General features: G+C 34.9%; 25 protein-coding genes and 4 long non-coding RNA genes across 43 annotated transcripts; 9 read left to right on the top strand and 20 right to left on the bottom strand.

Moving 5' to 3' along the window:
* Window positions 1–8,240: 8,240 nt before the first annotated feature.
* Window positions 8,241–12,795, top strand: LOC128546710 (uncharacterized). The gene is made up of 3 exons (XM_053517974.1): window positions 8,241–9,050; window positions 9,730–10,595; window positions 12,718–12,795. The coding sequence occupies exons 1-3, from the start codon at window positions 8,858–8,860 to the stop codon at window positions 12,793–12,795; spliced, it is 1,137 nt and encodes a 378-aa protein (XP_053373949.1). The 5' UTR covers window positions 8,241–8,857.
* Window positions 12,796–97,365: 84,570 nt separating this feature from the next.
* On the bottom strand, window positions 97,366–105,999 carry LOC123533029 (cobalamin binding intrinsic factor-like). Its single transcript, XM_053518660.1, has 4 exons — window positions 105,838–105,999; window positions 101,820–101,993; window positions 99,497–99,621; window positions 97,366–97,852 (listed from the first exon to the last, which is right to left on the bottom strand). Exons 1-4 carry the CDS (start codon window positions 105,894–105,896, stop codon window positions 97,773–97,775), a joined length of 438 nt encoding a protein of 145 aa, XP_053374635.1. The 5' UTR covers window positions 105,897–105,999; the 3' UTR covers window positions 97,366–97,772.
* Window positions 106,000–128,488: 22,489 nt separating this feature from the next.
* Window positions 128,489–129,617, bottom strand: LOC123554388 (uncharacterized). Its single transcript, XM_053517973.1, has 2 exons — window positions 129,492–129,617; window positions 128,489–128,632 (listed from the first exon to the last, which is right to left on the bottom strand). The coding sequence occupies exons 1-2, from the start codon at window positions 129,615–129,617 to the stop codon at window positions 128,489–128,491; spliced, it is 270 nt and encodes an 89-aa protein (XP_053373948.1).
* A 32,995-nt stretch (window positions 129,618–162,612) lies between these two features.
* Window positions 162,613–171,097, top strand: LOC123532643 (uncharacterized). Its single transcript, XR_008366276.1, has 3 exons — window positions 162,613–163,115; window positions 164,133–164,276; window positions 168,395–171,097. It is a non-coding gene; the product is annotated as an uncharacterized LOC123532643 (long non-coding RNA).
* Window positions 171,098–183,071: 11,974 nt separating this feature from the next.
* On the bottom strand, window positions 183,072–190,099 carry LOC123531306 (sarcoplasmic calcium-binding protein-like). Its single transcript, XM_045312143.2, has 3 exons — window positions 189,941–190,099; window positions 188,900–189,006; window positions 183,072–186,886 (listed from the first exon to the last, which is right to left on the bottom strand). Exons 2-3 carry the CDS (start codon window positions 188,998–189,000, stop codon window positions 186,445–186,447), a joined length of 543 nt encoding a protein of 180 aa, XP_045168078.2. The 5' UTR covers window positions 189,001–189,006; window positions 189,941–190,099; the 3' UTR covers window positions 183,072–186,444.
* Window positions 190,100–195,419: 5,320 nt separating this feature from the next.
* On the bottom strand, window positions 195,420–222,080 carry LOC123532165 (zinc finger protein 37-like). Of its 2 annotated transcripts, none has more exons than XM_053518657.1 (5): window positions 221,842–222,080; window positions 216,576–217,581; window positions 212,744–213,595; window positions 211,546–211,606; window positions 195,420–209,454 (listed from the first exon to the last, which is right to left on the bottom strand). In XM_053518657.1, exons 2-5 carry the CDS (start codon window positions 216,597–216,599, stop codon window positions 207,338–207,340), a joined length of 3,054 nt encoding a protein of 1,017 aa, XP_053374632.1. In that variant the 5' UTR covers window positions 216,600–217,581; window positions 221,842–222,080; the 3' UTR covers window positions 195,420–207,337. The 2 variants fall into 2 exon arrangements, with proteins under 2 accessions (XP_053374632.1, XP_053374633.1); XM_053518658.1 differs by having other exon boundaries at window positions 216,576–216,731.
* A 9,591-nt stretch (window positions 222,081–231,671) lies between these two features.
* On the top strand, window positions 231,672–238,642 carry LOC123533482 (uncharacterized). Its single transcript, XM_053518250.1, has 3 exons — window positions 231,672–231,906; window positions 235,032–235,187; window positions 235,816–238,642. The coding sequence occupies exons 1-3, from the start codon at window positions 231,841–231,843 to the stop codon at window positions 236,209–236,211; spliced, it is 618 nt and encodes a 205-aa protein (XP_053374225.1). The 5' UTR covers window positions 231,672–231,840; the 3' UTR covers window positions 236,212–238,642.
* A 5,602-nt stretch (window positions 238,643–244,244) lies between these two features.
* LOC123530778 (bifunctional 3'-5' exonuclease/ATP-dependent helicase WRN-like) lies at window positions 244,245–352,429 on the top strand. 3 transcript variants are annotated; one of them, XM_053518655.1, is made up of 27 exons: window positions 244,245–244,317; window positions 264,448–264,730; window positions 267,871–268,362; window positions 268,885–269,013; window positions 279,047–279,128; window positions 280,863–280,938; window positions 281,843–281,910; window positions 284,061–284,169; window positions 287,754–287,828; window positions 289,746–289,935; window positions 290,800–290,906; window positions 291,486–291,646; window positions 293,853–294,017; window positions 294,919–295,027; window positions 303,283–303,384; window positions 307,629–307,709; window positions 310,411–310,540; window positions 311,322–311,428; window positions 318,668–318,807; window positions 326,052–326,139; window positions 332,696–332,870; window positions 337,007–337,119; window positions 345,260–345,416; window positions 346,030–346,119; window positions 349,235–349,397; window positions 350,100–350,287; window positions 351,851–352,429. In XM_053518655.1, the coding sequence occupies exons 2-27, from the start codon at window positions 264,524–264,526 to the stop codon at window positions 352,055–352,057; spliced, it is 3,711 nt and encodes a 1,236-aa protein (XP_053374630.1). In that variant the 5' UTR covers window positions 244,245–244,317; window positions 264,448–264,523; the 3' UTR covers window positions 352,058–352,429. The 3 variants fall into 3 exon arrangements, with proteins under 3 accessions (XP_053374630.1, XP_053374631.1, XP_053374629.1); XM_053518656.1 differs by having other exon boundaries at window positions 244,261–244,367; XM_053518654.1 differs by lacking the exon at window positions 244,245–244,317 and adding an exon at window positions 261,346–261,525.
* A 9,901-nt stretch (window positions 352,430–362,330) lies between these two features.
* On the bottom strand, window positions 362,331–459,171 carry LOC123530777 (myosin light chain kinase, smooth muscle-like). 5 transcript variants are annotated; one of them, XM_053518648.1, is made up of 10 exons: window positions 459,065–459,171; window positions 452,129–452,174; window positions 422,235–422,455; window positions 393,866–394,005; window positions 385,574–385,737; window positions 376,390–376,513; window positions 368,662–368,822; window positions 366,577–366,820; window positions 365,575–365,838; window positions 362,331–364,635 (listed from the first exon to the last, which is right to left on the bottom strand). In XM_053518648.1, the coding sequence occupies exons 4-10, from the start codon at window positions 393,939–393,941 to the stop codon at window positions 364,274–364,276; spliced, it is 1,395 nt and encodes a 464-aa protein (XP_053374623.1). In that variant the 5' UTR covers window positions 393,942–394,005; window positions 422,235–422,455; window positions 452,129–452,174; window positions 459,065–459,171; the 3' UTR covers window positions 362,331–364,273. The 5 variants fall into 5 exon arrangements, with proteins under 5 accessions (XP_053374623.1, XP_053374627.1, XP_053374624.1 ...); XM_053518652.1 differs by lacking the exons at window positions 452,129–452,174; window positions 459,065–459,171 and adding an exon at window positions 438,574–438,794; XM_053518649.1 differs by lacking the exons at window positions 422,235–422,455; window positions 452,129–452,174; window positions 459,065–459,171 and adding an exon at window positions 419,665–419,936.
* Window positions 459,172–467,912: 8,741 nt separating this feature from the next.
* On the bottom strand, window positions 467,913–468,482 carry LOC128546709 (uncharacterized). Its single transcript, XM_053517972.1, has one exon. It carries the CDS (start codon window positions 468,480–468,482, stop codon window positions 467,913–467,915), a length of 570 nt encoding a protein of 189 aa, XP_053373947.1.
* A 4,412-nt stretch (window positions 468,483–472,894) lies between these two features.
* Window positions 472,895–476,130, top strand: LOC128547045 (uncharacterized). Its single transcript, XR_008366275.1, has 2 exons — window positions 472,895–473,581; window positions 474,028–476,130. It is a non-coding gene; the product is annotated as an uncharacterized LOC128547045 (long non-coding RNA).
* Window positions 476,131–482,033: 5,903 nt separating this feature from the next.
* On the bottom strand, window positions 482,034–513,144 carry LOC123531514 (dentin sialophosphoprotein-like). Of its 2 annotated transcripts, none has more exons than XM_045312555.2 (10): window positions 513,085–513,144; window positions 510,824–511,031; window positions 510,392–510,437; window positions 504,473–507,329; window positions 502,861–502,920; window positions 499,501–499,645; window positions 497,212–497,270; window positions 495,483–495,515; window positions 494,744–495,236; window positions 482,034–485,813 (listed from the first exon to the last, which is right to left on the bottom strand). In XM_045312555.2, the coding sequence occupies exons 1-10, from the start codon at window positions 513,115–513,117 to the stop codon at window positions 485,266–485,268; spliced, it is 4,482 nt and encodes a 1,493-aa protein (XP_045168490.2). In that variant the 5' UTR covers window positions 513,118–513,144; the 3' UTR covers window positions 482,034–485,265. The 2 variants fall into 2 exon arrangements, with proteins under 2 accessions (XP_045168490.2, XP_045168492.2); XM_045312557.2 differs by having other exon boundaries at window positions 494,813–495,236.
* On the bottom strand, window positions 513,132–610,798 carry LOC123531513 (uncharacterized). 3 transcript variants are annotated; one of them, XM_053518646.1, is made up of 33 exons: window positions 610,740–610,798; window positions 602,353–603,780; window positions 601,354–601,381; window positions 600,526–600,590; window positions 598,793–598,878; window positions 597,172–597,314; window positions 594,424–594,579; window positions 592,844–593,026; window positions 591,022–591,608; window positions 590,165–590,357; window positions 588,483–588,848; window positions 587,670–587,806; window positions 586,564–586,737; window positions 585,385–585,553; window positions 583,520–584,443; window positions 581,435–581,574; window positions 577,070–577,243; window positions 553,619–553,937; window positions 551,330–551,484; window positions 548,814–548,979; window positions 543,461–543,697; window positions 540,507–540,652; window positions 539,330–539,501; window positions 526,729–526,917; window positions 524,661–524,812; window positions 522,520–523,030; window positions 519,829–520,125; window positions 517,480–517,734; window positions 516,115–516,510; window positions 515,796–515,840; window positions 515,020–515,124; window positions 513,442–513,537; window positions 513,132–513,226 (listed from the first exon to the last, which is right to left on the bottom strand). In XM_053518646.1, exons 2-33 carry the CDS (start codon window positions 603,676–603,678, stop codon window positions 513,147–513,149), a joined length of 8,172 nt encoding a protein of 2,723 aa, XP_053374621.1. In that variant the 5' UTR covers window positions 603,679–603,780; window positions 610,740–610,798; the 3' UTR covers window positions 513,132–513,146. The 3 variants fall into 3 exon arrangements, with proteins under 3 accessions (XP_053374621.1, XP_053374622.1, XP_045168489.2); XM_053518647.1 differs by lacking the exons at window positions 513,132–513,226; window positions 513,442–513,537; window positions 515,020–515,124; ... (5 more) ...; window positions 524,661–524,812; window positions 526,729–526,917 and adding an exon at window positions 533,442–536,367; XM_045312554.2 differs by lacking the exons at window positions 513,132–513,226; window positions 513,442–513,537; window positions 515,020–515,124; ... (11 more) ...; window positions 551,330–551,484; window positions 553,619–553,937 and adding an exon at window positions 563,779–569,768.
* Window positions 610,799–618,124: 7,326 nt separating this feature from the next.
* Window positions 618,125–655,308, bottom strand: LOC123531357 (sarcoplasmic calcium-binding protein-like). 2 transcript variants are annotated; one of them, XM_053518645.1, is made up of 3 exons: window positions 655,169–655,308; window positions 647,770–647,879; window positions 618,125–619,371 (listed from the first exon to the last, which is right to left on the bottom strand). In XM_053518645.1, the coding sequence occupies exons 2-3, from the start codon at window positions 647,868–647,870 to the stop codon at window positions 618,933–618,935; spliced, it is 540 nt and encodes a 179-aa protein (XP_053374620.1). In that variant the 5' UTR covers window positions 647,871–647,879; window positions 655,169–655,308; the 3' UTR covers window positions 618,125–618,932. The 2 variants fall into 2 exon arrangements, with proteins under 2 accessions (XP_053374620.1, XP_045168152.2); XM_045312217.2 differs by lacking the exons at window positions 647,770–647,879; window positions 655,169–655,308 and adding exons at window positions 620,666–620,776; window positions 621,647–621,797.
* Window positions 655,309–658,442: 3,134 nt separating this feature from the next.
* On the bottom strand, window positions 658,443–783,391 carry LOC123531356 (sarcoplasmic calcium-binding protein-like). The gene is made up of 3 exons (XM_053518643.1): window positions 783,388–783,391; window positions 660,019–660,131; window positions 658,443–659,182 (listed from the first exon to the last, which is right to left on the bottom strand). Exons 2-3 carry the CDS (start codon window positions 660,117–660,119, stop codon window positions 658,744–658,746), a joined length of 540 nt encoding a protein of 179 aa, XP_053374618.1. The 5' UTR covers window positions 660,120–660,131; window positions 783,388–783,391; the 3' UTR covers window positions 658,443–658,743.
* LOC123532303 (sarcoplasmic calcium-binding protein-like) lies at window positions 663,195–665,914 on the bottom strand. Its single transcript, XM_045313707.2, has 3 exons — window positions 665,699–665,914; window positions 664,735–664,844; window positions 663,195–663,868 (listed from the first exon to the last, which is right to left on the bottom strand). Exons 2-3 carry the CDS (start codon window positions 664,833–664,835, stop codon window positions 663,430–663,432), a joined length of 540 nt encoding a protein of 179 aa, XP_045169642.2. The 5' UTR covers window positions 664,836–664,844; window positions 665,699–665,914; the 3' UTR covers window positions 663,195–663,429.
* LOC123531732 (sarcoplasmic calcium-binding protein-like) lies at window positions 693,269–703,557 on the bottom strand. Of its 2 annotated transcripts, XM_045312951.2 has the most exons (4): window positions 703,529–703,557; window positions 695,470–695,557; window positions 694,599–694,708; window positions 693,269–693,744 (listed from the first exon to the last, which is right to left on the bottom strand). In XM_045312951.2, the coding sequence occupies exons 3-4, from the start codon at window positions 694,697–694,699 to the stop codon at window positions 693,297–693,299; spliced, it is 549 nt and encodes a 182-aa protein (XP_045168886.2). In that variant the 5' UTR covers window positions 694,700–694,708; window positions 695,470–695,557; window positions 703,529–703,557; the 3' UTR covers window positions 693,269–693,296. The 2 variants fall into 2 exon arrangements, with proteins under 2 accessions (XP_045168886.2, XP_053374617.1); XM_053518642.1 differs by lacking the exons at window positions 694,599–694,708; window positions 695,470–695,557; window positions 703,529–703,557 and adding exons at window positions 694,506–694,578; window positions 694,852–695,032.
* LOC123531903 (sarcoplasmic calcium-binding protein-like) lies at window positions 699,268–703,951 on the bottom strand. The gene is made up of 3 exons (XM_045313203.2): window positions 703,909–703,951; window positions 703,323–703,431; window positions 699,268–700,172 (listed from the first exon to the last, which is right to left on the bottom strand). Exons 1-3 carry the CDS (start codon window positions 703,934–703,936, stop codon window positions 699,734–699,736), a joined length of 576 nt encoding a protein of 191 aa, XP_045169138.2. The 5' UTR covers window positions 703,937–703,951; the 3' UTR covers window positions 699,268–699,733.
* LOC123530774 (uncharacterized) lies at window positions 738,459–765,435 on the top strand. Its single transcript, XM_053518641.1, has 8 exons — window positions 738,459–738,572; window positions 738,779–738,975; window positions 739,685–739,764; window positions 757,472–757,598; window positions 758,890–759,042; window positions 759,655–759,811; window positions 762,007–762,189; window positions 765,118–765,435. The coding sequence occupies exons 1-8, from the start codon at window positions 738,468–738,470 to the stop codon at window positions 765,205–765,207; spliced, it is 1,092 nt and encodes a 363-aa protein (XP_053374616.1). The 5' UTR covers window positions 738,459–738,467; the 3' UTR covers window positions 765,208–765,435.
* Window positions 783,392–796,514: 13,123 nt separating the features above from the next.
* LOC123528086 (uncharacterized) lies at window positions 796,515–802,654 on the top strand. Its single transcript, XM_053517971.1, has 3 exons — window positions 796,515–796,932; window positions 797,434–797,877; window positions 800,657–802,654. The coding sequence occupies exons 1-3, from the start codon at window positions 796,515–796,517 to the stop codon at window positions 801,667–801,669; spliced, it is 1,875 nt and encodes a 624-aa protein (XP_053373946.1). The 3' UTR covers window positions 801,670–802,654.
* Window positions 802,655–833,846: 31,192 nt separating this feature from the next.
* LOC128547044 (uncharacterized) lies at window positions 833,847–836,172 on the bottom strand. Of its 2 annotated transcripts, XR_008366274.1 has the most exons (3): window positions 835,982–836,172; window positions 835,254–835,387; window positions 833,847–834,601 (listed from the first exon to the last, which is right to left on the bottom strand). It is a non-coding gene; the product is annotated as an uncharacterized LOC128547044 (long non-coding RNA). The 2 variants fall into 2 exon arrangements; XR_008366273.1 differs by having other exon boundaries at window positions 835,254–836,172.
* A 48,365-nt stretch (window positions 836,173–884,537) lies between these two features.
* Window positions 884,538–885,636, top strand: LOC123528194 (uncharacterized). Its single transcript, XR_006681918.2, has 3 exons — window positions 884,538–884,661; window positions 885,102–885,208; window positions 885,613–885,636. It is a non-coding gene; the product is annotated as an uncharacterized LOC123528194 (long non-coding RNA).
* Window positions 885,637–921,561: 35,925 nt separating this feature from the next.
* LOC123526481 (uncharacterized) lies at window positions 921,562–928,695 on the bottom strand. Its single transcript, XM_045305648.2, has 3 exons — window positions 928,416–928,695; window positions 925,950–926,056; window positions 921,562–923,914 (listed from the first exon to the last, which is right to left on the bottom strand). Exons 1-3 carry the CDS (start codon window positions 928,474–928,476, stop codon window positions 923,660–923,662), a joined length of 423 nt encoding a protein of 140 aa, XP_045161583.1. The 5' UTR covers window positions 928,477–928,695; the 3' UTR covers window positions 921,562–923,659.
* Window positions 928,696–956,058: 27,363 nt separating this feature from the next.
* On the bottom strand, window positions 956,059–958,789 carry LOC128547043 (uncharacterized). The gene is made up of 2 exons (XM_053518640.1): window positions 958,621–958,789; window positions 956,059–957,364 (listed from the first exon to the last, which is right to left on the bottom strand). Exons 1-2 carry the CDS (start codon window positions 958,621–958,623, stop codon window positions 956,972–956,974), a joined length of 396 nt encoding a protein of 131 aa, XP_053374615.1. The 5' UTR covers window positions 958,624–958,789; the 3' UTR covers window positions 956,059–956,971.
* A 26,519-nt stretch (window positions 958,790–985,308) lies between these two features.
* On the bottom strand, window positions 985,309–991,976 carry LOC128547042 (uncharacterized). The gene is made up of 2 exons (XM_053518639.1): window positions 991,726–991,976; window positions 985,309–985,875 (listed from the first exon to the last, which is right to left on the bottom strand). The coding sequence occupies exons 1-2, from the start codon at window positions 991,726–991,728 to the stop codon at window positions 985,378–985,380; spliced, it is 501 nt and encodes a 166-aa protein (XP_053374614.1). The 5' UTR covers window positions 991,729–991,976; the 3' UTR covers window positions 985,309–985,377.
* Window positions 991,977–1,001,787: 9,811 nt separating this feature from the next.
* On the bottom strand, window positions 1,001,788–1,013,081 carry LOC128547041 (uncharacterized). Its single transcript, XM_053518637.1, has 2 exons — window positions 1,012,674–1,013,081; window positions 1,001,788–1,005,999 (listed from the first exon to the last, which is right to left on the bottom strand). Exon 2 carries the CDS (start codon window positions 1,004,170–1,004,172, stop codon window positions 1,003,267–1,003,269), a length of 906 nt encoding a protein of 301 aa, XP_053374612.1. The 5' UTR covers window positions 1,004,173–1,005,999; window positions 1,012,674–1,013,081; the 3' UTR covers window positions 1,001,788–1,003,266.
* A 4,149-nt stretch (window positions 1,013,082–1,017,230) lies between these two features.
* On the bottom strand, window positions 1,017,231–1,049,271 carry LOC123526801 (dnaJ homolog subfamily C member 1-like). 2 transcript variants are annotated; one of them, XM_053518636.1, is made up of 11 exons: window positions 1,049,112–1,049,271; window positions 1,039,875–1,039,976; window positions 1,036,053–1,036,099; window positions 1,035,359–1,035,530; window positions 1,032,348–1,032,639; window positions 1,030,509–1,030,648; window positions 1,027,814–1,027,933; window positions 1,026,909–1,026,972; window positions 1,021,280–1,021,749; window positions 1,019,617–1,019,712; window positions 1,017,231–1,019,188 (listed from the first exon to the last, which is right to left on the bottom strand). In XM_053518636.1, the coding sequence occupies exons 1-10, from the start codon at window positions 1,049,268–1,049,270 to the stop codon at window positions 1,019,635–1,019,637; spliced, it is 1,644 nt and encodes a 547-aa protein (XP_053374611.1). In that variant the 5' UTR covers window position 1,049,271; the 3' UTR covers window positions 1,017,231–1,019,188; window positions 1,019,617–1,019,634. The 2 variants fall into 2 exon arrangements, with proteins under 2 accessions (XP_053374611.1, XP_053374610.1); XM_053518635.1 differs by having other exon boundaries at window positions 1,017,231–1,019,712.
* A 34,328-nt stretch (window positions 1,049,272–1,083,599) lies between these two features.
* Window positions 1,083,600–1,087,662, top strand: LOC128547040 (heat shock 70 kDa protein 12A-like). The gene is made up of 5 exons (XM_053518634.1): window positions 1,083,600–1,083,765; window positions 1,084,347–1,084,673; window positions 1,084,966–1,085,187; window positions 1,085,557–1,085,713; window positions 1,085,849–1,087,662. The coding sequence occupies exons 1-5, from the start codon at window positions 1,083,763–1,083,765 to the stop codon at window positions 1,086,901–1,086,903; spliced, it is 1,764 nt and encodes a 587-aa protein (XP_053374609.1). The 5' UTR covers window positions 1,083,600–1,083,762; the 3' UTR covers window positions 1,086,904–1,087,662.
* A 13,204-nt stretch (window positions 1,087,663–1,100,866) lies between these two features.
* LOC128546708 (3-keto-steroid reductase/17-beta-hydroxysteroid dehydrogenase 7-like) lies at window positions 1,100,867–1,127,794 on the bottom strand. Its single transcript, XM_053517970.1, has 8 exons — window positions 1,127,643–1,127,794; window positions 1,118,681–1,118,888; window positions 1,113,450–1,113,565; window positions 1,112,835–1,112,910; window positions 1,108,851–1,108,955; window positions 1,108,415–1,108,471; window positions 1,107,393–1,107,491; window positions 1,100,867–1,103,429 (listed from the first exon to the last, which is right to left on the bottom strand). Exons 1-8 carry the CDS (start codon window positions 1,127,678–1,127,680, stop codon window positions 1,103,274–1,103,276), a joined length of 855 nt encoding a protein of 284 aa, XP_053373945.1. The 5' UTR covers window positions 1,127,681–1,127,794; the 3' UTR covers window positions 1,100,867–1,103,273.
* Between the last annotated feature and the right edge of the window lie 9,737 nt (window positions 1,127,795–1,137,531).

Genomic DNA, 1,137,531 nt, shown 5'->3' with positions numbered 1-1,137,531 from the left:
TTGAGTGGAATTAGTTAAGAAATGGTCATACCAAATCTGGTAAAGATCCATCAGTCGGCCCCTAAGCAAAGTTATTTAAACATACTTTGAAAGAGGACTAGGATGTTACAGACAGCATTTGGAGCAATTATATGTATGATAGACGCCCGACCTATTGTAACAAGAGCTCCGCCAAGCGGGCCAATATACGCCTGAAGTTTTAGATCAAAGGAGAGGGGTTGGGTCTCTAGGTGGGGTGTTTGACGGTTTAGTAAGGATACTAAGGCACAAGAAAGTAAAAGTAAAATTAAAATAAACAAGACTACTGCCGAGCAATTAATGTCCCCTACCGGAATAAGATTTTGTTGCTATTGCACCCACAATTTTATATGTAGCAACAAAAAATTAAATGGCCTGCATCTACTCCATTTTGCACTTTGGGTTTTAAAAATATTCCAACCAAATAAAAGGACCTGCGTATTCTCCAAATTTCCTGCCATCTATACACAATATTTTATAAATAAATCTCTTGTACTTTTTAAGTTATAGTAAGATCAGCCTTTTATAACTGAAGGACACACAGACGAACCGGCAGACAAACAGACAAAAAGAAACAAATGCATAAAATAAAATGAAGTTATATTTTCCATATTTTCTTCGATCTATGAACAATGTTTCAAGGAAAAATCACTCATTTAAAAATAATGGCAGAATCCACCTTTTGTTACTGACAGACAGACTGACAGACAGACAGACGAACGGATAAACAGGTTGAATGAATAAATAATAGCCTGCATATTCTCTATAATGCCTTGTATCCATGAATCAAATTTTATGAAAATATCTCCTGTACTTTTTAAGTTATCAAAGGATCCATTTTTATGTCATATTTTTTAACTATTTGTTTTCATAGCAACCAGAATTCTATACATAGAAAACAAAGAATGTACATGATCTCCTCATTGTACTTTATCATCATACAAAGTTTCATCAAACTATCTCAAATTCTTTTCAAGTTATTGCAGGATCCATATTTTGCCATTTTATGTCATAATTTTTAACTGTTTTTGCCATAGCAACCAGAATTTTTGACGTAGAAACAAAATAAAAGGACGTGCATATTGTCCTTATTGTACTTATCATCGTATCAAATTCATTTAAATATCTTAAATACTTTTCAAGTTTTCGCAGGATCCAGACTTTGCCATTTTATGTCATATTTTTAGGCTGGGCTTCTCTGATTTCCCTTCTTTTAGAACGGTGTTCATGTACTTTTAACTCGTGTATGCTTTTCGTATGATTCATTCTATATCTATTTTATTTATCCAATCGTGAACGTTTATTTGCAACACGTGACCGTAAAATATATTACCGTATTGGACGCACGTGCGTACAAAAAGCCTGTATTTTTTCCGTATTTGGACAGTTCAACAGTCCCATGTTAAACATACGATAAAGCCCGAATGTAAATCGGGTGAAGTAAGTTTGACTAAAATAAAATAGATATAGAATAAAAAGATTATTTAACATTGTACTGTACTATACGAGATACATTTTGACGTTTGACGATCCGCCAGGCGAGTCCAATATGGTTTTCCCAGCTGGGTACTCGTCTAAATATATCTCCGTATTGTACAGAACAATGTTAAATAACCTAATAGTATTGTACGGTCACGTCTTGAAAACAAACGTTCACGATTAGATAATAAAATAGATATAGAACATCTAATATATCTATATGATATTTAAGCATGCAGATTTGCAAATACTCTCTAAAGGCATTCAATGTTGTCGCAGTTTTTTTTACAAAAAAATATACGAGGATTTAATTTGGTAAATCAAACCCTTTGGCATGTTTATGTTTTATAAGCTGACTTTGTTGTATAAAAGATTTATTTACATGTTGCTAGTGTTAGTACATATTCTCTTGAGGAAGTTTGCAATTTCTTTAGTAAAACATGCTTATGAAACTTAACCCTTTGTCACCGCGGGCTGCATAAAATCACATGCCAGGCGTAATGCCACTGTGACACTATTTAGCAAAATCTCAAAAGGTATAAGTTTATTTTCACTGTTTCAGAATGTAAATTGACATTGTATAATTGATATTTCATCATTTTATATTTATAAAGTAAGCATAATATTTCTTTATATTTTAGGATTTCTATAACAGTTCAAATGTTGAGGGATACCAGGTAGAAAGTTTCAAACTTCAAATTATTACTGAGAGGTATAGCTCGAAAGACATAACTGGTAGGCGTTAAAAATCTAACGTTTTGATTATTGTTTGTAATCTTTTGGAAATTCAAACACTTTCTCTTGTATTTCCCAGCAAACAAAAGACGTCTTCTTTTTGGTTGTTTTATGGTCACGACGTGTGTGACAAGGAAAAGACGTCTTTATTTGCTTGTTTTATGGTCCCGACGTCTGTGACCAGAAAAAGACGTCTTTATCTGGTTGTTTTATGGTCACGACATCTGTGACCGGAAAAAGACGATTTTTTATGCCGTTTTACCTACAAAATAAAGACGTCTTTTAAAAGACGTTTTAAAGCCGTCATAAAAACATATCTGTCTATGAGAAAATGCAAGTTTTCGTTCTTCTTAGCTGCAATAACATTTACAACATAAACTGTGCTATTAGACATACCGGCATGTTGGATCGAAAGTTCGATAATTTCCTTACTTCATAATAGAACGGACAGGTATAGCATTTTTATTGTATTTTCAAAATACAATGTATTTACTAGGGTTACAAAATTCATGAAAATGGACTAAAACTAGTAAATGATATTTTTTGCACTTCCGAAAATATTCCTAATTCTTACTAAAATTGGGCTGTTGTCTAGCTATTTTCAAAATTGTGTAATTACTTTTAATAATAATATTCATACATTTTAAAATATTCAGGAAAGCGATAGTATAATGATTAAACTGGAATTCATTGGGAACATTTATAATACATGATTGTAACCATGGTAACTAGGGGTCCGTCTCTCTCTACAGTCATCTACAGTCTATATATTAGTCACGCCAATGGTTTACACACTATTCAGTTAATTTGATAGAGATTTAAGCTGCAAGACAGATCATGTACAGAAGGATGATGCAAAAAAAGTGAGTACAATACTTTAAACATTATTATAACATAATAATTATATTCATCGATAATATTATATTTAAAAGACTGATGTATTTATAAAATATCTATTTTAACATCATTAGCTTTTGTTTTTAAATCTTCATTTTTTAAAAAAATATCTCATACTTACAAAGTCAGAGAGGATATCTTAATCAGAAAATGTTGATAATAGTTTAAATACTTCCATTAACTGTTTTATCAGTACTTTATTTACCAAAACTGTTTTCGCAGTTTTATTTTATTAACGGGAAAATGATTAATGATAATTATAAAACACTCGAATTTAATATATTTCATATGATGCCAGATCCTGTGGTTTTGCCGTGATGAAGACTTTGAGAACTTAAACCCCAGTCACACATACGGCGCGGATAGCTACGTACGTCTAGCCACGGATCGAAACGTAGTAATCCGTATCGATCCGTACCTGAGACGTACCTCAAAGTAGTAATCCGTATCAATCCGTACCAACACTTGGTCAAAACGTATTTAAGACTTATCCCAAACTTGCAAGTTTCTCCAACTTTTGAACATGCACAAAAGTTTGAGCGATCCGTAGCCATTTGAGCGTGACTTTAAAGTTTAGTCCAACTTGGTTGAAACTTATTCATCCGTAGTTAAACGTACTAAAACGTAGTTATCCGTACTGAAACGTACCTTGCCGTAGTTTGACATGATGTTTTTAAAACTTGGAATGTAAACGCTGGCCACACGTGGCCTATTTATATGAAACTTACCGACCCGTGACTAAACCTTAATGCGAACGTAATCATGCATACTGATCCGTAGCTGAACGTAGTTATCCGAGGCTGCTTAAGCTTTGTTCAACGTAGTTCACCGCAGACCCGTCCACGCGCTGGCCAAGTTGCCAGGCGCAGTAAAACGTAGTTCATCGTAGTACGCCGTACTTGGATTACCTATTGGACTTACTATGTTACTTAGATAAAATACGATCACATATCTATAAAATAAAGATCAGAAAATGTGCTAGATAAGCAAAAAAAATCAATGCCTAAAATATTAGTTCTTTATACTTGGATTATGGTTGGAATTCACATTTCAAAAAGATAATGTCTTATTTTTTCTTTCATAAAGACATCATAATAATGCATGACAACGATGTCTTTTAAGAGACGTCATAAAGACGTCTCTAAAAGACGTGATCGCACCTTTCAGAAACAACCGGAAAAAGACGGAAAAAGAAGTCTCCAAAAAGGCGTAAAAAAGACGTCTCCAAAAAAAGACGTCTTTAAGACGTCTCTAAAAGACATGAACGCACCTTTCAAAAACAACCAAAAAGACGTCATAAAGACGTCTCAAAAAGACGTCATAACAACCAAAAAAGACGTCTTTTGTTTGCTGGGTTAAGATGAAAGGTTATACTAATCTTCAGTTACCATAGGTCTGATTATGTCTTTTGTATTGTGACAGGGTTTAATATGCATCGGTGTGGTAAATTATATTATTACTGCTTCATGAGTGCATCTGTAGAAACAATGCCATTAAATATTAGATATGTTCTCGGTTTAAATATCGATACATTTTGTTCAACGGTAGACTGAATTGATCGTACAGTTTGATGACTGAAGTTCAAGCTTGGCTTAAAGCAATGGTACATTATTTTATTAGAACTGCCTCGTTCAAATGATTAGGTTAATTTAGAGAAATTGGGACTATGGATAACAATAAACTTGTTTAACTACCCTCGTCCCCTTTACCCAACTGCTTTGGGTATTTCAAATGCGTTGATTTTATTTTCAATTTACTTTTTTCTATACCAATTTCTACGACTTATATTTTGCTTATTATTTCCTTGATGTTACCTATCCTCACGTCTTGAACATATTTTAACAATACGTTTTTATAAGACGCATCTTGTTAAATATCTTTCTAAAATTGAAATTTAGTAGTCTCTGGTATTGAAATTAATTAAATATTGTCTTGTGCAATTAAATGAAGCGCTTGATTTAACTGGAGCGCTCATATTTATTATAAAATATACAAAACTTTAATGACTTGTCAGATGAAGCCAGATTTAGCTTTTGTTAAGAAACAGAGAAGGAGAGGCACTCATTAGTGCCAAAAAGACAAATAGATATGTACTAAGTAACATGTTTAAGAACTGTATCTCTGATGAACTAGAGAATATATGAGCCGTGCCATGAGAAAACCAACATAGTGGGTTTGCGACCAGCATGGATCCAGACCAGCCTGCGCATCCGCGCAGTCTGGTCAGGATCCATGCTGTTCGCTAACAGTTTCTCCGATTCCAGTAGGCTTTAAAAGCGAACAGCATGGATCCTGACCAGACTGCGAGGATGTGCAGGCTGGTCTGGATCCATGCTGGTCGCAAACCCACTATGTTGGTTTTCTCATTATTTAAACCATTATCTAAACCCTCATATGATTGGCGCGAAAGCTGACTTCTCAGATTATCTTAGTGAGTTATTACGAAATGAATAAAACAACAGCAAAGCGACCAGAGAAGTTTAAGAAGCTGAACTGTGAACAGTTTTAACAACCTATAAAATATATATTTCGTGTAGTAAATGTGTGCTCAAAGTATGTTTATTTGGAAAGGGGTGAAATGGGGTTTTGCGGTATGTTTATTGCGATGGGGCGGGGTTAAGATGATAGGGACGGGGAGGAGGGATATGTGTGTTGTGAGAGCGGCGGGGATGAGGGATGGTGGTGGATGGAGTGATATGTGTATTGGGTTGGGTGATGGGAGCGGAGTTTGGGGATGGGGTCGGGTGGAGTGATGTGTTCATACGATAGAGGTGGATCGAGGTTAAGAGGTTCAACGAATGTATTTTACATTCACTTATTTCAGGTCTAGATGTATACCGGTTGCCACGAACGATCATTTTACCCTCTACTTGTTATAGCTCTTGATTGTTATGATAATCTACTAACGTCACATCGTTTTATGAAAATTGTGCCTTGTGATGCTGGATGATAAAACGTTTGCTAGTTGGCTTTGTTGTTTTAAGGTTGTGGGCCTGTATTGAGACTCGGCAATTTCGTTTTGATTATGTATTTTGTTAGGCGATTTGGCATTCGTCGTAAGTATAGCTCGACGCGCACATGGCACTGCGTCAAAACCGGAAAATTCCAATAGAGAATAGAGACTACGTAATTTACCGATTGTAAATACGTACCCACTTCTTTAAAAAATGAAAAATTAAAATAAATCAATATAAAGAAAAGCAAAAAAGGAGTAACTCTGTGGCTATATAGTTTGCATATAAAATATATGCGGAACACGCTATGACAACAATTGTACGATTTCAAACATACATATCTATATATAGAAAATTAACATCTAGAATTACACAGCTATCAGATATAGGTTTAATACCATAATATGAAATTAGACAAAGCCTCAAAGCGAGTTCAATAAAATCAGGTTTAGCTAAAACGTATATTTCAAAGAACCTATTTACTACAAGAGAGAAAGTGAAAATTCGCCAGAACCTATTCACTTGAAAATAGCAAGTTTACATTTAGTGTCATCATACCTTTAGAGCGAAAATCATACTTCACAAAATTTTCGAGAAGGCGGTGTTACGGTGACGACATTTCCTATTTGCCAGTACTCGTACTGGCTTTATGATTATTAATGACAATATTTAGATACTTACCCAAGCCCTCTTTACAGAAGGGAAACAATCTGTTTATAGAGTAAAATTGTTGAGTGAACACCATTTTTTAATCATAATTCTGTCCATATTATATCAGTGCAACGGAAAAGTAAGTTATCTATGTTACCTGCTATAGATCTTCTGGATATGATAATATAGGCATGCATCTAACAGTCCTGAAATTGTTTTCTATGATTTTCTCTTATTTCTAGATATTTTCCCTATACTTTGACGCATATATATATGGGTAGCAGAGATCGTTTTCTTTCTAGCAATAGCTTTCTCAACATAATAGTTTACCTTGTGAAATTCTGCGGGTTTTAACATTTCTTAAATAATCGTCTGTTTGTTGACAAATGTCACCACAAAAATGTCACACTTTCCCCTAGGGCATTAAGTAATTTGATCTTTACATATTTTTCTTTTGAAAGTGCTGACATTTACAATAACTATGCATGATTTACTTGGTGTCTAGAGGTAAAACGTGCATGGTTTGAATGAGATACTTGGACTAGTATTGCATTTAAGAGGTTAAACCGCTTGAACATGCGAAACATAAATGTCAACAAGAACGTCGGTAATAACAACAATTCAGTTCATTAAACTTGTCGCTGAACATCGTTGCCACACAATTTTTATGTCGCCCAAAATAGATGCCAAAATTGCCTACCCTCTGCACTTTGCTAGCTTAAAAACATTCAGCTTCAGAGATGTTATATGCTGTCTTGGATCTCTCAGCTGAACCGAATCCCGTATTGAAATCTAACCAGAAATCGTGTTTAACCAATTTTTCTTTTGATCTGACATAAAATGAACCACGCAACATATGTCTGTTTGAAAATGAGATATAGATCTACATCGACGTTTCAAATGAGTAATGCTACCGGCAATATTTTGCCCACCATTGCAGTTGTCGTGTGATAGAGCTTTTTCATTTTAAAAACAAAAAGGCAGTATAGGATCGTCATCTATCTAACTTTTTGTGAATTTAAACTGTCTAAGGTATGTTTTCATGAACTTTGTTAAAAATGCTTCATCAGTCAACTAAATTCATTAAATATAAAAAAATGTTGATACTGATATTCAAAATTAACCATGTGCTACGAACTTTGCATGATGTCGTCAGTTTCTCACGAGAATCAGTGCGCAGATGTTGTTAGGTAAACAAATGGGCAGGGTTACGCCATAACTTAATAGACGCGACCATCAGAATATAAAGATAGCGTGAGTTAAGTTATGGTAGCCGGAACTACATTTGGTCCATCTAAAAAATGAAACAATTAAAAAGCTTGAATATTGGCAAAGATACTGAGTTAGTTAAAAGGCCATTGATATTATGTATTTTACAATAAAAATGTCTTTAACCACGAAAAAGATAATTTTTGAACCGGTAGGTCTGCTTTTACTTACCGCAGCTATAACACAACACGTTAAATTTTACGGTCTTGGGATTAGAAACTGCCAAAGTATGTCCACTTTTCTTATTAATACATTAAATCCGGCATCAAAGTATTAATCCTTAATATACTAGGGAATCTTTACTCACTCTAGGCGACAAAAAATGTTCGATGTTGACACCAGCGTGTCATGTCGATGACAGTATGCCGGTATCAGTGTGTGTACACGCACCTAACTAATTTAGAGCCGCGTGTTTTATTCGTGGTTGTTGATTTCTTACGTAGTTTTAATGGCCCGAGAATTGAAAAATGCAAACAAACTAAAGTTCATACTTAAGTACCATAAAGAAATTAAGAACCACTACACTCAAAAGAAAACGTTTCTTTTTTCAGTGAAAAACACATACTGGGAATGCACATGCCTGCTTCTATATTAACGTGAAGAAAAGCAAACTAGTCAATAGGTTTATCTACTACATGTATATACTTATTTGGCGTCGAGTAGGCGATAAAATCATTAGAAATCTTTTAAATGTGTTAAACCGTATTTTAAATGCCTCATATAAGACTACATGTACTTCATTCAATTACACAGGAGCAATTTATAAATGTATGAATATCATTACTCAACATATCATATGCGTTGTTTTGTAATTCTTTGAATTCTTTTCTTTTCCTTTTCTCTTGCAGATAACAATGGTTGGTCTGCTATATTTGCTTGTCTGTTTGCTTCTCGAAAACGGTTATGCTGAAAATGGTTCGTCAATTCTATTACGTTTACCGGATATTCTGCAACATATGTGTCCCGGTGCAAAGGTTTGCCGTGAGAACCAAACACTTCAAGCGCCAATGGAAGTATCTGAGCCAGGTTTTGAGTCATGCTGTGCCGGTAGGTTTTTCTAACAACAGACTAGGTAATAAAGACTTGTGGAAAAAAGCGATCATTTGACTCTCACAAAGATCTTATCGCATGTTCATCAAAGTCAATTATTTGGCTCACCCAAATGTTGGTGCATAAACATACATTAAGGTAGTGTATCCGTAATGACATTCGGCAATCTCCGTGTGATTACGTATTATCGTAAGGCAGTTCGGCATTCTTCGGACGTGGATATAGCTCAATGCGCACGTGACCTTGCATAAAAACCGGAGAATGCCGAAGCCACATACGAATAGAACGTACTTTGCTGACTGTCAGTACGGGTCCACTACCTTAAACAGACAAAATAACCAAAGTGGTCACAGATTATATTATATTAAAGACTGTCTTCTCCGAAACGAGAATCACTATCAATGATGTTATTGACACAAAATAGTTTAGTATCCATTAGCGCGTTATTTACTTTATGTATTTATCCATTTATTAATTATTCATGTATTTACTTTAAATCGCACCTTATACACTAATGAACACATGGTGATTTTACGATACTGAAAAGTCCATATTGCTTATTTAAAACTATCGCCTTAAAATCTCATTATGATATATAAAACATTAACAATGTTAACAGCCTTTGCCTAGATCGGAAGTAAATGCAATAGTTCTTTTTTGTTTTCTATACTTGTAGATTGTTCATGTAGTTTTGACTGTGCTGAAACCGAGAATTGCTGTTTTCCGTCACAACAGCCTCAAAGAAATGCAAGTGGTAATCAAAACGACATATTGCAGACGACAGAGCGGAGTTGTCTTTTCCTTACTACTGTACCTCCACCACCGGAAGACTATGCGTTTTTTCAGGCATACAACATGATTTCGATTGTTTCAGAACCTGATTCATCTGCTAATAGTACAATGCAATCAAACATATCTTGCGGGGATCAACGCGTTGCTCCCTGGGATAGTTTGTATCCCGTATACTCTAAAAGAAACAATCTTCTATACAAGAATGCAATCTGTGCCACTAAAAATGGTGCTATGGACGTCACTCCTTTCGATGCATTTCTTGTTTGTAAAGAAATAGATCAGCTTGTTTCAGATGCAAGCAATTTTGTTCAATTGTTAGATTCAACTTCGAACTCAGTCCCTAGAGATTGCAGCGTTGACTTTACCTACCGAGGTGACATCAATGACCTGAAGTCTCATAAATGCTATAAGGAGCTCGTTAATGTATGTCTTGCTTCAAAATCATTTCATTTAACTTATGATATAGGGTTTTCTAAGGAAGAAGTAATTAGCGCATGCACAAGTGGGCTGGTGTCGCCATATAGAAAGGCAAAGATGTATGCAAACATTTTTTGCTACATTTGTAATGCTGAACCCTTTATTAAAGATATAAGTTGTAAAAAGATTACCTTTGAACGTGGACACGGTTCAAATGGGTTTACAGGGCTTATTGACACTAACTTCATTACTAATGATCGCGAGGATATGTTAGCGAAGGCAAAAAAAGTACCAAAGGCTTGTGAAATTAACGACGTAAGTATTTCAAGTACTGTGATTTCTTCCCTTATAATGATGTCCTTTCATCATAAAATTACCCTATTCATTTTTGTTAGATATAATTCAAAATTTGAAAAATTCTATACTAGGTTTTAAGTTGCATCTCATTCTTATGCAACAGACCATTGGAGAAGTTAAATGTGCAACAGACCATTGGAGAAGTTAAATGTTAAAATAGGTGGCTTGTTGGTCAGTTGTCAGACCTATTGTTCGAGATCGAAATGACCGAGTAGTTTTGACTATTGACCGGCAAGCTATACAGTAAGTGTTTATTACATAACACCAACAATATTTTTTACACTTTTTTTCTTTAAGTTTTGACTTCAGTCAAGAAAAATTAGAGTTAAACTTAAGACTGGTCATTGTCACAAACTATTGATTGGTGATTTATGTAAACTTCCTTTTTTATTTTAGAACGGCAGCTGCCGGCCGATCTATTGTCCGTCTGGGCAATTGTACGATCAAACCGGTAGATGCATCTACCCGAACAAACGTTGGTTGAACCAGGAATATACTGTATATATCAACCTGACAACGAAAAATTTCATTCATATAGCTGAGCTAATGCCATTCAATCGCTTTTTGACAGACATATCAATTCTAAAGTCTCCTTGGCCGAAACTTTGGTCTATTCAATCAGTTTTCTATGACACAATGGATCTTGGTAGTAACTTCACACATTTCCTTGTCAAAATAATAAACAAAAAGTCACCTGTTCGTCCGAAAGTGCTAATCCAAACCGTAAAGGAAATGATCAGGCAAGAATGGGTATTAAATGTCATGAATGCAACGTATATACTGAAGTCAGATTTTATGGCGTTTTCAACCATTTATGTACATGATGATGACATTCTATTTAATAACCAGTCTAAAAGCATTCTTTATACAAGATACCGCGAGGTTTACCGAAGTTTTTACCCTGTAGGAAATATACATATGATCACGAATCTTTATTTGTGTTATCAAGTTGAGTTATCTCCCTCGGAATTTATTCTGAGTAGATACGAAAACATTCTTTATAGAAACATTTCGAGACAGTATCTGTTTAACCTACAGTTTACGTTGATATGGAGGAACGCGGTCACAGGCGCAAGAGTATGTATCGAAGATTCAGGACTATATCAAGAAAACCAGTTTGCTCTTTCAGATGCGAGATCACTTTGCGAAACAAGTTTTGTTTTGATGACGGTCTCTGCAGCGTTGGTTTGGAATTCTAAACGAACAGGATATAATTTATATGATATTTTGAAGTGATGCGATGTTTGTGAACAGATGTTTTCAGATACATTGATGGCTTTTCTCTTCATTTGATATTAATTGCACATGACAGATGAAAACGAACGTTGTGTAATTAAGACTTTTATGAAAACGTATGAAAAAATGAACCAGACAATGGCCATTAACCCTTTCCATGCTGGACAGAATTGGTTTTGCTTTTGCGACCAGTGTAGATCCTGATCAGCCTGTATATCTATGCTGTCTGATCATGATCTGCGCTGTTCGCTATTCAGCCAGTATCATTTTTTTGATAAGCAGCCCTTTTAACAATTAATGTTACTGTCCAAATTGAAAGATGGACAGGTTCATTATAAAAATTTATCATGGTAAGGGTTAATACCAACGATAACAGCACATAAGTAAGGTAAGACAGAGTAGTGGTTTGTATCACATTTGTTAGTTTAAGAAAATATTTCCCTCAATGAAATAGATAACTGCTAAAGGACACAGGTCCCTATTGCAAATATCATGTCGAATTTTGTCGTCGATGCCAAAACTTTGACTTGCATGGAGCTTCTTTTCAACCGGCGAAAACGTCACTGAGGCTGTGTGTCAACGGGCTCGACATAGTTATCCTTTTAGATCAAAAATCGAGTTTCTTTGTAAAAGCGTATTATCTATCAATACAGAATTTGATATTATAATATGTGTAAATTTCTATATAGTTCATTATACTTGTAAATTAAATCTTCATGTTTAAATTTAGTTTACAATTAGATATTCATATGTTCATTTTGGTTTTCCTTTGATGCTTTAATCAAAACATTAAACATTAAGAATATTTTGCCCATTCGAAATGACATCTGTGTTTTGTAGCATCACTATATTGTAACTACAGATCAGTGAGCAGTCCTCACCGTACGGTGAACACTACTCAGTGGGCAGTACTCACTGTATCGTGAATACTAATCAGTGAGCATTACTCACGGTAATGTTAACACTACTTATGAGCAGTTCTTACGGCGCCGTGAACACTATGCAATGAGCAGTAGTAGTATTAAATATGGGGGTTTTGGCATTTTAACCTCATTTGACCTTTTGGCCCTCGGTCCGAACTGACCAATGCCGGACAATTTAAAATACTTTAAAACCCACAGGTTTTAACTTTACTTTCATTTTCTCATATTTTCAGAAAACCTGGTTATAAATAACTGACATATTTTCTGAAAATGTTATATTGGAATTTACGTTGTATTTTCTGAAAATGGCTATGTGGGAAACCACAAATTCAACCAGTCAAAAGCCTGCCATTTTTCTGCCAAGTTGGCAGCAAACTGTCATTTGCTTTTACTTTGGCCGAATCTTTGGCCGAATCTTTGGCAGAACTTTGGCAAAACTTTGGCAGATTATTTTTATTAATAAAATGTAAAGGTGGGTCTATGGTCTTTGATCTTATTTTCAATTAGTAAGTACATTATTAGGGTACACACAGTAATTAAAACTTTAATTAAGCTTTTAATTAAGCTTTTAATTAAGCTTTTAATCCAAAAGTCTGTTTCTATCATAGGATACAGGTTCATCTGATATGTAGAATCTGATGTAACTACCCATCAAAAGCATAAATGTTAATTCTGTAGATGCTGAATCGTCATAAGGGTGAATATCAAACATTGTTCCTTGTTTTAGATAAATTTTAATTTTTTTCTTATACATAGATATTAACTTATCAGTGTCAAAGTCCTCAGCTGCCTCAGCTGTTATATTTACATTATCAAATATATCAAAAAATAAAACATCATCCTGAGGCCTATTATTTCGCCACCTAAATATAAAATTTGATATTGGGCTTTTAGTCGGTTTATACGGTTCACCCGGGGAGCTCGCACCCTTTAATAAAATCTTAATATCTATTATATAAGTTCCGGTTTTTCTAATCGCAAACACACCACTCAAAAGCATATCTAATACATCTATTTTATATTCTTGGTTTGTGTTTAAAAAATCTTTATAATCTACGGTAATTCCAGGTCTTATTTCAAATATATTTAAATAGTTCAGATCGGCCATATTTTTATATGTTGAATGTATCCAGGCACCACGACGGTCAAAATACTTTTTCATTTGTATGTAATCAAAAGTATGATTATAATAGTATTCAAAGAGAAACACTTCATGTTTTACTTCCTCTACCCTTTTTTCTATTTTCCTGTCTTTCTTTTTAAGTTTAAGAATTATTTCAGCTAAATCATCAACTCGTTTTGTTGTAGCAACTTCAGAAGCAGATAAATTGTCAACAACACCTTTTGTTCTAGCTAATTGTGTTTCTTGTTTTAAGAAAACATTTTTTAATTTTGTAATTTCTTCAGCATTAGTGGTAATTTCTTCAACATTAGCGGTTATTGCTTTAGTATTAGCAGTAATTACTTGAGTATTAGCAGTGATTGATTCTCCTTGTTTATCTGATATTTTAACTACAGAGTCCAAATCATTTATTATTTTTTTAATTTGATCATTAATTATCTTAATTGCTTCTTCTTGTTTAGCTGATATTTCAACTACAGAGTCCAAATCATTTATTATTTTTTTAATTTGATCATTAAATTCATTAATATCTTCTTGTAATTTTTTTGTAATATTACTTAATTCTGCATATTTTAAATTATGACGGTTGTCAACAATACTAATCCAATTTCGAATTTGTTTTTTAAAGTCATCTATTTTAGAATTAATTTCTTTTTTAAAGTCATCTAATGCTGTGTCATGATCATCACCTCTTTGTGAAGCTGCCTTTTCCAATTCAGATTTATATTCTGCAAATTTATTTGAAAATGTATCGAGTAAATCTTGATTCCCTTTTGCCATTTCAGTATTTAGTTTATTTATTTCTGTTCTGATTTCTAACTGATACATATTTTGTAACTTTTTCTCAGCTTCAATAATCTTGTCTTTTAGTTCTTCATGTTTAATCATACTATCTTTTAATTCTTGAACTTGAGTGTATAACTTTTCAAAATTGCTTCTAAATACTTTTTTTATATTGTCATCTGTCAAATCAGATTTCTCTTCAAGTTCTTTAATAGAATCAGTCATAGTTTTCATTTCTTCTTCAATTTTACCTTGTAATTGATTAATTAATAATGAATTCTTTTTAAAATCTTTTGTTAATTCTTCAATATTCTTTACTTCTACTTCTAGTGTTTGTTTTATACTTTTGACATCTTCAAGTTTATAGTCATCTATTACACTTTGAATTTTTTTATACACAAACCGTCTTGAAACTGCATCGTTGGGTTTATCTGGATTTCCTAGGTTGATTATTTCATTACCTCCCATATCTAATGCTCTATTCATTGTGTTATCAAGTTCCTTATTTCTATGAAGATACGATTCCGTTTCCTTTTTAAGCTTTTTGAATTGCTTTTTAGTAGCATAATCACTTAAATCAATATCAAATTTAACTTTACTTATACTGTCAGGTTCACTTATTTGTTTTACATCATTAAAAACTCCCATTATATATTACCAGTAAAGTTTTTTCTTAAAAACTTCCTTGGTTTGTCAATATATAAGAAATCATATTTTTGATTTGTTGCATTAGCAAAAGTATCACGATCTATATTTTGTTCATCACAAATCCTATTATTTTCCATTTTACCTGGACTTTCAAACAAAAATATAATGTGAACAGTTAATTCGAATATCTTTTGGTGTTTTATAGTAAGACTGACTTAAATAAATAACACAACAGTTTTTGTGACGTCCTTGAATAAAGTATTTTGTTATTTCATTTTGAACTTTTTTATCTTCACATACAAAATCATCAAATATTACTACTTTTTGTTTTTCTGATTCAAGATTCTCACAAGGTTCAATTTGGTCGGGATCAGCTGAATATTCAAGTATTTCATTTGGATCTACTTTAATTTTTTTTGCAATTTGATTTAAGTTGTTAATTAAATCTTGATATTTAGATTGTTCTAGGTTTTTAGCATACAAGTATAATTTATCATAATATATAAGAGGTTTTCGAAGTATATGCATTAATGTATTTGTTTTTCCAGATCCTGACGATCCACATATTAACATTCTAAAACATGAATCTGGCATAAAAGGATAAAATTGTTTAAAGTTATTGGATTTATCACTTTTTGTATCATAATTTGGAATTTCCATTTATATAATAATACATTATTTTACATTATTTTACATTATCTTACATTATTATATAAATGCAATCAAAACTTAATGAAATAAGAATAAGAAAAAAATTAGTTGGACAAAAGATGAGAGATCTTAGAGAAGAAATAATGAGAGAAAAAATAAGAAAAGCTACAAATCGGGATATGTATACTGAAATTTATAAGCCAATTACTGAAAAAATAGAAAGTCAAAAAGAACAATTATCAAGTCAGTTAAAAGCATTACCTGGAATAAAACAACAATTAGCGTTACTTCCAGAACAGTTTGCTGATAAGATACATGAAATAGAAAATCTAGAAATGGTGGAAGAGCCATCGGAAAAACCAACACGATTATTACCGCCGGAAGATAATATGGGTTTGGAAGAGCTATTCCGAGAACCAACACGATTATTACCGCCGAAAGATCATATGGTTTCGGATGATGAAGATGATGAGCTTGAAGACACCAAAAAACCTCCCGAAGAATTAACAGAAGAATTTATAGCAAATTTAGATATAAATATCGATAAAGATATAATATCAGAATATGGATTGCCTACATTAACAGAGTTAGTAATAAACAAAAATAAAGATGATTGGATAAAAACAAGAAAAGAGGTTACCGAAAAATTAAAGGTCTTTACTCGTGATATAAATAAATATAGTAAAGAAAAACCAGGTGAAATAATTGAATTTACAAATGCAGAACCTACGGCTGCAGGTGAGTATGTTTCGGAGTTAGAATTACATAGAGAAAATCTTAAAAGATACAATGAACGCTTATTAAAAATTATTAAAGACTCAAAGGTATTTGGAAAGGGAATAAGATATCATAACCCATATAAAGTTTTACCAAATGGACAATATGGTAATTTAATTATTAACTTAAATAAACTTTATGGTCAAAACAAATTAATTGCTAAGGATAGAATAACTGGAAAAGAAGTCATTAACACTAAAGTAGATGATGATTTAATTGATTTAATTAATAAAAGATATAACAATAAGAAAAAGCATTCAAATCATTCAATAAAAATATTTAAAGAATTAACAGAAAAGTCAGGATTACCTATCAATAAAAGATCTATGAAATTTAAAAAAGTAATTAGGGGACAAGGTTATGACGTTTGTCCATGTAATCCAAAAGAATTGGTTAATGACTTGGAGTTAATTTGTGGTTCAATTAATGCTGGAAATAATAATGAAGAACTAAAAAATGAAGGTATTAGAATAATTGATGAACTATTAAAAATGAATTCTCTTTTACCAGAACAACATGAAATGTTTTATAAAAAATATTTTTCTTGAATTTAAACTTTTAATTATATATAAATGGAACAAAAAATAGTATTAAGTTCTGAAACAGTTAAAGATAATAAAAATACTCCGAGTGATTTTACAATCAGATTTAGTCGTTCTTTAATTTTAGATAAAAATAAAACTTACGTTGTTGGTTTGGATAGTATTAACACTATGACCTACTCTTGGCATAATATTAGTGATGAATATGACAATAAAAGAATTCGTTATCATAATGGTAAGGATTGGAAAGATATTGTATTTACAAATGGTTCTTACAGTTACACAGATATTAATAATTATATTAGGGAAACATTAATAAGTAATGATGATTATGAATTTGATAAATCAGAAATTGCTCCAATAAATTTGGAATTTGATTTAAGTAGTTTTAAGATTTTGATTTCAATTACAGATAATTTTAAGTTGGATTTGGAAATATCAAATTTTCATACATTGCTTGGATTTGAGAAAAAAAATTAGACAAAACTGAATGGGGAACTAAAACACCAAATATAACTAACTCTGTGGATACAATTTACATTCATTGTGATCTTATTGATAATTCACTTGTTGATGGTAATTTCAGTGATATTATCTATGCTTTAAGTACTGCAGATTTAACAAGAGCTTATTCATTTACAAAAGAACCACAAAGAGTTGGATATTCTGAAATTAATAAATATATTATAAATTCAATTAGAATATATATTACAGATGTATTTGGTAGAATAATTAATTTTAATGAGGTTGAAACAAGTTTTACACTAATTTTAAAAGAAATTTGAAATTATAAATTTTAGTTTTATATAATGTACAAAAAAGTTTATGACAAAAATAAAGGAATATTTATTTATGTTGATGCTCACACGGGAAAAGAAAATATACACGGAACAGGTATCTTTGACACTTTAACGAAATTGCTTTCAAGCGGAGTTGCATCTTCAATTAGCACAGCTGGAAAAAAAGCTTTGGAAACAGCAGGAAAAGCAGCACTTGAAAGTGGAACAAAAAAGGTTGGAACAGAAGTTGGAAATTTAGCTGCAGCAAAGCTTGTTGAAAAATTTAAAAAGAAACCTGCTCCGGCAGTTGGTAATTTAATTGCTAAGGAATTACAAGAAAAGAATAACAGTAAAAATAATAATAAAAATAATAAAAATAATAATAAAAATAATAATGATAATGAGGAGGATATTCATATGAGAATAAATAGAATATTGTCAGGATCTGGGACTTTAGCTCGTGCTGGAACTTCAGCTCAACAAAAACGTATTAACAGATTAATTTATAAAAAATAAAATAATATATAATATATACATGTTTAGAACAAAAGAATATTGTGAAAGATATGAATTAACTCCTATTCAATTAGATACAGCATTAATATCTGTCTTGGGAAATAATGTTAAACAACAAAAAAACGGATATCACTTTACAATTAATGATAGAAGTTCATATTTTGATTGGTTAATGCTTATTTTGAAGTAAGTTTTAAAGTAAATAAGCTTGCTAATGGTAATAATTATGCTGATGGAGATCAAATTACTTTAATTAATAATGCAGCTTCTTTAATTGATCAGTTAGTGGTTAAACAAAATGGAAAAATTGTATATGATTGTAATAATTTATACAAAGTAATAAATGTAAAGAGTTTGGTTGAATTGTCTGAAGATTATGCAAAATCAACTGGAACAAATGAGTTTATTTATTTAGATACTAACGCTGGCACTGAACTCAGACCTGCCCAAGCTGCATATAATAGTGGTTTCGCTATTAGAAAGGTATTAATCCAAGGTGGTAAAGAAGTAAATGCTAAGATTCCATTAAATAATTATTCATTTTTTCAGGGTTTAGAAACTAATATTTTACCTCCAAGTCAAATTCAAATAACACTGCAGCTGACAGATGATGATGAATTAATTTTTAGAGCTAATGCTGCTGATCCAGGTAGGGTAATTGTAACAAAATTAATTCTATGGGTTCCACGTTTAATTTTTAATGAATTTGGGTTTGATCTAATTACTACTGAAAGATTTACAAAAGCAAGATGGTCATACCTTAGGGAAATGATGACGCAATCAACTGATACACAACAAAATAATATAACTTTTAGAATAACAGCTGGTGTAATAAAACCACAACATGTATTTGTTTATTTACAACGACCAGATAAAAGTAATTCACAAGAACATAACCCACATTTATTAGATACATTTCAAATTAATGCAGATAATGATAATTGCATTTTGAGCTCCTGTCGTCTTGAAGTTGGTAATGGTGTTTTTTATCCAGAAACAGAATACACAAGTATATCAAGAATATATGATGATGTAATTAATTATTATTATAAACAAAATAATAAGACTACTGGAAGTCTGCTAAATAGATCAAATTTTAAAAGTTTGTTTGGATTTATTCATTTTAACTTGGAATATAAAAAGGAAGTAACTACAGAAGATCCTAAGCATATAACATTAACAGCTAAATTAAATATTCCACCAACAACCAATATTCGTGTTTACGCAATTGTATTATATGAAGAAACAGTTGAAATAAATACTATTGGAAATGAACTTGTTATTGTTTAAATAAAATAAATATAAATTAAAATAAATATAAAGTATATAATGTCATCAAATTATATTGAATATAAAGTTAACCTTACAGATGGACAAAAGAAAAATTTAGCCCGAGCCTACAACAACAAAACTCCATATAATTTTAGATTAAAACATGAACAATTACATGGAAACTTCCCTTTACTATTAACAAAAACACAAATTAATCAAATTAAAAAAGCTGTTGCAAATAATAAGGGATTAGAAATTACAATTTCAAAAAGCCAAATGTCCAGTCAAGGTCAAAATGGTGGATTTTTAGGAGCTTTGGCTGGTTTGTTAGGAAAAACAATTCTTCCAATGGCAGCAAAAATAGCTCCAAAAGTATTAGCCCCTCTAGGCATTGGTGCTTTGTCTGGACTGGCCAGTACTGGTGTTAGTAAAATACTTGGAAATGGTATGATCGGAACCAATGGGTCCTCTCTTCTCCCAGGGGGAAGAATTTCAGTAGCTAATGATAAGAGAAATATGATATCACCATATCTTACACCTAATCAAAGAAAACAATTAGTAGGATCTGGAGTGATTAAATTAACACAAAAACAAAAACAAGACGGTGGGTTTTTAGGTATGTTGGCTGCTAGTCTAGGAATACCTTTGATTACATCTTTGTTAAGTGGAAAAGGACTACAGATTGATTCTCAACGGAGACCTTACAGACGAATTCCTATAGTAAAAAAAAATAAAATTTATAAACAAACCAATATCTAACTTTGAAATTGAACAATGGGTAAAACAATTAAAAATTAAACACTTTAGGGGTGTGTTTAGTAGAAATAATTTATTAAAATTAAGAATAAATGATGAGTGTGGAATAATCAATTTAGATGACTCTGTTGGACCTGGAACACATTGGGTTTGTTATTTAAATAATATGTACTTTGACCCATTTGGACTTCCTCCACCAAAAGAAGTTTTTAAGTATATACCAAATGTAAAATACAACAATGTTCAATATCAAGACAAAACAAGTATGCTTTGCGGATATTATTGTTTATTTTTCATTAAAATGTTACAAGATAAAGTACCGTTGTATGATTTATTGTATAAAATACTAAAAATTAATAATGTAAAACAAAATGAACAAACTATTATAAATTATTTTAATAAAAAAGGACATGTAAATTTTCTTCCGGGTTTTAATTAGAACTTATTAAAACTATGTTTTTATTTAACTGGAATAATTAATATAATGGGAATATTCAATAATATAAATGAAAAAGTAAATAAAATAGAAAGGCAATTAATAAGAAAACCTCCATTGTTTTTAACAAGTTATACCCAAGATACCGATGGTGGATTATTTCAATGGAAAACTGTAAATGCTAGTCCTGGTTTAGTTCAAAAAGGTAATAATGTAAGAATTAATTTTAATTGCATTTTAATTATTCTTGTTGATGCAATTAAATTAGATAAAGGAGAAGCTAAATTACAAATAAAAAATAAAGAAAACGTAATTCTTCAAAGTTATAATGTAAAAAATAACAGAAAAAATGAATCTATTTCTATTAATTATGCAAATGAATTGAAAATAAATGATGTTATCTATATTAATTTTTTAAACGTTATGAATATTCAGTTAACAATTTATGGTTCTATAATTTAAGTTTTAATTTAAGAGTTAATTTAAGTTTTAATTTAAGTTTTAATTTAAGAGTAAGCTAATGTATCAATACCATTATCAAGAATATATCTTTTATCGTCATAACATGATAAAGATGTTTTATTTATAACATAACTGGAAAGATTGTGTTTATCAGAACGAATAACTTTAAAGGTGTGATTACTTTGGGTTGAATTAAACAAAGTATCTTTGTAATTTTTATGAACTATTGTTTTCTTAACAACAAGTTTTTTAATTCCTTTACATTTTTTAATATTAACTTCGTTTTCTAATAAATAAGAATACATTTTACTTCTTAATCCAACAAATTCAACAATGGGAATGCCAGCAGCGTCATCTTTAAATTTTCCAATTACTTTTTTATTATTATCAAAATAAAATTTTGAATTACTATCGTAATCACTATTATCAAATAAATCTTTGTCCTTATAAAAGTCTTTATATGCATCTTTGGTTTTAATTTCATAACATAATGAATCAGTGTCAGTAAACAATAATTTACAATTACCCTCGTACTTTTCCTTAATGTAATTATAATGAAAATCATACATTAAATATTTTGATAAATCTAGAATGCACATTCCAACATAACAAGGTCTGTTTAATAACAAACTTTCTTTTATTCTATGAATTCCAAAAAGGTTAGAGTTAAACATCGTTGAACTAACAAATGAAGGTTTGGCTATGTATTTTAATAAAATATTTTCATCATGTGTTAATTTAATATTAACCCTCTTACGTAAATTCTCCATCGTCTTACCGAATACAGAATTGTTCATTAACTTAAAAAAGTCCTTTTCAAATGAATTTTTTGCTTTAGATCTTTTTTGAGTATTAAAATCAATATACTTTTTTAACCAAGGACTTTCGTCAAAAGTTAATATTTTATGTATTTTTGTTACTTTTAACCCTAATTGTGTATATAGTTCAAGATTTTTATAATGAACTACATAATTTTGTTTTTTCATTAAAGTTGGAACCAACTTCTTTACATTACTTTTTCCTATTTCAAATTCTGTTTTAATATTTTTACTATAATCAGAAAGCCATTGATCTGGTATAATAATTTTTTCAGGAGCTAAAGGGTAATCATTGTGGGTTTTATGTAATTCTTTTGGATATTCAAGATCACATTCAACTATAAAGTTAGTTTTACCTTTTGCAATTAATTTCTTAAATTGTTTTTCGGATATAAATTTAAAGTTTCCAGAGGGTAAAGGTTGACACATAGCCCAACCGTAAAGGTTATTGGCGTCAAGGTACATAATGTATTTGCTTTCTTCTTTTGAATTATAATCCTTCATATATTTATTGTTTGCTTTACTGTATCTGTTTGAAATATAACTTATTCCTCCTCTCAGTCCCTTTTCAATAAAAAGATACATATCAATATCAGTTATTAAATCTAACTTAATTCCAGTCATTTTTAACATTGCATCCCAAGCTAAACCAGGACTACTAAAATAATGACAAGGATCTAATTTGTAGTACTCTAAACATAGTTTTCTAAAATTTTCAAATACATCAGCTAAAAGTAATACGTCAGTTTTTAAATATAGATCATGATATTCTCCCATTGTTTTAATTTTAAATTTATTCCAAATATTTTTAGCATGTTCGTATTCATTATCAGAAATATTAGTTTCATTTAAAATTGAATAAAAATCTTCTTTAGAAGGTAATTTTGTTTCTTTGAATTTTTTAAATGAATCCATGTAATCATATGGATAAACACCTTTTGTTTTTAATAAATTAATGCTTTCACAATTAAATTCTTGAGATAAATATTTAAATTCTGGAATATTTTTTACTAGGTTATCCAATGATTGAGACATAAATTGAAATGAATCAACAAAGACCAAGTCAGAAATCATAAATGCCATATATCTTTCCATATTGTTAGGAATAACATTAATTTCTTTTTTAAATTTTCCTATTTGTTGCATAATAAAATGACCGTCATAACCTCTTAAATTATGAAAAATAACAGGAATTTTATGTGTTAGTTTAAAATTAATATTACATTCTGAGTGAGCACTTCCTCTGAATTTTCCTGTTATATGACAGTGATCTCGGACAGGATTTTCATTTTCCTTATATTCTTTTTCACAGATATGACAAAACTTTTGTTTTTTAAATTCGGTTGAATCATTTTTAGACATTCTTAGTTCTTTGTTAAAATGTTCTTTAAATATTTCTTTACAATATTCCTCTTCCTCAAGCATTTTTTCAATAAACTTGTAAACTGCATTAGGGCCTCTATAAATCTGGGTTGGTTTAGTATATTTATCGTCATAACAACAAACAACTTTATAGCCGTAACCACAATCTATATGATTTTGATATGGTTCAGTAAATGAAGATTCAGTTGATGGTAAAGCAGTTAAAACTTTTTTAGTTATTGATTCAAAATCAGCATAAATTACAAAAGGTACTGCTAAACCTTTATGATAATTTTTAAATTGTACTTTACTTCCCTCTTTTGGCATTTTTACACCTTGGATACCATTAATAGCTAAACAATTTGGTATGTGTTCATTTAATATTCTTTCTTGTGAAAAATGTTGCAGACAGCTTTTACAGAAGTGTTTTTTTTCTTTATGTTTGGTTTTATTAAACATTAATCTATTAAAGTCTTTTATCCAAACATAATGTTGGACTACAGTTCTTGAGGGCTTACAGTCATCATCAGTTATTTTATCATTTATTTTATCATTAGTAATTAGCAACAGGTCACAGTGTTCTTCGTATTGATATTTTGATATGTACAATGGATAAATACTATTTTCTTCATAACCAAATATATTAAATGATATTTCATTTAAAACTTCTATTTTAGGTATTTGATTTAATGTAACAGGAAACTTTATTCCAGTATAATCAAGATCGTTTATATGTTTTTTATATTTTGAAATATTTTGAGGATTTTTTTCAACAGGAAATTTGTAAGCTAATGACACCATCTAAAACATTCATTATCATCATTCTTTATATTTATTAATCCTTTCATTGGATGTTGTAATGGTTTTGGTAATTCTAAATAACTTGAAGCAGCCAATGGACTATACTTATATCTATTTATATAATGAGCATCAACTGACTCTATTCTCCAGCCACTTCCTTCAGAAATCCAATTACCAATTCTATTTATTATTTCATCAAAAGCTTGATGTAAAGTTTTTTTTATTTCGTTTGTGTTAATAATTTCTAAAGCCTTTGATTGAAAATAAGCTGATTTATATATTGTATCAGTTTTATCCATTTTTGCAAAAGTTATTTTTAAAACAACGTTTATTTTTATACCTTTTAAAGTTTTAAGTTCAGATTTAAGTATTTCATAAGAGTCGTTTATAGTTAAATATAATTGATTCTTTGGATCTTGTCTATATGTAATTTTAATTTCAAATTTCTTATAATATTGTTTTGAAGATCTCTCGATTTCCATCTATATATTATATTTAGAAAAAAAAATCTTCAAGCAAAAAAAGGATTAAAAAAATAATTAAAAAAAGTAATAAAATAAAATAAATAAAGTTTTAAATTATCTTTAAGAAGAATTAAAATATTTAAACTTATATCTTTTTCCATTAACTTTTGATATTCCACCTTTTACTCGGTTTGTCCCTTCACAACACATTTTTATTAACCCATCATTAATACCAAATTCTTTAGATGCTTTGTAAGTGCTTCTATATATTTTTTCTTCATTAGTATCACAGTCGGTTACAATAACATTTTTAGGATTGTTTCGATAATTATTTGGTCTGGGACAATCACATAATCTTTCATCATTTTCTTCTTCAGTTAATAGACAACCACAGTCCCATTCAAATAAAGTTCTTTTACGAAGATAAGGATCTATAACATTTTGTAATTTATCAATGACGTGGTTTTTATATTCATCGCTAACTATTTGATCAAGTTTTGATTTAATAACATTTCTTCTTTTAAGAACTTTCTTATATGAATTTTCATCTGGATTCATTATTTCTCCTAAAGTGCTAGATAATTTTGGCATAATCATTCTATCTACCTTTCTATTAACCATCTATATATAATATATTATAGAAAAAAATCTTTAAAAACACACGTAAAATTTAATACAGCTCTTCTTCTTTTTACTTTTATATCCGTTAAGTTTAAATTCCTTCATATGCATTTCAAAAGGTGTTGAATAATTTTTTTCTTTCTGCATTTCTAATAGTATTGTAAAAATATCCTGAATAACTTAATTTGGATCTTCTTTATTTACTTTTCCAATCCGTGCTTTTGTTATAAGTTGTTTTATCTTATGATGATGTGATTTTAAAATAAATTTCTTGTCGTCAAGTTTTAGTCTGTTAGTAAATATGGTAATTACTGATGGAACAGCGCCAGCAACTGCTACAAATATAGGAATAGCTGGAACAAGTACTAATGCAGCTGAGCAACCAAAAATACCTGCTGTAATATATAATCCAGTATTTACTCTCCCACAAAATTTATAACTTTTTCTGTAAGCAGCAGCTAGTTTAGTTAAGTGAATAATTAATTGATCTATTGTTTCTATTCCATTATTATTAGAAATAAGATTTTTATTACTCATTTATATAATTAAACTTTTTATTTCTAAATTAAATTTGTTCAAGATCGCTAAACGGAACCCAACTATTAAATTTTTCGCTATAACCCTTCCATTTTACTAAAGCTTGTTTTTTCTTATAGTCTCGTCTAATAACTTTTTCAATTCTAAAAACTTCTTGTGTAGTAGGTAAAAGTTCTTGTTCATAAAATGAACCTTGAACTATTTCATCATTTAAATCTTTAATAGTGTATGTTCTGGGATTTGTATTATTAATTTTATAAATTATAAATATTTCCTCTGTCCAGTTTGGTGTATATCCTTTTTCAAAATGTCTTTTAAGTTTACTTAAGCGAACTCGATCACCAATTTTAAATTTTGCTTTGCTCTTTGGTATCTTTAAATCACCGTATAAATTAAAGTAAACAGTACCTTTATTTAAGTTTTTACTAGCTTCGGGTGGTGTCATTTTTATACTAGAATGTTTTGTTTTGTTATATTTATCAACCATATCCTGCAAATTATTTAAATAAGTATAAGTATTATTTGCTGTAAAATATTTCCACATTATTCTTTTTAAACTTCTATTAAATCTTTCTATTACTACAGCCTTTCCTTCATTAAATGTATGATACATATTAATTTTATTTTTATTCAAAAATGATTCAAACTTTTTATTATAAAATTCTTTTCCTTCATCTACCCATAAATTTACTGGTAATCGTCCTTCAGAAATTATTTTTTCAAATGCTTCAGTAACAGATTCTCCAGTTTTATTCTTTAATGGAATAACCCAAGCATATTTACTAAATATATCAATAACGGTTAACAAGTACTTTACTCCTTTATTATATTTTGAAAAAGCTTGCATGTCAACTAAATCAGCTGACCAAGTATCATCAATATCATTAACTATCACTCTTCGTTTCCTAAATTTTCTTTTAATTGGTTTGTGTAATTCTTCTGCTAATTCATCGCTCCAGCGGTAGCTTGGTGCAGTGATTCCGGGGGTATACTCTACCCCCTTTTCCCGTTTTTTGACTTTCGTTTTTGTCCCAACCCAAGTGTGTATTTCGTTTTAATTATAGGTTTCACAACTAAATGTTTTGCAATCTTTTCTCCAAATGTTTTTGATTTAGTTTTATTTAAATTGGAAAGCATTTGTTTATCACATGTACCCTTTTTTACATCACTGTCATAGCAAAAATCATGGTCCATACATACTGCATCCAGTTCATTGACAGGGGGCCCATTATCTAGGGGATTTCCTGGCCCACAATAATTATATCCTGGAAGTGTTAAACCTTTCTTAGGTAATAAAGGTAACATTGCTTTGTGAATATCTAAATTACCCCCTGTACTTTTAACAAACTTTGATTTCATTTTTCCACAAGATGCGCAGGTAGCCATTAACATTCTTTTCCCATTTTTTGCTGTAACATAGTGAGGATTTATATTATCAGTAAATTTTCTTTCTTTCAAACAATATATTTTATTCTGTAAACTCATCTATATCAAATGTATTTAAAATTATTTAAAGACTAATAATGTACTTACTAATTCAAAATAAGATCAAAGACCATAGACCCACCTTTACATTTTATTAATAAAAATAATCTGCCAAAGTTTTGCCAAAGTTCTGCCAAAGATTCGGCCAAAGATTCGGCCAAAGTAAAAGCAAATGACAGTTTGCTGCCAACTTGGCAGAAAAATGGCAGGCTTTTGATTGGTTGAATTTGTGGTTTCCCACATAGCCATTTTCAGAAAATACAACGTAAATTCCAATATAACATTTTCAGAAAATATGTCAGTTATTTATAACCAGGTTTTCTGAAAATATGAGAAAATGAAAGTAAAGTTAAAACCTGTGGGTTTTAAAGTATTTTAAATTGTCCGGCATTGGTCAGTTCGGACCGAGGGCCAAAAGGTCAAATGAGGTTAAAATGCCAAAACCCCCATATTTAATACTACTAGCAGTTCTCACAGAACCTTGGACACTTCTCAATGAGCAGTACTCACGGTAATGTGAACACTACTCGCGGCGTCGTGAACAGTACTCAGTGGGCAGTACTTACAGAACTTGAGTACTACTCAATGGGCAGTACTATATTTCAAGTTATGCAAAATAAGATATTCTTGCATGCCGGACAGGATTTTCCCGTGCTTTTCTGGTGCTAGAAAAACTCGTCTTACATCCATGGGTATAAGATGACTCACGTGCTGTAACTAATGAATGAATGCGTAAATTCATATGCTACTATAACAAAAAAAGCGCCTTAAAAAACACCTTTGTTTTTCTTTATATCTTCTACAAATTGAAGAATAAGGCATGCAAGAAAAATAATTAATCACTGGCAGCGGGCAAAGGTGGGAATATCCGGCACGAGGGTAACTGATTAGCCTCGTTACCGCCGTAAACAGTTACCCTCTGGCCGGATATTCCCTATAAGAATCTTTCACTGGTTGCGGGTAAAGATGGGAATTTCCGAGTGCCATAACTGATTAACTAAAGGAAAATTGACCAATTAAAAAAAATGACAGGCATCATCAAAGTATGTTGAATCATATTTATTTAAAGTTTCATGAAATTCTACCAGCTTGTTACTGAGAAATTGCTGCAGACGTGGATTTTTCATTAAATCAAGGGCAATAACTCTAAGAAAACACTTGACGGGTATCATCGCAGTATGTTGATGCATGTTTATTTCAAGTTTTATGAAATTCTACATGATAGTTACTGAGAAATGGCTTCGGACGGACATTTTTGGGCATTTTTCATTAAATCAAGGGCAATAACTCTTAGGAAAATTGACCAATAAAAATTCTTAACGGGCATCATTGCAGTATGTTGGTTCATGTTTATTTCAAGTTTCGTGAAATTCTACCTGCTAGTTACTAAGATATGGCTGCGGACGGATCTTTAGGGGCTATTTTCCACATAAATTAGGTTGTTTTCTTCTAATTTCATATAAAACATGGACGGAATGAAGCTCATAGACCCCAGGACGTTGGCCCGGACACACAGACGCACGGACGGACAACGCCATTTCAAAACCCCACTCCCGATTTCATCGGCGGGGGATAATAAATAATTACGTAGAACATAATTACAAACAAAAGGTGTCAATACAAAGATCTTCTGTGAATGACTGTGCTATTAACGATAAAAAAGAGGAAAGGGACAACAACATTAAGCCATTCATAATGACTGTTTTATTTTGCAGCGTAACAAATTCATGCATGTCCACACAAATAAAAGTATCTATTATCAATAAAAAATTTATGAATAGAAAGTTGTGTTACAAAAGGAACCAAACTTTGATGCAATGTTACTTCCCTCTGTCGGTACAGTTTGACAATATTCCTTCGCGGAGGTTGCAAAAGTAACTAGAATGGTGTGGCACAAGTCCACTTCATGTTGGTGATGTATACCAAGTTTCAATTCAGTTGAGTTGAAACTGTAGGTCTTAAGTTCACAATGTAATGAATTATTTCGGGGTCCAAAAGGGCAACAACTCCAGAAAAAATAGGCTTAAACGTCCCGATACAATGCTCATGTCCTCTTCATGTTGATGATGTAAACAGAGCTTTATATGAATTTGATGGCAACTATATGGTTTAGGTTCTGCGACACCAGAGACATAGAAGGAGTTAAATTAAAACTATACCAATTGGGATAGGTACGCCCTAAAAGTTTTCAAAACGTAGTAAGATGTTTTCATTAACCGAATTTAAAGGGAGCTTCTATATATAACACTGGTTTTTAAGTAGTTATGACCTTGACTACCATTTGAATTTAGCATGTGTCACATCGAATGATTACATTCAATGACTGTGCCAAGTAATTTGAAAATCCACTCAATTACGGGAAAGTAAGTGACAATGAGAAAAGCATTACTTGCATCTCACTGTCCACCACATGTTTCTTATCATGTTACTTATCAACAAAAGTACATGATAACCAATAGCACATTTACATTGAAAACACCATGAAACGTCTGCTATAAAACAAGTACGAAAAATTTATACTTTTTCAACAAAACTAGATTGTTTAGTTACAATTATTATGCAGAACTATACTGAGAGAATCGAAAAAAAGTATTGTGCCAGTAGATAATTAATCAAAATGTCCGTTTCTAAACTTCCATATACACAATGTCATTAACAATTGTGAGGTTTCAAAGTAATTTGTAAATTGATATAAAGCAGGTTCTTCATGCATGACAAATATTTCTATTTCCCTAATTCTTTATATTTATTCTCTATTTCTCCTAATTTTGTGTCTGGAAATATGATTACACATTTTATAGTGTGACAATTTCTATGTAGAATTATGCTCAAAAATGTGAAATAAATGTTGCAGTATTGACACATATTTTCCAGAAGAGTACACCTTTCTCAACTTCCATATGCATAATGCCATTAACAATTGTGAGATTTCGATGTATTTTGTAAGTTAATCTAAGGCAGGTTCTTCCTGCGTGATGCATATTTTCCCCCATAATCATTGATATTTCACTTTCCCTGATTCTCTAAATTTGTGTCTGGAAATATGATTGTACATTCTGTATGATCCATCAAACATTTCAATATTTGTTGACCAGTGATGCAAGCACTTGTTGCCCCTTGATAGAGCATCTGAAATGAGAAATTGTAGTCATTTTTACACTAGTATAAATTTTAAAGGTTTCATTTGTTTATTAAAACCACAAATTCAAGAACACAAAATGTGAAATGTTATATCTTAGAATTATAAAAGTATCAGTCAGACAGATAGTATTAAGAAAAATGCCATGAATTTATCAAGAAGTGGTAAAACAGTACCACACACAAGTAATAAAGACTTAGACCTATGAATTTTAACAGATGATATATATTTGTCTATATGTTTTAATAATCTTCAATCATTTTCAACTAACACTAGGCACATGATCACTTCATGCTGATAATGTGCACTAAGAGTCTTTTGAATTGTTTCAAACTGTGAGTATACAAAGTGAAAGTGTATTTTTGATATTTTAAAGTAAAGGACATAACTCAAGAAAAAGTAACCTGAAATGGAAGTTTGACAATGTGTGCAAATATTTAGAAAGGAATCATCGGATATAAAATTCACGATAGTATGTGTATGTCTGCTGTTTTGCCATGAAGTATACCATGATCCATTTGAATCTGATGGAATCTGCAGAAAGAGTTTAAATACACATGTCAACTTCATGCTGAAGTTGTGTACCAAGTTTCATTTGAACTGGATGGAAAATGTAGATGTTTAGTATATATACACGAAAGAATTTAATAAAAGCAGCCCTAAAATATCCTGTACCTTTTTGATGTCTACTGTTCAAGATCTAGCCAAAGCAACATAAGACTGCATTGTGCGTTTTTATTCACCATATTATACTGTAACTGAAATAAAAGACCAACATGTTTTATGAAGAGGGATTCTGGTCGTCTTCTTCCATAGTTTCAAATTATGTAAACTATGATGACAGTAATACGCGCATGCATATGTTATATTTTCTACCCAGGACATAAGTTTAAATGGTTGTGACTGGTCAAATCGTTTCAAAGTCTTGAAATAAAGACGACTAATTATCAACCTTGTTTTGAACTCGTTGCAAAATAATTGATTTATATATATAAACTTGCACTTACAATCGTTCGTACCAGAGCAACTCGACCTGTCAAAATACGTGTATGTAAACAAATAGGAGGCCTTTTGACAGCACAGTCATGTAAACATCCGGAGAGAATGGTCCAAATTTCTTCCACTTACTTCCATATGAGATACTATCATGAATTATATTCATACATGTATGCATAATATATCACATGTAGATTTAAGCCTAAATTTAACGTTTGTGAATCCTGTCCTTTAACTTGCGCCGAAAATTATTTAATCCATAAGGCGATGTGCTCAAGCCTGATCACTTTGCTACGCACAAACACATTTTTGTGTAAAAAAATGATGAATTTACATTTTATTTCGTCAATTACCTTGTGACCGCAACCGTTTCTAAAAATAAAATTGACACATCTGACTTTTTTGTAATGATATTATGGATATTTGTCATATATACACATGTTTATCTGAAATCAATAGTGAAATGATGATGTCTGTATGAAAAAAAAGAGAAAATAAAAATTATCTGAAATGATTGACCATAACAGGCCTTTTCATTACATCTATTTAAATTTGATTGCTCGCAGGAAGTAGATATTTTTCTAGGTAAGTTTTCGTCACAGTTTTAGTCAGAATACTGTTTGCGTGTAGCAGCTGTCGATTTTGAAAAAAAAAACATGACCTCTTAAAAAGAAATTTTCTGTCTTCTGTCCGGATTTTCTGGTAAAAGTTAGGATTTATTTTTCAAGATATTTACTTCAAAAGAGAGATTAATTATTTTCAACAGGCGTTTCGTTCATCAAAATGTATGACTCTTCAGTAAAATTTCGCAGAATGGTTGTAAAGACGAGCACTAAAATGTCGATATTTTGACTATAGAATGTACCGTAAGTGCCACTAACCGATTATCAACTAACATAATCGTTAAGTTTATCATGTTCAAATGCATTTTCTGATCATTAATCAGTTGTTGTTATATTTTATTAATGTAATGATTATAATATAAATTATAATATAATATATACTTTCATTTCAAAGAAATACTTTTAAATGTTGATTAAGGAGATAGTATACTTTGTTACTAGGGTAGATTGAAATTAATTGAACCATGGCAATTTACTTATTTCGTGTAGTTAATGTTTTAGCTGATCCTTTATCTCTGTCCCTTCAAGTACAATTTATATCCAGGTTTGAAGTACAGGCCCTCGAAAGAAATATTACATTGAAAGAAGAAAGAACATACGGATATCTAACTCTTTACGGTGCATTTCGGTTTCTCTGTTATCTGTAGAAGTCTGCGTAGTTGATTATTTTATTATTATGCGCATTAGCTTTCTAATATATGCTTAAAATGTATATGTCGGAGTGCTCGTTTATCCATGGTTACGCCTTTTCTCTCATTTATAAACAACTATTTATGATAACAGTTTTTTTGCGGCTACAGCACCATTGTGTTTATGACCAAAATGAAATATTAAGGTAATATCATAAGCAAAATACCAAACACTTCACATGGTACCCCATTTATCTTAAATTTTAATGTAACCATGGCAATATAGATGTTTAGATTGTCTTTTATGCATCATACTTTAGTAGAAAAGTTTAAGTAAATTAATTTTGTCGTTCAATGCCCACGACACACAGACTCACAAGCACACACACAAGCTGGAAAAAACAAGAATCGGCCACCGCCTAAGGATTCCGACAGCCAAAATTAAAGTGAGCAAAATACCTTACTCGTAGTAAAAGGTGAGGAGTTGCAAAGCAAGGAAGCGCAAACACAAGGGGAAAGGAGAAAGGATCGGAATGGGCGATACGGGGGTGCGGAGAAAGAAACGCTAACAAGACAACATACGCCACACAAAATGCAAGACGGACAGAAAACAAGTTGAAAATAGGGACATCGCCTTAGAACGATACGATCAGTAAGCTATATAAAGAAACTGAAGCTTTAAACGCGTTTAGGGCATGCCAACCTTACACTACAAGTTAGACCACACAATGTAAATAAACCCATTCCTCGCTGAGAAAGGCTCTAACATTAGTGAAAAAATACCAGACGAGTAAAACATGAAGTTATGGTAAACCTAAGGTATAACATGTCTGAAGTCAGAGCATCAAAAGCCTAACTTGGTAGGGTGAGATATTACATTCTATTACTGATTATGCATGGCGCCTAATTTACCTAGTGATAGGGTCCCATTCAAAGCTGTGCTGTCTTCATACCCTATATTTTAAGGACAGGTAGGTAATTATTCACTTTATTGTTTAAATTTATACCGACTTCTGTAATAAAATTACACTAAAATTATGTTAAAACCACTAAACGTTCCCCCCTTATATGCTAAATGAGATACCTGCAAACATACAACAACAAAAAAACTTAACACAAAATTGCTAAATCAGGATAGGGGCACACTATTTTTGAAAAAAGAACATAATCATAAAACCGATGTACAGCATGTTGTATCATCACATTGAAAAAGTATGTGAAGTTTTAAAGTTCCATTTCATTCTTATAGTGGTCATATGAAAGTTTAATGAAAATTGTTAAGCTGACGAGGCTGCATAACTCTTGTTACAAAGCAAACAAAGTTATGAAACCTGCACATTGCATGTTAGATCATCACAGTAGCCCCCATCACACTAAACTAGTTCTCAAAACATCCCAACCCGTCCTAAAATATTGTAAAACGAGCTGCGATCTGGCTAGAACGTTTGTACTTTGGCCGGAACATATCCATAGTGCGATCGTAGTTAGTTCATAAACAGTTCTCGATACGTCCATTTCGTCTTTATCCCGTCTAAAGTCCGTTTATAGTCAGTTCAGTTCGGAAAAAATTGCCCGTTCACCTCATGTGGACACCGTTTGTAGGCAGTCCAAGTCCGTCTGTAGTCAGATTAAAGAAGTTCGTAACTAGCCCTACATCGTTCCGAGTACGTCAAAATACGTCCTAACTAGTTGTTAACTCGACCAACTTGTTCGCAGACGGTTTAACTCGTTCTGAGTACGTGCTCATCTCTCCCTTGTAGTTCAGAACGTAAATCGCATTCACCTTCTGGCCCGACGGCTATTAAAAGCCATCGCGTTTCGCCCAGTTCTCATTCTCGTTTGTCTCTTCAACCTCTCAAGACACACAAAAATTCACAGCAATAGGCAAGTATCAAAGTGACTCCAAAGAAAAGTGAAGTTAAAACAGTAAAAGACCAATGTCTCACGGAAGCCGATACATAGTCACCTGAGTCAGCCCCTGAACGTGAAAGTCGTAATTTATTCCCTGCACCTTCTGGTGACTCTGTCTCCAAGTCCGAAGATGAAGGTAGACAGAGTAAGAAACAAAAGAAGAAAAAAGCAAAAACATAAACTTGGCTTAACCTTATGCCTAAATGTTAAACCTGTACGGCAACGTCATGTATTTATACCCTAACTTGTATAATTGTACTGAGACGAGATCGACATTGTAGGAACCGTGAATAAACGTAATAAACGTACTAAAAACGTGCGGAACGTACTGAGAACGTATTGCAAACTCTTAGAACAGTTTAGAAACGTATTGCAAACTTAGTATTTCATTTAGGTCGTATTCAGACGGAATAACGACGCACTCAGGATGTAATGCGGTCGAGTTTAGTCATTCTGTGTACGGGTTAAACGAGCTACAAACGGATCCGCACGGTGTTCAAACGTACTGAAATTGACACCCGATCGCATTACGTCATACCACGTCTCTGGTACGGTCGAAGTACGGCGATTCAGTTCTTAGTACGTCCATCTCGTTTTAAGTACGTTGTCAGTCCGTCTAACTGTAGGACGGAATGATCGGCAAAGATTTTTGAGTAGGATCAAAGTTCTGGAGCACCATTCCCGTTCAACCCCGTCTGAGCCAGTCCATAAAGTTCTTAGACAGACTGTAGAACGTCGCTACTACGTCTGTTCTGTTACCCGTTCGGCTACATTTTCTAGAACGTAGTGAAAACGAGCTTGGTGTGATGGGGTATAACATATTTGTTTAGTTTTAATCCGATCCAACTATTGGTTATTGAGATACCTGTGTACATACCAAAACGTTACCAAAATTGCTATATCGAAGCAGAGACATAACTTTGTTTTAAAGTTATAGAACCTGTGCATTGCATGTCAGATCATCACAGTGAAAATATTTGTTTAATTTTAATCCGATCCATCTATTGGTTATTGAGATACCTGTGTACATACCAAAACGTTACCAAAATTGCTATATCAAAGCAAAGGCATAACTTTGTTTTAAAGTTATGGAACCTGTGCATTGCATGTCAGATCATTACAATGAAGAAATAGGTCCAGTAAATTCTCTACAATGTTTACTAATAAAACAGCTGACTAAAGACAGTAGTAACATTTCGTTGGCGACTGAAAGATATAAGTACATTATTATTCATGACTATTGCCACCTTTTATCTCCAATCAGATAAATACAATCAAGGCATTCCGGAAGGCGAAAAGACGACGTTTAGCGGAGCAACGTTCCTCGGGGCGACATTTGACGGGACGAAGTTTGGCGGGGTAACGTTCAGCGGGGAAAACGTTTGTCGGAGCAAAAGCCGACGGGGCGATTTTTTCGGGGGAGCGGCATTTGGCTGGGCAACGTTCGGCCCGCCGACATTCAGTCACAAAAATACTCATACTGGTAAAAGTAGTGATTTTATATATTGAGTAAATATTTTGTTTAAGATTTCAGAAGTGTAGATATTGATTTTTTCAGTGCTACATGATTATATATCACAACTCAATACATGGAAGGACTCCGGGCACTATTATATGCTTCTAGCCTACATTTTGAATGCAAAATTCTCATTAAGTATTTAAACAATATCCAAATTGTTTCGAATCACATATAAACCAATGTGTTAGTTAAAATATTGCAACAGAAACTGTTTTGTATCCATTGTTATCAAGATGGGTTTTTTTTATTTGATCTCGGCCTTGGTATATTTTTAAAAAAAATAAAATGAAATGTTTAAAAATATGATGTCATCACTTTACGGAAGTTTCATGTTATGAATTCCATTTGAAAAAAACGTAGCAAATTTGATTTAAAGAAAAATAACATTTTAAGATTAAAATCCTATAAGTAAATAAAAAGAGCACGATTATTCCAGTACATGTACATGTCTGTATAGCTCTGTTATAAGTAATGTAAGGTATGTGTGTGCTGTAATACATTAATACTAAGAAAAGGCAGTCTCCTCATCAAGGCCGTAGGGTTCTCGTTGGGGATAAGTACCAGTGGCACAGACAATATTTAGCTGAAACATGTAATAGAAAATGTATCCTTGTGGGGCTTGCCTAATGAAGTTGACACATAACTTTCATGGCATCACACTGAATGTGAAACCGTCACTGATATGACCTGCCAAGAAGTTACTGTTCTTGACCTATGCACAACAGGCATATCAATGCCAAGCGTTATTTCTGATGGATAGACTAAAGTCAGGATCAGATCAACTGCTGTGCACATGTTGCTTCTTTGTTGTGGTGTTTTCGCCTAGTCCGCCACAAGAACAATATTCAGTTCAGTTTTCACAAAAGGAAGAACATGAAGTAATGAGTGCTTGTGACATTTAGTATGTGTCTAAAAGAAATAAACATAAACACACAGAAATAAGGATGAAAAAAGTAAAGAAATGAAAAATATACATAAAAAATAAATAAAACAAAAATGAAAAAAAAGGAAAACAAATAACGTCCTCGTCGCTAGTGGCGTGCGCGTCGTGAGGAGGGTATGCAGTAGATTGTCTGGTGTGTTGCTAGTATTTTACTACTGCAACAAACAACCAGGATAAGTCAAATTCAATGAAAATTCAACCCAACGAATAATAGTTATTTCACAGTATTTGCTTCTCTCACTACTATAACATACCTATGTGCACACTTTACCAACATTTGTATGTTATTTGAGTTACAAACTGATGTAACAATATGTGACTATCAAATTATTTAAAATGAATATAAAAAGTATTTGTTAGTTTACATTTAGGAACACCCTGTAGTTATATTTTTGTTTAAAAGTACTGTTCCCCCCTTGCATCAACACAATAGTTACAGAAAATATGTATAATTAATATCTACATATGCTGGCCAAATATGGTTTTGATGCACGTGGGGAAATGTTGTATAAAGAAAAATAGCTTTTACCTGTATATAACAGGGTACATGTACGTGATTCTATTTAGAGCAAAAATCACCGTTTTACAAAACAAATATTGAAAAGTTGACTTAAAGAAAAAAAGCTCAAGTATGTATTTTGATGGTATTTGCAACATGTATTGCTGAGTGTTTTCTGTTGTTTTTTTTTTCACTCTTGGGGTAGGCAAATTCATATAGAAGGTGTCCGAAGTCCTTGGATTATACATTAAAGGCGCTCGCGATATTTTTTTCGGACGGATCGATATTTACCCCAACACCGTGCCAATTTGGTTGCGTTTCTAATCGATGTAGCTCATTGCAGAATTGGAGCGGTCTTCTGCGCATGCCCGGAAGTGATTATCTAATGTCATGTACGGCAAAAATGCGCAAATTATTGTATGTTCGCACGCATTTAGTGTATGATTTGTATAATATACTGACTAGAGGTTAGGGTAAGACCACCATGGTTACAAGATATATACATTTAAAGTACTTTTAGTTCAAATTGCTTCAATCCGGCATATACTGGAGTATGTAATTTATACCGGCGTTCCAACTCTGCATTGAGTCACAGCTGTTTCTAATCCCGTACCGTACCCATACCGTATTCGTAAACTATAGGTTTTGTTCGGAGAAAGGCGGAAACTTTCATCGTTCTATGACATCAAAATACTTCAGAAACACCTTAAAATCCGCTTATTAAGAAATCTGCCGTTTGATAATTTGATATATCTCTAAGTCATTTGCTCAAACACTGAAAGAGTATTTCGTACCAACCTGCGTTGTACAAATGCCCGCCACACCCCACCTCGTTGTAATTTGATTTAAGTGAAACCTAATAAGGTGACATATCAATTTTCTTTTTGTTTTAGGGTTTTAGATTAGGTAGACATAACCAAAGGTATGAGCAGAGTTTGATTTAAAATTGACAAAAATATGCAAAAATAGCCCTTGGGTCTGCTGAACAAGTATTCCTTTCTTTGCAATATCATTTTCTTTTGATTTCTCTGAGTTTCAAATACATATATTGTTTTCCCTTATAAAAATGCTTAGATATCAAATTTATGCTGGTTATTGTACTATACTGAAATATATTTTAGGTGTATAGAAATTTTGAAAAATGTTAAAAATAGCACCATATCTAGGGGCAAATTAAATTGAAACAAAGCTGGTGACCTAGTATTTTTATTTCATTTTTCAATACATCATAACACGATCTTTTAATACAAAACATTTCATCAAAATCTATTATTGAGAAAAAATTACGAAACTGTAGCGAGCCTCTTTAAGATGTGTATTAGAAACGCCAAAAATATATTTTGAAAAATCGCCTTACAAGGGTCGCGTATACTTTTATGGGTAAGCTTTATTCTAGAAGAAGCCTCACTGATACTAAACGTGTAATTTTTTCTTTAAACTGATATATACCATAATTATGTCTGTGACTGAACGAGTAATATCTGAAATGCTGTACCAACGGGAATAATTCAGGAACTCATTTCATTACACTAGTTTTCTTAGACAGAAATCTTCAGGTAGAAATGAATACAAGCAGTAGAGATTTGGAATAGCCAGAACTGACTCAAAATAGCTTAGTTCGTGGAGATCAGAATGTTTTTGTACAATCTGTATTTAACAAGACTTAAAGCAATATTGATGATCCTAAATTTTTATTTTGTTGTGTTTAACGTCACACCGACACAATTATAGGTCATATGGCGAATTTATAGCTTTGATGGTGGTGGAAGACCCCAGGTGCCCCTCCGTGCATTATTTCATCACGAGGGGACACCTGGGTAGAAACACCGACCTTCTGTAAGCCAGCTGGATGACATCCTCACATGAAGAATTAAACGCCCCGGGTGAGGCTCAAACCCATATCGGTGAAAGGCTAGTGATCTGAGGTCTTAACCACTCGGAAAAGGAAGCCCCCGATCCTATATGTATCTGTACATAGTCATATATGGTAACATTAACTTAGCAAACCAAACGTCTTTGACAATATCTTTCCTATTACTAATCGTACATTTCTTTTAAAATGTTTCATTTATTTTGTAAATAACATATTAAAATTTAATAAAATCGAAGGACGCTATGGTATTATTACAATCATATATCAACATATCCCTAAATTTTAAAAGGTAAAAAAACTGCAAATAGATAAATAATGAACGAATTTTGTTATATTGCAGGTAAATCATGACAAAAAATAACAAAATAACATATTTTGGGAACAATGATATTTGATCTAAATTAGAAAAACGTCAATATAAACATATCTGTATCCTCAAGATGATATTTGCTCGTTTTATAAAACATTACTTGAATATGCATTTTTGTGACTTTTTAAAATGGGTGGAGGTTGTAACATGAATTTCTGTAGTTGCACCGATCGATTTTGTTGTAATTATTATATGTTGTCAACATATATAACATGTTTCTAAATATTTGAGAAATTTGTTGAGTATTCTATAAGAAATATGATAGATATGCCAAGAATACCCAGGGTTCGTTTGAAGTTTTAAGGGTCAATTTGGCTTTTCACAAGCCAAAGTATGATGGGTGTAAACTTTGTTCACAATTCCAAAGCTCTAGTGTAAATGAAACAAAAAGAGCATAATTATTTGCATAACAACCTTCTGTAAAGTAAGACATTGGCTGGAGAGATATAGGCTGACGACAGGAATGACAATGTAAAACTCACCAAGAATAAGAAATTGCTTGTTTTGACTAACAGACGATTTTTGTAACACCACACCGTAATGAGTTTTACTGTCAGTTTGTCGCAAAGTGTATGAAATAACACGGTATGTCATTGACAGGAGTTATGTTTTCTGCTTTCTTTAGCACAAGGTACAGTCTGACAGAGATCAGAACCATACTGTAGTGTATGTTTATCACTATCATCAATTAAAGGCAAAACAATGCAAACATAATATGTTACTGTACTCGTACAAAACTCTGGAGGACAGAACAGAAACCGCTATTGTGGACAATATTAAACAATGCAACTCAAATCACCACAACATAAAATTTTAACGTACATGCTACAATGCACGCAAGAAGGCGACAATCCATTTATGCAACTTCGAAATAAGTCTTCGTCATCTTATCGGCAGAGAATGTACACTGGCATTAGGGAAGCACCTTCTAAACTTCTAAAACTCTAATTAGCATGAAGGTAATTTACACTGTAGCCGAAAACGAAATGAGACATTTTTGGAAGTTGAAACAAATTAGTCGTGCAGTTTTCGTCCATGTTATAGACGCAATGTTTGATGTCGTTAAAACATATGGGTGGGATAAATTCATGAAGGACATAAACATTCAAGCGTGAAACAGATGCGTTAGAACATTTAATATATATATTTCACTCTACAGTTGTTGCATATGATTTAGATAAATAGTATTAACTATAATATGTTGGGTCATGTCTTGTCTGTCAAATATAATACATCATATTTTCTTATATACATGTATATGTACTGTACAATGTTCAATGCATCTGTATCGAGAGTGATTCAGTAAATTTTTTCACTATTGGTCTTTCATAAAAATTATTGTACATAACAACACAAGAGTTTCATGTACTTGATAATGGATGTTTACTCGTATAAAAGTGAGATATGCTGTTTCATAAATAGCTAATACTATGAAAAATCTGGGTTTGATATTTTCAGCCACATTTACGCATACATAACAAACATTGGCTGAATAAGTCATTGTAAAAAATGACAAAGAAGGTTTACAGTGACATTTTCTTCGATTCTAGTGACCCCGTTATATAAATTCATTGCAACGAGAGGTTAAACTCCTTAAAATGCAAGTTCCAAAAAAGTACTCACAGCTGTCCAAAATTCTATCAAAATTCGCCGAAGTTAAGGTTTGACTGGCAAAATGCTAATTCGTGACAACGCCTACGCATGCAGAAGTCAAATAGTTAGGTCTTTCTTGGAACAAGAATAGCTCATTCCGAATGAACAACCACATTATTCCCCTGACCAAAGTTCCTGTGTTTTGCTATTTCCCTTGCTGAAGAAAAGGTATGACTGCTTTGCAGCATATAGGTCATAGATAACAAGACTTTAAAAGTTTAGTCCTGTGCAGGGAGAACAATTTGAAACATTATTAATCTGTTTGATAATACAAGCATACGCAGACCAGTGATTATTTAACAATCATCATACTATATACGTAATATAGTGGCTAGTTTTAAAATATTTGTTTTATTGCTATGGTGTAATAAGGCATTACGTTTTGAACATGCCTATATACATCAACACTGCTTGCTCCATGTAGTAGATCAAAGATATCTTGTTAACAATAACCACCTCAACACTTTCGCGGAAGAACGGCTCCTCAAGCTGGTTGTTAATAGTATATGTAAATGTCTCGTTACTGTGAAGGAAAAGACATAACTTAGCAGTTGGAGTCTCGATGGACGAAAAAGGTGTAACTGAATATGACATGTCAGACGTAGCAATATTAAATATATTCCGTATAGTTTTATACTAAATATAAAAAATAAAAATACTTATTATTTCCGAAAAATGCATGTATGTGATTATAAAATGCAGTTGTACTGATTGGTTTATACAATAAATATGAATGCTCCCTTACAGAGTCCATATAAAAGGCAGGCGTATGTCCTATGACATATTGTTCGTCCGTACGCCGTACCTGTGGTAAATGATTCACGTCGCTGTCAGTCCTTATTTTTCTTGCACTGAACGTTACAGTAGATACAAGGATGAATATCCAACAGGGACAGCAACGTTCTAAAAACGCAGCCTCCCCAAACGTAATCCATGCGCACACGACCAACATACACACTAGACTAGTGATGTTCCGATTATCGCTGACAATCGATTGTCGATCGTTTAAGGAGCCAAAGTCGCCGACATCGATTAAGAACTTGCATAATCAATTATTTGACGCTTATGCGAGTTTAAAACCGAATTAGGAGTTACGCGTGTTTTGTATTACCAGTGTATAAGGTAATTGCTAGTAAAAGTTATGATCATGATAAATTGTCATAAAGCTGCCATTACGTTGTTGTTATTTTTAAAACATTTCATTTATAATTAGCTCTCTCACTCTGGTTTGAGGCATATTGAATATGAAATTGTAACAGTGAATTCCGATAGTCACAGTTATTTATTTACTCAAGCAGTAAAACAAATTCAACAATTAATGAGCACAATCCTTGTCTTAAATACTGAAGAAAATACTACGTTTTATAATATTAGTTTATTCATTAGTCCTGAGAAGATAAGAATTTGATAAAAGCTTACGATTATGCCAGATAACGGCATACATACTGCTATTTATTATTTACTGAATTTGCAATAGCATTTTTCCCCATGATTGAAAAAATATGAATACTTCTGTTTCCTGGCACTTACAATATATTTAAAATGATAAGGAAAATGCGAGAGCAAACTTTTGAAATCATCTCCCATTATTAAAATAAAATATAGTCTCCTCTTTGTAAATACCATTCTCTGCTTCCCTAATGATTACCGGATCCATAGCCACTGCCTTAAAGCTACCCACCTTGATATGTCCAGAAATTACCCAACCCAAATCAATACCCCATAAATAGGATCTATCTGTTGAGATAAAATTTCTGAAGATATCTTGAAAAATTGTATTATTTCATAAGGCGAGATATTTTTCTGGATCAGTTTTAGAAAATGTTGTCTCAAATGACGAGTGTCACCTTCTTTTTATCACATTATATTCAGTGGTTTTATAAAGAAAAAACATCTTTCCTTTTGAGCTTATATTTTGCGAGATCATTTCTTGTTTTTACTCATGTGTAAGTTAGGAAATTGTTAATGTAGACAAGAAAAGGTATGTGATCAATTGATATTCTCATGCATAATGCTAAATGGAAAAGAAGCTGGCAGAAATTCTTTTTTAAAAATCTTGAATTTTCCTCTCACTCTTTCGAGCAAATGGGTCCACCAAGTCGTACATTGAACTTATACATCTACTTTCATGTTTAAATGAAAACAACCAGTGAGACAGGAACCAACGTGTGTCCTCTTCCAGCCACAAAGATGTGTTCAGTGCAATTCTTTGTCATTAATGTAAACACTTCTGTACAGTTTGACGAGGGACTGCCGTTTTTGTAGAATTTCCATCAAAAATGGTAAAATATTATACAAGGCGACCCCCGGGCACGTTTGCATCAAATCGTAAGTATGACACTGTCAAGCAAAAACTATTTCTTAGTAATCGGTGAATTTTAATTGCAGGCATATAAGATAATCAACCAAAAAGTGATTCCAACGCAATGGCGGTGGGTACAATTGCAACGCGTTGCGGTGGATCGTGTTTCTTTAATGTTGGTGATGGACTTTTAACTTAACTAAACAGCACTTCTCCAGGGAGTTTCAATGGAGTATATCCATGAAATCACTTTGACATTAGACAGCAATAGAAACCGAATATTTAGAAATAATATACTATTGATTTGCACTTCCGTTTTGATGAATACATACGCGAAAAGTAAGTTTAATGCTTTGAACCATAATTTACTGCCAAGAAATATCACCATGTTCTTTCGTACCAAATGCACTTCAATTATGATTGCTTGTATGAAAGCATGAAAGATTTCTTTTAGTTCATTTTCCCTAAATATATACAAATTACCAACTGACAATATCGATTGTTTAGTTAAATGCTGACCACATGCGACGTTTACATCATATAACATACTAACTTGACTAATGTACAATGCATTTACTAATGGGCAGCATACCATAACAAAATGCCATTGAGCAGCTGCGTTATATGACTTAAGACTTTTTACAAGTAGGCCGATTCATCTCTACTTATGCAATACCCTTTTCTGTTTTCAACATTGATATTTTTGTTTTAACATTTTTCTTTTCTGAGGTTTACCTCGGGATTTCAAAATGTCAAGAAAAAAGTTTAGATTTTTTGTTTCAACATTGAAACATAAACGGATAAACAGAGTACAACTAACTAACAAAAGACAAACAGAAAGCAATGCTATAACAAATAATAAACAATAACTTCATTCACCTAAAAACTGTCACATCGCTAATTAAATATAAGAGACATTGTACTCCTTGTCCTAGTGCCAAGAAGACGACAAAAAAAAAAAACAACTGATGCATACACTGTCAAAATATAAAGAAAGATTTGATAATTCGGGAAATAAGAAAAGTTTAGGGGAAACATCGGCAGATGAAAAGGTGTTCTTAAGAATAGGATCTGATAAAGAAGTTCTTAGAAAATCTTCTGAGGCGAGAATTATTTTTTTCACTATGTTTCTAAACCTTATAAAAAAGACAAAATATCCCTTACATAAGATCGCTCTCCTTTTCATCTCGTGTAAGGTAGAAAAATTGTACCACGTTACCGTCTTCAGCAAAAGAAGCAGTGTGATGTTATATAAGGGATAATTGTCTTTTTTACTTAGTTGCCTGTACTCCGTTTATTTTTCAATGTTGAAATAAAAAAACAACTTTTTTCTTGGCATTTTGTAATCCTGTGTAAGAAAACAAAAGAAAAAGATAATGTAGAAGTATGGATAAATTGGCCTACTTGTAAAAAGTCTTAACTCATATAACGCAGCTGCTCAATGGCATTTTGTTATGGTATGCTGCCCATTAGTAAATGCATTGTACATTAGTCAAGTTAGTATGTTATATGATGTAAACGTCGCATGTGGTCAGCATTTAACTAAACAATCGATATTGACAAGACAAGACTTTCGGTCAAGTAAACATGTCGGTAATCTTTTGAGCTGGTAGAAAATGTAGTGTTTTGTTGGATAAGTTTCATATTCCTGGATAGGAATAATCATGTTAAAGCTATAAAGCAATACAATGTTGGACTTTCAATGATTGGATACGAAAATTAATTGATAGAAGGTAAAACTTGACATTTTATTGACATTTCATTGTTGAACAAAGGAAATATTGTTTCGCGCCAGATCTCAAATGCCGAACAAAAGGAGACGCCAACGCAGTAAATCTTCTCCTTCACAAAACATTAGTACAAAAAAAGCACAGATCAGTATTAGAAAGTGATGCAGACAGTGACTGTAGTTTGTATTTTGATCCAGTTGAAGACTTAATTAGTGATAGTGAAGATAAAATCATCCCCCAACATCATACACCCGCTACGTCCAAAATGGGTCTATCTGATGAAGATCTTAAAAAGTTGGCAACTTTGATCAGCAAGGAAATAAAACAAGACTTAATCAATGAAATCAAGTCAGAAATAAAAACAATAGTGCACGCTGAAACGAATCATTTAAGGGAGGAAATATCAATGCTGAAAAATGAGAATGTCCAGCTAAAAAACTCTCTGAAATCCACAATGTTAGAAGTTGATGAATTAGATCAGTACGGGAGACGCATGTGTCTTGACATTTTTGGTATCCCTGGAGACACAGGAAAGTGGGATGAGGATATTGAGACCAAGGTTCTCAATCACGCCAAAGCCAGAAAAATCGAGTTGTCCCCGAATGATATCGACCGATGTCATCGCCTTGGCCTTCCTAGAGGAAGTACAAACAGAAAAGTGATCATTAAATTCACAAATTCAAAAGCCAGACAGCGCATATACTCTGCCAGGAAGGCGTTCGGTGATGGAATATTTATTCAAGACAATCTGACCAAATACCGAGAGAAACTCGCATACGAAGCCAGGCAATTAGTGCGGGCCAAGAAACTGAACAAAACTTGGATCGCAGGCTGCAAGGTCTATGGATCGAAAACTGAAAAAAACGAACTTGACGGCACCGAAATAGTTCAAAAAGTGTGGATAAAAGACATGGACGTAATAGACAGCTTAAACTCTGAGTAAAAACTGTAATGATTTACTGTTAGTGTAACAATCCTAGTGCTGTGACTAGTATTTTCTCTGTGCGGTACGTTATACATGTTGACCATAACATCCATGATTACATTTTTATTTACCGCAGACATAATGATACTTCTATTATTAACGAATTTCTTGTATTTATTCAATCAATTGTCAATCAATTACTACGGTAAATATCGGTAAATGATCAAGTTGACCGTCACTCTCTACCATACGGACTTGAATTTATTGGGAGTTCTCTCCCTTGCTATGTATATGCATCGTCCGTGAAAGCATTTAATTGTTTTTCCTGTATATAGTCCATCCATGTGCTAGTTATCTTTTTTACACATTTTATCCATAAATGTGTAGAAAAATATACAACTGTCAAGTTATTGCCTAATATTAACACTGTATTATAGGGCTTACACTGTATTATAATGCTAACACTGTTTTATAATGCTTTTTCACTTTGAAGTTATTTTCTTAGGGGCATATTCAAAAAACAAAACCCATAAACGATCTGCGTTTTTTATTATCTACTTAGTGCAAAATAGTACGTTACGGTAATTATAAGCTACCGCTCACTTATAATTACGGAGTTTCATCAATAAAGGGAAGATAGCGAACCTTCTTATTACCACTGGAAAATATACGAGTTCTTTCCCTTGTTATGTATATCTGACAACCCGCGCTCTGTATAATATAGTCAAAGTATATTTGAATAGCTCCTTAATATAGTGACTCACAAGCGCCCGTTTATCTATACAATCAAGTTCTGATGTATTTAAATCAGTATTAGAATTTTTACACATTCTAGCTATATAAATTGTGTATGGTTTATAATTACACAACTGTTTAAGTAAACACCTAACACTGATGCTTAGTTGTTTTCCATGGGCATTTTTCCAGACTTAAATCTGTTAATGCTTTCCTGAGTGGAGTCTCAAACATTCTAGTCTTATTTGTTTTAGTAATGAAATTACAAAACTTATGAAAATAGTTCACTAAGCAACTGGTTAAAATTATACTACAAATAAATTCAAGTGAAGTTAAGTTTTTCACTGTAGATATTTAATATGATGCACTTATTATTTACTATAAACAAGTATATAGTCTGAAGTGTGATTACCAGGTATGATGCATTTAATATATTAATTTTCTTTAAATAAGTACATAGTTTAAAGTGTGTTTACCATAATTATGTTTCCCATGTTTGTATAATTATGTTTCCCTTGTTTGTAATCTGTTGCAAAATTTCAAGATTTAAGACTTGCATCTTACAGGTAGTCAGTCTACTGCATTGTTTTTTTTTCTTTTGTGTGTTGTTGTTTTTCTTTTTTGTTTTCTTTCTCACTGTACTACAATTGCAAAATTTAAAATGTTTTTGCCATAACTTAAGTCTATCATTTCTATTATGAAGTAGCATATTTTTAAATATAGTTAGTTGCTAAAATTCCTATTCAGTCTATCCAGGAAATGATCTTTCATATTTTCATTTTTTCTTCGAAAATGTTCATACTTGGCATTTCTTTATGCTTTGTTTTCTTACTGTTTAGTTTGTTCATTGTTTGTCTCCAACTGCCAAATAGTTCCCATTTCTGCCAGTTCCCTGGGGTATTACCCATCCCATTTAATACAAAAGCCCGTTGTTCATTCTCCATAATTATTGACTTAAAACTTTTACCTAATAGGTAATGACATAGCTTCATGGAGAGTGACAATAGGGCTTTATTACAATGGTAGACAGAGAGTTTCTAAATCTTATTGTTTTGTTTCATATCCAATCCTTATTGTGACCAGTTATTTCATGTGGATGAAAAATAAGCTGGTTAAATATGTTAATAACTTTACTACAGAGATTGTCTATCATATTCAGTGTGATTTGTTTTTAGCTATTGTTCTGTATAGCTCCATAAATCTTTATGAAATTTTTTTACCAAAACAGCAAATTTATGAATGTTCAATCAACAAATTCACATATTGACTTATTGCCTAGTTGTTTTTGTTACATGGTTTTACTCAGATTAATACTATTGTCAGGTGATATTGAGCTTAATCCAGGCCCTGTAAATGATACGGATCATTGCCTTTCAATATTGCATCAATATATCCGCAGTATAAGAAACAAAATTAACTACATCAAAGAAAATTTTATGGATTATGACATTCTATGTTTCACTGAAACACACTTAACTACTGAAGTAAATAATAGTATATTGTCTCTGGATGGTTTTGATTATTTATTCAGGAAGGATAACACAGCACATTCAGGTGGATTTCTTGTTTATGCTTCATCTCATTTAAGACCCCAAAGATTATTAGACTTGGAGAATTTCCTCCCAGAATCAGTATGGATTGAAATTAAAGATAAAAGTAGATCTTTTTTTATATGTACAGTCTATAGACCACCCCACTATACTGTAGACTTCTGGGACAAACTAAATATTTGTATTGAAAAGGCTTCAGAGAAAATAAATAACATAATATTAGTCGGAGATATAAATGAGGACCAACTTAACTCACTTAATAGAAAATTTAAAGATACTCTTAATCTGAATAATATGAGAAATATTATAGAAGAACCAACTCGTGTAAGTGACTATTCAAGTACATTAATTGATCCTATTGCCATTTCAAACAACATTATCACATATGAATCTGGTATTTTTGAAACAGACCGACTTATAAGTGATCACTATGCCACATATGCTCATATAAAAATTAATTTTAAATTTAGTGCTCCTTTTAAGCGGCGTGTTTGGAACTATAAAAATGCAGATTGTGATAAACTAAACCATACTATAAGATTAACAGACTGGTCATTTCCTTTAAATGATTCAATTGATGAAGCTTTCTCATCTTTTGTCAGTAAATTTCTTGACATGGCTAAATCATGTATTCCAACCTATTTTGTAACAGTACGTCCCTGTGATAAGCCATGGTACAACTCCGAAATCCGCAGAACATCAAGAAAACGCGATAGACTTAAACAAAAGGCTGTGCAATCAAATAATATTTCAGATTGGAATAACTTCAAACGAGTTAGAAATAAAGTAAATAATATGAAAAAGCATGCCCAAGAAATATTTTTTTAATAACATTGAGTTTTCACTACATGATTTAAATAATACAAATCCTTCACAGCATTGGAAACTGGTAAAATTGTTTATTAAAGAAAATTCGACCAAATGCGACAAAATACCACCACTTAAGAAAGAATGAAGATACCTCTTATTCTGTTTCTGATGGAGAAATAGCCAATACCTTAAACAATTATTTTGTTTCAATATCTACAATTAATGACTCTCAGTCTGAACTTCCAGATTTTGTTTCAAAAACTGATGCCTCTATTAACAATATAAATATCACAGAACAAGAAATTTCTGATGTTCTCTCCAACTTAGTAATTAAAAAGGCAAGTGGACCTGATGAAATAAGCCATCGTATGCTGAAAGAAACTGCTAAAACATTATGTCAGCCTCTTTGCATTATTTTCAACAGGTCAATGCAAGAAACCTCATATCCAAGTAGTCTAAAACTAGCTAATGTAATGCCGTTGTTTAAAAAGGGTGACAAAGACATTCCATCCAACTACAGACCAATTTCATTAATCAGTTGTCTTGGTAAGACCATGGAAAGAGTAATCTTCAAACACTTATACAATTATTTTCATTCAAATAACCTCATTTACAAAAATCAGTCAGGTTTTCTTCCTGGTCATTCAACTGTATATCAACTAATTGATATATATCATCAAATTTGTAAAGCATTTGATGAGAAAAAATCACTTGTATTGCCTTTTGTGATATATCAAAAGCATTTGACAGGGTTTGGCATTCTGGTCTTTTACACAAATTAAGACAATACGGTGTTACAGGCAAACTTAACAAATGGATTGAAAATTATCTTAGTAACAGAATGCAAAGAGTATTTGTAGGATCTTCATTTTCTGAAACAAAATATATAAATGCCGGCGTTCCTCAAGGCTCTATGCTTGGCCCTCTCTTATTTCTAATATATGTTAATGACATAGCTGATTCTTTAATAAGTACTGCACGACTTTTTGCTGATGACAGCAGCCTTGCAGTATCATCTTTCGATACAAACACAATTGAAGAAACGCTTAATTTAGACCTTCAAAAAATTAATGAATGGTCAAAACAATGGTTGGTAAATTTTAATCCGCTAAAAACAGAGGTTGTTACGTTTTCCTTGGCTGATAGATCACTCCCAAAATTAGTCTTTAATAACACTAATCTGTCTCCTGTCCAGCATCATAAGCACCTAGGGGTAACGTTAAGTAATGATGGCTCTTGGCATGAACATATATCTAACATAACGTCTTCAGCATCGAAAGTCCTAGGTTCAATGCAAATGTTAAAATTCAAATTAAAACGTGCTACACTTAATCAAATATATATTTCCTATCTAAGACCTATTTTAGAATACGCATCCGTGGTTTGGGATAGCTGTACTGTTTTTGAAAAAGAATCCTTAGAAAAAATGCAATATGAAGCTGCAAAGGTAGTAACTGGTCTTACACGTTCTGTTTCAATCAATAGATTGTTAAATGAAATTGGCTGGGTGTCTCTTTCAGACAGACGTAAAATGCAAAAACTCATATTAGTATACAAAACTATGGTTAATGAAACTAATCCTTATAACCTGAGAAACAATTCAAACTTTTCATCAATTCAAAGACGGACAGAAATTTACTCCAGATCAGTGATACCCTCTTCTATTAAACTATGGAATGAACTAGATCAAAATACTAAAGATTCACCTACACTTTCAAACTTCAAATCATCATTAAGGGACCATTTTAAATCACCGGATGTACTAAAATATTTTATAAGTGGTGAAAGAACCTCTTCAGTTTACCATGCTCGAATCAGAAACCAATGCAGCAATTTAAATGCAGGCTTGTTTAAAAATCACTTAAGACAAAACCCTACATGTGACTGCGGTAGTGGTGTTGAAGATGCTGAACATTATTTTTTTAGGTGTAAACAATTTACATTACAGAGGCGTAATTTATTCTTAGCAACTAGAATCTTTCCTCCTTTGAGCTCAGATAAGCTACTGTTTGGAAACGAACAATTAACCGATGCTGAAAACGAATTCATTTTTAAAGAGACCCAAAAATTCATCAAACACACCGAAAGATTCAAATTCTAAAGCTATTAAACTTAACAGTTATCAATCATCAAGTTGTAGCCAGACCAGGACTCGAACCTGAGACCTTCCTATAACTTTGCTGTGACAAAGTCTAGGCTGCTCTTCCATCTGAGCTACCTGGCTAACTTGCAGCTATCAGTTGATAAATTACTAACTCAATTTTTTAGCAAATCCTTGTTTATAAACATAAATGCAATGTCTGCTTAAAATAAATATATTGTTTTTGTACACACATCTAAACTTAACCATGAATATGAAAGTTATCATTTTTGATGTACATTTAGCTTGACGGTACTTTTCTATGTCCTGAAAGTCTAAAATCAGATGACTTGAGATTGTAAATAAGTAAATTAACTGAAAATTTCCCACTTACCTTCGAAATCTTTCGAAATAATTAATGTAATCCAAACAAGAAAACAAGGAAGTTACATGTACACGTGTTACCGTAAACCAGTTTATGTCGTTAAAAGAGTACGAATGTGTACCTTAAAATTATCGTTATCGTCTCGAGTTTATTGAACTCTGTCACCAATAAACGCTTAACCAGGGTTCGGCAGTATTAAGGGGGCATTTGACAAACAGACAATCTAATCCTCTTTTTTTTCTTTTCCTACTCTCATTTTTCAAAATTAATTTATCTTGTCTTTACGTAGTTATACATTTTCTACGCTGTAATAAATCTACCATACAATAATTGCAAGACAAGTATCGGAACAGATATATATGTGAAATTGTGACGTTTTGGGGGGGGGGGGGGGGGGGGCTGTCGCTAATGTTGTTAAAACTTGTAGCCCGACCCATTTGCACTATATATATATATGTATACATATGTATTGTTTTTATTCATGTCTGTAATAGTTGCAATAAAATATTATTAAACTAATGCCGTTATGTTATGATATGCTGCGTATTAGTAAATGTATTATACATTAGTCAAGTCGGTATCTTATATGATGTAAAAGTCGCATGTGGTCACCATTTAATCAAACAATCGATATTGTCTGTTGATATTTGTATATATTTAGGGAAAATGAAGTAAAAGAAATCGTTCATGCATTCATATAAACATTCATAATTGAAGTGTGTTTGGTACGAAAGAACATGGTGATATTTCTTGGCAGTAGATTATGGTTCAAAACATTAAACTTACTTTTCGCGTATGTATTTATCAAAACGGAAGTGCAAATCAATAGTATATCATTATTAAACATTCGGTTTCTATTGCTGTCTAATGTCAAAGTGATTTCATGTATCTACCCCAATCAAAATCTTGAGAAAAGCGCTGTTTAGTTAAGTTAAATGTCCAAAACGAACATTAAAGAAACAAGATCCACCGCAACGCGTTGTAATTGTACCCAATGCCACTGCGTTGTAATCACATTTTTGTTGATTACCTTATATGCCTGCAATTAAAATTCACCGATTACTAAGATATAGTTTTTGCTTGACAGTGTCATACTTACGATTTGATGCAAACGTGCTCAGGAGTCGCTTTGTACAATGTTTCACCATTTTTGATGGACATTCTACAAAAACGGCAGTCCCTTGTCAAACTGTACAGAAGTGTTTACATTAATGACAAAGAATTGCACTGAAAAAGTGTTTGTGGTAAGAAGAGTACACACGTGGGCTCCTGTCTCACTGGTTGTTTCCATTCAAACGTGAAGAAATATTGGACAACTCATTAGAAAACTTACCGTAATGTAGTCAGCCGGCCATATTTATCCACCGCTTCTGCGACGAATCCTCCACCGCCGCGGCGTTGGAACCACCGCTTCTGCGAAAGCTATGGCCAGTGTGACAATGTCCCAGCATGTAAATGGCGAACGAAAAACGAAACTTGACAACTTATTACTTAAACTAGGTGTTGGGTAATCTCTTCCATTCATATCAGCCTCAGCAGCAACTCGTACTTAAAGACTTTGTTGGAGAACTATGTCCAAGATTTGTACTTTTGTGTTAAGAAAGAAATTATTAAATAATGACACATATGTGAACACATAAAAGTTTTTCTAATTTCATGCAAATGACAAAATACTAGAGAAAACAGAAAGCTGAGAAAACGTTTTATCGTTTAGCACAGTTTTTGTAGAAGTAGAAGAACCAATAGATAGTATTAGATACTGAAAAGACTTATTCCCTCTAACTAGTATGTTTGAAACATGTCTCGTAACTCTGTTTATTAGGCCCTACCGATAAAACATTGGAGAGGACTAATGCCCTCCGTCCGTCTGTCAGTCTGTCTCTTCGCCCGCAAATCTGGATTTTGGGAAAACTCAAAAAGTATTCAAGCCAGATTCCCAAATCTTGGTTTGTATATAGAAGGCAATATGTAGGTTATGCTCATACATGGTTTACGCTTGAAGGTCAAAGGTCAAGGTCACTATTGAAGGTCAAGCAAAAATTGTTCCTGCTCCAGAACTTTTATATGCGTTGATGGATTATCCAATTGCTACACACAATTGTTCCCTATGCTGAGACAGTGTGTCAACGCATGATCTATGCTTGTCGTATAAAGGTCAAGGTCACTGTTCAAGGCCAAGAAAAAAATTCTTTCTGCCCCATAACTTTTAATTGCATGGAAGGGTTTGTTTAGTACTACACAGAAATGTGTGTGTGCGCGCGTGCTTGCGTGTATGTGTGTGTTCGGGTTTAATGTCTTTTTCGACAATTTTTCAGTCCTATAAACGACGGTGTGAGCCCAATGCCCAACTTTATCGACACAGAAATGTTCCCTATAATTTGTTATACTCTGTAGCGCATAATGACTTATGCCACTGCAATACTCGGTCACTTGTTTTAATTATGTCTTTGTGTTTATAAAACTGTTTGGCTAAGAAAGATGTTAATAATTCCAACCCCCTTTTTCTTTAAACCACCAGAGCTATTGCCTTGAAACCTAAATATTTTTTCACTTTATTCACTACAAGTTATCTAAACCATGAGACTGCACTTTGTAATTTCAGTGAAGTTTGACAGTATATTGCTTTTTTTCAAAACTAGTCAAAACTTCTTATGAGACCGCAGCTGCTGTTTCAATTCACATGTAATATTTTCTTCTTTACATTCAGATAAACTATGCCCTGCAAAACTACTGCTGAAAAGGCTCAGTCTTAAAAGTCAAGAAATGCATTAGGCAGTACAGAAGGATGTAAGAAATGCTTGCGCGAGTCTGACACATGATGGGTGGACCAGTATAAACACACAAAGCTTTGGTACTGTAACAGCAAATGTGATCACTGATTTTTCAAGTGTTTCAAAGTGCCGTACTGGAGACCCAAAAAATCGGTCAGCACACGTCTGAAAACATCTCAAAAAATCTTCTAGAAACTATTAATCTATGGAACATAAGAGATGTCACATATGTGACAACTGATAATGCGGCCAGTGAGCAGAAAGCAATAAAAATGTTAAACATTTAAATTTTTTGGATGTTACGGTATGGAAGCTTGTAATGCATCGAATGAATTTAGTGGTTAAGAAATCATAAGAAGTTAAAGAGGTATCAGACATCCTGAAAAGGGGAAGAAAATTAGTAACTCTCTTTCACCAGTCCTCATCTGCAACTGATTTACTGATGCATAAAAAGGGCTGTAACTTCACACACAAATTACATCACTCCTGCTTGATTGGTATTAGCAATTTAGGAGTAATGTAATTTGTGTGTAGTTATAGTCCTTGTATGCAATGAGTTAAAAAGGTATAAGATAGCTAGTCAAGTGAGCCCTTGGTTCTAGTTTGATTAATTTTAGTGTCGAAGTAATTGACCGATTATTTTCCGATTAATCGCTCGGAAGGCCTTCCGATTATATCCGATTAATCGATTATCCTTATGCTGTTGTGCTGTCCGATTATCACCACTAATACACACACATACACACCATGTAAACATACAAGGAAAAAACAAACAAATAAAGAAACAAAGTGGGGCGCCGCCTTGAAATGGGCAGTGACAAAACCACCACTGTGGAACTTAAACCAGTTTATGATGCACCAAACCTCACTCTTACTCCTACCATGTTCCAGAGTCACAGGACAGTGTAAATAAATGTTATCCCCGCCAGGTGAAACCCTAACATACTCAAAGGCAATAGAAGGCATATCCTTTGTACGTTTGGAGACTATTGAAGGCAATATTCGCTAAAAATGAGTTATTTTTTGGTCAGCTTCGTCCGTTCGTACTATCCCAGGATTACTTATTTTGACTATTTTCCCCAAATCATTTTGTTAATTGATTATAAGAATATTTCACTAGGAATAAGGTATCTGGATTTATTTTCAAAATAGTGGAATAGAATGTTGATGGATAAAACACCCAAAAAAACCCAGCTCTTCTAATCCGTCGGAAAATTGCTATGAGAACTACTTTACAAGCATTCTTGAAATACGTTGTGGCATTTTCAAGGGCTCAAAGATCACTTTCGTAATTAACGACATTTATTCGACCTTGGCATATACTGTACATGGAAATGTAGGCAGAAGACCTAGCTACAATTGAAGACCAAGATGCTTGGAATACCTGTTGAAAATGTGATGATGTAGTGTTTGAATTAAGAATATAGCCCAATTTTGAATAGAAATGGAGTATTTTTGGCCTGGTTCCCCTTTGATCAGGACTTTTATCAATATTTCCATAGACCTGTAGGTACAGGTCCTGGCCACACTTTGATACTATGATCGGATACGAACCTAGGACAGTTTTAGAGGTCAGGGAAGTTTAAAAGTTGAGGCACGATAGGTTGATTTTAAGTGATCGGATTTCGATAAACATTTGTAAGGTCACTATGCTAAGTTTTGGTCATCGATCAAGTCCCTACATGAAAGTCATCTACATATTGCATATATTGAAGTATAGATTGATTTTACCCATTAAATGATTTTAAAGCGTCGGACTCCTGACCTGGATGTCCCAGGTTCGAATCGCCAAGAGAACAGAATTTCACCACAGTATACTGTTTCTTTCACAACGACAAGAGCTGGTCATCGAGCGCCGTTCATACACAAGTTGTGTGAGAACTTGTTCTGCAAAAGACGCGAAATAAATAGGTTTAAATTATATGTAGTAGACTACTTGTCCTCTCTAGTCTAGTCCGATTCAAGAACCTGCAGGGATTGTTCCAACTGTTGTATGTATATTTAAGCTTATATATAGCAAACACGTTTAGTATTTAGTTAAAAAGTCTTCTCGAAAGAGCATCAGTCGGCACAGTGCATAAATTTTGTATGAAAGATTTCATTGATCTGCTTCTGCTTTTATATACAACCTTCCTAATGCACCGAGAGCAATGATAGTTCTAGTGGACTAGGGAAGATTGTGATATTCTTTCCGATTTCTGGATTGTACTGTGTCAGCTTTGGACAGTTTATGCCATAAATCTGCTCCATAAAAATTATTGAAAGTGATATGTTTTAACCAAAGTTGCTAGGGTTAGAGGATTTATATCACTTACACTAATTCCAAGCGCTAGTACAGAGAAGAGTGACGACTGATGCTAGGGCTAGAGGATTTCTATCATCTGTAGTTTCTTCCAGTGCTAGTGATTAGAGGATTTATATTACCTATACTCTTCAAGGGCTAGTGCATAACAAGTGATGACTGATGCCAACGTTAGAGGATTTAAATCAGCTGTACTGGGGCCTCCATGGTCGAGTGGTTAAGGTCGCTGACTTCAAATCACTTGCCCCTCACCGATGTGGGTTCGAGCCTCACTCGGGGCGTTGAAGTCTTCATGTGAGGAAGCCATCTAGCTGGCTTACGGAAGGCCGGTGGTTCAACCCAGGTGCCGCTCGTGATGAAATAATGCACGGAGGGGCACCTGTGGTCCTCCTCCACCATCAAAGCTGGAAAGTCACCATATGACCTATAATTGTGTCGATGCGACGTTAAACCAAACAAATATATCACATGTACTAGAGAGAAGAATGACGACTAGCATCCATGAACACGTAGATGATTGCATTTGTAGCAGTTAACGACTTGTGGAGGTATTCCGACGTCTGTGAGTTATTCCAATGTTGCATTGTCACTATAATAGCACTGTGACTGTGAAAAGCACCTACAGTACATAGTAAAGTAGTGTAGACACTTTAATTATTCTTAGTATATGATAAAACAGCTTCTTGTAGACTGAATGACGCTGTTATTGGCGCTTAATGTGTTTGATACGTATTTTGCTAAGTATTTGGACTTGACTTGAAGAATGGTTGTAGGCTTCAGTTTTCTATTCTTATGAATTGGAATGACTTTTCCACTTTTGAATGCTTCCGGATCGTAACTACTTTCAACCATCATATTAAAAAGTTTTAAGCAGATAAACAGTTAAGATATGATCTCCATGAATTATATGTTAAGATGAAATTAATTTTAACCTTGGGCCTCCGCTGCCGAGCGGTTAAGACTGCTGCTTCGAATCACTTGCCAATTCCCGATGTTGGCTCGAAATCCCGCTTGGATATGTAGAAGTCTTCATGCATGAATGACATCAAGCTTGCTTACGAAAGTTTTGTGGTTCTACCTAAGTGCCCGCATTTCCCTGAAACATCGCTCGGTGGGCACCTAGTAGCTTCCTTCATCACCAAAGGCATAGAAAGTATCATCATAGACATGGAAATAAAATCTTGAAGGTAGATCCATCGGAAGCACCGAGAACAATGCAAACAGTGAAAATTGCAGACTCAGTTTTATTGAGTCTGTTCATGAGCAGTAATGGAATATGCAACACTGCCCACGCCCCATATCACCGGCTTAAGCAGTATTCAGGCTTCAAATCTAAATGAGTTGAAATCAATGTTCCCGAATGACCAGAAAATATAACGACAAAAAGTCTGGTTTGGTTTTATTTGGTTTTTGGAACATGCATATGGCATTCCCTGTTTGATAATTATCCTTGATTTTTGAATGTGTATCTCCAAAAATATTTAGGGACACAGTAAGCCACCTTGGAAGTTAACTGATCTCCCTCAAACCAATTGTAGAGATTCCCCATAAGAAGTAATTCCACATCTCAAACAGGATTTTGAACTCATAGCTGTGAGACGTATGTAATCCGATGTCACTGATATGGACCACTCGACCAGGTTATATATATTTCCTAGACATCTTAATTTAAACATTTTGGTACGCCTATATTTTATATAACAAGTTTTGGAATGTTAACATATAAAACCCAGTTCTGTTACAGTAGTTTTTGTAGTTGTATATACGAGTAATATACGAAATATTTTTATTGCACTTTCCAAAATTTTATAAACATCAGAAATTAATAACGAACGATTATCTTTGACTTTAATGTTTTTAACTTGATGCGGATAACATTAGATTTAATTCAAATGAGTTACATAAGCAACCGATCAGACGACATGTATATTGGCAAATTTGATTTAACCAACGTAAACTTAATGTTGGGCCCAAGTGAAAGTTATTAATTATTAAAATGATGAGAAATTTTATATCCATTTCAAGAATGACCTAAAATCTCGTAAATGTGTGATGAATTTCCTAAGCCAACAAAACAACAAGGAAGAATATCCAACAGGGAAAGCCACGTTCCAAAAACGCAGCCTCCCCAAAGGTACACACGAACAACACTCGTACACCACACACACACACACACACACACACACACACATACACACACAATAAACACACAAGGACAAAACAAACAAATACAGGAACACGATGGGGCACCCGCCTTGGAACGGTCAGTGGCAAAACCACAACTGGGGAGTTTAAACCGGTTTATGGTGCACCTAACCTCACTCTTACCCCCACCATGTTCCAAAGTCACAAGACAGTGTAAATAAAAGTAATCCCCGCCAGGTGAAGCCATAACATACATAGAGCCAATAGAAGGCTTGTAATGTAAAACACAAAAATATGCTCTTGTATATATATATATATATATAAATGCAATCCTTAAGAACCTAAAACGCATGTACTCAATACTAATCACAGAGTCCGCAACCTGTTCCGCCAGACACAATCAAAGAGGAAAGCGTAGCATCCAACTGTAAAAGGGCTGAACACCAAACATGCGGTGTGTCTCAACACTTGGGTCATAACCTCTTTTCATAAAACGTTTAATCACTTTACTAAATACAATTGGAAAATTGCCATGACCCAAAATCTTACGAAGTTTGTAAACCACATCCCCATAAAAAGCGGGTTTTGATATACCTTCTCGCAGAAGTGTCTTTAAATTGCTATTGTATTTTAAAATCAAATCTGAATTACGATAGTAAAATTTGGAAAAGTATTTACATAATTTATAATACCGATAGCCCTGTTGAAGAACTTTATTTGTAATATATAAGTTACGTTCATTGAAATCCTCAACATGACTACACGCTCTTGCAAACCGAATTTACTGAGAAATATATACCCCATAAGATGTAGCCTTGGGTACGTCCCCATCCAAATGGGGGGAATTTACAATACTGAAATTAAAATCATCCCTCTTGTCATAAATTTTGGTATGTATAAAATTGTCGTAAATAGAAAGATGTAAATCTAGAAATGAAGCAGTATTATCCGAGTTGTTAGTTTTATTTAACTGCAGCTCCCTGGGATAAACGGATCTGTTTACATTCAGACAGTCCTGAATAAACTTGAAGTTTTGCAGATACAATTCATAGAACGTGACAACTGTTCCACAAACAAATTAAGCCATCGAATTCATGATAACATTAAATGATATATACAATTCATATCAGTTGTACAGCTAGCTATCTTTGCTTTGATTTTTGCTTCCAATGGATCTTTATACACATTTTATTAAATATCACAACAACAATCTTTAAGTGCCGTGTGGCGGCTGTAAGAAGTCTCCCCGTACTTGGATTCAGTGTTGTTATATTTTCTGGTCCATTCAACATATGTGAAATAGAGTTCCGATTTAGCCAGTGCGAGGTGGGCGTGAGAGGTGTTTTACATTGAACAGACTCAATCAAATCGAGTCTGCTATTATTTTTCTTGGTTGCATTTTTTGCTACCAAAGGATCTTTTTACAGATTTTACTTATACATATGCATATTATTAAAATTAAGTAATGCCTCTATCATTTTCCGTAGGATATGTAACAACTGAAAACCATTGTTTTAATGCTTAACAATAACATAACTGTGCTGCTACATCGCTGTTAAACAAACATTATTTCTCGCCTAAACGATCTATATAGTAAATGAACAGTAATTTCTGAAATTATTCAGACTGCTATGCATAAGAGCATGACCGTAGAACTGTACTATGCCATTTGTCTATGTGTCATATATTTATTTTATGTTCTTTCAGCTATTTCAATGCATCAGATTACTACTTCTTGTGAAAGTTTAATAGCAAGCATATCTTGCCTCTGATTTTTTAATTTTGTCTCAGTTTAATTGTTGTTTGTATTTTCTATGCTCAGTACTTATACCTGTAAGCATTTTTTAAACAACAGGTGATGCAAACCAATTTAAGATATTCTCGAAATTTTTAAGACCGTTTTATGGTGTTGGATACTGCAGTACATGTAGTTAGATCATGCTTATTTTAAATGAAATATTAAGGTGTATTAAATGGCCCATCTGAACTTTTGTGTATTATCATAAGCTTTTAGAAAACTAACTGCGACCTGAGCGAACATAAGATAATACGAATATAGTTTGTTCTAACTTTAACTGAAGTCATCTATTGTCTTTGGAAGTTAGGCTAGGTAAAGAGTTTGTAGGACATGGCAACAAAAGAAATAGTTATCACAAAAGAAGCGAATACAATTATTGTTGAAATTGAGGCAAGGTCATTTACGTGCTTTACAAAGCAGGTTCGTAAAATTCATTTACTTGTTTGATACATTATCGAGAATTTTCACAAAAAATAGCACATTCGGATTTATTTCCAATTATAAAGTAGAAATAGTCCAAAAATAAGTATGTCTAGAGGCGGTAAAGGAACCAGCACAGGGACCTTTCTGGTCTAGTCGCGTAATGGCAAACAAGTTATAGGAGATTATTTTCTCACTGGATGGATAAAATGTTATAAGTAATATACAGTTTTGGTTATGTGCAGTTCATCTGACATGTTGCTAGAACATTGTACTTGTTAAAGTTAAGCTCAATATCAGTATTAGTAGTGCATATGAGAAGATACATGACCCTTACTGTTCTTGTTACTTTATGTCAGTTTATCAAATTGAGGTAAGGATTTATATTCAGAAATGTGCCATGCTGTTCGTGACAGCTCAGTAAACATTTGCCATTTTATATGTAACATAAAGGGAATAGTAGAATTTAGTAGAAAACAAATACAATCAGGTATATTTTTTATATTGTCCAAGATAAGATTATCATTACCCATAACACAAAAACTGGAAATCTTACATCCACGTTCAGCTGATACAAACAAACATCATAAAGTTTGATTAATATCCTCATAAAGATTTGTATTCAAACTCCGGGAAATAACTTGCGCATGATACAACTGATATAATCAATGACAAACTGAAGAGTAATACAACTGCACTTATATTTTGTAAATGCTTCTCACAATCTGTTTTAACAAATTAATTCCGATATATCATTATTGAGTCCATGATCACATTAAATCAAAATCTAGGATTTGCATCATTACTGTGTTTTAGGGACGTAGCTTTCCCTGTTGAATATCCATCCTTCTATTAATATTAATAACGTTACCCTAACACCCGACCCTTTTATCTACCTCTTACGGGCCTTAATATAATTGAAACATGTTTAAATACATGTTTTTTTTCGCTGATGGTCTTAAATAAATTCTGGAGAAATCTACAAAAGGTGCATATTGAAATAAAACAAACAAAAACAATCTTATACGCTCATGTTTTAAAACGCAGAATTAATTCAGTTAAGTCTCATTTAGTGGCATCCATTGTGTGAAGTTAAACAGTATTTTGTCACTAGCTGCTGGTATGTATGTACTCACACCTGTAAAGTTGGAAAATATATCATTTATTCTACTTTAATATGACATGTACAAATGATATCTAAGTATAAGGTCAACTCATTTGCAAGTTACTCATGCACAGCTGAAGGAGCAGATAATTCTATCGAAGGATATATACGATTACATAATTTAAATACTGATGATTTTAAAAAGACTGTAGCATTGCGTAGTTCAAAGGGATATCTGAGGCTGCAAACATATACACTGATCTTATTTTTTATCTATAAAAGAAAGCCGTGCGACGTGACGGGCGTTTCTATTTTTATTACCCCTCATGCCCTCATGAAGACACAATTAAAGTCTACTTTTTTGTTTGCTTGGATGCGTTTATGCTTCCCTCCCAAAGGATCTTCTCTTTTAGACATATTTATATATCGTCATTAATGCAAATTTGATACATGTTTTCTTGCATAAATAACCTGTGATTATACCTCATGGTAATACTTTAACATATCTTTCCGTTATTAGCTTATACAAAATTCTACCTTTCTTTTACATCATATCAGTTTACATGATTATATTTGATACAAACAAATGATACTTTTACTGCGTTGAAATGTTGAGAATGCTAGCCAAGGACAACAACTTTAAACGCATTCCAGGGACTACATAATTACACACGAGCAAGAGATTACACATTTAAGCGACTACACCTTTAAGCGCAAGCCAGGGTCTACACCATTAAACAGAAGCTAGGGAATACACCGTTTAACGCGAGTCAAGAGCTATACCATTAAACACGAGCAAGGGAATGCACCATTTTATGAGTTATACCATTAAACACGAGCTAGTGAATACACCGTTTAACGCGAGCAGGGAGTTGTACCATTAAACACGAGCCATGGAATACACCATTTAACGGGAGAAAGGAGCTACACCATTAAACACGAGCTGGGGAATACATCGTTTAACACGAGCAAGGAGCTTCACCATTACATGGGAGCTTAAACTACACCATTTAACACGGAATAGTAAGACTATGAATAAAAACATATTCGGAAATTGTTATAACTAATAAAAAACGTTTTCACCTATCTTTGTTAAAAGTACTCATATCCTTGTTCGCGTTAATTTGTTCCAGCTACACGCGACGTTATATATCTAGATTTTCGTAATTAAAATCAAAACATAATTAACTTTGTAACTAAACTACCCTTTAGATACATGAAATAAAAACTGATGTTTGTTTTTGTGAAGTAGCAATGTCTTTTCTTTCACTTTAGTCAATGCTACGGAGCATGAGTTGTGATGCAATAGCATTACGTCCCATGAACATACTCAATCAAACTGAGTCTAGTATTATTTTGCTTGGATTCGTTCATTTCTCCTAAAGGATCTTCTTAAGATTCTTAAGAATATGATTAAGCTGAAACAAACCCGGTTTCATGCATTCATATATTATTCTATTGCGCTGTACACATGAAAGAAATAACGCCTGGTGTCCGCGAGCTGAAATAAATTTCTGTCTTTTACATATGATCATCTATCTTTCATAGAAAATGAAACAAAGGCAAACGTTACTGAAATTTTAGGTGAAACTTAATTACAGTGTAAAAACGGATGCCAAAATATGACGTTGTGTTTCTACACATGCACAATTCGTGATCAACATAGGGGCAACCTACAAGGCTGATAGTAATCTTCGTGATACATGATTGACAAGTACATCCCTTACTACTTGGTAACAAGTTATTTGTCAGCTGTTATCTTTTAAGACCGGACGGAATGCAAATACTCAATCTTACCTTCAACTAGGGGTCCAGAGGAGTTTAATAACCCCCAGTAGGTTTTGTTGAATGTAAAGCTCCCGGCTAAGTTGTTAACCACATCAATAAAGAATCCGTACGGTGAGGAGAATATTGCTCTGAAACTAGAGAAAAGAGGAAAAGAGAGAATATTACAATTTTAGATACACTGACCAGCAGATCAATCCACAACAAAGAAAAAAGAAGAAAAAAAGATCTCAGGACATTATTGTTTTATTTCTTAAAATGTTTTTGAACTTAGTTACTGACAGATTACATGTTATGGAAACGGATGAGAATTAGTACCAACGACAGACTGCCTTAATTAAAGAGCTGTATATAAAAGTCCGTTAAGTATTGGTCAAAATGGTAGGAAATAGTTCACTGCCAAGGCAACCCTGGTTCGATTTCCGACATTAGCATTAAGGTACTTCAGAAACAAAAACCCATGTTGTCATGTTCATCATATTACCAAACATCAAATTTTAAAAAAATATAATTATTTTTACCTAAAATCTGGGGTACAATCACCTAACTTGGAAAATGGTTTGTTTGAATACCTTTGATTTGTGCGTTTGTTTCTGAACAAAACCATGAAACTAAAGTTTAATATACCGATGACTTTGTCTTAGAACGAAGTATACAACCAAAACTATCTAGTTTATGTCCTCTTTTAAGACTGATTAATAAAATTTACGCTTAAAAGTATACTTTATAATGCTTCAAACGATTGTTGTGATCGTCCTTTGATGACATGACTCACCTTTAGATTAATATAAATACTAGTATTACACGGAGAAATTGTGTCCGAACTTTCGCAACAACATTCTTTTCGTATCTTTGGGCGGCCGTTAGGTCTCCCTATACATGGATTCAGTGTTAATATATATTCTGCTCTTTTCAGAGCATGAAGTCTATTCAATATCTATGACATAGAATTCCGCTTAAGTCGGTGCTTGGTGGAGGGGGCGGCATGAGGGGTGTTGCACTTTCCATTACATCTCATAAACAGACATTATTAAACCGACTCTGCTATTACTTTGCTTGGTTGCATTCTATGTTTCCAAAGCATTTTCTTGTTGATTTTATTACTCAGATTTAGGTGCTACAATTAGGTATATTTATGGGTGTGTCCGAGATAAAGTTGTCGTTAAACATAATGATTGGACATATTACATATATGTTCAATGTACATAAACTAACATCATTAAAATAATTTAATATGTTTTCAAATTCGGCCTAAATAACTTGCGCATAGACATCGACTGTAGAATTGGCAAGGTACTCCAAACAACTTAAGGGGAAAGGTGACAGTTGTGTGGGTTTTTTATATAGGCAAAGAAGGAAAAAAAATAACTAGCGGAGATAATTGCCCTTGAAAATGACCTAAAAGGGCAAAAAACTCGCATTCAGGGGCAGATAACTCAAAAAGTAGCACAGGGACCCCCAATTTTTTTTGCATACATTTGTTTCTTATATGATGCTCTATGCTCATACAAAGTTTAAGAAAAAATTATCTCCGCTAGTTAAAATGTTTCCTTCTTTGCCTATATAAAAACCCCACACAACTGTCCTATTTCCCCTTTATGCAAACTGCGATAAAATACATATATACACTATCAGTAATGTATAATACGTTTGACATGAAAAGAATTCCATCTGATTTTGGCAGGGTGTACATCTTGTACATTCTTGCATACCAGACTGAGGTAGCTATTTATAAATGATGTTGTATCAAAGGAGGTAAACACTGTGTTGAACAAATGGAGATTTGATAGTAAGCAAACCGAGCCTGCAACATTTTCGTTTTTGTTGTGTTGAGCGACCTGTGGAGTTTCCACGTTTTCTATTTGATAGATTCTGTAAATAAATCTATTGTAAATGATGAATTTATTATTATTCGTTATGATTATTCTATCACTTTGAAACAAAATGCTCTATACTTAGCATGGAGATTTGATAAAATATCAATGGAAATTCTAAAAACTGTTTGTTCTGTATCATTCTTTCAAATACTTTAAATATTTGATTTGAAAAAGGAATTATTCTATCTGGCTGGGGCAAAATTATTATTAGTCCCATTCTAAAATCTATGACTGTAGAACCAAGGTATCCACTCTTTTATAGAGGTACCCGGTATATTTCTTTCTTGTACAACCTATAACATTTATTATTCTATCTTAAATGACCGTCTGTCAAAATGGGCAGAAAATAAGGATATAATAGAGGACGAACAAAATGGTTTCCGGAAAATCAGAAGTACCATAGACCATGTTTCAACATTAAGTAATATGAATGATACAAGGACGAAAATAAAAATGTATACGTTTTGCGCATTCATCGATTTTCAGAAAGCGTACGATTTTATTGATTTAACAATTCTCTGAAAGAAACTGTGTTATTTAGGGATTTATGGCAATATGTTCCAAGCAATGAAGTCTTTGTATCACTCTGTCTCATCTTGTTAAAGATTGAATGGAATTTACACAAAATGGCTTGATGTACACTGTGGACTACGTCAAGGTTGTTCCCTATCGCCTCCGCTTTTTTAATATTTTCACAAATGATCTATTTGTACAAGTGAAATCTATTGGTAAAGGAATTGATATTGACAGTGAACAGATTAATATTTTAATATTTTGCTATATTCAGAGGATGTTGTATTGATTGCTGAAAATGAGCATGATTTGCAATCCATGTTGGGGATATTATCTAAATGGTGTAAGTTAAATTCAGTGTCAGTTAATCCTCGGAAAAGTTATACCGTTTACTTCACGACAGGTCTGCTTTTAGTTTTTCATGCTTTGACAATGAGCTGAAACGTGTGGGTCAATATACTTACATACGTATTCTGCTTGATGAACTTTTGGATTTTAATCAAGTGTATAGCTCAAAGAGCAAGCAGGGCGTTGAGTTTGTTGACTGCCAAATCTAAAGCTATGGGGTCCATGCCATGTCACGTTTTTCTTTAGTTATATGACATTTATTTCCTACGAAAGCGCCATTTAGCGTAATAAGTCATTTTCGTACTTTTATTCTGTACAAAATCGGGCTCTGCGACATGTTATTGGTGTCGGTAAATACACGCCTATTACAGTTGTTTATGGAGAAATAGCATTACATCCTACACGTGTTAAATAGTGGAAATTTGTCCGTCAGCAGTGGCGCAGGTTTATGAAAATGGATATGACAAGACTTGTCACAGGATGCAAAACTATGAGTGAAAATAGATCTAAAAACTGGCAATTTGAGTTTACCCAATATTGAAAAATTAGGATCAGCTGAACATTACAGTCAGTGTGAAAAACGTTCGTTTTAATATGTTGTGATAAAGTTATTGAAAGGAGTTGAGTAGCATAACCTGTTGAATAGGATACAAATTTGAATGGTAGAGCAGGAAACAAGTTAAGATCTTACAAATTGATGAAGTAGGACTTTTTAAATGAAAATTACTTGAAAATATTTCTTTAACACTTACAGCCTTTTGCTAAATTTAGATGTGGGGTTGCACCTCTGAAACTTGAAACTGGTCATTATGAGAACCTTCCCAATGAGGATAGAACTAGCCCAGTTTGTAGGAAATCTGTTGAAAATGAGGTACATGTAATACTTTATTGTAACGCTTATGAAAATTTAGGACAGCCATTGATGGCTAATGCTTCTGAGATAAACCCCCTTTTAGTACAGTCACAGAAAATGAAAAAACAATGTTGTTTTTTCTCCAACGATGATATTGTCAAGGTCACTGCAAAAATCTGTTATAGTATGCTGCAATTAAGGTCCAACATTTTGTATCCATACGTATTTAACGTGTTTATCAATGGCATTACATGTAGTATTCTGTTCTTTTTGTTATGTTTCAATGGTAGTTTTATTAAGTATTCTGTAGCAACTGCTTATTATATATATATATGTTTTTCAAAACTTGCCCACATGCTTATTTATCTTCTTTTTTTTGGTGAAAATTTGCATATATTTCATTCATAGATTCGTCTTTTAAAGGGAATTCCTATAGTTTTTTATGCGCATCTTTCTGCGCAGCCGACACTTTCTACGGAAAACTGAACTGAAGTCAACATTTGTTGAAACATGTTACAGACAATCTTAAATATGAGGAATTTTGAATGAAATAACATTTTTGATAAGTTATATCAGTAATCAAATGTTGATACTGGTTTATGTTATATTGACAAGTATCATGCCTGACAGGTATCTTGCTATTTTTGTGGTTGTGTTTTCACATCGCATTTTAGTACAAAAACAGTGTTGTTCATATAATGTAAGATAATTGACTTAGTACTGATAAGACAGTATCACCTTTCAGATTATTTAGTATCCAATTATAGAAAGAATAAAGAATTTTTAAAACTTTTTTTTTAACTTTTAGCAGACATACATGTAATCAATTTGGCCAGGTTCGTGCCTTTTCCGTCCGAACAGGTGTTGTATTCTAGCGGTCTTAACATAAAATTTAGCCTGGTGACCCATACATTTTTAGCCATTTTTATGCTCACAATACAATTATCTATACACAAGAAGAAAAAGAAAAAATTCTATGAAAGAGTTTTTTCAAAATAAAAAAAAAATATTCTTCACTATGGGTATTTTTCATTGAAAAAAGTTCACAAAAGTAAATATGAAACAAATTTTTTTTTCATTTGTACCCATTATTGTAAGGATAGAGTATTACAAATATGACTATGATATCAAATAAGTATATAATAAAATCTGTAAAAAGAAAAAACCGTATTGTGCTGCCTGGATGTATATTTTGGTTGGTATTTATAACAAGAGCGCCGCCAAGCGGGGCAATATACGCCCAAAGGCTTACATCATAGGATGGGAGAACTTGACTGTTGAAGCCCCAAAGGACTGGAACAACAAAAGGAAAACTTCAAAAAAAAAATCTAAGTCCACAAAAAAAAATTCAAAGTCTACAAAAAAATCCTTATCAGGTATAGGTATGTAAAAATACACCTTAAAATTGGAGGTACCATCCATGTTGTACCACAGAAAAGTGGTCTCGGTTTTTCCCTACGGCCAATAATAAAAAAGTTTCAAAATAAGCTATTTATAGTAACATAAAAGGGAAGTAATTCAAAAAAAATTTATTGTAAGTACAAAAAAAGATATCTGCCAAATAAAAACAAGAGCACTGCAATGCAGAGCAATATACACAAAGCAAAGTCATATATGACCTTTGACCCTTAAGTGTGACCTTGACCTTGAAGCGAGTCATCCGGTACATGCGCTCTGCACATCGTTGCAATGTGGTGAACATTTATGCCAAGTTTCTTTGAAATCCTTCCAGCAGTTCAAGAGTTACAGAGCGGACACGAAACAAACTGATATGACTTTTGACCCCTAAGTGTGACCTTGACCTTGAAGCAAGTCATCCGGAACATGCGCTCTGCACGTCGTCTTGGTGTGGTGAACATTTGTGTCAAGTTTCCTTGAAATCCTTCAAGGGGTTCAAGAGTTACAGAGCGGACACGAAATTGCTAACGGACAGACGGACAGACGGACGGACGGACACCAGCGTCATAACATAATACGTCCCTTCGGGCGTATAAAAAAGCAGAAAATTATGAAAATGTTGAAAAATCGCTGGCAGTTTCAGCAACAGTGGGTGTGTTCAAAACAATTTTTCACAAAAAACAAGCCTGGTGACCTATTGTTTTTATTTGTTCATTGTTTTCAGTACAAATTTTCCTATCATATGTATGAATTTAAAAAAATTCTATGAAAGGATAAAAACTATAGGAATTCTCTTTAAATGCTTGTATCCGATGATATTGTCAGCCCAAGGATAACTGTGTATGACCTTGTCAATGTGCACGAATTTGCCAAATTTAACGACATTTATGGCACGTACTAATTGATATTGACTGAACGTCTGAACAAAACGGTTGTTTTTGTGGAAATTTGGATTTTACCGCCAAATCCACATTATTTGAAATGCGCACTTTTCTTTGCTGCTAAAATATGAGGTATCACTAGATAAGCAAGTGTTTTAGTCCTGATTCTGTTTGTGTTCCTTCAGATGTATATTCATATAATAATCTTACAGTAATAAAAAAAATTAAATGCATGGTAATGTAAAAATAACAAAAGTATGGTATATGCCTTTTCGAAGAAAGTATATAAACATATTTATCAGTAATGCTTCAAGCATGAGATAATTTATGTCAAAATGTTTTTGTTTTTATTTATACTAGTTCCGAAGGTAGTGCAGTATTCTGCGCGATGCGAATGTCCTCCATGATGATATGACAAAATGCAATATGTCGTTTGCCGCTGCACTCTCCCCCCCCCCCCCCCCCCCCCCCCCCCCCCCCCCCCCCCCACACACACACACAAAACCTTTATTCATGTTGCGAAGAACATGTTGTTTTTTTTGCAAAAGTCAGAAATACTGGTTAGGTTAACGGACTGCCGTTACGTAATTTTTAGAATTATCTTGTACAACAAACAAAATTTTAATCTGGTATCCCAACTTCGTATTTTGAGTATCATAAGTAAAATCTATTTATAGTTTGAAAGAAAATAACGATTTTCGGTTGCTATTTATGATAAAACCATAGATTTAGAAAATATTTCCTTTCGGTGAATTTACTTTTTTTACAAAATGACCTGGATAATCTATTCCTAGTAAAAAAACACAAAAATAAAAATTTCTGATAGTTTATACTTTAATTTGGCACGATCTTCAAGTTATTGTCAAACTTTGGGACACGAAACATACATTGAGCTGACAGTGGCACAAAAGAAATATATTATATTAGCTATTAAAACGTATTTTAATTAAATTTAGTTTTAATACTCGATGCCGATACTTGTAATCCTTTTATGAATATGTGTCGGCCATAAACATTCGTTAGTAGAGCTTGGTTGCTTAAAATGCATAAGTTAAATAAGATTTTAAACCATTAGCAAGAGATATAGCTTGTTAAAAGGTTCAAACAACGCTGATCTGAGGTCAGATCTTCGCAAAATACTCGTCATCCGCAAGCAGTAAACTTTTTAAAATTTATGATTCATTCTTCTACTTGACTATACAAAAACTGACAAGATTATCCTTTGCGGATATCGTTTATTTCATGATTTTATAAGGAAAATCACTTTTTCTGGCGTTATACAGGTTTTCCCGAACAATTGACGTCATAAGTGACGTCACAACGTTCTTTCCGCCACGTCGTTCAATAAACGACTGTAGGTTTATTAGCCTTACCTGTTAATCAAAACATTACATTTAATTTTTTCAATTATATTTAGGCCATTATGTATAGTAAAGCGTACCAAGCCATTTACGTGAATGTGCCACTGCCACTGCTGCTAACACCCCTGGTACACATAACGACCGAATATCTGACCAAACTATACGCAATCGTTTGCGCGAGAGTGGTCTACAGGCACGTCGTCCTTACGTTGGCTATGTTATGACGCGACGTCACCGCGTAAATCTTGTTAATCGGGCACGTACACACCATCGCTGGTTAAAGCAAAATTGGAAAAGCGTTCTTTTCTCCGACGAGTCGTGATTTTCCATGCATCGAGGTGATGGCAGGGTTCGAGTATACCGTAAAAGAAATGAACGTTATGCCCGACTGCTGTGTACTTGAACGAGATCGTTTTGGGGTGGAGGTTTCGTCTTGGTCTGGACAGGCATTGCGCATGGTTATCGCACACCTCTCGTCGTGATCGATGGGAATTTGAATGCCCAACGCTACCGAGATGAGATTCTTGCGAGGCACGTCATCCCACTGTTCCCGCCAAAAGCCTAGATCTGAGTCCCATCGAACACCTGTGGAATAATTTGGACTAGCGTGTTAGGCGTCGCCCAAGCAGGCAGTCCTCGATGCTCAAGGTGGTCATACACGGTATTAATGTGTGATTTTGGTGTACGACCCCTACCACATTTAATCAACCATTTCATCAGTCTTCCGTAAACGTAGAGCGATAAAATGTTCCACACAAATTTACATTGAAATACTCTTGCAATACATATAAAAATAATTTAACCCTTATTTTCATATTTACGTATATCTGCACTTAAACACAGCGGAAGTTACTTATTTTGTTCAGTATAGAAATGCGCACCTGAGCGACAATGATTTTATTCAAGGGCAGATCACTGGGTCACTGTTGTAGATATATTATTTCGGTTCTAACACGGTATCAAGGATTGATATCTACATCTTTGAACATTTTCAATAGATGTTTGCCTGTTTTGTGTGCTTTTCTTTTTCGACGAGCCGCTATGGCGTTTGGCGCTGTGGTGTGGTAATTGTGACGTACAGATTATGTGCGTGATGCATAACAGCACACAGTTTCCATCTTTGGATGAAAGGGAAATAACCTGGGCCGTGTTAGAATACAATAGCAAGAATAGATGTGGAATAAGCGTTAGAATAATGGTAACTTAAGTTAGTTCTTAATAAATTTGATTTGATAAAATAACTGATTTTTATACTTGTCATTTTAGTACCTAAGTGCACATTTTTGGCCTAGATTTATCTCCACATCTAATGGAAAGAATATTTTTAGACTTATAGCTAACATGTTATATAGTCAGGTTAGCATCAACTTTAACTTTTTACTGTGCAGAATGTTTTCATGTTTTACTTAACAGTCTCTTATAATTCAATATAATAATGGCATTGCACTTTTTATTAATTTTAATATTTGTATCTATGTCTCCCCGTACATTCAATCAGCGTTGTTATATTTCGATCTTCTCAGATCGTTCAGCACGACTTTTATGTCGTGTTATTGGTACTGTTTAGTTTCTCAGCTTGAACATTTCGGCCTGGGTAGTTCCAATATTCCCACTTTCATAGCTTTGGGTATTGTACAATCACCCATTGGATATGGTGCCTGCTTTTTAATTTTGTCTTTTGGCAGTTCCTGTGATATGCAGGCTCCATAACCTCAGATCCTCTTTCTAAATTTCAGTTTGTTTAGATTTTTACCGATTGTTTTCTCGTTTAGCGCAAACCCATTATTTAAACTGGAGACCATACGCCGCTTTTCATGGAATTACATGCTAGTGTTTCATTTAAAGTTCCATGTGCACCGCCGTATGAACACATCTGCGGATGTCTCTAAATTGTTTTCATTGTACTTGTAGCATGTGTAAATGTTGAATTCTGCTCAATCCGTGGCTAGAAGGCGTGAACGGTAGCATCCATTTCCACTACCGTCCATGAACAGGCTCAATCAAACCGAGCCTGCAACATTTTCGTTTTTGTCGGGTTGAGCGACCTGTGGAGTTTCCACTTTTTCTATTTTAATATATGCACATTGATGAGACTCAAATAATCTATAACCTTTAGACACCAAAACGGATACACTTGATAAATCTATGATAAACGTAAGACATAGACATTTGCACATATATTTTGTAAATATATTTTGTAAATGATTTTGCTTCAAAATATGTGATTTTTCTATTCATACGGGCGCCACGCGTGAGCTAAATCTGTTCCAGTTTGCCGACCGGGAGTATTAATATGACCTATACAATAAAAGGTTGTAACCCGACTATTTTGAGACACACCGAGTGTTTTGTGTTCAACCCTTTCACAGTAACTCTTTGATTGTGTCCAGAACAAGTGGAAGGCCTAAGATAGGCAGTTGTGCAAGTCCAACGGGACTCAGTTGCTTTCATACACTATATGTATTTAAAAAGGTATTGTCAGTAGGTTTATTTTAAAATACAAAGGGGGATAATGCGAACATATTAAACATAGAGCCAAGGCCTTAGTGCTTTGCACTTTCTGTCATTGTCAAATCTTTTATAAGTTTCTTTGATTGTTACAATGTTCTCCCGGAAAATGGGTGAAGGATTGACGCACAGGTGGACGGACGGACTCATTACTTTATCCTGATTCCTGCTATCAATACAATGCAAAGAGAATTTATATTGATCGTTTTTTATTTTCTAAACATTACACTGATAAAAACCAACACAATGTGCCTAAGAACATGCACATTTAATCATTGTTTTAACACAAACTCTGAAATCAAGGTTTATTACAATTAGAAAATAGTTCCTTTATCGGCAATCTTCATAAAATTTCAATTGTTGAATTTAAATTAGTTAATCTGATAAAAAAAAAGATATACTGAACAACACATCTAATTTTTAACTTAATTCAAACTTAAGTTTAACTACAAATAAGATTTTTTAGAAGATAGTCTTTAATAAAGTCTTAAGAAATATATAGATAGGTAAATAACAAAGCAAACAAGAAACTTATCACACACACATAAAACGCAGAGTGAAAATCAGAAAAGTATTTTATTTAAGGTCTTGCTCTTGAGTGAAGTTAAACAGTATTTTGTCACCGGGTGCTGGTATGTAATAACTCCCACCTGTAATTTTGAAAAATATATATCATTTATTCTAATTATAACATGCGCATCAATATTTTAGTACAAGATCATGTCATCTGTTAGCAATTCATGCATGGCTGGAGGAAAAAGTACTCTTATCAACGAATATATGATTGCATACGCAGTGTATTGCTGATTTAAAAAAAAAGATGCGACAACTGTAGCATAATATATCTTTCAACATTTTTCTATTTCTCATATATATCTGTTTTATAGTTCAGCTCGTGTCTTTTATTTTATTTCAGTCTGATATAACGTCCAACTCAGCCACGTCTGAAAACAGGCGTATTCATTAGTGATTCACATGAGTACATAAATTATAGGCCTAAACTACAAGAGTATAAGAAACGAAAGAAATATGTTAATTTGCTACAGGTAATATATTTAGCTCGTAAACAGAAACGTTCTTTAGCATGTTCTGCATAAAACCTATAGAAAACCCGCTATTGCAAACTATGCATGAATATAAGCCATTTTGCACAGTGTAAAGTCGTGCTTGATTTGTCCGCAAAACTCTATCCCAGGTGCATGAAAGAACAGGCACACGAGAAAAGACATAAATCGATTTGTCCTCAAACATATTGTGCTTTCAAATATTGTAATTTGATGTTAGATTCTTGTAAAAATACAAAAAAATGCGCTTATAAACTAAGAATTATACCGAGACGGTGTGCTCCCCATTAACTGTTATTCGGTACCGCTACATGACGGGGAATGAAATGCGCCAAAAGTGAAGTAATAAAGATGTGACGTCACAAATGGAGAAAAACAATTCGATTTTATAGGTCAGTGGGTGACTTTCTTTAGGTACTGCGAAGTGCTGATGACATGACATAAAGCACAAAAACAAGCAGAAGAAGAAATTTGCAATTGAGAAATATTTTTCTTTACGCTATTAAATCATCACTGTGCTAGCAATCATATCTGAAAGACTGAATACCTAAATTACGCCATTTTGAATAGCCGTTGCTTGTGACTCTGTGCACGGACCGTCAGGGGAGGTTACTAGAGTAACGAATTTGGCCTATCTCTTTTGGTGCAAAAATACAACGTACCAAGAACTTGAATAGTTCAACCGGACAACTGTGGCCGCAAACATATGCATGCATCTCAAATGTCTACCCATAACGAAAGTCGTGCGGCTTAAGGGGATTGAACTTTCATTACCTCATGAAGGCTCAAACAGAGTTAAATACTTTATACAAATTGGTACCTGTCCTTGAAATCATATCAGTATATATATATGATACACACGAATGAATTGAGACATTTTTACTACAGTGAGAGGAAAAAATATTAGATCTTTTCATTGCCTTATTCAAGCATAACGGTGCAATATCAGTGTTTCAAAGTCAAACAATAACGATTATCAAACATTAATTTCACTGGTGCGCAATTACACCAATAAACGCGGAAGAATATAGCTATAAGACTATGAATCATGCAACACTTGGAAATTGCTAGAAGTGTTTTCACATCTTTGTTTTGATTAACCAATGATATTATACTTGTTCTCATTTTCGAAGAATTATCTTTTTTTAGCTGCACATGACGTTACATTATATATTTAGATTTCGCTACTGGTCTTTAAATTACTACATAATTGATTTTGTAACTTTAGTGAAATCCAATACGTGCAGTAAAATGTGGTTTGTAATTATGAAAAGTGTAATTAACTGTGTTCTTCCATTCAATGTTTTTACGTAAAAGAGTTCCACTTAAGCCGATACTACAGAGCTTGAGGGGTGAAGCTCATTACATTGCCACTTATGAACAAACGCAATAAAACTTAGTCAATTGTTTTGCTTGGGTGCGTTCTATTCTTCTATCTTCTTATAGACTTAATTCTACCGAAACAAACAAATATTTTTCTATGTATTTCATCAGGTGATACAATGCATCATAAAGAATGGCATGCATAGAAATAAAAGAGAACGTCTGATGGTCACGATATGAAGTAAATTTATATGTTTAACATAGTATCAAATTATTTTCTATCTTTCACCAAAATAATTCAGCGTTTCGGAGGTTTAAAAGGAAACTAAATTACACAATAAAACGGATAAGAAAACAGTGCTGTTTTAATTCTACATATTTGCATGCAGTTATCCTCAATTTTGCAGTTTTCAAGGCTTACAGAAACCATTCAGTACATCGATGCACAAATCTTGTCTGTGACTACTTGGATGCAAGTCATTTCGTCAGACCAGATGGACATGCACTACATCTACCGAAAAGCAAATACTTATTATTAAAGGGACCAGAAGAATTTGAAATCTGCCAGAAGGTTTTGTTGACTTTAGAGTCTTCGGTCAAATCACGAATCGTATGAACATAGTACCCGTGCGGTGATGTGAAACTTGCTCTGAAACTGGAGAAATTAGGAAGTATTTCAATATTAGCAGCTTGCCTGTATTAATTAGTATTAACAAACTATACAAACGTAACCTTCTATACTTGATTTTGGTACCTTCAGTTCATTGTTATGATTTGATCTAAGATAACAATGAGATGTTTGGTTGTGGATAAATTTTAGAGTAAGATAGTCAGGCGATTCATATTTATTGATTTATATACTAGGATAGCTTACTTGTATTTTATTCTGTCAGAAGATGGCTCCCATTTCAGTTCAAGAAATAATTCTGATGACGGAGCATTGTAAAATAATGTTCGTGAATGTAAGCTTAGTATAGATATTGTTTTATTCGTAAGAGAAGATATAAATTGGTGTTACATTTTTACAGGGTTTGTTTAACTTGACATTTCCAGTTTAGATGTTCATCAACTACATGAATTTCTAATAATTTCTCATAGGATGAGTACGATAGTGGTTGACCTTGCATTTGTATATTGTTAGATTTTGTATGCTCTTTTATTTTGTTGTTGTAGCTGACCTTGTAATGACTATCGTCAAGATAAAACAGGACCAAAGGCATTCATTCGTCATTTTTAAACAAGAGACAAAGCTTAAACGCATCATTAACCGCAAAATCCATCACATATATTTGAGAGAGGTGTATAAAGAAAATTTAACGAAATTAAACAAATTTATAACTAGATCAAATAAAAATATATTTGCTGTATCTTTGATAACCAAAAAAATAAAAGTAATTTGTCTACAACAATGCTTTTATTTATCAATCTTTCTTTAACACTATGATATCTGCTGCTGGTCTCCGTCATAAACTTGTACCCTTTTTTTTCCATGTATGCCTTTAATGCATACTTTCCACCAGTCCATTTATCATATTCAATATACATCATTCTTATATCAACTTTGCTCCAAGGTATGCTGTCAAGCACGCGTTTCTCGGCTTTTTCAACGTCCAAACTAAAGTAATCAATTTTGGTTTGATTTAACGACATAAGAATAGAGTACAATGGAAAACACTGGATTTCCACATAACGTCTTGTGCAACTCCTTCCCTTATACGACGTTGATTGATTTCCATCTGAAATATTTCTCCACCAAGAATCCTCTAAAAAGATCATCTATATAAAAGAACAGATTTATTTTGATCACGTAACAATTTGACATATGCTCGTAGTTTTGGCAAAGGCTTTTAGTCCTACTTAGAAATTCTTGAACGTTCTCTGTAATGATCATCTTTTGTCAATTCAATGAATGTTTATGACATTGTTATATTATATCATATAATACTTCTTCAAAACTGATGTTTTTCTTTTATTGCTTTAATCACCTTTTAATTAGGACTTTTAATTTATTAAATAAACCGAACCTACTGCAGGAAGAAAATGGTATCTTGAACGAAATTTTCAAAACTTCCGTCGTTGTTCACCGAAAAAGGCCGAAAGGGGGGTGGGAAACCACTCTGGTACAATCATATATTCCGTTGCATTTTTTAGTTTTGCTAAACATTTGACTGCCACAGTTGGAGGTGGTTCGATCCAGTTATTCTTCCTTGACCAACTTACTCTAGAAGTGTCGCAACTCTCTATGCCGATGACCCAATATTTTGAGTTAAAGCTTACACATTTTATGTTTTAATGTGCCGCAAATCCGTATTTTGCCCCCAAGCACAATTTAAATACTCAAAAACATGTTTGCTAATACACCAGTCGTCGACATCTGAGCACCAACTAAATGTATCTACTTGAACGTTTTTATCCTGTGGGGTCTATTCTAGACAAAGAGGGGCCAGTAGGTCAAAGGTCAAGGTCACAGTGACCCGGAACAGTTAAACCGTTTCCGGATGATAACTCAGTAACGCTTAGGCCTAGGATCATGAAAGTTGACAGAAAGGTTGGTCATGACCATCAGATGACTCCTACTGAGTTTGAGGTAAGTAGGACCACGGTCAAGGTTACATTGTGACCCAGAACAGTTAAACGGTATCCGAGCGATAACTTGAGAACGCTTTGGCCTAGGATCGTGAAAGTTAATAGGGAGGTTAGTCATGACCAACAAATGACCCCTATGGAGTCAGTAGTATTTAAACCGTTTCCGGATGATAAAACTGATAAAACGCTTAGGCCTAGGATCATGAAAGTTTATAGGGAGGTTGGTCATGACCAGTAAATAATCCCTATTGATTTTGAGGTCAGTAAATAAAAGGTTAAGGTCACAGTGACCCAGAACATTTAAACCGTTTCCGGACGGTAACTTGAGAACGCTTGGGCCTAAGGTTACCCAACATATTATAGAGGTCGACCATAACCAGCAGATGACCTCTATTGATTTTGAGGTCAGTAGGCCAAATGTCAAAGTCATATTGACCCAGAACAGTAGAACTATTTTTGCCAATTAACTAGGGAATGCTTTGGTCTTAATATCACATTTGATACGGAGGTCACTTATGACTGGTAAATGACCCATAATTATTGTCACCTTGTGCAGTTACTGAATGCATCAAGGGGGCATTTCGTGTTCTACGAGCTCTTGTTTTATCTTGGAACTGAAACCACTTACTCGTATTCAGAGAAGTTGTCGACTGCGTCAGAAGTAGGAACAAAACTACAGTTCATCTCCGAGATCTTAGAACTAGACAAAAATGTCCAAAACTGTGTGTCTTTTGAACAGGTTTGTTGTTAATGGAGACATACTCTGGATCTATTCTAGATGAGTTCGCTTGCGGAAACGGTCTTCTACCGTTTTCATTTTTGACTAAAATAGAACTACTGATCTGATCGATGAAAGATCTGGATGGAATTTCTACATATTCACCGTAACCGGAACTCATCGAATAATATTGCATGATCGACTACATTGGGACGCCAACGTTTACCTTTATCGTTAAAAGATCGTTCGTGTCTGCACCAGAATTGCAATTCCTCAAAAGTGACCTTGGTTGGAGCTTCCCAACTGGCCCTGCTGATAATGCATTTCTCTAAATACCTGGTCTCAAGACATTCAAGTTTTCCAAGCCCGCTTTGTAAAGAAATGATCATTCCGACCACTGATGCAAGGCATTTCACTTTTATCAAGTCTAGTTGTCTTTTTGAATCTGTAAAAAAAACAGAATCTATAGCAATTTCTAACCGGTCTATCCGTCAAGTGGATATACCTAAGATTTTGCTTTTGAAATCTAACAGGTGCCCTTACCAGGTTGATAGCTGTGATTGTAATCAGTTACATTTCTCTTCTGCTAGCAAAAGAACTGAACTCACAAACGCATTAGAAAGATTCCACTGCATTTCTGAGCTTTGACTAAATCTATGTCTCCGTCTATACAATCGTCTAAGAAGGTGACGACCTTATAACCTGAAGAACGCCAATACGTTACAAGAAATTTTAGATTTTTAATAAACATATTCCCTGCTGCGGTGATACTAAATGCAAGAAAACGTTATATTTTTCCTCACTGCTTTTTGTTCAAAACAAAACCAAAAATGACCTATGTTCAGTGGAAATGTCTATTTTTCAAATCGAAAATAAATACGAATGAAGAATTATCAAACAAACTTTCTGCGACACTAATGTCCTCAAACTTTTGATTTTGAATATATGCAAATAAAGATTTATATGCCTGCAGTCTAGGACCAATCTTAGTTTGCCTGTCCGATTGTAAACTACGTCAGTGGACCTATCACTTTCGGTTTTTATTATCTCCCGCTATTATGCCCTTATCTAACAATGACTGTATTTCTTTCTGTGCGAACAATGGATTGTCCCTGGTGGACTTTCTTAAATGAACCGCTTTGAACGGTAACATGTACCCGTTTTCCACAACGTGAAAAATATATTAGCTATCAGAAGATTCCCTCGACTTCCTTGTTTTGCTAAACGACTGACTAGAGAAATTACCTTTGCTTCTCGTTTGACCTGGTCGATCCTGACTAGCAGTACTTACATTTGAATCAACACCATTTTCATTTTCTAAATTGTGATAAATAGCTTGTAGCAAAGTTACTGACACTGGCCGAAAAGCTCAGAATTAAACAATCTACTTATCTTATTATCGGAAACAGAAGTGATAGTTCCACACTTGGCCACCCAAATTTCACTCTTTCCGCCACTGGCACCAGATCAGAAAGAAAATCCCTCCGTACGTGTTATACCCTACCCCTAGGTATTCTATAAGAACCATGGTCATGAACGGGAAAGTGCACTAACCCGTTTCAATCGTACATTTCTCAACTTAAACGCGCAGTTCGGTGAATGGTTACCTAGTATATTGAACAAGCGATAATTTATCTTCCATCGTGCACCAGTCACATTGTCCCAATATTCCATATTGCTGAGATTATCAACATATTTTATGCTTTCGTCAACGTTACAGAAAAAACTTGCTTGAACTTCCCTAATGAACATCCGGTCTAGAGGTCACGGCAGTACGCACATGTTTGGCGAAACGTAAACAAACAAAAACAGATTTTAAAAAAATCACAATTTTACACTAAAACTCGAAATGATGAATGAAATTCATCTTGTATATGATCTTTAATTTGAAATCGTACATTGGTCTGCATCTGTTCTGTATATTTGATTCATTTTGCACATTTTGCTGCATTTTCACATTTTAGCGAACACGTGTAGTAAAATGACGATTGACATACATTTTCACAACAGCCAATCAGAATGGTTTGTAATCTAGAACGGAACTTCACCAGGGAAGTTCAAGCAAGTTTTTTGTGTAATGTTGAAATTACTATAAACTACGCGTTGTTTTTCTAAGATAAGATGTATTGAAAAAATGTGACCGGTACACAATGGAAGATAAATTACCACTTGTTTGATATCCATAGTACACATTTACCCCACTGCGTGTTTTATGTATGAAATGCGCGATTGAAACGGGTTAGTATATTTTCCCGTTCACGACCATGGTTCTTATAGAATACCTAGGGGTAGGGTATAACACGTACGGAGGGATTTTCTTTCTGATCTGGTGCCAGTGCTTTCCGCATAAGAAACATAGACCAAAACGCTGACGTTGACCAGTTTGGCTAGCTGAACCCTGGAAACGGGTGAGAGTTGCTGCAGATACCCGTGGCTCCACTAACCGCAGGAAAGAATTGAAACGACTTCGCCCGCGTTTCAACCTGTCAGAACGTGCTTTCCTTGACGCTCGAGCCTCGGCATTGTAGATTATTTTCCCCTCGTCGATGTCGTCGGAAATAGGATTTTGTTCATACTCCGACACGAGTCTCCAACAGAGATCCGACGAATCAGCCAACTGAATTATTTGTTGTCGATTTTTCATCACGTCTCGAGCTAAAAAAAACATCATATATAAACATGTGCGCAAGTTTGCAGAAACATGCGAATATGGTAAAATAGGCCGTGCGTTTAACTATCGATACGCTAACAGGCTTATTGAATGTTCACCTGTTATTTATCTATTTATTTTATGAATGAAAAATTTACTTTCAATTTATTATTCTTTAGATTTTTCTATCATTCCAGCTTCCAAGTGAACTTCAACCTCCTCTAGCTTTGAACTGGACAATTGTGTATAAACTGTTGAATTTAGGAATAACGTTTGAGCCAGAAATATGTTTCGAGCACTTATCTGAATGATGACAGTTCCTATCTCCTTCAATAGCTCGGCGATGTTTTCTTTGATTTTCTCTGTGAAAGCTATCTCCATCCTTTCGTCCATTTTGAAGTTGGGAAAATACGTGTGGCTGTATAAAAGTCAAGCCTAGAACTGAATCACACAGCTATGACCGTGCAATTGCCCGCCTTACATCACCTGACGTTCCGCGTCACTGCATCGCACAAAATATAACCGCGATTTTGTGCTTCGCCCCTGTTAATACATTCGTTCTGAATTATACTGCGTAACGCTCAGAACAAGCAATTTTATGTATAACAACAATTTACGCCAAGGAGGGCTGTAAAACTCAACAGGAAATAGAAGTTGCTTATTTTGACTTGCAGAAGACTTTCGTTAACAGAACACATTAATGTTTCCTACTACCAAATTGTCGCAAAATGTCTAAATTAATATCATTGAAAAGAAAAATGGTTTCTGGTGGCTTTTTTTGGCACAGGATCAAACCAAAGTGCATTGTGTGTTTATCACCACTGTCAGTTGAAGGCAAACAAAGCAGTCTAAAGTAATACAGTACTCGTAAAACTGTGGATGACAGAACAGAAACCGCTTTTTTTGACAATGTTAAGCCACGCAACTCAAATCACTGCAACATAAATATCTTAAATGGGAGTACTAAAACTAATATGCTACAATCTAAGCATGCAAACAATTGAAAATCCATCTATGCAACTTCGAAATAAGTCTTCGTCATTTCATCGGTAACAGAGAAAAACCTACCAATAAGATCTATAAAAAGATCTTTTGGAAGCAAAGAATTCAAATAGTGCCAAACAATAGCAGACTCGGTTTGATTGAGTATCACGGAGTCCATACAATATATTTGTAATAGAATTCCGTTTAAGCCGATGCAATGAGGCGTGAGGGCTGCTGCATTTCCATTATCTCTTATGAATATATATGATAACCTAACAGTTAATGCATTTCAAATAGGATCCTGCAAATTCGCCACATTTTTCTGTTAACTAAGACATAAAGGTAACTTACACGGTAACCAAAAATGAAATGAACAAATTACTCACGGTTGAAACAAACAATACAGTCGTGCTGTTTCCCTTCCAGCTGGACGCAAAAAGGTTTTGATACTGACTGTATACATGTAATGGTGGGATAATTTTAAGAAGGACATGAGCATTAAAACGTGGAAAATATGCGACAGGAACAGAAATATATTTCAAACTACGGTATTGTACGAACTATGATATATTTGGCCAAGTATTAATTATGAAAAAATCTATACATTTTAATGTATATACTTTGTGTTATTTAACATATATGTGACATATACCAAGGTAATTAAATAAATTCTGCAACAAATGATCTTCATTGCATGTAACATCGCAGAAGATTTATTTACTTGATATTAGACGCTTGCGTAATACACCTGTAAAATATCGGTTTAAGCCAGCTACTGTCGGCCGAGTTATCCAATGTTGAATCATACAAACTCATATACAGTGGCAATATTTCAGTGCTATAATGAAACGTAAAGACAAAATAGAAATCAGAGCTTACGTTAAAGCCTAAGTTTCTTTGAGAGATATTTCTGAAATCTGTGGTATCCATAGAAGTTCTGTAGTGATTTAAAATACAGTATTTTATTTGTTTTAAAAATTTCGAATGGGTCAAAATAATTTTCAAAGCAGTGACAGTCCAGACAGGCCTGTTGTTGCAGCATACTGTTTTCAAAACAGCTCACACTGTAGGTATTTCGGAAGAGACAGTCCATTATATTCTGGTTAACTAAGGTTTGTAATTGATGGGTCTGCAAATGTTTGACATCAGACCAAATGTACATGCGTTTAGATCTTAAAACAATATGCTGAAAACAAATGTATTCCAGAGGAAATGTCTGAGCCTCACCGACTCATAAATAACAATCAATGGCCGAGTAAAAGTTAGGCAAGAACGGTCATTGCAAAAATGACAACAAGTGCCAAGAAGGAATTAAATGCCATTTTCTTCTGTCACAATGGCCTATTGTATAAGTGCCTTGCTGAAAAAAGTACAGTACTAACTGCTGTCAAAACATTCAATCAACAATAACGCTTAAGTAAAGGTTTGGACTGCAAAATGCGTATTCATGACAAGTTCGCCCGTAAAACTCAAACAGTACGGTCTTTCTTAAAACAAGAAAAGGTTAGTCAGGTTGAGCCCCTAACTTATTCATAAGTATCTGTGACTTTTTCATATTGCACTTGTTAAAAAATGCTCACAGGTAAATGCTATGCAACAAGAAATGCCCTTTTCAATTTCTAAACAGCAAACAAAGGGGAGACTACTCTGCAGCATTTAGTCAAGCTCAGAAGTTTCTTCCTGTGAAGGGAGAATAGTTTGAAAGGATGATGTGATAACTGTTTTCATCTGATTGATAATTTAGGCATACAAAGACTAGTGACAGAATTTATGGAACACCCCTCGTACTATATTCAATATAATGGTTGTTTTTGACATTTGTCTTATATTTGCATGGTGTAATATTAAGGCATTACCTCTTAAACCTGTCTGTATACATCTACACTGCTTGCTCCATGTAGTGAATCAAAGGTTTCTGGTTAACAATATCCATTTCAACAATTTCGCGGAAGAACGGCTCCTCAAGCTGGTTGTTAATAGCATATGTAAATGTCTCATTTCTTGGAGAAAAAGACATAATTGTCTCTACCAGTTTGTATTAAAAGAGATTAAAAAGGCGTAACTGGATATAGCATGTCCAATTTTGCAATATAAGATCTATTTGATACAGTTATTCAATCGTTACTATATGTAAAAACAAAATATTTTTTTCCATAATTGAGAAGTATTTATTATTTCCGTAAAATGCTATATATTCTCTCTGACAGTTAATTGGATCCCGAAGATACAATTAATTTCATTTAGATAGTATGCTTTAAGTGATATAAATAAGTTCAGAACAGTTGTGTTATATTGACATGTAGTAATATTTAGGCGTAACCTTTTAAAAACTGTCTGTTTACTTCAAAGCTGCGTATGAATGCAAATATATTTATTCGCTTAGTATTAAGGACGTAAGATCATTTTTTTCTACAACTAAGAATTTTTTCATACTCTGTCATTTTTTTTCAGAACATATGTTTCTAAGACAATCAAGAGCAAAAAAGCACATGTCATACTCGTTTTTTCTAATAGGGCATTTTTTTCTTCTTTCATTGCTAAAGAATTTCTAAAATTCGGTAAAATTGAAAAAAGGGGGTACTTTATAAAACATAATATCCCACTTAATATTATTTCAGGTTTTACAGGTTACTACGAATATATGGTAATATCAGTATTATGTAAGTATAAATTATACAAACAAATATCTTTCATTTTTTACAAGTTGACATAATTTACCCCACCAACTTTTACAATAGAAAAAAACGTATCTAAATCTTTAAAATCAAATATATAGTTAAAAGGTTAAAAGTATTTTGTTGTTGCAATGACACGCACAAATGTTTCAAAATGGAAGAACACAGTTGAGGTCACCGTGCTACCTAGATCAATATTTAGAAAAAAATCTTTAAAAAATTGTGAATTTTGATATTTTTAGCTCTTTTTGTTTCTATTTATACTTACTAGATAATAAAAAGTGCTATGATAAAAACTTGCATTGCAGTTGTAGCTTATCATTATATATATATATCAGTCAGAATAATATCAGAAGCAAACCTGATCTACTTCAATAGATATTTAAAGTGTCCGACCCCTACCCCAGTTTTGCATTTTACATCAGATTACGGCAGATGCCGGCCAAAAGTAAACTTTGTATGCCTTTTTCGCAATAAGTAGAATCTGTTTGATGGTACATTATCAGCCATATTTTGATGATTAAGCTTTTTTTCGGCATTAATTTTGTTAGGAAGAACTATTCAAAGAAGCATTTTCCAAAATGGCCTGTATCCTCAAATCATCGCTCCAATATACTTAAATGAAAATATATACAGAAATATATATTATGTATTAGCATTATGAAATACAGTTTTTAAAGAAAGTTTCATTGGTCCGTATAATTAATTTTACTACTCCATTGCCGAATCAATATGAATATAAATGACAGACGAGTCTGTATGACTGCCGTATCTGTATGAAATAATGCACACCACTGTCAGGTCTTTTTTTCCTAGAATTGAAAGTCAGTGTAGAGGTCATGTCTTTGTACTTATGGAGTCTATTAAAAGTGTTTCATCTGTCCGTGCTATCTGAAAACTTGCGATAAGGATTGTATAACGGTCCTTTTGGCTATTTTCCTCAAAACATCTCAATAACTTCAATTAATAATAGATATCACTAGGAATAAGATATCACGCCATATTAAAAAATAGCTTAACAAAGGGGTCATACAAAACTAGCTTTTCTTATCCATCAGCCGTTATGTCAGGCGATTTTAAAAACACAATTTTGGTTTAAAAATTAATTTTCTGAGCAGGATTGGATTTGTTGGCAGCCACTCTTAAAGCATATTGCAATGAAAGTTTTTCTCAGCGTGAGTAAAGAGAGAGTTCGTTTGCTTCAGCATATAAGCTTTCAACTGGCAATGTTCCAAATGCACCAAGAGCAATACGAAGACCTTGATTATGGATGGTATCTAACATTTGTAAATAAGATCTTCTTGCTGAACCATAAACAATACAACCGTAATCTAGCTTAGATCTAATTAAAGCCCTATAAAGTCTTAATAAAACCTTGCGATTGGCTCCCCAATCAGTATTTTAAATTACCTTTAAAAGATTCAATGACTTCAGACAATGACTTCAGACATTTGGCTTTCAAGTATTTTATATGCGGCACAAAGGAAAGCAAATCAAACCGTTTGGATTTCGCATAAAATCTTCTATGAATGAAACTGACTTTAAATTCGATGGTATAAAAGAAAATTTAATTCCATATACACCACCATGGACTCTTCATGCCCCTACAGTTCTTTTCGATTTGAATACTGCCTTTAGAAAGTCTGAAACAGACCCTGAAATATTCAAGTCCAAATATCATGAAATCAAGTCAACTTACAAGGACTATTTTGCAATTTACACAGACGGTTCAAAAGATGAATCGAAGGTTGGCTGTGCTACTGTCAGTCTCCTTCATCAGTCAAAATTACGTTTGCCAAAAAATGCAACAATATTTTTAGCCGAGGCCAAAGCTATTGATTTAGCTCTTAATTTTATATCAAAAAATAATGAAGAAAAATGTATTATCTTTTCCGACGCGCTTTCTGTTTTACAGTCAATTCATAACCGAAATATGGAAAATCCATTCATTCAAAATATTCTTCTCAGGGTTCATGAATTATCTTTTAAAAAGTCTATCATATTTTGTTGGTTTCCCAGTCATGTTGGTGTATATTGAAACGAGGATGCTGATATTGCAGCAAAGAAATCCCTTTCATTATCACAATCTAATTTGAAATAACCACATACCGATTTAGGCCCAATATAAACAAATACATTTTATCTAAATGGCAATTGTCATGGAACAATTCTTCATTCAATTAACTTTATTATTTCAAACCTACTCTAGGGGAATAGCACCAAGGGAACAGATCTGCTCGCAGTGAGGAAGTTGTTCTTTCTCGCTGTCTAATAGGTCATACCCGTTTGACTCATTCTTATCTTTTGAATAAAAAAGACCAATCCGAATGTTTACCATGCCAAACACCGCTAACTATTAAACATATTTCAATCGACTGTATGGACTTTGCTACACAACGCAGTACATATTATTCAATCTTTGAAAGAATTATTTGAGTTTTTAAAGCAAATAGGAATTTTTCAAAAAATGTAACATTTCATATTTTTAGTTACATCTTCTCCAATATTATTATGTTTGCAGCTGATATTTTAATACATACGTATATACATGTTTACTTAACTGATTTAAGATATGCTTTTCATTTTGACTTATGCTTTACATTATGCAGTGTGCTTTACATTTTTACATGGATGCTTTTATGTATGTTTTACATTTTTTACATCAATGTAATGTTTATGCTTTACAGTTGGAGTTTGCAATATGATTTCTTCTCGGCGATATATGACCATTTTGTGTCGATTCGCCGAAAAACCCAACTCACCCCCCCCCCCCCCCCACCACCCACACACACACACACCTTATGACATGTTTCGGTTCATACGTATAACCTACGATATTTATTTGACATTGGCATATGTTTTACATGGAAGTGAATGTAGAAGCCTGTGCTACAATTTAAGCTTACGATCGGATGCGTGGGATAGTTGTTGAGAAGAGGGTAGGCCATAGAATGTGCTGGGGGTTTGAACAAAGATAAGTTCATTATTTTGAATATGCCTACAACGTTTTGGCCTGGTTCGATACCCTATGATCAGGACATTTACAAATATTTACGTACCCCTATTAGTAAAGGTCCTTGCTACAGATTAAGACTAAGATCAGGTACGTACCTAGGGTAGTTCATAAGTTGAGGTCTGAGAATAGTGATTTTTAGTGAATTTCGGTATACACTTGTAAAGACTATACTACGTTTCAGCCCTCTATCAAGCCCCTACATGAAACGCATTAACATGTTGTATGTATTGATGCGTATGTTGATTGTATTTCTTTTCAGTGTGGACTAACCAATATAACGCTATTTGTTATATATTGTAGGCAGGAACACTGGTGCAGATTTAGAGCGTCGGACTCTATATCTGGATGTTGCGGAGTCGAATCAAGTTGAGACCACAACTTGTCCGCAGTATTCTCTTTTCCTCACCACGACACAAGAATTGGTCGTCAACGAGCGATGTCCATGCATAATTTGTGTAAGAACTATCTCTGTAAACAATGTGAAATGAATATGTTCAAATTATATATTTCAGAGTTATGTCCCTTCTAAACTAGATCGATCCAAGGAAAAGCAAAGATTGCTCCAATCGAGTTGTTGAATTTAGCTAAGAGTAATAAGATATTTAGGTTTATTTAAAGTCGTAAATGGTAACCGATATGGCGACTCTTTCAGAACGGTGTTAGTAATATATATGGTTACAAAAAATGTATTCTCAAATGCGAACAGTGAAATTATCCATGCTATAAGGATGTACTGACACTTTGTAAGATGCTTATCATGTAATAAGAGTGTAACTGAACACGTAAACAGACATATATTAGCAAAGTGTGATGCATACTGAAATGAAAGGACAATACTTATACAGTAAATCCATACAGATTGCATTTTCGATGTTTGCGATTTCTTTCTCAATAAAGTCTAGAAGTAATTCACCAACTATCAATGCGACCTAAGAATAGCCTTATCTCAATCTAATGGTAAAGGGAGATTTTTCTCAGATGTTTAATGTTCTGTCACTTGTTGTTGTGTTTTTTTAAGTGTTTTATTTTGGTACTTTACATTTGTATTTGTCTGGAAAATTTGCGTATTTCATATTGTATTGTTAACAATTAATTCTAACTCGACCAGCGAATAACCTACATATATGTAAATCAAATCTATCTCGGGTTATTCTGCAATAAACAAATCACGAGCAATGACGTCATCCGATCCAGGTGCGTAGCACGGTCGTAAAAGTAGTTACCATTTTCTCTTACAAAGTTGATACTAGTATGTCGTATTAGAATCGAAATAACAAGTTCCAAAGTGTGATTTTTCGTAAAATAACCCGTGTTTTAAGTTCTTATGCGAAACAATATATCACTCAGGCCGTAAAAACTAAATGTTATTCTATGATTAACCACACTTGGGAACTTTTTATTTCTTAAATAAATTTGCTCATTGTTGATTGTTGTAGCCTTTCATAGCAAACACGTTTAGCCTATAGTTGAAATTTTTCGCGAAAGTATAATAGTCGAAAAAGTGCATAAATTTTGCAAGAATGTTAGTTTTATCGGTTCATTTCTGCTTCGATTATAGAAAACCATTCTGATGTAATTAAAGCCATGGCCGGGTTTAGCTAACTGCGGGAGATATAATATTTACTACGCAATATTTTTTCCAATCTTTGGATTATTACTATGTCAGCTTTGAACATATTATGCCATTTCCTGACCCAAAGAAGATTGAAAATATACGTTTCTGACCAATTATGCTACGGTTAGAAGATTTGTCTATGCTACTTTCAGTTGCTAGTTCAGAGAAGAGTGACGATTGTCCTTTACGAAGAAGTAGATCGAATAATTTATCTCTATTTGAATCTTTTCCATCTAGATAATATATCATAAGCACACATTAAAATAAACATCATTAACATGAAATACATTGCCATGCAAGCTAGAAATCATAAAAGACTGTGCATATTGCACCTCAGGTAATACCGGTATCGCACAAATATCGACCGGATAAAACAATGGAGTATGCAAATGTATTTGTGGCAGTTAATGTACGTGTTTGATTGAATTACAAGATTTTCTTACAAGATTGTCAAATAAAATCACATGATTTTCGGTCAAATATCATTATAAAGCAATTCTTAAGTTAAATTCATTGACCCATATACTTGAATAACTGGGAAAACATCTAATATCAAACTGTTTTCCGCGACACAACAAATTTTACATAAATTGATCATAAGGGGCAGAAATATAACTTTAATGCAGATTTTCAATACAATACCACAGTGACTGTGTCTTGCATTTTAAAAATACATTCTGTACCTAGGAAAGTGATTTAGACATTGGAATTACTATTTGTGTATGATGATACATCTTCTTGTAGACTAAATGACGTTGTCACCGGCTCATATTGTTTCCAATTCGCATTCTGCTAGGTAGTTGGACATATCAGCTATTTAAAAACATTTTAAACAACTGGGAGAAAAGTTTTTGGTTCCGTCATAAGTTTTCTACTTTTAAGAGTTTGAATAATTACTCATGTTGTGTTTGCGTCTAGAGCTTTAGGCAAGTACACAGCTAAGATATTACCTCCATGAGTTATATACAAAGATGTAACTGAGTTTAAAACGGGGCTATTGTGGCCAAGTGGTTAAAGTCACAAATTTAGAATCACTTGCCTCTCCTCGATAGATGATTGAAACCACGCACAGAAATGTAGACAATCTTCATGCGGGTATGACATTCAGCTGGCTTACGGACGGTCGGTTGTTCTACCTAGATGTCAGCTCTGAAACAATGCTCGGAGATTAACTGGTGCCTTCTATCAAAAGCAAAAAATCATACCAGGTTCCGCAGTTTCATTAAACTCATTACAGTATTTTCTATTTATAATGTGATATTTATAGTATATTTTTATATTATGTACACCTTTGATCAACTTATGAAGACAGTATGAAAAACAGTTTACAACGACCATTTGGTTCTTAAACACCACATGTTCTATGTTTCTAAACAATGGGTTGACAGAAATGATTTCAACAATTTATCGTGACATTGAAATATGGTGTTCAGGTGGACTATTAAGTGTGGCTTTGCAATATTCATCCACAATACATTGTTTGTCTTTGAAATGTATGGCACACATTTATAGGAACCTACTTGTAAAAGATGCTTTTATCTGTATAGTACTGTAAATAAAAAGTAAATACTGTATGAGTAGATAAATTCAAGTCTGTAGCAATTTATAACAAAATACTTGTACGTACAGTGGTAGTCAACTAGTAAATATGTAATTCAAATTAGTTGGGATTTAGCTGAACTGTACACCATAAAATATCAGCACAAAATTATATCAACTGGTGAATCATATCGTTCTCAGCCACTGTAAGCACTCGCCCAATAAAATCATTAACCGACAATCCGCCCACTGTAAGCACTCGCCCAATAAAATCATTAACCGACAATCCGCCCACTGTAAGCACTCGCCCAATAAAATCATTAACCGACAACCCACCCACTGTAAGCACTCGCCCAATAAAATCATTAACCGACAATCCGCATACTGGAGCGAATTATTACACGATATTTCTCTTTAGGTTTTTTTTTTTTAATAAATTGTATTTTGTAAAGGATATGCTACAGCTTGTAGTAATATAAGAAGAATCATATATGTTTATCTGGAAAAAGAAATATGTTGACGCTTACGGAACCGGGGCCTTTTATATCTTTAGTAGAAATTTTTTATGCACGATGTGTACTCTTCATTTAGCAGGGATGAAAGTCACACAGACAAAATGTAGGTATATAACGACTTTACATATTTAATGGTTGAAGAATACTACCGGTATCGCTCCGAAGATTATCATGGGACATGGTCAGCCACCTAGAAAGATCACTGACCTTAGGCTAACCTATTGCATTGATACCGGTACCTCAAATAATTCCACATCCAAATCAGGATTTTGAATTCATAGCTGTGAGACTCTATGATTGGATGTCAGTGATTTGGATCACTCGACCAATTTCAAAGACATAAGACATCTTTATTTAAACCTTTTGATGCACCTGTATTTTATATAACAAGTTTTGAAATGTTAACACATGAAAACAGTTCAAATGCAGTATTTTTGTAATTGTAATAAAGGAGTCAAATATGAACCATTTCACTGCATTTTCCGACATTTTGATATAAAAGCTGAAATAAATAACGAACGGTTATCTTTGACTCTTGGTCTTTTTAACTTTACTTAACATGGAGAACATTAAATTTAATTCAATTTAATTCAAATAAGTCACTTAAGCAGCCAGCTGGACGACATTATATTTGCAAATTTATACAACGTATACTTGCTGTTGGGCCCAGGATAAATGTATTATTAATGCTATAATGAAATATATTACATCCATTCCCAAATTTGTTCGATTATCACGTGTGAAAATGTGCGATAAATATCCTTATAACAAAATCTGCAGCCAACAAAATGAATTTGTTTGCATTCAAACTGGAGAAAATAAAGTGATATAAAGTTGCAGATGCAATTCTTAATATATGCCAGCTGTTGCGCAAACAAATATTGGGATTGCAACAACTGATACAATTGTTTCGAAAGCTACAAGTTAATATTGATGTATTACTACATCGCTGTTTAATAAACATTGTTTCTCGCCTGAACAATCTAAGCAGTATATCAACTGCAATTTCTAAATTCCTGTGTAAAGGTGTACGTCTTTAACTTCCTGTCTATGTGTATATCTATTTCATGTTCTTGCAGCTATTTCAATAAATCAGATTACTACTTCTAGTGCACGTTTAATAACAAATTTCATACCACCTAATATTGCCTCATTTTAATTGATGTTTTTATCTATTTTGTTTAAATAAAACATATATAATTATATAAACAAATTTAAAACAACATGACATTGTTATGAAAAACCTCTTGCTAGCAGATATTCCCGAAATTGTAAAGTCCGTTTAGCGGTTTTGAATGCTGTAGGACACAGACTCCGAACCTGTACATTTTAAATAAAATGCAAAACTGTTTTAAATGACCCACCTGAACTTATATAAATTAAAAACGTCATTGATCATCGCGTGCAAATCAATAAGAATAAAGTATATTATCACTTAGATCGAAGCCACATTGTAAGTCTAGATAAGGACTTTGTGGGATATGGTAATACTTGAATAGTTATTACGAGAGAAGCGAACACAGTATCTGGAACCGATGCCAGATTCTACTTACTTTACTAGTTAGGATCTTCATATTCATTACTCGTTCTACACTATTGAATTTTGAAACTGAAGAAGCACATTTACTTTCTAAACTTATAGGAAGTCCAAATATAAGTATGCCCAAAGGAGATAACGGCCATCTGGTCAAGTCGCGTAATGGCGAACAGGTTATAGGAGAAAATTGTTCACTTGAGATGAACACATAATTATGCGTAAGAGCAAGTCTTTTTTAAAGATCACTGCTAATTTGGTTGAAAGTGTAAGAGAGGAGTGTATGTTTGATGAAGTTAAAATCATTTTCAGTATGAGTAGTTATACCAAATCACATGTTTTTAAATATATATCTATAGTGACCCGCTACATGACCGCTACTGTTCTAGTCACATTTTGTCAGTTTAAAGATTGTTCTTCAAAATGAGGTAAGGCATTATACTAAAACGATCTAGCTACATGTATGTGTGACAGCTCTGTGAACATCGTCAGTTTCATTTAGATTATAAATGAAATAGTATTAGCTTAAGCCGATGCTACTCTTTCCATTAAAAAGTGCTACAAAGAAAGGTATTCGTTTGATTTTATCTTTACTATTGTCTGTTAAATATGGCATGCAAGAAAAAGGTTTATGAAAATGGATATGACAAGACTTTGAAGATTTCCAATAGATCTTTGCCTGTTTTGTGTGCTTTTCTTTTCCGACGAGCCGCTATGGCGTTTGGCGCTGTGGCGTGGAAATTGTAACGTACATGCTATGTGCATCTTCTTTGGTTGAAGGGAAAATAAACTGGGCCGTGTTAGAATATGATAGCAATAATAGATGTGGAATAAATGTTAGAATAATGTAACTTAAGATGTTAGATCACTAATAGTAATGTTTTCAAAATGACCTTTGCTTGGTATATTCTGAAAGGTAATCGTGTTTTGCACTATTTTGCAATTTTTAAACAACTTTTACCGTGCCGTTTTTTTATAAATTATGTATAACTTATGGTATCTCCTCAAGCTCAAGTAGAGACAAATTTCAAAGTGGTGGCCACTATCCAAAACGTTTGCAGAGAACTGATTTTACCATTAATTTTAATAAAAGAAACATCAAATTATTGGTAAACAATTATAAAACACAAAATAAAAATGTAAATATCATTTTTTCTATGGTGCCTCAAGTAAACGGATTTAATGAGACATAATTCATACTTCAACATTGAAAAAATAAGGTCGAATGCTGTGTTTCTGTTTTGAATTTTGCTTACTGCATTTAAAAATAACCTTAGGGTAGACGTAAAACCTACCTAAATGTCTTCCACAATATATAATCTAAGAGTGAAAGCAAAATAGAGAACTTTCACCGCATGTAACTCAATATTTTTAAAGATGTGTAACTCTACCCCTTCTGTTTAAGTAGTAAATTCACTTTTAACACCAAGAAATCGCTTATAAGATTCATCTTTTTCCATTTTTGTACAAGAAATCAATAATAAGTCTTGAAAGAAGTAAAAACCTACTAGAAAAAAAGGAAAATAAGAAAAAAAAATTTGGTCCCAGTAGGGCTTGAACCTACGCACCCCTAAGAATTGCAGTAAAAGTAGGTTTATGGTAGGAATTGAATACTCTTCAAAAAGGAGGTTCTCTATTAGTGATCTAATACCTTAAGTTAGGTCTTAATAAATTTGATTTGATAAAAGAACTGATTTTTATACTTTTGGTACCAAAGTGCACATTTTGTGCCTAGATTTATCCCCACATCTAACGGGAAAAAATAGATTTACAGCTAACATGTTAAATAGTCAGGATAGCAACAACTTTCAACTTTTTAATGTGCAGATATGATAATGAAATTTTAGAAATATGTAACAGTGTTTTCATGTTTAAAAATTTACTTAATAGGCTCTTATAATTCAATATAATAATGGCAATATAATAATGGCATTGTACTTTTTATGAAGTTTATATTAATTTTGTATGTATGTTAATTTTTGCAGAATGATGGGACTCAAATGATTTATAAACTTTAGACACCAAAACGGACACAAATGATACAATCTATGGTAAACGTAGGACACAGACATTTGCACATATATTTTGTAAATGATTCTGCTTCAAAATATGTGATTTTTCTATTCATACGGTCGCTACGCGTCAGTTAAGTCTGTTTATTTGCCCAAAAATGTTCCAGTTTGGCGGTCGGGAGTATTAATATTACCTATATAATAAAAGGTTGTAACCCGACTATTTTGAGGCACACCGAGTGTTTTGTGTTCAATCCTTCACAGTAACTCTTCGATTGTGTCCAGAACAAGTGGAAGGCCTAAGATAGGCAGTTGCTTTCATACACTACGAAAGGTTTCCATCTGTATTTAAAATGTATTGTCAGTACGTTTATTTCAAAATACAAAGGGAGATAATGCGAACATATTAAACATAAAGTCATGGACCTAGTACTTTGCACTTTCTCTCAATGTCATCTATTCATATCTTTTGTAAGTTTCTTTTATTGTTTTAATGTACTCCCGAAAAATGTGTAAAGGACTGACACACAGGTGAACGGACGGACTGCATTAATTTATCCCGCTTCCTATTAGACATTTCTAACGTAAACGTAAATCGGAAACGGATTACTGAATCCGTAAATGTTATTTGCAAATAATGGTCTAAGGGAGATACTATTGCATTACTATTGGATGAAATTGTCTCCCATAGACCACAAATTAGCCTAAAATTTTACGGATTCAGTATTCCGTTTCGTAATTACGTTTACGTTAGAAAGGTCTACTATCAATACAATACTAAGGGAATTGATACTGATCGTTTTTATTGACCAAACATTACACTGCCAAAGACAAACACAATGTACCTACGAACATACACATTTAATCATTGTTTTAATACAAACTCTTAGATGAAATCAAAGTGGATTTGTTTGCAATTAGAAAATATTTTCCTTTACCGGAAATCTTCATAAAATTTTTATTATTAAATTTAAATTAGTTAATCTGATAAAAAAATATATACTGAATAACACACCTGAATGTTAAATCGTACATTTTTAAATAAATCAAAACTTACGTTTAACTTCAAATAAGATTTTTTTTAAGAAGAGAGTCTTTAATAAAGTCTTAATAGATATATGAATAGGTACACAAGAAAGCAAACAAGAACCTTATCACACACTCCTGTTTTCAAACAGAAAAGTTTTTATTATTCAATTTCTTCCACAGTGACCTCCTTGAGTGAAGTTAAACAGTATTTTGTCGCCGGGTACTGGTTTGTAGGAACTCACACCTGTAATATTGAAAAATATACATCATTTATTATTATTATAACATGCGCATCAATGTTTTAGTACAAGATCATGTAATCTGTTAGCATCCATGTAGAAATCTATGGCTGGAGGAAAAAGTACTCTTATCAACGAATATATGATTGCATACGCAGTGTATTTCTGATTGTTTAAATGCGACAACTGAAGCATTATATATCTTTCAACATTTCTATTTCTCATATATAGATTCTATATCTATATAGTCCAACTCGTGACTTTCATTATTTCATTTCGGTCTGATACAACGTCAAACTCGGCCACATCTGTAAACAGGCGTATTCATTAGTGATTCATTTCAGAACATAAAGTATAGCCTAGCCTTAAACTCAAGAGTAAATGAAAGAAATATGTTGATTTGCTACAGTTAATATATTTATCTCGTAAACAGAAACATTGTTTAGCGTGTTCTGCATAAAAACTATAGAAAACCGCTTTTGCAAAAAATGCATGAATAGAAGACATTTTTTCACAGTGTAAAGTCGTGCTCGATTTGTCTGCAAAACTCTATCCCAGGTGTTCAAGAAAGAACAAGCAGACGAGAAAATATATAAAACAATGTGTCCTCAAACATGTTTTGCATTCAAATATTGTAATTTGATGTTAGATCCTTGTCAAAATACAACATGCGTTTATACACTAGAGTTATACCGAGACCGTGTGCTCCCCATTAAATGTTACTCGGTACCGCTACTTGACGGGGTAGGAACAGCACCAAAAGTGACGTAATAAAAATGTGACTTCCTCAATGGAGAAAAACAAATCGATTTTACAGGCCAGTGGGTGACTTTCTTTAGGTATTGCGATTTTGAATAGCCGTTGGTTGTGACTCTGAGGACGGACCGTCAGGGGAGGTTACTAGAGTAACGAAAATCTCTTTTGGTGCAAAAATACAATGTACAGAGAACTTGAATAGTTAAACGGGACAACTGCGGCCAGAAATATATGCCTGGATATCAAATGTCTATTCATAAAAGAAAGTCGTTCGGCTTAAGGGGCTTTCACTTTTCATTACTTCATGAAGACTCAAACCGAGTTAAATACTTTATACAAATTGGTACCTTTCCTTGAAATCATTCAGTTTATATATATTTGATACAAACGAATGAACAGAAACGTATTCGCTGCAGTGAAAGGAAGATAAATTATATTACTTCTTGAAGCATAACGGTGCAGTGACTCCGTGTTTCAAACTTAAACAGCTAAGATCATCAAAAAAATAATTTCATTGGTGCGGAGTTTCACCAATAAACGCGGAAAAATAAAGCTATAAGACTACGAGTCGTGAAACACTCGGAAATTGCTGAAAAAGTTTTCACATCTTTGTTTCAAATTAATTTCTATCTTTCACCGAAATAAGTAAGCGCTTCAGGGGTTTTAAAGGAAACTAAATTACACAATAAAACGGATACGAAAACAGTGACTTTTTAATTCTACATACATGTATTTGCATGCTGTTATCCTCAATGGTGCAACCTTCAAGGCTTTCCGAAATCATTCGGTACGCCGACGCACAAATTATAATTATTTTTACTAACTATATTTGGATGCAAGTCATTTTGTCAGACTAGCTGGACATGCACTACATCAACCAAAAAAATTCTTACCGACATCTAAGGGACCAGAAGAATTTGAAATCTGCCAGTAGGTTTTGTTGACTTTATAGGCTTCGGTCAATAGATGAATCGTATCAACATAGTACCCGTACGGTGATGTAAAATTTGCTCTGAAACTGGAGAAACGAGTGGGTATTTCAATATAAACAGCTCGTCTGTACTAATTAGTATTAACAAACTATACAAAAATAACCGAATTTATACTAGTATTAACTGATTCAAGTAGAAGATAAGAAAATGTTACCATATATTTTCAAACAGGTTAAGTACAGATTTATATATCAACAACACAGCACGACTTAAATGTCATTATCAAGAACACATCAGGACTGGGCATTTAAGGCAGCTATGTCATTATCAAGAGCAGTTAAAAAGCATTGACATCGTCACACGTTAACTTGGCGTCATTTAAGCGTAAGCCTGTTTTAACAGAAACAAGCATATCAGAATGATCAATATTTTGCGGCTTTTATGTACAGTAATATTGAAATGGTATGCGGAATGTAAGAAAATTGATGATGGTCACTGATGTTATTGAGAATATAGCTTGGTGAAAGGTTACTTCTTACGGCCATTGCAAATAAAAATTGGGCAGTTTCATTTGTAATACATGTTTTTCTGCTTCCATTGATAATTTGATAGTTATATAATAAAACTATGCATTGAAAAAATGCGTAACCACAGAAACACGAGCCCCGCGACATACACATTTTAGCATATTATTAGAAAGCTAACACGCATAATAATAAATATTACGCAGACTTCTACGGATAACAATGAAACTGAAATACACTGAAAAGTTTTGAATATCCGTATTTTCCTTCTTTTTCAAAATAAAATTCTTTTGGAGAGTGATGCACTTTAAACCTGGGAAAAACTGTACTTGCAGGTGCATAGATAATAGAATTTGATATTGTACATAGCAGCTAAAACATTAAGGTACAGGAAATACAATAAATTGCTACAGTTCGACTGATTTGAATTTACCCTGGTAAAACCACAGTCACACATACGGCGCGGATAGCTACGTCTAGCCACGGATAGAAACGTAGTAATCCGTATCGTCGATCCGTACCTGAGCCATACCTCAAAGTAGTAATCCGTATCAATCCGTACCAACAGTTCTTCAAAACGTATTCAAGACTTATCCCAAACTTGCAAGTTTCTCCAACTTTTGAACATGCACAAAAGTTTGATCTATCCGTAGCCATTTGAACGTAACTTTTGTCCAACTTGGTTGAAACTTATTCATCCTTAGTTAAACGTACTAAAAGGTAGTTATCCGTACTGAAACGTACCTCGCCGTAACTGACCGTAGTTTTCCGAGGCTGCCCGTACTTAAACGTAGTTCAACGTAGTTCACCGCAGACCCATCCACGCACTGGTTAAGTTGCAGTGAAACGTAGTTCAACGTATTACACCGAACCTACCCGTACTTATTCGCGTCCTGTATTTTTTCCCCCGTTTCTCACCTTTTTTCCCGTACTAAGATGTACGTACTACTCCGTACTTATCCGTGTCCGCCCACCACAGACCAATCCCATCCGCATCGTACATCAACGCACGGATATATCCGTATGTGTGATTGCAGCTTTACAAGGTATACACTAATGTTATACGCTGCAGTTTTATTTATCCCGTTTTCTAAAATTCTGTATGCTACTTATGCTAGATCACGATATTTGTCCAAAAGAAAAACGTTTAACGTTATTTAGCCTTCGAGTGGTTTGTCATCTAATTCATCACGGTTTAGAGTTCAGATGCGCTGGAATTGAACGTCCGAATGGTTTAATATCCAAGCGTCTGAACGATGAACCGTCGTAAATTAGACGACAAACCACATTGAAATATTTTGATAACAATTATTCTGGGATTTATTTATCCGGGTAGTAATTATCGAACGTCTTGCATCAAAGTGACGTCATTGACGTTATTATGTTCTTTTATAGTTCCGCACGTCTATCGCAGAATATACAGAGCTATAACTTTTTTGTTAAACTGGCAGACTAATCGAGCCATGTAAGAATATTATTTCTCAGATGTATTCTAACTAATTTTTTTCGTTGGACAACGTAGATTCCTCATAAATTACAATGATTCCAATAAAAAGATTCGTGATTTTACGTTATTCGAATTTTTTTTATTAAACAACAGACTCAAAAAGCAATCTTGTGTATCCAGTATATAGATGTTGTTTACTGAAAGAAGACATGCCAGTAGAAGCAGAATATATCGTCACCTGAGCACAAAAATTGACATATCATGATCATCTTTTTTGCTGAGGTGACGATATGTATGAAGTGTGAAAAATTACTTTATAAAACCCTCTGGGTTTATCAATACGGCCTCTTCCATGTATCTGATCATTCGCACGAAAGGATAGACCCTCAGATTGATGCTGGACCTGAAGTATGGTTTTTGTAGTTGATTGTTGATGGTATACTGGAAGAATTTTCTGCAGCGTTTACCTTCTTTGCACTGATCGTCTCTGAAAAGTAATATGAATATGTAGAGAACCATGCAATGTATAGACACAGGTCTTCTTTATTGTTCCAACACGATTCACAGCATCCGCCGCAAATGGTATATAAGCATGTAGCAAACAACCTATCTATAATTCCAAGATAATACTTAGCTGTTACATTTTACCCCCACGATTGTATCATATGTGATTCTATCTCACTTCTAATATATACGAACTGTTCCATTGCCAAACGGTAGGCAAACAACATTTTAAATTATTACTCATATATTGATAAAATGTCGTTTTGACCTATGTGCTGAACACGTTACGATGTCTAGAAAATTCCTACAGAGCGAACTCTCCGGACATGTTTTGATCTCTTCGAAAATCCTACAGAGCGAACTTGCTCAGTTATGATTCAACAGTAAGGTCATAAAAATATGCCGTCTTAAAACTGTTGCATCATACACAAGATAACACTGCCCAGATCAAATAACAAAATCTCTGCAACTTATATTTATTTGAAAACACAAAAGTTTGCGACTTGTTAGAATACTGCTTTAAAATACGTCTAAGGTGCTAATCTTTCCAACCGGGGTGTAAACACTACAGTGCACGGAACTGACGGAACTGACTTTTATTATGATCACGTGATCAAGATTCTCAGGTGACTTTTAAGCCGGATCCAAACAATAACTTTTACTTAAGTTTACCTGGGATGATTGCTGTTTTTGATTTGAAGCCTTAAGAAATAGTGAAAGCCAGTCTACAGAGACAAACTGAAAACCTGTATGTGAGATTTTTAAAACACTTATTCCAGATGCCCTAAATTATGTTATCTAGCAGCAAGTACGATGTATGATTAATGCTCCTTCTTGAGGGGGACTTTAATTGATGGCAATAGTCTTGTTAATAAATGTTTTACATACATCTGCAGTCAAATAACGCAAAGCATATACTCCATTTAAACGACTGTGGTTCATTTGCCACCCGGTGAATGACTACTAATTTACTTTTCCGGTCGTGGGTTAATATCCCACCAGATCCACTTTTCTTTTTCTTCTGCTATTACACATTTTAACATTTTTGAATAATTTTGTTTCAGACACGTTAAGCGTCTTTATTTTTACGAACACATAAGTATAATGAACACGGGAAGCATTTATAATTTTTCAAACAATCAACACGGTATACTATTCCTTCACTGAAACGAGTCAAATGCAGGCTGTACATTTTTTCTAATACAGAAGTTTAGACACTTTCATTAAGAATGACTGTAAATGAGTATTGCATTTTCCATTACTGCTCATGAACAGACTCAATCAAACCGAGTCTGCAATTTTCACTGTTTGCCTTGTTTTCGGTGCTTCCGGGGGATCTACTTTTCAGATTTTATTTACTTCACAACAGCGGGTGTTAAGTGCTGTGTGGCGGCCGTAAAAGGTCGCCCCGACTTCATCTCAGTGTTGTTATATTTTCTGGTCCTTCGGGATCATTGATTTCAACTCATTTAGATTTGAAGATTGAATACTGCTTAAGCCGGTGCTAGGGGGCGTGGGCAGTGTTGCATTTTCCATTACTGCTCATGAACAGACTCAATCAAACCGAGTCTGCAATTTTCACTGTTTGCCTTGTTTTCGGTGCTTCCGAGGGATCTACTTTTCAGATTTTATTTACTTCACAACAGCGGGTGTTAAGTGCTGTGTGGCGGCCGTAAAAAGTCGCCCCGACTTCATCTCAGTGTTGTTATATTTTCTGGTCCTTCGGGATCATTGATTTCAACTCATTTAGATTTGAAGATTGAATACTGCTTAAGCCGGTGCTAGGGGGTGTGGGCAGTGTTGCATTTTCCATTACTGCTCATGAACAGACTCAATCAAACCGAGTCTGCAATTTTCACTGTTTGCCTTGTTTTCGGTGCTTCCGAGGGATCTACTTTTCAGATTTTATTTACTTCACAACAGCGGGTGTTAAGTGCTGTGTGGCGGCCGTAAAAAGTCGCCCCGACTTCATCTCAGTGTTGTTATATTTTCTGGTCCTTCGGGATCATTGATTTCAACTCATTTAGATTTGAAGATTGAATACTGCTTAAGCCGGTGCTAGGGGGCGTGGGCAGTGTTGCATTTTCCATTACTGCTCATGAACAGACTCAATCAAACCGAGTCTGCAATTTTCACTGTTTGCCTTGTTTTCGGTGCTTCCGAGGGATCTACTTTTCAGATTTTATATTACAATGGAAATGCATGTAGTCATTATACATGAATCATTTTTATTTTCGAAACTAAGGGTATAGATGATAAATGGACTACACCTGTAATTTGTCTCTGTGAAAATTACTTAAATTTTGAAAATGTTTGTGTCTGTACACACGCTATCAATAAAAGCAGTTTCTTTATAATCTGAATATTGCAAGTTATAGATGTATAATCTAAACAACTCACGTCTCTACTTTTAAAAAAGACATGCAAAAATATGTATGAAATGTCTTCACTGCGGCATAATACAAACATAATGTTTTGAAATCTTCAAACCGAGCTTGCAAAATGTTCATTTTTTGTCGTGTTGGGCGACATGTGGTTTCCCCCTTTTTTCTGTTTATGTTTGACTGAATGTATCATACGGTATCGTAAAAAAATAGCCCGTTTTCATCAAAATTTAAAGTCTAAAAACTCAGACTTTAAGCTGCTAAAATTACTTTTCGTTCATTCCTAATACTGTATATTCTTTACGAAAATTAAAAAAAAATGGCTAAAATATAGCATGACCTATAGCAGAACTGAGCCTGAATTTTAGAGACATAAAGTCTACGTCGAATTTTATTCTTTAAATGTTAAAGAATATTGGCCCAAATAAACAAAGAAAAAAATGTTTTCAATATTAACATATGTTCAAAACATTAAATCGATTAATACTTAATACAGCTCGAGCCTATGAGTGCATGATTCGTTCAGTTTAAACTAAGATAAAATAAATGCATTTGTGCACTATCTTGCAACTTTCCAGCTTAGAGGGAAAAACACCGGGACAATCCAATTGTCAATTGCATAGCTACATAACGTGAGCTATTCCTTCATCCTTAGTGAGGTTTCAAACTCATAGCTAACAACGGCAAGTAAATCGAAATTTCCGCCTCTCGGCCACGTTGACTCTTGTACTTTTATAAGGTATATAATACTTAACGTAAAATAATGTAAAGGCATATACTTTCAAATGGATAATTAATTTGTATATAATAGATTTTGAAGTAAAAACTTTGAAAACACTTCTATGAAATCGAGGAAGGGGATGAATGCTGAGAGTTTTCTGGGGTCTGACTGTATTTGTTATTTATTAAGAAATTACGTCCTGACTACTTAATTACTTTGAAACTGGCACAAAGTCATTTATTTTTTACATTAATATGTGAACAATTCAAAACCACTTGACAATATTAAATTGTTTCACATCCTCTAAAAACACCACTCACATACGAATGCAAAATGGACATGTAGGAACATTTAAAGCATCAGGATATGCAAAACACTTAGATCCTACCTTTTGAAAAGGATCATGTGCTTTAAATGGTCTGCAGAAGCTTTTTTATATAAAAAATATTAGAAACGAGCAGAAGTTATTTATACTTAAATCGATGGCAGATTATAATATTTTATTTGAAACGAAGGATTGATTAGTATTTGCAGTAAATGGAATATATTGGAATAAGTATTGCGAGCAAAGCAAACAAACTGTTACGATATCATTGCTGATTTGAAGCCAAATTATTTACTTCTAAACTTTAAAACTGGGATTAGAGAACTAATTTACTTCGTCTACTGTATTAAGTTTACAAAATTTCAGACGGTAAACAAATACAAACAGGTCTACTTACTGTGTCCAAGATACAGTTACCATTAAGCATAACACAATGACCAGTAGTTTTGTATCCATGTTCAGTATTTAAAATTACTTCTTTGCTTGCTAACAAAATCACAAAGTTTGATTACATATTTCCGTGACAATCTCCATTCAAAGTCCAGAAATATGCATTCAAAGTCCAGAAATATTGGTGTAAACATGATAACGGATGTAATTTTAACTTGTTTACGCTCGGGCAAACAATGACAAACATAAGTGTCATGCAATTAGATTATTTTACATGTACATTATAAACGGATACTGATCCACAATACGTGACAACAATTTAATTGTTTTTGAATTCATAATCACATTAAAGATCTAGGATTTATATTTTCTCTACTGTACAGCTTTTGACTGGTTCTCTGTACAATATTTTGTTATTTAAATTATGTGTTGTATAGGTGTTATGTGTTTTATTTATAAAATAAGGTGTGAACCCCTCACTTCAGACAGTTTCCTAACACTACTTGAGTAATATGTTACGGCTATCAGGTTTAATGCTGGATAAACAGAACATTAGTTCCATATAAGGTCAGTGCATTTAGATAACATTCGTGTTACTGAAATCTGTCAAACTGAATACGTTTCCGCGTTTTTTGTGTTTTTTTATCTTTTTTTATCATTTTATTTTCATTTTCTGAAATAAGACAGCGGGGCAAAGCTCAGAAACGGCCGGTGGCAAAAAAGAAAACAATTTGGAGCTCAAGCCAGTACATGGTGGGTACCTTACAAAGTCTTTTTATCCAACCTTTGAAGACTAGAAGACTATAACGTAGAATAATAACTCAGCCTACGAACGAAGAAAACGTTTGTCGTACTGACGAAATCGGTGTTTAGTGCTCAGATATCATCCAACCAGTTACCAAAGTTTCAAAGAACTGGTTTTAGATTTTATCATTTTAATCATACTTGGTTCGTTCGATTCTCTTAATTGCTAATTACAGCTTATAGAGCTATCTCCATCCAAAATCACATTTTTACTAATGAAAACGTAGAATCTTTGTTTTATTATAAATATAGAATCAAGGGCCGCACAGTGAGACATCGTAACAACTCAGTCTGTCGTAGAGTTGTTGTCACATGTTATTGAGGAGATACGATTTACGTTGGAACGTACCTTTCCCTCGGCTAAATAGGATGACGTCAAGAAATGGTTGAATTGGTTTGATATCATTAAAATATGGTAATTTGATAACGATTAATCTTCACTATATAAGTATGAAGAAATACGCTTTTATGCATGTAACCTTTTCTTTGTGTTTTACCTGATTTAGTTTACAAGAGTCACAGGTTCATGAGGTTTCGGTTAAAGAATTCATAGGCAGTTTTCTTCTGACAGATTTGGGTCTTCCAATATTCAAACCCTGCTCAGAATAATACAAAGCATGCTATTTGTCATTTCAGACCCTAACGGGGACCTGTTATTGGGATAAAAAATGCCCCCGCCCCCCATCAACCCATCAACTTCTTCCATCAACCCATCAACACCCTATTGGATTCAGTGTTAATATATTTTCTGCTCCTTTGAAATCATATATCTATTTAATATCTATGACATAGTTTACCGCTTAAGTCGGTGCTTGGGGAAGGGGGTCGCGTTAGGGGTGTTGCACTTTCCATTACATCTCATAAACAGACATTATCAAACCAAGTCTGCTATTAATTTGCTTGGTTGCATTCTATGTTTCCAAAGGATCTTTTTGTTGATTTTATCACTTAGATTTAGGTGCTTCAATTAGGTGAATCTATGGGCGAGTCCGAGATAAAGTTGTCTTAAACATAATGATGGGACATCTTACATCTGTGTTTAGTGTACATAAACAAACATCATTAAAATCCTTAAATATTCCAAATAACGGTTTGTTTTCAAATTCGGCCTAAATAACTTGCGCATAGACGGATGAAAGTACTCCATAACAAGTTAATGCAAATAACGATAACATACATACATATATACATACATACATATATACATACACCATCAATAATGTATAATAAGTTTAACATCTGGTTTTTGCAGGGTGTACATGTTTTACATACCAGACTGAGGTTTCCAATGATTTCACGGTTGTTGGAAAACTTTATCTTACACCCCGGGTGTAAGATGCCTCTCGTGCTTTAAATGACGTAAGAAGAACTACACCTATGTAGCAGTTTTATGCAGTAATTTATATTTTATTCTTTTAAACGAAATAAAAATCAGATACCTTTATATTTTATTTCTCGATTCGAAAAAGACGTTATTTTATGAAAAATACCTCACACTGCGCTGCAAATGATAAAACAAAACTGGAACTAAACATTGTCTTTGAAACGTCATGACGTCCTTCCTGTTTACGGACGTTGATTTCCCGCGTTTTGTATAAATACAGTACTGTAAGAAAAAAGGTGCTACAAAGAAAGGTATTCGTTTGACTTTATCTTTACTGTTGTTTGTTAAATATGGCATGCAAGAAAAAGGTTTATGAAAATGGATATGACAAGACTTTGAATAAATCCTACTAGGACTGAACTGTTTTGATATTTGTCGTCTGGCCTGTTTCGTCGGGCCCTTAAGGGTGTTTCTCTTGTTGCTCTGTCTTCTGAAAAGGCATTGAGTACATACGTTTTTGGTTCTTAAGGTTTGCTTTTTATATATTTATACACGAGCATTTTTGTGTTTTACATGCCATGCCTTTTTGTTTCCTTTACGTGTGTAAGAGATTCACCTGGAGGGGATTACTTTTATTTACACTGTCCCGTGTCTTTGGAACATGGTGGGGATAAGAGTGAGGTTGGGTGCGCACCATAAACCGGTTTAAGCTCCCCAGTGGTGTTTTTGCCACTGACCGTTCCAAGGCGGTGCCCCACTGTGTTCCTTTGTTTGTTCGTTTTGTCCTATGTGTTGGCTTTGTGTGTGTGTGTGTGTGTGTTCCTTTGTTTGTTCGTTTTGTCCTAATGTGTTGGCTGTGTGTGTGTGTGTGTGTGTGTGTGTGGTGCACGCGTCTGCGTGCTGTGGGTTTCGTTTTGAGGAGGCTGCGTTTTTGGTGCGTGGCATTCCCTGTTTGATATTTGTCTTTGTTTTTTGAAGATTTCCAATAGATGTTTGCCTGTTTTGTGTGCTTTTCTTTTCCGACGAGCCGCTATGGCGTTTGGCGCTGTGGCGTGGAAATTGTGACGTACATGCTATGTGCATCTTCTTTGGTTGAAGGGAAAATAAACTGGGCCGTGTTAGAATATGATAGCAATAATAGATGTGGAATAAATGTTAGAATAATGTAACTTAAGTTAGTTCTTAATAAATTTGATTTGATAAAAGAACTGATTTCTATACTTTTAGTACCAAAGTGCCTAGATTTATCCCTACATCTAACAGGAAAAAATAGACTTACAGCTAACATGTTATATAGTCAGGTTAGCAACAACTTTCAACTTTTTAATGTGCAGATATGATGCTGAAATTTTAGAAATATGTAACAGTGTTTTCATGTTTTACTTATAGTCTCTTATAATTCAATATAATAATGGCAATATAATAATGGCATTGTACTTTTTATGAATTTTATATTAATTTTGTATGTATGTTAATTTTTGCTGAATGATGGGACTCAAATGATTTATAAACTTTAGACACCAAAACGGATACAAATGAAACAATCTATGGTAAACGTAGGACACAGACATTTGCACATATATTTTGTAAATGATTCTGCTTCAAAATATGTGATTTTTCTATTCATACGGTCGCTACGCGTCAGTTAAAATCTGTTTATTTGCCCAAAACTGTTCCAGTTTTGCGGTCGGAAGTATTAATATTACCTATATAATTAAAGGTTGTAACCCGACTATCTTGAGACACACCGAGTGTTTTGTGTTCAATCCTTTCACAGTAACTCTTCGATTGTGTCCGGAACAAGTGGAAGGCCTAAGGTAGGCAGTTGCTTTCATACACTACGAAAGGTTTCCGTCTGTATTTAAAATGTATTGTCAGTACGTTTATTTGAAAAAACAAAGGGAGATAATGCGAACATATTAAACATAAAGTCATGGACCTAGTACTTTGCACTTTCTCTCAATGTCATCTATTCATATCTTTTAGAGGTTTCTTTTATTGTTTTAATGTTCTCCAGAAAAATGTGTAAAGGATTGACACACAGGTGAACGGACGGACTGTATTAATTTATCCCGCGTCCTACTATCAATACAATACTAAGGGAATTTATACTGATCGTTTTTATTGACTAAACATTACACTGATAAAAAACAAACACAATGTACCTACGAACATGCACATTTAATCATTGTTTTAATACAAACTCTTAGATGAAATTAAAGTGGATTTGTTTGCAATTAGAAAATATTTTCCTTTACCGGCAATTTTCATTAAACATTTTTTGTTGAATTTAAAATAAGTTAATCTGATAAAAAAAAATATACTGAATAACACACCTGAATGTTATAACGTACATTTTTAAATAAATCAAAACTTACGTTTAACTTCAAATAAGATTTTTTTTAAGAAGAGAGTCTTTAATAAAGTCTTAATAGATATATGAATAGGTACACAAGAAAGCAAACAAGAATCTTATCACACACTCCTGTTTTCAAACAGACAAGTTTTTATTATTCAATTTCTTTGAAATTCACAGTCACCTTGAGTGAAGTTAAACAGTATTTTGTCGCCGGGTACTGGTATGTAGGAACTCACACCTGTAATATTGAAAAATATATATCATTTATTATTATTATAACATGCGCATCAATGTTTTAGTACAAGATCATGTAATCTGTTAGCATCCATGTAGAAATCTATGGCTGGAGGAAAAAGTACTCTTATCAACGAATATATGATTGCATACGCAGTGTATTTCTGATTGTTTAAATGCGACAACTGAAGCATTATATATCTTTCAACATTTTTTCTATTTCTCATATATAGATTCTATATCTAGTCCAACTCGTGACTTTCATTATTTCATTTCGGTCTGATACAACGTCAAACTCGGCCACATCTGTAAACAGGCGTATTCATTATTGATTCATTTCAGAACATAAAGTATAGCCTAGCCTTAAACTCAAGAGTAAACGAAAGAAATATGTTGATTTGCTACAGTTAATATATTTATCTCGTAAACAGAAACTTTCTTTAGCATGTTCTGCATAACATATGCATGAATAGAAGACATTTTTCACAGTGTAAAGTCGTGCTCGATTTGTCTGCTAACTCTCTAATGTATTCATGAAAGAACAAGCAGACGAGAAAATATATAAAATGATGTGTCCTCAAACATGTTTTGCATTCAAATATTGTAATTTGATGTTAGATCCTTGTAAAAAAATACAAAAACATGCGCTTATACACTTAGAGTTATACCGAGACGGTGTGCTCCCCATTAACTGTTACTCGGTACCGTTACATGACGGGAAATGAAATGCGCCAAAAGTGACGTAATAAAAATGTGACTTCCTCAATAGAGAAAAGCAAATCGATTTTACAGGTCAGTGGGTGACTTTCTTTGGGTATTGCGGTTTTGAATAGCCGTTGGTTGTGACTCTGAGGACGGACCGTCAGGGGAGGTTTTACTAGAGTAACGATATTGGCCGGTCTCTTTTGGTGCAAAAATACAATATAAAAAGAACTTGGAATAGTTTAACGGGACAACGGCAACAAATATATGCATGGATATCAAATGTCTCTTCATAAAAGAAAGTCGTTCGGCTTTTAAAAGGGGCTTTCACTTTTCATTACCTCATGAAGACTCAAACCGAGTTAAATACTTTATACAAGTTGGTACCGTTCCTTGAAATCACATCAGTTTATATATATTTGATACAAACGAACGAACAGAGACTTTTTCGAGTCAGTGAAATGAAGAGAAATTATATTAGATCTTTTCTGATACTTATTGAAGCATAACGCTGCAGTAAAACCTGAAAATCTCAGTGTTTCAAACTCAAACAGCAAAGAGTATCAAAAAACTAATTTCACTGGTGAGCAGTTACACCAATAAACGCGGAAAAATAAAGCTATAAGACTACAAGTCGTGAAACACTCGGAAATTGCTAGAAGAGTTTTCACATCTTTGTTTTGATTAACCAATGATATTATACTTATACTCATTTTCGAAGAATTATCTTTTTCTAGCTGCACATGACGTTACATTATATATTTAGATTTCGCTACGGGTCTTTAAATTACTAGGCCTACATTATTATTATTTATTATTATTATTATTATTTACTATCTTCTTATAGATTTAATTCTACCGAAAACAACAAAATTTTAATGTTCTTTCTATGTATGTCATCAGATGATACATGTATTCCAAAGAATGGCGTGCACATGAATAAAGGATAACGTCTGATGGTCACGATGTGAAGTGAATTTCTATCTTTAACCAAAGACGTATAAAACTTATTTTTATAGCTCTTTGCTTTAACATAATACTAAATTAATTTCTATCTTTCACCGAAATAACTAAGCGTTTCAGGGGTTTTAAAGGAAACTAAATTACACAGTAAAACGGATACGAGAACAGTGACTTTTTAATTCTATATATTTGCATGCAGTTATCCTCAATGGTGCAACCTTCAAGGCTTTCAGAAATCATTCGGTACGCCACTGCACATATCATTTTTAGCTCGACTATTCAAAGAATAGGGGAGCTCTCCTACTCGCCCCGGCGTCGGCGTTAGCGTTATCGTGAGTGTCACACAAATGTTAAAGTTTGCGTACCACCTCAAATATTTTCAAAGTCCATTGAGATATTGCTTTCATATTTTGCATACTTGTTTACCATCATGACCCCAGTCTGTAAAAAGGAGGAGGCAACCCTATCATGCATTTTGACTGAATTATGGCCCCTTTTCGACTTAGAATATGCTTATTGTAATGTTAAAGTTTTACTCTTAGCTTATATTATACTATCAAGCATTGAGAATAGTCGAGCGCGCTGTCAACTGACAGCTCTTGATTTACTAACTACTTGGATGCAATTCATTTCGTCAGACCAGCTGGACATGCACTACATCTACCAAATAAATTCTTACCGACTTCTAAGGGACCAGAAGAATTTGAAATCTGCCAGTAGGTTTTGTTGACTTGATAGGTTGCTGTCAATAGATGAATCGTATCAACTAAGTACCCGTACGGTGATGTAAAAGTTGCCCTGAAACTGGAGAAACGAGGAAGTATTTCAATATTAACAGCTTGTCTGTATTAGTATTAACCCTTTCGCTGCCACACTATAATTTCAAAATTGCCAACGACGTTCACGACGTCATCTAAATAAAACCGTCACTTTTCGAACGTTGACGTTTGTAATATTAGCGCGACGTTTCGTTAATTGAGCAGTAATTGGGAGTTTGTAAATATGCAAAAGAAGGCGCGTGTTTTAGATATTATAGTTTACTGAACTTTTTATTATTTTTATAAAATACAAGTGCTTGATTCTCATTCAAAACATATGGTCAGAGTTAGTTTATACTTATTTTATTATAGCTCGATTGTGATGAAAGGTTCAAGCTTATTTGAATCACTTTTGACTCCGTACTAACCAGTACTAACGCTCCCCTTTATACAATCAGAATTAAAAATAGCCAATATAAAATTTACATTATCATTGAAACATGTGAGGTTTTACTTTATAGCGGTGATGTATATGTCGCCAGATATACAAACATACGTAACAATAAACAGAGAAGGGAATTTTTGCATTCCACATCTCGAGCAACTTTTTGTAAAAACGTTTATTTATTCATCATGTTTAGATAACGTCTTGATTTGATAATATGAAAAACGGATGAATACGGATGAACGGAAGCCATACTCAGCATAATCAGTGATGTTTTCTTCATCGCTGTAAACATACAGTTTATGTATGTACATAGTTTTTCTGTCATGCCTTCAAATCTCATTTAATTGGTTGATACATAGTGATAAAATTCTATGCCAGAACTGCTGATACAGGAACGGACGGCAGTGTCATTGACGCAACCGCAACTTTGCCATAAAATTACGGTATGAACTGCGAGTGAAAACGAATTCGGTGCCCTAACATATATGTAAAAACGTAAACAAATACGCTTGCAAAAGTAGTATGTTATCATTATTAGTTTTGGATTATAATATGAAATTTAAAACATATATTTAATAGCCTAAAGTAAAATTGTGGCTTTACGTATGAAGGTTGCATACATTCATTTTATTTAAAAGTATGATTCAAATACATTCAAAAACGGAAGCAGTTTATCTATACATGTATAAAATTTGTTATGCTACAAAGCACAAAACAAAGGCAAAAGTACACAGGTTGGGCGAATAAGTTCTCATATATACATTTATTTTGGCCCTACCAAAACGAAAGATATATTTTTTTTCTATTGCAACTTTGCATATGTAGTTAACTAGGATTACCTGAAACGGGAAAGAGAAATGATAAATACCACAATGCCCTGCATTGCATACTAGTACTCTATAAGCATTGTAATAATCTTCGCGTCAAATAAACTGAATTCGGTACTGTTATGATAAAAAGACGCTAAATTTGATTTTGCAGCCGTGAAAATATGCCCGTGTTTACTGGTTCATATTAAGCTTTTATGGAAGTTGTCTCCTTAATTATTTTTTTCTGAATAAGATCGGGACTATGAAAGTCAATAGATTAATGATGTTGTTGATTCGCGCTCAAGTAAATATCCAGACGGCGACAGTGTGTTCCTGCGGTACGAAATAGTAAACCTCGACGTATCTGTGGTAGTGTGCTTTTTTCCCCACAAACTGTGCACAAGAACCATGTTCAGCGTCGTCATTAGACCCTACGCCTCGGGCAAACGGTGACTCCTTCCTGTTTCCCTTCCTTTCAAGCATTTCCTCAACCTGATTCACAAATTGCTGTCTGGTTGAAAGATGTTCACAAGAAAGCAAATTGACCACTCCTTCAATGAGTTTTAATGGATGGTCGTTATTATGTTTATATGAAATGTAAGCGTTAATAGTAAATCTCTGAACAAGATAAAAAAAAATAACTTTTTCCTCATTTTCGATGTGTTTTGATGATCAAAAGTAAAAGTTAATTAAAAGCTTATCTTTGACGTTCACATCACCCATGTATTTATTATATTTGGTTACGATATTGTGTTTCTCGTTTCTACTTAGACTGGCCCCCGTCCCTAGGTTTGTTCTTATTTACATATCATTTAGATGGAAGTAACACAAGAATGTTGTTTCTACATTGATATTTTTTAATGCCCCTGGTTCCAATCATAGGTGTATGGTTCAGCCCTCAGATAAAATTGTGCTATTTTAGAGTCTTAAAATTTCTAATAAAATGTGTCCTGTATTTATTGAAAAAATAGCCATGCAGCCAGGGAGCCAGGCTAGTTATTACTGGGAAAGTATTCTACAACTTAGGCCTATAGACCGTAGCGGAGAATGCTGGATCCATCCGTAGCGGAGAATGCTGGATCTGTTCGTAGCGGAGGATGCTGGATCTATCAGTAGCGGAGAATGCTGGATCTGTCCGTAGCGGAGGATGCTGGATCTATCCGTAGCGGAGAATGTTGGATCTTTCCGTAGCGGAGAATGCTGGATCTGTCCGTAGCAGTAGCTGCTGGATCTATCCGTAGCGGAAAATGCTGGATCTATCCGTTGCGGAGAATGCTGGATCTGTCCGTAGCGGAAACTGCTGGATCTGTCCATAGCGGAGGATGCTGGATCTATCCGTAGCGGAGAATGCTGGATCTGTCCGTAGTGAAGGATGCTGGATCTATCCGTAGTGGAGAATGCTGGATCTGTCCGTAGCGGAGGATGCTGGACCTGTCCGTAGCGGAGGATGCTGGGACGTATTCATTGAGGTCCACACCACCCACGTATTTACCGTACTTTGGGATTTTCGTGTCGGCAAATTTTGGCCCTTTTAACACAAAATGTAGTGGTTTTATTTTGGCGTGTGTATTTTTTGCCATCTTGCATACATGTAGGTGGCGAAAATTTGCCCAAACATTTCATCAAAATCCAACAACATTACCGGTATTTTTTAACAGTATCCATGGGAGGATACTTTTCTGTGATTATCCAACAACACAAACTGCGTACATGTGACTTTATTATATCTGGTATATACATACTGAAATTTGTTGCAAATTGTATTAAAATATAAAAGCAATAAAATTCGTTAAATGTTCCTGAACGTCTAAAAAATTTATTTGCCCTACCGTCTCTCAATTTAAAGACATACAAGCACCAAAAGAGGTGCTTATCAAAGTATGGTGTCAAATTTTGGACATAGGTATATTTTTGAGTGTTGTATTTTCGCCACTTCATATGGGTGGCGAAATAGGCGAAAAATTAACCATGACGAAAATATCCCAAAGTACGGTATTATATTTGGTAACAATCTTATGTTTCTGGTTATTATCTAAGCTGGCAGCGTGGAAAGTACTCAACGTTTTTACTCTTTTTTAAATTGTAGCTGTACGCTTTTGATTGCATTTGACATCATGTATTTGATGTAATGCTCCGGTCAAAAATATTTTCAAAAACTAAGAGGCTAATCTATAGCGGATGTGAAAAACAAACTGTCAAAATATACATAATAAAAACTGTTAAACAAGGTGTCTTGTTCAACGGGTTACAAAATGTAGATTATTTCAAAATGTTTTGGATTATGGTGCGGGTAAACACATTTCTAAACCACTAAGTACTCTGTATATCTCGTTTACGCCGGTACTGTTCATCCTGGGCTTATTGATCAGACCCATGTTCCACGGAAAATAAATACTTTCGGTTCATTTATTATTAGTTTTCAGTGAACTTTGAATAGTGCCTCGGTGCTTGAGCCTCGGTATGTGTACGAATGAACTGTTCCACATACTAGTATAGGCTGTATGCTATCATAAGCGTCCAAAAGCTTATTTTATTAGACAATAAACATTTTAAAACCGTCTGCCCTATATATGTGTCGTCTTTTTAATCATTGTGCAAACTAACAACCAATTTTATCAAAATTTGATATATATTTTGATATACAACGAGTAATTGTGTGTGAGTTGGAAATGATTTCTTATTTTTATGTGGTGTTAGAAAATTATTGAAATATTTTGTTTGCCTACATTTCAAAGTTTAAAGTCCCATCATTTATACTCTAATCATGATTGAAATGTAACTTTAATTTAGTGGTCGGCGGAACTTAAACAGAAACTGTACATAAGAACTCATTTATTATCTGCTAAAACTGCCATTCCTTATTCAACGAGATTTTCGATGTTTCAAAGTTCGATATTTATAAGTTAAAGAAGAGTGAATTCGGGGTAGGGTGCAGGCTGAACTTTGGAAACATAAACGTGGAAGTAATGGTTCAGGTGGTACCGTATAAACATACATATTTTTATGTCATCAACATAATATCAATTTGTTACTTGTTCGTCTTTGTCAGAATTTTTATAATCATGTTAATTGTGAACATCAACGTCAAATAAACGTATGCTTGGCATAACGTTCTGGCATATGTTTTGGGCCACTCTCATCAGCAGCATTGATGTTACTATTTCGTTCCGGCGGAAAACACTTCCATTCATATGTTCACCATTTTGAAAAATGTTACGCTGATGATATTATACATGTCCAGGTGTGTAACGTCTTTCCACGTACATTTCAATTATCATAAATGTTCCTTTTTCCAAATACTGTCGTCGTATGGAACAAGCTCTGATCTGAAACAGTTCTGCCCACGCTTCAATATTTCAAGCAGCCAGTAAACCAACATACATGTAGTTTGTTGTAACAAAGTGTATTATTAACCTAATTTTACTGGATGGAAAAAAATATGAAATAACTAACATGCAAGTAAAATGCTTTAAGACAGCAAAAGAAACGTTCTCACATGTGTTATATAATTGTAGGGTAGAAAACATACCACAGTTATACAAACTTCACCGTCTATTTTCAATGAAGGCGCAAATCCCATTCAGAACTAAGGACAAATAAATTGTTTCGTACAATATATATCATACAAATTACATACGTTAACCATTATGCATTTCACTCAAGACAGTATAAACAAAGGCTCTATGTGCCAAAAATTTCGTTTTCACGCAATTTTTATAGGTATACAGTATCAGATAAATCTACATAGACAAGTTCAATTATCAACGTAATTGAATATTTACGGCGCGAAATTTCACGTAGTCGACGTCACAGCGGAAATGACGTCAATAAATGTGCAAAATAACAACTATTTACATTTCATCAAATCTTCTTTTTAGCATTAAAATACTGAAATAAACGTTCTACATCGATCCCAAATTGAGCGGGTTTCGGGCCACAAAAGTGGCCCTCTGGCAATTTTGGTACATTAGTCGGGCCACAAAAGTGGCCCTCTGGCAGTCTTAGGGTTAAGTAAACATACTATTCAAAAATAACGGACGTATTCAGTATTAAATGATTCAAGTAGAATATAAGAAAATGTTACCATATATATTCAAACAAGTTCAGTACTGATTTATATATCAACAACACAGCACGACCTAAGTGTCATTATCAAGAGCACAGCAGGACTGGACATTTAAGGAAGCTATGCCATATCATGAGCAATAAAAAATCAACAATATTGAACATAGCACTACACTGCCAGAGGGCCACTTTTGTGGCCAGACTAATGCACTAAATTGCCAGTGGCCCGAAACCTGCTCAATTTAGGATCGATTTGGTACGTTTAATTCAGTCTTTTATTGCTAAACCTAAGGTTTGATGAAATGTAAATAGTTGTTATTTTGTACACTTATTGACGTCATATCCACCGTGACGTCGTATACGTGCAATAACGCGCCGTAAATTTTTAATTACGTTGATAATTGAACTTGTTTGTGTAGTTTAATCTGATACTGTATTTCTATAAAAAAAAATGCATGAAAACGAAACTTTTGGTACACTTGGCCCTTGTTTATTGGTCTTTCATGAATTACAAAATGGTTAACGTATGTTATTTTATTAGATATATAGTACGAAACGATCGATTTACTTTCCGTTCTGAATGAGTTTGTGCAGTTTAATTGAATCTGGACATTGAAGTTCGTATAAATATGGTATATTTCTACCCTACAATTGTATATCACATGTGTGAACGTTTCATTTCCTCAGTCTAAAAGCATTTTACTTGTATGTTAGTTGTCTCGTAATTTTCTCTATCAAAATGAACTTATTCCGATTTCTATCCATCTTCGATTACTGTTTAACTTCTCTTTCGGTTGTTATTAACAGACGCACTGTCAGTGAAAGAGAACAATTTTTACCAAAGTTTTGGCAGTGACATATCTAAGTGAGATTGAAAATAGGTAGAAAGTTAGATATTTAGAAGAGCTTGATAATACTCTTGTTACAACAAACTGCATGTATGCTATCATGACTTTATGTTATGTTTATACCCCCTGAACCATTACTTCCATGTTTATGTTTTCAAAGTTCAAAGTGGAATCTCCTATTACGTTTTATAGCCAGTTCCACGATTTACAGCGCATGAGGTGTGCGTGTGTGTGTGTGTTACTTAGTAACATCGAAAACTCTTTAAATAAGGAATTACAGCTTTAAATAGAAGATAATTAATGAGTTCTAACGTACAATATAAATTAGCGGAAGATAAACTTTGAAATGTAGGCAAACACAATGTCTTAACGACTTATATTTAAAACCACATAATAACAAATTATTTCCTAAACACACACATTTACTTGTTGTGTATCAAATTATACTGAATTTTTATTAAAATGGTTGTGGGTTTGCGCAATGATAAAAAACGACACATATATCAAGCAGACGGTTTTAAAATGCATATTGTCTAATGTAATATACTTTTTTGAACGCTTGTGATAACATACTGTCTATACTAGTATGCTTCACAATTCGTACGCATGCCCAGGCTCCAGCACAGAGGCGCTATTCAAAAGTTCATTGGTAGACATAAATTATAATAAATGGACTGAAAGTATTTATTTCCGTGGTACAAGGGACTGAAAATATGCCAAGAATGAACAGTACTGGCGTATACGAGATAGCCTTTAGAAATACATTTGTCCGCACCATAATTCAAAACGATTTGAAATATCTACATTTTGTAACAGTTGAACCAGACACTTTATTATAATAAACAGTTTTAATCATGTATATTGTGACAGTTTTTTAACTTCCATTAGATTAGCCCGTGAAATTTTCAAAATATTTTTGTCGGGAACATTACGTCAAATAGACTGGCTCCCGTCCCTATGTTTGTTCTTATTTACATATATACAAGTTTATTCATTAAGAGGGAAGTAACTCCAGCAGGGTGTTTCTACATTGGCATTTTTTTATTGCCCCTGGCTCCGAACATAGGGACTGGTGAAAGTTGGCTTACAGTGTCACAGTGAGACAAATTCCCATTAATTTCTTTTAGTGATAATCAGCTTCTATCACTGTGACATGTTATCTAAGGGTTTCATGTGCTAGCCACCATTTAATGAGCCGAAGCTAATTTACCGATTTATGGCCTGCCCTCAGCTTATAATGGCTTATCAGGCAACAGGAATGTGCTTTCATACAAAAGGGATGCATATTAATTAACAGAGGATTTGTGATGTATTTTCAAGAATTAGATCATTCTACACCTTTAATATAGACATGGGTGAAGCTATACTTAAAGGTCTAAAAAAGTTAAAATAATTATGAACAAATAAGACCAAACCAAGAGCGTGTTGTAAAAAAGGGTATTTAAGGATGTACGAGCGAATTTTTTCTAACGTTAAGAATTTTTTTATACTCTGTGAGCTTGAAGAACATAAGTTTCTAAGACAAACAAGAGCAGAAAAAACATAGGTCACCGAACTCGTTTTTGTTTTATAGGGCATTATCTTCACCCACTGTTGAAGCATTTCTGGAATTTTGTAAAAATGCAAAAGGGGGTACTTTGTAAAAAATCATAAAATATCCCACTTAATGTTATAGGTATGTTAGGTCTTTAATGTTAATATGAATACAAGGTGACGTAAGTATAATATAAGCATACATGTCACTATCAAATGTCTTTTATTTTCTCGTGTTCACATAGTTACCCCACCCACTTTTTTTACAATGGGAAAATTGTTTTTAAATATACAAAAAAAATTCTGACGTTAAGATTTCCAAAATATTTTGCTGTTTTAAAGATACCGAAAAATGCTTCAAAATGGAAAGAAAAAAAAATGGGGTCACCGTACATCTAAGAGATTTATTTAGAAAAAAACGGTAAAAAATTGTTGAATTTTGGTATTTTTAGTTATTTTTGTTTTAATTTATACTTCCTAATAATATACAGTGTTACCTCGTAAAATTTTACTCCATTTGTAGATTGCCATTTAATATATCAGTCAGAAAAATTTCAAAACCATACCTGATGTAATTCAATAGATATTTGAAATAACCGAACCCCTACCCCATTTTTCAAAATGGCAGAACTCTTGAGAAGACATGCAGATGATGGATCATATATTTTATGGAGTTATGATATATTTGGGCTTTCTATACATGAAAATCAATTAAATTTAACATGAGATAGTAAAATAATTATGGGACAATGGAATTATTTGCATTTTAACGGCATTTGTTTGCACCCTCACACCTTCATTTCGAAAAAGAATATCATGTAAGACAGTTATCAAGGAGAACAAAAATGTCTATTTCAGTTTGAAATAGTTTTATTCAATATTACTTGTTTGTTTTGAATACATACATGTACATACATTCTAATATTTACAATGACAGTTATACAGTTTTCCTCTTAATATGTTCTAAATTAACATTTACTCCACCCACTTATTTTAATGTAAATGCTAGAAAAGAATTGTATAAAAATTCTGAACTGCAGATCTTTATCAAACGTGTTCAAATTATCAAAATGAAACAGTTATTTCAATCTACAGTAAAAATGATACATTTACCAATAAAATTGGCCAGTTTAGAAGACATTTTAATATAAATGTAATACATAAACAACATTGTTCTTAGACTAATAAAAGTATAATTTACTGTTTACAACAAGAAAAGAACATGGTAATACACTGAAACATAGAGCAGTAGCATCAACCAGTAATACTCCTTTCTCATTTATTATATGTGTATTACAAAGTTTCACCACCTGTGCATTTCAAAGATATTAGAAAAACACCCTGGTCACAGAAATGTTCACGTGAGATCACATGCATGCGACAAAGATTGTATTAATAACTAGAACGTGTTTTTGTCACAAGAACATAGTCTCTTACCTATGTATTCCTTTAGCTCTGTTGGCCAATTTGTGCAGGGAAGTGGAACTTGCAAGCGACAGGAACAACTCAGGTTGGAACTGATCACTTCTCTGAAGTTTCATTGAAATCTGTCCAGCAGTCTGACTTGTGAAAGCCGGACAAGATTTTTCTATTTTTATCTCTAGTGGCCATTTTGTGCAAAGAAGCAGAACTTGCCAGCAACAGGCACAACAAGGGTTGGTACTGATCATTCCTATGAAGTTTCATCAAAATCCAGCCAGCAGTTTGGCCTCTGAAAGCCAGACAAGATTTTTCTATCTTTTACTCTGGTAGCCATTTTGTGCATGAAGTGGTACATGTCGGGGATATGCACAACTGGGCTTGGTACTGATCACTTCTGTGAAGTTTCATTGAAATCTGTCCAGCAGTTTGACTTGTGAAAGCTGGACAAGATTTTTCTATTTTTAGCTGCTGTGGCCATTTTGTGCATGAAGTGGAACTTGCCAGTGACAGGCACAACTAGGGTCGGTACTGATCACTCCTGGGAAGTTTCGTCAAAATCCAGCCAGCAGTTTCGCATGTGAAAGCTGGACAAGATTTTTCTATCTTTTACTCTGGTGGCCATTTTGTGCATGAAGTGGTACATGTCGGGGATATGCACAACTAGGCTTGGTACTGATCATTTCTGTGCAGTTTCATTGAAATCTGTCCAGAAGTTTGACTTGTGAAAGTCGGACAAAATTTTTCTATTTTTAGCTCAGGTGGCCACTTTGTGCAGGGAAGCGGAACTTGCCAGCGACAGGCACAACTAGGGTTGGTACTGATCACTTTAAAGTTTCGTCTGTGAAATCAGAAAAGCTTAATGCAGACAAACAGACAGGCAGGCGGATAGATGGTGAAGGCAAAAACAATATGTTTCCTCCATCTATGTGGGAGACATAATGAGGAGTCTACTCCAAAGCACTCTGAAAATGTGGTGAATTTTCTAGGAATATAATTAGTTTAACCAAAAAGTCAGTCTGTATTTATGTGCATATTTCAGCATTGCGTTACTATCAAAACAGACTAATTAACATTCGAAATGGTGATAACTTTGAGTACTCGCTTTCATATTTAGACCATTTCCTAACAAATGCAGGTTTTGATTCCAAATTCTGTAAGTAAAGTTGTTTTCAAGATTTTTGCCATAAAGAACAATCATTAAAACAAAATCAGCAAGGTACAATAGATAAATAAATCTATAATATACAAGAGTCTTGTCAAAAGTTAATTGTTGAATTTTTCATTGTCACATCAACAAGCTAAAACCAAAATAGCACTGTTGCGCATGTGATAAAGAAAATAAGGATTTCTAGCATTAGATATCAAAACCTTTGGACATGTGTATATTTTTTTCAAGCTAAACTTACTGGAAATTTGCATCAGTAATTTTTTTGAGGTATAAATCAAAGATCACATGGAAAGAGATTAGAAACTATTGTCTCACGGGGACTCCTCTGCCCTTAAACAATGCTGCTAAAAGCTACAACGTTCAAAGTACTGGCTACAGATTTTTGAAAGAATTTTATGAAAATTTGACCCAATTTCAGCTATTTACTACAATTTGGCAGTTTCTCTAAAATAAGTGGCTACAACTTCCTAAGGCCCAGATGAGGTCCTGTGTCTAAATTTAGATATAATGTTTACTGCGGGAGCAAAAACAAAAATAACATCAATAAATACTATTTTTTCAAAGAAGCAAATTGAACTAGCTGAAAACTGTTTTTTTATAGATCTTATAATCAACAATTGAATTGAAATAAGCTATGCAATATCCCCTTCTAGAAGATGGCTATTCATCTCCAATGCGGTAATCCAAATGATCTGATATCTTTGAATAATGTTTATACAATAATGAACTACATATACAACACATTAAAATGTACAATGTTTTTTTCATATAAAAAAATCTGACCATTAATCTGAATATGTAACATTTCTTTTCTAAACTTTTCTGTTGAACAGTTACAAAAACGTTTTTGAAGAAAGTACATAAAGAAAAAGGAAGTTCACCTGAAATATTTTAAAGAGAAGCCGGAAAAATTCAATACTGACTTAGCCTCCAAGTGTGAATGTGACCTTTGACCTGTAAGTTTTGGTGCCAGGTAATATCAGGAAGCATGGACTGAACAGAAAACAACATATAAAACTTTAACCTACAAATTTAGACCTTATAAAATAGTGTCCATAAACTAGAAATAGATTTCAATTTTGTTGATATTAGTACATTTATTAAACAATAAATATATGCTGGACTTCATTTACCTAAAAAGTTATGAACTGTACGTCATGTGGCAATTTCACATTGATAATTTTCGCAAAAGATAATTTACAAAAAATGAGACTATACTGTATTATTACAGCAAAACAGTGTAAACACTGTAAGCATGACTTATCAAGGACTAAAATGGTCACCACACTATACGTGAGTTATCACCCAGACCACCTAGCTAACAATTTTAAGAGTTGCCCCGTAGGTCAGCTAATGCTCGACTATTTCAAAATTATTGTCCCAGAAGCAGAAAATATCACCCTAAATGTTGTAATATCTATAGATTTCAATCCAGATCTGCATAAGTTTTGGAGATAGAAACTTGCATGCAAAACTTTAACCAGAAATTTAGTTTTCAAAGAGACATTATTTGACAAAAAATGCATATCAAAAATATCACCCAAAAGCACACAATATAGTTTAAATTTAATACTGCAAAAAATTTTTTGTTCGCAGATAGTAACTTGCACATAAAAATTTTTAACTGGAATTCTAATATCCCTTGTCTCTGTTAAAACACTCTTACGCAAACGCTAGATTGACTTCACATTAATGTGAAGTGATGTCGAAGTTTTTACTGTGATCTTTTTTTCATTTATAGCACAAATGATAAGGGATATTATAATAATAAATATGAATGCACTTGAATGAAACTGAACTTGAAACTAAACAATTTAAAAAGTATTTGTTTTTGTCTTAATTCAGACTAAGTACTGAAATATGTACCAAAAACAATAAGTACATGTTAACTGCCTGTCTAATATAACCCTTATTCAGTTACAGAGTCTTCTGTTTTAATTATGATCGATATAAATTTAAGCAACTGATTCAGAAATTTTTCTTTGACTTTGTGACTCTAACCAAGTTATTTACAATTTTCAGAAAAATATTTCTAATGCCATACTTCCATGTCTCTGAAAAACAATAACTAAATCACCATAGATAGACCACTTCCAGCAATTTTTCTAGCAGTTCCTGAACTGACAACCTTTTATTTAAACCATTGGTGCAATGAGGCTTGGTTTTTATTGACATTACATTTGTACTTGTACACTTGCATACAATACGAACAAGTGAAAGCAGCTGCTGGTTGGTTCAGTTTGAAATAAATACAAGAACATAGCTTTTGTAGAATATCTACATCACCCAAATGCATTGTGTGCATTATAATCACACTTCAAAAAGTGTGATACAAAATAAACCTGATTGTTTTTCTAACTCAGGAAAATTTCTTTTAAATAAAAGGTAAGTATCAACAAAACCTAACCCCTTTTTGTCTGAAACAGTTGAAAAAGACCAAAAGCAATCAAAGCATTAGTCAACACTTGAACGTCAAAATTTTTTGCAGTTGTGTGCAATAATACATTGTTTTCACTTTGATTAATGAAAGTGATGAATTCATGCAATGCTGTTCTTATATTTTTTGATGAACGGGCTCTGAATTGACATACATCATTCTCCCTCTTCAGTAATGCCTGTAATCTGTGAAGCCTTTTCAGACATCTGAGTCTTTGGTATTACAAGACAGCAAAATGTTCATCATTCTTTGGCAGCTATTTGAACAATGGGGGATACTGCGTGCTGAAAACAGATAAATACATGAAAACTTGTTTTCCCTGATATCAACACATAAAATTGTAACTTTTAAATTAATCTGTGTCCTAAATCTTAGAGTTATAATTTATTAGGTAATTTTTTGCCAGTAGCAATACAAGTACTGAAGCATCAAATATGTATTGTTGGGAAATTGATATGACTTAATCATGATAATCATGTTACACAGGGCAACAACCAGTGAACGGGTTATTGAAAAACAATCGACTGCAATTCTTGGAAGTTTTATTTTAAGTTTTATGTGAGCTATTTACATTCACCTTATCAAATACAAGTGATTTTAGAACCCCGATGCAATTTTCCTTTTTTCATGTAATATCAATGTCAATAGCATTTGTAAGCCATTCGAAAGGAAATTTCATGAGGCACCATGTATAACTAATGTTTAATATGAAAATTTATGAAACATATAACATGGAAAATATATAATGCAGTCTTTACATGGACTTTCTATGAAATTCTCATATATCTTACCAAGGGCCCTGTTTGTCTCAAATCAAAATATATTGGGTATGTGTACCAAAGGTGGACTTATCACCTGCCAAAACAGTTCCATATGGAATTTCCCTCTTGTCACATTCTGAAATAATAGTTTACTTATTTTCTTTTCTTGTTTTTTAATATCAATCAACAAAGCACAGGGCATCTCAAAGAAAATAATGCCTGTATGCTTTACTTTTGATCTCTGAGTGTAAACCTTCAAGCGAGCCAACCGAAACATGAGCTTTGGAAATCCCCTCTATGTAGTTAACATTTGTGCTAAATACTTTAAAATCATTAAAGCAGTTTACCTTAGAAATTTACAGAAGGGACACGAAACTTGTGACTCATATTTTGGAATGTTAATAAGGCTTTTCTATGATTTGGCATAGGGGTTTGTACAGTATTTAAATTTTTATCATATTTTATAAATATTAGGAGAGAGAAGATGGAAAAACCCACCGGCACTAACTAAACTGGAAATAATGTAACCAACCTTTCAGTTCAATGTCTGTGTCATAACTTGGCCCTTCTCTTACTTCAGTGTCACTCTCTTCATGGACCTAAATTCAATAATATCTATCAATTTCAACAATAAAATTAAGCATGTCTGGTAACACTGCATGCCAACAAGTCATGTTTGGGTAATATATAAAGTATCTGTTAATATTACTGCGAAAACTATAATATTGTAACCAACTACTTATTACTATGCATGCTTCCATAGAGAAAAAAACAAACAAACAACAGCCCTTCTTTTGTTTAAAAATTTTTCAAAACAAAGGGCCAAGATGACCCTAGGTCTTTCACCTGAGAAACACACCAAACAGTGTAAACTGTTTGGCCAAGTGACTCATGGAGCAAATATTCCGACCAATTTTAATTAAAATTGGGAAACCAAAATTCTTGAGGTAAACAAGTAATCTTTTTGATTTGATCTAGTGACCTAATTTTTGACCCCACACGACCCAGATTCGTGTTTATACCAGAATTCCATAATAACAAACATTTTGACAAAGTTTCAGGAAGAACTGAGCAAACAAGTGACCTCTACACTGTATTCAAGGTTTTCCTCTGATTTGACCTAGCGATCAGTTTTTGGCCCCATGTGACCCAAATTCGAAACCCATCCAAGACTTTAAGCTTGAATAAAAACGTTTTGACCTAATTTCATAAGATATGGTAATTACATGGCCTCTAAAATGTTATCAAGCTTTCCTTTGATTTGACGGATGACCTAGTTTTGACACAACATAACCCAGACTAAAAACCTGACCTAGAAGTCTTCAAGAGAAACATTGTGATCAAATAATTGAACTTGGCCTAGATTTCATCAAGGCAATCTTTCGGACCAAAATTCATTGAGATCAATTGAAAACAAAGAGCTGCTTTTGAAAAAAGCAAATGACTCTCACAACTGCCTAATCATCTAAATAGAAAGTCAGTCTTTATATACTGTTTACTCACTACATTCAAGGACCGAACTCCAAAATGCCTGGACCGATTTGGCTGATTATTTGACTTGTCCAAGGTCTTATGGTCAAACACATTTTGTTCAAGTTTCGTGAAGATCGAATGAGAAATGTGCGACTTAAGAGTGCGGACAAGAGTAAAAAGGCTGATTTTTCAGTAATTCAAGGGCCGTAATTCCAAAATGCCTGGATCGATTTGTCTAGTTATCAAACTTGGCCGACGTCTTATGGTCAAACACTTTTTGTTAAAGTTGGTGAAGATTGAAAGAGAAATATTTGACTGAGAATGCGGCCCTAGAGTAAAAAGCCTAACTTCTGAAAAATTCAAGGGCCATAACCCAATATGCCTGACCGATTGACTATTATCGAACTGACGGGCATATAAGATCATTAAACATATTGTTGCTCTGATAGGAAAATAAGTCTTACACTGACAGGCATGTAAGATCATTATACACTTTGCTTGAAATTCTAACTTTTTATGTGTTTTGATTTTGGCTATAAGTTAAATGAAATTAACCTTTTTGTTTGAGTAAGAGTCTTCGTCGTTTGGCTTGATGTGTAATAGAAATAGCTTTCCTTTTACGTGCGATCATGTCCCTGTAGGTTACAAGTTTTAATGTGGGTGCTCCAGGCGATACTCCTAGTTTGCGATTAACCTGCATGAATAAAAACCAAATAATAGTTTTTAATCATGTGTTTGACTAAATTTGTATAAATTTATATCAATTTAACAATTTGATAAATATTAAACTAAACAATATATGACACTGGGAAAAAGAAATTATCCATTGACCACATGCAATTTTAACAACTTTAGTACCTATTACACACTGCAACTATTAATATGGAACCATTAATAATTACCTAACACTAGTAACTCATACCGGAAATACATGGAGAAGAAAATTGATACCTTCAAACTACTTTATATTTAATTGTTCACAAACAAGAAAGCACTAACACATTTAAACCTTGAAACTCATTGAACACTGAAATATTCAAAACTGTCCTAAAATTATGCTGTAAACTTATATCATCTGACTCAGCTATACAGACCACTATAGTATGTGGTCTTGAGTGGTACAAATTACGCATATAGGTTAAATAGTTCTTCAGTTATCAATTGGAAACAGACAGATGCAATGACAGACAGAAAGTTTGAATACTTGTAGGTGAGGAGAATGAGGGGGTAACATAAACAGACCTATCAATTATAAATAATCTGCAATCTCTATTCACATTAACGTATAAACATATAGCTTCACAAGAAGTAGGTTAAGTACATATTGTGAAATTAAGATTTATTTTATGCTAACTGAACTGCATAACACAAACTGTGCACAAGTGTTATACACTGCTAAACAACTTGTAACCACCTCAATAGCTTCGACAGATAAATGTGTATAAACAAAACAACTTGTAACAAACTGTGATAAAAAATACGTAAATAAACCAGAATTTATTAATTCATCTTACATTATTACATATTTCTGTCCACGTTCTTTTGCACTACACCTCTGAAGCTCTGAAATTTAAGGTTTTGCAAGCCAAAAAATGCAGTGACTTAGGTGCCTTTGAAGCAATTGTCTTGTTGAGACTTTCATTGGTTAAAGTGCTACCCAAATTACATAAGAGATTCATGTTTTAAATAGGAGTCAAAGACTTCCTTGATATCGAACTGCAACTGACCATCTGTAAGTGCCTTACCATAAGGCAGCGACGAATAAGGCTTGTCTGGCTTTATTTTCTTCTCACACCATGACTGGCAAAATGAATGGTCTCCAAAAGGATGACTACTTATGGCTTGGAGACCTTCAATCATTCCTTGCTCGTTATTATGATTTTGGCTGAGAACATAACTGAACAGCTTAATTATATATTTTACAACTTGGTTTGACATTGACTTATGTTTTCTTTGAAGTCCGTATAGGAGAGAACTTACATTCTTTCTTATATGATTTTTGTCTGACCTTTTTCTTACTGAGGAATCTACTTTTGATCGTACATTACTAATTGTGGCAGTATCATTATCACCAACAATTGCTCGTGTTTTTATTCCCCTTGGTCTGGAAGATTTGACCATTTTCAACAACCATGTCCGACTCCAAAAGCTTTGGCAGAACCTGCCCAATTTAAACGCCTGAAAACATGCTCACCGGGACACTGTCCTTTCACTTCCACTGGCTTCACAAATCCTGCAGCCTTTAGAACGCACAGCAAACCAAAAACCCTTTCCCCAGTTTTGCATCCGATCATTGTGCAATGCCCTAAAGACATAATAGAAAATAAGGGCTGTATGAAATATTTCTATCAATGAAATTATCAGTGTTATAAAATCAAATTAAAAAACCCTTGACTATTCAAAAACCTTGTCAACCAAATGAAATAAGTGGAAGAAAGAGGCATAATGGCCCTATATCGCCACCTGTTATCATTGCATTTTAAGGATAAGAAGGTAAAACAAAGCGCCGCCAAGTGGGACAATAAACGCCCGAAGGCTTACATCATAGGAGGGAGCAAAATTTTAAGAACTTTACGTTGTGGGCCCCAAAGGACTGGAACAACAAAAGGAAAACTTCAAAAAACAAATCTAATTTCCACAAAAAAAATATTCAAACCTACAAAAAATCCTTATCAGGTATGGGTTTTTGTAAAAATACACCTTAAAATTGGAGGTCCCAAATCCATGTTGTACCACAGAAAAGTGGTCTCGGTTTTTTTCCCAAACGGCCAATAATAAAAAAGTTTAAAAATAATCTATTATAGTAACATAAAAGGGAAGTAATTCAAAAAAAAATTATTGTAAGTACAAAAAGTGATCTGCCAAATAAAAACAAGAGCACAGCAAATGGAGAGCCATACACACAAAGCAAAGTCATATTGACCTTTGACCCTTAAGTGTGACCTTGACTTTGAAGCGAGTCATCCGAACATGCGCCCCTGCACATCGTCACAATGTGGTGAACTTTTTCTGCCAATTTTTCTTTGAAATCCTTCCGGCAGTTCAAGAGTTACAGACGGACACGAAACAAACTGATATGACTTTTGACCCCTAAGTGTGACCTTGACCTTGAAGCAAGTCACCCGGGAACATGCCCTGCACATCGTCTTGGTGTGGTGAACATTTGTGTCAAGTTCTTTGAAACCCTTTCAAGGGTTCAAGAGTTACAGAGGGGACACGAAACAAACTGATATGACCTTTGACTCCTAAGTGTGACCTTGCCCTTTGAAGCGAGACATCCAAAACATGCGCTCTGCACATCGTCTTGTGTGGTAAACATTTGTGTAAAGTTTCCTTGAAATCCTTAAAGGGGGTTTCAAGAGTTACAGAGGGGACACGAAATTGCTAACGGACGGACGGACGGACGGACACCAGCGCCATAACATAATACGTCCCTTCGGACGTATAAAAATCTTATTTTTGCACACCGGACTGGCGTTTCCGGTGATTTTACCCATGCCTGCAAAACCCATCTGGCACCCCCCATGCCAGATGACTCTCGTGCTGTTAATGACAACTCGTGGTTCATGCACTGATAAATATATTGTTATGTAAAAACACGAAAAAAGCAGGTACCGTGATAGTTTCTCTCCGTTCCTTATAGCATATTTTTTTCGATTCAAAATACGTTTGTTTACCGTAAGAACATAACGTTACGCTAACAAACGATAAAACTAAAGTGGAACTTTGTTATTGTGCGTAACACAAAACATCATGATGTCACTTCTGCTTACGACGTTAATTTCCCGCGCCCCTACTATAAGAAAGAGTGCTACAAAGAAAGTATTTCTATCTGTTTTTTGTAAAATATGGTATGCAAGAAAAATAATCTGCAAGAATAAAATAACTTACTAAATAAGCTATTTATAGTAACATAAAAGGCAAGTAATTAAAAAACTAAAAATGTGTCCATGGGACACAGTTGCCCCCACTACATGACAAAGGACACAGATCAACTTTGGGAAAACAATATGTTGCTATTTTTAAAAAAAAAAATGCAAAAAAATAACCATATATAATGTACATATATGCTTTCTTGAGATTTTTAGATACCTGTCCATGGTGACTCTAGGTCAAATACTTTTGGAGCTACACACGACACAACATTAAAAAACCAATTTTTAACTAAGTCAGGGTCATATTCCTACCTGACCGAATAACCGGACGCGAAAACCCCCGGGGCACAACTACACATGCTGACCAACATTTCCCGTAAAGTTTTGTGACCTACATCAAATGCTTTTGGGCTACGCGCGACACAACACTAAAATGAGCAATTTTTACCAAGTCAGGGGGCCCTAACTCCTACATGACTGAAAGAATCCGATGCGAAACCCTAGGTGCACAACTACACATGCTGACCAACATTTCTGTAAAAATTTTGTGACTCACGTCAAATACTTTTGGAGCTAGGCGTGACAAAACATTTAAAAAGACCAATTTTTACAAGTCAGGCCATTACTCCTACACGACTGAATGAATCTGGATGCAAAACCCAGGTGCACAACTACACATGCTGACCACTATCGGGCAGACAAGGTCAAAATAGCTAATTCTGGCCCTTTCAGGAACCATCACTTTGGAACTTTATAATCGAAAACATAAAATGAAGCTGTTTTTGTGCAAAATGGTCAAAATAGCCAATTCCCGGCCCTTTCAGGGCCATTACTCCGGAATTCATAAAGGAAATATGGCCAGTTCAAGAAAGGAACCAAGATCTCCAGGTGATACAAGTTATGTGCAAGTTTGGTAAAAATCAAATCATAAATAACACTTGTATTGTGCAGACAAGGTCAAAACAGCTAATTTTTGGCCCTTTTAGGGCCATAATTCTGGGAACCCATAATGGATCTGGCCATTCAATAAAAAACCAAGATCTTATGGTGATACAAGTTGTGTGCAAGTTTGGTTAAAATAAAATCATAAATGAAACCACTATCGTGCAGACAAGAAATTGTTGACAGATGGACTGATGACGGGTGACACAAAAGCTCACCTTGTCCCCTATGTGACAGGTGAGATAAAAATGAATAACAAGTTGTAGAACCTGTAATAAACCATAGCCATTTGATAGAGGGTGTAACGATATGCTAGTCCACAATACAATACATATCGTGAAACAGATGCAACGATACAGTACATATCCTGATACACATTTCGCATTCAAGTGACAAAATGAAAAAGAAAAAAATAAGTCCCAAATCACATAAGGAGCATTTGTGTGAAATTATTTCAAAATCAGACCATCGGTTTAGGAGGAGATGTTGTTTGAAGATTTATTTATTTCCAGCTCTTAAGGTCCCATGCGCAACCATGCGGAAGTCTTTAATTCTTGGTAGAAGACCATCAAAGAAACCCTTCATGCCAAGTTTTCATCAAAATCCATTCCTTTTGTTTTCGAGATGTCTTGTAAGTTATGGTCCGGATGGAAGACGCACTCACAGACGGATGCCCGCATGCACACACAACGAAAGTGGCGACTATAAGTGCTCACCACAAGCAGACTCGACAAAAAATAAAAAAAACATCTGGGTACTTTTTTTTTACTAACCTGATAAACTGTCAAATGCTCTTCCACAACCCTTTTCTGCCAGCCACCATCAAAACTTACTTCAACTTTCTTAAAAACAAAATGTTCATGTAGTATAACTTACAGGTTTTTTTTTTTTAAACTAATTTGGGAACATAGCCTAAACCCCCAAAATTGGGAAATTTTGACGCGTAAATGTTCCAAATTGGGAAATATTTAGTCCCATAAAGGATATAGTAAGGAAAGTGTTAAGCACTTTCTCATACACTTGTTTCACATTGTACAACCTCTTTAACATACTTCCATAAAAATTGTCCATAATTGGTCAATGTTTGTGCAATTTTGATGAAATTTTTTTTCAGAAAGTAGATTGGGAATTTTTGCACCATTTTGGGAAAAATACATACTTTTTGGCATTGGGAATAAGCAAAATAACGGCATAAAAACGGCCGAAAAAAAACCTGTCTTACATCTATTACAGTAATTACATTAATAATATGTGTTTTTGATATATCGTGCAACCTAATAATTCACAAAAAAATATACTACAAAGTATCAAAGTTTTCGAAGTTTGACAAAAATCAGATCTCAAAACAAAGCCATAAATACCCATCACTGTCTTTCTCTCTTCTAAGCTTCTGTAGTGACTCCAATGCAACTTCCTCTATGGCCTTCCCGGACTCTTTCAATCTGTGGATATATTCATTATTGAAACATGCAAATGCACATACTTCTGATTTATTTATTATTTATTTACTAAATGATTTTTTCCCCTTTTTATTTATGGAAAAATGCATCTGAATGTTATGGTCTTAATTTGAAATGGGACTTTAATCTTTAACTTTTATTTCACCAATTTTTAAAATGTATAAAAATACAATTGTTTTTATATGCAAATATTTTAGTTTTATTCCATCACATCATCAGGGATAAAAACTAGCTATTTTTGCTTAGGGGCCCAGACTGTCAAAAATAAATGTTTAACATTAGGTATATGGGCATTTTATCCAACAATTTAGGGGCCCAGCCCAAAAAGAAGGGGGCATAGGCTACTGGGCCCCTGCTAATTTATATCCCAGCATCATTACTTAAATATGTACATGACACAAACTGTGACAAAACAATTAAAACATGAAAGAAACAGTGCCAACATTTCAGGTAATTAGTTCCTAAAAGAAATATGAAATATTCTACCTGCGACCTGCAAGTGAATGAGTAACATTTGAAATTCAAACATCCCAATATACTATTGAGCTGAGTCCACTCCGGTACCTGATTTCACAGAGCTGAAAAAAAAAAAAACATGAACTTTCACATTTTTTGTAAACTAAAACTATATATGGGTAGTGATAATTATATTTAAAAATATGTAAAGATGAGTGAAGGCAGACTCAAAATAATATGACCATGCCATGAGAAAACCGACATAGTGCATTTGAGACCAGCATGGATCCAGCAGTCTGGTCAGGATCCATACTGTTACATATTATATTTAAAAATATGTTAAAGATGAGTGAAGGCAGACTCAAAATAATATGAGCTGCGCCATGAGAAAACCGACATAGTGCATTTGAGACCAGCATGGGTCCAGCAGTCTGGTCAGAATCCATACGTTACAAACATTATACTTAAAAATATGTTTAAAAATGAGTGAAGGCAGACTCAAAATAATATGAGCCGTGCCATGAGAAAACCGACATAGTGCATTTGAGACCAGCATGGATCCAGCAGTCTGGTCAGGATCATAAATGTTTTGCTTTCAAAGTCTATTGCAATTAGAGAAACTGTTTGCGAAGAGCATGGCTTCTGACCAGACTGCATGGATGCGCAGGCTTGTCTGGATCCATGCTGGTAGCAAAGCCACTATCTTGTTTTTCTCATGGTGTGGCTCATATATATGTATATTACATGTATTTTATTCAGTGATACATATTTATTTACACATGCGCAAAACTCAAAACAGCATACATAATTTATTTATTTGACACAGACATTAAAGTTCACTTTGAAAGCAAACTATTTTTTGAAGTCAAGTGTAAAATATAAAACATATGATATATGCACTGGGTGTAAATAGGTATATTCTTTCAAGGTTTCAATTTAAAGTAATCAATCAAAGTTCATGTTGGAAAGCCAGATTGAACATGTCTCCCAATAAACCACCTGCTATATTTTTAACCTGTTTTTAACCAACCTTATTTCTTTGTTTTTAAACCTCTTTATGTTCACATTCTTACTAATATTCTTTTGTTGGTTGACGCGTGCAAGGTCTACTGCCTCGCGAGGGGTTTGACTTAAACGGAAGATAAATAAATAAATATGAACAGGTGCGTAAGAAAACTGTGTTCTAAAAAACACTTTGGCAGTAGTAAAAACCAAACCCCACGTACCGTATCGGCCATATGGTCTGATGCACAGACACTACATGTCAGACACACAATGCTAGCCAATTTTTGACAGAGAGATTCGACTGTCTGAATGAATTCCACATAAATTTGCTACTTTCCATAAATAAATTAATCAACAGATGCCGAGAAAAACTTACAGCTAAGCTATGTGTCTTGTAATGTAATGGGTAGAACAGTATGTGTAGGAAAGGCGTCCAGTTACACCCCTCCCCCACAAAAAAAAAAAAGGTAACTATATTAATATTAAAAAAAATTACCTGTTGCGAGTTTAGTATTCATATCAAACGTATTTCCTCGTTTTTTTCCTGTTGTTACAGACGATATTTTATTGCATATCTGACAATATATTTCCAACACAGCGCCAAGTCCAAAAGATCTTTTTTTCACACAGTTGTGCAAATACAACTGCTGCCCGACAATTGGTACAATGTCCCCAAAGCATTGGCCAGGTGCCCCCAACTCCACGATAGTTCTGCCCTGAGTCCCCTCACATGTAGATATTTAATCTTCGTGACTAAGGTCGTTTAAATTAGGTAATGAAAAACTGTCGGAATTTAAACAGTAGTCCCTGATCTTTGTTGACAGTGCAAACAATATCGGAATGTCCCGAATGACTGTGTGAAGTTTTCGATTCTGGCTGACTTACATTCAAACTGACTTTGACGTAAACTTGGACTTTATAAATTTTTCCAAATTTTCCACGTTCCATTATTTACAACCTTACGATTTATGCTCATTCATTCCATTTTTTGGGAGGACGACAGCCGACTGACAATCCAAACGACATGCGAAAACTTTCAGAACCGGGGATTGTCGTCAAATAATTGCAGTCAGAAAGTCCCTTTTAGCCCTTTGCATAGCGTGAAATTAATGAAAATGACTAAAATTTTTGGTATAACAATATCATATACCACAAATAAAATTCTTTTTGAAGAAGAAATTTTTACACTATAATTTTACGACATTTAAACCCCGTTTAAAGTTTCTTTCGCACATGCGCAGAAAAACGCTCGTACATCCTTAAAAGGAAATGTTGTTTTATTCTGGCAGTGGCCCCATTTGCATTTGATTTTTTCCGTAATGACAGCACACAAGGTACCATCATTGTTGTGTCATCTCTTGTGGCTCTGTGAAATTAAAAAAGGAGGTATAAAGGCAGTGTATTTACAGGATATATACAAAGGAAAAAAATGAAGTAAAATATATATAACAGTTACATGAATGCAAAGCCGATATAATTTTTGCTAGTCCAGAGTCACTGATCTGTCAAAGAACAGGGCCCTTAAAGCAATGTTCAGGGATGAAGCAAACTTCACAAAGAAGTTTGAATGAAATTATTTTTATCTTTTTATCACAAGTTTAGCTAAATGAATAAATAATGGAAAAATGATAGTCAAAAGAAACATCAAAGAACATTTTAATTGTACTCTGTAGAAATTATACAATATGAATGACAGCAGTATATTAAAACAATTTAATATTTAACAAAATAGGTCTTACATATAAACAGTATATCATAATAATTATCTTGCTAAATACCTATACAAAAAGCTTACATGATGATACAAATCAACACCCCTAAAGTAATTTTGTTGGATTTCAAGGATCCAATTACTGTAAAAATACAGGCTAACTGAGAAAAGTTTTGATGGCATGAGAAAATATAATGTCTGATGATTTGATGGTTTGTTTTATTTGCAAAAGTCTCATATCTGATATACCTGCAAAAGTGTTGTGATTTGGTATAATAGTATTATACCATCATGTATGGTTCAGCCATCAGATAAAATGTGCTATTTTAGAGGCTTAAGATTTTCTAATATTGCTTGCAGTATTTATATAAAAAATAACCATGCAGCCGGGGAGCCAGGCTATACGTCAAATAGCATGATGCCAAATAAAATCAAAAGCGTAGAGCTACAAAAGAAAGGATCACAATTTACGAGAAATGTCGCACGACATTCAAGATGAATATTATTTTAATAAACACGTTCAAAGGCGCTTTACATTTAGCAAACGCACAGGGCGCGAAATTCATCCTCTTCTAGTACAGACACAGAGCGATCTGACAAGTGGGACAGAGTGAGATAAAGCCCCCCAGAACAGACATAGAGAACAGAGGGAGATACAGGTCTGTCCGGCTAACTTAGCCTAGCTCTTTGCGAATAGACAGTCTGGTTCTTTAACTTGCCCGGTGTATAGCACCGATACACGCGAAGCCATCTTTCCTGGGAAGAACCAGTACATGCCTCTTAGTCAGGTGGGAGACACTCAAGAGCATTTCAGATGTTTCCAGTTCCTGGACCTGGATTCGAACCCCGGACGAAAGAGTGGTCAATTTGCTTTCTAGTCAACATCTGTGAACCAGGCCGGAGCGTTGAAATGCTTGAAGAGAGGTTAACAGGAAAAGGCAACCGTTTGCCGGGAAACGTAGGGTCGAACAACGGCGCCGCACATGGTTTCTTGTGCACAGTTGCAGAAAAATCTCACCGCCCTAGATGCGTGGAGGCTTACTATTTCTTACCACAGCAACACACTGTCACCGGCTGCATATGTACTTGCACGCGAATCAACAACATCATTAATCTATTAACTTTCCTAGTTCCGACCTTACTTAGAAAATAATAATTCAAGAAGACAAATTCCATAAATGCTTAAATATGAACAGTAAATCGGACATATTTTCACGACCCAAATCCAGATTTTAGCTTAACAGTAGTTTTAAAACGATGCGAAGCTTAGAGTACAGTATGCACTACAAGGCAAATTTTAGTATGTCTCCCTTTTCCCCTCTTAGGTAATCCTAAATTACTCCATAAATTACATAAATTAAACCAAATTTGCAAAAGAAAATTTATATCTTTCGTTTTGGGAGGGCCGAAATGAATCGTATATTATAAGCACTTATTCGTCCAACCTTTTAAGATTTTGTACTGTTGCATTTGTTTTGTGCTTTGTATATAGCAATAAAGAAATACACTTGAAACAAAAGATATTTCAATTTCCTAGTCTTTTTCTTATATATTAGTTGTTCATCGAACTGTGATGCGGTGTTGTCAACTTAAGAATGCCCTGCACCTTTTTTATACATGTAAGATAAACTGTTTCTCTTTTTTTTAAAAGTAATTTTCATATACTTGAACCGAAATGTACATTAAAAAAATAAAATGCAACCATTTTCGTAAAGCCACCATTTTGCTTAACAAGAGTCCCTTTAAAAAATGTTTTTGTTTACGTACGGCACCGAAATACCTTTTCAATGGCATTCCCCAAACCGTAATTTTTAAGGCAACGTTGCGGTTGCGTCAACGGCACTGCCGTCCGTTCCTAGTATCAGTAGTTCTGGCATAGAATTTTTAATCAGCCAAGTGAATGAAATTTGAAGGTATGGCAGAAAAACTTTGTACATGTATAAACTGAATTATTGTGTGTACTCGTTTACACTGACGATGAAAACATCACTATGATGAGTATGGCTTCCGTTCCAGGGTTCATGCATTGAGTTTTCTTATTTTTCTTGTTTTTTCTTCTCTCTTTTTTCTCTTTTTCCCCCTTTTTTTCCTTTGTACTCTTAACATGTGTAAATGTCGAGTTCTGCTCAACCCCGGGTTAGAGGGCGTGGACGATACCATGCATTTCCACTGCTGTCCATGAACAGGCCATGCAACCAACATTATCGTTTTTGTTGTGTTGAACGACCTGTTTCCACTTTTTCTATTTAATTTTTTTTCTATTTCACTCATGATTTTGATGGTTTACTATGTCAATAACCGTCTTTCATATTATTAAAGCAAGACGTTTATAAACATGAAGAATAATTAAGCGATTTTAACAAAGTTGCTCGAGATGTTGAATGTAAAAAATTCACTTCCCTTTTTATTGTTAAATGTACACGTATATTTGTATATCCATCACTGCTATTATTAAACTAAAACTTCACGTGTTTCAAAGATGATGTAAATTTTATATTGGCTATTAAGATTTATTGCTTCATAACTCTGACGGTGGGGGGTGGGGGGCTTATAGACTAATGGTGTAAGTGCCGGCTGCTCAACCTGGGGATAGTCAGTCTGAGTCACACGGGTTACGACCATGCCTTCTTATATGGCACCAGTACTGGTTATTCAAGGAATTGGACCCAAAAGTGATTCAAATAAGCTTGAAACTTTCATCCAAATCGGGCTAAAATAAAATTTCTATAAACTCGCCCTGACCATCCTAAAATTAAAAAAAAAGAGAATGATGTACTTGTTTTTCAAAAGAATGATAAAAAAGTTCAGTAAAATATCATATCTAAAACACGCGTTTTTATATATTTACAGACTCCAAATTACTACTCAATTAACGCCACGTCGCGCTAATAATTATTAGAAACGTCAACGTGAACGTCGTTGGCAATTTTGAATTTATAGTGTGGCAGCGAAAGGGTTAAGGAGGTAGTATACCTTAATATTTGTATGTGCGCATGCCCAACCGAAAGCTAACGTGAGGATTTACGACAACGTTTACGACAAAGTAAATGTGTTTGCATTCTTCTGAAACAAAATCATTAACCTGCTTAATGGTTTTTAATGAATAAAGCTTTCCTCAGAAACGTTACAAAACAGTGTTGTCTTAAAATGACGTCATCGACGTCCTGACATTACGTGTCAGTTACCGCGCAAAATTAATAGCTTTTATTTTGAAAGTACGTAATTCTAAGCATATTTTTTGATTTGAACTATTTTTAAACAGCCATCACAAATATTTTATGAGCCTTTCGCTGTGTTTAAACGTTATAATTGCACGGAAAGAGGTTATACGTCCGCGGAATAACTTCACGAGGGCGTAGCCCGAGTTAATTATTATGGCGATGTATAATCGATTCTGAGTGTATTAATTTAGGTAAAACACGATTTTGCTATACATTATTCCGATTCTAATATGCCCTTATTCTAAAACAGTGGATAAAATATAGTTGCGCTCTTTCTTGGTCACAACAAAAACATTGACATCATCACACGTAAAGGAGGTAGGTTACCTTAATAGTTGTATGTGCGCTTCCCCAACCGGAACCTAACGTGACGATTTACGACGACGTTTACGACAAACTAAATGTGTTTGTATATCTATTCTTCTGAAAACAAATCATGAACCTGTCTCCGATCTGATGCTTTATGGTTTTATAATGCAGAAATAATGAATAAATTGCAGCAGAAACGCTTCAAAACAATGTTGCCTTAAAATGACGTCATGACGTCATGACGTGACGTGTCAGTTACCGCGCAAAATGAATAGCTTTAATTTTGAAAGTACGTAATTCTGTGCATTTTCTTTATTTGAACTATTTTTAAACAGCCATTATTTGTTGAAATATCTTTTATGAGTCCTTTACTCTAAATAATAATCAATACTTTGCTTCTTTTATGTAGTTATATTGAAATGTTGTGCGGAATGTAAGAAAATGGATGATAGTAACCAATATTATTTGAAATATAGTTTGGTGAAAGGTTACTTGTTACGGCCATTTTCAATAAAAAACTGGCAGTTAGATTTATAATACCTTTTTTCAGTTTCCGTTGATAATTTCTTACTTATATACTAAAACTAAGCTCTGGTTCAAATTTCAGAAGAAAATTGTGGTTTCTTGAATTAAATTGATGTTACCATGGAAATGAAGCCCGTGACCTATATATCTAACTAAAATACACTGAAAAGTGTTAAATATCCGTATTTTCCTTCTTCTTTCAATATAAAATACCTGTGGAGGGCTATGTTCTTCAAACCTGGATAAAAATTGAAGTTGAAGGGACAGAGATAAACCAAATTGAGATTGTAGCAGTTAAAACATCATATTACACGAAATACAAAACATTGCTGCGGTTCAACTAATTTGAATTTACCCTGGTAACAAGGTAACCTCCTTAACGTGACGTCATTTAGCGTAAGCGGGTTTTAACAGAAACAAGCATATCAGAATGATAAATATTTTGCGGCTTTTATGTAGTAATATTGAAATGTTATGCGGAATGTAAGAAAATGGATGATAACTGTTGTTATTGAGAATATAGCTTGGTGAAAGGCTACTTCTTATGGCCATTTGCAAATAAAAATTGGGCAGTTTGATTTGTAGCCTAATACATATTCTTCCGTTTCCATTGATAATTTAGTAGTTATATAATAAAACTATGCATTGAGAAAATGCGTTACCATAGAAACACGAGCCCCGCGACATATACATTTTAGCATTATATTAGAAAACTAACACGCATACCAATAAAATTATTAACTACGCAGACTTCTACGGATAACAGTGTAACCAAATTACACTGAAAAGTGTTTACTTCTTCTTTCAATATAAAGTACAATGTACTTCAAACCTGGAAAAAAAACTGTACTTGAAGGGGCAGAGATAACAGAATTTGATATTGTACATAGCAGCTAAAACATTAAGGTACACGAAATACAATAAATTGCGGGTTCAATTAATTTGAATTTACCCTGGTAACAAAGTTTACTCGTACTACCTCCTTAAGTCGACTATTGTAAAATTACATGTACAATATACGTTAAACTTATGTTATACTCTGCAGTTTTATTTATCCCGTTTTCTTAAATTCTGTACACTACTTGTGCTTGATTCACGAGATTTGTCCAAAAAGAAAAACGTTTTACGTTATTTAGCAAATATTGTAAGGCTTTGAGTGGTTTGTCATCTAATTTATCACGGTTCAAAGTTCCGATGCGCAGGAATTGAATGCCCGAGTGGTTTAGTATCCAAGCATCTGAACGATGAACCGTTGTAAATTAGACGACAAACCACAAGAAGGCCTTGATTGTTTTCGTTCTTACATGGTTATTGAAATATTGTGATAAAAATATTCTGGGCTTTATTTTTCCGGGTAGTAATGAACCGAATGTCTTGCATCAAAATGACGTCATAATTGACGTCATTATGTTCTGTTACAGTTCCGCGCGTCAACCATTGTTTATCGCAGAATATGCAGAGCTTAAACTTCTTTGTTTAACTGGCAGACTAATCGAGCCATGTAAGAATATCATTTCTCATGTGTATTCAAACTATTTTTTTTCGTTTGTGTGTGTTCGGGATTAACGTCTTTTTCAACATTTTTTCAGTCATATAAACGACGGTTCGTTGGACAACGTAGATTCAACATAAATTACAATGATGCCAATAAAAAGGGGTTTCTTAGGGGTTATTTTTAAACAACAGACTTAAAACACAGTCATTTGTATCTGGTACATGTATATAGATGTTGCTTGCTGAAAGAAGACATGCCGGGGGAAACAGACTATATCGTCACCTGAGCACACGATTGACATATCGCCTGTTTTGCTGAGGTGACGATATGTATGAAGTGTGAAAAATTACTTTATAAAACCCTCTGGGTCTATCATTACGGCCTCTTCCATGTATCTGATCATTCGCACCAAAGGAATGATGATCCTCAGATTGATGCTGGACCTGAAGTATGGTTTTTGTAGTTGATTGTTGATGGTATACTGGAAGAATTTTCTGCAGCGTTTACCTTCTTCGCACTGATCGTCTCTGAAAAGTAAGATGAATATGTAGAGGACGATGCCTCAATGTATAGACACATGTCTGCTTTATTGTTCTAACACGATCTGCAGCATCCACTGCAAATGCTATATAAGCATATAGCAAACAACCCATCTATGATTCCAAGATAATACTTAGCTGTTATATATGGTGGCTGATTTCGTGTGTTCGTGCTGGCGAGGCGAAATGTTGAAGTAACGAAAACACGAAAGGTCGAAATAACGCTTATTTGTCGTGTGTTCGCCTTTCGATTTTCGAGGCGAATACACAAAGTAACGAAACATTGAAGGCGAAATAACGAAATTTCAGATGCGAACACACGAACTTTTATATTAATCACTTTTCGTATCGGCGGGTATTAAAACTTCGTTATTTCACCTTCAATGTTTCGTTGCTTCGTGCATTCGAAGGCGAAATGCGAACACACGAAAACTGAGTTGTTTTCGACCTTTCATTACTTCGACCCGCCGACACGAACACACGACAAAATGTTTCGTGGAGGGTCTGCCTTAATACACTATGATAATGGCGCAAAATGGGGCGTAATGTATATATGAATTTAATACCAGAACTGAAATACTTGAAGAGTGACATGTTTTATTGCATATGAAACGTTTTTTTATCATAAATTGAGAAGATTTTTTTGTATAACGTGTTAAACACATTATCTCGATAGCATTCAAAGTTCAGGTCAGCGTAATGATATGCACCGACTGACAAAAGCTTAATGTATATATAAATTTAACACTAGTGATAAAATATCTACTTATGGAATATAAATCATTATCTTGCGTTTTAGGACAAATATAATTTTTTAAATGGTAAAGCACATTATTTAAATAGCATATTCATTTCAGCAGCATATGTGTAATTGTTATGCGCATGCCTACCGGAAGGCGAATACACGAAAGTACAAAATTGCACATTTGTCGTGTGTTCGTGTCGGCGAATCTAAGTAACAAAAGGTCGAAAGGTCGGAAACTGCTTATTTCTCATGTGTTCGCCTTTCGAATTTCGAGGCGAATACACGAAGACACGACAAAAGAAGGGCGACAACACGAAGTTTTGATACCCGCCGACACGAAAAGTGATTAATACAAAACTTCGTGTGTTCGCCTCTGAAATTTCGTTATTTCGCCTTCAATGTTTCGTAACTTCGTGTATTCGCCTCGAATGTCGTAAAGCGAACACACGACAAATAAGCAGTTTTCGACCTTTCGTGTTTTCGTGTCTTCGACATTTCGACCCGCCGACACGAACAAATATGCATTATTTCGACCTTTCGTGTTTTCGTTACTTCAACATTTCGCTCGCCTCGCCGACACGAACACACGAAATGGCAGAAATCAGCCACCATAGTTACAGTTTAACCCTATGCTGGTAACATGTACATGTGATTCTATCTCCCTTCTAATATATACGAACTGTTCCACTGCCAAACGGTAGGCAAACAACATTTTAAATTATTACTCATAACGTATTGACAAAATGTCGTTTTGACCTATGTGCTGAAACATTATGTCTACAAAATTCCTACAGAGCGAACTCCCTCAGCTATGATTAAGCAGTGACGTCATAAAAGTTGTATTGACCTATGTACCGGACATGTTTCAATCTCTTCGAAAGTTCTTCAGAGCGAACTTGCTTAGTTATGATTCAACAGTACGGTCATAAAAATAAGCCGTCATAAAGATGTTGCATCATACACACGTTAAGATAACACTGCCCAGATCAAAGAACGAAATCTCTGCAACTTATATTTCTTTGAAAACACAGAAGTTTGCGTGTTGTTAGAATACTGCTTTAAAATACTTCTACAATGCTAAGCTTTCCGACCGGGGTGTAAACAGCAGGGGTGTACCTGGATGAGTTTGAACTGTTCGCCAGATATACGAGCAGCATAAAGCCAAAGTATAGGGTAGGTGAGAGAGAGAGTCTCGACTGGATTTGGTTTACAATGGTATTCTAGTTTTTGTTGTTATCGTTTTTGAAATCATCGTAATTTCATGCATGACTTTTGCATCCGCATTTTGACAGGTTTTTGATAAATGCGTCTACCCATACATTGCGAATGTGTCAGGTTTTATCAAATAATCATTGATATATCTTTCTCACGTGAAAGTAAACATTTTCTAGAAAACGTAAACAACATCTAATTTTTGCAAACGAAAATTAAAACTACGTAAATTGTTTGTGTATATCCTGATCTGGATGTAGATTGATAGATTGAATTGCATTAAAACTGCGTAAATTGTTTGTGTATATCCTGATCTGGATGTAGATTGATAGATTGAATTGCACATCGATACTGACGTTAAATGTTGTATTAAGCGCAAGCATTTTTTTACTTGTGACCTCGGATGACTGAAGCATTTTTGTTCTCCGTTTGCATGCATGAACACTAATGTTTTCATTGGGGCCTCTATGTCCGAGTGGTTAAGGTCGCTAACATTGAACCACTTGCACCTCACCGATGTTGGTTCGAGCCTCACTCGTGGCGTTGAATTTTTCGTAAGAAGAAACCATCCAGCTCGTTTACGGAAGGTCATTGCTTCTACCCGGGTGTCCGCCCGTAATAAAGTAATTCAAAGAGGAGCACGTGGGGAAAACAAACTAAATGAAATACTGTCAATAGGACCAGCTTTGATCAATAAAATTGTTTCTTTGTAAACAATATATGATATAAAATGAAGAGAAATATCGAATGTGTTACCACTGCCCGTTCCTGGGCGGTGCCAACAGTGTTCTTTTTGTCATCGTTGTCTGTTTGTGTGTGTCTATGTTTCTATTTAAGGCGGGCCTATTTGGTGATGTGTGGCTCTGGCTGTATTTGCCGTGCCTTATGCTTGCAAGGAATTTATTCTTACATTTTCCATGATAATTACAGGAACAAATAAATCTATTTCAAAAACGAATTTGATAAATCTCATGCAGATGATATTGTTAAACGAAGAACTTGAAATAGCCGCCTAACTCACTTTAGGCTTTACATTTTATTGCTTTTTTTTTCATTTTCCTAGTTTTTGAATTTAATTGTAAGCACAGGCGTATCGGCGTATGCCCAGGTACGCCCCTGAGTTACAGTGCACGGAACTGACTTTTACTATGATCACGTGATCAAGATTCTCAGATGACTTTTTTAGCCGGATCCAAACACTAACTTTTACTTAAGTTACCTAGGATGATTGCTGTTTTTGATTTAAGATCCTTAAGCCTTAAGAAATAGTGAAAGCCAATCTACAGAGACAAACTGACAACCTGTATGTGAGATTTTTAAAACACTTATTCCAGATGCCCTAAATTATGTTATCTAGCAGCAAGTACGATGTATGATTAATGCTTCTTCTTGAAGGGGACTTTAATTGATGGCAATAGTCTTGTTGTTCCTTCTCATGAGAAGGAACACTTATGGTGAACATGTCACACTTGACTGAGCAGGTAATGAATACAATGGTATTATCAAAGGCATCCGAATTCCAGTAGTCGCCGCCATTTTGTACTCATGCATATTCATTAGAAATAGTCTCTTCGCCAATGTGTTTTTACGCATCTTTAAGTCAACCTTTAGTGAAATACAACTACGTAATAAACAGACCTCCAAAACAATCATTTAGTTTAAACTATCTAACTCCTAAATCTTACATGTCATATTGTAGAATCGAGATTAACTAAATGAATATTCATCATCTAAAAATAGATTCCCGCCCAAAAATATCGTCTACTCTTATTTTTCTCGGTTGCATTCTTTGCTGCTTCCAGAGGTTCTTTTTACGATTTTATTTCATATCAACTTTATTACTTTGACATTTTATGTATAACCATCAAAACATACTGTACTAATAAAGTTATTCGAGATTTTTTACTTGTCTGTGAATGCTATTGCACGATACGTACCATTAACGGATAACAACATTTCAATTACTTCCCTTGTTTTTATCTAGAACTGTATAATGCATTTCTTCACTTTATATACTGAGCTATAAATATTTCAAACTTTGTAATTTCATGCTTTTTGATTAATTGTTTTCTAATTTTTAACTTGTGAACTTTTTTACGCACTTTTTTCAAATCCATCAGTTTGTTGGTGCCGACTTATATAAAAGCCCCTTTTCTGCTGGTTTAGTGGTTCTAGAGCTGTATCCATTCATGCAATGTAATTACTGGCATATGGCAGATCATTTCTTCCATTGTATTGCTAATTAAAACAGGGAAACATACGACTTAATTCTGATCTGTGCCACTAGCACAGCTGTCGACATTGATTCCCGAAATTTTGACAGAGATATGGTATTTATTATTGTCCGGTAGGATCGCTCATCAAAAGGTGCTTTTTTTTTTTTTTTTTTTATAAGTTAAATAAATGTTTGTGAGAAATAACTTTAAGTATTCTTATAATGAATAGATAAGAATGCACGTAAACTAGCAAAACACATAGTTCATAATTATTTTATTAAAGATCCCTTAAAAAGAATATTTAATATGCGCTAGAAGGAACCTTTTGGTAAGCTAAATCTTGTAAATAAATGTTTTACATAAATCTGCAGACAAATAACGCAAATCATATCTCCATTGAAACGACTGTGATTCATTTGCCACCCAGTCTAGTAGTTAAGGTGAATGACTACTAATTTACTTTTCCGGTAGTGGGTTAATATCCCACCAGAACCACTTTTCTTTTTACCTTTTCTTCTGTTATTACACATTTTAACATTTTTGATTAAGTTTGTTTCAGACACGTTAAGCGTCTTTATTTTTACGAACACAAGAATAATGAACACGGGAAACATTTATGATTTTTCGAAAAATCAACACGGTTTACTACTCCTTTCACTGAAACAAGTCAAATGCAGGCTGTACATGTTTTCTAATACAGAAGTTTAGACACTTTCATTAAAATTGACTGAAATATTCAAACCGAGCCTGCAAGATGCTCATTTTTTGTCGTGTTAGGCGACATGTGTTTTTCCACTTTTTTCTATTTTATGTTTAATTGACCATCTTCATATGCTTCTTTTTGAAATGTATCATACAGTATCGTAAACATTAGCTGAGCTGTGGTACAAAATAGCCCGTTTTCATCAAAATTTTAAAGTCTAAAAACTCAGACTTTAACTTTAAATTGCTTAAATTTATTTTCGTTCATTCCTAATATATTCCTAACGAAATTAAATTTAAAAACTGCTGAAGTATAGCATAACCTATAGCAGAACTGGGCTTGAATTTTAAGAGATATAAAGTCTACGTCTGAATTTTATTCTTTAAATGTTAAAGAATATTGCCAAAATAAACAAACAAAAAATGTTTGCAATATTTACATATGTTCAAATCATTAAATTGATTAATACTTTAGATAACAGTTCGAGCCTATCGTATGAATGCATGATTCGTTCAGTTTAAACTAAGATAAAATAGATGCATTTGTGCACTTTAAAATTGTGTGTTTTTACACCAACCCAATTTAGGGCATCTGGCAACTTTCCAGCTTAGAGGAAAAAACACCGAGACAATCCATTTGCCAGTTGTATAGCTACATAACGTTAGCTATTCCTTCGTCCTTAGTGGGGTTTCAAACCCATAGCGGAGAAGAGAAAGTATATCGAAGTTTCCGCCTCTCGGCGACAATGACCCTTGTACTTTTATAAGGTAGATAATACTTAACGTAAAATAAATTAAAGGCATATACCTTCAAATGGATACAGAATTTATATAAAATAGATTTTGAAGTAAAAACTATGAAAACACTTTTTAAAATGGTCACAAGTATAAAAAGGGGCAGCCACTATGAAATCGAGGGAGGGGATGGATGCTGAGAGGTTTTTTTGTGTCTGGATGTTATTTATTAAGAAACTGCGTCCTGACTATTTAATTACTTTGAAACTGGCACCGGGTCATTTATTTTTTACATTAATATGTGAACAATTCAAAACCACTTTCCAATATTATATTGTTTCACATCTTCTGTAAACATAACTCACATACGAATACTAATGGACATGTAGGAACATTTGAAACATCAGGATATGCAAACACTAACTGGTAGATACTTTAGACCCTATCTTTTGAAAAGGCTCATGTGCTTGCCTGCTGGCGGCAAGTGATTCTACCTTTGCGACCAGTGCAGACCAGTGCACTGTTCGCTATTCAGTCGGTAAATTTTCAGTGAACACCCCTTTGAATAATAGGTGGTATGGCCCAAATTGAATAATGGACCAGTTCATTTTAGAAATTCAGCAGGGTAAGGGTTAAATGGTCTACAGAAGCTTTTGTATATCAAAAATTATTAGAAACGAACAGAAGTTATCTATACTTAAATCGATGGCAGATTATAATATTTTCTATGAAACAAAGGCCTGATTAGGAATTGCAGTAAATGGAATATACTGGAATAGGTATTACGAGCGAAGAAAACAGAACTGTTACGATATCATTGCTGATTAGAAGCCAAATTATTTACTGTTAGACTTTAAAACTCGGATCAGAGTACTCATTTACTTCGTCTACTGTATTAAGTTTCAAAATTTCAAACCGAAAGCAGTCCATGGTAAACAAATACAAACAGGTCTACTTACTGTGTCCAAGATAAAGTTACCATTAAGCATAACACAATGACCAGTAATTTGTATCCATGTTCAGTATTTAAAATTACTTGCTTATTTGCTAACAAAATCATAAAATTTGATTAAATATTTCCGTGACAATGTGCATTCAAGTCCGGAAATGTTGATGTAAACATGATAACGGATGTAATTTTAACTTGTATACGCTCGGGCGATCAATGACAAACATAGGTGTCATGCATTTAGATCATTGTACATGTACATTATTCACGGATATTGATCAACAATACGTGACAACAATTTAATTGTTATTGAATTCATAATCACATTAAAGATCTAGGGTTTATATTGTCTCTACAGCTTTTGACTGGTTCTTTGTACATAATTTTGTTATTTGAATTATGTGTTGTATATCCTTTCCATACTAACGTATTAGCGTCTGATGGCCCTTTCACGCTGCCATAGAATCAACATTTATTTTGAAAATATTTCTGAAATGTCTAGGTCTGCAGCTCTCAAATGCGGAAATATCTTACATCCGAGGCATATACTGACACTTTCAGGCAACATCAAAAACGACCTTTTGAGCGATTTGACGAAGTTACAAAAATCTCTATGTACCCTTGCTCCGTTACGGACCTCTGTGGGATTTGTGTTTACTCCGAGTTCAAATATGTTTTCGTAGATGAAAAGCTGACATGTCGTGCTAAAGCCCAGGTATTTTCAAATCGTTAGAAAATGCTGAAAATTGACTCACCATTAGCAAACAAAAAGAAAGAAGTCCACGCGCATACATTTTGACGGGGTGACCCCTCTGTGTGACCCCTGACTATCGACCAATGCAAAGGCCTTTCGTTTTCTAGTTTAGCATGAGGTCGAGTGACCTAATTTTCAGTGTTGTCAAAAACATACATATGCCTGGCGAGATTGCATAAAAATGTGACCGGTGTCCTAAGGATATGTGTTATATGTTTTATTTTGTGTCAGAATGTAGCTGGCTTCTTCGTTACTTAAATGCATTTATAAGAAAACACTTTCTAATGTTTGAAGCAGTACATGTTTTTAACTTTCGGTTTTAAACTTAAATCCTACAGAAACTTTTTGATGATGAATATGTAGTCAGTTATGGGATTACACACAGAAAAGTGGTCTTCAAAAATAACATATGAGATTGTAGAGATTTCAATTAACATCTAACATGTCACTTGACTATTATTGTCGATCACTTGACGTATGGTCTACTTTTATCTTAAGCATCAATGTTCGCTAAACCACTCTCCACATATTACCATCTCCCTCAATAAGCGCCTGGGGGAGTCAAAATTAAGCTCGTTTGATTTCTGACCAAATCAATACATAAACATTTATAGAATAAGTTGTGAACCCCTCACATGAGACAGTTTCTTAACACTACTTGAGAAATATGTTACGGCTATCAGTTTTACTGCTGGATAAACAGAACATTAGTTCCATATAAGGTCAGTGCATTTAGATAACATTTGTGCTACTGAAATCTGTCAAACTGAACACGTTTCCGCGTTTTTTTCATATCTTTTTTATCATTTTATTTTCATTTTCTGAAACAAGACAGTGGGGCAACGCTCAGAAACGGCCAGTGGCAAAAAGAAAACAATTTGGAGCTCCAGCCAGTACATGATGGGTACCTTACAAAGTCTTTTTATCAAACACAGACTAGAAGACTATAACGTAGAATAATAACTCAGCCTGCGAAGAAAACATTTGTCGTACTAATGAAATTTGTGTTTCATGCTCAGACATCATCCAAGCAGTTACCAAAGTTTCCGAGAACTGGTTTTAGATTTTATAATTTATCATACTTGGTTCGTTCGATTCTCTAAATTGCTAACTTATAGTTTATAGAGCTATCTCCATCCATCCCCTTTTTACTAATGAAAACGTAGAATCTTTGTTTTATTACACATTCTAAATATAGAATCAAGGGTCGAACGGAAAGACACCGTAACAAATCAGTCTGTCGTCGAGTTGTTGTCACATGTTATTGAGGAGACACGATTTACGTTGGAACGTACCTTTTCCCCGGCTAAATAGGATGACGTCAATAAAATGGTTTAAATGGTTTAATATCATTAAATATGGATACAATTTGATAACATTAATCTTCTCTATATAGGTATGAAGAAATACGCTTTGATGCATGTCACCTTTTTCTTTGTGTTTTACCTGATTTAGTTTACGAGAGTCACAGGTTTTGGTTAAGGAATTCATAGGTAATTTTTTCTGACAGATTTGGGTCTTCCAATATTCAAACCCTGCTTAGAATCTTAGAATAATACAAAGCATGTTATTTGTCATTTCACACCCTAACAGAGACTTGTCATTGGGATAAAAAATGCAGTGAAAAAATGCAGGATTTCTATCGTAGCGATTCAATCACCTACACCCCCCCCCCCCCCCCCCCCCCCCCAACCACAAAACACACAGACACTTTTGTATTTTGCATAATTACAATGTACTTGTTGTTGGATTTTTACAGCTATCCGTCTACTATAGAAAAATAAACTTCTACTGTCTTCGCTTTTTCCTATTTTCCTCGAAATCAAAATGACAATAGCAATTGCTAGTAAAATACCTATTTCTTCTGATAATTGTTAAAAACTACATTTTGCGATCTCTTTTAGATATGTAGAATATCTTTGGCAGTTTTTGGAATATGTAATAAAACTGTCTGAGGTTTATAAATTGCACGTTAAATTTAGTAAAGAAAGTAAATATTTTAATTTTATGATATATGTATCCAATTACATATGACGGACAACACTTTACTCTATGCAGAATAATGTTATTCTAGTTTTGGCCCAAGAAATGGCAATTTATTGCATTACATGGATATGTTGTTGATCCCAAATCTGGTATGTTACTTTGCAAATGGGAAAGAACTCTGGGTTGACAAATGAAAAAAACAATTATCAGAAGAAATAGGTAATTCCGTGTGGCGGCCGTAAAATGTCTCCCGTACTTTCAGAGCTGTTATATTTCGATCTCTAAAGATCGTTCAGCACAACATTTATGTTGTGTTAGTGTACTGTTTTATTTTTTCAGCTTGGACATTTCGGCTTGGGTGGTTCCAATACTCCCGCTTTAAAAGTTTTGGATATTGTTAAACCACCCCTTGGATATGGTGCCTGCTTTTTAATTTTGTATTTTGGCAGTTTCTGTGATATGCAGGCTCCATAACCACAGATCCCCTCTCTAAATTCCAATTTATTAAGTTCTGCCCATTGTTTTCTCGTTTAGGGCAAAGCCATTATTTTATCTTGGGACCATACGCCGCTTTTCATGGAATTGCACTCTGTGCATCATTGAAGGTTCCATGTTCACCGCCGTATGAATAAATCTGCGGATGTCTCTAAATTATATCCTAGTACTTATAACATGTGTAAATGAGTTCTGCTCAACCCGGGTCTAGAGGGCGTGGACGGTAGCTTGCATTCCCACTACTGTCCATGAACAGGCTCAATTAAACCGAGCCTGCAACATTTTCGTTTGTGTCGTGTTGGACGACCTGTGGTTTTCCACCTTTTTATTTTTATTAGCAATTGCTAATTTGTGTTTTCTTTTCGAGGAAAAGGAGCAAGCAAAGAAGGTAGAAGTTTATTTTTTCTTGCTTTGACTCTCAAAACGAGAAACTTAAAATAGAAAATACAACTCTTTTTCGCATTAACAATAAATAACCAGTGAAAGAAAATAAAAGAAAATCACACCCAGAGTGAGTGAATAACTGTAATAACACGGCACATGAATAATTAAATAATGTACGTGGTTGAAAATGTTGTTATGAAATATTTGATATTCAACAATGCATGCACAACTCCAGATCATACTGATGTGACTTGAATAAGTGCTGTAAAACATTTAATAAAACACTGAATCGTTACGATAAAAATCTTGTTGTTTTTTTTTTTTTTAAATTTGCAGCTTTAATCCCAATAATTAAATGTTCCGACAAGTCCCGGTTAGGGTCCGAAATGATAACTAACGTGCTTTTGTATTATTCTAAGCAGGGATTTGAACATTGGAAGACCCCAGACTGTTGGAAAACAAATTGCGTATTATGAATTCCTCAACCCAACCAATTTCGTATATTAAATCAGGTAAAACACAAAGAAAAAGGTGACATGCATCAAAGCGTTTTTTTTTTCTTACCTATATCGTGAAGATTAATGTATTTCAACCATTTTACTGACGTCATCCTATTCAGGCCGGGAAAATGTACGTTCCAAAGTAAATCGTGTTTCCTCAATAACATGTGACAACAACTCAACGGCAGACTCAATTGTTACTGTGTTACGTTATAGTCCGTCTGTTCTATTCTGTTCTAGGGATAGGCAGGGCGTCAGTGATTTTGGAGCAAAGGTATGATACTAGATCTACAGAACCGATGTGTGGTCGGTACCGTAAAACCAAGTTATGTACGGTTTTTTTGAAAACTGTTTACAAAACAACATTGAATAGAAATGTTGCATTTGTGGTATTTTTACTCAAGAGGAGAAACATTGTGTTCAGATGTACAAAAGAAGAAATCAGAGCTAGATATGAGGACAATGACTTCTGAATGGACTTGGCAATTGTTCATTCCCTACCATACCTATGCTGTATTAAGTTTAAGTATTAAGTTTACAAAAATTCAAACCGAAAAACAGCCCATGGTAAACAAATACAATCAGGTCTAATCAAGTCTACTTACTGTGTCCAAACCCGTCTGCTTAGCTCAATAGGGAGAGCGCCGATCTACGGATCACGGAGTCGTGAGTTCGATTCCCGGGCGGGCCTTATGTTTTCTGTGACGATTTGATAAAATACATTGTGCCTGAAATCATTCGTCCTCCACCTCTGATTCATATGGGGAAGTTGACAGATACTTGCGGAGAACAGGTTTGTAATGGTACAGAATTCAGGAACACTGGTTAGATTAATTGCCCGCCGTTACATAACCGAAAAACTGTTAAAAACGGTGATAGACTCAAAACAAACTAACAAACTTACTGTGTCCAACATAAAGTAATCACCAGGCATAACACAATGACCAGTAATTTTGTATCCATGTTCAATATTTAGAATGACTAGCTTGCTAACAAAATCATAAAGTTTGATTAAATATTGACGTGACGCATTGAAAGTCCGGAAATGTTGGTGTAAACATGATAACGGATGTACTTAAGTGGTATGCAATTAGACCACTAGTCCACAACCCGTGACATCAATTTAATTGTTATTGAATTCATAATCACATAAAAGATCTAGGATTTATATTGTCTCTACAGCTTTTGACTGGTTCTTTGTAATAATTTTGTTATTTGAATTATGTGTTATATACGATACTATATTACAGTACTTGTACTTTCTCTTTTTTTAAATTTTATTTAGGGTATAAATAATTTGACCTTATGTTTCGATGAATCTTCCTAAGCTAAATATTGTTTAATGTAAATCGTCTGTAGGATAGCTAGTCTTGTATTTTTATTTTCGACATGGCTTGGCATCCATATTGTTAGCACAAAATATAATGTACTATGTATTTTATGTACAATTGTATTTATATAGCTAATGTGGTGTTGTGTTGTTGTTGTCTTTTTATGTAGTTGTTTCTGTCCAAATTGGTTTCAAATGTGTTACATAATAACGACTTAAACTGATTTAGAAACTACTTTTTTTGTAATTGGCTTACCAGCCTCGTTTTTATACTGCTTTCTGGCAAACATTAAACGTAAAGGTGAAATGTTGACATTCTAAAATCGATGTAAGGTTAATATATTTGAAATGCATTCTTCTATGACATTATTTGGTAACTTCTTTCTATTTTTACCGGCCTTCTCCGGGTGAATACATGTACTTACCTCATCTAATAGGGTTTCATTTAAACGCAATGTCAGTTTTGCTAGTTGTATATGTTATATGTGTCATTGTATATTTCTTTTGTACACTGTCCGCTGTTGTATTTGTGACTATGTATGTCATCATGGGCTTTTTAGCCTATTTGATTTGAAATAAAATGTATGTCTGTCTGTCTGTGTTATGTGTTTTATTGTAAGTCAGAATGTAGCTGGCTTCTTCGTTACTTAAATACATTTATAAAAAAGCACTTTCTAATGTATGAAGCAATACTTTCGGTTTTAAACTTAAATCCTACAGAAACTTTCTGATGATGAATATGTTGTCAGTTATGGGGTTATACACAGAAAAGGGGTCTTCAAAAATACCATATGAGATTGTAGAGATTTCAAGTAACCTCTAATATGTCACTTGACTATTATTGTGGGTCACTTGACGTATGGTCTACTTTTTGGATATTTTAAAGGTGGTCAATCACATTTGAGCAACATTTTCTGACATTTTTCAGTGTTCATATATTCTCTTATAGATTTAGATCCCTATTGGAAATGTATGATTTATGAATTTTTATGAAATTTTGTAATTATCTCCCTTTAATTCAAGTGTTTAAAAATTGGATTATTTCTTATAATTTCAATATAATTTCTAGTTTTACATTTGGAATATTTTAATTACCTGAAACAAAAGGCAAATTTTGAAAATAGGTGTAGCTTCGGAATTAATTTATTTTAAATCTATCTTGGTTGCGCAACCAAGATCGACAAAGGGAGGTGATAATAATTTTATATACTTGCATTTCTAATGAATTTTTGCAAAGTATGTTCTTGTCAATGCAAATCTTTGATAACTCTAACACAGTAGTGCTTATATTCATAAATTCCTTAAACAAAATATGTTTATTATTTATACATATGCTAAAATAACGCTATCTTGGTTGGGCAACCAGGATAGGAAAATCAAAGTTTAAAAATACCTTCAGTGAAAATATGATGTGTATTAAGAACTAGATGAACACAAATAAGTGTAAATGATAAGTTGATAAAGTTTCAAAAAAAACAATTGGTTGACCAAAATCTGATTAACCACCTTTAAGCATCAATGTTTGCTACAAAATTAATATTCTCTACATATTACCATCTTCTCCAATAAGCGTCGGGGGAGTCAAAATTAAGATCATTTGATTTCTGACCAAATCAATACATAAACATTTATAAAATAAGTTGTAAACCCCTCACTTCAGACAGTTTCATAACACTACTTGAGAAATCAGGTTTACTGCTGGATAAACAGAACATTAGTTCCATATAAAAACAAAGAAAAATATCAAACAGGGAATGCCACGCACCAAAAGCGCAGCCTCCTCAAAAGGTCACTGCATTTAGATAACATTTGTGTTACTGAAATCTGTCAAGCTGAACACGTTTCCGCGTTTTTCATATTTTTTATCATTTTATCTTCTGATTTTATTCTCTGATATATATATATGACAGTTGGGCACCGCTCAGAGACGGCCAGTGGCAAAATAGAAAACACTTTGGAGCTCCAGCCAGTACATGGTGGGTACCTTTAATACCAAGAATTTTTATCTAACCTTTTACGACTATAACGTAGAATAACAGCTCAGCCTGCGAACGAAGAAAACGTTTGTCGTGCTGATGAAATTGGTGTTTCGTGCTCAGACATCATCCAAGCAGTTATCTAAGTTTCCAAGAACTGGTTTTAGTGTATATAGTTTTAATCATACTTGGTTCGTTCATTCTCTAAATTGCTAATGTAGTTCATACAGCTATCTCTTTAAGCTTGGTCAGAAGCAAGGTAAAGAGGTCAAGCTCCTCGATGTATGAGTGACCTATTAGGCCTCTTTTATTGGATACGTAGTAAATCATTTTCGGTATCCTAATATTAATAAAACAGAATTTAGTACATGATGTGCGGTATGCTAATCATTGATTTATAACCATAATCATAATTTAAAGGTAAATTGCTTGATAATTTTCCTTGCTCATGGCACGTACAAGAAATAAAGTCAAAAGACCGGCAAAGATATCACAGTTTCTTCTAAACTAAAGGCGACTGGTGGATATTGCATATATGTTCTGGCATTCAAATGAAGTACGAGCGAATTAGTTGCATGGGTTATAATCTAAATTTACCTAAATAATTTATCTATTGTTTTTACTGGAATGTATTTTGGAAATATCAGGTAGCTGATACATGTTCTGCGAAGACAGTGTTTTCTGATCTATACTAGTATCTAAGTATAAAATCAATTTATTTGTAAAGAAAATTCATTTATTTTACCTATATGAACATTGAAGACTATACATTGTTGACCTAGATAGAAAAATGAAACTGATTAAACAAAGATTACTTGGAGATTTCGGTTCTGGTAATAAGTACACCTGAGGAACCGTTTTCTCGATACATGTACATGCATGAAGAATACGTACAAAAAGTCACGCTCGTAATGATGTGAAGGATATGGAATTGAGGTACAAATACTTTTGGAGAACGAAAGTTTGTATGGAATACCCAAGCAATACGAGTATATGAACTTTGATCGACAGCACTGGACCCGACGTTCCAGTTATCAAAATGCTTTCAAATTCGTATCAGCGCTCACCGTACTAAAATTAACAACAGTCTTCGGATGTAAATTCCTTCAGAGGTAATTACCCTTGGTTAGCAAACACAACAGAATATTCTCTAGAAGTGTAAAAATTATACATAGGTGTAACCGGTAATGACAACAGACTACAATGCAACGGAGGAAAAGAACTCTATTTGCTTTTGTACATATAGACTTCAAAGAAATTCAATTGTCATTCCTAATATGACCCGTTATTCCTTACATACCCAGTCATACCTTACACAACTAGTAACTCCTCACAAGACGAGCCATCTCATGTATGACAAATTAATTTTGCATAAACAGAATTGCTTATAAAGACATGTTTCATAAATGAGTAATATTTGGACAAATGAAAGATCTTTATCGCGTGAAATTATACATTTCTGGAAACAGCTGAATACCTAGAACCTACATACGTTAATATATTTCATTATTTAGTTTCAGAGTTTTTCTGTTCGAACGTGTAATTAATACAACGAATTCAGTTTTTTTTAGAAATAATAATTCTTCCAACGAATGGATGTGCATCTTTGGTACTAAGGTAATCATGTGTGAGGAATTCGCTCATACATTTCGTACAAGCAAAATGTGTGAAAACAACGGAACGCGAAGTATATGATAACAGTTTAATTATTACAATCTTTGGAATTAATTCCTTTGAATTGAAGAGATACTGTTACCTTCTCATGAAAATGGACGCAGTAACTGAGCGTAAATACTTCACATATCAGAAACCATAAACCCTGAAAACGCTGTTTTGCACAAACCATCGATTACATCACCTCTTTTATCCACACCCGAGATCACTGATTCAGCTCAAATACCCATTCCTTAGCAACAGACTGAAAATCAATGTCACCATGTGCACCAACGTACGCTTTATCAATTTCCTGTCTGTCTTTTACTATTATATCTAAATATTTGCACCTAAGTGAAATATGCATAGCCCCCGTCGTGGAAACCGACAGCCGCATTAGCTAAAAGAAATCTAAACAATTCGAGATAGAATTGAAAATAGAGCCAGCTGGAAGGTCGAAATTCAAATATTTCAAACTAGTATGAATGTTTTATCTTTTTGGCTCTAAATTCAATACGTATGTCAGAATACGAGTTATATGACCCAGGGAAGTGTCTACGCCTTTAGTGTCTTGAACAATGAAATGGGTCCAATCGCTAAGGTGACTATGTCTTAGACTAGCTGACAAACGATGTAGAATGTCCTTAGTTAAAACGTAGAGCTGGTGAGACCAAATATCTCGTATATAAAATTTTCCTCTGGCTACCTTGCCTAAATGATTCGTATACCAATGATTCTTAAATGATTTCTATTAGGAGCTAAATAATTTCAGGGAGCAGGCAAATCACTAAATGTTTCAAACTAACAAACTTGAATTAATGATAATCAGCTCAAACTCCTATAAGCTGGAGATACTATACTTGTCTGGTCTTTTTGTCGAACTTCCCGTCAGACAATGTCTTTCAACAACAACGTACGAGTCCTATCGCATAGATGCTCAGCCTATGTCCTCTTAATAGAAGCTGCAATTCAATATGTTTGCCCTGACTCAGCTTTCCGATGCTCAGCCTATATTTGCTATCGTTTATAGCATTCAACTACCCTTAAGGTAAAACTCCTATGCGCTGGCCCTATAGCTTAAAACCTTGTTGAAATTCTGCAACTCTTCTTTAGTCTATGAACTTCAAACGTCTTCTCTTTAATAATTTATCCGCCCTGTCTGTGTAGTTGCAATAACTTCCTTATCAAGGTACTGGGATGAATCCTCGATGTGTCTTCTTCTATCGCTGGATACAGAATGAATTCTCTGTCATCCATCTACCTATTTATACTGGGCAGAAGTGAGCTTTGATTGGTGATATTTATAGAACTTGTTTCTGATTGGTCCAAATTAGTACATAGTATTTTACAACGGGTACTTGCTTTAACAAATATTTGGTTCCCTTTAACTATTGTATATAACATAATGTGTGATGCTGGGATCCAGCTATCAACATAATTAACCCAAATCGTCTATAAATGACCAAAATCCTGTTATTTACAGCAATTCAACTATAATTACCCCGCCCGCTTAGCTCAGTAGGTAAGAGTGTTGGTCTACGGATCGCGGGGTCGTGAGTTCGATCCTCGGGCGGGGCGTATGTTCTCCGTGACTATTTGATAAACGACCTTGTATCTGAAATCATTAGTCCTCCACCTCTGATTCATGTGGGGAAGTTGGCAGTTACTTGCGGAGAACAGGTTTGTACTGCCCGCCGTTACATGACTGAAATACTGTTGAAAAACGGCGTTAAACCCAAAACAAACAAACAAATCAACTATAATTATAGCAATGAACCAATGAAAAAGGAGTCAAGCATTATCTGTGTTTATTTGTTAAATTAGTAATATATCAAATATACAAATTATTCTGACAACGTACACTCGATATTCAAACTGAAAATTTGTATTTTGATTTTCCAGCTGGTTCGACACGCAGTGCTAGATTTTTGAAATGTAGAGCTGGCTTGAGATTAAATTCAACGCAAGATCTAAATTAAGTTGTTTCAAAAGTTCGTTTCACATTCAATCCTAGCTTTAAATTTGATTGCTTTTAGATTCGAGCAGGCTTGAAATATAATACCAGAAGTAATATATTTAGCTTCTTATAAACTTGAATTTCGGTATATCCGATATAGTACGATTTTTAAACTTTGAATTATGATCTTGAGCAGATCCCAGTTTCAGTACTAAGATGAATTTCAGCTTTTTGAAATTTGAAGTACAATTTTCCAGCTGGCTTGACATTCAATTCTAGCACGATATTCGACTTTCAGTATCTGAACAGGCTATTAATTCAATATCTCGGCTTTTGGAATTTTATGAATTTCAGTCATTGAGCTTGCTCAAATTTGAAAACTATTTTAAAATTTGACATTTCAAAAAACTGAATTTCGATATTTCGGGGTAGTTTGGGATCGAAATTTGGCAAGTTATAAAGTTGAATTTCGATCTTCAAGCTGGCATAAGATTCTAATCTACTAGTTGGAAATTGAAAGTGTCACGGCTAACAACTTGATAATAAATGTGCAACCACAATGATTTCACACAAAACTATTTAAAACTATATAACATTAAAGAAAGTACACAAATGTATTATAATAGCGAGCTTCTTTCTGATCGCAAGATAATAGAAATCATTCCTGCAAAGTGATTATTCCATTTCATAGTAATGTGTTTGTTGAGAATACCGTTATACAGGTATTCTTATTAATCCATCAATTAACATTAGGTTCCGATTGGTGTATCAATTTTTTTTTAATTTGTTGATAACTGCTCTCATTTATCTTTGCAAGCACTGTAAATAAGCCTTTTTTGGTATTTGTTTCATCCATATGATCAAAACTATTAATATAACGGTACATCTGCGAAGAAGGGATCACCTGTTTGACGCCGTCCGCAAATAACGCACTAGCCCGAAAACTGCCGACAAGTCTGACCAAATTTATTATCAGCTTTTGCGGTGACTTTCACGATAGGTCTAATTTTCCCATAGATTTAAATCTTTGAGTCTCTTCAATGTAGATAAAAAATCATCAGATTTTAATCTTTGAGTCTCTTCAATGTAGATCAAAAATCATCTATACACATACAGTAAACATCCTTAAATACATTGCCATTCAATCTAAATATAAGAGACAATATACAATGCACAACAAATACTATTCATCTGTAAGCTTACACAAATATTTACACAATAAAACCAAGGAGTAACGAAGAAAATTCTAGGTTAATTAATAAGCAAGAAATTAAAGAAAACATGTTTTTCTCACGAAGTGCACATAAAATGCTCCTAAACAATTAGTCATGTCTAATAGATGTCGTATTATGGTAAACTTACTGACATAGGGTGTAACTTGAGTGACATTTTATCTATATTTTAAGAGAAATATTTGTATTTTTTATTACTTGTGGTTTGTACCAGAATTCATTAATTTTGCTTACGTAAATGATGCATTTGACCAATCTGTATAAATATGGAGACAAATTCTGTATTGTTGGAAAAAAACTGAAAGGGACTAAACTGAAAAGGACGCACACTCACACAGCAACCACGTGGTGGCTTGGAAGACGGTCAGGGCAAAGGCCTTGAGCTGTGCACAGCCTGAGAAGGAACGGAATTATGAAATGCTTAAAGGCTTATTTGTGCTACATAGAATTTTGTTAGCTCTGTCATTTAGAAGTTTTACTACTGTTTACAGAAAATAATCTAGATAGAAACGAAACAGTGTATTAAGTTTTTTATCCGGCGGATTTGGAGCGCTACGCTACAATGAACTGATTAGCAGCTACTTCTTGTGATGGTGTAAAATAAGATTATAAACACATGGTTTAAATAATGATTATACATTTTTAACACATATAAATGGTTAGTGAAAAGTACAATTAGTTTATTTAGATCTGGCAAGTGAAAAAGTTTTGTCTAACAGAAACAGCTTTCTGCATCAGAATTAAACGTAAATCGGAGTACATAACACAGTCCGACAAAACATGACTCTCGGTTTCTACTGCATTACAAAATGGGTATGTACGATCACGGACTTGTATTCTCGTATCTGCCTGTCTCTATTCTAACGCCACAACGAAATTTACTCAATGCTGCCCTATGAGAAGAGGGGAGAATAAGCTTACAATATTTCTCAACAATAAAATCAGTTTTAAAAGTACTATACGTTCTAAGCGTGTTTTTCCTCACTTGCACTGTCAATTCTACAAATAGAATTGTTTCCAATCTACTACATATTTATTCATAAAATTGTTAGTATCCTGTTTCATAACAAAATGTTTTGATGCACGATTTTCAATGGGAACACAATTCGCTAAATTGCATTAGGTGGCAGGGGAGCGGGTTTTTTTTTTTTTTTTTTTTTTTTTTTTTATAGATTTTAAGCAAGTCCACGATTCGCAACTGTTTTTCTTTATATGTTCTTTCTAAGTTATCAGTACAAAAAAGCAGTACTTCTGCTTTATATTGTGATATGGCACTAAGGTAGGCTTCAAAATGAAATCATTAGTTTTGACCCATGTGGTCACCTTTAAAATGAGTAGACATTACAGCCTACCTCTTAAAATCAAGAAAATTTGAGCGTGTTTACCTTACTTCCAACACATGCCATACACTCGTTTATGTACTTTTATACAATTACACCAGGTTTTCATATAAATCAACCCTCAGGTTGCAAAGCCCTGCTAAGCAAAGTGTCTGTCAACCACTAAGTTTCAGGAGAAAAAGCAGGTCAAAGACACTGTCAGTTTTGCTGTAGAAAACAACCGATTCGTTCAAATCTGCCTCCAGAAATAATGACTCAAAAGTTATGGATCTGAGTGTAGCCAAATATTCGCATCTGCTATTTATAGCTACATGCATGTACACATTGATTTCTTTTAGAGTAAACTTTCAATAATTAAAACATTACTATAAGTACACTTTGATCAAAGCTACCCTAATAATTAAAAAAAATTCGACCGGGGCCATAATTCGAAACTGCTTCCCTGCCACCTTGAATTAACTTTTGCTTAACTACAAAATACCATTTTTAGAAGAACCAGTCTGTCTTAAGAGAACTGAGCCTAACACATGAAGTGACAGATGAGTAGAGTGATATTACGCCTTTAAAATTTTACCAGAAATGCCCGAATCGCCAAGCCTTTTTCCAAAGCCTTTCGGAAATCGATAAATGCTGCGTAAGTTGACTTTTTAAACTTTTTCCTAGTCTCAATTATACTTGTGAGCGTAGAAATTTGATCTAGAGTACTACGCTTCTTTCTATTATTAGCTCGAGCAAGGTCCAAATTCGATGCGAACTCGAAATTCTTCTTTTTGAAATTTTGAATTTCGATCCTCAAGCTGTTTAAAATTGACTATTGACTGTAAACAAAATCATCTTATGGAGCGTCATCTAATTTCTAAATCCGTACATGTGTGTGAGAAGAAATAAGGAACTTAAATTCCGTAAGAATTGACGGAAATATACGAGAATGTTCGAGTCTTTCCGATAACGAAAAAAAAAACCTATACTCATCTTCGAATTGCTTAAAAAAGACCATTTTCTTCTTCAACTAGAAAAGTGAAGTTAATATAAAACAATAGCTAAATGAATATAGATTACTAAGCCGTTTGCAACGGTCTTCAAGGGCAAATAAGAATCTATTTATTCTTTGTCAAACAGAAGAAATTTCAGCAAATTATCCATATTTTACTATGTATCTAACTGTAGACAGACAGACATAAAGTATATGCAAAAAAGACCGTTTTCTTTTAAATTTATTTTAAAAATAAAATATTCATAAGAAAGACAATGAATTGAATATTATCACATCGTTTGCAAAGCTAAAATACCTATAATATTTTTTCCATAAATTTAAATAAAGTAAAGGACTCCTTCTTTGCGCTATATAAAATAATTTCACTCGTGCGAAAAATCGATGGGTCTAATTCTCCCATATGAAGAAATGCCTGTACCGTTGGTACTTTGAGCTCATTTTACAATAATACTGATAATGTGTTAATATTAAAAACGGCATTGGTTGGTAGCTTAAGGGTTATTTTAACGAAAACTTTCGTTTTTTAACACTGTCATCGATATTATTATTTTTATAAAAGTGGGGGCCATCTGCCTATATAAATCCTACGTACTCCAAATTGTTCCATAACTTTAAAGTGGTTTAATATCAAGTCTAGACAATGAAAATCATTTTGGACATATATCATTAAAGACCCACCACAACCTAGTGACATACTTTTCTGTCCCGTATGAACTGCGTGAAAATCATTCTGATAATATTGGTATAATACTGTTATTCTTTAAGATGATAGGTAGACAATTAAGGCTTTGTCTGAATTAATGTATGTTAACAACTTAATCTGCAAACTTCTTCAGTCAATCTTTTTCTGTATAGTTCTTAAAACATAGTAGATAGATAACTGCCCTACACTGTAGAAACGAAGTGTGGTCTAAACTCAGCTGAATACATCAAGTACTGTGTATACTACTGTATTATTTTAATAATACATTTAGACATTCAACACATTGTGTCCTGGCCTTATATATGTTATTTCTCTTTTTGTGCAAGTCATGTATAATTACCATCATGGAAATACAAAAGAATACCGTTCTTATGTGGCGCGTCTTTAAGTTACTGCAGCAGATCTATAAAGGCTCTAAGTACTACATTTTAATAAATACATCATATATAGATGTGAATTGATCTGTATGATTTTTCCCATCTGACAACAATAGTTTAAGAAGAATTATACTGCAAACAATATCACTCAGCAACAACATATGCAGAAAGGGAGACAACTATAGTGTACTATATTTTTAGGCAGATAAATTATTCTAACATGTGTGCTGTCTGCCGGGAAATTGTCTTATTTGATAAAATCCCTGTTGAACAGTCCGTCGTCGGAAATCTTATGTATTCGTCCTTCAGAGAAAATAAAACGTAATAGTCCGGGACACATGTACAGTGGCAATGTCGACACCAAATGTGTCCCATATTAACTGTAGAAAGCACCCAGATGCAAAAAATCTGAGTGTCATCAGTATTTGCTTTCGTGCAGTCCACAGGTGCTAGACACATAATCAAATATTTTACTCAATAGGCCGATATATGTATGTAAAGATATCTTCATATACATATATATATAGAAATTTCAAAAATGTACAATGGACAAAAGACATCGAGGGAGCGGTAGAAGTTACGTTTAGTGTATATATAATGAGCTGTAAAACAATTCGTATATTAGTAGGCGAACTTAATACTTCATCTGCTAAGAAGTTGAAACAAATCGAGGAAGTAAAAACAAAAAGGTTATTTCCTGTAAAATAACTTCCGTGTTCTTTTCTAATATACGAAATAATGGAGAAAGTTAAAAACAGTTTGTGTCCTGTTATAAAATTTTAATGTTCTTCCTTTTCAGAAATACAAAATAATAAAAGTGAACCCAAATTCTAAGTGAATTTGTGTTTGGTATTTCCCAGAAAAATATCGAGCCATCTAAGGTTCATAGATAAGTATTGTAACCCAATAAAGTAATGTTTAAAGCATTTGTTTGTTTCAGAACAGAGAAAAATGAATTTATGTCCTCTAAAATTCACCTTGACTTTCCATACGAAGACAGTATTTTCCCTAACTGTATTTTGCTTTCGTTCAACAATTGATTAAAACTTTAGTGTATCAAGAACTTTATAAAACCAGACTAGCTCTCAGGTAATGAACCTTTACTTTGATTTATTATATATGTCCTTAACTCCTTTATAACAATACTAGTTGTTTATTGAACCTGATGCAACTTGTAGATTGATTCCACTTTCTACGTACAGGATTCGAATTTAAACTGTGAACATCAAAGCAATTCAGTTTGAAAATGGAAAAACTAATAGCCCTAAATGTATTTCACATATACTAAGACTGTATTGTTATTTATTTATTCTTTCATATTAATCGTGATTTTCAACGCTCGCCGATACTTAAAAATAGTATATAGCGGAACCATAACTTAAAATATCGAAACAGAGCCTTGAGGTTCTACGCTTGCTGAATAATTTCACGAGTGCGTAGCCTGAGTGAATTATACTCGCGGCGTATATAACAATTCGCATTGTTGAGATATGTTAAAACACTGTTCTGCAATAAATCAATTTAATATTATGGCCCTTTTTCGACCTGGCAAATTCGGTTAAAGTTTTTCTTGCAACCAAGTATCAAGCTGAATCTCAGTAACAACTACATGTGTATTGGATTGAAACTTCAATCAATACTTCCCTGTCGTCAGTTCTACTGAAAGTTTTTTTGTCTGCATTTAGTGTAAATCATGGGCCCTTTTTCGTCTTGGAATATTCGCTTAAAATTCTGTGTGCAACCAAGTATCAAACTGTATCTCGGTAATAATTGAAACTTCACGCAAGACATCGTTCTCACCAAACATACTTACATACCCAAGTTGGATAACTTGAAATTAATTCAGATTATAGACCTTATTGACTAAGAAAATTCAGTTGATTTAGTAAAATTTTAAATGTTATAAATTGTTATAAAATATCTCAGTTACGTACGTCTTGCCAAATTATGGCCCTTGTTCAACTTAGAAAATGTCAACAACAACAAACGAGTCTGGTGGTGTCTGATGTACTTGTTTAGATATTTATTAATGGTATATGCCTTTAGTTGCAATCACTTTACACTTTGAAAAGAAATTTTGTGTACTTATAAAAAATGAGACATGCTGATGCTGTGAAATAATTTATTTCGAAGGCACAAAAGTTCCTGCTTCCGGCAAATTGGCTATTTCATCGTGACATGAATTCGTGAATTTGATTTTGCTTTGAAGAAGAAGAAGAGAGAAAAACTATTGGGATTTTTGTCTGTATCTTTTGTATTAAATTTTGTGGATTGAGACCACCACAAAATCCACAAATATTAGTCCCCACGAATAATTATTAATGATTTTACACTATTTCCTAACTGGCGTATTTCTTTTCAAAACATACACAAAAATGTAATATTGACCGTTGAGACTGTTGTTATAAAACAATTTTTTTTTTTTTTTTGAGCAGCTTCGTATAATCATAATGTGGAAAAAATAATTAACACGTGATAATTATTTTTATTCCTACTGTATGTATTGTAATGTTTACATTGTACGTGCATATTTTTTCTATTACGTTATCAAACTACATTTTAATATCATTTTTATGCAAAGCGATCAGAAAGAAGAATTACTTAACTTGCTGTTACAGACTTTTCGTTATGCGTTCTTTAAATAATGGACATAAATTACTCTTTGTTTTTTATTGCAGGTGTTATCACGGATAGACTACCAAACGTGTTACGTGATTTTTCCCTCCGCCTCTCACGTGTGCTGGATGATATAGGAGTGAATGAGAGGACAGTTATGATGAGGAGAAGGACGGGACTTATCGAAGAAAGTATATATACACTGGGAGATTATGTCATCAGAAATGGCGTTTATACAGTCTTTAATTTTGGTAGTCAAACAGAGGGAACTGTTACATTAGGACTTAATTCTGATACGGATACATTAACATGCCTAAATAAATACAATGTAATACAAGACTGGTGTCAATGTGAGCAAGGTAATAAAAATATTGATTTTTCGGGACAATGTAGCACCAGGTTATTGTAGACCAGTTGTTACGGTCAGATATTCATGTAGCAAGGGAAGATTTATCGAGTGATGACTATGAATATGATGGTGAAGGACGAGTGCTGATGAAAAATGCAGGGTTTAATTCTCGTCTACGACATGGTCCTTGATACAAACACTGATTATGTGACTGGCCTCCCTTGTAGGAGCTGGCCAACAGAAGCTTTATCATGGGTAACAAGAACTACAGCAGAGCAATAGCCAGGTAGGACTCTCCAGTCTTTTGCAGAAAACAGTGGATGTTTTGTCGTGCCTATTGGACACTGCTTGATGAAACCGAAAGACTAGAGTGGCGAATATCTACATCTTTAACAGAACGTTGTTTGATGTTCAACATGAATATTACGCAGATCAGATGTTACGTTGTTCTGAAAATGATAATGAAAACATTTCTAAATGAAACTGTCACTAGCTACCAATGTAAAACTGTTTTAATGTACAAAACCAGAAATATGGAGGGAGGAAAATCTATTTTCTTGTATCATAATGTGTTTCCGGCTTCTGCAATTATGTGTATTAAAAAAATAATTGTCCGCATTATTTTATGCCAGAAAATAATTTACTGACTGGGCGATTGGATCTCAAAACGAGACACTATATAGCACTTGTGATAGGAAATATAATTGACAGCTATTGTATAGCGATTTTAGGCATAAAGTTGGATAATATGGGTAAAGTGTGTATGACATATACGATGACCGAAAAGGGTGACACAGCGGCCGACTATGACAACAGAAAACGAGTCTTGACAAATTATTTCTGCCCTAAAGTTTACACACAAATGGAAATCTATAAATTCCGCTCATACAAACAGACAGGAACTGAATCACTCGATGATTTTGTGACCGAATTGAGAACCCTGTGAAAGAACTGCGGGTTTGCAGACAACAAATTCGGGAATCTTGCAGCAGGTAATACAAAACTGCAAGTCTAACAGATTAAGGCGTAGGGCTTTAAGAGAACCAGACCAGACATTATATGACATACTTACTTAGCTGGAGCTTTCTGATGACCAGGCAAATACATTTGTATAATTGAAAAAGATCAAGTCTAAGAAGTACACAGACTTAATAACTCAGACAGAACATGAGGCGCGTTTCGTGGATGAAACTAGAGGCAGAGGCCAGTACTCACAAAGCCCAGTTGAACTGACAGATAGAACAGTGAAATGTAGAAATTGTGGCGGTAACTTTCCACACAAAACCCAATGCCCAGCTAAAGGACAGACCTGCCACTTTTGTCGGATAACAAACCATTTTATGAATATGTGTCGTAAACGGAAAGAAAATATTCTCGCAATAAAACAATCTCAAGCATCAGAAGGCGTTTATACAGAAGATCAGCCCCAAGATTTAAAATCCAAATATGACAGCTAGGGTGAAAAATACGCAAATCAAGTAAGAAGAAAAGATGAAAGATCCCCAAAGTGCAACATTAAGCTTAACGATACGGACATGAAAGTGTTAATAGACACTGGTGCAACAGTTAACGTACTTGATGAAAGTGCTTATAGAAAGTTAGGAAGTCCAAGGCTGTCAACAAACAACATGCCAAAACTTCACCCTTATGGTGGATGTATGCCATTACAGTTGTTCGTGGGGCATGTCAAATAACTGCGGAGAAAAACAATATAATAACATTAGCAAAATTCTATATTGTTAAAGGAGATCATGGAACGTTAATCTGATATGAAACTTCCCTTGAGCTGAAAGCTATCGAGATTATTCACAGACTGGACAAAAATGAAGACAACTTGGGTGAAAAATATTCCGGAATCAAGAAAAACAGAGCAGTTAACTTACACATTAACAAGGAAGTAAAGTAAGTAGCGCAAAGAAATCGCAGGACCCCTTTTCATTTCAGAAGTAAGGTAGAAAAAGAACTTGACAAGCTAATGGATCAAGACATCTTTGAAAAGGTCATTAATGAACCAACGTCCTGGATATCACCAATTGTGACCCCATCCAAGAAGAACCGAGATAAAATACGGTTGTGTGTTGATATGAGAGAGGCGAATAAAGCAAATGAAAGAGAAAGACACCTTATGCCAACAATTGATAAAATTCTGAATGATTTAAATGGATCGAAAATCTTCAGTAGGCTCGATCTCCGGTCTGGATATCACCAGCTTGTCTTACATCCGGAATCCAGATATATAACGACTTTTAATACGCATAAAGGAATATAAAGGCATATCGTCGGCAAGTGAACTATTTAACGAAACAATAAAACAGGTCATTCAAGGCATTGCTGGTGCAAAAGAATTATTTCTGACGACATTAATGTATGTAGTAAAACACAAAAGGAGCATGACAAAGCGCTTGATGGAGTATTTAAAAGTCTTCATGATAACGGTCTCACCTTGAACAGACAAAAAAAGTGTTCCATTACATTCTTTGGTGTGGTATTCAGCGGAGATAGAATTTCCCCAGATCCAGAGAAGGTAAAAGCTATACATGAAATGGAACCACCTAAAACAGTACCCGAACTTAGAAGTTTTCTAAGGATGACAAGCTACTGCTCAAGGTTTATAAAGGAAAATGAAACTAAAAAAGAACCTCTAAGAAATTTAACAAAGAAAGATTAAGAGTGGGAATGTGGAAAAGAACAGGAAGAAGCGTACACAGTGCTAAAAAAGAACTCTCTAGCAACACGGCCATGTGCAGCCCCGTAGCCAGAGGTAAAAAAATAGGGAGGCATTTGGTAGGGGGCCTGGGGGCATGTTCCCCTGGATTTTTTTTCGAGGGTGCCATTTCGTGCGTTTTTCTGCATTTCAAACATGTTTTTGTTACTTTTAAGATACCGATTTCGGAAAAAATAAATGACGTTAAAAAGATTCGCGTAGTTAATATAGATCTACAGAAAAACAAGAGTTTTGAAATAGTCAACGTATTTGCGATTATTGTCACTCTAAAACGCTAATTTAAAGGCATATGGTCATGTTTGCTTGGTTCTTACATCTTCAGTTGAGTAAAAGTATATATGTTCATGTATAAACTTTTTAGCATGGCTGACGTGAAACGAAAGTTTGAAAGAAGCAACACAGTTTATGCATATACAAATACAATACAGAAACGTAATACAAAATTAATGTACTTAGTACATAATATATTTTATCAATCTTCTTAAAATAATATTACATTTTTGAAATTCAGCACTTGGATAAATAGTGCGTATCACATGTCAGATCTAAAAGATCAAATGTTGTCATAAAGTTATACTTATAAGTTAATGAAAATCTAAAATGTCACACATTTATATAAAAAAAAGTATAAACGGGAAGATTCTATACTTACGAACAATTAATAAGTGTATCTGATATAAGTTCTTAACTTTTAAGTGACCATATATTTTTGACAGAAATCTTATAACAAAGTTTTGAAATGCTGTACGTAGATCTATAATCGTGACTTTTTAGAAATGATATGTTCAAAGGCGTGTTAAGAACAAAACCTCATGATTGCAAGACTTCAATCTGTTGTAGTTGTAATGTCAAAATGAATCAATTTAGAAAATATATCAACATTCAATCAGATAAGCGCCACGTTTTATTTAGGTATGCATAACATAAAACTTCTTTCGCAAGAACATGAACCAACTGACAGCGACAGTGTAAGCTGGAATATAAACTAACGGGCGCATAGGTTGATCGAAAACTATGCTATATAGCATGGCCGTAGCGACTATTGAGACAACCGAGGCACTTGCACTTGCCTCGGTCATGTTTCTGCCTCATTTGCCTCGGTAGTTTTTTTTTCATTATCTTTAGTCTGCCTCAGCTGTATGAATTACCAGGCTTTCCGGTAGTGTCTAATCTAGGTTTAGTAATATGTGTCACATCCGATATAGCTCCCTTAGGATATAGCTTCTCGGGGAGCTATATTCGGGGCACCTTTTCGTATATATCTCCGTATATAGCTCCCTTGCTTAAACTGGAGCTATAAACGGAACACCTGTAGCTTTGCTCCGTATAATTATAGCTCCTCGGGGTTTTCATGCAACATGGACCACGTGGCTTATTTAGGACATTTCGTTATGTCGCATTTTTAAAGACCAGATAGTGTCAAGGGGGCCTCCGCGGCCGAGTGGTTAAGGTCGCTGACTTCAAATCACTTGCCCCTCATCGATGTGGGTTCGAGCCTCATTCGGGGCGTTGAATTCTTTATGTGAGGAAGCCATCCAGCTGGCTTACGGAAGGTCAGTGGTTCTACCCAGGTGCCTGCTCGTGATGAAATAATGCACGGGCACCTGGGGTCTTCCTCCACCATTAAAGCTGGAAAAACGCCATATGACCTATCATGTGTCGGTGCGACGTTACATCCAACAAAAGATAGTGTCAAATATTTCAAACATGATGCCTTAATTCTGATGCAAGGGTCATAACTAGTACTAAACCACTATTTGCCAGTCAACATTTCTGGACAGTCTTGGAAATAACTTTGGGGCAACTACCTTATTTCGTCAAGTCCGACAAAATAAACTAAAATCTTCAGGTACACCTAATTAACATTTGTTCCAAATTTGATAATTCTGTCACATACTACAGAAGATGAGTGTCTCTCACAGTATGATCAAGTATGTATTTGGACTCCAGGTTATATTTGCTAGACCAGATACAAAATTTTAAACCCATGTTTCTAACTTAAGGTATCCGATCCACAAATAGGTAAATTTTGATGCCTGGTGACCCCATGTTTTTTTGGTATCAGTTGAAAGAGTTGTGTCTGCTGAACAATATTTAGTAAATAAGATGACCATAAATAATATGCAAGAATCATTTCAGACGTGTTTTGTGACTGAAAAAAGATAAATCTAACACTGTTAATAACTGGATTTCTGTTGAAGTATCACTGAAAACTATAAAGTAAAAAAAAAAAATTTCTGTAACACATTTTTGTCATGTAATATATATTTTCTTTTTCAGTAGACAATACACTTTCAGATGATACCAAAAATATATGGGCTTACCAGGCATCAATATTTGATATATTTTAATAGCACTGTTATATAGAACTTGCTTATTTGTGGATCGGATACCTTAAATGGCCAGTTATTATTTTCTTGTACAAGTTGGCGATTCTTTGTCTAACTATATCCGTTTTCGGGACTGTGTACCTACGCACTCTCGCTCTCTAGCTCATACGTATGAATGCCACGATAAATAAAATTTATAAATCCCCACCTGTCTCCCTAGTGGTGTAGAAAATCGTATATCAAAATGACACTCTGCCAGATATTCATGTTTTTTATTACTCAAACAGTACTGTTATACTGTTATAGTATTTTAATTTTTCCATGTATAAGGAGTCATATTCGGGTTTGTCGTATACAGCTCCTCTGTCCCAAGGAGCTATATACGAAAACGTGTGCCGAATACAGCTCCCCGGGAAGCTATATCCGAAGGGAGCTATATGGGGTGTGACATATACGTCTTCAATTTTCATTTTCGAATAGGTATGTTATATGACAACAGCGTAAAAACACGATACGACGTTATAATCATGTGGTATTTGTGAGATATTTCAGTATCATACTTCAGTTGGTGCGCGCATTTCAGATATCTTAATGCAAGTGGTCTCATATTATAGACATAGTACCCAAATTTAAAATCATGAAAAGCAATTGAAAATTTCATGTTTGTTGCTTATATATAATATGCAAGACCAAAAAATCTTGAACTGATCATTTTGAGCATGTTGCTTTAATGCTTTTTAATTTCCATGTAGCCGCTCCTGCAGATAGTCCTGCCTATCAAGCTATTGATAATTATTGCGGGAATAACTTCTCTCAATGACGGAAAATTGTAAGATACATGCATATAAAATGTTGTTGTAAGTCTAATAAAATAAATTCAGATCGACTATTTATCTGAAATTTAGATATAATGTTATTCGAACCATATCATATATCATATATAAAAATAAGAAAAACTGTTCAATATTTACCATGAAAATTAACATTACATTGAAATGACTTTTCACTAAGCTGTGACATACAGATGTATGGATGAATGCAAGGTAGGATTATTATCTGTGTCATTGAGTGTTGTGGTCTCTCAAGCATGTCTGACTGTACTTAAAATTAAAAATCTAAAATTAAAAATCTAAGTATAGCACTGAAGGCTATGTCAGGCTGACATATTAAGATATCATTTCATGATTCAGACACACAAGTAAAGAAAGGAAATTTTAACAATCTTCAAACGATTTACCAAATATAATACTAAATCAAGTTTTGCAGTCAAAAAAGTTACTCATTAAGTTACACTTGCACGTAATCTAAACACGCTAAATGAAACAATATATACAATACTGTGGAAAAAAATGATTTTTAAATGTATAAAGTGTAGTGAATGCCGCAAAGTAAGTTTTTTATGCCTTTTTAGTTGTTTGGATCTCATTACATGGTAATATGGGCATAAGTTGCAGTGTCATTGCATTTGTGAAATAAAATAGGAATAAAAAGCACCTGATAACTCCGTTCGAATGAAACAGGTGTCAGCCTCATACTGTAAATGAAATGGTTTAATGGAAGATGTGAAATTCAAAAGATTGCCTGAAGACAGCGTCTTGTAGAAAAGGGAAATGCATTTAGCTACTTTATACCACGAAGAGTAGCGAAACAATTTTCCGATTTAAAATTTAAACCTCTTTCGGTGAGCAGTGTGGAGTCTAATTACACGCTTATACACTTACCATTGCTACATTACATACAATGTATTGTTCAAGATTGTAAGATACTACACTATGTCTACCTCTCACATGTACATGTAATTACAGTGTTAAAACCCAGATGTTGTAAAAGTTGACAATCGTTAGTTAAAAACTGATATAACTTAAGACCTAAAATTACATTAAAGCTCAATCTCGACCTTTCTCAGCTGGAACCGGGCACTGGCGCCAGATCAGAAAGAAAATGCCTCTGTACATGTTATACCCTACCCCTAGGTATTCTATAAGAACCATGGTCATGAAGGGGAAAATTTACTTACCCGTTTCAATTGCGCATTTCATACTTAAAACACGCAGTCCGGTAAATGTGTACTATGGATATCAAACAAATTGTAATTTATCTTCCATTGTGTACCGGTCACATTTCTTCAATACATCTTATCTTAGAAAAACAACGCGTAGTTTATAGTTATTTCAACGTTACACAAAAAACTTGCTTGACCTTCCCTGGTGAAGTTCCGTTCTAGATTACAAAACCATTCTGATTGGCTGTTGTGAAAATATATGTCAATCGTCATTTTACTACACGTGTTCGCTAAAATGTGAAAATGCAGCATGAATGTGCAAAATGAATCAAATAAACAGAACAGATGCAGACCAATGTACCATTTCAAATTAAAGATCATATACAAGTTGAATTTCATTCATCATTTCCAGTTTTAGTGTAAAATTGTAATTATTTTTTAATTCTGTTTTTGTTTGTTTACATTTCGCCAAACATGTGCACACTGCCGTGACCTCTAGACCGGATGTTCATCTAAGGGAAGGTCAAGCAAGGTTTTTCTGTAATGTTGACGAAAGCATAAAATATGTTGATAATCTCAGCAATATGGAATATTGAGACAAGGTGATTGGTGCACGATGGAAGATAAATTATCGCTTGTTCAATATACTAGGTATCCATTCACCGAACTGCGCGTTTAAGTTGAGAATTTTACGATTGAAACGGGTTAGTATGTTTTCCCGTTCATGACCATGGTTCTTATAGAATACCTAGGGGTAGGGTATAACATGTACAGAGGCATTTTCTTTCTGATCTGGCGCCAGTGGAACTGGGCTTAATTCTATCAAATATCGAAAGAAGCAATAAAACAGATCAGGCCAGGGTATGAGGCTAGTGCCAATGTCTGCGCATATATTAGTGAACTGTATTTTTGTAAAGTTTATCAGACCTCGACGTTTCAGTCGTTCAGTTAAGACGTTCCACTTTTTAATGAAATTTATTAGCAAGTGCAGTGAGTGATAAAACACTTCTGTTGCATATGCATATCTGAAACTCTGGGATACGGTCAAAATAAATGTTTTATATTTGCTTAATGCAGATTTTGGTACTCCTAGTCCTACAGCTTAGTAAATATTTCACAACTGTAATTCATTTAATAATTTCTACTGTAGACCTTTATTTCACTGTAAATGTTCATTTTGCTTAAATGTAGATGATACCATACTGGTTAATACCAACACAAGTTTTACCACTACTACAAGAAATGGATGTCAGGTTAACATAATTTGATATCCTTTCATCGTCGTTTCATGATTCAGACACGCCAGAAAAGAAAATTTAGTTTTATTTTCAAAAGATTTATAAGATATAATACTGAATCAAGTTACCGGTCAAAAATGTCTACTGTCTGTATCAAAATAACAGTATCATATGTTATCAGATACATTTGCATGATAATAGGGTCTTAACACTTGGTTTTGATGTAACTCTGTGATTCAAGCAGGGATGCAAATTTTGATTCCATACCTCATTTTCTTTATTTCAATGTAAATGAGATGTGAAACCAAAATTTGTAGTCCTGTTTGGCGCCATATAACCTATACTGTGTTGGTGCGCCGTAAAACCGAAAAAAAAATATTTTGTTTGTTTGTTTTGGGTTTAACGCCGTTTTTCAACAGTATTTCAGTTATGTAACGGCGGGCAATTAACCTAACCAGTGTTCCTGGATTCTGTACCAGTACAAACCTGTTCTCCGCAAGTAACTGCCAACTTCCCCACATGAATCAGAGGTGGAGGACTAATGATTTCAGACACAATGTCGTTTATCAAATAGTCACGGAGAACACGCCCCGCCCGAGGATCGAACTCGCGACCCCGCGATCCGTAGACCGACGCTCTACCTACTGAGCTAAGCGGGCGGGTTGAAAAAAAAATATATATATAGTGCCTGTCTAAAACAAAGTATGTCAAACATTGTAGATACTAGTTTAAACTTTGATCTTCCCTATTCAGTTTCAAATAAGCTCCAGTATTGTAGTATAAGCCGAAGTGTTGCCCATAAGTATATCAAAACAATGTCTTAGTATTTTTTATTCGGCACAATAGAATAGTCAGTTTGCGAAGCTTCTTGACTGGCTACTTAATAATTAATACCTTAAGTGACCGCTAAAGCAAAATGTACTGTATACGTCTATCACAGTTCAACATCAATGTCCTTTATATGTGATAAAATAGGTCTGTTAAGGTAGTTCTGCACGTTTGGATCGAAAAATTTTCTACAATGTAGAATTTGATTAAACACCGATTTTTCAACACTTTAGAATATACATGGAAAAGTCAGCAAATAAAAAGGATAGGGCCGTGTGCTTGATTTTTTTCTAGAGTGATTTGAAAAATTTGGACCTCACGCAATTTTTCATAATGGGAGTCTATGGGAAAATCATAACTTTCATAATATTTTCGCGAATAGAAATTTTTCTACAATGTAGATTTTAATGAAACTTCTCACAGTTGTAAATAAACATATGGCCTATAATATGGTGAAATAAAATTAATAGGTCCTTGTGCTTATTTTTGAGATATTTGACTATGTTTAAAGTGAACCGAATATTTCACGCTAATTTTTAGACATGATTTTGAATTATTTAACGTGTAATGTGTTTTAATATCATATTTTGACTTCAGAAATATAGTAACAGTGTCATTTTAATAAATTTACTCACAGGGTGTCATTAATTCATAAAATGGTTTTCATTTCCGTACGCCGAATTCAGGCTTTAATCTACATTTTCCGGATAAATGACGTTACGCCATCACTTCCGGTTTTTCAAACGTGCAGAACTACCTTAAACCAACCAAATAGCTATTTCTAAACATTCACAAGGACTGTATTTTTCATTCGTGAAACATTCGGATCCCGAATTAGTATTCGCATCCCTCCCATCGTCATTTCGTACTTGGGCACTTATAGCCGGAGTATTGATTTACGGAACCTCGGGATCGGGAGGTAGGGGCACTAGAAAAGTTTACATACCTACATTTTCTAGCTACTTTATGTCTAATTTCCTACAATATAAATCGTTTTTCCCAAACCTAATTTATTTCAAAGTATGGTTAAGATTCAAAATAAATCGATGAATTTGTTGGTGCCAAAAGCAAAATCATTTGGAACTTAATGATTTATCATTATAGTTTATATGTATTTCATTTTTATCAAAATATCATTGGTGGAGAACGGCGCAGTTTATTTTCATTTATTTTGAAGAATATTAAGCGCGAAATTCTTGTTGAAGCAGACGATAGATAGAACATGTGGTATCATGAGCAATTGATGCAACTCCATTTATGCTGTAATCATTAATTAATATGGATTTGAATGTTCTTTTCAACCTAATGAAGTTTTATTTTAATTTCACGCAGCAAGCAATTTGTTAAAACGCATTTTGCTCTTACCGGCCTCTGTGGCGAGTTATACTGATATCCAGTCTTTGTAGCAACATCCTTGTCATTGTATGAAAGAAGATTTTTTTTTATAGAAGACTAATGTCCTTTTTAGCATGAGAGCAACATTAGACGGAACTTTGACTTTAGGGAAAACTGTTTGAGCATTTTTACATTTAATTTTACTCGTATGAGATAAATCAGCAGCTCCATCAAGAAGAATATAATAGACATACACCTCTCAAAAACTAAGTCCTGTGTTGCATCCGAGACCTCCATCGCAAGAGAGACATTACAAACGAACCATAAATCGGTATTAGTATACGTACCCGGGGTAGATCGCGGAGTGGAAGGGTAATTTTGCTCTTTAATATAAAAACAGCGCAACAAGGTGTGTTTTTCATATCATATATCCTATTTTTGGGGGAGCCCCCACCAACCCTCCTGTGGAGGAGGGTGGGACACAACCTTCCTAATTAATGCCTGTCGGGGCTTTGCCTTTACCATTCAAATTTACCAAACAACCACGAACAAACGCACATACTCGTTTGCCTCGGTACTACGGTCATGTATAGTGTAATTATTCGTGATATTAAGAAAATGGCGGAAAATAGTTTAATAAATTAAAATGAAATAATATGCCTCAGTTCGGTTATGCCTTTTAAGATGGTGACTCAAAACATATCCTTTTTATGCCCCAAGCATCTACTGATGCGGGAGGCATATAGTGATTGTCCTGTCCGTCCGTTGGTCCGTCCGTCCTAACGAGGTTAACCAAATGGGACCGTTTCGTCTAGCATCAATACCCCTTACTAGAATGACTTGATACTAATGCAGATGTAACCTGTGACCATTCCTCATCTTCAAACATCACCTAACCTCAGTTTAACCTTGACCTTGACCTCATTTGGACTTAGGTTGCTTTATATGGGCCATCTCTTGGTTAACCAAATGGGACCGTTTCGTCTAGCATCAATACCGCTTACAAGAATGAATTGATACTAATACAGATGTAAACTGTGACCATTCCTCATCTTCAGACATCACCTGACCTCAGTTTGACCTTGACCTTGACCTCGTTTTGGACTTAGGTGCAAAATCTATCGACAAGGATGCCACTTGGGGCATCAAGCGTTTATTGAACGCAGCTCCTTGTTTCTCATAATCTTGGCAGAAAAACAGGGAGGCCCTGCCCTCTGTACCTCAGTGTAGCTACGGGCCTGATGTGTTATTGGATGCGCATAAAGACATTGAACTCATAACGGACGCAAGTCTCGTCGGACTTTCGGACAACGCAGGAAAATAAAGCTGTCGCATATGCGTTTCGTGCCCTATCTCCCACAGAGAGTCGGTACGGTCAGTTAGAGACAGAAGCTCTAGGTATTGTCTGGGCGTGTGAACACTTCAACAGCTATCTTCGAGGAGCATACTTCACAGTCGTAACTGATAATAAGCCACTTGAGACGATATGGATGAAGAAACAACCACCGCTTAGAACTGAAAGATGGGGCCTACGACTTCAACCACATAAAATGAAAATTGTCTACAGACTTGGGAAAGACAACCCTTCGAATTACATGTCACGCTACCCAATACAACTAGAAACGCATCAGTCTAATGTTGCGGAAGAATATGTGAATTTCATCGCCAACTCAATGACACTTGATGAAGTTAAAGCGGGTACAGGCAATGATAAAACTTTACTTAAAGCAACTAAATACACAAGAACTGGAAGATGGTTTGAAATGAAATCACTTAGTGATGATGACGTAAGCGCTGAAGGTTGACTCAGTTGAAAAACATTAAGGATGAACTAACAGTACACTCGGACAATATCTTGTTACGCAATGACAAAATTGTTCTTCTAAAATGTCTATTTAAAAAGCTACATGTATTGGTCACCAAGGTCATCAAGGCATTACAAAGACAAAATCAGTCATGAGGTCGAAGGTCTGGTTTCCGAAAATGAACTGATACACTGATATAAAAACAGTATTAAGGATGCCTACCTTGTCAAGAAAACACAAAAAATAGGAGATATGAACCACTTAAAATGTCTGAACTACCGTATAATCCACGAACGAACATAAGCGCTAATTTCGGCGGATCTTTACCTACTGGCAAGTACCTCTTAATTGTGGCAGATGAATATTCGCACTATCCAGTCGTTGAAATTGTTCCATCTGTTTCATCAAAGAGAGTGATTCCAACATCTGATAAGATTTTGTCAGAATTTGGTGTGCCAAAAACCATAAAAACTGACAATGGAAGACCTGTTAACTCTGAGAATTTCAAACAGTTTGCTAGCTATTGTGAATTTGAGCACATTTACTCTAACATGGCCAAGAACAAATGCCCAAGCAAAATCTTTCAATAAACCACTGGTGAAATGCATTAAATCAAGCCACATCGAACAGAAAAACTGGAAACAAGAAATGTTCCGTTTTCTAAGACAGTACAGAGCTACATCGCACACGTCCACTGGATTTACTTAATTTAGATTGATGTTTCAACGAGAACCAAATACCAGAATCCAACGTCAACAATCTGAGAAGTCAATTCAGTAAATGATGTGTGTGTCAGAAGCAAAAATTACAGTGACCGCAAAAGCAATGTGACTGAACGAGATCTTGATGTAGGAGACAAGGTGCTGGTTGAGAATGAAAATATATCTAAATTAACATCGATATATCTGCAAAAACCATTAATTATCGAACAACGAAAAGGAAACATGATTGTTGGTGCAAATGACACAAAAACTATAACAAGAAACTCAACTTTCAATAAATAGAGCAAATTATTGTTGAGGAAGATACTATGACACAGGAAATACCAAATGTGGATAAAATATCAACAGAGTGCAAGAGGAAAGATCCAGACCAATTCGTGAAAAACGCGCACCGGTTTACTTTAAAGACTATGTTACTTACTATTTTACAAGGGCATAATAATCCCTTAGAAACGACCAACAAAAAAAGGTTTTCCGTTAAAGGGAGATTATAAATAATTAAAAATAACTTTTGACAAAATAAAATGAGTTGTCTCTCTTAGACATACAATGCAGTGGAGAGGAGTTTTAGATGTATTAGATCTTTATTTTGTTTTCTTTCAACCATACTTTACATGCTTTTATTTCAGTCTTAATAGTTTGTGTTTTTAATCATACTCTAGTCAATATTTGAACTATTCAAAATGTCAAATGTAAAATCTAGTCATTTTCACTTTGATTATCACACAGAGACAATCTAAAAACTGGATGCTGGAAAACTTTACATTGACATTTGCGTAAGTATGTATATCGAAATCCTAAATACTGAAGATTTTTCATTCAAGTTAGTGAGGAATGTTGTATCGTAGTCGTAAATGTATAATGTATGAATCACCGGTGTATATGGTTTGATTACCAGAGTAAATAGTTACAAAACCATACCGTCCTTTTTATTTCAAACAACGCTCATAAAAAAACAATAAATACAACAGGTCCCATCAAGAACAATGTTATGGTAAATACAAGTCAAATGTTTACCGTTTATCATGAAAATTTATCAAATATTAATTAATAAAGGTGTTATATTTGAACTTTCAAATGCATTTTTTCACCCGGTAGAGAAAGTGTTAAAAAAGCCAAAATTGTCAAGAAATGCCAGTCCTTTACTTAACGCTTCCGCTACTTAGAGTGTTCTCAATTAAGCAGTCCACAACTAACTGTCCTTAATGAACCCGTCCACTACTTAAATTGTTCTTAATTAACCATCTGATTGTTTGCTATTGATTATTATTCTTATATTCTAAGTAAAATATATTTCAGAATCCTATTGTCACTTAATTCAAACAATATTAAAAATGACTCATATTAAAAAATTGCAACATTTCATTCAAAGACGTATAAATCCTGGGGGGAAAGATACAAGACACAACGTACTATTTCTTTTATTATTCAGAAAATACATAGCAAACTTGACAAAACACAAATAGAAACGTTACCGTAGTTGAAAAATTAGCTTCATATATCCATCGACCAGTAAATTTAATTATATGAAGTATATAAGAAGTGGGGATGGGGTAAAAATGGAGGGGGGAGCGGGGGCGGGTAAGACGGGAAAAGGGCAAATAAAAGGGGGCGCATAAAAAGGGGAAGCATAAAAGTTGGGGGAGGTGATAGAAGGGAAGTAACATTCTAAGCATACAAGACAATATACATAACATATAGAAGGAAACGGATAAACAAAAACAAGTTGAAAATAGGGGCACCGGAATGGTCAGTAACCTGTATAAATGGAACTAAGGCTTTGGGATATGTTAACCTCACACTTACCGTATATTCAGGCAGTGTAAATAAAATATATACATATACCTGTCAAGATAAGCTCTAACATTATTGACAAAATACCAGACTGTAAAATGTAAAAGATATAAATGTAAAACTTTTAGAGGGCACGACTAAACAAGTTGCAAGATAACAATCTAGCTTCCTCTGTCCACTTTTGTAGGATTTAGCAGAAAAGTGTCACAAAGCCACACACGTACTTAGTCATCGCACCATCAATCGACTAATTGCAGAGGGGTCAATTACCACAAAATACCAGACTGCAAAATGTAAAAGATATAAATGTAAAACTTTTAGAGGGCACGACTAAACAAGTTGCAAGACAACAATCTCGCTTCCTCTGTCCACTTTTGTAGGATTTAGGAGAAAAGTGTCACAAAGCCACACACGTACTTAGTCATCGCACCATCAATCGATTAATTGCAGAGGGGTCAATTACCAAACATGCAATGTGCTTTACGATATTCTAAAAGATATCAGAATATGCATTGTGTTTAATTTTCCGTAGTTAATAAACTACATCCTCGGAGTATACGGGATGTGCAAAACCAATTAAGGTTTATGTTATATTTCTTAAAAGTTCGGGCGATCTGTGATAAAATTTAATGAATGTCTTTGATAGTTTGTGATAGCGGTAACCCTGTTGTAACAACCTTATTGTAAACTAAAATTTCTATAATAAAAATTATCTGAGTGAGCTGTTACAAAACGAATAAGTTGTAAGATGTTGCTTGAGGGATATCTTGTCAATGTAAAATAATGATTTTTAAAAAAATCTTGTTCATGATAATGTTTAATGTCTCTAACGAATCTCGACAGAAAGATGTAAATGAGGTAGGACAGAAGATGCCATTGTCAATGGGGTCACAATGGGGAACATGTCACACCGATTTTTGAGTGTTGTTATACGTCGATTAAACATTACTGTTTAACAGTAAGGTAACGTGGGGATGGGGTCGTGAAAAGTCTGCACATTTCAGGGAAAGATACAAACTGATTTTGCTGTAACTTCGCTTGGTGGCATTCAGTGCTTTCTAATGGTCTTCATGCATTTGTAAATGCTAGATCCAAATTACAGCAAACCACTTATCATGCAAGTATATCGTATAGGTTTTCAACACAACTTTATTATAATTTTCAAAAAGGTCTTCAAAATACAAGTTAACCTTTAGCCTGCTGGCAACAAGTGATTCTGCCTTTGCGACCAGTGCAGATCAAGATCAGCCTGTACGTTCGTGAACATCCTTTTGAATAACAATTGGTACTGCCCAAATTGAATGATGGACCAGTCCATTTTAGAAATTTAGCAGGGTAAAGGTTAAACGTCTATAGGTACAGTAACATCAGCAATATACAAAAGCACGATAGTCCTCGCAAAAATTCATGTTAACCACTGACAAAACTAACTTTGCGATTTTTATACTTAAATTACTATATATAATTAAAGTATTGGACCCGTAAAGACACTCGGCAACCTCCAGTGATTACGTATACGTAAATAAAGATCAACCCATAAACGGAGAATGCCGAAATCGCGTTCGGAGATTACGTAATTTACCATATGTCATTACGGATCCAATAACTTAAAAAACAACGATGGAGATTACGTAATTTACCATATGTCATAACGGATCCAATAACTTAATAAACAACGGAGATTACGTAATTTACCATATGTCATTACGGATCCAATATCTTAATAAACAACGGAGATTACGTAATTTACCATATGTCCTTACGGATCCAATAACTTAATAAACAACGGAGATTACGTAATTTACCATATGTCATTACGGATCCAATAACTTAATAAACAACGGAGATTACGTAATTTATCATATGTCATAACGGATCCAATAACTTAATAAACAAAGGAGATTACGTAATTTACCATATATGATTACGGATCCAATAACTTAATAAACAAAACGTGCAATAAATAAATTTTCATAAAATCATTTAAACGTACAGATATTTCATTTTTTCCTGGAAACAATTAGTTCTAATTAAAATAAATATTAAACGATGCCTAAGAAATGCTTTCAGTACTATTATGTAATCTTAATAAAGATCCAAGAGAAAATATTCAAAGCATATTTTACCCTTATCATGCTGGACTGTTTGCCATTCAGTCAGTATCGTTTTAGTAATGACCCCATTTAACAGTTAATGGTACTGTCCAAATCGAAAGATGGACAGTTCATTATAGAAATTTAGCAGGGCAAGGACATACAATAGCTACCATTATGTTCATATTTTTGCCGTGTATCAACTGTTAAATTCAAAACATTTCTTGAATCCCTGCAAAGCATATGGATTCGTAACCATGGTGAATATTATCTAAGTCGTTGCCAATTTTCCCCTTTACAATGAGGTTGATCTCAAGTTATAACAGAACCTTATATGTTGTACACAACCATAACATTGGATTTCATAGAAGAATTATAAATGAAGAAAGCAAAATGTAATTGAGACTTAAAATAAATTACAGCAAGCACTTTCATAACATTGCACATATTTCTAAAAGGTGAGTATATATATACAGTATAAAGATATATCAGTCCATAAGAACACTTTGTGAGTACAACAATTTCATGATTGGATGTTTGAAACGTTTCTTTAACACTAAATCTAAATGTGTTTGTTGTTGCCGTTGAATAAAGGATAAAAACATCCACTCGTCGTTTGTCACTGTAAAATATTTCAACATTCACGTGTTGTTTTTTGTCGCTGTTGGTAACATTCACGTATTTCTATTGCAGCTGATAATATTCACGTGCAGTTTGTACATAGTAAGAAGAAGAACCATCTTTCAAGAAAAACTTATCTATTATTTATGCAGTTTCGAGCGTTTTTGATCTTCTTTTTTCAATATCTAAATGTACTGATAATATTAAAGTATCTGCATGTACCATGATTTCATGACTACTTATAAGGTGACGACTGGAATTTACCAATGTCTAAAGTCCAGACTCTAAAGCTTCTTTCACCATATCCTGTTTAGAACTATCTTCAGACGTCGCAAATTCAACCCAAGAACTTATAAGTAACTCTAGAGGAACTTCGCCATTTACTGGATGGTAGGACTCAAAAAACTTTTTATCTAATGTTATATTTTCATGGCCGAGTGCTCTGAATGCTTTTATAAACTCATCCTCGGTCAAAGACCCCTTTCCGCTGACGTCCATGTTAGCAAAGTCTGCCGCTAAACATTTTTGCATTTTTTCTACAAAATTTTCTTTATCCGCCTTGTATTCGCTATTATTCATGTCAATGAATTCTTGTTCTGTGATTGGTCCAGGCCTTCCTCTGAATAAAAGTTCCTTCATCAGTTCGTCCATGTCTTCTTCCATTTCCTTTTTTCGTTCTGCATCAAGGTTGTGGAGCTCAGCAAATGTCTGTCTGAAAATGTATGCAATAAGATTAATTTAAAAGTATGGAATTGACCTGGACTTAACATTTCTTGCAAATGAATGTTATTGTGATTTAAAGACAAGCTTACCTTAAAAATGAATGTAAGTATTATGGTCAAAATGAGGATATAAATAATGTTTCCCAGTAAATGAATGCAATCGTGTTATAATGTTTAGCGGAGCAAATGTTTCCATAAACAATATGCAGTTAGTTTACAAGATATTTGATATCAGCTGGAAGCAGTCGTGTATTTAATCTGGAACTGTAAATATTTTCTCTGAAAATGGATGTAATGTGTTACAGAGGTGTTGTATAACTTTCGAAACCGTCCTACTTAAAATAGTGTTACAAATGTATGTACAAAACTGACACTGGTTCAGTTACTATGGTTACAGAATACTGTTACAAGAAATTTAACTTCGACCTATCAGTACTTAATAACGAGCTAACAGAGTGTTTGTTCTTGTTGATTTGCTTCAGTGTTTCAAGTTTCAAGTTTATTTATTTTCATCCAGAAGGTCCGAGAACAATACATACAAATATGGCGATATGGATAAGAAGCTCTAATGACATATATAACTTTCTTATAATAACATTATCATTATACAAATATATCTGCCAACAACTTTCTATCCAGGAACACATTTTAAGTATACCAATGCTCAAGCATTTTCACGGATTTTACGTTAAGGCATATGAACACCGGAAGCTATAGCTGTTTTAAATGGCAGTGTGCAGGCTTTGGGGTACATAACTGTATCTTTTACAAAATCTTTCATTTGTTATCGCGTTGCATGAGTATGAATAAAAAGTAAAATAAATTCGATTTATCGTGTTTTTGATGTTTTATTTATATAGCTGTCATGGAAGTGTTAAGAAAATAAACTGGAATGATATCTACTGTGAGAACCATACAGTAGTTATGAAAATAAAAAAAAAACGAATTAACTACACGTATACGTAATTATCATGCTCATAATCATAAATTATGAACTTAAATTGTTGGAAAATAATGTATTGAGGTTTTTAATGAAACATGTACAATATAATCTAAAGTAGGACATCTTATCAAGATAATGTTAATGTGCAAACTACGGTATCTCTAGTTGTATGATAAAGCATTCACGTTACATGATCGGCTGTAAGCGACAAAGCAAATTTGAAGCATTAGTCATATTATTTAATGCATGTGGAAAGTTTTGAGATGTTCTAAGTGAAGGTTTCCCACCAAACTGAGAGGTCAATACCGGCTCTTTCCTGAAAACAGGGTTTCGCGTGTATCGGTGCGTTAAAGAACCAGACTTTCTACAGCTAAGAAAACAGGCAGAGCAGGAAGATTAATCATAATTAATCACCAACGTAATGTTCATTAATATCCTATTCAACAGAGATTTAAACAAGAGCTGTTTGTAAAACATATATACCCCCCTATGACGGCCTGTAGGAAACCAAATAACCTCAAAAACAACAGTTGTCATCTACTGACTACAAACAGCCATTCTATAAAGATTTCTTTATTATTGCGCGGAGTTTTCTATCAATGGTCACTGTGACCTTAACCTAAAACCTACTGACGCCCAAAATAATATACATCATCTTCAGGCATTATGACTATAGGTTTAAGCGTTTCCATCTCAAGGCTGCTGTGACCTTGACCTTAGACCGACTGACTATTAAAACCGTAGAGGGCATCTACCATCCACAGACTATCAATATTTACCCACAGACAATAATTTTATTAAGTCCAAAGCGTTCTTTAACCGTTTTCACATTAACCTTAACATTTGACCTATCAACGCGCAACCGAAAGTGGTTATCTACTGACTACTGACTACAAGCAGTCCTAGTACCGACTGACAAACGTAAAGACATTGAGCAAAAGAATATACCCCCTCCTCATCACCAAAGACACGTGGCATAAATGTATTATACTGAATTTTAATATGAGAATAAAAATCGATTACAGACAATTAACAGATTAATAAAATGGCACCTACTTACTCCTCTTGTTTGATATCTTCTTTTGAAATTCTGCCTGCATGCCGAACGTCGAGGGCCTTGAATAATAACCTCCATTTCGAGATCAAATGCTCATTAGCCATTCCTGTCTGAAATAAGAACAGATTATTGCTACTTTATTTATACCATTGCCATTATTTTTTGACGTACTTTATCACCAGCCAACAATGTTAATTTATTACTAAACAACTCTTTTTTTCAAAATATATCGAATACTGCAGTACAGAAATTGTGTAACTTCATCCATTTGATATACATTTAGCACATAGAGGGTATTCGTCTGCACTATAAACCGATATTAGTAATGAAAATATATTGCATAAATTAAAAAGAATCATGAAAATATAAATTTGTTTACTACTTCTAGTTTAATGAGGATAGATCCATATGTTTAAGATAGATCGATATATTTCGCCCAGTGACAGTGTACTAACAACGTAGTCATAGGCTGGTGATCACAAGTTAAAGACTGATCGATCCTACATGTATGAAAGAAAGAATTTCGAAGTTCCGTACTAAATATATAAGAAAATATTCACACATTTATATGTTTAAGTCTAGAGCTATTATCATCAAAATAATTACGAAGATGTACTCATCTAAAATATAGCCATAGCAGTATCGATATATATATATATATATATATATATATATATATATATATATATATATATATATATATATATATAGAAATATTTCCAACACAAATGTTGGAATCAATACATGTTGCAGCATAAATATGGAGGTGTTATTATAATAACGGCGGAAACGTTAATTGTCAGTACTGGTGTATTTAGTCGATGATAATATCTCTTCCACAATGTTAACATGCATGTACGTGTGTAAAATGCGGTATGTTTAAAAATGTTTATAGATCAGGGTTAAAGCAGGAGTTTAATATTAGTATCAATTATGTCATAAAAGTCTGAACTATCAGTAGACTCCAGGAATCTGTCTTTAAAACAGACCCCTCTCTGTATATATAAAAGAACTTAAGAGATGAATATTTAAAAGCACACATACCGTTTTTAATATCCTGTACACCTCTTGTCCAATATCTAATTCACTCAAATGTGTTTACGTGAAAAATAATTTTAAGGTCACGTTTTATCACAATGAGCGTATGCACTATAAAATAAATACAACTGAAGTGTGATCGACATGTGAAATAAACAAACATGTAACAGCGAAGTGAAAAAACTACTACGTCGTATAATTGCTGCAGCAGCAAAGCGAATAATTTTCCAATAAATGGAACGAGCTCTGAGTCATGATTCATCGGAGGGTTTCTAACGTAGTGTTAACTTGTCTACAATGTTAGGATTTTACGACGACCGTGTTTTATAGGGCACCGTTTTTACTATTTTCTAGACATTTTTATATCAAAAATTCAATTTCTTGATATCAAGAATTATTTTTTGTTACCAAGAAATGATTCTTGATATAATGAAATCGAATTTTTGATATCAAGAACTTGATTTCTTGATATCAGGAATTCATTATTATATATCAAGAACTGCTGTCCATTTTTTATATCAAGAAATCGAATTATTAGGAAATTAATTTTCGAGAAATTGAATTTTTGATATCAGGAAATGAATTTTTTATTTCTGATATCAAAAATATGATTTCTTGATATCAGAAAATCATTTCTTGGTATCAAAAAATAACAGTGTTATATTTTTCATATAAGGAAATCGAATTCTTGATATCAAAAATTCATTTCCTGATATCAAGAAATCATTTCTTGATACCTAGAAATACGAACTATTTCTTGATATCAAGAATTCGATCTATAGATATCAAGAAATCATTTTTGATATCAAGAATTCAATTTCTTGATATCAAAAATGGCAAGTATTTCTTGATATCTAAAATTCCCGCATTCTCAAAATAGATCGGGAAGTGCCGAATGTTTATATCAAAAACAAGGCTTGATTTTTTATATCAAAAAATTGATTTCTTGACAACAGGAAATCGATTTTTTTATACCAGAAAATCATTCACTGATATCAAAAATTCGCTTTTTAGATATCAAGAAATAACACGATCTTAAAAAATGGACAGCATTTAGAAAATTATTTCCTGATATCAAAAAAAAAAGAATGTTTGATATCAGAAAATCGATTTCTTGATATCAAGACTGCACTTTTTGATATCAAGAAATTATTTTTTGACATCAAAAATGCCTATAAAATAGTAAAACGGCGCCCCATCACCCCGTATTTTTTCGATTTTACGGACTTCTGTCTACTGTATGACATATTTATATTTGAAGAAATGCGGGTATTTTAGATTTGCATGAAACATACATAACAGTAACTTACCAACACGCTTTTCAATTTAGGTTTATGAGAATTAATTCATACCCGAACAAATTCTTTCACCGATATTGTACAAAGTCTTGTTGAAATCTTTTTATTGGCTTCTATACACAACTTCTATACTGGGGATTTTTCCACCGCTTGGGTGTTTGATAGAATGAAACAAACATTTTACATCTGGCCTGTCAAAATTGTCACATTTTAAAAAAAAACATCCATATATACATAAAATGTGCTTTAAAACAACCCTTGAACTGTATGAACTTTCTGTAAAATACGGATAACCCTTGTCATTAGCAGCACGCTTATTACTGCTTTAGCTAAAATAGGAGCAGATCGATTTTGATAACAGTACTTGTGCTCACTCCTCAGCATAGCAGTTATTACCGCCTTAGTTAAAATGGGAGTATATCGATCTTAGAAACTGAACTTGTCCTCGACCCTCGACAACGCAGTTATTTCTGCCTTAGCTAAAATGAAAGCATATCGATCTTAGAAACAGCACTTGTCTTCACTCAGTAGAATGGGAACAGACCGAAACAGCACTTGTCTTCACTCAGTAGAATGGGAACAGACCGATAGCCCTTGTCATTAGCATCACACTTAATTACTACATTAGCTAAGATGGGAGGAGATCGATCTTAGAAATAGAACTTGTCCTCACTCATAAACATCGCCATTATTACTGTTTTGGCTAAAATGGGAGCAGATCGATCTTAGAAAAAGGACTTGTCCTCACTCCTCTACATCGCAATTATTACTGCTGAAGGTACAATGGGAGCATATCGATCTTAGAAACGGTACTTTTCCTCACTTCTCAGCATCGCAATTATTACTGTATGAGGTAAAATGGGAGCATATCGATCTTAGAAACAGCACTTGTCTTCATTCCTCGGCATCGAAATTATTACTGCCTAAGGTAAAATGGGAGCATGTCGATCTTAGGAACAGCACTTGTCACACCTCAGCATCGCAAATATTACTGCCTGAGGTACAATGGAAGCATATCGATTTTAGAAACAGCAATTGTCCTCACTCCTCAGTATCACAATTATTGCTGTCAATGATAAAATGGGAGAATTTCGATCTTAGATACATCACTTGTCACATCTCAGCATCGCAATTATTACTGTCTGAGGTAAAATAAGAGCTTATCGATCTTAGAAAAAGGAGCTGTAACACCTCAACATCGCAATTATTACTGCCTAAGGTACAATGGAAGCATATCGATCTGAAAATCAGTACTTGTCTTCACTCCTCAGCATCGCAATTATTACTGCCTGAGGTAAAATGAGAGCTTATCGATCTTAGCAAAAGGAGTTGTAACACCTCAACATTGCAATTATTACTGCCTGCTGTATAATGAGAGCTTATCGATCTTTGAAACAGGAATTGTCACACCTCAGCACTTCAATTATTAATTACTGCCTAAGGTAAAATGGGAAAATATCGATCTTAGAAACAGCACTTGTCACACCTCAGCATCGCATTTATTAATATCTAAGGTAAAATGGGGGCATATCGATCTTAGAAACAGTACTTGTCTTCACTTTTCAACAATGCACTTATTACTGCCTAAGGTAAAATGAGTGCTTATCGATCTTAGAAACAGAACTTGTCACACCTTAGCATTGCAATTATTACTGCCTAAGGTACAGTTGTAGCATATCGATCGTAGAACAGTACTTGTCACACCTCAGCATCGCAATTATTAATGCCTATGGTAATATGGGGGTATAACGATCTTAGAAACAGTACTGGTCACACCTCAGCATCGCAATTATAAATGCCTAAGGTACAATGGGGGCATATCGATCTTAGAAACAACACTTTTTACACCTCAGCATCGCAATTATTACTGCCTAAGTCACAATGGGGGCATATCGATCTTAAAAATAGCACTTGTCACACCTCAGCATTGCAATTATTACTGCCTAAGGTAACATAAGAGCTTATCGATCTTAGAAACACGGCTTGTCACACCTCAGCATTGCAATTATTACTGCCTAAGGTACAATAAAAGCTTATCGATCTTAGAAACAGCATTGTCACACCTCAGCATTATAATAATTACTGCCCAAGATACAATATATGCATATCGATCTTAGAAACAGCAATTGTCACTCCTTAGCATCGCAATTATTACTGCCTAAGGTTAAATAGAAGCATATCGACCTTAGAAACGGTACTTTTCCTCACTTCTCAGCACCGCAATTATTACTGTATGAGGTAAAATGGGAGCATATCGGTCTTAGAAACAGCAGTTGTCTTCATTCCTCAACAACGAAATTATTACTGCCTAAGGTAAAATAGGAGCATGTCGATCTTAGGAACAGCACTTGTCACACCTCAGCATCGCAAATATTACTGCCTGAGGTACAATGGAAGCATATCGACTTGAAAATCAGTACATGATTTTTTGTACTTGTCTTCACTCCTCAACATTGCAATTATGTGTGTGTGTGTGTGTTCGGGTTTAACGTCTTTTTCAACATTTTTTCTGTCATATAAACGACGGTGTCTACTTGTAGCAGTGAGCACAATGCCCAACTTTAGAGCTGCCTCACTGGAATATCACGACGTAGACACGTGACATGATACCCCACCCAGTCACATTATACTGACACCGGGCTGACCAGTCCTAGCACTACCCTCTTAATGCTGAGCGCCAAGCGAGGAGGCTACTAGTACCATTCATTACGTCTTTGGTATGACACGGCCGGGGATCGAACCCACGACCTCCCGCACTCATTGCAATTATTACTGCCGGAGGTAAAATGAGAGCTTATCGATCTTAGCAAAAGGAGTTGTAACACCTCAACATTGCAATTATTACTGCCTGCTGTATAATGAGAGCTTATCGATCTTAGAAACAGGACTTGTCACACCTCAGCACTTCAATTATTAATTACTGCCTAAGGTAAAATGGGAGAATATCGATCTTAGAAACAGCACTTGTCACACCTCAGCATCGCATTTATTAATATCTAAGGTAAAATGGGAGCATATCGATCTTAGAAACAGTACTTGTCTCCACTTTTCAACATTGCACTTATTACTGCCTAAGGTAAAATTAGCGCTTATCAATCTTAGAAACAGAACTTGTCACACCTTAGCATTGCAATTATTACTGCCTAAGGTACAGTTGTAGCATATCGATCGTAGAAACAGTACTTGTCACACCTCAGCATCGCAATTATTAATGCCTATGATAATATGGGGGTTTATCGATCTTAGAAACAGTACTGGTCACATCTCAGCATCGCAATTATAAATGCCTAAGGTACAATGGGGGCATATCGATCTTAGAAACAACACTTGTTACACCTCAGCATCGCAATTATTACTGCCTAAGGCACAATGGGGACATATCGATCTTAAAAATAGCACTTGTCACACCTCAGCATTGCAATTATTACTGCCTAAGGTAACATAAGAGCTTATCGATCTTAGAAACACGGCTTGTCACTCCTTATCATTACAATTATTACTGCCTAAGGTAAAATGAGAGCTTATCGATTTTAGAAACATGAGCTGTCACACCAGAGCATCTCAATTATTACTACCTAAGGTACAATGGGAGCATATCGATCTTAGAAAGAGTACTTGTTTTCACTCCTCAGCATTGCAATTATTACTGCCCGAGGTACAATGGGAGGATACAAGTGTATGGAGTCATACAGTCCTCTACAGTGAACAAAGCAATTGAAAGGAATAGCTTCAAAGCCAATACCAGAGGTCTTACTATACCAGTATGTAACTAGAAGATGCTTTTGTAGAAAAGCACATGTCTCCCCCAATGCATAGGCGTTCAGGCAAGAAGTCAATAGGAGAATGGAGCGAAAGTCAAAGAGACACTGATGGTTGGCTAAAACAGGGATCATCTACATGGCATATCCAATCATCCCACTAAGTTTCAACATTCTGGGTCAAGTTGTTCTGAAGTTATTGGTTGGAAGGAGTTTTCTATGTTCAGCCCCCTATGACCTTGACCTTGATTGGGTGACCCCAAAAACATTAGGCCAGTTATTGATCGGAAATGAAGTGTGACGGACGGACATATGTACGAACAGGGCAAAAACAGTGGGGGTACATAACTCAAAGTCTTTGATACAAAACATTGGAGTTCATAAATATCAACCAGGTTCAATGCAAACAAATAACCTAATAAAATGCAATTTTACATTTTCTGTTTTATTGCAATGCTTCATATATAAATATAACAAAAATGCTAAATTTATACATTTAACAAGAAAATACCTATAACAAATGTATCATTAATTACTATTAACTGAGGTATAAATTATATATTATTATGCTGTATAATATAACACAAGTAACAGTACCAAAACAAGAGGGCCATGATGGCCCTATATCGCTCACCTGAGTTTAACTGCGTGCTTGACCAAACTTCTTTGCTAAAGCTTCAAAAACAAAAACAAAAACTAGTTGAGAAGGTCATGGTAAAGATTCTTCAAGAAAAGTACTGAAATCTGTTAAAAATTATACAAATCTCTTGGCTGTAGCTTCAAAAACAAGAAAGTAGGTCAGTAGGTCAGGGCTAAGAACATTTAAAGATGAGTACTGAAATCTTTATCGAAAGTTATGGACGTGGTCCAAATTTCTATGCTGTTATGATCGGTGTGCAAAACTGTACATGTCATCTATTTAGTTATTTGGGTTTTACTGCGCACCAACACAGTATAGGTTATATGGCGCCAAACAGGACAACAAATTTTGGTTTTACATCTCATTTACATCGAAATAAAAACATGAGGTATAGAATCAAAATTTGTATACCTGCTGGAATCACAGAGTTACTGCAAAACCAAGTGTTAAGACCCTATTAGTCGCCTTTTATGATCATGCAAGGGTAAGGCAGTGGTTCCAATGCTTTTCATACACAGCTTGTCCCAGAACCACATGGGGTCATGTCATCCAAATTTCAAGGCTGTATCTTAAACAAGAGCTGTCACAGGAGACAGGGCGCTTGACTATTTCAATGCTGGATAGTGAAACTGGGCACATTTGACGAAGCTGGAGCTGTCATTGGAGTGTTTAATGACTCCAATGTGGATGAAATATTGGATAATAGCTTGAGTCTGTGTCAAAAGTATTAAGTAATAAGAGATAAGGATCAAGTGTATCAAAACATAAAATAAGTATAATCCTTAGCAAAAAGGGGGCATAATTCATGAAATATTGGTGCAAGAGTGATGCACCTTGTGTCATGTGGAATCTTTTTTTTTTGTTGGATTTAACGTCACACCGACACATGATAGGTCATATGGCGACTTTAATGCTTTAATGGTGGAGGAAGACCCCAGGTGCCCCTCCGTGCATTATTTCATCACGAGCGGGCACCTGTGTAGAACCACCGACCTTCCGTAAGCCAGCTGGATCAAATCCATTTTGTAATAACTGAGATATAGTGAAATTGCATCAAAATTAACCTTTAATGCTAAGTAAAAGGGGGCATAATTCATGAAAAATTATTATTATATAACTATTTTAAGTCTGAATCAAATCCATTTAGTAATATCTGAGATAAAGTGAAAGTGCATCAAAACTTTAACCTGAAATTATCAATAAAAAGGGGGATAATTCGTGAAATACTGGTGACAGAGTTATGGACCTTGTGTCATATGATGTGGGTGATAAGGTGGAACAATATTTTAAGTTTGAATCAAATCCATTCAGAAATAACTAATTTAGAGTGAAAGCGCATCAAAACTTTAACCTGAAATTATAAGTAACAAGGGGCTGCGTTCAATAAACGCTTGAATGCCCCCGGTGGCATCCTTGTCGATACAAAGCAACCTAAGTCCAAAACGAGGTCAAGTTCAAGGTCAAGGTCAAACTGAGGTCAGGTGATGTCTGAAGATGAGAAATAGTCACAGGTTACATCTGCATTAGTATTAAGTCATTGTAGTTAGGGGTATTGATGCTGGACGAAACGGTCCCATTTGGTTAACCTCGTACGGACGGACAAACGGACAGATGATCACCATATGCCTCCCGCATCAGTAGATGCCAGGGGCATAAAAAGGGGGGATAATTCATAAAATAATGGTGCAAGAGTTATGGCCATTGTGTCATATGATGTGATTGATGATGTTAAGCAACTATTTTAGGTTTTAATCAAATCCATTTTGTAATAACTGAGACAGAATGAAAGTGCATCAAAAGGTTTAAATTCTAAGCAAAAAGGGGGGGAATTCATTAAATATTGGTATCAGAACTATGGACCTTGTGTCATATGATGTGCGAGATGATGTGGCACAACTATTTTAAGTTTAAATAAAATCCATTTAGTAATAACTGAGATAGAATGAAAGTGCACCAAAACTTTAACCTGAAATTCTAAGTAAAAAGGGGGGATAATTCATGAAATACTGGTGCAAGAGTTATGGCCCTTGTGTCATATGATGTGAGTTATGATGTTGAACAACTATTTTAAGTTTGAATCAAATCCACTTAGTAATAACTGAAATAAAGTGAAAGTGCATCAAAACTTTAACCTGAAATTATCAGTGAAAAGAGGGGATCATTCATGAAATATTGGTGCCAGAGTTATGATCCTTGTGCCATATGATGTGGGTGATGATAAGGAACAATTATTTTAAGTTTGAAGTAAATCCATCAAGCAATAACAAAAATAAAGAGAAAGTGCATCAAAACTGTAACCAAAGTGCGGACGAGGAAGGATGCCAATGCCAGGTCCAGTAGGATAGCTCTCCATACTTCGTTAAGTCGAGATAAAAACAAGAAAGTAGGTCAGTAGATCAAGGTCAGAGTCAAGTGACCCCTAATTACTTGGGGTAATCAGGTAATTATAATTAAACAATCTTGGAAATATGATCAGATAATATTTGAAGTGTTTTTTCCTATATAACTCATATACAAGTGACCCCCAAGGCGGGGCCTCTTTTCACCCCAGGGGCATAATTTGAACAATCTTGTTAGAGAACCACTAGGCAATGCTACATACCAAATATCAAATATAGATTAAGCCTTGAATTTTCAGAGAAGAAGATTTTTAGATTTTTTTCCTATATATGTGTATGTAAAACTTGGAGCCCCCGGGGAAGGACCTCTTTTCACCCCAGGGGCATAATTTGACCAATTATGGTAGAGGATCATTAGGCAAATGCAAAATACCAAATATCAAAAGCCTAGGCCTTGCAGTTTCAGGCAAGAGGATTTTTAAAGTTTTTTCCTATATATATAAGTCTAGGTTAAACTTGGGACCCCCGTGGTGGGGCCTCTTTTCACCTCAGGGGCATAGTTTGAATAATCTTGGTAAACGACCACTAGGCAATGCAACATACCAAATATCAAAAGCCTAGACCTTGGAGTTTCAGGACAAAAAAATTTGAAGTTTTTTCCTATACAAGTCTATGTAAAACTTGGTACACCCGGGGCAAGGCCTCTTTTCACCCCAGGGACATAATTTGAACAAATTTAGTAGATGACCACAAGGCAATGCTATACACCAAATATCAAAGGCCTAGGTCTTGTGGTTTGAGACAAGAAGATTTTTAAAAAATTTCCTATATAACTAGAAAATGCTTTTGTAAAAAAGCGCATGTCTCCCCCAATGCAAAGTCCTATAGGCAAGAAGTCAATAGGGGTCAGGAGCAAAAACCAAAGAGACACTGATGGTTGGCTGCAATAGGGATCATCTACTTGGCATGTCCAGTCATCCCGCTAAATTTCAACACTCTTGGCCTAGTGGTTCTCAAGTCACTGTTCAGGCTCCTGTGACCTTGACCTTTGATCAAGTGACCTCAAAATAAATAGGGGTCATCTACTCTGCATGTCCAATCATCCTATTAAGTTTCAACATTGTAGGTCAAGTGGTTCTCAAGTTATTAACAAAAAATGATTTTACATGAACAGGCCACTGTGACCTTGACCTTTAACAGACTGACCCCAAAATCAATAGGGGTCATCTACTCTGCATGTTCAATCATCCTATGAAGTTTCAACATTCTGGGTCAAGTGGTTCTCAAGTTATTGATCAGAACTGGTTTTCAATGTTCAGGCCCCTGTGACCTTGACCTTTAACGGAGTGGCCCCAAAAACAATAGGGGTCATTTACTCTGCATGAACAATCATCCTATGAAGTTTCAACATTATGGTCGAGAGGTTCTCAAGTTATTGATTGGAAATAGTTTTCCATGTTCAGGCCCCTGTGGCCTTGACCTTTAACAGAGTGACCCTAAAATCGTTAGGGGTCATCTACTCTGCATGACCAATCATCCTATGAAGTTTCATCATTCTGGGTCAAGTGGTTCTCAAGTTACTGACCGGAAATGGTTTTCAATGTTCGGGCCCCTGTGACCTTGACCTTTCACAGAGTGACCCCAAAATCGTTAGGGGTCATCTACTCTGCATGACCAATCATCCTATTAAGTTTCAACATTCTGGGTCAAGTGGTTCTCAAGTTATTGACCGGAAATGGTTTTCCATGTTCAGGCCCCTGTGACCTTGACCTTTAATGGAGTGACCCCAAAATCGATAGGGGTCATCTACTTTGCATGTACAATCATCCTATGAAGTTTCAACATTCTGGGTCAAGTGGTTCTCTAGTTATTGATCGGAAATGGTTTTCCATGTTCAGGCCCCTGTGACCTTGACCTTTGATGGAGTGACCCCAAAATCAATAGGGGTCAATTACTCTTTATGACCAATCATCCTATGAAGTTTCAACATTCTGGGTCAAGTGGTTCTCTAGTTATTGATCGGAAATGGTTTTCCATGTTCAGGCCCCTGTGACCTTGACCTTTGACGGAGTGACCCCAAAATCAATAGGGGTCATCTACTCTTCATGACCAATCATCCTATGAAGTTTCAACATTCGGGGTCAAGTGGTTCTCTAGTTACTGATCGGAAATGGTTTTCAATGTTCAGGCCCCTGTGACCTTGACCTTTGACGGAGTGACCCCAAAATCAATAGGGGTCATCTACTCTTCATGATCAATCATCCTATGAAGTTTCAACATTCTGGGTCAAGTGGTTCTCTAGTTATTGATCGGAAATGGTTTTCAATGTTCAGGCCCCTGTGACCTTGACCTTTGACGGAGTGACCCCAAAAACAATAGGGGTCGTCTATTCCAGCAGCCCTATAACCCTATGAAGTTTGAAGGTTCTAGGTCAAATGGTTCTCCAGTTATTGCTCGGAAATGAAGTGTGACGTATGGACGGACGGACGTACAGACGGACGGACGGACGGACAGGGCAAAAACAATATGTCTCCTGGGGGAGACATAATAAGTCTACGTAAAACTTGGGACCCCCCATGTGGGGCCTCTTTTCACCCCAGGGTTTTAACTTGAAAAATTTGGTAGAGAACCATAAGGAAATGCTACATACCAAATACCAAAGGCCTAGGTCTTGTGGTTTCAGACAAGAAGATTTAAAAAAAAAATTCTATACGTCTATATAAAATTAGGATCCCCCGGGTAGTGTAATAATTTGAACAATCTTGGTAGAAGACCACCAGGCAATGCTACATACCAAATATCGAAGGCCTATGTCTTGTGATTTAAAACAAGAAGACTTTTAAAGTTTTTTCCTATACAAGTCTATGTAAAACTTGAGACTCCTGGGGCAGGGCCTCTTTTCACCCCAGAGGCATAATTAGAAAAATCTTGGTAGAGGACCACTAGATGATGTCACACACAAAATATCAAAGCCCTATGCCCTGTGGTTTTTGACAAGAAGATTTTCAAAGTTTTTTTCCAATAAAAGTCAATATAAACCATATGACCCCAGGGGAGGGGTCATATTTGATCCTAGGGGGATAATTTGAACAATCTTGGTGGAGGGCTACTAGATGATGTTACATACCAAACATCAAAGCCTTAGGCCCAGTGGTTTTGGACAAGAAGATTTTTAAAGTTTTTCCCTATATAAATCTATGTAAACCATGTGAACCCCACACAACGGGGCTATATTTGATCAAAGGGGGATAATTCAAACAAATTTGGTAAAGATGATGCCACATACCAAATATCAAATCCATAGCTACTGTGGTTTTGGACAAGAAGATTTTTAAAGTTTTTTTCCTTTTGGTTGCCATCGCAACCAGAATTTTGAATGGAATTCATTTCTTTGACTAATTTTCAACGAGCATCAGGCAAGGAACATTCCTGTGAAGTTTCATCAAAATTGGACTGGTGGTTTAGGCTGGGAGGTGTTGACGAACAAGGTACAACGGACGATGCCAGACAATGGACAATAACTGACCACAAAAGCTCGCCCTTGAGCCCTTCATGCTCAGGTGACCTAACAAATGGAATCATTTATTTACTTCTAGCATCTATCACGATGGTCCAGTATATGGCAATCTTTCTCAGTTTGAACATGATATACACTGCTGTAGGTGTTTGCTAGATGTGTTCCAGGTACAACACTAGACTATTCAAAGCCTTTAAAGTCCAACACCTTTTTGTTGGGGTTAACCTCACACTGGCACAATTATAGGTCATATGGCGACTCTGTGGCTTTTCATGGGCACTGGAGAGAACAATTGACCAGTATTACTGAGCCAGCTGAATGCCTTCATCACATGAAGAGTTTAAAGTCCCTAGACAGGCTTGAACCCACATCAGTGAGAGGCCAGTGACTCAAAGTCAGAGACCTTAACCAATCGGCTACACTGGAAGGGGCAACTCTCACATTTGCCGCTATGGGAACCACATGTTTTACATACTGAATCAAAGGCCCTTTATTTTCTTGAATAACTTGTGATCTATACACCAAGTTTCATGGCAAATCTATTGCATTTTTTAAGTAAACATATTATTTTTTGTAACTGACAGATGGACAAACAAGCAGAAAAAGTAAACAGGCTACATGTTCTCTATACTGCTTTCTTTCTGTACACATGTACCAAGGTTCAGCAAATATCTTGTACTTCATAATTTCTAGCAAAATCCACTTTTGGTCATATCTTTTTCTCTTTTTTGGCATAGTAAGCACATTTGTTGCAAACTGAAAGAAACTGTTTGTGTATTCTCCATATTGCTATCTATCCATGTACCAAATTTCATGAAAATATATCTTGTACTTTTTAAGTTGTTGCAGGATCCCACTTTGCCATTTTTTGTAAAATTCTTTCTTGTTTGTTGCCAGAGTAATAAAATAATGTTTGTTGCCAGAGTAATAAAATAATAGGATATCATATTCAGCATATTCTCCATATTGCCATCCAATTATATGTACAAAGTTCCATGGAAAAATGTCTTGTACTTCTAATGTCATGGCAGGATCCCACTTTGTTATGCACTGACCGAAGAGGGTATGTGTGACAGGGAGAAACCCTCCAGTTTCACCATTTAGAGACTCATAAAAAAATCTGATGCAAAGGCATTAGCCCTCGATGGCTTAAAACCACCATTAACTTAAAACTTAGTTAAAACTTTAAATTCAATGTTTAACACATGTCATCGCCTTGTAAAAGTGTTAGAGGATAGGAACGCTCAACTGTTCTACACCCTTGTCACTAAAAGAAAGTTAAGACAGGAAATTGTGCTTTCAAATGTAAATATCTGTATTATAAAGATTTAATTCAATATTATCTTTAAACAGTTAATAAAAAAGGAAGAAAACTATTATGAAAAATTTTATCATATTAAAGGGAAGTAATTAATAAACAAATAAAATGCATGACATTTATACTGTACTAATGAAACTTAATTTTTCACTACACATCCGTAAATACCTATGGTGTTCCATTTGGGTTGAAAGTCTGCTTTGCGTGCTTGCACATATCAAAATGTCCATGTGTATATTTCCATACACCCATAAATATGTAGGTGCATGCTTATATGGATGTACGCATATATATATATATATATATACATGCACATGTAATTCAAAAGTTAATGCATGTATGAATTTATGCTTGCACATCCATATTTCTTGCTCAAGTTTATATATATATGTCCAACTATAATTACAAGTGCACCTATAAAATTATGCATGCAAACACACAAGTACACATATGAGCACAAAGAATTATGCATGCACATATAAAATTATATGTCAACATATATATTTACACCTTCACTTGATTTCAAAATTCCGTAATGAATGGTACAGTTATGGACTGGACATGAAACAGACCCTTCTTTTGACCTTTTTGACCCCTAAGAGTGACTTTGCAAAACAGGCGGGGCATATAATAATGAAAACAAGAACCGGACAAGTGTGACCTTCGCTCTGAGCTAGAGGCCTGGTTCTTGCATGCGACAAGTCATTTCATTATTGGGTACATTTGTACCAAGTAATTTCAAAATTCCTTGATCAATGGCATAGTTATGGACTGGACATAAAACAGACCCTTTTAATCTATGATCTCCAAGTGTGACTGTGCAAAATAAGTGGGGGAAAATAATGAAAACATAGACATTTTCTAACAAGTACAAAAGGGGCAACAAGTTTGAGTCATAGAACTTTTCCCACTCAAAATACATCATAGTTTTTCACCTCACGTAACCCAGTTTTTAACTTATCCTATTTAACATTCACACAACATTTCATAAATATGAAATAGAAAATGTGACCTATAGAGTGTTTACAAGGTCTTGCTATCAACTGACCTAATGACCTACCTTTTGACCACAAATGCTCCTATAACAAAGTTGTTTGATATTTTATTTTATTGACCCATATATATCCCCAAGCTAATTCTTCATATAAGCTTTACACAAAGTTTGGTGACAATATGTCAATCATAACAAAAGTTTGAAAATCAGAAACCACCTTTTCGATGATCCCAACAAATATTGACCTTTTCTAGTAACTGTTACATTGACTATGACCTAATGACATCTAAATGGCTCTTACTGTTACAAAAACTGTAGGAGGAACTAAGTATGCTAGAAAATAGGCTGGATAGACAGGATAACAAGTGGACAGTTCAAACACTATATGCCTTTAGAGTCATCAACATCAGCAGCTAAAGAATAAATAATTTCAGCATAAATATAAACAACTCAACAAATACATAATTTCATTGTAACTGAAAACGTTTACAAGTTTTCTAACTAAACTAAGTAAATAAATAATTTCAGAATTCATTAAAAAAAAGTGTAAATTCATGCAACATAAACTTATTCCCTGTCAGGAAAATGCATAAATTTCCCAAAAATGGACATAGACCTACAGTGAAACTTGCAAATAAATAAAATGTTTAATTACACGCAAAAAGTAACAGTAATGTATTAATTCACAGTTCTGAACTTTGTATGGCTGCAGTTAATATAATTTTCAATGAGAATATAGTGCACGCCTTACAACTTCTTAAATATCCCTTAAAGCACTTTTATCAAACTTAAATATACCTTAAAATTGGAATTAGCATAATTATTTAATCTTACAAAGTTTCAAACATAAACATGTCATGCAAAGAGCATGTCCTGGATTATCCAAGTAATCCCACCATATTCCCCTGGTAAAAAATACAATCAAATTACCTATCTTACTGCTCAGAGAGAATGTATTTGACAAACACAGATGTATCTGCAATAATTCTGTCCAATACAACCATTCCATTTAGTTTTTACCTTTAGACTAAAATGGAGCTACCTAGTGTTTTCTACTACAATAATGTGATTAGATTTTAAAGATGAAAATAACAATGTTTCAAGAACAATTTTTATAACATATAATCAAATATTCATTCAAACTAAAAAGTTTATAAATACCTCTATTCATTCTTTGCCAAATATTTCAGCTTTCTTTCACAAAATGCACAGAACAAAATTCCTGTCCATTCAAAACTCAATGGAAAATTACAATTAATGTTACCCCCTATGTTTTCACAGTTTCAAACAAGAGCTGTCCGTAATACAGCACACTCTACTTTTCTTAGTGCTTAACTCTGAATAAAAGCTTTGCCAGTAAAAACTATAAAACTTTAACCAAATCATTCTAAGTTAAAAAGGGGCAAAACTCTGTTAAAATTCAAATCAGAGTTATGGGGATTGTTTCTCCTGGTGTAGACTTTGACAGTTAATAGCAGTTTTAAATTTCAAGTCAAAGCTTTGGTAGTAACAAAGATATCCGACTTTATAAAAAACTCAACCAAAGAATTCTAAGTTAAGAAGGGGAATTACTCTGTCAAAATTCAATCATGGAGATTGTTTCTCCTGGTGTAGACTTTGATAGTAAATAACTGTTTTAAGTTTCAAGTCAATAGCTTTGATAGTAGCAGAGATATTTGACTTTACCAAAAACTTTAAACAACAGTGAAGTCGAGCTAAAAATCATGCAAAACACTGAAAGTGCTTGACCTTTCGAACCAAATGGTTTTTTGAAACTTGACATTTCTTATTGGATATTTATCCTTGTTTGTTATCTCTTCATAAAAACATTTAAACAAGAGGGCCAAGATGGCCCTAGGTCGCTCACCTGAGAAACACACCATAACACAAAATAACAGTGTAGAGGGACAGAGTTTTACAGGGAGAGAGTTTTTAAAAGAGCTAATATAGCTTCCTACTCAATCCTTAATGTTGCTATATGTATTATTGTAACAACTGTAATTATACTGAATAAAATATTGTTTAAACCAACAGTGTAAACATGTTTGTCAGACCTAGTGATTTCATGGAAATAAATATTCTGACCAATTATCATTAAAATTGGAGCTAAAATCTTGAGTATAAGTGAGTATTTTCTGTGATTTGGCCTAGTGATCTAGTATTTGACCCCAGATGACCCATATTCGAACCAAACTGACTGAATTTCATGAAGATCAATTGAAAAATACAGCCTCTATCGCATACATAATGTTTTTGTTTGATTTGACCTAGTGACCTACTTTTTGACCCAAGATGACCCATATTCAAATTTGCCTTAGATTTCATCAATGCGATCATTCTGACTTAATTTCAGAAAAATCAATTGAAAAATATAGCCTCTATGGCATACACAAAGTTTTTCTTTGATTTGACCTAGTGACCTAATTTCTGATCCCAGATAACCTATATTTAAACTTGACCTATATTTCATCAATGCAATTATTCTGACCAAATTTTATGAAGATCAAATGAAAAATACAGCCTCTATCGCATACACAAGGTTTTTCTTTGATTTGACTTAGTGACCTAATTTTTGACCCTAGATGATCCTTTTTCCAAATCGGCCTAGATTTCATCAAGGATATCATTCTGACCAAAATTCATGAAGATTAGTTGAAAAATACAGCTTCTATCGCATATACAAGCTTTTTCTTTGATCTGACCTAGTGACCTACTTTTTGACCCCAAATGACCCATATTCAAACTCGATCTAGATTTCATCAAGGCAATCATTCTGACCAAAATTCATGAAGATTAATTGAAAAATACAGCCTTTATGGCATACACAAGGTTTTCCTTTGATCTGACCTAGTGACCTACTTTTTGACCCCAGATGACCCATATTCAAACTTGACCTAGATTTCATCAAGGCAATCATCCTGACCAAAATTCATGAAGATTAATTGAAAAATACAGCCTCTAGCGCATACACAAGGTTTTTCTTTGATTTGACCTAGTGACCTAGTTTTTTACCCCAGCTAACCCCTTTTCGAACTCGGCCTAGATTTTATCAAGGTAATCATTCTGACCAAAATTCATGAAGATTAATTGGAAAATACAGCCTCTATCGCATACACAAGGTTTTTCTTTGATTTGACCTAGTGACCTAGTTTTTGACCCCAGATGACCCCTTTTCAAACTCAGCCTAGATTTCATCAAGGTAATCATTCAGACCAAAATTCATGAAGATTAATTGAAAAATACAGCCTCTATCGCATACACAAGGTTTTTCTTTGATTTGACCTAGTGACCTAGTTTTTGACCCCAGATGACCCCTTTTCGAACTCGGCCTAGATTTCATCAAGGTAATCATTCTGACCAAGTTTCATGAAGATCAGTTGAAAAATACAGCCTCTATCGCATACACAAGCTAAATGTTGACAGACAGACGACAGACGCCGGACGCCGGACATCGAGCGATCAGAAAAACTCACCTGAGCAGGTGAGCTAAAAATACAGCAACTCCTTCCCAAAAATTTTGTAAAAGCATGTTGTCCTAATCAACTACCAGTAGAATTAGAATCAAATTCTTCTTTCTGTCTGTACATTTTTTTCAAAATATCTTGAACAAGGATTTTACTTCTAGTGTTCATGTTTGCATAATCTTCAGGTTCTATCTGACTGATCTCACCTCCAAAAATTGTTTCATTTGACAGAGTTGCATTTCTGGATATATTTAAATTATCTGGTGTACAAAAACTTCCAGAAAATGCAGGCAGTCTGCCAGCAAACAATGCTGTATTGTATGGAACTGCACTGTACGCAGACTGTGTAACAGTGCTATAAAGATCTTTAGACTGTGGCACCTTAAAGTCAAATGGAACGTAGTTTGAGAAATGGCCTGTATCTAGGGAATGGGTATAAATATGTGCAGTGTCCTTTTCTTTCCTCTTGTCCTGAGCTTGTAAACTTACTGAATTACAATCACTTGTATCACTTGTTCCTAAGTGTGTACGTTTGAACAAAGTTTGACTATCTGAGTCAACTGAATCGAAACTCTTACACAATGAAGTCTCACTGTCAGGTATATTCTGCCTGAGCTCCAAATCACAAGTCGAAGTCTGGTTTATACCTGCTCTATCTGCATCATCTACTTTCTGTTCAATAAACATGTCTATATATCCTTCACACTGACTTTGGGTTTTAGCAGCATTTTTTCTGCTTTCATTTTCAAATGGCGGTGAATATTCAGATCCAACAATAATAGGATTATGTTCCACATTATAACCAAGAGTCGCTTTATATTCCTTATTTCTCTCATTGTGTCCATCATGTTGCTTATGGCTTATATCATCTAATACAGGTTTCTGTGTAGCATCATACTGTTCTTTGAGTCTAGTAATGTTACCTTCATACTGAGAAGTAAAGTATGTTTTCATTTTCCTATCTTTTTTCAAACTGTTTCTTAAATCATCAGCTGTGCTGCCATTTATCTGCTTGTGTCTTTCAGCCTCTGAAGCAAAATCAGGATATGCGAGAAGAGGTTCATCTGCATCACTATTCACTGAATTAACCTTTTCTTTCAGTTTTTGTAGTTTATCATCTTGTTCATCTATTTGATTTAACACACTGATGGTCTTTTCTTGACTCGCTTTAGGTTTTATATGTGTTTTTCTTGTTTTTCTATTAATAACAATAATGTCCTCCATCTTTTCATTTTCTGTCATACTTACTGCAATAAATTGTTCTACATCATCATTTGATATAATGGTCTCTTTTCGTCTTGTCTTCATTTCATGATCTTTTTCATGTACCTTCATATGTCTTTTCAGATTAGATGGATAAGTAAATTTATTTTTACAGATCATACACTCGAGCAACTTCTGTGCATTATGTTTTAACAAATGTCTTTTCAGTTTTGATTCACTACTATTTTTATAATCACAAACTCTACATTCATAAATCTTTTCGTCACAAGGATGTTCCTGATGTCTTTTAAGACTTTGTTCATGTACAAATTTTTTATGACAAGTTTCGCATTCCAGCAATGATTCCCCGGTATGACGCATCATGTGACGCGTAAGTGACTCTTTATTGGCTAACTCGACACCACAGTGCTCACATTGCTGCCGACGATCTCCTGTGTGCACATTACGATGCTGTTTCAAAATATACGCAGAGGTAAATGCCTTTTCACACATATCACATTGAAATGGACGTTGTCCTGAATGTTCGAATTTATGTCTCAGAAGAGAGTCGCTTCTTACAAAACTAGCATCACACTCAGAACATTTATAAGGTTTTGAACCAGTGTGAAGTCTAACATGAATTTTCAAACTTGACTGCTGGGTGAACTTTTTGCCACACATTTCACAAGAAAAGGGACGATCATCGTAAGTGTCATTAAAATTCAATTCTCCTCCTGGATGTTTCAAGAGCTCGTGCTGTTTTAAAGAAAACCTGTGTGCAAATGTCATGGAACATAGCTTACACTCATGCGGTTTTTCTCCTGTATGTTTAACCAAATGATCCTTGAGGTAATGTTTGACAGGAAACGACTTCCCACAAAACAAGCAAACAAATGGCTTATCTCCTGTATGTGTTTTCATGTGCCGGCGTTTATTTGTGGGGTGGGAGAACTTCTGGCCACAGATATCACATGAAAAAGGTTTCTCTCCTGCAAAATAGTGAAATTATAAATGCCATTAATTGTTTGGTTTTTCTTTTACAAATATTTCAGCCTTGATAAAACTCTTGACAGTTAACATTTAAGTATTGACAGTCAACATTTAAGCATCAGTAAAACCCTGACAGAACTCTGACTGACAACATTTTACCATTAATAAATTTCTGACAGTTTACATTTTAGCAAAAGCAAGCAAATTCAGTATATCTTTATGGTACCTCCTGCCAAATAGCTTGTTTTGTGCATGAGGACTATATTATGAAAATGCGATAGTTTGTTGGTTCCTATTTCTTACCAAATCTAGGGGGGAAAACTCTGCCCTATAGTGATCTATATTTGTATTAGGTTGCATGAAGATCCATCAATGGGTTAGATACTGTGTTTTGTGTGAATTTATACATTTTAAAACATGAAAATGGAAATAGCTCTGCAATTACTGAAAAGATCCTGCTAAAAGGTAGCAATCTATGTTTTTGTTAAACAATGAAATACTCTATCTTATGGGAATTTATGGATTGTAAAACAAACAAAGGGCAATAACTCTGAAGTTTATGAAGTGATGCTGACAAAAGTTGTGCACCATTGCCCTATAGTGTTCTACATTTGTGTAACTTGCATGATGAGTCATCAAAAGGTTACTTAGACACAGTAAAAAATCTCTAGTTTCTACCAAATTAAGGGGTAAAACTGTGTAAAGTGTGATAGCTAAAATACTTCTTGACTTGTAAGCATTTTCATTTTTTTTAACAAGTCAAGGGGCAAAAATCTGATTTTACTGGGTCAAAGGGGATAACATTACATTTAAGTAAAATTGCTAATTAATAATTATGTGAGGTTTGGTGATTCAAGTTAAAATAGCATTGATAAAACCCTAACAGTCAACATTTAGCATTGATAAAACCCTGACAGACAACATTTTAGCTTTGGTAAAACCCAGACAGTCAACATTTTAGCATTGGTAAAACCCTGACAGTCAACATTTTAGCACTGGCAAAACCCTGACAGTCAACATTTTAGCATTGGCAAAACCCTGACAATCAACATTTTAGCATTGGTAAAACCCTGGCAGACCACATTTTAGAATTGGTAAAACCCTGACAGTCAACATTTAGCATTGATAAAACCCTGACAGTCTACATTTAGCATTGGTTAAACCCTGACTGTCAACATTTTAGCATTGGTAAAACCCTGACAGTCAACATTTTAGCATCGGTAAAACCCAGACAGTCAACATTTTAGCATTGGCAAAACCCTGACAGTCAACATTTTAGCATTGGCAAAACCCTGACAGTCAACATTTTAGCATTGGTAAAACCCTGACAGTCAACATTTTAGCATTGGTAAAACCCTGACAGACAACATTTTAGAATTGGTAAAACCCTGACAGTCAACATTTAGCATTGATAAAACCCTGACAGTCTACATTTAGCATTGGTAAAACCCTGACAGTCAACATTTAGCATTGGTAAAACCCTGACAGTCAACATTTAGCATTAATAAAACCTGGACCGACTACATTTAGCATTGATAAAACCCCCGACAGTCTACATTTAGCATTGGTAAAACCCCCGAAAGTCTACATTTAGCATTGGTAAAACCCTGACAGACAAAATTTTAGAATTAGTAAAACCCTGACAGTCATCATTTAAGCATTGAAAAAGCCCTTACAGTCTAGCCAACCAGTCTTCTTCCCCTCTGCCTGATTAAAATGGGACATACTTTAACAACAAACTACCTGGCACCAGTTAATCTCCGGTGGGCCAAACACTCTTAGCTACAGATATATGTAACGTTAATACTCAACTGTGCATTTTATTTCCATAGGGTCTTCCACATCAGCTACTTTCAAGTACAATGTCTCAGACTTTTATCTGTCTCTTGTATATCTTACAGAAATCACATGTTTCAAACCGCTGTTTATGCAATCAACAGTTTACAATACAGCAAATACTATGTACACTTCATCAAACTATGTTGGTTCCTTTTGTGTCACACCAAACAAGACAGTGTTTTAATTCATAAACATTACCTGACATTTATGACATACAGTCATTACATACTATACAAGGGAGGAGTAGTTACCTGTGTGTGTGACTGTATGTAGACGAAGTCTTGACTGTGATATAAATCTTTTATTGCAGACCTTAAAATACACAAAACATGATATTACAGTAAAACTCTGATGGCTTGAAAATGAATGGGGATTTGCTAATTGTTTGAGTAAGCAAGGGTTTTGAGCAATCTTAACATAAAAAGTGTAGAAAGTGTAAGGAAAGTAGTTAGTGACAACATCAACTATAATTATGAGCTAGCTCTGGTGTTAGAACCATCAATGCTAGCGCAGGCAGTGTTTCACTGTATAAGCAGTGAGATGAAAACATCATATTCCTAAATGATAATAGTCTAAAACATAAAGTTAGCCCTAACGAAATAGAACATTTATAAAACATACACTGTGTGATCAAAAAATCACTTTAAGAGAAACACACAAGTAGTAACCAGCAGAATTCAGATTTAGGACAATTCCAAATCTCTGCATTTTAGGTAGTTCTGCATGTCTGGATTGAAATTTTTTCTACAATGTAGAATTTGATCAAACTCTTGATTTTTCAAAACTTCAGAATATACCTAGAAAATTCAGCAAATAAAAAAGATTGGGTCGTGTGCTTGATTTCTTGCTAGACTGATTTGAAAAATATGGACCTCATGCAATATTTCATAATGGGAGTCTATGGGAAAATCATAACTTTCATAACATTTTCGCCAATAGAAATTTTTCTACAATGTAGATTTTGATGAAACTTCTCACAGTTGTGAATAAAGACATGGCCTATAAACTTATGAAAGGTTTGTGTGCTGATTTTTAAGATATATGACCATGACTAAAGTGCACCGGACATTTCACGCTAATTAATTAAGACATTATTTTGAATTATTTAACATGTCATATGTTTTAATACCATATTTTGACTTTAGAAATATAGCAACAGTGCCATTGTAAATAATTTATTCACAGGTTGCGATTAATTCATGAATTGATTTTCATTTTTGTACGCCGAATCCAGGTTTTATTCTATGTTTTCCGGATAAATGACGTTTCGCCATCACTTCCAGTTTATCAAACATGTATGCAAAACTACCTTTAATAGAAGCTACCACTCTGGTAATGTTATACAAAGTGTCATGTAAAAACTGTCTACTGAGTGATTCACAAGGAATTAACTGCTTAACTGACATAATGTAACAAAACTTTAAATATAACTGGATAACAAAGTTATACCTCACAAATGTATTTTCCTTCTTTAAAAGGCCTGTCATCATTACCACCATCTGGGTGAAGATGTTCCTTGTGTCGTTTGAGTCGATTATCTGATGTAAAAGCTTTACTGCACAGATCACATACATAGTTTTTAGCTTTTTTTGTCTTACGTCCATAATCTATGACTTGATCTTTTCCTTCCTCTACAGAACCTTCATTTATTTCTTGTTCAATAAACTCAGCTTTCTCCTTTTTGATCACAATATCCAGTTTACATTCATAGTCCTCCTCATTATAACTGTCTGTCTCATTACCATAATCTAATTCAGTGTCACTTTCATCATCATTGCAACTTCCGTCTTCATTGATTCTAGTTCCACTTCTACAAGCACCACTTCCACTCTTTCTGCTAAACTCTCTCTCAGTTTTTTCTGTATAGTCTAGAGTAAAGAAGCTGTTATCATTTCCAACAATATCTAAACTATCATCACTCTGTTGGTATAGTTCAGCTTCCATTTTAACAAAGTCATTTCCCTTTGCTTCAAGATCCTCATCTTTCAGGCTATTTCTTTCAATCTCTAGTCCAGTGTTTTCATCTGAATTATTTTCTTCTTCAGGTTTAACAGCTAAAGATATGTCATAATTTTCAAAAGAATAACCCACATCAGCATCACAAAATCCAATATCTGAATCAAGTTCTGTCTTCACAATGCTGTTTTCAACTGTCTCACTAACACTGTAAGCTGGTTCATCCTCAATTTCTGCATTTCCGTTTTCACTCAGTTGTTTGATATCATTTACCAGTTCATCCATCATTTCAGATTCCTCCTCAATTTCTTTCTTTATATCCATTTCTTTGAGTTTTTTTAACGCCTGCAATGCAAAAGTAGTTTCATAATATGTTGCCTTTGTCTGAAAAGAAAATGCCATGAACAACATTTTATAAATCCTTCAACAAGTCCTCTTAAATTAAGGTAATTCTGTATGTTTGAAAGAAACAGTGGTCTACAATGTAGAATTTTATTAAACCATATTTTCTATTTAAAGAGTCATTGTATCTAAAGGGAATTCAGCCAATAACAAGAGCTGTCACTAATGGTGACAAATGCACCTTGACCATTGACCTGGTGACCCCAGTCAGTAGGGGTCATGTATTCAATAAGTACTATCAGCATGTGAAGTTTGAAGGTCCTGGGTGCAGTGGTCCGCGAGTAAAATGCCTTCATGCAAAATGTTAACGTTGTTAACGGACGGACAGCTGAAAACTAATATGCCTCCCTTTGGGGGCATAAAAAATATAGTTGTTTGCTCGAGTTTTTGTTAGACTGATTTTAAAATATTGGTTCTCCAGTCAATTTTCACAATGAGCGTCTATAGGAAAAACTCACTTTTAATGACATTTTCACGTATAGAAACAGTTCCACAATGAAGATTTTAATGAAACATTCAATTTTGTAGATTTACCTATTTTCAATCATAAGACCAAATAAAATGTATAGGTCTGTGTGCTCGATATTTCATAACCTGTCAAATTAATATCAATGGCGGCTCCTTACAGTAATTTTATGTTATTATTCTTAATTATTTTACATCAAAACCTATCTTTTGTCAAAATTTACCACAAGTACAGCTGCCTATTAAACACTTGATACACAAGATATAATACATTCCCAGCAACATCTATCCTACCTGTATAACGGCTACCTGACATAGGTTTTTCCGGATAAACGATGTTACGCCGTCACTTCTGTTTAATCAACATTAATCAAACCTACCTTACTGAGGCTTCCTTTATTAAGTCCACACAGCTTTTTAACATGGTTTATATCATAATATGGGTGCTGGCATTTTGGGCCATTAACAAACTGTTTTAATAATGCAAATATTAATTGACTCAGCTCATTTGACATAAAAAATAATATCAATTATTGTATCTTAGAAAATGAATTTCGAACCAGTTCCCTTTCAACTGACAAATACTAACATACAGCATAACAAAATAATTGGTGGCATTGTCCGCTAAGACACCAGTTTTCTTTCTGTCACACTGCAGCCAACTGATGTTTTAAAAGAAATTTGTGAAACTCATAATATTTCTGATTTTCAGCTTTATACAGTGATAAAGATAAATGTGTCTGCAAAGTGTACACAAGGACTTTAACAAGAGCTGTCTGTTGACAGTGGGCTCAACTACTGATGGAAGTATGGGTTCAAATTATTACCAGAGATTTTAAGACAAAAGAAGAAAAATATAAAAGACAAACTGTGTACCTGTATTTGCAGATCTGGATAAGTCTTGCACTATTTGGCAACTTGTGACAATGATGGAAGCAAGTGTTCAAAGTTTCAAAGCCATATATCAAACAGTTTAGACAAAATGTTGAATGGTATGCCAAACTTTACTAATTTCTATGTCAAAAAGGGCCATAACTGAGCTATAGTCCTTGTCCTAGTTATGTACTCTTGCCTACAGATGGAGATCATGATGATAAACAAGTGTTCATAGTTTCAAAAACACATGTCAAATAGTTTTGACAAAACGCTGGCTTGTACCAAAACTGAGCCAATTTCCAAGTCCAAAAAGGGCCATAATTCAGCAAAAATAGTTGGCACAGTTTTGTTATCTTGCCTACAGATAGAAATCGTGATGATAAGCAAGTGTTCAAAGTTTCAAAGATACATGTCAAATAGTTTTGACAAAACATGGAAAACTAAACAAATTTCTTAGTCCAAAAAGGGACATTATTAAGCCAAAATAGTTGACAGAGTTATCTACTCTTGCCTACAGATAGAGATTGTTATAACAGACAAGTGGTACGAAAAACTTAACCAAGGTGTGATGCCGCCGCTAATGCCGTGGTGAGTAGGATAGCACTACTTATTCTTTGAATAGTTGAGCTGAAAATGCCCCATCAATACAATGTCATGATCAATATTATATTCTTACAACTTATATAAATATGCCCACAGTTTGATATTCACATACATTATTCATTAAATCTGATTCATTTGTGATACATGTTGCATGACCACTGTCACCTATAGCTTGTATTGCTGTACATAATCCATGTCATACACACCATCCATTTACAAAAATTAAATGTTACTACATATTTATTATGGTAGGGATTACAACTGCATGAACCTATTTTTTTTTTTTTTAATTTTCTTAGCTTTTTCATAATATTAAACAGCTGTATATTTAAATCATTATTGACTTTCATTCTAGTCAAATTAAGGTGTTTTTCAAATTCTTTTATTGATTAATGAGCCACGCCATGAGAAAACCAACATAGTGGGTTTGCGACCAGCATGGATCCAGACCAGCCTGCGCATCCGCGCAGTCTGGTCTGGATCCATGCTGTTCGCTAACAGTTTTTCCAATTCCAATAGGCTGTAAAAGCGAACAGCATGGATCCTGACCAGACTGCGCAGATGCGCAGGCTGGTCTGGATCCATGCTGGTCGCAAACCCACTATGTTGGTTTTCCCATGGCACGGCTCATTTTATGAACGTTTTAAATTACATCAACATCACCAGTGTTGTGGTTTAACAACATAAAACTCAACTTCCTATCACTGAAAACACTGGTCAGTTTTTTAAAATCTTTCAAAAGAATAAGGACTTAAACCGATGATTGATATTCTCTCCTGACAAATATATATATCTATATCTGAATACAACTAACCCAAATACAGGCTTGGTCATGCTTCTTATAGCACAGCAATATCATTTATTTATTACGCATAATCATATATATATAAATAATTACATTATGAACATCTTCTTGGATAAAATTTCTTTGAATATCTAGATGAGGCATTTATAATTTGTCCTTGACTGTACACTGTACCTTTAAGTATTCATAGCAGAGCATATGCAGATCATTAGAATCCTGAACCCAAGGTTACAAGTATGAATCCTGTTGAGGCAGATGTCTTTGCTTTCCTTCACCATGGTGACAGTATTGGTCAGCGGTCAAAGATAACACAGATTGTCAGAACATTTCCTTAAATAAACAAAGTATAGAAGTTTAAACTTTTCAAGAAATTAAGACACGAGGGCCATGATTACCTAAGTTTCACAGCTTTAGCAAGCTAGACAGTGTGCAACTTTGGAAGAGGAACATAATATGCTCCAAGTGCTGAAATTTTCAAAGGCAGTAAAGTGAATGGCATAAATTAGTATGACAGAGGGCAAACTGCTCAAACATTTAATACTAGTACATTTTTAAAATTGGTAGGAAAAAATACATACAGACAATTGTAGCAGGCTGCGGGATTTATGTTAATTATCAAATTTTTTCCAAAATTACTAATTACTAATGTTCTAGAGATTTAAACCAAAGTAAAAAATACACAGAATGGCAACAGGTGATAATCTCGCATGAGCTGGTATCAGTGTGTTATCTTACTGAAGAGTTTGCCCACTTGATCAATCGTGATCAAATCAACAGACGCTTATAAAATTAAAGTATTACACTGGCAATATGACCAGCCCGTAATAAACCAATCGGGTCCAATTTTCAAACGACAACTGTTGATTTATCAGACTTTCAGTCATAAATTTATTCCTTCCCCATGTAGAAAATACCAATAACATTAAAATAACACCATTATCATTATAAACAAACAATCTGATAGAAACTTTTTCACGACACAAATTTTTATCCTTCAGCTGTCTGTTTCATACACCAGAAATAGCTTCCGAACTAATGGAGCATATCATGGTCTCAAACATCATGCGCCATCTCGACATCAACAATCTTCTCACACCTTTTCAACATGGCTTCCATTCTAAACATAGCTGTGAGACTCAACTATTATCCTTCACACAGGAAATTTTTGACAATCTCCAATCTGGAAAACAAACAGATCTCATTCATTGTAATGGATTTCTCGAAAGCTTTCGACAAAGTCGATCATCAACTTCTTCTCTATAAACTTATGAAACTTGGTGTCAACAAAACATCTCTATCCTGGATTCAATCTTTCCTTAGTAATCGTTCTCAATCTGTAGGCTCACACTCTGATTCTTTACCAGTTATTTCAGGGGTTCCCCAAGGTTCAGTGTTGGGTCCTTGTCTCTTTCTTTGTTTCATCAATGACCTTCCCGACTCTGTTCAAAGTAGAATACGCTAATTTGCTGATGACACCATCATATACCTCACTATCGACTCATTAGCAGACTCCTACAAACTTCAAGATGAACTGACAAAAGTAGAAGAATGAGAACGTAAATGACTAAATGGTCTATGGAATTTAATCCTGATAAATGCGAAATCATAAGAATCTCTAAAAAAAGAAAAAATATCATCTTTCCATATAAATTACATAATCAAGAACTAAAAACCACAGAAAATGCTAAGTATCTTGGGATTACTATTAGTGATGACTTTAGTTGGAAAAAAAATTTTGAATTTACATCTTCAAAAGCTAGTAACACCCTCAGATTTATAAAAAGAAATGTACAATGTAATAACCGTAATATCAAAGAAACTGCCTACAAAACATACGTTCACCTACAATTAGAATACTGTAACACCATAATGGCATCCATGGCAGAAAAACTTAACATATGGGATAGAAAAGGTACAAAGAGCTGCAGCCAGATATGTTACGAATGACTACTCATACCAAAGCAGCGTAACATCAATGCTTGAAACTCTTAAATGGCAGACATTTCAAACATGTCAAGTTCCGTGGACAATTTTCCAGGATATTTCAGTTGAAAATCCAGGATATTTAGTGAAAATCCAGGAGATTTTTTCGACGAACATTTTTTACGAAACTTTTTGTCGAACAAAATACTGTGTAACAGATAAGATCTGATTTGGGCAATGATTTAAGCACCTAAAGTTGCATTTTAAAACATTTTAACCTTTATCATGATGAATACAATTGATTCTGCCTTTGTGACAAGTGTAAATTGTCCATGCAGTCTGATCATGATCTGCACTGTTTGCCATTTATCTGTCAGTATGAGTATCTTTTTTGTAAGCACCCCTTTTAACAGTTACCGGTACTGTCCAAAATGAAAATTTTCGAAATTCTGCAATGTAAACAAAAACAAGAGCTGTCACTAATGGTGACAAATGCCCCCGCAGCACCTTGACCTTTGACCTGGTGACCCCAAAGTCAGTAGGGGTGGTGTACTCAATAAGTACTATCAGCATGTGAAGTTTGAAGGTCCTGAATGAAGGGGTTTTCATGTAAAGTGCCTTCACGCAAAAAGTTAACGTTGGCCCCTGTGACCTTGACCTTTGACCTGGTGACCCCAAAGTCAGTAGGGTTGGTGTACTCATAAAGTACTATCAGCACGTAAAGGTTGAAGGTCCTGGGTGAAGTGGTTCGCAAGAAAAGTGCCTTCATGCAAAAAATTAACGTTGGCCCCTGTGACCTTGACCTTTGAATTGGTGATCCCAAAGTTAGTAGGAGTGGTGTACTCAATAAGTACTATCAGCATGTGAAGTTTGAAGGTCCTGGGTGCAGTGGTTCGCGAGTAAAGTGCCTTCATGCAAAAAGTTAACGTTGGCCCCTGTGACCTTGACCTTTGACCTGGTGACCCTAAAGTCAGTAGGGGTGGTGTACTCAATAAGTACTATCAGCATGTGAAGTTTGAAGGTCCTGGGTGCAGTGGTTCGCGAGTAAAGTGGCTTCATGCAAAAAGTTAACGTTGGCCCCTGTGACCTTGATCTTTGACCTGGTGACCCCAAAGTCAGTAGGGGTGGTGTACTCAATAAGTACTATCAGCATGTGAAGGTTGAAGGTCCTGGGTGCAGTGGTTCGCAAGTAAAGTGCCTTCATGCAAAAAGTTAACGTTGACCCCTGTGACCTTGACCTTTGACCTGGTGACCCCAATGTCAGTAGGGGTGGTGTACTCAATAAGTACTATCAGCATGTGAAGTTTGAAGGTCCTGGGTGCAGTGGTTCGCGAGTAAAGTGCCTTCATGCAAAAAGTTATCGTTGGCCCCTGTGACCTTGACCTTTAACCTGGTGACCCCAATGTCAGTAGGGGTGGTGTACTCAATAAGTACTATCAGCACGTGAAGTTTGAAGGTCCTGGGTGCAGTGGTTCGCGAGTAAAGTGCCTTCATGCAAAAAGATAATGTTGTGACTAACGAACGAACAAACTAACGGACGGACAGTTGAAAACTAATATGCCTCCCTTCGGGGGCATAAAAACAAAAACATATAGATTTATAGTAGATTTATAGTAACTTTATTCAGTTATTATTACAGTATTGTTTGAGCTGCAGGGTTGTTTTTTTACATTCTTAGACTTTTTTGCAAATGAGCAGAATCTAACATGGAAATAAATCTATTTCACGGTTTTAAATCTATACCGAAAAATGCTTTTTACTCATCAAATAAAATACAAAATCATAGCTGTTAAAAAAATGTTAAAACCTATCTCTAGTTGTTATCTCAGTTATGCCATCAGTGGAAATGATTGATTGATCACTCCAATAATGGTTGGCTCTTTAATCTATTCAAATGTATCCCTAAATATATCATTTCACGCTTAAAATCTTCGATAAGACAGTCAGTTCCTGTCTTATCATCATATTATGTCAGTATCACCACTCGCCAATTAACACAATCTAAAAATAGCACAGTACACACCTGTCTGCAGAATGTCATCAGCGCGTGACCTTGTTAAACTCTTTGTCATCAGCGCGTGACCTTGTTAAACTCTTATCAATATACCAGTAGGGTGATAAATTACATCAGGTTCAGTGTGTAATTGGGGATTTAATATGAAAAAGGAAACCATTAGCTTGGAATTTTGTATTTCCGTATGTCCGGGAAATAGAAAGATAATCCGTGAGACTCCCGGACGATCTGGGAAACTTGACATGTATGCCTGCATTAGAACAAAGAAGAATACATGCATCTTTAATTATGTTGTATAAAATATCACACAACCTCGTCTCTGTAGATCATAACCACCTGATAACCTGTAGAAATTTAAACTTTATCATTCCATCTTCAAGAACACAACAGGGTTTTTTCTAGCTAATTTGGGAACATAGCCTATACCCCCAAAATTGGGAATTTTGACGCATGAATGTTTCTAATTGGGAAATATTTAGTCCCATAGGATATAGTAAAGATGTGTTTAAGCACTTTCTCATACACTTGTTTCACATTGTACAACCTCTTTTAACATACTTCCATTACAAATTTGTCCATAATTTGGTCAAAGTTTGTGCAATTTTGATGAAATTTTATTCAGAATGTAGATTGGGAATTTTTGCACATTATTTTGGGAAAAATACATACTTTTTGGCACATTATTTTGGGAAAAATACATACTTTTTGGCATTGGGAATATATCCGTATAACGGCTATAAAAACGGCCAAAAAAAAACCCTGCACAATATCATATGAACTCCTTTTTTTTCCCTGCACAATCAGATACTGGAACGCCTTACCTTATAACATCAAGGACAGTGTGAACCTTCAGTACTTCACATCTGACCTAGACTTGTATATGTACTAATGTTTTTATTTTTAACAAGCTGTATATATTACTGCTCTTACTCTCTTAACATCTACATCTACAGGGATACTCCCAACAATCAATTTCTGATCATAACTGGGAGGTCAATGTGAATATCATGTAACATAGCAACATGCTTTTAACAACTGCCCCGACCTCCCAGTTATGATCATAAATTGTGTGTTGGGAGTATCTTCGTAGATGTAAACATGGTAAAATGAGATCTCATTCAGCTGCCATGTTGTGTTGGGGAGATTTGCTCTCTGTTTTTCAAGTTGCTGATCTATTTGTTTTTATGGCTCTTTTGTTTAAACACAGGTGTATATGTATTGTACACGATAAATGTTTACTACGTCTGCACGGCAACATGCGCAAACGACAAAACCAATAACTTTACATGATGGTGTACTGTGACTTAGTGTAGATCTATCCTCCATTAGTTTGGCTCCGAAGTTTTGACGGTAAAATTGCCCACGGGTCACAAATATAAAACAATCCGTCAAATTATTTTGACTAACCTAAACTAAACTAAAGCAAGAGTTGTCTTTGCAGATCATGTTTAAATTTAATTCGGCCTAAATTTTAGCCTAAAATTATTACATGTATATATGTACCTAAACCTGGTAAACTGAGACGATCCTCTACATCATTTGCAAATTTTCTTCCTGCATAACAAGACGAGATACAAGAATCTGTTGTTAAAAATATAACGTAAGCGTTTTGTTGTTTTCCAACATAATTTGGATCTCTAGTATCGCAAATATTAAGGTAAGGTCATATATAAAAAAGAAAGCGTGTTATTGTTTTGGATTAACTGTAATGTAGGTGAAAAGAAAAATAACTTTTGATACAAATGTCGTAGCATTTGCAAAGGGAAATAACTGTTTCCAATCATGACATATGCGATTGATTTATGCTTTTTACAAATACTTAGACAAAGTATGAATGGGGCATATCAATAAATCTGCGTTTTTTGAGTTTGTTTTTTGGATTATTTTTGTTTAAAACTTATTTTTGCATAATTTACAATATAGACAAAGTATGAATGGGGCATATCAATAAATCTGCGTTTTTGAGTTTGTTTTTGGATTATTTTTGTTTAAAAGTTATTTTGGCATAATTTAAAGCACAGCTTGGTGCTCTGGTGCCAGTGTAGCAACCGTTACTATGTCCCCATTGGAAAATTCTACATATGTGGCCCCAAATACTGTGATACACGAGTCAAGTCACAGTGAAATAAGTACAATCAATCAAGCGTCGATAGACGATAGTGCTGATAACACACCATGTGATAAAAATGATCAAACTGCTACTTACATAGAATTAAATGCAGCAAATTCCGACGATTTTTTATCAAAGTCTCGAAACGTATTATCCGCTGGAATGATACACAAAAACACTAAACAATCCATTTTCAGGTAAAGTGATCCCGTTAACACACCAAGGGTTTAAAGATAACAGTCAAAATAAAAGGAGTAGCGCATGTTTCTCGGCGCGAAATCGTAGTGTGAGACGTACACAGTAAATTCAAACCATACAATCGTAGTATATCGGCCAGTAGGAACGGAAATCCCCAATTTCTAAAAATAGCCAACAGCACGAGGTTGACACATTGAACTCTAGTGATAAAAACTAGGACGGCACGGAAAAGGGTTTACCTGAGATTGCTTCGTTTAAAACGTACAGGGATTATCAACAAAAAGATCAAATAAATTAAATAGTGATTTTTTAAAACGTTGTTCAATAATCATACATTGTAATGTTTCCCAGAGACTTGGAGTGATGAATATTCAGTTTTAAAAATGTTGACGGTTTTGGTTACTTTATTTTGCATAGAAAATTGATTAAAAGTACCAGTAAACGGAATTCGGGCGGGATTGTCATTTATATAAGAAAGAATTAATTACGGAAGAAACTTTATTTTTTACAAGTCAGGACGATATTTTATGGTTAAAATTTCAGGAGAAAAATTAAATCACTTGATAAAGACTTTTATTTATGTTTATGTTATGTTTGCCAGATGACAGTAGTAAGCAAGCTTTTGTAAAAATAGTATTTTTGATAGAATAACTGATTCACTTATACATGTAGAAAACAGCTGTAACGGTAATTGCTACTTAGCTTTGTTTGGTGATTATAATGCACGAACGTCACTGTTACCGGATTTTTGTTTCAAACGATAATGAATGCACATGAATAATTATAATGCTACCTGATGTTTAAATGTCTGTGATAATGTAATGGAAAGATTTTCCAAGATGCAGGTCATGTAAATAATAATGCATTCAATTATTAGAATTTTGTAAACAGTCAGGGTTACTATAGTAAATGGCAGAATTGGTAATGACATGCATATTGGTAAATATACATTTGTAAACAGTCGTGGTTGTAGCCTTATAGATTATGTACTATGCAAACCCGAAATGTTTTGTAATATAAAAGAGTTTGAGACTGACATGCCAAATATTTTGTCCGACCACAGTCTATTTTAAGTTGTACGTTTAGTTAGATACTCATAATAAAGTTTGAAAATGATGAAAAATACGTTGAGAGTGAGAATTATATAGATTTTAAATACGTGTGGAAAATGTTTAACAAAACTCAGTTTATCGAGAAGTTTTCGAGCAGGGATATTTCGTATTGCTTAGATGCATTGTCCAATGATATACTTTTGTGTTCTACAAATCAAGAGGGTTGATGAATATTTACAAAGTTTTCAAACTATTGTTGATAAAGTTGCATCTCCATTGTTTAAAAAGTCATTCGGAAACGTACGAAAATGAAAAGTAATGACTCATTTCAAAATAATAATATTTGGGATAATAACGAATGCTGTGAAAAGAAAGATGTATTTTAAATTTATTGAATAGATATAGAAGTAACCAAATGATGTCAACAAAAATTTAAAAATGGTGCAAGCACGGTCAATACAAAATACTTAAGAAAATGCCGGTAATAAATTTTTATAAAGAAAAAACATCAAACTTGTTAATGCAAGGGTTTTAAAAATGCACGCTATATTGGAATAGTTTGAAAGAAACTGCCGGTGTTAAAACGCAAATATACCTTTGTCATCTTTTGAATGTATTTTAAGTCAATAAAAATCCAGAAGATAGATTTTTTTACACCAGATGAAATGTGTTAAACTTTATAGAGCGTTATGAACACAATGAATTTAAAGTTATGTTTTTCAGAATTAAAAAGAACATATTTCTTTTGATGAAATAAAATAGGGCAATTTAAACAACTTAAGATTAATAAGACTGTGGGCCCAGATTATTTGTTAAATGAATTCTTTATTGCTGGTGGAAACTTTGTATTAATACCTGTTTTACATAAACTTTTTAATAGATTGTTCGATATAGGCTACTTTCCCGAGTCATGGTCTGAGGGTTACATTAAACCTTTACATAAAAAGGGAAACGTTAACAATGTGGATAATTATCGTGGAGTTACATTATTGAGTTGTTTAGGGGAAGGCTTTTACACATAACTTAATAACAGACTTAGAAATTTGGCTGAAGAATACAACGTGTATGTCCCGGGGCTCAGCTGGATTTCGCGCTCAAAATGAAAACCAAAAGATAATGATTTGTATTACATGGCTTAATAAACCATATGTTAAACCAAGGAAAACAAATTATATGCTTTATTTGTTGACTTTTCAAAAACTTTTGACTATGTAGTGAGAGAAAATTTATGGTATAAATTGATCAAGTTAGGTCTGAGAGGTAATATTTTAAACATTATGCAGCTATGTATCAAACAGTTAAGTCAAGAGTAAAGTAAAATGAATAAACTGAGTGAAGAGTTTTTCTTGTATGCTTGGCGTTAGACAAGGGAGTGTTTAATCTCCCTTTTTGTTTTCTTGTATTAATGATCTTGAAGAATATATATTTCAGAGTGGGCCACAAGGTATAGACGTTTACATGTTCAAAGTATATTTATTATTGTATGCAGATGAATTATAAAAATTTTTGGTAATTCCAGCCGAAGAATTGCAACAAAATATACATTTATTAGCAGATTATTGCAAAACCTGGGAAAATGAAAGTAAATACAACGAAAACAAAAGTAACGATTTTTAAAAGAGGTGGTACAGTACCTAGAAATCTTAAATTTTATTATGATGATCAGGAAGTAGAAATTGTAAATAGGTTTACTTATTTAGGGATTGTTTTTACCAGTGGTTTTGTTTGTTTTGTTTTTGGGTTTAACGCCGTTTTTCAACAGTATTTCAGTCATGTAACGGCGGGCAGTTAACCTAACCAGTATTCCTGGATTCTGTACCAGTACAAACCTGTTCTCCGCAAGTAACTGCCAACTTCCCCACATGAATCAGAGTACACTATCTGGGCAAGCTCAGAAAGCTATATTTAAGTTAAATAAGTATTTATACAAATTTACATACATTACTCCTAAGCATAAATTAGATTTATTTGATAAATTAGTAGCCCCTATTTTGAATTATGGAAGTGAAGTGTGTGGCTTCGCCAAAGATTTGTCCATTGAAAGAGTACATTTACATTTTTGTAAGAAATTACTTGGAGTTAAAAAGACCACACAAAATGATTTTGTTTATGGTGAATTAGGTCGAGTTAATTTTAAGACTTGTGCACTGTTACAATATCATAAAGTACTGGGTTAAAATATTGCAAACAAGTGAAAATAAATATGTCTCGTTAGTATATAGAATGCTAAAAAATGACCTAGACACTGCACCAAATAAGGTAAACTGGTGTTCTTTAGTGAAAAACTTGCTATGTACTCTTGGTTTTTATGTTGTATGGTTACAACAAAGTGTTGGTGATATTGGTATGTTTCTATCTGTAGTTAAACAAAGGTTACATGATCAGTTCAGACAAAATTGGCACGAGAGATTAGAAAACTCTAGTAGAGCATTATTTTACAGAAACATTTCAAATTTTAGGTTCCAGCCATACTTAGAATATTTTACAAACGATAGATTTTGTCAATCATTAGTGAGATTAAGAGTTTCTTCTCATAGATTACAAGTAGAAGCAGGGCGTTGGTCAAGACCAGCAGCTACACTATTAAATGAAAGATTATGTCATATTTGTAACGTCTTAGAAGACGAGTATCATTTTATAATAGAATGTGTAATATATAATGAACTTAGACGCACATATATACCATCGAAATATTGGAGAAGACCAAACATGTTTAAATTTGTAGACTTATTAAATAATGAAAACAAAATGATTGTAAGAAAGCTTGGAACATTCATATACAGTGCTTTTAAGAAACGCAATGAAGTGTTATATGGTAATCATTAATGTTATATTATGCAATGTTATAATACCCTGAAATATAAATGAATTTTCTAGAAAGGTCCTTGATAACAAAACCATAGTGCTGTGAATAAGAATATCAATATAAATAATGATTCTGATAATTTTGCACTTTTTGACTGTTTATTTTTCTCATATTGTATTTATATATATTCTTGCATGATGTAAGTACATGCAGTTCTATTCCAGCCAGTCACCTTTCTTTTTCGTTTCTTTTAAGATGACGCACAACTGGAATGTTATAGACATTTGATTGTGTTGTAAAATGTATAGTTATATGTACATGTATGAAAATGACATTGAAAGCTAGAGATTGCTTTCAACTTAATAGAACCTTCTCCATTGGGATAAACTATATAATTATGATATTTACTTACTTGTGTCATATGTATTCATAGTCAATATTTGTGTATTGCTGTTACTATTCACCATAAAAGTTTGTACTTGTATGCCTCATGGGTTTCTTAGCCTAATGGATTTATATGAAATAAAACTGTATTATTAATTGTTTGTTTAATTGCAAAGAATTTGGTCATTTTTAAAACAAATTTGAAACATGAAAGATAATCCTAACCTAATCACGCAGTAAATATCAAAAATATGTTTTAATGTAAAGTTTGGTTTAATTTCCAGGTATAAAGGTTTTACCTTAATAGAGAAATGCACATATAATAATATACATACATTTGTACATGAATTGATTGAAAACAATTTACAAATATTTTTAATTATGCATCTTGTATTTAAAAAAGGCAAAAATAAAAAAAAAACAAAACCAAAACAATCAAAAAAAAAAATATAAAAAAAAAAACCCTTTTAAACCCCAAAAAAAAAAAAAAAAAAAAACAAAAAAAAAAAACAAAAAAAAACAACACAACACAAAAAAAAAAAAAAAAAAACAAAAAAACAAAAAAAATAAAAAAACCAAAAAAACCCAAATCAAAAAAACAAAAAAAACAAACAAAAAACCAAAAAAAACCAAAAAAGAAAAAAACCAAAAAAAAAAACCCCCTTTTTTTCAAAACCCACAAAAGGAAAAACAAAAAAAGAAAAAAACAAAAAAACAAAAACAAAACCAACAAAAACCCCTTTCCAAAAACAAAAAAAAAAACCAAAAAAACCAAAACACAAAAAAAAACAAATCAAAAAAAAAAAAAAAACAAAAAAAAAAACTTTTTTAAAAAAAAAAAAAAAAAAAACCCCAAAAAAAAAAAAAAAATATTTTTAATGAAAAAGGTTTTTAAATTTTCCCAGGATAAAGGTTTTACCTTAATAAGAAATGCCATAAAAAAATCATACATTGTAAAAGAATTGATTAAAAAAACAAGTTACAAAATTTTATTTTAGCATCTTTGTATTTTGAAATTTTTTTTCTTGATGAAAAATTATTTTACCAAAAGAAAAATTACGAATTTTTGTGTTTTGTTGTTTTAAAATTTAAATAAAAACCGTATTTTTCAAACATAGTTCATAAAAATATTAGACAGTTTGAACTTTTAAATAATGATTTATTTTTTACGAAAAGATATTCCCTTTAAACACGGTAGATCGTACCCGATATTGCCTTTTAATGAAAAGGTTTTTTTTTCCGAAAACGGTTTTTTTTTTCGCAACAAGGTAATAAAACACCTATTTCCTATTGATTATATTTCTAAAAGAAAAGGCTTGTTTTTAATAACTAATACTGTTATTGCTTTCACAAGCGAAAAATTTAGTCAATCTTTAGGAAATGCAAAAAATTTGTATAAAAGGCTTTTTATCATCGATAAAGCGGGTCGGGGACACATTTTCCCCGGGTATCGCATTTTTGTTTTGTGATAAAAATTCTAAATCGTAGATTCACTAGTTACATACAAAAAAATGTCAAAATTTCAGCTTTGAAATGTTCAAATGCGGAAAAATGATATAAATACTCGATGGTGACGTGAAATTGCAAATTATGTCGAGTATTGCTTACAAGTTTTACTGTACTGTGTTTGTTTACTTTATCGCGATTTTTATAGAATAATCTACAAAATGACATACATTTTTTTCCCAAAGTAAAAAACAAAATTTTCTTTACCCCTGAAGATACGGGTTTTTTTACATTATTTTTATACTTTTATTTTGTTGTAATTCATGAATAAGCTCAAAAACGAAACCCTTTTCACAAGGCAACAGCGGGAAATTTTTGTTACGTTTTAGCTTGAAAATATATATAAATTTCTATTCTTCCATTAGCATTGATTTTAATTGATTTTACACAAATTATCTCAAAAACAGTTAAAGGTTTTTTTTGTAAAATTTTTGAAATTTTGGATGTCACAATACTTCTGTCAATATTAGCAGAAAGTCCAGCCCTACTAATAAATACTATATGTGTTTTTTTTTTTTCCTTTTGCAGATTCAACTTGTTTATGTGTGTTTAGGGCTGCGGACGAACGAATTTAAGCCATTGTTGTCATTTTGTTGAACACCACCAAAATGACGAGAAAATTATAGTCCCTAACGCCCAAAAAACGGCAAAAAAGTAAATTACAAATTGCAACAGACAAAAAACAGAAAAAAAAGCAGAAAACACTGTTTTTCAGAAAATATCAAATACTTGTTTCAAAAAGAACCCGTTCACAAAGAACCAATTTGCAACGAAAGAAATTTTGATTTGTACAAAGAAAAAAAAGGGTGATAGCCTGTTCATTGCGGCAGGGGAAATGTATGCCCCCCAACCCCCATCTGCAGAACCCCTTTTTTTACACATGCTACCTAAAAAAAACATAATCGAGACACATACCCATGACATGGAACTTTCATGAAACACGAGCAACCCATAGCCGGGTTTTTTCGGGGAGATTTTTTTACAGTCTAAGAAGAATTGACAAATAAGGGATGAAAAATACCCTTTTAAATCAGTTTAGTTGCAAGAATTTTTTTTTTTTTCGATTTTAAGTTTTCTATATTTCTTGACGTCGCAAAATGTTTTCATCGACAACGGGTTAATACGGGGTTTTTATGAAAAATACAAATTGTTTTGAAGAGCACTTATAAACCTTCCACTGATTTTTCAGTTAACAAATTTTTTGCATAACAAGACCGCGTTTTTGACGCTAAATTTAAAAAGGGAAAAGGGGAAAACAAGACAAAGTACTTATTTACATTAAAAGAAGCAGCTAGTTACTGCATAAATGTGATAGTGTACATTACTTCCACTAAGATTTGGCATTGATACGAAAAGTTCCGTTTTGACAGATTTTTTTACCACCAAATAATATTGAAAAGTAATGTTTTTTTTTGATAAAAATAAAAAACATGTACATTGAAATATTTATTAAACAACTTGAAAACAAACACAAATTCAAAAAAATACAAAGAAATAAAAGATGGGGGAAGAACTCATAAATTTTTTTTTTCGTTTTTAACCTTTCCACCAATATACTTGTAATGTATTTAAAAAAATAAGTTATTAAGTTGGGAAAAAAATATATGTTTAAACCCAAAAAATCTAAAAAATTGACATTCAAAAGTTTGTAACATGAAAAAAAAACGAAATGCCCAAGTGATTCCCGACTTTTTTTATAGTTCGAAGTTGACCTTGAAAAAATATACATTTTGGGCAAAAGGAAAAATTGGTCACTAAAATGAAACAATTTTTGCATAGAAAGACATTAACTTGCAAAGAAGGTGCAAAAAACTTTCAAGAATAACACATGGCACATTCCTCCTAATTTAAACAAATTGCTCATGCAATGACTCCCATTTTGTTTCGAAGAAGCAAGTGGTAGCAATTACCTTTCTGACAAAGCATTTTAAACCAATATAAATCTTGATTATATTTTTTAGAAAATTTAAAAGAAAAGTTCGAAAATTTTTCGTTTAAAAGTGTCTAGGGTTATTGAGGAGGGAAAAACTTTTAAAAATTTTAAGCCCCTACCAATTTACCTTGAACTATTGACACCATAAACATAAAGGTCGTCAAATTTACCAAGGTTTAGGGCTCTTTTGTAGTATGAAAGCAAAGGATAACATATTTTCATGTTTGCCTTCTTTTAAAGTGAACCTTTTCCACACTTGTCATCATATCCTGGTTCCCTTAAAATAAAAATTAAATTCCACGGGTAACTTTTGGCTGGGGGCTTTACCGGGGACGACTTCTTTAGACAGTTTCCGGGGGATTTGGGATATCGCTGTAATGTAAGTTTTTAATAACAGTGTTCAAACTGGTGCTTGTTTTTTTCGCTGTGAATCTAACTTCATCTGCAAAAAAAAAAGACATTTTCCCTCATTTAGGCCCAAAGGGAATTTCATGCCCGTCATCTTTGACCATAAATGCTGAAAACATGCACCCTTTTTTCAATATCAATACTCATACAACCAAAATGCAAAACACAGTACAAATTTACTTTTTAAAAATCAATCCAGACCCCATCGACCTCATTATCACCGATTTCCCTAATTTGAACATTTGCAAACTAAATTTTCACATTTTTTCTTTGTATTGATAAATAGAACTACGATTTAGATTTTCCCACAAAGCAAATAGGGTTTTGGATCGGGGCAAAATTTTTAAAGGGGAAAAGCATTTTTCAAATGATAAACTTTTTTTTATTTTAAACAAAAAATTTTAGCATCCTACTTTAAAATTGACCCATTTTTTCGCTTGTGAAAGCAAAACATAGTATTAGTTTTGAAAAAAATGTCTTTTTTTTCTGTAAGTTAATACAATAGTAAATCGGATTTTACTTTCCTTTTGACGAAAAATAATCACTTTTTCGGAAAATACCTTATCACTTTTTGGCAATATCCGGTTACGCATCCCCCACCTGTTAAAAGATACAAAAAAAACTTTTAAAAAAATTTTTTGCATACGACACTAAATAGCCTGAGCACCTATGAAAAAATGGTTCGCAAAATGGCGGATTCAAAAAAATTCCATTTTTTTTTTCTGTAAGAAGGATTTTTTCCTTAAATATTGCATAAAATTTTTTTGAAATCATAATGCATGCCTATACTTGACAACTGTAGCATTTGCATGTTAAAAAGACCCAAACGATTTTAAAATTGAAAATTTTTTCAACCCCCTACCCCAAATTGTGATTGTCTTTCATGAAAAATTACGGTTTGGGCCCGTTTTACCAGAAATATTTTTTTTCATCAAACATGACCCCTACTTTTCTTTGGATATTTTTACAGTATTAATGTTGATCTACAAGAAAATGTAAGCTAAAGAAATTTAAAATGGGTCTAGGTGTGTATTGCAGCATTGTGAAAACTTGTCATTTTATATAGAATATATAGTGGTGGCTATTTAGTGTGTTATAACCTTTAATGTCTAAGAAATACGCTTGTTCAGTGTGTCTGGAAAATTGTAAAACGGGTTGTATTTACTGTGAGGTAAGAATTTTCGTTTTAATGTTTTGAATTGTTGTTTGATTGTTGTTTGATTGTGGTAATATATTACATTCAAATAAGAAAATTAGCATAATTGGATTTATACATTAATTGTCGTTTATTGACTTATTGACTTATTAGTTTAATTCTAACTCCCTGTGCTCCATATCATATTTTTTTTTTGTATTTGCTATAGACATTGTGTTAACACGCTTTATGCAATAAATCGAAATTGAATTTAATTTACAGGTATGTGTATATTAGTAAAATTGATATACAATGTCTTTTCAACTACCGATAGCTGCGAAAATATCACGAAATGGAATTTAAACCACACAGTTGTAGTTTATATTATACCATGTATTTGTATATCATGTTATACCATGTAATTTTCATGTGTATATAAAAGGCGTGTTCGTCTAGTGACAAACGCTTTTCCGATTTTCATTAGTAAGAATTAGTAAAAATAATTCGCAAGTTATACGTGCCTTAACTAACAAATGAATATCTATGATGATATATTTCGTTATTTCGTTGCACATATTAAGAGACAAAAATTAACTAAATTCAACTTTTTTTTATTTCAACCCTGGTACATTTACGCTACGCTCGTGACAAAATTGGTTTTCCAAAATGATTGCTTAAAGTAATTATGTTAATTTCACGTATTTATCTTTATAGTTCTAGCTAAAAGATAAGACTGATTAATTTTCCTGGCTTTATTAAATTCCACCCACTAACAAATTAAATTGACCGCTGTTTAATAAGCTCCTCCCTCGACTTTTTTATCCAATAGCAAGCGAGCGCCACTTTCTAAACAAGAACTACGTATGCAAGTTATGGAAGTGTACAATAAAACGTTTTAGTCCATGTTTTTAAATTCCTGCCGTTTATTCATTATTTAAGATTTTTCTATTCTGTTTTTTATATTTTCCGTCCAAAAGTCTGAATATTATGCCCATAGTTTGTAAGCCTTAAGGGCATATAGCAATTTGCTGTCTCTATTTAGTAGGTTTAATCTAGATGTTAGAACGAAATTATCACTTTTTGATACAATGGTTGCACCTATTCTATTGTATGCGTCTGATATTTGGGGAATATACGATTTTAAAGAAATAGATAAAATTCATTTACGATTTTGTAAATATGTCTTAGGTGTGCGTAATCAAACCCAAAACTTGGCTGTTTTTCGAGAACTTGGTCGTTTTCTATTGTCTGTTATCATGAAAGAGAGGGCTTAAAAATATTGGATAAAAATCATGAAAAACCAAGATATGCCTATGTATAGACTATCTGTTGAACAATGCAATAGCCGAAATGTAAATTCATGATCTCATAAAATTAAATCTTTGTTAGATGATTTAGGCTTTAGTGATGTCTTTTTGAATTTTGATTCAAATTGTAACTATTATAATATGTTTAAACAACGGTTACGCGATCAGTATATACAAATGCGTCGATTCAAAATATATCAAAATTGGAATATTATAGAAAATTTAAAGTAGAATTCTGTTATGAGAAATATTTGGATATATTGCAAAGCAATTTATTGAGAAGGCAATACACAAGTTTTAGAACTGCATCGCATAGCCTGGAGATTGAGGTTGGACGTTATACTGGTATTGATAGACAACAGTGTGTCTGTAAAATGTGCTCAAGTCATTTTGTTGAGTCCGAATATCACTTCCTACTTTGTTGTAACAAGTATTCAAACATTAGACAGAAATATTTTATAAATACAGCCTGGCCGTCTGTACAGAAATTCATAAATATTATGTCATCTACTAATAAGAAAAGAGTGATTAAAAATGCTAAATATGTAAGCGAAGCTTTTAAATTACGGAAACAAACCCTTGAAGTTTTAACCGCTTCTTAGTTTTGTTTACTATGTTATCTTTTTGGATGATATGTTCCGCTTTATTTGTATGTTATAATTGTTTCTATATTTTATGTCAATATGTCTTGACCATATTTGTAATAGATTTTGTAAATGGTCAAAGGCATTTGTAATGCCGATTTGCCAATAAATGAAATGAAATGAAAATGTAATATCTATTTTCTTTTATAACGAAAGTAAGATTTAAGATCGTGCTGTATGAAATTTTTTGGGTATTTTCTTGTAAAATTGACCGTTTAACCATTTGAGTACATTTTTTGTCGATATGTTTTTTTTTTCGGTATGGAATTCAATCTATATTCTTTCTCGAGCGTTGGTGAAAATTGTAAACGAATATACTAATAAATAATGGCACTACACGCGTTTATTGTGTACGTGTACCAAAATTGATGATAAAAAAATTAACATGTATTATAATTTTGAAAAATCCACTTAAACTGTTTGTGCATACTTGTTCACGGGTTATTGGAAAATTTGTTTTATATTCATGTGTACAATCACAGATTTTGTCCGATCTGTTATTTTGCATGTATAAGGAACTAATTTCCCATTTTTTACAACATTACTTTTATTCACCCAAGTATTCAAAATACAATATGGGGATAAAGAAACAATATAAACATATAATACAATTGGGGATGGGGGGGTGGCGGAGGGAAACATTTATGAATAACGAAATGTCACATTGAACAACTGTCTTGATTAAGCTAGAAATATATTAAAGGAGTTCATCACAATATTTTATGCGTAAAGTTCAAGATTCGCCGCTGAAAGTACATAATTGTCGGATGTGCAGCGCACTCGCGCAAAAATATCGTTTCATTAATTGTAATGCATAAACAGTAACATCAGAGTGAAATTTTAAGTAAATAGTTGTTCGCAGTAGTTTTATTATGACATGTATAAATTGTTTCTTCCGGAAAAATACCTATTTTGAGTTTTTCATAAACTTTGAATATTGTAAAAAAGCACGGGTACGGGTCATTTTTATTTTTTATTTTAACTTGTCATACATCAGTCTATAAGTATGCAAAGTTATAGAAAATTCTGTCCGCTAGAAATAATTGTGAAAAACATCTTTAAGTTGGTTATTCACTTTGCAGAATAATCCTCTGCAAGTCGTACTACCATTTCTGGGCTGCGCCTTCGTATAACCACCCATCGTGTATAGATAAGGTTAAAGCTACGTTTTAATGTGAAGTATTTCTTGAATATATAATTAATATTACAGATTTGTCAGTCATGGCTGCACTACAGTTGTCAGAATATCGACAAAGCAGAGAGCAAAGACTGGACAGGTACACCGCTTGGTTATATCTGTATTGTTTGCCGAAGCTGCGACGACGGCTCATTTGACTTCCTTATGGGAACTGAAAGGCTGAAAAAGGTAAATGCATTAGTATAACGTTTAAGTTGGCACAAAATATACATTTTTGAAGGAGCATTTCAGTACGGAGGCGGCACTTCACAGTACCTGGGACTACTGTCTGTTTGTTAGATGTTATAACTTCTAAAGGTAGATATCGTCTTGACGATATAAAGGCGAGACTGTAAGAAGTACATCTTCCGTCTCTGAAATACAAGTTATGTTCAGTTGAAGGAGCATTTTGATACGGAGGCGGCACTTCACAGTACCTGGGACTAATGTCTGTTTGTTAGATGTTATGACTTCATATGTTAGATAACGTCGTATTGACTACAATGTACATCTTCTGCCTCTCCAAGTTACGTAAGCGCATGCTTCCATTTCAGATAATGATTGCAACGCCCTTGCTTTATTTCATTTATTCTGATGAAGATTTATTTTAGAAACAAAAGGCCCATTACATATATGTTAAACAACATATTTTCACACGTGATGTTATGCGCACTGTTGGCGTATACATGGGTATTACCGTAACTGACGTTTTTGCCGTTTTTAACGGGTTTGACGTTATTTTAGTTAAAGACGTTAATTAATTTCTTCCGTATGTTTACAAGATGGCACTACGTAATTGCTTACTCTTTATTAACAGGCAGCTAAACTGGGGCTGAAGATGCTGAAAATCGCCGTGAACAGAGAAACACTCTTCCTGAAATCACAGCCTGTTGAAAACACACTACATTCTGACTTCAGCAGCCACAAACAGGATCATGTAGCTAACATCTTCTTGAATCACTACCACGCCAATACAAAGGCTGCACTACGTAGTACAGGGGACGGCGACTGCCCTTTTAATGCAATATCAACCTGTCTTGTGGGCGATGAATCTATGAGTGTCGAGTTAAGGTTTAGGTGTTGTGTCGAGATGATCAATAACAAAAACAAAATTCTACGACATAAATTGTATCCAAGACTAGTGTTAATTTCCCCTGATTATGACAAGGATTATGTAGACTGTACTAAACCTGGTTCATATTCCTCAGTTTGACGAATGATTGCCGTGTCATTTCTACTCAACATGCAAATAGATTCAATGTAACCAAATGTAAATGGTAGCAAGCATATCGCCTTTCAGTCTCTGAACACTTCATTCAAAACGCCGTTCGCAGATCCAGAAAAAGGGCGAATAACCATTATGTGGACACACACGTCGGTACCAGACAGAAATGCTTTCGGGGAAAACGTCTCCAAACGTCAGAGAAAAGAGTGGACGCCAAATCATTTTGTACCTCTCGTTGGTGTTCCTAGACAGTCTGCTCGGCAAGAAGAAAGTATAACACCAGCTACCAATCATTCTTCAGCATCAAGCACACATTCTCTGTTCCGATCTCCAAACAGATTGAAGCATAAGTAACTGAAGATGTCCACATGCCTGAAACAGATGACGAAACGTGCTCAAAACACAATGAACATTCAAACAGTTACGAGAAAGTAGATACTTGTGAACCACACACAGGTGAAAAGGTCAGGGAAACTTACAATCATTATGACATTGATGACGAAATCCCACCGTCACCGCCATTGGAAAAGTATGTACGGAATGATTTATCGACCATAAATGAAGAACCTGAAAATGAGAAAATACAACTGTCAGAAGACAGCGTTAAAACAAACACCTCCTTCGAATCACTGAAATCAACACGACAGTTCCGGACAATGAACCTGAAGAATTCTCGTGTGGGCCTCTTGGGAACAAATTTATGGACCTTCATAACACTGACAATGTCTTCAAAGGACACTATGTGATACTGGAAGAAAGTCCATGTGGCACGAAGGACGGGACGTATTTTGTTGAAAACCGTAAAATAGGTAAAAAAATCCGAAATATGGGACGATTGTGGTGCATGGAAAAATGCGTCTACACCAATATCATTATTCATACTTATCAATAACAAACTTACTGCAATTGTGAAGAGACAAGGTCAATACTGTGTGGAAAGACAGATAAATAAGAAGCGCGAACATACCACTAGAACCACAACCAAGTGAGGACTCTATTTTGATTGTGCACAGACTATATCAGACACTTTCCGCCTCTCCAAGCGGGAAGAATCAATTTAAAAGAAGATGTACTTGGTTAGGGAGCAGCCCAGACTTTTGTCCTTCAGCACCAACAACAGTTGCTATCGTGGAATACATAGGTACATTCCCGCCGCGGCAACATCATGGTCGCACAAAAGACTTTGAACATAATATTCCGTATATAAGAACTAAACTGTTGAGCGCACAATGAATAGAAAGACAAATGATGACAATGAAAAACAAAGGAATGAAAATCAATTGAAAAACATTAAAGCGGGTTTAAACAGGGAATCTCGTGAGAATTGTCACACGCACAATTCAGCTGATCAAATAATATGTGTAGAAGAGATGACCAAAACTCATGAATTTGTTAATAGTGTTAAACATATTAGTGGAATTCATCATCCTGTAGTAACACTGTATACGGACCAACAGATAGAAGATATCAAACGTTTCTGTTGTAGAGATGGTGGTTGTGTGCTAATCATAGATAAGACGTTCAATCTTGGAGATTTCCATGTAACACCCACATGCTATAAAGACATTTCAGTGATAAGAAGAAAAACAAATGACCACCCGATATGTTTTGGCCATACTTTCATTCATACGAATTCGTCCACAAAAACATACTCGAGACCGAGATAGCTTCGCTAGTAATTGGTAGTGATGAGGAATATGCCTTCAAATCAGCCATTAAACGATGTTTTCCAGGCTGTACACACATTTTATACACGCGCCATCTGAAACAAAATATAAAAATATATGGAGGACCAGGTACGCTTTCCACAAAAAGAGAGACAGCAAATCATTGACGAAGTATTCGGAACAAACGGATTAGTGGAAAGCAGAGATATAGACACATACAATAAACGTGTTGAAAACATTCATACGAAAATTGAAGAATATGAAATGCATTCTTGTGGAAAATAATTTAGACCTTATTTTGACAAAGTTTTAAGTTTAATCAATGATCATGTAATCAAACCCGCTGAAAACAAAAAAAAAAATCCCTTCTAACTGGACCAACAATAAATCGAATCCATCTATATGGGATGTCGCTTTACTATTTTATATACATTTTACAGTACATCAGAAAAATCATTTTGTGATTTTGTGATATCATTAACTATCTTCTGATTTTAAGAAATGCATCAGAGGTCTTGTAATCAACAAATCCATTTTAGAACAAACTAAAATAATTATTGACTGTACTCATCTCTGTCAGGATTTAAAAATCAGTCACTCAAGGCTACATGTATTAGATAAAGTAGAATTCCAGTGTAGAAGACTTTTGTGCAACTTACATAGTGAGAGATATAGATATCGGACTGTAATTAAGAAATTAGAAAATTAGTAATAGCGGTACGCCTAAAGTGCGCAATGGTGCGCAATGGAGGTAAAGTGCGCAATGGACTCAATTTTTAAAAGAACGATTATTCATTTATATGGAAATGTCATTGGAATGGCAATTAAGTGATAATAAATAAAAAGGAAACACAAACATCAGATATTTTTACATTTTATTATATATATATAATATTTTATTATATATATATTTCTGTTGAATTTAATACATTTGAAACCAATTATTTCAATTATCATGTCACCAATTAAGAGTGCAAATACAAATATCTATATTTTACTCAGGTCAAGGTATTGACAACATGAGGCAAATGATTATTAACAAATTCCAGGGCTCATAGTGTATAAACACAACTCAATACCAATGATAAAGAAAAAAAAACAGACATGGGAGAGTACAGAAGAATCATATTAAAATATATATATATAAAATGAAACTTTACACATGTACATACACACACATACATATACATAGATGTCCACTAATGCACTCATACATATACATACATGCACATGAATACATGTACACATGCACACACTTGTACACTTAAAGGCATTTGGTAATTAAATAAATGTCTCAACAAGAGCGTGAAGTACTTACCAGATGCGTGATTTAATCAGTTGGCATATGTGTGATAATCCTAACAATCCAATTATACACTTTAGTCAGTCGACAGCTCATTTTAGATAGGGCAATAAATGGGTTATTAAAATTCGTAATAATTCTAATTATGATGTAGCTATCATTTTATTGCAGTAGCATTTACCGAGAGTAAAAAAGGTCAAACGATTTAAAATAATAGCTGGGAGTGTCTTTTTAAATATTTACCCAATTATCGCTCCTGAAAAATGGAGTCCATAGCGCACTTTACCTCCATTGCGCGCCATTGACTTAGCACAAATATTCTACTGTTTGTGTGCCATTTTCATTAACTTTAGCCGGCAAGTTTACCCAATAATCGTTCTTTAAAAAATTAGTCTGTTGCGCACTTTACCTCCATTACGTACCATTGGGGTGTGATTTAATCAGTTGGCATAGGTGTGACAATCTGATAATCCAATATATATCTTAATCAGTCGGTAGCTTATTTTAGATAAGACAATAACAGTTTGTATATTTTTAACATAACTTTTTTTGTTATATCCGTTTAAGAGAAATTTGATATTAACCTGGTTTTATGACTTTTAGCATGTTGGAATAATTAGTTTCAAATTTAATTGCCATCCCAATGACATTTCCATATAAATGAATAATCGTTCTTTTATAAATTGAGTCCATTGCGCACTTTATCTCCATTGCGCACCATTGCGCACTTTAGGCGTACCGCTATTACTAATTTTCTAATTTCTTAATTACAGTCCGATATCTATATCTCTCACTATGTAAGTTGAACAAAAGTCTTCTGGACTGGAATTCTACTTTATCTAATACATGTAGCCTTGAGTGACTGATTTTTTAAATCCTGACAGAGATGAGTACAGACAATAATTATTTTAGTTTGTTCTGGTTGTGACAACTGGTTCCACCATGTAACACCAACAGTTTCAAGTTCATGGATCATGTCAAGAAGAACAGGATTTCACATTTGGGAGAGCACCGGACTTCAGATTATGAAATGTTCCATTGTTTCAATTTCACTATCAAAGACCTTACAAGTTCCATCTATTTGGTTCTGATTAAATATAGCACTTTCTGATTGTAAAATATATGTTCCACACATAAACTTTAATTTGATAACTAGTCTATTTGTATCCCGTGAGGAGCACGGTTTTTTATATAACAATGGATGCACTTTATTCATCTGTATGACGTTAAGATTTTAATTTTTCGTTGTAGTTAGGTTAGCACAGTCTTGTATGATTTCATTTTGCCAATATTTATGCACAGGGTCTCTAACTGTTTTCTTCCATATTTCTTTGCTCATGGATTTTCAAGTAACTTCTCTGGATCTTTTAGACTGTACTTTCAAAATATCCGTCTGACCGCGATAAACCAACTCGCACTAGATGGTGTTTTCACTGTTAGTTGTCTGCGAGCCACACGTTTCTCAACCGAGTTCTCACTTTGTAAACAGACATTGTGGAAAAGTATTAAGGCTTGTTTATCAATGTTTGCTTCGACCGGTAGAAATCCTGTGATACAATATATAGCTGGGTCTGCTGTGTTTATGTTGGAAGTGTGAGTGTTTGCTTTATTCAACAACCCCTTACTAGGAAGCTGCTAACCCCTGTAAATAAACCAGTCATGCCCAAGGTCAACATATCCCAGGACGGTGTAGAAAAGCTCCTCAAAAACCTTGATCCAAGCAAAGCCTCTCGCCCAGATGAACTGCCACCTAGGTTATTGAAGGAACTGTACTTAGAAATAGCCCCTGTCCTTACCTACATATTCCAAATCTCCCTCAATACTGGTAATTGTCCCCAATGACTGGAAGCATGCAGTCATTGCCCCTGCATATATAAAAGGCCCTAAGTGTAAACCCTCTAATTATCGCCCCATATCCCTCACATGTACCGCCTCAAAGTTAATGGAACACATCCTTGTCTCCAACATCATGTCCTTCTATGATCAGTTTAACATTCTCAGCGCTTACCAACATGGTTTCAGGTCGAAACACAGCTGTGAAACCCAGCTAATAAGTTTTTCCCAAGAAGTCAGTGACAGCTTAGAACTAGGTCAACAAACAGATATCATAGTCATGGACTTCAGCAAAGATTTCGATAAGATAGAGCATCACAAACTAGTCCACAAGTTACAAAGACTAGGTGTCAACCCACAGGTCACTTCTTAGGTCAAGTCCTTCCTTCAGGGTCGCACTCAGCAGGTTGTCGTCGAATGTCACAATTCAGACAATCTCCCCGCCTCTCTGGTGTCCCACAAGGCTCGGTCCTCGGACCTTGCCTCTTCCTCTCGTACATAAATGATCTGCCTAAAAGTGTTAAGGGCAAGGTGAGGATGTTTGCAGATGATACAATAGTCTATGTTACGGTCAAATCAAACCAAACAGTGATGCCCACGTTCTACAGCAAGACCTTTTAAGTCTCGAAACCTGGGAGTCTGGTTGGTCCATGGAATTCAATCCAGATAAGTGCAAAGTCCTAAGAATCAGTCGCAAAAGAAACCCTGTAATCTTCCCTTATAACTGCAAGACACCGAGTTAAAATCGGCTGATTCTGCCAAATATTTAGGCGCAACCATTAGTAAAGACCTATCATGGACCACGATAGCTATGTAAATAACTTAATAGGTGAAATTAGACAGAATACTAACAAAAAAAAAAACAAAGAAAAATATCAAACAGGGAATGCCACGCACCAAAAGCGCAGCCTCCTCAAAACAAACCCCCCAGCACGCAAACGCGTGCACCACACACACACACACACACACACACACACACACACTCAAAGCTTACACATCAGGACAAAACGAACAAAACCATTTTGGAAATACATAAACAGCCAAAAAAGTGACAAGCAAGGCATCCCCCTTTTGAAAACTAAAAACGGTGAAACTGCAGAATCCGGCCAAGCTAAGGCAGAAGCCTTGAACAATCAGTTTACTAGTGTTTTTACTAGAACAGAATACTCTTCATTGCCTTACGAGAAACCTTCAGCAGACAAAATGAATCATATTATTATTACAAATAAAGGTGTTGAAAAAATACTGGCAGTTCTTAATGTTTCCAAAGCCATGGGTCCAGACGGCCTTCATCCAAGAGTATTAAAGGAACTTGCACCTAGTATTGCAGGCGTTTTAGTACATTTATTTCAAAAGTTAATTGATAGTGGTATAATCCCAAGTGACTGGAAATCTGCTAATATATGTCCTCTTTATAAGAAAAACGATAGGTCTCTACCAAGTAATTATAGACCGGTATCTCTTACGTGTATATGTTGTAAGATTCTGGAACATGTAATTTGCTCGAACCTAATGAGTCATTTTGATAAACATACTGTTTTAAATAAACATCAACACGCTTTTCGTAAACATCACAGTTGTGAAACCCAACTTGTCACGGTGATAAATGACTGGGCTACTTCAACAGAAAATTCTAAACAAGTCGATATATTTATACTTGATTTCGAAAAAGCTTTCGACACTGTACCCCACGAACTGTTAAAAATTAAAATTACATAAATACGGAATCCCAACGAACATTTTAAATTGGATAGGTGCATTCTTAGTTAACAGAAACCAACGAGTTATAGTCAACGGTTCCAGTTCAGATTCTTCAACCGTACTCTCAGGAGTACCTCAAGGAACGGTGTCAGGACCAATTTTTTAGTCCATATTAATGATATATCAAATGACATATCTTCAAATATAAGGCTGTTTGCCGACGACTGTGTTTAAAATTTGTTATAGGGAAATTAAAAACCAGCAGGACTGTTTGGATCTACAATCAGATGTTAACAAACTAGGTAATTGGGCCAAATCTTGGGGTATGAGATTCCAACCCGCCAATGTAATATGATGACGCTTACTAGAAAGAAAAATATCATTAAATATAACTATACTTTGGATGGGACAAGTCTTAAATTTTTGACATCAATTAAATACCCAGGAGTACACATCACAAATGATTTGAACTGGAATAAACATATCGACGAAATCTACAACAAAGCATATAGAACCCTAGGATTACTAAAAAGGAATTTATCCATGTGTCCCCGTGAAGTTAATCTTCAAGCCTACAAAGGATTAATTCGTCCAGTTTTGGAATATGCTAGTTCAGCATGGGATCCACATCAGATGTATTTACAAGACAAGTTAGAAAACGTCCAAAAAAAGATCAGCTAGATTTATTTCTTCCAACTGCAGTTATGAATCTGGTTCTATGTCGAAAATTTTAAGTGAATTGGAACTTATTCCGTTGTTAGAAAGAAGAAAGCAAAACAGGCTAATCCTGTTTTGCAAAGGACTCAATTCTATGGCAAATCTTCCACTTGATAACCTGCAACGACCATCTCGTTTTACAAAGAATATGCATAGTGATCATTTCAACAGAATTTATGCAAGAACTAATGCATTGAAATACAGCTTCATTCCAAATACAGTCAGAGATTGGGACTCTCTACCTCCGGATTTAATCAGTAGATATGACAGCAACCAATCCAGTCTCAACATTTATAGCAGCAGTCGGGGAGGGGGTTGGGGGGTTGGGTGGAGGGGGGGGGGGTAAATTTTAAAATCTTAGCAACTTGACGCAGGCGCGGTGAGTAAATATTTCATTATGTTTCACCGTAACCAATCAAGATCAAGATCAAGGAACAGTCTCCCTGTGCCTTTGCAAGCTAGTCCCAGCCAAAGAGCTATAAAAATAAATATTTTATAGTTCTTTGTCCCAGCTTAGAAGTATTTGCTGGGCAGCTACCACCCTTCCATCAGTTCTAATTCAACTTCCTGATTTTACTTTTTAACCTGACCTGCAAAATAGTTAATTTACTTTATCTTTGAGATGCACATAATCGCTGTATTCTTATTATTTTTTTAACAGCTATCCCTGACAACGCGCTTGCGTGTAGCTCTTTAATTAGTGCATTTAATGGGATCGCTAATATTTTAAGATTTTAACATAAACTTTATAAATTATGAAAAAATTCCTATGGAACAAATTCCTATTACGCGTTTAGGTAATCAAGTAAGCCACTTTGCGGGTAATTTTGCTTCATTTTGAGTACAGCAGATTTTCCTTTCAATTTGTATGATGTAAGCAGCAACTCTTACAGAATAACATTTTATCCCAAATTCTCTCCAAAGTAACGTAACAGTTTCACGTTTTGTCATGTCAGTTTATTTGCAGGCCTAAAAATTCGTCATCCAATTTTTTCGTACCCATGTCGATTCGTACACGTGCTTGTGGTCAAATTCATTATTAAGATTATGACTGGAGTTTCTTCTTTTCAGTTACAGCTGTGTTGTTCTAGTGTTAATGGAGAAAGAAAAGATGGAGTGCAAAAGTTAAGAATAATATATAGGAAGTGGCTAGGGGTCTTGTAGTTTAAGAACTTCAGCGCTCTCGGTTTATATACTGGATTTGGACGGGAGCGCTGAAGTGCACTCCGTAGGGAAATCATACCAATAATCGTGCCAGAAATCTGACACGCTCGCGTTTGTAAGAAATCAGCAGCAGCACTTTCTGATCAGTTAATATATAGTCAAATCTACCATTGTGCCAAATTTTACACATTAAAACCCATAATTGATGGCAGAACTACCTGACAATTTCGAACTGGTCTGAAACGTTTACTCTACACCACCATCTTGCTCCTTTGAAATACGAGACTGATCTTTCACCCGCGCGAACCGCTAAGAGCACTCACATGTGCCGCTTCGTATTTGAAGTTGCATCAGCATCCCGGTGGCAAAAAAAACTTGGGAAAATGGTTATTATCCCCCGACAAAAGTCGGAGGGATATAGTTTTGGCGTTGTCTGTCCGTCCGTCTTTCCGTCCGTCCTTCCGTCCGTCTGTCCGTCCGGAGCCATATCTAGGAAATGGTTGGGAATATTTATTTAAAACTTCATATACTTGTTCACCACTATGAGTTCTTGCGGCCCGTCAGGTTTCAGTCAGATTGCCCAAGTAACACCAGAGTTATGGCCCTTAGAAGTTTCTAGTGTTAACTATATAGGGTACTATAAATATGGCAATTTCTGCATCATAACTTTTGATATATTTGACCTTGAACTATGAAACTTAAATAGAATTTAGATCACCATAATGTGGTTGTGTACACACAATTTCATTCGGATTTATGTGTAAATTAAGAGTTATTGCCCTTTAACTGTATAAAAATCCACATATTTGTGCATAACAAACTTACCATTTGGTAGAATTTCATTAAATTTCTATCATTCTTTTCCATGAACATTTATTGTAAACATGTGAAGTTGTGTACCTACACCTGGTCACCCCCTTACCTTGATCACACCCCCCCCCCCCCCCCCCCCCGCCCCCCCCCCCCAAAAAAAAAAATCAAAAAAAAAAGTCCTTATTTTAGATTTTTTTCAAACAAACTTCATATACATGTTCACCACTATGAGGTTATGGGGCCAATCAAGTTTCAGACAGATTGCCCAAGTAACACCAGAGTTATGGCCCTTAGAAGTTTCTAGTGTTAACTATATTGGGTACTATAGATCTATAGATATGGCAATTTCTGCATCATAACTTTTGATATATTTGACCTAGAACTATGAAACTTTAACAGAATTTAGAACACTATAATGTGGTTGTGCACAGACAATTTTGTACAGATTTCTTCTGTAACTTCAGAGTTATTGCCCTTTAATTGTCTAAAAATCCACATATTTGTACATAACAAACTTACATTTGGCAGAATTTCATTAAATTTCTTTCATTCTTATCTGTGAACATTTATTATAAACATGTGAAGTTGCACACCCACACCTGGTCACCCACTTGCCTTGGTCACACCCCCTCCCCCTCCCAACCCCCCTCGGAAATTTTGATAGGGGGTCATCATGACCCCTTCATGTTTGACTTTGGGGGTCATTTTCAGTTTCAAGGGGTCATTTTTTTAAGTTTCAAAAAATGAATAAAATGGTAATGAAATCTGTACTGTATAAAAAAAAATCCAATAGAAAACAGTGTTTTTGTTAACTTGCAATGTGCTGTTTAGAACAAAAAGAAATACATGTACATCCACAAATTAATTTTTTACACCTTTTTTAAATCAGACAGTAATTGCAACCTTTTAAATGCATCTGCCTAACTGAGGGAACTTTTGTGAAGAGTAAGTGAAGAATTTTTTGCAGCTCAATACAAAAGGACTGTTTTGATACATGGCCAGCATTTCATTTTGCCATTTTCAACAAATAGCCAATGTTTTTTTACAGAACCCTCTCGGTGTGCAGACTTTTATATGAATGCTTGCATTTTTGGTCGAGACAGTTTCAACAGGGTTTTCCCCGCGTGCAGATGACAAGAAAAACGTCATCTTTTGTTGATGCACCATTTTTATACGCCCGTTTGAAAAACGGGACGTATTATGGGAACGCCCCTGGCGGGCGGATGGGCGGTTGGGCGGGCGGGCGGCGTCCACAGACCTTGTCCGGAGCATATCTTCTACATGCATGGAGGGATTTTGATGAAACTTGGCACAGTTGTTCACCATCATGAGACGGAGTGTCATGCGCAAGACCAGGTCCCTAGGTTCTAAGGTCAAGGTCACACTTAGAGGTCAAAGGTCAAATTCAAGAATGACTTTGTCCGGAGCAATCTTCTTCATGTATGGAGGATTTTGATGAAAGTTGGCACAATTGTTCATCATCATGAGACGGAGTGTCATGCGCAAAAACCAGGTCCCTAGGTCTAAGGTCAAGGTCAACTTAGGGTCAAAGGATACAAGAATGAAAAATTCAAGAATGACTTTGTCCGGAGCATATCTTCTTCATGCATGGAATGATTTTTGATGTTAGCTTGGCACAGTTGTTCACATAATGGAGGGAGTGTCATGCGCAAGAACCAGGTTCCTAGGTCTAAGGTCAAGGTCACACTTAGAGGTCAAAGGATACAAGAATGAAAACTTGTCCGGAGCATATCTTCTTCATGCATGAAAGGACTTTGATGAGCTTGGCATAATTGTTCACCATCATGAGACGGAGTGTCATGCGCAAGAACCAGGTCCCTAGGGGTAAGGTCAAGGTCACACTTAGAGGTCAAAGGATACAAGAATGAAAACTTTGTCGGAGCATTTCTTCTTCATGCATTGAGGGATTTGATACAACTGGCACAAATGTTCACAAGCATGAGACGGAGTGTCATGCGCAAGAACCAGGTCCCTCGGTCTAAGGTCAAGGTCACACTTAAAGGTCAAAGGTCAGATACAAGAATGACTTTGTCTGGAGCATTTCTTCTTCATGCATGGAGGGATTTTGATGTAACTTGGCACATTGTACACCATCATGAGACGGAGTGTCATGCACTGGTCCCTTCTTTTGAATTACTTCCCTTTGCTGTTACTATAAATAGCTTATATTGTAACTTTTTCATTACAAGTCGTAGGGAAAAATCGAGACCACTTTTCTGTAGTACAACATGCATGTTACATCCAATTCTGAGGTGTATTTTGAGCTATCTCTACCTGGTAAGGATTTTTTGTGGACTTGTAATTTTTTTTTTTTCGATTTTTTTTTTTTTTTTTTTTTTTTTCTCTTTAAAGATTAACTTCCCTTAGTTGTTACTATAAATAACTTACATTGTAACTTTTTTATAATTGACCGTAGGGAAAAACCAAGACCACTTTTCTGTGGTACAACATTGATATTACTTTCAAATTTTGGGTGTATTTTAAGGTATCTCTACCTGGTAAGGATTTTTTTTGTGGACTTAGAAAAATAAAAGAATTACAATAATTTCTAAAAAAAACAACATTGTAAACAACTAGAAAATTAAAATTCCATTTGCAAATACAGGTGCTAGTGTAAACAAATTTGCTGTGACGGGCGTATATTGTGACATTCTGCACCCTTGTTGTTGAATGGTTTACCGTATAAAGAGACGTCGATATCGAGCTGATAATTAAACCTAGAACGCAGTCTACCTTTACTACTTCGTACCTACGCGCGAATCAGTACTTACTTACAATATTGGGTACGAAAATTCGCATCGCCATAATTTCGGCTGGTAGTTGAGTTGCGCCGCCAATGACGCGTTCAGAATTATTTTGAGGGTCATTTTGAAAATCAGTGTGCTAAAACGCACAAAAAAGTGCGTCAAGGAAAACCCTGACGAAATGATGATGATCTAACAGTGACTTGTAAAAATCGGCGATTTTATTGTAAGATTTGCTTGCAGAATTTGATAAATGGTGTTAATTGATGTAGAAGTGATTACTTTATCAAGATACCCATACATCTTCGTTCAAAATTTCAGTTGACTACGTTTGCAACGAAAAGTTGGACAACTTTTTATTTTGGTATGGTTTCATAGTAGGCCTGCAGGGGGTTTTTTTTGGCCGTTTTTATAGCGGTTATTCGGCTATATTCCCATTGCCAAAAAGTATGTATTTTTCCCAAAATGAGTGCAAAAATTCCCAATCTACATTCTGAAAAAATTTCCATCAGAATTGCACAAACATTGACCAAATTATGGACAATTTTGTAATGGAAGTATGTTAAAGAGGTTGTACAATGTGAAACAAGTGTATGGGAAAGTGCTTAAACACATCCTTGCTATATCCTATGGGACTAAATATTTCCCAATTTGGAACATTTACGCGTCAAAATTCCCAATTTTGGGGGTATAGGTTATGTTCCCAAATTAGCTAGAAAAAACCCTGGCCTGGTCCAAAACTCTAAAGCTGCAACTATGAAAAAACAAAACATAAAAAAGCGGCATTTAGAGTTTTGGAAGCCAGGACTAGGGGACCTGTAGCCGAACTAATCCGATGTATACAGTCTGTTTTATATTGTGACGGTCAGGCCAAAATTTGCCAGAAACCGAGTGGAAATTGAGTTTTATGAAGTTTGCATTTAACACCAAATTTTGACATTTTTCTGCACTCTACTTGTAATACATAATAAATACAGACAAATACCTGATAATCTTGCTTGTTTCTATCAGTAAATCAGTAAAAAATATGATAGTTTCGAAATGAAACACATTAGCAGAAATCCTATGTAAACAACCTCCCAACTGCAGTGAAGTATGTACCGCGTCAAATCGCCGACCGGTGAACCGGTCAATTTCTTCCCCCATTTTTTTAGCTCAACTGTCACAAAGTGACAAGGTGAGCTTTTGTGATCGCGCGGCGTCCGTCGTCCGTCCGTCCGTAAACTTTTGCTTGTGACCACTCTAGAGGTCACATTTTTCATGGGATCTTTATGAAAGTTGGTCAGAATGTTCACCTTGATGATATCTAGGTCAAGTTCGAAACTGGGTCACGTGCCATCAAAAACTAGGTCAGTAGATCTAAAAATAGAAAAACCTTGTGACCTCTCTAGAGGCCATATATTTCATGAGATCTTCATGAAAATTGGTCAGAATGTTCACCTTGATGATATCTAGTTCAAGTTCGAAACTGGGTCACGTGCCTTCAAAAACTAGGTCAGTAGGTCAAATAATAGAAAAACCTTTTGACCTCTCTAAAGGCCATATTTTTCATGGGATCTGTATGAAATTTCGTCTGAGTGTTCATCTTGATGATATCTAGTTCAAGTTCGAAACTGGGTCACGTGCGGTCAAAAACTAGGTCAGTAGGTCTAAAAATAGAAAAACCTTGTGACCTCTCTAGAGGCCATATATTTCATGAGATCTCCATGAAAGTTAGTCAGAATGTTCACCTTGATGATATCTAGGTCAAGTTCGAAAGTGGGTCACGTGCCGTCAAAAACTAGGTCAGTAGGTCAAATAATAGAAAAACCTTGTGACCTCTCTAGAGGCCATATTTTTCATGGGATCTGTATGAAAGTTGGTCTGAATGTTCATCTTGATGATATCTAGGTAAAGTATGAAAGTGGGTCACGTGCCTTCAAAAACTAGGTCAGTAGGTCAAATAATAGAAAAACCTTTTGACCTCTCTAAAGGCCATATTTTTCATGGGATCTGTATGAAATTTCGTCTGAATGTTCATCTTGATGATATCTAGTTCAAGTTCGAAACTGGGTCACGTGCGGTCAAAAACTAGGTCAGTAGGTCTAAAAATAGAAAAACCTTGTGACCTCTCTAGAGGCCATATATTTCATGAGATCTCCATGAAAGTTAGTCAGAATGTTCACCTTGATGATATCTAGGTCAAGTTCGAAAGTGGGTCACGTGCCATCAAAAACTAGGTCAGTAGGACAAATAATAGAAAAACCTTGTGACCTCTCTAGAGGCCATATTTTTCATGGGATCTGTATGAAAGTTGGTCTGAATGTTCATCTTGATGATATCTAGGTAAAGTTTGAAAGTGGGTCACGTGCCTTCAAAAACTAGGTCAGTAGGTCAAATAATAGAAAAACCTTGTGACCTCTCTAAAGGCCATATTTTCATGGGATCTGTATGAAAGTTGGTCTGAATGTTCATCTTGATGATATCTAGGTCAAGTTCGAAACAGGGTCATGTATGGTCAAAAACTAGGTCAGTAGGTCTAAAAATAGAAAAACCTTGTGACCTCTCTAGAGGCCATACTTGTGAATGGATCTCCATAAAAATTGGTCAGAATGTTCATCTTAATGATATCTAGGTCAAGTTCGAAAGTGGGTCACGTGCCATCAAAAAGTAGGTCAGTAGGTCAAATAATGAAAAAACGTTGTGACCTCTCCTAGAGGCCATATTTTTCATGGGATCTGTATGAAAGTTGGTCTGAATGTTTATCTTGATGATGTATAGGTCAAATTTGAAATTGGGTCAACTGCGATCACAAATTAGGTCAGTAGGTCTTGAAATAGAAAAACCTTGTGACCTCTCTAGAGGCCATACCCTTGAAAGGATCTTCATGAAAATTGGTCAGAATGTTCACCTTGATGATATTTAGGTCAAGTTTGAAACTGGGTCATGTGCCTTAAAAAACTAGGTCAGTAGGTCAAATAATAAAAAAACCTTGTGACCTCGCTAGAGGCCATACTTTTCATGAGATCTGTATGAAAGTTGGTCTGAATGTTCATCTTGATGATATCTAGGTCAAGTTTGAAACTGGTTCAACTGCGGTCAAAAACTAGGTCAGTAGGTCTAAAATTAGAAAAATCTTTTGACCTCTCTAGAGGCCATATTTTTCAATGGATCTTCATGAAAATTGATCTGAATGTTCACCTTGATGATATCTAGATCACTTTCGAAACTGGGTCACGTGCGGTCAAAAACTAGGCCAGTAGGTATAAAAATAGAAAAACCTTGTGACCTCTCTACAGGCCATATTTTTCATGAGATCTTCATGAAAATTAATGAGAATGTTCACCTTGATGATATCTAGGTAAAGTTCAAAACAGGGTCACGTACCTTCAAAAACTAGGTCAACAGGTCAAATAATAGAAAAACCTTGTGACCTCTCTAGAGACCATATTTTTCAATGGATCTTCATGAAAATTGGTCAGAATTTTTTTCTTGATAATATCTAGGTCAAGTTCAAAACTGGGTCACATGAGCTCAAAAACTAGGTCACTATGTCAAATAATAGAAAAAACTACGTGATACTCAAAACTGGGTCATGTGGGAAGAGGTGAGCGATTCAGGACCATCATGGTCCTCTTGTTTTTGTAATTCACCTGTTACATACATGTTTTGAATTTGTTGAACGTTAGCGAGCAGTGTAAAATCATTTTTCTCTATGTTTTTTTTATCTGTTACAATGAAATTAATAGAAACCTTCTAAATTCACGAATGTATAATTGATCCAAACAAGAAAATGTAAAAGAAAAGTCAAAGGATCTATGCATTGCATTATATTTGACATTATGTTTTTAGCTCACCTGAGTTTTTTGGTATCGGACCATAGTTTAATATGGGTCTGCTTAGAAGCAAAGACAAAAAGGAAACTGAAAGGGAAAAAGATGAAAATAGTGAGCAAACCAAATTGGGATAAGTGTGATAAAGACTTATAAAAGGGAACTCAGTACCAGATTAAATTTTAATGATACAGTGAAACACCGCTCGCTCGATGTCGCAAGGGGATGAGCAAAATGCTCGAGTTATTCATGGTTTCGAGCGACCCAAACATTGACCAACATACGAAGAAAGTTGAAGTTTGTTTTACCAATTGTCATCGAGACCATTTGCAGAGGAAACAGTGATGCGTTATAATAACACACTCGTGACATTTTCAAAAATAAAACGTATTACAAACGTTATTTATGATAGATCGTAAATGGCACATGTGAAGAAACAGTTAAGACATTATTTTATTCGAAATACTGTAATCGAATTCGCAATTTTCTTCTCCAAATTAAGATCTCATTTTATCGTCTCATTTTTATGAAAAGGCTATCTTATTTCCTTTATTTGCATGCAAACAACTGTTGATTAAAATATTAAGATCTCATAATTATCTTCTCGATCCCGCAGAAAAAAGTAATAATTAATAACAATTTTGATCAATAAAATTTTTCTTCCACCTTTCATCAATAATTAAATTTATTATCAGATCAAATATACCGACAAACAAACATTTAAGTTAGTCGGGGAATAGACCATGCAATTCTCACGACGTGCGAAAGTTTTAAATTAACCGATACATTCTGACCGCCAAAGGTGTGAAAAATGTTGACACCTCTGCTCGAGTTTGCCATAAGCAACAAAGAGTAAATTAATACACAGGGACCAGGTGTCATGCTCGAGCGATCGAGTTATCGATGCTCGACCCAGCCATGGTAATTTCACATAGAAAATAGAAGAAAATCGGCAGGGACCACATGAATTGCTCGAGCGAGCCCGGGTGCTCGAGTCATCGATGCTCGAGCGAGCGGTGTTTCACTGTAAACAGTCAACTAGTGAGCAAATCAAAAAACTGAAAAATACTCTACATCATGCAGGATCAAAAGCGATACCTAACTATAGGAAGCTAAAAAGCCTGAGGTCAGTAGGTAGGGGTATTTGGAATCGCAGTATAAGTAATTCTTCAAAGAGGTGTAAATTACTATTTAAAAAATGGAAAGACTCCAATAAAAAATGTGAACAGAGTAAACTTGAAATGAAACATGAATAAAAGAAATTAAAAAGACTACAGAGAAGAGCACATGCAGAATCTAAAATGAATTATATAAATAAGCTTATGGAGTGTTCTGAAAGGGATCAAAAGACTTTCTACAAAATGATTAAAGCACAAAGAAACACTGAGTGTAGTGAAAACTGCATATCTTTAATAGTAAATGGTGTCGAGAAATCACAACCTGAAGAAATCTTAGAATCATGGAAGAACCATTTTGAAAACTTAGCTACACCTCCAGAAAGACAGGATGAAAATGATATTATTGTTCTTCAAAATAAATTAATATTTGAAAAAGAGACTGAAAGTGGAACATCTATTGAAAAGGTTACACATCAGGAAGTAGATAGTGCAATAAAGAATATGAACAGTGGGAAAGCGCCTGATAGGGATGGAATCTCTGCGGAACATTTCAAGCATGCAAGAGAAGAGTTAGTTCCAGTTGTAACTAATACAATTAATAAAATATTCACAGAATTAGATGTTCCAGATAATCTCAAAGAAGGTATCTTAACACCAGTTCATAAAAAAGGGAAGGATATATGTATGCCCGGAAATTTCAGAGGAATAGTGGTAACTAACTGCATAATGAAAATACTTGAAAATATCCTCAAACAAGAGTAGATAGAATTTTTGATAAACAACAGAATCCGTTGCAAAGAGGCTTTACGGCAAACAGCTCAGCTATAAATGCAGCCTTTATCATATCAGAGACAATTTTTAATATAGGGAGTAGAGACCAGTTAATAATGGCTAGTTTCACTTTGGATGCACAAAAGGCATTTGATACAGTGGATCATGAAGTTCTATTTAATAAACTGTATCATCAAGGCATAACTGGACATTTATGGTTACTACTTAGGAACTTATATAAAAAAGCAACAGTGAAAGTAAAATGGAATGGAGAACTATCGGATAAATTCTTACTTCAGCAAGGGACCAAACAAGGCGCAACCCTCTCAACAACACTATTCACTATACAAGGCGTACCACAACAGCACACTAGACTGCTTATCAGTAAGTGAGTTGGGAGCAAATTTTGGAGAGGTCTCGGCAGCTGCACCAACCTGTGCAGATGACACAGCACTATTAGCCACTTCAAATGAGAATCTACAAGCAATGGTGCAAATTGTTGAATACTGTACAATGAAAGATAAAGTTACAATAAATGCAGACAAGTCTGAAATTTTGAATATACGGCTAAAACAAGATCAGATAGGGAAAATGAAATGGGCCCATGTTATGGTGATGGCATTCCTTACTGTTGACAGATAGGGAATAAGTACTTTGTGCATGTAAAAGTACAGGTTTCGGGCTTTCTTAAGATGTATAACATTACATACTTTCCTGCGATTTCTTACACACTGTAATCAATGGTAATAGATAATATGGTCGAAAAATGGTGTTTTTTCATCGTTATGGTGTTGCAAATAAAAAATGGCAAATTTTCAAAAAAGAAAGTCAAATTATTTCTTTATCAGTGAAGGAATTAAGTTTTAATAAAAAAAATACGAAAACAGGCCTTCGTTATGTTATTTTGGTTTTTGAAGGTCTGTCTCTATCACCCTATTACAAAGGCAACAGTGATATGCCAGATACAGTATGGTAGTGTGTGCTGTTGCTGATAATCATATACCACTCTGAATATAAAGATTTTGCTTCAGGTCCAAATGAAAAAAATTGAGTCATAATTTGGTAACATGACTTATTTGCAGTGTCCGTAGATCAATGTTTGCAATATGTAAATTGTAAGACCCACAAATAATATTTCCTATTTTGTATTATTTTCTATTTGAGACTGACTCAGAGAATTAGCAGAACTAAACATCTTTCTGCTTCTGCGACTGGTTATTTGTTGGGAAGCAACAGAAATTTGTCCGTAGACCGTAGTGTCCGTAGATCAATAATTTAACTGTAGATAATTTTCTTAAAACCAGTACATAATCAATGAGCTTGGGATATTATTGATGTTTTTGTAAGGATATACTGATTCCAAAGAGATAAAACTTTCATCTTTCAGAGTATTTTAGAAAAATATGTTTTTGTCTATCTTTTCAAGTGAAAATGAACTTTAGCAAGCTATAAAACCAGTTTCACTAAGTGTACTTTAGCCAGATTGCATTATTTACATACAGTATAACTATCCAATATGAATCATCAAACTATAATGTACATTTAACCACACTTGATCTCTTAACAGAGCGATTTTTTATATTGTCACTTGATCTACGGACACTACAAGAATGCATGATATGTACACAATCTCTAATATACTTAGTGTTTTACAGCTTTTTGAAAAATTAACATTATAAAAGGGAAATTATAACAAAATGAGTCCAAAAAGAAACAGTACAAAAGATAACAATGAAGAGAATGAAAAGAATTATGTGCTTGAGAGTAAGAAGGCCAAAATTATGCGTAGATACAGGGCAAAAGTTAAAAGTGACAGTGCAAAATACGAAAAGATGAAACTTAAGGACAGAGAGAGGAAAAAAAGGGAAAGGGAAATGCAGAGAATAGCAAAACAGACTGATCCAGTACTGTGCAATGAACTAAGACGTCAAAAAAGAGAACAGCAGAGAAGATTTAGGAATAAACAGAAGTTAGATAAAGCCTTGATAGATATTTCCCTCTAGTTCTTGATTCAAATAAAAAATACGGAACAGACATAACGTTGCGCAAGAAATATTCTCATATGCTATTCTCTGTTAAAACACTAAAAGCTAGAATAACGTCACGTTATCGTGCGGTGACGTTAATGTTTTTGTTGCAAACAAGAAAGAGTGCTACTATATTTTATCTACTATTTTAGATTAAAGGCATATTAGAATCGAAATAATTCGGGAGGTAATATGTCGTACAAATAATTGCACTAGGACTGCGCCCTCATTAAATTATTACGCCCGACTTATAACCGCCCATCGTGCATAGTGTTAAAAAACTCTTTTACTATAAATTATTTCTTAAACAAGAGCTGTCGGAGGACAGCAACGCTCGACTAATCAACACTGTCTTAATATCGAAAGCAGGCTTTAGTCAAGTAATGGAGGAATGAATCTACAGCTGATGAATGTGAAGTTCAAAATAGGGGCGAAATTAAGATAGAAACCAAAATCGTAGAAAATAGGGATTGTAAGCAGGTAGTGTGAGCCTGTCGGTGTGTTGCCCGGTTAAACATGACAAGCTCGTGCGCTGCTAAAGCAGATGACCGAAGTTATGATAGGTGTTCAATGCCATGTCCCGGAATTAGTGAGGAGCGTCATGCAGACATACCAGCTTTAATGATAAAATTTAACCAAAACTCCTATGTAAGAAAAAGGCAAATTTTGTAAAATGCGAAGTTGAGTTATTGACCCTTTGCACTGCATGTCATATCATGACAGTGAACCAGTGTGTGAAGTTTCAATCCTTTCCCATTAGTGGATACTGAGATACCAGCTTACATACAAAAACTTAACCAAAAATTTATATGTTGAAAAAGGGGCATAATTTTGTAAAAAGAGCAAAATAAAGTTATGGGACCTGCTTTGTGCATGTCAGATCATGACAGTGAACAAGTGTGTGAAGTTTCAATCAATTCCCATTAGTGAGTACTGAGATCAGGGTTGGCATGGTATTTACCAGTCCGGTAATTCCCGTACCGGGAAATACTCCTAAAAATTGCAAAAGTGGGAAATACTGGGAAATACTGGGAAATACTCAAATTTTCAGCAAAAAACAGTTTATTTTGACAAAAAAAACCCACAAAATATCTGTTAAATAACTAGCATTTGCATGCACACATACACTATGGCAAAAATCATATTATATTCCACTGTCAGACCCCTGGTGACCATGAAAGTTCCTTCATCACCAGTCCAATTCCTCTTTGGACCTTAACATGCGGAAGCAAAACACCAGTTTTGCTGCTTTTTTCACTCCAAGTCTATTTCTAAGTTTTTGTTTGAATGACAGCAAAATTAAAAAAACACTCTCTCAATGCCACCAGAGCTAGCTGGCATAACCAGAAGTTTTTTTGCTAGTTCACAAAGTTCCAGACACACAGTTTGTGATCGTTCCACAGCACGCCACCACACTGCTGGCTTTGTGTTGTTGATAGTGGCTTCATGGAGTAGAGCTTGTGGTATCTCTGAGCTTTGGGTCATGTAGGGAATTATTTTACAGCAAAGTATTGTTACTTTATTTGCAACAAACATGTGCAATAGGATAGTTAAATATAGTGCTTGGGGCTATACTGTATATTCTGTATCTTTATAGAATCTGTCAATAATCCACCAATTAGCAGTAACCCCTGTATTTTGGAGTGTATAATTGGACTTTTTGAAAGGAGTGTAATCTTGCCTGAAGTTAGTATGATAAAATTTTTGGGTCAAATTTACAACGAATGTAAGGCCTGAAGAGTATTTCCCAGTATTTCCCGGGAATTACCAGTATTTCCCGCGTCCCGGGAAATACGAGTATTTCCCGTCTTTTTGCCAACCCTGACTGAGATGCCAGCTTACATACAAAACCTTAACCAAAAAATTCTAAGTCGAAAAAGGGGCATAATTTTGTAAAAAAGCAAAATAGAGTTATGGAACCTGTGCAGTGTAAGTCAGTTTATCACAGTAAATAAGTGTGTGAAGTTTCAATCCATTCCCACAATTGGTTACTGAGATACCATCTTACATACAAAACCCCAAAATATCTAAGTCAAAAAAGGGGCATAATTTTGTAAAAAAGCAAAACAGAGTTATTGAACCTGTGCAGTGTAAGTCAGTTTATCACAGTGAATAAGTGTGTGAAGTTTCAATCCATTCCCACAAGTGGTTGCTGAGATACCAGCTTACATACAAAAACTTAACCAAATTGGGACGCGGACGCCGACGCATGGGCGAGTCCAGTAGCTCTACTATTCTATGAATAGTCGAGCTAATAAAACTAATCCGGATCTTGTATGTCTTTGAATCGTTATGACTTCATTTCTGTGTACGTACGTTAACTACTACAAGGAATGTATTTCGTTTCGCTTTGTTTAATCTATCAGTGGTTAAAGAGGGTAAACACCCACTGGTTTATGCTCTATTTTGGCGGTATCTGACCCTAACAAAAATTGACCAGGAAATACTACCGGTCGATTTTCTGAATAAAATTGATTGATGTGTTTTAAGGCATTTATATTTTATTGGTTAGATATGATTATTAACTTTCTTAAAAATCTCGTAAGCTATCAATTCTGAGTAAACTGCTATGCCTAAAAAGTGTCGAATTTGGGACAAAAACTGTTGAGACTTATTTTAGCGTTGTATGTACCTGTGTTTCTTTCTCTCTGTCTGTCTTTCTGTCTGTCTGTCTACGTGTGTGACTGCGTGATATTGTGTGTGTTTGAAGGTAACCAGGAAAACCACAACGGAATACAATTTTGTATCAAATTTTGTGTATTTTTTTTCAAATTTTCCTATTAAAAGATTTTGTTTCTAAGTGTATTCAAAACATATCATAGTTCACTGGAAGCTTAAACTTGTGTTTCTGTTATTACAGTCTGGTAAATACTCATGCACTAGTATGTAGTGTCCGTAGAATGCACCACTATATATTGGTTCATCGAACTGTCACATGTGTTATTCTTTTTCAAATTGTTTGCTGTTTGTTCAAGGTTGATAGAGGTAGGTTTTTTGTTGTGTTGATGAGTTCTTTTGTTAGTACAAACTGTTTGGAATACAAGTTTTTGTCTCAAATAGTTAATATTTTAATTCTTAATGGACATTTTCAACAAAAGATTTCATAGCTGTGAATAATTCAACAGTTTTCTACTGTTATTTTCGAAGTATGGATGTTTGAAAGTCAATTTTCTAAACTAAATTGTAACAAAAAGGTTAAAATGATGGTGAAACTAAGGTTTAGACACAGTATGAATTTCTGTAGTGTCCGTAGATGTTATAACAGTGATTCTTTAAGACAAGTTAATGATATTTAAAATGTTTAAAATGTTAAGCATTTGTTTGTGGCTACAAGAGTGTGCTTTTTATGCAAAATCTTTATACATTTTATGCCAGGATAGAGGTTAGATATACATTTTCTACTTAAGAAACACCATGAGAAAAAAATTTTGACTCAGGTTTTGGAAATATGTAACCATAAAAAAAGAAGCATTCACATCAGTTGTATTTTTATGATTGTGTAAACCTTACTTTAGTTAGTCATTACATAACTTTCTCTGTATATTGCAACAGCATTGTTGGAATCATCATCAAATCATGTAACATGTTTTGTAGTGTCCGTAGACATTTTAAAACATCTTAATGAACCAATTTATTTTCAAAACTCATAAACTTTTAGTCCTGAGCATCTGTTTTGCATAAAAGCACAATGTCTTGTTAGTGAACTGAAGTAGTTTTCCTATCATTGTCAGCTGTTCTGTTAAAATAAAAGAATTTGAAAAGTTTGATAAACAATTTGTGTTATTATAATCATACTTCTTATGCAAATATTAACACAATGATGTCTTCTATCGAGTGGTTTACGAGTGAAACTTGCTAAATTGTACTTGTTTAAGCAAGTTACAGTCAAAATGAATCTTTACTTCAGTGTTTGACTGTTTTCCATAAATTACACATTGTTATGCCTTGTGTTTGTAGTGTCCGTGACTCTGCTACCCTCATATAATTGCTGCCTTGTAAATTTTATAGCAGACAGTCCTAGTCAAAAAGGTTTTGATATTTGGTCCCTGGTATATTAGACCATGACATGGGCTGAAAAAATGAGGATTTGAAAAACTTTATTTTTTTGGCAAAATTGCAACATAAATTCCCTATCTGATCTTGTTTTAGCCGTATAAAAAACAAACAACCTGAAAAGATAATCATGAATGATAAAGAACTACAGCAATCAAAGGAAATAAAACATCTTGGTTTAGTAAGAACATCTCAAAATAAAGTGAATACTGATGATAGACTGAAATCTGCAAGACAAGCAATATATGGTATGTTAGGACCTGGACTACATGCTCGTAGAAGCTTATCCGCTTGGTGGCGCGCAATCTTTGGAAAACTTATGCCTTGCCCAGAGCCTTATATGGCATTGAAGTGTTAAAAGTTTCAAATACTGACATAGAAAAACTGGAAAGACAGCAACGTTTTATGATAAAACATTTCCAGGGACTACCGGAAAGAACAGCAACTGCAGGAGTACATGTCCTTGGTATAGAACCAATAGAATCTGTAATAGATAAGCGAAGATTCTCAGCATTTCTAAATATTGCTAGGCTGAAAGGTTCTGTGGAGTATAGCATCCTGTCAAGACAATTAATCATGAAAGCCGGTCATGGAAACTCCCTGGCAAACACAGTGACTGAATCTTTACAAAAGTACAGTCTGCCAGAGGCAAAAATTCTTTTTGATAATCCACCAAAAAAGGAACGTTGGAATTTAATGGTGAATACCGCAATTGACAAGTACTGGTATGGGATCAGCAACTTGCTCAGAAAACAACACTTAAGTTTCTCCAAATACAAGATAGACCCACTCAGAAACCACACAATATATGGAAATCCATCAAACCTGTTGACCATAAAGTACGACAGGCGGAACTGAAATCAAGATTGGCGACAGGTACCTATACTCTTCAAACAAATTCAGCAAAATTTAATAAGGCAGAACTATCCAGCATATGCATCTTGTGTAATCAAGAAGATGAAACAGTTGAACACTTCTTAACTAGATGTTCAAGCCTTGATACTGCCAGAACCAAAGGAATTGATCTACTACAGGAAATTCTGCAAGAAATGCATCCAGACAAGGTCTTATTACTTCATAATGCAAGAACATTAACACAAATGTTGGCGGACTGTACACATAGAAGCCTTAAGCCACACATCATGATGTCCAATAAGACCAAGATAAGGATTGAACGTGCAAGTCAATGTGCAATCCATTACCTCCATACAGACAGATTGCAAAAAATGCTTACAACTAGCCCACTTGTTAAACCCCTATCATTAAAACAGACCACTATAAAATAAACTAAGATAAAAATAAACAAAGACATTTCTTGAAAAAGACTATACATTCTGAAGGATTAGTGACATTAGGTCAGGATAAAATCTGTGTACAGTAACATAATTTAGTGTAATAAAGGCATGAGCATGAGGTATTGATGTTTTAACATCATATTCTGCTGGATTTTTATTCAAATTGGATATAACTCTCTTGAAGAGAGGTGCTTCAATCAATATTGGAGGAGTTTACCTGTGAAGAAGAAGAAGATCGCTCAATGTCCGTTGTCTGTCTGTCTGTAAGTTGTCTGTCAACATTCAGCTTGTGTATGCGATAGAGGCTGTATTTTTCAATTGATCTTAATGAAATTTGGTCAGAATGATTGCCTTGATGAAATCTAGGCCAAGTTCGAATATGGGTCATCTGGGGTCAAAAACTAGGTCACTAGGTCAAATCATCAAAAAACCTTGTGTATGCAATAGAGGCTGTATTTTTAGCTTGACTATTTGAAGAATAGGGGAGCTATCCTACTCGCCCCGGCATCGGCGTTAGCGTTAGCGTGGGCGTCACACAAATGTTAAAGTTTGCGTACCACCCCAAATATTTTCAAAGTCCATTGAGATATTGCTTTCATATATTGCATACTTGTTTACCATCATGACCCCAGTCTGTAAAAAGGAGGAGGCAACTCTATCAAGCATTTTGACTGAATTATGGCCCCTTTTCGACTTAGAATAAATGTTAAAGTTTGCTTACCACCCAAAATATATTCAAAGTCCATTGAGATATTGCTTTCATATTTTGCATACTTGTTTACCATCATGACCCCAGTCTGTAAAAGGGAGGAGGCAACTCTATCAAGCATTTTGACTGAATTATGGCCCCTTTTCGACTTAGAATAAATGTTAAAGTTTGCGTACCACCCCGAATATTTTCAGAGTCCATTGAGATATTGCTTTCATATTTTGCATACTTGTTTACCATCATGACCCCAGTCTGTAAAAAGGAGGAGGCAACTCTATCAAGCATTTTGACTGAATTATGGCCCCTTTTCGACTTAGAATAAATGTTAAAGTTTGCGTACCACCCCAAATATTTTTCAAAGTCCATTGAGATATTGCTTTCATATTTTGCATACTTGTTTACCATCATGACCCCAGTCTGTAAAAAGGAGGAGGCAACTCTATCAAGCATTTTGACTGAATTATGGCCCCTTTTCAACTTAGAATAAATGTTAAAGTTTGTGTACCACCCCAAATATTTTCAAAGTCCATTGAGGTATTGCTTTCATATTTTGCATACTTGCTTACCATCATGACCCCAGTCTGTAAAAAGGAGGAGGCAACACTATCAAGGAATTTGACTGAATTATGGCCCCTTTTTGACTTAGAATATGCTTATTGTAATGTTAAAGTTTTACTCATTGCTTATATTATACTATCAAGCACTGAGAATAGTCGAGCGCGCTGTCCACTGACAGCTCTTGTTCAATTTATCTTCATGAATTTTGGTCAGAATAGTAACCTTGATAAAATCTAGATCAAGTTGGAAAATGGGTCATCTGGGGTCAAAAACTAGGTCAAATCAAACAATAACCTTGTGTATGCGATAGAGGCTGTATTTTTCAATAAGTTCTCATGAATTTTGGTCAGAATGATAGCCTTGATGAAATCTAGGCCGATTTTGAAAATGGGTCATCTGGGGTTAAAAACTAGGTCACTAGGTCAAATCAAAGAAAAACCTTGTTTATATGCGATAGAGGCTGTATTTTTCAATTGATCTTCATTAAATTTGGTCAGAATGATTGCCTTTATGAAATCTAGGTAAAATTCCAATATGGGTCATCTGGGATCAAAAAGTAGGCCAATAGGTCAAATCAAAGGAAGACCTTGTGTATGCAATAGAGGCTGTATTTTTTAATTGATCTTAATGAAAGTAAGTCAGAATGATTGCCTTGATGAAATCTAGGTAGAGTTTGAGTATGGGTCATCTAGGGTTTAAAAGTAGGTCCATAAGTTAAATCAAAGAAAAACCTGGTGTTTGTGATAGAGGCTGTATTTTTCAACTGATATTCATGAAATTTTGTCAGAATGAAAGCTTTGATGAAATCTAGGTCAAGTTTGAATATGGGTCATCTGGGTTCAAAAACTAGGTCACTAGGTCAAATCATGGCAAAACCTGTGTATGCAATAGGGGCTGTATTTTATACTAGATTTTCATAAAATTTAGTCAGAATAGTTGCCTTGATGAAATCTAGGTCAAGTTCGAATATGGGTTGTCTGGGGTCAAAAACTAGGTCAAATCAAAGAAAAAACTTGTTAATGCGATAGAGGCTGTATTTTTAATTGATCTTCATGAAATTTGGTCAGAATGATAGCCTTGATGAAATCTATGTCAAGTTCGAATATGGGTCATTTGGGGTCAAAAACTAGGTCACTAGGTCAAATCAAAGAAAATACTTGTTATACTCAAGGTTTGCTCCAATTTTAATGATAATTGGTCAGAATATTTTTTTCCATGAAATCACTAGGTAAAACATGTTTATGGTAACTTCATTTAAGCAAAAACAGGAGTATGCAAAGAAAACAAAAAGAAAGTTTACATGCAACAGTAACAAAAGGGAAAGCAACTGAAACACTGATGAGCTATTCTGATGCAAACATATGCACATACAATGTAGCAAACAACAAAATGATAAATTGCATAACTATTAACTTCTTTGAAGCAAAAATAGGAGTGTGCAAAGAAAACAAAAAGAAAGTTCACATGCAGCAGTAACAAAAGGGAAAGCAACTGAAACACTGATGAGCATTCTATAAACAAGCAGAAATTGAAACAAGTACAGAATCACAAAACCTACTAAAAACACTAAAAAAGACACTAAAAAAGACACATAGAACATTTGCATTTGAAGCCACTAATCAGATGTCTGAACTCATTTGTTGTCCTCAGCTCGTTCGGGAGACTATTCCAGACCTGGGCAGCTTTAAACTGAAAGCGTTTCTTACCATATGTTTCAGTTGTAACCCTTGGAACTTCTAGCATCTTACATTCCTGAAAGAATAATATGACGAGTTAACAATATAAGTTCCTGTACTATATGGGTTCCCTAATTATAGCCATTCCTTCTTTAATACTGACCCCATTCCTCCCTCCCCACACCATTCCCCATTAAAAATGCCAGAATGCAAAATAAAGATTTCTGTATTATTTTTTTCAGATTTCTAATTTGTAAGGGAAAATGTGAAAAAGGTGCAAAGTTTCCAGCAGTTTAAGAAGACATTATCTTGAGCATTATGGCTAGGAATGTCGCACAGACTGTGGAACTGTTAAAAGAAAGTGTTGACTGTCTTCATGGTACCTGTATCTCGTTAACAAATACTGATAAAGGCCAGATCAGTGACGAATTAGGTGAAGACTGTATTGCAAAAGCAGCAGAACAGATTAATCAAATACACGAGAAGATTCTTAATATACAGCTTCAGGAAAGGACCAAAGTTGGGGTAAGTAATTTGAATAAATGAACTGCACCATTTCATTTTAGATAACTGTCAGTGCCCACTGGATTTATCTTAGAACAACTGGTTTTGTAAATGTTAAATATTATTTTGTTTGTAAGTCTGGAATGGGAATTGTACTTGTAGCTTTTGTGATGTCAGTAAGATAGGTGCTAAATTTATACTGTATATAAGTTTCTGCACCCAGCAAATATCTAGAACTTGGGGCAATCTTGTCCAGAGGCCATATATCAGAGGGGGAAAAAAAAAGTCTGAATATTTAGTTTCTTTTAATGTTTTGTTTTCTGTTTCTGTTTTAAGACACACAGACAGCTAAACATCTACAGTCATTAAAAATTGGTCTTGACTACCTTAATTACGAATCAGATCAAAGGCTTCATTATTTCTGTAACTAGGGTAGGGGGCGTCCGGGTAAATTCGGACATTTTTTAACAGTTCGACTTCGACAGGTTGCTGTGACGGTAATTTTGATTCGCTGCTTAACAAACCCAAGCAGTTAGGAGAAAAAATATCTACAGATGCGATATCCAATCATATTTAGGTTTGTGATCTGAAAATCTTGTCACACAATCGATTTCATTGGCCCTCCCCTCAGTCGGCATAACTTGGACGAGATAGGAAAATTTTTTACTATATCATTTCTGTATCGTGAAACAGGCCTACGTTACGATACCTGTATCGACAGACTATTGTATCGTGATACAGTTAATTTCAGTATATTGTTACACACTTACTAAATCCTTGAATTCATAATTCCCACAGCATGGCTTTTTATACGCCCAAAAGGACGTATTATGTTATGACGCTGGTGTCCGTCTGTCCGTCCGTCTGTCCGTTAGCAATTTCGTGTCCGCTCTGTAACTCTTGAACCCCTTGAAGGATTTCAAGGAAACTTGACACAAATGTTCACCACATGGAGACGACGTGCAGAGCGCATGTTTTGGATGTCTCGCTTCAAGGGCAAGGTCACACTTAGCAGTCAAAGGTCATATCAGTTTGTTTCGTGTCCGCTCTGTAACTCTTAAACCCCTTGAAGGATTTCAAGGAAACTTGACACAAATGTTCACCACACCGAGACGATGTGCAGAGCGCATGTTTTGGATGTCTCGCTTCAAGGTCAACGTCACACTTAGGAGCCAAAGGTCATATCAGTTTGTTTTTCGTGTCCGCTCTGTAACTCTTGAACCCCTTGAAGGATTTCAAAGAAACTTGACACAAATGTTCACCACACCAAGACGACGTGCAGAGCCCATGTTCCTGATGACTTGCTTCAAGGTCAAGGTCACACTTAGGGGTCAAAAGTCATATCAGTTTGTTTCGTGTCCGCTCTGTTACTCTTGAACTGCTGGAAGGATTTCAAAGAAACTTGGCAGAAATGTTCACCACATTGCAATGATGTGCAGAGCGCATGTTCCGGATGACTCACTTCAAGGTCAAGGTCACACTTAAGGGTCAAAGGCCATATATGACTTTGCTTTGTGTATATCGCTCTGCATTGCAGTGCTCTTGTTTTTATTTGGCAGATCTCTTTTTTGTACTTACAATAATTTTTTTTATGCCCCCGAAGGGAGGCATATAGTTTTTGAACCGTCTGTCGGTCTGTCAGTCTGTCCGCAATTTTCGTGTCCGGTCCATATCTTTGTCATCGATGGATGGATTTTCAAATAACTTGGCATGAATGTGTACCACAGTAAGACGACGTGTCGCACGCAAGACCCAGGTCCGTAGCTCAAAGGTCAAGGTCACACTTAGACATTAAAGGATAGTGCATTGATGGGCGTATCCGGTCCATATCTTTGTCATCGATGGATGGATTTTCAAATAACTTGGCATGAATGTGTACCACAGTAAGACGACGTGTCATGCGCAAGACCCAGGTCCGTAGCTCAAAGGTCAAGGTCACACTTAGACGTTAAAGGATAGTGCATTGATGGGCGTGTCCGGTCCATATCTTTGTCAACCATGGATGGATTTTCAAATAACTTGGCATGAATGTGTACCACAGTAAGACGACGTGTCGCGCGCAAGACTCAGGTCCGTAGCTCAAAGGTCAAGGTCACACTTAGACGTTAAAGGAAAGTGCATTGATGGGCGTGTCCGGTCCATATCTTTGTCATCGATGGATGGATTTTCAAATAACTTGGCATGAATGTGTACCACAGTAAGACGACGTGTCATGCGCAAGACCCAGGTCCGTAGCTCAAAGGTCAAGGTCACACTTAGACGTTAAAGGATAGTGCATTGATGGGCGTGTCCGGTCCATATCTTTGTCATCCATGGATGGATTTTCAAATAACTTGGCATGAATGTGTACCACAGTAAGACGACGTGTCGCGCGCAAGACCCAGGTCCGTAGCTCAAAGGTCAAGGTCACACTTAGACGTTAAAGGATAGTGCATTGATGGGCGTGTCCGGTCCATATCTTTGTCATCGATGGATGGATTTTCAAATAACTTGGCATGAATGTGTACCACAGTAAGACGACGTGTCATGCGCAAGACCCAGGTCCATAGCTCAAAGGTCCTAAACTCTAACATCGGCCATAACTATTCATTCAAAGTGCCATCGGGGGCATGTGTCATCCTATGGAGACAGCTCTTGTTTTGAATTACTTCCCTTTTATGTTACTATAAATAGCTTATTTTGAAACTTTTTTATTATTGGCCGTAGGGAAAAACCGAGACCACTTTTCTGTGGTACAATATGGATGGTAACTCCAATTTTAAGGTGTATTTTTACATACCTGTACCTGATAAGGATTTTTTTGTAGACTAAAAATATTTTTTTGGTGGACTTAGATTTGTTTTTTGAAGTTTTCCTTTTGTTGTTCCAGTCCTTTGGGGCTACAACAGTCAAGTTCTTAAAATTTTGCTCCCATCCTATGATGTAATCCTTCGGGCGTATATTGCCCCGCTTGGCGGCGCTCTTGTTTGATTTGTATATATCTAATTTCTATTTGAAAGCTTATAAATATAGATCAACAGCCAAGTTTTAAAACTGCTTTAAAAGTATCTTGCTCTATTTTGGATGCATAATCAATATATGGTAGAAAAAAGGAAGAAAATAACCTTCATAGTTGCAGAGTAAAGTTTTGATTAACAATTAAGTGAAAACTTGTGTTTCAGGTATCAAAGGAGAGGGTATCCAAAGAAATAGAAGCAATCGAAATTACTAGGAAAGAATTAAAGAGGCTTAAAGTAAAGCTCAGACAGAGTTTAAATGGTGATGAAACAGATTCTGATAATGATGTTATTGTATGTATAACACCATTGGAAAGTTTGACAAGAAATGCAGTTTTTGACAAAAAATCAATCAGTGAAGATGACTCAGATGTTACTGTTGACCTTGATAAAGATGAAGATCAAAGTTCAGAAGTTGTAAACAGTAACACAAAGCATGATGATTCAAAAGATATGTTTGATACGTCTAACATGTCCGGTGATTATTCGAACACAAATAACAATATGAAAAAAGTTGTTGAAAATGAGGAAGACTGGGATTCGGACAATACAGATGACCTTGAAAACTTTGATAACTTTGATCTTGATGATGTTGTCAGTTCTACTCCTGGTAAATTGGAAGGGATAAATCCTGATGCATCTAAAGCAAAGCAAGAGGTAAGAGACTGCAGAGCTTTCTGTAAACTTACAGGGAAGTATGATTTGGTCAAATTAGAGATTATTTTGTAAAAAAAATATTAAAACTAACAAGAAATTAGGTTAGCAATGACATAATTTAACATAAGAACTTAGGTTTCAAATACTACATGGAGATGGGAAGTGTTTATGTCTTTGCTAAAATTTGGGATGGAGAGGTGTAGAAAACATTGGGAAACATTGTGCCAATTATTGGATTGGAACATCACCAAATTTTGGCCTTGTGTTTTAGAGGTTCATAACCAGAGAGATTGCTGAGGTAGACAAATGACAAAGGTACTGTGTTTTTCATAAATGTTCTGTTACAAAATATTGGTAATAACTCCAGCTTTAAAGTTGTATTTTTGGTTTTGAATTTCAAGGTTTACATCAATTTTCAGGGCCCAAGCTTTTTTTTGAGAGAAAACGTTGACATACAATTGAAACAATAATTTTGGGTCAACTTTCTTTTCTTTCATCTATTAATTTTTCACTCTTTTACAGACAGAAAATACCAAAATCAAGCAGATCAAGCAAGTTGAGTCAGTTGTTGAAAACACATTGGATGATGCTGATGATTTATTTGAGGATGATGATTTTGGAGATGATGATTTTAACGATGACGTGCTTCAGGTTGGTATAGAATTATATGGGTTTTCAGTTATGTACAAGTTATATTTGACTTACTTCACTCATTGAGTATATTCTATTCATGACCAGTTTCATACTGTGTTTCAGAAATAATACATCCCCATCCGAGTGATTTTATCATTGAATAAAGGTGTTGTTGAAGAGTTAGATGTAGAGGAATTATGTTGCAATGTTGCAGCCCGTGTGATAAAGTGATATGCAACAACAAACTATGATTTCATTCAACAGGATATCACTGTTTGTGATATATTATTTTTATCTATAGAGGATGTTTCGTTCGTTTTAGTGTAAAATCAAAATATATTCACTTAGTGAACACTATGATGCAATATTTTCACAAGAAGCACAGCCGCGAGTAAGTTGTAAATTACGGTGTTCGTGAGTGAAATATATTTCGATCTTATACTGAAACAAACAAATTTTTAGTTTATTATGTCTCCCCCAGGAGACATATTGTTTTTGCCCTGTCCGTCCGTACGTCACACTTCATTTCCGAGCAATAACTGGAGAACCATATGACCTAGAACCTTCAAACTTCATAGGGTTGTAGGGCTGCTGGAGTAGACGACCCCTATTGTTTTTGGGGTCACTCCGTCAAAGGTCAAGGTCACTGGGGCCTGAACATTGAAAACCATTTCCGGTCAGTAACTTGAGAACCACTTGACCCAGAATGATGAAACTTCATAGGATGATTGATCATGCAGGGTAGATGACCCCTAACGATTTTACGGTCACTCTGTGAAAGGTCAAGGCCACAGGGGCCTGAACATGGAAAACCATTTCCAATCAATAACTTGAGAACCTCTCGCCCCAGAATGTTGAAACTTCATAGGATGATTGTTCATGCAGAGTAAATGACCCCTATTGTTTTTGGGGTCACTCCGTTAAAGGTCAAGGTCACAGGGGCCTGAACATTGATAACCAGTTCCGATCAATAACTTGAGAACCACTTGACCCAGAATGTTGAAACTTCATAGGATGATTGAACATGCAGAGTAGATGACCCCTATTGATTTTGGGGTCAGTCTATTAAAAGTCAAGGTCACAGTGGCCTGTTCATGTAAAATCATTTTTTGGAAATAACTTGAGAACCACTTTACCTACAATGTTGAAACTTAATAGGATGATTGGACATGCAGAGTAGATGACCCCTATTTATTTTGAGGTCACTTGATCAAAGGTCAAGGTCACAGGAGCCTGAACAGTGACTTGAGAACCACTAGACCAAGAGTGTCGAAATTTAGCGACATGCCAAGTAGATGATCCCTATTGCAGCCAACCATCAGTGTCTCTTTGACTTTCGCTCCTGACCACTATTGACTTCTTGCCTATAGGACTTTGCATTGGGGGAGACATGCGCTTTTTTACAAAAGCATTTTCTAGTTTTATGTATTTTTAATAGTTTAAATAAAATTATATCCAGTTTGTCCTCACAATGTCACGTGTATCGCATCATGACGTCATAATGTTGTGATGTCAGGATGTCTTTGTAGAAAAATTATAAATAGTTCTGTCACATTCCTGATTTCTTTTGAATTCTATTATGATAGAATGTACATATTTATGATCCTGTTAGTATTTTTGTACATCTATATCTTTACTGAAGTATATATTGCAAGAAATTTTCTTTTATCTATGATTCATATTATTTCGCATTTAAGTGTAGTTCTGTACCAGTGAAATATTCTCTTTTTGAAACAGTGAAAATATAAATTTTATTTCACTGATAAATTTCAGTATTTCACTGGAGAGCATAAAATAAAACACATTATGAAGCATAGCTATCTACATCCCTGATGACATCAGCCAAATATTTGCCCGTTTTGTCACTTTTTGTGTTGTATTTATTTTCAGTGTAATAAAATCTGTAAAAAGATCCCTTGGAAGCATAGAATGCAACCAAAAAAGAATAATAGCAGACTCAGTTTGATTGAGTCTGTTCATAAGAAGTAATAAAATGTGCAGCAGCAGCAACACCTGTAACGCCCCCAAGACTGTCTGGCTCTATGGTGTAGTTATTGTGACTTGGTACTGATAATAAACTCGGTCGGAATGATGATGAAGTTGACCACCTTTGAATTATTTGATTACAATCAGTATTTATATAATTGAACACGCCATCTAAAAGCAACCACTTGCAATACCAGCTGGTGTAAACACCTAAAACAATAGGTAAATGTTCTGTATAAATAAATGACTCGCATTTATCTGTTTAAAAAATATCCAAAATTACTGGGAAAGAGGATGTTTTTTTGTGCATGCTCACTGTTAACACATAAAGGCCTGACATTGGGTCACTTTTCATTACTTGATTGGGAATGGTTGTTGCAGGATTTTTGGGAAAGTTTCAATATAGTACTATGGAAATTTTTTTTATAATTGAACACTCCATCTAAATGCAACCACTTGCAACACCAACTGGTGTAAACAACAAAAACAATAGGTAAATATTCTGTATAAATCAATGACTTACATTTATCTGTTTAAAAAATATCCAAAATTTCTGGGGAAGAGGATGTTTTTTGTGCATGCTCACTGTTAACACATAAAGGCCTGACATTGGGTCACTTTTCATTACTTGATTGGGAATGGTTGTTGCAGGATTTTTGGGAAAGTTTCAATATAGTACTATGGAAAAAAAATTTGTAATTGACAAAGTGCTCAAATTTATCATCAGTCAACGTTAATACATACCCCTTTCAGGGCCTTACTTCGTGTGAGTTTGCTTACTAAATATAAATTTAGATTAAGTCAGTTTTTCAGTAAATGTTAAGCTTTATTTTGGTAAAAACCATTGATAAAAATTTGCAGAAATAAAAAAGTTACTTGTGAAAAACCTCATTTCTGTCTGAGTTTATATCATCAGTACCAGTACCAGTACGGTAACCAGTGACTTTTGGGTAAGGTCACACATTCAGTACTTATTTAATAAGAAACAAAGGACCATGTATGATATTAAGGGGTGTTTTGGGCCCCCAATCCAATTTTGTTTTTGAATGCATCATTAGATTATAAAATATGTCTATTTTATTGATTTAGTTGCCAAATATCTGAATAAAGTCAGTATTTTTTAAAAAATACTGATTTATACATGCATGCGTCCAAGTGTGTGAATATTTGGTTTATGAGGGGGTATGCTTAAAAAGTGCCATACTGAAGTTATTATTTACTTAAATTAGAACTTGACCTGATCATTCATTGCTAATTCAGTGTACAATTCATTTTGACATTTAATACCCATTATAATACTTGAATAAGAAAAACAATATAAAGGGAGATAACTCTTCTTTACTCAAAACAGCTGAAAAGTAAGGTAAAAATTGTATTTTCTCAATTTTCCAAAATAAAGACACATCAAGAAATGTTTATTGTTTTATATCTATTTTATCTTATTTTGTAAGTTTATAACTTGTCATGGTTACAAATCTAATTACTTGTTACCATGGTAACAGATTGATTTTTAGCTCACCTGTCACAAAGTGACAAGGTGAGCTTTTGTGATCGTGCGGTGTCCGTCGTCCGTCCGTCAGTCCGTCCGTGCGTGCGTGCGTGCGTCCGTAAACTTTTGCTTGTGACCACTCTAGAGGTCACATTTTTCATGGGATCTTTATGAAAGTTGGTCAGAATGTTTATCTTGATGATATCTAGGTCAAGTTCGAAACTGGGTCAGGTGCCGTCAAAAACTAGGTCAGTAGGTCTAAAAATAGAAAAACCTTGTGACCTCTCTAGAGGCCATATATTTCAAAAGATTTTCATGAAAATTGGTCAGAATGTTCACCTTGATGATATCTAGGTCAAGTTTGAAACTGGGTCACGTGCCTTCAAAATCTAGGTCAGTAGGTTAAATAATAGAAAAACCTTGTGACCTCTCTAAAGGCCATATTTTTCGTGGGATCTGTATGAAAGTTGGTCTGAATGTTCATCTTGTTGATATCTAAGCCAAGTTCGAAACTGGGTCACGTGCGGTCAAAAACTAGGTCAGTAGGTCTAAAAATAGAAAAACCTTGTGACCTCTCTAGAGGCCATATATTTCATGAGATCTTCATGAAAATTGGTCAGATTGTTCACCTTGATGATATCTAGGTCAGGTTCAAAAGTGGGTCACATGCCATCAAAAACTAGGTCAGTAGGTCAAATAATAGAAAAACCTTGTGACCTCTCTAGAGGCCATATTTTTCATGGGATCTGTATGAAACTTGGTCTGAATGTTCACCTTGATGATATCTAGATCAAGTTTGAAAGTGGGTTACGTGCCTTCAAAAACTAGGTCAGTAGGTCAAATAATAGAAAAACCTTGTGACCTCTCTAAAGGCCATATTTTTCATGGGATCTGTATGAAAATTGGTCTGAATGTTCATCTTGATGATATTTAGGTCAAGTTTGAAACAGGGTCATGTGCGGTCTAAAACTAGGTCAGTAGGTCTAAAAATAGAAAAACCTTGTGACCTCTCTAGAGGCCATACTTTTGAATAGATCTCCATAGAAATTGGTCAGAATGTTCACCTTGATGATATCTAGGTCAAGTTTGAAACTGGGTCACGTGCCATAAAAAACTAGGTCAGTAGGTCAAATAATAAAAAAAACATTATGACCTCTCTAGAGGCCATACTTTTCATGGGATCTGTATGAAAGTTGGTCTGAATGTTCATCTTGATGATATCTAGGTCAAATTGAAACTGGGTCAACTGCGGTCAAAAACTAGGTCAGTAGGTCTAAAATTATTAAAATCTTTTGACCTCTCTAGAGGCCATATTTTTCAATGGATGTTCATGAAAATTGATCTGAATGTTCACCTTGATGATATCTAGGTCAAGTTTCGAAACTGGGTCACGTGCGGTCAAAAACTAGGCCAGTAGGTATAAAAATAGAAAAACCTTGTGACCTCTCTAGAGGCCATATTTTTCATGAGATCTTCATGAAAATTAGTGAGAATATTCACCTTGATGATATCTAGGTAAAGTTTAAAACAGGGTCAGGTACCTTCGAAAACTAGGTCAACAGGTCAAATAATAGAAAAACCTTGTGACCTCTCTAGAGACCATATTTTTCAATGGATCTTCATGAAAATTGGTCAGAATTTTTATCTTGATAATATCTAGGTCAAGTTCAAAACTGGGTCACATGAGCTCAAAAACTAGGTCACTATGTCAAATAATAGAAAAAACGACGTCATACTCAAAACTGGGTCATGTGGGAAGAGGTGAGCGATTCAGGACCATCATGGTCCTCTTGTTTTATGCATTGTTTCTTAAAGGCATCCATTATTTCTCCTCAAATGCTTGTAAATGACCTTATCAGATCAGTGTAAAACAAACAGCAGGTTGACCTGATACTATAAGATTTTCAGTAAAGCATTTGATAAAGTGAGCCATGAGAGAAGTGTAAGCTGGACTTGGATATGGAATTCAGTTCTTCCAAGTGTCAAGTTATCCGCGTCAAAAGAAGGAAATATCCTATTCCCTCATAATACCACCTGCATAATACATTACTAGAATATGTCGCCTCAACAGAATACCTTGTCGTGGATATCTCAAATGATCTGTCGTGGGACGCCAATATAAATAGGTCAACCAAAAGGACAAATCAAACTCCATGGCATATCAGACCCTCGTCAGACCACAGCTGGAATATAGTTCCGAAGTATTGTCTCCATACACACAAACCAAAATAGACCAAAGTAGAAGCGGTCTGAAGACGGGCAGCACGTTGGGCTATGTCTGACTTTGGCCGCAACTCCACTGTCACTGACATGCTATAAAGTCTAAAAATTCCGCAGGCTAGATCTCCGGCGCCTTAACACCCGACTCTCTCTAATGTATAAAATCTCAAATCAACTGGTTGCATTCCCCATGGAAGATTATCTCATCCCCTTAACAAGGCAATAACGCCATTATCATTAGCTGTCTTACAGGGTAATCTCTGTCACCACTGACAACCTCGAATATTCCTTTTTCCCCAGGACTATAGCCCTGTGGAATAATCTTCCACCTGACATTCCCTACCTTCCAACCCTTGAGCAGTTCAATGCTGCTGTTTGCAACATTGAACACACTTCACCATAACCTTGCTCTTCATCCCTGTTTTTATTTTTTTAATCACTAACAAATGTTTCTTTCCCTTTTATTTGGCTCGATTTTCTTTTATTTTCTACTAACAGATTTTTTTTGGGCTTGACGCGCACGGAAGTGTCTACGTCCCTGTAAAGGGTTGGTCAGTATCGGGAGATAGATAGTGTCGGAAAATAGTTTGTATGAGCGGTTAGAACAGGACCTGACAAAAAATATGAAAGGAGTTCATGTGACTTTAGCCCAAATTCGCTCAAAACACAAATCCAAGGGTACAACAAGATCTTACATAACAATTTTAACTTTTCAAAACAGACATAATTAAACAATCCAAGCCCTTTGCGCTGTGTAGTTTTATAAAATGAAAAATAAGACAGGAAATGTTTACAATATTAGTAACAAAGTACGAAATATATTTTGTTTTCTGTCTATTATACATTGTAACTCAATAATTTACTATGAACTATCTAGCAAACATACATAAACAATATGAGATTGAAACACATCACTTAAACACTTGACCCAGCTTGTGGTGTAAAAGAGCAAAATTATGTACATTACCATTTACTTCCTGTTGCAATTCACGTTTAAAATAAGTGGTTGAAACTAGATGATTTGCTTTTTATATAGCAGTTTCACTCATTTGATGATCATCAATTAAGATCAGATTAAGTTTCATATATACATGATTTTTGAAACTTTGTTTTATGTTGAAAGGCTTTCCTAACTGGATACCTGGCCTTGTTGTTACTGACATACATTGAATCCCACCAGGATTGTATTAATTCTTTAATCTATTATTTAGCATTTCAATAATTAATATGATGTGTAAAAGATAAAACGAAAATGTTTATTCCCATCCCAACGCGTAAGTATTTCAATTTATTTTTAAGTATATTTAATTGTTCAAATTTCTTCTTCTTAGAATACCACACTTGTCTTCCTTGTACTATTTGTCATTCTTACAGACAATTAGTCCATACGGACATTTGATATAGGGATAGGACACCAGCACTTGAGCTGCATTGTGTTTAAAAGCCGTCTTCTTAGAATACCTCACTTGTCTTCCTTGTTGTACTATTTGTCATCCATACGGACATTTGGAATAGGGATAGGACACCAGCACTTGAGATGCATTGTGTTTAAACGCCGTTACTTCCAGTTAATGATCACGAATTTTTCGAAAGAAGAAATCCAAATTTAGTGGATTGTTCTCGATCATTTAAAGTCAATTGAGATGATTGTTTTCCCTTGAACGGAACAAGGAACTTCTAAATCACGTATTGGCTCTTGAGGCATCGCATGTTGTAAACTATTTTAATATCTTTTTCCTGATATAGATGCAGAAGAATTTTCGGAAGTAAACTAGTTAAATACTTATTAAAAGTCTGATTTGTAATTGTTGCTGACACCACTTGATTATTTATAATATTATTTACTTTTGTTTAAACTGTTACGCCCCGAAATACATTTTTATAACACCGGTCATTTCGTTTTTCAATCATTTGAAACTATCTTAGCGATGTCTGTATCTTGATGGCCAGTGGAGTGCCTAATGGCAAAACATTTGGAATGTGAAATGTTTTCTACAGGCAAAAAGTTATCTACATGTACAATGTATATATGAAGAGATTTTACATACTTTGTTATTTTACTCTGACATCATTCTGTGATAGCATATTGCATCAATAATAAATCACACGTTATCCTTATTTTCGACCAGGAGTATACTTCATACTATCGTGGCTGAAACCAACTTCTTACCAATCAACCAAGGACATCTGCCAAAGTACTGTGTTAAGAGGCTTTAGGGTATGGCTTATCAAAAGCGCTGCCTTTCTAATTTAGTACAGTTTTCCAGATTTATTGCATACAAAATATAAATAAGGACTTTCTTTTTGTTTGTTAATTAATTATGAAGCAACAAAGAAAGAAAGAAAGCAAGAGGGTCATGATGACCCTGTATCGCTCACCTGAGTATATTGAACCCCATGTTTCAAACTGATGCTAAAATATTAGAAAGTAGATCAGTAGGTCACATTTAAGGTCACTGAAAGACAGTTTAAAGATTGGTATGCAAAACTGTACATGTCATCCAAATTTCAAGGCTGGATCTTAAACTGGAGTGGTCACAAGCAAAAGTTTACGCATGGACACACGGACGATGTAGACCTACTGACCTAGTTTTTGACCGCAGTTGACTCAGTTTCGAACTTGACTTAGACATCATCAAGATGAATATTCAGACCAACTTTCATACAGATCCCATGAAAAATATCGCCTCTAGAGAGGTCATAAAGTTTTTCTATTATTTGATCCACTATTTAGTGGATTTATCTAGTTTTTGATGGCACATGACCTCGTTTTGAACTTGAACTAGATATCATCAAAGTGAACATTCTGACCAATTTTCATGAAGATGCATTGAAACGTATGGACTTAAGGTTTTTCTATTTTTAGACCTACTGATCTAGTTGTACCCCCCAACAACAAAGTTGTAAGGGGGGGTATACTGGTTTCAGGTTGTCTGTCCGTCTAGCCGTCTGTCCGTCTGTCCGTAGACGCAATCTTGTGCGCACCATCTCTCCTTATCCCCATGACAGAATTTAATGAAACTTCACACAAGTGATCAGTACCAACAGTAGTTGTGCATGGGGCATGTTAGGTTCTTTTAGAAAAAAAAATTGCAGAGTTATGGGACTTTGTTTTTTGTTACTATACTATATACATAGACACAATCTTGTGCGCACCATCTCTCCTCATCCCCTTGACACAATTTAATGAAACTTCACACAAGTGATCAGTACCAACAGTAGTTGTGCATGGGGCATGTTAGGTTCTTTTAGAAAAAAATTTTGCAGAGTTATGGGACTTTGTTTTTTTTGTTACTATACTATATACATAGACACAATCTTGTGCGCACCATCTCTCCTCATCCCCTTGACACAATTTAATGGAACTTCACACAAGTGATCAGTAACAACAGTAGTTGTGCATGGGGCATGTTAGGTTCTTTCAGCGACAAAAATTGCAGAGTTATGAGACTTTGTTTCTTGTTAACATACTATGTACATACAGTCTGCATATGCAATCTTGTGCATGCCTAATCTACCAAACCCTTACACACAATTTAATGAAACTTCACACAAGTGATCAGTACCAACCCTAGTTGTGCATGGTGCATGTTACATTCTTTTAGATAAATATTCTGCATAGTTATGGGACTTTGTTTTTTGTTACTATACTGTATACATACAGTCTATATACATACAGTCCACATAATTATGCAGTCTTGTGTGCGTCAAATTGCAATGTACTGTGTCAGTGCATGCGGGGGGTACATTCATCACCTTTAGTGATAGCTCTAGTTTTTGATCGCACGCGACCCAGTTTCAAACGAAATCACTTCCGCATGACGTCACAAGATGTTTTACTTACCTTTACGCCAAGCCCTTCAAATAAAGCAAGAGTTTCGTCCCTTTATATGGCTATTTATAGAGTAAAAATGTTCGGAAAAAATACCATATTTGTTCAAAATTTACTACGAGCGCACCTTAGAACAATTTTCTTTCATGTATCATTCTACGTGTTTTTGTAATCCTCAACACATATCCAAAAACTAAAATTGTTCTCCCCTGCGCTCGTATCGTACTTTGTTGATAAAGTGCATGAAAACATCTAAAAATGTACAAAATCTGTGTTGATGACATGAAACTAGACCATGGATCATGACTTTTAACGCAAAACTGATACATTTTTTCTTCAAAAAATGCAAGATTAAGCCTTTATCTTTCAAATAATCCATATCGTTGAGATGTATTTTTACTTTCATTTTCTTCGAAATTTGGGGGCTAAAACTGTGCCTTATCATACATGGTCCTTTGTGTTATATTATAACTTCGTTTCAAAAGGCTGGTATGTGTGTTTAGATTTCATTAAAAATTTTACAGGAGCTGGATGCGGCGGAAAAAAGTTACACAGATAATTGTGACAGTACTCCACCAGATGTTGAGATCATAGAAAATGATGATGGTGAGTGTTTACAGAAATCTTTCTGACTGGAAATAATTATTATATTACTATATTTGAGTTGCACTTGTCCATACATCAATTGTGCCCTCTATATCTTTTTAACCAGTAAGAAGATTTTCATAAAACACAGTGAATCATCTCATCAAAGTGATATGCAGAGCATACAGTACAAGGTCTATATAATATAATTATATGTCTCCTGTCTACAAGCAACTCTTGTTAAATGTCTGTTGGTTAGTTACGGTAACATACAATTTCTTTTGCTATTTTGGTCTTTTCTTTTCCTATTTTTTAATGAACCTGTATCACAACTGTATCACAAAATGAATGTGATATGGCTGGATATTGCTTATCAATTCATCTTACTGTTTAAAGGCACCAGCCTCCAGATCATTTGAAAAAAAAAGTGTTTTTTCTAAATACATTGTATCTTGAAATTAATGCTGTATTTCTGAAGAATGCTTTGAAACTTAATTATTGACAGAATGTACTGGTACTGATGATAAACCCGGACAGATGATAAAGTCAACCACCTTGGAAATATTTGATTGCAATCGGTTATTTTTAAAATTGAATACACCATCTAATAGTTTCCATTTACAACACCAACTGGGGTAAAGGGGTAAATAAAACAAAATTGGTAAATATTCTGTATAAATAAATGACTTACATTTATCTGTATAAAAAATATTTATTCAAAATTAATGGGGAAGAGGGTGTTTTTTTGCGCATGCTCACTGTCGCCACATAAAGGCCTGACATTGGGTCACTTTTCATTACTTGATCAGGAATGACTGTTGCAGCTTTTTTGGGAAAGTTTCAATATAATTCTACAAATTCTAATTTTAAAATTTTGTAAATGACAAAGTGTTCGAATTTATCATCAGTCAACCTGCTTACAGTCCCCATTTTACTAACCCCTTTCAGGGCCTCACTTTGTGTGAGTTTGTTAACTAAATATAAATTTGAATTCTATAAAGTTTTCAGCAAATGTTAAGCTTTATTTTGATACCTGCTATTGATTACAAATTGAAATAAAAAAGTTACAGGTAAAAACCTCATTTTCTGTTCGAGTTTATCATCAGTACCAGTATGTTATGGAAACACAAAAATTTGTTGTTTTTTGGGGGGCCTCCGTGGCCGAGTGGTTAAGGTCGTTTACTTCAAATCACTTGCCCCTCATCGATGTGGGTTCAAGCCTCACTCGGGGCGTTGAATTCTTCATGTTGTTTTTTGCTACTTTTTATGATGAAAATTGAAAAGCTTTTGTAACGATTTACTTGCTTGCCTCTATTCTAAATATATACATATGCACACTCCATGTACTGTGAAATCATTAATAGTTGCGGAGGACTAAATTTGAAAAGTTGAATTCCACAAATTCATATCCCATTGAAATTGTCATTTTGACCAAAACCACGAATTTCATGCCCTGAATATTAAATGAAGTTAGTATCTTAAATTAGTATCTTTTTAAACTACTGGAAAGATTTTTATATGAATAGCTTCAGTTATGAATCTCATCAAGAGGTCATGCATAGTTACAATTTTATACTAAACAATTAGATACAAAAAAGGGCTGAAAGTCCAGTAAACCCTTTTGGAGATAGCAGGGCAGAAAAAATAAAGTCATTGGGAAAAGTTCAAGGTCATTGTCATAGACAATGTGATGTGAAAAGAAAAGAAGTGGATTTAGGGATTTGCTGTGACCCAGTCTCTTTAATTACATTTCAGATGAGGAAAATCAGCCACAAGATAAGAAATACTTGCAAGTTCTAAAACAGTACTTTGGATACTCAAAGTTTAGACCGTAAGTATAACAGTTTCTGATAGCTTGTTTTGTGGCTTTAAGTTTTCATGTCACCAGAACATAACTTGCTTCTTATAATAAGATGAGCTATTATGACAGCTCCATGTATGTCTTCCAACATTTTCTCTGAAAACCAGTTTCGAAATGTGTCTTTGGTAACCCTTAACTAGAACTGTTGAAAAGTCTTGATTCAGAAACAAAGGTCATTCTGGGATTGCACATTTTGCCAATAAAGCTATAAGAACAACTTTTAAAAAGCTCTCAATCAGCAAGCTTGCTTTCAATGAGCAGCACCATGAGAAACCGTTAGCGGACAGCTTGTATCCTCACCAGACTGTGCGGATTCGCAGGGTGGTCTAGATCCATGCTGGTCACAAAGCCACTATGTTAATGTATTTCTCATGTATTTGAGTATCCATTATGAGAAGAAACGTTGGATGTTAGTAGATTTTCTGCTCAGCAAAGAGTTGTCTCACCTGTGCTGCTTGTGTGAATCTAATTCCAGCAAAACAAAGGAAGTAGAAGTTTGAACTTGGCAGCAAATGACTAGCATTTTTGTTTTGGTTTTGAGAACAAACAAAGTGTGTGTAGAAAACACTTAAAATATGCTTCATGTATTCAATAAGCATCTGCTGAAAATTGTTTTAAAGCCTCAATACATATAAATCCACTTTTGAAACTTCAGATTTTGGTCTTAAAAGAACATTATGAATATGTAGGGCTTAAGTGTATGAAAACTGTAAAATTGGGATCTTAACACCTGAAACAATTATTGAAATAAAAAATTAGATATGACCTCTGATGGCCCAAACATGAGAAAATCATATGGTACATATGCAAGTGTAAAATCTCAACCTCTCTCAATGTAACAATGTCATTAAATATTGGATTATTTGTTTTTTAGGATGCAGTGGAAAATATTACACTCAGTGATGCTGGAGAAGAGAGATAATTGTGTTATCATGGCAACAGGTAAATCCATTCAAGTACATTTACAAACCAAACATGTTTACTTTGTTTAACTTTATACAGCTGTTACGTTAAAGATTTCCGTGAATCTTTTGATCCCTGGGGGTCACAATAAACTTAAGTTCAAATTCTTCCTGTTGTCATATGAGATACAAATTACAATCACTTTACCAGACATTGCTCATGAAAAGGTTGGTTTGTGATTTGACTTAGGAACATTTGCTGTACTAAATAGCAATGAAAGTTTGTTGAAGATTTTGTTGTTTAAAACATTTTTTAACTTGGAAAGTATGCGATTTGGTTAAATAAAAGAAAAAATGGAGGATAAGTTATGATTCTTACTTTATGTAGTTTTTAATTGGGTCTAAAATACATTGGCTCCTCAGCCCAAAGGTAATTGGTTTGAGCCTCCTAGTGTCATGACCATGCATTCTTATGTGAGACCAGTACTGGTTTTTAGCTCACCTGTCACAAAGTGACAAGGTGAGCTTTTGTGATCGCGCGGTGTCCGTCGTACGTCGTCCGTCCGTGCGTCCGTAAACTTTTGCTTGTGACCACTCTAGAGGTCACATTTTTCATGGGATCTTTATGAAAGTTGGTCAGAATGTTCATCTTGATGATATCTAGGTCAAGTTCGAAACTGGGTCACGTGCCATCAAAAACTAGGTCAGTAGGTCTAAAAATAGAAAAACCTTGTGACCTCTCTAGAGGCCATATATTTCACAAGATCTTCATGAAAATTGGTCAGAATGTTCACCTTGTTGATATCTAAGTCAAGTTCGAAACTGGGTCATGTGGGGTCATAAACTAGGTCAGTAGGTCTAAAAATAGAAAAACCTTGTGACCTCTCTAGAGGCCATATTTTTCATGAGATCTTCATGAATATTGGTCAAAATGTTTACCTTGATGATATCTAGGTCAAGTTCGAAACTGGGTCACGTAGGGTCAAAAACTAGGTCATTAGGTCTAAAAATAGAAAAACCTTGTGACCTCTCTAGAGGCCATATTTCTCAATGGATCTTCATGAAAATTGGTCAGAATGTTCATCTTGATGATATCTAGGTCAAGTTCGAAACTGGGTCACGTGGGATTAAAAACTAGGTCAGTAGGTCTAAAAATAGAAAAAACTTTGTGACCTCTGTAGAGGCCATATTTTTGATGAGATCTTCATGAATATTGGTCAGAATGTTCACCTTGATGATATCTAGGTCAAGTTCAAAACTGGGTCACGTGGGGTTAAAAACTAGGTCAGTAGATCTAAAAATAGAAAACCTTGTGACCTCTCTAGAGGCCATATTTTTCATGAGATCTTCATGAATATTGGTCAGAATGTTCATCTTGATGATATCTAAGTCAAATTCGAAACTGGGTCACGTGGGGTCAAAAACTAGGTCAGTAGGTCTAAAAATAGAAAAAACCTTGTGACCTCTCTAGAGGCCATATTTCTCAATGGATCTTCATGAAAATTGGTGAGAATGTTCAGCTTGATGATATCTAGGTCAGGTTCGTAACTGGGTCATGTGCGGTCAAAAACTAGGTCAGTAGGTCGAAAAATAGAAAAACCTTGTGACCTCTCTAGAGGCCATATTTTTCACGAGATCTTCATGAAAATTGGTGAGAATGTTCACCTTGATGATATCTAGGTCACGTTTAAAAGTGGGTCACGTGCCTTCAAAAACTAGGTCATTAGGTCAAATAATAGAAAAACCTTGTGACCTCTCTAGAGGCCATATTTTTCACTGGATCTTCATGAAAATTGGTCAGAATTTTTTATCTTGATGATATCTAGGTCACATGTGCTCAAAAACTAGGTCACTATGTCAAATAATAGAAATAACGACGTCATACTCAGTTGAACACTGGGTCATGTGGGGATAGGTGAGCGATTCAGGACCATCATGGTCCTCTTGTTTAAGGAAGCTGATGTGAAGGTGACTCAAATTAGCTTCAGGCATTCTTCTCTGTTAGACTAAAATAAATTAGTTTTAAACTAAATGCATTGGTTGTTGTTCAAGTATATGTGGAAGCCTTCTAACTTTTTAAACACATCATGTGCTTCATACCCAAATGAAAACAAGAAAACCAGAATTCATTGCAAAATAATTGTTCTATCTATGTTAAGCAGCTGAAATTATGATTTTTTGTTATTATAGGTTATGGGAAAAGTTTATGTTACCAGTTTCCATCATTGATGTCACAGAAAACAACAGTGGTAATCTCCCCTCTCATATCTCTGATGCAGGACCAGGTGCTTGGTTTACAGTAAGTTATCTCCCATTGTTGTTTCATTTTTGTGCCCCTCCCCCCATACACACACGTTTAGGTTGCTGGGTTGGTGGGCACTTTGGTTTTATATGTCTGACATGGGTATTTCCAAACATTTTTAAGTTAGAATAATAACAATCTGTATAAATCTACTTTTGTTGTTGTCTTAGAAAGCCACTCTTGCAAAGCAGCTGACTTCAAATCATTTACCTCAGTGGGTTTTTGCTCTTCTGCTGTGAGAAAGTCATTGATCTGGTTTGCGGAAGGTCAGTGGTTTTACCCAGGTGGCCGCCCAGTGCTGAATAGTTCATGAAACTTGGTGTATAGGTAGATTAGAGATGGAGTTTGGGATTGTATATGAGGTCACATGGATCAAGGTCAAGGTCACTGTTGCTGAAAATAGAAAAAACGGTTTACACTTTGTAACTTTAGTTTGCATTGATGTATTGAAATTAAACTTGGCTTATAGATAGCTTACAGAAAATATATAAAGGGTCAGTGGGGTCAAGTTTAAGGTCAGCATGACGTAATTAATCTGCATACTTAGAAAATTCAACTGTAGCACTGTGGTCTAGAGCAAGATTGTTCAAATTATTTTAATTTGACAAAAAACATGGACGTCAGAAGGCATGTTCACTTTTCCTTGTACATATATAGTAGAAACTTGAAAAAATCTTCTTGTATGAAACTGCTGGCCCGGTGTTAAAATAATTTCACACAAATGGTCTTTGTGTTACCTTCTACACAGATTGTTCAGACTATACATATTCATCAAAAACATGGATGCCAGAGGGCGTGGTCACTTTTTCCTATATGTATTTAGTCATGATAGAGGAAACTTTAAAAAATTCTTGTATGAAAATGCGTGTCTGATTTTGAAATAATATCATGCAAATGTTCCTTGTGTAACCTTCGACCAAGATATAAGACTTGGCCCCATGCATTCACACCCTTACATTATGTCCTACATGTTTCCCAATATCTATACCTAGATCATATATCATTGCATTTAAGCCTAGCCCTGTACTTGAATTTACCATTACATTATACAAACACGCTTAAAGCCTTTTACACAGGTGAGCACTTAAGGGTCAGTGATGCTGGTTATTTGCCTTTGTTGGGTTTAATGTCACACCAACACAATTATAGGTGATCAGCTACCGACTTTTTGTAAGCCAGCTGGATGGCTTCCTTACAAGAAGAATATAAAGCCTCAAGCAGATGTCGGACCCACATTGGTAATTATGTCTCCCCCCTCTGGGGGAGACATTGTTTTTGCCCTGTCCGTCCGTCACACTTCATTTCCGAGCAATAACTGGAGAACCATTTGACCTAGAATCTTCAAACTTCATAGGGTTGTAGGGCTGCTGGAGTAGACGACCCCTATTGTTTTTGGGGTCACTCCGTCAAAGGTCAAGGTCACAGGGGCCTGAACATTGAAAACCATTTCCGATCAATAACTAGAGAACCACTTGACCCAGAATGTTGAAACTTCATAGGATGATTGGTCATGAAGAGTAGATGACCCCTATTGATTTTGGGGTCACTCCGTCAAAGGTCAAGGTCACAGGGGCCTGAACATTGATAACCATTTCCGATCAATAACTAGAGAACCACTTGACCCAGAACCTTGAAACTTCATAGGATGACTGTACATGCAAAGCAGATGACCCCTATCGATTTTGGGATCACTCTGTTAAAGGTCAAGGTCACAGGGGCCTGAACATTGAAACCCATTTCCGATCAGTAACTTGAGAACCACTTGACCCAGAATGTTGAAACTTAATAGGATGATTGGTCATGCAGAGTAGATGACCCCTAACGATTTTGGGGTCACTCTGTTAAAGGTCAAGGTCACAGGGGCCTGAACATTGAAGTAACTAGAGAACCACTTGACCCAGAATGATGAAACTTCATAGGATGATTGGTCATGCAGAGTAGATGACCCCTAACGATTTTGGGGTCACTCTGTTAAAGGTCAAGGTTTGGGGGAGACATGCGCTTTTTTACAAAAGCATTTTCTAGTTGGCAGTTGGTGCTAAGTCAGTGACCTTAACCACGCAGCCATGTAGGCCCCTTGTTTCTTCTCTATACACCAGATCTAAAAGCAAAAAGGCAAAACTTATTGACTCTTTGGTTAATTTAGGGTTGAATTCTTTTTAGCTCGTCTGATTTTTTGAAATAAAATGATGAGTTATTGTCATCACTTGAGCGGTGTCGGCGTCGGCGTTGCCTGGTTAAGTTTTATGTTTAGGTCAGCGTTTCTCCTAAACTATCAAAGCTATTGCTTTGAAACTTGGAACACTTGTTCACCATCATAAGCTGACCCTGTATAGCAAAAAAACATAACTCCATCCTGCTTTTTGCAAGATTTATGGCCCCTTTTGTACTTAGAAAATATCAGATTTCTTGGTTAAGTTTTATGTTTAGGTCAACTTTTCTCCTAAACTATCAAAGCTATTGCTTTGAAACTTTGAACACTTGTTCGCCATCATAAGCTGACCCTGTAGATCAAGAAACATAACTCTATCCTGCTTTTTGCAAGAATTATTGCCCCTTTTGGACTTTGAAAATCAGTTTTCTTGGTTAAGTTTTATGTTTAAGTCAACTTTTCTCCTAAACTATCAAAGCTATTGCTATAAAACTTGCAACAGTTTTTCACTGTCATAAGCGGACGCTGTACATCAAGAAACATAACTCTGTCCTGCTTTTTGCAAGAATGATGGCCCTTTTTAGACTTAGAAAATCATGGGTAGGGCAATATTTCTATTATACAAAAAAATCAGATGAGCGTTAGTTATTCATTTGTTGCAGAAATAATAGAATTTATGAGATGAGAATATTTATTTTCAAAACAAATATATTTCCCACCTGTAGTTAACTTATGAACTTCAATACAAGGGAACCCGCCTGCTTTGCTCAGTAGGTAAGAGCGTTGGTCTACGGATCGCAGGGTCGTGAGTTCGATCCTCGGGCGAGGCGTATGTTCTCCATGACTATTTGATAAACGACATCGTGTCTGAAATCATTGGTCCTCCACCTCTGATTCATGTGGGGAAGTTGGCAGTTACTTGCGGAGAACAGGTTTGTACTGGTACAGAATCCAGGAACACTGGTTAGGTTAACTGCCCGCCGTTACATGACTGAAATACTGTTGAAAAACGGCGTTAAACCCAAAACAAACAAACAAACAAAATCAATACAAGGGAGAAACTAACATTTGAAGTGTCAGTAACAGACTTTGCAATCTATGATGAACATGTCAGAAAACATGTTGGTACAAACATATCATTTTTAATTGTTACAGAGCATAATGCAGTGATACTAGGAGCTTATATGGGCTTTGCCCACAGTGACATCCAACAGAGCTTTGCCTTGGACTTAAGAAGTGGCATATAGCAGTCTCTTGAACACTCTGTTGAAATTTTCAGCTGATTTTGGAATTGGCTGTTTGCAGCCCTAGAGCTTGAAATCTGGAAAGCACATAACAAAAATATAGATAGATTGGAAAATAGAAATAAGTAATTATATTAATTTTGTAAATCATGTTTATATCTTTTAGTATATATATAATATTACAGGGCAGCTAACATACCTTCTTGTTACCTGGGATCTGCACAGGAAAATAAAACAGAGGTGAAGGAAAACTTATTCAGGTAATTGGTATTGTATTACCTAAAATTAAGCATTTGTAAGTTTTACAACATGTAATTTACAGGTGTAAACTAAGGCTCTGCTGTACTGGTGGTTTTTTGTGTCGGCTAAAGGCTGAAAGCCTTTTGACGAGTCCTTGCTATCCAACGATTCTCTAAATGGACCAAATAACACAGTGAAGGGATGTAGTTCCATTAGATTTCTCAAACTTCAAACAGTTCACTGCATGAATGAAGTTAAGTTGTGTCAATTCCCTTTGCTATGACCAATATACGATGTAATCTGTCATATTTATGACTTGTAATTGTGCAATTCTCGAATGTAACTCATTAAGCATAAATGTGCATTTTAAGAATTGCGCAGGCTTACAAAGCTTGGGTAACATCCAGCGAAAGACAAAAAATAGTTCCAGCAGGGCTCCAGATAAGATGCGTATTAGCGTAAATTACGTATAGAAATAATGCAAATACGCATGTCTAATAATTTCTAAGCGTATTAAAACGTATATAAAATTACAGAACGCACACAATGCTTTTTTAAAAACAAAATCTGAATCGTCTGGATGCGTTAGGTAACATAGCCGATCAGCCTTAATTCTCCCACATTGAACGTAAACACGCATCGTATGATTTCTATAAACTTTGCGTGGGTTGAATTTTGCAGTCAGTAAACGGATAAATTATCGGAAGAAGAAGCTCTTACTGGTTTGTTTAGTTACTACTGATATTAAAAATGATTTTAATTCTTATTTTTCGAGAAATAAACAAATCGGCGAAACATTAAATTGTATTTTCTTGTAGTTTTTGAAATCGAAAGTAGATCGTCTATGTTTGGCGAAACGAAACAACTTTTTTATGAAAAGATTTAAATAAGAGGTAATTTAACCGTAAACTTCAATGTCAGATACTGCCAATTGCTGCTAAATGTCTTCGTATCATCACAATTTGTAAAATATATTGTTCAAACTGGAGAAAAGTGTAATCGTATCCGGATATAATATTTTGGGTAAATATCGAGCTGTGTTATGAAATTTTAAGAAAAAAACTAAAAACAAACTGAAACTGGTAGACTATACTGTCAGTACATCAATCATTAGCCGACTCAGGCCATTCAGGCCTTTGATTTCTTGTTCATTTCTTAGGGCAAGTCAGTAGTGTCTTAAAACTGCTATTCACATTTAATAACAATCCAGATATTCCTTTGTCCTTTTGGTCAGTAGAATGAGACTGTAAAATCAGATTATTTTGTGAGGGATTTATTTTCACTGTATTCTTGAAAACTCGAATTAAGGATTTTTAAAATCACAAATGTGCAAACAACATGTTAGCTGGCTGCTAATGGTTTTATTGGCTTAATTAATGAAACTAAGATGAATGTTACTGGATCTCTAATGGTAATAAACAGTTAAAATGCATATGGTATATTTGCATATGTAAATTAGGTCACACTGCTCTCAAAATGGAAAATTACCAGCCTAACGTTTTGAATTCCTATGAAACTCACAGGTACAATTCCAGTCAGCACATGAGTAAAAATGAAGAACCAATGAAAAATTGGTTTCCTTAAATCTGTTGCTTAATTTACATATGATCAGTCATGCTTGTCAGCAGGTGTTTTCTAAGCTAGTTGTGAACAGGGTTAAAATCACATTTACTGTCACAAGATACCAACACTTTATTCCAAAATGATTTCTGGAATGGGTTACAAAAACAAACTGTTTAGTTTGTTTTAATCGTTTGATATTTTGACCAAAATAACCTTGAATAGGATATTTCAAACAAACCTATGTTACCTGTATTCAGTATATATGGAGAACCAGTACACCAGCTCATTGTCTGGCTCTATTATTATATAAGGCTTAGATGTTTAAAAAGTGAGCCATATATTATATGCATGTAAGTTACAGCTTATATTTGCAGGGGAGAATATCGTGTGTTGTATATAACACCAGAATTTGCAGCTGTTGCCACAGACATCCTAGGTAACCTAAACAATAAAGTTGGGATAGACTTGATTGCTATTGATGAGGCACATTGTGTTTCACAGTGGGGACACGACTTCAGAGACTCATACAGGAAACTAGGCCAACTGCGATCATTTTTTCCTAATGTAAGTTTTGTGCATCTCCTCCATTTATATGCACATGAAACTGGACATATTAAAGGATCACTCACGGCAGTCAGATGGGTGATGTGTAGCTTCATGAAAATAAACGACTTTTTAAGATGAAAATTTCTTATCCAGTATTCTTCAGACTTGATCAGAATGTTTATGGGCATAAAACCTTATCTCCAGAATTATTGCCCTTAATTTACATCAGAATTAAAAAAATTGACAGATCTCCTTTCCTACTGGAGTATTTTTTCTTTGATCTCAACCATATTTATGCAGAATGTGTATCTATGAATACTTCCTTGATGTCCTAGCATTACTATTGCCTAAATGAGTTTAGTTGAAATTGAGAAAGATATTTTATGTGTATGTTAGAGTAAATGAAAAACGGGAAAAAAAATAGAAATCAATGTTGTTTTTTTTGACGTATGTTTTGTAGAGAATAATGTTAGTCATGTGAAGTATTTGTATAGTATAACAGGTATTAATCCATTAGTAACTTAATGGTGTTTTTGGGAGAAAGAATATTTTGTTGTATCCTTGAAACATGCTCTTATATTTGGCTAATGTTAAAGGTACATCGTAGTTTGATTTTGATGTTTATGTTTATGCCTACTACATGTGGAGAATCTATATTTGCTAGTAACTGTCATCTGCAATTAATCTAAATGCTTTAATCCAGGCAAAATGTCAAACTCAGGTTGTTACAGGTACATCTTTAATTGGAATGTGAACTGCTAAATATTTGGTTGTAAAGTTGTTATGCTCTGAAATATAACACTTCGGACCCATTTTTAGCTGAAAATAGAATCTTACGCACACTGAAAACCTTTATGAAATTCCAATGTTTTTATTGTCTAGGTTCCAATAATGGCTCTGACAGCCACAGCTACCCCTGAAGTCAGGCTAGATATCTGCAAGAGTCTACGTCTGAAGAATCCAGTAATTACATGCACGGGTTTTGATAGGTAATTATGTACTCAGCTTTCGTTCTTTAAATGTTGGGGGAATAATTGTTCAGCACACATTAAGTCTTTCTTGCCTTTCTGTTGTGTTTTATTTGATTTACAAATCTTAAGTCAGCTGAGCTTGAATTCACTGGTTCCTGTTTTAGTGAAATTGAAGTAATGTAATAGTGTAGATAATCACATGCAAGCTGCCCAACATGGCAGTTTTGAAAAAGGGGAGTGGTGGTGTAGTGGCTAAGGTGTCAGTCTCTCTACCTGGGGGTTATGGATTTGAGCCCCACTCTGGTCATGATGATGCCTTCTCATATGACACCAGTACTATTTTTCCCAGGAAGCAGACTCAAAAGTGGTTCAGAAAAGCTTGAAGCTTTCGTCCCAATGGATCTAAAAAAGATTTGTATAAACTAGAGTAACCAAGCTGTTGCATTTTCCATATTCTTCTAGTGCCAGGCTCTGACTGCCTATTGTCTTATAGAAAACAAGCATAATTTGAATAACTTAGACTGTTGTAATAATTTATCTTAAATGAATTGCTGACTGAATCAAAATGAAGTTGTCCGTGTTTTGTTTTCCTTCCAGACCTAATTTATTTCTGTCTGTGAGTATGAAGAGTGGAGATATTGCACATGATCTCAAATCTCAGATGGAAGTCAAAGGCAACAAATATACCTTCTGTGGTCCAACCATCATTTACTGCCCTACAAAGAAAATCACAGAGACAGTTTCACATGTTGTTAAAGGTATGTTGTTGCATTTACTTTTGTATTTTTTCTCCATTTTTGAAGAACTCCGGGAATCGCTTAAATAAAGCTGGACATATTCTGTTCTCCATTTATGGCTCACCTGAGTGATCAATGTGATCTAATGTGACCAATTATGCTAGTTACATCATTCTGTCCACATTTCTCTTCAAACAACATCTCATCTATCTGAAGGACTCTGTTGACACTGACCATACTTAACAGGAATGTTTCTTGGTCTAGTTTAAAAGATTATTAGTCATTAGTTACAATCAGTTAACCAAAAATGTAAAAAATCTGTTTTTAGCTCACCTGTCACAAAGTGACAAGGTGAGCTTTTGTGATCGCGCGGTGTCCGTCGTCCGTCCGTGCGTGCGTCCGTAAACTTTTGCTTGTGACCACTCTAGAGGTCACATTTTTCATGGGATCTTTATGAAAATTTGTCAGAATGTTCATCTTGATGATATCTAGGTCAAGTTCGAAACTGGGTCACGTGCCATCAAAAACTAGGTCAGTAGGTCTAAAAATAGAAAAACCTTGTGACCTCTCTAGAGGCCATATATTTCACATGATCTTCATGAAAATTGGTCAGAATGTTCACCTTGATGATATCTAGGTCAAGTTCGAAACTGGGTCACTTGCCATCAAAAACTAGGTCAGTAGGTCTAAAAATAGAAAAACCTTGTGACCTCTAGAGGCCATATATTTCACAAGATCTTCATGAAAATTGGTCAGAACGTTCAACTTGATGATATCTAGGCCAAGTTCGAAACTGAGTCACGTGCCGTCAAAAACTAGGTCAGTAGGTCAAATAATAATAAAACCTTGTGACCTCTCTAAAGGCCACATTTTTCATGGGATCTGTATGAAAGTTGGTCTGAATGTTCATCTTGATGATATCTAGGTCAAGTTCGAAACTGGGTCACATGCGGTCAAAAACTAGGTCAGTAGGTCTAAAAATAGAAAAACATTGTGACCTCTCTAGAGGCCATATATTTCATGAGATCTTCATGAAAATTGGTCAGAATGTTCACCTTGATGATATCTAGGTCAAGTTCGAAAGTGGGTCAAGTGCCTTCAAAAACTAGGTCAGTAGGTCAAATAATAGAAAAACCTTGTGACCTCTCTAGAGGCCATATTTTTCATGGGATCTGTATGAAAGTTGGTCTGAATGTTCATCTTGATGATATCTAGGTCAGTTTCGAAAGTGGGTCACGTGCCTTTAAAAACTAGGTCAGTAGTCAAATAATAGAAAAACCTTGTGACCTCTCTAAAGGCCATATTTTTCATGGGATCTGTATGAAAGTTGGTCTGAATGTTCATCTTGATAATATCTAGGTCAAGTTCGAAACGGTCATGTGCGGTCAAAAACTAGGTCAGTAGGTCTAAAAATAGAAAAACCTTGTGACCACTCTAGAGGCCATACTTGTGAATGGATCTCCATAAAACTTGGTCAGAATGTTCACCTTGATGATATCTAGGTCAAGTTTGAAACTGGGTCACGTGCCTTAAAAAACTAGGTCAGTAGGTCAAATAATAAAAAAACCTTGTGACCTCTCTAGAGGCCATACTTTTCATGGGATCTGTATGAAAGTTGGTCTGAATGTTCATCTTGATGATATCTAGGTCAAGTTTGAAACTGGGTCAACTGCAATCAAAAACTAGGTCAGTAGGTCTAAAATTATTAAAATCTTTTGACCTCTCTAGAGGCCATATTTTTCAATGGATCTTCATGAAAATTGATCTGAATGTTCACCTTGATGATGTCTAGGTCAGTTTCGAAACTGGGTCACGTGCGGTCAAAGACTAGGCCAGTAGGTATAAAAATAGAAAAACCTTGTGACCTCTCTAGAGGCCATATTTTTCATGAGATCTTCATGAAAATTAGTGAGAATGTTCACCTTGATGATATCTAGGTAAAATTCAAAACAGGGTCACGTACCTTCGAAAACTAGGTCAATAGGTCAAATAATAGAAAAACCTTGTGACCTCTCTAGAGACCATTTTTTTCAATGGATCTTCTTGAAAATTGGTCAGAATTTTTATCTTGATAATATCTAGGTCAAGTTCAAAACTGGGTCACATGAGCTCAAAAACTAGGTCACTATGTCAAATAATAGAAAAAACGACGTCATACTCAAAACTGGGTCATGTGGGAAGAGGTGAGCGATTCAGGACCATCATGGTCCTCTTGTTTCTTGTGTAGGAATGGGAGTGCCATGTTTACCTTACCATGCTGGTTTGACACCTAAAGCTAGGAAAGAGGCTCATAAGAGATTTGTGAATGATGATATACTGGTTGTTGTGGCAACTGTAGCTTTTGGTATGGGTATAGATAAACCAGATTGTAGAAAAGTGATACATTACGGAGGTTAGTATAAAGCTTTTATGACAATTGCCATCACTTGCACATGTATTTCATGGAATATTGCCTCCTGTTTACTTAAAACTTCAGCTTGAAGTTTTGGCACACTTTTACTTTATTCTGATTTAATTCAAGCTTTAACCACTGATCATTTCTTTATTTATTATCTATTTTGTTTTGGATTTAACGTTGCACCGACACAATTATAGGTCATATGGCGACTTTTCAGCTTTGATGGTGGAGGAAGACCCCAGGTGCCCCTCCGTGCATTATTTCATCACAAGCGGGCACCTGGGTAGATCCACCAACCTTCCGTAAGCCAGCTGGATGGCTTCCTCACATAATTCAACAGCCTGAATAAGGCTCAAACCCACATTGGTGAGAGCCAAGTGATTTGAAATCAGAGACCTCAATCACTGGGCCATGGAGGCTCTCAACTGCTGTTCAACATCACTCTCCGCATCAGGGGCATTAATCACAGTTATGATAGCTGTAGTCTCTTCCAGTATACCCAATTTCACTACAGTACTATTATCAGCATAAAGGTAGTGAAACGCCCTGTCTCATCTGACAGCTTTTGTTTTGTATTCCACTGTAAAATAGAGAGTGGGGCACTTTTAGTTTTGCCTGAATTCTTGTAATTACTTTTTAATCTCTTGGCTTTCACTGTTGGTTTGACTCACCAGGTGTGGATTTCTTTCATGTTAAGAAGCTATCAAGCTGGCCTACAGAATATACCTGCCTGAGCTTAAAATAGTTCTTGGTCCTTCTCCACCCACTTTGAAAACTTGGAGACTTGGCTATTGGTTCAGATTCAAAACAAGAGTTACTACAAAGAAGAACAGTATGGAGCTAGATCTATCTAGGATCCATGGTTTTACTCTGTATATATATTTTACTTTTGCAGCGCCAAAAGACATTGAGTCATACTATCAAGAAGTGGGTAGAGCAGGGAGAGACGGACTTCCTAGTTTCTGTCATACATTTTATTCTAACACTGACTTTAATACTACCAGGTAAGATTTTTCCTTCTGTCATATTAGTTTAATTTAATCAGGAACTTTAATTTAAATTGGCTTATATTTAGACATGCAAGCATGCTCAGCGGATGGTGTTGCCACCTTTTTATGCCCCCGAAGGGAGGCATATAGTTTTTGAACCGTCTGTCTGTCTGTCGGTCTGTCCGCAATTTTCGTGTCCGGTCCATATCTTTGTCATCGATGGATGGATTTTCAAATAACTTGGCATGAATGTGTACCACAGTAAGACGACGTGCAGTGCGCAAGACCCAGGTCCGTAGCTCAAAGGTCAAGGTCACACTTAGACGTTAAAGGATAGTGCATTGATGGGCGTGTCCGGTCCATATCTTTGTCATCGATGGATGGATTTTCAAATAACTTGGCATGAATGTGTACCACAGTAAGACGACGTGCAGTGCGCAAGACCCAGGTCCGTAGCTCAAAGGTCAAGGTCACACTTAGACGTTAAAGGATAGTGCATTGATGGGCGTGTCCGGTCCATATCTTTGTCATCGATGGATGGATTTTCAAATAACTATGCATGAATGTGTACCACAGTAAGACGACGTGCAGTGCGCAAGACCCAGGCCCGTAGCTTAAAGGTCAAGGTCACACTTAGACGTTAAAGGATAGTGCATTGATGGGCGTGTCCGGTCCATATCTTTGTCATCGATGGATGGATTTTCAAATAACTTGGTATGAATTTGTACCACAGTAAGACGACATGTCACACGCAAGACCCAGGTCCGTAGCTCAAAGGTCAAGGTCACACTTAGACGTTAAAGATCATTTTTCATGATAGTGCATTGATGGGCATGTCCGGTCCATATCTTTGTCATTCATGCATGGATTTTAAAATAACTATGCATGAATGTGTGACACAGTAAGACGATGTGTCGCGCGCAAGACCCAGCTCCGTAGGTCAAAGGTCCTAAACTCTAACATCGGCCATAACTATTCATTCAAAGTGCCATCGGGGGCATGTGTCATCCTACGGAGACAGCTCTTGTTAAATATAAATAATGAAAACCTCAGAAATATTCTTGTTGGAAAATGATTGCCTGATTTTAAACTTATTTTACACAGACCCTTTACTTAGATGATTGGTTTTATTAGCTCGACTATTCGAAGAATAAGTAGAGCTATCCTACTCACCACGGCGTCGGTGTCGGCGTCGGCGTCACACCCTGGTTAAGTTTTTCGTACCAGTCCACATTTTGACAAAGTCTTTTGAGATAAAGCTTTGAAACTTTCAACACTTGTTTACCATCACCATGTCCAGTTATAGGCAAGAGTACATAACTCTGTCAAGCATTTTGACTGAATTATGGCCCCTTTTGACTTAGAAATCTTGGTTAAGTTTTTCGTACCAGTTCATATTTTGACAAAGTCTTTTGAGATAAAGCGTTGAAACTTTCAACACTTGTTTACCATCACCATGTCCAGTTGTAGGCAAGAGTACATAACTCCATCAAGCATTTTGGTTGAATTATTGCCCCTTTTTGACTTAGAAATCTTGGTCAAGTTTTTCGTACCAGTCTACATTTTGACAAAGTCTTTTGAGATAAAGCTTTGAAACTTTCAACACTTGTTTACCATCACCATGTCCAGTTGTAGGCAAGAGTACATAACTCCATCAAACATTTTGGCTGAATTATGGCCCCTTCTGACATAGAAATCTTGGTTAAGTTTTTCGTACCAGTTTATATTTTGTGTGAAGTGTTTGACATATGGCTTTGAAACTTTTATATCTTGTTTAGTATTATAGTCTCTATCAATAGGCAAGAGTACATAACTCTGTCATCTTTTTTGGCTGAATTATGGCCCTTTTTGAACTTGGAAATTGGTTCTGTTTTCGTATATGTCCGTGTTTTGTCAAGACTATTTGACATATGGCTTTTAAACTTTAAACACTTGTTTATAATTATGATTTCCATCTGTAGGCAAGAGTACATAACCCTGACAACTATTTTGGCTGAATTATGGCCCTTTTTGGACTTTGAAATTTTTGTCAAAACTATTTGAACTGTGGCTTTGAAACTTTTAACACTAGTATATCAACATGATTTCCATCTGTAGGCAAGTGTACAGAACTCTTTCGACTATTTTGACTGAATTATGGCCCTTTTTGGACTTGGAAATTAGTTAAAAAAAATTTTATACAAGTTCATTTTTTGCCTAACATATAACTTAACATATTTGCCATCATGGTTACACATTGCCATTTAGTGCAAGACTAATCGAAATCCACAAATACAGGAACATTTTTTGTTTAATCCATCTTTTTCTTTTGTCTGAAAATCTATGGAAATATTTTGACCCCATTCTTCAATCAATTCTTCGAATAGTCGAGCACGCTGTCATCCGACAGCTCTTGTTTATTAAATTGTCTAAATACTATTACATTGCTCAAATTATTCAGACTTGTAAAGTGATATGACTGCATGGAAATAGATCTCTTTTTCCTCTATGTATATGAACTTCAGAACTCTTGTCAGAAACTGCTAGCCTGATTTTAAGATACATATAACTTCACATGGTACTTGGGTGAACTTTTATCAAGATTGTTCAAGTTATTACAATTATTAAAAAAACATGGCTACCAGAGCTAAAAAAAAAAAAAAATTAAATGACATCTTCTAAACTGTTGGTTCAATTTAGAATTTTTTATCAGAAAGTCCCATTGATCCACAACATCATGAAGAGTATTCCAGTTTGTCAAGAGATTGAATAGTCATATTTTGAAACAATGGCATAAAAATATTTTTTGTGTGTCTATAGTAAAAACTTTGAAGCCTTCTCAATTTCTCAAAAAAGCAACTTCAAGAGTAGGGACTGATTTTGTTATCATGGCTGTATGGAAAATTTTGAAATTCTTCTTCCCTGAATCAGCAAGCTAGGTATATGTGTAATATAGCAGAACTGTTCCTTCCATGACTACCAAAATTATTACCAACTCAGCTAAGCTCACAGACTTAGGTGAATGATCTGGGTCCCCTCTTGCTTTCTTTTTCATTTACGTTGTGTTAGTTTGTCAAATGTTATATAATTAAAAATAACCAAATCTTTTGTGGAAAAATCTACCGACATTTTAAACAAAACGTCATGCACCATGGGTTCTGTTGTGCAGCATACATTAAAGATTCTTTGAAATCAATACTATTTGTGGGGTGAGTTATTGTGATTGCTCGATGTCCGGCATCTGTCTGTCGTCTGTCAACATTTAGCTTGTGTATGTGATAGAGGCTGTTTTTTTCAATGGTCTTCATCAGATTTGGTCAGAATGATTGCCTTGATGAAATCTAGGCCAAGTTCGAATATGGGTCATCTGGGGTAAAAAACTAGGCCACCAGGTCAAATCAAAGAAAAACCTTGTGTATGCCTTGTGTATGAGGCAATATTTTACAATTGATCTTCATTTAAATTTTGATCAGAATGATTGTCTTGATGAAATCTAGGTTGTGTGTGAATACGGGTCATTTGGGGTCAAAAACTAGGTCACCAGGTCAAATCAAAGAAAAACATTGTGTATGGATAGAAGCTGTATTTATCAATTGATCTTCATAAAATTTGGTCAGAATGATTGCCTTGATCAAATCTAGGTCGAGATCAAATATGGGTCATCTGGGATCAAAAACTAGGTTACTAGGTCAAATCAAAGAAAAACCTTGTGTATGTGATAGAGGCTGTATTTTTCAATTGATCTTCATGAAATTTGGTGAGAAGTATTGCCTTGATGAAATCTAGGTCAAGTTTGAATATGAGTCGTCTTGGTTCAAAAACCAGGTCACTAGGTCATATCAAAGAAAATACTTGTTAAACCCAAGAGACCACATTTTTGGTCCAGTTGTAATGAAAATTGGCCAGAATATTTGTTTCCATCAAATCACTATGTCAAACATGTTTACATTGTTATGGTGTGTTTCTCAGGTGAGCAACGTAGGGCCATCTTGGCCCTCTTGTTGTGGATTTCTGGTTGCCACAATCTAATTTCAGTGAACAAATGAAATTTACATTTCTTTTATCAACAAAGATTAAAAGTCATATACCCGTGAAATAGCAACTTTCGCCCAAACAACAAAATTTTATAAAAAGTTACATGATTTCACAGTTCATTTTAACCCTTACTCTAAATTTCTATAATGGACTTGTCCATCTTTCAATTTAGACCATACCACTAACTGTTAAAAGGTGTGCTAACCAAAAATATATTGATTGAATGGTGAACAGAGCAGATCATGATCAGACTGCACTGATCTACACTGGTCGCAAAGGCAGTATCAATCGTGTCCAGATTACAATACAGAACACCTTTAATTAGTGCAACCCTGTCTGTAACAACCATAGTCGTTATACATAGTATATACATAGAAAGTTACTTCCCCTTTGTTGTGTTATCCCTGGTATTGGTGTGCACTTAGATGGCTCAATCTGTATGTCATTGTGTTTTTGTTATTGTACCCCCCGACAACAAAGTTGTAAGGGGGGGTATACTGGTTTCAGGTTGTCTGTCCGTCTGGCCGTCTGTCCGTCTGTCCGTAGACGTCATCTTGTGCGCACCATCTCTCCTTATCCCCTTGACAGAATTTAATGAAACTTCACACAAGTGATCAGTACCAACAGTAGTTGTGCATGGGGCATGTTAGGTTCTTTTAGAAAATTTTTTTGCAGAGTTATGGGACTTTGTTTTTTTTTGTTACTATACTATATACATAGACACAATCTTGTGCGCGCCATCTCTCCTCATCCCCTTGACACAATTTAATGAAACTTCACACAAGTGATCAGTAACAACAGTAGTTGTGCATGGGGTATGTAAGGTTCTTTCAGAAAATTTTTTTGCAGAGTTATGGGACTTTGTTTTTTTGTTACTATACTATATACATAGACACAATCTTGTGCGCACCATCTCTCCTCATCCCCTTGACACAATTTAATGAAACTTCACACAAGTGATCAGTACCAACAGTAGTTGTGCATGGGGCATGTTAGGTTCTTTCAGCGACAAAAATTGCAGAGTTATGGGACTTTGTTTCTTGTTAACATACTATGTACATACAGTCTGCATATGCAATCTTGGGCATGCCTAATCTACCAAACCCTTGCACACAATTTAATGAAACTTCACACAAGTGATCAGTACCAGCCCTAGTTGTGCATGGTGCATGTTACATTCTTTTAGATAAATCTTCTGCATAGTTATGGGACTTTGTTTTTTGTTACTATACTGTATACATACAGTCTATATACATACAGTCCACATAATTATGCAATCTTGTGTGCATCAAATTGCAATGTACTGTGTCAGTGCATGCGGGGGGTACATTCATCACCTTTAGTGATAGCTCTAGTTTGTTTTAGCACATGCATCTTATTGATAATGCTTTGTTTTATGTACACTTTTACCGAAATAAATCTGTCTGTCTATAGTGATATAGTGGTCACTGCCGGACAGCAAATATCTCAGTGTGTGAATTTTTAGCTCACCTGAGCAAAAGGCTCATGGTGAGCTATTGTGACCGTTCAATGTCCGGCGTGCGTCGTCCATCGTCTGTCCATCAACATTTCCTAAAAAAGTCTTCTTCTTGAAAACCACTGGGCAGAATTACACCGAACTTCACAGGAATGATCCTTGGATGGCCCCCTTTCAAAATTATTCAAAGAATTGAATTCCATGCAGAACTCTGGTTGCCATGGCAACCAAAAGGAAAAACTTTAAAAATCTTCTTGTCAAAAAACAAAGGGCCTAGGGCTTTGATATCTGATGTGTAGCATCATCTAGTGGTCCTCTACCAAAATTGTTCAAATTATCCCCCTAGGGTCAAATATGGCCCCGCCCCGGGGGTCAAATGGTTTATATAGACTTATATAGGAAAACCTTGAAAATCTTCTTATAAAAAAACAACATGGCCTAGGGCTTTGATATTTGGTATGTAGCATCATCTAGTGGTCCTCTACCAAGATTATTCAAATTATCCCCCTAGGGTCAAATATGGCCCCGCCCCGGGGGTCACATGGTTTATATAGAGTTATATAGGGAAAACTTTGAAAATCTTCTTGAACAAAACCACATTGCCTAGGGCTTTGATATTTGGTATGTAGCATCATCTAGTGGTCCTCTACCAAGATTATTCAAATTATCCCCCTAGGGTCAAATAAGGCCCCGCCCCGGGGGTCGCAAGTTTTACATAGACTTACATAGGAAAAAAAGTTTAAAAATCTTCTTGTCTGAAACCACAACTCTTAAACCTTTGATATTTGGTTTTTAGCATTGTCTTATGGTCCTCAACCAAAATTGTTCAAATTGTACCCCTGGGGTGAAAAGAGGGCCTGCCCTGGGGGTCCCAAGTTTCATATAGACTTGTATAGGAAAAAGCTTTAAAAATCTTCTTGTCAGAAACCATATGACCTAGGCTTTTGATATTTGGTATGATGCATTGTCTAGTAGTCTTGTACTAAAATTGTTCAAATTATGCCTCTGGGGTTAAAAGAGGCCCTGCCCTGGGGTCACTTAGTTATTATGTGAGTTATATAGGAAAAATACTTAAAAAATCTTCTGATCCTATTTCCAAGACTATTTAATTATAATTACCTGATGACCCCAAGTAATATGATGTCACTTGATTGTGACCTTGACCTACTGACCTACTTTCTTGTTTTTTAAGATACAGCCTTGAAATATTGATGACTTAAACAGTTTTGCACACAAATCGATTAACTGAATTTCATTGACCATGAATGTGACCTACTGACTTTCTTAATATTTTATTATCAGTTTGACATTTGAAACATGTAGTTCATATTACTCAGGTGAGCGATCCAGGGTCATCATGACCCTCTTGTGATATTTGGTAGGATGCATTGTCTAGTAGTCCTCTACCAAAATTGTTCAAAATATGTCCCTGGGGTTAAAAGAGGCCCTGCCCAGGGGTCACTTAGTTACTATGTGAGTTATATAGGAAAAATACTTAAAAAATCATCATCTGATCCTATTTTCAAGACTGTTTAATTATAATTACCTGGTGATATCACTTGACTGTGACCTTGACCTACTGACCTACTTTCTTGTTTTTTAAGATACAGCCTTGAAATTTTGATGACATACACAGTTTTGCATACAAATCGTAAAACTAAATTTCATTGACCATGAGTGTGACCTACTGACTTTCTTAATATTTTATCATCAGTTTGACATTTGAAACATGTAGCTCATATTACTCAGGTGAGCGATCCAGGGTCATCATGACCCTCTTGTATAACTATATTAAGCATGCAATAAATAATTCATAATTTTTTAAGGCTTCTTTATTTAAAAAAAAAAATGTATATTTTAATGTTTTAATATGAATAAATATACATGTGAATAGTATGTTTAACCAGGTTTTCAACGAAAACCTGAGTTATTAGATTGGGGTATGTCGTTGGTCGTGCGGGCGGGTGGATGGGCGGCGGCGTCAAACTGGTGTTTCCAGTCAATACCTTTGTTTCGGTAAAGATATTTGAATAAAACTTGGTATGTTTGTAGCTTATATCAAGACAAAGGCTGGGATTGATTTTGGGGTTTCTGCGGTCAAGGTCAAGGTCACTGTTACTTAAAATAGAAAAAGGGTTTCCGGTCAATAACTTAACTTAGGAATGAGCTATCATGATGAAACTTGGTGTATAGAAAACTTATATAAAGTTGTAGCTTGGGATTGATTTTGGGGTTTCTGGGATGAAGGTCAAGGTCATTGTTACTAAAAATAGGGTTAGGTTAGGGTTAGGGTTAGGGTTTAGGGTTAGGGTTGGGGTTGTGCTTTAAAGTGGTGCACTGTGATTTAGTATACTTTTTTATTCTTATGAAAAGTGTTGAAAACCTGGTTTCATGGCATTGCCGCGTTTCTTGTTTAAACTTTTAAAATGTACCTGTTACAAAAAAGGATTAATAAAATTCAGCTCTGTTTTGATTTTCGTTTACCTAATATTTTGTCTGAAAATTAAAACCTGGATATTATAGTGGTCACCTGCCTGTAGCAGTTACTTTTATTCTGTCCCTTAGCCGATCCCTATAGTCAAGTTAGACTGTATCTCTTACGAGGTTAGGACATATATAAACAAGTGCTGCTAACCTTGTTGTGACCCTAGAAAAGTTTGCCATGTGAGGGCATTATAGTTCATAGGGATTAGAATATGATGGATGTGTGTACATTTTTAAATGAAACTCCTGTGACAGTTAATATATTGTAATGATTTATACACTGTCAATATTTTAGATACCTGCTGAAGGACATTCACAATGTAAAGTTCAAGCAGCACAAATTGAACATGTTGTCTAAGATGCAACAGTATCTAGGAGCTGCTACATGCAGACGGAGGTAGGTACAGTTACAACTACTCTAGTATGTTGTCTTGCAGAAGGAGGTAGGTACAGTTAGAACTACTCTAGTATGTTGTCTAAGATGCAACAGTATCTAGGAGCTGCTACATGCAGACGGAGGTAGGTACAGTTACAACTACTCTAGTATGTTGTCTTGCAGACGGAGGTAGGTACAGTTAGAACTACTCTAGTATGTTGTCTAAGATGCAGCAGTATCTAGGAGCTACTACTTGCAGACGGAGGTAGGTACAGTTACAACTACTCTAGTATGTTGTCTAAGATGCAACAATATCTAGGAGCTGCTACTTGCAGACGGAGGTAGGTACAGTTACAACTACTCTAGTATGTTGTCTAAGATGCAGCAGTATCTAGGAGCTACTACTTGCAGACGGAGGTAGGTACAGTTACAACTACTCTAGTATGTTGTCTAAGATGCAACAATATCTAGGAGCTGCTACTTGCAGACGGAGGTAGGTACAGTTAGAACTACTCTAGTATGTTGTCTAAGATGCAGCAGTATCTAGGAGCTACTACTTGCAGACGGAGGTAGGTACAGTTACAACTACTCTAGTATGTTGTCTAAGATGCAACAATATCTAGGAGCTGCTACTTGCAGACAGAGGTAGGTACAGTTAGAACTACACTAGTATGTTGTCTAAGATGCAACAGTATCTAGGAGCTCTAGTATGTTGTCTAAGATGCGGCAGTATCTAGGAGCTGCTACTTGCAGACGGAGGTAGGCACAGTTACAACTACTCTAGTATGTTGTCTAAGATGCAACAGTATCTAGGAGCTGCTACTTGCAGACGGAGGTAGGTACAGTTAGAACTACTCTAGTATGTTGTCTAAGATGCGGCAGTATCTAGGAGCTGCTACTTGCAGACGGAGGTAGGTACAGTTAGAACTACTCTAGTATGTTGTCTAAGATGCAACAGTATCTAGGAGCTCTAGTATGTTGTCTAAGATGCGGCAGTATCTAGGAGCTGCTACTTGCAGGCGGAGGTAGGTGCAGTTAGAACTACTCTAGTATGTTGTCTAAGATGCGGCAGTGTCTAGGAGCTGCTACTTGCAGACGGAGGTAGGTACAGTTAGAACTACTCTAGTATGTTGTCTAAGATGCAACAATATCTAGGAGCTGCTACTTGCAGACGGAGGTAGGTACAGTTAGAACTACACTAGTATGTTGTCTAAGATGCAACAGTTTCTAGGAGCTGCTACATGCAGACGGAGGTAGGTACAGTTAGAACTACACTAGTATGTTGTCTAAGATGCAACAGTATCTAGGAGCTGCTACTTGCAGACGGAGGTAGGTACAGTTGCAACTACTCTAGTATGTTGTCTAAGATGCAACAATATCTAGGAGCTGCTACTTGCAGACGGAGGTAGGTACAGTTAGAACTACACTAGTATGTTGTCTTGCAGAGGGAGGTAGGTACAGTTAGAACTACTCTAGTATGTTGTCTAAGATGCGGCAGTATCTAGGAGCTGCTACATGCAGACGGAGGTAGGTACAGTTAGAACTACACTAGTATGTTGTCTAAGATGCAACAGTATCTAGGAGCTGCTACTTGCAGACGGAGGTAGGTACAGTTGCAACTACTCTAGTATGTTGTCTAAGATGCAACAATATCTAGGAGCTGCTACTTGCAGACGGAGGTAGGTACAGTTAGAACTACTCTAGTATGTTGTCTTGCAGAAGGAGGTAGGTACAGTTAGAACTACTCTAGTATGTTGTCTAAGATGCGGCAGTATCTAGGAGCTGCTACTTGCAGACGGAGGTAGGTGCAGTTAGAACTACTCTAGTATGTTGTCTAAGATGCAACAGTATCTAGGAGCTGCTACTTGCAGACAGAGGTAGGTACAGTTACAACTACTCTAGTATGTTGTCTAAGATGCAACAATATCTAGGAGCTGCTACTTGCAGACAGAGGTAGGTACAGTTAGAACTACACTAGTATGTTGTCTAAGATGCAACAGTATCTAGGAGCTGCTACTTGCAGACAGAGGTAGGTACAGTTAGAACTACTCTAGTATGTTGTCTAAGATGCAACAGTATCTAGGAGCTGCTACTTGCAGACAGAGGTAGGTACAGTTAGAACTACACTAGTATGTTGTCTAAGATGCGGCAGTATCTAGGAGCTGCTACTTGCAGACGGAGGTAGGTACAGTTAGAACTACACTAGTATATTGTCTAAGATGCGGCAGTATCTAGGAGCTGCTACTTGCAGACAGAGGTAGGTACAGTTAGAACTACTCTAGTATGTTGTCTAAGATGCAACAGTATCTAGGAGCTGCTACTTGCAGACAGAGGTAGGTACAGTTAGAACTACTCTAGTATGTTGTCTAAGATGCAACAGTATCTAGGAGCTGCTACTTGCAGACGGAGGTAGGTACAGTTAGAACTACTCTAGTATGTTGTCTAAGATGCAACAGTATCTAGGAGCTCTAGTATGTTGTCTAAGATGCGGCAGTATCTAGGAGCTGCTACTTGCAGGCGGAGGTAGGTGCAGTTACAACTACACTAGTATGTTGTCTAAGATGCGGCAGTATCTAGGAGCTGCTACTTGCAGACGGAGGTAGGTACAGTTAGAACTACACTAGTATGTTGTCTAAGATGCGGCAGTATCTAGGAGCTGCTACTTGCAGACAGAGGTAGGTACAGTTAGAACTACTCTAGTATGTTGTCTAAGATGCAACAGTATCTAGGAGCTGCTACTTGCAGACAGAGGTAGGTACAGTTATAACTACTCTAGTATGTTGTCTAAGATGCAACAGTATCTAGGAGCTGCTACTTGCAGACGGAGGTAGGTACAGTTAGAACTACTCTAGTATGTTGTCTAAGATGCAACAGTATCTAGGAGCTCTAGTATGTTGTCTAAGATGCGGCAGTATCTAGGAGCTGCTACTTGCAGGCGGAGGTAGGTGCAGTTACAACTACTCTAGTATGTTGTCTAAGATGCGGCAGTATCTAGGAGCTGCTACTTGCAGACGGAGGTATGTACAGTTAGAACTACTCTAGTATGTTGTCTAAGATGCAACAATATCTAGGAGCTGCTACTTGCAGACGGAGGTAGGTACAGTTAGAACTACACTAGTATGTTGTCTAAGATGCAACAGTTTCTAGGAGCTGCTACATGCAGACGGAGGTAGGTACAGTTAGAACTACACTAGTATGTTGTCTAAGATGCAACAGTATCTAGGAGCTGCTACTTGCAGACGGAGGTAGGTACAGTTGCAACTACTCTAGTATGTTGTCTAAGATGCAACAATATCTAGGAGCTGCTACTTGCAGACGGAGGTAGGTACAGTTAGAACTACACTAGTATGTTGTCTTGCAGAGGGAGGTAGGTACAGTTAGAACTACACTAGTATGTTGTCTAAGATGCAGCAGTATCTAGGAGCTGCTACTTGCAGACAGAGATAGGTACAGTTAGAACTACACTAGTATGTTGTCTAAGATGCGGCAGTATCTAGGAGCTGCTACTTGCAGACGGAGGTAGGCACAGTTACAACTACACTAGTATGTTGTCTTAAGATGCGGCAGTATCTAGGAGCTGCTACTTGCAGACGGAGGTAGGTACAGTTAGAACTACTCTAGTATGTTGTCTAAGATGCGGCAGTATCTAGGAGCTGCTACTTGCAGACGGAGGTAGGTACAGTTATAACTACACTAGTATGTTGTCTAAGATGCAGCAATATCTAGGAGCTGCTACTTGCAGATGGAGTTAGGTACAGTTACAACTACACTAGTTTGTTAGTGTTGTTAAGTATTGAAGTCCTATGGTGTATTTTCCGGCTTTTGACATGGCAAAAGTGGGTTTTAAACTCACACATGCTTCCATCAATTCTTCGAATAGTTGACCATGCTGTCAACAGACAGCTCTTGTTGTACATATTGTTATACATGTACATTTATATATATAAAGCATACAGCTTAATATGGTGTATAGTTTTTAGCTCGACTTTTCCCAGAAAAAGAGCTATTGCAGTCGCCCCGACGTTGGCATTGGCCTCGCTGTAGGTTAAGTTTCGAGTTATGCCCCTTTTTAACGAATATTTTGGAGGAAGTTTTTTTATAAAGTTAAATATCTCTGTTACTATTAAAGCTTTTGACTTGAAACTAAAAAAATTGTTCACTATCAAAGTTCGCACCAGGAGAAGCAGTCCTCATATTGTTATACATGTTCATGTATATATGTAAAGCATATTACATATGGTGTATAATTTTTGTACATGTTACAGGATTCTATTATCCCATTTTGACAACAAGAATTTGGAACAAGTTGGAGGAACTGCCAACTGTTGTGATAACTGCACAAAGATGTAAGTTCAGCCATGTGTTTAATAAGTAATCTCTCATAAAACTTATTTTAATTAGGAAAATTTCAGTTTTAAGGTACATGTGTAGTTCTGCACGTTTGGATCGAAATTTTTTCTACAATGTAGAATTTGATTAAACTCTGATTTTTCAAAACTTCAGAATATACCTTGAAAATTCAGCAAATAAAAAGATAGGGTCGTGTGCTTGATTATTAGCTCACCTGTCACATAGTGACAAGGTGAGCTTTTGTGATCACCCTTCGTCCATCGTCTGTGCGTCCGTGCATGCGTCAACAATTTCTTGTCTGCATGATAGTGGTTTCATTTATGATTTTATTTTAACCAAACTTGCACACAATTTGTATCACCATAAGATCTTGGTTCCTTTCTTGAACTGGCGAGATTCCAGTATGGATTCCAGAGTTATGGCCCCGGAAAGGGCCAAAATTAGCTATATTGACCTTGTCTGCACAATAGCAGCTTTATTTATGGTTTGATTTTAACTAAACTTGCACACAACTTGTATCACCATAAGATCTTGATTCCTTTTTTGAACTGGCCAGATTCCTTTATGGGTTCCAGAGTGATGGCCCCTGAAAGGGCCAAAATTAGCTATTTTGACCTTGTCTGCACAATAGCAGCTTCATTTTTGATTTGAATTTAATCAAACTTGCACAAAACTTGTGTCACTATAAGATCTTGGTTCCTTCCTTGAACCGGCCAGATCCCATAATGGGTTCTGGCCCCTGAAAGGGCCAAAATTAGCTATTTTGATCTTGTCTGCACAATAGCAGCTTCATTTATGATTTGATTTTAACCAAACTTGCACACGACTTGTATCGCCACAAGATCTTGGTTCCTTGCTTGAATCGGCCAGATTCCATCATGGGTTCCAGAGTTATGGCCCCTTAAAGGTCCAAAATTGGCTATTTTGGCTTTTGCAGCCATATAGAGACCTCATTTAAGGTTTTATTTTATACAAACTTCCAAAATATCTTCAACAACAATAAATCTTGGATTGCATGATGAATCAGATCCAATTATACATTCCAGAGTTATTTTATATCTGATTACCTCCCCTGATTGTAATCAGAATAGATTTATATCAGTAAGTACTTATAGGACTTATTTGAAATTTCATTATTGTCATTAGTTGGACTGAGACAATCAGGGTAGATAACTATGAACTGATTTTATCTCAAATTACCTCCCTTTAATTCAAAATAAAATAGGTATATCTCCGTAACTAATGAAGATACTGATCTGAAATTTCATTTATGTCAACAGATGTATTTGGCAGATCCTTCTTTTGTTCACTTACAATAATTTTTTTTAATTACTTCCCTTTTACGTTACTATAAATAGCTTATTTTTAGTAACTTTTTTATTATTGGCCGTAGGAAAAAACAAGATCACTTTACTGTGGTACAACATGGATGGTACCTCCAATTTTTAGGTGTATTTTGACATATCTGTACCTTGTAAGAATTTTTTTTCTTTTTGGTTAAATTTCTTCCCTTTGTTGTTCCTGTCCTTCGGAATTAGATATTTTTTCTGAGTACCTTCTTGTCCTCGAGTGCAATGATAACAGGTGAGCGATATAGGGCCATCATGGTCCTCTTGTTTGCAAGACTGCTTTGAAAAATTTGGACTTCATGCAGTATTTCATATTAATGGAAGTCTATGGTTCATAACATTTTCGCAAATAGAATTTTTTCTACAATGTAGATTTTGATTAAACTTCCCATGGTTGTTAATAAACATATGGACTGTAATTTGATGAAATAAAATGTATAGGTCTGTGTGCTTATTTTTGAGATATTTAACCATGATTAAAGTGAACCGGACATTTTACGCTAATTTTAACACATTATTTTTAATTTTTTAATTTCCCGTATGTTTTACTATCATTTTTTGACTTTAGAAATATACCAACAGTGCCAGTGTAATAAATTTACTTATAAGTTTCAATTAATTCATAAATTGATTTTCATTCCTGTAGGCCAAATCCATCTACGTTTTCCGGATAAATAAAGTTATGCCATCACTTCCGGTTTTTCAAACGTGCAAAACTACTTTAATGAAGTTTCGAGTAGTTATGGGTGAAAATATTCCTGTGCTTCATACCACAGGGGCCTGTATCAAACTTTTCTTTTGGGAAGAATCGCCTGTACTTACTGCAGGGGGGAAATGACCTATATATGAAATGTTACAATGCTATACCCTTTTTCTCTTAGAGTTTGAGGGGCCTCCGTGGCCGAGTGGTTAAGGTCGCTGACTTCAAACCACTTGCCCCTCATCGATGTGGGTTCGAGCCTCATTCGGGGCTTTGAATTCTTCATGTGAGTAAGCCATCCAGCTGGCTTACAGAAGGTCGATGGTTCTACCCAGGTGCTTGCTCGTGATGAAATAATGCACGGAGGGGCACCTGGGGTCTTCCTCCACCATCAGAGCTGGAAAGTCGCCATTTGACCTATAACTGTGTCGGTGCGACGTTAAACCCAACAAAATAAATAAATAAATCTTAGAGTTTGATATGTTATCTTTAGGTAAAAACAATTGGTTATTGTTTAAATATGTGTGCATGTAGGAGCTAATTCTTTATTGCAAACAAATTGAAATTATTAACTGTACACACTTCGATAGATTAACAGCTATTGCATTTACACCGAGTATGAACCTCAGCATTTGTTTATCTTCACAGAGTTGAGATAGGAAGACAGAAGAGTTACTATGACTCCAAGAACTGGTCATCTGTTGTGGGTGGTATAGCATCAAGAACAGAACCAGTTGACTACAGGAAGGAAGCTAAAGATTTCTTTACTGTTGCGGAGGTAAAAGCATTCTTTCTCTGAAATTTTTGTATTATATTAGGATTTCAGGTTTTTTTAGATTGAGTATACAAAGTATTATAGAGAGCTATTTTATTTAACCTGGTGTCATGTCCGTGTTGATGTCCATAACACATCCACACCTTGGTTAAAGTTTTTATTAACATTCAGTCAGGCTATCTGTATTATTACTAAATACATTTGACTGAGACTTAAGCTATTGATCAATATAGTCATATTTGTTGTAGTCATTAAACACTCCAGTGATAGCTCCAGCTTCCTCTGATGTGCCCTTAGCACTGTCTCCTGTAACAGCTCTTGTTAATATGTACTGTGTGAGCTCCATTATGATTAGGTGCATTGTTGAACCTGATAAAAAAAAGTCACTACTCAAGGCAATTGACTGCTTGCTACAGATGGCTGCGAAGGCAATTTAGACTGTATTTTTATCACGCTTGCATCTTTTCCCCCAGGAAAATCATGATTTTAGGTTAATGAATGAGACTGAACACTTAGCATTGTTTATAAATAGTACAGCTGCAAGGCTGGATTCTGACTGGCTCAAACAAATTTACAAGAAATTGGGTCAATGATTGCTAAATTGAGCACAGTACCAAGTTTTGTTGACATAGGAAGAGTCCTGACTGAAATATATATAATTATATGAACATTTATTTTTGCTGATTAGAAAATGAAATGTGTCAAATTGGAAAGTCAAAGGATTTTGGCCTCTATATTAGAAGGTTCTAATATTGATCAGTTTTTGTATCTTTACTTATCACAGGCAATACATGGAGGATTTGGGTTAAACAACACAGTTCTTATTCTGACAGGATCAAGCAGTCAAAAAATAAAGAAGTTTGCCAGTTATAAAGTGTTCGGTCTTGGAAAGTAAGTTATAATCTCATTAAGTGACTTAGTAAACATAAAAACTGACTACTCTGCTGAATGTGCTTGTACGATTTTAGTGAACTTTTTAAGAAGGTTCAGTTCTAAGGCTTATATGTTGCATTTTTATACAGCCGAAGGGACGTATTATGTTATTACACCGGCGTCCGTCTGTCCGTCCATTCGCAATTTGCGTGTCTGCTCTGTAACTCCTGATCCCCTTGAATGATTTCAAAGAAACTTGACACAAATGTTCACAACATCGAGACGTAACTCTTTAACTACTTGAAGGATTTTAAAGTAACATGGCACAAATTTTCACCCCATCGAAACAATTTGCAGAGTGCATGTTTTGGATGTCTCTCCTCAAGGTCAAGGTCACACTGACGGGTCAAAGGTCATACCTTCGGATGTATATTGCTCTGCATTGTGGTGCTCTTGTTCATTCAAAGCCTGTGAGAACATAATTTGGGAACAAAGTCTAATAGATTAAGATTTATTTATCAATCATATATACACTTTAGAACATTGAAAACACAATATGTAAAACATAATTTACATATTAATTGAAACATAAATGATAAAATATATGATAAAATAAATAATATTGGCACAGTAATATTTCCATTTTTAAAGCTACTTGCCCATAGTTTTTGTGAAATTTTTCAACATGTTTATTTCCACCAAGTTTTGCATAGAATGTATATATGACACTAAAAATATGGGTGAAAATAAAAGTAAGTTATTGGTAAAGTACAAGAATAATGTAAATTTTCTGATAGTTTACTACCTCATGCATAATATTTTTTTCTGATAATTGACTACCTCATGCACAATATTTTTTTTCTGATAGTTGACTACCTCATACACAATATTTTTTTCTGATAGTTGACTACCTCATGCACAATATTTTTTTTCTGATAGTTGACTACCTCATGCACAATATTTTTTTCTGATAGTTGACTACCTCATGCACAATATTTTTCTGATAGTTGACTACCTCATGCACAATATTTTTCTGATAGTTGACTACCTCGTGCACAATATTTTTGGTTACTTATATGAATATTCTGCAAAATATCTGATGTCAGTAAGTTTGTACCACTAGTCACTTTCTTTTACCTATCAAATCTAAAAATTTGAAGAAATTATCACTATTTCAAGAATTACAATGCTTTTATGTAAGTCACTAAAGGTTTTTAGAGGCGTGACATTGAGAATATCATGACAGCAGTATGATGCCGTCGTGCATGTTGTGTTGTTTGTTTTTTCCATTTCATTAATGCGAAAAATCATGCATATCACTAACTAAACATTATTCAGTTAGGAAGTCACCCAAGTGGCTTACGGAAGGTCGATGGTTCTACCCAGATGCCTGCGTGTGATGAAAAAATGCATGGAATGGCACTTGGGGTCTCTCCCACACCATCAAAATTGGGAAGTGGCGACGTTAACCCCCCACCCTCCCACACACACAAAACCTTTAATTTGAATACTGAGGAACAGTTTGAAATGATTTACTGAAAAGTAACTTAACCGTGTATTTTTGGTTTCATCATGGGTCGTATAATTACATACCATTATATTTTCTTGGTGCATGGATGCTTTTGAATTACAGTTGCCGTGACAACACAAACAACAGTTATTTGTAAAATGCAGTAGAATTTGATTTGCCTCAGGTATCTTAATCACAATGTACTAGTTTCTAGTTTCTGCATGAACTTAAAAAGAAGGATTCTAAATGTTTATTTATTGATTATGCCCCAAACTGGGTTGCTTTCATTAAAAGCGCAAATATCGCTCCTGCCATTGTTTGACATGTCATTATGTATATTGGAGTGCTGAAAGTAAGTCACTGTGGTGCTGACATTGTACCCTGTGATTAAAACTGCTAATTGCTTGTACTTAAAAAACTTAATGGTCACAAATTGATAATACTGGTACAAGTTACCATTGGCTTTGTTTACATTAAGTGGAAAACACTGTTTATTAAAAACATGGAACATCACTTAATCAAATAACCATGATTTCAATTAAAGACAAAGAAAAATACCGAAAAGTGTATAAAACAAATCAAACGTATATTTTCTGACATAAATCTCATCATCCATCCACTATGACTGACAATAATTTTCGAAAAATGTAACGAGTAAGTGCATTTCACATGGTTAACCTCATTATTCAGACAAGTACAGTACTTGGGCTAATGTTTCTCTATATTGTCCTCATTAGACTCATCAGTAATTTAAAATTTCCCTTTTGACATAAAAATGTTCATTCTGGTACATGTAAAATATATTACAAGGTCTGTTACCTTGTCAGCATTAAACAGTGCATCATAGGCTGTATTAGTATACAGCTTTTGGGTAAACATGTTTCATTTGTGGATATGGTAGATAAACATTTATACAACAAGGTCTTATCTGGAGAAAAATAATGACAGATATGTGTTTATTTATCCCATTTGGGCTATATCTAGTATATATGGTTGCACCAGCATGATTCAAGAAAGTTGGGAATTGTTTCCAGAAGGTTTGGTTTGTCATTGAAGAAGAGTTTCAACCTCAGCTAATGATTTATCAGTGTACTTAAAAGTCTACAAATATGGAACTTTGCAGCATTGTTTCTTCCCCGTATCTGAAGAGACAACAGGTAGTACCTTAAAGCATCAGTACTTCTGTTTTCTTGTTCCATGCATTGTCCAAGTAGGTTCAGAGCTGTTTCTCTGTGTCCGAGGTTTGCTTCCTCATCAATGGTCCTCACAAGATTAGATAATGCTCTTTGTTTATCTCTGTGTCTTCTTAAACTGTAACATGTCTTATATTGTAAAAAATAGAGATATGGAAGAGAGTCCACTACAGCCCAGTCCATCCAGTTGTCAACATCACTTCTGTAAGCTAAGTCTTCCTGTGTGGATCTAAACATTTCGTGTTGCAGCTCATAGGGACAGCAGTTTATTTCACATGGCAAAAATATGACACAGAATGCAGTAATATGTTTCAGTAGAACATGTTCTTCATTGTGTTGAAAAGATAACCTGTTGAATGCACTTCTTCTGGCTTGATGTTTGAACATATAGCAGTAACATACAGGTTCCACCACACTGAGATCATAGCATTCTTCACTGTCTTTCAGGATCATGTTTGTTCCTTCAGTATCTTCCATGCAGTAAAAGATTGATGCTAATTTCAGTTTTCCGGATGAAACATCAGAGTTCAGTCCAAATGACAACCAAGTGAGAGCCTCTATTGATATGTTGCCTTGATGATAAATGTTTGAGGATGCCAGAACAGATCCTAGAGTTTTACATAACTGATGTGCAGTAATAGTACAGGCTATTTTGTCTTGTTTTTGGTTGGCATTTAAATACTTGTTGACCAGTTTGAACATGTATGTTGATAACAGCTGCAGTATTGTTGGTACGTTACAGGTATTGGTGGTATTAGAAACTAAGAAATTGTTTAGAGCTGCTGTATGTATAGCCATACCTTTAAATAATTGTCCTGAAATAAGGGTGGGTATGATTTGTGGATCTATTCCACACATGCCATTGTTCTTTATTTGAAGTCTCAAGCCAACTTCATCACAGTCAATCTCAAGTAATGCCCTTCCATTACTGCTAGTCACATACTGAAGTGTGTCAAGTATGAAGGGTTTTATATAAGGTAAAAAACGTTCTGCCATTAAATTGTTGTCTGGGAGGATGAAGTGTGGACATACTTCATTTAAAACACAGTCATAAAGTGTTGATAAACAAAGTGTGAGGCATGTTAGCAAGGTGTTTGCCCTCCAGGCAGTAGATTGTGTGTTAGCAATACAGTGAAGTAACACTGTTTTACACATGAAACTGGAAATGCTCTCGGGATACTGTGAACTGATGAAGGTTTTTAAAATCATTTTCATTAGAACATAACATCTGATTTGTGTAATATTTAAATTAAACATTAGACATCTCTCAGCTAGTGAAGTAGATATTCTCCATTCAAGTTCTTCATTTTCACTGCCTTTGTTTCCAACACCTACAACAAAACATCCAGTGCTGCTGCAGTATCTTCTCATTTCTTCTGAAGGCCATCCTCCAACACCTTGCTGATCTAACCATTGGTTTGCTTGTACAGGCCAGGATTTACAGGGAAATGCTGCTACTAAGTCTGTATCATAATATCCTGGTACTCCTTGTTCTGTTTGTGCTGGACCATGTCTCACTCTTCCCTCTTCAGAAGCAGCATTGATGAATGTATTCTTCAGCAGTATTCTTCCTCTCCTATCTCTGAAATAATGTTCATTCACTACATCATTGTATGGAAGAGGAGCATCATCTCTCAGACGTTGTAACAAACAGTATCCAGGTGATACAGTCTCATCCTGGATCATCAAGTAATTTCTTACACCAGGTTCCCATTCACTCCAGTCTGTTATTATATTAAAATCATTGAGACTGTAAAGACGGTCAGTGTCTGACTGAAGTCCCAGTGTTGTTGTACTTTCTGTTTGACTGCCAAAGTAATACACAGAAGTATTTATATTCATTGATTGATATGATATTGTGTCTAAAGACTCTCTCAGTAGCCCTATTCTTCTTGTCTTACACACTATTCTCTCATTCACTCCAATCTCATCAAGCACTTGAGATAGTCTCAGAGACACATTATGTGTGTGATCGGGAATTTGTGACATTCTGTAACAAAGAAAATAATTTCATGTAAAAAATTAGCTATTAAATGAAGCTTCAGTTGTGTGTCAGTTTACTTCAAAATTTAGAAATACAGTCCAACCTGTCTTAAGCAGCCAGCAAGGGGAAGCAGCCAATTTGGCCGCTGAAGGCAGGTGACCGCTGATCGGAGTTGCAGCCAGTATATGTATTTTTCAGACTTTCGACCAGTTTAGCCTTTAGGCCCATTTCTTGTTTAGCTTCTATTATTATTTTACCAAGATAACTTGACGTGCATTTGCCTTCGCAATACGAATTGTCTTCTATGCAATCTAAAACTCCAGCGTGATTTTTAACAACAAAATCTGTTACAGACAATTTTCCAACTTCAAAACAAGTTTGTTTACAATTTTCGCCATTTTGGTAAGGGAAGCTACTCTCCGCGCTTACTGTCTACACTAAAATCTAAGGTCGCCGTTATGTTCCGTAAAAGATCGAGTGGTTTATTTTCTTTCAAACACAATAAATTTCGAATAAATTTAATAGCGTTTTGATGAAAGAAATATAAAGAATCACAAATAGTATGCTACTAATTAGATATCGAGTATTATCTTTAACCGAGATCAAACTGTGAACAACAAAATTGACACGAGGTGACACGCTAATTGCCGATAATTACTGGCCATTTGATCGGAACAAAAAGGGGATCACACCTTTGATTATCAGTTTTAATTGATAAGCTCATGTCATTTTCGCGTCTGTGTGGTAAAGTCACGCGAGACTAAGCAATCACGTGTGTCTCAAAAATTGGGTATCGTCGGCGATCATCGCCTAAAAAAATTGTTTTGGAAGAAACATGGCCGCTGAAAGGGGTCAAATATGGCGGTCGGGAGGCAATTTTGGTGACCGCTGGCCGCGGACGGGAGGTGGCCGCTGAATAAAGTGATGAAATAGAGGAAAATCCGTCGGGGGCGTCATAAAATGACCGCTAAACGGAGGTGACCGCTGATCGGAGGTGACCGTTAGTACAGGTTGGACTGTAGGTTCTTTAAAATGAGTCTTTGATACTTAGAAGTTTTAAATTGATTTCTTGCATTTCAGTTCTGAAAATTTTTATTTTCATCTACAGTTTTAGACAATAGAATACATAGAAACTCAAAAGTATTATGTTATGCTATTGAAAATTTATATAATAGTTGAACTTGCACATTAAAATATCTATTTAAACAATACTGATTTACCTGTCTCGATTGTTTCTGTTTTAATTTTGATGCTGTTTGACATGTGAGGCATCCAATGTGTAATTATTATGAGGTAAACTAATGTAGTTAATTTAGGAAAACTTTCTATTTCTTTGAAGTTTAGTTAGTAAAACCCTTATTTAAAACAGAAAGTTGGAAAATCCCATTTCTAGTTTTTCTTTCATATATCAGAAGGATAACTCTTAAAGCAATAACAATATTAACTGTTCATGCTTACTGCCCTTTATCACAAATCAAAGTGCATATAAATCTTTTTTAGCAATATACTGGAGTGTTAAACTAGAATAAACAAGATAAATTAGTTCTTATGCCATACCCTGTTGCTTGAGTGACTTATAAAACAAAATTATGCTGCAGCTATCAGTGTTTTGTAGATTCTGCTTGATTAATAAATACTTCACAAAGTTGGTGCTTTTGTGGACACACATTTTTATGTTTTAACACACTTAAACTTTATTTTCAAATGACCCCAAAATAATTCTGAATGTATCAATGGTGATGCAGATGGTATAATTTTCAGTAGTGCAGGGGCCTCCGTGGCCGAGTGGTTAGAGTCGTTGACTTCAAACCATTTGCCCCTCATCGATGTGGGTTCGAAACCTCATTTGGGGCGTAGAATTCTTCACGTGAGGAAGCCATCCAGCTGGCTTACGGAAGGTCGGTGGTTCTATCCAGGTGCCCGCTCGTGATGAAAGTATGCACGGAGGGGCACCTGGGGTCTTCCTCCACCATTAAAGCTGGAAAGTCGCCATATGACCTAAAATTGTGTCGGTGCGACATTAAACCCAACAAAATAAATAAATAAAATTCAGTAGTGCAAATTTTGCTTATACAGTAAGTGTGGGCCAGTGGTCTAGTGGTAACATGCTTGACTGTCAATCCAGAGGTTAGGGGTTTGTATCCTGTTCCAGGTACTGGAAATTTCTGAGATGTTCTTGAGTGTCTCCCACCTAACTAGAGGCCTGTACTGGTTCTTCCCAGGAAAGATGGCTTCATGTGTATTGGTGCTATACACCGGGCACATTAAAGAACCAGCCTGTCTATTGGCAAAGAGCTAGGCTAAGTTAGCTGGACAGGCCTGTATCTAAAAAAGGACTTCTCTCTATCTGTTCTGGAGGCTTTTTCTCACTCTGTCCCTCTGGTCAGATCGCTTTGGTCTGTACTAGTAGAGGACGAATTTCGCGCACTGTGTGGCAGCATTAGATAATGTAAAGTGTCTTTAAATGTATTTATTATGAAAAGGATGCTGTATAAATCTGGTATAGTGATAATAACTGTTGTATTAAAAGATATGTCAGATTTTATCTATATATTATTTTGTGTACACAGATACAAGAAAATCAGCTGGTGGAAAGCATTTGGCAAGTGTCTGATAGATGAAGGGTACTTGGAGGAGAGGGCATGTGGCCAGGGAATTTTTGGTTCAACCATTCAAACTTCAGGAAAAGCTAGGGACTGGATGGACAATGGTAGAGTTCTTTTTTTTTTAAACTTCTTAACCTTTAGCCTTCTATCTTTCTAAAATGGACTGGACCATCATTCATTTCGGACAGTACCACTTATTATTCAAAGGGGTGTTTATTCAAAATATACTGACTGAATAGCAAACAGTGCAGACCATGATCAGCCTGCACACCTTGCATAGATGTGCAGGCAGATCTTGGTTCTGCACTTTTCACAAAGGCAGAATCACTTTCCACCATGGCCAGCAAGCTAAAGGTTAAACACAAATGACAGGTCAGTCTGTGTTTAAGTTTAGTAACGGTCCATCAGACACAGTGAAGCATAAAAATGCTACGTAAAGACCGCAAACATGTCCCCTGTCATGTTCTTAAAGTGTGATTTTAGTTCGAATATAGGGTATTAATTACCTCTCTGCAGTTTCCAGAGAGTTTTGTCCAGAGGTAATGAATTTTGTTGCCAAATTATGACTATAAATACAGCGGCCATTGAGACCTAATCGTTCTCCAAGTCCTAGTTTTTGCAGTCTGGGTGGAGAGGCAAGCACATCAGACCGGACCGGACATGCTTTCCTAGCATTGACAGTATAGCAGGAGTATGAGAAGGTAGACTACTCTGTTGATTGGGTTTCTGGAGTCCCAAGCTGAGCCATGCCAAGCAGGAACCTAGATTGTACCATCGATACCACACCTGTCGTTGTTGTCGTCGAATCCTCTTTGCCATGGTTTTCGGACTGTTCTGCTTCAACCAGTCTTCAACGTCCCTCTAAGAGAAGCACATTGAGCATATCTTCCCGTTGGAGGATTGGGCCATGACCTTTGTCTTTCACAGTCCTCAGCACTCAATGAAACGTCCCCTTCGGGGGCAACTGAATTTTGAATTAAGAAAATGGTCTAAATTGTATACCTCAAATGAAAACACTTTGGAAGTTTATAAGAAGATTCCAAAGAAGTACCAAGACTTTTTAGGAGGATGTCCTGTGGATGAATTTTGGTGGAATAGTAGCCCTTAAAAGGTAGACTGTGAATAGGGTTTGTCTCAACTATCCCGGTGGCATCTCTTTCTGACGGTATAAGCAAACAAACGGAAGTATTTATAGCACAAACCTTATAAATTAAAAAAAGACTGTAAAACTGTAAACAACAAAGTGTCCTACCTATATTGTTTGAATATCTTCCTGAAAACAGGTTTCCATCCTTATCAAATCAAAACAAATATGGCGGCACTCAACATTAGTAATATGTGTATGACGTCATCACTTTCCGCCGATATGATGTAAACTACAGTCACTGCCCAAAAATACTGCAATACATGTTTTTTCTTCAAAGTTTAAATTTGACACATGTCCAACAGTAACTAAACACTAAATTTGTAACGTTTTAACACTTCTTTTAGTTTTTAGCCATTTTTAGCTCATCTGATTTTTTGAAAAAAAATGATGAGTTATTGTCATCACTTGAGCGGTTGTCGGCGTCGGCGTTGCCTGGTTAAGTTTTATGTTTAGGTCAGCTTTTCTCCTAAACTATCAAAGCTATTGCTTTGAAACTTGGAATACTTGTTCACCATCATAAGCTGACCCTGTATAGCAAGAAACATAACTCCATCTTGCTTTTTGCAAGATTTATGGCCCCTTTTGTACTTAGAAAATATCAGATTTCTTGGTTAAGTTTTATGTTTAGGTCAACTTCTCTCCTAAACTATCAAAGCTTTTGCTTTGAAACTTGGAATACTTGTTCACCATCATAAGCAGACCCTGTACATCAAGAAACATAACTCCATCTTGCTTTTTGCAAGAATTATTGCCCCTTTTGGACTTAGAAAATCAGTTTTCTTGGTTAAGTTTTATGTTTAGGTCAGCTTTTATCCTAAACTATCAAAGCTATTCCTTTAAAACTTGCAACTCTTGTTCACCATCATAAGCTGACCCTGTACAGCAAGAAACATAACTCCATCCTGCTTTTTGCAAGATTTATGGCCCCTTTTGGACTTAGAAAATATCAGATTTCTTGGTTAAGTTTTATGTTTAGGTCAACTTTTTCTCTTAAACTATCAAAGCTATTGCTTTAAAACTTGCAACTCTTGTTCACCATCATAAGCTGACCCTGTACATCAAGAAACATAACTCTATCCTGCTTTTTGCAATAATTATTGCCCCTTTTGGACTTAGAAAAATCATTTTCTTGGTTGAATATTATGTTTAAGTCTACTTTTCTCATAAACTATCAAAGCTATTGCTTTAAAACTTGCAACAGTTTTTCACCATCATAAGTGGACACTGTACATCAAGAAACATAACTCTATCCTGCTTTTTGCAAGAGTGATGGCCCTTTTTAGACTTAGAAAATCATGGGTAGGACAATATTTCTATTATACAAAAAAAATCAGATGAGCGTCAGCACCCGCAAGACGGTGCTCTTGTTTTATAAATGTTAACACAACAGAACACTATGTACAATGTAATGGCAAATGTTAATGTTACAGTTTACTCGTCTGTACCTGTGCACTTTTGACACAGGAAGGAGTCACCTCTTCTAATAACCCTGACTGGGGAACAGAATCCAAGGTGTACACAGCCATTGCATTTATCACAGCATGCCCAAGAGACAATGGTTAGACTGATGCAATTCTTGAGCTCCTCAGGATGGAATTTTTGATAAATGCAGTACACATCAGTGTCATCTTCAGATTCAGAAGAGGAAGAGTATTCTGTCTGGGCTGCCTGAATACCAGATGTACTCGGAATGGGTTCAGTGACGGTATGTGTTTTCTTTAAGTTAGTTTTCTTCTTATCTGCTGCTACAACTCTTTTCCCTGGAGCAGTTTGCTTTTTTTTTCAGACTTAGTTTGGCATTACTTTTTACATGTTCTTTGATTTTTTCATAGACAATTTGTTCAGTAATAGGTTTCCCACTCACAACTTTACTTAAGGTATTTCTTACCTTTTTAACTGGAACATGTTTCAAAATTTCCCCAACTCTCTTTTCCAGGAAGAGCCTTGCATCAGTATTGCAGTCATCAACAGCCAGGGCCTGTTCTTGTTCATGGCTCTCTGTGGTATCAGGTGCTGGTCTAAAAACTGAAGCAGGTGCAAGAGCAGAATCTGGCACTACATTTGGGTTAAATGGATATACCCCACAATGTTTGAAGGCGGACTGGATGTTACTTGCAGAAAGAGAAGTGTATGCCTTACAGCCAATCTTGCACACATCAAATCTGGTAATCAAACAACCTCCAGACTGTCGAAGATGTTGATGACAGGCATGATTCCAGGCAATTTCAAAAGGCCCGTAACAACTTGCTTCCAGAGGCTGTAGTAAATGGCTACAGTGAGGGGGGAGAACAAACAAAATAATACCATATTTCTGTGCCCACTCAATCAGCCCCAAGGAAACATGACTTCTGTGACCATCATACAATACGAGCGACTTACTGCCGTCAGCCCGAGAGGGTAGGTGTGGCTCTAGATGCTCTGTCATATACTTTGTGAACACTTCAGTGTTAGACCAGCCAGATTCTGATACTGTTCCAGACGTGCCAGAAGTACAGCCTTCAAGTAGACCTGGAAGCATCCTAACACCAGGAAATACGAAAAAGGGCGGCACCTGTATAAAAAATGAAAGGGAGGTGATCAATAAAACAACATGAACATTGTTTTATCATTTTATATGATATTTATATCTTTTTTATAGACAGATCACCTAATTATAACCAGTCAGTTATAGATTAATTACCTAACTATTATCAGTCAGTTATATTAAGAATTTAGTATTGCAACAACTACATTTTTTGCATCTAACAAATTGTTAGGAAAAATTATACATAATACAAATTAAAAAAAAATCTATGTATATATGATTGTATATTTCATGTATGTTAACTATAAATAACAGTATGCATTAAAAAATTGCAAATTCTTGAGTGAAAATATCTTAATTAATAGTGCAACATAAAAATACATTATGTGAAAATTTACTTGGTTTCCAACAGCATTTCCTCCACCAATCACAGTGACTGTTTTCAACTTTCCACATGTAACAGCGTATGGTTTATAATGAGTACCTGTGACAATTTTTGGTGGCTTATGTTCAACCTTTCTCATCAATATTATAAATGCAATGTGGTTTATCTTTTAAGATGTATTTGGTGAGAATTTTGTTTAGTTCATTGAAGTACTGGTCAATAGCCGGGCGGTTTAGCACTTCTTGCTCTTGCCATCTCCAAAGATCTAGGTTTCACAACTTTAATGCTAGGCCATCGGTTCAGAAAGTTATAAAACCACTGTTTAGAAAGAGGTTTGTCTTGTTCTCTTAGGCCAAAATGCACAGCATAATCTGAGGCTAAGTTAATTGTTTCCTGCCGGGTATATCCAAAACCAATCTCAGCCATTGTAATAAGGTGTTGACTCAGAAATGCTTCCTGTTCTTGTGAGAATAGAGGAGGAGTACCAGACTTAAGGACATCTACTGATGTTTTTCCCCTTATTCTGTCTTTTAATGTTGTAATTGGTATGCCAAATTGTTTGGCAACACGTTCCACAGGTAGATGGTGTTCTTTTACTATGTTATATGCATCTGTAACATCCTGAGGGGTGTAAGTAGTTCTGTACTTCCTCTTAACAGTACTTTGAAACTACAAGAAAAAATACTACCACTCATAAGAAGGTAGGTAAAAATGGATCGAATTTTTGGAAACACCCTGTACATGAAACAAAAAAGTTGATGAGGTCATCAATGCATATGATGTCACAATGCAGACGAGGAATGTTTTGGTTATTGAAAAAGTACTTTATAATGATGAATTTTATGATTTTTATGCCCCCAAAGGGAGGCATATAGTTTTTGAACCGTCTGTCAGTCTGTCCGCAATTTTCGTGTCCGGTCCATATCTTTGTCATCGATGGATGGATTTTCAAATTACTTGGCATGAATGTGTACCACTGTAAGATGACGTGTCGCGCGCAAGACCCAGGTCAGTAGCTCAAAGGTCAAGGTCACACTTAGACGTTAAAGGATAGTGCATTGATGGGCGTGTCCGGACCATATCTTTGTCATCGATGGATGGATTTTCAAATAACATGGCATGAATGTGTACCACAGTAAGGTGACGTGTCGCACGCAAGACCCAGGTCTGTAGCTCAAAGGTCAAGGTCACACTTAGACGTTAAAGGATAGTGCATTGATGGGCGTGTCCGGTCCATATCTTTGTCATCGATGGATGGATTTTCAAATAACTTGGCATGAATGTGTACCACAGTAAGACGACGTGTCGCGCGCAAGACCCAGGTCCGTAGGTCAAAGGTCAAGGTCACACTTAGACATTAAAGGTCATTTTTCATGATAGTGCATTGATGGGCGTGTCCGGTCCATATCATTGTCATTCATGCATGGATTTTAAAATAACTATGCATGAATGTGTGACACAGTAAGACGACATGTCCTGTGCAAGACCCAGCTCCGTAGGTCAAAGGTCCTAAACTCTAACATCGGCCATAACTATTCATTCAAAGTGCCATCGGGGGCATGTGTCATCCTATGGAGACAGCTCTTGTTTAATTGGAATTTTTGGAATTAACAAAAGAACATGTAAGAAGGTAAGTTATATATTTTTTAGAGTAGAATTACCTGTCTTATTTCCATTTTTTTATCCGGCTGTCAAAATGAACGAAACTCCTCCCCCTGTTTACAATGCGGTCAAATCAAGCGTGAAATATCGTCTCGCGAGATTACAGAAAGCCCTAAATGCCAACCGTCAGAAAGACAAGTACGTCGGAAAGAGATGCAGAAGGGATACATCTGCTTTACCTCTAGTGAGATTTAATTGAAATGCATTGGGCTTTGGTTTAGTGTGTTTTGGTACAGATATGGAACTTTAGTTTTGCACATAATTAATATTCTGTATGACATTAAGTGATTTTCAGGAAGGAAAGAGAACCTGTATATAAATTGTTTTATCTCAACTTATATCGATAACCTATAAAATAAGTTTATTTTATATAGTAAAACATTGATCACTCAAGAGTGAGAAGGGGATGAGCAAAACACAAGTTATCAATGACATTGAGTGATTCATACATAGAAAATATAAGGAAAACTTCTCAAGATGGCTGTGGTGCTCAGATCAAGGGGTGTTTTGCTGTATTATGGTACATAAACAACTAGGAACAAATTACAACATGAAAACATTAGTCTTGGCCACTCCTAATGTGATTTATATGCTGAATAATCTGAAATATATGTAGTTAGCCTGTTCCCCTATATTCTCGCGGTACTAGTGACTTTAAAAAGAGTAAGCAAGCAAATAAAAATATAACAGTTATTTTGTTTAATAAATAATTTAAAATAATTCATTATCTATCAAAACGTACAAGTTTTGACACAAAATATAATTAAAAAACTCCCGACAATCACGTGTCAACATGTACATTTTCTACCATTTTGATTTTGTATGTCCTTGGTATTTTCGCATTAAAGATGTTGTTGTTGTAGTTGTAGAATTATTGTTAGGTTCCCTACCACGATATTTGTTTAATTCCGATACAGTTTGGACTTCTGTGTCTGTTTGTAAAAACAACAGTTTAATTATAACGATATTGGTAAAATTATGCGAAATGTTCCACACCCAGTACTTAACAATTTATTCATTTTGACAGCATGTACATCTGAAAGAGCTGTCCTTTCTCAGAATTCTGACCATTGAACCTTTGTATGCGACCACTAATTCCAGTCCGTTTCGGAAATTATGGTACCAAGGCGGGAATTAAAGGGAATCAGGGCATTGCGGGATAGTCGTTTATACGAATCGGGCCTATTTATAACAGACGACATAAACAAAACATTGGCGAAAACGATGTTAACAAGTGAAAAATACAGGATTTGGTTTAATTGGATATAAATTTAAGTACTTCAACTATTTTGAAAGCTAACTCACCAAAATTCTATGCATTCTGGATGAAATGATTAAGATTTGAACTGAAAATGAAAGTAGGTTGTTTGTAAACAACATCAAGGTGGCGCTTCCGTGCAAAACGGAAATAACACGAAATTACCAATGACGCGAGAATACCGCGGACGACTATACATTTTTTGAAAACACACAAGTTCTTTTGACTTTAAAAGACTTGTGTTGACATTCCAGAATTTTGTTGACTTGTAAAATTTGATGAAATTTGAATTGGCGGTAAGTTGGATAATATTTGAGACTGTATTTACTTGCCATTTAATGCTGTTTCTCTAACACGTTTTACAATTTACAGGTGGTAGGACTGGCAGCAAACCTCTGAAGTTTATACCAAACACTGAACTAGCTGCAGAAGACAAACCAGCTGTTGCAGTGTCATTTAGGTAATTTTCATACTTCATCATTTAGGTTACATTCATACTTCAACATTTGGGTGACATTAATACATCAACATTTAAGTAACAGTCATGCATCAACATTTAGATAACATTCATAAATCCTTATTTAGGTGATGTTCATACATCTATATTTAGGTAACATTCATACATCTGCATTTAGGTAACATTCATACATCATTATTTAGGTAACATTAATACCTCAACATTTAGGTAACATTCATACTTCAACATTTAGGTAACATTCATACATCAATATTTAGGTAACATTCATACGTCAACATTTAGGTAACATTCATACATCAACATTTATGTGGCACTCATCCTTCAACATTTAGGTAACATTCATACATCATTATTTAGGTAACATTCATACTTCAACATTTAGGTAACATTCATACATCAACATTTAGGTAACGTTCATACATCAACATTTAGGTAACGTTCATACATCAACATTTAGGTAACGTTCATACATCAACATTTAGATAACGTACATACATCAACATTTAGGTAACGTTCATACATCAACTTTTAGGTAACGTTCATACATCAACATTTAGGTAACGTTCATACATCAACATTTAGGTAACATACATACATCATTATTTAGGAAACATTCATACTTCAACATTTAGGTAACATTTTTACATCAGCATTAAGGTAATATTCATACATCAGCATCTAGGTAATATTCATACTTGAACATTTAGGTAACATTCATACTTCTACATTTATGTTACACCCATACAATACTGACTTCAATATTAAGGTTACACTCATAAACACACAATGCTTACATTAGTATTTATGCAATATGATATCCTCATTTTTATGGGAATGCCCCTGGCGGGCGGGCGGATCTGCGGGCAGGCGGCGTCCACAGACCTTGTCCGGAGCATATCTTCTACATGCATGGAGGGATTTTGATGAAACTTGGCACAGTTGTTCACCATCATGAGATGGAGTGTCATGCGCAAGAAGCAGGCCCCTAGGTCTAAGGTCAAGGTCACAGAGGTCAAAGGTCAAATTCAAGAATGACTGTCCGGCGCATATCTTCTTCATGCATGGAGGGATTTTGATGAAAGTTGGCACAGTTGTTCATCATCATGAGACGGAGTGTCATGCGCAAAAACCAGGTCCCTGGGTCTAAGGTCAAGGTCACACTTAGAGGCCAAAGGATACAAGAATGAAAAATTCAAGAATGACTTTGTCCGGAGCATATCTTCTTCATGCATGGAAGGATTTTGATGTAGCTTGGCACAGTTGTTCACATAATGAGAGGGAGTGTCATGCGCAAGAACCAGGTCCCTAGGTCTAAAGTCAAGGTCACACTTAGAGGTCAAAGGATACAAGAATGAAAGCTTTGTCCGGAGCATATCTTCTTCATGCATGAAAGGACTTTGATGTAGCTTGGCACAATTGTTCACCATCATGAGAGGGAGTGTCATGCGCAAGAACCGGGTCCCTAGGGGTAAGGTCAAGGTCACACTTAGAGGTCAAGGATACAAGAATGAAAACTTTGTCAGGAGCATTTCTTCTTCATGCATTGAGGGATTTTGATACAACTTGGCACAAATGTTCACAAGCATGAGACAGAGTGTCGTGCGCAAGAACCAGGTCCCTAGGTCTAAGGTCAAGGTCACACTTAAAGGCCAAAGGTCAGATACAAGAATGACTTTGTCCGGAGCATTTTCTTCTTTATGCATGGAGGGATTTTGATGTAACTTGGCATAATTGTACACCATCATGAGACGGAGTGTCATGCACTGGTCCCTTCTTTTGAATTACTTCCCTTTGCTGTTACTATAAATAGCTTATATTGTAACTTTTTCATTACAATTCATAGGGGAAAACCGAGACCACTTTTCTGTAGTACAACATGCATGTTACATCCAATTCTGAGGTGTATTTTGAGCTATCTCTACCTGGTAGGGATTTTTGTATGGACTTTTATTTTTTTTTTCTTCTTTAAATAATACGGTAACTTCCCTTAGTTGTTACTATAAATAACTTATATTGTAACTTTTTTATAATTGACCATAGGGAAAAACCAAGACCACTTTTCTGTGGTACAACATTGATGTTACTTTCAAATTTTGGTTGTATTTTAAGGTATCTCTACCTCAGGTAAGGATTTTTTTTGTGGACTTAGAAAAATAAAAGAATTACAATAATTTCTAAAAAAAAAAAAACATTGTAAACAACTAGAAAATTAAAATTCCATTTGCAAATACAGGTGCTAGTGTAAAGAAATTTGCTGTGACAGGCGTATATTGTGACATTCTGGCACTCTTGTTAGACTCTGTCTAAGGTATAGTGGAACTTCAGAAGTCTATATAAGAGGGCTGTTAAAATGTAACATAGACTTTTGCTGTGAAACAGCACCTATTGTGTATAGTACAATGTGAAATGTATAGTTGTAATTTGCAGTCTTTGTGTAAGTAGGTCATACATCTTTTGTAACAGTTTTTGCTAATAGGCGAAGCACATAGAATGGTCACTTTTTCATCTATCATGACTTCAGTTTAATCTTTTTTTTTAGCTCACCTGAGCACAAAGTACTCATGGTGAGGTATTGGGATCATGCTGTGTGGGTCGTCCATGCATCAAGGCGTCTGTCATCAACAATTATGTTCAAACGACATCTCCTTGAAAACAACTCAGTGGATTTTGATGAAACTTGGCCTGGATTTTGCTTAGGTGGTCCTCTACTAAAGTGGTTCAGATGGTTCAGCTTGGTTGCACATAGGGGCCGCTAGAGCTAAAATTAGAAAAATATTTAAACAACATCCCCTGGTAAACCTATGGTCCAATTTAGAAATAATCTCGCACAAATAGTCCTTATATCACTCTCATCAAGATTGTTCATGTTATTTTGATTTCGTCAAAAAACATGTCCTCAGGGTGTATGGTCACTTTTCTCTATATATGTATATCGTGGAAACTTTAAAAATCTTCTTGTGTTAAACTGCTTTCCCAATTTAAAAAAATAATTGCATAGATGGTCCTTGTGTGACCCTCTACCAATATTGTTCAAATTATTCCGATTCGTTGAAAAAAATTATTTATTTGGATTTTACAGCGCACCAACACAGTATAGATTATATGGCGCCAAACACAACTACAGATTTTGGTTCCACGTCTCATTTACATCAAAATAAAAACATAAGGTATGGAATCAAAATTTGCATACCTGCTGGAATCACAGAATTACTGCAAAACCAAGTGTTAAGACCCTATTAGTGGCCTCTTAAGATCATGCAAGGGTAAGACAGTGGATCCAATTCTTTTCATACACAGATCGTCCCAGAACCACATGGGGCGAAAAAAAACAACAAAAAAAACCCATAAAACTATGGCACCAGAGGGTGTGGTCACTTTTTGTCGAGCCCGCTTGCGGAAGCGAAGACATAGTTGTCCAAATGGCTGTTTGGTGTATGTCAGTGCGTGCGTCCGTCCGGATTTGTTTGTCCGGACCATAACTTTGACATGCATCGAGCAATCTTGTTTATATTTGGCATAAATGTTAACCTCAGTGAGACGGAGTGTCATGCGCAAACCCCAGGTTCCTATCTCAAAGGTCAAGGTCACACTTAGAGGTCAAAGTCAATAACGACTTTGTCCAAAGATTGCTTCTTCATGCATGGAGGGATTTTGATGTAACTTGGCACAATTGTCTACCATCATGAGACGGAGTGTCATGCACAAGAATCAGGTCCTTAGGTCTAAGGTCAAGGTCACACTTAGAGGTCAAAAGTCAGATACAAGAATGACTTTGTCCGGAGCATTTCTTTTTCATGCATGGAGGGATTTTGATGTAACATGGCATAAATTTTCACCACCATGAGACGGAGTGTCAATCATGCGCAAGAACCAGGTCCTTAGGTCTAAGGTCAAGGTCACACTTAGAGGTCAAATGTCAGATACAAGAATGACTTTGTCCAGAGCATTTCTTTTTCATGCATGGAGGGATTTTGATGTAACTTGGCACAATTGTTCACCATCATGTGACGGAGTGTCACACGCAAGAACCTAGAATTACTTCCCTTTGTTGTTACTATAAATAGCTTATATTGTAACTTTTTTATTACTGGTCGTAGGGAAAAATCAGGACCACTTTTCTGTAGTACAACATGCATGTTACATCCAATTTTGAGGTGTATTTTGACCTATCTCTACTGGTAAGGATTTTTGTGTGGACTTATAATTTTATTTTTATTTGGCATAAATGTTTGCCTCAATGCGACAGAGTGTAGTGTGCAACTCCCAGTCCTTTTGACAGCTGACGGGCCCGACATGTTGCCCGTGGGCATCTAGTTATTAACAATTTCTTGAAACAACATCTACTCTTAAACCACTGAATGGATTATGATGAAATTTTACACAAATGATCTTTCCCCTCTTTCAAATTTGGGGTATATGGGTCTTTTTTGTTACAAAATTGGTTTTCAGCTATCACACTTTAAAAATCTTTTCTCTTGAGCTTTGATATTTGGCATGTGATATAAGGGTTTAACTCTCTACCATAATTGACAAAATTATTGCCCTAAAGTCAAAAATGGCCACGCCCCTGTATGTTACATGTACTTACTATAAGCTTTTATATAAGAAACTTTGAAAATCTTCTTTTCTGAATCAATAATAGCTAGACCCTTGATTTTTAGCACATGATATCATACTGTCTAACTATTGCCCTAGGTTAAAGAATGTTTGTGACGGCTAACAGAAGAAACCTATCAATACTTTTATCATTACGTAATACAAACGCACTTAAAGCCTTATACACAGGTGAGCGCTTTAGGGTCAATGACCCTTTTGTTCTTTTTCATTCAATTTTTGATCAGTTACCAACCTCACTTGGTCAAGTCCCAAAACTCTGACATGTATTTTGAGCAAATTATGCCCCCTTTTAGACTCAGAAAATCCTGGGTTATGCCTCTTTTTGGACTTGTAAAATTCTGGTTAAAGTTTTGTGTGCAAATTACTATCTGCAGAACAAATGCAGATATTTAATTGAAACCTCACATGTGCCTTTGCAATTATAAAACTGGTTGATTGCATCAAGTCCCATAACAGTCATGTATTTTGGTAAAATTATGTTCCCTTTTGACCTTAAAACTTCTGGTTAAAGTTTTGCATGCAAGTTACTCCAAAACTAATGCAGATACTGTATTGAAATTCTATAGATATTTTATCATTTTGGGTAATATTTTCCTGCTTCTCGGACAACAGTTCCAATAGTCAAGCTTTGGGATAGTTCTTGTTAAGATATTGCCATAAAATTTGGTCCACTTGTACAGTTCTGAACTCACATCTCAAAACTGACTTTCAGTGACCTCGATTTTGACCTACTGTCCTAGAGATCTTATAATTTAGCACAACATTTTTTATGTATCTTTGTACATTTTCTCCCTGTACAATATACAAATGCAATGTATCATATGTTCAATACCCACGGCTGCTAATCGCGCAATTCTAGCACCACTGGTGCTCTGCTTTGATGAAATTGCGGCACTTCCGGTGAACGACTTGCGAAGGGAATATCAAATTTACTGTCAGTGGTTTCTTTTTCTTTACAATTTTTTAAATTTGAAACACTATCAAAAATTGGCTCAAAGGAATCACAATGATGTAGATAAATGTCATTTTCTTGATTATTTACCCATTCCAAAGGATGAAATAGCAAACAGTCCCTCAGATATTACATAAACTTTCTTAAGATAGTATTTTCCTTACAAAGAGAGTACAGACATGGATCATATAAGACAAAATAGAACTGGTGCTCCAATTGCGACACAGGAGATAGAATTTGGCATACTTTTTGTTAAATAATATTTTATTTTTATTTTTAATGTTTCTATACTTATTGTTATTCGATTTGTAATGTCAGATCACTCTATGAAGCCCGATTTTTGATACAGTGTTTCAAAAACTAAAAAGAAACCACTGACCATAAATTTGTTGATATTCCATTTGCAAATCGTTCACCAGAAGTTCCGCAATTCCATCGAAGCGGAGCACCAGTGGTGCTGGAATTGCGCGATTAGCAGCTGTGAATACCCCTGTTCCTCTGATAATCAGCTGCCGTCTAGGGGTATTCATCACCATTAGTGATAGGTCTTGTTTAGTAGCACCCATAACATGCAATACTGACTTTGTCATTTTGTAGCACTTGTAACATGCAATGTAGACTGAAGCATTTAGGTAATACTCAAAATATAATACTAACATTACTGCAAATACCTAACTTATAACTTGCACACATAAAGGACATGGTAGTAAGTGCTTACTCATTTAGGTGATACACACAGTCCATGTAGTAGAATTTTGCTGCAGTAAATGTACACTTAAAGATGAACTATCACATTTAGGAACAATTATAAATACAGACTAACATGTCAATATAACCTGAGATAACAGGATCTGCATTTAAGTTACAAAAAAAGAATAATATGTGTTGTACATAATACCATACCTTTCATTCAGCCATTTACAGAATTTACAGGTTTGACTGTATACCTATTTTAAATGTACTTTTCAGGCCAAATGTGCCAGCAGCAAGGGAAAAGCCATCTCCAAGCAGACCAGAGCTGAAGAAGACTTTTTCCAGTCCTTTACCAAAGCCTGGATTGGTAAAAGATCCATATTCTGAAATACAGAATGCCAAGTATACTCCTAAAAAAGTTGTTGTTGATGAGAAAACGGCAAAATTAGAGGTACAACATCTTGTCTTTTACATGGTACATTTTGTTTAGCTGTTTCGTTATCATTTTGTTAAACATTGGTATGTCAAAGACAGTGTAGAACTAAGGACTGATGAGGGATGGACAGACAAAGTAAATTGGTTTTAAGCACTGAGAACGGATAGACGTACCAAACGTATTGGTTTTAAGTACTGATGGTTTGAAACACTGATGACAGATAGAAATGCAAAGCATATTGCTTTGAAGCATTGAGGATGGATTGACATACCAAACATATTGGTTTGAAGCACCAATGACAGAAAGACATACCAAACATGTTGTTTTGAAGCATTGATGATGGATAGACTTACAAAGTAAATTTGTTTGAAGAACTGATGACAGGTAAACATACCAAGTAAATTTGTTTGAAGTACTGCTGACGAATAGACAAGCCAAGCATACTGGTTTGAAGCACTGAACCAAGTAAATTTGTTTGAAGATTTGCTGACGAATAGACATGCCAAGCATATTGGTTTGAAACACTGATGAAAAGTAGACTTGCCAAGAATATTGCTGACAAATAGACATGCCAAGCATATTGAAGCAATGCTGACAAATAGATATACCAAGCATAATGGTTTGAAGCACTGCTGACAGGTAGACATGCCAAGCATTTTGGTTTGAAGCACTGCTGACAAATAGACATGCCAAGCATATATGTTTGAAGCACTGCTGACAGATAGACATAACAAGCATATTGGTTGGAAGCACTGCTGACGGATAGACATACCAAGCATATTGGTTTGACGCACTGTTTACAGATAGATATGCCGAGCATATTGGTTTGAAACACTGTTGATGGATAGACGTGCCAAGCATATTGGTTTGAACCATTGTTAATGGATAGACATGCCAAGCATATTGGTTTGAAACACTGCTGAAGGATAGACATTTCAAGCATATTTGTTTGGAACACTGAGGATAGATAGACATGCCAAGCATATTGGTTTGAAGCACTGCTGACGGATAGACATGCCAAGCATATTAGTTTGAAGCACTGCTTACGAATAGACATGTCAAGTATATTGGTTTCAAACACTGCTGACGGATAGACATGCCAAGCATATTGGTTTGAAGCACTGCTGACGGATAGACATGCTAAGCATATTGGTTTGAAGCACTGCTGACGGATAGATATGCCAAGCATATTGGTTTGAAACACTGCTGATGGATAGACATGTCAAGCATATTGGTTTGAAGCACTGCTGACGGATAGACATGCCAAACATATTGGTTTGAAATATTGCTGATGAATAGACATGCCAAGCATATTCGTTTGAAGTACTACTGATGAATAGACATGCCAAGCATATTGGTTTGAAGTACTGCTGATGAATAGGCATGCCAAGCATATTAGTTTGAAGTACTGCTGATGAATAGACATGCCAAGCATATTGGTTTGAAGCACTGCTGACGGATAGATATGCCGAGCATATTGGTTTGAAACACTGCTGACAGATAGACATGCCAAGCATATTGGTTTGAAGCACTGCTGACTGATAGACATGCCAAACATATTGGTTTGAAATATTGCTGAAGGATAGACATGCCAAGCATATTAGTTTGAAGTACTGTTGATGAATAGACATGCCAAGCATATTAGTTTGAAGTACTGCTGATGAATAGACATGCCAAGCATATTGGTTTGAAGCACTGCTGACAGATAGATATGCCAAGCATATTAGTTTGAAACACTGCTGACGGATAGATATGCCAAGCATATTGGTTTGAAACACTGTTGATGGATAGACATGCCAAGCATATTGGTTTGAAACACTGTTGACAGATAGACATGCCAAACATATTGGTTTGAAATATTGCTGAAGGATAGACATGCCAAGCATATTGGTTTGAAGCACTGCTGATGGATAGACATGCCAAACATATTGGTTTGAAATATTGCTGAAGGATAGACATGCCAAGCATACTGGTTTGAAGCACTGCTGACGGATAGACATGCCAAACATATTGGTTTGAAATATTGCTGAAGGATAGACATGCCAAGCATATTGGTTTGAAGCACTTTTTTCATTTCTGGTGTTTTTCCAGGAATAGTCAATATAATATTTTGTTTCATACTTGAAAATACATGTATACATCATTGTAAATGTTATTGATTACTGATGTTTCTCTGGTAAGTTTGAATAGTCTGTATTGAATATCTATGTGCCTCCGTTGGTTGGAACTTCTAAATTGCTTTGACAGATTTGTATGACCTCGTCAAGTTAAAGCTAATTAAGTTTGACTGTATTTCTTCATATATATTTAATTTAGGAGAAAAAAGAGTTACACTGAAACTAATAGGTATTAGATTAAGTCATATTGTTGATTTCCATTATGGAGAATTCAGCAAAAACCTACAAAATGTATATAATTTTTAGCTTGACTATTCGAAGAATTCTTTTCTAGCTATTCTACTCACACTGGCGTCGGCGTCACACCTTGGTTCAAGTTTTGCATGCAAGTACATACAGCTATCATTTAAAGGCATAATAAAGTGTTGAAACTTATTTTTTCTTTTTCTAGGTCAATTATCAACCTCACTGGATCAAGTTCCATACTTCTGACATGTATTTTGAGCAAATTATGCCCCCTTTTGTACTTAGAAAATCCTGGTTAATGTTTTACATGCAAGTTACTATCTCCAAAACTAATGCAGATATTGAATTGAAACTTCACCTGTGTCTTCGGGGTTATAAAACTAGTTGATAGCATCAAGTCCCATAACTCTGACCTGCATTTTGGACAAATTATGCCCCCATTGGACTTAAAAAATTCTGGTTAAAGTTTTGCGTGCAAGTACATACAGCTATTACTTACAGGCAATAGATTTGAAACTTTTTTTTTTCTTTTTCTAGATCAATTACCAACCTCACTGGGTCAAGTCCCATAACTCTGATATGTATTTTGGGCAAATTATGCCCCCTTTTGGACTTAGAAAATTCTGGTTAAAGTTTTACATGCGAGTTACTATCTCCAAATATAATGCAGATATTGAATTGAAACTTCACATGTGTCTTCAGGGTTATAAAACTAGTTGATAGCATCAAGTCCCATAACTCTGACCTGCAGTTTGACCAAATTATGCACCCTTTGGACTTAGAAAATCCTGGTTAAAATTTTGCTTGCAAGTACATATAGCTATTACTTACAGGCATATGGTTTTGAAACTTAATTTTTCGTTTTCTAGATCAGTTACCAACCTCACTGGATCAAGTCACATAACTCTGATATGTATTTTGGGCAAATTATGCCCCCTTTTGGACTTAGAAAATTCTGGTCAAAGTTTTGCGTGTAAGTTACTTGTTGCAGAACATATACAGATATTAAGTTGATACTTCACATGTGCCTTCGGAGTTATAAAACTAGTTGATAGCATCAAGTCCCATAACTCTGACCTGCATTTTGGACAAATTATGTCCCCTTTTGGTCAAAAGTTTTGCGTGTAAGTTACTAGCTGCAGAATTATACAAATATTAAGTTGATACTTCACTTGTGTCTTCAGGGTTATAAAACTAGTTGATAGCATCAAGTCCCATAACTCTGACATGCATTTTGGACAAATTATGTCCCCTTTTGGTCAAAGTTTTGCGTGTAAGTTACTAGCTGCAGAACATATACAGATATTAAGTTGAAACTTCACATGTGCCTTCGGGGTTATAAAACTAGTTGATAGGATCAAGTCTCATAACTCTGACATGCATTTTGGTCAAATTATGTCCCCTTTTGAACTTAAAACTCTTTTGATATTTTAACATTTTGGGTAATATTTTCCTGCTTCTTGGACAATATTTCGAATAATTGAGCACTGAAGGACAGCTTTTGTTGCTTTAGAAATATGATGGTCATGCTTTGAAGTTGTTTGTGACAATACTGTAAAATCAAATATTTTCTTGAGACTCAGAGTAATAAAAACATGTTTGCAAGGTAGAATATTCAAGATGTATGGCCAACTTGAGAAATATCTAGGACTATTTTTAATTACTAAAGTACTTTCGCAAGTTGTTCTTCCTTACAAATAGAGACTGTTAGCAAAAAAAAGTCTTCTCATGAATTTCTGATTTTACAGAATACATGGATACCTTCATTTTCATCTTTTAAAATTTCAGTCTGATCTGTATACGAAGTTGATACGACAGAGAAATGAGCTGGCACATCAGACAGGATATACTCCACATTCTATAGCTAGTAATAAAGTACTTCTGGACATGGCTAAAGTCAGGTAGGATATACCCCACATTCTATAGCTAGTAATAAAGTGCTTCTGGACATGGCTAAAGTCAGGTAGGATATACCCCACATTCTATAGCTAGTAATAAAGTGCTTCTGGACATGGCTAAAGTCAGGTAGGATATACGCCACATTCAATAGCTAGTAATAATGTGCTTCTGGACATGGCTAAAGTCAGGTAGGATATACGCCACATTCAATAGCTAGTAATAATGTACTTCTGGACATGGCTAAAGTCAGGTAGGATATACTCCACATTCAATAGCTAGTAATAAAGTACTTCTGGACATGTCTAAAGTCAGGTAGGATATATACTCCACATTCTATAGCTAGTAATAAAGTACTTCTGGACATGGCTAAAGTCAGGTAGGATATACCCCACATTCTATAGCTAGTAATAAAGTACTTCTGGACATGGCTAAAGTCAGGTAGGATATACCCCACATTCTATAGCTAGTAATAAAGTACTTCTGGACATGGCTAAAGTCAGGTAGGATATACCCCACATTCTATAGCTAGTAATTAAGACATGGCTAAAGTCAGGTAGAATATACCCCACATTCTATAGCTAGTAATAAAGTACTTCTGGACATGGCTTAAGTCAGGTAGGATATACCCCACATTCTATAGCTAGTAATAAAGTACTTCTGGACATGGCTAAAGTCAGGTAGGATATACTCCACATTCTATAGCTAGTAATAAAGTACATCTGGACATGGCTAAATTCAGGTAGGATATACCCCGCATTCAATAGCTAGTAATAAAGTACTTCTGGACATGGCTAAATTCAGGTAGGATATACCCCGCATTCAGTAGCTAGTAATAAAGTACTTCTGGACATGGCTAAATTCAGGTAGGGATATACCCCGCATTCAATAGCTAGTAATAAAGTACTTCTGGACATGGCTAAAGTCAGGTAGGATATACCCGGCATTCAATAGCTAGTAATAAAGTACTTCTGGACATGGCTAAAGTCAGGTAGGATATACCCCACATTCTATAGCTAGTAATAAAGTAATTCTGGACATGGCTAAGTCAGGTAGAATATACCCCACATTCTATAGCTAGTAAGGTAGGATATACTCCACATTCTATAGCTAGTAATAAAGTACTTCTGGACATGGCTAAAGTCAGGTAGGATAGACTCTACATTCTATAGCTAGTAATAAAGTACTTCTGGACATGGCTAAAGTCAGGTAGGATATACCCCACATTCTTTAGCTAGTAATAAAGTACTTCTGGGCATGGCTAAAGTCAGGTAGGTTAGACTCCACATTCTATAGCTAGTAATAAAGTGCTTCTGGACATGGCTAACGTCAGGTAGAATATACCCCACATTCTATAGCTAGTAATAAAGTACTTCTGGACATGGCTAAAGTCAGGTAGAATATACCCTACATTCTATAGCTACAGTGAAACACCACCCGCTCGAGCATCGATGGCTCGAGAACCCAGGCTCGCTTCAGCAATTCATATGGTCCCGGCCGATTTCCGTCTATTTTCTATGTGAAATTACCACGGTTGGGTTGAGCATCAATAACTCGATCACTCGAGCATGACACCAGGTCCCTGTCAGGGTTCGCACAGGTCTGGAAAAGTCATGGAAAATTGAATTTTTGCATTTTGTCATGGAAATGTCATGGAAAATTGAAAAATCATCATGGAAAGTAGGAAAGTGATCTGGAATAAGTCTGTATGTGCATAAAACGATTACATCTGTTTTAATTTAATATCAGAAAAATCCAGATTTAAACGCATAAACGAACAATCAGTAATTTATGTCAATATTGGGGTCAAATCTGGTTGGGTACGAAACTAAGCGTGAAACAGCTAAAAATAGTAAAATATGAGTCAGAAAAGAAGTTGCCGATACAACACTAACTGGGAAAGGAATGAACAGTACAAAGCATGGTTAAAGCCTTTCAAGTCGGATAACAGGAAAGCCTTATGCACCGTCTGTGACAAACTTATCGATCTGTCAGATATGGGCGAAACTGCAATAAAATTGCACATGAAAGGTGGAAAACACATTGCAAGCATTGGACTCCGTGATAAAACGACAAAAACGTGTGACACATTAAAATCTTTTTTCAAACCTGTCGAAACAAAACGCGAGGAAACTGTCGTGTCTGATATGTGTATTCCCCCACCCACTCAAGAACAATGTCCAAGACAAAGTGCCAGTGGGATAGACTCCTTTGTGTCTAAGGAGGATGTAACAAGGGTTGAAATATTATGGACACTGTAACTAATAACATCACATCAATCATACAAATCTTCTGCTGACAGTGATAAACTTTTCCAAAAAATGTTCCCTGATAGCAAGATTTTCTTGAACTTTACTCTTGAAAAAGAGAAAAAAAAACTGAAGTCTTATTTTGCAAATAGTTTGAAATAAAAGTCTTTGTATGCCAATAAAATGAGTGTATCATTGCATTTATTTCGAGTTTCGTATGTTTGGATTGCGTCATGGAAAACCAGGCAATGTCATGGAAAAGTCATGGAATTCTTGTATCCAAGATCTGTATGAACCCTGCCTGTGTATTAATTTACTCTCTGTTGCTCCTGGCAAACTCAAGCAGAGGTGTCAAAATTATTGGCACCTCGGCAGTCAGAATGTAGCGGTTAATTTAAAATTTTCGCGTGCTGTGAAAATTGCGTGGTCTTTACCACAACAGTCACTATCTTCAATGTTTGTTTGTTGGTATATTTGATCTGATAATAAGATGAATTATTGATGAAAGGTGGAAGAAAAGTTTTATTTATCCAATAGTGAAAAGTTCTGTTTGTTTTAGATTAAAGCAAGTATGTTATTAATTATTTATTTTTCTGCTGGGTCGTGAAGATAATTATGAGATCTTAGTATTTTAATCTAGCCTGTGAATCCAATCTTACAATTTCGACTTTTACTACCTAAAAATTGACAAGTTGATTGTATCAGAAATTCGATGAATGCCAATTAACAATAAATAGCGCAAATTAATTGGGATCTTTAAAGCATAGATATTAGGTATGATTTCTTCTGACAAAGCATGAATGTTATCAATGCCTTCCCAGGCAAATTTTAATCAGCAGTTGTTTGCATGCAAATAAAGAAAATAATACAGCCTTTTCATAAAATTGAGACGAAAATTGTGAATTCGAGTACAGTTTTCAGATAAAAATAAAAAAAGTCTTAGTTGTTTCTATATGTGCCATTTACAAATTACACATTGAAACGTCTATGATAGATACCGTTTGTATTATGTTTTTATTGGAAATGTCACAAGTGTGTTATTATTACGCATCACTGTTTCCTTTGCAAATTGTCTCGGTGACAATTGGTATTAAAACTTCAATTTTCTTCGTATGTTGGTCAATGTTTGGGTTGCTCAAAACCATGGATAACTCAAGCATTTTGCTCATCCCTTGCGACCTTGAGCAAGCAGTGTTTCACTGTAGTAAGTACTTCTGTACTTGGCTAAAGTTAAGTTAAACAGGCAAATGCACTTTGAGCAATGAGTGCCTTCCATGTGTATAAAAAAAACACACAAAAAAACACCAAACAGATTCAGATAATTTTCTTGTGAAATCATAAAAATGTCCTGATAAATTGATCAAAATGTGACTTATAAATGCTTAGACACATAGTTGTTTGTGAAAGTAATCTTAATCCATAAACACATATTCAGGTGTGAAAGTAATAAATAAGATCATGTTTAATGGTCACAATGACTCGCTTCAAGGTCAAGGTCACACTTAAGGGTCAAAGGTCATATATGACTTTGCTTTGTGTATATTGCTCTGCATTGCAGTGCTCTTGTTTTTATTTGGCAGATCTCTTTTTTGTACTTACAATAATTTTTTTTTTTTAATTACTTCCCTTTTATGTTACTATAAATAGCTTCTTTTGAAACTTTTTTGATTATTGGCTGTAGGGAAAGACCGATACCACTTTTCTGTGGTACAACATGGATGGTACCTCCAATTTTAAGGTATATTTTTACATACCTGTACCTGATAAGGATTTTTTTGTAAACTTTGAATATTTTTTTTGTGGACTTAGATTTGTTTTTTGAAGTTTTCCTTTTGTTGTTCCAGTCCTTTGGGGCTACAGCAGTCAAGCTCTTAAAATTTTGCTCCCATCCTATGATGTAAGTCTTCGGGCGTATATTGCCCCGCTTGACGGCGCTCTTGTATTTCATTGTAATGTTAAAGAATATCAGATGTTATCGTCATATCTTTAGACGCACTACTTCTCTCTATCCATGTTTGATCATATCATTTTATACCACTGAAAAGAAGTTCTTGTAGTATACCTTGTATATCCAGTGGAACTTGCAAGACTGTAACTGCTTTTAACTTGTCTGAATGTCATAAATTCATTGTGTGGAGGATATAAATAAAAGAGGAAAAATCAGAATTATGTGGGGTAGAAATTTAACACAAAAAGTGTTTTACAATATTTATGGAATTATCACGGGTGTTTTTGCAGTATTTGTGAAATTCACTTAAGCAAGCTAAGATCCAGTTTGAAAAAGTTGTACTTATCTTCCTTAGACTTGCAGAAAAGTTCACAGTTTCTAAAAAAAACAACTGGTCGAAACCAAAATGGATTTCATGATTTTTCAAATTTAGTTTTGCTGTGAAATTTACTTATTTTTGCCTTATCTGTTGGACAAAGTATTTCTGTTAAAATTGGTTAGTGGTAATGAGAAGTCTGCAAACACTGTTCTGCCAAGTTTTTTATGCCTCCACTTTGGGGGAGGGGGGCCATATAGATTTGCCCTTGTCCGTCCGTCCGAGAATGTTGTGTCACGCCTAGCTCCAAAAGTATTTGACATAGAGTCACAAAACTTTACAGGAATGTTGGTCAGCATGTGTAGTTGTGCTCCTGGGGTTCACATCCTGATTCATTCAGTCATGTAGGAGTTATAGCCCCTGACTTTGTAAATATTTGTCGTTTTAGTTTTGTATTGTGCCTAGCTCCAAAAGTATTTGATGTTGATTCACAAAACATTGCAGGAATGTTTGTCAGCATGTGTTGTTGTGCACTTAGGGTTTTGTGTCCGGATTCATTCATTCGTATAGGAGTTATGGCCCCAGACTAAGTAAAAAATTGGTCATTTTAATGTTGTGTCGCGCATAGCTCCAAAAGTATTTGACCTAGAGTCACCAAAGTTTACAGGAATGTTGGTCAGCATGTGTAGTTGTGTACCTGGGTTTCGCGTCTGGATTCATTCAGTCATGTAGGAGTTACGGCCCCTGACTTAGTTAGAAATTGGTCATTTTAATGTTGTGTTGCGCATAGTTCCAAATGTATTTGACCTAGAGTCACCAAAGTTTACAGGAATGTTGGTCAGCATGTGCAGTTGTGCACCTGGGGTTCGCGTCAGGATTCATTCAGTACTGTAGGAGTTATGGCCCCTGACCTAGGTAGACATTTGTGTCCTTTGTTATATAGTGGGGGCATCTGTGCCCTATGGACACATTTCTAGTTGGACTTAAGTCAGACTGAGATTGTGTCAAAAAACACTGTTCTGCAAACTTTTTTAGTTTAGTCAAACTGAGATTTTGTCCACAAAGTCAGACTAAGATTATGTCCACAGACACAGTTCTGCCAAGTTTTTTTGGACTTAAGTCAGACTTAGTTTATGTCCACAAAACACTATTCTGCCAACTTTTTTTAAATTACCCCAGGGTAGGATTTTCTTATGAACACAGTTTGTTGTGCTAGTTTTATTTTCACATTGTTTTGTTACTCTTTTTAGCCCACCATCTAATGATGGTGGGCTATTCAAATCACTTGGCGTCCGTGGTCCTTCGGTTAACAATTTCTTATTATCGCATCTCCTCAGAAACTATTTGGGGGGGGTGGGGGTTGACCAAACTTTGTAAAATTGAAGTATTGGTACATAGTTGTGTCCCCTGAAAATCAGGCTGGTTCAACAATTTTTGGCCCTTTGGTGAGCTTTTGTGACTGCTCAATGTCAGTCGTGCATCCGTCAACAATTTCTAAAAAAATCTTCTTGAAAACCACTGGGCAGAATTACACCAAACTTCACAGGAATTATCCTTGGGTGGCCCCCTTCCAAAATTGTTCAAAGAATTGAAATCCATGCAGAACACTGGTTGCCATGGCAACTGATAGAAAAAAACTTTAAAAATCTTCTTGTCCAAAACCACAAGGCATAGAGCTGTCATATTTGGTTTGTAACATCATCTAATGGTTCTCTATGAAGATTTTTCAAATTGTGCCCCTGGGGTGAAAAGAGGCCCTGCCCTGGGGGTCACAAGTTTTACATAGACTTATATAGGAAAAAACTTTAAAGATCTTCTTGTCTAAAACCACAAGACCTAGGCCTTTGATATTTGGTATGTAACATTGCCATGTAGTCCTTTACCAGCATTGTTCAAATTATAACCCTTGGGTGAAAAGAGGCCCTGCCCTGGGGGGTCTCAAGTTTTACAAAGACTTATATAGGGAAAAACATTAAAAATCTTCTTGTCTGAAACTGGAAAGCCTAGGCTTATGATACTTTTTATGTTGCATTGTCTTGTGGTCTTCTACTAAAATTGTTCAAATTATGCCCCTGGGATGAATAGAGGCCCTGCCCTGGGGTTCCCAAATTTAACATAGAATTATATAGGGGAAAATTACAAATATTCTTGTCTTTAAGTTCAAGGCCTATACCTTTGATATTTGGTATGTAGCATTGCCTAATGGATCTCTAACAAGATTGTTCAAATTTTGCCCCTTGGGTGGAAAGAGGCCCTGCCCCGGGGGTCACTTGTTATATAAGTTATATAGGAATATATACTTAAAAAATTATCAGATCATATTTCCTAGACTGTTTAATTATAATAACCTGATGACCCCAATTGATTAGGGGTCACTTGACTTTGACCTTGACCTACTGACCTACTTTCTTGTTTTTTAAGATACAGCCTTGAAATTTTGATGACTTGTACAGTTTTGCACACTGATCTTAAAACTGACCTTCAGTGACCATGAATGTGACCTACTGACCTACTTTCTAATTTTTTTGCATCAGGGTGCCATTTTAAACATGTGGCTTGTATTACTCAGGTGAGCTATTCAGGGTCATCTATTCAGGGTCATCATGACCCTCTTGTTTTATAATTTACATAGATTTATTATTTACATAGATTTATATAGGGAAAACTTAAAAGAAAATCTTCTTGTCCAAAACCACAGGGCCTAGGGCTTTGATATTTTGTTTATGACATCATCTACTGGTCCTCTACCAAGAGTATTAAAATTATTCCCCTAGGGGCAGATATGGCGCCGCCCTTGGGTCACATCATTTACATAGACTTAAATAGGGAAAAACTTTGAAAATCTTCTTGTCCAAAACCACAAAGCTTTGATATTTGTAATGTAGCATCATCTAGAGGTTCTCTACCAAGTTTGTTAAAACTATCCTCCTAGGGTCAAATATGGCCCTCCCCATGGGGTCACATGGTTTATATAGACTTATATCTAGGGAAAAACTTTAAAAAGCTTCTTGTCCATAAGCTTGGACCACATGTATAGTTTTGAGCTGCTAGGTGAACCTAGACATGAATTGACCTTGATCATGACCTAGTGACCTACTTTCATATTTCTATAGCTACAGCCTTCAGATTTGAAGTACAAGCATAGTTTTGTGTACCGAAATGAATTTTGACATTGAAATTGAAATTGATCTAGTGACCTACTTTCACATTCCTCAAGCTACAGCTTTCAAATTTGGACCACATACATGGAGCACATGCACAGTTTTGTGTACCAAATGAACTTTCATGTTGATTTTGGCCTTTAGCTAGTCTTGAAATTTGGCCCCAAGATCACTTTGTGATCTCTTGTATCTAGGTAACATTGTTCTACCTACCTACCTACCCCTACCCCTACCCCTATCCTACCCTGCCCTACCTGAATTGTTCCAGGGTAGGGACTTTCACAACCTGGGCCGGAAGAGTTCCATAGGACTGTATAATTGAAATATTAGGCATTTTAGACCTTAGCATTTTTGAATTAGTGACAAAATTATTGAAGGTTTATCTCTAAAAATGCAAGGTATTGGAATTTTCTCACCATTAAAGAATACATGTAAACATCTCATATTGATATTTACTGCTGTTTCTTATAGACCAAGTACTAGAGCTGGTTTGTTGAAGTTGGAAGACTTTCCGGAGGCTAAAGTTGAAAAGTTTGGGGCTCCGTTGCTGGAAGTTATTACTAACTTTTGTAAGGACAATGATCTTAAGATGGACAACTTTCCTGAATCATTGTTTGACACTGATAAGGTAAATATTCTTAAGTGGTCGGGTTTAAATGAATTGGCAAAGTTTGAAATTGTAGAAGGGCAATAATTGATGAGATAAATGAAATTAATTATCCTCTCACTGTGTGGAATAGAATTAATAGCATTGTCCATCTTATATGTAAATAAGTGCAATGATTTAAAACTTTGAATATTTGTATAAGTCCTTCCAAATGTTCCATGCATTATAGAAGTTTAAACTAATGTATACATTGAACTAAATCATCAAGTGTTGTTTGAAACAATATAGAGAGGTTTAGAGTTCAAAACCCATGCATGTATAAAACTTGTATTTAAAGTAATTAGCATGTGCCTTAGATTGACGAAAAACTTAAGTTTCTTTCTTAATGTGAACCTACAAATTTGAAGCCTAGGATTTATATTTTATTTGTGCATTTTGAATATTTATTGCTAAATTATGTAAACATTGTAATGTTTTGAACTTTGACAACTCAAGACACTTCTAGAGGCGAAAAAAAATTGAATTCTGACATGTATCCATACAAGTTTGAAACCTCTGCCTGTCTGTTATTTTTAAATCCAAATTTCACAGAAATGTCAATAAGAGTACTACTTTACTGGTTTATTATTTACAGTCTACTCGTGACCTGCAGTCTGAGATCTACAGTCTGACAGAAACACAGAGGAACTCTTACATAATGTTTGCTGTTCACAACAATTCTCTGGTTAGTAATTTACTTGCAGTTAACATTGCTAAATTCAAATCTCATGCCCGTTAGTCCTATTGGCTGAAAACCTTGCTTTGGGTATAGAAGTCTTTCATTTAGTGAAGCCATCTAGCTGGGTTATGACAAGGTGGCTTATAAGGCCAGTGGTTTTATCTACGTGCTTACTCCTGCTATGAATGATGCTTAGTGTGACATTAATGGCAACAAAAACAACAGTAGTACTGGTTTTGTATATTAGCCTTCCTAACCTTAGGCTTTGTAAATCTTAATCTGTTGTCATAGATGTACAAAATCATTTGCAAGTTTTGTGCAACTGAGGCATGTGGCTAACAAAAGATTTACTCAAACATATACATTAACTTGTTACCTCACACCTTTTTAGCTCACCTGTCACAAAGTCAATTATGACCACTTGATGTCCGTCGTGTGTCGTCAGTCGTGTGTCAACAATTTGTAAAAAAATCTTCTTCTTGAAAACCACTGGGCAGAATTACACCAAACTTTACAGGAATGATCCTTGGGTGGCCCCCTTTCAAAACTGTTCAAAGAATTGAATTCCATGGAGAACTCTGGTTACCATGGCAACCGAAAGGAAAAACTTTAAAAATCTTCTTCTCAAAAACCAAAAGCCTAGGGCTTAGATATTTGGTGTGAAGCATTGCCTAGTGGACCTCTACCAAGTTTGTTCAAATTATGACCACGGGGTCAAAATTGACCCCGCCCCAGGGGTCACTTGATTTTACATAGGAAAATCTTAAAAAATCTTCTCAAAAAGCAGAAGACCTAGAGCTTAGATATTTGACATGTAGCATTGCCTAGTGGACCTCTACTAAAGTTGTTCAAATCATGACCCCGGGGTCAAAATTGACCCCGCCCCAGGGGTCACTTGATTTTACATATGAAAATCTTAAAAAAAATTCTAAAAATAAACCAGAAGGCCTAGAGCTTACTTATTTGACATGTAGCATTACCTGGTGGACCTCTACAAAATTTGTTTAAATCATGACCCCCAGGGTCAAAATTGACCCCGCCCCAGGGGTCACTTGATTTTACATAGGAAAATCTTAAAAATCTTCTTCTCAAAAACCAGAAGCCCTATAGCTTAGATATAAAGTGTGAAGCATTGCCTAGTGGACCTCTACCAAGTTTGTTCAAATCATGACCCCGGGATCAAAATTGACCCCTGCCCCAGGGGTTATGTGATTGTACATAGGAAAATCTTAAAAAATCTTCTTCTCAAAAAGCATAAGCCCTGGAGCTTAGATATTTGACATGTAGCATTGCCTAGTGGACCTCTACTAAAACTGTTCAAATCATGACCCCTGGGTCAAAATTGACCCCGCCCCAGGGGTCACTTGATTTTACATATGAAAATCTTCAAAAAATTTCTAAAAATAAACCAGAGAGCCTAGAGCTTAGATATTTCACATGTTGCATTGCATAGTGGACCTTTACTAAAGTTGTTCAAATCATGACCCTGGGGTCAAAATTGACCCCGCCCTAGGGGTCACTTCATTTTACATATGAAAATCTTCAAAATTTTTCTTAAAATAAACGAGATGGCCTAGAGCTTAGATATTTCACATGTAGCATGGCCTAGTGGACCTCTACAACATTTGTTCAAATCATGACCCCCGTGGTCAAAATTGACCCCGCCCCAAGGGTCACTTGATTTTACATATGAAAATCTTCAAAAAATTTCTAAAAATAAACAAGATATTTGACATGTAGCATTGCCTAGTAGACGTCTACAAAATTTGTTCAAATCATGACCCCCAGGGTAAAATTGGCTCCGCCCCATGGGGTTACTTGATTGTACATAGAAAAATCTTCAAAATTTTCTAAAAAACAAAACCCAGAAGGCCTAGAGCTACATGTAAGATATTTGACATGTAGCATTGCCTAGTGGACCTCTCCAAAATTTGTTCAAATCTTGACCCCCCAGGGTTACTTGATTGTGCATAGGGAAATCTTCATAAATTTGCTAAAAATAAACCCGAAGGCATAGATCTTAAAGCTTTAGCTAAGAAATTTGTTCAAGCAAGCAACTCTACTCAGGTGAGCGATATAGGGACATCATGGCCCTCTTGTTTGACGTTAAGACAACTAAATTACTTTGAACTTACCAGTAACACAGTAGAACAAATACCACATTGTCATTTTACCAAATAAGAGATTAAGGTACCCTTGTAGTGTATTTTGCTGACCTTTCTACTGGTTGCTGACTGCTTTAGATGGTGTCACACTATATAGAAGGTAAGTATATAGAGAATTCCAAAGATCAGCCCAGAACTTGAACATTCTAAGCAGGGTTTAAATTATATACAGGTGATGCTATGTACATGTCATGCTGTATACATGTCACGCAATGTACAGGACAGGCTAAGTACAGGTCACACTATATACAGGTCAAGCTATTTACAGGTCACACTATATACAGGTCAAGCTATTTACAGGTCACGCTCTGTACTGGTCATGCTATGTACAGGTCATGCTATGTACAGGTCACGCTGTGTACATGTCACGCTATGTACATGTTAATAAAGGTAAAACTGTACAAGAGATTCTGCTGCATTTAAAAAATCTTTTAATAGTCAAAGACCTGTGGTAGTTTATATATTGTGTGTTAGATTTCTTACATGAAAGAATTCTGTAACCAAAGCAGAGCTTCAAATCCACAGGGGCGAGAGGTAAGTGATTCATTTTTGCTAATTTCACTTCCAGTCCATATTGGTTAAGATAGATACTGGGGTGTTGGGGGAGGTGGAAATATTATTGTATATGTCGCTATGCAAGTCAGTTCAAACTTTAAATAAAGGGAACTTAAAACACCTCTCGAAAATATCTTATTTTTCAGTCCCGGAAACTATATATTAACCTTCTTTGGCAAGTGGTTATAGTCCTTATCATGAAGTCTTTTTCCCTTGGTTAGAGCACACCAAGCTGGTTTGTGGGAGGTTGTTAGATCTACAAAGGGCCTGCCCGTCTGTGCCTAAAATAATGACTGTTAAAGCTGTAAGGTTGCTGTGTGACCCAACATGTTTCAGTATGGCTAAAAACAGAGCATAAAAAATTTTGTTACATTTTGTAATTTTTATTTCCAACGAAATAGGAGGAAGTTGCTTCAAAGAGAGGACTGAAGACTAGCACTGTAATGTCCCACATGGCTGAGGCGGTAAAGGTTGGTCTGCCAGTGGATGTCCAGGCACTGGGGGTGACCAGTCATATACAACAGCTTGTGACTAATGCTATAAGAGGAGATGTGATTAAGTCAGGTACATGTACTTTGATTTCTGTTCATTCGGGTTTCATAACTAAATGTAAACATGTCCGCTTATTTGGAATATATATTATGAGTGACCATGCTTTAAATATATTTAATAGCCAGATATTTTGACAAACTTTGGACTGTTCTGTCTAAAACATTAATACTCAGTTATGATTTGTGCAGTATTCACCACTTAATATTATGTTGAAGTAAAATTTTTAGCATTATCAATTTTCACTATTCAGTACAGTAGTTATCGCTAACCACTGCACCCAGGACCTTCAAACTTCACTTGCTGATAGTACTTACTGAGTACAGGACCCCTACTGACTTTGGGGTCACCAGATCAAAGGTCAAGGCGCTGCGGGGGCATTTGTCACCATTAGTGCCAGCTCTTGTTTGTTACTATACTGTATATACAAGATCTGTCTACAGTGTATATACAGACAGTCCACATAATTATGCAATCTTGTGCGCATCCAATTGCCATTTACTATGTCAGTGCTAGCGGGGAGTACATTCATCACCTTTAGTGATAGCTCTAGTTTACCACAATATTCCTCCATAAGATTCTTAAAGTAGAGAAGTTAACATCCCTCTTGGAACTTAAGTTCCAATAAGTCCCCAATGAATATTAACAATCTCAGTGTTAACTGTTAGAGAGGCTACTACACTGGATAATAATTTTTTGATAACTTCTGTATTACAGATATTACACGACTAACCAAGATAAAGGATGTTCTTCCTGACTATATAGAGTACAACCATATCAAGATTGTGATAGCATTATTAGTGAGGCAGTATGGCCAGATCGTTAATCCTGAAGGGGAGATAATTCTTCAGGGAAGTCAGTCAAGCAAGGACAATGGACAGATTGATCTCACAGACTCAGCAGAGGTGAAGATAAAATAAAATTTAGACCCAGTATAAGAATATGAATATGAAAATTAATCAAGTCTGTTTTTCTAAATATCTTTACCATGGAACTAGACATCTTTAAGAATTATAGAGTACTCGTATACTAGATATCATGAATATATATGTATATTTTAAACTAACTTTAGTTGAATTTTGAGACAAAATATTCAATCTTGATTATAGGAGAAAGAAGGCCAAGTGTGTTAAATTTATGTCCCCCCCCCCCCCCACCCGCTCTGTCCGTCCATCCGTCCGTCGCACTTCATTTCCAATCAATAACTTGAGAGTCATTTGACCTAGAACCTTTAAACATCATAGGGTGGTAGGGCTTATGGAGTAGACGGCCCCTATTGTTTCTGGGGTCACTCCATCAAAGGTCAAGGTCACAGGGGCTTGAACATGCAAAGCCATTTCCGATCAATAACTTGAGAGCCACTTGACCCAGAATGTTGAACTTTCATAGGCTGATTGGTCATGCAGAGTAGGTGACTCCTATTGATTTTGGGGTCATTCTGAGAAAGGTCAAGGTCACAGGGGCCTGAACATGGAAAACCATTTCCGATGAATAATTTGAGAACCACTTGATACTTCAAGGGATGATTGTTTATGCAGAGTAGATGACCCGGATTGATTTTGGGGTCAGTTAAAGGTTAGGATCACAGGGGCCTGAACATGGAAAAACATTTCCGTTCAATAACTTGAGAACGACTTGACTCAGAATATTGAAACTTCATAGGATGATGGGACATGTCAAGTTGATGACCCTTATTGAGTTTGGGTCACTCTATTAAAAGTCAAGGTCACAAAGGCCTGAACCTGGAAAACCATTTCCGGTCAGTAACTTGAGAACTTTTTGACTCGGAATCTTGAAACTTCATAGGATGATTGGACATACAAAGTAGATGGTCCCTATTGATTTTAGGTCACTTCATTAAAGGTCAAGGTCACAGTGAATAGAATATGGAAATCAATTTCCAGTCATTAACTTGAGAAATATTTTACCTAGAACCTTCAAATTTCACAGGGTGATAGGACTTACAGAGTAGATCACCTGTATTGTTTTTAGGGTCATTCCATCATAGGGGGCTGAACATTGAAAACCCTTTTCAATCAATAACTTGAGAACCACCTAACCCAGAATGTTGAAACTTAATAGGATGTTTGGACATGCAGAGTAGATGACCCTTACTAAGTTTGGGGTCAATCGATCAAAGGTCAAGGTCACAGGGGATTGAACATGGAAAAACGTTTCCAGTTCATAACTTGAGAACCACTAGGTCCAGAATATTGAAACTTAGGGGGATGATTGGACATGTTAAGTAGATGATCCCTGTTGCAGCCACCACCAGTTTCTCTCTGACTTTTGCTCCTGTCCCCTGTTGACTTCTTGCCTATATGACTATGCATTTGGGGAGACATGCGCATTTCTACAAAAGCATCTTCTAGTTTAGGAATTGTTTATCCTAACTTTAACATTTGTATAATAAGCTCTACTTCACATGTATTGTTATATTTTTTCTAATGAAATATTTTTGGTTTTAGTGGTCACAGACTGGAACCAGTCAAGACGAATCTCAGAACCATTCTACAGGAGGTAGATATACTACTGGTACCAAGTCGCAGTCTGGGGTTACACAGTCCAGTACATCCAGTGGAGGAACAAAAAGAAAACTTCCTAGCTGGATGTCGTCAGGTGGAAATAAACCAGTGATGACTAAAAAAATGAAATCTAACAGTTTGTTCAGATAGTAGAGAGAAAATATTTTAAACCTGGCACCTGGTTATAAAACTAAGTTTGGCTACGTGTCTCTGAATGCTACCTTGCCATTGGTAGAGTACATGACTGTGCTCAGAAACAAGTGTTGTGTCATCTCCAATCTCCAGACCCTGTTTTGCTGGAAAGCAACATAAAAGTCAAAACATTCTTTGATTTTGGATAAAATTGTGGATTGCAGACTATTTTATGCAAATGTGAAAGCTAGATAGGTACTACAATTATATTAAATGGTTGATGATATTATAATGATAAATGTACAAAATGTGTTTGTAATGTGATAGTAGCATATTCTACACATGTTAAAGCAAACTTGAATATTAGATTAATTAAAGCGGATTAATCAATTTGGTATTGGTCATAGTATTTATATGCTGTAAGTATTTCAGTCATTTTTTTGTTGTTTTTTTTGTTGATTTTACGTCGCACCAACACATGATAGGTCATATGGTGATTTTCCAGCTTTAATGGTGGAGGAAGACCCCAGTTGCCCCTCTGTGCATTATTTCATCACGAGCGGGCACCTGGGTAAAACCACCAACTTCCGTAAGCCAGCTGGATGGCTTCCTCACATGAAAAATTCAACGCCCTGAGTGAGGCTCGAACGCACATCGATGAGGGGCAAGTGATTTGAAGTCAGCGACCTTAACCACTTGGCCACGGAGGCCCCTCATTTCAGTCATTTATCTGATTATTAAACCATACACAAGGGCAATGAAAATGTCAATATAAAAAGACCCTGCTGGAGTTACTTCCACTGTAATGAAGAAAACATATATATATATATGAGAAATACGACAGAACAAACATCGGATAGGAGCAATTTAAACTGAAAAGAGATCAGAAAATTTCTGTGCAGTATAACAACACCTTTGAACAGACACCTCTACAAAGCCAAATTTTCATTCCTTTGTATAACATTCTTATTAAAGGAGTATGCAATAATTCCTTGTATATGAGATGGACGAATTTTTTCCCAATGATAGAATTTCTTCAAACTTTGATATTGAAGGACAATCATCTAAGAAACAAAAAAAAATGCATTAAAAATCATAGGTCACCGGTATGGAAAAATATATTTTTTGGAAAATTCTTGCCCCGAATGAATTCTAGCATATACCTTTAAATCTCTCTAGAGCAGCAGCCTCTCTGCAACAAATCCGTTAAGTTTTTCCCCAAAGGTACTGTATGACAAGGTTGCATCAATCTTCACCTAGCTATTATAAAAGTTTTACAAAGATCTGGTAGAAAAACTTGCCTCTGGTGTGTTGACTATAAAGATGTATGTCAAAGTGACCTACTTTTTGCTTATTACAGTGATGTAATGGCGAGGAGTTAAACTGACCAGTGTTCCTGGATTCTGAACCAGCCTGTTCTCTACAAGTAACTGCCAACTTCTTCACATGAATCAGAGGTGGAAGATGAATGCTATCCAACACTTTTATAAAATATATGCCGAACCTGTGGCCCTTAAATCAGTTGGTCTGTGCTCTCCCTATTGAGTTAAACTGGTGGGCAACTTTACACCCCTGTTTCAAACTTAGCTGGATTTTATAAAGGTTACAGTCAGACCAAGTTTCATAGGGTATAATCAAGTAAAGTTTTTTTTCTAGGATTGCCCTCGTGACCAAGTTTACTTCCTACCTGGTCCAGTTATGAACTTGTCCAAGATTTTATTGAGGCAAACATTTAGACTTGGTTTTTATTAAAATTTGGCCCAAACTGTAACCTCTGGTGTTATAATAATGTTAATGACAAACAGACAGTGGAAACACTACAGCTTATCTCTAGCACATTGTGCTGAAAGCGCTCTGGTGATCTAAAACCAAACATGAAACAAATGTTCTAAATTTCTTCCCAATGGAGAAAAGGATTGTACTGTGTACCTTAAAAACAAAACATTTTTCCTTCACATAAAACAAGAACAACATAGTCTTATAAATTTATTACTAAACTAGATACAGTATTGCAAGTTACAGTTAATATCTACCTATCGTTGTACTTGACATTTATATATGTATTGCATGTATCCTGCACCACGTACATCTGAGATGAAATCTCTTATAAAAAATTACAGACAAAACACTGATACAGTTTTTACCTTGTAAATATACAATGTATATCTTAGCAGTTTAGAGCAAAGTAGGAAAAGATGGTACTTTTTTGCTGTTACATAACTTATTCTTTGTCCATGAATAAATTCCAGCTACTGCTACAATACAATTAAAATATATACTAAAATATTCATTAGAAAAAAGAAATTTAGAAAAGAAAAAAAAAGACTGAAAGTAAGTATAACAGGATACGTCCAATAACCTGTAGCCTGCTGGCGGCAAGTGATTTTACCTTTACGACCAGTACAGACCAAGAACAGGCTGTGCAGGCTGATTATGGTCTGCACTGTTCGCTATTTAGTCAGTAAATTTTTAGTGAATACCCCTTCAAATAATAAATGGTATTGCCCAAATTGAATGATGGACCGGTCCATTTCAGAACTTTAAAAGGCTAAAGGCTAAGGTAAAGAAATTTGGCAAATTCTGCCTAATTACATATTGTCAATCCTTCTTCAGCATTTTTCAGCCATGATTGTATTTTACACAGTTAAGCAAATTTTCATACCAACTGCTTACTACCAAAATCTCATACAGAAAACACGTAAACAGAAATTGTCAGCTGTCATTATGGATCCACTACTTTAACCCTGCTATATTTCTAAAATAGGCTGGTCCATCATTCAATTTGGGCAGTACCATTTATTATTCGAAGGGGTGTTCACTGAAGATTTACTGACTGAATAGCGAACAATGCAGACAATGATCAGACTGCACGGATGTTCAGGAAGACTGATCTTGGTCTGCACTGGTTGCAAAGGCAGAATCACTTGCCACCAGCAGGCTAAAGGTTAAATCTTTGAACAATACTGTAAAAACTGTACAAGTTTTAATATCTTAATCTCTAGTTTCTTTTCTCTTCCACAGAAAAAAAAATCATTTAGAGGAAAATAGACCAAATGTAAAAACTTCACGGATGATCCTAATATGCAAAAACAAAACAAAAAAAACTATTTTAGCATACAGAGATGATTTTTGGAAATTACATCTTCCCAGTAATGACTTCTCTTGTTGTATGACACACATTGTAATTTCATACCTGTAGTATTATAATCATTTTTTCAATAAGCATCTTAGATGTCAACCTTTAAATTATTGTGATTCGTGTGTAGCGAGCATATATCTAAATTTATTGCACAGTTTTAACAGCTTGTATTTTTATGAAAAAGAAACGAGTATTTGTACACAATCAAGTATTGAAAGCTCTCATATCAGGTATAACAATCTTCTGTAAAACTTAACACTGACACACCATGAAACTATGTATTTGTTAGCAAACTCTTTTGCAACATGTTTCTTTTAAAGTTGAAAACTGCTAAATCTATGACTGTCATAAATATATTCTTGTGCTATCTGACAATTATTTTTATGTTAAAAAGATCTATGTTTCCAGTCTTGAATTTCTATCATCTCTGTGTACAAAAAATGTCTTGAACTCTGACTTGTTGAATTGCTGCCATTTAAAATAACGCATTATTAAGTAAATATGTGACTGTCACAAAAAAAAAGTTATTACCGGTACATGACTGTACATGTATACATATAGCTAAAAAAGTATAAACATGCATATGAAGAAACAACAGATTATTTAACAAAAAAAATTACAAAACTTGTATAAATACTTTTATACTACATGTACACCACTCAGTTGTCACCTACCAAAATTCTGAGGCTAAACGTAAAACTTTGTAACTCGCCGAACTTAAAGAACAAGTTACTAATTTTCCGTTTTCCAACCCTTGAAATGTACTTAATTGATCTGCACAACTAACCCACCATTCTAATATTTTCTCATGTTCTCATAGAGCTGAACCATTTGGAGAAAGTAGAACGATAATACCAAGAGTTTGTTTTTTTCTTAAACCATAAACAAAACAATAAATCTGGTATAATTCATTACTGAAGAGATCATACAATAGATCAAAATATTAACCGACGGGCTAGCTTGTTTGATAAGTGTACCAGTATATGTCAAACTATTAAACGATGGGCTAGCTCTTTTGATCAGTGTATATCAGGGTTCGCACAGGCCTTGAAAAGTCCTTGAATTTGGTTGCAACCTTGAAAAGTACTTGAATTTAGTGTTGCCTTGAAAAAATGCAAAAAGGGTACTTGAATTTGACTGAAAGTCCTTGAATTTAGGCAAACAGCCTTGAAAATCCATTAACAGTTTCTATCTGTTGTCAAAATCATATGTTATCGGTGTAAAAATGAATAAAAAAACTTTTTTTCGGCAAATTTAAAATACGTTTGTGTAGGAGTACGAAAGGTCGCCGGTACGAGAGCGTGTATCCTGTACGGTACGGGTTTTATACTAAACGTTTGTGTATGACGTCACTAGAAACTGTGAAAATGGCAGCGTCCATGGTTTTGTTGAAATGGGTAAAATCGGGAAGAAGTGTTCGGTTCAGCACAAGTGGGTAGGAAAGTATCAGTGGGTAAAATCCACGAGTAACCAACACAAAGCCCGGTGCACGCTATGCATGAAAGATATTGACTTGACAAACATAGGTGTAAGTGCAATAACGTCGCATGCTAAGAGTGCAAAGCATAAGAAAAACGAGGAAGTGAGATCGTCGTTGGCATCGTGTGGGGTGGCATTCATTCGGCAGGAAGGAACTTTCAATGTAAAGAGTGAAACTAGTGCTGGCAGTAGCCGAGATATCAACAATAATTCAACTCTACCTCCCCCATCCACTCTTGAAACTGATGGAAAGTTCTGTCACTGGTATGACTATCCCACCCCCACCCACTTCAGAAACTGTTAATAGACCCCAAGGGCCAACAAGGATTAATCAGTATATTGTGAAGTCAGGATTACTTAGGGGTTGACATGGCCTGCCATTTTATTAGTGGTAACAGTTAAATACTCTAAAATCTAAATCTAAAATGTCTGTATTTGGGGATTGGTTAAGGATTGACATAAACTGACATTAATTTTTTTATCAGTGGTGACAATAATTCATTTAGTGTGTGTAACTGTATGTGGAGGCCATTGTTGTTAAGAAATGAACTGTGTTTTCTAGTCAGTAATGAAACTATTTAAGTTAGAAACTAATACATAGTTATCGTGTTCATGAAATACATTGTCATAATTGTATAATTTGAACTGGGTCTGGATTTAAAAAAAAATCCTTGAAAATACAAATTTAATCTTAAAAAGTCCTTGAATTTTGGTAAGAGAATTTTGTATGAACCATGTATATGTCAAAATATTAACTTACTGGCTGGCTTGTTTGATCAGTGTACATGTCAAAATATTAACAGTTGGACTGGCTTGTTTGATCAACATTGGGACTGGCTTGTTTGATCAGCGTGTATGTCAAAATGTAAAGCTTGTTTGATCAGTGTATAAAGCAATGTAACCTTTATGGCAGAAACTGTCGTATTCAAGGCCCTACGCGTGCGTAAATATATTGTGCAAACATTAAAACTTTTTGAGAACTTGAGTAAACATGCACCAAAAAAAATATAAAAATTAAATACCTACAAAATTTGTAGTTCTTGGAAAAAAACATGTTTAGGTGTATATAACATACCAATGGTGCCAAAAAAACTTAATATTGCAAGAGTAAACCAGCTGGTTATGAATGATCAAACACAATACAAATACTGAATATTGGACAATTTAACGCAAAAAAATTCGGCAAACTGTCGATAAAAATGGAAGAGATGCATGTAAGAAAACTAAACATAGAAAAAAACATAATACTCTCAAACAACATGGCAAGTGCTTACAAAGAGGTAGTAACAAAATTAATGAAAAACTTTTTTGATTACAAAATGAATCTCATTGTTTTGATAGGTGGGTAAAAATAAAGAGTTAATATCAGTGCAAATGACTTTAAAACATATTTCATCAATGAAATGATAAATGTTTAATTCAGGAGATTAAATACTGCAGATCAGATATTTTTCGTGATAGTTTTATATCTAAATATAAAACAAGTTTTTTCAAGATTAGCTTTATATCAATCAATACACAAAATTTCTAAAGTGGAGATTTTGCATGGCTTCAGAAGCAAAATAATGTAATATTATTTCGCAAAAGAATGAGTGCAGATTCCTTGATACAAAACAAGAGGACCATGATGGTCCTGAATCGCTCACCTCTTCCCACATGACCCAGTTTTGAGTGTGACGTCGTTTTTTCTATTATTTGAAATAGTGACCTAGTTTTTGAGCTCATGTGACCCAGTTTTGAACTTGACCTAGATATTATCAAGATAAAAATTCTGACCAATTTTCAAGAAGATCCATTGAAAAATATGGTCTCTAGAGAGGTCACAAGGTTTTTCTATTATTTGACCTATTGACCTAGTTTTCGAAGGTAGGTGACCCTGTTTTGATATTTACCTAGATACCATCAATGTGAACATTCTCACAAATTTTCATGAAGATCTCATGAAAAATATGGCCTCTAGAGAGGTCACAAGGTTTTTCTATTTTTATACCTACTGGCCTAGTTTTTTAAGGCACGTGACCCAGTTTCAAATTTGACCTAGATATCATCAAGGTGAACATTCTGACCAATTTTTATGGAGATCCATTCACAAGTATGGCCTCTAGAGAGGTCACAAGGTTTTTCTATTTTTAGACCTACTGACCTAGTTTTTGACCGCACATGACCCTGTTTCGAACTTGACCTAGATAACATCAAGATGAACATTCAGACCAATTTTCATACAGATCCCATGAAAAGTATGGCCTCTAGAGAGGTCACAAGGTTTTTTTATTATTTGACCTACTGACCTAGTTTTTTAAGGCACGTGACCCAGTTTCAAACCTGACCTAGATATCATCAAGGTGAACATTCTGACCAATTTTTATGGAGATCCATTCACAAGTATGGCCTCTAGAGAGGTCACAAGGTTTTTCTATTTTTAGACCTACTGACCTAGTTTTTGACCGCACATGACTCTGTTTCGAACTTGACCTAGATATCATCAAGCTGAACACTCAGACCAACTTTCATACAGATCCCATGAAAAATATGGCCTCTAGAGAGGTCACAAGGTTTTTCTATTATCTGACCTACTGACCTAGTTTTTGAAGGCACGTGACCCACTTTCGAACTTTACCTAGATATCATCAAGATGAACGTTCTGACCAATTTTCATGAAGATCTTGTGAAATATATGGCCTCTAGAGAGGTCACAAGGTTTTTCTATTTTTAGACCTACTGACCTAGTTTTGGATGGCACGTGACCCAGTTTCGAACTTGACCTAGATATCATCAAGGTGAACATTCTGACCAATTTTCATGAAGATCTTATGAAAAATATGGCCTCTAGAGAAGTCACAAGGTTTTTCTATTTTTAGACCTTCTGACCTAGTTTTTGACGGCACGTGACCCAGTTTCGAACTTGACCTAGATATCATCAAGGTGAACATTCTGACCAATTTTCATGAAGATCTTGTGAAATATATGGCCTCTAGAGAGGTCACAAGGTTTTTCTATTTTTAGACCTACTGACCTAGTTTTTAAAGGCACGTGACCCAGTTTCGAACTTGACCTAGATATCATCAAGATGAACATTCTGACCAATTTTCATAAAGATCCCATGAAAAATGTGACCTCTAGAGTGGTCACAAGCAAAAGTTTACGGACGGACGCACGCACGCACGGACGACGGACACCGCGCGATCACAAAAGCTCACCTTGTCACTTTGTGACAGGTGAGCTAACAAGTTATCTTTTAATTTATTATCTGCATACATACTTTTATTGATACTATGTAATGAGATGAATTTGTGCTTTTGACTAAGTAAAATTGTATGCATCCCCTTAACATGAATATTTAAAGAAGATGACACTTATGAAAAGTATGTCACAAATGACATCATGAACCAGACATAAAATTTTGGGATGTCAATATGGTAAAATATGACATCGTGCACCTGACAACTGGCAAGTCATTATGATAAGATACTGTCACCTTAGGTCCTTATGTAAGTAGACCAAGATAGAAACGTTAAATAAACATTGTAATAACCAGTATTACATAAAAGAACATTATCAGATTAGAGTCTAGAATTTTTGAAAACAAAAATAATATGTAATTGTCCTGAACGAAAGTTTATGACAGTAGTGACAATGCAAAAATTCTTCACAATCAAATTATCGCAATAAAACCAACATGAAAAATATCCAATCTGTAGTACATATGGCATGACTATAAAGTAAAACATTTGTTAGCGGTCAAGGTAAAAAATACTATTCAATCTATTTTTATACACTGTTTTCATGTTAACTTTAAACATCAAATTGTAGGGAAAGTTCTTACAACAGATGTCAACTACACCCATTGTCCACTTCCTGGATTTCTACCTAGGAATTACACCTAGGTAAGGAAATGTGGTGACTCTGCTCAAATTCCGCTCTCAGCGATATTCCAACATAGGAGTCCCTTACTCTTAACTCTGAATCTCCCTAGTATTAATGTATTTGAGGTTGCCATATCATGTATGAAATGAAGCTTATATAGATGAAAACAAAATTATTTTGGCAAAATTTCCCAAGAAACAAAATACAGCTTAATGAGTCTTGATGTTTGATAACAAATCATCCAAGCATTTTGTTCTTGTTGATTACATTACAAAGATATACACACGAATATTCAATAAATATGTCATCAAAACTTCTTCATGTAGAGAAAATATACATACATATCATGATACATGATAAAAAAAGAACAATTTCCGACAAAAATTTATACACCAGAGGTCAGAAATCTTATATTGCAGCTGATTTTCAAAGCAAACAGTTGTGAGGTTATGATTATACAGCCTTGTTCAGAGCTAGCTCAAGTAAAAATATATTCTTGCAAGGTCTTGAGTAGAAATATGTTAAAGTCCTTGCCATTATGAATAAATGCAGATCCACTCACCCATCCACTCCTCAAACAGGTTATGATATTTAGAAATAATCTGCTGAAAGGCTTGATTGTACCAGTCCTATTCTAAAGATATTATGCTATATTATATTACTAACCCCCACTCCCCACCTGACATCCCAACACATATATTTTAACCAGTTGTTGCATCTGGATGCACACTTGATAAGAACTGCTCAAGTTAGTGGATGGCAACTGCCCGCCCACCACAGATGTTCCAATAACAGTTCCTGCTTTATGGGAATATAAAAAATTATTACGATACTTATTAAGGACTGGGTATTTACAATGAAGATAAAAACTTACAAAAGATGACACAGCTGTCCTTCCAGCCAAGTGCCCTTAGTAACCTTCTGTTTAATGGGACAAAAGACAGTTTCACCTTTTGTTATTGGTTTGATAAGCAAATCAAATGTCTGACTGATAGTGACAGAATGCTTTGTAAACTCTGATGGTTGAGGCTTCTAAAGACTCGTGCACAGGAGGTAAATTTGAGCACCCAATGTTTACATTTCAACTCATATCTAGCTCATTCTGGAATCAAACTTGCAGTTCAAGAGGAAGATTTTCAATACACAGCCATATAGAGAAAATGACCATGTTTTTCAATTGAACAGAATGATATAGAATTTGGTAGAGGGTCACTGGATTCTGAGAAGATTAAAACAAAATTTCCTGCCAGTTTCTATGACAACCAGAATTGTGCATGAATGGTCTAGATTTGACAGAATCTGAAAGGGCACCGCCAAAGGAACACTCCTGTGAAATTTGACTGAAATTGGCATTGCGGTTTAGGAGATTTTCTTGAGAGAAATTGTGGACAGCTAGTGGACAGGCATCCAACGAACCAAAAAGCTCACTATGAACACTTTGTGCTCAGGTGAGCTAAATATTTAAAAACAAAAATGACGTAAAACTCTTTGAAAAAAAAAATCTATGTAAAATACCTGGCACAAAAATAAGCTTACCATTTATCTCGATATGCTGCCAATACTGTGTTTAAATCATTCGTAAATATGTTTAAGTAACAGTGAAACTTGCAATGTGTATTATATCTGATTTATAAAACATTAGGTAATATAAAAAAAAATAATATAATTATGTTCTTTATCTTTTGACTTCAACAAAAAGTTTGAGTATTTGTTACTTCCCCTTTCTCTTACAATGACCTGGCAAAAAACTGTTTATGTATCAAAAAATATATACTGTCAACCTTGTTTCTACCAATAATACGGGAAAAATATTGGCTGTCAATCACTTTCTACTCAATAATATAAGATTTCAAAATACAGAATGAAAATGTTGACAAGAAATGGGGTTTCTAAATCCTGGGTCAATACAATACTGTCCTCCATCGTGTTTTTGAATTTTCAGTGGAGGAAGTTGCTTGGACTATCAATATCAACTGACAATTCTATCCAATGAGGGGTAAGGAAAAATTGACAAAATTTACATATCCAAAAAAGATATATGTAGACCTGCCAAGAAATATAGGAATGCTCTCAAATGCAAAATTTAAAGAGCTTAGATTCCTCTATGACTTTATAATAATACTTTTTCATATAAAAACATACCTATAATGTGATTCTGACATTATACTCTTTTACTGCGATTTTACAAATACTGTTTTATGAAAAATGCTATCAACACATTTTAAATCTGAAGAAATATTTTTTATGAGCAAACATTTGATACGTTGTTTACAATAGGCCATTTTTTTCAACTAAAAATCGATAAAAAAGAACTATTCTCATTATTTTGATATAACAATAAAAAACGTTTCTACAAAATATTTCTTCATACTATGATACTGTATATCTGATAACACTGAAATGTGTAAAACAAAAAGTATTTGTATACCTGTATATCAATGTAAAAGACTTAAAAATACTGGCAAAAATGATTAAACACAATAAGAAAGTTTGTACAAACATTTCAAATGTGATAAAATATAAACTGAAAATACCAGCCAAAAAAAAAATGTAAAAACAATCTGCTAACAGATACCATTTGGTAAATATGCACGGTTTAAAATATTGTATCTCAATACATATACAATAACAAAACATTGAAAACAACACTGATTAATCGTTTGTGAATTTTCACAATTCTCCAACCACTGGACATAAAAAAGTTTGCAGCAAAAAACATTTCCCCAGGTTAGGATGTCATCTGTTTTTTGTTAGTTTTTTACCCGCAGATGTAATGTCAACACCATTGCAATTATTGTTCTCCTTTATAAAGTTTGAACTTTGTATTTCCTACTATATATTATATACATATTTAGATATTTTGCTCTCTCTTCTGAAAACACTTGAGTTTATACAAATTTTTTCATACACAACACATAAACTTGAAAATGCAGTTAAATGTTACATCACAACCTTGTTATAGGTAGGTCTCAATGTTTGTATCTACATTCCTAGAGTGCTAAGGGTGTATTTCCAGGGACAACTTCACATCAAGTTTTCTTCTGTCATTCCTTTATATTCGAACTCTGGGGTTGTCTGGGTCCATTTCAAGACATTAGGGGTAAACTCGTTTCCATGGGTTTCTTCCTTTTCATATAAACTCTTCATAACAGCTTCAAAACACAACTAAATAAACTTTAAAGCCGTATTTACACAATCAAAGCAGGCCATTTAGCATAAGGTACATAAATAAGAAACAAAAGTCTATGATATCTTTACAAATCCAATAGCAAACATGTTATGTCTTGTATGTCTTCATAAATTACTTTGCTTACGACAGTTCCCAAAGTTTATAAAACTTTATAACTTTAATCAATTTGTACTGAAAGATGTGAAATGCCCATAACAGAAGCTTCTTTACACTCCTACATATTTCACACACTTATGGAACACTTCAAAATTGTTCTTTTGTCTTAATTACCTTTATGCAAAGAAATTTATTTCTTTTTTTTTTTCCACAATGTGAGAAAATACATTCAGAAGTCTCTGTGAATGAACAGACTAATCAGTATGCATACTTTAATTTAAGTTACGGCAAATAAATCCATGAAAGATTTTCTTTGAAATTCACAAGTTTTTCAACACTACACAGAATCAAGATAATAACTTTCATGCCTTGGAGTAGTCCTAGTCTCTGATCCCATATTTGGTGCAAAATTTGACCCCATATCTGACCCCTGAAGTTGTCCATTCCCCGCACTCTGGCGTCATAGTCAGACTGATGTCGACTTATACTGTGGATCTTCTTCACGTTGACAACATAATGCGATTGCTATAGCAACAAGTCCTGCTAGTAAAATTCCTCCTGCTACTGCACCGACAATTATATATACTGTATAAACACTTATTCCACCACTTGTGGAGGTCGCTTCATTATCAGTCTCGTTTTTACTAACGGAACTGTACGAGTTATCATATACATCATCATTATCTTGGTCTGTGTTTGTTGTGTAACCATAAATATTTGGGTCTACCTCTTTATTACGGTTGTCAATGGGTTGGTACCATTCTGTGTAATCATTGTAATTCTTGTTCTTGTCATTGCTGTTATATTCGGTACCAAAGTCGAAAGTATCTGAAAATAGATTATATGCAGAATGTTTACACAGCCAAGCTTCTTCAAATATTCTAAGGTACATTTATTAACTGAAAAAGTATTAAGTTTGATGATATTGGGAATAATAATTAAGATACAGTGAAATATCAAACTTAAACAAGACAGGAGTTCTTGGACCAGTGCATAGCCTTCCATATAACTATATAAAATAGTTGAGATAAGAAGTTGACAGGCAGATTCCCACCTTTACTTGATAAGCTATCGAATTCATAACATACCATTATGTGGTCATTACTATTGGACTGATTTAATTATTTTCATCTAAGTAATATTTGAAAGTATTCTAAACGGCTTTTAAATATTGTTTACTGAATATTTGTGTTTGTGTGTGAAGGTATTTGATATTTCTTCATAAAAACTGAAATTTGTGCAATACAATGAAAATATTGAGAATTTACTTTTTCAATTGTTCAGAAACATTCTCTCCCAATAAAACGTTACACTAGGAGACTAGAAGACTGCTGACTTTTGCACTGATGGTGCACAAATAATTTCATGTGAGCTGACAAACTTCCAAGTCCTACTGGACTTTAAATAAAATCAAGACAATATTTTGCTATAGAAAGGCAAGGTAAACATTAGACAACTGTTTTATTGTTGCAATTTATAACGCAGGAAAGATTCATACATCGATTTTCAGGAGCTGTCAGTTACTGGTTTTGAATCACTTGCCAGTTAACACTGGGTTTGAAACCCTAAGTCAGATGTAGAATGTGATGTGATGTGATGTGAGACGGCCAAGCAACTCGATTGTGGATGGTCAGTGGTACTACCCAGGTGACTCTGGAGCACCTTGATTGTTCCTCAACCATAAAAAGACTAGTAAGTGGTCATATTTACAACCTGAAATGTGTAAGTGTGACATGACATACCAAATCAATACAAGCACTATCTTACCTTTATCATATGGGAAAGGCTCATAACCTGGATCTGCATTATCTATCTCATTGTTGTAATATGGATCTTCATATAACACTTTATCTTTCTCCTTCTGCCTATCCTTTTTCTTCTTCTTCTTTTTGTCCTTCTTTTTATCTTTCTTCTTCTTTTTGTCCTTCTTCTTTTTCTTGTCTTTCTTCCTGTTGGGCTTTTCTGTTATTTCTTCTGTTGTGGTTCTTTCTGTTGTTGTTGTTGTTGTTGTAGGAGTGGTAGTTGTTGTTGCTAAAAATATTATATATATGAATACAATGCTGTCACTGTGTAAGCATTTACTGCGTTCGTATTAACTACATAAAAGTATCTTAATACGCAAATTTTTGAAGGCTATAGCGTACATGGGGTGCAAAGTAAAAACGGAATTGAACGTTACAAGTTTAAAGTCAACAAAATACTAATCACGATGTCAGAATCCCATTTTTATTCTCAGCAGCATAATTTTCCAAAAATGGAAACAGTCCGGTTACTGTAGATAATATTACTGAAAACAACTGACTCAAGCATTGCAAACCGTAAGTAAGATGGCGTCTCTGGCAAACTCGAACACTGGTTTTATTTGTTAAAGTAACTATAAACTAGTCAAACTCATCATATTTGATGAAACTTTGTAATTTCTTTATACCTGTGTTGTGTTTATTAGAACTGGAATAAATTTATGAAGTTAAATAAGGTGATATTTATTGTAAAATATGGACAATTGTCAATAGTGTAGCCACAAAACCTGGGACTCATATTTGGCTGGGACTCAACATTTTTGGGAGAACTGAGTCCCAGGGACTCAGCAAATTTTAAGAAAATGCGAAAACTGATTTAGACCAAATATATCCAGATCTACTATAAAATGCATATAAAAATAATCTCTATGCAAACATCCTAAAACTCTGCAAGGATTACTAAAATAGAGACTCCCAAAAATATTCACTTCAATACAAAACATCTGCTATGCAAATTTATACAACTTACGCGTAGTTGTTGTTGTGGTACTTGTTGTTGTTGTACTTGTTGTTGTTGTAGAGGTAGTAGTAGGCGTTGTCGTTGTTGTTGTAGTTGAGGTGGTTGTGGTAGTAAGTTCTAACACTGTTAAGTACATGTGCTGGTATTTCGAGCCGTACTCGTTCCCTATGAGACACGTGTACTGTCCGGCGTCAGCTTGGCGGACATCATGTAAAATCAGAATCTCTGGACTCTCATCAATGCCCTGTAGGAACTGAAATACACAAGTACAAAATCTGATGCTGTTATTTTCAAAAATAACAAAAATTAAATGTAGTAAAAGGGCTGATAATGTATATAATATCAATGTCATGAAATTTATGTGCAAACTGAGGACAGAATGTATACTATGAATGCAAAACAATAAAATTCCAGTTAGTTTCATCTTTAAAGCAGCATACCTCCAGATTGTTCGACAACAACAAAAAATAATTTTTTTTAAGATATCTTGACATAAATGCTGTATTTCGTAAGAAGGCTTTAAAACTTAATTACTGACAAACTTTATGTTACCGAAACACATGAGAATTTGCTGTTTTTACTACTTTTTGCAATGAAAATCTAAAAGCGTTTGTCACGCTTTTACTCCAGGTAAACTGTCTCCATTATAAATATTCACTACTTCAGCTACAGTGCTATCGGTTACGACGACGGGAAAATGTCTTTACTGCTGGGCGGTACGGGGTTAGATTCTCGATGCGGTCATCTTTTTTTCTTGATTTGGAACTTTTAAAATATGTTAGAAACAAAAATTCATATTCTAATGATCTAACAGCTGATACATAATGTATCTTGTGATCTAACAGCTGCTACATAGTGTATCTTGTGATCAAACAACTGCTACATAGTGTATCTTGTGATCTAACAGCTGCTACATAGTGTATCTTGTGATCTAACAGCTGCTACATAGTGTATCGTGTGATCTAACAGCTGCTACATAGTGTATATTGTGATCAAACAACTGCTACATGACGTATCTTGTGATCTAACAGCTGCTACATAGTGTATCGTGTGATCTAACAGCTGCTACATAGTGTATATTGTGATCAAACAACTGCTACATGACGTATCTTGTGATCTAACAGCTGCTACATAATGTATCTTGTGATCTAACAGCTGCTACATAATGTATCTTGTAATCTAACAGCTGCTACATAATGTATCTTGTGATCTAACAGCTGCTACAGTACGTATCTTGTGATCTAACAGCTGCTACATAATTTATCTTGTGATCTAACAGCTGCTACATCATGTATCTTGTGATCTAACAGCTGCTACATAATTTATCTTGTAATCTAACAGCTGCTACATAATGTATCTTGTGATCTAACAGCCGCTACAGTACGTATCTTGTGATCTAACAACTGCTACATAATTTATCTTGTGATCTAACAGCTGCTACCTAATGTATCTTGTGATCAATCAACTGCTAAATAACTTTATGTATGTTGTAGTCTATTTAATTTAGTTAATTTGAGGCTTCACACCTTCTACTTAGCTTACCAATACTGTATGATGTGATTATAGTGAATGTATGTTGAGATCTAACACCTGCTACTTAATATATGTTGTGGTCTCACACCTGAAATTTAACTTAATGAATATTGTGGTCTTACACCTGCTGTTTAATGTTTGTTGTAGTCTCACACTTGTTATTTAACTTAATGTATGTTGTAGTTTAACTCCTGCTACTTAATGAAAGTTGTGGTATCACATCTACTATTTCACTTTATGTATGTAGTTGTCTACACACCTGCTATTTAACTTACTGTATATTGTGATTAAACTTACTGTATGTAGTGGTCTAACTCCAGCTACTTAAATGTATGCTGTGGTCGCACACCTTCTATATAACTTACTGTATATTGTAATTAAACTTACTGTATGTTGTGGTCTAACACCTTCTATATAACTTACTGTATATTGTAATTAAACTTACTGTATGTTGTGGTCTAACACCTTCTATATAACTTACTGTATATTGTAATTAAACTTACTGTATGTTGTGGTCTAACACCTTCTATATAACTTACTGCACATTGTAATTAAACTTACTGTATGTTGTGGTCTAACACCTGCTATTTCATCCTGTTCTATTCTAAGCCACTGAATTCTCGCTGTTTTATCGTTGGTTACGATACAGTAGAATGTGGCATCCTCGCCTTCATTCACTGTCATATTTGAGGACACATTAGCTTCTAAAGGCCAAATCTTCTCTGAAATTAAACAAATGAATTAATTGGAATCGTGGAAAAGCAAATACTGGAACAGGTGTAAAAAATGATAAATTGGACAATTGCTCACATATGCCTAAAAACTGCTCTGTGTTATTCATTGTTAGGAACTTCTACTACTATTTGGCAGATTTTTAGAGGGGTGCAGGTATGTTGGTACGAGACGTTTCTCTTTACTCTACATTCTAACACAACTTGATTTCTTTGCCAGTAAACAAACAAGAGCTGTCATAAGACAATGCTTGATTATTCGAATTGTTGTCCCAGAAACCGGAATATTAGTACACTAAATGTTAAATTATTGATGGTTTCAATTCAGTATCTGCATTAGTTTTGGAGACAGTAACTTGCAAAACTTTAACCAGAAGTTATAAGTTCAACAAGAGGACCATGATGGTCCTGAATCGCTCACCTGTTCCCACGTGACCCAGTTTTGGACCGAGTATGACATCGTTTTTTCTATTATTTGACAAAGTGACTTAGTTTTTGTGCTCATGTGACCCAGTTTTGAACTTGACCTAGATATCATCAAGATAAAAATTCTGACCAATTTTCATAAAGATCCCATGAAAAATATGGCCTGTAGAGAGGTCACAAGGTTTTCTATTATTTGACCTAATGACCTAGTTTTTGAAAGCATGTGACCCAGTTTTGAACTTGAACTAGATATCATCATGGTGAACATTCTCATCAATTTTCATGAAGATCTCATGAAAAATACGGCCTCTAGATAGGTCACAAGGTTTTTCTATTATTTGACCTAATGACCTAGTTTTTGAACGCACATGACCCAGTTTCAAACTTTACCTAGACATCATCAAGGTGAACATTCAGACCAATTTACACGAAGATCCATTGAAAAATATGGCCTCTAGAGAGGACAACAGGTTTTTCTATTTTTAGACCTACTGACCTACTTTTTGATCACAGTTGACCCAGTTTTGAACTTGATCTAGATATCATCAAGATAAACATTCAGACCAACTTTCATACAGATCCCATGAAAAATATGGCCTCTAGAGAGGTCACAAGGTTTTTTACTATTTGATCTACTGACCTAGTTTTTGTTTTGATGGCACATGACCCAGTTTCGAACCTGACCTAGATATCATCAAGTTGAACATTCTGACCAATTTTCATGAAAATCCATTCAAAAGTATGGCCTCTAGAGAGGTCACAAGGTTTTTCTATTTTTAGACCTACTGACCTTGTTTTTGACCTCAGTTGACCCAGTTTTGAATCTGACCTAGACATCATCAAGGTGGGCATTCAGACCAACTTTCATACAGATCCCATGTAAAGTATGGCCCTAGAGAGGTCACAAGGTTTTTTTTTTTTAATTTGACCTACTGACATAGTTTTTGAAAACACGTGACCCAGTTTCGAATCTGACCTAGATATCATCAAGGTGAACATTCTGACCAACTTTCATGAAGATCCACTGAAAAGAATGGCCTCTAGAGAGGTCACAAGGTTTTTCTATTTTTAGACCTACTGACATTGTTTTTGATGGCACGTGACCCAGTTTCGAAAATGACCTAGATATCATCAAGTTGAACATTCTGACTAATTTTCATGAAGACCCATTCAAAAGAATGGCCTCTAAGAGAGGTCACAAGGTTTTTCTATTTTTAGACCTACTGACCTAGTTTTTGACCGCAGTTGACCCAGTTTCGAACCTGAACTAGATACCACTAAAATGGACATTCAGACCAACTTTCATACAGATCCCATGAAAAATGTGACCTCTAAAGTGGTCACAAGCAAAAGTTTACATACGGACGACGGACGAGCGCGATCACAAAAGCTCACCTTGTCAGTTTGTGACATGTAAGTTAAAAAGGGGACATAATTCAGCCAAAATACATGTCAGAGTTATGGGATTTTTAAGTCCAAAAGGGGACATAATTTGGCCAGTATACATGTCAGAATTATAAGACTTGACCCAATGAGGTTGGTAACTGACTTAAAACAAGAGGGCCATGAAGGCCCTGTATCGCTCACCTGACCTATTGACCTAAAGATCATCAAGATTAACATTCTGACCAAGTTTCATCAAGATATGTTCATAAATGTGGCCTCTACAGTGTTAACTAGCTTTTCTTTTGATTTGACCCCGTGACCTAGTTTTTGACCCAACATGACCCAGATTTGAACTTGACCTAAAGATCATCAAGTTTAACATTCTAAGTTTCATGAAGTTACAGTCATAAATGTGGCCTCTAGAGTGTTAACAAGCTTTTCCTTTGATTTGCCCCCATGACCTAATTCTTGACCCAACATGACCCAGATTCAAACCTGACCTAAAGATCATCAAGTTTAATATTCTGACTAAGTTTCATGAAGATATAGTCATAAATGTGGCCTCTACAGTGTTAACAAGCTTTTCCTTTGATTTAACCTAGTGACCTAGTTTTTGACCGAAGCTGACCCAGGTTTAAATTTGACCTAAAGAGCATCAAGATAAACATTCTGACCAAGTTTCTTTAAGATATGGTCATAAATGTGGCCTCTACAGTGTTAACTAGCTTTTCCTTTGATTTGACCAGGTGACCTAGTTTTTAATCCTACATGACCCAGATTCAAACTGGACCTTAAGATCATCAATATTAACATTCTGACCAAGTTTCATGAAGATATAGTCATAAATGCGGCTCTACAGTGTTAACAAGCTTTTCCTTTGATTTGACCTGGTGACCTAGTTTTTGACCCCAGATGACCCAATATCGAACTCATCCAAGATTTTATGGAGGGTAACATTCTGACCAAGTTTCATTAAGAATGGGCCAAAAATGTGACCTCTAGAGTGTTAACAAGCTTTTCCTTTGATTTGACCTGGTGACCTAGTTTTTGACCCAGATGACCGAATATCGAACTCGTCCAAGACTTTATGGAGGGTAACATTCTGGCCAAGTTTCATTAAGATTGGGTCAAAATTGTGACCTCTAGAGTGTTAACAAGCTTTTCCTTTGATTTGACCTGGTGACCTAGTTTTTGAACCCAGATGACCCAATATCGAACTCGTCCAAGATTTTATGGAGGGTAACATTCTGACCAAGTTTCATTAAGATTGGGCCAAAAATGTGACCTCTAGAGTGTTAACAGTCAAATTGTTGACGACGGACGGACGGACGGACGGACGGACGACGGACGACGACGGACGCCGGACACAGGGTGATCACTAAAGCTCACCTTTGAGCACTTTGTGCTCAGGTGAGCTAAAAAGAAAAAGTATGTTTCAAAGCTATATGCCTTTAATGATAGCCATATGTACTTGCATGCAAAACTTTAACCAAGATGTGATGCTGACGCTTATGCCAGGGTGGGTAGAAAAGCTAGACTATTCTTCTAATAGTTGAGAACTGTGATGTTATTATGCAACAAAATCACTGCTGGTATGTCACAATAGTTTTTCGTAGAAGTGCCCAATGATGCAACAGTAATCCTTGATATCATGTTAGAAAGAAAATAATGTATCTCAGACAGGAATTTTACCTTGCATAAAATCATTGTCATGCAGATGCATATTATTACAATCACTCTGGCAACACCTCTGTGATAGGAATTATGGACTTTTTGAGATGCATGTAGCAGATGTGAACCTATAAGTCAAACTGCCAGTGCTATAAAAATAGTGAGTTTAACCTTTTTCTAAATTTCTAAAATGGAGTGGTTCATCACTCCATTTTGGCAGTCCCACTTATTATTCAAAGGGGTGTTCACTGAAAATTTACGGGCTGAATAGCGAACAGCGCAGACCATGATCTGTATAGGCTGATCTTGGTCTGCACTGGTAGCAAAGGCAGAATCACTTGCTTATGCAGCCATTCTCCTGACTAATGACTGATATAAACTGACAGAAACAGTTCAGATTTGGAACACAAAAAATATGCAAGAGATTTATTTTCAGCTTATTTCAACTCTACATATATTGCATAATATAAATAGAATAAACTGTGCATAACATTTAAATCTCCAAGTCCCATAAATCTTTTGAGATTGTTTAATTTCCTGAATAGCTGAATTCCCTGAATAATTTATCACTATCAGTAACATACCTGCTTTACAAACTTGACATTTTCATGACATATACGTATGATTGAGCCGCACCATGACAAAACCAACATAGTGCATTTGCAACCAGCATGGATCCAGACCAGCCTTCACATCTGCACAGCCTGGTCAGGGTCCAAGATGTTCACTAATGGTTTCCCTAATTGCAATAGGCTTTGAATGCGAAGGGGTGGATCCTAACCAGACTGCGCGGATGTGCAGGCTGGTCTGGATCCATGCTGGTCGCAAATGCACTATGTTGGTTTTCTCATGGCATGGCTCAATTATATCTGTAATTAGAATATACATAACCTAAAGTCAATATTAAACTTGCATCTTCAGCAATTTTCTCTAGGGACACTCCAGGAACTGGCAGTGGAAATATTTTATCCTGTTCTCTATATTTTGATACATTTCAAACCTAGCAAATCTCTTGTTCAATCAATTGAGAAATAACACTCCTAGTGACAGTTTATGTACTCAATACACCATCAAAAATCTGCAATGCCAAAGGCTCTATATATTCAAAATATTTCAAAAGCATTTATCACTAACTCTGGCAGTGAACTTGATCAATCTGTACTGTTTTCTGTGATAAGCTTGCCAAGTTCAGTGCAAAAAACATCATTCAACTATAATCTCTGTTACTTTAACTACCGTCTATATTCGCGTATAAGACGCAGTTTTGGGGATCATATCTTCGTTTCCTAGAAGGGTATGCGTCTTATAAGCGCATACTACAAGAAAATTAAGTGAAAATTTAAAAAAAGTCCCGAGTTTACAGCTCAGGACATCTCATTTCCGCGTCTGCAGACATGTACTTTCGTTTTTCGGCAGCCATTGCGCATAGCAGTGCTAAAAACTTTACGGACACGTACCGTATTTCGGTCCGCTATAAAGATTTATTATTTACCTATTTTACGATTTGATAGATTAATATCAAAAGTATATTTTATTTATAAATGTATTTTTTTCCGAGTCTGCAACCCGCTACTTACGTTTTTCGTCAGCCATTGCATATCGGTATTAAAATCTAAACGGACAAGCGCCGTGTTTCGGTCCTCAATAACGATCTATTATTTACTTACTTTACGATTTGGTAGTTTAATATCTGAAGTATTTTTTATTTACAAATGTATTTTTTTTCTTTTAAAATCAAAAATTCTTTCAGTAAATCTGACGAATTAGCTTTACTTAAATTGGAAATGACTGATATAATTGAGCAAAGAAAATACTTTTTCACCGCCCGCAAACAGAGAGTTATTAAAAGTTAATTATCCCCAATTGCATATGATACGGTACCTATAATTGTTGCAAGTGTAAACTGTTAAAACGCACCCATTATAAATCATCTGAAGGTGCAAACTGTTAAATAAACACATGTATAGAAATAGATGTATCATAAACACTGATTGATGTTAATTGGCGGCTTCATAGAATAGTCGGCTGCAATTATTTTAATTCTGCCCTCTAGTCAAATGAAGGTACAGTAGGGATGTCTAGCTACTCGGAACTGGAATATGATTGGATAACATTTCAAAGTGGGCATATCCATATTTGATTGACAAATGTGTCAGATTTACTGCCATAAAAGTACATGTATCCTAATCTCGCCACCTTTTTTGCTATCTTATCAGTAATCAATCGATACGTTATTGTCAGTTTTTTTTTGTGTTTGAAATATGTGATAAATTAATGCATTATTAGTTACTGTATGTCACATAAAATTAAAATATGTAATATGCTTTGTTTGTTTGTTTGCTTTTTTGAACTTGCGTTAATTACTTTGGGAAAATTGGTGAGGATATTTTATCCTCATTAATTTTCTCATTGTATGCAGCGCATGCTTGAATGAAAAATCCTAAACATGTATTGGAGATCCTTTGAAAGCAATTTAAAAATTGCGTATCCTTGAATAATTGCAAGAAATACATTATTTTCCTAAACATTCTGTGTTACTGTTATGGAAACATGGCCAAACATTCAGCGTTTCTAAGCATTATGAGTAAAATGGGCGAATATCGTCACATTTCTAGACGTAATTTCTCCCGTTTCGGAGATATTTTGTGCATATTATTACCAATGAAAGTGGATTTTAGAATACTTTATTTTATTCTACATATTATGAAACAGATTTTCAAGTTTCTTCAAAAATAAAATCGGCGAAAATCGTCAATTTTCCGCCGTTTTGAAGTTACTACATTGCATTTTTACACACGAAATTGATTTTAAAATAATTTATTTTATTTAACATAATATAAAACAAGTCTGCAAGTTCTTTTAAAAATAAAATCGGCGAATATTGTCAAAATTTCGGCCTTTCTTTAACCTTTTTCCGCTGTTACTAATTCATTTAAATTCTGCATTTTTACAATAAAATTGTCCATTTTCTGCTATTTTCTATTGCAAATCATAGAATGTTGGGGAAAATAATGCATCTCTACAAATTTCTGATGTAGTTTGTATAAAAATATGACTGCGTCTTATACGAGGGTCAGTGCAAAACCTCCCCGATCGATAGTCCAATATCAGGATGCGTCTTATAAGCGAGGGCGCCTTATACGCGAGTATATACGGTACAATAAGCCTGATTTCTGAAAGCAAATTTTTCAAAAATAAGTTAAAATCACAACTATAATTATACGCAACAAAAACCTATGAAAATTTTCAGCAATATAGATTTAAGTCTCAAGTCTAAATTTACGACTTTAAACTGTGCGGATCTTTACCTAGAATGGTAAAGTAACAAAATGCTTGTTTGATGTTTAACAGTATTTTTCAGGTAACTTCAGATTTTAATGTCATTGCACTCCCTATCAGCATTCAAGGGAGAAAAGCATTGATGGTCCAGAATAACAGGATTAGCTTGAATATTTGATATTTTTGTCATTCTTTCTCTTGCCTCAGAGTCTGTTAGTGTCTGTGTCACAGAAGTTTTGTATGTAAACTGGTTTCTCAAAAAACTACTGCACTGAATGCTTTCAAACTTAATACATATCTCTGGCATATGGAGATGAACTCATAGGACAAGTTACATAACTCTAGCTTGAATGTTAAAATTATGCTCCACTGAAACACAAGAACTCGGGTTAAACTTCTGCATGTAAGCAGGTTCTCAGAAACTACGGTACTAAATTATGAGGTTACAAAACAGCTAGAACAATTTATATCAACCTAGCTTTTGTCAAACTTATTCTCTTTTAAACATACAAATTTTGTGGAAGTTTTGCATCTAATCAAATTTCTAAAAAAAACAACAACAAAAAAACAAACAAATTGAACGGATGCTTTCAAATCCATCGTCTCTGGCAGCATTTTAAGATGATCTCAGAGCAGGTTTCACAAGTTGGTTTGTATTGTGTCAAATGTATGCCCATTTGTAACACTGAAATTTTGTGAAAGTTTACATGCAAGTAAACAACTAGATTCTACACTCTGAATTATTATAGGTAAAACTCATCCTGGGCAGAATTTTATTACTTTTCAAATTTCTTACCTATCACCTCGACCACATAGGTGAACTCTATTGACCCAGCTACATTTTGAGCAACACAGGTATAGTTCCCCTGATCTTTGACTTTCAAGTCCATAAACTTCAGGTTTGAACCCTTCATCCTGATCTGAAATAATTATAATAGGTAAGTTAGTTAACAAATTTACCTAAACCTATCACCTGATGAAACTCCTTGCCACACCTAAGGAAACAGTTCACGTTTTATGAAGCGGTTCCATGCAAGTATCTTCTTGATACAGGGTGACTAATGGATTTCATTCTAAATTCCTTCTGCCCAAAAAAATCATCTTAAATACAAACATCTGTTTTTCAGTCATAATGAGACAGAATTACTGTAAAATGTGAAAATCTCTACACTCTTCTTTGCTTTTTTTTGAACGGCCTGCAGTCTAACACAGTTCCACAAATTATTCCTGACATTTTAAATCTGGAGATTGCACTTGAACAGCAGCTTCTGTCAGAATAAATAACTGGTGTAATTCAAGGGGAAATGTTCAACTTTTCAATAATTCAACCCCCTGTGCACATTTTCATCCCAGTTTCCACTAAAATGGGGAAAACATGCCTAGTAAAAGGGAGGGAGTATTGAGTCAGAGTTATAATCAACGTTTCTTAAAGGAAACATGCACATGCAAAGTTTGCAAGAAAATTATAAAGAATGAAATAAATGCTGAGCTGACTGCAACATTCAGAAATAAAAACGTCCTGTGTTCCCGTCTTTTAGGAATATTGCTGCCACAGATATACAATTAACTACAAGAAAAATATCTTAACGCAAAGCAACGGTCTTTACATTTAGCATTCTAATAATCCAGTATAAAATGATTTTACTCAGGCCAGAGTTTTTTTTATTTTTCGTTTTACGGGAGCGCCGGTCCTAAATATTGCAAAAGTGGAATAAAATTAAAATTCATTTTCCCGAGTTTTATTTTACTTTTTCCGCCGGTCGGTTGTTTACAGCCCAAAGAAAATAAAATTAGTGTATTTTCACCTGGACGTAATTTCACAGGAAGGGAGTTTAACGCGTGCAAAATATCGTGTTTTGCCGTACATTTATCGGCATTAACAGGGTGTAAAATTCCACTCGCCTGCTCGCATTGGCGAGTTAAGTCTGAGTAGGACGAGTGGACCTCGCTGTGGTTTTTTATTACGCCCTTACTTTACCAAAATTCAGAAATTACATCTACAAAACGTCAACAAACTTTGAGATGGTTCAGTCGCTACCTGGATTGACTGGAAACAGATAAAGATATCAAAACGTCATGCCGGTAATTTTCCATTCCACAAGCACGTGTGACCTATCGTAACATCTAATTTACATCGACACGTACACAACAACCGTGCGTAGTGCATTCATTTTTTAATATTTTCGCTTCAAGTTTTCAACACCCCTTGAGAAATAATACTTTTTGAATTCTATAATGATTTTAATAAGATATCGACAGAAATGTAGGCAAAATTCTATAAAAACGGTCGAATTTTCATATAATCATTTGTAAAAATTCAAACAGCGCGATCTTAGTTACTTATTTCTTTCTAAAAGTAAATAAATGATGAATACTATGGGCTTAAAATTCAGACTTTTGACCAGAAAGTACAAAAACAGAATAAAAAAATCTTAAATAATGAAAAAGCGGCTGCGATTACAATACATGGAGTAAGACGATTTTTGGCAAACAGATTTCTGTTAGTGCGGCAGAATAGGTTACGTGACCTCGTGAACGTAAGTAGAAATGCGATTTTAAAATAAAGCAATGTGATGTCACTGCGGTTTTTAATAAGTTTTAAATGAATCTTTGTACATGTATTTTTTGACCAACAATTTAAAAGTTTTTCTTGTCAAACAATAATGTAAATTCCTTGAGGGCAAATAGGTCACAGAGGTAGGATATCCACTATAGTAACTATCGTTTGAGACATTTACCTTTTATACGGGATATAGCATATTCGCTTTTGATAACAAATTAAAGAAGAAATTTTTTATTGATTTCTATTTCTCAGCATGCGGTACGATCAGACAGTGATGTGTCACATGGCGCGAAAACATGACGTAATGCCATGACAATCTCGAGCAAAAATACCGCTTTGATCTCCGCTTCAGATGTCAAGATACTGACACACTTCTTTTAGCTCTTAGAGGGGGTGTAAATTGATCATGAAAACAAGGTCAACGTTACTTAGTTTATCACTGAATAATTACCGATAATCTTTAACGTTTTTTTTTCTCTTTCTACACGGGTGGATGGACGATGATTGTGTCCAAATTTTTTAGGCACTTTTCAAAATATATATTTTTCGGGAAATAATACTATTGTACATAATACTCCTTTCATAAAAGTGACAGTATTAAAAGTATTAAATTGTCTAAAGATTGTCTTACTCACATTTTGTTTTCAATAGATTCAACTTACAAGTTTGCCATAGAAAGGTAATACAATATCAAAGGTGCTTTGACATTAAATTTTATTCAAAACATTAGTTGTTTGCAGAACAAATAAATGTTTGTAACAGCAGATTGTTTTTACATTTTTATTTCAATGGTGACCCCTCACACTTTACACAGGCTTGGGACTGTCTGGCATAAAGCAGCTGGTAGTGTTGGCAAAATCTCAGACAGATGGTCCATTTCTTTTGTAACTTCGACAGAATTCATAAGTGTATAAAGAATAATAAAGAATACTTTTTATTGGAGACAATATTTTGACAAAAAGTGATGCAACTTCAGTACTTGAACTTAGTGTAGTATAAAAAGGTGCAAATTACAGAAGCAACTTCAGTACTTGCACTAAGTGTATTATAAAAAGGTGCAAATCACAGAGTTAAATGAGGTAAATTTTCAGATTACTTTTTGCTAGATTATCTTTCGTTTTTCATCACTGAAAAAAAAATCTTGCCCTCTGCACTGTGACTGTTATTCAAAGTTATTAAATACTTTATTTTGCTGATAAAATCCAGTATATTATGAGCTGGCATAAACTGTAAAGTTAGCTCATTAAAGATGATATTGGTGAAAGATACAATAAGTAAATATTATGTATAAAAAGCAGAGGTTACACAGCAGAAGATGCAAGCAAACCAAACCACCAAAACTACTACACTACTAATTAAGCCACTTTATACCAGACGTGTTTAGTCTCTACTTGCTGTAACTGAAATTTACTGTGGCTGTTGTAACAGATAAAATAATTTTTGTCTTCCACTTAAATTAAGTAAAACAAGCTTTCTGAATTTTAAAGACTTGCCAGTGTGAGTTACAGTGCCTGAAGCAGTTTATTCACAAGCATGCATGAAAATTTTATTCAATGTTCATCCTGTATAAATGGCTTTTATAGTCTTAAAACATAACAATACATCACAATATTAAATATTGGACACAAACGCAAGTAAACAAAACTTGAAACGAAAGTTCATCAAAATAAAAAAAATCTTAAAAAATTCTATTTTTTTTTTTTTTTCTGAGATGCTCACTTTCAAGCTTTTTATTTTTATTCCCTCCTCCCCCTGCTCATTTTTCAAAAATCTCCCGTAAAACGAAAGATAAAAAAACTCTGGCCTCATAAATCATCAAAAAAAAAAAAAAATGAAAGCTCCCTTGAAACAATGTAGTTGCCTGAGTGTACTATGGAACTTTTACTTATTGATAAAAATTACCAAATACATGTTTATAGATAACACAGGACTACAGCAACTGTATTCAACAATCATGCATGAAAACATCATCTAGTCATAGTCTAATCTCACAATGCTGTAACATTTTTTTCCTGAATAAAAACTTTTCTTGTTAAAATATTTCTATGTAAAAGCCAGAATTAGAAAGCACACACTCATAAACATCAAAGAATATTAGATAGATTAACTAAGCTGTCTCCTTGAAGCCTCGTATGGCACTGTTTATTTAGTGGTCCTGAAAAGTGGGGTACTACAAATTGTAGTGGCCATACAGTAAACAAAGTCTGGCAGTAATTTACCATGTTGCACATAGTTATGAGGTTTAATGGTGTTTTAATGGAACCAGAAACTTTTTACAACTGAAAGCTGTTAAGGAAACAACTACTGGAGCATCATGGAAAATATTTGGGCGGAGGGAGGTATAAAATCTATTTTACAAGAATGGAAGCTTTGACTGTATTGATGCTATATGCACCAGGCATATTGAAAAAATCAAGCAGTCTATTTTACGGTATGACATGTCTCTACCAAAAAGATTTCTTTCTTTGTTCCAGGGAGGTGGGGGGGGCCTATCTCTCTCTCTGACCCTCTGGACAGTAAGCTCTAACAGTGTCTGTACTGTTACTGGATGAATTTGATGCCCTGTGTGGTTGTCATTGATGTGTGTAAAGCACCTTTGAATGTGCTTATCATGAAAAGGGTGCTATTTAAATCTTGAATGAGTAGTAACTGGCTATCAAACTAAGCCAAAATATTGTGCTCATAGACACTGTGATCAAGTTTGGTGAACACTGGATAAGAACTGGTAAGTTAGAGAGTGGACAACTATTGTTGGTGCCAAAACCACAAGCCCATCCACTGCAGATGATCCTATAATATGTCCTATTTCACAGGTATATAAAAAGTGTCTATATTGCAGGTCATGGCAGACAGTTTGGCTGATACTGTCTTTCCTTTGGACTGCAGGTTTTACCACCTATATCTAATCCATATGCATTTCTTCACTTCAATACAACCCACCATGTCTTTTTCTACGAACATGTAAGAATCAATTTTTTGCTGACATCTCTGTTCAGAATTTTGATATAAAAGCTCTTCATATCTTAACAGCCACACATACAAAAGCAAAAATCTACACAAACCTGGAGGTATACACCATACTGTCTACAATTTAAGAGCATGTTACAGCCAATAAATTTAACATTACTGAGGTTTTATTAACTGCAGTGTGTCCAGGTTAGAGTGTCTGCCTTCAGAGGTCACAGGTTTGAATTCCAGCTGAAGTGGACTTTGACAATAGTCTTAACCTCTAGCCTGCAAAATCTCTAAAATGGACCAGTCCATCATTCAATTTGGACAGTACCATTTATAATTCAAAGGGGTGTTCAATGATTGTATTCAATTCACAGACTGAATAGCGAACAGTGCAGACCATGATCAGCCTGCATGGACGGCAGGCTGATCTTAGTCTGCACTGGCCGCAAATGCAGAATTACTTGCCGTCAGCAGGCTGAAGATTAAGGATCCCCTACCAATGCATGTAAACTGGTCTGTAATATGTTTATTTTGTTTTTACTGGGTTTAACATCCCACTGACACAATTATAGGTAATATGGCGACTTTACAGCTTTGAAACACCTAGTTTTTGACTGCATGTGACCCAGTTTCAAACTTGACCTAGATATCATCAAGGTGAACATTCTGACTAACTTTCATGAAGATCCATTGAAAAGTATGGCCTCTAGAGAGGTCACAAGGTTTTTCTATTTTTAGACCTACTGACCTAGTTTTGGACCGCACTTGACCCAGTTTCGAACTTGACCTAGATATCATCAAGGTAAACATTCTGACCAACTTTAATAAAGATCCCATGAAAAATGTGACCTCTAGAGTGGTCAGAAGCAAAAGTTTACGCACGCACGACGCGCGATCACAAAAGCTCACCTTGTCACTTTGTGACAGGTGAGCTAAAAAGAGTAAAATTAAAATAGATTTAATTTTCATATTCTAATATGCTTATTTGAGTGAAAACACTCTCACACTAAAATGACGTCACATTAACTCTGTTTTAGATAAAGGGCATTTCAGAATCAAAATAATATATAGCAAAATCATGTTTAACTTAAATTAATACAGTCAAAATTTGTTATACATTGCCAGAATAGTTCACTCCGGCTACGTATTACCTCTTTTTCGTGTATTAATTGCCTTAAAACATGATTTTTCTACTCGTAATTTCTTAATTAAGTAGCAGTCATGCACAAAACCATAAAATCTTATTATCAACGGAAATAAAACACTTCACAGTAACTTTTAATGTTCTATACAAATTTAAATGGTCACGAAAAATAATTTTAAGAGGGAGCATACATTAGAAGTAATACCAGATGTATAGCAAAATCATGTTGAACATAAATTAATAAATTCAAAACTTGTTACACATTGCAAGAATAATTCATGTGGGCTACGTATAACCTGTTTTTTTTGTGTGTATTTATAACCTTAAAACACAATTTTTCGACACATAATTTCTTAAGTAGCATGCACGCCCGAACTATGAAATCTTTTACCAACAGAAATATAAATGACTGCACAGTAACTGTTAATGTTCTATACAAATTTAAATGGTAAAAAAAAATAATTGTAAGATGGAGCATATATTAGAGGTAATACGCGAGCAAACACAGAAGCCACAAAAACAAATGATATCTCAGAATTCATAAAATGCATTAGATCTGCATGTTACTTTGATACTGTATCTGTGTATGCATTAAGACTAAAATAACATCATTCCTCTATACTAAACACAACTAATGAAATCAAAATCAGAGCTCACAAACTGCACTATATATACTTGAGATGTGCCAAGAGATAGCACTGTTCTGTTTTAATCTTTAGCATATGTTTCTGTATAAAGCCAAGTAATTAAAGCATAAACCAGTTAAAAGAAAGAGCAGTTCTGATTCTGATGAACTCTGATGAATGTAAGTACCTGTTTTAGCCCGACATTTATCATTAATATATTAAAACATGACTCACAAAGCCTGAGCAATCATCTCCAAGAGGTACTAAAGATTGGATGAGATTCACACTGGTTTTATTTTTTGTTAACCCTTAGCCTGCTGGCGGCAGATGATTCTGCCTTTGCGACCAGTGCAGACCAAGATCAGCCTGCACATCCGTGCAGTCTGATCATGGTCTGCACTGTTCGCTATTCAGTCAGTAAATTTTCAGTGCAAACCCCTTTGAATAATAAATGGTATGGTCCAAATTGAAAGATGGACCAGTCCATTATAGAAATACAGCAGGGTAAGGGTTAATATTTGCAAACATGAGCATTTGTTTGTTTTGGGTTTAACATCATTTTTCAACAGTATTTCAATCATGTAATGGTGGGCAGTTAACCTAACCAGTGTTCCTGGATTCTGTACCAGTACAAACCTGTTCTCCGCAAGTAACTACCATCTTCCCCACATGAAGCGGAGGTGGAGGACGAATGATATCAGACATAATGTCATTTATCAAATCATCACTGAGAACATACGCCCTGCCCTTGGATCGAACTCACTACCCTGAGATCCATAGATCTGTGCTCTCACTATTGAGCTAAGTGGGTGGGCTACAAACCTGAATAACTCCTAAATTCCAAACAAGATTGAATATTAACCAGTATTAAGTTTGTTAATATAATCAGGTATGATAAGTGAAAATTAGATTGCTGATGAAATGATGAAATCAAACCAACATGAACAATAATTTTGTCAACAGTGTAGGACTCCTGAAAATGCTTCATAAACCACAACAGGGTAGTAAGTCCAGAAAAAATTATTGGACATGAAAGTCCCAGCATTATACAACTGTCCACTTAATGCTTATTATGTATATCAAGTTTCAATTCAGTTGGATGGAAATGTACACAATGTTTAGATCTAGTTGTATAACATACATGTCCACTTCATGCTAATGATGTATACAATGTTTCATTTCAACTGGACGGAAATGTACACAATGCAAAAAAGGGCCATTATACCAGAAAAAAATTTACATTTAAGTCAGAGCAATAAGCACATGTCCACTTCATGTTGATGATGTATACCAAGTTAAATCTAAGTTGGATAGAAATTGTAGGAGTTGAGTACACAATGTTCTGATATAGCTGTAATACTGTAGGAGTCAAGTACACAAGAAATTGTGACAGATGGATGGATGTATGAACTGTTCAAAACACTACATGCATCCTGGGTCATTGTCAACATGGGCATAAAAATACACACACTAGCAATACTGCTTGCGAAAAAATGTTGAATATCTGACAGAAAAGTCTTGTTTTATATGTCTTCACTAAAAGCCTTACAATTCTGCTTTTGAAGGAGTGAACATCTATCAAACTGAAGAATATTATCATCATGGTAAATTGGTAGAGAATGATTGCATTAGTACAGTTATGCAATAAAAGTTGAGCAAGGTATCTTAGAGTATCATGGCACTTCTAGTTAATACTGCAGCAATTTTTTCTTGAAATTGAGACATTGTGCTGGTTGTAAATTTTCTAAAATTTAAGCACACAGGAAGAAAGTTTGACTAATTGGAAAATAATGTGCCTATTTTGGACTTGAAAGTCATCCAAATTTCAGATTTTGTTCAACAGATCTTTTATATTCATTTAACACTCCTTACCATGCTAAATTTCTATAATGAACTTGTCCATCTTTCAATCTGGACAGTATCATTTGCTGTTAAAAGGGGTACTCGCCGAAATGATGCTGACTGAATGGCAAAGAGTGCAGATCATGCAGAGTGTTAATTTTCAAGCCTATAATTGGTAACAAGTCAGTTTGTTCCTTTTTAACCAGGTTTTCAACGAAAACCAGAGTTATTAGATTGGGGTATGTCGTTGGTCGGGTGGCGGACGGATGGGCGGGCGGCGGCGTCAAACTGGTGTTTCCGGTCAATAACTTTTGTTTCGGTAAAGATATTTGAATAAAACTTGGTATGTATGTAGCTTATATCAAGACAAAGGCTGGGATTGATTTTGGGGTTTCTGGGGTCAAGGTCAAGGTCACTGTTACTTAAAATAGAAAAAGGGTTTCCGGTCAATAACTTTTGTTTCGGTAAAGATATTTGAATAAAACTTGGTATGTATGTAGCTTATATCAAGACAAAGGCTGGGATTGATTTTGGGGTTTCTGGGGTCAAGGTCAAGGTCACTGTTACTTAAAATAGAAAAAGGGTTTCCAGTCAATAACTTAACTTAGGAATGAGCTATCATGATGAAATTTGGTGTATAGAAAACTTATATAAAGTTGTAGCTTGGGATTGATTTTGGGGTTTCTGGGATCAAGGTCAAGGTCATTGTTACTAAAAATAGGATTAGGGTTAGGGTTGTGCTTTAAAGTGGTGCACTGTGATTCAGTATACTTTTTTATTCTTATGAAAAGTGTTGAAAACCTGGTTTCGTGGCATTGCCGCGTTTCTTGTTTCTCCTTGCTTTACTTACTTTATCTGTTCTTGGGAAGAAGGCTTCATCATCTTTGTACCAGATCAAGTCTGGTTTTGGCCGCCCTTTAGCCGGACAAGACAGTTTGAGTTCTGTCCCTTCTATCTGACTCTTCATATAATCTTTGGTTAATGCCCCTGCTCCTTCCTTCCATTCTGGTTTTCCTGAAGAAAAAAAAAGAAAGTTGTCAAAAAAGTTAATACAGACCAAAGGGGTTCTGCGCAAAGGTGCTTAAATGCTGGTAGTTAAATTTAGTGTCTTTCAGCCAAATCTATCAAGATCCATACTACTTTGACCACCTCCTGATATAATGCATTTTTCTTCACATGTGTTCTCTGGTTAAATGGCCTAAAACAAAATACAATAAATGCTTTTTTCCCATTTACCTGTTTCATTATGTGTCAAACAGTAACACTGTGAATAAGTCTAACAACATAACAATGAACATAACTAAAATGAACATTGCCAGTGAAATTGAAAATAATTACTTAAAGAAATTTGTGGATTTTAAGTTTAAAGAAATACATTGTTTTTATTGATTTATTTGTTCACTGGAAACTAATTTCAACACAAAAACTGCTAAACTAATCCATGTGAATATAAATGGTTACCCATACAACAGAAACTGTGTGGCTATTTGTCAGGTAAAGTCTGTTGTTTTTTGGGGGGAGGGGATAGTCTGTGTTCAGACCCTATGTTTTGGTTTAAACAATATTTTATTAATCATAATTCATTTACAACATGTATATATATAATAAAAGCATACAGGATTGAGTAGGAAGCTGAATGTTTTGTTCAAAGGAAATAACTCCTGAGGTTGTTCAAATTTTGTATAATTATGTCCATTTTCTACTCAAAACAGATAATCAGAGCCAAGACTGATGAAGTTGCAATATATAACAGAATTATCTTTTTTCTGAAAAAAAAAAAAAGATTATCTATTCGGTAGGGGACTGTGGTTTACTGATATTTTTATAAGTCACACCTGTTTTTTTAGAGAATATAGGAGTGTTTTTACCTCTAAAGTTCATCATATTTTACCTGCCAGGGATTAACGATACAAACTACTCATAAATGTCTGATTAGTACAGCCTGCTTAAATATATCAGGTTATACTTCTAACTGATTTAACAACTCAATGTTTTAAAACCGAAGCTTAGTTTCATCTTTATCTTGATAATAATGCAGTTAAAAATACAAAGTTTAAGTGACTTCTAAAACATCAAAGGAATATGTTTACCTATGCCAAATGTTACACACCTTTGTTCAAAGCTGGTAAAATTGCCAAAAATATCAATAAATTTATGCGCTTTGTTGTGAGCCCAGGTTCTTTGTGAGTACAGGTACTTCTACATTTAATTACAGTTCTGTCAAACTCCCTGAATAAGCTCACTTGCCGCAGAATTTCAAATTCACTGTGACCTTGAACTTTGACCTAATGAACCAGAAAATAAACAATCCTCTGCTGACCACAGGCAATCATCCTATGACACCAGTTACTGTAAGCCCAATTTATTTATTGAGCGAAAAAAAATTTCGGTCATGAAATCACTGTGATCTTAACCTTTGACCTACTAAACCCAACAAGGCAGTCTGAAAGACAGCTAAATCCCCGGCCACTGGTATGGCTGGTGAAAGGGTAAATCTTTGACCTTGAGCTGTGACCTTGACCTTGAACTGACATGACTGACCCACGAATTCTGCACATCGTCTTGATAAGGTGATCATTTCACCCAAGTTTCATGAAAATCTTTCAAGGGGTTTAAGAGATACAGAGCTCAAACCTTTGACCTTGAGTTGTGACCTTGAGTTGACATGGTTGACTCATGAGTTCTTGATGAGGTGATCATTTGACCCAAGTTTAATGTAAATCCTTCAAGGGGTTTAGGAGATACAGAGTGGACACAAAATGGAAGGCTCAAACCTTTGACCTTGAGTTGTGACCTTGACCTTGAGCTGGCATGGCTGACTCATGAGTTCTGCACATCGTCTTGATGAGGTGATCACTTGACCAAAGTTTGATGAAAATCCTTCAAGGGGTTTATTTCAAGTTTTACTTTTAATTTTGCCTGCGACCGTTTGTTACCAGGGTTCATACAGATCTTGGATACAAGAATTCCATGACTTTCCATGACTTTTCCATGACATTGCCTGGTTTTCCATGACGCAATCCAAACATACGAAACTAGAAATAAATGCAATGATACACTCATTTTATTGGCATACAAAGATTTTTATTTCAAACTATTTGCAAAATAAGACTTCAGTTTTTTTTCTTTTCTTTTTCAAGAGTAAAGTTCAAGTTCCAACAGCTGTTTACTCTTTTTGTTTCAGTGAGTCAAGTTTAAGGTCCAACTGCTCTAATTCCTGTTGCTTTTCTTTAGCAGTCCTTCTCAAAGAGTTAGCTTGGGTCACAAATGCTATCTTTCCTGTGGTTTCTGCTTTGTCACACAATTTTTCACTTGCAGAAGTTAAATCTTGAACCTCCTGTTCAAGCTTAGTCTTTTTCTTTTTCAATTCTGACATTTCTTCCAGAACATGTTTTCTTTTCCCAAGTTCAATTGCTGATCTTTCTTGTTCCCTGGTTTTCTCAAAGTAAGTCTCATACTTTTGCCTTGCCCCCTTGACAGGTACAAGTAACTCTTTATTTAAGTCAACATTCTGAATACCTCCTACATACTTAACATGGTCACAGGTGAGTCTTTGAGCAGCCACAGTTCCTGTTATCCGACTTGAAAGGCTTTAACCATGCTTTGTACTGTTCATTCCTTTCCCAGTTAGTGTTGTATCGGCAACTTCTTTTCTGACTCATATTTTACTATTTTTAGCTATTTCATGCTTAGTTTCGTTTTTAAAAGTACAACGAAAATAAACCGGAAACGGTGCAATAGTAAACTTAACGGCCATTTCGTACCCAACCAGATTCGACCCCAATATTGACATAAATTACTGATTGTTCGATTACGCGTTTAAATCTGGATTTTTCTGATATTAAATTAAAACAGATGTAATCGTTTTATGCACATACAGACTTATTCCAGATCACTTTCCTACTTTCCATGACGATTTTTAAATTTTCCATGACATTTCCATGACAAAATGCAAAAATTCGATTTTCCCTGACTTTTCCAGACAAATCTCATTTTCCATGACTTTTCCAGACCTGTGCGAACCCTGGTTACATACTTACGCGTATTTCCAGTCTGATGTATTCCGTACATCTTTGTAGCCGCTAAATTGCCTGTCATCATAAAAATGTAAAATATAGTGTTTGCAAATGTTTCTCAAGGGTAACAGTACTGATCAGAAACCAAATAGTCTACCGACCAACCAACAGACCAACTAACCTGCCGACTATGAGCTAAAACTATACATTCTGTTCTCTATTAGGTGACATAAAAAAAATATCTTGTACTTTTCAGTAATCACAGATTCCTACTTTGTGTAACTGACTGACGGACTGACTGATAGACTGGGGACAAATGACAACTCCCCTCCAGTGAAACACAAGTAGGCGACTAATAAACATGCAAATTTAATTTGTTCTACAGTAATGCACACAGCTTTCTAGACTTCAGACTAGTAGCTTCAGTACACTGACATCTTTTAAATAAAATCTGTACCTCAAAGGAAGTTGCTCCAAAGTTTATCAATACAAGATTAGCCCTGTCATGTTTTGAAATGAAAAACCTGTAGTTGTTTAGAACTTTGGGAGTGCTTGCTTGATAGATGAAACCAGAAAAATAAGCAAACAAACTCAGTTTGTACAAACTTAACATTTTGCTGCCTGTTCCATGACTGATTCTTTGTAGGTGATGAAATATTCAGTCTGGATGAAGCCTCTTTTAGAATTTTAGAGTTTTTTTGAAAAGGAAATATTTATCAAGAGCACTGCCTGCAGGTGCCTATGCTTATCTCTAAGCTAGCCCACCCGCTTAGCCCAATAGGGGGAGCACTGATCTACAGATCACAGGGTTGTGAGTTCAATCCCTGGTCTTGTGTCTGAAATCATTCGTCCTACGCCTCTGATTCATATGGGGAAATTGGCAGTTACTTGCAGAGTAAAGGTTATACTTGTACAGAACCCAGGAACACAAGTTAGTTAACTGCCTGCCCTTACAAAACTGAAATACTTTTGAAAACTTGGTGCTAAACCCCAAACACAGTTTGTAAGTGCTTGGCGTAAGGTAAAATTCAAAAAATAAAGTTACAGTTCTTGTCATTCTTACTCATCTATCAATAAAAAAACAAGAGGCCCGAATGGCCCCGAGTCACTCACCTGAACAGCTTGACCATCTGATCTTGCTTCTGACCAAGTTTGATGAACATTCTTATTGCAGTTCATTCAAATAAAAGTTATTTTAAGTTTATTCCATATTATTTTTTCTGTGATATCCAACAAAAAACTTCATCATGAGAAGTTGTTAAAACAAGAGCACCGCCTTGCGGGTGCTGACGCTCATCTGATTTTTTTTGTATAATAGAAATATTGTCCTACCCATGATTTTCTAAGTCTAAAAAGGGCCATCATTCTTGCAAAAAGCAGGATAGAGTTATGTTTCTTGATGTACAGTGTCCACTTATGATTGTGAAAAACTGTTGCAAGTTTTAAAGCAATAGCTTTGATAGTTTATGAGAAAAGTTGCCTTAAACATAATACTCAACCAAGAAAATGATTTTCTAAGTCCAAAAGGGGCAATAATTATTGCAAAAAGCAGGATGGAGTTATGTTGCTTGCTGTACCGGGTCAGCTTATGATGGTGAACAAGTGTTGCAAGTTTCAAAGCAATAGCTTTGATAGTTTAAGAGAAAAAGTTGACCTAAACATAAAACTTAACCAAGAAATCTGATATTTTCTAAGTCCAAAAGGGGCCATAAATCTTGCAAAAAATAGGATGGAGTTATGTTTCTTGCTGTATAGGGTCAGCTTATGATGGTGAACAAGTGTTGCAAGTTTTAAAGCAATAGCTTTGATAGTTTAGGATAAAAGCTGACCTAAACATAAAACTTAACCAAGAAAACTGATTTTCTAAGTCCAAAAGGGGCAATAATTCTTGCAAAAAGCAAGATGGAGTTATGTTTCTTGATGTACAGGGTCTGCTTATGATGGTGAACAAGTATTCCAAGTTTCAAAGCAATAGCTTTGATAGTTTAGGAGAAAAGTTGACCTAAACATAAAACTTAACCAAGAAATCTGATATTTTCTAAGTACAAAAGGGGCCATAAATCTTGCAAAAAGCAAGATAGAGTTATGTTTCTTGCTATACAGGGTCAGCTTATGATGGTGAACAAGTCTTCCAAGTTTCAAAGCAATAGCTTTGATAGTTTAGGAGAAAAGCTGACCTAAACATAAAACTTAACCAGGCAACGCCGACGCCGACGCCGACAACCGCTCAAGTGATGACAATAACTCATCATTTTTTTTCAAAAAAATCAGATGAGCTAAAAAAAAGATTCAATTATTAGCTCTGTAAAAAAAGGACCAAGTGGAACCAATGATGCTACAGACCAAGTTTGATGAAAATCCATTATGTGGTTCATAAGAAGTTGTTTAAAGGTATAGATAATTATGTATTTTTAGCTCAAATGGCCTCTAGAGGAGGTTAAGTCCCCCCACATTTGCACACACTTGAGGACCTTACAATGATGCTACAGGCCAAACTTGATTAAGAATCACCAAGCGGTTCATGAGAAGTTGTTTAAAGGTGTTTTCATTCTTAGCTCTGGTGATCCCTAAAAGGTGAACCATATCAACAATAATGATGCATGTCCATGCCAAAATGTTACTGATCTAGTTTGGTGTAAATCTGAACAGTAGTTTCAGAGGAAATGATGTTTAAATGTTGACACAGAAGGCAGGATGAAACATATATCTGACCATCTACCTATACAAATAACAAGGAGCTGCGTTCAATAAACGCTTGATGCCCCCAGTGGCATCCTTGTCGATAGATTTTGCACCTAAGTCCAAAATGAGGTCAAGGTCAAACTGAGGTCAGGTGATGTTTAAAGATGAGGAATGGTCACAGTTTACATCTGTATTAGTATAACTGATGCTAGACGAAACGGTCCCATTTAGTTAACCAAGAGATGGCCCATATAAAGCAACCAAAGTCCAAAATGAGGTCACGGTCAAACTGAGGTCAGGTGATGTCTGAAGATGAGGAATGGTCACAGGTTACATCCGCATTAGTATTAAGTCATTTTTGTAAATATTATCAGTATCTTCCAAAATATTTATTGAAATTCCTAAATGCAAGCCTGGGTTACTTCTGTGCTTCAACTTCTCCTTAACATTAAAAACATGACAAACATACAAGTTCCTGATTTTTTATGAGACATTTCAATACATTATCAGAGTAATTTGCTACAAAAAATATCCACTTAATTCAGTGGTGCTTCCCACTATATATGAAATGTCATTTCTGAACACACTATTTTCTCATAATACTGTAGGCAAAATACATGTAATTGAATAATCATAATTTATCAATTACAGACATTGCTAAAGGGAAGATATCCTACGTAAGTAAGTATACTGACAATTACATATAGCACCTAATTTTTCTTAGCAAATCAATTCAGTTAGGGATAGTAAACTAGACTTTTTTTGACAGAATTAAGTCAACTTTACCATGCATTGTTCTTGGATTCTTAGCTACTAATATTGTTTTGTTCTCTGAGAGTTACTTTCAACTTCCACACAAGAATCGGTGGCAGATATCAGCTGACTTCAGACATATTGCCTTTTGTTGAACAGTCATGTGGCCCAGAACCAAACGCTTGATCTGTCAATTCAGTCTTGTGCTCAACCTGCCGAGCTAACTTAATACAACTAGAAGTGTATAATACGCTTTGTTTATATATAATTTGTTTTAGGTAAATTGTGAAGAAAGTTCTAGAACTTATATTAATCACTCTCGACACTTCATTCCTGAATGTATCCAACTCCAGGAGGGTATGAGAGAAGAGACCAGTTTCTCTTTTTAATGCTGAGCACCAAGCATGGGAGCTACTGGTGTGCCATTTTGGTGCCATTTTTCACGTCTTTGGTATGACGTGGCCAGTGATCGAACACACGACCCCCAGCACTCGAAGCGGACGCTCTACCACTAGGCTATCAAGGCCGTTTATAATACTCTGCCATCAGAATTTTCTAAAATCTTACTGAAGGGAAAATGAAACAAGAGGGTCATAATGACCCTGAATCGCTCACCTCAGTATATTGAACCACTGTTTCAAATGGCAAACTGATGCTAAAATATTAGAAAGTAGATCAGTAGGTCACACTTATGGTCACTGAAAGACAGTTTAAAGATTGGCTTGCAAAACTGAACATGTCATTTAAATTTCAAGGCTGGATCTAACTAGAGTGGTCACAAGCAAAAGCTTACGCACGGACATATAGACGACGTAGACCTACTGACCTAGTTTTTGACCGCAGTTGACCCAGTTTTGTACTTGACGTAGATATCATCAAGATAAATATTCAGACCAACTTTCATACAGATCCCATGAAAAATATCGCCTCTAGAGAGGTCACAAGGTTTTTCTATTATTTGGCCTACTGACCTAGTTCTTGATGGCACGTAACTCAGTTTCAAATTTGACCTAGATATCATCAAAGTTAACATTCTGACCAATTTTCATGAAGATCCACTGAAAAATATGGCCTCTAGTGAGGTCCACAAGGTTTATCTATTTTTAGACCTACTGACCTAGTTTCTGACCACATGTGACCCAGTTTGGAACTTGACTTAGATATCATCAAGGTGAACATTATGACCAACTTTCATGAAGATCCATTGAAAAATGTGGCCTCTAGGAAGGTCACAAGGTTTTCCTATTATTTGACCTACTGACCTAGTTTTTGACCGCACATGAGCCAGTTTCGAACTTGACCTAGATATCATCAAGGTGAACATTCTGACCAATCTGAATGAAGATCCATTGAAAAGAATGGCCTCTAGAGAGGTCACAAGGATCTTCTATTTTTAGACCTACTGACCTAGTTTTGGACCACATATGACCCAGTTTCGAACTTGACCTAGATATCATCAAGATGAACATTCTGACCAACTTTCATAAAGATCTCATGAAAAATGTGACCTCTAGAGTGGTCACAAGCAAAAGTTTACGGATGCACGCATGGATGGTGGACGCCGCGCGATCACAAAAGCTCACCTTGTCACTTTGTGACAGGTGAGCTAAAAAAGTTAACACGGCTGATAACAATTCAGTGGAATATTACTGTATTAATTTTTTTTTTGTTTTATGTTACAAAATACTTACTATTAGCCTCAATCTGGGTGAGACAGAAGCTTACAGCAACAACTACAACTGCCAAGGAATGTTTCCCCAATCTCATGGTTGACTCGGATCAATTGATTTCCACACTATTCTCTTATGACATTGATGCGTGTCTCCAATTTCTGAAAAAGACAAGAATGACACTTTTTAATTTAAATGCAAATATGAGCATGCCGCTTCACAGGAAAGTATTGAACAGATCAGGTGTGATAATATCAAAGAAGTTAGGAATTCTAAGTACTGTTACTATTACCTCTACCCCCCCCCCCCCCCGCCAAAAAAAAAAAAAAAACGATGCATTCAGTAACTGCTCAAGGAATAGAAATTATTTGGTCACTGTGCACTTGACGTTCAACATATTGATCTTATGGGTCATTTATCAGTCATATCAAATGTGATCTTAGACCAAAGCATTTTCTAATTATTTGTCAAAAACAATTCTACTGTTCTGGGTCAATGTGACTTTGACCTTTGACCTACTGACCTCAAAATCAATAGGGGTCATCTGCTGGTCATGATCAACCTCCCTATTAAGTTATGTGATCCTAGGCCCAAGCATTCTCAAGTTACCATCCAGAAACGGTTCAACAGTTCTTTGTCACTGTGACCTTGACCTTTGACCTACTATTCTAAAAATCAATAGGGGTCATATGTGTGTTTTTCACTAAGTCAAGGATCATTATTCTGAAATCCCAAAGAGAACACCAGGTACAAAACTTCACATGCTGTATAATAATCTAATATCTTTTATGATTCTAGGTCAAGTGCATTTTAAGTTGCTATGGACACAAACTTTTATGCCCTAGGTCAAATATGTGTGTGACATATACTTTAAAAGTTTTATTGTGTTTGAAGTGGGTGGGTGCGTGGGATAAAGGTTGGGTAGAGGAAGTGGGGTATAGGTGCTAGAAGTTGGAGCAAGACAATATATCCCTCTTTCTGAAAGCAAAGCGTAATAATCCAACAATTCATTATAGAATTAGTGTGCAAGAAATTCCACCAAACCCAAACATAGATGGTCATTAGCAGAAGTGTAAGAAACCATCAATAATCCAAATTTCTTCACATAGGAATAAAAGCTAAACATAATTTAATTAATATAGGAGACTGATTCCATCTTCCATAAATAAACTGATCAATGAAAGCACACTTAGAAAGCAGTCTTTAAAGGAGGGGTCAAGTTCAAAATGACGACATCTGATTACCGTATTTTCATTTATTTCTGGGCTATGGGTTTTCAATACATGACACTGGAAATATTTTTTCTATCTTGGCTGCCCAACAGTTACTGAGATGCAGTAATAGTTTAGCTTTAGTATTAATTTGATGAACATATTCAGCCTAGATAATTATATGGATATAAGAACTACAAAATTGCACCATATCTATAAAAGATTTACATTAACAATTACATCCTGTGCCGAAATTCACTGAAAAATTATTATTACCTCCCTTTGCATATCTTAGTTATTGAAAAAGAATGTATTTAGAAGCTACATACAGCCTTGAAACTTGCTTTCTGGTTAAGGTAGCTGAACATAACTCTGAAACTTCCCAATATGTATCAAATGCAAGTGTAAATCTAGACAAAAGAACTGTTCGGCTCTTTTTTAATACGTGAAAGGAGGGAGGGGTTTTTTTTGTCTCTGTATAATAGAATATTGTCCTACCCATAATTTTCTAAGTCCAAAAGGGGCCATAATTCTTGCAAAAAGCAATGTAGAGTTATGGTACTTTCTGTGCAAAGTCAGCTTTTAATGGCAAATAACTTTAATTTAAAAGCAATAGCTTTGACCGTTAAGTAGAAAAGTTGACCTAAACGCAAAACTTGACCAAGAAATTTGATATTTTCTAAGTCCAAAAGGGGCCATAATTCTTGAAAAAAGCAGGATGGAAGTATGTTTCTTGCTGTACTGAGTCAGCTTTTGATGGTTAACAAGTGTTGCAAGTTTTAAAGCAATAGCTTTGATAGTTTAGGGGAAAAGCTGACCTAAACACAAAATTTGACCAAGAAATCAGATATTTTCTAAGTCCAAAAGGGGCCATAATTCTTGAAAAAAGCAGGATGGAAGTATGTTTCTTGCCGTACAGAGTCAGCTATTGATGTTGAACAAGTGTTGCAAGTTTCAAAGCAATAGCTTTGACAGTTTAAGAGAAAAGCTGACCTAAACATAAAACTTAACCACTGATGCTGACGCAAATCAAGTGTTGACAATAACTCATCTTTTTTTTCTCTCTCAAAAAATCAGATGAGCTAAAAACAATAAAATGTACATTTTCAACTTTATGTGGTGTGCTGCTTTTTGTTCCTTAAATAAATCTCTAATAGAATAGAATATTTCATAAAGTTTTGTTAACAACATGTATATAATAAGTTGGTATGTATGTGGAAGTACTTTTGGCAAAGCCCATCCTTGCTCTTATCAACAAATGTAAATCATATAAACAATTAGGGCTGTCATTGATTGGGTCTTTGTCATATCGACGATACTGATATATCGGAAGACAGATATCGACGATACATCGATATATCGATTATTAAGTTAGTGTTACAACCTATTTGTTCATGTACATGCTATATACCTTCTTGTTAATGTTATTTTTAGTTTAATTGCATGCTATTCATGTGTTTTAATTGTATTTATGTATTTCCCCATATAGGTAGTGCCGACTAGTTGGAAAAGACTGCTACGGGACAAGTTTAGACATGACCTTTATTGACAACTTCCGTTACTTACTACTTAGGGCGCATTTTTGCAGGCAGAAAAGTTGTTTTAGAGGGTCTGAGTGTTTATCTGGATAGTTTCTTTTCTCTGTGTAAAATATCGATTTTTAAAAATGGGAATCGATAATCGATCGACCAAAAAATATCGTTGATACATCGATATCGTTTCTATCGATGACAGCCCTATAAACAATACAATCCAATCTGTTTTGCCCTCCCTTCGAAATAGCCTGTTTGACAGAAATCAAGAAAATTTATGCTCACACTAACAATTTATAATACATGCATACATTGTAAGCGTTTTGCACATATAACAGGATCATTAAAGATCCCAACTTACCATTCTTTCCCCATGTAATTAAATGATACTATTACACTACAAGATGGTTAAAAAAAGTCTTTTGCCATGAAATAGATCCACTGTATATTTCTAACATTTTACATAATCAATTAATTAATCGGAACTTTAATAATTAATCAGCAAGTCCCCGAGCTTCCCCATCACCCACCCCTTCAGAATGTAAAAGACACAAGTTTACTTTTAGAGCACATTATGAAATCAAGTGCAATTTTTATACATCATCCAATATGTGCACCCCTTGCGGCTGATGTAAAAAAAAAGCTTACCCTGCCATTTTTTATCACTAATCCAATAAATGTAATCATTAGAAATATCAGTAAATCATTAGAGCTATTTCACTGCAGAGCTCTCAATAGCCTCCTTTGCAATAAATTGTCAAATATCTGTAATCAATATTTACTTCTCTCAGATATTATCTATAACTTAATTACGAAATGTGTAACTCAATACTCATCAAGAATCTTTATGTAGATATCCCAGCTGTATCTCAATAATAAGTGTTCATTTCACAAGATGATCTAATTGGTGAATAACACAAATACTATCATAAGGTTACATCTTTTTGATACAATATCACCCTTAAGACATCATAACTTTTTAGTGAATATATAGCCATCAAGCTGTTCATGAAAAATGATGTTTGCAGGCTTAGTGGACAATTGGCAACTTCATATACTATATTGGCATTGTTTGGCCAGCCAGGCTGAAATCAGTATACAGACAGAGAAAAGAATGATTTCATTATGTCCACTACCTTAACTAGTGTTGTGTGAAGCAAAGAAATTATTGAGCAGTAGAACGCAACCGAACTCTATCAAGATATTTATAAGGTGATCAACATTTTTAAAAACTCGAACACCTAAAGAAAAATGCTGGAGAACCAACCATACTTTCTAATAGCTCACCCTAAAGGTGGGTAATGAGGAACTTTCCCCTGTATGTATAACAAAACATATTAGTTATAAAGAAGCTAAGAATTTTGCTTGACTGTTACAAAGTACCTACTGAGCTGACAATATTTAATCAAGCTACAACAACTCTATAACCCTTGGGACCACAAAATGTCACTTGTTTTGTTTACAGAAGGCAGAGATTGATTCTTGCACAGTAGCTTATTAAAGTTTAACTACTGCCGTAATTAGGTAATAACTTACCTACTGACAGTGGCAAATGTCACACTTGTCTGGAATACTGCAACTTATTATCAGGAATCAATGCTGATTACTTTCTATCCCAAAATACACATTTTAACAGAAATAAACGTCAGTCTGCTAGTCATATTATATAATGACTGTAGGGACAAACATGGAAAGGGTGGCTATACATATGGTATTCCACTTTAAATCACACTATCTTCTGGCAACTGTAAGTTCAAACCCCCACCTGGACTGTGGAAGTCTTATACGAGGAGGCTATCCAGCTGGCTTATGTAAGCTACGGCAATGATTCTACATTTTCAAGTATCTCAATTTCTTTTTTTTTTTTTTTTTTTTTTCTTACTTATATTCAATTTATGGAATGACTTTCAAACATCTCAACATACATTTTTATGAATACGTCTAATTTCCTTGCTTTGATAGTGACAAGGGCCTGAACTCTTGTATGTAAAGGGAGTGAAGAAAGTCCATTCAGGGAAACAGGTGAAATAACCATTGATCTGTGAGACAAACTACCTAGGTGTCTATACAAGCCTAAAAGAATGCTTGAAGATTCTTTGGAAGTTGCGTAGAGTTTGACTTAAAATTTTTTGAAGATTGTAATACTTATATGCTTCACCTCTACCCTGATGACTTTCAAATCCTGAAAGAAGGGCTATCCGTAAGACAGCTAATTTTAATGCTTGACTAATTCGAATTGTTGTCCCAGAAGCAGGAATATTACCCTAAATTTTAACATATCTATAGAGTTCCAATCCAGTATAATACTGCAGAGTAACTTGCATGCAAAACTTTAACCAGAAGTGTTTAAGTTCAAAAGGGGACATAATTTCACAAAATACATGTCACAGTTATGAGACTTGATGCTTTGACCTACTTTTATAAACCCAAAGAAACATGTTAAGTTTCAATTCAATATCTAAATTAGCTTTTAAGATAGTAACTCTCATGCAAAACTTTAACCAGAATTTTCTTAGTCCAAAAGGGGGCATAATTTGCCCATAATACTAGTCAGAGTTATGGAACTTGATCCTGAGGTTGCTTATTGGCCTAGAAAAAGAAACAATAAGTTTCAAAGCTACATGACCTAAAATAATAGCTACTGGTACATGCAAAACTTTAACCAGGATTTTCTAAGTTAAAACGGGGGCATAATTTGGCTAAAATGCAAGTCAGAGTTATGGAACTTTCTGCTATCACCTAGTTTTATAACCCAAAAGACACATGTACTGCATGCAGTAATTATTTACCTATTGTATGCTCTATTTATTTGTTTGTTTTGGGTTTAATGTCGTCATAAGTATTTCGGTTATATAACAGCAGGCAGTTAACTTAACTAGTGTTCCTGGATTCTGTACCAGTACAAATCTGTTCTGAGCAAGTAACTGCAAACTTCCCCACATGACTCAGAGGTGGAGGACAAATGATTTCAGACACAATGTCTTTTATCAAATCTCCATAGAGAATAATTACGCCTCACCCAGGGCTCGAACTCACGACCCTGGCTGTGATCCATAGATCCGCGCTCTCCCTAATGAGCTAAGCAGGCCAGCATGTATGCAGTAATTATTTACCTCCTGTTATATGCCCCCTTGAAGAAGTAGGCATTTTATGACAGTAAAGGTCAAGGTCACACTGACTGTACAAAACCTGCACCTACTGCTGTGACTGCTTTTCCTGTGCCACTGCAATAAGCTATTAGACCAAAAACAAAGAAATGTTGGTGGCCCCTCCAAAAGATCTGATTATTCTCCATGTTGAAAATTTAAGAGCTGTTCATGAATATTACTCATGAACAGAAGACAGGACTATATCCAGTTTCTTGGTCTCCTTCATGAAACATTCATAACTGCATTTTAAGAATTAGTTCATAAACAGTACATGAAATAAATTATTCCTAAATGTGCTTTACTGATAGTTCATAAATAATAGATCAAATCAACAGGATATAGTCCTGTTTTCAGTTCATGACCAGTTCATGCAAAGTTCATGAAATTTTCAACAGAGTTATCCTCCCAATGCACCCATTTTACCCTTACTGAAAATTCAGTTTCATTAATATTCACGGTGTATACATATCGGATCCCTCTCTGTGGAAATTGAGAAAACGGATCCCTCTCTGTTTGCGCACAGGACACTCTCTGTGCTAAAATATGAACTCCAACATCAGTCAGCTCGGAAAATCAAATTTTTCGTCCTAAACACATTTTTGTGCATAAAAACATATGGCCCACGGAATGGCGTAGGTATATACCAATGCTTTTTTATCGTTACATTTGTTTTATCAGTTCACACATGTCCAAACGAAGATGTAATGTACATGGAGGGTACTGGCTTGGATGAACATCGTGCGATGTTTATGAAACATAAATACGACTTTCTTAAATATAGCAAATATCTGGTACCTTAGATGTGAAGCAGTTGATCCCATCTTACTTGTAAACACACTTTATGTGGATATTTTCATCATGTTTCCTTAAAAACGCCCTACTTTCGATTTCGTTGATGCACGGGATCCCTCTCAGGCGGTGCAATTTTTCCCCACAGGATCCCTCTTGACGCTCCGCATCCGGCACGGGAACCCTCTTTGACAAAATTTTCTATCGGCACCGGCACCCTCAACTTCAGTATTAGAATTTTGAAATGGTATTCCTGTTGAAAACAACATCTGTTTCTAAGGGTATAGATCATGGTGTTTTTACTTCCCTTAATATGCTTTTTAATTGAAAATAAATCAGCAATTTCACATAACATTCAAGTTGAAATTTCGAGTTACTTACCATATAACCCCGTTTAAACGCCCCCGGGGGCGATGCATTTTACGAAAAATTTGATCCAAACAATGTCAGTAACTCGTATAAACGCTCCCCTATTCATCCCAATTCACGCACTGACATATTAACCCGATACGTCATCGTACTGGGAATCTGTGTAAAGTCGCGCGCTGAGTGACGTGATCCGAGTTAAATTCGGTCAATACTGTAGCGTTTATAGCCCAGATGTTTATGTGGATTTACCTGCACGTAGCATATTCAGTACTTACACACAGTAGATTTATTTGTGCCATGCCTGTTGTCGTGTTTAAAAGTTTGTGCTAATAAAGTGTGGGGTTTTTTTTAAATTCACTTGTATTGTTATGGAATTGTTATTATCTGGATATTATTGTGTTGGATCTATTTTTGAAGGTAAGATTTTTTTATTTTCCCCAAAAAACGTGGGGGGGGGGGGCGTTAATTAGAGGGGGAGCGTTAATACGGGGTTATACGGTATTTGAAATTTCGAGTTATTAAGTCGAAATTTCGAGTTACTATGTTGAGATTTCGAGTTACTAAGTCGAAATTTCGAGTTACTATCTCGAAACTTCGAGTTTCCTATCTTGAAATTTCAAGTCACTAACTACAATTGTTTACGTTGATGTATAGGTCCTGGCAAAGATTAGGTACCTGGTGTAGTCATTGTTTGTTTTGGGTTTAACGCCATTTTTCAACAGTATTTCAGTCATGTAACGGCGGCGGGCAGTTAACCTTACCAGTGTTCCTGGATTCTGTACCAGTACAAACCTGTTCTCCGCAAGTAACTGCCAACTTCCCCACATGAATCAGAGGTGGAGGACTAATGATTTCAGACACAATGTCATTTATCAAATAGTCACGGAGAACATACGCCCCGCCCGAGGATCGAACTCGTGACCCCGCGATCCGTAGACCGACACTCTACCTACTGAGCTAAGCGGGCGGGCTAGGTGTAGTCATTGGGTAGCCCTACAGGGTCATATGGCAGCGTTTGCTAATAGAAAATATCTCTATTTAAACAATGTTTCTTTATTTATTGATTTTGTTGGGTGTAACGTCGCACTGACACAGGCCACTTCTCAGCTTTTATGTTGGAGGAAGACCTCAGGTGCCTAAAAAATGCTTAAGTCTGGAAGGTTTCCGACCTAGTTTGAGCCCATATGTCAATGAAATATAGACATACCTGTACCTAAATGAAAGTGTTATTATGAGTCTAACCAAGATTGGGTACCTTGACAGACCTTGATTTTGAGGAGAGGTCATAGAAGGTGACCAGGAAGTATTCAAACTTAGAATATTTCACTATTTTGACCTTGTCTGGAAGGTTTTCGATCTAGTTCGAGCCCCTAACACATAAATATATATTATACATGTAAATGAGGGTATATATCCTGGATACAGTTTGAAATCTGGAGTAGCTTTAGATGCTATAGTAGGTCATACATTGATGTATTGTAGTTTATGTTCAAGTCCCTACATGTTCGGTACAATATATGAATGTGTATCTAGATGATTCCACTTTGAAGAGTCAAAAGTCGTCCAATACATTTTTGGCCTTTGACTGACGGAGGGACATTCAAATTTTGCTGATAAAAGGGCAAGATAGTAACTCGAAATTCGAAATTTCGAGTTACTAACAAAATTTCGAGTTAATGAAAAAAAACGCACCTGGCACTAATGCTCTTCCGTAGATATCTTAGTGATACACAAATAGCTTTTAAACGCGAATTTGTATAATTTGATTTGATACAAAGAGGGGCCATTCATGCATAGCTAGTCTGAAAAGGTTCAGCGACACATCTGTACTTATCATAACAAACCCCCGTCCGCCCGGGCACACAAGTCTGTACCGAAAACATCGGTTCATACACTGACGCCTGACTTTCATATCGGATGGGTGGCGTAATTGAATGTGTCTCGTGGCATTTACTTTTTTTTGTTTAGTTCAGTATTGTCAATCTTGTATTGTATGCGTATGTAACAAAAAGGTTATCATCGATCTTTGCATCGGTAAATATGCACTCGATCGTTCTTTAGCAGAAGAATATTGCGCTCCAAAAGTCGTACTATCTATTTCCGCTGCAAAACTTGTGCATAGGTAATAACCTATAATTATTGTTTTGCTTTTAAATACGAACACCATTTCATAACGCTAACACTGAAGTTAAATTGAGAAGGCACCTGTGCCGATAGAAAAATAATTGTGTCCGAGAGGGTTCCCGTGCCGTGTGTAGAGAGTCAAGAGGGATCCTGTGAGGCAGAAGTGAGCCGACTGAGAGGGATCCCGTGCAGTAACGAAATCGAAAGTAGAGCGTTTTTAAGGAAATATGATGAAAATATCCACATATTGAGTATTTACAAATAAGATAGGATCAACGCCTTCACATCTAAGGTACTAGATATTTGCTATATTCAAGGAAAGTCGTATATAAGTTTCATAAACATCGCACGATTTTCATCCAAGCCAGTACCTCCCGCTACATTCCATCTTGGTTTGGACTTGTGTCAATTGATAAAACAAATGTAAGAATAAAAAAGCAATGGTATATAACTACGCCATTCCGTGGGCCATATCTTTTTATGCACAAACATGTGTTAAGGGCGAAAAATTCGATTTTCCAAGCTGACTGACATTGGAGTTCATTGTTTAGCACAGAGAGTGTCCTGTGCGCGAACAGAGAGGGATCCGTTTTGTCATTTTCTACAGAGAGGGATCCGATATGGGTATACACCGTGATACTGGACCTCGCATTTCTCATGCTGTGTAAAAATATACACAGCTTCCATCAAAAATAGGTTGCCAAACTTTTGGCACCAGAGGGAAATTATCATTCCATTTCATTGACTTCTAGAACCTATTATAGGAAGATGATTTACCTATTTACTACAGTATACCTGTTTACAAACAAGCCTACCACTATGTACCAGAGTATTTCACAACAGATTCTTTTTTATGAACTCTGGAGAGACTTAGTCATTTATATCACAATATTTAAACATCATCGTCAACATTAACCATTCCTATTTATTCTACTTACATCATTTTGTTATAATTTCTGGTGAATTCTAATTTACCCCTATCACTGTCTTAGCTTTATAATCACAAATATTCCCTTTACTTGCACTCTCTTCTTTGAGTCAAACAGGATGTTTATTTATTATTTTTTCAATTTCCTGTGAACAAGGAAGAAGGCAATTTATCCTGATATTCACTAGTTTCAGTTACATATATGATAGTTCAATTACATTCTTTAATTTTCATAATTATAAATGTATTCAAAACCTCACAAATTACTCTAAAATGCTAGAAAAGACATACATCCATTTATGATTAACACACTCAAAACAGAATCAAGCACATCTTATGCATGTAAACATGCTTGATGATTAACTTCCAGGTTCTAATCAGAGAACAAAATCAGAAAGCAGATCAGATAAGGACTGGCACAAGCCTGAAGGGCTGATAATGAAAGCTTTCATCCATCATGTAATCTCTATTGTTTTCTTAACATAGAAAGCTGCTTGGTAGGTAGAGGAAACAGAAAAAGCAAGTTCTTTTTTCTCTTTTTGTGGTAACAGTAGTTGAAAATCATATCACAAAATTGGTCAAATTTTAGATGGTGACTCACCATTTACAGTAAACTACATTACATCTTATGTTTGTACAATCATTTTTTTGGTGTTTCATCAGGGATGGGACATACCCAGTTCTAGAATATCACAAAGAACCAAATACTGTTTCTTGTCCAGAAAAAATTATAATACAAAATATCTTTAATTTTTCTGGTCTGTCAAAATAGCATAAGGATTCATAATTTTGCAAATTATTATATAATTTGTGTCAAACAATCATATCTAAAACAACTCACATTTTTTTCTACATTAAAAGTTTCATTGTCATAAATACTGCTAGATGACCAACAATGTTCAAGCACCTCTGTTTAGTTATTATTTATCATGATAAGTATTATCTGAAAAGGAAGTGTAGACAAAAGGGCATGTTCTAATCTCTGGCCTGGCCTGGCCTGGCCTGGCCTGGCCTGGCCTGAGCTCTCAGTTTTCAACTGGGCCGGGCCAGGCCAGGCCAGGCCAGGCCAGGCCATAGATTTCAATTTTGTTAAAAGTGAAAGTGATTTCTACAGCATCTTTAAAATCTGACTTTTGAATTTGTTAATTGAAGAATGTTTGGATATTTCAGACATTATATAAATACAATTTGAATTCCTACTCAGCAAAATTATACACCTGGGAATAAGCCTGTAGCTAACTTAACTATTAAGTCTAATTTAAAGGTGATGCCTGGATAAATGTTATGACTATTATCAGGGGATCTCCATCTCAATTCACTCTTGACTGGTGTCTTGGTTTTACCCCAATTGAATATTCAACCTATCTGCATGTAATTTTTTATCTATTGAGGGTTATTCAGTATTGTCCGAAACTTTTAAATTGTCACTCAAGAATATTCCATATGCTTCCATAAATAAATTTTCAGTGCCAAAACTTAAATAAAAATATAAATGTTGAAAACCAAATAAAACATAAACATTTCTTTATCACCAGGTCGTATATGCAGGTTATAGTTGTGCTGACAAAAAGTTCAGCTACCAATCTCAGGGATGTGAGTTCGAGACACCTGTTTGACCATTTTCATATTTTTTATTTCATCTGTAAACTTAGAATGCAGGAAAACTGTCACACTTATCGTGATTTATTGTTCATTTATTGAAAGAAATACACAAGTTTTTGACATTCTTGTAGGTACAATTTAATACCAGGAGTGTTAGATATATCTGACAAAATGTTATAAGAATAAAAACAGTATCGATAAAAATTTGACATTATATCGATTAATGAAAACAGTCTGAATTGAAATCGAACCCACGGTAACGTGCGTGCAAGTCGGAAAACTTATCACTACGCCATTGTGCCATTGGTGAACTTTAAAGGTTATTTTGGCAAATTTAGATATTTTCAGGTTACAAATATGGTGGAAAATAAAGAATACGCTCGAAAATACTGGCGAAGATTAATTAGTGCAACCTGACAATACTTACGGACAACAACTGTTATCCCCGTTCCGGGATCTGTGATAATATGATGTGGGGAAGTGATAAATAAATTTTGTTGTCTAGGTTATATACATACTAAATATTTTTTGTAAGACTGCTTTTATATTGTTCTAAGTATGTGAAAACAAAATCCTACAAAGTTTTATGAAACAGGCTCAACAACATCTTTTAGCGTTTAAATATATCAATTAGAAATAACATAAACACCACGATAAATATTTTTGTAATATATAACATAACAACATATTACATACTTAAAATGATTTACATGCATATGTTAATCAAGAATAAAGATTAGATTGCTTAACATATTAACCACTAGTTCTCCATTGGCAATGAAGATGGTCCACAAAGATGAAAAGACTCTGAATGGCAGTTATTGGGGATGTGTTGTGGATGAAGTCTTGATGAGTAAGAAACAATACTGAGAAACACAGCTAAGTAAAAGTAAAAGCTGTCAAAGTATAAATATAAAACAGGACTCATCTAAAAAAAACTTTAAGAACTGCAACAAAGATGGGAGGGAGTTAAAGGCTAAGTGAAAACCATTACTTCCTTCTGGATAGACAGATGAATAGACAAATGCCGGCGCCAGTAGTGGGGTGGGGGAGGGTTTCAGCTCTGTAATAGCTCTCTTGACTTTATCACAGGAAGTGAAAAGAAAACTTAGATGCCCCGATCACTTATAAGGCCCATAGATGAATATTATTTTAATTACTCATCCTAAATTGAACATCAGCTTGATTAAACCAAACACACATTAAAAGTTCACTGAACAGTTAAAGAGGTCAGCTAAGATAGTAGGGACACAACCTGTAATTACAATTCCAAAAGAATGCATGTCACTGCATGTAAATATCAGCTATATTGCAGCAGGTAAACTTATTAATGAAATTATCCATTAGTTTTAAAACTAATGTGTTAAAGTTGACTTTAAATAATTTGATTACAGAAAAAAACCTGGTTGTTATCATTAGGGTACACCATTTTCTTCAGTGCAAATCCCTATTTCAAATAATGACCGATGGCTAATTAATGATTCTCCAGAGGACTGGTTTCTCATTCTGTTTGACCTGCAGCAAGTAAACAATACAGGTTAATACTGCCTGCTACTGTAATTGTATATTTAGATTTTATGCCATTCATTTCTATATGTACAATAAAATCTAGCCTGGCCTGGCCTGGCCTGGCCCGGCCCACTCGAAAATTTGGCTTATCGGGCCAGGCCAGGCCAGAGATTAGAACATGCCAGACAAAAGTAGGCACTCAGACAATCTAAATGTGTAATTTCCCAAGAGGAGAGGACATTTTTTTCCTGAACAGACTATGTATGTTATTTAGATGATAAACAATATATAATTTCAAGCTATTGTCTTTGAATCACTTGCCCATCATCTTTGTTAGACCAAAGCTCACCAAGGGGTCTGAATTTTCAAGAAACTACTACCCTAAGTGAGCGGGGTCATGGGTTCTACCTAAGTACCTAACTATTGCTTCTTTCTCAGTCATAAAGGTTAAAAAAGTAATAACGAAATAGTAATTGGTGTGCCTTTAAACCCAACAAGAGGGCCACGAAAACCCTGTGTTGCTCACCTGATCTTTTCTTGATAGTCTAACTTGGTACCTTGCAAATTTAACATTATGTACTATACTAAAAATAAGCCTTTTCTTTTGACTTTGTGTCTAACAGCATAAAAGACTATGTGCAGAGGTATAAAGCTCTAAAGAACAAAATTAATGATCCAATGAAAAGTAAAATTGTGGATTATGAATGATGGTAGCCAAACCATCCACCTATATCAACAGCTCGTCCTGAACCCTCAGTGAGCTACAAGTATTTTGTGATCTCAAAACCTTAACAGGCAGAAACAGTTAGAAGACCATTAGAACTGAACTTGCGAAGGAACATGTTTAATAATTCACTTGGCTGCGCACATTCATATTCTATGGGTAAATATTTCCAAGTATCGTTCTTCATGTGGAATCTGCACACTTCTGAACAATTTTTGTGAATCAAAAACTTGTACTTCAATAAAATATAAAACCAACCCGCTTCTTGGGAAAAATTGAAGAAATATGATCAAAACAAATAGTTTTAATTTAGCAAGCTGGCTGAATGTCAAATCAAACTTTTAATAATACAAATACAGAAATTAATAGTAACATGCTGTCACATGTTTATGCATTAATTTCCATGCAATTTTCAAATAACTCAATTACGTTGATGTGTTTACATACATTTGTTTGCAATAACAAGCTTTTAATGCAATAAAACTGTGCAAAATTGCCCTCTTGCATTATCCGAAATTGTCTTTCTGTCCGCATTTACATTAAAAACAAATGCTTATTTGTTTACCACACTTCAGTCTACACAGGCTATTATTGGGAGAATATCAACTGATACATTTAGCAGAATGGTTTTACTTCTTTTGAACTACGTCTTTCTTTTTGTTTTACTTTGTCTTGTTTTTAAAGGTAGTTTATCAGATTTTGGTCAATTTGTTTGAAACTTAAACAACTGATCATGTTTTCTGGGTGCTTTACATTTAGCATGCTGGCAACAAGTGGTTTTGCCTTTGCGACCAGTGCAGACCAAGATCAGCCGGCACGTCCATGCAGCTGCACTGTTTGCTTTTCAGCCAGTAAATTTACTGTGAACACCCATTTGATTAAGAAGTGGTTCTGCTCAAACTGAATGTCCGACCAGCATGACCAGTCCATTTTAGAAATTCAGCAGGGTAAAGGTTAATACATGTTAGATTTTTCACTAGTGTTATTTTTTAAATTTGATTTTTCCTATCTTAGTAGCCAAACTAAGACAGAGTTATTTTAGCATAGGTATAGATATGTCAAACAAGCCTAATGAATGATACAAATATAAGAACTAGGACCCTACTGAACTATATCTGTCAAAGACGTGCAATGACAAATATATATATTAGAAGAAATTTATTATAAATGCCAGTTTATAAAATTATTATTACCTCCCTTTACCTATTTTTATAATAAATGAAGTACATCGAAGCTTTATGCAGCTTTGAAACTTTTTTTTGCTCACACTGTTTTAACGTATCTATCAAATGCAAATATGAAACTGGAAATCGTACATAAATCAAAAGAAATAATCCATTTTTTAAAATATATTTTCACACGCAAATTACCGCATTACACACTGTTGACAATTTGCTATGTGTCAAGACAAGTTGAATTTACCATTCTCGCATACCAGAGGTCTACCGTGTTCATCTTGGGATTTTGACAAACATCTGATGGATGAGAATGTGAATTTACATGCCGATAGCATAATTTAAGCTCCGCCTACTCCAGGTACTTGTGAGATTTTCGCGAGAACTGTGACAGCGAATCAAATTATTCGTAAAACTAGACGCGATAGTATTCAGCCAATCAACGATGCTTTTACATCTCTGACACTTTCCGATAATTGTAAACGTTACATGTGCAACGTTTTTGGATGGTTTTTTTTCCAGCAAGTTAATTAAGTGGTCAGCTGGCATCTACTACACAATTATTTGGTCTCCATTGTAAAAGAAAGACTCGTAAGCTGCTTGTTTATTAATATTTACAAAATGACCTGTTGCAGACTGACTTTCATCAGACAATTTTCTACAAATTACCTTTCATTTTTATTCGAGTCTGATACTGTTCATGCTAAATAAGTATTACCCGCCGAGTTTTTATAATTTTTTGTTGCTATATATTGCAGCAAGATATAGCAGCAAAAAAAAAATGTTATAAAAACTCTGTGGGTGATACCTGCAAGCGTCTGCTTGAAGTTTTGAAAACAGCTTTTTTTCAGAATTACGGAATAAAGAAAAACTCATTGCATGGAAAATGATGTATCTAAGAAAATGGATGGTCACATCAATAGTTTTTATCCATAAACAAGAAAATTATAGCCATCTTTTCATGTGTGTGTGTGGTGGGGTGTGTCTGTGTGTGTTGGGGTGGGGGGGTATATTGAGTTAGAAATGATAAATTTCTGTTTTTTCAACTAGAAGTCCCTCCACTTTTCTATAAGGAGAAGTGACTTCTATGCTGTATCCCTGCGGTGCATGTGTAAAACAAACCACTGTCATTAACACAGGCTGATCAAAAATCACTTCCCATATACTTCTTTATAATTTTGTTTCAGTTGGAACATTTTCTTCAATTTGTATGGTTTGTACCCAACTTTTTTTTATCATGTACCCACATTTTCTAAAGTATGTGGGTACATGTACCAACTTTTCAAAAAGTCAGTGGGAATGCTGTTTTAAGCAGTCACTTAAATTCATCTTAAGACACTCCTTTCATGTCTCCACGAAAAACATCAATAAAATTTAATGATACTGTTTAAATATCCAAAAGCAGTACATATGGTATAGGAGCATACAAACAAGAACTTCATAAAACACCGTACAAAATTCACATCAACTTTTCTTTTCACGAATACATTATTCTTTAGGAAACCAGAGAAGGAAAAATGTTCCCTGATCACAAACCAATCACGAAATTTTCCATGAAGCTGCTCTAAAAATACAAATTAGTTGTTCAGGAAACAGACCTGGACATAATTTAATCTACAGACTGGCATGTGCTCTCTCTGAAGTTTCTGTTCCACACAAAGATAATCCAATTATTTACAATTACTACTGCTGTAGGTTTCAACATTTAAAGTAATAACTATGCTATGCTTTTATGGCTGTGAAAAATTGTGTCCCTGTCCTACTTTACTTGTCCTAGCATATATTTATGCAAAGATTTACTAAAATTACATGACATTGTCATTAGCAATTTTGAGATAGTCTGTTTCACATCATCATCCCCACACCCCACCCCCACAACCCCAGCCTCCCAGCTTTTTCCAACCCATGTGTTTGCCTTAATCTGATGATGTCGTAATATCAAATGACTGTGCACAGTACTTCACACTATAGGTAGCATACCAATAAAACTGTATGGATGACTTATATTTTTGTGATACCTGATACTGATTTGTGTATTGTCTGACATACCATCTCAAATTTTTTCAGCTCATAATCCATGGTTCATACAGACCTTCCCAAAACAAATTCAAGTAGTTTTCAAGGAGTTTTCAAGTAGTTTTCCTCCATTTTCAAGGACTAAAATGGGCGCAATGTCACTGTTGCTGAGACATGAAATAACCAATTTAAATCCAATTTAGGACAAAATTAAACGATTTTGGCACAGTTTTAGTAGGTGGAGGCGGGGGTGGTATTGTCAAGTCGTTATTATTTATATCCTGTGTTGACTCTCTTACATGCTTAGGAGCGAAGGCATCAATTGTTTCAGTCAACTTCTCATGGCAGAGCTGTTTTTATGTTTTTCGCTTGGCAGTGGCTACGATTACGGTACCGTAATCCTAGCCTCCGGTTCTAGGATTACGGAAGTTCCGTATTCCTAGACAACCCTATGAGGATAGGCTAGGATTACGGAAGTATTTTAAGAGGCATCAAATTTATGTTAGGACATGCATAAATGACATTGTAAACTTACTCATTTCACTTAATTTCACTTATATTTCGTGCTATCGATCGGCCGTTTTGGGTTAGTATAATCTTAATGGCGCTGCGCGGAAATATAGAATTATCTATGTTTCGTATATACCTGCATTTTTTTCATCAAGTCAACACAAATGGTCTTTAATAACATACAATATGGTTATACATCATAAAATTCAAAGTATAGAAATTTTTTTTTAATCTATAACTTTGACACTCATGAAATATATTTCCGTGCGCCGCCATTAAGATTATACTACCCCAAAACGGCGGATAGAAAACACGAAATAATAAGACAGGCATGAAAAACTAAGTGAAATAAGTAAGTTTACAACATCATTTATGCGTGTTCTAACATATACTTTATGCATCTTAAAATACTTCCGTAATCCTAGCCTATCCTCATAGGGTTGTCTAGGAATACGGAACTTCCGTAATCCTAGAACCGGAGGCTAGGATTACGGTACCGTAATCGTAGCCACTGCCTTTTCGCTTTTGGAATGTGATTTTAAAATTTAATGCACTTTCTCCCATAGCAGCGATGTCGATTATCTTGTCACAGAAAACACAAAGGCATTTTCGTTTTTCGCCTTTGAATTCCCGTAGCCAATGTTTATAATTGTCATCAGTAAGCCACTTTTGCGAAAAGATACAATTGTACATTTTAGAACTTATGTTTTTCTTCCTGGAAAAATGACCTCGCATCGCGGATAAATTGCACAGTGTGAAAATTACTTGAAAGAGCATAAAACCCGTAAAGTACAGTACCGTACCGTACTATCGGTGACTCCGTGGCAGGCCCTAATGGCGGTAACGGTTGTTTTTTTTCGTCGTTTTTTTAGTTTATTTTGGTCCGTTTATAATGTTTGTCCGTTTTCACTTCGCACCCGACGAATTTAAGGACTATTTGCCATTTTTTGTACGTTTTTTCCTAAATTCAAGTAGTTTTCAAGTAGTTTCTGACTGTTACAAAATTCAAGTAGTTTTCAAGGAGTAGGCGTCAAATTCAAGGACTTTTCATGGCCTGTGCGAACCATGTAACCTGCTAAACCAGCTTCATCATCTCAACACAATTCTTATCAAAATACGGCATATGGTCAATGAAAGATTTCTGTTTTTCTGGAGAAAAAGCAAATAACCAGTGAATAACCTGGTATCTTCACTAATCAAATCTAATAAAAGGGGCACTGCAGAGACAAATTAATCAGGTTTGAGTTAGAAAACAATCCCCAGACATTTAGATGTAACATATTTCAATAAAAGGAAAGTGATCACTTTATTCCATGGAAATCTAAGGCTAATTCCAGAACAACAAGTTACTGAAGCTTGCAAGAGACCAGTGAACACAATTTGCAGAGACTAGGGACTACAGTTCTATAGAGACAATAAACCACTGTATTGTTTTTGTTACAATCTTTGATACATTTGGTTTTGCAACATTTTAGCTTTCTTTATGCCAGTAACCACAGTTTTGGTTTTAAATTCTTTATTTTGGTGCCTTAAGTGGCTGCCTAAAACTGTTAGTGAAGCCGGCTCTGAAAGTGTTTGTAATGAAAAGTGTGCTAAATAAATCTCCTATGGTATATTATATACTCAGTTAACACAGCTTTGGTTCTGAAACATAGCCCAGTTGAGACAGTTTTGGTTTTAAATTCTTTACACTTATAAACACAAATTTTGTTTTGAGATATTTTCAGCTTTCTTTATGCCAGTAAACACACTTCTGGATCCGAGACATTTTTAGCTTTCATTATGCTAGAGAACAGTTTTGGTTAGATGTATGGGACATTAGTCCAAAACATGTGGTTGTTTGATTATAAGTTAACTTCACATAAAACTAAAACTAAAGTCAACAAGAGCTGTCTCCACTGGATGACACATGCCCCCGATGGCACTTTGAATGAATAGTTGTGGCCGATGTTAGAGTTTAGGACCTTTGACCTACGGACCTGGGTCTTGCACGTGACACGTAGTTATTTTAAAATCCATGCATGAATGACAAAGATATGGACCGGACACACCCATCAATGCACTATCATGAAATATGACCTTTGACGTCTAAATGTGACCTTGACCTTTGAGCTACGGACCTGGGTCTTGCGCGCGACACGTCGTCTTACTGTGGTTTACATTCATGCCCAATAATTTTAAAATGCATGCATGAATGACAAAGATATGGACCGGACACGCCCATCAATGCACTATCATGAAAAATGACCTTTAATGTCTAAGTGTGACCTTGACCTTTGAGCTACGGACCTGGGTCTTGCACGCAACATGTCGTCTTACTGTGGTACACATTCATGCCAAGTTATTTGAAAATCCATCCATGGATGACAAAGATATGGACCGGACACGAAAATTGCGGACAGACCGACAGACTGAAAGACGGTTCAAAAACTATATGCCTCCCTTCGGGGGCATTAAAAAAAGGGCTATAATTATATAGAATTAAATTCAACCAAAAGTTATCTTACTTTGTTAATTCAGTAGGCTCAAACAGTTGAGTTAAAATGTGACAATTTAGCATAAGGTTAAAATGCCCAAATTAAGCCAGGTCCAAAATGTTTAGACTGAAAATTTGTTATTGCAATTTCAAACCTTGTGAAATTTTAATAATTGTGCATGAAATATTTGAGCATTTTCGCTCAAACTTCCCCTCACCCTGCCGCAAATATTACCAGAGTATCAGCAATAAACTCATTTTTGGCCCAGGCGTTTGAAATTCAATGCATGAATGGTGTCATTTTTAAGCAAAGTCTTTTCAGAGGTTAAACTTTGTATTATTTGGATAATGCATGTATGTCGCTGACAAGGATTCTGCAGATGTTGTAATCAAACATGCTTTAGGGCTGCTACAGCATTTGGATTATGTGTGACAGGGCTGTAATATGTTTACATTTTGCCATGGCAAACGCACTTAACACGTCTTAAAACACCAGATGGAAACTAAAGATAATATCATGCAGTTTTATAGTAGAACTACAGCTGCTTTTGAGAAAAGTGCATGTCTCCCACAACTGCCTAGTCATCTGAATAGTACCATGCACCAAGAACTCAACTGCCTTATCAGACTTTCAGTGCTTTGATTACCAAAAACTAGTTTCAAGGGCCATAACTCCGAAATGCCTGGGCCGATTTGGCTAGTTATCCAACTTGCTCGAGGACTTATTGGCAAACAGATTTTGTTCAAGTTTGGTGAAGATCGGATGAGAAACGTTCGACTTAGAATGCAGACAAGATTTGTGACAGACACACAGACTGAAACACAGACAGGAGTAAATCAATACTGTAAATCCAGTTTTATTCGCGGTGTTTTAATTTTCGCTTTTTTTCGCAAAATGGGTGCATCTCGAATTCATAAATCCGCGTAGATTTCCTTCCATAACATACAGACATATCCGAAATATGGTCAATTTCAGCAATGAATACTAGCCGCCTGTACACGATGTTTATTAAAAGAACTTCAATTTATTTTAATATGTTATGAAAAATATAATAAAAATCATCGAAATTACAATTCATGTAGAATATACTGCTTAAACCCCCAACTGCCATAAAAAAGCCACAAGATGGTGCCGGGGCAGGTTTTTATATAAATTATGCATGTTTCACATCAGAGAGCCCTTTTTCAAAATTTTAAATAAACCACTGAATAAAAAGTTATGAAAAATTGCATAAATACACATTGAAATATTCTTTATCAATTGGTGTTTTTATTTTTTAAAACAAAAAATGTTGAAGTATAGTTTCAAAAAATTATTTAAACCTAACTGCCAAAAATTTGAATTTGCCGGGAGGAGCTAATGAGGTCATGAACCCTAGAGGAACAGAGAATGTAAACAATTCCCACGTGGTTTATTTTATCAACAAACCTGATCGTCAGAAGGCTTCATATCAATGGAATTAACACCTAGCTAGAGTGCATTGCAAAACATCTCCAGAAAGTAATTTTGAATTTTTAAACCAAATAGAATATCATAGTCATTTCTACAGTTATATTTTTATATGTCATATCATAAAAATGTTTTAAAGAAATAGGGAACTACTAATTACAGACATACAGTGATAAATATAATTTCAAATAGCTTATCATTTTTATTAGTCCTTATCACAGCAGCACTTGCTAATTTGTGTGTATTGTTCTGCATCCCAGACTTAAAGTTTATTATTTCTACATTTATTGCTAGGTTATCTCAATTAATGGGCCAGCCAGCAATGACAGAATTTTAGTTAAATGAATGTTTGATTTTGAGTTTCATTGTTAAGTTTACATAAACAAGATTAAAAATCAGGAATGCTAGTCTTGACTCAATTTTTCATAGGATTGATACTGATATGGATGCACAATATGGATAATAATAGTTTTTAACCATCAAAACATGCAAACTAGTTCAAATTTCTTCTTCAACTGACCATTGTTTACATTTGCCTGTGAATCATTTAAAGTGAGCTATTTTTAGCTAACAGACAGCCTAGAGTAGCGTTGTTATTTGATAGGCTCCTCCTACAAAACTTACTGCCAGGGTAGTAAAAGTTGGGGCTTTAAAGACAGAATTAACGCTAAAGTCTAGAGGTTGGATTTACATGCAGCTGGCAGGGATATATATATAACATAATATCCTGGTCAAGGCACTGGAAATTTCTGAGATGCTCTCCAAGAGGCCTGTACTGGTTCTTTCCATGAAAGACGGCTTCACGTGTATCGGTGCTATACACCGGGCACGTTAAAGAACCAGACTGCTGTCTATCCGCAAAGAGCTAGGCTAAGTAAGCTGGACGGCTTGTATCTAAAAGGATTTCTCTCTATCTGTTCTGGGGGGGCTTTATCTCACTTTGTCCATCTGGTCAGATCGCTCTGTGTCTGTACTAGTAGAGGATGAATTTCACGCCCTGTGTGGCTGTGTTTGCTATATGTAAAGCGGCTTTGAATGTGTTTATCATGAAAAGGGTGCTACATAAATCTGGTATAATAATAATAATAATAATAATAATAACTTTGTTTTTAACAGGTTACGGAGAGCATCTCCTTGATGCACTTTGTATGTGTCAAACAAACAGAGTGCGTGAGTTTTTACACATACTGTTTAGATAACAGTAGGGACTGTTTAGATAACAATTGGGATTAGCAAAAATGTGTCACGCCATTGTATTATATACTTTGTACCGTACAATTATTTATGAAATGACTGTAACAAACTTTGAACATTTTATCAGCTATTATATGTAATAAGAATAATCACCTGTAAATTGAATAAAGGATTAAAAGGCTCTCTCTCAATTTCAGTTAAACAAAAGCAATTTGTCCATTACTAATACGGAATAGCCGTTACGGACCATGCATATAACGAGTCTTTGGCGAGCATAAAATTGTTACGGTACGGAATTATAGAAAAGGTTCTAAAAAGTGAACACTTTTTACATTAATTTTATGAAGCAATTAGCTCTATTAAATCTTTTGTCATTTTGTTAGCACATTTTAGAGATAAACCATTACTACAATGAATATTAAGACAGGAAACTTGCCAATAAAGATGTTTACAAAACCTTGATCTCACAAATAATTTGTTTCTGTTGCATCAGTCTTTCACTTCATTAACAAAAACACTTATACCTATTCAATGTCTACACACACAAAAACAACCTTTCTTCAACTACAAATACAAAACAAAAAGTTACCTGAAATAAGTTCTGCACCTCCTTCAAATCAGTTTAGAAAAAATAAACAATATAACACAAACTGCTGCTCCTCAGAAAAAACAACATACAAACAGATGTGCAAATTCTCATCAATTTTTCTTGTATTTACATTCTGCTTGTAAAGAATGCCATTATGTTTCCTGCACTACTCCAAGCATTCTCTAATTGTTTCAATTATTGACAAATATATTGGTAATTTCTCCACATGCTTTGCCAAGAAGAAGAAATTTTGGCATCTTATCTGTTGTCTGGATAAACTGGAATATATCATTGAGAAATCTTATTTTGCCTGTGATACAGTATGGTATGGTATTTTAGACAGTATTGGTGTTATTAAGTATAGTAGTGGTATTTGATTGCATGACCATTTTATTGGATGTATTAGGTATAGTCTTTGCAACAGATCATCTGGGATCTTTGTTTTTTATTCACTGCTATTATAATCATTCCTTCTTATTGAAACGTGATTCTGATTTCTTCATTAAAATTTGATGGGTTAAACATTGTGATGCTGACAAAATGATAGGTCATATGGTGCTTTCCAGCATTTGTTATTGGAGGAAGAACCCAGATGCCCTTCTAAGTACTTTTTCAGGCAGAACTGGACACCCGAGTAACCACTGACCATCTGTTAGCCAGCTGGATGACTTCCTTACTTGAAAACCACAGCAATGAGAGGCAAGATGTTCAAAGCCAGAAACCTTAACCGCTCTGCCAGAGAGGCCCCTTTAACATCAAAACAATGACAAATTTGTCTTGTAGCTGAGTTCATCGAGATCTGCAGTATTCTGAAGTGCTATATGTAAACATACTAAATCATTGAATTGTACAATATTTTTCTTAAACTACAGGTAAAAACTTATCAAATCAAAGGAACAGTGACAATATTGAATAGTTTCACAATTAAGGTTGCTGGTTGGCATTTATGTATTCTTCGGAAGGGAATTCGGCATTTTCCGATTGTTATGACGTATTTGTAAAATCTATCAGACTTTTCTACCCTGGTTGCCCAACAAGATAAAGTATAAATTTAATAAACACACATGCAATTTCATCAATGTATATCAAATACTTTTGAGCTAGGGGCGTCACAAACTTTTTTCTTACAGACAGACGCTCACACGCACGGACAAGACCAAATCTATATGCCCCCACCACTCAAAGTGGAGGCACTAAAACTGTTTTCCATGTTCTGGCCCCTCAGAAATGGTTTTCCATGTTTTGGCCCCTGTGACCTTGACCTTTGATCAAGTGACTTCAAAAACAATAACATAATACAGGTCCTCTACTCTGTAAGTCCTATCACCCTATGATGTTTTAAGGTTCTAGGTCAAATGGTTCTCAAGTTATTGATTGGAAACTGTTTTTCATGTTCTGACCCTGTAACCTTCACCTTTGATCAAGTGACCCCAAAAACAGACATAATAAAATGATTATTACCTCCCTTTAACAATTTGGTTAACCAATCAAGATGAACTGAAAACAAATGAATTCAAAAGCTATAGAAGCAGTTTAAAAGCATGCCTTTTGGTTCAGAATATTGAAATATCCCATTATCTATCAAATGCAATTTTTTTTAATGTAAATTAAATCAAAGGAGTAATAATGAAATTTTATAAAGACAATAGACTATACGTTTTATCTAAACCCTATGCAATGGGTCTGTTTGAATGTGTTAAATAATTCTATCTTATCTAATAGAAAAATGAACAAAATCATGATATATATAACAAATAATCAAGGCTTTGGAGTGGTTTATTGTCTAATTTACCACGGTTCAGAGTTCAGATGCGTAAGAATTGAACCATGTGGATGTTAGCCCAAGTGGTTAAATACAGAAGCATCTGAACGATGAACCGTGGTAAATTAGATGATAAATCACAAGAAGGCCTTGATTGTTTCCATTCTGACATGCTCATTGACATATTTTAATAAATATTATGCTAGACTTCATTTACCTGAGGAGTAATTTATCAGGTGTCATGCGGCAATTTGACGTCATAAAGCTCGCGGTCCGCGCGTCAACCGTTATTTATCACAGAATATACAGAGCTTGATTTCCTTCTTTGTTTAACTAGAAATCAAATCAAGCCATGTTAGAATGCTTAATTGTGACTTTCCACCTCCTTAATGCATTCAATCTTATGTTAAAACACTACTTTCAATATTGTACATGACCTTATGCTGTCAGAATATTACAGGGAGATAATAAGAAAGTTAATCAAATATTTAACCTTTGAAAACTATGTATGAGGTCAATTACCCAACATAGGGAATAACACTTTAAGTTGACTATGAAAAATGAGGCAGGCACAAGTTACAGCAAAAGTGATGGTGGGCCTTTATTAGTGAAAAAAATATGATTTTTCAAACAAAACTGCTAAACTGTAAACATAATACATATATTTTCAAATAATGAGTAAATCAAAATCATAACAAAAACAATTATTACCTGAAAATCTAAGCTAATTCCCCACCATCATTTACCATTAGTGTAATAAACTATCCACAGCTGGTCAGAAACATATAATCCTTCAACATATAATTTCCATTACAATCACACACAAAAGACTTTTTTCTTTTTCTCCAAGAAATTCCACAAAAGAATCAGTTTATTTCAAAACATTTACAAAAGTGTGAATCAAACTATAAGGAAAACCATTTGTTATAAATGATTACTCAGTTTCCAAACATACTCTGGCATTACACACTACAGAATAAAATACATCAATTTTTTCACCTGTTTTTCTCTGGCAAAACCTCAAAAAGCTTCTAACCTTTCTTTACTATCAAAGCAGACTCTTTATGATCCACACTGCACAACAAAACTCTGGTGCCATGTTTTTTCTTATATTATTGATTGATATATTAGTAACCATTCTGAATTAGACCAAGAACTGGATACAGATCCATTTTCAGATCATGAATAGTTCAAGCGCAGGTCATGATATTTTGGACAGGGAAAAATATCTCAAATCCTGGGAGCAGCAACCTACTTCGTTTTAACAAGGGGGTCATGATGACCCTAAATCGCTCACCTGAGTAATATGAGCCACATGTTTCAAATGGCAAACTGTTGCTAAAATATAAGAAAGTAGGTCAGTAGGTTATATTCATGGTCACTGAAAGTCAGTTTTAAGATTGGTATGCAAAACTGTACATGTCATCCAAATTTCAAGGCTGTATCTCAAAAAACAAGAAAGTAGGTCAGTAGGTCAAGGCCACAGTAACGTGACATGTAATCACTTGGGTACATCAGGTAAATATAATTAAACAGTCTAGGAAATATGATCTGATAATTTTTGAAGTTTTTTTTCCTATATAACTCATATAACAAGTGACCACCATGGTGGGGCCTCTTATAACCCCAGGGGCATAATTTGAACAATCCTGTTAAGAGGTCCACTAGGCAATGATATATACCAAATATCAAAGGCCTATGCCTTGAACTTTCTGACAAAAAGATTTTTTTTCCCCCTATATAAGTCTATGTTAAACTTGGGAACCCCGGGACAGGGCCTCTTTTCACCACAGGGTAATAATTTGAACAATTTTGGTAGAGAACCACAAGGCAATGCAACACACCAAATATCAAAAGCCTAGGCCTTGCAGTTTCAGAAAAGAAGATTTTTAAAGTTTTTCCTTATATAAGTCTATGTAAAACTTGGGATCCCCTATGTGGGGCCTCTTTTCACCCCAGGGGGCACAATTTGAACAATCTTGATAGTTTGTTTGTTTGTTTGTTTGTTTTGGGTTTAACGCCGTTTTTCAACAGTATTTCAGTCATGTAACGGCGGGCAGTTAACCTCACCAGTATTCCTGGATTCTGTACCAGTACAAACCTGTTCTCCGCAAGTAACTGCCAATTTCCCCACATGAATCAGAGGTGGAGGACTAATGATTTCAGACACAATGTCGTTTATCAAATAGTCACGGAGAACATACGCCCCGCCCGAGGATCAAACTCGCGACACCGAGATCCGTAGACCAACGCTCTTACCTACTGAGCTAAGCGGGCAATCTTGATAGAGGACCATAAGATGATGTCACATGCCAAATATCAAGGCTCTACATCTTGCAGTTTTTCGCTATATAAGTCTATGTAAAACTTGGGACCCCCTATGTGGGGCCTCTTTTCACCCCAGGGGCACAATTTAAACAATCTTGATAGAGGACCTAAAAGATGATGTCACATGCAAAATATCAATGCTCTACGTCTTGCAGTTTTGGACAAGAAGATTTTTAAAGTGTTTCCTTTCGATTGCCATAGCAACTAGAATTCTGCATGGATTTAATTTCTTTGAACAATTTTGAAAGGGGACCACCCAAGGATCATTCCTGTGAAGTTTGGTGTAATTCTGCCCAGTGGTTTTCAAGAAGACTTTTTTAGAAGATGTTGACGGACACACAACAGACGACTGATGATGCACGACGGACATTGAGCAGTCACAAAAGCTCACCATGAGCCTTTGGCTCAGGTGAGCTAAAAATGTATTATTTGCTTTTAGTCTAACAGATTACAGCATATGGCACAGACAGCTGTAAGTCTAGATATTGTACAGATATTAGAGACTATTTTAAGTCGCAGTCACTCTGACCGTGACCTATTACTGACTGCCACTGATGTAAGAAAAACAGTAACCCCTACATCTTCAAAAATGCAGGGTGATATAATACAAGTAAAATCTGATGGTCAGATTCAGGACTAGATGATTTGTCGTATGTTTTTGTGACTACACCTATATTCATATAAGAGACTACTACAGCAAGATTTAATTGGACAGAAAAGCTTTTTTCTGCTTCATTCAATTTAGTGAAAAAAGAATAAGTAAATCATGAATCCCCGAGTATCCCCTCTCAAGCATGTAGTCATTTAAAGTGGCATGCAATCTCATTAAACAGATTGCAACAATATAAGTAAAATATCCAAATCATAATGCAAAATTTATTTCAGTAATTATTGATTCTTTACGAGTATTTTGAAGTCTCATTTTTTTTTTTTTTTACACCAAGTTCACATACTTTTGTTTGGAAGTGTAGAAATACTCTTCAATGCTTGAAAAGCTCGCCCTCCTGCCGTGTTATCTCTGTAATATGTTACACATTTCTGGAGCACTGGTCTATGTTATCTTTGTGTATAACAGGATAATACTATAAACACACCCATGTGTTTACACTTGCCCCAGGCTGGTCGAGAAATCTCACTCTTTAGGCTTCTTTATCTGTGTTCGGGGAAATTTATCCTGAAAAAGAAAATACAAGAAATATATAGATCTTGAAAATGTGCCTTTTTTGTGAAGGCTGTTTCATGTTAGTGTCGTAAACAGATCAAAAGTCACCAGGAAAAAGATATACTATCAACTTGCTTGGTGCGTAATCACCTATTAAATCATAAAAGATCTTCCTATACAAATGAGAAACCAATAATTTCCATTTTGGCTCCCATTTTAGCTTGTAAGATAATTCTGGCAAAGCAGAAATGAGTAAAATGAATGTTAGAAAATAAACTAGAATTTTGAAAAAATTCACTCTTCTTCGGTAAATTTATACTTTAACCAAAGAGAGCTTTAAATCAAGAATGTTGTGCTTATAACAACCAGAAATTTACTGTGACAAGAGTTCCTCAATATGATTTGACCATAGCAAATGTTTCTCAGAAGGATTTATCTGACAGACAAGAGTTCCCACAATATGCATTGTCCAATGCAAGAGTTCTCAGCTAGGATTTTCCAGTATGATTTGTCCAAGCAATGTCATTTACCATCCGCCTGTGACCTATCATGAGACATACAAAATCTAGCTTACTGCAAATCATCATTATGTATTATAAAACATCATCTTAAGAACCTGCATTATGAAATGATTAAATCAGTTCTATAAAACTGCCATGTTCATTTACCTTGAACATTTATTGAAACAAGACGAAACTTAAGTAAATCATAAAAAATATCTAATAAACTACTTCAAAGTAACCATTTCAATTTTTACTGCCACGTCAATGTTATATCATTTTTTGAATCTTGTATTGTGCAAGATTATGTTTCCCATCATTTCTGTGGAGTCTTGCAACCAATTGTACTGAAAGAAAATTAAATTTAATATCCCATAAATTACTTCAAAGTTATCATTTGAATCTATACAGCCGTATTACTTATTATAATGTATCATAATAAAATACATTCTTTGAACATGTTATATTCTTAATACATTGTTGTTTTAGATACTTTTCAACCAATTACATCATTTCTGAGGAAGGCATATAAAATCAATATCACCTTCTCACACTACAAAATGTCTAAACAGGAGAGCCAGACTGTCATAAAGTACCCCGGTCTAAATACCCCGAGTTATGTATCATAAAGGTAATAAGTAATTCAAAGGCCATAATCCAAGAGTGCCTGGGGCAATTTGGGTGGTTATCAAACTTGGCCGAGATATTATGCCAAAAAACATTATCACCAAGTTTGGTGAAGATAGAACTAAAACTATTCTACTTAAAGGGCAAAAAAGGCTAAATTTGCAGATTTCAATGAAAACTGTTTGTCTCGGAGAGTGAACAACACTAAATTTGCAGTTTTTCGAGTAATTAAAGTGCCATTATCCAAGGGTGCCTGGTGCATTTGGGTGGTTATCCAACTAGGCCGAGATATTATGCCCACAACCATTGTCAGCAAGTTTGGTTTTCACATAATATGCCCCGCTCTTTCAGAGACGGCATATAAAAAGAGAAAGGTTTTAATGGACCCTGGCTTTAGGATGAGACACAACAACAAAATATTATTTACACAAATGCTAAGTGTCACTGAAGTCACTTCAACACCACCAAGCTGTTGGTCCTAAACTATAAAGCAGAGTTTGCCAATCAGACTCAAAGCCCCAGCATTTTGATTGGTTGATAACGAATACACTGAAACAATGGCAAGTCCAAAAACTCTATAGAAACCAAAAGCCACTAAGCCAGAAGTCCTCAGTTTCATCCAGCACAATCTTTCACCACAGTGTGACCTTGACCCTTGACTTTGTTACCTGGTCATGTGCTCTGAATGTCGTTTTTATAAAACTAGAGCTATCACTAAAGGTGATGAATGTACCCCCCGCATGCACCGACACAGTACATTGCAATTTGACACACACAAGACTGCATAATTATGTGGACTGTGTGTATATAGACTGTATGTATACAGTATAGTAACAAAAAACAAAGTCCCATAACTATGCAGAATATTTATCTAAAAGAATGTAACATGCACCATGCACAACTAGGGTTGGTACTGATCACTTGTGTGAAGTTTCATTAAATTGTGTGCAAGGTTTTGGTAGATTAGGCACGCACAAGATTGCATATGCAGACTGTATGTACATAGTATGTTAACAAGAAACAAAGTCCCATAATTCTGCAATTTTTGTCGCTGAAAGAACCTAACATGCCCCATGCACAACCACTGTTGTTACTGATCACTTGTGTGAAGTTTCATTAAATTGTGTCAAGGGGATGAGGAGAGATGGTGCGCACAAGATTGTGTCTATATATATAGTATAGTAACAAAAAAACAAAGTCCTATAACTCTGCAAATTTTTTTTCTGAAAGAACCTTACATGCCCCATGCACAACTACTGTTGTTACTGATCACTTGTGTGAAGTTTAATTAAATTGTGTCAAGGGGATGAGGAGAGATGGTGCGCACAAGATTGTGTCTATGTATATAGTATAGTAACAAAAAAAACAAAGTCCCATAACTCTGCAAATTTTTTTTCTAAAAGAACCTAACATGCCCCATGCACAACTACTGTTGGTACTGATCACTTGTGTGAAGTTTCATTAAATTGTGTCAAGGGGATGAGGAGAGATGGTGCGCACAAGATTGTGTCTATGTATATAGTATAGTAACAAAAAAACAAAGTCCCGTAACTCTACAAATTGTTTTTCTAAAAGAACCTAACATGCCCCATGCACAACTACTGTTGGTACTGATCACTTGTGTGAAGTTTCATTAAATTCTGTCAAGGGGATAAGGAGAGATGGTGCACACAAGATTGCGTCTACGGACAGACGGACAGACAACCAGACGGATGGACAGACAGACGGACAGACAGACAGACAGACATCCTGAAACCAGTATACCCCCCCTTACAACTTTGTTGTCGGGGGTAAAATAAACAACTGATTCCATTTTTATAAAAGTCTTTCATGCAGTTAAGAAGATATGGAATGGACACAAAGTTCAGCTATTTGACCACTGACTTTCAAGACCCCTGACTTGGACCTAGTGACCCAGACTGAGCGCTCTTGATGAGGTAAATAATTCATACTAACTATTTTATGGAAATCTTGACAGCAGTTTAGATATAAGGGGACACAAAGTTAAGCTATTTAACCTTTTAACCAAGTGTGACCCTAATGTTTGACCTATGGACCAGCATGTGTGTGTCATGGGGTGTTAGTTGTATGAAAATCTTTCAAAACACAGAGCAGACACAAATTAAGCTATCTGACCATTAACCTTCAAGTGTGACCTTGATCTTTGACCAGTAGTGACTTGGGTTGTGTTCTATGCACACCTTGATGAGGATAATAACTGATGCTTCTTTCATAAAAACCTTAATTCCTAGCAGGAAAGAAGATAAGGAGTGGATACCTTGGATGCATGGGTACGTGTGACTCCCAATATATCCCATTTTACTTTGTATCTGGTGGTATAAATATCAAAACAGCTTACTGGTACTGTGAAATCATTAATATTCGTGGGGTACTAATTTTTATAGATTTGGTTGAGTCAATCCACGAAATTTAATCCCAACGAACAAGTAATATTTCCATTCATTTTATGCTGAAAAGTTGAAATCCACAAATTCATATCCCCATGAAATTGTCATTTTTCTCAAAACCAGGAAATTTCATGCCCACAAAATTAAATGATTTTACGGTAACACATTTTTTGTTATTCTTGGTACTTTTGACTACTGACAAAGTAAGCAATTCAATAAGTGTTTGAGTACATGACAACAGAATCCCTGTGAAATAGGTTCATGAACTTCATGAATTTATTCATGAATTTGTAAGAATTCATGAATTATCAAAAAAAGTTCATGAACTACAAGGAAAAGTTCACTTACTTAAATTCATGAACTCTCAAGTTCAAGAATATTACTTTCATTTCATGAACTTGTAAATATAGTTCATGAACATTTCAGAAAATCCATTAAATAATTTAAGAAATTCATGAACTTGAAAATGAAATTCAGATAATGATTGAAATTGTGATTCAGGAACTACAGGGTTATGGTTTTCCCCTGTAAAAGATTTTCTAGAACTAGTATTAACATTGAACATTCAAGAACTTCTGAAGAACTTAGAAAACTGTTCCTGAACCAGCATAACAGTTCTTAGACTGTGGTTCTAGAACAATGATGGTTCTTGACCATTGGTTCAAAAACTGCAAAAGTTCAAGAACTTACAGAACTTTATCAGTTCCTGAACAGTTATTGTTGGTATTAGACTAAGAACCAAAATTGTTCATGAACACAGGTTCATTATAAGTACTAAAATTCAAAATCTTTTTCTAGTTCAGTACCAGATCTTGAACCCGATTGTGAGTTTCTGAACTGTTCATTCATTAAACATAAAACTTAGGTTTATTACCTTTTACAATAATGAATAAGTTCATGAACTGTTCATGAATGTTCATGAACATTAAATTCATAATGCCACATGATCAGTTTCCATTATTTTGTTGCATGCTTGGAAATTTTTTGTGCAGCAAATAAGAAGGAAATATTTATCATACTACAGTTAGGAATGATTTAAAAGGAACAAGAATATACTGAATATCAAGTAAGTAATTATGGTGTTGTCATAAATCGTTCATTTTAAAAACTATAAAATCCTTTTAAATTGTCACAAGTTTTCATGACCTTGAAGCAAAGCTAGTATCTAAATTTCAATCTTGATATTAAAGTAAATTATACATTGTTTAACTTTAATAATGTTTTCGTATTTTATACAGCAATTGTTTACTTCTTATTATGCTCCCGATCCCACTGTAAACTTAGTTTACTGTTTTTACTCAACATGTCATTTGTTGAGGGTGGAATGACACCAATGAAGGGAAAACAAGAGCTCGTCGAACATGAAAGGCTCCCCTTGATGCATTCAGTAATTGCACAAGGAACAGAAATTATATGCTCACTGTAAACAAAAGTTCTACCATTCTGGTTTAATCTGACCTTGACCTTTAAGCTATTAACCTAACAAGAGATTACAGAGTGATCTTGGCACCATCCACTGAGCCATTTTTTGAATGCTCCAAATTTCAAGACTAGCTCAAGGTCAAAATCATTGTCAAATTTCATTTCAGTACAAAACAATGTGTATGTGGTCCAAATTTGAAAGCTGTGGCTTGAGAAATGTGAAAGCAGGTCACAAGATCAATTTCAAGGTCAAAATTCATTTCGGTAGACAAAACTATGCATGTGCTTCAAATTTGAAGGCTGTAGCTTGAGAAATGTGAAAGTATGCAATTGGTAAAAATCAAGGTCAAATTTTATTTCGGAACACAAAACTATGCAAGTGGTCCAAATTTGAAGCCTGTACCTTCAGAAATGTAAAATAGGTCACTAGGTCAATATCAAGATCAAATTTCATTTCAGTACACAAAACTATGCTTGTGGTTCAAATTTGAAGGCTATAGCTTGAGAAATGTGAAAGTAGGTCACTAGGTCAAAATCAAGGTCAAATTTTATTTTGGAACAAAAAACTATGCATGTGGTCCAAATTTAAAGCCTGTACCTTCAAAAATGATGCAAGTGGTCCAAATTTGAAGCCTGTACCTTCAGAAAATTGAAAGTAGCTCACTAGGTCAATATCAAGATCAAAGTTCATTTCAGTACACAAAACTATGCTTGTGGTCCAAATTTGAAGGCTGTAGCTACAGAAATGTGAAAGTAGGTCACTAGGTCAAGATCAAGGTCAACTCATGTCAATGTTCATCTTGCCACTAAAAAAATACATGTGGTCCAAATTTGAATGATGTAAGTTATGGACATGAAGGTTCTAAGTTTTTCCCTATATAAGTCTATACGAACCATATGACACCTGGGGCGGGGCCATATTTGACCCTAGAGGGATAATTTGAACAAACTTGGTAGAGAACCACTAAATGATGCTACATTACAAAATATCAAAGCCACAGTCTTTGTGGTTTGGACAAGAAGATTTTCAAAGTTTTTTCCCGAAATAAGTCTATGAAAACCATGTGACCCCCAGGGCGGATCCATATTTGACCCTAGGGGAATAATTTGAATAATCTTAGTATAGGACCACCAGATGATGTCATATACAAAAATATCAAAGCCCTAGGCCCTGTGGTTTTGGACAAGAGGTTTTTCAAAGTTATTTCCTATATAAGTCTATATAAACCATTTGACCTCCGGGGTGGGGCCATATTTGTCCCCAGGGAAATAATCTGAACAAACTTGGTAGAGAACTGCTAGATTTTGCTACATACCAAATATCAAAGCCTTAGGCCTTATGGTTTTGGACAAGAAGATCAGAAACCATTTTAACTGTTCCTGGCCAATGTGACCTTGACCTTTGACCTCAGGGTTCAAATTTAGACAAGCATACAAGCTAAATGCTAGTGGAATTTTAAAATAGCTAGTGGGTTTGAAATGTACTAGCTAATTTCAGCTAGTTAATAATATAACAAGCAAATGTCTTCAGAGCTTTAATAAACTTTATAATTGTTTTGAAGGTACACATTTTTCTTCATGAAAGGAATGTTATCATTTATGTTTATGATATTTTATTGTTCAACAAAAATGGCAAAAGCTATTTTAAGCTAATAGAAAACATGTTTGTTTGTGACTTGCTACTAACAGAGATCAATCATTAAGTTTTGGCCAGTAAAATATTAATAGAGTAATTAAATATTAGTAACTTTAGCCAGTAGCTTTTCATTTTAGCTAGTGATCAAAAAGGGCACTAGCTAGTTTCAGCTAGTACAAATTATTGTTAAATTTGACCCCTGGACCTAATGACCTCAAAATCAATAGGGGTCATCTGCTGGTCATGGCCAACCTAATATCAATTTTCCTGACACTAGGCCCAAGCGTTCTCGAGTTATTGCCTGAAAACCATTTTACAGTTTCTGGTCACTGCGACCTTGACCTTTGACATACTGATCTCAAAATCAATAGGGGTCATCTGCTGGTCATGACCAACCTCCCTATCAACTTTCGTGACCCTAGGCCTAAGCATTCTTGAGTTATCATCCGGAAACCGTTTTACTGTTCAGGGTCACTGTGACCTTGACCTTTAACATACTGACCTCAAAATCAATAGGGGTCATCTGCTGTCATTACCAACCTCCCTATCAACTTTCATGATCCTAGGCCCAAGTGTTCTTGAGTTATCATCCTGAAACCGTTTTACTATTCAGGGTCATTGGGACCTTGACCTTTGACATACAGACCTCAAAATCAATAGGGGTCATCTGCTGGTGATGATCAACCTCCCTATCAACTTTCATGATCCTAGGCCCAAGCGTTCTTCAGTTATCATCCGGAAACGGACTGGTCTACATTCCGAGCGACCGACCGACCGACATCTGCAAAACAATATACCCCTCCTTCTTCGAAGGGGGTCATAATAAATCTTTGTTGTGAACCATAGCATTCTTCAGTTTTGTAAATTGTACTCTTTAAGACTCTGTGCTTAGTTAGAATGTTGCAAATGGTCAGTCGCCAGTTCAGAAATTTACTTTTAGCTTACCTTGCACAAGGTGCCAGGTTGAGCTAGTAAGGATCGCTGTCTGTTCGTCCTACCATTTCTTTTAAACAACCTCTCTGGAACAACTAGGCCAATGTTAATGAACCTTTTATACAGGAATTTTTCTACCGAAATTGTTCAAAGAATTCCATCACATGCAGATCTCTCATGTTTCATAGTGTAACACTCCTACCAGGTGACCTTGACTAGTTCATGAATAAGTGCATGAAACCTGTTTTATGTGTGTTTTTTTTACAAAAATAGTTCATGAATAAAAGTTCATGAAAATCAAAACTTATGTTTCATGAATTTCAATGTTCATGAATTAAAATTCATGAAAATCAAAATTTATGTTTCATGAATTTCGATATTCATGAACTTCTTCATGAATTAAAATTCATGAATAAATATTCATGAGAATCAAAATTTATGTTTCATGAATTTCAATATTCATGAACATGTTCATGTATTATTTTTAATTCATGAACAAGTTCATGTTCATGAATATCAAAATTCATGAAACATAAATTCTGACTATCATGAATATTTATTCATGAACTATTTCATGAATTTGTTCATGAAGTTCATGAACCTTTTTCTCAGGGGAAATATTATTTAATAATTTACATATTTTTTTCTTCAAGTTTTTACTTCAGCCCAGCAAAATAATGACATTGTGTTTAACTATAGGCTGGTCAACAGTACAAATTATGATCATGACGATGGTTTTGAGAATGCCTATGTGGAAATGACAATTCTAAAACTTTCGTTTAAAACACAACAAAACTAACTTGAATACCAATGTAAAAGTTGAGCTACAACACAGCAATTCCTTAGAATAACAGGAGTTTACCTGTTTTCTCACTCATAAAACAGTAATGTAAATCTCCAAGATGATCAAACGCTAAAAACACCTTGATGCCACAGATTACAGATGCCATAAAAAAAACTACAAAATGAATCTCCCAGTGCGTACAGTTTGAATTCTTCTTTCTCTATCAATATCAAAATAATATGATGAGCAAAACAAAACTTGGAATTTTGTTATTCCAACTTTCTTGCTATTGTGAAAATCTCTGTATTTTGGTTTTGGTCAATACCTGCTGGCATCATGATATGCCAGTGAAAGTAATTTTACCTAAAACTAGATGTGTGTCCATAGGACACAGGAGCATCCCACCCCCACCCCTACTCCTGTCAATGTACATGAACCGTTCCATGACCCTTAGAGTGAAATATTTTTTTAGATATATGCAACACAATTTTTTACGCACTTTATGTGTATTTTTCACTAAGTGAAGGACTATAACTCTGGCCTAACTGGAAAAAATCCCAAAGAGAACACAGGTGAACAACTTCACATATTAAATAGCAATTCTCTTATGTTTCATGACTCTAGGTCAAATACTTTTTGATATACATGCGATAAAAACATTATGGCCTATATGCATATTTTTGACAATCAAGGACCATAACTCTGGTTCTACAGACAGAAATCCGGAACAAAATCCCTGGTGAACAACTTCACTCCTATGATGTTTCAAATTCTTTTTGAGATTATATGTGACACAAACTTTTATACCCTTTTATGCATATTTTTGATTAAGTCAAAGGCCATAACTCTGGCCTGCCTGACTGATATCTCATACAAAACTGCAGGTGCACAACTTCAAAGTCATGCTGAATAACATTCCCACAACGTTTCATAATCCCGGTTCAAATACTTTTAGATAACACGTATGCCCTTTCTGCATATTTTTAACTAAGTCATGGGCCATAACTCTTGTCTGACTGACAGAAATCCAGAACAAAATCTCTGGTGCACAACTTATTTTGACGAATAATATTCCTATGATGTTTCATGACCCAAGGTCAAATACTTTTGAGATTATATGTGACAAAACTTTTATACCCTTTTATGCATAACAATAACAAAACCTGTGCGGGTGCACAACTTCACATGCTGAATAATATTCCTGAAATGTTTCATAATCCTGAGTCAAATACTTTTTGACATACATCATGTATCTCAAAAAGTATAACATGTGACACAAACTTAGACCCTTTTTACGCATATTTTTGCCTAAGTCAAGGGCCATAACTCTGGGCTGGCTGTGTGAGATCCCAATTAAAACTCCAGCTGCACAACTTTCCATGCTAAATAACAATCCTGTGACATTTGATGACTGTGCATCCATTACTTTTCGAGACGTGTTTGACACAAATCCAAACAAACTTACTGATGGATGGACGGACAAGGGTAACTGTAAGTGCCCTAACCGCCTACCCACCCCCACCCAAACACACACATGCACAAAAAAGGTAAAATGATTTTATCATAAACTTGTAATCATTCTTATCGGAATATATCAATTTGGGATAAAATGATTTTATATCTTTTACTAGATTACTCCCTAAATCAATAATACTTGTCCAAAATAATACAAATACAAAATGTATAATGTAAAGAATTCAAGCATCTCAAAATGTTGTTTTAAAATGGTGATAGTTAAAACTGCAAAAGTGAAATGACCCAGTTCAAATGTTTTAACATAGCAGGAACTGCAGCACAAGTCGATGAAACAAACAAAATTCTGTACTGGCTGGGAGCCATTTTCCGGACAGGACCAGTTTCCGGACACATGTAATATCCGCTTTATTTCGTTGTTATTCATGTGATTGTTTCATCTAGATCATTTAGATGTTTGTTCTTCATGTCTACAACAAACCACTATTTTATAAGGCTGTATAATGTTTGGGTTTTTGATGATAACTCACCACCATTTACAAAACAACTTTCTGTCTTAACGGGGCATGAAGATAGCATTGCGCATGCGCAGTAGTTCACACATGCCGAGGTATCAAGTGGGGAAGAAATAATCAAACTACATAATGATTGTCAGCTGATAACATGTTCTACTTTTAATTTCACGCTAAAAGTTACGTAAAATGCAGGGCTGTCGATTTTTGCACTAATTTGCTTTCGTAGCTGCTACTGAATGTCGGGTTATGTTTCATGTGCAGTTTTGAAGAGATGAATGATAAAGAAATGTGTAGAAATAGTTTAATTACTTATTTTGATATCAAATTAACAACAAAACACTGTCAAAATATTTGTCCTGATAGTGGTTTACCTGACAGGAAAAATAACTTATTTTAGTGACCCCATTTGAGGCCCCATGGAACCCATATTTTACGTAACAACGCGATGCTGATTACAACATCGGATGTGGAAGGAGCTGAAGTTTGTGCAGTGTGGGCTTCATTTATGTTAAATATTTTTTTAGGGAATAATGGAGCTGAAATATGAAAATGTGTCCGGAAAATGGTTCCCAACCAGTATAGTTATATATATTCATTACATGTATAAATTTTCTATTTTCATCTTCAACAGGACCAAAGACTGCTTAGAGACATCAGTGGTGATATCATGTTAATGTAGGCTGTCACATTTACAACAGATAATTTAAAGAACATAATGTATATCATTTGTAAGTGTCATAAAAAGATCACAAGCTTAATGCATCAAGAAATATGCAATCAATCTTTAATTGGAAGAATAATACAATGCTTAAAAGTCGATGACAGAATATCTGCACCAAAAATGCATATTTTTATACATATTTCTGTATTATCATGACATGCCTGTTCCTTTTACCCTACAAAACAAATTGTTATTGTCAAAAAAAGATATTGTTTACACTATATCCACAGTCTGTATACTAATGACTGATTGCTCGTCCATAAATCATAGGAATAACTATCAACAACTCCATCTCTGATACCAAATGGTCGATTATTCATAATTTTCTATTCCAAGACCAAGCAATTTGAATACACAAACCAGAAGAATAACCCTACAGCATTCAATAAGTGTATCTAATGCTGGTACCGAAAATTTACAGTTAAAAGACAGAAACAAGAGCACCGCCTTGCGGGTGCTGATGCTCATCTGATTTTTTTTGTGTAATAGAAATATTGTCCTACCCATGATTTTCTAAGTCTAAAAAGGGCCATCATTCTCGCAAAAAGCAGGATAGAGTTATGTTTCTTGATGTACAGTGTCCACTTATGATGGTGAAAAACTGTTGCAAGTTTTAAAGCAATAGCTTTGATAGTTTATGAAAAAAGTTGACTTAAACATAATACTCAACCAAGAAAATGATTTTCTAAGTCCAAAAGGGGCAATAATTATTGCAAAAAGCAGGATGGAGTTATGTTGCTTGCTGTACAGGGTCAGCTTATGATGGTGAACAAGTGTTGCAAGTTTCAAAGCAATAGCTTTGATAGTTTAAGAGAAAAAGTTGACCTAAACATAAAACTTAACCAAGAAATCTGATATTTTCTAAGTCCAAAAGGGGCCATAAATCTTGCAAAAAGCAGGACGGAGTTATGTTTCTTGCTATACAGGGTCAACTTATGATGGTGAACAAGTGTTGCAAGTTTTAAAGCAATAACTTTGATAGTTTAGGATAAAAGCTGACCTAAACATAAAACTTAACCAAGAAAACTGATTTTCTAAGTCCAAAAGGGGCAATAAATCTTGCAAAAAGCAAGATGGAGTTATGTTTCTTGATGTACAGGGTCTGCTTATGATGGTGAACAAGTATTCCAAGTTTCAAAGCAATAGCTTTGATAGTTTAGGAGAAAAGTTGACCTAAACATAAAACTTAACCAAGAAATCTGATATTTTCTAAGTACAAAAGGGGCCATTAATCTTGCAAAAAGCAAGATGGAGTTATGTTTCTTGCTATACAGGGTCAGCTTATGATGGTGAACAAGTATTCCAAGTTTCAAAGCAATAGCTTTGATAGTTTAGGAGAAAAGCTGACCTAAACATAAAACTTAACCAGGCAACGCCGACGCAGACACCGACGCCGACGCAGACGCCGACAACCGCTCAAGTGATGACAATAACTCATCATTTTTTTTCAAAAAATCAGATGAGCTAAAAAGGTGTTCGCTGAACCAGAAAAGGCTACAAAACATATTTTTTCTTCTAATATAATTGGCCAATAGGCTGATACAAAAACTTTCAATAAACTGTATCAATTTAACCTATAATAAAGTGATTCCATTTATACTGAGAACCAGTTCACACAACTGATAATTACTAGTTCTACTTTATTCTTTAATAACATAAATTATGCCTGTACTTGGTCGGGTTCGTACATACAAAAAGTTAGACGTTAAAAACCCTGAAGATACTTTCCATGCAATATTCTGATGTCTTGCATTTTTGTTGCAAAATATTAAATACCATAATTCTCATCTTTTTACAAATGAAATACTACCAGAACACTGCAGACTTTCAACTTATCTCAATTAACCTGTACTAGATGCCCATGGGCAAAATGTCGAACCCGCCTTTTGACCCATTACTTTGACCTTGGCCTTTGAGTTAAGAGTCAGTCTCATTAAGCATTCATGCAAAATATTAACAGGATTCCTCAATGCATGTCAAAGTTATGGGCCGAATAAGATTTGACATAACCTTTGACCTCCAACTGTGACCTTGACCTTTGAGATAGGAACCTGAGGTTAACATTCATGCCAAATATAAACACGATTGCTCCATGCATGTCAAAGTTATGGTCCCAACAAACAAATCTGGACGGACGGACAGATACATGCAAGCACTGATGCATACACACCGACAGCCATTTTTACAACTATGTCTTTGCATCTGCAAGCGGGCTTGATGAAAATTAACAGCTATCAGATTCCAAGGGAAATAACTTCATATATAATTCTATAGTTCATGAAAAAGTCCTTATCCAACGTACTGAACTAAAGCAATAATGATTTCTTCATACAACACCATTATTCTTGCCATAACTTCATAACTGCTCAAAAACTTAGACTCTCTCTCTCTCTCTCTCTTTTTTGGTCTGTTACTAATTTATTTTCAATACCGCCTGTTTCTCAGTTATCATTTATGACTGCTCTATTATGACAACAGACTGACAATATAATGTAATGCTTAATCATTAAAACTGACACAAAATAGACAGCTGGAAAACCTATAGCCTTAACAGCTTTCTAGGAAATAGTTTTGGGCAGCATTTTTGCTATTAGTCTTGTCATAATATTGTTTTATTCCCTACACAATGACCCTTCCGAAAAAGGTTTCCATCACTGAGGAATATTAAACTGTCAAAACTGAAAGATCTATATTCTTTTTAATGAAACTGTTTTAATACACGAATCTTCAAAGTTTGAATTTTAAATATATTATAGTATACAAAAATTCAAACAAAGCATTTTACAGCTGTAGATACAGCTGTGGTCCCAATGGCACAAAAGAACAAGACATTTGTGGAAGCCGTCATAGTATACAGTGAAAGACCGTACTATCTCCATTTTCATTCCCAAAATGAAATCAAGTTAAAAGCCTTTAGACCCTTCCATCTCCATTTTCGTCCCTACAAAACAATGAAATCTTAAGATAAAAGCCTTGAGACCCAGGTACCATTTCCATTTCTATTCCCAAAACCAATGAAATACAGTTAAAAGCCTTTAGACACTACCATCAGATCTCCATTTTCATCCCTACAAACCAATGAAATACAGTTAAAAGCCTTTAGACACTACCATCAGATCTCCATTTTCATCCCTACAAACCAATGAAATACAGTTAAAAGCCTTTAGACACTACCATCAGATCTCCATTTTCATCCCTACAAACCAATGAAATACAGTTAAAAGCCTTTAGACACTACCATCAGATCTCCATTTTCATCCCTACAAAACAACGAAATCTAGTTAAAAGCCTTGAGACCTAGCTGAGGTACCATTTCTATTTTCTTTCCCAAAAAACAATGAAATCCAGTTAAAAGCCTTGAGACCCTACTATCCTGCAATACTAGAATAACCAAAATTTCTGAAACATTAGAATGAAGCAAATTCTTTTTCCATCATTGTCATGCAGCCAGCGAGGCAAAATTAAGGGGAAAAGTCGACAAATTCTCAAGTCTGCCTTTAAGTCTCAACAAATAGATCAATTATAAGGAAAGGGTCTTGCAACTTCAAGCATTATATTACACTGAAACAAATTCATCCCTAATTCCGACTATTGCCTGAAATTATGATCACAGCTTTAACAGTCTTACACTGCTTCTAGTTAGATGGAAACGATGTTTGTATTCAGCCCTTTTAGAGAAGAAAATTTGTTCATTTTAAATGTCATAATAATTTACATTTTAAAACAATATTTCAAGGAGAGATTTTTAAAGGTCAAATACTAAGGAAAGTGAACATTTCAATTTCTTTTAAAAAGCACAGAAACTATTTCATTTTATTGGAAAATGAAAGTTGGTATGTAGAAATTCAAAATAAATCGCAGTATATGTACAATTATTTTTCTATGAAGTATGAAGAAAGTTAAAAAGACCTGGGGGGTCATTCTGTTGATTCATTGAAATTTCAACATAATACACATACATTTCTTTGAGTTCCAAAGACCTTCTGTAAATTTTGACCTGCCAATCTTCATTATTTAGTGTCTTGCAGAAGCCTATGCACTGGCTATGAAAAAAATTGCCAACTCACTTCCCCTTAGTAATGGACCTTAATCAAGGCAGGTACATAAACCGGGGTAAAGTACTGGCTTTTCAAAACACAGATGCATGATGAAGTTGACTTTATAAATGCTTTAATGATCAAAAGTTTAAAAAGTAAAATTACTTCATAATCAATGACCTTATTAAAAACATTAATGCCTGGTAAGGCCCAATTATGGTTTGATAAGAAAACAGCACACAGAAACATAAAACAATACTGGAACAAAAGCTAAACAAACAGTTTCTTGCATATTAATATATTTATACTTTTCCTTTGCTAGAAGTTTTGTTTCTTCCTTTCAATAAAAAACACATTTCTACATTCACTCAAAAGATAATGCATAGATCACACACAAACACCAGAAACAATTATGCTTCTAATACATGCCTTAGCCAAAAACTGATTTGTTACACAGAAACAAGAATCACTAACCTTTTTAACTCTTTTTTTCCAACCTTAAATCCTTTTAATGAAACTCAAGCTAATGTTCAATGTTAATTAAAAAGCAATCAGGGATTACCACTCTGATATGCAATTAAATTTTAGCTTTTGCAATAATCTCAATTGTATAGCTGCATCAACCAGTCCATCAAGATCAAGAAAGAAATTCAATACAGCCCCTTTTTAAAGGCACTCTGGGAAATATTGATCTTTAGTTTTTATCTGGCATGTTTCATTGGAAATTAGATTTCTGGTCCCCAAATGTGACATCCCTATACCAATAAACTAGATCAGATGCAGGAGGAAAACCTCTGAATCCTTCACAGAAGTCAATTTTATTACATCAGGATGATCAATCAGATATTTCTGAAAGCAGGGTAATATTCTCTGAATTGCACAATTTGATACCATTTTTGCATGAATTTCAAAGGTTTCGCTGACAAGTCTTAATAACTGATGCTACTGATGGGTTAGGGTTAGGGAGGTTTAGTGATGAAAGGATAGAACAGATATTCAACAGTGGTCTCTACAATTCCTGGTGCTCAAGGTGACTGGACTATTTCCTCGTGCTCAAGGTGACTGGACTATTACCTTGTGCTCAAGATGACTGGACTATTTCCTCGTGCTCAAGGTTACTGGACTATTTCCTCGTGCTCAAGGTGACTGGACTATTTCTTCGTGCTCAAGGTGACTGGACTATTTCCTAGTGCTCAAGGTGACTGGACTATTTCCTCGTGCTCAAGATGACTGGACTATTTTCTCGTGCTCAAGGTGACTGGACTATTTCCTCGTGCTCAAGATGACTGGACTATTTTCTCGTGCTCAAGGTGACTGGACTATTTCCTCGTGCTCAAGGTTACTGGACTATTTCTTCAAGACTTCAGAAGCTGAAAATTTGCCCAGTATGACCATAAGTAGTCAAAATGTTGTAAAAACAAGAGCTGTCTCAATAGGATGACACATGCCCCCGATGGCACTTTAAATGAATAGTTATGGCCGATGTTCGAGTTTAGGACCTTTGACCTACGGAGCTGGGTCTTGCGCGCGACACGTCGTCTTACTGTGTCACACATTTATGCGTAGTTATTTTAAAATCCATGCATGAATGACAAAGATATGGACCGGACACGTCGTCTTACTGTGTCACACATTTATGCGTAGTTATTTTAAAATCCATGCATGAATGACAAAGATATGGACCGGACACATCTAAGTGTGACCTTGACCTTTGAGCTACGGACCTGGGTCTTGCGCATGACACGTTGTCTTACTGTGGTACACATTCATGCCAAATTATTTGAAAATCCATCCATCGATGACAAAGATATGGACCGGACACGCCCATCAATGCACTATCCCTTAATGTCTAAGTGTGACCTTGACCTTTGAGATACGGACCTGGGTCTTGCGCGCGACACATCGTCTTACAGTGGTACACATTCATGCCAAGTTATTTGAAAATCCATCCATTGATGACAAAAATATGGACCGGACACGCCCATAAATGCACTATCCCTTAATGTCTAAGTGTGACCTTGACCTTTGAGGTACGGACCTGGGTCTTGCGCACGACACGTCGTCTTACTGTGGTACACATTCATGCCAAGTTATTTGAAAATCCATCCATCGATGACAAAGATATGGACCGGACACGCCCATCAATGCAATAACCCTTAATGTCTAAGTGTGACCTTGACCTTTGAGCTACGGACCTGGGTTTTGCGCGCGACACGTCGTCTTACTGTGGTACACATTCATGCCAAATAATTTGAAAATCCATCCATCGATGACAAAGATATTGACCGGACACGAAAAATGCGGACAGACCGACAGACTGACAGACCGACAGACTGACAGACCAACAGACCGACGGTTCAAAAACTATATGCCTCCCTTCGGGGGCATAAAAAAGCTGATTCCTGAAGTTCAGGGTTAGCTGAAAAGTTAAATTCCCTTTTAATCAAATTTTTATTTTAAAATTTTAACATCCAAGTTACTTCTCAATGTCTACAATAAACTAAATTTCTTAAATAATGCTTGGAATGAAAACTTGTCCTTACTCACTATTACAAAGAACTAAATCAAGAACAAGTGAAGAAGAGCAAAAATGTAAACAAACACAATATTTAATACAGTACCTTTAAATACCCAAGTAATTTGTACCTTTTAAGAAATTCATTGAGAAAATTAAAGGCGTATAGAAATATTGGTTAGTTTGACATAATTACTCTATTGTAACTTCAACCTCCGTCAATAAAATCACGCTAAAATCCAACACGTTACCGAAAAAACTTTGACACCGCGGTCAAGCATCAGAAGTTTTCAATGAATTTCAACAAATTTTACTGCTGACAAAGATTGATAAAATGAAACCAAGTTGTTTTATACTGTGTCCCACTCTATATAATTATCAACATGTGATGTTATATACTCCAGCTGAGATTACATCAAGAACAAAGTACAAAAGCTTTATGACTTACAAGGATATAATTTTTTTCCTGCAGAGAAACTTGAATAAATTTGAAGTGCTGGATAATCAAAATCTAAACAATGTCATTTTGGCAGATTTTTGTAATTAACTAGACTGGTATATTTCTCACTTACATTTTTTTTATATATATACAGTACAACCTCTACGGAACGGCCCTCTCTCAAGCAAAATCCTCTTTATAACAACATCATCAAAATTTCCCCAAGCTGAAATATATTATCAAATTTACCTCTCCAGAACAACAACCTCTACATAACAGTCAATATTTGTATCTCCCAGAGGGTGTTGCTCTACAGAGGTTGCACTGTATTTCAATTCTGGTGATGTCTTATTTCCAATGTCATAATGATAAGTTGAGAAAATTTCCAAAAATAGAATGGCTTCTGTTAGCAGGTTGGACTACAACGCCAGAGGTCTTGGTTCGATTCCCAGTCGCCGCTGATATCCCGACTAGTGTTCAGTGCTTGGTGATAAAACTTAAGAACACTTTACTGTCTAATGGCTAGTTTATTACCTAAACAACAGCAGCATCCCACACCCCCTGCAAGCTGACTGATCATTCTACTACAAAAACATTACTAGTACCGTAAAAACATACTGTAATCAATAGTATTGATTGTTTTTCCCCTCAAGGGTTTTTGCTATTTACAGTTAGCTTATGGAACAATGCACTTTGTGTTAAATAGGTCATAAAATATAATTCTTTGTTACAGCAGTATGATTCACCTTTGATTTACCTTGGCAAAATAATTGTTTAAGGTCATTTCACAATAAAGAGATTTGCCCAGCCACATGGCTCATCAGTAGGCAGAATATGGCTCATTAGTTAACAGGTGCAGAAATAATTAGAAGCATGCCTGGCATTTTCTTTACTATCACAGGGCCTCATACCTCACTGTTTTGTTTTGTTGGGTTCAAAACTGTTTTTCCAAAACGTATTTCCTCTATTTAATCTGTCAGTGCTCTTATATATTGTACCTGTGAGTTAAGATTTCTGTCTTTGAACAGTACGTACTTCTTCCTCACTGATATGGGTTCAAGCCTTGCCTGGGAATGAAATCTCAAAGCTGCTAGACAATCCAATCAGTTGTTATCTAATCTGTTTATTTAATTTTTAGCTGCCATAGAAACAAACTGACAAGGGTATGAGCTCTTACGCATGTAAAGGAAATCATACATAAATTTTTGTTACAATTCCTGTATCAGAATACTTTGGAAAGATTAAAGATTTTCCCCTGTTTATTAGAATAAAGTGAAAGCATATCAATACAATATGTATAAATCAAACAGTCTGCAGAAAACTGTGCATCCACCATATCCTTTATCCCTTTGTACAAATATTTCTGAGAACCAAACAAATATTTACTGATCACCTTGATCCCCAGCTGGTGGATACAGATAGCACCTAAATGAGTCCAGATTACAGGGCGAGAAATTGTTTAGCCTCCTAAATGAGGATATCCTCAATGTAATCAAAAATCATCAGTTTCCTAGATTCCCCCAGGGAGTGGAACCTAAATATTTACCACATGTCTGATATACTGTGTGTAGGATGGACTTATAATATTTGTTTATTTAGCAATGGAAGTGAGAAATTATGTCCTTTTTTTTGGTACCTGAAAGTTACAGCCCAGACAAGAATTTACATGGATGCAAAAACGCATGGACGGTTGGACAGACACATGGATGGCGATTTTAATATGCCCACCTTCAGGGGCATAAAAAAACGATAATGAATGATTTTTGTTTTTGATCCGAGAACAAAATATATACTCATTATCAACTGTACTATGGTAAAATCATCCCTGTTGAGAAATTCATGAACAGTTCATGAATAATCCTTAAACTATTCCAGAACTATTGTGTCATACAAAACAGAAGGTACCCAATAAACAACAGAAAAGAAAAGAAGTTTTAATAACAAGAGGGTCATGATGATCCTGAATCGCTCACCTGAGTAATATGAGCCACATGTTTAACATGGCAAACTGATGCTAAAATATTAGAAAGTAGGTGAGTAGGTCACATTCATGGTCACTGAAAGTCAGTTTTAAGATCGGTGTGCAAAACTGTATAGCGTATTTTCCCGAATATACGCCCCCGGGGGCGTTACATTTTCCAAAGAGGGGGGTTCATTTGAGGTAAAAAAATAAAAAATGAAAATTTTTACAAAACTTAAAAACATCGTTCAAACCAACTGTAAAGTGTTTCTGTGTTGTTTAATTCCCCCAAAACGTAATTATTTGGCATCCAATTTAATGCAGTGTGTCTTAAAATTATGCGTTTAAATACGGTACCTCATGTATTCCGTGACACGCTAGCGACATTACACATTACGTCATCATACCCAAACAGCTGTGTACTCCAATAATATTTTCCTTAGTACATGCGGGTAGCAATACACAATGCCAGTGGTTTGACACGCTGCTTATGTGCCAGCTTTTAAATTAAAAGTTATTAAAACTGACGAAGAAAAGGTTAACACTTCGCCGCAAATTTGTTTAAAGTCGACAGGAAGCTTGTGCGCGGGTGGTGCAAAAACAAATCAAAAATGGATTTACCATTTAATTTTCTATTTGATGATTGGATACGTACCGTACTTAGTATAAACGTTTTGGATTTACGGTACATAGACTGTTTAAAAGTGTGTTTATTTCTTAATACACTGGATACATACTGTAAATTACTTATTATGTTGACTTATAAAAATGAGGTAGGTGATTTTTTTTTTCGTTCTTGTTGACTTTTTTTCCCTCCAAAACGGGTGGGGGGGCGTTAATTAAAGGGAGGGCCTTAATACGTGAAAATATGGTATGTCATCCAAATTTCAAGGCTGTATCTTAAAAAAAAACAACAAGAAAATAGGTCAAGGTCACAGTCAAGTGACCCCTAATCACTTGGGGTCATCAGGTAATTATAATTAAGCAGTCTAGAAAATATGATCTGATAATTTTTTAAGTATTTATTCCTATATAACTCATATAACAAGTGACCCACAGGGTGGGGCCTCTTTTCAGTCCAAGGGGCATAATTTGATCAATCTCGTTAGAGGTCCACTACACAATGTTACATACCAATTATCAAAGGCCTAGGCCTTGAACTTTCAGACAAGAAGATTTTTAAAAATATTTCCTATATAAGTCTATGTAAATCTTGGGACCCCCAGGACAGGACCTCCTTTCACCCCTGGAGTATAATTTGAATAATTTCTGTAGAGGACCACTAGGCAATGCTACATACCAAATATCAAAAGCCTAGGCCTTGCAGTTTCAGGCAAGAAGATTTTTAAAAATTTTTCCTATATATAAAAGTCTATATAAAACTTAGGACCCCCGGGGCAGGGACTCTTTTTACCCAAGGGTATTAATTAGAATAATCTTGGTAGAGAACCACAAGGCAATGCTACATACCAAATATCAAAGGCCTAGGTCTTGTAATTTCAGACAAGAAGATTTTTAAAGTTTTTTCCTGTATAAGTCTATGTAAAACTTGGGACTGCCGTGGGACCTCTTTTCACCCCAGGGGCATAATTTGAACAATTTTCATAGAGGACCATTAGATTATGTCACATGCCAAATATCAACGCCTTGCTGTTTTGGACAAGAAGATTTTAAAATTTTTCCTTTCGGTTGCCATGTCAACCAGAGTTCTGCATGGAATTCAATTCGTTGAACAATTTTGAAAGGGGGGCATCCAAGGATCATTCCTGTGAAGTTTGGTGTAGTTCTGCCCAGTGGTTTTCAAGAAAAAGATTTTCTAAGAAAATGTTGACGGACACACGACACAAGACAGACATTGCGCAGTCACAAAAGCTCATCATGAGCCTTTGGCTCAGGTGAGCTAAAAACCTAATCAGTTTTGGGATCACATTAACCAGACAGGACTTTTTTCATGCACTACAGGTTGGATAATTTTCTAATTCACTTGATTGGGAAAATAAATCTGGCCTGAATGTTAACAAGTCTACAGCAGAAACAATATGGTATGTGGTAGTAAATCTATGTTAATATAAACAGAGTTACAGATATTTCTTAACCTTGCTAATGATTCTAATAGAAAACATAAATAACAAAGGCATCAAGATGTTTATTTGGACTACCTGTCTGTTTCTAACCAAAGTTCAGTTAAACAGGAAATCCCATCATTTTAATTAGAGCTACATGAGAATCATGAAAAGGTCAATTAATAAGAAAAACACAAACTTTGGTGCCACAAAATTAAGAACCTAGCTGCATCAAGGTAAGCAGTTGCAGTATTGAACAAAAGGAAGCTTGGCCGTTCAAAAGCCTTATAAATCACAAAAAGTTAAAATGATGAAACCACAAAACAAACACAATTTTAAATTGTAGAACTTTCTCCTATTTTGATGCTTAATGAGATAACATATTACAAAATGGGACATAACTTTGTAGATCAGCAAAAAAAAAAACGAATTAAGGAACCTGTGCACTTACATCACAGTATACAAATGTGTGAAGTTTCATTCTGATTAGTGGATACTGAGTTACCAGCTTGCATACAAGACTTACCCAATCGGGGAAACTGACGCATGGGTGAGAGCAATAGCTCTACCTATTCTTCAAACAGTCAAGCTAAAACTTGAACGAAAGCTGTCTGTAAGTTCAACAACTTCTAAGTTGAACAAGAGCTCATTGAACATGAAATGCCCCCCTTGATGCATTCAGTAATTGCACAAGGAACAGGAATTATTTGTTCACTGTAAACAAAAGTTCTACTGTTCTAGTTCAATGTAACCTTGACCTTTGACCTATTGACCTCTAAATTATCAGGGGTCATCTGCTGGTCATGATCAACCTCCCTACTAAGTTTTGTGATCCTAGGCCCAACGTTCTCAAGGTATCGTCCGGAAAGGGTTTAACTGTTCCGGGTCAATGTGACCTTGACCTTTGGCCCACTGACCTCAAAATCTATAGCGGTCATCAACTGGTCATGACCAACCTCCCTATCAAGTTTTATGATCCTATGCCCAATCTTTCTCAAGTAATTGTCTGGAAACGGTTTAAATGTTCCAGGTCACTGTTACCTTGACCTTTGACCTACTGACCTCAAAATCAATAGGGGTCATCTGCTGGTCATGATGAACCTCTCTATCATCTTTCATGACCCTTGGCCCAAGCGTTCTCAAGTTATCGTCCAGAAACCGTTTAACTGTTCCTGGCCAATATGACCTTGAACTTTGACCTAATGACCTCAAAATCAATAGCGGTCATCTGCTGGTCATGACCAATCTCCCTATCAATTTTCCTGATCCTAGACCTAAGCGTTCTTGAGTTATCGCCCGGAAACCGTTTTACTGTTCCTGATCACTGTGACCTTGACCTATGACCTCAAAATCAATAGGGGTCATCTGCTGGTGATGACCAACCTCCCTATGAACTTTCATGATAGTAGGCCCAAGCAATCTTGAGTTATCATCCGGAAACAGTTAAAATGTTCAGGGTCATTGTGACCTTGATCTTTGACATACTGACCTCAAAATCAATAGGGGTCATCTGCTGGTCATGACCAACCTCCCTATCAATTTTCATGATCCTAGGCCCAAGCATTCTTGAGTTATCATCCGGAAACGTTAACTGTTCAGGGTCACTGTGACCTTGACCTTTGACATACAGATCTCGAAACCAGTAGGAGTCATCTGCTGGTGTGGAACAACCTTCTTATCAACTTTCATGATCCTAGGCCCAAGCATTCTTGAGTTATCATCCGGAAACGAATTGGTCTACATACAGACCGACAGACATCTGCAAAAGAATATATCCCTCCTTCTTCGAAGGGGGGCATAATAAGAGCCATAATCTGAATTAGTTTCAACCAAGAGTTCTCTACCTTAGGTATGTAAAAATAATGGTCGACGAGAAGGATGCCTTGTGTGAAATTTCATTTGTTCTTGAGGCAAACAGTTTAGACAAAATATGGAATGGTAAGCGAACTTAACTAATTTCTATGTCAAACAAGAGCACCGCCTTGCGGGTTAAGATGCTCATCTAATTTTTTGTCTCTGTATAATAGAAATATTGTCCTACCCATGATTTTCTAAATCCAAAAGGGGCCATAATTCTTGCAAAAAGCAATGTAGTGTTACAGTACTTGTTTTGCAGAGTCAGCTTTTAATGGCGAATAACTGCTCTGAGTTTTAAACCAATAGCTTTGACCATTCAGGAGAAAAGTTAACCTAAACACAAAACTTAACCCAGAAATCTGATATTTTCTAAGTCCAAAAGGGGCCATAATTCTTGCAAAAAGCAGGACTGAGTTATGTTTCTTGCTGTACAGAGTCAGCTTATGATGGTGAACAAGTGTTACAAGTTTCAAAGCAATAGCTTTGACCATTCAGGAGAAAAATTGAAGTTAACACAAAACTTAACCAAGAAATCTGATTTTCTAAGTCCAAATGGGGCCATAATTCTTGCAAAAAGCAGGACGGAGTTATGTTTCTTGGTGAACAGAGTCAGCTTAAGATGGTGAACAACTGTTACAATTTTCAAAGCAATAGCTTTGATAGTTTAGGAGAAAAGTTGACCTAAACATAAAACTTAACCCATAAATCTGATATTTTCTAAGTACAAAAGGGGCCATAATTCTTGCTAAAAGCAGGATGGAGTTATCTTTCTTGCTGAACAGGGTCAGCTTATGATGGTAAACAAGTGTTACAAGTTTCAAAGCTATAGCTTTGACCATTCAGGAGAAAAGTTGACCTAAACATAAAACTTAACCAATAAATTTGAATTTCTAATTCCAAAAGGGGCCACAATTCTTGCAAAAAGCAGGATGGAGTTATGTTTCTTGCTGTACAGGGTAAGCTATTGATGGTGAACAAGTATTGCAAGTTACAAAGCAATAGCTTTGATAGTTTAGGAGAAAAGCTGACCTAAATATAAAACTTAACCAGGCAACGCCGACGCCGATCAAGTGATGACAATAACTCATCATTTTTTTCAAAAAAAAAAAAAAACAGATGTGCTAAAAATGGCCATAATTCAGCTAAAATAGTTGACAGACTTATGTCCTCTTGCCTACAGATGGAGAACATAATGATAAGCATGTGTTCAAAGTTTCAAAGCCACATGTCAAATAGTTTTGACAAAACATGGACGTGTACAAAAATTGTACCGATTTCCAAGTCCAAAAAGGGCCATAATTCAGCCAAAATAGTTGACAGAGGTATGTACTTTTGCCTACAGATAGAGGCTGTTATAAAAGTTTCAATGCCATATAATTATGTCAAACAGTTTACATAAAACATAAACTGGTTCGAAAAACTTAACCAAGATTTGTAAGTTAAAAGCCATAATTCAGCCAAAATCCTTGATGGAGTTATGTACTCTTGCCTACAGCTGGCCCTGGTGATGGTACACAAGTATTGAAAGATTCAAAGCTTTATCTCAAAAGGTTTTGTCAAAATGTAGACTGGTACTAAAACTTAACAAGGTGTGACGCCGACGTGAGTAGGATAGCTCTACTTATTCCTCAAAATAGTTGAGCAAAATCAAAAAATGACTTATAACTCAAATCTCCATGGCACTTTTGGCAATAATGGCTATTCTAAGAGTACATGAATATTCATAGTTTCAAATTAAAAAGATAAAATATATCAGATTTCTTATCTGTTTGCTGACACTTAATTTCACCTATACACACAACAAAGAAATCCATAAAAATTAGACCCAGATGAATAACAAGAGCACCTCCTTGCGGGTTAAGATGCTCATCAGATTCTGATCTTTATAATAGCAATACTGTCCTACCCATGATTTTCTAAGTCCAAAAGGAGCCATAATTCCTGCAAAAATCAATGTAGTGTTACGGTACTTGCTGTGCAGAGTCAACTTTTAATGGCGACTAACTGCTTTAAAACAATAGCTTTGACCGATGAGAAGAAAAGTTGACCTAAACGCAAAAGTTAACCAAGATTTTCTAAGTCCAAAATGGGCCATAATTCTTGCAAAAAGCAGGACAGAGTTATGCTTTTTGCTGCACAGAGTCAGACACAAAAAAACACAAAACTTAACCAAGAAATCTGATTTTCTAAGTCCAAAAAGGACATAATTCTTGCAAAAAGCAGGATGGAGTTATGCTTCTTGCTGCACAGAGCCAGCTATTGATGGTGAACAAGTGTTGCAAGTTTCAAAGCAATAGCTTTGATAGTTTAGGAGGAAAGTTGACCTAAACATAAAACTTAACCAAGAAATCTGATTTTCTAAGTCCATTTATTTATTTTACTTATTTGGGTTTTACGGCGCACCAACACAGTATAGGTTGGCACCAAACAGGACTACAAATTTCGGTTTCATATCTCATTTACATCGAAATAAAAACATAGGTATGGAATCAAAATTTGCATACCTGCTGAAATCACAGAGTTACAGCAAAACCAAGTGTTAAGACCCTATTAGTCGCCTCTTATGATCATGCAAGGGTAATGCAGGGTTCCAATGCTTTTCATACACAGATCGTCCCACATATGGCTTCTAAGTCCAAAAGAGGCCAGAAGGGGCCATAACTCCTGCAAAAAGCAGGATGGAGTTATGCGTTTTGCTGTATAGAGTCGGCTATTGATGGTGAACAAGTGTTGCAGGTTTTAAAGCAAAAGCTTTGATAGTTTAGGAGGAAAGTTGACCTAAACACAAAACTTAACCAAGAAATTTGATACTTTCTAAGTCCAAAAGGGGCCATAATTCTTTCAAAAAGCAGGATGGAGTTATGCTTCCTGCTGGACAGAGTCAGCTAGTGTTTTAAGTTTCAAAGCAATAGCTTCGATAATTTAGGAGAAAAGCAGACCTAAACATAAAACTTAACCAGGCAATGCCAACGCCGATCAAGTGATTACAATAACACATCTTTTTTTTTTTTCAAAAAAATCAGATGAGCTAAAAATGATGTCAGTTATAGTACACCAAATTGCATTTTGATGTTTCTCTGTTTTCCTTAGTAATCAATTTCCTAACCATAAGAACCTCCAAGTTAGGACCTACATCATCTCCGCCTACACCTTACTGGAGGAAAGTGTTACCACATTACTGGCAGTAAACATTTCTGCATTATTAAACTAATGAGTTCTTGAAGTTAATAAAAATGTCAGAATAAAGTTTATATTCCCAACAAAAAAAATATATTAAAGAACAAGAACAATTGGTTCAATCCATTTCTATATTCCCTTTTTAATGAAATATATATGTATTTGTTAGTTGAGTGGCATCCTAACTTTTTCAGCACGATTTAAGGGTGGCCTTGAACTTCAGCTAGCGAAACTGTAGCACTAATTAGGTCAAGCACTTTGCCATGATAAAATTAACATAAAACGAAAGTTTCATAAATGTCCTTCAAAGGTTTTAAAAGATATGACTGGACACAAAATCGAAGGCATAAACGTTTGATCTTCAGTTGAGACCTTGACCTTGAGGCTGGCACAATAATATGTGAGGAAATGTGGGTCCTGCACGTCATCTACGTAAGAGGAATTTTCAGCTCAAATTTCATAAATGAGCCGTGCCATGAGAAAACCAACATAGTTGCTTTGCTACCAGCATGGATCCAGACCAGCTTGCGCATCTGCGCAGTCTGGTCAGGATCCATGCTGTTCGCTTTCAAAGCCTATTGCAATTAGAGAAACCGTTAGAGAACAGCATGGATCCTGACCAGACTGCGCGGATGCGAAGGCTGGTCTGGATCCATGCTGGTCGCAAACCCACTATGTTGGTTTTCTCATGGCACAGCTCAAATACACTTGGAGCAGTTTAAAACACACTACCAGACTAGGCTATTCTAGGTTCCACACATAGTTTATATGAGATTAAGTTTCAACCTAATTTGCATATATTTCTTTTCAGGAGCTTAGAAGACACAAATCATCAGGAATCAAATGTTCTGTCTTCAGTTGTGACTTTGACCTTTGACTGACACAATGGGAGCACAGGTTCTGCATATCATCCAACTGAGATGAATATTCCAACAAAGATTTATAAATATTCTATATAAGAGGTTAAGAAGATATGAACCTGACTTATGAACTACAGAGTATACCCCTCTGCCTTCAATGGGAGATACATGTAATAATAAAAGGGCCACAATAGCCCAAAGTTCCATATCTCAAACAGGAAACAATTATGACAGATCATCTACAAAATTATTTCTGCCAATTTCTCTTTGGAAAACTGACCTTCAGATTCAGGAAAAAATTTACAAAGTATTTTATAGTTCTGTCACAAATCAGAATCCAGCTGCTGAACTTGGTATCTTGAATTCTAACAGACCCAGTTTTGTTACCCTGTGACATAAAAATTGTACAAAATATACTTGGTTATTAAAAGTGGTGTATTTTGCTAAAATGTGCTGCCATAATCTCATACACATTTATCTGTAAACATGATACAAAACGTATATACATTTAATACACATTTTTATAGGTTTTAGCAAATCTGAAAAAAAATATTTCCATGACAGAATCTTGATGTTCTAGGGGTTTAAATTCAATGCAAAGGGTACACCATAATGCAAGTTGAAGGTCTTCTAATGCCTCACAGAATGGTTTTTCAAACAGACATTATCATTTCAATATAGTGATCTTCAATGGCCATTATCCTTGTTTCAAATCCAACTTCTTAGCCTGGCTGCACGTTTTGTTTTCTTAAATACTGCAAACAAGTTAATTTTAAGCCTCTAAAGGAAGATAGCACATTTTTATCTGATGGCTGAACACCTATGTTCCGAGGCAGGGGCAATAAAAAATACCAATATAGAAAGAACCTGCTGGAGTTACTTCCACTGTAATGAAGAAAACTTGTATAATGAGAAATATGACAGGAAAAACATAGGGACATGAGCCAGTCTACCAACTTCTTTAAACATTGATTTTTCATGAACTGCAGAAAAAGTGCTAAAATCTTATGTTAACTATGCTCAATATATGCCTCCAAAATTTCTTGCTTAAAGTAAGGGAATGTGGATCTGCTCTCACCAAGATTCAAACACATGACCTCTGGATAAAAATGCCAGTCACACACACCATTATGCCTCATGCTTACAAAAAATATACAACTCTTTACACCCCTAGAAACATTCTCTCAAATTATTTACTTTCAGGTTCCAGCTTAATCATTTCTATCAACATGGTGTAATCACTTGATCACAGCTGTGATGCTGAAGATTATGGAGTACATGTATAATATGTCAGAATCACTACCAGAAAACATGTTCTTGGAAACTGGGGGGTCATAAGTTGCAGAAAATGAAATATTTCCAAATATATTCCCCATTTAATAAGCTACAAACATAAAATTCACTTTCAACAAGAGCACTGAGATGTTTGTAAAACACGCATTCCCCCAATGATGGCCTCCTGAGATCACTATTACCTTTGTCTTTTGACCAACTGACCCCAAAAATGATAGTGGTTATTTACTGACCATAGGCAATCATCCTAAGAAGTCTGACGCCTGTCGGGCAAAGCAATCTTCAGTTATCGAGCAGAAACCATTTTCAGTCTCAAGGTCACTGTGACCTTGACCTTTGACTTATTGACCCCCCAAAACAACAGTGGTCATCTACTGACCACATGCAATCATCCTATGAAGTTTGGGGGAGGGGAAGACTTCAAAAATTATTACAACTAAAATAGTAAAGATTCGTGAATCTTACCTAAAGTTAGAAAACTGCAATGAGCCTTGACTGCAACTGTCTCATTCTGAAGGGGAAAAAAAAGAGTCATTTACAATTTTGTAATGTTCATATATTTATGAATGTTTTTAAATGATAGAAGGCTTATAAAATTCTCCAACCCATTAGACATACAACATCTACCATGTCAAATTGCTAACATCACTTTAGGTCCATCATGTAACACTTACTGAACATTATGGCAAACCTGGCTACAGAACATAACATACCATCAAAGATTACAGATTTTTTGACAGAAGCCCTTTCAGCTGCATTTAATGTCAAGGCAGACAATTCTGTCATAAAATCTCCACCATTTTTGGTACTGTTAATTCCCCTACCTTTTGTATCAAAGCCCATTAAAGCACTAAATTGTCACAATAAATGTTGAACAGTTTTTATCTGTGGTAAGATTTATAAATATTTCTGTAAATTTCAAAAAGTATATGCTTAGTAAAAAAACAAATAGAAAATAAAGAGTTCTATTGACTACTAAACTAAATGCACTTTATTAAAGTAAGAGTTCACTACCTAGTACCTGTACAGGAAATTGCTATCATTTTTATGAATGGAGTTTCTCTGAATAGTTCAAAAACACATAAAATATAAGTTTCAGAGTTAATAGTAATCCTTCTTCACAGCTGCTGACAGAATTTAGCTGCCAAGTAAATAGCTTTTCAATGTACTAGAAATCACTGAGAAGAAACAGTTTATGTTGCTGTTACTTTTAAGGATAACATGGTGTAATAGGTCTCAATTTCACCAAAAGCATACATACAACTTGATAATGTAAGCTTTAAAAATGTCAAACAATAGAAATAAGGTGCATATTGACAAGTCATATAGTGACAGAAGTTCTTAAAAATTTCCCTTAGATTACCTCCCCTAATAATTTTAGTTTTTCATGAGTTACCTCCCCTGAAAACTAGAAAAAAAATGATTCTCTCCTTTTTCCTGCGGGGAATTTTAGATTTCTTTTTGATATTTGTATCAGAATCGTAAAATGCAGCTTTCTACCGCAAAATTTTCTGGAGACTCAAATTCAGATTCTCATAATCAAAGAAATTGTATATTTCCCATAGGCATCAATGTTAACTTCAATACCGATTATCTCCCCCAAAAATGATAAAGTTTGAAAAATCTCTCGGTGGAAAGTTTTTAATTTTAAATGTCTTTAAAGTGACCAAATTTAATTTAAATATTACTATCCAGTTACAAGATATGAAATATGGCTATTACACCATGTTATCCTTAATAGGCAGCTTACTGCATTTTTTCCCAGTTTTCAAAAAATACCTCTACAATTCCCAAAGCAAAGGATATGGGTCATCCTCCAAAATAACTAGAAACAAGAGCTGTCACTAATGGTGACAAATGCCCCTTTGACCTGGTGACCCCGAAGTCAGTAGGGGTGGTGTACTCAATAAGTACTATCAGCATGTGAAGTTTGAAGGTCCTGGGTGAAGTGGTTCGCATGTAAAGTACCTTCATGCAAAAAGTTAACGTTGGCCCCTGTGACCTTGACCTTTGACCGGTGACCCCAGTCAGTAGGGTTGGTGTACTCATAAAGTACTATCAGCATGTAAAGTTTGAAGGTCCTTGGTGAACTGGTTCGCGAGTAAAGTGCCTTCATGCAAAAAGTTAACGTTGGCCCCTGTGACCTTGACCTTTGACCTGGTGACCCCAAAGTCAGTAGGGGTGGTGTACTCAATAAGTACTATCAGCATGTGAAGTTTGAAGGTCCTGGGTGCAGTGGTTCGCGAGTAAAGTGCCTTCATGCAAAAAGTAAACGTTGGCCCCTGTGACCTTGACCTTTGACCTGGTGACACCAAAGTCAGTAGGGGTGGTGTACTCAATAAGTACTATCAGCATGTGAAGTTTGAAGGTCCTGGGTGCAGTGGTTCGCGAGAAAAGTGCCTTCATGCAAAAAGTTAACGTTGGCCCCTGTGACCTTGACCTTTGACCTGGTGACCCCAAAGTCAGTAGGGGTGGTGTACTCAATAAGTACTATCAGCATGTGAAGCTTGAAGGTCCTGGGTGCAGTGGTTCGAGAGTAAAGTGCCTTCATGCAAAAAGTTAACGTTAAGACGAACGAACTAACTAACTAACGAACGGACGGACAGTATCTGATATTTTAATTGAAAAGTACAAATACTACAATGCCTGCTCCTCCCTCCTCCTTAGGGCATCTAAATGTGAGAAAAAAGAATGATGTCGACAGTGTATCAGACATGCCCACTGAAAATGCTTGATAAAATTATACGTAGTCTAACAAGAGCACCGCCTTGCGGGTGCTGACGCTCATCTGATTTTTTTTGTGTAATAGAAATATTGTCCTACCCACGATTTTCTAAGTATAAAATGGGCCATCATTCTTGCAAAAAGCAGGATAGAGTTATGTTTCTTGATGTACATTGTCCACTTATGATGGTGAAAAACTGTTGCAAGTTTTAAAGCAATAGCTTTGATAGTTTATGAGAAAAGTCAACTTAAACATAATACTCAACCAAGAAAATGATTTTCTAAGTCCAAAAGGGGCAATAATTATTGCAAAAAGCAGGATGGAGTTATGTTGCTTGCTATACAGGGTCAGCTTATGATGGTGAACAAGTGTTGCAAGTTTCAAAGCAATAGCTTTGATAGTTTAAGAGAAAAAGTTGACCTAAACATAAAACTTAACCAAGAAATCTGATATTTTCTAAGTCCAAAAGGGGCCATAAATCTTGCAAAAAGCAGGATGGAGTTATGTTTCTTGCTGTACAGGGTCAGCTTATGATGGTAAACAAGTGTTGCAAGTTTTAAAGCAATAGCTTTGATAGTTTAGGATAAAAGCTGACCTAAACATAAAACTTAACCAAGAAAACTGATTTTCTAAGTCCAAAAGGGGCAATAATTCTTGCAAAAAGCAAGATGGAGTTATGTTTCTTGATGTACAATGTCTGCTTATGATGGTGAACAAGTATTCCAAGTTTCAAAGCAATAGCTTTGATAGTTTAGGAGAAAAGTTGACCTAAACATAAAACTTAACCAAGAAATCTGATATTTTCTAAGTACAAAAGGGGCCATAAATCTTGCAAAAAGCAGGATGGAGTTATGTTTCTTGCTATACAGGGTCAGCTTATGATGGTGAACAAGTATTCCAAGTTTCAAAGCAATAGCTTTGATAGTTTAGGAGAAAAGCTGACCTAAACATAAAACTTAACCAGGCAACGCTGACGCCGACGCCGACGCCGACAACCGCTCAAGTGATGACAATAACTCATCATTTTTTTCAAAAAATCAGGTGAGCTAAAAAAAAGTGGAACTTATTCAAAGAAAGGTATTCAGATATCAAAATCCTGAAAATGTGTGCATGTCCACCTGACAATGTTGACATAAACGAAGTTTCATTTGAAACTGGATGGAAACTAGAGGAGGAGTGGCATACACAAGGTACATAAATTATGTAGCTGTAATATAGTTAAGTGCAAAAATTAGGATTATAACTCAAAAACAAACAAAAAATTGGACACATGTGCATATCCACTTCATGTTGATGAAGTCTACTAACGTAAGTTTCATCTGAAATTGGATGGAAACTGTAGTAGTTGAGTACAAAAAAGAGAAAGATAGAAGGATGAAATGACAGATGGACAGATCAAACACAATATGCCTCCAGGGTCTTTGACATCAGGCGAATAAAAACATTCAACTAGAGCCGCTTTTGAGAAAAGCACGTCTCCCACAACTGCCTAATCATCTGAATAGTGAAGTATCCGAGTCAACCATGCACCAATGACTTAACAGTGCGGATACTGGCATCTGTGTACAGAGCCATTTTCGGTAATTCAAGGGCCATACTTCTGAAGTGCCTGGGCTGATTTGGCTAGTTATCAAACTTGGTCGAGGACTTATTGACAAAAACATTTTGTTCAAGTTTGGTGAAGATTGGATGAGAAATGTTTGACTTGCGGACAAGACTTGTGACAGACAGACACACGGACACACACACAGGCAGACAGGAGTATATCAATATGTCTCCCACCACAGTGGTGTGGGAGACATAATAAACGTGAACATCAATGACTTAACTACAGTTCTATATAAGTTACAACAGAGGCAACAATGACACAGCAAACAATGACGTCTCATGTACATGTAACCTCATGTAAGCAGCTAAATTTGTAGTCCCCTGAACTACCTAACAACTAAAAACTATTTTTCTGTAGTAAATATAGTTCTAAATGGGAAGACACCTAGACCCCACTCTGCTTTCCTGTTTTCCCTTTCTAAAATCTGCTGCAATAATTAATGAAACCCAGAGCAACAATTAAGCTTTCGGAATGTAATCATTGTAATGGGTATTACCTAATCATTTTGATCTGAATTGGGTATTGCCTGAACAGCATTGGGTGTTCTAAAACATGTTACCCCAAACCATGACTTTTACTTTAGTTGGGTATCCATACATTTCAGTGGGAACTTATTAGTTTATTAATTTTTTATGCTTTCAACATTGATGAAATTGTATGCAAAGAAAACAAACAGAAGGTACTCAATCATGGTGAGTACTGAGTTGAAGCATTCATATATGCGTTGTACCTATATAGCTTTTGAGCAGCCGTGGCCACTTAACTTGCCCATTTTCTTATTGACACAATGTCCGGAATGCACATTTTTTAAAAAATATTTCTGCTGTATTTCCAATAATACATCGAAGAACTCAAGAGTCTCTACATAATATCATTCAAAGTACTTTTCAACATGGCTAGAACCCTGGAGCCCAAATTTCAAATTAAAAGCATCCTGAGCATATTTCGACTGTTGTAACGAGTGAACAAGAAGTCAATCTTGATAGAAATTTGCTCTATGGAAACAGAATATGCAAACATTAACACTTAATGACCTTCTAAACAAAGGGCTCGAATCGATGAGAAAGTTTTAAAATGATGTGGAGTTTGATCTCATTCAGTCTCGTGCAAAAAAGTACGTATTAAAGATGATAACACTGTAATTCTTATTGCCCATTGTTAAATGCAAATATTTTTGTAACAAAAAACAAAATTATATAATTGAACAGGTTTACAAAAATATGCACAACGCTGAAAGATTTAAAGGCTCGAATCTAGGAGAAAGCAGCATACCTGCCAATGAGTGAATGACTGACAAGCGTTCTTCCTGTACTTCGATTTTTGTAAATAAAGTGTTTTTTATGTATGCTAACTTGCTAAGAATTAAATGATTATCTTCATCATGGAAGTGTACACAGTGCTGAGATCCGGAACCCCCATGATCCGGAACTGACTTATCAACTGTATCATTTGAGGTGATACCTGTATTAAGACATTTTTTAACCAGTACACACTTGTGTCCTTTTTCACTGTCAGCTCTTATTTCTTTGTTTCTTTTTAATCTGTTTTTAGACCATTGGTCTTGATTAGCATTGTCCTCTCATCTCTTAATATGTTCTGTAAATAGATAGTTATTTCCAATCTATGATTTTTGTGAATGTGCTAATGTTTTTAACTAGAATCTTATGCTTATAATTTTGCTTTCTCTCCTTATATAGATTGTTCATTATGTTAAATGATAGTCTTGTTTTGTCGGAAAATAGCTTGTATTAGCTAGTGTTAAAATGTTTGTTAAAACCGACGTTAAATAAAGATTATCTTATCTTATGTTATCATGCGAGTTTTATTTGAATTTATATGGCCAATTCGTGAAACAATCAACATTTAAACCTGTATAGCATGAAATGCATCGGCAGCGATGAAAATTTCATTGGAAATAGATTCAACTATTTTGGACTTTCGCAATAGGCAGTGGCTAGGATTACGGTACCGTAATCCTAGCCTCCGGTTCTAGGATTACGGAAGTTCCGTATTACTAGAAAAGCCTATGAGAATAGGCTAGGATTACGGAAGTATTTAAGAGGCATCAAACCTTTATGTTAGTACATGCATAAACATTGTAAACTTACTCATTTCACTTAATTTCACTAATATTTCGTGCTATCGATCGGCCGTTTTGGGTTAGTATAATCTTAATGGCGGTGCGCGGAAATATTATAGAATTATCTATGTTTCCTATATACCTGCATTTTTTTTCATCAAGTCAACACAAATGGTCTTTAATAACACACAATATGGTTATAAATCATAAAATTCAAAGTATAGAATTTTTTTTTAAATCTAACTTTGACACTCATATTTCTAATATATTTCCGCGCGCCGCCATTAAGATTATACTAACCCAAAACGGCGGACAGAAAACACGAAATAATAAGGTAGGCATGAAAAATTAAGTGAAATAAGTAAGTTTACAACATCATTTATGCGTGTCCTAACATATACTTTATGCCTCTTAAAATACTTCCGTAATCCTAGCCTATCCTCATAGGATAGTCTAGGAATACGGAACTTCCGTAATCCTAGAACCGGAGGCTAGGATTACTGTACCGTAATCGTAGCCACTGCCTTCGCAATATTTCCTAGGATAATTGCGCCAAATTAGTTGGACTAACTTGATGGGCCTTGTCACTTTGTCAGTGCTTCTGAGGGATTAGACAAGCTTACTGTCGCTGAGTGGCTGCTTTTTAATTTTTGACTTTTGCAGTTTGACCGTCACAATATAAAACAAACTGTATACGTCGGATTAGTTCGACTACTGAGGGATTTACTTTCCAGATTCTACATGCTGGTTGGTAAAGAAAAATGATATACTATTTGCCATTGGGTTTCGAACCAAATTTCGACCAAAAATATTTCCATCACAATATATTTTGTTGAAAAATGAAACTTGCTTTAAAATGGTTTTGGGTACGAAATTGTTTGCTGCTAGTGCTAGACGCTCTTTCAACATGTTCAACTTACGCAAAATTTAGCTCAAAAATATTTTTCGTTTCCTATGCAATGCGCAAAAAAATATAACATTCTTTACCTGCACTATAGTATCTATTATATTGCGTTTGTACTGAAAATCTTGCTTAATTCTACTATTTAAATCCCAAACAATGCATGAAAACCAATCGGTTATAATTAAAGTACGAAAGATGCTGTAGACGAAAACAGAAAAGTAGGTTAAATACCGCTATGACTAGATACCGGAAAGGGCCCTTTCCGCAAAAAGGGCTTAACATGATCGGAAAGGGCCTGCCATATGTTTATTATTGGAATTTATTCAATTATTTCTTCATATTTCATTTAACAAATGAAATAGAAAATAAACTAAGAAAAAAATATTTTCGATTTTTAAATGAATTATAGACAAAATACGGGTCATTGCATAAACCGCGCTGATCGGAAAGGGCTTCAATCGGAAAGGGCCTGTCACATGTTTAATATTGAAAATTATTTAATTGTTTCTTCATTTTTCATTTAACAAATAAAAAAGAAAATAAATTATGAATAAAAAATAGCAATTTTCGATTTTTAAATGAAATATAGACAAAATACGAGTCATGGCATAAACCGCGCTGATCGGAAAGGGCCTGTCACATGTTTATTATTTGAAACTATTTAATTATTTCTTCACATTTCATTTAACAAATGAAACAGAAAATAAATTCAGAAAAAAAATCAGTATTCGATTTTTAAATGAATTATACACAAAACACGTGGCAGTACATGAACGACACTGATCGGAAAGGACAGTCCGTATGTTTATTACTGGAACTAATTGAATAATTTCTTCATGTTTAATTTGATAAATTAAGAAGAAAATAAATTATGAAAAATCAGTTTTCAAAAGAATTATATTATGTTTAATATATAATTACAAAAACGTTTACTGCGTTCATTGTCAAAGCACAATTAACATAATGTATGCGGCGTAACAAACACGTGCCTCTGATTAGTCCTGATAGAGTTTGATTGGATTATCACACCTATTGATTATATCAATTAATCAGTATATTTGTAAGCACACACAAGTGACATGCGACAAATAATGTCTAACAATTTCTTTATACTGGACAGATAATCGCCTTGATTTAACTCAATGGCAGATTATTTTAACAACGAAAAGCCGTAAAAACATCCTTAACCTTCTTTAATTATTTTGATTGACACGTATAGCAATCAGTGTTTACTCAACTTGTTGATTGACAGGTGACACTTGAATAACAGGTCCGTTCGTTATAAACAATTACAAGGTACGTTAAACAGAAAGATAAGCAATAAATTTTTAAAAGTATATTTCAAGAATATTGGTTATAATTAAACTTCCAATTGATCTGTATCAATTACATTCACGTATCATGTTTAATTTATCAAATTAAGAATAAAATAAATTATTAAAAAGTATTTCTTTAGATATATGAGATATTTGAAAACTATTCATACTTCAGTTTTTAGGATATATATGATATCAGTTGTGACTGTTATTCATACAGTAATGTGGATGTCTAAAAGTAAATTATTAAAAGTCTCTTGTAATTCATTTATGAATGACAATGTACTTCAGTTTATATGTTTTAACTCCATGTATATTGTACATTGATGAGACTATAATGAATAAAATATATAATATCTGAATATCTATTTTCTATCTTATGCCAAAAAGAAATATGAAGAAATAATTCTATAATTTCTGATAATAAACATTTGACCGGCCCTTTCCGATCATGTTAAGCCCTTTCCGATCAGCGCGGTTTATATACTGACGCGTATTTTGTCTATAATTCATTTAAAAATCGAAAATTGATACATTTTTTCGTAAGTTCTTTTCTTTTTGAATTGTTAAATGAAACATGAAGAAATAATTCTATAATTTTTAATAATAAACATTTGATCGGCCCTTTCCGATCATGTTGAGCCCTTTCCGATCAGCTCCGTTTATGTACCGGCGCGAATTTTGTCTATTATTCATTTAGAAATCGAAAAATGATATATTTTTTTCGTAAGTTCTTTCCTTTTTAATTTGTTAAATGAAATATGAAGAAATTATTAAATTATTTCCAATAATAAACATATGACATGTCCTTTCCGATCAGCGCGGTTTATGCCATGACTCGTAATTTGTCTATAAATTATGTAAAAATATATAATTGAATTTTTTTTGTCATAATGTATTTTCTTTTTTAATGCAAAAATGAAATATGAAAAAATAATTCCTTAATTTCTAATAATAAACATATGGCAGGCCCTTTCCGAACATGTTAGGCCCTTTCCGATCAAATACCACGGAAAGGGCCCTTTCCGGTATCTAGTCATGCCCGTTAAATACTACTAAATTTGACTGTCCATTATTAATAGGCTGAACACCACTATTTCCGGCTGTTCTTTATTTCATATAAAATCCACATACTTCATAACGGGTTTTACCCATAACTTTGCTTATTAAAGCAAGATTATTATGTTACTGGAGTAAGATATTGAATGCAAAGAATGACAAGATTTGTGGAATCCTGTATAGAACGATGTTAACTTTACATAATGCAGGCACTTTTAGCTCTCCATGGATTGTACATGTTAGAAATTGTTTGAACGAACCGGGATTGTCTGAGTATTTCATAAATCAAAAAGTTGCAAATGTACCTCATTTCAAGGCTTTGGTAAAAACAAGGCTATATGATCAGTTCTTGCAGTCCTGGAATAGCACTGTTAATGATTCTTCAAAATGCTTGGTGTACCGTATATTTAAGCAGAGACATTGCTTTGAAGAGTATCTTGATATATTACCTAAAAATTTAGCCTTATCACTTTGTAAGTTACGCAGTACAAACCACAGATTACATATTGAAAAATGCAGGTTCTTGGGTATTGAAAGAGAACAGCGCCTGTGTGGTATGTCCGAACAACTGCTTTGGTGACGAATATCATTATAGTAATAATAATAATAATAATAATTTCTTTATTTTACGAAGGTAAACTCATTATGCAATCACATAAGCAGATACAAATGAAATCAGATATTTACAATGAGGCCTTCAACAAGGTACAATTTATTTTTTAAAAAATGCATATTAAAACAATACAATATAAAAAAGGTAAAAACGCATTTGATCTGAGCACCTGTAGCGTTATGATTATGCAGTGCAGACTTCATCAAATAAAAGTTTTTTTGTAACTGTATTTGAAAGAGTTCACATTCGCTGCATTTCGAATAATAACTGTTATAGAATTCCACACTTTCATTGATGAAAATTTGAAAGATTGTCTCATATAACCTGAATTGAATCTGAAATGAGTAATTAAACCTTGGGAATTAGATCTTAGGTTTTATGACTTGTTGTCGGAAACAGTAATCAACTGAGTAATATATTCCGGGGTGGAACCATGTAGAGCCTTGAACGTCATTACAGCTATATGTAATTTATGTCTGTTTTCGACAGAAAGCCATTTCAGTTCTTTAAACATAGCAACAGAAGAAGTTAACAACAGTTTTGCTAATATCCATCTAGCAATACTTTTCTGAAATACCGAGACTTTTGAAAAGTAAGTTTTGGGAGCATTACACCATGGAATTATGGAATGTCAGTTATTTGTAAATGTCAGAAATAAATATTTGGAACAACACTATTTGAATAATCCAAATACCTACAAATTAAAAAAAAAACAAACTCATGAATTGCAATGACAAACATTCACTTGTTAAACTTGCTCTGTTCATTATGTCATATTTTAGTTAGCCAGATATCACTCTTTTATTAAGCCTCATTTCATACAACTCATTCTCCGTGTAAAGCATATTTTGGCATATCTTTATAATTTTAGACTTATTAATACTTATTATGACTAAATCTCTGTCAGTTGCTTGTACAACTGTATATTATATAGTCTTTTTTTCTAGTTATTCAGATTGTGCACTGTATGCAGTATCCATATGTTTATCCTACATTGTTACTTACTGACAAATGTTACATCTTGCAACCTTTCTAGTCATGAAATTAAATATAAGTATTTGCAGCTATTATAATAAAATAAATAATAAATATACAAATCAGCACTGGCTGCATCGATGTTCCAACCATAATTACTATATATACTTGTTTTTATCCTGTTTTTTAACCCTACTAATATTTCTCTTTTCCTGCACAACAGCTTATGTATGTACATATTTTACCCTTATGGCGTAAGGTGTTAGGTTTTTGCACCTTTTTATCACCAACTGTCAGGGAGTACTAGGTGGACCGAGTAGCTTTGGAAACTTAATACACTCACTTTTTTAACCCCCACGCATGGACAAAATGTATCAGCAATTGAACGAGGCCATTATCATAAAAGAAGAGAAGAATAATAATACTTATTCCAATTGTATGCCATATAGCCACCATATGCATTCCACACTGATGTCTTATTTGTGTTATATTGTTTTAGTCTCATGCATGTAATATGCCATGACTAAATAAATAAACTTGAAATCTTGAAACTTGAAACTTGGTTTTTCGACATTTTCTAGCATATCAGATTTTCAGAGACTTATATTCACATAAGAACTATATCGCTACTTTAAAAACAACAAAAAAAAAAAAAAAAAAAGAAAAGGGGGTGTTAACTTTTATATAAGAAAACTACAGTTCATTAAATACAACCCGCTGAGTTTACTACTATTCGTTTCTTTCAATTTCTCTTTTCGAGACATTAAATTCTTACGCCGCCATTTTTGCCTGGCATGCGATAGGAACATGCCGATTCCGAGGGATCAACAAAGTGATACATACTGAAACGCGGTAGGGTAAAAGTAAACATGTTGCTGCTGAGAAAAGGCGCTAGGGAAGGAAAAAAAGATTAGTACTATTTACATTTGGACTACTTGTGAGGCTTACATTTGATTTGGTAGTAATCAGCCTAATAGGAAGTGTCTAGGGGTACAGATTGATTCTAGAGGTACCTCTGGACAAGCCTGTTAGGGGTTTTCTAGGGGTACGGACCTCCTTTTTCTAGAGATGTAGGGTTATTTACATCTAAAATTTTGTTGAAAATGAAATAACAAATAACACTTAACCAGTGTTCACTTAAAACATTTATCTAAATGGTTTACAGATACCAGCGTTCACCCGATTGTTTAGGTTACATTCTACCAATTCAATTCCTTATTTATTTCATATTAATAACAAAACATTCAGACCTCATTTTCAGCACTTTAGAGCAGTTCAAAATATGATACGAAAACCATATATGGTCATTTAGTATAACATGTCTTCTTATCAAAAATAGAAAAATATTGACATGTTATTTGTATATAAGAAAGATAATCTGTTCTGAGAAACATCACCCTCTAAAAATGCCCCCATGAAAACAGCCGTTTAGCAGTTACGCGTAGGTAGACATTTTTCGCAAAGAATAAAACTTATTCCAAGAAATTTACAATGAAAATGGTCTAGATCTATTCTCAATACTATAAGCAATAAACATAAGCCAAAAATTTAACTGTCACCTGCTCATGTCACTCATTATACCAGATTTCATCCATAGCATGGAACTACATTTTGGACTACTTCACATGTAACACTGAGTAGTCACTTCCGGTTTGGTGCAATCCGTCCTTTACCTATTCTTTCAAAACCTAGCTAACCGAAGAACTCCAAATGAATACACTGTTCCGTGCCGATTAGTTTATTGTAAAATAAACTGTTGATAACAGATTAATGAGTGAATCTTACATTTTCAGGATTTTCAGAGACTTATATTCGCATAAAGAACTTTATATAACTAAATAAATTCTGTTAAACATTTGATTTGTATGCCACAAGTAAATATGAACAGGCAGAAAAATCTGTATCGTACCTTTTTTATTGTATGTTGCCGGACTACTTTCATTCAATATGCATGATCTGACACAGTTCCATAAACAGCGGACACAAAAACTTCTCTCATTTCTATTTTAACACCGACATAACAACAAACAAAAAGGTGGAGCCGAGGTATATAATAAATGGATCATTTCAACAGTAGCTTGATCTGGGACTTTGTATCTGGCTCTCGTGGATTTTTCAAGGACGGATCACACGAGGCGCTGCCTCGTGAGATCTGATCTGGCAAAGCCCACTCGAGACGAATACATCATCCCACATCGAGCTACTATCATAATAAACCTATTATATTGCCACTATAGAAAAAGAAAAATGGGTGTTAAAATAATAAAGTTGAAAACCCCAGCTCACCCAACACAACATAAACGAAAACGTTTCAGGCACGGTTTGACTGAGCCTGTTCATAGACGGTAGTGGAAATGCAAGCTACCGTCCACGCCATCTAGCTCCGGGGTTGAACAGAAGTTACTCAACATTTACACATGTTATAAAGGCCTAAGAATTCTTTGTTTCCGGTAACATGCTAAAAAGATTAGTGTGGGTGGGCCGAAAAAAAAATTTGGATGTTTTTTTTTTTATTATTATTAAAAGTGAGACTTTTCGGAAATTATTTTTGTGTCAAAAAATAATACAAATACATGGATATGCCTTTAGAGCATCAGTAAGTTGATTTCTAACATCACTGTTCATGTTTAAAGCATAGAAAACGCAGTTTTGCAACTTTTATTAAAAAGTGGTCCAGGAAAAAATATTCTCCAAGGCCATAAAACATAATAAAAATAGGGTCGGGCCAAAAATTTAAGATAGGTCGGGATACCGGAAACAAACATTTTTTACGCCTGTTCCATTTAGAGACATCCCAGAGATGTATTCATATGTGGCGTTGCACACGGAACCTTCAATGATGCACAGAGTGAAATTCCATGAAATGCGGCGTATGGTCCCCAGATAAAAGTATGGTTTTGCCCTAAACAAGAATACAGTGGGCAGAATAATTAAACAAACTGGAATTTAGACAAGGGATCTGTATTTATGTATGCATATCACTGAAACTGCTAAATGACAAAATTAAAAAGCAGGCACCATATCCACGGGGTGATTAAACAATATCCAAAGCTTTTAAAGAGGGAATATTGGAACCACCCAAGCCGAAATGTTCAAGCTAAAATTAAAAAGTACACTAACACAACATAAATGTCGTGCTTAACGATCTAAAGAGATCGAAATTAAACAGCTCTGATTGAACTTTTATATAAGAAAACTACACTCCATTAAATACAACCTTCTGAATATAAACTTTAAATGATTCTTTTCGAGACAAATTTCTTAATACGCTGCCATTTTATCTAGTGTCGCAGTATAGGTCTTGAATACTAAAACTTAGAGAAAGAAGTGTAAGCGGCCGTGTACCTAAGTCGGTGGAGCATCGGAACATCAAAGGCAGTTGAAATATACCGAGTCAAAAAGTGATATCGATTTGGAAATAATTTTCTGAAATACATACTGTTGAATTTCAAGAGCTGAAAACAGTGAAATAAAAGCGAAGTGGAGTAAAGTAAATGTAGAACTACAGTGAAATAGAACTAAAGTGAAGTAGAATTTAAGAAACACTGATGTGAAACGGAAATGTAGTGTTTATAAGTAACATGTTATAATTTCCACTTAGTCAGCTGTCAAAACGACTAGTAATTTTGAAACTTTACGTTGCTGGACAATGCATTAACTTGTCTCACAGGAAAATTGTCTCACTTATAATGATTTATTGTTCATTTTTTGAAAGAAAAACAAGTATTCGACCTATTTCTATGTGCATGTTAAAGTGTAAGATATCTTTAATAAAATGTTGTAAAAATAAAAGCAATATCGACCAAATTACATCGAATCAATGAAAATGGTCTGAATTGAATTCTCTCAGAATTCTACGGAAAAGACATAAAAGAAAAAGTGTAAAACTGATATGTCTGAAGGTCAAACATATCAAACCTTTATAAATTTTCACAGGAAACATACACGACTTTTTGCAGCTAAAACTATGGATTACAAAAAAACTCATGAATTTCTACAGCTCAATTTTACATCAACCCTGGTGACCCTGGTGAGAAGGTATACTATTTCCTTAAACTGATAAGATAAAACCATGTAAATAAAGCGAAAAGCCTTTCCCTAGATAATTTTATTTATAACATACCCGATTGTATTAAACATAAATCTTGGGTACACCAACACATCAATGTACTTAACAATTTTTCAGAAAACAATAACACTACCTGACTAAGCAATGCTAACAAGAAGTCAATACTTGTGACATACGTATCTCCTGTTACAGTGTTTTTGAATCTTACAAACAATTCAGTTTCACCAACAAGTAACGAAGCTTCGTGTCTAACACTTTCAGACCATCCTTCCTCTGGGGGTTTCTTCACAACGTTACCAACTGGAATGCAGTCATCTTCTTTTAAGCAGTACTTTAATTGGATTGCGCTTCTTTGACCTCACGGTAAATTTTTGATACAAAAGTTACAAATTTTCCCGTTCTTCCTGGTTTACACGTTTCAGTTTTAAGTGAAATGATTGCCCAAATTTCATTATCTGATCCTTTTCAATAATTTTCCTGAAACATTTTATGCAGTACAACTGACCATTACGACTGACTTTTAGCTGTTCAAGATGTTCACCTGGAACAAATTTCTGGACCACACTACGACCGTAACTGAACCGCGTTCGACGTTCGACTATGCTTTTTGGCTTTAAGCCAAACATAACGGCACCTTTCATCACAGCTAAATTTCCCCCTGGAAGGAAAATGATCCGAACACCTCGAATGTTGGTTCCTATTTCATCCTGTACGAAACGAGATTCGGAGAATCCCCCAACAAGTATAAGGAAAGAAATGCTTTCGTCTTGCTTTAACATTTGATCAAGAAGGGATTTGAGATGTCCGATAATTTTGTCCACTGTCTCCGAGAAAACACTTTTATATAATTCCTGTGAGATTGACAATCTTCTATTCTTGTAAATTATTACATTCTTATATTAAGATTCTGACAGAATCACAGAGAAAGATGTATTGTTGAACTCTTCTGCAGCCTCAATTAAACCGTTTGGACGTCTTATAACTGTTTCGTTATCAGAACTAGCGCGAACTGTGGCAAAACTTCTTTTCTTATGGTCAAAATCGCTCATCAGATCCAAATGATCGTCCATATGCTTTTCCTGGAACTCTACCCAAGCTGGAGCTCCAATGATTTCTATAAACATGTTCTCAAATGACCTGTCTACATTGTTTCCTCCGGACAAATCGCTGACAGCCCTGTAGATCTCTCGGAGATTTTCGTCATCAAGAACCTCATGAGTGCATACATCAGTTGTACCCCTACCAAGGTCACACAATATATACTTTTGTCCCACATGCAATGTTTCCTTTCTTACACTGTCATCAAATTTAACTATGGAGCACATTGGCCTCTGCAGACAGTATAACGCTGCAGCTTCTGGTTCTAGGCATAACGTTAAATGTCTGCTGTCGATCCCTCCATGGATTGCAGCCTCACACATGAATTGCTGGCAGAATCTGACCAAATGACTGGAACAGTCAAAACCCATGCTGGATCTAGAACTGGAACATTCTTTGAACATTGTAAGATGTCGTGTTCAGCATTTTCCTTGAGAAATTTTATTACCATTCCAAAGAGAGTTATACCTGGAAACGGTCTACCAAGTATGTCTTGTATTTCAAAGTCACGGGTCAAACAATTATGATGGTGAAGAGTTGTTTTGTACCGTTGGAAAAAATATCACTCTTTATGTCGACTATCGACGGACAAATCTGCATATTAATTAATCGCGGATTTCCCTATTGAATCAAGCATTTTATTTGGAGTTAATAGAACATGATTATGAATTCTGTCTCTAGCTCCTCCAATCGAAGACGTAAAGCGCATTTAAAGTAGGTCACTAGGGTGTGGCGAGTCTTTAATAAATTGTTTGTCCGCAGTCATTCGACGCCGCCAGAAGGCGGTGTCGAGTATATGGGATACACTTTTAGGTATGACGGTATTAAAAACATTTCTTCTGTGAGTCATATTAAATTGTCAAAGTCTACAGTGTTTTATTTTACTTTTCCTTTCTTTCACTTGTTGCCAGACCATGTTCCTTGTACAAAATAATCCAAATCCTATTGAAAGCACAGAAAAAAACAATATGTCGACCATAATGCAAAAGCACCGGCTAACTTCGGATGACATCACTATTGTAAACAATGTATTCTTCCGCAAACTTTCCCAGCATCCTCAGCTGTCACTAATGCACCTGTCAATATTTTGCCCGCCCGGGGGGGGGGGGGGGGGGGGTTGCGGCAGGCTGACCCAGGGGAATTTGACATTTCAAAAAAACTGTTGTCTAAATCCCCACCCTAGAGACAACCTTTTTTGTCTAAATCCCACCCTACAGCCTTGTTGGTACATCAAATGTTTGTCTAATTCCCGCCTGTCGGAAATGGCCTTCTGTCTAAAGTCCCGTGTATGCTCGCCGCTCCCCCGGGCGGGCAAAATATTGACAGGTGCATAAGCAACATCACAAAACTACATATAACCATCTTCCATATATCTGACCTCTTCTAAAATACTCTAGAAGGATATTATTACTGATTAAATTGAAAACAAAAGCAATACCTAGCATGAAAATGCCTTTTTTACCCCCAAATTTTTTTGAACTATATAGTGTCAGGGACTACATTCGTGGACCACGGAGGATTTTGTTTGTTTTGGGTTTAACGCCGTTTTTCAACAGTATTTCAGTCATGTAACGGCGGGCAGTTAACCTAACCAGTGTTCCTGGATTCTGTACCAGTACAAACCTATTCTCCGCAAGTAACTGCCAACTTCCCCACATGAATCAGAGGTGGAGGACTAATGATTGCAGACACAATGTCGTTTATCAAATAGTCACGGATCTCAACTCAACTCTGAACTCGGTAAAATACATCATTGGGCAAAAATTTGGCTAGTTGATTTTAATCCTAATAAAACGGAAACGCTTCTCATTTCTAGAAAGTATAACAAACCTCACCATCCGAACTTATTCATGAACAATATTCTTATAAAAACAGTAGAAGAACATAAACACTTAGGAGTCGTATTTTCAAGTGATGGTAAATGGCGCCCTCATATTTCATCCGTTATTTATTGTGCATGGCAGAGAATAGGAATACTAAGGTCGATGAAATTTATTTTCAACAGACAATCGCTCGAACGCCTTTATATTTCTTTTATAAGACCACTTCTCGAGTACAGTGATGTCCTTTGGGACAACTGTACTGAAGAACTTAAACGCGAACTAGAAGCGATACAAACTGAAGCAGCGAGATTTATTACCGGCGCGACGAAGCTCTGCAGTATTAACAACCTGTATACCGACTTAAAGTGGGAGACACTATCTGACAGAAGAAAGAAACATAAACTTATATGAAACTTAAAATGAAAAATGACATTTCCCCAAGCTACTTATGTGACCTTATCCCTCCTCCTACACAGAATAGATATCATTTAAGAAATAACACGAATATTCCCTTATTAAGCTGTCGTACACAATTATACAAAGATTCTTTTTTCCCATCCGTGATTCCTGAATGGAACGCGTTGTCCGAAGAAATCAAAGCAAGTCCTTCGTTAGAAATATTTAAGAGACGCTTAAACAGCAACGTAACCAAACCCCCACCGCATTACCTTTCAGAAAGTAGGATTGGTCAAGCACTACATACTCGTCTCCGTCTAGGCTGCAGTTCCCTAAATTATGACCTTTTTCGTAAATCAATTTCAAATAGTCCTTATTGTATATGCGGTGAATCAGAAACAACAAATCATTACCTTTATCATGCCCGATTTATATACCACAAAGACAATTGCTCCTAAATGAATTACCTTGTGCACCTACTATTGATAACTTACTGTTTGGTAACGAACACTTAACAACGACTCAAAATATATCGGTCTTTACTAAAGTGCAACAATACATCGTTGCCTCGAAGCGATTCTCCACGTGACCGGCATACCGGTGCGTGCGGGTGACCATTGGCGCGGACTGGCCGCATGCAGCACATTCTTAGTACCAAGCAGCATTTCTCAACTTTTTTCACAATGTTCATACTTTGCTAACTAAAAAACTATAAAAGGAGTTTAAACTAACAAATAAATAGACAAACCCCATACTCTTTTATACTCTATCCTTACAACATGTTTTACTGTCGAGGAAATGAATTAATATAAGTTTTCGCTGAAAACTTGTTTTTAGATCCTTTACATAATTTTGATTGTAAATGTTACTGTAAATATTTATGTACATGATATATCTAATAAATACTGTTTAAACTAAATAGTCACGGAGAACATACGTCCCGCCCGAGGATCGAACTCACGACCCCGTGATCCGTAGACCAACGCTCTTACCTACTGAGCTAAGCGGGCGGGCGCCGGACCACGGAGGAATACCGGCGCATTGCTACCGTCATACCTATAAGAAAAAAATATTAACAAGATTTCCTAAATATGCCCATTTTTAGGTATTACAATGTATAATGAACAAATGTGAGAAGTTTCAACCATATCTGCTCAATGGAGACTTCATAAATGACATTTCCTTGTCTATAAGGAGGAGATAAATTCGTCCCACTGTAAGGGTACAATCGTACAGCTATCAAATAAAACGTAATGTGTTATATTTCTAACTGTTCAATTTATAGTAAACATAATTATTATGGTATAACAACCAAGTTTTGCTGTTGAGAGGGTATGTTCTACGTCATACGATACAAATAAGGTCCCTACAAGTTGTTTTCAGATACATATCTTGTTTAGCTACAGTTTTATCTACAGTTTCTTCAATTATTTGTCTGGAAAAAATTCTAAGTTACATATTCTTAAAATAAATGTAAAGCCCATCTGATTCTGTTTCCTAAAGTATTTACAGCTGTGGTATATTAACTTTTCCTTATCAGAAACAGGAAAACTGGTTTAACGCTCAAACTTAAGTGTACATATTCTAACGACTCCATAACATCGAATGATCGAAACTAGTTGAATGACAAAAAAATAAATAAACAAGCAATTATGCCGTAGCATAGAAGTTATGTAGCCATACAGTATTAAAAATCTAAAAAGATATGCAATTTCACAGCTAAAATGAGTTGAGAAGGAAGTTCTACAACTTCTATTAATCACTTTCGACACCTCATTCCTGATGGAATCCACCGCCACGAGGGTATGAGAGAAGAAGCCAGTTTCCCCTTTAATGCTGAGCTACTGGTACCATTTTTCACGCATTTGGTATGACGCGACCGGTGATCGAACCCACAACCTCCCGCACTCGAAGTGGACGCTCTACCACTAGGCTATCGAGGCGGTTGAGTGATTCTCCAACGTAGCATCTCTTAAAAGCACAAATATTTTTATCTACAATAAATCAAAGCCTTGAAATTTGTGATGGTTGCGGATTTTTAGTAGATTTATTTTCTGTTTAAATGCCAGTCTATGAATATACATGAATGAGAAACAAATACAAGTTTAATGTGCCTCATATCTGAGATGAACTCTGCCTGACCCAGCTTGTGATGTAACCATGGGCCGGAATACCTTATCATTGATAGATCTTGACAGTGTGAATAGGTACAGGTTGAATAAGAACTGCTTGTTCATTGATGATTCATCGGCATTCCGCATTGTTCATGAATGGGACTATTTTGTGTAGCACATGAACTTCCTTTGGATGTGATTTAGAATAAAATAAAGATGCTATGATTGTCAGAAATACACTTTAACTTTGGTAGTGGGATAAACCCGCAACCAAAAACTGACATGTAATGCAGTAGCTAGCCTGGGAAACCGTTGATTCATTACCAACACCTGGAAAAATCTGACGGAGTTTCATGTTACCACTGATTATGGATTTTCTTTAATTAGAATGTGATCAAATGCTGCCAAGAATTCGGCAATTTTCGTACATCACTAGGTCTGCATTAATTTGATTTACCTTACAATTTGATAAATATGACGCACATTGAAGTTCATTTTGAATATGTATATCCGTATATTTTGGATGTAATATGCATGGATGGCGCTGCAGTCGGAAGATAGGTTTCCCAAGGCTGTGATTTGGAGATAAAAAAAAATGAAATTATCAAACTGGATTCCCAGGCTAGTAATGCAGCACAAATACAGAAACTTTGACTATAATACTGTGTCGGGGTGATACTTAATACGATGCGAAGACGCGATAATACGATGTGGAAGAATGGAATAAGGAATATATATGTACTTTAGCAAGTACAGGTTAGAGCGCCTATTTTATAAGAAGTGATGACCCAACAATGAAAAGCCTCGCGTAGCAACCTACTCGAAACAGTGCTGCATTATGTGTTTTGTCTACTGTTTAAAAATAATCAATCCGGAATTATTCAGTGAAAATGCAAAGGCTTTGTTTTAAGAAATAGCCCTTTAAGTATATTGTTTCAACAGTTATTCGATTAGCACTATGCTCAAAAGTCTCAGACTAATTTGTGCTCCAGTTCTCTCCATTATCGTTTTTATAAAACTTGATATACAAATGGCATCAAATTTTCGAAGCCGGAAATTCGACGTTTCTTGGATGTATAAAAGCGTTTTCTGTCAAACAGCGTTGGAATCAATCGCTCTGATAAAACTTCGACCAGCGTGAGTATATCATTTGAACACCAGTTTTTCAAGTTTAAATATTCGTTTATCTATAAGACAAATATAGATTGCATGTTTGTATGTTAAAGGATAGTCTTGCTTTGTCGAAAAATAGCTTCTATTGGCGAGTGTTAAACTGTGTGGTAAAACCGACTTTAAATAAAGATTATCTTTTCTTATCTTTTCATCAATTTGTGCGATCAATAAATTCAATCAAAATATATAATTACCCAAAAAAAGTGCATAACCAAAGAGAAATTTTGAAACTATACTGATTCCAGTGCGTAATGGATTTAACTATATTATTTTCGTGATATGTTCGGACGACATATATGTGAACAGTTACGTTCTGTCAAGGTGATGATCTGTTATGTCTAGGAAGTACATGATTGTTGCCGCAGTAGATTTTGGAACCATTAATATTGGATGCGCTTTTTCTCTGACAGAGGGTTGTAAAGATGTTTTCTGCGTGAAAATTGACGGGCAGTATGAAAGAGTGCCAAATACCGTGTTACTAAACCGATCTGAAGAACTAGACTCTGTTGGTATCGCTGCAAAGGAAAAATTCATCAGCTTGGTAGAGAACAATAAACAAGCTGATTGGTACCTGTTTGAAGGCTACAAACTCTCTCTTCATCAAGATAGATTAACAAGAGATCTGTTGATAAAAGATTGTAATAGTAGAACTTACAAGGCGATAAATCTTTTTCCGTATCATTATAAAACGTTTAAAATTTGAAGTTGAAGAAGCGATCACCTAAGCTATTGCCGGTTTTCAGGATAAAAACATAAAATATGGGTCATAACAGTGCCTGCCATTTGGTCAGACTCCGCAAAACAGTTTATGAGGGAGGCTGTGGCAGCAGATATTGGCAAAGAGCAGTTGCATCTATGCCTTGCGCCCGAAGCGGCCGCTCGCTATTGTTTGCAACAACCGAATCGGTCTGTGGTACATGCAGATGGAACTTTTATAACGGAAACATTTAGAAAAGGTGAAAAATATATTACAGCTGACATTGGCGGGGGAACAGCGGATATATGTGTGCATGAAGTTCTTGATGACACTACAGTTAGGCCGTTGGGAATCTAGCAGGCGGAAATAAAGTCAATGTTGTTTTTGACAAGCTTATTGAAAAATACGTTGGATGCCACATTTTGGAACAAATAAAACGTGGATATATCAGTGCTTATTTGGAGCTCATGAGTGATTTTGAAAAGAAGAAAAGTCTATTTGAAATCTCCGAATTACATGAAAGCAATACAAATATTAATATAAGAATTCCCTTTGGTCTAAAAGAAAAGTTCAAGAAAATTAGTGCAATCAGTTCTAATGAAAACAATGACTTTAAGAAAGGATAAACTCGTTTTGAATGAAACTCTTATTGAAAACCTCTTCAGAAGTTGTAAATGAAATCAAAGATCTCTTAAAAACCATGCAAGAAAATAAAGAACCTATATCTACGCTTCTTGTGGCTGGTGGAATCGAAATACGCGCAGCAGCGTATCCGATCAGATATCCCGGATGTACGCGTGATCTACCCACCAGATGGCAGTCTTGCCGTTATGAAAGGAGCTGCGTTGATGGGATTTAGACCGAGAACTATAACTGAACGTCGAGCTAGATATACATATGGATTTTGCAGAAGTGAGCCTTTTATTGAAGGCAAACATCCAGTTTCTGAAATATGTACGTGATGGTGAAATCCTGTGCAGTAAGACTTCCAGTAAGCAAAGGACAAAGACTGAGGTGTGGGCAGATATTTCGTGAACGCACTTATGATACATTCAGAGCAAAATAGATAAAAATGAAACATCGATCTATTGAAGTAATAAACTAGATCCAAAATACTGCACTGAAGAGGAAGGCTGTTTTCCTGTTGGAAAAATCATATAATAACAGACCCACCAGAGAATGGATGCCATGGAATGACCTTGTAGATTTTGAAAATCAGCTTATCGTTGGTGAAACAGAGTTCAATGTTAGAAGAAAAGAATTACAAACAGGCAAGGTTTATGATACCAACATTGATTTTTTGTGTGAATATATGCAGCAGTGGACTCTATTACCGATGTGAGAAATTAAAACATGAAACTTATAGGGCCTACATTTATACTATTATTTTTTAGTTTCGAACTTTTTATATATGATAATGTTACAGCCATCGAAAAGCCCCAAAGGCCATGCTATCTGCAGTGCGTATCACGCCGTTGGTAGCAGGGGGGAGACAAAAGATATAAGGAAAAGGTGACTGATCGACAATTGATGACCTTGCTATTGTCGCCTTGATGTCAATTTTAAATATAATAAAAGAAGAGTGTTTTTTTTCCAATTTAACAAGCACAACGTGAATGGCGTGTCACTTCAATTACAAACTATGATAAAAGAAGGGAAGTTTCATTAAGAAGAATATTGCTTAACAATAAAGTTGTAGGATATTTTGAAATAGATTAAGAATTTTGCTAAACAGCTAATTTTTACAGGAAAAAGTAGTATATATGTTAGAATGGATTATATACATAAATATATATTGATTTATAAATACAGCTATCATTTTTTTCAGTGAAAAGTATTATGTCAATAACAAATGTATTATACCCCTGGGTAATATTATATATACTGAACACTAGATGTGTGTACATAAGACACAGGTGCCCACACTCCTGTTACTCCAATGCTCTTTCAAACTCTGAAACACTTTGTGTGTTTTTTTTCATTAACTCTGGCCCAGCTAAGTGAAATCCCAAAGAGGACACCAGGTGCACAACTTCAATGCTATGCATACTAATTCTCTAATGTTTTATGACCCCAGGTCAAGTACATTTTGATATACATGGGACATAACCTGTGGTCTTGCAAAGTGAAACAAGTGAATGATGTATAAACAATGAATATGTTACAACCCAACATTTTGGTCAAAATTTGCATAATATATAAAAATCTACAACTGTCGACTGTTTTATAGCATCTATTAATATAAAAAAGTATTTAATTTCAATTTGGATAAAATTTCATTTTAAATTGGTAGGAAAATATAAGAAAATGTAAGAAATCAAATTAAAGGGAAGTGATTCTAAAGAAAATACACCAAAATTTTTTAATTGGTCCATATGACACTTGTGCTTCTATAAAATATTTTACATACTAGATAGGAAAAGATCAATGTTGACTTTTGACCTTCAGGTGTGACCTTGACCTTTGTGTTAGGGGTCTGGGTGTTGTTTATTTGTGTCAAGTAATATTAAAATTCCTTGGAAAAAATCCTATTGATTTTTGACCTCCAACAGAGCCCTTGACCTTTAAGGGAGGGATAAGGGGTTGAATCAGACAAGTTGTCTTATTATGGAAAATATTTGTGTCAAGTAATATTTGTGTTATTGACCATATTAAACAAGAGGGTCATGATGGCCCTATAATGCTCACCAGAGTTGATCTGGTCACTGACCTAGTTTTTGACCCCACAAGACCCAGTTTCAAATTAGACCTAGAGACCATTAAGGCAAACATTCTGACCAAGATTAATAAAAATTGGGTCACAGTGGCCTCTAGTGTTCACAAGCTTTTCCTTTGATTTGACCAGGTGACCTAGTTTTTGACCCTTAATGACCCAGATTCAAACTTGACCTATAAGTCATCAAGACAAACATTCTGATTAAGATTCATAAAGATTGAGTCACAACTGTTGCCTCTAGGACGTTCACAAACTTTTCCTTCGATTTGACCATGTGACCTAGATTTTGACTCCTCATGACTCAGATTCATACTTGCCTAGAGATCATCAAAACAAACATTCTTACCAAGTTTCATAAAGATTGGGTCACAACTGTGGCCTCTAGAGTGTTCACAAGCTTTTCCTTTGATCTGGCCTACTGACCTAGTTTTTGACCAAACATGATCCAATTTCAAACCTGACCTAGACTTCATCAAGACAAACATTCTGACCAAGTTTCATAAATATTGGATCACAACTATGGCCTATAGAGTGTTCACAAGCTCTTCCTTTGATCTGGCCTACTGACCTAGTTTTTGACCCAACATGACCCATTTTCAAAAATGGCCTGGAAATCATCAAGACAAACATTCTGACCAAGATTCATAAATATTGGATCACAACTGTGGCTTCTGGAGTGTTCACAAGCTTTTCCTTTGATCTGGCATACTGACCTAGTTTTTGATCCTACATGACCTAGATTCAAACAAGACCTAGAGATCATCAAGACAAACATTCTGACCAAGATTCATAAAAATTGCATCACAACTGTTGCCACTAGAGTGTTTACAAGCTTTTCCTTTGATCTGACCCCATGACCTAGTTTTTGACCCAACATTACCCGGATTTAAACTTGACCTTAAGATTATCAAGACAAACATTCAGACTAATTCTCATAAGTTTCAAACTTAAATTGTGGTCTCTAGAGTGTTGACAAGATTTTCCTTTGATCTGGCATACTGACCTAGTTTCTGACCCCACATAACCCAGTTTCAAACTTGACCTAGAAATCATTAACACAAACATTCTGACCAAGTTTCATAAAGACTGAGTCACAACTGTGGCCCCTGGAGTGTTCACAAGCGTTTCCTTTTACTTGTCCGGGTGACCAAGTTTTTGACCCACATGTCCCAGATTCAAACTTGACTTAGAAATCATTAAGACAAACATTCTGACCAAGTTTCATAAATATTGGGCCACAACTCGTGCTGTCGTGACCTAAAAAACACGTATCGACCTCTGACCTCCAAGTGTGACCTTGACCTTTGAGCTGGGGGTCTGGCTGTTGGGCATGACACATCATCTTATTATGGGGTACATTTGGGAAAGTAATATTAAAATCCCTTTAAGGATTATTGAGTTATAGACTGGACAGGAAAAAAATTGAACTTAGACCTCTAAGTGTGACCTTGACCTTTCAGCTAAGGGTCTGGGTTTTGCGCATGACACATTGTTTCATCTTGGGGAATATTTATGCCAACTGATATTTAAATCCTGTTTTGCATGACAAAGTTATGGACAGGATAGGAAAAAAACCCAGTCTATTGATATTTGATCTGCGTGTGTAACCTTGACCTGGAAGCTAGGGTTCAGGGTGTTGCTCTAATTATGGGGAACATTTTTGCCAAGGAATATTGTAATCCCTTGATGGATGAAAGAGTTCTTGAGCAGACACGAAACATACCCTGTTCATGCCATGTCAACATTTGACTGCCAAGTGTGCCCTTGACCTTAAAGCTAGGGGTTTGAAAGTAGTGCATGATATATCATCTTATTATGGGGTAAGTTTGTGCCAAGTAATATTAAAATCCCTTCATGCAGAGTTATGGGTCGGACAGGAAAAAATCCCTGTTGACCTTTGAACTCCAAATGTGACCTTGACCTTTGATCTAAGGGTCCAGGTTTTGCGCATGACACAGCTTGTGATTATGGGGAACATTTATGCCAAGTAATATCAAAATTCCATTATGAATGACAGAGTTGTGGGCCAAACATGAAATTGCGGACAGACAGAATGAAACAAAGAGGGATGGATGGACAGAAAAGCGCAATCCTATAGTCCCCAAGACTGGTTTTCACCCAATAGGGGACTAATAAAACAAGAGGGCCAAGATGGCCCTAGGTCGCTCACCTGAGAAACACACCATAACAGTGTAAACATGTTTGACCTAGTGATTTCATTAGGATTGGACCAAAAATGTGGTCTCTTAAGTGTCAACAAGTATTTTCTTCAATTTGACATAGTGACCTAGTTTTTTAGCCAAGATGACCTACATTAGAATTTGACATAGATTTGATCAAGGCAATCATTCTGACTAAATTTCATCAACCTCATTTGAAAAATACAGCCTCTATCGCATACAAAACGTTTTTCTTTGATTAGTCTTAGCGACCTAGATTTTGACCCCAGATGACCCATATTCAAATTTGACCTAATTTCATCAAGGCTATCATTCTGACTAAATTTCATGAAGATCAACTGAAAAATACAGTCTCTACTGCATTCACAAGGTTTTTCTTTGATTTGACCTAGTGACCTAGTTTTTGACAACAGATGACCCTATTCTAACTTGAATCAAGGCAATCATTCTGACTAAATTTTACGAATATCCAGTGTAAAATGCATCCCCTATTGGGTACACAAGGTATTTCTTTAATTTGACTGGGTGAACTAGTTTTTGACCATAGATGACTCATATTCAAACTCCACCTAGATTTTATATAGACAAATACTCTGACAAAATTTCATGAAGATGTAAAATGCAGCCCCTATTGCATACACAAGGTTTTTCTTTGATTTGACATATTGGCCTAGATTTTGACTCTAGATGACCCATTTTCAAACTTACCTAGATTTCATCAAGGTTATCATTCTGACAAAATTTCATGAAGATCAGTTGAAAATTACAGCCTCTATCACATACACAAGGATTTTCTTTGATTTGATCTAGTGACCTACTTTTTGAAACAAGATGACCCATTTTCAAACTTGGCCTAGATTTCATCAAGGCTATCATTCTGACAAAATTTCATGAAGATCAAATGAAAAATACAGCATCTATCGCAAACACAAGGTTTTTCTTTGATTTGACCTAGTGACCTAGTTTTTGACCCAAGATGACCCATTTTGGTACTTAGCCTACATTTCATCAAGGTTATCATTCTGACAAAATTTCATGAAGATCAGTTGAAAAATACAGTCTCTATCGCATACACAAGCTAAATGTTGACAGACGACAGACAGACAGACACCAGACATCAAGCGATCACAATAACTCACCCGAGCATTGCTCAGGTGAGCTAAGAACTCATGTGCACAAATTCATATGCTGGATAATAGTCCTTCATAGTTTCATGACTTTAGGTACAATATTATTAACATAAATGCAACACAAACTTTTAACCTTTTAACTATCTGTATGTTTCTCTAAGTCAAGAACAATAACTCTGGTTATGGTCTGGTTGTGCAAAATCCCATATAGAACACTGGTCAGGTGCATAACTTCAAATGATATATAACAATCCCCAAATGTTTTATGAGTCTATGTCAAATACTTTTAGAGACATGTGCAACACAAACTTGTATGCCATTTATGCATATTTTTGACAATCAAGGGCCACAGCTCTGGTCTGACAGAAAGAAATCCAAGACAATATCCTATGTGCACAACTTTACATGCTAAATAATATTCATATGATGTTTCACGACTCTAGGTCAAATACTTTTTGAGATATGTGTGACCCAAACATTTATGCCCTTTTATGCATATTTTTTAGTAAGTCAGAGACTGTAACCCTGGTCTGGCTAAACAATATCTCTAACAAAACCCTTAGGAGTAAAACTTTACATGCTGATTAATATTCCTGTAATGTATCGTAATCCTGGGTCAAATACTTTCTGACATACATACAACACAAATTTAGCCCTTTATATGCAAATTTTTGACTTTCTGGGACCATAACTCTGGTCTGGCTGAGTGAGATCCAGATTAAAACATCCAGTGATTACAGCTTCTTTTTGTTGTGGGCCTACTTTGCAAATGCGTGGCTCTGAGGCTGTGTTTTAAATGCTCTGTGCTCCCGAGAAATCTACCCTTACCGATTATCTTTTATTAAAATCAATTGCAAAATGTGGTCTCTTATCGTGTTCATGAGCCAAAATAGCAAATTTTAGCCCTTTAAGGGCCATAACTCTGCAACTCATGATGGGATCTAACCAGTTATCAAAAGGAATCGAGATATTATGCCAATACAAGTTGTGTGCAAGTTTCATTAAAATCGATTGCAAAATGTGATCTCACTCATGTTCACAAGAAATTGTGGATGGACGGTAGACAAAGGGCAACCACAAAAGCTCACCTTCAGCTAAAAATTGGTGGATTGTAACTAAAATCTAACTTGGCCTGTATATACTAATTTTATACCTGTGTACCAAAAATGTTTCAATGGTAATCAAATGCGCATCAACATATTGCTATATTCCAAGTCATAAAATGGCACCAATTCTGCCAAACATTGGTGGGTTGTAATTTATATTGAACTTGGCCTGATTTTATGACTATTTACTAAATATTAATTCAATTAATTCATCCTTTTAAGAGTAACTGAACAGAAGGCAGATTGTAAGCCAAACAGGGATGGTTACTGTGCCATACATTTGTGAAATGTAACCAAAGTCAAATTTGACAAAAAATTGCATAAAGAAAATGCGACTTCTGTAGTGTTAACAAGGTTTTCCTATTAACTGACGTAGTTTTTGATCTAAATTTAACCAATAATGAGTTTGTTTGCGACTTTATTGAGGGTAATATTCTGACAAAGATTCATTCAGATTGGACTAAAATTGTGACCTCTATTGAGATTACAGAGACTGTTGAGGCAAGACAGATGCAGGGTGATCATTATATCTTACCTTTAGCACTTTGTACTCAGATGAGCTCAAATAAGTCAACATAATTCATTAGTGCTATGATACCACTTTTCTATTTTAATACTTCAAATCAATTCCAAAAAGTCACAAAAATACACATGTCAAAAATGCACAAACGAGAGAAGTTTGTTTATGACAGGAAAATCAGAACAAAACAAAATAACTTCTTTTATCCAGCGATATGTTGGAAACAAGTATTTGGTTTGACATTTTACTATATGTTAGTGAAAATTCAATATCAACACAACAATTTCCTTATAAATGATGTCTTCTTGTTCAAATAAAAAGAAATACTCATCTATAGTTTTGTCACTTTTTAAACAACTTGAATTGAAATTGTAACTGTGTACCCAACAACATATTGTCGAAATGTGTGAGAAATTTTACAAATGTAGTGAAAATATTTGAGCCGTGCCATGAGAAAACCAACATAGTGGCTTATTAGCCATTATGTTGGTTTTCTCATGGCAGGGCTCATTTTAATATCCGAAACAACAAAGAAACACCATGTTATATGCTCCACATTATATTCTACTCAACACCTTGAATAACATGTTAATGTAACAATATAAATTAAATGACTCAGAGAGATAAATTTTAAACAACATGTAAATACAACAGTATGTAAGATTGGGTTTTGTTGGCCACTCAAAAAGATGAAGTAAAAATGTTCAATGGAAAGGAGACCAGGCACGTCAGAGCAATACAACAAAACTATAGGGGTATAATTAAAATTGCAATACCAGAAATACTTTGAAATAACACTAACACCACTGAACGATACAGTGGAACACAGTGAAGCACTGAGTAACATGGCAGATGTACACAAATACACCAAAACAGGATGGCTGTGCATTGCAATGAAGGAGCCAGTGATGTAACATGATAGGGACCAACCGCCTGCAGGTAGCCGCAAACGGCCAGTAACTACCATGCGGAACAGTGCATGAAGGTAAGCATGTAGTTGCATGCAAAGGGTTGGAACCCAATATATATATCAATACAGCAATACTAACTAGATTTCGCCTAACACTAGGGCAAAACCTATTCAACCCAAGCCACCTAGCCATGAACTTGATCTGAAAGCAATGCGCCAAAGTACGGTGCTTAGGACAGGATATCGCATTTAGCCGAGCTTTATAGCAATAATTTGAAGCGCCTGATCGCCTTTCGATATGCACAAATAGAATTTTTCCGCCACAATAAAATTAATTTATTCCCCAAAATTCTTTATACTGAACTGCAGTTTAACAAGAGCTGTTTGTACTTAGACAGCCAATGCTCAACTATTCGAATCATTGTCCCAGAAGCTGGAAAATGTTACCCTAAATGTTAAAATAACTATAGAGTTTCATTCCAGTATCTGCATTAGTTTTTGCAAAACTTTACAAAAAGTTGTTCAAAACCGGACATAATTTGACCAAAATGCAGGTCAGAGTTATGGGACTTGATGCTATCAACTAGTTTTATAACCTCAAAGGCACATGTGATGTTTCAATTTAATATCTGCATTTGTTCTGGATAGTAACTTGAACCCAAAACTTTAACCAGAAATTTCTGTGTCCAAAAGGGGGCATAATTTGCCCAAAATACATGTCAGAGTTATGGGACTTGATCCAGTGAGGTTGGTAATTGATCTAGAAAAAGAAAAAAAGAGTTTCAAATCTATATGCGTTTAAGTAATAGTTGTATGTACTTGCATGCAAAACTTTAACCAGAAGTCCAAAGGGGGCATAATTAGGCCAAAATGCATGTCAGAGTTGGTTGTGGGACTTGATGCTTTTAACTAGTTTTACAACCCTGTAAACATATGTGAAGTTTCAGTTCAATACCTGCATTAGTTTTGGAGATAGTAACTTGCATGTAAAACTTTAACCAGGATTTTACAACTTTACAAAAAGTTGTTCAAAACCGGACATAATTTGACCAAAATGCAGGTCAGAGTTATGGGATTTGATGCTATCAACTAGTTTATAACCTCAAAGGCACGTGATGTTTCAATTTAATATCTGCATTAAAAAAATTTTGTTCAGGATAGTAACTTGAACCCAAAACTTTAACCAGGATTTTCTAAGTCCAAAAGGGGGCATAATTTGCTCAAAATACATGTCAGAGTTATAGGACTTGATCCAGTTAGGTTGGTAACTGATCTAGTAAAAGAAAAATGAGTTTTAATTTTATATTCTATATGCCTTTAAGTAATAGCTGTAAGTACTTGCACGCAATACATGTACTTTAACCAGAATTTTCTAAGTCCAAAGTGAGCATAATTTGGCCAAAATGCAGGTCAGAGTTATGGGACTTAATGCTATCAACTAGTTTTATAACCAGAAGACACATGTAAAATTTCAATTGAATATCTGCATTAGTTTTGGAGACAGTAACTTGCATGTAAAACTTAAACCAGGATTTTCTAAGTCCAAAAGGGGGCATTATTTGCCCAAAGTACATGTCGGAGTTATGGGACTTGATCCAGTGAGGTTGGCAGTTGATCTAGATAAATAAATAATAAGTTTCAAATCTATATGCCTTTTAGTAATAGCTGTATGTACTTGCACGCAAAACTTAACCAGGATTTTCTAAGTCCAAAAGGGGGCATAATTTGGCCAAAATGCAGGTAAGAGTTAGTTGTGGGACTTGATGCTTTCAACTAGTTTTATAACCCCGAAGACACGTGAAGTTTCAATTCAATATCTGCAGTAGTTTTGGAGATAGCAACTTGCATGTAAAACTTTAATCTGGATTTTCTAAGTCCAAAAGGGGGCATAATTTGCTCAAAATACATGTCAGAGTTATGGAACTTGACCCAGTGAGGTTGGTAATTGACCTAAAAAAAGAAAAAATAACAACAATGAAGGTTATTCCCTTGCTCTGGATTGTCCATATTTTGAATAAATCCATTGACTCAGAGCAATTGGTTTATTTACCTGAATATTTCGCCTATATCGCATAGCCTTCGTCAGCTAACTGCACTGATTTCTAGTAAAAGTCACGTGACACCCACTGATCAGAAATCAGTGCAGTTATCTGACGAAGGCTATGCGATATAGCCTAAATATCCAGGTAAATAAACCAATTGCTCTGAGTCAATGGATTTATTCAAAATAAGAAAATAGAAGTTTCAAAGCTATATACCCTTTAAATGATAGCTGTATGTACTTGCATGAAAAACTGTAACCAAGGTGTGACGCCGACGCTGACGCCAATGCCAGGGTGAGTAGAATAGAATAGCTAGACTAGTCTTCGAATAGTCAAGCTAAAAATTGTTAATTTCTTAAGATTTTGATAATAGAATCCCGAATGCAATCCAGATAAAACTCCAGACCAACCAAGTTTAAGTGGACACCATCATCTTGAAAGAATGTCTGCTCATCAATATCTGGACTAATGATGTCACTTGTCCCAGATGATGTTACAATTTTTCTTCCTATTCGGTTTAAGCGCTTACGTTTTTTCTCTATAGGTTTTTTACCCTGAAGTGAACCAGACCAATGCTGTCTTTGTAAAATGTCAACCCAGACAATAACAGCTTCTGGGAAAGCTTCCCGTAGATAACTGATCTCAGTTTCAATCATATGTCTGATTTCAATGGTATTTTCGGAAACTAAGTCATCTCCACCCAGATGTATGAAAATTAAAGATGGGGGTGACGAAAGCATCTGTGCCTCCACTGAGTGGCGAAAATCTTTCCAACGTAGGCCACAGACACCCCACCACACCACAGATATGTCTTGAAGGCCCAGGTTTGGTTTCCCTTGGGACTTTGTGTGCACGCCGGCCCAGTAAGGGATGGAGTCTCCCAACACCCATACATCTAGGTTAGAAAAAACAATAAATGAGTTGTATATAAAATTCTTGTAAAGTAAGGCATTCAGAACAGATTACGCCTACTAATTAAGGATTTTGTGATATGAAACTTCTATTTTGGCTTAGATTCTAACGTGAGTAATCAAGTATTAGCCAGTCTGTTTAAAAGGTAATTTATGTATCATATCATAAATTCAAACCTACTTCCAGATGTAAAAATTAACACAGCTTGAAGACCATCTACCAAAGGGTAACCCTTGGAAGCCAGATCTGTAGCTCTGCCTATTCTGAAGCTGTGTGTTGCATAATCTGCACTTGCCATGCTAGACTTTCGAATTGCTAGCGACAACACGGCTGAAAACTGAGCCCTAGTCACAATGACAAAATAAGGAGACTGGGTTTTCGGCCTTACTTTTAATGAACTCTTTCAATGCAGATACAGTATAACAGTACATGTGTTATCTCCCTGCCAAGGTATCTTTAAGAAAATAGATTTTCCATTCTGACTGGTTTTGAAAATGCTTAAGTCAAAGAACTATATAACTTCCGTTATTGGCAACAATCAGATCAGTCAGGCGTAATACCTTTTCTAATACATGCTTGTTTGCAGTAACTAAATTGCTGACCCAAAATTAATAGGATTTAGGCCAAAAAAAGTGTTTTAAATAATTTTAATTCATACCTGTTGTAGCAGACTTGCCACAGAGAATTACAAACAGCTAATAATACAGGCTTAGTAAGTGGGGCCAGATTATCACATGTAATGCAGCTTCTGTGATAGCCTTCAAGTAACTTTTTTTATTACAAATATACAACCTAAGTCATAGAGTCCGTTAAGTTTGCGATAAAAATTAATACCTGCAACACAGGTTGAAATTGATTTCGGAGATAAGCCTTTCTCGAAGCATTCAGATGCAAGTAGAAAATGCCTAGTAACGAGAACAACGTTGTTTCTCGAATATAAAACAAATTATTTTTCGTCGAAAACAATTTTCATTATTAAGAAAGATATTGCCAAAAATATAGTGGTAACTATAATTTTCATTCAAGAAATAAGTTCCCAAGTGTGGTTTAATGTAGAATAACCTGTGTTCTTATGCGTAAGAATATATCACGGAGGCCGTAGGCCTAGTTATGTGGTCTTGCCTACATGTGTAGAGTAAGATGGTAAACAAGAGGTCAAAGTTTCAAAGCCTTATGACTTACAGATTAGGCAAAATATTGACTCGTATAAACAAGAAGAACATGATGGTCCTGAATCGCTCACCTGTCTCCACATGACCCAGTTTTCATGAAGATCCACTGAAAAATATGGCTTCTAGAGAGGTCAAAAGCTTTTTCTATTATTTGACCTAATGACCTAGTTTTTGAAGGCACATGACCCAGTTTTGAACTTGACCTAGATATTATCAAGGTGAACATTCTCATTAATTTTCACGAAGATCTCATGAAGAGTATGGCCTCTACAGAGGTCACAGGGTTTTTCTATTTTTATACCAACTGACCTAGTTTTGACTACATGTGACCCAGTTTCAAATTTTATCTAGATATCATCAAGGTGAACATTCAGACAAATTTTCAAGAAGATCCATGGAAAAATATGGCCTCTGGAGTGGTCAAAAGGTTTTTCTATTTTTAGACCTACTGACCTAGTTTTTGACCACAGATGACCCAGTTTCGAACATGACCTAGATATAATCAAAATGAATATTCAGACCAACTTTCATACAGATTCCATGAAAAATATGGCCTCTAGAGAGGTCACAAGGATTTTTTATTATTTGACCTACTGACCTAGTTTTTGATGGCATGTGACCCAGTTTCAAATTTGACATAAATATCATCAAGGTGAACATTTCATGAAGATCAATCGAACAGTATGGCCTCTAGAGAGGTCACAAGGTTTTTCTATTTTTAGACCTACTGTCCTAGTTTTTGACCGCAGTTGACCCAGTTTCAAACTCAATCTAGATATCATTAAGTTTAACATTCAAACCAACTTCCATACAGATCCCATGAAAAATATGGCCTCTAGAAAGGTCATAAGGTTTTTCTATTATTTGACCTACTGGCCTAGTTTTTTAAGGCACGTGACCCAGTTTCGAACTTGACCTAGACATCATCAAGGTTAACATTCTGACTAATTTTCATGAAGATCCATTGAAAAGTATGGCCTCTAGAGAGGTCACAAGGTTTTTCTATTTTTAGACCTACTGACCTATTTTTTGACCGCAGTTGGCCCAGTTTTAAACTTGACCTAGATATCATCAAGACGAACATTCAGACCAACCTTCATACAGATCCTATAAAAAATATGGCCTCTAGAGAGGTCACAAGGTTTTACTATTATTTGACCTACTGACCTAGTTTTCGATCGCACGTGACCCAGTTTCGAACTTGACCTAGATATCATCAAGATGAACATTCTGACCAATATTCATAAAGAGACCATGAACAAGAGCTGTCCGTAAGACAGCCAAGCTCGACTATTCGAAATATTGTCCCAGAGGCAGGAAAATATTACCTAAAAAGGTTAAATATCAAAAGAGTTTTAAGTTCAAAAGGGGGAATAATTTGACCAAAATGCATATCAGTTATGGGACTTGCTGCTATCAGCTAGTTTTATAACCCCTAAGGCACATGTGAAGTTTCAATTAAATATCTGCATTAGTTTTGGAGATAGAAACTCGCATGTAAAACTTTAACCAGAATTTTCAAAGTCCAAAAGGGGGCATAATTTGCTCAAAATACATGCCAGAGTTATGGAACTTGATCCAGTGAGGTTAGTAATTGATCTAGAAAAAGAAAAAATAAGTTTCAAATCTATATGCCTTTTCGTAATAGCTGTATGTACTTGCACGCAAAACTTTAACCAGAATTTTCTAAGTCCAAAAGGGGGCATAATTTGGCCAAAATGAAGGTCAGAGTTATGGGACTTGCTGCTATCAACTAGTTTTATAACCCCGAAGACACATGTGAAGTTTCAAATCAATATCTGCATTAGTTTTGGAGATAATAACTTGCATGTAAAACTTTAACCAAAATTTTCTAAGTCTAAAAGGGGGCATAATTTGCTCAAAATACATGTCAGAGTTATGGGACTTAACCCAGTGAGGTTGGTAATTGATCTAGAAAAAGAAAAAATAAGTTTCAAATCTATATGCCTTTTAGAAATAGCTGTATGTACTTGCACGCAAAACTTTAACCAGAATTTTCTAAGTCCAAAAGGGGGCATAATTTGGCCAAAATGAAAGTCAGAGTTATGGGACTTGCTGCTATCAACTAGTTTTATAACCCCGAAGACACATGTGAAGTTTCAAATCAATATCTGCATTAGTTTTGGAGATAGTAACTTGCATGTAAAACTTCAACCAAAATTTTCTAAGTCCAAAAGGGGGCATAATTTGCTCAAAATACATGTCAGAGTTATGGGACTTGACCCAGAGAGGTTGGTAATCGACCTAGAAAAAGAAAAAATAAGTTTCAAAGCTATATGCCTTTGATTGATGGCTGTATGTACTTGCATGCAAAAACTTAACCAAGGTGTGACGCCGACGCCGACGCCAGGGTGAGTAGAATAGCTAGACTATTCTTTGAATAGTCGAGCTAAAAATGTGACCTCTAGAGTGGTCACAAGCAAAAGTTTACAGATGGATGACGCATGCCGCGCAATCACAAAAGCTCACCTTGTTACTTTGTGACAGGACTGGTGAGCTAAAAACTTAACTGATTTCAAATGTGATTTTAAAAGGGCCAAAATACTTAACAGACTTACCTTCTCTTACCAGCAGATTGAAATCGTGATGATAAGCAAGTGTTTAAAGTTTCAAAGCCACATGTCAAATAGTTCTGACAAAACATGGACTTGCTCAAAAACGTAACCAATTTCTGAGACCAAAAAGGGCCATAACTCAACCAAAATATTTGACAGAGTTAGGTTCTCTTGCTTAAAGATGGAAATCACAATGCTTGACAATTGTTCAAAGTTTCAGAGCCATACGACAAACAGTTTAGGCAAAATATTAGCTGGCATGAAAAACTAAACTGATTTAAATGTCAAATGTGATTTCAAAAGGGCCATAATTCAGCCAAAATATCCGACAGACTTATGTTCCCTTGCCAACAAATTGAAGTCATGATGATAAGCAAGTGTTTAAAGTTTCAAAGCCACATGTCAAACAGTTTTGACAAAACATGGACTTGTACAAAAACTTAACCAATTTCTGAGTCCAAAAAGGGCCATAATTCAACCAAAATATTTGACAGAGTTAGGTACTCTTGCTTTTAAAGATGGAAATCATGATGCTTGACAATTGTTCAAAGTTTCAAAACCATCAGTCAAATAGTTTTGATAAAACATGGACTTTTAAAAGCCTATAGTAAGTACATGTCAGACCTTAGGGTAATAATTCAGTCAAGTATGCTAGAGAGTCAAGCTCTTATATCACATGCCAAATATCAGAGAAAAAAAAAAAAAAAAAAAAAAAAAAAAAAAAAAAAAAAAAATTTTATAAGTCTAATAATAGCTGATAGCTAAAAACATAAATCTAACCAAAAAGACCCACATGTTCAATGAACTGGAGTGGAACCATTGAACAACTTTGAAAGAGGGCTTCAGAAAGGTTGTTAGTGTAAAGTTTCATCAAAATCCATTCAGCGGTTTTCAAGCAAGGAGATATTGTTTAATGAAATGGCTGATGAAAAATGATGTCGCCCTCAGACGGCCATGTTTTTTGATGAATCAGAAAAATTTCAAAATAACATGAACAAGGCAGTCTGAAAGACAGATAAATCCCTCACCACTGTTATGGATAGTGAAAGGATAAACCTTAAACCCTGAGCTGTGATACTGGCCTTGAACTGACATGGCTGACTAATGAATTCTGCATATCGTCTTGATGAGGTGATCATTTGACCCAAGTTTCATGAATTTAAAACCTTCAAGGGGTTTAGGAGATACATAGCTCAAACCTTTGACTTTGAGTTGTGACCTTGACCTTGAGTTGGCATGGCTGATTCAGGAGTTCTTGATGAGGTGATCATTTGACCCAAGTTCGATGAAAATCCTTCAAGGGATTTAGAAGATACAGAGTGAACACAAAATGGAAGGCTCAAACCTTTGACCTTGAGTTGTGACCTTGACCTTGAGCCGACATGGCTGACTCATGAGTTCTGCATATTGCCTTGATAAGGTGATCATTTGACCCAGGTTTGATGAAAAATCCTTCAAGGGGGTTAGAAGATACAGAGCGAACACAAAATGGAAGGCTCAAACCTTAAACCCTAAGTTGTGACCTTGAGCCATCATGGCAGACTCATGAGATCTGCACATCATCTTGATGCAGTGATCATTTGACCCAAGTTTTATAAAATTCCTTCAAGGGGTTTAGAAGATACAGAGTGAACATAAAATGGAAGGCTCAAACCTTTGACCTTGAGTTGTGACCTTGACCTTGAGCTGACATGGCTGACTCATGCATTCTGCAAATTGCCTTGATAAGGTGATCATTTGACCCAAGTTTGATGAAAATCCTTCAAAGTTAGAATATACAGAGCGAACACAAAATGGAAGGCTCAAACCTTTAACCCTAAGTAGTGACCTTGAGCCATCATGGCTGACTCGTGGGATCTGCACATTATCTTGATGCAGTGATCATTTGACCCAAGTTTTATAAAATTCCTTCAAGGGGTTTAGAAGATACAGAGAGGACACAAAATGGAAGGCTAAACTTTGACCTTGAGTTGTGACCTTGACCTTGAGCCAACAAGGCTGAATCATGAGTTCTGCACATTGTCTTGATGAAGTGATCATTTGACCAAAGTTTCATGAAAATCCTTCAAGGGGTTTAAGAGATATGGAGCAGACACAAACTGGTACAGATAGATGGACGGAAGGACGGACGGACGGAGACCATCTCTATAACCCCCCACCACTGGTGGTGGGGGATTAACAATCTTGATAGAGGCTCCGAGAAAGACTATTTGTGTAGAATTATTTAACAAGAGGGCCAAGATGGCCCTAGGTCGCTCACCTAAGAAGCACTCCATAACAGTGTAAAACATGTTTGACCTAGTGATTTCATGGAAACAAATATTCTGACCAATTTTCATTAAGATTGGACCAAAAAATTGGTCTCTTGCGATAAAACAAGCATTTTCTTAGATATGACCTAGTTTTTGACCCTAGATGACCCATGTTCAAACTTGACCTAGATTTTATCAAGGCAATCATTCTGACCAAAATTCATGAAGATCAATTGAAAAATACAGCCTCTATCACATACACACGTTTTTTCTTTGATTTGACCAAGTGACCTAGTTTTTGACCTCAGATGACCCATATTCAAATTCGACCTAGATTTCATTAAGGCAATCATCCTGACCAAATTTCATAAAAATCAATTGAAAAAACAGTCTCTATCGCATACACAAGATTTTTCTTTAATTTGACCTGGTGACCTAGTTTTTGACCTCAGATAATCCATATTCAAAATCAACCTAGATTTCATCAAGGCAATCACTCTGACCAAATTTCATGAAGATCAATTGAAAAATACATCCTCTATTGCATACACAATGTTTTTCTTCGATTAGACCTAGTGACCTAGTTTTTGACCCCAGATGACCCATTTTCGAACTCGGCCTAGATTTTATCAAGGTAATCATTCTGGCTAAATTACATGAAGATCAGATGAAAAATACAGCCTCTATTGCATACACAAGGTTTTTTTCTTTGATTTGACCTAGTGACCTAGTTTTTGACCCGAGATAACCCATTATCGAACTCGGGCTAAATTTCATCAAGGTAATCATTCTGACCAAAATTCATGAAGATCAATTGAAAAATACATTCTCTATCGCATACACCCAGGTTTTTCCTTGATTTGACCTAGTGACCTAGTTTTTGACCCGAGATGACCCATTTTCAAACTCGGTCTAGATTTCATCAAGGTTATCATTCTGACCAATATTCATGAAGATCATTTGAAAAATACAGCCTCTATCGCATACACAATGTTTTTCTTTGATTTGACCTAGTGACCTAGTTTTTGACCCGAGATGACCCATTTTCAAACTCGGCCTAGATATCATCAAGGCAATCATTCTGACCAAAATTCATGAAGATCAATTGAAAAATACAGCCTCTATCACAGACACAAGGTTTTTCCTTGATTTGACCTAGTGACCTAGTTTTTGACCCGAGATGACCCATTTTCAAACTCGGTCTAGATTTCATCAAGGTTATCATTCTTACCAAAATTCATGAAGATCAATTGAAAAATACCGCCTCTATCGCATACACAAGGTTTTTCTTTGATTTGACCTAGTGACCTAGTTTTTGACCCGAGATGACCCATTTTCAAACTCGGCCTAGATATCATCAAGGCAATCATTCTGACCAAAATTCATGAAGATCAATTGAAAAATACAGCCTCTATCACAGACACAAGGTTTTTCTTTGATTCAACCTAGTGACCTAGTTTTTGACCCGAGATGACCCATTTTCAAACTCAGCCTAGATATCATCAAGGTTATCATTATGACTAATATTCATGAAGAAGAATTGAAAAATACAGCCTCTATCGCATACACAAGGTTTTTTCTTTGATTTGACCTAGTGACCTAGTTTTTGACCCGAGATGACCCATTTTCGAACTCGGCTTAGATTTTATCAAGGTTATCATTCTGACCAATATTCATGAAGATTAATTGAAAAATACTGCCTCTATCGCATACACAAGGTTTTTCTTTGATTCGACCTAGTGACCTAGTTTTTGACCCGAAATGACCCATTTTCGAACTTGGCCTAGATTTCATCAAGGCAATCATTCTGACCAATAATCATAAAGATCAATTGAAAAATACAGTCTCTATCGCATACACAAGGTTTTTCTTTGATTTGACCTAGTGACCTAGTTTTTGACCCGAGATGACCCATTTTCAAATTCGGCCTAGATTTCATCAAGGTTATCATTCTGACCAATATTCATGAAGATTAATTGAAAAATACAGCCTCTATCGCATACACAAGGTTTTTCTTTGATTTGACCTAGTGACCTAGTTTTTGACCCGAAATGACCCATTTTCGAACTCGGCCTAGATTTCATCAAGGTTATCATTCTGACCAATATTCATGAAGATTAATGGAAAAATACAGCCTCTATCGCATACACAAGCTAAATGTTGACAGACGACAGACGACGGACGACGGACATCAAGCGATCAGAAAAACTCACCTGAGCATTGCTCAGGTGAGCTAAAAATTGGGCTGGCAATTTCACACAAGAAGATTTTTTTTTAAATTTTGCTATATACATATACGCCCTATGGCAGCCATGTTTTTTTTTTTTGATGAATCGACAGTAAACCTCGCTTATTAGGAACAGCTTGGGACCTCTAAAAATTGTTCCTTATAACCAAGGTTCCTTATCATTTTTTTTGTTGGATTTAACGTCACACTGACGCATGATAGGTCATATGGCGACTTTCCAGCTTTAATGGTGGAGGAAGACCCCATGTGCCCCTCTGTGCATTATTTCATCACAAGCGGGCACCTGGGTAGAACCACCGACCTTCCGTAAGCCAGCTGGATGGCTTCCTCACATGAAGAATTCAACACCCCAAGTGAGGCTTGAATCTACATCGATGAGGGGCAAGTGATTTGAAGTCAGCAACCTTAACCACTCTGCCACGGAGGCCTAGGAGAGCTGGTCATAATACTGAGTTTATTCATCTAGAGACCAATCTTCATTTGCTAAATACATAACATTTAATGTATCATTAACCATAAATTATGCAAAAATTAAATGACAAAGCTGCATGATTTAAAAACATACTCACTTGCTAAAATTTCTACATATATATACAACTGTTAATAAAAAATATGTACAATTTATCCAATTTCGATGGATATTTCACATTCATCAGTTCGTTTACCTCTCTTATCAGTTCCACCTCTACTAGAATGTCTGTTATCTCCCCTATCTCTACTATTTCTAGACTGACCTTTCTCATTTCTGTCTTTATGCCTATCATGAGAAGATTTTGAATCTTCCAGTTTATCATCACTGACATTTGTAGCACTTCTTGTTCTGTAATTAGATTGTTTATTCACACTAGTCTGATCTGGTTTAACACTGACAGATGCTTTTCCCCTATCTTCAAAATGTGTATTCCTGTTGGAGTCTGGTTTTACATTTTTGTCTGTACTAGATTTTTCCTTCTCTTGTCCTGTTTTGCTAAGTTGTTTTGAACTAGCCGATTCTGCAGCTGATTTAATGGGAATACCTAGGAATGACTGGGTATCAATTTTTCTAGGTGACCCATCCTGTTTTACAGTATATGATCTCAGTCTGTCACTGCTCCTTGTTGACTCTGACACTGAGGCTTGTTCTTTCCCTGACTGCTTATTCAAGACTTCAAAATTTACCTTTATATAAAATAAATAACCATTAAGCACATAGTAAGGGGTTTACATTATTGCTTTTGTATTCAAAAACTAACCAAACAAAAGATCTATCAATTTTTTATTAAGTCACTATGTTTCTTAAAATTTCATGCTAAAGAAATGGTTTCACAGCCAGATGTTAGGATGTGAAAGTTCCAACTGTCTGAGTCTAAATCTGTGAAATACTTTTTCTATACTAACTTGTTTTGCATTTAAAGTAAAATTTACCTCTATCCCAGATGGCTGTTTATCTGATGGTTCCTGAAATAATGAGAAATTTTCTTAGTATAAATACATAACAATTATTTCTTGATTCTAACTTGATCTACATATTTCATCAATACAACTAATTCAATGACAGAAGGCAACGGCACTACAGAAGTAAACTTTCATCACATAAACATTACGATAGAAGTTAAGAGCAAAACAGACCTTTACCAAGATCAGTCTGCATGTCTGTGCAGTCTGATCATGGTCTGCACTGTTCGTTATTCAGTCAGAAAATTTTCAGTGAACACCCCTTTGAATAGTAACTGGTACTGCCCGAATTGAATGATAGACCAGTCTATCTTAGAAATTTAGCAGGGTAAAAATTAAAACAAGAGGGCCATGAAGGCCCTGTATCACTCACCTGACCTATTGACCTAAAGATAGTCAAGATAGTTTCATTAAGATATGGTCATAAATGTGGCCTTTAAAGTGTTAACTAACTTTTCCTTTGATTTGACCTGGTGACCTAGTTTTTGACCCCATATGACTCAGTATCGACCTTGATCTAAAGATCATCAAGATTAACATTCTGACTAAGTTTCATGAAGATACAGTCATAAATGTGGCCTCTAGAGTGTTAACAAGCTTTTCCTTTGATTTGACCCGGTAACCTAGTTTTTGACCCCACATGACCCAGATTCGAACTTGACCTAAAGATCATCAAGATTAACATTCTGACTAAGTTTCATGAAGATACAGTCGTACATATGGCCTCTAAAGTGTTAACAAGCTTTTCCTTTGATTTGACCCAGTGACCTAGTTTTTGACCCCATCTGACCAAGATTTGAACATGACCTATAGACCATCAAAATTAACATTCTGACCAAGTTTCATTACGATATGATCATAAATGTGCCCTTTAGAGTGTTAACCAGCTTTTCCTTTGATTTGACCCGGTGACCTAGTTTGTGACCCCATATGACCCAGATTCAAACTGGACTTTAAGATCATCATGAGTAAATTCTGACCAAGTTTCATGAAGATACAGTCATAAATGTGGCCTCTACAGTGTTAACAAGCTTTTCCTTTGATTTGACCTGGTGACCTAGTTTTTGACCCCAGATGACCCAATATCAAACTCATCCAAGATTTCATTGAGGGTAACATTCTGACCAAGTTTCATTAAGATTGGGCTAAAATTGTGACCTCTAGAGTGTTAACAAGCTTTTCCTTTGATCTGACCTGGTGACCTAGTTTTTAAACCCATATCATCCAATATCAAACTCGTCCAAAATTTTATTGAGGGTAACAATATGACCAAGTTTCATTAAGATTGGTTCAAAACTGTGACCTCTAGAGTGTTAAAAGCTTTTCCTTTGATTTGACCCGGTGACCTAGTTTTTGACCCCAGATGACCCAATATCAAATTTATATAAAATTTTATTGAGGGTAACATTCTGACTAAGTTTCACTACGATTAAGCTAAAATTGTGACCTCTAGAGTGTTAACAAGATTTTCCTTTGATTTGACCTGGTGACCTAGTTTTTGACCCCAGATGACCCAATATCGAACTCGTCCAAGATTTTTATGAGGGTAACATTCTGACTGACTAAGTTCCATTAAGATTAGACCAAAATTGTGACCTCTAGTAACGGACGACGACGGACACTGGGTGATCACAAAAGCTCATCTTGAGCACTTTGTGCTAAGGTGAGCTAAGAATATTGCAATATCCAGAACAGATACCTTTCTAGAATCACTGCTTCTTATCTCTACTGAAGATGTCAAGGTTTCCTTCTGACTTCCTGTAAGGCAAGGGAGTAAAGTAAGTTATATCATTTTATATTGTATTCAAGTGACACAGACACAACTGAGACCATAATATTTTGGTGATTTTCCTTCTTTATATAGTGCACCAAATGGTGACCTTCTGCAAATTATTCAGGGTTGCCACTTAGTTGAGAAAATGAAATTCCCTGACTAAACCATATTTTTCACTGACCAATAGCACCATAATTTTTCAGCCTCCTCCCCTTAAGCCCTCCAATCCACCCTTTTATATTTATTTTGTTTCAGATATAACAAACTTTCATTAACAAATACCAAAATTCCAAAGTCAACATAAAAACGAAACTGAATCAAACACATCTAAATTATGTTCATACACAATTACACCAAAATGTGTTTGGAAATACATGTACTTAAATACTTGTATTTAAATACTTGCCAGCAGTCTTGAAAAGTCAGGGAAATTGGTTTCTTTTTCAAGGTCAGGGAATTGTCAGGGAATTTTAAAATTTGGTCAGTGAAAAATGAAAATGCTGGAAAGTCAGGGAAAAGTCAGGGAAAAATGATTTCAAAGCTCAAAGAATTTAATCATTTTAAACTTTTGTGGCTATGGCAGTCTTCAAGCATTAAATTTAAGTAATTAAAAATTAAAAACAAAGTTTAATGATGTAATACTGTAACATGCATTTAATTTGTTTAAATCCCCCATTTTTCTTTAAACACTGATTTTGCTTGAAGACTGAAAGGCTTTGCAACCCTTGCCTCCAGAGCTAACTAACATTTTTTTTGTTATTTTGTAGGAAAGTGACACATGAAGAGAGCCTACAACTAACATGTCTTATAATGTAGAGATGAATAGTTTTCCGTTACTAACAATATAAATAATTTTCTAGTCATGAATATTGTGAAAACTCTTTTTGTTATTAACTATGCTTTATTGTTTTTTTTTGCCACACTTTGTTTTTTTTTTTGCCACAAAGAAAGTGTGCCTTAAGAATTATGCCTTGCAGATATGCTTCAAATGATCTTGTTATTATCAATGCTTTATTGTTATGCCACTAGGAAACTATTGAGAGATCTTGGGTTTTGAGAGAGATGTTTTGCCAATAGGATTCCAACGTCTGCTACTACATATAGTCATGATGCTTAATGTTTTTGCCATAGTGACTAGGACACTGTATATTAAGAGATCTTGGATTTTGAGAGTGATGCTTTGTCAATATGATTCCAATGGTCTTGCTATTAGTCATGGTGTTTTATTGTTTTTGCCTCTAGGAAACTGTATAATAACAGATCTTGGATTTTTGAGAATGATATTTTGCTAATACTAGCAGGGTTCCAATGGTCTTGTTATTAACCATACTTTATTGTTTTTACCATGAGGAAAGTGTACCTTAAAAGATGTTAGATTTTTGATAGTTACATGTCTTGCAAAGATGCTTTTGATATGTATCTCTTAATAATTAGGTTTCACTAACCAACAGTCACAATTATGTTTCATTGACTTGACCACCAAACAGTCATACAAGAAAGAAAACCATGTTTATTATCATTGTGTTTGATATTTATGTTTAATATATTGGAAAATAAATACAAAACATTTGGAAAAAAAATAATGGGAGGATTGGACGGCTATAGGGGAGGTCAGGAGGCTGTTTAAATGTTTGGAGGTTTTTGTCAGTGAAAAACATGAATTGGTCAGGGAAAAGTCAGGGAATTTTATTCAACCAGAGTGCTGGCAACCATCTTGAAGACTGCCATAGCCACTGAACATTTAAACATTGACCCAGAATTTCATTTTTCCCTGACTTTTCTTAAATTTCATCTTTCACTGATCATTATCAAGATTTTCCTGACAATTCAATGACCTTGATAAAAATCATTTTTCCCTGACTTTTCAAGGTTAGTGGCAACCCTGTTATTTCAGGAAAGGGAAGGCACTGCTAGCTTAACCAATAACTTTCCATTAATTAGCTGCATAATTTCAACTTTCCTTTGGAGATTCCAAACCCACAGAGGAATTGAACTGCAACTGATTTGAAGTCAGGGACCTCAACTGCTTGGTAACTGAGGTCCCTCTAAGTGATTTATTAACTTGGCTTACTGGAAAACGCATCTCAGTTCTTTTGTTATGAAAGGTTACCAGCTGAACTACATCTAACTTTTTTGTCATGTTTATAGGTTTTAACAAAACTCTTTGGAACATTATGTTTACTCGTATCCAGTTACAGTTCTTGCAACAATTACCTGATCTATTTGAACCAGAACTCCCAGATTTATGGGCAGATACACTCGTACCGGACCCTCTAGATGTTCGGCTGGATGTGGATGATGATGATGGCTTTGTGGATTTCTCTGGTGAAGAATGCCTGGATGTTCTTGAACCGTCTCTCTGCAAATACCAACCTCATTTAATATCTAGACTTTGTTAGCTTGGGACTATGACAAACAAGGCAATTTTAAATTTACGGTTGCACTGGTGGGGTAAAATCCCTAACCAGGCATTACTTCAAGCAGGCTGGTAACACCAACAGCCATCCACAAGACAGATAACCAAGAACCCCTTTGCCTCAAATGGCATTGTAAAACTAGCAACACTTAAAAGGCATTTAAGGGTAGTAGATTCAGAATATTGCAAAGCAATAGAAGTAGAATAATTATCTGTATCTGATATTGTAACTACTACAACCTGCATTTTTCTGATTATATTTTTCTGTAATTATAAGGAAGTCTTATCTTGGTAGTGGTTCACCAAAGGAACATTTTGTTTCAAAATCGCCCACCAGTGTAAGACAAAAAGATTTTTGTGAAGTTTATCCTACATGTTTTTTTTCAATTTGGTAGTGGGTCAAACAAGGAACATTAATTTTGACTATACATGACCCAGATTCAAAATGGACCTTGAGATAATCAAGATTAACATTCTGGCCAAGTTTCATGAAGATACAGTCATAAATTTGGCCTTTACAGTGTTCACTAGCTTTTCCTTTGACTTGACCTGGTGACCTAGTTTTTGACCCAAGATAACCCAATATTGAACTGCTCTAACATTTTATTGAGAGTAACATTCTGACCAAATTTCATTAAGATTGGGCCAAAATTGTGACCTCTAGAGTGTTAACAAGCTTTTCCTCTGATTTGACCTGGTGAACTAGTTTTTTACCCCAGATGACCCAATATTGAACTCGTCCAAGATTTTATTGAGGGTAACATTCTGACCAAGTTTCGTTAACATTTGGCCAAAATTGTGACCTCAAGAGTGTTAACAAGCTCTTCCTTTGATTTGACCTCGTGACCTAGTTTTTGACCCAAGATGACCCGATATCGAACTTGTCCAAGATTTTATTGAGGGTAACAAACTGGTTGTGGGTCAAACAAGGAACATTAATTTTTTGTAAAGCTATTCTGAAATTGAGCAAGCAGTTTCTGAAAGGAAGATTAAGATCAAAGTTCTAACAATATATAAATATATCTACGGAAAAATAACTATGCCTTCTAGCGGACTTGTTTTTTGACAAATCAGAATAATTTGAACAACTTTTGTAGAGAGTCACCCAAGGAACATTTCTGGCAAATTATTTTGAAATCCTGCATGTGGTTTCTGAAGATTTTTGAAGTTTTTACTTTTCCATTGCCACCGCAACCAGAGTTCAACATGGAATAACATTCTTAACCATTTTTGGTAAAAGGCCATCCAAGAAACATCTGGTCCAAGTTTTACTGATTTCCACCAAATGCTTTAAGAGGAGATGTTGTTTGAAAAAAGTGTGGAAGGACGAATGACAGACAATGGACGGATGGTGAGGGATCACAATAGCTCACTCTGAGCACTTTGCTTCGTGCTCTAGAGAGCTAAATACTAACCTGAATAAGAGTTTCAAGGGCAGTAGTAATGCTTAGTTCAGCACAGAAAATTAACATCTTAATACCCTTATTAATTAAGCCTATTTAAGAAATACATGCAATACAAAAATCTTCTTGTATCAAACATTCCAAATGCATAGATGAAGCATTTTTAAAGACATTGAACACACATATTGAAAGGTATGAGAAAAATTGTGTAATTAATTTTTCATAAAGTAAGTCTGACTTTTTATCATCAGGGTTATTCTATTTCTAGTCACTGTCTTTATTTTTCCAAGACTATTCACATTTATACCCTTTCCATTTTTTCACATCCACTTATATTCGTATCTCAAAGGTTCTTTTTGCATTCCCCTAATAACATTAAATTGAAAACAAGAGGGTCATGATGACCCTGGATCGCCCACCTCAGTAATATGAGCTACATGTTTCAAATGTCAAACTGATGCTAAAATATTAAGAAAGTTGGTTAGTATGTCACATTTATGGTCACTGAAAGTCAGTTTTAAGATTGGCTTGCAAAACTGTACATGTCATCCAAATTTCAAGGCTGTATCTTTAAAAACAAGAAAGTAGGTCAGTAGGTCACATTCATGGTCACTGAAAGTAAGTTTTAAGATTGGTATGCTAAACTGTAAATGTCATAAAAATTTCAAGGCTGTATTTCAAAAAACAAGAAAGTAGGTCAGTAGGTCACACTGATTGAATTTCATGGTTACGGAAAGTCAGTTCTAAGACCGGTGTGCAAAACTGTACATGTCATCCAAATTTCAAGGCTGTATCTTAAAAAAGCAAGAAAGTAGGTCAAGGCCACAGTCAAGTGATCCCTAATCACTTGGGGTCATCAGATAATTATAATTAAACAGTCTAGGAAATATGATCTGATAATTTTTGAAGTATTTTTTCCTATATAACTCATATAACAAGTGACCCGCAGGGTGGGGCCTCTTTTCACCCCAGGGGCATGATTTGAACAATCTTGTTAGAGATCCGCTAGGCAATGCTACACACCAAATATCAAAGGCCTAGCTTTCAGACAAGAAGATCTTTAATTTTTTTTCCAATATAAGTCTATGTAAAACTTGGTTCCCCCAGGGCAGGGTATCTTTTCACCCCAGGCACATAATCTGAACAACTTTGGTACAGAAACACTAGGAAAGCAACATACTAAATATCAAAAGCCTAGGCCTTGCAGTTTCAGGCAAGAAGACTTTTAGTTTTTTTCCTATATAAGTCTATGTAAAACTTGTGACCCCTGGGGCACAATTTGAACAATCTTGAAAGAGGACCATAAGATGATGTCACAGGCCAAATATCAAGGCTCTACGCCTTGCTGTTTTGGACAAGAAGATTTTTAAAGTTTTCCTTTTTCCTTTCGATTGCCATGGCAACCAGAGTTCTGCATGGAATTCAATTCTTTGAACAATTTTGAAAGGGGGCCACCAAAGGATCATTCCGTTAAAGTTTGGTGTAATTCTGCCCAGTGATTTTCTAGAAGATTCTTTTTAGAAAATGTTGGGACGGACGACGCACGACAGACATAGAGCGGTCACAAAAGCTCACCATCAGCCTTTGGCTCAGGTGAGCTAAAAGCATCAATACATATTCAATTATTACCCACCACTGCGGTGTATTGTAGTGTATACATGGATTGTGTATTTGTAACTTTTCAATCTAACCTACACAAATGTTATAATAAGTTTTTGGAAATTAAAAAAAAAATCCTTAGAAGCCATAGTATACCTTTTTTGAAGATGACCGTCTTTCAGTATCCCTCATCCTGCTGCTGCTGTGAGAAGATTTCTGAAATATTCATTCAATACAAAACTAACTTCCATAATTAAATTATTTGTACCCCAATATCGTTTATTTCCTGCTGAATGATTTATCCAGACACCCCCTTGCATTAACATCACATGCTAAGTCATTCATTCATTTATCCATCCATTCAATCATCCACAGAATTAATTCAATGCCACTTCCATCACATTTACTATATATCATGCACAGAACTGACTATAATTTCCAAACAATCTACATGTACCAATGTAGGTAACTGCCTAAATAAAACCATCCATCCTGTCATATCATAAGAAAGTCAACATAACTACATAACACATGCTGAGCCTTCTAAAAAACATTTGTTCTAAATATACTTCAATAATTATGTTATATATGTATATACAATTTATAAATTACAGTTAACATGTCGGTTTTTGTTGGGTTTAACATCACATCAACACAATTATAGGTCATAAAGGTTAACTACAAAATGTTGCAGCTTTCCTGCTAGTTTTCCCCTTACATAAGTTTGTAAAGTTCAATACCAACACTTTAACTACCACACAAAATACAGCGTGTTCCTGAAGTTCCGAAAACTGAAATCTACCTCATAATGAACAAGAAAAAAAATCTGAGATAACATGGAGCTTACACAGTGATTCACAGCAGCTGAAAATGCCTCATTATTGTTCTAAGAGCACATATCAATTATTTCAGCTTTCTGAAGTCAACTATCACCTACAAACCTACAAATGCTACAGGATTTCATCCCATTAATAATTTCTTCCCGCTAAGCGACTGCCTTAAATAATAGGTAGTGGACAAGCAATGTTAGACATACAGTTTAGTCAAGTTGTCTTAGATAACAAAAGTAAACACCCTTACTATTAGCTAGTATCTAACTCCAGTTGCATTCTGGAAAAAAGTTATCACTGTTATCCAATTTCCAAAACCTATATGAGGTTATGAAATTGAATAAAAGTTTTAAAACTAAAGCACGAATATACAATGAGTATAAGTGAACTATCAACACTAAAAATGGAAATCTGGTGCCAGAAATATTACATCTTAACATACAAACAACATCACAATTATCTAATTGCCAGAAAAAGGATGAAAGACATCTAAAAATACTGAATGTGTAAACTACAAACTTCAAATAGGACGTCTACATATTTTTACTATACTTTAAGCCATTTACTCTCTACACTTACATACCTTACATATCTTACACACACATACTCAAAATCAGCTTTCTTAAGGTAGAGGACATGTAATGTCACTTGGCAATTTCCGTATGATTATGCTCTCCCATGATGCAATTTGGCATTCATCGTATGTAAATGTAGCTGAATATGCACATAACTTTCAATGATATCCCATAGACTGCCAAACTCGCAGTAAGAAGAGAGAACATGTAAATTATCAACTGTCATTACAGGTTCACTACCATGGCAACATGTTTCCCCAAAACATCATTCAAGTAAGTAAAACATAATATGGTTTAGAAGCAAAATATAAACACTGCAGAAAATGAGTATATTATACAACTTGTTGAAAACGAGATACAAACCTTTGATTCTGACTTATCTCTAGAACTTCTACAACCATTCCTACTAACTGACTTTTCTCTTGACCTGGAACTTCTACCACCACTTCTAGAGGATGAATGTTTGGAATGATCTTTTTTGGTTTCAGTTGAAGATTCATGTTCCTTCAATTGACTGGTAAACTGCTTTCGATCTGCTGCAGCATCTATATCAACTTCATCCACAGTCACAAAATCATCAGGGTTAAAATCAACATCTTCCTCAGTATTGTCTACAGCTGGAGATGGTTCATCCTCTTCATGCTCATCTATAGTTACAAAATCACCACTAAGGAAGATTTCTTCAATGTCATCATCATCCTCATCATCAACTGGGAAGCTAGTAATTACTAATGGAGAATGATCTTCTCTAACATTTTCCGTTTTGTCAGTGATAGCATGTACAACATTTTCTTGCAGTTCAACAGCAGCAGCTGTTTTTTCTACATGAATGTTTGTTTCCTTAGAGACTTCTATTTGTTCAGTGTTAATGACAGGTTCAGCAATGCTGGCAATTTGATTATCCACATTTTCTCTTACTGCAGCTTGTTCTTGTCCTACATTAATGCTCTCACTCTTATCACATACATCTATCTCCTTTTCCATGTTACTATCCATCACAGTGGTCCCTAAGTCTGTACCAATTTCTTCAGTTTCATCCACAGTCTCAAAATCCTCATTAAGGATGAACTCCATATCCCCGCTATCATCATATGGATCAAATAAACAACCAGTCTTTTCAGGCACAGCTGAATTTTCAGACATTTGTGGCGTCTCCATACTTATTTCTACTACACATACACTTTGTGAGCGCTCAAAGTTATTTGTGTTAATGTTCTCATCTTGGGAACTTGGAATTTCAGGTTTTTTAGATGTATCAATCTGATTAAATTCTGAGCTTTTAACATCATTATTGATGTTCAATTTTGTTTCTTTATCAGATTTTGTATCAGAAATTTGTATGTCTTCAACTTTAGTTTCAGAAACATTTTGTTTTCCTTGCAATTCTTTAAGTGACCTATTTTCAACAGATTTACTTTTAGGGCATATTTCTTTTTTCTTCCCTGTCTTACTGTTATTTTCAATCTCTTCTAACTCCAAAGATATTTCTGTCACATTTTTTGGTAATATATCTGATTTTACAACCTTTTCTTCATTTGTGCACTCAACTTCAATAGGAGTATCTGTATCTGTTTCAGTAAAATCATCAACTGTGACAAATTCTTCACCAAGCTGAGATGCAATAAAATCATCAAAATCTGTTGTTCCATCATCAGAAGTGTCTTCCTTTGCATCAGATGTTATCTCATTATCATCTTCCTTTTTAGAAGAGCTATGTGACTTATTTCTCTCATCTGTATCTGCAACTACATCTATTCTCACTTCTGCTGGCTTTGAATGAAACTGTACTTCTTCTGTAGACAAAGATGGTAGTTTACTTTTAGTCATTTGTCTACTTTCACTTTTGTCTGCATGCATTTTACTAACTTCTTTCACATTGTCCTGCACAACTTTTGTATACTCAGTGTTCTGCTTTGGCTCTTCTATTTCCAGTGTAACATTGCAGCTTTCATCAAGTTTATTTTGTTGCACATTCATATCTATCTCTACAACTGGTGTATCATCTGTCATGCTAACTTTATTCATTTTCTTCCCCACTTTACTGTTGGACTGACAAGCTTTTTCAGGTGGAGAACTAGCCATAGTTATTTCAACAACACAACTATCAGATGGTTTCTTCCTCTGTGTTGTAATCTTTGGGTGGTTCTCTTCTGGGACAAGATCAATAACCACTTCATCAGGTGTATCAATTTTATCTTTTATCTGGAGATCTTCATCAACATTGCTTTTTATTTCAATTACACATTCATTTCCTCTTTCATCCGTTTTTGATTCTTTTACTGGTGCAGTAATTTTAAGAGTGCTGTTTTTCTCTGTCTTATTCTCTTTTGTGTCATCCTCTATATGGATCAAATCATCAACTTCCTCCATCTGCTCTTCTATTGATTTACCGATTAATTCAAGTTCTTCAAGACTGAAGTCATCAATATCTATTGCCTGATCGGTTTCTTCTGAGACAGGTTTGACATTTTCAGGCAGTATCTCATTGTCTGAGACATTTTCAATATTCTCCACAGGTACTGGATTTAAAGATTTTGTTCCAGCTTCTTCAGTACTGACAGCAGCTTCATCTTTAGTACTTTTGTCAGATGATTTGGTATTTTCTATTGAGGTTGAATTTTTGGTATCTCCCTTATCTCTTTCCTTCTGACATTTTCCTGTTGACTCAAGGTGTCCAGTTCTTGGTGATTTTGCATCTCTTCTATCTTTATCTCTACTTCTAGATCTTCCTCTTTTATGTGAACTGTCTTCTCTACTATATCGTCTAGACCCTCTCTCTGCAGATTTTCTAGTTTTGTCTTTTGAATCTCTTTCGCCATCTTTCCTCCTAGGTGAATGCCTGGAGCTTCTCCTATCTCGGTTTCTACTGCTAGACCTCCTTCTATCTTGGCTTCTACTTCTTTTTTGTTCGTCTTGTTTCTTGGAGTCTGAAGGCTTTTCTGGCTGCTCCTTAGCTGACTCTTTTGCATCATCAGTTTTCACTTTCTTATCATTACTGGCATCCTTAGTTTTTGCAGGCGAGGTGTCAGTATTTGCGGGAGCCTGACTGTCTTTCTTAGGCAGTCTTGGAATCTTCACCCATGCTGGCAATTTTTTCCTTGGTTCCTCAAATTTATTTTCCTGACTTTTAGTAGACATTATACTAGACAGCTGTTGGTCAGTAGACTTTCCTTCACTAGGGTTTTTTGTATTAGTTGATGCTTTAGCTGTGTCTGTCTTTCTGTAATGAGTTATTTAACATGATTGTGTTAATACGTGCCCAAAGGGTGAGTCATATCTTATCAATGATCAAACTAGCTGCTTATGCAGCAATTCATCAATACAGATAGTTTGCAAATTTTATGACTAGGTAAGAAGCACAAGTTGGATGAAAATTTATATCAGAAAAATTTCTTTCCATCCATCCACGGAAATAATTTTGCAGGTTTTTTTGATACTCATCTATTGTAGACAGGATTATATTTGCAACAATTTAATAATTGCTGATATATTGTAAACCAAGCACCTCCCAACTGGAAAAAGTAGTAAACATTTAACCACATCATCTCCAACAGTATAACAAACTATGAGAGTAGATTTTAAAAGTGAATAAGAATTTTGAACTGTAAACTCATTGATATTCATTGGGAGGAAATGTCTGTGGATATCCTGGTGACTGCAAGCCATGAAATTAAATTGTTGCAAATTTTGAAATCTAGAAATTAGAAATTTAAAAATCATTTGAAAAATTTAAAACCCACAAACTCAGGTCCCCATAAAATAGTTGATTTTGCCCAAACCACTAAGAATTAAATGATTTCACACTTTATTATTAAGGAGATGAAAGTGAAACAAAAATGTCAACATCTAATTTCATGACAAAATCTTATATATAACATGTGCTTCTTTCACTAGTCATAAACTGCCTACACTGTATTTAGTTTGCTGATATTTACCTTGCAGATACCTTGTGCTTCTAGCAGAGAAACAATCAGATATTGGTTTCAATTTCCCTGAGCAATAGTCCAGAAAAAATATAATCTTTCAAATTTTGGACTAAAGTTACATATTATCTCAATCAGGCTGACTCCTGTCTACAGGCATGATAAACATTTGACTCCCACTTCTCAGCATATTTCTCTTGCAACTTTGAAAGCTGGCTCATATTTTTAGTTGTGTGTTATAATAATACTTGTATGAAGCCTTTTTGACCAAATCTTTCTGCAGACCTTAGACAAATTCATTTAAATAAAATACATTGTTGGCAATAAATGTGTAAATAAGCTGATGAAAGAAATGCTGATTTGCTTATTATTCATTGCTACCTCAGATATGTGGTTCATTGTTCAAAGACCATGAATAAATTATGCAGCAAAATTGGACTAACAATTAGTTTCTACATGTGTTTCCTACTTGGTAAATTTATCTTGCATAATAGCCCTGCAGTTGCAATCATTAAGTGTTAATATTTTGTTTCACACTCCACACTTGTATTGGTTAACAATTTTCTAATCTGCTGTCATTCTCAACTGAAATTAAGGGATTAGACTGTAGTTCAAGGTAAGAGTAGCCTGAATGAGTTAATAACACCTTTCTTTACATGTATTTCCAGGTAACTCTGCAACAGAAGAGATTCACTGTTGCAATTTAAATATCTATCTAATTTTATATTAAAAACATGAACACAAAGATGATTTTGCCTACTGACTTCATCTTACATTTGAATTGTAGGCAGTAATATCATCATTTTAGTGTATGTTTTTTTCTTTCTTTTTATTTATGGAGTAAGTGTGGTATATAAATAGAGTGAGATTTGTAAGTCGATGATTTATATAGAAGTAGGCTGCTGCTCACCATCTTTATAAGCATGCTTGAACAATAAACCATTTTGAAGTAGTTTAAGACAGTTCATGAATGACTCATTATCATTTGTTAAAAGTGATTATTCATTTGCTGAAATCTGTGAATTCCTCACCTTCAACAAAAAGCAACTGTACAAATACTGGGTTGCCATTGTTCCAGTATTTTCAGAGTGAGACAATTGCTAATACACAGCAGAAGCGTATTTAAAACAAACACAAATGCATGTAGTTGCCTTAATATTGCACATGTAATGATAATCTTTTCATAAATGACAAACTTAATGTATTAATGTATCAACAATATCAGAACTGGAGCTTGTACAAGAAGTTGTTTCATGATTTTATAGTCACTTGTCCACAGACATTAGTCAACACAGGTCAATGTTTGTCTGTTCTCAATGGAGTGACTGCACACCGCAACTAGAGGCTGCTAGAATGAATGCTTGTTCATTTAACATTACTCTCACACAGTCACTTGTTTCCAGACTGTATCTCTAGAAAAAAATCCTATTGTACTGCTACTTTGATAGGAAATTTTATAAATAACTTTTCTGCTGTCATATAATCATTTTAGTGGACTCTAGTTTGTACATGCTATCAATAAATTTCTAGAATTTGTGCTTGCTGGAAATTATTTCTCAACTTACTATTTTCTGAACACTACTGAACCTCTGTCTGTATCAGACATGTGACTATGAGAGAGTATCCATGAAAACCTGATTAATAAAGCAGTCTTTTGTGACTATGAGAGAGTATCCATGAAAACCTGATAAATAAAGCAGTCTTTTTTTTCTTCAGGTAACTTATGTGACAACAGCAAAGCTATGAAATAAAATTAAACCCCTTATCAATGTGTTCTTTCACAAGATGTATACTTGTACCATTATCAAGTTCAATGATACACCAACACATTTAAGGTCATATTGCTTTTTTCCAGCTTTTGACACTTAACATTTAGCCTGCTAGCAGCAAGTGTTTCTGCCTTTGCGGCCAGAGCAGACCAAGATCAGTCTGCACATCCATGCAGTCTGATCATGATTTGCACTATTCGCTATTCAGTCAGTAAATTTTCAGCAAACACCCCTATTAATAATAAGTGTTACTGCCCAAATTGAATGACAGACCAGCCCATTTTAGAAATTTAGCAGGCTAAAGGTTAAGGAAGACCCTTGGTTCTCCTCTGGGCATTGTCTCAGACATAGCCAGGCATCTGGGCACAACATCAACCATCCTTAAGCCGGCTGGATGGCTCCCTCTCCTGAAGAATTCTACATCCAAAGCAAAATTTCAAAACAACACTTGTATGGCACAAGCCAATTAAGGCCAACGACCAGAAACACTTGGTCTCAGAGGCTCCATTTTTAGAACTGACATAATTCAAACATATTTATATCTCGCTAACATTTTTTTTTAAGTAATAGGACTGTCTGGGATTACTTACTTTTCCGATGATGCCTGCAAGTCTTTTTGTATGGGTGCATCTGTACCTGAATTAAGAGAAAATGCCACAAATTATTAAGCAGTGAGAAATTATATTGCTCTCTCAACATGAAATACTTTATAGGTTTCAGCATTGTTGAGGTGTAAATCCAGGTGATCGGTACATAATTATAATTTGGCATTATTCTGAAATGTAGGAACAATGCATGTTTTTCCATGTTACAACATCAGTAGAATCTCAAAGGACTGAATAGTGCCCAAGTGCAGTAGGGGAAGGAATTACCCATCAATCACTCTCATAAATTACCTTATCAAAACATTGATCACTACACAGTAGATCTCTAAATGTCCATATATTTCAAAATTCGAAGAGTCAATATACTTAATATACAAAAGCTCTTTTTTTTAAACCAGTCAATTTAAAAGTAACCACCTTCTGTAGTTTTTATCTTTTCAGCCTGGGTATTACCAATAAGTGCTGTCTCACTGGGAGGTAACTCTATCATAACACTGATACTGAATTGCTTCCCTTCCTTCTTGACAACTCCCTGCGACAATGTCTCCACTTTTGATGTCAAACTCTCCAAAGAATCAAACTGTTTCTCTATTATCACTTTGTGTAATTCAGGATGATTCTTTTCCTGAAAAATATCAATTACAATACACAACATGGAACTTCAGAAAGAGAGCGATGCCTGATGGTCTAGTAGAACAAGTTAGTATAAACTAAACATGGAACTGTATTATGCTATTGTAAAAAAGTTATTAAAAGGTAAAATCAGAAACACTTGTGAGGGATTTATATTGCTGTATTTGGTAATTGTCTATATTTGTGAAAATAAATGCATGCTAAAGTGTTATCACTGACAGAGTTGCCACTAAGTTTTGAAATTCCCTGACTTTTTCCTGACATTTCCCTGACTAAACCATACTTTTCACTGACCATGTATTATTTTGGCCTCCTCCTCCCTACAGTAGTCCAATCCACCCTTTTATATTTATTTTGTTTCAGATATAACAAACTTTCATTAACAAATACCAAAATTTCAAAGTTATCATAAAAATGAAATTGACTCAAACTCATTCAAATTATGCTTATACACATGTAATTACACCAAAAATGTGTTTGGAAATATGTATAAATACTGCTCGAAGACTGCCATAGCCACTGAATATTTTAAACATCGACCCAGAATTTCATTTTTCCTCCACTTTTCCCTGACTTTTCTAAAATTTCATTTTTCACTGACCATTATCAAGATTTCCCTGACAAATCACTGACTTTGCAAAAAAAACTTTTCCCCTTAGTCTGACTTTTCAAGTAAGTGGCAACCCTGACTGATATAAGCTGCCCTGTATGTCTCAGAAACTGGCTATATACAAATGTATCTTGAATTTGTGAATATTCTACCACTACCATACAAACCAATTATAATTTTAAATAAAGCAAATGTTCTGCTTTGGAAAATTTCTAACTTTCCAGTTATGTATTCTAATTTTCAAGCCACATGACAGCGTAATAGCCACTAAAAAGTTCAGGCTTTGCATCAAAGAAAAGTTTAAATTAAAATTGACATTTGGTTTACAATGTGGGAGCATTTTTCGATGGACTGACTTCAATGACATTACTTAACTAAAAATATCAATCAACCATGAACTGCATAAAAACATTTCATGAAATTAATCTTCTATGAACAGAATTGTTTGAGATTAAGTCATCTACTTAAATATATCCTTCATTAGTATCAGCAATGATTTGGGTAGGTTATCATGTCCTGTTTTATGATATGTACAGTAGAAGGTTGTACCTGTAAGAGAAGAACCTCTGATTTCTTTTTTTTACTTGTTCAGCATGTGCATAAGTAATAGTAAATCAATGGATTACAATGAAGGCAAAGCCTATCCAACTTCGCGTCAAGAACTGTCACAATATTCTCCACATTAGCTAAAACTTTCTCCTGTATTGTAAACAAACAAACTGTATTTTAGTTATGTAACAAAGAGCAATTAACGTTTTAACCATTGCTCCTATAGTATGTTTTAGTATTGAACTGCTCCCTGCAAATACCAGCAAACTTCTTCAGATGAATCAGGGACAGAGGACTGATGTCAGAGCTGATTTATGATCACTGATAACAATTAGCTATGGTCTGTTTCAAGGTCTGTTTCACACACACTGTCTTCTATCAAACCGTCATGGAGAACATTATGCCTTTACCCGAGATCAAACTCACAACACTACTGGTCAAAGATCTGTGTTTTCTCTATTGAGCCAATTAATTTATTTTGTTGGGTTTAACATTCACACCGACATACAATTATAAGTGATATGGTGATTTTCCAGCTTTGATGATGGAGGAAGACCCCAGGTGCCCCTCAGTGCATTATTTCATCACGATCGGGCACCTGGGTAGAACCACCAACCTTCTGTAAGCCAGCTGGATGGCTTCCTCACATGAAGAACTCAAAGCCCCTAGTGAGGCTTGAACCAACATTGATGAGGGATCAGCGATTGTAACCACTTGGCCCCCTCTACTGAGCCAAGTATGTAGGACTGAAAGCATTCTAGTAACATACCAGGAAAGTAATCCTATGTTTTAAGGATGACATGTTACTATGTTTAGGGAGACATGTAGGTGTAACGTACCAGTAGTAATCCTATGTTTTAGGGATGACATGTAAGGTGTAACGTACCAGGTAAGTAATCCTATGTTTTAAGGACGACATGTAAGGTGTAACGTACCAGGTAAGTAATCCTATGTTTTAAGGACGACATGTAAGGTGTAACGTACCAGGTAAGTAATCCTATGTTTTAAGGATGACATGTGAGGTGTAACGTACAGGTAGTATCCTATGTTTTAGACGACTGAAGGTAACTACAGGTAGAATCCTATGTTTTAAGGATCGACATGTGAGGTGTAACGTACCTCAGTGGCACAGTAAAGTTCCTATGTTTTAAGGAGAATGTAATGTGAGGTGTAACTTTTACCATGAGGTGTAAGTAATTCTATGTTTTAGGGAATAATGACAGTAGTATCTTGTTTGGAATTATTCCTCTCCAGTTGATTCTGTCCTGGCACATTTCACACATGTACCATGGCTCAGCACTAATATTCCTCTGCTGGAACTCCGTCACCATTTGTAATCCTGGAAAATATCTATACAGCTTGACTACAGGTTTCACATTAAATTTTATAGCAAGTCTTAACCTTCACTAAGCATTCTGAAAGTGTTGCTTGTTGTTTATAACTGCAATTTTTAGACATTCCAATTCAACTTGAATGTCGATCACTGATGTATGTTATCAAATTACTATTACTGTTAAATGATGAGGTGTGGTCAGGATAGTTTTCATTATTTTTTCATTCTACACATTCTGAGTGGATAGTTACTAGTACTGAGATGTATTAAAGCAAACTTTTTAGCATCAGCAATTTTAATATTTCCTATGAGTCGATAGTTAACATATACTGACGTGAAGTTCAACATACTTTACAGAAACTGTGATTAGTTTCAGTGAATAGTTATTACCGTATAGCGGATTAATTCTACGGGCAAAAAATTATGCGGTTTTGTCCTAAAATAGGCTTAGTTTATTTCTGCATTTTTATTTTTGCGACCTTTGAGAAAAGCAGGAATTATTTTTTGCGGTTTGCGAAATATTAAAGTTTATTTCTGCGTCAAAAAATTCTGCTGATAGTTAAAATGTGCGGAATTTATTTCGGCATGATAGCCTTGACCAGCAGAATAAGCAGAAATAACAATAGCTGTCAGTGGACAGCGTGCTCGACTATTCTCAGTGCTTGATAGTATAATATAAGCTATGAGTAAAACTTTAACATTAACAATAAGCATATACCAAGTCAAAAAGGGGCCATAATTCAGTCAAAATGCTTGATAGAGTTGCCTCCTCCTTTTTACAGACTGGGGTCATGATGGTAAACAAGTATGCAAAATATCAAAGCAATATCTCAATGGACTTTGAAAATATTTGGGGTGGTATGCAAACTTTAACATTACAATAAGCATAATCTAAGTCGAAAAGGGGCCATAATTCAGTCAAAATGCTTGATAGAGTTGCCTCCTCCTTTTTACAGACTGGGGTCATGATGGTAAACAAGTATGCAAAATATCAAAGCAATATCTCAATGGACTCTGAAAATATTTGGGGTGGTACGCAAACTTTAAACATTTGTGTGACGCTCATGCTCACGCCGGGGTGAGTAGGATAGCTCCACTATTCTTCGAATAGTCGAGCTAAAACCCAGCAGAATTAACCTGCTATACAGTATTAAACACTAAGGTGTATTTCCGTGAAGTTTTCAGTATCTGTAGTTTCTAATTTACTTCTGAGTAAATAGTTACTGAATGTTGAGGTGAAGTTTATTACAGCTTCTGTAATATTAAACCTACCTACAAGTGGAAAGTCAAAGGTTGAAGAGGAGACCATCATAGTTTATAGTTTTGTATTTTTTTACTTTCCTACGAGTGGATAGTTGCTAAATACTGAGGTGTAGTTCAGTATAGTTTCTGTAATCTGTAATTCTAAACTTAACCTATGAGTGAATAGTCACTAAAGGTTTAGGATCAGACCATCATAGTTTATAGTATGTGTAATGATTTACTTACCTATGAGTGGATAGTTGCTAAATGTTGAGGAGTAATTTATCATAAATTTGGATTTTCTTGCACAGCTAGTGATCCCTCCTGACTCTATTCTCTCCTTTATTTTTGCTGTGTAAAAAAATAAAAAAAATTTCAATATAGAAGACTTGATCAACACTGTGTATATTAAGTAGATATAGGCTGACTCTGAATGCAGCATTTTTCACATGTCTGGTACGATGCAGCCAACCCATGATCTCTTGCAATTGAAACAGGCACTCTACCATTAGGCTATCAAGGGGGTTAACTCATCAAACAAAACTAGAGCTGCTTCTGAGAAAAGCTCATGTCTCCCACAACTGCCTTGTCATTTAGATTGGCATTTCTTCTCTATATATATCAGAGTCAACCATGCACCAAGACCTGTATCACTGGTATCAGTAGTTCCAGTAATTCAAGGGCCATAATTCCAAAGTGCCTGGGCCGATTTGGCTAGTTATTGAACTTGGTGGGAGACATATTGGCAAACACATCTTGTTCAAGTTTGGTGAAGATCAGATGAGAAATGTTCAACTTAGAGTACCGACAAGATTTGTGACAGACTGACGAACAGACACACAAGACAGGAGTAAATCAATATTTCTCCCACCACAGAGGTGTTGGATATTTAATTATTTTTCCAGGGTTTAAAGCATTATGGAGATGAGGTGTATAAGGCAGTAGTTTGTAAAACATTGTCCACTTCACATCTGTCTGTTACCGCTACATACTCAACATGTTAAAAGAGAAAATAATATTACCATATTCTGTATCCCAGTCATACAGTGGATCTTCTTTAGTTGATACTGAAAATGCATATAGATAAAACATTTACTGCATGGTATTATCAAAGCATAAACAAAATCATTTTACCTTAAACTTTTCAATTTTGTCTCAAAAACTTTAACCTATCAGCCGGACAAGATTTTTCTATTTTTAGTTCTGGCAGCCATTTTGTTCAGTGAAGCAAAATGTGATAGTGCAAAAACAATATATCTTCCCCATGTATGGGGGAGACATTATTATGTAGTAAATTGTTAATACTGATCAACTACTACTTAGTGTGCAATCTATACTTACATATTAAATTAAGATTAATTGGTCCTCTAGTGGCTGCAATATCTCTAGCAAGATTGCCAGTTGTTTGTTCTCTTGCAGTAGTGATATTTTTGACATTGCTGTCTTTCACTGTTGCTGCACTAACTTTACTCGGTCCATGTTGCTTCAGTATGCTAGTTGCTGCACTAACTGTCCTCGGTCCATAATGCTCCTTTGCACTAGTTGCTGCACTAACTTTACTCGGTCCATGTTGCTCCAAAACGCTAGTTGCTGCAGTCTGCTGACAGGTTGCCGCTGTCTGTACAGTAGATGTTTGTTTCTTCTTGCCAGCAGCAGCTGAAGCAGCAACAGCAGTAGCAGACGGAAAATAAATTTGGGTGACCAAGTCTGATTTATTGCCGGATGTTAGGTGCTCTCCTGAAATATAATGTCAGAATTCAACTATGACTTGCCGTGACAGTAGAGCTTCAAAGCCCAGAAATATCTTGTAACGAATTTAAAACCAAATATAAATTCATTTAAAACAAAAGTGCCAGATTGTCACAAAATACGCCCATCTAAATATTCAGTTATGTATCATAAAGGTAATAATGTTGATGTTGTATGCCTTCTTAATAAAAAAAGTTAGTATGAAGTAATAAAGGTATTTGTAAGGTTTCATGTGGGATGAAACTGACAACCCGATCAAAACTGTTCAAACGGACAAGGCAAACTTCTTTGATTTCGAGTTATTCAAGGGCCATAATCCAAGAATGCCTTGGGCGATTTGGGTGGTTAACAACCTTGGCCCAGTAATGCCCAAAAACATAATCACCAAGTTTGGTGAAGATCGGATGAAAACTGTTCGACTTAAAGGACAGACAAGGCTGAATTTGCAGTTTTTGAGTAATTCAAGGGCCATAATCCAAGAGTGTTCCTGAGCAATGGGTGGTTATCAAACTTGTCAAGATATTATGCCCTCAAACATTGTCAGCAAGCTTGGTGAAGATTCGATAAAAACTGTTCAACTTAGAGAGCGGATATGCTTTTGTTTTTGAGAGCAGAACAGGGCAATAGCAAAACACTGAGACAGAGGAAATATTGCCTGATGGTGGAGGGAGACCCCATGTGACACTCTTGTCATTACTTCATCATGCCACCTGTGCAGAATAACTAACCTTTCGTAAGCCTGATGGATGGCTTCCTCACATAAGAGTTCAACCAAAGCATGGATTTGAACCTACAGCCATGCATGGCAAGTGATTCATTCAGGGACCTTAGCCCCTAAATAACAAAAGCCTCTTATACTTTTATTTAGTGTGTTTTGTATTTCATTTAACCATTCCTTTTCTTTTTTCCATAAATTGTTTCAACACATTCATCATTGTATATTGCATTAATACATACCTAAAAGCATCCTTTTCCCGTCGTTTCTTATCACATCAAAGCATGATTCAAATGGAATAACAGGTGTTTTCACACTGCGATAGATTTTATGGACCTCATTATAATGTTTTTCTAGTTGAACGGCCACTCTAAATATAAATCTGCACATCCTGCAGGGATATTCGAAGAAGTGGCTATGGCGGTAGTGTAATTCGGCCTTGTTTCCATCAATAAATTCACTTTGCGGGCAACGAGTACAAATGTATTTTTTGATTCCTGAAAAGTATATCAATAAAAAAAGAAATTAATACAGTTGTTGAAACTTCACTCTGATATTGGAATACAACATATCAAGAAAAAATATTCAACTTGAAAAACTTATGTTCGCAGCATATATTAATGGTAGAGTTTCTGACATACATTCTATGGTTCGTTAACTGAACAGCACTCCTTATATTTCATGTGTTTTCTTTTCAATTCCCCAGCCTAAATATATTGTGACAGGGAATATTTTATCAGCTTTGGTGTGCTAGTCTTTCAGTTCTAAACAAGAGCTGTCACTAATGGTGATAAATGCCTACGCAGTGCCTTGACCTTTGACCTGGGTGACCTTGAACCTTTGACCTAAATGACCGTCATAAATATGCAGTTGGGTCGTGTTACTTCAATAAGTAGGCTATCATAGCATGGGTGAAGTTTGAAGGTCCTGGTGAAGTGGTTCCAGAGTAAAGTCACTTCATGCAAAAAGTTAAGTTGGCCCTGTGACCTTGACCTTTGACCTGGTGAGCCCAAAGTCAGTAGGGGTCGTGTACTCAATAAGTACTATCAGCAGGTGAAGTTTGAAGGTCCTGCATGCAGTGGTTCGCAGGTAAAGTGCCTTCATGCAAAAACATAATGTTGGCCTCTGTGACCTTGACCTTTGACCTGGTGACCCCAAAGTCAGTAGGGGTTATGTACTCAATAAGTACTATCAGCATGTGAAGTTTGAAGGTCCTGCGTGTAGTGGTTCGCAGGTAAAGTGCCTTCATGCAAAAAAATAACGTTGGCCCTTGTGACCTTGACCTTTGACCTGGTGACCCCAAAGTCAGTAGGGGTCGTGTACTCAATAAGTACTATCAGCATGTGAAGTTTGAAGGTCCTGGGTGCAGTGGTTCGCAGGTAAAGTGCCTTCATGCAAAATGTTAAACATTGGCCCCTGTGACCTTGATCAGCATGTGAAGTTTAAGGGTCCTGGGTGCAGAGGTTCACGAGTTAAGTGCCTTCATGCAGAAGTTAACGTTGGCCTTCATGCAAAAAGTTAATGTTGAGACGAACGAACGAACGAACGAACGGATGGACAGTTGAAAACTAATATGCCTCCCTTGGGGGGCATAAAAACCATCTAAAAGGTCAGTAAATATCAGCAATGTCAAATTTCGGTGCAGTTTCTTGTATGAGAGATGAGGCAAATATGAACACAGTTTCATCTTAGAACAGAAAAATGAAAAAAACAATCATAGGTCACCGCACTTGTTTAGGAGTTATCTGCCCTTACAACTGGATTTTTCTTCAAATTTGTATATTCAAGGGCAGATTAACTCCTGAGCAATCATGGTGACTTTCAATTTTTTTCATAATTCTGTTTCTAACATCTAACAAGACACTGTGTTCATATACAAAGTTTGAACAAATTCTATTCTTGGGAATTTTTTTTACGAAAAACTGCCACAACTGTCCTTCAATAGTATTCTAACACGATCTGATTCATTTTCCTTTAAACAAAGAAGGCTGATAACAGTGAATTATTATACAACAATTCACTGTTTTGACGTCACAATTATTACGTCACAGCGTCAAACTGCATATAGTGGTGCACTGCAAAAGAAACCAATTGAAAACGGGCAAATATTTAATGAATGCCGTCAAGGATGAACTTTAAAGTATTTGGTAACGTGTTAGAATCGAAATAACATATCTCATGTCGTGATTTGCTCTTGAATAAAATCACTGCGTCCTCGTGATATAATTCCTTCGCATATGAACTGCAAACAATGATTTATTCAGAGACAAATCACTAAATGAAATATATTATTTCTTAAACAACACTACATGCAAAACATCTCCCTACAAATTTGAAGTAGATTATTTTTTGGATTGAGCTGGATAATGTTTTTTTTTTTTTAATTGGGATGGGATTTACGTCACACAAACACAATAATATGCTATTTGCATGACTTTCCAGCAACCTTAACCACTTGACCATGGAAGCCCCTTTAAATCTTATTAAATTAACCTTGATGCAACAGGTTTCTTCAGTCAAAGCACAGACTGTTTTACATAAGTTGTAGTTTATCCTTTTCCTTTAGTTGCAGAAAAATATCATAAACAAACCTTCGTCTGGTGTACTCTCATTACTTTCTGTCAGGTCAATAACTTCAGGTGCTTTTTCTGACCATACATGTATAAACATTTTGGACAGATGTACGCCTGCTGTATAATTCTGAGTAGGAACATTCTCTATGATGTTATGTCTTTTCTGCAAATGTTTCTCAAGGGCTGTATGAGATCCATGAGGGCTGTTACACACTCGACACTTGTAACCTTTTACATGATTTAATATATAGTGTTCCTCAGCTTGTCCAAGACTCACGACCTTGTTACACTCCTTGCACACAAGTTTTAACTTTCCTGAAAGAAACAAGACACTCCTTACACACAAGTTGTAAATACTGCATGCATGGAGGAAACACTGTACACATATATCATAAAGTAACTACTTACTCTGATGATTATGTTCCCAACAAACTGGATTAATTTAAACAAACTTGGTTTATGTTAACTAATGGAACATTACTTTGGTTTTATTTAAAGTAGATTAAGATCATAGGGTCAAACAATCTGACCATGTTTTCCATTATTTTTTTTCATCTAGTGACCTAGTTATTTCCAATTTAAGAAAGATGAATGACTATCATGTACAAAGTTTGGCCTCTAGAGTGTTAACAAGGTTTTCCTAAGAATTGACCCAGTGACCTAGTTCTAAGATCTCATGTGACACAGTTCAAACCTGACCTAGATTTCATAGTGACAAACACTCTGTCAAAGTTTTATAATGACTAGGCAGAAAATGTGGCATCTAAAGTGTTAAATAGGTTTTCCTATTTATTAAGCAAGTGACAAAGTTGAGGCCATGCCATGATGCAAAAGATGTGTGAAGAATCTGTAAACATTCAGTTTAGTTTATACTAATTTATTTTAGCTGGATTGTAATGAAAGCTTAAAGCTTATTTGAACCACTCTCTAGTGTGTGTCCTGGAAAAACCAGTACTGGTGTTATCTGGTCAAGTCATTCCTGAAAAAACATGCTTACATGCAAAATTTTACCAAAGAAGTTAAAATGGGGGCATTATTTTGATCAGATAAATCAGAAGCTAGAGTTATGTATTTTGCCCTGTGAGGTCATCTCATAAGGTAAAATATACAAGTGAAGTTTGAAAACATCTGGCACAGTAATTTTTGAAAAACCTGCTTACATGCAAAACTCTAAGCTGAAATTCTATGTTTAAAAGGGTATAATATTGACACAATAACCGCTATAGTTATGTTACTTCTTCTGTGAGGTCATCTTATGACGCCAAATATACAGGTGAAGTCTGAAAGCATTTGACCAAGTACTTGTGCAAGAAACCTGCTTACATGCAAAACTTTTGTGACACAAGACATCTATGAAAGGGTGATTACAAAAACTCTCCTATTTGAAATACATATATATCCAGCAGTTGAGCTAACAAGAGGGCCATGATGGCCCTATATCGCTCACCTGTTATCATTGCACTTGAGGACAAGAAGGTCCTCAGAAAAAATATATAAGTTCACAGGACAGGAACAACAAAGGAAAGAAATCTAACCAAAAAGAAAAAAAAATTCTTACAAGGTACAGATATGTCAAAATGCACCTAAAAATTGGAGGTACCATCCATGTTGTACCATAGAAAAGTGGTCTCGATTTTTCCCTACGGCCAATAGCAAAAAAGTTACTAAAATAAGCTATTTATATTAACGTAAAAGGGAAGTAATTAAAAGAAAATTATTGTAAGTGATCAAAAGAAGAAACTGCCAAATAAATCTGTCGACATAAATGAAATTTCAGATCAGTATCTTCATTAGTTACGGAGATATACCCATTTTAATTTGAAATAAAGGGAGGTAATTTGACATAAAATCAGTCCATAGTTATCTACTTTGATTGGCTCAGTCCAACTTATTACAACAATGAAATTTCAAATAAGTCCTATAAGTACTTACTGATATAAATCCATTTTGACTAAAATCAGGGGAGGTAATCAGATATAAAATAACTCTGGAACCTACGATTGGATCTAATTTGTCATGGAATCCAAGATTTATTGTTGTTGAAGATATTTTAGAAGTTTGTATCAAATAAAACCATAAATGAAGACTCTATATGGCTGCAAAAGCCAAAAAAGCCAATTTTGGACCTTTAAGGGGCCATAACTCTGGAACCCATGATGGAATCTGGACAGTTCAAAAAGGAACCAAGATCTTGTGGTGATACAAGTTGTGTGCAAGTTTGGTTATAATCAAATCATAAATGAAATTGATATTGTGCAAACAAGGTCAAAATAGCTAATTTTGGCCCTTTCAGTGGCCATAACTCTGGAACCCATTAAGGGATCTTGCCAGTTCAAAAAGGAACCAAGATCTTATGGTGATACAAGTTGTGTGCCAGTTTGGTAAAAACCAAATCATAAATAAAGCTTCTATTGTGCAGACAAGGTCAAAATAGCTGATTTTGGCCCTTTCAGGGGCCATAACTCTGGAACCCATAATGGGATCTGACCAGTTCAAGAAAGGAACCGAGATCTTATGGTGATACAAGTTGTGTGCAAGTTTGGTTAAAATAAAATCATAAATGAAACCACTATCGTGCAGACAAGAAATTGTTCACGGACGGACGGACGGACACACGGACTGACGACGGACGAAGGGTGATCACAAAAGCTCACCTTGTCACTATGTGACAGGTGAGCTAAAAATGGATATAACAAAACAAAACTGTACCTGTTTTATCAGCTGGGAACGGATTCCCCCGTACAGAATACCAGCTAAACCATTTCACCATGTTGAATCTATGCTTCAAGTTTGCATTAGGAGCAGCTTGTTTAGATTTATGGATCAATGTGACATGTTTCTGCAGGTAGTGATGATCAGGGAAAATAAGCTGACAAGTTCTACATTTGTAGCAGCCAATATGTACAGCAAGGATATGTGCTCTTCGTCTGTCTCTGGCTACAATCATGCTACATTTCTTGCACCTATACTGTGACTGTTCTTCATCTGCTACTACATTTTTCTCACTTTCTAGACTGGTTTCCTTCGGTTTTGCTTCAGTTTGACTGGTTTCTGTATTTGATTTACTCCAGTAGACTGGTTTGTCAGAAATAACCTTGGTGATGACTCCTCTACCAACCTTAGATTCTATGTCCTTTGTGTGTTTGTCTATAGCAACCTTTCTCTGCTCTTCAGTGCTGAGATACAATACTTCTGTATACAGATGGAAATGGTTTTCTCTCTGAAATTATGACAAATAAATGTTGCTATTTTTGCAAACTTAAGTGTTCAAAATAATGTATGCCCAACTTGCGAAACATATCAAATAAGACTAGAATCTACTTAACACAATAACAGCACAATCGTGGATATTAAGGTTCACAAGTGCAGACTGTTTGCAAATACAGTAAAAATGAATAAACCTCTCATAAAAATTCTAATTTAACACATTGATCAAAATTTAGGTGCAAATATTGAAAACAAAAACAACAGTAACAAGCAAATTCGATGAACTGGTATTCCCCGCCGAAAGGGTTTGTGGTGAGGAATGGCAAAAAATATATCCGGCAAAAAGTTAAGGATGTTAATAAGAAGCAAATAATTTCATTAGTCAAAATCAATTTAGCAGAAAACTAATGTTTAATTAAAGAGTACATAATAAATGTATGATAGTTTGATCCTGACTAAAGAATTTATTTTGAATGGGATATGCTTACTGTAATAAGCTTAGCTTTTAAAATTAAATGCAGGTGGGGGAATGGTACAACTTGCATGTTGATAAATATTCATGGAAGGTTTGAAAATAAGGCATGAAAATTTTTTTTGTATTTTTTTTTTTTTGGGGGGGGGGGGACCAAGGCAAGTGGGTGACCAGGTGTGGGTGAACAACTTCACATGTTAATAAGAAATGTTCAGGGAAAAGAAATGAAAGAAATTTAATGAAATTCTGCCAAATGGTAAGTTTGTTATGTACAAATATGTGGATTTTTAGACAATTAAAGGGCAATAACTCTGAAATTACAAAAGAAATTTGTACAAAATTGTGTGTGCACAACAACATTATAGTGCTCTAAATTCTGTTTAAGTTTCATAGTTCTAGGTCAAATATATCAAAAGATATGATGCAGAAATTGCCATATTTATAGTACCCTATATAGTTAACACTATAAACTTCTAAGGGCCATAACTCTGGTGTTACTTGGGCAATCTGACTGAAACTTGATGGGCCCCATAACCTCATAGTGGTGAACATGTATATGATGTTTGTTTGAAAAAAAATCTAAAAAAGGAAATATTTTTTTTACTTTTGGGTGGGGGAGTGGGGGAGTGGGGGAGGGGTCGGGAGGGGTGTGATCAAGGTAAAGGGGTGACCAGGTGTGGGTACACAACTTCACATGTTTACAATAAATGTTCATGGAAAAGAATGAAAGACATTTAATGAAATTCTACCAAATGGTAAGTTTGTTATGTACAAATATGTGGATTTTTATACAACTAAAGGGCTATAACTCTTAATTTAAACGAAATTGTGTGTACACAACCACATTATGGTGATCTAAAGTCTGTTTAAGTTTCATAGTTCTAGGTCAAATATATCAAAAGTTATGATGCAGAAATTGCCATATTTATAGTACCCTATACAGTTAACACTAGAAACTTCTAAGGGCCATAACTCTGGTGTTACTAGGGCAATCTGACTGAAAGTTGACTGGTTGCAAAAACTCATAGTGGCGAACATGTATATGAAGTTTTATATAAATATTCTCAAACATTTCTTAGATATGGCTCCGGACGGACAGACGGACAACGCCCAAACTATATCCCTCCGACTTTCGTCGGGGGATATTAATGGTAGTACTGAAAACACTTACCATAAAGCTGAGACGGTGCTGTATTGAACAGACATGTTTCAGTATATTTTTTGTGTTTAGATATGGCCCATTCTTTATATTACACACGTCACATTCATACACTGGTGCAACTTTGTTCGTCGGGTGTTGTACTTCCCTTATATACTGCAACCCTGAAATATTTTATTTTTAAAAAAGGCTCAATGACAGAATATGTGTAAAGCACTGGCACATGTACAGTTTTAAACAGTCAAACAGAAAATACAGACAACAATCAATACAAGCCTCTGTACTGAAGCTTCATACAGACAAAATTTGAATGTCTTAACAAAATCATTACAGTAGTTTCAGTGAATATAAAGCAAGAGGAAATCAGAATATCTCCCCACTTACGAGAGACATAAATCTAAGCAGTGAAATAACAACAAGAAGGCTATGACTGCCCTATATTTCTCATCTACTCTGTACAACTTTGGATGAGGAATATACTGGTAATATGCTCAAGGTGATTAAAGTTCCAGAGGCAGTGAAAGTTTGTGACATGAATCAATGTGACAGAAGACAAATGGTTCAAACACTATGTGGTGCTTTGGTCTGTAAACTTGATAGGAAATTAGGTGGAAAAAAACACACAGACAAATGCAGCAGGCCAAAGGTGTTTTGGAATGTTTCTTTAAAATGGTTCTTTTTACCTTTTGGGGCCCTTAAAGGGAGAGGACCTTATAATGATGCCACAGACCAAGTTTAATGAATATGCACCTAGCAGTTCATGAGAAGAACTGTGTACAAAGGGAGACTTTTAGTTGTGGCTGTGCATGAACAGTATTTGAATTAAATCACGAGTATACTCTTTTAGAGTGAGGCGATTACTGAAGATGATGAAGAAGTTGTTAAAAGTTATTTCTATATTTAGCTCTAGTGGCCCCTAAAAGGGTGCAGAGTGCCTTTATTTGAACAAGTGTGGGAGAGGACATTTCAATGAGGCTACAAACCAAGTCTGGTGAAGATCCATGCAGCCCTCATGAGAAGTTGATTGTCAGTATATCTATTTTCAGATCTAGCAGTCCCTTACAGTGACCAACTGACACCATTTGAATACATCTGGGAGCAGAATTTAACAATAATGCTACAGACCAAGTCTGATGAAGATCCATGAAGCAGTTCATAAAAGGTTAAGGCATTTTTACCTCTAGTAAGGGGCCAAGAATTGCCATTTGAACATCTGGGAGAGGATCTTACAATGATGATACAGACTTAGTGTGATAAAGACCCATCAAGTGGTTCTTGAGAAAAAGTTTTTTGAAGGTATTTCTAAGTTTAGTTCTTATGGCCCCTTTGAAGAAATTTGGTAGAATTTTATATAATGATGCTACATGTCAAGTTTGATGAAGATCCATCGGCAGAAGTCCTTTAAATGTATTTCTATTTTTAGCTCTATCAGCACCTTAAAGGGGCCCCAAGTATCCCCATTTGAAAAAAATTGGGAGAGGATCTTAACATAATGCTTAGATCAATTCTTCATGAGATATTATTCAAAGGTATTACTATTTTTGAGCTCTAGCAGCCCCTGACTGGCCCTGTGCCCCCATTTGAATAAACTTAGGAGAGAACCTTTTAATGATGCTGCAGGACAAGTCTGATGAAGATCCATTTAGCAGTTCATTAAAAGGTCATTTTAAGGTTTTTCTAATTTTAGCTCTGGCAGCCCCCTGAAACTTTTGAACAAACTTGACAGACGAACATGCCAGGAAGCTGATGACCTAGTAAGCTGCAATTCTGACCAGTAGTTTCAGAGGAGATGTCATCAGAAGAAAAGTGTGGACGGACAGACTGTGAGCGATCATATTAGCTCATCCTAAGCACTTTGTGCTCAGGTGAGCTAAAACTGTAACAGAAAACTAAGTAAGACTGTACAAACATTATTTTTGTATTATATTCTTGCAGAACCAAATCTGCACAAAAAATAGTTTGAAAATTGCTGATGAAATTGTTACTACTGTTAGTTTGTAAAAGTTTATTTTACTGTTCCTATCTAAAATCTTTTCAACAACATGTTCATATGCAGAATGAAAGCATTTACTAGACCTACCTAACATGGGGGTACATTCAAGTCCCTCGATGATTTTGTAGAAGACAATCTCGCTGCCTTGCTGTTTGCCTTCTTCCTGTTCACCTTCTTCAAGTTCTTCATTCATAATCTCATCTAGGTTATCTATATTCCCAACAATATCCTTTTCTCTCTGTTTCTCTGATAAACTCTGTTGGTTCTCAATTGGAGCTGGAAAACCAATTTCCTATGCTTTATATGAAATGACTTATGTGCAGAACAGTTTGCAAAGATAAATTTTGGCAAATGCTCTCAGAAAAAGTGTCGTGATGGTTCTGCATTGCTCACCTGAGTTTTTCAGGTCAAACAGGAAACAATTTTTATAGTAATCAAAAATTATTTCTTCCGAACTATCTATTAATGGGCAAGCACATTCAGAGAAATAGCCTAAATCCTTGGAATCATTTTACAGGACACTGGTGCACCGCTTTATGTCTCTGATTGTCATTCATACTTGATGACTATACAAGACTAAATACTTTGATATTACCTTGGGTCTGGGGAGTTTTGTGTGTATATGTGTTGGGATGGATGAGAGAGAGTACAGATACTGCAAAACATCATCAAGAAACGTAAGTTAAAGGAATAACTTGGCCAAGTCATGGGTCATAATACTGGTCTTGCTCAGTGAAACACCAAAAAAAAAAAAAAAAAAAAAAAAAAAAAAAAAGCCAGGTGCACAACTTCAAATACTGAATAATATTCCTGTATGATTTCATGACTCTAGACACTTTTTGAGACATGTGCAACACAAACTGTCTTGCCCTTTATGCATATTTTGACGAAAAAATGTTCAAATTTGAAATACAGCATCCTGGTAATGCAGGAATATAAAAACATTTAACTAATTTTAAAGTGATGACTGATATTTTAACTTCTGATTAACAATGTATATATGTCAAACTTTGTGTCATTTATTTCCTAACTATCAAATCATTTTAATGGCCTTGAGCAGAATTTTACTTGGTTTACTGCTGAATTTTGCTGTTTAAATATATGGGTATTTCCTACTTTTGTTTTTGTAACAACAAATCAGAGAGGTTATTATATGTCATGTAAATATTGTCCTGGTTGACGAATTCAGTTTCTGGTTTAAACATTATCCTGCTAAATTTCTATAATGAACTTGTCCTTTCAATTTGGATAGTACCATTAACTGTTAAAAGGGGTGCATACCAAAAAGATACTGACTGAATTGCAAACAGTGAAGGTCATGATCAAACTGCATGGATGTTTGTTTGTTTTGGGTTTAACGCTGTTTTTAAACAGTATTTTAGTCATGTAACGGCGGGCAGTTAACCTAACCAGTGTTCCTGGATTCTGTACCAGTACAAACCTGTTCTCCGCAAGTAATTGCCAAATTCCCCACATAAATCAGAGGTGGAGAACTAATGACTTCAGACACAATGTCGTTATCAAATAGTCACGGAGAACATACACCCCGCCAGAGGATCGAACTCACGACCCCGCTATCCATAGACCAATGCTCTTACCTACTGAGCTAAGAAGGCCGGTTTGCATGGATGTGCAGGCTGATCATGATCTGCACTGGTCGCAAAGGCAGAATGAATCATGTCCAGCATGAAAAAGGTTTAAAGCCCATGGGCTTAGAATATAGGCAAAAGTGACTATGCCCTCTGACGGCCATGTTTTTTCTGACTTAAGAAATAATCTGAACAATCATGATACAGGGTCTCCTAAGAACCATTATTTTGTGTTGTTTTTGTGACAAACATTAAGGTTTAGTTTAATTACTGCAGGTGGTTCACCTTCTTTTGGTCAAGAAATAGATTAGTTTCAAACCATTTACACTTACATTAGGGAGTGCTTAATGTGGCATTTTTCAGTCATGTAATCAGAGGACTTTTTGAAACGATGTAGAGTGGTCATGTAATTTTCTGCTCTGTGTTTTTAGATTAATTTTTAAGGTTTTCTTGGAAAATTATGGTTATTATCATTTGTAATTGTTTGGTAATTACTTGTTCTGTGTTTGCAGTAAACTATTATGTATCTGACTTCATAGAACATGCATTTACTTTACTTTAGAAATGTAGAATTATGACAAGAATTGCTAAAATTCAGGATGGCAGCATTATTCTTTTATTTATTGTAACATTCAGGACTGTCACAACGCATTTTATTTCTTGTACACTACTTCACTACTGTTTGCAGTAACCTGGATACTATGTGGTAACCACTTTTGGCTGTTCTAAGTAACCAGCACCAGTCAGACAGAATCAGTGAATAAGTGTACATGACATCTATTCCATAAATGATAAGTTTCATGTATAGTGTATTTTTGCTGTGTTTTGTTTTATTCCATTTTCTATTCAATGACATATGCTTTATTCATAGTGCAATTTACTAATGACCACTAGATCCACTGTTTAAAATATGTAATAAGGTATATAACGTATATGCTACTGATTTATATTAAATTGTGCTTATTGCTATACATGACATTTACAAGGCTTCCCTGTATGTATTTCAGAATGTAATTCTTCATCTTTTACATTTCTTTCTGTGATGTACGCCTGACGTTCCATAAATAAATTATATAAATCTGTATTAACTAAGTGTGAACCTACCATAACTTGATGAACAAGTTTTCTGTAAAAATACCAAAGTTACATTTGGCACCCAACATGGGGACACAATAGAGGTATCTTTAAAATTTGATTTCCCTATCCAGGATGCCAAAACAATATTTAGTTTTATTTATGTGATAAACATACTTTGCTTTATGAATGATTATGAATATAAGAATGCTTGTACTGAGTGTGATCTAGTCTGATAAAATCTGTAAGAGCCAAATACCGCCTCCAGATCAAGCTACAGTTGTACTGATTCTGTCGTTATACACCTCCATGTACTACTAGTATTTTTCAAAACAAGAGGACCATGATGGTCCTGAATCGCTCACCTCTTCCCACATGACCCAGTTTTGAGTATGACGTCGTTCTTTCTATTATTTGACATAGTGACCTAGTTTTTGAGCTCATGTGACCCAGTTTTGAACTTGACCTAGATATAATCAAGATAAAAATTCAGACCAATTTTCATGAAGATCCATTGAAAAATATGGTCTCAAGAGAGGTCACAAGGTTTTTCTATTATCTGACCTATTGACCTAGTTTTTGAAGGTACGTGACCCTGTTTTAAACTTTATCTAGATATCATCAAGGTGAACATTCTCACTAATTTTCATGAAGATCTCATGAAAAATATGGCCTCTAGAGAGGTCACAAGGTTTTTCTATTTTTAAACCTACTGGCCTAGTTTTTGACCGCATGTGACCCAGTTTCAAAATTGACCTAGATATCATCAAGGTGAACATTCAGATCAATTTTCATGAAGATCCATTGAAAAATATGGCCTCTAGAGAGGTCAAAAGATTTTAATAATTTTAGACCTACTGACCTAGTTTTTGTCCGCAGTTGACCCAGTTTCAAACTTGACCTAGATATCATCAAGATGAACATTCAGACCAACTTTCATACAGATCCCATGAAAAGTATGGCCTCTAGAGAGGTCACAAGGTTTTTTTATTCTTTGACCTACTGACCTAGTTTTTTAAGGCACGTGACCCAGTTTCGAACGTGACCTAGATATGATCAAGGTGAACATTCTGACCAATTTTTATGGAGATCCATTCACAAGTATGGCCTCTAGAGAGGTCACAATGTTTTTCTATTTTTAGACCTACTGACCTAGTTTTTGACCGCACATAACCCTGTTTCGAACTTGACCTAGATATCATCAAGATGAACATTCAGACCAATTTTCATACAGATCCCATGAAAAATATGGCCTTTAGAGAGGTCACAAGGTTTTACTAATATTTGACCTACTGACCTAGTTTTTGATGGCACGTGACCCACTTTCAAACTTGATCTAGATATCATCAAGATGAACATTCAGACCAACTTTCATACAGATCCCATGAAAAATATGGCCTCTAGAGAGGTCACAAGGTTTTTCAATAATTTGACCTACTGACCTAGTTTTTGAAGGCACATGACCCACTTTCGAACTTGACCTAGATATCATCAAGATGAACATTCTGATCAATTTTCATGAAGATCTCATGAAATATATGGCCTCTAGAGAGGTCACAAGGTTTTTCTATTTTTAGACCTACTGACCTAGTTTTTGATCGCACGTGACCCAGTTTCGAACCTGACCTAGATGTCATCAAGATGAACATTCAGACCAACTTTCATACAGATCCCATGAAATATATGGCCTTTAGAGAGGTCACAAGGTTTTTCTATTATTTGACCTACTGACCTAGTTTTTGATGGCACGTGACCCAGTTTCGAACTTGACCTAGATATCATCAAGGTGAACATTCTGACCAATTTTCATGAAGATCTTGTGAAATATATGGCCTCTAGAGAGGTCACAAGCTTTTTCTATTTTTAGACCTACTGACCTAGTTTTTGAAGGCACGTGACCCAGTTTCGAACTTGACCTAGATATCATCAAGGTGAACATTCTGACCAATTTCCATGAAGATCTTATGACATATATGGCCTCTAGAGAGGCCACAAGGTTTTTCTATTTTTAGACCTACTGACCTAGTTTTTGACGGCACGTGACCCAGTTTCGAACTTGACCTAGATATCATCAAGATGAACATTCTGACCAATTTTCATGAAGATCTTGTGAAATATATGGCCTCTAGAGAGGTCACAAGGTTTTTCTATTTTTAGACCTACTGACCTAGTTTTTGACCGCACGTGACCCAGTTTCGAACCTGACCTAGATATCATCAAGATGAACATTCAGACCAACTTTCATACAGATCCCATGAAAAATATGGCCTTTAGAGAGGTCACAAGGTTTTTCTATTATCTGACCTACTGACCTAGTTTTTGATGGCACGTGACCCAGTTTCGAACTTGACCTAGATATCATCAAGGTGAACGTTCTGACCAATTTTCATGAAGATCTTGTGAAATATATGGCCTCCAGAGAGGTCACAAGCTTTTTCTATTTTTAGACCTACTGACCTAGTTTTTGAAGGCACGTGACCCAGTTTCGAACTTGACCTAGATATCATCAAGGTGAACATTCTGACCAATTTCCATGAAGATCTTATGAAATATATGGCCTCTAGAGAGGTCACAAGGTTTTTCTATTTTTAGACCTACTGACCTAGTTTTTGATGGCACGTGACCCAGTTTCGAACTTGACCTAGATATCATCAAGATGAACATTCTGACCAATTTTCATGAAGATCTTGTGAAATATATGGCCTCTAGAGAGGTCACAAGGTTTTTCTATTTTTAGACCTACTGACCTAGTTTTTGATGGCACGTGACCCAGTTTCGAACTTGACCTAGATATCATCAAGATAAACATTCTGACCAACTTTCATAAAGATCCCATGAAAAATGTGACCTCTAGAGTGGTCACAAGCAAAAGTTTACGGACGGACGGACGGACGGACGGACGCACGGACGGACGCACGGACGGACGATGGACACCGCGCGATCACAAAAGCTCACCTTGTCACTTTGTGACAGGTGAGCTAAAAACAGCAACAAAAAACCCCCCAAAACACTTGCGTAAAATTATGAGTGGTACCTTAAACTGCATTTTTTGTTGGGATGAGCACCGTCCTTCAACAGTACTTCAGCCTTATAATGGAGGGCAGTTTTACCCATAAAAGGACTTCAGACACAAAGTCTTTTTTCAAACTGTCAAGGAGAACACACACCTCACTCGGGAATCAAACTCAGGATCCCATGATTGATATGCACTCCCTTTATTGAGCTAAGTAGGTGGACATAAATATTTAAAAGGAATAAGAAAACGATGTTGCCATCAGCAGTGCAATATGATGTTAGAAGTGTTGTGACAGAGAATCTGTAAGGCCGGCTGTTCATGTTTCTAAAGTTTCTCCTTGAACTACTTACAGAACCAATGAAAGAATTCCGGACAAACACATGACACAAGACAACATTTCAACACAGTACAAATTAGCATTTGTTTTCTGGCTTCCATATTTAAATGTGAAAAACAAGCCATATCTTCAAAGGATTGATACTGGTATAGAATAGACAATGAGTGACTATGACTATTCGATATACACCCAAGCGTAGCCCGCCCACTTAGCTCAATAGGGAGAGTACAGATCTATGGATCATAGGGTCGTGAGTTTGATCCCCGGGCGGGGCGCATGTCTGATATCATTCGTCCTCCACCTCTGATTCATGAGGGCAAGTTGGCAGTTGCTTGCGGAGAACAGGTTTGTACTGGTACAGAATCCAGGAACACCGTTTCGGTTAATGCCCACTTGTAACTGAAATACTGTTGGAAAAATGGCGTTAAACCCAAAACAAACAAACCAATACCCAAGGGCAGTATATATATCCAATAGACACGGTTACAAGTTAGACCGTGTGACTTAACAATAGCTGTCTGTTGACAGCCTGCTTGACTGTTCAAAGAATTGATGGATGTATGGGGTCAAAATACCACCAGAGATTTTAAGACAAAACAAGAAAACTAGACATGACAATGTACCTGTATTTGTGGATTTGGATAAGTCTTGCACTATATGGCAATATGTGACCATGATAGTACGCAGTGTTCAAAATTTCAAAGACATCTATCAGGTTAGACAATAAGCTTGCCAATGATGCTAAATAATAATCATTCAATAATCAAGAACAACAAAAACAAACTGAGAAAACAATAACAGATTTATTGAAAAATCAAATACTGTTTATGAGACAGTTCTGCAATACATTATTATGATAATGATATTGTCACAGAAATATACAAAGACAATAAATTCATTGACAATTTCAAAGCTTTCAACAGAGTAGTTCATCAATATACATTAACATACCAATTGCATGTGAATATATATTATATGATCAGGGATACTATCAAGACAGACAAATAAAATTTCATAACTTTTCACTGACCTAATTCAGACTTCCACTTACATACTTATATACCTTATATTGTTGGTATTTTTTTCCTACACCCAACAAACCCATCAATGTACTGTTTACTTTAACCCTTAACCTGCTAAATTTATATAATGAACATGTCCATCTTTCAATTTGGTCAGTACCATTAATTGTTAAAAGGGGTGCTTACCAAAAATATACTGAAAGAATGGTGAACAGTGCAGACCATGATCAGACTGCACAGATGTGCAGGTTGATCTGGGTCTGCAATGGTCGCAAATGCAGAATCACTTGTCGCCAGCAGGTAAAAGGTTAAATTCCTTTTCCAATCAAGTAAACAACACCAAATATCAGTCACTGAATGGTACTGATAATGAAAAGTAGTTTAAATTCTACAGGCTAAATTTTTCAAAACATAATTGAATATTTTTGCTTGAAATAAAGGCTGAATTTCAAATTTATCAAATTTTTCCCCTTCCAAAACTTTTCTTCTAGCTAACCAATTTTTTGTTTTGATGTATTGAATTTATTGAATAACAAGGTATCAGTAAAGATGTGTATTCTGTGACTGGCATATTGTAAATGTTATCAAAGGGACTGCATGACAATACATGTATCAAATATAAGAGTCAATATCAATAATTTACACAATATACATATTTCAGCAAACATCGGTTGTCTGCCATAATAAAACAATTTCAAAATTCAATGACCAATCTCTGATCTTAAGTTAAATAAACAGATTTTTCCTAACTTTTCATGTCTGATGACAACCCTGAGGATCACACACAAGACTCAAGCACTATGAGACATTCAGTCAAGTCTGTAATAAGCTGCCAGACTGCCAAAAAAGTTTAACTATGAAAGGGGCACAATTTTGTCAAATATACAAGTAAAAGTTACTGAACTGTGATTACTAAGAAATAATTTTAATTTCAAGTTGTTATCTTTTAAAAAAGCCAAAGATATGTCTATAATCGAAGCCTTTGACAAAATTTAACATGTATAACATCTAGGTGACCTTGACCTATCACAGCAACCACAGATAATTGATAAGATAGTAAAAACTGACTAGTACACGCCTGCACGATAATTTAAACAACGTTTGATTTTTATGGTTCTAATTCACCAAGTTAAGTGCATACTGTAATGTTATACAAAAAATAGTTTTTGTATTTAAACGTTTTTTATGAGGAAAAATCATAATCATCAAACATTTCATCATTTGAGTTATCATGCGGGATTTATAGTAGCATGACTAAGCATTTTGTGTTTACAATACCCTGACCAGGCTGTATAATCAATATAAACAAGTTTGTTTCTTTTCAATTCTGGCAATAGACAATTGACCAACTTGCTCAGATGCTACTTCAAATTTATGTAATTTTATGGTTAGGAATGATGGCTATTTTTGTACATAATATGTAAATGTAAATGATGGCTTTCAACTTCTAATGGTTCTTCGAATTTTAACCCTTAGCATGCTGGACATGATTGATTCTACTTTGCAACCAGTGTAAATCATTATAAGCTTGCACATCCATGCAGTCTGATCATGATCTTCACTGTTTGCCATTCAGTCAGTATCTTTTTGGTAAACAGCCCTTTTAAAAGTTAATGGTACTGTCCAAATTGAAAGACTGCAAGTTCATTAAAGAAAAGAAAATGAGCAGACTAAGGGTTAAGTTACCCATAGTGAAGGTTCAAGCCCAAATTTATCTTTTACACATTTTTACAATAATAAGCTGAAGGGTTTGCAAGCAAATCTGACTAAAATATGTATCGTATCCAATTTTTCCTACACTAAGAGTCCAGAATTTCTCTAGTCACAATAAAGACAAAATGCTTCAGAACATTCTTAAAGAAAGCATACTTGAAAATTTGACACACAATATCATCACAGTCTGAACTTAGAACACCTTCAAACTAAACTCTTTCATGTGTACTCCTTATGCAGAAAGAAACATTGTTTCCTCCAACATAAATATCTCAACTAAACAATTTACGAGGTCCCTGTCTATCTTTCCTCACCTTTTCTATGCCTGGATTCTTCAAAACCCTGAACAACATGTGCATTTTTCTAATTCCCTTGCGGCCTGGAGCAATTTGAGATCTACAGTACATTCTAATTACACATTCTCTGAAGAGATGTTCTTAGAAATACAATTTTGAACAGCATCCAGATAAAGTTCCTGACCAAGTTCCGATAGGTGGATCCCATCTTCAAGAAATAATTCTGGTCTTTTAACATTCATATCAATACTTAATACGTCTGAGTGAGCACACAGTTTAACATGTTGTCTGCCCCAACGGTTGACTCGTCTTCTTTTATACTCAATTCTATTGTCTGAAGTAACATCCCATGACAAACGCTGAAGAATATCCATCCATATTATCTTACTATCTGGCATAGTCTCATGCAAATAAAGAATGTCTTGCTTAATAATTTTTCCTATTTGAATCTGAGTCTTGGATATCATATCGTTACCACCAAGATGTATAAATATAATGTCTGGGCTCTTTGTTAAAGGTAAAAGGCCTTTGACTGAATTTTGGAAATCATCCCAAGACATGTCCCTAATTCCCCACCAACCTATAGTCCTCTGTCCAGGTGCATTTAAATCAGGCTTCTTTAATTCATTAGCTCTGGCACCAGCCAACAATGGAATTGAATCTCCTATTATCCAGATATCTGTGAAAACATTATATACACTATACTTCTTTCACAAGAAGTTGTAAGACATTTACAACAAGAGCTTGTCGAACAAGAAAAGCCCCCCTTGATGAATTCAGTAATTGCACAAGGAATAGAAATTATTTGCTCACTGTAAACGAAAGTTCTACTGGTCTGGTTGAATGTGACCTTGACCTTTGACCTAAAAACCAACAGGGGTCATCTGCTGGTCACGATCAACCTCCCTATTAAGTTTTGTGATCCTAGGCCAAAGCGTTCTCAAGCTATATCGTCCAGAGAGGATTTAACTGTTCCAGGTCAATGTGACCTTGACCTTTGGCCTACTGACCTTAAAATCTATAGGGGTCATCTGCTGGTCATGCGCAGTCTCCCTATCAATTATCCAGATCCTAGGGCCAAGCGTTCTTGAGTTATTGCTAGGAAACTGTTTTACTGACTAACCACCCTATCAAGTTTCATGATCATAGGCCCAAGCATTCTCAAGTAATTGTCTAGAAACCGTTTAAATGTTCTGGGTCATTGTAACCTTGACCTTTGATCTATTGACCTCAAAATCAGGTCATCTGCTGGTCATGATGAACCTCTCTATCATCTTTCATGACCCTTGGCCCAAGCGTTCTCAAGTTACTATCCAGAAACCTTTTAGCTGTTTCTGGCTAATGTGACCTTGAACTTTGACTTAATGACCTCAAAATCAATAGGGGTCATCTGCTGGTCATGAGCAGTCTCCCTATCAATTTTCCTGATCCAAGGCCCAAGCGTTCTTGAGTTACCGCTCAGAAACTGTTTTACCTTTCTTGCTCACTGTGACCTTGACCTCTGACTTACAGATTTCAAAATCAATAGGGGTCATCTGCTGGTCATGAGCAGTCTCCCAATCAATTTTCCTGATCCTAGGCCCAAGCGTTCTTGAGTTATCGCTCAGAAACTGTTTTACTATTCTTGTTCACTGTGACCTTGACCTTTGTCCTACTGATTTCAAAATCAATAGGGGTCATCTGCTGGTGATGACCAACCTCCCGGTCAACTTTCATGATCCTAAGCCCAAGCAATCTTGAGTTATCATCTGGAAATCGTTTAACTGTTCCAGGTCACTGTGACCTTGCTCTTTAACAAACTGATCTCAAAATCAATAGGGGTCATCTGCTGGTCATGACCAACCTCCCTATTAATTTTCATGTACCTAGGCCCAAGCGCTCTTGAGTTATCATCCGGAAACCGTTTAACTGTTCTGGGTCACTGTGACCTTGACCTCTGACATACAAATCTCAAAATCAATAGGGGTCATCTGCTGACCAACCTTCCTATCTACTTTCATGATCCTAGGCCCAAGGGTTCTTGAGTTATCATCCGATAAGGATTGGTCTACATACAGACGGACGGACCGGCCAAAATACCGACCCACATCTGCAAAACAATATTCCCCTCCTTCTTCGAAGGGTGGCATAAAAATACACACCAAAAGGGCAGTCTACATGAAACATAAAATAACATAATGTATTCTTCTTTCATAGAAAAACCTTGAAGCAATTCAAAAGTAAGCACATGTTATAAGAATAACCATATCTTTAAAACCAGTTTAAATAGAAAATTTGGTATTCATTTTTCTTTGAATAAAATATCAAAAAAATATTTAAAAACAAGAAGCTGTGTTCAATAAATGCTTGATGCCCCCAGTGGCATCCTTGTCGATACAAAGCAACCGAAATCCAAAAACAAGGTCAAGTTCAAGGTCAAACTGTGGTCAGTTGATGTGTGAAGATGAGGAATGGTCACAGGTTACATCTGCATTAATATCAAGTCATTGTAGTAAGGGGAATTGATGCTAGACGAAACAGTGCCATTTGGTTAACCAAGAGATGGCCCATATAAAGCAACCTAAGTCCAAAATGAGGTCAAGGTCAAACTGAGGTCAGGTGATGAGTGAAGATGAGGAATGGTCACAGGTTACATCTGCATTAGTATCAAATCATTCTAGTAAGGGGAATTGATGCTAGACGAAACGGTCCCATTTGCTTAACCAAGTGATGGCCCATATAAAGCAACCTTAAAGTCCAAAATGAGGTCAAGGTCAAACTGAGGTCAGGTGATGAGTGAAGATGAGGAATGGTCACAGGTTACATCTGCATTAGTATCAAGTCATTCTAGTAAGGCGTACTGATGCTAGACGAAATGGTCCCATTTGGTTAACCTGATGGAAGAACGAACAAACAAATGGACGAACAATCACTATATGCCTCCCATATCAGTAGATGCCGGGGGCATAAAAACTGTTCATATAGAGGTTTTTGGGTGCAATTTCAGATACAACAATACTGTTTATTTATTTTGTGTCAACTAAGTTTTAGGGAAATTTTTGTCTTCCATCTTGGGAAAACCATGCTTTTTCACATACATACATACAGGGAAAAAACACTGGCATCCATACTATCTGATGAATCTGAATAATTTGAACAATTTTGTTAAAGTATTTTTGTTGGGTTTTACATTTAAAGCAACTCAATTATAGGTCATAGGATATTCTAGCTTTGGATGGAGGAAGAACCACATAGCCACTCCCGGCATCTTTTCAGGCTTAGTTGGGAACCTGGGTAGAATCACAAAGCTGGATTGCACTCATAAGCTGAAGTCAGAAACATTTACCAACTGACCATAGAGTCCCCAACCATGGCCTTTAAGTGGATCAATGCTGAATGCTGGATCAATCAGCTTTGGAAAAGAAATATCAGAGGAATATCAACTTCCATCCAAGGTTTCAGAAGAGACATTGGACGTAAAAAAGTGGTGGACAGATCAACAACAGATAGTGAGTGATCACAATAGCTCGCCCAAGCATTTGGTCATTGGACAAGCATACAACAGAAAATTTAAAAGGTTCTGATACATCACTGGAAAATAAGATGATCTTACCAAATGATTGCAAGTTATATCCAAACTATAGTAACATCAGCCAAATTACCTTTAACAACTGCATCGTCAGAATAAACCACTGAACCATCTGGTCGTACCAGAATTCTTTTCTTCACGCTGATTGATTCCCGTCCAAATTGCTGCTCAATTTCACGACATAATTTTTCTGTCTGATCACTGTCACCTAAAGCTCTGCTGTAGAAAACTGGATAGTTGAGTTTCTGTGAATAAAACAAATCAACAACTAGAGTTGTCACAGGAGTGACAAATAATATCCCCACAATACAGCCTTGTCACAGCATTAAGCCAATATCATAGCCGAACTAAAATGACCTTTGACCTATGGATGTCAATATCAATAGGAGTCATTGGCTGGTCATGATCAACCTCCTAATGAAGTTTCATCATCCTCGGCTTAAGTGTTCTCAATTTAGGGGTGTAATGATATGCTAGTCTCATGATACAATACATATCATGATACAGAACATATTGCGATACACATTGAGCATTCATGTAACAAAATGAAAAAGAAAAACATAAAGTTCATACACTTGGATTTTTGTTTTAAAGTTGAAGAAATTGTTATAAATGATGCATTTGTTTAGTTATTATCTTTAATACTGTTTTTATTAAAGCTAACATTTAATCCTTTACTTTTCACTGTATTGTTTCTGTATTGTGAAAGAGGTCTATGATACGATATGCATATCGCCAGACAAAGGTATTGTGATAGTGAATTGCGATATATATCGTTAAACCCTTATCTCAAGTTACTGTCCAAAACAGTTTAAAAATTATGGGTCACTCTGACCTTTGACCTTTTGAACTCATAATCAATAGGGTTCATCTGCTGGTCATGACCAACCTCCCTATCAATTTTCATGATCCTTGGCCAAAGCATTTTCAAGTTATCATCTGGAAACTGTTCAGGGTCATTATCACCTTGACCTTTGACCTAATGATCTCAAAAGTCGAAGTTTATTTGTATTTTCTCATGTTGCACCTGTGTACTGAAAATTATTAAAATATATCAAGCCTTTCTTGAGTTATTGTCCAGACACCATGAAAACCTATGGACCGTCAGACTAACTAACCAACTGACATGCTTACTCCTATATACCCCTCCCCAATTTCTTTTTGTGAGGGTACAATGACGAAAGTACCTAAGTTATGGGTTTTTAATATGTGTAGATGACTTGATAATACAGTTTTCAGAGAACACCTACCAGAAACCTCATTCTATGCTCAGTGCCAGTGATATGCGCATTGATATAGTTAGCAGTGATTAAATCATCATCACAGAGTCTACACTGGTAACGTGGAGGTACTTTGTCAGCACAGATTCCTTGTATTTCCGTTATATAGCTCAGACCTGAAAATATAATGTTCTTTATGATATTTATTACAAGAGAAGTTAATTATCTCATCTCAAACAACAAGAGCACTGCCTTGCGGGTGCTGACGCTCATCCGATTTTTTTTGTATAATAGAAATATTGTCCTACCCATGATTTTCTAAGTCTAAAAAGGGCCATCATTCTTGCAAAAAGCAGGACAGAATTATGTTTCTTGATGTACAACATCCGCTTATGATGGTGAAAAACTGTTGCAAGTTTTAAAGCAATAGCTTTTATAGTTTATGAGAAAAGCTGACTTAAACATAATACTCAACCAAGACAACTGATTTTCTAAGTCTAAAAGGGGCAATAATTATTGCAAAAAGCAGGATGGAGTTATGCTTCTTGATGTACAGGGTCAGCTTATGATGGTGAACAAGTGTTGCAAGTTTCAAAGCAATAGCTTCGATAGTTTAAGAGAAAAAGTTGACCTAAACATAAAACTTAACCAAGAAATCTGATATTTTCTAAGTACAAAAGGGGCCATTTATCTTGCAAAAGGCAGGATAGAGTTATGTTTCTTGCTGTACGGGGTCAGCTTATGATGGTGAACAAGTGTTGCAAGTTTTAAAGCAATAGCTTTGATAGTTTATGAGAAAAGCTGACCTAAACATAAAACTTAATCAAGAAAACTGATTTTCTAAGTCCAAAAGGGGCAATAATTCTTGCAAAAAGCAGGATGGAGTTATGTTTCTTGATGTACAGGGTCAGCTTATGATGGTGAACATCTGTTCCAAGTTTCAAAGCAATAGCTTTGATAGTTCAGGAGAAAAGCTGACCTAAACATAAAACTTAACCAGGCAATGCCGACATTGACGCCGATCAAGTAATGACAATAACTCATCATTTTTTTTCCAAAAATCAGATGAGCTAAAAAACGCTTTAAAGAATTTTGGAGCTAAGAAACAACAAGAAGGCCATGATGGCCCAAGGATGCTAACCAGAGTAACACAACATAAACATGCTTGACCTAGTGACCCAGTCTTCGAAACCACACGACCCAGTTTCAAACTTGCCTGAGTTTTCAAGGAGATTAACATTCTGACTAAGTTTCAGGAAGATTGGAGCAAAAATGTGGCCTCTAGTGTTTTTTTCTTCAATTTGGCCTTGTAATCTAGTTTTTTACCCAACCCGAGCAAATTTTCAACCTGTCCGAAATTCAATAGAGACAAATATTCTAACCAATTTTCATTAAGGCTGGACCAAAAAAAGTTGCCCGAGTGTAAACAAGCATTTCATTTGACCAACTGACCTAGTTTTTGACCCTACATAACCCAGATTAAAACTTGACCATGATTTCATGAAAATAAACATTCTGATAAACATTGGAGCAAAAAAAGTGGCCTCTATAGTATAAACAAACTTTTCCTTTGATTTTACCAAGTGACCTTGTTTTTTACCCGACATGACTCAGGGTCGAAGTCATACAAGATACTAAACATTCTGACCAAGTTTCATGAAGATTGAATAAAAAATGTGGCCCCTAGAGTGTTAATAAGCTTTTCCTTTGATTTGACCGTGTGACCCAGTTTTACATCCCACATGACCCAAATTTGAACTTGGCCTGAAGATCATCATGATAAACATTCTGATCAAGTTTCATGAAGATACGGTCATAAATGTGGCATCTAGAGTTAACAAGCGTTTGCTTTAATTTGAATGGGTGACTTTGGTCTGGCCTTGTGATCTAGTTTTTGACCCGTTATGACCCAGATTCTAACTTGCCTTAGGAATCAAGATAAATTTTCTGACCAAGTTTCTTGAAGATAGGGTCATAACCATGGCCTCTAGAGTGTAAACAAGCTTTTCCTTTCATTTGACCTGGTGACCTAGCTTTTACCCCCGATGACCCAATATCAAATTTGTCCAAGATTTTGTTCAGGGCAACATTCTGACCAAGTTTAGTCAAGATTGGGCCAAAATTGTGACCTCTAGAGTGTTAACAGTCAAAAAGTTGACAACGGAGGATGACAGATGAAACAACGGACACAGGGCGATCACAAAAGCTGATCTTGAGCACTTTGTGCTCTCATGAGCTAAAATCTATCTTCACTTAAATTTCAATAATGACCTTGACCTAAAGCATAGGTATGCACTGCACACAACTCACTGCCTCATTACTGAGAACATTTGACAGTATTTAGATAATCCACCAATGCACATAAAAGATATGGAGTGGAAACAATTTCATTTGACCTTCAACAGTGACCTTGACCTTTGCCCGACAACCATGGGTCATGTGCGCCACAAGTAGTCTAATCATGGGGAACATTTCTGTGTAGTAATAAAAAAAACCTTCAATGTGTTTAAAAGTTATGGAACAGAAACTAAGTTTTATTAGCCCTTAAACAGTGACCTTGACCTTGAACCGACAAGGATAGATCATGACTGGAAAGACTGTCTCATCATTGGGAACGTTTGTGTGTAGCACTGAGATAATCCATCAATGCATATAAAAGTTATGGAGTGGAAACAATTTCTACTTTTAATACATTCAATAGTGACCTTAAACTATGACCTAAAAGCCTAAGTTATATACATACATAATCTACCTATTGCACTCTATTTACAAATCAAGGTTTATGAACCTAGCTTGAATACTGTTTGTGTAATTCCAGGATCCAGATTTGCTGATTAACTGACAGGCAGTTGGCCATCCAGTCAGATGGCATTCCTACAGTCCCCTCTGGTGGAACATTGGTAAGGGACTTAAAACAAATTCAATAGCTTGTTTTTGCATCATTCTAAATAAACCATGAAATTCATATAACAAAACATCCATACCAACAAGAGGAGTATCTTCAAGTCCTGTCAATTTAGTGTACAGATGTGCAACCACGGGTTCATACTTGATCTCCTCAGCTGTCAGATCTATCACACCTTCAGGTGTAGATTTACTTTCTGCCTGTACAACAGATTTAGCAGTTTTCATGGCAGCTTTTTTTGCTGCAGCAAGTGCTTCTGCTTCAGCTTTAGCAGCTTCCTCTACAGCTTTAGCTGCTGCCTTGGCTAACTCCATTGCTGAAAAAATATAACAGAAAAGATGGATTAACTCGTAGACTGTACAACAGATTTAGCAATTTCCATAGCAGCTTGTTTTGCTGCAGCAAGTGCTTCTGCTTCCACTGTAGCAGCTTCCTGACTTTGCCAGCTCAATTGCTGCAAAAGACAATAGAAAAGATGTACTGCCAGACTGTGCAACAGTTTACTTGACAGCTTCTCTTGCTCCTACAAGTGCTTCAGCTTCAATTTCATCAGCTCCATCCACAGCTGTAGATGCTGCCTTCATCAGCTAATTATATCTTATTTCAAACTCACTTTTCATTTTCAGAAAGATTTATTTAATGTTTCTATTCTTCTGTGAAGGAGAGTGGAACTTATTTGCCAATTTGAGTTAGGAAAACAAGGAGCTGCGTTCAATAAACGCTTGATGCCCCCAGTGGCATCCTTGTCAATAGATTTTGCACCCAAGTCCAAAATGAGGTCAATGTCAAGGTCAAACTGAGGTCAGGTGATGTCTGAAGATGAGGAATGGTCACAGGTTACATCTGCAGTCATTCTAGTAAGGGGTATTGATGCTAGACGAAACGGTCCCATTTGGTTAACCTTGTATAGATGGACGGGCGAACGGACGAACGGACAGGACAATCACTATATGCCTCCCGCATCAGTAGATGCTGGGGGCATAAAAATCTCACTCTGAAAGCTGTAATGAAAAAAAAGGCCAGCTCTTCCTCCTGCAAGTAATAAAATTCTTGCTATGAATGCCAGACCTACTGTGAATTTAACATCACATAAGCATACAATCTAAACTTAAGGGCTAGGCCTTATTCATGAACGTTTTGAACTGGCCTAAAATTTACACTTAAGATTCAAACAAGAGGACCATAATGGCCCTATATCGCTCACCTGTCATCATTACACTTAGGACAAGAAGGTCAAAAAATCATAATCAAGATCAATCAAAAGAATCATGAGAAAATATAGTTGAAATTTTCCTTAAGGTACAGATATGTCAAAATACACCTATAGATTGGAGGTACCATCCATGTTGAACCACAGGAAAGTGGTCTCCGTTTTTCCCTAAGGCCAATAATAAAAAAATTACTAAATAAGCTATTTATAGTAACATAAAAGGGAAGTAATTAAAAAAAAATTATTGTAAGTGAACAAAAGAAGGATCTGCCAAACAAGAGGGTCATGATGACCCTGGATCGCTCACCAGAGTAATATGAGCTACATGTTTCAAATGTCAAACTGATGATTTTTAGAAATTTTTTGGAAGATTTTCCTATGTACAATCAAGTAACCCCTGGAGCAGGACCAATTTTACCCCGAGGGTCATGATCTGAACAAAGTTTGTAGCAGTCTACTAGGCAATGTTACATATCAAATATCTAAGATCTAGGCCTTCTGGTTTATTTTTAGCAAATTTATGAAGAATTCCCTATGTACAATCAAGTAAACCCTGGGGCTGGGTCAATTTGACCCTGGGGGGTCAAGATTTGAACAACTTTTGTAGAGGTCCCCTAGGCAATGCTTCATGTCAAATATCTAAGCTCTAGGCCTTCTGTTGTTTTTTTAAGAAAATTTTGAAGATTTTTCTATGTACAATCAAGTAACCCCATGGGGCGGGGTCAATTTGACCCTGGGGGTCATGATTTGAACAAATTTTGTAGAAGTCTACTAGGAAATGCCACATGTAAATATCTAAGACCTAGGCCTCCTGGTTTATTTTTAGAAATTTTTTGAAGATTTTCCTATGTAAAATCAAGTGACCCCTGGGGCGGGGTCAATTTTGACCCTGGGGTTCATGATTTGAACAAATTTTGTAGAGGTCCACTAGGCAATGCTAAACGTGAAATATCTAAGCTCTAGGCCTTCTGGTTTATTTTTAGAAAATTTTGAAAATTTTCCAATGTAAAATCAAGTGACCCCTGGGGCGGGGTCAATTTTGACCCCGGGGGTCATGATTTGAACAACTTTTGTAGAGGTCCACTAGGCAATGCTACATGTCAAATATCTAAGCTCTAGGCCTTCTGGTTTAGTTTTAGAAAATTTTTGAAGATTTTCCTATGTAAAATCAAGTGACCCCTTGACCCCGGGGGTCATGATTTGAACAAATTTTGTAGAGGTCCACTAGGCAATGCTACATGTCAAATATCTAAGCTCTAGGCCTTCTGGTTTATTTTTAGAAAATTTTTGAAGATTTTCCTATGTAAAATCAAGTGACCCCTGGGGCAGGGTCAATTTTGACCCCGGGGTCATGATTTGAACAACTTTAGTAGAGGTCCATTAGGCAATGCTACATGTCAAATATCTAAGCTCTAGGGCTTCTGGTTTTTGAGAAGAAGATTTTTTAAGATTTTCCTATGTAAAATCAAGTGACCCCTGGGGCAGGGTCAATTTTGACCCCGGGGTCATGTTTTGAACAAACTTGGTAGAGGTCCACTAGGCAATGCTTCACACCAAATATCTAAGCTCTAGGTCTTCTGGTTTTTGAGAAGAAGATTTTTAAAGTTTTTCATTTCGGTTGCCATGGCAACCAGAGTTCTGCATGGAATTCAATTCTTTGAACAAATTATGTAGAGCTTCACCCAAGGAACATTCCTGTGAAGTTTGGATGAAATTGGCCTAGCGGTTTATGAGGAGATGTCATTTAAAGTAAAAAGTTTACGGACGGACGACGGACGGTGACCCATCCTAATAGCTCACCCTGAGCCTTTGGCTCTGGTGAGCTAATAAAAACAAGAGCACTGCAATGCAGAGCAATACACACACAAAACAAAGTAATATGACCTTTGACCCCTAAGTGTGATCTTGACCTTGAAGTGAGCCATCCGAAACATGCGCTCTGCACATCGTTTCGATGAGGTGAACATTTGTGTCAGGTTTCTTTGAAATCCTTCAAGGGGTTCAAGAGTTACACAGCAGGAGGGAAATTGCTAATCAACAGACAGACAGACAGACGGACACCTTGGCGATAACATAATACGTCTCTTAGGGCGTATAAAAAGGAATCAAGATCTTATGGTGATAAAAGTTGTGTGCAAGTTTTGTTAAAATCAAATCATAAATGAAGCTGCTATTGTGCAGACAAAGTCAAAATACCTAATTCTGGCCCTTTAAGGGGCCATAACTCTGGAACCCATTATGGGATCTGGCCAGTTCAAGAAAGGAACCAAGATCTTATGGTGACACAAGTTTTTATGCAAGTTTGATTAAATTCAAATCATAAATGAAGCTGCTATTGTGCAGACAAGGTCAAAATAGCTAATTCTGGCCCTATCAGGGGCCATAACTCTGGAACCCATAATGGAATCTGGCCAGTTCAAGAAAGGAACCAAGATCTTGTGGTGATACAAGTTGTGTGCAAGTTTGGTTAAAATCAAATCATAAACTAGAGATGCTTTTGAGAAAAGCGCATGTCTCTCACAACTGCCCCTATGTAAAATGTATGTTTCTTTAGATGGTTTAGACAAGTGGATCCAATTATATGGTCTGGATGAGTGGATCCAATCAGTAATTCAAGGGCCATAAATCAAAAGTGCTTGGGTGGATTTGGCTAGTTATCGAACTTGGCTAAGGTCTTATGGCCAAACGCATTTTGTTCAAGTTTAGTGAAGATAGGATGAGAAATTTTCGACTTAAGAGTGTGGACAAGAGTAAAAAGGCAGATTTTCCGGTAATTCAAGGGCCGTAACTCCAAAATGCCTGAACCGATTTGGCTAGTTATCACACCTGGCCGAGGTCTCATGGTCAAACACATTTTGTTCAAGTTTGGTGAAGATCGGATGAGAAATGTTTGACTTAGAGTGCGGACAAGAGTAAAACTGCCAATTTTTCGATAATTCAAGGGCCGTAACTCCAAAATGCTTGGACCGATTTGGCTAGTTATCAAACTTGGCCGAGGTCTCATGGTCAAACACATTTTATTCAAGTTTGGTGAAGATCGGAAGAGAAATGTTTGAATTAGAGTGCGGACAAGAGTAAAAAGGCCAATTTTTGGTAATTCAAGGGCCATAACTCCAAGACGCCTGGACCGATTTGGCTAGTTATCGAACTTGGCCAAGCTCTTATGGTCAAACACATCTTGTTCAAGTTTGGTGAAAATTGGATGAGAAATGTTCGACTTAGAGTGCAGACAAGCTTTGTTACAGACACACACAGAGACTGGAGTAAATCAATATGTCTCCCACACCACTGTGTGGTGGGAGACATAATGAAGCTGCTATTGCGCAGACAAGGTCAAAATAGCTAATTTTGGCCCTTTTAGGGGCCATAACTCTGAAACCCATTATGGGATCTGGCCGGTTCAAGAAAGGAATCGAGATCTTATGGTGAAACAAGTTTTGTGCGTTTGATTAAATTCAAATCATAAATGAAGCTGCTATTGTGCAGACAAGGTCAAAATAGCTAATTTTGGCCCTTTCAGGGGCCATAACTCTGGAACCCATAAAGTGATTTGGCCAGTTAAAGAAAGGAATCGAGATCTTATGGTGAAACAAGTTGTGTGCAAGTTTGGTAAAAATAAAATCATAAATAAAGCTGCTATTGTGCAGACAAGGTCAAAATAGCTAATTCTGGCCCTTTCAGGGGCCATAACTCTGGAACCGATAATGGGATCTGGCCAGTTCAAGAAATGAAACAAGATCTTATGGTAATACAAGTTGTGTGCAAGTTTGGTTAAAATAAAATCATAAATGAAACCACTATCGTGCAGACAAGAAATTGTGGACGGACGGACGGATGACGGACCAAGGGCGATCACAAAAGCTCACCCTGTCACTACGTGACAGGTGAGCTAAAAAGGCAAAATATTCAATTTTCCTCAACATTTTTCATGAAAAATTAATGCTGCTGAAATATCACTCAGCTATCTGATGATGCAATCTTTTTACAATATGAGCCGCGCCATGAGAAAACCAACATAGTGGCTTTGTGACCAGCATGGATCCAAACCAGCCTGCGCATCCGCACAGTCTGGTCTGGATCCATGCTGGTTACAAACCCACTATGCTGGTTTTCTCATGACGCAGCTCATATGTACTTATTTAATGTGAACATTTTTTCAGTTTGATGTCTATGTTTCAGATGCTGATATATACATGCCTAGGACAGCAATAAATGTTCAAACCTGTTTTTTCCTCTTCCAACTGTGTCATGTTCACCACATATATACTCTCTGGCTGCTTCATCTGAGCCTGGCACAGAAGTTTTGCCTGATTATGTAGGTACGCAGTTTTGGCACTGTGCTGAGTTATCAACTTCAAATGTATCATCTTACAGGGGAAATGTTTTGTCTGAAAACAGAGTAATATGCAGTTCATAAAAGTTGAAATTACGAAAGCATTGTTAACACTTACTAATAATCATGTAAATTCTACTGTGAATTATTAAGTTCTATTAATTTATTTCTTACTTGTTCTTTTTTTTGTTTCTAATGGAAAGGAACACTGACAAATTCTCTCCAGCTTTTAATGGTAGAGGAAGGCCCTCTACCCCTCTGGACATTATTTCTGGCAGAGTAGAACCACTGACCTGAATACTTTTTCAAACTAAGAATTCCAACTCTCAAGTGAAAGATTAAACCCAGTATCAGAAAAGGCAAGTCAGTGACCTTAATCTCTCTCACACCAAGGTCATATCTGGTTTTATAAACAGTTTTAAATTCTTCCTTAAATGACTATTTAAAAATTGTATTCATATGGAATATAAGCTTAATTTAAATTGTTAAAATGGAAGGTAATTTCTTGTACTGCTCAAGCTCAACTCTTTTAACAAGAGGACCATGATGGTCCTGAATCGCTCACCTCTTCCCACATGACCCAGTTTTGAGTATGACGTCGTTTTTTCTATTATTTGACATAGTGACCTAGTTTTTGAGCTCATGTGACCCAGTTTTGAACTTGACCTAGATATCATCAAGGTAAAAATTCTGACCAATTTTCATGAAGATCCATTGAAAAATATGGTCTCTAGAGAGGTCACAAGGTTTTTCTATTATTTGACCTATTGACCTAGTTTTTTAAGGCACGTGACCCAGTTTCAATCTTGACCTAGATATCATCAAGGTGAACATTCTGACCAATTTCCATGAAGATCTTGTGAAATATATGGCCTCTAGAAAGGTCATAAGGTTTTTCTATTTTTAGACCTACTGACCTAGTTTTTGACCGCACGTGACCCAGTTTCGAACTTGACCTAGATATCATCAAGGTGAACATTCAGACCAACTTTCATACAGATCCCATGAAAAATATGGCCTCTAGAGAGGTCACAAGGTTTTTCTATTATTTGACCTACTGACCTAGTTTTTGAAGGCACGTGACCCAGTTTCGAACTTGACCTAGATATCATCAAGGTGAACGCTCTGACCAATTTTCATGAAGATCTTGTGTAATATATGGCCTTTAGAAAGGTCACAAGGTTTTTCTATTTTTAGACCTACTGACCTAGTTTTTGATCGCATGTGACCCAGTTTCGTACTTGACCTAGATATCATCAAGATGAATATTCAGACCAACTTTCATACAGATCCCATGAAAAATATGGCCTTTAGAGAGGTCACAAGGTTTTTCTATTATTTGACCTACTGACCTAGTTTTTGACGGCACGTGACCCAGTTTCGAACTTGACCTAGATATCATCAAGGTGAATGTTCTGACCAACTTTCATGAAGATCTTGTGAAATATATGGCCTCTAGAGAGTTCACAAGGTTTTTCTATTTTTAGACCTACTGACCTAGTTTTTGAAGGCACGTGACCCAGTTTCGAACTTGACCTAGATATCATAAAGGTAACCATTCTGACCAATTTTCATGAAGATCCATTGAAAATTATTGCCTCTAGAGAGGTCACAAGGTTTTTCTATTTTTAGACCTACTGACCTAGTTTTTGATGGCACGTGACCTAGTTTCAAACTTGGCCTAGAATTTACCAAGACGAACATTCTGACCCATTTTCATAAAGATCCCATGAAAAAAGTGACCTCTAGAGATGTCACAAGGAAAAGTTTACGGACGCACATACGGACGCACATACGCACGTACGGACGCACGGACGACGGACACCGCGCGATCACAAAAGCTCACCTTGTCACTTTGTGACAGGTGAGCTAAAAACATTTTCGCTCTTTTAAAAACATTTCCTTTTCAAGGTTTCTTGCAAGTTTAATATCCTGAGAGGTTTGCATAACTGCATAATTTTAGTCTAATTTTGACTGCAACTTTGACCCCTGAAAGAACAGCACTAAGATCAATAGGGGTCATGTACTCTGCATGTCCAATCATCAAGTAATTGACCAGATACAGTTTCCCATGTTCAGGCCCGTATGACCTTGACCTTTCATTTAGTGACTCCAAAACAATAAGGGTCCTTTTCTCCACAAGCTCTATCTTCCTTTGATGTCTGAATATTCTAGGCAAAAAAGTTCCCAGTTATTGACTGGTAATGAAGTCTGGCCAACAGACTGATGGTCCAGTTCAGGCCCCTGTGACCTTGACCTTTGATTGATATGAAGTCTTGAACAATACAGTATGTGTACACCTTCACATAGCAAACAGCAACTTCTCAACATGTTCAACTCAAAAACAGTTAAATAAATGATTTACAAACATTTTTATCATGAATTCTGACTAATTTTATACATACCAAATAATTTTCCATGTGTTTTATTCCTATCAGATGCTCGTAGATATTAGGTGTGCCGTCTACCTTGCTAGTTGGAAGGCAAAGCTGACATAAGTATGCTGCAGTCTTTGATTTATTTCCATATAACCCTTGTATTTCTGTAACATTGCTCAGGCCTGAAAATAAACAAAACATCTTGCCAGCAAAAGAATTAAAACAAGAGCTTGTAGAACACAAAATGGCCCCCATTGATGATTTCTGTAATCTTACAAAGAACAGAAATTATTTGGTCACTGTGCACTAGACATTTGACGTACTGACCTCGAATTAATAATCATGAGTCATTTACCAGTCATAAGTGACCTCCGTATAAAATGTGATTTTAAACCAAAGCATTTCACTAGTTATTTGGCAAAAAAAGTTCTACTGTTCTTGGTCAATGTGACCTTGACCTTTGACCTACTGACCTCAAAATCAATATGGGTCATCTGCTAGTCATGCTCATCCTTATCAAGTTTCGTGATCTTAGGCCAGACTATCAAGTTATCATCAAAAAATGGTTTACCTATTCCTTGACCTTTAATCTACTGACCTCAAAGCCATAAGGGTTTATCTGCTGGACATGAACAACTACCCTATTAACCTTCATGATTCCAGGCCCAAGGGTTCTTCAAAGTGGGGTTTGTGGGAGGATAAAACATGGTGTCCTTTCATTGGACGGACTGTCACAGACGATTCCATTCAGTAGAACCAAAATAATACATATACAAATTTCGGCTTAATCAATTTTTTGATAACCACCATAGATTTCACACTGCGCCGAAAGAAAATAGTTCTCAAATGGCAACAACTAAAACACAACGCTTCACTGCGCACTTTAACAGAATGCAGTATTAATGCGAGCAGATGATGTGGCCGCTGACCAATAAACTAAGCACACTTTATATACGAGACAGTGTTCTTATCACTGGATGACGGATTTTTCACTGAAGATTTTACATCAATGGAATTCACAAATATATCAGCTGAACTAAAAATTCAGAATTAAGGGGAAGTAAAAGCTTGGATATCTGTTATTTTTCATCACTAAAAAGAAGCAAAATAGAATAATAGAACTTTGATAGATGCTTTTGAAAATTAAAAGAAGTTAAAGAGACTTTTCCAATGATTTATGATATTAGGAAATTTAATGAGAAAGGAATCTATTATATTGCCGAACACAACAGGTGCGTCGCAGGGCATTTGGTATTGGGGCGTCGGGAGATATGGTAAGTAAGACAGAATGGGTATTGGAGGTGTGTCTCCTCCCAGGCTGTAGGAAAATTTTTGCAAATTGCACCATAAATGACATAATTTCCTTGCATTTAAATATCATATAGCCAATTACATCAAGGCCTTATTTGTGCCAATTTTACCAAGAAGCTCTATTTAAGCAATGCCTGAAATGATTCCAGAAGTCACTTAAATTTAAAAATATTTCATTGTCTAGCAAACTGTAGACATTCTAATCATTCATAAAATGTTAAAAGCTTATAACATTATTTCATGAGCTTTTCTCGTCAGGCATTTATCATCGTCAGTAAATATCAAAGCAACAAACCATTTATAATTTAAAGGGGTAAAAATAAGAAAGTGTGATGTGAAAGTATTGCTCGTTTCTTTTATTTTTACAAGATGTAATTGGGTGTATGTGTCTACATGCCTATCTGTGCAGTCTGATAATGATAGTCTGCATTGTTCATATTTAGTCATTAAATTCACAATGAAAATAGAACTTTGGCAATGGTTACACTGTTGTAAAAAAACAGCTGAAAGAGACATTACTAGTTTAGCATTCCAAACAGAAAAGGGACATTGCTGATCTTGGACCTGACAGAATCAACACATTTCAAGACAATCTGTCCTCCAGTATTTACAATGCTTTTATTTTTTAAATGTCATTTGTGATAAGCCTGTCAAAGCATCTAGCAATTTTAAATTGTGTATACTTTATACTTCCAATCATTAATGATCTTTTTCATGTACTATATGCTTGTAAAAGTTCATTTCATTTTGGCTTACAGAAAATTCCAAAGTAATTTTCTGCCCATATCAGATAAAGCTTTTTCCACTAATATGGCAAACATTCAATAAAGCCTATTTTGATAAAACATTAAAGTGGTTGGTATCTTTTTTTTTATTCCTAAAATAAAAAAAAATCCTACTTCTTACCTCTGGCAGAACACAAACATTTGATGTTTTGATTTTAAGGCAAGCTACCTTGGGACAAGATACGTCATTAATTTTTGAACATAATATTTAATACCATACCTAGCAATGGAACATCTGGCTTGTGTTGAATATATTTGTATAGCTCAACTGTTTCCCTTCCATCAGAATGGCTAACAAGTTTTGCTGCTGCTTTAGCTTCTTTGACTCTTTGAGCAAGTGAAACTTTTGGTGTTCTAACAATTTTCGGACTCTCATCAACTTTGACCGGTTCAACTTTCTCTTCAATTTCAGGTACATCTTTAGTTTCACTTTCCCCAACTTTGACTGCTGTGTCTTCCTCCTTCTTTTCATCTGCTTTAGAGGTAGATGCTTCTGCTTCCAGTCGAGCCTTTTCCTTCCTCTTCTCTTCATCTCGTTCCTTAAAAGAATTTTAAAACTAAACCTATTACTGACAGACATAAAAACCTCAAATGTCATTTTGATACAGGTAAGATAAAATATTGTAGTCTTGATCTTTAACTTTAACCTTGGACCAAATATCCAGTTTCATGCACTCTCTATGTTACCTTGACAAGGTTAAGGATGCTTGTTTTATGAAAATCCTTCAGCTTGGAACATTATTATGTTGTGTAGACAAATTGTAACATCATTTTGACCTTTGACCTCAAAGTGGATCTTGAACTCAGATCTAGTGACCATGGTGATCATGAATGTTTTTCATGGTATCAAGATGGTGAGAATTAGTGTAGTAATTTGAAGATGCAGTAAATGGTTTCATACATATGCCTCTGGAAACTAAGAACAGAAAGCTGCAGATGGGTGCATTTGTTTGTTTGTATATTTTGGGTTTAGCACTGTTTTTCAACAGTATTTCAGTTATGTAGCAGTGGGCAGTTAACCTAACCAGTGTTCCTGGATTCTGTACCAGTACAAATCTGCTCTCCACACAAGTAGCTGCCAACTTCCCCACATGAATCATGGGTGGAGAACAAATGATTTCATACACTATGTCTTTTATCAAAATGTCACGGAGAACATACGCGAACTCACGGCCACGAGATGTGTAGATCTGTGAGCTAAGCGGGCGGGCTAAATGGATGCATATCTCCCTACATATAGCCCATATAAAATTTGTATCTAGGGGTAAAAAATATTATTACACTGACAATGTCACATTAGAACCAAACTATAATTGTCATTAAGTTTAAAGCTGGTTTATTTTTCATTACCCTTTCAATTACTTGATTTTTATAACCTATCTTCACATTAAAATTTAAAATGATATGTATAATATACTTACTAAAACATTAAAAATGCTAACATGAAACTAGAATTATTGATCTGTATTTTGCAATCAGAATTATGTGGAATTGGATTTCCTTTTGGCTATGCAGTTCTATTCTGATAACTGAGTATGTTCTAAACCACAATGATGAAAAGGCAAAATTAAAATAAAGACAAAACTACAAACAAGAGGGCCAAGATGGCCCTAGGTCGCTCACCTAAGAAACACTCCATAACAGTGTAAAACATGTTTGACCTAGTGATTTCAAGGAAACAAATATTCTGACCAATTTTCATTAAGATTGGACCAAAAAAATGGTCTCTTGCGATAAAACAAGCATTTTCTTAGATATGACCTAGTTTTTGACCCTAGATGACCCATGTTCAAACTCGACCTAGATTTTATCAAGGCAATCATTCTGACCAAAATTCATGAAGATCAACTGAAAAATACAGCCTCTATCACAAACAGAAGTTTTTTCTTTGATTTGACCAAGTGACCTAGTTTTTGACCTCAGATGACCCATATTCAAATTTGACCTAGATTTCATTAAGGCAATCAACCTGACCAAATTTCATAAAAATCAATTGAAAAAAACAGTCTCTATCGCATACACAAGATTTTTCTTTAATTTGACCTAGTGACCTAGTTTTTGACCTCAGATAACCCAATTTCAAAATTGTCCTAGATTTCATCAAGACAATCATTCTGACCAAATTTCATACAGATCAATTGAAAAATACATCCTCTATTGCATACACAATGTTTTTCTTCGATTTGACCTAGTGACCTAGTTTTTGACCCGAGATGACCCATTTTCGAACACGGCCTAGATTTTATCAAGGTAATCATTCTGGCTAAATTTCATGAAGATCAGTTGAAAAATACAGCCTCTAATGCATACACAAGGTTTTTTCTTTGATTTGACCTAGTGACCTAGTTTTTGACCCCAGATGACCTATTTTCGAACTTGGTCTAAACTTCATCAAGGTAATCATTCTGACCAAAATTCATGAAGATCAATTGAAAAATACAGCCTCTATCGCATACACAAGGTTTTTACGTGATATGACCTAGTGGCCTAGTTTTTGACCCCAGATGACCCATTTTCAAAATCGGCCTAGATATCATCAAGGTAATCATTCTGACCAAAATTCATGAAGATCAATTGAAAAATACCGCCTCTATCGCATACACAAGGTTTTTCTTTGATTTGACCTAGTGACCTAGTTTTTGATCCGAGATGACCCATTTTCAAACTCGGCCTAGATTTCATCAAGGTTATCATTCTGACCAACATTCATGAAGAAGAATTGAAAAATACAGCCTCTATCACATACACAAGGTTTTTCTTTGATTTGACCTAGTGACCTAGTTTTTGACCCGAGATGACCCATTTTCGAACTCGGCTTAGATTTCATCAAGGTTATCATTCTGACCAATATTCATGAAGATTAATTGAAAAATACCGCCTCTATCGCATACACAAGGTTTTTCTTTGATTTGACCTAGTGACCTAGTTTTTGACCCGAGATGACCCATTTTCGAACTCGGCCTAGATTTCATCAAAGTTATCATTCTGACCAATATTCATGAAGATTAAATGAAAAATACAGCCTCTATCGCATACACAAGGTTTTTCTTTGATTTGACCTAGTGACCTAGTTTTTGACCCGAGATGACCCATTTTCGAACTCGGCCTAGATTTCATCAAGGTTATCATTCTGATCAATATTCATGAAGATTAATTGAAAAATACAGCCTCTATCGCATACACAAGCTAAATGAAGACAGACGACAGACGACGGACGCCGGACATCGAGCGATCAGAAAAACTCACCTGAGCATTGCTCAGGTGAGCTAAAAATGAAAATCTAACATCAAAACATAATGGTGAAAAAGTCAAAATCACAACAGTGAACATAAGAATCTACAATTATGAAAACATGAAACCACAATGGTGAAAACGCTCAACAGTACACTTTCATGTTTTCACCATTGCGGTTTCAGCTTTCATCATTATGGTATTGACTTTCATTATTGTGGTTTTGACTTCACTATCATGGTTTCCACTTTCATCTTTTCATTATTTAAAGTTTGACGTTAGGCCAGAATGTTTTCCAAACTGTGACTTTGACCTTCACCGTCATGATTTTGACTAACATCATTGCATTTTTGACTTTCATCATATTGGTATTGACTTTCACCACTGCAGTTTCAACCTTTATTATCAACATTTTTTATTTCACCGTTGGTGGTATGTGGGGTTTGGAAATAAAAAAAATGTGATAGTCCAAACTAAGCACCACAGTTCTCTTTATCTTTTTTGGTTTGGATTTTATTACATTTGTCAACAGTTACTGTATTTCATTCATAATAAGAGCTAGCAGAACACGAAATGCCCCCCTTGATGCATTCAGTAATTGCACAAGGAACAGAAATTATTTGGTAAATGTACACAAAAGTTCTACTATTCTGGGTCAATGTTACCTTGACCTTTGACCTACTGACCTCAAAATAAATTGGGGTCATCTGCTGGTAATGATCAACCTCCCTATTAAGTTTTGTGATCCTAAGCCTAAGCGTGCTAAGTTATCATGCTGAAATGGTTTAACTGTTCTGGGTCACTTTGACCTTGACCTTTGACTTACTGACCTCAAAATCAATAGGGGTCATCTGCTGGTCCTCCCTATCAAGTTTCATGATCCTAGGCCCAAGCATTCTCAAGTTATTGTTGGGAAACTGTTTAACTGTTTGGCCTCAAAATCAATAGGGGTCATCTGCTGGTCATGACCAACCTCCCTATCAACTTTCATGATCCTAGGTCCAAGATTTCTTGAGCTATCATCCGGAAATCATTTAACTGTTTCTGGTCACTGACCTTGACCTTTGACTACAGACCTCAAAATCAATAGGGGTCATCTGCTGGTCATGAACAACCTCCCTATCAAGTTTCATGATCCTAGGCACAAGTGTTCTCGAGTTATCATTTGAAAACTGTTAAACTGTTCCGGGTCACTGTGACCTTAACCTTTGATCTACTGGCCTCAAAATCAATAGGGGTCATCTGCTGGTCATGACCAACCTCCCTATCAAGTTTCATGATCCTAGGCACAAGCGTTCTCGAGTTATCATTCGAAAACTGTTAAACTGTTCCGGGTCACTGTGACCTTGACCTTTGACCTACTGGCCTCAAAATCAATAGGGGTCATCTGCTGGTCATGACAACCTCTCTATTAACTTTCATGATCCTAGGTCCAAGAGTTCTTGAGTTACCATCCAGAAATTGTTTAACTGTTCCGGGTCACTGTGACTTGAACATTGACCTACTGACCACAAAATCAATAGGGGTCATCTGCTGGTCATGACCAACCTCCTTATCAAGTTTCATGATCCTAGGCACAATTGTTCTTGAGTTATCATCTGGAAACCATTTAACTATTCCAGGTCACTGTGACCTTGAACTTTGACTGACTGACCTCAAAATCAATAGGGGTCATCTGTTGGTCATGACCAACCTCCTTATCAAGTTTCATGATCCTAGACTCAAGCGTTCTTGAGTTATCATCCGGAAACCAACTGGTCTTCATACTGACACCGATCAACCGACATCTACAAAACAATATACCCCTCCTTCCTTGAAGGGGGGGCATAAAAATGTTATTAGTTGAACTCAATTTTTTACCAGTTCTTACTGGTTATACAGGGGCATTCATTAATTAATTTATCGCCTACAATCCGAGTCTGCGGTGCGTGAAAATACAGCGACCTTGGTCGTTGCGGATTATCAATTTTGTACATTACCCTGTCACCAAAGGGATTTAGCAAGGTGTCAACGATATGATAAGGTTCTATGCACATATCAGTCGCCGATGCACTTCATGATAAATTTACAATTGGCTGTATATTTTCTGCCCTTTTTGAAAATTTATGAGTTCGGCATTTTGCCGCTCCTCGAATTATTGGGGCGGCGAGTGCCGCCCCTGCTCCTACGCCCTTGTTATATACATACACAACTGACAACTTCTCAGTAGAAATTAATAAGTACATACACTATTGTCAGAACAGACATTTTTGCATTTAGCACTTAAACAAGAGCCATGTTAGACATGGCCAATCCCCCCGCCGGGCATATTATAATTGAAGGCTAAAGTTCCTGGCAAGTTAGTGTCTGAAAGTATTAATTTTGGGGAAAACTTTGAAGAACCATTTCGTTGTGGTCCGCATCAGGGGTTTTAAAGATGTGGAAGAAAGAATAAGTCAGCGGTGAGGTGGTTTACTGCTAAATTTTATTAATTTTCATGAACAGTATAGTTATGATGTTTTTCTATATGGCTACTGTAAAAAGAAGGAATGGAAAGCTAACAGGGAACAAGAGTGCCAGAATGTCACAATATACGCCCGTCACGGCAAATTTCTTTACTCTAGCAGCTGTATTTGCAAATGGAATTTTAATTTTGTGGTTGTTTAGTAATCATTGTAAGTCTTTTGTTTTTCTAAGTCCACAAAAAAACTCCTTACCAGGTAGAGATATCTTAAAATACACCTAAAATTGGAAAGTAACATCCATGTTGTACCACAGAAAAGTGGTCTTGTTTTTTCCCTACAGTCAATTATAAAAATGTTACAATATAAATTATTTATAGTAACAACTAAGGAAAGTTAATCTTAAAAAAAAAAAAAAAAAAAAAAAAAAAAAATTGTAAGTCCACACAAAAATCTTTACCAGGTAGAGATTGGTCAAAATACACCTCAAAATTGGATGTAGCATGCATGTTGTACTACAGAAAAGTGGTCTTGATTTTTCCCTACGACTAGTAATGAAAAAGTTACAATAAAAGCTATTTAAAGTAACAACAAAGGGAAGTAATTCTAAAGAAGGGAACTGCGCATGACACTTCCTCTCATGATGGTGTATAATTGTGCCAAGTTACATCAAAATCCCTCCATGCATGAAGAAGAAATGCTTCGGACAAAGTCATTCTTGTATCTGACATTTGGCCTCTAAGTGTGACCTTGACCTTAGACCTAGGGACCTGGATCTTGCGCATGACACTTTGTCTCGTGGTGGTGAACATTTGTGCCAAGTTATATCAAAATCCCTCTATGCATGAAGAAGAAATGCTCCGGACAAGGTTTTCATTCTTGTATCCTTTGACCTGTAAGTGTGACCTTGACCTTAGACTAGGGACTTGGTTCTTATGCATGACACTCTGCCTCGTGGTGTTGAACATTTGTGCCAAGATATATCAAAATCCCTCCATGCATAAAAAAGATATGCTCCGGACAAATTTTTTTAAGAAAATATGATAAAGGGGAATAACTCAAAAAATAAGCAAGGTTGAGTTATTGTTCTTGCACACTGCACTTCCTCCCAATGTGTTCTATCAGTGTATGAAGTTTGAAGAAAATCCCTTCAATACTTTTGGAGTTATGCTCCGGACAAATTTTTTTTAAGAAAATAAGATAAAGGGGAATAACTCAAAAAATAGGCATGGTAGAGTTATTGTCCTTGCACATTGCACTTCCTCCCAATGTGTTCTATCAGTGTATGAAGTTTGAAGAAAATCCCTCCAGTACTTTTGGAGTTATGCTCCGGACAAATTTTTTTAAGAAAATAAGATAAAGGGGAATAACTCAAAAAATAGGCAAGGTAGAGTTATTGTTCTTGCACACTGCACTTCCTCCCAATGTGTTCTATCAGTGTATGAAGTTTGAAGAAAATCCCTCCAGTACTTTTGGAGTTATGCTCCGGACAAAGATCGTTGCGGACGGACGGACGGACGCACGGACGGACGGACGGAGAGCATTTCTAATATCCCCTTCGCCTTTGGCGGGGGGATAAACAACAGATTCTGCTCAGGGCACTAAATTAACCCTTTTCATGCTGGACACAATTGATTCTGCCTTTACGACCAGTATAGGTCATAATCAGCCTGCACATCCATGCAGTCTGATCATGATCTGCACTGTTCGCTATTCAGTCAGTATAATTGTGTATGCCTCCCTTTTAACAGTTACTGGTACTGTCCAAATTGAAAGATTGACAAGTTCATTATAGAAATTTAACAGGGTAAGAGTTAACAACTGCCTTGACATAAAGAATGAAGCACTTCTCCATTATTTGCACTGATGTCACCAGCACCATAAAATAGAAAGTTTTATGAGAGATATACTTTTACTATATTCGCTGGATCATTTATATATACTTGGCGTCATTGAAAAGTTACCACTTAATATATACCTCTTTACTTGTTTATACAATATCTAAGTCACTTCTTCATGGCCTGTGCGTGGTCTATTACTCATAGACCCTGTCTGATCATGTCTCCTAACCCATTTCATGCCTGTCAGGTGAGAACAGCACATACGACGTGCAATTTCACAACATGTAAGTTCGGCGTCAACCATGTCAATGGCCTGATGGCATTGATCTGCCTTAAACGTGGCATTCTTAGCAAGGATATTCTGGATTTTTTAACGTATTCCTTTTAGTCTGTCGACTAACTTTCAAATGCAGTGAATGATTTGCAATAAAATTTTTGTATATTTCGACATTGCTAAAAGTCATTTTGCACGTGCAGCCTGTGCCTCAAATGGAGTTAATCGAATTTGACAAATCTTTACACCAGTAACGTCCCAGCTGCGTCAAAAATGAAGTCGTGTTATGCTTTTAACACAGTCTTGTGCGATTCTTAAAATATTAGGGCCATTAGGGTGGTAACATTTCAGTGACGCTGAGTATACATATCCCCATTTGTTTTAAAAGATGGACATATATGGCAAACATTCTAGCTTGTGAAACAATCTTAATTTCAAGTATAGCAAACTTTTAGCTTCTTGAAAATATCTGATTTCACAGTAATTGACCAAATCCTCCCTACCTGGTCTTATAAATCCTGAATAGTGTTAGTTACCTCGACTGTGTATGCATATGTCATGCTTAATAAATATGTTTTAAAATTCAATGGAACTTTTTTTATTAGTATAATTTTGTTTGTTTGTTTTGGGTGTCACATCGTCTTTCAACAGTACCGGGTATTTCAATTATGTAACGGCTGGCAGTTAACCTAACCAGTGTTCCTGGATTCTGTACCAGTACAAACCTGTTCTCCACAGTAACTGCCAACTTCCCCATATGAATCAATGGAGGAGGAAGAATGATTTCAGACACAATGTCTTCCATCAAATTGTTAAGAGAACATAATGCTCCGCCTGAGGACCAAATTCATGACCCTGATATCCATAGATCTGCGCTCTCCATATTGAGCAAAGCCGATAGGTTGATTTGTTTAAAAGTGAGACATTATGAACTTTATATGAATGTCCCTTATTGTGACCTAAGCCTCAAACTTATAGACCTGACAAATGCTTGCAGATTTCTTTCTCATCATGTTAAATAACAGTGTTATACTTTACTGGAATTATTAAAATGTTATCTGAGACACCAAATCTTATACAAGCATAAGCATGGACACTCTAAGCACATTGACTTTGCAGGTATGGGCCTGACAATACAAAAGACCTCTAACCATCAATACAGAGGAAAAACGATTTCTGGGTGATTACAGATAAAGTATGTTCTCCCACTGGCTGACAGATGTTAGGAAGGTGTCAGTTACTTGCAAACAACTTACTTGTATAATCATTTAATTAGTCTAGCATGAAAATTTTGTCACCTGTTGTAATACTTTGTAACTGAAATGATTGGTAAACTCACCACATATCAGTTTTTGAATGAAGAATGGTAGTGAGTGTTCTATTTAAATATAGATATGGACAAACATATTATCATGATGCATGTATAGCCCATTACATCACTGTAGCAATGCTCATAGTTAAGTTTGTAAAATTGCACCAACACAAGCCATATACTGTGAAATCATTAATATATTCGTGGGGGACTTATTTTCGTGGATTTCGTGGTTGAGTCAATCCATGAAATTTAATCCCAATGGACAAGTAAAATTCTCATTCATTTCTTATGTTCAAAAGTTGAAATCCACGCATTTATATCCACACAAAATTGCCATTTTGACCAAAACCATGAAATTTCGTGCCCACAAAATTATATGATTTTACAGAAGCAACTTTCCAGCTATTTAATAGTGAAAGAAGCTGGCCTTTATTTCAGGCATGGGTTGGGACCTTGTGTAGAACAATCAACCTTTTGCTTGCCAAATGAATGACTTCTTTACATGACAACCTGAAAAGGGCTATCAGCAAACCAATCAGCCAAGTAGACCCTTTGTAATAAAGGGCACCCTATTCAAAGTCAGTGACTAACATCCGGTCACAAAAGGCTTTAGAATTGAAATGACAAAAGTCAGTGTGTTTTTTAATTTAATAACACCAACAAAACAAATGAAAAGCATTATATGAGCAGTAAATATATGCATACAGAAATGGACTTGATAAACATTAAATACTTCGTAACTTTGCAGTTTTTAACAATAGACAATTGAAAAGTACTTTTAAACAGACTTATGAATAGGATCTAACAGAAAGCATAGCTTAATCAATTGATACTTTTTTAATGGGACTGACCTCCAGACCTTGGCTAAAATGATCTTTCATCAAAATTGAAGTTTGGTCAAATTATGAACATAAGAATATGGGCTTTGTTTCTAAACTACATGAAAAATGCCAAATCAAGAAAAAAAAGCCCGAGTCGGGAATCGAACCCATTCCGACTTGGCAATTAAAATTTCCAAGCTGTTTTCACCAATACATCATGGAGGAATATGTATGCAATGATTGTTAAATATAGATATTTACAATTTAGGCAGTTTAACCCAAGTAAAGCATTACAAACACTTTTCAATTTTCAATGAAAAAAATTAAGTAAAAACAAAAACTTCTCATGTGTTTCATAACATTTAGTCTGTCAATCATCAAGTGTCAAAGTTTTCTTAAGAAATATAGCATTACTTTCCTGATACCTAAAAATTGTCTCCTTTTTGTTTTTTTTTCAGGCCAGTCTGAAAAATTTAATCATCTGAGAGTATTAGGAGTTATGTTCCCTTGTTGCCTCTGGAAAAATAAAGGATCATTAATCCAGTTTAAAGACAAAGCCTAGCAGCTCACCTTTGTCTGCTAATGTTACCAGTGGCAATAAAGGGAGGTAACTCTTCCAGTACTTCTCAGTCAAGTGATCATCAGTAATGTCTTTTTTAGAACGTATTTAAGGTAATTCACAATCATTTATTATTATGGATTTTCATCCTTTTTTTGTTTTATACTTTACATTTGTAAAACTTGAAATACTGAACACAATGACCATGGAATCATTCTATTTTTTGTGGCATTAAATTTCATTGCTTCTCCAAAAAAGGCTATTTTTTACGTCTATAAAATTGTAGAATTTAGAATATAAACATGAAATATACTAGAATTTTATTTGTTTCCCTAAAAATCTGTGAGAGTCAGTTCCACTACAACTAAAAATGATTTCATAACAGATTGTGGCAATACCTTGCCTACCGTTTTTTTTCATATATTTTTCTTTTAATATTCAATAAGATTGAACAACAAAGCATATAGATGAGAAATTATATCTACAACATTATGCACTTATGGCATAACAGTAAAGTCCTGTTGACAAAAATATTTGCTCATACCTTAATACTGAAAAAGATCACATCAGTGAAAGTTATTTTACTTTTATATCTATACACAACAGTTACAAAAAGTGGTTAAATGATTTTTTTCACAATTATAGTGCAATCACTATTAATGGAATATAACATACTGGGATAAAATCAAATTATTATGTTTCATCTATGCTTGCAGCTGTGTTATCAACAAACATCAAGACACAATACCATATAAATGAAAACAACTGAAGAGAAATGAATACCTAATAACAAGCACATTTAACACTAAAATAATAAACAAACACCCTACTGCTCATTAAAAACATTAAATTTTGGTACAATTTAAAAACATACACTTTAGGTAATCAGATTCCTCGACAGAAGCTGTTAAATAACAGCATGCTGGACTATTTGAAGAAAATGTAGTGATAGGAACAAGTCCAATTAGCAAACAGGGGTTTAAAGATCTGACAAGTTAAAGTATGTTTTCTAACATGTCTTGGTTCTAATTAAGATTTTTGTCAATTTGTTTCTCTCTTTAGAAATGTGTCCTCATATAAAGGTTTAGCGTAATTATAACATGTTTGATTTTTCATGGGTTGTTAGTTTATTTTTCTAATGTGTAATATCATCAATAACATTTTCTTTTATGCATCTTATATACAAAACATTTTACTATTTAATGGTTCACTGAGTAATTTTTATCTGAATAACATATTAATAACAACTCTTGTTTTAACATGTTACGAATCATTTAGGAAAACATATCATTTGGGCAGACATTCATTTGATAATTGATATGTGGGATCTCTTTGAACTATTATATCATTCTGACAATGTTCTGTCAGTCTATAAAATGCAAATATTCTTTTAAATCAGTAACTTTACTTTCTGATTTCTTTGCTTATTTGTTTTACCTTCTTCTATAAGGCAGCACAATGCCAGGGTATACAAAGTTCTTGTTTGGAACTTTGACATATTTCAATGGGCCTTCACAATGTTCATTTTTCAAATGCTTTAGTCCATGCTGTCTAACTTTGAAGGGTTTATTACATTTTGCACAGAAAGTTTGTTTCAGGTATCCAATGTGAGTCTGATCCCAGTGACGCCTGAACTGTGAGTAACTTGAGAAAGATGCCAAACAGTTCTCAACAACACAAATGGCACCTGGGTAAAACTCGGGACCTTTCTGACGCTCACAAAAACTTTCTGCTGTTTCACTGGCACCTGCAGGTTCCTCATTAAGAATATTTTCAATTTCTCCCTCATTTTCAACATCAGGCCTTGAATAAAGTTTTCCAGTTGGCTGTTCATATTGGTCATTACTACTACAACCTGCTGGTTGTGCAGTTTGATTTTGTGTTTTGACAGTGTGGATATCAGTGTTCTCTCCGTAACTGTTTGTCTCAGCTTTGCTATGAACATTATCCTGCCAAACACCTTTTTCATCCCCTCCACTGATTACAGTTGCACGTTCATTATCAACTTCCTCCAGTCTCTTCCTACCTATCTGACTTGAAAATGTATCAACTGATTTGTATTTTTCTTCTTGACTTTTTGCAGTAGTTATAGCAGATACTTCTAGATGGCTGTCTGTTTCCTTAACAATTTCTAAATCATCAAATTTTTTACCACATATACTTTCTACATATTCAGTCTTTTTGTCTGTTTCACAGTTGACATCATCCAGTTTTTCAGCAAGTTTTGTATCCTTTGATATACCTTCTATGCTTACCACTTCATGCTGTTCCCTATCCAGTCTATCAAGGAAAGTTGGTTTAACATTGCCTGGATCAATGTAGTCTGGATTTGGAACATGTACTGGACCCTTCATTATACCCTGACATTTAGGTTTTGGGCAGTTTAGTAGGAAATTGAATTTCCTATAGAAGGATTTGGTGCATTTCATGCAAGTGTATTTTTCAAAGTTTGGACAATGTTTATTCATCCAATGTTTGGCAAATTGTGAGTGACTTCTGAATGTTTCTTGGCATTTTTCTGCTATACACTCACCTCCAACCATATACTGTTTACAAGAGCTGTCATCATTATGAAACGGTATTCTATATAGTTCAGCATCCCTTGGGTCAACATATTCAGTGTTTGGAACAAGAACTGGCCCATTTACTTTTCCACCACACTGACAGTAGTTTTTCCTAATCTCGTATTTAAAATGGCATTTGGAACAATCAAAGGACCTTATAAATGGTAGATGAACTTTCCTCCAATGAGCAAAAAACTGAGAGTAGTTTTCAAAGACCACTTGGCAATCCTTCACTTGGCATTTAGCATTGATATAAAATCTTACCTCTGGAGGATGAAGTTTCTTGTCATAGTACAAACCTTTCTTTGGAAATTCATCTAGCATCTGCTCTACATCCTCTTTCGTTTTTGGATTTTGTCTGAAATTTTTCAAAGGCAGCTCCATATTAAGTTGTTTCCCTTCAGATTCATCTTGATCAGTTTTCATTGCCTCATTCAGCACTCCTTTTAATGACACCTGTATATTACCAGAGATCTCCGACTGTATAGTTTTAGTCTTTGCTCCAGTTGCAATATTTGGGCCTTTGTTGATTAATTCTTCAGGTAAATAATGCAAATAATTGCTATTTGCTTCCACTTCATTGAATTCTTTGGGTAGTTCAGTTCTTAATTTCATTTCTTTGCCTTCTTTACTTCCTGATAAAATGTACGTATTATCAATCTCTTTCCTACACATATTTTGTGGTTCTGGATCTTTCTCTGGCTCACTGACATTGTTGTTGTCACCTGAAATATTTACAGCCTCTTGGCTTTTGCCTGACAGAAAAGTAGCTAAAGTGACTTTGTTTTCATACTTATTACCATGTTTGCCTGATGACAAAACATCATCATCTTTTAAAACGTATGGCTTCACATTCCCTGGGTTAATATACTTCTGATTTGGAATGAAACTGGGACCTTCAACCGGACCATTGCATCTAGTTTCCTTACAATAAAGTATTTGGAAACCAATGCGAGTGTAAGACTTCTTACAATTCAAGCAAGTATACTTTTCAAAATTGGAACAGTGGCTACAGATCCAGTGTCTCAAAAACTGTTCATAATTCAAGAATTTAATATTACATTTCTTAACCAGACATTTGGATCCTGAGACAAACACAGGACATGTGTCATCAGTATCTAGCTCAGAAATTTTGTATAGAATTGCTCCTACCGGATCTATAAAAATCTCATTTGGAACCAATACTGTAAATCTGCTCTTTTTACCACAGCAATAAACCCCTTTAACAGTTTTCAACATGCTGTTGCAGTAAGTACACAAGAATCTTTTCACATAAGGAAGGTGACTATTTTTCCAGTGATAAAGAAAGAAGGAACAGTTGGCAAATGTGACATTACACCCACTCACAGGACATTTAGCACCTGCATGGAATAATAAACTGGACAGTTCATGACTCTTGTAATACTTGCCAACACTTGAACACCCTAAAAGGAGTTTATTTAGCTCTGAAGATGTAAGACCATACTGGACAATTACTTCTTCAGGCACTATCTTTCCGTAAGGTTTTGCATTACCTGGATCAGTAAATGATCCAAGTGGTTCATAAATAATATTTTGCATCAGACCAGAACAAACTTTACTGCACACTTCTGGGACAGGCTGGCCTGGTTTCCAAGTACATCTTCTTCCACATTTGTCACAACTGTACTGCTGTAGGTAAACTGCACAATGACACATTTTCCAATGCTCAACAAACTCGTCCAAGGTTATGAAAGTTGACCTACAATTTGTGACAGTGCATTTTGCGCCACTATAAAACACAGGGCTATTTGCATCTTGTTTCTTGACATTTTGTTTCAGAAATTCATTTAATCCTATAGTCTTCTTTGAAGCATCTGACTGTTTCTTCGGTAGATCTCTTGCTTTGTCAACTGTACTTTCTATTTCCCTTAATTGCTCAATTGCTTTCTCTGCACTGTCTTCTTCAAGCTTACTTTGATCTTCATTAGATTCAGATTTGCTTGATAAGAATGGGAGTTCACCATTCGGATCGACAAATTTGGCATTTGGTCTTACAACTTTCTCTATTTCAGACTTGCACCATGACTTATGTTCTAAGACTTTTTTTAGTGTAAACATCTTTTTCTTGCATTTTAGGCAACCATATGTATGGATCTCAGGAATGTGAGCAAACTCCCAATGTATTCTGAAACTCGCAAATGTGGGAAAGCCGTCAATAGCTGCACACTCTCTCACTGGGCATTTTGCCCCTGCAAAGAAAGATGGACAGCCCTTATCCTCATGGGTATATTCAGCCATTCCTATTCTTCCTTTTGAGTACTCATCTGCATCTGACAGTAATTCAAGTTCAGTGAAAATGTGTTTTTCTTCCATGTTACTCATAGCATTATTTGCTTGGCCCAGTTGTTCTGTGGTACATGTCTGAGCTTTTCCTGGATCTATAAAATTTTGATTTTTTGCACACATTTCTGTGAATGTAGAGTGACAAATTCTTTTGATATGCTTCAACATCAATTTCTTCTGATCAAAAATTTTCTTACATTTGTTACAAATAAATTTCTTCTTGTACTGAATATGCTTTGAATTCCAATGTCTCATAAAAGCACAATGCCCCTTAAAATCCTCATTACTTGGACACTTTTTAACTGGACATTTATATTCCAATGGTCTTAAAGTACGCTCTTCATGGGAAAATGGCAGCTTATTTAGATTAGAAACATGGGCTTTATGATGAACACTTTTGATTTGATGTGCTTGCTTGTCTGTTGGAATAACAGTAATATTACTAGCTTCTGAATTTGCAAACATTTGACAGGTTGCAGACTTATCAAACATTTGAATAGTGGCAGGCTTGTTAAATATTTGAGTGGTTGCAAAACTACCAAATATTTGACTGGATGCAGGACTTTTATACATTGGACTGGCTGTGGGATTGCCAATGATTTGAATAGATGCAGGGTTACCAATCCACTGACCAGCAACTGGTCCATGTTTTGATGCATTATCACGAACAAAAGTAGGAAGTGAATGACTTGATGTGAGAGATGAATATCCTAACTGAAAATTTTCAGATGAAATGAATGGACTATAAAAGTCATTAAACTTTTCTGGATAATGAATTCCAACAGAAACAGATCCATCAGTCTCATTATTTTGAGTGTCCTCCATATTAGAATATGCTGAATTGCATGCAGCAAACATTGCATCATTTGGTTGATAGGCAATTTGTGTAGTGCTCTGGAAGAGGTAACTATTCTCTGGAACCAAACTGGTGCTAGTACTTGAAAGATCTTCAAAATTACCCCCAGTCTCTATCTCAATCCGGCAAGGCTGTCTGCCAATCGGTTCGTCCACTTCCTCAGTCTGTGCAAATATAGAGTGATTTTTTGTTTCGAATGTTTGCCACATATATCTGAGACAAAACATTTAATAGGACCATCTAGCACCACATGCAATCAGAATTACATTTTTCTTAAAAAAAAAAGAAACTGCTTCAATTAAGTATGATGTTATCTTGACCAAATGACCTCAACGCCAATAAAGGTCATCTAAGGACCTCAGGATAACATTCTATGGACTGCTGTTTTTTAAACATTCTTTAGTTATCAATCAGAAACTGTTATCTGTCTCCACTGTGACTTTTAAACAAATGACCCCAAAAAGCAAGTGGTCTAATGACCACAGGCAATTATACTATGAAGTCTGGTGACCACATGCTCAAGCAATCTCTAGTCAAAACAAAGAACTAATTTCAATCTTGAAGCTACTGTGACCTTGAGCTTTGACACTGACCCCAAAACCGTAGGTGTCATCTACTTACTATACGCAATCATACTTTGAAGCTGGAAGGTCACAGCTAAAGTTGCTCTTCAGTTATTGATTGGAAATAATTTTTAGACTTTAGTTTTAGACCTTGACTTCTGATGTCATGACCAAGAAACAAATTGTTTTTTTTTTTTGTTTTGTTTTTTTTTTTGGTTGGATTTAACGTCGCACCGACACATGATAGGTCATATGGCGACTTTCCAGCTTTAATGGTGGAGGAAGACCCCAGGTGCCCCTCCGTGCATTATTTCATCACGAGCGGGCACCTGGGTAGAACCACCGACCTTCCGTAAGCCAGCTGGATGGCTTCCTCACATGAAGAATTCAACGCCCCGAGTGAGGCTCGAACCCACATCGATGAGGGGCAAGTGATTTGAAGTCAGCGACCTTAACCACTCGGCCACGGAGGCCCCAAGAAACAAATTGGGTACCCGCTGATCACAGGAAATCATTCTGCATAAGGTGATGGCTGTTGGCACTAGCAATTTCCAGTTATTGGTCACTGACTTTTGTTGTACTATTCACAAAGAAAAAGGGCTCACTTACTGATTAAAGACAACAGTTCCTATGAAGTCTGATTGTCATACATGTACATTCTCTAGTTATTGATGAAAAACAAAATGACATACTGAGAAAGGTTAACAACATATCTCCGTCTACTTCAAAACCAACACAAAGGAAGCCTTGATCATTCTTATACATAGACCTGATATTTCTCTCCATCCCCTCACCCACCCATTTTTATGCACAACTGAAATTTTGGAAACTTTCACATGATGGTCTTTTTTTACAATGACACCTTTAATAGGCATATGACTCTTTCCTCCAGAATGTAACCATACACATTATGTTTTCTGTTCTAAAAAATAACTGTCTCCACAAACTTAAACTATGAACATAACAATAAAAGATTTTTAAAAAAATTTGTTGGAATTATTGTGATACTGTTCTTATATTCATTTGCAGTAAACCCATTCAATTCTACTGACACTAATAAATTGGCCAAAACAGCTCCTATTAGTGCTTTAATAAATTGGAATTTTTTGTCTTTGTTTACACATAATTTTTGAAACTATCACAATCATAATCCCTAACAAATCATAAATGATTACACAATATGTACATGTATATACATGTAGTTCAAACTTAGAACGGTATGTGTATGAGTACACCTGCTAGAAAGAAAAAGAGGACAATGTAGGTCCTGTACTGCTCACCTGACCTAAATCTTACACCTGATAATTTTGTATCTTATTTGGTCTAGATTTTAAAGTGACAAGCATTTTAACCATTTTTATGTTAATCATGTAGATCAGTTACCAAGTTTTTCAATACTTTGACCTAGTCAAATAACTTTTTACCTCAGGTACCTAACCTTTGAACATGACCAAGACTTCATACAAACATTCTGACAAAGATTTATAAGCTCAAATTAAAAAAGTGGCCACTACAGTGTTAACAAAGTTTTTCTATGATTTGACTTTATGGTCTAGCTTTTTCCTTAGTGACCAAGTTTCAAATTTATCCTACATTTTAAGCAGACAAACATTCCAACAAAGTCTCATAAAGATCAGGTAGAAAATGAGGCTTTTAGTATTAACAAAGTTTTAAGACAATTTAACAGGAAATGTGTCTCTGGAGTGTTAACAATGTCTCTCTATGATCTGACCTAGTGACCTAATACTTGAGCACAGGTAACCCAGACTTGAACTTATCCTAGACTTTATAGAAACAGATATTATGGCAAAGTTTCATAACGATGAGGCAGAAAAAATGTGGCTTCTTGAGTGTCAACAATGTTTCCTACTAACTGACCAGGTGACCTTGTTTTTGACCTGGTAAAGAACTTGTCAGAGATTTTACTGATTTAATATTCGGACCAATTTTCATTAAGATTGGACTAAAATTGTAGTCTATTGAGTGTTAACAGTCAAACTGCTTTTGACATATGAACACAGTGATCACAATAGCTCACCTTGAGCATTCTGAACTCAGGTGAGCTAGACAGGTACACTGCAAGTTGTTCACCTGCTGTGTATCTAACTTCCACATACAAAGTATCTTATATTAATGATTACTGGATATATTAAGATATGAAGTAAAGTTAAATCATAAACTTTAACAATTATAAATTAACAAGACTATTGTCCTAAATATAAAATCCCCTACAGGAAGGGGAAATCCCCCACTGAATGGGACATTTGTTGTATTTGATATAAGTGGAATTACATTTTTTATATTGAAACTACAAGCATCATGTATATCGAAGAACCTCCACTTTCTCAAAATAACCAACCATCTATAAACCTGGTATTATGAAAATAATTATTCATTAAAGCAGGATATATCTTGATACATCCTGAAAGCAAAACTGACTGATGGAAAGACAAATGAACAAATGGATAGACAAATAGGCAAAATAAAATAATGAGTGCATTCTCCACATTGCCTTCTACTGTCCACATATGTCCTAAGATTCATGAAAAAAAGTCTGTACACTTGAAGTCACTGCAGAATCCACTTTCTGCCATATTTTTGTACTATATGTTGTGATAGCACCCACAGTTGTTGCCATAACAACAACATAAAAGAACATATATATTTTCATTACTGCCAAAAGCTTAGTGTCAGAAAAGATATCTTGTACTTTTTAAAGTTATTTTAAAGATCTCATTTCATGTGACATGTGTGTCTAGACATACATGTAAGTCCCCTTCAGTGTTTCACTGTTAGGAGACAAAACATAATAAACTGAAAAGCATATAAACAGCTAAAGACAACAGGAAATACGTATGTTTATAATTTGCTGCTGTTGGGTTTAACATTACATTAATGCAATAGTGACATATGACTTTCAAGCTTTTGATGGTGCAGGAAGATCCCAGATGCTCTTCCTAACACTATTGCAGGCATGGACAGGCAGCTGGATAGCACCATGGACTTTCCATACGTGAGGTGAAAGGCATCCTCACATGAGAGAATTCTACATCCCCACTGAGGTTTTGACCCCAAGAGCATTAAGAGGCAAGCAGTGCAAGGGCAACCACCTTAACTGCTTGGCTACAGTGGTCCAAACAGGGCATATGATTATTTGTAAGTGTTAACAAAATTCTGGAGGCCTTCTCCTTTACATTTTTGTCTTTGAGATAACAGAATAAGCTTGCTGCAAGTTGTTCACCTGCTACAGAGCATGTTATATCTATGCAAGAGGGCCAAGATGGCCCTAGGTTGCTCACCTGAGAAACACACCATAACAGTGTAAACATGTTTGACCTAGGGATTTCATAGAAACAAATATTCTGACCAATTTTCATTAAGATTGGACCAAAAATGTGGTCTCTTAAGTGTAAACAAGTATTTTCTTCCATTTGACCTGGTGACCTAGTTTTTGAGCCAAGATGACCTACATTCCAACTTGACCTAGATTTAATCAAGGCAATCATTCTGGCCAAATTTCATGAACCTCAATTGAAAAATGCAGCCTCTATCACATACAAAACATTTTTCTTTGATTTGTCCTAGCGACCTAGTTTTTGATCCCAGATGACCAACATTCGAACTTGACCACAATTTCATCAAGGCTATCATTCTGACCAAATTTCATCAAAATCAATTGAAAAATACAGTCTCTATCACATACACAAGGTTTTTCTTTGATTTGACCTAGTGACTCATATTCTATCGTGACCTAGAATTCATCAAGGCAATCATTCTGACTAAATTTTATGAATATCCATTGTAAAATGCAGCCCCTATTGTGTACACAAGGTTGTTCTTTAATTTGACCAGGTGACATAGTTTTTGATCCTTGATGATTCATATTCAAATTCAACCTAGATTTCATCAAGGTTATCATTCTAACAAAATTCCATGAAGATCCGGTATAAGATGCAGCTCCTATTGCATACACAAGGTTTTTCTTTGACTTGACCTAGTGACCTAGTTTTTAACCCCAGATGACCCATATTCCATTGACCTAGATTTTATCAAGGCAACCATTCTGACCAAAATTCATAATGATCATTTGAAAAATACAGCCTCTATCGCATACACAAGGTTTTTCTTTGATTTGACCTAATGACCTAGTTTTTGACCCTAGATGACCCATTTTCGAACCTGGCCTAGATCTCATCAAGGTTGTCATTCTGACCAAATTTCATGAAGACCAGTTGAAGAATACAGCCTCTATCGCATACACAAGGTTTTTTTTATTTTATTTGACCTAGTGACCTAGTTTTTGACCCAAGAACACCCATTTTCGAACTTGGCCTTGACTTCATCAAGGTTATCATTCTGACAAAATTTCATGTAGATCAGTTGAAAAATACAGCCTCTATCGCATAAACAAAGTTTTTCTTAGATTTGACCTAGTTGAAAAATACAGCCTCTATCGCATACACAAGGTTTTTCTTTGATCTGACCTAGTGGCCTAGTTTTTGACCCTAGATGACCCATTTTCGAACTTGGCCAAGGTAGTCATTCTTACAAAATTTCAAGAAGATCAGTTGAAAAATACAGCCTCTATCGCATACACAAGGTTTTTCTCTGATTTGATCTAGTGACCTAGTTTTTGATCTAAGATGACCTATTTTCGAACTTGGCCTAGATTTCATCAAGGTAATCACTCTGACCAAATTTCATGAAGATCAGTTGAAAAATACAGCATCTATCACATACACAAGCTAATTGTTGACAGACGACAGGCAGACAGACGCCGTACATAAAGCGATCACAAAAACTCACCTAAGCATTGCTCAGGTGAGCTAAAAATGTGTACAGAAAAATATCATAGAAATGTTAACCCATATCCTACTAAATTTTTACAATGAACTTGTTCATCTTTCAATTTAAACAGTACCAGTAGTTGTTAAAAGGGGTGATTTCCAAAAAGATAACAACTGAACAGTGAACAATGCAGATCATGATCAGACTCCATGGATGTGCAGGCAGATCATGATCTACACTGGTCACGTAGGCAGAATGAATTGTGCCCAACGTGATAAAGGTAAGATCATACCTCATGGTATTCCAGTTCCTACTCAAAAGCAGATACTCTAATCCAGAGTTTTCAGAAAGGCCGGTGTGCTTGATTATTCAAAACTGATTGTCAACACAAAAGTGAAAATGAACCAAAATAGCAGAAGCAATAGAAAAATTAGACATATTTTAGTCGGTTGAGCGTGTCATGTTTTTTTTTAATCTTGAAATTCTTTACTTCATTTGGGATGGGATGGGTATATGTCAGATACTACAAAATAATTCAAGTCATGGCAAATAATCGGGATTCAATGTGGGAGTTGAAGTTGGCATCAGTTTGCATATAAAACTGAGCAATATAAGAAAGTGAAAACAAGAGCACCGCCTTGCGGGTGCTGACGCTCATCTGATTTTTTTGTATAACAGAAATATTGTCCTACCCATGATTTTCTAAGTCTAAAAAGGGCCATCATTCTTGCAAAAAGCAGGATAGAGTTATGTTTCTTGATGTACAACGTCCGCTTATGATGGTGAAAAACTGTTGCAAGTTTTAAAGCAATAGCTTTAATAGTTTATGAGAAAAGTTGATTTAAACATAATACTCAACCAAGAAAACTGATTTTCTAAGTCCAAAAGGGGCAATAATTATTGCAAAAAAGCAGGATGGGGTTATGTTTCTTGCTGTACAGGGTCAGCTTATGATGGTGAACAAGTGTTGCAAGTTTCAAAGCAATAGCTTTGATAGTTTAAGAGAAAAAGTTGACCTAAACATAAAACTTAACCAAGAAATCTGATATTTTCTAAGTCCAAAAGGGGCCATCATTCTTGCAAAAAGCAGGATGGAGTTATGTTTCTTGCTGTACTGGGTAAGCTATTAATGGTGAACAATTGTTGGAAGTTTCAAAACAATACGTTGGATAGTTCAGGAGAAAAGCTGACCAAAACATAAAACTTAAACAAGAAATCAGATTTTCTAAGTCCAAAAGGGGCCATAATTCTTGCAAAAAGCAGAATGGAGTTATGTTCCTTGCTGCACAGGGTCAGCTTATGATGGTGAACAACAGTTGCAAGTTTCAAAGCAATATCTTTGATAGTTTGGGAAAAAACCCTGACCTAAACATAAAACTTAACCAAGAAATCTGATATTTTCTAAGTCCAAAAGGGGCCATAAATCTTGCAAAAAGCAAGATGGAGTTATGTTTCTTGCTATACAGGGTCAGCTTATGATGGTGAACAAGTATTCCAAGTTTCAAAGCAATAGCTTTGATAGTTTAGGAGAAAAGCTGACCTAAACATAAAACTTAACCAGGCAACTCCGACGCTGACGCCGATCAAGTGATGACAATAACTCATCATTTTTTTCTCAAAAAATCAGATGAGCTAAAAATGGAAATGATGACACAAGGGCAATGACAGTAGAGAATAACCCTACAAAGTCCACTTAGTTAAAATCCCATCTGAAGCTCCTTGTTACATAGCCTTATGCATACCATCATCAAGTTGCTGTAGGAATGGTAAGCTCTAAAAAAATAGATTTTGGCATATCCACTTTCCTGCCTAACATAAATGAACCACTGATAGTTTTGTGACTGTAGTGTCCTTGTGTAAGTCACAAAAATCTTGAAATTAGTTTTTGTTGTACCCACGCATGCTATTGTGAATGCTGCATGACTAAACAATGCATTTCTAACTAATGGAATAATGTATTCAAACACTTGTCATTTTGGTCAAACTGTCATAAAGAACATTTTGGGCAAAGGATTAATAAATCTATGTATTAATTGAAATCCCATGATCCTTCAGTTGATCAAATGAGATTACTTAATTCAGACCATCAACAAAATTCTGTATTTATGTCTTACCTTATTAAAGATTTTCTCCCTCTGTTTGAACTCTTCATCTGTCAGTGTCATCACTGTCTTCACTCCCTCCTTCTCCTGGATTGACTTGGCATATTTTGTACATTCAGCATTTAGAAATTTACGTGACTGGTCCATCTTCATAATGATGGAATAAATGTCAAAGTTGTGAATCTCCTGCCAAACAAAGTTTCATCATTTATTATATAAATTATTTGGTGAATTCTTGAAGTATATGAGGGACCAACTGATGCTAATTTTATGAAAATCCTTAAGTGGTTAAGAAGATATGGAGCTGACACAGTTTGAGCTAAATGATCTTTTACCTCTAAGCATGACCTTGGATCTAGTGACTTTTAAGCATGACCCTGGATCTAGTGACCTCTAAGCATGACCTTGGACCTAGTGACCTCTAAGCATGACCTTGGATCTAGTGACCTTTAAGCATGACCTTGGATCTAGTGACCTCTAAGCATGACCTTGGATCTAGTGACCTTTAAGCATGACCCTGGATCTAGTGACCTCTAAGCATGACCTTGGATCTTGTGACCTCTAAGCATGACCTTGAATCTAGTGACCTCTAAGCATGACGTTGGATCTAGTGAACTGGGTTGTGCACTGTGCATAATAATAATAATAATAATAATGTCATCTTGATCATGTTATTGATGCCAGCTTTATGAAAATTCTTCCACTGGTTCATAAATATGGAGTGGACATACATTTAAGCTATCTAATTTTTTAGACCTCCAAATGTGACCTTGACCTTGGACCTAGTGATCTTGGTTGCACAATCTGCATGTCGTCTTGACGAAATTAATATTTGATCCTAGTTTAATGAAAATCTTTCAAGTGAATTCGAAGATATGGGGTGGACATGAAGTTAAGCTATTTTGACCTCTGACCTCCAAGTATGATGATGTCTTGATGTGGTTAATAACTGACATAAGTTTTATGAAATTCTTCCCAGCAGACACAAATACTGATGGGCAGACAGACATGCTTTACTCCATAAAGTATGTGTCTGGGAGGATAAATATGAAATAAAAAAGAACAAGAGCTGTCCGTAAGACAGCCAAGCTCGACTATTCGAAATATTGACCCAGAAGCAGGAAAATATTACCCAAAAAAGTTAAATATCAAAAGAGTTTTAAGTTCAAAAGTGGGAATAATTTGACCAAAATGCATATCAGTTATGGGACTTGCTGCTATCAACTAGTTTTATAACCCCGAAGGCACATGAGAAGTTTCAATTCAATATCTGCATTAGTTTTGGAGATAGAAACTTGCATGTAAAACTTTAACCAGAATTTTCAAAGTCCAAAAGGGGGCATAATTTGCCCAAAATACATGCCAGAGTTATGGGACTTGATCCAGTGAGGTTAGTAATTGATCTAGAAAAAGAAAAAATAAGTTTCAAATCTATATGCATTTTAGTAATAGCTGTATGTACTTGCACGCAAAACTTTAACCAGAATTTGCTAAGTCCAAAAGGGGCATAATTTGGCCAAAATGAAGGTCAGAGTTATGGGACTTGATCCTATCAACTAGTTTTATAACCCCGAAGACACAAGTGAAGTTTCAAATCAATATCTGTATTAGTTTTGGAGATAATAACTTGCATGTAAAACTTTAACCAAAATTTTCTAAGTCTAAAAAGGGCATAATTTGCTCAAAACAAATGTCAAGTTATGGACTTGACCCAGTGAGGTTGGTAATTGATAGTGAGAAAGAGAAATAACATATACTTCAAACTTTTTATGCCTTTAGAGAATAGTATTGTATTGACTTGCACCAACAACTTTAATCCAGGATTTGCTAAGTCAAAAGGGGCATGAATTTGGCCAAAATGACGGGTCAGGATTAGGACCTTGTCTTGTACAACTAGTTTGATTATACCCGAAGCAACATGTGAAGTTTCAAATAATAATATCATAATAGTTTTGGAATCAGTATTGCATGTTAAAACTTTTAACCAAAATTTTCTAATCCAAAGGGGGCATAATTTGCTCAAATTTACATGTCAGGTTATGGACTTGACCCAGAGAGTTGGTTGCAATTGACCTTGACAAAGAAGAAATAAGTTTGAAAGCTTAATGCCTTTCATTGAATCGGATATGGTACATTGCATGCATATAACCTTACCAAGGGTTTGGGGGACGGCCGACGTCCGACGCAACGAGCCAGGGTGATAGAATAGCTAGGATAATCTTGAAATAGATCAGCTAAAAAATGATTGTTTTACATGTAAGAAGAAATATTTTTTCATTCTTGAACACCAGCAGGCCCCAATTTCACGAAAAAACTTAATTACATAGTTAAGTCTGTTATTTTAAATTCATGCTATTGCTTAAGTTAATTTTATTTAATGTCGGTTTTTTCTATACCAATGTATTTATAGCTAAATTAAACTATGGTTAGTAGTATGTCTGCAGTACTTATTTCAGTCAAACAAATATGAGATTTCTATTTAAGCACGATATAACAAACTTAAGTATTTGCTTTAGTATATTTCTTATTTATATACTTCATTTTCTGTAAAATTCAGAATTGTTGTGTTTTGATCTATGAAATAGTCATATACAGTTCTGATATTTTTGAAAAAGTCGACAATGAAGATGCATAAAGGGCAAACACAAGCATTTCAAATAACAGACTTAGCAATTAATTAATTTTTTTCGTGAAACTGGGGCCAGGTCTTACATCTTCACAAACAAAAATATCTCATGTTTTTCAATGAATCAGAGGTGGAGGACTAATGATTTCAGACACAATGTCGAACAGGAATCTTGAAAACTTCATCTGCTATTAGTGAAACAAGAGCACCGCCTTGCGGATGCTGACGCTCATCTGATTTTTTTTGTATAATAGAAATATTGTCCTACCCATGATTTTCTAAGTCTAAAAAGGGCCATCACTCTTGCAAAAAGCAGGATAGAGTTATGTTTCTTGATGTACAGTGTCCACTTATGATGGTGAAAAACTGTTGCAAGTTTTAAAGCAATAGCTTTGATAGTTTATGAGAAAAGTTGACTTAAACATAATATTCAACCAAGAAAATGATTTTTCTAAGTCCAAAAGGGGCAATAATTATTGCAAAAAGCAGGATGGAGTTATGTTGCTTGCTGTACAGGGTCAGCTTATGATGGTGAACAAGAGTTGCAAGTTTTAAAGCAATAGCTTTGATAGTTTAAGAGAAAAAGTTGACCTAAACATAAAACTTAACCAAGAAATCTGATATTTTCTAAGTCCAAAAGGGGCCATAAATCTTGCAAAAAGCAGGATGGAATTATGTTTCTTGCTGTACACGGTCAGCTTATGATGGTGAACAAGTGTTGCAAATTTTAAAGGAATAGCTTTGATAGTTTAGGATAAAAGCTGACCTAAACATAAAACTTAACCAAGAAAACTGATTTTCTAAGTCCAAAAGGGGCAATAATTCTTGCAAAAAGCAAGATGGAGTTATTTTTCTTGATGTACAGGGTCTGCTTATGATGGTGAACAAGTATTCCAAGTTTCAAAGCAAAAGCTTTGATAGTTTAGGAGAAAAGTTGACCTAAACATAAAACTTAACCAAGAAATCTGATATTTTCTAAGTACAAAAGGGGCCATAAATCTTGCAAAAAGCAAGATGGAGTTATGTTTCTTGCTATACAGGGTCAGCTTATGATGGTGAACAAGTATTCCAAGTTTCAAAGCATTACTTTTGATAGTTTAGGAGAAAAGCTGACCTAAACATAAAACTTAACCAGGCAACGCCGACGCAGACACCGACGCCGACAACCGCTCAAGTGATGACAATAACTCATCATTTTTTTTCAAAAAATCAGATGAGCTAAAAATTGTATATGGTGCTTGCTTGGAGAAATATATTTCGATCTTACACTGAAACAAACAAATATCCTCTATGCATCTGGTGTTCACCTGGAGAAAATTCAATCCTTGGGCAAAGCAAAATTTTATGTTCTATGTCAACATTGATAAAACATTTAAGACGAAATCATTCATCCTCCACAACAGATCTGTATGGAGAAGTTGGCAGTTACTTGCAGAGAATAGAAGAGTACTGGTATCAAAACCAGGAACACTGGTTTGATTCACTGCCCATCATTACATAACTGAAATACTGTTGAAAAATGGTGCTAATCCCAAAATAAACAAATATCTTTAATGTGTACAGTTATTTATTGTACTACTGGTCAAATACAGCATCAATTTACTTGCAAAATTAAGTCCAAACTGTACTGGGCACTTACAATAATGTATTGAAATCTCATTTTTTATGGCAATCTGAATAAAAATAAAATACCTTGATAGTTGCAATTTACAAACTACTCAAGAAATAATCAAATTTTCACAACAACTTACAAAGTACTTCATTCTGTGTTTATAGCCAAGTATGTGATCCACAATAGATGTTGTTGCACATTTCACACTGCAGAGAGTGCACTTGTATACATGTGCTTTACTAGCCTTGAAGGGAATTGCTTCTATCACATACTGCATGCCTAAAAACAAATAATACATAATTATGAAAGTCAGGGCATAGTTAGTTACTCCAAGAAGCATAAGGTAAATATCCGTGTCGATCCTGTTGGATGTCCTCAGAGCAAAGGTGTTTGTAGAACAATAAAATGCAGTAAAACAATTTGAGAGAGGCTGCCAACTTTGAACTTTTAGTTGTCAAACTCCTTTAAAGTTTTCATAAAATCATAAATACTGACGAGGAACTGTTTTATGAGTATGTTCACAAATATAAATCATTACAAACCAACTTTTAACAAGGCAGTCTAAATGACAGCTATATCCCCCGCTATTGTTTTGGATAGTGAAAGAGTTTATGGTATTGGGTGGAACCATTGAACAATCGAGTTGTGACCTTGACCTTGAATTTTGAATTCTGCACATTGTCTTGATAAATAAAATATTACAGCCAAGTCTTATCAAAACCCTTCAAGGGATTTAGGAGATACAGTGCGAACACAAAATGAAAGACTCAAACATTTGACCCAGAGTTGTGACCTTGACCTTGAGACAACATGGCTGACTCGTGAGTTCTGAACATTGTCTTGATAAGGTGATCATTTGACCCAAGCTTTTTGAAATTCTTTCAAAGGGTATAGGAGATACAGAGTGGACACAAAATGGAAGGCTCAAACATTTGACCCAGAGTTGGGACCTTGAAATTGAGTCGACATGGCTGACTCATGAGTTTTGCATATTGTCCTGATGAGGTGATCATTTAACCCAAGTTTCATGAAAATCCTTCAAGGGGTTTAGGAAATACAGAGCAGACACAAAATGGAAGGACCAAACCTTTGACTTTGACTTGTGACCTTGACATTGAGTCAACATGCCTGATTCATGAGTTTTGCACATCGTCTTGATAAGGTGATCATTTGAAGTTTCATGATTATCCTTCAATGGGTCTAGATATTGAGTGGACACAAAATTGAAGGCTCAAACCTTTGACCTCAAGCTGTGACCTTGACCTTGGGCCAACATGGCTGACTCATAAGTTCTGCACATCCTCTTGATGATGTGATTATCATTATTTGACCGAAGTTTCATGATTATCATCCAACGGGTTTAATATATAGGAGATACAGAGCCAACATGAAATGGAAGGCTCAAACCTTTGACCTTGAGCTGTGACTTGACCTTGAGCCAATATGGATGACTCATGGATTCTGCACATCATCTTGATGAGGTGATCATTTGATCCAAGTTTCATGAGAATCCTTCAAGAGGTTAGGGAGATACGGAGCTGACACAAAATGTTTTATTTATTTTTGTAGGATTTAACGTCGCATCGACACAGTTATAGGTCATATGGCGACTTTTCAGCTTTGATGGTGGAGGAAGACCCCAGGTGCCCCTTCATGCATTATTTCAATACGCGCAGGCACCTGGGTAGAACCACCAGCTTTCCGTATGCCTGCTGGATGGCTTCCTCACACGAGTAATTCAATGCCCCAAGTGAGGCTCGAACCCATGAAATGTTACGGACTGACAAATAGAAAGACAGACAAAGACCATTCCTATAACCCCTACCACTCATGGCGGGGGATTATAAAGAGAAAACAAAATCCTACTTTCCACAAAATAACTGTTTTGACAGGAACTGCAAAATGTATTTGCCAAAAATACAAAATCATTTCACAGTAAACCTTCAATAACAATGCATGCAAATAAGAAACCATACTAAGAGAAAGTTAGGTTTAGAAGAACAGTTTTCCTTTTTGTCATGAGACAATGCCAATCACTAGAGCAGAAAAATATTTAATGAGAATTTATCTGTAATTTTCTGCAATTAAATCTTACACTTCATTCTATAGGTCTTAAGAGTAAATAGAAGAATCTCCTGTATTTCTAAACACTTCAATTAAACTAAGCATTTTAACATAACTTGGCAGTAACTGCTCTATCATCTTAACAATGAATATAACTTACCTACAATGCCTGAACTTTCAGGATCTTTAAGCAGCTGCATATCAAAGTATTTTTGCAGCTTACTTAGAGGATGGTTACTCATCTTTCCTTTAGCTGGTTCTGACTTCTCTTCAACCACTTCTTCGTCTTCCATGTTACCTAATTCTTCACCAAATAGTTCAGCAGAAATACTCTTTCCTAAATCTTCAATATCTTCTGGATCTATTGTAAGCTCTTCTGCATCATCATCCCTTTTATTAATGTTTTTACTTTTGCCCTTGTCATTTTCAGATAAGCCTTGTTCCTCCTCCTTTGAAACTTTCTTATTTTCTATGTCTGGCTTTGTTTTAGCTACTGTAACAGTTTTTTCACTATCATTAACTTTCCCAATTGTGCTTATCCTGTTTTTAGAATCACAAACTTTTTCATTTATAGTTTTGACATTCAAAGATTTAGCTTCACAGACCTTTGTATTCACGTTCTTAGATTCACCAACCATTTCATTTGCACTTCTCGGTTTTCCTTCACCTTGTTTTCCTTGGGATTCTTTTGTAAGCTTTTGTATTACCTGTTCATTTTTAGCTTTTGAAGATACTGGAGACACTTTATTTGCATCTTTCCTTTCTTCTTGGGCTATATCTTTAGAGACTTCCTGCTCATTTCTGTTTGCTTCTGCTTTTGCATCAATCTCTGCTTGAAATTTCTTACTTTCTTCAATCCTTTTCTTAGCTGCAGTAATTTCCTTTTTCCAGTCAATTTTTCTTACAGAAGTAGTTTTCTTCTGTTCAGCTCCTTTTCTTGCAGATTCAATTCCCTTTTGTATAGAGTCAGCTAAAGTTTTATTCTGTTTTGTGAGATCTTTGAAACTCATTCCAGACTTTTCTCTTTCATCAGTCCTTGGTTTCTTTGCTTGTGGCTCTCCACTATCACCTTCACCTGAGGTATCTAAATACAGATTGAAATATGTCAAATTTATTATTTACAGATTCTGTCAAACTAGATCAACATGTTGGGCCCGCCCTTCGACCCCTAACTGTTACCTAGTCCTTTGAGATAGAATCCTTCTCATGTCAAAGTTACGGGGCAGACAAGATCTGACATGACATTTGTTCTCTAACTGTGACCTTGAACTTCAAGATAGGAACCTATTGGTTGCACATGACACTCCAACTCACTGAGGTTAACATTCATGCCAAATATAAACAAGACTGCCCCATGCATGCATGCAAGTTATGGTCCGGACAAACAAATCCAGATGGACACATGCACACACTGACTGACGCACGCATACACATAAAGCAAACAGCCATTTGGACAACTATGTCTTGCTTCCGCAAACGGGCTCGACAAAAATTAAATGACGCAGTTTTTTACACTAGGCCCATATACAACAAAGTTATTGTAAACAAGAAATTTAGACTGAAAACTTGGCTAAATCTTTCCTTCAGGTCTTTCTTCATTATTTTTGTAAAGTCTGTGACGAAACATTGCAAGTATATGTATTTGGGAGTAACAGATAACTCAGCAAATTTTCATCCCTATACATACGCCCTACTTAATCAAAACTCAAGCAAATTGCATATATTTGTCATTCTCAAGTAAAAGTCTAAGATCAAATTTTACATGATGAATATGGACCCTGGACATAATGTTTAATACAATATTCAAATTACTGTGCAAGAACTTAGATTCTATTCAATCGTGAGAACCTGAATGATAGAAAAAAAAAGTTTCCTTCTTAATAAATATACCTTGGGCACAAAAGTAGACTATGACACAAACACTTCCTTAAAAACTAGTATTTTGTTTACATTTAAATGAAGTAAAACAACTAAACATGTTCTCTACTATAGGATAGCATTTAACAAGAACAATGATGAGTTTACCTTTACTGGCTTCAAATTTTTTCTTGTAGGCTTCAATCTTCTTAAATATATCTGAAGTTGAATCAGGAGAATTTTCATCTTTTTTCTCGTCCTCTTTCTTACGGCCACTTGTTCTATCTTCTGCTCTCTTTTTGTCATATCTTTTGTCTTTTTCTGTTGTTTCAGCTTCCTACAAAATTATGTAATACTTAGGTTACATACATATTCACACATGATTGGTGCAGACTTTAACCTGTCAACAACAGCTACTCAGTTTATTATGTTTTCCATAGTTATAACCGTGCTGTATATGTGCTTGTGTTTGTTCAAATGTATTATTTTTTATTATTTCACTTGCAGTCAATGGCCTTTCTGTCTGCTTTTTGCTTTTATTACACCTGCTTATATTTTTGTTTGCTCCTGTACTTTTTGTGTTGCAAGCTATGATACCTGCCAATCTTTTACAAACATTATTCATGAATCTTCATGCTAAACATCAAAACCAGTTACACTTACTGTAATACTTTTATACAAGAGTCTTTTATTAAATCTGTCTGTGATTTATTTTCTCCCATTTTAAGTGACATCCTAGATAGGCAAATGTCATAGTTTTAGATGTTTAGATATTTTATTTGTATAATGAGCTAAATGCTATTTTACTCTTAATATTAATATCCACATTATAATTGCAGCTTTTTATACGATTGTTTTAATATATACTATGTGTTATTCTGTAGTCTGTTCAAAAAATCACATGAGCTTATGTTGTATTTGTTGATATCTTGCTGACTTTAAGTAAATCTTACCATATCTTAACTTCTGTATAACAGACAACATTTGGTCTTTCAAACAATGCTTTTCTAGAGGATTAAGTCACCAGATATCACAATACTGACCAAAGATTTGTATTCTATTAAAAAATCTGAGCTGCACTTCTTAGTCAGTTGGAAGAGCTAAAGACAACCACTACAGTTTATTCTTAAGTATGACAAACATTTTGTGTAACTATACAGCACAAGACAATTAGGAGGAACTATTTTTTCCTCTACCTCATATCTATATGGAGTATTTATCAACTGGTTGTAGAGAATAGGTTTGTTCTGGTTCAGAATCAAGGAACCTCGACAGGTAGATAATTGCCTTGAAAAGCATGTTGAAATAAAACATTTCAAAGCATATGTTTTACATGCAAATAATTACCTTGATCCTTTTCAAATGTTGACTGGCACTACTTTCAGGATGTGGTGTTTCAATCCTATTAATCAACTCTTGTTTATTTTCCAGTTCCAGTGCATATTTTGCACACTGACCCAGCATGTCAACCTTACTCTGTATCAAGCATATCTTGTCATATATTTTCGGATGGCTCCGTTTCTGAAATATTGTATATTTACATTCAGTGACATCAACTTAAACTGACATTTTTGTTGCTTTTGCTAGTTTATATTTTTAAAGATACAACAACACAATTTAGGTCATATGGCTACTTTCTAGCTTAAACAGTGGAGAAAGACCCCAAGTGCTCATTTGAATTATTTTTCAGGCACAGGCCGACATCTAGATAGAACTTTGACATTCAGCCAGCCAACTGGACTATTTTCTCACATGGTGGCCAGATCAGGGCTTAAACGCTAATACATGTAAGAGAAGGATAACTAATTCAAAGTCTGTGAATGTCATCACTTTGCCACTGAAGCCCACATATATTCAAATAGCATTACTGTAGATAACTACTGCTGACTAAAAGATGCTCTGGCATCAATTTTCCATGATTTCTAACATTGCAATCATGAAAAACATTCTGAAAGTATCATTAAATTTTGTATTTCAGTGACAACAAAAAATCCCTATTACAGGAAAATTTTCACATATCAAAACTATTTTTCCAAATTTTATGTTTGTTTTGGGTTTAAAGCCATTTTTCAACAGTATTTCAGTCATGTAACGGAGGGCAGTTAACCTAATCAGTGTTCCTGGATTCTGTACCAGTACAAACCTGTTTCTCCACAAATAACTGCCAACTTCCCCACATGAACTATCAGAGGTGGAGGACGAATGATGTCAAACACAGTGTCTTTTATCAAATCGTCACGGAGGACATACGCCCCGCCCGGGGATCGAACTTGCAATCTGGCGATACGTAGACCAACGCTCTCCCCAAATTTTATGGTATTTTAGCATATTATGTAGCTTTTCTTGTTAATGATATATTCTGAAAGTTCTACAAAGATTCAACAACAAAATGGAAGCCAATAACTAAATTTAAGTCTATTTCGTAAATCATTCTAGACTGCTATTACACTTACAATACATTTGAGCCTGTGTTTATAGCCCATCATATGATCAGCAATATTTCTCCAGGTCAAGGTCATCTCACATAACACACACAGGTAATAAGCAGTACTGCTGCCCTTTGAGGAGAACTCCTTGATGTACTTACGCCCTGAAACCATTACAAACAGGCATCATAATTCACTTTACTATCATACCCTTAACTGTTTAATGTCCTGTAGAATGCATCCTTGCTTTTTGGTCAATTCTAAAATCATTGTTTGAAACTGCCAATCAGATTAGGACTATGAAGTCTTCAGTTTATATATTAAGAGAACACTGGTTATCTCATTAACATCCAATTCTTTAATTCTTTCATGTATTTATTCCTGGTTCATTTCAAAGGTAGTGCAATCTATTGTTTATGCTAGATCTGAAACAAGTTATCTGCAATCCTGGTACTTCAAACACCTACAACTTGATGCTGTTTTTAGGTTAAAGCTGACTCAATATACATAAAACTTGTATGATAAAGCTTATTACAGAACTGAACATTCTATTTTTGCTTTTATTGAATTTAAAGTCACAATTATAGGTAATATAGAAACCTTCCAGATTTTCTGGTGGAAGACTGCCCCCAGGTACCTTTACAGACAATGTTTTATGGACAGATAGGCACCTGTGTAGAAACCACTGACCTTCCATAAGCTAGCTGGATGGCTTCCTCACATGAAATAATTCTATACTTCAGTTTTAAAACTACGTAGGTTAAGGTGCAAGTGTTTCAAAGTCAGAAACCTTAGCTACTTAACTACAGAGGTAACTAAAATGGAAAGTATATCTTGTACCTAGCACAGGTGCATTTGGGTAAGAAGAATCTATGTAACTCTGGAAGAGAGATTTATCTGCATCTTTGAATCTGTCTCTTTTATCCCAGGCAGGATATTTGTCCCCAGACCTTGTTGATTTGTCCCTATCTGGTGACCTCCGAGACCTTTCCCTGTCTGCAGATCTACGCGACAAGTCCCTCTCTAATGACCGCCTAGAATGGTCCCTTTCTAATGATCTAACAGAATGGTCTCTATCTACAGACCTTCCTGGTCGTTCCCTGTCAGAATACCCAGTACCACTTCTACTATCAGCTGTTCTCACTGATTCCCTCAGATCTGGAGATCTTGTGAATATAGGCCTGCTGTCAATTCTTTCTTCACTTTCTATAAAAGGGAACATTAAAATGTAACGAGACTAAATTTTGTGTATCAAAGATATTACAGTTAATGAAAGTTAAAGAAAGACAACTATCTTGTATCTATTCTTACACTCAAATTTTCATTTCAATGCTCAATAAGAAACTGTATCAGCTCATTCTTACAAACTCATTTTACACTTAAGAATTTTTTATGTTTTAAATGTTTGGTCATCTTTTTAAAATTTATTTTGTTTTAGAGGTAGATGGGGGTGGGTGTTTAGAGTAGCAAAGTCACAATTTATTAAGCCAAACAGTAACATTTCCAGATATTGATGATGAGAAAGACTACAAGTGCACATTCACTGATTCAGGCATTTTGTTAGGCATGTCCAGACACCTAGCTAGAACACTCCACCTTCAGAAACTTCACAAAGCAAACCAGATGACTTCCCCACATGAAGAATTCTACACTACAAGCCAAATTTCAAACCCTCAGTGGAAATGGGCAAGTAATTAAGTCAGCAATCTTAACCACTTGGCTATAGAGGCCCTATCCTCACTCCCCTAATTCTAAAGGTATTTTAAAATGTATCAAGATGAAATGACTATGTTGCAAAAAGTTAAGCAGTCAAATAAATTCCACAGATTTCTTTGACACTTTTAGAATGAAGTGTATACAGTCGACATTGTATTAAGAGACCACCCAAGGGACTGCTAAGAAGTAGTCTCTTAATGGAATGGTCTCTTTATGAATTTCAGATGAAAAGAAAAGTTATTTTAACTGTTATTGTAACTGTATTTATTATGAACATACATGTATGGTTTCTAAATCTGTTTTAACATCGTGAACACTTTCCATGTCCACGAACCGTGAAAATTATGGCTAGATTGTTTGCCAGTTTGACTGATACAAAGATTAATTGCATTCAGTCACGTGCAAAACATACTCGCTAATTATATAGATGAAGAAATGCGGGATAGAATTTTGGTACCCAGTCGCTTAATAGATACTTTTGTCGAATATTTTACCTGTCGGGACTACATTAATGTGGTCGCCAGTCGTTCAATGGAATGAATTTATATATGGAAAACGTTCAGGAGGGATTCTGACTGGTCGTTTAATACAAAAATCGCTTAATAGAGGTGGTCGCAGGTATGATGTCGACTGTACTTTTATATTCATATGTAAGAAATTATGTTCATCCATCTCTTCTTTTTTCATTAACAAGTTCTAAATATGTACAATTCAAATTCTTCTATTTTCCATTACAGTTTAATGTCATGGCAATTTTCCCTGAAATGATCAGATATATTCCAGTGTTCTATTTCAATAAAGCTCACCTGTCACTGGGGCTTCTCTGTACCAATCCACCTGTAATTTTGCACCCATAAATCTACGACCATCCAACTGTTGCATCATAATTTTCGCTTCGGTAATTGAACTGACAACAATATCAGCAGTAGCTTTACCATCTCTTACTTTCAGCCTTACACTGTTGTACAAGAATGCCTCAATTAAACCCTCAAGCTCACTCTGAAATCATCAAAGTTACAATAAAATGCAGGTTGAAACACGGAATCTCAAATTCCACAGGATCAAATTTAACGGACTATTGTCTATTATCATAAAACAATAGCACTTACTGTTTAACCCATATCATGCTAGACACGATTTATTCTGCCTTTGCAACCAGTGTAGATCATGATCAGCCTGCACATCTGTGCAGTCTGATCATGATCTACACTGTTCGCCACTCTTTGGTTTGCACCCCTTTTTACAGTCAATGGTACTGTCCAACTTAAAAGATGGACAAGTTCATCATAGAAATTTAGCAGGGTAAGGGTTAAAACTATATACATAATTCGTCCCCTTAATGCAAAAAGGTACCATGAGCATATGAATAAAGAAGACACTTGGTACCTTTTTGCATTAAGGGGACGAATATTATGATATAACAGATTCTTAGCAATATCTATGCAACCTGTATAAAGGTAACCAGGCAATTTTCTATGTTTTCCCGTTACATGACCTGACGCCATCACCAGTTTATCCAACATGCAGAATTACCTTAACAGAGAATATCATTTTCAATAGTATGAAATGTGACTATAGAGTTATCATTTTAATCTTCAGAAAATAATGGACATGCAATATTTTTTCAATCGAAAATAAATTCTTGTCATCTGAAAATACTCACGTCTTTTATATCAGCTGGAAGGTTCTCTATGTGAACACAGTAAATATCAGACAGACCATGTGTTTCAATATTAGGGACTTCCTGTGACCGTTCTTGACTCCTTCCTCTATACGGTGAATCCCTATACCTTCCGTCAGATGGCAGACTCGACCTCCTATCTCTTCCCGCAGTGTAGTCAAACGAACTTTCCTGACTTCTTTGTGAATATCTATCATCTAATGGAGAATTTTCATAACCAGATCTATGCCTAGATGTGTAATCCGGGGTAAGACTTCTACCTCTTGTAGGTGAATAATACCCTCTTTCTCTACTATGTGAATCGTACGGACTGCGTGATCTGCTACGTCTGTAAGCTTGTCTATCTGGACTCAATGAATGATAATCTGGACTCCTGGAGTATCTCCTATGAGGAGAGTACCCTGGGCTAGAATGCCGACCTCTGGATGAATAGTCGGGACTCAATCTTCGATCTCGGCTAGATGACCCATAGGGGCTGGGATATCTGTCTCTATGTGAGGAGTACTGTGGACTGTACCCCCGCCTGTCTCTTGGTGACAAAGATCTTCTATAGTCTCTTTGATAAGAACCTGAAATAACAATGAAACATAGAAACAAACTGTTTATAAAACATTTTTTTTGTATTCAAGCTGTGCGTCAAGGTCTGGTTCAGTTACTGTGAAACATTAATATTCCAGGGTGACTAATTTTCCTCAATTTCATGGACAAGTCAACCCACAAAATAAAATCAATATTCCCATTCATTTATGTATAAAGGTCAATATGTATTAATTCTTAACCCCTCGAAATGGCATCTGCCCCACATGGGGAAATTCCTTGAATTACTAGATACTGAAATTACTTGCAGAAAATAAGTTTGCACTGAAAACATCTATGGAGTCAACATATGGAATTCAATGTAAAATAATTCTAATATCTACTGATTCAAGCATGACTGGTAAACCCCATTGATAAACACCTTGTTTATATTACTCTGTATTCATATTTCAGTGTTGCAACAATGCTGAATCAGATAGCAGTAATACGTGTATTCAAGAAATGTTGATAACTTTCTTACTTCTGAAGAAAACATGTAAATTCATAATAAGATCATTTTCTACATGATGATCATGGTTCCAATTCAATATCTCACAAAAAAGCGTTTTCAAAATTTTCTGTGCTGAGAGCAACAGATGAAATATTGGAGCTGAAACATATTATTTGATTGGTATTATAGGGATAAGTATTTCTTGCTGGCATTTGTGCATGTGTAAAAACTGTCTTTTAATGCACACATTGATGCATCTATTTAATTTAAAGCTCCTTTCAATGTGTGTGTTATTCTGCTATCTAATCTAAAGACCTCCAAGGCCTTGACTTTGGACCTTATGACCTTGGTTGTGCACTCTGCATAATGTCTAGATGAGGTAAGCAACTGATGCTCTAGTTGATGAAAATCTTCCAAGTGGTTAAGAAGATAAGGAGTAGACACCAAGTTAATCTATCTGATAGTTGACCTCCAAGTGTGACCTTGACCTTGGACCCAGTGACCTCGGTTGTCTGCTTTGCTAGTCATCTCGATTAGGTTAACAACTGATGATACTTCTATGGAAAACTTCAAAGCAGCTAAGAAGAATTCAAGATAAGGTGCAGTCATTATGGACACTGGACAGACAGACCAATGGACAAACATGGGTGACTACAATATACTGCCATATACTTTGTATTTGCTTGTATAATAATTTAATCCTATATACTATAAAATTAAAATATACAACCAGCATACCATCACTATAGTTATTGGCTGATTTGTGTGTAGACCTACCTCTATCCAAATATGGCTTGTCTGTGCTCTCTATCCTATATGCTACTGGAGTTGTATAGATGTTCTGTGCAGGTGGAGGTACACCTGCATACACTGGTACAGCAACGGTAGGGTAAGCTACTGGAGCAACTGATACTGGAGCTGGAATCATAGTTGGCACTGTCTCAACCGGAATGGCGGAACCTAAGTCAGTTAAAAATTTATAATTGAAAGAATTATAATCGTAATCTTTTAATGATTTCTAGGTACTGATTTGTTTAAATTAGACAAGAGTTGTTTATATAAACCATATATGCCCCTCATCCCAAGGACCTGTTCGAGGCAATTGCATGTATAATTTTGTTTGCTGTTACCTTGATCTTTGGCCTCATGACTTCAGAAACAGCTAAATTATCTACTGACTACAGGCAATGATCCTATGAAGTTTTAAGAACATCAATCCTTGCATTCTCCAGAAACTGATCAGAAACGACTTTCACTATGACCTTGACCTTTTAACTAACAGACCCAAAAATAAAAAGGGTCATCTATTGACCACAGGCAACTACCCTACAATGTTTGATAACTGTAAACTAATGTTCTTAAGACAATAAGCAGAAACAATTTTCAATCTCAAGGTCATTATGACCTAATTTTTAACCTCAAGGTCATTATGACCTTTGACCTTCTGAACCCAAGGCCATCCCAAAAACAAGACTAGTCGTCTACTGACCACAAGCAATCATTCTCCTGCAGGTCAAAGTGTTCTTTTTTATCTAGGCTGACACTGGTTTTACTTATTTATTTGGGCAGACACTGGTTTTCTATAGTTAATGGACAGAAACTGCTTTCAGTCTCATGGTCATTGTGACCTTGTTCTTTGACCTACTGAACCTTAAAATAACACGTACGCCCACGGGCAGAATGTTGAGCCGGCAGCTGTCAAGTTTGACCTTAACCTTAGACCTAGGGACCTGGTTCTTGCGTATGACACTTCATCACATAATGGTGAATATTCATGCTAAGTTACATCAAAATCCCACCATGCATGAAGAAGAAATGCTCTGGACAAACTTCAATTTGACCTTTGACCTCCAACTGTGACCTTGACCTTTGAGATAAGAACATGGGGTTTGCGCATGACATGCGTTATAACTGAAGTAAACATTCAGGCCAAATATAAACAAGTTTGGTCCATGCATGCCAAAGTTAAGTTCCAGACAAAATCTGACGGATGCACGCAAACACATACACCGAACCACCAAAAGTGGCGAGTAAGTCTACCGCAAGCGGCCTTGACAAAAATGATCATCTCCTGACCACAAGCAATCACCCTATGAAATAGGCCTAAGCACTCTTAAGTAAATGCAAAGAAAAAATTGAATGACTTGGATATGGCATATTCAAGGACAATCAACAAGTAGAAAATTTTCCAGTTTCCACATCCGGTGTAAGGCATTTGCTTATAAATGTACAAGTGAATGTTTCATGCTTTATGATAAATGTAATTACAACAGAAATGGTTAACATTTTTGAACAGATCTTCTGACGTTTTCTATGCTTTCAGTCTCAAGATAGAAATATAAAGCTTAACCCCTTACCAGGTAGTGGATGCAGCATTGTAGGTGGTGGAATACCAGTGTTTGCAACATGCAGGGCAGTGGCCGCTGGAGGCTGTGAGCTACCTGGTGGTGGATTTCTGGTATCAATTATTGGTGCAGGTTGCTGGACACCAGCCACACGAGACTGTGACACACCTGAAATTTCAAGTTTTATATCTATCAGAATCTCCATATGCTAAATTGTTTAGTTCTGTTAATTTTTATTTAATTTTGCTCAATTGAGATCACAACTTGAAGTTTATTTCAATCATTCTTAACTCAAATCTACTTTTCAATCACTTCTATTTCCGACCAGAATGAAACATTTCAATTCGTCCATTTCAAGAATAAGCTCATAATGTACTCGAGTTTCCAGATAATAAACAGTCCTTAACCCTTACTCTGCTCAATTTCTGTAATAAACTTGTCCATCTTCCAATTTGGATAGTACCATTAACTGCTAAAAGGCGTGCTTACCAAAAAGATACTGGCTGAATAGCGAACAGTGCAGATCATGATCAGACTGCACAGATGTTCAGGCTGATCATGATCTATACTGGTCGCAAAAGCAGAATCGTGTCCAGCATGGTAAGGGCTACGAACATTGCCCCATAAACATTACAGTCTTATACATAATCTGGCCATAACTACACTAAACAAGAGCTGTCTGATGACAGCCCGTGTGACTTTTCTCACTGCTTTGCTCTGAATTAGAGGTTTTCCAGTAAAAGCTTATAAATTATCAAAAACTTTAACCAAAAAATTCTAAGTTAAAAAGAGGCATAACTTTGTCAAAATTCAAACCAGAGTCATGGGGATTGTTTCTCCTGGTGTGGACTCAGGGCTCTCGTGAGTGGGATACTTGAGCGAAATAGGCGCTCTAGAACTTCAAACTTCGCTCAAATCTAACCTCAAAGCGAAATGCAAGTCGCCCGATTTTCTTTTTACTGCTACCCGGACTGTTGACAATTTGCACAGTGTCATAACGAGTGTCAAATACACAAACACACGCCTGTAGCATAATTTAAGCTCCGCCTACTTCAGGTACTTGCGAGATTTTCCCCGAGAAGTGTGAAAGCAAATCAAATTATCCGATACACCAGAGTCGATTGTTTTCAGCCAATTAGCACCACGTTTACGTCTTTGACACTTCGCGTTTAATTGTCAACATGTTCGAGTGCAAAAAAAAACCAATGTTTTATAAAGAAACTGCTGATTAACTGCAATAAATTGGAATATGGTACACAATTATTTGATAAAATAACGACATGTAATGTATTAACTACGTTAAATTGACTTCCGTCGATGAATTTATTTGAATATGTATTTCTAATTTACACAGTTTACTTTCAGTTTTATTCGAGTGAGATACCGACATTCCTCGGTGAATGACTCGGTGTTAATAATAAACACTTCATACAAGATATAATCAAAATTCGGTGCGTTACATTTACAGAATCGGCTTGAATTTTGAAAACGACTTTTTTCAGAATTTTGTAACGAAACAATAACCACTGTATGGGTGATTTAACTAAGAAAATGGTCACATCAATGCTTTTTATCAAGAAACAAGAAAATTACAACCACCTTTCGAATCACTCAACATCATTGCGGTAGGAAAAGTCTTCCCACTCCTCCCTAAAGTCTCCCCACTTCTCCCTAAATCAGCTTTAGGGAGAAGTGACTTCTCCCAAAAAATTGGACCTAGCTAGACCCCTGGGACTTTGACAGTAAATATCTATTTTAAGTTTCGAGTCAAAAGTAATGGAGATATTTTACTTTATCAGAAAGTTTAACCAAAGCATTCCGAGTTAAAATGGGGCATAACTCAATTTGTGACATTGCCAATTACTTAAACTTGCTGAAAATGTATAATCATAATTTTCATAATCCTCTAAATAATGACACTGTAACAATATTTGATCACTTACCAGGAAATTACCTTTAATGGTAGTCCATCTCATTTAAACATTTTTGATATTTTTTTCACTTTTTGTATCATTCAGTTATAGACTTATTAAATTTTAAGGATAAAAAATACACATAACTTAGAGCTGGGGCCAAATTAGAAATTTGCATTATTGCTATGTTTATAAATGTTTGTTATTACCCCCCTTTAATATGAAAGTATTTTTAAAAAAAAGATATTTCGTTTTATCAATCTTATAGTTGTGCAAAAGTGATGTAATAATATTTTTACAAACAAGCAATCCCAATAAATTCTGCTAAATATAAAGTTGTCAATGCAAATCTTTGACAAATTTCATGCAAAAAATCTTTTACTTATATCATTTTTGGGCAAAGTATGCTTAAAGAACTCTATCTGGGTTATTTATCCGGGATAAAAAATTCATGTTTTAAAAATATATCCAGTGAAAACCTAACATTAGTATTAAGCACTCAATAAGCATTAACAAATGTAAAATTTTCAAGTATATCTATCACTTCAGAATAATCAAATTAAATGCCTTTAACTCAACGGTACAATTTTATTTGTGGTGTACTGTTAAGATCGTGTTAATCAACGAAATCAAATCCCAATGAACACAAAGACAATTTGTACTCATTTTATCAGTAAAATTTGTAATCCATGCATTAAAAATTCTGAGAATTTTTTTATCCATACCCCAAGTATTTTGTTACATCTGATGCAGACAATAGCCTTCAAGCTGCTCCCTATTTTCCAAGTCCAGAAAAAAAGAAGGAAATATTAATTGTGTCGAAATTTATATAAATGTATTGACATACCATCACTAGGTACAGTATAATCTATGAAATCCGCTGCAGCGCTAAACCTAATCTCCATCTCCCGTCCTTTATACGGAAATCCTTTCATCTCGGCTATCACTCTCTTAGAGTCCTTCAGTGAGGGCAGTTTCACAAATGCACAACTGAAAAAATAAAATCCAGTTTCATATCATCTGTCTTTTAAAGTATATACAAGTATACTGCAGCAAAATCCTTTACCCTCTGGCAAGGGTTTTACATAAATAATGTTCTCTTGACAAAGTTCTTCCTTTAAGTTATAGAACAAAACACCTTTCACACATATAGCAAAATATAAATAATTTTTCAAATGACTTAGTGTAATTACTTAAGAAATAATAAATCTCATTGGTGATTTGTCGCTGAATAAATCACTGTTTGAAGTTTAGATGTGAAGGAATTATATCACGAGGGCGCAGTCCGAGAGATATAATGCTACGCATCTGAACTCCAAACAGTCATTTATTCAAGAGCAAATCACTAAGTGAGATATATTATTTCGATTCTAACACGTTATTATGGACTTTAAAGTACATACTTGTCAGCATGCATTAAATATTTGCCCATTTTCAATCGGGTTCTTTTCCAGCACGCCGCTACACCGCTTGACGCTATGACGTAATAATTGTGACGTCAGAACAGTGAATTGTTGTTTAATAATTCACTGTTTCCAGCCTTCTTTGTTTAATAGGAAAATGAATCGGATCGTGTTGAATTAACTTTTTGACACTTCCATAAAAATGGCCAAATGTTAAGTTGAGAATGTGTCTAAAATTTTAAAGGGAGTTTTGTTTATGATTAAAAGACATGTTTTATACACAAGTTTGGTCCTACATTCTTTTGTACTTGGTTACTCATTTACTGCAAACTCTGCTAAACTATCATCAATGACTGTGTTGGTGGGAATTTAATGTATATTTCCATCTCAAATTAAGATTTTGATTCATTGGGATTGACAAAGACAGAAACTAACGTCATATGGCAACCTTAAGTTTTATGGAGAAGAAAGACCTACAATGCCCCCATGTCAGGCAAACACATGCGTAGAAGGGTTGTGTAGGCATATGGGTAGAAAATACAGGTGAGCACACAGGCATAATTGGTAGAAGGCATGTGTGGGTACCTGGGTAAAAGGCTCAGGCAGACACCTATGCAGAACAATCAGTTCAGCTGGACAGTTCCTAAAATGATAGAATCCTACACCTTCATGATTTTTCTTCTCTTGGATTTAACTAACATAATTATAGATGATATGTCTACTTTCCAATGCAAATGTTGGAGGAACAACTGAGGTGCCCCTCTAAGCATTATTTCAGACAAAGGTGGGCACACTTGTAGAACCATATGCTTTCGGTAAACCAGCTGAACCAGGCTTCCTCACCTGAAAAATTACAACATCTTACACATAGTTGGCAAATGACTGACAGTGACCAACCGTAACCACTCAGTCCAAAGCTGCCTTTTCATATAGATACTGATATTGAGGTCAACATCTCCAGCATCAGCTCACAGATGAATTTTGGCTCTGACAATTTTCAAACAACCAAACTCCAAATTAGAATTAAATATATCAAATTTTATTAAGTAAATACAAACTACTCACATCTGATCTTTTCTACTATTATGTCGACCAATCCAGACTTTGGGTGATGTGAAATTGTAATGTTGCAAAATATCCAATATCATTCCCTGTAAAGGATAAGTCATGTTTATTATAAAGACAAGAAATTAAAACACTTTTCAATGCACTCTAATTAGGACAGACCAGACATAACATGTTACTATTCCACAGCTTAATAGTCTATGTCTGCAATAATTGCTCTTCTTGTCTTCCTGTACCTTGGCTAGATCTTTTACTTCTAACAACAGATCATTGGTAAATGTCACAAAGCCATGTATTCATGTGCGATGCCAAAACATAGACGTTTTACACATTCAACCTACGTTGTAGCTGGTGTACTTTATAAGAATCTTTTACTGGTTGAAGGTGCAAACAGAAATATTATTATTATACCAGATTTATATAGCTCCCTTTTCATGACAAAAACGTTCAAAGGCGCTTTACATATACTGCAGCCACACAGGGTGCGAAATTCATCCTCTACTAGTATAGACACAGAGCGATCTGACCAGAGTGAGATAAAGCCCCCAGATACAGACGTGTACTTTTCAGATACAGACATGTCCGGCTAACTTAGCCTAGCTCTTTTCGAATAGACAGTTTGGTTCTTTAACGTGCCCGGTGTATAGCACCGATCCACGCGGTCGTCTTTCCTGGGAAGAACCAGTACAGGCCTCTAGTCTAAATATCTGCCCCGAGGGTAACTGTATTGGTCATAATGAGGTTCTGCCTAATTACAGCAAAAACAGTTAACTCTTCTACCAGTGAAAGGTTCTTTTTCTTGCTTACTGTATTCATCAAATAATAGAAGAAATATAATTAATGAATTATTGTTCTTTTTTAAAAGCACTATTTTATTCTAGTAGTGCATGCATTTATACTTTCATTCATAAATTACAGCACAAGAGGTATTCCAGCATTGTCAAAACATGGGAAAATCTTTCCTGCCTGGCATGCAAGAAGTTAGGTAGAGGTTATAAATACATGACTAACAGCTTATCATCAAAATGATCTAATCTGACCAGCTTAAGCTGGTTAACTGACAACCACAGTGTTTTTATATTAATTTGGGAATGTTGAAAAAGCATTTATAATTGCAGAGTGTTGTAAAACATCAAATGGGGTTTTATTCTTCAGCAGTCAATTAACTATAAAATTAATGGTGTTAAGCTAGTTTTATAACAAATGATATCAATATAATGCACTGTCCAACCTATATATTCCTGTCAAGCTGCAAAAATTATCTGAATTTTTTTCTTCAGTATTTAATTGGGAAAAAACATATTATCTGTTCCATACATCAGCCCAAAATGACTTTAAAACACTGATAATTACATACTGAAATGATGTTTCAGAAATAAACTGTTAAACCAAACAAAACAAATCTACCTTATGCTTTTAGTATAGTGCGTTTTATTTGACCTGGCGGGGCGGAGTTAATCTCTGGCTTATGCAAATAATGGTTATCTAAAAAAACGAGCAAAATAGGTAGAGCTACGATCGTTACAGTGTAAGGTAGATGGCCAGTGATTAAGAAATCAGGTTACCAAATATACTGTATATCCTGCACAATAATGCAGTGGACCGTCGCGAAACCACGCCCCACCAGGTCAATTAAAATGGACTATACATTATATTGAGAAAATAAAATAACCTAGTCTAATGTTTCACTATAATCCTCCCTGTTCAGTATATCACATCCAAACTTAACTCACCTTTGTTGTTTCATTTGGTATTTTACTGATGAATACTTGGGCTTGCACATATTCTGGGTCTTCATCTGTAAAGTAAAACATAAATCAAACACCTTATTTTATTTCATGTTATAGATAGTCCGTAATATAAATATCTTCATTTTTATAGATATTCATATATTTGTATATATTCATTTATTTATATTTTGGGAAGAATTTCAGGTTATTAATTTATAATTCATCCTCTTTTGTGTTCAAGTGTAGTTCCTTAAATGAGAAAATTATAAAATTAAAATCCAATTGTTTGAAACAGTAAAAGTCTGTAATATATTCCACTGTAACATTTTTAAGTAAAATAAACAGTGATTAAAACAGCTGTTACTGCTAACATGTGTTAAAATCAAGATCACTGCAACACATTTTAAATAGAACATGTTAGTGTTGTGTGCTCAACAATTGATTTCTGTTCAACAGTTTTCTCATGCTCTGATAGTTTTCCCTGACATATTTAGAATAATCATTCCTGAATTGCAATATTGGTAGAGTTCCACGCTCTCCACCCCCCTCATAGTTTGTCAATTATACTTCGAGCCTTTCCTACTGCTTGTCAAGTGTTGCCAAATTATAAGTCAAGACAGAGTTTTGGAAATGACAACTAAAATAACACTTGCACTGGAAAACTAGCAAGAGTCTTTTTTCAGTAGGATAAAGGAGGCCAATCTGCCATGAACATTTCCTTGGCAGAACCACCACACACCTAGATACCTTAAAGTATGCAACCTAAAGAACAATGTGAAATAACTCTTTGCTTTGACAAATGCTTGCTTTTTTATCTGATGTTACTTTTACCTTCTACTTCTGTCGGTACTCTGGCAGTCTGAAAAAGAAGAATGAAAATTTAGAAGCTAATCTACAACAACACATGCATTTTTTTATTAATTGGCACACAAATTTAGCAACAGACAAACTGCAATCTCTTTGGAAATTTAGTTAACTTAAGGTGCAATCCCCTTCCTAATCCAAATTTGTTCTTGTTGAACAATAACCCACTTAAACTGATGGTGACACTGGTCTTATACCATATTTTTAAAAGTCTTTTCCAAGTATTTCATCATGGAAGGTGGAAGTTGCAAAGTTTGGGGTTACTTGGAGGGGTCCTCTCATAAAGAACTACATTTTCTACAGGAAAAGCAGTAAAGGCTTCAGACCACTATACATGTAGCAATGAACTTCCCATCCCCATTTAACATCCCATGTTTTTTATACATCTGCATTATTCTCATATTACTTATTAATCATCTTGTTAAAGTTCTCTTAGGCTTTTAGTTCAATGTTAAAGGTGTATGAGATGGGCAAAATTTTTCCCATAAATAAAATTTCTTCAAACTTTGGATATTGAAGGTCAATCATCTAAGAAACAAAAATATGCAATAAAAATAATAGGTCATCAGTACTGAAAAAGAGTTATCTGCCCTTGAAAATGGCATTTAATCATAACTCCAAATTAGCCGAGTGAAATCCTGAACAGAACACCAGAGACACAACTTCATATGTAAGTTTAGCTATAGCTTATATAACAATCCCCTAATGTTTAATGACTGCAAGTCAAATACTTTTTGAGATACATGTGACACAGACTTGTATCCAATTTATGCATATTTTTGACAACAAAAGGCCACAACTCAGATATGTGCAACACAACTTTTATGCCTTTTTATGCAAGTTTTTTTTACTAAGTCAAGGGCCATAAATCTGATATGACTGAATAATATCTCTAACAAAATGCCAGGTGCACTTTGTGCACAGGTGAGCTAACAAGCCTTTGCTATAATCAAGTAATTTATCTACCTGTTGAGCTGTAACCTTGCTCTTCTTTACTTCAGTTCCAATCTCAGTATCAGCCTTTCTCTTCATTGGCTGATCCTTCTGTTTCCTTAATCCAGATGACACCAATGTTGGAATACTTTGACCTTCTACCTTTGACCTCTGGGCTGACTGACTAGTAACAGTAGATGACTTAGTCTGAAGTGTTGATGTCTTTGACACTGGATTTAACTGACCTCTGTTTGCTGTGGAAACTCCACTACTTGGCCCACCAGTTCTTGAGTTTGTAATATTAACCACTTGTTTTGCACATGAAGCCATAGTTCTTCTCTGTAATGGACTGGTTTTGGAATTTGAAGTACTAGAATGCACAGTCTGCATATTACCTTGAGACAGAGTGTCAGTCTGTTTTTGTACAGAATCTTCAGCTGATGTCTCATCATCCTCTGATGGATAAAAGTATGTCTTTAGCATATCTTTCAGCTTGTCAGACTTCCATTGTGTAGAACTTAATGATTGTTTTTCACTTGTTGAAACCTTGGAACTAGGGGCTGCACTGACACTCTGTGTGTTTTTTAAAATACCCCTAATTTTAGATAGCTCATTTACATTTTTAATCAGCTCTGACTTTGTAGTTGTTGACTGAGATCCTTGTCCAGTATTCTGTGTGTATACAGCTGGATTTCCACTGATCAGTATTCCCTGACTTTTAACTCTACTCTGTTGTGACTGCCCCACTGAACTCATGGTACTTGCTCTACCACCACTAGCTTGCTGGGGCTGCCCTTGTGAAACCATCTGCCGCTGAATTCCTCCAACTACCTGATGTGTCTGTGGTTGCTGCTGTTGTCCACTCATTGTTTGTTGGTGCCCACATAACCCTTGCTGCGTGGACATCACTGAACCTTGCTGACCAATTAAGCTTTGCTGCATGTTCATTACTTGGGAATTCCCATTTCCCATGATGCCTTGTGGCTGTCCCATCATGCTTTGTGCCTGGGAATTTCCCTGCATTCTCATGGCCTCCTGCATCATATTTAGCATTCTGGCATTCCCATTACCCATAATTCCTTGCTGCTGCAAAGGCATATTACTATTAGACTGTTGTTGCATCATTTGAAAATTGCGCTGAAAATTTTCAAAGAACATTGCCCTCTGCTGTTGATTCATTCCATGCATATTGCTCTGAAACAAACCCAGCATAGGATTAGCATTCCCACTGTTCATCATCTGCTCCATCATCACCATTTGTTGTTGTTGTTGTTGTTGTTGCATGTTCTGACCACTCATCTGCCCTTGGTTCAGTGTGGGCCTCATGCCCGTATTTGGAAAATTACCTTGATTATTCATTGTTTTGCAAATTCTTCTTACAACTATGAATTTAAAGCCAAACTTTCATCAGTTCTGGGAAAATACACCTTTAGTACAGTAAGTGTTGTTTGATCATCATCCCTGAAATTAAACAATAAAGAAATAAGACTTAGCTTTACATTTTGAGAAAAAAATCAAACAACACCAAATCATAGAAAGAAAAGGTTGTTTAACATGAAAATTAAACATTTCTAGTAAATAAAACATGTATATTACTCTTAGTACACAACAACTGTCAGTTTACTGATATATACATTGATTTCCAGAAAAGGGCTGCATAAAGGGGCCACACTTTCAGACAGTTCAGAGCTTTTAAAAATTCACCATTTTCAAAGAACTGTTACCTATCTTCGTTTCAATGCATTTGCAATAACGTCCCAGTGCTGAAATTTCACATAAATTTGAAGCAGTTTTCAGCAAATTGTTTATTTTTATTTCTTTACAAATAGTATTCTTTTTTAAAGGATGACAACTTTTTGAGAATGTACATTGTTTTAGGTTTCTATCGTACAGGGCAGTACAGCAAAACATGTAATTGTCAGATAGGTTGTTGGTAAAGATGTTGTTCATTTATCAGATATTCCTGTGTTTTGAAGGTATACTCGTAAACCTTTAGTCAAATTAGAATGGAAGTGTCTAGCCGTCTAGTAACTGGTGATAGTGAAAAGAAACTAAAACATTTCCATTTGTATTTAAGATATATAATACCGTTCATCTGTTTGTTCCATACCAGTTCAAATGAACCAGACTGGTCTATCGCTATGACTTAAGCTTTGACAATTACACAATGAACACCAAACTGATAATATCACCAGGCTCTCCAGGAGAAAACCAGTACAAACTTTTTTTGATTTAAGGACAAATCATTTAGAAATGAAGTTGTTTATTCAGTTTTCAGTGACATATACTACCGGTAGATTCACTGTCATGCCAAAATGTAAAAAATCACCTGGGGAGTCTTGTTTCCCACAAAAGAAATATGAGTGCAGGTCCAATTCTCAGTGGAGTTTTGAACTTAGACATAGTGCTAAAAGTGCCATAACTATTAAATTTTGCAAAGAAGGCTTGCGCAAGTTAAAACAAATGAGCTGAAAAGTGGTGACTAGTTAGATATTAACATTTCAGGACTTAAAAAATTGCATAATAAACTTATAACTATAGAGTTGTCACAAGAGTGCAAATTATACCCCCACAATACCGCCTTGTCAAAGAACCAAGCCAATGTCAAAGCGGAACTTGCTTGCTTGACCTTTGACCAACTGACCTCTAAATCAATGGGGGTCATCTGCTGGTCATGATCAACCTCCCTATGAAGTTTCATGATCCTCGGCCCAAGTGTTCACAAGTTATTGTCCGGAAATGGTTTAAATGTTCCGGTCACTCTGACATTTGACCTTTTGAACTCAAAATCAATAGGGGTCATCTGCTGGTCATGAACAACCCCCCCCCCCATCAATTTTCATGATCCTTGGCCCAAGCGTTCTCCAGTTATCATCCGGAATCCGCTTAACTGTTTCGGGTCATTGTTACCTTGACCTTTGACCTACTGACCTCAAAGTCGAACTTGTTCTGTATTTTATCATGTTACACCTGTGTACCAAAATTTATGATTAGCGGCCCAACCTTCTCAAGTTATCATCCAGAAACCATTCAACTGTTCTGGGTCACTGTGACCTTGACCTTTGACATACCAGTTCTGGACAAATAAGTACGCTGTCCAGAGCAACAGATAAGCTGCGTATTTGCATAAGTAGTAAGTACCTAATTAAAATTTGCAAAATACCCAATAGATTTATTTTTAATGCATATCAAAACTCAAACAAAACACCAAAATACCCAATTCTCATCCCCATGCGTGCTTATCTTTGAAATACTAAATGATTCGTCCGTGTATGTCTACTGTTCGAATAATGTTACATTTGTTAGCTGTATCAGTCTCGGCCACTTGATAACAACAATGCAGTCCGATGCAAACCTACTTTTTCATCTGTATCGCTAATGCACTCACAATAAGCGTCTGTCTAGTGTAATAAACAATTTTTTACTGTTGGTCTCAGATGGGGAGAAGGATGGTATACGTATTTTAAATGATAATATTTCTAGATGCATAAGTTATTCACCTGTAAACGAAATAGTGAGTGATCTACTGGACGATGTGTTATGCGCAGTAAACAAGCATTCTTATAAAAGATTTACAAATTCTGACAATAAAAAACTTTGAGTGAATGGAAAATCAACAAGAGGGTCATGATGACCCTGGTCATCTCATGATCACTCACCTGAGTAATATGAGCTACATGTTTCAAATGTCAAACTGATGATTTTTAGAATTTTTTTGGAAGATTTTCTGATGTACAATCAAGTAACCCCTGGGGCGGGGCCAATTTTACCTCGGGGGTCATGATTTGAACAAAGTTTGTAGAAGTCTACTAGGCAATGTTACATATCAAATATCTAAGATCTAGGCCTTCTGGTTTGTTTTTAGCAAATTTATAAACATTTCCCTATGTACAATCAAGTAACCCCTGGGGCTGGGTCAATTTGACCCTGGGGGGGGGGGGGTCAAGATTTGAACAAAGTTTGTAGAGGTCCACTAAGCAATGCTACATGTCAAATATGTAAGCTCTAGGCCTTCTGGTTTATTTTTAGAAAAATTTGAAGATTTTTATATGTTCAATCAAGTAACCCCATGGGGCGGAGTCAATCTGATCCCGGGGGTCATGATTTGAACAAATTTTGTAGAAGTCTACTAGGCAATGCTACATGTCAAATATCTAAGATCTAGGCCTTCTGGTTTATTTTTAGAAAACTTTAGAAGATTTTCCTATGTAAAATCAAGTGACCCCTGGGGCGGGGTCAATTTTGACCCCAGGGTCAAGATTTGAACAAATTTGGTAGAAGTCCACTAGGCAATGCTTCACACCAAATATCTAAGCTCTAGGGCTTCTGGTTTTTGAGAAAAGGATTTTTAAAGTTTTTCCTTTCGGTTGCCATGGCAACCAGAGTTCTGCATGGAATTCAATTCTTTGATCAATTTATGTAGAGCTTCACCCAAGGAACATTCCTGTGAAGTTTGGATGAAATTCGCCTAGCGGTTTATGAGGAGATGTTGAAAATGTTTACGGACGCCGGACGGTGAGTGATCTTAACAGCTCACCCTGAGCCTTTGGCTCAGGTGAGCTAAAAATCCATGGTTGATGATTAAAGGTGAGACAGAGTCAAACAAAATGAGAATGCATGGAAACCAAATAAAAGTGAACATCAATGATTCATGCGGTAATATGTGTTAGAATACCCTATTGATTTTAGGCAATACCCAATTAAAACCAAAATGATGGGGTAATACCCAATTCATTCTGAAAGCTTATCTGTTGCTCTGGCTGTCTAGGGAACGACTGCAGTTCTCTAGCCACTGCCTATTTTTTATGAAATGTCATTGAAATAGCTACAGTTATGTGAGAAGTATTTCCTGCAGGTCTTTTTAACATGGCGCAGCGCCATGCCCCTTTTGAAGTGCCGCCATGCTGCCCTTCAAACTGCCCGTTTGCGCCATGTGCCCTTTTATTTTATCAGGCTTGTGTATTTACCTAGACAAGTGCCCTTTCAAAACCAGCCGGGTTAGCCAATGTCTGCGGGACATGTTCCGTGTATTGTACCGGCTTTAAACGTGTATTGTACCGGATTAGCGGCTTTGATCAACAGGCCGACACCTGGATGCATCGACCGTGAATGACCCTGATTAAGAACTGACAGGATTATTCAATCAATTACTGTTTTATGATACTTTAATTGGGAATAATAGATGAAAATTTGTTTTTAGCACGTCGGCGGTGAAGCTACATGTAGCCTTTTCTGACAACGAAGAACAAGAGCACCGCCTTGCGAGTGCAGACGCTCATCTGATTTTTTTGTCTCTGTATATTGTCCTACCATGATTTTCAAAGTCCAAAAAGGGCCATAATTTTTGCAAAAAGCAATGTAGAGTTATGGTACTTGTTGTGCAGAGTTAGCTTTTAATGGTGAATAACTGCTTCAAGTTATAAAGGAATAGCTTTGACTGAAACACTACTGAGTACTCAGTCGGAAGATCTAATGATTCTATACAGCCTGGAATACCAAATGCTTAGTAAATCCTTTGAGGATAGGTAAGGCATCCGGTAACTTGACAGAAACTGAGTTTGACACAAAGGTATTAGGAAGTGTCTAGGGGTACGGATCCGTACCTCTAGAATCTGATTCTAAAGGTACGGATCCGTACCTCTAGACAAGCCTGTTTGGGGTTTTCTAGGGGTACGGACCTCCATTTTTCTAGAGATTAAGGGTAATTTACATTTCAGATTTTGTTGAAAATGAAATAACAAATAACATTTCATCGAAATTCACCTTAAACTTGGATCTAACTGGTTTACAGATAACAACATTCATCCGATTTGCTACATTTTCTTTCGGAACGTAAATAACCGAGGAACACCAAATAGATGACGAGAATTCGAACTGGCAGAAAAAAAGATATAAAGATTATGTTGGGGAAAAACTATTTTTAATTGATAATTAACCCTTAGTGTATTTATATTTTTCACACATTTGGTAGCCGTTACGAGATACATGGGACGTTTTCACAAACAGTTTCTTTTACTTAATGTTGCTTAATTCATTATTAAACAATCAGTTCCGTGCCGATTATCATTATACCTTGTTAAATAACAAAATAAATTGGTGCATATTATTATGCCTAATTTATTTATGGCAGTGGCTAGGATTACGGTACTAGACACACCTATAGATGAGGATGAGGATAGGGCTAGGATTACGGGAGTATTTAAGAGGCATCAAATTTATGTTAGGACATGCATAAATGTTATTATAAACTAAAATAGGGTGTTTTTTTCATGCCTGCCCTATTATTTCGTGTTATCGATCAGCCATTTCGGGATAGTATAATCTCAAAGAAACAGGCGAAATCAACACCCGTATACATACGTTTTTCTGTCCAAAACCACACTAAATATATATATTGGCAGATAAACGAAGAATTATATATATATTTTTAATAATAGCTCAAAAATATTTTTAAAAATATTCATTACTTAAAATTTTATTTATGATTTGATTTTGCCTGTCACTTTAAATTTCCGCACAGATAGAATCAGGCGAAATCAACACCCGAATACGTTTTTGTATTTCGTTTCTGCTACCTGAGTGAAAAAAGTAACTTCACAACATCATTTATGCATGTCTTAACATATATATGATGCCTCTTAAATACTTCCGTAATCCTAGCCTATCCTTATAGATGTGTCTAGGAATACGGAACTTCCGTAATCCTAGATTCGGAGGCTAGGACTTCCGTAATCCTAGCCTATCCTTATAGATGTGTCTAGGAATACGGAACTTCCGTAATCCTAGATTCGGAGGCTAGGATTACGATACCGTAATCGTAGGCACTGCCTTTATTTATTTGCTGATCGTATTTCAAATAGAATTCATTTAAGGGATAGATCCATTCATTAATCTAGCTGTTATCAACAGTTTATTCCACAACAAAGTAATCGGCACGGAACAGTGTATTTATTTGGAGTTCCTCGGTTATTTAGGTTTTGAAAGAGAAGGTAAACAATCGGGTGAACACTGGTATCTGTAAACCAATTAGATCCAAGTTTTAAGTGAAAAGAAAACAAAGAAAAATATCAAACAGGGAATGCCACGCACCAAAAACGTAGCCTCCTCAAAACGAAACCCCCAGCACGCAGACGCGTGCACCACACACACTCAAAGCCAACACATAAGGACAAAACGAACAAACAAAGGAACACAGTGGGGCACCACCTTGAAACGGTCAGTGGCAAAAACACCACTGGGGAGCTTAAACCGGTTTATGGTGCACCGAACCTCACTCTTACCTCCACCATGTTCCAAAGACATGGGACAGTGTAAATAAAAGTAATCCCCTCCAGGTGAATCTCTTACACACGCAATGGAAACAAAAAGGCATGGCATGTAAAACACAAAAATGCCCGTGTATAAATATATAAAAAACAAACCTTAAGAACCAAAAACGTATGTACTCAATGCCTATTCAGAAGACAGAGCAACAAGAGAAACACCCTTAAGGGCCCGACGAAACAGGCCAGAAGACAAATATCAAAACAGTTCAGTCCTGGTAGGAGTTAAAAACTGCTTATCATAGAGTCCTCCCCCTCTTCCGTCAGACGCAATCAAAGAGGGAAGCGTAGTGTCCAACTGTAAACGGGTTGAACACTAAACATGCGGTATGTCTCAAAACAGCTGGGTCGTAACCTCTTTTAATAAAACGTTTGATAATCTTTCCAAATACATTTGGAAAATTACCGTGACCCAAGATCTTACGAAGTTTGTAAACCACATCCCCATAAAAAACGGGTTTAGAAATACCTTCTCGCAGAAGTGTCTTTAAATTACTATTGAATTTTAAAACTAAATCAGAATTACGATAATAAAATTTAGCAAAATATTTACGCAATTTGTAATAACGGTAGCCTTGCTGAAGAAGTTTACCTGTAATATATTGATTACGTTCATTGAAATGCTTGACATGACTACACGCTAGACTGGTTAAGACTTATTTGTTATTTCATTTTCAACAAAATTTAAGATATAAATAACCCTAAATCTCTAGAAAAAGGAGGTCCGTACCCCTTGAAAACCCCCAACAGGCTTGTCTAGATGCATGGATCCGTACCCATAGACATTTCCAAGGTATCATTGGATCAACCACCTTGCGGATGGTATTAAATTTGACAATACAATAAAACTTTATTGAACAGTGGAAGTGTAACTTAAAAAGAAGAATACGAGATTTTAAAACACTCAAGAAGATACTACATAACCAATACTTAATAAAATATAATTTATCCGAAACAAACACATCCGAAATTTAGTTACATTTCATCTATAAATACGCGGTTCTCAAACTAAATTTACACTCTGGAGTAGGAGTAACGAAAAATATAGAAGTATCTCTTATGAAAGTTATAAATAATATTGTAATAAAATCTGTATACATGTCAAAAATATGTCTAAAAATGTATTCTTCTCTCGTCCATGTTTTCCGGTGTTTACGTAAAACTTTCTGATTATGAAAATTAGAAACATTAAGGCCATATACCACCTGACAGATCCACGTGTACCCAAAAGCAGCGATATAGGGCCTTAAAAATTAAGAAATTAAACAAATCCTCAGGTCGTGATATTTCTTAGAGCTAAAACGTACTGTCCGAAAGAAAATAAAACAGGCTTAGCTAAAACATCTCGAAGAATTAAATATGCCTCCCGTATGCATCAAATTCAAACACTAGAAGTTCTACTCCAAGGTTTATTTTTTTGCTGTTTTGGGAACATAGCCTATACCCCAAAATTGGGAATTTTGACGCGGAAATGTTCCGAATTGGTAAATATTTAGTCCCATAGTCAAGTCGGTATTTTCTTCTTCTTCTTCTTCTTTTTGATACTACACTCCTTCATAATAATGAAGATTATGTGTAGGCGCTGGTGAATTTAAAATAACTAAAAATATAGTGTTTGTACACACGGAAATTTATAGTACAGGAGCTAAAAGTCTTCTTTTTTTTTGCTTTTTTTTCTTATACAACTTTAAAATAAAATATTTATACAGTAGAATGAATAGTTTTTGTTTAATTAACTATGGCTGAGACAACAACAGGCACAGTGACGATGGTCTTAAACATGTCAACTGTGGCTGCTTCATGAGCTGTAATAGGCAACATGTTCCACTGGCTAACAGTCCTTGGATAGAATGAAAATTTATAGGAGTCTTTGGATGTTCCAATGTGCCTGAATGTGTATATGCTACCATACCTTGTTCTTAAGCCTGTAGGGACCAATAAATTATTTTCAGGGTAAATAGCTACAATATGATGGACTATTTTATAAAACATGATGAGTCTTGCTCTAGTTCTTCTGATTTCTAGGGTTGGCCAATTCAAATTATTTAGCATGTCTGAGACCGAGCTAGTGTTATGGTAACGGCTGGTGACAAATCTTGCGGCTCTTCTCTGGACCCTCTCAATCTGATTTATATGATTTTTATTGTGTAGGTCCCAGACTGTCGAAGAGTATTCTAATTTTGGTCTAACTATGGCTTTATAGGCATGTTCTTTTACTTTTGAGGAAATAATTTTTAAATTTCTACGAAGAAAACCAAGTGACTGATTTGCCTTATTTGTAATGGAATTGATGCGTTTGTCCCATTTTAAATTATTCTGGATTGTGACACCCAAGTATTTTGAAGATTCAACTTTTTCTAAAGCATGATTATGTAATTTATAGCAAAACCTGATGGGGTTCTTTTTCTGTGTGATGTTAAGAATATTGCATTTATCTGGGTGGAAGTGCATCAGCCAATCCTGTTCCCATTTACCAGCAGCCATTACCATTATTTTTAATAGCCAAAAATCACCTTTAAACTCCACATTCTCCTTCAAGACATATCTGATAAAAAACAAAAGGCATCACATGAAGACTGTCAAAAATGCTAAATATCAATGTAAATGCTACTGATATAAAAAAAAAACTCCTACAAAGTCTTAACCTTCATAAGGCATGTCGACCAGGCTAGATCAAGTCCACCATTCTAGGAACTGTTACCAGTCCGGCTTGAAATTATCTTCAGAAATTCATTTATGAGGGATCTATACATTTCCAGCGGGAAAAATGCAAATGTAAACCGATTCAAAAGAACGGCGACAGGCCAAACCCAGCAATTATAGGCACATATCCTTCACACATATACTTTGCAAAACCCTGAAGCATATAGAGTATCCTCATCAACTTATCAATTACAAACACTTTATAACCTTAGCATTCTGTAAAATCTCCGACACGGTTTCCGAGAAAAAAAGATCCTCTGTGACCCAACTAATTATGCTTGTAAATGACCTTAAAATTGTCAAATTAGTGCACAACAAAGAAAAAGGGCTGACCTGACCCTATTTGATTTTAGTAAAGTATTTGATATGGAACGGGCATTACTACTGTTCATGTTAGGTTAACTTATTGTTACAAATAGTGGACGAAAGCCTTGCACATCACTATTTAAAACATTTTGTTTGATACATAGGTATAGGAACTTAACTCAGCTGTATGAAAACGACATACATTTATTGAATGACTTTGCGGTCAATAGTCAATACTATAAAAGCAAAATATTCAATTAGTGGCCTCCTTGCCGAATGGTTAAAATTGCTCATTTTGAATCACTTGCCCCTCACCGATGTAAAGCCTCACTCGGGGCGTTTAATTTTTTATGCGAGGAAGCAATCCAGCTGGCTTACGGAAGGTCGGTGATGAAAAGATGCACGGAGGGGCACCCGGGGTCTTCCTGGAGCCGCCATCAAAGCTGGAAAGTCGCCATATGACTTATACTTGTGTTGCTACGACGTTAAACCCAGCAAAAGCAAAAAGAAGTAAATGTTCATATTTTCTCTGTAAGTTTTGACTTTAGCCAAGCTAAATTTAGTGTTGAACTACAGACGGACATCGTCTGAGAGAGAAACCTAGATTCTACTCAGCATAGATCTTCTGCAGGGGCGAAGCATGGTCAAATTCAGGTGTATGTGGTGTCCAGTGGCATTCCAGCTTTGAACAGTTTGAAATTCTGTATCAACGTAGCTTCAATCTAGGCGAATTTTAGACGCAATGTGACGATTGATAATACAAATAATTTTGTTGCTTTTGCCCAAAAAATGCTCTATACATATGCTCTCACAAATCTAAAATAACAGAACATGTACGTACCCTACATGTATACAGAAAAAATATGTAGAACAGTGCTGGGAACGACAAGAAGTGAATACCTACAATGCCGAGCAGTACACTTACCAACTATTTGGAAGGTCGTGTGATTTCACGGATGATGGATTTCAAGCGTTTTTTTTCTTTCTTTCTTTTTTAATAAAGATTATATAGATCTATTTTGTTGCTATTTTGTTTGAAATGATGTTTTTATATAAAAATCAAAATTTATTTATTGTCGGAAAGATTCTAACAATGGTAACATACGCTATGTATAGCTTTTTATCAATATTCTTTTACAAATTTTCAGTATAAATTTCAGAAGTAGACACACAAAAAACTTTATTTTAGCGAAACTAAATGCATACATTTCAACGGCGGGGAAGCTGTTTTTTTTTATATAGTATTCCGATGATAATAATTCAACGGTTATGAAGCTTCTACCGGTCTGTGTACATTTACATGAGGCTACCATTACATATCCGTACTGTTCGTAGAATAACTCGTGATACTAAGGTACGTTTTAGTAAATATAGGCAATTCGGGTAAGTACGGACGCAATTTTACAACGGGAGATCAAGATCCAGCTACACGCAAGTAAATGAAAAGAATGATTTCAAACTCTTTTCCGGTTCATTCGGAAATATATTCACGCGCGTTTTACCGTTTACTCCTTCCATTTGGTTGGTCCAAGATATAGAATATGACGTCTTAAAGTAAAGTGGCAAAAACGGCAAAGTACGGACACGGCAGAGAAAGTTCGGACACAAAAAAGGAAAACTACGGACACCATTAAATAGTAGGGAAAGTACGGACACTTCGAGCTTTTTAAAAAAGTTGGACGATTTTATTTTCACCTTAACAATAAATACATTGAAGATCTATTTCATTCGTTACAGATATCATTTCATGTAATTCATAAGGAAATTTAATTGTAATTTCAATTTACGAACATGATAATTAAACAAATAAACAATTATATCTTAATAATGATCTTTTGTTAAGAAATTACATGTCTGTTGAAACATATTTTTACAACACAGCTTTAAAACTTTTCTAGTTAATTTATGAAGAATTTGCAATCAGTATGAGATTTTTTATAAAGTACTTTGTCTTTACTTCTCTCTATATATATGAAACTAACTCTATATAACTTTGAACATTAACCCATTTGCATTTAAAATCTTAGAAGCATCTTGTATGCGACCGTCATTGCAGAAGAAGCCAATGTTACATCTTTGGGAAGGACCAACTCCTTTTTTGTACGTCGGTTCAAATTTAGGCTTCAACATCAAGGGTGATTGTACAAAGTTTTTTCGAAAAAGTTCTGCAATAGCAACTGCATCTGATCGACGTAAGTATGCTACAGTGTCCTTGGAATCAGGGTACTGCAATATTGCTATAGCGTTTTCATCATAACAATTATCTGGTTCCGGCTTTGCAATATAGCCTTCGCCAACAGTCAATGCCCGGTTTCCATGGTGATGCATTCATACAGCTTGAACGGCATAAATTATGACTTTCCTCATCACCTAGGATAAATCGTAAACAGTTAAAGAAACGTTATCAAAGAATTTACACCGAAACACTGCTACAACTATGCACTATATATAGCCCAATTTACTTTCAAGACAATGAAATTCAGTTTAGTTACTAGCTAGCTGTGCTATGGTTTTCATATTCTACTTCATTTAACTTCATATGTATGCAGACTATGTTTCCTTTTCCTTTTTAACCCTCTTAGTAGGTAGCCTACTTTTTTCTTTCCTCTCTTATTTGTTTTCTTTTTCAGTTTTTTCGTTTTCTATACGTATTTTTTCATTAATAACATCTGCACTGGTCAGCAAGCGATGGTGAGTAATAGATTTTCTATTTTTATTCTTTTTACTGGAATGCTAACTGGTCGTGGGACGTAGGTTTCCTCTATTTCTTCGAATAAGCTTTTTTCTTTCTTTTCAGGGTAACTACTGGCTTCACCACAGAAACTGCTGTGTACAAAAAACTCATCTCCGTTTATATCTGTCAGCGGATCAGCCACTATATTACCGTCTGATATCAGCTGGAATAGTTGAGCCGGGTCGCTTATATTAAGAACTTCATCTGCACACGCTTCATCGTTCTCTGCCCGGATAGACCTTGTACCGTTATCGTTTGTTATACATTCAAATGCCACAGAAAGAAAAGGGTCAGATGATATCTTTGTAGAGTCATCAGGCAATGGAATAGCGGAGGCAGTGAACATCTCGTCTGATGCTTCTTCAGTCAGGTCGTGGGAAGTTTCCGTATCCAATAATTGGTTCTTTAGTTGTAATTCCGAGTTGGAAACTTCAGATTTCTCTGTTTTCCGACCTTTCAGCTGATCTAGCTTGTCAGACACCGAAATGCTGTTTTTTTCAATGTCAGTCAGTGGTTTGTCAGTTGGTTCACTTGGACCGAACATTTGATCGGGGATAGCATTTCTGTTTAAAGGAAATATGCCGCATGATCTGAAACCACTCTGGATATTTGAACTGGTTACTGCTTTATCCCATGATGTAGAAAACAATGCTGGAAAAGTCCACTTATTTATCTGGTTCAATGGGCTTTCCTGTAGGAAACTTGAACACACGTCATTATACGCCCTATTAAGCGGACCAAAAACAGCCTTATCTAACGGCTGAAGGGCATGGGTTGTATGCGGTGGAAGAGCCAAAATATGAATATTTTCTTCCATAGTTCTCATAAGGATCCCAAGAGTTTCATGAGATGAATGGCCGTCTAAATTAGAAGCTGGGTCCTCTCGGAACCACAAAACTCTAAAAATACTTCATTAAACCAACGTTCTCCTAGGTTATCGTCCATCCATCCGTTCTTTTGCAAAGCCCAACGTGTACCAATTGGGGCAGCGGAAGTATTGAATCCTTAAAGGGATCTTGAAGTTTTTCCCTTCACAACAAACATGGGTGGCATTCTTCTCCCAGAAGCGTTTACGCATGCCATAACTGTGATGTTTGTTGATTTTGAACTCGTTCTGCTCAAACAGTTTTTCTCTCCCTTCTCAGCAACAACGCGCACAGGATCATGTTCGAAATTCTTTCCCATCTCATCACAGTTCCATATTACCCTTGGATTCCCTTCAAGATTGAGACCTTCAACAACAATTGTACCTAAGTCATTAAAATAACTGTTAATTACTTCTCTATTCATCATACGTGCGCGTGTACTTGTCAGCTTTTCTGGTTTTCTGATGACTACATCCGGATGCCTGCGCTTCACTCCTTCCCACCAGTCCTTTCCTGCTGTAAAGTTGGTGTATCCCGATCCAATCTTCATTCTTCTGCAAAGAACGTTTGTTCTAGCAAGAACCTGCTTCCTGGTTAATCCAATTCCTCTCCTTGCCGCCATTTTTACCGCATCAACAATTTTTCTTTCTACATCTCTCGGAATATGCGGAGGGCGGCCGTTAGGAACATGTAACTCATGTTTACCGCTTATGCGGTCACCTATGGTGCTTTTTGGAACGCCATACATGGTAGATGCTTTCCGTATAGACATGCTGTTATCTTGAACAGCTTTCACTGCTTTTTCAAGGTCCCACTCTCTATAGTTTTGTGTCTTCCCTCTTTTTGTATATACATACTTCTTCGGCATTCTGAAAGACGAGGATTACAATGAACGTGCTGGATGTGAAAATACTACTACCACTACCATTACCACTACCACTATTACTGCTATCAAAAGCAGTCGTTGATGAAATACTTACAGTGCTACTATTAGAATAACTACTGGTTGCAATAATACAAGTACTACTACAACTACAGCAACTGCTGGCCTGTTCACCATTTCTACTACTAATGCACATCCTAGTTGATTGATAGTATAATAAACACATGTGCAGTGAAACTATGTTGTAATTATTGTAATTGTAATGTGTTTAAAGATTTATGTAATAATTAAGCTATCTTTATACATTGTGATTAGTTACAAACACTCGACGTATACATGTCTCTGCAATGACTGATGAAAAGAAATCATAGTGTCCGTAGTTTTTTGACATTAAAATAGTAGAGAAAGTTCGGACACTTTTTGTTTACTTAAAAATCTTCACTAATTTAGTATTTTTCGACCTGATTTTACAACAGAAACAAAGTTTAATAGTTATTTGAGCGTTTTAGCGTGTATTTCAAATGACAAAGAAAATATACAAACCTTTAATCGATGTTTTCTCTATACAGTTTAAATGTTCCCGCTTTCAAAGTTTTGACGTGACGGAAGAGGAAGTGAAGGTCGAGTACCAAAAGGAGCGTTGAGGCGTAGGCATCGTCCCTTTGATAATCGATGTCAGAGTAAGCACTTAAAAGCAACCTGAATAGGTTTGTCCGTTCTTACCCGTCAGTCCGTACTTACCCGGATTGCCCCTACGTAAGAGTAATAAATAACATTTTTGTAGAATATCCTCGGGACTATTAGCAACTACGGTTTCGTTTTAAAAATAGAGATAAAGCCAAAAATAGCATACTTTTATTTAAGTTTTGTCTATACAAGTTAATTTATTTTAACTCGATTGTGATGAAAGATTCAAGTTTATTTGAACCACTCTCGAATATTGGAATATTTCATATCCAGGACATTAAAAAGTAAGTAAAGAAGAAGAAACTGCGATGCATGCTGTCGATTTATTGTACATTTGAGTGTCATGATTATATTCAAATATAAATATATACATCATATAGTGTCATAATTGAGGTACGGTACTTCGCCAATACGTATTAAGACTGGCATGTACTTTAGAGAAGCTCCCGATGATAGACTGCTGGAAACTGTGTAGAGAATGAGAAAACTGTTCGCACTATAATGGTATTCGTAGTTCAATATTTGTTGATATTCTGCACAATTCTAACGTTACGGCTTAACGGTTTGAATGAAGAAAACAAAATGAGACTTTTGTTAAACAATTATGCACGGAAAGTTGCAAAATATTTACTCAGGGCACACCTACCTCTATGTACAGTTCTCAAGTTTCTTAGTTCAGGCGCCTGTGGTATGTAATTTGTATATATGAAAAATTTTGTGTACAAGTATACCGCTAATTATCAGTATGATCTAATGTGAAGTCCACAATGTATTATCCAGTCACATTCATGTGCATAATTACCATTTTCTTATTGTATATCATTCCCAGTCTCATTATATACTTGTTTACGACTCGTGTTTCAGACTTTGTATAAGGTGACATATAGGCCCACTGGGTCGGGTGTTAAAGTTGTTATAATTAACAGTCTTTGTAAATGTACATACGATATACGTGACACCATTATTAATGATATCTTATCTTATCTTTATATTCCAAAATATATTCATTATATATGATGCAAAATAAAAATGACAACAATTATTGCCATTGCTGTAAAAGTAATAGTCACTGTTTGATTTTGGCATTGCGTGATATCGTCGGGAGATGTCAGCTAAACGCCTGATTCGAGTCCTTGTTTTACCAGGTCTGGTTTTGAGCTGTCCTCGCACGTTGTGAACTGAACCATAGCATCCACAAAAACACTCAATGGAATCTTTCCATCAACAGGTTTGAAATTCTGGAAGAACTTCTTATCCAGCGACACATTGTCGTGACCCATTGCCCTAAATGCGTTGACAAACTCTTCCTCTGTTATACCCTCTCCACAAAGATCTATCATGTTAAACGCAGTGGTAAAATACTTTCTCCTTTTGGCGATGTAATTGTCTTTATCCGTCTTGAAGTCCACGTTCTGCATGTCAACAAATTCGTCTTCCGAAATAGGACCGGGTTTTCCATAGAATACATTTTCAGACAATAATTTATTCATGGTTTCTATGATCTGTTTCTTCCGTTCAGCATCAAGGTGATTGAGTATTGCAAATTTCTCTCTGAAAATAACAATATTATAACAGTACAGAATTTTGCAATGTGTTGCGAGGCAATTATATACAAGCAGAAAATAAAGCCGAACAAATGCGCGTGACATAATCTTTTTGGCGTCATTTTCGGATACACTTATAATGTCTATCTTACTTCGGACATCCAGTTTTCGCATTTAAGCGTTTGTAACAGGTTATCCGAGGCAAACTGCCTTTAATTATAAATCTTTATTGATCTTTATGTATAACGATTGGCAAACTGCCTTTAATTATAAATCTTTATTGATCTTTATGTATAACGATTGTTAAAAACATGGTGTATTGGTCAAGAGCGCGGAAAAGTCTTATTACCTTGGCGGCCTGGGTTCGATTCCCGGCTTGAGCATGCTTTTTTTCTTCTTCTTGATTTGGCATTTTTAAGATAGTTTAGAAACAAAATTTATGTTGTTATGTTCATAATATGACCAAACTACAACTTTAAAGAAAGATCATTTTAGCCTAAATCTGGGGAGCATTGCCTTTTAAGGTGTGTGCCTCCATTGTTTCATTTTTAACATCATTCTTACTAAGTACAGAAGTCTGATTCAGTGTGTTCTAAACTTTTTTCATACAAAGAACACACGACTCAACCAGTAATGTGTAGAAATGCATTCCGTACACTGCATTAGTCACATAGGTAAAATATGATATAAAACAGAAAGATTAACCTATATAAATTAACTACCGTCCGTTGTGTTCTTTGGATTTTTTTTCTTTTTACAGTCAAATCATTAATTTTCCCAACATTTAAAAATGAATAGAAGTATGAAACCTTCTTAAACAAGTGACTGAGTATTGCAGTGGCAATACAGAAGTCCCCTACTGGTGGTCTTGACCTTTAACCGGCAAGCATAGATCATGTGCTGACACATTATCTCATCACGGGGAACGTTTGTGTGTAGCACTAAGATAATCCATCAATGCATATAAAAGTTATGGAGTAGACACAGTTTTACTTAACATTTCAATAGTGACCTTGACGTTTGACCTACAAGCATAAATCATGTACGTATATAATCTACATATTGCCCTTTATTCACATATCAAGTTTTATGAACCTAGCTTTAATACTTTTGAGTAATTGCAGGATCCCGATTTGCGGACAGACAGACGGACGGACGGAGGACATTCATAAAGTCCCCACCGGTGTTCTACCGGTAGGGGACTAATAAGCTGAGAAACTTGCCGCTTTTCGCAAATAGTATACTGAATAGATTCTTCTGGTCTGCTATGATCACAGAAAAATAAAAACAATTACTCTTACTCTTTTTCTTTTATATCTTCTTTTGACAGCTGGCTTTTGTGCTTTGCATCATACACGCTGAACCACAATCTCCATTTGCTTTTCAAATAATCATTTGCCATTTTTGTTAACCTAAAATTAAATTAATATGAAGTATATTGAAAAAGGTGCGGATATTTTAAACAACAATCTCCATTTTACACCAAATACTTCATTCATGGCAGCTTTTGCGTACGCAAGCAACAAATATGTATTAACTATTAAGTAATTTGGTAACGCTTGTTTCTAAATGAAACTCATAAAATATGCTTTTCATTTTTCTAGTAAGGCGTAAAAAATTGTTTGTTTCCGGTATCCCGACCTACCTAATTTTTTGGGGCGACCCTAAATGTTTTTATGACATTGGAGAATATTTTTTCAACTATTTGATTAAACATGGTCAGTGATGTTAGAAATCAACTTACTAATGCTCAAAAAGCATAACCCCCTTATTTGTATTCATTTTTTGACCCCAAAATAATTTCCGAAGTCTTTTTAAAAAAAAAAATCAAAAAAAAAAAAAAAAAAAAAAAAAAATCCGACCAACCTACCCTAGTTTTTTGAGCATGTTACCGGAAACAAAGATTTTTTTAGGCCTAAAATAAACATGAACTGACTGCAACAAAAAATTATAACAGTTAAATATACTACTATCACCCACTATGAAAACAATAGTTATATTACATGCCTTTTTTGTAATTTGCAATGATCAATGGTCAAAACTTGGAGAAAAAGATGTGAAAACTAATTCCTAATGTAAATGGTGTGTCGGATCAGTACCGTCAGCCCTCTGACAATAATTCTAATTACACTGATAGCAAACCGTTTTATAAGTGTACATTACCTCTGTTGCTCCGTTGTCAAAAAAAAAGTTCATTATATTCAGATACCTATACATCAACGTTATGATGGAAACAGTATAAATGTTTTTACAAGGTGTTTTTAAATAAGAATTTTACAAACCTTGCGTGTAGCTCTAAAATCACTTCTGAATGTAGCAGCCTCCAAGGTTGATATGTTTACAAACTTTCTATTCCCAGATGTACTGAAACTAGGCCATGCTTGTAATTAATACCGAAAAACATTAAATTTTGCTACTTTCGCACGTTTCTGTTTTACGATAAATTCAAGGTCGCTTTGTCCAAAATATAGGCGCAAATAATACTTTATCGTTACCTGGTTTAATATAAACCCATAATAAGATTACAGTGCCCATCTAACCCTTACCCTGCTAAATTTCTACAATGAACTTGTCCATCTTTCAATTTAATTTGGATGGTACCGGCCATTAACTGTTAAAAGGGGTGCTTACCGAAAAGATACTGACTGTATGGCTAACAATGCACATCTTGATCAGACTGCATGGATGTGCAGGCTTTAGTCGCAAAGGCTGAATCATTCGTGTCCAGCACGATAAGGGTTAATATCATATGCTTTAAGCGCGAATATTTTAGAGAAAACACGTCTTAGACAAGCATGTAAACAGTTTTCAGCCGTAAGTGTCGAACTGTCAGGGGTCTTTACAAATTTGCAAATTGAAGCGCTAGAGTTGAAGTTTCAGTTGTAGAGTAAAAATCAGTTGAGTAGCCTTAACTTTGTAATACATGCATCCGTTGAGTTAGCGTAACGTGGAGCTGTCATTTTGGCAGTAGCCTCGGGAAAATGGAAAAAGTGAGAAGAAAAAACGGTGCGGATTGCACATATATTTGAGTTTATTTTCCGATTTTACAGTGTTACTAGAGTAACCGCGTGTAGCAGTTGGTGCAGTCATTTTATTAGTAGGGTGTTTTCTGAAGCGATTCGTCATGAAAACTGGCAAATTAAGCTTATTGCACATGTGTTTGTGCCATGTGGCGGTCGTGAAAAATCTGTCAGACTGTTATAACTTTTTTACAACGTGCGATTTAAGTGGATTTTATGACAGAGATTTTTATCTTAGAGGATTCTAACAACTGATGTCAGTCTACTTTTTATTTTGTCTTGTCTCCTTTACGTGTTGCAATTTGATAGTAAGCGATAGTGCATTTTTTTTTCTTTTTTAAAAATAAAAAAAGCAGAAATCATCATGACTGAACACTGAATACATGACAGTACGCATTATTACAATGGCAGACAGACTAACGAACTGCTTGAAGGTTGATTACAGCCGGAGACTTTCAACACTTGAAATAATTTCCACTTACATTTCTTCTCTTCAGAAGAAAATGCTACTTTTAAGTGTGTCAAATAACAGCATTTTCGCGCACCTCTTTCTGCACGTACACAAAAACTTTTTTAAACGGCTGAAATAATACTCTCCTTGGTAAGATTTTTTTCAGGAACTTAAAATCGTTTACAATGCAAATTTACTTAGATAGTAGTTAAATGCATTTTAACTTTCTACATGCTTTCACCATAAATTCAAGATTAGTAAAAATATAAAATGTCGTTTTCATAATTTCTGGGAAATCTCTGCTATTCGCCGTCTGTTTCGACGAAGTTTTATGTATAGGTAGGATTCATACATAACACGCGAATATGAATTATCCTACCTCCTTAGGCCTAAAAAAATTCTTTGTTTCCGGTAACATGCTCAAAAAATTAGGGCAGGTAGGTCGGAAAATTTTTTTTGTTTGGATTTTTTTTTATTAAGTGAGACTTTTCGGAAATTATTTTTATGTCGAAAAATGAATACAAATAAGGGGTTATGCATTTACAGCAATAGTAAGTTGATTTCTAACACCACTGAACATGTTTAAAGCATAAAAAGTGAAGTTTTGCAACTTTTTTGTTAAAAAGTTGAAAAACAAATTCTCCAAGGCCATAAAAACATTTAGGGTCGGGCCAAAAATTTAGGGTAGGTCGGGATACCAGAAACAAACATTTTTTTTACGCCTTATTAACAACACGGTCTTACGAAAAGGACACTGATGCTGATAAAACAGGTCGAAATATGAATCCAAACATACAATTTAGGCTCTAGATGTATTTTTTTGCCAGTTTTATTATGTTCCCACCCTTCAAAGAAATAGGGGTATATTGTTTTGCAGATGTCGGTCGGTCTGTCGGCCGGTCGGTCGGTATGTAGACTAATCGGTTTCCGGATGATAACTCAAGAACTGGGTCTAGGATCATCAAAGCTGATAAGAAGGTTGGTCATGAAAAGCAGTTAATCTCTATTGATTTTGAGATCAGTCGGTCAAAGATCAAGGTCACAGTGACCCGGAACAATTAGACTGCTTCTGGAGGATAACTTGAGAACGCTTGGGCTTAGGATCACAAAACTTAAGAGAGAGATGGATCATGACCAGCAGATAACCCATACTGAATTTGAGCTCAGTAGGTCAAAGATCAAGGTCACAGTGACCCGGAACAGTAAAACAGTTTCTGGATGTAAACTTGATAACGCTTAAGCCTATGATCACGAAACTTAATAGGAGTGTTAAACATGGCCAGCAGATGGCTCCTATTGATTTTGAGATCAGTAGGTCAAAGGTCAAGGTGACATTGACCCAGAACAGGTCTACGGTTTCCAGATGGTAATTCAGGAAGGCTTGAACCTAGGATCATGAAAGTTGATAGGGAAGTTGACCATGACCAGCAGATGAGCCCTACTGATTTTGATGGCAGTAGATCAAAGGTCAAGGTAATAATGACCCGGAACAGGTAAATCGTTTCCGGACGATAGCTTAACGCTTGGGCCTAGGATCACAAAACTTCATAGGGGGATTGATTATGACCAGCAGATGATCCCTATCGAGTTTTAGATCAGTAGGTCAAGGTCACAGTGACCCGGAACAGTTAAACTGTTTCCAGATGATTTTTTTTTCAGAACGCTTGGGCCTATTATCATGAAACTTAATAAAGAGGTTAATCATGACCAGATGATCCCTTATGATTTTGAGGCAAGTAGGTCAAATGTCAATGACATATTGTTACCCCATTTCCGGACGATGACTTGAGAGCGCTTTGCATAGGATCACGAAATTTGATAAGGAGATTGATAATGACCATCAGATGACCCCAATTGACTTTGAGCTCAGTACAGTGTGTGTGTACATACCACGTGGTTTGTGACGTCATTTTCGGGTATTACGGCAAGAAAATTTATAAACAAATCCGTCGATTCAGAACTTAAAAACACCATAAGTATTTCATTTTTTCACCAATTTGAATAATTCTTTTACGAGGCTCAAGCCAAGATAGTGGGCTATAAACATAAGACAAAGTTTTTCTGAAATTCTAAGCAGCTTTTGCAAAGGTCGGTTCCAACCCTGAAATTCGGCAAATTCTTGGATGGTAATACGGCAAGAAAAACCAGTATTTTACAAAATAATGCGGGATTGCTTTTCTTTACATTGTTGTGCCTTACACCGGTGTTGATTTCGGTTCCAAGAAGGCCAGCGGACCACATTACTTGACATAAAATGGTAGGTTCCTCTGTGAAAACATATGTCTTCGGAAAATGCTAATACGGCAAGAATGATATGACTGCAAGCAGATTCATGAATATGCCTATTGGTCCTTGACGAACAGTTTCGCGAATTATTGAGTTTGAGACTCGTTTCCTCATGTTTAATACCTGTTTGCAGATTTCTTTAGCTTCTATTCAGATAAATTTCGGTATGATGTGATATGAAAGAACGGCTTTTTTTTCATTTTTCAATGCTTCTTAAAGATCGTTTAGTAGATTTTTTTTTCTGTTTCATTACTTGTTATCTAATTAGAACTTTCAAGAGAAGTTTTCTAATTTCTACTTTATTTATAGTCTCGAGAGGTATCTTATAAATGAGTCCCTATGTGTCTATACTGTTGCATCCGCGAATGCTAACAACCATCTTAAAAGGGTCAAACTGCTAAAAAGTCTACAAAAAGTGTTTAAAATTGAAAATATATCCTACATACTCACATTATGTGTTTACTTATCAATCATTAGTGATAGCTGGGCCTCTGAACAATGCCTATCTATAATAGTGATTGATAATGTATCGAAACTGTATTTCGAAATAAGTCTTTGAGATTTCGAGATTATGGTTACACACAGAAATTGAAATTTTCAATAAAGTTACTTATTTTAATAAAATTAACGCATTACACATTAAATTATGACAGAATAAGCAGATAGCTACAAATTTTAGAAATTTGTGAAACGTTTTGAAATGTAAAACATAACTACGGTGCCCCTAAAGTGACATGTTACACACTTTTTTTCCACTTAGGTAATGTGAGACTTTTTTTTTATTTCGTTTAAACGAAATGATTTCGTTTAAACGAAATAAGTTATTTCGTTTAAGGCATGAAGGGGGCAATTAGCCGGATATGCCTCCGTGGTCCACTCGAATGTAGTCCATATCAATATATAGTGCAATTTTCCCGCCTAGTAAAGGCCATTTTCATGCCAGATATAAGCTTTATTGATGCTTGATCGTAAAAATGAATGTCCGCAGATGATTTTAAGCTACGTTATATGCTTCAAAAGTTGATTTGAAGCTGCCTTGTAAAATGAAAGTGAAAGTAGGTATTTCCTGATGTCTACCTACGCAATATTAGCGTTTTCATCACATGTCTCAGTCACGTGACCATGGTTTCACTGCATTATGGTCAACCCCATATTTTCTGGGTATATTTTGATTGCCTAAAGACAGACCTTCAAGACAAGGGTGGTCTCACAGGAAGTGAAAGGCTAGAAATCTTGATAAAAATATGTTATAAGTTGTTAATTTTATATAGAAAATAGTAGCGGAGGCATTTAATACCATCATACCTTAAACGTTTAAACGAAATGATTTCGTTTAAACGAAATAATCATTTCGTTTAAACGAAATAAAAAAAGTCTCACATTACCTAACTGGAAAAAATATGTGTAACATGTCACTTTAGGGGCACCGTACATAACAGTAAAATTGAACAATCATTTTTATCAGACCTAAGCAAGCAATGGTAACACAACAAATGCAAAAACTACAAAAGGTCACCAAGCCAGCTTTGTAGTTTCCATACACGCAAGTAACGCAACGACATATTATACACATTGAAACTTAGTAATCGACGTTCATAAATGAATTCTGTGCAGCATCCTTTTGTGATAAATTTGTATTTCAAAATCATCTTTTATTCAAACAAAAATTTCACTGACGATGGGCAAACTAGCACATAATTGCGATATAAAACAATTGTAAGTGCAATTTGTCGTACCGTCCATTAAATCTCAGTTTGATCAATGTAAACCATATAATTATTAATAACAAAAATATACATGTGTACTTCTAGTATGTCATACTTGAGTGTAAAATGCAGATGCACCTTTAAAAAAGAAAAACAATATACAAAACGTAATGTGTTAAAATATTTTCTTAAATATTTGGACACTTTCAACGCGTAAACCAACGATTCAAGGTCAATGTAACATCTTCTTAATACAGGTCATGTCATGAAACAGTTGTTTACTAAGTTATGACCCTAGTTGTGGTAAGGATCGCAGTCATTACTGAAGATAACTTGGGCTTAACATAAAACTTAAGAATTATATATCCAATCATATAATGATGAATCCAGAAAGTGCTAGAACTTTATGTCCTAAAAAGGGGACATAAAAGTAAAAGTATGAAAAGAAAAGAAGGTTTATCCTGTTCGGTAAACGTAACATTATAAATTTGAATTTTCTTAACATTTTGCATAATCTAATATCAAAATTGTACAGTATTACAGGCACTATCAAACTCTTGGTAGTGTCCACGTCTGCGTGCTATGCGTTTTTGGAACGTGATATTCCCTGTTTGATATTTCTTTGTTTTTTACACTAAACGTATAAGAAAACTCAGTAAATAAATGAAAATATGCTACTTTTATTAGTACCTAAAAGGAACACAATCGTTATAATGTTTGTTCCTTTAGTTTATCTGAAGAGTACGGATTACAAAAAAGAATTAATCACACGTTGTAGGTCTGGATTGCAATATCCGGCACTCGGGTAATTCTTTTGTGTAAACTGTACAGAGCATCGTTACCATCTAAAAAGTTACCCCTGAGCCAGATATGTCCATCTGCACCTACGATCAGTGAAATAGTCTTGTAATCTGGCATCAAGGAGAAGAATCATACCAAGGAAAATGAAAACCCGTTCGTTCATTTATAGCTGTTTTTTCTTTACTGTCTCAAATTAAGATACCTGCGGGCACATGAAAAGGTTTCAGATAATGCCATACTCAATACTAGTTGGAAGGAAAACTTGATTTTAGAAGGAAAACAACTATAAGTATTCAAATGAAATTAAGTGTGCTTTAATGGTAAATGTGATCATGTTAACGTAGATCATGGACGACATTTTAAATAAGAGATAAGGCCCGGCAAACAAATAAGACATAGAACGGTATCCACTTGATAGCGTTGCGTAGCGACCCTCTCGAAACTGCGTTGCGTTAGGTTTTTGGCCAATTTTTCTGAAAGAAACCCGAATAATTCTATGAAAATACACATGCTTTGTTTTAAAAGGTAGCCCTTTAGATAAGAAGTGTTTTATTAATTACTTGTTTCCGATATAAGAACTATATATGATGCGATATTGTCAAAAACTGACAAACCTTTCTTTCCCCCACCGGACTGCCGAGAAGTGTTTGAATAAACGACACAAATCTCAGCTAAATGGACATATGTGCTAAGAAACGGAGACATTTGCGCTCCAGTTGCATCCATCGTTTTAATTCAATTTGTTATATAACGGGTAGAAATTCCTTTATACCGTGGCTGATTCGGACCATGGCTTGATTTTAGAAGGAAAACAACTATTAACAGTTAATAATCAACATTATTTTCTGAAAATTGCTGAATCATCCAAAATTTATGGTCATTATTGACGTAAATAAAAGTTTGTGGTCTGAATCAGCCAAAATATATGGTCATTATCTACTTTTATTCAAAGTATGTGGTCCGAATCAGCCAAAATATTTGGTCCGAATCAGCCATGGTCCGAATCAGCCACGGTCCGAACCAGCCTGTTTCCATATCGATGGAATGTAAGTACATTACCCGCACATTAAACACTAACATATCATTACATAGCTCGAAATGGCGAACATTGAACAATCTTCTGATGAGCGATTTCAGTGACTCTGACACAGAAACAGCGTATGAAGGTGAAAATTCTGAAACGGACACAGCTGACGATTCTGCAACAGATACCGCGGACGAGCCGGAAATGTAGTGAATTGTAAATTGTATTGATTAAAATTTAATTGATATTGAAAAAAAAAGAGAAATAAAATAGAAAAAAATAAAAAAGGTAATACACGTAATAAGAAAAAAAATAATAAAAGAGAAGACCAACTGAGAATCAAACTGAAATAAAACAAATAAAGCAGGGCTACATTAAACATTTCCTTAGAAAATAAACCTCTTGCGAGTTTCGAACTCGTGCTATTCTTCGCACTGCATTTGTAACCGATAGCTTAGCCACCTGAACTATTTCACCATTCAAGTAAATGCATATTTTTATTTGACAAGTATCATAAGAATGCCTATCTAATTTACCGTGATAACTGATCAACCTAATTTATCTTTCTTAGACTCGCCTGACATTTTCGCGCCATTTTCATTATCGTTCGCCGACTGTACGTTAACAAATATTCAATACATAACAAAAACAATTGCAGCCACATTATAAACAAAAGCATTATGAGTAAGCTCGATTATTTAAACTATACGTCTAGACGTCTATTATGAACACCTGTGTGCAGGGCAGATCCATTTACCATGATTTAACATACTGTGACATTTTATAGATGTCTTAACCCTTGTGCAAAAGACGTAAATTATGGATTTATGGGTCAGCAACTAATAGACGTTATACGTCCATATTACAGCTTGCACTCGCACTAGTTTATTAAAAGGCCAGTAACCAGCAGCTTTCGCTGAAGACACGTAACAGACGCACCACAAAATAACTGTATTCTTTGGTATTTCCATGATGGTAATTATACAGGATTTGCATGAAAAATGAGATATACAAATATTTAGTTACAAATTGACAGTGATATATGTAACTATAAGTTCAAGTTAAGTGTTAAAATAAATGTCTTAAAATTTCATTGAATTGTAGCAAAGACCTTCCTGATTGTAGCAATATGTGTAGGAATCAGTGTATTTAGTTTATTTTCAATCACATTTTCGGGGATATAAACTAGCTATTTCTATGGAGGGGCCTAGACTTTCAAAAATAAATGTTTAACATTAGGTATATGGGCATTTTCTCCAACAATTTAGGAGCCCAGCCCAAAATCTAGGGGCCATGGGCTACTGGGCCCCTGCTAATTTATATCCCTGCATTTTGTTTCTTCAGTGTAAGATAGTTATTCATCTATATTCTTAAAACTATGCTGAAGAGAAATTGACTGAAAAAGTTTGCAGATGAAGTTGTGAAAACACATTTATTCAGGAAGGGCCTAAATTGTGCACCTGAGACCTCCACTTTATTGGAAGTTCTAATAAACATTGATAATGTAGCAGTTGAGTAAATAAGTTCAGGGTGTTTTAAGACAATCCGTCAAGTAATTATTAGTTACTTGTATTGGAAAATAAGATTATTATATTGTTTTGTCTATGACAGAAATGAAAATCTGTCAGTCGGTTTCATGTTAAAATACTGTGCTATTTCTTAAATCTAAATCTAAACCACGCAGATAAAGTTTCCATTTAATCTTACTTAATCTTACTTCCTGTGTCTAACAGTTTTCAAATTTCTAAGAAATTTTGTGATATTGAAATGGAGGCCGCCTGACCGTCAGTCTGTCTGTCTGTCTCGTGTTGTGGACGCAGCTCCTTTACAGTTTTGATATATGCATGAAAGTGTTCAATGACTTTAGCTCGACTATTTAAATAATAGGTAGATCTGCTGCACTCACCTTTCGTGCCGTCGTTCTGGTTTAGTTTCTTTGTAAGTTTGAATGTCATTAACCACTTCGTGGAATTACACACTTATTCACTGAACATTATGATCGGACGTGCACTGCCAAGGTTCCACAGCTTCATTTTTGACACAAAGTTATGTCCCATTTTTCGAATTAACAATTTTCGTTTAAATTATTGTATGTAAGCTGGTATCTCAATAACCAGCAGTTAAGATATATTGACACTTTACATACTTGTTCACTGTGATGATCTGACATGCAGTGCACGCGTTTATAACTATTTCTGGCTTTTCTCAAAAGTCTGTTCCTTTTTATACCTTTTGGCTAATTTTGGATAAGTTTTGTATATAAGCTGGTATCTCATTTAGTATCATAACACGAGAACATTCAATGACTCTTAATTACGTTCTAGCAAAACTTTGGTCCTTTATATTTTTATTTATGTCACTGTATTCATTCATTTAACTTCTTTATGTGACATGGCTTTTGAATTGTCGTTGTCGACTGTTGCTGTCCTCCAACAGCTTGTGTTATTGAGCTATGGCTCTTTGTTCCGTTTACTTAGATTTTACCTGACACTTACCAACGTTGCAGAAACAAGTCCTCCCACAGTTTTTAAATCACAGCGTGCATTTCTTATTGTATGAATACGTGTAAAAGAAATGTAATTATTTGTTTACAGTTACCGCCAGTTGAAAAGGAACTTGAATCGGTTAAGATTGAAAAGACGTAAAAATTGGGACCGCAGACAAGTGGAAGTGGCAATTCAGGTATAGTCTTATATTTAAGCTGTTACAGTCATTTCGGTAGTTGTATACTCACACTGGCCATAGCTTACGCAGAAGCGGTGGTTCCAACGCCGCGGCGGTGGAGGATTCGTCGCAGAAGCGGTGGAGAAATATGGCCGACTGACTACATTTATGCTGTCATCGGTAAGTTTTCTAATGAGTGTTTCACGTTTGACTGAAAACAACCAGTGGGACAGGAGCCCACATGTGAACTCTTCCAACCACAAACACTTTCTTAGTGCAATAAGGATTGCCGTTTTTGTAGAATTCCCATTCAAAATAGTAAAATCTTGTACAAAACGACCCCTGAGCACGTTTGCAGCAAATCGTAAGTACGGCACTTTCAAACAAAAACGTTTTCTTCGTAATAGGTGAATTTTTATTACAGGCATATGAAAAAATCGACCAAAAATGATTCCAACGCAGTGTACGGTGGGTACAATTGCAACGCATTACGGTGGATCTTGTTTCTTTAATGATCGTTATACACTTTTAACTTAAATAAACAACATTTTCCTGGGATTTTGACTGGGGTAGGTCCATGAAATCACTTTGACATCAGACAGCAATAGAAAATGTTTAGTAATAATATACTATTGATTTGCACTTCCGTTCTGTTGAATGCATACACGAAAAGCTTTATTTTAAACCATAATTATTTTACTAAATCAACTGCCAAATTATAACGCCATGTTCTTTCGTACTGAATACACCTCAATTATGATTATTCATATTAACGTATGAAGATTTTCTTCATTTTCCTTTTCCCTTATTATATACAAAATATCAACGGACAATATCGATTGTTTGATTAAATGCTTACCACCTGCGACTTTTACATCATAGAACGGACAAACTTATCTAATATACAAACTGACAGGGTTTCTGCTGTCCCTTATTTTTGTTTTGGCCACATAATATCGAAGTCGCGTACGCATTGGGGTGGGGGGGGGGGGGGAGTATTCTCCAACTGTCATTTTATAGGTTTTTAATCATGTTTTAGCATATTTAAGTATGTTCCCAGCTGTAATTTCTCTTCAGTTGTTATAATAAGAATAACTGAAATGAGTTGATTACTTGTCGTCCTCTTGGCAGTAGAACAAGGAGTTAAAGGTCTCTTAATATGTTTGATTGGCGCTGTGACAGTTTTCAGAGGAGAATGAAGTTTTTGTCTTTCAATGTTAAACTTAGCCTTAGAATCATCAAGATAAACATTACTTAAGATAAAGCCATGAATGTGGCGTATGGTGTTAACAAGCTTTTCCTTTGATTTGACCTGGTGACCTAGTTTTTGACCCCACATGACACAGTTTCGGACTTGACGTAGAGATTCTTAAGATAAAAATTCCGTGCACAGTGTGCCTAATCACGTGATCGCGCTACGTAATTTTGAGTAGAAAGGTAACAAAATATTAAAATCAGGGCGTAAGTTTTTTAATCTATATATTATGTTTATATCATGCATATGATTCGAAACCTATTTGAAAGTGCTATCCCCGGTACTACGATTTCCCCACCAAAAGCTTTTCATTTTAATGCTATTCCTGTTCTATTGACTTAAACATTGTGCGCATACTGTCGAAAGTGGTTAACAGGAATAGCGTTAAAACGAAAGGTTTTGGCGGGAAAGTTGTAGTACCGGGGATAGCACTTTCAAATAGGTTTCGAATTATTAACACAATATATTGAATAAAAAAAACTTACGCCCTGATTTATAATTTTTGTTTACGTTTCCACTTTAACTTTCGAGCTCAAAATGACGTAGCGTGATCATATGATTGGGCACACATATGCAAGTTTGTATCAAAACCAAGCACAAATGAAACCTTATATGGCTGAGAGGGCTAAGAATAGAAAATTTGCCCCTTTCAGTTTTTCTTGAACATATGATGGAATCTAGCTGGTTTTCAATAGGAACCGAGGTCTTATTGTGACTTAATTTGTGTGTAATGGTGGTTAAAGTCGAAAGTAAAATGTCACTGCAATCATGTTTATAAGGTGAACATTTTGGCTCCTTCAGGGATTAAAATCTGTTGAAAAATGAGGTCTCCATCGTGTTCACAAGATATTGTGGACGGACGACGGACGGACAGACGACTAACGGACGACGGACGAAGGGCAGTGAAATAATATCATCTTGTCACTACGAAAAAATATCTAAATTTTTCCCTTGACGCTTTGTGGTAATCGTTTGAAAATTATAGGGTATTGTTGAAGAAGAGGTGAATTAGCCTACTTGTAAAAAGTCTTAACTCCTAAAACACAGCTGATCAGTGGCATTTTGTTATTGTATGCTACGTATTAATAATTGTATTGTACTTTAGTTGGTTTATCATACGGTGCAGAAGTCGCATGTGGTCAGTATTTAATCAGACAATCAATATTATCACTTGATATTTTGTATTTACGGATGTGCAAATGAATATCATATTTATTCTTAATTTTCAGTCTCTGTTGCTATCTAATGTCAAAGTGATTTCACGGCCCTATCAAATCAAAATTCTTGAATAATGCTGTTTACTCCAATTTAAAGTCATTAGCGAACATTAAAGAAACAAGATCCACCGTAATGCGTTGCGTACCCACCGCACACTGCGTTGGAATCATTTTTGGTCGATCGTTTTGTATGCTTGCAATGAAAAATCACCGATTACGGAGAAAAAGTTTTTGCTTGACAGTGTCAGACTTACATTTTGATGCAAACGTGCTCAGGGGTCGTTTTGTACAAGATTTTACCATTTGATAGAAATTCTACAAAAACGGCAGTCCCTCGTCAAACTGTACAGAAGTGTTTACGTTAATGACAAAGAATTACACTGAACAAGTGTCTGTGGCTGGAAGAGTACACATGTGGGCTCCTGTCTCACTGGTTGTTTTCAGTCAAACGTGAAACACTCGTTAGAAAAAGTACCGATGAGAGCGTAAATATAGCCAGTCGGCCATATTTCTCCACCGATTCTGCGACGAATCCTCCACCGTCGCGGCGTTTGAACCACCGCTTCTGCGAAAGCTATGGCCAGTGTGACACTGTCTGTATAAATCAACACTAGCATCTTTCATTCTCACATAAGAAGGACAGCGATACTTCACAATGACGTCTGAGTTTACGTCACAGTTACCGTTGTAAGAACGATACACGTAACATCTAATCAATCAAAGCTGATATCAATTCACGATGATTCGGTATATATCTTGTTACTTGTATTATTTATTACAATATATTTTGTAACTGGAAAGACAATTTATAATATTAAAAGAAAACTTTTTGTTTTACATGCAAGATAAAAATAAATCTTATGGTTACACCAGCTGTGTAAATGTTGCGTCTGGTGTTCTATCATTTAAAAATTTGGATCTTACACTGGACCAAACAAATATCCTCAATATATTAATTATTCAAGTAAATATCTGTATTTACCATTCACATTGTTTGCTTCAGTACGTGGTTCTGTTATGCCACACATCACACGGCTAGCAGCAGTGGAGGTAAAATCTGGTGCCCAGTTTGCAGTTTACACAAAACCAAAGATGGCAATTATATCTGAAGCCCAAAGGGTAACTGGAATATGTGTTGATGACAACGGCGGTATAGTTGTTAATGGAACTCAGGCGTCTATTCATATTCAGTCTGCCATTAAGAAACTGTGCAGGTGGCTTGACCAGTTTTCCAGTGTGTGTCTCATTGCTCATAACGGAAGGAGGTCCAATTCTAATGATAGCTGTTCTGAAAACCGAAACCACAGATGTCTTTTTCAAATCAGTATCTGGCTTTGTGGATGGTTTGTGTTTAGGAAGAAGTATCATGGTTAGTCACTGAAACAGGAAGACTTGTACGACATCATTTTGGTCTGACACACGATGCCAACAATGTTGAGGCTCTTGGACATCTTCTAAAACTATGTGAAGTGTCTTATCTCCTAAACTTCAGTTTTCTCCTGTGGCAGTGAATCATTCTTTACAGTTCAATTATGAAAAATTCTAAAAAAATCTGCGATCCTTTGATCCGTTAATAAACAATGGAATATGCAAACGTCCTACAGCAGAAAATATTGCTGGCTCTGGTTTGAGTGTCTGAAAACTATATTTAGGCGATCGGGTGAAGATGGACTTAGAGATACATTTAAAGGTATAAAGTGTGATGGATTACCGAGAGAAACAAATGCAAAGAAAGTGCTTGAGGAAATTGTTCCTAAGTTTTGTCAGTATTTTTCATCAAATGTTCCTTCATAGACATAGGTACATGTATGAATAATCTGTGATTGAGAAAGTACATTAATTTAATCATCATTGATGGCATGCTGATTAGTATTGTTGTTGTGAAGTATTTGTATTTTGATTATGATTTTTTACTTGGTGTATGAAATAGCAAGATTTAGTCATTGATGTAGTATAAATGTAGGGATAATACACGTTTTCTTGTGTATTAACGTCTGCAGAAGCCCGAAGGTCGAGGTCACAAACATATATCCCAAGGGCTTCTGCAGACGTTAATACACAAAACAAACGTGTATTGTCGCTATTCTTGCATAAAAATATATTTCACGACGATTTATGTATTGTTTTCATATGTGATGACTTGACGATTCCAGTACATTTTTTTATTTACCATTCCAGTTGTTCTTGGAAACGGTAAACATGTTTTAAATATCCGTATCCAGGGCCCGGAAATAAACAACACTATCAAAAGCACATCCTGAAGGTTTTAAGCGATTATTTTATCTCTCATTATTACAAACATAAAATTACCAATAACTGTTCATATCATTTCACAATTTGGTGGACTCGATCACAATTTCAAGAATAATAACTTTACATTCGAGTTACATTGAGTACGGACACGCAGTTGGAGTACGGATGAGTACGAACGTAGTGTCAAGTTTCCAAGCTGTTTGTATAAATTCTTCGAGAAATTAGATAAAAAACATACTGACTATACTTACCAAAATCATAAATATGATACCTAAAAACAAAGAATCGCACAGGTAAACACGCGATTCTTTATCATTCACGGTTGTCTACAAAATCTGAATTGACGCAGAGTTCTAAAAGGGAGTAAACAAGGGAAGAAACGAGTACGAACAATGTTGGGGCCAGCGCATTTGGCGTTAGTTACTGATACAGTAAAACATTCTGTGGTTTAGATTGCATCTTTAATGCTTCAAAAAGAGTTTTTTATGAAAGAAAAAAGACGCAGATACCAGATGTCAATCTGCGCAGAATTACATATACATCCCTCTGAAAGCATTTCAAAAATAAAAATCGGGTATTAACAGTACGTGAATTGCCTTGTTTGCACACGATTTTTCTCCCGTTAATACATGGGCGGATCCAGTGAAAAAAGTAGTTTTTATGCAAGAATATATATTTTTACCAGTGCTGGAAAAATCCGTCTTACACCCAGGTTGTAAACCAGAACCAAACGTTGTTATTTGTCTTTGAAATGTCATGACGTCTTTCCTGTTACCACACTGGTTATTCGGGTACCTAATCGTGTAAGCGATACCGCCCTCGTGTGATTAATGTACATGTTGGTGAACAGGAAATTCACACCTATAACAGGTAATTATTCCGTATTTTACTGAAGATTTGAAAAATTTTAGTATTAAATGTGTAAGATCATACCTTAACTATATCCATGTCAAATATCTATCTCATATGATCTGAATAACTGCGAAAAAAATACGTTTTTTTTTGTCGCGGAAATGAAGATATTTTAAGGCGATGGTATATATTTTTACGATTAATGGTATTATTTCGGATTATATTAGGAAATTTTTGTTAGGAAAATGAACAGCAGTCATTCTGTGTATTAGCTAAATTGTTTTCATTTCACAAACACTTTAAGCACAGTAAAATTAGATCGAATTTTTCGAAGACGGTGTCTAGAAAATAAGATACCTCTGACGATGTACCATGGTACCATCCTCGTTGTTTCTGTCAATCCAGCGGATACCGTCCTCGTTATTGAAATGAACATTACATTGACGCATACCCCTTTTCTAAAATTTAGCGATAATATGCAATGACCAGCTAGGATGAAGATAAAACTTTGGTCTTTTATACCCTCCAGCTACTGGAAGCAGCCTATCCGAAGAAAAACTTCTCACAAAATTTCTTTAAGTTCGCTTTCAAGATCCATCTACATAGACACATTCTTAGGTGTATTTTCAATTGAATATTGCGACTTCAGTACGTTTTGTCTTGTTATTTAAGTTGTTATGGGGTACAAAATGTTTGCAACAAAAACAAAATTAAATTTCTTCAGAAATGATATGAATTTTGTCAAATATTTTATTCACGGCGATCGACCCAATTGTTGAGCTTCGTTTTGAGGAATAAAGCCAGTAATTCGGTCGAAAATGTGCTTCGTTTGAGTAGTCGAAAGAAGTCAGTAGTAAACAGAAACTTGTTTCACCATTTTTTTGTGCGAAAATTCATGTAGAACAAGTGCATTAATCGCACCTTTTTACTGCTGGAATACATAATGCATGAAATGAGATGAAATATGTTGATACACTTCACATACAAGTTTTGCAGATCGAAATCGAAAATAGGGGGTTTATTGTGCGGACAGGAGCATATACGCGCCATTTTAGGTTAGCAGACAACAACTGACCGGCATTTTACTAGGAACTATTCAGCTCCCGTTACTTTAACTTATGATAGAACTTTCATGAAAAATAGGTGTTGGAAAAAGTGATGTTCTATTAAGGTAGGTAAAGAGGACATGAAGTTTAGTAGGTTTGCAGGTTTGTCGAACAATTCAAGCCCCGAGCAATTTGCTTATCATCCAACTGTTGAAAGCAGATGAAATTTAAACAAGGAGACGCGTTCAATAAACGCTTGATGCCCCCGGTGGCATCCTTGTCGATACAAAGCAGCCTAAGTCCAAAACAAGGTCAAGTTCAAGGTCAAGGTCAAAATGAGGTCAAGTGATGTCTGAAGATGAGAAATGGTCACAGGATACATCTGCATTAGTATCAAGTCATTCTAGTTAGGGGTATTGATGATAGACGAAACGTGTCCAATTTAGTTAACCCCGTACGGATGGACGTTCCTACATATGGATACTTATGTGGCTACTCTTTTGTTCTCTCTATAGTTCTTTTAGCCACGGAAGAGAAAAATAGCCACATCGTCTGATACATGAACTTTAGCAAAATATCAACTTACCTGTCTTATAGTCTGTTGCTAATTCTATATTGCAAATGGTGATCATGAATCTAAAGGCAGTAAGTTAAAGTATAAAAGAAAAAAAAACAATCTGCTATTATATTGTGCCATTGTAGATTACAAGAAAATGTTTGATTCTGTCGATCGTATGAGTTTATGGAATAAATTACTACAACATAGCATTGATGGGAAAGTCTTTAAGGCTGTATATTATGCAATATATGATAAAGCCAAATCTTGGTTAAAGAGTAGCCAAAGTCTATCAAATTTCTTTATTTACTCAACTGGTGTACGACAAGGTGAAAATTTATCACCGATATTATTGTCTGTTTTCTGGAATAATCCAGTCTCATATATGTCTAATTATTGTTCAGGACTAGTGGAATTATCAAACAATGTATAGGACCTGCTAAGTGATTATATTTCAGAAATGTTCTTCAAGCTATTTTTGTTACTTTATGCCAATGATACCCTGTTATTTGCAGAATCTTAAAACTATTTACAATCTGCATTAAATGTATGTCAGAATATTATATTTGGAAACTTACAGTTAATTCAAATAAAACTAAGGTTGTTCTTTTTTAACGTGGAAAAGTACAAAATAAGTCTACCTTTTACCATAATAATGCGGCACTTGAAGTAGTAGATGACTTCAGTTAGCTAGGAATTAAATTTAACTACAATGGTAACTTCAATAAAACTAAAATATATTTGGTTGACTAAGCTAGAAAGGCTATGTATTCTTTGTTGAAAAAAATATAGGAAGTTGCAGCTTAGTATTGATTCACAGTTACATTTATTTGAGTCTGTGGTTCAACCAATATTATTGTATGGATCAGAGGTATTGGAATGTGGTGATGTTAGCATTGTTAAAAGTTTTAAGCTTAAATTTTTAAAAACATTACTGAAGGTTAAAAAGTAAACACCTTATGTCATGGTTTTTGGTGAGCTTAGGGTATTACCAATAGATATTATAATTAGAAATAGAATATTGAACTACTGGTGTACAATTTGTTAAATGGTAAACAAGAAAAGATAAACTGTATACTTTACAGGTCCATGTATAGACACCATCAGCAAAATATAAATTATTGTTCTTGGATTTCATATGTAAAAGAATCTTTAGAACAACTTGGATCTGCTGCATTCTGGTTGAATCAGTCGGTACTTTCACCAGTGTATTCCGCAATATTCTTATTTTAGAATGTCCCTACATTGATTTGGACAGAGTAAAATATTTATCAAATGACTTTCAACTGTTAAATGTAATGTCATTTCAACGGTTATTTCCAAGTAATGATAGTACTCTTAGTACTTTTTAAGTTAGCATTGTTTGTACAGAAAGTACTTCAAATGTTCAGGTAGGGATAGGTTTTTGTCACTGGAAGTTATTTGTTGGCCAGTTAAAACAATGTTTTCAACCTGGTTAATTCTAAATGTACACCCTTTTTTTAGCTTACAACATATTTGTATCAGATCTATTTTGACCGTAAACTACTGTTTTATTTTATGTATTAGTGTTTGTTTTGTTAAATTTTTTGTTATTATAATGCTGATGCCGTATGGGCCTAGTTACAAATAAAATATTGAAATCTTGAATCTCACAGATTTCCTCCCTAGACGTACATTTAACGTTTACAACCGCTGTGAAGAGTGTGTGAACAAACAATAAAAAGAGATAGAATCTGATACCCAGACTTCCATATCTGCTTCTGTTCTTCAGTTAGTCACCTGTAAGACACTTACACAGTAGTGTATATTGCCTAATATGTCGCCTAATAGGCACTACCTTAATGGAGGGTGCCGCAATGAACAGAGGCGAATATTACAAGATACAATAAAAGGCAGATTTGTGAAGCCGAAGCATCCCCCTAAACGAATACATGCCCAGAGAGAGGGTCCACTTTCCATTTCATGAAGAAAAAAAAAGGTCTTAACATAAGCACTTTTGCTCGGTGTGCGACAAATTTGGTCGTTTTCATAATGAGACTGAAGGAGAAAAAGAAGAACGTCAAGAAGGCAAGATGATAGAACGCGTAGAATAGAGGGTGGGTGTGATTTAATATTGGTGAAATACTGCTAACACAGTCCACTCCCATTCTTTACATCTTTAAAGTTAAAATTGTAATCAAATAGATCTACTAAAGGTCGGGTTTCACATTTCCAGTTCTTATTTCCAGATCCTCAAAGCAATTACCTTCAACTGCGTTTATTATGTGTACCGTATGCGGAAGCAGTCGCTGTGGGGAGTTTTATAAATGTTCATTGACATAACGAGTACGGTACCCATATGCAAACGGGTAGGTATCTTTGTGAATTTTCATCCATTGTCAGAGGTAACATCAAAAACAGCAACAGGATGCATATAATTGAAATTTTATCATCAAAAAGAACTTGCAGGTACATGATCCAAACGTTTTGTAGTTGAGTATGTATAGTTCCACCAAGGTGAGTGGCAAATTCAGTTATCTCAACTTTGAAAAAAGAAAAATACGTCTCAAAACGTCAAAATACGTGAATTTCGCTACATTTCTTCAAATTTTATAGCCATATCAATATTATTGAGGACTGATATTTTTACCAGTGCGAATTAATGCATTGCCTTGGACGAATCTGCCTTTAAAATGTTCACCATTCTTAAATATGTGTCATACGTTGGCATTGTTTTTATATACACTAAACAACCTACATGTACATAAATCACACGAGGGCGGTATCGCTCACACGAGTAGGTACCCGAATAACCAGTACGTTGGTTTCCCGCGCTTTGTATAGATACGCTACTATACAGAACTAGTTCTAAAATGAAAACCGTTTGATTGATTTTATTATTATTATTATTATTTCTTGAATATGGTATGCAAGAAAAATTATCTATAACGGGTTGTCGCTGCTGGTTGGAATATCCGGCTCTCGTGTAACTGTATATGCGGTAACTCGATACCGTCTAAACAGTTATTGATAACCAGTAAAATAATCTTATATTATTATGCATGCCCTCGTCTGAAATTGGCTCAGTATTACAATTCTTGTTATTTCAGTCTGGACTTTCCCTATTTCATTTTAAACATGTTATTTACAAGATATAATGTTCAATTCTGTCCAAAGAATGTGACTTGCAGCAATATCGTTGAAACACCACTTATTTCTGCTAATTTTTCAAAAAACTGAAGACCAGGATTTCTTCCAATTTCAACAGAAACTGTATTTTTATAACTTTAACAATTATTATATGTTGTTGCACGTAGATAATGTTGCTTTCCTTAAACAGAGTTTGTTAATATTTGAGATACTGTGTATTTGGTCACTTTTTGTGAAAATCTTTCTTCTGGGGTGGCCATATACAAAATTATATTTCTTAACTTACAGATGGTATTGTTTTCTTTGTATATTTTGTTTCACACAATATATAGCTAAAAATAAAAGAGGTTACCTTAGTTGACTTGCATTGAAATGGCTGATTTCTTTTACATTAAAACATATATTTTTGATAACATGTATTTGTGAAAACTTGTGTGATTTATCTTAGGCAACCGCACCATTTATCCATAAAATATCTGTTTACAATGTACTATAGTTTGTGCTTTTAATGTATAATTCTTTAATTAAATTTATGTATTCTGAATGAAATGAAGTCATATAATCTATGAAGGGTGAAAATTCAGTAAATAATAGTCATTTTTTTTGCAAATATACCCCTGTTACAATTTAACGGATTTTCTGTAATAGGGGGTGGGCATATGAAATGGCTTTATTTCCGTAACTGGTGGTGAAAATTTCCTAATATTTCACATACAATCCTGTATTTTTTGCATATAGATTTTAAAAAATGTTATGTTACAGAGAATCTGGAGACTAGTCCATTAGGATCCCTCTACCTTAATTAATTAATGTAAGTATAGTTGTTTAGTTTTTGACCCAATACAACACTTAAAGGTTTTCATGTCTTTTGCATTAAAAACATTTGGGAAGATAGAAGTTGTTCCCCTTTTTTGCACCATACAATACTTAAGGTTTTCATGCCATCTCTTGTACCTCGCCACACAGATTTGTGTGCCAACAGAGTGAAAAAACTTTCTGTATTGTGTGTGGCAAAAGGCATATATCAATTAATTAATTAATGTAAGTAGAGTTTTCTAGTTTCTAGCCCCATACAACACTCAAAGTTTTTCATGTCTTTTGCATTAAAAACACTTGGGAATGTAAGGTTTTTCATAGAAGTTGTCCCCCTTTTTGCACCATACAATACTAAAGTTTTTCATGCAGTCTCTTTTACCTAGCCACACAGCTATGTGTGTGGTATAAGACATATATTATTTAATTAATGTACGTAGAGATTTCCAGTATCTGGTCAACATATATTAATTAATTAATGTAAGTAGAGTTATGCAGTTTTTGGCCCCACACAACACTTAAGGTTCTTCATGTCTTTTGCATTAAAAACACTTTGGAATGTGGGCCGGTGGTCTAGTGGTAACACGCTTGACGGTCAATCCAGAGGTCCGGGGTTCGAATCCCGGTCCAAGCACTGGAAATTTCTGAGATGCTCTTCAGTGTCTCCCACCTTACTAAGAAGCCTGTACTGGTTCTTCCCATGAAAGAGGGCTTCGCGTGTATCGGTGATATACACCGGGCACGTTAAAGAACCGGACTGTCTATTCTCAATGAGCTAGGTTAAGTTAGCCGTACAGGCTTGTATCTAAAAATGATTTCTCTCTATCTGTTCTGGGGGCTTTATCTCACTCTATCCTTCTTGTCAGATCGCCCTGTGTCTGTACTAGTAGAGGATTATTTCGCGCCCTGTGTGGCCGTGTTTGCTATATGTAAATCGCCTTTGAACGTGTTTATCATGAAAAGAGCGATATATAATAATAATAATATAAGGCTTTTCATAGAAGTTGTCCACCTTTTTAGCACTATACATTACTAAAGTTTTCCATGCAATCTCTCGTACCTAGCCACACAGCTTTGGGTGCCAACAGAGTGAAAATCTTTCTGTATTGTGTGTTGCAAAAGACATACATGTACATTAATTAATTAATGTAAGTAGATTTTTTTCTAGTTTCTGGCCCCAATACAGCATTCTGAAATTCTGAAATGTACTTAATAGTGATACAAGCGGTTTAAATAATTGTTCGCACCATGGTGAATAGTCTCATGTTTAGAAATACCCTGTCTCGCTATATATAGAACACTAGATTGTGTAAGGGCACAGTTCTGGATAGTCCATACCTTTTAAAAATCACATGTCCCTGCCTTGATGCATTTGAAAAAATGTCCTAGCGCTTAAAGCTACTCGCCAAAAGTTTGGGTGAAATCTTTCAACCTGTTGAACATGTTCGTTTCCACCAATTTTAGCATAGAATGTATATATGACACTGAAAAATGATAAAATTGGGTGAAAATAAAATTTAGATATTGGTAAACATGCAACAAGAATGAAAATTTTCTGCACTTTTTCAAAAGAGTTTACTAACTTCTGCGCATTATTAGTTATTTTATAAAAATATTGCAAAAACATTTCATCTACATGTATGTACCACTAGTCACTTTCAGAGTACCCAGTTTTTATGGAAGTTTGAGAGAATTCAATCTTAAAATTAGTCCCTTTAAGTCTACAATAAAATTCGTTAGACTAAGTTTTATTTCTTCACAAATAACATTCTTTCTAAAATGAGGACAACTTGTTGAGAATATTCCATGTATCCAACGGTATGGCACAGTATGTTAAAACATGTATATAGATTTTTGGTAAAATTATTAAAAAATTCTGTGGTTTGGTGATACAATACAATAAACTGCCTACGTCTTATTTCAACATAGACGTTTAAATAACAAACCTTTTATAGTAGACAATGAGCGGTTTCAACTACTATTATTGCTACTATTATTGCAGACAATAACTCTTGTGAGAGATTAAGGCAGAAACACGGCAGGTGGAGATCAGTCTCCGAAAGACCCCATGTGTCCACCGGGCATTGTCTTAGGTAGAGGCGGTAACATGGGTAGAGACAGCGACCTTCCGTAGTCAAGCTAGACGGACTCCCAGCATGAAGAATTTTACACCACAAGCGAGGTTTCGAATCCACAGCGTCGAAGGGCAAGTGTTGCGAAGTCAGAGGCATTATTTACTCGGCTACAGAGGCCTTGTTGGCGCATGTTCCAAAGCGAAGAGACTAAAATTCTCATTTTAACGCGTTGCTTGTTGGCGTGCTGATGCGTGCAAAAGAAATTTGAAACGCGCCGTGAACAGCTTCCGTAATAGCGATTTAGCATTTTACCTATTTTTCCTCAACAGCCTATGGCAGCTGATTTCTGCCAATTCGCGTTTTCGCCCCGCGACCCCGCCGAGCGTAAACATGAGAATTAACAAGTTAAGATGGCGGGGGCGCGGGGCGAAAATTCGCTATTTAGCGGGGGCAATTAGCGAAAACTCGTTTGAAGAGCGCTAATTATCGTGTTTTCGCAATGCGACCCCGACATACCAGTTACTAAATCTCTCTCCGTGATCCCGCTAAACAGCGAGTTTTCGCTCCGCGCCAGTTTTCGACCCGAGCCTCCGCCATTTTAACTTGTTAGTTCTCGTGTTTTCGCTCGGAGGGGTCGCGGCGCGAAAACGCGAAATGGCATAAAGCAGCCACCATAAGTGCCCGCTCCAAAGTGCCAACAAGGTAACGTGTCAACAGGTGAAATGTTGTCTTTTCGTCTTGATGCCCACGCAACACGTAAAACTGTCATGGAAAAATTATAACATAGTTCTTAGACAGATCAAGCTTTTCCCTTACACACTTAGTGTTGATAAGGTGTAGCATATTTTGTTTTGTTTTTGACAACAAATATATATTATAAAAATATAGACGGGGTTGTTAGTGCGCTACAACACACAATCTAACAAATGCATTTATATAAATTGTTGACGTTTTTGGATAATTAAAATAAACTGAACTATATCCTGCCAGATATATGAATTAAGTATATTTACGCAAAACATCTTGGAATATTTAGTTCAGTTTAAGCAAAGTTATTTTAGTTCGATTATGATGAAAGCATCTGGCGTATTTGAACCACTTTCGAATCTTGGAATAATACATATCAAAACATTAAATTAGTGAGACAAGAGGATCATGATGACCCTATATCGCTCACCTATTAACACTGTTCCTTGGAATCATCAAGATAAACATTCCGACCAAGTTTCATGAAGATATGGTCATAAATGTGGCCTCTACAGTATTAACAAGCTTTTAATTGATTTGAGTGGTGGCCTAGGTTTTGACCCCACATAACCCAGTTTCGAAAGTGGCCTAGGAATCATTAAGATAAACATTCTGATCAAGTTTTTATGAAGATATGGTCATAAATGTGGCCTCAAGAGAGTTAACAAACTTTTCATTTGATTTGACCTGGTGACCTAGTTTATCAATATAACCCAGTTTCTAATTAGGCATAGGAATTAGCAAGATAAACATTCTGACAAAGTTTCATGAAGATAGGATCATAAACGTGACCTCCAGGGTGTTAAAAATTGTTTCCTTTGATTTGATCTGATGACCTAGTTTTTAATCGCACGTGACCCAGTTTCTAACTTAGCCTTGAGATCATCAAGATAAACTTTCTATGCAAGTTTGTATAAATCAAAGCATAAATGAAAAACCTGTATATGGCTGAAAGGGCCAAAATAGAAAAATTTGCCCTTTCAGGGGCAGTAACTCTAGAACTCATAATGGAATCTATCAGGTTTTCGAAAGGAACTGAGATCTTATTATGACTTAAGTTTTGTGTAAGTGTGGTTAAAATCGAATGTAAAATGTCACTTCTATCGTAGTCGCAATATAAAATTCACAAATTTTGGCCCTTTCACGGGTCAGTTAGGGGCCGTAACTACGGAACCTATAATTGGATCTGACGGATTCATCATGGAGTCCAAGATCTATTGTTGTTGAAAATAGATTGCAAGTTTGTATCAAATCAATTCATAAATGAAGTCTCTATAAGGCTGCAAAAGCCAAAATAACAAATATTGGCCATTTAGGGACTATAACTTTAACATTAACAAATTTGGGTCAATCAAGGGTCGTAACTACGTAACCTATAATTGGATCTGACGGATTCATCATGGAGTCCAAGATCTATTGTTGTTAAAAATAGTTTTCAAGTTTGTATTAAATCAATTCATAAATGAAGTCTCTATAAGGCTGCAAAAGCCGAAATAGCAAATATTGGCCATTTAGGGGCTATAACTTTAGAACTCATAATGGGATTTCAAAAGGAACTAAGATATTATGCAAATACAAGTTGTGTGCAAGTTTGATTAAAATTGATTACAAAATGTGGTCGCTATCGTGTTAACAAGAAATTGTGGACGGACGACGGACGAAAGGCGATCACAAAAGCTAAAAGGAAGAACAACACTTCAAGGCGTGCTCTCAAATTTAATGTTTATTTACACAAGTGTATCTATATAACAAAAAAATGAAAATGACTACAAATATCGCCATTGTTATAAAAGTAATAGTATCTGATTTGGTATTACGTGATATCGTCGGGAGATGTCAGTTAAACGCCTGATTCGAGTCCATGTTTTACGAGGTCAGGTTTTGAGCTGTCCTCGCACGTTGTGAACTGAACCATAGCATCTACAAAAACACTCAATGGAATCTTTCCATCAACAAGTTTGAAATCCTGGAAGAACTTTTTATCCAGCGACACATTGTCATGACCCATTGCCCTAAATGCATTGACAAACTCTTCCTCTGTTATACCCTCTCCGTAAAGATCTATCATGTTAAACACATGTTAAACACAGTGGTTAAATACTTTCTCCTTTTGGCGACGTAGTTGTCCGCCTTGAAGTCCTCGTTCTGCATGTCAACAAATTCGTTTTCGGAAATAGGAACGGATTTCCCATAGAATACATTTTCAGACAATAATTTATTCGTGGTTTCTATGATCTGTTTCTTCCGTTCAGCATCAAGGTGATTGAGTATTCCCTGAAAATAAATGTGTTGCAAGACGATGATTTTATACAAGCAGAAAATAGAAGCGAACAAATGCGTGTGACTAAATTTTATTTGATAGAAAGGGTTTGCGTCATTTTTGTATATAAGTTATTTCCAACCTTTTAAGAAACATTTCCTAAAAGCGCTAACCAATGTCAGCTTCTCCTGGCAGTTTTTTTTTGTAAATAATATAGTGATCCTTCTAGTTTGCGTATAATCACAAGAAATAAAACAATTGTTCTTACTCTTTTTCTTTTATATCTTCTTTTGACAGCTGGTTTTTGTGTTTTTCATCATACACGTTAAACCACATTCTCCATTTGCTTTTCAGATAATCGTTTGCCATTTTGCTAACCTAAAATTAAATTATAAAGTATATTGAAAGAAAACTGCGGACATTTACAACAATCTCAATTTTACACCAAATACTGAATTCATGATAGTTTTTGCGTAATCCAGAAACAAATTGCATCGTGTGTTACATAATTTTGCAACGCTTGTTTCTAAAAGAAAGACATCAAAATAGTTGCGGCATTTTTGTATACATGTAATACAATAAACATGAGTTGACCGTAACAAAGAAGAGTTTATCACTGTTAAGTTATTATCACACGTTATAAGAATAATCATTATTATTACATGCCTTTGGGAAAATTAGACCCATCGATTTTACGCAAAAAGGACACTTCCGTGTAATACTTTTAATAACACATGCACAGAGGTGTCCTTTGCGCACCGCACTCAATGGTTGCTTCGGTATAATTAAATAAATATGTGTTATTTGTCTTTCTATGAATATTTAATTTTTAAATGAATTTAAAGGAAAATTGTCTTTTTATGGTATATTTTATGTCTGTCTATCAACAATTAAATATGTTGTAAAATACGGATAATTTGTAGAACATTTGTTTGTTTGTTTTTCAACAGTATTTCAGTTATGTAACGGCGGGCAGATAACCTAACCAGTGTTCCTGGATTCTATACCAGTACAAACCTGTTCTCCGCAAGTAACTGCCAACTTCCCCTCCTGAATCAGAGGTGGAGGACGAATGATTTCAGACACATTGTCTTTTATCATACAAGAAGATTTTTAAAGTTTCCACTATATACATATAGAGAAATGTGACCACGCCTTCTGGCGGCCATGTTTTTTGACGAATCAGTATAATTTGAACAATCTTGGTAGAGGGTGACAAAGGACCATTTGTGTGATATTTTTTAAATCGGACCATCGGTTTAGGATGAGATGTCGTTTGAAGTTTTTTTTTCTATTTTTAGATCTGGCAGTCCCTATGTGCAACCAAGCGGAACCGTTTGAACACTTTTGGTAGAGGACCACCCAAGGAAAATCATGGCCAAGTTTCATCAAAATTCATATAAATTACCACATAAATTTTGTGATTAGCTCACCTGCGGTGACTTTCACGATGGGTCTAATTTTCCCATATGCTTATACTTTAGCTCAAAACTTGAAAAAATGTGAACATCAATTTCTGATGACATGTTATAAAGCAGTAGTATTGTGGGTACAACATGGCGGACGTGTTTTTCTATGTGGCAATATTTTGATGGACTTTTTGTGATTTGAACAATAAAATGCATGCAAATATTAGCAATTATTTCGCAATGGCAAGTGATATGCCTACGGACAGATTTACAAATAGGTTTGAGCCCCTTTCTGATGGATTTGAGGAGCAACGTGGAAAAAGAGCTCGCCGGTCCACAGGTGGTGGGTCTTTACACGGACAACAGGTAAATACACCTGTATTTCAACCATTTACGCATGTGAATGTGGAAGAACTTAAGAAACTGCCAAGTGACGAGAAACTAAATGCACTACTCGATGGTATGTCAAATTTGGGATTATTGAAATATAGACTAGATAATATTGAGTCGACAGTATACATAAACTGTGCTAGACACAAGGTAACTGACCAACGCTTGAAATTACTTGAATATAGGTCAATCGATTTAGAGGCCCGGGCAAGAGAGCAAAATATCATTATAACAGGCATTACTGAGACTATTAACGAAAATTGTGTTGATATTGCTACGGATATCATAAAAAACCGCCTTGGTCTCGATCCAAAAACTTTTAACATCATGGATGCCTATAGATTAGGTAAAGTATTCAGGCCACGTGCACCTCATCTTCCCCAGACCACTAAACCACAGCACAGATTTATTCTAGTGATATTTAGTCACAGAGTCGAAGTTGACTTTCTTATGCAAAATGCTTACAAATTAAAGAACATGAATATTGGGCTAACACGTGACTTCCCAAGGGAAATTAGTGACGCAAGGAAGGTACTTTGGCCTAGATTTAAGGCAGAGCGGGCGAAACACGGTCCTAGGGATGTGCATATTGTGTATCCTGCGGCTCTCAAAGTGAAAGAGAAAATCGTCCAGGACATGTTCCCAGACTGGTATGAGACACTTAGAGGTTCGCGCCATACCAGCGCCTCAAAACGTGTTGCAGAAACCATCAAAAAAAATTCTGACACTATGCGTCAAGTATTCGCTAACCAGTATGGCGAGCAACCTACTGAACAAAATAATGACGATCCGCGTGCAAATTACAATGGCCCTGTGGTCATGGACACCATAGACTCGCACATAAACCATTCTTCGCCCCCTGGTGACCTGAATCACCACAACGAGGACCAAGTCTCAAACAAATCAGATTCTAACTTAAATGAAATGTGTGAACCAGAAAACAGGAATATTGACCGAGAAAACGGACAATCAATTCCCAGCGGTCAGGCCGTTGGCATTTCTTTTGACACGGTTCAACATCACTCGTCGCCTGAGTCTTCGCGAGGCAAAGGCCCCTTACCAAGCAAATCTACTTCCGGTCGATCGGATATCGACCATCCTGACATAGATCATCCACCAGAGTGCCGGGATAGTGGTGTTAACAATTAGCACGTGCCGGGGACAGTGCGTAGGTGTAATGAGCACGTGCCTGGAACTGTTGACCCAGTTTTACATACAATCGGAAGTAATTCAATCTCATCTGAACTCCGGAATGAAGGTAGTCGCGACGACGAAGTTATTTATTTATGTTCAAAATGTATAAACCTGCCAAGCACATCAAATTTTGTTATGTGTGAGCATTACAATTCTAGTGCACATTTTGATACAGATTCGGAAAATGTTTATTGTACGGATACAACTCCGTCGTTTTATGATACTGATGTTCAGAAAAATATTAAAACATGTAACTCTGAATACAGCTCTGAAAACCCCATGAGTATAAACAATTTAAAAATTGGTAGTTTGAACGTTTGTGGACTAAAGAACAGGTGTAATTATCCAGAATTCTTAGATTTAATTAAAAGCTACGACATTTTTTGTATAGAAGAAACAAAACTTGATATATATGATGTTATAAATGTACCTGGATATAAATTTTACTCAAAACCTAGGTCCGAAAAGTATTTTAAGAAATCTGGAGGACTTGGTATTTTTGTGTAAAAACTCAGTTTCAGAAAATGTTGAAATACTGGAATCAAATAGTGAATATGTTTTATGGCTGAAAATTAAATGCACCATTCTCGACAGAGAAGATAACCTGCTTCTTGGAGCCGTTTACGTTCCTCCGTTGCAATCTCGTTTTTATACAGAAGATGAGTTTTTTATTTTTGAAAATGATGTATCTGATAAATGTAGTTTGTATAAATACTGTATTTTGATAGGCGATGTCAATGCCCATACATCGTCTCTCCCTGATTATGTCAGTTTCGATAATTTTTTAACAGAACATTTTGACCTAGATGAAAATTTTGTAAGTGATTTCAATACTGCTGACTGGTTAGAGGAAAATAATTTGCAGTTAAAAAGAAACTCATCTGATAGTAAGATTAATGCTATTGGTTTAAAACTTTTAGAACTATGTAAATGTAATAACCTTTTTATTGCAAACGGTAGAATTGGCGAAGACCGGTTAATCGGCAAATGTACTTTTAGGGAAACTTCTGTTATAGACTACGTGTTATTTTCCTGTCACAGTTTTAATTTTATCTCAGATTTTCAAATTATTGATGTAGATCACTTATTCTCCGATGGTCACTCCGCCCTAAACTTAACCTTGAGCATCCCGGTTTCGGCGAACCGTGAAGTCACGCAAAGATCTGCCATTAAGAACGGTCCTCTCCTTAAACCCCCAAAATGGGAAAACGACAAAAATGATGCTTTTATTGCAAATTTGAATCAAGACGAGTTACACGAAATAAATGTAAAATTACGGGATCTTACTATTAACCCTACGAAAAATGAAATAAATGAAATTGCGAATAGCATCGGAAAACTATTTAATGATTCAGCGATTAAAACTTTCAAACGAAACGAATTTCCGCAACATTCTTACAACGATCAAAATACGTCGGTTTGGGCCTCAGTGTAAAAAGGCGAGACGGAGATATCATATCGCGCGGAGAAAGAATTTCATTCATAAAAACGATCAATATAAGTGTGAATTGAACCGTGCCAGTAAGACATATAAACAAACGCTAAACACGTATATTCATAAACACAGAACGCGAAACGAACGTAAATTAAGAGAGATGCACTCTAAACGGCCTAAAGATTTTTGAAAAGTCCTGCACAAATTAAATTCTTCCTCTACAGCCGAAAATACGCCCGATATTCAAACATTCTACGATCATTTTAAAAAAGTAAACGCCGAAAATATATACGAAGACACCGAGAATTTTGATATGTTAAATGTTCGTTTACAAAACAACGAGGATTTGAACTGTAGAATCTCGATCGAAGAAATTAAAAAGATGATAAATAAAAGTAATAATTCGAAAGCCGCGTCCCCCCAAGATTACATATATAACGAATACATTAAAAGTACTAAGGAGTTTATGATCCCTATCTATTGCAACTTTTTAATAAGATTTTTGGCTCAGGTATTTTACCAGATAGTTGGTTAATTGGTACTATTATCCCAATATATAAGAAGAAAAGGTTCCCCCGGGATCCAGTAAATTATAGGCCAATAACTTTACTAAGTTGTTTAGGTAAACTCTTTACTGCTATACTTAATGAACGAATTAATAACTTTTTGTTAAGAAATAAAATCCTCAACGAAAATCAGGCAGGCTTTAGGTCAAAATATTCAACAGCTGATCATGTTTTTACATTAAAATTTTTAATTGATAAAGTTAAAGCACAAAAGAAAAGGTTGTTCTGCTCTTATATTGATTTTTCAGTTGCCTTTGATAACATATGGCGGGTAGGTCTCTGGGGAAAACTACTTAAGACTGGCATTAATGGTAAACTTTTTCAGATCATTTATAATATGTATCAAGATATTAAGTCATGTGTATCTGTCAATAACAACATTTCTCCATTTTTCAAAAGCTTCTGCGGGGTCAGACAAGGGGAAAATCTTTCCCCTATCTTATTTTCTATCTATCTTAATGATCTGGAAGACTATTTAGCTTCAAAAAACCAGGGTATTGATATTGAGAAAATTGATGACAATATAATATCTTATTTAAAATTGTTTGTGTTGTTATACGCAGATGACACTGTAATAATTAGTGAAAATCAAGATACATTTCAAAGTCTACTTAATGATTTTAACGATTACTGTGACCAGTGGAAAATGACCATAAACATGAAAAAAACAAAAATAATTGTTTTCGGAACTAATAAACCAGGCAAATATAAATTCTTTATCAACGGTAAACTTGTAGAAACGGTTAAAGAGTACAAATACCTGGGTACTTTGTTTTCGTCATCTGGCAGTTTTCTAAATGCTCGAAAATTGATTGCAAGCCAGGCAAATAAAGCCATGCACATCCTTTACACTAGAATTTATAACTTGGATTTGCCACTAGACATTCAGTTGAAGCTTTTTGACCAAACAATTTTACCAATCCTTACATATAACTGCGAAATTTGGGGTTTTGAAAATCTGGATTTGATCGAAAAAATTCATAATGATTTTCTTAGGAAAATTACAAAAAGTAAAAAGAGCACGCCACTCTATATGTTGTACGGGGAGTTGGGTCGGTATCCACTCGAGATTATTGTCAAAACAAGAATGATTGGCTTCTGGTGCAAACTATTGACAGGTAGTTCCGATAAAATTTCTCGAATATGTTATGAAAATATGCTAAATTCTACTATTAACTACAAATGGTTAAATTGTATCAAAAATATTTTAAATCAAACTGGTAAAACGTATATTTGGACGCACCAAGGAACAATAAATTGGACTCATACGGAAAAAAGTGTTAAAAGAACACTTATTGACCAGTTTATTCAGAAATGGCACGGGCAACTTGCAAATTCTTCGAAAGGTATTAACTATAGATTATTTAAAAGTGAAATTAAATTTGAACCATATTTAAATATACTGCCAGACAACCTCCGTTACTCAATTTTTCATTTTAGGACGGGAAATCATAGGTTCCCTGTAGAAACGGGACGGTGGCGTAACTCAAACCTCCCATATGAAGCCCGTAAATGTAATTTGTGCAGTCTGAATGAAGTTGGCGATGAGTTTCACTACCTCTTTGTATGCCCATTTTTTTGCATCCAAAGAAAACATTTTATACCAATTTATTACTATAAGAGGCCGAATACTTTGAAATTTAAGGACTTGCTTTCAACAGGACACTTACATCTCCTTAGAAATATAGCACTATTTGTACGTTGTATTATGCAACATTTTAAAATGCAAGTTAGATAGAATAGAAAAATGGAAGTGTATTTATTTTTAACTCACCCGAACATGTGTATGTAATCCAAATTAAGAGTATCGTCTTCAAAGAATTAGCATTTTTCACTTCATAAATCATTCACATGAAATAAAGTCCCTTTTTTTTTGTTTCGCTATAATTTTACTATATTGTTTTGAAATTATGTTCACAGAAACACTTGACACACTTTTTGTTCTATTTTAATCACTATCGAAAATGTCATTCATAAAACCCGCAGTAAGCGAGATTTTCGTGCAAAAGTACTATCGTAGTACGGTTGTAGATTTTTTTCCCACGATAACTGACCGTATTTTGGCATGGTCCATTAAATCCTGCCTGCGCATGTGTATTCAATATTGCTGTGTATACCTGTATTTTAGTGAGACTGGCACTTATTTATTTATTTTTTTTTTTTTACCTTTCTCTTAACTTAACTTTTTTGACATCTGTAATTATCTGTAATTTTAAGACGATTAGGATGTATTTATTTGCAAGATAATTCCATCTATCTGTAAACATTAACAATGTGCTTTGTTGATGAAAAAATAACTGTCCCCATGTTCATTACAGAAAATTATCTTATTGTATTATTGCTAACAAAAACCCACACTTTATTTACTTTATTCAGTCATACTGTTACACTATGTGACCTGACTTAAATAAAAGTAATTGTTGTTGTTGTTGTACAATATATTGAATGTCTTGTCGGGACATTATTCGAAATTATTGACCCTCAGTCCTTCCGGCCTCGGGCAATAGTTCTGAATATCGATAGCAAGCCATTTTATAAGTTTTATAAATTTATATTGCATCTGTCTCGCTGCAAAAAACAAAACAAAAAAAACACAAGATATTTTATTTATAAACTTATACTTGAAAATTGCGATAAAGATAAATAAATGTTTTTACAAAGCATTTTGCAAACCTTGTGTTCAGCTCCAAAAAAACACTTCTGAATATAGCAGCCTTCAAAGTTTATATGTTTAAATCATTCTATATTAGATGTACTGTAACTAGACCATGCTTGTTATTTATAGCGAAAAATATTTGCTACTTTTCGCACGTTTCTGTTTTACGGGTTTGTCCAAAATATAGGCGCAAATAATCTCAAGAATGATGGAATGATGAAACGTATAGGTAAGAGGTTTCGACCTGGCTGCTGTTTCAACGGTAAGTAGGCACCTCATGTAACGATATCCTGCTATCTGTAAATTAAAACCAAAACCTAGTTTAACATTAACCCACCATAGTTAGCTTACAGTAACCATTGAATATCATACACCAGAAAGTAAGATTTAGTAAATTTATGTGCTCCAGAGAAAGATCCTAGGCGGCAGCTGTTGTCGGGTCTTTACAAATAAGAGACAATGTACGGATCGAAGTGCATATTAGTATTTTAAGATATTGAAGTTTGAATGGCAAGAATTATAATATTATTATATAAAAAATAAGAAGAAAAATTAGTCAGGTAGCCTTGACTTTGAAATTATGACGTTTTGATTTGCAGATGCGATTATATACGCCTTCGTTGAGTAAAAAAACCCGGCACGGATCGCATACTAGTATATATATAAATAATATATATATATATAAAGGCTAAGCGTATTTTTAGATTGTTAAACTACTACTGGAGTAAGAAATCGTGGAGTAGTTGGTGCTGTCATTTGCAGGGAATTTTCTGAAGCGATTTGAAAATTGGAACTCTATGTACCACTGAAGGTTCCATATACACCGTCGTATAAAAAAAATGTTACGAGTGAAAACGTTGAGTACTACTCAACCCGGGGTTAGAGGGTTGTGGACTTAAACCTGCATTTCCACTACCGTCCATGAGTCACCCCAATCAAACCGAGCCTATAAAAGTTTCATTTTTGTCGTGTCGTGCTACAGATGTTAATTAATACGTGCCATAATTATGTCTACCTTCTGATGAGCAAGACCCCAGAGATATGTTAATGTGTCATGTTTCAAAACGATTTGCAGGCAGATTTCATTCGTTTCATTACATGAGCACCCCACAAATACACCTAGCTTCTTATTCTTTATGAGTTATTCTTCTAGTTTACACAAATTTAGGCCTAATTCAGAATGTCACTGAAACTGTATATTTCATGTGATGGACAATAACTCTAGTATGAATACTTGGGCATCCTAAAATTGATACAAACACAATGTAATCTTTATGTTAAACTAGTCAGTGGCTCAGTTATTATACTGTCGTTTTGTTTTAAGTACCATCGACAATAATGCAAATGGAAAATCTTTCATTTAGAAAGAGTGTTTATACGGTTTATATATTGCAATAGCTGTTATTTTAGCTTGCCAATGTAGTTGAAAATTACTCACACAGATAGCAAGATGAAAAAGTCTCAATAGGATCTGAAAGCTTCGGATTTTTCGTTTTCTTTAAACAAATATCGTATTTAAATGCAAATCCGTCGGGACGGACCGGAATTAAGGTAGACTAAGTATGGTCGTAATGGTCACTATTCCCAATGGCCTCTTGCACGTTACTGTTGCTTAGTATACTGTTTGTTAATATAAATAGCAAATTTTCAGGAACTTTACCCATCAGATATGTCAGTTACAAGCATTTATATAAAATTATGTAAAATGTATGGCAATGAATAGTTTCGGTAAAAAAAAATTTCATGGTAAATACTGTTGCATTTCTTGGTATCTTTATGAAACTGCTATTATTGTAGTGACAATACAAATTTCATATTGTTCTAACTCATAATGTAATATTTGAATATATAAGCAATGAAAACAACATTAGGAAAATATCTGCAAGGGCCATACCTCTAATAAATACTAATCAGAGAAGACAAGTTTAGCCGACAAATTACAAGAAATCAAGTACACTTTATGTATCAGCCTACAGTATATATAACGTTTGTAAAGATTTTAACCATATCAAGGGAAATTACTCTGATTATACTGAACTGATCTTATGAAGATTTACAGGAGAGGAGCTATAAATGAATACAAACATAACTCCGCTCGTTTATCACTGTCAACATCGGAGATTTTCTTCCAAACTGAAATTCGATCGCCTATGGGGATTTCCATTCGCAGTGAGGATGGCATGATCATGCTATTAGACATTTGCGAATTCAGTCGAAGCGGACTGTGGACACCTAGGACGATCGATATTTTAAGGGGGACATCTCGCCGAAAGCGAAGGGATTTTGAGTTGTTGTTGTCCGGCCGGATGTTTGTCCGTCCGTTTGGCCGTGCGTGCGATTATTTTACGATCTGTAAATTCTAACATAACAAAGCAACTTACTGATGGATCTTCATGAAATTTAACACAAACTTTATATAGATCACTGTATGACGGTGATGCATGCGTATGTTTCATCAGAGTCTCTTCAGTAACTGCAGAGTTACTGCCCTTTAATTGTTTTAAAATTTGTTAATTTATACTAAACAACTAAACAATGTCATCCATTGATGGATCTTCATGAAACTTATACCTCACTACAGTCTGCCGTCGTAGACTCTACGTCCAAGCTGGTCCCAAAAATGCTTTGTGGGGTTCAGATCAGGTGAGAAATCAGGCAATGGTTCACATTGTTCTCTTGCAGGAAACCCTGGTTGACCGTGGCAGAGTGAGGCCGCGCGTTGTCGTGCTAGAGAACGTTAACGTTAACGTCATCAGTCCAGGACCACGAGAGGTGTTATGTGCCCCACGAGATGCCTCCCCACACCATTACACTTCCCCAACCCCAACGCGTGGCCTGCCGAACGCAACAATCTGCATAGCGTTCTCCACGACGTCTCCGCACTTTCTTCCGCTCGTCAGACATATCGAGACAAAATCTCGACTCATCAGAGAATAAAACGCCCTTCCATTGTCGCTGTGTCAATCTTTGATGTTAGGCACACCAATTTATGCGGCCTTGTCGCCGTTCCGGTGTCAAAAGGTTACATCGGTAGGGTAACGGGGCCGCAAATCGACGTGTTTCAAGCGCCCGCGTACTGTTGATATACTAATTCGATCATTATGGATCTCCATTTTTGTTTTTGAACAAAAAATACGGACCATGACAGTTTGGTGTGCCACAAGTCACACAACACACAAATACATAAATACTATATAAAATGTGGACGTTTTTGTATAATTAATAAACTAAACTATGTGCTGTCAGAGATATGAATTATAAGTATATTTACGCAAAAAAAAATTTAAAAAATTAGTTTAGTTTATTATTTTAGTTCGATTGTGATGAAAGCTTCTGGCATATTTGAACCACTCTCGAATCTTAGAATATTTCATATCAGGATATTAAAAAGTACGAGAAGAAGAACAACATTTCTAGACGTGATCTTAGATTTATTGTACATTTACACAAATGTCATGATTATATTTATATATTTCAGAATATATTATACACTAGTATATATATATCACACAAAATTAAATTGGCAACACACGATTGCTATAGAGTAGTAGTGTTTGATTTGGTACTACATGATATCGTTAGGAGATGACAGTTAAACGCCTGATTCGAGTCCATGTTTTACGAGGTCAGGTTTTGAGCTGTCCTCGCACGTTGTGAACTGAACCATAGCATCTACAAAAACACTCAATGGAATCTTTCCATCAACAAGTTTGAAATCCTGGAAGAACTTTTTATCCAGCGACACATTGTCATGACCCATTGCCCTAAATGCATTGACAAACTCTTCCTCTGTTATACCCTCTCCGTAAAGATCTATCATGTTAAACACAGTGGTAAAATACTTTCTCCTTTTGGCGACGTAGTTGTCTTTGTCCGCCTTGAAGTCCTCGTTCTGCATGTCAACAAATTCGTCTTCCGAAATAGGACCGGATTTTCCATAGAATACATTTTCAGACAATAATTTATTCATGGTTTCTATGACCTGCTTCTTTCGTTCGGCATCAAGGTGATTGAGTATTGCAAACTTCTCCCTGAAAATAACAATATTATAACAGTACAGAAATGTGCAATGTTTGGGAGGCAATTATATACAAGCAGAAAATAAAGCCGAACAAATACGTGTGACATAACAGTTTTGAGAGAAAGGATATACGTCATTTTTGTTCACAATGTCTGTTTTACTTTCGACATCTAACCTAGAGGTCTACATCACTTACGACAAAATAAAACGTCAGAATGCATCTGGTTAAAGGCGCGTCCCTCCCTTTGATATCACACTTACTAACACTTAATTCATATATTAACAACTATGTGTAGACATGCATCCCATGCACTGCATTAGTCACAAAGTTAAAATATAATATCTAAGCGAAACGACTTTAACATGTTACGACATGGAGGTATGCTCGTAACTATAGCTATAGCTAAGTGACCTTCACCGTAAACAGTCCAGTTTATGATATGTCAAGACCAAAATGTATTCCATGTGTGTATAATATTTGTTTCTCTTTTCTTGGTTCGAATGTTGAATTCTTCTAAGTAATATTTATTGAAACGAAACGATTGCCAAACTAACATGGCTGCCGGAATATCAAACGTTCTAACAATGCATGCGCAACTTCGAAGCAAAGTTTTTTTTATATGACGACATGGTTTGTGTATCGGGCATTATCACACATAGAATTCCCTATTTTTCTTCAATAAGATTCATGGAAATAGGTATGCAATATCTAGCTTCATCTAAGCAAAAAAAGAACAGAAGTACAAAACTTTTCCTAAAGGTGCTAACCGAGGTCAGCTTGTTTTTGTAAAAAATATACTTATTCTTCTAGTTTGCCTATAATCACAGAAAAGAGAACATTCTTACTCTTTTTCTTTTACATCTTCTTTTGACAGCTGGTGTTTATGCTTTGCATCATACACGCTGAACCACAATCTCCATTTGCCTTTCAAATAATCATTTGCCATTTTTGTTAACCTAAAATTAAATTATGAAGTATATTGAAAAAAAAGAGTGCGGGCATTTTATACAGCAATCTCCATATTACACTGTTCGTGGTAGCTTTGCGTAGTTAAGAAACAAAATGCAGCGCGTGGTAAATAATTTGGCAACGCTTGTTTCTAAAAGAAAGATATTAAAATAGTTTCGGCATTTTTCATGTCTAATAAACTAAACATTAGCTGACCGTAACAAAGAAGATTTGATAACTGTTAAGATTACTAGAAAGAATCTATCACACATTATATAGTTAGCTTACAATGACCATTGACTATGATAGCTTAAAGTGATATTTGAGGAAAAGATGTTATTATTTCGTCCTAGACAGTGGCTATAAGGAGGCAGTAAACAGTTTTCAGCAATTAGTGTCGAACTGGCCGGGATCATAAGAAACAATTTACTGATTGAAGTGCATATTTGTACTTTAAGATAATAATAATTGCTAGAGTTGAAGTTTGAATGGCAATTATTGAGTAAAATTTAATTGAGAAGCTTTGACTTTGAAATTATGACGTAGTGATTTGCAGATACGAATACACGCATTCGTTAAGTTAACTTAAAGTGGAGCTGTCATTTTAACATTAGGTGGCAGGGGAGCAGTTTTTTTGCTAGATTTTAAGCAAGTCCACGACTCGCAACTATTTTTCTTTATAAGTTATCAGTACAAAGAAAGCAGTACTTCTCTGCTTTACATTGTGATATGGCACTAAGGTAGGCTTCAAAATGAAAGCATTAATTTTAATCCATGTGGTCAACTTTAAAAGGAGTAGACATTACAGCCTACCCCTAACCCCTTTTAAAATCAAGAAAATTTGAGCGCATTTTTTCCTTACTTTCAACACATGCCATACATTCGTTTGTAAATTTTTATACAATTACACAACGTTTTCATATAAATCAACCCATAGGTTGCAAAGCCCTGCTAAGAAAAGTGTCTGTCAACCACCAAGTTTCAGGAGAAAAAGCAGGTCAAAGACTCTTACGGTCCATTTTGCTGTAGAAAACACCCGATTCGTTCAAATCTGCCTCCATTAATAATGACTCACAAAATTTATGGATCTAGGTGTAGCAAAATATTCGCATCTGCTATTTATAGCTTCATGCATTCACACATTTATTTCTTTTAGAATAAACTTTCAATAATTAAATCATTAATATTAATACACTTTGAACAAAGCTTCCCTAAATATTTAAAAAATCGACCGTGGCCATAATTAGAAACTGCTCCCCTGCCACCTTAGCCTCATGAAAAGTGAAAAAAAGAAAAAAAGAATTAAAATATAAACGGTAAGGATGGCATATATATATGGGCTTTTTTTCAGATTTTACAGTGTTACTGGAGTAAGAAACCGTACTGTATATCAGTTGGTGCTGTCAATTGCAGGGAATTTTCTGAAACGATTTGAAAATTGGCAAATTTAGCCTTTTTCGTCCTCAGGTTTTACGACCGGGAGAGCACAGAATTCAGGTAAATATTTTGATTATGAAAAAGTATAATTGGTGGACTGAACATGTGTTTGTGTCGTGTGGCGGCCGTAAAATATCTCACCCGTTCACGCAATCAGAGCTGTTATACTTCGATCTTCTCAGACTGCTCAGCACGACATTTATATTATGTTAGTGGCACTGTTTCGTTTTTTACAGCTCGAACATTTCGGCTTGGATGGTTTCAGTTCTCCGCTTTTATAGCTTTTGATATTGTCTTAACACCACTTAAATATGGTGTCCGCTTTTCAATTTCATTGTTTAGCAGTTTCTCTGTTATGCAGGCTCCTTAACCTCAGATCCCCTGGCTAAATTTCAGTTTGTTTAGTTCTGCATATTGTTTTCTCGTTTAGGGAAAACCTATTATTTCAACTTTGGACCATACGCCGCTTTTCATGGAATTGCACACTATGTATCATTGAAGGTTCGTATGAAAAAAAAAACTCGTGTTATAAGTGCAAATGTTGAGTTCAGCTCTTCCCGGGGTTAGAGGGTTGCGGACTTAAACATCCTCATCCACTAGCGTCTATGAGCAACACCAATCAAACCGAGCAATTTTTGTCGTGTTGGACGACCTGTAGGGTTTCCACATTTTCTATTTAATGGAATGCCTATCGTAAGAATGATAGACCTTATTCAAATACTGTAGCGAAATGTAAAATCAACGCACAACAAAAATTCATTGACATTCTATTGAAGTCAAAAAAGCTGAGGTAATTTCGAATGAAAGTAAGAAGTAACAACAGTTGAACTCTTTATCAAGACATTCATTCGAAATGGATAACATAAAGATATATATGTTTCATAATTATGACCACCATTTAAGACGAGACGCAAGACCGTAGGAAATTTTTAATGTGTCGTGTTTGCAAAACATTTTGCACGCAGAATTCAAACATTTCAATACGAGAACACCACACAAATATTCCTAGCTTCTTATTCTTTTACGAGTTACTTATTCTCCTACATTAACACAAAATCAATGAAACTGTATATTTCATATACATGTTTCTTGTATTCCGAGCATCAGCAGAAATGAATGTGGAAGGTTTTATCAAAGTCTAGTTTGTGAAAAAAATGTATTCGTATAAATGTTATGAAAATTGTTATTTTGCATATAGACTCCAGGCCCGGATCCAGAAATATTTGAATGCGGGGCTGGTGGCACCAGTCTAGAACGAAGACGTCACCACCGAGGCGCATAGCGCAGAGAGCGGGTAGGTATGGGGAGGGGCGAAAATGTCCATGTTATCGGGGTCAGGTGGTCTTTTCCCTGTATTTTTCTTAAAAACAGGTGTGAAATGGTGGCCTCTAGTACATTGACTCTCATTATGAAAATTTGCATGAGGTCCAAATTGTTCAAACCAGTCTTGTAAAAAAAGTATATGACCCTATCATTTTTATTTACAAAATTTTCCGATTAAAACTTTTCTATAAATTTGAAAGACATGGTTTAATGAAACTCGACATTGTAGAAACATATGATTTAAACGTGCAGATAACCTTCACAACGTGCCATAGAGGTCATTTTATACCGGGCAAAGCAATGAAATATGTACTAGTGTATGTATAGTTTATTTCTGTTTTATTAATACAAGTATTTTTGCAAGTAAGAAGTAAAGAAGTTACAAGAGATTTTTAAACACATCAAATCAATAAAGTTTAATCTTATATATACGATCTAAAATATATAGAGGTGTCTATCTTTTGCAGTCTTTTAAAAAAGCTGAAAATATGTGCTTGCCTATGATGATTATTGTAATGTTAATACACTTTGAATACAAAATTTACTTTTCATATGCCTGATTCTAGACCAGTTTTCACAATGTCCAGCTTTGAACTGTCTTCGCATGTTGTAAACTGAACCCAAGAGTCTATCAAAACACTCAAGGGCACTAATCCATCCTCAGGTTTGTACATTTGGAAGAACTGTTTATCAAGCGCGATATTCTCATGACCAGAGGCTCTAAATGCGTTAACAAACTCTTCCTCGGACACGCCTTCTCCGGACAAATGCATGGTCTGAAACAGTACGGTAAAGTAATTCCGTCGTTTGGCAATGTAGCTTTCTTTGTCAGCCTTGAAGTCTTCGTTTTGCATGTCAATGAACTCGTCTTCAGAGATTGGACCTGGCTTCCCATAGAAAACATTTTCATTGACCAGTTTGTCAATGGTGTCCATCACTTGTTTTCTCTTCTCAGCATCAAGGTGATTGATAATTGCAAATTTGTTCCTGAAATCAAAATACATATAACAGAACTCTTGAAACAAAAAATGTAAGAATAATCAGAAGCTCTACAGAATTATAACACCATTTACTGAAGATTGCCCTATTAATGTTAGTATAATTATTTATGTTTCATTGCATGACAAACACGTTGTAGCTATTAACTACCTTATCAAAGAATCTCGTATGCATAATAAGTTTACATTAAATTATAAATTATAACGACAGTTTTATAAGATACATGATAACATTACAAATTGTCACCTGTCAGTTTAAAATAGGAGATATATATTTGTTGATAAGCGGGAAAGTCAATTGAATCTCTCTTTAGTAAAACACGTTAGATATAAACAGATGATCACTCTGCTTATAAGTGCAATAATTGAATGTATAAAACTTTGAACAAAAAACAACGAATAAACGTATCAAATTGCAGTACTGTTTCCTTTTTCACGGTCATTCTGTTTTAATTGATGTTTACATTGATCGCATGTATGCGTATCAAGTATGCGGATCAAGTGAGTGCATTTGGAACATGTTAAACAACTGTACTTAATAATAAAAAAGGACCGCGCCATCCATTTTTATACAAATCGATAAGTACTTTGTTAGTTATAGTGTCAGAAAAATAAAATGGGTTCCAGCAAGCATGTAAACATTACTTTAAAGACTGTATTAAATCTATTGTCATAAATAATATATATTTATGTATAATGGTTAATTCAATGTTTTGCAGTGTTGAAAATATTGCTATAATGATGTTTCCTGGTGGAATGCTCTGCGACTTTTATGTCAGTTATAAACAATACCCAAATTATTACGCTCCCTTTTCTTTTGCCAGATTATCATGTTACAACTATAGCTGTACTTACTCTTTCTCCGTTATGTCTTCATGTGAGAGTCTATGTTTGTGCTGGGCATCAATCACTCCAAACCACATTCTCCATTTATTCTTCAAGTGTTCATTAGCCATGTTTCTTTCCTTAAAGGTATATTAGACATGATCTTTATTATTTACGATAAGGTGGCAGGGGAGTGCAAATTTGCGAATTCCACATTGACGTGTGGGTACCAGTGTTGAAATATCCATAGAAATCTCGTTTTTGCTTATTTTTCTTTGAGACTACTATGGACCATTGCAGATACTATAGACTACATAAAGATGCCTCTCCGGTCCTATGCACCTGTGGCTTTCCACGCCAGGTGTAGTGAAAATCGGCCAAAGCACCCAAATTTTATAGACCAAAAATAGCCTAACCGGGCCTCACTTTGAACTCTGCCATTCATCCATTTCTATTTTTAAATCCAATTTCGTAGCATATATGTATAGTACGAACATAGATGCATGTCCAGCTGGTGTGGAATATGTCTGACAACCACCACTTTATTTCCCTAATTTTCACTTGAAAAAAAAATGTGGATGGATGACAGTCAAGCGTCTGGCCGACCTTTTGTTCTGATATTTATGTTTTAGCCTCAACCGGAAGTACGGAGCTAGGAATTTTAAAACACCCGCCATGTAGAATAATTAACCGTTCCACATTCCCCAGATATATTAAAGAAATAATAATGATAAATAACCAGTAAGATAGATATGCCTTTATATCTACCCTGTCCTGTTTATACAGAAAATTGACAGGGGCAAAAACTACGAAACCGCTCCCCTGCCACCTTAGTGTTTCTACACTACACATGTGTGTGTCCATTCATACTATTACACTGTACATGCTGATGAACGAAACTTACTTTACAAGCAATGAAGATGATAAAAGTAAGATACATTTAGAAAGAAGTTATAAAGTCAAAGTATTTAAAAGTATTAAAATATATAGATACCTGTGATAACCCTTAACTTTGTTGAAAAAGTTACGTGAGATACGTTCACTAGAGAATCTGATTTATTTTTAGTTTCCTCTATGATATGAAAATGAAAATCACCAAAATATCTTTAAACTGTAATAAAACTGACAATCGTAACGAAGAGATATCGTCGGCCTCGAACCAAAATATGTCCCTATTCAAATTGCGTAGATGTTAAATACAACGGCGAAAGTTAATTATGCAAAGATTGAGCTAGGTGGATGGGTGCAAAAAGGTTTAAATTACCAATCATTAGCGTTGCAAAAACAAGAGGCAGTGCTTACAGTACTTGTAAACACTGCATGATATAGGTTATCAGTTTAGGCGGAACAAACATGCATTATGTATGTAAGGAATATTCAAAAGTTATGTTTGTTACATAACCTCTTTTTCGTCTGTATGTTTTACTCTGCTGTATAGAGATACATAACACGTGTCTATGGTGGCTGATTTCTGCCATTTCGTGAGTTCTTGTCGGCGGGTCGAAATGTCGAAGTAACGAAAACACGAAAGGTCGAAATAATGCTTATTTGTCGTGTGTTGGCCTTTCGACGTTCGAGGCGAATACACAAAGTAACGAAACATTGAAGGCGAAATAACGAAATTTTAGAGGCAAACACACGAACTTTTGTACTAATCACTTTTCGTGTCGGCGGGTATTAAAACTTCGTTATTTCGCCTTCAATGTTTCGTTACTTCGTGTATTCGCTTCGGAAGGCGAAAGGCGAACACACGAAAATTGAACTGGTTTCGACGACACGAACACACGACAAATGTTTTCGCCTTAATACACTATATTATGGGGCGTAATATATGTATGAATTTTATACCAAAACTGAAATACTTGAAGAGAGACATGCTTTATTGCATATGAAACATTTCTATAATAAACTGAGAAAAAATTGTATAAATGGTAAAACGCATTATCTAGGTAGCATTCAAAGTTCAGGTCGGCGTAATGATATGCCCCGTAAGACTGACAGAAGCTTAATGTATGATGATAAAATATCTACAAAAAGACATCTTTTATGGAATATAAATCTATATCTTTAGTTTTAGGACAAATATTATTTTATAAATGGTAAAACATATTAATTAGATAGCATATTCATTTCAGCAGCATATGTGTAATTGTTATGCGCATGCCTACCGGACGGCGAATACACGAAAGGACGAAATTGCACATTTGTCGTGTGTTCGTGTCGGCGGGTCGAAGTAACGAAATGTCGAAAGGTCGAAAACTGCTTATTTCTCGTGTGTTCGCCTCTTGGCTTTCGAGGCGAATACACGAAGACACGACAAAAGAAGGGCGACAACACGAAGTTTTGATACCCGCCGACACGAAAAGTGATTATTATAATAAACAAAAGTTCGTGTGTTCGCCTCTGAAATTTCGTTATTTCGCCTTCCATGTTTCGTTACTTCGTGTATTCGCCTCGAATGTCAAAAGGCGAACACACGACAAGTAAGCAGTTTTCGACCTTTCGTGTTTTCGTGTCTTCGACATTTCGACCCGCGGACACGAACAGATATGCATTATTTCGACCTTTCGTGTTTTCGTTATATCGACATTTCGCCTCGCTGACACGAACACACGAAATGGCAGACATCAGCCACCATACATGTGAGTTAAGTCCAATTTGTATCCATTCAAAATGTCATAAGGCCAAAAGGAATATCAATTAATATCTATTACGATAACCAACGTTAGCAGAACGCAGTCCTTTCTATCTGTATCATATGGATGAGTTTATGGTTGAAACTGAAATATATATAAAATACTTATACAATTTGAAAGTAAAACATATAGCAACGAGGCAACGAGGACGGAACGAACAAATAAAGGAATATACCATGGCAACGTGATTGAACGGTCAGTGGTAAAACACTGCTAGAGAGTTTAAATGTTCCTAAGTTATCGGAAGGCGTAGAAAAGGTTATCTTCCACAGGTATATTCTTAACAAACGTAATGGTATCAAATGGCAGGATATGTAAAATAAAAGAAGGCCGTGTAAAATAATTATGAAATAAAACCTAGAGAACGGTATACGCATATACACAATACCTTTTCATAAGATAGAAGGAAAATGGAAATATCATTAAAAGTCAGATGAAGATATAATAGGAGCTCAGACTCAAACTCTATCACGGGCACCTGTTGCGTCAAACACAATCAAAGAGAAAAACGTAATATCTTAAAAAAAACTGTTGTAAAAGGGTTGAACAAGAAATATGATATGCGTCTCAAATTAGCCCGGTCCTACCTTCTTTTGATAAAGCTTTTTTTTTTTTGCAACTGGAAAAATTCCCTGATCAGACTCTTACCAACTTTGTAAACATCGCCTGCAAAAATTTCATGTTTTGATATATTATGTCTCTGAAAGGTAAAAACCGAATCGATTGAAAATTCGAAATTCATGAATTAATGGTATCTTTGCTGAAGTTGTTTATTGGTAATCAACTGAATACGTTCATTAAGTCCTCAACATGACTGAATGATCTTTAAAGGTCCATTACTAAAACCCGAACGAGTATTATATGAAAACCAGAGTTTGTAGCTGAGACTTCCTATTTACTGAAAATATGACCCACTGCATCGGATCTGACCAAATAGTCATGAATATGTTCAAGAATAACTAACAAATAAACAAAAAATGTTGCCTATGTCAAACCGAAAGTATGTTTTCCGACTGCTTACGAGCCCGTCGAGCATCTTCGGATTTTTTTCGGAAGAATCCTCCGAAACGAGGCTACAATTTATAAATAGATGTAAAATATATTATATACCCAAACGATAACGTGATTTTTACAAACTTAGCACATGGAATTCAACAATTTTGTAACTCACAAAATCTTCATGAAAATCATTCTTATAATACAGGTAATAAATAGCTATACTACAAGTTTGCGGGAGGACAATTCAGGCCCTTCCTGAATAAAAGTGTTTTTACAACTTCGTCTGCAAACTTTTTCAGTTAATCTCTTTTCAGTATAGTTTTAAGAATATAAATGAATAACTGTCTTACACTGCCGAAACAAAATGTGATTGAAATTTACCTAAATACACTGATTTATGTACATATTAATTTAATAAGATTTTAGACATTAAACACATTCTCTTGGCCTAATATATGTCACTGTCAATTTTAAACATAAATTTTGTACATTTCATATTTTTGTGCAAGTCATGTATAATTACCATCACGGAAATACAGTTATTTTGTCGCGCGTCTTTAAACGGATATTCGTTTGAAACAATTTTAAAATCACGTGATCCCGAAGAATTTCCGACCGATTACGGAAAAACGATAAACATGAAAGTAGGACAAAATGACCACCCATGTCTGTCTAAGAAAATACAGAAAAATCATTTGTTTCTCTGTTCTTGTGTTGATTTCAATGGAATATTGCACGGCTATCATAATAATTAGAACTATATTACAAAATGTGTAATCTTTTTTTAAGATTTATGTCTATTCATTTGTCTTTATTTTGCACCTTTAAAGTTTTATTAAATATACATTCTGTTAAATGTTGCACTGGATATATGCCATCAGTTCAAGTTAAAACAAAAAACGAAATAAGTGAAGGCGTCAGATGGTGGTGCTTTTATTGACCCCGTCCGCTGAAACTACAACGTATCTAGAAATTATAACCTTTTTGAGACGTTTAAAGGTAGCTTGGGTTTAAGAAAGAATGTACGAGAATCGGCAATTATATTAAAAATAGTACGCTTCTATGATATTTATACATAAGAATCAACATTCTCGCGACGGCACCAATTAACTGAAAAATCGATAAATTTCACAATCTGACCACAACAAGCATCAAAATCAGTATCTGAAGGATTACTGTATTTTGCTGCTTTAAATAGTGGTATACAATTTCGGTTGTTTTAATTATTATCAAAATTACCGGCGATTTAATGGCTTACAGTTGAATAGCAAAAGCAATAAGAATAGTCATGCCCGAAAAAAGTATCCTCCCTAAATCGATATCCTACAACCGTGTATGAATTCATTGTGCACCATATGCACTCATGTAATTAAGTTTGGTTCTTGGAACACCTTGCAATCATCCATGTAATAGATTGAGTTGTTATGTGTGACAAAACTTGATACAATGTTAGGAATATAATGGGATATTTAACCCCGATGGAATGTGTGACTTTTGTTAGTTGAAATACTGTAATAAAACTCGTATAAATGTCAAAACTTTGATAAGTACAATGACATTTATTTTCAGATGCAAGCGTGTACTCATTATGTATTCATTAAGTAATTTGTCGCATATTTTCTACGATGCAATAAATATTTGAGCCTCATAGAATTATGTTGATGTCCCAATGAGAATGTAAAAAGGCTTAATCAATTTTAACTTGCCTGCAACTGCAAGGGGTATTGTAAGGCATATACCGGTACATAGCTGGATTACTATACTAGTATTTAAATAGAATGAAAAACTTCGAACGACTGAAAGTCATACCTTGTCTCTTTTCAAATATATTTAACATATATTTCTTGAGGTAAACAAACACGATGGTTAAGCACATGCAGGTCCGACCAAAACGCTAAAATATGAGATCTTCCAATTGCACCACATTTCTGATAAAGAATAAATTCAAATTAGTAAATTGGTTGCAAAATTTAACGATAACGTTATATATTTAGATCAACTTTGAAAATAAGTCATATCTGATGACTTGCATTCAAATTATCATCAAAAGGACGGTAAGTTTTAGCTTGACTTGAATTATGTAATATACAAACGTCAAAACAAAAGGCTTTAGATTCATTCTTTTGTGATAATCAATCCGTTCACCAGCAATATTATTATCATTAAATTTTTCATATTCCTCAACAATTTTGGAAATTCAAATGCCCTTTCATTCCCTAACGTTGTCCAATGTTCCTTACAATAGTTTTTAATAGTTTAGTTTTACAATGTAGTTATATGGCGCTGTTGTCATTAAGAAGATCGTCCTTCGGAAGCGTAGAACGAAACGAAGCAAATGATAGCAGACTTGGCTTTATTAAGTATGTTCATGAGAGAAGAAATTCACAACACCATTAACGTCTCCTACCTTTAGAATTCTATATGACAAAATAGGCTTCAGGATGCCAAGGGACCATGAAATGTAACAACATTGTTTTTCACATCTTACCCATAGGACGATTTTCATTTTTAAACATTTCGGCTTCAGTACAGTGAATGCTGTTATACATAGTGAAATCCTTTATGGGAGGTATAATTGTATGGGTCATAAATTGCGGTGGTCGATGATCGTTCCACTTGTTGTTCATGGTTAATACATCTGTCATATTTTGACTATGCTTGTCTTATTTCTGTCAAAGGGTCTGTTTGGTTTCAGTGTCAACTAATATTTGTCTTTTAACGTTCAGTAGATTGTAAACGGAGTTTATTGTTGTAGCCTCATCTTATTAGTAAAGTTAAATTTATTGTTAAATTAGGACTACTATTAGTTGTCACACCAACAATCTATTCTTGAGCCTGATCTACATTAACATTGGCATTAGAAAACGACAGACTTATCAGTATTAGATCTAAGGTGATGACGTCTAAATGTGCTCATCTTTGCCGATTAAAATTACCGTTGTTGTTATTAATCAATAACAAACTCATGATTCACCTACTTCCATTCATAGGTAAAACCTTGGTTCCTAAAGCGATTTACAAACAAAGATGTTTTTGTGTTTTTGGACTCCCTGTATTCGAAGACCATTTCTTCACACAATTCTTCAACTATGCACGCTCTCCAAAGAAATATCTCACGAAAATTCATATGCTGTTTTCAATCGACATTGAGGCCTACAGTACCTTTGTTGTATAGTTGTTAAGAAAGTTTTCAAGATTAAAATGCTTTGACAACACATACGATATGTGTTCTTAAAGTTATGATATTAGCATTATAACATTTTTATAACAGATCAGAATCAGGTGCAAGATACATCAATAGAAAAGTCTTTATGCCATCAAACGCAAGTAGAACACATTTATTAAAGTACATAACATATGTTGCTATATAAAACCAGTACTTTAGATTAATACATGTACTTTACAGATTTCTTTGAAAACTTCCACTACATTTAGATTATGCTTAATCGAAAATTATAATCAAGATTTTGAAATGGTTGTTCCTCTATAAGTTTATTCAACAACAAGATGACCAGAAATGCCTTTTGAAAAAAGCTGGTTGGCAAAGTGTAACTCGAAAATAAGAGCAAATTTGGAAAGTGTTTGTCCTTGAAAAGCATAACTTGAAAGTCTATTATTATGAAAGGGATCCATACAGAAATGTAGTAAGCGAGTTTTATACTGTTTTCTATATACATGTGCAATTAACCAGATGTATGGACTCTTTTATAAGTGTATCCATTTTCACGTTTGGCGAAAAACCTCTCGTTATGAAGATCTATCTACCAAGTTACTGATGAAAACTGGCGAAAAGGGGATATCATGGCCATGGTCACGTGACTGAAACAGCAGATGTCAACAAAACCTTATTTCTTTAAATCAACCAAACACGCGATACCTACTTTCGTTTCAGCTGTATTTTTCATGTCGGGATTTTCATATTTACGATCTATTCGCCGTCGAATCTTTCTGTCAAGGAACCTGAGATTCAAACATCAGGCTTAACACCACATGAAACGAACCAGTCTGAAGGCCGTCTGGTCCGGATAGATTATTGAATACTTATATTTCTGTTTGGTGACAACCAAGGTATAGATTAAGGCCAGCTTGGTTTAATGTCACTTCACGTGTATTTTTAGCATTTTGGTACAAAACAGAAAGACTATTGTATCTTAATTTTAGTACAAGCAGTAATACCAGGTGCGGTGTGATTCTTAAAAGACTGTACATGATCCAGTCTTTTCTCTTCATCTTTTATGACAGTTTTAGAATAGTTCTCCAAAATGAGGCAAAGAATTTTACACTAGCTGTGAGAACATTGTCCATTTTATTTAATATATATATGGAATGATATTAATGCTGTTGAATAAACAACTGAAAAATAAACATTTTTTAAAAAAATTATGTGTAAGTACACGTAACATAAGTAACAATGATTGTTTTTTAAAACTGTTATGTTAGCATTGGCAAATTCTTGATACTTTTTCGATTTAAACATATTTCAAATTTTCAATGATAACAAAACCAATGAAATCTATCCTCATAAGTTAGTATTTTTTTCTGTATAACATACAACGTTCTTCACAATGATGTTTAAGTACAGTTACATTATGATGGCCTTAACCGAACTCTAATTCAACGTCACTTTGAGCTAAAATATTAACGTTGTGACGATTTTACCAGAAATGATTAAACTGTTATAATTATTTCATACGTTCGCTATTTACAAAAATATAACCATATTGTGTTCTTTGTGAAAACACTTCCCTGTTCTTGAGATGAAATTAGTCTACGTTTAGTAGGAAACATATATCGGATGAGAAACGTAGTAGAGTAATTGATGTGCGTGAAATTAGCCAGAGCAGCCAGAGTAGCCAGAGTTCAGCTAGAGTTCAGCCAGAGTAGCCAGAGTTCAGCCAGAGTTTAGCCAGAGTAGCCAGAGAAGTCAAAACTCTGGTTACTCTGGCTAGCCAGAGTAGCCAGAGTTCAGCCAGAGAAGTCAAAACTCTGGTTACTCTGGCTGGCCAGAGTAGCCAGAGTTCAGCCAGAGTAGCCAGAGTTCAGCCAGAGCAGCCAGAACTCTACTTACTCTGGCTGGCCAGAGTAGCCAGAGTTCAGCCAGAGTAGCCAGAATTCTAGTTACCCTGGCTGGCCAGAGTAGCCAGAGTTCAGCCAGAGTAGCCAGAACTCTAGTTACCCTGGCTGGCCAGAGTAGCCAGAGTTCAGCAAGAAAAGCCAGAGTTTGTAGGATGTTAAAATGTTCTGGCTACTCTGGTCAGCCATAGTATCCAGAATAGCCCGAGTCACCTGGATTTTATTTGCTTTGGTTAGTCTGGCCAGAGTAGCCAGAGTTTCTAGGATTTAAAGAGCAGGCAGAGTAACCTGGTTCACAAAACATTTTCCGTCTTAGCTGAATTTGATTATGAAACTTAATATGTAATTTCTATCTAAATAGCATGTTTAAACTGAATTTCAAGTTAATTACTATTTTTAAGTGGCTATTTAGAGTAGCCAGAGTAGCTAGAACTCTGGTTAATCTAGAGTAGCCAGAGTAGCCAGAACTCTTGTTACTCAGGCTGGCCAGAGTAGCCAGAGTTCAGCCAGAGTAGCCAGAGTTCAGCCAAAGTTCAGCCATAGTAGGAAGAGTTTCTAGGATTTTAACATGTTCTGACTACTGTGGTCAGCCAGAGTATCCAGAGTAGCCCTAGTCACCAGGATTCCTTTTGCTCTGGTTACTTTGGCTGGCCAGAGAAGCCAGAGTTTGTAAGATTTTAACATGTTTTTGCAAATCTGGTCAGCCAGAGTAGCCAGAGTAACCAGGTCCCATGTTCACAAAAGTTTTTCAGTCTTAGCTGGATTTGATTATGAAATTAAAAAATTGAACCGTGCCATAAGAAAACAAACATAGCGGCTTTGGGACCAGCATGGATCCAGACCAGGCTGCGCATACGTGCAGTTTTGTCAGCTTCCATGTTGTTCGCTTTTAAAGCGTATTGGACTTTGAGAAACTGTTAGCGAACAGTATGGATCCTGACGCACAGGCTGGTCTGGATCCATTATGGTCTCAAACCCACTATGTTGGTTTTCTCATGGCACGACTCATATGTCACTTCTATCTAAATAGCATGTTCAGAACTGAATTTTAAGTTAATAACTATCTTCAAGTGGCTATTTAGAGTAGCCAGGACTGGTCACTATGGCTGGCCAGAGTACAGCCAGAGTTTAGCCAGAGTAGCCAGAGTTCAGCCAGAGTAGCCAGTCCTGGTTACTCTGGCTGGCCAGAATATCCAGAGTTCAGCCAGAGTAGCCAGAAACCTGGTTGCTCTGGCTGGCCAGAGTAGCCGAGTAACCAGGATGTCAATTGCTCTGGCTACTTTGGTTAGGCAGAACAGCCAGAATTTCCGAAATGTCCATTGTTTCTAGCTACCTAGGCTAGCCCGAATAGCCAGAGAAAATACTGTAATACCTGTTGCTAAATGACCCTTTTGGTTCTCTCAGGTTTGATTTTTGAGTGTTTTATATATATCAAGTGATTCATAAAACGGACTTCAAAGAATTGTCTTATCTTTTAGATTGCAGCCAGAGTAGCCAGACGTTCTAGGATTTTAATATGTTCTAGCTAGTCTGGTCAGCCAGAGTAGTCAGAGTGACCATGATTTCATTTGGTCTGGCTACTCTGGCTAGCCAGAACAGCCAGAATTTTCGAGATGGCCATTGGTACAAGCTACCCTGCTAATCAGAAATAGCCAAAGAAAATACAGTAAAACCTGTTGCCAGAGTAGCCAGATTAATCAGAACTCTGGTTACTGTTGCTGACCAGGACAGTCTGTTTCATAATTTTCACATAGTCCGGCTACTCTGGCTGGCCAGAGTAACCAGGAATAACTGAAATGTGCACGGGTTCTGGGCCCGTATTCATAAAGAATCTTAGAATCACCTCTAAGATATTTCTTATCTTAATTGTTTAGACTTAGTAAAGAGATATTCTTAAGTTCTTGTTCATAAAACGACTTAGAAAAATCTTAGCGAAAAAAGTATAAGAATAATTTTTTCTTAGTTTCATTTCTATGTCTATATTTAATATGAAATTAGGTGCTACCTATGACGCAGAAAGCCCGTCACAAGTTAAATTAAGCTTAATAAAGTCTATACAGTAAAGATGCAATTCATGAAAAACTGTTAACTGCGGTCATTGGCGTCCATTTCATTTTTACTTTTCTAAGATAATTCTTAAAAGTTAAGATAAGTGGCCACCTGTCTTAAATTTTAAGAGAAAAATCACCTACTTAAGATAATTTCTAAGCCAGATTTCGTTCTTAGAACAATTCTTAGGCAAAAATGTTTCTAAGACACATTTTAAGTCAAAAATGAGAAAAACTTAGAAAATGATGACTTCTAAGATATATTTCTATCTAAGATTCTTTATGAATACGGGCCCAGGTTACTCTGGCTGGCCAGAAAAGCCAGAGAAAATACAGACAAACATGTAAACTAGAGCCATTTGGTTCACTTAAATTTTACGTTGTAGGAAGTTTGCCCCAGAAATTCGTAGACAAACGGTGTTGTTTTTCTTTTCTTGCATACAAACATTTTTGTATTTAAACTTGAAAGATTATGAACCATTTTACAAAAAAAAAAAAAAAAAAAAAAGAAACCAAGAATGAGAATCTTTTTAAGATACCTCTATTTTCACTATTTTTCATTTTATTGCCAGGCTATGGTATGCATATATATACTGTAAAGTGTTCATCTTCTATCATTTGATGTAACTTTAAGAATTTTCGCTTCATGTATGCTGAACAGAGCAAAGGATGGGCAATAACTTATATTCGTCACAAAGCAGTTAAATTGACGATTCCTTTGTTCAAAATATTTTGTAAAATATTGGATTAAGCTTAAAAGGGCTTGTAAAATATTGGATCAAGCTGAAAATATAAACTGAACTACATTACCTCATTATAGAAATACTAGGAAGTTGATAAATAACAAAAAAAAAAATACTACTTAAAATGTCCTAAATGTAAATTTTGGTCAGTTCAAAGTGTGTGTCATTTTATTTTTGAAATACTTGACATATAATTGTAATAATCAAGCGCTTAAATTGAAACAATGTATTTGCATTATATCTTAACGTTACTAAATGTGCACTGGTCAGCCTCATGATGCTTTCACGACCCTGGTAACTATGAATGTATCATTACTTTATTTCATTTTTTTATGATGAAATTCTAAACATATGGGATGTGGCTGGATATGTAAATTTTCATTTTTCATAAAATTGTTTTTGTACCACTCAATACTTGAACAACTGTAAGGTTAAATATTTGCTTTTAGGAATTGACTTACAATACATGTATAAATGAGTCATCCAAATAGAAAGCCTGTATAAAATTTGTAGTACATTCAGTTGCTTTAATATAATGCTGATTGTGATATGCATGTATAGCTTGATAAATAACTTTAGAAAGATTTCCATATGTCGTTATTATGTCGTTGCCATGTTTTGTTATTATTTGCTTGCAACTGCCACTTGGGTATATTGTTTTCTTGATATATTTGTATAACCTCTTGAAACATTGGCATACCTAGTAAATCTTCAACAAAAATGTTACAAAGCTGTATTAGCATGCTATATTGGTAAAAAATATCAATGTCATATTCAATTTGGACTTCACAGTAAATATGTTCACATAGTCAAATAATACATTAAATTCGTGTTCCTCATCACTCTAGCAGCTACCTTGTGGCTTCAGTCGGCTATAAACGTTGTCACATTAAGATGATATCGAGGACAAGTTGAATAATAGTCATATTTAGTCAATAAGGCACAATAAATTTGGAAAAACACAATATAAAAGCTTTATTTAAAGGTATGCATTTTTACTATGAAACATGTACTTATATTTTAAGTTTTACCTCATTTTGGTTTTCAGAAAATGTTTCTAGAGTCCTGTCAGTAAAATAAGTTATCATTTTACATTTATTCATATTTTGAAAATACTGTTCTCATGTGCATTGTGACTTTAAAACAATATAGTTCTGTCTTAATGAAGAACATATCGTCTTAATTATCAAGTTCATTATATAAACACACCCTATAAACGACTGTAGCCCCCTCTTCCTCTTGCGAGTGATCAAAACAATAAACTGAAAGCTAAAAGTTAAAAAATAACATTTTAAAGTGACTGATTTGCTTTGAAGGTATGTATATGTACATTTTCTTGGAAGCTGAACATGATTTGTTTCTGTATATAATGTGTTAGTCTGATGACAGGTAGAATTATAGCAAAAAACTCGATTCATCACTGATTTTGCCCAGAATTGTACATTGTCGGCGTCAAAAGTACTTATTTTCTTGCTTGAAGAATGACCTACATGTAAATTTCACTGTTTCGTGGATAAAGAAACAATACTAGTTTGGTAAAATAAAATCAAATCATTGATAAATTCTCCAGTTTGTTTATAACCGTCAATGAAAGAAGATTCGGTGTTATTTCCTCAGTGTATGCATGCTTGCTTAAATACTGTACAAGTCCTTGCGAGTTTCGTAAAAAGACTGTATGCCTGTTTGTGAGTGACTTCTTTACAAAATATCGGCGTTTCCTATGCTCCTGTAGTACTTCTTCATAATTATAACCCGCAAACAAAGTTTGCAGGAGGGTGGAATATAGCAGTGAACATGCGGTTTGTCTACTCGGTCTATTTATATATGTGTCCTCATATATTTGGTTGTGCAGTTAAGGATAACATGGTGTAATAGCAATATTTCATATCTTGTAACTGGATGGTAATATTCAAATGAAATTTTGTCACTTTAAAGACATTCAAAATTAAAAACTTTTCACCGAGAGATTTTTCTAATTTTATCATTTTTTGAGGAGATAATCGGTATTGAAGTTAACATTGATGCCTATGGGAAATATTTCTTTGATTATGATAATTTGAACTTGAGTTTCGAGAAAATTTTGCGGTAGAAAGCTGCATTATATTTTTCTGATACAAATATCAAAAAGAAATCTAAAATTCTCCGTAGGGAAAAGGAGAAAATCATTTTTTTTTCTAGTTTTCAGGGGAGATAACTCATGAAAAACCAAAATTATCAGGGGAGGTAATCTAAAGGAAATTTTTGAGAACTTCTGTCACTATATAACTTGTCAATATTCACCTTATTTCTATCGTTTGACATTTTTAAAGCTTAAATTATCAAGTTGTATGTACGCTTTTGGTGAAATTGAGGCCTATTACACCATGTTATCCTTAATTCAATGCTATTACACCTACCTCTCTCAAAGATAACGTACAAACATCGGCAATATGTACTTAATGTCCATCTTATTATTTTCCTTTTTCTTCTTAAAGTAACACTTAAAGGTGAAACATGGACTGCTTTTTCGTGTCAGTGTCGTAACTTCTTTATGCATTAAGGGATTTTGAAATAACTTGGCACAAATGTTCAGCATCATGAGACCATAATTAGACGATGTGTCGCATACAATTCTATACTTTCTAGAATTTCAAACCATTGAAACCAGTATATAATCGCAACTACAATTAATAAGGTGTGAAAATATTAACAGTGAATGGGGTGATTTGGAGTGAAACGGCGCCAGACTGAATCCACTAATCCTTTGTGGATCGCTTTCTTGACAGCGTCGCACAGTAAACAGCATTATTTTAGTTTTGTCTTTATATTTGCCATAACACACGAACTTTAACATGAAAAACTTGTCTTATTTTACTGGAAATACATTCTGCGAATGAAATAAGTTCCCATTTTACAAGCAGAAATGCCATTAGAGGGAAAAAATGAGGGTTTATTAAAGAAGTGCTCAAGGTGAGCTGTTTTGATCACCCTGTGTCCGTCGTCCGTTGTCCTCGTCAGTCGTCAACAATATGACTGTTAACACTGAGAGGTTACACGTTTGGTCCAATCTTCATGAAACTTGGTCATAATGTTACCATCAATAGAATCTTGGACGAGTTTGATATTGGGTCATCTGGGCTCAAAAACTAGGTCACCAGGTTAAATCAGCAAGGACAGATTCCTGACGTGTTATCACTATCAAATGTAAATTATTTCTAACCTGAGAAATAGCATAGCAGTAAATCTTGACAAGTAGTAATCATGACGGCTGTACTACTCGCGCACGGTATTTGTAACGATAACATGTTTATGTTATTATTGAGGAAGGGGGAATCGGGTAGTTAAACCGTTAGGCCATTTGTGACAAAATAGTTGTACTACTTTTGAATCATGTTGACTGGTTTACCATGAAGTAAACTCTAAATTACTAATAAGGACTTAATCGACTTTCCAGTAATGTTTTCGTTATCCTTTTCTATTTAATAATATACGTTTATTCGCAGGATACTTGCGGGTGAAATAGTTTTTTTTTTTAAAATCAGAAGATCATTTTGTTGCAGACGGACAGACAGACGGGGGTCAACCTATAGTCCCCTCCTGTCTCATCTCATATTTATTTTAAAATCGTCAGGTAACGGTGATTTCCGTAGGGAATCGACGGTTAATTTCTTGCATGAAATAGTAGGGACCCTGTTTATACTTTCAGTTTCTAGTTCGTATTTTATGATAGTATATGTTGTGACAGGATGGACGTACCGGGGACAATAACTATCAGAACAAATCAACACCCATTACAATATTTACAAATTTATTTACAGAAAATGATTATTTACAATGAATAAATGAAAAGTGAAATAAAATCTTATCATAAGAAAGAAAGAAAAAAATCTGAGCTCAGTAACTCTTTTATAAAGTATAAAGTTCTAACACTGACTGTTCGTTGACACAGATGTTTCTGTTAACTTTAAGTAGCACAAAAATTCAACATATCTTCAAGTAAAGTCCCTTTAAACCGTGAATACGTTGACTCCGTTTTGGCTGCCTATGATGGTAGGTGATTGCATCCCTGAGCTGACTTCAGCGGACCACAAAAATCATCGTCTTTGCGGTTTACGGCACAACCATGGGACAAAAGCTCTGCGCTGGGAAAATCACATCCAGGCGAGTGAAGACAAATGAACCTCGGGTATTGTACTTCCGGGTCGTGACAGCATCTTCAGGTAAAAGTCGTCTGGTGGAAGAAGCTAAAATATATGGTAAGCACCATAGCAAAACAAATAAGTAAGGGCATAAAACTGCTCCTTTGGGTACACCATACCTCCGTAGGCCCCCATAAATAATACGTGCTACTTATACAAAATATATATACTACTAAGTTCATACGTCACGTGATTAGAATACGTCTCTTATTACTTCCATTATTTCTAAAATTACTAACAAGTCTAAAGTTAAAATATGGAAAAGATATGAAAAGTTTATGATGAAAAATTATAGATAAGGAAATGATAAACTGCAGCTATTATTTAGAATCACAAATTAATACGATGCAATGCGAAATAAACGTAATACAAAAGCTAGCATGAATATAATATCAATTTGACGTAAATTCGTCTAATGTCGAAAGTGGTGTGCACTAGGCATATCTAGTCCAGTCTATTTGTAGGGTAATGTCCCGCCAAATACTAAGTTTCATGGGACTCACGGCTTATGCGTGTATTCTGACTATTTGCATTTTCACGGGAATCACGATATAGCCGGGAAATCTGACTACTTTGGCGCGGATTGAAATTTACAATTTAAGGCCCGTTATACTGGTTTTGGGGATAAAAACATAAATTACTAAAATACCAACTTTCTTGTTACTGAATCGAATTTAATAAAATTTACATGGAAATTTTACTTATGAAATACAGATAAACATGAGAGGTATTTTATGCGTAAAATCTGGCAATTACCTCAATAACTCAAAAATTTACAAAAAGATGATGCAATACCTGTATTTACACTACAGATACATTGAGGCCCGTATGTCAGTTTGTGACATATGTGTGTAAAACCAACACTGAATACTTGCATGTAAACGACGCTGAAGCATTCAATTAATTATTTAATTAAGTAGAATAGCGAGTCACAGACACTCCATCCCCACCCCCAATGGATTAGTACAAGCATCGCACGAGGGGGTCGACATTAAATGACATCATAAACATGACGACTGATCAAAAGAGACAATTTTGGATGCATTTTTAAAAAAATTTCATTCACGCCTTTAAAGGACATAAATCGCCTACTGTACTCGCAAGATGGAATACAGTATCACTCGCAAATAGGCGTTCAGATCAAATATCAAAATTGGCAAGTCGGCATACAGTTAATGTTTTTACACAGACTAGATAAAAATCAATTTCTTTCAAAAACGCAATAAATACGAAACATTTTATTTAAATATATTTATGGAGTATGCATACATATTACAGAAAGCGTCATGGATAATTGGATTACAAATCAATTTGGCGTGATATTCATCAGTTTCGTGACTTGGTCGAGTGAATTTTCATGCAATGAGTGTGATCAGTCAACATTTTGTAAACATTACCTGTCAGTTTCATCTATTATATCACCATATACACATATTTATGTTAGACTTATCGCTAAACTTTAATACACATACAGTGTAAAGCAAAATAATGAATTTGAAGACGATTCTTACCTTTCGCGTGTCTGTTTATTGTTTTGATCACTCGCAAGAGGAAGAGGGGGGCTACAGTCGTTTATAGGGTGTGATATATATGTTGAAAATAAAATTGAAGTCTGCGAAATAAATATTTTGAAAGTTTTAGGTTATTGATTTATGTCTTACCCTTATTTAAATTCAATGGGTATTTCACATGAATAGCAAATGATTCATGCCTCATATGTGGAAGGGCTCTTGACAGATATTATTTTGATGAACACACGATGTCAACCATCCACACGATAGCTACATTTCGCTTGCCCATGGCTAAAACCAAGTTTACTAATTGATTTTGTTGTTGCAAATACCATTTGTATGATGTTGCAACCTTTTGAGAAACCTTGTTTTAATATTCCGCCTCCATAGCTCAGTGACTAGAGCGTCTGTCATCTAATCCGAACGTCGCGAGTTTGAGCCCTGGCGGAAACGGACATTATATGGTGCCTGCCATGTTGGGGTCAATTACATTCATGGCGAATAAAGGCTAAGCCCGGCACGGCACGACGATTAATGGAGCACAATTTTTTTAATTTGTGTCAATGTCCAGTTTTGAGCATGCCTGAAAATTGCGTTGTCATACAACAGTACAGATATTTCCCCATAAGTACGATGTTCCGTTTGAACAGTCGTGACTTTTTATCTAATACTAATCGTGATGCACATGGTACAATTGACGAAACGCGATGGTACGATGATGAAACAACGGTTGTATGAGGTGAAACACTGGCGCTGATGTGAATGTCGATGTAATATCGCGTTTCAAACCGTCGTGTTTCGTCATCGTACCATCGTGTTTCATCATCGTACCATCGCATTGTCACCATCCGGAGGTCTGCGCAGTGGTACAATAATGTGTCAGTAAGAAATACAGGCTTGATACAATCTCATTTTCACATTGCACTATATACCTTCTACATCCTAACAAGAACAAGCTGAGTTTTGAATAATATATGTGACTATTACACCAAGCTTTTTGTTTAGTGTCAATGCATCATAAAATACACAAGGATGTGGTCTTGAAGATTTACAGTTTTATTGAAAGGCATGAACATTTGGAAAACAACAGCATCTAAATGGTAAATTTCTCTCTCAAAATACATTTAGATACATTCTCTATTGTTGACAAAAAAAAATGTGTACGGGACTACGCATTTCTAACTGGAAGGCTATGGTACGATGGTGAAACCACAAATGTACGATGATGATGGCACGATGGGTTGAACCACGATGGTACGATGATGATAACGCGATGGCACGATGGTGAAAACCCAATGGTATGATGGTGAAAACGCGATGGTACGATGTTGAAAACGCGATGGTACGATGATTATTAAACGCGATATTACATCGACATCGCAGGTAATTGCGTTTTCAGCACGTACCATCGCAGGTTTTACAATCGTACCATCCGTTGTTTCATCAACGTGTCATCGCGCCATCGCGTTTTCGTCATCGTACATCGTGCATTGCGGTTTAGTATTAAATAAAAAGTCACGATTGTCCAAACGGAAACGCGTACGTTAACAGTGTTGAAAATGGTGAAAAGTCAATTTACATTACTGACAAAATTAATAGGTAGACTAAGTCAGATTAAATGATATATTAATAGTTACCAATTATATATTGAGTGACCCTCAATAACTTTAACTTAAATTTTTTAGCTCTTGTCACTGTGTGAGGTTTTAAGATCAACTTTTGTCTTGTGTATCAGATTGATGTCAGGGTCTTTGACTGAACTAGGTACTTATTCCATTTTGTATTGTGAAACCTTAAAAATCTATCTCAAGTATCGCAAGACCCAGAGTTTAGGTATTTTGCAAAAGCATTGGCAAGTACATCTCTTCAAAATTGTTCAAATCATGGACTCGGGTCATATTGGATCTGCCTTGGGGCTATAAGTTTCATATAGAGTAATATATTAAATCCTATAAAATATATCTTATTTTCCTTAGGCCAGACTAAATATATTTGTATGTAGCATGGCCTAGTGAATGCCTCTCTTAAAATTGAGCAAATCATGTCCCATGATATCAAAATTGCCCCCGCTTGTGCTAATGAGCTTGTAAAGTCTTTCAGAAAATCTTTTAAAATCTTCTCATAAGAATTGCAATGACAAGAGTAAAGATATTTTACATGTTCAAACCAATACCCCAGAGTCAAAAAAATGGATCCTACATAAGTTTTACATAGAAAAAAAACATGATATACTTACATAGCAAACATCTTCAGAGCCACAAGGGTAGAGTGAAATAGTTTGCATGTAAATTAGAAAATTTAAATGGAGTGTTTTCAAACTTGATTGAATTCACCACCCCCGGGGCAATATAAGTCTCTCTCTGTGATTATCAAGTATTACTTTTAATCTTATCAATATAAAGTTTTAAAATTTCCAGAATACCCAGAATTTAGAAGTGACAATTACAAATTGTGATTTTTTACTATGACTGTAACTTATCCCAAAAGTCCAGGTAAGCTATTCAGGACCACAAATGTCCTGTAGTTTTACTGATATCATAAACAATTTCAGTGAATTCCATATATAACTTGAGTGTAAAAATAAAGAATATTAATTGAAGGCTTCTTGTTTGTATTTATTTAACTTCAGTGTTTGCCTTGAATTTGTACCAAATAAATTAACTTGAAGACATAACGCTAATATAAGAAATTGGAGAATAAATTTTTCATACATTTGACAACAACCAATTCCTGAAATTTGCATATTAAAGTTGTGGAAGTTGACGAAATGTTGACATGTGAACACATACACTTAAAGCGGCTTAATAACGTATTTCATCTAAACCCTTGGAAAAAGGTAGGTACCTGTGGCATGAAATCAAAACGCAAAATGCCATTCAAAATTGATTGTGGTCACCTTATGCCATCAGACAATCAACATTCCATGTTGTATTAACTCGGTATCACTTGTGGTATGTGTATGAAACGATACTCACTGTGTTCGGATTAAACAGTTATAGGACTGCTAAATGATAAGACTATTCTTTGAAGTCCGTTTGATGAAACACTTGACACATGAAACACTAAAAAACCCTGAGGGTACAAAAAAGGGTCATTTCGCAACATGTTAAAGCCCTAGAAACTCTGGCTACTCTGGCAGAAGTCCGTTTTATGAATCACTTGATACATAAAACACAAAAAAACCAACCCTGAGAGAACCCAAATAGTCAACAATCTTCTCACACCTTTCCAATATAGCTTCCGTTCAAAACATAGCTGTGAGGCTCACCTATTATCCTTTAAACCAGAAACTTTTGACAGTTTCCAATCTGGAAACAAACAGGTCTCATTGTAATGGATTTCTAGAAAACTTTCGACAAGATTCTCTATAAAATCGTGAAACTTTGTGTCAATAGAATCTCTCTATCCTGGATTCAATTTCCTTAGTAACCGTTCTCAATCTGTAGTAATTGAAGGCTCACACATTTTACCAGTTTCTTTCAGGGATTCCTCAAGGTTCAGTGTTGGGTCCTTGTCTCTTCTTTATTTTATCAATGACCTTCCTGACTCTGTTAAAGGCAGAATACACTTATTTGCTGATGACACTAATCATATACCTCAAACATAGACTCGTTAATAGACTCTTACAAAGTTCAAGATGATTTGACAAAATTAGAATCATGGGAACGTAACTGGTCTATGGAATTCAATCCTGATAAATGCGAAGTAATAGGAATCTCAAAAAAAAAAAAAAAAAAAAAATATCATCTTACCATATATATTAACTTAATCAAGACCTAAAAACTAACAGAAAATGCTCCATATCTTAGTGATGTCTTAACTTTGAAACACTTACTGAAAATATACATCTTCAAAGCTAGTAACACTCTCAGATTTATACAAAAATATGTACAATTTTATAACAATAATATAAAGAAACTGCCTAAAAACATACGTTCGCCCACAATTAGAATACTGTAACACATACTGCATCCATTGCAGAAAAAACTTAGTAATATGATATTATTATCATTATTATTATTATTATTATTATTATTACTAATCCAAATTTGTTGAGCGCCCATTTAATATAAAATATACGTTCAAGGGCGCTTAACAATTAAACATGTGACATATCGCAGATATGTAGGTAAATCATAAAAACAGGCATATGCAATATTAAAACTGAAAGTGAATGATCTGATTAATGGTTATTGTATAACATTAATCGGGATGCATGTATTCTTCTATGTTCTAGTGTCTGCCATTAAGTTTCAAACATTGATGTTACGCTGCTTTGGTATGAGTAGCCAGAACATGTTAAAATCCTAATAAAGTCGTGTTACTCTGGCTGAACTCTGGTTACTCTGGCCAGCCAGAGTAATCAGACTTCTGGCTAAACTCTGCCTACTCTTGCCAGCCAGAGTAACCAGTGTTCTGGCATCTCTGGCTGCTATAAATAGCCAACTGAAAATAGTTATTTACTTGAAATTCAGTTTTAAACATGCTATTTAGAAAGAAATAACATACTACGTTTCAAGATCGAATTCAGCTAAGACTGAAAATGTTTTGCGAACACGGGACCTGATTACTCTGGCTACTCTTGCTGACCAGAGTAGCCAGAACATGTTAAAACCCTAGAAACTCTGGCTACTCTGGCCAGCAAGAGTAACCAGAGCTACTTTAATTAACCACTTGAAAATAGTTATTAACTGAAATTCAGTTTTAAATATGCTATTAGAGTAGAAATGACATATTAAGTTTCATAATTAAACTTAGCTAAGACTGAAAATACATGGTACCTGGTTACTCTGGCTACACTGGCTAGTCTGGCTGATCAGAATAGCCAGAAAACATGTTAAAAATCCTAGAAACTCTAGCTTCTCTGGCTGAACTCTGGCTACTCTGTTAGAAACAGCCAGAGTGACCAGAGCAAATGATATCCTGGTGACTCGGGCTACTGTTGCTACTTTGGCTGAACAGAGTAGCCAGAACATGTTAAAAATCTAGAAACTCTGCCTACTCTGGTTGAATTATGGCTACTCTGGCCAGCCTAGAGTAACCAGAGTTCTGGATACTGGATGAACCTCTGCTTAACTCTGGCTACTCTGGCCAGCCAGAGTAACTAACCAGAGTTCTGGCTACTCCTGCTGAAACTCTGGCTACTCTGGCTAGCCAGAGTAACCATAATTATGGCTACTCTGACTGAACTCTGACTACTCTGCCAGCCAGAGTAACCCTGAGTTATGACTTCTCTGGCTGAACTCTGGCTACTCTGGCCAGCCAGAGTAACCAGAGTTATGACTTCTCTGGCTGAACTCTGGCTTCTCTGGCCAGCCAGAGTAACCAGAGTTTTGACTTCTCTGACTGAACTCTGGCTACTCTGGCCAGCCAGAGTAACCAGAGTTATGACTTCTCTGACTGAACTCTGGCTACTCTGGCCAGCCAGAGTAACCAGAGTTTTGACTTCTCTGGCTGAACTCTGGCTACTCTGGCCAGCCAGAGTAACCAGAGTTTTGACTTCTCTGGCTACTCTGGCTGAACTCTGGCTGAACTCTGGCTACTCTGGCTACTCTGGCTGCTCTGGCTAATTTCACGCACATGAGTAATTGCCACATTTTTACTAGAAATATCATTTTAATTATAGAGTTATTGATGTAATATATTGTAAAAGTTTTGCAAAAGCACTAACAACTAACAAGAAAGAAAACACGTTTTTGAAAATGTACATACAGTCTTGTTTTGTCAGAAAATAAATTTTTGAAATGAATTTAGTAATTACACATGGTATTTTTAACTTCTATTTCTTCAATCGTTTAAATTATGTTTTCTCTCTTTTCCTTCGTTGACACAAACTTAGTTCTTGATGTCACCAATATACGAATCCGTGTCATACATGTTTCTTAAAAATGATCTTTTTGCAGTTTTCAACCTTTAATAGCTAATTAACTTGTACCACGAGAGAGATATTTTCTGTTTTGTCCTTCAGCGTGGTTTTCTAATGACGTAAAATTGTCGGTACATGTTACCCGATGGTAAATGAGAACTATCACAGATACAGAGCAAATGAAATCATCTTTAATTTAGTATATAACGTATGATTATTCAAAAATATTAACAATCAGTTTCCCCGCATTACTCTGAAATCGGACTTGGTCCAAACTTTATACGCGACATCTTTGTCATTTCACTCGGCATTGCACAAGACACACAGTAGAAAAATGAACATTTAAATCTAATTAGCAAGGCTGTTGCATAATTTTTCTTATGACTAAAAGTACCTATAATACGTTATCAAGCAATCTATTTTGCCAATTAAGTCACGTGGTATAGGTCACTGTAAATCTTTGAAACGAGTTTAATACGACTGTGCCGAAAAAAAATCACAGTCCATCTTACTATGATTCCGATCAGTTATAACAAAGTTATGAGGGTAGATTCATAACTTGCGGGAAATATCATCTTATCTATAAATCATGATAGATGTCTTGAAAAAACATGCCGTGAATACCTCTTTGAAAGTGAAACTTTTCATCCCGACAGCCGATATATATATAACAGTGAACTTGACACTTACATGAAGTGTTTCACACGCCATTTACATAATTTGTCGTATAATGATGCACAATCATCCTGATGATGTGAAAGAGAAATGCAAATTACATAATTATGTGTATGTTGCGACATTTTATACTGCAGATTGAATAGTATTTGCGTTAAATTTCGCTACTAGCAAAATTCGCGAAAATTGTCGAAATTAAAACCTTCGCGAAAAACATCCTTGTGCCAAAATCACTTTAAAATGGAACGACTCGACCACTAGATTCATCCCAAAAGTAGTAGTTTTTTGTCCACCATCAACACTATTTCACATATGCTATGTTCTCAATTATTATAATATTAAGCTACTTCGCACAGAGATGTTTTGGTGGGACTTTTTCATATTTCGAACATCTTACCATGATATTAGGTATTATTCTGCATTACAATTTTGCGTTATTTTACAATTATTTTTATTTATTTGAAACGAGAACCAAAGAACTCATTCATGCCCTAATTGTCTTTTGAAAGTTTATGGCAAAAATGCTTTTAATTTCACTTTAACTGAAAACAAACGTAAAGATGACGATGGTTAAAGAAGACAAAATCTCAAAGTGCTGACTGACTTATAGTTAAGATGAATACATTTTACAATCCTTTTTGATTAATGTATTCTAGCTGGTTTCTTGCTCTAAATCGAAATTTTGTTAACATCAGTGGCATAAAAGCCTTGCATCAAAAACCATTTGAGAGCCAGCAAGTTACCCGATTCATTTTTTGATCTACAACTTACTGCAGTTTTCCAATACTTTTAAGTACTTTATTAAAACAGGGCTGTTTTGATTCCAGTCAAGTAGAAGAGTTTTTTTAAAAGAGACAGCATACACCTTAGGAAAAAGGGATTATTATTAACATGTGCTGCAGTGTGTATATTTAATCTACGTATCCCAAACATTAAGCTTGAAATACATTATGCAGTCTAGCTAAGCTTGTGAGGAGTTTGTAGTCACCTTCTTATACACACCTGCCAAGTTTTGAAATTGTACGTGTATTACGTGCAGACAGGAAGTTGTTCCACCTGTCGCACAAAATGCATCAGGTAATTTTGACATTTCTTTTTAATCATCGTAGACATTTTCAAAATTATACTATTTTGGGAGAGCTTGGCGACTTTTCAATACAGTAATATGATAAAACTTTTCTTGCGGAAAAAACGTTGTTTTCAATCTTGAAACAATATGTACGACCAAGGAAGAGCATTTTCTTTCAGATTATAGGACAGCAGAAAGACACAACTGGCCTATCGTACCCCATGCCAGTATCTGATTTGACGAGCTGTAAAACAAAATGTGTAATGATTTTTATCATATATTAAACAATATTTACATTCGCCCTATTTTTCTCCATTGTATGAACTACAAAAGAAAAGGCGTCAAAGTGACGACAACACTGCTTTATGATAACGGGCCGCTGTTTTGACGTCGTCGAGAAAGTTCCTTAGATTACGTCGCCGTTGTTCCGTTTTGTGAACAGAATTGGAGGGAAGATGATTTTGATATTAAATGTAACAAAATGTGTGCAATTTATAATATAACCTTGTTTACAAAAGGAAAAGGAATAAGAAACGATTTTTTGGAGTTCATGCGAAATGAACGACAGAATAGAATCGGCAAATTTAGAATTGCTAGTGTGATTCATAGATTTGCCGATCTTATTCTGTCGTTCATTCCGCATGAACTCCGAAAAAAAATCATTTACTTAATTAAGATGCATGCAAACAACGTCTCTTTATTCCCGCAATTGTTAATCTCAAACCTTAAAAAAACGTATTAGTGATTCTGTCGCATACTAGTTGTTAATCATTACAAATCATCAGAAGATAAGGAAATGTATTCTGCAGGCCTAATTAGATCTTTATTAACCAGAAAGGTGTTAAGCAGCCAGAGTAGCCAGAGTTTCTAGGATTTTAACTTGTTCTGGCTACTCTGGTCAGCCAGAGTAGCCAGAGAAACCAGGATTTCATTTGCTCTAGTTACTCTGTCTGGCCGGAGTAGCCAGAGTTTCTAGGATTTTAACATGTTCTGGCTACTCTGGTCAGCCAGAGTAGCCAGAGTAACCAGGATTTCATTTCCTCTGGTTACTCTGGCTGGTTAGAGTAGCCATTGTTTCTAGGATTTTAGCATGTTCTGGTTACTCTGGCTGGCCAGAGTAGCTAGAGTTTCTAGGATTTTAACATGTTCTGGCTACTCTGGTCAGCCGGAGTAGCCAGAGTAACCAGGATTTCATTTGCTCTGGTAACTCTGGCCAGCAAGAGTAACCAGAGCAAATGAAATCCTAACATGTTAAAATCCTAGAAACTCTGGCTACTCTGGCCAGCCAGAGTAACCAGAGCAAATGAAATCCTAACATGTTAAAATCCTAGAAACTCTGGCTACTCTGGCCAGCCAGAGTAACCAGAGCAAATGAAATCCTGGTTATTCTGACTACTCTGGCTGACCAGAGTAGCCAGAACATGTTAAAATCCTAGAAACTCTGTCTACTCTGGCCAGCCAGAGTAACCAGAGCAAATGAAATCCTAACAGGTTAAAATCCTAGAAACTCTGGCTACTCTGGCCAGCCAGAGTAACCAGAGCAAATGAAATCCTGGTTATTCTGGCTACTCTGGCTGACCAGAGTACCAGAACATGTTAAAATCCTAGAAACTCTGGCTACTCTGGCAGCTCTTGCTAAGGTCATGCACATATTCTCTGCTGAAGGGTTCTAACATATTGCTATGCCCAATGTTTGTGTCAACCGAAAGTACAACGCTTTATTTGTATACCTTGATTGAGCGTCCCGTGATCCAGATCGGCTACTGCATTTCACCTCATTTTTAGGCGTAATAATGAAAGATATATTGAAATCCTTGTATCGTTATTATGTTTGAATGTTTTAAAATCATTAACTACCGAATATAACATGTAGATCCCAATATATCTCCATCTAAACAAGTTCCAAGTGCAGCGCGCCATTTTGTTTGTTGTCATTTGTCTTCTCCGTGTTACGTCATGTAAGGGTCACGTGATACGGAGTAACAATAACAACAACAGTTTGACCGTTACAGTAGAACGCCAGTTGGACGAACTCCACTGAACCGGTAACATGTACCGAGAATTCGAGGTATAAAAACCTGTTGATTTAATGTGTTCAGATTTATAACACTGAATATAGTTTATTACATACCGGTCATTGATCCATTATTTAAGAGTTTCTATTAAATATAGTGAACTTGGTACTTTATGGTAACTTGACCAGATTGGGTCAACTGTATCAATTTTTATATCTATAAAGTCATATAAAACGCATTTTACCTGGAGCTTGGTTAATTATCAGTTTGATATTCAAAATCTAAGATCTCATATTGCATTCTGGAATTGTAGAAGATCTACATTGTAACTGGTTTAACCCAATCTGGTACACTTTGAAACTGAATTATCTTTTTCTGTATTATTGTAAATTTATCATTATCTAAGGTCATACAGACCTTAATTAAAAAGTGTGTAACTGAAGTTTCAGTGTTCGTCATCCATTTTTAATATTAGTTAAGACAAACATTTCCCCAACCTTAATTCCAAGATAATTAAATTGGAATTCCATGTTGCGACCCTAGTTAACTGAATATCCTAACAAAATCTAGACCGGTTAATAGGGGCGTAACAATATCATGTACATAAAGGTTGATATAAAGGCGATGATTCAGGCTTATACCTAGAGGTCATGCGTTTAGTACATGAAAGTATAGTAACGTGTAGGGTTTGACTAAAAAGCAAGCGGGTCCAACATGTACGACTCAAAGGGGAATATGTTCGCCTCAGGGGCAAAAATTTGGTCTGCTGTTTTTAAGTATTTTGTATATGCATGAAACGGAAGCTCGCCTAAGATGATACAAAACATGTACATCTCGTTTGCGTAAGTTGGCACAGCATGCGCATGACGACGGTGTGATAAAAGGTTTTATCTGCTCGACTCATGGGCAAAATACCCTATTACCTAACTATACTAAAGGAACCAGCTTAGGTACCATCTGATCTAATCGCAAAACTGGCAGACAGGTAATTGTTTGTTTGTTTGTTTGTTTTGGGTTTAACGCCATTTTTCAACAGTATTTCAGTCATGTAACGGCGGGCAGTTAACCTAACCAGTGTTCCTGGATTCTGTACCAGTACAAACCTGTTCTCCGCAAGTAACTGCCAACTTCCCCACATGAATGATCAGAGGTGGAGGACTAATGATTTCAGACACAATGTCGTTTATCAAATAGCCACGGAGAACATCAGCCCTGCCCGAGGATCGAACTCGCGACCCCGCGATCCGTACACCAACGCTCTTACCTACTGAGCTAAGCGGGCGGGCGACAGATAATTGGGAACCTTTTCCACTTGAGATGGTCATTTAGATATTTGTTGGTGAGATAACAGATGCTTGAATGGTTGTTTAACAATATAATCAATTGTAACTATTTTAAGTACTTAGGGAATTTTAATTATTTCTATGTTTCGTTTCCAAAAAACATATCAAAAAGACGTCAATCAACCGATCGGCGAAATTTTAGGAAGTCAAATGTTAAAAAAGTCTGTCATATTGGAAAAACAAGATAATAATTATGTTAATTTGTTGAAATAAAATAGAAAACAAGGCAGCCATTATACCTGTAAGACGACATCAGACACGTTTGTAAAATATGACAAGAAATATGTCATGTAAATTCAAACATATAACTTAAACGTAAAAAAAGAAAAGCAGATGTTAAAATACAAACGTGTTCAGATATTTATGGCACTGTCCGTTACAAATCAGGATAACTCTCCAACAATTCCAAGGCAACATCCTTCTTTGAACTGTCTTCACTGACCAAGAACTGAAACCACACTTCAACAATTTTATCATTGTTAACCTTTCCATCTACAGGATCGAACGCCTGGAACAATTTCTTATTCCAGTCGTCATTTCCGAAACCAACGGCCTTGTATGCATTTATAAATTCTTCTTCAGTCAAATAATCGTTTCCACTCTGACTGACGATTTTTAAGTCGTCAATGCATGCCTTTCGCATATTCTCCTCAAATTTCTTCCTGTCCTTCTTAAGGTCATCGTTAATCATTTGAATGAACCCGTCTTCGGTTACTGGACCAGTTTTGCCTCGGAATACGAACTGATCCCACAGTTTCTGCGACGTATGTAACACTTCTTCCTTACGTTCTCCTTCTAGGTGAGCGAGATTTACGAACGCTTCTCTGAAAGTACAGAAGTTAGTAAACTTTCTATAACCGTTTACTCACGATAACAGGTACTCGAGCGAGTGGTGCTTTTTCACGAAAACGTGACTAGTTTTCATCTTACAGAGACATTAAACACGTTCTTGTTCGCTAGTTGCAATGTGTTGTATTTTCTTGTTATACTAGCTAGATAGTATGTAACCGTAAATTATAATAAAATAAAATGGCCACTGCATCGTGCGCTATATTCAAACACGTTTTCTGAGATATGCATGTATCATGCTTTTATTATGTCATTTTACATGATAAAAATCATTTCAGTTTCGAATGTTTTTAAGGGTATGCCTCTCGTTTTATGCCATTATTCCTCAAGATTTTGAAAATATTTTTGTTAAAAAATTAAAAGTAAAACAACAACACCAACAACAAAATGGCTTAATCAGTACTCTACAATATTTAGTAACATAAAAGCCTCTTTGTTATTATTATTTTTTTTGTAAATAAGGTAACGAAGATATTCACAGCATTAGTCATGCAAAAAGGTGGTATTTGATATAGAATAAATTAGCGGTAATTTATGTATATCATATGTTAACAATTATCAACGTCGGTGACATTAGTTTATTGTTTTAAATACTGGTCACACGTTGACTTTGTTTTAATGAAATAATAGTGCGAATGCTCCTCAAATAATTTCTTAAAAATAAGAACATGGACAGAACATAAAAGAACACTGTGTTGCAATAAACGGGCATTTTTATTCTCATACCGGTACTCACTTTGGTTGAAATAACTTCTGCATAAAGACTGTACTCAAATAACGGGATTTAATGGAGAGGGTCGAAAAGCTGCAATTGAATTAGATTACATACTCAGTTCGTTTTTCGTCCTCCTTGGTGATCTGTCCGGTGTGCTTCCTGTCTATGCATTTGAACCAAAGTCTCCATTTCTTAATCAAGTATTCATTCGCCATCGCAAAAATCTGAAATTTGGGAAAGGACAGGTTATATAAAAATAGTATAAGTCACAATTTAATACGTACATTATGATAATTTTGTGAGCGTCCGGTACTGACACCGTTTTCTTGCATATCAGACTGGGAGTTTCAAGTAATTTCACCCGTGCTGGAAAACTCCATCTTACACCCCGGTGTAAGATGACTCTCGTGCTGTAAATGACGTATAACGAACTATATCTTTACAGAAGATTTTTGTAGAATTACTGTTTACATATGTAAAGTTCCAGCGCTTTTTTAATACGCTACTGTAAAAAACGCTCCATAAGAAAATCATTTGTTTAAATTTATTTTTACTGTTACTTGTTCTATACGGCATGCAAAAAAAGATTCAATCACTGGTGGTAGGTGCAGATGGAAATATCCGGCTCTCGAGTAACTGTTTAAGCGGTAAAACGACAGAGCCTCGTTACAACCAAAAACAGTTACCCTCGAGCCGGATATTCCCTTCTGCACCTACCACCAGAGAACGAATCTTATAATCCATTTCATTATAAAGTTCTTCACTCTAATCATTTTAGACATTTTATTTTTTGCATCTTGAAAATTTTCTTAATCTTTAAGCATATATCTCATACAGTAATTATTTGTTTTAAGAACTATATTACTAGATAAATTAATGATAACAACTTCTGTTGAAACCAATACAGTAAGTAATTCTAATCAAAGATTTATTTAAAGCTTAAAATTCATTAAGAAATACAAAAAAGCCAAGAAACAAACAGTACCTGTCTAACTGCCAGCAAGTATCCTGTTTACTCGGCGTGATTTAAGTAATGTTCGTTATTTTTACTTGACAGCTAAATTGTTGTTGTCCTGAAATGACAATAGGTTACTGTGTAAGTCATAACATGTTAAAACAACTTGCGAACATACATTGTTTATGTTGTACATGCCTGATGGTGTTGTGAGGGCCTATAGCTTGGCAAAGAATAAATTTATCAAAGGAAACAAAGGGATATAAAGGTGAAAAAAAGTTAAGATACTGTATTTCAGAGATTTCGTGTTATTGTTTTAAATTTTTCGATAACTGTTTTATATGCGATAGCAGCAGGTGATAGTTGTTAAATTTTTGTTAAAGGTTTTACATTTCAACATTTATATTTTCAAGTTTTTTTTTAGTCCAATGTAATTGTTGGTTCACGCTCTACAGGCAGGGTAGTGTGTACTATTTCTTTTTTCTAATAGTCTGTGATGGCATCATTAATCAGGGGGTTTGAATGCAGCCCGTCTGGGCGTACCATGTAAGGCTTTAAGAACTGGTATTCGCAATAGGGGTAAATAATCCAGGGGGAAGGGTGCGGTCATGACTTTTTTGTGTAAATAAGGTTGTTATGATTGTTATTATTATTATTGTCGTTATTATTACTATTGTTATTATTATTATGTACAACGCCATTGAATATATCATTGTATAGAAATAGGCGTTTAATCAAGTTATTCAGTTTCAGTTTGAGTGAAAACTTTCCCAAAAAACTGATGCACTGGTTTATCAAGTCTCAGTATGCACATTTACTTTGGATCCAACAGGGACATAATTATTGACAATCATTATTATCTTAAAACTACGAACTAAACAAATATTGAATTTTGATCTTTCTGCGACAAAATTATGATCTAGATAAAATTTTACTGACGGTCCCATCTGATTTGTCAAAAGTTGATGTTCAGGTGTACATCAAATCTAAAGAATCTACCTGTAATATTTTCTGTGGTAATGGCCTATATGGCAGGATGGTTAATGTTGCTAACTTTGATTCACTTGTGTCTCACCGCTGTGGGTTCGAATACTCGCTTTGGGTGAGGAATTCTTTCATGTGAGGAAGCCATCCAGCTTACTTATTGAAGGTAAATTATTCTACCCTGAAATTATTTAGTATGAGCCACAAATATTTTTACCTTTTTATTCTAGCCTCGAGAAAATATTTTAAAAGAGTCCAGGACTTTGATGTTTGTCCATTTAATTTAAAACAAAGAATTTTATTCATTTAATGTGTTTAGTACGAAAGACCCGTGGTGACATTTCAACTTCATTATTTTACGCTTTCTGCTTCATGATTTCACGATTCCACTTCATGAATTCACGAATTCACGATTTATTCTTCCTGATTTCACGATTTCCACTTCATGAATTCACGAATTCACGATTTCATGATAAAATTTCACGATTTCCACTTCATGAATTCACGATTTCACGATTTCACAATTTCCACTTCACGAATTCACGATTTCACAATTTCCACTTCATGAATTCACGATTTCACGATTTCCACTTCACGAATTCACGATTTCCACTTCACGATTTCACAATTTCCACTTCATGAATTCACGATTTCACGAATTCACGATTTCACCATTAAACTTCACGAATTCACGATTTTTTTTTGATTTCACGAATTCACGATTTCACCATTAAATTTCACGAATTCACGATTTCCACTTCAAGAATTCACGATTTCTCGATTTCATAATTATAGTACAATTTCAACTTTTCGCGATTTTATTAGTCACATGACTAATGTATGACGTAGAAAACCGCGGGTGATATTCGCTACATGTAAGATGGCGTGTTATATAATTGTACAACCAGGTTTAGGTACTGAAAGTGAAAACTGGCCGAAAATGCCTCAACTGATGAGGAAATAGACTTACAAACAATACATTTAGAATGCATTATTGCTTAAAATGTGAAATTGTTCCAGTCCCTTTTTTCGGTTTTAGTAAGCTCCTTATCTTTGTGCTATTAAATGAAAAGCGATGCATCTTATTCACATGTAAGCTATTGCCACCTGCTGTGTAAATGGTATGCAAACTGAGTTGATCAAGAGTACGGCCTTACCACGAGGGCCGTTTAAAACGTAAAAATGCGGCTTAGACGTTACAGGCGTGGAAAGGATATATATACAAAATATAAATTCAATCCATGCAAGCATTCTCTTTTAAATGAACAGAAACCAATGTGTCTATGGACGGAAAGACGGATTCCAAAATAACGGACTGACGGACGGACAACTGCAAGGCTTAATGCTCCGTCGCCATAAATGGCGTGGGCATAATAAACATACTTATATATTTTGGAATTGTTTAAAACAGGAAAGCTACTTGGGCATCTTATTTTGTTCATACATGTTTTAGTGTTGAAAGTATCAAATACTGTGTTGGTACAGGCACCAATATCCCTCCCCAACCTCCACACAGACGTATGCAGGAGTATAAACACATCCTCTGTAACCCAGACCATTCAATACGTTTACACTTCATTGAATGGAGAGTAACGGAATGGATAGGCCAAATAGAACAAGTGAAATCAAGAAATCATGAAATCGTGAAGTTTAATGGTGAAATCGTGAATTCAAGAAGTGGAAATCATGAAATCAAGAAATCGTGAAATCATGAAATATCGTGAAGTTTTTTTTTTCGTGAAATCGCGAATTCATGAAATCGTGAATTCGTGAAGTGGAAATCGTGAAATCAAGAAATCGTGAAAACATGAAATCGTGAAATCAAGAAATCGTGAAGTTTTTTTCGTGAAATCGTGAATTAATGAAGTGGAAATCGTGAAATCAGGAAGCAGAAATCGTGAATTCGTGAATTCATGAAATCGTGAATTCGTGAATTAATGAAGTGGAAATCGTGAAATCAGGAAGCAGAAATCGTGAATTCATGAAATCGTGAATTCGTGAATTCATGAAGTGGAAATCGTGAAATCAGGAAGCAGAAATCGTGAATTTTGAAGATAGGATGACCAATTATGTGTACTGCTCTCCCAAATGATGTGAAAAACTTGAACATGTACTTGTGGGAAGTTTAAATAACGTCGGAAAAGGCGGGACCCTAATTATCAACTTGTCCATATGTTTTACTGATGACCTAAATACACACAAAGGGCCTTAAAATATATAGATAAGATGTCGTGCGCTCGAAATAAGATGTCGATTGCTCGAGATAAGATGTCGTGCGCTAAAAGATAAGATGATGATCGCTCGAGATAAGATGTCGTGTGCACGAGATTAGATGTTGATCTCTCGAGATAAGATGTCGTGCGCACGAGATAACATAAATGTTGATCGCTCGAGATAAGATGTCGTGCGCACGAGATAATATGTTGATCGCTCGAGATAAGATGTCGTGCTATCGAGATCATATGTCGAGAGCTCGTGACAAGATGTCGTGCACACGAGATAATTTTATCTAAAAAAATAGTTGCATGTCCTAAACATACCGCCGTAGCTTTGAAACTTACATTTTATTATATCATTAGATTAGTAAACAGGCCAAGAACCATTACCCTCTCTTGAATTTTATCAGACAGAGTAATGGGCCTTTTAACTTAGAAAATCAGTTTTTCTTGTTTTGTTTTTGGTTTAAGTTCACTTTTCTTGAATATTTATTATAGTTTTGAAACTTCATTCATTTTCCCCTCAATTTCGATGAGAAAGAAGGCCAAGAGCGCCAACGCTTTCTTGCACATTGTCAATCACTTGCAGAAAAGCAATAGAGACGCCCGTTGGTTTTTTCTTGACTGCTTTTTACTAAAGATTGAATTTTATGAGTATGTGCCTACAATTATTTTATATCATATATAGATATATTTCATTTTTATGGCGTTTGGGTTGATGAAAAGCCCAATACTGTTCATCTGTAAAAATCGCCTTAGATACGAATGAAACGCTAAGTACTGTTAACAAAATAGTTTTGCACAAAGATATTTGTTTATTACACCCATAACATCTCACAATTACGTTTAGGTCCGTACTTCTTTATATACTTAGGGTATATGTCTGTTTTCAAACCCCTGAAGAAATAAAACTTTCTGAATAACATTTTTCTATAGAAAGCGGTTTTCAAATATAAAAGTCAACCATTTTATTTCAGGATTATAGGATTTTTATGTCTATAATTTCCAAATCAAAGATCGACTGATTGATTAAGAGATTAACACACAATCATGTCTATCTACGGCGATCATTGATCGAATACCAACGAAACTTTTCATACACCCGATTCTAGTCCAGCTTTAACAATGTCGGGCTTTGAACTGTCCTCACAGGTTGTGAACTGAACCCAAGAGTTGATTAAGATGCTCAGTGGCAATACTCCCTCTTCAGGATTATACGAATGGAAAAACTGCTTAATTAGCGATATATTCTCGTGGCCAACTGATCTGAACGTGTTTACAAACTCTTCTTCGGTTATGCCATTTCCGGATACATTCATGGTCTCAAATAGTACGGTAAAATAATGCCGCCTTTTTGCAATATAGTTATCCTTGTCAGTTTTAAAGTCCTCGTTTTGCATTTCAATAAACTCGTCTTTGGATACAGGACCTGGCTTTCCATAGAAAACGTTTTCATTGACCAGGTTGTCAAGGATTTCCTGCATACGTTTTCTTTGCTCGGCATCCATGTGACTAAGTATCGCAAATTTGTTCCTGAAATAAAAAAAAGAAATTAAAGTGCAAATGAAAACACAATACAATATAGGACGAATGTCTAGGTATACTTAAATGTGCATTCCGTCTTGTTTACTCTTATATTCTTATCTAACATTATTTTGCCATGACCCACTACAACAATCTTAATATGAAGTATTCTAAAGGAGAATGTCCTATAAAATTTCAACCTCCATGTTTCATTGCATGCTAAGCACGTTTTGTTTATCAAATCTAAGAAATCTATAATACGAGGGACGGTCGGAAAATATCCGGACTTTTCATGCACTTGTCTTATATCTTATTATATTGGCGAAACTACGATCGGTAAGTTTATTTTCATTAGTGTGTGTACAGGGAGTTTTGAGCACTTAAACAAGGTAGGTGTAACCATGGACTCTCAGAGATCTGTAAAAAATTGTAAAACAATCCTGCTTTTAGAGGGTGTAAAAGCTTGCAACACTTTTCGACGATTGCAGATTTTTCTAAAGCCTGCATAGCCCATTCAATCTTTTATAAGTGGGCGTCACAATTTAGGGAGAAGAGAACAAGCGTGATTGACAAGCCTAGGCTTGGGAGCTCCGCTGAGGCAGTGACCCCTACAACGTTGTTCTTGTTTGGGGTGTTTGTCAAAATCGCAGAGTGACATTTCAGGATCGGGGAAGCGTCTACACGTCAAAATTTACACGCACAATGTAAGTAAGTGCAAGGTAGGTGCTAAGTGTTTGCCGAAACAGCTGTCGAAGGACTGAAAGTAATCCAGAGTGATCATAGCAAAAGAACATTTTGGGGCGTTTTTACCGTGATGAAAATAAATTTTTGAACTGTTTTGTCACTGGGAATGAAATGTGGGTTCATTATGCTGAATCTGAAACAAACGGTATGTCAAAGCAGTCGAATGAGCTGATATCCCACCTCCCAAGATGTTTAAGCTGTCCCCCTCTGCTGATAAGGTTATGCTGGTAGCCTTTTGGTATTCACTTGGAACAATACTGGCTTTTTCTAAACGGTCAAACTGTGACTGCTAGATACCGTTCAGAAAATAATTTTGAAAAAAAGAAACCTCAAAGAAAAACCAAAACTGTTGCGTTCCAGGCTAGCTCAGAAAAGTGCCCTTCTTTTGGATGAGAATGCCCTCTCTCATACTGCCTCATCTACAGTAGAACTGAACTTATAATTTCATTCAAGAGGAATTTGTTGTTCAATCCTCAATACAGCCTTGACATTGCCATCTTCAGATTTTATTTTTTTCCAAAACTGGAAACAAATATTACACCAGAGTGGCTTTGATTTCAGCTGTAAATCGGTACCTCGGCAGTAGGTCTACTTCATGGTTTGCAGTGGGAATACAGAAGATGGACATGGGTGGAAATACTTTGAAAAATAATTAACGATTTTAGAGAAAGAGCAAAATGTCCTGATATTTTTCCGACCGCCCCTTGTACAATTATACCACCACCGGGAGAGCCGAAACGTTGTCTTAGTTGCATGTTGTCATTTTCACCAGTTGAAATTTGCTACGAATGTTTAAATGAGAAATGTAACTACCGATCTTTGGAGGCATGTGGTTTTTAGGACAAAATGTACAGTTTATTATGCCGTTGAGAACACATGATCGCTGTTAATTGCAATATTGTAAAGACATGATTAAAAATCAAATAAAGCAAAATTGACTGTAACAAGTTTTGTTTGTTTGTTTGCTTGTTTTGGGTTTAATGCCGATTTTCAACAGTATTTCAGTTATGTAACGGCGGGCAGTTAACCTAACCAGTGTTTTTGGATTCTGTACTAGTACAAACATGTTCTCTGGAAGTAACTACCATCTTCCCCACAGGAATCATAGGTGGGGATCAAATGAAACCATACACAATGTCTTGTATCAAATCATCACGGAGAACATACTGGCTCGGGGGCAAATAGATCACACTTCCAATTAACTGGCTCTGGTGTCATAAAAAGATACCTTTTACATTGTCAAGTATGTTTGCTAGTTTGTTTTTCTGTTCATTTTTCATCAGTGTGTGACAATATGTTTTTCAAATGTTCTTTACATAGCAAAATTAATTTTGACAAGTTAAATACGATTAATAACAATAATAATAAAAAACGCATTTCACATCTATTTATAATAACTGAAAAATAAAATTGTCAAGTTTGTAAGCACTTTTAAAAAGTATTTTTTTCCTGCTTTCTATTTTTTAAGATAATACATAGTAGTTTCGTGTACATGTATGTTATGCTCGCCTTATATACATGATTTTGTGTATTTATATTTGTTTTTATGTCTCAGTTTCTTTAATGTAAAATATAAAGAAGTGAAAATATAGTGTTTATCATATTTTCATATACTATACCAAATAAGTATAAAATACTTTTTTTATTGCTCTTTGACTATGCAAAATAAAAGAATAAATAACGTAGTGTCTGCTTTTTTCCGTTCCGTATTTTACATTATTGAAAAAAAAAAAAAAAAAAACAGAATTAAACCAAGCTGATGACTATATTTGCTGTTGTTGTTTTACCGGTACTGAAAATTGGTGTAAAATATATCATCCTTCCCACTACGTTTTTACAGGAGATCTCTAATCTATAATCCTTGTTTTTTTTTATGATCGGCACCTCCCGTGAAACGATAAGCGGAGATAGCCGAACCATAACAATCTGCAACACTCGCTAAAAAAAATCTGATAGTGATCGATATTTAACTAGACGGTCGAAGGGAGACAACAAGGTATAGCGTTGATCTCAATAAACAAGGAAAGATAATAGAATCGATTTTTGCCCAATTCTTCAGTATGCACCCCGCCCGTGGATCGAAGTCACGACACCGCAATCCGTAGATGCGCTCTCCTTACCGAGCTAAGTGGGCGGGGACTGTAACAATAACTTGCAAATAAGTCAGATATAAAGACTACCGAAACATTGTATCTCAAAACTTCAATTAAAAATAAATCAATATATCAATTTGTTATCGATAAAATTCCTCAGTAAAGTATTGATTCAAAAATGATAAAAAAGCAAACAAAACAAAACAGAACAAAAATCAACAACAAAAACAACAACAAAAAACAAAACAAAAAAGAACAACAACAAAAACAACAACAAAAAAATAGACAAACATCCATAGTAGAAAAGAAAATTTTTATTTACTCTATGTCCGTCATATCTTCATGTGAGATCCTGTGTTTTTGTTGTCCGTCAATCACTTTGAACCACATTCCCCATTTCCTTTTCAAGTAATCATTTGCCATAATGATAACTAAAAATGATAAATGCTTCACGTATTTAGATATATACTATCAGTTAATAATATTAAGTTCTAACAGAAGAAATGTTATAATTAACCTGAAGATTACCTATGCTTGAATCAGGTGACGCACTGTAACCGACAGTGATAACATCAAGTACAAAATATTCAATACTGTCTTATCAAAACTGCTTTAACTGCAAACAAGCTGACAACCATTACCTCTGCTATAAAACATGTGTCCACAGGAAAATTTCAAAAAGTTCTTTATGCACTGCAAATAACATATCGCATTAATGTTACATATTAGGACAATTGGCAACTATAAGCAAAACAATTTGAGGCAAATCGGTAACACTTTAGATGATAGAAATGCTATTTATCTATAGTGTATCACATCACCTTCATCGCATTGCACCAATGCACATTTGGTTTGGAAGATTACACCTGTAAGGAACTCGGTACTAGGCAGGTGAGTGAGCTAAGTACTGCAGATGAGTCGAAAACAATATGCCATTAGTATCGAAATTTGTCACACATACTCGATACCAGGATGACCACAAGCATTTATCTTTATGACTCGGAGAAAACAACCGATTCCTTGAGACTGTTTCAGTATACCTTTGTATAAGAATTATGCACCAAATGTTGCAGCATATGCGCACATAAATGAGTAAGTCTGTTTTGCCCTATATATACTGTTAAAGTCGCCAGAATGTCCATGAAGTTTTTTTAAAAAGCTTAAGCTGAAAGATCTGACCAGAACAAAAAAGGGAAAAACACATTAGGATATTAAACACTGATTTTTTAAAATTCTACCTTCATAAGAAATAAAGGGCAAAATCTAGGGGTGTGATAAATTTTTCTTTGTTAGGCCAGTGACTTAATAAAATTTTGAAGTTTTTTTTTCAAAACGACGCCATGTTGTTTTTAAGAACAACAACTAAAAGACATATTTATGCAATGATTGTTATAAATTTAGCCTTTATTAGGTACACGAGACGGTCACTAATGTATCGCGTATGCCTACCGTATGGACAATAATTACTACAAGAAGGTTTTATAATGGAATCGCTCAAAGAAACGGGCCATGACTCATCTATAGCGTGTGTAAAGGAATTTAGCTTGACTCCACTCAAATCTAGTAATATTGCATCTGGAATGGAATGTTATCGAATCAAATCGTCGACGAAACGGTTATCTATTTATTTTTTCTGTCAAGTGGCGTTATTGCTTCCCGCCTCACGTTCGGTATCAGACTTGCAACTAAAGTTCGGATAACACTTCACTATGTAGCAAATTAAAATTTTCATTTATGTTTAGCAGTACACAGAAGTCGGGTACAAAACACAAGGCTAGGAAGAAACATTCCTAGTTGGTGGGAAATTGTAATTAAAAATAATTTTAAATCAGACGCCTTCGGATTGGGTAGTTTAAATTGAACACTTAATTTAGGTATTTTAAAATAATTCTGCTAAAGCCTCGACTTTTATATTTTCTTCGACATACTTGATAAATTTCAATTTGTACGGCAATTACCTAAGATTGTCTGTATTCATGTGTTTAAATTCTAGAACGTTTAATAATAACAATAACATTTACAATCTTATTCAGAATAATGTGCGACTTGTAATTTTCAGCATGTATGAAATATCTATTTTTGTCACATCTAGAATTCATGATCATGAATTTACATGCCTGCTGTAACCGTGTTTTGAACCAATTTAAAAAAACTCTCTCATTACGATCTTTACGCATGTTATGTATTCACTAACATCAACGCCATCACGTTATCTTTTGTTTCTCGGTGTGACTATTACATGCAGGGCGAACTGTTTATATCCTTGAGTAGTTTTTCAAAGCTGAACCATCAAACAACGAACTGTTATCTTATAATAACTGATAGTGTAACTCCATCCCTGCGAGGTAGGCCTCGGCGTGCGTCCTCGGAAGCAAAAATATTGTCGCTTCACCTTGATGCGAGGTAGACATCGATCTGCGGACTTGGAAGCTCTGATATTGCCGCTTTTCCTTTATGCAAGTTAGGCCGACTCCTCATCCAAAATAATTGGTTTTCCTTACCCCTTATCAGATATTAATACATATGTTACTATTTATAGTAACAAAAATGAATGTGTTTTCAGTAGGTTATTGCTTTCACGCACTGATTATCACTTATCGGCCAGGGCCGAAAACTCATAATCATAATCTGTCCGGTGAACACGTGCGCGTGAAACCAATAGCTACATAAAACGTCATCATAGACATCATAATGGTCTGTCACTGGTCTACACGTCAAACCGTTGTTTATCGCAGAATTACAATGTTTGGCTTAAAATTAGTAATGAAACAGGACATGTACATATTTACTTTGTAGCCAGAGTTCCGAGTTTCAACAGTGTTCGAGTATGTGTTGATTCTCACCAATTTCGACGAAGTTGCCGGTTTCTTCTCAGTGAAAATGTTATGACTGCTTTTCATAAATGGATCTGAATGGTAACGTTCAGACGACATTTCCGCTAGCCAATCAGAGCTTTGCTTTCAACGTTTTAAAAGTGAAAGTAGTTTATAATTCTTATGGCTGCACCCACGTGTTTTTTCTTTGCGAATGAATAAAATAATAAAGTTTATGGAAACACTTGAGAATAAGTTGTTGTTCTTATCTTTCTATTCAAAATTGAAAAGCGTACCGGAGGTAAACTGCCTTAATTATGAAGCTTCATATTTAACCATTGGTAAGTACGTGTTCCTCTGTGGTGTACTGGCCAAGAACAGGGAGGAGTTTTTATTGGCGCGGCGGCCCGGGTTCGATTCCGAACTCGTGTGTGATTTTTTTCTTAGTTTCGCATTGATCAATTTTTAAGATAGTTTAGAAACAAAAGCTCATGTTCTTATGTTCACAATATGACGAAAATTCAATTCTAAAGATGATGTTAGCCAAACTTTGTGAAGCCAAACTATTGTTGAAACAAGTCGTCTAACTGGTTCAAATAAAAATATATTGATAGAAACAAAAATCGCAAAATTGGAAATCTGATTATACAGCAAGATGAGTTTAAATGGGTGGCTATCAGATCTTACGTTTAGGAAGATCGTGTACTTTAGTCATATTGAATTAGAGCTTTATTGAAAACACGTTTAACAGTTATATGAACGGCAGTATCGTTTCTAAAACTGTGACCTTTCTTTATAAGATTTGTTCCTTGTTCCTTTTCATTCGGAATCTAACAGTAGGCCACTGATGCAGACATTTATTTTCATTCAATTACACACAACACACACACACAGTAGTTCAAATAAGTTTAAAGTGTTCATCACAACTGAGCTAAAATAAATTAGTACAATTAAACACAACGTTAAAGTAGTGGTGTGTAATATATTAAGTTCCTGTTGAAGAAGAATTCTGAAGTCAAACTATTATTTCATGACGAAAATCCTACCACAGAATAAAATGGATTTGGCCATGTTTTAATTTCGAATATAAGGAACATAAATAATCTTCAGAGAAAAATACCTAGGGAGTTTTTAGCTATGTACATGTACCGTCATTTTTTCAGGTGTTCATAATAACTGTTTATTCAAAGTCATTAGAGTATCAAAGTTAAGAGATCTGTCACATTTCGGTTATGCTTGTCTCTTATGTCAAGCTAGTTTTCAGTTTGTAAGGATTTTCTTAGATTATATTGTGAGGTAAATTATTTGGCCTTTTCCTGGGGATTGACAAAAAGAGATTTTCCCTGTAACCTATTTAATTTCAATTACCGGACTGCTCTTCACGAATCTCCTATTGAAACTTAAAAGTATGCTCAGCTTTATAGACTGATATTTATTGACGCTCACATAAATCAATGCTAAATATTGAGTCCAAATTAAAGTGTGCTTTTGTATGCATTTAAAAAGTCATCTAGCGGATTTGAACAAGATTTGTGATTACTATGCGGCTGAAAATGTTATGTAGCAAAGCAATTAGAACCTATTTTGTTTATTTCTAAATGAAGTCAGAAGCTTCACATAATATTTTGCAGTTTGAAATTGATAAGACTACTCTGCTGTTAAAACCAATCTTTGTAAAAGGACTGTAGGTAGTCTCATTATCTGGGCTCTACTAAATGAGTGCATAATGCAGAAGTATACTAAGTATTAAGGTAATACAGGATAGGTTACTTACAATTCGTTTTTTCGGATATAAAATGTTTGGTAGCCTTTAACTGGCATTGAACATCCGTTTTCAGTTGTTACATCTTAAAGTGATGAATAATTGACCAAAGAGTTTTAATGATGAAAACGTTTCCGTTTTGGGAGAATTTGACTGAGTAAAATTCATCCACAATTTAAGTAGATGTCCGTATATGGACGAGACACTTTAAATATTATTTAGTACGCATAGTTTCGTACCTGTGTAATACTCTTTAGGAAACGATAGAAATAATTCTGTCAGATACTTCAACAGCCTGTGTTCGTCTCATTCCTCATTTTGAGTGTCAATCAATCAATTCAGTATCATTGTGACCTTTAAATTGAAAATGTTTTCCAATCAATGATTGATGAATTCCAAGGCATTTTAAGTCTAACGTCTTAGGATGTTCGTCTATGCTCACTACCCACTAGATGATCGCTATTGTTTAAAGAATCAATTCTTCAAAGGTCAAGGCAGAAGTGACTATTAAACTGAAAACGCGATTGTCTAGGACAGTAAAACTACACACGATGAGTGTTTGTGGCCTCAAAAAGTCACCCTATATTTTGACTCAGTGTATTTTAACTCATGCAATCAGTTCAATGTTTCTGTATAGACCGGTGCTAGGGGAGTTGAGGGTTTTTCTAATTTTGTCGTCTCCAACAAACAGATTTAGGCAGACGCAGTCACGCTGTGCTAGTATTTTCGTTTTATGCTTTATAAATTTATACGCTTACTGTAAGAGTTGTTTGATACATTTTTCTTTTTCAGTTTAATTTCATTAGTCGTTTTGACGGGGGTAAACAAATGATGAATATCTTTCAATAGGTCTAAACGAGTTAAGCAAGCACAAATTTAAGCTATTAGTTCAATGACCTTCATGAGTTACCCTGGCCTTAGTGACCCGGGTTTTGTGTTCAGCATGACGCTCTGGTGAGATAACCGTAAATAATTAGTAAGTAAGTAAGTAAGTAAAGACTTTATTTTCTGTGGATTACACATTTGGCATATTTACCAATTTACAATATGGTCCACAAATAGTTGATGCTAGTTTTATGACAGCTTCCAAGCAGTTTAAAAGATATGGAACAGGTACAAATTAAAGCTATCTGACTTTTCACCTCAAAGTGTGATCTTGAGCTTGGACCAAATGGCCTTGGTTGTGCAGCCTGAATGTCGTCTTGATGATGTTGGTTAACAAGTGGTGTTAGATTTATGAAAATATCTTTTCCAAATGGTTAAGACAATACATATTTGAAGCTGATATTTGAGCTTTTCAATTCATAATGACCTTGATTCTGTGCGCTTCGCATGTAGACTTAATGAGGTTCACAACTGATGATAGTTAAAGAAAATATTCCGTGTGGAGTGGGCAGGACGGACCAATGAACATGCGTGACTCCAGTAAATATATAAAGCCTCCATATATGTATCCGAAGAATAAGTAACACCATCATATATCCCATATTAATAGGACTATTATTCATTATATTTTGCACTGGCAAATTTCTGTCAGTGAAATAAATTTTAAGTCCCAAAACCTAAATTTTGCTTGCCAAATTGGTAAACTATTCAGGGCTCAAATTTGCACATGTGACGTCTAAAATTTGGTTTGAAACTTTCTAAAACGATTACAAAGTCAAATTGTAATACTTTTTGTAAGCATACAGAAGAAGTTTGATCTGGCAAATATTTCGCAGTCAGCGCACGATATTTTACACACATTCCTAGAATATGCGCATAGTTTTCCCTATTTCAACGTTCTTTATCGAGTTGTTTGGTTTGATTTTCTTTACAGATTCCATTTTGGCTAGGAAATTGCCAAATAATCATCATTTGAATAACTTTACCGGACGAAAAATCCTGTTTTTTCTTCTCGATGAAAATTTGCCGGCTCCTTATCTTTTGGACTGTGTACTGAAATATGTAGGTGAACTTTGACACATGATTAAAATTAAGTAAAAAAACTTCCTCGGGAGACACCCCCCAAGACACACTCCCCAATATCGGGAAGGAATTTCATGACACTACACCCATCCCGTCAGTTACTTTAAAAATGGTCACGCTACGCCCCTTGACTGCATAGAGCGAAATATTATTACCCAGGTCCAGTAACCGGGCAATCTAACTGGAAGCAGGCAAAACGGGTTGATGTTGTTTTACACTGCGTAAATTGTTAACATCAACTTCTTTTATGATCAAATTAAGAATCAATTAATAGCAAAACAGTGTTTTAATACTATTTATACACGATGGTCGGTTATACGTTGGGCGTAATAATTTCCTCGAGGGTGCAGCACTGTTTTGTTCGAAAAAGCATTAGTGCCAGATGTATGTCATTTATTAACACAAAATTTCGAGTTACTTTTTTATTTTATTGATTTTGTTTGGTTTAACGTCGCACCGACACAATTATAGGTCATTTGGAGACTTTCCAGTTTTTGTAGTGTAGGAAGACCCCAGGTGCCCTTCCGTGCATTATTTCATCACGAGCGGGCACCTGGGTAGAACCATCGACCTTTCCTAAGCCTAGTGGATAGCTTCCTCACAAGACGAATTCAACGCCCCGAACGAGTCCCGAACCCACATCGATGAGGAAATGCTTCTTCCCTTTCCGCTTGGATTTGTCCATGTTTACAAACACGTTTGTTTAGTTTATTGACTGTACAATATTGCTTAGTTTATAATCTTTTTCATGTTTTAAGAGAAAACCTCTAAGCATGTGAAGTTATATAAAGATACCTTTACAACGTAAGCTAACATAATGTTTTTACTGAAATGTTTTGTATTTTTCTAGAGATAATCTTTCCATATGAAGCTATTATGTAACAGAAGTTATAGCTTTATTTCAATGTATTGCCCAACACTCCAGGAGAGGTACGTTCCAACGTAAGTCAAGTCTGAACGACATCTCTACGACTATTGTTATGGTGTCGCTCTGTGCGACCTTGGTGATTCATTTATTTGAGTAATAAAACGCTGATTATACGTGTTCATAACTTTGATGTGCAAAAACTATATTAAATATAAGCAGAAAATTTGAAAACCCCCCCCCAAAAAAAAAAACTAGTTACAAATGAACTGATTTAAGCTACAAAAATGTTGCAAGGTCTCAAAGATAACAGAAAATATGTGATAACGTCTCTAATACCGTGTTACAGTCTCAACAGCATAACTACCATTTGAAATGGTAGAAAATACGTATGTACATTTTCTCTTTACGTCGAGGCCATTTCTTGGGCACATGCATAAATGGTTGAATGATGTCTGAGCAAGAAACAACAATTTTATCAGTATGAAAAAAATGTATTCGTCTTTCAAAAACTGAACTATTATTTTACATTATAGGCATACACAGGCTGGAATAAAAGTCTTCGAAATGGATGCATGCGATCATACAATTTTACAATTTTAGCATGAATTATAACGAAAAGTTAATACTCTATAATAGAAACCAGTATCTTCAGGTGTTCCCTATTAATACAGTTCCATTTATTTTAAATACCAGGAATGCTGCAAACATTGTAGGTGACTCCTACACAATAGTGTTAATCAGCTGAAACATTACTCATACATTCAGTTTTTAAAAGTGTATACATGTTATGCATTTCAATCTCTACATATTACGTTACAAAGCAGTTAAAAAACCTGAAACAAAAACTTTTGTTTAAGCTTTTGATACTTAGAAGAACAACAGTTTTTAACCAATTTTGTGCGTTTTCTCAGTTACAGTTAAATTTCGATATCTCGAGATATATCTTCGACATACCTTAAAGTACGTACATTGTGGAAACTTCTGCATTTTTATTATTGGTTACTTTACTGCATTTCTTTCTCCTTCATCCTTTTTTAAAACAAGTGCTTTGACAGACATGATATATTAGTTTGCGTTTTTTTTATCTCCTAATTTTGTTTTAAACGGACATTCACGATATTTGTGCCTTTCCTCAGATCCGTCATACTTCTACAACTCATTGCATCTACTTTTCTTTTTGAAATTCAGTTCATGAAAGTCGTGCAGTAACGCTTTTCTTTTATGCTTTTGCATTTAACTGAATTACCTTTTTCCATTTTTAAAATTGGAATTCATGAAAAGATTATTTCAATCCCTGAAACTTTTGCATTTTACTGTGTCCATTTCATTAAAAACAAAATGTTTTTATTTATTTTCTCCAATATACTTTCGCAACGACTCATGTATTCATTCGTGGTGTTTTTTTCTATTGTACTGCATCTGTTTTCTTCCCTCGTTGTTTTGAAACTTTCAATTGATAAAAACGTATAAATTTACTGAAATCACGCATAGTTTTACATTTTCCCCTTACTTCTTGTAAAAGATTTTGTTTCATTGCAATAGACATGCTTTCAAAAGATCTTCTTTTACAGATAATGTGTTATTCACAAAATCTCTAGTAGGATTTTGTATAAATCATTTGCAAAAATCATTTAAAACGGTCAATGTATATTCTATGCATACGTAGTAACGTTTTACGTGAAAACCCTACGCCACCGAGTGGTGAATGTCGCTGATTCGAATCACTTGTCCTCTCAACCATGTGCTTGAAATTTTGCATTGGGTGTAGAATTGTCTCATGTGAGAAAGCCATTTATTCGGCTTGCAGTAGGTTGTATCTCTACCCAGGTGCCCGTCCGTACATGAAATAATGTTCAGAGGGGCACCTAGGGTCTTCCGCAGCACGAAAAGTTTACAGGTCGGTGTGACGTTAAACCTTTCAATAATGTTACAAAGTGGGCAAATAATAGCTTATACATGCACAGGTAGTAGCTGAAAGGTGAACACGTAATTATTGATACATGCATACGCCAATAATCATTAGATCCGGATCATGAAGTCATACTTGTTATCACGTGCAGGCGTATCACTCATTTTGTCCGCACATAATACCTATTACGTGGAAATATATTAGTAAGTACGAGCAAACATATAAACTATTACTTGCTCACTTTGTATTGCTTAGTTGCGTTCTGTGCTTTCACAGACTATATTAAGATGTAAGCACGCAAAAAGTATAAGTCAACTCTATGCCACCGTACACGATGCTTTCATTTCAGTTAAACTATCTTAGGGAAACCGTTTAATGGAAAAAGGATCAAAATAAACTCTTATCCACTTTGAACATAATCTGAATTTTCAATGCTGGTACATTTTACTCAAATAAAAAACAATATGTTTAGCCACAATACTTCGATGAGTGTCAGTAACGCTTGACTGTGTCTTCGTTTAGATGTAACATCATCGGTTAGAGTAAGAAACATGTCATCAAGTAAATATTGAGTGTTTTGAAAGCAGTTGCAGAAATATGTTTCGGAGGTTAAATCTTGCATTGCATTTAATCTGTCATTTACGGTCTATAACTATTGTTTTAAGATGTATTATATAAGCTTTTATTCTGAAAAATAGCGAAATACATCTCTTTACTAAATTGCGTACGAATGTTTTTAAAATCTAAATGTTTTAATCAATTTGTGTGATTACTTTTAGAATCTGAATAATGCAAAGACAAAAGTAAATGTAATCAATGTAAGTAATATATATGAAACTTATCTCAGGCGTGTCATACTGAGCGATACCGTAACCAGCCGGCGTTGAGAAGTTATCACATGATATCTTTGAGAGATGACTTACGTTAGAACGTGCGTCTCTCGGACCCAAAGCAATACCACGATCAATGCAAAATATATGAAAGGGAATTATTAATATACGACTTTAGCTAATGTAAGGGAGACAGTCCAATCAAGGTGGGGGGGGGGGGGGGGGGGGGGGTGCTGCTTTAAAACAATCGATTATCAAGGGAGCGAAAACTCGATATTTCACATCATAAGCTGGCCATGCAGGCAGATAATATAATATCTGACTAATTTTTATTTCGACTACTTTTTGACAAAGGGCCTCCGTGGCCGAGTGGTTACGGTCGCTGACTTAGAAACACTTGCTCCTTACTGATATGGGTTCGAGCCTCAATAGGGGCGTTGAATTCTTCATGTGAGGAAGCCAACCGGCTGGCTTACGGAAGATCGTTGGTTCTACCCAGGTGTCCTTTCGTGATGAAAGAATGCACGGAGGGGCACCTGGTGTCGTCCTCCTCCATTAATGCTGGAAAGTCGCTTATGACCTAAACTCGTGTCGGTGCGACGTTTACCCCCTCCCACCCCCACCCCCACTATCCCCCCAAAAAACAACAACAAAATGACAGACACTTAAAGATTATTGACCAGCATGACTGAAAACTGTAAGTTTCCACATTCAAACTCATGAAAAATATGTAAAGTTTTATTACATTAACACTTTCAATATCAAGCAAAAATTATTTCATTTGTTAGGAAATGCAAATTAGAAATGATAAAGGGAAAGGCAATGTTGTTCTTATGGTAATAACGTCTACTAGAATTTCTTATTTTGTTTAAAGAAGTGAAAGAATATTCAAAATCGGCTTAAAAATGTGAAAGTTATCGGCATTTAAATATTTGATCGAAATGGCGGCCATTTTGTTTCCATGGCTAAAAAAATGCGGATTTCTTAAATTTCTAGATACATATTTGACGTGTATTTGCAATTCTGGAAAAAAAGTTCTCTACTTCTTCAAACTATAATGAAAGGGATTACGTGCTGGATGTGTGTTTACTATCAAAAATTAAACGTCTGTGGTAAAGTTATATTACTGTTAAATGCATCATTAGGTGTTACAGGCGGATTGGTCGATGTACACACAGTCTAGTTAAAATCGGCGAATTAAGTAACTCATGGATACCATTCATAAAGTTACAAAAGCGTTTAGTTGATAAATATGTTGCTTTTTGTCAAACAGATATAATGTATACCATAAGTCTTTTCTACTGCTCCTATCACACACGTAGTAGTTAATAAAGAACAATAGCAGAAAAAAGCCGAATAAACGTTCCGGAACATGCAATATACATGTATACTACAATATAGCTATGCACAAATCTTTGTACGCAGAAATAATCCCTTTTATGTGTGTATCAATGTACCTGAGAATGTATTCCACAGGTAAACATTACTACGAAGGGGGCACGGATTACCGTTACATTTAACCCAAACCTGGCTGGTTCGCTTTAGAATAGCCACAGTGTCAGTTGAGTAGCATTCGTCCCAGTCCCGGTCGCCCATAGCTCCAGCTTTGATAATGCCGCCGTCAATAATTATAGCATAACCCACAGTGTGATAACCAGGCACACACAATTGAATAGAGAACAAATACGTTCCTCCTATTGGTGCAGTGAAAATTCCGGTTGTCTTATTATATCCATTACCTTCGTTTAAAGTGATTGTACCAAATACAAAACGTTGACCAGCGTTAACTGTAGTAACAGCCACATTTTTACTTCTGAAGGCGATATTTGTTCCTGCAACAACCACAATGGTGCATTAACCGAAATCGTTCATTGCACATTAACTGCATAACATTTTTAGCTCCACTATTCGGAGAATGGGGGGGGGGGGGGGGGGGGGGGGCTATACTACTCGCCCCGGCGTCGGCGTCGGCGTGACCCTTCTTGGTTAAAGTTTTTCGGCAACCTTTGTTTTTCTGTCATATCTTTGTTACTATTGCTTATATCTTAACTGTAACTTCACATAAACATTGTCCGGTATACAAACAATGTATGTGTAGGGGCTGAGCCCATTATACCAAAGGTCAAGGTCACCAGGCTGTTATACTTAGATTATTTTTAAGGTTAAAGTTTTTCGGCAACCTTTGTTTTTCTGTCATATCTTTGTTACTATTACTTATCACTGTAACTTCACATAAACATTGTCCAGTATACAAACAAAGTATGTGTAGGGGCTGGGCCCATTATACCCAAGGTCAAGGTCACCAAGGTCTTATACTTAGGTTATTTTTAAGGTTAAAGTTTTTTCGGCAACCTTTTTTTCTGTCATATCTTTGTTACTATTGCTTATATCTTACTGTAACTTCACATAAACATTGTCCAGCATACAAACAAAGTATGTGCAGGGGCTGGGCCCATTATATCCAAGGTCAAGTTCAACAAGGTGTTATACTTAGGTTATTTGTAAGGTTAACTGTTTTTCTGCCATATCTTTGTTACTGTTGCTTATATCTTACTGTAAGTTCACTTAAACATTGTCCAGCATACATGCAATGTATGTGCAAGGGCTGGGTCCATTATACCCAAGGTCAAGGTTACCAAGTTGTTATACTTAGAATTATTTTGATGTTAGGTTTTTTCAAAAGCTTCATTTATAATCATCATCTGCATGTGTAGTTACAATGCCTATAACTCTAATTGTATTTTTGATAGAATTATGCCCCTTTCATACTTAAAGTTTTTCGGCAATCTTCGCCTTCTGGATATAACTTTAGTACAATATAAGATAATGACTTAAAACTTAAAATATATCTTTATCTTCATCATCTACATGTATGGTAACAATCCCCATAACACTGATTTGTATTTTTGACCAAATTATGCCCCTTTCATACAAATTCATTTTATTGTCAAATCGCCGAATAGTGGTGCGCTTGTTGGTTTTATTGCTACATTGATGTTTTAGGTACTGTTAACTTAAGATCATGTTTTCATAGGAACAGTAAAAAATTACTGCTGGTGCACAATATGCATAATTTGAGAAAAATTCTTGTTAACAGACGTTTAATTTAGTATAGTTCCATTTAGCCTACCTCATCCTGATTACACACAGTCGTGTTGTTGCAAGCACTAGGATCGCTTAAGTTCGAGCAGTTGAAACACTCCAGTGTCTCTAGAATAAATGAAATATACATTTTTACAGTTCAAGCTTTCAAATATTTACATTATTTACGTTTCTAGTCAGTCTATATATTACTGTTTCAAGTTACGTTAATATTCGAAAGCGTGTTTCATCTGTTTTTACAAATAGACGCCAATGGTGTGGAAATATATCTACGACTGCATTTTTGGTTATAATTACAGTGCACTTTCTGATGGTGATGACATATGTGTTATATTTACATTGATATTACAAATAATTGTGCAGTTTTTTTATACGTTCACCAACTGCACCTATAACGTTGTACCAATACTCTCGTCTTTTGAAAGATCAGTCGAAATTGCTCATCAGTTTCTATATAAAGAGAAATACAAAGTTGGTCCACCTATATTATTAAATACATGTAGGTTCATTTCTACAAATGTTTGACCTACCTGAACCTCTACTATTCAGCAACAGCAGCAAGGTAACTGCAAACAAAACAAATTTATTTTGGTTATTTTGGCAATAATAGCTTCCAATACGAAATAGTACGCGGGCCTCGATAGTGTTTTGATTCTGTAACGTGTAAATGTTTAAAATATATCTAACTATTTTATTTTTCAGTAGTCTGAAGTTTTGAAAAAGAAGGGCGCAATGCTGTGCAAAATGATTTCAGGATCTGGTTAAAAGTGGCATTGTTAAAATTTCACTATCACGTACATACATGAATATAAACATTACAACGTTGAATAAAATTATATAGCTATAAGAAGAAAAAAAACTTACCTGTATAAATTTTGTACTTTATCATTGTTGTGCTGGCAATTCGTTAGTGCAGTTTTCAGTTTCTATATGATAATACACTTGAATGAACTATATAGTGCGCTGGTTTATTTAAGATAAGCATGCACTTTGTCTTCTAAAAGTGACCTTTCAGATAAAATAAACAATTTTTATAGAACGTTTGAAATTAGATATTGCATTACGTTTTTATTATTACATTTTGTAATACCAATATATTACGTACATGCAAGTTATCGCACAGCTTACGTTTTATACAAATATACAAGTTTCTAGTCCGATCGAAATATGTTAATAAAAATAAATATCTTTTATTGTTTGCTTATTGGCCCAGGTCATTTAGTTGTTTTACCACTAAGATGGTCGTAATCTGCCACCTAGATTACATAACAAAACGATAAGTGAACGTGTTATGTATTCATATAAACGGTCCAAGATTTCCAAGATTTTATTTACATTCTGCACAAGTCCCACAATAATGGGAAACATCAGCATAGCACACAATATAACTTCATGATAAAACATCACGTGTAACAATGGAAAACGGCTACTTAATTGTAGTTAATTAACAAGTATAATGTGTAGCCTTTGTGTTTTATACAGAATTAATATAATCATTTGAACAACATATCTATTTACAAGAAAAAAAGAAGAAAAAAAAAAGAGGAGAGATATGACAGGAGGCCCAAGGGGGCTGATACGCTCACCTGTTTGACCTAATTATAACATACATGTATATATGTACTACAAAAGAAAGTATGTACGTCAGACATAGGCGATCATAACAATTTCTGTACATTTGTGTATATGCAGTGTGTGAGAGTGTTGCAAAGCTTAAGTATAGTGTTTTCAAATATTGTGTCATTAGTTAATTTGTTTTGAAATAATCCATGATTTTCTCACAGAATAAGCTTAGCTTTTTAAGTGAAATTACATTTTCGCTTGATACTAAATTGACAAATTTGAACATACTTGGACGTATTCTTATATTCATGACGTACTACCTACCTATCATAAATACCTCGGTATCTCTTTTAAAGAACAAATACTACAAAACAATGACCCAGTCTCCTTGTATTCAATTTTGTGAGCATTAGGGCTTTGATGCATAGTTGCTCCGTTCGGTCTTAAATTAAAAATTCATTATACATTTTTCTTAACTGTCATATTTGATGACGCTGACCTCTATCGTCTTGATGACTTCATTAACAATAAAAACTAAATTAATAACAAAAACGGAAAACACTTCTTATAGAAGCGTCGGTAGAATCTTCATCTGTAAATAGAAATAGCTTGAAATTTAATGGTGAACAGAAACAAAGTTCCTATTCGGAATGCAAAACGTTAATAATAAATTTCTTCGTAGTACAAAAAAGTAAATACGGAAAAGTACTTGAGTACACTGCTTTTAAATGTCCAAGGTCAGCAAGTGTTTAATTATATTAATGGAGAAGATGAAAAACATAATGATGGGATATTAATGGAGAAGATGAAAAAGATAATGAAGGGATATGATAATGATTTATGATGATGACGAGGAGGAGGTGGAGGAGGAAGAGGACATCAATGATCATTATTTTGATAATTATGATGGTGGCTGAATAAGATTGATAATGAATGAGTGATGATAATAATGATGAAAGATGATGATGATGTTTTAAGTATGATTGATCATGATGGTAAAAAATGACAATTAGGATAAGTAAGAATGATGATAACGAATGATTATAAATGTTTATGATGATGACAGAATGATAATAATAAAATTTGATAATGATGATCAATAAAGATGATGATCGGATTAATGATGTATTATGACATGATAATAATGAGCATAAATGTTTCTGATGATGACTGATTTTGATTATGCTGATGATAAATAGAAATTATGATAAACGATGATTGGATAAATAATATTGAACAATAATGACTGAATGAATATTGAGGAGGATGAATGATATGAATGTATGATAACGAAGAATAAATGATGATGAATGTTGATGATGAATAAATAATGATAATTATATGATAAGAAATCACGAAGCAGAATAGAGATTAATGAATTACGACAAAAAATGAATGACGATAAAGGAATGAATAATGATGATAATAATTAATATGATTATTATTGAATGAATAAATGAATGATGATGATAGCGGTGATAATGATTTTGATAATGAAATGATTATTATGATGACAACGAAGATGTCGATGATGATGGTGGTGGTGGTGATGATGATGATATGACGACGGTAATAATGATTATTATGACGAAGACGATGATGAGGATGATAACTGAGGATGAATTATGACTGAGAATAAATTTATAAATGAGACACAAAATGATCTAGATACCATGCAGCGTTTTAGGAAGGAAAGCCACGTTTCTGTTCTTAAGGAAAATATCTATGAGAAGATTCTTTGTAAGCATAGAATGCAACCACGTGAAGTAATAGCAGACTAGGTTTGATTGAGTCTGTTCTTGAGATGTAATTGAAAATTCAAAACCCCTAACGCTCCTAGCACTGGCTTAAGAGAAATTCTATTTCATAAATATTGAATAGACGCAATGATCCAAAACGATAAAAAAAAAAGCATAACAAAAGTAAAGAAAGTATTATGGAGAAACATTTTAACGGTGACCACACGGCACTTTTAATACACATTGCTAATATTATTTTACCTTAACTATATGCAGATATTGTTCATATTTTCAAATATGAAATGTGGGTTTGGTATACACTTTAAGGATTTAACAGTCTTGTTTTACATCTATACATATTACATCAAACTATTCAAACTTTTAAAATAATGAATAAATAAAAAATGGTTTCTTTTATCTTAAAACCTGTCAGCCGCTACAACATCTGTTATGTTAATTGACCTTATCAAAAGCGACAATATTTTATGATAAAAACAATCTTGTTAAAGAATATAGATCTACTTTTTCACAGTCTTTCAGAAAAAAAAGAACCTTTTATACTATCAAATCAGGATTCAATATACATGTAAAATCAGATTTCTGAAGTAGCTCATGTATCGCTGCATTTATAGATCTTCATGTTTATCATTTTTCACATACTGGAGAATATTGTTAAATTTTTTTTTAAAACTATATATAGTTCCCAACACTAGAATATATTATCAATTTTAGTACAAAATACACAAACAATCATGATCCTCCTCCAAAACATAAATTGTCTTGCATAATTTTAATAGTTGTGAATCTAGTTGTCCATGAATTTAGAACCCGAAGTATTCTTATCTTCTAACATTTCAATAGGCTGTATGAAGCTGTAGGATGTTGCTGTATTGTGCTAACTGAACTGTAAAAAAATATAAATACGGTTTCAGATACGGAACATAAGCAAGCCGAAGGGAGGCTTTTTAACATATTTTATTTAAGTTAAGTATTCTAATTGAAGACAACTACCTTGTGAAGGCTGTTAATTGACACTTTCAATACGTATAGTGCAGCAATTTTTACTGATTTATACAACATGATCATATGGACCACTGTAACATATATTATTAAAATATATATTATATGTTGTTTAAGTAAATAGAGAAACTGTAGGAGTGTATTTTTCTCTGAATAATTATGTCGGTCTTGTAACATATGTTCAAAAAATTATCTATTGTCATTTATACTTAACTTGATCAAATTTATATTGGACGTGGCAGAGCTTCAATAAGGACGAAAAATGTTAAGAACACTTACATTTTCGCTATGTTATTTCATAATTATTTCGTTTATGGATAATTCATATGCAAAACGTCAAATAAAGGGTAAGTAGTTTCTTTTATTAGATAGGCGTTATATATAAATATGTTTCCTAAAATGTTGCACACAAGGAACTTGTGCATATTTGAAATTTTGCACATTTGTTGCACATTTGATGTCGGAGATAGACAGACAGATTTAGCATATCCACCATTTATTATTTTGGCAATACCTAAAAGCTTACTGAAAGTACTTTCAGTGTAAACTTGATTAAAAAAATGTACATTTTAGTAATTTTTAAGATACTGGCAAAAACGCAAATTGCGGCTTTGCTCTATTTGTTCTATATGAAAAGATTATACTCTTTACACCAAGAATTAAAAAGATTTATTTCAACATTTATGTAAGGTTAATGTGACATATTTCGCAAAATTAAACGCCGCAGGATGTGGTATTCTGGCTGGTTCGATAGATCTTGATTTCAGATAGCTACACATAAAAACTGACTATCAGATTTTTTTCAAACCTTATTAATTCTTCAATTTTGCACGTTAAACTAGGGTATTCATCTGATGTCAAAATATGATTTCGCTATTATATCATGTATTTCCGTGTCAAAATATGTTCTAACACTGTATTGCTTCTCAAGACAATAAAATAAAAACAGAGTCTTACTGTTTTTATTGTAATTCTAATGTTTTATGAAAAGATGTTTTCTTTTTCTATTTTCAAGCGGACCGTCTCCCTTGAATGTTTGTATCTCAAAATTGTGGACGACAAAATATGATTTTTCTTGTTCATATCTGACAGTTTCTTGTAGTTTAAGTATTGAGGAAAACAATAAGAAAATCTGTCTTTTGGAAAGAAACGAGCAGATGTGCCTTTAAAATCAGAATTCAAATATACAATACAGCTAAACAACGCTGATGAACACTGTCATTTAGAAACAATGAATACTACATTAACATTATCACTACAAGTTTAAAGGTGTTGTATTGATTAGAATAGATATATGTAAATTTTCTTATGATCAATATCAATTAGAAAGAGCTGTGTGAAGTTGGCTGTAAATTTGTGGAGGGGGATAAACACTTTATGCATTAAAGCACTTCATTCATAGTGAGCTTGAAAGAATTCAAAACGAGCCAAGAACAAGCGTTATTGGACGTGGATTTTAGTGGATAAAGAATAACAATTGAAAAACAAAGCTTACTACCTACAACGGGATATTTTCATTTAGATTTGAATAATGCATGAAGTGTTTAATCCCCTCCACAAATTTTCAGAAATGAGCTCCATATTAGATTACTTCTTCCAAAAACATCTAAAGAAGGTCCTAAAGCATTTGCACTATTCTGCGACATTTAAAGGAACTCTCGCAGACTTTCTGGAGTTGGTACCAAACTAGTTCTTCCTCCTTTAGACATTCATAACAGGTTCCATTCCCTTCGCACTGGTCTGCGACACTTGCAGGATCACTCGCAGACTTTCAGGACGCAGTGCCATACGAGTTGTTCCTCCTATAGACATCCACAACAGGTTCGACTCCATTTGCACTGGTCAGCAACATTTTCAGGAAGACTCGCAGACTTTCAGGAGGCGGTGCCAAATTAGTTCTTCCTCCTAAAGACATCCACAAAGGTTCCAATCTATTTGCACTTGACTGCGATACTTTAAGGAAAACTAGCAGACTTTTAGCAGGCAATGCCAAACGAATAGTTCCTCTCATATCACTTGCAAGTTAATTTTCATTTGCTCTGGTCTCCAACACTTGCAGGAACACTCGCAGACTATCAGGTGTCGCTGCCAAACAAGTTATTCCTCCCGTTACCGTCACCAAAAGGTTCGACTCCTTTTGCACTGGTCAGCAACACTGCCAGGAACACTCGCAGACTATCAGGTGTCGCTGTCAAACAAGTTAATCCTCCTGTTGACATCACAAGCAGAATCGAATCTGTTTGAACGTGTTTGCGGTACACTCGCGGACTTTCAAGAGGCGAAGCCGAACGCATTCTTCCTCTTATAGAAATCCCTTACAAGTAATCATTCATTTTCACTGGTCTGCGACACATGCAGGAACACGCGCAGACATTCAGGAGGCGGCACTAAATGAGTTCTTCCTACTAAAGACATCCAAAAACAGGTTCCAATCCATTTGTACTATCAGGAACACTCGCAGACTTTCAAGAGGCAGTGCCAAACGTGCACTGGTCTTCGACGCTTGCAGGAACACTCGCAGACTTTCAGGAGGTTGTGTAAAACACGTTCCTTCAGGTGGTGGTGCCAAACTAGTTCTTCTTCCCATAGACAACATTAACAGGTTCATATTCATTTGCACTGGTCTCCAACATTTTCAGGAACTTTCGCAGACTTTTAGGAAGGAGTGCCATACGAGTTCATCCTCTCATAGACATCCCTTACAGGTTCAGTTTCATTTGCAGCGGTCTGCAACATTTTAGGAACACTCGCAGACTTTCAGGAGGCAGTGCCAAACGAGCTTTTAATGTCGTTATTTGCACGAGATTTTTTTTTTCGAATGTCGCATGTCGTATTTCGCGTACTAAACGACATTCAAAATTTTCTGTCGAAGTTCGAATGTCATATGTCCAATGTCGTATTTTGCACGATATTCAACTTTTTATGCCCCGGAAGGTGGGCATATTAAAACCGCACTGTCTGTACGATCGTACGTCCGTGTAAATTCTTGTCCGGGCTGTAACTCTGCCTTCTACAAAGGGATTTTGAAATTACTTGGCATAAATGTTCACCATAATGAGACGACGTGTCATGCACAAGACCGAGACCCCTAGCTCCAAGGTCAAGGTCACACTTAGAGGTAAAATGTTAACATGGTCTGTTTTGTGTCCGGTCCATAACTCTGCCATCCATGAAGGGATTTTGAAATAACTTGGCATAAATGTTTACCATAATGAGATGTTGTGTCATGCGCAAGACCAAGACTCCTAGCTCCAAGGTCAATTTCACATTTAGAAGTCTAAGGTTAACAGGGTCTGTTTCATGTCTGGTTCATAACTCTGTCATTCATCAATGGATTTTAAAATTACTTGGCATAAATGTTTCCCATAATGAGACGATATGTCATGCGCAAGATCCAGACCCTAGCTCCAATGTCATGGGCACACTTAAAGGTTAAAGACTAACATGATCTGTTTCTTTTCTTCTGGTTCATAACTCTGTCATCCCCGATGAAGGGATTTTAAAATTACTTGGCATAAATGTTCCTTATAATGAGATGACGTATCATGCAGAAGACCTAAACCCCTAGCTCCAAGGTCAAAGTTACACTTAGAAGTCAAATGAAAACATGGTCCTTTTCTTGTCAGGTCCATAACTCTGCCATTTATCAAGGGATTTGGAAATAATTTGACACATATGTTAAACATATTGAGAAAATATGTCGCCCTTATGACCCGGGTCTCTCAGGTCAAGATCAAGGTCACAAAATGATTCATATCTAAACTATTCTGGTATATTTTGCGCAGAAAACTGTAACATTCTTGGGCACGCTTCGTGGGCATTTGTCACTAACAGTGACAGCTCTTGTTTTCGAATGTCGTATGTCGCGAGCTGAGCGACATTCAATTTTGCTTGTTTAATTTACGACATTCATTTTATTTGAATGTCGTATGTCGCGTACTGAACGACATTCAAATGTTTCTGTCAAAGTTCGAATGTCGTATGTCGTATGTTGAGTACTGAACGACATTCAAATTTTGTTTGTCAAATTTCGAATGTCGTATGTCCGCTGTCGTTATTTGCACGACATTCATTTTTTTCGAATGTCGTATGTCATATGTCCCTATTGAACGACATTCATCTTTTTTCTGTCAAAATTCGAATGTACAAGTACTGAACGACATTAAGATTTTGTTTGTCAAAGTTCAAATATTGTATGCCGTTTTTTGCACAATATTCATTTTTTTTTCGAATGTGGTATGTCGTATGTCGCGTACTGAACGACATTCAATTTTGTAATGTCATATATCGTTTGTTGCACGACATTCAATTTTTTTCGTATGTCGTATGTCGCGTACTGAACGACATTCAAATTTTGTTTTTCAAAGTTCGAATGTTGTATGTCTAATGTCGTTTTTTTGTACGATATTCAAACGTTTGTATATACTTTGAAAATACGCTCTTGTTATAACATGTTTCATTTATGCATTGTAATTATGAAACTTCTCTTCAAATATGGAGGAAATAAGGATATATAACTTATAACTTATTGTATATTAATCGAAGGAAAAAACCTTTAATTAGCCTTTAGCCTGCTGGTGATTTTGCCTTTGCGAACCGTGCAGGCTGGTCATTGTCTGCACTGTTCGCTATTCAGTCAGTAAATTTTCAGTAAACACCCCTTAAAATGATAAATGGTATTGCCCAAATTGAATGATGGACCAGTCCATTTTAGACATTTAGCAGGCTAAGGGTTAAGTGTCAGTAATTTACATTGTTTTTGACGTTTCAGCGATGTCTGGTTTCGCTAAGATGACAGCTAAACAATCTAAACATGAAACAAGTCAAGTTGTTGAGTTGAAAATAGAACATAATGTTAAAAATGTTGAACTGAAGAAATGCATTTTACCAGTAACAAGTAGTAAAGGCCTTGTGAATGAATTTGAGGTAAGTATGATTTCATTTGCAACATACTTATACGGTATAATAAGTTAAAACGATGTAATAGTTGTTGTGCAGTAAAAATGAATAAAACACATGGCACGTAATTTGTATCTTTAGCCGGTGAATGAGGTTTAGATACCTATTTAAATTTGTTGTCGTTAACTGGACTTTATTTCTATTAAAAATACAAAGTCTACTACGAGATTTACATTTACAAATTTTAGTAACATCTTTTTGATTATTTATCATGGATTTATTATAATTTTGTGATCTCCGTATATAAAGATGTTACCTCTAAAGGTAATACTTAGTATTTAAATTTCTTGCTGGCTAAAACTATTTGTTTGACATCAGTTGGTCCTTACGTTTGTATAACATTAAATTTGATATGTCAATTTGTGTTAATGAAGAGATATTCTGACTACGTTAGAAATCTTTTAGTATAACATATTCAACTGTAACATTAAATTTTCCTTTTTGTTATAGATATTTAATTTTATCCTCGTATCGTCGCTAGTCCTCACAAAGAGTAATGCTACTTTTTTTAATACGTCTAGGACGTCACAACTTTAACATCAGCAGATCAATCCGTGTTTTGTATTGAGAAACGGAGTGCAGAAGGGGCACAAGTAACTGTAAGTACATATTTACAGGCTTCTTGAGTTCAACATCTGTCTTCTTATCAAACTATAGTAGACATTAAATTTTAAAGGCTTAATGTGCCTCTTCAAATTGCAGTCTTAAATTATATTGACAGAAAAATGTCTCGTAGATCGTCCTTGCAACATATCAATCCGTATACTGGAGCAGTAGGGCTCTTCCTGCACAAGTTGACCCATAACCGTGGTTGCATGACTTAAATGCAAAATCTTTTATACTAGTTCACAATGACTTTACATCTGCTGTCTTGCAGCGTTGCATGGAAGAAACGGAAAATGGCTACACCTACTACAAAGAAGATAAGGCGCTTGTCACGGAAAATGACGAAACAACTTATGATGACGGTATTGTGTTTTGCATGTTCTTTTAATAAATCAGAAGTCATAGTTTTGCGCCCTTTATCTGGAAAAAGCAGCATAAGGAAATACAAAAATGCCTCGAAAAAATGCAATCCCATCTTTTACTAGACAGATCTGACACAAGAAATTTACTTTGAAAGGTTTGCATTGACTTCTTTCAAAATGGTATAATAAAATCTGATCGAAGTTGTTGTTCTGTCTATTCATAGTCAACAATGTTATAAATTAGACTGTAAGACGGAACTGTATGACGTCTTTTTCGATCATATGATTGAAGTTTAATTAAAGTCGACATTGTAGATGAATTTCTATATACGTAAAACAGTTAAAGCCCTGGGGCTGAATTTCCTGCAGGTATTAAACTGTAATTCCCATCCCGTGAAAGTGGAATATACTGGGAAATGATAAATAATAAGGTATTGAATACTTTTTCCTAGTCTAACTGTGAGAAGTTCTTATTCAAAGAACAAAGCTGTTTAAAAACGAACTGAATTAGATAAATACATGCGAGCATAAATCAATGACAATTGACATACACATGTACAAACAATACAGTCATCAGACAATTCCTCATTTTCCCTTTAAATTCGGTGGCAAAATACTTTTCTTCTTTTTGTCATGTTTGTTTCCTTTCCAAAAGGTAGCTAGTAATAAAACGAAAAACTCATATCTGATCAATGATTGTTAAATGTTATGCAGTTTATGATACGAATGGTGAGATTTTGATTATATTTAACAAAATTTGTCATTGATAGTTTTTTTGCTTGGTAGCCCCATGTCTTCCAACAGTTTCCGACATTTCAAGAAAATTCCCAATACATCCCGCCGTCCTAGGAAGTACAAGTACTTCCCGCTTTATCCCAACCCTGACGTAAAATAGTTATCAAAATCACATTTTTCACACAGCATTATTATGAAAAATTGCTTAAGATCCAGATATTTGTTTTCAGATCTGTCTAGCAGCACACACTTATCTTTTTGTATAGGCTTAATATTCTTAGCATAAAGTACTTTTCAAAATCAGAATTTGATCAAATTCTTTTAACTAAATATGATCCCGACTTGCAAATATTTTGTTTCTCGTAGATGATCAATTAAATATATATACCTAGAAATATAAGTAAATACACATTGATAGAAATATTGTTATTTTTTTAAAAATGTCATATCAAAAGTTATTAAACTTCAAACAAGTTATATCCTGATTCGCCGTGCGTGTTAAGTAGTGATGATAATCGGACAGCATTATGATAATCGATTAATCGGATATAATCGGAAGGCCTTCCGAGCGATTAATCGGAAAATAATCGGACTTTAACACTGAACCTTCTGTAACGTATTAACCATTCGCTCACATGACTAACTGTATTAGCATATATTTAGCAGGAGTAGCATAATTGTGTGTGAAGTTTTAGCCCTTGTATGCACATATCAATGTGGCTAATTAAAAAGTATCTTTTATATATAGTGAGGTATAATGTGGCATTTTTATATGATTTGCACCCAAACGTCTGTGTGACTATCAGGGCTCCCTGAGAAACTGACCATGCTGTCAGACCTAACACCTAAATAAAAATGCTATTTTTGTCCCTATTTGTACATTTTATTATTGGTTCAAACTTCAATGCCCTCCAAATTTTTATTTCTAATTTTCTATTTATAACTATTTCTTGTTTATAAAATCACACAACTACAGCTGCATTTTAAAAATATCTACAAGCACAGTGCTGATTGAAACTATGAAGTAAATCAACCTACATTACGAACGTGGGAAGGGTACCGTTATTTGCGGTCTTTACGGTATAATCGGCAAACGACAATCCCCATTTTTTTATTTTCTTTCACTGCTGCACCTTCACATATCTTGTAGAATCCAACTACTTCCACACTGGTGGTATAGTCTTCCCTGGATAGGGGAATATAGTTTTGATTGCGTTATTATTTTGATCGAATGCAGTAATATTGCTTTGCCTCCGTTTTGAAGAGTGGAAAAGAAATGAACCTAAAGCGGAAATACCACCAAAAAGACGAGTAACTCCCGAATAGGCTTAAAACTAGCATAAGTGTCAAATAATCGATTATGCAAGTTCATAATCGATGTCGGCGACTTTGGCTCATTAAATGATCGACAATCGATTATCGGCGACAATCGAAACATCACTAGTGTTAAGTAACATCAAAATATCCTGACATTGTATCCCGGGCAAGACATGAGCTTTCCGTTAACTAGTTTGTAATTTGTCTATTAAAACAATGTACCCGGTCATAATTCTTGTGTCAAACATCGAGCAGCTTCTATGATTCTGAAACATTGATGATGGAAATGCTCCATAACAGAATAAAAAATAAAAGAAGGCTAAAACGTATTTCATTTAATTAAGACTCGTTGAAAAGGGCGTTTTTCCGTGCGGCATAAAACAGTCTTCTGCCATCAGTACTACTGTAATTCTAACATGACTTATATGTATAAACGTAGATAAAATTATGTAGCACTATTTATGTCTCACTTCCATTGGGGAGACATATTGTTTTTCCCTGTCCGTCCGTCAGATATCACAGTTTTGACCTACGATCGATTTTAGTCGTTTTATGTTTGATAAAATAGAAAAAGTGGAAACTCCACAGGTCGCTAAACACGACAAAAACGAAAATGTTGCAGACTCGGTTTGACTGAGCCTGTTCATTGACGGTAGTGGAAATGCATGCTACCGTCCACGCCCTCTAGCACCGGGTTGAGCAGAACATTTACACATGTAAAAAGTACAAAAATCAATTTAGAAACATCCGCAATGTATTCATACGGCAGTGCACATGGTACCTTCAATGATACACTAGCGTGTAATTCCATGAAAAGCGGCGTATGGTACCCAGTCAAAATAATGGGTTTGCCCTAAACAAAAACAATGGTTAGAACTAAACAAACTGGAATTTAGAAAGGGGATCTGAGGTTATGGAGCCTGCATATCACAGAAACTGCCAAAAGACAAAATTAAAAAGCAAGGACCTTATCCAAGGGGTGATTATACAATACCGAAAGCTATGAAAGCGGAAGTATTGGAACCACCCAGGCCGAAATGTTCAAGCTGATAAACTAAACAGTACCAATAACAAGACGGACCCCTGTGTGTCTTATGCGCTACACATCGACTCATCGGCACTTCATTTGCGATCAATAACTTGAGAACCCTTTGACCATCTGACCCAGAACATTCAAATTCCATAGGGTGATAGGACTTACAAAGAAGATGACCCCTATTTGTTTCGGGTTTCGGGTTATTCGATCAAAGGTCAAGGTCATCGGGGCACGAACATGGAAAACCGTTTCCGAGCTCATATAAATTGAGAACCATTTGACATAGAACGTGGATTATTGGACATGCCTAGTATATAGCACTAATTGATCTTGGGCCATTCTTTCAGTTGTCAAGATCACAGGGGCCAGAACATGGAAAACCGTTTACAAATCATAACATAAGTACTTGACCCAGAACGTTGAAACTTCATGGAATGACTGGACATGCCGAGTAGATGATCCCTATTGCGTTTCAAGCACCAACCCAACCATCAGTGTTTCTTTGACTTTTGCTCCTGTCCCCTATTGACTTCTTGCCTATTACAGTAACTATTTTTCTTTGGGGGAGACATTTCCTTTATACAAAAGCATCTTCTAGTTCTAGACCGCTTCAGGTAGGTTGACGTGACGTCACAGCAAACCTATTTTATAAAAGATATGACAATTAAAGTTGAATGACACTAACTTCGTATGATAGGGTTCCGTTTCAACAGATTATCTGTAAAATATTCATCATACGATGTCAGAACGACTCAAAACCTGTTTAATATCTTCGATCTTTCCAGAAGTTTTTTTTTCTTTGCAAGCCTTTATACATACCGAGTGATGTCCATTTTCGATGAACCTCAATTTCACGTTTGTCAGAATATTTTGTTAAATCGTTCTCTTTAGTCATCAAGTATTCCACTGCTTACTTTGCATCAAATTTTCATATGAAATGAGCCGTGCCATGGGAAAACCAACTTAGTGGCTTTGCGACCAGCACGGATCCAGACCAGACTGCGCATCCGCGCAGTCTGGTCAGGATCCATGCTGTTCGCTTTCAAAGCCTATTGGAATTAGAGAAACTGTTAGCGAACAGCATGGATCCTGACCAGACTGCGCGGATGCGCAGGCTGGTCTGGATCCATGCTGGTCGTAAAGCCACTATGTTGGTTTTCCCATGGCGCGGCTCAAATATTCTTTAAAATGGTATAATATTTAAGGCAGTAATTTCAACATAAACTATGAGTCTGCATATTTCGAACATTTTGTAACAGTGCAGGAGAAATTCAATTTGTTTGTAAAATGGCAGACCAAAGGAATTGAAATTAGGATTTTTTAAGAAAATGTTAGTGTAAGAAAAATACCTGGCTTTTTGGTAAGTTATTTATAACAATAATATTCCAATATACTTTTGATAATTCTTTAACAAAGTTAAAAGAGAATGGTAAATGTTGGCTTGATACTGTGATTTTGCAGCCGAGAAATAGCTTCTTTGGATTACCTAGCAAATAGCATTTCACAATTATCAAACCGTAGACTTCTTTCAAATCAATTATTACTCTTAATTTGATTTGGGGTTCAATTTAAGTGCTATGAATTTACAAGTGGCATGTCACATTGATCACATCATTTCATTGAATTGCGTTTTCGTGATTCACGGGTACTAAACAGTGCCTGCGGTACTGCCTGTGCCGACGAGGATTGAAGGCACTTCGCTTCCTGTACCGCAGGTACTTCGTCAATGTTTACAAAACGAGCGAGATCAGTGAGTGATTTTTGTCATTTTTATCATTTTGTAACTGCATGAAGCATTTTTTCAAAAATCGGGGAATGTAGCGGGGTGTAGATGTATCTTATCTACATATCCGTGCTAAAATTTGTGGCAAAAGATCAAATTCCTAGAAACGTAAGGACAAGTAAGTTGGGAATGAAACGTGATTTTTTCACATCAGTGACTGTTTAGACTCGATTTCTTTTCGCTGACCCAAACGATGTCGTCTCTGCCCTCGTAAATTATATTTATAAATGACATGTGATCTGCTAAAACATAAAATGTGTCCAGAAAATTCCGAATTTGAACGTTATGCCAATTTCGGAAAAGTGCCGCAGGCATTTCGACGATGCCGCAGCCCCTTCGAGGTGCCGCAGGCACTTTCAAAAAGTATCGGGACATAAATTTGGCCGAAACTAGACAAATGGAAGACTGCGACAGAGAAACAGAAGGGCAGAAAGCAGAAACTAAATGCACCCATGATACTGTAGTAAATTGACTTTATAGTTGTAAAATAAAAGGGACCAAACCTTTGTAACGCTTTAAATATCAGTCCATTATGGTGGTATAGGCTATATACCAATAAAAAATTTCAGATAAAATTCAGCTACTTCAGAACAATTTTGTTACAGTTTCTAGATTTTCACTCCGTCGTAGACCTATTTTCCACAAGATACCTGTACATTTCCTTCGAGTAAACGAAAAGAAAAAGGGATGTTTAATAGTATGCAGTGAAATGCAAGTCAACTGAAGTCAGGTACCCTCATATTGCCGCATTTCAGAAAGCGGCCAGCAGAATAAAAAACCCTACTTTGTTTTCACGTAACACAACTCGAAAACATGCGAGTATTAGCATGAAAAGTGTCCTATTTTATTTAAAATTCATTCCACGAGTGAAATAATGCTCATTTGGCTCCCGATTTACGCGCAGTTGCGCGAAAAATGGAAAAATTAGGATCTATTTACTAGAGACTTCTTTCGACTACACCACGGAAGCACATTTTTGACCGAATTACTGCATTATAACCTCTGCCATGAGATAGGCAGGTAGCTGTCGAGATACTTTAAGAAATTACCGTGATAAAGCGAAGTTTTCTAATAAGAGTCTGAATAGTCAGAATTTTCCTGTAAATATTATTGCGATGATTCACATTATAATCTCGATACCATTTGTGTAAGAGCCCACTGTGGACAGCTTACACTTACTAGCTAGACAGTTATTTCGGTATAAAATCCGAAACTATATTGATGTTGAAATTTTCTGTAGTTATTTTAATAGCCTAACTTTTCCTGGAAATGTTAAGTATATCTACAAAATATATATATATATATATATTGTAAAAATGTTTTCAGAAAATTGGAGAACTTATATAAGTATAGCTCATAAACGATCAAACTGGAGAATTTTTACATGTACGTAAAAACCTATTCGTTTCCTGCAAACAAAACTTTGAAAAAAAGAATAACATATCGGGCAGCATAGGACGGACAGAGAAGGCAATTTTCAAAAAGCATAATGTTTGGGAAATTAACTGACCGGAACAATCGCGTACTAGAGTTTAAGATTACCCGCGGAGATAAACCGATTGCTATACTTTTTTATATTTGTGAATATAAAATTTAATCGTACGAATGCGAGTTATTTGAGATTTGGTTAGTTATGGGTCAAATTTATGAAACTTTTAGAAGTGCCTGCGGCACCTCGAATGGGCTGCGGCATCGTCGAAATGCCTGCGGCACTTTTTCAAAATTGGCATAACGTTCAAATTCGGAATTTTCTGGACACATTTTATGTTTTAGCAGATCACATGTCATTTATAAATATGATTTACGACGGCAGAGACGGCATCGTTTTGGTCAGCGAAAAGAAATGAGTCTAAACAGTCACTGATGTGAAAAAATCAGGTTTCATTCTAAACTTATTTGTCCTTACGTTTCTAGGAATTTGATCTTTTGCCACAAATTTAAGCATGGATATGTAGATAAGATACATTTACACCCCGCTACATTCCCCGATTTTTGAAAAAATGCTTCATGCAGTTACAAAATGATAAAAATGACAAAAATCACTCACCGATCTCGCTCGTTTTGTAAACATTGACGAAGTACCTGCGGTACAGGAAGCGAAGTGCCTTCAATCCTCGTCGGCACAGGCAGTGCCGCAGGCACTGTTTAGTACCCGTGTGATTGTTTTGATTTAGATTAGCTACAACAAATTGGTCTATTTGCTACATCGGTCTTCGAAGTTGTTTCGGCATACAGATGAGGGTTAAAACAAAACAAAAATAGTCATTAAAGGTTAATTCAATCTACATGTTACATATCATACTGACATAATATTCTTTTCTCAAAAAGTTCGCCTTTATGGTAAAAAACTAGTGGGAACTACGAAGTCGAAGACTGAAATACAAGAGCGACTAAGAAGATCTAAAAGACATAAATTCCTGACACCCAACTTCAACACAAAAATTGGAACTATCAAGATAAAATTTGTACCTACCGCATCTTTTATGAAGATGTAAGTACTTTAACGTAATGTGGATAATCATTCTTTACACTATACGCGTTGTAATGTTATTACAAAATTATTATAGCAAAATTGTTTTGTTTTTGTTTTTTGAAAACTTATTCTCCCGTAATTCGTTAAATATTTAACTTTCTTTAGGTGACATGTAACACTTCATGAATTTTTTATTCGCTAAAATCTTCAACTCAAGTCTCTAAGCATACCATTGTCCTTATGCCTGCGGAAAGATACAGGTCACTAAAGTACGGTGGCATAGAGGTGACATATGTGCTTTTATACTAGTACGTGCGCACGTAATAACTAATTAGTATAAAAACATCATCGGACGTATTGGTATAAAAAACATCAGCGCACATATAAGTAGAAAAAACATCTGCACACGTATAACTTATTGCGTTCGCACGTAATAGATAATACGTGCGCAGTATTAGTTTAAAAAACATCACCGCACGTATTGGTATAAAATACATCAGCGTACATATTAGTAGAAAAAACATCTGCGCTATTATAACTTATTACGTGCGCACGTATTAGTTAAAAAAAAAACATACACACGCGTATAACTTATTACGTGCGCACGTAATAGCTAATACGTGCGCACGTATTAGTTTAAAAAACATCTGCATACGTATTGGTATAAAAAAACATCAGCGCACATGCAAGTTTAAAAACATCTATGCACGTATTTGTTTAAAAAACATATTCGTACGTATAAAGTGCGCACGTATTAGTTTATACGTGCGAAGTTGTTTTTAGCTCACCTGAGCACGAAGTGCTCAAGGTGAGCTTTTGTGATCGCCCTGTGTCCGTCGTCCGTCCGTCCGTTCGTCCGTCCGTCGTCAACAATTTGACTGTTAACACTCTAGAGGTCACAGTTTTGACGAGTTTGATATTGGGTCATCTGGGGTCAAAAACTAGGTCACCAGGTCAGATCAAAGGAAAAGCTTGTTAACACTCTAGAGGTCACAATTTTGACCTAATCTTTATGAAACTTGGTCAGAATGTTACCCTCAATAAAGTCTTGGACAAATTTGATATTCGGTCATCTGAGATCAAAAACTATGTCACCAGGTCAAATCAAAGGAAAAGCTTGTTAAGACTCTAGAGGTCACAATTTTGGCCCAATCTTAATGAAACTTGGTCAGAATGTTACCCTCAATAAACTCTTGGATGATTTTGATATTGGTTTACCAGGGGTCAAAGACTAGGCCACTAGGTCAAATCAGAAGAAAAGCTTGTTAACACTGTAGTGGTCACATTTATGACTATACCTTCATTTAACTTGGTCAGAATGTTAATCTTGATGATCTCAAGATCTACTTTGAATCTGGATCATGTAGGGTTAAAAACTAGGTCACTAGGTCAAATCAAAGAAAAAGCTAGTTAACACTATAGAGGCCACATTTATTACCATATCTTAATGAAACTTGGTCAGAATATTAATCTTGATGATCCATAGGTCAAGTTCAAATCTGGATCAGGTGGGGTCAAAAACTAGGTCACCAGATTAAATCAAAGGAAAAGCTTGTTAACACTAGAGGTCACAATTTTGGCCCAATCTTAATGAAACTTGGTCAGAATGTTACCCTCAATAAAATCTTGGACGATTTTGATTTTGGGTCATCGGGTCAAAAACTAGGTCAAGTTTAAATCTGGGTCAGTCGGGGTCAAAAACTAGGTCACTAGGTCAAACCAAAGGAAAAGCTTGTTAACACTCTAGAGGCCACTTTTATGGCTGTATCTTCATGAAACTTAATTAGAATGTTAATCTTGGTGATCTTTAGGTCAAGTTTGAATCTGGGTCATGTGGGGTCAAAAACTAGGTTACCGGGTCAAATCAAAGGAAAAGCTAGTTAACATTTTAGAGGCTACATTTATGACATATCTTAATGAAACTTGGTCAGAATGTTGATCTTGATGATTTTTAGTCAATAGGTCAGGTGAACGATACAGGGCCTTCATGGCCCTCTTGTTATTCTAGTACGTGCGCACGTATTAGTTATTACGTGCGCACGTATTAATATAAAAAACCTCTATGTCACCTCTGTGCCACCGTACTAAAGGGAACTAAAGTTTTTGCCTGTCATCAATATTTGAAGAGGGTTAGCAGCCCTGTACAACAAAAATTCTACATTTTATACGCTATCGAATATTTAATTGTAATTTGTCACGGAATTGTCATATGTTTTCAAATTAATTTCATGCCCTTACATTTGCAATGCCAGGGAGTTATACCCCCTTTTCCATACAAAAATGCAGATATTTTATGAACACCTAATCTGTGAAACGATTCCCTCAAGCAGAGAATAGTGTAATAAATGTAGTAAAAATGTGGACTAGAAGGGTTATCCCCAGCTGTAAACCATGTTCATTTTTTTGTAAAACATTTTAAAGAATAGTACGCTACCTTAAGAAACTTTTACATTACGTTTAAACAGACTTTACAAATAAATGCTTCTCTCTACTTTAGACTGGCGATTTACGGCTTTGTTTAACGGCATTGTCAACAAAATGAGCCGCGCCATGAGAAAACCAACATAGTGGGTTTGCAACCAGCATCCGCGCAGTCTGGTCAGGATCCATGCTGTTCGCTAACTGTTTCTCCAATTCCAATAGGCTTTAAAAGCGAACAGCATGGATCCTGACCAGACTGCGCGGATGCAAACCCACTATGTTGGTTTTCTCATTGCACGGCTCAAATATTCAACTGTTTTCAGATTTCAGGACTTTGTCAACGGAAACACTACAGACGCCAAAAATGAAGTAACCCTCTTCCTAACATTGATATCAAATAGAGTAAGGAAGCGAATATTTCATTGCTGTATATATGTAATATATCTTATCATTAGAGTAAATTAAAATTGATTTAAAGAACTGAGTTCTTAGCTTTTAGCACTTTGTGTAATTCAATATTTTAGCTGCTAAAACAGATATTTATTTGCCTTGATTCCTTTAAGTGAACATTTTATCCAGGTTAGGAGCCATGACCTTCATAAAATATTGAAAGAAGAAGAAAAACGTAAATGCTTAACACTTTTCAGCTTTTTTGGGGATAAGGTATTGCGCTCTTAATAATTCTATTTTGTATGCTTAGGTTTTCTGATATAAGGCAAAAAAAGATATATGTCGGCGTTCATGTTTGTTCCCCTTTCCAAGTATAAATATAAGAAGAGACATTTTTGACGGCTTTAATGCCATTTCTATGATCTTTTAAAATAGAAATTTATATAATCACGTATGAACAGAATATTAAATCTTAAACAATGTGTCCTATCGTATCTCAAAGTTTGAAGTAACCGTGACAACGGACAGATTAAAAATATCTTACGTTTTGCATTTTTCATTATTTCTTAAAACATTTATATCCGATTCGTAAACACATGATTGATATTTTTTCTTGCATATCGTATACATAAAAACATTTTATTCTGACAGATTTTTTGCATACCGTATTTTACAAAATAAACAAATAAATAAAGCAAATAGAAATGCACTCTTTGTTGTAGTAGTGTATATACACAAAGCGCGGGAAATTAATGTCCGTAAGCAGAAGTTACGTCATGACGTTTCAGTGACGCACAATAACTTTTTTTCGTATCTTACATATTCAATGCATGAATCGCTAGTTGTCATAACAGCACGAGAGTATAGGGGTGCCGGCTGGGTTTTGCCGGCATGGGTAAAATCAACGGAAAGGCCAGTCCGATGTGCAAGAATCATTTTTCCTGTTTTTATCTAAAAGTAATAGTATTGATATATATTTGTTTTATTTCATTTATTTAAAGCTTAGAATACTGTAGCTGAGTTTCATATGGAAAATCATGATACAAGCATTTCTTATCTGTAGAACCATTTTGAAATATAGTTAAAAAACTAAAACCGTGTTCCTTAAATAGCAAATGAGAAGGCATCTGAAGACATGAATAAGTATTTTTTGTGGTACAAATGCTTTACTCGGATAGGAATTTAGATTTAACGCCTTTGAATGTTATGTACAGATTTAGGTCAAATGGTTCTTTTCTACATCAATTTATTTCAAGATACCACTACTTCTACTGAAATATGGACAATTTTAGAAAAGTTATTACTTTTTACAAATACCAAAATAATCATGAAAAAAAAAAGAAACAATAGGAACTTATATAAAAGTATATGATTTTCGTATAGTCACGCATACTAACATTTTCAAAACTATATTGAAAAACAATACTGATGGAAGACATTCATAAATATTTATTGAAACAGCCCATTAATAAAGCAAGACTGACAGAAAACGTTCATGTAAATAGTTTGAAATGTCACATTCATATGACATTATTAAAACTTTTTAGTCACGGAACATGTTTGAAATGACACATTCATATGACATTACTAAAACATTTTAGTCACGGAACAAGTTTGAAATGGCACATTCACACATATAAGAGTAAAATCATCCTTACAAATGGTAACTTTCACCTTCTCCATGAGTGAAACATGTAAGCCATTTATTCCAAGTAAACCAAAACGGACCGTATGCTCTCATAACTATATCTTTAACGGTTGCACATACAATGCATATACAGTGTACTTTTATGCAGGAGGCGCTGTTATTCATGAGTGTGAAGGAGTGGGGATTAACCTTTACTACGTCAAACAACGTCAGTTATCCACTTGATTATACTGTCTATATGGAGAGCATTTCTTTTCCGCCTGTAAATGTGAGTAAAACCTTTGAACAAACCTATATTCCCACTACAGTTTTGAGAAAAAAATACTGAAATATTATAAATCTTAAGATTTGGAAGACGTGTAGATTTTTTTATGTCTACATTACTAAACAGCTCGTTTTCCAACTGATAACGCAAAAACAGTTTTAGAATATAGCAATTTTTCTCTGACGTTCAATGTGTTATTAACTATTTAGGAAACTAGAGACACTTTTGTCACAATAGAGCCACTGCAGAGACATATTGACGAGGATGGCAATTTAAATGCTGACTTATATTTCGACGAAGCTGGAAACTTCCTGGGCGTGCTCGGTCTGGAGCTAGATTTCCCACGTTACGTTAAACAGGAATATGGGGCATCAACAAGTTTTAATCATTTGCACCTTGTGACGGGGTAGGAGTTATACAATTTTAACTGGAAATGATTGGTTATTTCAGCGAGATTCAGAGCAAAATATTTTACTTGGGCTTGAAATGCATAACTCTTATGCTCCCAACTTGTAGGCTTAATTGTGTTACTCATTCTGTATGTGTTGAGATTTTAGCATGATGGCTTACAACCAAATGCATTGTATGTCGTTCGTAACACAAAAGAGCCTACTTTAAAGAATATAAGACTGAAACTCCACTCATAAGTGTTTGGTATTATATTTCGAATTTGTAGGTTAAGAGCCTTATGACGGCCGTTAAAATCTTCTAGTGCTTCAACTCGGTGTGTTTATATTTTCTGGTACTTTGGAGTGAATCCAGTTATATATGTAAACGAGTTCCGCATAAACGAGGTCTAGTGGGCGTAACGTGCATTTGTAATACCTTTCATGAACATAGTCAATCGATCAAACTTGAGTTTACTATTACTTGCTCGGATGCAGTCAAATTAATCTCTTATAAATCTGAATTTTTACTTACATCGGAGTACAGCGCACCACATTCGGTTCAAAGTTTTAATCGCAGAAACACATATTGACTGAAGAAAAGTAACACAGGTTTGCTTCATCTAATCATTAATAAGGTAAAATCATAACATTAATGTATACATGAGGACACAAATACTGATCTGAGACATTTGATATATTGACTTAACAATTTTGTGTCAATTACAGAGATAACATTGTTGACAATTATTATACTTGGTTTGAAAATGGAACGGTGGAACTCATTGGCAGGTATCCTGGTGTAATTGGTAAGTACTCAAGTATGTTTCTGGAACGCTTTAAACAGACAACAATGAGCAAATTGAATAGAATGGTCCTTCGAAAGTCAAACCAGACGTGAAAAATATTTTTGCAGCGCATAAAAAGGGAAACTAACTTCTGTCATACTTTCGTGGCGATAGATTCCATCAGAAATGAGGTGTCGAGAGTGATTGATATAAGTTGTTGAACTTGCTTCACGATCAACCTAAAATAAATTAGTATAAACTAAAGCCATACAACACAACCAAGCAAACAATAGCAGATTCAGCATGTCCAGAAATGAGACCGTGTTTTAAAAGTATTGTGCCTTGATTATTTAGCCAAATTGTTTAAATTTGATTGTTTTCTTTATTATAATTACGCCTCGTTAACGCAAGTATCGATTTCGGTTAATCTCTCTATCTTTAAAATCTTGATGACTTTACACTGGGTTTTGGACGGATTGTCGAAGACAATTCCGTCCAGTGGAACCACAATAATACATGTAGGAATTTCGGCTTAATCGATTTTTGGATAACCACCATATATTTCACACTCCGCCGAAAGGAAATAGTTCCCAAATGGCAGCACATAGAACAACTGAAATTACCACGTTTCACTGCGCGCTTTAATTGAATGCAGACGATTAGTTGCTGACCAATACATTAAGCACGCTTTATATACGAGACAGTGTTCTTATCGTTGGAAGGTTATTATCCTTACATCGGGAAATATGCACTCGTTCTTTAGCGGAAGAATATTGCGCTCCTAAAGTCGCGCAATATTCCCACTGAAGAACTCTTGAAACTTGAAACTTGGAAAATTGTGACTTATCTCAGTTTAATCTAGATTAATTAGATTTTATATAGCTAGATTAATTATTCAATTAGATAATCAGGATTGGTTTGTAATTGTGAAAGTACAGTTGTTTAGCGTATAATTATAATTATAAGAAAATTTCGCAACAGAGGTATAATTGTTAGGTTTGTCTCGCGTGAACATATGTTCCAAATTCTAAACAACAAAAAGAATCTTCGAGGGAAGGAGAAATACACGAAGGTATTTTGTAATGACGATCTCACTCCACTTAGAGTAAAACTGTTTACGTTTGTGAGGAAACTAGATCAGGGGGAACGAGCCTTCACTAGAGATGGAAATGTGGTTTGTGTTATGAAGGATAATCATCGCCATATCTTGGTTGAGAATTCAGACGATTTATTCAAACTTGGTGTCAACCATGTTGATAATGAAGCCTTCGGTTTCACACACTTTGAATAGGACAGGCATGGAAGACCCTATACTAATTCTGCAAGCTGTTATGAGGATGTGAATGGTGTTTTTGTTTTTAATAACGTTCATCCTGGTAATATTTCTGTACAAAATGGGCGTGCAAACATTGTAAGTTCAAACCTTCATGTTTCAGCAGCAAATATCAGCAAAGAACCGTGTATTTTCGATGATTATGTCATATCTTTTGAAAAGTGCAAAGTTACAAACTCTTCTGAACCGTGTAATTTATCAAATATTAGTAATTCTGAATCATTTAACAGGAAGTGGGATACTGGAAGTTGTTGTGAATCGTGTAATTTTGATCATGAAAACGTTACTTAAAGAAACGCGATATTGCAAGCTTTTGTGAACTGTGTAATTTAGATGTCCCGTCAGCGTCAAGTGTTGGTAATCAGAAACTAAACAACAAGAATTGTGATACCACTAATACTTCTGAACAGTGTAATTTTCAAGATGAAACTATTTTGTTCAAGAAACATGGTGCTACAAGTTTTTGTAAATTGTGTAATTTTGTTGATAAGAAGTGTAATTTTGATGATAAAAACAGTTCTTTTAAGTGTAATTACTGTAACAATAACAGTACTCCACGAAAAAATTCAAATAACAAGAATTGTGATACCACTAATACTTCTGAACAGTGTAATTTTGAAGATGAATTTATTTCGTTCAAGAAACATGGTGCTAGAAGTTCTTGTAATTTGTGTAATTTTGTTGACAAGAATTTTAATTTTGTTGATAAAAACAGTTCTTTTAAGTGTAATTATTGTAACAATAGCAGTACTCCACGAAAAATTTCAGATAATTGTGGTAAAACTGGTTTGCAAAGAAATAATGACATGTCTTCTCGTGCTTGCTTTAATGCAGATGACATCTTATTTAAGCCTTGTACTAATAATGTCTGTTGTAAAGATAGTATTTTACCAGCTGCTTGTTCTTGTATTAGTAAAACTAAACGTTGTGGTAATGATTCTGTTATAGAAGATACATGTACTTGGAACGTAAAGGCTCCTGATTGTTGTAAAGATCCTTGCTATAGAGGTTTTTTGTACTTGTAACAACAAAACTAAAAATTGTTGTAATGACGTTGTAACAGAGGTTGCTAAATCAGTTTTTAGTACCAGTAAGACCTTTAATTGCTGTAACGAATTTGTTAAAGGAAATACATATACATGTAATCATAAGTCTATTAACCGTTGTAATGAAGTTGTTGTTGAAGACTTATAAGGAAACTGTTTTAGAGGACATCAGTGACATCCCTGAATCTAGTAATCTCTCTGATCATTTTGAGAGAAAGATAAATACTTTTCATGATCATAATTATGTTGAACCTTTAAATATCGGTCATTTAAAAAATATTCTAAATATTTGTGGTCTATTGTCAAAATTGAAAGCACCTGATTGTGAAGATTCTTTTCAGCAATATGATATTGTTTGTTTAGCTGAAACTAAGCTTTCCAGTCTTGATACTTTTGAAGTAAAGAAATTCAGACATTTACCCCTTTTGAATCGCAAAAACATCAGGAATAGGTCCGGCGGTATTGCAGTTTTAGTGAAAGAGGAGGAAATTTATGACAAAGTTAATTTTGTTAAGGGCACAGCAGAGTGTGAACACTAGTTTACAGTTCATAGTTCTGTTTCATGTCGACTTTGTTTATGTCGATAGTCAGATTTGAAATGCTTTTGAACTAGATAATTTAACAAGGCAAAATCTGAATAAGTCATTTTTAGAAAATTTTGGTATTGAAACCAAAAGACATTCTTTAGATAAATGTAAAGTTGATAACTATGGTAAGCGGTTTCTTAGTCTCTGTAAAAGTCTTGATATACACATTGGGAATGGCAGACTAGGTAAGGATAGGGCATTAGGTGCTTTAACTTGTAAAAACATATCATTAGTAGATTATTGTATCTTGTCTCCTGAATTGTTTCAGACTTTGAAGTTTTGTTTTGATCTGTTACTGAGCGATGTACATAATGCTTTGTTTATTGAATTTATGTGTTAACCAGCCAGCAATGTTAAAAATAATGTGTCTGACAGCAGCGAAAATTTTATTAAGTCTAAGTGGTCAAATGACAAAAAAGATAGTTTTATCAATTCTCTAAATATGTCTAGTATTGCTGATCTTGACCAACGTCTAAGTTCTATTGACGAAAATCTTGTAAACCTAAGATTTGATTAACTCTCTAGTTACAGATTGTACCAAAATACTTTTAGAATCTGCATCTAGTTGTGGCATGGTTTCAGAAAACACAGCTTCTAGGAAGTCCAGATATGAATACAATAAACCATGGTTTAACAAGGATTGTAGTACAAAGCGTAAAAATTATCACTCATTTAAAAAAATAAGTACCATAAACTTCGATCACAGAACAATAGAAATGATTTAATTAGATGTAGTAAGGTATATAAGAGGGAGTTGAATAAGCAATTTAATTTGTACAGGAAAGGTTTTATAAATAAACTCAGAAATCTGCATTCTAAAGACCCAAAGTCTTACTGGTCATTGTTAAAGTCAACTACTTCTGGTAGTAAGCAGGCTGTTGCAAAGGTGTCTTTAGAAGACTTTTACAACCACTTTAAAAATTGAACACTGTTTTAAACAATGATGATGATACACAAATACCTGATGTACCTTCTTATAATGAAGACCTGAACAGGGCTATCTCAATTGAAGACATTAGACTTGCTATAAAGTCATTGAAAAATAATAAATCATGTGGGACAGATAATGTTTTAAGTGAATTTTTAAAGAATTCAAGTAGTGTCATGATTTCAGTATTTCATAAACTTTTTAACATTGTATTTAATAATGGTGTTGTGCCTGATGCTTGGACTGAAGGTATACTCTGTTCAATATATAAAAATAAAGGTGATCCCACGAATCCAGATAATTACAAAGGTATTACCATATTAAGTTGCTTTGGTAAACTGTTTACAGCTGTTTTGAATAATCGTTTAAATCAGTATCTAGATTCCATGAATGAACTTTCTGAGGAAAAAGCCGGGTTTAGAAAGGACTACAGCACAATTGATCACATTTTTAATCTGAAATGTTTAGTGGATATTTATCTTCATTTTAAAGCGCCTTTATACTGTGCATATATTGACTATCGAAAAGCATTTGACTGTGACAATAGAACATCATTGTGGATGAAACTCCTACAACAAAATATTGATGGTAAAATGTTTAAGATTATCCACAGCCTATACCAAAATGCCAAATCTTGTATCAAACAAAATGCTAAACTGAATTTTTTTTTATAAGTAATATTGGTGTCCGTCAGGGGGGAAATTTATCACCGATTCTTTTCTCCGTGTTTTTGAATGATCTTGTTGATTTCATTTCAAAAGCTTACGATGGCCTAGATTTAGTGAATGACATTGCAGGAGCTTTTCTTGATAATGAGGAGGTGCATGTTTATCTGAAATCGTATCTGTTATTATATGCAGATGACACTGTTATTCTTGCTGAATCCAAAGAACAGTTACAGGTTGCTTTGAATGCTATTTACTTATACTGCCAGGCATGGAAGTTAGAAGTTAACTCATCTTAAACAAAGGTCCTTGTATTCAGCAGGAAGAAGCAAAGAAACAAACCTGTATTTACATTTAATGGGGAAAATTTATCTGTAGTTGATGATTTTGTGTATTTAGGTATGACCTTTACTTGTAACTGTAATTTGATAAACAAAAAGTGTATTATTTTAATAGAACAAGCTGGAAAAGCCATGTTTGGTGTTCTACAAAAAGCCAGGAAATTGGCATTACCTCTGGATATGCAACTCCAGTTATTTGACAGTATGGTAGCGCCAGTAGCATTATATGGTTCTGAAGTTTATGGATTTGAAAAGTGTGATGTAATAGAGTCTCTATTCATTCAGTTTTACAAATATATACTCCATTTTAAGAAAACCACACCAACATGTATACTTTATAGTGAGTTGGGTAGATATCCAGCTGAAATTCTTATCAAAGCCAGAATGGTTGGTTTCTTGAAAAGAATTGTAAATGGTAAACAAGATAAGATATCTGCTATTTTATATATACTCCTGTTTCATTTACATATTTCGGATATTTTTCACTCAAAATAGTTATACAAAATTGAAGAAACTCTGAATTATTGTGGCTTTTCGGGTTACTGGCTAAACCAGTTTGTACATCAAAATTGCAATCTGGCAAAAATGGTGAAAAACAGGTTGTGTTATCAGTTTAAGCAAAATTGGTATAACTCTATATATGCAATGGCTAAATGTTTAAATTATAGGATATTTAAAACATCTCATCGTTTTAAATATTATCTGAGTATACTGCCGACTGATCTTAGAATAAGTCTGAGTACGTTTAGATGTGTTAATCATAAACTACCAGTAGAAAAAGGTCGTTTCCTTGGTATCGCAAGGGATGATCGCATATGTGAGTTATGTAGTATTAACAAATTTGGGGATGAGTACCATTATATTTTTGAATGTCATTATTTTAGAAAAGAAAGAAAGAAATACATTCTTACTGATTTTATTAAAAACCATAACACTGATAAAATTAATGCTTTGTTTAATTCGGAAAATGTTAGTCTATTATTCAAGTTGACATACTTCTGTAAAATCATACTATCTAAATTTCAATAATGTCTTCCTTTTAATTACACACCTATCTGTAATTGTCAGGGGATTTATGTTCATTGAAAAACCTTAACACAAGTAAGTGAGAACATTGTTGTAATTCAGGAAATGTAGGTATATTATTCAGGTTAACAAAATTCTGCAAATTATGCTTATAGCTGATTTCAATAGTGTCTTCCTTTTAATTACAATTTTGTCTGCAAATGTTAATTGACTCATTAAAGTGAAAGTTTTGTTTAATTCTGGAAATAGTAGTATTTTACTCAGGTTCCATGAACAGGCTCAATCAAACCGAGCCTGCAACATTTTCATTTTTGTCGTGTTGAGCGACCTGTGAAGTTTCTACTTTTCTCTATTTTAGCAAATTTTTGTAAAGTTGTACTAACTAAATTGCAATGGTGTCTTGCAATGGTGTCTTTCTACCTTTCAACATTTGTCTGCAAATGCTAAGTCACTCCTTTTTGTTTCTTGTTGATCTCTGAATATAGTACTGTATAGTTGTCTCTTATTTTCTAAGGTTTTGGGATTGCGACTCTAGTGTTCTGTGGTGCTCCACAGGTTTTTTGGTGCAATTATCATCTAGTCAGTCCATTTAATATTTCTTATTTTTTCCCATTTTGGGACTTGTGGATGGTGCAGACTGCTGGAGTTGTAATTCCGGATATTTTTGGTATATATGTAAATCCGGTTATATATAGCCATTCATAGTAATATGTACCTTGTTTACAATATTTGTGTAACGTATGCACACACCCCGGTTAGGGGTCATGTTCTTCTGAATAAACTTGAACCTTGAAACTTGGTTTACCGATACAAAGATAATAACCTATAGTTATTAAATGTTTTACACTGTTGATTAAAAAACAAAAAAACAATTAATCGACATATTACCGTATTTCCGGGCAGTGCTAAAGTATTAGAAACCTGTCACCTAACATAAATTCAAAAACAGCACATTTCATTTAACAGGCATCCCTTGAAACAGTACCTTTACAACAGTTACCTCCACAAGACTAAACAGCAGCTTAACTAAACTACCAAATATGGCATTTATACAAACTCTGTACATACAGCTTGTAACGGAAGTGATAATACGTTATGGAAACTGTATTACACACATAGTTAGGCCTATATTAAAACTGCTGTGTGTAACAGATTACTAAGCATAATATAAAAACGTCAGGGTTCTTTAGAAACAGTACGAATAATAAAGCCCTCTCATTATGCAGGGTTTCTATCCTTCTACGATCACCGTCAAAGAACCTCGAACATTTCTTGATTTTCCTGTCTTTTTTGAATAATCAATTACTATGTACGCGTCTGATTTCCATTATCTTTTTTTATATCTTGGACGAACGGGAGTTTGCATTTGTTACTATTTTTCCCTGATTCAGTAAGGAAATTAATCAGAATTTTATCTCTAGCCATGTCATCAAACAACGCAGCCATCCAGCTGTCTCTTCTCGCACACCAATTTCTGTGATTTTTCAGCAACAGTCGAATTTTTATTTTTCGGTTACTTTTCTGATATCAGTGCGTTTGTCTTCCATTCTCTGAACAATTCCAACTCACTTTATAGTGTTAATAAACGTTTTCTTACTAACATTTTCTGCCTTTAAGTTTGTCACATCAATGTTTCAGACGTTCAACATTCAACAGTTTCTATTGGATGATAAAATCTGTAAAGATCCTTTGAAAGCAAAGAATGCAGTCAGGCAGAATAACAGCAGACTCGATTTGATTGAGTGTGTTCAAATCTTTGTAGGTTATGTGTGCAACATTACCTTGTCTGCACATGGAATAAGAATAGTCAAATTTTTCAAATAAAAAAGGAATTTCAGAGAAACCTAATTACAATAAAATAAGTTTAATAATATCTTATTTCAACTACATACAATATAACAAATTTTTATGTAACCTCCGTAACATAATATCTTCTCCGTAACAGAATAAAACAAGTGGTCGAGGACATGACTGAAATCAGAAGGAGTCATATTGGGCACAGTAACTAAACAAGGACAACATCAATTCAGTCAGACAAACTATCGCACCTCCGTAACTGTATTGTGGGGAAAATCAAGTTCTGTATCACTTTTCTACGTAGAAAATAGTCAGAAAAATATATATTTCTTGAATCTGAGTCAGATTTGTCATGTCTATTTCGCCAAACTTTCATGTATGAAATCTGAATGCCGCACTGGACTTTACGAACACGTTATCTCTTCCGTAATGGACACGTTTAAAGGGGCATATTTATTGCAGCACTGTATGTTATGCATTGTAAAGTTCATTTCAAATTGGAAAGGCAGAGAAAACACATTCTGTAAAACATGCACATCATGTATTAGATTTATTTTTGTATATATTTATGAACTTACCTCATTTACTTGAAATACTGTTCCGTCAATAATTTTCAAATTACACTTAAACGTCTTTGCAGATTAGCCTCTGCTTCCTTCGAGTGACACATGTGAAAAACTTTTTTTCGCATTTCAGTAGGCTTTTAGAACTGCTAAGATGTTATGTTACGGTAGGGATAAGTTACGGAAGAGATAAAATTATTTAAATATTTGATAACCCTTCGATACCTAGATGGCATGTACTGAAAACAAGCCTTCATACTGATGCATTCAAGGTATATGATACATACATAGAGGGAAAACACCATTGTTATCACGAACATTAGAAGAAGTCCCCGTTATGGAGGAGATATTTTAAATCGCGACAAAATATAGATGAACACAGGTAACGATTTTCATATTCAAAAAAAAATAATAACAAAAGTTAAACTAGGTTTTTAAGTACGTAAAATGAAAAGACAGTTTTTTTTTGAATTTTTGTTTCATATTTGTATATATATTCATTTACGAGTAGGTGGTATGTGTTGGGACGCATAAAGAGGTTTACCGGAAAGCAGTGGAAAAATCAAAATGTGCTATTGGATCGCCAATGCACGCTACCCTCGGCTGTACGCATCCCATGTTATTTAAACTGTAAATCACACCCCTATGTTGAACTTCACACACATCCGTTAAATAACTTACATTTAATTCATAACTGCCAAATTTTGCTTTTTACAAAATTAGTGCCCCTTTTGTTGAACTGTAGAAACTTTTCGTTGTTTTGGTCTGTATCATAACATTTTAAGGTTGAAATTCAAGCTTTTACTAGTGATAAACTGATTCATTACATTTCATAACTCTATTTTGTTTTAAAATTGCACAGGCTGCTTGTTCACTGAAAGACATTTTGGTTGTTTTCATTAAGCTGGTCCTAGTAACCTCCATGAAGGTACGGCAACACACACCTTTTCTCATGGTATTGACATGAAAAAAGAAGTCCAAAACTTTTTTTTTTTTTACAAAATATGTTTTTCAAATATTGTTTTAAATTTTTGTTTTTTTTTTGAAGGGGGGCACCCATATGGGCACCAAGATGACACGGCAACTGTGCAATAACTGAAACGATTATACAAAATTATACCACAGATTTTTACTTAGGACTTTTTGTTTAATTTTATAGTAATATTAGTAGAATGAATGATTGAACCCACACTTTGTCATGACTTGTTGCACATTAATATTACTTTTTCTAAATTTTCTTTTCGACTTTTATTCATTAACGGTAGAGGTCTGTTAATGCGACGTTGTGTCCTCCGAAGCTTTTGTGTTTATACTATTGAAAATGTCCATCCGCAGTTACAATGAACCCTCTTTCAAAATACTGCATGTAGGTTTAGTGCACAGATGTACTCCTGTGCTATTAACATAGTTATTATTTGGTTCAGTAAATGAGCAGAATGCTTATATTTTACATCCTACTGCACATAGAAAGTAGAAAAATAGATCGACTGAATGTACAAAAATACAAATCATATACCATTTCTAATGTAAGAATCTCTTTTCAATGTAACTTATTCATCATGTGCTTGTGATAGATGAACAAGAATGCAGGCGACAAGGAATTTTCTAAAGTTGGTCAATTTTTTGGTTTTGACTGGACATTGTAATTTCTTCAGATTGGCGATTTTGATTGATAATCGGGTAATTATTCGGAAAGCATGTTATTCCCATTACTCAGCGTAACTTTTAAATATGTATTTAATTATGATTATATGTTTTAAGTGGAAAATATACGTGTATTTCGAGTCTCCTTGAAAAAAGGTGTCTTTTCGATTTAAAAAGTTCGGTGTAGAAAATCGAAATACACATTTTTAAATATTATGGATCTGTGGCTTATAGATGCATCTTTCTTTACAATAATGTCAATTTGAGTTTTGAACGGTAATAAAAATTGTCACAATTTATAATTTTATATCCATAAATTAGATTTTAACTTAAAAGTTGTTATCGTGGCTATAGCTACAAGAACCCCAGCTGCGGGGCAAACAAAGAGACACTTAATCCAATTAGTTACCATAATATACAATACAATATTTTATTTAAGTCTCACTTTTCATGACATTACATATACATCCATATTCATAAAATATTCATGAAAACCTTTCTAAATGAAATATGAGAGACTATATATTATAAAACAAAAACACATGAACAAAAAATAAAAAAATATTTACGTATTAAATGGCACTGTAAGGCATGTGCATTTGGCTATATTATTCTCAATATTCAAATTTGTGTCATTTCTAAAGATGGTTAAAACTGTTTTAAGCGCGACAAAAAATAAGCACATCAGCGCCTAAATAGTTCCAGTTCTTACATTATCCACATACATTATATTTAAACTAGAGCTGCTTTTGAGAAAAGCGCATGTCTCCCACAACTGCCTAATCATCTGAATAGTAAGTTAGTCTTTATATACTGTTTACTCACTACAAATATACCTTTGAAGATTAAAAATGCTGATTTTGAGTAAGGGCCATGTGGCGATTTGGCTATTTAATGAGCCTGGCCGAGGACTTATGGTCACAAACATTTGGTTCAAGTTTGGTAAAGATCGGATGAAAACTGTTCGACTTAGAGCGCGGACAAGAGTAAATAAGCCGATTTTCAGTAATTCAAGGACCATAATTCTGAAGTGCCTGTGCCGATTTGGCTAGTTATCGAACTTGGCCGAGGACTTATGGTCAAATACATTTTGTTCAAGTTTGGTGAAGATCGGATAAGAAATGATCGACTTAGAGCGCGGACAAGTTTAAAAAGGCAGATTTTCGGTAATTCAAGGGCCATTATTCCGAAGTGCCTGTGCCGATTTGGCTAGTTATCGAACTTGGCCGAATACTTGCAGTCAAACACATTTTGTTCAAGTTTGATGAAGATCGGATGAGAAATGTTTGACTTAGAGCGCGGACAAGACTTGTGACAGACAGACACACGCACACACATACACACAGACACATACACACGTACGCACGCACGCATAATATACAGAATATGTCAGCATTCGGTAAATTTATTGTCAAACGCGTTATCTGACTTTAACCTTGTATACATGTGATAGTAATGCTTGATTGGGGGTTATCAAGTACAGAAATACAATAATTGCAGCCGAATAATATTTTTTCATATTTGCCCATTACTTTTAATGAAGTATTTGAAAAAAGAGTAAACTGCAAATGTATATATATTTCTTTATTTACGTCTCATTATTGTACACCAAATATATAACATATTTATACATGCAGTAAAAATATAATAAAACTGAGGAGCAGTCGTTAACTGAAAGATAAAAAAGACTTATAACCAAAATAATGTATTAAGAATCTGAAAAGTAATGTGGGCACAACTGTGCAATTATGGAATGGTTTAAGAAATCAGATAGCACCCTGGATCAGATCAAGGATGAAATAATTAGCAACTGCTTATCAGATTATATAAAAAATTCTCAAATCGTACTACAGAGTAAAACAATGTATGTTTTAATGTAAATATTACTTTTATTGTCCTTGTGCTATATCTACATGTACAATATTTAAGTTTAACTATGAACATGTAGTTCTATATGTTAATCAACTTTATGTTAATTTATGTTTTAATGCAAAAAAAATAATTTTAGTAGTGAAAAAAAAAACAAGGAAGAATATCCAACAGGGAAAGCCACGTTCCAAAAACGCAGCCTCCCCAAAGGCACACACGAACAACACACACACACACACACACACACACACACACACACACACACACACACACAACGACAAAACAAACAAATACAGGAACACAGTGGGGCACCGCCTTGGAACGGTCAGTGGAAAAACCACCAATTAGTAAATGAGTTTAAAAAATGAAATATTGTTTTTCAAACATGTAATTTAAAATAACATTTTTTAATTTAATCTTACAAAGTATTGACATTAAACACGCAATAAGATCGACACAAAACACAAAAGTATATCTAATTCAGAGACTTATAATGATACCTATTACTATATGTATCTGATTAAATCCTGTACCAGGTTATTCGGTGTCATTGGTACACTTGTACTAATACAAGCAAATATTTCAAAATATGAGAGGTAATGAAATGTGCAACAACCCTCTCGCCCTCTATCACTTAAGCGGAATTCTATTTTCGTAGAATTGAATGGTCTCCATGTATAGATGCTATTCAAAATAGAGCAATGTGTTTATTTTTAGGAGTATCAAAATACACCGCTTCAGCTGCTTTAATCGGGGATATGGGTTGGCAACCAACAACAATAAGACAGTTGTCATCAATTACTAATGTATGGGTCAGGCTTTGTAAAATGTCAGCTACTAGAATAAACCATAGAATATTTGTTTATACTTTTCATGCAAGTAGTAATAGATGTAAGAATTGGTGTTACAGAGTCAAACAATGGTATCAAAAAGTCAAATGCAATGAATTATGTACTCTAAACTTTGTAGCATTTAAACAAAGTATTGTTGAAAAGGTAAAGAAAACTGCAATGGTAGAATTTGTTAAAGACTGGAAAAATAAAGTAAACTCCGATATTGGAAGTAGTAATGTTGGTGGAAGTAAACTGAGAACATATAAAATTTTTAAAACTGAATTTAAGGTTGAAGAATACTTTAAAACGATTATGTCTAGAACACATAGATCTGCTCTAGCAAAATTTAGATGCGGTGTAGCGCCAATTAGAATAAAAACTGGTAGATATGAAAGGCTCCAGTTGCATGAACGATTGTGTCCATTCTGTATCAACAAGGTTGAATCTGAATTTCACGTAATCATGGAATGTCAGTTATATGATGACATAAGAATTAGTTTATTTAATAACATATGTTCATCAAATGAAAGTTTTTCAAGGTTGTCTAACTCTGACCAATTTCAGTACTTGTTTTCTACTCAAAATCATACTCGTATACTAGCCAAAACCTGCTTTAATATTTTAAGACGAAGATATGAACACTTATATATTTAGTAGATAGGTTGGTTTTAAACTGTTTAGATTTAATATGTACATATTGCTAAACATGTTTATAAATACAATATTTAGTTTTTAAGTCTGTCTAGAGACAATTATTAATCTTGTATTGTAGATGAAATCATTTCTTAATTATGTGCATATTTTTAAAAAAGAAATAACCATTCACAGGTTTTAGTTTTATGAAAATTTCAGGCATAACTACGCTCAGAAAATTATTATTATTCCTGAATAATGATTGTCTCTAAACTTTTAGTTTGGTACATTTGTGTCAAAATGAGGTGTAAGACGTGTTATTTTACATGTTAAACAGTCTCTTATAATTCAATTATTGAATGACATTGTACTTTTATGATAGGAATTGTATAAAATGTATATTGCAATGTTGTACAATGACGAAACTTTAATAAACGAATAAACTAAATAAACTAAACTAATACGAGCAAATATTTCAAAATATGAGAGGTAATGAAATGTGCAACAACCCTCTCGCCCTCTATCACTTAAGCGGAATTCTGTTTTCGTAGAATTGAATGGTCTCTATGACCCCCAAAACAAAATGATATAAACCACAGAGTCCAAGTATAGGGGGAGCCTTTTACAACAGTCACACCACATTCTAAGACTTATGATAGTAAATAAATCTAGGTAGTTTATTTGAAAGCGTAGAACGTAACGAATCCGAATGATAGCAGACTCGATTGTACCAAGTCTACGAAAGTGAATCAAAGTACGGGGAAACTTTTCTCATTCTTCATGCCCATAGCACCGATTTAATTAAACGGAATTCTGTTATAGATATGCATTGAATCCAAAAGAGACTATTAAAAACTTGGACCCTTAATCTACAGCACTGGCCCCGTAATCATAAAGCATATTAAGTCTCAGCAGAGTTTGAAAATGACCTTCTTTACTTTATTGTACTAGATGACCAGTCAGACTGTCAAAAAATCTTTATAAGATAGATTGAAAATTGAACAACTTTTACAACATTTTTGTGCTATGTAATGTGACATTCACTGAGCGTATTATTAGAAACCTAGTTCAAAATAGGGTTTCAGTCGAGTCCACTTAATACGAACTCGCTTGATACGAATTTTCGGATTAAACGAACAAAGTCCGAATTCCCCGGCCGAGTCCTTCTATTTTGTTTTGTAAATTTATTTCGGTAATAGCGAACTCGCTTGATACGAATAATCGGTAGATACGAACACATTGTGGAAGTCCCAATGAGCTTAAATATTATACTTTTCCGTCTTTTGATACGGATTAATTTTAGAAGTAGGGACGTTATAAAATGTGTTGAAAAAAATAATATGGTCAAGCTTGTGCCGCGTGGGAATTGGACAATGGAGTAGTTCACACTTATTCACAAACAAACACTCGGTCCTTTGTGTATCATGTCAATATAAAACAATTTAATCAATTGACAGGTCAAGATTTAAAGAGGTGTAAATAATTTTAAACACATTATTGACGTTCTAGTGTCGATACAGGTAGGCTGTCTTACAAAATATACAAACTTTTATACCTCTTAGAATGCTTGTAATATAGTACAAGCTTCAATGTTGGCGGTGGATATAATTTGGCGCTCTTGACCTCGACCGCACATTAAATATCAAATTAATACAGTTTTACCTGTTTAAGTATGACTTTTCTTGAGTAATTTCAACGTTATCTGAACGAATTAACTTAATCAGTTTAAAACTATTAACTATTTTCATGTATCATAATATCGGAATCTATTCACCGATAATACCGGTGATACTGCCCAAATTGCTCGGACAAATTATCTGGTCATATATTCATTAATACGAATTTCGTTTGATACGAACATATTTCTTAGGTCCGGATGAGTTCGTATAAAGCGAGTTTGACTGTATATCTTAGTAGAAAGATATTTCCTCGGTATTATTGCATAAATGCTTCCGATCTGAAATACATGTAGTTAATTATTTTCTTATAACCAGGTTCTCAATCTGTCACATCCTTTTGATCTTCTTTTTAAAAAAACAAAAAAAAAACAAAACAATCAGCATTATCTGAATATTGATTGCAAAATGTGACCAATACATGATGATTAGTATTAATATTCAAAGCTGTTAAATGCCCGCCTTAGTAAAAAGAAAATTGTCTATGGCTGAGCTGTACTTACTGGTCTTACTCCTAAATTGAATGTCAAAACAGAACTGTTGCTAATATCAGGATTTTCGAACAACACTGAAGGCATCTTCTGGATGTGGTTGGTAATCATTTCCTAGCACTATTAGAAGTCATGGGAATCATGACACTTAAGTTTGTTTTCATTTTAGTTCTGTGCAGCATTTTTTTGTATATGAATTCAGCTTCAGTTTACCTCATCTTTATATAGACATAAAAAACATTGTTAAAAACAAGGTTCTAAAATCACAACCTCCCAAAACGTAATCCCAGCATGTGGATGCGGACAAGACTAACACACACACTCACACAAAGTCACAGGACAGAACGAACACATAAAGGAAACCAAACTATACTCGATAAAGAATATGCTCAAACTGCAGCTATGAACAGTATAATTATGTTTATTTTACTCCATTGCTTTGCTATCATTTTCGTTGTCGAACAACTCTATTCCTTTTGTCGACGTAGCCCAGTCGGCATACATTTATTTGGTAGAGTGGGTTCAATATGTCAATGCCAGATAGACAACTGAAAAGAGTAAATATCCTAAATATTTATTATAAATGCAAAGTATATAATGTTACCTCAGTAACATGTAACTAAATCACTACAATGACCAGGTATCGTGTGTAATGAAACATTATGATCTTAATAAATGTACAATGATAGTAAAATGTAAACATAAATTATGTATCAAACAAGGTCAAAGTTCATATATACATGTATCTATTCAGACTAAAAATCTATTACTCGAGATTTCAGTGCAACTTTATACTTTATATAAAGCTAAGTTATGTTTCTATGAATTATTATAATGATGTACTTTACTTTATCAAATAGGAAAAATGTACTAACCTGAAAAGAGTAAATATCCTAAATATTTATTATAGATGCAAAGTATATAATGTTACCTCAGTAACATGTAACTAAATCACTACAATGACTAGGTATCATGTGTAATGAAGCGTTACACACAGTATCCGAGCATTGGAGATTTAGTTACGGGTGACAGGTTAGTAATTGTTAATGATGAATAGGAGACCAAAGAGCAAGGTTTTGAGAAAATAATGGACCGACATATAGGGCAAGTATAGGATTTAAACTGTTATTCATGATTTTAGACTATTGGTTTATCATTGGTGATTACACGTTGATATAGAACGCTGATAATAACAAAAATATCAGTTAAGTGGGTGTACTGTTAAAATGGCGTCCTATGACACTTTCAATATTTTTATTCGTTTTATTAGCCCAAAATACCCGCTTTCTATCAACTGAAATGATAACAATTACTAACGTTTTCTTGACTATGATAACATTTCTCATACTGTGAGAGTTATTACAGGTACTATGAGGGTGAGGGAATTCTCCATATTTTTTACTGACATACTTACCTAGCAGATTTGAGACAAGTTTACGTATAACTAAGTTTGGCTATTAACAATTCTTAGTATTTTTGTATAATCATGTAGTCGTATTATACTTACTGATAAATTTAGTAAATTCATTCTATACATGTACATTTATATTTGCTCTAGATTTATCATTTTCTGCGATAACATACCACATTACGACACTGTTTTATCTTATATCTTACTTGTATAAGACTTTTTGTAAGCTATGTAATGATTATTAAATAAAAGGAAAAAGAAATATATAATATTTCCAATTTTATTTCCATGTGTTTTTTCTTTCATTGTAGTACTTACTACAATAGTTCATCACTCAAAAGTAATAAAACATTGTCTTCATATAACTGATATTATGTTTAAAATGAATGTCATAAGCATGCATTTCAATACATACATGTATACTATTTCTCTTAAATAATGACCACATTTTACCATTCATCTAAGAACCATATATTTAAGGAATGAAGATTTTCTTAAACTGAATTTGCATTTAAAAACTACGTTTTTCATGTATAAAAATCGAGACTTAACCAAAACTATATAAAACATTATAACACAAACCTTTAGAAATATAGGACTGTGTGTCTACGTAAGTTAGAAAAACTGGTTTATTTGAAGACCAGATTGAATACATAAAAGCATACATATTGAACAATGGCAATCACTTTTAAAATTCAAGTGGCCGAAAAAAATGTTATCAATCGAATTATTAACAAGGAAGACATAAAACATAACATTTTAAAGTAAAGTAAAATTTCCCACGATTACAATTAGCTGTAAACCAATGTAATGTTTCACATTTGTGAAAACGTTTTACCGTTTCGACTGATTGTTTACTTATATAGTTTGTACTTTTATTTGCAGGTATTGCCGGAGGAATTGGAGCATTATGTGAAAATTATGAGATGTCAGAATATGACTTTCGAGTTTCATTTAATGAATTTTATTCAGCGGCCTTTGTAAACCTCCTAGCACACGAGTTAGGACATAAGTAAGCAATTCAAAACAACAATAAATAACGTATTTAACATATCGATGTTTTGTAAAAGAAATAACTGCCAAAAAAGCGGATTGTTTGTTTTCTGGTTCATAACTGTTTGTCTAGTGCTACGCTTTGTATACATGTTTATCTAGTCGGTGAGCTGGAAAAGTAAACTCGTATGTTTAGATTTCATTCCTAGTGCAAAAATAGCATAAGATTTTTATTTGCTGAAAAAGGTACATTAGTAGGTAGCTAACATGGCTTCCAGATAAGAGTTATCTGGTTCGAATCCAAGGTGATGCGTCAGTTACTCTTGATGATTCACTGTCTACCCTAATGTTAGTAGTGGAAAGGAAATCAGAACTTTGGTTAGGATACTTATACAACCACTACATTGAGCATATCATAAACAAACATATTCTCCGTTCCTGTTCGCCACATTGATATTTTTACGGTTTGATTTCAAGTACTAAAGAGAAATGACTGGCAGAAACGAAATCCTTTCATTATTACGAAAATATTATGAAAAGCAATTATTATAAAAATTTATGTTCTATTATTATATAAATATAGAATACATTTAAAGTTATAACTTCAAACTCTAGCAGATTTAACGACTTTAAGAGTTTTTCTGTATACATTAGTATTACCTGTAGCTTGTACACCACATCGGTACTTGTATTGGAATGGAAGAATACAGTTCCAAACGCTTTGTACCTCTTTGTTTCAAATTATTTCATGACAATTCTACAATTTAATAATAGAAAACCTACATGACCTGTGGGATAAAGCCATTAAAATTTGAATAAATGAGCCACACCATGAGAAACCAACATAGTGCGTCCGCGCAGTCTGGTCAGGATCCATGCTGTTCGTTTTCAAAGCCTATTGCAATTAGAGAAACCATTAGCGAACAGCATGGATCCTGACCAGACTGCGCGTATGCGCAGGCTGGTCTGGATCCATGCTGGTCGCAAACGCACTATGTTGGTTTTCTCATGGCGCGGCTCAAATATGGTTATTGTTTACTTTCTGCAGTCAAACTTACAAAAATAACAGAAGAATATTATTGTTTATTTTCCTTTCGTCAGGTTCAAAGTATACTGTTCCAAAAAATAAAGCGGAAATAATATTATTCAATTTAATTTTATAGTTAACTGAAAATATTTACCAATGCTTAAACTTTTCTACTTTCAAGATAATTCGACTTTGTTTTTGTTTTACATTTCTTTGCACCGATAATATCAGAATCAATATACATGATTGAAAATTGTGATAGTTTGTATTTCTTTTGTTTTAGTGCTGGATCCTGGCATGATACATCAACGCGGTGCCCAGCTAGCGACTCTTATATCATGGCCCCGTCTCTTTCTCCCAAGCTGACAACTATATCGTCGAATTATTATAAATTTTCTCTTTGTTCTGCTGAATACTTCGCAAGCTACTTATCTAGGTTTGTGAACAATTATAACTGATCAGCTGCACACTGTAACTTCCGAATCATTTAGATTTTTCCTTAAGTACAGAATATATCCAATTAAGGAGATTTCGAAATACAACTACATTTTGTAATACGAAAACTGTTTAATGCCGTAATCTTAATCTAGCTTTATTAAATATATCACTGTTTGTCTGTGTAGATCATGTTTTACTCATTCGGTAAACGCATTTAAATGTTGCGTTGCAAAAATATTATTCATAGCCTGTCTTGATTTGTATATCCATATCTCTTTGATTAAGTATTCATTTATTCATGCACTGGCTGCATCTTTAACCTTTAGCCTACAGGCGGCAAATAGTTGTGCCTTTGCGACCAGTGCAGACCAAGATCAACCTGCACGTACGTGCAGTCTGCACCGCTATTCAGTCAGTAAATTTTCATTGAACACCCCTTCGAATAATAAAGGGCACTGCCAAAATTGAATGATAGACCAGTCCATTCTGAAAGTTGGCAAGGTAAAGGTTAATACGTTTTAAGCTATACAGATATGAGATATAACAGGACTGTGTCTGTATGTTTGTACTTTCACCCATATTTGCTTCAAGTAAATTATATTTATTAAAGATTCACTAGTGAAGAGATTGCAAGCTGCATTTACACTGAACATCCTACAAAGGAAGAGTTCCTTTCGACTTTCTGCCGGGGTATTGAAGGATTTACTTACACCCCAGACGCTCATTGCAAACTTTTCTTTGGAGCAAACAGTTACGTTTGTACGGAGGTCAGTTATAAGTGCTATATTTTAAAAGTTGCATAACGACTTCACATCTCTTTCTAACAGTATTTAATTACAAAAAATATATAAACAACTAATTTCACCTATCGGCTCACCAGACTGAGTGTACATATGAATGTAACTTGACGTCAAGTTAGACGTTAGAAAGGCATGTGAAGTCGTTTTATTTATTTGATTTATAGACTTCCATCTTGTGCCGAGTCTTTTCATTGTCAGGTTTATATATATACATGTATTAAGTTCAATTTCCAAGGAAAAACCAGCAGTACGTGTTTCACCATGTTAATACTCTAGAACAATCATTCGTAGTCTCATCAATATATATATTTGACAAAATATAACATTGAATACACAAAATACACAAAATACAGTACATTGTCATTCAGCTATTGAACTGAGAAGACTTGTAAGTTTTGACACATGTTTGGGCTGCATTAAATTATCTAATGCCATACAAGTGGTGTCAAATACAATAAAACTCTTATCAAAATGTGACTTGTTGACAGTAATAAAGATGACTTTTAAAACCTTCAGACATATTTTACATAGATACAGATCCACATATAAGAAATAATAGTACATTTTGTAACCGTGTTTATCATACAACTGACATTGTTACACTTATACAGAGTATCACTTTTCATAAAACCAGAAATGTATTGTTGGCAAAACAGGACAGATTAATCCAGAGTTCCGTGCCCTATATTGATTAAAATATGTTCTCCTTTATTTCCTCAATAACCTTGATACCTTCTTAGTAATCAATATTTGTTCAATTTACAAATTTTGTTATAGGCAACAGGGTATATTTGCAATTGCATAACTGACAGGTTTAATTCAACGGGTCATGCAACAGTGCTTTCTTTTTTTATAAAAACAACCACCCTTTTGAGTGTAGGTACAGTGGATTCAGCAGAAGAAAAAAAACAGAAAGTATGTTCCTTAAATTAAGAAAAAGTAAACTGGTGCTTTTTAACGCGCCAATGTGGCTTTTATCAGATAATATTATTTTTGGGTACATTTTGTTTTGTATGTATCTAATCAGCACTTATAATTGCCATGCCTATTACCACTTTGTTTGGCATTCTGAAGTAAAACCTGTATTCATTTTTATTATATGTATTTACTAAATTATTCCTATCCCGGTTTATACTTTTAAATTTATTCCTAGGAATCCTTTACTTTGATGACAAATTAAATATACTAGAAAGAATGTTAGGGTTAATATTTCGACTTATTTGATCAGCATCAGTAATATTTTCGTCATTGAAGTTGCACCGAACCGTGTTGTCAATAAGAAGGTGAGTCAATTCATAACCCGCTCCTCGGGTACCCCGCGCTTTGGGTTATATGAATCCTCAACCTATATATTTTTGAATATGACAGGAGTTAAATTAGCCTATTGGTAACAAGAGTTTAATATACTTTATGATGTTGTAATACTTGTATTTCAACATAATAATATGTTCAAAGTATGCGGATGTTATAACACTAAGTGTATGAAGTGTTTCAGGATAGTATTGCATTTCTTTAAGCGTTCGACTGATCTGTAGTAAAATCTAATGAAAGCCTTCCTAAGTTTGTTGTAGCGGTAACCCTAATAATGTTTTCTTTTTTTCTTTGTCTTTTAACATATATGTTTGATTTTTGTTTCTAAATTAATATTTACAAAAGTTATATATCAGTCCAAAAATGACTTTATAAATCTGAGGAATTAGCTTTTGAATAAGGTATTTCATCTTTTCTGGTAAAAATACAGGTTGTCTACTAGTATATTAAAAATATTACCAAGGTATATCATCAAGTTACCATGATGTGTCATTACAAGCTTTAAATAAAATATAATCGTAGGTGGAAATTTATATTTTATATACATTGAATGGGCGTAACACCAAACTTATTAAGTACATTCATATTTGGATGTTGGAGAGTGGTGTAGATTTTGTTGAAATCATTTGCATCAATGTAAAAAGGAAATCACAAGAACTAGTTCTTCTTCTTCTATCTAGCAGTTAGTTTTCAAACTATACCTTTAGAGGGAATAATTATAAAAAATGTTTCAGACAGGATTAAGTATGAATCAGTATAGAATTCTTTTAACTGTCATTTGACAGTTTAAAAATATTCAGAACAATTTCTATAACTTGTAATATTTCCAAGTTACAATCTTTATTTTGAAGGGAAGCGACTTGCTGGCGAACGGATATGTCCATGGTAAAAGCTGTGAAACATATATAGAAGACTTGAGCTTTGTACCAATATTCAGATGTGCAATGAATAATGATTGTATTGATACTCCAAATAAAATCACTCATGTATTTGATGGAACTAAGTGTTCGAATAACAAACCAAAAGGAAAAAAGGTAATCACTTACTCTTTGATTTTTCATGCTAAACATTTGCTAATCTTGCGGCCGTCTGTTTTACAAAATATGACGGTTTTGTACATAACCAAATATTTCAATTGGCATGTATTCTTATACTGAGTATTCTGATCAATTCAATTTACTAACCTTTAATTTTAAAACTTTTATTTGATTTAATTAAACACACATGTACATTCAAGTGGAGAGGATGGGGAATCAGAAAAAAACTTCCTGTTGTATATTCTAATTTAATACAAAAATATATAATAGAGTTAAATTATGAATAAACTGTACAACTTAATATTTAATGAATCTATCTATCTATCTATCTATCTATGCATGCATGCATGCATGCATGCATGCATCCAACCATTTATGATAATAAGTCGTAGAACACTGTTTACCAGATACGTATAATCACCTTAAAGTGTGTAATGCACCTTAGTTGAAGTTATAGGGTTCCGTTTCGACATTTTGGTTAGAATATTCCTCATTTAATGCGTATTTTAAATTTTTGATATTTCTGTCATATTTTCTCTGCAAGCCTTCTGAGACGCCTATCGGCGTCCATTTTTGTTGAACCGTGATTTCACGACCGTCAGACTGTTTTCGTGAATCGTTCAATTCAGTCAACAAGTATCGACATATTTCTATCGACGATAGAATTTGACAAAATGCTAATATGAATACGACAAACTTTATTTTCTGTCGATTGAAGGAATAAAAATGTTAAAGTTTTCATCGTTATGTTAGTTTTTTTTATCAAATTCTATCGTTTGGGTAGTACATGAGACAGGATTAAAGGAAGCTTTTTAAACTCAACGTCATATTTTCGCTCTGACGTCACTTTAACGTAAATATCGACTTAGAGTTAAAATGATCTCCACAAACTTAACCCATGTTAAAGTCATTTGATATGGAAATATGAGGAGTAATAAGCAAATCGATACTTGTTGACTGAAAAGAACGATTGACGGACATGAAATTATTGTTCAGCAAAAATGGATGTCAATAGGCGTGTTTGAAGGCTGACAGACAAAATATTACAGAAATATCAAAAATTTAAAATATGCATTAAATGAGAATTATGCTGAATTTCATATTAAACATAATATCGAAACGGAATCATATAACTTCAACTTAGACGCATTCCACCTTAATTATATGCATAGATGTGTTTGCATGGTTTTTCTAAGATTGTCACAATTAATAACAGTTACTGTTAATAAAATTCAACATTTTCTCATTCCGTTTTGAGTATTATATAACCTTGACATCATTTGCTATTAAAGTACTGTGGTACGTATTGCACGCTTGATATTACTAATGAAGGAAACCAAATTTCCCCTACAGACCCACCTTAGCAATCTACTTATACACTATATATCATACTTTTGTTTTATCTGAATATCATACCTCTGTAATATTTCAATAACTGAACACCTCTTCTATTTCATCTCAGAACAATAAATTCACAACCACAGTTAGAAAATATTAAAAACAGATAATTTCTACGACAGTGATACAATATAAAAGTATTTGACTTCTTTTTGTAATAACATAATGCATTTTAATATGGCATTAAAGCAACTCAAAAATATTTGGTTTTGATTACCTTAAACAACATGAATATCCAACTTAACACTCTCGGTAGAATGAGACAAGTTGTAAATGCATGACAAAAGAACATGTATTCAATAGTACGTAGACTTTGGAAACACCAACGGCACTTAAAAATCCTACAAGAATTGGATCTACAGAGAGACTTAATTTTAGAAAGAAAAAGGAGAATAAAACACCTCCTCTCAAATACCCCTTATATAGCTTTTTGATTAATTATGAACGCAACAATGTCTTTGAATGTTATCATATGTCAGTGAAGACTAAAGCATTTCATTCTATTGAAGAAAGAACCTACAGAACAAACTACCGTTTTCTAGTGAAAACAAAAATAGATAGAAAAACTTGTTATAAAATCAATTAAGACATAATGTATAGAAAAATCGTGTTTTAACATTATCAATACACGAAAAAGACGTTATACCTCTGGGGAATAATTTCAAGAGGGCGTAGCCCGAGTGAAATATTCTGGCGACATGCAACCGCTTTGAGTGTATTAGTTTAAGAAAACACGATTTTGGTACACATTATTTCGATTCTAATATGCCCTTTGTCTTACACAGAAAATAAAATATAGTAGTTTCCTTTCTTGGTCGCAACAACACCATTGACGTCACTGCTCGTTAACGTGACGTCATTTTAGCGTAAACGTGTTTTAACAGAAACAATCATTTTAGAGTCACTTTTATATGTCAGTAGAAAAATGGTACCAAACACCGTTGATGTTTCAACAGGTTAGATATTTAGGAATACTGACACGTATAATTTGTAATATATTGGATCACCGAACCATGAGCGTAAGTATTACTCAAACATTCGTGTTAGGTAAGGTTATAAAAAACAAGCATTTTTGTCAGGACTCATCGTTACTTTAACAGTCATCACCTTTTTTTTTTAAAAAAAAAGATGATAATTACTTTGGTATTTTATCACTGTAAACATTTTCTCGTTGTGATGTTATCGCTTTTGGACAATGGTCATGACTTGAAATTTGTTTCGAAATGTTACTGGAGTATATTAATAGGTTAACACAGCTGTATACCTGATCCTAGAACTACGTTAACACCAGTATTGAATAAAACTTCATTCTGTTAATTTTTGGTCATTGTCTGATTTGACATCTAATGCCACTTTCAATACCTCTGTGTGCAACAAGGTATAGTCTATAAAACGTACGTACGTTTGGCCTCTAGATTAAACTAGGAGAGGTTTGCGTCAACGAAGCTACCCATTCTTACAGGGGGATCTAAAGTGAAAGAAGATTGCCTAATTTATTTTACCTAACTTCTTACTGAATATCTTCAGGTGTGCTACGAAGGTAAATGCCAATCGAAAATAAAGATATGCAAGAACAAGCAGCAGACGTCTAAGAAAAAAAGCAGCGGAAAGCGATAAAAGTAAATAATGTTGTGACTAGAATTTGACGAAAGTGAAAAAAAAACACAAAAAAACAATATATAAAAGGATAAGAAAAAGATTTTTGTCGGAGTCTTAAAGTTTAAAATGTAATGTGATATATTTATTTATCTATATTGTTTATAGTTTAAATAATGTATCTCTTTCTTCCGTAAAGATGATGTCATAAAATTACAATATCAGATAAATGTTATATATTTGATATAAGGAGACGATTCCATTATTAAATATTTAACATGATGCTTGCATGTGTTTACTGTCCAGTCATTTCATAATTTGCAATGGAAGCGTTTACTGTTAGTCATAACAGCTCTGCTTATTTCGACCCGTCTTGTATACGTAAGTATTACGATAGGATTTTTGTTTAAAAACAACGAAAATGACCGAAGCCTTCGAATCCCAAGAAGTCTTTTTTACCTTGCTTTCTGTGCAAGCAATTGCAAATGCATTGGCTAGCTGAGAACAAGCTGTTGCAATGCATTAACCAAAAGAAAATCCTTCTAAATAATATAGTATTTGGTCAGTTTATATATTTCGCAGATATATCAGTCTCAGTCATGTTGAAAATTTGCATGATAAGCGGACCGCTAAACTTATGGCAGCTTTTCGCATAGCAGTACATAACCACCATTTTGTTTGTCATCCCTAACATAAAGGACAAGAATTTCTGAGAATGCTTTAACAATTCTGTTCACTGATAAAAAAGATTTTTTGCATTATTGCTATATTTATAACCTTAACATGTGTGAAGAATTATGACAAGTGTCCTTAAAACTTAATTTTATTAACTATCTCTATTACATCTCTAACATTTTGATCCCAAAAATGAAGGCTAGCTTCGTGAAGGGAAATAAATATTGCAAAACTCGAGAGAACTGTCTGAAATATAGCCCATTTATATCGTAGCTGAAACAAGTTGGACCAATACTACTGAAACAGAAATGTTGACATAAAATGAATGTGTGCGTAGGACAGAACAAGAGTTAACTACTAGGGTCATTCAATACACTTTTATTAGGCAACTATTGTTATATAAATTCTGTAAAATTATAGATAAAAATCCTGTCTGACCATGTGACATCCCTGCTCGAAACAATTTCCGTTTAATTTTAGACATGAATGTATCTGTGCAAACATGTTCCCATTTCCGGTCTTTTAAAACTTATATACTCATTTGTTAAGTTACCGGTGTGCTGATTACTTAGAACATGTATATGCATTAATTGTGAAGGACCTCGGACATTTTCCTATTCAGATTGCCTATCCGAATAAGGAAAAAAGTGACATAGAGATAGACTTCTGAAATTGCATAGTTACGATAGTTACAATCATGATAAATGCGACTTCATTTTACAAGTTTATGAACAAAAAATAATATTTTGTAGACATTTCTCATTCTCATTCTCTTTTCTATTAAACTATCAACATAAATTATTTTTACGTTTTAAACATCTTTCCCCCCAGTGACGCAACAAAATAGTTCACATGCCTTTGTAAATAATTATTATATATGTATGCTGCAAAAATGACACTTGGTCACAGGTGGGAAAGTGTTTAAAATTGAAAAAAAAACTACGTACAGGATGTCAGCAAATAAATTTTTACATAAATATTTGACACTTATTGCATGTGTTTCCTAAACCTTACATATCTACAGCTTTATTCATTTTTGTAAATATTTCAAGCACAGAGAACACTAAACTAAATAAATAGCGGGCATAGAAGGTCAAGCTAGAAAGCAGACAGATCGTTATAAGTATATCTTATGAAGTTTTCAATCAGATCTGTTACGTCTTGACAGTCTAAGTCCGTCGATTGAGTGTCATCAGGATTGAGACAACTGCATCTGTCGTAAGTGAAGAACCAAGCAAGTGGCTTCGACATATTACATATGTGTCTTTAACGTAAACATGACAAAGAAATACAGACGAACTTCAATGGGAATAGTGCCACTTAGATGCATTTTTTTACCTTTTGTAGGACACAGTTGAAGCGAACATAGAATGCATTTTAAGAGCAACATTTGCTTTTATTCGATCCAACATCCTATACCCTAACAGAACTACACCAGACACCATCTCATTAACTAACCCAGTTGCTTCCAGAACTTACACTGACATTCATAGAACTAATACTGACTCGCCCAGAACTAACACTGACATCCCCGGAATTAACATCAATTCGCGCACACGTCTGAAACTTATTTCGAAGCCAACCGAAATACTAGTAAGAACCTCAAAGAACTAACACAGACACCCCAAGACACCCCCATATAAATGTTGATACTAGCTAGTGAAGTTCTGTTCCACTCATATAAAATGCTAAAAGTAAGGCATCGTGAACGCACAGTGGAACTGGCAGTCTCCTGCAACCCTCCGTTTCAACTGAAAAAGGCCAACTACGCTATGTATGACTAGCTACAACACTGCATGTATTCAATAATAATCCTCCACATAACGCCCGGTCAGTATTGTACATGTATATAAATAGAGTATAGCAATTAGATGCATAGAAAAAAAACAATAGGATATGATCAATGCATCAGTGTTATTATGGGCACTCGGGTGGAAATAACTGAAGTACAGTCAGGGACCAAAAGTTTTGTTCCACTTTTATTTTTTCCTTTTCGTTTATTTTAAAAAATGTCAATAAAACTGATGATCTGCATGGTATCAGTTTATTTATTGTGTTAAAATATTTCATAGTAGACATACCTTAAATACCAATGCTTATTTTAATTAAAAATACACATTTTAAATTTTTCAAAAATATGACCCTTAATTACAAACTGTTCGAATTTCAAGAAAACAAATATGTAATAAAACTATTTTTTGTGACAGTTTGATAGGAATATAACTTATTCATCAGTATTTGAAGCTGTTATATAAAACTATCAGCTACTGAAGTCAAGAAATAGCATTGAACTTTGGGCAAAATCCCTAGCATAATGTCCGATGTCCTTTTCCGGCTTTCTTTTCACCTCGGTCAACACTGCCTCATCCCCATATATACTGATCAGCAAAAGAAACTATCCAGGTGTACAACTGGGGTATTCTTAATTTGATAAATGAATAAAATTTATAAATTTTGCTTATTTTCTTCATACTACATTACACTTGAAGAACTTCACGTGTTATTTAAATAAAAATCGATTAACCGTGCAGTCATTAATCCCACAATAGCCGTTTTGCACGAAATTCTGGCCTTATCTTCTGCGCGTCTGTTGCACTGTAACATTCAAATAGCGCGGTCGCGCTGAATTTGATTCAGTCGTGCCATGCAGCCATCAATATTTTTTTAACTTTATTTTGCTTTTCGAGTGAGTCAATCATCAATGTTTCCAATGACTATAAAATTTCACAAAGAAAAACATTAATTACACGCGCACGTGAATTTCGCGCAAAACAGCTATTGTGGAACTACTGACTTCACGGTTGATTGATTCTTTAAATTTACCACGTGAAGTTCTTCAAATAGAAAACAAGTCAAATTTATAAATTTATGTGTTTTTTTATTATTACAATATACCCCAGTTATACATCTGGATAGTTTCTTCTTTTTGCTGTTCGGTATATAAGCAACAGCTGATTATTCCTCTGCATGAATCATTGACACTCTTTTGAAACGGTTCGCCGAATTGTAGGATACGTGTACATAGGGACTTGGTTTCAGGATGTCTAGCAGACATTGGTAGAAAGCGGACGTCTTCTTGTCTTCTACATTTTCAATCTTATCAAAATCGGTTTAGAAATATGGAACTTATTACCAAAAATATTACATGAATTACCTCAATATTATACCCATGTACGTCACCGAAAAGTCACGTGGGCTGATACCTATAGAGAGGCTAACGAGTATGGGAAATAAATAACAGTGTCGAAACATTTTTAGTCATGTTCTTCTATGATAATGTAAAGGTCCTTTCTGGAGTGTCCATATGTCCTTTTAATGGTGCCCACTAATTAAGTAGTGAAAACACCTTGATTTATGGGCACAAAAAGCAATACACCTAGCTCAGTTACATACAAAAAGATAAATTGGGTAATTACAGTGTTAAAACATTGTGAGTCATGTTCTTCTATGAAAATGTAAAGGTCCTTTCTAGGGTGTCCATAGGTCCTTTTAATGGTGCCCGCTTATAAATTAGTGAACACACCTTGATTTATGGGCACAAAAACAATACACCTAACTCAATTACATACAAACAGATAGATTGGGTAATAAATAACAGTGTTAGAACATTTTGAGTCATGTTCTTCTATGATAATGTAAAGGTCCTTTCTAGAGTGTCCAAAGGTCCTTTTAATAGTGCACACTAATAAAATTTTGAACAAACCTTGATTTATGGGCACAAAAAAAACAATACACCTAGCTCAATTACATACAAACAAATAGATTGGGTAATAAATAATAGTGTTAAAACATTTTGAGTTATGTACTTCTATGATAATGTAAAGGTCCTTTCTAGAGTGTCCAAAGGTCCTTTTAATGGTGCATACTAATAAATTTTTGAACAAATCTTGATTTATGGGCACAAAAAACAATACTCCTAGCTCAGTTACATACAAACAGATAGATTGGGTAATAAATTACAGTGCTTAAACAATTTGAGGCATGCACTTCTATGATAATGTAAAGGTCCTTTCTAGGGTGTCAATAGGTCATTTTAATGGTGCCTGCTTATAAATTAGTGAACACACCTTGATTTATGGGCACAAAAACAATACACCTAGCTCATTTACATACAAACAAATAGATTGGGTAATAAATAACAGTGTCAGTGAGAATATAATTATAAAATTTGACTTGAAATCTTATATTAGCCAAGTAATTCATATTTTTGCATAGAGTATTCCAGATTCACTGAACAATTAATAACAGAATAGAACATGATAAGGGATAATCCACAGAGAAGAGTCAGATATTTTTCCATATACTGTACACAGCTATATATACGGTAATTATAATAAAGTTTTTACAATATTTATTACATTAATATACAGGTCAACTTGCTTTTTGTTGTACACTGATTTGACAAGGTCATTTACCAGCATTTACCAGCATGATTAGTTGGGTCACACAGGATTTTTTTTCACGGAAACCATGTTGGAGATAGTACAGAATGCCAAGTTTTCTAAAATGTTTAGTAATTTATGAGGAAACAATATGCTCCAGTGTTTTGCAAAGTACACATGTCAGTGATATGGGCCTACACTTGGTTGTGTCTGACCTGGCACCCTTCTTGTAGATTGGTGCTACATTTGCAGTCTTCCACTGAGAAGGTACGGATCCTTCATCAATAGATTTTTGGAAAAGGATTTCAAGGATTGGTGACAGTTCCTTGGATAGTGTTTTAAGAATTATTGGTTTAATCTTATCAGGCCCACATGCCTTATGAGGTTTAAGTTTTGATAGGAGCTTTTCTACGCCATTAGCACTTGCTTGGATGTTTGGCATTATAGGAACAGTTTGACAGTTTTCAGATGGTGATATTTGTTTTTGGTCTATGATATCTTGGAGTTTCATCTTGCAGTATGACGCTAGGTTTATTTGTGATTTTGGACTAAAGACGGATTGAACCTGTTTATTAAGCACGGGCGCTTTAGCTTTGCAATTGTCTGTCAGCTGTGCATGATACCAGTATCTATTTTACTGTTTGTGGGCCACTATCTCGAAGGTACCTTAAGTCCTAAGATGTTCGTAAAGGGTTCGTAAGGTATTCGTAGCAGATATTTTCTCTATCTCGAAAGCCTCGTAATTTACGAAACTTCGTAAATGTCCTCGTAAGTTAAGGCTAAAAAATCCACCCCTTAACGTTCTTGTAGTGTATAAAAAAAAATGTATGTCTGCCTGTCTGAAGGTGAATATGTTTCTTTCTTATTGTACCACGCTGAAACTGTCGTAAAAATATTTATTGAAGTTGGCATTCCGTTCGTTTGTGTCAACGAACATGAATATATTTCATATAGATGAACAAATTTAGTGCTTTCAGTCCGTTTTTATAGATAAAACGCACAGTTTTTTTTTATTTCACAGAGAAGGAAATACATTAACGTTTGTCCGTTTGTTCATCAGGGCTATCGTTTTAACGGTTTGTCAGATTTGCATGGCATTTGAATTGTTAGGACTGTGCTTTAGCTCAAACGGCCCCGTTTGAATCAACCTGTAACACTATTTTTTGGTAATTGGCACCGGCTGTATTTTGATATGATAAGAATGTAAAATGTACATTCAACTAAATGTTGACTTTTACCACTGTGACAATTACTGCGGTATAAATTTACTGGCGGATGCTATTCGTCAAATGGTGTTGGAAAAAACGCAAACGTTACTGTAACAGTAATTTTTTAAAAATCACATTGAAAATTTAGCGCGGTATGATACACGTTACATACATATTTTGTATCCTTTGAGGTACGTATATCACAAATATGGTTGAAATATCCTATCACGGAATTACTGTATCGTAGACATTTACCCGTGGACTGTAATAACTGGTGAGACTGAATTATGGTTCGGACTGCCAGCAGTAGAATTCCTAACATCGAAAGGAATTGCACTGCACAAGACTATACATTGTATACTGATTTTCATACAGAACACTACACGTGCATCCCTGACTGTGCTAGTTTAACAGATAGAATACACAAGACCTCAAAGTAGGTTCGAATACCGAGCGAGGCGTTCATGGTTTCCGTGATGATTTGCTAAAGACAGTACATCTAAGTTCATTCCTTTTCCACTTCTGCATAATGTGGGGGAGTATCTGTAAGGAATCCTGGAATACTAATGCATATTATCTCGAGCGCACGACATCTTATTTCGAGCGCACGACATCTTTATCTCGAGAGCACAACATCTTATCTCAGTGCACGACATTTTATCTCGTGTGCACGACATCTTATCTCGAGCACTCGATATTTTATCCCGTGAATTGTACATCTTATCTCGTGCAAACGACATATTATCTCGTGCGAACGACATCTTATTTCGTGCGCATGACATCTTATCTCGTGCGCTTGACATCTTATCTCGTTCACACGACATCTTATCTCGTTCGCACGACATCTTAGCTATATTTTATTAGGGCCTTTTTGTGTATTCAGGTCATCAATGAAAATATATGGATGAGTAGATAATTAGTGTCCTGCCTATTCAGATTTTATTTAAAGTTTCCTAAGGTACAAAGGAGAGCCGTGGTCTAGTAGATAAGGTGTTGGCCGCTCAATCCAGGGATCGTGGGTTCGAGCCCCACTGGGGTCACGACCATGACTTCTCATATGACACCAGTACTGGGTTTTCCAGGAAGCGGACTCGAGAGTGGTTCCAATAAGCTTGTAGCTTTCATTACAATCGAGTTAAAACAAATTAGTATAAACTTAAACTCAAGTACAAGTTTATCAGATTATTTGGGGGAGCAGTGCACATAATTGATCGTCCTTTCGTCAAAATTAAAACATAATCATGCTTACTGCATGTTAGAATAGCAACAAAATGCAGTTTAACTGATTCGCAAATAGTCAGAAAAGTTATAAAATTGGATGCATGAATAATGGCGAAACAGAGAAATTCTTTGATATATGGGCGAAGCCTACATACTTAATCTTTATTTTGTCAAGGATTTAAACTTATTCCTTTGTGCCATCGCTGAATTTTCGGTGCATTTTTTATCAGAATGATATTTATAACTATAACGGAAAATAAATGAAATGTTCACAACGCAAAATTTGGTCAGTTCCTAATTTGAAGACATTTTTTTTTCAAAACATCTACATTCTATAACCGGTAGTCTCACTTCGACCTCAGCACCACAGCCATTAAAAATAATTGCATACACACAAACAACACGCATATGCACGCACACATACGCAAGAACGCATGTGCAAGCACGCACCCACGTACGCGCACGCAAACACACAGCACACACAACGACTACCAATAAATCCACATACACGTGCACGCATGCACTACGACAACAAAGAAATAAACACATATTAATAGCACTTGTTTTCCTTTTTTCCATAACTTGATATTACATGTATTATTTCAAGAAGATAAATGTCATATTGTAGTTGCTGAATATATATATATATACATGCATTATAATTCATGTTTTACATTCACGAGGTATGTAAATGTATATTGGGTATATTATAGAAAAAAAATCAATTAAAATAAACTATGTCGTGCGCTTAAGATAAGATGTCGTGCGCACGAGAAAATATGCCGTGCGCTCGAGATAATTTAATCTTTAAAAAAAAAAGAAATACATGTCCTAAACATATACCACCGTTAAAATTCACTTAATGTGGATATATTTTCCCGTGTTGTTAAGCAATAAACAGCTAGTGGGCTATTAGGTACACGCGCAGTTGTTCGAAAATGACGTCATTAAATGGATTATCCATGACTTACGATATCGTAACTAACTTACAATACCTTAAGTTACGCGCGCTTTACGAGGGCGTTAAGAGGTGTTTGAAGACGTTACGTTACCTTAGTCTTACCTTAGGTTTATCGTAAACCATACCTTAACTTACGATACGAATAAATTTTTGAGATTGTGGCCCCTGAATGATAAGTGCAGTTTCGTGTGATATTACTCCTTTTCGGTGAGAGATATATACATGGTCACCATAGGAAGGACAACGGACACTGTTATAAGGAACCTAAGATTATCAATGAAATGTATGTTTGTAATTGTCTGTGTATTGCGCATGATACCAGTATCTATTTTATTGTCTGTTATACAAAGTGATATGTGCGGTTTCGTGTAATAAGACTCCGCTTTGGTAGAACATATATACATGGTCACCACAGGAAGGACAACGGACACTGTTAGAAGGATCCTAAGATTATTGAATCAATGAGTGTTTGTTTTTGTCTGTATACTGTGCATGATACCAGTATGTACCTTCTCCAAGTAATGCAGTATGATAAGTACATTTCACGTAACACTTCTCCCATTTAGTGAGACATAATACTAGTATACGTGGTCACCATGGGAAGGACCAAACACACTGTTAGAAGGATCCCAAGATTATCAATCTAATGGATGTTTGCAATTGTCTGTATACTGTGCATGATACCAGTACCTACTTTACTGTTTGTAATATAGAATGATAAGTGCAGTTTCGTGTAATAAGACTCCTCTTCGGTGAGAGATATATACATGGTCACCACAGGAAGGACAACGGACACTGTTAGAAGGATCCTAAGATTACTGAATCAATGAGTGTTTGTAATTATTTGTATATTGTGCAGATACCAGTATCTATATTACTGTTTGTAATACAGAATGATAAGTGCAGTGATTCGTGTGGATATATACTATTTATTATAGATATACATATATGGTCACCATAGGAAGGACAACGGACACTTTAAAACGATCCTAAGATTATCGAATCAATGAGTGTTTGTAATTATTTGTATATTGTGCATGATACCAGTATCTATATTACTGTTTGTAATACAGAATGATAAGTGCAGTTTCGTGGGATATTACTCCTTTTCGGTTAGATATACATACATGGTCACCATAGGAAGGACAACGGACACTGTTGGAAGGATCATGAAATTATCAATAAAATGTATGTTTGTAATTGTCAGTATATTGCGCATGACACTAGTATCTATTTTACTGTTTATAATATAGAATGATAATGCAATTTCATGTGTTTGGTGAGACATATATACATGGTCACCATATGAAGACTACGGATACTATTAGAAGGATCGTAACTTTATCAATCAAATGTATGTTTGTAACTTGCTGTATATTGTGTATGATACCAATATCTACTCTCTGTAAGTACTGCAAAATGATAAGCGCATTTTAACGTATGGTGAGACATATATACATGTTCACCACAGAAAGGAGAACAGAGACTGAAGGATCCTAAGATTATGAAATCAATGCATGTTTGTAACTGCCAGTATATTGTGCATGATACCAATATCTACATTCTCTAATTACTGCGGATTTACAGGCACATTTTAACCAATGTGTGTTTGTAAAAGTCTGTATTTTGTGCATTTTACCAGTATCTATTTTACTATTCGTATTGCAGAATGATAAGCACATCTGCAGGTAATGTGACCCCCATTTTGGTCTTGTGTACATATATAAGGTCACCATAAGAATTATGGACACTGTTAGAAAAACCCTTAGATAAGCACTCCTTTGTATAGCTCTAAATTGTTTTGACACAGTGCCTGATACCAATATCTATTTTAACCAAAAACTGGATTTAAATAAGCATAAAACACATCTTCTTTGTACGATGTTGCATATTTTAATCACACCGTAACACATGTACCGAAATCTCATGCCAACTAGCCCGCCCCCTTAGCTCAGTAGGTAAGAGCGTTGGTCTACGGATCGCGGGGTCGTGAGTTCGATCCTCGGGCGGGGCGTATGTTCTCGTGACTATTTGATAAACGACATTGTGTCTGAAATCATTAGTCTCCACCTTTTGGTTCATGTGGGAGTTGCGAGTTACTTGCGAGAGACAGGTTTGTACTGGTACAGATTCCAGGAACACTGGTTAGGTTAACTGCCCGCCGTTACATGACTGAAATACTGTTGAAAAACGGCGTTAAACCCAAAACAAACAAACAAATCTCATGCCAACAAACATTTTCACCAAGTTTAGTGAGGATCGATGAAAAAAATGTTCAAGTAAGAGGGTGGACACGACATACTTAAGTCAATTTTCAATATATCAAGGTGTGTAACTCAGGTGGCCTGGTAATCGAGCTTGACAAAAATCTCATGCCCTGAAACATTTTCAGCAAGTTCTGTCAGAATCAGATTAAAACTGTTTTGAGTTATTGAATTGACAGTACACATACAATGTCCGTCTGCTCATCAGCCCGCTATGGTTGTTCAGATAATACGTCCATTTTTTAAAATCATTGCATAGTGACTAGATTAAGTGCACATATTGGTAATGGTGCATAAAAATGGTCATAAAAAGGAGTAACATAAAATAATGTTATTTTGATATATGAAGAGTTAACACACATGAAGAAGAAAAGTTGTTTTATACACTAAAAAGAAAAGGAGGCCATTTTTGAAATTGGTAGGAATTTTTTGCAAAACGTCAATACAAATGAACCCTATACAAAATGTCTGCACAATGTTCAACATGTATGTAGCAGCTAATTAATGTATGGACGGGGAAGCATCTTGTAATATAGCATGTATGCGTCTCCCAAAATTTCCTTCGTCATTTTCACTTTGGTCACCTGAAATGTAATAAATCTGGTAAACATGGCATTAAAAAAACCTTAAGACATTTATTCTGAAAAATAAATTCAGATAACTAAATTTAAAATAATTTAAATAAAGATATTTCAAATGCATCAAGTAGGTACTGATAATAGGATGTCAAATGGTCAAAGCCGGTCATTTTACTCTGGCCACGTCTTTAAAGCAGTCGCCATGCATCAATCTAAGTGACTGTTCCAGATTAGCGGCTTAACAAGAGTGATTCAATTTCAAATTTGTAATGATTTGCCATTACAACTCCAGCACTTAGGTCCTACCTTTGTATCATCAATCCTGTACCACTGCATACCGGCGCGAGCAAAGCAATAGTAATGGCCCCTGGAAAGCGACCCATAATGTACAACGGCTGCAGCAAGAGTACCTTTATCTTTCAGAATCTGCAAAATATTGAGAATAGTATTTGAGTATTTGACTTTTTACAAAACTCACAAGTGAAGAGGAAATACGGTGGGGTAGTATCAGTCATCTCATCATTGATACTTATACAATATATTTTACTTCATTATAATACAATACATGTACATCATAGTTTCGATTCCTTTAAACAGTAAGATGGTCATAAGTTAAAGGGTTTTATAATCATCATGTACAGAAAATGGTATGATCGTTGCTAGGACATACAGTTTTTAAATTTATTGTTTATGACATGGTAAATAAGATATGTTCAAGGTACTCTTTGTACAAATTCACAGGCAATAGAAGATAAAAGAAATTTGACACAAAGACATTGCATATATCTCATGACATGATTTTCCAAGAAAATATTCATAAAAGATAAACAGAATAAACAGATTTGCCTTATCAAATCTCATTACAAAATCACGAATGGTAATTTAAGCAAGAATATACAATTCTAATCGTTGTATATTTTCATCGATCTTATATATACAACTTGCGTAATTTCACTCACATATCATTAAAACTAACATGCAAAAATTTGTCAAGCAAATTGAATAGTTTTAATTCAATCTGATATTTTTCTCTTTCAATCCTATGCTTTCACCTACATTTTTCATATCAGGCTTTACGTACAACCTCAGACGGATTTCTTCGTCAATATCAAGGTGTCTATAATTCTTTTTTCATCTGAAGTTTTGGACATCAAATCTGAAATGATATGTTCACAAAATATATATGGTTATGTTGATCATAACTGAAAACAATATTTACATATTCTAGGTTAACAGAAGATTGCCAGTTTTTTTTTATCTAACAACAAAAAAGGTATGGCTTAGGAAAATCTGTGTTCCAAAATTGTTCTTTGTTTGTTATTGAATGCTTCCTGAAGTATGTAACAATATTTTGTTTTGAAGCTGGATGTCCTGTTTCAACAATCTTTCAGACATTTTTGGGGGCGGTTAGTTGATCACATACCGCCCCTGGGCAAGTCACACAAAATACCAGAATACCAGTTTCCCAAATGAAGTTACAATTTCCCTTCTTGGGACAGAGGTCTGGGGTGATAGCCACAGAGAATAAATTTTTTGGACTAAACACCATAGGAAATGTTTTCAACCTGGTCCACACGTGTCCCCCACATGAGGGACAAACGCTCTACCACTGAGGTAACCGTGCACAAGGGCCTGATAATGCTACAGTGCTTTTTTCTGCCAGTAGCGCTGGAGCCAACATATCACCCACTTCCACTAGTCCTCTCTAATATCAGTAGATAAACATTCATAACCAATACCTTTTCAAGTGGACAATCAAATTTGTTGGTATTTTTAAAATCCAATTCAGTTTCTTTAAAGTCCCAGACTTGTGGCAACTGAAATGACATCATTAGAAAGATTGCTAAGAAATATTACTACTTCGTTGCAAAGGTCATGAACTTAATATACCGTACACTTAATTGCAATGACAATAGCAGTTCTGCATGAAAAAGAATTAATTTAGAAAATTGTTCTATCAATTGAAAAAATTATATATTACTATGCAATTAACAGACTGGTATAACAGTTCATTTTAAATGACAAAGAAAAACATTAAAGTGATGCATAAATATCACCCAAAGGATTTGCTGATAATGTATATGATAACACCAATTATGCTGCATAAATATTTACTTGAAAAGAAGTATGTAACTGACAAAAAGTCTTAATTTCTGGTTAAAGGCCTAGATTTTGGCAGTGGGCCAAGGGATTTTTGTCTTCACCAGCACAGTTGGGGGCTAATGACCATCACAGTATGGCTCCAATAAACAAGGGTCATTGTTTATTGGAAAGTCAGTCTACCTTACAAGTGTATCTATTAGTGAGAAGGGGAAACGATGTAATTTATTTCAAATTAATGAATAATTGATAACTTTTAAAGTTATACTAGTTTTTTTTGGCATTTCTATGTAAAGAAAAATATGTGTTGATCAAGCACAATAATAGAATAATCAGAAACTTATTTTCACAATAATGAAATAATGAGAAACTTACTTAAAGAAACATGCAAGTTTTTATTTTTTCAAATTCTGTCTGGAAAATTGTGATATTTCTGAAAAATGTGACTTTCACTCATCTAAAGCTTACTGTAAATAACATTTATCTAAATTGAAAACAGAATGTGAATTTCAAAGTTACAAAGCAAAGTATGAAAAAGTCCCTTTTGGCAACATACTGAAGATGAAAATTGAGTATAGATGGAACGCAATAATTTTATGTTCAAATAATGTTGATTACATGAATATATGAAAATCAATTTCCAAATCGAAAAATATTGTTTGTCAGCACAAAGAACTCAGGAAGTTTTCACTATACTTGTGTTTTATTATCATTATCATTTTCAATATTATTGCCGTATCTTTTATATTCCTATAATGTAATATAATAATAATAATTATTATTGGTACTGTTACTGTTATTTATTTATTTATTTATATAAACGGCAGCATGTCAATACATGCGATCAGCTGTTTAGACGGCATAGAGGCTATGACTATCTAATCAGTTGCTATTACATAATCGCTGATAAGCAGCAGATAAGATGGGAGTTGTATATTGGATTTGGGGGCGGGGTGGGTGGGGGGGGGGGCACTTATATAGTAGTGAATCTAGGTCTTTAAGGAGGTGTATTTATCATGCCATTACTATAGCAACTGCCTGATAAAGCCTGTCTGAGAAAAGCAGGCTTTCTCAGGTCAGTGACTTGAGAACACTTTGCACTGTTTAAACCTATGATTAAATCCAAGGACATCAGAGTGTGTCCATTTTGCATTTAAAAATTATTACGCCCTCATACGACACTGAAATAGGTCTTTAAAATCCAAAAATATAAAAAAAGCAGAAGAAACAACAAATTCTAATCTTGTGTTTTGTAACCACATCTCTGTTTTGCTGAACACGAAAGAATAATTTCAATTTGTTCCCAAGTTGAATTTTATCCGAAATTCAGTTGCTAGACGGACACCCATTCTCACCAAGCAAACGTTTGAAGTGAATTAAATACACACTCCATAACGCCGCTTGGCAGAAAAAATAGGCAGTACCGTTTCATCTACCGTTGATTTTATTCCATGGAAGTTCATTTTGAACAAAAAAAAATAAAATAAAAAACAGCAAAATCTGGTCCACTCCTATTTTTGCACTTTATTTCGCATAATGGTAGGATAAAAATAAATAAATTATGGCATGATAAATAGAATAACAGGTTACTGTCTTTTGAGAAAGGGATTTCTCAGACTCGGCTAGATATGGTCCGGAAGGAGCTCGGCAAGCCTCGCTCCTTCCAGGACCATATGAGCCGTGCCATGAGAAAATCAACATAATGGGTTTGCGACCAGCATGGATCCAGACCAGCCTGCGCATCTGCGCAGTCTGGTCAGGATCCATGCTGTTCGCTAACAGTTTCCAATTCTAATAGGCTTTAAAAGCGAACAGCATGGATCCTGACAAGACTGCGCGGATGCACAGGCTGGTCTGGATCCATGCTGGTCGCAAACCCATTATGTTGGTTTTCTCATGGCACGGCTCATATCTAGACGAGTCTGAGAAACCTTTTCTCAAAAGACAGTAACCTGTTATTCTCTATAACTCACTTCATGACATCAGTCTGTGATAAGGAATCAACTGTGTTGGAAGCTAGTTCATTAATATTAAAAAAATTAAACAAACACAATACTACCAGTTGGTCAAAAGTGTGACAACATTATTATTATTATTCCTACCATTGGTTCCAGAAATAACACCTGTCTGTAAGACAGCCAATGCTCTACTATTCGTGTGTTTGTATAAAAAGTAAAACTACTATATGCTTTTTAATCATTATAACGACCCTTCAAAAACTATGCTATTCTGAGTACTTCCATATACATGTAATAATCTGGTAAAACATCAATGACTTGTGTAATGTTTCAATTCAATATCAGCATTTCTTTTGTAAGCAGCAGTTCACATAGAACCATACAACAGGTCAGTAGAAGCAAGTATACCAACTTACAATGAAATGTCTTAAATAATGAACAAGAAATTGGACTTTATCAAAAACTTAAATTACTCCTAAAGTATCATCAATAGTGTTATGTGACTTGTCATATGTGCGAATTCTGTCATCTTAAGTAAGTATGCAAAGCCTGAAGTGAATACCTTTGATAGGATACATACAATAGCATAAAAACCACACTGACTAGTGAGTATAGCTCTCATTATTCTTCAAATAGTCAAGCTGAAACCTCATTTTAGAAAGATGTACCACTTAAATTGGGCATAAGTAAGCATTTCAAGGTTTCTTTTGTTTCATTTTTTACTGAATCATGTTAAATTACCATACCTTCGACAGAAGTATCCTTCAATTTGCTCTTCAGCGAAGAAGTCTGAAATTGACTGTCGCACTGCGATGTTCTACAACATTAAAGCAGTAATAAAATATTATAAATACAAGCACATTTTAAACAAGATCAGCACATATGGGTGTCTGATACTTGATTATTTTAGGTGCCTGATAGTACAAGATGAGCATGTAGCAACTGCATGTATTTAATGTGAAAAATGTATATACTTAAAGTAATTAGCATGAGCTTATACAAAAGAAAAATTAACGTGTTAAGGTTCAAAATGATTTTAATTCTATATACAAAATCGATAGCCTTGTGGCAAAGCGCCTGATTGCGGGAGAGTTGGGTTCAATACCCGACACTGTCATACAACACATGCTTAAAACATTAACCATTATCTCCTTCCTTTGGCGCTCAACATTAAAAGGGAGGCTACCTTCTATCCTTGTCGTGATAGATACTATTGGGAGTGAGGTGTCCAGTGTGACTGCTTTATAACTAGTTTCACAATCAACCTACACATGATTTTAGTATATACAGGATACTTTTAATTGTAATCAACTTACGTTTTTATAGACAATGACAGGTTATTGTAAACCTCATTGTTTACAGACAGTGCTCCACAATAACCACAACATACTGAAAAGTGTAAGGGAAATTTAGTTTCATTTTTTGTATTAACAGAAACACAAAACAGAAATCATGTAAAAACAGGAGTCCGCTTTCGAATACTCCACTGTTTGCATGGGAAATATGAGAAATGGAATTGTACCTGTGCTTTCAATTTCCCCCTCAAATGTGTCACTATACAGGTCTCTTCCATCAGATACTCTGCAATATCAGTACACGAAAAACAAGAGTTATTAATGGAACTGGTTCATATCTGCACAAAATGGCTTTAACACAGAAATACATATAGGACAACACAATGTGTTTAGTTTCATATAACCTGTGACCTTGATCAAAAATTGAAAAGGGAACATCTACTTCACTGAAAGGATACATTGTGATCAGCTGTAATTGGGTCCTTGTGAACAGAAACATTTCAGTCAAATGAGCCATGTGAACTTGAATATTGACCTATTTCCCTACTATTGAATAGGGATCATCTATTCCACTACGGAAATATATCTCCAAAAATAGAAGGATCTGTCTATGAATTTTGAACGCTGTATGGTCAACACATACGTAGTTATTACACACTCAAAATTTTGTCTATGTATGGACAGACAAGCTGATTCCAGTATACACCACAACATTTGTTTCTCTATGTGTGTTAAGAGGGGAGGGGTATAACAAAGTCAATAGTAGAGTCTCGAATGCTTGTTTTTGTTTTGCAAACTGAAATTAACATAAGGAATTTACAGACTGCAACAGCCACGTATGATTAGAAACAAAACAGTATATAGTTGCTTTACAACAGCATATCTTGACTGCTGGGATCTTCAAACATTTTATGATACATAAGACTAATGCAGATGTATGACATACCTTTGAAGCTTGTCCATCACTAACTGGAACATTTCATGGGCATCTTGCTCAGATCCAACCTGGTATTGGGGCCAAACATCTGTTCAAATGTCCCATGGTTCTTATGGTATGCATCTACATACTTCTAACAAAGTGGACTCACCCTACATAAAAATATAATATAACTGTCATTCAAATAATGTCCTGTGGTCCTTCCTTCAAATGGTATTTATCTACATATTATTTCCAAAAGTGGACTAATCATACACATAACTTTATTTATCCAGCTTTAATACAGTTAAGAAGAAACTGGAATAAAAAAAAAACAGTGGACAAACAATCCAATCATTTTCAAGTTAATCTAAAGGTTCTTATAACCATGTCCAATACTCTTTCAATGGTGTTCATCTAAATACATATAATGAAGTTTGATTCTCCTAAGTGAAACTACTGCAATACTTACAGTTCACTATATAGTGATATCATAAAAAGTGTACAAGCAATTTAAATCATGACATAATTATTTCTGAGTTAATATAAAGGTCCGAGTAACAGTGTCACACAGTCATTTTCATGGTGTCCATCTAATTACTACTAACAATGTGGACTCATCTTTCATGAATCTTTAGTTATTTGGCTGTAGTACTTGCAAATTAGTAGCTATCGGTTTCATAAACAGTGCACAAAAAAATATATTTCCAAGTTAATATCAAGGTCCTCCTAAATGTGTCCCACGAGCCTTCTAATGGTGTCCATTTAACTACTGATAACACATCTGGAGTCATTCCTCATGAATATTTACTTATCTGGCTGTAATACTTACAGTAAAGTAGATATCGGTTTCATAAACAGTGCAAAAACAATCACAATAATATATTTCTAAGGCCATACCAAATTGATTTGTCGTTCGTCGGAACTACCGCATCAATGATTTCATTCCCGAGAAAAAGAAAAAAAAAATCACCCGGCCGCACGTACGTAAAAATCTCCGAAAATATTTTTTTTTTTGTGATTACGCGGTCAGGAATGATAACGGAAAAACAGGTTTTATTGCTGTTTTAAAGTGATATTGCCCGACTTGTAAGACGTGCACGGGGATTCATTTAAAATATTTGGATTAAACATAGAAATATTGTTCAGATAACGGTTTCAAACTATTTGTTATCAGTTGTTTAGTTCAATATGTTAGATCTAGAGCCAAAACAAAGTGCTTTCGTTAAAAAAAAAGTTTGTTCACAGATCCTGACAGATCCATCACATTAAATTTAATTGTCTCGGGGCCCAAATCATTTTGAACGTAAATTCTTTCGTACGGCAGTCAGATATTCTATCAAAATGCATATATTCAAGTAAAAAATGTTTAAGTTTTCGAATAAGTAGTGTAGATATAAAGATAATTTCTGTCGTATTGTAACCCCAATTTTCCCTGTTTGTATATTAACTGGTTGTGAATTGATTGAAAGAAAGAAACTGAAAAAACAGACCTTCCCAACTCAAAATTTCTTGGTCAATCAAAGCACAACAAATAACACTTTTAAGAGTGGCCATATTGGGATCATTTTTTGTCCGTCTGTTATCATTTTTGACTGAAATGAACCTCTATCACAAAAACTTAAGCTATCCTGATCTGTTAAGAAATTATTCCAATGGGATTCGAGCAATGTTGAAGCATTTGTGTGCCCAACTCCGTTTGGTCTCATTGGTCAAGTGATTTATTACTTTCCCCTCACCTCTACCGTTTGGAGTTTCACTAGGGGCACAAAGTTGCTCATGTGTCGAAGCCATCTAACTGGGTTTCAGAAGATATGTTATTCCACTTGGGTGCCCGTTTTGTCTTAAATATTCCTCACCATCCTCTGCCGATAAATGGGCACGCCTTCAGATTAATGTAGAACAATCAAAATTAAAAATAAGACACTCATCCCTGAGTAATTATCAATACAAAATAAAAACAAACTGATTCAGTGAGTTTTGGCAAGAAGTTATTTGCAAAACCATTCATGTAGTCTTTAAAACATATTGAAAAGCTATCTACTGTGTTAGTCACATTGTAAATGTTTGATTTCTGTGTTATTCTTAAAGAAATGTTAACTCCATGTATAATCATAATTGGTTATGCCTCCTTTTAGGGTCCAAGCTGGAGAAAGAAAAAAAAATACCCGCTCGCTCCATGTAAAATCTACCCGCCTCTGAAAAAATCAAAATTGAGAAAAAAAAAAATTCGCTCGCTCGCTTAAATTTTCCGAAGAACTATTAATCAATTTGGTATGGCCTAAGTTAGTATCAAGGTCCTCCTAAATGTGTCCCATGGTCCTTCTAATGGTGTCAATATAACTACTGATAACACATCTGGAGTCATCCCTCATGAATATTTACTTATCTGGCTGTAATACTTACAGTAAAGTATATACCGGTTTCATAAACAGTGCACAAGCAATCACAATTATATATTTCTAATGGTGTTCATCTAAATACATATAATGAAGTTTGATTCTCCTAAGTGAAACTTTACTTATGTGACTACTGCAATAATTACAATCACAATAATACATTTCTAAGTTAGTATCAAGGTCCTCCTAAATGTGTCCCGAGGTCCTTCTAATTGTGTCCATATAACTACTGATAACACATCTGGAGTCATCCCTCGTGAATATTTACTTATCTGGCTGTAATACTTACAGTAAAGTAGATATCGGTTTCATAAACAGTGCACAAGCAATTACAATTATATATTTCCAAGTTAGTATCAAGGTCCTCCTAAATGTGTCCCACGGTCCTTCTAATGGTGTCCATATAACTACTGATAACACATCTGGAGTCATCCCTCATGAATATTTACTTATCTGGCTGTAATACTTACAGTAAAGTAGATATCGGTTTCATAAACAGTGCACAAGCAATCACAATTATATATTTCTAATGGTGTTCATCTAAATACATATAATGAAGTTTGATTCTCCTAAGTGAAACTTTACTTATGTGACTACTGCAATAATTACAATCACAATAATACATTTCTAAGTTAGTATCAAGGTCCTCCTAAATGTGTCCCAAGGTCCTTCTAATGGTGTCCATATAGCTACTGATAACACATCTGGAGTCATCCCTCATGAATATTTACTTATCTGGCTGTAATACTTACAGTAAAGTAGATATGGGTTCCATAAACAGTGCACAAGCAATCACAATTATATATTTCCAAGTTAGTATCAAGGTCCTCCTAAAAGTGTCCCAGGGTCATTCTAATGGTGTCCATATTACTACTGATAACACATCTGGAATCATTCCTCATGAATATTTACTTATCTGGCTGTAATACTTACAGTAAAGTAGATATCGGTTTCATAAACAGTGCACAAGCAATCACAATTATATATTTCCAAGTTAGTATCAAGGTCCTCCTAAATGTGTCCCAAGGCCCTTCTAATGGTGTCCATATAACTACTGATAACACATCTGGAGTCATCCCTCATGAATATTTACTTATCTGGCTGTAATACTTACAGTAAAGTAGATATCGGTTTCATAAACAGTGCACAAGCAATCAGAATTATATATTTCCAAGTTAGTATCAAGGTCCTTCTAAAAGTGTCCCATGGTCATTCTAATGGTGTCCATATTACTACTAATAACACATCTGGAATCATCCCTCATGAATATTTACTTATCTGGCTGTAATACTTACAGTAAAGTAGATATCGGTTTCATAAACAGTGCACAAGCAATCACAATTATATATTTCCAAGTTAGTATCAAGGTCCTCCTAAAAGTGTCCCAAGGCCCTTCTAATGGTGTCCATATAACTACTGATAACACATCTGGAGTCATCCCTCATGAATATTTACTTATCTGGCTGTAATACTTACAGTAAAGTAGATATCGGCTTCATAAACAGTGCACAAGCAATCACAATTATATTTTTCCAAGTTAGTATCAAGGTCCTCCTAAATGTGTCCCACTGTCATTCTAATGGTGTCCATATACCTACTGATAACACATCTGGAATCATTCCTCATGAATATTTACTTATCTGGCTGTAATACTTACAGTAAAGTAGATATCGGTTTCATAAACAGTGCACAAGCAATCACAATTATATATTTCTAATGGTGTTCATCTAAATACATATAATGAAGTTTGATTCTCCTAAGTGAAACTTTACTGATGTGACTACTGCAATAATTACAATCACAAAAATAAATTTCCAAGTTAGTATCAAGGTCCTCCTAAATGTGCCCCAAGGTCCTTCTAATGGTGTCCATATAACTACTGATAACACATCTGCAGTCATCCCTCATGAATATTTACTTATCTGGCTGTAATACTTACAGTAAAGTAGATATCGGTCTCATAAACAGTGCACAAACAATCACAATTATATATTTCCAAGTTAGTATCAGGGTCCTCGTAAATGTGTCACACGGTCCTTCTAATGGTGTCCATATAACTACTGATAACACATCTGGAGTCATCCCTCATGAATATTTACTTATCTGGCTGTAATACTTACAGTAAAGTAGATATCGGTTTCATAAACAGTGCACAAGCAATCACAATTATATATTTCCAAGTTAGTATCAAGGTCCTCGTAAATGTGTCCCACGGTCCTTCTAATGGTGTCCATATAACTACTGATAACACATCTGGAGTCATCCCTCATAAATATTTACTTATCTGGCTGTAATACTTACAATAAAGTAGATATCGGTTTCATAAACAGTGCACAAACAATCACAATAATACATTTCCAAGTTAGTATCAAGGTCCTCCTAAATGTGTCCCACGGTCCTTCTAATGGTGTCCATATAGCTACTGATAACACATCTGGAGTCATCCCTCATGAATATTTACTTATCTGGCTGTAATACTTACAGTAAAGTAGATATCGGTTTCATAAACAGTGCACAAGCAATCACAATTATATATTTCCAAGTTAGTATCAAGGTCCTCCTAAAAGTGTCCCATGGTCCTTCTAATGGTGTCCATCTACAGACTTCTAACAAAGGCAGATTCATCCTACACAAAACTTTACGTATCCAGCTTTAATACTCACAATTATGTTGATACTGCTATCATGCACATTGAGCAATCTATTACATTTATATATTTTATTCAAGGTCCTCATAACAGTGTTTCACGTGCCTACAAATAGTGTCCATCCACAGACTTCTAACAAACAAAAGTGGATTCATCCTACATGAAAGTTATCCGTTTGTAATACTTACACCTAGTTTGATATTGGTATCACCTAAATTACACAAACAATTACAATTCTTAACTTCAGGGTTATTAACATAGTCATTATAATGGTGCCCCTGTTAATACTACTAACAGAAGTGTATTACTGGTAAACACAATCCGTGTACATTTACTAACAATTCTTGTACACTCATCACAAAGTATTTATCGCAGGATCCTTCTAACAGTCCTGTATGGTCATACCAATGTTTGTCTCACCTTCCATATACTAATATTACTAGGAGTTGAATATATACTACTTTCCATTTAAGAAACCAATCAGAATTGAAGGTAGTATAGCCCGAATAATTATAAGGTAATTGCTCAGTTCATACAACAATACCTCAATCTCTGCCGACATAGGTACATGTGTTTCCGGATGGTTTCATCTAGCGGATAATAGGTCAAATTTGTCCTATCAGGCATGTTCCCCGCATACTGTGTCTCTACAAAGTGCTTCAGATGCCTTCTACACTCGCTGACACTTGTAACTCCTGCCGAAACCAGTTGAAAAATCTGATCCCTGATCTCCTTGTTAACTGGGTTCAAAAATCCAGTCAACTGAAATTATAAGTAAGCCGTGTCACAATTAGCAATGAAAGCCAGAAGAGGGTTTCAACACAAATCATATGTCTCCCTCGTCTGGTGCTATTAAAGGTGAATGATCAGAAATGAAGAAGGGCACACAGGAAGGCATAAGGAATTAATGTAATTAGGAATTGCGTAAACAGGACTGATTCTAGTACTTACAAAGTAAATAGGGGTCACTGATGTACAAAGACAAATGCTTGACTGCTAAAAATCGTCCTAGCAGAATATAGAGGCCATTCTGCACAACTGGTAGAAAAAAGGGATGAAACAATTTTTCAAGCCACCGACTGTAACTTTGTTGACCTATCTCGAGCAATGTCACGTACTTCCAATGTCAACTTACACCTGTGAAAATTTAGGGAAGAGATCTCCAGTATTTCTCTCTTCGTGTTATAGTATTTACCTGAGAAACAGGGTGGTTAGTATGGCTCTCTGTGCCTGGCAAGGAAATACAAAACCTTCTTTCTTTCTCATGTTCGGCATATGAATTATCACTCCTTAGCTGTGTACTTGTAGTTTTCCTAGCCCTTTCTGTATTTTTTTTCGCCTATAATTAAAAACAAGATTATATTAACCCTTCAAAATGCTATCACAATAGTTCACCTTTACAAATACAGTGGTCATGTGAGCTATAGCAACCACAAAAGTCTAAGTAGCTTATCAGGAAATCGCTAGAAATCCAATAATTTCTAATACCACTTGTGTAAAAAATGCTGCTAAATCATTATTTACCATCCAATCTGAAAACAATAAACACCTTTCAAAAGCTATTAAAATTCTCTTTCATCTCATATAAATTTCTTTTATCTGGTGTTAAAACAAGCAGCAGGATGTCTTTCAATAAACAGATTAACTGCTGATTTTTATGACCATGCGAGTATTTCGTAATATGGGCCATCTGTCTTGACACTAATGTTGCGACGGATGTATTTTTTGTGAATATTAATGAGATGGTGATTTTTGATTAGCCAATAAATAGACGTTTCACAACGTGTAAACAAAATTTGCATACGACCTCACAACGCCTAGTAAATAGTCCATAAATTTGAGGTCATTTTTCATATTAGTTCCTCAAATTTTTTAATCATTGCTAGTACCATATAAAAGTGCAAAGTCTAAACTTTATTTTGATACCAAATTTATTACTCGGAATCATTATTTAAGCGGTCGCATTTGTATTTAAATGCCTGCCCAGTTAGTTCACTTGACAGAGTGTTGGAACACCAATGCAAAGATCCAGAGTTTCATCCCTTGGTGGAACACAACATTACCATTGTGACTGGTTATAAAGTCTTACTTCAACTATTCACTCAAGCACTGTACCAAGAATATGGTAGATCAATTGTTAAGATACTTGCCGAAGAGTACACACCTTGTCAAAACTGGTAAACTGCACGAGTTGACTGTGCCTGCCCGGGAATGGTGTAAGCTGACTAGTACCATATATCTGCGATACTGCTGAGAATGGTGTTATGCCCAAGATAACAACATATTTAAGATTGTTCATCTTCAGTCATTTCTTTCTGTTTTCATAGGTTTTTTTGTCATAATTAATTCGTGGATGAATATTTCAGACGCTGGAAGGATTTTTTTGGGAACAGTATTGTGCCTAGGCAAATAATAAATGATGGGTAATCGGTCCTTGTGACCAGTATCATTTCAGCATCTTTCAAAAAGAAATGATGTTACTAACTGATTAACCCCAAATAAGCAAAGAAACATACCATGTACTTTGGAAAACGAACAACTTCCTTCACAACTATTGAAGCTTTGCATCCTTTCTTCTTGGATGGTTGTAGCAAAGTCCTTTTTTTCTGGGGTCTTGGGTGGTCACCCTGAATTTCAATGTATTTCATTTTTAATTTGTAACATTGTTAACAACATTTTTTTTAAATACAGGTTAGGTAAAAATAGAATACAGAAATTTGTGATTTTTAAGATCATATGCATTAAAGACCTGATTTCACTGGATATATTACAAAATATTTGCCACATCATTTATAGAAATATATGTGTATGAACAAAACAAACATTCCTTCAACAGAGCAAAGGGGTACATTTTTATGAAGATTCTTTAAGATTGATTCAATAATGAAGCCTGTAGTGTGTTTACGAGGTAAATGTTAACAGACAGACGGGCGCCGGACAATGACCGATCACAATAGCAGACCCTTGAGAACTTTGTGCTCAGGTGAGCTAATAAAAACAAAATAGCCAGAAATGTGAACAGAAAAAAGAAAAAAATCCTATACAAGTATTAAAAATGACATGACCTGAAATGACAAAAATATATACCACTACATTTGCAGATTATAGCCCATGCAGATACTCCTCCATATCTTGGTATCAGGTATCTATTGAAAAGGTCATTCTCACCTTTTAGACACATTTTTAAAGCAAAATACTTTTCAATGCTGTAGACTATCTATACAGTGAGGCTATTGTACAATGGTATTAATATATAAAGTATAATGAATGGATATTAAACTAAATATTACCGCCACCTCTTCTTCCCGTCTGGCCTTCTGCCTGGTAATGAATGCTTGGTGCTTCTGACGACCAAACAAACATTCTTTTGTGAAAAGACCGACAAAAACAAAAGGAACTTTCATCAAATGGAATAACTCCTGTTTTGTCTTCGAAATGAAGACGACTGTTATTTTCTGGGTCTTAAAAGAAACAGAATAGTATATTAGTATATGAATAATGAACATGGGTGCATGAAGATGAAACTTTAAATATTGTTACATTACAAACAGTAATTTCTCAACCAAAACTTATATTCATGGTCAAACAATTTTCTATGAAAAATTGTGTTGTTAGTTTTTGGGACTGAAGTACCTATCTATGCTGTTTCACAACGCATGGTACCATCCTGGCAAAGGCTACCTATTTGTTTGAGCATACTATGGATAGTACCATCTTGTCTCATGGCTGCAAATTTATCCGAGACTTTATAGGAGGTCCATGCTCTAAATAGGGGTTGCCTCTGAAAGTGGGGTATCTTATCTATCCTATCAATCTGAATTCAATTAGTCTTATGGAGGGAAACAAACTAAAAACGATTTAAATGAACATGCTTCTCCGTGTAAGAATTTTGGAAAAGAATGGTAAGAAAGTGTTCATTCAATATTTCTAACAGACCCTGCCAGTCATTGTTAGGCACTTTAAAAAAAGGTTAATTCGCACCAAGTTCATGTAGCAAATCTAGAGGTAGATGGTTCGAATCCAGCCACAGTGGAGTCCTATCCCTTTTTGATCACAGGTGAAAGTACTGTTTGGAAACCCAGGAAGAAGTCATAGAACATGATTTATGTAAGTTGCAAGAACTTGTTTTTACAATCAATGTAAAATAAGTAAGTTTTAAGTAATAGATATGGAATAAAGTATTGACTAGTTGACAACCTATAAGTATACACTTTATATGAAGATTGAAGAATGAAAAGTAACAGCCAGCTGTAAACTGACAATTCCCTGGTTGCAGTATGTCTAATTATAGGGGGACATCTCGGGACACCCCATCGCTGCAAAGTTTCTACCTAAAAAAAAGCAGTCTTGGTATCACATGTTGAAATATATACTGCTATTGTCCATTCCTACATTTTTTTTTAAACAGCAAAAAGATGCTTTTCCTTCATCAATGTAAGGACTCACACTGATCTAACTTTAATTATAGCCAATTTCTACCAAAGTCGTGAAATATATTCAACTTTTCTACACAAATATGGATTATTGTAGTAGCCAAAATTAAAATTTTGTACTCAAATGATTCACTTTGCAGCCATTGGCTTATTTGGCTAATGACAGGATGAGCCCTGTTCTTTTTTCTTTCATTTTTTTCTATATTTTTTCTCTGTTTTTGTTTTAGTAAACATGCTAGAAATGCACTGAAACCCTCAAACATCTTAATCAGTAATTATGAAACTGAAATTAAAGATTCACCATTTATTTTAAACAAATGAATATTTTACATCATATTACACCTAAAACTACTCATTTTAAAGGTAAAGTTATCAGCGTGTATTTCTTATCCTTTTTTTTTCTTTTTTTTTTATAATATATTTTTTTGTATTTTTTCATATATATCTATCCCAATTATAATGTCATTATAGTGAATATATATGAGCACATTTAAGAATGCAACACAAATATATACCCGTGTTATAGATTATATAACATGATAAAAAGTACGTTGAGACCGACCAGAAAAATAACTGATTACTGGTCTGTATAGAATATCATCCGGAAACATTTATCCGAACGCCATGATACTCTAAGAAATAAGCCGGTACCTACCAATATCCGCACCAAAACTTTTTTCTTTCTTGCCGATAACAAACGTTATGTTCGTTTTCAGGCAAAACCTATCAATAATGGATTCAACTTCATTTAAAGTTGAAACCCAGCCTAAATTGTTGGAAAATTGATTCCAGCCCGGATCTTCCGCCATTTTCTTTGTTGTCGATACACGGCCTCGATACATTCGTGAATATTAATGAGGCACCTACCGAATATTAATTAGGTCCTTCCGACGGTGTCCATTTTCCGCTTACCTCTACGTCTGGTCAGATCGCTCTGCGTCTGTTCCAGTAGAGGATGAGTTAGGAGTACTGAGTGGCTGTCTTTGCGCTATGTAAAGCGTGTTTGAAAAGGGCACTATATAAATCTGGTATAATATAATGATATAAACCTGTTGCATGGTGGAATATACAAACATTATATTTACTTGTAGTTGCAAGAGAGAGAGAGAGAGATGTTTCTCTTGTTTTTCTTTGCATATCTTTATTTGTTTCCTCACACTTTCAGAATCCTTTTATTAGTTTCTTAAATTCGTTAGCTTTATGTTTAAAACTTTGGTCGCGATTAGCAATGCAGCATATATTTATAATTGTAAATATTTATCACTTGTAATTGCTCATCCTGTTTCATCTGTCTATAGTGTTTAGCAGTATCTAATCTTTGGTAGCACTGTGGTATATAAAAAATCTTTAAACATGTTGATTCTGTCTCTTTTTTTGTGCTTAATTCATAACACTCAATTAATTACGTGCTTTCTTACCAATATAGATTGTTTGAATTGTGACAGGATCATCATGTTTGTCTGGAATAGCTTATACACCTACATAAATTCTGTAAAAAATCGACTTGTATTTCACAATTAAATATGAACGGACAGACAAAAAATTCGCATTGTACCTTTTAAATTCCGTATTGTACTTTCCGTATTGTATAATGCTGCCGGACTATTTTCATTAAAATGTATGACCCGACACATTTCTATAAATTTATAGCGCACATAAAAACTTCAGTAAGCTCCATTTAATATCGATAAACATTAAAGATTTCGTTCAAGAACAAAACAAGATTAAAATGGTAAAGGTTTATAATAAAAGGGTCATTATAACAGTAGATCTGGGACTTTGTAGATCTAGATCTATTCGGCTCTCGTGGATTTTACCAGGTCGGATCACACTCGCACCTCGTGAGATCCGATCTGGCAAAATCCACGAGAGCCGAATACTGCATCCCAGATCAAGCTACAGTTATAGTAACCATATTGTACTAGCTATTTAATTCTTATTAATAATACCTCTCATAAAGACATGCGTAATCTAATGACGTCAGTACATCACAACGTCACAGTGTTCATGTAGATTCTATTTGGCAAACTTTTAATTTTCTTTAAAAAAGAATGGTTGGGTGCCTTTTGTACGAAAGACCGGTAGTGATCGACACTTCTTAATTTAGACTTCATATTTCATGCTTCGCACTTCAGACTTCAAACATCATGGATAAATGCTTTATCATTATAGATTTCTAGAATCTAGATCTATAGGACCTTTCTACGAAAGATCGGTAGGGACATTTCAACTTGATGAATTCACGACTGTAACTTCACGAATTCACGATTTCAACTTCACGAATTCACGATTTCAACTTCACGAATTGAACTTCGTGAATTAACGTTTTGAACATCACGATTTGAACTTCACGAATTCACGGTTTCAACTTCATGAATTCAACTTCGTGAATTAACGTTTTGAACTTCACGATTTGAACTTCACGAATTCACGATTTCAGCTTCGCGAATTAAATTTAATGAATTCGCGTTTTGAACTTCACGATTTCAACTTCACAAATTCACGATTAAGACATCTTGAATTCATTTCTGCTTGGTCATGCGACGACAAAAAACTGTAACGTAATATAAAGTTGTCTACCGTGGTGCGTGCATAGAAGAGGAGAAATCGTGGTTTGAAGGCTTGTTTCTTTATTTAGTTTTAAAATTAATAAAAGTTTCCGAGAAACTTTAACACCTTTGATTTGTTTTGAGTTTTACGCCATTTTCAACATTATTTCAGTAATGTCACGGCTGTCAGTTAAAGAGACATTTTATACTTTTTAAAATTAATCAGATTGACTCCTTCCTGACGAATGCAAAAGAAAAGGGTCAAAATCGGTATAGTATAACCAGAGGAAAATACATTATCAATAAATGTAAGTTTTGCTGAACTGAACATTTACGTATTTGTATAAATTACTCGCGCGCGCGTGATTACGCCACTGACATTCCTACTTATACTACGATTATGAAAATAGTATGGCAGCCATACGGTATATAACGGTAAAAGACAGACAAGAAATAAAGAAGATATCATGGACTCCATGTGCTAAGCAAAAAGTAGGTCAACCAGTGTCTTAAAATATGGAATGTATCTGTAACCTACATACCAAAAGCAGCACATTAAAATAGAAAAATAGACTTCCGGCGATTTATGCTTATAAATTTATCGGCATGGATTTTTTTTTTTCAGAAAAGTGACAGTTTTGTGGGTATTATCACTCAGTCGTGGCAGGAACATACTTCATTCATAATCAGCTCGGCTTTTCGAAGAAAATGGAAGTTTGTACGAATTCTAGTGCGCCGGCGTTGGCATCGGCGTCTGCGTGGTGAGAGGTTGAAGTTTTTTTTTCAAAGTAAAATATTTAACTTTTGTACTATCAAAGATATTTAAATGAAACTTGGAATACAGATTCGACCAGTTCAAGAAAGGAACCAAGATCTTATGGTGATACAAATTGTGTGCAAGTTTGGTTAAAATCAAATCATAAATGAAACCACTTTCGTACAGACAAGAAATTGTTAATGCACAAAAATAGCAAATTCTGGCCCTTTAAGGGACAATAACTCTAGAACCCATGATGGAATCTGGCCAGTTTTCGATAGGAACTGAGATATCATGCCTATACAAGTTTTATACAAGTTTGATCAAAATTGCTTGCAAAATATGGTTTCTATCTTGTTCACAAGAAATTGTGTACGGATGGACGACGGACGAAGGGCGATCACAAAAGCTCACCCCGTCACTATGTGACAGGTAAGCTGAAGAAAGGAAGTCGATTAGACGATTAATTCCCTACAAGCTTACTAAGGTCTAAAAATATTAATGCCATATCTACCATTGCCATATCTACCATGGGCAAGTCAGTAAGCTGGCTTCGTTAAGAAAATGTATTTAATCAAGTGGTCATAGCTCATGAATGCACCTTTTCTTCCAGAAAATGTGATAATAAGGCCTTGTTTAGGACTCATTCATTGGGTAATTGTGATACCTAAGTTTCCTTTTAGCAACTGTCTGAAGATATTGGATAAAATGTGACTGAAATCATCAAATCACAAAAGAACACATATCAAATGTTTGTGTGTGAAAAATATAACATTTTGTAGTCATACTGCATGTACTTATTCAGTTAAAAAATTGACTGACACCTTCCCCTATGGAAAAAACCCTGAATATTTGGGAATTGCAGTCTGAATAATTACTGGTTCTCCGCGTTACATCGTATAGCGGAGAACCTTTGTCTAACTGTAACGGATTACATAAACCGGTCTTTACGGTTTGATACGCATTCAAGCATACATGTGCATTCATGTATGGGTATTTATACGAGAGGCGTTGTATAGAAATCAGTTCTAGCGAGTTTCTCTTACGAGAACATCTGCATTCAACTGTTCTACGTTTACACATGGAAGAAAATATGGAGGGAAACCCACCGAGAGGTAGAGAGGAAAATTTAGAGTGGGATAGAATAATAGAAGATAAAGTCAGGACGTCACTGGAAGGCCACAAAGAGGTGATGCTGAAGGAAATTGGAAGCCTATTTGAAAAGATAAGTGGTCATTCTACAATTAATATTTCAAATATGATGATAAACAGTAAAAAATTTAAACGCAAAAGCAATGAGGAGCAATATAAGCACAATTCTAAGGTCATACTGAAATTAGACGAGGCTAATCATGATTTACAAGAGAAGAAATTGGAGGATTGTAGAGCGAATATAGCAGAAGGTAATTTATAATTATCCGTTAAATTTAGCAAAATTGTGGAATTTTTATAGAAATGATTAGTACACGTATGAAATACATCGATATCCGCCCCTGGAAGGCAGGTATGTAAAATTTAGTATTTCGCACGCACGAGTGCGTTTTAGAGAAAAATGAAAAATTTTATCGATAAAATTGCCAAGTATTGTCCGTATAACTCGAGGTATATATTAGATATTAATTGTAACGAATAAACAGAACGAAAAATGAATTATTTAATAAATTAATTATTGAAACGAAAGAATAATTTAAAGAATAGAAAAGCAAATGTAAAATAAAGAAGTATGTGTAATCTATGACTCCGACAGTTGTGGCTGAAAAATTTTAAATATAATAAATCTGTTAAAGGGCAAAAAGTAGAATAATTTCAAATATAAAGTACCATGATTATTGATTATATTGTAGAATAGACTAGTTTATTATGCGGAGCATACATATACATTAGAAAATTACGCTGTTTTTCAGCTAAAGAGTTAATGACTCACAGACAAAAACTGATTAAACTGGCGGACTCAGCCGAGTTGGGATGGAGAGTAGTTCAAGAGTATGAGGCAAATCCATTGGCGAGCGACTCGGACGATGAGAAACGAATCTTTAAAGCGGAAGCAAGGGCTTCCAAGAAGTATAAAGCGGAAAAATCGAAGAAAGCGAAATCTGGGCGAAACTGGCCATACCGTAGACAGCAGCGGGTTATGACAGAGGCGTGTCCGGTTAATACACAACAGTCAGCACGACAGGGGCGTAGACCAGGGTTGTGTTTTGCATGTGGCAAACCAGGGCATTGGAGAGGGGCACCTGAATGCCCGGAAAGAAATACAAATAATAAGATAAGTAATGTTTTATGTACATGTATAAAGAAAGAAAAAAGTTGTAATTGTTCTGTAGAAAAATCTTTCTCAAAAAGTCAAGGTAATGTATTACATTTACCAGAAAATGCAGAAAATGCTGATGAGCACACCGAAATTAAGCAGTCAGAAACCGAAGAAGCACAACAAAGAGTTGTGTCACCAGTAGGTAGGTTACGACATTGTTCGAATAAATGGAGAGAGGCATCGGATAGTGCCTACATTATGGATGTAGTTGAAAAAGGTTACAAATTACCCTTGAAAGAAACACCACCTAGTGTAGTGCTAAAAAACAACAAATCAGCACGTGACAATACGCGTTTTGTAGAAGAAGAATTAAGTTGTCTTTTAGATAAGAAAGTTGTATCTAAATCTAGCGTTGTACCACACGTAGTGAACCCTTTAACAGTTGCATATAGTAAAACGGGAAAACCTAGACTAGTACTTGACTGTAGACACATAAACAGGTATTTACATAAATTTAGAGTAAAATTTGAAGATATCAAGGTCGCAGAAAAAATGTTTGATGAAAATTCATTTCTGTTTACATTTGATTTGAAAGGAGCATATCATCACATTGATATCTTTCCAGAACACCGCACTTACTTAGGCTTTTCATGGTTAAGTGAAGGTGATACACATTTTTATGTTTTTAATTCTTTGCCTTTTGGAATAAATACCGCAGGACATATTTTTAACCAAAATGTTAAGGGTTGTAGTGTCATTCTTGAGAAGTAAAAGTCATCGAATAATCATGTTCTTAGATGACGGGATAGGGGGACATGTTGAATATGTTCTAGCAGAAAGATCGAGTGTTTACGTAAGAAAAACGCTCTGCGAATTCGGTTTTCTATTAGCAGACGAAAAATGTAATTGGCAGCCGACATCTAGAGTCGTTTGGTTAGGACACGTGATTGACATGTCAAAAAACCTATTGTTCATAACAGATTCAAGAATCGATAATCTTGAAGTATCGATAGATTCTGTTTTGTATCAGATAAGAATGGACAAATGTAATATTATAAACGTAAAAGCTTTGGCATCTGTTGTGGGAAAAATTATATCTCTTCAAAATGTAATAGGCAATAAAGTTAGAATGAGAACAAGAGAAATGTATAAATGCATACTATCTAGAGCAAGTTGGAACGCTCCAGTACTGGTAAGTGAACAGGCAATCGCAGAATTAAAATTCTGGCGAGAAAAACGTGAGAAAAATTAACCACAAAGGGAAATATTTCAAAAACATGTCAGTTTGCGCAGTAAGTATCTATGCTGATGCCAGTGCGGAAGGCTATGGCGGTTTTATCAAGAAAAAAGATGATTGCTTAGGTTCTCAGGAATACGACAGTAAGAAAGTAAGTGTAACATGTATGTGTAAGCAGTTCCCAGAGAGAACTGAGAAAACAGAACACGGTTTTGACAAAACGTTAATACCAGTAACGATAACGGAAAGAGTTCGGCTCCCGGAAGTGAGCATAAATTCCGATTGTGTATCGGAAGTATGTAGAAATCACGGTAGGGTCCCGGAAGTGACCATTTATTCTGACTGTATATCAGAAGTAGGTAGAAAAAGTAGTAGCAAGCTCCCGGAAGCGAGTTTTGATTCTGAATGTCTCCCGGAAGAGGGACATGAATGGTTCCCAGAAGGTGGAAATATTGATAAATTGCTCCCGGAAGAGAGCAAGTATTTAAAAGGTTCCCCGGAAGCGAACAAAAATATTGTTACGGTAAGCAAATCAGTGCATAAATGTTTTAAAAATAGTAATCATAATGCACCAAGGCATGAAACAAGCGCGTACTGCGCCAACAGATTTCAAAAGATCGAAGGTAATTCGTCATTGAAAGTAAAACCCCCGGATACGGGTTTTGAATCTCAGGTTAACACTCGGGAGAGAAGTGAAAACGATTCTGAAAAGAATTCGTTTAGAACAAATGGTATTATCAGCAAAGGTGGGAAGGGTACGCTACCAAAAGTTTCTAAAATTAAGATAGCATTTCCGGAAACAGAATCTCAGGTAATTGGTAAGTGGGACACTTTTGAAAAGGTTCAAAGTTCCACTTGGAGAGAAACTGAAGCTGTTAGTAGAATAATTAAGAGCAATGCACATGTATTAAAGAATAAACTAGTGCACATATTTACAGATAATAAAAATGTAAAATCAATCTTATTAAATGGGAGTAAAACTCCAAGTATCCAAAGAACAGCTTTAGACTTAGCCAACTTTTGCGAAAACGAAAATATTTCATTTCGTCCGGAATGGATTCCTAGAGTAGACAATGAGCTTGCAGATTATTTGAGTAGATGTACAGATTGTGATGATTGGGAAATACATGACAGTGTATTTTCACGTATTGATTGTTTATGGGGACCGCATACGATTGATCGTTTTGCGTCACACTTGAATAATAAGTGTTCTAGGTTCAACTCCCGTTGGTGGGTACCAGGAACTAAAGGCATTGACTCTTTGAATGAAGTCTGGAAAAATGAAAATAATTGGCTTGTTCCACCACCAAGACTTATAGTAGATTGTATAAATAAGATTAATAGCGAGCATGTAGAATGTAGTTTGATCATACCAAAATGGAAAAGTGCCCCTTTTTGGCCGCTTCTGTTAAATGAAGATGGAAATTTCAAATATTTTATAAAACAGACACTTAATCTGTCAAGGTCAAATGTTGTTGTCGGAAACGGTTAAAATGGTACATTTGATAACGAACCACTAAAGTTCGATATGATAGCATTAAAAATTATATCTTGACTAAAACTATATATATATATACATATGTATATGTGTGTTTGGTTAGCTGAAACAAAATGATTATATGTACGTAAATGTTTTCAGGTGTTGGCCTAAAATCTACGCTGAAACGTAAAATGCAGGATGCGGGAGTTTGCAACAATGAAATGGACAATATTGCTAGTAATATGGCAAGTTATTTATTGCAATCACGTGCAGGAAGTACAACAACAAAATATAAAAACTGTTTTACTTTATTTGAAGAATATTGTAAAGTGAATTCACTTACGGCACAACCCGCGAAACCAATTATTGTTGCTATGTATATAGTGAACTTATTAGATCAAGGAAAGTCGTATCACGTTATTTCTTCGGCATTTTATGCAATCAAATGGGTACACAAACTAAATGAACTGTTAGATCCTACTGAAAGTAGTATTGTTCAAAATTTGTTAGAAACAGCGAAGAGGATTCGTTCTACGCCAACTTCAAAGAAAGATGTGGTTGATACTGAAATGTTAAAAACTTTATGTTCTTTGTATGAAAATTCTGTAGACGTTGTAGAATTGAGAGATCTTTCAATGATTTTACTAGGGTATGCAGGATTTCTCAGGTTTAATGAACTGAGCAATTTATTGTGTAAAGATATAGAATTTAAGATTGATCATCTTAATGTCAAAATACAAAAAAGCAAAACCGATATATATAGATCTGGCAAAGAAGTATTAATTGCTAAAGGCTCTTCTGTAGCTTGTCCGTATTTAATGTTGCAAAGGTATATGACCGCAGCTCACTTGTCAGAAACTTCAGATAATTATCTTTTTAAACCTGCTTTTAGATCAAAAGGAAAATCTTCACTCATCAAACAAAATAAAAAATTAAGTTATACAAGAGCAAAAGAATGTATTGTGAAAAAGCTTAAGGTAGTTGCTCCTAATCTTAAGTTGGGAACTCATTCCTTAAGGGCAAGTGGTGCTTCCATGGCTGCAAATGCATCGGGCGTTTCCGACAGGTGTCTTAAACGCCATGGTCGATGGAAATCAGATCAGGCAAAAGATGGTTACATTGAAGACTCGTTAGAAAAGAGATTGTTTATAACCAAAACGTTAAAAATGTAATAAAAACTGAATTTGAATGCAGCATACATTCTAAACTTTGTATGTCTATAAAATCATCTCGCTGATTGCACAACAGTGTTGTTGGTTTATCTAGTAGTTAAAGTAAGACTTACTGGTTCTCCGCGTTACATCGTATAGCGGAGAACCTTTGTCTAACTGTAACGGATTACATAAACCGGTCTTTACGGTTTGATACGCATTCAAGCATACATGTGCATTCATGTATGGGTATTTATACGAGAGGCGTTTATATCAGTTCTAGCGAGTTTCTCTTACGAGAACATCTGCATTCAAATTCAATTTATGATATTTATCATGTTTTTTGAAAGTATAATCATACACACTGAGAGTATTGAAATATATCTGTTTTTTAAGAAAATGTCGGGCAATGTTTAAAAGCACAGAAATAGATTCAGAGTGTATTAGAATATATCATTTTTTGTTAAAATGTAAGACAATACTTAAAGTATCAGGTAAACGAAGTAGCAGATTGAAATATGTCATAATGTAAGATATATGAGATATACATAGCATAATGTGATAATATTATGTTAACAAAAGTTCGGAACGAAAATTTGTTTTATGAAAATTTTTTGATAACAAATATATATGTTTTATGATAACAAATATGTATGTAAGCATGTCTAAGCACGGTCCGTTGTTTGATATTCCGAGGAATAGTCTGAGGAGATTCACTTAAAATGTGATCTCCGTGCATGCCACGGATTCTATGGTTCCTCTTAAATTAAAAAAGAAATAAAAAGGGGTTTTACGCAGGCGGCCAGTATTCCTTTGACGAATATACGATCGAACCTGTTACAAAGTTTGTTAGACTTTTACAGTTGTTTTCTAAAAACATTTATTGGATTTTATATGACAGTTTTGATCGTGATATGCTTCATACATGTTTCATTGAGATGAATATATCTATGCTAAATGAATGCAGATCTCGTAATAAAATCATCTCGCTGATTGCACAACAGTGTTGTTGGTTTAACTAGTAGTTAAAGTAAGACTTGCTGAACATTTCTGAATTTGTCTGAAAATCCCTTCTTTGCTAATTTCTGACTACTTTCTTCAATTGGCAAAATTCAGAAAAAAATCAAATATGTTCAGACATCAATTCAGAAATGTTCAGACGTTAGTTCATAAATATTCAGATCACTTCAGAAATGTTCAAACATAATTCAGAAATATTCAGACATGATTCAGACATTTTCATGAATCAGTTCAATCACATGTAGAAAATCTCAGGCATCAGTACAGCAATATTCAGCCATTTAGAAAATCTGAAAATTATATTTGTGAAAACTTCTGAGTAGTTCTGAATTTTTTCTTAACATATGCTTTTCATTAACACTTTCTGCATTTGACTTTTATTTTAAAACCTTGATCTGTAAATAATCAATACACTTACATCAAATTATATTTTGTTCAGAATAAAACTGTTTTCTGTTTTAATAACAACAACAACAACAACTACTACTTTTATTAATGTCAGATTACATACATGTAATAACATGACTCATTTTTTTTCAAACAAGATGTGGGTTTAGATGGGGACAGGCATAATTATATATCATATACAAAGATATAATTTACAAACTTAGAGTATCATAAATACAAATCGAAAAAAAAAGCGTAATACGTTTACACTAAGGTTTGTAAATAATGATACTTGTTGGGAGAATAAGATCACGAAAAAAGCATGATCTAGCTAAAGGTATGCCATATTATGAATCGACTGGGGGATTCGGTAGAACTGTGAATTTTGATTGGTCAGTAGTTTCTTTATACATGTACCGGTCATTGACCCAGTTCATTCATAAGTTTGCAAAAACAAACGTGTATATGCGCGTTGACAGCGTGGACATTACTATGAGATTAGTGTTACTATTGGATATAAGTGATATGGTTGTAAGTATTTATACATATTATTACTGGCTATTTCGGAAATAATTTATTATTAGCGACACGAATGCACTTATGTTTTTTAATACACCGAATGATACGGAAGACAACAGATGACGAAATTTAATTATATTTGGCCTGTTGGAGAACGCTCTAGGGATATATTTCATTCGTTCGTAGGCGAAAAAAGGGCATTTGAGAAGATAGTGGAATTCGCCGCCCACATCGTTTAATGAGCACAACGTGCACTTTCTTTCCTCATAGGGATTATTGAATTGACGCCATCTCCCTGTCTCTACTGGCAGTCCATGGTTACCTGTTCTAAAGTGAAATAGTACTAGTCTTTTGTTTTTAGGGAGAATAGTAAGGTAAGGTTCTAACTTGATATCAGACTTAAATAGTCTGTAATTTAATCCCTTTGAAGAATTATTTAAACTTCCATCAAACTTTTGTAAGAATTGGTCATGTAAATTCCTTTTAATTAATTGACCTATATTTTTTAAGTATAAAGTTTTCTGATTAATCCAAAAGAAAGTGTTTCCTGTTAGATCCAGAATACTTTTAACATGATTTATCCATTTAAAATGTATTGTTGAGATCAGCATGAATTCGTAACATTTCCTTGCTATTTTTAGTTCACTTCCCATAAGAAGTTTAGTCCAATAATTAATAATTCTAGTTTTAATAACTATTTCGAGCGGATAGCGGCCAAGTTCTCCATATAACATATATATAGGCGTACTTTTCTTGCTGTCAGTAATTTTACGCAAAAAGTCAGTATGTACCTTTTCAATTATGTCTAAGTTCTCGAACCCCCATACTTCGCAGTTATAAGTTAATATAGGGACAATGGTTTGATCGAAAAGTTTCAACTTGACATCTACTGGCAAATCAATATTAGATATTCGCAACGCCTTTCTCGCTTGACTCACTAATTGTTTTCGTGCGTTTAGGAAATTTCCCGAAGAAGAAAAGAGAATACCTAGATATTTGTAATCTTTCACATTTTGTATTATTTCGCCATTTATAGTGAAGTTGTAGTTTTCAGGTTTACTCGTGCCAAATATAACAATTTTTGTCTTTTGCATGTTGATTGTTAATTTCCATATTTTACAATACTGATAGAAATCATTTAACAAATTTTGAAAAGTTTTTGCATCTTCGCTAACTATAACTGTGTCATCTGCATATAAAAGTATGAAAATTTTGAGATATAGTGGACGCAACTTGACCCCGATGGTTGACCTTTGCATTATAATACATAATAAGGCACAACCTATTATTGAAAGGAGTGTACGTAAAACACGAGCTGCACGAGAAAAAGGAAATATAATTTTGTGTAAATATAAATTAGTGAATTGGAAAGTTTTAACTGATCAAATGTAAGTATACAAACTTTGATACTGCACTGTATACAAACTAATTCCATATAAATATGCACGGCTACTCTAAGCACCCTTAATTTCTACAATGAAATAATCGATATGAGTAATCAGCCTAAGGTCAACCATCGCGGTCAAGTTACGACTACTATACACGTTGATTTCGCTATTGTTTTGATTTAATTCAATACTGGTGTTATTTCTATTTAGATAATCTTCTAAATCATTGAGATATATTGAAAATAAAACGGGAGACAAGTTCTCTCCCTGTCTTACCCCACAGAAGCTTTTGAAAAACGGAGATATAGTACCATTTATAGAAACACATGATTTAATATCTGCATACATATTGAAGATTACATTAAAAAGCTTTCCGTTTATTCCATTTTTAAGCAGTTTGCTCCAGAGTCCTACCCGCCAAATTTTGTCGAAAGCGGCCGTAAAATCGATATAAGAGCAAAAAAGTTTCTTTTTTTGTGATCTCAAGGCATCAATTAGAAATTTGAGGGTAAAAATATGGTCTGTGGTTGAAAATCCTGATCTAAATCCGGCCTGATTTTGATTAAGAATGTCAAAGTTGTTAAGAAATACAGTTACACGTTCATTTAAGACAGCTGTGAATAATTTCCCCAAACAACTCAGTATTGTAATAGGTCTATAATTCGCCGGATCGAGTTGCGAACCCTTTTTTTATATATTGGCATTATAGTACCGATTAGCCATTTTTCTGGCAAAATTCCACAATCAAAAATCTTATTAAAAAACTTACAATAAATTGGTGTCATTATAGACTGTGTATTTTTAATATATTCATTATGAATATTATCTTGCGGCGAAGCTGCTTTATTGTTATTGCTTTTATTAATCATTTTTATTATCTCCCTTTCCGTGATTGGTGCGTTTAAAGTATCGTCCTCGAAAATAAAACCCGATTCCTCATGATTAATTTGTTCGCTATCACCATAACAAGGCTCAGAATTTACGGCCTTAAAATGTTCGTAAAACTCATGTATTTCTGGCGTTTTATTTTGAGGGCATACGGTATTTAAATTATTCAAAATTTTCCAAAAATCTTTAGGCTGCCTGGAATGCATATCTCTCAGTTTTCGTTCGTTTCGCGTTTTATGCTGATACATAAAAGTATTCAGTGTTTGTTTATAAACTCTAGCGGCACGATTTAATTCTGCTTTATATAGGTCATTTTTATGTATACTATACAATTTACGAGCGCGGTTATATTTACGTCTCGCTTTGTTACACTGAGGCCCATACCACTGGTATTTTTTTCCTTTGGTGGAGATACAGTTTGAATATTTATCTTTATTTGAGCAAAAACTTTGCGGAAAAGATTTGTATGCGGAATATTCAAAAAGATTAGCGATTTTGTCGGAGATTTCGTTTATTTCAGTTTTTGATATGTCGCCTGTTAAATTGCGGAGGGATTGCTCAATCGACGCAATTTTTCTATCGTCTAAATTTGAAACAAAATCAGCTGTGAGATTATTTTTCCATTTCGGGGGTTTAACATGTCTACTAGAATTTGTATTATTCGGTGCGTTTGGACTATCAGTGCCATGTCCATGTGAACATTTTATGACGGCAGATAATAACGCATGCCCATCGGAAAATAAGGTGTCAACTTCTTTTACTTCAAAATCTAGTAAAAAAGGGAAAAGATGTACTGATCCTGCCATGTAATCAATTGCAGAAGTTCCTCTAAATGTAAAGTTTCCTTTATCACGATCCTTGCCCCACTCTACCGTTTAGTATATATAAATTATTGCATTTACATATATCTAAGAACTTATGTCCGACTGCATTGGTTTTAGTATCAATTGAGCTTCTCTTTAGAGGAAAATTATGTTTTTCAAGTACTTCAAAAGAGTTAAAAGTACTCAAAAATTCTTCATCAAATTCAAAGTGGTTTGATAAGAATTCATCTATAATAGTAAAATCATCAAAGGTAGAAGTATGGCCATTTACGTCCCCTAAAACCAGACAATATTTATATTTAATACACATTGATGATATTTCATTTTCAAGTTTGAGGAATTCGTCATCGTTAAAGAAGCGTGACTGATTCACTGATTTGGTGGGATATACATTGCACCAATAATAAAATCACTATCAAATTTTTTTAACATATCGGCATGAACTTTAACCCAGTAAATGTACTCGCAATCAGTCTCCATTATTTCTATTTGGTTTATATAAGTATTCCGAATGAAAAAACCTATGCCTCCTGATTTCCTGTAGTAACTGTCCTTTCTTGGTTTTGAGAAAAAAGTGTACTCGGGTATTTTTATAATATCATAAATATCTAGTTTGCTTTCTTCCACGCAGAAAATGTCGTACTCCTTAATAAGATCGAGAAATTCCGGATAATTACTTCTATTTTTTAATCCGCAAACATTAAGACTCCCTACTTTGAAAGTATTTACATCAAAATTAGCGTTTTTATGGGGTGAACAATGTGTTTCAGGGGAAGCAATTTTGTTAGTAAATAAGATACAACTTTCCCTATTAATTGTCGCAGACTGATTACTAGTATTGACATAGCTACTTTTAACCTGATCATTGTTCTTTTCATGCAATGTTTTACTGTAAGAGTTCGAGTTTATATTTTTCACTTCAGGACTCGTATAATGATCACATCTAGTAAAACTAGAACAACTAGGCAATTCCATACATTGGTTACATAGAAAAGTATCTAAACTTACGTAATGTTCACATCTTACAAAAATTGAACAGTTAGGCAAATCCATGCATTTGGAGCATAGGAAAATTTCAGATACAAAAGTTGTATTTTCAGTTTCATGACACTTAAGTTCAGTTTGACACACGGGCGTATCCGCCTCAAAGACACATGGCGGTACTGCCCCTGGCCTGTCTACTTGCACCCGGCCTTGGAACCTAGTGAATAGTGGTCTGAGGGGCTTTCACCATGGCTTCCAGCGTTGTTTCTGTCCCCGTTGGAGATGGACACTGCTTCCGAATAAAGTTTATTTTGAACAGGGACAGAATCCTGTATTGATTTTTCGCTTGACGTTTTTGTGTTTCTAGCGTTTTCATAATTTGTTGGTACCGGATTATTGGCTCTTAGGTTAAACGACTGGACATAGCGTGCGGGTAACGGACCCTCAGCACGTGCTTGATCGGGTGTCTCGTTCCTGACCTGATTATTGTTACCATCAAGCGATGTGTTTAAGCCCTGATTATTGTGATCACTGTGTAGTGACTCGTTGTCTGCGGCGGATTCGGGCACCTGTTCCTCAGGGATACTGTTGCGATTTCCAGAGTCAATAACATGAGGACTGGGGGGCACACTTGGGCGCCCTTGAATATTTTGTTGGGTAAACGCTTCTCTGATTCGCTCGTTAGTCACTCTAATGTTCTCACTAACGCGTTTTTGGATATCTGTACATCTAGACCCGCGGAGGACCTCAAACCAGTCGGGAAACATGTTACGTTCAATACGTCCGTTGACCTCCAAAGCAGCCGGGAATAGTATTCGAACTTTTTTTTTCCATACCTTTGCGGGTGTCCTTAAAGTGCGGCCACAACACTTTTCTCGCATCACTTATCTCCTTAGGGTAGTCCCTGGTGAAACCGACGTCCGAACCTTTGAGCATATACGCCCTTTCCATTAAAAAGTCAACTTCGATTGATTGGCAAAATGTCACCATAATATGCCTGGGTTTAGGTTTTGGACCAGGGTCTAGATGCGAAGCGCGTGGTCTGAACACTCGACCCATTCTGTGTGCCCTTAGAATCACAAAGGAGGATGGTTTAAGATCTAAATAAGTGTCAATAAGATCAGTCACAATGTCAACACAGTTTTCACCTCTACTTTCTACTACACCTGTGATAATAAGGTTTGTGGCTCTATTACGGGCCTCTAAGTCAATTTGTTTATACTCTGATAAACGAAGCCTCTCATTTGTGACCCCGTGATGTGCACAATTCATGAAAACGGTGCACTCAATATTGTCAATTCTATACTTCAAAAGCCCAAGATTAGACATGCTTACAAGTATAATGTTCAGTTTCTCATCAGCTGGTAGGTTTTTGAGTTTTCGGAATCTAAGAAAAAAGATTGATTTGCAGGCATGTGCTCGCACGATGCCCCAACCGTCGAGTGGCGAGCTCTTTTTCGACTCTGTACAGTCTCAAAATCCTCACTAAGGGGACCAAACTTGTTTGATGTCATAACGTTAAGTTGCGCAAATAGGTTCATATCACTATTGGTATCACTCCTTGCCATTTTAACGATGAAAAAAACGTACAAATCTATCTCAGTTTACGACACGTTGCAAAAATACGTCCGCCGTCTTGATCTACCCACAATGCATAGTCCAGCACCAGAATAGAATAATACAGGAGTAACTTTTAGAAGTGTTTAAATGTAACAATAATACAGACTTGTATGTTCAGTCAGTATTTAGGTAAGGCTAGGTCAATATGATTACGTTTATAGTACATTATTACTACATTATAGCGCCTTTTTCATGATAAACATTTTACATAAAAGGGCAGTCGCATGGGAAATTCAATCAGTACTTAGTCTAACGAAGAATGAACTGAACAGAGGGACACAGAGACGTCCATGAACAAAGAGAAATACATTTGATACAGGCCTGTCTGGCTAACAACCTAGCTCTTTGCGAATGGACTGTTCGGTTCTTTAACATGCCCGATAGATTTTTGCAGTTAACCTTAACAGTATTCCTTGATTCTGTACCAGTACAAACCTGTTCTCCGCAAGTAATTGTGTCTGAAATCATTAGTCCTCCACCTCTGTTTCATGTGGGGAAGTTGACAGTTACTTGCGGAGAACAGGTTTGTACTATTATATTCAATTGTATTATTAACATGTTATTTACTGTGTTCATTGGTATCAATTATAGATATTAAATGGGTTTATATTTATTTGTTCAACAGCAATGTTTTCCTAAATGGTTTACAGTCTTGCATTGACAACAAGTAAATTATGGTCAACCTTTCAATGATGGGAAGTTGGTGCTCCAGTGTCCTGTGATCAGCATCTTGTCTTTGATTTGTTTGGGGGCATACTTATTTCTTTTACAGATAGCTATGAGGGTAATATTGTAAACTTCCCGTGAAACTTGAGCATTTTTCTGAAAACTTTTCAGCAAAACATAATATTTTATAGATAATTCATTTGTAATATTAAGTAATATTTAGCACATTTCATGTTAGTGCTTGAAACTGCCACAAGATGCTTGGTAACTATTATGATAATTAACATTCTTAAATATACTAAAAAACTGTGCATTTTTCTGAAAACGTTATGCAATAAATTACTGTTTTCAAGATATGCTTTTTATTTCCAGGAAACCAGGCTATTGAGATAGTATTCAGAAAAGTTAGAAAAATCAAGATAATTGCTCAAAGTGTTTAGATAGCTGTCTTACTGATATTGAGATACTAATGTAATTTTTCCAAAAATATTTCCAGGAAACTTTCAGCTAATGAGATAAATCATCTTTTCAGAAAACTTCGCTTTATCAAGCTTTTTTAAGAATCACAACAGCTACCTCGCTGACAGAAATATTTCAACATAAGTTTAAATGCCATTTTTATGCCCCCGAAGGGAGGTATATAGTTTTTGAACCGTCTGTCCGTCTGTCGGTCTGTCGGTCTGTCAGTCTGTCCGCAATTTTCGTGTCCGGTCCATATCTTTGTCATCGATGGATGGATTTTCAAATAACTTGGCATGAATGTGTACCACAGTAAGACGACGTGTCGCGCGCAAGACCCAGGTCCGTAGCTCAAAGGTCAAGGTCACACTTAGACATTAAAGGATAGTGCATTGATGGGCGTGTCCGGTCCATATCTTTGTCAACGATGGATGGATTTTCAAATAACTTGGCATGAATGTGTACCACAGTAAGACGACGTGTCGCGCGCAAGACCCAGGTCCGTAGCTCAAAGGTCAAGGTCACACTTAGACTTTAAAGGATAGTGCATTGATGGGCGTGTCCGGTCCATATCTTTGTCATCCATGGATGGATTTTCAATTAACTTGGCATGAATGTGTACCACAGTAAGACGACGTGTCGCGCGCAAGACCCAGGTCCGTAGCTCAAAGGTCAAGGTCACACTTAGACGTTAAAGGATAGTGCATTGATGGGCGTGTCCGGATCATATCTTTGTCATCCATGGATGGATTTTCAAATAACTTGGCATGAATGTGTACCACAGTAAGACGACGTGTCGCGCGCAAGACCCAGGTCCGTAGCTCAAAGGTCAAGGTCACACTTAGATGTTAAAGGTCATTTTTCATGATAGTGCATTGATGGGCGTGTCCGGTCCATATCTTTGTCATTCATGCATGGATTTTAAAATAACTACGCATGAATGCGTGACACAGTAAGACGACGTGTCGCGCGCAAGACCCAGCTCCGTAGGTCAAAGGTCCTAAACTCTAACATCGGCCATAACTATTCATTCAAAGTGCCATCGGGGGCATGTGTCATCCTATGGAGACAGCTCTTGTTTATTTTGAAATCCAATTATATAACAGCAAGACTAACTTCAAGCAAATCAAGCTGGACTTTTTTTCTATAAAAATCACTTTTCCCATATAACTCCCTCCAAATGGATGACCTCTAACTGGTAATTTGTGACATATTAATTAACAGACACACTATAAAGTGATTCCAATGTACTCTCAAAACCTTGTTTTGTAGGGGTATTTTATTTATTTATTTAGGTTTTACGGCGCATTAACATAGTATAGGTTGGCACCAAAAAGGGCTACAAATTTTGGTTTCACATTTGTAGATGTAGGGCTTTCATAATATATTTGTAATAGTTATTATTCATTCAGCCTAGCTGTTATTATGTACCCTCCGGACACACTTTGTGTCATTTGCATGGATGACCAATAAATGAACAGTTATGTGTTAAAATGTTCATGACTTATTCATGACTTATAGTGTACACAAACGTTACTTCTCTATTTGCTGTGCATAGATAGTTATTTTGGATTTAGTATTTTTTTTTTTGGAAAATTAATAAAATGGACCTAATTACATTTGGGATTGTTGCATCAGTCTAACAGGAAAAATAAAGGTATGTGCTACAATTATATTTTACTTTTGCCTCACAATGGCTTTACCAGATTTACTGGCTATAGAACTGTAGAATTTAGGGATGAAATATGGTAAAAATCTAGGTATGAAAGAAACATGTTTTATTGGGAAATTCAGGGTATTGTTTACATTTATGAATTTAAGAATTAATAATAGGGACCACATAGGCACACATCGTTCACCTTAGGATATTTTCACTTGAAAAAATACAGGATGAATAGGGAATAACTGGCATACACGATTTTCATCAAACAATTTAGAAGTGCAATTCTAAAAAATTTCAAGGCCAGTGTTAGGTTACTGCACCTTCTTTTACTGTTAGGAAGCACCTGACAGTCTTTTACTTTCTCTAACTCCACCCTGGCCCCAACGTATGGCCATAATGTATTATACTGAGCATTTGCCATTACTATAAAAGGAGAACTTTGAAGAAGAAGAAAAACAAAATCTATTACAATCACTCCAGGAGAACTACGTTCCAACGTAAGTCAAGTCTCATCGATTTCATGTGACATATCTCAACGACAATGTTACGGCGTCGCTCCGTATGACCTTGTTGATTCATTTATTATGTACAATAAAGCATTGATTCTACGTTTTCATAACTGAAAAGATGAGTTTTATGTGTGGAAGCAATATTAGCTATTTGCAGAATTTTGAAAGATAAAAAGAACTAGCTACAAATAAACTTATGTAAGCTACATAAATGTTGCAAGGCCGCAACGATAACGGAAATATGTGACAACGTCTCACGTACAGTGTTGCAAAGTCTGCACATCATAATTACCATTTGAACTTGTAGAAAATTCATATTACATTTTATCTTTACGTTGGGAACATTTCTTAGACACTTTCATAAATGACTGGATGACGTCTTAGCAAGGTACAACAATTCAGTGAGTATGACAAATGTATTTGAGCCGCGCCATGAGAAAACCAATATAGTACGTCTGCGACCAGCATGGATTCAGACCAGCCTGTGCACTGATTTTTTTCTTATCATAAACAAATATTAAGCGTTTTATTCTGACAGATTATTTTTGCATACCGTTTTTTACAAATGATAGAAGAATAAAAGCAAATAAAAGACTTTATTTCCAGCACTCTTTCTTATAGTAGGGTATGTACGCATAGCGCGGGAAATAAGCTGAAGTAACGTCATGACGTTTTAGAGAAGCACAATAACAAGTTCCATTTTAGTATTTATCGTTTCTAGCGTAATGGTATGTTCTTTCAGTAAAATAACGTTGTTTTTTTATTGTTGTTCTTTTGGACCGAGAAATATACTTCATGTAAAAGGGACGGAAAGAATCTCTCAAGGTACCTGATATTTCGTAGTTTACATAAATAATACCATATATAATCAGTGCATAAAACGCTAGTTGTCATTAACAGAACGAGAGCAATCTGGCATGGGGTGTCAGATGTTTTTTGTCGGCATGGGTAAAGTCAACGGAAACGCCAGTCCAGTGTGCAAGAAATATTTTTCCATATTGACGTTCCAGTTTCATATCGGGTGCGTGTCGTCCATTGTGACGTCACTTTCATAGTCAAGTTCTTTAACCACGACGGACATTTCAGTTCAACTAGGGTTACTATAAAAGGATTTATTAGATTTGCATCGAGAAAAATGCATTGATTCTTCCCAAAGCCTAAAGTATTTCTGCTGTAAAAGCGTGCATATTTCTAGATACAAACCTAATACAAATGTACCCTACAATTATATCCTCACTTTATGTTGCTTCGCTGCGTATGTGCTTCTAAAAGATCTGTTTGCAGACTTAATTATAATTAAGGCGTGCGACTGCAGTAGTATAAGTCAACTCTCTGCCACCGCGTACATTTTGCTTTCAATTGAACTAATATATCTTTGGGGAAACCGTTAAATAGAAAACCGGATAGAAAATACTACACACTTTAAACTAAATCTGATTTTAAGTCACATTTAGACTTGCTGGTATATTTTACCCGAATATAAGTAATGTGTTTAGCCGCTCGACTTCGATGAGTGTCAGTAACGCTTGCATTTGTCGCGTTTAGAGTTAGTAACATCATCGGTTAGAATGAGGAACATGATATTAACCCTTAGCCTGCTAAATTTCTAAAATGGAATGGTCCATCATTTAATTTGGGCAATACCATTTATTATTCGAAGGGGTGTTTGTTGAAAATTTACTGACTGAATAGCGAACAGTGCAGACGATGATCAGCCTGCACGGAAGTGCAGGCTGATCTTGGTCTGCACTGGTCGCAAAGGCAAAATTACTTGCCGCCAGCAGGCTAAGGGTTGGCCGGGTGCAGGTCAAAACGTAAAACAAGTAAAAATGTACCCACATGAAGTCAAAATGTATACTACCCACTTGTGAAAGTCAAAATGTAACAATGTTTTACCTGACCCAAAATGTGATTTTTGAATATCAGAATGATACTAATTTCACTTGGGAATGGTTACATTTGACCCTGGCTTTATCATAGAATATCTGTGTTAAATCTCAAACTTTAAAGTAAAATAAAAGTATTCAATTCATGTAATACTAGTATTTCAATAAAACTTTGAAGTCTTGTTGTTTGTAGCATCATCTTGAGCATGTGCAGTGAAAAATCTTAATTTGATTTCTGAAATAGTATGATATTTATTGTACCCCCCGACAACAAAGTTGTAAGGGGGGTATACTGGTTTCAGGTTGTCTGTCTGTCTGTCTGTCCGTCTGTCTGTCTGTCCGTCTGTCCGTAGACGCAATCTTGTGCGCACCATCTCTCCTTATCCCCTTGACAGAATTTAATGAAACTTCACACAAGTGATCAGTACCAACAGTAGTTGTGCATGGGGCATGTTAGGTTCTTTTAGAAAAAAAAATTTGCAGAGTTATGGAACTTTGTTTTTTTGTTACTATACTATATACATAGACACAGTCTTGTGCGCACCATCTCTCCTCATCCCCTTGACACAATTTAATGAAACTTCACACAAGTGATCAGTACCAACAGTAGTTGTGCATGGGGCATGTTAGGTTCTTTTAGAAAAAAAATTTGCAGAGTTATGGGACTTTGTTTTTTTGTTACTATACTATATACATAGACACAGTCTTGTGCGCACCATCTCGCCTCATCCCCTTGACACAATTTAATGAAACTTCATACAAGTGATCAGTAACAACAGTAGTTGTGCATGGGGCATGTTAGGTTCTTTCAGCGACAAAAATTGCAGAGTTATGGGACTTTGTTTCTTGTTAACATACTATGTACATACAGTCTGCATATGCAATCTTGTGCGTGCCTAATCTACCAAACCCTTGCACACAATTTAATGAAACTTCACACAAGTGATCAGTACCAACCCTAGTTGTGCATGGTGCATGTTACATTCTTTTAGATAAATATTCTGCATAGTTATGGGACTTTGTTTTTTGTTACTATACTGTATACATACAGTCCACATAATTATGCAATCTTGTGTGCGTCAAATTGCAATGTACTGTGTCAGTGCATGCGGGGGGTACATTCATCACCTTTAGTGATAGCTCTAGTTTCTAAAGTCACTCTATGTTTATTGTAAAAATACTTAGTTTTACCAAAGTGGAGACTGGCAGGTACTCGAAAATGCAGCTCTCTGACTGGTCTGTTAGAAGCACTGATGTCATGATAAAGTTACGAATCACTCTGGAAAGTTGTCCATAGAAATTACTCTGGAAATCCCTGGACATTCCTCCAGTTTTCCTCAGTATGTACTGTGTAATTTCCAAGAGTGGAAAATGTGTAGATTTGAAATTATATACGTAAGGTATGCATTTTGGGCCATTTTCGCCTCAAAATAGAAATCCACTAGAAAGATATCTCTTGCAAACACCTGATTTCAAACAAATGTGACCCCTACCCCCCCACCCCTTAAAAAATTAAACTCTTCAAAACGCTTTTTTAAACCTAGCTTATTTAGTTGCATAGAAGATATCAGAGATACTGTATGATTTTTAAAACGGGAAAGTATGGAGTTTGGAAATTATACACTGTTTTCGAAAGTGAAAGTACCATGTGTATTTGAATGGAGCATGTATATATTTTATAACCATGGTGATACTAACCCTAACCTTTAGTCACTTTATTATGCATTTTATACATTAAATGCGTGCAGACATGCAAAAATGAGTAATTTTGTCGTACGCTCCGATGTGTAATAATAAACGGCTGCACCAACTCTGCAATGAGAAACATTCGGTATGAACTCAGATTCTCAAAATTAGTGGGAGGGGACAGTTTCGCATTTAGTTTCGCATTTGGCCCGGGTACGTATTTTAAATAAAATAGATAGATATATTTTTAAGGCAATTATATTCAACTGGTTATTTATAATGTTCATAGAACTAATGATTCCTGCGGACAAGTTGTTACTGTGCAAAATAAATAAGTGCTTGAATCGTCCGATTTTCCTAGCTCCGTGCACTCGGTCGGATCTAAAATCTTACCCGAGGTAACAGAAGCCGGACGAATCGGAAATGGCCATCCATCCATCCGTCTAGATTACACTCAAATTTGCGAAAAAAGGTTGTGAGACACTTTTCTTACCACCAAACTCTAACATGTATTTTGGATAAATATGCCCCCTTTTGGACTTAGAAAATTCTGGTTAAAGTTTTACATGCAGATATTGAATTAAAACTTCACATTTGCCTTCGGGGTTATAAAACTAGTTAATAGGATCAAGTGCCATAATTCTGACATGCATTTTGGCGAAATTATGCAGCACCCTTTTGGACTTAGAAAATCCTGGTTAAAGTTTTGCGTGCAAGTACATACAGCCATTACTTAAAGGCATTTAAATTTGAAACTTTTTTTTTCTAGATCAATTACCAACCTCACTGGGTCATGTCCCATAACTATGACATTGTATTTTAGGCAAATTATAAGCCCTTTTGGACTTAGAAAAGTTTTGCGTTCAAGTTAATATCTGCAAAACAAATGCAGATATTAAATTGAAACTTCACATGTGCCTTCGGGGTTATAAAACTAGTTAGTTGCATCAAGTCCCGTAACTCTGATATGCATTTTGGCCAAATTGTGTCCCAATTCGAACTGAAAACTTCTGGTTAAAGTTTTGCATGCAAGTTACTATCTCCAAAACTAATGCAGACACTTGGTTGAAACTCTATAGATATTTTAACATTTAGCTTAATATTCCTGTTCTGGGACAATGATTCGAATAGTCGATTACTGGCTGTCTTACGAACAGCTTTTGTTTCTTTTTTTCTAGACCAATTACCAGTCTTGCTGGTTTATGACCCATAACTCTGACATGTGCTTTGGGCAAAGTATGCCCCCTTTTGGGCTTAGAAAATTCTGGTTAAAGTTTTGCGTCTGCACAACAAATGCAAACTTCTTCTGCAGACAAATGAAACTTCTCCGGGGTTATAAAACTAGTTGATTGCATCAAGTCTCATAACTCTGACTTGTATTTTGAGCAATTATGTCCCCTTTTGGACTCAGAAAACTTCTGGTGAGCGTTTTGGTTGAAACTCTGATTTTAACATTAGATTAGTATTCCTGCTTCTGTGACAACGATTCGTACAATCGAGCGCGGACAGCTCTTGTTTATTTTTCGCACTGGTATCAAATCAGATCAACCGAAAACCAGTTTTATTCCCATAAACTTCCATTATAAAATTACGACCTAGCGTGGAATTCCATCATTCGGACCATAGCGCGTTTTGTACTAGTTCATGTGGGAATGTTTTTGTATGTGTCAGAGTGGCAAGAGATTCCTCCATGTGGACTGTAAAGCGTATTATACTATTTCGGATGTGAGGATGGAATTCCACCACTCGGACCGTAGCACGTTTAGTACAGTTTCATATATAGCCCAAAATGTGCACCTCTGCACAAATGTGTCCATTTGTAACTCACTGTATACCTTTGGGTACTAGGGTTACTTACTCTATGTCTTTGGTTACTGTACTCTTTTTCAAAATTGTAATGTCAGTGCACAAGTGTCTAACTAGTTCAGATGTGGACAGTGTGTTTGTGCACCATTAGTGCGGAGAGAAATTCAACTGAAGCTATAGCTAATACAGGCTTGAAATACATTAATAAGAGAAATGAATCTTTGACAATTTAGTAAAGGAACAGATATTATTAATCACTTCTAGTATAACATGTGCCAATTATCTTCTTTACAGAAGATGTATCAGTTAAATTAATAAATATTCTTTTACAGTGAAGAGGTGACGAAGAGTTTCGGACAGAGATGATATCAGTCTGTGGAAATTAATGATGACGAAATGAACCCAAAAAATTATATAAAAAGATGGTTTGTCAATTCTCTTCAGCTGCGTTGGAAGGTTGTTTCGTCTGTTTAATATGACACAGTACAATCTGTAAGTAAACAATTTTGCTTCAGTCACAGTTTTATTACTTCCTCAGTTATCACCTTAAAGCGAACAGATTCAGTGAATGGGGTGTAGAAGTTAGGTAGGTAGTTAGTTATAATTAGGTTAAGGGTATGTAAGCGCAACTGCTCGAAAATTAAACAATTACTGCTGTGTACAACATGTATTATATTAATAGACCTATTCTTATTACAGTGAATGTTTGGTACCTTTAAGGTGTATGTTGAGCAATTTTCTATTATCGGTATTACTCAGAAATCCTTCCATTTCGGTGCGGCAAGAACACCTCCGCTCGGACCGTAGCGCGTTTTGTACTAGTTCGGGCGCCGCGGTGGAACTCCATCAGTCACCGTAGCGCGTTTTGTACTATTGCGGCGGGCGCCGGCAAGGAAGCCCTTCAATGCGTCTGTGCGCATCACGTGCGGCAAGGGATAATCCCTCACTCGACCGTAGCGCGTTTTTGTATAGATCGCGGTCGCCGCCGATTGGAATTCCACCACTCGGACCGTAGCGCGTTTTGTACTAGTTCGGCGCCGGAGAGTGTATCATGATGCGGATGTTGAATTGGGTGTATATGCTCACATCGGTGCCGGGGAGCATTCAACTGAAGTCAGGTTAACTTAGGCTTCTTATCTATTAATCAATAAGACAAATTGATTGTTGGATCAATAAGTATTCTTATGTATTAATCAGTAAGACAAACTGATCCTTGTATCTGTTAAATCAGTAAGTATTCTTATGTATTAATCAATAAGACAAATTGATCCTTGTATCTGTTAAATCAATAAGTATTCTTATGTATTAATCAATAAGACAAATTGATCCTTGTAACTGAGTAAACTTAGGCTTGAAATATATTAACAAGAGAAAGGAACCGTTGACAATTTTGAAAGTGAACAATTACTGCTGTTACAACATGTATTAGATTAATAGCTATTCTTTTACAGTGAAGTGGTACCTTTAAGGTGTAGTGAGCAATTTCTACTATAGTATGACTCAGTAATTTCCTTTCCATTTCGGTGCGGCCAAGAAACACCTCCGCTCGACCGTAGGCGCGTTTTGTACTAGTACGGGCGCCGCGGTGGAACCCATCATCGGACCGAAGCGCGTTTTTGTACTATTCGGCGCCGCGGAGTAATCCCTTCATGCGTCTGTGCGCATCACGTGCTGCAAGGGATATTCCCCACCTCGGGGACCGTAGCGCGTTTGTACTAGTTCGGCGTCCGCGAATGGAATTCCACACTCGGACCGTAGCGCGTTTTTACTATTTTCGGGCGCCGGAGAGGTTTTCTTGGATGCGGATGTTGAATTGTGTATATGCGCACTCGAGCGGGGAGGAATTCAACTGAATCCAGTTAACCTTAGGCTTCTTATGTATTAATCAATAAGACAAATTGATTGTTGGATCAATAAGTATTCTTATGTATAAATCAGTAAGACAAAACTGATCCATTGTATCTGTTAAAATCCAGTATGTATTTCTTGATGTAATAATCAATAGACAAATTGATCCTTGTATCTGTTTAAATTCAATAATATTCTTATGTATTAATCAAATAAGACAAATTGATCCTTGTAAACTGAGTAAACTTATGCTTGAATATATTAAGCAAAGAAAGGACCGTTACATTTTTTGAAAGTGAACAATTACTCTGCTGTTACAACATGTATTAGATTAATAGCTATTCTTTACAGGAGTGAATAGGTACCTTTAAGGTGTAGTGACAATTTCTATTATATGTATGATTCAGAATTCCTTCCATTCGGTGCGGCAAGAAACACCTCCGCTCGGACCGTAGCGCGTTTTGTACTAGTTCGTGCGCCGCGGTGAACCCATCAGTCGACCGTAGCGCGTTTTGTACTAGTTTCGGGCGCCGCGGAGGGAAGCCCTTCATGCGGTACTGAGCGCATCACGGCGGCAAGGGATATATTCCTCCACTCGGACCGTATCGCGTTTTGTACTAGTTCGGGCGCCGCGAATGGAATTCCACCCACTCGTACCGTATGCGCGTGTTGTTAACTAGTCGGTTCGCGGGCGCCCGGAGGAGTGTTTTCTTGGATGCGGATGTTTGAATTGTGTATATGCGCACTCGGTGCGGGGAGGAATTCAACTGAAGTCAGTTAACTTAGGCTTCTTATGTATTAATCAATAAGACAAATTGATTGTTGGATCAATAAGTATTCTTATGTATTAATCAGTAAGACAAACTGATCCTTGTATCTGTTAAATCAGTAAGTATTCTTATGTATTAATCAATAAGACAAATTGATCCTTGTATCTGTTAAATCAATAAGTATTCTTATGTATTAATCAATAAGACAAATTGATCCTTGTAACTGAGTAAACTTAGGCTTGAAATATATTAACAAGAGAAAGGAACCGTTGACAATTTTGAAAGTGAACAATTACTGCTGTTACAACATGTATTAGATTAATAGCTATTCTTTTACAGTGAAGTGGTACCTTTAAGGTGTAGTTGAGCAATTTCTATTATAGGTAATGACTTCAGATTCCTCATTTCGTGCGGCAAGAAACACCTCCGCTCGACCGTAGCGCGTTTTGTAGCTAGAGTCGGCGCCGATGGAACATCCATCATCGGAACCGTAGCGCGTTGTTTGTACTAGTTTGGGGGCCCGCGGAGGAAGCCCTTCATGCGGTCTGTGCGCATCACGGTGCGGCAAGGGATATTCCTCCACTCGGACCGTAGCGCGTTTTGTACTAGTTCGGGCGCCGCGATGGAATTCCACCACTCGGACCGTAGCGCGTTTTGTACTAGTTCGGGCGCCGGAGGAGGTGTTTCTTGATGCGGATGTTGAATTGTGTATATGCGCACTCGGTGCGGGGAGGAATTCAACTGAAGTCAGTTAACTTAGGCTTCTTATGTATTAATCAATAAGACAAATTGATTGTTGGATCAATAAGTATTCTTATGTATTAATCAGTAAGACAAACTGATCCTTGTATCTGTTAAATCAGTAAGTATTCTTATGTATTAATCAATAAGACAAATTGATCCTTGTATCTGTTAAATCAATAAGTATTCTTATGTATTAATCAATAAGACAAATTGATCCTTGTAACTGAGTAAACTTAGGCTTGAAATATATTAACAAGAGAAAGGAACCGTTGACAATTTTGAAAGTGAAACAATTACTGCTGTTACAAAATGTATAGTTAATAGCTATTCTTTTACAGTGAAGGTACCTTTAAGTGTAGTGAGCAATTCATTTGCACTCGGTGCGGGGAGGAATTCAACTGAAGTCAGTTAACTTAGGCTTCTTATGTATTAATCAATAAGACAAATTGATTGTTGGATCAATAAGTATTCTTATGTATTAATCAGTAAGACAAACTGATCCTTGTATCTGTTAAATCAGTAAGTATTCTTATGTATTAATCAATAAGACAAATTGATCCTTGTAACTGAGTAAACTTAGGCTTGAAATATATTAACAAGAGAAAGGAACCGTTGACAATTTTGAAAGTGAACAATTACTGCTGTTACAACATGTATTAGATTAATAGCTATTCTTTTACAGTGAAGTGGTACCTTTAAGGTGTAGGTGAGCAATTTCTATTATAGGTATGACTTCAGAATTCCTTCCATTTCGGTGCGGCAAGAAACACCTCCGCTCGGACCGTAGTTTCATCGGGAAATTTTGAGATTTTGAGGTAAATTTAGACGTTAATAGAAGCCACCCCCCTACCCATTTACAAGGCAAAATTTTGGCCTTATGGACCTTTCGGTTGTATATGTTGGTAAAAGTTCCACGTTTTTGCATCATTTTTCACTGGCATTCTGAAATAGCATTCATTCCGTCATAAATAGGACCCAGAAGGATGCACTTTGTGCATTTTCTGACACTCTGGAGACAACGTATTGGCTTTTTAAGTCCCAGAAAGCGCTGCTGAAATAGGCGCATCTACATCAAATAAGGTCAAAATTCAAATGTTTTTTCGACCGAATTACTGATGTTTCTTATCAAATTTCACACCATTTTCATCTCTATTTCCAAGAACGATGTAATAACAAACATATTGCCAAGTTTCATCGCGAAATATTGAGATTTTGGGGTAAATTTAGACGTTTAATAGAAGCCACCTCCTACCTATTTACAACGCAAAATTTTGGCCTTATGGACCTTTTGGTTGTATATGTTGGTAAAAGTTTCACTTTTTTGCCTCATTTTTCACTGGCATTCTGAAATATCACTCATTCCGTCATAAATAAGACCCAGAAGGATGCACTTTGTGCATTTTCTGACACTCTGGAGACAACGTATTGGCTTTTAAATCCCAGAAAGCGCTGCTGAAATAGGCGCATCTACATCAAATAAGGTCAAAATTCAAATGTTTTTTCGACCGAATTACTGATGTTTCTTATCAAATTTCACACCATTTTCATCTCTATTTCCAAGAACGATGTAATACCAAACATACTGCCAAGTTTCATCGCGAAATTTTGAGATTTTGGCGTTAATTTAAACGTTTAATAGAAGCCACCCCCCCCCCCCTACCCATTTACAAGGCAAAATTTTGGCCTTATGGACCTTTTGGTTGTATATGTTGGTAAAAGTTTCACTGTTTTGCATCATTTTTCACTTGCATTCTGAAATATCATTCATTTCGTCATAAATAAGACCCAGAAGGATGCATTTTGTGCATTTTTATGACGACCTGGAGACAAAGTATTTTCTTTTAAATCCCGGAAATCGCTGCTGAAGTAGGCGCATCTACATAAAATAATGTCAAAACTCATTTTTTTCGACCGAATTACTGATGTTTCTTATCAAATTTCACACCATTTTCATCTCTATTTCCAAGAACGATGTAATACCAAACATACTGCCAAGTTTCATCGCGAAATTTTGAGATTTTGGCGTTAATTTAAACGTTTAATAGAAGCCACCCCCCTACCCATTTACAAGGCAAAATTTTGGCCTTATGGACCTTTCGGTTGTATATGTTGGTAAAAGTTCCACCTTTCTGCATCATTTTTCACTGGCATTCTAAAATATCATTCATTCCGTCAAATTTAAGGCCGAGAAGGATGCACTTTGTGCATTTTCTGACACTCTGGAGACAACGTATTGGCTTTTTAAGTCCCAGAAAGCGCTGCTGAAATAGGCGCATCTACATCAAATAACGTCAAAATTCAAATGTTTTTTCGACCGAATTACTGATGTTTCTTATCAAATTTCACACCATTTTCATCTCTATTTCCAAGAACGATGTAATACCAAACATACTGCCAAGTTTCATCGCGAAATTTTGAGATTTTGGCGTTAATTTAAACGTTTAATAGAAGCCACCCCCCTACCCATTTACAAGGCAAAATTTTGGCCTTATGGACCTTTCGGTTGTATATGTTGGTAAAAGTTCCACCTTTCTGCATCATTTTTCACTGGCATTCTGAAATAGCATTCATTCCGTCATAAATAGGACCCAGAAGGATGCACTTTGTGCATTTTCTGACACTCTGGAGACAACGTATTGGCTTTTTAAGTCCCAGAAAGCGCTGCTGAAATAGGCGCATCATTATAAAATAAGGTCAAAATTCAAATTGATTTTCGACCGAATTACTGATGTTTCTTATCAAATTTCACACCATTTTCATCTCTATTTCCAAGAAAGATGTAATACCAAAGATATTGCCAAGTTTCATCGCGAAATTTTGAGATTTTGGCGTTAATTTAAACGTTTAATAGAAGCCACCCCCCTACCCATTTACAAGGCAAAATTTTGGCCTTATGGACCTTTCGGTTGTATATGTTGGTAAAAGTTCCACCTTTCTGCATCATTTTTCACTGGCATTCTGAAATAGCATTCATTCCGTCATAAATAGGACCCAGAAGGATGCACTTTGTGCATTTTCTGACACTCTGGAGACAACGTATTGGCTTTTAAATCCCAGAAAGCGCTGCTGAAATAGGCGCATCTACATCAAATAAGGTCAAAATTCAAATGTTTTTTCGACCGAATTACTGATGTTTGTTATCAAATTTCACACCATTTTCATCTCTATTTCCAAGAAAGATGTAATACCAAACATACTGCCAAGTTTCATCGCGAAATTTTGAGATTTTGGCGTTAATTTAAACGTTTAATAGAAGCCACCCCCTACCCATTTACAAGGCAAAATTTTGCCCTTATGGACCTTTCGGTTGTATATGTTGGTAAAAGTTCCCCGTTTTTGCATCATTTTTCACTGGCATTCTGAAATAGCATTCATTCCGTCATAAATAGGACCCAGAAGGATGCACTTTGTGCATTTTCTGACACTCTGGAGACAACGTATTGGCTTTTTAAGTCCCAGAAAGCGCTGCTGAAATAGGCGCATCTACATCAAATAACGTCAAAATTCAAATGTTTTTTCGACCGAATTACTGATGTTTCTTATCAAATTTCACACCATTCTCATCTCTATTTCCAAGAACGATGTAATACCAAACATACTGCCAAGTTTCATCGCGAAATTTTGAGATTTTGGCGTTAATTTAAACGTTTAATAGAAGCCACCCCCCTACCCATTTACAAGGCAAAATTTTGGCCTTATGGACCTTTCGGTTGTATATGTTGGTAAAAGTTCCACCTTTCTGCATCATTTTTCACTGGCATTCTGAAATAGCATTCATTCCGTCATAAATAGGACCCAGAAGGATGCACTTTGTGCATTTTCTGACACTCTGGAGACAACGTATTGGCTTTTTAAGTCCCAGAAAGCGCTGCTGAAATAGGCGCATCTACATCAAATAACGTCAAAATTCAAATGTTTTTTCGACCGAATTACTGATGTTTCTTATCAAATTTCACACCATTTTCATCTCTATTTCCAAGAACGATGTAATACCAAACATACTGCCAAGTTTCATCGCGAAATTTTGAGATTTTGGCGTTAATTTAAACGTTTAATAGAAGCCACCCCCCTACCCATTTACAAGGCAAAATTTTGCCCTTATGGACCTTTCGGTTGTATATGTTGGTAAAAGTTCCACTTTTTTGCATCATTTTTCACTGGCATTCTGAAATATCATTCATTCCGTCATAAATAAGACCCAGAAGGATGCATTTTGTGCATTTTCTGACACTCTGGAGACAAAGTATTGGCTTTTAAATCCCAGAAAGCGCTGCTGAAATAGGCGCATCTACATCAAATAAGGTCAAAATTCAAATGTTTTTTCGACCGAATTACTGATGTTTCTTATCAAATTTCACACCATTTTCATCTCTATTTCCAAGAACGATGTAATACCAAACATACTGCCAAGTTTCATCGCGAAATTTTGAGATTTTGGCGTTAATTTAAACGTTTAATAGAAGCCACCCCCCTACCCATTTATAGGGCAAAATTTTGGCGTGATGGGCCTTTGTGGTATATTTTGGTAAAAGTTTCACTGTTTTTTATCATTTTTCACTGGAATTCTAAAATATCATTCATTCCGTCATAAATAAGACCCAGAAGGATGCATTTTGTGCATTTCTGACACTCTTGAGACAAAGTAATGGCTTTTAAATCCCAGAAATCGCTTCTGAAATAGGCTCATCTACCTAAAATAAGGTTAAAATTTTTTTTTCTTTCGACCGAATTACTGATGTTTCTTATCAAATTTCACACCATTTTCATCTCTATTTCCAAGAACGATGTAATACCAAACATACTGCCAAGTTTCATTGTGACATTTGAGATTTTGGGGTATATTGAGACGGTTAAAAGATGCCACCCCCTACCCATTTACAGCGCAAAACTTTGGCTTTATGGACCTTTTGGTTGTATATGTTGGTAAAAGTTTCACTTTTTTGCATCATTTTTTACTGGCATTCTGAAATACCCTTCATTCAATCATGAATAAGACCCATAAGGATGCATTTTATGCATTTTCTGACACTCTGGAGACAAAGTATTGGCTTTTAAATCCCAGAAAGCGCTGCTGAAATAGGCGCATCTACATCAAATAAGGTCAAAATTCAAATGTTTTTTCGACCGAATTACTGATGTTTCTTATCAAATTTCACACCATTTTCATCTCTATTTCCAAGAACGATGTAATACCAAACATACTGCCAAGTTTCATCGCGAAATTTTGAGATTTTTGGGTAAATTTAGACGTTTAATAGAAGCCACCCCCTACCCATTTACAGGGGAAAATTTTGGCCTTATGGACCTTTTTGTTGTATATTTTGGTAAAAGTTTCACTTGTTTGCATCATTTTTCACTGAAATTCTGAAATATCATTCATTCCGTCATGAATGAGACCCAGAAGGATGCATTTTGTGCATTTTAGATATATGGAAATTAATGGTGTATATGCTACGTATACTGAGAGACTATAATGTTGCGGAAACACATGAGAATTAGATGTTTTTACTAATGTTTTCGATAAAATTTGTATATTTAACGCGCATTAAACACTAAACCCTCCATTGCGTTATTGATAACGACAGCGGAAACTTCTTTATTGTCGCTGCGGTCAGGGTTCGATTCCCGGCGCGACCATCTTTTTTCTATATATGACATTTTTAAATAGTTTATAGAAACGAAAATTCCTATTTTAAGTTTCAGAATGTGACAACTTCAGCTTAAAAATTATCCTTGATGAACTGATAATTCTGCTTTTTAATCGAACCTCCTTTCAATATTTTACTCCGTAGATGTCATTTGTAGGATTTTATCGTCAAGTATATCTTGTGCATTTAAGGAATACTGATTAAGGCATATTAAAGCCAGTTTGCCTAGGGTCTGTATATTTCGAAAAAAAAAAAAAAAAACAACTGTGAGAACAATAAACATCTCACGGGAAGGTCTATCTTTGCATGTCTACTGTTTTTCTGTTACTCTAGCCAGGCCTGTTTACGTGCACGAATAGATGCGCTCGTGCAAAACCAATCATTCTGAAAACAAAGTGGTCATTTGTTAGTAATGAAATGGAGTATGTCTGTAAATTCGATATTCAAACATTCAATCAAACTAGTACCATTTCTTTCATTTTACCAGAGATTAGACATGTATACACTGTTACATAATTATTATCGAATATTCGGCAACTCTAATATGAAATAATGTAAATTATATTGATACTTTGATATTATTTATTATATTTTAGTTATGTTAATATATGAGATTTGGATAATTTTAAATTCAAAATTTACAGTAAGTTTTCTATTTTCATACTTTAATACAGGATTGCTAAAACTGTACAAAAGAGTTATTGTGCATTTTGAATAAGTTCTAACACGGAGGATTGCGTAAAGGCGGACAGGTTAAGGAACACTATTTAAGCATAGTTTACGTTAACGCTAGCGTTGGTTTAAATTATACCGTGGCTGTAGTTTTGACATTTTGATAGGAATAAAATGGGGAAGTGTTATTTAGACCCCATTACCGCACTTTATGTGCTTCTGAAGTTTTGTGACAGGTAAAATCTCTTTTGAAAAAAGTCTCTCCCGTACTTATGTTATTACTGTATGTCAGTTTGAAGACAATCCTTCAAAATGAGGTGAGGATTGGCCGGACAACGTGTGACGGCACTATGAACACCATGCATTTTATATTAAATATAAATTGGGAGATAGATTTTAACGTAATATAACCATAAAATGCAAATAAAACACTGAAGATAACTTGTATTGGATATCAACAGACACATTTAATGATATCTAATTTCGTTTCGCGACGAAATGAGTATGGTGCGTTCTGACACTTAAATGATGCCGTCATCCCTGCCCACATGTCATTTAATTCGTCATAATTTTCACATCATTTAATCGATATAATTATCAGTATCTATGAATTGCAAGAGTCCATTTTTATAACTTTTAATGCGTGCATTTTTTTTTTATTCCAGGTTGACACAAGAGTTGTTTACTGGAATCAGAAAACGGGACGACTTTTTATTTTCACGATAGAGAATATGCTTAGGTGTGAAGTTTCTACTAGTTTGATCAACAGATGCAGAGAGACAGCCCGGATGAGGCATTCGTTCTCAGTGACATTCGTAACAACAGATAAAAACTTATACTTATTGAGATCAGGAAGCTGAATATTTCCATGGGGTCCATCATTTGTAACCTGCTTACATATCGTGTTCCAGCACAGAACCAACATGCGTCTTTTTAAAGACATCTTTGGACATTAGAAGGGGTGTACTGCTCTTCTTAGCAGACGACAAATCGAAAAGCCTATAGCGGTAATCAACATTAATGGGAATAACGAAAACATGTACAGACAGTAGTAAAAGAAGTGATACTCAACTGATTTGTTGAGTCAACGGCGCGGAATTAAATGTGCGAATTGCTAGTTTTTCAATTAGAAATGAACATAATTGAGCCGTGCCATGAGATAACCAACATAGTGGGTTTGCGACCAGCATGGATCCAGACCAGCCTGTGCATCCGCGCAGTCTGGTCAGGATCAATGCTGTTCGCTTTCAAAGTCTATTGCAATTACAGAAACTTTTAGCGAACAGCATGGATCCTGATCAGACTGCGCGAATGCGCGGGCTGGTCTGGATCCATGCTGGTCGCAAACCCACTATGTTGGTTTTCTCATGGCGCGGCTCATATTAAGAAATGCTTGATGTTATTGATTACTCACATTTTAATTCTGCTTATTTCATTTGGGCAAGAAATGAAAATGATTCATAATCGTTTGAAAAACTGATTTAAAAAGTATTTAAGTTTAATAAAAAGTTAATTTAATCTGACATGTCACCAATTAATACGTAGTATACGAATCTCGTATTTTTGTCATATACATGTTGCATCTAATATACGGGGCATATACGGACTTGTATTTTCTAATATACGGGCTTCGGATTTTTTCCGTATACGCATGATATACTAAGTATACGGATCCCGTACTTTTGTCATATACGGGAATATACGAAACTGTACTTTTTGGTATACGGGCTAGGACTAGTCCCGTATATGCATGGTATACGCAATATACGGATCCCGTACTTGTGACATATACGGGGAATATACGAAACTGTATTTTTTACTATACGGGCTACGGACTAGTCCCGTATATGCATGGTATACGCAATATACGGATCCCGTACTTGTGTCATATACGGAATGTATTTGCATCTGATATCATATACAGAATGTATTTGCATCTGATATACGGGGATAAACAAACCTGTAGTTTTTGATATACGTGCCAGGTTTTTCCCCGTTTATGCAAGATATGCAGAGTATACAGATTCCATATTTGTGTTACATTTAGACTGAATTTGGTTTTCGTATTCGGGGAGTTCACGGACCAGTATTTCTAAAAGATACATTTACCAGACTTTTTCCCGTATATGCACTATGTGCAGTATACAAATTCCGTATTTTTCTTTTATGTGAACTGATTTCGTATATGGGCACACACTGAAAGATGACAAAATGAATGTCAGTCAAACTTACAGCAGAATACGGTATGTTAGAAAAAAGCAAGGCAAAGACAGGGTATGAGAAAAAAAATCATATTGTTACTTATATATTGGGAATATACAGGCTCGTATACGTGTTCCGTATATTCTAAAATACGGAAAGTATACGGGGAAAAAGTCTCAAGACCCTTCTAATACATGAAAATGAAACTTATGTTAAAGCAGGACACGAATAAACACCATTTCTAGGGATTTATTTTAAAAGTTCGTATATTGCATATACACGGGAAATATATATTTATGTATATTCGGCGTATACGGGATCCCGTATATGCATGACAAATATACGGACTTCCCGTATACTAGATGTTCCGAATACGGGATCGTATATTAGGTCCGTATATTTGTAATATACATCCCGTATACTCCCGTATTTTCGAAATATACGGGACCGTACACTCCCGTATATTGACCCTTTTTTCGCAGTGAGTCATACGCAAATGTAACTAAACTGTGTTTTGAGAATCGTCTCAACCATGCTCAAAGGTTAATAAACTGAGTTTTGAGAACAGCATCGGTCATACACAAATGTCACTGACCCAACCAAGCTCAAGAAATAATAAACTGTATTTTGAGAACAGTCTCAACTTCTCAACCATGCTCAAAGGATAATAAACTGTGTTTAGAGAACAACATCAGTCATACTTAAATCACAATAAACTGAGTTTTGAGAACAGCATCGTTCACACACAAATGTAACTAAACTGTGTTTTGAGAATCGTCTCAACCATGCTCAAAGGTTAATAAACTGAGTTTTGAGAACAGCATCGGTCATACACAAATGTCACTGACCCAACCATGCTCAAGAAATAATAAACTGTATTTTGAGAACAGTCTCAACCTCTCAACCATGCTCAAAGGGTAATAAACTGTGTTTAGAGAACAACATCAGTCATACTTAAATCGCAATAAACTGAGTTTTGAGAACAGCATCGTTCACACACAAATGTAACTAAACTGTGTTTTGCAAACCGTCTAAACCAAGTTATTTATTTGTGTTTTTAGAACAAACTTAGCTATGCTCAAATATTTAGGGGTTTGCGGGTGTCCGAATACAGCTGATGGTTCAGAATGCCTCATGAGGGCCCCGTGCCAAGTTTAAGGTAGCCTCATAGGTTTAATCTCACCCAACTCTTTAACGTGTATTTTATGATATATATCCCTGTATGTATGCATACCGCTGACAAATTATTATATATTGTAATTTAAATTTTTGCGGTATTTGCGTTGTCAGTTAATGACGTATTTTTTGTCAATTGCTGACGTATTTTTCCATAGTATGTGCAGTTGTATCGTTTTATAATTGATACACTGGTATAGGATTGGAAGATTTTACCAGGAAAACAATATCCTGACGCAAAAGCGCTTTCGACCCGATGGTCTTCTTCAGTTGCTATAAAATCTAAATCCTAGGTTAGTAGAATCTTATGGATTTGTATTAATAGTTGTATTCATTTTTCATTTAAAAGTATTAATCAATATATTACGTGGATTCACGTTAGACTTTATTAAAGCCTGTTATTGCGTTAATGCTCTGTCAGGGTAGGTTCCTGAATATCCAGGTGAAACCTGGTATATATGAGCTCCGATATGTACGAGGTAGGTTCTCGTTATTTTGTATAGCGTGTAAAAATGAAATAGTAATGAAGGCATTTTTGCATTGTTAGTAAGATCTAACAAACAATAGATTTACTATCTTCAAGGTATGCTTTAAATAATAATGTTAGCCAATATAATTTAGCTAGTACAAGTCTACATTAAAATATAGAACTGCGAGTATTCCTCGAGACTCTGGCATATTTATCTAACGGTACCCACATAAATTGATACCTGAGGATGTAACATTTTAGTCATGGTGAGATATTCTTTTCAAGATCATACGGTAAAAATGCAGACTAATTGGTGTTATTATCAGCACCCTTGTCAAACAGATTCAAAGATGGCCGTGATTAATTGACGAATGAATGCTCATTTTCGATTTTTGGTTGCAGTTTATCCCGCTACCAAAGTTAGTGCATTTCTGACAATCATATAGCATCTTTCTTTGATTCCAAATCACATCCAAAGGAATTTGTTCATGTGCTACACAAAGTAGTCCCATTCATGAACAATGCGGATGAATTATCAATGATCAAGCAGATCTTATTCATCCTCTATCCATTCACACTGGCCATTTAGATTATATAAGATCTGTCAATGATTAGGTATTCCAGCCCCTGGTTACATCACTGACTTCCAGCTGTTCATGTAAGGTCAGGCAGAGTTTATCTTAGATATGAGACACAGTAGTATTTGTTTCTTATACATGTATATTTATAGATTGGGCATTTAAAATGAAAATAACTCTAGCAAAACCCGCAACCACCAGACATCTCAAGGCTTTGATTACTAAGCATATCGAATATTGTTTTTGTACTTGCATACCCAGCGGGCCCCCTCGTACAAATCGTTTACCCTCGAGTTTCAATGCACTTTCTATTACATGTTTTTCCCTAATGAAGGACAAGACTTGGGGTATCTTTCTCTAGCACGAGATCTTTCCCCGCTGGGTATGCAAGAATAGAGAAATCTTGCAAGAGACCTATTTCACACCAAATTGCTGTTTAGTGTCGGCGCCGAGGATTATTTCCAGTAACTGTATCATTACCGAACTTGTCGTCTGGAGTATGACTTAACAAATTGCCATTTTTCCTGGACTTTGGTATGCAAAAGACTGTCTGTTGCAATATGTTGACACGTGGTTTATTCGCACCAATAGTGCCTGACCTTCTCCGCACTTCACCACATTGTTCACCTTGACAGCGTGATAGTTATATTATGGTAGACAATAATATGTTGTGGCCTTTCAAATATTAATTTAGTTTTGTGTGAGTTATAGTAGTCGCAACTTGACCGCGATGGTTGTCCTATGGCTGATTATTCATATCGATTATTTCATTGTAGAAATAAGGGGTACTTAGGGTGGCCGTTTATATTTATATGGAATGAATTTTTATACAGCGTTTTACGTACACACCTTTTCAATAATAGGTTGTGCCTCATTATGTATTATAACACAAAGGTCAACCATCGGGGTCAAGCTGCATCCACTATACCAACGATAACTGAATCTTGGTATTTATAACTTTGAAGGGCACCAGTCAGTGTAGACACACCAAGTAGGAGCAGTAGCTTGTTTGAGAAAACATAAAAATAACATTAGATTCCGACAGTTCAAAACATTCAATGAAGCTGAATTTAGCCGCTGAATATTCTTAAATTATGCCACTACGCACGTTATTTATGTTAACAGTCATACGTTATATCAGGCCTAAGACCACAGTTATTTTTACTATATGTTCTATATAGGCACTGGACACTATAGCAATTTTGCATGCATTCCAACCCCTATAAAAATACCTGAACTCAACAGAACTATCCAAGAGAAAAAATTCCAGCCACAGTAAACATTGGGTTGACCGGCTCTTTTTTCCACCATTTTGAACCAAATCACATGCGTATGAAGAATACTCTCTAGATGGCCGCAAACAGGCAAAACAGGCCTTATCAAAAAGTCATGTTATGCATATTCTGACATTTTCATTCTGTCAAATTGTACATGTACCTACTATTTCATATCTCCTCTATTAAATCATGCCATTTATTGCAGGTCTTTCAGTCAAAAATTCACCAATATTCACCATCAAACAGAGGAACTATTTTCCGCGTAACCACTTCCGTATTGTGGTCAACCAAGGGCAAATAACTGTGGTCTTGTGCCTATTTAGACCTATTTTTCTCTCCAAACTAAAAAATATTTTACCAGTATAATCTCAGATGTATAGCAAATTAAATCTGAAAGTTACACCTTTGTTGAACTATGCACTAAAATTTGACAGCTTCCAATGTTACACATGGTATCGGTCAAATCTGAGCAAAAAAAAAGTTCGCGTACTTTTCAGATGAAAAAAACGCAAAATTCTATAACTTTTTTGTTTGATGAGATTTTCACCCAAAATAAAAAACAGCATGTTTCCTTAATATACATCTATCCAAATTAAGAGCCACTTCAAGTCTGATTACAATATCACTGTTCCAATTTTAAGGAAAACTATTCATATTACAAAAAGCACGTCAAAACGCAGAGTCTACTCACACGAAAAAGTAAAATGTGAACTAAGAAAAATCCTGTAGCTGTCAAATTTGCCCTTTTTAAGCAGCCCAGTATGTGGCAAATATGAGAATGAATAGCTTTTGTACATATATGTGTCATATACTTTTCAGTGATCATTCATTTATGGCTACCCTAGGTAAAATGAGCCAAACAGCTCTGAAAAATCCAATATGTGAGCTTACTAAAAAGCTTATGAGTCTTTCTGGAATGAATATTTCACTCAAATCTTACAGTTTACAGGCATTCAGTGCACTCTGTAAATGAAACATGCACACCATGACCATTTACACTGCACAAAATCTTACACTGTGTATCACAGCTGAGCATTCTGGCAAAACAGCCCCTATCTCTATAAAGAATGATTTTAATGTACATCACTGCCTGCTGAATGTTCCAAACTGGCTTAATTTCAGCAAAAACCTTAATAAATATCAACCTGAGAAAATACAACTGGTGCTCCTAATTTTTCCTGTGACTAATATCAATGGAAGTGACCCTTCGTGTGACCGAACCAGGATCTTCTGTGTGACTGGAAGGCCTTCGGCCGAACAACATCTGAAATATGAGTCGAGCTAGTCATAATTTCTTAGAATGAATACTTAATCAGTTTACATGATTGTATGTATGTGCAAACTATATTTCAAAACAATCTGACTGCAAAGAAAGTGTGAAATGCTAAAAAGTGCCCCTCAAAGCAACTTTTCTATGAATATGTATATCACAGTCTCCTTTCCCCATACTGAAACTGTCATAATGTAATATAAAACCTCAAATTCAAGTCTTATGTAAGTAAAATGTGTCATAACAAACAGTCTGAATAACAAAACTATCAATCACAAAGCAGTCTGTCCAGTTTCCTTACTTTACTGACTGCTAGATCTGAAGCAATGTTTACTATTTTCAGGTGAAATTAGCTACAGTCAGAACTGAGTATTCACACTGGGAATACAGCTTACTGCATCAACAATTATGAACAAATTCCTGTCCAATTTCATGGTAACTGATTATAAATGTTATCTCACTACCACACATGATCTAGAAAGTAGTCATTATGGCAAAACTGGCTGAAATAATGTTATTACACTACAATTCTATTTTCTGTTTTTTTTTTCGCTTGCCGATGCAATTTAATGAAGTCTATTAAATTTTACAAAATCACAGAAAGTACCTGATCTTGATTAAAAGCATCTAAAATGAAATTATTTACCCATTCACAACACCGAACAACTCTCTTCGGTCAAATCTGAGAAGCTGTAGACATATATGTACAAAGGCGGTCAATCCCCGTCTATGCGACAAACTTCACATTGTCCGAGCGCTCTCATTTCAGGTTTTTAGGTACTAAAAGTGTAAGAAATCCAACAGAATAAGTAAATATACAATTCAGGACCTCAGATATGATGATTTATGCTCAATTAAGCATTAAGGAAACCAATATGCAAGTCTAGTGTGTGAAAATCTGCCTGTTTTCCTTCAAAATCAATTAAAATATGCCAATTTCAGGCCTAATCTGTCCAATTTTCAAGCCCTTGAACTGATTTTTCTTGCACAGATTATGATTACACATATTTCACTATTCAGACTGTGTGTACTGTGTAAATTCAAGTAACCAAAAGAGCAATTTTATGTAAACAAGAATAGCAAAAAATACATATCTGACTTTATGTCAGATTTCCTCAGTCGCAGCTCAAATTTCTAAAAAATCAAAAAATATCACATCGCGGCATTTGTAATACCCCATTTTGTTTTCCGCATACCGGTTTCAAACAAAGAACTTATAAAAATGCATTTCATGCATGAAAACCTGCAAAATTAGAAAAAATCCAGAAATATGTAAACTGAAAGTAGGATTTTTCACAAGTTTCAAGTGCATGTAAACTTTTTATCCAAACTGAAGCAATTTCAGCAAATGTAATGATTAATCTAAATATTTACCAGATTTCTATGCCTACCAGCCATTCACTGTCAAAATTTCAGCCATGTAGATTGAAAAATAACAAAAATATTGACAATTTACTTTCTGACATTTTCCACTATATCAGGCCTAAGACCACAGTTATTTTTACTATATGTTCTATATAGGCACTGGACACTATAGCAATTTTGCATGCATTCCAACCCCTATAAAAATACCTGAACTCAACAGAACTATCCAAGAGAAAAAATTTCAGCCACAGTAAACATTGGGTTGACCGGCTCTTTTTTCCACCATTTTGAACCAAATCACATGCGTATGAAGAATACTCTCTAGATGGCCGCAAACAGGCAAAACAGGCCTTATCAAAAAGTCATGTTATGCATATTCTGACATTTTCATTCTGTCAAATTGTACATGTACCTACTATTTCATATCTCCTCTATTAAATCATGCCATTTATTGCAGGTCTTTCACTCAAAAATTCACCAATATTCACCATCAAACAGAGGAACTATTTTCCGCGTAACCACTTCCGTATTGTGGTCAACCAAGGGCAAATAACTGTGGTCTTGTGCCAACTGTTTTCCTAAGAAGTCATCGGCATTTGTGTATCATAATGTTTTGAAGTGCAAAATATTCTTTAGTTTTCACCTGGAAATAAGCTGGCAAGAAAAGACTGTTTTTTTTATTTCATGCTGATACTAGTACAACTTTACAAATAAAACACGTTTGAATTAAAAATGCATTTCTCAAAAGTAAATGTTTTGACCCTAACACTATATAAATTTTACTATATTTGTTTATTTTATATGTTTGAAAATATTTAAGGTGATTTGTTCTATGTAAAAGCTGTATAACTGTAAAGTTTAACATATAATACATATAATATATTTTGCATTATTTTCATTTAGTAAACGCAATAAGATTTTAAAGACAAATAAGAAAACCCAGACGTAAAATATTTGATTTTCACTCGTTTTTTATCACTTATGTAATTATCATCTCACGGGATATTTGTAACGGATTAAGCACTGGTGTAAGCACAAACATATGAACATGATGAAACACTGTATTGGTTTCACATTCAGACTATTATTTATCTAGCACTAATAATATAATACAAGTTTTAAACCTTATCATCGGCGATTTTAGTGGACCCATGAAAGATCCAATTCTGAATGGCTTAAATGTGCAGTCTTTTTTATTTATTCCAACAATTAAAGTGGTTTTATATTTGTCGTATTTCACTTCGTTCTGATTCATTATATGTAGACTCCTTTTAAATTGATTTTTTTGGCATTCTTCGAAGATATAGTTCAAATTCCATGATTTATCAGCACATCCAGACTACTATATAGTATTCTATCACTTTATTTCAAAACGTCTGTAATTTGCTTTGTTGAAGAAATGACAGAACAAATGAAATACCAGTTACGACTTAATGCAGCTAAATTACTCTTTGATTGCATAGTCTGACACTTAATGGTGCACCCAACCTTTGTAAATTATATGTAAGGAAGCAATTTCAGTCCAGCAAGGAATACCGGTATCTCATGAATGTGACAGTAATAAGAGAAAAAAACTACATCTGCTTATGTATACTTAGCATACAATAGTCATGCAAAATGTCGAAAAAAGGACGCATTATGTTTTAGCCCTTTATGGGAGGACAGACCGTTGAGCGTGCGAAAAAAAATATGTGTCAGCTCCAAATTTGGAGTATCTTCGCTCAGAATTAAATCAAAATTATGTAAAATATGCATCTCTATAACATCTAGGTCAACTTCGATAAGAGGTATCTCCAGAGTTATGACCACTAAGTCTGTCAAAATAGCCAAATTGGACAGTGTCCGCTCGATAACTAGAATATTCTTTCTCAGAACTAAACAAAAGTTACACAAAATATGTATCTCTATGAATCTAGGTCAAGTTCGATAACTATACAGGAAGGACCAGTATCTCCAAAGTTATAGCCCTTAAATAGGTCTAAATTGCCAAAATTGACAGTGTCCGCCTTTTAACCAAAGTAATATTTCTTTTATTTTAACCATACAGATGATGCAATATTATACAATTTAGGTCAAGTTCGATAACAAGACAATTAAGACTAGTACCTGAAGCGTTATGATCCTTTAACTCGTCAAAATTACCAAACTCACAGTGTCCGCTCTATAACTAGTCTAAGAGTAATTTTTCTTAGAGCTAAACTAAACCTACATATGTGTTCTTTAATAGGATCTAGGTCAAATTCGATATATAGCCAGTCCGTCCCATTAAGTATCTTCAGCATCAAGCCAATATTGACAGTTTCTTCTTGATAATTACTAAACTATTTTTCTTGATATCCGCAGTATTGCACAGAAGATATATAACTATACGTTTTAGATAAAGTTCATTAACAAGTTAGAGAGTTACGGTCCCTTACTTAGTAAAATTGAAAAATTGAGTGTGTCTTCTCATTAACTTGAGCCCTTCTTATTCAGTTTTACCGGCCGCGATTACTGTGTATACGGGCATAATATCACAGCCAAGTTAGTTAATCAGGCCTGAAAATTGACAATGTCAGCTCCCTAGCAACTTGAGCAGTTTTTTCCCAATGTTCACTTTACTGGATCACAATGTTTATAGACTTGATAACTTGGCCGAGTTTGATAATGACCTTTGGGTTAATCGAAAATGGGAAACATTTTAAGATGTATATTCGTATAATATGGTCAAATTTACTTAGCAAAAACAAATTACTATTTTCAAAAGTATATATATCTATATTCGTACATTAAAACTAAAATAAAACATAAAATGAAAAAAAAAATGTTTATACACTTTGATATGATTTGAAGTATTACTAACAGAAATGATAATAATTAACTGTCACTAACAGAACAGAACAGAACATACCTTTATATACTCTGGCCCACCCGCTTAGCTCAGTAGGTAAGAGCGTTGGTCTACGGATCGCGGGGCCGCGAGTTCGATCCTCGGGCAGGGCTGATGTTCTCCGTGGCTATTTGATAAACGACATTGTGTCTGAAATCATTAGTCCTCCACCTCTGATCATTCATGTGGGGAAGTTGGCAATTACTTGCGGAGAATAGGTTTGTACTGGTACAGAATCCAGGAACACTGGTTAGGTTAACTGCCCGCCGTTACATGACTGAAATACTGTTGAAAAATGGCGTTAAACCCAAAACAAACAAACAAACAAACCTTTATATACTCAAAACCATTACAGTTATAAGAATATACAACGCGATGCATTTATACAGATTCATATGACATGGTGATTGTTGTGTGTACATTGGAAAAAATATTTACATAACAAAATAACTGAGTGAAAAAAATTGAATGCTTACAGAAGGAAACTATGTAATAGGAACAGAGAGAGAGAGAGAGGGAGAGGGGAAAATGTAAAAATGTTATCACCAATTATATAGCCTATTAATATTTTGCTAAGATTTTCAATTTCTCACTCCAGAAAGTTCGATATAGAATGTTTGACAATGTTACTCACTATGATTCTGTAATACGCACGTGCACTGATAATACATGTGATGCATCATCCTTTAACATTTTTTCATTCCTGCGTAACCACGTCAACCAAAAACAAGATTGGAGGCTGCACGTTGAGCTCGTGCTGTGACGACCGTTATCTGTGTAATTCCAGCGTTGAATTTTAGTGATACTTGCAAGTTTTACAACAGTTTCATTGCCGCGGATCTACTTTACTATTTAAATATTGATAAAAATCGAGACTTTTATATCATACGCAACACAAGGTTTACACAAAATTAAAGCCATCCAAATATTTTAAAAGTAGTAATATCTCAAGTTTCAGAAATTAACATACTAATGAAAAAATATATACTTCTGCGTCACTCTAAGTTTACATATGGTATGTTTAACAGTCCTAGGTTCTACTGTTTGAGCCCCTGACAACCGAATTATATTATAATATATACTAGATGGAAATGTAAAAGCGTATTGAATTCATATAATATATTGTAGTTTGTACATATGATTAGTCGTAAAATAGATTAAGGTGCTATTTGATGGAACGTAGTTGAAATAAAGTTAATTTTATGCTGTATTCATTCAAGTTTTAAGTTTGCATTTCGTATACGTTTAATATAGTAACTGTACAATATCATATTGCTAATTTTCAGCCGATATTTTTCACTGATGTCGAAGACAATAAAACATTCATCGATCTTAAGACCAAAATTTCAAATATATAATATAATTTTCTAAATATGTAGTAAAACTGTTATTTTGTAACGGCAGAGCAGCTGCATACAATTAAGTGCAGGTATTGTCCAACTAATTTAGCAGTTTTAATTTATATTACAAATGTATTTAATACTGAGTTTCTGGAATATAAGCACGCATAAATACATTATCTTTCACTTGCGATACAATATATTCTAATCCAACTTAACAGTTGCTTTAAACAGTCCAGTCGTCTTCTATTGATCAATTAACGATGATCATCCATACTGAAGCAAAGTTGTCTTAAATCAATAAAATATGTAATTTTAAAAAGTCCAAATGTAATTCCAAATGTAAAGTAGCATGAACATTTACTTTGCCGTTGCCAGACGCGCAATTTCTGAAAAGAAGTTAAATACTAGCGATGTGAATTAACATCAGTCTACAAAACAGCACTGAAGATATATATGTTGTCAAATTATACAACACAGAAGACTCTATTTAAATGTTGCCCTGCTAAATTTCTAAAATAGACCTGTCCGTCATTCAATTTAGGCAATGCCATTTATTATAAGAAGGGGTATTAACTGAAAACGTACTGACTGAATAGCGGACAGTGCAGACCATGATCCGTGCAGGCTGATCTTGGTCTGCACTGGTCGCAAAGGCAAAATCACTTCCCGCCAGACGGCTGATCTTGGTCTGCACTGGTTGCAAAGGCAAAATCACTTCCCGCCATCAGGCTTGGTATGCACTGGTCGCAGTCGCAAAGGCAAAATCACTTCCCGCCATCAGGCTTGGTCTGCACTGGTCGTAGTCGCAAAGGCAAAATCACTTCCCGCCAGACGACTGATCTTGGTCTGCACTGGTAGCAAAGGCAAAATCACTTCCCGCCATCAGGCTTGGTATGCACTGGTCGCAAAGGCAAAATCACTTCCCGCCAGACGGCTGATCTTGGTCTGCACTGGCTTGGTATGCACTGGTCGCAGTCGCAAAGGCAAAATCACTTCCCGCCATCAGGCTTGGTCTGCACTGGTCGCAGTCGCAAAGGCAAAATCACTTCCCGCCAGACGACTGATCTTGGTCTGCACTGGTAGCAAAGGCAAAATCACTTCCCGCCATCAGGCTTGGTATGCACTGGTCGCAAAGGCAAAATCACTTCCCGCCTGACGGCTGATCTTGGTCTGCACTGGTCGCAAAGGCAAAATCACTTCCCGCCAGACGGCTGATCTTGGTCTGCACTGGTCGCAAAGGCAAAATCACTTCCCGTCAGCAGGCTTGGTCTGCACTGGTCGCAAAGGCAAAATCACTTCCCGCCAAAATCACTTCCCGCCAGCAGGCTATAAGTTAACTGGTCTTCTCGCTTCTATGCAAAGAGGTATTCACAAGTACTTACGTCGGTGTCGACAATAAGCTGGTAATAAACACCTTCGTTTGAGGGTTCCCTCTTTCAATTGCAATTAAGATTAGTTGACTAGGTTTTTAATTTCTTCTTAACCTTTATTTTGTATATATTTAAACTTTCTCTGAATGCATTAAGGTAAATGTTTGTCCTTGTGTTGTGATTTCCATCCTTAATATTTACAGTATTATAATGTATAAGCTGAGGTGCCACTGTAAAATTCATTAAAGAATAAATGTATTACAATATACTACATGTATTTCACTGAATTATTATCGAAAAATTAGAGTGAAATATATCTGCGTTTTTTTTACAATGAAAGCATCAAATATATTTCTAAATGGTAAGCAACTATAAAATGGGTAAATTTTGTCATCACAGGTAAAAAGAGAAAATTTGTTGTTGTTTTTTACATGTAAGATAAAAAATATCTTTCACTCACAAGTATCATATCTTATGCTATGCCACTCGTGAAAATATTGCATCTGGTGTTCCCTCTTAAAAGATATTCCAGTTATGACCCAGTACTTCGGACTCTCTCTCTCTTCCTATATTTCATTCTATTTTGCTTTCTCTTAATTTCTACAGTTAGGTCATTTCTACTTCTTCCCCAACATTGTTGTTATTCATTTTGTTTTGCTTCGTTCTCTTCCAAATACATTCCAAATACATTTTGTCTTTGCTCTTTTCATGAGAATACAATGCAATCAATAATATAAATTTTCCTTTACTTTAAATACACCTTCGGAGAAGGACCGGATGAACTTGTGCTGCAACCGTTTTACCTTTCCTAGAATGTTTTGTATATGTTCTGTATATGTACATTGTATATGTTAATTGTAATAAAAAGGAAGAAATGAAATATGTTTAAATCGAATGCGAATAGGATATTTCTTTGTTCCAATGTATGACCGACCTGACCGATTCCGAATATATTCAATTTCCAAGCCAGTGTTCAGATTTATACATGCACAGAGTCCAGAGAAAACAGAAGGTAAACTTTAATACACTCGCTAGAATACTGCTTCTCAGTATATTTTCCACAGTTTGACTGAAGAGCATGAATAATATAAGTGCATGTTAACCTAAATAAATGTCACTACCTGGATCTATATTTAGAACCTCCTACAAAAATGCCAAGAATAATCTTCCTTAATGGTAAACTTAAATAGCTTAATATTGATTTTAGAAATAATGAGTTCAGCGAAATAAAATAGACCGTATTAAAGATATACTTTCATCGCATGTCAGCACACAATGCCTTTGAATTTTGGCTGTTTTTTTCTCTTGTTAATGAACATCCTGGCAAGAACAAAACAAAATACACCTTCGCATGCTTATTAGCAGTATAAGTCTTACAGTGTCAGACAGATTTCTGTTTTGATTTTTACTCGTACAAATAGCAAAAAAGGTACCTAACATTCTAAATATGAAAAGCAATTACGCATATAAATAACATTTAAGAGTATAGTAAAAACAAGGAAGAATATCCAACAGGGAAAGCCACGTTCTAAAAACGCAGTCTCCCCAAACGCGAACACGATCAACACAGACACACACAAAGCAAACACACAAGAACAAAACAAACAAGTAAAGGTACACAGCGGTCTTGTTTGATCATTTTGGAGCATGATGTTTAAGATTTTTTTAAACTTCTTAGTCAACTCTTGCAGATAGTCCTACCTATCAAACAAATGACGACCCTTTGAAGGCATGGCACGCAACCGAGTAAATACCAGACTCGGTTTGAGTCACTGGTATAGATCCGATTTTATTTGAGATGAGCTTATGTCAACGAAAAAACGTTGTCAAATATACATACATATTTTATGACAGCAGATGATTTTTAAATTCTTATAGTTAAGATCCACTATTTAAGATGAAATTCAGGAACAATGCTTATTTGCCATCTCACACAATATATATAGAAACAGGAAAAAACAAACTATTCAATATCTACTTCGAAATTTGACATTATAATGAAATGACTCATCACCAAATTTTAGCCATACATTTAGTTCACGGGTGTCATACAGGTGCATTGACAAATACCAGGTAGGATTATTGCTTGTGCCAAGATGATTGCTAGTAATATATTTAAGAAGTAGGATGGAAGCAGTGTATAAGAAGTTGTTTCAGATCAGTGATGAATTTTATATCTTCAATGATTTGCATCTGAAATAGTTAATAAAATACAATAACCGAGATATACACTACCTATCATGCTCTTTTAACACTACATTCATTACTACTAAACACATATTGTATGCTGATGAGGTGAATTGTACATGTCACTGATATGCAATAATTTTGGATATAGGTTCTAATCTGGCATCTGCGTTTATTTTTTCTTTTCTTTTTTAACTTGATATTACGCCGATCCGATTTTAGTTCAATCATTAACATATTATTCTGTGTATACTGCTAAGGAATTCACTTTGGTTTCTGAAACAAATCTGCATTGTTTTCTAAAGGAATAAAGAAGGAACAGCAATAGGCGAAACCTGTACTTTACACAGTATTAGTTGAAATATAAGGCTAAAAACCATTTTTGAACCTACAGCTACATTTAAGTTAAAAAATCATTTGCAAAAAAAAAAACAAAACAACAGCCGACTCTGACTTGGAAATTCTTCATAATCTTAACATCTTACACCTGATTTACATTTTTTTTACAAATCCCATTTGATGACGCGCATTCAAGATTTCAAATATATATGTATATATTTAGTAAAGCGGGTGCATTCGTTTTGAAAAATAAATGGATGGTCTCGGCCACGTTTGTTTACAACGTTTTTTTGGTGAATATCACTCATTGTCAATTACCTAGAACAATGGGAATCACTACGTGGTTCTGATATTGAATACAAAGGAAGGTTCAATTTATATTTTTGTTTTTGTTTTAATGACTGAACTATATTCTGTAATGTACAGAATGTTTGTTTAAAATCAGTCTCTAATTATGTGAACAGTTTTGAGAATTTATTTTGTCACAGGTTTTACAATCTGTCAAAAGATTCTTTCCTTCAATATATTTGACACGTATCTCCTATGACACAGTAGTGCTTTCCTTTGTTTCAAGTGAATATAGCTAACAAGTTGATTTGTTTCTTATTTGAACTGACAAAAGCCTTAAAAATACAATAACATAATGTGAAACCAAATGTATTTTGCAAATAGACGTCATAATATGACATGCATTGACAACTACTAGGCAAAAAACTGATGTCAACAAAATGCAGTATGTTTACAATATTATTCCATTACAGAATAATCACACGCCACAAAATGAAAAAGACATCGAACATTTTCTTGTTTTGCGGTTTGTGGGGATTTTGGCCACCCTCAGAAATACACTGCGAAATAGAGACCTTTACCACATTGTAGACTGAAGTGAGTTTTCTAGATTTCCAATGTATTTCTTTCCGAGATCGCGACTGTAATAAGTTACGAATTCAGTATGAACAAATAACAGAAAATAAAAACGCCAGAACATTCATGATTTCTGAATAATATTAGAAAACGATGCTAACATTTTAGTATTAATGTATTTAGTAGAGATAATATTTATTCTAGCAGATAAAAGCAATTTTCTCACAAAAACGGAATTTATCAAACTAAAAATGATCAATACCCATAAAGGCCGGGAAATGACTAAATAAAGATTCTAAGTCAACACATTTCTTTAAAATGGCACAACAAATTTATAAAAAATAATGTCTTTCTTTGCATGACCATATGCATTTATATACCTTTTTGAAAGACTGTGTCAGTTCAGGTTAGTGCACCGACACCGTGGTCAGATTTCGAATTTCATCAAAAATTGCGAAGTTTAGAGAATGCTGATTCTAATAAACGGACAATAAATTATAGTGTCGATCAATAAATCCATTTTATTCACTCTCGCTTCCCCCCCCCCCCCCCCCCCCCCCCCCACACCACCTCTAAACCTGAGTTTACTTGAAGATATCTCAGAACGGAAACATAAAAATGTCCTCTAGCTATATGTTAGTTTCAACGGTCTAGGTGGCCATTGATAATCATCGTTTCCAGCCTGCATTATATTAATGTTTTAATGAATTTTATTGTATCAAAACCTACACTTTGAGCCGTTTCAACGTTCATAATTCGGACATGAAACACATTACCCAATTTTTTACTTTCAAAGTTAGCATTATAGATAATTAGCAAAATTATAGCTTCCAATATGTAATGTATACTTTAATTACATAAACAATCACAGGCAATCTAATTCAAGCTCTCATACCACTGATTTATTCATGTCATACTACTTTTTATGCCTAACGTGAAAAGATGCGCTTCTGTATATGCAAGCCCTAATTAATACCATTGTAGTCGGTACTATTTATTGCGAAATCAAAGAAAGATTTAAAATCTATGATAATAAGGTTTCTGCAGTCGATACATATGCTTTCTTTACTTTTATACCGCTTAACAATAACACATGATAAATGACAAACTATGTCATTTAATTAAAAGACCTTTTGTCATAAAGAGTGTTGCATTTCTTACAAGCAATTTCAATAAAATATTTTTCTGATTGTAGCATTGTTAAACATTTTACCATGTGAATCTGTGACGCATTTTGTTAAACCCTCTCCTTTTTACTGAACAGCATTTATGTCCGGTAAAGGCCAACGACACCATGATAGGTTCCTTGACACAAGCTACACTGTATGGCTACATTTTACAACTGTCAGTTCTAAGACATTGTCGCAATATTTTCCTTTTTTTTACGTTTTTGAAGCTTTAAATGATTTAATTTGTATATGTTTTATCACGTTCCAATCTGTATGTTTACGATTTGTTTCTGCTTCACTGGAACATTGCTTGTCCGTTAAAACTGTACAGTATCAGAGTAATTCGTGGACTGTGTAGGTACACCCTCAGTTATGGATAGTAGAAAGAAAATTTGATGAATGTTTTGTTCCAGTTATGATTATACTATCACCTGTCCTTGATATCCGCCTAAATGTTATTGCAGACAGTCTAAGTTAAGCTCAGTACGTTCTAAATGCATAGATATGTTAATGCGGGACTGAGGACAACACACTGTGTGTTTAAGTCAAGTCATAGTGAATAGAGTGTATCAGTAATTTTGAATTAAGAAGACTAAAATGCACTGTGCAAGATTCCAGTGAAACAGACGATCATGAATAATTACATTGAATTAAATATTTCTATTAAACCTCTACAGGCCTAATTGTTGGTTGAATTTTAACTTGATCAAGTTAGAATTACTAAACAATTCAATTTTCAAGAACATTGAATAAAATGTTATATTGTTCATAGTATAGACAGGCCTTTTTCAAATTTCTGATATTTAGGTATTATTTTAAAGCAGACTGGTAATTTGTACTCCCAACTTATATGTTATATGTCTTCTTACATTTGGAAAAAATCAATTGAATAGTTGAAAGTAATTAGTTTCAAGACGTATAGCAACGTGAAAAATGTATTGTATATTAGGTGGGTAAGACAAAACCTGAACTTGTAAAATGGATTAAATACAATTATTTTGTAAGTGTAAGTATGATATTCTTAAATGGCACATAAATGTGTTTCAGGATATGATATCTGATATTAGAAACTTTTCTTTGATTCTTGAAACATTATTTAATGGATTTCATAATTAGTTGCCATATTAATGACGTCATTTACCGATCCAGTCGCGGTCCCCAGAAAATATGCATGTATATTGTTTGTGTCATAGATCAAGGAATATTTCGGTATAAGCGGCTATTTTCACTTATTTTCGAGCGCGGTTACAAACGCCACTGTTCAGTCAAATATTTAAGTTGTTTCTCAGTTACACATAGATGAAGTCATTTTAAAATCAGCTGCTATTGCACAGTTACTATGACAGCTTCTCAATATATGGTCCCAGTTTAATGACGAATTCAAAACATCATTCAGCCAAGAATATTGACTTGAATACAACAACACACAGCTTTTTGTTTTGCTTCGTAAATGCTGTATTTCTGCTTGTGAATATCAAATTGATTTTCTGTACCGTTCATTGGCCTTATATATTTCAATATTGCAGCAACTAACCAATCATTATCTGTCGGAGATGATGCTAAATTGAACGTCAGTATGATCAATCTTGATAAGTTTCCGTTGCCCTGCTTAAATCTAAATTCTAATCTCGTCTGCCTCAGTTAACTCGGATCATCCGAGTGAAAATATAAAATTTACCGTAATAAATGTGACATCTTGTTCTGGCAGGAATTCATGTACACATATAAATGCTAAAATTATGTTCATGCAACGTTTATTTCAGAACACAGTTTACATACGTGATAAAACAAAAAAAAACAAGTATAAATATCCAACGAGACGAGTTCCGTTCCAAAAAGGCAGACCCATTCCCCTGACTGCAAATTACAACACGGACACGTGCACTCGATAAACACACACAAACACAAACACACGAGGACGATACGAAATAATATGGGAACACATTTGGACACTGCCTCGGAACGGACAGCGGCAAAAACACCACTGGAGAGCTTAAATCTGTCTGTGGTGCACCTAAAGTCACTTGCCCCCACCATGTTCTAATGATACAGGACAATGTAAATAAATGCTGTCTACAACAAGTTAATCCCTTACGCACACAATGGCAACAGAAGGCAAGTCATATACACAAACAAAATGTCCTTGTGAATTTATATTAAAAACAATTCATAACAACCAACAACGCATACAGTCAATGCCTTTGCAAAAGACAGAGGAACCAAGAATCATCTAAAGGGCCCAATGAAACAGGCCAGAAGACGGATATCAAAATAGAAAAAAGTGGAAACTCCACAGGTCACTCAACACAACAAAAAAGAAAATGTTGCAGGCTCGGTTTGAGCCTGTTCATGGACGGTTGTGGAAATGCATGGTACCGTCCACGCTCTCTAGCCCCGGGTTGATCGGAACTCAACATTTACACATGCTAAAAGTACAAAAAAACAAAAACAATTTAGAGACATCCGCAGATGTGTTCATACGGAGGTGCACATGAAACCTTAGTGTGTAATTCCTTGAAAAGCGGCGTATGGTCCCCAGTTAAAATAATAGGTTTGCCCATATTATACATTTTCTTTCAAATTATTTACTAGTGTAAAATTATGTTACAAGTGGGTGCCATTACTTTTTTTATGTGAATGCGATTTGAAATAGTCAGTCCAATTTTCTTCTGTATGATCCATATTTTGTAAAGATAAATAATACATGAGCACTCATGAAGTTATAATGTTTTGTTTCGTGCCACTTTGAAATATGAAAATAATTTAAGGAGGTAGGTTACCTTGTTACCAGGATCAAAATCAAATTAGTTGAACCGCAGCAATTTTTTTTATATTTCATGTAATATGATGTTTTAACTGCTACATTCTCAATTTCTTTTATCTCTGTCCCTTCTAGTTCACTTTTTATCCAGGTTTGAAGAATATGACCCTCCAAAGGTATTTTATATTAAAAGAAGAAGGAAAATACGGATATTTAACACATTTCAGTGTATTTTAGTTTCATTGATATCCGTAGAAATATGCATAATTGATAATTTTACTAGTATGTGCGTTAGCTTTCTAATATAAGCTTAAAGTGTATATGTCGCGGGGCTAGTGTTTCCATGGTAACGGATTTTCTCTCATTTTTAAACAACTATGTATAAAAACGGGATTTTTCGACGGCTTCAGTGCCATTCTCTTAATTACCAAAATGGAATATTTGGGTAATATCATTAGCAAAATACCAAGCACTTTACATTGTACCTTATTTTTCTTAAATTTTGAAGTAACCATGGCAACAGGGATGTTTAAAATAGATTATATTTTGCTTTTTGTCGTAATTTCTTATAAAAAAAAAATATTGAATAAAACTATCTTTCTTGTTAATGTAGCTTTAAAACATGATATTTATAACGTAAGTTATATTTTCGTGTTGTTTGCATTTATTCAAACAAAATTCAGAGCTTAAAATAATTATAGCAGTACCCTTCGTCTGGCATTTTATGGAAAATTCGTTCAGCATGCTGCTATTATTCTCATGGATATTGTTGAAATGAAAATAAAAAATAAAAAGCCGAAGCTGTGTTCCTTAAATAGACCAGTGTCAACACTTTTGAATTGTACATTTAGATATATAGGTCACGGGCTTCATTTCTATGGTAACACCAGTTCAATTCAAGAAATTCAAGAAACCACAATTTTCTACTGAAATTTGAAAAATTTTTAGATCTTAGTTTACGTACATAAGTAACAAATTATCAACGGAAACTGAAAAATAGGTATTACAAATCAAAATGCTAGTTTTTTATTTGAAAATGGCCGTAACAATTAACCTTTCGCCAAACTATATTCCAAATAACATTGGTTACCATCATCCGTTTTCTTACATTCCGCATAACATTTCAATAAAACTACATAAAAGAAGCAAAATATTGATTATTATTCAGAGCAAAAGACTCACAAAAATATTTCAGCAAATATTGGTTCTTTGTAAGAAGTTCAAATAAAGAAAATGCACAGCCCTTTTAAGAAATATTTCTCATTGGACCTTTTTATAATATAATAACATTATCCATTATTCCTCTAAATGAATTAAATAAGAGCAACGTATATAGTGCAAAGAAGAAATATGTCCTGAAATTTGAACAAAGACGAATTTTACACATCTATACGGTTGCATTTGTATGCTACCTATCTTGATATGAACACAGATTTTGTAGAGAATGTCGCATTGTATCAACACTAGAAGCCCCATGCGGGTAGTTTGGTTTAATCAGCTTCAACTCGATAAGGGCAAAACCTTTCTTACATATATACACAGTGTATATATAGTGATCTTTTATAGATACTTAATCTTTGTTAAGATACCGTCTGACACTAGGCAGTAGCTGGCATGATGGAATGATATTATGCCAAGCAAGAGAGAGAGAAAAAAAGCAAACAACAACAGGGGAAGTTAAAACTTCACATACGCTTACTTCTATTTACGATCAAATGGAACGCTTGAGTACAATTAGCATTCTAGATAATCCTTTTCGTGTGAATTGGTCCTCTACTGTCTAATTTAAAGTTTAAATTAAATAACCACATCAATTGAAAACTAAGAAAAACAAATTTTGAATTTTGAAGCAGCGCCAACACCTTTTTGGCAATCTGTGTACTTCCTTTATAATATCTTCGAGGATGGAAGACGGGTAATATGAAAGGATATATATCAGGTCTTTCCATTAATTTGAATAAGCATCCAATATTTAAATATTATAACGCTGAAGAGATACTTTGATGCCAAATCTTTGTGAAAATGTGTAGTACTTTCCAATGTAATGAATTTCCCAATACGTGATTGTTTCTGTGAATGCGCTGTCGGAAATTAAAAGAAGTAAACAAATAAATGCCTGTTCGGGTGGTATGTATGTTTACGACATGTCAATATCCGGACGAAAATGTTTGAAGAATTCAAAACAGCTTTCAATTTTTGTCATGTGAAAGTAATTTATCTGAACATTGAACTTTCAGGTAAACGCCTTTGCTACAGAAATGAAGCAAGTCTTTGATAACAAGACACTATGTCATGTCTTAACTATACATTGACAAATGACTATTTCAGTTTCTTTTTTTGCGGATTTTTCCTATAGAGCTTACCTATAGACAAGTAAAAACAAAACATTTAGTAGCCTGCAGAAAATAGAATTACATAGATATAATAGAGTTATCACACGTTTGGCTACGAATGGCTTAAGTAGATAAATAGTGAGATTGTTTTAAAATTAATATTTATATTATTTCAAACAACTTAGGATATTGATTACTTTTTTATTTGAATACCATGTTATTTTTTATCAAGTATGTTCAAGAGCATTTCAAGTTTTTTATTCTGTGGGAAGCCTGATATCATGTTTAAGTCCTTTTTTTCTCGAAATCCTTTCAAGTTATTGCTCTTGAAATAACAGTTCAAAGTTTGTGTTAACTTTATTGTGTAATGGACAAGGTTAGCTATAATAATAAAAAGTAATTTACAGACTGTTTAATTTGAACTGCATTCTGCTATTATACTACATGTTTTTATTTTGTAATAAAGTTGAAAAATTTTACTAAATCGTCCTCTGTCCGAATATCATTTTTATTATTGGTATTTTATATCAAATTTTTTTTTATGTGTCAGAAAATTATTCACATTTTTCAATGTAAATTTGACCGGACAATTTTTCGCCTGTAACTATTTTTGCAGATGGACTTTCTCTGAAAATAATTTATTTTCATTCTGATATATGATTTTATACTTCAGTGATGTTCTAACGCAACATGTGATAATTTGCAATATCTTCACAATGAGTGACGATATAATTTTGAAATCTGACATACCTTTAGAAATATATATTGTTACTTACAGGTCAAATGTTTCCAAAATCGAAACTAGAAATAATATATTTATTTTTAATCATTTTATAATCTTCACCGATTTTTGAAAAGTCACAAAAACGAGCATTTTTAACATTTTTAAACGAGCGAATTTCAAAGAAAGAACACAAATTCATATCAAAAACAGAAAAACATCGTTATTCTGCCAAATACAAGAATATTAAAACGAGCATTTTTAACATTTTTAAACGAGCGAATTTCAAAAATTGTATTTTTTAAATAATTTTTATATGTTGTGATATATCTGATAAAAATGCTAGTATGCTTGCAAACAGAAGTCTACGACGGATAGATGGTGGTACATTTACCCAAAAAACATTTCTTCCTGTACCACATTTAGTGAATGTTTAAGACTGCTCGTGCCGCTTGCCGGATCTTTATTCGATAAGACCTTTTCTGATTTCAGTAAAAAATGTGTATGATGATTTCACCTTCATTCGATTATGTCCAAAACAATCCCGAATTTACTACTGACATGGTTTATTACAGAAATAATATAACGGCTTAAAGTGACTGGCAAGTGAACTCTAACTAATAGTTTAACGTAAGCAGAAGTATTTTGTAACTATTAATTTCCCCAAACTTAAAAAAAAGTAAACAGAAAAGTATGAAATCTCCCTAAGATTTCTTTCTGAATGTATGAGAGAAATTTATTTGACATTTAAGCATGCCAATGTTGGAGTAAAGGCTCTGTGCTGTTGTTCAAATATACATATAGATTTCAGTGCTAACAAAATTCTACATTCAATTTCACAAATATTATCATTACATTAAGATGGTTTTGTCAAGAGGCAGCATTATGCAAAAGTTATCATGCACTAATAAGGTGTTAAGAATTGCACTTCAAATAAATATCCAAAGGTAGTATTGACATACATCTGTTGAAATGTAGGTGATCATTAGTTTTCCGAACAACTTAATGTGGAATTTCTCACTTATATAATTTTGAAGTATAGACAACTTGTTTTCAGTTGCAGAAACCCGCATGAATTATCACTAATAACATTTATTCAGGCATATTCAATTCCTGTGTGAATTATCTATTGTAAGTATACCAGTAGACTATGTGTCAATCTAATTTACTTTTCTATATTTCACAGGGGAAATAGCTTGAAAACGTATCAGATTCATCTGTGATGCAATATAAAAACACAATTACAAGTGCTTCTCTACATGATCTTGTGTACATGTATTAATTCTGTTATGTCTTTGTCTGCCAAATGCAGCATCGCGACCACTATTCAGTTTGGACATACCGTAACGCCACCAATATTCATGCCGTGGCATTATCAATTGTCATCAAAATGTTATTGTTGTACGTTCAGAATGTTATGTACGGGAACTTGTAAGAAAACGTACAGAGGTAAGATCAAACAATAACTGATACATTTATTTATACATTTATGTATACAATGGATGGTGTCTGAACAAGACTCTACATTTTCATTGCAAAATATAACTGAGCAGTGACAAATCGTTTTGCTTTTGTTGGTTTGACGCGCATGGTTGTGTATTACTTTGTGTAAATCAAACTTATGGATGTCGTATGTTCCAGTGTTCTCATCAAAACCTATGATGCACAGTCCTACAGGAACAGTTATCGGAGGAAATACCCTATCAAGACAAACAGCAGCTGAGAAACTCAAGTGTTGTTAGTGAAAATAGCAAATTGAACACAGAAAGGTTCGGGTCCTTGGTAAACAGGTATCATGTAATTGTAATCATTGTAATCTTAATATGTTACTTAATAAAGTGTTAATACCAAATGATGCTCCGTGATTATCATGGTAACATCGGTGACGTAGTATTGATAACCATTATATATCTTATACACTTCTAAATGTAATTCAAGACGTCTTACCGATTTTATTCCCTGCAACCTGTTCCTTGTAATGGATGGAAATCTGTAAAAGAAAGAAAATGTGTTTCTTAGAAATCAACATAAAACCAGTGCAACCATCCACCGCAGTTATAAATCGATATACATTATTAATGCTGCCTTAATTCTAAATATCATAGCTTACATAAGGTTGCAATATGATCAAACTTGTATCCTCGATAGAAAATAACTCGTGAACGGGCGGTTTAATATACGCACAGGGTTACACTATGGAAAATCTGGGAAAAGCCAACACAAAATTGCAGGTAAAAATTTAAAGTGTATTTGCATTTTACACTAAATTTATGGACCAAGCTGAAATGAATCCTTTTTATGCAAAGATCAATGAACCAGATATGACAGACAATCCTGTTTATTTCTACAACGACATCATTATTTGAAGCCTTGACAACATCTAGACAGCGCATATATTGTTAGTGAATCCAATAAGTGTTTCTCATATTTCCCCAGGGAAAAAGCAGATTTCGCAAGTCTCTCTGCTTTACATCTTTGCAAATGGTTGTAGTAAGTTCATTTGTTATTAGGACAATTCTAAAAAAAAACTACAAATAATTTGATATCGATATGACTTTTAATATCGTGAAAAATTAGGTTTTGATTTCATAGTGTTATTTCGTTTGTGTTGGACATCCGCAGAAAATGTAGACCAAAATGTGGACCACGAATTTTTTTTATTTCCGAACTTGTGCGACAACTTATTTTTACAGAATCATTTACGAAATCATGTATTTCCCGTTGTTTTATTTGTAATACGAGCTTTCGTTATGCATACACCTATAAATATGATATGTTATACATTATATATATATACGTTAATGATACATTTGCAATAGAAAGATAATTGAAGGGCATTAAATCAAATAAATTCTGATTCTGTCATAGTTATATGTATTGAAAATAAACTTTTATCATCAGTTCTTCAAATGTTTTCCTGAAACATGTACTTAATAATATAATAGCTATAGCTTTTTATACGCTTCTGTGCGGTTTCGAAAAGGTAATTACCGTTTGATCTACCAAGATTGCACCTGAAATTTTCTATTTATTTCATAACGTTACAAATCAATACATTTCTAGGAATGGGACGAACTAGTCTCTGATCACCAGTTATATATGTTTTAGTCCTTAATTAGTTCAACATAGCTGTTCGACATTTCCTTTTAACATGTTTTTAGAAATAAACGGTATAATATAAAATTATGTTCCTGAATAAGTATGAAAGAGCCAAGTAGCTAGACAGCTGCCTTGGGGAGCACTACGTTTTGAAAACCGTAGTGATGATAACCCCGAATTTGCACTCACTTAACAGCTGCGCATGGCCTTAAGCAGTCGTCAACTTTTAGCACTTTTCTGTTCAAGTATTGCACTGTGCTTCTTAAGCAAACTCGTGTACGTGTGTCGAGTTTTAATGGAATGTAAATTGTGTTTTATATGATTGTGTAGGTTATTTTAAGGTCATTACTTCGATTCGTTTTTCCTCTAAGAACACTGAAAATATTTTAGCTTTTTCACAGGTAAGCAAGTGTCGCACGGTAACACCCCCTTTATTACTGTTAATGGTCGAAAGATTTTTATATTATGATAAGCAAAAAATAAGTGATCTATGAAACAAATTTATCACGCTCCTCCCCTAACCCATGAACATTCGCGGATGATCTCAACTAAACTCGGTAACAATTTATAATTATATAATATGTAGAGACTTGCCCTAAGCCTTCTTTACACAGGGGAAACAATCTGTTTATATAGTGAAATTGTTGAGTGAACACCGTTTGTTAATCCTAATCCTGTACATGTTATATCAGGGCAAAGGAAAAGTAACCTATCTATGTTAAATGCCAAGCATAACACAGTTATGCATTTGACCGTCCTGAAATTGATTTCTTCGATTATCTCATAGATATTTCCCCATACTTTGACGCATATGTACCGGTAGTTTCCAGCAGTAGCCTTACTAACATATTTCACCTTGTGAAATTCTGTGGGTTTTGACTTTTAAAAAAAATCGTCTGTTTGTTGACAAATTTCATCACAGAGAATGTCCCACTTTCCCCAGGGCAATCAATTTTTTGATCTTTACATAGTTTTGTATTCAGATTGTTAATCCATGTTACAAGTATGCATGCTTTTTCCATGCATAGAGGTAAAAAGGGCATAGTTTGAATGAGGTTCTAGGTCAATAGCCACCTAAGCCTATCATACTGTCTTAATAGAGTTGTCTCCATTTTTTTCCAAATATTTTACCCGGGATCATTTTTTTCAGCTCAAATAACTCTTTTTCAGGAAATGATATATAAATATTTTTTTCAGTCCTTGCCTTTTGATGCAGGTAACTACACATATATCTAATATAGATAGCTCCTACTTGAAGTTTGTAGTTTTAGTTACAATGCCTATAATATGCAATGTTTTTTTAATTAAATAGGAAAACAAAATTTTTAACTATATACCTGAAAGAACACGTATAACAGATACATGAATTAAAAATACAAAACTTAAATTGTTTTATATTATTGTATTTGTCTCCCTAAATATCAGTTTAAAAGTTCTGTGGTCTAATATGAAAACGAGTAATCTCTCAAAGCAGATAATTGTTTACAAACTAACACAGGCATTTTTGTCTATTCAGTTTGCATGCAGCATACATCCGGTCCACGAAAGCATACGAAATAAGCACAAACTTGTTAGTATGTATGAGGATGATATTTTTATCTTTAGCAAATAAAGTCAGATAGATGGTACAAGTGATTGCTCCTAAGTTCAGTCGGCCACTCACTAACATAAAATCACAAATGTTAACGAGGATCACATTTTCGCTGTATTCGGATCTGATTGTTTTCGCGAAAATGAATACTCGCGAATGTGCTGGTTTTGTTGTTATTACAAGTTCACTGGTTGGGCATAATTCGCGAGGTTGCCCGTACTTGGCTAGGTAAGCCATACTTCGCGAATACTCAAAATCGTAAGCTAAATCTAAACAACAGCTAACTTTTATCTTCGCGAAATTATGTGTTATTACAGTTCTCAGTAGTATTGCCTTCGTGACACAATATTAACTCTAAACTATTACTTATGGAAAGGAACATTGTTCTTCGTAGGTCTATTCAAAATGCTGAATTAAATATGATTTATATTCCAGCCTGGTACATACAATATAACAATTTTTATGTAGATTTCAACATTTACACACATGCTAGAAGACAGAAAATATTTTCTAAACACAGAACGCATTTCTGTTATAAAAATATCGTAATTACGCCTGCATAATTTAGTAGGTAAATTATTCAACAGCCATTTAATGTAAGAAAGCATAACAATATAGCTTAGATCGAGATCAGTTTTCAAATATTCGTCTATAGCTAGGGTGAAATAAAGAGAAAAGAAACTACAAATTAGACACTACATTTTTGCGCTTTTTTATGCCAGATCTGATCTGATTTTGCAACGAGACAAACAAAAACTGTTTTATACATTACTCTGATCATCTAAAACAAAACAAATTAGGAGGTAATCTAATTGTTTTAATAACGCTACACATAGCGAATACGCTCATTGTATACAAGGAAAGCTATTGCTGACTGTGTTTACAGGGAGTGTTCTTAACACAGATACTGTAAAGCTCTGTAGAACAATCATCTTCATGGTGATATAAAGTATCTTTATTACCTATAGGATAAGGAAGAAACATTTTGTCTACTCTCAGTCTTTATTTCTACAGAATAGTACAAGTTGTTTTACTCACATATAGATTACTATGACAATTTGAACAAAACAATAAGAATAGCAACTACCCTATACGTGCATTTGCTTAATAAATATTAAATATATATGATAATGAGTATCAGTGGGACGGATTTATATATTTCTTAAGAAATAAGTGTGAAAATCGAAGAACTGAAGAAGATTAAAGGTGCATTGTCGGTGAAAATCACCCTGGCAAGTTAGGAAAATAATGACGTAGACAACCTTTGACGTAGTGTTTCAACATGAAATCTCAAATTTCCGCCCCAAGTTTCATTGAACAAGAGAATCAATTTATTCATTTTTGCATTAGTATTTGGAGTATTTGCATAATCTAAGGTGGTTTACACATTAGATTAGACTGCTATAGATTATTGATGGTAATTAGATGGTTACCAATATATGGAAAACACAAACAAAGAATACACTATATAAATATGAAGGAAAATCAAATGGAACACATATGGAACAGCATATTTATCTTATTTTACATTTATAAATAATTTTTCAAACAACACATGTTGCCCTAAAATGTTTCAGAATTGACAATGACGAGTAACTTGAAAGTTTACTGTTTTTTATCCAGCTGCATCCGCGTGGTAGTAGATAAATATAACGAAGTAATATATATTTAACCTTTCTAATATGTATTGTTGATTTTCAGCAAATATACCGTAAGCGATGATATGGTGAAATTGTTTGTTGACCAACAAAAACCGTGAAAGATGATGTTTATCTAGTGTACAACAATTTTCCATGTGAATTGTGTTTCAAAACAGGACATTTTGCGTAAAAAACAAGGATCAATATCAAACAGGGAATGCCACGTTCCAAAAACGCAGCCTCCCCAAAACGAAAGTCACAGCACGCAGATGTGCGCACTGCCAACACACGCACACATAAACACAAACGCAAACACCACACACACACACACACACACAAGTACCTCGGTAACAGTACCTCGCAATGTAAGGTATACCAGTTCACGCACGCACACACTCACTCACGCACGCACGCACGCACGCACGCACGCACACACACACACACACACACACACGCACCCGCGCACGCGCACACCCATATACAAAGGAAAATACACGATGACGAAACGAATAGATAAAGGAATACAGTGGGGCACCGCTTCGGAACGGTTAATGACAGAAACACCACTGGGGAGCTTCGGTATTAATTGTCAGAATCAGCCAGTTTTTGAAATCCAATATAACAGATGATTCAAACATTTATACAATATGTTAGTAATTGGTAATAAAAGAACAACCAGCTGCAACATGCAACATCAGACATTTGTTAAAATTACGTATAATACTGGCTTACAAATACAGGATAATGAGACACAAACTTGGTGTTAACTCCACCAATAACATGCAAATCATATATGTATGGTCGTAAGGTACACACTTGTTCAATAGATATGAAACATATGTAACACATCATGATAATCTTTTATACTATATATATTATGTTTTACCATGTCTTCTTTGGTCTAAGACCTTCTGGAGAATATATGAATAAACTGTTAAGCATCATGATAATCTAATATACAATTATTGTAGCTGTTAATTACGTCATGTGGAAGGAGAGCAGGAAATGGGAAAAGAAATCTGAAATGATAAAATGAATAGCTGATAAATTTCAAGTTCAACTTGTTTGTTGCCCTCAGCTGCTGAAAAAGGTCCCATATTAAGACCCTCGCCAACGGAAGGCTGCTGATAGATTGAGGACTGATGCCGAAATCGAGTATAATATAGGTATAGACTACCTACAGTACCGCATATATTCTGATTCTTAGATTAAATGTAAATGAATGCACGTCAATTGTTGAATGTACATCTAGACAGTTCAGATTTAATTTACATCATTTCTTCAAATTATGAACGTTAAAAAGATAAGGGTGATTGCCCGAAAAATCCAATTAAGTCGTAAATCATATTAGAAGTAATTGACAATGTACCGCTATTTATTTTAGTTAATATCACTTTATAATCAAAAAGCAAACATAAGGTCAGACAGCTTTAGTATAGATTGTTTGAGATTGCCCTTAGGGTAAATTCCATGGACTTTTGTAAAATATGATATATAAACATGTGTGGCATAGGACACAATCAAACAACAAATAGCAGACTCGGTTTGACTGTGTTTGCTCAAGAGGGTTAATGAAATGTGCAAACACCTTCACGTTCCTTAGCACCGGCTTAAAGGAATTTTACTTTTCATTTAGTTAAGTTGAAGGTTCTCTGTGATCAGACAGGACCAGAAAATGTACCAAAAGTAAGTCCAAGAATATGGAGACATTTTACAGACGCCACGAGACACTTAGTGTTGTGCTAGTTAATAAAATCTGTGTAAAGATCCTTTGAAAGGAACATAAAAACAGAAGAGATTTGTGTCGGTTCTTGAGAAGTACTGAATGTGTACCACCCCTCACGGCTTACGATGAAAGACACTTCCTACGCTTCAGCGGAATTTCATAGAGAAATATTTTGTATTTATTTGTTTGACAATTTACTCGTTAAGTAAGAAATTTATCTTATTCTTTACTGCTCAGCTTTAAAACTAATGTGGAAGCATTCACCAGTTTACTATCTAGGTCTTCAGTGCATCGTATCATATTTGATTAAACATTGGCGTTTCAAGATGGTATATGTTCACATATCGCTTGACTTTACTTCTGCGATTGGTTTTTCTAGAAAAGTCATTTGTTCTGCTACATAAAATCCAGACAAAATTACTGATAAATCATTGTCTTTATATGAAAAGCTATAAGGTTTTCTACTCACAAAAACAAGATATAAATCATACTTATTATATATAGAAGTAGATAAGATAATTGAATAAATATGTAAACAAATGATATATAAACGTCTGTTCGGAAATATTTCATAAATTGCGTTTACCAAATCCAGAAATACCACTGACACAGATGATAGTTTCATTCATACATATAGATTCTCAATATAAATAAATATAAAAATGTAATTGCAAAAAAAAAGGAATAATTATTCCAATACAAACTCTCGTTAATAAATAAATAGTGCAGCTTTTCTGCCTATTTGTTTTAATTATCTTATCATATTTTGTTACTGGTAAACATGAAATCTAAAAAAATCTGAGTCTACATTACCTTTTTTTACCAGTGTAAAGGTCAGGAAGTACAACGATGTTGACAATCTCCCTGTATACACTATTGCAGTATGTTAGTTTTATTTTATAATCTGTCAGTGTTAAGTACAGCTAGATTATACCAGTAGACCATATGTTTGTTATTGTCAGTTCCAAAAATTCAAAATGAGATGGGCCATGTATGGAATGTTGCTAAAACCTTTCAAAACATGTTCAGTTCTTTGTTTCATTGAAATCCTGTAGCCTTGTCATGACATTTGAAAGTACCGATTTAGGTGAAGTGATATTTGCATAAATTAAAAAAGATATATTGTATTGAAAACAGTTGAACAACAATACTGTTTAACTGAAAAATGAACCCGTTAAGCATTTTACCGAAAATATCATACGGAAACTTGAAAAATGGCCAAATGGTTAGTAGTATTTAACCAGTCTGCACTTTAATGTATTTTTTAATTTTTAATTATACATATATATTTCAAATGAAACGTTTTCCATCTATCACAAAGAAAGTATAAGCAGTTGTAAATTACATTATATGGTCGCCAAAATAATGTTTATTGTGCGTATCTTACATTCATTCAACTTTTGCCAGAACGTAACTTTAGTTAACTGATCCTGAATATCAACTTAGGTTTCCTGTATGCTGTATGCAAAACAGTTTCATTGCAACTTCAAAATATCAAATAATACTGAACAACAACGGCAATAACAAACAGATACTAATTTAAACTTTTGTTTGAGAACTTTGCAGAGGAGTCCTTTATATCAACATTTTTCTTTCTGTAATCAATTTGCAATGAATACATAAACGATACAGAACTGTTAAATGTCCGAAATGTGCACTGTCAATAATCTTTTAAATCTATGCATGATGTTACTAATTACATTGTACAGACTATAGTTTCAGTGTTGTCTGTTTTGGTACGGAATACAAACCTGAATTAATGTATGAGTGTTGCTTTTCTTTTTGTCAAAACACACGTTCAATACACCCAATGAAAATAATTTAATCATAAAACCTCAACGAGAATATAAAAAAAAACTGGCTTGTTACTTTTTACATAGTTTTCTGAACATGACAACGGGCACTGTACCATAGGAATGCCGATATCTCAGTGTTTGACAAGACAAACTAAAATCATTTTGGCTCCATGTTAAACAAACGTTCAGTAGAACTGTCTTTACAGTAAAATAAACTTATCTTGATGAGGAGTAATCACAACGTTTGATCTCAATTGTCCCGATGGTAATAAATATTCTTTACTTTGTTAAGAATATTCTTTCTCCATCGATCTAGTCTGTGAATTAGTTGAAAACGTTTTCTCATACACACGACTGCTTGATGTCACCTTACAATTAGGTGGTACCAAACGGCGTAGTTATACAATATGTCTGTTTACAAAGTAAGATCATGAGACGCAATTTAAATTCAACCTAAGATTAAGACAGAACAAATAACGTCATAATACAGTCACAGTCTTTGACACATAGCAAACATAAACAATATTGGAGTTGAACTATTGAAGATCTGATTACTTAGAGATACCCTGGTGAGCAGTAGGACCAATGACACCTTTGTTTGTTTTATCTTTCTTTAATGACAAGCGCAGTTTCGAAACAAGGGGAGCGCATTTATGTACATATTTCTGTTGAATAAACATTGTTTGGAAACGCAAATATGGTATAGGTAGACATCAGGCAATACATTTACTTTAACTTTACTAAACAGCTTCGACTAACGTTTTGAAACATATAACGTAGCTTAAAACATCAGCAGACATTCTTCCTTACGAACAAGCATAAATAAAGCTGATATTTGACATGAAAATAAGTTTAACTAGTCGGGAAAAATCTATTAATATGGACTAAATTCGAGTAGACCATGGTGGCATATCCGATGAATAACTACCTTCATGCCTTGAATACCAGCTCCTGTGAAAGTGAAGGTTACATACACACTTCTAACTAGTTCGATAAGTAAACGTCGGACTTCAATATTTTACGATTTTGACATTTCATATAATCCGATGTTTTATCGAAGATTTTATAAATTTCCCGGTAGACCTTTCTGCAAAATATCTTGCGGAAGGTTTTACAAGTTCACGGTGGAAGTGACTAATATGTGATAGGCAGATACCAACAACGGACAAAGAAAACCTATATTTTACACATCCATTAAACATACTGTCTTACTGAAATTAGCGAAGACCTGTCCTCACTTTGAAAGTGAAATTTACATCCATTCGCTTTTGCATCACAACACGAAACTGTCCAGTTTTCTTTATTATAAAAAATGATTTTAGACGAAAAGTATTCTCATGGTCGGGTTTTATAAAAAAAATGCGGCCCTTTACTAAGGTATTGTCTTTGTAGTGTGCATATGATTATAATTGATGGGTGTAACCAGCATTTATTGGTTGTGTTATATTAAAATTTATTTCACTAAGTTATAAGTTCATATAAAAGCAGTTTAAAAGTCTAGTGTACATGTATTCGGCGGTACAAGTGCGTTAAATAATGACCGCAGATATTTTTACTAGTGCGTTGTATTGTTCATGATATTTAATTAAATTACGCTAGAATAGTCTGTGTTATGTGTCGGGGAAGTAATTGCAGTTTAAATTACGGTAAACCAATGTATCACGTGTTTGAGAGTTTTCCTACATTACACTTCAATAAAATAAGGTTGAAATTTTAGCTATGTAAATGGCTGTCATTCAATTAAACTTGACACAGGGACATGTTGAACGTCCAAATATTAAAAAGCGCCCGGTGCAAGTTTAATGTTATTGAACTAACTTCTTACCAGAACCACATGTTTTTCTTCAGATTATAAATCGAAAGGTTTTTAGAATTTTAATGTTTATTTTTACGAAAATTATTCATCAACTAATGGTTCAAATAAGGAAGACAGTCTTGACAGCTTGAGTCAAATATTAAGGTTATAGCTAATATTCCAGACTTTTTAAAATATTAAGTAAGAAAACAGTGCTTGACTTCGTCTATAAATGGGAATCAATGGAAAAAAACATTAAATCTAGTTCTCTGTAAATCTATACACCACGTAAATAATTGGGTTTATTCAGCCTTCGTCAAGTTTATGGGGTAACCTGTGGTGCAGAGACGTGATGTGCTGACTCGACATATTCTATATCGAGTTATGGACTGTGTTTAAAACAAAATAGCTGCCTCATCTCTTGCGTAGTTGGGTCGAGCGATATTTTTGGAGAGTAAATACACTGCTTTATTGCCATATTTATCTAACATTTAAATGGATATTTATTTGATGTATGAGAATGTCGCTTTTGGACTTGTGGCTGAACTGTGTCATTGTCAAAGCAAATAATTACCCTTTATTCACTAAATCTGAGAGACAATTAAACATAAAATTATTGGTCTGATCTACAGTAAATTCTGTAATCAGAACTAAGACAGGAGTTGTATTGGCCTAAAGTAGGGAAATTGCTTTCCGGTCCAATTATTATATTTAATTGTCTTTAAATACATAGAGGATATTCAAGATTTTGCATGAATATGTTATTTTATTTTCATCGAGTGGTATAAAAATAATATAGTTCACGGTGAAATATTTTTACTTTTACCTCGAGATGAAAATAAAAACCATATTCATGCAAAAATCTTGAATTGTCTGTTTATTATATACACAAATGATTAAAAACATCGTTTGTCTACGTTTAGAACAAGCGACAACTGCAACAATGCATATCCGTACATTACGTTAGAAGTAAATGAAAAACGTTACCTTTACAGCATCCGTAAAGATATTAAATATGAAAGTGTAGTTGTACGAGTTGATAGAAATCTTCATATCACCAAGAAATTATTACAACAGGGTTACCGTTATCATAAGCTACGGAAAGCTTTAAGTAAATTTTACTACAGCTCATCCGAACTGTTAGAAAAATACAATACTAGCCTAAAAACACTTTTAAAACTTGGACTTAGACACATGGAATACTATGGAGATGCAGTTGATAAAATTCGGAAAATTAAACATAGTCCTTATTTTAATCAGATATTTGTAAAATGTGTTAAAAAGTTTATCAAAAGAAGATATGTTGCGAGAATCGTGAAGCACAGTGCATGTTTAGTGATTGACCCATCTAAAGTTGATCGCTACGCTTTCCTATTTGATGGTGTGATGACTAATAAAGTGTAAAACTCCATGATGCTTTTCTCCTAAATCCTACACACAATAGACGGAGGGAGTTGAATTTTGTCTTGCAGCTTTCTTGGTCGTGCCCTTAACAGTTAAGCTCTTGGTGTTTTGACTTTAGACAAGTTGTTGAGTACATTGGTGTAATTATACCTTAGATTACCTTAATTTTATGTTTTACTTAATTAATCTGGTATTTTTTCGCTAATGTTAGAGCCTTTCTCAGCGGGGATTTTATTTACATTGTGTAGTATAATATGTTGAAAATAGGGAAAGTCCGAGGTTGGCATGCCCTAAACGCGTTTTAACCCCCCAGTTTCCTTTCTATAGGTTACTGACCGTTCCAAGGCGGTGCCCCTATTTTCAACTTGTTTTCTGTCTATTTTCTGTTGCGTATGTTGTCTTGTTAGCCCTTTTTCCCTCCTTTTCCTTGCCCCGCACACCCCTCCACCCTTTCGCCCCCTTCTTTCCCCCTTACAATTGCATTCTCCCGGTTTATTTTGGGTCCCCTCCTTCTTTACTATGTGTTGGTTTTGCTGCCGGGGTCCTGGGGCGGTACACGATTGTCTTTTCCTGCTTGTAGGTGTGCGTTTGTGTGCTTGTGTGTCTAAAGCGGTGCCCTGCAGTGTTCCTGTATCTTACTTGTCTGTTTTTCTTTGTTAGTTAGTTGGGTATGTCTTTGGTAAATGAATGTCTGCGCTATTGTGATTTACGTTTTAGTGTAACTGTGATTAAGGAACGTGGCATTCCCTTTGTATATTCATCCTCCTTCACCACCCACTTTTTATCCCTTACAGCTTCCTCCCCCTCTATCTATATTTGGCATAAATTTATATGTACATGTTAGATTTTTGAAGCAACCCGTCGGTAATATCTTTCCGTTACAGCTTCTTTTTGGGCCTACTTTGCAAATGCGTGGCTCTTAGGCTGTGTTTTTAGTTCTCCGTGCTTCCGAGAAATCTACCCTTACCTATTATCTTTTGTGTACCTCACGCTGTTCCCGATTATTTCAATAATAATTCTGAATATAATTTATTTGAAGGAGTGTAACGACACGTGTGTGATAAAATACGTCACAAACTTATTTTTAAGTAGATGCCATCTAAAGAGTAATGCGTGGAACGATATGTATTTAAACTGTCAAATGATATGATCTTATTGTTCTGGAAACACATATGTTTAGTAGTTGGACATTATGCTTTTCTTTCCGATTGTGCAAATATCAGGACAAATGGTGAACTCGATTGCAATAAGCTCTTAAATTCCTGCAGGAAAGAACTGGTTTAGTAATTGTACCCTGACATGCGTCGTCATGTCCTGAATGGAATTTCTCTTGGTGCTCAGGCTTCTACAATGTCGTTGAATACTTACGAGTACCGCTCAATGTGTTTGGATATATTAACATAATTGTGTTTTACAATTTGTTCCTGTGGTAATTATTTCGTATGTAAGCAAAGCTGGCTTTGAGTACTTTTATTTGCACTTTATTGTAATTTAGGAACACGACTGAGGTACATAAAATAGACATGTATCTATCCACTAAAATAAGAAGCTATATGTTAATAAATTTCTTGACATTTCAATCCAAAACGATATTTCAATAAAAGGCATGCCTTGAAATGGTGGAAATATACTGCTTATGATTGTGATTCTGACCTAGAATACTTTTACAAGGTATAAAAGTAATAGTAAAATGGCACCTTGATCAAAGAGTACAGTGTGTATTCGTACTTTAAAGAAACTAGTTCGACATCAGCTGGAAATTAAATAAAACTCGGACTGGATGTTCATTGGTTCCGCTTGGTTATACGTTTAGACCGCTAGAAAACTAGAAAAATCTTCAAACGTCTTCTCTTAAACCGCTTGTCACTTTTCCATACATGGACATTCTGGAAAAAAGTCTTGTCAGAAATTGCTGTCATAATTTCAAAATCGTTTCTTTAAAAGCAGGCCTGATTATTAGATAGAAACTTTAAAAGTCTTGTCAAATGAACCTTGTGGGGCTTCATACTAAATTTGCTGTAATTGGTGTTATTCAACACGAAACGTTTCAATAGCTTTAAAACATTTCTAATGCCGCAGTTTTAGATAATTTCACATAAAAGATCATTTGGTAACCCTCTACTACGAATCGTCAAGTTATTCTAATTGGTCAACATCAGCTCAAAAATAGCCGGCTCGAATTTAGAAATAACTTCACTGAAATGTTCCTTGAGTGACCTTCTGCAAAGAGTATCAAAATCATTCCGTCAGATAAGATAGCCGCCAGCTCTATTTAGCGATATAGAGTCATCATAATACTTTTGTTTATGCTTCAACTGCATTATTGAATATTGATTTATAGTGACTATGTTATATTATAATTAATAATCTGCCCAGTTTCTCTTTACTCAGCAAAAACTCCCAGTGGCTTCGAGGTATTTTGTGCAATGTTTCTGATAGTACTGACATTTACATAGTAGAAATGATAAAGATAATAGTTAAATTACTACGTGGTTTATTGCGAGAGTAAATCAACTCATAACGTATCGACAAAGTTATTCATCCAGGCAATGTAATGAAGCTAATAAACTAAGATCGTGTTTTGGATGTAAAAGTATTATTTTACAAACGGTTGATATACTGGCAATCAGATATTATTACCGAAACAATAGAATATTTAAAGGCTGAACGTTCAGAAAATTATAAAATGCTCGACAGAGCCTCGTATTTTATTATTTGTTTTCATCTGGTTAATAAATTCATTATGAAAATACACTTGTGAGGTATCCTCAATATAATGTTGATTGAATAGACTTTAATCATTTCTAATTAGTCCTTATGAATAATATACACAGAGGATTTGAGAAAGTAAGGCTGGGTTCCCCGAGAAGTAAGAAACAATTTACATACATTATGACGTAATTGATACTTAATCACACCTAATTTGTTGCATCTTTACTTCGGAGACACACAAAAAAAAAACAGCATTATTATACAGCAAGGCACTTATAAAAAAACATTACGTTACTGCAACTTGAAGACAATCAATACCATAGACTTAGTGGCTTGCGAACGTTTATACTATACACGTTAGTATATGTATGATATCAAAATATGCTAATGTTTCTACATAGCAAATGTAGTACTCATATTTTCTTACATTTCGATATTTTCGCATAATCTGACTTGAATTTGTAAAGAAAGAGAAAAAACTGCAACTTTTACTAATTTTTCATACCCTAAGTCACCCTTATTCTCTAGAACAAAACAAAATAGATGACAATCTAATTGTATAACAAGGCAACACAAAACTGATACGTCCAAAACGTACAAGAAAAATTACTGCTAATTGTGTCTACAGGGAGTGTTCTAAACATATATGCTGCAAAGCTCTCTGGCAAACTCATCGTCATGGCAATTTAAGGGATATTTATTGTCATTTGGATAAGAAAGATCGAACAATATGACCTTTTACCATCAAAATAAATTTGTTTTATAACTACAGGCTATAATAAAGACACTACTCATAATCTTCTTCAGCAATTGTCTCAAAGACTGTATTTACTTATCGATTTTATTGTTGTTGTTTTCCTTTTTGTGATTTTATTGTTTTGTTTTTTGTTAGTTTTTTCTTCTATTGATTTTTTGTATGCTCATTACGCTGATTGCATCTACTAACACTGATTATTGTCGTTTAAGGACCCTTAATAGTGTATGTTCCCCTTTCAGCACATACTTTGATGTGAGAACTTCAATATAGACTTTGAATATCTATTTGAATATTTGTTTGGCGTATTTGATATTCTTATCTTTAGCCATATGTAATTCAGATTTTTTATTTACTCATGAAATAAAAATACTTACACCTCTTGGGTATTTTGCTACTTCCACAAAAGCAAAACTTTAATTCTTTCTTTCCCTTTTCGGCATTCCCTGCTTCTTCATAAATGAATGAATTGAATATTTATAGTGCCGTTAAATCAATTCTGCGATGTCGCCTATAAATTACATATTTGTTTTTCTGTGTTACGGGTTTAGCACGTTTTCCAATAGTATTTCAGTTATATAACGACAGGCAGTTAACCTAGTCAGTGTTCCTGCATACTGTTTTAGTACTAAACTATTATCCGCAAGTACTTGTCAGTTTTTCCGCATGAATCATACGTGGGTGACAAAATGACTTCAGACAAAATGTACTTATAAATTAATCACGGAGAACATTCACCTCACCAGGAGACTAAATTCACGACCCCGCGATCCGTAGATCAGCGCTCAGCGAAACAAATAACACCAAGTCGTAGATATTGTAGATATTAAGGTACGTCTAAGTTGTACACTTACTATTAACCATAACCTAAAACGACGGAATAAAATCTGATATATGGCACTGCATATTTTGGAAAAAGCCCGTTTTTGTCATAATACATCTTATGAGTTTTTAATGATTCTTCATACGCCAGCTTTTCATCAAGAGCTAAAAGGGTTTACTTTTTAACTTAATCCACTGCCATTTCGGTTTGCTATTTCAGACCATTCTGAAATTGGCTTAAAACTGCTGATATCATATGTTTAATTTTCACATCTAAATTGTAAATACGTAAGTTTCAGACACAGATCTAGCTTTATAATCAGATATATTCAGAATTTACGATGACATGCTTTCTGAAATGACTCTATAGTTTTTCTATCATAGTGTATCCAATGTAAGAGAATAGCGTTCTGCTTCTCATTCAAAGTATTACGAACTAAACATTTATATCTTTATATAAGTTTTGTAAGCATTACATTTTTCAAAATCCTTTCGTAAGCTAGTTTCTTACTTTATATAATGTATAGTCTAAATAATAAAACATCATTTAGAATGCATTTACTCATTCTAGTAACCTTTTAGTTTTGATTTATTACCTGTCATCCGCATAAAATTACCAAATGATCATTTTATTCGTTTGTAAAACAGCTGTCGATCATTCTGTCTTGTCAAATCAAATTGATTTACAAGAACCACGCTCTTACCTTGCTTTAAGCCTAGCACAATTGACCAATTATACTTTGTAGGGACTATATCGGATTCACCGTCCAAGCAATTTATCTTGATCAGTTTCCATTGTTTTCACATAAATCTGAATACCAAATTCATTTTATCGGATCATCCGAGCGTAATTGTAATAAGACATATTCCTGAGTTAGACCGAATAATCGGAATTCCTAATGTTTATGAAACTCAGTTTTGAGAAATATGAAAAAGTAACAACCTGATTTGATACTTTCATTTTATGTTTCTCAGTTAAATACTGGAAAACCTCATTGAAACAAAATGGTGAGATCTATTTTCACTGTTTCAAAGCAGCAGTGAAAATTTCATTTTCATTTTTCACTGCTGCGGAACTATACTTGGATGCGAAAGAATATGACTTGTATAAATAATCGGAAATTTGTTTGCAAAATGTATTATAATAAAAATATAGATATATATAAATCAAGAACATAAAGATACACACCACACTATATGAAACTTTTTCAGGATAGATATCGTAACGCCATGATTTTTAGGCGTCATGACGCAATGCACGTGACGTTACGCGAGTTAAGTTGGTATTATCTTTTTGAAATCGTTGCAAATACGCGCAATGAAATGAAAAATTATTTGTTTAACACGCAAGACCGATATATCTTTTACTTGTGAACGCTACATTTTACACACTACACCACTCGTGATTAATAGGTTAATACTGCATTTGGTTTTTAACCTGTGAAATATATTACACCGAACTATACAAAAATCCTCTATGAAATCAGCTTGTACTCTTGCAGAATGCTTATTATCTTACAACAGGAATTTTGCAAACATCAATGGGTCTGTAAGTTCCTGATACAGCTAATTTGCCAGCAAATCAAGATGTCATTAACGACTGATCATAAAATATAAATACGCCCTATATTGTTGCCTTTTTAAAGCTGCTATAATAATGGTACAGAAATAACGAAACCAATCGCTATAGCTAGGGTTACTTCATCTAAAACGTGTCTGTAGTGAGCCCCAACAGAATAATAAATACTAATATAGAAATTAATGTAAAGTACACGGAGGTCAAGAATGTATTATTCATGTCACGTCACGTGTCCTGCAAGTGAACCCTAGTACAGGTCAAACCGCTTTACTTAATAGGATGAACACAAGATGAGTCCGATCTCAATGCGAGGTCGTAAAAGTAAGTGGTAGTTCGGACTATCCACTCCATTGCCCTAAACGAAGAATGTAATACCGACTTTCCATACATCTTTATTACTTAGAAGAAATCTAGACATCATATAAACTAAAAAACAAGAATAAATAGCCACCAGGAAGTTTTTCTCTTCTTTTACCTCAAAATCTAGGAACATTCCATATGATATTCGTGCTAAGAAACTTTGATATTTGTTTATAAACGATAATTGTAGAGAAGAAATAATGAATTTATCATCCAAATCGTATTTTCTTTAATATGAAATGTTTACTTCCTAATTCTATCTTTTAATATATATTCCAAGGGTTCTGCGTTCGGTTTACGTTATGTAAATGTTTACGTCTTAGAGCAGAACGAGAGAGATTTTAGCCTAACATTAGGTTAGCAAGCAAGAAAAATTGCTTGACTTTCTTCATCAAGAATGGTTTGCTTTTAAAGTGGAATTATGCGTATTTTTCAAGTAAAAATCCAGCTTAAATAGATTGTGTGTAAAAAGGGTGGAGTAAATTATAGCTTTTAGACCAATATACCAAACTCTTCCTGTTACCAGTACGAAATAATAAGTTTCCAAATATGACTGGGGTAGTCTTTTTAAGAAACTGCACGCAGGGGTTGCTTCCCTTCAACTTCAGAAATTTATACATATAGGTAAGGGAGATCACTTCGTAGAAGATTGAAGACAATGACTGCATTTTTAGTCCGATTTCTTTATTTCTAAAGCATCAATTTTAAATACTTATGCGGCATTATCTTGGATTTAACACATTTAAATGCACAGCAACCGAAAATTGCTTTTATAAAACAATCACCAAAAACAGACTATATGCATTAAGATGCGCAAAATGGTACTTTAATGCATTACATCATTTATGTACATGTTCAATATTTGTTTTGGTTTTAACGTACATTGTTTAATTTGAATGATAAAATTCTTTGTAATAGTTGAATAATTCGTAAAGGAAAGGTGAATACGTTGCATCTAATAAAGTGAAAAAAACCTCTAAGCATAATATGACTTGATTCTAAAAATACTATCTCTTATCGCTGTCGTCATGTGTTTATTTCTCCGCATTTTGTCTTATAATGATAGACGAAATCTCTTTATGTCTGAACCTTAAATGGATACAAGATTATTTATTTGATTTCTAAGAATATCGCTGCGGGATTTTCGGCGGCGTTACGGCGTTGTCAAAGAAAATAATTATCCTAATCCACTTGACTGATAATAGCAAAATACAATCAATGCCGCATTTGTCAATATTACTTCGAAAACCATTTGTAAAAACATCAGTATCAAATGTCGTCAGTTCTATAAAATGGTCCAATTTACGCATGAAGACCCAGGAGTTGTAATGAGCCAAGAAGGAGTAATGTGAAACATTTTATTAACCTATAAACATGTTCAAGATTAACGGTTGAATGAAGGTATCGCAGTCTATTTTCAGATGAATGTTTGTTTCCTTTCTGATCATTAAGATTAACAAGAAGATACCTGGTGCAGTGTATTTGGATCATAAGTTATGTAATACTTTTGTAAGTGTTTACGCTTGAAAATCTTGACTGAAGATATGTTATTATGAAAAGAATCCAAAAAGAAATGAAAATGTTTTGTCCGATATTAGAAAATGTGTTCAGTGTTTGAAGGCCAAGGTGAAATGTCTGTGCCTCAAAGTTGTTCACGTCTGGTGTGACTACGCTTGTTTTGAAGATCTATCTATCCACTAGGGGAAAAAATGCGGAAATGACGTCATTTGTATTGCAAGAAAGCCATGGTTACGTGACTGAAAAGCTGATTTGAACAAAACCAGTATTTTAGATCAGTTATTTCCTTATAACTGTGATTTATAAGGGATATTCTAGGTGCAAAATAGTAGAATTAAAGACCCACCAAGACCTAGTAGCCAACTTTCTTCGCCCACAAAAACTTCATGAAAATCATTCATATAACACCGATAATATACAGCTATACTCAAAGTTTTCAGGTGGACAATTACGTCCTTCCTGAACAAATGTTTTTGCAAACTTATTTTGTCGATCTCTTTTCAGCATAGTTTTAAGAATATAGATGAATAACGGGCTTGCACTGTAGAAACAAAATGTGATTGAAATTTAACTAAATACACTTATGTTATGTATATATTACTACATTAATTCAATGTTAAGACATCAAACATATTGTCTTGACCAAATATATGTCACTGTCAATTTGAAACTAAATTCTTGTATATCTCATATTTTTCATGCAAATCATGTATAATTTCCATCATGGAAATACAAAAGAATACTTTATTTCGTGGTGCCTCTTTAAGGTTTGTATCATTGAAGGTTCCGTGTTCACCGCCGTTTGAATACATCTGCGGATGTCTCTAAATTGTTTTTTGTACTTTTAGCATGTGTAAATGTTGAGTTCTGCTCAACTCGGGGCTAGAGGGTGTGGACGGTAGCATGCATTTCCACTACCGTCCATGAACAGGCTCAATCAAGCCGAGTCTGAAACATTTTCATTTTTGTCGTGTTGAGCAACCTGTGAAGTTTTTACTTTTCTCTATTTAATTTGCATTCACGACTTGTAACATACAGAAAACATGAAGTCTCATTCTAACTAATGTTTGCAATAAAAATAAATTATATAATATGCTTATCAGTACAAGTTATCTTTAGTTGTTTCCATTGCACAATTTTACTGTTTCATTAAACTTCAATAATATGTACCTTTTTGACTGAGTGGTTAAGGTTGGTGAGTTCAAATCACTTGCCCATCATGGATGTGGATTCGAAACCTCGCTTTGGTTAAGATGTCTTCATGAAAGAAAGCCATTCAGCTGGATTAAGGATGGTGGATGGTTTTCTCGTGACCGCTTATGCCTTCTGATATCTTCCTCCAGTGCTTAAAGCTGGAAAAGGGACGACTTGAAAGGTGTCAATATAAAATTTAAATAATTATGCGCTCAATTACGTTTTTGGTTGGGTTTTCAAAGAAAAATCCGCCCGGACGTGCGGGCGAGCGGTCGGGCGAATGGATTGGATAATGATATTTATGTTATCCTTTTTGTTCATTCATTTTTCTCAACAACTACTTATCCAAACTTCAAGAAACCTAATCAAAATGATCCCCTATTACCCTGATTTATTCAAAGTGAGAATGGGGTCACTGGGTCAAAGGTCAAGGTCAGGGACATGAACATTGAAAATGGTTTCTGCTCAATATTTGGACAAGTAGTTTACCTAATGTGTCAGTCACACTACACCGTATAGCGTTAACGGACGCCAAACGAATAGAAAATTTGCCGATGAAAGTTATCCGGTGATGAAATATTTCCCCCGCTGCTGCTTGGTGCTTTCGCAATCGGTGTATGGAGCGCATAAAACGCACAATGACCGCAAGATTAACGCACATATATAGGACGAACAACGTTCCATTAACGGATATCACCGTATTAGTAACGGACTTATACCGCGTAAAACGTAAGCTCAATGCATGAGAAACTGACAAAACTTTCTTGTTAGTTATCGTCCGTTGAACATACGTTACATCCGTTGCATGTCCAGTAATAGTCCGGCCATGAATCAGAACCACCGGACAAGAACGGATGCGAACCGGACAAGTACAGAATAGGGAACGCACGAGTAACGAACAAAACGCATTTCAGCGCATTGCTGTCGTACATCTAACGGAAAACTTTGTCCGGTGGTGTACGCTCTAAATTTTTATCATGCTCAAAACCTTCCATCGGATGGAACGAACATCACCGGACAAGGAGCGCAGGCATCGCATGAGAAACGGAAAAGAAACGCATGTGAACGGACACGAACGGATTGAAACGTTTGTTATACGTTGGACGTCCGTTAACGCTATACGGTGTAGTGTGACTGAGACTTAAAACCTTGAAACTTCATAGGTATGTTAGTCTTGATGTGTACATGATCCCTATTGATTTCGTTTTCAGGGTCACTGGGTCAAAGATCAAGGTCCCAGGGATCTAAACATTGAAAATTGTTTCCGCTCAATAACTGGACAAGTATTTAACCTAGGACCTTGAAACTTCATACGATTGTTTGTCTTGATGTGTACATAGCCCCTATAGATTTCGGGGTCAAAGGTCAAGGTCACAGAGATATAAACGTTTGAAACGGTGTTTTTCTTACTTTAATTGTTTACACCAATTTATTTCTTTAATTTAATTTTCAACCTACATGTCGATTTCTTTTTCCCCCTTTTCCTTCAATAATGCTTTTTAATTTAGTGGTCATTTAATGTATGGCTTAACTCATTACCACCTTATTTTGAAAAAACGGTCAAAACTCTGACAGGTGTAAGCTGCTTGTTTGAACGTGACTTAACCTGTTCGATATTCAAAATTGTTTTCCACGTAAACACTGGCGTTGTCCATCAAATCAGGAAAGTCGCCTTACGACCTAAATGTGTCGGTGCGACGTTAAATCCAACAAAATATAGCCTGTCCTCATATCCAATGCGTAGCATTAATAGGAGATGATTTTAGTCAGATTTTAGCATTGTTAAACAGTTTGTAAGGACTTTCTGCAAATATAACAAAATTACCTACAGGTTTGTCATTTTGATCAGAACAGAACAGAACAGAACAGAAGTTTATTTTTGCTCTAAGGCCACCGGCCCATGCAAACATATTTACAAAACAACAAAATACAAGGCATATGCACATTCATGTACAGGGTAAAAGAAAATGACATATACAAAGTAACAGAAACTGACAAATAGCATACACAAAGTAACAGAAACTGACATATATCATATACAAAGTAACAGAAACTGACATATATCATGTATAAATAATATATTAAAGTTTTAGTAACTAAACATTAGACTTCCGTTTCTCAAAAGCATAATATAAGAAAGTAGCAATGGACCTTATCAAAGTTTCATTTTTTGTTGACATCAGAATATTAAATTTGTTATGCGTTGGACTACAGTAGTATTTTTTAGGTAAATACATCATTCTTAATTCCGAGTAAAATTCACAACAAAGTAAAAAATGGAACTCATCTTCTATAATATTCTTATCACATTTTCTACACAATCTATTTTCTATTTCTATTTTTCTATGTCGACCAGTTTCAATCTCAAGATCGTGAGAACCTATTCTAAAATTTGTGTACATAAACCTAAATTTTTTGATGTCTAATATATCTAAATACTTTTCATATGAGAAATCTTCTTTGAACATCATATAAAACGACAATTTTTTATTTGAACTAACTGATACATGCCATTCTTGTAGGTAAATATCTTTTAATCTATTTATAAATGTTAATAAAAAGTGTTTTTCTGAATCAACTGATTGGTTTTCCCAAACATATCCAAAACCATGTTTTTGCAGATTATCTCTTACAGCAGATACCCAGTTTTTGTAGCCACTTATATCATCATTATACATCATTAGATAACACATCTTAACTAATCTACTGTTTGGCATTTTTAAAATTTTTAACCAATATTTTATACATCGTTTACATGATTCAATATACAAAGGATATCTGCCACAATCACCAAGTACCGCAGCATTAGATGAATTTTGCCTAGAACACATAAAACGTTTGCAGGCATAATACTGGACACGCTCAAGTTCTTCAAATTTATTTATACCCCAAATTTCGGCTCCATAAAGTAACTGAGGGCATCATAATTTGATAAATTTAATTGTACTTTAAAACTGGTACTACTTTGGTACTTCTATGAAAGTCAGTGTGCTATTATTCACTAAACATCTTCATGTCATTTGACCTTTATGCTTTGTAATTGTCTACAAGATCGAAATCACAGTTGTAAGCAATGCATTTTTAGGATGCTTCCTGCAGTACAATATTATTCTGGCCTGAAATGTTAAAATATTTGACATAATCATAATACACTATATGCTCTTTAAGATATACATCTGTACTCGATATTTCATCGTTATTTCAGTAAAAAATAATAGTTTGTACAACAACTGTTGTTGGAAAGCTATTTTCAATTCAAAGATATATCATTTAATTGAAAGTGAGAAAATTTTGCAGAAGTTGCTATTGTTTGAGTCATTTAATGTTACATTCATAAATACGAAATGAAATATAATAGTATGTATTGTATTAGACTCAAGTACACCAGTCACTAAATGATGTAATACAGATAGAATAATTTTAAATGTTTTGCAACAACTGACCTACAGTTGAAATCTGACTTTCTTTTATTTATTTATATCGAAGATTTGTGCTTTATGCTAGTCAATATATCATTATAAAAGTCTCCTCTATCTGACAATATCTTAATTAAATCTTTTAGAAGACAAGGAAATGTGTGAACAATGTCAATCAAACATTTAGCTATTTCAGTCTTGTTATCTTATTTGGGTGATTGTAGCAAAACATACGAAATGCAGAACGTAAAGTGGAATAACTTTCTATATAGCAATTTGCAAAGCAAGAAAATGTAAAAAACTTATGTCGCCGACCGGTGCAGTAGCAGGCGATATGGGCTGGACACCGCCACTCGCTAGACAGTGGATTAGCATTGATAATTTCATTGTTCGTATGAGTAAAACGGATAATAACAGGTTGAATAAAAGAATTTTTGTATATCTATACAAGATTGGTAACTACAGATGTAGGAATTAGAATTTTAGAGTTAAAACATTGTTACGTAAGATGAATTGTTCAGAATTTATTGTAAATACTGAGACAACTATTAATAAAAGAGAACTCAATACCAAAGTTACAGACTACATGATGAATGATTTTAAAAATAATTGGTTACAAAATGTCAATAGAATTAATGGAATTAATGGGAGAGGAGGTAATAAGTTAAAAAAGTATAAGTTATTTAAACAGGATTATGGTGTAGAAACTTATTGTAAACTCATTATGTCTAGATCTCACAGGGCTGCCTTTGCAAAATTTAGAGCCGGTGTTGCTCCGTTGAGAATTGAAACTGGGCGGTATGAAAACTTGCCTGTTGCTGCTCGAACTTGTCCGTTTTGTGTCTTTAGTTGAAGATGAAATACATACTCTGTTCTTTTGTCCAATGTATAATGATCTACGTAATTTACTATTTGAAAAAGATGTACATTTAAATGTAGATTTTGGAAATATGACAGAGGAAGAAAAATTCATACTTCTGTTTACAAATGATGATATTATAAGAGATTGTGCAAAAACCTGCTTTTTAATTTTACAACGGCGTCAGACATTTTTGTGCAAGTAATGTGGGAGAATGTTGTGGGAGAATCAAGATTGTTTGTTGTCTTCTTATGAATGCTTCGGGGCAGAATGAGTCGGAATCTTGGTTCCTCCATGATATTGTCCTCACATGTAGTACATATTTCATAATGAACATGTGTACATAGCAGTAAGCTTTCAGATAGTACAATATATCTTAGTGTATATAGAAGTGGTTTTAATAGAAGAATTGTTTTAACGATGAATAAATGTATAATGTATAGTCTCTAATAGTTCTATATAGAACAGTTATGTACTATTATATGTATGTTTGTAAATGTATAGTGTTATTGTATGTATGTGATAGAGACTCTAATAAACAAATAAACTATGTCATTTTTTAATTAATAAAAATAATTGTTTGACTCAATATAATTTGACAAATAACGGTTGCCTAAGAAGAAGATTATTTGTATTGTTCATCCACCAATGGCCTATGAATCTATTTAAAAGATTTATATTTTATGTCAATATTTCTTGAGTCACCAGTTTAGCTAATTCTACAACAATATCTAACGTGACATAAATCCCTGAATATAAGTGAAGCCAAAACGTAATAAAAAAGAAATGAAACGTCTGACTTGGCCAACATATTACTACTGCATTCTCAAAGAAAATGCTGGATTTTAATGGGTAAATTTAATGGCTAAATCATATGAACGAATAATTCTGATATTTCTTCTGCAGAACAAACGACAAAATTGTATCTACAAATATCAAATCGATGAGCATGTACCAGAATTAACAGGAAATTGCATATTGCAATAACAAAAAAGTCATTGTTCAAAAAGTACTAAAGACAATTTTAATCACTTGTATAAATGCCACGTTATACGGATATCCCAGTAAATAGTGGTCTACAGACAAAATAAAAAATTCAATTATGACATTAACATTGTTAAAACCATTAAAAGCTGATCTGGTCCGAAAGAGGGAAAACTTATTCTTTGCTCTCTACCACGAGAAATACAAGAAACATTCATTACATCGACAAACAACAGCTACCAGTGTATTTAGACAATTCTCAATAGTGGGTTGTAAATGAATATTGGTAAAGTGTTTAATATAATTTTCTCTCGTGTGCTATGGGATGAAACTGAATAAAACTATTTCGAGCAGTTACAATTAAAGACACGTGATAGCAAAAGAAACTAACGAACGTTGTTTACCTAGCATAGACAGCAACAGGTAATTGTTTACTAATGCGATACGAAATACACAAGATAGAAACACAGTGAGGATTGAATAAGATAGTTTGTTCGTTGTGATTGTTCAATGTGTTTTTATATCCTATTGTGCTCTAAGTGTTTTATGATTAGAAGGATTCTGCTTTTCATTTTAGTTATCATTATTTACTTCATATTGTCTGTTTTTATTTAAGGTTTATATATCTTTTCTCGCTCTTTATATCTAAATAATTATGAAAGAGTTACTTAAACTGACATAATTACTAAATCTAAGTACTAAATAAGGCCAGTAAAACACCTGCGTTTGAGGATACTTACTGACCAGACAATATAAGGCAGGGTATGTAGGTAGGCTTTTATTTTCCTTCCTATTTTTTTTTCTAACTTTTTGTCCCAAAGAAACTTCAAAACAATGAACCATTGATATTCATGTATAGTTAACAAGACAGAAAGAATGCACTATTTTACACTTGTATTAATTTTAAATCAGATTAAAGCTACTTGTCCCGTTATTCGTGCACATATAAGAGAAAAATCTGACACCGCACGAAATATTTTACTCGTAAGTACAAAACTGATGAAAATTTTAAACTAAGAAAGAAAATGAAAGATGTTGATATTACGTGTACACATGAAATATTTATTCTGTATTAAAGCGGGGTCTTTATTTTCAGACCATTGTACCAGCAACATCTAACCTGAGGATGATCTTTTAACGTTTGGGAAGTCAACATTTGACATTGGGTCATTTTTCATATAATTGTTGGTGTAAATAATTATAAATTATGCATTTGTCAGTAGTTAGTTATACATCTGTAATAGCACATTAAATAAGCTGTCAGAATAATTAAATGAATATCTAAAAGCTTCATTTTGCATGATAGAACAGTCTTTCAACGGCAACTGAGAACAGAAACGAATGTCTATAACAAATATATAGTGAGAGAGCTAGTGAAAGTTTGAAAACATGCACTTCTAAAGGTACAAATCTTTAATAGTTTTATTTTTATGGTTATGCAGACCAATGTATTGTTAGGAAGCTTGATCAGACAAATGTTTGTTTTTAATTTATTTGTTATAGATCTGTCTCTAATTTTATTACTTTAATATTGTTATCATTTTTCCTATTATGTCAGTATTCATTGACAATCCTTGACACGTAAAACATTGTATATATAAGTTAGCGGGCGTACGGCTTGAAACACAAAGAAAAATGGGTAAGTGGGGAATATCCTAAGCGGCAATTACGAAAATGTAATATTCTATGCGTGAATGAGTTAGTTAAGGACACACTTAGCAGTGAGGGGTTGACTAGCTTTAACCCCGTTTTCTTTTAAACTGTCAAAGAAAACTCATGCTATGTAGTAAATCAAAATAGGGGGGGGGGGAAATATTAAGCTATATCATAGTACTGTTTTGATAAGATTGCATGCTTCAAGATTCTTTTAAGAGAGCAAAATATGCAAAACTCTTATGTTATCTTCAAACAGATTCAATTCTCACTTCAAATGAGCAAAATTGTGTGTATAGCGTGGGTGTCCCATGAACTACCAAACTACTACAAATTTTCCGTAAATTGTCAGGAAAAAGAGTTGTACAGAAATCAATTATTTTGGGGTCTCCGATTCCTTCCGAGCTGCATCTAAAGTGATATAATTCAAAACTGTGATACTTTCATAGACCACCCTTCAAAGAAGCCATTTTGATGTAGTTTCCGAAATAGATGAAGGAATTGAATCACTTCAAACACTAAATTGTGAATTTCTCTTCCGAGAAAAAGATAAAAAAATGTATTATATAAACTTTATCCTTACTAATAGGCTCTTCTTTTATCAAAGACTGAACTTCTTTTATTTTTCAATAAACGAATCAGTCTACTTCATTATTAAATTTCATGCATTAATAGGTTGACAGTGCGTACATAAACTCTTATCTACAAATAATTAGGCCTCTTGACCAAGAAAGCCAGAGCTTAAATTACTGATTAATAATAGTATATAATGATATATAATACATAATAATAATCGTATAATATTTCAATAACATAATACATAAAAAGACATTTACACATTTGGTAAATAACTAGTTGCACCATTAGATTTCTTCAATAGGATTTCAATGTATATATTGTGTGGCATTTTACGATTAACCATACTTTTAAAAGTGTGACTGTGTCTTTTGGTAATATCTAACAACATAATAATAAACTATTGTGTTTTAAATAAGGCATTAATTGGACAGAAAATAACACAAACAATTATCTTTTTCAATGTACTTACACTTAATTTTTCCTACCGTGTCAATAGGAAAGAGGTTGCCACCATTCACATTTCTTTGTCAGCAAATACAGTTATCATCAATTTAATGATTTCCACAATAGACTGATACTTATACCCTTAAACTTAACAAAGATTAAAGGAAAAACAGAAATGCACGTAGTAAAATTTCCCAAAAGAAGAAACAGTAATGCCCGTAGTAAAATTGCTCAAAGAAAACAATATTTCTGTCAGACCTAGATGGCAAGAAAACACAAACACCACATTTAATATTGGGAAATTCTAATTGCATTTCCTCCGCCTTGGTGATAACTGGAAGGCACCAGCAATCAGTTTAATGACATTTGGTATCTTGATTGAGAATATGTGAAAGCATTTTTCAAATGAAGCAGACGCGTTCAGAAAATTTTCAAACGGATAGAATTCCAAAAATTCAAAAGATAATTTCTCCGAAATATATTAGCGGTTGAATAGTTTAATTTTACTTTGAGCCCTATTGTACTCAGTGCCATAATTTAAATGATAAAGAAAAGAAATTTAGGTACCACAAATAGAGTAAATCTAGTTATTATTTACATAACATTTTGTTTTTCGTTTTAAATGCAGGCATTATCCAACAAGTTGATAAAACATCTTATCTTCGAATCCGTATCATCGTACTAGCTTTGACAAAATATTTTGTTTTATTTTCAATAATTAAAGTATAATAATAATAAAGTTAGAAAATTAATGTGTTTTGTAAATGGAATATGTCTTAGAATAATTTGACAAAATATAACGAAGCTGTCAAAAGTGTTATTTATTTGTGAAATGATTGATGTACAGAATACATCAAATATCGATACATAGAGGATATATGTTTTTTGCATGAATATGGTTTCTATTTTTATCGAGTGGTATGAAAATGAAATATTTCATTTTCATACCACTCGATGAAATTAAAAACCATATTCATGCCAAAAAAACTAGAATTGTCTGTTTATTATATACACAAATGATTAAAAACGTCGTTTGTTTACATCTCAAACGAGGACAACAACAACAGTGCATTTTCCGTACAGGCGAAATTTAGTCTTATTTTATAAATGAACGAAAAACGTTACCTTTACAGCATCTGCAAAGACATTAAATATGAAGGTGTAGGTGTATGAGTTGCGTACATCACGCAGTTTCCAATAAATTCGACATTTTGTTGTAGTTTTCTTTTCTGGTGTTTCGAACGTTCTCACGAGTTATGTCCCTTCGCGGAAAGTTAAATGCCATGCATTCGTACAAATCCGGTTAGAATGTATCATTGGCGGGCTGCGATCATTGTTAATTCTATATTTTGACTTAGTTTGCTTCATTATCCATATACATTCCTTTTCACTTCAAATGTTAGATCTACCAAAGTCACTGCCCAAGAATACTTAAGTAGTTCCGGAAAACCAGTGAAAATATAGAAAATATGTTTCACAGCAGTGAAAATGTAAAAAATATGTTTCACTGAAGTGAGAAATAACTATAATGAAAATATTAATTATATTTCATCAATAATTTTAAGTATTTTATTAGTATGTACATAATAAAATATTGTTTTCGTAGAATAATAAACAGGCCAAAATGTTGCTATTCGCAAGAATAATTATACCACTTATAAAACTGTAAATATTCATAGTAGCAGATGAACATCAATATCTCATTTTACTCAAATATAACATCCTATCAAATTCGGTGTAAGTAGCAATTTCAAAAAACGTTACTAAAATGTATCAAAGTGGATTAAATCGGAAATTGCTAAGTCTTCTGCGTAAAAGGCTATTGGAAACGTTGTATCTTGTTACTGCTTATCTTCGTTACTTCTTTATCGCCAATGACACTATTATTGGAAAATATTTCATAGCACAAAGCACAGAGGGGCATTAACTGATAGTCCTCAGCTGTAGACTGATGAAAGAGGACCACGACGTACCTCACAGATATCTGTGATAATTTAGTGAGGACACATTTGAAGTCAACTGTATATTATGAATTTAATGTTCCGAACTGAATTAAATTTCAATAAAAATGTGAATATAATAACTTGAAACATTTAGAGGATTTGGACGTAAATTTATATATTTTTGTATTTAATAAGAAAATATTTTGACACAAACACTTTCTTAAAAATAATGTCTAATGGATGACATTCTGTGGACTATAGAGCAAACTAGCAAAAAAAAAACCAAAAAAAAAAAAAAAAAAACAGGGAATGCCACGTACCAAACTCACAAGTTTCGCCGAAATCAAACTCTTGATCTAGTGGATAGCTAACATGAAACCTGGAATAAAGGTTTTTCTTCTGCTGTCCGGCTGTTTTGAATCTATTTTAGTAGGTGAGTTTTCATATTTTATTACATGTTCTAACACGACCTTGTTAAGGTTAAGAAAAGCAGTTAAAGACATAAAATCAACAATGGTAAAAACCTGGATTCTAACTTGGCTCAATGTTTTGTCCGTTAAATAAAGTAGGGGGAATTGTATACTAGTATTCGGCGATAAACCACGGTTGGCATGCATACTGTTGAAAGTTGCAAAACTAGGACTGGCTTTATTTGTACACAATGAGTAAACAATATGAAAGAAATAATGACAAAATGAAGCATAATGGAGAATGACATGGCCATAACATTCAGTTTTTGCTGGTGTAGGCAGACCCCAGGTTTCCCTTCAAGCATTGTGTCGGACACACTGTAGAACGATCGACCTTCCTAAAAGCTTATGCTACCCGACTACTTACTCACTTGAAGAATACTTCACATAAATTGGTAAGGGGCAAGTGTTTCAAAGTCAGAGACTTTAACAACTGGTCAATGGAGGTGCCTGTAGCATTAAGCATTGGTTTACATTATATATTTGAATTTCCCAAAATTTAAGCATAATTTCAAATATCAGATACTGGTCTTCTTAAGTGAAAGTCATTTTGAGATGGATACATCTTTTTGTACATATAGCTTTAGGACGAGTTATTTCCTTGTTTTCTAAAGATGACCTGAAATACAACAACTTCCTATAGCAAAAGTTTCCTCTTAAAGACTCCGTCAATTCCAAAACACTAAGTTTTCTCTCCAAATGATTTGTCAAATGTTTTTGTAATATAACTCTTTCTCGTCAAAAGTGATATCTCTCTATTAATAGTTTCATCGTTTCTGCATTTCATTAAGACAAACATTACACCGCTTTAATCTCTGAGACTATTTCATTACAGGAAACGCTTTAAAATGCTGGAAATGTATTTCTCACGATTGCGATTCTGATCTCGAGGACAATTACAAGGCAACCAAGGTCAAATGTCAGGAAGGTCAAAGATGTATGGTCAGTATTTTCACTTTGAATTTCATACTTTAAACAAAGTAGTGCCAGTTTGAAAATACAATCAAAATTGCAAACAACTGAAACAAGCATGTAAAAATGTTACGTTACAAGAGATAAAAGAGACAAATTTTTCTACTATGTTGCAAATTTATCAATTATTTAATATTCTTATTAATTTCAGATAATTATAGAATGTACTAAAACGAGATATTTTGATCTTTAAAATTTTATTTCATGACTATCCATAAAACATATGTATAAATTCTTATATATGTATCTTTTATTCAAACGGATTTGTCAGAACGAGCTACGAAACATGTTTGGCTAAACACATGATATACGAGTTTATATAATAAGTCATTTAATGATATAAATCAATTTCGATGTTATGTCATACTTTTCAGAAAGTTCGATACAGAATGTTTGACAATGTTACACACTATGACTCTGTGATACGCACATGTACTGATAATACATGTGACACTTCTTCTAAAGACGAGTTCCTCTCTTGTGTTACTACGCCTACTAAATATATGATTGGAGGTTGCACGTTGCGCTCATGCTGCGACGACAGAGACCTATGTAATTCATCTGATTCAATTTTCCGGATGTCGTATATGATGGTGTTAGTAGTACTTGTTTTACAATTTTTTTAATGAATCTTTTATAAATAGGAAAATGTTTAAGCAATTTGATGGAGGCATCGTTACTGACGAAGTTATTTATCCAGAATAAAGTGTTATGAAGTCGAGGAGCTTTCTTAAAAAAAGTTAACGAGCTGGTTATTACGTATGGTTTCTTAATGAACCTACATATTTGAATGTCAAACAACATTCCTTTGCTTAAGGATGTAGGATCGTTTTTTCTGACATTAAGAAGTTTTCCATACACTGTGAACTTGATGAACATTAGTTTCTAAGAAGAAAAATAAGAGTTGAAAAAACACAGGTCACTGAAATTGTTTTAATTTTTTGGGCAATTTCTTCACCCACTGTGTAAGCATTTCTGAAATTTTGTAAAATTGAAGAAATGATGGTATTTTATAAAACATGTGATATCCCACTTGATGTTATGGAGATTTCAGGTCATACCGGTTACCTACTTAACTATTACCTATAACTTAAATATTTTGCAGCTTTAATGACACACAAAAGTGCTTCGACATGGAAAGAAAAAAAGTGGGGTCACCATGTATCTATGAGATTTATTTTGAAAAACGTTTAAAAATGGTGATTTTTGATATTTTTAGTTCTTTTTGTTTTATTCTATATTTCCGGGAAAATTTAAAGTGCTATGTTAAAAACTTTTATTTCGGTGGTAGCTTATTATTATCTATATCAGTCAGAAAAATGCCAGAACCAAACCTGATCCACTTTATACTGATCCATAGATATTTGAAATTACTGAACCCTACCCCATCGTACATCTCACATAAATGTTATTTTGGACTACTTTTGATCTGCCTTAATGAAGAGTCAAGTGTATTGAATAATTATATGGGTTTACAGTGTTAATGCGGAATTACCCAGAAATAACAAATTCTTCAGATAGCAATACTGGCGACAAGCGCGGAGCAAAAGATAAAGTCGCATCATCATATGTGGTTCTTGTGTCATTTTGTTACGGCAAAACGGGTCGTATTATTTGATGGTGTATGTGTTTGTCCGTTTTTCCATCCGTACGTCTACTTGTCGAATTTTGTTCTGGAGCGTAACCTGAAATACATGTAACGTAAAAAACATTCAATGTATTGATTAGAAACTTGGAATATGAGAAATTGATGAGATAATATGCAAAACACAACAATCTCGATTATCCTCCCCCGCATCCCCTAGCCCCAACACTACACCCTCAACAAAAAGTTAACGTTTAGTTTCTTGTATCTTAATATCCCACCACCCCCTCCTCCAATAGGCCGCCCAAACTCCCAACCTCCACACAACCCTGATTTGTTTTAACTTTTCCTTTTTTGTATATGTTTTACACTAACCACAAAATGCGTTAGGTTAGCTTGTAATAAGGTGCTGTAAACTTCACACAGAATATATATGTTATGAATAATATTATTTTCCACTGTGTTTAACTGAGCTGTCAAATATATTCTAACTTCATGATTTAAGTTAGTTTTGATACATGCCTACGTCCTCATCGTTTTATGCTCTAAATGTTTGGGTGTATATTGCCGCCTCGCTTTACGGAGCTCTAGATTAATCCCACTGTCTGGTATTAAATACTATGTATTACTTCGTTTTTAAGACGCAATAAACGTAGAAAGACGTATAAGATACGGCTATACACATAACTATAATTTCTCCAGATACGTTTGTTTTGGGCTGTTTTATATATATACAGAAATGTACTTAGCTAAACTAGGCAGCAATATACTTCCTACTATATATTACAATGTATCTAGGCTTTAATATGTCTTTAGTACGTTTTGCGGCGTCTTATTCTACGTTTTATTAGGTATTTGTTGGCATTGTTTGGCATCATTTCGTATTAGTACGTATATACGTTATCTCGCTTTTCGTAGGTATTTCTTCGTATCAGTCGTAATAGCCCGGGTAGCTACGTTAAATTACGTTTCCTGGAGTTCACTTAATAAACCCTAATAAAACGTATGGATTCATAGAAAACCGTAGCGAATCGTGGCAGACACCTAGTGAAACATACTCATTCGTAGTGAAAGCGGTATGCTTAGCCGCTTTGTCTGTCGCATGTAAAACCGGACAAGTTTTGGAATCTTACAAATAACTAATGTAAGACGGCATATCCAAAAAAAAAATTGTTTGCAATCCGTAGTGGTTGGAAATGTAGTTGTACAGGAGCTTTAGTTTCAAGACGTCAATAGCGCGCAGTTTGTTTTGCTAGCGCTCGGTGATCTATTGATCAATACGAATAACTTTTAAACTATCTAAAATTGCTGAAACAGTTGTAAATGCTTTTAAAACACAGCGCTTCAGTAAACGTATATGGTAAGTTAAAATGTGTATCGTAAGCTGTACTGTACATAGATACAGTGGAAATTAAGAATAAAAAGTGACTTTAAACCGAAAATAGATAGAACAAAGTGGAAAATTAAATTATATTAATTACGTTTACTCAGAAACATTAAGTTTAATATGTTATTAGACATAATATCTATCGTATTCTAATAAATGTAAATACCATAGACAACAGTAGTAAGGCTTGCAGCTGACGACGATTAACGCCCATCAGATTAATTTATAATCTATTTACAAGATTCAATGTATTAACTTCTATGTAATTAATCCCAAGGATATAACGATCTATAAACAATTATAAAACGGCTTCAACATTTTTTTTTTCATTTAAAAAATCAAATGCCATATTTGTGGGTTTATACGGGTATAGACCATATTGGACCTTCTTGCAAATCCATGAATAGTGCTACAAAATATATAGTGAATATAAATAATTTAAGGTAAATGACGTCATTGAGAATCTAAACACCTGATTGTTAACAATATTTGAAATTTAACTGGATAAACTGTGAATGATTTCTGTCATAGATTGATCGATTAACACATTTGGAAAGAATAGTTTGCAAAATCCACTTTTAGCTGCAATGAAGAAAGGTAATTACTGTTTGATCTCCGTATTCCGTAACAGATTTTTTTCGTGAATTTTGACTTCTTTCTGCAAGATCTGGATATAAATTTCGGATCGTTTTAATTTTTCAAAATATCTTTGAATATATCAATGGTATGGCCAAAATCTTTAAAGGCAAATAACAATTTGGGTTTGGATTAGAAAATTTACAATGCACGTGTTAATCCTGCCTTTTAACGCAAATTTATAACATAATGTGCATTTGGGACTATATTCAATACAGAGTTTACAAATACATGCACTCCAGAAAATTTAATTAAATCTTATTATATTACAAAATTATATATTATATTTCTTGTCTAGACACGAAATTCTTTATTTAGTATATACACAGAGAAATATATATAGAGAGACAATTCCGCAAATGATCAATTAGACCCAATAACGAAGAAGTAATTTCTTGCATTAGGGCGTAATTGGTATTTTAATTGGTATTTAAATTGTTCTATATCTACTTTGGAGACACAGAAGCTAGACAAATAGTGTGATGGGTAATCAAAGAAGCGCCATCTACGTTTAAATAAAGAATTAAACATATTGTCATGTTCAGCAAAATATAACTAGAAGATTGCAAACAATTACGTTAATGGACCAAATCAATAAACGCCTGAATGAAATAAATCAGTTTCCAAAATATAGCTGTGATTTTTAAACTGAAGGCATAATTTTTATTTTAGTCAGATTAAATATCTGAACAGAGTCTCAAACTTAAGTAATCATATTACTGGAAAACATTGTATCACAAATTGACAACATTACTCTAACTGGTTCATTAAGTTCTATGGTCCTAGGTAACAACTACTTACAATGGAGTCATTTCTTCTGCGGTCTTCATTCCTTCATAATACGTGGAATTAGTTAGCAAAGAGATAGATAGATAGATAGATAGATAGATAGATAGATAGATAGATTTCGGTAAAAGTGTACATAAAACAAAGCATTATCAATAAGATGCATGTGCTAAAACAAGTAACAAAAACACAATGCATACAAATTGAGCCATGTAGTGCACACCAATACCAGGGATAACACAACAAAGGGGAAGTAACTTTCCTTTTATTTCCATAGTGGTCCCTGATATTGGAGGCCTGACACAAAAAGTCATAAATAGTAAGAGATCAAAATTATTAATAAGTTAACTGGGTAGCACATTTATCAAAATTGTCACATGATTAAGAATGAAATGCATCGCAGAATTGCTTCATACATATAAAATTGCACAAATTCAATTAAGAATGACAGACTAGTTATCTAGAGATTATCACAGGCCTTAATTGGTAAAAACTAAGTAAATACGATACATTGGTACTTCTTCAAATCTAAAATTTATGACCAATCCTAAGAGATAATAAAGACGAAAAAATAAAGAAATACAATAAACACAATAAAAAATAAAACGATCTTAACTTGTCATACGATGGAGTTTTATGGCATCCCTGAATTTAGCAAAACTTTCAATATTTCTAAGACTCTGCGGGATAGCATTCCATAGTGTTATTCCCTTGAAGGCAAAAGACTTTCTACTAAAACTACCGACCCTAGGTAAAGAATAACGTCCAGTGTCATTAAATGAAAAGCCATCATCTGGGTCCATTGGAAATAGAGCTACTACTCTAGATCGTGTAAGTCTATCATGCACTGAGTTAAGAGGCACGAAATGCTCGCTTAAATAACTAGGAGCATTGCCATACTTGATTTTATGCACATGACATCGTATCTTTGATACTGGTAACCAGTTCAGTAAATTGAAATGTTCAATACCTATGTGGGACCTGGAATGTAACTTCAGCACAAAACGCATAAGTTTATTTTGGGTAGTCTGTAACCTGTTTCTCCAGTATTGAGACAAACCAGGATACCAGACAGAACAAACATAGTCAAAAATGACACTGTATTAAAGATGTGACCAACAACTTCCTAGTTTGAAGTGTGAGATATTGTCCTTTGCGATATAATATTTTCAAGCGGGAATTTGCCTTCTTGACCACTGACCTTGTACAAAAACAGCCCCAAGATATTTAACTTTATTGGTAGCCTGAATACTTGTCCCATTGCAAGTGATATTCAAGACTGACTGAAACCTTAAACTAGGCTTAGACCCAAAAAGAATTGACTCTGTCTTGCCAAGATGTAGAGAAAGTTTATTGTCAACAAGCCATTCGCTAACCCGATCCAACTCATGGGATAAAATGGATTCAATAGCCGATCTACTCTTACCAGAAACGAGGATACCAGAATCATCAGCATATAATAAAAGTTTGTTATTGACCACTGCACTCATGTCATTCACATATATTAAAAATAAAAGGGGACCAAGGATTGAGCCTTGAGGTACGCTGCAGGTGACAGAAGATTATCTAGACTGTACACCAGATACATCAACTAGCTGCTGTCTGTCAGAAAGGTAAGACTGAAACCATCTGACAGCATTTATACTAAAACCAATAGATCTCAACTTCATTCACAAAATGCTATGATTAACAGTATCAAAAGCTTTCTGTAAATCAAGTAGAACCATGCCTTCCATATGACCTTGATCCATCTGAAATTTAATGAAATCAGACAGATAAATAAGACAAGTATCAGTTGAAAATCCACAACGAAAACCGGACTGAAAACTGTACAATTTTTTTTTTGTCATTTAGATAACCTTCAATCTGTTAATAAATGACTCTTTCAAAAATTTTAGATACCACACTCAAAATGGATACAGGGCGATAGTCACCAACCTCTGTTTTATCATTTTGTTGTACAGGGGAATAACCCGTGCAGTCTTAATATCATCTGGAACTATACCCTGGACAATGGATAGGTTAATGATATGGGCCAGGGGACAAGCGATAATTGAAGCACTGTCCCTTAAAAACCTACATGAAATTCCATCTTTAGAAGCCAGTAGCCTTTTTAACACTGAGCTTATTCAAATATTTAAGAACTTTGTTCTCAGACACAACAGTAAATGAAAAACTGTTTGGGGATATGCCTTTAGACAAATAGAATCTATCAACAAAAGCTTTACCAAATTTAAAAGGACTTTTTGGCAATTTTTGTACAAGCTTAGAAGCAACAGTCGAATAAAATGAGTTAAATGCCTCTGCTACATTGAATAAATCAAAGCACATTTCACCATCAATATTCAAACCAATTTGAGGTGTTTACACAGTTCTTAGATGGAGCACCGAGTTGTTTAAGACACTTCCACAAAGACTTTGATTCAGACTTATTCTGTTCTAAATTATCATTGGCTTTGTCAATCAGTTCTTGAGTTTTATTTCTAATATTCTTAAATGAATTAAAATTTTCTTCAGATTTACTTTTCTTGAACAAATGAAATGCCCTGTCTCTTTCGTTTATACTTAAAGTTTGCAAAATTTCAGAGCTCATCCAAGGTTCAGTGCGCTGTTTAATACGGACTTCCTTCACATGTGCAATATTAATCAACACTGACATGAAAATTGATTTAAAATTACACCATGCTTCATTTATACTGTCACTAAGTACCACAGAACTCCAAGAGAGCGGACATTTTCCAAAACAATAAAAATAAAATAAAGATTATATTACTTTTATATTACAGTTTGATCAAAACTAGTTTCATTGCTATTAACAATAAATATATAAAAGAACTTTTAAAAAGAGGTATAAAGATAATTTTCTAAAGACACCATTCGTTTATTGGTGTCTCAACAATACGAACTCTGTATGACAAGGCTAGCTTAATTCTTGTTGTAACATTAAAGACAGATATGAAAGCCGTGTTGTTTCCTTCAATACCATTGAACATGTTTAGTTTATTTGTCTTTATTCCGTACCATTGAACACTGTTTGTTTATTAATGATGACAGTGGTATATGAGAAAGACGTTTAATTTTTATTCCCCGTTTCTACTTGTCGGTCGCATTTAATGTTTTCAAATAATCCACAGCAGAAACAGCCCTTAATATAAAGTTTAAATGTAATTGTGAACATTTTATAACGTTGAAGGTAAAAGAATTATGTTGTTTTCTGACACAAATTTCTAGAATTAATGTTGATAGATGCATTGATTGTATCATATAATTGTCTTGTCAAATATAGCGGATAAAGAATCATTATTTTCTTAGACAACGCCACAGCGCCGCCGTTATTTTTCACGGTGGCATAGATGAAAGATATCAAATAAATAATATTTCATCCATTTAGACTTTATTCACCAAAAGATTCCGAGAATAATGCAGAAAGCTAGCTTATCGGTAGACTGCGTTTAAAGTTATTTCAAAACACCACAACAAGATATTATATGATCGAAAATAAAGTAACTAATTTTATACATAAAATATTTACTTCTACTTTAATTCATTTCGTACTTATAAAATATAACTCAATTCAATTTACGTTTCAAATTTAAAGAAGATATAGGTACATTTAAATAAGTTTGTACGAATCCATTTGAACACGTTTACGTCATCTTCGTCCTGATTTTATAAGATCAAACTAAATATTTTATACAACTATTATAACATTAGTTTTCAGTGATGATGAGCCTATTGTTTAAGAAACAACGTTTTAGACCTGTCATCTCAATATGACAAAGATAATAATGATTGATTTAAGTTTCTGGTTGTCTTTTCTTTTTTTGTACCCAGCAATAAGTACAAAAGAACTTACTAACATAAACTTATTAAGTTTTTTATTGTTATTTTATTTATTTTAACGATTTTTCTTTGGTGTAGGGGGCATTTAAATTTGTCCTTGCCCGTCCGTTCATTAGTCCAGATATCAGCCCATCCGTCCACCGTCCGACTTTTATCGTGTACCATAATATCTCAAAAAGTATTTGACCTAAAGTCATCTTCATAGGATTGTTATTCAGCATGTTGAGTTGTGCATTTAGGATTTTGTTTGGAATTTCATCCAGTCATACCAGAGTTGTGGTCCTTATCTTAGTGACAGATATATTTCAGTGGCATAAATGTTTGTGTCAAAAGTACCTCAAAACGTATCTGACCTAGAGTCATAACACTTTATAGGAATGATGTTCAACATGTGCAGTAGTGCACTTGGGCTTTTATTTTCAATTTAACACATCCTAACAATCGTTGTAAAATATGTTTACTCTTTCAGTTTCTTTTATCATATATTTTTGTTTGTTGACTATGTTTTACACCCCCTGTGTATGACTTACATACCCATTCAAAGGTAATATAATTTACTTAAGTTGCATTGACAACTAGTAACATATCACCGAACAATGACAGGAAGTTGGGGCACTAGTGTCCTGTGGACTTATATATATTGTAAAATGGGAATGAAATCAATGTTAATAGTTTTGTATAATAATGATAATAATAAGGGTATGTTCGTTGAGTAACTGTTGTGTGATATTATTCAGACAGTCAAGGTCAACTTATTTCCAGGACATCTGAGTGCAGAGAGTTGCACCTTAATTTGTTGTTTTGTTTTATTTCACTCTTACAAACGAAGCTAAAGCTTTTGTCTGACCATAATATGGTAATATTGTCATGTCTTGAACCTTAATATCAAGTAATGCTAAAATGACATTGTTGGATAATTAATGCTGTTTTATGACAAACATTACTCGAGTCTGTCTGGCCTAATTTTGTATCTTTGATATGTTTTATATAATATGGTAAATTTTCAAAATTTCGGTATGAGTTGAAAACAATTCACAAGGTTACCATTTCATTTTTGCAAAAAAAGTTTGAAGTTAAAAATATCACCGATCTCCCCTTGGTCTTATCATTCTGCTAAGGATTCGCCGGACGGCTGGTAGATCTATAAGATTGTCCTTTTCTTTTTCCTTTACCTCGTAGTTGATTTCATACATTGATTCTTGACATACAAGCTTATTTTGAATACAGACTGGACAACAGCATTGATGTAGGTTTCAATTAAAGATCAGTCATTATTTTATTTTATGTATCATTACCCTTTCTATCGCATGATATTTTCTTTGTCAGATTTTTGACAATCAAAACGCGTTTCGTCACTCCTGCATTAAAATCAGAAAATATCAACAACAAAAGATCTCTTTAAGAAATAAAAATAAAATTTTTTAGTTTCTATTTTGGGATAAGATACAAAGGCGTGTTTAAAGTGAGATGACACTAAATGCCTTCACACGTACTTTTGACACACAACCGTTTCCACAAATTACTAATTCATACTCAAATGGAAATTACAAATAAAATCTGTGAAATGATCCTTCGGAAGCAACTTAGCTATACAATAGCAGACTCGAATTGAGTCTGTCCATGAAAGACAATGAACCGCTCGTCTAGCTAGTCAGACTTGTGCTGAATACTATATCCTTTTCATTGTTTATTGATCTATTGTTACAAACATCTCAAAAATGCCATAGTCGCAAGTGGAATAAGCTGCTGTCTAAATAAAAAATGTTCTAATGCAGTATTACAGCATATGTTCACCATGAGCAACGGCCAGTAACATATCTAATATGACAACTTATGAAAAACAATAGCCAATCAAGCACTATAACCACTGGAGTGCGTCCTCTTTAGAGAAGTTCAAATGCAACATCTGTATATAGCTTCATCTAAGAAAATACCTTTGTAATGTTAAAATTGTGTCGTGCACTTTTATTCCCTTACTTTTATTTCCGCTTAGGAATGCTTCAATAATACAGTAATTACTATAATATTTTGTCATTATAAGTGTCTCGGAAATGATTACTGCATCGGCTATGTAATCTCATGTAAGACTTCAGTTTCATTTCAAAAGACATTTGTATAAAGGCAATTTTCGGTTATTGTAATCAGTATCATGTTAACTGGCAAGAAGATATTTTTCGTTTCTTATTTTACAGTTAATCTACCCGAAACACAAGACAGTATGCCGTCTTTTTGTCAAGAAAAAAAGGGCAGCAGGAAAAACCAAATGCAAAGAAGAAAACTTTCCACATAGAAATTTATACAAACACAGCTTAAATACTGTGTACATGTTCTCACATGGTAATCATTTCATATGTAAGCAACTCAGCTGGCTTTGCGTATTTTAAATTTTATTTACACGTTATTGTAATTTAGGAACAAGACAGAGGTATATAAAATAGACTTTTATCTTCTCACTAATATAAGAAGCTATCGTATGTTAATAAATTTCTTGACATTTCAATCCAAAACAACATTTTGTTACAGGACAAGCCTTGAAACGGTTGAAATATACTGCTTACGATTGTAGTTCTGACCAAGAAGACTTTTACAAGGTATAAAATTAATTGTAAAATGGCTTTAAACAATAGGCCGGATTACAATAAAAATAGTTTCATAAAAATGTGTCATGGGTGACCCTATACAATATTGGCCGCACTTTTTTCAACATCTGTATAGCGGAAACCTAAATACCTGCTCCAGTCCTACCTTTAAACCTTAAATTGTCACTGAAAAAGCATAAAAATCCTAACTATGAACAGCGACGCCTGTCAAAATAGAGTCTATTTTACATAGAATTCTATATAAAATACCTGTAGTTTTGCGTGTTGAAGTTTGGCCCGTGGCCGTTAGCTGTTACCTGTTGTAATCATGGGTTGCATACACACAATAGAATTTGAATAGCCGCGGAGCAGGGCTTTAAAAATCTTATCAGAAACTGGTTTCTAGACTTTAAAATAAATGAACCTTGTGGGCCTTGTACTCAAAGTCTTGTGATTCGTCACAAAACGTGGTAAAAGCTTTAAAACCATTTCCAATGCAGAGATTTTAGATAATTTCACATAAATGACAATTGGTTAACCATCTACTACGATAGTTCAAGTTATTCTTATTCTTCAACATTGGTCAACATCCGCTCATAAAAGCCGGTTCGAATATAAAAATGATTTTACTGAAAAGTGACCTGCAAAGAGTATCAAAACAATTCCAATTCGTCAAATAAGATAGTCGCCAGCTCTGTAAAGCGATATAGGGTCATCATAACACTTGTTTTTGCTTCAACTACATTATTGAATATTGATTTATAGTAACTATGCGATATTATAATTAATAATCTGTACAGTTTCACTTAACTCGGCAAAACCTTCCAGTGGCATTTGGGTATTTTGTGCAATGTAAGGATCATTTAGTTCAGTAAGTATTGAAATTTACATAGTAGAAATGATACAGATAATACTTTAATTACGTGGGTTTATCGACAAAGTTATTTATCCAGGCAATGTAATGAAGCTAATAAAGTAAGATCGTGTTTTGGATGTGAAAGTATTATCTTACAAACGTATTATATACTGGCAATTAGATATTATTACCGAAACCAAAATCTATTTAAAGGCTGAATGTTCAAAAAATAATATAAAATGTTCGACAGAGCCTCGTATTATATTATTTGTTTTCATATCGTTATAAATTCATTATGGAAATACACTCGTGAGGTGTCCTAAATATAACGTTGATTGACTAGACTTTAATCATTTCAAATTAGTCCTCATGAATTATATACACAGAGGATATGAGAAAGTAAGGCTGGGTTCCCCGAGAAGTAAGAAACAATTTACATACATTATGACGTAATTGATACTTAATTACACCTTATTTGTTGCATCTTTACGTCGGAGACACACAGAAAAGACAGCATGTTTATACTGCAAACATTGATAAAAAATTACGTTACTACAGCTTGAAGACAAATTAATATCATAGACTTAGTGGCTTGAGAACGATTATATACACGTAAGTATAGTAGTATATCGCAAATGTATTACTCCTAGTTTCTTGCATTTAGAAATTTTTGCATAATCTGACTTGAATTTGTAAAGAAAGAAAAAAAAACCGCAACTTTACTAATTTTACATACCCAAAGTCACTCTAATTATCTAGGATGACAATGTAATTGTATAACAAGGCAACACAAAACGGTCGTTGTCGTTTAAGCAAACTTAAAAGACATTTTGAAAAAGGATATACACCAAACTGGACAGAGGAAATATTTATAATTTATGGAATTAATAATACAAATCCCAGAACATACACTTTTTAAAGATTTAAATGATGAAATAATTCAAGGTTCTTTTTATGAACAAGAACTTTTACCTACTACACAAGAGGTTTTTAGAATAGAAAAGTTATAGACGAGACTATAAGAAAAAACAAGCTTTAGTAAAATGGAAAGGTTACAATGAAAAATTTAATAGTTGGGTTCCGTTTAGTGAATTGGAAAAAAATTAAATTGAAAAATATTAATATTAATTGTATAAATGAGTAATAAAAATCTAATTTCTAATAATAATGGAACAGAAACAATAGATCAATTAATTATTCACTTAACTAAACTAGCTGCTGCTTACAGAAAAAGTTATAAATTTTGTGGGAGAGTAAGTACTGGGTTATATATTACAGCAGGGATCTTTGGTTGCTCAGCTGCATTAGCATTGTTCCAGCTATTCCTATATTTGTAGCATTTTGCTGGCGCTGTCCCAACAATAAATACCATATTTACTAATAGACTAAAACTTGAAGACAAGAAATTTATTTTAAAAACACATCATCACAAAATAAAACAACTTATAACAAAAGCACGGATCGCAGCTTTAGCTGTTCATGACCCTAATGATCCTGGAAAAGTAAATAAAGAAGAAGAGAAAAAAGTTATTCAGGATATTTTTACAATACTAATAGAAATGTAGAAAGAAAAAAATATTCAACACCTCTTGAAATGCACATGAACGAATTTAAACTTAACGGATATAAAAGTAACAAGAAATATCTTTAAAAATGATAGTCGGCGAATTGTAATAAGGAAAGAAGTTTATGAATTTTTCATCTAACATTCATCTTTCATCTAACATTTTTCAAATTGCAAAACTAAACACCGCACTTTAACAATTTAAATGGTTCTCTTTTAATTTTTTCGCAAAGGTTTCGTAGGGTTGCAATTTTGTTTCGTTTATCCTTATACGAATAATTACAACAGTAGTTTGATGAAGATTCATGAAGCGGTTCATGAGAAGAGGTCATTAAACGTGTTTATATTTTTAGCTAAATTGGTCCCTATCCCCATTTGTAACAAAATAGCAGGAGACCTTACGATATTGTTACACATCGAGTTTGATAAAAATCCATAAAATTACATTTTAGTGGTTAATGCGAAGAAAGGCATATCTGCTTTTAGCTATTGTGGTCCCTAATAGGGCCCAAGTTCCTATATAAATAAATTTGGAAGAGGACCTTATAATGATGCTCCAGACCAAGTATGACAAAGATCCACCAAGCTGTTCATGAGACGCTGTATAAAGGCATTTCTAGTTTTAGCTCTAGCACCCCTTTTAAAAGGGGTCAAATGTCCCAGCTGAACAAAGTTGGCTGCGGGCCTAATAAAGATGCTACAAATCAAGTTTGATTAGAATACATGAGAAAAATCAATTAAAGGATTTTTTTTTATTTATTATTTTTATTTATTTCTAAAATAGGCCAACTGATCCGCTTTAGCAAATAGCATATTCGCTATTCATGAATCTTTGGACAATGACGTCACACCTATAAAAAAAGTGAAGGTCAAGCAAAACATACAATTGCAATTATTTCAATATTTCTGTTTCATAAGTAAAGTTTGATCGTAGTCATATCACATAGATAAACTGTATGCAGCGTACCTTCATTTCAGTGAAATGAGATTCAGTCATTATATAGCATATATATAATAAAAACAGATTTCAACGGAGTTCAAATATTTGCATACCTATAAAGACTCTCATCACACCCTTATTCATGTGATACGCAGACTGTATTCAGCTCTTTCTTTAATTTGATATATGTTGGTTATTTAAACAGGGTTTTTATCATATTATTAAAATTACTTAATTTTGAGATATAACAATATTCTTGCTAATATACTGAGCCAAAGTTAGCTGTTTAAAACGTGACGCGTCGTTTAGGATAAACGCTTTGTACATTTCACTCAGTTAGCACATCAAAGAGTGAAAGAAATTGACACTTTCGTCAAATCAGGAATGTTGCATAAATCTTCACTTTGAATAAATTATCTAGAATGCGTTATAAGTAGGTTTTGATTCGCCAACTGAAGTTCACGTGCTTAGGTAACTAAAACGAATTTGCGGCGTCGCCAAAAAATGAAAGAGTTGTATTAATTTAACTTTAATTAAAGATTTTTTCTATAAATATTTTATATAAAATGAAAAAATTATATCAGTTGAAGGTAATTTGCATCAGGAAAAGTAGTTTTTAATATTATTAAAGAGATAAAATCCATAATTTTAATATAATTCAAACCAATTACGAATGGCAAAATGTATGGACTCTGATTAAATCATATAACTTTTTGAACTTGTGCTCAAGAACCTTCCAAAATATTATTTCCTTTCATTTAAACAACTTTAACAGTCTATAAAAAACGTTATCTTTGCTAAACAGTTTGATGTGTTTATGTCTGAACTTGTTATTTAACTACAGTAACGTTTTTACAAAAAAATCACGCAACGGTGTTATAAATGACCCGAGTGGGCAGTATACAATCTTTTCTTAACTGATCATATTATAAAACCATACGGAAAAAACCCAATTGATGGATTTGTTTTTGTTAAAACCGACCAGAAATATGTTTTAAAAGACTTCAAAAAAGAAACAGAACGGAAGAAAACAGAGTTGGTTAGATTATTTAGAAAAACTACACAAATTACATGAAGAATGGTTAAACAGAATGTTTCAAGAAGGTATTAAAATTTTAACAGTTGATAACAATTAGAAAAAATGACTTTAAAATTTATTCAAAAGATATAGACAATACAAATTTCTCAAATCAATATAATTTCTTTAGGTGCGTTTTTAAAGATTTTTTTCTATAAGTATATTATATATAGATGGTTAATAGAAAGGTAGACAGAATGATTATGCCAAAATTATCTAGCACTTTAGGAGAAATAATGAATCCAGACAAAAATTCATATAAAAAAGTTCTTAAAAGAAGAAATGTTATTAAATCAAAACTTAATCAAATAGTTAGCGATGAATATAAAAATCACGTTATTGATAAATTACAAAATGTTATGGATCCTTATCTTTTAAAAAATAATTTATTTGAATGGGACTGTGGTTGTCTATTAACTGAAGAAGAAAATGCTGAAAGATTATTTGACTGTCCCAGACCAAATAATATTCGAAACAATCCTAAAAAAGTTATTGCAACCAATTGGGATACTAATAAAGAAAAAATATATAGAAGCACTTACGCAGCATCCAAAGACCTTAATATTAATTCAGAGTTAATAACAATGTGCTGCAAAGGAAAAAACCAAGTTAAAAGTGGAATATCAAAAACCAGCGGAAAAAGATATAAATTTAAATATTTTAATTCATCTTAAACATTATTTGTTTTATTATTTTTTTAATCCTTTTTTCCTTAGTGATTTTTTTCTAAATATAATATATAGATGGAAATTGAGAGATCTACAAAACAATATTATAAGAAATTTGAAATTAAAATTACATATAGACAAGATCCAAAGAATCAATTATATTTAACTATAAACGACTCTTATGAAATACTTAAATCTGAACTTAAAACTTTAAAAGGTATAAAAATAAACGTTGTTTTAAAAATAACTTTTGCAAAAATGGATAAAACTGATACAATATTTAAATCAGCTTATTTTCAATCAAAGGCTTTAGAAATAATTAATACAAACGAAATAAAAAACACTTTACATCAAGCCTTTGATGAAATAATAAATAGAATTGGTCTTTGGATTTCTGAAGGAAGTGGCTGGAGAATAGAGTCAGTTGATGCTCATTATATAAATAGATATAAGTATAGTCCATTGGCTGCTTCAAGTTATTTAGAATTACCAAAGCCATTACAAAATTCAATGAAAGGATTATTAAATATAAAGATCGATGATAATGAATGTTTAAGATGGTGCCATTTAGCTTATAAATTTCCTGTAACAAAACATTCTGAAAAAGTTTCAAATTATAAAAAACATATAAACGAAGATTATACTGGAATAAAGTTTCCTGTTACATTAAATCAAATACCTAAAATTGAAGTTTTAAATGATATATCATTTAATATATTTGGTTATGAAGAACCTACGGGAATTTATCCATTGTACATATCAAAATATCAATACGAAGAACACTGTGACATGTTGCTAATTACTAATGATAAAATAACTGATGATGACTGTAAGAGGGTTAAAGCCGCTGTAGTCCAAACTTAAGGTTTGGATAAAAGACTTTAATAGATTAATGAATAACAAAACAAAAAATACAAACAAGAAACATTTTTGTAGATCTTGCCTGCAACACTTTACCCAAGAAAGAATATTAAATAAACACATACCAAACTGTTTAGCTATTAATGGTATCCAAGGTGTAAAAATGCCAAAAGAGGGAAGTAAAGTACAATTTAAAAATTATTATAAAGGTTTAGCAGTACCTTTTGTAATTTATGCTGATTTTGAATCAATAACTAAAAAAGTTTTAACTGCTTTACCATCAACTGAATCTTCATTTACTGAACCATATCAAAATCATATAGATTGTGGTTACGGCTATAAAGTTGTTTGTTGTTATGATAACAGTTATACTAAACCAACCCAGATTTATAGAGGTCCTAATGCAGTTTATCAGTTTATTGAAAAAATGCTTGAGGAAGAGGAATATTGTAAAGAAATATTTAAAGAACATTTTAACAAAGAACTAAGAATGTCTAAAAAAAGATGAAAGTGAATTTAAAAAACAAAAGTTTTGTCATATCTGTGAAAAAGAATATATAGAAGGTGAAGTGCCAGTACGCGATCATTGTCATATAACAGGAAAATTCAGAGGAAGTGCTCACTCAGAATGTAATATTAATTTTAGACTAACACACAAAATTCCTGTTATTTTTCATAATTTAAGAGGTTATGACGGCCATTTTATTATGCAACAAATAGGAAAATTCAAAAAAGAAATTAATGTTATTCCTAACAATATGGAAAGATATATGGCATTTATGATTTCCGACTTGGTTTTTATTGATTCATTCCAATTTATGTCTCAATCATTGGATAACCTAGTAAAAAATATTCCAGAATTTAAATACACATCAACTGAATTTGATAAAAATATTGAATTATTAAAGACAAAAGGCGTTTATCCATATGATTACATGGATTCATTTAAAAAATTCAAAGAAATAAAAATTTCTTCTAAAGAAGATTTTTATTCAATTTTAAATGAAACACACATATCTGACAACGAATATGAAGAAGCAAAGCTTCTTTGGAATAAATTTAAAATTAAAACAATGGGCGAATATCATGATCTATATTTAAAAACTGACGTATTACTTTTAGCTGATGTATTCGGAAATTTTAGAAAATTATGTATAGAGTACTACAATTAGATCTTCATTATTTACCTGGTTAGTGGATGCAGTAAAAAGACTGAATTAGTTAGATTTAACTGAATTGTATTTTTTATTGAAAAAGGACTAAGGAAATAAATTATATTTAACAGATAGTGAAGCAAACATATATATATGAAAGATTATGATCTTAATTGACAGCAAATAATATGTACCTCGCGTAAACTTTACGGTTGGGCATGTGTCAACCTTACCCTGGAAACTTAATTATATCGAAAACAATTCAAAAATTAATTGCAAAAGGTAAAATATTTAATTAGGATCTTGAATATCCAAAAGATTACATAAACCACAACGATTATCCTTGGCTCCTGAAAAAAACAAATACAAGAATGTTCAATTATTAAAAATATTAAAACAAAATTTAAATAGAAAAGTAATGTAAAAATAGTCCAACTTTAAGAAAACAAAAATATGTATTTCTATAAAATCTTGCACATATACACAATTAGTTAAAATTAACAAATCATAAATATTATTTTTATTCATCCTTGGTAAAAATATATGATTTTAATATCAAACAAATCTAAAGCAAAATCATTTGAAAAGGATTTGTTAAGTTAATGAACCCTGATCGGTAAGATGGAGATTTACGCAAGAGGGTTAATATTAAATTAACTCATGATGAAAATATTTTATTAAAATACATAGCCAAACCTTCATTTGTTAGTTCAACGATGTTTAACAAGAATTTGTTTGGTATTCATAGAATAAAAGAAAGTTTGTTATTAAACAGACCTTGTTATGTTGGAATGTGCATTCTAGATTTATCAAAATATTTAATGTATGATTTTCATTATAATTATATTATGGAAAAGTACGAGGGTAATTGTAAATTACTATTCACTGACACCGATTCATTATGTTATGAAATAAAAACCAAAGATGCATAATGAGGATTTTTATAAGGACAAAGATTTATTTGGTAATAGTGATTACGATAACAACTCAAAATTTTATTTTGATAATAATAAAAAAGTAATTGGAAAATTTAAAGATGAAGCTGCCGGCATTCCCATTGTTGAATTTGTCGGATTAAGAAGTAAAATGTATTCATATTTATTAGAAAATGAAGTTAATGTTAAAAAATGTAAAGGAATTAAAAAACTTGTTGTTAAGAAACAATAGTTCATAAAAATTACAAAGATACTTTGTTTAATTCAACCCAACTAATCACACCTTTAAAGTTATTCGTTTGATAAGCATAATCTTTCCAGTTATGTTATAAATAAAACATCTTTATCATGTTATGACGATAAAGATATATTCTTGATAATGGTATTAATACATTAGCTTATTCTTAAATTAACTCTTAAATTAATTCTTAAATTAACTCTTAAATAACTCTTAAATTGTAGAACCATAAATTGTTAATTGAATATTCATAACGTTTAAAAAATTAATATAAATAACATCATTTATTTTAAATTTATTAGCATAATTAATAGAAATAGATTCATTTTTTCTGTTATTTTTTACATTATAAATTTGAAGAATTACATTTTCTTTATTTTTTAGTTGTAATTTAGCTTCTCCTTTATCTAATTTAATTGCATCAACAAGAATAATTAAAATGCAATTAATATTAATTCTTACATTATTACCATTTTGAACTAAACCAGGACTAGCATTTACAGTTTTCCATTGAAATAATCCACTACCGGTATCTTGAGTATAACATGTTAGAAACAATGGAGGTTTTCTTATTAATTGCCTTTCTATTTGTTTTTCTATTTGTTTTTCTATTTTATTTACTTTTTCGTTTATATTATTGAATATTCCCATTATATTAATTATTCCAGTTAAATAAAAACAATAGTTAAAATAATTTATAATTATTTGTTCATTTAATCTTTGATTGTTTACTTTTAGTATTTTATACAATTTATCATACAACGGTATTTTATCTTGTAACATTTTTATGAAAAATAAACAATAATAACCACAGAGTGTCTTGATATTGAACATTGTTGTATTTTACATTTGGTATATAATTAATTACTTCCTTTGGTGAAGGAAGTCCAAATGAATCAAAGTACATATTATTTAAGTAACAAACCCAATGTGTTCCAGACCCAACAGAGTCATCTAAATTGATTATTCCACACTCGTCCTTTACTTTTGATTTAATTAAATTTAATAAATTATTTCTACTAAATACACCCCTAAAGTTTTTAATTTTCAATTGTTTTACCCATTGTTCAATTTCAAAGTTAGAAATAGGTTTGTTTATAAATTTTATTTTTTTTTTTACTATAGGAATTCGTCTGTACGGTCTTCGTTGAGAATCAATCTGTATACCCTGACCATGTCCCTTACCACTTAACAAAGATGTAATCAAAGGTATTCCTAGACTAGCAGCCAACATGCCTAAAAAACCGCCGTCTTGTTTTTGTTTTTGTGTTAATTTAATCACTCCAGATCCTACTAGTTGCTTTCTTTGATTAGGTGTAAGATATGGTTATATCATATTTCTCTTATCATTAGCTACTGAAATCATACCATTTCCAAGTATTTTACTAACACCAGTACTGGCCAGCCCAGACAAAGCGCCGATGCCTAGATGGGCTAATATTTTTGGAACTATTTTCGCTGCCATTGGAAGAATTGTTTTTCCTAACAAACCAGCCAAAGCTCCTAAAAATCCACCATTTTGACCTTGACTGGACATTTGTTTTTTTTTGAAATTTTACTTTCTAATCCCTTCTTATTTGCAACAGCTTTTTTAATTTGATTAATTTGTGTTTTTGTTAATAGTAAAGGGAAGTTTCCATGTAATTGTTCATGTTTTAATCTAAAAGTATGTGGAATTTTATTATTATAAGCTTGTGTTAAATTTTTCTTTTGTCCATTTGTTAGGTTAACTTTATATTCAATATAATTTGATGTCATTATATATAATTTATATTTATTTTATTTAAACAATAACAAATTCATTTCCAATAGTATTTATTTCAACTGTTTCTTCATACAATACAATTGCGTAAACACGAATATTGGCTGCCGGTGGAATATTTAATTTAGCTGTTAATGTAATATGCTTAGGATCTTCTGTAGTTACTTCCTTTTTATATTCTAAGTTAAAATGAACAAATCCAAATAAACTATAAAAGTTTGATCTATTTAAAAGACTTCCAGTAGTCTTATTATTTTGTTTATAATAATAATTAATTACATCATCGTATATTCTTGATATACTTGTGTATTCTGTTTCTGGATAAAAAACACCATTATCAACTTCAAGACGACAAGAGCTCAAAGTGCAATTTTCATTTAATTCATTAATTCTAAATGTATCTAATAAATGTGGATTATGTTCTTGTGAATTACTTTTATCAGGTCGCTGTAAATAAACAAATGCATGTTGTGGTTTGTTACACCAGCCGTTATTCTAAAGGTTATATTAGTTTGTTGTGTATCAGTTGATTGCGTCACCATTTCCCGTAGGTATGACCATCTTGCTTTTGTAAATCTTTCAGAAATTAGATTAAGTCCAAATTCATTGAAAATTAAACGTGGAACCCATAGAATTAATTTTGTGACAATTACTCTACCAGCATCAGCAGCATTAGCTCTAAAAATTAATTCATCATCATCTGTCAGCTGCAGTGTTATTTGAATTTGACTTGGAGGTATAATATTAGTTTCTAAACCCTGAAAAAATGAATAATTATTTAATGGAATTTTAGCATTTACCTCTTTACCACCCTGGATTGATAACTTCCTAGAAGCAAAACCACTATTATATCCAACTTGACCATTCCTGCTCTCAGCAGTATCAGTAGTATCTAAATAAATATATTCATTTGTTCCAGTTGTTTTTGCATAATCTTCAGACAATTCAACTAAATCCTTTACATTTATTACTTTGTATAAATTATTACAATCATATAAAAATTTTCCATTTTGTTTAACCACTAACTGATCAATTAATGAAGCTGTATTATTAATTAGAGCAATTTGGTCTCCATCAGCATAATTATTACCGTTAGCAAGCTTATTTACTTTAAAACTTACTTCAAAATAAGCATTAAACCAATCAAAATATGAGCTTCTATCATTAATTGTAAAGTGATATCCGTTCTTTTGTTGCTTAACATTATTTCCCAAGACAGATATTAAGGCTGTATCTAATTGAATAGGAGTTAATTCATATCTTTCACAATATTGTTTTGTTCTAAACATGTATATATTATATATTATTTTATTTTTTATAAATTAATCTGTTAATACGTTTACGTGTCCCAGATCCTGACAATATTCTATTTATTCTCATATGAATATCCTCCTCCTCCTTATTATTTTTACTGTTATTCTTTTCTTGTAATTCCTTAGCAATTAAATTACCAACTGCCGGAGCAGGTTTCTTTTTAAATTTTTCAACAATTTTATTAGCAGCTAAATTTCCAACTTCTGTTCCAACCTTTTTTGTTCCACTTTCAAGTGCTGCTTTTCCTGCTGTTTCCAAAGCTTTTTTCCAGCTGTGCTAATTGAAGATGCTGCTGAACTTGAAAGCAATTTCGTTATAATGTCAAAGATACCTGTTCCGCGTATAATTTCTTTTCCTGTGTGAGCATCAACATAAATAAATATTCCTTTATTTTTATCATAAACTTTTTTGTACATTATATAAAACTAAAATTTAAAATTTCATAATTAATTAAAGTTTTAAAACTTTAGTTTTAATTAATTTCTTTTAAAATTAGTGTAAAACTTGTTTCAACCTCATTAAAATTAATTATTCTACCAAATACATCTGTAATATATATTCTAATTGAATTTATAATATATTTATTAATTTCAGAATATCCAACTCTTTGTGGTTCTTTTGTAAATGGATAAGCTCTTGTTAAATCTGCAGTACTTAAAGCATAGATAATATCACTGAAATTACCATCAACAAGTGAATTATCAATAAGATCACAATGAATGTAAATTGTATCCACAGAGTTAGTTATATTTGGTGTTGTAGTTCCCCATTCAGTTTTGTTTAAAGTTTTTTTTCTCAAATCCAAGCAATGTATGAAAATTTCATATTTTCAAATCCAACATAAAATTATCTTTAATTGAAATCAAAATCTTAAAACTACTTAAATCAAATTCCAAACTTATTGGAGTGGACCTTGGTCTCCTGTCGCCTGCGGCAGCAATGTCTGATTTATCAAATTCATAATCACCATTACTTAATGTTTCCCTAATATAATTATTAATATCTGTGTAACTGTAAGAACCATTTGTAAATATGATATCTTTCCAATCCTTACCATTATTATAACGAATTCTTTTATTATCATATTCATCACTAATATTATGCCAAGAGTAGGTCATAGTGTTAATACTATCCAAACCAACAGCATAAGTTTTATTTTTATCTAAAATTAAAGAACGACTAAATCTGATTGTAAAATCACTCGGAGTATTTTTGTTATTATCTTTAACTGTTTCAGAACTTAATACTATTTTTTGTTCCATTTATATTTAATTAAAATCTAAATTCAAGAAAAATAATTTTTATATAACATTTCATGTTCTTTTGGTAAGAGTGAATTCATTTTTAATAGTTTATCAATTATGCTTATACCTTCATTTTTTAGTTCTTCATTATTATTTCCAGCATAAATTGAACCACAAATTAACTCCAACTCATTAACCAATTCTTTTGGATTACATGGACAAACATCATAACCTTTCCCTCTAATTACTTTTTTCAAATTTCATAGATCTTTTATTGATAGGCAATCCTGACTTTTCTGTTAATTCTTTGAATATTTTTCTAGAATGAATTGAATGTTTTTTATTATTGTTATATCTTTTATTAATCAAATCAATCAAATCATTATCTACTTCAGTATTAATTACTTCTTTTCCGGTTCTTTGTTCCATAGCAATTAATTTGTTTTGACCATAAAGTTTATTTAAGTTAATAATTAAATTACCATATTGTCCATTTGGTGAAACTTTATATGGGTTATGATATCTTATTCCTTTTCCCATATACTTTTTTCCTTGTTTTAAAATAAAATGATTACGTCTCTATATTTTTTATAATTTTCCGACTTAGCTATAATTGCTTCCTTTTGCTTCAGATCGAAATTTGTTTTGTTTTTCTTTCTAGTTATTGCACCAGATTCATTACCCAATATTTTTATTTTCTTTGATACCTTTTCTATGATATCCTCTACTTCTTCCCTAGTCATTTTTTCATCAGGATTTTCAGATTCAGTGCGAAAAAAATCAAACACTTCTTGTGGCGTATAATATTGTTTTTCATCTAAAAGATCTAAATCAATATCTTTATTAAAATTAACTGCAAATTCTTTTGGTCTTGCTCCCAATTCTTCTTCTGATTCTTCAGTTGTATCTTTAGTTGTTTCAGTTATTCCCATCTTTTTTCTTCCATAATCTTCTAATCTCTTAAGTTCATCTTGAGGAACCCATCCAACAGGTTCATCTCCCCAATCTATCGATGAAGTCGATTTTAAAGCTTGTTCTTTCCTTATCTTATTTTCATAATCTGCCAATATTTTTTTCAAGATTTGTATCACGTTCAGAGGAGTCCGGTAATGGTGGTAGCGGTTCTTGGAATAGCTGTGGTAAACCTTGATATGTTTGTATGTCTTTCATTTCATCACCTAGTAACGCTAATTGTTGTTTTATTCCAGGTAATGCTTTTAACTGACTTGATAATTTTTCTTTTTGACTTTCTATTCCTTCAGTAATTGGCTTATGAATTTCAGTATACATGTCCCTATTTGTAGCTTTCTTAATTTTTTCTCTCATTATTTCTTCTCTAAGAGCTCTCATCTTTTGCCCGACTAAGTTTTTTCTTATTCTTATTTCATTAAGTTTTGATTGCATTTATATAATAACGTAAGATAATGTAAGATAATGTAAAATATTGTAAAATAATGTAATATAATGTAAGATAATGTATTATTATATATAAATGGAAATTCCAAATTATGATACAAAAAGTGATAAATCTAATAACTTTAAACAATTTAAGCAATATCCCTTTATGCCAGATTCATGTTTTAGAATGTTAATATGTGGATCTTCTGGATCTGGAAAAACAAATACACTAATGCATATACTTCGAAAACCTCTTATATATTATGATAAATTATACCTATATGCTAAAAACCTAGAACAATCTAAATATCAAGATTTAATTAACCAATTAAGTCAAATTGCAAAAAAATTAAAGTAGATCCAAATGAAATACTTGAATATTCGGCTGATTCCAACCAAATTGAACCTTGTGAGAATCTTGAATCAGAAAAACAAAAAGTAGTAATATTTGATGATTTTGTATGTGAAGATAAAAAGGTTCAAAATGAAATAACAAAATACTTTATTCAAGGACGTCACAAAAACTGTTGTGTTATTTATTTAAGTCAGTCTTACTATAAAACACCAAAAGATATCCGAATTAACTGTTCACATTATATTTTATTTGAAAGTCCAGGTAAACGAGAAAATGATATGATTTGTAATGAACAAAATATTAACCCTAACTCTTTTGCTAATGCAACAAATCAAAAATATGATTTCTTATATATTGACAAACCAAGGAAGTTTTTTTAGAAAAAACTTTACTGGTAATATATAATGGGAGTTTTTAATAATATAGAACAAATAAGTGAACCTGACAGTATAAGTAAAGTTAAATTTGATATTGATTTAAGTGATTATGCCACTAAAAAACAATTCAAAAAACTTAAAAAGGAAACGGAATCGTATCTTCACAAAAATAAGGAACTTGATAATGCAATGAACAGAGCATTAGATATGGGAGGTAATAACCTTATAAACCTAGGAGATCCAGATAAACCCAACGATGCAGTTTCAAGACGGTTTATGTATAAAAAAGTTCAAAGTGTAATAGATGACTATAATCTTGAAGATATTAAAAGTATAAAACAGACACTAGAAGCACAAGTAAAGAATATTGAAGAATTAATAAAAGATTTTAAAAAGAATAACGAAGTAATAATTTCACTCCAAGAAAAAATTGAAAAAGAAATGGAAACTTTAGATAAAACATTAAAAGAACTTAGAGAGAAATCTGACACAACAGATGAGCAAATAATAGAAGTATTTAAGCAAAACATTGCTATAGTTCATGGTCAAATAAAAGAACTAAAGGACAGTATGATTAAACATGAAGAACTAAAAAACAAGATTATTGAAGCTGAGAAAAAGTTACAAAATATGTATCAGTTAGAAATCAAAACAGAAGTAAATAAACTAAATACTGAAATGACAAAAGGGAATCAAGATTTGCTCGATACATTTTCAAATAAATTTGCAGAATATAAATCTGAACTGGAAAAGGCAGCTTCACAAAGAGGTGATGACCATGACACAGCATTAGATAACCTTAAAAAAAGCTCAATTCCAAAATAGATGACTTTAAAAAACAAAGTCGAGTTTGGATTAGTACTGTTGACAACCGTCATAATTTAAAGTATGCAGACTTAAGTAATATTATAAAAAAATTACAAGAAGATATTAATGAATTTAATGCTAAAGTTGAAAAACATAAAAATGAACTGGACTTTGTAGTTGAAAAATCAGTTAAACAAGGAGAATCAATCACTGCTAATGCTAAAGCAATTAACACAATTAATGATCAGCTAGAAAATTTTAAGAAACAACTTCAGAACTTGATTAGTACTGTTGACACACGCCACAATTTAAAGAAGGCGGAATTAAGTACACTTACAGAAATGTTAGAAAAAGATATCAGCGAATTAAATAATAAAATTAAAAAAATAATAAATGATCTGGACTCTGTAGTTGAAATATCAACTAAACAAGGAGAATCCATTACTGCTAATACTTAAGAAATTTCTACTAATACCCAAGAAATTACAAAAGTAAAATATGCTTTTCTAAAACAAGAAACACAATTAGCTAGAACAAAGGGTGTTGTTGATAGTTTATCTGCTTTTGAAGATGCTACAATAAAACGACTTGATGATTTAGCTGAAATAATTCTTAAACTTAAAAAGAAAGATAGAAAAGATAGCGAAGAATTGGAAAAAGAAATAGAGAAAGTAAGGCGTGAAGTGTTTCTTTTTGAATATAACAGCGGTTATAATGAAGGAGAATCCATTGTAGTAGCATATTCATACATAAAATTGAAAAAGTATTTTGATCGCCACGGTGTCTGGATATATTTATTACATGATAATATAATTAATAGTGGTGCGGGCTATTTTAGTGCATTTAATTTGGTATCTGGAAATATCGTAGATTATACAGATTTTATAAACACAAACCAAGAATATAAACTAGCTGTACCAGATGTACTATTAAAAAATGTGTCCTCAGTAAAAAAAGCCGGAATTTATATAATAGATATCAGGTTTTTTTATAGTGGCGTCCCACCAGTCGACAAAATGCAAAATATCACATTTTCTTTTTAGGTGGTGGCAAGAGGGTTTTACAGGTACATTTCCTGGTGGGAGTGTAAATATAACATCCAAGATCGATGATAGTGGGCCTGAAGCGGGCAGTGCATGTATGTATCAGAAAAAAATTAAAATTTATTTAACAGAAAGGACAATGTTTGACATTCATCCTTATGACGATTCATCATCTACAGAAATACCATTTGTTCTTATGTCGGATAGTTATGTCAAATTCTACATATTGGAGGAATATATAAATTATAAAGAAAGCAAACTTTTGGAGGAATATATAAATTATAAAGAAAGCAAATTTTTGGATTACAACTTTAATTAAAACTTTATTTAATTACTGTGTTTTTATTTAACTAGAATAATTAATATAATGGGAATATTCCATACTACTCTCAAAGGCGTATGTTCAATCATGCATATACCTATGGCATACTCAAACGGTTGAGTGATTTTCATAACATAAAAGTATTATGATATTCAAACATGCATATACCTATGGCATACTCAAACGGTTGAGTGATTTCAGTTGTTTGTACTTAAATCTTGTAATACTTGTTTAATAGTTGTTAAAAAGTGCAAAAGCCGTGTTGCGTACATTTATTTTAACCCCGACGCCAGGTAGAATTTATTACGTGCACACCCGACGCCGGGGTGAACCATTAGTCTTTCCTAAGAGACCTCATCTGTAGGCTCACCATACAGCTGGTTTTTCCTAAATCATCAAACCTGCCCGATTTTGCAGCCAGAATCACATTCAACCCCATTGTTCGTTGCCTCCCGAAACCTTCGAAACTAGAGACAAGAACGAAGTAAGGCAATTCAGTGCTATTACAACATTGACGGAAGAATTCTTTATGTGCACAACCAGTCAATGTCATAACAGCAGGCTGTAACCGTTAACAGACAAGGCGACCCAGTACACAAACCATACTGCAAGCTACCTTTAAACAGACAAGGAAACGTCAGATCGACTTCCGGAACTAAGCGTAACACAACTCGACTCAATGATATAAAAGTTGAAACCGGTTTTATATAGTGTATATTCTTTATTATAATAATGTTATGGTTTTGAAATTATCATAATTTTATTTTTCATGTGTTATAATTTATTCAATTACTTTTTGTTTTTAAATAATAACAACTCCTAAAGTAGTTTTATTCTTCCAATATTAATTAAAATAATTTGTATGAATTTCAGTTATCAAAGGGAGATATGACTTGTTTTTTTTAATTTCAATTATTAAAAAGGGGGATAGATTTGTAAATAACCTGACCTTGTTATATTTGTTATATTTAGCATTTGGTTTTCCCGGTCTGTGTTATTTTTAGTTTGAAATTTTCTTGTTTCATGGATAATTATTAATGTATTTATTGGTATTGTGTACATTTTGTGTCATTTCTAATGTCTTTAACAGTTGTTTTATCTATGTAGAAGGAATACAAAACAAGGAAGCAAAAGAGTGATTTAAACAGAAAATAAATGTGGTCTAAATTCAACCACATTATATTTTACTTCCTGTATGTTATATTAGGCCAAACTTATTCTACATTTTGTCTCTCGGTGTAGTGTTTAAAGTTTTTAAGTGGAAACTATTTTTTAAATAAAGACATATGTTTTCTTCATTTTAAATCATCTTTAGTTAAATCAGAGATTTTTACTGGGTTTAAAACCTGTGGATTTTAAATTGTCCGGCATTGGCCAGTCCTGACCAAGGGTCATAGGTCAAGTGGGGTTATACTGTCTTCGCACAAACAATTACTTTACTACTATGAAGCTATATACATATGTTGTATTTGAACTCCTCTCTAAAGCAGACGCATTCCAGTGGTTATAGTGCTTGATATGCTATTGCTTTTCATAAGTTATCATATTAGATATGGTAGTGTTACTGACCGTCGCTAAAGGTGAGCATATGTTGTAATACTGCATTAGAACCTTTCTTATTCAGACAGAAGCTTCTTCCACTTGCGACTATTGCGTTTGAGAGATATATAACTGTAGTTGTTTGTAACAATAGATCAATAAACAATGAAAAAGATGAAGTATTCCGCATTAGTCGGGTTTAGCTAGACGTGCGGTTCATTATCTTTCATGGACAGACTCAGTCCGAGTTTGCTATTGTATAGCTAAATTGCGTACTATGCTTACAAAGGATTTTATTTGTAATTTCCATTTGAGTATAAATTAGTATTTTGTGGAAATGGTTGTGTTCAAAAGTGCGTGGTCATCTCGCTTTAAAGGCGCCTTTGTATCTTATCTCGAAATGGAAACTAGAAATTAGGTTTTATTTCTTAAAGTGATTTTTCAATCTTACATTCAACGAACGGAGGGAGTTGAATTTTGTCTTGCAGCTTTCTAAGTCGTGCCCTTAAAAGTTAGGCTCTTGGTGCTCTGACTTCAGATAAGTTGTCGAGAAAATTGGTGTAATTATACCTTAGATTTACCTTAATTTTATGTTTTAATTAATCTGGTATTTTTGCGCTCATGTTAGAGCCTTTTTCAGCGGGGATTTTATTTCCATTGTGTTATCTGACTTGTTGAAAATAGGGTAGGTGCGAAGTTGGCATGCCCTTTTTAAACCCCCAGTTTCCTTTATATAGGTTACTGGCCGTTCCAAGGCGGTGCCCCTATTTTCAACTGGTTTTCTGTCTGTCATGTATTGTCTGTTGCGTATCTTGTCTTGTTTATTGTAAGCGTTTTTCCTCCTGCTAATTCCCCCTATCGCCCCCGCACTTTCCCCTTGCATTTGCGCTCCTTTTTGCATCCCCTCCCCCTTTACTTTGTGTTAGTTTTCGTGGCTCTCCTTTATTTTGGCTGCCGGAATCCTACGGCGGTACACGATTGTTTATTCCTGCTTATAGGGTTGCGTTCGTGTGCTTATGAGTCTAAAGCGGTGTCCTACTGTGTTCTTGTATCTTACTTATCTGTTTTTCTATGTTATTTAGTTGTGTGTGGTTGTGTGTTTATCTTTGGTACATGAATGTCTGCGCTATTATGGTTTACGTAGTAGTGTAACTGTGATTAAGGAACGTAGCATTCCCGTTGTATATTCATCCTTGTCCTACTTTCCCCTTCAACTTCCTCCCCCACCCTTTATACGCCTTACCACTTCACCCCACCCCCCTCACCCCTCTATCTATATTTGGCATAAATTGATATGTATTAGACTTTTGAAGCAACCCGTGTGTAATATGTTTCCATTACGACTTCTTTTTATTGTGGGCCTACTTTGCAAATGCGTGGCTCTGAGGCTGTGTTTTTGGTGCTCTGTGCTTCCGAGAAATCTACCCTGAGTGATAGGAAAGTGACGAAACGCGTTTTGATTGCCAAAAATCTGACAAAGAAAATATTATGCGATAGAAAGACTAAGGCCATCGTGGTAATGATACATAAAATAAAATGGTTACTGACCTCTAATTTGACAATACCATAAGGTTCATTTTAAGGAAATCTTAATGAAACATAAAAAAGGACGCAGAGTTGATTTGTTAAAACACATTACCAGACCCAACAAATGAATGTGCATTTCTCTACACTAAGTTGTCCTGGGAATGAGTTGACCTTGACTGCCTGAATAATATCTTACAACAATTACTCAACGAACGTACCCAAACAAATACCAAAACTTTTAACATTGATTTCATTCCTATTTAACACCATATAAGTCCATAGACACTGGTGCCACACCTTCCTGTCAGGGGGTGTAAAACATAGTCAAGAAACAGAAGTATCAGATAAAAGAAAACATATTTTTACAGCGATTTTAAGGAGGTGTTAAATCCCAAATAAAAGCCTAAGTGTACAGGTGCACATGTTGAGCATCATTCCTAAAAAGTGTTATAACTCTAGGTCAAATACGTTTGGAGGTACGTGTGACACAAACATTTATGCCATTGAAACATATTTGTGACTAAGGCAAGGGCTACAACTCTGGTATGACTGGATGAAATTCCAAACACAATCCTAAATGCACAACTCAACATGCTGAATAACAGTCCTATGAGGATGACTTTAGGTCTAACACTTTTTGAGATATTATGGTAATACACGATAAAATTTGGACGGGCGGACGGACGGACATCTGGACTAATGTAGCAATAAATAAAACTTAATAAGTTTATATCAATAAGTTCTTTTGTATTTATTGCTGTGTACAAAAAAATGAAAAGGCAACCAAAAATTAAATTAAATCAATCATTATTATCTTTTGCATTTTGAGACGACAGTTCTAAAAGCTCGTTCCTTAAACATTTGGCTCATCATTTCATTATTGTTGTATAACAGTTTTATTTCGATCTAATAAAATCAGGATGAAGATGATGTAAACGTTAAAAAATGGATGTGTACAAACCTATTTAAACGAACCTGTATCTTCTTTAAATTTGAAACACAAACTGAATTTAGTTATATTGTATATTTGTAAATGAATTAAAGTAAAAGTAAGTAAGTTACATCTAAAATTAATTACTTATTTTTGAGCATATAACATCTAATGGTGTTTTAAGATAACCTAAGATGCAGTCAATCAGTAAGCTTAACTTTCTGCATTATTCTCGAAATCTTTTGGCGTATAGAGTCTAGATGGTTGAAATATCATTTATTTGATATCTTTCATCTATGCCACTGTGAAAATACGGCGGCGCTATGGCGTTGTAAAAGAAAATCATGATTATTCACTATGTTTGACAAGACAATTATATTATTATTATATTATTATTATTATACCAGATTTATATAGCGCCCTTTTCATGATCAATTTCACGTTCAAAGGCGCTTTACATAGTTCAAATGCAGCCACACAGGGCGCATAATTCATCCTCTACTAGTACAGACACAGAGCGATCTGACCAGAGGGACAGAGTGAGACAAAGCCCCCACGACAGAGAGATCAGAAATCAGATACAGGCTTGTCCGGCTAACTTAGCCTAGCTCGTTGCGAATAGACAGCCTGGTTCTTTAACGTGCCCAGTGTATAGCACTGATACACGCAAGGATTGCCTGGGTTCCTGACCAGTACACCTCTAGTTAGGTGGGAAACACTGAAAAGCGTTTCTGAAAATTCCCGAGTAGCTGCCGGGGATCGAACCCCCGACCTCAGGATTGGAAGGCCAGTGTGCAAACCACTGAGCTATCCGTCCACCTATATATGATACAATTAACGCATCCGTCCACCTGTATATGATACAATTAACGCATCTATCAACATTAATTCTAGAAATTTGTGTCAGAAAACAACATAATTCTTTTACCTTCAACGTTATAAATGTTCAGAATTACATATGAACTTATTATTAAGGGTTGTTTCTGCTGTGGATTATTTGAAAACATTTAATACGACCGACAAGTAGAAACAGGGAATAAAAATCAAACGTTTTTCTGATACACCACCGCCATCATTAATAAACAAAAAGTGTTCAATGTTACGGAATAAAGACAAATAAACAAAACATGTTCAATGGTGTTGAAGGAAACAACACGGCTTTTATATCTGTCTTGAATTTTACAAGTATCAAGCTAGCCTCATCATATCTTTTTGCAAGATATAGCCTTCCCTTTGCCAGCTAATTTCACGTACTATGAAGGAATAAAAAACATAAAAATGACTCCACTGGTTATCGTAGTAGTTATTACCAAGGACCATATATCTTAATGAACCAGTTAGAGTAATGTTGACAACTTGTGATACATTGTACTCCTGTAATTTGAACACTAAGTTTGAGACTCTGTTCAGATATTTAATCTGACTAAAAGTAAATTGTGCATTCAGTTTAAAAATCACTGTTATATTTTGCTAACTGATTTATTTCATCGTGGCATTTATTGATTTGGTCCAGTGGAATGAAAATTAATGTAATGTTTGCGATGTTCACTATCTTCTAGTTATATTTTGCTGAGCATGACAATATCTATGATTCTTAGTATTTACGTAGATGGCGCTTATTGGAATACGCATCACAATATTTGTCTAGCTTCTATGTCTCCGAAGTAGATGTACAACAATTTAAATACCAATTACACCATGCAAGTGCTTCTTTATTACTGGGTCTAATACTTGATCATTGTGTACATACTACATAACGAATTTCCAGAATAGAGTTGTGTCTAGACAAGAAATTTAATATATCATATTATAAGATTAAATGTAATTTTCTGGTGTACATGTATTTGTAATTTCTGCCAAAGATCCCATACATTGAATAAGGCCCAAAAGGCATCTAATGTTATAAGTTTGCTTTCAAAGGCTGCACTGTAAAATTTCTAAAAAAGAAATCCAAGTTGTTATCATAAAATTGATGTTTGGAAAGATATGTTTTTGAAAAACGATCCGGAAATTATATCTGGATCTTAAAGAAATTAAGTCACAATTTACGAAAAAACCATGCTACGAATTAGGGTGGGGAGTCAAACAGTAATTATCCTTTTTCATTGTAGGTAAATGTAGATTTTGCAAACTATATTTTCCCAATGTGTTACACTACAAACAACAAACGATCAATCTATGGAAGAAATAATTCACAATATATATATTCATTTCAAATTCAATTATTGTTAACAATTAGGTTGTTTTAAATGTATATTCAACTAATTGTGCTTTTAAATAACGTGTTTACATACAAATGACGTCATTTATCTTGGAATATTTACATTCACTATATATTCTGTAGCGCGATTTATGGATTTGTAAGAAATTCCAGAGTGGTTTATACCCGTATAAACCCACAAAATAGCATTTAATTCTTATATAAAAAATAGTTGAAAATGTGTTATTATCGTTTATAAAATGTTATATTTGTAGAAGTAATTACAAAGACATTTATATTTCGAATCTTGTAAATAGATTATAAATTAGACGGGGTTAATCGTCGTCAGCTTCAAGCCTTAACCATATCTGTCATACTTATAAAAACAAGTTATATCTTTATTTATTAATAATTTTGTCCTTTCGGAAGGGAGAGGGGTGGGGGTGTTAACGTCGCACCGACACAATTATAGCTCATATGGCGAATTTCCAGCTTTCATCACGTAGAACCACCGACCTTCCGTAAGCCAGCTGGATGGCTTCCACACATGAAGATTTATTTCAACGCCCCGAGTACGGCTCGAACCCACATCGGTGAGGGGCAAGTGGTTTGGAGTCAGCGACCATAACCACTCGGCCACGGAGGCCCCAGTTATATCTTTAGGCCTACAGTCTGGATATATAAAAGGAATTGATTCCCAATCTGTGAATACAGCTGTGAGAATATCTACAACACTGTGGCAATATCCAGAAGTAATAATGTTATTGTACCGTTTCTTAAAGTAATGGCACAATACAATACAAACTTTAAGGGCGATGATCAGATATTTTGTAACAGCATTATTTAATTACATGTACTGCTCACTGTATTTAACATTCAGAATAACACATGAAGTTAGACGAGGACGTTCAAAACATGTTATTTCCCTAGGGAAATATGAGACACATGTAGTGGATTAATTATCAATATGCACGCCGTCTCGATGTTGTCATGGCTTGAAATGATGTTGTCTATGGTATTTACATTTATTAGAGTGCGATGATTATAATGTCGAATAAGATTAACTTAATATTTTATTTTCCATTTGGTTCTATCTAATTGGTTTAAAGTCATTTTTTATAGTTATGTACCGTACAGCTTATGCTATAAACTTTAACTTACCATATACGTTTACTGAAGCGATGTGTTTTACAAGCATTTTACAACCGTTTCCACAATTTTAAATTGCTTGAAAAATATTCATATTGGACAAAGGATCACAGAGTGCTGCGTGCTGTTGACGTCTTGAAACTAAAGCTCCAGTATTACTATGTTTCCCACCTCTATGGGGATTGCCAACGATATTTTGTTCGGGATTTGCCGTCATACCTAGGTTATTAGTACCCACAACCTTCCGGTTTTTACATGCGACAGACAAAGCGGCTCAGCATACCACTTTCAATACGAATGAGTATGTTTCACTAGGTGTATGCCACGATTCGCTACGTTTTTCTACGAATCCATACGTTTTACTAGGGGTTATTAGGTGAACTTCAAAATCATAATACGTAATAAAACGTAGCTACCCGCACTATCAATAACTCATACCTAGAAATACCTACGAAAAGCGAAATATATAGTAAAACGTATATATGTACTAATACGAAATGATGCCAAACAATGCCAACCAATACCTAATAAAACGTAAAATAAGACGCAGCAAGACATAGTAAAGACATATTAAAGCCTAGATACATTGTAATATATAGTAGAGCATAAATGGTATCCATGTTTGGCTTATTACGTTTCTGTATGTATTTAATACGTTTCTACTACGTTTTGGGACGTTTTGAGCACGTTTTAATACGTTTTATTTTAAACGTTGAAGTAGGTATAAGCTGCATATATTTGAACATTTCAAAACAAATCATCGTTACGTATATAGCCGTATCTTATACGTCTTTCTACGTTTACTGCGTTTTAATTGAGATTAAACTAGAGCCCCGTAACGCAGGGCAATATACGTCCAAACTTTTAGATCAGAGGTAGTCCAGCATAAAACGATGGAGGCGTATGCATGTATCAAAGCTTACTTAAATCATGAACTTAGAATATATTTGACAACTCAGTTAAACACAGTGGAAAATAATATTACTCATAAAATATATAATCTTTGTGAAATTGACAACACCCTATTACAAGCTAACCTAGCACATTTTGTGGTCAGTTTAATATATGCACACGAAAGGTAAAATTAAAACAAATCAAAGTTGTATGTGGAGGTGGGAAATGTGGCGGTGGGTGGAGGTTGGGAGTTTGGGCGACCTATTGGGGGGGGGGGGGGGGGGGGTAGCGGGATATTAAGGTACAAGAAACTAAATATTAACGTGTTTTGCATATTGTCTCCTCGTCAAAAACTTATACACCATTCAAGTTTCTAGTAAATACCTTGAATGGGGTTCAAGTTATGTTGCATTTTAAATTACAATCAGCGTCCCGTTTGTACAAACAATGCGTAGCATCCCTGAGACAAGAGCAAAAGTAACCCATCTTCCTATCTTTACTAAATTTTTCTGTTTATCATAAACACACCAATCCATCAACTAGTGACTGCCATTTGAGAGTGCAATATGTCATGAAAAAAATTTCAAATATATAAATAATATAAATGCAGCTTTGATACATCGAAATTATCATTATTTTAGGTGGAAGTTCTAAGAAATGGTCGATGTTGAAATAAGACAGCCTATTGATTAAGTCATTGTGAAAGTTACTATGCATTTTAATTGTAGGTTTCTTATAAAACTTCTTTTTGATTCATTTACGTGTCAGCATACACAGAACAAATTTAGTAAAACCTTGAACTAGTTTTTAGAAGAATTCACGTATCTAAGGGCAACCAGCTACACAGCAATATTATACCATGTGAAACGTAAGCAAAGGAGTGGCGTTTGACATTCAGATATGTAGGTTCATTAAGAAACCATACGTTATCACCAGCGTTTGTATGGTAGAAGTCATTAACTCATGCAAGCGGAAATCTGAAATCCTCGTCATCAAAATACTTTATCCTGGAAGAATATCTTCGTCGATATCGACGCCACCATCAAGCTACACATTACAGAATGCAAAAATAATGTAATTTTCGTTTTCGTTTTCGTTTTCGTTTTTATAGTATGAATTATTTAGGCCTCACCAAATTAAAAAGTTGTTCATCGGATTTGCCGCTCGTATATTTTCAGAAACACCAAAAAAATATTTTTGTTTGTTTTTGGCTTGCGCTCGCCCCATTGAAAAAAATTCAATCCAAACTTTTTTGGTGCGCTACTTTTTACGGACGTATAAGTTTATAAATGCCTATACTTCCAGTCCCAGATTGTTCTCAAATTTTAAATGAAATAAATACATACTACGCACACATCGTCTATAATAAATCATAATACTTATATTTAGTTGCATTAAAGTTATTTCCACTTTATGCAGTTACGCCATTTTCTTCAAATGTTTACCAAATTACTACAAAAATCGATTTATTTCATTGAAAACTGGATGAAGAAAAACATACTAATTTGTTTGATAACATCAATCTACATTATTTTGGTAAGGGTAAATACTTATTGATGCATGTCACTTATCTGTTTTCTGTTTTTTCCTGTCCAAATGATCAGCATTTGCATACGAAAGTTGGTGGGGTAAGGAATTTAGATTACGAGTTGTTTTCAGGACAGTTTTGATTTTCAAATTTTCCATTCATTTAGTAGACTAATGTTAATGCACGTTAATCTCCATTTCAGACTTTAAATGAGACTTTGTTTCAACAAATTTAATATGTTATTAAAGTTTAAAGTTAGAAAAAAGAGCTGTACATAACACATCATGCACGACTTTTCTAAATCAGCGCTTTGCCAGTAAAAGGGGCATAATAGTCAGAAGCTATTAAAGTACATATAGCTATTGGTCATTATATAAAACTTAATTAAAAATATTCTATGTTAAAAAGGGGCATAACTCTGTCTAGATTCAGAGTATTGTTTCTCCTGGTGTAGACTTTGACAGTAAATAACTGTTCTAAGTTTCAAATCAGAAGCTTTAATAGATCTAGCAACACTCACATAGATATTTGATGTGATATTTGATGTATCAAAAACTTTGTAAAGTCAGCTAAGAATGCTACATTTTCATAGCAGTAAATATTCGAATCGATATTTGATTACAGTGTACTGTATGACAATGTTATAACCTTTTTTCACGAGTTCGCTTTGTTGTGCGTCTGCGGGTTAGATTTTCTCAATCCCTGGGGACTTACTTTTTACTTTAAAAGGGCTATACATTCTATTTTAGGGTTTTTATTAGTCAGTCGAGAGCCAAATGAAGACAAATATATTTCTTCGCTCTTCGCTCGCTCCTGATTTTATCAAAAACAAAAAAAAAAATATTTAAATTATTTTTTCGCTCGCCGCCTCAAATTTTTCAGAAAAAAATCCGATGAACAACTTATCAATTTGGTGTGGCCTTACCTAAACAATTGTAAAGCAAGTACTACTAACACTGGCATACACGGCATCCGTAAAATTAAATCAGATGAATTACATAGGTCTCTGTCGTCACAGCATGAGCGCAACGTGCAACCTCCAATCATGTATTTGGTAGGTGTGGTTACACAAGAAAGGAACTCGTCTTTAGAAGAAGTGTCACATGTATTATCAGTACATGTGCGTATCACAGAGTCATAGTGTGTAACATTGTCAAACATTCTGTATCGAACTTTCTGAAAAATATGACAACATAGAAAATTATTTATATCATTACATGAGTCTTATATAAATTTCCAGTCAATAGTTTGTGCCACTGACCGATCTAAAGTTCAACTTTAAATTTTGCTCAAACTAAGAATACACGGATAAGTTTGTATCGCCAACTTGGACTTTTTGTACTTCATTTGATGTGCCGTCTTTAACTTCTTGTTCTTAGATTCAGAGAAATGAATCAATAGAAGTATATACGAGAATGATACAGACCAAGATAAATGAGTGGTTTCATTAGATGGATTCCACAGATACTTTCTTCTAATCTTAAGGCTGCTTACTGGTGTATGCAAAGATTTGGAACCTTTCACATAATTTGATAGTTATGTGCAAAAGGTTTGCTCATACAAACCATGTTTGGTGAAAATCGTTTCATTTTATTAACATATCGTCGTAAAGGAAGTTCTTACAATTTATTACTTTGTTTGGTGTGTGCCTCGTGAATTTTTGCAAGTACTGTGGAATCCACGGTCAAATTGCCCTCAACACATTTGAACCCATGACCACCCGGTGAAGAGTAAGACGTTCGTCAAGTCCTCTGAACTACTGCGCCTCCAGCGTTCATTTAATATCCCATATGTGCAGCGGAGCACAAAACCTGTGGTACAATTTATAATTTAATTGAATAATAAACATCAAAGAATGTATCTGATATCTACTGAAACCGGTTAGGGTCATTTATGACTATTTCTGTTTAATCGCACTCAACAGTATAATGCGACGCATGACGATACTTCACGAGACATTTTAATCCTATACCCTTATGATTCAGCGGGGGCGGAGTGTACCAGGACGATATTATTTAAGAAATCATATATAGCAGAAACAGGTTTTAGTATATCGAAACAATACTAAGATGTTATACGCAAGCGGAATAATTTCACGAGAGCGAAGGAATTTTTTAAGTTTAGCAATTATTTCGACAGACATTTGAAAAGAAATTTCACTTTGAGATCATTTTCGAAAAAGTTATTGGCGTTAATGATGTTATTTCAAGTGTAGAAATAGCACGTACGTAAAAAAGTAAAACATCTTTTATTTGTAGAAATCGCCAGCCCTGGCAAATTAAGCCGTGTGTTAGCAAACGTTAAATGTGGCTTAATCGGTGCTATTTTTAGATGCATAAATATGAATTTAGTAAAAAGCCATCGTCGTACCGTCTCATCAAAACGTTTTCAACTAATCAAAATCAACTAATATGTTAGATCAGACAGTTTATATATAAAACATGCCGTAGGATAGTTAGAGAATACACAGTTTGTATCTATTCTTGATGATTTGTTGGAAATAAACAGTGTATATATATATTAAAAAATTTAAAAATTGTAATTACATCACTTTTTATTCGTGGTACTTTGTATTGGCACAGAAATGTACTGTAACACAGGATTTCACAATACACTTTGAATTTCACAGCGAAAGCGTAATTTTCTTTAGATAAAAAGAAATATATATATATATGGGTCATTATATATTTTCGCAATAATTTACAGCTGGTACCTATCATACGCATGATTTCTTTAATTTTTTTCGGTGGAACCCCTTACTGCGTAAGTTCGAATTTCGTTACCCGCAGTTCGCAGTGATATAAATGTGTACGCAGTTCGGCATAGTTAAAGGCTCACAATTACTTTGTTTATATTTTTCTTTATTAATTTCATGTTTAATCCTTCTTTCCGATAATATAGTTGTTTCCTTCGATCTAAATATTGATTAACATGGAATCCATTGTTGAATCCATTACTGTTTAAGTCCATGTACGTGCTTATCTAAACATATAATTGAGCGCAGCATCTATCTATCTCTTCCATCTGTTGTTACTTAAAATTAAAAGCCTTAAGGAACTTTAATACAAAATACGCGTCTTCATTTCTACACTATTTTAAACTTCGGTAGCCTAACTTTTGTATGTATTTTCAATTGTTTGCAGTTTTGATTTTTTTTTTCAAACTAGCACTACTTTATTTAATGTATAAAATTCAAAGTGACAATACTGACCATACATCTGTGACCTTCCTGACATTTGACCTTGGTTGCCTTGTAATTGTCCTCGAGATCAGAATCGCAATCGTGAGCAATACATTTCCAGCATTTTAAAGCGTTTCCTGTAATGAAATAGTCTCAGAGATTAAAGCAGGGTAAAGTTTGTCTTAGTGAAATGCAAACAAATGAATCTATTCATGGAGAACTATCACTTTTGACATTTTTTTCATTTTGGACATTATAAAATTGATATATTTCTGACGGGTCGGTTTTTTATTCTAAATACGAAAAGATGGTTGAACGAAAACTCTATAAAGGCGATTTAGAAAGAGAAAGAGTTAATATTACAAAACAAAAACAACAACATTTGACAGAGAAAACTTAGTGTTTTCTAATTGAAGGAGTCTTTAAGAAGAAACTTTTCTCTATAGGAAGTTGCTGTATTTCTGGTCATCTTTAGAAAACAGGGAAATAACTCATCATATAGCTACATGTACAAACCAAATGTATCCATCTCAAGACGACTTTTACTGAAGATGACCATTATCTGATATTTGAAATTATGCTTAGATAATGGGAAATTCAAATATATTATGCAGACCAATGCTTTAATACTATAGGCGCCTCCATTGACCAGTAGTTAAAGTCTCCGACTTTGAAAGACTTGCCCCTTACCAATTCATGTGTAACACTTCTTCAAGTGAGGAAGTAGTCAGATAGCTTAAGCCTTTAGGAAGGCCGATCGTTCTACAGTGTGTCCGAAACAATTCTTGAAGAGACACCTTGGGTCTTCCTACACCAGCAAAAACTTAATGCTATGTCCATGTCATTCTCCATCATACTTTATTTTATCATTATTATTTCCTTTATATTGATGACTCATTGTTTACTGATGAAGCTAGTCCTAGTTTTGAGACTTTAAGTATGTCATTAAGTTATTTATAGACTATGGTTTTCTAAGAGGTTTCATAAACAGGGTGTTTACACTGTTTCAAAGTCTGAATTATTGTGGATTTTTCCAGAATCTTCTTTTTATTCTTGGTGGTACTTGAAAGTTTTAGCTTTAAATAAGAAGGTACCTTAGAACAGGACAGAACCTTAAGTAAGATCTTATTGGAAAATGTTCCTGTATTTCTTAATAGCAATATATTACCATTTTGGTCATTTAACATTTGACGGATGTACATTAACATTGTGGATTAAACAAAACATTATCTTTATTGAGAGGTATTATATTCTTTGGATATTCAAAATTCAGGTTGAAGTCTGTTAATACTGACTGGATTTAAATTTGATTAGGACATGATATAGACTATTCTCTCATACAAGATTGGGATTTACGGCTAGCTAACATTTTTAAGGTATCTAAATTGTTACTTTTCATAATAAACTTTGTTATTGTTAATAGCTGCTGGTTTGTTTTTCTGTTACCTTAAGAATGTTAAGTAACAAGCAATTGTTACAGTTAGACGTAACACACTAAAATGCGTCATATGACCTAAATAGTGTCGATGTCACTCATAACATGACAAAAATAAATCTGCTAGTTTACTCTGTTCATTTCAGTAATTAGAATAATGTTTCTTTATAAATACTTTTTAAAGTGCAAGCTAATTAATAGATAAATTATATCGTCAAAGTCCTACTATTCTTTCGGTCAACAATAAGTCAAACTAAAAGAAAACAATGAATATTTTGTTTTATAAAAAATGGCAAATAATATTCCATGTCGAAATTAGCAAAGTTAAGAAAATTCTGCAAGCACCTTATCGTGCTTATATCTACTTGTTTAAAGGTCTCTTGATATATTTCTAACCTTATTTTTGATCTACATCATTCATGTGTATATATGCAGTAATACCCAACGTTGCATCAATTGTGATACCCTCAAATAAAAGTTATCTCAAAAACGAAAAAGAAAAACAAATGAATATATTTCATTAAAAGGAAAGACAGCGTAGATATACCAGTAGTGTTAATTATTTTGGTCAAACTGTTTAAGAAAGTGAAAGCCATTTCAAAGAGAAAGTTATGAACATTTCAATATTTGATCTGGCGACTGCCATTATATTTCCATGGGAACATTAATAAAATGGTGGATTATATCAAATTTATCTTTTCTCTATTTCAACAGTATTTCATTCTTTCTATAAAAATATTTCTCTATTTTTTTCCGAGAACGTTGATTCTAATTTCCATGACGTAAACTCAAGAAACATAAGAATTTTATCTACTTAAACTGGTATTTGCAAAATAAGGAATTCAGCGGCGTGTAAATGAAGTCATAAACACACAAAAATAACTGCATTAATAATCAGCTATTTTCCGAAATTTCAGACTGTCATATACTTTTCAACAGTGGTCAGACTTTTATTTTTCAGCGCTATGGAAGGCTGTATTATAACCGTTACATATAAATGCTTTTCTTAACCTTAACAAAAAAGGTCGTGTTAGAACATGTAATAAAATATGAAAACTCACCTACTAAAATAGATTCAAAACAGCCGGACAGCAGGAGAATAACCTTTATTCCCGGTTTCATGTTAACTATCCACCAGGGCAAGAGTTTGATTACGGCGAAACTTCAGTCATTTTTGTTAGTTCACTCTTCATTAAAAGTCCACAGACTGTCATCCATTAAACATTATTTTCAATGAAGCGTTTGTATCAAAATATTTTCTTATTACAAAAATATACAACTCTAGTCCAAATCCACTAATCAGTCTACAGCTGAGGACTATCAGTTAATGCCCCTATGTGCTTTGTGCCATGAAATATTTTCCAATAATAATGTCATCGGCGATAAAGAAGTAACGAAGATAAGCTGTAACAAGATACAACGTTTTCAGGAGCCTTTTACGCAGAAGACATAGCAATTTCCGATTTAATCCACTTTGATACATTTTAGTCACGTTTTTTTTTAAATTGCTACTTTCACCGATTTTTGATAGGATTTTATATAAGAGTATGTTCATCTGCTACTATACTTTACAGAACAGAACAGAATATATCTTTATTTTCACCCAGGTATCACGCAGAATACAACATGGGGTATAATAAAGAAACATTTGCAAGTTCAACATTGAAATTTTCCAATACAAGAGAATGACTAAAAAGAAAAATGTTATTGCTACATATATACTGTATACTATAACAAACCGGAGAGTTAATTACTAAGTACTGACTGTATATGGTACAAGGGGGAGAGACAGCTATTACAGATAGTGAGTCTCAGCTACGCTCTTTGATTTTGACCTTATAACTCGAAAATAGTTCCTTTATTAATTTAGCAACAGTCATTCTAAAAATAAACCGCTATATAAACATTGTATAAGCGGCGCTTGCACAAAATAAGCACACTCCATTTATAAAATACCGTAGTACACACAAATTTCTTAAAATAGTTTCATTGATGTAGATTGTGTAAAATTTATTTTTCATCAAGTAGGTTTCATAATAGTACACAGGCTGAAAATAGGACTAATTCCTAGCACGAGAAAGTTGTTATTACTTGCAAAATCTGGGTAAAAAAAGAAACTTTCTCTATAATAAATATAATTATGGAAAGGAAGAAAGAACAAATATCTTCCGAGTTAATAAGGTCAAGTTACCGCTGTGATTGTCAAGCGACAAATATTTCAAGTACATATATAGTGGTATTAGTGCTATACAAAGTGAGATGATAGAATTTACACATTTATAGTGGTATAAGTGATACAATTAGTTGAATTTTTCCATAATTATTTTTAAGAATTTACACAAGTGTTTGAGTGTAATTGTATTCTCAGATGCTAAACACAGCTTCAAAGTTAGATGTGGTGTACCACTTAGTTCTGACGCAGTTAAAAATTGTTCTCTCTGATGAGAGAAAAAATCCCATTGGAGCAAGTAATGTGACTCAGAACCGACTTGATTTCCACTACAGAGATCACATTTTCTCTCCTCGTATGGAATCGCTTCGTAACAGTTTTATGCATAAAGCAACATTTTGCCTGTTATGATTTTACATAAACAATATTGTATTTGACATATTCTGTACACTAACCATTTCACAAATATACAACACTTTTGACAGCTTTATTTTTTTTTTCGTCAAAATTATTCTAAGACTTATATTCCATTTACAAACACAGTTAATTATCTAACTTTGCATCAAATAGATACGCATATACCTGAATTATTGCACTACATTAATGAAAGAGTTATGACCAATATTGTTAACATTTAGCCAGCTGGCGGCAAGAGATTCTGCCTTTGCGACCAGTGCAGACCAAGATCAGCCTGCACATCCGTGCAATCTGATCATGGTCTGCACTGTTTGCGATTCAGTCAGTATATTTTCAGTCAACACCCCTTCAAATAATAAATGGTATGGCCCAAATTGAATGATGGCCCAGTTCATTTTAGAAATTTAGCAGGCTGAGGGTTAATCTTAGGAATAAATTCTGCGTTTATTGAATATTTTGTTATGATTTACCGTATTTGTATTTTATAGGTATATAAATACTTATTTTTTCGCGAAGTATTTGGGGATATCCTTGAAAATGATGGTGCCGTCATTTATTAAACTAAAACATACATATTACAGTGAATTAAGCCGAGAAAAATATTTTAAATAAACAATCGCTGACATCCTGCTTAAGAAAAGAAAAACTGTTGATCTAAATGGAGCAAAAGCGTTATAAAATCGTTAGCATACCCACAACAAAAAAAAAACTGAAGTTATTCTTTATTTTCAACTTAAACGTTCAAAGAATGAATGGAATATGGTACAAATTGTTAAACAGTTTTTGTGCAGGACAAAAACAGGTAAGACCGCTGCTCAAGGTGAATTTCAAAAGATATTCACCCCAACTACTCTTATTAATATGCAAATAATGTTATAATTTTACAGAAAATAGTGGACGACAACAATAGTGGTCAATCTATTATTTTTAATTGTTGACAGATTATTATGCGATACTGGATTAAAATGCTTATAGAAAGTCATTGTGTTACTAATTATCAAATAAATAATTATGTAGCAAATAAAACATCAGAGTGTACAGCAAGTATCCAATGGTGTAAGTATATTTTGTAAACTAGGGGGCATAGTCATTGTAACGTGTTTTGTAGGGATAATATACGTTTTTTTTGTGTATTAACGTCTGCAGAAAGCCCGCGGGATTGTTTGTGACCGAGACCGAAGGTCGAGGTCACAAACATATCCCAAGGGCTTCTGCAGACGTTAATACACAAAACAAACGTGTATTGTCGCTATTCTTGCATAAAAATATATTTCACGACGATTTATGTATTGTTTTCAGATGTGATGACTTGACGATTTCGGTACATTTTTTATTTACCATTCCAGTTGTTCTTGGAAACGGTAAACATGTTTTAAATATCCGTATCCAGGGCCCGGAAATAATCAACACTATCAAAAGCACATCCGAAGGTTTTTAAGCGCTTTTTTCTATCTCTCATTATAACAAACATAGAATTACCAATAATTGTTCATATCATTTCACAATTTGGTGGACAAAACGTGTTTTGATGAATTTGTTCAAATATATAAATCTTGGACATTTACGAGAAATTTAATACTTACGTACCGTAATCAGAAGCTTGAGTTAATAACATATTACTTTATAATATCATATCAAATTTATGTTCTTTTCTCATAAATTTATTATGATATTTTGTTATACTTAAATGCAGTGGATGTTCACTCTCAATCTGGAGAGGTTCAAGGTAATAAACTTGGTAATATCTAGCAAAGATTTGTGTTCTTATTAAGGCAAAAATGGTCAGATATTACTATAATGATCTTCAATGTCTTTAAAAATACTTCTGTTTTTTTTTCTAGATGTTTCATCTGCAATTCGACATCTACCTTTATATAATAAAGAAGTTTACTAAGATAAATTTGCATAGCTTTAATTGCTGTAACATTCTCTGTCGGAAAATTAATTGCCATAATCATTTCAATCAAAATTCTTGTCACTATTTCTGTCGGTAAATTAATTGCTGTAACCTTTTATGTCAGCAAATTGATTGCTGTATCTATTTGTATTATATAATCAATTGTTGTAACCATTCAGTCAGACATTAATTATTGCTGTTACTATTTCAAACAGACAATTAATTGTTGAAATGTTTTCTGTCAGACGACTAATTGCTGTAACCATTTCTTTAAGATAAATCCTTGCTGTAGCCATTTCTTTCAGACAATAATTTAGATCGAAAGTCAAAAAGACACTGTTGCAGAGATAAGTCTCTGAAAATGCAGCTTTACCATTGATTACTTTCAAACCTGTGCTCGGAATTGACCAATAAGATGCTTGAATGTTGAATCTGGTCTTAAAGGTGTTTTTCACAATTATTTCTAGCGGACAGAATTTTTTGTAACTTTGCATATTTATAGATTGATGTATGACAAGTTAAAATAAAAAATAAAACTAATAGGTACCCGTGCTTCTTTTTTCAATATTCAAAGTTTATTAAGAACACCAAATCGGTATTTTTGTCTGAAGAAACAGTACATACATGTTATAATAAAACTACTGCAAACAATTATTTATTCGAAGTTTCACTCTGATGTTACTTTTTATGCATCCGAATTAATAACACCACTATAACTATGCATAAAATGTCAACATATAGATATATTAACTCAGAAAAATTACTCTTGACAGATGTCGAAAGTATCTGAAACTGAGAAAAACACGAAGTATTTCTTAATAATATGAAAAATCTAGCGGACAGATTTTTTCCAAATTTTATATTATGTAAGATAGAACTAAGACAAAAAAATCTAAACCAAAAAAAATAATATCAACCCGTGCTTGTTTTCAAGAAAAATTAAAAAATCTTCGCTCCACCCACAAAAGTATTTTTTCATTACCCCACCCACCTAAAAATTATGAATATTTTTTTTTTCTTACAAAACAGATTGCACAATGTTATTACCAGTTCCTTAACCAATATTCTTACTCACATGCGGAATAATGCTCCTTTAAGGTTGCAAGCCTCTAGATCAAATACTTTTTGAGATACGTGCTACACAAGCTTTCACATCCCATTTACGTATATATTTGACCACGTCAAGGGACATAAATCTGTTTTTATTGAGAGAAACCTCAAATAAAAGCACTGGTGCACAATTTCGCATTCTGAATTTAATTCTTGTGTGGTTTCATGACTCTTGGCGCATATAGTTTTGAGGTACATACGACACAAATGTTTAGACCCTTTATGTACAATTTGAATATCAGGGGCCATAACTCTGGTCTTACTACGTGAAATTCGGGATGGGGCACAAAAAGTATAACAACATTTTTAGGAAGTCACATTTGAACTTGAAGGAGATATATCTACTTTAAGATTTTCTGGAATTTTATTTGACTTGGAGTCGGCTGCATCATTACTAGACGAAATAGTTTACTTTCAAATTGGCAGTCCACAATGTAATCGATTCGAGCACTTCCTACAACTACTCCTCCAATAAAACACCATCACTTTTAAAGGTAAAATATGGAATCACGACCTATATTGTCAGTACATACGATATATTTTGCGCGAGTGCCCTCATATCCGACAATTATGCACTTTCGGCGGCGAATTCTGAACTTTACAGTGGATATCGCTTGCTGCGCGATTGAGCTGCGCACAAAATATTGTGATGAACTCCATTAAACAATTTTATAGCGTGGAACCAGGATACCTTGAACATGTTTATAGCTTTCAACCAGGATACCTAGATATAAGAATGTAAGAATTTGATTTTAGTTAGTCTGATTTACTAATTCTGTGATGGATTTTCCCCATTTTTTTCAAGAATCTACAAATTTAGAAAAACATATCCTCTTGTTGATCTGAAAGACAAGATAGTGACATAGTTTCCTAATCATATAATGATAAACCAGCACAGCAGCATGTTAAACAATTGGGATTTCCAAATTATTCTGTGTTTGATAATATATTGAAGGCACGAGCAATCAATTTAATCAAATTTGGTGTCTTGATTCCTTGAGAAATCATGAAAACATTTGACAAATGAAGCAGACGACATCCGAATATTTTGAAACAGATGGAATTTCATCTAACCAACAGTCTCTTGAATACGTTTAGTAATTCTCGAAATATTATCATCCGACCGATTATATTTTAAAAGTTTCAAGATGTGTATGCTAGTCTAGTGAATCTTAAACGTAATTATAAAAAATACCGATTTTCTAAGTAAAGCTATTATTCTAATAGAATGCAAGAGACAGTAGTGGTTCTTGACCTTAATACTAATTTAATTACAGTACACAACTGTACAAAGTTGCAAAGCAATAGTTCATACTATTAAAATAAATATACCTAAACAAAACTTTTCGTCAAGAAATTCCAATGCTCTAATATTTTCATGAACTCCTTTAAATGAAAGCTTGAGTGTAGTAATTGACTTTTAACTCTTATGCTTTATCTCATACATATGATTAAATGAAAGCTTTAGTGTCGTACTTGCACTTCGTATAACTTATAAGAACTCAACAAAATCAAGTAACACATTGTATGATTATTTAAAGAGATTCTAGATGGGTTTCAATCATTAAGCGACCGTGTTATTGATCAAGTCTGTTCATCGCCCTGAAATTACAAAATTCGGCTGTCAAACGTTTCTGTGTGATACATTTTGTACAAAAAAGTATATATCAATATAGCGAACAGCATAATCGCACTGCTGCTTTCTCCATTTTAAATAATATATTTGAGATATATTGGTTACAACCTTCTATGCGTTTGTTTGTCTGTAGACACATCAAAATTTCAGCTTCCTTTTTAGGCCAGCAACTAAGATATGTTACGTTGAAAAATGAAATAAATTTTATAACTGAATGATTTTTTTGCGTGTTTACCCGTTTCCGAAGTTATAACTAACTTCCTGTAATCAGATAGTGTTTATTTTATTCCCAGTAACCTTTTGATTTCTGCGCCACATCAAATAGTTCCACTCATTGCAATGCGAATGAAATGTAAATGATAAAGTAGTGATCCAGCCCGTGGTTACAACACTGATAGCAAATAAGACAAGTTTTCCAAAATGACTAGAAAGTATGTAGACTTGCTGATGTATCATTGTAATAAATAAACATTTGGCGTTCGATTAGTTACTTATTATATTTTGATGGCACAATAATCATTTATACGTAGGCTATTAATAACACAACATATACCAATAAGTGCGATGTTCATATATTTGCGAAGGAGTGGAAAATAGGTTGGCTTTGTTACTATTTTTATCTCAAGTATCTTATCTGTTGTTGTTTTTTTTCTTCAGATAAAATGTTTAATGCAGTTGTATTTGTGAACAGACACAAAATGCAGTCATTATTTACTTCATCGGATCTGTCAACAAGTAGTATTAACTCAGTCATTACAGTATAACAAGATACAAATGTGTCAAAACCCGCCTCCATAAGTCTTCCAAATGTTTGATTAACTTAGCTTTCGTTATTTGAACATGTCTTATCATTTTCAGAATATAAGTTCCCATGGTATGTTTATTATTAACTCCTTCATGGTTCATTGTGTTCATATTTCGCAATTTTATGTCGTCAATATATGCAGCCATTAAGACACGTTACAATTCCGCTTCTTTGTATTTTACAATACACTGTATCTGTATTATTCGTTGTTGAATATTTTTCATGAAACTTTTAATTGTTTTCAATAATTGTTTTCAAAAGGTTTAGGTGTTTGTTTACATTTCAGGTTTTAATATCTAACTGGATATTTTGTATTATCTTGTGTGTCTCACTGGGTAGAATGCTTTGATACTTGGTTTGATTCTAACTATCCTTTTTAGTTTAATTTTAAGTTCGGCGATAAGTTTAAGGACAATTCCTAATACTGTAAAATGTACTGTACAGGACATCTGTTGTATTCCTCTGTGTCTTAGTTGTTGGCAAATGCAGTTGCTATTCACCATGATTCACTATGATAAGTTACTGATTTCAAAAATGTTTCAACGATTTGTAGATTTTAGTGTTCATGATAATAGAAGATAATGTTTCAGAGCTCTAAGGAATACATTGACAGTTCTGGAGGAGTCAATAGAAAAGAAAAAGTATGAAGACATGAAAAAAGCATTGTTAAAAGTTGAAGTTCGACTAAGATAACCTTCTGCTTTTTCCAGTATAAATACCCTGCGACATAATTAACCTAACCATGGCAACATTGAGATAGCAAGTTTCCATAAGACATTTTAGCCCGTATACCTAATGTACTATAGCAAGCAAATCTAACGATTACATCATATCGAGGACACGTTCTTCTCCTGTACGATATATCAGCTAGTCTAATTGGCATTACCATAAGTGCCATTGCGAATATCATTGAGACTGGTATTCAATAGACACTTCACTGTTTTGCAAAATGATCTCGAAGTAAATTTGTCAGCAGTTTGTATTGCCCAGTTATTTATCGACTTATATAGTAAACACAATTTATTTTCGCAGATATTCCCGAAACAACGGTGACATTCCCGCGGCGTTTTGTTTGTAATTTTTTAAAGATGGTAAACCTCCAGTTTGTGGCGTAACAGCATCCAAAATTATCTCTAAAAATTAACTACATTATCGTTTAAGTTATAGCACTTATATTGGCGTTGTTATATAAGACTGGGTTATGCAACATCCCCATGCAAAAAGCGGCATTAAGACCTCTAAGTAAAAGCATGCTGTTAATACTGAAGATTATACGTTCAGACACATATAAAATTACTATAATGTGTCAAGAAGTTCCAGACAGACGTCCACTATTATACAGAATTAGTAATTAGTCCAATTTTCTTGAAATTACATCAGTACTAATAGTTCAACAGAAGTCCAAGGCCAGTAATCAATAAACTTCTTCAGTATCCTTTCAAATATGTGGTGGCATACAATAAAGTAGAAACACTGAATAAAAAGGTGTTTATATAATCTGAATTTATGGGCCCCTGTAAGACTGTATGAATAAATGTAAATTGTAAATGTAGATTTCAAAATTGTTTTGTAAATTAATTTTATTGTGTGGTTGCAAGTTTCCAGCAATGCTTAGTACGTCTTGGCTAGGTACTCTTTCCAAGGTACAAAACATATTATTTCTGACTATTCCAAGAAAACTTAGATAGTTATATTGAATGAAGTATTTTAATGGATATTAATATTAATTACAGTACTAAACAATAGCGTTCCTAATCATGTAATATTGTCCATTGCTCTTTAAGTTTCGCTAAAAGTCATAAAATGTTGTTTTATTAATCGTATTCCATGTATATCTGATATTAGAAGCGCCTTTGAACGTGTTATCGTGAAAAGGGCGCTACATAGATCTAGTATGAAATAATGTATAATACATATACTTGACTTAAGAATGGCGAAGCAGGTCGACAAATAAAGACTTTAATGCTCCCTAACACGAAAGAACAAGAGTTTGGAATTTAGAAATGATTTCAGTTTCATTAACTTTCTCGTGAAATATGTTTGATATATGGGATATTGTCATGACGTTTGACGAAGTAAATACACATAAAGTAATATGTGCATGAAATTAATTATTTGATTTATAGGATCATTTTCATGAAAACAAGAGTTCTATTGTGAAAATATTTGTAAGAAAATAAGTACAGCGCACAATATCGAATAATAGGAAAAACTCATTACAATTTTAATACACAACATTACTCTTTCAAACATTATATCTATACCAATAGGTGCACTGTATATATTTAGCTCTCTTAAAATTGTATATCATGACTTCATATTAAACACTTAATATCAACAGCAGCTCTCGACTACTTAACAGTTTAGTAAATAATTAAAGTTAAACGAATAAACATAAAAGTCGAAAAGTGGACATAATTTTGTAAAGAATGCATACTATAGCTTTTGAACCTGGGCACTGCATGTCAGATCATCAGTTTGAACAAGTGTGTGGAGTTTAAATCCATACTGAGATACCAGCTTACGTACAAAATCTAAACTAAGAACTTGATTATCATTCTGTTAAAAAGCAAAATAGAGTAATGAAACATGTACATTCCATGTAAATTCATCACAGTTAATGTGATCATTCCATTTCCGGTAGTGGGTACTGAGATACAATCTAATATACAAAACCAAATTTGATAAAAAAGGACATAATTTTATCAAGAAAGCAAAATAGAGAAAAAGAACCTGTGCTGTGCGTACTAGTTCATCACACTGACTAAGTGTGTTACTGAGAAACTATCTTAAAAACAATAACTCCCAAATATGGATGTCGACGCAGACGAAGCGCAATAGCCCTCAGGCTACATATTCTTGGAATAGCCGAGATAAAATTGTTTAATACATAACCTGATTATCTGTTAGTTCTGAAAAAAATGAAAATATGCTGAAAATATCGGAATCAAGCAAGTAAAGATTAGAAAGCAATTAATCCTGTATAAGATGCTAGTATTGAAAGCAAGTGACGCGATTTTACAACAAGGCTTAATGTTACTTAAGGATGTACGAGCGTTTTTTTTTTCAGGATATCCGCCATTTTGAAAAATGTTTCTTCGAATATTGCTTTCTAACAAAAGTTTTGCCAAAAATTAATGCTAAATATTTAAAATATGGCTAATAATGTACCATTTAACGAAATAGATTCTGCTTTTTGCGAAAAAAAATTTCATCCTTATTTTTGGCTGGCATTTGCCTAAAATTGACGTAAGTTTTACAACGGGGTAGGGGTAGGTAATTCTAAATATCTATGAAAGTAGATCAGGTTTGGTTTTGATATTTTCCTGACTGATACATATAATGATAAGCTATAAGTAAAATAAAAATTTTCAAGACAGCACTTTATTTTACCTAGAAAATATGAATTACATCAAAAAGAACAAAAATATCAAAATTCACCAGTTTTTGACAGTTTTTTCTTAAAAAATCTCTTAGATGCACGGTGACCCCAACTTTTTTCTTTCCATTTGAAAACATTTTTTTGTGTCATAAAAGCTGCATTTTTGTATATCTAAATACATTTTTCCATTGAAAATAAAGTGGGTGGGGTAATTATGTCAACATGTAAAAATGAAAGAGATTTGTTAGTGATATTTATGCTTATATAATATTGACATCACCTTGCATTCATATCAACCTGTAAGACATGAAATATCGATAACATTAAATGGGATATTATATGTTTTTATAAAGTACCATCATTTTTTCAATTTTACAAAATTTCAGAAATGCTTAAATGCCCTATAAAATTGAAACGAGTTCGGTGACCTATGGTTTTTTCTTCTCTTGTTTGTCTAAAAAACTAATGTTCTTCAAGCTCACAGAGAATGAAAAAATTCTTAAAGTTAGAAAAAAATCGATCCTACATCCTTAAGTAGTAGGTTTAAGTAAAATGCGTTTTAGGTTCTTAAGGATCGCTTTTAATATAAATACACAAGAGCATTTTTGTGTCTTACATAGCATGCCTTCTGCTACCGTTGCGTATGTTGGAGTTTCACCTGGCTAGTATAGCTTTATTTACACTGTCCTGTGACATTGGAACATGGTGGAGGTAAGAGTGAGGTTAGGTGCACCATAAATCAATTTAAGCTCTCCAGTGGTGGTTTTGCCGTTGACCGTTCCAAGGCGGTGTCTCACTGTGTTCCTTTTGTTTTGCTCGTTTTATCCTAATGTGTTTGCTTTGTGTGAGTATATGTGTGTTGGTCGCGGACACGTCCGCATGGCGGGTTAATGTTTGGGGAGGCTCTGTTTTTGGGACATAGCTTTCCCTGTTGGATATTCATTCTTGTTTTTCACACAATCATATGACACGGATATGAAATCCACCTATCGGCTCCGTGAAGCAATTATGGTACAAAATATCATAGTAATGGATCTACCTCTCAGAGACTGTCTATAGATGGAATTTTCATACCGCTGAAATAACTGCTGTGAACGCCACAACTTCTCACAACGTTGCACTGTATCTATGACGCCTCTTTTTTAATAAGGCAAAGCTTCTCAACTAATACAATTTAAGAATCCTTTGACAAGATAATTACCATTTTCAGGTGCAAAATGAGTTCGGTACACCGGCTGAAAGATCAGTCATAATAATTTTCAAAAAGAAAATAAAATCCTTCAATTGTTTAGATATACGGTTATATATACTTTTGTATTTTGTAATATATTTATCGCATGCATTGGTTCACTCAACCAAAGGCGTAAAAGTTGTTTTATTTGAGATCATCGAAAACAAATATTTGTTATATTTTCACAGTACTTTAATTAAACGATGATGCGGTGGCGTATTGGTAAAGTGTCGTATTGAACGTTATTGCGGGTTGCAATCGCCTCAGATCATTTTTTAATTCAATGTAATGTAATGTAATGTTAACGGTATTGCTTTTATTTTCACAGTATATTATGTATAACGTAGTTCACTAATTATGTTTTCTGGAAATCCTGGTGACAAGTAATTTGTCTTTTTATCTAAGATGCGTGTATAACAAATTAATCAATTTTTTATAACGGTTAACATGAATACAAGTGTATTTCTTTCAATAAATGAACCATAAAAATCATCATAAGTTTGATCAGTTAAGTGGCGGTTTTCGTGACTGTTTAATTTGCTGATAAAATTTGAAAAACAAAATATGGTTAGTCGAAGGACTTGAACCCACAACCCCGAGATTAGCAGCTAAACGTTATGTCCGCAGAGCTACCTGCACATGCAACATCATCTCAGATAAGAAATATATATGCAATAGTTTAATTGCTATGTAGGTTAGAGCGCCGAAAAAATCAGTTTACGGAGATATACAGAATATTCATGTGTCATGTCAATACTTACAAAAATATGAATAATTTATTTGAAACATTTTGATGTTACCGCTCATACGAAATGTCGTGATTTGCAATTTACAAATGTATTTCAAAATATTAGACATTTGCGAATTAATCCGATACCGAATCCGAGATTGTAATCCGATGTTCATGCTGTATTTTAAGGGATAATCTCAAAACATTTATGTGCATCGGAAATATTCGCTAAGTATTGGTCTATTTAATTCAATGTTTTGTTTTCTAAAACTACATCAGACCTAACAAAAAAAATGTTTGTTTCCGGTAACATGCTAAAAATAGGATAGGTAGGTCGGTAATTTTTATGCTTTTGATTTTTTTGTTATTGAGTTGGACCTTTCGGAAATTATTTTTGTGTCAAAAATGAATACATGTACAAATAAGGGTGTTATGCCTTTAGAGCATCAGTAAGTTGACTTCTAACATCACTGACCATGTTTAAAGCGTAAAAGTGCAGTTTTAAAAACAAAAAGTTTAAAAAAATCTCCAAGGCCATAAAACATTTAGGGTCGGATCAAAAATTTCGGGTAGGTCGGGATACCGGAAACACAACTTTTCTATGCCTCATAATGTTTAGTCATAACTGTTTTATACAACAATGAAATCTAGTTAATACTATCCTGTTAAGTGATAAGAAAAAGCCACACAAGACAGAGATTCTGTCTCCAAGGCTATGACTTATTATCTGAGGAAACACAAAGGGCGGACAGTAGACATCTTCCTTCCTATTTCTGGCATCATGTCGTACGTTATCAAGTTAGTTCCTTGTAAAGCTTGAACTAAGGGCTGCATATTATCCAAATACCTAAGTTAGTTGTTTTCTGGGGCAAATAAGAGGTGTTTCTTTTGTAATTCTTACGGAACTTTGCGTCATCGAATAATTAAGATTTAATTTTCTTAAAAGGTTCAGTGAAGAATTTTGCATAACACGAAAACTGACCGCAAATTACTTGTATAGAATGGTCGAATCTTTCAGATTTCCTTAGGCTATTGTGCATAAAGTTTCATTGGGTGGCCATCATTCGCTATGTTAAACATGGCCGTGAGAGGCAAAGAAGGTTTCCATGTAGACTATAACTATTACGGAACTTATGAGAATCGCCTTTTTCAAGACTGCTTAACTGATTTAAATATGAATCCACGGAAATATTTCTTCGGTGAGCCTCTGCCAGATTCATTCATATCATTTGGTACATTAAAGAATGCGACTGCCAGGTAGCGAAAAAGGGTTTCCTCATACAGCAAGAGCGTAAAATTTTGAGGTCTTCTTTGTCATAAGCAGAACGGCATAAATCTTATACTCTGCATCTACTGTCCAGTTTTCAAAGTTATTTGGCAGAAATATGTCTTCCATTGTTTTATCTGTTTGGGCTATGGAAAATGTGGAGTTGTGGCGATTTTCATGAGTATATATTTTTATACAAGTACGTAAGTTCGAAAGAATTCAGACGACATTTCATTATCAAATATATAATTTTAACAAACAAAGATATGAAAAAGAGTACTAAATCTTGTCATACATTTTCCTGCTAGGTACCATACAAGATAAATATTAAGAGAACATATATGCGATATGGGAATACTACGATTTGCATTTGGCTATGTTCATGCATCATGTACTTCAGATCTCCTGATGTCTATCTATAGTTTAAAACATGTTAATACAGTAAACAGCTTTAATATAATAAAATCCGTAAAAAGATCCTTTGGAAGCAGAGAATGCAACCAGGAAGAATAATAGCAGACTCGGTTTGATTGAGTCTGTAAGCGGAACTCTATTACACATAAATTGGATAGACTCCATGATCCAAAAGGACCAGAAAATATAACAACACTGAATCCAAGTACGTGGATACATTTTACAGCCGCCACACGGCACTTAAAGATTGCTGTTGTGATAGTTAGTTCATTTTTATAACTTATGAGCTCAGCAGATCATACTGTAAACATTTAACAGATCGCACCCATTCTTTCGTCAGAATAGTGCTAACTATATTGGGCGATATCTATTGTTTCCAATCAATTACTTCAAAAATGAATATTTTGGTATGAATGAATTCATAACGTTAAACTAAACCATCATACACTGCAAAATTATTAATGGAATTCGTATCCTTTACTTTATTTAAAGTCAAACTTATTCATTGCAATGGAAATTTTTGTCTATTTATATGGTAGATGGGTCTAACCAAAATCAGCAACATGGGAATAAAAGTATATTCACCATGTATTATGAAATAAATATTGTGAAAGCTTGAGTTCCATATGCATTGAACAACACTTTAAGAATAGATATATACCTATATAACATATATAGATAACATATTTATTAGCTATTTGTTAGCTACGGAATGATTAACTTAAAAAGTAAAAAGTTCGCATTTATTCGAACGACAGCTTAGTAAGTATGGTAGTCAGTTTAGTAAAATACGTAGTCAATCGACAAAAACAGCTCAACGATAAAATGTTAGCCAACAACCATTTTTATCATTTGAACCACTAAATGTTTTGAGAAAGTCCCTAAAATTTACCCGATGTCAGATTCGGATTCGGCATCGGATTAATTCGCAAATGTCTAATAGAGGATAAATTGGTCACTACTTTACACAGCAATATTTAGTACTAACCAGAGAACATCTATCCAACAAAATGACTGGTTGACATTCCTTACTATCAATGAGAGGAGACTTAATTAACAGCAGTCATTTACTTCACTCCGGCAATCACCGACTGTGAAATATCGTAATTAATTTTAAATAACCTTTGGTCAACTGCTAAGGGGTTCTCTATCAAGCTACGAAGTCTTAGTACTTAATGCATTTATTTATTTTAAAAAGGAAGCCATTTTTACGATCATTGCGACACTTGCTAATTATAGACATACATACCGTCGTATGAAGTTTCATTTTGTATATATCATCTTGGGTAATTAAGCGAAAATAGTATCCGGATACAACTATATTAAGACATTGACCGCTGACACATTAACTAAAACTTAAATAGTATGATTCATCTAATTGCCACTGAAAATTCGCTTATAAGTATAACGGCTTCAGGTCAAAATACTCTTTAACTACAATTGGAAACCATTTATATCAGAATGATCTTGACTTTGACTTGATGACACAAGCAAAAATAAGCCATTTGACTATCTTAAAGAGACTTATAAGTTTCAAATTTAATGCTAACTATAACAGATTTAACCAATGTATGAGTCTGATTATCCTATGTAAGCATGTTGCGATATCACTCTTGACAACACGGAGACATATTGTCAGAAAATCTGATGAATTGTTCATTACATTACCGGGAGAACTAATGTGATTCTTTTGACAGACAGCACGTTCCCTAATTTTTCATCCTATTAGCTGCCGGGTATTTTCGGAATCTCAGAAAGAACTAGAAATAATTGAATAATATCGTATTATTATAAAAGGTTCTCCGAAAGCGTTGTTTATTTCATTGTGTCATTTTTTTAGAACACGTGACCACAGAAAATTATTTCTTCAACATCCCCTCGACGTTTTCGATTTATGTAGTATTTAGATAAATCCTAGTTCAAAATAAAGCTATAGAGAATGTCGATCATTTCGTTTCTCGTGATAGTTTGGCGCTTTCTTGCAGTTATGCTAAGAGTATACCGTTAAAGAGACCCGACCTCGAAAAACCAAGCATAGATTTTGCATCATTATTTGTCACTACTATTTTCAATATGTAGTCATGCAATAAAAAAACTTATTATATGATAACATCAGGGATAATCAAGTCTACGGTCGATAATCACTGAATGAGTATTTAATTTAGATTTCGTTTTTTGAGCATGACTTATCATTTTCAGAAGATAACTTACACACATGTATGTTTATGACCAATTCCTTATTCGTTCATTGTGTTAATATTTCGCAGATTTATGTCGTCAATATAGACATAAACATGATTAAGGTAGTTCTGCACGTTTGGATCGATTTTTTTTTCAACAATGTAGAATTCGATTAAACTCTGATTTTTCAAAACTTCAGAATATACTTAGAAAATTCAGCAAATAAAAATGTTAGGGCCTTGTGCTTAATTTTTTTGCTAGATCTCACGCATTTTTTGATAATGGGAGTCTATGGGAAAATCATACCTTTCATAACATTTTCGCGAATAAAAAAATGTTCTACAATGTAGATTTTAATGAAACTTCTCGCAGTTGTAAATAGACATATGGCCTATAAATTGGTGAAATAAAATATATAGGTCCCTGTGCTTATTTTTGAGATATTTGACCAAGCTTAAAGTAAACCACACTTTCACGCTAATATCAAGTTATTATTTTGAATTATTTAGCGTGTCAGACGTTTTAATATCATATTTTAACTTTAGAAAGATAGTAGTAGTGCTAATATATTGCGTTAACTAACAGATTGCCATTTATTCATAAAATGATTTTAATTTCCGTACGCGGAATCCAGGGTTTATTCTACGTTTTCCGGATAAATAACATTACGCCATCACTTCCGGTTTATCAAACGTGCAGAACTACCTTACATGTTGTACTTCCAGTTTTGTATTTTACAATGCACTGTATCTGTATCATTTGTTGTTATTGACTTTAATTTCAGCTTTGACGGTTAGTTTCAGAACATTTCTTTATACAGTAAATGTACTCTGTAGTATAACTGCTGTATTCCTCTATGTGTTAATCGTTGGGAAATTCTGCTGTCATCCACCATTTGTAAAAGACCAAGATGTACACATTGTTTAGCAATTTGTTGAACATGTTGAAGTGAAAGTTTTAGTAGTTCACAACATTGTACTATTTACAAGCTGAAGCGTAGTGTAGACTGTACTAGTAATAATGTCATATAATTAATAACATGTAGAAAATGTAATGTAAAGAATATTGATGAGACTAGCAAGCAAGCAAAGCCATAGACTTGATATCAACAATTTTGTTGATCCAGATTTTTCAACTAATGTAGCTATTCATTTCAATAATACTGGTTATAGTATTTCTGATTTTAGTGCTATGCCTATTGACTGTGTTAATGATACAATGGACAGGCTGCTGAAGGAAACATTTTGGATGCACAAATTAGGTGCTGTATATCCACACGGCCTCAATTCAAAGCTTATGTATAATATACAGTAACTGATTTGAATTTATTGTATTATTTTCTCCAAATAATTATTTGAGCTGTTTCATGCATATGTTAAAGCATTTCAGTATGTCTGGTTCTTTTAGATTGTTTGCTTTCATAGTAGTCTTAATTAGTAATATTCTTGAATCTTATTGATCCTGACTAGATGTAGTAGACATACTTTTGCGGACACTATTTAACTATTGTTTTTGTTTTCAATTACACAGTTAAATTACATTATTATTTTTTAAAAGTAATAATACGTTAATATATGGAATTTATTAACTTACATATTGTTCTTATTACTATAGTTTCTGTTGCTGTTTCTCTGGACTAATTTGCATAGTCAAACGTAACGTCATATTTTGACGTTAGAATGTCATGTTGAGAGACGTCATGACGTCATACATGTGTTGGTATACATTGCATGTTGCCTGAAGAAGTATTTCAATACGACGTGAGTTGTCTTCTTTGTTTAGCCAGACCATGATAGGTTACTAATTTCAAACTTTTACTACAATTGGTAGATGGTGGTTTTTATGATACAAGTATGCAATGTTTCGTTTTCAGTGCCCTAAGGACTACACTGACCTGACTACAGGGTAAGTTAAGGGAAAAAGGTATGGAAACATGTGAAAAAAGCATTGTCAAAAATCAGAACAAAATATATGTCTTTTTTTTTTCGTTAGATATCCTATTGCATAAAATAAGTCCACAGACCATGACAACATCGGGATAGATCGTATACATAATGTAATATTGTTAGAAAATCTGACAATTTCATCTTATACAGGATAAGTCCTTCTTCTGTGACATATTAATGAGTCTTTTTGGCATTACCTGATGTGAAATTCCAATACTTTACCTGAGACTGGTATTCAATAGATAATTCACTATTATTACAAAATATTCTCAAGGTAAATTTGTATGTCAACAATCGTTGGTATTGTCCAACTATTTGTCAAACAAAGCAATTTATTTTCGCAGATATTCCCGAAACTACGAAACTACGCTGACATTCACCCAGCGTGTTGCTTGTAATTGTTTTAAGATGGTAAGCTTTCGGCTAGGAGTTTGACTCTGTTTAGCATTTCATTTTCTCTTATGACCTAACTCAGTCAGAGCGATGTGCTTTATTTTGCTCGGTTACGTTATATCACATATTAAATTTACTTTAATTATAACGACAGGTGTTGGCCGTAATAGGACTCGGTGTTGCTATTATTATCGGTCCATCATGATCACTCGTATGGGGTCCCTTCATCGTGTTTGTATAAAATTGGATTTGAAAAAGATAGAATGCAACTCGCTTGGTTCTTTGTGCGAGACGTTTTACAAAAATGGAAGCCACACTGTTCCTTTCTGACTACATTAACACTTTTTCTTCGTTTGATTTTGTCCACGCCATTGAAAACTTTGTTTTTGGTCAGTTGATACAGGTGACATGGTTAAATTTAATCGACTGTAATACATTGTAGGGAATCCCGTTTCTCTGCATGATTCAATATAAAACGTATTTTCGACGATATAATTTTTCACAAAAATAATCTAAGAGCTAGAGGTGGGGACTTTGAACGAAAATATAAAGATCGGGTCTAATACCCTCATGTGGAAATGTTATTTTAAGAGTATTTTATGTCATTAAAAAATCAAATCTAATTTCCATTTGCCATCTCTTGATAGGGAATGCAAAACAGACACGTGTCCAACAATAAAGTGTTAGCAGTAATCTCAAATATTACTGTAATCTGATTGCCTGTCCTATTATTATTCCCATTTAAAATGGTGGATTATCATGGAGGAAATATCTGCATTGAAAATCCCGTTTCTACTGGACATTTTTATAAGCCAATCTCCTTTTATGTTTCAATGTGTTCGCCGGCTTCATAGTTGTAATTAGAGTAAAAGTTGGAAGGCACGAGCTTTCTGTTTTGGAAATGCTCGGAGTTTTAGCTAGGTTTCATTGTAAACCCCTTTCGTAATCCTATCGTGTTACCGTCTCGAGCCGGCATATGAATCCCTTGGGGTATTAGCACACTTTGTCAGACGAACTCTTCTGGTCCTAATTATCCTCTAAATTTAATTACGAACCAAACACTGCATATCGATGAGGTTAAAGTATTTAATTTTAAGCATCGCTATATTACACTGGATAATGCAACATCCCAATGGGTATAGCGGTATTACGATCTCTCAGTACAAAGATGCTGCTAATATAGAAGATTATGTGTTCACACTCAAATAACGTTACTATAATTTGTCAAGAGATTCCAGACAGGCTTCAACTATTATTCAGAACTAGTAATCCTTTTATATTTTTCTTGAAATCACATTGATAGTACGCTCGTAATAGTCGAAGCGAATATACAGTACAGTAAAGTCCTTCAATTTTCTTTCGAAGAATGAATTGGAAAAATGTGGCGGCGTACAATCAAGTAGAAACATTGAAAAAAACAGTGTATCATAAAGTTTGCATTACTGTCCTGTATATGAATAAGTGTTTGAATAGTTAGTTTAAGTATTTTAAAAGAAATTAAGATAAATTACAGTACTAAACAATAGCGTTCCTATTCATGTAATATTGTCTCTTGTTCTTTAGTGACTCTGAAAGTCATCAAATGTTGTTGTTGTTTTTAATCGCGTTTCTTTCACATGTTCACGTGCATATGTTTGACTTTTAATTCATTTGATAATTTTTGTGGCATATTTCCGCCATGTCTGATTCTCGTGTTGGACGTAGACTCGACAAGACGACAAGACGACAGAACGACAACATGACAAATACAGACGGTATCATTCTGTCTTGTTGTCGTGTCGTAGGGGCGAAAACATGAAATACAAATAAAGACTTTAACGCTTTAAAGACAAGAAGTTTATGAGGTTTTCATATCATGTGTGTTATTCTATCATTTATCTTACATTTTGCAAATAAAAAAACTAAACACAACACTTAAACAATTTCAATGGTTCTCTTTTAACTTTTCACAATGATTTCGTAGGTATGCAATTTTGTTTTATCTATCCTACGACGAATAATTATAGCAGTGGTCTGGAAGACACTTCTCTACATAGAAGAGGCTAATCATATTCATGTAATACGCAGACCGTAGCTCTTTCTGTAAATTGATATATGTTGGTATTTGAACAGGTTTTTTTTATATTTATTAAACTTATCATTTTTAGATATATCAATATTCTTGCTAAATATACCGAGCAAAACGTAGCTTTAGGTCACAATAGCCTAAATAGTTTCCCCTATATATTCTATATAAAACTGACCTTTTTCAAAGAGCTACCAAACATAGCTAGACCCATTTCAGAGAACAAATCCTTACCTCATTTTAAAGAGTTATGATAAAACTGATATAAAATATAGAGAAAAGTAGGGGTCATGTATCTTCTAAGAGAGATTTCTCTGGTCACATTTACTTACTGTAAACTGACATCAAAATCACACTGCTGTGACCTGGAAGTACTACTCATACTAAAATTGAGCTTGACTTCACCAAATACAACCTGCTCTCCCATTTTTCCTACCAAAATGTCAACAATACATCCGCAATGAAATTTAAACAAAAACTAGCCTCAATTTAGACCTCTGTTGCCATGCCAAGTGAACAATTAGTGTTCAAATACCTGGCAGCAATTACGCGACTAGACCAGATGGCTCCCACGCTGGTTCCTTTAGTTTAGTTAGGCCTATAAGAAAAACAGTTTTTCTGTAATAGTCTCAATTTCATTTGTATAGTACCAGTTACACATCTGCATGAAAAATACCAAGTTTCAGCTTGGTTAAATCAGTTTTCCAGGTTTTATGGCATTTTCAGTAACGCAGGTCCCTGCGCCAATTTTCCTTCAAAACTGATGTCGCGACATAATTTTTAACCAGTTCTTCTAGCCAGAGCTGGTTTTTGCCCTATTTCATAAATTTTCCCCATAATTTGCAAGCAAAATACACATTAACACTTTGAAATATAGCAAATGTCCCCTCTAAAAGGTATAGATGGGCATAATTTAGAATGCAAATTTGCATTTATTTTATAAAAATGCCCCCAAAACAGTGAAAATGTGATTTTTTGGGTTTTTATCAATTTTTGCAGCAAAATTTCAATGAAATGCTCATTTTTTACCAAAATCTGACCAAACTAGTTCATATATATCAATATCTGGACAAATCTCAATTTTTGCCCACATTTTCTTATAGGTCACAATAGCCTAAATAGTTTCCCCTATATATTCTATATAAAACTGACCTTTTTCAAAGAGCTACCAAACATAGCTAGACCCATTTCAGAGAACAAATCCTTACCTCATTTTAAAGAATTATGATAAAACTGATATAAAATGAAGAGAAAAGTAGGGGTCATGTATCTTCTAAGAGAGATTTCTCTGGTCACATTTACTTACTGTAAACTGACATCAAAATCACACTGCTGTGACCTGGAAGTACTACTCATACTAAAATTGAGCTTGACTTCACCAAATACAACCCGCTCTCCCTCTTTTCCTACCAAAATGTCAACAATACATCCACAATGAAATTTAAACAAAAACTAGCCTCAATTTAGACCTCTGTTGCCATGCCAAGTGAAAAATTAGTGTTCAAATACCTGGCAGCCATTACGCGACTAGACCAGATGGCTCTTACGCTGGTTCCTTTAGTTTAGTTAGGCCTTTAAAACTGTCAACAGCGCCATTAAGGATAAACGCATTGCCTGACATTTCTTAAGCGATGTTCAATCATAGAGTGAAAAAAATAGACACTCTCTTCCAGTCAGGCAGAGTGTTGCATAAATCTTTCACTTTGATAAATTATCTATAATGCGTTATCAAGTTGTCTGATTTGCAAACTGAAGTCACGTGGCATGGGTCGGTCCAGGACACGAATTCGTTCTAAGTACGGCATTCGCCAAAGAAAACAAGAGTTAGGAATTTTAAAAAGCTTTCGGCATCGTTTACTTTCTTGCAAAATACATTATTATGGGATATTGCCATTATAAGCATGCTAATAGGTGAACTATGTATCAAAATAAAAAAAAAGTGGAAACCCACAGGTCGCCCAACACGACATAAACGAAAATGTTTCAGGCTCGGTTTGATTGAGCTTTTTTCATGGACGTCTCAAAATTATATATATGACTTTATGTTACAAAATAAATATAAAAAGCAGCTATCGAATATACAACAATCTAGTCACTGAAGAAAAATAAAAGTCGAAAAACGGCATAATTTTGTAAAAAGATGTATACTAGAGATACGGAGCCTAGGCTGTGAATGTCAGATCATCTCTTTCAACAATTGTATATGAAGTCTCAATCAATTCCCATTTGCGGATACAAAGATACCAGTTTACACACGAAAGCTAAACCAGTTTTGAAACAACTTCGTTGAAAATGGGTATCATTTTGTAAAAAAGCAAAATAATGTCATAAAAAATGTCGTCACCTTAGCGCAAAAAAGGTGTATTAGTCCTTTTTTAAGTCAATGCAGTTATCCACTTCTTGCGTTGAGGTGACGATGTGCAGCGCTCGTCACTTCATAAATGTGTGAAGTCCATTTCCAGTTGTGGGTTCTACTGTACCAGCTTACTTGCAAAAACAACCAAAAATCGATGTCGAAAAAGAGGCATGCTTTTGTAAAAATCATATCAGAAGTATGGAACCTGTGCAGTGAATGTCAGTTCATCACACTTAATAATTGTGTTTACTTAGACACTAGTTTACAAACAAAACTTCCAAAATCTGGACACCAACGCAAACAAAATGGTGAGTGGAGTAGTTCTACAAATTCTTCGAATAATCGAACTAAAATTGCTTATAAAGTAACAGTGTGTTCGTTTTGAAAGAAAATGCTGAAAATATCGGATTCAAGCAAGGAAGTAATAGAAAGCAACTGCTCCTGTATAAGTGATGATATTGAAGATATTGAAGACGATATATGACCATTTTGTGTCGATTCGCCGTAAAACCCAAGAGACGTGGTTTTACAACAAGATTAATCTTAACTTAAGTAAAATGTTCCTTATTGAATAAAAAACGTTTGTACGATATCTCTCTTAGTCTGATTGAAGGAAACCTTTTATGTGTTATTTGGCCGTCATATAAAGTATACGAGCTTGGAAAAACTAGTAACACATTACATTGATTAGCCGAGAGCTTCCAGACTAGATCTTATCCTTTTAATGAACAAATAATTGGTCATGTCCCTTTTAGTTAAAAAAGCTGTTTCTTGAACTTCACAGTGTGTATACTTTAAACTAATTTAGATATGCCAGAAGCACGGTATCTTTTAAATACTAGTAAACCTCTGCGAAGGTGTTAGTTTTACGTTTCATTATTTAAGCAAGCAATATTATTTTCAATACATAACTTTCAGACATATACTCTTGTATTCAAATGATTCATAGTAGATTGAGATTGTATTTCAAAATTGTCTGTCACAACTGTAAGTAACCATTACGATTGGTTTAAAATATGATCTTGGCGATCTGCCTCACCGTGCTTTTGGTTGTTAAAACATAGTTTCTTAATTTCAATTAAGACGAAATTCAACTTTCTTGTAAGTACGATGTTTTACTTTATACCTATAATCTCATTCAGTGTCTTAACAGTTGCTATCCATTCTGATAAATAGTTGTAAAACAACAATATCAGTTTCAAAACTGTACCACAAATGATGCAAAGTGATATTTGGACCATTGTATATACAGTTAAGCTCTGAGAGAACAAGAGACAACACTGAGAGAAAGAAGATGTAGAAAAGCATTGTTTTAAAACAAATTGGAACTAACGCGACCAAAAGATCTGTCTAGCTTTTCACGTTTAAATATGCTGTGGCTTGCTCTCTGGCTCTGTTTGTGGTGCTCTGTGCTTGCTGGAAATCTGCACTAACCTTACATTCTTATTTATTCATTTTTTTTTTTGATTAGACAAAGCTGTGACAACATATTTGAGACAGCGTATGGTATTGTTAGCAAATCAAAGTAAATCTTATATTTCCCACGGGAAATAGCAATAAAGCACGTTATCTGAATTAACCAAATCTCATCTTGAAGGCATTAACTTATGTGTAATTCTTGACATTATTTTGGATTGGGATTCAATGGACAATTCTCTTTTATTGCAAAATGTTCCCTAAATTATATACGTTTGTGGACCGTTGTTGATTGCATTGTATTATTGTCTGTCAAACACAGTGAAGAAATAATTATTCTCTCAGATATTACTTAAACTACTTAGATATCTCCGCAGCGCTTTTTTTCTTAGACTTGTTGAACCGTGCCGACATATTTCATCCTTCCATATCTCTCCTTATTTCTCCCATAAACTTTCTTTAAAAAGATTTTTCTGCGGAACAACATGTACTCCAACATGAAAGCATCTTAGTTTGAATTAAACGGAAAATATTTTCGCAAAGGCGAAGATGTTTCACTGGTGGGCAACTGAACAGAACCACAAACTGTTAAACTTATCTTTTAAAACAGAAAAGGATACTACTAACTTTTGTTTGTATTTTGCTTTCTGTCTTTGCCTTTAGTACTTGTGATCTTTGCATTTAGGTTATATAGACAAGGTTATAGTTATAAGGGTCATTAAACTTTAGAAACAATACTGTATTTCCAAAAGCAATACAATATAACACTATTGATCATTTCGGGTTTCTACACACAAAAAAGACATAGACGCCAGTCAGAAATGTTTGGTTATGATAAGCAGTCCCTGTATATATAATGGGCGACATAACAGAATTTCTTCAAACTTTGGATATTGAAGGTCACTCATCTAAGTTATGCAATAAAAGTTATAGGTCACCAGTATTGAAAACGAGTTATCTGCCCTTGAAAACGACATTTTCACCCATCTCATATACAGAAACTACTAGCGTACAGTTCCACATGTTATAACACACCAGCTCCGTTAAGCAAATATGGTGCAAAATACGAAAATAAGGGATCAGACTGTAGATTGAAGCCTCGTTCCGCTGAAACGAATGAAGTGAACGCCAAATCTCATAACGTTGTGCTGTATACGTGTAGCCACTACTTTAATTAGGCAAAAATAATCAACTGATACAATTTAATAACCCTTTGACAATATAAAGTACCATTTCTTACAGCTCGTAGGAAATGTCGTAGTTTCCAATTTCTCAATGTATTGCGAAATATTTCGAGGGTACGTCAACAACTTAACACAGCAATATTAAGTAACAAATGGAGAACTTTCACCCCGTACCTTCAATCAGAGCTGTTATATTTCAATCTCTTCAGATCGTTCAGCAAGACATTTATGTTTACAAAATGTTCTGTTTAAGTTTTCAGCTTTTTCTGATAGCTTTAGACACTGTTTAATCACCTCTTGGATATGGTGTCTGCATTTAATTGCGTCTTTTGGCAGTTTCTGTGATATGCAGACTCCTTATTCAAGTTTGTTTATTTCTGCTTATTGTTTTCTCGTTTAGAGCAAAATCATTATTTCAATTGGGGACCATACGCCGCTGTTCATGGAATTGCACTCTATATATCATTGAACGTTCCATGTGCAACGCCGTAAATTTATATGCGGACATCTTTAATATATATTGTAGTACTTATAATTTGTATGTTTAGTTCTGTACAACTTGGGGCTAGAGGGCGTGAGCGGTAGCTTGCATTTCCACTACCGTCCATGAAAAGTCTCAGTTGAACCGAGCCTGCGACATTTTCGTTCATGTCGTGTTGAGCGACCTGTGGTTTTCCACCTTTTTTCTATTTACAAATGCTAATATAAACGAGTGGCTGACATTCCATGTACTGAAACTGATCGCGAAGTGTGATGTCTTAGTACTTAATACATCTATCCGTTTTCAAAAGGAACCCGTTTGCGTTTTCACGATCTTTGAGACAATTGCTAATTACATACAATCATCGTATGAAGTTTCATTTTGAAGACATATGTCATCTTTAGTAATAAAGAGAAAATTATTTCAGGTTTCAATGTTATGAAGACCTTGAACGATGACAGATATACCAAAACTGAAGTAGTATGAATTATCAAATGGCCACTAAAATTCCTTAATTTAAAAGTATGACGGCTTCAGGTTAAAGAACTCTTTAAAGTACAGTTGGAGACCAGTATGACCTTGACTTTTGATTTGATGACAGAAACAAAACGTTATCAAACTATCTTAAACAGACATATGTTTCAAATCCAGTGCTATCGGAACAGATTTAACTAAAGTATATGTCTGCTTATCCAGACATCACTCTTGACAACACCGAGACATATTGTCAGTAAATCTGATAAACTGTTCACTATATTATCGGCAGAACTAATGTGTTTCTTTTGAAAGATAGCACGTTCCCTAATTTTTCATCCTATTAACTGCCGGGTATTTTCGGAATCTCAGAAAGAACTAGAAACGATTGAGTAATGTCGTATTATAATAAAAGGTTCTCCGAAAGAGCTGTTTATTGCATTGTGTCATTTTCTTTCAGAACACGTGACCTCAGAAAAGTATCTCTTCAAAATCCCCTCGGCGTTTTCGATTTATTTAGTATTTAGTTTATTTTATTTATTTTGTTGGGTTTAACGTCGCACCGACACAATTTTAGGTCATATGGCGACTTTCCAGCTTTAATGGTGGAGGAAGACCCCAGGTGCCCCTCCGTGCATACTTCCATCACGAGCGGGCACCTGGGTAGAACCACCGACCTTCCGTAAGCCAGCTGGATGGCTTCCTCACGTGAAGAATTCTACGCCCCAAATGAGGTTTCGAACCCACATCGATGAGGGGCAAATGGTTTGAAGTCAACGACTCTAACCACTCGGCCACGGAGGTCCCTATTTAGTATTTAGATAAATCCTAGTTCAGAATAAAGCTATAGAGAATGTCGGTCATTTTATTTCTCATAACAGTTCGGTACATTTCTTGTAAAAGGGGAACCAGAATAGATTTGCGTCACTTTTTATCATTGTCTATATGTACTGGTAGGTAAATATTTACGATTATTTTATGACTCGCTTATTTCATTGGTCGATCACTGATCACATAAGGGTCCATAAAAAGTGGCCTTTTCCGAAAAAAAACTGATGTTCTTCAACAAAGTTGAACGAGAAACTATTTTCAAAACACACATGCTACACTAGATATGGATCTGTCAAACATCAGCCAATCATATTTGTTTGCTATAAACGCGTAATCCAATCAGCAGCCTCATAACTTTTCGATAAACTTGTGTATTGACTGTCTGTGTTTTTCTTCTTACGAATAATCTTTCTGAGATATTAACTGCACTGCTCTTTTTAAAGTGTAGTCTTTAAATAAAATGTGCATATAAGGTATGCACTTATCGGTGATATTTAAGGCTATGGACCCATCGGCCCTGTTGAATATCACCTTAGTCAAGTCCATAAACTTCAATATTCGCCTCGCCATACAATAATTGTTTAACATTTGAATTGTGAAATTAGACAGCAAATAAAAACCAATGTACACGTAAGAATGAATTAGTATTACTTAAACATAGGTATTGAAAATTTAAAATGGTAGAGTGTTCCATCCAAACAAAGACAAACAGAAACCTTCGACCGCCAGACCCTGCTCGTTTTCCAGGCTCTTCGTTTTGCCTGACCATGAATAAAATGGATTCTGTAAATTTATGACTTAAATGTATATTAAGCATTGATGATCAGAATTTATAATACTTGTGGTGATTTTCTATGTACTTGTACTCATTCTTGTGAGAGAACCAAAGATCCATTATGTTGTTTTACGTACGAATAAGATATTGAAGGTTATTTTTTATTGTTATTCCTACGCAAAATGTTTGTAAAAATATCTGAGAAAAAAAAACAGATTTAATGATCAGTGGATTTAGTTTTCTTCCGAGCCAATGAAGAAGAGAATTAAGGTCATGTTAACATGTGCATTTTGTTGTTGCGTCGTTATTATTTGGCTTCAAATACACAAAGAAATATTATATTACAAAAATCATTATTGCACTTCAACTGACGTAAATATAATACAAATAACATTTAGACTTGATAGAGTATTTGTGTAAAACTTTTTAACTTTAAAAGTACAAATAAAATAAATATCACATTTCAAACAGTTCACGAGCTATCACACTTCTCCGTTTCCGTTTAAATTTCATTCTAAAACCAATGCTTGCTTTAAACGCTTTACCACCACCTCCAGCAACGCCGAAACTAACAGAGGACCCGCCTCCAGTCCCAAATGTTCCCTTCAAACTCCCGCCAAATCCTTTCCCACTTTGCCAGCTTCCGGTTCCTGTAAATGTATTTCCAGTGTTTGGTGGTTTCCAAATTCCGGTTCCCGATAGGCCATTTAGCTTTCCGCCTCCCGTCAATGGTTTCAACTTCCATGAAAATGGTTTGTGTATTTGCTTAGGTAGATTTAACTTGATTTTGCCTTTTTGAGCTGTCGCAATAGCAAATAATACCAACAGTAGTACAATCAGTGTCTTCTCCTAAAGTGAAAAAAATATGTTATTTATTAGTTGTGGTTGGTTGAGCCTCAACCTCACAATATTAATGATCCGCCCGCTTAGCTCAATAAGGAGAGCGCCGATCTAAAGATCGCGGGGTCGTGAGTTCGATCTCCGGGTTGGCGGGCAGTATGTTCTCCGTCTTGCGGATAACAGGTTTGCACTGGTACAAAATCCAAGAACACAGGTTATGTTAACTGCCCGTCGTTGCATGACTAACATACTGTTGGAAAACGGCGTTATAAACCCAAAACAAACAAACAAACACAGTATCAACATTTTCAAAATTGGTATTTAGAAGTCATCGCCAAACGGCGACAGCATCTGCTGTCTGGAAAAATTCTCAGTTTCTTGGAAATGCAATTTTCTTCTTGAAAATTGAAGAACATGTAGGAAAAATAAACACTGGCATTGCAATGCACCAGTGTAATAAAATTACATGGTAATAGGTGGCTAAATGTATACATTTTATATATGGAAAATTCTTCCAGAAAAAAAAAAACTTCGTAAATACACAAACTTGTTCTCTGCTTTACGTAAAATTGCATGAACTGTATGACATGGCGTTCAAAACTCTTACTTACAAAACTGCTGTTTATTTCAAGTTAAAATACATTGCCCAAAACATACATATATCTGATTTTATTAATAATATGATCATGTGAACATATACCGTTTTATGTTTATCTGATTTTTACGGCACAACAACACAGAACAGGTTATATGGAACCAAAGAGGACTAAAAATTTAAGTTTCGAATTCTCACTTACATCGAGATAAATATATGAGACATGGAATAAAAACCGTTTACTTTTTTAGAAATCTGAAATTTTATCTGTCATGTTTTCTTGTTTACTTATTGGTAAGAGAAATCTGTGAAATCAAAACTAAATAAAATGTGATCTTTTTTTGTAAGTATAATTAGAAATTCTGAAAATTGCCGATTTTGATCAAAAAGCAAAACAACTCCAGATATTTCAAATCAAATAAAAAATATAATTATGTGTGGCATGATTTATTTAATATAACTTCTATAAACGTAAGTCTTAAGTAAACGTCTTTAGAACATTTCTGTTCAGAGAAAAAAATGTTGTTTCTTTAAATAACATCCACAAGCACAGTGAATTCATGATCATTGTGAACATGTTTAAATGTAACAGTTTTTATATCATTAACTTTCGAAACGTTTTTAATTGTTCGTCGAAATAAACCTGTAACGAACGTTATTTGATACATACCATTGTTAAATGTCAGTGTTCAAACAACTCCAACTAAAATATAAACTGATTTAGCATTACTTTGATATTATATGCGATTAGCATACATCCGGTTGTCCTCTTTTTCATTTCCTTATGTTTTTTAATCCTATTATTTCAGTAAGTAAAAACTATCCTACATAAAAACATGTTTATTGTGTCACTGAACCGGATAAATGTTACGTACACAACGTTAGTTTTACGTATTACGTTATGCACATTAACTAACGTCGACTTATTTTGAGGTCAGCCTAAAAACATCGTTTGTGATAGATTACGAAAGTTTAACTGTTTTTACACCTGTTTAAGTTTCAATATATGATGCTGTTGTGTACGCAATATTTTGTGCAAATGTGCAAAACGGATAGAAAGAATACAAATGAGCCGTGCCATGAGAAAACCAACATAGTGGGTGTGCGACCAGCATGGATCCAGACCAGCCTGCGCATCCGCGCAGTCTGGTCAGGATCCATGCTGTTCGCTTTTAAAGCCTACTGCAATTAGAGAAACCATTAGCGAACAGCATGGATCCTGACCAGACTGCGCGGATGCGCAGGCTGGTCTGGATCCATGCTGGTCGCAAACCCACTATGTTGATTTTCTCATGGCACGGCTCAAATACATGAAAGGTATAATTAGACCTTAATGAAGTAGAAGAAGCTTTATCGAAATGTAGAGTTTTGTGTTGTGTATGAGCCGTTAATTGATGCACGTATGTCAGGGGTGTTTGTATCGGGGTAGGGATTGGAATGCTACTAAAACACCAGTCGAAAAAGCAATCATTCCTGGTTCGTTTAGAAATATTTATCGACCAACATATGTTATTGAATACTTCCGCGCTGGATTATTTAACAGCCTGGTCACAAAAGAAAGTTCAACGAATAAACATGAAATCGAAATGATGCGTAATATTGTAACGATGCATACTAGATTTATGGAACCTGTGCAGTGTATGTAAGACTATCACTTTGAGCAAATGTGTAAAGTATCAATCCATTCCCATTTGTGGGTACTGAGGTATCAGCTTACGTGCAAATACTAAACCATCTTTAACACTGCTTAGTTGAAAAGGGGCATAAGTTCGCAGAAAAGCAAACTAGAGTTATGGAACATGGGCAGTGTATGTCAAATCATCACTGTGAACAAGTGTGTAAAGTTTTAAGCCATTTCCGGTAGTGAGTACTAATATACCAGCTTACATACAAAAACAACTAAAGAGGGGCATCATTCTGTAAAAAATAGAGTTATGAACCTATTCAGTGAACGTCAGTTCTTCAGACTGAATAAGTGTGTTACTGAGATACTAGCTTACAAACAAATACTTCCTAAAACTGGACGCAGAAGCAGACGAAAGGTGCAGTAGCTCTACATACCATTCAAATAGTCGAGCTTTAAACTGCTATAATGTAATTGACGTTTCGTTTTGAAAACAAAAAGAGAAAAAATGCTGAAAATGTGGATTAAAGGAAGTAAAGCAATTTGCTTCTGTATAAGATGATATTATTGAAAACAATAGACGTGATTTTACAAGAAGGATAATCATTACTTAAGAAATTTGTGCCTCCTTGAATAAAAATCGTTTATACGACATATCCCTTACGTATGATTAAAGGAAACCTTTTAGTGTTACTTGGCCGTCATTATAATTTATTTATTCATTTTGTTAAGTTTAACGTCGCACAGACACAATTATTGGTCATATGGCTACTTTCCAGCTTTGATGGTAGAGGAAGACCCCAGGTGCCCCTCCGTGCATTATTTCATCACCAGCGGGTACCTTGGCAGAACCACTGACATTACGTAAGCCAGCTAGGTGGCTTCCTAACATAAACAATTCAATGCCCAGAACGAGGCTCGAACCCACATCGATGAGGGGCAAGTGATTTGAAGCCAGCGAACTTAACCACTCGGGCACGGAGGCCTCTCGTCGTTATAAAGTATAAGAGCTTGGAAAAACTAGTATCACATTAGCATGATTCCCAAGAGCTTCCAGACTAGACCCAATCCTTTTAATGATCATGTAATCGGTCATGTCTTTTTATCTCCCTGTAATTAAAAACATGCAATGTCAATGTGTATGTTTTAAAAACATAAGTGTGTACAATGGATACCATGGCCGTACTTATTTCTCGATTTTGAACACTGGTAGGTTAAATGGCTGCAACCTCTGCATGCATGTGTAACTGTAGGGATATTTAGTTCCTTGGTAGGCCAAATAAAGTGTAACTTCCGAAAACCGAACGACCACCGGACCAGCCTAAAAGTTCGGTTTTTGGAAGTTTCCGGAATTCAGAAGTTTGAATGTTTGTAGGCAAAGTGGACGTGGTGCACAAGAGTTATGTTTTTTTTACACGTAGGATGAAAGAGATTTTTATCCTTTGTAATTTTACAATTTCATATTAATTAATTAATTGATAATTAATTGATTAATTATTTACCCACATTAAGGATAATAAATACATAAATAACGAATATAAAAAGAAACAACAGAACTTTGATAATAGCATTTACGCACTTTTTTTCCACTTACATTTTACCATCTTTGGAGTCCCGAGTTCCTCAACATTAAATCTTAATTAATTTTGATAATGCATAGTTTAATCGATGTAACTAATCATTTAAAACATCTATCCTTCTATCGTTCAAACATTAAGAATGTTTTTAACACATAAGATACTAATCCCCAATGATAACGAGATTCCCGCCAAAACGCGTGGGCGACTCTATTTCATGATAACCGGTGAAATAACAATTCATAATGCTTGCACATTACTTGACAAGTAAATATTAATATTTCTTTCATCTTAAATATTCTAGGGTTATATGGCAACATAGCTCAGTCGGGTAAAACGCAGATAACAACTGGATATAAGCAAATCATTTTGTGGGTTCGAATCGTCATGAGGGATTTTTTTTAATTTTTAATTTTTTTGTTTTTTTTTTTCTATTCGTTTTCATTTTTGTTCCCGTATTTTGCTTCTTTTTTTGATGGTTTGTGTTTGTATGTATGTCTTTACATAACACAACAGTGTGTTTATTATTTGCATGTCTTAAATGCATGCATTTCATCAATATCATCTTTGATATAATGCTAAACTTTTCTTTCTCATGCCCAGATCCCCAACCTTACGCCAATGAGCCTGCGCTAGGTGAAAGATACAGGCTTCTACGGTAGCTTCTAGATATACGTCTTGGAAGGCTTGTATACATGCCTCTTCAAAGTTATAAGTCTATCTGCTCCTTGACCCTTATCACACAGCAACCACTGTTCGCCCCTCGAATTCAGGCGCCAGCTCTCTTCCAACTGTATTTCATCTAAAGATTGTGGAATAGGTGGAAGAAACTTCCGTCGGTGACGTTGAATTGTTCTTTTCATAGAATTTTCATTTGGCCAATAGACCCTGAACTTTGGTGGTAGGGATGACATCAACTCTTTATTAAGAAGTCTGGCGGGACAATCGTCTAACGAAACTGCCGCCTCCTTAAGTCGGGCCATGGCCTTCTGTATCTTTATCTGGGGGTTGTCGGGTCCGTGGCTGTGAGTGATCTCTTTCAAAACACTATCGTCAGATCTGGTAACTAGAAAATGCTTTTGTAAAAAAAGCGCATGTCTCCCCCAACGCAAAGTCCTATAGGCAAGAAGTCAATAGGGGTCAGGAGCAAAAATCAAAGCGACACTGATGGTTGGCTGCAATAGGGATCATCTACTTGGCATGTCCAGTCATCCCGCTAAATTTCAACACTCTTGGCCTAGTGGTTCTCAAGTCACTGTTCAGGCTCCTGTGACCTTGACCTTTGATCAAGTGACCTCAAAATAAATAGGGGTCATCTACTCCGCATGTCCAATCATCCTATTAAGTTTCAACATTGTAGGTCAAGTGGTTCTCAAGTTATTTCCAAAAAATGATTTTACATGAACAGGCCATTGTGACCTTGACCATTAACAGACTGACCACAAAATTAATAGGGGTCATCTACTCTGCATGTTCAATCATCCTATGAAGATTCAACATTCTGGGTCAAGTGGTTCTCAAGTTATTGATCAGAACTGGTTATCAATGTTCAGGCCCCTGTGACCTTGACCTTTAACGGAGTGGCCCCAAAAACAATAGGGGTCATTTACTCTGCATGAACAATTATCCTATGAAGTTTCATCATTCTGGGTCAAGTGGTTCTCAAGTTACTGACCGGAAATGGTTTTCAATGTTCGGGCCCCTGTGGCCTTGACCTGTAACAGAGTGACCCTAAAATCATTAGGGGTCATCTACTCTGCATGACCAATCATCATATTAAGTTTCAACATTCTGGGTCAAGTGGTTCTCAAGTTATTGACCGGAAATGGTTTTCAATGTTCAGGCCCCTGTGACCTTGACCTTTAATGGAGTGACCCCAAAATCAATAGGGGTCATCTACTTTGCATGTACAATCATCCTATGAAGTTTCAACATTCTGGGTCAAGTGATTCTCTAGTTATTGATCGGAAATGGTTTTCAATGTTCAGGCCCCTGTGACCTTGACCTTTAATGGAGTGACCCCAAAATCAATAGGGGTCAATTACTCTTTATGACTAATCATCCTATGAAGTTTCAACATTCTGGGTCAAGTGGTTCTCTAGTTATTGATTGGAAATGGTTTTCCATGTTCAGGCCCCTGTGACCTTGACCTTTGACGGAGTGACCTTAAAGTCAATAGGGGTCATCTACTCTTCATGACCAATCATCCTATGAAGTTTCAACATTCGGGGTCAAGTGGTTCTCTAGTTATTGATCGGAAATGGTTTTCAATGTTCAGATCCCTGTGACCTTGACCTTTGACAGAGTGACCCCAAAATCAATAGGAGTCATCTACTCTTCATGACCAATCATCCTATGAAGTTTCAACATTTTGGGTCAAGTGGTTCTCTAGTTATTGATCGGAAATGGTTTTCAATGTTCAGGCCCCTGTGACCTTGAGCTTTGACGGAGTGACCCCAAAAACAATAGGGGTCGTCTACTCCAGCAGCCCTACAACCCTATGAAGTTTGTAGGTTCTAGGATCAAATGGTTCTCCAGTTATTGCTCGGAAATGAAGTGTGACGTACGGACGGACGGAAGGACGGACGGACGGACAGGGCCCCCAGGAGACATAATTAAACGTCCCTTGCATGTTCTATTTTGACATTTCCAGTAAGTTTTGCCACTTTTTTATCACTTTTGTCCTTCCCATAAACATAGCCATCCAAAGTCAATTTCTTGGCTCCCCTTGAACTTGTAAAAGAGACTTTACACTTCGCATTCGCTCTGTGTATTGTTCGGTATGATGTCGAATCGTCGAAAAACAGATAAATATATGAAAATATGTTGAGGTAATTTTAAAAGTTGATTCATTTGAATAACTGAATGCAATGTTTGAATGGGAAAATAGCTGATAATATTTTTTTCCTGGCCATGTAAAGAAAGTAGTTGAAAACATAGCTTCTGCGGGGTAAAAACCCTTGTCTATGGAGTAGTTATATAAGTATGATTTTTTCATAATTATGACTCTAGGATTCAAAAATAAGCCATTAAACTTAATCCACTCATGTGCCGGACCCCTTTGCTTTCAACTACCCATGTACTATATCACAAGAGAAATGATTTTTAAAACCTTGCAAAATCGACAATTATTTACAATGTATTATAACCGTACAATATAGCTCGCAGAGTAATTCTGATTTTCGCTCACATAGTTAATGGGTCAAATCGTGCGTAACATATTCTTGAACCGTGTTTTAGGTAAAGATAGACCAAAGATCAGGATGCAGTGCGACATCAGTAATTCTGATTTTCACTCACCTAGTTAATTGGTCAAATCGCGCGTAAAATATTCTTGAACCGTGTTTAAGGTAATCAAATAGGCCAAAGATCAGGATGCAGTGCGACACAACGTCGAAAATATCACAAACAATTATTCGGCGAAGTGTCGTATGTTAAAATATGTTTCGACCATTTGTCGTATTCGACAATTCTTCCATTCTTTAGTTTGTCCATTCGACTAATTGTCTTATTCTATCATTTATCTTTCGACGAATGGTCGTAAACCCCTACCATACCGCCTTAAGATACTTCTCTGTCGTGTTGTCACAGAGTTCATGAAGGAATCTAAATGTTTATGCGAAAGTGAAATAAAAATTTAAAATTTAATGTCGATGCTGAGTTTCGAACCCACACGGCAAAAGATCTGTTGAACATGGACTGTATGCTTTACCACTGAGCTAATTTGCAATTGATGCAAAATCTAGAAATATTTAGTTTGTAACATGTTAGAAAAATTTTGAATTCCCTATGTTCCATTTTAATCTATTTATAGTCATGTTTGTAAATATCAAGTTATCTTTGGGGCATACAGTCGGCGAACGATAATAAAAATGGCGCGAAAATGTCAGGCGAGTCTAAGAGAGATAATTTAGGTTGGTCAGTTATCACGGTAAATTAGATAGGCATTCTTATGATACTTGTCAAATAAAAATAAGCATTTACTTGAATGGCAAAATAGCTCAGGTGGCAAAGCTGTCGGTTTTCAAATGCAGTGCGAAAAAAGAGCACGAGTTCGAAACTCGCAAGAGGTTTTTTTTAAGGAAATGTTTTATGCAATCTGACTTAAGTACTTGATCTTCTAAACGAAGATCTGAGAACGACCCATTCACATACGCCTTTTGTATATTTTGGATTTCCAGTATTGCTATTTTTATTTAAACCAATCAGACGACTTGTTCGAATGTCAAAGAGTAAGAAAAATGTACAGTCATTCCAGGGCTTGAACCCATGACCCCTCGCTTACAATGCAAGTGGCCTTCTTCTTCTTCCAGTACAGTACAAAATCCCCTCTGGGGCATCGTCGTACAATTTAGGTTAAAATGTGGCACAAATATGTACACAGGCTAAAAGCAATAAAATCTGAGTATCCTTCTACAGCTTGTTGGCCAGCGCTCCCTTGAAGGCCTCTAAGGAGTCGGCCGTGGCGATGCGCTCTGGTAGGCTGTTCCACAGTCGTATGCCTGTGGGAAAGAAGGAGTGCCGGTAAATGTCTAGTCTGCAGAAGGGTACCAGGAACTTCAGAGAGTGGCCTCGGGTGCTCAGAGTTGAGGGATGATAGTATGTACATGGGATGTCAACGAGTTCATGTACTATCCTGTAAACCATCACCAGCTTAGAGTGGGATCGACGCTCTTGTAGGGGTTGCGAATTGAGGTCCTTCAGCATTTGGCTGGTACTGCTAGTGGTTCTGTAGTCTCCATTGACAAACCTTGCAGCACGTCGTTGGACAGCCTCAAGTTGGTTGATGTTGGCTTGGGTATGTGGATCCCAGACTGTACTGGCCTACCGACTGAGGTACCCGGCTATCTGACACATTACGAGATAAGAATTGTAAATATCAAAAGCCAAGGCTACAGGTAGGCTTGCAAAATGTTGTAAGTTAAGCTCTGATTGGCTAGCGAAAGGGTCGTCAGAACGAGGCTATGAATAGGTCGTTCTCAGATCCTATGCGTAGCGTAATAGGAGATGTACTTTAGTCAGATTGTGTTTTATGTAGCCTTGCTTTACTTCTGTTTTATTTCAGTTTGATTCTCAGTTTGTCTTCTCTTATATTATTTTTCGGCGACGCCGTCTAAATTCGTTTTCGTTACCTATGCCACGTGACTTCAGTTAGCAAATCAAACTACTTGATAACGCATTATAGATAATTTATCAAAATGGAAGATTTATGCAACACTCTGCCTGATTGGACGAGAGTGTCAATTTCTTTCACTCTGTTGATTGTGCTACGCTGAGTGAAATGTAGACAAAGCGTTTATCCTAAACGACGCTGTTCACAGTTTTAAAGCTAACTTTGGCTCAGTATATTTAGCAAGAATATTGATATATCTCAAAATGATAAGTAAGTTTAATAAATATGATAAAAACCTGTTCAAATACCAACATATATCAAATTAAAGAAAGAGCTGAATACGGTCTGCGTATCACATGAATAAGGGTGTGATAAGAGTCTTTTATGTAGAGAAGTGCTTTTTAAAAGATTTTCCTTGTTACAATTGTCGTCTGTATATGAAAAAGTTTCTTGCTTTTGTGACTTATTCAATTTGCATATTAAAATGAGTACTTGTTTGCTTTGATATATTTGTTATAAATTATTTAACTGATTTATTATATATGAATATCTTTCTTTAGTATGGTATGCAAATATTGAACTCAGTTGAAATCTGTTTTATTATATATATGCTATATAATGACTGGATCTCATTACACTGTAATGAAGGTACGCTGCATACAGCTTTTGCTTATGAAATTGAAATAATTACAATTGTATGTTTTGCTTGACCTTCACTTTTTATAGGTGTGACGTCATTGTCCAAAGATTCATGAATAGCGAATATGCATTTGTTAAAGCGGGATCAGTTGGCCTATTTTAGAAATAAATAAAAATGATAAATAAAAAATCCTTTAATTGATTTTTTCTCATGTATTCTAATCAAACTTGATTTGTAGCATCTTTATTAGGCCCGCAGCCAACTTTGTTCAGCTGGGACATTTAACCCCTTTTAGGGGCTGCTAGAGCTAAAACTAGAAATGCCTTTATACAGCGTCTCATGAACAGCTTGGTGGATCTTTGTCATACTTGGTCTGGAGCATCATTATAAGGTCCTCTTCCAAATTAATTTATATAGGAACTTGGGCCCTATTAGGGACTACTATAGCTAAAAGTAGATATGCCTTTCTTCGCATTAACCACTAAAATGTAATAAACACGTTTAATGACCTATTCTCATGAACCGCTTCATGAATCTTCATCAAACTACTGCTGTAATTATTCGTCTAAGGATAAACGAAACAAAATTGCAACCCTACGAAACCTTTGCGAAAAATTAACAGAGAACCATTTAAATTGTTAAAGTGCGGTGTTTAGTTTTGCAAAATGTTAGATGAAAGATGAATGTTAGATGAAAAATTCATAAATTTCTTTCCTTATTACAATTCGCCGACCATCATTTTTAAAGATATTTCTTGTTTCTTATTACATGTACTACTTTTTTTCTATTTTCTTTTCCTTATTTTAATATCAATAAAATTTTAATCAATACAATTTACAATTCATTTCATTTCCGGCTCGTCCGCTGTATCTGTTGCAGAATCGTCAGCTGTGTCCGTTTCAGAATTTTCACCTTCACTGAAGAGTCATTGAAATCGCTCATCAGAAGCTTTTTCAATGTTCGCCATTTCGAGCCATGGAATGGAATGTTAGTGTTTAATGCGGGGGTACTGTACTTATATTCCATCGGTATAAACGGATGTTCACGAAAAACCAGTGTATGCTGTATTACCGTATTATTTTCCAGTAGAAAAGCCGGTATTGTATCTATGCTGAAAAAAGTAAAGAAAAAAAAAGTTTACTTCAACCCAGTATCGAACACATGCAACATGCATGAATCAGATGATGCTACTTTAGATTTCGTAAAACTTTTTTTCTTACTGTATGCAGACGATACTGTAATTGTTGCTGAAACAGCCACTGACTTACAAGAAGCGTTAAATATTTACAAAGAATATTGTGATACATGGAAATTGATACTTAATACGACAAAAGCTAAAGTTCTTGTTTTTTCAAATGGTCGACGCATGCCATATAATTTTACCTATGGGAATGAATCGTTAGAAATTGTAGATGAATATAGATATTTAGGGGTTATTTTTAGCAGAAGTGCTCTTTTTACAAAGCAAAATTATCTATTGCTAAACAAGGATCTAAAGCTATGTATAGCCTTATTAAGAAAAGTAAAATGTTAGAATTACCTATTGACATGCAGATAGATCTATTTAACCAACTTGTAAAGCCTGTACTACTATATGGCTGTGAGATATGGGGATATGGAAACATTGAATGCATAGAAAGAGTTCAGCTTAAGTTTTTAAAATACATATTAGGTTTAAAGTCAAGCACACATAACTGTATGGTGTATGGTGAAACCGGTGTTAAACCTTTGTCAATAGATATCAAATGCAGAGTGATCTCGTATTGGTCTAATTTAGTTATACCAAGATATCATAAATTACCATGTTTATTGTATCGTTTTCTGTTAAACAATTTCAAGAATTGTCAAACAGTGTCAAGATTACGATTTCAGTTAAAATGTGTTCAGAATATCCTATTTCAATGTGGAATGTGCAATATTTGGAATAGTCATGAATTCCCTAACCATAAATGGTTGACATTATCAGTAAAACAGAAACTGTCAGACTTATTTTTAAATGACTGGTATTCTACTGTAGAACAATCAAGTAAATGTATGAACTATAGACTTTTCAAGCACCAGTTTTGTTTTGAAAAATATCTTGTGAAAACTCCATCTAAATTTTTGAAATATATTATCAAATTTAGAACTAGAAACAACAAGTTGCCAGTAGAAACTGGAAGCTGGAATAATATTTCACTGAACAACCGTATTTGTACAACTTGTCAAAAATCTATTGGCGATGAATTTCATTACATATTTGAATGTCCCTCTTTTGCTATTAGCCGGAAACGCTATTTACACCCTAAGTATGTAAAGAAACATAATATACATAGCCTAGATTTTTTAATGAATACGGATCCTGCAAACATTTCAGAATATAAGAAACTTTGTTTATTTGTTAAAGAAATTATCATAATGTTCAAATGAAGTCACTTACTTTTTTACTTGAAGTAATTTGTAACCTCTCTCCTTAGCTTTCTCTGTAGAAATATGTTGTATTACGTGCTCTCCCGCATTATTTATATTTATATATATGCACTGTAATGATTGTTTTCTTCAGCCTCGAAGATCATTTATAATTGTGTTATTACCTCATGTTGTCATGTTTATTTGCATGATCTGAGTGAAATAAAGAAATTGAAATTGAAATTGAAAACTCCGGACCTCGGGTATCATACCTAGCGGCCTAACGCGTTGCACTAATACTGTACTTCATTTATCGAGTCTCAGTTTGAGATACTATAATGTTATTAATCAAGCAATTTCATATTGGCTTTGTTATTTGTCCAAGGGTAGTCGTATTGGCCCGAGGCCGTAGGCCGAGGGCCAATACGACTGCCCGAGGACAAATAACTAGGCCAATATGAAATCGCTTGATTAATGATAATATTATTATTCAACTTTCAACTGTTGGCGGTAACAGTATAAGAACTCTGTGAGTTACCTTATGACAGCTATGCACGTTCAGGTGAAAAATCGTGTCATTCTTTGACAAGTTGTTTACAGTTTAGACGTATTTTAGAAATCATGATCATTTTCGCCAGTAAAACAGAATGAGTTGTATGTAGGTACTTGAGAATAATTTTGAAAGATACTTTTAATGCGACAAAATCAAGAGTAACTAGAACATACCTTATTTTTTGGAATTCCTATTTATTTTCTTTAGCGAGTACCATACCATTTGAACTGTGATAAAAACTGCTTTAAAAGTCGTTTCCTTTTAGGCTGCAAGCAACGAGACACAAAATTATACACATATGTGTTGATCAAGATAATACAACCAATCAAGCACATATTATATAGTCCCATGCCTCGTTTAATTCTTATCCGAAATTGTTTGCAGTTCACAACTGACACTCTTGTTCGCCAATTTATTCATCCACTTTCCAGCACTTGAATCGCTATTTATCATTGCACAAATAGTCCACACTATCAAAATGTCTGTTAAAGATAAGTCTCATCCTTTTAATTAATCTGAGTTTCCATATTTTCTTATTATTTTCCTTGACAACTGCTAGAATTTCTGACAGGAAACACTTGCATTTTACACAATACCGAATAAGCGAAAGTACCGTTGTAATCTCCGAAGACGTACATCCCGTTCAGTCATACTTGGTTATTAAATGAACATGTTGGATGACTTTTTTTTATCAAAATGTGAAAAAAAAATGTAATCTATAACTCTGATGTAAAACAAAATGGCGTCATTTAAAAATCAAACGGAAGTGGCTTCTCCGTATTGGCCCTCTCTTTTGAACCAATCAAAATGCTTGAATTCCGTATTGGCCCTGTTTTTTCGTATTGGCCCTGTTTTTCTCATATTGGCTCAGTTATGTTTTGTATTAGCTCTGTCTGTTTCATATGATGTTTGCAATTGATCTAATACAGTGTGTAATATTGTAAAGTTGAATAATAATAATCCATATCGTCTATGCGTGATTTACCTAAACTGGTAAAAAATACGGTCGACCGCGTTTGTTTACAAATATCAAATTATCGTTCGATGACTGTACTATTTAATTTATCATGTTTTCATAAATTGAATACAAATGAAAAATAATCGCTAATTACTTCCTTACTTTTGCATCAAATGATCATTGTGATTATATAGCGTGTCAAAATAAATACGCGCCGCTAACAGATAAACAAAACATCCCCAGCTTTTATTATATTTGACCGGCATATCATAGTAGGTTGTCCCCCTTGAAATTTATCGGATAATCAATGTTCAAAGTGATATCAGCAGGAAAACCAACAATAGATTATATAGGAAAATTATTTTCAATGATTAATTTCAAATATGTCTTTTGGTTTGTGAATATTTTACCAGATATGACAGTATACATCAATTTCTCCTCTTCAATTTGATGTGAAAATATTTATTCTAACTGAACATCTTCTTGCTTCCAATTTAGTTTTAAAAGTATCACCATCACTTATATTGAGCATATAGTGAAAATCCCTAAACTTTTCAATTTCTTTAGATTTAGAGGGAAATAATTTATACTTTCCAAAACATGACAACTTATTACCACATATGTAGTTGTTCTTGACTTTATAAACAATACAATAGTATATTTATAATTGTAATAGGTTTAAAGCTTCTTCCTTCCATTTAATGTCAAAGTATACCAAGAAATTAAAACTGTTGGATTTCTTAAGTTCTGATGTAACTTAAACGGTGTTAATTTTCGGAACTGCATATACCAACAACTGATGTACGATTCAATATAGATTTTTGAAATAATAACTTTCATAATTTTCTAATTAGACAATAAATAGAAAACAAATGAACAGAATAGAATAGAACGAGCTTTGATTGATTTTTCACCCAACTGTTTATGAGAACAATGCGAATCAACATAAATTACATTAGTTCCGACTGAAAGCTGTATATCTTTGAAATATTGAAACGTTCGGCGACAGGAGAAAAACGACGTCAATAAGAATAATTTTCTTAGGAAATAGTGTAATTTGCAATTTAGGCGATCAGTAAAAGCTGGCAAGAGGGGGCGGGGGAGAGAATGTGTACATTTATTTAGATAAAAGATACAGCATGATTCCCACGCTACTGTACAGAGAAAGGGGGGAATTAACAGACGCGCAATATCATATCTATTTTAGAAGTGAAAACAAAGCATGAAAAAACAAGACAAAAAGAAAACATTTATAATAGCATGCTTTCCATGAGTTTGCACGGTAGGATTATTTCTTTAGTACGACCTACATTTTTTGTCTCGGTTTTGTTCGTGGAAAGCATGCAAAATAGACACCTTTACAGACTTTAGTTTACACGGATAAATTTGATTTCATGATTGAATTGTATAATAAGTACAAAAACATATCTGAATGGCATATTTTGATTTATGTATATCATTGATTATACAAGACTAAAGTAACTTAGACACTATAAATAAGTAGACGGAGTGAATCAAAGCTAATAAAAATGAGTTCGGATATCTATGATACACATACACCAATGCTGATAAGAAAAATCAGAAACTTGATTCATAATAAATAGATTCTTTCTTTCCATGATTTCTATGGAAAACCTTGCAGTTTACAGTAAGGATCTGTGTGCGTGTTTTACTTACATGTATGTTTTTTAAGTTTGTTAAATTCTAGTCATGAACGTTAAAAGAAGTACCGTTACATAGACAAGTTTCGTTTTTCTCGAGGAAAACTATTATACATGTTTTGTGGGAAAGCTCGTTTATAAAATAATCATCGGATTTCAATGTTTAGCCGTTATTTTCTGGCGAGATTCAAAGTTTCAGAATAAAAGAAAAGAAATATATTTAAATGTTTTCATTTTCTGTTACATGACAACACGAATTTCGCAATATCATGTTGTTGTTTTTGTTATTGTTTTGTTTTGTTTTTGTTTTTTTACAGAAATGTTTTATATCTTTATAGGAATAATATTTCTATATGAATCTATAAAACAACATGATTTATATACAGAACAGAACAGAACAAAGTTTATTCAGTAATTTGTACATATAGTAACTCATTACATGATATACATTAACATATAAGATATGATCATGTGGCAAAGTTGTTGAAAATTTAAACTTTAAATGGAGAACGGATCGTAACAAGCCGTAACGGGCAGGTCTTTTTACCCCAAGACACCCCAGAACACCCCAAAACACAGCAACCACCATGACATTCAGCATCAAAATAATCACTTGTTTGATACTATAAATGGGTATCTATATAACAATTATAACTCAAGGGGAACAACCCAAAACCGCTTAACTGTAAATAAAGATGTAGCAGTTATTTCCCTTTCAATTGTTGCGACAAACCTAAAAATGTAAACTTGGAGGTCCCGGGGCAAAAAGACCCGCGAATCGTAACGGTCTTAACAATAAAGATGATGATGTTGCGAAGGAACACAAAAAACGTTACAATAACAACATCAGTAATTGCTATTCAATATTGATATGGTTACATAAACTATCTGTAAGAATGAACTATGTATAATTCACTATGACAAAAAATAACTAGTTGTTAGTACTGCTGGTATTAATGTTTCCATGCAGTTATAATTGTCAATGCTTTTATGCAATGTGGGATGAGCACAGATAATAATTTCGTATACACATGAAACAATCATATCAACACTACAAATAGAGCTGCTTTTAAGAAAAGGGAATGCCTCCCACAACTGCCTAATCATCTAAATTGCAAGTTAAGCCTTTATATACAGATTACTCACAACAATTCACGGGCCCAAACTCCGCTTTGGCTCATTATCGAACTTGTCAGAGGTCTTACAGTCAAACACATTTTATACAAATTTGGCGAAGATCGTGTTGGAAATGTTCAACTTGGAGTGCGGACAACAGCAAAAGAGCTGATTTTCGGTAATTCAAGGGCCGTAACTCCAAAATGCCTGAACCGATTTGGCTAGGTATCCAACTTGGCCCTTTATGGTCAAACACATTTTGTTCAAGTTTGGTGAAAATCGGATAAGAAATGTTTGGCTTAAATTGCGGACAAGAGCAACAAGGCCGATTTTTCGGCCTATCAATGGCCGTTACTCCAAAGTAACTCCAATATGCCTGGACCGGTTTAGCTAGTCATCGAATTTGGCCGAGGTCTTATGGTCACACATATTTTTTCAAGTTTAATGAAGATCGATTGAGAAATGTTTGACTTAAAGTGCGGACAATCTTTGCGACAGACAGACACACACACACAGACCGGAGTAAATCAATATGTCTCCCACACCACTGTGTGGTGGGAGACATAATGAACATGTTGCCTTATTATCTAAGTAACATAGTATTCCTTTTATCGCTTGCCAATCTGACATATCTACATAACCCTAAATGAACAGATTTTTAGTACACTGCAATAGTTCGACAAATTTATGCATATTTGGTCTTTCATAGTAGTACCTTTGTATACATTTGCTACGATATTCATTATAAAAGTTACATTTCAAAATAAAATGAAACTCGTCCTCAATATCGTGGACATTACAGAGTTGACAAATTCTTTGATTTTTCTCCAATCTATCTCTAATATATCTTCCAGTTTCTATGCGCAAACTATGTGCAGATACCCTAATACGGGTTAAATATTGCCTAGTTTTTTTACAAACAATTTTTTCTAGATAACTTTCCATACCAAATACAGGTTTAATATACATATACAAAGTATTTAATACACTGTGTTTGCAATATCAGAAAAATACTTTTGCTTAAAACAATCTATAGCCCTTTCTTTAAATGTGAGTAAAAACACATTTGACTGATAAGCAAGTGGGTTATTCCATATATCTGAAAAACCATATTCTTCAAGCAAACATTTTACTTTGGAAACTCAATTTTAACACCTTTCTTACATTCATTTAAAGCATTGTCATACTCTACATTTAGTAAAATATTGTTTGTATGCAATAATTTAAACCAGTACTTGATTATTTGAACATATCTATTTATGTATAAAGGGTATCTTCCCAATTCGCCATAAACTGCCGCATTACTGGTACTAAGTTTAACACCCAAAATAGATTTACAGAATTTTAAATGGATCCTTTCTAGATCCTTACTTTTGGTAAATCCCCAAACAGGACAAGCATAATTTAAAATAGACCCAACAAATGAGTCAAACAATTTCAATACAACATGTGGTGATAATTCGTACTTATTTACATTATATGACAAAACATTCATAGCCTTTAAGGCTTTCCCACAGACGTACTGGTTATTAAGTACAAAAGAACCCGTATAGTTAAAAACAACACCTAAATAATTGAAGTCATCAACAACTTCAATTTGTTCATTATTATAAAACCAAGTTTCATTGGGATAGATATTACCCCTTTTGCGAAAAACAACTATTTTGGTCTTTGTAGTATTGACTTCAAGTCCCCATAATTGACAGTATTCATATAAACTATTAAGACTAGTTTGCAAATCTTCTTGGGAATGGCCCAATATTACCATGTCATCCGCAAATAATAGTAAAATAACACAAATTTCATATAAAGATAATCCAGAATTTATATCGTTCTGTAAATACAGTTCCAAATCTTCTAAAAATAGAGCAAACAGAGCTGGAGAGTTATTTTGACCTTGACGTAAGCCCACTGATATGTTAAAAATCAGATAAACTATTACAATGTCTTACACAAGATTTGACAACATGGTACATGGCTTTAAAAATCCTCAGCAGTTTGCCATCAATGCCTAATTTGAAAAGTTCATACCACAGACCATTACGGTAAACTGAATCAAATGCCTTTTTCAGGTCAATCAATGCACAAGGTAACCTTAATTTTTGTGACAAAACATGTTCAACTATACTATGTAAGACAAAAGTCGCATCTACTGTAATACAGCCTTTGCGGAAACCAAACTGGGCATCTGACAAAATATTGTACTTATCAAACCATCTCTCCACTCTATGCGTCAATATACTAGTAAATAATTTACCAAAATTACTTAGTAGGGTTATGCCCCTGTAATTGTCTGGAGCTCTGACATCTCCTTTTTTGTATATCGGTACAATATAACCATATGACCATGATTCGGGAAAATGTCCCAAATCTAGAACTATATTAAACATATCTGTTAAATGGCCAACTAATATGTCAATAGAAACAATAAAATATTCGTTCAGTAAATTATCACTAGGACATGATGCCTTATTTCTGTTTAGGCGTTTAACAGCATCTCTTACTTCAACAGAGGTAATAGGAATGTTTAACTCATCAAAAATAGGGTCATTTACATTACAATCATCTTTAGAATTAAAATCTTCTGCTTCATTGACTACTGTTGTCCTTATATCAACAAACATTTTAGAAAAATACTCATGAAATTCATTTACTTTTATATCAGCACCCGACACTGAAGTTTTCTTTTTGAAGTGTTTCCAAAAGTCCTTAGGTTTACTTTTCTTTAGTTCAGCCAACTCCTTAGATTTTTGGATTTTGTATGCTCGTTTCTTTAATTTAATAATACATTTGTATTCCTTTTTTTGCATTACATAAACTATTTCTATCTTCCTATGATTTATTTTGATTAAAAACAAACAGTGCCTGTTTGTATTTACGTTTAGCCGTAATACAGTCGGCATCAAACCAGGAGTTATTGAAAAATTGATTTCGTTTAAAATTATTACAACGTTAAAAACATCAACTATATGACATTATACAATTATCGACTTTTTCATAGGTTGATATTATTAGGTTATTTAACATTGTTCAGTACAATACGGAGATATATTTGGACGAGTGTCCAGCTGAGAAAACCTGTTGGACGAGCCGCTAGGTATGAGTCCAAATATATCTCGTATTGTACAGTACAATGTTAAATAACCTTTTTATTCTATATCTATTTTATCTTACTATAATAATAATAGTTTAAATTAAAAATGTTTCACTGAATATTGAATTCCTGCCTTTTCTAGTTTTTCCCAGCTTGGTATGAGTGCAAATATATATTATACAGAACAATGTTAGACCTTAAATAACTTTTTTATTCTATATTTATTTCACTTCATACGAAATATACGTAATTCATTGAATGTTGTTTTTTCTGCGTATCATCATTAAAAAAGTATTGGTGCAACCTCCCTACAACAGCCATTTGGCGATTTGGGTGGTAATAATACTTGGCTGAAATATTATATGCCAACAAACATTGTCAGCAAGTTTGGTGAAGATCGGCTGAAAACTATTCGACTTAAAAGAGCGGACAAGGCTAAATTCCCCGTTGTTCGAGTAATTCAAGGACTATAATCAAAGAGTGCCTGGTACAATTTAGCTGGTTATCGAAATTGGCCGAGATGTAATGCCCACAAACATTGTCAGCAAGTTTGGTGAAGATCTGACCAAAACTGAATTATAGAGCAGACACGTTTTGGATGCTGACCGCCCGTCCGTTGCCATTCATAATCTTCTCCATTTTGTTTCTTAACCGTTAAATAAAAACTGCTGAGGTAGCTATTCAGACAGTCAGGGCTAATACCAATTTCTAGGTTTCGTCCGGAACGGCTTCTTTAAGCGACTTTTCAAATATTCCAACATCTGATGATCCTTTTTACTATATTTTTAGTTTTTGATTATTAACGAACGTTTTAATAGGGGATGAAAATCCCTGAGACGGTAACGTCCGTATATAGTTATTCGTCTTTGTTGTCTGCATATACTGAGGCAGTTTTTTCGATGTTTTTCGGTTCCGGTTTATATACACAACGCAGACTGGTTGTCTGCAAGAACATCCGAGCACCCCGAATCAGTCACTGAAATTTGTAAACCGCGCCAACATGATTCTTTTTATTTCTTTTTCGAAATGAAAACTGTACTTGCAACTGAAAAAGCTTTTAAAACAGTAACGAAGTGTAAAGACCGTCAAGTTTCTGCGTGGAGTGCAAACAAACAAAAAATATCCTAAAGCCAGTGCGAGAACGCGGTGAACTACGTCACCGCCCGTAAATTTTGCAAAGTATGATATTCGCTGTAAGAGGTATGATGACACTAAATGTAAACTTAGAACGAGGCTTCACTTTCTTTTGAGTTCTTTGTAAGTTGATATATAAAAGATAAATCCCCATGCTAGGTGGTGCCTTAATTCATATTATCTAAATCAGATAGCATTGCCATTGAATCGTTTTTGTGTGTTGTAAAAAAACAACAAAAAAACTCAAATTAAATCCAGATTTCAAGACGCAAAATCAAACCCTGTACATAGAGCGCCTACTTCATCCGATTTACATTCGGAACATTTTCACGCGTTTCGGGCTTTATCGTATGTTTAACATGGGACTGTTGAACCGTCCAAATACAGAAAATACAGGATTTTTTTGTACGCTCGTGCGTCGAAATACAGAAAATACAGGATTTTTGTACGCACGTGCATCCAAATACCGTAATATATTGTACGGTCACGTGTTGCAAATGAACGTTCGCGATTGGATAGATAAAATAGGTATAGAATAACAGGATTTATCAACCCGAAAAGAGTTATATTCACCGAGCCGAATGCGAGGTGAATATAACTTTTTGAGGGTTGATAAATCCTGATATCAACCTATGAAAAAGTTGATAATTGTTTTATTACATGAATAAATGAATAGTCAGTCATGTTATTATAATTGTATCTTTAATAAAGAAATAAGGAATAAATTTAGACCAAATCAGGTTGATATTGGTTTTCCAAGCACTACTTCGATCTATTTTCATTTTTGTACTATTTATAACCCAAAATAAGTTGATATGATATCTACTTATTACTTTTTGAACCGTTTTCAGCCAATCAGAGAAACAATAGAATACAGTCACGTAATAATAACTTATATGTAATTCTTGACATTGTTTGGATTGGGATTCAATGGACACATACGGGAAAATTAGACCCATCGATTTTTCGCACGAGTGAAAATATTTCATATAGCACAAAGAAGGAGCCCTTTACTTTATTCAAATTTATGGGGAAAGTATTATAGGTATTTCAGCTTTGCAAACGATGTGATAATATTCAATGCATTGTCTTTCTTATGAACATTTCATTTTCAAAATCGATTAGATAGAAAATGGTCTTTTTTGCGTGTACTTTATGTCTGTCTATCTACAATTAGATATATAGTAAAATATGGATAATTTGCTGAAATTTCTTCTGTTTAACAAAGAATAAATAGATTTTTATTTGCCCTTGAAGGCCATTGCAAACGACTTAGTAATCTATATTCATTTAGCTATTGTTTCATATTAACTTCAGTTTTATAGGTGAAGAAGAAAATAGTCTTTTTTAAGCATTTTGCAGATGAGTATAGGTTTTTTATCGTTATCGGAAAGACTCGAACATTCTCGTATATTTCCATCAATTCTTAAGGAATTTAAGCTCCTTAACGGTAGACTGATTTCTTCTCACCCGCACACGTGTACGGATTTATAAATTAGTGGACGCTCCATAATATGATTTTGTTTACAACCAATAGTCAATTTTAAACAGCTCGAGGATCGAAATTTAAAATTTCAAAAAGAACAATTTCGAGTTTGCATCGAATTTCGATCTTGCTCGAAGCTCGAAACTGATTCGAGCATTGAACATCGAGTCTGTTGAAAATGGAAATCTTAAGGAACTGACTTCGAGCTTGAATTAAATTTCGAGAGTGTAAGAAGAAAAAAAACGTTAAAAGTTTCAAACGTTGAAATTTTAGGCGGTATATTTTGGGCAAGTTAGAAGTAGAAAATCGAAATTCAAATTTTCGAAAGGATGACGTTGAATTTTACTTAGATTGAATTTCGCACCAACTCGGAAAACAAAATTCAAATTAAAAGAAATCATCGAAATTCGAGGCAGAATTGAAAATACAGCCAGCAGGAAGATCGAAATTCAAATATTTCGAAGAAAGCAGTGGTCTAATGGAGAATGTGTCGGCCGTTCAACCCAGGGATCGTGGGTTCGAGCCCCATTTGGATCAAGATCATGACTTTTCATATGACATCAGTACTGGTTTTTCCAGGAAGTTAACTCGAGAGTGGTTACTATAAGCTTGAAGCCTTCATCACAATCCAGCTAAAACCAATAAGTATAAACTAAACTAAATATTTTGAGCTAGCATGACTTTCAGTCAATCGGCATTTTAATGAAAATTTAAATTGCGATCTTTAAACTGGCTCTTAATTCAATACCTGCTCGATATTCAGATTGGAAATTTGATTTTGATTTTCGAACTTGTTCGACATTCAGTGCTAGATTTTCGGAACGTCGAGCGAGCTCGCAAATAAAATTAATGCAAGATCGAAATCCAGCTGTTTCAAATTCAATCCCAGTTTAAAATTCGATTGCTTTAAAAATTGTGCAGGCTTGAAATATAATACCGGGAATAATCTATTAGGATTTTTAAAAACTTGAATTTTTTAATCTTTGAATTATGATCTTGAGGAGATCGCAGTTTCAGTATTATATTGAAAATCAGCTTTTCAAAATTTGAAGTACGATTTTCGAGCTGGCTCGACATTAATTGCTTGCTCGATATCTGACTTTAAAAAAAATTCACGACATAACAATAAATGTGCAGTTATTTGATTACACAAAAAGCTATTTAAAACCTTTATTTCATAATTATGATCAACCAACAAAGTATTATAAAAGCGAGCTTCCATCTGATTGTAAGATAGTAGAAATTATTTTTGCAAAGTGATTGTTAGGTTTTATAATATTGTGTTTGTTAAGAATACCGTTATACAGGTATTCTGATTAATCCGCCAAATACCATTTAGGTTCCAATTAGTTCCAATTTATTTGCCATCACTGTGAATTAGACTTGGCAATGTTGTATAACGGTACATTGGCGAAGAAGGGATTACTTGTTAGACATCGGCTTAAAATACGGAGTAGGCCGAAAACTACCGAACAGTCTCGACAGCAGATTTACCTGGCCAAACTTATTATCGGCTTTTGTGGCGATTTTCGCGATGGGTCTAATTTTCCCATATGATTGTCTTTAACTGCAAAATGTTCCCGAAATAATGTACGTTTGAGGACCGTTGTTGATTGCATTGTGTTATTGTCTGTCAAAGACACTGTAGAAATAATAATTTCCTAAGATATTGGAAAAAACTACTCAGACGATGTCCGCAGCGTTTTGTTTTTTCTTGGACTTTTTAAACCGTATTGACACAATTTAGGTCATGTGTCAACGGCGTGAATAGTGCTGCATATTAAATCACCTCAACCTTTATTTAGTTCGGTTATGTTTCTATGCTTACAGCAGATTTCTTAAAAGATTATTCCTCCTATATCTCTTTCCTTATTTCTCTCAGAAACTTACTTTAAAATATTTTTTTCTGCGGAACAACATGAACTCTATTACGCAAGCATTTGAGTATAATATTTTCGATAGAGCGAAGATGTTTCACTGAAGGGCAACTGAACAGAACAGCAAACTGTTTAACTTATTTTTAAAACGGAATAGTACATTTTTTGTATTTTAATACGATTTTTGGATGCAAGGTGATGTATACTAGTATTTGCCTTTTGTACCTGTGATCTTTGGACTTAAATAATCGTTAAAAGGGTCATTAAAAATTTCGAAAGAATATTTCACAAGCAAGACAATATTAATCTATTGATTATCTTTTTAGAATATATATACTAAATTTTGTACGGACACTGAGGCCAGACAAAAATGTTTAGTTATGATTGCATTAAATGGAACGATATTTCGTTTGTTAATATCACATACAGTCTAACATATTAGGACGTCTTACACATTCAAATAACAGGGATTGGAAATCCACCTACCAGTTCCATGACACAATCATGGTATGAAATAAGAAAATAATGGATTGCCTCTCGTTAAATCTTATACCGCTGAAATGACTTATGTAAATGCATCAGTGTCTCATAACGTTGTACCTCTATTATAAGGCAAACATAATCAACAGATACAATTCAAGAACTCTTTGAGAATATAAAATACTATTTTCAAGTCAAAATGGGTTCGGTACACGGGCTGTAAGATCAGCCATAATTATTTGCAAACAGAAAATAGAATCCTTCAATTCTTTGGATAATATGAAATCAATATGGCTATATATCTTTTGAAATATATTTACAGCTTGCCTCACTTCCCCGAGACGAATATTTGTTTATTTGATATCATCAAAAACAAATATTTCTTATATTTACACAGTGAAATAGTAAATACTTTTGTACACTATAACTATTGTAATTTCATTTTAAACATTTACTTTTAGTCCGCCCATTGAAAATGTCATGGTTTGCAATTTACAAATATATTTCGAAATGTTACGAGGGTAAATAAATAACTTAACACAGTAATATAATGACAGGTGACATTCCGTGATACTATAAAAGTGAAGACCATTACTGAATGAAACCGGACTGCCAAGAATTAACAGCAGTCATTTACTTCACTCACGTGATCACTGTCTATGAAATAACGTTATAAATTTCAAATAACCCATTCTCAGCTGCTGCTAAAATCAAAAAGGGGTCATCTGTCAAATTATGAAATGTGGTATCTTAGGCCTTATAATGCACCTACCGTATTCAAACGGAAACCTTATTCGTTCTTTGTGGTCATTACAACAATTGCTAATTATATACATGTACAGTCATAGTATGAAGTTTAATTTTGTAGACAAACGTCATCTTTGATAATTAAGCGAAAATAGTTTCCGGTTCCGATGTTATTTGATATATCAACCAAACTGAAACAGTATTATAAATCTAATTGTCACTACAGATTCCATTATAAGTATCACGGCTTCAGGTCATTTTTGTCGTGTCGAGTGACCTATTCGAGTTTCCACTTTTTCTATTCTATATGTTTCAATGCTAACGATAACAGATTTAACCAAAATATATGTAAGCATGTTTCATTATCGGAAGAACTGATGAGTTTCTTTTTAAAGACAGCACGTTCCCGAATTTTCCGTCCAATCAATTACTGGTATTATAAAGTTTCTCCGAAAGCGTTGTTTACTGTATTGCGTCATTTTCTTCCTGAAAACGTGACCACAGAAAATCATCTCTTCAACGTTCCCTCGACGTCTTTGATATATTTAGATAAACCCATATTCGGAATAAATATATAGAGAGTTGTCGGTCATTTCATTTCTGATAACAGTTCGGTGCATTTTTTGCAGTTATGCTAAGGATGCCGTTAAAGGGCTCCCATTTTGGACAACCAAGAATAGATTTTTTTATTATTGTCAGTATGTACTTGTAGGTAAAAATTTACGATTATTTTATGACTCTCTTATTTCATTGGTCGATAACTGAGTCACATGAGGATTCATAAAAACATTTCTTAAACAAAATTGAACGAGAGACTATTTCAAAACTCACACGCTGTTAAACATCGGCCAATCAATTTGTTAGCTATAAACGCGTTATCCAATCAGCAGCCTCGTTACATTTCGATAAACTTGTTGTGTATTGACTGTGTTTTTTATTAAGAGCAAGCTTTCTGAGATATTTACCTTACTGCTCTGTTTAAAGTGTTGTCAAAAAATAGTGTATGCATATATCGGCGATATCAAAGTCTGTGGACCCATCGGCCTTGTTGAAAACCGCCTTGGTCAAGTTCATAAACTTGACTATAATATTATTTGTATTGCAAAATTAATATACAGGCAATTCTTGTAAGAATGAATTAGTATTAATTGAACCTAGCTGAACCTAGAAGGTATTGAAAAACTCAAAATGGAGTGTTCCATCCATTCCTCCTGACACAAACAGCTGACTCCTAGACTTTTATATGTACCTGTACCCATTCTTGTGAGAGATCAGAAGTGCCATATATCGTGTTATGTCACAGTACAAGTACGAAAAAGATATTGAAAGTCAATTTCCATTGCTCTTCCAAATTGTTGGTAAAAAAGATATCTGAGAAACAAAGAATTAAAAACCAGTGGATTTAATTATCTTCTGTGTCTTTGAAGAAGGCAGTTAAGGACAGTTATAAAAGGATGTCCAAGATTTCAACTGGAGTATTTCGTGGTTTGAAAATTTGAGTCGCGCGTTAGGCTTCAAATACACGAAGAAGTCTCTTGGAAAGGAACACTGAGATTCCGTAAGTCACTGACTTCGAAATCTGTTGTCATTACAATCTGGCCAATCAAACTTCGTGCGGAATACACATTACTAAACCCGAGGATGGAAAAGTGGAGTTGTTGAAACAGGCCAAGCATTTCATTTTCACAAAGGTTAACATACGTCGTTACATTCGAATGCATGTTTAATATGTGAAAACAAACCCACTTACGACCCTCTCATTGTGCGCAACAAAGTCACGAATCGAATGCCCGGATGTCAAATTCACGAGATTAATGACGGATACTACTAAGTTACAGCCATGAATTAATTAATAAATGTCCACTAAGTTTACTGTGTTTGAGGTCGTACACTGTTAGCATATCAAAGCACTAGTACATAAGGATCCCACCATATATCTAGCAAAAAAATTACTTACCAGCTTTACTTCCAAGAAGTCAGGCAAAAATTGACTGATTAAAAGCAAATTTAATTAACCTTCCGTCAAATATCCATTTCACATGTTAGAAAAAAATCCAAGTTTCGTAAAACTCAAAACGTTCTTCTGAGTTAAACTAGTGCTAACATTCTACACGCGAGTACGATTTTCCACTAACCTGTGGACATTTTTTGGACTGAGTTTAAATCGGATCGATGTGTACATGTGCAGCTAGTGTTTTTTAATTGCCTTATTTACACAAATGAAAGCGGTGTTGTTGTTTGGTTTTTTTTTGTTGTTGCTGTTGTTGTTTTTTTGGAGTGGCGGGAGTGGGATGGGTAACGCCGTTTTTCAACAGTACTTCAGTTATGTAACGGCGGGCAGTGTTCCTGGGTTCTGTACCAGTACAAAACTGCCAACGTCCCCACATGAATCAGATGTTGAGAACGAATGATTTCAGACACAATGTCTTTTATTAAATCGTCACGGAGAACACACGCCTCGCCCACGGCTAGATTTCACGACCCATGCGCTTTCCCTATTGGGCTAAGCGGGCAGGTAACGGATATACTTTGTTGATTTTAACAACTTATGTTAGCGTAAATACTGTGGAAACAGCGGACATGACATTTTTTCAGGCAATAGAAAACAATATAGATCCATTTCAATAGTTTTTGTATTTTGGTGCAGAAATAAACGCCCCCTGGTGCAAAATATAACGCCCCCGGGGCGCTTAAATGGGGGATACGGAATGTCAATAAGATGGAATGGTCTTGTCATTGCGTCCACACGTAGGGTTCCACGCACTGATGACCAATATTTAAAACAGACAATGCAACCTAAATTTTACAAGATGATCATTATATATTTATATAGATGTGCCCTAGAAGGAACTTTTGCTATGGTTTAACTTTCATTTGGAGCTGACGTACAAAATACACAGAACATTAAGACTCGTCTTAGTATTTATGTAAAAGTTGAAAAAGTTTAAAGAAAATAAAAAAATATCAAATTTCAAACAGTTAACGATGTCTTTTTCTTCTCCGGTTCCGTCCAAAACGCATTCTAAAACCAACTTCTGCTTCTAGCCCTTTTCCACCACCTCCGCCAACACCGAGAATTAGAGAGGAACGACTTCCAATCCCAAATGTTCCCTCCAATCTCCCGCCAAATCCTTTCCCATTTTGCCAACTTCCGGTTCCTGTAAATGTATTTCTAGTGTTTGGTGGCTTCCAAATTCCTGTTCCTGATAGACCATTTGGCATTCCGCTTCCTATCAATGGTTTCAACGTCCATGAAAATGGTTTGAATGTTAGCTTAGGTAGATTTAGCTTGACAAAAGGAGGTGATAGACCATTTGGCCTTCCGTTTCCTATCAATGGTTTCAACGTCCATGAAAATGGTTTGATTGTTAGCTTAGGTAGATTTAGCTTGTCAAAAGTAAGTGTACCAAATCTAGTGCCGTTTTGAGCTGTTGCAATAGCAAATAATACCAACAGTAGTACAATCAGTGTCTTCTCCTAAAATGAAAAAAAATAAATAAACAGGACTGAAATTTTAGGTTTCACATTCTCACTTACATCGATATAAATATATGAGATGTGATATAAAAACTTTTACATACATACTGGAATCAAACAGCAAAACCAATTCATAAAATTTATATTCAACCAATCGTTTACTTTTTTAGAAATCTGAAATTTTATATTTCTTGTTTTTTTGTTTACTTACTCACCGTGTCCAATCGTTACTTTGAAAAAACCAAATCAGTAACGTACAGACGTAAGATCTCGGATCAAATTGAGCGGTTTTGGTAAGAAAATTGTTTTTTCCAGTTATTTAGAAATTATTGTCAGAGACGGCATATAGCGCAAGATGTGCTCTGAACATTATGGAATACTCGTTGCTATTTGTTTTTCAGCAAATCTAAGCCCTTTTCTCAAATACTTCGGGAAACTATGCCAAAATAGCAGGTAAACAATGCCATGACTCAGAAAATGCGTTAATTCCAGTACGTTTACTGATAAACATACAATATAACCAACTCCTTGTTGTCACTGATACATTCATGTAACACGTTAGTGATACAAAAGGCATACAGACACTAAATAGGAAAATGGCGCATAATGGCGGATTCAAATAGTCCTCAGTTTTTTTGCTCTGTAGAGCTATTTTCCTTATTTTCTTTGCAGTTTTTTTTTTGCTGAAATCACATGACAGATCTATGCTTGACATGTAGGTAGCACTTTCTTACTGAAAAAACAACATGACAGAATTTTTCATGGAAACTTAGACCATACACCACCACTACAATTTGGGGTCTCATTTTTTCACCTAGAGCACAAAATTGGCGCAATTTCGTGACATACGTTGCATTTGTTACAAGCATAACTTCAAATAACATAACGTAACATTATGTTACATAAATAAAGATCATGTTTTAATGCCCCACTTCTGATTGATTTAAGAAATGGACTACAAAAAGACGCTCCTTCTCAGACACACGTAATATAAGTAACACCCATGTAACATCCTTGTAACATCCTTGTTACATCTATATAATACTACTAAAGACGTATTTTGGCCGAATTTAAGAAATGAATGAGGTGTAACATTTTGACTACAAATAGACGCCTCTTTTCAGACACATGTAACATAAGTAATATCCATGTAACATCCTTGTAACATCCTTGTTACCTCTATATAACATTAATAAAGACGTTTTTCGGCCAAATTTAAGGAATGAGGTGTAACATGTGTAACATTTTGGCTACAAAATTACGCCTCTTCTCAGACACACGTAACATAAGTAACATCCATGTAACATCCTTGTAACATCCTTGTTACCTCTATATAACATTAATAAAGACGTTTTTCGGCCAAATTTAAGAAATGAGGTGTAACAGGTGTAAAATTTTGACTACAAAAGCCGCCTCTTCTTAGACACGCGTAACATAAGTAACACACATGTAACATCCTTGTAACATCCTTGTTACATCTATATAACACTACTGAAGACGTATTTCGGCCAAATTTAAGAAATGAGGTGTAACATGTGTAACATTTTGACTACAAAATGACTCCTCCTTTCAGACACATGTAACATAAGTAACATCCATGTAACATCCTTGTAACATCCTTGTTACCTCTATATAACATTAATAAAGACGTTTTTCGACCAAATTTAAAATATGAGGTGTAACATGCGTAACATTTTGACTATAAAAAAGTCGCCTCTTCTCAGACACATGTAACATAAGTAACATCCAGGTAACATCCTTGTAACAGCCTTGTTACATCTATATAACACTACTTAAGACGTATTTCGGCCAAATTTAAGAAATGAGGTGTAACATGTGTAACATTATGGCTACAAAAAGACGCCTCTTCTCAGACACACGTAACATAAATAACATCCATGTAACATCCTTGTAACATTCTTGTTACATCTATATAACACTACTGAAGACGTATTTCGGCCGAATTTAAGAAATGAGGTGTAACATGTGTAACATTTTGACTACAAATTGACATATTTCCAATGGCCGCAGCACACACCAGGACCCATTTTAAAATTCTGCAAGTTACATTTTCTTGAAGAATATTGTCATTGCTGAATAAAAATCAAAAGAAAAGTGGGGGTCATGTTTGATACAAGAAAAATATTTTCAGTTAAACACACAAAGGCAAATGCAAAATCAGCTTTAAAATAGGTCCTGGTGTGTGCTGCGGCCATTGGAAATATGTCAATTTTATATAGAATAAAGAAGAACAGCTATTTAGTGTGTTGTAACCAAAAGATTAATTAAATTACTTTTACTTGGAAGGCCGATATAAGGCGATTCGTGACTGAACTGATCAGTAACGCAGGAGCCAAAGGACCAGCAGCTGCAAAATGGAGTAACGCAGGAGCTTCGGATTATTTTTATTCTGTGTTCGTTTTCATCAATTTCCAAGGGAAACGTACCTTTATTCACTCAATTTATCTTTTAGAAACTGCGATAAGTATAGTCTCTTGATAACGTTCTAGTCTAAACAACAATGTATTGTATTGTTTTGTTTTATATATTATAGTTAATCATTCTTCTGATGAAACTCCGTGTATTATTATTGATTTAAGGGCAGGAATTCGGTCGCACTATGGTCAAAATGTTTTAGACAGAAAAAGGCATGCATGTACTAAATCCTGTTGTCTATATTTCCTATATAAAGTTTAAAAAAAATATGTACAGATAGCTTGCCCCATTTCAAATTATAAGCACGATGGCGAGAAAGCCATTTTCGAGAGATTTTTCCAGAGATCAAAATTAAAATGCTGTGACTTAGAACTACTTTTCATACTACAGTGTAATTTTATTTCTCACCTTAGCACATCTATTAATACGTTTCTACCAAATGTGAAAAAAAAATCGCAATAAACACGCATGTATACCTTTAAGGATTCCTCAAGTAAGAACTTGTCCCAGTCACATGACTATTCTTAGATGGTTCTCACCCAAAACAAAAATTTTCCCTATTAAAAACTATCAAAACATCTTAAAAACACTGTCAAAACCGCTTTTTTGGTGTTTGTTAGTGCGTTCCATTAGCGATCCATTGAAACAATCAAAAAATGGTTGTAATGGATCGCTAACGGAACGTGTTCCATTAAATGGATCGCGATTTCGAAGCGAGTTATTAACTATAGAGAATCATTCAGACGGCTTTTACCATTTTTATCTGGAAACATATGGTTTTAATCCCTGCAATTTACAATTCACAGCATATCTTCTAGTTGCCATGGTTATGTTATGTAATCACATCTTAGGAATAATATAGAGGGGCATAAAGTAGTGCATTTTGTTGGTAATAAGAATAGAGGATGGACAGGATGGATTTATTAAAGAATTGGTGGATGTTATTTCATTCATTTTCTATGATTTACAAATAAAGGTGTTTTCTTAATACATACAGTTCAGTATAAATAAATGCTTGTTTTCATTGTGATTTTGTAAAGATGGTCTCTATATTACCTCCATAGATAGATTTAAATTCCAAGATTTTATTTAATATAACATAATACTTACTATACAATATATGAAAACTAGCTAATGTATGTGTTTCTCTTTGTCTATCCATATTTGATAAAGATTGAATTTCTCTTAGCTGCATGATTGATCAAATGATTTGTGTAGACCTGAACTATATATATATAGTTAACATTATTGTGAAAATGCTTTAAATACTGTACAGTGCATCTCTGCAAATCCAGGCTACACATGAGTGACACATAAACATTTTGCCGGTTTCAGTTGAATACAGCCTGTTGTTAGGAATGTATCTGTTTGATGAAATGCATTCCATTGAGCGATCTATTAAGCGATGTATTATGCGTTCCATTAAGCGATCTATTATGCGATCTATTATGCGATCCATTAAGTGATATATTATGCGATCCATTAAGCGATCTATTATGCGATCCATTAAGCGGTCTATTATGCGATCCATTACCGTGTTGTTAAACGACACATTTATGTTAATTAGCGATCCATTAGCTCATTTGCATGTGAAATTGGAACATGGTTTTCATGGTGTTTATTGAACTAACAACTCGCTTGTGGATCATGGTTTTCTTGGCCTTTATTGACAGTATTTATTGGGTCTTTTTTTAGAACCCTTGTGTTTTCACCTCCTTTAGACTAGTATGTAAATTTTCCTTTTTCAGACTAAAAGTAAGACAAAAGCTTTTGGGTCCTTGACGACAATCACAGACTTTTCAATAGTAAAAATCGACAGTATCTGACTAAAGAATTATGGGATTAGCAATTCTTTATCAGAAATAATTTAATTTGTCTAAAAATACAAATTATCATACCACTGCTTTGCAAGTTATTCTCTCAAAATTATGGCCTGTAAACACTTGCTCCACCTCTTTGTGGAGGCAAGTTGAAAAAAAGAGTTAATGATACCCCCATGGCAGCGCTATAATTACCGGAACTATAGGAGTTCTAAATGTAAGCAAAGAAGAGAGTGACTCGTAGCATTAGTCTTTCATTATTATGGCTTCATGTGCTACATATGCTATCAAACAAAATCAAACCTGAAGAGACAGGTGAAAAGACACAAAGACAAAATTCAGAGTAACAGATGTAATAAATCATTCTACTGTGCTGGTGAGCTGGTGAAAACCTTCATGGAACAGGGAACCCAATGGTATGTCCACAGTGTCGAACGTTTTTTTTTATTACAACCAGTATAATTGTATAATACCTTAACAATCAGTACTGATTTCAAGTTCTTAGGTAAGTTGGAGCCGTCCTGTTTGTTCTAACTTCATCTATTCAATTTTGATATACTTCAATATGGTGACGTGACTCTTACCAGAGTGGAGCATTAAACATCTTCTTTGTGTTGCCACTACTTATCACTGTTTTGATAGATAAATAAAGTGAATAAAGGTATGTTTCCCTTGTAAATTGATGAAAACGAACAGAGAAGAAAACTCAGAAGCTCCTAAATTACTGCATGCATTTTGCAGTCGCTGATCTGGTGTCTCCTGCGTTACTAACCAGCACGGTCATGAATCGCCTGGTCTTCCAAGAAATATAATTCATCATTTATGATAAAATATGTTACAGGAATGTGTCAGTGATATCGTGGAAGTGGTAATTTAGTGTTTTTGCCAAATAACGTACTGAAATAATACTTTGTTTACCTGCTATTTTCGCTGGGTTTTCCAAAGTAAGTGAGAAAAGTGCTTAGATTTGCTGGAAAATGAAAAACAACGAGTATTTCTTAATATTCGGAGAACATCTTGCGCTGTATGCCGTCCTTGACAACAAATTCTAATAACAGAAATATATAATTTTCTTACCCAAAGTCACCAAAACCGCTCCATTTGATCCGAGTTCTTAAGTTGCTGATCCGGTTTTTCAAAGTAACGATTGGACACGGTGTTACCGGTAATACCGGGGAAATAAAATCCGTGAAATCAAAACTAAATAAAATTTCATTCTTTTTGTAAGTATAATTAGAAATTCTGAAAATTGCCTATTTGGATAGTAGAAACTTTAGTCAAAACAGATGTTGATCAAAAAGCAAAACAACTGGAGATATTTCAAATCAAATAAAACAAACTTTTTTTCAAACATTTAGAGCTGTGTGTGGCACGATTTACTAAATTGAACTTCTATAAACGTTAGTCTTAAGTAAACGTCTTTAAGACTTTTCTGTTAAGAGAAAAAAAATGTCTTTAAGTAACATCCACAGCGCAGTGAAGTCATGATCATTGTGAACATTTTTAAATGTAACAGTTTCTATATCATTAACCTTCGAAATGTTTTTAATTGTTCGTCGAAATAAACTTATAACGAACGTTAAAAAATACATACCATTATTAAATGTCAGATTTCAAACAACTCCAACTAAAGTATAAACTACTTAGCATTACTTTAGCATTATATACGATTAGCGTACATCCGGTTTTCCTCTTTTTCATTTCCTTGTGTTTTTTCTTTAATCCTATTATTTCAGAAAGTAAAAAACTATCATACATAAAAATCATGTTTATTGTTTCATTGAACTGGATGAATTTCACGTACACAACGTTAGTTTTACGTATTACGTTGTGCACATTAATTAACGTCGACTTATTTTGAGGTTAGCCTAAAAACATTGTATGATAGATTAAGAGTTTAAATGTTTTTACAACTGTTTATCTGTTTAAGTTTTAATATAAGATGCTGTTGCAAATGTGCAAAACGGAAATAATGCGAATGATTGATGACTTTAATGAAGTAGAAGCACGCCGTTCATTGATGCACGTTTGCCAGGGTGTTTGTATCGAGATAGAGATTGGCATGCTGCTAAAACACCAGTCGAAAAAGCAAACATTCCTGATTCGTCTAGAAATATTTATCGACCAACGTATTAATTTCTGAATACATCCTAACGTTCATGATCTTCCATATAGACAAAGATTTGATAAATTTCACATTTCTTCTTTTAGACCAGTTCTACAGTGTCGTATATAAATATGACAGTTCCCTGTATGAACGTCCATCTCCTTCCCAATATCCCTAATTTTTTTACAATTTATGGAATACTAGTACTTCTAGTCATATCACAAGTAAATTTCCGCGTCATTTTGGTAAACATTGTTCATTTAAGGTTTAATGTATAGATATCACTTACTTAGTGTTTTTATGCGCACTGTCCGTCCGTGTGTGTGTCTGTGCATCCGTGTAAATTCTTGTCCGGGCTGTAAATCTGTCTTCCATGAAGGGATTTTGAAATAACTTTGCATAAATGTTCACCATAACGAGACTACGTGTCATACGCAAGACCCAGACCCCTAGCTCCAAGGTCAAGGTCACACTTAGAAGTCAAAGGTGTTTCTTGTCTGGTCAATACCTCTGCCACTTATCAAGGAATTTGAAAATAATTTGTCACAAATGTTAACCATATTAAGGTGTGTCACGCTTATGATCCGGGTCTCTTGGGTCAAGGTCAAGGTCACGAAATGTATGTTTATTGCCGCAGACAACTGTAGCATTCTTGGACATGCTTCGGGGGCATTTGTCACATATAGTGACAGCTCTTGTTTTTAACTGAACCCTAAGTGAACGTCCATTTTAGTAAATTGCAATTATGGAATGCATTTACTCATCATTTACTTGGTATACGGTAGCTGAGTATCATTAACACAAGGCCAAAGAACAATATTCAGTCAATTGTGGATCCGATTTCTATCCCACGACATTAATGTTACCCTGCTTTTCTTTGGATAGTCATTAAGATTTTCGAAAGGCTTATGGGTAAATTTAGACGAAAATCAATAAATCTATTGCTTCTTATCCGTTTATGAGGGTACTCGATACACCCTCACCGATCGAGAGGATATTTCTGCAATGATGACAATATGTATGGTCCCGCTCAATAGGAATCTAATATTTATGTAATACCCATTTAAATGCAAACTCCCATATGATGTCGATACTGGAAACATGAATCAAACAGCTTATCTTTACTGAAAACCCTGTTTTATGTAAATTAAATATAATTTACCTGCTAAGGAAAACACGGTAGATTTCTACCTGTAATACTGTACATCATCCAGCAAACTTCTCTTTGTGGAATTTTACACATACCTATGGGAACATAGTACAGTGTTTAGACATTTGTCCCATAAGTAGCATAAACTTTTCTTTTCCCACAAGTACCTTTATCAACATATTTCACCCTGTGAAATTCTACGAGTTGTAACTTTAAAAAATTGACTGTTTTTGACAAAAAAAAATTAAGTTTCACTACAGAAAATGTCACAGTTTGGTCAGGGCATTTCTTGATCTGATACGCTGACCAATGATCCATTATAGCTACATCCAAATCTCCGCCAGCAGTAATTATGCATATTTTTTCATGTCTATGAGGTAAACAAGAGGGCTATGAAGTAGCTAACGTAGATCTTACCCCAGATAACCTTATGCTGCTATCTAATTTGGCCTAGATCTCAGAGACAAACATTTTGACCAAGATTTATGTAAATCAGGTAGATCATTATCAAATATTTCGATGATGTCACTTAGTGACACAGCTTCTGGCCTCAAGTACTCCCCCTTTGAACTTGACCTAGATTTCCTACAGACAAACATTCTAAAAAAGATTTCTACCGATCAAGTTGAAAAAGTTGTATCCAAAGTGTTAAAAAAGTTTTTTCTACGATTTGACCTCATGATTTATTTTTCCCATGTGAACCAGTTAAACATTCATCTTACATTTAAAGCAAACGTTCCGTCTAACTCTCATGAAGATCAGGCAGAAAAATGTGGCCTCTAGTGCTTAACAATGTCTTTCTATGATTTGACACAGTAACTTAGTTTTTGGCCTAGATAATCCAGTTTCAAACCAGACCTAGATTTCATGGAGATAAACATTCTGACAAAGCTTCTAGAGTGTTAACAAAGTTTTTCTATGATTTGACCTAGTGACATAATTTAAGAACTCTTGTAACCCAGTTACATATTTGACCTAGATTTCATAAAGACAAACATTCTGACAAACGTTTTATGAAAATGAGATAGAAAATTAACAAGGTTTTCCTATTGATTAACCTAGTGACCTAGGTTTTGACCTCAGATGACCCAATAATGATCTCGCTGAGATTATATTGAGGGTAGCATTCCCACAATAAGATTTGGCCTCTTTAGGGCGTTAACAGTCAAACTACTCACCTTGAGCACTATGTTTTTTAAATTATCATATATTGTCTAAAAATATGACAACCAGGGACTAGACTATTTATTCAGAATGGATATAACTATGGAAAAAGAAATCGCTGGCCCAATTTTGAAATAATTTCACTTAAATGTTCCTTGGGTGACCCTCTATCAGAAATTGTTATGTCTAACTTTGAAACCCTGGTGAGCAATCTAGGACCATAAATGGACCTCTTGTTATTATGTCAATGTCTTAACACATTTTGAAAGGATTTCATTTTTACCTCTGAAAATGAGAAAGGGATAAAAGGCAATCAAGGTTATCAATAACATAAAAACTATTCTAGATAAAATATATTTTATTGCCATCACAGAATATTTTCATACATACAAAGCAAACCTATATACAGCCATGTTTACTTAAATGACCACAAACTAAATGTCCAAAGGCAAAAGAAACAATGTATCCTCTAATATAAAATACTGTTGTCATGGTAATGCAAAATATTTAATTGAAACTGCAAGAACTGCAACATATTCCTCTAGCAAAAGATACAAAACAAGAGGGCCATGAAGGCCCTATATCGCTCACCTGACCTATTGACCTAAAGGTCATCAATATTAACATTCTGACCAAGTTTCATAAAGATATGATCATAAATGTGATCTCTAAAGTGTTAACTAGCTTTTCCTTTGACTTGACCCGGTGCCCTAGTTTTTGACACATGACCCAGATTCGAACTTGACCTAAAGATCATCAATATTAACATTCTGACCAAGTTTCATGAAGATACATTCATAAATGTGGCCTCTAGAGTGTTAACAAGCTTTTCCTTTGATTTGATCTTGGAACCTAGTTTTTGACCCCACCTGACCCAGATTTGAACTTGACCTATAGATCATCAAGATCAACATTCTGACCAGGTTTCATTAATCATTTTTTCTGTAAATAAACGTGTAAATATTGTAATGAGTGTTAAATTGTTCCTGTTGTTTCTGTCCCCGGTTCGACCATCCTGGCACAAAGCTTATATATCGGAAATTTCAAACGCCACCGGTTACTGTTTTTCTATGTTTAGTCGTGTCAAGACGTTATTTTAAAACAAACTGAGTTGTTTTGGCGGGCTTCATAGCGCCCGAAATTATTTCTAAAAGATTTCAAATTATTAAAAGCATTTGAAGAGAGAAATACCATAGACAAACTTTCTCAACGCAATGTCGGGAATAGACAGAAAAACATTCAAATAAGACATTTGAAAAATTTTATGATAAAAGTGTTTATTACGGACAAAAGTGATAAAAGTGTTTATCACGGACAATTGTAAATTTTAGGATGGAAGAGAGTAAACAAGATAAGAGGAAGGAAAGAAGGGAACGAGTAGATTACAAACGGTTACATGAATGGAAATCGGTTGTAAAGTAAGAAAACGAGCCACAAAGTCCAACAATTGCTCGAGGTGAAGATACAGGTGCTACAGGCAGGGCCGCAAAAACGGACCACCGGTTGAAATTGGTGGTCTACGACCGGAAAATGAGTCGGATTCGGACGACGACGTTGAGATTGAATATTTAGTTCCAAAGAATGTATGTAGTGTATATGGAAACATGTAGTTTCGTATTATTGCGCTGCTACTGTCCGACGCACAATTTTGGATATGCACGAAACGATGCATGACATTATTATGCATCGCGGTATAAAATATGTCGCACGTGGTATTTTATATTCTTAACCATTTCAAACCCTACAAATTCAGTATTAAACGGTACTGAAATTCATTCGGTTTTCCCGGTCACCTTATCATGATTTTTTAAACCAATTTAGACCTTGAATATTCACGAGTTTAAATCTTTGTTCAAGTTCCCTAAAGCCGAGTATCTACACATACTGTATATGCATGTGTTCGAAAAAAAAGTACTCGACTAAAAAGGCTTTGTCAATAATAATAAAAGACTAGTCTCGACTACTAAGCTGGTTGTATCTTTATTTCTTCTTTATTTAGGTCTCATTCACATACATGCATAAAATGTAACATACAAATCGACAATTATATATAATGGATGTGACCCTTCTAATCGGAAGTATATGAGACTATATTTAAGAATTAAAACATTCACAAATGTATACATTTACAATACATTTTGAATCACACACTGTACACAAATGGAACACATATGTATATTACAAGATAAACCTAAGACGTAGTCGCTAATCTTGACTAAAAGTTACTTAAGAATCAAAGATATAAAATGTGACAAGACAATATAGGCACTATTGCGCGTAACTAAAAAGCGGTCTAAAATATCAGTTATTTCGATCAGATCGAATATGAACTGATTAGCAGCTATGTCTTAGACGATGATAAAATGAATTTGTATCCGAACAAATAAAAACCTATTAGCATTATTTACAAATGAATAAAAGTCTACGTTGTAAAATATTGTGGCAGGTTTTGGCACACAAAAAAAACGTATCATTTCAGGTTTGGAAAATAGAAACTTCAGTTTATCTGATTTTGATAGTGTTACAAAATCCACATTTCCTGCTTTCTCAAACAGATCATGTCTAATATCTTCATAGATATGACAGTCAAGTAATACATGGCTCTCGTCTTCAATAGTGTCACAGAAAGGACACATCCGGTCATGTACTCCCAAGCCTTCATAACGCCCAGTTTCTATACGGATCGGCGCCACACCACAACGGAGCTTGCTAAATGCGGCACGGTGACGCGGAGACATGATAAGGCGACAATACATTTCTGTCCCGTATTCGGTTTTAAAAAGCCGATATGTACGCAACTTCTTTGCGCCCCGACCTGAAGGGCCTGTTACACTATTTTCCGACTCAATCCAAGAAGATTTAAATTTATCCATTAACAGTAATTCAATTCTGTTGACTAAAGTTTGCTTTGGAATTAATTTATGATAGTACAATACTCATGTAAACCATTTTTTAAGCATATCATAAACGTTATAGAACCAATTTCTACAAAATCGTGTTGCACTGGTTTATTGGGTTATCCAGCCCATTTCACCGGCAACCGCAACGTTTGGCGTATATCTACCCACACCCAAAAAGAACCTCATGGCACGATACTGAACTGCGTTTATGCATGAGTAGGAACGATGACCCCAGATAGCAGAGCCATAACTTATGGTTGGCCAAACAGTTGTGTCAAACAGATGAGTAAAAACATTATATGGAAGGCCACCTACAGCTTTACAATTGGCAATGAGAAGGCCTAGTGCTCGATTTGCACTTTGGGCAACAATTTTGGCCGTTACATTGTAATCTAGATGTTCGTTCAGCATTAAGCCTAGATACATAATCTATCTACAATATTTAAAGGCCAGTCTGGTGTAGGGTCTACACCCGATTTTGTAGGAGGGGCTTATCAGTTATAAATGAGGTTTTACAAGGTGAATTAGGGTCAGCGATTTGTAAACATCTGCAGAGAAGGTCAGTTTTACTACAATATTTACTATCAGTTTATAACAGTTAGAAATATCAACAGGAAACTTCAGGTGGTTCTAGCATTACTCTATAAATAAACAATCCTGTTATACAATTTTTGCATTTTGTGCAGATTTTATTTTACAAGAGGTTTACTAAATTTTAAGAGACATTAGAATTTACATGAAAAAAGTGTTAGCATTTTAAAGATTATAGAAATAAATGCAAAAGTCAGTAAATAGTTTCATATTCACATTAAAGCATCTTTTTAAGTGTTTCTTGTTTAGATTTTATCTAGAAATATTCATAAGTCATTTACAGAGATATAAATATTTTTGTGTATTTACAGGTAATATGGTAAATTATCGCTGTCACTATTACATTGTACTTATCACTGTCACTAGTTTTTTATTATACTTATCACTGTTAATATTTCATTGTACTGATCAATGTTTACTATTTCATTGTACTTATCATTGTTACTTTTTAATTGTACTTATCACGTTACTATTTCATTCTACTAATCACTGTTACTATTTCATTGTACTTATCACTGTTACTATTTCACTGTACTTATCACTGTTACTATTTCACTGTACTTATCACTGTTACTATTTCACTGTACTTATCACTGTTACTATTTCACTTTACTTATCACTGTTACTATTTCACTTTACTTATCACTGTTACTATTTCACTGTACTTATCACTGTCACTAGTTTTTCATTATACTTCTCACTGTTACTATTTCACTGTACTTATCACTGTTACTATTTCAATTTACTTATCACTGTTACTATTTCACTGTACTTATCACGTTACTATTTCATTCTACTAATCACTGTTACTATTTCATTGTACTTATCACTGTTACTATTTCACTGTACTTATCACTGTTACTATTTCACTGTACTTATCACTGTTACTATTTCATATGATTCTTATCACTAGTAATGTTTCAAGTTAAATAAAACACATCCATGACTTTCTCCCATATAGCATTGACAAATATGTATGTTTTAGGTTTTAAATTTTTGTGTCCTGTACGTCTTCTTGGATTGCGTACATCCTCAAATAAAATTACAGATGAGCATTCTCTATCTACATTTTCATTCCAGTCCAAGACAGACATAAATGTTCTTCTTTTGTATTCTTTTTCTCCAAATGTTATTCTCTTATCATGGTATATTAAAGCTGCATTGTTGAATGATTCAACATAGTGAGTGTCAATGCAATTTATATAATCTTCCGGTGTTCTGTATATCTGCAACTTTCTTATTGTTTTGGTTAGTAAGTCAATAGCAATGGGGTCTTGAATGGTGCACTTGCTGCATTCATAGTTATCACCTTCCAGCTGGCATCTAGCATTTGTTGCACATTTTGTGTGATTGCCTTTATAATGCTCTGGAATATTGTCCAGCAACTCTCGAAGCCTAGTTGGTGACCTTTCACAATTCTTCATTGCATAGTATGCTGCCGTTTTTATCGCTGCACCCTTGTCGGACAATTGCTCATGCCAAGTTATTCCCATTTTCTTCTTTGGTCCAGATGTAATAGCTTTCAAAGCTTTTGCAATGCCTTTTGCAGCATGCCATGTATCGTTTGCATTTTTCACACCTTTCTGATCAGATGACAAATACTTATTAACAGAAGAATTTCTGTCATGGCCGTGGATCCTCACTTTCACATTTTTACTTTCAAATGTTTTATACATACGTTTTACACCAACAAGCTCATGTCGTTGGCTAATTTGCTCATCCTTCTTAGACACAGTTTCTGCAGAAAGCACCTTATGAGTGATGCCCCCTAAAGTTATTATGTCTGAAAATGCACTGTTTTTTCTAGTTCCGTGTCGTGCATCAGTTATTATGTCGATTCCTTCAAACTGTGATGGGTCTTCAACATTTGCCACAGATTGTCCTATTTCCTCATGGAGTGCATTCTGTATAGAGTTTTCAGCACATATTTTGGTTGCTTGACAATAGATATCATGAATATCACTGAACATGGTTTCTGAACATGTCCCAACACCAGCTGCATTGCAAAAGCGTTCATACTGAACATACCTCAGCCCTGATGCATTGACACCATGAATCATTCTCACATTAGCAAGAAATTTCCCCCCTTCTATGTGTGGTGATGTGTCGAATTTAATTTCATGTCCTCCTGAACACCTGAATGTAAATTTCCTCACATGTCCAAAGGACTGGGTCTCGTATTGCTGAAGACACTCTTTACATGTTGTATCATGTGACTGTATTCCTTGCACAATATTTTGTATTGCAGAATCTGTACAGAGTGACATTTGTTCGAATGTGTCTTCCCTTTGACAATGCAGATATTTGTTAAATATGTCTGTCTCTGTGTCATGGCTATGTCCTGGTTCCTGTTCTATGTTACTTGTAACTCCATTACTTTCAAGAAATTTGTCGAGAACATTGTTCAGAACTGTATAGTTGTTAACACTTGAAATTTTGTCACTCATGCACAGTTTTGCTCTGTCAAGTTTATTAAGAAATTTGATTTTTTCTTCATCATTCTCAACGTAGAATCTTATTGATCCTGGAACTAGCCGTTTTTCTTGTGATTTTCTCTTCTTATTTTTTTCTTTCATACTCTCCCCGAAATTACGCTTTAATTTTTCTCGTTTTAACGTTTGCCGCTCTTTGTCTTTCAAACGTACGACACTACTGTCATCTTGGTTACTTGCCATAGCAGTTTTAGCTTTAGAACTTCAAATGCGAGTAGATTAATTTTCTTTTATGCTGGTTTATGAATTATATCCAGAGTTTTGATTGTTTCGCAATATTCTTCAGTCATTAATTATCCAAATTATAATTGATATTTCTCTTATAAAAGTTACATTTCATTTCCAAATTAATGCTCTGATTTAAAACTTGAAAATACTATCAGGCTCTGTATCCTTCCAAGTTCTCTCTAAAATAAATGTAAACCACACCCACCAGCAAACAAATCTCATCTTACCAATCATTGTCTTTACACAATTATCCATAATAAATTGATAATTACTCCAATTTGTTTCTCAATAAGAATCCAAAATATATCAGAAGAAAGTAACACCTACTTGATATTTGTTTCATCTTGTTTCATCCTTTCATAGATACATTTGTTGAAGATTACAAACACATGTTTGATCACTAATGAGGACAACTTTACAACCCCATGAATTGAATACATTTTGACCTAGATATTGCTTGTTATATGAGCCGCGTCATGAGAAAACCAACATAGTGGCTTTGCGAACCAGCATGGATCCAGGCTGTTTGCTTTCAAAGCTTATTGCAATTAGAGAAACTGTAAGCAAACAGCATGGATCCTGACCAGACTGCAAGAATGCGCAGGCTGGTCTGGATCCATGCTGCTTGCAAAGCCACTATGTTGGTTTTCTCATGGCGCGGCTCATATCATTGATCTGTTGTGGTCAAGAATTACCCGCCAATTTCTAATTTTCTGGAGCTTCTACTTTATTGGACTTACATGAAGCATGGCAGAGAATAAGCAGTGTTTTACATTTAATCTAACAGAATTGCAGTACAATACAATAAAAGCTTTATTTGGACATTATGAATGGGACTTTGAAGATTGTATTGTTGGAGATAATAAATTATTTGTGACAGAACCTGTGGACATAAATGTACAGGCATCAGCCTCTGGCATTCCAGAAAACAACACCTCTAGTGGAGATGGAAATAATGGGAATAATCAGGACAATAATGACAATTTTAGTGGAAGCAGTGACAGTGAGCAGGATAATATGTGTGAAATTTGCTTTTGTAGCTCAGGTGTTACATCAGTACAGCACCTATGGTTAGGTAATCTCGCGCCTCCACACCAAAGAAATTCAGCATTACGAAAATTAAATATAAAAAATTTTGGAAAATGATGGACAGAAGGGGGGCTTGGACTCATCCAAGGTATTTGAGGAAAAAACAAAATCTCTTACATGCAAATGAAGGAGAAGATGTGTGGACACTGAGAGAAATAATGCCACAATGTATCCTGAATAAAGTCAGAAATGCATACCCGAATCCGGTTGGTCAGCCTTACATGGGACATAAATGGTGGTGATATATAGTCTGATAGAACTTGAACAAGTATGTTTGACTGAGGTTTTACTACTGGAAAGAAAATCAAATTTACAGTAATATTATATAGAGTAAATCAAACTGACCAGAAAGTATTTTTACAACTAGTCATAAACAGTGCATTCCATAAAGTGTGTGCAATTCTACTGCTAGCTTATCATCTTGGATTTATTGCTGATTACATAAACACTGATGCTACCATCTGTGAGAGCTACCTGTGCTTATCAGTTCTTGACCTGAGATAAACTTTTGTGTTTACATTTTCCACTGACTGCATGGATTTTATCACATGACCAAGTTCAAAGGTTAAATTTCAAATTTTAACTGTCATTTTCAGTGTTTCCTTTATTTTTTGGCTTCAAATAACTTTTTAGCAAGATCATGTTTATACACAATTTATGGATGTAATAAAAGAGTGTTTAAGTTTCTTCATGTGGTGTTAAAATAAAATTAGTTCATTCAGTATCTTTTTAGTTATTTTGAAAAAATACACAAAAAATCTCTGTTGTCTGCACTGTGTTTGAATTTGCCACCATTGACATTTTGGAGGCGGAGTCTGTCCTTTTATACTGAGCCCTGGGGTTTAAAACATTTTCACCACATTTAAAAATAACATTTGTTTTACTAACAGATTTGTGTCGAAAATGTACAATTTGACTCTTAACACAATTAATATACATATCATTAGTATTACAATATACCAATCGTTCAGTGCGTTTATAAGACACTGTAAATCTGTTTCACTTTTAGCCAACAGAACAATATCATCTGCATATAACAATGCACAAATTTTCTCAGAATCAATTTCTATTCCAAGATCAAAAGATTTTAAATATATGACCAAGGCATTTATGTGCAAATTAAACAATAGGGGTGATAAAATACAACCCTGACGTAAACCAGAACTTACAGTGAACCAGTCTGTGTGTCTAGAGTTTACTCTTACACAAGAATATACAGATGAATAGAGTGATTGTACTGCTCTCAACATATAACCTTTAATACCAATATCATACAATTTTTTCCAGAAAAGATCACGATTTATAAAGTCATATGCTTTCTTAAAGATCACGATTTATATAGTCATATGCTTTCTTAAAGATCACGATTTATATAGTCATATGCTTTCTTAAAGTCGATAAATGCACAAAATGTCTATTGCTTATGTTTATTTCTAGTCCCAATAATATTTGTCAGTGTTGAAAGATGATCAATGGTGCTACGTTTCTTTCTAAGACCATTCTGTTCATCTACTACGATATTTTCATTTTCTGCCCAGGTACCAAGCCTATCATTTAAAATGTAACAATATAATTTATATACAGAGCAAGATAATGAGATGCCTTTATAAGACAAAGGATTTCTCGGATCCATTGAAGCAGACTTTGGAACAGGATTTATAACACTCTTACCCCATATAGTTAGAATTTTACCAGTTTTGAAACAGATGTTAAATAAAGCGTGTAAAAATACAATAGCTGTATCATTTTGCAAAGCCTCAGTAGGGATGCTATCCATCCCACAAGCTTTTCCCCGTTTACCAGCATCTATTGCCTTTTTCACTTCAAAAATAGATATATCGTTATTAAAACAAAGCGAATTGTCAAAAACATTATTAAGTATACTCAAATCTCTATTTACAGTATTTGGATTATTTAGCAATGAACAGAATTCAATTTTCCATTTATGCAAAACGTCACCAGTATCAGATGATATAGCGCCGTTATCAAGTACAACCTCATCAGGAACAGCCTTTTTAGAAGCATGCCCAACTCCAATCTTTCCAACTGACTTCCAAAAACATGACTTATCGACATTACATTCATCCAACAATTCCTGTTGCATGTTGTACCGGTAAAGTCGCTTCGCCCTTTGTACCTTTGTATCAAACTGCTTTCGAAGTTTAACATAAATAGCTTTCAACTTAGTCTTATCAGCTCTATTATTACAATCAAGCAAACATTTTTCTGCACGAGATAAGTTAAACCACAAATCAGATAAAGTGGTTGTCCACCAAGGTATTAAATGACCATAAATAATTGATTGCTCAAATTGTGTCATCGGAGTTGACTAAGTCCAGTTGAAACTGACAATCTATACTGAATAGTCACTTGAAAATAGTCATGAATTTAAAAATTAAATTTTAACATGCAATTTTGATATCAATGACAAAGTTTCATTATCAAGCTCAGCTGAGACTCAAAATGTTTTGAAAACAGAAGTCCAGGAATTCAATCTTGGCGTGACCTCAGTCATCAAGATCGAGCCTGTCTTGTTCATTTTTCAAAATTTGATATCAGATTATGAAAATACGAAGTGGCTATTTCTTGTTTTATTTTCAAACATGCTGACACATAACTAAATACAGGGTGTTTCGCTAAATTATGGTAATGTATCGGATGATGAAAGTTAAATGTATCAGAACTGCCTGCGTGTTTAAACAAAGTGTTGGACTAAATTATTCAAGATACTTCATTAAAACTTCTATTTTATGAAACACTCTACAATTATCAAAATTAATGAAAAACAATTACTTTTTCCATACAGAAGTCTACGAGAACACGGTATTTATACCATTCAACAAAAATTAAATGGACGTTCATTTTATTCAGAGTGTTTAATTATTTTTTCACAATAATATTTTGTTCTGCGTTTTTGTTTTCTTCCCTTGCTGCTAGGAGAAACAAGTCAAGAAAATGTATTGACGGACACAAATTAAAACCAAACTGTTTTTATAGGAATCGCCGTTATCTTCAAATCCATGTCTCAAGTTGTATTTCAACGCATGAACATATTAAGGTGAAGTATTATTAAAGTACCGTGGGTTCGAAACTTCACATTTCGTGTCATTCGAGTCGCGCGGAAGATAAGTCACGCCAGAAATTCTCAATATCAAAACAAAATGTTAAAATACACGGATATTTGAAGAACATGCCAAAGGTAAGTAAAATGCGACAGAGTATTTAGCTGAACCAATAGGCATCCTACATGAAGACATTTATGAAGCCGAATCGTTAAAATATGTCATGAACTAAAAAGTAATAGAATATGACAACTGAAAATTGCGATTACGTATATTAAATGTAGCCTGTTCACTATCCACATATTTTCAAACGAATGTATTGCATAAGCAGACAATTATATCAAAATACACTAATTTCTACAATGAAGGCAAAATTTACTTCACATATAGGTGAAAGAAACATATATACTATATGTACGTCTTCTTTCTTGAGAACCTTTAAATATTTTGAGAAAACCCCTACTGTAAGTACGCAGTCCGATGTCCGCAGTCCGCGTCATGGAGTATTTCGTAGTTTGAAAATGTTTCGCGTGTTTGGCTTGGCTTCAAATACACGAAGATATATTATATTACAATAATAAACATTGCACATCAACTTTCATTTGGAGCTGACGTAATACAATACACAGAACATCAATACTAGTTTAAGTATTTATGTAAAACTTAAAAACGTATAAAGAAAATAAAAAGTATCAAATTTCAAACAGTTCACGAGCTATCGCACTTCTCCGTTTCCTTCGAAAAGCTATTCTTAAACCAACGTTTGCTCGAAACGGATTTCCACCACCTCCACCAACGCCGATACTAAGAAAGGAACGCCTTCCGATTCCAAATGTTCCCTTCAAACTCCCGCCAAATCCTTTCCCATTTTGCCAACTTCCAGTTCCTGTAAATGTATTTCTAGTGTTTGGTGGCTTCCAAATTCCTGTTCCTGATAGACCATTTGGCCTTCCGTTTCCTATCAATGGTTTCAACGTCCATGAAAATGGTTTGAGTGTTATCTTAGGTAGATTTAGCTTGATTTTGCCTTTTTGAGCTGTTGCAATAGCAAATAATACCAACAGTAGTACAATCAGTGTCTTCTCCTAAAACGAAAAAAAAAATGTTATAAGTTATGATTGGTTGAGCCTCACAGTATCAAAATTTTCAAAATTGGTATTTAGAAGTCATCGCCAAACGGCGACAGCATGTGCTGTCTGGAAAACAATCTCAGTTTCTTAGAAATGCAATTTCCCTCTCGAAAATTGAAGAACATGTAGGAAAAGTACACACTGGCATTACAATTCACCAGTGTAATAAAATTACATGGTAATAGGTGGTTAATTGTATACACTTTATATACGAAATATTTTTTTTAAATCTTCCAGAGAAAAAGAGTGCATTTGAAACTTTGGAATACACAAACATGTTTTCTTCTTTACGTATAATTGCATGAACTGTATAACATAGCGTTTAAAACTCTAACTTGCAAAACTGCTGTTCAATTCAAATTTATCTTAAAATACATTGCCCAAAAACATGCATATATCTGTTTTATTAACATTATAGTCATGTAAACATATACCCTTTTATGTTTAACAGGACTAAAATTTAGGTTTCACATTCTCACTTACATCGATATAAATATATGAGATGTGATATAAAAACCTTTTCATACATACTGGTATCAAACAGCAAAACCAATTCATAAAATTTATATTCAACCAATGGTTTACTTTTTTAGAAATCTGAAATTTTATATTTCTTGTTTTCTTGTTTACTTACTCACCGTGTCCAATCAATTACTTTGAAAAAACCGGATCAGTAACGTACAGACGTAAGATCTCGGAGCAAAAGGAGCGGCTTTGGTAAGAAAATTGTCTTTTCCATTTATTTAGAAATTATTGTCAGAGACGGCATATAGCGCAAGCTCTGAACATTATGGATTACTCGTTGCTATTTGTTTTTCAGCAAATCTAAGCCCTTTTCTCAAATACTTCGAGAAACCATGCCAAAATAGCAGGTAAACCATGACTCAGAAAATGCGTTAATTCCAGTACGTTCTCTGATAAACATACAATATAACCAACTCCTTGTTGTCACTGATACATTCATGTAACACGTTAGTGATACAAAAGGCATACAGACACTAAATAGGAAAATGGCGCATAATGCCGGATTCAAATAGTCCTCAATTTTTTTTTTTTGCTCTGTAGAGCTATTTTCCTTATTTTCTTTGCAGTTTTCTTTTTGCTGAAATCACATGACAAATCTATGCTTGACATATAGGTAGAAACTTTCTTACTGAAAAAAAAAACATGAAAATTTTTTCAGGGAAAATAGATCATACACCACCACTAAAATTTGGGGTCTCATTTTTTAGCTGATTTTGCATTTGCGTTTGTGTGTTTGACAGAAAATATTTTTCTTGCATCAAACATGACCCCCACTTTTCTTTTGATTTTTATTCAGCATTGACAATATTCTGCAAGAAAACGTACTTGCAGAATTTTAAAATGGGTCCTGATGTGTGCTGCGGCCATTGGAAATATGTCAATTTTATATAGAATAAAGAAGAACAGCTATTTAGTGTGTTGTAACCAAAAGATTAATTAAATTACTTGGAAGGCCAATATAAGGCGATTCGTAACTGAACTGATTAGTAACACAGCAGCCAAAGGACCAGCGGCTGCAAAATGGAGTAACGCAGGAGCTTCGGATTTTCCTTCTGTGTTCGTTTTCATCATTTTCCAAGGGAAACGTACCTTTATTCACTCAATTTATATTTTAGAAACTGCGATAAGTATTGTCTCTTGATAACGTTCTAGTCTAAACAACAATGTATTGTTTTGTTTTATAAATAGTTAATTATTCTTCTGATGAAACCCCGTGTATTATTATTGCTTTAAGGGCAGGAATTCGGTCGCACTATGGTCAAAATGTTATAAACAGAAAAAGGCATGCATGTACTAAATCCTGTTGTCTATATTTCCTATATAAAGTTTTATAAAATATGTACAGATAGCTCGCCCCATTTCAAATTATAAGCACGATGGCGAGAAAGCCATTTTCGAGAGATTTTTCCAGAGATCAAAATTAAAATGCTGTGACTTGGAACTACTTTTCATACTACAGTGTAATTTTATTGTAGCGTAATGGCCTCTAAAAGCCACATGGCACCAGTGCTACCAGACTTGTAAAAACCTGTGGTAGAACTTTTACACACATATATAAGATTGAAGACGCCATAGTTCGTTTCTGATGTTTATTTAATTTCAGGTATTTAAAGAAAGTCTTTTAGTACAAGTAGTTTTATTGTCTCAGTGTCTATCTTTCAAATAATATTTAGCTACTATAAAATGTTAAGAACTAATTATGTATATTCTGAAGTTGTCTTTCATGAAATCTACATAACATATTTGGAAATTAACCTAACGAGGCATAATGGTATTTTGATTTACGTTGGCAGAACCACGGTTGGTGGCTCTGCCGCCCCGCCTCCTTCAATGTCTAGTACATAGACCTTTTATATGCACCGGCCAGACTGTTGATTACCATGATTAAGATGTAGTTTTCCTGGTGTTATGTCTTAACCTGCCCAGAGCTACGCTAACTTGTCATTTTTATGTTTCAACAATTTTAAAAGGTCAAGAGTATGAATATATACTCTCCAAGACATTGAGTAATATAGTCTTTTAAAACAATAGCCTAGCCCCCTTTTTGAAATCACATTATATTATTTCTCACCTTAGCACATCTATTAATGCGTTTCTACCAAATGTGAAAAAAAATTCGCAATGAACACGCATGTATACCTTTAAGGATTCCTCAAATAAGAACTTGTCCCAGTCACGTGACTATTCTTAGATGGTTCTCATCCCAAACAAAACTTTTCCCTAATAAACACTATCAAAACATCTTTAAAACACTGTCAAACCCGCTTTTTTGGTGTTCGTTAGTGCGTTCCATTAGCGATCCATTGAAACAATAAAAAAAATGGTTGTAATGGATCGCTAACGGAACGCGTTCCATTAAATGGATCGCGATTTCGAAGCGAGTTATTAACTTTAGAGAATAATTCAGACGGCTTTTACTATTTTTATCTGGAAACATATGGTTTTAATCCCTGCAATTTACAATTCAAAGCATATCTTCTAGTTGACATGGTTATGTTATGTAATCACATCTTAGGAATAATATAGCGTTTTGTTGGTAATAAGAATAGAGGATGGACAGGATGGATTTATTAAAGAGGAATTGGTGGATGTTATTTCATTCATTTTCTATGATTTACAAATAAAGGTGTTTTCATAATACATACAATTCAGTATAAATAAATGCATGTTTTCATTGTGATTTCAAGTGCATGTATGATAGATTTAAATTCCAATATTTTATTTAATATAATATAATACTTACTGTACAATATATGTCCAGAGGGCCATGAAGGCCCTGTATCGCTCACCTGACCTATTGACCTAAAGATCAGCAAGATTAACATTCTGACCAAGTTTCAGTAAGATATGGTCATAAATGTGGCCTCTAAAGTGTTAACTAGCTTTTCCTTTGATTTGACCCAACATGACCCAGATTCGAACTTCACCTAATGATCATCAAGTTTAACATTCTAACTAAGTTTCATGAAGATACAGTCATAAATGTGGCCTCTAGAGTGTTAACAAGTTTTTCCTTTGATCTGACCCTGTGATCTAGTTTTTGACCCAACTTGACCCAGATTCGAACTTGACCTAACGATCATCAAGTTTAACATTCTGACTTAGATCATCAAGATACAGTCATAAATGTGACCTCTAGAGTGTTAACAAGCTTTTCCTTTGATTTGACGTAGTGCCCTAGTTTCTGACCTTAGCTGACCCAGATTTGAACTTGACCTAAAGATCATCAAGATTAACATTCTGACCAAGTTTCATTAAGATATGGTCATAAATGTGGCCTCTACAGCGTTAAGTAGCTTTTCCTTTGATTTGACCGGGTGACCTAGTTTTTGATCCAACATTATCCAGATTCAAACTTGACCTTAAGATCATCAATATTAACATTCTGACCAAGTTTCATGAAGATATAGTCATAAAAGTGGCCTCTACAGTGTTAACAAGTTTTTCCTTTGATTTGACCCCGTGACCTAGTTTTTGACCCCAGATGACCCAATATCAAATTCGTCCAAGACTTCATTAAGGATAACACTCTGACCAAGTTTCATTAAGATTGGGCCAAAATTGTGACCTCTAGAGTGTTAACAAGCTTTTCCTTTGATTTGACCTGGTGACTTAGTTTTTGACCCCAGGTAATCCAATATCGAACTCGTCCAAGATTTTATTAAGGGTAACATTCTGACTAAGTTTCATCAACATTGGGCCAAAAATGTGACCTCTAGGGTGTTAACAAGCTTTTCCTTTGATTTGACCTGGTGACCTAGTTTTTGACTCCAGATGACCCAATATCAAATTTCTCTACGATTTTATTGAGGGTAACATTCTGACCAAGTTTCATTAAGATTGGGCCAAAATTATGACCTCTAGAGTGTTAACAAGCTTTTCCTTTGATTTGACCTAGTGACCTAGCTTTTGACCCCAGATGACCCAATATCAAACTTATCCAAGACTTTATCAAAGGTAACATTCTGACTAAGTTTCATTAAGATTGGGTCAAAAATGTGACCTCTAGAGTGTGTAACAAGCTTTTCCTTTGATTTGACCTGGTGACCTAGTTTTTGACCCCAGATGATCCAATATCGAACTGTTACAACATTATATTAAGGGTAACATTCTGACCAAGTTTCATTAAGATTGGGCCAAAATTGTGACCTCTAGAGTGTTAGCAAGCTTTTCCTTTGATTTGACTTGGTGACCTAGTTTATGACCCCAGATGAACCAATATCGAAATTATCCAAGATTTTGTTGAGGGTAACATTCTGACTAAGTTTCATTAAGATTAGGCCAAAAAATGTGACCTCTAGAGTGTTAACAGTCAAATTGTTGACGACGGACGGACGGACGACGGACACAGGGTGATCACTAAAGCTCACCTTTGAGCACTTCGTGCTCAGGTGAGCTAAAAACTAGCTAATGTATGCGTTTCTCTTTGTCTATCCATATTTGATAAAGATTGAATTTCTCTTAGCTGCATGATTGATCAAATGATTTGTGTAGACCTGAACTATATATATATATAGCAAATCCAGGCTACACATGAGTGGCACATAAACATTTTGCCGGTTTCAGTTGAATACAGCCTGTTGTTAGGAATGTATCTGTTTGATGAAATGCATTCCATTGAGCGATCTATTAAGCGATGTATTATGCCTTCCATTAAGCGATCTATTATGCGATCCATTAAGCGGTCTATTATGCGATCCATTAAGCGATCTATTATGCGCTCCATTACCGTGTTGTTAAACGACACATTTATGTTAATTAGCGATCCATTAGCTTATTTGCATGTGAAATTGGGACATGGTTTTCATGGTGTTTATTGAACTAACAACTCGCTTGCGGATCATGGTTTTGGTGGCCTTTATTGACAGTATTTATTGGGTCTTTTTTTAGAACCCTTGTGATTTCACCTGCTTTAGACTAGTATGTAAATTTTCCTTTTTCAGACTAAAAGTAAGACAAAAGCTTTTGGATCCTTGACGACAATCACAGACTTTTCAATAGTAAAAATCGACAGTATCTAACTAAAGAATTATGGGATTAGCCATTCTTTATCAAAATAATTTAATTTTTCTAAAAATACAAATTATCATACCCTGCTTTGCAAGTTATTCTCTCAAAATTATGGCCTGTAAAACACTTGCTCCACCTCTTTTTGGAGGCAAGTTGAAAAAAAGAGTTAATGATACCCCATGGCAGCGCTATAATTACCGAACCTATAGGAGTTCTAAATGTAAGCAAAGAGAGAGTGATCGTAGCATTAGTCTTTCATTATTATGGCTTCATGTGCTACATATGCTATCAAACAAAATCCCAAAACCCGAAGAGACAGGTGAAAGACACAAAGACAAAATTCAGAGTAACGATGTAATAAATCATTCTACTGTGCTGGCGAACTGGTGAAAAACCTTCATGGAAACAGGGAACCCAATGGTATGTCCACAGTGTCGAAAAGTTTTTTTTATTACAACCAGTATAATTGTATAATACCTTTAAAAATTATACTGATTTCAAGTTCTTAGGTAAGTTGGAGCCGTCCTGTTTGTTTTCCCTAACTTCAGCTATTCAAATTTTGATTATACTTGTGACGTGACTCTTACCAGAGTGGAGCATTAAACATCTTCTTTGTGTTGCTACTACTTATCACTGTTTTGATAGATAAATAAAGTGAATAAAAGTATATTTCCCATGTAAATTGATAAATACGAACAGTGAAGAAAACTCAGAATCTCCTATATTACTGCATGCATTTTGCAGTCGCTGATCTGGTGTCTCCTGCGTTACTAACCAGCACGGTCATGAATCGCCTGGTCTTCCAAGAAATATAATTCATCATTTATGATAAAATATGTTACAGGAATGTGTCAGTGATATCGTGGAAGTGGCATTAGTGTTTTTGCCAAATAACGTACTGAAATAATACTTTTTCTGGTCGTGGCATTGTTTACCTGCTATTTTCGCTGGGTTTTCCAAAGTAATTGAGAAAAGTTCTTAGATTTGCTGGGAAATGAAAAACAACGAGTATTTCTTAATATTCGGAGAACATCTTGCGCTGTGTGCCGTCCTTAAAAACAAATTCTAATAACAGAAAAATATAATTTTCTTACCCAAAATCACCAAAACTGCTCCATTTGATCCGAGTTCTTACGTTGCTGATCCGGTTTTTCAAAGTAACGATTGGACACGGTGTTACCGGTAATACCGGGGAAATAAAATCCGTGAAATCAAAACTAAATAAAATTTCATTCTTTTTGTAATTATATACATGTAATTAGAAATTCTAAAAATTGCCGATTTGGATAGTAGAAACTTTAGTCAAAACAGATGTTGATCAAAAAGCAAAACAATTGGAGATATTTCAAATCAAATAAAACAAACTTTTTTCAAACATTTAGAGCTGTGTGTGGCACGATTTACTAAATTGAACTTCTATAAACGTTAGTCTTAAGTAAACGTCTTTAAGACTTTTCTGTTAAGAGAAAAAAATGTCTTTAAGAAACACCCACAACAGCGCAGTGAAGTCATGATCATTGTGAACATTTTTAAATGTAAAAAGTTTCTATATCATTAACCTTCGAAATGTTTTAATTGTTCGTCGGAATAAAAATTATAAGAACGTTTTAAAAAAACATACCATTTTTAAATGTCAGATTTCAAACAAACTCCAACTAAAGTATAAACTACTTTGCATTACTTTTGCCCTTATATACGATTAGCGTACATCCGGTTTCCTCTTTTTCATTTCCTTGTGTTTTTTTTTTAATCCTATATTTCAGAAAGTAAAAAACTATCATACATAAAAATCATGTTATTGTTTCATTGAACTGGATGAATTTTACGTACACAACGTTAGTTTTACGTATTACGTTTTTGCCCCATTAATAACGTCGACTTATTTTTAGGTTTAGCCTAAAAACATTGTATGATAGATTAAGAGTTTAAATGTTTTTACACCTGTTTATCTGTTTAAGTTTTAATATAAGATGCTGTTGTGCACGCAATATTTTATGCAAATGTGCAAAACGGAAATAATACGAATGATTGAAGACTTTAACGAAGTAGAAGCACGCCGTTCATTGATGCACGTTTGCCAGGGTGTTTATATCGAGATAGAGATTGGCATGCTGCTAAAACAACAGTCGAAAAAGCAAACATTCCCGATTCGTCTAGAAATATTTATCGACCAACATACTAATTTCTGAATACATCCTAATGCAACTATGTTCACGATTATAGACAAAGATTTGATAAATTTCACATTTCTTCTTTTAGATCAGTTCTACAGTGTCGTATATAAATATGACCGTTCCCTGTATGAACGTCCATCTCCTTCCCAATATCCCTAATTTTTTTACAATTTATGGAATACTAGTACTTCTAGTCACATCACAAGTAAATTTCCGCGTCATTTTGGTAAACATTGTTCATTTAAAGTTAATGTACAGATATCACTTACTTAGTGTTTTTATGCGCACTGTCCGTCCGTGTGTGTATCTGTGCATCCGTTTAAATTCTTGTCCGGGCTGTAAATCTGTCTTCCATGAAGGGATTTTGAAATAACTTTGCATAAATGTTCACCATAACGAGACTACGTGTCATGACAATACTTTATTTGCTTCAAGGCCTCCGGCCCATGCAAGGTATATACAATATACATATACAAGCTTTCAAAATCTGTATAGTGTGCTTATAAAGATATAAACATATAATATAACAGTGTTGCAATATGGGTATTTTTTTCATAAGTATTTTCCTCCATCAATCTAAATCTAAATATCTTGCGCTAATAAAGTTTGTAAAAGTTCTTTCTTTTTTCAAATGCAAATAAAAAAATACCGTGTTGATTTTATCAGTTCTTCATTTCTGTAGACAAAAGAAATTAAATTTATTAACATCTGGGCGAGTATAATATTTGCTTGGTATATGTAGTACACGGAGATCTCTATAACATCCACAGCGCAACCCGGAAAAAGGTACTCGTCCTCAACAGAAAATTGGTATTCGCATAGTTTACATTTCTATTTTCTCTTGCGGTATTAGTATACCTTCCTTTCTCAATTTCTAAATCCATGCTACCTAATCTAAAATTAACATAAACGTATCTGAACTTTCGCAAATTAAGTACATGCAGGTATAGCTCAAATTCAAACTCATTTTTAAATTCTTTATAATGCACAAGTTTAGCATTTAGGTTTAAATTTACATTCCAATCTTGTTTATAAATATCCTTTAACCTATTTTCAAACATTTTTAAAAAGCCCGACTCATACTGCACATTTTGACTTAACCATACATGACCAAAACCATGACTCATCAAACAATTTTTAACAGCAGTTACCCAGTTTACATGCCCATTCGTATCATCATTTAGCATCATATTATAGCATTTCTTCACAAACATATCATTGGGCATTTTCAGAATTTTCATCCAGTACTTAATTGACCTTTTGTATGTTGTTATGTATAATGGGTATCTACCACAGTCTCCTAAAATTGCAACATTAGATGTTTTCTGTTTAGCACACATAAACCTTTTACATGCGTAATACTGAGCACGTTCTAGTTCATCAAACTTATATATGCCCCATATTTCAGAACCGTATAGCAATTGAGGACAAACTTTACAATCAAAAATTTTAAAAAATACAGATTTTGACAATTGACCACAGTTGTATAGTGAATTTAGAATAGAGATTAATACTCTTTCCCTTTAACACATAGGTCATGAACCATACAATTCATAGATAACTGTCTAGTAAATGTCAATCCAACATAACCAAATTTATTTACAACTTCAATCTCAGTATCTTTATATTTCCATTTTTCATTCCTCGCAAGTACGCCGCCATTTTTAAAGACTACAATTTTAGTTTTGCCTTCATTTACTTTTAATTTAAATGTATCACAAAAATCTGACAAAATATTCAGTTGCCTTTGAAGGCCATACACTGTGTCTGCTAATAATGCAACATCATCTGCGAACATTAAAAGAAATAACTTAATAGTATCTGGGTGCAATTGTATACCACCTACGTTATTATTTGAAAGACATCGTTCTAGTTCATCTATAAAGAAACAAAACAAGATAGGACTGGCTAAACAGCCCTGTTTTAAGCCGATCGTACTTTGTATATATTCACTTCTTGAACCATTACATCTAACGCATGCCTTAACATTATGATATATACCTTGCATGGGCCGGAGGCCTTGAAGCAAATAAAGTATTGTCATTGTCATTGACTACGTGTCATACGCAAGACCCAGACCCCTAGCTCCAAGGTCAAGGTCACACTTAGAAGTCAAAGGTGTTTCTTGTCTGGTCAATATCTCTGCCATTTATCAAGGAATTTGAAAATAATTTGTCACAAATGTTAATTAACAATATTAAGGTGTGTCACGCTTATGACCCGGGTCTCTTGGGTCAAGGTCAAGGTCACGAAATGTATGTTTTTTTTGCCGCAGACAACTGTAGCATTCTTGGACATGCTTCGGGGGCATTTGTCACCAATAGTGACAGCTCTTGTTTTTAACTGGACCCTAAGTAAACGTCCATTTTAGTAAATTGCAATTATGGAATGCATTTACTCATCATTTACTCGGTATACGGTAGCTGAGTATCATTAACACAAGGCAAAAGAACAATATTCAGTCAATTGTGGAGCCGATTTCTATCCCACGACATTAATGTTACCCTGCTTTTCTTTGGATAGTCGTTAGGATTTTCGAAAGGCTTATGGGTAAAGACGAAAGTCAATAAATCTATTGCTTCTTATCCTTTTATGAGGGTACTCGATATACCCTCATCGATCGAGAGGATATTTCTGCAATGATGACAATATGTATGGTCCCGCTCAATAGGAATCTAATATTTATGTAATACCTATTTAAATGCAAACTCCCATATGATGTCGATACAGGAAACATGAATCAAACAGCTTATCTTTACTGAAAAACCTGTTTTATGTAAATTAAATATAATTTTACTGCTAATGAAAACACAGTAGATTTCTACCTGTAATACTGTACATCATACAGCAAACTTCTCATTGTGGAATTTTACGCATACCTATGGGAAGATAGTACAATGTTTAGACATTTGTCCCATAAGCAGCATAAACTTTCCTTTTCCCAAAAGTTGAGATGTGGAACCAAAATTTGTAGTCCTGTTTGGCGCCATATAACCTATACTGTGTTGGTGCACCGTAAAACCCAAATAAATAAATAAATTTCCCAAAAGTACCTTTATCAACATATTCCACCCTGTGAAATTCTATGAGTTTTAACTTTAAAAAATTGACTGTTTTTGGCAAAAAAATAAGTAAGTTTCACTACAGAAAATGTCACAGTTTGGTCAGGGCATTTCTTGATCTGATACGTTGACCATTGATCCATTATAGCTACATCCAAATCTCCGCCTGCAGTAATTATGCATATTTTTTCATGTCTATGAGGTAAACAAGAGGGCCATGAAGTAGCTGACGTAGATCTTACCCCAGATAATCTTATGCTAGTATCTAATTTGGCCGAGATCTCAGAGACAAACATTTTGACCAAGTTTTATGTAAATCAGGTAGATCATTATCAAATTTTTCGATGATGTCACTTAGTGACACAGCTTCTGGCCTCAAGTACTCCAACTCTGGTTATCAATAACATAAAAACTATTCTAGATAAAATATATTTTATTGCCATCTACAGAATATTTCCATACATACAAAGCAAACCTATATACAGCCATGTTTACTTAAATGACCACAAACTAAATGTCCAAAGGCAAAAGAAAAATTGTATCCTCTAATATAAAATACTGTTGTCAAGGTAATGCAAAATATCTAATTGAAACTGCAAGAACTGTTATTGCAACATAATCCTCTAGCAAAAGATACAAAAAAAAAACTGATCCTTAACCCGCATAATACATAGCTTATAGAATCTCCCTTAATCTTGTGACAGCAAAATGAGCTCAGACACCTTTGCTGTACTTAACCCTTATCATGCTGGATGTGACTGATTCTGCCTTTGCGACCAGTGTAGATCATGACCAGCCTGCACATCCATGCAGTCTGATCATGATCTGGACTGTTTGCCATTCAGTCAGTATCTTTTTGGTAAACACCCCTTTTAACAGTTAATGTACTGTCGAAATTGAAAGATGGACAAGTTCATTACAGAAATTTAGCAGGATAAGGGTTCATATGCAGCTAGGTGTTTGATGTATTGATCATGGAAAAATGGCTACTTTCATTTCTGTTGTCTACATTTTTCTTCAGTTTAAGATTACAGGAGTTGCCGGAATCGGCACTGCTCAACACCTTATCACTCACAAACTACAGAAAAAACACCTGGGTCAACAGTTTCAGTCTAAACTTCTGAATGCTATTTTTTTATTAAATGGCTTCAGTTTTTTTATGAAACTTTGCTAGCAGATTCTTCCTATTGTTACAGTAATGTATGCAAGTTTTGAGTCATAAATATAATCATTAAAACAACTTACAACTGTTTAGATATGTAAAATTAAATTCTAAATTCCAGACTTCTAGTTTTTGAATACAGACATACTTTAACCCTTAGTCTGCTGGGGGCAACAAGTGCAGACCAAGATCAGCCTGCACATCCGTGCAGTCTGACCATGGTCTGCACTGTTTGCCATTCAGTCAGTATCTTTTTGGTAAACACCCCTCTTAACAGTTAATGGTACTACTGTCCAAATTGAAAGATGGACAAGTCCATTATAGAAATTTAGCAGCGTAAGGGTAAATAACACACAAAAAGTCAAATATAAAATACATAAAACTTTCTGCAAAATTCTCTGAGTCCAGAATATTAACAGTTCACAGTATATCACAACCTATGTAAAAACACAAGTCAACATATAACCTCATCTATTCAGGGTTTCTTCAAGTCTATCAAAATGCTTTTTTGCTGAAAATGCTTTTTCCAATATGCCATTTCTGCACACATATAGTCTCATAGACTCAAAATGTTTTATTTGTAAGCTACTATAAAGCAGAAAATGACATTCAGTCTTTATAAGGACTTAAATGAATAGATACGAAGCAATGCAACTGTTTTGAATAATGAAGGAAGATGATAGCTCTGTTTTTGATGAAACAAATACCAGTATCAGTTGGTTTTTATCACACAATCATTTAAGGGTGAATTGTACAGTAAAATACAAAGATTACTAAAATTTACACTGCTTAATAAGAAAGTGAGCTATTTCCCTTTTTATGATAGTATAATTCAATAGGAAATACTTAGGAAATGAAATTATTTTTTTCGGTGTTCATGCGAAATGAACGACAGAATAGGATCGGCAAATCCATGTTTAATTTGCTGATCCTATTCTGTCGTTCATTTTGCATGAACACCGAAAACAATAGTTTCATTTCTTATATTTACATTATATTTCCTTCCCATTTGTAAACTATATAATATTATAAATTGCATATAATTTGTAGCATTTAGCATTAAAATCAGCTTCCCGGCCATTCTGTTCGCCAGACGGAACAACTGTGACATCATCTAAGGAACTTTCTTCTTGACTATATGCGGACGTTGTCAAAACAGCGGTCGGTTATCACTAAGCAGCGATGACGTAACTTTCACGCCTTTCCTTTTGCTGTTCATATGAAATGAATGTCAAAAGTTTCAATGGAAAAGAACAGGGCGAATGTAAATATATGAAGACAAATTTTAATGAGTTCTATCCCTTAGGCCCCATTACAGCCAATATATAATAATATTGTCTCAAATTTCCTGACCCTGCGTGACTCTGTTACTTTTACATGGAATATAGAGAGCTTCAAATCCTTTCATCGGAAATCCTTGATCTTTATTTATATTAAACAGTACAGTTCTGTTTAATTTTTTTTTAGTAATTAGCTTGGTACATGTATGCACACATCCCAACATGCCTTTAGAACAGTCTGGAAAACACTGATTTACATTGCCAATACCTGATTGCCTGCATATTTTTCAAAAACACTAAAACAGATCACTGATTATTTTCAACTTTATTTATTTTAACTTCCAAGATAATTCTGTTACCCTAACTATTTACTGTCGTCAAGACTGTTGTTGTTGTTGTTGTTTTTTCTGTTTGACAAGGTCAGCCAAATATTTGAATCTCGCAACACAATCATCCTGAAATTAGAAAAATTGTATTATCAGTTTCTTTAAATTGTCTGTTGCATTTGGGTAAAGCTCTGTTTACAAACACTAAAATACAGTCAAAACTGTATTAAGCAGGCAGCCAAGTGGAAGACATACAATGTGACTCTTTAAGGCTGGTTGCTGTTTAACGCAGGAGGATGCTGTAGACAGGTGGCTGTTTAAAGCAGGTGGCTGCTTATAACAAATGTAAATCAGAACAAAATTTTAAATTGAGCCATTAGCTGTCTCAGAGCTTAAGGTAAGTGTCTGCTGTATACAGGTAGCCTCTAAGCCGGGTTTAACTGTAAAATTTTTCAGCTATGTCGTCCTTAACAGTGTTCCTGGATTACGCTGACAAATTTTTCAGAGGCAAGAAACTGAACCAGCTAATCAAACTAAAATTACTGGAAGTCAAAGCCAAGTATTGATGCTTTAACCCTAGCATGTTAACTATGGAAAGATTTTTTAACAAGAACTTCAATACACTATGCTCCAACCCTTTAAATGACTAACATTTTCTTACATGGATAACCATAGACATCTATAAATAAAAGATGTTTCAAAAACACATATCATGCCACAGATGAAACACATTAGCCTGTCAGTGAGAAATGGGCATTTCATTTTCAGTCTAAAGTTTGCTGTTACCTCGACCTCAAGCCTACTGACCCCAAATATAATGGGGGTCATTGATATACATACTAATTTTGGCAGCAGCTTTAATTTTACTGTATTGACTTTTGTTCGAGAGGTCCAAACTAAATCCATCGCCAAAATTATGTACATAAATCATAAATAAAAATGTTAATGTAAATGCTCACTTGATCATTCCAGTTTGCATAAACAGTAATAATTCCATGACACCCAGACGTGTTTAAGATTTTTATTCTGGCAAATTGGTTGTGAGTGCTATACTTAACCAAGACCAATAAATCAAATTTTAAAAACTGACTAAGTTTCCATAAAATAAAATACGCATATGGTATTAGACCAGATTTATATAGCACTATTTTCATGATAAACATGTCAAAAGGTGCTCTACATTGACATTCAAGCATGAAAACAACAGGGGTAACCTAGTGACCAAAAATTATCAGGATATGAAGTTTGATAACTGTTAAGATAATGTTATCTCCAGCTAATGGTAAGAAACCAGTTTTAAGCTTGAGGTCAATGTGACATTTATCTTTTGACACGCTGACCTTTAATGACTACAAGTATTAATGCTATGGAGTTTGACAGTCAAGCACAAGCATACTCCCGTTATTGGTTTGATTTTGAAACCATTTTCAGTTTCAAGTTCACTGTGACCTTAAACTTTGACCTACTGGTCCTAAAAGCAATATGAATCATTAATTAAAGTGAAGCAATCATCCTGTGTAGGAAGACCACTGTAGGCTAAAGCATTTTATAATTACTGATTGCAAACCAAAATGTCTATCAACACACTGACCCACTGAGGGGTAAGTGATTCAAAGTTGGCCACCTTCACCATGCCACCACAGAGGCCTTCTGGGTATATTCTTGCTCATAATCATACAGTCAAGAGATCATTTACCTTATTTTTCCCTGGTATATGTTCCGCAATCTTTTCCCATCGTTGCTCAGTTGTTTTGGGATACTGTTTCAAAGCCCACTCTAAAATTACTTGTTGGTTCTGGGACCAAGATTCAGCATCCAATGCTTTTCCTTCTGATGTTTCCTCAATCTTCTTAGCTTCTTTACTTTTATCATCTTTGACTTTCAACACAAGCTTGTCATTAGCAGCACCATTTAGAATTTTTGGCTGGCTGTCAGCTGTTCTATTTTGCTTTCCACTTTTCTGACTAGAAACTTTGGCACCAGTCTCAACACTAGTACTATTTTTGGTAACTGATATCTTTTCTGTATCACTCTGAGGTTTATTCTTGTTTCTCTTCCTTACCGTCACTTCACTATTATCATTTTTTGGCCCAATACTCTCTGGACTAAGTGTAGAGATTATCTCATCACTTATATCTATTTGTTTTTTTGAATTCTTTGTTCCAGCTGAAGAAGTAAAAAATTATTTTATAAAACAAATAAATACCACATCACAAGTAACACATACAAAATACACACTTTCATCACAAAATCATATATTTTTATATACACTATGAATTATATTAAACATATTTGGTGGCTGTTACTATATACCATTATTTTATCTACCCTGGATATGAACTGAACCCAGATCTTTCAAAACTTCAGAATATACTCAGAAAATTCAGCAAATGAAAAAGACATGGTTGTCAGCTTGCTTGTTTTGCTTGATTAGTCTAAAACAAGAGCTGTCACTAATGGTGACAAATGCCCCCACAGCGCCTTGACCTTTGACCTGGTGACCTTGACCTTTGACCTGGTGACCCCAAAGTCAATAGGGGTCGTGTACTCAATAAGTACTATTAGCAAGTGAAGTTTGAAGGTCCCGGGTGCAGTGGTTCGCGAGTAAAGTGCCTTCATGCAAAAAGTTAACACTGGCTCCTGTGACCTTGACCTTTGACCTGGTGACCCCAAAGTCAGTAGGGGTTGTGCACTCAATAAGTACTATCAGCAAGTGAAGTTTGAAGATCCTGGGTGCAGTGGTTCGCAAGTAAAGTGCCTTCATGCAAAAAGTTAGCATTGGCCCCTGTGACCTTGACCTTTGACCTGGTGACCCCAAAGTCAGTAGGGGTCGTGTACTCAATAAGTACTATCAGCATGTGAAGTTTGAAGATCCTGGGTGCAGTGGTTCGCAAGTAAAGTGCCTTCATGCAAAAAGTAAGCACTGGCCCCTGTGACCTTGACCTTTAACCTGGTGACCCCAAAGTCAGTAGGGGTTGTGTACTCAATAAGTGCTATCAGCACGTGATGTTTGAAGGTCCTTGGTGCAGAGGTTCGCGAGTAAAGTGCCTTCATGCAAAAAAATTAACATTGGCCCCTGTGACCTTGACCTTTGACCCGGTGACCCCAAAGTCAGTAGGGGCCGTGTACTCAATAAGTTCTATCAGCATGTGAAGTTTGAAGGTCCTGGCTGCAGTGGTTCGCGAGTAAAGTGCCTTCATCCAAAAAGTTAACGTTGTGACGAACGAACAAACAGTTGAAAACTAAAATGCCTCCCTTTGGGGGCATAAAAATTAGACCTCATGCAAGTTTTCATAAACAGAGTTTATGCGAAAATCACATTTTGCAAACAGAATAATTTCTACAATGAAACAACATATTTTCTTTTATATGGACATATAAAATGTAGTGTTCCATATGCTTTTTTTTTGATACTTGCCCATGATTTAAGACATCCGCAATTTCATTCAAGTCAATATAAAGGCATTAATTGGAATTATTTCATGTTTAACAGTTTTGTTATCAGTTTTTATCTTTAGAAAAAAAAAGGTGATGTTGCCATATTTATAAAAATACAATGAAATCTGTTATAATTGCTTCCCTTTTTGAAAGCTGCATCCAGGCTTTATTCTACAATGTATGTATCCTGATAAATGGCTTTACATCATGACTTCCAGTTTCACAAACATGCGTAACTACCTTCATGCAGCTTTCAAAAGTATTTCAAAAACAAGATGGTCATGATGACCCTAGATCGCTCACCTATTGAAATTGGCCTTGGAATCATCAAGATAAACATTCTGACCAAGTTTCATGAAGATAGGGTCATAAATGTGGCCTCAACAGTGTTAACAAGCTTTTCCTTTGATTTGAGTTTTTGACCCTACATGACTCAGTTTCAAACTTGGCCTAGGAATCAAAAGTTCCATGAAGATAGAGTCATAAATATGGCCTCTAGAGTGTTAACAAGCTTTTCTTTTGATTTGAGCGGTCGACCTAGTTTTTGGCCCAACATGACCCAGTATCAAACTTGGCCTAGGAATCATCAAGATAAACATTCTGACAAAGTTTCATGAAGATAGGGTCATAAATGTGGCCTCAAGAGTGTTAAAAAGCTTTTCCTTTAATTTGACCGCGTGACCTAGTTTTTAACCCCATATAACCCAGTTTTGAACTTGGCATAGGAATCATCAAGATAAACATTCTGACCAAGTTTCATGAAGATAGGGTCATAAATGTTGGCCTCTAGGCAGTTAACATGCTTTTCCTTTGATTTGACCTGGTGACCTAGTTTATGACCCCACATTACCCAGTTTCTAACTCGGCCTAGAGATCATCAAGATAAACATTCTGTGCAAGTTTTGCATCAAATCAAAGCATAAATGAAACCTCTATATGGCTGAAGGGGCCAAAATAGAAAATTTTGCCCATTTCAGGGGCAGTAACTCTAGAACCAAAACTGGAATCTAGCCAGTTTTTGAAAGGAACCGAGATCTTATTGTGACTTAAGTTGTGTATAAGTGTGGTTAAAATCGAAGGTAAAATTTCAACTCTATCATGTTCACAAGGTAAAAATTAACAAATTTTGGCTCTTTCAGGGGTCAATCAGGGGCCGTAACTCCAGAACCTATGATTGGATCTGACGGATTCATCATGGAATCCAAGATCTATTGTTGTTAAAGATATTTTGCAAGTTTGTATCAAATCAAACCATAAATGAAGTATCTATATGGCTGCAAAAGCCAAAATAGCAAATTTTGGCCCTTTAAGGGGCCATAACTCTGGAACCCATGATAGGCCTGTTTTCGAAAAGATCCGAGATATTACAAGTTGTGTGCAAGTTTAATTAAAATTGATTGCAAAATGTGGTCTCTATCGTGTTCACAAGCCAAAATAGCAAATTTTGGCCCTTTAAAGGGCCTTAACTATGGAACCCATGATGGGATCTGGCCAGTTTTCGAAAGGAATCGAGATATTATGCCAATACAAGTTGTGTGCAAGTTTGAGGTCTCTATCATGTTCACAAGAAATTGTGGACGGACAGACGGACGAAGGGCGATCACAAAAGCTCACCTTGTCACTACGTGACAGGTGAGCTAACAACATGTTAACAAACCCTTCAAGGTCCTGAATTAAGTTTGACAATATTAACATTTGTTTGTTTGATACAAGTTAAATGCCACTGCCAAAGGAATTTCAGCTTTGAAAAAGCAGCCAAAAACCTAGTATCCTGGTTTCTTTACCAGTATGAACGTATTCCCAGCAAATAAACAACAACACACACACATAAATCATAGCTCGAGGTGGATGATGAATGACTTCTGATGTAGTGTCTTTTCAAAAACCTTCTAGACTGTGACTTATACAGATCTAGAGAGGCTGTGATATATTACAGACTCCGGTATATGCCGGATTGACGGAATGATGAGTATCTTTAATGTATATATTTTATAACTATGGTAATCCTAACCCTAACCTTTAGTCAGTATATTATACATATTATACACTAAATGAGTGCAGACAGGCAATAATTTGCATATTTTCGCAGTGCGCTCTGATGATAATGTTTTTGTGACATGTGCAATATGACTGCTCAAGGTGTGTAGTGAGCAACAACGGAAACATTCACCTTCCACGGGTATCAGCCTTGTGACCTCTTTATTAGGTGGCTTTTAAGCTGTCCATACGGATTTGATTAGGTAACTTATTCTTCGATAATCTAATGATATGACTGTTGGACTGATGGACACCAATTCAAAGGTATCAGTATTGATTTAAGGTCATATTCATATATTATACAGTCAAAAGTGACCTGATGACCTAGTTTTTGACCCGACATGACCCAGTTTCAATCCCGGCCTAGAGATCATCATGATAATCATTCTGTGCAAGTTTGTATCAAATCAAAGCATAAATGAAACCTCTATATGGCTGAAAGGGCCAAAATAGAAAATTTTGCCCCTTTTAGGGGCAGTTACTCTAAAACCCATGATGGAATCTAGCCAGTTTTCGAAAGGAACTGAGATCTTTTGTTTGTTTGTTTGTTTTGGGTTTAACGCCATTTTTCAACAGTATTTCAGTCATGTAACGGCAAGCAATTAACCTAACCAGTATTCCTGGATTCTATACCAGTACAAACCTGTTCTCCGCAAGTAACTGCCAACTTCCCCACATGAATCAGAGGTGGAGGACTAATGATTTCAGACACAATGTCGTAACAAATAGTCAAGGAGAACATACGCCCCGCCCTAGGATCAAACTCGTGTCCCCGAGATCCGTAGACCAACGCTCTTACCTACTGAGCTAAGTGGGCAGGCTAACTGAGATCTTATAGTGACTTAAGTTGTGTGTGAGTGTGATTAAAATCAAATATAAAATGTCACTTCTATCATGTTCACAAGGTAAAAATTAACAAATTTTGGCTCTTTCAGGGGTCAATCAGGGGCCGTAACTCCAGAACCTATGACTGGATCTGACAGATTCACCATGGAATCCAAGATTTATTGTTGTTGAAGATATTTTGCAAGTTTGTATCAAATCAAACCGTAAATGAAGTATCTTTATGGCTGCAAAAGCCAAAATAGCAAATTTCAGCCCTTTAAGGGGCCATAACTCTGGAACCCATAATGGGATCTGGCCAATTTTCAAAAGGAACTGAGATATTATGCCAATACAAGTTGTGTGCAAGTTTGATTATAGTCGATTGCAAAATGTTGTCTCTATCGTGTTCACAAGCCAAAAATAGCAAATTTTGGCCCTTTATAGGGCCATAACTCTGCAACTCATGATGGGAGCTGGCCAGTTTTTGAAACGAACCGAGATATTATGCCAATACAAGTTGTGTGCAAGTTTTATTAAAGATGATTGCAAAATGTTGTCTCTATCGTCCATAATGCTAGAACCCATGACCGGATCTGGCCAGTTTTCAAAAGGAACTGAGATATTATGCCAATACAAGTTATGTGTGAGTTTTATTAAAGATGATCGCAAAATGTGGTCTCCATCGTGTTCACAAGCCAAAAATGGCAAATTTTGGTCCTTTAAGGGGCCATAACTCTGGAACCCATGATGGGATCTGGCCAGTTTTCGAAAGGAACCGAGATATTATGCACATACAAGTTGTGTGCAAGTTTGATCAAAATCAAATACAAAATGTGGTCTCTATCATGTTCACAAGGAAATTGTGGACGGACGGACGATGGGTGATCACAAAAGCTCACCCTGTCACTATGTGACAGGTGAGCTAACAATCATCAAAATGACTTCCCTCTAACCTGGATTCAAAGACTAGTTTTACAACCTTGAAGCCTGCTATAGTTTTCTTAATAATAATTTTATTTCCTAACCTTGAACAGACGAGCTGAGATTCATTTGAAAATTCCCCTTCATCTGTTTGCATTTGTTTGTCACCTGAAACAAGATTGCGTATCTTTTACTAAACCTTCTTGGTAATTTGTGCCATAGTAGTTAAGATTATATTCAGTGCTTACACATATTTTCAAAAGAAACAAAATAACACAGTTTTTTCCTTTAACAATCTGAAGTCAAAATAAGACTGATTCCCCTCCGTGGCCGAGTGGTTTCGGTCGCTGACTTCAAATCACTTGCCCCTCATCGATGTGGGTTCGTGCCTTACTCGGGGCATTGAATTCTTCATGTGAGGAAGCCATCCAGCTGGCTTACGGAAGATCGGTGGTTCTACCCAGGTACCCGCTCGTGATGAAATAATGCACGAAGGGGCACCTGGGGTCTTCCTCCACCATCAAAGCTGGAAAGTCGCCATATGACCTATAATTGTGTCGGTGCGACGTTAAACCCAACAAAATAAATAAATAAATAAATGATTCCCCTCGAAACATAACATAGTATTTTTCTAAAAGATGTAAATAAAATAAAATATTCCCCTAATTTAATTCTCACCTGAAACATCAAGGACTGAATGTAAAGTAACTGTATATAGATAAATAACAAAAAACAATAGTTTCACACTCAGCCCTCAATATAAAGGAAATTTCAATTTTTAAATAAAAAATGAATTATTAGATTTAAATAGATATAATAACTTTAATAGCTTGTCAGTAAATATTTTGGAAAAGAGGTCATAAGACAATTTCAAATGACAATATCATGTGATTTAACCTCAAACTAATAAATCCTGATAACTTTGAAAGGAATTTCTCAAAAGTTGTGAGAATAAATCCTTGAAAAGAAATATCAGTAATATCTGTAATAAAATTTCCTTTAAACTAACCTCCCCAACAGGCCTGCCAACCATCTCTGCAATTTTTTCCCATCTTTTTGCGGTTCCTCCAGGGAATTTTATGTAGGCCTTTGACAACATCACATAATCTTCATCTGTCCATGCACCATCCTAAAACACAGAAATTCAACACTCAACTACATATAGGTAGTTAATAAATAAACATAGAAGCAGTGGTTGGTATACTAATCAGATTTCCTTGACTCTTACACATAACAAGTACATCTCTGCACGTGACTGACAACTCCCATACACATGAATCAGAGGAGGACACAAATGTACCTGTTAAATACTGTCAAATCATCAAATACACAAAAGCCCTGCATGGGTATAAGTACTGAAATCTCAAAATTGGTAGTCTTTTATTTGTGGACACAGTAAACAGGTAATTCTTCTGACTACAACACCAGGGATAATGTTTGAGCCCCCACTGTCAGCAGACAACAAAGGCTTGCAACAAAAAGAAAGTTTAACAAGAGCACATTCTGAAAGGAAAGTTATTTTTGAGTGTGGATTGTTTGGTGGATGCTTGGTGGATGGGAGTTGGTTGAATAATAAATAAAAATGAATATCAAAATAAAGTGAAAATAAACAAGAGGGCCATGATGGCCCTATATCGCTCACCTGTTATCATTGCACTTGAGGACAAGAAGGTCCTCAGAAAAAATATCTAAGTCCAAAGGACAGGAACACCAAAGGGAAGAAATTAAACCAAAAAGAAAAAAAAATTCTTACAAAGTACAGATATGTCAAAATACACCTAAAAATTGGAGGTACCATCCATGTTGTATCACAGAAAAGTAGTCTCGGTTTTTCCCTACGGCCAATAATAAAAAAGTTACTAAAAACAAGCTATTTATAGTAACGTAAAAGGAAATTAATTAAAAAAAAAAGTGATTGTAAGTTAACAAAAGAAGGATCTGCCAAATAAATCTGTTGACATAAATGAAATTTCAGATCAGTATCTTCATTAGTTACGGAGATATACCAATTTTAATTTGAAATAAAGGGAGGTATTTTGACATAAAATCAGTCCATAGTTATCTACCCTCATTGGCTCAGTCCAACTAATGACAATAATGAAATTTCAAATAAGTCCTATAAGTACTTACTGATATCAATCCATTTTGATTACAATCAGGGGAGGTAATCAGATATAAAATAACTCTGGAACCTACAAATGGATCTAAATTGTCATGGAATCCAAGATTTATTGTTGTTGAAGATATTTTGGAAGTTTGTATCAAATAAAACCAAAAATGAAGTCTATATATGGCTGCAAAAGCCAAAATAGCCAATTTTGGACCTTTAAGGGGCCATAACTCTGGAACCCATAAAGGAATCTGGCCAGTTCAAGAAAGGAATCAAGATCTTGTGGTGATACAAGTTTTGTGCAAATTTGGTTAAAATCAAATCATAAATGAAGCTGCTATTGTGCAGACAAGGTCAAATAGCTAATTTTGGCCCTTTCAGGAGCCATAATTCTAGAATCCATTAAGGGATCTGGCCGGTTCAAGAAAGGAACCGAGATCTTATGGTGACACAAGTTTTGTGCAAGTTTGATTAAATTCAAATCATAAATGAAGCTGCTATTGTGCAGACAAGGTCAAAATAGCTAATTCTGGCCCTTTCAGGGGCCATCACTCTGGAACCCATAATGGAATCTGGCCAGTTCAAGAAAGGAACCAAGATCATATGGTGGTACAAGTTGTGTGCAAGTTTGGTTAAAATAAAAACATAAATGAAGCTGCTATTGTGCAGACAAGGTCAAAATAGCTAATTCTGGCCCTTTCAAGGGACATAACTCTAGAACCCATAATGGAATCTGACCAGTTCAAGAAAGGAACCAAGATCTTATGGTGATTCAAGTTGTGTGCCAGTTTGGTAAAAATCAATTTATAAATAAAGCTGCTATTGTGCAGACAAGGTCAAAATAGCTAATTTTGGCCCTTTCAGGGGCCATAACTCTGGAACCTGTAATGGGATCTGGCCAGTTCAAGAAAGGAACCGAGCTCTTATGGTGATACAAGTTGTGTGCAAGTTTGGTTAAAATAAAATCATAAATGAAACCACTATCGTGCAGACAAGAAATTGTTGACACACGGACGCACGAGACGCACGGACGGAGTGACGACGGACGAAGGGTGATCACAAAAGCTCACCTTGTCACTATGTGACAGGTGAGCTAAAAAAAAATATCACAGCAGAGTCGAGGGAGAGGAGTGAGAATTAACAGGAACCTAAGAGACAATATCAAAAAACACAAGTGGGTGGGCTGGGTGTGGTAACAGAGGGAGAGTGGGGGAGTAATATGGATGGGGATCCAAGGTGAAGAGACACTAATATAAAATACAAAGAAATACAAGAAACTAAAAAAATTGAAAATTTATACCAATGCCTGGGGTATGGCAAAAGCTCTAATGGCAAGCAAAATATTACTAAAATATGGACACATGTCCGATGTGCAAGTGATTTACAACTGGCATGCTACAGAACCAGGAAAGCTTCTGAAATTGAAGTGCCTTCTGTATGTTGCACTATCCTCTGACTAAAACTACTTAATCTCTTCTTAAAATATTCCACACAGACTTCATGGTGACTATAAATAAACTTACACACACACTTGGTAGTCATTTAATCTACCTACTTAGCTAACTAGATCAACAGAAATTATAACATAACTCACTTTTAAAGTCTGTTTGTATGCATCTGCTGTTTCCTGTTCTAGTTCCTTTGGAGCATCATAAACAACTGGAGCAAGATCAGCTTCCACTGCCTCAGCTATACGTGGTTCAGGCTTGTTCTTACGTTTCTGCTTTCTCAATTCTACAAATAAATTACATGTAATTCATTTGATCATGTTGTCATTTTAAAGCCGCTCACAGCAGACTATTTAGTTTACACAAAGCCCCTTTTCCTTATCCATTTTTATCATTTTTGATGACATGTTAATAAACTATGATGTTAATGAAATGTCATATTAATGAACTGTCATATTAATGAATGTCCATATTAATGAACCACCAAAAATGGTCTGAATTAGTTCATACATGTAGTCATGTTGACTCACTTTTAGTGTTCTTATCACAATGCACACTTGCTACAACCCATACAACAGTCCTGAGCCATTAACATGGAGCAGAAGTACGGGTTCGATATGCTATAATTATGTATACCCCAGGGGTTTAGAAGATATGAAAAGGTAAAAAATTTAAGATATTCGACCATTAACCTCTGTGACCTTGACCTTGTATCTAGTGACCTTGGTTGTCCGCTCTGCATGTTGTCTTGATGAGATTAACAATTGAAGCTAGTTCTAAGAAGATCTTATTAGTGGTTAAGAAGATATGGAGTGTACACAGTGTTAAGCTATTTGACTTTTGAACTCCCAATTGTGACCTAGACCTTTGACTGTAGGTTGCTCTGTACATCCTCTTAGTGAGATTTACAACTGCTGCTAGTTTTACGAAAATCTTCTGAGCGGTTAAAAAGATATGAAGCAGACACAAAAGTTAAGAAGCTATTTGATTGTTAACCTATGTGATTTTTACTTTGGACCTAGTGAAATGGTGTGTGGGTTCTGCACATCATCTTGGTGTGGTAAACAACTGATGTTAGTTTTATGAAAAATATTCCAAGCAGTTTAGACAATACGGAGTAGACACAAAGTTAAGCTATTTGATCTATGACCGCCAAGTGGACCTTGTGAACTGGGTTATGTGCTCTGCATATCACCTTTATCAGGTAAACAAGTGATGCTAGTTTCATGGAAATCTTGCTAGTGGTTGAGAAGGTATGTAGCGGACACTTTAGATGGACGGACGGACCAACAGATGGACATGCATACCTCTAAAATAGCCACCATAATTTATTATACTTGGTATCTTGAGGTATAAAAAATGGCATCATCAGTTTTAGAAATATGTACATGAAAAAAATGTTCCAGTTATCCAGGGGTTTCAATCAATCCAAACGTAGAAAATATAAGGAAAATGGTGGGGGACAAATGAATTGCTCACGCAAGCCTGGGTGCTTGAACCATTGAGGCTCGAGTGAGTGGTGTTTGTATGTAATGATTCCCACTGACTCCCGACATTAGAGGAGAGATTCAATTGTGTTGGAAATCAGTCAAAGTTTCCACTTTAATTAATCATGACGAAAATTATATGTATTAGTTCCAGAAAAATTAAGATGAAAAGGCTGTAATGTTTTACTTTTGGTAATCACGTAATTCCAGAACTTTTATTCTAAGTTTTGAATAAAATGTCCAGGAATTGTTTAATGTCTAATTTAATTACAGTTAACTATCTTAAGCAGAAAACACTTTATATGCACATCAATAGTAACAGTGGCAATTGTACCAGATTATGTCTATTTTGGAGATATTGATAAGGACATCAAATTCGCCATCATTTAAAAAGTGTGTTGACTACCATTCTTCATAATTCGTAAACCCTGTAACTAATCATTACATCCCTTATATTCATGTCATAATACTCTTCAACAACAGTCCCTCAATTTTTACCTAATTCCTCTCTATACAGAGCTTCTTGTCTCTCTCTCTCTTCCTTCTCTAACTTTGCCCATTCTTTCATTAATCTTTTCTTTTCTTTCCATTCCTTTACCATTGTTGGCACAGCAATCGCAGTTTTAATACTCCATACAGTGAATGTGATTGGCCATAGGTTACGTATGTTAGGTTTGGGGATAGATCGTAAAGTTTCTTGTAGGTCTTCGTCAATCTGATCATTCAGTGCAGCTGCTTTACATTTTTTCTTCTTTGTTTCCTTTTTCTTCTTGGATTGAAAGAAGTCTTCCTATAATTTTGAGAGTAAATGAGTTAAACATGAAATTTTAATTCATATTCTAACACGATCCGATTCATTTTCCTGTTAAACAAAGAAGGCTGGAGACAGTGATTTATTAAACAACAATTCACTGTTCTGACGTCACAACTATTACGTCATAGCGTCAAGCGGCGTAACGGCGCGCTGGAAAAGAACCCGATTGAAAACGGGCAAATATCTAATACATGCCGACAAGGTGTACTTTAAAGTCCTTGATAACGTGTTAGAATCGAAATAATATATCTCATTTAGTGATTTGCTCTTGAATAAATCACTGTTTGTCGTTCAGATGCGTAGCATTATATCACTCGGGCTACGCCCTCGTGATATAATTCCTTTGCATCTGAACTCCAAACAGTGATTTATTCAGCGACAAATCACCGATGAGATATATTATTTCTTAAACAGTAAACTTTTCTAAAAAATAATGCAACATTTTATACAAAATTCCAAACAAAATTGCAGGTGCACAAGTACATAATTATAGTGAATAACATTCTTATTGGGCTTCATGACTCTAGGACAAACACCTTTGAGAGGCATGCAACACACTTTTAAGCCCTTGACGGAATACTTTCACTAAGTCAAGAAGTAAAACTCTGGCCTTCCAGAGGGAAATACTAAACAAAATCCTAGGTACAAAACTTCACATGCTGAATAACCTTCCTATAGCATTCCATGTCTCCAGGTCAAATACCTATTGTTCATAAGACTGACACACAATTTTAGGCAATTATGCAAATTTTTTACTAAGGCAAAGGCCATACTCATAGACTTCATGGTTTTACTTTTGCTGATATTTGCAAATGATGCCACTCACATTCAAAATATTTATGAATATTAATCTGCATCATGTCTTAAAACACAAATACTCACACATTGTGTGAATTCTTTACACTGCAAATTCAGCTGCTGACCCATGAAATTGCTACATGAATTACCCAATCTACAGTTACACTGGTCTTACTGTGTAAAATCCTGAACAAAACCCAAGGTGCACAATCTCATATGCTGAATACTAGTAACACTCCTATCAGATTCCACGACACTAGGTGAAATACTTTTTGAGATACGTGTGACACGAAGTTTTAGGACCTTAATGTTTGATGAATCTATGTCAAATACTTTAAGAGATAAGTGCTTTAAACACTTTATACAAACTTTTAGACCCATTATACATACTTTCTGACAAAGTCAATTGTTATAACTCTGGTCTTGCTGAGTGAAATCTAAAAAAAACCTAAGGTGCACAATTTCATATGCTGAATAACACTCTTATCAGGGTTCATGACTCTAGGTGAAATACTTTTTCAGATATGTGTGACAAAAACTTTTAGGACCTTAATGTTTGATGAATGTAGGTCAAATACTTAAGTGCTTATCTTAAGAGATAAGTGCTACAAACTTTTAGAGCCATTATGCATTCTTTTTATACTAATTCATGAGCCATAACGCTTGTCCTACTGAGTGAAATCTAAACAAGACCCAAGGTGCATAACTTCACATGCTGAATAACATTCCTATAAAGTTTCATCACTCCAGATAAAAATACTTCTTGAGATAAGTGTGACACAACCTTTAAGGCCCTTAATGTTCGATGGATCTAGGTCAAATACTTTTTAAATTATTTGTGACACAAATGTTGGACTGACATCAGGACAGTCTGTGAAAGGCCTGCCATCCCATAAGACTTTGGGTTTAGGGGGGCACAAAAATATCAAATTATCAATAGAAAATTGCATTACGTTATCATCACTTATCCCCGTAAACATTTTTCGAAAGGCATGTACGGTAGTCACTTATGAATAAAAACTATGAAGTTATAGGAACAAACTTTTCTTACTTTGAAACATCTGAACAAGTTCCAATCTCAATCAATGAAAACTAGAGCTATCACTAAAGGTGATTAATGTACCCCCCGCATGCACTGACACAGTACATTGCAATTTGACGCACACAAGATTGCATAATTATGTTGACTGTATGTATATAGACTGTATGCAGGTATAAAGTATAGTAACAAAAAACAAAGTCCCATAACTATGCAGAATATTTATCTAAAAGAACGTAACATGCACCATGCACAACTAGGGTTGGTACTGATCACTTGTGTGAAGTTTCATTAAATTGTGTGCAAGGGTTCAGAAGATTAGGCGCGCACAAGACTGCATATGTAGACTGTATGTACACAGTATGTTAACAAGAAACAAAGTCCCATAACTCTGCAATTTTTTTTTCTGAAAGAACCTAACATGCCCCATGCACAACTACTGTTGTTACTGATCACTTGTGTGAAGTTTCATTAAATTGTGTCAAGTGGATGAGGAGAGATGGTGCGCACAAGATTGTGTCTATGTATATAGTATAGTAACAAAAAACAAAGTCCCATAACTCTGCAAGTTTTTTTTCTGAAAGAACCTAACATGCCCCATGCACAACTACTGTTGTTACTGATCACTTGTGTGAAGTTTCATTAAATTGTGTCAAGGGGATGAGGAGAGATGGTGCGCACAAGACTGTGTCTACGGACAGACAGACGGACGGACAGACAGACTACCTGAAACCAGTATACCCCCACTTACAACTTTGTTGTCGGGGGTACAAAAAAATTACCGAAAACAAACAGATCAATAATTTAAATCATATTTTCCTCTTAAAGCTAACTTTTCAGTAAAAAAAAAGTTCATACCAGGGCTAATCTTCTCTCCAGATACACTGCCCACAACACAAAGTACTGACCAATGGTAATGATAAGGCAAAGTACAAGTGCCAGTTCAACCAGCCCAAGTTTTCTAGCCTTTCTATAGTAATATACAGGTTGTCTCCAGTCTGGTAAACCAAAGTCCAACACATGATTGTACCTGAATGAAAACGAAAGAACAAACTTTTATGTTCATTCAATTCAAATCCACAACACCATAGAATTGTTGGCAGATTAAACAGATTTGGTTATACTTCATATCTGGCAAAGATTCGAACCTAGGACACCTCACATAGATCTAAGGAAGACACTACTATATCAGTATATATTAGCTAGCTCTATAGCAGGGCAATATAATTATATGCACCCATATAAGCTACCCTACGTAACATCCTACATTAAACCAATATTAATTGTCAATACCAAAGAGTAACAGATTTACACAGATATATAGTATATACAAACAAAATATCTATTATGTCTGTTAAGTTTATTTCAGTAGTTTATGATATGTAATATTTACTTATAGTATATGTAGTTTGCTGAATCTGGGCTTTAGTAAAATTACTAAGCCAGGTGTATAGAACAATATAAATCTTTCAGTATTGCAAGATACTTGTAGCATACTTGAAGAGCCTTGTCCTGTACTTTTAACTTACAAGTAGAAGAAACATAAACTTACTTTTCACGTTTCTCTTCATCCTTCAATACCTCATACACCGCAACAAGCTGAAATAACACATAAATTGAAGTAAACAAAAAATGTTCAGATCATATGGCGACCTTCCAGCTTTACGTGGTGCTGGAAGACCCAAGCATTATTTCAGGCACAAGCAAGCATCTGTGTAGAACCACCAACCTTACATAAGCCACCTGGATGTCTTTCTCACATGAAATAATTCTACACCCCAAACATGTTTGTTTTGAACCCAATGCAGTGAGGGAAAAGTGATTCAAAGTCAGCAGCCTTAACCTCTTGAGCACAGAAGCTGGAATATGTAACAGACATTTTTATAACTCTAATAAACATTTAAAATCACTGTAAATCTATCAAAATAAATCTAATCCTAATATCAAAATTGTGACTCTGTCATGTGCTAACATACAAAACCTATCAAAGACTGCTTAGTTAAAAGGGGTATGATGCTATAAAAATGCAAATTGATTTATGGAACCTGTGCAAAACTGATCAGGTTAACACAGTGAACAAGTGAGGGAAGTTGCAATCCAATCCTACTATTGGTTACTGAAAAACAAAAGTACATACAAACAAGAGGGCCATGAAGGCCCTGTATCGCTCACCTGACCTATTGACCTAAAGATCAACAAGATTAACATTCTGACCAAGTTTCATTAAGATATGGTCATAAATGTGGCCTCTAAAGTGTTAACTAGCTATTCCTTTGATTTGACCCCATGACCTAGTTTTTGACCCGACATGACCCAGATTCGAACTTGACCTAAAGATCATCAAGATTAACATTCTGACTAAGTTTCATGAAGATATAGTCATAAATGTGGCCTCTAGGGTGTTAACAAGTTTTTCCTTTGATATGACCTAGTGACCTAGTTTTTGACCCCATCTAACCCAGATTTATACTTGACCTAAAGATCATCAAGATTAACATTCTGACCAAGTTCCATTAAGATATGGTCATAAATGTGGCCTCGACAGTGTTAACTAGCTTTTCCTTTGATTTGACCTGGTGACCTAGTTTTTGACCCGACATGACCCAGATTCAAATCTATCCTAAAGATCATCAAGTTTAACATTCTGACTAAGTTTCGTGAAGATACCGTCATAAATATGGCCTCTAGAGTGTTAACAAGCTTTTCCTTTGATTTGACCTGGTGACCTAGTTTTTGACCCCACCTAACCCAGATTTGAACTTGAGCTATAGATCATCAAAATTAACATTTTGACCAAGTTTCATTAAGATAAGGTCATAAATGTGGCCTCTACAGTGTAAACTAGCTTTCCCTTTGATTTGAACTGGTGACCTAGTTTTTTTTATCCTACATGACCCAGATTCAAATTGGACCTTAAGATCATCAATATTAACATTCTGAAGTTTCATGAAGATACAGTCATAAATGCGGCCTCTACAGTGTTAACAAGCTTTTCCTTTGATTTGACCTGGTGACCTAGTTTTTGACCCCAGATAACCCGATATCGAACATGTCCAAGATTTTATTAAGGGTAACATTCTGACAAAGTTTCATTAAGATCGGGCCAAAAATGTGACCTCTAGAGTGTTAACAAGCTTTTCCTTTGATTTGACCTGGTGACCTAGTTTTTGACCCCAGATGACCGAATATCAAACTCGTCCAAGATTTTATTGAGGGTAACATTCTGACCAAGTTTCATTAAGATTGGGCCAAAATTGTGACCTCTAGAGTGTTAACAAGCTTTCCCTTTGATTTGATCCGGTGACCTAGTTTTTGACCCCAGATGACCCAATATCGAACTCGTCCAAGATTTTATTGAGGGTAACACTCTGACCAAGTTTCATAAAGATTGGGCCAAAATTGTGACTTCTAGAGTGTTAACAAGCTTTTCCTTTGATTTGACCTGGTGACCTAGTTTTTGACCCCAGATGACCCAATATCGAACTCGTCCAAGATTTTATCGAGGGTAACATTTTGACTAAGTTTCATTAAGATTGGGCCAAAAATGTGACCTCTAGAGTGTTAACAGTCAATTTGTTGACGACGGACGGACGACGGACGACGACGGACGCCGGACACAGGGTGATCACTAAAGCTCACCTTTGAGCACTTTGTGCTCAGGTGAGCTAAAAAGTAACCAAATGGAGACGCAAACACAGACGCAAAAGCCGACAAACAGGTGAGTGCAATAGTTTTACTTATTCTCTAGAGGATTAGCTATGTTAAAAATCAAATATACATATTTTGTTTCTGCAATTTTGTAGTCAGTTTAATAATAATAATGTTACAGAAGGGTAATTTAATCATTGCAAAGTCTGTCAACTGTTTTTAAAATGTTGGTTAAACAGCTGCATTAATAACCAAAGTTCTGTTAATACTTCTTTTCTAAAATTGAGCAAGTTTATTTGCAAGGCTGGATATCAACGCTTGTGTCTGAGACAAGTATCCAGACAAGAAATGGTTAAAAAGCCATTGTTCTACAGGAAGAGTTATCTCTAAAAAAATGACATGGTCATTAACAAGATCCATATACCACTAAATGAGCAAAATCAACTTATTAGAATTAACTGTCCATAATATATATTTTAATACATTTTGTATACAAGTTCATCAAGTATTTACATTTACTATATGCAGGCATATAATATTATTTCAATATGGGTGTCCAAGCTCTACAACACCTGAAAGCAAGCAAAAAAAACAAAGCAGGAGAAGTTAGTTTCTGGTCAGGACAAGTACTTTAAGAGAGTAATTGTTCGATTAAGACAGTAATTATTCGACTAGACAAGTGAAAATAAAAGTTTATGTCAAGCCCAGAATATGTCAAAGATCAAATGAATAAATTTCTTATCTGAAGAAAATCACAACCACTGAATTTTTATCAATTTCAGGAAACAAAATGAAGTTAAAGCTATGGCCTAGCAATGACAAGAGGACCATGATGGTCCTGAATCGCTCACCTCTTCCCACATGACCCAGTTTTGAGTGTGATGTCGTTTTTTCTATTATTTGACATAGTGACCTAGTTTTTGAGCTCATGTGACCCAGTTTTGAATTTGACCTAGATATTATCAAGATAAAAATTCTGACCAATTTTCATGAAGATCCATTCAAGGGTATGGCCTCTAGAGAGGTCACAAGGTTTTTCTATTTCAAGAACTACTGACCTAGTTTTTGATTGCAGTTGACCCAGTTTCAAACTTGACCTATACATCATCAAGATAAACATTCAGACCAACTTTCATACAGATCCCATGAAAAATATGGCCTCTAGAGAGGTCACAACATTTTTTCATTATTTGACCTACTGACCTACTTTTTGATGGCACGTGACCCAGTTTCAAACTTGACCTAGATATCATCAAGGTAAACGTTCTGACCAATTTTCATGAAGATCTTGTGAAAAATATGGCCTCTAGAGAGGTCACAAGGTTTTTCTATTTTTAGACCTACTGACCTAGTTTTTGAAGGCACGTAACCCAGTTTCGAACTTGACCTAGATATCATCAAGGTGAACATTCTGACCAATTTTCATGAAGATCTTGTGTAATATATGGCCTCTAGAGAGGTCACAAGGTTTTTCTATTTTTAGACCTACTGACCTAGTTTTTTTAGGCACGTGACCCAGTTTCGAACTTGACCTAGATATCATCAAGATAAACATTCTGCCAACTTTCATAAAGATCCCACAAAAAATGTGACCTCTAGAGTGGTCACGAGCAGAAGTTTACGGACGCACGCACGGACGCACGCAAGGACGACGGACGTTGCGTGATCACAAAAGCTCACCTTGTCACTATGTGACAGGTGAGCTAATAAAAACAGGCTAATATACTTTTCTGAACTGTTCCTCGGCATCTACAGCTTCATTTTTATCAGGATGTAAAACCAATGTCTTCTTTCTGTATGCCTTCTTGATCTCACTGCTCGATGCACTCTGCAACAATGTAGAAAAGATGTAAAATTTGAGCTTTTCATGTTCTGAAACAAAATTTAAAAAGGTAGAGGCAGTCAACTTATTGAAAAGGAAACTATAGGCACTGACTGTAAGTTGTTTAAAGTAACCATCTGGGGTATGAGGCACACTAGCTTTTAATTCCCTTATACTTAGGCATGTCTTTTTCAAGGAATAATGCAGTTCAGATACCATGGCAACACTTTAACACTTAATAAATGTAGACTGTATCTTTTATGTAAGTAATGATAATTATGTAAAAAAAACTGTAACCAATTTCTGAAATATTAAGGGTTTAAAGTATGTTTTCAAACTTAAAAAGTAAAGTTTACATTAATCAGGTGTCAATATGAGTATGGTGGTGTTCAGGTAAAATGACACATTTGTGCAATTTGTTAAACTTTGTACAATTAAACCAGCCATCATTTCCATTCAGTTAATAACCTTATCATTTTAATATATTGGTCTCTTTCTTCATTTGCACATTACTCATTAGGTCAGTAGGCAAACTGAATCTTTCCAATCATTTAACTGTCAATCAATCATTCCATCTCTCTATAATTTAGAGATTATATAAACAAGTGATAGAAAAGTTCAGACTAATTAATACCTTATGTCAGAAATTATGGAAAAGATTCAAACATGTCAAACTTTTTAAAGAAACCTAAAATGCACAATCCTACTGAACTAGTTATATGAACATTAATATTTTATGAAAATGACACAAATCTGTCAGTGATGCATTCTGTATGACCTTGATCAAAATTCTAAGTGACATTTATTTTCTGTGATACTCTGCTTGTACCTTCACCACAACTTAGTGACCAAGCCATACAATAATAGATGCTAAGCAATACAAAGGTTTACAAAGGTTTCCTGGTAACAACTAAGCTATATAGCTGTTTCCGTGGTAGTGACTATGCCGTACAGGGTTCTCTGGTAAAAAGTAAGCCATACAGAGGTTTTCTGGTAGCAACTAAGCCATTAGCTAAGCCATATAAAGGTTCCCTGGTAACGAAAAATCATACAGAGATTGCCTAGTAACAACTAAGCCATATAGAGGTTTTCTCGAAGCAACTAACTCATACTGAGATTCCAGGACAGAACCTCTAAACAAATATGCCACACATTTGCAGGAAAAAATTGATAAATAAAGTATCTGCTCATCTAGTTAGATTCAAAACTGGCATTAATTAAAACACTTTGTAAACTGGAAGTATTAGGTGGATTTTTTTAGTGAAATGGTCAAATTATTATATTTAGTAGATACAAAAATAAGGTACGCTGAGCAAAAAGTTTTCAGAAAAGTAAACAGAATTAATTTTCAGTCACATACACAAGACAGCATCCGGTAAAAAAAAAAACTGACCTGCTGTCCGAAACATCCTGTTATTCTGACTACTTACTGTCAGAAGTTATTTAGGGAAGGAAGGGTCTAGGAATATGGATTTAGGTATTTTAGAGGTACAGACCTGTACCCCTAGACAAGATTAGAGGATTGTCTAGGAACATGGACCTCCTGTTTTACAGGTATTGTGGATCAAATTAAATTATTAAGTCTTAAATTTTGTTGCAAATGAAAAACAAGGCAGTTTGAAAGACAGCTAAATCCCCCGCCACAGGTATGGATAGTGAAAGGGTAAACCTTTGACCTTGAGCTGTGACCTTGACCTTGAACTGACATGGCTGACCCATGAATTCTGCACATCGTCTAGATGAGGTGATCATTTGACCCAAATTTCATAAAAATCCTAGGAGGTTTAGGAGATACAGAGCTCAAACCTTTGACCTTGAGTTGTGACCTTGACCTTGAGTGGACACTGCTGACTCAAGAGTTCTTGATGAGGTGATCATTTGACCCAAGTTTAATACAAATCCTTCAAGGGGGGTAGGAGATACAGAATGAACACAAAATGGAAGGCTCAAACCTTTGTCTCTAAGTTGTGACCTTGACCTTGTGCCGGCATAGCTGACTTATCAATTCTGTACATCATCTTTGTGAGGTGATCATTTGACCCAAGTTTGATGAAAATCCTTCAAGGGGTTTAGGAGATACAGAGCAGACACAAAATGGAAAGCTCAAACCTTTGACTTTGAGATGTGATCTTGACCTTGAGCTGACATGAATGACTCATGAGTTCTGCACATCGTCTTAATGAGGTGATCATTTCATCCAAGTTTCATAATTATCCTTCAAGAGGTTTAAGAGATACTGAGCGGAAACAAAATGGTAGCCTCAAACTTTTGACCTTGAGTTGTGACCTTGACCTTGACCTGACATGGCTGACTCGTGAGTTCTGCACATCGTCTTGATGAGGTGATCATTTGACCCAAGTTTCATGATTATCCTTCAAGGGGTTTAGCAGATACAGAGCGGACACAAAATGGAAGGCTCAAACATTTGACCTTGAGTTGTGACCTTGACCTTGAACCGACATGGCTGACTCATGGGTTCTGCATATCGTCTTGATGAGGTGATCATTTGACCCAAGTTTCATGATTATCCTTTAAGGGGTTTAGGAGATATAGAGCGGACATGAAATGGAAGGTTCAAACCTTTGACATTGAGCTGTGACCTTGACCTTGAACTGACATGGCTGACTCATGGGTTCTGCACATCGTCTTGATGAGGTGATCATTTGACCCAAGTTTCATGAAAATCCTACAAGGGGTTAAGGAGATACAGAGCGGACATAAAATGTTACGGAAGGATGGACGGAGACCATTCCTATAACCCCCCCACCATTTGTGGCGGGGGATTAATGAGACAACAGTTTAAACCTTTAGACGGCTAAATTTTTAAAATGGACTGGTCCATCATTCAATTTTGGCAATACCATTTATCATTTGAAGGGGTGTTCACTGAAAATTTACGAACTGAATAGCGAACAGTGCAGACCATGGTCTGGAGGTTAACACATTCATCTTAGAACTTCAAATATATCTGTAGCAGGGATTTGCTACATGTATTATTACACCTGCCTAACTTTTTTTGATTTTTAAGCCCCAAAGATAAGCCACAGATGATCAGCTATAATCGGTCCATTAAATGAGAAAAAAACAGAAATAAATCTCTATCTCCACTGTTTTAGCGATGTGAAATTAAATCCTACGTAATTAAAGTAAATACATGGTCTCAATTATATGGATTAAATTACAACATATATGGGTGCGTGTGCCCTTTAATATCTTTAAGTATTTCTTTATCAACTTATATGAGCTTCAACTGATTTTTATTTTAATGAATTTCAGATAGTTTTCATTTAACAGTTTCACGGTCATTGAACAGTCAAGGGTGTAACTGTTTCAAGTTACCACAGTTTATAACTCATCTGAGTTATTGCTTAAACTTTCATAACTTGTTTCAGTTATCATGAAATATTACAAAGCCCTCCTGTGCCAATTCCTCATTATGAATGAGACTAATGCAATTATTTCTTGAATCCTTGACCTTTTATTTTTCCAGCTATGCAGAAAATATTTTATGCAAGGCTGATTAAGTTTTACACAAACGTTTTAAAGCTATAAAACTCTTAATATCCCATTATGCTTGTCAGGTCATGCTCAGACTAAAAGAGAATTTGATTAACCACAGTTTGCTACTAGTTTCACTTGAAAGGTCACTTTGTGAGAACAGCAAAAAGACTTTATTTGAATAACTTACCTGAGGTAACTACATTTTATAACTATTTAAACAGGTTATACAATGCTTGAAAAAGTAACTGAAATAGGTTACATAACTTAAAACAGTTACACCCTGACTGTTGAACAGTTCTGTTTTAATATGAATTAAGGCACCGCCTAGCATGGAGATTTATCTTTTATACTTTCTACTTAGGAAGAAATATTATACACTCAGAAGAAAGTGAAACTTCATTCTGAACAGTGAAGTTTACATTTAATGTCATCATACCTCATACAGCGAATATCATACTTTGCAAAATTTATGGGAAGCCATGACGGTGACATCGTTCACCGCTTTCTTGCACTGGCTTTAGGATTTTTTAGTTTGTTTGCACTCCACGCAGAAACTTGACGGCCTTTACACTTCCTTACTGTTTTAAATGTGTTTTTCATTTGCATGTAAAGTTTTCATTATGAAAAAGAAGTAAAAGAATCATGTTGGCGCAGTTTACGAATTTCTGTGACTGATTCGGGGTGTTCGGATGTTCATGCAGACAACCAGTCTGCAGTTTGTACATAAACCGGAACCGGAAAACATCGGAAAAATTGCCTCAGTATATGCAGACAACAAAGACGAATATCTATAATTCGAGGGTTCAAAGGTAAAAGGTAATAACTGCCATTTTGGACGAAAATGACATTTTATGATTTTTCAAATGTACTTTGTGTCCTTTATATCTGGCAAAATTTTTGAAGTAAACTTCAGTCCTTATTTCAATATTTAGGTACAATCAAAGAGGTATTTTTGATGGCAGTTTCAAACTTGACCTAGATATCATCAAGGTGAACATTCTGACCAAATTTCATACAGATCCCATGAAAAATATGGCCTCAAGTTAGGTAACAAGGTTTTTTTATTATTTGACCTACTGACCTAGTTTTTGATAGCACGTGACCCAGTTTTGAACTGAACCTAGATATCATCAAGGTGAACATTCTGACCAGTTTTAATGAAGATCCATTCAAAAGTATGGCCTCTAGAGAGGTCACAAGGTTTTTCTATTTTTAGACCTACTGACCTAGTTTTTGATCGCAGTTGACCCAATTTCGAACTTGATCTAGACATCATCAAGATAAACATTCTGACCAATTTTCATACAGATCCCATGAAAAATATGGCCTCTAGAGAGGTCACAAGGTTTTTTATCATTTGACCTAGTTTTTGATGGCACGTGACCCAGTTTCGAACTTGACCTAGATATCATCAAGATGAACAATGTGACCAACTTTCATAAAGATTCCATGAAAAATGTGACCTCTAGAGTGGTCACAAGCAAAAGTTTACGGACGCACGGACAGAAGACAGACGCTGCGTGATTACAAAGGCTCACCTTGTCACTTTGTGACATGTGAGCTAAAAACAAAAGCTGTGTTTCTGAGGCAGTGTACAGAAATATTTTTTTTGTACAGAGTACAACTTGTCTTTTTTTCACCCAAGAAAGATCAATGTCTCGTCTGTTACCATTATGACATTTTGAAGATGGAAGATAAACTAGATGATGCAACAAAAACAAAATATCATGCACACCAAGAAAGAAAAAGAAAGGCTAGAAAAGAGAAAGAAAGTGATAATGAAAGAGCAAGGAAAGATTCAAACTTTTCTGCATCAGCATAAATTTTGACCTCCAGGTTGTACTCACAACACCGTGCAGTTTAATTCGAAAACTTTATTACAAGGGAAAACTGTGTTGTTATAATTTGTCATTCTATGATCTTGGGAATGGAAATGGGTCATGTTATCTGTGGGACGAGACACAAGGGAAATGAGGCTCATGTGAAGTAGGAACGTGTATGTTCATGTATGCGAATTATGTTGCAAGTAAGATGTCTGGTATTGAAGAAGTGACACTAAACAGTGATATGTGTTGGGGACAAAATCGCAATCAGTTTGTAGCAAGCTGCTTAGTTCACTGTCTTCCAGAAATTCCACATATCAAAATTATACAGTGAAACACCGCTCGCTCGAGGTCGCAAGGGGATGAGCAAAATGCTCGAGTTATCCATGGTTTCGAGCGACCCAAACATTGACCAACACAAGAAGAAAAATTGAAGTTTTATTGTATCAATTGTCATCGGGACCAGAGAAAACGGTGATGCATAATATATTAACAAACCCGTGACATTAAAAAAAAAAACGTATCACAAACGTTATCTATGATGTAATAAGTAATAACATAGTTGCTTTAATCTAAAGCAAACAGTAATTGATCAATATCAATAAAACTTTTCTCTAACCTTTCATCAAAAATTAATCTCATTATCAGATCAAATATATCGATAAACAAACATTTAAGATAGTCGGGGGATATACAACACAATTTTCACGGCGTGCGAAAATTTTTAATTAACCGATACATTCTGATCGCCGGAGCTGCGAAAAATTTTGACACCTCTGCTCGAGTTAGCCAGAAGCAACAAAGAGTAAATTAATACACTGGGACCAGGTGTCATGCTCGAGCGATCGAGTTATCGATGCTCGACCCAGCCATGGTAATTTCACATAGAAAATAGAAGGAAATCGGCCGGGACCACATGAAATGCTCGAGCGAGCCCGAGTGCTCGAGTCATCGATGCTCGAGCGAGCGGTGTTTCACTGTAAATCAAAAGTTTCTCGAAAGCGTCCATTCTGAAATGGAATGCGATTCCATACATGCTTCTATCGAGCATGCAAAAAGCCTAACAAAAGTTCATGTTCCATCTCAAGTTTATACATTAGCACGGCGCAAGCAACCATATATTGTCGTTCCCATAAAGTACACCGACGTCACAGACTACAAGTGGTACAAAGCCCTAATTTCACGAAAAAACTTAAATAATTGCTTAACTAAGTCTGTTATTTTAGATGCTTGTTTTTGCCCTTTATGCATTTTCAATGTTGACTTTTTCATCTACATCAGAACCGTATATGACTATTTCATAGATCAAAACACTACAATTCTGAATTTCATAGAAAACGAAGTATAGAAATAAGAAATATACTTATTAATAAGCAAATACTTAAGTTTGTTATATCGTGCTCAAATAAAAATATCATATTTGTGTGACTGAAATAAGTACTGCAGACAAATACTACTAACAATAGTTTAATTTAGCTATAAATACATTAGTATAGAAAAAAATCAACATTAAATAACAACAGCTTAAGCATTAGCATGATTTTAGAATAACAGACTTAACTAAGTAATTACTTTAAAAGTTTTTTCCTGAAATTGGGGCCAAAACTTTGGCTCCATGAAAACCGATGTTTATGGGAAATGTGTTAATTGGCCGAATATAAAATGGGTACAGGTTTGCAAAGACAGTGGACAAAGTATTTTTTGAACTATGGATTTGTGTGTGTGTGTGTTCAGGTTTAACGTCTTTTTCAACATTTTTTCAGTCATATAAATGACGGTGTCTACTTGTAGCAGTGAGCACAATGCCCAACTTTATAGTGCTGCCTCACTGGAATATCACGCCGTAGACATGTGGCATGACACCCCACCCAGTCACATTATACTAACACCGGGCTGACCAGTCCTAGCACTATCCCCTTAATGCTGAGTGCCAAGCGAGGAAGCTGCTAGTATCATTTTTTACGTCTTTGGTATGACGCGGCCAGGGATCGAACCCACAACCTCCCGCACTCAAAGCTAACGCTCTACCACTAGGCTACCGAGGCGGAACTATGGATTTGATCCAAGTGATTTCAAAGAAATAAAGCTGATCCAGAAAAAGAGCAAAAGCAAAGAGAAATCTCTCAAGGCGTCACGAAAGGCTTACAGAGAAAAGCTTCCAATATTCGCTGCAAAAAAGGCAGATCTGTTGTCACTTGTTGCTTCCGGGACAATTCCAAAAGAATATGAATCATACTATCTGTCATTGCCCTGCAGCAAATCTGTGGACAAACTTCTGTTACCTTCTGATATAAGTGAGAGTGAAGACGACATGTGAAGTTCATGAAATTTAGGAACAACAGTTCCCCCATCCAGATGGATGACTGATATCATCAAATCAGCAACCATTCTTTCAGAGATATGTGTGAATAGCATGCCCTTGCAATTGATAAATTCTGTCTGATAATGTTAATGAACGGTGTAAAATTAAATTTTTAAACATAATGAAACTTTATTTGAATGAGGTGTTTTCGAGTAATTGACTTTGTCAGTCATTACTGGTGTACAACAGTACTGGTGTTTGTTTGACCTCAAAATTTTGATAATATACATTTCAATTACACTGTACAATTAAAACCATCTAAAACTTTAATGTGTGTGAGGTTTTTGTGAGTATTTTTCTAATAAGCTAATAGTCATGTAGTTAGAAAGTAATACTTGGAGTTGGGAAATATTTCTGTGAATGAGAAGCATTAGGTTGTGTACAAGTTTTAGTTTATTATTATGTTTTGTGTTCTTAATGACATTACGGAACATTGTACATACCAAGCAGTGACATAGTTATATCGCAACAATTATAACAACATCTTAATAACTCACAGAGGTAAAAGGCAGTAAGTGTACTTAACACCTTTTACCAAAATTTATCTAGATTTTTCACTGATAACAGTTGAAAAGTAAAAGGTGCTAAATGCAGTTACCACCTTTTACCTTTCCAAAATTGTGGTTAGTCAGGATCTAAGTACACTTAGAACATTTTACCTCTGTAAAATGCCACTATTTCATTTTATATTTCCCATACAGACCCTAATTATCGTTTGCAAATCATATCCAGCAAGGAAAAATTTACAAGATATGATTCAAAATAGTGAACAAATATAGAAAAATCTAAATTTGTAAGTATATTTTTCGGAAATAAAAGTTTCGGTGCTTCCGAGGGATCTACTTTCCAGATTTTATTTGCTTCACAACAGCGGGTGTTAAGTGCTGTGTGGCGGCCGTAAAAAGTTGCCCCGACTTCATCTCAGTGTTGTTATATTTTCTGGTCCTTTGGGATCATTGATTTCAACTCATTTAGATTTGAAGATTGAATACTGCTTAAGCCGGTGCTAGGGGGCGTGGGCAGTGTTGCCTTTTTCATTACTGCCCATGAACAGACTTTATCAAACAGAGTCTGCAATTTTCACTATTTGCCTTGTTCTCGGTGCTTTCGAGGGATCTACTTTCCAGATTTTATTTACTAAAATTTATGTTTTTTGCCTTTTTCTTAAACTGTTGAATATGGCAGTTATCACATTTTACCTTTGAACCCTCGATATATGGACGTTACCGTCTCGGGGAATTTCATCCTCTATAATCAATCTGCACAGGAAGAAACTATTGGTAAAATCTTCTCTTTTATCTGATAATGGCCCCTAGACAAGCAGAAACATATTATCAAATTTCACAAATCCAAATCTAGAATAAGGAAAAAAGCAAATATTTGCCCATGATCAACAGAATTTTCAAAAGTTTTATCCGAGTAATACAACACCATGAAACGGACAATTTTCATTACCCTTGTCACGCCTAGGACATCATAAAAGTTTTCATTCACTTCCTCCACTAAATCATACAGCTCTAAATTATCTGTGTCCCAGCATAAAACAGAATTTTGGACTAAAAACAAAAAAATAAAAATATAAAAAATATTTCGGTGGCAACCGGAAATTGACATTTTTCCCACACAACCTATTTTCGACGCTAGCAAGACATTTCGACCCCAAGACATTTCAACCCCAAGAGACAATTCGACCCCAAGACATTTCAACCCCAACTCCTTGGACATTTCGACCCCATTCAATGATATGCCTGAAAACATCTAAGAATGCCATCATTATTATAATTAAGCTTTAATCTATAGATAATTGAGCAATTTCAAAATGTAATAACGCTTAATTACAGTACCAATTTAATTTAAAATGTTAAAATACGGTTATTTTCGCGAAAATAAGATTTTTTTTACAAAAACGAGCCATAGATCTATTTGTCTAAATTTCTTTATTTTCTAAAATTCTTTTTTTTAATTTCTTAAAGTCTATATTAGTACATGCCTTCATATGAAAAAATGAGTGATTTTTATCTCACAATACCGAACAATACCGAAATAATCATCATTTATAAATTATTAAAATAACGGGATTTATGTATCAACCGCGTTTATTACGTAAATAATTTATGAACAAATCGTTCAGATTATCTATCTTAAAATAACCTTCATATAACATATTTTCATACTTGGTGTTTATTTATATGTTCAAATCATCTTAAAGACTATTTTAGTACACGGCTATATTAAAAAAAAAAAAAAAGAAAAGATTTTTAAATCATGGGCCGATTTCGCCGATTTTAATTATGAAAATAACTTTAATAAAGTCACATCTTTAATACCTCTTTATTTATTTATTTATCTTTATTTGACTTTTTTTTTCGAAAGATATATGCATCTCATTTCTATGGGATTCAACCAAATATAAATAATTATAATGTAACTCAAAGAAGTTTAAGATGTCATCATCTTCATTATATTGATATTTAAAATCATAATCAGAAACACGTAATCTTTTGATTGGATTATCACACCTTGATTAATTGTTTGTTGATATACAGCAGGTGTGCATTTATCTGCAGTGCGCATTGCAATTAACAAGCGATTGTGGTGACATCGGATATTTATAAACATGTGTCAACATTATCTTTAATTTGGGCGAAAATATAAAGAAAACAATAGGAAATTAACAACATATTGCTTATTTTCGCATTTAATGTTATTTTCGTACGCGATTTTGACGCACACATAAAGTATTTGCTTTACAGAATATGATTTTTGTTATTACCAAACTGCTCTTTTCTTTTCTATGTACGACATTCCTTCCAGTTGTAAAATATCAAACACGAAATCCCCGTTTCTGCAAAATGTAAGAATATGTGAGTACTGTTCTGTTAAAAACGGGGAAAAAATTATTATCATATTTCATATCTGTAAAGAAAATGTGACAGCCTTTTTTTTTCTATATTAAATATTTTAGCAAACACACGTGATTTAATGTATGATTTTAAAAGTATGATTTAACCCAGATAGCAGACATGCGTTGGCCCAACGTTGGCCCAACGACAGACTCTTCGTTGGCCCAACGAAGATTTCCAACGTTGGCCCAACGCCATTTTGCTAATTGGCGCAACGTTGGCCCAACGGTTGGTACACCGTTGGCCCAACGACTGGTATCCTACACTTATCGTTGGCCCTCCATTGGGCCAACTACTGGTATCCTACACTTACCGTTGGCCCTCCATTGGGCCAACGACATTTTTTCGTCTATTATGGTTGGTCCTACGTTGGGCCAACTCTATCTCTTTGTTGGCTGAAAGAAGGATGCCAACGCTATTCCAACGATAACGAATTTGAAAAAAATAGACTAAAACTAAAATTATTTAGTACACATTTTATTTTCAAATAATTGTGATTTTGTATAACATTTAACAAAAAGAAATCTAACATTTATTTAAAGTTTGTTTGCAAGTCTCCTGAAGAAATATAACCGAATATTTCATCACTACAGCATGTCAAATATTTATTCCAACCATATTTAAATCTATTTTTTCTTTTTTCAGTTACTGATCAAATCCTATTAAAATGAATTACTGTCTGTATTTTAACTCATTATATATCCAAGTTCTGTCTGATTGTTTTCTTTTCTCACTGAAGTTGCAGCTTTCTATCTTTTCTTTTTTTCCTGTGCCCTACAGTGCTAGGCGCCCAATTATTACTCTCTTGAACAGCATCCTGTAAAAAACGAAAATCATAATGTTGATTAAACCATCTACGTCATATTGATAACAATAACTATACAGATGCACATAAACCTCTGGGCATAAACTGTATGAAATTTATTTTTGTCTGTATTTAACCGAGAAAAATATGTTAAAATTAACGAAAATATGAGTTATTTTATTTACAGAATTAAATAATCAACCCTAGTGCCATCCGCCAGTTTTAGATAAAAGTATTCACTATATTATGTTCAAGTCACATAGATACTACATGCATACAGGCTATAAAAAGAAATTCTCTATAAGATTCAACAACTTTATCAAAAAATATTCAAAAACTTCTACTTACATTTTATAGCTAGTAGACCGGGTTTTTGTTAACATGTATAATAGTTTCCTTTACTTCACATGTCTATGCAGCTAGAAATCTCACCTAGAGAGTAAAATTAACCACATTTTCTGGGATTTCTTACATAACTCGGGTTAACGAGAGTTCATGTTCTGGAATATTCAACAGATTTATTGTAAACATTTTAGGATTGTACAAATTAGATATTTGTTATAGCAGTTTTTTTCTTCAATATTTATTTCACAAATTAGATTCTTCAGGTAGAAGATTTGAAATAGTTCAAAATATCATTACGGCTGCAGATAAGTATTAAGTTTAATTAGTCCAAACTATCAGATTACGAAATATACCCGTATTTCTTCAACAGATGGTATTTTTGAAGTGATTTATGACAGAATTCAAACATATAGATCATAAATTATTATTTTTCAAAAGGAAATTAAAATACTTTTGCGCGTTACGTCTTGTACATGATTGAAAATCGGCGTGCGCACTGGAAATTTGTACATTCGGAATTTCCATGTCCTAAAATATTCTAATGTACACAGGTATTTCTTTAATAAATCGTATTTTTAGGGTTTATGATAGAATTCAATCATATCTCAAATAAATAATTAATTTACAAAAGGAAAATAAAATGCACAAAACGTTTTTATACGAAGTTGAAAATTTGTTGAGCGCAAGGGAAATTTGCGCACTCGTGGATGAACCACAATCACCATAATTTTGTTAGCTTTTAAATTAAATAAAAGCTTATCATATTTAACTGCACTTACCTTGTTAGACATTGTTTGTCACATGTCATTTGTGTGTGCTTACAAATATACTGATTAATTGATATAATCAATAGGTGTGATAATCCAATCAAACTCTATCAGGACTAATCAAAGGACATTATTCGTGCTTTGGCAATAAATGCAGTAAACGTTTTTATATTCATATATATACATGATATAATTCTTTTAAAAACTGTTTTTTTTTCATAATATATTTTCTTCTTACATTATCAAAATAACATGAAGAAATAACTCAATTAGTTCCAATAATAAACATACGGCCGATCCTTTCCGACCAGCGCGGTTTATTCACTGACATGTATTTAAAAATAGAATATTTATATAGATCTATATATTCATATTTTCTAAAATATGTAAAATGGAAGAAATATAAAATGAAAACATACAACTATTTCTGAGGGGTCGAAATGTCTTGGGGTCGAAATGTCTTTGAGGTCGAATTGTCCAAGAAAATTAAATTTTGGGGTTGAAATGTCTTGGGGTCGAAATGTCTTGGGGTCGAAACGTCCAAGATTCTTTTTCGACCACAACCTATTTCCGACCGCCTAGGACTTTGTATGATAAAAATCTTTACAAGTTAAATTTATCAGTTAGGATTGTTTCACTGTTTAGAGCAGAGACAGAACACGTTAAGAACCTATTCTCCTTCTGTTTTGGTACTTGGAAGTTTATATAAATTCTTTTTATGTAGCAGTACCATGTTTTCATGAACAAAAGTAACATGCATCTTTCCTATCTTGCTTTTTAAGGTTCATGTAAAGTGATTGCTTGTATTTAATTATGCATGTTTTAGTTGCTCAGTGTTTTGCTTTATTTTTTGGTCTGTAGCATGTTTGTCTGCTCTTAAGTAGTTCTTAAGTTTCTTTTATTGACTTCTGAAATACAGCTGTTAATCAGTCGGATGTTAGTCAAAACGTCCCCTAGTCAAAACGTCCCCTAGTCAAAGCACCCCCCATTTTGGTCAAAACGTTCCCCTTTTCTGATCAAAACACCCCCCTTCCAAAAATTACCAGGTCCCCCCCCCCCCCCCTGAAAAATTATATATGTAAATACATATTATTTAAGTTAATTTGGTAAATATTATTATGCATCAGTTACATACATAGTTTTTAATTAGAATGTTGTAAACCATTAGTTTTAGAATGTTATAGCATTATTGTGAAATTATATCTTATGTTTATATTGTGAAAAAGTGATGTTTCTGTTATTTATAAATAAAATTAAATGAAATTGTTACAACTGCATGAGGACAAAGGGATAATGGATAAAACAAGATATTTGTAAACAAGTATCTAAAGTTTAATTGCACAATAATTAAAGAATGTGAAAACAAGAGGGTCATGATGACCCTGGATCGCTCACCTGAGTAATATGAGCTACATGTTTCAAATGTCAAACTGATGATTTTTAGAAATTGTTTGGAAGATTTTCCGATGTACAATCAATTGTTCCGAATTGTCTAACTACTTTTTTTGGCAAATATGTACTTTTCTGGCTGAACTATACATCATATATACATTATTCAGATATATACATTATTTAAGGAACAAAAAGGCCAATTACCTAGAGTTCTACAGTTTGTATGTTTACATTCCATTAGCTGACCAAAATCTGATTAACTACCTTTTATAGTGCATATTTTCTGACCTGGAGGAGATATTTTTAGTACAGGCTGTACCATTAAAATCAAAAGGTAACTTTGTGCATATCGGATTTATTCGTAAGAAATAGATACTTTCCGTATCAGCTATGACGGAATGAAACGAAATCAAACAATGTAGCCGATAACCCTAAACTCAATGATAGATTGGCCCATTTATGACCTTTCTATAAATATCTCCGCCAGGTCAGAAAATATGCACTATACCATTTAATAATATTTTTATTTTATAAAATATTGTAAAATCTGGTCAGAAGGAAATAAACAATAAACAGATCATAATCACATTATGAAAGCAAACAAATTCAAATATATAAGTAATCAGTGCATTGTTAAGTTAATCCAATCATTGGAAATAATGTGTTACAACAGGCACAGATAACAATAGGTGTTAATTCAATCAAGAGATTCTGTATATTGAATGGATTTGTTAAAACAAATGAGTAATAAAATAAATGATAAATACCAGAATTAAAGAATGGGCCGTTCCATGAGGAAACCTGTATTAGTGACAAAAAAAAAAAAAAAAATCAAAATTAAGATAACAAAATATTCATTTAGAACATTCTTTTATCTTTAGAATCTTAAAAAGTGAAGTAATTATCTTCACTATTTCAAGCTTGTGTAAAAAGGTAAGTACTATATTTTTTCAATTACTTATGCATAATTTGTCATTTCTATCTTATGTCTTTTACAGCTACCGCGCAGGGGGTATGTCTGTAAGTTCCTTGCTAAAACAGATGAGCACCATTACATGTACAAACCCAGGCTCACCTCAACAATTCAGGAGGAGGAATAATTGTGATAAAAATATTAACTAGCATAGGAGTGAATTTGACTTCTTGAAATTGCGTAGCTGGAACACTGTGAATTAATATTGTGATATGATAATGTGAATTTGACTTCTTGGTGTAGAACAGTGAATGAATAGTATGATATATGATTTTTACTTAGTAATTATACAGTTGTGACTGTTCTGATGTTTTATTAATGTTTTCTGATCAGTGTTTTGTTCATTCTACACAAATTTAGATTGTATAGAAGAAAAGATTTTCCCTTCATAAATGTTCACACCTTATTACTGGTGATTAATGGGTTTATGACACCTACTAATGTTAAGCCCTTAGCTCAATTAATGCACAAACACATATAGTAGTATAGTATTGATAGGTGTTGATTGCATTAATTTAGGTGCTGATAAATCAATTTTGTGTATTATCAAAACATAATCCATAAGTTTAAAATTTAACAGATAATAAAGTATATATGAATTAATTAAAAATAATTAATAATAATACAAAAACAATTAGGGGGACGTTTTGACCAAATTCTAAACTGAATGGGGGACGTTTTGATCAAAATGGGGGGGGGGGGGTGTTTTGACTAGGGGACGTTTTGACTAGAGGACGTTTTGACTTGATACCAATCAGTCCATAACAAATCAGTAGATGTCTTAAACCATTTTCTAAAAACGCATTAGTGTTCTTTTTCAGTTCAGTTTTTTACCATCTTTTGCTTTTAACTAGTTTTTAGGCCTAGGCCAAGATTAACAGATGTATTTCAGGTTTAACCAATTTGTATGTATAACTCATGTACTATTTATAAACTTGATTTGCTAATTTTTGTAACTCTTTTAATAGGTACATTTTTTATTATGTTATTAAATATACTATTGTTATTTATGTCGGTCAATAGCTATACATAGCTAATGTTGTCTGTATATTAACACCGACTTTAAATAAAATCTGTATCTTGTATCTTAAATTGTTTGGAGACCACCCCTCAGGTGAATTTTGATTTTGGAAATTTATTCTTCGAAGACCGTTTCTATTTATTATAATACACTGAATTGTTAAAAGGAAGTAGGGAATACATTATACAAAGGTAAGCTTCTTTGAGAATTAGTATGTTGTCTAAAATTACACGCATGGTTCTATTTTGTAGAAAATATCAAACTTTTTTTGAAAAGTATTTTTTTCTTTAAATACGTTTTGTTTGTGTCTGTAACATATTTATCTAGGTACTCCTAGTATTGAAATACAGTTAACTTACATATTTTTAGAAATATAGGACTATTTTGTCATTTTGACAGCTCTACTTTCACTTTCGTTTTGCAATTTTGGCAACTTTTTGAAATGTTGATGTATTGTAGCAATTTTAACGCTGGGAGTACCCGGAGAAATATGTTAGGCACACAATAAGTACAGACCTAATGTCAAAATATTTTTGAAAATGAAGTTTGATATTTTTTACAAAACAGGACGTGGACAAGCAATGTACATGTCATATAAGAGAAATGTTATTGTACTGAACAAAACAACCTCTCTTAAATGACACGTCTACTCTTTCTGAACAGTTTGGTATACAATGTATGAAAAACAAAGGGCTATGACGTCTCAAAACATGAAACAAAAATTCTCTCGAGGGGCAGTCCCAACACTTTACATGAACCTTAAGCCAATATCAGTATTTATATATCTTTTGCACTAAATGTTTATAATTGCTTAACACTTGCTTACTACCAGAGTTGTGAAGCATACTATTATTAAATTATTTTGACAATGCAATCATGATGCCTGTCCTTGCAACAATTTTCTTGATTTTCTAAGCAATTTGAAATATTCGGAATGTCAAAAGCTTAGCAATTATATAATACATTGTCATCTGTGACAGCTATCCATGTAGCAGATGTGACACCCAGGTTCTCTGGAGTAATTGAGCACATGATATAGTTCTTTAGATAATGCACTAAATTTTGGCTGCCATTTACTTTACCCTACCCCCTGTAATTTAGGTGCCAATTTAGGCAAGTGTACCTATAGTGTATTGATCTGCCATTTTGGTTTTGGTGTTTGTTGCCAGACTTAAATTTTGGATGTTCTGTGTTTGCCATATTGTAATGAAACTACAGTAAAAGTTTAGTACGTGCTGTTTCATTTTGCTGGAAGGAAAATACCACCTGTGGTCGAATTTAGGTTGTAAATTTTAAGCATGACTTCCTACTGATGGCTTTCAAAATCATCATGCCATGGATTTTTTTCGGAAAGGGAAACCCTTGAAACTAAATGGTATGCTTTTATAGCACTTAGCTGATAAAAAATTTTAGACAGTTAAAACAAAGTTTTGGGACTTGCATTTTTTACAAAACTGCAAAAAAAACTTTTAAGGGGGTCGAAAAGGGTTTTGTGCCGGGAAAAAGGGGGCCAGTTTCGCTTTTGGGCCCCCGGGTAAGTTTTTTAAATAAAATAGACAATTTTTAATTTTCAGGCATAATATTCAACGGGTTTTTTATGATTTTTATAGAACTAAGGTTTCCCCGCGTACAAAGTGTTTATTGTGTAAAAAAAATTTTTGTGCATCGATTTCCTAGCCCTGAAGAGGGCCCGGGGGGTCAAAACCCTTTACCTGGGGTAAGGGGAAAAAAAAACAAAACAAAAATCAAAAAGGGAAAACCACGAAACCAAAAACGCAGCCCCCCTCTAAACAAAACCCCCCAGCACGCAGCCGCGGCACCACACACACACCCCGCAACACATACACACACAAAGTCAAAACATAAGGAAAAAAATAAAACAAAGGTTTTTGGTCAGTCATTTGCCCGATAAACCAGGGTAAAGGTCCCCGCAAGGGGTCTTTTTTGGCCATTTTTTTTCTAAAAAATTTTGTGTCCCGAAATTTTCGTTTTACCGTTTTTAACACAGCAGCAAAAATAATCGCAGGGTTTAAAAAATCACATAATGAAGTGCTATTTCCTTTTGCAAACATTCGCTCCACAATTCCCTTTAATTTGTCCAAAAATTGGGTTTCAAAAGATTTTTTTTTTTGCACTGGGAAACAGCGAGATTTTTTTGGGGTTTTTTAAATTTTTTGTCCCTTGCCCCCCCTATTTTTTAAAGCAAACATTTAGGTGGCAGGGGGGGGGGTTTTCGTAGTTTTTTGGGCCCCTCAAATTTTTTGTAAAAAGAAAAATCAGTAATTCGGTCCCCAAAAACAAAATTTAATTTTGGGCCTTTTTTTCTATGTTAAAGCGCCCCAAATTTTTGCAGCGCTTTCTGGGGTTTTTAAAAAACCAATCCCTTGTCTCCAGAGTTCAAAAATGCACAAAGTGCAACCTCTGGGTCCCCAATTTTTGACGGGAAAGAATGCAAAATTTTGAAAGCCAGTGAAAAAAGGGGCAGAAAAAAAAGGGGAAATTTTACCAAAAATAACAACCAAAGGTCCCCTAAGCCCAAAATTTTTCCCTTTTAAATGGGTAGGGGGGGGGGCTTCTATTAAACGTTTAAAAAACCCAAATCTCAAAATTTCGCGATGAAACTTGGCATATTTTTGGTATTACATCGTTTTTGGGAAAAAGAAAAAATGGTTGAAATTTTATAAGAAACATCATAATTTGTCGAAAAACATTTGAATTTACGTTATTGATGTAGATCGCCTATTTTACACGCTTTCTGGGGTTAAAAAACCAAACGTTTTCTCCAAGTTCGAAAAACACAAACATCCTTCGGGGCCCATTTATGACGGAATGAAAAGCATTTAGAAAGCCATGAAAAAGAGCAAAAAGGGGAAATTAACCCATATACAAAACCCAAAAGGGCCATAAGGGGAAAATTTTGCCTTGTAAAGGGGAGGGGGGGGGGCTTCTAAAAAAACTTTAAATTTAAAGCCAAAAACTCAAAAATTTTGCGATGAAACTTGGGAGATGTTTGGTATACATCGTTCTTGGGAAAAAAATGAAAAAGGTGTGGAAATTTTATAAAAACACAGTAATTCGGCGAAAAAACATTTTTAATTTTGACTTTTTGATTAGATGCCCTATTTCAGCACGCTTTTTGGGGTTAAAAGCCAAATTTGTCCCAAGTGGGGCAGAAAATCACAAAGTGCATCCCTTTTGGGTCCTTTTATGACGGAATGAATCTATTTCAGAATGCCTGAAAAATGATCAAAAGGTGAACTTTACCAACATATCACCCAAAGGGCCCCTAAGGCCCAAAATTTTGCCTTAAAGGGTAGGGGGGGGGGGCTTCTATTAAAATTTAAAATTTCGCCAAAAACTCAAAAATTTTGCGAGAAAATTTTCGTAGTTGGTATTAATGTTCTGGAAATAAGTAAAATGGGGTAAATTTGATAAAAAACTCAGTAAAATTTGGTCGAAAAACATTTTAATTTTTTACTTATTTGATTTAATGCGCCTATTTCAGGCGGGTTTCTGGGATTTTTAAAAACCAATACTTTTCCCAAGGCAAAAAATGCACAAAGTGCACCCTTTTGGTCCTTTATGACGGGAAAAATGCTATTTCAGAATGCCATGAAAATGATGCAAAAGGGGAACTTTTACCAACAAAACAACCCAAAGGTCCATAAGGGGAAAATTTTTTCCTTGTAAATGGGGAGGGGGGGCTCCTTTAAACGTTAAATAACGCAAAATCTCAAAATTTCGCATGAAAATTGGCAGTATTTTGGTATTACATCGTTCTTGGGAAAAAGAGATAAAATGGTGTGAAATTTGATAAAAAACATCAGTTTCGGGCGAAAAACTTTTTTTTTGACTTTTTTTATGTAGATGCGCCTATTTTTGCAGCGCTTTTTTGGATTAAAAGCCAATACGTTGTCCCAGAGTGTCAGAAAAGCACAAAAGGCATCCTTTGGGTCCATTTTGACGGAATGAATCTATTTCCAAAAACCAGTGAAAAATGATGCAAAGGGAACTTTTAAAAAACATATACAACCGAAAGGCCATAAGGCCCAAAAATTTTTCCCCTTTTAAATGGGTAGGGGGGTGGGTTCTATTAAAAAGTTTAAATTAACGCCAAAATCTCAAAATTTGCGATAAAAATTGGCATATTTGGGAAAATCGTTTTTGGGAAAAAAAGAATGAAAAAGGGGTGAAATTTGAAAAAAGAAAAATCAGTAATTTGGCGAAAAAACATTTGAATTTTTACTTATTTTATGTAATTCGCCATTTCAGCAGCGCTTTCGGGATTTTTAAACCCAAAACGGGTTTCTCCAGAGGGCAGAAAAGCCAAAGTGCATCCTTCTGGTTCCCATTTATGACGGAATGAATCTAAATTTTAAAAGCCAGGAAAAAGTGCAAAAGGGGAAATTTTTCCAAAAAATACAAACCAAAAGGGCCATAAGGGGAAATTTTGCCTTTTTTAATGGGTTGGGGGGGTGGGGTTTTATTAAACGTTTTTAAAATTAAACCCAAAAACCAAAATTTCGCGAGAAACTTGCATAAAGTTTGGGATTACATCGTTCTGGAAATAGAAGAAAAGGGGGTTAATTTTTAAAAAACTCAAAATTCGGTCGAAAAAACATTTGAATTTTGACGTTATTTGATGTAGATGCGCCTATTTCAGCAGCGCTTTCTGGGACTTAAAAAGCCAATACGTTGCTCCAGATGTCAAAAATCCAAAGTGCATCCTTCTGGGGCCTATTTTGACGGAAGAATGCCCTTTTTAGAAGCCAGTGAAAAGAGCAAAGGGGAATTTTACCAAAATTACACCAAAAAGGGCCAAAAGGCCAAAAATTTTTCCTTGTAAATGGGTAGGGGGGGTGCTTCTATTAAAATTTTAAAATTAAAGCCAAATCTCAAAAAATTCCGCGAGAAAATTTGGGGAGTATTTTGGTATTACACGTTCTTGGGGAAAAAGAATAAATGGTGGAAATTTTTTAAGAAACACAAATTCGGGCGAAAAAACATTTTAATTTTGACTTTTTGATTAGATCGCCTATTCAGCAGCGCTTTCGGGGTTAAAACAAAACGTTTTCTCCAGATTTCGAAAAAGCAAAAGTGCATCCTTCTGGGGCCTATTTTTAAAGGAAGAACTTTTTCAGAAAGCAGTGAAAAATGTGCAAAAAAGGGGAAATTTTACCAAAATATCAACCGAAAGGTCCAAAGGCAAAATTTTGCCTTGAAAAAGGAGGGTGGGGGCTTTTTTTAAACGTTTAAATTAACGCCCAAAATCTCAAAATTTCGCATGAAAATTGGGATATTTTGGTATACTCGTTCTTGAAAAAGAAGAAATGGGTGAAATTTGTAAAAACTCAGAATTTGGTCGAAAAAAATTTGAATTTTTACTTATTTGATGTAGAGCGCAAATTTCACGCGCTTTCTGGATTTAAAAACCAATACGTTTTGTTCCGAGTGTCAGAAAATCACAAATGCATCCTTCTGGGGCCTATTTATACGGAATGAAGCAATTTTAAAAGCCAGGAAAAAAAGATGGGAAAAGGGGGAATTTTACCAAAAATACAACCGAAAGGTCCAAAAGGGAAATTTTTCCTTTTAAATGGGGGGGGTGGTTCTTTAAACGTTTAAAATTAACGCCAAAAACTCAAAAATTTTGCGAGAAAATTGGCATATGTTTTGGGGATTTCTCGTTCTTGGGAAAAAGAGATGAAATGGGGTAAATTTTAAAGAAACTCATAATTCGGTCAAAAAACAAATTGAATTTTTTACTTATTTTATGTAGTTCGCCAAATTTTCCCGCGCTTTCTGGGGTTTTAAAAAACCAAAATTTTCTCCAAGTGTCGAAAATGCACAAATGCATCCTTTTTGGGGGCTATTTATGACGAATAATGCTATTTCAGAATGCCGTGAAAAAAGATCAAAAGGGGAACTTTTACAACAAAACAACCAAAAGGGCCAAAGGGGAAAATTTTGCCTTGAAAAAGGGGAGGGGGTGGGTTCTATTTAAAAGTTAAAAAAACGCCAAATCTCAAAATTTTTGCGATGAAACTTGGGAGTATGTTTGGTATTAAATCGTTCTTGGAAATAGAGATGAAAAAGGTGTGAAATTTGATAAAAACATATAAATTCGGCGAAAAAACATTTGAATTTTTTACTTTTTTTATGTAGATGCGCCCATTTCAGCAGCGCTTCTGGGGTTTAAAAAACCAAACTTTCTCCAAGTGTCAGAAATGCAAAAGTGCATCCCGGGGCCTATTTAAAGACGAATGAATTTTTCAGAAGCCAGTGAAAAGTTCAAAAGGGGAACTTTTAAACATATACAACCGAAAAACCTAAGGCCCAAAATTTTTCCTTGGGAAAAGGTAGGGGGGGGCTTTTTAACTTTTTTAAAAAACGCCAAAAACTCAAAATTTCGCGATGAAAATTGGGAGATTTTGGATTACATCGTTCTTGAAATAGAGATGAAAATGGTGTGAAAATTTTAAAGAAACATCAGTATTCGGGGCGAAAAAACTTTGAATTTTGACGATTTGATGTAATCGCCTATTTCAGCAGCGCTTTCTGGGGTTAAAAGCCTACTTGTCTCCAAATTCAAAATGCCAAAAAGGGATCCTTTTGGGGCCAAAATTTATGAGGGGAAGAATCTATTTTTTAGAATGCAGTGAAAAAGAGCAAAAGGGGAAATTTTACCAAATTAAAACCCAAAGGTCCATAAGGGCAAAATTTTGCCTTGTAAATGGGTAGGGGGGTGGCTTCTATTAAACGTTTAAATTAACGCCAAAATCTCAAAATTTCGCGATGAACTTGGGGTAGTTTGGTATTACAAAACTTCTTGGAAATAGGATAAAAAGGGGGAAATTTTATAAAAAACAATAATTCGTCAAAAAAAATTTGAATTTTTCTTTTTTTTGTGTAAGCGCCTTTCAGCAGCGCTTTCTGGGATTAAAAGCCAAAAAAGTTGTCTCCAAATGTCAGAAAATCACAAAATCATCCTTCTGGGGCCTATTTAGACGGAAGAAGCTATTTTAGAAAGCCAGTGAAAAAAGAAAAGCAAAAGGGGAACTTTTTTAAACCCAAAAAAACAACCGAAAGGTCCATAAGGCCCCAAATTTTTCCCCGTAAATGGTAGGGGGGGGGGCTTTTATTAAACGTTTAAATTAACGCCAAAATCTCAAAAATTTTGCGATGAACTTGCATTGTTGGATTACTCGTTCTTGGAAAAGAGATGAAAATGGTGTAAATTTGTAAGAAACATCAGAATTCGGTCGAAAAAACTTTGAATTTACTTATTTTATGTGATGCCCTATTTCACGCGCTTTTCCCGGGATTAAAAAACCAATAGTTGCCCAAGTGTCAGAAATGCACAAAGGCATCCTTCTGGCCCATTTTGACGGAAAGAAACATTTTTAAATGCCAGTGAAAAAATGATCAAAAAGGGGAAATTTTACCAACAACAACCGAAAAGGGCCCTAAGGCCCAAATTTTGCCTTGAAAAAGGGGAGGGGGGTGGCTTCTATTAAAAGTTTAATTAACGCCAAATCCAAAAAATTTTGGGGAAAACTTGGCAGTATTTTTGGTTTTCATCGTTTTGGGAATAGAGAGAAAAATGGGGTGAATTTTATAAAAACATCAAATTCGGGCGAAAAAACATTTTAAAAATTTTACCTTATTTGATGTAGATGCGCTATTTCAGCAGCGCTTTTTGGGATTTAAAAGCCCATACGTTGCCCAGATGCAAAAATCACAAAATGCACCCTTTTTGGGCCCATTTAGACGGAATGATGCTATTTCAGAAACCGTGAAAAAGTCAAAAGGGGAACTTTTACCCAAATATACAACCGAAAGTCCCTAGGCCAAATTTTCCTTGTAAAAAGTAAGGGGGTTGGGGTCAATTTTAAAAGTTTAAATTAACCCCCAAAAAACTCAAAATTTCGCGAAAACTTGGCAGTATGTTTGGTATTACATCGTTCTTGGAAATAGAGATGAAAATGGTGTGAAATTTGATAAGAAACATCAGTAATTCGGTCGAAAAAACATTTGAATTTTGACTTATTTATGTGATTCCCTTTTTCAGCACGCTTTTTTGGATTTTTAAAACCAAACCTTTTCTCCAAGTGTCAGAAAATGCACAAGTCATCCTTTTGGGGCCAAAATGACGGGTGAATCTATTTCAAAAGCCAGGAAAAAGATGCAAAAGGGAACTTTTACCAAAATAACAACCGAAAAGGGCCAAAGGCCAAAATTTTTGCCTTGTAAAAGGGAGGGGGTGCTCTATTTAAAAGTTTAAATTAAAGCCAAAATCCAAAAAATTTTGCGATGAACTTGGGGTATGTTTTGGATTACATCGCTTGGGAAAAGAGATGAAAAGGTGTGAAATTTGATAAAAAACACATAATTTGTCGAAAAAACTTTGAATTTTGACTTTTTGATGTAATCGCCTATTTCACACGCTTTTTTTGGGGTTAAAAAACCATACTTTGTCTCCAGAGTTCAGAAAATGCACAAAGTGCATCCTTCTGGGTCCTATTTATGACGGAATGAATGCTATTTCAGAATGCCAGTGAAAAATGATGCAGAAAGGTGGAACTTTTACCAACATATACAACCGAAAGTCCAAAGGGGAAAAATTTTTCCCTTTTAAAAAGGGGGGGGGGTGGCTTCATTAAACTTTAAAATTTAAAGCCAAAATCCCCCAAAATTTCGCGATGAACTTGGCATATTTTGGGATTACATCGTTTCTTGGAAATAAGGGTGAAATTGTAATTTGATAAGAAACACAGTAATTCGGGCGAAAAAAAATTTGAATTTTGACTTATTAAGTAATGCCCCATTTCACACGCTTTCTGGGGTTAAAAGCCCAAAACGGTTTTTTCCAAGTGTCGAAAAAACCAAAATGCATCCTTTTGGTCCTTTTATACGAAAGAAGCAATTTCAAATGCCAGTGAAAAAAGATGCAAAAGGGGAAATTTACCAAAAATATACAACCGAAAGGCCTAAGGCCCCAAAATTTTTCCTTTAAATGGGGAGGGGGGGGGCCTATTAACGTTAAATTACGCCAAAAACTCAAAATTTTGCGATGAAAATTGGGGGTATTTTGGTATTTACATCGTTCTTTGGGAAAAAGAGATGAAAATTGTGTGAAATTTGATAAAAAACTCATAATTCGGGCGAAAAAAAATTGAATTTGACTTATTTGATTTTGAGCGCCTATTCAGCACGCTTTTTGGGGGTTAAAAAACCCAAAAAAAAGTCTCCCGAGTGCAGAAAAGCACAAAGTCTCCCTTTTGGCCATTTTTTTAGGAAGAATCCTTTTAAAAAATGCCCTGAAAAAGAGCAAAAGGGAACTTTTTCCAAAATATACAACCGAAAGGGCCATAAGGCCCAAATTTTGCCTTGAAAAGGTAGGGGGGGGGCTTCTTAAACGTTAAATTAAAGCCAAAAACTCAAAAATTTGCGATGAAACTTGGGGAGTATGTTTTTGGGATTTCATCGTTCTTGGGAAAAATAAATGGTGTGAATTTGATAGAAACATCATAATTTGGGCGAAAAAACATTTGAATTTTGACTTATTTGATGTAATGCGCCAATTTCAGCGCGCTTTCTGGGGTTAAAAAACAAAACTTTTTTCTCCGATGTCAGAAAAGCACAAAATGCATGTAGGGTAGGTGAGCATTTCTAACTATGAATTGAACTGAAGTTTGTTAACTGAGGCTTAAAATATTAAGAAGAGAAATGAACCCTTGACAATATTGTAAGTGAACAATTACTGCTGTTATAACATGTATTAAATTAATAGATATTCTTTTACAGTGAAGTGGTACCTTTAAGGTGTAGGTGAGCAATTCTTATTATAGGTATGACTTCAGAATTCCTTCCATTTCGGTGCGGCAAGAAACACCTCCACTCGGACCGTAGCGCGTTTTGTACTAGTTCGGGCGCCGCGGTGGAACTCCATCAGTCGGACCGTAGCGCGTTTTATACTAGTTTGGGCGCTGCGGAATAAGCCCTTCATGCGGTCTGTGCGCATCACGGTGCGGCAAGGGATATTCCTCCAGTCGGACCGCAGCGCGTTTTGTACTAGTTCGGGCGCCGCGATGGAATTCCACCACTCGGACCGTAGCGCGTTTTGTACTAGTTCGGGCGCCGCGGAGGTGTTTCTTCATGCGGATGTTGAATTGTGTATATGCGCACTCGGTGCGGGGAGGAATTCAACTGAAGTCAGTTAACTTAGGCTTCTTGTGTATTAAGCAGTAAGACAAATTGATCCTTGTATCTGTTAAATGAATAAATATTCTTTTACAGTGAAGTGGTACCTTTAAGGTGTAGGCTAGCTGAGCATTTCTAACTAGGAATTCAACTGAAGTTAGAAAACTTAGGCTTTAAAAATAAATTACAAGAGAAAGGAACCCTTGACAATTTTGTAAGTGAACAATTACTGCTGTTATAACATGCATTAAATTAATAGCTATTCTCATGTATTAATCTATAAGACAAATTGATCCTTGCATCTGTTAAATCAATAAATCTTCTTTTGTAGTGAAGTGGTACCTTTAAGGTGTAGGCTAGTTCTTACTAGGAATTCAGCTGAAGTTAGTAAACTTAGGCTTGAAATATATTAACAAGAGAAAGGAACCCTTGACAATTTTGTAAGTGAACAATTACTGCTGTTATAACATGTATTAAATTAATAGCTATTCTTTTACAGTGAAGTGGTACCTTTAAGGTGTAGGTGAGCAATTCTTATTATAGGTATGACTTCAGAATTCCTTCCATTTCGGTGCGGCAAGGAACACCTCCACTCGGACCGTAGCGCGTTTTGTACTAGTTCGGGCGCCGCGGTGGAACTCCATCAGTCGGACCGTAGCGCGTTTTGTACTAGTTCGGGCGCCGCGGAGGAAGCCCTTCATGCGGTCTGTGCGCATCACGGTGCGGCAAGGGATATTCCTCCAGTCGGACCGCAGCGCGTTTTGTACTAGTTCGGGCGCCGCGATGGAATTCCACCACTCGGACCGTAGCGCGTTTTGTACTAGTTCGGGCGCCGCGGAGGTGTTTCTTCATGCGGATGTTGAATTGTGTATATGCGCACTCGGTGCGGGGAGGAATTCAACTGAAGTCAGTTAACTTAGGCTTCTTGTGTATTAAGCAGTAAGACAAATTGATCCTTGTATCTGTTAAAATCAATGAATATTCTTTTACAGTGAATCAATAAGACAAATTGATCCTTGTATCTGTTAAAATCAATGAATATTCTTTTACAGTGAAGTGGTACCTTTAAGGTGTAGGCTAGCTGAGCATTTCTAACTAGGAATTCAACTGAAGTTAGTAAACTTAGGCTTGAAATATACTAACAAGAGAAAGGAACCCTTGACAAATTTGTAAGTGAACAATTACTGCTGTTATAACATGCATGAAATTTATAGCTTTTCTTATGTGTTAATCAATAAGACAAATTGATCCTTGTATCTGTTAAATGAATAAATATTCTTTTACAGTGAAGTGGTACCTTTAAGGTGTAGGCTAGCTGAGCATTTCTAACTAGGAATTCAACTGAAGTTAGTAAACTTAGGCTTGAAATACATTAACAAGAGAAAGGAACCCTTGACAATTTTTGATGAGTCTTCAGCTCGATCCCCTACTTTAACAGTATTGGTTCTACCTTGGCAATACATTGTCCGTATCTAACATAGTACCGCCATTTCATTGTTTAAACACAGTAAACTGTAAATAGGGTTGAAATCTCGAAAAGAAACGAATATGTTCAACAGCTACTGAGCAGTCCAAGAAGTCGACAGATTGCACTATTTATTCTAGTTATAAGCAAAATTTTCGCAGGGCCAAACTTGACCCCGTTCAAGGGAGGGAAATGGGAGGGGTACCCCCCCTCCCAAAACCACCCACCCACCCACCTCCGCCGCCCCAATGCTCAGATCGTCAATACGCCCCTGGTGCTGTATCGTTGTCATCTCTGGTTACTGTTACTCTTATTGTGCTTATTCTTTGTGGCTTGATACAAAAATGTTTTCTTGTATTAATATTTTGACTTAATTTTAATTTGAGGGAAGTTGTTCAATTTACATTAATCAAATCTCCCTAAATCTGTTATGTATTTACTGAAAGCCTTGACCAGTTCGGTTTTTGGAGGCAAATTCGTTGGGTACTTTTTTACTAAAACACCGTTCATAGTTCACTGATTTTACGGAAACTGTCGGAAATTCTGGTTCCCAGCTTTCTACGAATTTAATATTACAAATGTTTAAGTCGCATTTGATTAACTTCGTGCTTTTCAAAACATGTTGAAAAAGGACAGGTAGTGATAACTGGACAAACTCGGGTGAAACAGACTTACACGCCTGTATACATAGATCAGCGTTTTATGTGCTTTCCGCTATATGTGTCAAAGATGAAGAATGCCGAATATACGGACATTTGTTGCAATTATATTGGATCAATGACTGTAAACAGTAATGACGGCGGTCTAGATTGCGAGGTAAATGTGTCACTAACATTCAGTGGTACAGAAATCAATGTAGAATCGGAAGTCACAAAAACGGGACAAAAACAGATGCAGTTATAAACTTCCTTGGCTAGTGATGACTGTTTCTTTTTTACTCGTTTCCATTGACAAATTTAAACTATTTGTGAATCAAATTGATAACAAAAACCAACTAAATAGAATGTATATGAGACTAAAATTGGTTATTTAACAAAGACATTTATTTTAAAGGTAACACTTTCCAGATAAAACAGATTTTCCTATGAGTTTGTTGTTGGCTTTCAATACACACTGGTTCAGCAACAATGATAAGTTAAAAAATAAGACAGAGGCTACAATGTTAAACATTCAACATTAAGAAACCGAAAGGGAGCCTATAATGACCGGCCGTTTTTTAATGCTGGTGATTACATTTCATATCCTCATGGCCAATTTTTCAACTCGTAATCCAGCTATAGTCTACTCGGAACTCTTAGGGCAGAATAATCCTGCTCGTGCGATTAAATTTGGTCGGACTCTGAATTCTGTCATATGCAGGATAAATGTATAACAATGGCCGGTATTCTTTTGTAAATCTTAAACTAGGGTTCACTAGGAAGGATGCCTCATAATTGAGATTTACATCAAGAAATGGAGGAGATAGTCAAAAAGAAGGCACCTATGTTGAAAAATATGTCATCAGGGACAGAAACGATGACGAGATTTAGACGCCTTCATCAAAGACTTTTCACATTTTGTGCAATGAAATATTAGTTCTAAAATTCACCAATGTATGATAAAACATCATTGTAAATGTTAATCTTATGCTCATTAGTTTGCCAGCATCAGTGAAAAAAACTGACTACCTTCGTGGCGTTTGTTTGTATGTCCAAGCATATGTATAGCCAACGGTAATGTTAGTAACGTTAGTGGGAGAATAGTGCAAGGTGCAGAAGACGCCCCACTTCCAAAAGCTTCTCTGGTTCTTTAGCGTGCCAGGTGTAAAAAAGCACATGATGTGCATCCTATGTACTCTACAGCAGCACACCGAAATGTTTCAGCAAGCAACATTGATAATTAAAGCCCAGTTCAGCACGGAATTCATTCACAATTAGCTTCCTTTGTGTTGGGTTTAACGTCACACAGACAATTAAAGGTCACCTGGCGGCGACTTTCCATCTCCAGGTCTCCCTCCGGGTATTATTTCATCACAGGTGGGCATCTGAATAGAACCTTCGTCATTCCGTAAGCTGAATGGCTTCCTCACCCGAGGAATTCTACTCCACATGCGAGGCTCAACCCACAGTGATCTTAAGCACTCGGTCACGGAGGACCCTTAGTTTGTTCTAGCATCCGCATTTCTGAATCAGTCTTAATCGAAATAATATGCGGAATAAAAGGCAATACAAACTTAGTCATTCGGACTCTTCTCCTTCCCTCCTGAGAGTGCACGTCGTGGAGAAAACACATGAAATCGACGGATGTAGACCATAATTTTATTGGGGTGCAGCCGTCGGTGTCCCGACTAAGACCGGAGGGCTTGGCTCTAAAATGGACTTGGGACGACGAGAATGGGCCATACAGACTCTCGACGATTCTGCACGGGGGAACCACATATATATATATCTTGGTATATTGTCACAAATAGGTTTCGGCCATCCGGTTCCAGTAACTCGATCGTGTGGTATTGCCGGGACCCCTGTATGGCGATAGACGGCACAAATAACGACGAACACTTCAGTATGCATCTTCGAGGGACACCCCGAGTGGCACGGATGTGTCGACCAGATAGAAGAACTACCAGTACACCGGCGCTTCACCAGACGGCATGCAGAGAGGACCCCGAGCTTCTCAAGCCCTACCCTTAACGTGAGGCGAGTGAGGATAGGTATCAACACTAGCGACGAGGGACCAGCCTGCACTATGTGGCGACCAACCGCCCTTGTAAGGGCGAGGATGCCACCTTACCTTCTGCATTGTCTGCAACCACGTTTATGGTCTCATTGGCCGTGATAGTGACCCACATTTGGCTTCAAAATTACTTGGACTTTTGACGGAAATTGCGTAGAGGTAAAGTTTTCTTTACCATTTGGCTTCAAAAAATTTTCTTTATCGGCGGGGGTCCGTACTCCACATAGCTAAATGCTATACTGTGCCTGAAAGAGCAGATGGGCCCTAAGTAAGCATAAATACTGACTGACCACACGGATTCCATTATGGGCAAAACTGGAGCAGAAGCGGAAGAGTTAACACCCTTGGTTTATCAAACAAGAGCTGTCACAGGAGACACAGCCGCTCGACTATTCCGATGCTGGATAGTGAACTGTGCTATGTGAGGAAGCTGGAGCTGTCACTGAAGTATTTTGGTGCCAGCATCATGAATATTGCATCATATGATGTTAGTGACCATGCGGAACCACCGTTTTAAGTTTGAATAAAATCCATGTAGTAACAACAGAGACATAGTGAATAAGCATCAAAATTAAATTGAAATTCGAAGTAAAAAAGGGACATAAGACTTTAAATATTTGAGCCAGAAAAATAGACATTGTGTCATGACGACAATGTGAAAGAACTATTTTAAGTTTGAATCAAAGTTATAAAGTAATAACACAGATCACATATAAAGCGAAGGTGCACAAACATTAACCTTAAATTCTTATTAAAATGGGGCATAATTCATGAAATATTTGTGCGAGAGTTATGTCCCTTGTGTCATATGATGTGGGCGATAATGTGCTACAACTATTTTAAGTTTGAATCAAATCCGTTTGGTAATAACAGATAAAGAGTGAAAGAGCATTAAAACAATAACCTGAAATTTTATGTTAAAGGGGGCATAATTCATGAAAAATTGGTGCCAGAGTTATGACCCTTGTGTCATATGATGCGGGTGATGATGTCGAATAATTTTTAAAGTTCGAATCAAATCCATTTAGAAAAAATATAGATAGAGATAGAGTGAAACTGCACCAAAACATTAACCTGAAATTCTAAGTAACAAGAGGGTCATAATGACCTATGTCGCTCACCTGTTAAACTTGGCCTTGGAATCATCAAGATAAACCTTGGAACATTCTGTGCATATTTTATTTTTAAGTCATTCAATTAAAATATTCTCGGTCAATTATCTGTTACATCTAATAAACTCAGTAAAAAGTAAGTTTTTAACTACTAGTACAATCTGACTAAAGTACATCTCCAATTAACGCTACGCACACGTTTAGAAGATCAAGTACTTTTGTCAGATTGCTAATAGTAAATCATCAAAACTAAGAAAAGATAATACTGGTGGATGATTTTTGTATACCAAAATGCACAAATCTATATTCCGGAAGCACACTGATTTTCCCGTTCATTACGAGAGTTTCTGTTAAAATTTATTTGTAACTAGAGCTGGTGCTGTTTGGTTTGCATAATCTTGATTACTACATTAATGTTTTATTTTCATAGGGATATGAATATGTTGGAATTTTAAAGAAGAATCACGCCCAATCATGGTACTTCTGTGTTTGTTTGCCTGTTGTTTTTGATAATTAAGCAAAGTGCGTTTTCGCTATGCAATGTAAGCTCGTTAGCTCGAAATTGTGTGTGGAAATAACTGTTTTTATCACAACCTCAGTTTAACACAGTCTTACTCCAGAAGGTTTACTTGCGACATCACATATATCATACAATAATATCATTACACTATTATGCGAAGCATGCAATATGGATGTACATTATTGTAAATGCAGTCTAATGACGTGGTAACGCAAGTGCCTTACATTGAAACCGAAGCAAGAGAGAAGAAAATTTAGCTTATTGTTCCATAGGCGTAGGAGCCAGGGTGGGCAAAATATAGAAGTTTCCCCCTCCCCTCCACTATTTCAAAATACAGATATAACTTGTATGCTAATATAAAAGAAATTAAACTTTTATATGACTCTATCTCGGCTTCATCTATCAGTCTGATGTAACATTTTGCACCTGGTTGTTCCTTATTTCTGATGTTAGTCCACTGTCTTTTCAACAAGTGTGATTATTTTTAACCCAGGACACGTCGGAGAGTGTTTGATTATTCATTTTTGAGTTGAGCTACCAACGAAAAGTCAAACGTTAACCATATGGGCGTCTGCAAAAACGTAGGTATTTTGCACTTTAACTTATGTAACTTTTATATTTGCCTTTTTCTACACGAGAGAAATATTAATTAAAATATGGCATTTCATTATGAGACAAATGCGGTGATTGTTGGATTATGTGTACGCTAAACCTAACAGCAATACGTGCTAGTCCAATTATTTTCATTTTTGAATGGCGAATATACAAGCTTATAAATTTCGACGTTTTTGTTTCATGGACGACAAGTAAAATCTTATTTCTTTCCTCGTCGTTTTCAACCTTCTTGTTTTTCTGTGAATTATCTCTCCGAAAACATATGAAAGCTTCATCAGGCATATGAATGAAAAAAAAACACGTACAGACAACTGATCAATGCTTTTTACAATTGATTAGATCTGATTTTTTTTGCACGAGCAGCTTAAATGCAATGTGTCGTTTTAAAGGAGTAAATAATAACGAAATGTAACTATACTGATTTAAAGAGTTAACCCGCTTGTGATTGTTTTGGTACATTGTTCAGTGGAGCTGGTCTTTGTTTTAACTAAGTAATATTTTGATGATGATATTGTTAGATATTCATTTTTGCTCTAAGTTTTTTTGTTTTTGTTTTTGACAATGTCTGCAGCAATATGTCTAATGTTAAGCGAACATAAAAATGTAAAAGTGCTATATGTTAGACATTGTGGGATCAGTATAATGATATAAAACGTTCTAAAGTTATTCTGTGTGAGGTTCTAATGACTTTTTTATGACGGATAAGACTTTGCAAGTAAGACTCAGAACGATATCCACTTGATTGCGTTGCGTAGCGACTCGCTCGAAACTGCGTTTCATTAGGTTTTCTGCCAATTTTTCTGAAACAAACCCGAATATTTCTATGAAAATACACATGCTTTTATATATATATGTCCCACACAATGTCATTGAAGAAAATATGAATAATGGGTCAATGCCAAACCTGTTAAAATCAAATGTCATTTCCTGGATAAAAATCTAAAACACAATGTCATTTTTATTTTCCGTATCTGTTTGAAACACAGACACTTGGGGTTCGGACCTCCACACACCCCATTCTCCTACGCCCCTGGTTAAGTTTAGCCAATATATTTTAGCATTTTACCATGTATTGAGCATAGGTGACGATCACAAAACGCATTTTGTAACATTTCAGCGTGTTTTTAAAAAATGCATTTTTACCATCAATGCTCTCAATACTAGAAGATATGCAACTTCTCACGAACATTAGGGAAACAATAGCCAGTTAAACGTTTAAATGAACCCCTAGCAATGAATCACTGGTATCAATCGTCAGATCTGTTACCATTCTGTTAAATGACACCGGTCCCGACAACTGTCGTTTGTATTCCGACGAGAAATCAATAAATAATATAAATCAATCTATCTAAATTCTATGGAACACTTCCTTGCGAATAGATCCCTGCTTTGAACTGCGCATATCATTGCCGGGTACCAAAATCACACCCTGGTACCGGCGCTCCCAAGTACAGGTGGCACTCACACATACAGCGCTCGATAAGTGATTTTAGAGGAGCGGTGGTGTAAGTATTTCTTATTGTATCTCCGGTAATTCAAAACTTTTCTTAAAATGAAAGATATCTGCGCCCTGATGAATAATTGGTGACTATGTTATGTGAGTGTCACAACATTTCATCTTGAAATAAACAAAATACGGCGAGTTAAACGTGAACGTTTGACTCAAAAATGTCAAATGTCAAAACAACACGTAAAATACTCAGTAAATACTCCAAATGTATTCATTTTTGATACAGTATCGTATAGCCATGTCTTCCTTCAATAACCAGTTCAAATTCCAAGACTTAATTTGTTATATTTAAAGAATGACTGGTGTTTAAAGATGGTATGGGATTTCAAAACGGCACTCACATGGCACAGGTGTTAATTTTTTGGCGCTCAACAAGTACAGCTAGAGAAAAGTCTTCAGAAACGTAGACCTTGTTGTTGTTTACTCTCAGTGTGGTGCCTGTATGATCATAAATCTTTATTCCGTTAAAAAACTGACTGTAGAAGTCGACCTTTCTATGTTAAAACTTACGGCGACAATATTTTAACATTATTTTTTTTATTAAAAAGCTTCTTGAAAACTGATTAATGCTAAAATTTGATATGTCCTAGGATTTCGTTGAAAAATGAAAAACGTGCTTCAAAACATTCATATGACTCAGTGGGATCAGTGGACGGTGAGGTTTGCAAGAAGATATGTGTGTGCTTGCGTGCGTTTGTGCGTGCGTATGCGTTTGGTTAAACGCCGTTACTAAACAATATTTCAGGTCAATCTCAACGTTTTTGAGTACCAGTATAATGCCATGAGCATCCGTATGATATATATAGAGCCAGGTCGATACATTTTTGTTGGGGTGTGGAATAAATGTTTAATCATAGAGTTAGTAAAACTCATTTATAACGGACTGACAAGTTTTCTATTCTTTTCTTTAATTTTAACAACTTACCATACGCCTACATTGAGTGTATAATAAATGTTGAACTTTTTACGAAACATATTTTACTTGTTTCATTAGATTTAAGATTCAGTAAACACTCATAACTGAAAAATAGAAGGTTTTTACAGTGGATGTTTTATACCATTTCATCAATTTGCCACGCGACCCCGTCGAGCGAAAACACGAGAATTAAAAAAAGTTAAACGCGGAGTGGTTAGCGAGCAAAAATTCGATAACATGTGGCGACGCGGAGCGAAAACACGATTATGGGGATGGGGGAGGGAGGGGGGAGTGGGTGCTGGCGTTGAGTGAGATTCAAGATGTAAAGCGGCTGGGTGCCCGGGTGCCCACGAATGTTATGCCTTTCAAACCTCAACTTCTTGCTCGGAGCCCGCTGATCAGCCAGTTTTCGCTCGACTCCCCCCGACGATTTACATATTAAATCTAAACTTTTTGTCTGCGATTCTCCATACAGAAAATACTAGGAATAAGAAAGGGCTGGAGCGTAGATTGAAAACATGATAATTAGTGGGGGGCGCTGAGCGAAAAGTCGATATTTACGTTATAAATCGGCGCCTAAAATTAGCGGAATGGCATATATCAGCCACCAAAGAATTTTGTTAAAATGTCTGTTCGGTACAAAAGACGCTCATATTTTAATATCTTATTAATTCAATGAATTTATCAATTAATGAGTTCTTGTTTGGCTCTCTCAGGAATCGATGTGAGTCATTCCGATTTAATAGCAGACATGAGACGTAATGACTAGTTCCATTAACTACTGTTTAATCCAACATCAAACTGTTCTTGGTGGTGTAATCTCTACCACACATAACTAACCAGTCCGATTCATCTCTTTTCCGTTGTAGTTGCCTTAGAGCTGACGATTTCTCCACATTTCTGAAGAACTTTCTCTAGCTGTACTTGGTGAGCGTCAAAAAAATACACACCTGTGCGATGTGAGTGCCGTTTTGAAACCACTTACCTTCTTTAAACACAGTCATTCTTTAAATATAACAAATTAAGTCTTGGAATTTGAACTGGTTATTGTAGGAAGATATGACTATATGAAGATGTATCAAAATGAATACATCTGGAGTATTTACTGAGTATTTTACGTGTTTTTTTTACATTTGACATTTTTGAGTCAAACGTTCACGTTTAACTCGCCGTATTTTGTTTATTTTAAGATGAAATGTTGTGACACTCACGGAACATAGTCATCAATTATTCACCAGGGCTCAGATATCTTTCATTTTACAAAAAGTTTTGAATTACCGGAGATACAATAAGAAATACTTACACCGCCGCTCCTCCAAATTTGCTTATCGAGCGCTGTATGTGTGAGTGCCACCTCTACTTGGGAGCGCCGGTACCAGGGTGTGAAAATTGTTACCGTTTCGACGCATTATACCGGGTTATCGCTTCACCACGTGTTACACGAGGTTTGTTTACATAAAGAAGTGATGATCTGGTTTAACATAGCCGTATTTTGGTTCCCGGTTTATGACATGCACTACACAAAGCGAGGGTCCAGCGCAAGCAAGTGTTCCAATTGTTCGTGAGAAGTTGCATGTCTTCTGGTATTGAGAGCATTGATGGTAAAAATGCATTTTTTAAAAACACGCTGAAATGTTACAAATGCGTTTTATGATCGTCACCTATGCTCAATACATGGTAAAATGCTAAAATATATTGGCTAAACTTAACCAGGGGCGTAGGAGAATGGGGTGTGTGGAGGGCCGAACCCCAAGTGTCTGTGGTTTGAAAATGTTTCATCACTTTAAAAGACATATCTGTAGAGGTTTCAACATATTTATGTCATGACACTGTCAGCAATGGAGGGTTCAAAGATCTATAACCTGGGTAAGTTTCGTACATGTTAAATCGACATTTCTTATATTTTATAATTTTGTATTGTTCGAAAAAAAAAACTTTGTCATTATTTAAAGGTCAAATATCATCTAAATGTCAAAATCTGAAAATGTGGCTTTTAGATAAAATCAGTGTTTAAAACATTATAGAAAAATAAAGATCTGGGACAAAGGTTGGAAATGTGTTTTTGTTTTGTTGGTATTAACGTCACATCGACACTATTATAGGTTGTATGATGATTTTCCAGCTTTCCGTGGTAGAGGAATACCCCAGCTGCTCCACTGGGAATAATTTTATTACGGGCGGGCCCCTGGGTAACTAAAACGTCCTTTTGTAAGTCAGTGGGATGACTTCTCCACATGAGTATTCTACACTCCGAGGGAAGCTCGAACTACATCTATTTCGAAATACTTATGTTATATAGCTAGTACTAGTAATTGTCAATATTTGTGAATTTCTAAAGTTTATGGACCTGCTATTCATAACGAGATAAAACGACAAACTGTTTTCCCTGATATGTAAATTTTAGTTTGTTCTTTTGTGCGTGTGTGCGTACGTGTGTGTGAAAGTGCAACATTAACCATGGTTCTTTGGCGCTGCTCCCATAAATCCTAGATTAAAATATCTTCATAAGAAAAAATTAGGAGCCGGTCATGATCCCGAAGTATCTTATCCTATTGTATAATGTTATATTGTTCTGTCGTCTTGATCTCAATTTTATCTCTTGCACATAAGTGCGGTTAACAGCACAATGACCTACAAGATAAATTGCAAGGAAAAAAAACAGATAAAGAAGAACATGTCATATCCTTTGATATTTTTGCAACATCCACCATATCCACCATATCACATATAGTTCTGACATTTCTCATGTTTTGACCAACATGTTTCAAATAATATATAGAAATTTCAATGAATTCAAAAATGATTATGGTATATTTTAATAATTCATCTTGCTACCTCATCCCAGTATTAAAATATTTAAAAATCAGAATTAACAAACGAACGAATTTCGTTTTTAAGGAAAATCATAACAGAGGCAAAAGGACTTCTTTACCCTGGTATATTTTAGAACCATATTTATATTTTACTTGAAATTTTGTCATGTATCAGATACAATTCAATATCTACCAGTTTGTATCCTTACAAATAAGATTAGTACGAAACAAAACAGTGACCTTTTAAAAATTAGCAGAGGTCGTAAAATGAATAAAAATGATACCATTACAAGATTCAGTTTGTTGACATTTCAGCATGTTTAAAAAATAACTGTTTCTATCTAAACATGTAAGGCATTTCATAAATGTACTATATGCAGTATGAAAGATATTTAAAAAATATACTGAGGGCGATTGAAGTTTTGATTAGTATATCGGCAGCCCCAAAACATTTCCTACTTGTTGATTTTTGTTTTACGGCGAACCTGTACAGTACAGACTATAATATGTTCGTTAGTTGACTATATATATCTTGTCGTTTCAGGGAATTATGCCAGTCATTGTCAAAGAAGGAGAAATTAATACTATAAATAGTTGTTTTTGTTGGGTCAAGCTACCTTCACACCTACACAGATATGGGTCATATGACGACTTTCTAGCTTTTGATGCTGGACGAAGACTTTTGACATTATTGTAGGCATGGGCGGGCACCTGGATACACACCTGTAAACCAGCTAGATACCTTCCTCACCTGAAAGAGTTCTACATCCCAAGCTTGGTTCCCAACCCACAGCACTGGTGGGCATGTAATTAGACGTCAGTGACGTTATAACCTCTCAGCTTTTCAGGAAAAACATGTCTAATAAGCACATCAACACGTGACCCGGTGTACGGCGAGAAAAAGTTAAGATGGCGGACGTGGATATTGGGGAAAGGTAGGCTCCTCGTTGTTCATTGATTTCTCTGTTAATATTTTCTTTAGGGGAGAATGCTTTGTCGTATAACACGGCACTGACATCGGTTGTATACCATTACCTTAGACGACGTCTCGATTTTCTAGACTTTGCCCTTGAATGCAACAAAAACAACGGAAAATAAATCTAAGCGAGGAAAGACTCGGTTTTTCGAATTTTCCATCACTTCCTTGTGCGATTTCTGCCAGTTTATGAAGTAGACATAGATACGTGTGCATCAGCCAGTTCTCAGAAAGCCGCATATTTCTTAAAAAACTACTTGTTTTAAAATTTGCCAAGTGGACGGTCAGAAGGTCGAGGTTATTCTGTCGGTGTACGGAAAGACGACGGCCAAAAGTGTACTGTAAGAAGACAAAAATTCAAAGATTTTGCTACGAAATGGTGTACGGAAAGAAGACAAAATCCTGACACGATCATTTATTGACGATATTTCGACATTAGTGCTGCCAATTTTCAATGTTTTTCAAAACAACAGAATTTTAAAGATTATTGAAAAACTATGTTTCTGTATTAAGCTCATTTGACTCAGAATCGTCTTGGATGATAAATATATTGGCATATAATCTGATAGATCTATTCTTACATACGTTTTCTTTAGACGATTTTAATTTGTTGGGAAGGAAAGTACAGAGGGATTCTAACCTTGTAGTGTTTGTTTTTTACCTGAACATTTGAGCTCACGTATGTCATAATTATGTGAATCCTTCGGGCAAATATAATTTTATTTTTAATATTTAACACGATTTCAAAGTATGGCATGCTGCTCTTTTAGAAGAAACTTTGGAGTCGCCATTTGAGAAGTTATTTATGATCGACATTTGAAATGTATTTTGACGAATCGGCTTAGACAAGATCAGATGTTGATTTTCAATAAGATCATTTACTGAAATATGCTTTAAAATACAGTAACACTGATGATAGTATGTTGAAATTTAAATGAACACCTTTCCATAGGTATATTTAACACATTGTAGGTACTACCATTAATGTTTAAGGATGTAGGAGCTAATTTTTTCTAACGTTAAGATTTTTTTCATACTCTGTGAGCTTGAAGAATATTAGTTTCTAAGACAAACAAGAGAAGAAAAAAAAACACAAGTCACAGATGGTGGTACCTTATAAAACATATAATATCCCATTTAATGTTATGGGGATTTCATGTCTTACAGGTTGATATGAATACAATGTGATGTCAGCATTATATAAGCATAAATGTCACTAACACATCTCTTTCATTTTTACATGTTGACATAATTACCCCACCCACTTTATTTTTAATGGAAAAATTTATTTAGATCTACAGAAAAATTCTGACATATTTTGTAGCTTTAATGACACACAAAAATGCTTCAAAACGGAAAGAAAAAAGGGGTCACCGTGTATCTAAGAGATTTATGAAGAAAAAACTGTTAAAAACTTGTGAATTTTGACATTATTTTGTCCTTTTTGTTTTAATCTTAGACTATATTTTCTAGATAAAATAAAATGCTGTCTTGAAAACTTTTATTTCAGTTATAGCTTATTGTTATATATATCAGTCAGGAAAATATCAAAACCAAACCTGATCTACTTTGTTAGATATTTGAAATTACCTACCTCTACCCCATTGCAAATCTTACGTCAGTTTTAAGCAAATGCCAGCCAAAAATAAGGGTGAATTTTTTACAAAAAGTAGAATCTATTTTGTTAAATGGTACATTATTAGTCAAATTTTAATTATTTAGCGTTAATTTTTGGCAAAACTTTTGTTAAAATTCAATGCTCGAAGAAACATTTTTCAAAATGGCGGATATCATGAAAAAAACGCTCGTACGTCCTTAATAAAATCAACATAGACATGATAGAGATCAAAAAGTGGCTTTTTAGCGCCTTTTGATGCAAAATAAAATTTAGTATTTCGTAATAAAGAAAATACACTTACAACAATAAAAATTATAAAGTATTGATTTAGTAGGTATGCCACTAAAGAGTAAAGAGCTCCAAACTCTTTTGGAAATCAAGTTTGGCCACTTAATATAAAAGTTGTAACGGAAAATGTGAGTATATACCTGCGTTGTGTTGTTTTTAATGTTATTAGGCTCTGACTGCAAAAACAGAACTCTTATTCATGCAATACCTTTCACACCTTTGTGTTACGGTTTTTGTTATCTGTGCCTTTAGCTGTTTTGGCAATTTTAGATTTAGTGATGTTTTCTGTGAACATTTTGACCAGTATTTACTCTAAATTCGGCCTTAAAAATTATGACAATGTTTCTGGAAGAACTATTCACAAAACTGGCGGAAATATTCCTAGTCCGTGATTCGAACCATAACACAGCTTGTGTTAGGCTGATTTATGACTGGACTCTTATTTACTTAAAATATGACAGAATCACAATCAAACTGATAACAAATTACTATGCAGGCATCTGTTTTTGACATACAGTGATAAATCGAAAGAAAATTGTAGCTTGTATATTCATTTGTTCAAGTTAGCTCACATGATCAGGTAAAACACAATACTGTTATCTCTCCATACTTTGCTTCCCAACAAATTAAGGTCCCCCAAAACAAGTGCATGAAAGAATATATCTATCAGATTATATGCAGATATTAAAGATCATTCAAATGAGCTAAACACAGAAACAAGTTCATTCTAATTTTTCAATAATCTTTAAATTTCTGTACGGTTTAGAGAGACTGGAGAATTCTTTGGAAACACATTGAAAATTGGCAGCACTAATGTCGAAAAATAGACCACATTAATCCTCCTAAGTTTCTAGGGTAAGGCAGCTGGTGATCGTGTCAGGATTTTTCTTCTTTCCGTGCATAATTTTGCAGCAAAATCTTTGATTTTTTGTCGTCTTACCGTACACCGACAGAATAACCTCGGCCTTCCGTCCGTACACTTGGCAAATTTTAAAACGAATATTTCTTTTAGGAAATATGCGGTTTTCAGTGAACTGGCTGATACACACGTTTTGTCTATGTACATAGCCTATGTGTACTTCATAATTTGGCAGAAATCGTGGAAGAAAGGGATGGAAAATTCGAAAAACCGAGTCTCTCCTCGCTTAAATTTATTTTCCGTTGTTTTTTGTTGCATTCAGGAGCAAAGTCTAGAAATTCAAGCCGTTGTCGGAGGTAATGGTATACAACCGATGAAAGACAAATATCAGTGCCGTGTTATACGACAAAACATTCTCCCCTAAAGGAAATATTAACAGAGAAATCAATGAACAAACGAGGAGCCTACCTTTCCCCAATATCCACGTCCGCCATCTTGCATTTTTCTCGCCGTACACCAGGTCACGTGACACCATACAGTGATCAATATCTATACCAAGAATTGGACTTATCTACTGTAGTATTTAATATATTCATGTTAAGCTCCGCCTCTCAGCGAATCAGAGAACAACATCTCTTATTGCATTGCCTCTATATGTTATTATACTATTCTGTAATATGGTCAGTGAGAGTGTATGTGCCTGTTTGATAGTAAAGTGTATAAACCATCCCAGTCTTGGGTCTAAATACTTATCCCTTAATATGAAGGGTCCGGATATAAATAACACCTAGATAAACACTACATAATTAAACACTATATCTACAACGTACCCCACTTTATCTGTGTTAGAATTGTAGGTTATATTGACACGTCGCCTGCATGTTGCAAAGTTTTTCAGTTTTTACACTTCCTGGATTGCTACAACCTATCTTATGCTGGCTGGTTATCAGTATTATACTATTTAATTGACCTGTCAAAATATGTGTCCGGCTTTCACGTTAATCTTTTATAGGCTCGGACAGAATATATTAATGAAAGCCGGGTCCATATTTTGACAGGTCAAATAAATTTTTTAAAACGTTGTACCGAAAATATGGTATGTTTTATATTTTAAACTATTTTGTATTTTATCAATTATTTATATGAACTAATATACATTTTATATTATGCCAGATTTATATCTTATCAATATGTTTCAATGACGTTCAAGTTTTACTGTCAAACAAAACATTGAAAACAGATAAAGAAGGGCATGTCATATATCATACACTTAGCACCCTCGGTATTTTTTTTCAACATCTTCCATAATGCATATAGTTCTGAAAATTTTCACATGTTTGGAAGACTATGTTTTCAAATAATATATTAAAATTTCAATGAAATCGAAACTTGTGATATACTTTTTTTCATCTTGCTACCTCATCCCAATTTGACATCAGAATTTAACAAACGAACGGATTTCGTTTTAAAGGTGGCTAATCTTATTTTGATCAAGTAATGAATTTAACAAATGATCATTTACGCTTATTTGTGCTCACTGAATGTTTATTACATAATGTACATGTTCAATTTTCGCTTGAAAGGTTTTCAAAATTAGATTTCCCCATCCTGGTTGCAGAACAAAGATACAGTTGTTTTATAATTACGTTGTTGACATTTCAACATGTTATTTACATCAAATGTTTCAAAGCATTTAAAGGAATTTCATAAATTTACTATTTGTAGTATGAAAGATATTGCAAAAATGTAGTCGGGGGGTTAAAAATTTTGATCCCGAAAGCATTTCCTACTTATTGATTTGGGTTTTACGGCTAATCAACACAGTACAGACTATTAGTAGAACATATATACATTCTACGGTGTTCCGTTTGGACAATCGTGACTTTTTATTTAAAACTAAACAGCGATGTACGATGGTACGATGACGAAAACGCGATGGTGCGATGGCACGATGATGAAACAACGATGGTACGATGGTGAAAAGAGGATTCAATAAAAAGTCACGATTGTCCAAACGTAACACCGTACTTTTCTTGTCTAAACCAAGAATCGGACTTGTCTATAAACCTACAATTTTATTTTCCGAAAATCTAACATAGATAATGGGATACGTTGTAGATTAGATTTTCGGATTTTCGGAAAATGAAATTGTAGGTTTAACTGACACGTCGCAGCGGAATATTGATCTTGATTAACATTGATCATGCATTTTGCAAAGTTTTACAATCAGAATTTTTAGTTTTTACACTTCCTGGAATGCTACAACCCGGTTAGCAGTACGTTGTACCAAAAAATGGTATGTTGTTTTGGATTTTAAGCTATTTTGAATTTTATCAATTATTCATATGATTTAATGTACATTTTTATATTAAGCCAGATTTAAATCTTAAAAATATGTTTCAATGACGTCCGGGTATTACTGTCAAACAAAACATTTTAAGGCAAGGTAAGGTTGTAAAATGAACTAAAAGTTACTCATTGTAAGTGACTGTAAGTCATGAAACTGACAATTTCTATTAACTGCAATAAACCATAAATTAACAAACGGGGTACATTTTTATAAAGAATATGTTCTTGTCGGATTATATAAAAGAAAACCACAGCACATATCCTGCCTTAGAGCGGACGCTGTAGTCCATTCAGGTAACACGGACTACGAAACAAGGGGTCGTGACCTCGAGTACTAGCTCCTTCAACTAAAAATGACTAACATTCGGCAAGAGAACCGCCGCCCCACAGGGTTACTGATGACAACTATAAACAAACTTATCTACCTTTGGTCTATACGACCAACATGCCAGCATGAAATAAATTAATTAATAAAATTATATTATGTTCACACTTCATAGAAGACTTAAACCACATTGAGTGTTTCAGGCATCATACTGTGACACTGGCAGCCCTAATTTGTTGGTTGGAGCAATAGATTTTGGGACGACATATTCCGGATGGGCATACTCTTTCTATCATGACTTCAAACTTGATCCTACAAAAGCGTTTGTTAAGCAGTGGCATTCTGGTTCAGGAACGCTTGCAACTGAGAAAACACCGACTGTTATTCTGATACAACCAGATGGAAAAACACTAGAAGCTTTCGGATACGAAGCAGAAAACAGATACAGGGATCTCACCGACATGGGAGAACATCATGAGTACTATTACTTCCGAAAGTTCAAGATGATGTTGCATAAACAGCTGTCGGAGGTTCACTATATATAACTCATTGTATTGATAACGCATTATCTTAGTCTGTCAAGTGGCTGTATACAACGTATAATCTTAAAAAGTAGCGTTTAGTTTAAACAGTATTTATATTACTAATATAGCATGCATATAAATCACATGAATGTAATCAAATTTAAAATCATAATAGTACAAATTAAGGGTCTGAAAACAAGCTTTTATTGAAAACGTATCCTTATTCATTTTCTTAACACCAGTCCCGTTTAATGTCTAATGTTTAATCATTAAAGTCTGAATATTTATCTGTCTACAGAGACTCGATCGCAGTGTTACATTGGAAGAAGAAATGGGAAAGACTTTAGCAGCCATTGATGTGTTTGCAATGTCTATAAAATTTCTAGTTGATGATATGCATGAAGCGGCTAGGCTTCGGGTATCTGGAATAATCGAGCGATCTGATGTCTACTGGGTACTAACGGTTCCTGCCATTTGGACTGATTCAGCGAAACAGTTCATGAGGGAAGCTGCAGAAAAGGTGGCCATTTAATAAATAAATAAATAAATAAATAAATAAAATTGCTTTGGCGATGAGGAGTATGACTATGCCTTTGTCTGGTCATTTTACTATTGGAAGAGTTTGTATTTATAACATTTTTTTCTGGCAAAAGTGCATTTTTGATATACAATGTATGCTAAGGTAATAAACATACCAGCTAATCGGGTGTTAACACATTCTTAAGTGTTCTATATGTATTTGTAGCCTATATCATGAATGTATTATACAATAAATGACAGTACAATGTAACTGTTCTATGACGTACTTGTAAGTAATCCAACCGTCTAAAACCTTTTAACTAAACTAAATATTCTGCCCGTTTAAATCTCTCTTTTGATTTCTCTGTAGGCTGGTATTGCAAGAGAAAAATTAAGCATTGCCTTGGAACCAGAAGCCGCCTCGATCTATTGTAGACATTTGCCGATTGACAGAACAGTAGGGCACACAAATGTTTCAATTTCATCTTTACCAGTTGGAACCAGTTACATGATTTTTGACGCCGGAGGTAATTATTTCTGAATATTCACCGATCACGAAATGGAGGATGTTGCTAAAATGTCAACAAAACTTAGAAAAACATAACCGCTGTTCCAAAATTACAGCCAATTTAATATTAAGAAACTGTTACGTTTTCTTTCAGGAGGCACGATTGATATAACCGTCCACGAGGTAAATGACTCGGGAGGTGTAAAAGAAGTTACTGCAGCTAGCGGAGGAGGATGGGGAGGAACACTCGTTGATCAAGCATTTGAAGATTTACTTGATGATCTCGTTGGAAAAGAAGTCTATCGGAAATTCAAACTAGAGCAAACAGAAGATTGGCTGGAGATGATGAGAGAGTTTGAAGTCAAGAAGAGAACAGTTCACCCTGAAAAGGAAGGAAGAATATTGATGAAGTTTCCAGTTTCTCTCAGTAAGATGTCTGAAAAGAAAAATCAGCATGATTTGGAAGAATTTATTCGCGATTCAGCAGAGTATTCTGGTAAAGTCGAATTCGTTTATGATAAAATGAAGTTTACAGCAGATGTCTTTAAGCATCTGTTTCAAAAATCTAACAGTAAAACCATCCGACATGTGAAATCAATTATGGAGGAAAGTCCTGTATATAATTTAAAAGCTATTTTGATGGTTGGGGGGTATTCAGAATCCCCGATGCTACAACATGCCGTGCGGAATGCTTTTTCGTTTTTGGAAATAATTATACCAAACGAAGCTTCCTCTGCTATTCTTAGAGGAGCGTTGATATGCGGACATCGCTCTGAATTGATCTCCGAACGCGTGCTGAAGTACACGTATGGTGTGAAATGTACTGTAGCATTTATAAAAGGAAAACACCCTGAAAGTAAACGTATATTTACTGACTCGGGTGTTAGGTGTGACAAAATCTTTTCCAAACATGTTGAAAAAGGACAGATAGTAACTACTGGACAAGCTCAGGTGAAAAAGACTTACACGCCTTCAAACATAGATCAGCATTTATTATGTGTTCAGTTATATGCGTCAAAGATGAAAAATCCCGAATACACGGACACAGGTTGCTACTACATTGGATCAATGACTGTAGATACAATTGTAGGCGGTCTAGATTGCAAGGTAGATGTGTCACTAACATTCAGTGGTACAGAAATCAAAGTAGAATCAAAAGTCAGAAAAACGGGACAAAAAACAGATGCAGTGATAAACTTCCTTGGCTAGTGATGACTGTTTCTTTTTTACTTGTTTCTATGAACTTTAAATCATAGACAAACTGAAACTATTTGTTAATGAAATTGTTAGCAAATACCAACTAAAGCCCTGTTGAAATAGAATAACAATGTATATGAGACTAAGATGGTTTATGTAACAAAGACATTTATTTTAAATGTAACCCTTTCCAAATAGAACATATTCCCTATGACTTATTGTTGAATTTCAAAACACACTGGTTCAATAATAACTTATCAGCAACAGTGATAAGTTTAAAAATAAGACAGAGGCTAGAAAGTTAAATATTCAACATAATGAAACCGAAAAGGAGCATATAATGACTGGCCGTTTTTTTAATTCTGACGATTTCATTTCATACCCTCATGTCCAATACATCAACTCGTAATCCAGCTATTGTCTACTCGGAACTGATAAGGCAGGATAATCGTGCTCAAAACATTAAATTTCATCGGGCTCTGAATTCTGTCATATGCAGGATAAATGTAGAACGCAGACCAGCATTCTTTTGTAAATTTGAAACTAGGATACACTAGGTAAGATGACTAATAATTGAGATTTACATCAAGGAATGGAGGCGGTAGTCAAAAAGAAGGTACCTATGTTTAAAAATATGTTATCATGGACACAAAACCCCATTTGCAGCTGATGATGAGATTCAGGCGCCATCATCAAAGACTTTTCACATTTTTTGTGCAATGCAGTATTAGTTCTAAAATTCACCAGTGTATAATAAAATACAATTTTAGATGTTAAACCTATGCTCAAAAGTCATTTCTTTATGTTCGCCAATATCAGTTAAAAATGATCACCTTCGTAGTGTTTGTTTGTAAGTCCAAGCTTATTCATAGTTGCCAACGGTAACCCGTATGGGCGACTTCTTCAGAGGACTGTTGGTAATGTTAGTGGGAGGATAGTGCAAGGTACAGAAGACGCTCCGATTCAAGAAGCTTGTCTGGTTCTTTAGGGTGCCAGGTGTAAAGCACATGATGAGCACCCTATGCACTCTACATTAACATACCGTGGGGTTCAGCAAGCAACATTGATCAAGTTCAGTTCAGCACTAGACCCCAGGTCTCCTTCCGGGCATTATTTCATCACAGGCGAGCATCTGGATAGAACCATCGTCCTTCCATAAGCTAGCTCTTAATTACACCGGCACTGCCCATGTCTATCCGGCGTACGCTGATGTGCGCCGGTCTTGCGAGATAGGCAAAGCGGCAAATCATATATTTTCGCGATATAAAATTGGGTAAACATTTGAAAATTTGGGTTAATACCAATAAATGTAGAAACATACTGCAAGAACTATTTGCTAACTTATTTGGAACAGGCCACAAGAGATAATCATAATAAATCGGAAATTTATTTTTTTTGTATTTGTAGCTCTCGTGGCCGGTGTAATGAAGTATTTCGACCCCCATAGAATAACGACCCCCGGTCATTACTCTATAGAAAATGTGACTTCTTTCCTGTAAAATATTGACTCCCCTTATAAAAAACTGACTCCCTTTGAAAACTCGATAGAATAACGACCCCCCCCGCCCCCACCCCCCGGTCATTATTCTATAGAAAAACTGACTCCTCCAAGTAAAATACTGACTCCCTAAAGATGACTCCCTTCGAATCTCATAGAATAACGACCCCGGTTATTATTCTATAGAAAAAGTGACTCTTTCCATGTAAAATACTCACTGCCGAAATTACTACATTCGAACTCTCTCGTACAATATCGATTCCCGGACATTATTCTATTTAAAAAAAGTTACTCTTTCCGTGTAAAACACTGGCTCCTAAAAAGACTTTCGACGATAATATCTATTAAAAAGTGATCCCCACCAAACCTAACGGACAATTTTACTAGATCTACAACTCTAATAGCCTCCATTGCCAGTAGTTAACATTTTGATTGTACTACTACTACTGGTGCCGCTACTTCTATTGCTATTACTACATGTACTTCTTCTTCTTCTTCTACTACTACTACTACTACTTCTACTACTACTACTACAACTGCTACTACTACACCTGCTTCCACTAATACGTCTTGTACATCTACCTCTTCTTCTCCTGCTGCTGTTGTTGCTGTCACTTATTCCTCTGCTGCTGCTGCTGCTGCTGCTGCTGCTGCTGCTGCTGCTACTGCAACTGCCACTACCACTGCCACTACTACTACTACTACTACTACTACTTTCTATTGTTGCCGCTACCGTACTTTACTGCCACTGCTAAGTATTGCAACTTTTATTAATGCTAAGTTCTATGCTAGCAGTTTCTTGTGTAGTTTTCTTTTGAAGAATTACCTCATACCGAAGTTTGCAGGGATTATTGACACTGGTGTGTTATGTGAACGTATTGTGAATTGTTATTTTCCTGAAAAAAAATGTATACACCAAGATACAGCGTCTAGAAATAGAATCTCTTTTCCCGTTGCGGAATGCTCTGATTTCTGTGTCAAGTGATGGTATCTGGGGCTAATGGTCAAACGGAAGGACGGACAAGGGCAAATCTATATGCCCCCTCCCACGCGTGGGAGCATAAAATGCAGCAATTAGGCCTTAGATACATGAGTTATCACTAAATTTGACCAAATGACCGGGGGTCGTTTTTTTATGGGAGTCAATATTCTTCGTGAGGTTCAGTTTACTTCACGTGAGGGAGTCATAGTACTATGATCTGGAGGTCATAATACTATGAACGGGGGGTCACTTTTTCTATAGAATAATGACCGGGGGGTCATTATTCTATGGGGGTCGAAATACTTCATTACACCTGGCAAGCCAAACGAATGCCAGCCGGTTGTACGCGGCGAAACGGCGTACGCCGCAAAAGTGAAACGAATTGGCCCATTGTAAAGATACAAAAATAGGTAGAAAAGTCCCAGTTGACTGAACATGAATTAGGCCAGACTTAAAATATCTATCTTTTAGGCCTTAAAACTGCCTAATATGATTATTTAATAAATGGTATCAATAAATAGTAAGTAATTGTTTCTAAAATAAGCATAACCGTTACACCTTGCATGATCGTAAGAGGTGAACACTTGGTATTGCAGTAACTGTGTGATTCCATTAGACCTGTATGCAAGTTTTGATTCCATACCTCATGTTTTTATTTCGATGTAAATGAGAAGTAGGACCACAAATTGCAGTCCTGTTTGGTGCCATATAACCTATACTGTGTTGGTGCTCCGTAAAACCCAAATGAATAAAATAATTAAATTAAATAAAATTTGTATCTTGTATCTTTACCATAAAATGACCCTCTGTATTAAATAGCACTTTCTTGAAATATTCTGATCGACTGTTGAGATGAACCTATAGAAAAAAAAACGTTTTTCTAAGAAATTATCACTGAAAGAAACTAACAATATGATATTGATTTACAGCTTATTTGATCTAAGTCTACCACTGGAGTGGAGTTAAAGGATAATTTTTAAAAAAGCGGCTGCCGTAACTACGTCAGTGAGGCAGGGTCACTCAAAATGTAACGTATTTTTAAAGTGTCACATTGTAGAATTTTCTCGTGGGTCACTCAAAATGCATTGAAAGACCGTTATTGATTCAAATCTTTTTTGTTGTTTTACATCATACTTTTGTATATTTCTGTCTGTCTGAGAATTAGCATATATTGTAAACGTATTTTTAAAGTGTCACATTGTAGAATTTTCTCGTGGCCAACACTTGAAACGTGTGCTAATGCTTTAGGGTCTACTTCAGTGTCAACTCGATCTGCTCATATTGTTTTACAAGTATCAAAGTGCTTTAAAACGTAAACTTTTGTTTGGGAGAATTCCAAAGTTTTTTTCAGGGACTACCCAACAACTCCACACCTACCTGTTCTCCAGTTATATAGACCAGTAGTATATATTTCAGCCTGATATGCTCTGTTTTTGTTTTTTTGTTTGTTTTTTTTGTTTTGTTTTGTTTTGTTTTACTCGGGGAGAATCCCTGGATCGCTAACCTTCTTCTTCTTCCTTTGTTGTACAGGTCTCACTATGGGGAAACATCGTAAAATGGCGTATGTACAAGGTGGTGTGTACGGCGCTCAATTATTTACAGAGCAGAGTAAAAGCAGATAAAAACGACGTTGCAGCTTATTGGGATGATGTCGCCAGGGCCCTCTTGAAAGCCTCGACGCTTTCGGCTTCCTGTGGGAGCCGGTTCCATAGTCTGGTGGCGGAGGCGAAGGAGTGAAGGAGGACATCTTTGCGACAACACCGAGGGCGCGATAATCGTCAGTACTAAATGTAATGTTTTCATTTTGCTACACATTCGGTTGGGGTATTTGTCAATCTAATTTGACTGGTTCAGATTGCTTTGTTGAAATGGCTTAAAGAGGAAAAAAACCTGGTGAATCAGGCTGACACTGTCTCCATAACGGTGTGAACATTAAATATGACTTTGGGTTAGTCATACGTCGAATCTTTAAGTATTTATTTCTTCAGTGGTGCTTGTGTTCCCTGCTTTAAAGAATGTAAATATTAAGTACCGCCATTTAAAAAAAACAACAACAACATTCTAACAACCCCGCTGAATGCTGTTTCAACAGTTGCCTTTTGGACATCATAGTTAAAACTGGAATCAGTTTCTTTTTAACATATATTATTGTGTTTTAAAGTCATCAGAAAGGCATAGAGTAGATCAGAATTGATAGAGACTCCGAATGTTAAAGTTGATCCTGCTCCGAGTTGCTTTATTTCGTGATATAATATGTAATTTAAACTCTGGAAACATGTTTCTATTTGTAATGAAATTTCAGTGTTTCTGCTATACAGTATAGATAACTTTTTTTGTACTAGAATATGCACTTTTTGAGTAAAATCAGTAAGTAATTGGGAATAGATGGTGAACACCTTTCCTTTTTCAGCATTAGAAATCAACAGTCATTAGATAACACTCAAAACTATAGAATGTTAATAGAAGAAAAAAAAATAGGGACATTTAGGGTTTAGGTCAGAAATTCTCAATTCTATAAATTACGTTTGACGCATACTAGTAATTCGCGTTTCATACTCGTATGTTTCAAGTGTAATTTATAAACAAAACGAAAAATAAAGATAAACTCTTTCTCCTAAAATGTCAATTTAGTGGCAATATTAATTACGGAGGCTTCCCATGGTTCTTTGGCAGCCGCTTCCTTAATACACGAGTCCTAGATTTAAATAGATACCAAAGTAAAAAGTATGAGCAGGTCATGTGAAACTTGTAGCTTGTATTTTGTACTTTTTTTTCCTTCGGTATAATGTTACGTATGTTTACACATAAAAGTGTTAAATATTATTTACGAAAAGCACACTGACCTACAAAGTAAATTGCGAGAAAAACAGATAAAGAAGGTCATGTTATATAATACTCATAGCACCCTCGGTATTTCAATATCTTCCATAACATATATAGTTCTGAATGGAAGAATATGTTTTAACTAATGTATTGAAATTTCAATGAGATCGAAAAATGTTATGATATTTTTTTTTCATCTTGCTACCTCATCCAAGTATTAAAATCAGAATTTACAAACGAACGGATTTCGTTTTAAAGGTGGCTAATCTTATATTGATCAAGTAATGGATTTAACAAATGATCATTTACGCTTATTTGTGTTCATTGAATGTTTAAAAAGGGTTTTCAAAATTTGATTTCCCCATCCTGGTTGCCCAACAAAGATACAGTTATTTTATAAGGAGGTTTTGTTGACATTTAAACATGTTATTTACATCAAATGTTTCAAAACATTTAAGGAATTTCATAAATGTACTATTTGTAGTATGAAAAATATTGCAAAAATGTAGCCGGGATGTTAGAAATTTTGATCCCGAAAGCATTTCCTACTTGTTGATTTGGGTTTTACGGCTAACCAACACAGTACAGACTATTAGTAGAACATATATACATTCCACACACGTCGTTAGTTGACGATCTTATTTTAGGGATGTAAATTTATGTTTGCAGCACTGCATCAATCAATTCATTGTGAAAGGAGAAATCAAAGCTATCAATAGTTGTTCTTGCTGGTTTTTTCTTCACACCGACACATGCAACTATATGTCATATGACGACTTTTTAGCTTTTGATGTTGGACAAAGACCTCGATTGTCCCTAGGCAGGCAACTGGGTAGAACCACCAACCTTCTATAAGCCAGCTTGATGCCTTCCTCACATGACAAAATTCTGTAACCCTAAGCATAGATTCGAATCCAAAGCGGTAGTGGGGCATGATATTCGAAGTCAGTGACGTTAACCGACGAAAACCACATCTAATAAGCATTTTCTTGTCTAAACCAAAAATTGGACTTATCTACAACGTATCCCACTTTATCTGTGTTAGATTTTGAATTGGACTTATCTACAACGTATCCCACTTTATCTATGTTATATTTTGAACTGGACTTATCTACAACGTATACCATTTTATCTATGTTAGATTTTCGGAAAATGCAATTGTAGGTTTAACTGCACGCCCCGGAAATTTTGATCTTGTTAACGTTGTCATGCATTTTTGAAAAGTTTAAAATCAGATTTTTAAATTTTTTTCACTTCCTGGATTGCTAAAACCCCCGGTTAGCAAAAGTTTACCGAAAATAGGTATTTGTTTTGGACTTTAAGCTATTTTAAATTTTTTATTAATTATTATATGATCTATATACATATTTTTTTTTGCCTTTTTAAAATTTTAAAAATATGTTTAAAAGACGCCGATTTTTTACTGTCAAAGCAAGGAAAGGTTGTAAAAACTAAAATTTTTTTATCTTTTAAAGTCACTGTAAATTATGAAACTGAAAATTTATATTAACTGCTATAAACCATAAATTTAACAAAGGGGGTACTTTTTTAAAAGGATATGTTCTTGTCGTTTATATAAAAAAAAATCAAACACATTTCCAGCCTTAGAGCGGAAGCAGTATCCATTGGTAACACGGACTCGAAACGGGGGTCGTCCCCCGAGTACCTTCACAAAAATGACCAACATTCGGCAGAGAACCGCCCCGCGGGGTTACGGGTGACAAATTAAACAAACTTATCTCCCTTTTGGCTACCCCAAAAAAGGCCAGCATGGAATAAATTAATTAATAAAAATAATTTTCACACTTATAAAAGACAAAAACCCAAAAACGATCTAAAACTGTTTTAAAGTAAATACTTTTGGTTTTTTAGCTCATTTGTACAGGCCCCTCTAATTTTTGGGTTTGGGAGCAAAGATTTTGGGACGACAATTCCGGGAGGGGCAACCTTTCATCATGACTTCAAACGTATCCTAAAAAAGGTATGGGAAAAGCAGGGGCATTCGGGTTCAAAACCCTTCAACTGGAAAACCCCATGTTTTTTGATAAAACCGGATGAAAAACACAGAAGCTTCGAACGAGGGAAAACAATACAAGGATTTTCCCGATTGGGAAAACTCACGATACTTACTTCCGGAAGTTAAAAATGATGTTGCATAAACAGCTGTCGGGGTTCGCTATATATAACTAATTGTATTTATAATGCAATCTAAGTCTGTCAAATCTTTGACAACCTATAAACCTGTTTTTCTTTTTAAAAAATTATTTTAAACAGTATTTATTGTTACATTATTTTATCTAAAACATAGAATATAATCAAGTTTACAAAGAAATTTACACAGGTAATTTTTAATGCTTTTTTTAATATTAAAAATCCCCACCTTTTATCTTCCTTAGAGACTCTCCGGTGTTCAATTTGGAAGAAAAAGGAAAAAGATTTTAGCAGCAATCAAAGTTTTGCAATTCTATAAAATTTCTAGTTGACATATGCATGAAGCGCAAGGCTTGGGTTCTGGAATAATCGACGGTTGATGTCCACTGGGTTCACGGTTTTCCTCCCTTTTGGGACGATTCAGCAAAACAGTTTATGGGGGAAGCGCAGAAAGGTGCCATTTTAATAAATAAATAAGGTATGTTTTGGTGATGAAAGCAAGACATGCCTTTGTCTATATATTATTAAAAGGTTTGTATTATAATATATTTTTCTGGCAGCATGCTTTTTTTTTATATTTAAGGAAAAAATTTTACTAATAAACAACCAAAAATCGAGTGTTAACCTATTTAATTTTTTATAATTTTTAAATTGGATTTTTGTACAATAAATGGCAGTAGATAAAACTGTTTTGTGATTTGCAAAAAACCAAACCCTAAAAACCTAAAAACTATAATTTTTTTTTTCTGCAATTTAAATCATTTTTTTGATTTCCCAAATGGGCTGGTATTGCAAGAGAAAAATTAAGCATTTCCTTGGAACCAGAAGCCGCCTAATCTTGTAGGCATTTGCCATTAAAAGGAACAGTAGGGCATACAACTTTCAATTACATTTTTATCAGTTGGAACCATAAAAATTTTTAAAACCGAGGTAATTTTCTGAATATTCACTATTTAAAAAAAACAAAACGCAGAATTTTAAACGGCACAAAAAGTAACACTAGCTCCAAAATCCCAACGTATATAAGATACTATTTGTTGTCTTTCAGGAGGCACAATTGAAAATAACTGACACGAGGTAAATGACTGGGGAGGTGTAAAAGAAGTTACTGCAGAGGGGAGGAGGAGGGGGGAGGAACACTCTTGATCAAGCTTTTGAAGATTTACTTGATGACCTCGTGGAAAAGAAGTTTACGAAAATTCAAACTAGAGCAAACGAAGATTGGTGAGATGATGAAGAGTTTGAAGTAAAGAAAAAACATTCACCCTAAAAGGGAAAGGAAAAATTTTGATGAATTTTTCCATTTCCCCGTAAGAGTTAAAAAGAAGAAGGGCCCTATTTGGAAGATTTTATCCGCTTTTCAGAAAGGTATTCTGATAAAGTCAAATTCTTTTATGAAAAAATAAATTTACAGAAAATGTTTTTAAACACTTTTTGAAAATCAAACAGAAAAACCATCCGACATTGATGTCAATTATGGGGAAACCCCTTATTTTTTGAAACCATCTTAATGGAGGGGATTTTCAAATCCCCAAGCTGCAACAAGCGTGGGGAAATGCTTTCCGCTTTTGGGAAAATTAATAAAACCAAACAAAGCTTCCTCTGCATTCAAGAGGAGCGTTGATATGGGACACCTCGAATTGTCCGAACGCGTGCGAAGTACACTAGGGTGGGGAAAAGTTCTGTGCATTTATAACGGAAAACCCCGAAAGTAAACGTATAGTTACTGACTCGGGGTTCGGTGTGACAAAACTTTTCCAAAAATTTGAAAAAGGACAAAAAACTACGGGAAAAAGCTCAGGTGAAACAGATTACCGCCTTAGCAAGACAGCGTTTATTATGGTTGTTAATCGCAAATTAAAAAAAATCCCAAATAACGGACCAGGTTGCTATACATTGGATCAATACTTTTAGATACTATATAGGCGGTCTAGATTGAAAAAGTAATTGTCACTAACATTAGTGGTCAGAATAAAGCAAACAGAGTCAGAAAAACGGGAAAAAAAACAGAGCAGTGATAATTTCCTTTGGGCTATGAGACTGTTTCTTTTTTACTTTTTCTATGAACTTTAAATCAAGAAAAATAAAACTATTTTTTAAATGAAATTGTTAGCAAATACCAACTAAACCCCTGTTAAATAAAATTACAATGTAAGAGACTAAATGGTTTAGAACAAAGACATTTTTTTTAAATAAAAACCCTTTCCAAATAGAACAATTCCCCTATGTTTTTGTTGAATTTCAAACACACGGGTTCAAAAAAAATTTTCCAACAGTAAAAGTTTAAAAAAAAAGACAGAGGCTGAAAGTTAAATTTTAAACTAATAAAACCCGAAAAGGACATATAATGAGGCCTTTTTTTTTTTCGACGATTTCTTTTATACCCTCATGTCCAATACATCAATGAATCCAGCATTGTCTACCGGGAAATGTTAAAGGGAGAATAATCTGCTCAAAACTTAAATTTTATGGGGTCTGAATTTTGTCATACAGGGCAAAATTTGAACACAGACCAGCTTCTTTTGAAAAATTTTAAACTCGGATCAAGGGAAGATGAAATAATAAATGATTTTAAACAAGGAATGGAGGCGGGGTCAAAAAGAAGGCCCTATGTTTAAAAAATGTTATCTGGGGACAAAACCCGTTTTCAGCTGAGAGAATTCAGACGCCCTCATCAAAGATTTTCACATTTTTTTTGCAAGAAGTAATTTGTTTTTAAAATTCACAAGGATAATAAAAACCCTTTTAGATGTTTAAAAATGTCATTAATCATTTCTTTATGTTCGCCATATCAGTTAAAAAAGATCACCTTTGTAGTGTTTGTTTTTATGTCCCAAATTTTTTAGTTGCCAACATAACCCGTATGGGGGGACTCCCCCAAAAGGGTTGTTTGTAATGTTATGGGGGGATAGTGCAAGGTACAGAAAGCTCCAAACCAAAAATAGTCTTGTTCTTTAGGGTGCCAGGTTAAAGACAAACGGCACCCCATGTACCTACAATACATACCGGGGGGTTTGCAAGCAACATTTATCGATTCAGTTTCACGAGACCCCCGGTCTCCTTCCCCGGGGATTATTCTACGGGGTTTGGTTTCACCCCGAAGTAGTGTGGTTTACCGAAAAAAATTATTATGGATGTCAAAAAAAATAAGAAAAATTTTCCCCGGAGCCCCGTAGTTTTTCTAGCACCGCATTTTGAAGCAATCTTGTAAAAACAAGAGCTCGTAGTAAACCCAAAAGTCCCCCCAGCATTCAGTAATTGCACAGGGGAAAAGAAATCTATTTTTGCCAAAATTTACTGTTCCGGCAAAGTACCTTACTTTTGGTTATACCTCAAAAACAATGGGGGTCAACTGCTGGGCTGTGAACCTATCAAATTTCATGTCTAGGCCCAAGCATTCCCTACTTTTAGCTGGGCCCAATTTAACTGTTCCAGGCACTTGACCTTGCCTAAAATGACCTCTAAACAATACGGGTCATCTACTATCTGACAACCTCCCCCTTTAAAATTTTTTGCCCCCCTCCCAACATTCTATTATCGTCTGGAACGTTTTTCTGTTTCCCGTCACTTTGTCCTGACCTTGGCCCTGACCTCAAAATTAAAAGGGGTCATCGCTGGTCATGACCACCCCCTATCAAATTCAGGTTTTTTGGGTAAGCATTCTTGATTCATTGGAAAAACCCTTAAAATGTTCCTGGTCCTGTGACCTTGCCTTTGGCCACTGACCTTAAAATAAAAGGGGCATCTCTGGTCATGACCGCCTCCCTACGACTTTCATGCCCAACTCAAGCTTCTTGGGGTTAACACCTGGAACCGTTTAAATGTTCCTGGCACTGTGACCTTGACCCCAATCTCAAAATCAAAAGGGGGCACTGCAGTCATGACCAACCCCCTAAAACTTTCATGACCAGGGGTAACGTTCTTGGGTTTCATCCGGAATTGTGTAACTGTTTTTGGGGTTCTGTGACCTTGACTGACCTCGATCCAAAATCAAAAGGGGTTTTTCTGCTGGTTTATACAACCACCCTACAAATTTTTTGATCCTAGGCCCAAGCGTTCTTGAGGTATCATCCGGAAATGGATGGCAACAACCGACTGACAAACACTGCAAAACAAAATCCCTCCTTCTTCGAAGGGGGGGAAATAATAGCAGTGAAAAAAACAATTCGGATTTCCCTTTTTGGGAAATTTTTAACAGAAGCGGAAATTTATCAAACAAAAGGGTCAATGACCCTGGATCGCTCACCTGATAATAGACACAGTTTCAAATGTCAAATGATGTTTTTTAAAAATTTTTTGGAAGTTTTCCTAATATACAACAATAAACCCCGGGGCGGGGCCCAAATTTTACCCCGGGGGTTAAAGATTTGAACAAAGTTTGTAGAAGTCTACATATCAAAAACAAAACTGGCCTTCTGGTTTTTTTTTTAGCAAATTTATGAAAATTTCCTTATGACAATCAATAAACCCCCGGGGGGGGGTCAAGATTTGAACAAATTTTGTAGAGGGCCACAGGCAATGCTACACGCAATAACTAAACTCAGGGCCCTTTTGGGTTTTTTTTTTAGAAAAATTTTTAAGATTTTTCATGTATCCCATGGGGCGGGGTCAACTGACCCCGGGGTCATGATTTAATAAATTTGTAAAGTCGTCTAAATCTAGGCCTTCGGTTTTTTTTAGACAATTTTGAAGATTTTCCTAATAAAATTAAGTGACCTCTGGGGTGGGGTCAATTTTTACCCCGGGGGGCCTAATTTGAACAAATTTTTTAGAGGTCCATAGGCAATGTACAGCAAATACCCAAGCTCTAGGCTTTCTGGTTATTTTAGAAAATTTCGAAGATTTTTTTAGGGAAATCAAGTTTTTATTTTTTTGGGGTTTTTCGGCGCACCAACAATAAGGTTTTATGGCGCCAAAGGACTACAGTTTTTTTTTTCACATCCATTTACATCGAAAAAAAAACATAGGGATGGAATCAAAATTTTTATACCCGCTGGAATCACAGGTTACGCAAAAACCAAGTGTTAAGACCCACAGTCGCCCCCTTACGATCATGAAGGGAAAGGGATGGTTCCCAATTTTTTTCATACAAGATCGTCCCAGAACCCATGGGGCAGGGACAACAAGTAACCCAATGGGGGGGGGGTCAATTTTTACCCGGGGGGCATGATTTGAACAAATTTGTAGAAGTCTACTGGCAGTGCAAAAAAGTCAAATTCTAAGACCTAGGCCTTCTGTTTATTTTTAGAATTTTTTAAGATTTTTTTCTAAAAATCAAGTACCCCCCGAGGGCGGGGTCAATTTTTACCCCCGGGGGGCCCGATTTGAACCCAAATTTCGTAAGTCCACTAGGCCCTGCTCATTCCAATTCTAAATTAGGCCCTTTTGGTTTATTTTTAGAATTTTTTTTTAAATTTTCCCATATAAATTGAGAGACCCCCGGGGGGGGTAAGATTTGAATTTTTTTTTTGAGGCCCTAGGCAATGCTACATGTCAAAATCTAAGCTCAATGCCTTTTTGGGTTTTTTTTTAAAAATTTTTTTTAAGATTTTCCATAGAAACTATGAAAATCGGGGACCCTGGGGCGGGGGCAAGTTTGACCCCGGGTCATGATTTGAATAAATTTTTTAGAGTCCCCCTAGCAATGCTACATGCAAATATTTAAACCCAGGCTTTTGGTTTTTTTGAAAGATTTTTTAAGATTTTCCTATTAAAATCAAGTACCCCTGGGGCGGGGGCAAATTTTTACCCCCCGGGGCATGATTTGAACAAACGGCAGAGGTCCACTAGGCAAGCTTCACACCAAAAATTAAGCCCCATGGCTTTGGTTTTTGAAAGGAAATTTTTGAAATTTTTTCCCTTCGGTTGCATGGCAACCAGAGTTTTGCATGAAATTTAATTTTTGAACAATTTTTTTTAGAGCATTCCTGTGAAGTTTGGATAAATTTTTCCTAGCTGTTTAGGGGGAATGTTGTTTAAAAAGGGAAAATGTGGACGTCAACCCGACGGTGAGCGATCACAATAGCTCACCCCGAGCACTTTGTGCTCAGGTGAGCTAAAAAGCCAATTGTAACTATTTTTATATGCTAGCACCTTTATTTCTACACCAGTACTATGTTCAAGAAGAATGTTTAGAACCTTGAGGTATCGGCCGGTTTTTACCATGGACCTGATTGTAGTAGTAGTTTCCAGATTTATCAAAAATGCTGTATTTCACAATGTTAACACACAAGCCATTCATTCCTTTGCCACTTTTAATATTACGACAAGAATGTGTATAGATTATGTGCCAAAACGAACCAGGTGATCAAAGGGTTATGCGTCTTTCATCTATCAGAAAATGGTGTTTTTCACCAGTTTAACATTTCATTTCTTCATCAGTCTTTTTTTTCCAGTATCAACATTTCTCTACATTATGATAAACCTTACAGCATTAAATGGGATCTTCCATAGTATGAAAATTTTCACTTAAACTTAACTTCACTTAAGGCCAGAGCTATGTACACAGAAAAACTGAACAGTTCAACATTCATATATATTTTATTAAAATAACAAGCAGTAAAATCACAATTATATTTTTGATCTTGCAGTTCGAGCAGATATAAAACAGGATCCACGGTTATAAAACTGTGTATGAAGACACTCAGAAAGCAACTTTGTTATTGGTCAGTTTTATGATTGTGCACAAAATTAACCAATCAAATGCTGGATTGTTTATAGTGAACTCAGCTTTATAACCTTTGACTAAAGTCACTCTAAATCTTAACTATATCCCTGATAATACAATTCTACAACAAAGTGGAAGCACTTAAAACGCGTAAATTTATAAAATATTTGAAACAATGTTTCAACAAATAGTCCTAAATGTTTAAGTAAAATACTAAAATTTATATCACATAGACATGTTTAGTCATGCAACATTTTTCGGATATAACATTAACGTTTACTGTGCAACAAAATAAAGGCACTGAAATTGATACAGGTGCAAAACACATGTATGTAAAGCTATATATTACCTCTTCTAGCTGTAATGCTTCAAAAACGATGGAAATCTTGCACTTATTCTACATAAAAAACATCTGCAAAACAATATACCCCTTCGAAGGGTGGCATAATAAAACACTTGTAAATACAGAAAAACCAGTCCTAAACGATATAGACTGGTACCATCTCTCTCTCTCTCTCTCTCTCTCTCTCTCTCTCTCTATATATATATATTTATTTATTATATACCTATATCAATTCTGTAAAAAATAGGCTTGTATTTTACAATAAAATATGAACAGTCATAAAAAAAAAAATTCCGCATTGTACCTTTTAAATTCCGTATTGTATGCTGCCGGACTATTTTCATCAATATGCTTGACAGGACACATTTCTATAAATAGTGCACATAAAAACTTCACTAAGTTCCATTTAATATCAATAAACATTGAAGAGTTCGTTCAAGAACAAAACAAGAATCAAAATGGTAAAGGTATATAATAAAAGGGTCATTATAACAGTAGCTGGATCTGGAACTTTGTATTCGGCTCTTGTGGATTTGGCAAGGTTGGATCACACTCTGCGCTTGCGCGCCTCGTGAGATCTGATCTGGCAAAATCCACTGGAGCCGAATACTGCATCCCAGATCAAGCTACTGTTATAATAACCCTATTATATATATATATTACTCTTTGCCTTAGAAAATCCAAATTTGAAGAAGATGATATACTTTAATTTTACACAAAGTTGACTGCAAAGACTGTAAAATATTGTTTATGCAATAAGTTCTCAATTATTGTTTAAAGTTTTTCTGGTCAGTGTACAATTACTGTTTGTACCGGTATGATGTTCTTTTCTTCTTAGTTCTAGTAACGAGTCAAGCAATATACAGTGATTGTTAAATTTTAATAGCAAATAATAAGCATTTATGTTATAACTATTTCTGTTATGTGCTAGCATTAATTTAATCTATATTTTATCAGGCTTGGATTTTCTCTGGCTGGGGGTAAAATTATAAATAAAAAAAGAATGTGTCCTCTCAATTGCTCTCTAATCTGTACTGTTATCTAATAACAAACTTCAGTCCTAAAGACTATATTTAATTGTCCAGTTATTATATTTACGTAGTAAAATTTTGATTTTAAATACTGCATAAAAATCAAACATAAGCCTTTAAAAGAAAATGTAAAACATATGGTTAGTTCACACATAAAGTAACACAAAGCTACTATCATAGCGTTCATCACACTGTGATTTAGGCATACAGTTTATCTATTCTCAGCTTCCTAACTGATGGTTATAACCAACAGACTGTATGTAATCAATCCAGCCTGCTGAATAATGAAAGATCAATAAAAACAAATGTAAAAATTTCTATGTTATGTGAAGAACATTACAACTTTTACAACACATTCTATTTTCTGAAGATCATCATCACCTATATCATAAATTAAAGCTTTCTGTTTAATTTGGGTGATATCTTTGAATGTTTTCTTTGCTCAAAGTTTTATCTAACATGTATATCTAACATTGATTGGGAATAACAAAAGAAGAGAAAACAAAAAGCAAATGTTAAATGCTTACATATTTAAAGTCTCAGACACTTTATACCTTATCAAATTATGAAACATTTTTTGTATACACACTTAAAAAGGATCTGAGAAAAAAATCTCATGTCAATATCTTTATACCAAGAGGCATCTTTTAAAAAATAAAATTTCTAACAACACAGATATAAACTTAACAAAGAGTAATTATTCTACATAAATAAATAAGTCAATATTTTAGTGTAAAGTCTACAAATATTTCTGAATTCAGCTCAAAACCCTTCCTTTACAGTATATCAGTCACTGCCACTGAATCAATTTTTTAAGGTGGCCGAGTCAAGGAAGATCACTGTGTTGGAGACTGTACACAAATGTGACAAAAAGGATTTCTTCAGCATCAGTGGAATCCATTCTGCATCCCATTCTGTAAACCATTTGAGACACTGTCTTTAGCTGTTCTACTGGTGCCATTTCTGTACTTTGACTTGAAACCTTGATACAATCCCTCCATTTGGTTGTATAAGTTATCTGCATCTTTTTCACTGATATTGAGCTAAAATATTATTGAAAATATGAATTGAAAAACATGCTAAAAACTTTTAAGGAATTCACTTTCAATAAATATTAGCCCATTTCTCTGTATTTAAGCAAAATTTCTTTTAAGAAACTGTCTTTGTAAAAGAAATCTGAACTTCTCTCACTTTTCCACCATTTTCTTTTCATTCACTTTTATGCCCTTTCAAACCTAACCCAATTGCTAGTACCTATATTACATTCTTTTCTTAGTACTGAACAACAAAACATACCTTGTGACATCTATTTACATTGTTTACATTACTTTAAACCTTAGCACAGAATTTTAAATACCAGTTCGTTGTGTAAATAAAGTATACTACACAATAGTTTTGTGTGACGGTCTCATTAAAAACAAGAGCTCCGCCAAACGGGGCAATATACGCCCGAAGGGTTACATCAGAGGATGGGAGCAAAATTTAAAGAACTTGACTGTTGAAGCCCAAAGGACTGGAACAACAAAGGGAAGAAATTCCAAAAAAAAATTCTTTCTAAGTCAACAAAAAAATCTTTACCAGGTACAGGTATGTCAAAATACACCTAAAAATTGGAGGTATCAGGTTGGACCACAGAAAAGTGGTCTCGGTTTTTCCCTACAGCCAGTAACGAAAAAGTTTCAAAACAAGCTATTTATAGTAACATAAGTAATGCAAAATTTTGTAAGTGAACAAAAAAGGGCTCTGCCAAATAAAAACAAGAGCATTGCAATGCAGAGCAATATACACAAAGCAAAGTCATACATATGTATGACCTTTGACCCCTGTGACCTTGACCTTGAAGCGAGTCATCCAAAACATGTGCTCTGAATGTCATCTCGGTGTGGTGAACATTTGTGCCAAGTTTCCTTGAAATCCTTCAAGCAGTTCAAGAGTTACAGAGCGGACACAAAACAAACTGATATGACCTTTAACCCCTAATTGTGACCTTGACCTTGAACTGAGACATCCAAAACATGCCCTCTGCACGTTGTCTCGGTGTGGTGAACATTTGTGTAAAGTTTCTCTGAAATCCTTCAAGGGGTTTAAGAGTTACAGAGTCGAAACAAAATTTTTAACGGACGACCAGACGGACACCGGGGATAAAACATAATATGTCCCTTTGGGCGTATAACAAAAGCCTTACAGGGACATGCCTCCACATCAAAATTTCCTGTAATTTGATATTGAATACTTTGACGTCTTTAATATATCCCTTCTAAATTTCTTTTTAACATCAAATTTCAATTGTGTGTCTTATGCTTTTGAGCGTTTTTTATATTGTATTGACTAAAAATGTTTTTACAGGTAAGAAGTTCCTAATGTGCACAAATTTGCAAGCGGTATATATTTTAATACTATTGCAAATACTTACTAAAAGTGGAAGCATTTTATAAAATTCAAAACATTTCATATAAGCCTGGAGGACACACAACTTTAAATGTAACTGAAATTAGTTTTTGTAAGACAGTATTTTGGGATATAATCAAAATATCAACAAGGGTCCCATAGTCACAAAATATACACCCGTCGAAAGCTTATACGAAGAAAAGTTATTGTTACAGAACTGCACATATGATTCAAATATCAGGCCTAAAATGAGTGTCATGGGCAACCTGCAGTAAAGTTTGGTGACAATAGGCAGAAGCATTCATCAATCCACTAAAAGACCACACAAGAAAATTTTATTCTAATATTTGACCTCTGTGACCTTGACCTTAGACCTAGGGACCTGGTTCTTGCGCAAGAGGCTCCCTCTTATGGTGGTGAACATTTGTGCAACATTACATCAAAATCCCTCCATGCATGAAGAAGAAGTGCTCCGGACAGTCATTCTTGTATCTGACCTTCTAAGTGTGACCTTGACCTCAGACCTAGGGACCTGGTTACTGCGCACGACACTCTGTCTCATGATGATGAACATTTGTGCAAAGTTGCATCAAATCCCTCCACACATGAAGAAGAAATGCTGAGGACAAAGTTTGTGGACACCGCTCTCCTGCCAAGGGCATTCCCATAATTCGTCCCATCTTTCAGAAGGGGGTATAACAAGAGCTGTCACAGGAGACAGCATGCTTGACTATTTTGATGCGGGACAGTGAAACTGGGTACATCTGAGGAAGCTGGAGTTGTCACTGGAGTGTTTAAAGTCTCCAATGTGGATGAAAATATTGGACAATAGCTTGAGTCTGTGTCAAAAGCAGTAGGTAATAAGAGAGATAGATAAAGTGTATCAAAACATTAAATAAGTATAGTTCTAAGCAAAAAGGGGGCATAATTCATGAAATATTGGTGCAAGAGTGATGCACCTTGTGTCATATGATGTGTATGATGATGTGGAACAACTACTTTAAGTTTGAATCAAATCAAGTTAGTAACTAGAGGTACTTTTGAGAAAAGCGCATGTCTCCCACAACTGCCTAATCATCTGAATAGTAAGTCTGTCTTTGTATACTGTTTTACTAAGAGCGCATGCACATTCCTGGAGCCAAAAGGACTCCTATACTACTCAGAGCGCATGCACATTCCTGGAGCAAAAGGACCCCTATACTACCAGGAATGTGCCTAAAATCTGAGCATTTTTCGGTAATTCAAAGGCCATAATTCTAAAGTTCCTTGGCCGATTTGGCTAGTTATCGAACTTGGCCGAGGACATTTTGTTCAAGTTTGGTGAAGATCAGATGAGAAATATTCGAGTTAGAGTGCAGACAAGCTTTGTGAAAGACAGACAGACAGACAGATACACACAATGACAGGAGTAAATCAATATGTCTCCCACACCACTGTGTGGTGGGAAACATAATAACTGAGATAGAATGAAAGTGCACCAAAATTTTAACCTGAAATTCTTAGTAAAAAGGGGAGATATTTCATGAAATATTAGTGTACCATAGTTATGGTACTTGTGTCATACGACGTGAATGATGATGCTGAACAACTTTTTTGAGTTTGAATCAAATCCTCTCTGTAAATAACAGAGATATAGTGAAAATGCACCAAAATTAACCTTGAATTCTAAGTAAAAGGGGGGCATAATTCATGAAAAATAGGTGCCAGAGTCATAGACCTTGTGACGTATGATGTGGGTGATAAGGTTGAACAACTATTTTAAGTTTTAATCAAATCCATTTAGTAATAACTGAGATATAGTGAAAATGCACCAAAATTAATCTTGAATTCTAAGTAAAAGGGGGACATAATTCATAAGAAATAGGTGCCAGAGTTATAGACCTTGTGATGTATGATGCGGGTGATAGGTGGAACAACTATTTTAAGTTTTGATCAAATCCATTTAGTAATAACAGAGATAAAGTGAAACTGCACCAAAACTTTAACCAGAACTTCCAAGTAAAAACCGGATATAATTAATGAAATATTGGTGCAGGAGGTATGCCCCTTGTATCATATCATGTGAGTGATGACGTGGATCAACCATTTTAAATTTGAATCAAATCCTGTCTGTAATAACAGAAATATAGTGAAAACGTATCAAAATTTACCTTAAATTCTAAGTAAAAGGGGGCAGGGGGCATAATTCATGAACAATAGCTGCTTTAGTTAGGAATCTTGCGTCTTATGCTGTGGGTGATGATGTGGAATAACTATTTAAAGTTTGAATCAAATCCATTTAGTAATAACTGAGATGGAGTTAAAGTGCATCATAACTTTAACCTGAAATTCTAAGTAAAAGGGGGAAAATTCATAAAATATGGGTATGAGAGTTATGGCCCTTGTGCCATATGATGTGGATGATGATGAGGAATAACTATTTTAAGTTTAAAACAAATCCATCAAGTAATTACAGAGATAAAGAGAAAGTGCATCAAAATTTTAACCTAGGACACCGACGCGAATGCCAGAGCCAGGTCAAGTAGGACAGCTCTCCATATTTCGTATTGTTAAGCTAAAAAGGCTATGTAAGCAAAAATGAATGCTCTGCAAATATTTCTAATTTTACAGTAATTTACCTTTTCTTCAGCAACATAGGGTTTACCAAATATAGAACAGTGACTGCAATATTTGATTCTGGAATTTAAACTTTCACATCTCTGCTTTGATATCCAAATCTGAAATAATTCACACAAGATGTTCAACAAATAATAAACTACTGTACAAACACAAGCTGATTCAAGCAGAAGTGACTAAATAACCATGAAGTTTTCATTCAGGACATTTCCTTCACCTTGAGGGAATTGGGCAATGAACCTCTGAGAAAGGAACTTTGGTCGCACTATTCAACTGTTTTATCTCCAACATCTTGTAATAAACAAAAGAATAACTGAGATGCCGAATGAAGAATATTGATAATAGACAGCCAAGTCACAAATAAATTTTTATGTCAGAATATCACATCAGTTATCAAAAGCATCCTCTGTGGGTGCCAACACTCATCATCTGACATACTTAACAAAAGGTGATATGCAGGAAAAGAGTTATGGTTCTTGGCCTTCTTACTTATCTATTGATGAAGAGCTTTTTAAAGAAACATAGACCTCAACAAAAAAGTAACTAAAAATACAAATTTTCTACATTAAAGAGGATCACAATTTTGACAAAATCCTTGACCTACTTACTAATCTGAAGATAATATACAAGTGTACAAAGATGCACAGCTATAGCTCTGCTAGTATTCAAGAAAGCTGGACCTTAACAAAAATCTTATCCAAGAAATTCCAATTTTTTAAGTATAGAAAGGACCACAATTCTGATGAAATGTCTGCCTGGTGTTCTCAGTAAATAACTAACAACTTCCTCACATGAATCAGACATGAAGAGAAAATGACTTCAAACACATAAGCTACAGGCATGTTTTTTTTATCTAATATATGATTTAATACCATTACTTATCAAGATCTCAGTTAATCCCTCTGGTGTACATGAACTGAATCTGATCAGTGCAAACTAGAGGCAACTTCTACACATAATTAAAATGTGGAGAGTTTGCAAACTTATGGTTTATACTTTATAAATAAAATAGAATAAAACTTACTAAGGCTTCTGCAGCATTGTAGGCATTACATGTCAGTGATGTCACAAACAACCGCATCTGAAATATGCCACCTCAACATCAGTCATTTACTTTTCACTTAACACTACTAGATATTTATGTAACACTTTTTTTTCTAGAATTTAAAAGTTTGGATGAACTAAACATGAATTATACATTGTTCTCAATGGCTGTGTCAGAATTTCACCATTTAAGTACTTTAAATAACAAAAATTGTGCTTCCAAATCTCTGTTTAAACCATTGGTGAACTTGAAACTTCCTGGAGAGCATCAATGCGCTCTACTATGTAACCCTCTTCTTGCTGTTTACATAAAAGCAGGGACAACCTTGAATAAAACTTGCTGTATTATGTGTTTAAATAATTTCTGTATTTTGTGAATGTAATAATTTAAACTTTGAAAATGTGTTTGTACTTACAAAGAATAAGAAAGGCATAACCAGAAACCAAAACCATGAAGGTAGTATACCAAATGTCATGTTAGACATCACCAGGCCAGGACAGGTCGACACAGAATATACTCCCTGTAAAAATAAAACTGAAACACTTAGACATAGGTTGACACCAAAGTATATTTCCTGTTTTAAAAGGAAAATGTAAATGGCTGCATTTAAATGCTCTAAAAGTAGTGAATAAAATGTTATGTTGCCAAGAAGTTTTCTGGTAATCACGACAATAAACAAGAGCTGTCAGTGGACAGCGCACTCAACTATTCTCAGTGCTTGATAGTATAATATAAGCAATGAGTAAAACTTTAACATTACAATAAGCATACTCTAAGTCGAAAAGGGGCCATAATTCAGTCAAAATGCTTGATAGAGTTGCCTCCTCCTTTTTATAGACTGGGGTCATGATGGTAAACAATTATGCAAAATATGAAAGCAATATGTCAATGGACTTTGAAAATATTTGGGGTGGTATGCAAACTTTAACACTTATTCTAAGTCGAAAAGGGGCCATAATTCAGTCAAAATGCTTGATAGAGTTGCCTCCTCCTTTTTACAGACTGGGGTCATGATGGTAAACAGGTATGCAAAATATGAAAGCAATATCTCAATGGACTTTGAAAATATTTGGGGTGGTATGCAAACTTTAACATTTGTGTGACGCTCACGCTAACGCCGGGGCGAGTAGGATAGCTCCCTTATTCTTCGAATAGTCGAGCTAAAAACAACTTTTAACTGTATGGACAAGTAAGCATCCGTGGCTCTCAAAACCTATGTCCAACACATGTGAACAGTTCAACTGAATACATACAGTGACAGAGTATCCTTTATTTTGTTTATATCTTCGACCTACAGTTTGTCCATGTTGAAAGCATTAAGAAGACGTCATAGTGGCCAAAACACACTCGCCTGATTATAACTATTTGACCTTGCATATATGTATGGCACATAATGAATGGTAACATCTTTGGTAAGTATAAACAAAAGGGCCACTGCAGCCCTCAGTCAATTGCCTGACCACGACTGTTTGACCTTTAATAAATGTACGACTCGGTGAATTATGAATGAACTGCATCTGGAATAAACTAGTGACATTGTCTGAACAAATTTTGGATAGGATCTTACAATGATGTTACAGATCAAGTTTCATGAAGATTCAGCAAACAGTTCACTGGAAGAAGTCATTTGCACATTTTTCTGTTTTCCTCTAAAAGCAGGCAAGCTTCCCCATTTGATCAAATTTGGGAGAGGACCTTATAATTATGCTACATACCAAGTTTGATGAAAATCCATTAAGCTGTTCAGGAAAAAAGGTTTTTTTCCACTTTTAGCTAAGAGTCCCCTAAAACAGTGCCCCAATTTGACCTAGACAGGGAGAGGAACTTATACACCAAGAGGCATAATTCCATCAAATACACAAATTTGAGTCATTAGGATTGTTACAACACATGCAGATGATGATGATAAAGATATATTTTGAGTTTCAAGTCATTATCTTATATAGTACCAAAGTTATGTCCAGAAAACAAAGTTTGTAAAAAACTTAAGTATAAAAGGGGCATAATTCAGTCAAAAGTACAAATCAGAGTTATGGGGATTGTTACCACACATGCAGATGATGATGATAAAGATACATTTTAAGTTTCAAGTCTTTATCTTATATTGCATTAAAGTAATATCCAGAAAACGAAGATTGCAAATAAAGTTTTAGTACAAAAGGGGCATAATTCTGTCAAAAACACAATTAGAGTTATGGGGTAAGTAGCCACACATGCAGATGATTATAAACAAATACTTTTAATTTCAAGTCATTATCTTTTAAAGTACAAAAGATATGTCTATAAAAGAAGCTTTCGAAATAATTTAACATGAAAATAATTCCAAGTATAACTTCTTGGTGACCTTGACCTTGGGTATAATGGGCCCAGCCACTGCACATACTTTGTTTGTATGCTGGACAATGTTTATGTGAACTTACAGTATGATAAAAGCAAAAGTAACTAGAGCTATCACTAAAGGTGATGAATGTACCCCCCGCATGCACTGACACAGTACATTGCAATTTGACGCACACAACACTGCATAATTATGTGGACTGTATGTATATAGACTGTATGTATACAGTATAGTAACAAAAAACAAAGTCCCATAACTATGCAGAATATTTATCTAAAAGAACGTAACATGCACCATGCACAACTAGGGTTGGTACTGATCACTTGTGTGAAGTTTCATTAAATTGTGTGCAAGGGTTCGGAAGATTAGGCGTGCACAAGACTGCATATGCAGACAGTATGTATATAGTATGTTAAAGAGAAACAAAGTCCCATAACTCTGCAATTTTTGTCGTTGAAAGAACCTAACATGCACCATGCACAACTACTGTTGTTACTGATCACTTGTGTGAAGTTTCATTAAATTGTGTCAAGGGGATGAGGAGAGATGGTGCGCACAAGATTGTGTCTATATGTATATAGTTTAGTAACAAAAAACAAAGTCCCGTAACTCTGCAAATTTTTTTTCTGAAAGAACCTAACATGCCCCGTGCACAACTACTGTTGTTACTGATCACTTGTGTGAACTTTCATTAAATTGTGTCAAGGGGATGAGGAGAGATGGTGCGCACAAGATTGTGTCTATATATATATAGTTTAGTAACAAAAAACAAAGTCCCGTAACTCTGCAAATTTTTTTTCTGAAAGAACCTAACATGCCCCATGCACAACTACTGTTGTTACTGATCACTTGTGTGAACTTTCATTAAATTGTGTCAGGTGGATGAGGAGAGATGGTGCGCACAAGATTGTGTCTATGTATATAGTATAGTAACAAAAAACAAAGTCCCATAACTCTGCAATTTTTTTTCCTGAAAGAACCTAACATGCCCCATGCACAACTACTGTTGTTACTGATCACTTGTGTGAAGTTTCATTAAATTGTGTCAAGGGGATGAGGAGAGATGGTGCGCACAAGATTGTGTCTATGGACAGACAGACAGACAGACAACCTGAAACCAGTATATCCCCCCTTACAACTTTGTTGTCGGGGGGTACAATAAAGATATGACAGAAAAACAAAGGTTGCCGAAAAACTTTAACCTTAAAAATAACCTAAGTATAATACCTTGGTGACCTTGACCTTGGGTATAATGGGCCCAGCCATACTTTGTTTATATACTGGACAATGTTTATGTGAAGTTACAGTAAGATATAAGCAATAGTAAAAAAGATATGACAGAAAAACAAAGGTTGCCAAAAAACTTTAACCTTAAAAATAACCTAACTATAACTCCTTGGTGACCTTGACCTAGAGTATAATGGGCCCAGCCCCTGCACATACTTTGTTTGTATGCTGGAAAATGTTTATTATGTGAAGTTACAGTAAGATATAAGCAATAGTAATAAAGATATGACAGAAAAACAAAGTTTGCCGAAAAACTTTAACCTTAAAAATAACCTAAGTGTAACACCTTGGTGACCTTGACCTTGGGTATAATGGGCTCAGCCCCTACACATACTTTGTTTGTATACTGGACAATGTTTATGTGAAGTTACAGTAAGATATAAGCAATATTAACAAAGACATGACAGAAAAAACAAAGGTTGCCGAAAAAATTTAACCTTAAAAATAACCTAAGTATAACAGCTTGGTGACCTTGACCTTATGTATAATGGACTCAGCCCCTACACATACATTGTTTGTATACTGGACAATGTTTTTGTGAAGTTACAGTAAGATATAAGCAATAGTAGAAAAGATATGACAGAAAAACAAAGGTTGCTGAAAAACTTTAACCAAGAAGGGTCACGCCGACGCCGGGGCGAATAGTATAGCCCCCCTATTCTCCGAATAGTGGAGCTAAAAACGACAGGATGACACTGTAGAGAAAATACATAGATGTAAATTATGTTTGTTCCAGTGTAAGAATGAAATATCTTTTATGGAGTGAAAAATTACCTTTTTGTTAAGCCTGTCATTGAGAGCCACACTGACAACATCTGTAGCATACTTAGAGGATGCATACGGTTCTTTCCTGTAGATAAGAAAATATTGTTTATCTGTGCATTTAGTTGTTTGTAGGGATTTTAAACCACACAGCAACACAATAAGTTCTTACAGTCAGGTGTACAGCCTGCCACTATTTCAAGCAAAATGACTGGTTGTCAGGAAGCAAACTAAACAGCTTTCAGCTTAAGTCAATGTAAATATCATCCATGCAAAGATAGTGATCCTTGGTACCGTGTTAGAATCAAAATAATACATCTCACTGATTTTCTCTTCTATAAATTGATTGTCATTCTGAAGCATGTTACTACTTCACCTGGACCCCTGTCCTCATGATACAGTTCCTTCGCATCTGAACTGAAGACAATGATTTAAATAAATGACAAAATCACTGTTTGAGATATATTTCCTAAATATCTGATAGTCCAGTGTCTTTATTGCCAGTCCTTATTTGATCATTCGGACCTAAAATTTACCAAATAGAACAATCTCAAATTATTATCTGAACATAAGTATAAATCCATACAATTCTAATTGCTCATACCAATAATAATTAAAATACTGTACCCATTTCTGTGTTGTATATTAGTATAGCTGAAATCGTCTGCATTAGCATTCTGTGAAGATGTCCAGATAATTTGTGTTGTTTGTGTTCCTCCTAAATAATCTTCTAGTTCTCTCACCTACATGTAACAAAAAAATCTGTCTTGTTTCTTTTTCACTTTTCCTGGACCCAATTACCAAAAAGAGAACAGTCACTTAATGCCCCCTTGCCTTTGGTTAAGTTCAAAACTAAATTCTGAATTAACCAGTGAGAAGCGATAGTACCCAAACTAAGATAGGAACCAGTACCAATCGCTGCACATGAGCAATGCAATAGTGGTAACAATGTCTGACTACAAAACTAGGGGTAATTGAGTTTGAGCCCCCGCCTCTACAATGAAAAATTATTACAACCACTTGGATAAGAGTCCTGTATATAGGAGCTTTACACACTAAAGAACCAGGAAAACTCTGGAATTTGAGTGTTCTCTGTATCGTCCGCTATCTTCCCAGTAAAATTACTAACAGTTTTCTAGTGGAGTCGCCCATATGGGTTATCAGTGACGGCTATTGATAAGCTTAAATAAACACACAATCATTGCACAGTCTGAGGAGCTGAAGTTATATTTAAACAGGCATCAAAATACATTCAATCCAAAAATTACAATCCAACATAAATTAAGGCAATGTGTTTGCGGATTGACGAGAATAAGAGAACAAATGTTTGAATTCTACTGCAAACCAAGTAGAAAATTCTAAAGTTGTTACAGGTTATTAAATATGTATCAAGAATATGCACAAGTTCAGCACCATTCCAGCAGTGACAATACTGCACGTCTTTAAGGAGTGCAATATTATTTCATGAAAGAACAAAAGCAATTTTTCAGATCTAATAACCTCATTATATGTGGATCTACTCTCCCTGACATTAAATAATCGATATTAAGTTTGTTTGTTATCCTCAGTAAATTTGAAAAGTGCACAGTTAATGAACATGACAACACACATTGGAGTGATATCACTCACACATTTCAAAATTTGAATATCAATATGGAAACAACTGTTGATGTTTAATTCTTTCTTTTTCTGTTGGGTTTAACTCTGAATTGACACAATTATAGGTCACTTTCCAGCTTTGATGGTGGAGGAAGACCCCAGGTGCCCCTCCGTGCATTATTTCATCACAAGCGGGTACCTGGGTAGAACCATCAACCTTCAATAAGCCAGCAGGAATCACATGAGAATTCAATGCCCTGAGTGAGGCTCAAACCCACATTGGTGAGGGGCAAGTGATTTTTAAGTCTTAACCACTCAGCCAAGGAGGCCCCCATTAGGTCCTAGAGTCAGTAGTACACAGAGACTAGATGCCAACGTGCAAAATGTCGAGCCCGCCAGCTGTCAAAAGGACTGGGAGTTGTACATGACACTCCTTGTCTCATTGAGGCAAACATGTATGCCAAATAAAAAAGAGATTGCAAAAAGTTACAACAGAAGTTATTTAAAGTAACAACAAAGGAATGTAAATCTAAAACAAAAATATAAAAAAAATATAAATTTTTTTTTAAAAACTTCTAAGTCCACACAAAAATCCGCATCAGTAGAGATAGGTCAAAATACACCTGAAAATTGGATGTAACATGCATGTTGTACTACAGAAAAGTGGTCTTGATTTTTCCCTATGACCAGTAATAAAAAAGTTACAAATATAAGCTATTTATAGTAACAACAAAGGGAAGTAATTCTAGGATCTTGGCATGACACTCCATTGCATGATGATGAACAATTTTGCCAAGTTACATCAAAATCCCTCTATGCATCAACAAGAGCTGTCTGATGACAGTGCGCTCGACTATTCGAAGAATTGATTGAAGAATGGGGTCAAAATATTTCCACAGATATTCAGACAAAAGAAATAAATAGATTAGACAAACAATGTTCTGTTTTACTTTGATTTCGATAAGTCTTGCACTAAATGGAAAATATATGAGCCAATTTTCAAAGCCCCAAAAAGGGCCAAATTTTCAGTCAAAATGTTATGTACCTTGCCTACAGATGGAAATCATAATGATAAACAAGTTTTTAAAAAGTTTAAAAAGCCATATGTCAAATAGTTTTGACAAACATGGACTTGATAAAACAGAACCAATTTCAAAGTCCAAAAAGGGCCCATAATTCACCCCAAAAAATGACAGAGTTATGTTCTCTTCCCATCACAGTGATGTTTTTAAACAGGGGTTAAAGTTTCAAAGCCCTATTCAAAAAACTTTTCAAAAATATGAACTGGTACGAAAAATTAACCCAGATTTCTAAGTCAAAAAGGGCCATAATTCAGCCAAAATCCTTATGGAGTTTTGTCTCTTGCCCCATAAACTTTTGGTAAAAAAGTGTTGAAAGTTCAAAGCTTTATCTCAAAAACTTTGTCAAAAAATGAATGGTTTCGAAAAATTTTAACCCCCCATTTCTAAATCCAAAAGGGCCCTAATTCAGCCAAAATCCTTTATGGAGTTAGTCTCTTGCCTATAACTGGAAAGGTGATGGTAAACAAGTGTTGAAAGTTTCAAAGCTTTATCTAAAAAACTTTGTCAAAAAATGAAGCGGTACGAAAAACTTAACCCAGAATTTCTAAGTCAAAAGGGCCATAATTCAGCCAAAATCCCTTGATGGAGTTATGTCTCTTGCCCATAACTGGCCATGATGATTGGGGAAAAAAGTGTTGAAAGTTTCAAAGCTTTATCCAAAAGACTTTGTCAAAATGTGGAACTTGGTACGAAAAACTTAAAGGTGTGACGCCAACGCCGACACTGACGCCAAGGTGAGTTTGGATAGCTCTACTTATTTTTTGAATAGTCGAGCTAAAAAAATGCTCCAGACAAAGTCATTCTTGTATCTGACTTTTGACCTCTAAGTGTGATCTTGACCTTAGACCTAGGGACCTGGTTCTTGTGCATGACACCCCCGTCTCATGGTGGGGAACATTTGTGCCAAGTTACATCAAAATCCCTCCATGCATGAAGAAGAAATGCTCCGGACAAAGTTGTCATTCTTGTACCTTTGACCTCTAAGTGTGGCCTTGGGCCTTTGACCTAGGGACCTGGTTCTTGCGCATGACACTCCATCTCAAAAGGTGAAAAATTTGGCCAATAACATCAAAATCCCCATGCATGAAAAGAAAGCTCCGACAGTCATTTTAAATTTTTAACCTTTGCCGAAGGTGCCCTTAAACCTTTGAGGTAAAAACCGGGGTTTGCGCAACACCCCGCTCACTGGGGTTTAAACATTCATAAAACTATAAACAAAATGCCCCAAAGCATGTCAAAGTTTTGGCCGGACAAACAAACCCGGGACGGACGCAGGGACTTACCACGCCAACACCGAACAATTTTTGGACAACTATTTCTTCATTTCCCGCAAGCGGGCTCGAAAAAAATAAATAAAAGCATATGAAAACAAAAACAAACATTTATCAAGGATTAATTTATTATGTTTACCCAAACAAAACCCCCAAACAATTTTAAAAAAGCAAAAATTTTTGAAGCCTCGGGAAACTTTCATCTATATGTTTCAACCCCCCATCCAGGCTAGAATCAACTCCTTACACAAATATAATGTAAAATAGGCATCATATAAATTAGGATAGGAATTTTTGTTTGCTACTTTTAAGTTAAAATGTGAAAAAAAAGGCTTGCACCTATGCTGATTAATTTTTCTAAAAGAAAAATTTTACCTGCTGAATTTTACTTAAATAAAAAAGGCAAAACAAAAAAGTAAAAGACTAAAATCAAACAATCTAAAACAATGACATTGAAAAAAAGACTTAACTATCATGGGAAAAAAAGTTTTTCAAACCAAAAAGGGTTTAAAAACACTAAATATCTCTCCCAACAACAATGAACAATGACACTCAAAAAACGGATTTGTTTTTCTTCAACAGATTTCTTGTGGTTTCGGGACTCTACTTTTTTTGTGGTTTCTATTTTCAACAACATTTTACAATGAGTTACTGGAATTTCAAATTTTGTCGAAAGCACAGACAGCTTTATTTACATTGTAGCACATTTTTAACACGTGTTCATCTAAAATTTTTTTAACAAAATTAATATTGCCTTTTCATGACAAACACATTCAAAACCGGCGCTTTTTATACAAAGCACCCACCAGGCCTACATTTAAAACCTCACCATACGAAATGTAAAAAAGTGAAGAAAGCTCCCCGAAAAAGACAGCGTTTTTTTTATTTTGTTGGGGTTTAAAAAAGTCGCACCGACAAATTTAAACAATGGGGACTTTCCAGCATGCTGGTAGGGAAACCCCGGGCACGTACGTGCTTATTCACACTACAGGCCTTGGTAAAAAATCAAAATTCCGTGGGCCACTGGATGGGGTTCCTCACATAAATTCAAGCCCCAAAGGACCAAAAACATAATTATAGGGCAAGTGATTCGAATCAGTACCTAAACAACTCGCAAAAAAGGCCCCTAAAAAGAGGGGAAAATTTTTTTAAAAAAAATTTTTATTTTACATGAAGGGTTTTCACCACCTTGAGAAATACTAAAACTTTTTACCCTTAATACTGGGGACCTTCATTACACCCGCATTCAAGAGAAAAACAAGCCCGTAAAACTGAAATATAAATACAATTTAAAAGAAGAAAATATCCCCGAATCTGTAACATGCATTCTAGAGAGGGTGCCTACTTTACAGTCTTTTTCAAAAAAAAAATTTTTAAATTAACTTTTCTTTTTCCCCAGCAATATTCAGTCTCAGCTCTGATTTCTCCTTTGTTTTTGAGAAGAAAAAGGACATGATTATATAAAATATCTTCAGATTAACTCATATGAACAAAACATAGGGTCTGAATACAGAATAAATGCATTCAGGACAGCACTCAAACAAATTACATAAGAACAATTACATGCAATACTTTTTAAACAGATTATAATAGGGCTCTGCAAAATATTTAAGTGTAAGTATTTTTGTTATAAAGATGAAATGCAATACTTTGTACAGATTACCAACAAGCAGAAATGAATGGAATCATGTAAAAGTTTACTCAGGGGTTTTTCTGTCAAAAATACATTTGGCCATGAAATCAAAAGATACAAAAGGCCTCCAAAAGTTCAGAAACTTTCAACTACTACCCCTGGATACCTATGGATTGACGATTTCTAGCACACCTAAATGAAATATATTGAAAAACTATAAAACAAATTTTTTGATCAATAAATAGACTTGTATGGTTAAAATTGCAGAAAGACTATATTTTTTCCTGATTTCCTCAGAAGCCCTGATAACAGACTCACTGAGCTGGTGTCTACTATAATAATTGATATATTTGCACTGGAGTGACGTTGCAGGAGTCTTGCCCTCGCATTCTCAGCTCGACCCTTGTTGCGACACGCAAGACAAACACGTATTCCTTCATGTGCCATAAGCAGACGATCTGCCACTGATAAGCCAACACCACTGAAACAAAAACCACAGAATATAACATACACAATAATTATTTATTTTATGTTTTTTAGAGAATTATAGAGTTTTCTCAGTGAAATAAAAGTGGTATTCCACAGTTTTGAAACAGTGGATTACCATTTTTAAATTTTTCACTTTTTTTTGCCAAACTGGTTCCATCCTCCACCCAGATTAAAGTCAAATGTAACTGAACTAATGAATACTGGAAAGCATATGACATGACGTCTTTAAAAATGACGTCATTGTGTTATGCTTTCTGGTGATTTTTTCCCGTGATTTTCGACACTGTAATAAAAAACGCAACAAAAGTAGTTTTACACATAAAATAAAAAGAAAATTTGTTTGTTTCAGTAAAATAAATTTTTATTTCACTTGTGAAATAAATTGACATTTCACTGAAACAAACAAATATCCTCTATATCCTCTGGCAGCGACATCTCAAGAAAGCAAATACCTCAGTACAAAGGCAGACTACATGTTATGTATTTCTTTACAAGGAGACCAGTTTCCTCAATAAATGGAAAATAAACATCACGGAAAATCATCCTCTCTAAAACAACAACAGCCCCTGTACAACAAAAGCATTTCAGTGTTCTAAACAGTGTTCACTCCAAAAAGGTTGCACTGTACATCTTAAAAAGGATTTATCAATTTAAGAGAGTACAAATTTCAACAAACGCCTTTAAAGGATACTCAACTGTTAAAAAAGGCTGTCAGTAAAAATATTCAAAGAATAAAACAAATCAATAAATGAGTAAAGAAAGGGGGAAAGTTTTCCTTCAACCTAACTAACTTAAACCGAAAGAGTCAATAGAATATTCTTATGATGTAGAATGTGATAAATGAGTTTAACATGCAAAAATAAAACCAAAAGCAGTAACTTGAAAAAGGGCAAAACTTTGGTGAAAAAATACTGTGTTTATATTTCTTTCCAGATCATCCTAGTGAACAAGTGCATGAAGTTTCACTGTATTCCGTGCAACACGCCTTCTATTCTTTCTTTCACTAGACTATTTGGCAATTTCTTAAGTCCCAAACAAAAGTCTTTTGCAATACTTCTACTTTATCACTGATCAAAAATTTTTTTTGGCAAGATAACAACTTGCATGCCAAAACATAAACCTACATTTCTAAGTCAATATTAAAGTCCCACTATTGAATTTAGTAGGATAACTATCCACAAACTTTGACTAGTCAAGCTAAAAACTTTGGCATTAAATTTGAATACAAGAGCTGTCCATAAGACAGCCAATGCTTGACTGAACTGTTGTCCCAGAAGCAGAAATATCACCCTAAATATTGAAATATCAAAGGAGTTTCAATCCAGTATCTGCATTAGTTTTGGAGAAAGTAACTTACATGCAAAACTTTAACCAGGAGGTGTCAAGTCCAAAAGGGGACATAATTTTGCAAAATACATGTTAAAGTTATGGAACTTGATGTTATGACCTAGTTTTACTATTAGGTTATTTAACATTGTTCTGTACAATACGGAGATATATTTGGACGAGTACCCAGCTGAGAAAACCATATTGGACGAGCCGCTAGGCGAGTTCAATATGGTTTTCTCAGCTGGGTACGAGTCCAAATATATCTCGTATTGTACAGTACAATGTTAAATAACCTTTTTATTCTATATCTATTTTATCTTACTATAATAATCAAAGAGTGGCTGGTACAATTTGGCTGGTTATCGAAACTTGCCGAGATGTAATGCCCACAAACATTATCAGCAAGTTTGGTGAAGATCCGACGAAAACTGAATTATAGAGTAGACATGTTTTGGATGCTGACCGCCCGTCCGTTGCCATTCATAATCGTCTCCATTTTGTTTCTTAACCGTTAAATAAAAACTGCTGAGGTAGCTATTCAGACAGTCAGGGCTGATAGCAATTTCTAGGTTTCGTCCGGAATGTCTTCTTTAAGCGACTTTTCAAATATTCCAACATCTGATGATCCTTTTTACTGTATTTTTAAGTTTTTGATTATTAAAAAACGTTTTAATATCTAAATCAGATTGCATTGTTATCCCTTGAATCGTTTTTGTGTGTTGTAAACAAAAAACCTCAAATTAGACGCATAAGAGCGCTTACGATTTACATTCGGAACATTTTCACGCGTTTCGGGCTTTATCGTATGTTTAACATGGGACTGCTGAACCGTCCAAATACAGAAAATACAGAATTTTTTGTACGCGCGTGCGTCCAAATACAGAAAATACAGGATTTTTGTACGCACGTGCATCCAAATACCGTAATATATTGTACGGTCACGTGTTGCAAATGAACGTTCGCGATTGGATAGATAAAATAGGTATAGAATAAATAATAATATAAACTGGAAGAAACATGTAGTTTCAATTCAGTATTTGCATTAGTTCTAAGTCCAAAAGGGGACATAATTTTGCAAAATACATGTTAAGTTATGGCTCTTGAGGCTATCACCTAGTTTTATAACCAAAATGACTCCATCATGTGATGTTTCAATTCAATATCTGCATTAGTTTTGGTGATAGTAACTTGCACACAAAACTTAGTCCAGGATTTTCAAAAAGGGGGCATAACCTGACCAAAATACATGTCAGAGTTATGGGACTAGACCCATTGAGGTTGATAAATGACCTAGAAAAAGAAAAAAGTTTCATAGCAATATGCCTTTAAATGATAGCTATATAACTTTAACCAATGTGTGACACCAACGCCAATGCCAGGATGATAGAAGAGCTTGCCAGGACTATCCAACTATCCTTTGAATAATCAAGCTAAAAACACAATTTTTTAACTGAGTTATGTAACAATGTACTTTGCATGTCAGATGATCACAGTAAACAGGAATAGGTGTGTGAAACTTCAGTTCGATCCCATTTGTGATTTTAATGTATACAGATTACAAATAAAAATCCTTAAACAAATAGCTCTATATTTAGAATGAAGATCACTTTGCTAAACAAAAGGAATTGATGATATAGATAATGACCTGCATGATCAATCGGCAGATCAATATAATAAACAGTACCACAAATTGGACCATTGAATGACCCAGTGAGTCGAGTGAAATTAGCCAATCATTGAACAGTTTAAACCTCATACTAACTGATAAAGAAGATAACCTAACCTAATAATCTACACAGTATTGACCTGAATTGACCTAACACTAAAAAATTTATTACTTCATTTAAGAGACTTAGGTCTAATGCTTCTGACATTTAAATTTATACATTTTTTGCATTATGAAAGATTAATAAGAAACCTGAATAATCACACTCAGTTGTGGGATAGGTTAAAATCTACAATTTACTTCTGCAGTTGACAAAGTATAATAAATTTTAATAAAACTTGTCAGAAATCAAAGACAAAACAGATGAAAACAAGTAAAAATCTGTCTTCATGCCAATGAAATCTAATTTTAATTTAATTTTCACATTTCAAGTTCTCCATGAGCAATTCAGCTGAATTGACAAATATCAAAATTTATGTAAGATGTGTTGTCAGATAAAAACACTACCATATAACTGCATGTCATCAAGACATTTTTACACAAAAACAAACACAGAAATATAATTGTTTTACAAAATACTGCATATTACTGAATTACTGAATATAAAGGAAGCATCTAATCAATATAATTATGCTAAACTGGTAACCAATTTGATTTTGTTTTGTTTCTGCTGGGTTTGAAATCACATTGACATAGTTATAGGTTTTATGGTGACTTCCCAGCTTTTGATGCTGGAAGAAGACCCTAGGTGCACCAATGGGCAGCTAGGTAGAACCACAAATATTCTGTAAGCCAGACTTCCTCTTATGTAAGAATTTTACACTCTAAGTTGGGTTTCAAACCCTAAGCAGTGACTGGCAAGTGATTCAAAATCAGTGATCTTATCAACTTTACTCAAAATGGAACCTCTGGAACCTTAACAACTTGGCTATGCAGACTCCAAACCACACTCCAATTTGATTATTTGAACACTATAGTGGTGGAACCAGTGCTTACAATGTAGAATGTAATTCCAGTGCTTTGCATTTATAAATCAAGCATATTGGCATTTCCCGCTATATTTGTGAATGTTATCAAATCATTTCACTTGCAGTAACAGGGTTGCCAGCACTCTGGGTGAATAAAATTCCCTGACTTTTCCCTGATTTTTCCCTGACCAATTCATGTTTTTCACTGACCAAAACCGCCAAACATTTAAACGGCCTCCTGACCTCCCCTATAGCCTTCCAATCCTCCCATTATTTTTTTCCAAATGTTTTGTATTTATTTTCCAATATATTAAACATAAACATCAAACACTATGATAATAAACATGGCTTTCTTTCTAGTATGACTGTTTGGTGGTCAAGTCAATGAAACATAATTGTGACTATTGGTCAGTGAAACCTAATTATTAAGAGATACATATCAAAAGCATCTTTGCAAGACATGTAACAAGCATCTTTTTGCAAGACATGTAACTATCAAAAATCTAACATCTTTTAAGGTACACTTTCCTCATGGTAAAAACAATAAAGTATGGTTAATAACAAGACCATTGGAACCCTGCTAGTATTAGCAAAATATCATTCTCAGAAATCCAAGATCTGTTATTATACAGTTTCCTAGAGGCAAAAACAATAAAACACCATGACTAATAGCAAGACCATTGGAATCATATTGACAAAGCATCACTCTCAAAATCCAAGATCTCTTAATATACAGTGTTCAGAAAACACCTGGAGTACCTACAACAAAAAATGTGTATTAGAATAATGTTAGTTGTAGGCTCTCTTCATGTGTCACTTTCCTACAAATAACAAAAAAATGTTAGTTAGCTCTGGGGCAAGGGTTGCAAAGCCTTTCAGTCTTCAAGCAAAATCAGTGTTTAAAGAAAAATGGGGGATTTAAACAAATTAAATGCATGTTACAGTATTACATCATTAAACTTTGTTTTTAATTACTTAAATTTAATGCTTGAAGACTGCCATAGCCACAAAAGTTTAAAATGATTAACTTCTTCGAGCTTTGAAATCGTTTTTCCCTGACTTTTCCCTGACTTTCCAGGATTTTCATTTTTCACTGACCAAATTTTAAAATTCCCTGACAATTCCCTGACCTTGAAAAAGAAACCAATTTCCCTGATTTTTCAAGACTGCTGGCAACCCTGAGTAAGTTCAAACAACTGAAAGTTAAATCAATTGAATTAAGAAAGCTTGTAATACAGTTTTATGTAAACTAAAAGAGATAACCTTTTATCTTGTGACTTTTCAAAGACATGCAGTGTTTACTGTCAAATCATTTAATTTCGTGGGCATGAAATTTCGTGACCATGTTTTAGCCAAAACAGCTGCTCCTGCATGGGAATATGACAAATGGTAAAGTTTCTTGTTTAACACGGGAAGCCGACGAAAGTCCCCACCTGGAATAGTTGCAAGTTATTTTCAGCCGTCCCCACCTGGAATGGATGGAACAACTTTTTCCAGCCAAGCCCACAGCAAGTGTCTTATTAACCTCCCCAACAAAAATCCTAGGTGAATACTGCTGGAAACAGTACAAGTTTAAGTAAATCACCCAGCAATGAACATTAATCAGGATATCAACCATGACTTGGAATTATACCTAAATCACTGGCGTTGTAGTCCAACCTGCTAACCACTGCGCCACTGACTCCCTATTAAATGAATTTCAACTTTTGACCAAAAAATGAATAGGAAATGTACTTGTTTGTTGGGATTACATTTCATAGACTGGCTCAGCCACAAAATCAACCAAAATTTGCCCCCAACAAATATTAATGATTTAACAGTATCCGGCATAATTGTCAGAAAGACCAAAATTTGAATAAACTCAAAAATAAAGTGTCGACTTCTAAAAAATTATGAGACAATGGATCTAATCAAAGATCTGTAAAATGAAACAGATCCGAGATTGTGACTGATTAGAACACGAATGGTCTTGCTAGATATTATGTTTTGTAACAACAATATTGGACTTTGTTCAATGTACAGATTCAGATCCTTCCTTTGCATTCATACATGTCTAGGCATCTGATGTACCGATAACACTAATTTACAGTGATACATGATTATAGGGGAAGCAAATTGGTTGAAAGGGCTAATGTGCTTTCCTACTGAGGTGAAGGCCCCAGGTTTGGATTCCTGGCTACTCCCATTGCAGTGTGTCCTTGGGCAAGTTAGCGCAATTGCCTCAGTCGACCCAGCTGAAAAAGGGTATCAATAAAATGCTGGGGGTTAGAAACTGTTTTTAAAATAGGGTCACTCAAAAGCTCTACAGAGCTTATGTTCATTGTTTCACAAAGTGACAGCCAATAAAATCTACCTTTACCTAGCAAAACTGATTTAGCCATTTTACTGGCTGTTGAAAGCAATTTCCAAATTCCAGATCTCAAAATATAAATGATTCTTCTTTATTGAATTATTGACAAGAACAAAACTAGTATATTTCTTTTTATAGTTTTCTTACTTCTGATATTAACAACATCAAATAAGTTTTTTATGATTCAATTCATCAAATGAAAATTCAAATATACCTTCAGCTGTACAATCATATTTTAATAATATATAATACGACTGATTTGCTGATCATCACACACACCATTGAAATATTTTAATCTGCCTCAAGAAGATGTAACTGTTTTAAATTTTTAAGACACTTCCTTTTTAAATTTATAAATATAAATTAAAATAGATTATTTTTAGATTTTATCAAAGAGCTATAAAAGTAAATAGATCGGCAACTTGAAAGGCATATAGAACAAATCTCGCTAACATCCCATGACAACTGAATGAGATCTCGTTTACCAGAAGTGACGCGTTCTCCAGGGGTGTAAAAAAAATTTTCACACCACTCGCCCTGCAGGACTAGTAGCCAGTAATATCTACTCGCCCTTAGTGAACAGCCACTCGCCCTAATAATTGACACTTTTAATACTGTCACCTTTATGAAAGGAGTATTATGTACAATAGTATTATTTCCCGAAAAATATTTATTTTGAAAAGTGTCTAAAAAATTGGACACAATAATCATCGTATATCCCCCCTTGTTGAAAGAGTGGGAACAAAACGTTAAAGATTATCGGTAATTATTCAGTTGATAAACTAAGTAATTGACCTTGTTTTCATGATCAATTTACACCCCCTCAAAGAGCTAAAAGACTTGACATCTGAAGTGGAGATCAAAGCGGTATTTTTGCTTGGGATTGTCATGGCATTACGTCATGTTTTCGCGCCATGTGACACATCACTGTCTGATCGTACCGCATCGGTTATTAAAATTGCTGAGAAATAGAAATCAATAAAAAGTTTTTCTTTAATTTGTTATCAAAAGCGAATGTGCTATATCCCGTATAAAAGGTAAATGTCTCAAACGATAGTTACTATAGTGGATATCTACCTCTGTGACCTATTTGCCCTCAAGGAATTTACATTATTGGCAAAAATAAAAAAAACTTTTAAATTGTTGGTAAAAAAAATACATGTACAAAGATTCATTTAAAACTTATTAAAAACCGCAATGACATCACATTGCTTTATTTTAAAATCGCATTTCTATTTACGTTCACGAGGTCACGTAACCTATTCTGCCGCACTTACAGAAATCTGTTTGCCAAAAATCGTTTTACTCCATGTATTGTAATTGCTGCCGCTTTTTCATTATTTAAGATTTTTTTATTCTGTTTTTTGTTCTTTCTGGTCAAAAGTCTGAATTTTATGCCCAGAGTATTTATCATTTATTTACTTTTAGAAAGAAATAAGTAACTAAGATCGCGCTGTTTGAATTTTTACAAATGATTATATGAAAATTCGACCATTTTTATAGAATTTTGCCTACATTTCTGTCGATATCTTATTAAAATCATTATAGAATTCAAATAGTATTATTTCTCAAGAGGTGTTGAAAACTTGAAGCGAACATGTTAAAAAATGAATGCACTTCGCACGGTTTTTGTGTACGTGTCGATGTAAATTAGATATTTAATACGATAGGTCGCACGTGCTTGTGGAATGGAAAATTACCGGCATGACGTTTTGATATCTTTACGATCCGCGGGTAAATTCCAGTCAATCCAGGTAGCGACTGAACCATCTCAAAGTTTGTTGACGTTTTGGAGTTGTAATTTCTGAATTTTGGTAAAGTAAGGACGTAAAAAAAAACACTCGCCCGATCGGTCGAGTATACAGCGAGGTCCACTCGTCCTACTCAGACTTTAACTCGCCAATGCGAGCGGGCGAGTGGAATTTTACACCCCTGGTTTTCCACGCGCCATTTTATATGCATAGACAATTATTCATCAGTAAATTAATTATCACCGTGTGCCCACACATTTTTTATGGTAAGAAACGTGTATTTTGTGTCTTAACATTATTTCACATTAAACTAATTTTGTTTTAGATGCTAACATCGAGGGCTAAGCGCGAAACTATTGTATCTTGTTCTTTATTCATATACAGTTACAATAGTTTCGCGCTCAGCCCACGACATGTATTTTAAATGTAGTTTTGAAGGTACAAATTGTAACTCGACGCTCGCCGATGTTTGTTATGACTAAGATAACGCCGATTCACGCTCTGACACAAGATCACGCGAGATTACAGCCAGTTGCCATTCTATATATTTTATACTTCTTTGATTTTATGTTGAAAATTCAGAAAAAAAAACTTGTTTCTCAATCTCAACATGAGCACAATTTTAGGCCACAAAAATATTTTACTGACAACAAATATAACACTTTATTTTTCTCGTACTTACGAATTTGCACCAGTGATAATAGCAACCTTCTTTTCCATCACTGAATTTAAAAATGAACACACTACCACACACTAAACTTTAGTCTAAACTTCTTAACAATTTTATAACTTTTGACAGTTCGCGCAACGGTGTTAACGTAAATTGTGCCTAGAAAATTTGGTGATATAGGTATTATGGTACTAAACATTTAGGGTCGGCTTTTTAGGATTAATACCACTAAATCCGGCTGTTATTTATTTTATATAAAATCCATACTTAGTTACGCTGTTTTTTTTTTTTTTACTTTTTCGAGAATTTCAGATTTTCAGAGACTTATTTTCCTATAAAGAACTATATCGGTACCATCGAAAAAGAAGACGAAAAAGGGGTGTTAAGAAAGCTACATGTCCTTAAATGCAAACCGCGGATTTTTCGCTTCATTCGTCAAAACATACCGAAACCAAAATGTACCCCAAAATAAAAAGTCAAAATGTACCCATGTTTTATATCAAAAGTCAAAATTTATAGAATAGAAAAAGTGGAAACTTCAGGTCGCACAACACTACAAAAATGAAAATGTTGCAGGCTCGGTTTGTTTGAGCCTGTTCATGGTCGGTCGTGGAAATGCATGCAATCGTCCACGCCCGCTACCCTCGGGTTGAGCAGAACTCAACATTTACACATGCTAAAAGTATAAAAAGCAATTTAGAGACATCTGCAGATGTATTCAAACGGCGGTGAAGTCAAAGTGTACCCATGCATATAAATATTGATAATTCACTCAACATTGATTATCAAAATAATGCATTTTAAAGGAAAATGAAAAGAACATATATAAATGAATTTTCTTTCATTCATTGGTAAATTACACAAAATTAGTAGGCCAATCAAAAATGCTACCTGTGGATCTAACATACTTTGCAAGGCGTCAACAAGCCAACAATTAATATTGAGATAAGCCAATTATTGAACGTTTTCATCTTCTATATTTCAATCAAGGTATTTATCATTTGAACTGAAAGTTCCTCGTTAAAATGGAGGTTTGAAATTTAATCTTTCATCTATTAAAAGTTAATCCAATATAAGATTAAAGTGTAACTAAACTAACAAAGCATTTGAGCAAAAACTGTTTGCAAACTTCTTTAATATGTTCTAATTAAAGCTATTATTTACGTCTGTACCTTTTTTGCACAGCTTGATTACAATATTATTAAGTAATGTTCTAATCCAGAATATAAGAATGCCCAGTTTCACTTTCCTTTCACTTGTCACCATGAGTTCTAACTGCTTTGTTTATACTGCTCGCGTCTTGTTGCAAATCATCATCAAGCAACTGATTATGATTCTTGAAGAGGCTTGCAGCATTGTGATTGTAACACTGGTAAGTCAAACTTTTTTATCGAGCTAAGAAACAACTCTATATCTATATGCATTTCCACTACCGTCCATGAACAGGCTCAATCAAACCGAGCCTGCAACATCTTCGTTTTTGTCGTGCTGGGCGACCTGTGAAGTTTCCACCTTTCTCTATTCTATAGAAAGACAAGTGTACGGCTTGTTAAATCAAAATATGATTACTCCAAAACTTTTAACCGAAGTTAAGAAATTATAAATACACCTTTTCACAACGTCTACAAAAAAAGAGCGTATCTGCATTACATTTCTTCAGACAGTAGCTTCTATTGCTGTAAATCGTACTGACAGCTGGAAATAACTACTGGGGCTGTCATTGTTTGAAATTCTGTTTCAATACATCATTTGACAGTATTCTTAAAATGCAGATAAATTGACATTATAAGAACTGATTTCAGGACTTGAATTACATTACTGATGGGCCTTTGCCATTCTACATATCTTAGTTGATAAACTAAATGAAGAATCACAGCGCTTAAGTTTACAGATAAAGCTTGTCTCAGAAAGTAAGCTGCAAAAAAGCTCAGAGGAAACAACTGAGGTCTATGCAGACCAAGACATTTAATATGTGGGAACAGTATGAAGCAGGCTCATTGACGACAACAAAATTCTTAAAGAAACTATCGCGTGTTTATACACCAGTGTTTGAATAGTTTGATGAGACATTTGATTGATCAGTGCTTAAATAATTTAGTTCAGTTTTAGTGAATTTGTGTACCCAATACCTAGCTGCAGTTCTAATATTACTTATTTTGCATATTTGTATATGTGTATGAAATGTTTTAGATATATTTTATTGACCAGGATTCTGATAAAATAATAGCTGCACATGCATACATATTAAACAAAATTAGGGGAAAAGCCGTTAAACCATATTAGTGCTATTGACTCTTAACAAGTACATGATGGTACTGAACAATTATATTCAGTAATTAAAGTGAAGTACAACTGATTGAGGATTTTCAAAAACTTAAAGAAAGTCATCTTCATTAAATTAGGTGTCACCCCATTAACAGTTAAAAGAAAGGATATCTTTCACAACAGATGTGAAAGTACTGAGCTTAGTTGATGAAGATGTGAAAACTAATCAAACATTGTGTTAAAACTAAAGCTTTATAACTTCTGTTACATTGAAATAAAACCTTACATATATTTAAAATATTACATCTTGGATGCTATCAAGAAAGGGCACATAACACAACTAGACCTGCATAGGCTTACATTTGATTTATCGGCATGTTTACTACTTATACTAAAGTCTCGTAGTTCATGTAGTTCAAGTACTCATACAGATAAGTCCAGTGGTTCTAATAATGCCGCTAACTTTTATTGGATTACATCATAATTATAGTTCTACTACTGTCTTTGACTTCTACAGTCACTGATATAATTCACTGTAATTATAGCATTACTGTCATAATTCCCTTTCTCACTGATAACATGCGGCTTCAAAATTGATATAATGCCTACCAAAACTTTCTTTTTGTTTACTGCGGCGACTCCCCCACATTATTTGATAGACTGTTCCATGTATCAATAACTCTTCGTGTAGCAATATCTTTTCTGAATTCGGATCTCATCCGCTTCTTAAACAATGTTCTAATACTACCCATAGTGATGGAAAATAACTTATATACACCTTCTGTATCTATATCATAAAGAATTTTGTATAAATGTACAATATCAGCCCTTAATTTCCTATACTCCAGGGTTGGCATTCCTAGTTCATTCAGACGCTACGTATTAATCGTGTATAGGCATTTCTAAATAGCGTTATATCTTTCTTCCAACTTAGTTTCCTTACGACTGTGGCATATTTTAGGCTTTGATTAATGATTTGTAATTTCTAACCACATTTTCTATTTTATATCAGGCCTAAGACCACAGTTATTTTTACTATATGTTCTATATAGGCACTGGACACTATAACAATTTTGCATGCATTCCAACCCCTATAAAAATACCTGAACTCAACAGAACTATTCAAGAGAAACAATTCCAGCCACAGTAAACATTGGTTTGACCGGCTCTTTTTTCCACCATTTTGAACCAAAATCACATGCGTATGAAGGCTACTCTCTAGATGACCGCAAACAGGCAAAACAGGCCCTATCAAAAGTCATGTTATGCATATTCTGACATTCTCATTCTGTCAAATTGTACATGTACCTACTATTTCATATCTCCTCTATTAAATCATGCCATTTATTGCAGGTCTTTCACTCAAAAATTCACCAATATTCACCATCAAACAGAGGAACTATTTTCCGCGTAACCACTTCCGTATTGTGGTCAACCAAGGGCAAATAACTGTGGTCTTGTGCCTATTTATTATCGCAGCAGCGTTGTTTGTACCGTGTGGCGGCCGTAAAAAGTCTCCCCGTACATTCAATCAGGGCTGTTATATTTCGATCTTCTCAAGTCGTTGAGGACGACTTTTATGTCGTGTTATTGATACTGTTTAGTTTCTCAGCATGACCGTTTCAGCCTGGGTGGTTATTATTATTATTATTATACCAGATTTATATAGCGCCCTTTTCATGATCAATTTCACTTTCAAGGCGCTTTACATAGTTCAAATGCAGCCACACAGGGCGCATAAATTCATCCTCTACTAGTACAGACACAGAGCGATCTGACCAGAGGGACAGATTGAGACAAAGCCCCCACGACAGAGAGATCAGAAATCAGATAAGGCTTGTCCGGCTAACTTAGCCTAGCTCGTTTCGAATAGACAGCCTGGTTCTTTAACGTGCCCAGTGTATAGCACTGATACACGCAAGGAATGCCTGGGTTCCTGACCAGTACACCTCTAGTTGGGTGGGAAACACTGAAAAGCGTTTCTGAAAATTCCCGAGTAGCTGCCGGGGATCGAACCCCCGACCTCAGGATTGGAAGGCCAGTGTGCAAACCACTGAGCTATCCGGTTCCAATACTCCCGCTTTCATAGCCTTGGGTATTGTTTAATCACCCCTTGGATATGGTGCCTGCTTTTTAATTTTATCTTTTGACAGTTCCTGTGATATGCAGGCTCCATAACCTCAGATCCCTCCTTCTAAATTCCAGTTTGTTTAGTTCTGCCCATTGTTTTCTCGTTTGGAGCAAACCCATAATTTTATCTGGGGACCATACGCCGCTTTTCATGGAATTACACGCCACAACACGTGTATCATTGAAGGTTCCATGTTCATCGCAGTATGAATACATCTGCGGATGTCTCTAAATTGCTTTTTGTTCTTTTAGCATGTGTAAATGTTGAGTTCTGCTCAACCCAAGGCTAGAGGGCGTGGACGGTAGCATGCATTTCCACTACCGTCCATGAACAGGTTCAATCAAACCGAGCCTGCAACATTTTCGTTTCTGTCGTGTTGAACTACCTGTGGAGTTTCCACATTTTCTATTTTACAAGGTTAAAATCATGCTCTTACCATATAGGAGGACTTTAAAATTAAACCCAAGGTTCATTCTCGTAGTTTTGATCTTCTCTTGAATATCAATGCCAAAGGTTAACTTCTGATCAAATATAATTCAAAGTTCTTATGATTTTCTTCATGCTCGATTCCGTGGATAACAAAGTTTTCATCCTTCAAGTAATATGTATCTGGAAAAATCTTTTTCCAGTGTGTAGATTTTTGCATTTCTATGCAATGGATTTTAATTGCCGTTTATTGGCCCAACTACATGCAGAAAAAACTATTATCCCGTAATGGGTCGTCCTGTTTCTCACCTTTTTAGAATACGTACATCTTTGATTCATCTGCAAATGATTTGACAGAACATTTCAGGCAAATCAGTGATATGCAATTGTGTAACACAATGATAGCTCGCAGGTCAGTTTTCAGTTAATTAATCATTGTGTTTATTTTATCTGTTATTGATTTTGGTAGATAATCCTGATAATTCTTACAAATGATACGCATTCTGTTTACATGCGTAGGTCATTGTTGGTATTTACTACTCAAGCAAATTTCGTAACATCGGAGTGTTTTATCCATTACGTTTTGGCCTAAATGACTTTGTTTACTATTATTACCGATCAGATATTGCGAAATTCTCAAAAGAAATTGATTTGGTCAGCCTTAATTACTTTATTTTTGTTTTCGATGGAATTTTCATTAATTGGCCAGAAATGTTAATTACCTTGTTTACCTGTTCAGCATATTGTTGTTGTTGTTTACAATTTATACAAAATGAATCACCGTTGAATGTTTTATCTATTAGATTTGACCCTAATTATTTTGTTTGTTTCGGTAACAGTCATTTATTTACCAAAATACACAATGGTGATTGATTCTACATCTGTTGTTTACTATTATATGAGTACATAATGGACGTTTTGATTGACATGTTTTGAAATTGCTTCGAACATTTTGAAATACTTGTAAACATGTTATTGCGTTGTAGTTCGTAAAAAAGGTATAAATACTCAGAGAATTAAGAGAAGAAAGGAGAATAGGGAGAGGAGGACTGAGTCAAGAAAAGAGAGGACTGAGTTAAGAATCAGGAAGTTAGAAATGTTTTACAAAAATGGGATCGGATAATTGGCAGTTCGGATCGGTTCAGATCAGCTCGGTTAAGTTCGATTTTTTTGGGCTCGGTTTTAAGAGCGGGTTAAAAATAACTGTGGAAGTTTTAGAATTGACTATTATGTTATAGAACTTTTGGACTTAAGAATAAAAAATTAATTAAAAGTTTGACACGGGAAAATACTATTTAAAAAGCTGATGTATTTATACCTGAATTGACTATTAGTATAGTTGACGTCTGTATAACCTTGTAAATAAAACCGAGTGTGAAAAAACTGCTGACTTTCTCAATCTATGCAACCAGTGTGGTGTTACATGGATCGTTTCTGGTGCACATGTGACCAAGATTTCAACAGAACATTTTGAACGAACAAAACATTTGTCGCGGATATCACAACGGAAGTACTTAAAAGAATACAGCTTGAAAACTACATTTGGAAGTATTGAAGCATCAACTACAGAACAGAAATTCATACAAAAAATATAGAACAAAAATTTAACTGTTTTACTTGGAAAATTATTAGTACATCAATGACGGATAAAACAACGAAAGACCTGAGGAAAACGAATCTGGTGATCATTACATGGCGAAATATTGTAGCATCAACAATCAATTTAAAGTTCGGAAGCGCAGAATGCTAATAATAAAAAACAAAACTGATAAGAAAAATGGAAAAGGACTATTATGACAAATACAGTACTACTGTCGGAGCTGGACACCGAATCGCGCAGAGAAAACAATTTGTTTTAAAGACGTGCAACAGGGCCGTGCTACAGAAAATAGCGACTGCAGGAACTCGAGTAAATGTTTCTAAGGAGGAAGGGAGATATATAGATTCCAGGAATTCATGTAAAGTAATATCTAAGGAAGGAAAGAAGTTGCAGAACTCCAGAAATAAAATGAGGTTAGTGACTGTTCCAATTTATCCTCTTAACCATAACGGTAGCTGTTCGGAATCGCAGAAATTCTCGTAATTGTTTTAAGTTAAGTTTCGGTAAAAGTTATTAAAATTCTTTTCTTGTGAAATAAGGTAGAAATAATTTTCTCTTCAAAATAAAGTTAAGACACGAAAGTATAATTAATAAAATATATCTAGTATTTTTGACATAGGCAAGTTGAATCAAATAGGATGGCTCGGAATGTTAAAGATTTCGTTTTGTTTTTAAAAGTTATAGAAGCAGAGATTATTGACGATAAACTCTTATTTACATGGAAACAGATCTCAAAGTTTGTTTGTTTTGTTTTTTTTTTAATTTCGGAAAAAGTAGAGAATGAAAATCAGCTCATCTTTTTTTTTATACAAATTCGAATAACCGATGAAATAAAGAAATGTTGACAGATGAAATTATCATTGTGCAGCCTATTTTTTATTCAGGCAGGAATGTAGAAGTATTCTCTGAGCTCAAAGAATGTTGTATAATTCATAGTTAAGATGCGGGTAAGTCTTAAAACGTGGATCATGCATGACATAGGGCATTAATATACTGTAGATATATATGAGACGGAAATAATGTCTTAGAGCGTGAGTAACGCCTATATATCATATTTAAGATGTAAGAAGTCTTAAAGCGTGGATAACGTGCAGTATAGAATTTATAGGGAATATGACGTGTGTAACGTCTTCGGAGCAAGTGTAATGCTCAGCTATTGGGAATTAGTCGCCAGTAATGCGATTGTTGTAAAAAGAAATAAATCTAGAGGGCTTTGTTCTTTGAGTCAGATGGATTTAGTTGCTACTTTGCCTGAATTATTAGGGATGGATGTACAAGAATACTAAATATGATGTACATTGATCCGAGGCAATTTTAAAACGGGACGGGTTTAAGTTCACAAAACCTTATTTGTTTTAGGGAGAAATGAAAAGATGAGTAACTATGTTTAGATTCTGAAGATGATTTCATGAGCTAAATTTTTCAAGGCAGAGCATACAAGAAATTTAAATTTAGTTAACGATAATATTCCGAACAGTTACCAGTGGGTTGCAGAGATTCTGAACAGTCCTAACAAATAAAAGGCGATGCAACTTTTAGCAGCAGATGATGTATGGTAAAACATGTTTAAAGCCATCAAAAAAAAAAAGTTGAAGAAAATCATATGAAAGCTTATATGAATACAACACGGATAGATAACATTGTACCAGCGTAAACAATAATAGCAAATCATCACAGGAAGTACAAACGTCATCCGAAACTAATATGAAATATTCTATGATTAATTCTTGGGAAAAATATGTTGGATTGTGTTCATATCTTGAAAGGAATATACTAGAGACGTGTTTCTTTTTGTAGATGTGTTTTTTTTTTATCTTATAGAAGTGTTCCCTTATAGACGTGTGATTTTATTCTTATTGACGTGCTACCTTTTAATAGACGTGTATTTTTTATCGGATAGACATGTTCCCTTTTATAGATGTGAATCCTCAATTTTGTGTGTTTGAATTTGATTGTTACAGCTTTAGAAAAAATGAAAACGTCAATAGCAACAGTGACATTAAAAGATAGCAATGGAGACTTGTAAAATGAAGCCGGATGAAAAATGGAACTGGACAAAAAACAATGATGCCGTGAATAATATTTCGTCATGTCTGTATTTTAAATGTTTTTGAAGAAATGTATAAGGAAAAAAAATATACTACATAACATTTGCTTTGCAAATATGTAGAGTGAGGTAAACAAGTAACAGGTTATATATTTCGCTTGGTTATCAAAATTGTTGAAAAGGCAGTATCTTGGAATATAGGTGCATAAGTAAAGTTTTCATAAAAATAGTGGGCGTTATATACAACTGAAAACAGTGTCTAAGATAACAGCTTGATAGTTTACTTCTGATGCTTCATAATATATTTATCAAAATTATCTATAATAGGTGAATGCAAACGTTAGATAACATCTGAGAATCTTCATTACTATGAATATTCTCGATTGATTAGGATAGTGATGTAACACAATGATAGCTCGCAGGTCAGTTTTCAGTTAATTAATCATTGTGTTTATTTTATCTGTTATTGATTTTGGTAGATAATCCTGATAATTCTTACAAATAATACGCATTCTGTTTACATGCGTAGGTCATTGTTGGTATTTACTACTCAAGCAAATTTCGTAACATCGGAGTGTTTTATCCATTACGTTTTGGCCTAAATGACTTTGTTTACTATTATTACCGATCAGATATTGCGAAATTCTCAAAAGAAATTGATTTGGTCAGCCTTAATTACTTTATTTTTGTTTTCGATGGAATTTTCATTAATTGGCCAGAAATGTTAATTACCTTGTTTACCTGTTCAGCATATTGTTGTTGTTGTTTACAATTTATACAAAATGAATCACCGTTGAATGTTTTATCTATTAGATTTGACCCTAATTATTTTGTTTGTTTCGGTAACAGTCATTTATTTACCAAAATACACAATGGTGATTGATTCTACATCTGTTGTTTACTATTATATGAGTACATAATGGACGTTTTGATTGACATGTTTTGAAATTGCTTCGAACATTTTGAAATACTTGTAAACATGTTATTGCGTTGTAGTTCGTAAAAAAGGTATAAATACTCAGAGAATTAAGAGAAGAAAGGAGAATAGGGAGAGGAGGACTGAGTCAAGAAAAGAGAGGACTGAGTTAAGAATCAGGAAGTTAGAAATGTTTTACAAAAATGGGATCGGATAATTGGCAGTTCGGATCGGTTCAGATCAGCTCGGTTAAGTTCGATTTTTTTGGGCTCGGTTTTAAGAGCGGGTTAAAAATAACTGTGGAAGTTTTAGAATTGACTATTATGTTATAGAACTTTTGGACTTAAGAATAAAAAATTAACTAAAAGTTTGACACGGGAAAATACTATTTAAAAAGCTGATGTATTTATACCTGAATTGACTGTTAGTATAGTTGACGTCTGTATAACCTTGTAAATAAAACCGAGTGTGAAAAAACTGCTGACTTTCTCAATCTATGCAACCAGTGTGGTGTTA

Source organism: Mercenaria mercenaria, chromosome 11 (assembly GCF_021730395.1).
Source record: "Mercenaria mercenaria strain notata chromosome 11, MADL_Memer_1, whole genome shotgun sequence".
Lineage (NCBI taxonomy): Eukaryota > Metazoa > Mollusca > Bivalvia > Venerida > Veneridae > Mercenaria > Mercenaria mercenaria.
The sequence above is the reverse complement of the archived record's forward strand: the minus strand, read 5'-3'. Positions and strand labels throughout refer to the sequence as shown.

What these genes read in the sequence shown, in the direction of transcription:
- LOC123531356 (XM_053518643.1), bottom strand. Translation starts at nt 660,119, where the DNA reads ATGGCAAATGATTATTTGAAAGGCAAATGGAGATTGTGGTTCAGCGTG. An exon ending in GAAGATGTAAAAGAAAAAGA is followed by an intron (nt 659,183 to 660,018) that starts GTAAGAATGTTC and finishes TGTTATTTTCAG; the next exon opens with GGAGAAGTTTGCAATACTCA.
- LOC123531903 (XM_045313203.2), bottom strand. Translation starts at nt 703,936, where the DNA reads ATGGCATATTGTTTTCGACTCATCTGCA. An exon ending in TTGTTTTCGACTCATCTGCA is followed by an intron (nt 703,432 to 703,908) that starts GTACTTAGCTCA and finishes TATCATTTTTAG; the next exon opens with TTATCATTATGGCAAATGAT. An exon ending in GAAGATATGACGGACATAGA is followed by an intron (nt 700,173 to 703,322) that starts GTAAATAAAAAT and finishes TTTTTATTTCAG; the next exon opens with GAACAAATTTGCGATACTTA.
- LOC123533029 (XM_053518660.1), bottom strand. Translation starts at nt 105,896, where the DNA reads ATGGATACAAAACTACTGGTCATTGTGTTATGCTTAATGGTAACTGTA. An exon ending in AACCCAGAGGGTTTTATAAA is followed by an intron (nt 99,622 to 101,819) that starts GTAATTTTTCAC and finishes TCGTTTCTCCAG; the next exon opens with TTTCAGAGCAAATTTTACAT. An exon ending in TTCTGGTCCCTTAGATGTCG is followed by an intron (nt 97,853 to 99,496) that starts GTAAGAATTTTT and finishes TCAATATTACAG; the next exon opens with GTGTGAGTTCCTACAAACCA.
- LOC123533482 (XM_053518250.1), top strand. Translation starts at nt 231,841, where the DNA reads ATGTCTAAGAAATACGCTTGTTCAGTGTGTCTGGAAAATTGTAAAACG. An exon ending in CGGGTTGTATTTACTGTGAG is followed by an intron (nt 231,907 to 235,031) that starts GTAAGAATTTTC and finishes TTAATATTACAG; the next exon opens with ATTTGTCAGTCATGGCTGCA. An exon ending in GAACTGAAAGGCTGAAAAAG is followed by an intron (nt 235,188 to 235,815) that starts GTAAATGCATTA and finishes CTTTATTAACAG; the next exon opens with GCAGCTAAACTGGGGCTGAA.
- LOC123531513 (XM_045312554.2), bottom strand. Translation starts at nt 603,678, where the DNA reads ATGAATAATCAAGGTAATTTTCCAAATACGGGCATGAGGCCCACACTG. An exon ending in CCCAAATGCACCTGTGCTAG is followed by an intron (nt 587,807 to 588,482) that starts GTACAAGATATA and finishes TAATGGTTTCAG; the next exon opens with GGCGTAAGTACATCAAGGAG. An exon ending in GGGAGAAAATCTTTAATAAG is followed by an intron (nt 569,769 to 577,069) that starts GTAAGACATAAA and finishes ATATTTGCACAG; the next exon opens with ACTGAGGAAGTGGACGAACC.
- LOC123528086 (XM_053517971.1), top strand. Translation starts at nt 796,515, where the DNA reads ATGTATGGGTATTTATACGAGAGGCGTTGTATAGAAATCAGTTCTAGC. An exon ending in TAGAGCGAATATAGCAGAAG is followed by an intron (nt 796,933 to 797,433) that starts GTAATTTATAAT and finishes GCTGTTTTTCAG; the next exon opens with CTAAAGAGTTAATGACTCAC. An exon ending in ATCTTTCTCAAAAAGTCAAG is followed by an intron (nt 797,878 to 800,656) that starts GTAATGTATTAC and finishes AAATGTTTTCAG; the next exon opens with GTGTTGGCCTAAAATCTACG.
- LOC123531306 (XM_045312143.2), bottom strand. Translation starts at nt 189,000, where the DNA reads ATGGCTAATGAGCATTTGATCTCGAAATGGAGGTTATTATTCAAGGCC. An exon ending in GAAGATATCAAACAAGAGGA is followed by an intron (nt 186,887 to 188,899) that starts GTAAGTAGGTGC and finishes ATACATTTTCAG; the next exon opens with ACAGACATTTGCTGAGCTCC.
- LOC123530777 (XM_053518648.1), bottom strand. Translation starts at nt 393,941, where the DNA reads ATGAGATTGGGGAAACATTCCTTGGCAGTTGTAGTTGTTGCTGTAAGC. An exon ending in CTATGTGGTCGAGGTGATAG is followed by an intron (nt 368,823 to 376,389) that starts GTAAGAAATTTG and finishes GTTTAATTTCAG; the next exon opens with AGAAGATTTGGCCTTTAGAA. An exon ending in TACCACAACAACAACTACGC is followed by an intron (nt 365,839 to 366,576) that starts GTAAGTTGTATA and finishes TAATATTTTTAG; the next exon opens with CAACAACAACTACCACTCCT.
- LOC123526801 (XM_053518635.1), bottom strand. Translation starts at nt 1,049,270, where the DNA reads ATGTCAATTTCCGGTTGCCACCGAAATATTTTTTATATTTTTATTTTT. An exon ending in TGGAGAGAAGATTAGCCCTG is followed by an intron (nt 1,032,640 to 1,035,358) that starts GTATGAACTTTT and finishes TCAAAATTATAG; the next exon opens with GAAGACTTCTTTCAATCCAA. An exon ending in ATATACCAGGGAAAAATAAG is followed by an intron (nt 1,019,713 to 1,021,279) that starts GTAAATGATCTC and finishes TTCTAATTTCAG; the next exon opens with GATGATTGTGTTGCGAGATT.
- LOC123526481 (XM_045305648.2), bottom strand. Translation starts at nt 928,476, where the DNA reads ATGAAACCGGGAATAAAGGTTATTCTCCTGCTGTCCGGCTGTTTTGAA. An exon ending in TTTTGAATCTATTTTAGTAG is followed by an intron (nt 926,057 to 928,415) that starts GTGAGTTTTCAT and finishes ATTTCATTACAG; the next exon opens with GAAACGCTTTAAAATGCTGG. An exon ending in AGGAAGGTCACAGATGTATG is followed by an intron (nt 923,915 to 925,949) that starts GTCAGTATTGTC and finishes CATATTTTTCAG; the next exon opens with AAAGTTCGATACAGAATGTT.
- LOC128546710 (XM_053517974.1), top strand. Translation starts at nt 8,858, where the DNA reads ATGGTTGGTCTGCTATATTTGCTTGTCTGTTTGCTTCTCGAAAACGGT. An exon ending in TTTTGAGTCATGCTGTGCCG is followed by an intron (nt 9,051 to 9,729) that starts GTAGGTTTTTCT and finishes CTATACTTGTAG; the next exon opens with ATTGTTCATGTAGTTTTGAC. An exon ending in ACGTAAGTATTTCAAGTACT is followed by an intron (nt 10,596 to 12,717) that starts GTGATTTCTTCC and finishes TTGTAACTACAG; the next exon opens with ATCAGTGAGCAGTCCTCACC.
- LOC128547041 (XM_053518637.1), bottom strand. Translation starts at nt 1,004,172, where the DNA reads ATGACACAATTTGAGCAATCAATTATTTATGGTCATTTAATACCTTGG.
- LOC123531514 (XM_045312555.2), bottom strand. Translation starts at nt 513,117, where the DNA reads ATGTCGTCCTTAAAACATAGGATTACTTACCTG. An exon ending in AACATAGGATTACTTACCTG is followed by an intron (nt 511,032 to 513,084) that starts GTACGTTACACC and finishes GATATTTTTCAG; the next exon opens with GAAAAGAATCATCCTGAATT. An exon ending in GACGGTCATCTTCAAAAAAG is followed by an intron (nt 499,646 to 502,860) that starts GTATACTATGGC and finishes TGGTATTTGCAG; the next exon opens with AGAGACGGTTCAAGAACATC.
- LOC123530774 (XM_053518641.1), top strand. Translation starts at nt 738,468, where the DNA reads ATGAGTGTGAAGGAGTGGGGATTAACCTTTACTACGTCAAACAACGTC. An exon ending in CATTTGCACCTTGTGACGGG is followed by an intron (nt 738,976 to 739,684) that starts GTAGGAGTTATA and finishes TGTCAATTACAG; the next exon opens with AGATAACATTGTTGACAATT. An exon ending in ACAAACCAAAAGGAAAAAAG is followed by an intron (nt 762,190 to 765,117) that starts GTAATCACTTAC and finishes GAATATCTTCAG; the next exon opens with GTGTGCTACGAAGGTAAATG.
- LOC123532165 (XM_053518657.1), bottom strand. Translation starts at nt 216,599, where the DNA reads ATGCTCTGCTATGAATACTTAAAG. An exon ending in TCTGCTATGAATACTTAAAG is followed by an intron (nt 213,596 to 216,575) that starts GTACAGTGTACA and finishes TTTGCATTGCAG; the next exon opens with GCGTTAAAAAAACTCAAAGA. An exon ending in AAGGAAAATACATTTGTGAG is followed by an intron (nt 211,607 to 212,743) that starts GTATAACTTTGT and finishes GTGTATTTTAAG; the next exon opens with GTCTGCAATAAAAGATTTAT.
- LOC123532303 (XM_045313707.2), bottom strand. Translation starts at nt 664,835, where the DNA reads ATGGCTAATGAACACTTGAAGAATAAATGGAGAATGTGGTTTGGAGTG. An exon ending in GAAGACATAACGGAGAAAGA is followed by an intron (nt 663,869 to 664,734) that starts GTAAGTACAGCT and finishes TTTTGATTTCAG; the next exon opens with GAACAAATTTGCAATTATCA.
- LOC128547040 (XM_053518634.1), top strand. An exon ending in TGAGGGAAGCTGCAGAAAAG is followed by an intron (nt 1,085,188 to 1,085,556) that starts GTGGCCATTTAA and finishes ATTTCTCTGTAG; the next exon opens with GCTGGTATTGCAAGAGAAAA. An exon ending in CATGATTTTTGACGCCGGAG is followed by an intron (nt 1,085,714 to 1,085,848) that starts GTAATTATTTCT and finishes GTTTTCTTTCAG; the next exon opens with GAGGCACGATTGATATAACC.
- LOC123531732 (XM_045312951.2), bottom strand. Translation starts at nt 694,699, where the DNA reads ATGGCGAATGAATACTTGATTAAGAAATGGAGACTTTGGTTCAAATGC. An exon ending in GAGGACGAAAAACGAACTGA is followed by an intron (nt 693,745 to 694,598) that starts GTATGTAATCTA and finishes CTGTACTTTCAG; the next exon opens with AGAAGCGTTCGTAAATCTCG.
- LOC123554388 (XM_053517973.1), bottom strand. Translation starts at nt 129,617, where the DNA reads ATGAATCTCTTATGTAATTTGGGTAGCACTTTAACCAATGAAAGTCTC. An exon ending in TAAATTTCAGAGCTTCAGAG is followed by an intron (nt 128,633 to 129,491) that starts GTGTAGTGCAAA and finishes TTATTCATGCAG; the next exon opens with GTTAATCGCAAACTAGGAGT.
- LOC128546709 (XM_053517972.1), bottom strand. Translation starts at nt 468,482, where the DNA reads ATGGGTTTTGACTGTTCCAGTCATTTGGTCAGATTCTGCCAGCAATTC.
- LOC128546708 (XM_053517970.1), bottom strand. Translation starts at nt 1,127,680, where the DNA reads ATGGAAAAGAAGGTTGCTATTATCACTGGTGCAAATTC. An exon ending in ATTATCACTGGTGCAAATTC is followed by an intron (nt 1,118,889 to 1,127,642) that starts GTAAGTACGAGA and finishes TTTTTGTTTCAG; the next exon opens with TGGTGTTGGCTTATCAGTGG. An exon ending in AATATACAACACAGAAATGG is followed by an intron (nt 1,112,911 to 1,113,449) that starts GTACAGTATTTT and finishes TCTTATCTACAG; the next exon opens with GAAAGAACCGTATGCATCCT.
- LOC123531357 (XM_053518645.1), bottom strand. Translation starts at nt 647,870, where the DNA reads ATGGCAAACGATTATCTGAAAAGCAAATGGAGAATGTGGTTTAACGTG. An exon ending in GAAGATATAAAAGAAAAAGA is followed by an intron (nt 619,372 to 647,769) that starts GTAAGAACAATT and finishes TGTTATTTTCAG; the next exon opens with AGAGAAATTTGCAATACTCA.
- LOC123530778 (XM_053518655.1), top strand. Translation starts at nt 264,524, where the DNA reads ATGGCTAGGAATGTCGCACAGACTGTGGAACTGTTAAAAGAAAGTGTT. An exon ending in TGTGATAACTGCACAAAGAT is followed by an intron (nt 307,710 to 310,410) that starts GTAAGTTCAGCC and finishes TTATCTTCACAG; the next exon opens with AGTTGAGATAGGAAGACAGA. An exon ending in GCTGTTGCAGTGTCATTTAG is followed by an intron (nt 326,140 to 332,695) that starts GTAATTTTCATA and finishes TGTACTTTTCAG; the next exon opens with GCCAAATGTGCCAGCAGCAA.